Raw genomic sequence first — 975,175 nt, 5'->3', positions numbered from 1 at the left:
AGTAGTTAAGCAGATATATTTAACACTAGGTAAAATTTGTATCATTAATTCATTGTATATGCCCTATGTGACTTACCTTTTTAAAATTTACAGCATTTGCTGTGGCTACAGAAGCTTCATTTTTCATTATATGCTACTTCAGTTAAGTCACACTGGTTTATTTCTTTGTGTGAGAATATGCTGCACCCTTCTCTTTCATTATTAATCACCAATTAGAGGGGTGACTTGTCTCAGATCTTCCTCAATTGTACTTAAATGTGCCAGATTATTTATAAACTACTAACTATATGTCCTATCATCAAACAGATTACCTTCCATCAGAGAGGTTGTAAACTAAGTGTCATGTTTAGTATATGCCACATGTTTAGAGTAACTTGACTGAGATGCCTGTTTTCAAGCCCTCTGTAAGGGGAAAACAGGATCTTTTGTTACTGACAAGTCTACACGTTCTATGGTGTGATCAGACGATTTCATATTCCTGTGAGACCAGCATGCTGCACGTCAGGTAGCATTAGAATCATCTCACTTGTGTGAATACGTCAAGACTAGCAAACCCGCTGAGTTGGTATAAACCCGGTTGTTAAGTCCAGATGATACAGTCTACAGAAATTACGATTTACACAGGTAATTTGGACTGGGTAATAAGACAATTTCTCTTATTTTAGTCTTTCACCCATTTTTGGTTTGGGAAGTAAAATGAAATTATATGATGCATTACACAGCACAGAATGTCACGTTGTGTCGTGAGTGATACAGTGCCTGTAAAGCACAAACATCACCACAACTTGACATGGCCTCATAGAACAAAAACACTCAAACAAATGTAGTTAAATAAAGGTGGGGAGAGGGAAGGGAAGGTTGAGGAACAAAGTTGACATCCTCAGTTTTGGACCCAATTACTGACTCAAATACCTGGTAAGCCTCTATGAACCTTGCTGTTAGAGGAAAATCAGCCACTTCCTCTATTTGTGGCATGAGGCATTCATAAAATACATACAGCAGGAAGCGGTAACACACCTCTACAAGTGAGCAAATTTCATTGTATTAAAAACAAAAAAGTGTAAAAAGAGGGTCCTCAAATATTTCTGACTCCTTATTTCCCTAGTCTCTATGAAATTCAAGAGAGTTTACTAATTACTTATCTATTCATTCCTCACATCTACTGTAACAGTAACATTATTAAACACACACAGTATTATTTAAGATCACCTTCTAGAACTTCAGGGAATGATAGTGGCTTATAGAGAAAAAAAAATTAAAAAAAATATATTTAGCCAATATTTAGCAATGCCAGCCAAATGTTCCCATTTATTATACCCATGGTGACTTTTGCATGACAAATCAATCTAGTTATTTAACAATCCAGTTCATCCTTTTGCCACAGTCCAAGATGGGAAAGTATGGAACCTACAGACAACGTCAATTTTTTACTTTATTTTTTTCAGGTGAAAGTAGCAGCAGATGAAAACTGAAGACTGAGCTCTAGGTGAGCTTATGTTCCTCTTTAATCAACTCTCCTTCCAGGGCAAGAATACAAGCACCTTGTTACCCATCTTGTTGACCTAAAGTCTGTAGCTCTGCTGTGTGTAAATTGTGGTGGAGGAAAACATTTTTTCTGCTGTACGTGTGTAAAGAGATGGGTCCCCTTGGAGGCTGTCCGAATCTCCCTGTGAAAGTGGTATGCTGCCGAGGTACAGCAGTTTGGTCTTTTGGTGCTCCTGAGAACATTGTGTAGCTGTCTGCCTTGGATGCTGGCTTTGCTGTACTTGGTGCCGTGGTAGCCAAACCATTCTGGGTGACCTCTGAAGCAAGGGTTTCGTACGTGCCTCTAGTATGCTTGATGACTTCCGCGATCTCCTTCTCTTTTAGGAGGTTGCTCAGACACAAATTAGACAGCTGACAGCTTTTGCTTTCATAGGCGGTTGCTTGGTTGCCTGATGAGTATCTAAAAGGGTCCTCGGTGGGAGTATGTGCTGACTTTCTGTCCCTTGTGCTGAGATTTTGGCTCACCATTCTGTTTGGATATGTAGCCTGGGGAAACAAAACCAAAAAAAAGTATTAGTAATAGAACATAGTAGGAAAACGGCACAGAGTATATAAAACACTCCTCACTACAGATGTACAGCACATGGGGCTGGCAGGTTAAAATGAAAGATGAATCTCAAATGCTGGTAAAACTCCCAAAGCACTGCTAGCATAAAATAGAAGTATTGTTCATTCACGTTTAAGAGAACTAACACTGAAAAATGCTTATTATAGGTAATGATTTGGGCATTTTCTTTAAAAAAATAATTTAAATCAAAGGAGAATAATTTTTTTTCAGAACATAATAAATGGATAAAAAGGATCCATGAATTGTAAACAGATTTTCAAAAGCATTTCACATGATGAAACAACAAGATTTTCATTGCATAGAGTTCAACTCTTAATATTCTCAAATACTTACAAAATGTAAAGAACATCTTTTGTGAGTATCTTCATGCCTCGGTTAAGCTCAGAACATGCTCAATTTTCATTGTCCCTTGAATCTAGGTGTTTTGTTTTGTACTTACAGTTAAATACATGCCAAAATGCTCTGCCAGGGCAGAGCAATAATTTTATTTCAGTTGCCTGGAAAAAATACAATGTAAGAAGGATTCCAGCATGTTAGCAACTTTTGATGCTGTGTGAGCATGCATGCATTTGTATTTGTTTAAATAAGGGGAATTTATCTGTACATGGCAAGCCAGATCACTGCAGATTTCCAGTGTGCACTTAGTGTGATGCTTCATTTTGTCCTCCACCGAACACCTGGCTGGGGAGGAGATGATGGAGTTGTGAGACTTTCTCTCATACATTTAAAAAATATACTCTCAGTGTATAAAGTAAAATAAAGCATTGAGGGGAAAATGCAAATAGAGTCTAAGTAGGATTCTGCCTGTTCCATGACTGACGGTACTAGAGGTGATGCCCGGGAACTCAACTCACAAGGAGATGTGCTTGTGGCTGAGGAATGGCACTAGCCAAGCTGTCAATGTTCAGAAGTCTGGTCCCTAGAGGAACTTGAGCTTTGAGCCTATATGGCTTTGTAAGAAAGCTTCATCTCTTTATATATTGATACAAAATATATATGACACCAATTTGCCCAGTAAGAATTAAATACCTGAAATCTGTATGTGAGTTTCAAAAGTTGTTGACGTAACCTACTTAAACTCTACTGTCCTTTGTCATCTAGTATTATGTGTGCAAAAAAAAAAAAGGGGGGGCTGGTGTTTCATTAGCTTCTCCAGATACATATCCATACAGTGTTTCAAGGAAATCTAACTTACACTGCAATTAGTGCACTTCTGATTTTTTTTTTCTTTTTTTAACTAGTCAGGTTACCGTAACTGCAGTTATGTGAAGAAGGATTCTAATAATGGCATCAATTGTTCTTTATTTTAAAAGCTATTTTGGAATACACATTTGCCCTTGTTTTATCGCTGTCACACTTTCCTGGGTACTGGTTAAAGCACCTAGTTCTGACAGTCATTTGCAACAGAAGTGCAATTTTCTTCCATATAGGTTTTCTGCAACAGAACTCTGAAAGGACATAGTTGCAGCTTCTTGACATTTACATTGCTATATAGGCTCTGACGTTGCAGAACAAAGCTGAGAAAATCAAAAATACTCCCAAGCCTTACAACAATACTTTGCTAAAAATATTTCAGGATGTTTCCATGATTCCATAAGAAACTTGTATGTATTGTTTCAGGACAATGTGTATCACTTCACATGCATTTCTATTTTAAGCAACACAGAAGAATGATATAGTCAATATTCACAGCTTACATCCTTTATTTAGTGCAGGCAGGCTAATGGTCATATTTCTATGCAGATTCATACGCAGGTTTGGATACAAGTATTGCAGTGCATTTTAGGCATCAGAGATGGTATTTTCAAAAATTATTAATACTGGAGTAACATTTTTCCCACTTAATTCAGTGCTGATTGCACCCAGACTCATAAATGGGAGTAGAACACTTCTGGAAAACATCACTTAAGTTTTTATGCCTACAGCACATAGATGTTGAGATTAAATTCAAATTAGTTCCTAGGGAATCATTCCTGGGGAGACCTGTCTGTAAGTTCAATCACTTATTTATTTATTTATTTATTTCTATGCCAGTAAATAAAATCTTTCTACTGGGACAGCAGAGTCAAATTCAATGCCCTCCCAAAAATCCCTGCATTTGTTGAAAGGGAATGTTTCTGGAGTTACCATAGGTCACCCTATGCCCTTTGACAACCTAAAGATTGATATCATAGAACTGAAAGGAACTTTATGATGGGACATCTAGTCTATTCTACACTTCTGGTTAGCATCAGCTTATCCCTATGTTGTTCCTGACATTTTTTTTTTAACCAGCTGTTAAGGACCTTCATCAATGTAATCTGTACAGCCTCCTCAGCTAACCTTTTCCACTACATTACCTTTACTTTTAGGAATGGTCTTCCTAATGTCTAAACTGAATCTTTCTGGCTGCAAGTCTATTCCTTCTATCTCTCTCTACCATGGAAATGAAGAAAGAATTGCTGTTTGATCTTTGAATACCTGTTTATGTCTTTGAAGAATGCTGTCAAGCTATCCCTTAATCTTCTCTGCTCTAGAATAAAAAATATCACATTGATTTTTTCTCATAGGATTCATCTTCTGGACTCTGAGTCATTCACACTTGTTGTCCTGGTTTCGGCTGGGATAGGGTTAAATTTCTTCCTAGTGCTGTGTTTTGGATTTAGTATGAGGAGAATGTTGATAACACACTGATGTTTTCAGTTGTTGCTAAGTGCCCTCCTAGTCCAAGGACAGCTCCCGTGCCTACTGACTGAGCTAGGTACACAAGGTGGGAGGGAACATAATCAGGACAGCCAGCCCAGCTGGCTAATGGGGTATTCCATACCATGTGACGTCATGCTCAGTATATGAAGGGTAGGCGTGATCCAGGAAGTACCGACTGCTACTTGGTTATTGGTCAGCGCGGGTGGTGAGCAATTGCATTGTGCATCACTCATTTTGTATATGCTATCATTATCATTATTATTTTCCCTTTTTCTGTTCTATTAAACTGTCTTTATCTCAACCCACGAGTTTTTCTCACTCTTACCCTTCCGATTCTCTCCCCATCCCACTGGGGGGGCGGGGGGAGTGAGTGAGCGGCTGCGTGGTATTTGGCTGCCTGCGAGGTTAAACCACGACACTTGTCTTCTTTATAGATTCTCTTCAGTAATTCCACATTTTTTCTTGAAGTAGGTGGCCCAAGAGTACAGTACTTAAGGTAATCCCCTACCACTACGAAGCAGAAGCAGCACTATTAATCCTATGAAGGACTTTTTCACCTGCTTATTTTTAATTCACTCCAGTATGAGGTTAGTAATTTTATTTTGCAACAGAATGAAATTGTTCATTCGTGTTCATGTGGTTCACATTAGTTCCAAGATTTTTTTCTACAAAACTATGACTAAGTTGTTCAGCTGATTATTGTCACATAGACATGATTCCTCATTTGCCTCATCATTTTTCCTCTGATCTTTTCTCTAATGTATCAAGAACATTCTGAATTCCAGTTTTATCCATTAACATCCATCCCGCCCAACCTCATGTAAGCTGTGAATTTAATAAGAATATTCTCTAATCCATCATCCAGGTAGTAAATGAATAGTATCAAACACTATAAAACCCTACTTACTATAGCCTTCTGTTTTAACATTGCGCCATTGGTAAGTAATTTCCAAGGACAGTTTTCCAATTTACTCTATATTTGTTTCATTTAGTCTGCATAGTATGTTTATGAAACAGTATAAAAAGCCTTACTAAAAGCAAGAAATCTGACATCTACAGCTTTTCTTCTAGCCAGAAGGCCTGTTACTGTGCTGTTGAATGAAATTAGATTGGTTTGGCAATTGATTTGATTTGTAATCCATGTTGACTCTTGTTCATCTCGTTTTCCTCTATGTGCTTATAGTTTATTTGATTATTTGCTTCAACTTTTTGTCTGAGAATTGAAGTTAAACGAATGGAAAACATTATAATATGTTTAAGATGAATCACAACCTCCCCCCAACACTCACAAAAATATAGACACTGATACGGCACTCTGATCAGTATATATTTGTTTTAATAAAAACACCTCAGAGCGCAGTAAAAAGTCTAGGAATTAAGAACCTTCTTACAGCTGCTATTGAAGAGCCAGCGAAAGCATATAATTTATGTGCTTAATCAGCAACTATCCTTGTTTTTGTCTTCATTCAGTGAGATTTCCCAGTCATAACCAGCATGACATGAGAATAATCGCAGTTTAAACATGTTGCTGCAGACCTTTGTAGCTTTGGCTACAGAGGCCACTTCCAGTGAGAAGCATGACCACTGCAGGTGGTCTTGGATACAAGTTGTCTTATACTCTTAAGCATGGCTTAGCAGTTACTTTTATCTCTTGAAATACAATAAAAAATAAAAACCTGTAGGGAAAAAAATCTTGTGTAACGAGTTATACCAACAAGGTAGGTTTTAAAGTACATAAAGAAGAATCAACTGGTTTTGAAAATGAGAGGTGCAGAAGTATGTTCAAAGCAAGGCATATTGTTGAAACTGGGTACCAGTAAAAGGTACAAGGCATGATTACATGATTTTTTACATTGCTTTTTTAATTTGATCTTGATGAAATGTTCTGTTTTGAATATCTGCCACTGCGCTGTTTCTTTCCTCTTCCTTAGCAAGGTTAAATTTTACATGAAATATTTTCATTTTAGAAAACACTGAGATTGTAGGTCTCCAAAATATTTGCTTCTGGTTGTTGGCCAATGTGGGGAGACAGTGTGTGTGCACATGTATCAATAAATATTTAATAATATATATGGTAAGGGAAGGTCTTAGTTTTGTGAAGCTGTAACTTGCTGAAATTCCCCTTCTATTGAATAATTAAACAAATACCAGGTGGTGACAAATTAAGAGCTAATTTACCTAGATTTTAAAACATCAATAGAAATTTAGAATATGCTATCAGTATTCTAAGACATTGGTTTGACCCTATTTCCGGCAATAAGATACAGGTGGTTAACAAGGAAAGACAGACTCATTCTATCAGGTGCATAGTTAGACATGAAATGAACAGAGATCTTAATAGAAACACTGCCAAAAAGCAATACTATCATTGTTATCTATGACAAATTACTGAAGAATAGCTTCTAATCAGGAAAAGAGAGAACAGTGGTCAGACGGGAGTCAAAATCAACAAGAAACCCTCTCCCTTCCCTCCCCAATAACATTATTCTCCCCCAAAAATATTGTCAATAAAAAGTCCAATGCTGCTTTGAATTTCATGCAAGTTATTTTTTGCTATCATTCAAACACTTTTATAAAAATCACAACATACAAAATTGAAAATAATCGTATACTGTTGTTCATTTGCTGAATTCAGACAGTTTAGCTTGAAGACTGTAGTCCAACCGAGTTTTCTTGCTGGCCCATTTTACAATTATTTAGGATCCTCATGATCTGGTCAGAATAAGAAAAATATCCTAGCATGAAATGCACAAAAGTAAAAACCACACATGCAGCGCCAACAAGAAAAATACTTTGGACAGACTCGAACTTTTCTTTTTAACCTATTTCTCCTTATCTTCCTGTAAATGTTTCATGCAAAATTTTTTGCGGTGGACTTTTAGGTACCAACTGCATTCTATGAGCATTAGACATGAGCGAGCAAAGCCACAATCCCAACGCATCTGTTTGCCAATTTGAAGGCTGAGTCCTTGTCCAAAGCTGAAGGTGGCTGCATGCCAGTCGTGTTCCAGCCTAGCCTAGAGCAGCTGCAGGGCTGCTGTAAACTGCTGCTTGGCAGTGCTCCAAGGAGCCGATCTGCCAGCTGGTGACTGCTGAAGCAAAAATTCCATTCATCTCTTTCCCTTTTATTTTTCAGCAGCTCAGCTAGAACCAACAACTTCTCTGCCCCAGAAATCCCCAAATGCCACCCTACAGTCTGCCTAACTGTGGACCCAGGAAATGGGCTGCAATTAGGATGCAAATGTGGCTCTGAAATTTCTTTCAAAAGTAGCCATTTTAAAGATATGGAAAGGAAAAAAAAAGGCTCCTTTGTTGTTTCAAATATGTCTTAAAGTTGAAGAAAACATCTGGATTTGAATTTCCTGATCAGATTAAACACAAAAGAGTGCATGCTTCCTTGCTTAAGTCTATATCTCAAAAAGAAAAAAAAAAAAAAGAATTTCTATTAAAATCTGATTGGCTGTAAAATTTTGATAGGTTTGTATCCTGATCACCGGTGTTTTAAGGTACACGAATATGAGAAAAATCTAAATATTTCAGGTTCTATTATTCCACACTGGTGCTAAATACATTAAGATTGAACCAAAAATGGGAACTTAATATTCTTAAAATATTTCTTCCATAAATATTTTTGAGGGTTCCTTTTTGTGATTGTCATTCTGGCAACTTTTCCTTATATTAAGAAAAAAAACCCAAACTCCTCAATGACCCACTCTGAAGTAATGAAAACTGACTACACTTACAGAAAGCTCCAGAATGGGACATGTTATTAAAAAAACCTCTGCAGCCCTTCATCACTTTCCATTTTCAAATCTAATGAGTAAAATATGACAAGAGTTAACTGCTGCAGGACATTCAAAAATTGATATTGTTGCTGACTGTCTTGTGATAATGTGCTGATATAAAATGACAGAAAAAGACATGAATTACAAAAACAGCCAAAAAAGGGTGCAGATTTTTAAGATGCCTTTGCCCAGAGGCATCTGGGAGTCTCAGGTGCCTATAATGTAATTCTTCCAAGTAGAGCAACTGTCTTAAATAGATCATTCTGACAGCAGGCATAGTGAATAAAACCAAACAAAATACTCTCTCACCAGTGTACCCAGTGCATCCTGACAACCAACCAACATCAGTGTATTTGAAAAACAAGGTTTTACCACCTCAAAGGATTTTTGCTCTCAGAGGTGTTAACGGAAGTGCACTCTAGAGAGAGTAATTGTTCTGACAGAAACCTGAAGACTTTCTGGATTCCCTCAAGTGTTCTACTGCTTAATTATTTTGTGTTTGCGGGTACATGAGGAATGTAAAAACGTGTTCTCCAATGTAATATTAACTATATAGCCCAGCATAGCTCACTTGGCCCTTGTCAGGTCTTAGCTGGACTGCAGCACTTTCTGCAGAACTGTCTCCATTTGCAGCCTAGCCCAGAATTCATGAAATATAAACCAACATAAAGAAGTCCAGAAACAAAACAATGTGCTATAGCTCTATATTTCTTCGAAGGATGGAAAGGATGAAGCCCTGCATCATGCTTTTGAATTTATATCCCTTCACAGTTCTGACAGTTTATGTAAGTGCAGATCTAATTTACCAAAACACAGGTTAACTCAGTACTTTGGTGTGCCACATCTGTCACTATGTCTGCTCCTTAATTTCTACACCTCCTCACTTTTGTGCTTACCAGCTTGTGATGATCCAAGACAAAGTGTAATTTAGCTGCAGCAGATAATTGTTCTTCATTCAAGTCTCTTAAAAAGCACTCACTCTTATTGATTTCAGTAGCACCTGGACCATGAGAGAGGCTTTTACAACCCAGATCTGCATCTATTGATCAGCTGATGCTGCCTTCTGGCAACATGTGACACATGAAAGAAATAAAGCCCAGTGTGTCAAAATAAGGCATGGACTAGTATCAACAGGTTGTGGGTAAAACCAGCTGCTGATCAATTTGCAAGCTCTGCTGTGATCCGTTACAAAACAAATGCAGTCAACATAAACGAGAAACATTTATCTTTCTGCCTTTCAAACATCTTTACTTACTGAAAGCAAAAATTATGACATGCTAAAATACATGCCTCTTCCCCATGATGCCCTTTTAACCAACAGGCCAGTTGAATACAAGTGAACTATAGTGGTGAGCTAACGTCCTAAAAGGATTTTATGGTAGCAGTGATACAGTGTGATAAGTAACCCACAGAGGGCTTAAATAAGATATTCATCTTCTCACAGCATAGAATTACCCTTGAAAAATTTCACTTATGTAAGTAATAACACACAGTTAAGGCAACAAGGTGTAAAAGGATGGAATGCTGTTTTATTAAATAGAAAGAAAACAGTGAAGAATTTCCCATTAATCTCTAGTAATTTACCATAAATCACTACTCTGCATTCTCAATACTGCATTTCAAGGGTTAACTGGAAGATCTTTCTCATTAGTAAAGCTAATAGAAAATTTTGCATTTTACAGCTGTTTACCATGCCTTCCAAATTAAACATTTGGAACTTTGGAGCTGTTCACCACTGTTAGTCATACTCTCAAAAAATGCTACAAAATTCATTTAGATGATACTGAATACACCTTGTTATACCCTATGGCAAAAATTCTAAACAACTATAAAAATACTAATCAAAATGAAAAGCTACTAAATACTGTGGATCTTTCAATGATATGACTACAGAACAGCAGTACATACTATGTGAGTGTCTACACATAAGGTCCTCTTTTGCATAACTGATGCAAAATGAACTGATAGAAAATGGAGAAGTGGACCCATGGGAACACCAGGGTCACTTCAAAAGACCACAGTTCGTGCAGTGTGAGCAGTGAAGTATGACACAAAGGTCCTGAGGAAACACTAAAGAAGCTTGCTCTGGAATTACAAGCAGGAAAACTGCACAAGTGCTAATTAGCCCTTCTGAAAGAGTGTGCTACTCAGCCGACATTTATTGCGATGCTAACACAGGTGTTCTGGCTTTGCAAGCCAAACTAGTATTTCTGTACAGCACTTGATGTGCCATGTAGACATAATAAGTTGTTCAAAGACCTCCGCCTTGTGCCTTATCTATTTTTTTGATGACCAGCTGCCTGAAAGCTGTGAAGTCCATTTCTAGCCTCAGGCCTGACATGTGATCACCAAAACCTGATTATCATGTCTGTAGATCATCTGAATTAAAACTGACTTGCAGGTGGCAATTACCTTTGACAACTAACTTCTATTATATACATATTCAGGTTTTACCAAGTTTCTAATTATACAGTTTTTAGTTTCCTACTCTAACGTCAGCTAACATGATTTCCTACAGTACCAGAAATTCCATTTGTAAAATTAAATTCATACGACTATGTATTCAGTTAGATAAGATACCAGGATACAGGTGTCTTAGAAGTAGTGGTCTCAGAAAGATTTAAATATGCAATGTTCAATTGTCTACATACTATATAGCTCTATATCTGAGACATAATTTTAGGAAAAGAAAAAAAAAATATAGTGTCCACATTAATTGCTTATAAATTCTCATTTTAAAAGTGGAGGAATCCATTAGACATTATGCTTACAGATGTATTCCTGCTATGTTTAGGGTAAGAATCTTAAGCACTTTGGCATATGAGGCTTTTGCTTTATCAGTTGGACATTTAGGAACTCAAATCTCTATTGTGTCTCTGTATATTTTTATTATCTTACCTTCTATGAAGAAAATAATAATATATACTTATCTTTAAGTTCAAGGCTTTCTTGTCTCACTTTCAATTACTGAATGTCACAAATCAGATTTCTAATAAACGTGTGCCTTCTGAAAAAGGCACTCCTTGCTCCTTCATAAAAAACCACACAAAACCCCAGATGAATTGTACTTAGCCAACATTCACCTTTTTACATTACATTCTTTAACAACAATAAAAAATCCTTCCATTAAACTGAGTTTCATAAATTAGCATCCTTACTTTTGAAAGCAATAGAGGCTGAACTTATAAAAACAGCAGGGGAAATTGCATACATTGGCAAATGATGTTCAGCCACTGTCATGTTAATCAGCAACATTACCCCTCAGCTCAATATACAGTCTGCAAAGGAGAAATCAAAGGACTAACAGAAAGGGCAAATTTTATCCTAATGACAAGAAAAGAAATCCTAATTGCCCTTTAATTGACTTGACTTTTTATTTTTATGACAAGATTACTGAGACCAAGACATCCTTGAAGAGAAAGAGAAAATCGTCTTTTTATTTTAATATATATATGAGGGCACCAGTTTCAGGAATGAAATATCATAGAGTAGCCAGATTTTTTTATCCCTAAAGTAAATTTCCATAATTAAGCCTTTTTTGTGGTTAGACAAAAACATTATAATGTAGAATCACAGAATCATAGAATATTTTGGGTTGGAAGGGACCCTTTAAAGGTCATCTAGTCCAACCCCCTTGCCATGGACAGGGACATCTTCAACTAGATCAGGTTGCTCAGAGCCCCATCCAACCTGACCTTCAATGTTCCCAGGGATGGGGCATCTACCACCTCTCTGGGCAACGTGTTCCAGTGTTTCACCACTATCATTGTAAAAAATTTCTTCCTTATATCTAGTCTAAGTCTCCCCTCTTTTAGTTTAAAACCATTTCCCCTTGTCCTGTGGCAACAGGCCCTGCTAAAATGTTTGCTGCCATCTTTCTTATAAGCCCCCTTTAAATACTGATAGGCCGCAATAAGGTCTCCCCGAAGCCTTCTCTCCTCTAGGCTGAATAACCCCAACTCTCTCAGCCTTTCCTCAAAGGAAAGGTGTTCCATCCCCCTGATCAGTTTTGTGGCCCTCCTCTGGACCCGCTCCAACAGGTCCATGTCTGTCTTGTGCTGAAGGCTTCAGAGTTGGAAGCAGGATTCCAGAGCAGAGGGGCAGAATCACCTCCCTCGACCTGCTGGCCTCACTTCTTTTGATGTAGCCCAGGGCACAGTTGGCCTTCTGGGCTATGAGCGCACATTGCTGGCTCATGTCCAGCTTTTCATTCACCAGTATCCCCAAGTCCTTCTCGGCAGGGCTGCTCTCAATCCCTTCATCCCCCAGCCTGTATTGGTGCCAGGGGTTTCCCTGACCCAGGTGCAGGACCTTGCACTTGGCCTTGTTGAACCTCATGAGGTTCACATGGGCCCACTTCTCAAGCTTGTCCAGGTCCCTCTGGATGGCATCCCATCCCTCAGGCGTACCAGCTGCACCACTTGGCTTGGTGTCATCTGCAAACTTGCTGAGGGTGCACTTGATCCCACTGTCCATGTCACTGATGAAGATATTAAACAGTACCGGTCCCAATACGGACCCTTGAGGGACACCACTCGTCACCGATCTCCATCTGGACATTGAGTCGTTGACCACTACCCTCTGGATGCAACCATCCAACCAATTCCTCACCCACCAGACAGTCCATCCATCAAATCCATATCTCTCCAGTTTAGAGAGAAGGATGTTGTGGGGGACCATATCAAAGGCCTTACAGAGGTCCAGATAGACGACATCGGTAGACCCTTCCCATGTCCACTGATATAGTCACAATCAATCCCTAGCCTTAACTGGTCAGGTTCAGTGTGCTCAACCACATGCAGAAATAGTTTAGACTCCTATGACAGGATGAAGCATTACTATTCCAGAAAGATACTGACTCCCCGCTGTAGGATTCAATCAGAAAAAAAAACTGTATGAACTTTGCACCATAGGACGACGCTCAGTGAATCAGATTTCATTCATAATAGAAAAATTTCCCTTAAAATATTTCCTTTAAAGATCTTACTACCTATGATGGCTATAAATCTATGTTGAGCGAATCATTCCATGTCTAGTTTTTTTTACGTATTGACAATCTTAGGAATAGGGAAAGAACAAATAGGATTCTCTTGGAGTAGGGAATAACTCCACTTTTTTTTTCTTTTTTTTTTTTCTGTTAAACCAAGGACCCAAGAATGTATTGGCTTTGTCAGTATGTAATTGGTGCATATAAATTCTGTTCTCTGATTTCTACCTATCAATATCAAATATATTTACAGTAAGAAAATCCCGTCAGGGAGAGGAAGCCCCTCACAGCTAAGAGGTATAAGTAGTTGTAGAGGAAATGTGACCACTATAAGGAATCCATACAACTGGTTTACAGGAAAGAGATATTGCTCTAATAAAACAGTTAGCGATTGTAGCTGAATGACATAATTTCCCTCATGTTCTAAAAAAATCCAGAAACCTACCTCCTATCATTTCAAAATTGTGTATAGCTAGCGGTGATAGAAAATTTCCCCTACTGTGTAATTTCAAACAAACCAAGTTTCACATAGGTAAAGACAGCCCATCAGATCAGTATATAAAATAACCTCTTCCCGCCTATGCCAGTGGCTTACACAAAATAAGAAAAATATTTCGTAGCATCTTTACTGTACCTCTATAAGGGTCCATTCAGTTCAGCTCTCTCTAAAGCAGCTAGTGTGGCATGGTGTTCATTACAAGATATACTACTTAGTGTTCAGGAAAGTCAACTCTAACAAGGTAAAACTATTTCATATATTTCATGTATTTTGAGGCCAGCAAAAACTGTTATAATCATCTTGTCTGACCTTCTCTGCAGTAGAAGCCATAGATTTCTCTTGGTGAAATCATGTAATCCAAAAAAGGGGGTAGAATTAAAGCATAACTTAACAATGCAATCCAGGTCCTTACTGGAAATGTTGCTATATTCTGGTAACAAATCTGAAATTAGTATTTGAACAAAAGAAATTAAGCAATATCTGCTGACAAAACTGCTGCTAAAATATGCTAGGAAATAAAGTGTCTCTAAAGAGCAGAGGGGTCTAGTGTCTAAGACATTTAAGAATAGGCAATTCTTGGAGAAAGTGCTGGTTGGGTTTGGAGTTATCCCTGTCAGGAGAAAGTTTTGGTAAGTAGTTATATGTAAGATTTGAAGGTCCTATTCTCTTTTCTAAATGATTATACAGGATGCATGACCATGAAGAACCCACTGCAGTCTGCAAAATAACAAAGAACCCAACACTTGACAAAAACCTTGTAGTACCAAGATGATGTTACTTGGAAAAATAACCTTCCTTTCCATCTTACTTCCCTGGAAACATGCAAACAATTAATGCATTCAAAATATTCAGCATATCAGCTACTTATCTCCTTCAGCAAAACTATATTACACAAACTTAGCAAAGGAAAAAAAAACAAAAGGAAACAAACACATAAATAACCACCTGCTGCAATTTCTTATTTTGCCTTTCCTTCTAGGAGAACCAACATCAAAAATTTTGGCAAAAACGCTGAAATACCTTTATTGGTTTCTGCTTCTCAATTCATTTGCCTAGCCTAACAAAGGTTAGCAAGATTATATTTCATATTATACCTCCAACTTTCTGTAATAATGCACATAGGGAGGCATTTACCTACTGCTTGTTGCAGCATATCCTTTCTCTGTAAATGTAAAAGTTTACATTTTCTTTTCTTTACAGCCCATACTGTGGGTCTCTCACTTGAAAAAAGTAATAGAAGATGATTTGCTCACTTGGGTTTATAGGCTTTTCAGCTGTAAATTAATGTAGTATTGCTGACTTACCAGTTGCTGCATAATAGTTGCTAAAATGGTTGAGAGTTTTAGGCTTCTTGTGGCATAAACATCAGTTCAACCCTTAACCTCTGCTGTTTGCCATCTTATTTCATTAAGCACCATTTTAATGGAACTCCTAAATTCTGAAAGGTTTAAGTGAAATCATGGTCCCATTGAATCCACTAGCAAAACTTCCACTGGCTTTATTGTGCTGTCTTGATCAGGAATGAACTTAAGCAAGTGCCTGAAGGCTATTTATTACTATCTAAATTAGGGACCAGTGTGGTTTTGTCTTGTCTCAGCAGCATATACTGTTGTGATGGCAGCCTTTTATCCCTCCCTCCTGCCAAATTAAGGGTTAAAGTTACTTTGAATAACTCATAACCAAAGTAATTTGTTCAAATACACTGTTTTGCAAAAAGGCAGATTTTTAATACATTTTAAGAAAAAAAAAGAGAGGAAAAAAAAAGAAAAAAAAAGAAAAAAAAAGAGAAAAAAGATAAATATTTCTTCTAATTAGCAGTCTTAAAAGATTAATATCTGTTTGGTTAGAGCTATATATCAAAGACATTTTAGAAATACAAGGTATTCCCCAGGGATCAATACTGAGTTCAGTCCTGTTTAACATCTTCATTCATGATCTGGATGATGGGGCAGAGTGCATCCTCAGCAAGTCTGCAGATGACCACAAAACTGGGAGGAGTGGCTGATAGGCCAGAAGGTCATGCTGCCTTCTCGACAGGCTGGAGAAATGGGCCAACAGGAACCTCATGAAGTTCAACAAGGGGAAGTGCAAAGCCCTGCACCTGAGGAATAACAACCTTATGCACCAGTACACGCTGGGGGCCAACTGGTTGGAAAGCAGCTTGGCAAAAAAGCACCTGGGGGTCCTGGTGGACACCAGGTTGAACATGAGCCAGCCATGATCTCTTGCTGCAAAGAAGGCAAATGGTATCCTCGGGCGCATTAGACAAAGTATTGCCAGCAAGATGGGGGGGGGATCCTTCCCCTTTATTCAGTGCTGGTGAGGCCACCCCTGGAGTACTGTGTCCAGTACTGGGCTCCTCAGTACAAGTGAGATATGGACATACTGAAGAAAGTTCAACGAAGACCCCCAAGAACGATTAAGGGACTGAAGCATCTCTCCTATAAAGAAAGGCTAAGAGAGCTGGGACTGTTCAGCTTGGAAAAGAGAAGGCTCAGGGGGATCTCATCGACGTGTATAAATACCAGAAGCGAGGGTGCAAAGAGGAAGGAGCCAGGCTCTTTTCAGGATCAGAGGCAATGGGCACAAACTGAACATCAGGAAACACTTTTTCACTGTAAAGGTGACTGAGCACTGGCACAGGTTGCCCAGGGAGGTTTTGGAGTCTCCATCCTTGGAAAAGCCGTCAAAAGCCATCTGGACATGGTCCTGGGCAACTGGCGCTACGTGGCCCTGCTTGAGCAGGGGGTTTGGACAAGATGACCTGCCAACCTCAACCACTCTGTGATTATGTGAAGGTATTTGCTAGTCTGAAATCAGATTAAGAACACAGGTGAGAAGCAAAAGTCTGAACAGGATAGGGTTTAGGAAGTTATGTACACATAAAGCCTGCAACTCACAGTCTACTTTCTCTTTTTATTTACACCCTATCACCAGGGCTGAGGCTATGAAGTCTGTTGACCCAGTGCATTGGTCCTAAATAAGACCAGAAGAGTTTACAGCTAAATCTGGCAAGGAACACAAATTTTTCCAGGAGGTGAGTTCTTTGACCAGCTTAAGCATTGGCTTGCAGCCATGCCACTCCAGCAACAAAGAGCTCTCAAGCCACTCTCAAGAGGAGAGATCTCTGACTGACCATCAGACTTTCTTCTGTAAGCTCAAATCCTCATGAAGCTGAACTCCTCCATTTTGTAGCATTATTAGCGTTGCAAACGTTCTTAGTGTTTTCCCCCATCAGCCAAAACAGCACTGTTTTAAAGCCATGATTTATCTATAAAGAATCCATTTAATGTAATCCACAGGTAACGAACCTGCCTATTGGTTGAGAGGGCCCAACACTTAAACTGGCTAAAAATTTAGCCAATGTAGCTAAAAAGGTACCACGCTTAAAATTCACAAAAACCCTAGAAGCAGGATAACAAAACTTTGCACATAGACAACAAAGCTGTCTAAGGCAACATACCAGACACTCCAATTCACTGTACACTGAAAGATAAAAGACAGGCAATGTTTGAAATTCATGAAGGAGGACAATGTGTGTGCACACACCCTGGGGATTGATAAAAGATAGCATCACATTTGACTGACATCCACCAACTCATAAAAGCCTATAAAGCACACACAAACAACTCCTCAGAATATCCCAACAACACACCCAAAGTAGGCTATATAGGCTATGTTTACAACGCATCCTAGGTGATCATTATTTAGGAGGAGATATCTTAAAAGCTGCTCACCTCACTTCTGGATTTCTGCCTCTCAGTCATTGGTAAATCTCTCCCCTCACTTTCATAAACCTTGCAGGAAACAGGGAATACTGTTATAATTCAGGGCACATATCACTCTGCTGGCTCCAGGCATCCAGCTAGTGCATGTCATGTACCTTTCAGTCTCTCAAACACAATCTCTGTTGTGATCTGGAAGATGCTTAGGCACTAGTTTGGCAGTTCTTTGCTCTGGTCCCAAAGCAAAAGCCTTCCTCAGCTGTGGAAATAAAGATTAAGCAGGGTGTCCTGAAGTAAAAATAAGTATACTGACGCCATTCATGCCTATATTGCTAGGTGTGCTGAAAAAGCACCCTTGCCTCATTAGGAATATCAAGCAGAAATTTTGAAAACCCCAATTCACAAACATTTCCATATCAACCAGGAGTAAAAATGATGAATCAAGTGTTTCTTGGGCACTGGAGCACAACTGAGCATATTTGTCCTAACATATATCTAAATTTACTGCTGCCAGGATAGTCCCAAGATTACATTTCCCTGCAACTGGCTGAGCAATTGCATGCAGAGCCACTAGTAACCTCAGGAAGACTGGCAAACTGTAGGACACCCACCAACTGCTACCTGCCACATGCAATAAGCAGCACAAAGCCATCCCATCAGAGCAGTCTCAACAGTTCACCTCCCCAGGCCTAACAGGTTAACGGCTGGCTTGTGGCTTTTCATGTAGGAATAATCACACACTTCTCAGCAGACGAACTCTCGTGCTGATATGCTGCCTGCATAGCGCTAGGGAAGGAAACCAAATGCAGAAGCTCTACACCAAACCTGATTACCCCAACCCTGCAACACAGCCCTTTATTTTTTTTTATCACAATCAGTTGTTTCCTAGTGCACAGTATGTTGCTGCTTTGAGAAAATGCAGGCTCAAGAAACATCTCTGTTTCATCTTTCTCTTCCTTGTCCTTCTCTTTTTCCGCTTGCTCTTTTTTCTGCAGGTGCAGCTACAAGGAAGAGGAACTTACGGCAGTTGCCAAAACTTTTGGCAGATGCCAAAAATCAATTTGTTGAACAGTCACAGCGACAATATGTCGAATAATGCCAACAGAAAGCGTTGAATATGCCTGAGTGCCAGGCTGCAGTGCAGAGAACTTCTTCCGCCCTGAGAAAAGAATTCGAACGCTGGTGCCAGAAGAGGATGAGATTAATAAAGCGGGAGTCATACTCTTTCTGCCAGTTTGACCTGTGACGTGGCACTCCGCGATTCCCTTTCCATGAACTATCCTGCCTTAGAAAGTGGGAAACGCATGGCTGCTTGAAATTCTTTCACGAGATGCAGTGATACATGGAGTAAATTGTGTTGCAAAAAAAAGCTCCGACTGACTCCTTTGCAAACTGGTTTTGAATTGACCGCTTTTCAGACTTTTCAGACGACTTCCCTTTAAATGCAGAAAAGCGTGTGATAGAAAATAAATAGGAAGCGGCTGCTATGTGGAAAGAAAAGAACTCTCCTTTTAGTACCTGAAGATGAATGTTGAAAGTGTACATGAATACCAAGCTTTATATGGGAACAAAAATATGTCACATGCCCATGCAAAAATGAAACTGCTTTTAAGTAGCAAAAATGTAGGTTCTCCTTTCTCTTCAGAAATTATATAATTGAAAAATAGTCCACACTTAACACCTTTCATTTCAAAACAGAGCACCATTGCTTTGAAATCTTAATAGTGATTTAACAAAATTTATGCTGTAAGTTCAACACACATTCTTACTAGAATCTGTAACCAGAATGTCTCATTATAAGTTCTCATTAATATTAAACCACATCCTCCTGAAAGCCCTGATAAGGGCATCTAATATTTCTTTTTTTTTTTTTTTACCTGATAACAGTCACTAAGCTTTGTTTTAATAGGACTTAAATCTTACAATATCACCTTAAAATAAGATCAAGCAGACTTGTATGTCCACATAAAGGAAAATAAAATTAAAAATTATACCTACAGTACAAACATAGAAACTTTGCTCTATATTTGGTATGTATTTACACAGAAAAAAATATTAATGATTGTTATTTAAGATCTTATTTAATGAAAATATTTCTACTTCCTTCCATGGAGCTTTTAATATTAAATAGTTTTCAAAAAGCGTTGCCTATAATAAATCTCACAAATACAGAGAAGGAAAGAACTTGCATAGATATCAAAAAGCAGAAAGGAAAAACAAAAAACAACAGTGAAAAAAATAATGAATTCCTCATCCACAGGAAGTGTAAGAATAGGTCAGGTCAGACTAAATCCATGTGTATGTGTGCACATATTTGGGCTTATATCTATGGCATCATCAAAATATAGATGTCCCCATATGAAACCTATGGAGTGCACAGGTAATATTCCCGTAATGATGCTAAAAATGCTGACATGATGTACTGGCTGAATTTGACCATTTTTGATTTATATAGCCAGTGTAGACATGAAGTAAAAAGCACACTAAATCTAACTAGTCCATAATGCCATAAACAATACCTATTATCCTTTATTTCATTCTCTTGGGGGAAAAAAAATATGGTAATTTGCTAAGCCATTTTCACTTCATTCTTAACATTTATGGTTATTACTAGTAGAAACAACAACAGCTTGACTTTTTAGCATGCAAAATGCTAGATCAGAAAAAGACATATAAAAGAAAAATATGTGCTACCCTCCATTTGTACTGTGTCAGCAAAGCCTTTAACTAGGTATTCTTAGTAGAGTTTGCTAATTATAGGTGATTTCCAGTTCTTACAAATTACCAGGGGAAGACAAGGAAATGAGGTATGAGAATAAGATAATTTATAGGGGTGTGGCATTAAAAAAAAATAATGTCCCTATCTTGCCAATGTTTTGCATGTGAATTATAGCAAATGCACAGTATTACAAAGCCTATTTAAGAAATGCCCCATATTTAACAGCTGCGTCTCTATTCAGATCGTATATTGCTATGTTTAACTGCGGTCGTTATTGTTTCCTTCTCAAACATGAGGCAATAGGATGTCTACATTGTATGGAATCACCTCAAGCTCATACTAAAAAGCAGGGTATAACATCCACAGAGCATTATTTAAACTTCTACCCTGGGGGCTCGGGGTTCTCTGCAGAATATTTCTCTTGGGAACCACATTTTTGAAAACAATATCAAATAAAGTGTCCATTGCTACAGTAGCCAATACGGGGCACAACCCCATGTGCGCAAAACTTACCCCACTATGTTAAGTTTTGTACCTTTGTCATCTTTACTGTTTAACTTTGAGTAAATGTTTCTTGCTGCTTCGGGGGGGTGGCCTCACTCCCATCCACCTCTGTCTGCTAATCCCCTTGTGCCAGTGTCAGGGTTCGAGTGGCTACGCAGTGAATTAGATAAGGAAGCTGGCGTGGCTGAAAACTACGTCTTTCAAATCTCTCTATATGTGGAAAGTTATTTTTCAACCAGAGCATGATCAAGTGATTGAGCTCACCATGTGGTTATACAAATGCTTTTTATTCACACAAGGAAAGCAGCCAGAACAATCAGCCAAACAGGAAGAGGGAGACCAAGAGCTCTTTTTTTTTTTAATGAGAGGAAGCAATGTGGCAAGTGAAAGTGGGTTATGAAAAACAGTTTGGTGGGGATCCATCTTCTCCTCCGGATCCCCAGAGAATCCAGAGCTCTGCTGCCAGATGCACAGTACTACTTTTATTGCGCTGTGATGCTAGCAAATGCACCATTGGCACTTGGTCCTGAAGGGAAGCAAGACTCCTGAAGACACAGGGGATTATAAAGCTCTGGTGGGAATGGAACACACCCATCTCCAGTGCCAGAGTTGTCCCTGTGCATAACTACAACCTTCATACTCCTAGTGCAACACCACTGCCACCTCCCTCCAGCCTGCCTGGCTACTGGATTTGCTGCGTTCATCTCCGAGACTTTTGTTCCTAGTTCTGGTTTGTCAAGGTGTGGAAGCAGCTGCAAGTACTGGCTAAACTTTCTCTTATACGTGACATCAGTGGGAGTTACCAACTTTGGAATTTCACAGGGTCACCATCTAACTATTAATTTTGCTGTTAAAGAACTTCTCATTCACTACTTCGCTATGAAAAAGCCATAAATATTCAGCTATCTTAGATCCTACTAGGCCATTAAATGAAAGCCATCACCATAGTAAATTTTCTTGTCTTCAAATAAATAATGACAAAAAACCAATCAAAACCTAAAATATATAAACAGCCCTTCATTATTCTTTCTAGCATATAAATTATTAATAAACACATTGCATTGAAATAAACACATTTGCATGGGGTTTGCATGGGTTCTACATCATCTCAACACACTAATTGGTCAATTGACTTCCACTCTGAAATCAGATTTGTTCAAAGACAGAGATTAGGATATTGTTCTGTTGGGTGTTTTTTTTAAAAATATTACCTGCAAAAGTGTAATCTTCTTATATTTTTCAGGTTTTAAAAAGAAAATGTAAAGATAAAATTTATTACTGAATTTGAGAGATAAAGCGATTCAGTAAATGCTGCTATGAAAACCTACTGGGTCATAGGAGGATGTAAAACATTCTTATCCATATTACGGAAGTGTCAGTTGCAAGGATGATATCAGGAATAAAGTATTGAAGGGTCTCATCTTTCAGCAGTTCAGCTTTGATAATTTTTTCCATTTGAATTTTCCCTCATTTTAACTTCTCCACTCATACAATGACTACTCCCCTTGTATGATCACTTCACAAATATTAAAGAATTATTCTTATGACAATCAAGGGAGAAAAAGAAGAATTATCAGCTTATAGGCATATGACAGACAGAGGATTGATGATGTCCTAATTTTACACAAGGATCTTTGGACCCCAGGATTGACTTAGGATTTCTGGATTCTAGTCCAGAAGATCATGGTTCTCACCCCTTCGCTCCCTGTAAAAGATATCTGCTTTTACACAGAGCCAATAAAAGGTTCATCATTTGTCTTTACAAAAAAGATAATGAAATTATTAATGCACTCTCGTACTGCAACACCGGAATTCCATCTGTTCTGATTTGGTAGGCATTTGCCTATTTTTAAAATAAGCAGAGTGACAGAGTCTTTATCAGATTATTATTTATCACCTTTAATGTTATTCTCAGACACACTATTCAATATAAGACAAATAAATCAGCATCACTTCTATGTCCTGTTACATATATTGAAAAATGCTTTTCCAAAAATTTTACAACTTTGAATTACTTCAGTAGTTCTCTTGAGAGTGAAGATACTAGGTTTTTTGCTTATCCACATTGCTCACAATCAAGTGATGTAATGGCCCAGACAAAGCCTTTTTCATAATTACACCTTTCTTTTCTTTACAGATTTCTGGGAGGAGATCTTGAATTTAGACAAATGATTGCAGATGGTGATATAAAGCTGCACAGAAGATAAATGGTAGCTGTGGCTTTCAGGTGAAACTCTCTATTTTATACAGAGCCCTTGTAAGGTCTGCAAAACATTTTATACCTGAAAATAGAACTTAGCTAGGATTTAAGTCTTTTGTATACACTTGTGCTAGCTGCTTACAAAGAGCAGTTACTCAGTGGATCTATTTCTGTAGTCAAGCATATACCTACATGACTCTTACTGAAGGTTTGGGGCTTTAAGGAATACACTTAAATGGCTTTTTTGGTTGGGCTTCCCCCCCCCCACCAGCACTTTCTGATATCTTTCGAGTAATGGGAAATATAAGAGCTGCCAACTTCCAGAAGTATCAAGTGAGAATTTATTGTCTCTGGCTTTTTAGATAGCATGTCAGATAATTTAGAAGGAAGAAATTCTTTTTCTTCTTCATTATATATAGTGAAATGTATATGTTCAGATTTTAGAGGCAGATATTTTTATCAGAGTATATTTTAAGGCAGATCATTACGTACACAATCACAGTTTTTGAGCTTTTAAGCAAGGATGCAAAGCAGAAATCCTCGTTCACCTCCCACATTCTCCATTATGATGGGGGAAGTTGCCACAATACAAGAATCTTTTGCTCCTCATTTTTACTTCAGGTCTCTGAACTCTGCACAAAAGGCAGAGGAATGGTTTCCTGAGGCTGTTAAGAACAATTGTATAAGGTATATGTATTCCATACATATATCCTTACATCCATAGCACCTATTGTTTTCAAAACAATCCTACGGGCTTATTTTAATGCCACATGTTTAAGCTATGAGTTTTCTGCTAACTTTCTTTGAGACCTAAATTAAAGCCCGCTGAAGTCAGTGTATACCTCCAGCAGTGGTCTGAGCAGAGTTGTTAAAAACATCTTTAATCCTACTTCAAATTTCTGGTTGTCTTTGCCTTCCCCCTTTTTTTCCCTTTCTCTTTTTTTCTTCCCCCCCCCCTCTTTCTTTTAATGATTCATATAAATTCATAGCTACTTTTACTGTCTCCTTATTCATTCAGGATTGCTCTCCTGTCTGAAATGGGTAACTTCTACCCTTCCTCCCCAGCATTGCTAACTATCACATATATTAACTTTAAAAAATATGTAGAAAGGATCTGATTTATATTTCCAGGTACAGTTATATAAAATTCTTAAGCTGCTTCTTAGGCTTCAGTTCGCCCTTAAATAATATAATTCAGCAGTTTCTTACCAAGGAATTTACAAATTGACCCACTAACTTTAGAGAGCTCTGAATTAGGCTCTTAGTAATTGGGATTTATTTCTGAATTTTTTAGTGTGTAGGGAGTTCCAGAGCACATTAGGTCCCTGCTGGAAAGAAGGCTCCTTAATACTATATTACTATATTAGACATTTTAAAAGAGAAGCTTATATTGCTACTCCGATCCTGAGTGATATATCCCAAGTAAGACTGAGTGCTTACTTGGAAATAACCAAAATATCATTCCTCCTTTCAAATTAAGCTCCAATATTTTTGCCAAAATATACCATTATCATGTGGCAGGACAGCAGGCTGAATTTCAATGGAAATAATATCCCCACTAAAATTCATTACATAAAAGTAGAAAAACCTCAAAAGATTTCTCTAATGATTGAGGTTTGAGTTTTGTTAAAGTTTTTAGTAATTCTTAAAAAACGTCTGGAGGAATTATAAAGGACCTTTTGCAATTTCAGCAAGTGTGTGTAACTCCAGTTGACCCTTTTTGAAAGGGAGATCATGGTATTTAGTCTTTTGAAAAGTCCCAGTAAAATTTAATGATGTAGTATTTAAATTCAGTTTGAAAACTAAGTCCTAGGGAGTCTTTAAGTAAACAGGGTTTTTCATGTTATTATTTCCTGTTGTTGTTTTAATAAAAATAAAAAAAGGAGGCTAATTAATTTTTAACAGAAAGCCATTTCATTTTTCTTAACTTTATTCATGAAGCTGTTTGTTCACATTCTAGCTAATTCAGTCCTCATTGAAACAAATGGGAAAAACTTAATTTGGTTTCACTGAGCTTTGGGTCAGGACCCCAGTGGGTTGCTGTAATTCTGTGGTCTTTGTTTCTTCCTTCCCTTCATCACAGACTGCAGTGGAACAGGAAAAGATTGTGTATAACGTAGCGCCGCACAATCATCTATTGTACTCTCAATATAAATTTGGGATCGTCATTTCACTGAAAATTGTCGCAGTTCTCTAATTTTACAGCACATGGCAGACAGTTTGCTATGTTTTATACGGAAAAAAATAGTTTCATAAAAAAGAGGTGAAATCTTTGGGATGCAATGCAGGGGGTTTTGGTATATCATTATGTCTTTAAAATTAGACATCTCTAGATATTTCAGATCTTAAAACTCTTGTTTGTTCTACAAAGGTAGGGATACCTACCCACCTCAGAGGTTCTGTTAAAGCTAGAAAGTGTTGGAGTGACCATGGGTCGGAGTGGGAGCGCGTTCCCTGAGTAATGAGGAGTCCCAATGTGGGTATGGTCATTCTCCTTTATTTCAAGATATTGTGCTACTTTTATAAGCTAGCCACACTAACACGCGCATCTACGAATCCTCTATTGGTTTACAGTCAGCAAGCACACGAATCTTAGCATACACAGATTGGTCAAAAGCAGGTGTCCACGCGAACGCTTCCTGCGCCTGCATTCCGTTACATAATCTACTGATATTTACATTCCTCAGCCTGTTTTTCCTACTCTACTATCACTTCAGAGACTCTAAAACTACAATTGCTCTTTAGCAGCCTTATACTATTACTAACAAATCCTCAGTGCTTGGAATGTTCATAGGGTGATTTTTATTTAATAAAAATCCCTCCACAAGAAAGAACTGCCTGTCCTAGGGCTGCAACTATTTGATGTCTGAGTAATGACAATCCTAGCCACTGACATTCTTTGTCACATTACAGGGGATGGGGAGTTGTTTAGATTGCTGTGGTTTATCACCAGCTCCCTGTGGTCAACATTCTTTCTTACAGCCAAGAATCAAAATCCACTCTTTTCCCTCTTGAAGACATGAAATTCATTAGCATTAAAATCGACAACTGATTTAAAGCAAGAAATTTGGCTCTTTGAAACTGCTCAGAGTACAAAATGCTGGAAAGAGTAACAAAATATGGGAAAAAGGAAAAATGTAGACTAACAACTCAAATGTGGTAGCAGTCCCAATACAAACTGCAGAACCATACGATATAAGTCATTTTTTGAAGTATATTAAAAATGTCATCAAATTGTTTTATGAAATACTAATTCAGTTAACATTATACCATACATCACATTATAGATAATACTTTAAGCTCCATTTCTGAAACAGTTATGGAATATTTTCAGCCCATTTCTTTCTGAGCAAGTGCACAAAGTGTCTCATTCTGTTGATAAGACTGTTGTACAGCAGCGTAGTCAACAGTCCACGAAAAAAACCAACGTGGATTTTAATGGCAGAGTTTGTATAAAATTTTACTGTGTTTTAAACAGTAAAGCTGCAAACCTATCATCTTGTGGGAGTCAAAATTAAATCTAGATCCAAACTTGTTCAAAACTGAGAGCTTTGAGCCCATATATCACTCCTAATATTAATTATGAAAAGCAACATTCAAATTTCCAGTTTAACATTATGGTTCAAATTTGCCAGGGGAAAGATTGAAATGCAACCTCTGTATTTTCAAGGGAACACTAAGACAGATTATATCTTACAGCAACTTATGTTGCTATTTTCTTAATTTTGTTCAGTCAAGCAGTAATGAGAAACATATTGTAATTCTTATGACCAATCAATATTCTGTAATGATCTCGTCCAGAAAACCTCACAAGAAGAAACAGAAGTCCCAGTTAGCTTACGCTGTATAATAAAATGGTCAATTTAAGTAATGCACGCTATTTTCCATTTTCATCTTATAATAATGCATTACTAACAAAGCATTAGTAAAGATTACATTACATTGCATTCTGCAATTTAATTAGGGAACATTCATCTCTGAATCAGCAATCCCCAGATTTTACGCTTTTCACCAGCTGATAAGTTTTATTCTAGCTGAGAAGGCTACGTCACTGTGAAGTCTAAAGGGGCTTGCTGCACCCCTGCATGGAGGGCTTTACCTACCTATGCTATTTCACGGGAGGAGGCAAAGGAGAAGGCAATGAAGCTTAAATGGACCCTGTTTCTGCACGCCTGTATTGAGTGCAGGTGTCCAGGTTTTGGTAGTGGGGGAGCTGCAGGGCGGCCTCTGTGAGGAGAGGCTGGGCCCCGGGCCGGACACAGCCGGTTCCAACCGACCCCCTGCAGGGCACGGCTGAGCCCCGCAGCCAAGATGGCGGCGCCTCGGGGAAAGCGTATTTAAGAAAGGGCAGAAAATGCTGGGCTGAGAGAGGATGAGGGAAAAAAACTTATAGTGTATGACACAAACTTCAATATCCTGATGGGAGGGAAGAAAGGAAGGAAGGAAGGAAGGAAGGAAGGAAGGGAGGGAGGAAGGGAGGAAGGGAGGGAGGAAGGGAGGAAGGGAGGGAGGGAGGGAGGGAGGGAGGAAGAGGGAGGCACATAAAGGGAAAATTTATTAAGTATTCATAATTCAACAGAACTTTTTTCCATCTCTATGTCTGTTCATAAAGCCATCAATGAATATGCTTTGCATAGCTTTGCTATTTACGTGATGCACAAAAATATGCTGAAAGCTGATCTTCACTGGGAATGTTGATCACTTGCAATGAATAATGAGATGTATTTTTTGGTGTGTCTATAAATTCTATTTCTTTTACTTGAACAGAGTAATAACATTCAGGGAAGGAACTGACTCATAGTACACTCTTCGAAATTAAAAAAGTCAGCAGACTATTAGCACAGAATAATTCCTTTAGAGGTATTTTCAAACTATATTTCACTGAAGTATATTACTTACAGATTTATTACCAGAGCCATTCAGCAGTGTATTTTCAGCACCCCAACCAACAAACTAATGTCTTTTAGGTTTGATAGTAGCATTTCAAACCTCACAGTTTCCTTGCTTTATCAGTGTGAATAATAAAAGAACAAATAAGCTTCTCATAAGCCTTCCATTCCTGTTTTTTTTTCCTCATACTTATAGAAGAAGAAAGTCTTGCAGCAATGTAAGTACTGTGCATAGGCCTTTGTTTTCCAGATTTGTTGCCTTAAAAATGTATTTTTTATTCTTAATCTGAAAAACAGTTTCAGTGTTCAGTGGATATGAAAATGATTCATAATGGAGAGGAAAACACTCTTGGGATATGAAGTGCTTCAGGGAAGAGATGTAATATACATACAAAAAGTAAACAAACTCCCTCTCACTACCCTCTGATGTGAATTTTTGTAAATATCTACGTGTTCTGTCAATACTAATGTTCAGAACATGTATCAAGCATGTGACACAGAAAAGAATGAACCCAAGTAAAATTCATTAAAAAGTATCTTTTTTAGCCTAGACCAAGGAAAATCAAGCAATGACATTCTCATTAACAAAGAAAGTAATTCTCATGTTGCTCTGGTAGCTTCTCATTGCAATGAGTGGTTTCCCGATCGTCTGCAAAAAATAACCTTGCTAAACAAACTCTGGTTACAGATTTTCTTTAATTCTATTTCTAAGACAAAGAATCAACTGGAGCAGCATTGCAAATTATCTTCGCAGGTTCTAATATTCTCATGATAAGTCCCATCATTACATCTAATACATTTCCCATCACAACATCTAATCATATAATGCTCATGCAAAATAAAGCTAAAATTGATGCAAATATGGAACAATTAATTCACATTAGTTTGCCACATTTGATTTAAACAAACAGTTTTTATATGATTTTATGGGGCTTCATAATCACTTAAATAGCACATACTCAGGAAGTTTTATTGAATAATGACAGGACTAGATTCTTAGGGCAAGTTTTTGCTAAATCAATTCGGTATAGCAGGACCATATGGAAATACAGATTACTTCTGATGTTATGGGGGTCTGATATAGTAGGTGGTGATGTGACACGACTTGACACTGAAAATCACATGCATGAATCTTAGGGCTTTCTCAAGCTTCTGACTCCATGGTTACTATGAGGAAAGCATGCAAGAATCCACAGAGATTAACATGATAACATTATACGTGTTCTATACATATATGTACATATGTACTGCACACTAAAAATCAGTACATAACCAAATTTGTTTGTTTCTTTATCTCTCCCTCCAGTTCCTCCTTATTCTACAGAGCTAGAAAAAACACTAGAGGATATACGTTGATAAGGTGATATAAAATTCCTTATTTGTTTATTGCCTACATGAGACCCATAATAGAATATATGTCCAAGTATTGTGGATCCGTCACTTTGGTGTTTTATGTCTTGCACATACATGTCAGGCTACAAAACTCCGGGAGTACAGAAATATAATTTAAAATTCCAGGAGTACTAATCTTAGCAATTCCCACAATACAAGAATTGAGCATAACAAATGCTTTACCTTATCCTTGTAATGTCATTTGCTGAAAACAGGGGTCCTACTTTTTCATGGTATATGTCCACTATTTTAAATGGCCTTATACCTAGGAATGAACTTAGCCTGCCAAATTTTAATGAAGTGAGTGATAAACAGAGGTATAAGGACTCCAAAGGATATATGTATGAATCGAGTATGCTGAACTGTTGTCATAAGCACACATTTTCTCTTATTCTTACAATGTTACTTTGTTATTAGACAACAATTAATTAATTGTTATTTGCTATTAGACTATTTTATTAGAGCTAAAAACACTGATAAAATTAATGTATTCTACCTTTAAAGCCTTTTTGCATTTTAGTACAATTTTGAAATTTCTCATATTCCTGTTGTAAGACTGATGTTAGCCTGTGCTGCACCAGCAAACTAAAACATGTGAAATTTCCGTCTGTTGATTTAATGGACTGTAGGTAACACATTTTCATATTAGTGTGGCTGATATCATGGGGTTTTTTACGTATATTTTTTGTTCAAAGTCAATCATTCAACAGAAAAGTTATTTTAAATTCGATACCTACAAATCTATTTTGTACTCCTCCTCATTCCTCCCTTTAACTCTGATAATCATTTGAATGATACCTATACTTCTGTAAAGATCCTTCTTTAAAATCCCATATCCTATGCTCACATTTTCTATATCCTTCCTGTTGGATATTACCTAATTTAAAATCAGGAAAGAAAAAATAATCCTTTTGGCCATCACCTCTGGAGCTTTATACATCATAAGACCTCCATGAATCTTCAAAATTGGGTTCTGTGTTATATTGCCACACGCACTAGTGTGCAACAGGTAGATAACTAATCACTGCATTAAAGGAAACAAATCCGGTCCCTGAAAGCTCACGTTTAGGGACTAAATGTGCATTGCAGTATCTGATTTGCATGTGCCTCTTAGCTATACAGTTGTAGGTAAGATGGGCAAGTTAATAGAAGTATACAGGTGACTCTCATTTTGAAAACCTGACTTAACATGCAGGAAATACTTTGATGTCCACTAAAGACCTGTCACTCTGAGATTTTTTTTTCCCATGGTAGCTCTGCCAGAAGCCAAAACAAGAGTATAAAACCTCACACCGAATAGCTACAGTTTATTTGGAATGCAATGAAGGTTCCAATTTTTCAGCCCTGATAAAGCTAAATTTGCATTTCTTTCAGTGAGTCACGATAACAGAACTGGATCAGATAAAAGTAAAATTGTTCTGATTAGAGAGACAAAAAAAAGGGGCTCATTACAACTAGTTCCATATACAGGTTGTCAATATCGAGACACCTAAAACCACAAGCAACTCTTGAAGTGATAAGGAGAGTTGTTTCAGTGTTTCATTTCTATAATAGATTCATAGTTCATAAAGATCTTCGTCATAAATTAAGAGAAATCAAACTATGCAATTTTGTAGAGCTGAATAAAAGGAGACAAAGAATAATATCAAGGTAATGAAATAGTAACACGCAACAGTTTCTAGGGGAAAGTTTGTCTAGTTCTTGACTTTTTTAAAGATATATTTCTCTGAATTCTTTTGACTTTTTGAATATACAGCTTTGACAATAGCAATCTCCTTATAGAAGTGAGATCCGTCATTTTTGCTGAAAGACTTCTGCTTAGCAAAACTGAATTTTCACCTTCAAGGGCACTGTGAAATATTGCCATAGAGACCACCTATTTTTAGAAATAACTATCAAACGTGCACCTAGAGCTCTGCACTTGCTTTTTCTCGATCTGCATAATGTGGAGAATAATATTTCAGAAGCCAGAAGGGAAGTATTGTTGATATTGAACATTGAGAGAAAAACAACAAAAAACAAATTCAAAGCAGGAAGGAAGGAATATAAAAAGTGGGAAAGAGTAGAATGGAAGAGAGATGTTCATTTCATTGGGTTTTAATTTTAGTGGCAAGCTTTTGTCTCCTCACCAGTTTGGAAAATTTTACTTTTCCTCATGTGCAGAATTCTGATGTGCGTGATTCAAGTTCAGCTCATTCCAATTGCATAACTTGCAATCATTCCTTTGAAGGAGACAAACACCAATACTACTCCTTGTATGATTGAATAGTAAAACAGTGGAATCTTTGTCATCGTTTTCTGCTTTTGTTTACTTATTTATGTCTATTTTAGCAAGTAATTCCTTGACTACAGACTTTTTCATCAGCTTTTCTGGCATCCGTTCCACTGGAGCTTGGTGGAGGAAAGCCACAAAAGACTTAGCAAGTATTAATAAGCAAACCTGTAGTGCTTGCAACCCCTGCAGTGCTTGCAACCCCTGCAGTTTGGAACTAGCACAGCACAATTAATTAGAAACAGTTGGGCACTGCAACAAGCTCCTATCTATATTGCCCTGGTTGGGTTAGCTCTCTGATATGAGGATTTTCTGTAGCTGAAAATCTCCTCTAAGCTGATTTGTGTAACTACTCTAGGTTGCTTTTGGAAGACAAGTGATTTTCCACCATCTATGCCATAAAAGTATAACTTTGTACACTTCCCTTTTTGCTGTAAACCAAGAACACCAACAAAGCCAAAAATAAATGGTGCACGTGATAGATAAATGAGGAAAAAACTGAGAAATTTCTTTTCACATTTTGTTCACCTAATAGAACTATGACTTGTATTAGATGCCAGCTATGCCTTATGATTGGTCTGAAGACTAAGAGCTTTTTAAAGATTCATAGAATAAAGAATCAAATTCATCTGTTCTATGAAAGATGTCTATTAAAGAAAAAGCCAAACCTTCCCCTTTCAAGTTTTATATTTTTACCACCTACGTATGTGGCATATTAACATCTATTTCTTGCTGGAGATAAATACACAAAAAATAGACTGCTTTAGTGGCCCATAAAAGCACAGACATGAATTACTACTAATGTGACTTACTGTTCATGGTCCAAAATAAATTCTAAATTATTATATTCAAAGCTGTCTTCACATACTGTTGTTTTTAACCACCATCATATGAATTGGCTTTTATTCTTTGAGATCATTCATAGGCCAATACCACTTTTATTATACCTATCCTCTCTTATGTAAAAATCCATTAAATTCAATGAGACCACATATTCAGTAAGGTGTTATTTGGTGTAAACAGAACATTAGGCTCCAGCTTCAGATTTTCCTTGTTTCTCTACGTGTACTGTGTTCATCAAGATCAGATTTTTATCTTTTTTTTGCTCCTCCCCTGTTCCCACACATACTTGTCCTCCTTAGACTCCAAGAGAAACAGTTTCAAAACCACAAAAACTTACAGTGCATGATTATAACAGGAAGCAATGTCACTGGAACAAGCAATTTGTAAACTGATGGGTTAAGACCAGGAAGACTGATTTTTTTTCAGATGAAATTTCATTTGCCACAATTTGTATGCATTCCTCTTTTCTGCTTTTTTTTTTTCAATAGGATTTGATTTGCTGTGCCGTGCTAGGGACACGTATATCCATGTCGCACCTTGAACAGGCAGAGAACTTCACACCAAGTGCCGGTTCTGATTGGCGATTGCCAGAAAACCCCGTCTCCGCATTGCAAATAGCTCTTGAATGCAAAATCAGATGCTGTTACACCAGGAGGAAAGTCAGCTCAAACACAACCTCAAACATGCGCGTCAAGACTCAAACACACAAGGCAAAACTGTCATTGCAGGATGAAATTCTTGAGGACATGAGGTTGTTTTGGGGTTACTTCAGCTTAGTACAGAGGTATAACATAGTCTTGCTTAAAAAACTGTTAGAATTCTGCTTTTTAAATTATACAAATGGAGATGGGGCACCTGGAACAGTTTTTCCACTGTTTCTCAGAATTTTCTTTCCAAGTTTCTAATGCTGAATTGATTCATCCAATTCAATTGTCAAAGTGTGTCAGCTACAAAATTTCCTTAACAAAAATTAAACAGCATGTAGCCTTTGTTCCACTATCTATTTCTAGAGAACCAAAATAAGTCTCACGTTCAATAATAAAGTCACAGGGAAATTAAGAAGTAACTTTTTTTTTTCTCCTTTCTTTCCTTTTTAAAAAAATAATAACCACAGGCTTATATAAGAAATTACCCTGGAAAATAGCACATCAAGAGCTGTGGCAATGTCATTTATAAAACAGAACTCTAGAAGAGAAAAAATAGTATTGCATTACCACTACTTATATATAAAAATGCTCATTAATAAGAAATCATGAAATATGTTCTTTGGAAATTCAGCTGATGACATTTGCATTACAGAATATGCATTACAAGAATTCATACTACAAAAAGAGAAGGCAGTGACTAAACAGGTTGGCAAATTATTTTCAATCTATGGATAAATCTGCTGATTGATTATTTTTGGGAGGGTGAAAGACAACAGCTTCTATCATACATAAAATTCTTCAGCTTTTCATCTGAAACATCACATTATCCCCCCATAAAAGAAAACTGAAACACAGTATTCTGCAAAGGCTGATAACAATAATTCACACAAATGTCATTGCTGTTTCTGCTCAATGCTGCTCTGACTCGCAACCATGAGAAAAAGTTCCAATGGCACGAAGCTGTGAAACCTGAAACACTGGTTGTAAATGCAGAGATAAAAAAATAGCAAGGTTTTCTGCAGGGTGACAGAAAGGTACAAACTCAGAACCTGCTGAAAGAGCTTCTCAAGTGATAACACATCATATTCATAACAATGCAATAATAATGCTACAGGAAGAAAACCTGATAGAAACAACTGTTTTCTATATAACACAAAGCTGCTGAAAAAAAATGCTTAGGAAATTTATGCACTAAAAATAATAAGCTGTAAGGTCAATGTGACAGAGCAGTAAGATACTTTAAGTATTAGAAATACCCATTTAATATATTTTAGTGTGTGGTTTTTAATATCCTAAATTCAGCTTTTAATGTGGTGACTACTGGTAGGTATACACGGGTTTTATTGGAGAGATTATTAAAAACGTGCATTTAAGTGTACCCTCTCCAGTAATGATATTGTGTGCAATGTAATATTTATTTTGGTTTATATGGGGCTAGGCTGAAATATATGGGGCTGGGCTGGGCAGGATGAACACACTGCCAAATTCGTAACTCTTTATATGGAAAAAGAGACAAACCCAGAAGACTGGGATTTTGCCTATGGCAAATAATCATTTATCATGAAGGAGTTTTGTGAAAAATGATCCTTCAATTTGCATTAGTGCACATGAATATGGAGTACTTCACGCTTTCCAAATGCACTCTGTTTAGCTCTAATGCTTACACCAAAATGATCACTTCTTTCTCTTTCAGTATAATTTCCACCTGCATTCATTGTTCTGTGATTAGAGACAGGAACAAAGACAATGTAAATCATACCAATCCCACTGCATTAAGCATACTGTACAATAATAATAATAAAATGAGATAAAAGGAAACAGGAATGGCAAGACTTCAAGAAGTCATTTGATCTTTGTGCCTAGGAAGGATCATTGGTGCTTAAATACTTAATACTGCTTTTTTTTTTTTTAATGAAAGCTCTCAGTAGAGCTCCACACTCTTTGAGTGACTCCTCCCATGCGTTGGTAGGAATTTGCCAGTGTTGTGAACATGTTTTCTTGTCTGCTGGGATTATTCAGTATTTGAAACTACCATTTTGTACTGAAAGCTTCTCTGGATAAAGATTTTCTCTCTTACTTCCCAGCGACAAAGCTTTCACTTAAAACATTTTATCTTAACAAGAAGATGCTGCCACTACAGCTCACCACCACCAGCAGTTCTTCATGTGCCTTTTGTAGCCCGTAGGCAAATAGTAACAACTAAAATTTATGGTCTTTGGAAGTAATGTAAGAGGAAGCCGTTGCCCTCTTTCTGTATCATGTGCTCTTCTTTCCCAATACCTGAAGCCTTTATACAGTTTGCTTAGGCATATCACATGGGGACTATCTACTTCTCTCTTTAAATAGAAAACCTGAACTCATTTCTTTCATGACTGAGGGCAATTATGAAGGCATCAGAAAGCAAATTAGATAGTAGATGTTCAGACCTCAGATATAAAATAGATCAAAGTAATTTAACCATTACACATTTCAAAACAAATAGCATTCAACTATTCGATGCTGCCTTCATGAGAAATCACTCGACTAGTGATACTTTCTGAAGAAATCTTTATTTTCATTTCCCAATCTATTTAAAAGCCTCACAAGGAATAATCTCATATAGGTCCAGTGAATTCATGATGCTCCATCAAACTTACACAGAGGAGAATCTATCTGGGCCACAATTTTGTGTAACATTGCCTACAGTTTGAAGACCAAGGCTTATGAAAATTTCTAATAATTCCAAAATTTTATCAGACTTCACAAAGCATATTGAGTTAGGGTAGTGTCTGGCTTTTGACAATGTATACAATATAAGGAAGGAGATTATTTATGTACCCTACCTGTCACATCTGAGGGTCTTGAGTCAAGGCCTTCTTAGTAGCCAATAACGAGCAGTGTTTATACAGCTATATACATGTTTATAATTTGCAGAAAAAACTACGGTCAGTCTTGTCTTACATTAACCTATCTTAAGGTGATTGCCAACCACCATCTGCTCAAATACTAGGACTCACATCCACAGAATTTCTTTAATTTGCTTTGATGGAAGAAGGAATTGGCCTCCAAGAAGAAATAAAGATAAGGGTGTTCAAGGCAAATTCTGAAGAAAAAGAATTCCATACAAGAAGGTAGAATTTTGTCACCGCTTACTAATTAATCCTGTAATGCAGACCTTAAACATGAACCACCTGGAGCAAAGAGAGAGAGTTTTCTGCACTAAGATTTCATTTCAGGTACATGGGACAAATGCAGGACAACATGTGACCCCACAAAATTTCATACTACCGGCAGCATGAGGTGAAAAAAAAAAATGAAAGCAACAATTGTTTGACAATTGAAACATGATTCTCTAGAGATACTCCTTCGTTTCACATCTATGGAAAACCCCTTGAATTTCCACTCCACACTTCATACCCAGCCATCTGTGACTGCCCAGAGCTGCAACTAAATATGCCACCCTAAGAAATCAAACAAGAAATATGATGATAAAAGCGATTAATACTATCCATACGGACCACCATGCTACCTATTAGTTGGTTTTACTCACTGGCTCTATTACTCTAAATATTGCTGTAGCTCTCTTGATTTGTATACAATTGTTTTTCCTTTAATATCCTACCTAATACTATCGATAAAAGTCAGTCACTGACATGGTGATTTGTACTGGATTATATAAATCAAGGTTTTCTCTTTATCTCTCTTTTTTTTTTGTTTTGTTTTAATGTTCTGTGTGAGATGTGTGTTTATACAGAGGAATGTGTGTGCACTCCTGTAATATGCAGGGAGGGAGACAATCTTGCTAGCAGCTGACGAAGACCCAAAGGAGGAGATTCATCATACGCACAGGCTCCATAGACGGGGATGTCACCTATGATCTGATACATTTTATGGGATGAACACTGACAACGATATAGTCAAGCTGCCAAGGTTACATCAGTTCTTCAAATGTGATGAACATTTTTGTATTCCTACTGGCAAGATGGCTAACAATTCTCAGATAATTCTTTTTTTTTTTCATTCCAACAACTGGCGCTTTCTCTCTCCTCAGTGTTGTATGTTCAGTTGTTTATTTATTGTTATTGCTAAACAAACCAAAAAAAGAGTGCCAACTGAAAAAAAGGATATAATGTTTGATATTAAATACTGGAAATAAGGAATTATCCCAGTAGGGTGGTGTTGAAACAGCACATTTCAGATGCAACTATAAGAACAAGCCGACAAACTGCAGGAGTCCTACATATGAGAACACAAATACACTGAAAAAAATGCTATTTTTATATACGTATGCATGTGTATGTGTATATATACACATGAGAGAGACCTTATTCACAGTAATTACCACAGATCTGGAAATAATTATTTTATCAAGCTATAGTACTTACTGAAAGCAGTGCTAGATTTCTTCCTGTGTATTCTTATAAAGAAAATTTTTATTTAAAAATCCAAGGGTTTTACCAGGCAGACTGCACATTAGTCCCTCATATTTACATGTACATTGCAGCTTCCCATGATAAAAACCTTTGGTAAAAATACTTTTTTCTATAGGCATGCTATGATTTTTGAATCCTCATACAATCTGTCAAAGTAGAACCACTTTCCATAAGAACACTCAGCGGCGACGGTCTTCTGGCAACTGAGATCTGTGACCTCTGACTACCAAAATCTTTTGTACTGCAAGAAAAGGATTGCATCTGCATTGTATACCAGAAGCTGCAATTATGCAGATAGCACAATTCAATCCATTATCCTTAGAGCTCTTCATATAGAGTTTGGAATATAGAGTTTCTCTGTGAAGATCAATATGACAGCGAGTTATCACTAGATACACTACACAGAACATCAAATTGTACAGTGCAGATACGATGTTTTTCATATAGCAATAGCTGTACTTTGTTCTTAAAATATCCTGAAAAACGCACACTACTGTTGCAAAGCGCTGCTCAGAAATCCACAATATGTTTTTCCTCAGACTGTCCTTTAAATTTGTAAATTAAGGGCAAAAATTAACAGAAGCTGTGCCTCCTGTAAGGCTAATCTGCAGGATTACCAGATGTTGCTTATTTCAAAGGGACTCTGTGATTCAGAGAAGACCCCAGCAGAATGTTATGTAAATGAGTTATTAAGAAAATGGACACTAAAAAAAATTAAATGAATGCAGGAAAAAACCTCAAACATTTTAAGAGTGATAATTCTAGGCTTGTATTGCACCTGGGATTAAAGACGAGACTGCTTTAATAGCAGATTTCTACTAAAAATCTCGTTCTAGGTTAGGGGTTTCATATTTAAATCCTCATCTCAACTCAAAAACAGCTCAAAAGGTCAACTCAAACCTAGTCTTGCTCTCTGAACAGTTTGTGTTAAAAGATAGCAACTGGATTCAGCAGTTCAAAGGCAGTGTTTTGTTGCAGGGGCATGGCTGTTGGGGAATGGGTTTTCAGAAGAAACACAATGGACTGGAATGAAGGCCTAACACACTGCCTTGGCAGATTGATTAGCCATGAGATCTTGAGCAGTAATCAATGCTGCTTTGCAATGATTCTTATTAGTACCCTGTTCAGGTTCCAGCCTCACTCAAAACTAATAGGATGCAAATTTACCTTTTACTTTGTATATGTAATTTTAATTGTGAAAAACACTGTTTCCCTTTACCTTGTTTAATTATATTAGAAGATTAAAGTTATACGCTATTTTCAATTCTGTGTAGCTTTATGCATGAGCAGAAGTGTATCAATCTGTGAATCAAGCAAATGCTTGAACATCTAATTGAATAATTTTGGGGAAAAAAGAGCCAGGACAGAGAAAGAGAGGTTCTCTCATTAATAGTGTCCTCATAGTTAGAGAATGGATATCTTCTAACTGAATTAAGAGCTAAGTTCATCCAACCAGGCTAGTCTTGCTCTAAAATAGAGGAGGTAAATGATTGGAAAACAAGATCAGCAGTACTGTAGCTTGAGTTTGGCAGTTGGAAGTAAATGTCACCTGAGCTGGTGATCAAACAAAGAGCTTGATTTGCAAATTTGATTTAGTCTGCAATTGAAGAGGAAGACAATTCTGGGGCTTTAGAAACAGCCAAAAGTGGCTTGGGGAAAGTGAAGACTGGCTGTTCCTTAGAAAGATGGAAGCCTTTAGCTCAGAGGAAAAATTTCCAGCAAATGTTTTTTCCTGTTTATTTGTCCAAATGTTTGGCAGGTCTTACTGCTGTTGTCCTAAATTCTTCATATTTTTCTGCTCTCTCCTTCTCGAGAAAAGTGTCATCTTTTGAACTTACAGATTCAAGTGTATTTAGGGATGCTCCAGATTTTTAGTACCTCTACACTAAAGAAAGCTACAATTGCTTATTTCCCAATTTCCCAGCCTCAGTTCTCCTTTAACTCCTAAGGGGTATAAAAAATTTTAAATGCAAAGTCAAACCACTGACTGCTTACCATCATTGTTAATGTACCTTCCTTATTTTACTAATACAGAAAAAGGAAAACACACATTTAAGATTTCAAAACACCAGCTCAGTGCTGCTTCTGGATGTCATCTGGAAAACATGAAGGGCATACACTGTGCTAAGGGACATGTCGCTGGACAAAGATTACTGCAAACAGGTGAAGTGAGGAGGTGAAAAAGAGCAGATGACTGAGTCGGAGATAAAGTAGGTGTGCTAGCATCTGCTAACCTCGTAATGCTAAAGCACCAACAGACTATTTCTAATGAAAATTAACATGACATAATAAACCATCTGTTTAATGGGAAGACTAGATGCAGGCTTTCGCCATTTAAAAGAAAAACATTATAAGCCAGGTGAAAAAGCAGGCAAGGTGCTGGCAGCAAATCTAAATCTAAGATGTGCAAATAAGCAATTTATTAAACGCAACTTATAACTAGATAGAAAAAGCCAATGAATTCCACAGATTTTATGGAGATCCATATACATAACTGTAATGTTCATATTTACAATAATCTCAGGCATCTGCTAAAAAAATTATCTTTTCAAAGGTAATGAACACTGAAAACATGAAAAAGAGGGAGCTGTTTTCTTGTAAGAAATAAACAGGCCATTAAACAATTAAATATAGACACTGGTTTGACTGTGGGTTTTTATAAACTGTTCTGTGATCATCCAACTCTGGTACTAAAAGCAGCATTTCGGAAAGCAGAGAAGAAAACACATCTGCAGACTACTTAATAGAGAAGGCCACAATACTTATACACAGAATCTGTCTCCTTAGCTAAAAAAAAAAAAAGCCAAAATACTGACCATGTAGAAGGGCAATGTATTCATTACATTGGGCATAGCAAGATCAGCATTTCACAGGGGGACTGTGAGCATGCACACCACGTACACTGGTGAAGTACATAAAGGTTTTGCAGTTCAACCTGCTGTTGCATTACATCTCTTTACAGAGAGAAGGGGATTGTCAGAGCAGGATGGAGTTTAAGTTAAAAGCGTGATATAATTTTGGTCCAGGTTTCAGTATCTGAGATTTACACCTGTAAGACATTCTGCCTCGGAGAATAATTCTGAATCTATAAAAAAAAAAAAGCTTTGTGTTTCCTTTTAATTTATGATTTATTACTGTCTTTTATAACACATTCATTAGATCTGTCCTAAGCCATTTATTTCTCGTGTGCAAAAGGCAGGAAAAGACAGAAAAAATAACTCAAAAGAATAAACAGCCTCACTGCTTGGGCACCATCACCAGATATACTGTACTGAAGTGCCACGCTATGGATATTAAAAACAGGCTGATGCATAGAAATACAGAATTCAGTGTGAAAAACTAGATCTAGTACACACACTATCAGCAATAATCCACTGCTGTGGCACAATCAGAGAATTTCCATGCACATCCTCAACGGAATCATGCAATATCTCTAAGGACAGAAAAGTCTTCTTTCTAGAAGCTAAGTTGAACACAGGGATTTATAGCACAGTTTAGGACATTACCCATTGCAATAATCTCAGCTGTGTGAGCAGTGAACTTCTTGGTCTAATGGCTAAATTAGCTTTTTTCCTTTTTTTTGTGGTTTTTTTTAATTAAAACAAAGAAACAAATAAAAAATTATGCTTTCCACTTATTTTTTAAATAAAATATCAAGTGGAATATTTTTATTTGCATACAATGTTGGCTTCTCTTTTTGACCTGAATGTATTCACTGAATTTGATCTAACTTCATGAACTGAACATTTGCTGAACTTGTTCATTGACATTTTGTCAAGTTTTACTTCTTATAGGCCTTTTATATTAAGCTGGATCATTTGCTGAGAAAGTAGTACACTTCTTGTAGCATTTTCTGACCCTTCCTCCCCCAACTAAAACCCCACTTCTGTCAAGATGCTGAGTTGCACCATGTTAGCTGCTATTATGTAAACTTTTTTTGTAGGTATTTTTTATAATGACTTTTATAAAGTCAGCCCATTTTTCCTAATCAAAGGTTACACATGCCTCGTTTACTTTCATTCTTCTGAAAACATATTTGTTTAACCAGCATTAGTTCTTTTCTGATAATGATTAATTCTTAAAATTAAATATGTATACAAATATTTGTCCACAAGTACTTACTACTGCAAATGAAGAACTTTTCAAGTAAAAGCAGTAGAAATAAAGATTGAGTATTTGTTACTCAGCAGATAGCTGAATTATTTGAATGAAATTAAATAAAAGTTTATAAAAAAGTATTATAATTATCAGTTGCTTATTTGTTTTTAATGATCAACATGGATCTTTTATTTCAGGTGTCCCTTGGCATAAAAATAGTGAAGATTTACTCTTTGTTTGATGGATATTATGTGATGTAATTTAGTAATGACTTGTTTTCATCTAGAAAAGCACTTAAACAACAGTCTTAATTTGAAGCATTTTAGCAACTGTCATTGACTTCAGCATGATTACTTATGTGCTTAAGATTATAGTGGTATTAAGGATGGATGAACTGCGAACTTTCGCTGATTTTTTTCTTCACAGAAAACCAAATCAAAATATATGTTCTTCCTAAAACTACATGAACGGGTTTCAAAATTTGGAACTCCTGTTATTGCTTCTAATTGATGGAGGAAAAAAAAAAACGGAAAAAGATACAGAAAACCTACAGCTTGCCTAAGAGTTATCACTGTGCTGAGCCACTGTTATGCCATATGATAGAATTCAGCTCTTCCTAAATTAAACTTCGGTCAGTGACAGCTCATAAAGAAGGCAAAATCCTTTGATTCCTTTGTAATACAGGAAAAGAAACCTGCGATTCCCTGTCATTCATATTGATAATTCTTTAAGCTGTTTGTATAAATTGACATTTGACTGAATTCCATATTAGATAATTTAGCTGAAAAACAGGGCCGAATCAAAAGCACTAAAACTCTCTTTGTTAACATTTACTTGTGTAATAAACCATTTACTTATGGTAAAGCCAGAACAGGTCACCTATGGCTTTTTCCCATTCCCTGTATATTTATTGGTCTGCGTGTAGATTATCTAGGAACATTTTCATGTCCTATTCACAAGAGGAGAATATACTGTAGCCATTTCTGTATCTAATGATTGCAGTAGGTGTACCATTATTATGCCTTCAGTTCCCAAGCCTCTCTCCGGCATTTTTAAAACCTGCTGTTGCTAGTAACCAAAACTATCTTCTGCATTACTGGAAAGGAACTATGAGATGTCAAAGTAGATTTTTTAATGCTGCTACAAAGTGAAAGAAAGCTCAAAGGAAAACAGCAAATGATGAGAATCCAAGCCCCATTAATAGCCAAATAATTTTCATCATAAAGATAGTGGAAGTCTGCAAAAACAATGGGGTCTCTTGCTCAAAGAGCTATTTTTAAGGGACTTTAATTAAAAACTGTCTGACATGCTCTGCTTTGAGCACAGCTTTGAATTGTTTCAACTTCAGTGGCACAGCATTCATTTATGGTATAACTTTTTAGAGCAGATTAGCTCCAAATGACATGGCAAAATCCATTATTCTAGAGCTCTTGCAGAGAGACACAGAAAGCTCCTTCCATGGTGATCTTGTTACCCTTTCAAAGTCTAGGAGCACTAACTCAAGTAGATAGCTAAGCTAAGCTACCTGCTTAAAACAGGTAGGGGAACCGAAAACTCTTCTGCATTGAAATGCTCATTTCTGCACACAGAAATGCCTTACCTAATGTTTTGTTCAGTTTGCCCACTACCATCTGTTTGGACTACGGCTTGCCGATTTATATGTTAAAGAGCTCTTGCCAGTCTCCCTTGTTCCCTTGCCAATTGCCAACACAACCCTTGCCATTATTTAAAGAGGGACCAAATAAATAAATAAAAGTTAGAACAATAAAAGAACATAAAAATTAACTTCTCAGTGAATGATATTTGGGGAAAGGCAGAACATGTATTTGCAGTGACAGAAAACTATCTAATGTATTAATTGTGATATATGTTTGAGTGGAACAGTTCCACTGATCAGGTGGAAATTATATTATGGCAAATAAAACTGCATCCAAAACACCAAAGAAAAGGCAAACGTATTACTTGTTACTGCACTGCTAAAGAGTCACTGGAGCATATGAAACTGTAGAGTAACAGCTAAAGAGTAGCACACTATCATGCTTAGTGTGTCATATTTTCTCCCTCCTCATACATTAAAAATATATTTGTCAGAGTTGCCCATAACTTCATGAAAATATAGTTTCACTTTTCCCTATCATTTTGTAACAAAGATGCAAGCAAAAAGGGGACAAATTTATTAGTTAATATACAGAAATATTTGAACTATAAATCTGTCATGATTCAGATATGTAAATTCACTTCTTCCCATATTCTCCCATTTCTTCCACAATCCATAGCTTTTCTGAGCCTGTCAAATCATCCTTTTGTCCTCTACAGTATTCTGGAACAATATCTTCTGAGGACAGTGACATTCAGTGATGACAGTAAAGCTGATAAACTGATTATTGGGTTGCTATCATTTCCTATTCTCCCCCCCACTTCTATAAAGCAGGAATAAAGAAAGTCTAGTACCTGCACTGCATTAAGTAGTCCTTTCAGCCTTTCCTGTAATGTTAGTCTCAGTAAAACCGAGCCATCTGCAGACTGAAGAAAAATGACGCTACTGTGAACTGTTGTTTCTTGTCCATATGAAAGTACACTCATGTCTACCTTATGTCAAGGAAAACATTGTGCTGCTAATATTGTATTTCATGAGCAAGAGACTCAAAGCTGATTCTGCTATTTATAACATACACATCATAAATAGCAGGTCATCTTGGTTGTCAAGGAAGAGACCCTTTTAATGCTGGAACTTCACTTGGAATGGGATAGAATGGAACGGAACGGAACAGAACGGAACAGAATAGAATAGAATACAATAGAATATTTCAGTTGGAAGGGGCCTACAATGATCACCCAGTCCAACTGCCTGACCACTTCAGGGCTGACCAAAAGTTAAAGCATGTTATTAAGGGCATTCTCCAAATGCCTCTTTAACACTGACAGGCTCGGGGCATCAACCACCTCTCTAGGAAGCCTGACCACCCTCTTGGTAAAGAAATGTTTCCTAATATCCAGTCTGAAACTCCCCTGGCGCAGCTTTGAACCATTTCCACACATCCTGTCACTGGACGCCAGGGAGAAGAGATCAGCAGCTCCCTCTCCACTTCGCTCCTCAGGAAGCTGGAGAGAGCAATGAGGTCGCCCCTCAGCCTCCTTCTCTCCAAACTAGACAAGCCCAAAGTCCTCAGATGTTCCTCATAGAACATTGCTTCCAGCCTTTTCACCAGCTTTGTTGCCCTCCTCTGGACGCATTCAAGGACCTTCACATCCTTTTAAATTGTGGGGGCCAGAACTGCACACAATACTCAAGGTGAGGCCACACCAAAGCTAAATACAGCAGGATAATCACTTCTCTTGACCAGCTGGTGATACTGTGTTTGATGCATCCCAGGATGCACCTTTTGGTTGCCAGGGCACGCTGCTGACTCATATTGAGTCTGCTGCCAACCAGCACCCCCAGATTCCTTTCTGCAGGGCTGCTCTCCAGCCACTCCTCTCCCAATTTATACTTGAGTCTGGCATACTCTCCACTAGATAGTCTTTTCTCCAAAATCTTTCTGTGTACCAGTGAAGACTGAAATCTCTTGCACTTTTCTTGCAACTGCTTATCTTCATATCTTTGACAAGTATTCTTAAAACAGATAAAGCAATATGCAAGCCAGCTACTCTTGACTTCTGCCTGAAGATTGTTAGTTTCATATTTGCAAATGTTCCCTCTTTTCTTCTACGAAGCTTAAGTTTCATTGTGTTCATAGTGAAGTAAGTATAGTAGGTTTAAAGTCAACTTAAAATGTGGCAAAAAGAACTGTTTGAGAAGGCATATCTTACTGTTTCTACTAATTGGGTAAATATTACTTACTCTTCATTAGGGAAATGCAGGCAGAAGGAGAATCTGACCCACCCAGAGTAATCTGCAAGTCACTAGATCATCTAGGAACAGAACAAATTAATCCTAACTCCCCGTTGTTTCCAATCTAATATATAATGAGCTGGTTAAGCTGTACTTTTGAAGTGCTTAATTAATGAGTGCATAGGCAGGAAGACTTAATCAAATCTTCCCTTTGCTCCATCCGGGTGAAGCCACTTATGCTTTGGCTAAGTGAACTTTCTTCCTCTGTGGAGCATGGGGGAGGAGGGTGAGAAAGAAAGCTGCAGCACTGTTTGGCATCGTCCTCTCGCACATCAGAAGACAGTGTTTCTCATGAGCAATTCTAGAACTCCATGGTCTTCTCGGTTGGTGCATATCTACGCTTTCTAATGAAAGCACATCAATTTCTATCAGCTACTAGTCCAGTCCATGAGTTTAAATAGAAAAAAGTCTTCTAGAGCTGCTCATGGTAAGAATCCTAATTAGTAGGAGTTCTCTGTGTAATGGGATGTCAATTATGGACTCGTGAAAGTTAAGGGTACATTTATTGTCTTCTGTGGAAGCAGATCAAGACCTTCATTAGAAAAGAAGATCCTATTTTAGCTTTGACACCTTTAACTCTTGTTTCTGTAGCACTATCGACTTCAGTGGAACAAGATACAGCTAAGTATAAGTCAGGATATTAAACCTGGTTCTTATTTAATACGTCTCAGAGATGTTCTAGATATACACTTTTGCAGTTTCTCTATTTCAAAAATGCTATAAAATTTTATGATGTCATTTTGATCAATTTTGCACGTGGGAAATGATAGTTGATGTTCTACTTCGTTCTCAGTAGAACAAAACCAGAAAAGTAACATGTACTTCTCCTGGCAAAGGTGAATCATCAGGATGTGTCCACCTCAGTGAGCATCGAACAGTTAAAACTGCAAATAGCTTTTAACATACACTCCAGGCTTTGCAAAAAATGGGGACAGTATTCCATTCCTGTAGTCTTCTCTCCTGCATGCACTGTGTCCCACCATCGCACTTCAGCTTTCTGAAATTTGTCTCACTTTACATTTCCAACTTGCAAGTTTCCCTTTGTCTAATAAAAGTATCAATGCTGATAACTTTTTTCCCCAACACTTTTATCTTGACAAATAATAGAAAAGGAATGTATTCTGTTTCTCAAAACTTGGATCTGTGTGTCAGGAAAAAAACACGTCTTTAAGCTCTATTTATACAAAACATAACTGATCCTGCCATGAAAGATGATGTAAACACACAAACATGAGTGAAGCCCTAAATGACTTTTTACCACTGCTTTTACACATGCATGAAAATGCAAAAATCTTGCTCCTTTTTTCGTTTATTGTATCTCACTTGTCCTCAAGTCCCTTCCTCCCTTCCTCTGCATATGCACAATTTTTCAGCAGTTTTTAGTATGCCATGTTTCATCACCAATATACAGAGAATTTTGCTTTCTGAGAATTGTGCTGTTCCTTGAGTGAATCAGACTACTTTTTTAATGACTGGAAGATCCTCCATTAATTTTTGTAAACATGACGTTTTCTACCTATTTTATATCCTCCAACCAAAGCAAATTGACTCTGAATGAGAGTTGTCCTGTGTTTCCTTCCCTCTCTCTGTCTAATAGATTGAGACATATAAATGACCACTAGTGTGGTGCCTATAACTGTGCAAAATAACATTCTCAGATGTACTGCCAGACATATTACTTTATTGTAAAAAAAAAAAAAAAAAAAGCTGCAATCTTGCAACTACTTTGTGAAAAGTGACTAAAAGCAAAACAAAGCTGTTCTGGTGGTATTTGCACCCTTTTTTCATTTAATTCTTTAGAGCATTCATTCACAACATCAGACACTAGATTAAGACCTCAAAATTTATCTCTAGACAATCCAATCCATTTTTAACAGCACTCCAATAAAATAAAAATAAAACCCAACATAGCACACAGACTAAGGGGGTCTAAGAATTCAACTAAATTATAATCCAGTAACATTTTTTTACCACAATTAATACTCAGCTCTTCAAAAATGTTTGGAGATGTGAAAGCATCCTGAATAGGGTAAATCTATGACTCCTGTTTAGAGAACAGATAGAGAAGCTGAATATAAAAGAAAATCAGATTCTCCATCCAGCTGCCATTTGCTAGTGACCTTGCCAATTGAATGTTGTACAAAGTGCAAAGTGACTTTGAAGTGAAACTTTCGTGTCGTTGATTAGCCCCACTGCTGGGAGTGATTTGGTGAATGTCATACTCGTAACACCTCACGTAATGTATTTATAGGCGCACACACAGATAAAGGTTCATAAGTATGTACTTGCTTCACTAGTTGGAATTCTGTAATAACTTTTAATATACATATATTTGCTTTCCCAGTGGTAATTTTGTAGTGACTTGTAGTGTGTGTGTGTGTATATATATATACACACACACAACACTTACTAAGAGTAGTTTTGTAGTAATTTGCAATAAGGAAATTTTCAGAAACCCAGACCCCCGTGTCCTTGTGCATTGCAGAATCCTGAGACGCCCACCGTGACAATCTTTACCCACCTGTGGGTCGGGTAACCCTCACAGGTTGTGTCTGTGACCACTACAGAGCTGAGAAACTATCCATCAAAAATTTGGCATCCATTTATCTCTTGATATTCAGGACCAACATTTGAAGCTTATACCAACTATCAGTGTCTTCTCCTGGAAACATCAACAGCAGGTCTGGACCAAGCATTTCACTTCCACCAGAGAGATCTTCTGTTAACTTCACTGTCAGTCCTTCAGCAGATATTTTACTACCTCTTTGAAAATTTGTAGCATCATAGCCCTACAAAAAGTCCAATTATCATAATTTGCCTCAGGACAGACTGTGAGAAACCCTGAAGTTAAAAATACACAAGTTGGTAAAGTCAAAAATTGTCCAAATATTATGAAAAAGCACATTAGCTAAGTGAATAAATACGTCTTCTAAAAAAGCAGAATATCTAAACACAGATAGTCATTACTGTAAATCCTGAAAAAGTATCTGTGTGAAGATGATTATAAAATATGTCACTCACTCTTCTATTACTCAATATTAAACCAGACATGGCATAATAATTACCATTACTGCTGACTGTTTGAACTGCTTTTACTCTATGCTGACTGTATGTAAAATAATCCTGCCTCCAAGAATCTCTTCCCTCAGAAGTAAAAATAAATGTTACTTCTGTGTACAGTTACTTATCCTCTCAAATCTTTTCATTAGTTTAATGTCTTTTCTCCATCAAGGTCCTGAGCAACTTTCCAGTAGCTTCTGTACTCTTGCCATCTTCAACACAATGATGGCCCTCTCCCTCAGGCAAGCTCCCGCTCTTGTATCCTTCCTTTTAAAATACTCTTTATCCATATTAACTTTTAAGCCTGGAGCTTCCTGGTATATTTTACACTTCCTTAATTTTCTCCTTTTTGAGGCTTCCCTCGCAGCGTCCATATTCTAAGGGGCAGCAGCAAATCCATTACAGCTTCCTATGTCCCTCAGCACCACAAGCTGCTGCTCTTTGCAGGTCTGTGTTGTACGCACTGGGAAGGCTCCTACCTGTCTAACAAAGCAACACTCCTTTGTGAAGACTTCTGCCATAAGCACATGCTGAGTGTTTTGGTAGTGTGTTTGACACTGTAGTATCTCACCTATTAAACTTAGCCTGGACTAAGGATTTGCAGGACCAAGCCCAGGGACCACATGCTGGGTTTAGGGCAATGATTGGCATGTGTTTAGTTTTTTTCTCTATGTTCATTATTGCTTTCTAATGAGTTTGATACAGGGCACGAATGGAAGCCACGTTATGAAATTAGAGAGAAGAGCGCATAGGTAACAGAAAATTATCATTCCCTGAAAGACTCTGAATGTCTCACCTATTTTTGTAAAAAATGCTATTTTCTAACATGGAGATTCTCTCTTAGGCTTGATGCTGCTACCTGGGTAAGACAGGTAACTTTCCAGAAGATCTCTGATCATGTTTAGCATGTCAGCCTGCTTCAGCCAAGATGTTAGCCTGCACTTTTCTCACCAATACCTCAACATTTCTTCAGCGAGACATGTTTCTTAATTTCAGATGGATTCGGGACACTCTTTCCATCGTGTTTGTCAGTGGTTAGTGGATTAGCTTTCCCTCAGCTTCCCTCCACACTTCTACAATCTTATAAGAATAGTATTTCTTTTTACCAAGCCAGAGCATGCCTTCTGTATTTCAGGAATAGAAATCTGATACAAAAGCCCAAAGTAATCATTCTGTGTGTATTTAAACCCACAACTAACAGAAACGCAGTATTTCTAGTGCCAGTGAAAAAGAGGTGCTGTAAGAGATATATCAGGAAAAGAAACACCTCTTGAAAATAGAGACTTCTGCATTATTTTATGAAGGATAGAATGTAAACAACAAATACCCTGCTATCTATCCCAAACTTTCTATTACTCAGTCAGTTAGCCTAAAATTCGGGAGCTTTCTTCTGCCTTGGAAGTAATGTAAGATTCTCTGCTAAGTGACCACACATCCCAGCACAGTGCATGCCAGCCCTATGGGAGATCACCACAGAGTAAATCCATTTAACGCTGCCTGTTCTTTTATTTCCCCAAACACTTAGAAAAAAAATTATCTACTTGCCAATGGAGGGACAGTATATTGATTATTTCTTGGAAAAGTTGTTACGGGAATAATGATGGTTACTGTAACTGATTACAGTTTTTTGTTCTCTGGGAAGGCAAGGGAGAATTTAATTGGATGAACTGCCATAATGTTATGTTTCAGGTGCATTAGAAAAGTCTTCATATGCGCACAAACTATCTTTTCTTTCCAACGTACATTAGATACAGAAACACTTCTGTACCCCAAAATGCTCTGCAGAGTTGAGCAAAGGGGGGTGGAGGTGCAGGGAGAGGTAGAGAAGAAACAATTTAGACAATGCTGATTAAGAAAAGAGGAATTTGCATCTTGTCCAAAGACTCTCTAGCTTGACAAGAAAAGACCTCAATCAACTGTAACAAGAGCTTTTGGCTTCTACAGCTGTGCCTAAAAGAAGGGAAAAACGTTGCTGCGAGATAAGCAGTGGTGCAGAGTATAGAAAGGAAAGTTCTACAACACAGAGAAATACCTTCATGGTTGGGAAAACTATGTTTGTTCCAACATCTGTCTGAGGCCACAGTCTTTTTTTAGCTATATACAGTTATTTCTATCATTGTTTCTGTACTCATGCCAGTTACAGTCAAGTATTTAGTGCAATTTCTTTCAATGCTGATAACATGCCAAAGACTAACTTTTAAAGTTAATGAAAGTCTTGCTGCTAAAAAATGTAATTTCTATAATTACTTGCAAGTATTAGTAGTAATTGCCTTTATGCTGATTTGAAGATGTATATCTGACGTTTTCAAAGGCAAACTTGAATTAAAATTTGACACAAAATACAGATATTATGGAAAAGAGGATTTTTTTTTAATCTAAGACTAAGAAATATTTTATTATGTTTTCAATAAGTTTCAAAAGAAAAAGATTTTTCAACAAAACATTAAGTAATTTATCTAATTAACAATCTTTTTTTTTCTTTATTTTGAAAACAATTGAATGCTTTGTACATTTTGATGTGTGAAGATTGTTCCCAGACATGGTAATAATAAATCCTATTTTTAAATTATTTTTCTGCATTCTTATTGGTCGGAAGTAAGCTTTGGCCATAAATTATAGACAAAATTGTTTAAGTTGCATGCATGAAGAAACAGCAATTTTTTTAACAATTATACATAATACTTTTTTTTAATGTTGGGCTTCTCAAATGAAAAAAAATTCCTATTCATTAACTGCAATCCAATATTGCCACATGGACAATTTGAAGGTGAAGCTGTTGATAAACAAGAATTGATGCTTGATTATCATAATCCAAGTGTTTCTAAAGAAAACACTTGCAAAAATAGAACAAATGCGTATTAAATCCAGCCTAAACAGGAAGTACACTCAAACACAGAAAGCTAGTCTATTTTAATAATGCTGATGTGAATTGTGGGTAAAATTAACTCTAAATTGCCAGGTTTTCCTAAAAATGAACTTTTTTGCGGGCAGCTTTCTCTAAATGAATAATCTATAAAATGTTAAGTAATTTATTTGACAAAGCAAAACAGAAAAAAAAAAAAATTCTAGTATCTTCTAACTTCTGATGCTTTACCTGATCTTGCACACTTCCTGAAACCAATGTTACAGCTATCATCCTTAATAAGAGGCATCAGAATGTGTTTTTTAACCATTTTTAGTCCAGATGTTCTCTGACATACATACACTTCTGTTTATACCTGCCAATATTGGTCAAAACATTCAAAAAATTATTCACTTTCTTGGTAAGGGCTTTCTTAGGGTATTATTTTACCAAACCAGATGTGAGACACAAACAAATGTTCAATTTTGCCTTCCAACTACAAGTAAATTCCCACCGAGTCAGTTTTTTGTTATATAAATGAGGCAGATAGATGTTAAGTACAAAGAATAGCCCAGATGAACAATTTCCTTCTGTGGAAAGTTAAATTAATTGCAATTCAGCAAATTTATTATGCCTATAACAAAGGTAGGGCTATTTAAGCTGACTGGGAAATACTGTATGTGAAACAATTTCCTTCCGCTATTGCTCTAAAATTATATAAAATATAATGCCGAATTCATTTATTCTAAATGATGACTCACTGTAACCTGATAATTCTTCTGACCTGTCATTTAGGCAGTATCTTTCTTTACTCCCAGCAATCTCTCAAAGGCGGGCTGTGCAATGGCCTACACGCAATAACACTTCATCTTAAACATATGTTGAATTTTAATGTGTTTCACTTCTTTGGTACAAACTAAGCTGAAAATTTTATTTACATATGCAGCGCTACTTTCATTGTACATCTGAGAGAAAAAGACAACACCTACTTCTCATGCTACCACAACACAAAGCTTAGACTTGCCCCTCTCCCTCCCAAAAAAGAGTTTTTCTTTAATGCAGTGTGTTAATGTGATCCATTAAAGCACAAGTGTTCTGGTTTTACCTATTTAGCTTAATATCACCTGAAAAAAAAGATATATCGAAGTTGGCAAATTGATTCAGTCTCAAATTAATCTATCCAATGGATAGATTTAATGCTGGTCATGCAAAAACAGTAGTTGTGTGTCTCAGTGCTGAGTTTATTTTAGTCCATGTTCCCTGCACCGATATGAAAAACCTCCTAGGAGCCTACATACCACTTACATAGCACTAAAGGACATAGTAGGCAAACAATTAGAGAGCTAAACTTATAAAAGTCAGAGAGTACTTTTGATGGAAAATATGGAGAAAAATTTTAGAAACTTTGCAATAGGCTTTCCTTTCTTTTTTTCCTAAACAAAGAAAAATTTTCTTGGCTTTTTATTACAATGAACAAAAATTTAAGTATCATTTTGATAAAAACATTCCCTGTTTTTTTCCTATCCACAAGACTGTATGTGTTTCACCAATAAGGTTTGGATGGAAACCGGAGCCGTTTTCAATTTTCGTTAAGAACCGAACAAAAAAGATCCATTATTTGCTGAGCTTTATAAATCAGAACAACTATACTCAAGTATTGTACTTAGCTTCCCAGAAAAGTATTGGAATTGCCACTTGAAGAGAGCTGAAAAGAGACTGAGGGCGACACTGCATTGTAGATACATCAAACTGGAAACAATACAAACAGTTTTTTACACTAGAAAAAAGTTAAATTACTGCTTTTAAAGGTTACATCCCTTACGCCCTTGCTGCCACCAAACTAAGTGTACACTCCCTTTAGCTGTCCTGTTAGTGCTAAACACACAGATCATCTTAAGCAATGACAGCAGGGAAATGAACACAGGTAAATGCGGTGCAAGTCAAGCATCGAGTATTGCCAGAGGTTGTGGAGGAACAGACAGGATGTAGCAAATGTGTACACATAATTAATAAAATAAAACATGAGAAAAAGCATGTACTTTTGGTTCTTTAAAACTCCCATCTGAGTTATACAAAAGCAAAGGGCCATTCTAAAACCACAAGGAAACCTACTTAGACAGAAGTGTTCCCATTCTGTTTGTACACAAGCATATCCTTGGGTCAGCATGAAACATTTGTGAAATACAGCCATACTAAACAATAAGCCCATTCTGAGTCTTGTCAAGCGTATATTCTCCTCATAGGACTTAACATTATGCCTGCTGGTGTACCCATACTTAAAAAAAGTGCTAATACTCAGTAAATATCATGTGTCAATTCTACTTAAAAGTATGCTTTATAAGTAAATCAATAAAAAGTCAGTTCAAACTTGAAAGTACATTATTACATTTATTTTATAATGGAAGCATCTGATGCTACATCTTTGCTACAGAAGATGCTCATCTTTGAGCTCCAGAAACCTATCTGTTCAACTAGTCTCTTTTATTTCCATTGTCCCTTAGTGCAAAGCCTTTTACAGACTACAGCATGCAACTTATTCTTAATGGGCCACAGCTCTGGAGCTAGGACCCTATTAAACCACCACAAATAGTTTCCCTGGTTGTACTGGTTTGGGCTGGGATAGAGTTAAATTTCTTCATAGTAGCTTGTATGGGGCTGTGTTTTGGATTTGTGACCAAAACAGTGTTGATAACACAGGGATGTTTTAGCTATTGCTGGGCAGTGCTTGCACAGCGTCAAGGCCTTTTCTGTTTCTCACCCCACCCCACCAGTGAGCAGGCTGGGGGTGCACAAGAAGTTGGGAGGGACACAGCTGGGACAGCTGACCCCAACTGACCAAAGGGGTATTCCATACCATATGGCATCATGCTCGGCATATACAGCTGGGGGAAGAAGAAGGAAAAGGGGGACGTTCGGAGTGATGGCGTTTGTCTTCCCAAGTCACCGTTACACGTGATGGAGCCCTGCTTTCCTGGAGATGGCTGAACACCTGCCTGCCGATGGGAAGTAGTGTATGAATTCCTTATTGTGCTTTGCTTGCACACGCAGCCTTTGCTTTACTTATTAAACTGTCTTTATCTCAACCCATGAGTTTTCTCACTTTTACCCTTCCAATTCTCTCCCCCATCCCACTGCGGGGAAGTGAGCGAGCGGCTGGGGGGAGCTGAGTTGCCCACTGTGGTTACACCACGACACCAGTGCTACCAGGCTGCAGTCAGTCAGCACGACAGCACTTGTTGCAGCAATTTTTAGTATTTACGGTATTGGCTATAGGTGGTTCAGAGTTTTGTTATAGAGTCTGAATTCATCTTAATTGCAGCAGAGAGTTCAAATTAGTATCCTCAGGTAATTAATTTAAAATATTATAGTGACAGTGGAATACCATAAAACAAAAGTTGAAGCTACAACACGACTTCACTAACAATACTAGATGTACAACCATTTATTTAAGCCTTTCTGCTCCCACCCCTTTATAAAACTACAAAAATTACCCTTAACCTTTAATATTTCCAGGAGAAAAAGTCAGAGGAAAGCATGACCTGATTCTACACAGCACACTACAAAAAAAATCCTGAAATGGTTCATGCCTTAAAGATGTCATAAATTTGGATGTCAAAAAAAGTGCAACAGGAAAGACCAGTAAAATGGAGGACAGCCGCGTTAAGTACTGACACCCAAGCAACCCTGTGTCAGATGGCAATCTGTCAATAGAACAGGAACAGAATTGAAGTACAGTACTAAGGATTACTTTTTAGAGAATAAATGTGTAGCTTTGTGATTTCTGCTGTAGAGAGAAAGACAGGAGAAAGCGCTTCTTGTGAAGCTAAACAAATGGCGAAGTTGAGTCCTGTTTGGTTTTACAGCATTGCTGCGGCAACACAAGTAGCTGATATAACTTCCAAAATTTTTTGAAGTCCATCAATAACTGCCAGTATTGCTGAGCTGTGGGTGCTTATAGTGTGTTCACTGTGTGTGCCCTGGTTCACTGAAGTCCAAGCACTGAGGTGCCTGGAAGATGTCCTAAATAGGTATCACAGAGGGAAACATTTGAATGGGTGGCTATGCTTAGCATTACATTTTCTACGTGAAAAGTTGTTGTTGGACATTGACTTGAGAGTTATTCTAGTATACCCTAGAATGCAAGATGATCTGGGTTTCTGCTCATGTTATCACCCATAGTCTAGGTCTTCTGAAGAACAGCTGATATTTGAGCTCCCACTCCATTCAGGTATGTTGATTTCCCAGTTAAAAACTGCAAGGAGTTCTCTTTATCATATGATGACAAAAACTGTCTGGAAGAAATTCAGTATTATATTCCAAAAAATCAGACTATGGATATATGCTACACAGCTAACAATAAAGAAAAAGAGACAGTCTGATTTATCAAGGAGGACTTAGAAGGCCTTGAGAAAGGAACAGGAGAGAAATGAGGACAGAAAAGAACTAGTATGGATGGTGGCTGAATATGCTTCAGACGGTGAGTTCGTTATAGGGATAGATTGTTGGCCTTATTCTCGGCAGAAAGAAAAACTGGACTCTGAAATGACTGTACTAATAAAATAGCATTTTAAAAGGTTGAAATGATAGCAGTGTAAAATTTAAATTATCCAGAGAAATAGAGCCTAGATTGCGTCTATTTGAAGTAATAAGACCACGGGGCACAATACACTAGACTATCTGAAATGTGACTAAATTCAACATATACATCAAATTGCAAGGGAATAGAAAGAAAGCGACAGAATAGGTGTGCTTTAAGTCAGAGAAGAATCTCAGCAACGCAAATTTGATTTAAAAAGTTGATAAATTAGGAAGAAGACGTAGGCTGGGTACAGTTAAAACCATGTGGAAGTAAACAGAATGAAGCAGAAAAGTAAGAATAAGTGAAAAGGGAGGAATTGAGAATGATAAACTGAACATACAGACAGTATTGACACTGATTATAGGAGTTAGAAAGTAAATAATACATCGCCGCAATACCACAGCTCTGTGACATTTGGCTGGAAAGGTAGATTGACAAAAAGACTGAGAAAAAGTCTTAACTGGAACTTATAAATATCAGTGAAGGAGGCTGAGTGAAAGATATACAAACAGAAATTAAATTAGAATCTCAGCATGGATGAGGAGGAATAAAAGCAACCAGTGAAATAAAAATAGCACAGAAAATAAAGATGAATTGCAGGCAAGTCTTTAAAATACACAGGATATGAGCAGCTTGATGAAGAGACAGTGGGACCATTAAGGAACAAGAGTGACATCATGGTGACAGATGAAATCAAGTTCCTGACAGATTGCATGAAGTCTCTACCTATTTTTTAAACAGTGAAAGCTGAAGGTGATCCCTGAGAGAGAGATCTTTCTGATAGAGAAGTGCTGTTCTTACTATTTTCATTACCACAGGGTAAAAGAAAACTTGATAATGGGGCATGACTTCAGGCTTGGAGTAAATATTTAATACCCTGAATCAATTAAATAGTTTAGTGTGCTGGTAACCAAGATCTAAAAGATCCACTGAAATAATTAGAAGGGCACAGGCCCAGAAATTAATGAGGGAAACAGGTACACCTTTAGCGGATGGTTTTGTCATTCACACAAAGCTGAACGAATTTCAGGAGATAGCCAATATGTGCAGATGTCCCCATAGGTAAGAAAAAAAACAGCAAGATGAAGGAATGATTCTGTCTTCAGCTGTGAGGACACACTAATAAGAGAAAAGGATTATATACAACATGCAGTGAAATAAGTGCCAGCCAGCCCAGATCCATGAAAAGAGGATCGCACCTGTCAGACATGCTTGAGTTCCTCCAAGCACATGATTGAACTGGAAAGCAAAAATGTGAAGTAATGGATATGATTTGTCTGAAGTGAGAAACAGTCACACAGTGTAAAAACCATGTCTGCAGTGAGTTTTGATTCCTTGTGTCAGAGTGCCACAGCAGAAAAGAATTATTAAAATGAATTAAAGCCTACTTACAGACACAAGAAAAGGTCTTAGCAAGAAGTAATTATTAGAAATGGAGGAAGATAAAAGTTGAACCTACCTGTGCCACAAAGCTCAGTCTTGGGTTTGGGTTTTTATTCCTTACATATGAGCATCCAGAGCAATGACATAATTTCCGAGTACAATGGAACAAAGGAAATCCTTTCAAGAAGCTGATGCAATATCTTCATCGGCTAGGCAGGGTTAAGAGGTGAATTGAAAGTCTCTCCTTAACTGTCATAATATGCAGATGATAGGTCTTACAAGAAAATGTGCAGTAAATTGAAAATTATAACTACTATAAGAAAAGAGAAAGTTACTTACGTAGGAACAATGAAAGCCCTCTTCAAAAGAAAACATAGATGAATCTGTGTGTGCTGGTTTTGGCTGGGATAGAGTTAATTTTATTCACAGTAGCTACTATGGGTCTGTTTTGGATTTATGCTGGAAACAGCGTTGATAACACAGGGATGTTTTAGTTACTGCTGAGCAGTGCTTACATAGAGTAAAGGCTTCTTCTGCTTCTCACCCCACCCCACCAGTGAGCAGGCTGGGGGTGCACAAGAAGATGGGAGGGGACACAGCTGGGACAGCTGACCCCAACTGACCAAAGGGGTATTCCATACCATATGACGTCATGCTCGGCATATACAGCTGGGGGAAGAAGAAGGAAAAGGGGGACGTTCGGAGTGATGGTGTTTTATCTTCCCAAGTCACCGTTACATGTGATGGAGCCCTGCTTTTCTGGAGATGGCTGAACACCTACCTGCCGGTGGGAAGTAGCAAATGAATTCCTTGTTTTGCTTTGCTTGTGTGCACAGCTTTTGCTTTACCTATTAAACTGTCTTTATCTCCACCCACAAGTTTTCTCACTTTTACCCTTCCCCAATTCTCTTCCCCATCCCACAGGGGGGGGAGTGAGCGAGTGGCTGGGTGGTGCTTAGTTGCCGGCTGGGGTTAAACCATGACATAGATGCTACTGCAAATGAGATCGTCTTATTTCTGCCAGTTATAAAACAACAAACAAACATACATACATACCCCTCCAACCCTCACACTCTGATAGTTATTTCCAGCCCATGCAAGTGTTACCGAGAATGTGGTCCTTCCTATGGAATTCTTATGGAATAGTCAACTGAAACATTGCGCTGAGTGTAGCTTGTTTTAATATATTCAAGATACCTTTAAATTAATTAGAACAAGTATCAGTAGTTACATAGCCACTATTGTCCTTAATCACAGTTTGAGCTGCTCCCACCCCACTGATCCATATTACAGTTACGAACATGGCAATTAAAGCTGTGTGCACATCTTAGAGACATGCACAGCCGAGGGCTATTGAGACTCTCCAGTCTATTTTTCAATCTGGTCCACAAGTTTCAAATCACATTGTAATTCAACTTCATTTCAACCATAGCAAAATTTTCAGTGCTTTATAAACAGGAGAGAAAAAACCCTAAAAATTAACAAAAGAAAAAACAAGAGAAAATGTCAGCTGCAGAAGGTTCTTGATTTCCACTTTTCATCCTTTAATGTTCTGTGAAGAGTTTAAGGGAAGACTGACTAAACTGTTTGCAACTAACTCTTGCTGATTGCTGTAAGAAAATAAGATCAATTTTAAGAACAGACTAAAGCCTCAGATAATATAGTAAAAGAAGTGATCCTGCCCTGACAGCCAGGAGGCCCATAAGACCAGATAAGCTACATCTTTTATTTCTGTATTACTGCACTAAATTTATCCAAAGCACCTTTAAGGGTGGATGTCTCAGGCAAACTGGCAAGAATAGTAGGCATGGTTTTTCTTCACCATCCTTTACAGCCAGTTATAATTTTTGTAACAGACAAGTTAGTGGTAAGAAAGTTAAATGCAGCTCCAACCAAATAAAATGTTTTTAGGACAATATATTGATTAAATTTTCATCAGAAGAAGTAAAAATAAATTGACTTCCTTTTTCTGATAATGTAATTTTTTTCTGACTAATTCTGATAATTTAAACCATCATTTAGATATCTTTTACAATCAAATCTTTTACAATATCTTTAGCAATCAAAAAAGGGTATTTAAGTGTAACACTATGATGATTTTAGCATAATAGAAATGTGAAAAAAAAACATAATAAAAATTAAGCATTTTTGCTTTATGACTAAAAATATTCAGAAGTTTTATTCTGTAGAAAATCTAATCTTATTCTTCCAGTTTGAAATGGAAAGTAAAGTTTTCTGCATTTGATATTCTAGGCATATAAAAAGCACCACTTCTTCCTTGCAAAGAATGCAAATGGTCACATAAATAGGTGCAAGGAAAAGTAAAAAGTATAGACAACAGGAGTGAGTGAAAATAAGTAAAAAGGGAGCACAGCAAGAAGATGAACTGAAGCGAGTTATCAGTGAGAAAGAAATAAAGGGGAAAGGGAGAAAGAAAGGACAGGGTAAGAACAGTCAAACGTGAGGAGAGAGAAAAGCAAGTTAAAAAATACATATAACCAGCAATGACAAAAAAACTTCCTATCTTCATCACTCATTAAAAATCTGAGGCCTAAATCATTTATCAGACACTGTGTGCGCATCTGTTTTTTGTGATATAGAGGTGGAGTAACCACTTTTGTTTCTCTTCATTTATGTGAGCATAAGTAAGAGAAGAATTTTAAATGCCGGGCTATAGAATGAGATTACCTTACTGAAATCTCAGTGCAGAATTGTAAAAATATAATACATAACTCTATGTTTATGAATAGAAAGTTGTATTTTATTTCTCTGGATTACCTCTCCACCTTTATTTTAAACCCTGTATGTGAAGTTTGACATATTTTTGGCCTCACAATCCCAGTGAACACAAGCGTGCTGATTTTAAATAGATAAATAGGTAAAAGTGGCCTAATTTGACATTTTCCTGCATATCCCTCGAGGCAAAAGACACTGCAAAACTTGGATGCAATACTCACAAAGTGCCTATATTCTGAAAAGAGAAATTAAAACCTGGTAGCGCTTTTACATTAAGTAGATAATTTTGGTACGAGCTAGATTTCCGTGTGAGCTGTATCCCTTTATAAGATCAAAAGAAGTGACTCCCCCTTAAATGTGGAATACTTCACATTTAGCAAATAATGGGCATTCTGCACGTGGGCTGTTCAGCTGGGCATTAGATAACAGAGATTTAACTTTGGCTTGTAAATCATAGTATCCAAACTATTTGAGACAGCAGAGATTGTTTAATATTGCTGCCGCTATACATTGGCCCCAAAATCTTGCCTTCCGAAACCAGGTGAGACTGAGAAAGGATATAAACCCCAAATTCCTGGGAACACTCCTAAAGACCATCAATTTAGCAAAATCTGACCTTATACTCTTGTATAAAAAGGTCATTCATACCTGCGGACTTTGACTGACCTAACATGCTCAAGCTGGCTAGAATTAAACTACACATCTAGGCCCACTACGCTCAGTAGCAAACCTCTCCCTACATCACCGGCTTTCATGAATCCATGATGACACCGAATCAGCCGAGGTGCCTTTTCATATCATCATGCTGGAAAACATTTAACGTTCAGAGCAACATGAACGCTAAAATACTACTACTGAAAATATGCAGTATGACAAACAAATCAGGAACACACTAGTGTTTTCTACTTTATGTGGTACAGTTACAATAATTAAATATGATAAGCCTTTGTATATTTATTTCCCATTTACTTCTGAACATGCTACATGAAAAGAAGAATTCCATTTTTTCAAGAATATCATCAGCTTGAGAGCAAGTAAAGCTACATTAATGGCTGACATTCCTTTCAAAAGACTAACAGCTTGTATCTATATTGTTCATCACTCCTCATCTGCACAAGCCTGGAGAGAAGTATCATTTTCCAGATTATCACCCTGTCAGCACAAGGAAGGAGAAAGTATAATGTATCACAGATTATAAAATATAATTAAAGCTTGCACAGAAGAAACATCATTAAAATTATGTCAGCCTGTTGTAAAAAAAAAAAAGCCCATTAATTATAATGGGGTGGACAGATGAGAAGAAAGTGGCAAGTAACAAACTTATCTTTAGATGCTCCGATTAATTTCACCCATAAAACTGTCAGTACACCATGGCACATATAAATTCCATAAATACAATTTGGGTGACTTTGCAATGATGGCAGTCATGAATAATGTGAACACTAAGTATCCCAGGGCTGCATATGAAGATTAAAGCCTAAGGTCACAAGCTATGATCGCAGAGCAAGTATTGAATGTGGTATTTGCATAAATGATAGGATCAATTTTGAGCCACTAGTGAAGAGACTGAAATGGGTATGGAGAAGTTGTCACAGAAGAATCCCTGGAATAGCTACAAATCTCTTTTCTGGCATAAAAGGAGTTTATGCAGACCATCATATATGTTACATTACATTATCATATGTATTATATTACATATAATCTATTCCTGTATGCAGCTGGAATCTTTATGCATTTGAACTTATAGTAGAGCACTACAAATGTAGATAAGTATGTTATGTACAGATGAATGCACATAGTCAAGCTTCCTTTCTTCCAGGAAGGAGGAGATCTAACATAATGGAATCATTTCTTTGGAACTAGCTATGAAAAAATGCTGCACAGTTTTACAAATAACAAATAACTATAACAAGCAAAAGAAACACTAAGGTTCAAGCAAATTAAACATTCTCAAATAAGTTAAAATATTTCTGAGAGGAAATGCTTCAAATATTTCTTTTAAACACTGTACCACAAAATCTGTCAAAACCTTGTCACCCTTCACTTTGATTTCACTTTTTCTACCTAGTTAAACTTATGTTAGGGAGTCTTAACTTCTCCATTTCTTCATTATAATTTCAAAACATGTCAAGAATTTAGCCATACACTCTGGTGAAATGAGACATAAATACCACAGAAAATTTTGAACACTGTATAAAGTATTTATCTTTATTGGTAGCCTTATTTATCTGAGAAACTGGAGCCATGAACGTCCCTATCAGAGACAATACTTATCCTTCAACCTTGGAGAAAAGGAAAAAAGTGGTTTAAATTTAAAACCAAACAAAAAAACCCTACATATCACTTCAGGAGAAGATAACTTTCAGACACTTCTTTTATTCAGCACAAAGTATTTGTTCTGAGAATAGTGGAGAGTATCAAATAGCTCCAGCTCGAGACAAAACAGATTTGAATCTTTATATTAAAAAGAATGAATGTGAAGTCCCATATCTGAGCAAGGGTCATAAACACAGGGCACACAATATTCTGAGATAAGACCCATCATTCTTTTCTGTTGGTATTTATTCATTAAAAAACCTGAAAATGTTCTGAAATAGGGACTGAAATACAGGCATTACTTTCCCAAGTGTTGACAGCCACCTATACACCCTCTTTTTCCTTCCTCAATGACAAAAAAAAAAAAACCACACCATTTGAAACAAACCACAGAAAAGAATCAACAGGAAAGCCTGAAAGTAAGTCACCCCATAATACATGATGAGTCTATGTCTAGGATGGGAGATGGAAACTGTGATTTCAAATTCTTCAGTCAAGGAAGAAATTCTAGCCAGGTGTCCATTGCTTAAGCTACACATTACCTAAACTGAGAGCATGATGTCCTCCTGCTTTCTGGCACTATGACTGCCTTTAAAGGTTAGTTGCTTTATTTTTACGTAAAAAAGAAATAAATGCTGAAATGAAAACAATTCTATTTTAAATAAAATTAACATTGGTTTTGAATTAAAAAGAACATAATTTCAAGTTTTTTATTTCAAGAAAAAATTGGGCAAATATTAATTTTCATTGGATTGGAACAAAAGTTCCCAGGGAAGGAAAAAAGAGTACACTTTAGGCTACAAAGGAAACAATTTCTGGAGTAACTGTAAGGACATGTTTTTACAGCATAAAAAGGCATATCACTGCAGAGGTGTATTGGACAATACAACAAGTCTGCACACACAAAACATATACAGAAATATGGGATTTTAAATAAAACTTTCAGAATAAGGAAAAATACAGCAAAGTTACAAAATCCAATCCTTATTTTGTAAAGGAGTGAATAATTTAATATTTCACTTTCGTGTGATTATTCAAGTTCTAAAACATCAATTTGTCCCATACAAACTTTTATCTTAAGTCAAAATGTTATTTATCAAACTTGTTTCTACAAACAGCTTAAATGGAACTTGAATTGTGATACACAGTGGACTCTTCTGTTCCCAATTTCCTAATCCCAAAAACTCAAAATGATTTTCAGAAAATCTGCTATTTATTTATTTTTAATGAGGAATATGAAAGTGCTAACATATGCTCCTTTAAAACAGTTCAGTAACTTAGGGATCTGTGGGGAGGGAATTAAAATTCTCTGCTCTGGGGTAATATTCAAGATAATATAATCACTGATAACATAATATAATACTCTATATAATATAACCACTAGATAATAATCACTGCTAGAACAGCCTGCCACATAGTTTTATGCTGAGAAAGACCTGTTCACACGGGGCCACCTGCAGCACATCAGTACCCTACACATCATAATCTTCCCCAGAGAAACATGGGGCAACACATCACACCAGCACTACATACCTTCAGACTTCTGCATAGCTCTGTAACCTGGAAGAACCCAGTGTTAAGATTTAAGGAAGAGACCAATGTGGAAAAATACAACATTACGCATTTCCAGATGAGGTGCATATTGAATATTGCTCTATGACGTCACATTTCCCACCTCAGAATTTGCCTAAATTTAAGTAAACTCTACATAAAATGCTTGAATCTGTCCATACTGGCATTTCTCTGACCTGAAATTACACTATACATGAAATCTCCAAACACTTATACAACGTAATGCACCAAAATTATGAAAGTTTGGAGTTAATATTTCAATTCCAGCATGAAAAAAGAGCAATCCAGACAATTAAGGAAGTGATTTTAACTCTTCAGTTGTGCCTTGCACACAAAACACTCATAATTTTTAGAGTGCATTGAGTTTACAAAATTCAAATTGCCTGTAACCAGGAGTGTTGGAGCAAGGCAGTCACTTCCATTCTGGTCACTGTGCGTTGTTTTGAGTTTCTGCGATGATACCACACACTCACTGACCTCAGGAATGATGCTCATACAATAAATCACTTGCCCAGCAAACACAAGTTGTTATTGTTATATCAAAACACATGGCAGCCAAAAGCTTCCACTACACCCAAGGTTAGCATAGTGTGCCAGTGAGATTAGCTGCAGAAACTAGGGCTAGATACACTACATAATCACTCTCAGAGAGACCCGAGTTCATTTGGGACAACTTCCTAAACATAGGTAATTTCAAGTCCCTGAAGAGGATTTGAATGAGCATCAGACAGCATTTCTCTCTCTCCCTTCTCTTCCTTGACATGCCTCCATACAACCTCCTTTCTCTTTTTTTTCAGTCTATCAATAGCTTGGCATCAAGATGTCTTTCTACTAACAAAGGTCAGAAATAAAAGAAAATAAAAGGGGTGCAGCTGTATCTGAGGACAACAGGTATAACAAGGAGTACCAGAGCAATTATAACTGGCATCTTCATTTAAAAAGGGACCTCTCTAAGTCAAGAACCAGTCACAAATAATGAAACATGAAAATGAAAAAGTGTCCTCAATTGCTGTAAACTCTTAATTTACATTTTAACATTGAGTACCAAATATAGAGATTTATGAGTAAAAAAAAGTAATCAAAAGCTTAACTCTCTCCTTTTTACCAGGTTGTACACAATGTATTCCAGTTTTCCCTGCAGGAGTAGCCCTTCATTGTGTTATGTGTATTTTTATAATGCTCTCATCACAGCAGTATGCATCCATATTTACACTCTGTTTCAGCAACACCATCTCTCCTGGAAAAAATAAAAGTCAGCCTTCTATTCTCTACAGTGCTTCCTAAGAGTTAGGTTTCAAGTACTTTAGACAGGGACAGAAGAGAAGCTCTTACTACTTGAAGATTTCTGCAAGAGCTAATAAAAACTGGCAACAGCATAGCAAACAAAATGTGAAGTTCAATACCAGCGTAACAGTGCACGGATGCAGCCATGCAAAGTTCCTTTGCTTCAACAGAAGGAAATCGCAATACTTCATCTTCTGACAGCACCTTTTTTTCTTGAAGTTCTTATGTGGTCTTCATGGCACTGAGATTTGAGTGGCTAACATATGTTGCACAATTGTGCCTGTCAAAGGATAAATTTTGGCTCAAGAATTAATGTATTTATTCTCATATTAAAAAAAAGTTGAGCTGGAGAAACAGCATCCTCTTAAGGAGCTGTGAACTGAGAATGACTGGTTGTCCCACTGCACATCTAGAGAAAGAGAAAAGGAGCTTTACTAAGCAGAAGAGAGCATGTTAGCAATGCCATGCACAGATGACCCTCCAAAGGACAACGCATCCACCAAGGACTTCTCAGTACCCACCTGTTTATCATTTGATAATAAAAGAGCTTTGGCCATGTCAGATGGTCTGCATGATGCACAATTTCGTACATACTACTTGAAGACTTCAGCAAGAGCTAATAAAAAAAGTTCAAAGCAAATCTGCGTTGTGCTTGTATGCACCCTTCTACTCACACCATAAAACTAAGATGTTAGAGAAGACCATCTCCATTAAGGATGCAAATAACAATTTTGCAGCTAGTGATCCCATCTTTGAGTTGAGAACATCTTATAGTCAAACATCTAATCATAATGTTTTGCTACCATCAGCTCTAACTCCTCAATAATTTTCAAAAATGGAAGGGATTTTCTAGCAGATGTCTGCCTAACTAAAAAACTTTTCCTTAAAGCACAAGCTTCCATGATGCACTCTGAAAGTATTTTTTCCTGAATAATGCTGTAGACTAAACCTTGTACAGCTTTGTAGCTAGGCTATAGCTAAAAAATTGAGGAGAACACCTGGTTAAGATCTTCCTACCTGTCTCCAGGGCTAGCAGGCATCTTTACTAGAAGCCCCAGTTATGACAAAGTTTTTACTAGCTTTTTTCTTTAATAACTGTGAGATGAACACTGCATACAAAAATGGCTAAATTCACTGTCAAACAGTAGGATGAACCCAATTTTGACTGTTTTCAGCATACCTTTATTAGCGTTTGGCAATCAACAATACTACATTTAGTGGAAGACTGTTAAAAGGATAGCTGAACCATATATCAAGGAAGTTCTGAAATACCCCAACATTAAAGGCCAATTTTACAGCAGCCTATCCAGTAGATTTTTTTGTTTAGTTAGAAATTCAACATTCAGATCAATTCTTGTCAAAGTTTTCCACCTTCCATTAGATGCAAAGTGCCTACTAAAAACGGGGTTTGGCAAATTGGTGTTTTGCTTAATTTCTTTGTATTTTTCTATATTTTGTTCAACTACACAGACAAACTTCCATTTGTCTGTTCCCCTTATTGCTTTTGCTGGTAACACAGTCATCCTCTTCTAATACTGTGAGTCTGATTCTTCTTCACTAATGCTAATTGACCTGAAAAAAGAAAAAGCCCTAGCTTATTGTACCTGTTACAAAACATTGGTAAGGGGCATCATATTCTCATAACCTCATATATTTCCTTCTTTAAGGACAAAGAGTAAAAAATAATGCTTACCTCAAATACTTGATTTACGCCTATAGGCCTTACATTATGTAGTATCAAGAACAACAGGAAGCACTGAATGAAATAAAATATGTTAAAGTTTAAATGAGTTTGTCACTTTTCCTGGTGTTTTTTGGAAGACAACAAGAAGATCACCTAAGGGGCTGGTCAGGCTGAGTTTTTGCTGGCTTTATTACTCAGCAGATGGAATGGCAAATGTGTGACATACGGAGAAAGCTATCTTATATGCCAGTTTGTTAAACAGATTGTCTTCATCATCTGACCACTGTTAGCAAGACAATTGAAAACCACAGGCTTCTAGCTTCTCCATAATGAATGTTAAAAATGCAAATACGGAGCCATTTCTCACCCTTCAAAACGACTGTCAAAACCACACACACAGTTAAAAACTCTACACGAGCCAAGATATGCAGGAATCAGCAACAATTCCCATCCTGAAATCCCTCCATGAGACCGGTGAGAATTTAAATCTTAAGAACTGGTCCTTGGTTCTCTTCTCATGGGTATTCAGTGGGAAAAGATTTCAAAAGTCTGTCAGTGCACACCAACAATAAACACTGCCTTCAAGTGTAAAAAAAAAAAAAAAAAGGGAAAAAAAGTGCTTTTGGTGTCTTGGTCTGCACACAAGATCTCGGTGTTGGAAAATCAGGGAGATAATTCCTGTTGCATTGTATGTGCTGATAATGTACTAGTGTACCACACTGACAGGTTCTGTGCACTAAATAGGTTGCACTACTATTAACATTCTTATTATTATTTATTATCATATACATATATACTCCCTTTTAGTGTGTGCAGTTGGTATGATCAACTGATAACTGCAAATAACATGGCAGTGTGAAAGTGATCAAATACTTTGATGCACTACGTCTATACAGTCTGATTTTCAATGTATTAAAACCAGTTAGTCTTGCAATATATTTAGATTAGAAAACAGGAGAAAGGAGCTTTGGAACTGTCCTCCAAACAGTAAAGCAGGGCAGGAAAAATTAATTGTTTTAAGCTGGAACTTGGGAAACTTATGGGAAGGACAGTGAAAGTCTGTATCACATTTTTGTGGTGTGATTCACATGCGTCTTTATTTCTGCTGGTTCTGCACAGGGAAACTTGTTGGCACTAGGAACAAATATATTTTCCCTTTTTGATGCATAGTTTACCTTCAATTGCTACAACTGCTACAATTGCAAATACGATGTAAAGCAAGGTAAACTGGTATGAAACAGTGGTGGTACTAATGTTTCTGAGGTACTTGATGCGTATCTGCTCTCACTCTTGTCAAACCAATTGCTAGTTTTGGGGACAGGGGGGACTCCTTTGCTCCCATCAGGTCAGCAAGGGGCTTTGGTACACTCCATGGGGTTATGTAAGGCAATTTTACTTAATGCAAGCAGCTACGCTGCAGAGACCTGGGACATTAGCGACATTCTTGTCCTCTCACCTAGGGGCATGTTAAAGGTTCCGCTTTGAGTCTTTTACTACAGGTTTTGAGACTGCCAGAGACAGTTGCACCTGTCCGACATGTGGGGTTGGGACTTTGTGGGCATCACCAGCCTTTTCCAGGGCACTGTGTTCAATAATGGATATACTCATTATCTGTCCTGTGTTCCCACATAATGCAATTATGTTTGTGCCGTTGCTGAAATTAATATTTATATTCTTTTCTAAAAAAAGACATTTGAAATAGAACTCCTTATCCTCATTAGCAAATTTCATCTTTAAAGCTTCCTTCTTCCCAGTAAGCCAAGCTCAGGGAGCTGACAACAGCAAGTCCTGCGAGAAGGACAAAATGCACAGCTATGCTCAGAAAGGTACTCGGAAATATTAACATGTAAGAGACGTAACTTTCCTGTGAGCCTACAGCAATCTCTTTAATGCATATGTTGCTTAGCATGTGAACAGTTGTAATACATTTTAAATCAAGAGAATAATGCTTCCTTTCCCTCAAGGAATCTCAAAGGTTAGCATTGCTTGCAAAGCAAGCTACATACAGCTCACAGCCACTTGGTTCAGAGCTGAACATAATGCTGGCTTTAGTGTCAGTTAGATGTATTTTACGGAGAAATGTACCCTTTCGTTCTAGCATCATTAAGCCACAAATGCAAACAATTAGCAGAACTACAACTGCTAGAATCATGCTGTCTTACCATTTACTTTAATACAGCCCAATGCCATGACACGGTTACAGCCTGTGCCACTGGAAGGCTTTCATTAACTTCCACTTCTATCCATTCACTCATGCTCCTAGATAATATAATGATTCTTTTATTTTTTTCTTTCAGTACCATTTTGAAACTTGAGCTTTTACTTTATAAAGACATTTAAAAACAAGTTATACTATTTACTGCTTTTAAAGATCCTTCCTTTTTGCTGTTTTCTGATTCCTCACAATACTTTGATACAATTAAATCTTACTACTCTGGCTTTAAAGAAGGGGAACAAAGACAAAGAGAGTAAGTGAGTCTCTCAAGGGGAAAAAAGGAATAAGAATGAAAGCTAATGAATATCTCGGAAGCTTTTTTAGAGGAAAATTTGGTTTTGATTTTTTTTTTTAACAAAAGTATTTGCTTCCTTTGAGTTTTTCTTACAAGACTGAAAACAAGAGGTTTCTTCTGAAAATATTATGTGCCTTTGGTTTTCAGCTGAAATATTTCTTTTTTTAACGAGGTGGCACAATTTTCTGCTGTGTAATGAATATGGAGATATTTTCTGTTCAGCTATGTTTAGATTTGCAGTTCAATACTCCTGAAACTTCACATTTGCAAGGTTTGAATTAGAGATGCTCCAGTAAAATGCACAAACACATCCAATGCCCAAACACCTTCTCCTTCGAATACTGACTGGTGCTGTATTTTCACCTATCTCCATGCATGAATGGAAACACTGTTTCAAAAGCAACCCATGAGCTTGAGAGCTCAACAAATGCGGCAGGTGAATGAAAAAGCCCGCTGAACCCAACAGGAGACTGCCAGGCTTGACGCGCACACTATGGGAATCTCCTGTATGCTCTTGGAAATCACAGCGTAGAAATTGAACCTATCTGAAGTTAAAGAAAGGCAGACATCCTTCTCTTAATATAAAACAGAAAGAAGAGTAAATATTGTGTGTGTAAGTTTGGATCCCAACAGCCCAATCTGGAGAACTATGGAAAACTAGGCAATCAAATGCCATTTCTTATTTCGACTGCTTAAGTTGAGCAGCTTTTCAATGCTTGTACAGTGTGTAAAACTGTTCTAGTCCTGTATCAGGCTCAAATCAGAAATCCTTAGTGCAGTTACGGCAGAGATTATTTCTCAGGTCTATTTCCACTGAATTTGTTAGGATTATTTTGAAGCAAGATATAATACACCATAAATGAAGATATCATAATCTAAAATACTATAAACTTAATGAAGAATTACTGATTCCATTCCCTCTTAAGTAGTGTATGTTCATAAGAAACAAGAACCAGTAAAGATCTCCAGGATTTGCAGGAACAGTTTAAAGCATCTTAAAGACAGAAGAAACCCAGAAGCAGAACTATCGTATCAGTCTAATCTTTGGTCCTAAATAAAGGGGAATTGTCAAAGTCACTTAGGTGCCTCAAAGCTTATCTTTTTCTTTCATTTTCCTCCTTCACATGTATTCTGTTGTCCATGAATTATAACAGAAGTACTGCTTCCAGGGCACTTAATTGATTTTGTAAACCCTTTCTAAAGGCTAGATTTTCAAAGAAGCCTGGTGATCAATGCATCCAAACCTCACTGAAATAAACACAAACTACACCAAACTTCCATGGCTTCCTTCAAAAATCCTGTCAGAAAACTGCAACAGTAAGTGTCAGATGACACAACTTATAAAACTTCATTTTTTCTAATGCGTTTCAGTGACCCGCTATAATGAATTCCCCTCAATAGTGGAGTAGTAGTAGAGTTCGCTATCACTTGCAAAACCAGAAGTCAATTGCTATTTGCAGTAAGAGACCGGGTTAATCATGAGGGGGGAAATAAATAAATAAATATCTGTTTCTTCTAGTACACTAACTTAGAAGAGACCCCAGCAGGGAATATTCATTATTCCAAACGCATGTAACTTTTCTAGAAAGAAATAAGGACACACTGTGTAACTTAGATGGCAGACAGTGAAATACATCAATATTTGCCTTTCAGGTAAATGGACTTTAATATCTCCAACACTTACTTTAACAGTATCATCTTTAGTTTTAACTGTAAATGAAATGTTTCCATCATAAATGTGACCCCTGACAATTGATGCAGTTGTGAGTAAACACCTCTTCTTGCTTCGAAGCTGTTAAGATGTGCTATGACAGAAGGATTTATGCTAAGATGCGGCTAAGAACGCACCCTCTTTTCTAACTGGAATTTTAATTGTCTTTTGCCTCTTTAAAATGACATTCTACATATTATCCAATGGTTTAAATTAACTTGAGGAACTAGAAAAATAATAAAGATCACTCAATCCATTCATGGACACACATCGCACCTCCACCCCAAACTATACATATAGGACTGAGCAGAACCACCTTTGTCTTAAAACATGGTTAGAATTCACGGTGATTTTATAGGAGATGATTTAGGTCAATGCTGAACAAATCTGGAAATCTGACCTCAATTATTCATCATTGGACTCACTACAAATTGTAACAGAGAAGAAAAGCAAGAAAAATAAATTCTCCTCAATTTTTTTTTAAACCCAAATTGCACCTGCCAATGAATCTTCCTAATTAATAAATATTCACTTCTCTGAATACTGTATCTTGGTCAAAACTCTTATCAAAACCACATGCAGAAGTTGTTAACCTTTAAAGTCTGCCCTTCAGTGCAGCTTAAATTACTTTTTCATGTTAACCCAATGTGCTAAATATCACAAGCACTTAAATCACTTAAATTAAAATTGGCAACCATCAGAAGACAAAAAAGTCTTTTCTGATTTTAGATGCCTAGGTTCTCTTACATGTATTGTTTACGGACAGATCAACATATCACATGAGAGTCTTTACTTCATTATACCTTCTATTGCTGCAGTAGTTGGCCACAGTACATAACAGATCTGACAGAGCTAGTTAGGAAAAAGTTCTTACTGAACAATGTCCTATGCTACATTGGGTCCAGTGAGAAAACCCGCATTTCTGAAGCTAATGATACAAAATGGCATGTTTCAAAATTAGTATCATTACTGTAACACTGTTCCTATGGACAGCATGGATTACCAAGTCACAGTAACAGCTTCATTCCAAACTAAACCAACTACAGCAGCAGGTCAGTATAGCCTCACATATTTGAAATTGTGTATTAGCTATCAAACTGGTACTTCTGTGCCCATTGCAATACTTTCTTTTTGGCCCTCATACCAATCTTCGATAGGATTTTATTGTTCTTAAGTAAGTAAAGGCATTGAGGCAGTAAAGCACCTCTTACTAAATCTGCAGCAAATTTTCAAGCACTCATCAGAATTCTATTAAATCAGGAGATTGTCTTTAAATTTGTACAGTTCCCCACAGGGAAACAGATACAACAAATTTTAGGCTTATTCAATGACTTACTGTAACAAGTGAGCAGCTTGTGAGTGGGATGGAGGGTATGAATCTGATAAATTAATGAGAAATATCTTTCTCACAGAGTACAGGAGCCAAGTAGGACTCTGCCATTAGATCATTTATTTGTGCATTGCTTTATATTAAACAGCTCCTTCTAGAAGAAAAGATACTGAAAAGTATGTATTGGTGTGCAAACACTAGTGGTATACAGCTTGTTAGGGGCAGATGCTATCAGGGAACCGATACACGCACCAAGGATGAAATCTGTATACCTGACTGGTGTGGAGTGAAATCCTTTACACCATCTGATGAAAGATATAAGGACTTGGTCCAACAGGAGCAGATATCAAACCTGAGTAAGAGCTCTGCATCCCAGAGTAGGAACCGGGGACTAAATCTTAGACTCTTTATTGAGTCTGAACACAATCCTTGCAACTATCTTTGCACGAAAGCTACCAAAGGAAATCAGGATACAGCCACCTGAATAGCTGTTGGTGCCAGAGACTTCCCCTCCTGTAATTAAGAGAGTCAACAAATTCTGAAGAGCCATGAAAAATTAATGTAATTTAAATAGTTCTATTTCTATACAGAAATGGTAAGCGTTAAAAAAATTAGTATGTACTGGCTACTGCCTTCTTCATATATCTGAAAAACTCTTTCAGATGCTTAAATTAGGAAGAAAATAATATGTTCAAGGTTCATTTGCATATGGGAAAATTGCTTCTTGCTGCCAAAAGTGAACATGCCATAGGTCTCCTGGCTACTAGCAAACACTACACCTGTGTGTGCTCTGGGGTAGCTTCTGTGTGTGCTTCTGTGAGCAGCATAGAAGCTGTGATACTGCTCTTGGTACTCTGTGGAAGTGTGCTCACTGTTACAGGGATGCCACATTGCTGTGTTACTAAAAAACGCGTCTCCTACAGTAGCAGTGTTTTGCAGTAAGTACAAGTATGGCTATCCACAACAGCAGCAATGGGTAACGGAGCATAGAGGTAATGCAGATGAGAAAAGCCAGACTACTTAAAGCATGTAAGCGTAATTGCATTACTGAAAGCTACGCTTATAAACGTACACAAAGTTTTAGAGAGGAAAAAAATTCCAATGAGGCTAAAACATGAACACAAATGGAATTCATGCACTCATTAAAGAGAATCACTTCTGACTGTTGCCACATCCATACGTTTGCCTTTTCTATTGCAGGCACGTGTTTCCCACTGACCCATACACAGAATGGGCATTAAGGTCAATATCATGACACAAATAATGAGAAGCAAGGAGATCATTAGGATAATGTCGTTCTCCAAAAAGCTAGCATTATTTGGAGGATAAGAATTTTAAACAACTCTTTGAACAGAGATTGCACTATGCTTCCACTGATGTCATTAACAAAAATGGCTAAAAAGATCAATCACACAAAACCAATAGTAACAGCCAGTGCCAAAACCTTGAAAATTTCTTTTTATTACTATATCAATTTACTTCCTTTTATTTCCTCTACCTCTGGAGGAATAAAGAATGACAGTAAATTAACTATTTATAGTTATAAAAATAGTGACTTCCAACCGCTATAACTTGGAACTGCTGTCCCAACAACTTGCATACTCGATGAGATATGAACAGCAGAATATAATATGGTAACGTGAGTGATGTATAAAGTCACTTTTCACTAAAATACTCTTTAAAAAAAAGCATACTAATATGCCAGCCCGACAGTACGTGCTAGCTATACCCAGATAATCACAAGATTTGCAAATTTTTGGAACACTATCTAGAATATTTTTCCACTTTGGAGAGCCCTAGAGGACTAATATCTCAGCATTGCCATCCACAAATGAGTACATTACTAAGACAAGCAGCAAGCAAGCTTTAATAATAGATTGTACTTGGACAATGATACTAAGAGTCTGAAAAAAAAAAAACCAACAAAACACAAAAAACCAAAATAAGAGTACAGCTGTTCAGCTGTTCCCATTTTTAGCCTAAAGTAACTGAGCAAAAATTAAAATGTTTAGAAGTGCTTATGTGATACCTCATAGCACCATGTACTTATTTTTTATGTAACCCTGATTTTTTAATCTAAGTATCAATTCAGTTATCCACGGCAATATACAGTAGAGACACTGTTGTCAAATGAAGGTCTCACTGAAAATAACTAGCAAACTGAACTATTCAATCATTTTCAGGAATATTAAATACACTTTATTCCTAAATGAGCACATCTAAACTTTGTGAACTAATACACTAAATAAATAAGTTTCATACTTTATCTTACCCTGTCTGTGTCTTTCCATTTAGGAAAATCCTAAAAAAAAAAATCTCTCGGGACATATTGGGCGAAGTTGCACTGCTAGTGTTTAAATTGTAACTGTGCTTTAGGAAAGATTTTTCCTAGCAACTTTTGTCAACAATATTTTTTTCACATGGAAAAGGAAGAACAAAAACAAAAAGGAAGAACAAGGTATTTAAATATGCTTTGAGGTCTAGCAAATAATTTAGCAGCCCAGGTCTTGTAGCGGTACTCAGAAAAAAACCCAGAACTTCTCACAAATCTGCAGACATTATGGGCAGCTCATCTGTATACAGAGGTTTTGTTTATTTAGGAGAATCAAATCCCTTTGGTTTCATCACAGAGGGAAAAAATACGATTTTAAGCTATACTCTGAGCACTTTATTATATCTTCTCTTCAATCACTGTTAAAATTTATTTTTCACAGACAAAAAGCACTTTTGAAAGGGACATTTCTTTTTTCCCCTGAACAACTCCAACTGTAAAATGTTTGTCTGACAAGTTGGTTACTGAGAAAAAGCAGAAATTTTAGTTTAAATGCCAAGAGATTTTCAGCTTCAGAAGAGATCAAATGATTGCACCACTGAAACAAAATTAATAGCAAGGAAGCCCACACAAAATAAGTTTTTAAATAATCTCCTCCAGTATAGGAGTATATTTCTTTTTTATTTAATCATTGCAGGCAATCACTCCTAATAAACACTCATAATTAAGGCAAGGTTAAGTAGCATTATGATAAACACCTTTTATTATTTACTGAGGACAACAAACCCTTCCATTTGCAATAGTTTCAAATGGTTGTAGTTAATCCTATCATTCACCTTTCTACAAGAACTAAACCTGGGCTCACAGTGGAATCTAGATCCCTAAATCCCACTGACTGCAAGGGTACTCAGGTTCCCAAATGCTTCTGCCATCCAAGGAGAAATCTCTGCCTTCTGTAAGACTAGATATGACTATCTTGAACTACATGGAGGAATGAACTACTTTTCACACCACGCTTACTGAAACAGTCCTCACTTTTCCAATGTGGACAATTCCTCTCTACGGAAGGTTAAACACCACTCTTTCCCCTGCTGACCCTTCAGCACATAATTAGCTTTTAGCGAACGAAAGAGTATGTGAATTAACAAGTTGCAAAAACTGTTGACAATTAAAGGTAAGGTAAGTTTATCTATATTTTGTTACAATTGAAAAGTTAGAGGCACATGCAGATGATCTACCTGCCTGACTGCTTTACTAGAACTGCAATCATCGTAAGTACACATGCGCAGAAATTAAGCCTCCTAAACGAGGAACTGAATGGTTCAGTTTCTCACCCTAACATGTGCTTTATTTAGGCACATACACAGTGAGGTGCTCATGACCTTTAAAGATAGCACCCACAGTGCTCTGCAACTTCACAATATTTTTGAACTCTCACCCACACATTGGGGGACATAGTTGTAACACAACAGGGATGGCCTCATCAAAAAAATGCAGATTCCTTTAAAAATCCATTTTAATTTAGAAGGGATGGGAAGGGCTTATTACACGCACACGAGGTTTGCTAAAACAATTTGTACAAATATTTTCTTTCTTTCAGTTATTTATTTTTACTTGTATGTATCTTAGAAAAGGCCAAGCATGAAATTGGAGCTGTAAAGCAAGTCAGAATTTATTGATATGACTCTGCTCTGAGAACTCAATAGGTGTGCAGCAAAGCAAGAAAGGTAAAGGGGCTGAATTATTCATTGAACCTTTAAGCATCAACAAATAACACTTACAGTGAAGAATGCCTGTTTTGCAACAGTAGGTGTGAGGTGTACGCATAAAAGAAAACAGATGTTCCAAACCCCGTCAAATAAGACCATCACAGAATCTTTTTCTTATTAGTAATTCTGAGGGAAAAGAACACTAGCAAGCTATTTACAGGAGGTGCATAGCACAAATGGGTTTTTTATTTTACTTAGCATAACAACTTGAACACTGCACCTACTGTATCAGCTTAAAGGGAAAAGAAAAACTGATGAAAAAATTGATAAAAGGAAAAGCCTTTCTTATCAAGCAATTACAGTGCTGGAATAAAGCAGCTGTTATTAGCATAAACTTAGTATAAGAAATGAAAATATGTAAACTACACCTAACAAACTATATATATATTAAAAAAAAAAATATAACAGATATTATAACACAAGCAACTTGTTGAAGTTCCAGCTTCCATTCCTAATTCCATTCTGTGATAACTTTCCCAGACAAATCGTTTCAGTCAGAAATTATCTTTGAGCCAAAAATTAATTATTTTCTTACTTTTCAGCTATTCAAATTTTAAAAGCATACATTTTTTTCTGTATGCCCACATCTGTAACCAGATCCATTTTACGGTGAGAGCCACTCAATTAGTTGGCAAATCTGAGACACCCTGTTGGTAAAGTCAAGCAGCTGCAAAACTTTCTAACAGTGCAAATGGAAAGTTGGTATGACACAAGAAGATGCAAAATTGTTTTCAGATTGAACTAACCTTTGACCAAAGGTATTTATGTTGCAGTTTGGAAATACGCATTTTTACTATTTGCTATTTTTTGACACATCCAGAAACAGTAATATTTCTCATCCTTAACTAGCTTTCAGTATCCATAGTTCTGGTACTTTGATTTGTTTTGATTTCATCTGCTGCAGGCCTGATCCTAACATTTTACCAGCAGCCTACTGCTACGTCTTCTGAAGGACCACTTGCAGTATCATTTATGAAAAAAGAAAAAAAAAACTAAAATGGTACAATCACTTCTGCTTTGATTTTGTACCTTAGTGAATTCAAATCTTTTGCTTTTCCTTTTAATTTCCATTGTAGTTTGCTTCTATCATACAGACTTTCCAAGTTTCCTGCCTGCTGCTTAAGAACAGAGAACACAGAAGGAAATAGGCAAAATTGTGGCAACTCCATCCTACCTCTGACCCTGGCCAAGACCTAATGCCTAGGGCAGGGTATAAGACCCTGGGCAATCATACAGGCATAGTTCCCAAATATGGTCCACCAGCCTCCAGACTTTTTAAAAGAGACCATGTAAATTTCTACCTCGGCTTTTCTTTGTGATTCTTCAAGAACGTTATATATGAATGAGTTAGTAACTGCTGCTCTTAATAAGCGCAAGAAAGCAAGGCATGGGAATTTTGTCCCCTGCAGACCACATCAAAATGTCAGAAAAATGCCTCCCCTGAGTACACTGACCCTGCTTGCCGCTGCTGTCAAAAACGACTGCACCTCCAGCAGAGGCAGCAGGAACAAACGTGTGCCTCCAGCTCAGTGGCTGCAGCTCACCGTTGGAGCACAAAAATGACTGTTGGAGGGGACACGGCAGTCTAGGCAGGCATTTCTATCCACTGCTTCTGCTGTGGCATTACTAACTCTTCCACAGAGGGTGGGTAACAAGTGTTGGCAATCTCTTAAAACTGCAGCAACCGCAGCCAAAGGAATAATGGTGAAATTTGACATCGCAGTAAGAGTATTGTATCACTGAAGATGGCTTTGGGCAGAAGCAGCTTCGACCCCTATTCTGGCACAGGCAAATAGATCCAGACAGACTGAAATTCAGGGGCAATACTCATGGAGTGGCATTTCTCATATCTCACGTTAGACCACATGTTGGAAAGACATTTAAGACACATACTGCTTTCTGTTTTCAAAAAAAACTTCATAAAAAACATTTTCAAAGCCATCACCTGTATTTCAGCATGGCACAGCTTCCCCCATGTGACAAAAGTAATTTCCTTAGTGAAATTAAGGCCAACAAGGCAGATATCCTGCTGGGAGTCTGTTATAGACCACCTAGCCAGGACGAGGAGGCAGACGAAATATTCTACAAAAGGCTGGCAGAAGTCTCACAGTTGCTAGCCCTTGTTCTCATGGGGGACTTCAACTTTCCGGATGTCTGCTGGAAATACCACACGGCAGAGAGGAAACAGTTGAGGAGGTTCCTGGAGTGTGTGGAAGATAACTTCCTGGCACAGCTGGTAAGTGAGCCTAGCAGGGGAGGTGCCTCACTTGACCTGCTGTTCACAAAAAGAGAAGGACTGGTGGGAGATGTGGTGGTCGGAGGCCGGCTTGGGCTTAGCGACCATGAAATGATAGAATTCTTGATACTTCATGAAGTAAGGAGGGGGGTTAGCAAAACCGCTCCCATGGACTTCTGGAGGGCGGACTTTGGCCTGCTCAGGGCACTGGCTGAGAGGGTCCCTCGGGAGACAGTCCTGAAGGGCAAAGGAGTCCAGGAAGGCTGGACGTTCTTCAAGAAGGAAGTCTTACAGGCGCAGGAGCAGGCTGTCCCCATGTGCCGTAAGAAGAACGGACGGGGAAGACGACCGGCCTGGCTGAATGGGGAGCTCTGGCTGGGACTCAGGAAAAAAGGAGAGTTTACCACCTTTGGAAGAAGGGGCAGGCAACTCAAGAAGAGTACAGGGATCTCGTTAGGTCGTACAGAGAGGAAATTAGAAAGGCAAAAGCCCAGCTAGAACTCAACCTGGCCACTGTCGTGATAGACAACAAAAAATGCTTTTACAAGCATATTAATGACAAAAAGAGAGCCAAGGAGAATCTCCATCCTTTATTGGATGCGGGAGGGGAACATTGCCACCAAGGACAAGGATAAGGCTGAGGTACTTAACGCCTTCTTTGCCTCAGTCTTTAATAGTCAGACCAGTTATCCTTAGGCTACTCAGCCCCCTGAGCTGGAAGACAGGGACGGCGAGCAGGATAAACCCCCCATAATTCATGAGGAAGAAGTTCATGACCTGCTATGCCACCTGGACGCTCACAAGTCTATGGGGCCGGATGGGATCCACCCGAGGGTACTGAGGGAGCTGGCGGAGGAGCTTGCCAAGCCACTCTCCATCATTTACCAGCAGTCCTCGTTAACTGGGGAGGTCCCGGATGACTGGAGGCTCGCCAATGTGATGCCCATCTACAAGAAGGGCCAGAAGGAGGATCCGGGAAACTACAGGCCGCTCAGCCTGACCTCGGTGCCGGGGAAGATTATGGAGCGGTTCGTCTTGAGGGCGCTCACGAGCCATGTCCGGGACAACCAGGGGATCATGCCCAGCCAGCACAGGTTCATGGAAGGCAGGTCCTGCTTGACCAACCTGATCTCCTTCTATGACCAGGTGACCCACCTCGTGGATGAGGGAAAGGCTGTGGATGTGGTCTACCTGGACTTCAGTAAAGCCTTTGACACTGTCTCCCACAGCATTCTCCTAGAGAAGCTGGCGGCTCACGGCCTAGACAGGTGCACTCTTCGCTGGGTAAAAAACTGGCTGGACGGCCGAGCCCAGAGAGTTGTGGTGAACGGAGTTAAATCCAGTTGGCGGCCGGTCACGAGCAGTGTTCCCCAGGGCTCAGTACTGGGGCCGGTCCTGTTCAATATCTTTATCAACGATCTGGACAAGGGGATCGAGTGCTCCCTCAGTAAGTTTGCAGACGACACCAAGCTGGGCAGGAGTGTTGATCTGCTGGAGGGTAGGAAGGCTCTGCAGAGGGACCTGGACAGGCTGGATCGATGGGCCGAGGCCAACTGTATGAGGTTCAACAAGGCCAAGTGCCGGGTCCTGCACTTCGGCCACAACAACCCCATGCAACGCTACAGGCTTGGGGAAGAGTGGCTGGAAAGCTGCCTGGAGGAAAAGGACCTGGGGGTGCTGGTTCACAGCCGGCTGAACAGGAGTCGGCAGTGTGCCCAGGTGGCCAAGGCGGCCAACGGCATCCTGGCCTGTATCAGAAATAGTGTGGCCAGCAGGAGCAGGGAGGTGATCGTGCCCCTGTACTCGGCACTGGTGAGGCCGCACCTCGAATACTGTGTTCAGTTTTGGGCCCCTCGCTACAAGAAGGACATGGAGGTGCTGGAGCGTGTCCAGAGACGGGCAACGAAGCTGGTGAAGGGCCTGGAGCACAAGTCTTATGAGGAGCGGCTGAGGGAACTGGGGTTGTTTAGTCTGGAGGAGGCTGAGGGGAGACCCTCATCGCGCTCTACAACTACCTGAAAGGAGGTTGTAGGTTGTAGCGAGATGGGTGTTGGTCTCTTCTCCCAAGTAACTAGCAATGGGACAAGAGGAAATGGCCTCAAGTTGCGCCAGGGGAGGTTTAGATTGGACATCAGGAAAAATTTCTTTACTGAAAGAGTGATCAGGCCTTGGAACAGGCTGCCCAGGGAAGTGGTTGAGTGACCATCCCTGGAAGTATTTAAAAGATGTGTAGATGTGGCGCTTAGGGACATGGTGTAGTAGGCATGGTGGTGTTGGGTTGACGGTTGGACTCGATGATCTTAGAGGTCTTTTCCAACCTTAATGATTCTATGATTCTATGATTCTAAATATCCACTTGCTATTTTCCTCTGCCAGGCCCACATACCACCAAAAAGTGCAAGAGTTTATAGTTTGAAGCTCTCAAAGAGGAAAACAAGGTTGTGACGAATTCTCCTCTCATTTCCTAATAAGTTATGTACACCTTTATATAAAAGAAATTCTCTTTCATGTGTTGAAGTTTGTATAAAATAAATAGCTTTTCCAGAGAATGGAATAATTCAATTGTACTTCTACTTTTAATTAACTCCAGCAATTATTTTGTATTTGGCTGTATCACAAAGGATGAGAGCTATGTATGAAGTGAAAGCCATGTAAAATAGAGCTTTAAAAAAAATTCAGTGTTACTCCCTCAGCATAAACTTGATACCATTGTGAAAACAAACTGGCTTTTACAGAAAGATTCTATAAATGAAAGTAGTACATACACATCTCAAGCAAGACCAGAGTCCTATTGTCGTAGGACTTGTGTAAGTCATGGCAAGGAGCCATTTTTACCTGAATAACTTTCAGTTTGGTAGCCAAGATGATACAGAGATACAAAGTTTAAAGCAAAGTCATAAAGCAAATCAGGCGCAAAATAGCCATCGACAGCTGATTCATCATTGCATCCACTTAAATGCTCTGATTCTTGCCCTCACTGAGAAGCCCAGGATTGCTTTTAAAAGGACCAGCTCTTCCTAGACATTTGCCTGCTGCTCAAGAGGATGTTTTGGGACTGTACTGCCTTAAGGAAATTTATTACAACAACTAAGAGAACTGGAGCAGAAGCTCCCAGGGAGTCAATTCTGCTTTTGCGGAAAGGTGTGAATGACCTACCACCTAGACACAGAGCGAGGTGGCCATCATGTGGACCCTGCTATGCCCCAAGAACCCTTTCAGAATAAACTGAGCTGGAACTAAACTGTAGGAAAAGGTCATGTGAAATCAATTAATGAAGAAGCTTTCCCTCTTACTTTTCTATAATATCTTTGCACTCTGTGTAACACTTCAAACATAGGTCTTCTCTGCTAGGAAGAAGTCGATCCACAAACAATCTGTATTAGATCTTATTTTGAGCCAGCAGTTAGACCCACAAGGAGAACGCAGCCTCGTTACTCTTTTCTCTCTAGCTCAGGGATTTTACAGTTCCATCTACTCCTCTCTCCAGATTGACATCCTGCTCAATATTTATTAACTTCTAGCTAGTGAGTGCATGTTCCCCTTTTATGTCCTTTATCCCATGTTATTGTTATTCTATATTTCTCTATGTGGAACTGGAAATCCATCCATCCAACTTGAAGCCAAGCCCGTCTAAATCACTCCCAAGTTCATTGCTTTCTTTGGCAGTTCCAGCTCAACAGAGGATTTCATCACGTTTCAAGGTTCTTTCTGTTAAGTCTTTAAACACATACCAAACAAAACCCTTCTTAATAGCTTCCTATCTGCAACACAATCAGTTCACCTCCCTTGTATCAAACTGTGTCCGCTCACATACTTTCTGGCTGCTAATCTTTGACATGGCCCTCAGTCCTGTGCCACAATTTCTAACTTTGAACTTTAGTTATTTAAGGCTGAATCCCAAACAATTAATCAGATAACTTCCCCCACTGTCAACCCAGAGAGAAAAGAAATTTTTTAACATCTCTCCACAAAGTTCACTGTATAAAATCCTCCAAAACTTCAGGGGGGAAAAAAAAAAAGGAAAAGAGGAAAAATTACATACGGCAAATTGTTCGCTGCCAGAGGTGTCTATCAAAGGGATCACTCTCTAAGCTCCAGATGGCAGGTCTCCTACAGGAAGCAGCTGGTCCTTTGGCAGCATGTCCTTGAAAAGTGCCAATGGCTAAGTCCGTCTGTGGTAATTCAGGGCCACCACAGGAATTTTATGCTGAAATTATTTCAGCTGTACAAGCTAAGCTTTTGCTCTTCAGCGGACCAGAGATGGTAGCCAGACCTACTGCTTTATCATGTACCAGCCACCATGCCAGAGATGCTCTCTTCTCTGTGAGGAGGCATGTGGGTGTACCATGTGCTTTGAACTGCTTTTAACATAACACAAAAGTTGGTAAACTTGATTTATTAGTTGGGCCACTGTCTGCAATTTCTTCAAGCAGTGACATATATTATGGCGTGTGTAAAACAGCTAGTAAACCTACAGTACTAAGGTGTGTAAGAAAAAGAACAGTAGGTCAGCTTTTACGCCCAGTGGTCAATACCCTGAATTCCTAACTCAATTTTATGCTGCCCTTAAGCAGAAGAATTCTTATATTTTAAGTTCACTATTATTTGATTTATTACCATTTCTAAACTTAATACATTCCAAACCTAATAAGCCAACCTTAAATTGAATTTGTTTTCAAATTTCTCTTATTTCTGATCAGCATATTTGGTGCATAGCTCAGTTTATTTCCTCCTTTCCTTCACTCTTCCAGTCCTCTAGAATCTCCTTAGGTCAGAAGACAGGTAACTTGCTTTCAATCACACTTCTAAGGCCAGGCAACACATAGCTCCTCTCCCTTCTATATAAAACTCTCCTCAACATTTTTAAGATGCTGATCAGCAATTCCTCATTACAGTGTTTGTAAGATGACCACCTAACTTCTCCAAACAGCAATTAAACTCAGTGGGTGCTCAGCAGACTTGTTCTGTGCTAGTGTGCAATACGATCATCATTCATAGCCTTGATTTTCCTACACCAGCTGTATCGGCCGACAGAGAATGCAATCCCCTAAAAATTAGAACACCTTCTAACTTATGTAAGTACATTAATAGCTTGGGAAACAGCCAATGACACACAATGTCAAGATTTCCAGTCAGACTGCAAAGCCCTGCTCGCTCCACACTTCAGTGGCACCAGCTGTAGCCCAATTAAACTCCACAGTGCACAGGTGTTCCCAGAAATGAGTAACAAAAGCAAACTTCCCTTTAGGGTTCTGAAAAAATTAGAGTTCTTCAACTTCTTCATGTCTCTAAACATCAAGCAGATTCAGGAAACGTGAAAGAGACAGAAAATTACATATAGAGGAATAACAATAATCTGAATTATAATTTAATTAAATTTAACATATATTTGTACTAGAAAATACATATGCTCATAGTTTACCTATACAAACCAAGACTCATGAAACATTTTAGGACTTCGACGTGAAAGTCCAGTTTTGGTTTAGATCTGTGTTAAAGGAGTTCTTGTAACCTGGGAAAATAGCATGTATCATACAAAAGACAAAAGGTAATATTTCTAAATAATATTCTAAAGCTTCATCTTTTATTGACATTTAAAAGCTATCTGCAGCAAAGACAATTTTGGGTAAAAGTAACTCCACTAACTGTCTACAATTTTTGGCAACATTTCATTGTGTCTGTAAGCAGAGTGGAATCAATTCATTTGATAAAATATCAAATAGAAAATGCGATCACCTCATTTTAAAAACTTGAAAAAGCTCACAACTGCAATATTCCAAAAAGCTAACTGAAAGACGAAAACAAAGAAAATAATTCTATGGAAATGTACTAATGGAAAACACCCCCACACTAAATTCACCTTAAAATAACCTGCTTGATAAAAGAAATCCACTTCATTTTCATGCTAAGATCTTAATCAAGCTGAAGATTTGGAGAGTTTCATTCATCAGTAAAACATTATTTCATTATACCAATAAACTTGCTCTGACAAAATGAGCAAATGTATGTTTATTAATTAAACTACTAGAGAGCCAAGATACTACAGTACAGTTGTCAGCATGTAAGATTCATAGATTAACATTCTCCTATTAAAAATAAGAGCACTTATACCGAGTAATTGATCTTATTTTCTTAATAGAAGCTCTAAGACAAGCTGTGGGGCTATACAGAGAGCACAAACAATAAAAACGTAATTACACTATGAATGACACAGCCTTTGCAATTGGAGGCAATATTTACTTCTATTGATATGACCAGCCAATATCACAGAATATCACTGGCAGATGCTCAATTGTCTTATAAATTATTTTAATATACTAACTGGCAACACAGCAGATTTTCAGCTCATAAAAAGATATTCATTAGTAATACCGTTAATACTTACTAAACAGGGAATTTGTTTGTAATTTTATAAGGTAACAACCATCCTACAAAATGGAGAGTTCAATAAAGGAGAAGCGGGTGTTCAAAAACTCAAGACACTCGAAATAATCAAAGTCCATAACGCAGCTGCATTTGGTTGACCATGGGACAACATTAGCTCCTAAAATAGTCATTACAACTGCAGCGTGATAACATGCAATATTTTTGGTCCTTCTAGATGGGTAGATATAACCACCTCATTCACAGATGCCATGTTTAATAGTTTTTCTTACCTGACGTGTTATCAGTTGAGAAAGATAAAGAATGCATAAGCACAGCACGTTGCTCTTTAATTAACTAACATAGGAGTGTGAGAAGGGAGCTGGCCCAAAAAGAGATTTTACAAGTCCTCAGAAGTAAGGGAGCTTATAAGAAGTAGTTTGGAAAAGTTGTGATTCCAGCTAATAGATCTGATATATTCAACCAAACTGTGATGTTTTACAGGTTTATTTTAAATTGAAATTTAAGAATGAATAAGGCAGGAGAAACAATACCTTGTGAACTAAAGCCTGAGTCTCTGGGACCAGAAACCTGAACCTTATACTGTGCTTTTGTTATGCCAGTGTGTATGACTGTTTACTGCCCTATACCTACTGCATTAAATCAAAGCACTTCCAAAGAGACAAAAAGAAACATAATGTTCCACACACACCCTGAAAAATCTATTCATATAAATTCTTTTTATTTACTCTGGAGAGAAAGACTCAGAGAGAGGACTGAAGCTTTCTGCGCTGAGCTCAGATCACATCCCTCCTTTGTAAAAGCTGATTTGAATTGCAATACTTATATAGAAGAAGTTTTTCAAAGCAATAGCCATTAACTTTTTTTTTCAAACTGCATGCAAAAATAATGATCCCTATCTCTTATTCTTAATAGGATTGCAGATGCTGCTTGATGACAATTGCACTTGTGAACAAGTTACTTTTTTCTTTTTTTTTTTTTCTTTTTTTTAATTTAGGGTTTCATGGAAATAGAAACCTGAATGTGAAAATCTGCAACGTTTGCCTGAAGGTTTTGCAAGACTTTGTCCATTGTATTGCTGATACAATCTGAAGGTCAGTCAGGGAGCTGGCTTTTCAAGAAGCATTTCATAAGCTTGGCCCTGTTCCTAGCCAAGTGCCAAACTGCAATCTTACAAACTATGGGAAACCAGTGCTGTAGACCCCTCAGAACTTCTGCCTAGGTCCAGTTTGAAAAAGAGACTTTCATTTTTTTGAGTAAAATTTCTGCCTTTCCAGAACTACTGTGCTTTCACTAAGACTCAAATGGTCAAAGGCATGGTAAATCAATCACAAAGGTGAAAGCCAAGAGATGCCCACAAGATGCCACAACAATTGTCATAAGCAGTGACAGTTTTGTTATTCATAGTTTGGAAAGACTGGCACACTGCTAAAGAGATGCAGCGTTTTAAGTCTGCTTTCTGAAGCCACTCTGAATTAACAGTTGTGGGACAGCTCTTTTCTAAAAACATGCTTAATATTGGGGAATAACTGGATGAAAAGTGACCAAGAAAGCAATTAATTTTTTCAACCTTTGAACTCTACTTTTTTTCTTGGTACCCTGTAAACCTAATTAATGTGCTCTGGATGGTGCATGGAGCTGACATTCTCAGAGAAGAAAATGCAGAGACTTTGTTTTCCCTCTTTTCTAGTTCATCGGATTTTGATAAGATGGCTATAATCAAGTCTAGACTTGGTAGACCTCAGATTACAAAACTCTGGGTGCAGATGTGTCCTTTAGCATTTTCACTAACAATATTTTTCAATAACACTAGTGAAAATTCTGGCGAGATTACATTAAAGTGAGAAAGTATTTTCCAAAACGTTACAAGCTCTAGGAAAATACACAATAAAGAAAAGCTACAGGTAGCCTTAGGTATGTCACACTTGTTGTCTGACAAGTATTATACTTGTTGTGATATAAGTATACAACTTGTATAAAAGTTGTATTATACTTTCACAACATAACTTACGGCAGCAACTGTCACATAAACACAATTTTTTTTTGTGGTTGCTGGTTTTTTTTGTCACAATCCTTGGGCAAGGGGCTGAGGGGAGATAGGAAAACATGGCTCAAAACAATTTAGTCATGCCTCTCCCAGGCACGAGAGATGAAGTGATTAGTATTAGCCTTACTGTGCTACAAAAACTTCTCAATAAGAGAGGAAACAGAAGCAAGTTCTACCACTAAATGTAAATCTCAGGGAACAAGGCAGACTTAACAGACTCTTAGTTCTTTCTAGAGACATACAGTATTATGACAATTTGGTCCTGAATTTCAAGAACAACCTACTAGTTTCTCCTAGTTTCATTCCACTGGGCCAGAGGCTTTTCTACAAAGGTTGGAGATGAAACAGAAATAAAATAAAAATATAAAAATCCTTCTGATTGCAAGTATAACCAAGGGAGAACTCAAATTCAGAAAGCCTTGAAAGGCAATAAAATGTTATAATGGGATTGTTTTCCCCCTCCTTATACAACAGTGGATAATCCTCTGAATTACAAGTCTCTTTTTACATATAGTCATAAATTACGTTGTTAAAATATTGATATAGTCAGATCTGGTTAATACAAGCCAGTTTTGCTTCTCATTAAGATTTAGCAGAGGCTGAAGCATTTATGGTATAATGTCATGCAGACTTTGGGACACAAGGAATACAGCAAGCGTGAATTAGGCAGGAACACAACAGCAACTGAATTGCATTAGAAATAAAGAGAATATTTGATGGGGAGAAAACTATTTTCTCTTGGTCTAATGGTAAGGGATGGAGACATGGCCAGTCAACCTCCCCAGAGAGTTTACATGAAAGTAAGACTTTGGTGGCCCCTTCTCATCCGCCATCTTCTTTGTCCAGTGGGTGCCATCAGTGTTTATCAGAACACCTCCAGCACGCCACGCACACCTCGTGGGGCGAATATGACCTCTCAGGTGGCCCATTTCAACTGTAGCAGTCGATCACGGCTGTGTGATGGGGCTTGGGCAAACAGACAACATGGTAAACCTAAACATAGTTTTAAATCTATTGTGAAATAAAGGCGTAGTTCAAAGTAACTGCATTAAAAAACACTTTACGAAGTCATCACTTTGCAGAGTGGCAGTACATGCACTGTAGCTTTAGATCAATATAAGATCCAACTTTATTTAATCCAGAATAAACACCAGCATGTAATAATTGTGACAACAATAACAAATGTGTTCTTGAGAGGCGTTGAAAAGAAGTGACTGTTTCCAGGCAATTGTAAATTATCTGTACTATTAGAGACCGCAGACCAGCCAACAACTGCAAAATATCTTTGGAGTAAGAAGTTCAATGAGGAAAAATAAGCAATAACATTCAAGAGCTCAGATCTAGTCCCAAGATACTCAGCTGAAACATTACTATGATGATAGCTGTTATTTGCTATCAGAAAATTGCCTAACCTGAGACTAAGTGACAAAATACAAACTTAGGCAAAAAACCCCCAAGTTTTTCTTTCTTATAGAATCCAATTTCCCAATGATGAATAAAGATGTTCACAAGAAAATTCTTTGTTACAAAATATCTAAGTTGGAAAACTCAAACAATTGCAGAGAATAAAACACCCTCCAAACACATTCCTACAACATCACATCTCTCGACAAAAAAAATCTATAAATATAAATCAAATATTAAACACAGTAGATAAAAGAACATTGTGACCATGCATTCTTACCCCAAAGTAGTTGCAAAAGCATGGGAATATCAAGAACGGGAAGAGAAACATTCTTACTAATGTTATAAGTATAGTAAAATGATTATTAAATTCCAGAGGGAAACAGCAAAATACTGTCTTTACCAACAGGCAAGTGGAAACTACAGAAATGTTTATTTGGAATTAACTTATTGCATTATTTAAAAACAAAATTAGGTAGAATAACTTTTCTTAGTATTTCTGAGTTCTTGGAAAAGATGCCTCCTTCTGGCTTCCAGCAACAGGAGTCAAATGTGCAGTAAGTCTTACAAACAATGTTTTAAAATTAGAAAATCTGTGATCACACCCAAGATTGCCTGTTATGGCCAGTTACAGATCTGTGGTAGAGAGCATGTATGTACCTTGGGAGTTTCAGGGGATTGCTTAAATGAAATTGCACAGCTCCAGGAAGACAGAGGCTTTCTCTCCAGCAGAAAAGAAGTCTGCTCCCTGTCTGAAATGATGAAACCAGAATTTCCTGATCATACATTTATCCTTCAACTATCCTGTTGCCTTTTTACCAGCAGAGAAGATGAACACATCCTCCCATAACATCAGACTACACCATCTGTCTGACTAAAGAGTGGATAAATGGTTCCTTTTTTACTGTACATCGGAACCAGAGTTCCTAAAAATGTAAAAATCAAAGAATATAACTCATCTTGGGCATATTAAGTCCAACTACATTTGAAGGTATTTCTGGTCCTTAGCAGAATTAAAACATAAGTCTCCAATCTGTTTCACAAAAGGAGCTGGATAACTTATCTCCACCATTTCTGAGTGTGGCAGCACTGCGCAGCTCTACAGAGGTTAAGAGAACTAGAGACTAAAATTTTGCAAACCCTCCTTAAGCAAAAAGCTACACTGCTGCTATGGTTTAATTGTGACGAGGTAAGGAAAATTTTATGTTGACACAGGACTTTTCACTTGCACTCTTACTTCCGACAAACACAGAGTGTATAAATAGTAAATAAATCACAGGTCTCCATTATTTATCATGCAGCAACCTGGAACTTCCTCCTCTGACATCAACAGAAAAGTAACTGAAATATTCACAAGTGTCCTAGTTTACAATATTCACTACAACTGTAGTAGGTAACTACAACTGCAATTGAGCTCTGCTGGTCTCGCATAGAAGGTGCAAGTCTTGGCTTGAGGAATCCTGATGGATGGTTCCCTCAGAGAGGGGCAAGGCACCATCAGAGAAAGGGTGTTCTCCATGAAAGCACTACTGTCCAGCTGTTTTGCAGTTCCTCTGATTTCACCAGGTAGTACAACACTGTCATTGGGCTAAGCTTTCTGCAAACCCTCCACCTGGTATTTTGGACGTCGAAATAAAACAGAGCAGTTTCACTACCATTACAATTTGCATTTCTATCAAAACGTAACTGGTAACATGTTTGGAGGCAGAGGTCTAACCTCAACAAGAAATGTGCAAACATATTTCCCATTGTATGCTAAGCAGTATGTATGCATGCACACAGTAAAGGAAGAGCTTTCTAAACCTTAGTTACAATACTTTCCTTATTTGTGCCTAAAACTGTGGCTGCGTGATGGGACAGAATATCCAGTGGAGATTCTGAAGTTGATACAGGTCTATACTTTAATAAAATATTCCCCAAAGTTAAGGCATTATTCTGATTGAGAGAATGTCTTGTATCACTTCTTTGAGAAGGCGGCACAAGAGATGTTTAAACAAAACCAGGAGGCAGTATCAATTGCTTCGTATTTTTCCATAGACCAGAATACTAACAACCCTTCCCTTCTCAACTGTGTGAGTGAGAGAGGAGAAAGAGGGAATTCTGCTAAATGGAAAAGAGACTCTGATACTGAAATACAAAGTAAATATAGAAGCTCGAATAGTAAAGCATCCCTTTGGGAAAGTCTATATTAAGGCTACAAATGTGGCCACAAGGACAGTAGTGAAACGTCCAGTAAACGGTTACAAGACACACTAGTGAAATTAATGAGAAAAATGGTGTTATCACTGTCAAAATAGATTGCTACTACTTAGATGTAATTAAGTGAAAAATTCAGAGAACATATTCTTCAGATTTATGGGACAGACTCATTAAAAAGTTGTGAACGACATGCCAAATTAGATGACAGAAATTACATTAAAATACTGAAACTATAACATTTGTGGGTTTTGAGAAAAGAAACTATCACTGGGTTAAGATTCAGAACTTTATATTCCTTTTACGGCTTCTTTGCCTAGTGGTTCAGGCTACTACTTGTTAGGTGGGAGGACAGATCCTCCGTTCAATTATTATTATTATTATTATTATTATTATTATTATTATTACTACTACTACTACTACTACTACTACTACTACTACTATTACTACTATTACTACTACTACTTCTACTACTACTATTAAATCAAACCTTGCTTTTATAGATTATTCAATGGTAGCAAAAGAGGCAACCTCCCAGATGTAAATAAAGGAAAGACACAGGTATGTAGCTGATGGGCAATGAAGTAGATGTGAAAAAAGATCAGCATGCACTAAAATCCCAGAGTCGCCTGTAGGAGGTTGATGGTACGAGAAATCTCACAAAGCAAAGCAGATGATGTTATGGGACTTCTGCTGAATCAGATGGGGAAACCAGGCCTCTTTCATATTGAATCTGGTTAGATGGTTAAAAAGGAAAAGACTAAATTAAAGTTTGAAGTTTTTGCATATTCTATCCAATGAAAATGACAAAATACTACTGACAAAGTGTCTTCCAGAAAGAGCGTAATTTATTTTTGAAAAAGTGAAGATTTAAAAAATGTATGAGATGTCACTTACTCTGCTTCAGCCTTTTTAGAAGAGGTTTATTCTTTTACTTTGGTTATCCACGTCTAACAAAATGGCTGGTGTAAGCTTGGTGCTACCTGCAAGCCCCATTCTTAAGCCTCCCCTTTTGGTCCCTGGAGAGATTGGCTGTAGGCCTGTCACTGTTCTTAACAACCATGATGACTCCCAGATCACCTAGTAATGCTAATTTGGTAAACACTTGACATTAGTCCAAGACCATATTTTACATGGAATGCACAACACAGAAGAAAAGGTAGTTTTAATGTCTTTACGCTGTCTTTATGCCAGTTAAGGTCGGGCCATGCCTGAACCCACATAAGGCTTCCCAGGTAAAAATAACCTGTCAAGATTATTTGAGTTAAACTGAGTTTATACTGGATTGGCACTTTACTTGATGTAACTGTGACATTTCTGATTTGTATACTAAGAGGTCCACACACACTGCTACAGCTCTTCTATTTATAAGTCCACGGTTTGGGATCTGCTTGGGCAGGGACATTTAGCTCCTGGCGTCAGCCACTTTACAGAAGGAATTTTCCTTCACCGGTCACTAGTGCCCCAAAGCCACTCAATTTTCTGTCTTCCAGAGACAAGGAACTGCAAATGAAGAATGATTCACCGTTCAGTTCCCCCCAAAGGATTTAGTGTGATGAGACATGTAGAGGCACTAATAGACTGTGAAAGAGGTGTGGGCTAAACTAATTGAGTAGTATTGATCCGCTAGTGCCAGGGAGATTATCATGCAAGTTTACTTGCCTACCTGCAAAGTCCTCACAATATGGAAGATTTCGGGTGAAGTGGGTGAATTGAGAAAAAATCCAATCCTCCACCTGACTCTCAACTGTGCATTTAGCAACCCTGTTGCAGTAATACTTAACACACACACTGCATAGCCTCATTTATCTTCAGAGCTTCACAAATATTAGCTAATTAATGCTTCACTATTGTAGTTTCACTCCACAGCACATCTTGATTTTTCTTTATAATTGAAGCTAAAGATTTTAACTGGCACAGAACTATGTACTATTTCTAAGGAGAAAGCTCTATGACCTCATTCTACTTAATTTGTATCATACCACAGCTAAAAACTTTAAAAAAATGGATAGAGGAAATATGCATATTTATAGAATGAACTAAAATCACTTTTCTGATTACTATTTAAAAAAAAATGCATGTTGACAGTCATAACAGTCAGTAATCCTGCTTTACTGGAAGTTTAATGAGGGATTTGTGGTTGAAGTTGGTACTTCTGCATTGCAGCCGGTTTAAGTGCTAAAATGTCAAGCACTGACTGATTGCTGTCTAATTACAGACCCATAAACAACTTTATGTGGCTACAGAATTGATTCCCTAGGTATTCAGAGTGTTGCCATCAAGACTAATTTCAAGAGAAGTGCTTAACTTGTGGTCTGTATTTGACATAGAATTTTCTTGTTGGATATTTTGGCACTAGCACTGGTTAAAATCTGGATGAACTTTCCCAGCTATCTTTGCAACAAAAGCTTTGTCTCTTGCCTCTAAAAATCGTTTTTTCATTTATTTTTATTTCTAGTCCTTACTTGCTATTGAAGCTGAAAAGTGCATCACGAGACATATGGTTTTGCGAACATGAAAATGTTAGCTCAAGACAAGAAAGAAATCATCAGTTCACTGCAACTCAGTTGTGAAGGGGTAGAAAGTTTAGCGTGTATGCTCAGTGTGTCACCTCTTACTCAAAGCATTCAAAAAAAACCCATATAGTGTATAATTATTCACAAATTTATTTATCCCTGTAAGGCTGCAAAACCCTTCTGAGCTCTTTTGAAATCATACAGGACCTCTCTTTTACAATATAGCAAATGGGCAAGGCAAAGTTTGAACCATGTAAAACTATGACTCTTCCCTCCAGGTGATGTAAAAGAGGAAAAAAATAAGTAGAAGGGGCCAAGAGTGAGAGAAAGGCATGAGGAACTTGTATTTTACTGAGAAGAGGGAAAAAAGTAGATGTTTGCTTCCAATGGCTTGATTTTGGAACTATCTTATGAAATCTTTGCCTATGGCTTTAGATTATCTGACTTCCTGAAATATCTAAATGACAAGAGAGACAAGCACAAGTTCATTTGGACCAGAATTAATAGAGGATTAGTGTGCCATTAAGCTCTGCAAATCTAAATTGCTCCCAAGAACATGAAAAGCAGGTTTTAGTAATAAAATATTTTATTACTCACACATATTTTAATAAAATTGTAAGTTATTAATACAATTGATAAGACTCTTACTAATGTTCTTAAATTGGAACATGAATTTAAGTGAAAAATGACACCCTACAGTGCATCAGTTTTTAAGGGCACTTTTTCACCTGTTTTACACTGTATAGACTGATTCATTGTTTATTAACACATCTGTTATTTATTTCTTAATAAATCTACCTACCTAACTCTATCACACACATTTTAACACCACCACACTGCGAGATCAATTCAAGATTTTGTTAGAACAATACAAGAGTAAAGTATATGTTTTTCTGGGTGTATACTTCAAAAGCCAGTCTCAGGTTTGTTTGATTATTTTGTGTTTTATGCAAATAAACCAAGGAAAAGCTCCCAAGAAAAATTTCACATTTCCCAACACACTTTCAACTCATTTTTCTAATCTGAACGTGCAAACCTAACTTGAGAAGTGTATGGTTTCAGTACCACTGCTGTGTATAATGCATTTCCTTCATATTGAAAGTGATTTTTTTTTCATTTTTCTAATAAATAGCCTATTGTATTTATTGCATATTACATTTTCGTTTGTATTCTCAGCATATTTCGCTTCACATAAAAATAACAACATATTCACTGCCCTTTTAAGAGCTTAGTACATTTTCTTAGGAACTTTGTTGACTGAACAGCTTAAAAAAATGCTGAATATTTGAAACAACTAGCCACTCCCATTGCATTCTGTACTGCTGTGTGTCCTGTAAATCTACAGCTTTCATTGTAAATTTGCACAGTTCAGTAAATTTTTAAAATAATACTGTTATGTTTGCCTCTCTCTTCTGCTCCTCCCAAAAGACTACATTACGACTCTGATAAAAAAACCACAACTGGTCTTGACTGCTAAGCCCACTATGACAGATTTGCATGGAGTAGTAGCACTGGTGCCTGCAGTGCTGTCACAACACTCCTATTTCGGTCTTATTCAGTGTGTTTTAATCCTGACAGCTTGGCTGAACTCTCATTTAGACCTAAATCACATACCTCCTTTGCACAATCTTATTCTAAGTTTGTACATGTGTATTAAAGGAATGCTTTTTTTTGCCTCTCTGAAAATGTAAAATCACATTCTTTTTGTGACTGACAATGAAGCTGGTTTCCCAAAGAAGTTTCCCATCCGTCTGTCCCTTGACTGCTCATTCCTGTCTTCAGCAGTGTCAAAATCTCTCTCTACCTGAGTTGTCCTGTTACAATTTATGGCACAGCTGCTCTGTAAACCAAATCCCTGATTTGCTATTCATTAAAAATAAACTTGAAATTTATTTAAAAATGAACCCATTCAATCTGTGCTGTTTCTGTGAAACAGAAAACAGGCATGAAAAATTATCCCATAAAGCATTGTATAGGCATGTTTGACAGAGTGACAGCATCTTTTTTTTATCAAAATGAATAAGCTTCTGACTACCATTTTCTACTGTGGCCAATGATAAATGCATGACTCTATCATTTACCCCTAATTACATCTTCTTTTGAAAGGTTACATACAGATAACACTTCATATTTAAAATTTCCGCCATTGGTCAGAGAATGCAGAGAAGCATTACTGCCAATAATAAGCTATTCAACTGAAGGGCTTTTTAAGCTCATTTGTAGAATTATTTAAATGCCATAGTTCTCCTTTTCCTAAGAGTAAAAATGTGAACTTATTTGTTTTGTTCATCCTACACTGGAAATATAAAAAAACAACCCGAAAGCATACCATTATCATAGATGATACTATTATCACAGGTTCAGGTTACATTCTGAGTTTTACTCTTTTATTTCAATGTTTTAATTCACCCTGCCTATGATTTCTGGGCCTCCAACATTTGGAATCAAATATGCACTTATGAGTTTGAGTTCTTTCTTCCTCTCCTTTATTGCCTCATTTCTTCACAACTTTTGCATTTTTTCCTTCCTGCTTGAGATTTCCTTGACAGTAGTTAATAAATCATTGCCCCTTAAACATGCTGCTGAAGTTTTCATAAAGCTGGACCTTCCTAAATTAATATATAACTACATATATCTTTATGCTCTGCGTATCTGCTTTTGAAATTGAAAGAAACGGCATGGTAAAACCCTCTGAAGAGTACTACAGTGACCCTTCTTCCAAATACTGCCATTTTAACTCCCCAGCACTGATTTGCTGCCAAGTTCTGTACCGTAGCACGATGCAAGAAGTTCTGTTGCAAAAAAAAAAAATGTTCTTCATCCTACGTGCTACATAAGTGAATTTTACTCATGAAATCCTTTTAGAGACCTCTCAGAATTGTTTCATTCCCATTCTTCCCTCCTCTGCCTGTTTTGCCTCCTGTAACCCTTTTTGCACCTGACTGCAAGCTAGACTCTAAGAAAGATTTAGACGAGCCAACGATGGGCAAGGTAGCAACTCGTTTTCAAATGCCTAGCCTGGGAGAAAATCCATAATCCTTAATTAGGCATCTGGATTCATTATTTAGTTTTTAAGAATGCTTCATAAACTGCCTGCTGACAGGGGAGGTAATCCCCTCTCACGCTAGAGCTGCTGACTCAGGGCTAGAACATTTGCACTCATGGGGTACCCCAGGGCACAGCATCCTCCCTGGCAAGGGAGAAACCCCCATCAGCTCTTGGAGAGAAAGGCAGAAGCCTCTCACTCTTGGTGCAAAACAGGAGGAGAAGGGGAAGGTAGACACCTAGGGGGTAATTTTTTAAACAATATTATTTTCATGCCCTCTTCAGCTGTGTGACCGAAGTCGCTCATCTCCAAGCTCCTACTAAGAGGCCCTGGTACTGGCAGAGGGTCAGCGAGAGCACAGCACTCGCTGCTCACCCTGATGATTCTGTGCAGCTGCGAAAGGGGAGATTTATGGGCTCAGAAAGAACACAAGTGATATAGAGCATAATATTACAAAGACCACCAATTGACTAAAACAAGAAACCGCATTTAAAGGGAGGCTGGCCACTAGAGCTACATGCAACCGAGAAGAAAAGAGGAGATGTAAAAGAACTGGAAGGGGGAAGAGTGTAAAAGTTTGAATAACAGATATCAACTGATTCTTTTGATAATAAGAATCAGTTGATATCTTGATTCTTGGACATAGATGTCCTTGCCCATACTTTAAGACCTCCTGTGGTGTCATGCACGTGGATCTGTTCTCCTCCAGTGGAAAAAAATCTCGATGGCTAATTAGCAGTATGCATAAATAACTTCTGTGGGAGAGACACATTTTGGAAGTAGTAATTGGCACACTGTCTAGCTTTGATTTGCAGTTAGATTGCATGACAGACATATGGCTGGAAAGAAGAAAACATTCACTGCCTCAGCCTACTGTAGTATCTTCTTAAATAGCTCAGATGAGTGGAAATGGAAATAAAGTGATTATTCCAATTATGAAAGGCTCACAGGAATACATTGAGCCATGAGAAATTTACCCTCATTTAATAAACTGCTTGAAATTAGAACTGTAAAAAACAGCAAGAGAGTCAAAAGCTGTATGAAGTTCAGCCGACCTAACTGCAGAAGTGCAAGGCAGCAGCATGTACCGAGCAAACGGGGACATGTTCCTCTTCCCAGTCTGTGCTAACAAACACCAATTAAGATCTCTAAAGGACTCTGACTAGACTTGAAAACAACAAGAATGACATTTAAATTGACTTCCAATATTATTTATCTATTGTTTAGATTTACTGAAACATGCTGCCCTTTGCTTCTATCCTCTGACATTTGTCCATTACAGTGGTGTGCCAAAAGTGAATTGTCTCATTAAAATCTGAAACAAAAGAGACTGACGCTCTGAGTTACAAAAATTAGCCTTTTTAAAAGAGACTACTTGTTAATAGGGAACATCTGATCACCATGATTCAGTGTCTGCACTTAATTCCATTAAGCATTCATACTCCCAGTACATTTCAAATTCACCCACAAGCACGTTTTCACAGAAACTCGAGTAGTATTTTCTTTATAAAATAAAATTCCAGATAGATTTGATTTCCACAAAATTATAAGTGTCTAGAATTTCAGCTGCTTCATGAGCAGAACTACAGAGAACTCCTTTAACTTAAGTCTTTGGGGGGTTGGATTTTTTTGGAATTTAATATGTTCTGCATAAATCCAAAAAAGCTTCATAAGAAAATACTCTGGCAGATTTTTAATGATCTGGGTGAAAAAGCACTTTGAAATCTCACAATTTCATCACACAATAAAATCTGTATATAACCTGAAATATCAATGATATACTGTTTAATGAAAAAGTATAGTATTAATTAAATGCCATTCCATTCTCATGAACGAATATATTTATCATATGTCTTAGAAACTAAATAAAAGCATTACTAATAAAAATATAAAGTATTTAAATGCCAATAGCCATATCCATACAATCGCAGTAACTCAAATTGCCAAGATGTGACCAAAGAAAAAGGCTTTACAAGTGAAAATATACAGAACAAAAAGTTCAGTAGTATAGACCAGATACAAACAGTACCCCTTGCATAGCCTCATTTAGTACTGATTGCATCTAAAAAGTGCTAGCCTATTCTATGCAATTGTTTAAGGGATATTTGTGATAAATAATATAAGACTAACTAATATAACTGGAGAAGGCTTAGATTACCAGGATTGGAATTTGAATAACAGTAGCTAAACACAACTTTTCTTTTTCTCAACTCACTGCAAATTCATGATGAATACACTATAATAACACTTTTGTGTGAATTGCCCTACTCTCTTACTAGCAACATATAATGCAGAAAATAGGCAGAATTATTTTGTAGATTTTATTAGCACTGTTGTGAGCAGTGCTACAAGATGAGGCTTTGCTGTTTATTGTCAGACTGTTCCCAGAAGCAAAATACGGACCTGTGTATTACATTCAGATCCTGTTCTCCTCTTCCATTATCATATATCTTCACTTTCCAAATGATTTTCAGTGCCTACAATTTACTGAACTTTGACCAACAGACTAAAGGTTATGCTAAAAAAAAATCAAATAGCTGCTGGAATTGCATGGTCCTCATAAATCAAAAAAAGGAGCTGCTTGAACTTCAGGAGTGATCTTGAGATTGCAAAACCCTAGTAAAAGTGCAATGTGTAAATTCGCAAACAGATTTAAATCTTCTTTTAAGTACATGACAGGTATAGTGTGCATTTTTGTGACCCAACTATTGTTTATAGTGCAGAATTGTCTCTACTAATTTGAATCCAAGAATGCTGCAAAATCACCGAGCCTACCAGTGGGATTAGACTCACAGTCATACAACAATCCGTCCATCCATTACATATATCTCTAGTTATCTCAGTGTTTCCAGTTCTTCCTTCTCTAGGAAGCTCACTATTCAAAACAAATCAATTTTTAATTATTTTAAATCAAATTACATTTGTGCTTTTGCAAAATGTGATTCTACAGCAGGTACTATAACAAAGCTATTACCCCACGTGATTACCATAACTGAACCATGATCCTTATCCATTGGCTTAATTGAGGCAATTAATAGCTAATTTTATATTCCACATCTTTTACCTTACTAATAAGTAGGGAAAATCCATTAAGGTAATGTAATTATACAGGTTGGAACATAACAAGGAAGCAATGGTTGTTCATTTAGGTTTGACCTCGCAATAATGTACCTTGCAGTTTGCACACTACAAAGCTGCAGCTTGCAGCTATTTAGGACCACATCTTAGTTATGGCAATATACATCCTGAATACCTCTACATAAGCTTGTGAATGAGGTACCGAGATGAACCTTAGCAGCTCTAAATATTGTTATCACTCAGTACAAGAAAAAGTTGTACACATAAATCCAGCTATTTCAGAGAAAGAGAAGTACTTGCCACTTCCCTTTTTCTGACTTCCTAATATTTATTACCATTTTACAGTCTGAAGTTGAGGGGACAGACGAAACAGCTCCTACTGTCCTATCAAAAGAAGAACTTACACAGCAAGTTAATTATGTTTACGTGTGAAAATGATTATGCTGTTAAAGTTGTTGCAGAGACACTGGAGATAAAAATGGAAAAGCCGAGAGATGACTAAAGAGCCTAGAAATGATCATGCTTTCATTTTCAAGATTTTTTTTCTCATTCAGAAAAAGTTATACCTCTAGGTACACTGCAGCTTACAGAGTCATAAATACTGTAAGTTGTTCCAAAACAAACGTTAAATAGAAAGGACTAGTATTTCAAATGGTGTATGAGATGTGTCACCATCAGAAGCAACTGGGTTATATTCGTTTTCACCAGCTCTGAATTTGATATCTTGTATTTAGAAAGAACTCTTTTTCTTTCTTATTTCTTGTAACAAGAATGCTTAGAAACACATCATGCATGTTTAACATGTCTATGTATAATAAATGTGTATAAAATCATAAACTCACATTAATTACACTAATTTTTATTTGTGAAAAACAGGTTGTAACACGGTTTTCCACTATCACCAACAGTTTACTTGCAACAACTCTTTAATGAAATTTTCTTCTGCCAAAGTGCAAAAGTAACCAAGCTACAAGCCAGTGATGTTCAGAAACATCATTAGGAAGTTATAAAAATTTGCATGTAAATGAGCATCTTCAGGATCTTCCTACTTTCTCAAAAAAAAAAAAAAAACAATCAGCTAGCCATATAGCAATCTGCACATAACATGTTTCTGAAAGCTACATAAACAATGATGAATGACAGTTTGGATACATAGAACTAGAACAATAAGGAACAACAAAAGTACTAATTTATTCATCAGTTTACCATTACAGAGGTGAAAACTACAGCTGAGTATCAAGCACTTAATATAAACCATTCACAGTCACAATAAAAACTAACTGAACAATGCAGCTCAGGGATTTTTCAAAAATGAAACTTCATAGCAGATGTTAATCCACTAAAAAGATTACAGGGTCCCCGCCATGACCTATGGACAATCAAGAACCTGTACAGTACTGCTTTCTAGCCCCTAAGAAAGATGGTACCTCTTTTTTCCAGAGCATTAGATTAATTTTTTTAAAAAATGAAATTGATTTTAAAAATCACTTTCCTGAAGAAATGTTAGTTCATATCCAATGGGAAAGGAAGAGAGAAAGAAAAGAGGTTGACATAAAAGAAATTTCAAACACTGAACACGTTTGAAAACACACATACATGTTTCCAGAGACATGTGACACCGTACCTGGTGATGTGGGGAATTGCCTTCACACGGTGGTAACGATTACACAGACTGTAATCAAGAACGCAATACGTGACAATGGATGGATGGAAGGAAAAAGAAAGAAAAAAAAAAGAGAGATGGAATGAGAATGATATTAAAACACATATAACAAAGATGAACAACTAGAAAACTTCATGGACATGCTGAAGAAATAAATGCCCCTCCAACTCACTTCTGAGACCTCTAAACTAAACTGATCATCCTTACGGACCTCATCCTGACGTTTGGTTACTTTCTGTTTCTAACTGCAGTAAAGAAAGACCGGTCTTCTGTGGATATAACATTTCAGTTGATATTACCCTCCATTATTAGAGTATTACAGACTGTGGAAACAAGTCCCACCACTGTCACCAGAGTGCAGTTGGGTTTTTGTTGTTGAGTCTCTCGACCTTACACGTTACATTAGGTTATGAACACATGGAGTGAGATGTTTAACACTTTTTCAATCACTGGAGAAAAATCTTGGTTAAATCAACATGAGAAGAGCCATTTAAAATTTATCTTAAAATTTCAAAGAAGGATAGATGGTTTGTATATAAAAATAAACCTATATAAAAAAAAAAAATAAAAACCACCTCCACTAAAACTTCACCCCCTGGCTATATCTTCTGTTTTACAGTATCAGTCCACTATTTTGTGAGGAAAAAAATGGAGAGGTAAGAGAAGCACAGATCACACCAAGCTGTGACTCTCTGGTTCAGTGTGGTACTTGAGGGGACCTAAACAAGAGCGGTGTGATCCATCTGCTTTCAGAAAGCCTAAGCCAGGCATTATTTGGCCTTATGTGAATTTGGTTCTCCATAATGTATTCTTTAGCCGAAACACCGCTTAGAAGGTTCCTGTTGTTCTTTCTTGTTCTTCCTTCACTGATGTGCTTAGGCTCCCTTCCCCACCAAAAAAGGCCACACTGCAGTTGAAGGGAGGGGATCTGCTGTGGTTCAGGGGAGCAGGGATGGGGGACAGCAAGGGGAGGGGACCTCTTTAACCACTGTTGGCAACAAAGCAAAGGCAACATTAAGCAATAGCAAGTCTGTTCACAACCCCCATATTCAGCTTTTCAAGTGATACACACCCATAAAAATAAAACTGCAGATAACCTCAGACTACAGTAAATCACCAGTTTTAATCTGTCATTTATATATAGTGTTTTAATTACCTCTATTACACTAAAATCAGATTTACAAATTTTCTGATACTTTGGTCCACTTAAGGAGTAGACTTAATTGCCAAGAGGTAACCACTGCTGAAAGCCATTCATAGAAAGAGATATAAAAGAAATTACACTATAAGGATCTGTTGTTGTTTATTGTATCTTTTTCTTTCTTTCTTTAAGGGTAAATAGCCAGATTACTGACTGTGGGGGGAGGAAAGGGTTGCATATTTAACTGCAATGCCCTCTTATGCATAGACAGTGCTCAATGTGAAAGAAGCTGAGGGACTGCATTTCTGGATTCACAATTAGAAATACAGCTATAAGGATCGAGCTCCTATTATCTTTTTTTTTTTTTTTTTAGTTAGAATACAGGTTCATGAGAAATTAAAGATGTTGATATTACTTCGATTGCTGAATCTTTGAATCTTTTGAATAATCTTCTCTCATTCTGACCATATCAATTTCTTAGAGAGGAAAATACTAGCCTAAATATAATAAAGAATTGCTAGTACATGTGTAAAAAATGAAAATTTCTTGAATTGGTACTCCTTTGTTTACCAATATTATCTGCATGTCCTCTGTTAATATCAGATGTTATTGTATGTGTATACTATATAGATTGTTTATATTGTATATTTTGTGTGTATATATTGTATATTTTGTGTATGTACAGATCATGTTCATTTTCTGAACACTACCTAACCATGACAATTTGGAAACAAATGTAAAACTTAGGACATGTTTAAGCTGATGAGCAAATGAACAATAAATTCATTATAAACAATTACATGATTCTATTTACTAAGAACTGAGTTTGTATCTACCCTATGCATTTTTGAATTTTTTTTTTGGGAAAGTATAATTTAAGTGCTATGTAGGGGTTTTGCTTCATATATTTTACTAGTGTAATTTGAAAAGCATAACAAATGAATAAAACTGAGAAACCAAATACAACTAAAGCAACCATATAATGATGAAAAATAACATCCATTTTTCCTGTTATTCAGCTGATTTATCTGAAAAATCATTAATACTATTTTCAAATTAATTTAAATTACTTTCTAAATCAGCAATAATTAGATTATAGACTGAAATCCCATGCTTCAAAGAAAAATTGTTATATATTGTGCAGCCAACTGATGGTTCAAAGAAGTGAAATGTTGGAATCACTGCAAGTTGATTCTTTTACGATACTGTTCTCCTTAGCGCACCATCACAGCTTTCAATTACTGAGAAAATACATCTAAAAATAAAACACAGAACTAAAACCTAGATTCACGCAAAAAGTTATGTTCTAAAGTCACATATAAATCAAAGAAGAGAAAGCCATTGTAATAACATACAAAGTTCAAGGCACCAGGATGAAACAGCAGTTGAATCTACTGATGCAGGCAGTAAAGTTACTGTGTTATCCTACCTCTTCCTAATATTTTCATTAAAATTGGGAAACTTGGCAGTAGTTTCAAATAGAGATTCGGCTAAAATTTTGATGGTAGGTCAGTAAAGCCATGGTTAATTGATAGAAGTTAAATGCCTTCTACTACTAATTGGATACCGCTAAGGACTGAAAGAAAACCCTAAACAAATGGCGTTTAACCAAGTTGCCTATAACTGAAACCAAAAATTCTTTTCAAAAAGTCTGCTTGAGGACTGGTAATGTGGGCAATCCCATATAATGAATAAAAATAATCCTAAATGCAAACCAACACCAGAATGAAGATTCAAATTCAGCAAACTGCTGAGTGCAAGTGGTCCCGCTGAAGCCACCCAAAGCTCTGTCACAGTTCACTTGGCTACCTGTACAGTCGGGCTTCATCCTGGACTGATGATGCAACCACAGGCAAACCTACTGTCATTTAAATACACATCACATTCCTAGGCTTTGCTTTCCACCTTACGTTTTATTACAATTTCAATAAAAAGATGAGACCAGGGAATAATTTAGGGAAGTGTCCATTAATCCCCTTACTCCTCCATCCTTTGCATGGGGACCTATCTCATATTTCCACATGGATATATCAATACTCTAGAGGGGCTGGCACATCTTTTTGTCTGCTGTTGAAATTCATTCATAAAGAAGTTGTGCCACTTAATTGCTCGTTTTGGTAGTCTGGAGGAAGACCTGGAAGGCATTTTTTCCTCTTTCCCCGCAGTCCTACACAGTCTTGGGACAAACTGTTCTCACTGCTGATGTGGGCATAGTTAGCACTGTAAGATTTAAACGGCAAACACTGACATGAAAAGGTACAAAACCCTAAGGAGCTAAGAAAAAGGCAAAAAAAAAAGGCAAAAACAAAAAAAAGCAGAGGATCAGGGGAGAGCCACCCAGCCGTAGGATCAGCTGCTCCAGGGAGCAGCTGAGGGGGACCTTTCCCCACCTGACTGGCCAAAAGGGACTGAAAACAGTATGAGACTGATTTCTCTGAGGCTTTTTTTGTGTGACACCCTTTCAGCTCTGTCAGTCAGCAATGCTTTTGTTCAGTGCATCAAGTGGCAATTTCTTTCATTAATTTCTGCTGGGTAAACACTATTCTTCCACATGTCTCTTCCCATTCCCTTGCGTTGATTCCCAACCATTCGCCTATGAATTAATTCAGAATCTATGTTACTACTGCCCTACACTGTAAACTACTTTTCCCAGATGAAACCATAAAAAGTGGTTGTCTCAAAAAGATATGTCGTTTCCTGTTTTAGAAAGAGAATTTGTTCTTTTCCTTATTTTTTCATGCAATTTCCTTCACGAATATAATCAGTACTACATTTCTTGGTATGTCTTAATTTGAACAGTTCACAATTGTCTTGGCTATGTCTCTTTATTGGGGAAGAAAAACGTGTTTGCCTGGAAACACCCAATAACCACTTGGAAACCTTCCATAAGAATTGTTGCAAAATGGAAGTTTATTCCTCCAAATTAAAGATATAACCCCAAATAAATATCTAACATTTGGTAAAATAATTCATATTATCTCTCCAATGGAGCATGTATAATAAGTCTTTTGGCACGAAAGGGAATAGTTACAATTAATTATTCCTACGATGGTTAGCCAGCATGCAAGTACCGCACATTTAATCTTCCGTCAACAAATTTTATATAGCACTGTAAGAGAGAGAGATTTATAGGAAGACTGGGAAAAGACTCACATTAGTATATTTTCATGGAGGTTAACTCCACATGTAGTGACAGCACAGAAACAGGAGGTTAAGGGAAGGGATTTGTGTGTTTGGCCTCGCTGAAAGTTTTGAATGCTTGGGGAAAGTGACAGGACACAATTTAACAGGGGCAGGCTCACAAGGATTTGTATTCAACCTTGAGACTGAGAATGAGACCTCTATATTTAATTCTCAAAGCAAGGGATCAAAGAGTCCAGTGCAATAATTCCTCGTATATATCACGCTCAAGTACCTTACTCCATGAGTAGACATACTGATTTTAATTAATCAATCCATGTATTTCCAGTCATTTTGCTCACTGGAAAAATCCTCCCTTCCAAACTCACTAAGTTCCTCCTTTAATCTGCCTTTTTATGTAAAAGTAGGCATCAGAGATTTGCACACAAGATACCCTTTCACTACGCATAGTCACATCCTCAGGAAAACACAAAAGCAAAACACAACAGCAATCCAACTGTCCTGTAAAACAAGAGTTGGGTGCCAGGTACCTTCAACAAATGGCAAGAGAAGCAGGCCAACATTGTTCTTTACACGCTATTTTGGCAAGCACCCACATCTGGCATGTTCTACAAGGCCCTGTTGGAAGCCACAGAGTCTGCTGACATCGCTGTATTAAAATCATATCTGAAATTTATAGTTTGCTTAGTTGCTTTATCAGGATAGCGATTAACATTACTCTGGAGTTGTTCTGGCAAAGAACAAGCTTCCCGTCATTTCCTCTTGAAACCTCAAGGCTGCTACCTAAATTCATTGGTACACCGCAGCCGCTATTCAAGAGGATGAATTAGTTTTACATGGACTTTTATAGGGATTTCATTTCGTCAGAATTATCCCCTCCACCCACTTAACACTACTACATATTTTCCTATTGAAATATTGTATTGCTTCTCACCATATAAAACCTAAACTCGACAGCAGCATAATTGCAAAATGGTATCTAATATTTCATCTTCCACCAGCCCAGAGGATAAATATGTAGAATCATATCTATCACTGGTTCATCCCAAACTGTTACTGTTATAATTTAAAAGAAACAAAGAAGTTATACCATCAAAAATAAGACTGACTGAAGAAGAAAGGGCTAAGAAAATTGCTAGTAGGATTCCATATGGAGACCAGTATACACCAAGTCCTCCTTGCATTGCAATGGATGCTGAATACTATTTTTTTGCAGAAGCTCAGGATTTTGCAGTGTCACTAGACCCTCATCTGTGTTAAATACAGCAAATTCTTTGAAACCACTTTAAAATTTTCAGCCATAAAAGTGTGTGAAAATCATGAAAGACGCAGTTAGGTACTCTGATTACCGTAAGCTAGTGTAGCAGTTAGGATCTATTGCAGACAGCTACGGTTTATAACACGCTTGTGGCTTATACTAAGCTACTCAGGGAAGAATGAGAAAGCTGCAGGAGAATAGCCCTCTTCCAGCTTCCACATTGGTGTGGACCTACCGCAGACCTACATATGAGAAATGTGAACTTCTTTAATAGACTCCAAAAGCCCATTAAAGCTTGTTGACCATTATGAATTATGTGTAAATATATAAAAAGAAACCAACTCTGTACCATAGAAGAAGATCTCATGTAATCCAAACACATTTTTAAAAAATAAAATAAATAATGGTGGAGAGAAGAACAGCAATAATGGAAAAATATCAAAACACCTCAATGATTATTGACAGCTTCATCGGGGGCCCAACTTAAATGCCACTATACAAACAGACGTAGCATAGGGAGTAAAAAAGAGGAGTTAGAGACGTGCGCACGCCTGCAGGGCTACAATTTTATTGGTATCACAGAGACGTGATGAGATGGCTCCTACGATTGGAGTGTTGGAATGGAAGGATACAGGTTCTTTAGGAAGGACAGGCAGGGGAGACGAGGAGGGGGTGTTGCCCTCTATGTCAATGACCAGCTGGAGTGCATGGAGCTCGCCTGGAGATGGTTGAGGAGCTGACCGAGAGCTTATGGGTCAGGATCAAAGGGAAGGCAGGGACAGGTGACATTACGGTAGGAGTCTGCTACAGGCCACCCGACCAGGCAGACCGAGCGGATGAGGCCCTCCATAGACAGATAGGAGCAGCCTCAGGTTCACAAGCCCTGGTCCTCATGGGGGGCTTCAACCACCCTGATAGCTGTTGGAGGGACAACACAGCAGGGCATAAGCAATCCGGGAGCTTCCTGGAATGCATCGATGATAACTTTCTTCTCCAAGTGGTGAGGAGCCAACGAGGAGAGGTGCTATGCTGGACCTTGTTCTCACCAACAAGGAGGGGCTGGTGGGGAATGTGAAGCTCAAGGGCAGCCTTGGCTGCAGTGACCATGAAGTGGTGGAGTTCAAGATCCTTAGGGCACCGAGGAGGGCGCACAGCAAGCTCACTACCCTGGACTTCAGGAGAGCAGACTTTGGCCTCTTCAGGGATCTGCTTGGTAGAGTACTATGGGACAAAGCCTTGGAGGGAAGAGGGCCCCAAGAAAGCTGGTTAATATTCAAGGGTCACCTCCTCCAAGCTCAGAAGCAATGCATCCCAACAAAGAGGAAGTCAGGCAAAAATGCCAGGAGGCCTGCATGGATGAACAAGGAGCTTCTGGACACGCTCAAACACAAAAAGGAAGCCTACAGAGGGTGGAAGCAAGGACAGGGAGCCTGCGAGGAATACAGAGAAATTGTCCGAGCAGCCAGGGATCACGTTAGGAAAGCTAAAGCCCTGAAAGAATTAAATCTGGCCAGGGACATCAAGGGCAACAAGAAAAGCTTCTATAGGTACATCGGGGATAAAAGGAAGACTAAGGAAAACGTGGGCCCTCTCTAGAACGAAACGGGAGACCTGGTTACCCAGGATACGAAGAAGGCTGAGATACTCAATTACTTTTTTGCCTCAGTCTTCCCCGGCAAGCGCTCAAGCCACACTGCCCAAGTCACAGAAGGCAAAGTAAGGGACTGGGAGAGTGAAGAGCCACCCACTGTAGAAGATCTCGTTCGAGAGCATCTAAGAACCCGAAGGTGCACAAGTCCATGGGACCCAATGAGGTGTATCCACGCATCCTGAGGGGACTGGCAGGTGAAGTTGCTAAGCCACTATCCATCATATTTGAGAAGTCATGACAGTCCGGTGAAGTTCCCACTGACTGGAAAGGGGAAAGGTAACCCCCATTTTTAAAAAGGGAAAAAAGGAATACCTGGGCAACTACAGGCCAGTCAGTCTCACCTCTGTGCCTGGGATGATCATGGAACAGATCCTCCTGGAAGCTATGCTAAGACACATGGAGGACACAGAGGTGATTCGAGACAGCCAGCATGGCTTCACCAAGGGCAAGTCCTGCCTGACCAACCTAGTGACCTTCTATGGTGGAGTGACTACATCAGTGGACATGGGAAGGCCTACAGATGTCATCTATCTGGACCTCTGTAAGGCCTTTGACACGGTCCCCCCATAACATCCTTCTCTCTAAACTGGAGAGATATGGATTTGATGGATGGACTGTCCAGTGGGTGAGGAATTGGTTGGATGGACGCATCCAGAGGGTAGTGGTCAATGGCTCATAGTCCAGGTGGAGGTCGGTGACGAGTGGTGTCCTTCAGGGGTCCGTTTTGCCACTGGTACTGCTTAATATCTTCATCAATGACATAGACAGTGGGATCGAGTGCACCCTCAGCAAGTTTGCAGACGACACCAAGCTGAGTGGTGCGGTTGACATGCCTCAGTGACAGGATGCCATCCAGAGGGACCTGGACAAGCTTGAGAAGTGGGCCCATGTGAACCTCATGAGGTTCAACAAGGCCAAGTGCAAGGTCCTGCACCTGGGTCGGGGCAACCCTTGGCATCAATACAGGCTGGGGGATGAAGGGATTGAGAGCAGCCCTGCCGAGAAGGACTTGGGGGTACTGGTGGATGAAAAGCTGGACATGAGCCGACAATGTGCGCTCACAGCCCAGAAGGCCATTGTATCCTGGGCTGCATCAAAAGAAGTGTGGCCAGCAGGTCGAGGGAGGGGATTCTGCCCCTCTACTCTGCTCTGGTGAGACCCCATCTGGAGTCCTGCGTCCAGCTCTGGAGCCTTCAGCACAAGACAGACATGGACCTGTTGGAGCGGGTCCAGAGGAGGGCCATAAAAATGATCAGGGGGGTGGAATGCCTCTTCTATGAAGAAAGGCTGAGAGAGCTGGGGTTATTCAGCCTGCAGAAGAGAAGGCTTCAGGGAGACCTTATTGCAGCCTATCAGTACTTAAAGGGGACTTACAAGAAAGATGGGTACAAACTTTTTAGCAGGGCCTGTTGCCACAGGACAAGGGCTAACTGTTTTAAACTAAAAGAGGGTAGATTTAGACTAGATATAAGGAAGAAATTTTTTACAATGAGGGTGGTGAAACACTGGAACAGGTTGCCCAGAGAGGTGGTAGATGCCCCATCCCTGGGAACATTCAAGGTCAGGTTGGACAGGGCTCTGAGCAACCTGATCTAGTTGAAGATGTCCCTGCTCACTGCAGGGGGGTTGGACTAGATGACCTTTAAAGGTCCCTTCCAATCCAAACTATTTTATGATTCTATGATTATTGTGGGTATAGGAGACTCCAGCACATCAGCCTGAACAAACGCGTGAACTTCTGAGAGATGACTGCAGTTGAAGCAAGGGATGTTCACCACCTCAATACACTCAACATCTCGAAGAATTGGTCCTTGAGGGATTTCTGTTTATTTGTTCTACAGAAAATTCCTAATTGGGAGTGAATGACAAATTCGGGGCACAAGGGATCCTAATGGTAAACTTTGTACATCTAACTTGTACAATATGTCTAAACATTCAGCTTGCAGCAATTATTTCATCAGCTTTAGTACAGGATCTTGGTTTTTTACTGTGCTAATGAGGTGAACAGATGTAAATAAAAAGATATTGCTCAGAAATAAAATGTCTCATGTTCCTCTCTGAGGATACCGATGAGACAAAAAAAAAAAAAATTGATCTTACTTTGAACATTTCACTTAATTTATGTAATTCCTTCTGGAAAGCTTTCCCCTTCCCAGATTTATTCATCCTTGCTATAGCATAAAATCCTAGTTATGATTTTTAAGCTATGAAAATTTGTCAGGATTTTTTGATATTGTATTGGTCATCAATCTGGCATTAATCATATGTAATAAGGACGGTTATAGACCCATTATAGTTCTATGTTCTTTAATTATATAAAAAAGAACAATAATATCAGAAAGAAAAACAAGAGACCCTTATTGGCAAAACTGAATAGATGACTTTTTGCAGATATCTTCCAAAAGATCATACAACAGCATAACACTGAAAACTATTATTCAATAGCAACACAGAAGCGTCATGCATATATATTTTAAATAATTCCATAACTGTTATGACATTTCAATTTACATGTGTATACCCCATGTTCTCCATGGAGGAGGTTGGAACATGACAATTAGGTAAATCAGCCAAACTGCATGGTTTTATGTACAACAGCATGCCCTGTTATTAGCTCAGTTATTTTACTGACCTAGAAGGCCACATTTGGCACAATTGCTTTTTTACTGAGATATACACACACACACACACACACACTCTTATAATTTATCTTCCAAGTCTGGGCTTGAGGAAAAGCAATCTGGGTTTGCAAAGTCTTTTGAAGGCTAACAAGGATTTCCTTACATGAAAATAATCAATGTCACTGAATAATAGGTGGCACAGATTTGCAAAAATACATGTGCAAACACTTTGAAAGGTATTCAAATTTTTACTTCTAGATTTTTACTTCTAGATTGGAAATCATCCAAGAATTATGGCAATATGTATACTGTGATTTGTACCATATTGCTAATTCTTCTGTTCAGCCTCACGACTAAGCAGAAGAGTTTTCAACATGAAAGTTTCAGAAATTGGCAATGTCCAAGAGTTTGATCTAAATGTCATTTCCACCCTTGATGGTGCTGTCAGTTTTATGAGCTGTGGCACACACAGAATATATTGCACACTTAGAGCATGTTCAGCAATGTTATTTTAAAACCATGACAGATGTACAGTCCCAGCAGGATCTCACATTACAGAAGCCACAGCAACCCTGCCATATAGTTGATCCCTTTGTTCAAGGAGGCAGAGTATCACCCAGGAAAGCCAACTGCCCAAACTCATACAATTCCTCCACCTTTAAGTTCCTACTGAATTCCAGCTCAATTTCTACATTTCATTCTGCAACTTGTAAAGTCTTCATGAGACTGACACAATTACTGGAGATGCTTTTCATTTACCAAGTGCTCATCTGTAACAAGAGTAATGAAAGCATACATGTGTCTGTTCCTGACACAGAAGATTGGTCACTTGACTTGGTATAGTATGACTAATTTACTGAATAGGTCTGAAGAGCTCTGAAGTTCACCACCTTCAGAGCAACTTGCAAACACACTTCTTTATTCAAGTCCATCCATAGAATCACAGAATCATTAAGGTTGGAAAAGACCTCTAAGATCATCGTGTCCAACCATCAACCCAGCACACCATGCCCACTACACCATGTCCCTAAGGGCCTCATCTACACGTCTTTTAAATACCTCCAGGGATAGGAACTCCACCACTTCCCTGGGCAGCCTGTTCCAAGGCCTGATCACTCTTTCAGTAAAGAAATTTTTCCTAACGTCCAATCTAAACCTCCCTTGGTGCAACGTGAGGCCATTTCCTCTTGTCCTATTGCTAGTTACTTGGGAGAAGAGACCAACACCCACCTCGCTACAACCTCCTTTCAGGTAGTTGTACAGCGCGATGAGGTCTCCCCTCAGCCTCCTCTTCCCCAGATTAAACAACCCCAGTTCCCTCAGCTGCTCCTCATAAGGCTTGTGCTCCAGGCCCTTCACCAGCTTCGTTGCCCTCCTCTGGACACGCTCCAGCACCTCCATGTCCTTCTTGTAGTGAGGGGCCTAAACTGAACACAGGATTGGAGGTGCGGCCTCACCAGTGCCGAGTACAGGGGCACGATCACCTCCCTGCTCCTGCTGGCCACACTATTTCTGATACAGGCCAGGATGCCGTTGGCCGCCTTGGCCACCTGGGCACGCTGCTGGCTCATGTTCAGCCGGCTGTTAATCAGCACCCCCAGGTCCTTTTCCTCCAGGCAGCTTTCCAGCCACTCTTCCCCAAGCCTGTAGCATTGCATGAGGTTGTTGTGGCCGAAGTGCAGGACCCGGCACTTGGCCTTGTTGAACCTCATACAGTTGGCCTCGGCCCATCGATCCAGCCTGTCCAGGTCCCTCTGCAGAGCCTTCCTACCCTCAAGCAGATCAACACTCCCGCCCAGCTTGGTGTTGTCTGCAAACTTACTGAGGGAGCACTCGATCCCCTCGTCCAGATCATTGATAAAGATATTGAACAGGACCGGCCCCAGTACTGAGCCCTGGGGAACACCGCTCGTGACCGGCCACCAACTGGATTTAACTCCGTTGACCACAACTCTCTGGGCTCGGCCGTCCAGCCAGTTTTTTACCCAGCGAAGAGTGTACCTGTCTAGGCCATGATAAAGTCAACAAAAAAAGAGTCAACAAAGTGAGTGGAAATCCATTCTATATATTTCCAATGAAAATTTGATGTAATCAAGTGCCAGGGGTGATGAATACATAAAAGATGAACTGCTATGATTGAGAGAACATTATGGTAGGATCTTTAGTTAGCGTCTCTCCCATACATTTTCTTTTTTTTTTTACTCATATGCCAACTTTAAAACAAGTTTTTAATACATCCAATTATACATCAAACAATAATCTCTCTACCTCCTGGTGAGAAAAATTAAATTGTGCATCTATATCAAGCAAAAACTCATACGAGAAGCAATCTAACCTTCTGAAATGACAGTTCTGTCATGACAAAGTATTTATTTGATGAGATTGAATAATTCTTTTTGAGCATTTTTCTAGTTTTTCTAACCCAAGCAGACTTTCTCTCTTGAGCTGGCTTTTCACTTGTAGGGAAAAATACCAACTGTCTTTGCAATGTTAGGAGGCAATTTTTTTATTATCTTTCTTTTTTTCTGTTTTATTTTTCCTTTTTTTTTTTTTTCCCCCCCATTGCCTTTATATCATATATCAGATAGCCCCAGGGATGTGTGTTCACAATATGGAACTCCACTTGTGAGAGCAAGAAGTTTTGAATTTCCTACGGAAACAGCAGGACTGGACAGGTATTTGAAGTTGTTGTAGGTAGAAGGATAAAATGTTTCTCCTCATGTCCTTCTTGCATGAGAGGGACACAAATATCCCCTATCCTGTCTGACAGCCAGTGCAGCTATAAGCATCGCAGGCCTCTCAAGAGTATCAGTGTTTAGGGAGAAAATCCAAAGAAAATAGCTGCTGTTGTAGCTTCTTTTCTTAGAAAGGGTATGGATTCCAGGATATTTGGCTCAGTAGCCCACAGCCATAAACACCATTTTAACCCTGCTGCAAAGCTGTTACTCTAAGAAGGTAGCAAATTAGACCAAGAATAACTTTGGTGAGAAAGCTGGTTTAGGGCTACCTTAGCATGTAATACAGACAATCCTAAAGACAGATACCTGAAGAAGGAAACTTCCACCAGTAGCAAAACAACTGAATGTGCATTATAACTGTCAGAGACAAAATAATCATGCTAATGGACCTCATATTGTTCTCACACCTAGAGTCACAAAAAAGGCCAAATACTACAAGCCTAAGAACTTAGTCACATTTCAAGGCTTTTGTTAGGGTTTTCAATGGTGAACTTTTATGAAGTGAAGCCACAGCAGCTGTCATTGACTCCAAGTTTTACTTCATATTTGCCTAAAAAACCAAAATTATAGAAGATAGAAAATTTAGATTTATTCAAAACTGGAGAGGGGTTCAAAACACAGAGTTCAAAGTCTCGTAGGAATGTCTTCAAAGAACAAAGGATGAAGGGACAGGACTAGATTCAGTTTTGACTCAGATGTATGTACAGAGATATGATAAAGTTGGAAAACTCATATGTTAACTTTCCCCGAATTTGAGAAGCCTTCAAATATTTTTTTAAATTTTTGTCTTTTACCCATAATTGCCTAAGTTACATCCAGAAAGCTTCAGTCAAAGTCCTGGCACCATCTGCCATGACCTGAAATATAGCTAAGGTACAACATTGTATAATTTCAGGTGTACATGGCCTGTCTTCATTGGAAACTTGGTCATTAGTGTGCCTTTCAACTTTGCTGTACTACATTTCAGATGAGCTTTGTGTACTGTTGGGTTTCTTTGGGAATGATTTGTCCAGCTCTGTTCAGAAACTTCGCTGGATAATTGGATGCTCTCCCTCCTTCAACAGCAACCCTCAGCCAGCCAGATCTGCCATTTTATATTAGTCTTCCACTGAGTAACAAGCACAAACAGATTTAGTGGACCTGAGAATTTGCTTGATCAATTCCCAGATGGGGCTAGGACAATAAGATGGCAGTAAAATTGCACGGCCAAGCCCAGGCCCTCTGAAGAGGACATAGTTAAGCAGCAGCATTTACTCATTCAAGGAATTTCAACAGCATAAACTTATTCACATTTCAAAAGGAGAAAATATTTTCAAACTAAATTACAGTGCAAACAGAAAGAAGGGATTTGTTCTACTTTAAAGACAGAATTGGAAATGTAAATCATACGAAGGAACTGCAGAAGAAATGATTTTCAAAATGAATTTTTTCCCAATACTATGTTAAAACAAAAGTTAGAGAAAGACTAAGTAGAGCAACCCTTGCTAATATCTTCTCTAACAAATATCCAGGGAATACTCACCAGCTTATAAGGCCTCTCTAGCTTAAAGGTTAGTTTGAAAAGAGTACTTTCCTGATGCTCTATCATTTATAACTACAGTAACCAACTTATCTTTTCATTTAGATGCTGCTTTGGTAAACAAGTAAGTGGCTGACATGCTGTGACAGCTGATTAAGATGTGTATTATATGGTATTCAAAATTCCCTTCCCAGGCTATCAATCCAAGCATAATGGTATGTTTTAAAAACATGCACACTTGGACAATTCCTCTGATAACAATAGCATCCCAAATGTTTATGCAGCTGTTTAGCAAAGATGCTCGTTCTGACAAGAGTGGCTGGTTAGACAAAAGCATAGAGAGACAATTTCTCTGTGATACAACTATCCTTGCAGTTTTATTGAGTCAAAAAATAGCTTAAATGCAGGTTTGAAAGTTTAGAAAACTTTCAGTTCGGCAAAACAGGCCACATATTATCAGGCCATAATTCATTCCGCAAAATGTTTCATTTTGCTAAAAGATAAATTTCAAAAGTTTTTATAAAAACAACTGGTAAACATTACTTTAATAATTATGATAACATATTAAAAGAAAAAATATAATAATAATGATATTTTTAGTCTATAATTTTCTTTTATCTGTTTTCTTTTATCTATTTTCTTTTATCTGTTTTGCTAGCTTGCTTCTGAGAATTTTTTGTACAGCAATAATGAGAATCAACGTTACAGGAAATGCTTTATATTACTTTCTTTTAAATTACACTGTATACATTTATTTTATTCCTACTAGAATTTCATAGTCCTTTATGAGATAGTACTGAAAATTACCATCAAGTTTCTTGAGTTCCAAAACAAGTTGAGATGAATCTATTTGGGTTTTGCTAAGTAAAAAGCAATTCATATACATATTTAGAATAAGTAGACTTTGTTTACAATATATTATATATTACAGAAAATGTTCTGGTGTTTGGATAATTTAGACCTCCATATTAGTAAATTTACTTCAGCAATTTAACTAAAATGCTAAATTAGAAGTCTAAAATATTATCAAAAATATAGTCTACTTAGTCCTACCTATAAATGTATCCTTTTTGTTTTAAAGTTATTATTTTTAAATATAAAGCTAAAATATAAATATTTATTGATACAGTCTTTAGAGTAGCTCCTGGTTATCTTTGTAGTACTATTACTTGTTTCAGTCCGTGAACCTTTCAAATCTTGTAATGAGAACTTGAATCTAAATCCTTTGAGATAAACTGATAAACTCCCATGGAAGTAAATAAGCTTTGAATCCAGCAGAAATTTTCAGTTTTTTAAAAACTGTCAGAAACACTTAAAATGTTTAAAGCCGTTTCTCCTCTTCTTCTTTGGTCTCAAAATAGGAAAACTCTTTTCCCTCTGACTTAAGGGAAAAATAAACACCATCAAAAAGAAACACATCCAAGATCAGGTATTTTCATGTTTGGGATTGCCTTCTAGCCTCAACAAAGCTATCCAAATAAAGCTAAAGGCTTGACACTGATTTTTCACTGTGAAAACATTGTTCAGGTTGTTTTATTTAGCACCAGCAAAGATAAAATTTGAATACACCGTTTCCTCTATTAGGGAAAAAGTTTCAACACCTACCACCTACCAAAACCTAATATACAAGGAACCCAGAACTGCAGCATCAAGTCTATAATCTCTGATACTAATACATTACATACAGTTTTAAAGGCCTCTAGAAGACACAAAACATCATGAAAAAAAATGTTCAGTGAAATTTTCATATCATATATGATCAATAAAATCTGTTGACAGTTTTAACTTCTGAAGTATTTTAAATAACTAATACAGCACTGCTTCACCCAAATAAGCACTACACACTTCTCCATCATGAGCTAACCATGAAACTCCTTTCAATAGGAATAACCCTTCCTACTGGAGTAAGGGGAGGAGGAAACAGGCAACACTACGACTATTCAGTAAAGACATGTGACTCACCAGAAATAGGCTTTCTGTTTGGAAAAATGCCAAACACACATACAAACCCAAACAACAACATCATCTCCCCTCCTTGCCCCCAAACAGGTAAGTAGTCCACTAAGTTGGAGTATAAAATTAAGAAAAAGATGGACATGGAAGAACATATTATGCAGAAGGAGGGGGGAAAATTACAGAGGCAGGACCAGATAGTGTCTGCCTAAAGGTCCTAAAGGACCTCAGAGATGAAATAGATAAATTACTACTTGCAGGATATAATGTCATGCTTAAAAAAGCCTTGGCATCTAAGGACTGAAGAATGATAAATGAGATTTCAATGGGGAAAAAAAATGTGACAGATCTGGGGAACCACAGATGTTGATGTCTGTACTAGGGAAATGATTAGAAATAGCAGAAAGTCTAGAATTGGTGTACTTCAGGAAAAACGTTTTCTGCTTGAGAGGAGTCGGCTGGCTGACAGTTTGCCGATGGTACCACATTATTAAGGATATAGAGGGCAAAGGCTGACTGTTAAGAATTGCAGGACATTACAAGGCTGAGTGGATGGGCACAAAGTGGCCAGGATGAGATCATCATGAAATGATAGAATTCTCAATACTTGGTGAAGTAAGGAGGGGGGCCAGCAAAAAGGCTACCATGGACTTCCGGAGGGCGGACTTTGGCCTGCTCAGGGCACTGGCTGAGAGGGTCCCTTGGGAGACAGTCCTGAAGGGCAAAGGGGTCCAGGAAGGTTGGATGTTCTTCAAGAAGGAAGTCTTACAGGCGCAGGAGCAGGCTGTCCCCATGTGCCGTAAGAAGAACGGACGGGGAAGACGACCGGCCTGGCTGAATGGGGAGCTCTGGCTGGGACTCAGGAAAAAAGGAGAGTTTACCACCTTTGGAAGAAGGGGCAAGCAACTCAAGAAGAGTACAGGGATCTCATTAGGTCGTACAGAAAGGAAACTAGAAAGTCAAAAGCTCAGCTAGAACTCAACCTAGCCACTGTCATGAAAGACAACAAAAAATGCTTTTACAAGCATATTAATGACAAAAAGAGAGCCAAGGAGAATCTCCATCCTTTATTGGATGCGGGGGGGAACGTTGCCACCAAGGATGAGGATAAGGCTGAGGTACTTAACGCCTTCTTTGCCTCAGTCTTTAATAGTCAGACCAGTTATTCTCAGGGTACTCAGCCCCCTGAGCTGGAAGACAGGGACGGCAAGCAGGATAAACCCCCCATAATCCAAGAGGAAGAAGTTAACGACCTGCTACACCACTTGGATGCTCATAAGTCTATGGGGCCGGATGGGATCCACCCGAGAGTACTGAGGGAGCTGGCGGAGGAGCTTGCCAAGCCACTCTCCATCATTTACCAGCAGTCCTGGTTAACTGGGGAGGTCCCGGACGACTGGAGGCTTGCCAATGTGATGCCCATCTGCAAGAAGGGCCGGAAGGAGGATCCGGGAAACTACAGGCCGCTCAGCCTGACCTCGGTGCCGGGGAAGATTATGGAGCGGTTCGTCTTGAGGGCGCTCATGAGCCATGTCAGGGACAATCAGGGGATCATGCCCAGCCAGCACAGGTTCATGGAAGGCAGGTCCTGCTTGACCAACCTGATCTCCTCCTATGACAAGGTGACCTGCCTAGTGGATGAGGGAAAGGCTGTGGATGTGGTCTACCTGGACTTCAGTAAAGCCTTTGACACTGTCTCCCACAGCATTCTCCTAGAGAAGCTGGCGGCTCACAGCCTAGACAGGTGCACTCTTCGCTGGGTAAAAAACTGGCTGGACGGCCGAGCCCAGAGAGTTGTGGTCAACGGAGTTAAATCCAGTTGGTGGCCGGTCACGAGCGGTGTTCCCCAGGGCTCAGTACTGGGGCCGGTCCTGTTCAATATCTTTATCAATGATCTGGATGAGGGGATCGAGTGCTCCCTCAGTAAGTTTGCAGACAACACCAAGCTGGGCGGGAGTGTTGATCTGCTGGAGGGTAGGAAGGCTCTGCAGAGGGACCTGGACAGGCTGGATCGATGGGCCGAGGCCAACTGTATGAGGTTCAACAAGGCCAAGTGCCGGGTCCTGCACTTCGGCCACAACAACCCCATGCAATGCTACAGGCTTGGGGAAGAGTGGCTGGAAAGCTGCCTGGAGGAAAAGGACCTGGGGGTGCTGATTAACAGCCGGCTGAACATGAGCCAGCAGCGTGCCCAGGTGGCCAAGGCGGCCAACGGCATCCTGGCCTGTATCAGAAATAGTGTGGCCAGCAGGAGCAGGGAGGTGATCGTGCCCCTGTACTCGGCACTGGTGAGGCCGCACCTCCAATCCTGTGTTCAGTTTAGGCCCCTCACTACAAGAAGGACATGGAGGTGCTGGAGCGTGTCCAGAGGAGGGCAACGAAGCTGGTGAAGGGCCTGGAGCACAAGCCTTATGAGGAGCAGCTGAGGGAACTGGGGTTGTTTAATCTGGGGAAGAGGAGGCTGAGGGGAGACCCTCATTGTGCTCTACAACTACCTGAAAGGAGGTTGTAGCAAGATGGGTGTTGGTGTCTTCTCCCAAGTAACTAGCGACAGGACGAGAGGAAATGGCCTCACGTTGCACCAAGGGAGATTTAGATTGGGCATTGGGAGAAATGAAAGAGTGGTCAGGCCTTGGAAGAGGCTGCCCAGGGAAGTGGTTGATTGATCATCCCTGGAAGTATTTAAAAGACATGTAGATGAGGTGCTTAGGGACATGGTTTAGTGGGCATGGTGGTGTTGGGTTGACGGTTGGACTTGATGATCTTAGAGGTCTTTTCCAACCTTTATGATTCTATGATTCTATGATCTCTGGATTATGATCTGTGACTCTATGGAACATCAGTTCAATGTTCAGTAGCGCTCAAGAAAACAAAAGATACACTGGAAATTTTAAGAAATGGAGAAAATCGAAAGAAGGATAACAAGGACTATTAAAATATGGAAAAGTTTCCTGTGCGAGGCACAAATGAATAAACAAGTGCATTTCATCCTGGAAAAGAAATTATGATAGGACATGGAAAAAGTGGGTAGGAATGACCTATTCACTTAGGATAATCAAGTGAACAAACAAAAGGAGATGGTTCTTCATGCAGCACATCACAAGTCACAAATAGGCCCTGCATAATCAGTGGGAGGCCTCGAAGCCACCCAGACAAATAGCTGGTAGGCAAGGGACTGAGGAAAGTTGACCTTGTAATGCATTTAACCCAACTCAGTGATAACATAAGCCAGCTCAAGGCAGTCTGAAGGCTAGAGCAAGCAGGAGAAAATGTGACACGAGGACTGACTACTTGTGGATGATGTCATGAAACCTCTGACTGGAGGGCTATTTTTGCACAGCCCTTAGGTGCCTGTAGAGTGATGGATACATGTATGGAAGCAAAGAGGAAAAAAAAAAAAAGAAAAAGAAAAAACAAACGTCCTGACTTCACAATACCAAGGAACAGCACGAGGATCAAAGAAAACACGAGGTCACAAATTTCTTCACAAAGATACCTAAAACCTGATCAAATCTCAACTATAGCTATGCTTATTGGTAATAGATACAAAGTTAATTTAACGCAATCTGTAGTTGTTTATTAAGTCATACCCTCAGCACTGATAACGTAGAGTCCCTCTGTACTGTGAAGCGTCATGGCAAGCCACAATACTTATCCGCCCTCACTGTAGGGATTACTTTGCATATTGCCTTTGAAAACCAACAGGATCGGTATGGAAAAAATATTCCATTGAGGGTTACAACATAGTTGGAAGCATATATGAATTGGAACTGAAAATACCTGGGCTGTGGGAAAGTATAGGGGAAGGCACTATCATAGGGACTTACCACTATTGGAGATGACACAGGGCAAGCTGACATTCATATGCTCTTATTTAGAAAAATCACTGCAGAAAGCAGCCCAGAATTGGAGAAATGAGGTCCTCGGATCCCTTTTAACCATCGGGTCAAGTTGTATTCGGGGAGCTAAACTGTAGAATACACACTGTGAAGTCAATCCATGACTTCAAATAACATCAGGCTCTCACACCAACACTGTAAACAAGATTCCTGAGATGACTAATTTTCTCTGTGCGTATTTTAGTCAAAGAATTGAAAGCTCTTTTCAGTAGCCTGAGTGAATCCTTCATTCAGTTATCTTCTTCAATATAATCAGGTTCTACTGTTGGGTGCCCTTTCCCTATACTCGACTAAGCATACACGTACAAAAGATATAGTTGCTTTTAGTGCAACTAGTTGCTCCTATGAAAGAATTCAAATTTCTCATGTATTTTCTCTCGTACTTAGAAGAGCTAGATTTTAATCAAGAGAAAAGAATGTCAAACAATTACTCTTCCAAATAAAAAAAAGATTAATTTCCCATTAAACAATTGATTCATAAAGTTGTGACTAATGAATAAACATCTCCATTTTCTAAGATAAAACTAATGAATCATTTTACCATCCCCAGTATTCTAGGCTATTAATATATAATGGTGATTTCAGCTTGTTTTTCTTGTCTGGGATTGAAAGAGAAACAAAATAGTGCCAAGTACTAAGGATGTGCAGGCACGTTATTCCTAGCAAAGAAAAATTAAAGTAATAGAGGAAGAAAGATCTATGAATTGGCTCATGTATTAACCATATGGAATGCTGCCAATGCAAGCAAGCAATGTTCAGTACAAAAAATGGGCGAGACCATGAATCTGATTCGAGACATCACATTACAAGGCTGTGCCACGTACTTTAATCTCTGCTTTTCTGTGGAATGGTAACAACTCTGAAAGCAACCCTGACCAACAAAATATTTCTGTCTTGGTCTTTTCTCTGTCTTATAAAGTTGATGATAAAAAAGACTCCTCTGTTTTCATTGGCCTCATAATTAAAAAGGTGGCAGAAAAAGCAGAACAGAGGATTAGCTGAATAAAAGGACGGTCAATCTATCTAAAGCATCATTAACTTCTGTGGGCTGTTTTTGGTGCTCTGTTGCTATAACACATCTTTGCATTTTAGCAGGAGGTCAAGCAGCATAATCCAACCCAACAAATGTTGGAGTTAATGTGGAGTTAATTTTCTGCATCCCAGAAAGCTCAGTTTCAAATATACTTGGGGTATAGTTTTTCCTCATAAAACGAACACTGTCTTCCAAATGCATGGTAGACCAAAAGCAGTAGTAGTTCATGTACACATCCCTATAGCCTCACTTTACTTTCTTCAAATGCTATATTGTCTAGACTCCCTGTGTTTTAATACAAAGCACTAGAAAACACAGAAATGATTACTCCTAGGACCTAAGAAAATATCTGGACAGGACCACCATGGGCCAGTCAATAGCTTGGTGGATAAGCTTTTACTTTCCCCTCCAAGACACAGAAAATTAGCATATACAAAACATTTGTGAGTAAAGGCATTGCTTCACTATACCATGACCTACAGAATATCTGAAAAATCTTCTGCTCTAAAATGGTTATGCCTCATAATACTGTAAAGGAGCTGGCAGGAATGAAAGATGCAATCAGGTGGATCATGGGGACTTACGGAGTACTAGATCATTCATGCAACTGTTGCATCAGATTTCAGCACATTAAGCTGCTGTGAATATCTTTATAGTAAAAGCAATGACCCGCCAAGACAACTGGTAGGTAACTTTTTGGTGTGTCTCTGAAAGCTGCCCTAAACACTCCACAGTGTATAGTTGGGGTATAGTTTTTCCTCATAAAACAACACTGTCTTCCAAATGCACAGTAGACCAAAAGCAGTAGTAGTTCATGTACACATCCCCATAGCCTCGCTTTACTTTTTTCAAATGCTAAGTTTCAATTAAATTTGTTTAAGTTTCCATTTTAAACAATGCACTGATCTTTTTGTGGTTGTTGCTCTTTTCACCAAAACTCACCAATATATATTGCTGCCTCCTTATTTAAAACATTGCAAAAATGAACTATACAAACAAAATATTATTTATGTAGAAGGAGCTTCTTATTAGCTGTCAAATGCTTATAGAGGCCAAATTCTATTAGCAAAACAGAGGGGAACTTCTGGAATCAAAACTAAATGCTAACCATGCTTGAACAGTGTTTCTTTTAAGTGTCTTTAAGGATTAAGTCTTTAACCATGTTTTCTTAAGCATCTTCCATTGTTAGTAAAAACAAGGATGGAAATATTGAAACCTGAAATAATTGTCAGATTTTACAAGTTGTATGAAGAGAAGCCTCAAAAGACTAAGCTTCAGGAATTATTGTCTCTACCTATTTCTGTACTTCTCTTATATGATAGGTGCTCAGAACTGTAATTACTGATATTTTCCTACTCTCAGGCCTATTCAAAATACCAAATTGCTCTGTGGCACCAGAGAGAAAAAAGAATAAAAATGCCCACTTCTACATTAAAGGGAACTACACCAGATATAGGTTAGCTTTTTTGCTGACCCGTAATGAAGAAGACATACATTGATAATATGTGCGGGAACAGCATGAGTATGACTATGACCAGCTCCCCTCCTCTGTCCTGTGGTTACCCTAGCTTGTAAAAGTGATAGGGGAAAATTAAGATCTCTGTTGAACAGATATACTTACAAAACACACTCCATTGTGTGTCTGAGATAATACAACTGTGTCAGACTTTTCAGCAGTGGGTTTGTTCGAATTCGGTCAATGTAGCATACAGGGTAGCAGTGTCTACTTTATGTTCTCTCACCAGGTTGTTCAACACAGGTATATACTCTCAAAAAACAGCGCATAGAAGGAATTGCTGTATGATGACATTAAGAAAGATCAATTGTAAGTTCAATATCTGCAATTTATAGCGCAAACATTTGCTGACTACTGCCTGGAACTAACTGGTGTGATCTACCTCTAAGAGAGGTGCAATGCGCTGATAGTTAATGCGCACGCCTGCTTGTGCCTGAGCACGTGCCTGCATGGTATTCCATCCATGCAAGCAGGGAAAGAAAATGTTATTCTGGAAATCTGATATGGTGGGTGCAACTTAGATATTTTCAGTTACTAGAAAGGCTACAATTATTTGCAAAAAAGCAGGAATATAAAAAAATACAAGAAGTGTGATAAAACTACAGGGATCCACATATCAAAAGGTCATTAAATCCCTCACAGAAAGTAGTCAAGCCATGAAAAAATGAGAGATCTATGCAGAATGCTTTCACAGTACTGACTTCTGTGTACCAGAATATATTATATCTCCATAATCCTCTTTTAAGGCCATGTAATCAAAAAGGTTATCTTTGTAGGCTTTTTTCACCCTGATATGGAAGGATTATTTATATTTCAAGCTGCAAAACTCATTACAGTAACTACTTCTATGTAATCAGATAAGTTTTATAGTAATTGATTACCATAATTAATTAGTATTTTCAATATTTTATATGAAATTTATTATACCCTGAACAATAATGGATTTTTTTAACAGATCAAAGAAACGCTGTCACTGAAAATTATTCATTTGCAAATATAATCATTACTTTATCACATTACTTTCTGCATTTATGATGAAGCCATTATATGGTTTTGAAATAAAATCCTTACATAAAAAGTTCTCAACTTCCAGGCAAAAAGCTATAGAAGCACCTGAGAATGGTCACGTAGGAATTAGGGCTTCCCCTGCCAAGAAGGTGGCGGGATCAATAGCCCAACAAGTGCATCGACACCAATGCACGCAGCATGGGCAACAAACAGGAGGAGCTGGAAGCCACTGTGCAGCAGGAAAACTATGGTATAGTTGCCACCACGGAAACATGGTGGGATGACTCACACAACTGCAGTGCTGCAATGGATGGCTATAAACTCTTCAGAAGGGATAGGCAAGGAAGGAGAGGTGGTGGGGTAGCCCTGTACATTAAGGAGTGTTTTGATCGTCTAGAGCTTAATGATGGTGACGATAGGGTTGAGTGCTTATGGGTAAGAATCAGAGGTAAGGCCAACAAGGCAGATATCATGGTGGGAGTCTGCTACAGACCACCCAACCAGGATGAAGAGGCAGACAAAATATTCTACAAGCAGATGGGAGAAGTCTCACAATTGCTGGCCCTTGTTCTCATGGGGGACTTCAACTTACCAGATGTCTGCTGGAAATACAATACAGCAGAGAGGAAACAGTCTAGGAGGTTCCTGGAGTCTGTGGAAGAGTACTCCCTGATGCAGCTGGTGAGGGAGCCAACTAGGGAAGGCGCCCCACTGGACCTGTTGTTTGCAAACAGAGAAGAACTTCTGGGTGATGTGATGGTTAGAGCGCTTCGTCAGCATAGTGCTCACGAAATAAGAGTTTTCGATTCTCGGAGAAGAGAGGAGGGGGGTCAGCAGAACTGCTACCTTGGACTTCCAGAGGGCAGACTTTGGCCTGTTTAGGAGACTGGTTGACAGAGTCCCTTGGGAGGCAGTCCTGAAGGGCAAAGGGGTCCGGGAAGGCTGGACATTCCTCAAGAAGGAAATCTTAAAGGTGCAAGAGCAGGCCATCCCCGTGTGCTGAAAGACGAGCCGGTAGGGAAGACCACCGGCATGGCTGAACAGAGAGCTTTGGCTGGAACTTGGGAATAAAAGGAGAGTTTATGACCTTTGGAAGAAGGGGCAGGCAACTCAGGAGAACTACAAGGATGTCGTGAGGTTATGCAGGGAGAAAACTAGAAGGGGCAAAGCCCAGCTAGAACTTCATCTGGCTACTGCCATAAAAGACAATTAAAAATGTTTCTATAAATACATTAGCAAGAAAAGGAGGGCTAAGGAGAATCTCCATCCTTTATTGGATGCAGGGGGAAACACAGTGACAAAGGATGAGGAAAAGGCTGAGGTACTTAATGCCTTCTTTGCCTCAGTCTTTAATAGTAAGACCCGTTGTTCTCCAGGTACCCAGCCCCCTGAGCTGGAAGACAGGGAGCAGAATGAAGCCCCCATAATCCAAGGGGAAATGGTTGGCGACCTGCTACACCACCTAGACACACACAAGTCTCTGCGGCTGGATGGGATCCACCCAAGGGTACTGAGGGAGCTGGCGGAAGTGCTCACCAAGCCACTTTCAAGCTTTTATAAGCAGTCCTGGCTAACCAGGGAGGTCCCACTTGACTGGACATTAGCAAATGTGACACCTATCTACAAGAAGGGCCAGAAGGAGGATCTGGGCAACTATGGGCCTGTCAGTCCGACCTTGGTGCTGGGTAAGCTGCTGGAGCCGATCATCTTGAGTGCCATCATGTGGCATGTACAGGACAACCAGGGGATCAGGCCCAGTCAGCACAGGTTCATGGAAGGCAGGTCCTGCTTGACTAACCTGATCTCCTTCTAGGAGAAGGTGACCTGCCTAGTGGATGAGGGAAAGGCTGTGGATGTTGTCTACCTGGGCTTTAGTAAGGTTTTTGACATCGTTTCCCACAGTATTCTGGAGAAACTGGTGGCTCATGGCTTGGACAGATGTACTCTTCGCTGAGTAGAAAACTGGCTGGATGGCCAGGCCCAAAGAGTTGTGGTGAATGGAGTTAAATCAGTTGGCGGCCGGTCACAAGCGGTGTTCCCCAGGGCTCAGTATTGGGGCCAGTTTTGTTCAATATCTTTATCAATGATCTGGATGAGGGGATCGAGTGCTCCCTCAGTAAGATTGCAGTCGACACCAAGTTGGGCGGGAGTGTTGATCTGCTCGAGGGTAGGAAGGCTCTGCAGAGGGATCTGGACAGGCTGGATCAATGGGCCGAGGCCAATTGCATGAGGTTCAACAAGGCCAAGTGTCAGGTCTTGCACTTGGGTCACAACAACCCCAGGCAACGCTACAGGTTTGGGGAAGAGCGGCTAGAAAGCTGCCTCATAGAAAAGGACCTGGGGATGTTGGTTGACAGACAGCTGAATATGAGCCAGCAGCGTGCCCAGGTGGCCAAGAAGGCCAATAGCATCCTGGCTTGTATCAGAAATAGTGTGGCCAGCAGGAGTAGGGAAGTGATCGTGCCCCTGTACTTGGTACTGGTAAGGCCGCACCTCGAATACTGTGTTCAGTTTTGGGCCCCTCACTACAAGAAGGACATTTAGGTGCTGGAGTGTGTCCAAAGAAGGGCAATGAAGCTGGTGAATGGTCTAGAGCACAAGCCTTATGAGGAGCAGCTGAGGGAACTGGGACTGTTTAGTTTGGAGAAAGGAGGCTCAGGGGAGACTTTATCACTCTCTACAACTACCTGACAGGAGGTTGTAGCGAGGTGGGTGTCGGTCTCTTCTCCCAAGTAACAAGCAATAGAACAAGAGGAAATGGCCTCAAGTGGCACCAGGGGAGGTATAGATTGGATGTTAGGAAAAATTTCTTCACCGAGGGGGTTGTCGAGCATTGGAACAGACTGCCCAGGGAAGCGGTTGAGTCACTATCCTTGGAAGTATTTAAAGACGTGTAGAAGTGGTGCTTAGGGACATGGTTTAGTGGTAGACTTGGCAGTGCTAGGTTAATGGTTGGACTTGATGGTCTTAAAGGTCTTTTCCAACCTAAACAATTCTATGATTCTATGTTGTTAGTATTTCTGCAAGGCTTCAGAGCACCTGTACATCAACCAGCAACCATAGCTGGACTCTGAAGTATTTGCTAGATTGGGTACTTAAACTCCAACAAATGTGATTTTGTATGTGAAACTTGCATAGCTTGTGCTACTTTTCAAGGCTTGAATATTCAGTTTGAAAAATTGAAATATATACTGTATATTAGAGAATATTCGTATTCAGGATTTGACTGCAGTGCTCACAGTGTCCTTTTTTTTAATGGAAAGATACTGTCAGTACACTAAGATTTGGTACTTCCAAGCCCATGCTCTTATTTTAAACAAATGAATGAATGAATGAATGGACTTATGGAGAGTTGTTTCCATGAAAAGCATCAGGACCAAAAATCATGAAACTATTCCTAGGGACTAATTAATCACAGAACAAGTAACAGAAGGCAAAATGCCTCAACTACATTGTTACATGGAATTTGCTGCAGGAACAAAAACACTGTATTCAGAGGTGATTTTTATTCTAGTCTTAAAATACCAGGTGATTCCAGACACATTGCTTCACAAGTGGAGAAAAAAAAAATAAAAAAAGCAAGACTAAGTTCATGTGGTCAATGCTTACTTAGGCTTTTGATGTCCTTAGTGTTTCATGACTATGAAGTAAAAGAAACGGCAGTGTTCCTAATCTCTCCAGAGGAAACAGTGAGGGCAGCAGCACCTCCCTGAAACTTCCTCACGTCAGGCGACACAAGCCCAGGCTCTGTTTCCATCTCCAAGAGCACTGTGTGTTGTGGGGACCAGAAACTAGCTCACGCACCTTTCCTGGCATCAGGTAGTCAGTCAGCTTAACTTCCCGCCTTTTCCTCTGTCTTGATTGTGTCTCAGGACTGACGTCAGCAAAAGAAAACTTCTGTGTTTTCTTGTGCTAGCTCTGAGAAACCTGGTTCTAGCTCTCTCCAATTAATGTGAAAATTCAAGAGGCTTCTAATTATTATTAAAATATTGCAGCATTATCTTTCTTTTGTTTGATAAGGTACAACATTTTAAATTAATTTAAAAGACATAAGAAGTTTTTTGTTTGTTTCTCATTGTTCATTATAATACAGTATCTCATCCCCAAACTTTTAAATTTTGGAGTGAAACATTTTTAATCCCTTAACACTACCACCACCTATAGTAAATTTGTTAAAATGTAATGAAAAAGTTCATCCAAAAGGCTACAACATTCTGGAAGTTAGATAATACAAAATTATCATTGCTTTATAATTGTAGAGGGCTGAACACTCACCCCTTCGTTAGTCAGACAGAGTCCTCCACATGCATGAAGATGGCAGCCTCAAAGTGAAACAGCTCACTCCTGGGCTCCAATTATGCCATTTAGCTCTACTTTCTTCTTCTTTCATGCTCTTGGTATTCCACAGGCAATGTTGGGCACTGTGCGTATTATTAAGGTGCCTATTACCATGACTTAACACTTTAATATACAATTGAACAAGTTGGTGAGCTGTGTTATTTCTGGACATAGGAAACTGCTCAGAGCTGACTCGGCCACTGGTTCCCACAGCACCTTATCCCCCCTGCCCCATGTGTGGCTTGCTTTATTCACCAGATGCAATCAAATTACAAAATCATAGTCTGTCTGGGAATAACTTTCTCCTAGAGTTCTAGTCTGTAAAATAACAAATTTTCATAATGTGGTTAGGAAAACCATGGAACAAAGGAAACAAATATTAGGGATGCTTTATACACACATGCTGTGTCTATATATGAAGCTGCAGAACTACATCCTATAGCACAGCAGGAGCCGGGCACACAGGATACAGATACTCATTTATCTATCTACGCTACGGATGGACTAATTGAATTAATACTGAGGGGTAAGGAATATCCTAAACTCTGCAGGCTTAACAACTTGCTGGAGATGTTTAATCCTTCACAGGAATTGCTCTGTGAAAGGAGAGAAGTATAAATCACATTACCATGATCAGTCTAGAACATAACATCCTTTACCAATTAAGAAGTATTTTGCTGAGAAATCAGCACCAATAAAAGCTACTACAAAATGGGAATAAAATTATCCGTATTTAACCCCTGGCTTTACAAACTAACATTTGGTGGTGGTGAAAAATATATTAAACTTCAGATGCCATTTACATTTTTGCCACCCTACATCACAATTTTAAAAGTGCCAATTATGTAGGCTTTATGTAAATAAACACACAATTAATATTGAGCACTTCTGGTCCTGGAAGTGCTACCTTCACCCATCTAAAGCACACCTCTAGGGAAACAGGTAGCATTTTTGTAAGAACCACCTGAATAACACACAGGAATTTACTGTAATACACCATTAATGACTGTACACCTTGGATGCCCCATACTATCCTAACCTAGCACCTATACCAAAAGTCATTAAACAGTTACACCTAGCACCAGAATATCACCAGTCTTCAAAGAAATCTTCCGAGAGCCATGTTTTCTGTAATTCAAGCAGTTCACTATTCTGATTAAGCTCACTCTCAAAAGCCTCAAGAGAACCAACATGTCTCAAGAATACTAGATCATGAGTGTCGTCTGTGTGTAAAGCAGTATATAGATAATTTGTTGACCCTTTTCCTCAATTACTGGAGTAAATAACTTCCCAGACATTCTCCTTTCCCTTTCTCCTAAGAGAACCTCAACTATACATAACAATACACAATTATAACATAATAATCTCCTTCCTGCCTCCTTAGTGAATGAAGCATATATTATTTTCTTGTCTCTTTTTTTTTCTTAGACACTAAACATCTTATTGCACCTTTTTGCTACTAACATCTCCTCTGCCTCAGAAGTACCAGTTACCATTCCACTCACATAAATGGATGCATGTCTAAATAAACTCATAGCAGTTGATTTGGATTTGAAATTTGCTGTGTCTGTGGAGCCCTTCATAGATTTAGAATACTGTTGTTGAATATGATACTGCCTATGACATGGTACCTTGATTCAAACAGGGAATAAATGCCACCCTCCATTTCCCTTCAAAAACTAATATTAAATAAAGATGTAATTTTAATGTTGATATTTTAAAGGACAAGCTCCCCTGAGAGATTATCTGCTTTTCAGCATTAAAATCAATAGTGCCAGCAATCTGTATAGCTTTCCACAGATGAAGAACACAGCAGTTTATCAACTAAGTTCACTCCAGGATCAAATGACTGGCATTGACTTTGAAGCCTTTGACCACTTAAGCAATGCTACCTGAATATCATCTAATGACTGTATTATATCAGAACCCACAATTTTCTTGTAGTAAAGTTCATATATCACATGTCATTACATCCCTCAGACACTGAGGTTTTCTAAATATAAAACAGTTATTCCTTAGAAGGCAGCATTAAAAAAAACCAATAAGGTATGCTACTTCAAATATCTTTTTTTCCTTATATCCTATACTCCTATTGTATTTATAGCTCTCATGAGAAAGATTGCAAACAACTTCCTTTTAAATAAGCAGATTATTCCAGGATCACCTCCTGAGAGACACTACCTCACTTGTGCTTCACTCAAAGGGAATACTATGAGAGGTTTGGTTAGTTATTATAATTAAATGGAATTTAAAACACTATGGATAGCAGAATAGCCTAGATATTTTATAGTCTGTCAGGACTTGAACTCATGCCTTGAGGAGTTTCTGGTTTAAACCACAATAAATAAAATAAAAATAAAATAAAAACCCCAAAGCAAACAGAAGACAATAAGTGAATGGCCAAAGTAATGCTGTTGTGAGGTCTGTTGTGTTTGAATAAATGTGTATCTATTCAATTTCTTGGGTTTTGCAGGGAGTAGGGGAAAAATAGTGCACACCTAAAACTGAGACTGGTGTTTAAAGAATCTAAAAGAGGAAGATACGTGGAAGTTAGGAGGTGATGCAGCAGATGAACTATTTGTGATTTTGTTCTATTTGCCTTACACTCAGACATACCAAAATGACTTAGGGTAGGAAGCAAAGCGTTTTGTAGTAGCTCTTTGTTTGGTACAAAAATAGTAAAACTAAGATAATTTCCAGCCTGCAACTGTTAGAATTAACCAGATGACTTGCAGTCAGTCAGCAAATAGTTAATGCTGCCTCAATGAGCCAGAATAGATCAGCACACAGGAGATAACACCCATCCAGACAAGTCCAAATAGTAGTAGTTGAGCATAAATAATTACTTAAGGTTTTGATATTTGCCTGGTGTCTCAGTCTTAGAATATAGCCCTCACAGCAATGCCCAGTTCCCTCATAATAACAGTGGCAACAAAGGTACTGAAAGAATTAAACAGGTTAAATTTATAGGTGAATATATATTTCTAAACTATGTTAAAAGTTCAAATACAATCCAATCTTTACTTAGTGCAAAGATGATACACTCCGTTTATAGTGTAATAAAGGAATCCGTTAATTTTTCTATATATTACCATTCTGCGTTCTTTAATACTGTGTACAATGGAAAGTTTTTCTTGGAATAAGTCACAGTAAGAAGGAAAACTTTCATGAGAATACAAAGTACTCTGGCTTGAAAGTTGCATTTTACCAAGAAAACTCTAAAAACACTGAGTCCTCGGGTGAATTATTTAAACTTCACTGACAACCAGAAATATTTCTTCCACCAAAGGCTTAAGTCCACTTTACAAACCTAGTTTATTTGTAATGCTCAATGTAAGAGTTCATCTTATACAATGTGGCATGACTACTGCTTACACACACACTATATGTGGGCTGTGATATCTCAGACAGATCTGCACCAAATATATGGAAGATGGCCTTTCATCTTTTTTCTCCCTTTTCATGCTGTTAAAAGACCACAGGTTAACATGTGCTTAATGGCATCCAATTATATAAAATGATTTATAAGGGAGTGGGAAACTACCAAAATTATTTCTCATGTCAACAGACTTTCAAGAAAAGTCATACAAACATAGTCTCACCTTTTGGCCTGACCTAGGCTGGGCACAACCTAGTAACATAGTTTGAAGCTGTTAAGCCCCATCTATAATTGTATTTAAATTATTTTACTTAAAATGTGTTACCATTCGTACTTCAAAGAAAGTATTTACAACCCTACTTTTTGTAAGATTTGGTGGAGCTTTCCAGCTAAATCAGGACAAGAATACTTGTCTCTTTCCTTCAACTTAGTCATTCAGTGATCAGGGTAGAGAATGGTCCTTGCCCCATGCTGTCATTACATAAACTGTGTATTAATAGCAAACCTATAAATCATAATTTAATTAAAATCATAAGCTTATTCCAATTTACAAAAAGATAACAATGTCTAATCATACTACCTATTATGAACAACAGTTGGTCTTAAGCAGGTAAGTGACTTCAAACCTATGAAATATATATTTATACATGTCAAGCATCTCAAAATTACTCTCACAGATGCAAACAATTAAGGAAAAATTATAACAGACAAAAAAAATTTTAAAGCCCTGGTAAAGTTAAAATCATTAATGCCGGTGGACCAAATGCTAAAATCATTTCTATAAGTGAACCAGCATTTCAGTGTCCATGAAAAGCAACAAAGCTAAGCACTTAAATTTTCTCATTGAGAAAATTATAGTTTATACTTCTATTCATTTAGATTTACAATGAACTTATAAAATTAAAAGCAAAATTAAGATCTCTGAGGCTACATGATAAAAAAACATAAGGAGAATTTAAGGTAAGTCTGAAAAAAGCTATTAATGTTTGCCTGAAGCACAAAGAAACACTTAGTACTTTTGACGTCAGGATCTCAAGGTGAAACCAGCATGCAAAATTTTGTAATGTGAATCACCCAGAAGCCTTTGCAAAATCTGTGTTGGAAATAGGATTGTAACAAGTCTGCCTGGTTTTACAGACTTGCATTTGTACCATTGATTTTAGTTGGGAATGTAAAACCATTTTTGGTTTTTAGTTGGGAATGTAAAACCATGTATTTTATTTTTTCCTTCAGAGGTCTGATTGTGCACTATTCTGTTTACCTACGAGGACTTGCATTGTTTTCTATGGCTGGTGATTGAGAAAGAAAAAACCCTGTGATAAGGTGAAATAATTCAATATTCCAAATAATCCAACCCGACCAGGCAGACTGAGTGGATGAGGCCCTCCATAGACAGATAGGAGCAGCCTCAGGTTCACAAGCCCTGGTCCTCATGGGGGGCTTCAACCACCCTGATAGCTGTTGGAGGGACAACACAGCAGGGCATAAGCAATCCGGGAGCTTCCTGGAATGCATCGATGATAACTTTCTTCTCCAAGTGGTGAGGAGCCAACGAGGAGAGGTGCTATGCTGGACCTTGTTCTCACCAACAAGGAGGGGCTGGTGGGGAATGTGAAGCTCAAGGGCAGCCTTGGCTGCAGTGACCATGAAGTGGTGGAGTTCAAGATCCTTAGGGCACCGAGGAGGGCGCACAGCAAGCTCACTACCCTGGACTTCAGGAGAGCAGACTTTGGCCTCTTCAGGGATCTGCTTGGTAGAGTACTATGGGACAAAGCCTTGGAGGGAAGAGGGCCCCAAGAAAGCTGGTTAATATTCAAGGGTCACCTCCTCCAAGCTCAGAAGCAATGCATCCCAACAAAGAGGAAGTCAGGCAAAAATGCCAGGAGGCCTGCATGGATGAACAAGGAGCTTCTGGACACGCTCAAACACAAAAAGGAAGCCTACAGAGGGTGGAAGCAAGGACAGGGAGCCTGCGAGGAATACAGAGAAATTGTCCGAGCAGCCAGGGATCACGTTAGGAAAGCTAAAGCCCTGACAGAATTAAATCTGGCCAGGGACATCAAGGGCAACAAGAAAAGCTTCTATAGGTACATCGGGGATAAAAGGAAGACTAAGGAAAACGTGGGCCCTCTCTAGAACGAAACGGGAGACCTGGTTACCCAGGATACGAAGAAGGCTGAGATACTCAATTACTTTTTTGCCTCAGTCTTCCCCGGCAAGCGCTCAAGCCACACTGCCCAAGTCACAGAAGGCAAAGTAAGGGACTGGGAGAGTGAAGAGCCACCCACTGTAGAAGAAGATCTCATTCGAGAGCATCTAAGAACCCAAAGGTGCACAAGTCCATGGGACCCAATGAGGTGTATCCACGCATCCTGAGGGGACTGGCAGGTGAAGTTGCTAAGCCACTATCCATCATATTTGAGAAGTCATGACAGTCCGGTGAAGTTCCCACTGACTGGAAAGGGGAAAGGTAACCCCCATTTTTAAAAAGGGAAAAAAGGAATACCTGGGCAACTACAGGCCAGTCAGTCTCACCTCTGTGCTGGGCAAGATGATAGAGCAGATCCTCCTGGAAACTATGCTAAGGCACATGGAAATTAAGGAGATGATTCGAGACAGCCAACATGGCTTCAGTAAGAGCAAATCGTGCATGACAAATTTGGTGGCCTTCTACGACAGGGTTACAGCATTGGTGGATAAGGGAAGAGCAACTGATATCATCTACCTTGACTTTGCAAAGCGTCTGACACTGTCCCGCACAAAAACCTTGACTCTAAAATGGAGAGACATGGATTTGACGGATGGACCACTCAGTGGATAAGGAATTGGCTGAATGATCGCACTCAAAGAGCTGCGGTCAATGGCTCGATGTCCAAGTGGAGATCAGTGATGGCGTTCCTCAGGGGTCAGTATTGGGACCGACACTGTTTAACATCTTTGTCGGCGACATAGACAGCGAGATTGCGTACACCCTCAGCAAGTTTGCTGATGGAACCAACCTATTTGGTGCAGTCGACACACTGGAGGGCAGGGATACCGGGGATCCAGAGGGACCTTGACAAGCTTGAGAGGTGGGCCCGTGCGAACCTTATGAAGTTCAACAAGGCCGAGTGCAAGGTCCTGCACATGGGTCGGGCCAATCCCAAGCACAAATACAGGCTGGGCAGAGAATGGATTGAGAGCAGCCCTGAGGAGAAGGACTTGGCAGTGTTGGTTGATGAGAAGCTCAGCGTGACCCGGCCACGTGGGGTCATGTTGCTTGCAGGCCAAAAGCCAACCGTATCCTGGGCTGCATCAAAAGAAGCGTGACCAGCAGGTCAATGGAGGTGATTCTCCCCCGCTACTCCGCTTTCATGAGAACCCACCTGGAGTACTGCGTCCAGCTCTGGGGCCCCCAACATAAGAAGGACATGGACCTGTTTGAGCGAGTCCAGAGGAGGGCCACGAAGATGATCAGAGGGCTGGAGCACCTCTCCAATGAAGACAGGCTGAGAGAGTTGGGGTTGTTCAGCCTGGAGAAGAGAAGGCTTTAGGGAGACCTTAGAGCAGCCTTCCAGTACCTGAAGGGGGCCTGCAGGAAAGCTGGAGAGGGACTTTTTACAAGGACATGTAGTGATAGGACAAGGGGTAATGGCTTTAAATGGAGAGAGCGTAGATTTAGATTAGATATAAGGAAGAAAGTCTTCACTATGAGGGTGCTGAGGCACTGGAACAGGTTGCCCAGAGAAGCTGTGGATGCCTCACCCCTGGAAGTGTTCAAGGCCACGGTGGACAGGACTTTCAGCAACTTGGTCTAACGGAAGGTGACCCTGCCCATGGCAGGGGGGTTGGAACCAGATGATCTTTAAGGTCCCTTCCAACCCAAACTGTTCTATGATTCTATGAATATTTGCCCAAGCTTGAGGAGGTTCCCTTTTTAAACTTGGCCGAAAAATATCTTAAGTGGAAGATTGGGAAGATGGCTCTCTAACAAGAACAATTACAGATAAATTTCCTGGTATGATGATAAATAGGGTTTTCATTCACATGAAAAAAAAATAGTTCTCTCAGGAATTTACCTTAGGAGAATAAGAGGTGAGCCTGAAGCCTGTCTTTATGCTTGCAAGATCTCCATCTCCGTGTGTAGCTTTAAGGTTGACTGTATCAGCTTTAGATAAACATCTTAAGTTACTCTAGCAGGACTCAAATTTACATAACTCTTGGTAAACGTAGTGAGGCAGTTAGCTGACTGCAGCATGAAGTTAAACAAGGAAATCTTTCTTCTTTTTTTTTTTTTTTGAAGGAAAACGTTCAGATGCCCTGCTTTATAACCTCACCAGCTGCTTCCACGGGGCAGAGGATTTGGCCTTGCAAGACAAGCCAGCTGTGGAGGCAAAAGCATGGCCATGCAGATCTGGACTGATGGAAATGAAAAGTGGCATTTTGCCTCTTATCTTCCCTTTCACCTTAACCAAGAGGGCATAGCTTAAACTATGTTCAGTTTAGATCAAGATGAAGTATAATGTAATCTAAAAAAGCCTGAATCTGTTGTTTTGTCCAGAGTGCTGCAAGAAGGGTAACATCATAGCAACATGGTTTCACCTCTCATTTTAGTCTTTGAAATGTAAAATGGTAATTCAGTTCTAGTAAAGGATAAGCTGGTCAAGACTTACTGGCTTGCTTTCGGCAACAAGTGATGCAGCATTGGTACTGACTGCTCTTTTCTGATATAACTCACTCTTCTGAAAGAATTACCATTGAAGCCACAGAAATTCTCATGGTAATGACAACAGGAGTAAATAGATATTAACTTCCCTTGTGGCTTTTCTCACTGTTTTAATTAATCCCATATCTTCCCAATGCTTACTAAAATCATTCAGCCTGCTTACTAAAATCATTTGACCTATGAGAAAATGCAAACGATAACAAGAACGTGGAAAGTTATTTTTTCCACAAATTGTATTTACACATCTACACTTTTTCAGACTGTAGCAACCAAAGTTAAACTGTCAATCTGATTTTTTACTTTTATTTTCACTAGCAATTCTGAATGGTTAGCACATAATGTGCTATATCTTCAAATACATTAATGTCAAGTTGTACCAGAAAGGGAGTAAAAACAGCAATTATGTGTCATTTTGAAAGCACTTGGTAAGGCTAGAAGGGTGACAGAGGGGAAGTAAATGGTCAAACTACCCAGAGAATATTTTGCATTCTGATTTTTTCCTTCCTTCCTTTTCATCTTATGAGGTTATTGGCCCAATATTTCTTCATTTTCTGCTCAGATTGAACTACTTTAAAAACCTTCAACTAAGCTTTAAGGCGTATTTTTTTCCAGATTTCTCTAATCTTATTTCAAGTGAATATATTATACAAAATATATGTTTTACTCCAAACAAAACTATTTTGAGGGCTTGCATAAACATGTATTATGAATCTGAATGAAAAAGTCTGGTACCACATTAAGAAATACTGTAAGCAATAGTCAGCCATTTCAAGTTATTTTAACTGCTATGATAATAGTGCTTCCATATATTGAGAAAGCCTTATTAGAATAAAATTACTCAATCCGCTATGTTTCTAAATGCAGTATATATTTTCATTTATATTTATTTTGTAATAAGCTACACATTTATGTTATAATTCAAAAATGAATGCTATTGCAATATGTGTTCTGATAGAGCAGACACACTTTTTAGAGATGCTGAACATGCCTGGGCTGCAGAAGAAACAAAAAGCCCCACCACAGCTCATGTAGGCACTGTACGGCACAGTTGCTCGAAGAATAGCTGGACAATAGTCAATAGGTGACCAACAGATACTAATTCTAGCATGGACTGTTGACTACCATAGTAACACAAGCAGAACCCTGTTAGCTATATAAACTTAATTTAAGCCACTTCAAATTACTGGCAGGGCGGAAACGAACCCAAAACCAACTATTGGATCATTCCAAGAACTGATTTGTACTTGCATTTTATTTTGTGGACATATTCTGCACAGTCAGACCTCACAATCCACACACTGATTCCCAACCATTGAATCTATTTTGTATTTCAATACCACAACAGAGAGAAAATGTTGAAAAAAATTTTTTCTTATTCTTTGTTACAAACCCCTGATAAGTTAACCTAGGAGCCAAGAAAAGACTGCAATCACATGATGGCATGGCAGTAAGTTACTTTTAAATGTAATTATTAAGCATACTTTGGCTTATCAATGTCAAAGTAAACATATTTTGTTCAATAATAGCTTCAAAATGGCTCCAGATAGCTATCAGTGCCCTTTCAGAAAGGCTTAGTTGTTCACTTGAAGTCTAGCCAGAGAAATAAAAGGGTGAATGAAAAGAAAGCAGTACCTAAACTGAAATTATTTACTACTTCATCTTTAGATATCCAAAAAGCATCACTTAGTTTTAAATATATGTTTTGTTTATAATTTTCCTAATTTTACTTTACTCAGAGATGCTGTATCTCTCTCAAGCAAGATTAACTTGAATGGCTGAAATAGATGAGCTTAATTTCAGAATTAAGCTAAACACTACAAGGCAGTACAGTTTCATGAAAACTCAGTACCACAAGTGCAGAGTTTTAGGGAAGACAACATGTGACATATGTTGTTATTGAGATACTACAAACAAAAGGAAGCTTGTAACTTCATAGTTTTATTAGAAAGACAGTATTAGAAGATGATCCCACTTCTGAGAAAAGAACCCTCTGGAACCCTTTGTAACTTCAATATTCATTCTGTCAGTAGCTTCCTACATCAAAACAATTCAATTATTTGCTAGGTAATGCTCTCTAACAAGAACAAGAAATAATTAATTGGCAATAAATTTAATTGGCAATAAAGGCATAGGAGTATTTTATAATTTGACGAGTCTTTTTTCCCCAGATATATAATTGGAAAAAGTCTGAAATCCATTAATGACACCAGAAAGTAAACATAGGCATTTAGGAATTAACATGTCTAAAATATCAAGGGATTCGCCTGTAAAGCTTATTGTTATCTAAACCAGTCCTTTTAGAAAAAAAAATTGGGCAAAAGCGTATGGACTATATGTAGATGGAATTGTTTTTCCTCAAATTGGTTATCTAACTTTTATGATTTTATACTTTTTCTTTGCAAGTGTGCACTCTCAAACTACTGCTTATTTACTGATTCATAACTGAGGTTGAGCTACTGCCTTAAAATACAAGCTAACAACTTCGCATTGATCATGTATAACCAGTCCTGGACTTTCTTTGTTGAAGAAAACAGCTTTGTATCTTAGCGTCACCAGCACACTTCATCCACAGCTTATCTCTCATTAGGAGATATCTGTGAAGAAGCAATGCAGGACCATGTTGTTCAAGAAGGTGTTATAAAACATACACACATAAAACATGACTATATGGCTGCAGGATCCCATTGGAAAAAAAGAACACAAACCTGCCTTTTGCATTTCTTGACATTTTGATCCAAATTCCAGCAGAGCCAAATGGCCATTTCACACCACACACTTGGCAAAATCTACTTGTAGTACAGCTGTACTGTCAACGAGGAAATCACTTAAGCGCAGCAGAGTCCCTCTGGTGCCGTTGATTCTTCTCCAACAAGCATTAATAAAAACAGAATAGGGAAAACACACTGTTCCTGGGATGGGACTCCACATCATCAGCAATCATAAGGATTTATATAAATCATGTAATATTTGATTCATATTGTTTAGGCTAAGGATAAGGCTTGACATGGGTCATGACTCTTTTTGTGCCTTCCCAAAGGGAAGTTTGCAGATTTTCTTTGTAGCAAAAGATTGGGCCACAGAAATCTGGATGTGCTAGAAACAGTTTTGTAGAATCTCTTGGCATTTCATATCAAATCAACAAAGGAAAGTGTAACATTTTTCCTTTGCAGCTGAAACTAGAGCTAGACCTCATACCTGCTGAGAGCCACATTTGGATAGTGAGGATCAGCATATGCAAATCCCTTAGTGGGATCAGAATGTTAATTGCTACATACTCAAATTATTTGCTTTCAGCTGCTTTAAATACATCACCCATCAAAGATAAATTACAGTATTTAAATTGCCTTCTGCCTGTTGTTTTTCAAAGGAAAAAAAAACCAAAACACTAGTTTTCAAATAGTTAGTTACAAAGTAAGCGATATGAAGAATGACTCCATATTTGCCTTTCTTGATTTTCCACCTAATTCAGAAGCAGGGCAACTGCTTAAACACTTTACTTGAAAAATTATGACAACATAACACCTCATCCTGCAATTATTTAGTTAAGTATTTTTAGGGAATCTTTATTCCATGACATTATAAGTCCATTAGGAAACAACATTATTAGCCTGCTTCCTTCAGTAGTTCCTTTTGTACTTTATAGCTCAACGTAAACATGAATGCGGAATCTGTAGCAAGGCATCCTGTGCTTACAGCAATGAAACATACGTTTGGCACACAGAAGTACTCAGACTCAGTAGTTTTCCTTCTCAGACGAATTAATTCTGCAGGGTATTTTTCACGCTATTGTTTTATTCCATATGACTTATTGCACAAATTGCATTTAAAATTATTTTAACACTGAATTCAAAATGTACTATAAAATATCCAGATGTGATTCTCATTTTATAGCCTGTGGCTATATTTGACAGTTCCTTTAAAAATATTTGAGATACTTATACTACCATAAACATAATATTTAATATCATAATAAATAATAAAAGAGATTGTGTTTGCATCCAAAGACAGATTACAGACTTCACAAAGGTGAGTAGAGAAATAATTTTTCAAATCTTGAGACTTGTGCTCATATTCGACCTGGACATCTAACAGAAATTATTGTATTGTTAAAGCTTTCAGTAAAGGAGCAGCTCCATTAGTCCTAATAGATCATTTGGATGTGCAACTCACTGATAAGTTTGACAGTTGGATGTGAGATCTTTCAAGTTTTTACACTGTCACAGGAAGTCCTCCTAAATGCCCTGATCCTTCTGCTGTGTGGTTAGTGCTGAGGCAAGAAAACACAAAATCCGTCATGGGATGGAAACACCCCCACCCCTGCTCCAGGAACACGGACACATTAAGTCATACATCGGAACAGTCTCATTTTGTTCTCTTCACATTCGTGAAGTTAAGCATGTAAAACTGCCTGCCTGACTAAAAGGCACATTAGCCAAAAAAAATCTTGTATGTAGAAGTTGAGAGGGGAGACTTACAGCCCTCCAGGTGAGCATCCCACCTCCCAGGTCTCTGTGTTCTGCTCCCATGGGATGCTTGAGAGGTCGAGCCAAGGGGCACCAGTAGAAAAAATAAACATATGACTGCTATTGCTAGCATCCAGTCATTCCACCTATATCACTAATTCATGGCACATGAGGATGTTGACAATTTAAAATGAAAATCTGCAACTTCCTACTGTCTCAGTGTGGGTAATTTAAGACGACAAAAAGAAGAAAGGAGGTACTGCTCTTTTTTAAAGTGTCTTCCATGTTATGCTAAAGTACACATATACAATAAAGTATATTGTTCCCAACCTAGGGAAGCAGTTGCTTTATTTTGTTTTAATTAACTCAGCTTATTTTGCTTAGATAAGTGACTATTAGATTGTTTTGTAAGGTCAAGAATGCATCACAAGAATGAATACTTTGTGTACTTAAAAATGGAAAAAGATGGGAATGTTGTTTCCATTGTAATCCAAAGAATAAATGACCAAAGACTTTTCTTAGGCGTGTGTTAGATAAAACATTTTAAACATAATTTCCAATTTATGAACAATCACGGCTGCTAAAAGACAAACTACAGGTGCTTACAGTTAGGTGACAGCAGCCTAGCTTTACCATCTTTTGTATAGTACAATTAAATTTCATTCTTTGAAATGTCCCAGCCAAGGAACGTGAACAGGCCAACAGAAATCTTTAGGTGAGCTTTCTGCTACTGAACCCAGTATATGCTCACATGTCATTACCCAAGAAAGGGTTGACATGGTCAATGAAGCTAAAATAACAACAAGACTGTAGTTTTACTTACAGCCATAAACTGGTCAGCAAGAATATTATCCAGTGTGCAGGCACCACCATACGTGCCATAGTTGAGGGCTACAAAACAGTGTGAGGAGACAGGAGATCTGGTTCATGCAGAGTCACCCCAAGCTCAGAGTTCATTACCTGGCAACCCTTTTCCTTCTCAAGGCTGTCCCTGGCTGCTAGCAGAAAAGCAAAAAAAAAAGTCCTGTTTGGCCTCAACCTGTGTGTTCTTCACAGAACCTGAGTGTTCTTCCTTTACCCTTTCTAAAGAAGACTGAGTATATATATTATGCTGTTTATAATTCATTCAGGGAGGAGCGAGTAGGTGAAGCTGATGCTACCAGACACACTGCACATGGCCAAGATAGTCAACACCCAAATGAATTCAAAAATTTAAAAACTTTCCGCAAGCGCCAGTGAGAAAAATCACAACATGCTAAAGATCTCTGTCAGGGTTTTGTCTATAAAAGGAGTAGCTCACAGAATGGAAATTCAGACACAAACTGTAAGCTATTGAGGCTTACAAAACACTAGCTAGTGACAAAAAGTACAAACCACGCTGATCCCCCAGTAGTACTCGTCTCTTTTCTCAACCTCCACAGATTTTTATTTCTTTTTTGAAAAGACACTATGAATAAATTAAATAGAATAATAAGGCTTTTCACATCAGGAACTATTGTTGATGTTATAGGAGATACAACATAGTCAGACAGAACAGGTTGCGTTGAAAGGACAACCCAGAAGCAGGCAGGGACACATGGTGACACTGAAATACTGGGGCTTGTTCTGTACGTAAACCTCCGACTCCTGCAAGCTGATCTAGCCTCAACCCTCCTGGAAGGAATACCAAGAATACCAAGAATTCACTCTTCTGGACTGTTTCTGTATCTAGCTAGTGAACCACACGTCTTTGTACTCCTCCCTATGCTTGTCTTCCAAACACCACTGTTTGTGTGGATGATAGCATTTTTCTCGTTTGGAGTCATGTTTCAACTTAAGTTAGCTTAAGTGCCCGATCCCTTAATTTCAATGTCTAAACCTACACATAAAAACTAAATATAAGCATCACAGTGGTAACAATGATAATCTGATGACTAAAATATTAAATGCTAGCATAGGCCAACTTTATGCATATACTCACTATCCTAATAAATAATGGTCTCTGTTAAGCCTTCTTATAGTTTTTACCTGTAAAAACATGGAATACTGCATCCTTTTGTTAGAGAAGGAGAGGGAGACTCAATTACTTATACAATACAATACAAGTCACAGAGCATTTCTACTTTCTGGTTCTCCAGTCCCAGTCTAGAGTCATTCCCAGGCTTAAATCAAGAGAGCTGGCAGGAGGAGTCAAGAGAGGAATGACAGCGACCACAGGACCCCACAAGGGAAACAGAACAATTCTTTCCACTAGGGAATTACCATTGGGTTTCTCCAGCTATCCTGTTAGTACAAAGGATAAGATTTTTCACTGCCAAAACCTGTAATTTTGAAATAAGTAATAAAATCCCAGTACATCTTTGTTATATATAGTAGAGTTTATTTTTACTACATTAATTTTTACGTCTATTTGCTTTGGAATTACGGTCTTTTAAAACCCCAAAGATCAAATCTGCAGACAAATGTCAACAAATATCAATTATTTTTTAAATAAAATTCTGGAAGCAGCAAACTTTATATAATATGTTATTTGAACAACAAAACTAAGGCAATTATTAGCCTTTTGAAGAGAAGGGATGTAAAAACTATTGTTGCTTTATAGAAAAGCTTAACGAGGTTTTGTAGCAAGTACTGCTTTTATTGTATTTTCTTATAACAAATGCTTGAAATAGCTTCCAAAAAACATTCAGCAGATATTTATTTCCCAACAATAGATGACTCTAACAAAGCACATAAAAACCTCTCATTCTCTTCCTGTGTGTTTGAGCTTCAGCAGTATGACCAAATGACAATAATGAATTGACTTTTCTATAAAAGCAAAGCAGTAGACACTTTCCAGATGGTAGAAATGAGTGGATGAAAAGGAGAGAAAGCTTAGAAAAAAGCTTAGAAAAATAACTGAAAGAGGAATGAACTTGAATAAATTGAGTTTATGTACTCATATAAAGTATTATATACATTGCTACTTAAAATTGCATGATACCAAATGTTCATTTTTAACAAACCATACCACATTATTTGTATTTATAGTTCCTATGGGTGAACTTGATAAATATCCATGAATAATTTAAGCATTAGCAATGTCTTGCTTCGTCACATTAAAAACAAGTAATTCTAATTAGTGGTCTATGAAGCATATAAAATCCATTGATTTTATGGGAAAACAACAAAATGAACAACAGAGGGAAAAGAAGAGGGAACAACAGAGTGGATCATTTGACTAGCTTCTCTCTAGAAAGGTACAGACTGTGTTACGTCTGCGAGGGAGAGAACAGCAAAGGGTGCTTTCGCAAGCATGCTTGTGCGGCATAGAGAAATGGTGAATATTTTTATTCCAACTTTTAACTCTTTTCAACCATCTGAAGTAAAATGTCTATCAGTCTGCTTTTTCCACTGTTGATAAAATGCAAAAGTGATTGCAATAATTGCACATGCCTAATGTTAGAAGGGAAATCTGGGGGAAAAAATTGCCTTCTGTACTAGGATTTGATTAAAGGCAGCATTTTTTAATCTATCCAATGGATTTAAATACAATACAGAGAACTGTCAATAGTTTAATAGCTATATCAGAAGAGCAACAAATGACATAATTCATTATTCAGCCTATACACATCTGTAGTTAGGTCAAAGCAAAACATGTTCGTGATACCTCTAGTCATATATGCAACAAACAGCAGTATGACAATAAATGTAGCTTCATAGAATTTCTCCAATGTGTTTAACATACTCTAATGGGAATGGCTTGAAAACTTTTTAATATTGACTTGCCTATTAAGCCATTCAGTAATTTAAATAACCATCTTCAGCAGTCCCAAATTTCATTAATCCTTTGAAGGCAGAACTACTGACCAAAACAATGAATACAATAGTTTTTAATTTAACTACATATGAGAGAAAAGCACTATCCATTACAATGATGAATCAAAAAGCAAATACAGTCTCCATAATTGTAAATGTTGAGTCACCCAAGGAAACTAAAATACAAGTGTGTAGGCTATAAGTCCTCATCATAAAATGATGTTGTAATTGCTCATATCATGAAATAACATTTTTTTCATGACTGCACATACTCTAAATCAGAAAAACATGGGTAAATATTTTCTTTAGTTTAAATTCTGCCCAAGACTGCTTCATTTAAGTCTGTTCCAACATCAATGAGAAAACCAGTACCTGAAGCCGTGAAGTCTCTGACACTCAAAGGTCCTGAGAGAGAACTTTTTAGCCGCAGGTTTTACGTTTTCTCAGCAGATAATATTCGTTGTTCATGTTCATTCTAATGCATCCTTTCTCTACCACAGTTTCTTCCACTGGAAACTTTATCTTAATTGCTATATACAACTCAAAATACTTAGGTAAATAAAAGACTCTTCAGTTTGATGCCTGAATGAAAAAGGTCAGATCAATCAGAAATATTTTGTTAGGCCTAAAATGAAATATTACTTTAATTCAAGAATTACTTACTGCATTAACCTTATTTTTAGGTTAAAAAAAAATATATCACCACTTTGAAAAGTCAATCTCATTTGAAGAACTTGAAACCAATCGTTAACTTCTTTTTAAAAAAAATTACTGGTTTTAGCAGCTAAAATTTCTTAGATTAACTGCACCTGAATTTGCAAACAGAAAATAAACTCTAAAGAAGATGCAACTTCAGAGGACTGCATCAGAAAACCCTTCTTTTCGTCCCCACCAGTGCTCCCCAAATTACAGACTCAGAGAAGCATTGGCTGGAAGAAGCCTCTGGAGGTTATCTTGCCCTGCCTCCTGCTTGGGACTACCACCAACTCCAGGCGAGCTCAGTCACGCCTCTGCCTGGCCAAGTCTTGAACATCTTTGAGGATGGAGATTTTACAACCCGAGTAACCTGTTCCAGAGCTGCACTACCGTCCCTGAGAAAAGTTCTTCCTAATGCTCGTTTTGTATCTGTCAAGCTGTAGTTTATGGCCTGTGCCCCTTGCCATATCATCTGTCACTATCAAGAAGATTAACTCTCAACCAGCTAGTAAGCTATCACAAACTCTTAAGGAACTATAGTTAAAAGCCACCTTTTTGTAGACACAAGCTCCAGCATTAGAGATATGGAATTGACAAATCCCTGAGTTCATGTAAAAGTTTCATGAATTTCTGTAGAAAATATAGAGCTCAGTCTTTAGGAAAATAGGTATTCATAATTTCAATCATGTATATTTTTCTGAGATATTAGAACTAGAGAGGTGTTACAGACCTTCTTCCCTCTTGTAGTGATCACAGAGATAGTCACCACAGAAATTACTAATGGAAATACAAAAAAAAATAGGGTGTAAACAACAATGTCTGTTGGAGGCTCCCATTTCTGCTCATTTTCATGGGAAAAAAACCAGCTTACAAAAAAACCAGAAGACTAAAGGTTTTCATATAGAAATTATTTTAAAACACTTTTATAATAATGAATTGTGTTTTACACATGTTTTGAAATACTTGACAGACCTTCCAAAAACATGCAATTACAGTTACTTGAGGTAGTTCAAGAAGCCCAGAGCAGGATGCTTTCTTTTTAAAATTGTCTTTGAAATTAATTTAGCAAGAGCCTACCTAATTTCAGTGGATTGCCTTAGTTTTCATCTTTTAACTTTCAAAAGAAGCCTAAAAGAATATATCTCATTTTTACACTATAATGGCACTGAAAGCAGAAACAAAAAAAAAACAGAACAAGCAAGTTCTCAGCTCATGGCTTCTGTACTCTACTTTCCCTTGATTAAGGTGTAATCAAGTCCGTGAATGCAAAGCAGGACAGGAAAAACTGATTATGTCTGAATTTGGTGAATCTCATGCTGATAGACTATTTATTTCAATGATGAAAGACTAAGTTTTTGAAGGGCTATTTTATTTAAACAGAAAACAGTATCTGATTTTTAATAAAATTACGACCATGGTGTTTTTTCTGTACTCAAGGATAAGATAGCCAAGATAGCAACAGCGTATTTGTTTTATTTCTTTTTCCATATTCCGGTGTAGTATGCAAATCAAACTTGAAGATTTTTAATGTACCACTGTACATATCAGTCTAATAAATACTATTCTCCCTCATCAAGCACAAACTGATGAAAACAAAAATTCATTTTTCTAAATTCCTCAGTGCTCCTAGGTACAGAAACACATCACTCAATGTAACACCCCTCTTGGGGAGTTCTGTGCTAGCACAATCTAAATGCAATAAAAATTCTTTTTTTAAGAAGAAATCCTTCTTTTCAATCATGGAATTAAGAAACAAAGACAAATAAAACCCACATGCTAAGCTATAAAATAAAAACTTTTTATTTCTGTTCTATATCTAAGCTCCATGGTTTTTAAAGTGGGTTCCAAGTTTGCTTAAACGAATTCTCTAGTCCCCAATGTTTTAAAATAATCACTTTTTAAAAACTTTCAATGTGCTAATGTTTGTTTCCATAGAAACAGGACTGAAAGCAGGAGCTGCTGTTAAAAGAATTAGAATTCTCTCCCACAAATGAAAGTCTTGAAAATAATAATATATTAATAAAAGTATTGTCAGAATATATATTTTCTCATTTTGCAAAAACAGAGTATGATCTTACATCCACTGGAGTTAATAGGACTATAACTTGTGATTACAATAGAATAAGCCTAAATTGCTAAGAACATATTACTGAGTGAAAAAACCTGATCAAAAGACTATTCAGTTAAATGGATAATTTCCTAATGAATTTTTAAATTAAATTTAGCAGGTGACTGTCAGATGAGGCCATTCTTAGAAATATTACAATGAAGAATTATGAGCCAAAAATGTAAAACAATAGATACTAAGGATTATTACTATTTACATAATTTATTGCTATTACTGTTGCTTAATTTTTTGAGAGTGAATTACTTCATTAAAACCTGATTGGAAGTCTTTTACAGTTAGTCAGATATGTTTCTAAACTCCAGCCAGACAGTAAATGAATCTATGGACATCATGCTGGCATAAACCTAAACTTCTATAGGATTAAGAACCTACCTATTTCACAGTAATTAGAATCATTAAGGTTGGAAAAGACCTCCAAGATCATCGAGTCCAACCACCAACCCAACACCACCATGCCCACTACACCATGTCCCTAAGCACCTCATCTACACATCTTTTAAATACCTCCAGGGATGGTGACTCAACCGCTTCCCTGGGCAGTCTGGTCCAAGTCCCTTGACCACTCTTTCAGTAAAGAAATTTCTCCTAACGTCCAATCTATACCTCCCTTGGTGCAACTTGAAGCCATTTGCTCTCGTCCTATCGCTAGTTACTTGGGAGAAGAGACCAACACCCACCTCACTATAACCTCCTTTCAGGTAGTTGTACAGCGCGATGAGGTCTCCCCTCAGCCTCCTCTTCTCCAGACTAAACAATCCCAGTTCCCTCAGCCGCTCCTCATAAGACTTGTTCTCCAGACCCTTCACCAGCTTCATTGCCGTTCAATTAGAGTTTTACGTTTTTCCCTCACAAAAGCCCTTCTAAGTGCGCCTCTCTCCATACCTTGTAAACATTTAAATACCCCCTGTAAGAAAATTAGTAACTTAAGAAATCAGAATTTACCTCCCCCAAAACCATAACTTCAGTCAAAATCTTGAAGAGAGAATCTATCCAGGATTGGCTTGCAGTTAGTAAGGTTTCTGAACTCACAAAAATCCTACCTGTGCAAAGAATCCTACTGAGTTAAGACACTGTGTTATTCGGATTGCTGCATAACTATAATTCTTAAGTCTGAAATGACAAAGACAACTTTTCCTCCTTTGCATCAGCCCCAATCACTTCACTCTCTGGATCAGCTTCTGTTATACTACATATATATACTACTATAAAGAAGAGCAGTGAAGCTGGTGAAGGATCTAGAGCACAAGCCTTATGAGGAGCAGCTGAGGGAACTGGAGTTGTTTAGCCTGGAGAAACGGAGGCTCTGGGGAGACCTTATAACTCTCTACAAATACCTGAAAATAGGTTGTAGCAAGTGGGTGTTGGTCTCTTCTCCCAAGTAATAAGTGATAAGACAAGAGGAAATGGCCTCAAGTTGTGCCAGGGAAGGTTTAGATTGGATATTAGGAAAAATTTCTTCACTGAAAGGATTGTTGAGCATTGGACCAGGCTGCCCAGGGAAGTGGTTGAGTCACCACCCTTGAAGGTATTTAAAAGACGTGTAGATGTGGTGCTTAGGGACATGGTGTAGTGGTGGATTTGGTAGTGTTAGGTTTGTGGTTGGACTCGATGATCTTAAAAGTCTTTTCCAACTTAAATGAGTCTATGATTAAGGCAGACATAGCCTTTGATAGCTCAGGTTTGCATGAAGTTTGGGGATTTCCCATCTGCACAGCTGAGAGAGGCCCTATGAATCAATATTGGTCACAGTGACAGCAGCACTGAGGGTTTGGCAGGATAGTTGCCATCAAGTTTGGAAGGAATCATGGCAAAGAGAACATCTGAACAGCTTCAGACTTTAAGCATTCTTCCAGACTTTCCACTGTTGAGGAATGAAGCAAAGCTATTGTTGCAACTCTCCTACACAAGGTATTATTGTGTACATACCTTTTTCTAGAGCTGACAAAAATTGCATATTCTGTGACACGCACAAAATATTTTCATCTTCAAAGGTTAATTTTTACCTTTTCATCACCTAATTATTTACACTACTGTTCTCAATAATTTGCTATCATGCTGCACATGCCTATTCAATTCCTTCCAGTTCTCCAGCCTAGTTAGGTTGACTAACCTGAATAATGTTGTGATTGTAAATTTTACTATGCAAATACCTTTGTTGTCATTCTGAAAGATGACATAGGTTTTTGCATCATTTCAAGCTGAAACCCGTCAAACAAGTGATACCAGTCTTACTATAGACTTTGAGACCCACCACTGAAATTGGTGATCCTGTGTGAGATTAAGACATTTAGCATTTTCTTAGTCAGATGTTCAGTCTGGAGAATTCATTGTATCTGGCCTATGGTTGGGGGGTGGGGGGAGTTTTGCACCCTTCTGTGAGGGTAAAATTTCCTAATAAAGATCAAAATACACTAATTTATTTTCATATGCTCACAATTTTTATCATACATAGAAGAGAATTCTGATAGATAAACCTTTGCAGAAAATATCATGGCTGGACTTTACAAATGTGCAGGTATTTTTAATAAGCTTTTTTTAGGCATTATTTCAACTAAACTACTACTTACATCTCTTGACTCTATATATTTTGATCAACTCTTGAAGAAAATGACTGCCAGTACTTTTTCTAAGAGAATCTATTTTTACTAGTAGGTTAGCCTGCTCATTTCTAAATTCCTTTAAAATTCTGAAAAAAGACATTTTAAATCTTTGAATTTGCAACTTACACTTTTACTATTACCACCTTAGGTTTTTTTCTATATTAGAAAACCATGCCCATGAAAAAGGTTTCTTCCTCCAAAATGCACCAAGATTCAAGGAAACAGTTAACTTCCCAGCATTGTATCTACCTTCCTTATTTTCTCCCTCTGGTTGACCAAAGAAGCCATCAACTCCTTTGAAATATCTTGACAGTGGGCAAGTACTTCTTTAAGATTGTTTTAATCACTTGAACTATCTACGCTAGGAATTCAACTCTTGTAATTTCCATTCTAGATATTTTCTGCTGTAATTTATACTTTAAAAAAATCACTACAGCAAATTTAAAATCTGAAGTATTTATGTTTGCCCCAAGTAATTAAACTTTGCTTGTGAGATTATAACATTAAAGTGCCATTTATCAACAAACTAAGGATTTTTCTTCCTTTAATTTTGATGTTAGGTTGGTTTATTTTTAACAGTGAATTTTTCATTGTATCAAATCCCCTGCCTAAAGGTTAGTTTAACTGCATTAGATTTTGGCACTTTTCTTATCAGTAGATGATATGAAATTCTTTGGATATAATACGGTTATTTCAAGTGTCTGATCCAATTTGTTCTGCCTGAAAGTTGATTGTCAGGTACCACATAACTGTATTGATTTCTGTTGAGATTCTACTTTGTTTCAGGAACATCTATTACAGAAAGGCTCTTTCTATGATATTTCTTCTCATTGATTTCTTCTTCTAAGTAGTGCTAATCAAAACCGGTAAGCATTTTTCATTCCCCAAATTACACATAAATGATAATATGTTTTCTTAAAAAGTACTGCCCACTGTCACCCTCAATTGGCAATCACTTACAGTTTGAGGACATTTCAGGTTAAACAAGAAAATGTTTGGAATAAAGTCTTGATAAAAAGTAACATAGATATAAAAAAGTTAAAGCTTTGTCATCTGGTACAAGGCCTACTAGCTTAATCCAATGGTTTAATAGAGGATATAAACTTAAAACCCTGACTCTAATACGTATTTTTGCAGGAGAAAAGTGCAGTTTAAATGAAATCTTGCAATGAACATATGCATTTTCAGAATTGTGGGCTTTACTCTTCTTCATGTAATACGCATGTTTAAATTGCACAGTATACCAGTTTCACTGGTGTATTTGTACTTCTGCTCCATGGACAAGTGACAGGACAAAGTATGATGGCTCTTCTTTCACTAGGGCAATTACATTGCAATTCTGCCCAAAAATCTGGAGCTGCATTTTGTTTTGATACAACATTTTATTTAGTCTTAACTGTATTTTGTAAATCTGTATTTTGCTTTTAGGTCAGCAGTACTCCAATGAACAAAGCTGGGTCATATAGCTATCATAACGGACTTCTTACAACATCTATATTCACTTTGGACTCCCCATTCAGTTTGTCCTCTGTCCTTGCATCTTATTTTGTTGCTAATTACAGATGATCTCATATTTATGGTCAGTTTGGATTGTATGTTCCTTTATTTCCACTTCTGATGGTGTCTTCATTGTAAAACAGAAACGAATTCACAACCTATTCCATTTCAAAAGGCAAGTTTTTATCTTGTGGAAAGGATTCTTAATTCCCATATTGGAATTTTTTAGTTATCCTTGTACTCAGTGTCTTATAGTTTACAGTCAGAGTGTTAAAATGCCCCATCAGTAGAAACTTGTTGCTTTAAAATGTTATATAATCAGTATCTTAGTTTCAACCACTCATTACTTCACCACATTTCACCAGCAGCTTTTCTGGACCCTGGGCTAGAAGAGGAAATGTCATAACACAGCATTGGCACAGATGCCACTCAACGTCTATGATATCTTTGGATGCCCAGAGCTGCATGACTTCCCAGTGACTCGCAATACCACCACTGAGCCTAGCCTGCTCACTCTGGAGGTAAAGCAGCCACAAGTCCCCAGTAGTCTAAAACATCTCGCATGACCTCAGATCAAATTAATCTTGCCACTTCTACTGCGGTGGAGTTATGGTAGGATCACTGGTAACATCAGTTGGAAGAAAACATAGCCTGCCTTTGAGTTTTTATGTGATAGGACACAGCATTTGTCCAGTAGCATTCCTGCTCTGGATTCCCAGACATCCTCATTTCCCATTTTTGTACGTGAACAACAATAATGTTGAATGCTTTGCAAGGACCAGAAAAGTTACCACCAATGACTAGAAGACAAGCTTAGGAAGTTCAAGCTCTAATTTTAGCTTCCTGTTAGAACTTTGCCACAACATATTCATAGTTCCATATAATCTTCCTTCCAGTGCACATAAAAGCAGAAAATCGCTGGCTGAAATATTTTTTCCCCTTTTTTTCCCCCCGATGTTACAGATTCCCTTATTTATGTGTTTCTTTTGCTTATATTTGCTTCACAGTTAAGCCACCGACACATTCTATATATGCAGTTTTAAACCTACGTCTCCCATCTCACCATTTCAGTGATGTTAGTTTTACTGTTACTTCATCAGCTAATCATAGAGATTCTGACCACTTCTTCCAACCTATTCATCCACATATTTAACCCAGCCATTACCCATTCCTCTGTTTACTTCACAGTTCTGCATCTTCATATAGGTACAATAAACTTCATTCTGCCCTTCCCACACCTTCCCGTATCTTCATATAGGTACAATAAACTTTATTCTGCCCTTCCCACACCTTCCCGTATGTTCAACTTGACACTTCATTATTCATCTCAGACAGGGACTCCATACAAGGAAGGAAGCTATCAACAATGATATCATGCACATTTCTGATTATAACTAAGCATGTTAAAGCGTGTTATCATCGGTGTGCTTCCAAAGCCTTCACTGATTTTGTTAATCATGTAGACCAGTGGCAGGATTAGTTTAAATGAAACTAAGCTACACAGCAATTTGAATTTTCATTTTAGCAGACTGCTAAGTGTCATACATATGGGATAAAAATAACAACTTCAGCATTGTTTTTCTGAAGGATTCAATGAGAATATTAATTTAATTCATTCCACCATACCTTAAAATAATGGTAATAGGAGCACAAATATATTTCATGAACAGTGTTTCATCTTGATACTTTTTTCTCCCCTTAGATATACCCAGTAGAATAGGCACATCTTCGATAATTGCACAAAAGAAAGGACAGTCATACACAGGTCATATTTTTTGTTACTTTTGCAACACCCACACTCAGACAAATGTTGTATGTTTTCCTATGAATACACAGGAGCAGCATTGGTGAATTTTTGCAAGCAACACGTTTCAAGACTGCCAACAATGAAGCATCGTTCAAACTGCACTGTATTTTATGAATAAGCCCGTAATGTTATATTACGATGAATCTATTTGACATTCAGCGGTGTGATGCAGTGCATAGTAATTATAATAATGCAGTGTATGGCTGTAGCTTATTATATGCATATGGAAGACATCAAGGTCTTTAGGATGGAGATTTAACTCAAGGTAGGAGGAGAGAGGCAGAAATAGACTCAAGGAACGTAAGAAAGTCCTCATCTCAAAGTCTGATGGTGTTCTGAGAATCTATGTATTCAATATACACACTCACACGCGCACACTTAAAAGCAGCAGAGAGATCATCTTGAATTAGAATGTAAGCCTTTCTCTTCTTTTTTAAAAAAATATATAGCACATTATGTTTGTGATTTCTTGGTTTTTGGGTGGACAATGGGATTTTTTTTTTTAATTTAAAAGAAATATTATCTATTGTCAATATTTCCAATGGATTTAAGGAAAAAAAATGAATGAGATCCCTCTATAAAAGTTCCCTTTCCTCCCAACTCAGGGGATGGACGTGTTCTTCAAACTAATTAGAAGGAAAGTCTTATAAGAAATACAGCTGGTCTCAGTAACATCTGCCTTACACCATATTGTTTATTTTTCCATTTCTTAATTTTTTGAGATCCAGATTCTTTGTTTGCACATTAGAGAGATTAATTTGAAAAAAAGGAAAGAGAGATTCTTTAGTTTTAACAATGCTACTCATTAATATTTTGAACACATGATCTGAGGATAGTATTCTTATTCCCCTCCAGACTTTGAGTCATTATGGTATTTTCTTCCCTTCTTGCAACTCTATAGTGCACAGCGCAGCCCCAATTTATGATGTGCCGAACAAAACACAACAAAGAAATAAAGAAGGGGTCAATAGAAGCTGTTAGCTACAAACACGTTACAGGCAATATACAACACCAGTGGTTGAATATTGACCTCAGGGCATTAACTCTATATTGGCATGCCATGCTACAGCACATGAACACATAGTCATCTTTACAACACAGAGCGGAATTTAAGAGACTCACATAATTGCCTGCGAGAAGGTACAGGAGCACTTCCAAATGCTGTGCCCTGTAAATAAAACACATTTTTTTTTTTTTGGAGCAAAGGATGTCAGATTAACAGCAGCAGCAAATGAAAAAAGTGACAAGACATGAAGAAAATGAAGGCAGTGAAACGAAATAGAGACTGTTTAGATAGAGGAGCTTGTTATTACTGAAGAACTGCAGTTCCTATTTTCAGATAAACGTAAATTACAGTGGGGAACTTTCTATGAGTAATCCACCCATCAGCGGACACATGAACCAAAAAGAGAGAAAAAAAGAGAGAGAGAAAAAAAGAAGACAGGAAAAAAAAGTATCAGCATAAGACAGGCACGCTCACACTTGTCAGAAATTAAATTTGATGGAAAGAACAATGTACAGAGCATATATTAAAATGAATTCCTTTACAAAAATAAGAAGGCTCAATTACACCAATGTCTTAGCTGATACTGTCACTGTTTGAAGGTAAAGTACATTTCAAACAGGTAGGAAGGAGAGCGAGCACAGTACAGTTTGGTTCCTGCCACTTCCTCCTCATCTTCTCTCCAAAATTCTTTAACAAGTCCTCACTGGATCAGTTTGATGACAGCTAATAGGAAGCAGCTTTATTAAATCCCCGATCAATAAACGCAGTATGCTCTTTCAGTAGACAGAGTGCTTCATCCTGTGTGTATTATGCCAGCAATTACCACACATCTCTGAAATACCAACTGTGCATGTAAAAAAAAAAAAAAAAGAATCAAATGCCAAGCAAGTCATACCAGTTGGGATCTGTAGGCAAGCCTCTTCCCAATGCCATCCCCTATCCCCACCCCTCAAAAAAACCCCCAAACCCAGAAGAACAAACTAACAGAAAGAGATCAAAAGGATGACTAGGTAAAGAGAAACTCTAGTGCATAAAATTTGAAGAGCAGTGTTGAAACAAACTATGTTGCCTCGTTCTGAATCTAGATCATGAATCAGAGCTTTGCTTCCAGTTTGTGTCCAAGACTGCATCCTCCTTCCCAATGTAAAAGGGCATACTGATCATTTGGACTGGGCAGTCAAGGATGATAATTACAGTAATATTTAGAATGCACTTACTGCCTTAAAAAAAAAAAAAATCAGACACCTGAAACTTATCAGAATTGAGTGGAGTTTAACTCCCTTTGAAGTAATTTTGACTTCCACCGTCTTTTTGAATTCAAGGCTGGAAACTGATTTACCAGGTATTTAGATAGCGCTAGGCATTTGTTCTTTGAGATAATTTTCTCTTTCATGTCTTATAAAATTCTGTTTTTCTTTACCTAGGAAGAGTGAAGCATATATATGCATAACAAGAAAGCCCCACAGAGAAACCATCTTTACACCACTGCTCCCATACCACTTTATTTAAGGAACACCAGGATAATTAGGATCATTCATCACTTCAGATGCCGTGGTTGTACCGCTGAGACCACAGCTTGCTACGCTGTGGCCACATGCAGCACTGGGTAGCTCTGCAAGAAGCCATTTGTCTCACTACGGCCCAAGCTTGTCGCTCTGAGACTAACTCCTTCCTGCAACTGTAGTGAGAGGTCACAGCCACCGCAACAAGTAGCCAAGGGGGCAAGCTGTGGTTAACTAGTGTTGGGGCAGCAAAAACACACTAGCTGCCTCCCTTGTTTCCGAGGTTGCATATGCTGCTAGGAAAAGGCAGTAAGCTCTCCAGCAACACAAGCAGGCAGTGCTCAAAGCCCCTTCCTCCAGGGCAGGCAGTGCCCTGCAAGTGCACTATCCCCCAACCCCACTGCTATTTCTGGAGTTATTTCAGCACTGCCAAAGTCCGCCTTTACCTCCAGCTAACTTCTCAAAGTAACCAAAGGACAAGTTGGTCTGGGTACCAAATCTAATTGTACATTTGGTACTTAAACTAGTTCTTCAGTAACTACTAAGGCTTTACCAATTATTTCCAGTGCTTCCTTAACTGTATTTTGTTTGCAAAAGACTTATTTGAAATACTAAGAATACAGGTATTCATCTCAGGCAAAGCTAGAAGTATTGAAGAATAGACATTGCACAAGGGCAGTACCAGAGCCATTCTGCCAACCATATGCTATCCTGCTTTGCTTAAAGGCAGCTTTCTAGCAAAGCTGAAGTACACAGTGGTACCTTATATCAAGGTACCTCCTAAAAGTAAGTTTTCAATTCATCATTTAAAGACATTGAAATATTTGTGAAACCGTATGTAAAAACAAAAAGCACAAAGTAAATTAGTCTGACAATGGTCAGCTGACTGCTTATTTAGTCAAAGTACTTTTTTTCTACGCTTTGAATGTGTAGTATCTACATTTTTTCCCCTCATGAATCAAAACCAAAACATTTAAACAGCCTCAATTTACACAAATCCATCAACCAAAGAATTGGGAATTTAATTATTCATTGTTAGTTACTATTATCGCTACTGACACCAATTAAGTAATATATTTCTAATGACATAACACTCCATTGAAAAGCAAGATGCCAATGAATTTGACTGCATTACTTGTTAATGTTTCTGACTTCCAGAGTGAATGGCCTTCTGGGGGGAAAAGGATACATGTTTTTATCTTTTAACAAGGCCTTCCTTTCCTTTTTTCCCCTCATACTCCAAAAATAAATGTTACCCTTCAATATCATCTGGCACAATGACAAGGAGCATTTTTCAAAACTAAGCCAAGTTTCAGACATTGCCCATGGAAAATCCAGGCTCTGCTGGAACTCTTAGTAGTTTTAATCCAGTTTTAATCACATATAGCTTTTTTTCTGTCCTCTGTGTGGTATAACACTTAATCCTAAAGGTGTCTAGGCTTCCATGATGGCTTCAGTGGTAAGTACTGTATTAAGTTTTCCAAGCGCCCTGTGGTTCCTAGAAATGTAGAGCCTTACACAGGGATAAGATAATGCTATTAATAATGTATTGGCGTTGTAGATGACTAATTAGCTTGTAGTTACTAAGTTAATGATTTATAAAAGTTAGCACACTCATCTGAAGCTTCTAAGTGGCTAACCCTTCCCTATCTTTTTGCTGCATAATTTTAACTAAGAGATCACTTACAGAATAGGATCTCTCAAAATATTGCTCTTAGTATACAGCAAAGTTTGAATTTGGATTCATCTTTAAATACTGTTGCATGCATTATGCTCGCCATAGGACACAGAAGTATGTTAATCATTTCCATACACTTTAAATGTACGTAACTCATTTTCATTTAAAATGCTTTTAAGTTCTTTTAGAGGGTACATAAAACATGCTAATGATGGCATCTTCTAGACTTTTATTATGTAAATGCACAGAACTGAGGTGCAGATTCAACATCTCGGGATCACTGTGCAAACATTTTTTTTTTTTTGGTTGATCACTCTGCCTATGTCAGCTCAAGGTCACTTAATTTTTTAATGCTAAAATCCCAGCAAGTCCATGCTGTCACTGATGAGAAGCAGGAAAAAAGTTTTCAGTAAGGAAACTGAAAAAAAGTTGCTGTTTGTGATCAAAGACCTTTCTGGAGGGAAGGTCTAAAAATGGAGAGCCCCTACATTTCACTTTTGAATATACAGGTGAGGAGAAAAGAGTCATCAGTATCTGAAAAGTCAGAGCTCAGCAGCTGAGAAAGAATCCATCAAGATCCAGAAGCCTCTAAAAGTGAAGCTGTCAGGATGCCTCATTTATAACACCCAGCCTATTCAGTGGATTGATGAGAGAAATACAGTTTTTAGGACTGCTTTGCACGTGAACACAGTATGATGACAAAATGCACCTGCTCGGGTCTTGCTTCCTGCCTAGTTCTTACATCCTGTGGCACAAAAAAACGAGTATTGAGATTTCAGTCCGAAGTGCTTGCTGGCCTGCTTGTCCTGGGAGGGCCAGAGCTCATCCTCTAGGATTGAACTGCTAAACCAGTCAGCATCTTCTACCTGCAGATGCAAGGCACATTCACACACTTTTTGGAATTAAAAAAAAAAAAAAAAAAAAAAGAGGCTTAAGAGCTCTGTGCAACCATATTCATTTACTTAATATTACTGTAGCATCAGATGCTGAACTAAGCACTAATCAGTTAGTTAACTCATGCTTAGGATAGATTCCCTAGGAAGTATGTTCCCTTTGAAAGCCAGACAAAGACTCATTTTTCTGTATGTTCCTGTGCCGTGCAATTCAGTGTTACAATCCCTGCTCCTCATGAGGGAAAAATAAGAGAGGCTTTTATTTTACCTTTTCTGCCTCCATATAACATATCCTCAGCATCCCCTCATAGTTAATGCAGGACTGTTTGATTATCCAAGACATCCCTAAAGTGAATGTGGATTCAGAAGAAGGATTTTATGCACCAGACAAGCAGATACACTGTTGTTCAGTCAGTCATTTATAATTTCTTTTCACTTAGCTTTCAGAAATGCAATCAGAACATTACAAAACTCGGTTCTTTTTGAAAACACTATCAATTTTTAATCTTGTCAAGGTGAGAGTATGACACAGTTTCTGTCAGAAGTCACGGTTAAGTATTCACTGGAAGCTCCAATGGACTCAGCAAGGGAATCTAGCATTTAGTTCCTACAGCTATTTTATTTCTCACATCGAACAAAATCAGTTACTGTCAATTTTTTAAAGTAATGACCACAAATGCCAGCCAGCCTAAATATTTGTGACTGTAGCTATTCTGGGACAACAGCAGCAAGGAAGTCCGAATGAAAAGGGTTCACAATGCAACCTGTTCAATGATGCAAAACATTTAAGTATGTATTAGTTTGCTGTTTGAACGAAGCCTTTCAGTTAAAATACTTTAGCAATTGCATACATTTCCTACATCTCTCCAAACTCTAACGTTATGAGTTCACCTGTTATTAACTGTATATAGTGACTGAAGTTCTCTGGGTTCACCTCGAGCAACTTGGAAGTCTGAGTACTACAATATATGAAATGATCAAATCAATTCAGCTGAACTGAATACCCCCTCTGCAGCATAACTACACAAATATTGCTGTTCTTTTTGTGTCACTTTCTACGAGGAATCTCCAAAGATGTGTATTGACAACAGACCAATCAATGCTGAACAAAATAAGAGAGCGCTCACTATCCATCAAATGAATGTTTTTCCAGTAAGTGCTCTTTTCTCTTAGAGCACAAAACCTACCCATTACATGGTTAAAAAGGCACTAATTAAAAAAAAAACAAACCCAAAACTCCAAAATCAGCCCCACTTCACCCAGCCCCAGACTATGATTTTTAAAGAGGCTACTCATGGTAGGCAACATTTTCCCTAGACAAAGCGCATAATTCTTTGACATGAACTTTGAAAATGAACGTATCCCTTTTTCTCATCATAGAAATGAGACTGGTATCTCAGAATATTTCAGAGCACTACTAAGAATAAAAAGCAGAGTCTTAAATGACAGGCTATACTGAAGTCTCAGTTATTATCACATAAGAAATGTTCAACCGATCTCACAAGAGTTCTGAAAGATAATTCCTTGTCAATACAAGATGGCATAATACCACTGACGCATAAGATTGCCCAGAAACACAAAAACTTGCTGGATCACTACCACACTCTCCTGTAAGGGCAGAATGAGTTTCTTTCACAGATAGAGCAAATATTAAAACAGGAAACTGTGCTCTGATACAATAGCTTTCACTTGCATCACACAGCACTTCACTGGTTGTGAAATGATGCACAGAGTAGCATGCTGCTACTCTGAGTTGGATCTACTAGTTTTCCAATGCAATGTCACTCTTAAGTGGTTCTAAAAAAAAAAATTAATTCAATATAATGACATTAGCATGTCTTCAGATATCATGGTGCTACCATATTCTAAAACATGCAGACTTTTACCAAACTTCATGTCCTTTTCTCCAAGGTTTCAGTTTTGGTGCAAGAAACTTGCTCAATACCTTCTTGATCACTTAATTTTACTGTGCACTCTCAACCATTCTCAGCACAAACATCTAAAAAGCCCTTTGCACAACTGAAGACCTATATCTAGCTCTCCAGTATCTCTCCATTACCATAATATGATCCATGGCCCCCTTAACCTCTTCCAACTGCATTTAGAAAGCAGCTTGTAACAGCGGATTTCACCATGTGAGTCCCTACTCAACCCTTCATCTTGGTACTAATGTCCCACGTCTTATTCTTCCATAAATGCCTGAGATGCCTGCTGTAGGTTTCTTCATTTCAGGCCATGGAAATTCACTCATTTTGTTTTTAAGATTTTTATCATTTTTGATAAAAAAAAAAACCCTGCTTTTTGTCACACCACCTATTTTTGTGTGAGCTGATTCCACGGTACTATGTTTGTTAGGATAGCTCTGACCTGTTTTTTACCTGAAATTCATATACTGCCTTTTAGCCTTCACTCCATTTCTCATTTTAAAAAATTCCCATTTAAAATTTTAAGTGCTGAGACCATTTCTACTTATGTAGAATTCATCCATTCTTCAGGCTCATTTTGACAAGTTGAAGAAATGATCATTTGAATACAAAGACGTGGAGAGTTTGATACATTGGAAGAATAATCACCTGCATAAATATAAATGAAAAATTGTAGTCAAAGTAGTAGTATTAAAGAGGAAGACCAAGGCTTTAAAGCAAAACTCAAGCAGAACAGGAATTCTTATTCCTTTTAGAAAGATGAGATTAGAAAATGCTAAAAAAACCCAAGCAAACAAAAAACGCCACTTTTCACAAGCAATTGTTTACAACTTAATCTCTTTTATAGCATTATCCAACATTCAGTCTTTACAATCCCTCTGATGAAAAATTGCTTATCATTTGTGTCTTCTTCCTTTATTAGATTTCAGATTGCAATGTGTTTTACCTTAAACAAAGAAACAAGAAAAAATATTTTGTTCCTATGGTGGCCTGAAATACCACAAGGCCTTCATACAACTTCAAAATATTTAAAGCTATGTGCAATTGAAGATGATAGCACAGCAATTGCACATATTTATTTTCACTTTTTTTGAAAGCTATGCCAGGCATGAACAAAATTACTAAAAGAAAATAGCCTCAAGAGCAAATGCGGTTTCATAGTCTATAGATAAGTATAAATATGTTCCTCTTCCAAATATCTTCCAAACTGAAGATATAGCTCAATAAGGAAGACATATTTCCATCTTAAAGGTATCAGTAAATATTTTACTAGCAGTCTCTTGGCACATTTTCAATTCTGAATCAACATTTACATGCACTTCTCAGCAATCTGCTTCCACATGTAAGTGAAAGATCCTAAAATACACTTTCACACCACAGTTTGGATTGCAATCTCATAAGGCCAAACTATACATACTACATTAGAGCTAGATGCAATCAGACAAGGCAGTAACAGTCTTTCTGGGCAGCTACAGTCCCTTATGTGATAGCAATAGGATAATTGTTTCAAATGGATAATCCAGCTAATGTTTCTGTATAGCTAGCTTGCATTTGTTGATTGGTTGCTTCCTTGCAACTATCTTACTAGCAACAACAATCTGCTCAAATTGCTTAGGTAGAAACTTCTTATAAACTGTGAATTCCTGCATGCCTCAACATCTGCTGAAATACTATTCTTCCATTTAAAAAAAAATTTGTAAACATAATAAAAAAACCCATGAAATAGGAAAATATTAACTCATTTGCAGACATCTCATTCACACTAGAGATGTTATGTTACATTAATTTCTTAATCACTTTATGACCTGTCTGATTCTTTATCCTCTCAGGGGACTCGACTTAAGAGAACTTGAATTTAGCTATCCCTGCCTTCAAGCTTGTACAAGTTGTTTTAAAGCCACCCTGCTTTGCTCATTTAAGCCTCTCATTAACTTGGTCTTACAGGCCTCTTAGGCACTTTTGCCTATGACCTCTTTCATTCAGAGCATATTAACTGTTCAGTAAAATTGTTTCTATTTTAGGGCTGTGCACTGGAAATTCAGACTGAAACTGCTGGGCAGCTTCAGTACTTAGTCAACTTTCACCACTTCTCTCATTCTCATCAGCCCCCTGTTCCTGCCAAAAGCCACCCTTCTGCTGACAGTCTGATCCAGGCTGATGCCATGTATTTGGGTCCTCTTACCCACCTTGATTTTTCTATGAATGGCCACCTTTTGTCTGCTTGTAGCTGGTTCATAACTATGATATCCAGTTCTGCAAGGTGATGTTCAGCCATTGTTTGGCACGCATAAAGGATCCCATTAAAAACAACAACAACAAAAAGGAACACATCGCGTTATATAGCAAGTCAATTTGACATATATTTTAAGGACAATTAGAAGACTTCTATAACATAAATTGTCACATTATTAGATAGTGTGTCCCAGATGCATAAAAGAAGCACCATTTAAGTTTGTTTAACATCAGAAAAATACTATTTGCTGATATTACAATTAATACAGCACTGTAGATGGCTTAAAGAGCAATGGGTACCTCACCGCCTCTCAGAGTGTGTTAACTTTCCAGGTGGGGTGGATGTCATTTCTGATGTGAACCATCTGGCTAAAAGCAACCCCTATGGCTGAATCTGACACTGGTCAGGAATACACATAGTGATTCTGAGACATGGCTACACAGGGGTTTTTTTGAAGATTGGTCTTGTTTATTCCTAAGTTAGTCTCTGCTTCAGCCATAGGAAAATTTATTCATTAGATTCAAAGGGAGACAAAAAGGCAAATGATTCTGTTTGTGAAGTTAATTCTTTTCGCTTCCCATTTTTAGCTGCTGTTGCTTCTGTCAACGCAAGTCTTTGTCTTCAAATATGTACATATGCAAAGTGTGTTTGGAACATACAAGTAACACTTCAAAAAATGCATATGATGTAGATGTATGCACATGCCATTGACTGATTATCACAGAATCAGCACCATTCTATTCGGAAGAGACCTCAGTTGGTCACCTAGTTCCCTGTCCTGGTTTCGGCTGGGATAGGGTTAAATTTCTTCCTAGTGCTGTGTTTTGGATTTAGTACGAGAAGAATGTTGATAACACACCGATGTTTTCAATTGTTGCTAAGTGCCCTCCTAGTCCAAGGACAGCTCCCATGCCTACTGACTGAGCTAGGTACACAAGATGGGAGGGAACATAATCAGGACAGCCAGCCCAGCTGGCCAATGGGGTATTCCATACCATGTGACGTTATGCTCAGTATATAAATGGTAGGCGTGATCCAGGAAGTACCGATCGCTACTTGGTTATCGGTCAGCGCGGGTGGTGAGCAATTGCATTGTGCATCACTCATTTTGTATATTCTATCATTATTTATTATCATTATTTTCCTTTTTCTGTTCTATTAAACTGTCTTTATCTCAACCCACGAGTTTTTCTCACTCTTACCCTTCCGATTCTCTCCCCGTCCCGCTGGGGGGGCGGGGGGAGTGAGCAAACGGCTGCGTGGTATTTTGGCTGCCTGCCAGGTTAAACCACGACATCCCTCTCCTGCTCAAAGCCAGCTGTCAACAATGACTTCTGACTTAATCACCCCTAAATTAAAAATTCAATATAAAGAAGGGCAGAGACCATTGGATGATTATATCTAAATCAGAATATAACACTGCAGTAAATGTTTGTATAAAGTTAAACTGAATGCCTAGGGATTCACATTCCAGCTTTAATTTAGAGTCAGAACCTAATGCTGGAGCACACATTTACTGCTACCTTTTCAGCTCATATTTCCACCAGACCTCATTTATTTCTAAAAAAACCCTCCTGTGCTTTCATAAAAAACAGTATTAATGCTAAAAAGAAATATATGCCAATGAACAATGAATGTGTGAAATTTGGACTTTTCTCCCTATTGCAAACGGCAAATCTATTCACATGCTTAGAAAGTGCAGACCTGCAACATTTGGTTTGCCACATTAAATAAATACTTCCACAGTTCTGTATACTATTTCTTGTAATGGTCTCTGTTTGAAATATCCCAGCAAGACAAACTCATTTTCTTATTTTTAAGGGATGAATATGAAGTTTGTTCAAATCACCATGAATGCGATTACCACTGCAGGTTTTGATGTGATTACATTACAGGTCTGACCAAAAGTCACTGGAAATCTTTCACAGCCCAAAGTAATTTCTTTTTGTGCAAGATTAAATACAGTATGGAGCTCTCTATATATATCTCAGTTGTCCACACACAGTCAGGCACTCTGAATCCTCAAGCTGTCTGAGAAGATTTTTTAAAGTTCTTGCTTAATTGGGTTCGTTTTAGTTTTATCTGCCACAAGTAACACGAGTAGATAACATGAATAACATGACAACACAAATAACACTAGCAGAATTTTTACGTGACTTTTTGCTTAATTAAACTAACTTGATGGCTCAATCAGGAAAGTGAGGATTATAGTTTAAAAATACATATCTATAAAAAAGAAATCACATGATTATACACAAGAAAAAGGTGATTGACTGCCAAAGAAAAAAAGGAATGGTTATTAGAAGATGTAGTTTTCATCAAGAAAAATCTCAGTCAGTATTTCATTGCCACCTGATCAATGCTTGGTGGCCCTCGTGAAACAGTATTAGGACTCCTGGACCCAACTGGTAAATGCTCACAGTACTGCAGGGGGTGGGGATGGGGGAGGCAGGGAGGGAGAAAACATTATTGTCCTTGCTCAACAGAAAAATCAAAAATTGACTGGACACAAGCTCTCCTCTTATGCCCCAGAGCTGAAGCAAACTGTTATTTGAGAAAGATTTTGCTGCTGAGATCTATGTTAATTTGTATCACCTTCAAACAGAAGACTTCTTTTTTTCAGACTGTTGATTCAGCTTTGCTTCAAAACCAAATTAAAATATAAATAAAATACATACCATACAAGAGAAGGGACAGGATTCTGGATATATCTCATTTTTATTTTTATTTTACAGCAGTGTGACAAGCTCTCAGAATTTAATTTCAAACCGCCTGGTAGCAAATGTCTTAATTTCTCAGCTCCTGAAGACAGTTATCTTTCCTGTCTATTCTTTTCCCTTCAAAAGAAAAATCTTTCTTTTTTGTTTTCAAAATAGGTACATAAGAGTGTCTTGGAAGTTGAACCTTACAAATAATAATGAAAAAAAAAAAAACAACAGGCAAATTAAAACCACAAAAATTTTTATGATTCCCACACCTAAACCATAGTCTGATTGATGTATTCATGGTTTGACCCACTTCTTTCAATATCTGAGGTTCTGAATTGATACAATAAAATATGATTCTTTATTGAACTGATGGTCAGCCGTGAAGTTTGCTATTAGATCTAGCTTTGCTAATTTTCTTGTCTTTGTTTTCATGTAGTTTTATATTTTTATATACATATATATATATTTTTTTTAAAAAAAGTTAATTTGACCTATGCCCACCTGAGCAATATAGTATTTCACCTTTTTTGGCATGTAATACAGGCTACCCATCATCTTTTTACAGAAGCCTTTTAGCATAGTATTTTAATAGCATGTTAGCTGTTTAAGGAGTTTATTGAAAAAACAACACAACCTTATACACTGCTGCAGGGAATTACTCTATTATTAATTTGTGTGGTGCTATTACTACCTGAATATTTCTATTGCTGCTTGATTTTATACTTTCTCCAGTGGTGAGGGCTGGCACACCTTCCAGAAACACTCTGTTCCATTTAGTCCTGTTCCTTCCTCAAAATTAATCTAGAAATAATCAGTGGAACGCTATTTTTTCCAACCTCTTATACCAAAGTGTTTTCAAAACAAGTGAACGCCTTGTAACTACATAAAACATTCTGAATGCAGCTCAGTCCCTTGCCTTTGTTCTTTATCAGATGCCCTGACATCTTGTTAATGCATATTTCCCTAAGAATATAATGCTGCATGCCTCACACAAAGGGCATGCGGCATAACAAAACCTAATTTGGCTCCAAACATTTCTTCCTTCCCACACTCTGCAACTGAACTAATATTTTTATGCAGTCCCAATATGGAAGAGTCTTTTTACCACTTGGTGCATTAAATTAGATTTACTAGTAGTGCATATGCCATAATAAATTCCAACTTTTTACTGAATGGACAGTAGGCTATGAGGAAAAAAATCCTAAGTAGCTTCATCAATGAGGCATAAACCAAGAGAAAACTAAAGGCAGAGGGGTGGGGACAAAAATGAGGAAACAGAAGAAATTGAGAAACCTGGGTAGAAAGTTGACAGACTAAATGTTTACTTCTCTCTAGAATCAATTACAATGCCAAGAAGATCTCAGCTATAGCACATGGATGATGCTAGTAGCTGTGTGGAAATTACTTCTAATAAACACAGCTCCAAACATGACTAAAAATAAGGCAGGTGATATTTCTACTTTGAACTCCAAACTGCTGAAGACGTTTTGGGTTTAGGTTTGGGTATCTTTGAAATTCTCGTTTGATTAGAGCTGATTCACAGCAACATCTAACACAGCTTTGTGCAGCTGGAGATACATTCAAGCTGTGTCTAGTCTTCTAATTGAAACTTCATAACTTCCCAAATCACGGATATAGCTCTACTACAAAACAGATGAGATTAGATATGAAAAAAAGAGTAACTATTGGAAAGGAGGTTATTAAACACAGTAGAATTCTGCATGACAAGGCAAGATATTACAAGGAGTCTTTTGATGAGGGAATTGTTAGTTAGACACATACATACACATGGGATTTGATACTATACCAAAGTTTTTAGAAGTACCACAAAAATGATAGTAACATCTGTTTGTTTTCTGTATTACTGACAAAAGTCACCTTGACTTTTCCATACTATTCTGGGGTGGTTTTTTTTTTCTTTTTTACACAGCCTTGAGGCTATGTTCCTGTCAAAGAAAGGAAACCAGCTATTAAGAACTAATGATGACAGAAAAAACTGTCCTAGAGTGATAGTTGTAAAGATAATGACAAACATGGATTTTGAAAATGCTTCCCCTCTCCCTTTAAAGAATGTCTACTATAATAAGAAAAAGGTATTACCAAAAGCATGAAGTATACATGCAGCAGCTTGTCTGGAAGTTAAGGGCACATTTTTTCTGTCTCCCAATTTAACAAACATTTAAATTGACATTTAAAGGGAAATCAAAGAAAAAACCCTCTTTTAACTTTGAATATGCTCTATGCATTAGAACTCAAAAGTTTCTCATAACAGTACCAACGGGGTATTTGTCTTCCCATCAAAGAACTTTTACCTCTGATTACTGTCAGACTATGCATCTCATTGAGACAAGAGTTTAACTATTATAAACAAAGAAACAAAAAATTATAACTGCAAAAGCTATTTTAAAAGCTGCCAAGGTGTGACTAATAACAACTAATGTCACATTTAGAAATCAAATCCTCATTTACAGATCATCTGCTGCCCAAATGACACACCTCCAAATAGAGATCCCATCTTTATTGAATTGCTTTTTCTGAAGTGAAAGCCATATGATTAAAATGGTTTATTTCGCTACCCACTAAGAATCATACTTGAGAATGAAAAGTTATTAGGAATTTTATGGCACACAGCACTTCAGTATTTTGACACATAATCACATAATTAGCTTGCAGTGAAAAGAGGCACAGCTCTAAATGTACGTTGAGTAACTTAAAATCTTTGTGAACACACACGAGTGAAACTTCTCAATGTGGCTCATGTACCCAAGCCTACAAAACCGGAATATTCTTTTTCTCCAGCAGAATATATAGTGCACACTCACACTGACACTGTGCCTTCCTCAGTCAGACAAATAGCAGGGAAATATTTCACACTACACTTGCTTTTAGAAGCTCTTTAACTTCTTTTTCAGAAACTCAAAAAGAGTCTAACAGATAAAAGGCAGAGGATGGATGGCGAAGAGATAACACCAGTCAAGGAACCATAGTTAACTCTCAAGCAACCCTTCTCTCCCCTTCACATGGTAGCTACAGTCACAGAAGGAAGGGTGGATGGGAAGGCCATTTAAAATGTAGAGGGGAAGAAGCGAGAAGATTTGAAACGGCTATTCATTTTCAAAGTCTACTAACCTCCAGGACTTCAAAATATTCAGGAAATCCAGGTCAGGTAGAGAGAGAAAGAAAAAAAAAAAAAAAAAAAAAAGGAAGAATTTTGCATAGCAAGCTCTACCTTTCAAAGCTCAAGACGGGAATAGGGTGTTTAAAGTATAAAAATCCCACAGTTTGCAGCATGTCAGTGGAGCTCCATCCTACTGTGAAGCAGATGCAAAGAGGCACTCAAAGGAAAACCTAAATTGCCCAGAAAATAACTGTTACCTTGTACATGGAGGTGATTTCAATGACGCAAGCCCCAACAAATACTCACTGCAGGAACCAAAGGAAAAAGCACAAGACATATCAAGGAAAGACAAGTTCAAAAGTTTTGGAGATCAGCAAAGAAACATATCACCCACCCAAATATAAGCAACAATGTACTCGCAATTTGAGAGGAGATCAAGCCAGCTGCAAAGTAGTCTGAGAAGGAAAAGCACATGAGTTTGTTGACCCTGCAGCGACCAATACAGTCAACATAGAAATAAAGAATGAGAATTGAAGGACTGTAGCTCAGAATTTCACCAATTTCCTGTTTTCTTGTGCTTTACTAACACGGATGAGGCCACCATGGTCTTGCTTGTGCTCCCAGAGAGAACTTGGTTTGTGTCCAGGGCCACAGAGGTGGAAGGTTAATGTACTGACTTGCAGCACCGGCTCACCATTTCCACACAAACCTTCACATGTCTCATTTGAATAGCTTTGTGTCTAGCTGAGCTACTGCTAGTTAAAATGTGCCAAAACCAATTAGTGAATAAAGATGCTGCTATAGCAACTGCATCTAATTTTCCAATTAGTAATAATTGCAGAAACACCTGCCATAAAATATAAATACATTTGGCTTGGGGGTCTCTGAAACAAACTTTGCTTTAAAGTTTTCTTTTTTTTAATTGACCTTTATCATGATAATGAAAGAGAAGAAAGTGCCAGTTCTCTTTTTCTTGCTATCAAATGTAATACAAATAGACAAAGTATTATTTATTTTTAAGGGAGTCCAAAGAATGTGTCCTAAAGTCTAAACTAATTAACTACACTGTGCTTAGAGATTCCCAGTCAAGAAAAATTCCAGATGGCAGTCAGTTACAATGAAGAGCAGTGCAATGAATGCAATATTGAAATACCACCTGTAAGATGCAAATGCTCTGATTCGCAGAGGAAAAGACAAAGCATATGGTAGTGCTACAGTAAACAATCATGGGATCAGGCAATATAAATGACCGTATTCACCCTAGATATGTTCTGAACTCTGAAAATAAATTTTTTACATGTAATCTTGAGTATATCTGTACTGTCCAGTTCCAGTCACAAATGGAAATGGGACTCACATTTGCTGTGTTGCACCTGGAATGCTTTTGGCACCCTCTGATAGCAGCCACTATCCAGCCACATGTTGGAAGTATCTGAAGTCAGTAAGCTGATGCTTATTTCCACTTTTAGATAGCAGCAGTGGATGAGAGCGTAAATTCCCATGGTCTTCATGTACTTAAATTTTCTGTATTTCAAACATTTACCATTCTTCCTCACCCAGCAGGGAATATATACAGCTTTCCAGCACTTCTCAAAGATTATTTTGAAAGTAATACCTTGTTTTCCCTGCTTTTTGATAGGATCCATCTGATTACATAGACTTATCTGTGATTGCCCCCCTAAGTACATTCTCATACACACTGAATTTAGAATAATGTGATGGAAACACATAGTCATAACACATCGATGTCTGTAAATAATTTTTTAAACACACATTAAGTATGGGCAACATGTAACCCTTGAGGAAAGAGGAGAAAAGTTGTTTGGTTTTGTTTTTTTTTGAAGAACGCTAAAACCTAGAGCAACTCTATGATCAAGCTCTTGCAGGTTTCAAAGAGGGAGAAACTGTTTTCTCCTCTGTAGTGAATGATTGATCATACAATGGCAGAGCATTTCACATTGGTTAGCAATTCGGATTGTAAAAGATCAGCCACACATCAGTTCCGTGCTTGTAAGAGCCTAAAATCACACATAAGGATTCCCATTTAAGCCTCTTCAGAGATCCTAATCAGAGTGAACATAAGCAGTTAATCAGAAAGGCAGGTTTCACAACAAATGTAGTAAATTCCCAAATGGTCAAGCTCAGCAGCACTTCTTGAAACAGCAGCAGCAGTAACTGCAGCAAACAGATGTTGTTTCACAAAGATAAGTTTTAACAAACACTTTTAAGACATGGCTCAAAAATAATGTTTCTGTATCACAACAGAGTTTTGACTGTTTTTTTGATTTGAACAGAAAAGGAGTAGAACAGTGGTAAAGACTAATTTACACTTTTAGTGATGTACGCTGCTTACTGCATTTACATTTGTAAACTGGTTATGCCATCTGTTGGGACCAACAGAAAGAATTTACAATATTTTTTTTTCTGGGGGTTTTCAGCTTATTGAAAATAAGCTGCTTTTTGTTGTTTAAAAAAAAAAGAACATAAAAGAATAATTTCGCACTTCAAATATTTGACATGGAAAAAACAGTTTTTACTACATCAGGCAGTCAAGTGTGGGAAAAACTAATGGTGTTTTAATACTCTACTTTTGCAAATGACCTAATTAACTTTTTGCAAAAGTGTCCTCTAAGTTACATACTAGTGTATTGTGCTTCAGAGTTTCAATAATGTGTTAACTTCAATAATTTATATAAAATCACAGTCCTTGCCCAGTTATTATTCCTGAACTCCAAAGGGACAGCTTTGGATAGGGGACTTATCTAAAAATTACTATTTCATTAAGCAATTCACTTTCACTTCACCTTTGAAAGGTGATGTCTCAGTGACAAATACATTTTGAGAGAACAAAGTTTGTGATAAACGCTCTTGCGGCATTATTAATTACACCCACACTATGAATGCTTAAAAATAAGATATGCTTCCTTTATATGTTTAAACCATATTAAGGCACATAAGATGCCACGGAAGCTATCGGAAATCTTACCATTGAAAGGAATGCAAAATTGTGTCAAGATTGAACAAAAGCCTTAACGGTTCCATTAAACAGCATGAATTTATCCTTTTTTTTGGTTTTTGGTTTTTTTTTTTTTTTTTTTTTTTTTTTTATTTCAGCCTCTGCAGAACTGGCGTTTCATCCTGATACCACTTCCTAGGACTTCTATGAGCCAAAAGAACATGTAGATTAAAAAACAAACAAACAAACCCAAAACAGCCAACTAACCAAAACCATCCTATTTGTTACTACACAGCAAACAGAATCCTCTACACTGTAATTCTACTTTATGACCATCTTTCCATAGAAGGCCTTCCTCCTGTATTTCTTATGAGGTAGGAAACCAAGTATGCTTGAAATGCCAGGTGAACTCCTTCAAATCAAGTTTTCCAATAGTTCTAAAAATAATTGTATTTATGAGATTATTTTTGGTCATAAAAGAACAGAAATGTTTTCAGAACCTTCACATCGGCACAAGACATAAGCCCACTTGCTTTTAAGCACTGGTAATCTCACTGACACTGATAAAATTATTCATTATTTGAAAATTAAGTGATTAAGCATATTAAATCTTTTCCTGGCTAGATCTCTAGGTAATAGGCTTAACACACTGCACAGGCTGCACACGGCTTTTACATGATGGAGTATGTTTTAAAACAAACCAAAAAGTCAAGTATACTGTTTCTCTCTGGTCCTTTTGAGCATGTTAGTCTTTCAGGGTGACAATTATGAATTGTGCTCTCTGGAAATGCCCAGGCTAGCAGGAGAATTAAAAGAGGTAGAAAATATACAATTACTTCACAAAAGGACAGATCTACAGACGACAGGCTACACTTCGGGGAATGAGCAGAGTTAAGATTTGTATTGTGAATTAAGATTTAATGAATCCCCAGGCAAGTTTTATCAAAGAAACTCAAGGAAAGGGAAAATAAAAAGACGACTGCTTGATCATGGATTAGCTAAATGAAAATGCTATGTATGTTAAAAATAAAATGCATCCAAGACAGAGTGACCTTGAACATTTAGCTATAGCACTAATCATCAGGAGGTAAACTGCTCTGTTATTTCAACGTAACGATGAATTGACTGCCATGAAAAGAAAACTACGTTGTAGGAGTATTTAAAAATCACAGTGGCATATTTGTAATATGCTTTTTCTGATAATAAGAGATTGCAAAATATGTTTTTTCTTTATGGAAAGGTTAAAAAAGGGAACAGCCTTCTAAAACAACTAAAATAATCAATTAAGTGTACAAAATTTTCAGAAGAACATCATCTATCTCTCTTTTTTCCTTATATCCCTCCCAGAGAAAACTAGATGGGCACCATATCACATCCAATACAAATATAACTATCAAACACAATTATCTAAATGATGGTAAGAGTTCACTACACAAAGCGATTTTTTCATTTGATAACTACGCTAAGGAACTGTTTTTCAGGACAGAGCAAATAGAGTTTATGGACTGATGCAGATATATTATAAGCATAAAGTGGTTATTCGGATAAACATTTCAATCGGTCTGTCACAGAAGTAGTTCCATTTCCTATTTCCGACTGATGATAATTTTAAATGTAATTGATGGTAAATTATTTGTGGCGCTGGGAACTACAGCTTTCAAAATCATAAGTTTGAGGACACTTTTTAACACTTTTAATTCTATATTAGACATAAACTGCCACAAAGAACAGTGGGGAATGTTCTGTTCCCAACAAATTGAACTCGTCCATGCAAGATATAATGATAGCCCCAATCTCAAGTACCAAAATTGCTGATTAAGAATGCATTACCAAAAATGCTGATTAAGGAGAAAAAGCATGATCCAATGTCTTCTGAAAGAGCTCATCGAACATTGAACATTCCACAAAATAATAGCAACAATGGCAATTTTATTCTGTTTAAGAGACTCAATGTTCTTCTGTGAAATTGCAGGACAGAAAGTTCTCTATGGGCAGGCAAAGAATTTCAAAAGAATCAATTCCTGTAAGTAGGGTCATAGTCAAAGGTGAGGCCAGAGGCATAAACCCGATGAGAAGTGTTACAGTTCGTCCCCATGACTTGATGGAAGCCATAGGAGTGTATCTGACCGTGCTCAAGCCCAGGCTAGCCAGAGGAGGCTAGGTCTCCCCTTCTGTTCCCCAGCAAGAACCATTAAGCTGCAAACTCTATGATATCCTTGGCACCAGCAAGAATTTAAGACTGCAGAACGTTTTCAGAAACAAAGTATTTTGTAGTTTTAAGGGTGGATCTCTCAGGATCTCTCTCAAATTATTATGGAAAAGCAGATTTTTAAAATGTATGATTTAAGTAACAGTATAGTCAAAATCTTCACATTTTTCCCCTCAGAGTTTAGTTTTTCTTTAGAAATGAGACCCTAAGGGATTAGCTCCCTTCTGCATTAAACAAATATAAAATTTTCACATTATTAAAGCTACTTTTCTATTGTATAAACACTGTATTACTAGATGGTAGTATAACTAAACAGTATAACAGTAACCAGAGAATAGCAAAGCACTGAAAACTCCTATCTACAAATAGGATGAAAAGAAGTAGTAAAAAAGTAGTAAAGGCCATCTTCATAATTTCATATAAAACACTACTGTCAGACTACATCTCCTAAATTCTGTATTTTATTTTCCTTCATCTGCACTTACTTGAAATAGTTGAAAAAAATGCTCATTTTTATTTGCTATGAGAACCATGGGCCAGTAAGTTAAGACTCCAAAATTCCCACTGAGATATGGCCTACCAAGAATAGTAAAGAAAGAACGTAATCCCTTCCCTAAAACAATACTTTCTCAGTAACAAGAATCTAGTTATGTTTCTCCTCTATTCAGGACACATATTTACTAGAAAATAAAAAATAATTCTACTCACTCAATGCTAGAAAAATACTTTTTGAGGCAGTCTTCAAAAAATCAAGAAATACTTACGCATGAATAGAGGCAGTAAATCGTGGCCCCGATCTAAGTCATTCAGCTTTCAACTTTGCCTTCCACTTTCTCCTTCTCTTCATAATGTAGCTGCTGCTAGCAGCTACCCTTTATTCCAATAAACTTTTGGGTACGCATATATCCTTCCTGTCAACATAGAAACTCTTTATAGACAAATAAGGTGGAAGAAAATCCAAGCAGCATGAGAGAAATTCTGACCCACTGATGCCAAAGGCAAAACTTTTATTTTCGCATGACCAGCGCATCATCGCCATCCACTTCCCCAGAGAGAGGTAAAGTGGTCTAATGGTTTCATCGCAAGTCAGAAAACATGCAAAACTGCCAGATTTCAGGTAGACCCTGGGCAAACCACAGAGCTGCTCTCAATTTCCTCATTTGCAAACATGCAGATAATAAATCTGGCAAATATAGGCTGCCATAAAATAACTAAGCGTGACTATTGATTTTTGCCTTATAAAAGGCAACAGTACAGACCCCAAATTAAGAACACTGTGGCCTAGTGCTAGTAAGCAGGAGAACCTGGGAGGAAGATGATTGTCTACTTTGATAATTATTGATTTTTATAGGGTACATATCACTTTATTACCTTGGCACTCTTTAAATATGGAGCTTCATAAGCAATTAACAAACCAAATACAAGAACAAATGGACCTTATATAAATGCCAGCAGCAGACCTGCTTTAAAGGACAAAAATGAAAGAAATGCTATTAAGCAGTCTAAATGTCAGATTCCTGAGTGCTTACACTTCATTAGAGGAAGACTTTGTTTTAGTAACATATTCTTAATCTAAGAGAGTTCATACATAATTTTATACCTGTGAGGAACAATCTCCATAGATTTCTAAATTCTATACGTATGAAAAACTGAAGGAGGCTTTTTTGTGTACATCCTATTGGGAAGGTCCATGAAGAACAGCTAAGCACCCTCCCATATATATCAAACACAGAAACTACTTTTGGAGCATCTCCTAAAAGAACAAATAGTTTGGTAGTTAGTGGTTTGCCGCCACCAGGACTTTAATCCTGCAAGCTCCACACAGAAGCTCCAACTCCAACCTCCAGTGAGAGGTCTGCCTCTACAGACAAGTCCTGTATTTGCAGCCACAAATACTATCCTATAAAATACAGCCTATAACCAGTGGTCGTGATTCTTGTAACCCTCCCATGATTCTTTTCTTTCATTTGTTTGTTAGCAATAATAAAGATACTTAGCTCTTACATGGTGAAAGGTTGTACAGAAGTCTTAAAATACCTTAAAATACCTCTCACAAGATCTCTCCACCCCACCCCACTGACAAGAAGCTGCTGATCAAAGGCCTCATCTTTGTGCCATTGACCTGGACTGTATAACTTCTGGCAACACCACCAGACAAAGGGATATTCTTCGCAGAGCAATATTGTTTATGGCATGTCACCTACTTATCCTTTACCTACATGAAGTTCATTATTTGTGTGACTAGAAGACTGGTGATAGTGAATTGTGTTTTTCCCAGAGACTCCTCCAACCAGCTAACATGAAAAAACTTAGCAGCTGCGTAAACCGAACTGCTGGTCTTCTCTTTCATGGGACTGCCATTATTAAGGACAGTACAGAATGTGGAAATCACTGAAGATTGCCAAAGCAACTGTTAAAAGGGAAAAAGAGGAAAACTGAACTGATCAACAGATTTTTTTTTTTTCTTCATGGAATCTAAGGTATAAATCCACACAATAATTAATTTTACAACAGATTCTTCTTAAAAAGTTTGCTGACATTTGCCCCTAGTTCCACCCTGTCCCAGCCTCTCACCACTCACTGCACTGTGTCATTTAAACCATGGGTGGTAATTGCCACTGTAGCAGAGACAGCACCTGGCAACGAGCAGAGGAAAAAAGCAAGGGACAATAATCTTTTATACCAGCTTTTTCAGAAGAGAAATCATGATGCTGCTAAGTACTGGCAAATATAAAACACCTTTATTGCAAAACAGAAGGGTTGCTACAACTACCACAGTGATCATAAAAAATATCAGCAACACTGACGCTTTATATCTCTCTGCGGCAAGCCAAGGATCAACAGTGTTTGCCACCTCATGGACAAACTGTAAAATACAGACAGTACGTATTTATGACTAGCAGCATCTGAAAGCAGGATTAGAGGCTTTCAGATGAAAATTTGTTCTCTTCAGATGAACAGGATTTGCAGTCATCCACAACAGTAGTGAATATTGACTACAGCTACCTGCACTTGGATCTAGCATTTTCAAATCCCTTGTAAATAGAGGAAAATTTTATCTTCCTAAACATACTTGTTTGTTTCAAAGGATAAGGTAAAGTTAATAAGAAATTAGAAAAAGAAAAGGAGAGGGACCATTATCTAGCCTTCTGGATCAAAGATGTTTCTAACGTGCAATTTATAGAGCAAGTTTATTTGCATACAGCTCAACAAAAGTAAAAATCTTCCATACTAATGCAGAAACTCATTTTCACATACACAACACCACAGTTCATCACAAACCACATTTATCAGAGAAACTAACATGCATTACTATCGAATATCATGACAGAGCATGTGATGGGAGTTCCTCTCCCTCCTCCCCCACTAATGTTTAGTAGCGTTTTTTTCTTTCAGTCTAACATAGTTGTGATTTGTCAATCAACCAGCTTCAAATTCCCTACCCTTGTCCTAAAAAGTTCCCGAACCTGACCTGCTTCTTCTCATTCCAGTCACTGAGACTGCATAGAAAAAGCATGTTCAATCTCTTGCTTTTCTTCTCAGTCTGTGACCAATTTGTTTGAAAAACCCATTGCTAAGCTGAGAATTTCTGCCATTTGTCTTAAAACTTCGAAGGCCAAGCTCAGCCATTTGAATGCTAACATGTTAAACTACTAGATGAAATACAAAGACTCAACTTGAGTCATTAATATTTCATTATTCAGAAAAGGATTAGACTATTTTGGTTTTAAATCTCAGGACCAACGTAGAATAAGAATCAACAATACATTCAACAATATACCAATAAACCTCAAATTTTCAGGGAGACGAACTAGATGGCTTCATTAGTCCCTGCCTTATCCAAGGTTCTCCCCTCAAAAACTGAGCAAATGTCTAATTTTGTACAATATTCAACTAGCATTTTGATTTGTATAACAACTGGAGTAAGAGAATTGAGGGCAAGTGAATGTAAACAGACAACTGTACTTTATAACCTAAATTAGTTGGAGTTACTAATTTATTCTCACTTCTAAAACTTTTTACAGAGTATGGTATTTCTATTTCCCATAATCAATGGTTGGGGAAGGGAGTCAGACACTGAAGTCCAGTCTGGTCAGGTACTGCCCCAGGCAGAGTAACTGTACTTACCAAAGTCTATTGGGTTTGTGTGGCCAGGTTTTGGTAGTGGCGGGGCTACAGAGGTGGCTTCTGTGAGAAGGTGTTAGAAGCTTCCCCCATGTCCAACAGAGCGAATGCCAGCTGACTCCAAGATGGACCTGCCACTGGCCAAGGCCAAGCCCATCAGCAACGGTGGTAGCACCTCTGGGATAACATAGTTAAGAATGATTTGGTTGGTAATAAATTAAACTCATTTCCTCAATTTAGGTCTGCTTTGCCTGTGACGGTAATTGGTGAGTGATCTCTCCCTGCCCTTATCTCGACCCACGAGCCTTTCGTTACATTTTCTCTCCCTGTCCAGCGGAGGAGGGGAGCCATAGAGCAGCTTTGGTGGGCACCTGGCGTCCAGCCAAGGTCAAACCCACCACAAGGTTCTAAGTAGCATTTTTTTCATTCTCGTTTTGGTAATACTTATCAACATAGGCCCACTTTTTCTTTTCTTTTCATCTGTCTAGCACTTAACTATCTTCCCACGTATTGCATCATTTGCAGATTTAATTAATGGCTTCTTCATTTTATGACTACTTGTAGAAGTCTGATGAAATTTTAACACTCATCCAGCCACTATTGGAGTAGGCTTTTCATCTACGCTAGATGGAGTTCTGTTATGATCAATTTTACTTATGGTTTGTCACTGGTTGTGATTCATCTGGTGATACTTTCAAGCCAAGTTAGTTTAATTTTGTTGATAAACTTCCTGACGTGATTTACCAGCTGCATTGTATTGCTTATTAAATGTAATAAAATGTCTCATATCAAGAACATGAGTAGTTCCAGCGATTTTTACATCTTTTTAAGTGACTTGTGAAAATTAAACATTTTACAAGCATCCAGTTAGACAGAAAGCAATTAGAAAAATCTGTTTTTGAAGACAGAAGACTTCAAACAAACAAAGTCTAAGGTCCAGTGACCCTGAACACTGCCTTAGGAGTGTTCAAAGTGTATATCCCAATTTATCCAGTTTAAATGTATCGTGAATAAAAGCAGCGTTGTCTTCTGTATTAAATGGCAAAAGCAGTACTGAAGAAAGAAAAGCACATAAGTTCCTTGACTGTGTCTATGAAGGCTTTATATATTTATAAATTATATTTACATTTATGTATTTTTTAAGCTCTCTGTGGTTGTCAAAATTTTCAAGTAATGAGAAGACTTAATGGCCTAAATTGGCTTATTTTTAATTTGATGAATAAAGAAATTAGATTCAGTTAATTAATGTAATAGACAAGTGGACTCTTGTTTGGCCATCTGTAAAATTTTCCAGTCTGTTTTTGCTGTTATAACACTAATTACCCAAGTATTTTTTCTTTCCCTGTCCAGCTGAGGAGGGGAGCAATAGAGCAGCTTTGGTGGGCACCTGGCATCCAGGCAGGGTAAATCTACCACACAAAGATGGAATAAAACCATCTGATTTAGAGTGCAAACTGTCTGTCTATAATGCATGTTAAAAACATAAATAAATCTCAAAGCAATAAAACTTAAACCAAATCTTAAATCAAAACTCTGCAGATCTTTTCACCTTACTTTTATATTTTGGCAGTTTACTGCACTTGATTATACAATTCTCTTTAGCAGGTTTCAGCAGTTTGGAGATGGTTAGTGTGCTAAACAGCTGACTCTCCAAAAGATTGTGGTTTCAGTTCTTGCTCAGATTTAGATATGCAGAAGTGGGATTTCTTTTTTTTTTTTTTTTTTAACTAGTAAATACCAAAGCATGTCCCTTCCAGCTGAACTCATAACACTAGATAACACATTTAGACCTTTCCTGCAGTATTTCTTCATAGAGCGCAATGCATTGCAACTCAGTGATCTTTCCTCCAGTTTAAAAGGAAAAACAAGGACAAAGTCATGGCAAGAGCTGCATCTTGTTTTTCAAGTGCAGTGTTTAATCAAAGGAAAAACACTCCATAAAGAAGGGAAGACTGAATAATAGTAGAACAAAAGCATTTATGAGGATTCAGAACATCAGTCTGCTTCAGTTCTACCCAGAATAGACTAAACACAGAATTTAATTTGTAGCAAGACGGTAGAATTTATATACCGCCGATAAATCAATTCTTTCATCTTTCTATATAAAAGAGAAAATCAAGAGAGTAAACATGATATATTTTATACTCATTATCCTAAAAGCCAGTCTTAGAAAACCCATCAAGAAGGAAGGTGACACAAATTCAAGACCTCTCACCAAATGCATCTCGCCAAATTGAGCAAAACACCTGCAAGCAAACAAGTCTGCAGACTTGTTCTAATGGGAGCAGTATGTAGACAATTGCTCTTTTCCTCCTTATTTTACTCATTTAAGACCAACTTACTGATGTTGATACAGATACTCCCATAGAAACTCCACTTCTGAGCAGACCCAAACTTCTGGTTATTAATCTTACTTTCCCCACTGTATTTTCCCCACTTCATTTAGATATCCTGTGAACCATCTCATTAAAAGACAAAATTAAACCAGACCAGATTTATGTAAATTAGTGCAGTTTCTGAGTGTTTTCTTTCTTCTGAGAAAGAATCCAAGAGGCTGGCTGGCTTTTGTGCCATGAGTAATGGTACTTTGCTTCCTGCAACTGGCTAGCTTGGGACAATGAAACTTGAGAAACGCCATACAGCAAAAACAGGAAGGATCTTTCTTCCTGCAGCACTAATGATTACAGGGGTTTTTCCCAGTCTATTAGAACTACTGATTATATTTAACTTTTTTTTTTTTTCCCGGTTGAAAGTGACAGGCGGGAAAAAATATCTTGATAAAAATCAGCATAATCAAAACGAATTAATCTGGACAGCACTTTTTCCAAGCGAGCTGCCAGCACATTAGCAAAAATAGAAAAAAGAAGATCGCGGTCGCAAGCCATCAGCCTGTATTGGAAGCAGTTAGAAATAACTGTCCTCCAATCCCATTTTGCACATCAACATCAAATGCTTTCTCATGCACTGAAAAAAACAGTAATACCAGGACTAAGTACTTGCTTCCTTTCTGTTTCTAAAACTCTCTGACACACTCTGCAGGTCACAAGGCGTCATGTCACTGTGTTACATTCTCAGTGGAACAGGGGAAAGCATATCAGGACCTAAGGGAAGGTAAAGTAGACTGTAAAAAGCCCCCTCGAGAGGGGAACAGAGAATAAGAAAAAAAAAAGAGTAAAATGTAAAAAACTTCAGCAGGTACAATTCAAGAGTTCGTTCTTCGAAGATCAAACATCCCGCTTGCCCAGGAATCTAAAGAGTTTAAAAAGTTTACTCAAATATATTATTTTACTGCTAGATTAGAATAATGGCTTTCTTTTCCATGGCAGTTTCTCTCTCCTTGCCTCGGAGAAGCACCGGGATGGCGAGTGAGCCGGAGGCGAGGCAGGGGGGATCAGTGCGGTGCGGGCACAAAGGCACTCAGCAGAGCACAAGAAGGTTTGTGAGAAGAAAGAGGGGTGGGAAGGAGATGCTCCAACTGCAAAGCACACTGACCACATCCCAGTGGCCTGGGGAACTGCTCCTGCGAAAACACGAACAGCCAGCCACTGCAACCTGTGACCCTTGCAATTACACTTGCACTGGTCTGCATAAAGAGCAATTCCTTTTATCCCACCAGAGCTTCCTGGTGCTCCTCCACCTCTTTAGCTGGCTGTACAGTATCAGAAATTGGATAGAGAGTCTCTTGTTTTGCCAAGTATGCCACTGGTGTCCACTCCCGCATGATCAAACTGGCTGGAAAAGGAGGAAACACAAAGATGTGCAGCACAATACCACACACATGATTTAAAGGTTCAAGTAATGGGTAGAGCGAGCAGAGACGGCGAATGAAACTCCAACATGTCTTGAGGCTGACATTCGAGAAGAGAAAATAGAGACCGAATTTAACCATGGTGGGGGGAGAGGGGAAGTGAAGCTCATGAAGCAGCTACAACATTCAAATTAATTTTAAACATTTCTGCGATACCCACAAAGCCTAAAATAACTTCTCCATGTAATTTCCAATGCTAGTTAGCACACTGTAGGTGCTGCTAGCATAAATATGTACTCTCACATGTAGGTGTCAATTTTAAGACTACGGGCTGTGCCTCTGAACCTGCCACTGCTTCTTTCTCGAGATGAGCTCTCTCAACCATGACTACTGGCTCCTTGTACTATCTATAAATGTTCTTTTAATATAAGTGATGTCTGTTCTACATCTCAACAGGAGCGGCTCCCCAGGAATAGGGAAAAAAGAAGTTAAAATATTTTCAACTTCTTTAGTAGTAATGGAAAAAAATTTCCAAGGGTTTATTTTACATTTCTAGCTTACCCAGTCCCTGGAAATGTAAGCCCTGCTACAAGCAGCAATGCTGCTTAAAACTTAAGAGCCTTTAAACTGAATGATCAAGTTTTACAGGCATGGGTGTTATCTACTGATTCACCATTACTGATTTGCATTTCAGAAGTACAAATTTCAAGATGTTCATAACTGATTATAAATGCAATTTATAAACATTTATTTTGGCATGACATTTTCTAGCTATGAGAATTGCTCTTCCCATTAAAAATAGTTTCATGAGACCTGAGACCTGATGAGAACAGTGTCTTCCCTCAGTGATTTTAGTCAAGATAACAGATAGAAAAATTGGTATAAAAAAGGCAGGCACAAGGTATCCTTACGCTACAGGATTCCTTGTTAAAAACTCTTTCCATACCTATAGTTCTCCAAGAAATGAAACCTTGGGCATGATGTATCATTTACAATTTCAGAGATTAGTTTATTGCAGGAGAATCTTGGAGGCTGGTTAAAAAAATAAGCTTGATCTAACAGGAAGTTTGATTCCAACTTAAATATTGGGATAGCTACTGCTGCATTATACAATCAAGATGGATGACTGGATAAAGAAGTACCAAAAAAAAAGCAAAAGGGCTTTGTAAGAAGCCAGCAAAACATTAATGTTGAAATAACGAAATCTAAATCCTGCTGAATTACTTGAAAAAACAGAAAACTCATCATTATAGAAACAAGATAAATTTAAATAATAAAGATATATTAAAATGCAGTAAAGCTGTCTTGTTCTAATTCTTTTTCCAACACTGACAGTTTTATGATGTATATGTAATCAAAACACATTTTTTAAAAAAGATTGAGTTATTTGATTTGAAACAACAGCTCACATTCAACTCTTGTCATAATATTTCTTCTTCCCTCCAAGTCCCTCATGTCTACATTTTGTGTATATATACGCAACAAAAATGTTACTTTTTCAAAATGAAAGAAATAAGCTTTTAGCAATCAACTTGTATAACAACTGAAGTAAATACTTTCATAGAAGCTTTTCAGGATATCGTATTTATTATATATTATGCAGCTAGCCTAATTAGACTAATTCGTTAAGCTGACAATCATTTAAGTAGGGATGAGCTAAACAACTCAGTGATTATATTCTCTAATAAACATGCCTTTTTGATTGGGTTTGGTTTTTTGTTTTGTTTTGGTTTTGGTTTTGTTTCAGCCAGCTTTCAGTATTAACTTCTGAATGCTAAACTCCTCCAGAGAAATCTTTACAAAAGTAAGCAAGCAGCTGGTAGCTAGAAGCTACCTTCTACTAAGCCATTATTTACACCAAACAGCTAGGAAATACAATGTAAACAGTATTTCAAGCATCTGAGTTCCTACACAGAATTACACACAACACCACGATTACTTTTTACAAGAAAAAATATTCATGTGCATCCACAGAGTTCTTTAATCATTATCTTATGCAGCAATAATGTTGACGAGGCAGAGCACAACCACTCTCTGGAAGCACTTTCCCAGTCTTTAGTCACACTGTCCAATGTCAAATCTCACAGGTGCTGAGGAAATTTCATGCTTACCTGGCTATGTTGTGTTCACAAACACTATAGTTCCACCCTTTACTATCCATAAAGCACATTGCAAACTTTGTTGTGTCTTTAAACGCACTGACCTCTAGGCATGGAAAAATCACAACTATAATATTTCTGGAATATAGTTTATTTGTACTAAATTTTGAAGTTTGGCGGGGGAAATAAAAACAAAATTAAGGGGCAATGTCTTCTTTTGACTATTTAATAGTCAAGCAAAGAAATGGGTGTGTGATTTAGCAGTGCCACAGTTACATAAGCATACTTTTGAACACACATCCAATTCAAAACCCCCACCCTCTGGGAATCTGTGCCCTAGTTTTCCTGGTAGCCTACAGCACATGCCAAATTTGAAATGGAAATATTTCCCTAATCAGCTAAATCTGGGTCAAAATGTCAACTCAGCTTAGGTCCAAGTCATTGCCACTTATGATCTCTAGAATGGCCATAATGAATACTTCTGCAGCGTGAGGGACTCCAGCCATCAACGGTGGGGCACAGTCTCCTAACAACTACCACAAAGCAAAAAATACATCCACAGTTATGCCTTCCTTTGGTACATATGGATCTGACTGCTCACCTTAGGAAAGTAAGCAGCAGGAGAGAAGCACTGCACTCGTCTCCATTGCCTTTGTGCCCTCTCAAAGGCTGCACGATAGTTCCTGTTCCATAAAAAGGCACTTTACAATCACGATTCTTGTTGGGATGCAGCTAATTTTCACAGTAGTAGCTTTTGCATTGTAGCTATAGCAAATTAAAGGCACTTATTTTTAGCCAGTCAACTAAGCTACCTTGACTTATGTACATGCATAATATACATAACATTTCCAGATAAAAGCCCACTTGCAAGGAAGGGGCAGACACACAATACTTAACACGAATTTCTCAACTGTGCTGAAGAGGAGGCCCATGACAGCAGCTAACTCAGGGGTAAGCAGGTGGGTCTCTCACTGACACGTACCAAGCCCCTCACCATCTCTAGTCAGCAGCTACCGATATTTTGCAAACTAAGATAGCACAGACATTATTAGCTGTTCCTGTTCACTTATATTGTATTTAAAAAAAAAAATTGATATAAAAATAGAACATTACACAAGAAAGCAAGGTCTTCACTCTGCAAACAGCTAAAAAAGATGATTTATCAATTACTGAAAAAAAAACCACCTGTGCTCATGCAATTATTGACTTCTGTGAGTTATACAGACAAAGAGGACAAAACTAAAGCCAAATCTTAAAGCTAGCCGATCCTCTGACTTTACTAGGCTTATACCAATTTACACCAGCAGCATGCCTCACTCTTCGTTATGACACTTCCATTCTTTCAAGCCACTAATGCACAATCTCAGCATTAATTTCAGATAATTTTTCTAGTCTGTGGAAAAAAGCTACGTACATTTGATGTGTATGAATACATGCACATACATGTATTAATCGTACTATAGATAAAGACATGTTACAGAAACTTAAGTTGTAATGCGTTCAAAATCACATTCCTTTACTTTGCGAACAGTTCCCATCTTGATGTAGTTGGCCCATTAGTCAACAGAAAGCAGACTGAGTACAGTAAAACTGCGTTACTTGATTGTCTTGGACTGCATCATTACACAGTCTGGAAGTAAGACACCATAACCTATAGATGGCTATACCCTCCACCTAAATCTGATGTTTTCGCACATTATATGTATTTTGTTGAAAATTTACCTTTGTGGGGGGATATCTTTTATACCTGAGGCAATCTCCCAGAAGTTCCCGTACTCTGCCTAACCTGGTGCTGAGAGCAGGTAAGCAGCTTTCCTTAGCTAGGGAGAGTACTGTTTCAGGGGTTAATCATCGGGGATTGTTTAAACAGAGGGACATCTGGCACACCTCCCCACAGAGGCGAAACAAATAATTTCTAATATCCCTCTACTGTACCAGGGTCTGGGTTTCATCCAGTGCTAATTTGCCATTTTACTGCACATTCCATTATTTCCACAATACTGTGTAGTAAAAATACACAGCTTTATGTTTGTTCTAGCGGAGAGAAAAAACCAGAACTGTAATCAGAAGAGCTTTAAACTGCTAAAAGACAAAAGAAAGTTTATTTTTCTGAAGAACACTCACCTAGTACTGTTGGTATTGTTTTTAAGAATACATCTGTTGTATTTGGCAGAGCTACTGAATTGTGCAAACCCAAGAGTTTTAAGAATAAACAGAGCAAAAAGTGGCAATACAAAATGTACGTAATTTGAGATAATAGAAAGGGTGAAATGAAAAATGATACTCTTAGAAGTACCAGTTCTATAAAAATTTCAAACCATCAGTTTTACATTGCAAAATGAACAAAGCAACTCTACAAGCAAGGCAATTACTTATTTCTCTTTGTACTAAATGCAGAAGAAATGGAATTAAGCAGAAACATTGTTGTTGCACTGTGAACACAAAAGCTTGAAGTGTTGTACGTAAAAAGACTTTAAGCCTTTTTTCCCCCCCTCACTTATCTTTTAATTGTTCTACTACTGCTTTTCATCTGAATATTTTAATGTAAATGAGAAAGAGGATCATAGGTCTTCCACCAAGGGGCCTCAGTAGTGGAGATACACAGGTGGAACTTTGACTAGGATAAAATCCGTTACATTTTATCTGAAAGACGAAGAGGTATAAAGAAAAGAACGATCCTCTGAGAAGTATACCGCATGGCATCTGTGTCAAGCAGGGTAAGAAATATGACTATATTACCCAGCTGTGCTAGGCAGAGTATCATAAAACAATTTGAGATTCTATCTCCTAGTTTCATCTGTTAACATATGTCCTGTTTTTCAGGGAATAACCTAATACAATACAAGTAATTCAGAGGTAATTAACTGTATAAGCCTTTGAATGGATTATCACTTCAACAAAGAAATCAAGTCATTATCTATATTCAGATATATTCAGGGACTCTTTCATCATAGAGCAATATTACTACTATGCCTCTTGGGAGGTACATTGTGTTTTAAAATCTCTCTGCATATTTCAGCTTTAGGACATTAATCTGAGCTTTACAATTATCTCCAAATTATAATTTCAAGTTGATTTTACAGACTGACAACGTTTTGGAGAAAAAAAAACATTGGGGGTGTGCGTGTCTCTCTAGGATTTCGAGATGTTGCTGTTCTTTAACTGGACTTACGCGATGGTGGAGAAGCAGGCTGAGGGCCTCCACTGAATCGCCAAGCTGCGGCAATGCCATCAGTCAGTAAACACGACTCCCCAGCCTTTCTGAAATTTACGTATTTTTGCTCCCAAACCAAACAGGAATCAGCCTGGACAGTTTAAATATGGAAGATTGCATCAGTGAAACCTCTAAACTCAGTTTGTGTGCACTCTTCATGCCCATTTCGTTAGTATTAAGAAGAAGAAGAAATGATGATCATGATAAATACCGTGGTACCTGAAAAGTTTACGTCTGGCATAAAGTTTGTTGTAGCCCATAATATTCAGTAAATCCTAATTCCTTTTCAGGAAAAAGTTTAACTGGCCTTTTTATCCCCACCTTCACAACTGCAACAACATGAAAGTAAACCGATCCAGGCACGGCCCTACCTTCACCTTGAAGAAGCCTAAACGTTAAGAGTTAGTTATGCAAATATTACTGAACACAATTCAAGCCATTACTCATACTTCAGACTGAGGAGACAGAACAAAAGCTATAATGATGTGATACTAAGATTCCAAAGCGGAAAAGATGAATGACATTTACTCAGCAACACTACAGCTTCTGTATATTTAATGATACACATTAGATAACCTGCCAACATCTGCCAAGGAAGTGATATATTAAGCAGAAAATTGGTCAAGTTAATAATACTAAGGGTTTGTAATTTAACCTCTGAAACTTCACTATTACCGGAAGGCATTTATATACAAATACATACACACACACATATATTCAAATAGGCCCATACATAATGCTAGGCCATACTAGCGCTTGTCAGGGCAGCTAAAATATACAGTATCATTTCTGTGTAACTGTCTACAAGAAGAAACAATTTACACCAGAACATTTACATTTCTATGGATTTACATCTACAGCTTATTCACACATTATAAACATGTTTGCAGATAGTAATTTTTTCTATCTATGCAATTATACCTTACAGTATTTTTACATGTATGTGTACCTGTATACATACTCTAGACTACAAATATATATATATAGAGAGAGAGGTATTATAAATAAAAATATGTATATACAAAGACAGTGTGTACTTATGTTTTATTGCTGATTTGATGTGGGCCAGACTTCAAATAGTGTAAAACATTTACTTCTCACAAAAAAATTCCATCCTGAAATCTTGGCATACTTAAACGAGTGACAGTTTATCTCTAAATCTTTAACTGTTATTAATATGATTTTTATATATAGGTATAAGCTAATTATACATCATTATGGCCTAGAAGCTTTTGAGCAGAACCATTTCAGTTCAGTTTCTGTAACTAATAGTATCTTGGTCAGTAAGTTTCAGTAATGTGGGGTCACTTTATTCTGAATTGGAGCAGTCGGTGGAAGGAAAAGTCAGTCTGTGGCACAGAGACATTTCATTCACCCTGCCTTGCAGATGTAAAACCTCAGCCATTTCAGCCGCACTTCAAATTGTCTTATGTATCAGATACATACATATTTAAATACTTTACACGATTGAAAGACATACTAACATTTATATTGACTTTTGAAAATACCTATATAGACTTGGGAGCAATAAATGTTAATTAACTGCATTTATAAGACTATACAACCTCATCTTGAAAAACAAAGTTTCCATTTCCTGGGGCTTCCTAAGCACCATCAAGGAACATGAAATTATATGTTTGTATTTCCTCTGCTATAACCAGTCTACCAGCCAAGTCAGGCGTGAGTTTGATCCATTTAACAGGTGGTCTTTACAGTTTCCAACAGAGATGCAAGAGCCCTGGAAAAGGCAGAGTTAAATAGCATCATAACTACAGGCAGGATTTCATCTTCTAGGAAGATGCAGATTTTTCTCGTCTGGAGAAGATCCATACACACGATAGACAGCGACCTCAGACTGGGCACCACATGCTGGTCATCAAGCTTGGCATTTCATTTGCAATAAATGTTACATATACTGGAAAAGACCAGCTCACAGTCTCCAAATATGGTTCATAATGTTACCATATAGATTGAGATATAAATATAAATGGACCACTGTAAATCTTTTTGAATAGAAACCTATTTATGTTTAGACAATTTAGATTTTGAGTGAATTACATTTGGAAGCATAGTAAATTTATTCTGAAATCTTTGTATGCACGATGACCTTTCAGATGCTAAAGAGCTAGTAGAAATGCAGCGTTATAGATGTAATAATCAAAAAAACCAGGCACTTGCTCTGAAACTGTAAATAATTCTTTTACTCATAGGTTCCAAGGATTCACAGAAATTTAAACTTGCTGAAAACAATTCACAGTTCTGAATGGTACCTTGCTAATTTGTTCAAGATGGGTTCAATGTGCTCTAGAGGATTTTTGAAAATTGTAGAGTAAGTGCTTATAATTTTTTTTTTTTTTTAATACTGCCTTTTGTATAGCAGTAGCTCTGGGTTAAACCAAGATGAAAATTTTGGTAGGTATTTCCTCAAAAGGGATACACCTCACTGCCACTGCCTTCCATTGCTGTCTCCAGGTCTGCACGCAGCAGTCGTCATCATCATGGACTTTGAGCACGCTGCATATTCTGTGGCTGCCCAGTCAGGAAACCAGACAACCAAACCAGAGCCTAAAGTGTAAGTACTGGGTACGTCTTGCTGATCTTCTTGCATCTCAAAGGCCAACAGCTCTTACTTCCAAAAAGCAGGAAGCATTAAAGCCTAACACTACCAATTTGAGAAAGATGAAAACAAGGGAATTTCACTCAGTTTTAAGCCTCTATGCAACAAAACTAGCATAGGAGCTTAGTTAAAATCAGATTTTGGACTACAGAATACTGATCTTATCTAATCACAGTTTTTCATTAGCACCGTATTTACAGGTGTCATTTTTATCATGAAATGATATAAAATAATCCCTGATCAGCACTGCTCAGGTCTTAACAATACCAAACAAAAGCACTTGAAAATAGAAACATTTGTTGCCACTGGCTGGTACATGTAAAATTGTATTTAATTATATTGGAATAATTAAAAATTTAGTTTTATTTCAATAACAGCTTCTTTTTTCTACCATCTACAAATAAACAGGAATATCCAAAACTCCACAATGCTTATAAAGTTTTCTGAAAAGAGACTTCATTTCAGGTGAATGCTTCATCCTTTAAAGACTGTCCGTGGTTTCTAACTTAACATCACAGCAATACTTTCCATACTCTGTGAGATCTTAGCACTACAGCATAGAATGTAACAAAAAGGGAAAAAAAGGGAAGATGCATGTTCATGTAGGAGCAGATTTTTTGGGGTGGCAGCTACATAAAATAAGTAACAGGAATGGAGGCAAAAGTGAAGCTAATACATTTAGATGAACTGCTCAGGTGAAATCCAAGTAGTCACAAAAATGCTTAGAAATAAAAATTGTTATGGTAGAGAGCTGTACTTTAGTCCTGTGCGGCCAGACCTTCAACTCATAAAATGCTGTCAGCTTTACTGAATAAAATGGGGTAATGTCACGTTACACTGCAGACATATCTGCCTGGTATATTTTTAGCTATCTATAAAGTTCACTGTTGCTAAAGAACAGAATAATGATGGTATACAAAAGCAATACTGGTTTACAGAGCAACATTAAGGTGAACTTCATATAATCATTGAGCCTTATGGTATATTATACAACATGTAAGTATAATATGCTTATAGCTGGAGAGATTCATATTCTTAAAGAAATGATTACTCAAAGTTTTTTAAAGTTTTGGAACTGAAGCATTTCCTTTTTTATTTCCAAAAGATAGTGTGTTTCAAATACGCCACTTTTAACATCAAATTTTAAAAAATTTTGTCAAGAAACAGAAAATTGATTTCATATTTAAAAAAGGAAATGCTTGCAATGCTTTTTTTAAAACTTTAACTTCAGTACCTGTTATAAAAATTGTTTTCTAGTATGATTATTTTCAGTGTTTAAAAGTAAATTCTTTACTTTGTGAATTTCTCATCTTTCATTAAAACCGAATGATGATGTTACCTCTGTGACCTCCTTCCTTCAGTCATCTTTTTGATGCTTACATCAGTAAGCACCAGTATTAGAGTATTTCAAGTAAGGCCATAACACTGATTCACAGATTTAATAATATTTTCTGTATTTGTCCTTACCCTGTTCTCTTCTGGAAGAGGGTAGGGAGGGATTCATACTCTATTTCAGACCTTTCTCCTCAGTGTCTGTGTTCTGAGTCTTTGTACAGTTAGCAGAAAGAGCTCCAAGTTTATGTGATGGGGACAGAAGGCACAGAGATCTTAATGAGATTCAGAATTATCATAGAAAAAGCAGGGAAACAAATGTATTTTTCCTAACACTTCGAATGACAAGTGTTAAGTTAATGGCAATACAAAATCTTAAATCTGATAGATAAAATAAAACAATTAGCTCAAGAAATATTACTTTCTTTCTGGCCTTCAAAAATGATTCTGCAAATCACCAGAAGGTGTTTGTACTATAAATATTCTAAATACAGTTTAATTTTAAATTAAAGACTTGGAAGTCCACAAAAGTGCCAGAAATGCACTTTTATGACCTTCCGTTATTTCCTTTATTGCCCTTTCCAGATTTGCACATGCAAACTGTAACATCTTCATCGTAACTATCTTCTGCTAGTTGTTTTCTGCACAGAGGGCTCATTTTTGTGTAAGCAGTTAGGTCTTATTGTTTCCTGCTTCTTGAAAGAGTAAGAAGTAAGATTGTAGAAGATTCATGAAGATCAGTGTGACCTATTCTTACACCTCCCAGCTTTGCCACCCTTTGGCCCCATGTTAGCTACCTATTTACCTCCACAGAGTAACAGAGCATCCACAGAGCATCCAACACGCCAAGATATGATAATGGCATGAGTCATATGCATCCTAACAGCACCTAATGACTTGCATCCTAACAGCAGTAGTAAGTTATGAGAAGAACATAAAACGCATTTATTAATAAACTATTAAAGCTGCTTCTGCGAGAGGCAGAAAGCCGCTCATCAAATCTACTAATGGTAGACAGGAACAACTTTCTCATTTTTAGGTTCTGAAAAATGCCTTCTGAAACCATGGGGAGGGTACACCACACAGACAGCAGATACAACAGCTGCCCATTCCTGGGAGATTCCTAGTGTGCAGATAATATGCAAATAATTAGCAAAGACTAACCACTAAAAAGGCATCAAACCAGTCTTGAATAAGCCTAAAGAAGTTGAATGCTCATTCCAGCACCATACTTTGAAAGGGTACAATTGCTGTGGAGACCAAACGGTCTTATATTAGCCATAAGAAAATACTTTAAAGTGCCTTTCCTAAGGGAAACTTAGCATTCTGGATTCTGATAAAAACCATGTCACAAAAACAATTATAAACAGGCTAATAAACTAGCTATTTTTTCCAGGAAGCTTATTCTGCCTAAAGCTTATTCTGATATGAAACTTTCTCTGATATAATCCCACTTGCAACCATGAATTATACTTCTTATTTTAAACTAAGAAGGAAGATTGATTATGCACTTTTTCCTTCAAGCTTGATACAGCTGTAAAGATTTTAAATGTCTCTTCATCTAAAATTCTAGCCCTGTAAAGGGCTGAACTGCATCTATTCTAATAGACAATGTGTTTTCCAGACTGAATGTGTTTAACTATTGCTTGACATATTTTTCTGATTTTCTGTGGCACATCTATGTAGACTGAAATGGGATTTAGATTGCTTAATCAATAACTGGTTACAAAAGCACATCATTAGGAATCGTGTTTACTTGAAGGGAGGAGGCCATCAAAAGCTACTAGTGCAACAGCATGGTCAGCAGCTCACACTCTTGGTGCCAAGACTGGTGTCAACTCAAATAATAAATTACTTCAAGGGAAGAGACACAGATAGCAAGCAGAGTAACTGGTTCTATCATCAAAATGCTGGATTACTATATATATGTGCATTTCATGAATTCTAGGCTTTTTATTATTATTAGAAAGAAACAAGAGAAGGGAGACCTGCTGAGAAATATGAAGTTGTATTTCACAAGTTGTAATGCAAGAGAAAACAGCAAAGGCCTTCATTTCCAAAACAGAACTCAAACCTTAAGAGGGGAGTTATTAATCTATATGGCATGTATCTTTTAACTATTTGTGATACATCTTGTTAGCAGATTTCATGAAGAGTGAAGAATTACTATTAAAGCTGGGAAAATGCCTTCATTTTACAGTCAAAATTTGGAAGATGTTGAGCAACTACCTGAGACCAGTTACTCTGGTATAGCCTGTAAAAATACTTCCAAATAAATAAATACTATATTTTATAGGACAAAGTTTGAACTAGCTCTTTAGGACACTGTAGCATTAGCAATAGCATAATGGCAGCCGTAGATTAACTCTCCTACGGTTTTCCATAGTGAGATTTTACAATACTGTGACACTGCAAGACTTCTAGGGAAGGAAAGCGTGTGTATGTTTGTATAGCACTGAAAACATTTTGGGTGCCGCCATGATAACAATACCAGTAGCAAAGACTTTTGGACTCCAAGCAACAGGTTGAACTATCTTCTGGGAGAGAGGAAATCTAAGCTTTGAAAGCTTAACATTTGCTCGGAGAATGACAATGTTAATAGGATGTGAACTTTCCTTCTGAAAACAGTTTGTAACTGCTTCAAAAATAAGCCTCTCAGCTTCATCTCAGCATTCATCTGTCAGAGCTGGATAACATTAAAAGAAACGCACACTTGTATTCTAGTATCTTTTAAATACATTCACGATTTTTACTATCAGAAGGCACCATATACATGAGGCTTTTAGTCTCTCCTAGAGCAGGACAGCTTGCTAAGCATTTGACAGCCGCAGCAGGATGTTACTGCTCCTCCTTTTCTCCCCTTCATTTCCCTTTCATAGGTAAACAAAGAATAAGGGGGGGGGGAAAGTAATTTTAGACATAGTACCTCAACTGACTGCTTGCAGAACACAGGACTAAACAATTTCACATAGAAAAGAACTGGAGAATTTGCATCCTGACAGAGCTTCCATTAGTGTTATGATTTGCTTCTACTCCTTTCACAAGTCTGTTTATACATGGTGAATTTCCAACTGATTTCGTATTTTTAAAGCAATTCCCCAGTTTGATTTGTTGCAAAAATCTTCCACTGCTCTTCATTTACGATGTCTTGTTTTCTTATGAGGTCTTCCACGTAAATATTTTACTAATGCGCAACAATACTAAACTGTAATGGGACTGCCTAAACTCATTTCTTCAGGATAAATTGCATCAGCACAAGGCAGTTTTACAGGTGAAAGAAAATATTGCGGCATGTCTTAATGACATGCAGCACACTGCTTTGATCTCTTAAAATGGCATTTCAGTATAATGACTCCTATAAGATAAAACATGCTTGCTAAAAGTAGTACCAAAGATTTGAAAGGATCAGTTAGTAAGTGATCTTCATCATTTAAAGCGACTGTTTCTACCCACTTTTGGGTAAAAATATAAATACACATAAAAGCCCTTCTGTCCTATTCTGGACAGAAGCTGAGAATTTCTTTGAATATGCATTTGCCTCCTTAACTAAGGCATCCATTAAGGTAATGAAAAAAACATATTTTGGGCCTGGGAAAAACACAAGGTTTATATATGGAACAAAGATTAAAAACCCACATAAGAGGTCCTAAAAAGAACTAAAATGTTCTTAAATCATAATTCTACTACTGTTTCTAAATCCTAGCTCCCAGAGGAAGTCGCTTGGATTTAAAATTATTTGTAATATAAACTGATAATTTAAATTGCCTCACCACTGGCTTATTCTGTTAAGTAATTACAGCAAACTGGAGCACCCTTTAGTGTTTCTCAAATAAAAAAATAGTTTGTAGACTCAGCAACTCTGTTCATCTTTAGTATAAAGTGAAACAGACTTGAATTAGAAGTAATTCCTGATTATATGATTTTATGTACGTTTTATGTATAAATGCATTCTATCATCCTTCCTCAAAAAACATATGGCTAAAAATACATTAGAACGGTATTAAGAGGTAAGACTACCTCTGGCCAGCCTGCATTTTGATACCAATAGAAGTAAATTTATAAGCATTATAGAATATGCAGAATACTTACTACCTTTTTGGTGTACATACACATACACTTCAGAACCAATCCTTTAGGCTGGAAAACAATATACAGGATTCTACAACCACAACATAAATAGAATAATGAGGGCTTCAAAAGGCTCTTTTTCAACAGAGCTTTATGTATTCATTTCATATAACTGAGAAAAAGGAAATTCTCTCTTAGCAGAACAGAGTGTTTAGATTCAAGGGTTTTACTTCATCTAAGTAATTTATTAATGTATTACTCTTCCTCTGCCTCATGAATTACTCAATATTTGTTTGGGAATGGCACTAGATTTTCAAGTCATCTAACTTTTGAAATTTCACAATAATTTCCTTTTAAAATAAGTAGTAGAAAAATAGGCTGATCATCCTCAGGAGAAAGGTAGGAGAATGGATGTAATTGAGGTTATAAGCGAAGCTGGCTGCTACCCAAGAATTCTACCAGCTGAACTACTGAATTAATTGTTGGCCTGAATTCTCATTATATATTGCTACAAAATTATATTGCCCAATTAGGTTGGTAATCTAATATTCTAACTACACCTTAGATTTTTTGTACAGTACCCAGCAGTGAATTCCAAGAACTAATTAGATAGTCAGTTTGAATCCTTGTTCGTAGTTTTAATAATTTTAATGCAAGTTTTTGTTATTTTGCTGCTGTCTTAACTCAAAATCCCTTTTAATTCCTCCCTCCCCTCCAATTTGAAGAAACATGGTGGGAGGATGGCATACGAGCGATATGAAAATATTTTGACACAGGCTGTGAGTGATTCATTAATTCTTGGTCAATAATTCAAAATGAGGTTTCCAAGCTAACCGTCACAAGTTTTCAGATTTTATTGGAAAAACATTCAAATTAGAGATCTGCCCAATTATATGATGCAGGCCTGGTAATTCTTAGCTGCACAACAAGCAATCTAGTACACTTTTGTGAACAATCACTGGAACTTTCTGAGACTGCATTCGCTTTAGTAACAGCCCATCAGGACACCTTTCCACCCCTCAAATAGCTGCTGGTTTAGTTCAGCATCTGAGAAGAAGTTAGACGCAATGCATTAGTCTGCTAGGACCAACATGGTTACAAATGTGTTTCCAAATGCTCGCTGACAACATGGCAAATGTCTCAAGACTGTTAGCTACCTTTATCACAGAACACGAAGGTTCTCAACAGCAGTGGGAATACAAGGCAAATTAAAACTGTCAATTCAAAATGACTTTTCCTTTTATAAATTAAACTCTCTATGAATGAATGGATTGGTTCTTGTTTTCTTCCACACTTGGTCAACAACTATACTTCTCAGTTCTGGGCTGGGATCAGGCTGAAAGGAGTAGCAGCGGGGAAGGAAAAAAAAGAAAAAAAAAAAAGGAAGGGTAGGAAAAAAGGAAAGAATACCTGATACCTGAGGTATTTTCTCCTTTTGCCTTGCTGCAACAGACCAGTCCTCTAAATACACTGGAAGTAACCCTTTGCCTGCTAAGGTGCCTGCTAATCATTATTCCTATTAGAGGACAACATGTACCAGAGTAAAACCTGAGTTGAAGACACACTTTAACCTAAAAAATCTAAAGGCAACAGTGCTAGAAAATCGAGAGAATAAAGAAAACCACATACTGTAGATATAAGAGTCCTGGCCAAGTTGAAATCTTGATTTTGGGGGGTATGAGATCTGATCCTGATCAGGAGATCTGATCAGGCTCCAATCACAACCTCTAGATATTGTGTGATAGACTAGCTCAGAAATCCCAAGGTGCATCAGCAGGTTTCATGTAGTAGTAGCTCACACTCAAACAGTACGAGCAGGGAGCAGTAAGGCCCCAAAAGTTTGCTCAGCAAAAAAAACCCACAAAGCAGCCCTCAAAAAACTGATTCTTAAAAGCAAATTTTAACCTCTACAAGAATAGAATAGGTCTTTTGGTGAGCTGCTTTAGTAGCCAAATGAAAACCGAAGTTGCTGGTTTTTTTCCAAGACTGACTGATATTTTGCTCATCCTAATGTTGTAGTGTTTAGAATTAAAACAAGGCTTCTTTTGTTAGGACATCTATATAGCAAGGGGGAAGGAAAACAATTTGTTCTAAAATGAAATAGGTCAGACAGATATGTACAGAGATGACACTTCAAGCAAATAGCGATGACTGAATGTGACTAGCTGCTCATACAGAAGGAAGGTTGGAAATTTAAGTAACATCATAAAGCCAAGGACTTATGCTTCACTCATTTAACAGGTACAAACTGACAACCCCAGAAATGAAGCAGGTTTGTTTTCTGATGCACATTCTGCATAGAAGTGCAGAATTTTGTCACAGTCTCTTGCACTGTTGCGGCTTGTCTCTTGGCTAGTCTAAACTGCACTCTGCTGCTAAAAGGAAAGAAGAAACTGAAAGCTTAGCATAAACACCAAAGGCTAACTGAAATAATCAGCATTTATAGTAGTCTACAGTAGTGATGCCCTACCTAGACATTAGCAAGGCAAAAGATTTCCTTTTGGTGCATTTGGAACAGAGACTTTGAGACAGAGACTGTAATTCCAAATCCTTCACAATTTTCCTGCCATCAGTGGCCTTCCAGTCATTCTGTGAAGGCAATAAACTTTCACAGACCTAGTAGCGAACACCACTAAAAGGAAGTAAACTAACTTCACAAAACTTGCTCTCTGCTTTGGTTAAGTAACACAAAAAGTATACTCCACTCCCTAATATAAGCATAAAAGTGGCAGCACCACTGACACAAGTGGTAGACCATTGACACAAATGTATTTTTATCACCCTACTGATCAACGTATACTGAGCAAACATAATGAAATCTGAAAGAATTTAACTGGGAAGAGATACTAAACAGCATGTGTAAGGGTAACAGGATCTGGTTTACAGTGTTTTCTACAGAGTTAAATAGATTCCAGTCCTGCTGTTTCCCAAGTAGGAAAAGCACAGTGCCCAAGATTACACATAACAACTACTCCTTGTTAAATAATCTCTGTGGTTTTGTACACACTGTTCTCTTAGAGGTCCACATATTTCAGTTATAAAAGCAGCTTTCCTGGAAGCTTTGATCAGCAACCCTATTCTCTGTTGATGGTTGGGGATTTTTTAGGGAGAAAAGAAAGAAAGCATTTTCATTTCCAAGCCAACGATATAAAACACTCCGCACTCAGTGCTTTAATTGAAACTCATTCCCACTCAAGCTAGTTCGAAGTGAACTAGCATGGGTACCTGAGCAGTGTCATCAGCCCCACACAGGCTACCCAAGCCCATTCAAGTGCCTGCGTACTCAGACAATGCTGTGTAGGTATGGCCTAAAATGTGAAATGATATCTTGTAGTCCCCCCTAGAAATAATTGATTATGCAGATTTACTGTATCAGATTCTGTATATTTTTTTTAAAATAGAAATCTAAAGATGCACAGATAATAAAAAGCAGTTCCCCGCCTCGCTTCATGTGCTGATATCACTAAAGGTAGATCCTAGATGCGACTTTCCCGGGAGCCACCTGAAGTTTGTCTTCAGCCCTGTCGCTGAAAGGGAGGCACAGTTTAATGACCCTGCTCACCTCTGCTTCCCTTACTGCACTCGTTCCTCTCTCTGAGGCAGCTTCACACAGCCCCCAGCAACTGAGGTCAAGTGAGAGGCCATGTTCGGTTAAATACTGCACCCCTTGGGGCCGCCTTTCGGGGCTGGTGAAGACTGCAGTTGGAAAATATGGCAGGATACGTATCTGTGTACGTGCGTGTGTGTATATACTTCTGCACAAGCGACATGAAGGAATGTTAGCATGACATTAGCTGGTTATGCCCCAGCATCATGAGACAGCCAGTGGAACTATCATTTGCTGAATTTGTGCCTTCCGAGGAAACTTTAATAAGAATTATTATCTTTCTTTTAATCCATGGCCTAGATGAAGCAGGCGACAGGGGAATTGCCTACCCTCTTCTTTTTGGAGGAGAAAAACACACCCCAGACTCCACAGTCCCTCTACTACTATGAAGGTAACTAAGCGCATGCGAGACCAGCGTGGTCCTGCTGTTTGGGACAAAGGAGGGAGAGAAAATACAGTGAATTTTAATTTTTCTGCAGGGGCCAAAGCCATGCTTGGGGGTGGGGGGAAATCTAGTCTCCCAGTAAGATTTTTTTCCCTCGATACTTTGAGTATTTGCTCTTTGATGTCCTACTGAATTTATTTAGTGCATGCATTTGGTAAATTTATTTTAAATTTATACTCTTGTACTTGTAGTCTGGAAGCAGGAGAATATTTTTCTCTGCGGATCATCTTTTTTTTCTGAGAATACAGAAAATAAGTATTACAGTTTATTTAGAATAAACAAACAAGGTGAAAATAGGTTTTCTTAATTTCCTTTAAAAAGAGATATTACCCTAAAGTATTCCTAATTCTTTAAGAATGTAGCTGAAATCTATCTTACATAAAGACATAGCTGTAAGTTTCACCACAATTAGGATTTTTCTGCAGTTTTGCTTTTGAAAATGTACAAATATATGCAAGTATATAATATATATAACAAATCAATAATAGCTACTCAAAATAAATGCTGACTGTATCCTCTAATGGAAATGTCTGTGGAAAATGTAATTAATAATAGACCAGTTGTTCTTCAGTACATTTCTTTTACTATTTCTGAAGGTTTTACTCAAGTGTGATTTTGCCCCCCCCCCCCCCGCCCCATATCCGGCAATTTTGACTCCTCTGTGGGTTCCAAATTCACTTATTTCAAGGTATTTACTAATTTCCTTCTGAAAAAAAGCTGAACAGTGACAGAAAACAGTTGCTGGGGAAAGCATATTTCCCCTTTACAATAGAAGCTGAATTGAAGTACATTGACTTTTCCCAATACCAGTACAATTTTGAAAGTGTTTTTGTACTGCTACGCACAAATTACCTTACGCAGAAGCCAGCTATTGCATTTCATCCTGTCCAAAAAACCCCCACAATCAATAAAAATGTTATAACTACATTCTTCCATTTAAATAAATAAAGAAATAAACGGACCTTGTGATGCGGGTATGGCTACCTTGCATTCCACTGCAGAGTGTATGTGCCAAAAATTCAAGCCCAGCTGCTCAGTATGCTTTCCCTTGGAAATTACTTTCAACAGTATCTAGGCCTGGACCTTCCACATGCCGAAAAACTCCTCTCAGGTTTGAACTTACTCAGTTCTAGTGAAGGACAGCGAGGCCTGCAAAATCTCAGTCTTGGGGTTAAGTTCCCACTGCGATACAGTGACAAATCTGCCACGTTGCAAAACCCACCAGGTCTTCCAAGTAGGTAAGGTTACCTGACGGCATAAAGTAATTTCTCTGAACTAATTAAAGCACTTCGAAGCCAATTGGATTCTGAGGGAAGAGGAAAAAAAGGGGATGGGGGTGTAATTTCTCTGAACTAATTAAAGCACTTCGAAGCCAACTGGATTCTGGGGGAAGAGGAAAAAAAGAGGATGGGGATGTAAATTCTTACATAACCATAATGAAAATACTTGCTATTTTCCTGAGTGGCTCAAACGATACCGTTGGGAGCAGCAAGAAAGGTATAAGGTAATTATCTTCACTACTGAGAATGTAGTGAAGAGAGAATGCCAACAGCGTTTTAAGAAATAACGGGAAAATATCTTTAAGAAAAATATTTGCAAGTGCAGCTCCTTCCAGGCTGGTACAATTTGTGTTTCTCCAGGAATAAAGAGGATACAAGTTATGGCATAGATGAGGGAGGAAATGAGTGGATTGGGCAGATGCTGAAATGTGAAACAATCTCAAAAAATGAGAAAACCATGCTGACTTGGATGTTGATCTAGAAGCATGGCTACCTGTTGCAAACTTGTTGATCTAGAAGCAAGGCTAATCTGGCCAAAATTGGGCTCACAATTTTTATGCTGTGCTGTTCACTATGCGTTTTGGGCTGAATGAATTGCTTTCAAGGGCATTGGAAGGAAGCATCAATCACAACTGGGACATACTTGGAAATCTCGAGGGATCACACCTCAGAAATCATTTCACAAGAGCCAAATAGCTGGTTTCCATCTTGAAAGAGCTGCAGAAAGCCAGTCCTGCCATACATGTGAAACAGACACTCAAAGGGATCTAAGGCGGAAACTCCTCTGAAGACTCCTAGCACATTCCACACAATGACTGATGGTAATTAGTTCATCTTAATCCAAAATGTCAAAATCATGTTTACTATGTGGTTTAGAAAATGCATGTTAAAAACCTCACATAACTAAACCTATTTTTTGACCCTGTAGATCCTACCGCACTCTCTTTTATTCAAAATCAAGCAACTTATCATATTCATGACCCGTCTTATGAAAGTTATTACCTAAGGTCAGGGCTAGCTTCTGAGATAGGCATAGCAGGTAGCAATCCAATAGGAAATGAAAACAGCAGAAGATCAGCTAAGCCTAGACACCTTAACCCCAGCCATGGCTCAGGGTACAAAATACCTGAGCCACCCGCCAGGCCAGAGCTCTGCTAGAAACGGGTCGGTCATAGCAACTTTCACTTCAGTTACATCTTCAACAACCTCCCAAAAAGCCTTGTTAAGACAGTCAAGCAGAATAAGAAAAGAGAAAGAGTTTCTTACTACACAGGACTGTAATAAACAAAACAAAAAAGAAAAAACAGCTTCAGAATACAAATAGATCAGTTTATCAGCAGAATGCTGAAGATCTAGGAGCCCGTTTTGGTCGTCTTCTTGTGTGTTACCATTTTCCTTAAACAGCATATAATAGAAAAGTAAACGAGGTGACAATGATGGAAAAGATGAAAAAATTACCTCAGTTCAAAATTCCAAGATAGAATTGATTTGAAAATATTTTGTATGCAATTCTTCTCATAACATAGAGAGGACCATCAAGAGGTTGAGCTCGTTCATGTTTTTCCTTTTCTCGTTTTCTGATCTGCAGTTTTGCTGGTGTCACCACAAGGTCAATTCCTATTTCAGCATCGCATAGCATTTTCTCCTAATTACTCTGCCCACTCCCCTACCCCCCACCAACAGTATTATCATGGCAGGAAAACAGGGGAAAGGGGGAGAGGGAGTCTGAAGACATGGGTGGTCTATGTCAGTAGTGAAGATACAGACAAGCAGCCATCACAGGAACTGTTGGTAGGAAAAGCATCCATGCAGACTAACACTCATCCACTGGCTATCTCACTTAAGCTGTGCCAGATGAAAAATTCTACCTTTTGCAAACATGTGGCTCTAAAATGTAATGTTATGGGAAACTTCTGCCACAAACACATGCAGACAGTAAACAAATTAATGAAACCAATGCAAAGCCACAGGGACCATGTTTTCTCTGCAGTAAGTCGTGCTTCCATTAAAAGGAACAACAATACAATTATAATACTTTTTTCCTGTATATCACCTCTCATCAGACATCATTTTCAGCACATGCATTATTCAAGCTCCATAACACTCAGATTCCAGGGTATTTAAAGTTGAGCTTGTTTTGCCACTGTAAGCTGATTTAACCATTTCCACAATTAGTTTCTCAAGAGAATCTCATTGCAAATTTGATCCCAAATTTGGTTTTTTTTATTGCTTAAGATCAGTGTAAATAAATGAAGAGCATGCTCTCATATGTATTTGTGAGAGATGTTCATAAAATTCAAAAGGAAACAGTTCTTTTAAATAATATATTTTCAGCAATAGACAACTCCAAGATTTCAGCATTGTACAGAAGAACCTGAAACCAACAAAGCTATTTCAGTATCCCTGTAGATGAAGATGAAGGAAAGAAACTGGCTACATATAAATGAGGAGAGAAATAGTAGATCATAATATAGTTAAAATAAAACTCTAATTATTATCCATATCTAATATCAATATAACTGATCTTAAATATAAAAATATTTTATATTTTATATTTCAAACAAAGCAAAATATTTCTCTGGATTAACCTTTGAAAACATTTTATATGACTACACAGTAGAAATAGCGATCACCTCATTTGCCTGTTTCTTTTAGATGAGGGAAAGAATATCCAAATGCAAGTGAGAAAATCTCCATGATGGGAAATAGTGGAAATTTTTTTATGACTCAAACCAGTTTAATCTTGCCTGAAGAGAATCACAGTGTCAGATTATTACATTCTGTTAACTCAGCAAAAGAGAAAATTTCTATGCTATTTTTTTACCTCATATTCTTAACATGATGTATATAAATCACTGAACTGAACAGTAGAATAGTCTATTTTCTGAAGAAAAAAACACCAAAACCCACAAACCATAAAAAGTAATTATTTTATGTCATATAGAGTGTAAAAAATACTAAAAAATAATCATTTTTTATTGAGAGAGAATATTCTGGATTGAGATGTGTCTCTATGTAAACAGATAAACAAAGTAAAAATGTACTGATGTGGGCATTTAATTATTCCTCTATATTCAACTATAGAGACTAATATTGAACGTCAACTCAAATATATTTGCTTTAATTTAGACTTAATTTCAGTCTTTGCCAGTTACTATGCAAACTGATATAAAATGTACTAGATTGAGAAAGCATATAAGCAAGAGATCTTGTTGATTTATTCCCCTCTAAATTATAGTATTACATATTAGAATTTAGAATTACATTTTAGAATTAGATATTGTAGTATTACATGAAGAATACATTATTCAAAGAATGCCAATTTGAGTGCTAGCTCGACTTTAAAAATGTCAAAGTATTGACTGTTTTACAGGGCTTCAGAGAAAAAGAAATTATTCAAATTAACGTCTCATGCTTTCATCTGGTAGTTTCCACAGTTAACTAGAGGTATTCCCTACTGTGAGACAACTATTGTGTGCAGAATTAAGTTCATATCAATTAGATGGCAATGTTTTTAAAAATGACACCAACCACAGAACACAGAAAAGCTATTACGTTTCATGAGAACCTCTGCTCCTTCCGAAGAAATTCTATTGGTTTCCATAACATTAAAGAGGCATTTGCTTTAGTAGTAGTAGGAAGAAGTAAACCATACGTGAGTACAAAACAGCATATTAGTTAAAGTGAATTTCATGAAGTCTGAAACTTGTATATGTTTTGTTGTTGTTGTTGTTGGCATAGTTATATCTAATAGGGGCAGGGGGAGCATTTTAACAGCTAAGCAGCAGTTATTTGAGTCATTTTGATGACATAACACAGACATGGGCAGAATGAGTCAAATTACTTCTCATGTATGCTATTCTCTCTTGCTTTTCAGTAGGAGTTTTAACCTCCAAAGACGCCAACCAGATACAAGTGTTAAGAGCCTAACCTATATCCGCAAACGTGGAATATTATCCTTTATATTGATGCTGCAGAGTACAACCATTGCAGCTTAAAATGGACCTTACAAAACATACACGTTGGTTTGGTTATGGAGGAGGAGAGGTAGAGTAACACTACACAAGTTCAAGAATGATTATAACAATATCATGATGCTATGATCAACATGAAGACTATGCTTGCTTTTACCATAGAGCTACTGGGATGTGATGCTACAAAGAACAAAAGTTTTCAAGATGAAATTTAAGATATTAGCATGGTACCCACGAGTGAACAATTTCCTACCCATGGAAAGACAAAACAGAAGCTTGCTAAAAAAAATGGTGGAAAATATAAAGGAAAAAATTATACCAAGACTTCAGAATTTGTGAAGGGGGTTTACTACATTTATAGAGCTATTCAGAGAGAAGGGTTGGTTTACACTAGGAAATAGGCAGAAAGCCAATGCCAGTTTGCAGTTATCTGTAAGTCTGCAGGACACAACAGTACAACTGTGGCAAAGAAATTCCTCTGTTAACCCCAATTTCTTGCTTGTCTGAAGAATACAATCAAAAAATTCAGTATCCATAGCAAGATAGGAGGGAAAGAAGAGGCAGCGGCTTTAGGGCTTAGGTTGAAAGCCTTTACGTTTCTAGGAAGAACTTTATTCAACCAGCACACCCAGATGACATGAAGACACAGAGAAACTGTTCTTACTCCCAAACTACATGTATAATTTTTTATTTTTTCTTAAAAAGCTGAAGATCACATTGCTTAGGACTGTAATCCAGCATAGTTCTTAAAATGACGTTACATGCAGGTGTATGGAGACATATATATGTGTATATTTCTCAAGACCAGGACAATACACTTGAATGAAAAATTGAGTCAGTGAAGAGGACAAGATTATAATTATATAGTTCATTTTTGATAGTAAGTTTTGCATTTTTTTGTATCATAACAAATGCTATGAAAACATTTTTATTTGCCGAGAAACAAAACAAACAAAAAGCAACATGCATATAACAATACAGCCTACTAATTCGTTGCTAAGGGAAAAGTCTTAGCCAAAGGGGAGAAAAATTGGCTGAAGAACCCGACATGAGACTGTAAATCATCCATTTAAAAACAGCTTGTTGGCTAGATTTTCCTTTTTGCAATGCCTTCTCCTATAATGCTATTTATACAATCATCGCTGGGAAACTGTCTGGGAAAGTTGGCTAATGATTAATTAAAGGAATCGCTCATCAAAGATGGCATGATGGCAGTTTAACCTACCTCCCCCATTTTTATACTTCCCCCAAACAAGTTACTGCTTTTCTGATTTGTGTCATAACCATTATATCATTTAAATATAATTATATACGTGAGAGAAAGTAATCTTTCCACAGCACGCATAAAGAAAGTATAAATATTAAAAAAGCAGATGATTGCAAATGACTTGAAAGAGCAAGTGATTAAGCTTAATGCTTTTAAATTAAAAGGTACAAGCAAAGCACATTCACCTACACACTTGCAGAGCTCTCTGGAGCAAACACAAGCCAACACAGCTCACTAGATAATTTTAGTATTATTTATCCTATAAAGAGCACTACAGAAGAAAACAAAACAAAAAAAACCAAAACAACAAAATAACCCTTGCCTCCTATGGTGGCCAAATTTTGATAGCATATGTTCACGAATACTACAGGAATACTAAGAGGATCAACAAAAAACAACTTTGAACTGAGTATATGATACACATCCCTTTCAGGTTAGGCTGCTATTTGAATATGTTTAAGAAGTACCTGCACTGAATTCTGTATGCTGTTGTTATGCAGTAAAATATATTTAAAGCCACACATACCCCTGAGAGCAAGAACAACAGCTTTCTCTTTCTTTTTAGTACAGAATATAACTTCACACATCACTATGTATATTCAGTGTTGGATATGGCTTTCTGTCGGCATTTTTATTTTTCTTTATGTTTCATTTTTTTTTACTTGGAATATCCAGGTGTATTATATGAATCTGGTTTGCATACAGTATGGCAAACGTATACTGCTTGGTAACTTGCTTTGCCCTAATTATTGGCTGCAGCTGGTCATATCCCTCACTTGGTCCCAGCAGAATACTGTGGCAAAAGTGCTGGAAGTCATAGTCATTAGTCACAGTCTGACAAGAGCAAAAGATGCATTTGATTAAAAAATTTCTTTTTTTTTTTTCTTAAAGGAAAACAAACTCCCAAACACAAACTGCAACAAATTTCGCTGCATCTGGGAGTTAGCTGATTGTCTCTGTAGAGACACTGAATATAATATTCACATAGCACACTTTTGGAAAAAAGCTCGGAGTTGGCTGCAAAAAAGGAATGGGAAAATTTCAGTGCCACACAGGGGCATGGATCTGAAAATGAAATTTACTACTTCACCACAGCTTGTCAATTTTCTCTGAAATAAGAAACGATAATTCAGACCATGCTCCCATTACAGTGAGTATTCAGTAAAAAGAAAAGTCAGCTTAAGTAAATGTGTGTGTTTAATTGACCATTTAGGACTCTAAAAAAGCATTTTTCTCAGCTGCTTCCTCTGAATGAGCTCAATGAGCTCAGAAAGCCTTGTCTATAAATGTAAATGGTTTGCATCAGAATAAGTTTCTCTTTAATGATTAGATTGCAGGTTTAGATGTATGTGAAAGTTAACAGGTTTGATTCAACGTGCTTTGATTTAGTTTTTACATCCTCATCACTAGATTAATAATAAGCTGTTTTCTTTACTACTGATCTACTGTAGGTGGCTACGTAGAGGAACTGAAATGTCCTAATTAGCAGGAGAAAGAAGCCAACATACTATGGCAGCAAAGCCAGAAAGTATTCCTCTGAATTACAAATTACATACACAGTTGAAATTAGCAGGGGTAATTGTGCATTTTTTTTTCCTTTGAACACACTCACCTCTTGACTGGCAACTCTGAGTGAAGATGTGCTCTATTATGGACCTTTCTGACATGCACTGGAGAGGTTCTTGACCTTGTTTGGCCAAAAGGATCTACTGCTCTATCAGAGAATGATTCACCTTTTTTTGGTGTGATGGTCTTTAAGACTCTTGTTGCATACATGAAATAGAAAATCATGCCTCCCTACTCAACCTTCACTGGCTGGCTTTTATATGGTAACCTCTCTCTCTCTTATGCTTGACATTTTCCTTTTACTTAGTACTTGAGAGTATTGCTGACATCCAATTTTAGGAAGGGTCAAAGAAAGCGGTTAAATTGCCAGAACCATTGTCACTGATATCTATGGGCCCATAGAGGTGTTCAAAGTTATGCACCAAAACTGAATAGCCTTCAGGCTTAAAGAATTGATTTTTCTTTTATTATATAATCTCTGCTTTTCCTAGTTATCATTATCTTCCTTAAGCATCTGTCAAACTGAGTATATCCATGCACAGTAGCATCATTATGGAAGTGTGACTCATTGAACTATACCTCCATACAGACTGACATGAATTATGGTCTGATTTGGGGGCATCGTGAGCACACCTAACTCCCACGGAGTTCACTAGAGTTTTGTAAAGCCGGATCCGAGTCAGAACAAAGCGGTAGATTCAGATGTCAACAGGTTTCACATGAATGCCTGTGGTCTCAAACCATTCTCAACCTGTCACTGAAATATAGGAGGAACCACGCCTCTGAGATCATGTATGTTCCTAGAAGAGTTTGGGAAAGAACAGAGCCCAGTTCCAGTCACAAGCCAAATATCAGTCAGTGAAAAAGACTAAGTTAGTTTGAGCCACTCATCTTGCATAGGAATATCCTGAAGACCTTGATAATTTTAGGAAAGAAACTGAGAAGCAGTTTTTGTCATTCTCCTCCAGAATTACTGCAACTAAGCAGTTACTGTGTATTTAATATAGGCTTTTTATTTTTATTTTCTAATCTTTGGGAAAATCCTTTTTAGTAACATATGCTAAAGTGCAGGATAAAACAGATTATAGGCTAAGTTGATAGTTCAGTTTTATGTATTGTTCTGGTTGCTGAACACTTCCCTAGATAAAAGTTTTTTCAAGAGCTTATTGCTTGCTAAATTTTAAACTGTCTGGACTGTTATTTCCCATCTCTCAAGCTGACTTTTTAAAAATTTGAAGTTGAAATAAGTTGGCTAAGTTTGAGAATGGCGTCAAAGCAAAACACTCTAAGATAGAGTTCCCCAATCAACATCTTTCACTTCAAAGTTTTAGTGCCTCGGAGTTAGGAGATCAGAGAATCCTTCTCTCGCTTTCTTTGATACGTCCTTTGTCTTTCTTATGGAAAGGAGTCCAAACTTGGGCAAATTACATGCCACTGAAAAGCCTTCTTCATGCAGCTTCATGGTAGACACATTGGTATTCGGCCTCTACATTTTCCTAAATTTTTTTCTATGTGCAAAACAAACCCTACTTTCTCATGTCCCAAATGTGCCTACAATGCCGCAGGCAGCTGAGCAGGACTTCACTGGCCCTTACTCCTCCCACCAGATGTCCAGGGTTTTTTCTGCAGTTCTTAACATGCTGACAACCCCTTTCCTATCCCCCAAGTATCCTCCTATTCTGCAGATGCTCACACAGTGTGGAAAATGAAAAAGCACTTGATTTAAAGACAAGGAATTGAGGGGAAAGCCAGAAGACAGGCCACAGGACCCAGAATGTCAGCAAAGAAACAGAGACAGAAAGAAGGCAAGAATCAAAGTGGAGGAACACGCGTGCAGGCACAGTAGATAAGGACGTAAGAGATCAGATGCAGGTTTAAGCCGCAAAGTTGAAGAGAAGATGAAAAGAAGAGCCTTCAACGACCAGACTCCCTATTCTGGAGAAAGCCAACTTTCCTTAGTGTCAGCAACCACCTGTGAAATTTCTTTATCCCAAGCAAACCTCTATCTTGTTCCTTGGTGAACTAAAAATTTTCATCAGAAATCACTGCAGTGACAAAGTCAAACATCATCAAGAGAGGAAACACTGAATTTTAGGTACTTGGTATAGCCTGAATGTACAGCACATTGGGTGAATCATAACGCAGAACTTGATAACCATGTACCTTTCCCTGTAGCTCCTCTTTCATTCAGTGCCCAGGGTAGGTACTGCCCAGTGAATGATCACATTTGCATAATAAATAAATAACCTGCTATCTACACATATCTTTGATAAGTAGAAACTGGAAGATGTGAGATGACTGAGACAATGAAGATACTGAAGAGTACCCATAGAATCAGATCCTTGCTTCCACTATCAAGTTTCTAAACGCAGAGAAGTCAACACACCCCAAGTTTTCACAGATATCCACTAGCCTGTATATTCCACATTTGCAGGGTTATGTGAGGCATTGAGGGTTTTGATTTGTTACAGTACAGAATGCTCAGGATTGCAAATTAACTCAGCTGGATCCATGCTTTGAAAATTACAAAACTAAAACCAAAGAACAGTAAAAAAAAAACCACACATACAAAACTTATGCATTTTTGACAATTTGAAGTGTTAGCATCCCTTTGCCTCAGTTTCCCATATACAGCTTTGTTGTGATAAAGCCATTATTTTTGGGTGCATTTACTACAGAATAGCATTATGGGACTCAGTTAAGGTTGCAAGAACTCTAGTTCCACCAGTTCTAACCAAATTTGAAGCTGTAATAATCTTTTAATATAGCTGTTGAAATACAATTTCTGAACACATTAACATACTAAACATAATCATGTGCCATTAACCTTTGTAATCCAGGCATATTAGATACACATGCATATTCTACTAATGTGCCCTAATATGATCATCACTCGTGTGAGACCCCACCTGGAGTACTGTGCCCAGCTCTGGAGCCCTCCGCACAAGAAAGACATAATAGACCTGTTTGAGGGGTCCAGAGGAGGGCCACAAATATGATCAGGAGGATGGAACACCTCTCCTATGAGGAAAGGCTGAGAGAGTTGGGGTTGTTCAGCCTGCAGAAGAGAAGGCTCAGGGGAGACCTTATTGCGGCCTATCAGTACTTAAAGGGGGCTTATAAGAAAGATGGGGACAAACTTTTTAGCAGGGCCTGTTGCCACAGGACAAGGGGGAATGGTTTTAAACTAAAAGAGGGTAGATTCAGACTAGATATAAGGAAGAAATTCTTTACAATGAGGGTGGTGAAACACTGGAACAGGTTGCCCAGGGAGGCGGTAGATGCCCCATCCCTGGGAACATTCAAGGTCAGGTTGGACAGGGCTCTGAGCAACCTGATCTAGTTGAAGATGTCCCAGCTCACTGCAGCGGGGTTGGACTGGATGACCTTTAAAGGTCCCTTCCAACCCAAACCATTCTATGATTCTGTTCTATGATATATTACTGGAATCTGCAGACAAGAATTTAAGCTAGTACCTAACAACAACAAAACAGCTTACCATCATCAAAAACAAAAATTCATTCCATTTGCAACAGGTTTCTAAATGCGTATGGCATATTTCTACCTAACATTTTCAAAGCACTGCGTGGATTGCTTCTGAGGCCTCAGAATGGAAACAAAGCGATTGTTTATCTTTTGGCAAACTGTGACTTTCATCCAAACCAGCACGCTTTCAGGACTGCTTAGGAGAGGAAAAAGATGATGTAATCTGATTAGAAATTTAATGAGATTATGTATGCACAAATACATAGGATTTCTATTTAAACTGGGAAAAAAGAGAAACTATCCATCTTGCCACTAATACCTATCAATGAAAAATAGTAAAAATTTCTTTTCCATGTGCCTTTCCAAAAACTGATCACGAATGAGATCATATATCTAGTTGCAACTTCTGCTAAAGTACAAAATGACAATACAATTAATAGCTGCTCTAGCTGTCAAACTGATTATACAAGTTGCCATTGTGATAGCAGCATCAAACATTGTCTGTATTTCTGAAGAGCTATTGAGAAGAACAAATAACTCAAGAACTTTAAACTTACCACTGGATTAATGATAAAATGTCAGAGGTTCGGAGGAAAAATTTCTTATATTGCTTTTACAGAGTGTCACCTGCCTATGAACAGGAACTGGAAATTAATGAATTTTCTCACTGTCCTAATGAAGGAAGATGAAGATGGAATATAGGTTCTCTTGGCTAATGTTTTAGCCAGGGGGCACTGTTTCTAATGACAAAGGTAAATGAGATAGAGCCACAGAAAAATCTAGTTTTCTCTTTGAGCCATAATCAGTGCAACATTATGCAACAAGAAATCCTACAGCTGGGGGGGAAAAAAAAAGCAATTAGCACACATCTTTAAGTTTCCTCATGGTTTTAGTTAATGATAAAATATTGTCGTGGTTTAATCTGGCAGACAGCCAAATACCACGCAGCCGCTCACTCACTCCCCCCGCCCCCCCAGTGGGACAGGGAGAGAATCGGAAGGGTAAGAGTGAGAAAAACTCGTGGGTTGAGATAAAGACAGTTTAATAGAACAGAAAAGGGAAAATAATAATAATAAATAATGATAGACTATACAAAATGAGCGATGCACAATGCAATTGCTCACCACCCATGCTGACCGATAACCAAGTAGCGATCGGTACTTCCTGGATCACGCCTTCCCTTCATATACTGAGCATGACGTCACATGGTATGGAATACCCCATTAGCCAGCTGGGCTGGCTGTCCTGATTATGTTCCCTCCCACCTTGTGTACCTAGCTCAGTCAGTAGGCACGGGAGCTGTCCTTGGACTAGGAGGGCACTTAGCAACAACTGAAAACATCAGTGTGTTATCAACATTCTCCTCATACTAAATCCAAAACACAGCACTAGGAAGAAATTTAACTCTATCCCAGCCGAAACCAGGACACATATAAAGATAAGAAGTTGAGCTTGATAGGTAGTAGCTTAATTTTCATTCAAAAGCATTAGAAATAAATGAGGATCTAAACAATCCAAATTCAAGACTTGAAATAAACCCCAAAATAAAAATCTAACTTCCTCAAATGCTATTTTTCCAACTCATTTTGCATTAATACCATGCCCAAAATATTTCATTTTTCATAGGTGCTCTTGGCCACACATTTCAGCTCTAGATTTATTTTTCCTCAAAGTTTCATTTTGTTTGCTTTTTAGATGAAGTTTTATTTCAACCCTATATAGAAATAAGGGTTAGTCATTCATCTGAGATTGCACAAGACTAATTAATGAGTCTTGTTTTTTCTAAAATATGTTAGTTCTGCTACAAAACTAGATAATAACCCCTTTAAAGGACATGGTTGGAAGTCCAAAATGTGCTTTGAATCCCCCAAAATCTCACCTTTATGAAATTACACTTTACTGTTTTGATTGCAGATGGGCAAGAGAAGGAAAAAAAGACAAGAAACAACAACTAATGAAGCAACATAAAAACCAGTCCAGCCCTAAAAGTTTATGCCATATGAATGACTGTTTGATCCATGGTTTCCCTTTGAATCCTATCAGTCAATTTGGAATATAGCGTTCAACGAAAATAAACTTCTGGGTTTTTCTTCTTCTTACAGGCACATCAAATTGCAAATTACAGCCCGAGAAATCCAATTCCTTTAAAATGGAATTTTTAAATACTATTTTAAAAATAAATTTGCAAATTCAGCCAGAGCATCAAGTACACCCTACTTAAGGTGCTGGGAAAGAAAACCATAACCATGTTTACAACATTAATAGTCAAACAAGTGCGGCCACAACAAAATGACACAACACAGTTATAAAATTAATTATTATCTAGTTATAAAATTAAGGCCACCTAGAAGATCAGAGTGCTTTCAAGTTTGAACTGAGGCAGTAATCCACATCTCTAAAATCACTTGCCTTGAAAAGCAAACCTCGCATGATCCAGCAGCCTCTTTCAAGGCTGTGCGTAGAAATCTGCTTTAGATGATTACAGCTCACCAAAGTTTGCACTTCCTGTAACAGAAAGTATTTTCTGAGTGGAAGAGACAGGCGAAATCTTCCCTACACAATTCCCCGAGGATCAGCAGCTAAGGAGCTTCCTCAGGTATGGAAGAGCAACTGCTACAGAGTGCTGTTCAGTGCAGCCCAAGCCTTGGAACATATCTGGCTTGTAAATGAAGATATTTTCTGCCTCTCACTAGAGCTCCAGGAAAGATTTTCATTCATGTTTTGTTAACTGAAAAACTTACCGTATATTAATTGAAATATATAGGGAATGTTCGAATGGACTAATATTTGTCATTACCCACAGAAAATAAAAAAAAAAAAAAAAATCTCAGAAGGCAATGTGACCACCCATATAACCACAGTTTCAGTGTTTATGTAAAGTACTATATATCATGCAAGTCAGTAGCTTTTATGTATAAAGACTGTTTGCATAATCCCCTTCCTAAATATCCACTTAACTGTCTCATACAGCCACTATTGAAAAGCTGCTGGCACTGCCATTGTCTGTGGATATAACATTATTACTTTTCAAAATATCTTTGAGATGGGGTATCACCTAGAATGTCAATATAGTATAATTATGTACTGAAATCCTAAACCGGATTACTAAAGATGGGCAAAGACAGATGGCCATGAAAAGTACCAGTTGTGCCACAAAACTTCATTACCTATTCTATATTTTAATCTCCCAGGAACCTGCTCAATTTCTGAAATCACCACAGTCCTTTAAACATGGCATACATTACATTAAGTAAAGAAAAATGCATGCAAATATCTTTAGCTTGCACTTTTACTACTATTGTCATCTTTTTTTTTTTTTTTTGGCATAAAAAATAAAATAAACATACCTTTCCTTCAGTTTGAAATATGATACTGTTTAAAGCTGTTCTAGTTCAATTTTTATTTCTAAATTACATCATTGTGCTTTTATAGTGTAGAGGATCAGCTATTTAGAACCTAAAGCAGTTATTTTATATCAGCTTTATTTCTAAAATAATATTTAGCTTGAGTTGATACAGAAAAAAGTAATTGTTAAAAAATCGGATAATTCCAAACCAAAATATATTTTAAATTTGGCTTATCTCGCTGGAAGGACACCAAACGTTCTGCAAATAGTCCAAGCAAGTCTTTTATACGGAGAAACATCTCTTTAAAGCACAAGTACCAGTCAACATTTCTTCTGATTTTTCACCAGCGGGAAGGAATACACAAAAATTTCTTCTACGTCAGCTCCCAAGACCACAACCAGAAACACACTGATACACATCTATATCCTTTGCTGAACGGGGATGGATGTTGGTCTTAGCTTTGAAATCTGGATCTAAAGACTACAGGCATTCCTTTGGCTGGGCTGAATTATCATGCCTTACACTATAAATGACAGGTGACATTCAAAGACATCATTAGGCCAGAATCTAGAGGCTTCCAAGGAAACTTTCAGCTTAATCCATCTGAATGTGAGTGCCGTTAGCAAAAGGGAGACTATGTTAACCCTGAAATCAGAAGGGCAGCCACAGGTTGTAGATATGTCCAAACTACCATTCACTTACCTGGTGCATATATGCATAGCAATGAAAGAATGGCCACACTGACTTTAGCTTTCATTAATTAATTACCTGTCTAGGGCATAGGGTATGCATTGTGCCATACATTCACTGCTGCTCCAACTCTGATAGCAGGATACACACAGTGAGGTAGAAATCCAACTTTGGCACAGTCACCACTGAGAATTAGTCATATGTCCCTGGCTGAAAAAGACTTGAAGCGTATTAAAAATAATGGACCTGAATAGTAATTTATGAGCAAAAACTTTGGGCTTCCACTAACATCTGTCTTGGTAATTAACAGGCAGTAACACAAAATTTTTATAATCTACATTGAAGAAGCTTTTGGCTGTCCTGTATTTGAAAAATTCTTCAGAATTAAAAAAAAAAATGTATGAATTTTTAAGCAAAAGACAGACACAGATATTAAAGAGGAAAAACGTCACAAACTGTGATCTTACAGTTATTTTAGAATTCTTATTTTGCACTGTTTTTGAATTAAAAAAAATATTCTGCTAATTTACAATGTGACAATAAAACTTTCAGGGAGCAAAAATCTACATCCTGCTAAATCACTGCAGATCATCTGTCTGCAGCCCCTAGAAACAGTACAACAGGCAAACACTTTCTCTTACAACCTAGCAGTCATCAGAACAAGGTACGAGTTTCGAAGAAGGCATGTCCACTTAAATGTTGCTTTTATTATTTTGAGCAGGAGAATATTAAATTTGCCTGTATTTATCACTTTTGCTGGAAACCCGAAATACTTCCCCCAAATGCTACCACAAGGGAGTAAAAATAGGAAATCCTACAAATTCAATTTTCTGAAGGTTTTAAAAGTTCCACCTACAGTTCCATTTTTACTTCACCACAATTCATATAATAAGACGCATTACAGAAACTGTATTTTAGGTTAACTAGCTTCCTCTATCAAAAATCAGTTCTTTGCAGCTTCGTAAGTGTCACTTGCTGAGGTGCCACCTTAAGACCTGTTACTACTGGTCAGCAAGTAGTGTAAGAAAGTACTTCAGTTAAGATTTACTAGTAGTATTGAATATTAAGAATACTGACCTTCAGAAAAAAAATCCAGTTAAAAGCTAAATAAGCTTTCTAATGTCTTACTTACTCAGCTGATAAAAGTTCATCCTCCTAATGACAACAGTTAAGTATGAGTGTCAGTGACACGAAAACAATTAATTGGATTTCCCTGTAACTTGTCCCCCCCCCCTCCTGACTCTCTGCTTCTGTCCTCTCATTTCTGTGGTACTAGTCAAAATATATGTGCTTTGCTAAATGGCTTGAACTCTGAATATCTTCTGAGATTTATCACAAGAGCTGATACTTGAACTTAAAACTTTAATGGCACACTCACAGTCTTATAATTCAGAGATAATTTCATTGAGGGTAATTCGCTAAGCTCAATCAGATCTAAAAAAAGATAACGTGGGGACAGAAAAAATGAGACCAGCAAGTAATGTACCAACGAGACAGTCTTTAACAGAACACCTTTCATTAATTCAAATTTCTAATTAACCACTGAACACTTGCAAATCATGGACAATGAACTTCTACAAACAAACTAAAAAGAAAAAAAGCCACTGAGCTTGCCATGGAGCTCACCATGGTTGTGTAATCTGACCTAAAATACTACATGCAGATGTTTCTGTGTATGTAGGAACTGAAACTTGAACGTCAAGCATCACCAAAGCTTTGGATTCTCATTTATCATTTTTCACGTCTGCATTAATTTTCTTCTCTAAATTATCCCTCTGTGTTTACTGTAAGTTACGCAGAATGACTTCCAAGTTGAAACAAGCTTAGCAGTATCCCTGCTGGCTTCACCAGAGGCAGGCTTTGTTCTGGCTCACCTAGCAGAGCAGCACTGATGCCTGCGCCTCAGAACAACCACAGGTCTCAGTCTCCGCTGCGGTAATGTGCAAACTGTACGCTCTATGGAGTTCATGAAGGATACCGTAACCCAAATTATTACATGGTCAATCATTCCCCAGTAATCATCAAAAAAGTGCTTAGCATATCACTTTTCTATTATTACTTTACTTTGTTTTGACAACTGCATCTCAGATTTTACCCTGTTTTTCCCCTCTTCCACTGCCTAAAAACAAACCCACTAATATCTAGTCTTGACTTACTTGAAATTCAAATTATGAAAAGAAAAATACTCAGAAACCTGGAGGTGCATTGCCTGAATGTGAGAATATATCCAAAGCCACTACAAAAGCAACACATCTCATTGCACACAACAAACACACAAACACATAGAACACAGGCTCCTCCTGCTACATCCACCTGGGAAGAAGAGAGCGGAGAATAATATTCCTGCTCACCTCTTAGAGAATCCCCTTCATAGATACATTTTTTTTCCTTCTCTTTTCTGGATGGACTTTAGCAGAAGACACAGCAGCTGGCCTTAGGAACTAAAACTGGAAGCATCTATGGAGTTTTACAGGCTGCCCATTGATTTCCAACCCCACAGAGCAGAAACAGAAGCACAGAGTCATCCTTTATACCTGATATGTTCCAGCTGAGAAGGCTTTTTTGCATGCTTGCATAATGGGATAAGGATACTTGTAAATAGTGATTTTTTCATATAATAACTAATGTTTTATTTAGAGAACTGAAAATTATATACTCTAAGGAACTACAAATTCTGCATGGTAAGAAGTACACTGTTGTATGTCTCCCAAGGGAAGAGGAGGTTGATGTGTCCTATAATGAATGAAGCACTCAGCTGTTAAGTCTAGGGATGATTTAAATCTGTCTTGATTATGTTTTTTTTAAACCTTAGGAAAGAATGGGTGGCAGATTGATTTGTAATGATGTTAACTTCACAAACTTGTGTGATCCCCTCTCTCTGGAACCCTTCTGGAAGCTCCTTCCCCACACTTACCCACCCCAGGGCTTCGCTGCCTGTGTAACACGGACCCTGGCTCTGATACGGGCCAGCTGTATCGTCTTGACTCAGGTGGCTAAAACAGACCTGTGAGAAAATCTGTAGAGAGATAGGAAGGGTGAAATTACAACCAGAGGGCAGGCTCGTTGAGATGGGATTGCTGTCAGCTTTGTGATTCAAGAGGGAAAACACCAGCATGGAAAGAAGTGCTGGGTCTGGCTGGGATGGAGTCAGCCCTTGGTCACAGCAGCCCATATGATGCTGTGCTTTGCATTTGTGGCTAAAATGGTGTTGATAACACACCAGTGTTTTGGCTGTTGCTGAGCAGTGTCAAGGCTTTCTCCCTCGTCCTAGCAAGTAGGCTGGGGGCACACAAGAATTTGGGAGGGGACACAGCCAGGACAGCTGACCCAAACTGACCAAAGGGGTATCCCATACCATATGATGTTGTGCTCATCAATAAATGCTCAGGGAAGAAACGTGCAATAGGGGACGTTTGTGGTTATGGTGCTTGTCTTCCCAAGCAAGGCTTACAAGTGCTGAGGTCCTGCTTCCCAGAAGTGATTTGACACCTGCCTGCCGAGGGGAAGTAGTGAATGAATTCTTCTTTTTGCTTTGCTTGCATGCACACCCAGCTTTTGCTTTGCCTATTAAAATAGTACTATCTCGATCCCTGAGTCTTCTCACCTTCCTTCTATTTTCACCTTCAAGCGAGAAGGGAGTGGTGTTGGCTGGGGTCAACCTGCCACAAAAAGTATAAAATCCTAAAGAGAAAAAAAAACAACCCTATTTGTCTCTGCCAATGGAGCTGGTGAGATATGGCAACTCGGCAACCTGAGGATGCAATCCAGTGACCTGTGGAAGACGAACCTTCCCTGTCTGACTGATGCCTTCCTGGCCAGCAAAGACTCTTTGGATGCCTTGTTAGCTGTGGTGAGCTTAAGAGCTCAGTAAATCCTTGTTACCTTATTTGTGTGTCAGCCAATAAATAATTGCTTTAGGTTTTAAGTTGTGTATATCCTGGTTGCAGAAGACTCTCTGTATCAGGCCAAAAATACCTGAACAAACTGACACATGCTGCTATATAAATCTCAGATATTTTGACAAGCTGCATGCAAAAGATTTACACTTACGTGTACAGATGCTACGTAGAAAAGTTTGATCTATTCTGTGCAGGCAGTAGCTACTGGGGGCTCTAGCCATATCCTATGTGGCCAAGTTACGCTCTTGCAAACCACTCAGTCTATAAACAGTTATGACACGGTGTACTGCAGGTCTGCTATGAATGTAGCAATGTACAAACTACACAAGAATATACCTAGCCAAAGTCTGCTGTTGATACTCCACAACTCACTCAGGCTAATCAGACTGCTCCGCTTATATCGCAGTAGCAAAGCACGGACACTTTTCACCAAGGGGCTAAGTGTGAGGTAATTTTTCCATTATGTCAACGTTTGTTTTATGGCAGCTAAGAATCTCTTAATGAAAAAAAAGCCAAAATAACTTCATCTGGATAGGTAACAGCTGAGGGCTCAATACTTCCCTGGGAAATAAGTGCACGGTTCCAGATCTGTCTTGAGACAAACTCCGGCTTTTCTGCCACCCACGTTGCACAGCAGTCCCCTGGGATGCAGCTACAGGATATTCCAAGGAGAGTCCTAGCTTCTCCTGAGAGCTCATTGAATATGTAAATGAATATTCATTAGAACAGATAACTGAATCTTGATCTCCCACTTCGTGAGTGACTACCGTAAAAAGCAGGAGAGAATCATGTCTCTCTCCACTGCTCTAGCTGTTCCTTTACATATAAATAATTAGAAAGTAATTTAAAAAAGCTTTATCAGAATATTCCTACAAGTTCCAAGTCATTAGCCTCCCCTCTCCCAAGACTGGAGTTTGTAACTATTTCTGTCTCTCTGGTTTACTCACTCATAACAGATCCATCTAATCTCCTGAGCCCACGGAAATTTTCTGGGGTGAAGGGAGGGGGGAGAAAGAGGTTTGACAAAGGCAGCGGTAGAACAAAACCATCTTGCAGCTGAGATTTTAAAGGCTTTCTATGGATTTGGACACTCAAATCTCTCTTAATTTTTACAGCATCTTAAGGAAAATATCAATTCAAACTCTTTGGAAAAGCATCGTCTAATTCTCTAGATATGCAGTTTGCACCATTTAATGAAGCTCGTAAGAGAAACAGTGCTGAGATGAACAAGGAAATGAACTAGAATTTACTTCCTGATTTATCCATATGTTTTCTGTGCAAGCTACTTGCATTTAAGTCTGAACATAAATTTACATTTTCCCTTTTATAGATTGCAAATTTAAGCACAGGATATATTAAGCCATTTTCTGTAGACTATATAGTAGGTCTATAAAAGGACAAAACCAGTATCTCACAGGGACGAGGAAAATGACAGCACTCAGCAGTATAATATGGCACTCAGCTTTATGGTGATGAAACAGGTAAGTTATACCACAATATAAATGAGGTGATTTTAACAAATTACATTTGAAAGTACAATAATGGACTAACAACAGCATTCCTCTCAGATACTTAAGACATTATCGGTAATACTTATCGGTAAAAGACATTGGTAACGTATGGACGCATCTTCATACTTACGAGCTACAAGTGACATGGAAAGCATCATTTAACGTTATTAAAATTGATACGCTAATGAATGAATGTACTATTCTCCACTTTTAAAATAAATTAAATTAAATTTTAAGCTTTTCTTCTTAATTTACATTCAAAGTTCGATATGCTGTCTAGCAATTGGTTTTCTAGGAGTATTTACCGGTTAGCTAATATTACTGCCTGCTTTTATTTTCCAAGTGTACCTCAACTGTTGCCATTTCCTCCAATAAGGAAACAGAACTTCTTTTTGCATTGACATAGCCAGCAGTCACCTTAAAACCATTCAACAATAGATGCGTTGTAATATACCCATGACTACCAATAGGAAATAGCTGCAATTTGAACTAGAGTAAATCAGTGCACCATAACAGGCAATTATTGTGATGAAGCTCTGAATTTAAAACGTACAATTCTAGAGTGTGAGAGTTGGCCCCAGTGTCAGGCCAAAGCCGCATGCCGTTCAGCTCAAGATCCCTCTAGCAGGCTTGCACCTGGGGCACATCTAGATGGCAAGCTACAAACCAACTTACTGTACGAGTCAGTCTGTGTCCTGAAAGAAAATCCACAGACAGACCTTGCTTACAGCAGGCCATGAGGAACCAAGGCTTCTCACAGAAAGACTTGAGCTAATCAGTCTTTTGGATGTCACGTCTATGATGCCACTCCCTGTGGATGCACATTATGAGCCACACTGTCAGTTACCACAATTACAAATCACGGCTGGTTATGTAAGGTACTTCTGACCAATGGCCATTCCCTGATGAGGTTCAAACTTGATAGGACTTCTTAGGACCCTACCAGCTGGGAAACAGAGTAATTTGCTTTTCTGACCCCTTTCAGCAAATCTACCCAGTCATCATACAATTTCTTGATGTTACATATCAGCGTAATCATTACTAATTTCCCATAATGGAGTCCCATATCTTCAGAGTTGCTGTTCCATTAATGTCCTTTCCCAATCAAATTTAAAAATCAATCTGTGAAACAATTACCACTCATAAGGGTGTAATGGATAAAGGAAACTTTAACCAAAATGGAAACACTGACTTGTGGTATCTTTTGCAAGCCAGTTTTATGCGGAAAAATCATATCCATACTACAAAAAGGCTTTTATGTGCTATAAAAACACATTTATGTGCTAGTCTTGCATGTGTTTTGCTCATGTTCACTAAAAGTCACTGCCTATGACAGTACGTAATATCCCTTGTACCTAAAATAGGGGTGAAGAGTGTTCCTTTGCTATGTCTGAACAAAGTTGGACCGAATTAAAATGTCAGAGAAGCCTACATGTGGCTTACATGTCCTTTTTCTTCTAATCCTTTGTCCTGATCTATTTACAGCTTTCTTGCAATGAAGTTTGAGTTACCTGTACACCTACACTTACCTAGTTGCCAAGATACATACCGCAAAAATATTAGTACCCTTTACCAATGGCACAGAAGGGATGGTTAGACCAGGGAGAAAAGGCATCTGCAGTAGTAGCCTGCTGTGGCTACACTGGGTTTTGAAATAATGTGACCTGCATTACTGAAACACTTTGAACAAGAGTGTAACTTGTAAGTATCTATCTTCTGTAAGTAACTGTCTTCCAGCAAAACAATGACAGTCCATATTTCAATAACATTTCAGCTGTAAAAAAGGAATCCAGAAACTGTCAAAAGCCCTATTTAAGAAAAGCAATGAATACATTTGAATCTGTCTCTTCTTGACTGCATCAACATCATCACACATCGATTCTCCTGTACATGGACTCCATGTGTCATTTGAACTACCTCCTACGGAGGCCATATCTAAAATTAGACCTTACCTAAATATTGAAGTTATTTCACCAGAAACATCCCCATCTCACCTCAAGGCACTTGGGTAAACTTATCAGAAAAAAGATCAAGACAAGAAGTACATCCATAGCTAAATGATAGCACTCCCATTACAGTGAGGAATGCTATCATGTCAGTTCCTGCGTTCTCCCTGCTCCAAATCTATCAGTCAGAGATGTCTGGTCCGTCACATAAACTGGGACAGAATTCAATTGGTCTGTGTTTATGAAACACAGACTATGATATTACGCAGATCTTCCAGTGTCATATTTTAAAGCAAATGAACTATAAAGGAAAAAGAAATTTAAAACCTGAAGACAATGTTTTTTTTAAAACTTCTATTACAACACCCAAAAAAAAAAGATAAAGGGAACGTAGAATTTTTCACAGCATATTTTAAGCTGAACTAGAACAACTTTAAACAATCTAAGCTCAGGAAGCACCAATTTAAAAAAAATATTATTGGTGTGACTTCTTGGGGCAGTGAGATTCTACTAAGGGTAACCTAAGAAATGTTCACATTACACTGCATATTAAGATACAGTATCTAGATAGTACATATGATAGTGCACAAGTAATTTGAAAACCAGAGTACTTTGTGAATAAAACAAAAAACCTTAATGTCCAACAATTAAATAATATAGACTGCACTTCCATCCAATTTCACAGACTGCAGTGCAATTTATCATTATCACACTCAGCCCACAGAGAAAATATATCTCATCAAAGTAGATTACTGAGAATAAACGAGACATCCAAAGAACGGAACAAAAAATCATTAACATACCATTTTCATAAATAGACATAGATAATGAGGCCCAGAAATACTAAATCACATGACCAATGTCACACAGGAAGCCTATGGCAAATCTGAGACATTAACACAGATGTGCCAAACCCCAGTTTGGTACTCTACCATTGTAAAACTTTCCTATCACTAAGTTTATACCTGTGCAGATCTTGAGAGTGGTAGTTTAATATTAAGAGGAAATGCAAAAAATATGTATTAAGTTGTTCAGCCTGGACAGTATTTTAGATATGGCTTACCCTGCTTTGCTTGAATACTTGATTTCTTTTGTTTTAAAACACCTGTTTCAAGAAGACACTATTTCCACTGTAACTAATCACAACTGGAACCTGTTCAGGAAAGGGTTTTATTAAATAACTCTAAGTGTGGGAAAAAAAAAAAATCATATGTTACTCAGCCTGTCTGGGCTGATACTGCTAGCTAGCTGTTTAAATAGGCAGGCAGAAAGAACTGCTCATACTTGTTATTCAGTGGGGAAAAAGAGAAGAATGCTAACTTGTGCCAAATATTTTTACGTGTTATGAATTTACATCAGATCAGAAGTATATGCTTCTGAACACTGAATTTTAAAGTGTGTTAGATTTTTCTTCTGTTCCTTAAAATGCTTTTTCCCCATTAAAAAAAAAAGAAAAATATGATGTCGCAGTGTGAAAATGAAAATGCAACAGACAGATTTTACGATCCAGTATGCATGACACTTACATCTTCATGATGAAAGCTGCAAACTGCTGTTTGCTTATGCTTAAATTTTTCATTAATAGACAATGACTTATAGGTCTTGTTTGTGAGCAGCACCAGTTCTGATAATTCTGAGACAGAAACATTACCTAGATGAAATGACTGAGATGTTCCTTGTTTCTCCTCCCATTTTATCTCAAAAATGAAGTCCTTTTTATCTTGCTCCACCACAACAAAAAAATAAGAGTTTGACTATTGCTTACTCTACAATTCCTTCTGCAATCAATATCAAAGATTCAGTATGTCAGTCATATGAAGAGATCCAGCCATTTTGAAAATGGCAGTGTCTAAATATATATATATATGTATGCACAAAACAAAGCCCGCTTTTAGCCGGCATCTTTGCTGTTAACGTTAAAAAGGCAAACACCAGTGTGGATAATGGATGAGCTAAAAAAAAGCACATACTGGGTGCCCAAAATTCTTACAGAGCCAAAAGGAAAACTGGGGACTCAAACCAAAGAAATAATTACGATATGCACTCAAAAAAAGCCAATTGGACAATGAATGCAACAGGTGACTGGGTTAAGTTTTGATTCCAGAGAAACATATTAGCGCAACAGCAATTTTTTTTTTTTTAAATTTTTTGACTACTATATGAAGTCATTCTATGTGGAAAAAATTAGTTTTCTAGGTGAGAATACAATTCCCAAAGAAAAGCACTATTGTATAGCTGAGATTTTCTGTATTGTTTTAGTATTTTAGTTTCACTTATTACAAATGCAGTTCTTAAAGAAAAAAAAATGCAGTCATACATAACAGAAACCTTCTGTTTTTAATAGCGCGAATGATCCCAAGCTTCAGCTCACTTTCTTGGGAAAAGGGGGATGGCAGGCAGCAATCCTTTCTGCACGTTGCTTACATTACAGAACATGGGAACTGCATTATGCCAGCTGTTTTGTTCAGGAATGAATCAATATTGGCAGAAGGGTCAGACCAATATATTGAGATTATATTTATTCTCCTATCGGTCATTCTTCTCTTTACCCTCACACAGCTAAACCATAGAAAAACTGGTGAATCACAGTGAATGTATCTGTGAGGCTGATGTTGTCACCAGACGACAACTGAAAGCCAAGGCAAGGTGCTAAAGTAGCATTGCTCACCCTGGAAGGTGCCTTCGGCTGTGCCCCTCTCCCTCCCCTACCCACACTTACGCAGTCTAAAGGAGCTTCCATCTGTTTCATTTTCAGATGATCTAGTTTCTGGGATCATAAGTTAGAGCAAATGAGGCTGGCACTTAGGCTAAATAAGAGTATAGAATTTTACTTTTTTCTTAAATTACTTATTTATTTTTTTAATTAATATGGTGGGGGGGTTTACACATTTTGTTGATCTGTTACATTTCTGTTTGTAATTTTTTAATGTAATTATTTAATGGCCTGAGGCCAACAACAGATAAGTTTGTGTGCAAACACAGCAACACCCACAAACAAAAGTACATACCTGGGTTGTGATTTTATATGCTTAAAGCCTAACAAAAGCTAAGTAATCATTTCAGTAGCATTTTAATGTCAGGGGAATATGTATTTTATTCCTATTTTATAAAATATGATGGCACCCTGGTCCTACAGGGTGACAGAGACAGCAACCCCAGATGCTTGCTTATTTGTAATGTTAGAAGTTTATTAACTTCTGTTTCCACAGCTCCACAGCAAGCAGGCACGGTACTGTCTGCCAGATAATCTTCTCCCTGCAGAAGCCTGTTGCTGTAGCAACCCGTTGGAACAGCCGGGATGCCAAAGTCACCACGCTGTACGTGCACGCAACACAAAATAGTTCCAGGAGAACCAAGTTGAAACGACCAAACAGATCCGGCTGCAGCACTGCCGAATGGAGTATTTCTGCAGTTATAATACTGTTTAGGTAGTTAAATCCACCAAGAATGAGTCTCTTTGTACAGGCGAGAACATCAGAAAACCTTATGTAGATGGGAATCGGTGTAAGTGCAGTCTTCATTTCTGGTGAGTTTTTTCCCCCCACTACAAAATGTAGTCCTGAATCCATCAAAGGCTACCTAAACATGGGCTTATCACCCTGAGGACTTGTTTTCAAACCAGCTGGCACCTATATGCTCTTTGCAGCCAGGTCTTAAAGTGACCTCGACTATGTCATATTTTTGGTATACTTCCAATGCTAAGTTTGAACGTTTGGGTATTACTAGAACTTTTTTCTTTTAATAATGAAGTACCAGGTTAATTTGTACATTAATAAAATAAACACAGAATAAAGAATATTTAAGTGCTGATAACTGGGATTGTGGAGAAGAATTAAGAGGTGGCCTAATGAGTACCAGCTGATTCAAGAGCAGAAACAGGTGAAGGGAATTGTGAGCAGACATGTGATCGTTGCCAGAAGGAAGATATAAGAGAGGCAATGGAGAGAGACAAGGGAGAGAGGTGCAATGGAGAGAGAGAGATAGTAGGGCTGCCTTGTTATGATAAAGCCTGTGCATGTATGCTACAACAAATGGTGCCCAAACAGGGATTGAAAGAAGAAAACCTGAAGAAAGAAGGCCTTGAAGAAAGGAAATAGAAATATCCGGTGGCGAGCCCTGCTGAACTGCAAAAGCTGTTGAAAAGAAACAGGAAAAAAGCCGTTGAAAGGAAATGGGATAGAAGCTGTTGAAAGGAAACAGAAAAAAAGCCGTTGAAAGGAAACGGGATAAAAGAAAAAAGCTGTTGAAAGGAAACGGATACAGAGGTGAGCAGCCATGGGGAAGTTATATGAACTTTATACATTGGTCATGGGGCAGTCGGCATCTCAGTAGAAGAACTGCAGATGAGGAAAACTTTGCAATTAGAAGTTCTAGAAGGAATAGTGTGTGTATGCAGCTCTGCAGAAGTTGTGTCCTGCAGAGCAGGTGTTGCTAAACATGACTGATTCAGCAATTCTGGAGGGAAAATCAAAAGATAAGAAAGATTCATTTGAACTCAAGTTGTGCCAAGGGAGGTTTAGATTGGACGTTAGGAGAAATTTCTTTACTGAAAGAGTGATCAGGCCTTGGACCAGGCTGCCCAGGGAAGTGGTGGAGTCACCATCCCTGGAAGTATTTAAAAGACGTGTGGATGAGGCCCTTAGGGACATGGTGTAGTGGGCATGGTGGTGTTGGGTTGATGGTTGGACTCGATGATCTTAGAGGTCTTTTCCAACCTTAATGATTCTATGATTCTAAGAGGCAAGAGAAAAGTGCAAAGTGGCTTGGACAAGAGGAGGTAGAGTTACACACTGGAAATCAAACAAAGGAATCTTTAAATTATGGATTGTAGTGCAGAAGTCAGTGAATGGATTTTAAAAAGTATGCTAACTTATTTAGAATGATTTATGTAGGGAGATTTCTCCCAGTGCATAAAGATAATATACAATAGATTTGAAGAAAAACAGAGAGGAGACAGATTCATCTGCAGTAGATATGGAGCCTGATAAGAGCCTAAACAAATCAAAGCAAGGCAGAGAAACTATGTGTGCAAAGAGGGAGGAGAGAGAGGAAAGACTAGATTTGGACCAGTCAGCTGAATGACCCTTCTTAACAACACAGAGAAGGTGCAGTGCTGTCAGGAATAGCAGTTTACTAATGAAAAAAGTACTGAAGAGAAGTATATTTATTTTGGGCTGTATTACTTTTAAGTTGACCAGGAGACCTGAGAAAGGAAATGTCTGAGAAATATGTGGCTTTGGTTAGAAGTAATGCAATGAATAAGAAAATAATCATAAAGTTGGAAGGAAGGTATAAAAGGGTGCAAAAAAAGAACAAGGTGAGGAAAAAAAAAAGAACTTGCGCCAATGGCGGATGAAGCTTTACAGTGACAGGTTAAAGATGAACTTGTTCTAGTGAATGTAATGGCAGCAATTCTGGAGGGAAAATCAAAAGATAAGAAAGGTTCATTTGAACTTGCGCCAAGGGCGGATGAAGTTTTGCAGCAACAGAGGCTAAAGACACTTTTTCGGTCTTCCATTGTGAAACCAACACCATTTGTTCCCGCCCTCCCCCTCCAAGAATATCTGCTGCGGGGATTCATACACACACACAATCAGTGATGTTCTAGAGGAAAGTGAACTGTGTGATGGAGAATAGGAAAAAGAATTAGAAATGTTAAGTTTGTCTACCATACGAGGTAATTAAGGAGGTACGCAAATCAATAATATGGGTCACAGGTTTCATTTGAATATGAACTTGTTCTAGTGAATGTAATGGACAATTTGGCAATTGAGAACAAAAAAGGGGGAGATGTGGAGAAGAATTCTGGAATCAGGAGTTTCGGATAGGACTTTGGCAATGCTACAAAATCATAAACAAAAAAGGGGGAGGTGTGGAGAAGAATTAAGAGGTGGCCTAATGAGTACCAGCTGATTCAAGAGCAGAAACAGGTGAAGGGAATTGTGAGCAGACATGTGATCGTTGCCAGAAGGAAGATATAAGAGAGGCAATGGAGAGAGACAAGGGAGAGAGGCGCAATGGAGAGAGAGACGGTATATGATAAAGGCTGTGCATGTATGCCACAACAGGGATCAGTATAATCCATGGGACAAATAAAAACCATATTCTTCATGTATTAGCCAGTATGGTTACAAATTCATATTTAAGCATTTCTCAAAGCTGGTAAACTTGGATATAAAAGGCTGTGTAAAACTGTCTCCTTACAACTTTTGGCAGCAGTCTCAGCTTTGGAAACTGCACCACCTCACTTCCCTGCCTCTCTCCTTCAATTTGCACATGCAGGGGTTTTGTGGGTATTTTTATTATTTGGGTTATTTCAGTCTCTCCCACTGATCATGACATTCAAGAGATGTGCTTACACATTCATGCGTATGCAGGCATACATACTTCTGAAATCATATTCTCTGTGTGTATACGTAACACGCGCAGAATATTATTCATACATAAAAGAAGGATGGAAACACACATACACAGTACTGTAAGCGTATAGCACAATAATAGGACTAAGACTATAGTCTAGTAGGTTTCTAAGACATGTGCAAAATATATTAAATAGAATTAGAGTATTTATAATGACTGCATATGTAAGAATGGGGATATGCTCAAATACATTTATTCAAAGTAGAATAAAACTGTAGATATACTTCCCTATGAAACAGAGAGGAAATATATTTCCATGTGCAAGCGAGCAAGCATACCAGGATGCATCCAACATGCATGTTTTCTATGTATGTATTAATTATGCATTAATTAGAATAGAATCATAGAATAGTTTGGGTTGGAAGGGACCTTTAACAGTCCCTGAAAGCTGCAGGGACATCTTCAGCTAGATCAGGTTGCTCAGAGCCCCATCCAACCTGACCTTGAATGGTTCCAGGGATGGGACATCTACCACCTCTCTGCGCAACCTGTTCCAATGTTTCACCACCCTCATCGTAAAAAATGTCTTCCTTATAGCTAGTCTGAATCTACCCTCTTTTAGTTTAAAACCATTCCCCCTTGTCCTGTCGCAACAGGCCCTGCTAAAAAGTTTGTCCCCGTCTTTCTTATAAGCCCCTTTTAAGTACTGTAAGGCTGCAATAAGGTCTTCCTGAAGCCTTCTCTTCCGCAGGCTGAATAACCCCAACTCTCTCAGCCTTTCCTCATTTGAGAGATGCTCTAGTCCCTTCATCATCTTGGTAGCCCTTCGTTGGACGCTCTCCAGTATGTCCATGTCTCTATTGTATACTGGGGAGCCCAGAACTGGTCCCAGCACTCCAGGTATGGCCTCATCAGTGCTGAGTAGAAGGGAAAGATCCCCTCCCTTGACCTGCTGTCAATACTTTACCTAAGGTGGCCCAGGACACCATTAGCCTTCATTGCAGCTAGGGCACATTGCTGGCTTATGGTCAGCTTGGTGTACACCAGGACGCCCAGGTCCTTTTCTGCAAAGCTGCTTTCCAGACACACCTTTCCCAATTATTGTGATCATTCAAAGATTACCGAGAGTGGCCTCACAGTGACAACAGCCATCTTCCCAGCGTTCATGGGTGCATCCCATCAGGGTCCATGGGTATATGTATGTCCAGTCTGTTTAAGTATTCTCTAACCTGACCCTCTTCTACCAAGGGTAGTAGAGTTGTAGTAAATTAGTTACATAGAGATAGTTAGTGAATGTATACATAATTAGTATGTTTGTACAGATCAGAAACTAAATCACTAATCACAGGTTACAGAAGTTATCTATATTTAAAACAAAACAAAACCAAAACCAGAAGTGGGGTTTTAATCCAAAAACTGAGTCCCTACTGCTGCTATTCTGTTCTTTAAGGCACTTCCTTCCAGGCAGCAGAACAGACTTTAATCTTTTCTGCCTGGAATTCAGCAGCAAGGGTCCTTTCTTGCTCAGAACATTTTTCTGTATTTGTTTAATCCAATAGATTCATTTTATGTAACAAAACACAATCTGGCTGATTTAAGTCCCCGTTTTGAACTAGACAATCAATCATAACCAGTGGAAGTTAGAGGAGGTACAAAAGGTAGCCTAATTTGACTCATTTTCTTCCTAAAATGAAAATGTTATCTTTTCTAGCTTATCTTGCATTGTACCAGCATCAACATCTGTACATCCAGTAAATATTTTCATGACAATATTTTAATAACATTAAAATCCTGCTTAATTATAACAACACAGATCAGTTTTCCCCTGAATCGTATTACCAAAAATGCTTCTCAAACATCATTGCCAAATGGCTTGTTCAAATCTCTATAGAAAGGGCACTGCTCGTTGAGAAACAGTGTCAGATCTTTGCTGTCAAAATTATCCGCAGGGGACACATTTTACCGTCTCATAATGTTTCTAAACCTTTTGAAACACTTCTGTGGTCTCATAAAGATTTCCCTTGATACCCTGTAAACAAAAGGTCAGATCTGCATTTACCCAGGTTCCACAGTTATGGTAGATTTATCACTGCAATATCTGAAGATATGGCATGGGCAAGCAAGCTGGAGCACTGTATTTCATTTCAAGCAGCTCTTATTTCGCCTTTTTTCGTGTTTTTTTTTTTCCTGAAAAGAAGGCTCAATAGAACATTTTGGTTTGTTTTCTAGATCACCTAAACCATCCAATTAAAAAATTAGAGATAAAACAAGCTATTCATGTAAAGAAGCACTGGCAAGAAATTTTGATTCTTTTGCTAGGTTTGGCTGATGAGCAGTCTTGAAGTAAACTAGTTACCCGGAGATACACTTTTGGCACAGAAATTAGTCCTGACTATCAAACATCGAAGGAGCAGTAACAGTTTAAACATCATAAGCGGGCCTGGAGAAGCTTTACATAGTAAAGTACAGTTATTCTAAATCAAATAGCAAAGAAACAATATTTGTCCTTTCCTGTTTGTTTACTTCGGGCATTTGACAGAACTTTCTGTGCAGTTTTTCTCTGCAGTGTCAATTCTCTCCGCTGTCTTTACTGGCAGCCAGCACCAGGCACAAGCGAAGGACCAGAAACTATTTTTAAGTTTTTCCTTCCATCCCTCTCCCTGCTTCCCTTAATTGGCTAGGTTCGGGTCCGCGTTTTCCCTTTAAGCTAGAAATTGCTTCAGCTCTTGGTGTTAGGTTTTAGCAACAGATGGTACACTTCCCTCTGAGTTAATTCTGAACCAGTATCTCAGGGTTGAGATTGCTAGAGGTGTTATCTTTCGGCAGAGATCCTGATTTTATAATCATTACCAATCCAAAGCCTACTTTAAAGAAAAACTTGTTAAGCTCTCCTGTGGCATTATTCTGTATCAAACAACTGCTTCAAACCATCTAAGAGAAAGATGCTACTGGAATGCTGAAGATGCAACATGAAATAGGGTATTAAATGAAGAGTTATTCGCTATTTGCTATTGAGTAAAATACCCTCTCCCAAACTCTCTCACAGATAACACCCATGTTTCTGCAAGTTCTTGCCAATACCAATGCAACAGCTTTCCTCAGCCTGGGGCGCAGGAAAAATCAATAAAATAAAATTGTAATTAAAAAAAAAAGGAGGTAGACTCTAATGGAATGGGGAAAAGCAGGAAAGAGAACTGGGTAAAAAAAAAAGCATCGATCAACTGTGAGGGCAAAGCTGGAGAGAAGGTTAAGACAATTTGATAAAGTTAAAAGGAGAACAGAACACAGTTCGTGGCCAAGAAAAATGGGGAGAGCAGCATAAGGAATTCATGGAAGCCTGACAGGACGAGTAAAACAGTGAAAGAAAGAGAGTGGCAATTGGAAAGGTGGAGAACACAAAATCACCTAGTCAGGAAAATGCCACTAGACCAAACCGTGAAACTGAGATCTGATGTTACGAAATTCAATAAACTCTAGAAAGATGTTGGGAATTTAGCAGATGGGCACAATAAATACATATTTTTAATTTAACATCTTCTCACAATAACTCCAGTATTAGCACCATAGGTCATGAATCTATTAAAACTAGGGAAATAAAGGGAAAATGAACGGAAATGAGCTTGGCTCTCAGTACTCTTGATTCTTTGCATGAAGAGCAAAATTCAATTGAAATGTTTCCTGGGGCAGAGAAAGATTAAAAGAAAATTAATGGTACTCTACGGGCATAAATAATGTTTCATAGGGTTTGTCTGTGGTTATCGTAGCTAAAGGCTAAATAAAATATTAAGTTTGAGTGAAAGTTTGAATCATATGATATGCAGCTGCTCTTACTTTTTGTGGCCTAAATAAATTCCATTGCACCAATGAGTAAAGAGCTGAAACTGTAATAAGTCCTACTGTTTTGATCTCTGACCAAAATCTTTATATTTAGGTATCAAAAGGTTAGATAACCTATTTGTTTGGTTGGTTGGTTTTTTTCTTCCCCAAGAGATGCTGTGGATGCTTAATTTGCGCAGATCTTTTACACAACAGCTTCTGAATTCTCCCAAAGGCAATCTCATTTACCCTTCAGTTACTGTCTTCTGAGCATATTGATCCTTATTTATGCCCAATACTTTCAAACTAGCATAATGTTATGCAGAATTTATTTTGTAAGGAACCCTTACATTTGTCTGCAAGTAGGACATTTCTCTACAGTAATTTAAAAATCAAAATTCAACCACTTATTCCCATTAATTAGATTTGTGGAGCAACTGGGAACTATTAAAACATGTATGGCATGATGAATAACCTTCACGCTAAACATTATTCTCTGGTCTCTTTCACTCCTTTCAACCAAAAATTCACCAAGTCATCACTACTCACTTCAGCAGGAGATCTTCTCTTCATCCCTCTCCCTCGCTCCCTCCCCTGTTCATATATCCCGCAATTCATCTACTAGCTAAAATTCTGCCTTTCTTCTACATGACATATAACTCAGGAGAAATTCCCAATAAAATACACAGAAGAAGGAAATAAATATATTCTTGCTTGTAGTTAGCATGGACCTGATTGTTAGCTTGCTTTCTCTCTGGCAGGGCCTGATGCTTTCTAAGAGGAATAATGTCTTTGTATTCATTGCCATTTTGTGATGTAAAGTGTTAGAATATTCTTGGTATAAAAATGTGTAAAAGTGAACAATCCAGCTATTGTTAAGAATACAGACTATAAAACCAGGAGGGATTCAAATATGCTTCTTTTGCTCAGGCAGATAAGCTCTTGTGCCCTTTCTCACTAGACAATATGAAAAGCAGGGAGGGTTTTTTTGGGGAGTGGCATGTTTTTACTGATGTAACATACAGTTGCAACACCCTGAAGCACATATAAACTCCTGGCCTTGGAGAAGAGGATTAGGAACACACCATCTGTCTGACCGCTGACTCCCATGGGAGGAGAGCAGGTCACACAGGCGGGAGGAGAGCAGGTCACACAGGCTGGAAGAGAGCTACAATTCGTTGTAAGAGGTTCTTCACTTGGGCTAACCAGGACTATGGTGGCATGGCAGCATGCACCTGTCCTGCAAGCCAGACACAACCTCAGAGCGCCAAATTATCTGCTGATGTTTAACAGTGATGTTCCATCAGTAAGTAATTTTGCCCAGAATTAGTTCATTAGTTTTCTCCAAAGATGTTTACAAGACAAATAGGCTAATGGTTTATTAAATCAGCACTTATAGTTAATACCTGCTTTTAAAATCACTGCCATAGTCTGTACTCCAGCCTGACCATTTTGCATTTAAATGCAAAACCTTTGGGGAATAAATAAAATTTAAAAAAAAACAAAACAAAAACAAACCACAAAAAACAGAAAACATACAGCACAAATTACTTAAAAATGTTTTCCCCAATTCCAGTTCAGCTTTGATTTCCCTGTTTATCCCTCTATTTTATTTCCTAGTTATGTACAAATTGCCTGATGATATACTTTGAACACAGAACTGCATTTGTGGAGCATCAGACACAATGCCCCAGTCCCGTTCCCTAGAAGTACTTAAGGGCCATCACAGTATGAAATCTTAAAATTAAAGGGTTTTCATTGCTTTCCTGTATGCCCTATTATAGCACTGCTGAATAAGGCTGTGATCCTTCTCAGAAGATCCCCCTAGAAACCAGATGTTTGTTGAGGTTTTGAATTATTACTTATTGTATCGTATGAAAAATATTATGCTGTGAGAAATGTATTATGCACTTGTGTGTGCTCATGCCCTGGCATTTGCTTATGAACCAGGACCTCTAGATGCATTTTTGTTAGCATCTACTTTGAAAACAGCAGCAAGAAAAAAACCCACACACCTTAATTCACCACTTGGTATTAAATGGATTAAGGAATATTTGTGTTTATCTCTGGTTTCCTTTAAAGACATCTGGGCCAACTCCTGTCACCCTGCCCAGAGCTAGCAGATAATCAGGAGGACTAGAATTTTTCACTAAGATACCTATCCTGGGCAGGAATTTCCTTTTCCAAAAATACACGTTTTCATTCAAGCAACCTTTCAACTGGCAAGTTCTGACCTCTCTTCTACACTCAGGGTTTGGGCTAAGGTTAGGGTTAACAGTGTCTGGCCTGCTGTGATTAATACAGTGCAATACACTTGACAGAAGTGAGAAGCTTTCTGGAACTGTAAGCAATTTATACTGTCCACTGAACTATATCTGATGCAGTAAACAGTAACGTTAGGCTTCAAATCTCTTTTTTCAAAAGCAGCAGGGTGTGCATCAATAGTGCCTATCATGGATTGTAACAGCCTGTTTTAAAATAACTTCATTTGTATTCTGAAGTGGAGATACAGGAATAGAGCAACGCAGATGCACAGACAAACATCAGCCAAGATTACTTCAGTCTGGTAGAAAATATCTCACAAAGTTATAAAGTTAAAAACTGTTATTTGTGGAAGTGGATAATACTTGTTCGCTTTAAAATAAGGTCTATTTATTTTAATAGCAGATAATCACAGCATTCTGGAAACGTATTATTATAGAGTATCTTGTATAATTTTTCCTTGCATATGGAGAAGATTTAAGAATTAGCACAGCTCCACCCTATGTCCACCAAAATCTTAAAATAGATTTCTCATTTTGGACATTGGACTGCTTGCCAGCCAGCTTTTGTCAGATAAACAACATAAAGTTCAAAAGGAAAACCTTTTCAGCTCCCGGTGGCAGCTCTCTCAAGGCTGACTCTCTCTCCTCCCTGTAAGTTGAACTTTTATGCTAAATGCATTAGAAAGAGTTCTGAATATTTAAGCTGAACAGAAGACCAGCATGGACAACATGCAGTGCTTAAAGACAATTTTGGCCTCACTAGTATGTGCAACAACCTTATTCACCTTACATGTAGCGATTGCCCAATCCTGAGTGGAATTAATTCCAGGATGGGAGCCATCTCATTCAATCGGTGTTTCCAGAACTTAAATAGAAAAATCCTTACAATGCTTAGAATATATAAGAAAAATTTATATTAAACTATAAAACTTGTTTCTCAAAGTTCATACACTTTGAATCCAATCTGGACTCAAATTTAATTATACTCACAACAAATTATTCCATCCTTTCATTGTTTGACAAAGAAGGTGAGATCTACAGAGTGTTAATAACTAGAGCAAAGCAAGATAAAGAAAAGAGGAATGCAATATCCTAGATCAAGCAGAACATCTTAGAGAATGTGTCCAGACTGTTTGGATAGTCTTTGCAAGCTGCAGTCAGACTGCACAGGACAGACAAGCTCAGCTGTTTGAAATCAATCATCTCACTTTTTATGCAACTAGGCTAAACTTCTGAAGACGTTTAGGTACCCTCACTCCCAGCAAAATCACAGATCACAAAAGTTCTCAAAAGGCCTTTGAGGATGTATGTGGTTGCTAGCAACCTAATGGGGTAAGCATATAGGCTTTTTGTTGAGGGTGTGAAATAGGAGGGACATCAGGATGGAATCCACAAAAGGCAGGGTCCTGAACAAAAAGTTCCCGCCACGAGACAGCAGAAACAGGGAGGCTTTAGTCTGAGCTCGAAGAACTCATAACCGAAAGTTAAGTTGTTAAAATATGCACCCAAACTGTGAGAAAGCAGTTTGATTTCCCTGTTCAGCCTCAGGAGATTCGATTCTCCCAGCAGGGTGCTCTAATTAGCAAGCTGTCCCCTATTGTAGAGTGGGAAGCTTTCATCTCTCCCACTGAAGCTGTATGACTTTTCAAAGAACAAGAACACTGCAGCTGTACTGTGCCGAGAGACAAGAGTTCCTCCTCCTGTTCCAATGGCTGCTGAACACACCTGAAATGCATTAAAGCATAGATCGGATCTCTTGCTTCCTCTCCCAGGCATGTGCCTCAATGGCTATATTCATAGAATAGTTTGGGTTGGAAGGGGCCTTTGAAGGTCATCCAGTCCAACCCCCTGCAATGAGCCGGGACATCTTCAACTAGATCAGGTTGCTCAGAGCTCTGTCTAACCTGACCTTGAATGTTCCCAGGGATGGGGCATCTACCACCTCTCTGGGCAACCTGATCTAGTGTTTCACCACCCTCATTGTAAAAAATTTCTTCTTTATATCTGGTCTGGAATTCCACAAATTCTTCTTACTAGTCAAGTAAGTCTTTAAAATGCTATGAAAAATACAACAGCTTCAACACAGGGACTGGCTAGGAGCATCACAGACATCCAACAGGCTGGTGGGTAGGTCACCTTCTGGGAGGTAAATGATGGACAGTCACCTCAAGCAAAAAGGTGCACAGATGCTTGGTTTCCTGAATCCCGGGGGACAGCTCTATTTCCTGGAAGAGGTAGCAGCAGACTGTGAAAAAGGAGGTTACGATCCAATGCATGTGCTGCAAGAACGACCACTGCAGTGGTTGTTGCAAGAAAAATGGAAAAACACTGTCTAATTCATGGAGCATAAAGAAGAGCAAGACTGACATAAGCAGGCACCTCAGAACTGCATCCCACAATACCTAATTTCAGAAATGTATGTACACCCCCCCCCCCCCCCCCCCGAAATAACAACAGCTAAACAGGTTTTTGAGGATCAACCTTGCATTCAGATGTCCAAAGAAGCTTTTAAAGGTCTTGTGCCTTTTGTGGATCTCTCTTCTGGGCTCCGAGGTCTCACATGAGATTTTACATTAAGTGTCCGTCTATCGACTACTATTGGCACAGGAGTAGACAGTCTAATCTGCTAAATACTTGGTATCTAAGGATATGAACTTCTGAATTTTTCAGTTAAGGGTTGATTAGCCAAGCACATAAGAATGGTATGAGATCTTTTGATGGAAGATAAAAGGAGACTCATTCATTACACTGATGCATAAATGTAAACGACCCTTTGTGTTTAATGAGGCAACATATATATTACATGTTTACAAAACTGAAAAGAAGGTTCTCATCTTGGAGCCCCTCAGACACATAAGAAGTTAAGCATGCACACACATGATCCTATGACCATGGACCTAGGGAAACTATAACAAACAAGTATTAACAACTAACATATGTTTTAAGTAATAAGCAAACATCTTGTATATGATGATAAAAACTTTTAAACATCATCCCACATACTAATATTTTTGCTCTGCTTTTCCTTTTTTGCATTATGCTCTTTCTTTTTCTATGCTAAGATATGGCACTTTGATATTGAAACTTGTTTTGTAGTTTGACCTCTAAAGAACCACCTTCAAACTTGAATTCCTTTAATTGTTATTCGACACTGTGGGAACCAACCTGGCTTGCAAAGGAGGCCAGGTGAATCCCCAAGGTTCAGTGTTCTGTTTCATTTCTATACCCAGTCACTAACTGTGAGGCCATTTGGCAGCAGCAGTCTTTAAGCCTTCAAATAATTAGTTCTTGCTAAGATAGGCGGAGATTGTAGGAAGAACATAATATGGAAGACTAGAATAAAAAAAACCCAATCTGAACAACCCACACTTCTGCAATTTGCCCTACTTGGAAACAGTTGAAGAAAACTTTGTCAGCTAAGTTTGTACCTCTATATACCCTTATATTCCAATTAAAAGCAGTGCAAGAGAAAGAAAAACCTTTCAGAACTGGGATGCGTACAAAGAAAAAAAACAATTAATCTCAGCAATTAAAATTAGCAATAAACAAAAGAGAACTGGGGGGAGGAAAGTAATTTTCTCTTTAAATATTCTGTATCGCTCCACCGTAGTATTTTCATAGATCACGTTGAAGAAATGTTAATATAGAGAAACGTATTTTAAAAACATCTTTAAAAAAATCGTACTTGCTTAAAAAAATAAGAGAGCTGTAAGATTTTCCCACAATCAGATCTGTGGGGTTTTTGTTTGTTTGTTTGGCTTTTTTTGATCAATATTCTCAGTAGTCATTTATGTCCAAGAAGAAACACAGCTTTTCTGAAATCTACAGGAATTTCCCTGATGGCGCTGCTGGAGGCAACATCTCGTACCTGTATCTTAGTCTTCTAGTTCTGAAGAAAGTGGTCTGTAATGACACTAGCCACTGAACTGAGTACATCTCAGTGTCAAACAGAAAAAAAGAGAGGATTGGGGATGACAAGATCCCCAATTGTCAATCCACTAGACAATCCACTAGATAATCCACTAGATGATCTTTACGTCTTAGAAATTACCTGTGGGACTGCGGCGTGGTGGCTAGACTCCGTCAGCCACTAAGAGACTGCAGATGGGATAAAGGGTCTTAAAAAGCTTCCGATCTGCCTACAAATGATGCCAGAAGAAGGGGGATGTTATTCAGAACCGACTCTTCCCTTGTTTGCCAGCTAACGTTTATTTCAACTGTAGAGCTGGACCCAGCATCATGCTGAGTATAAAAGACTCTTGGAAGATATTCCTCTCCTATACAATTGACACTCAGCATGTTGACAGCTTCCTTCCACCTCAGACATCCCCAGTCAATTACCAAGGGTTTTTTTTGTTTTTTAAGTAAGTAATTCAAATTGAATTCCTTTCTCTGCTCTCACCACTGTTTTTACTCCCCTTTTCATCTCCAGAAAGCATAAATATCAGAATATCTATATAAAGTTAGATACTAGTTACTCCTTTCTTCTTTTCTTTTTTTTTTTTTTTTGTGTTAATATTTGCCTTTTAAAACTATTCTTAAAATATTTTCTTGTGAAAAATCAGAGATAGTAAGATGGAATTGCTTTGATGTATCACCAACCTGGAAACTGATAACTGTAGATTCTCACAGCAACCAGCTGTCCTAATGGTTTTGTTTTATGTGGAAGGTTATGGAAAAGGTGAAAGGAGAAAAGGTCAAAAGTGATTCTTACCTGCTGTTTCTCAAGTGTAAATCAGTGCTTTGACGCCTCAGCTTCTGAGTTGTTCCTGTGACCCCCCACCCCACTGGTATATCAAAATGCGGTAACAGCCCGCAGTTGAAAGTAGACTTACTGGTTCCTGTTGGTGCTGTTTACAGTTCAGATAAACTGTTTCTGTGGGCAAGAGCATTGCCCATCCTCTTTCAGCTTTCCTGTCTGTGTTTGTACAACATCAAAATTCACCAAATACAAAAAATCTCAGATGAATTCTATGATACACTCAACTCAGCACACCAGAACCCAAAGTCCAAGTTTTCCAATGATCTTTTCTAGAAGAGGGAGAGCATTTGTTTTTTCTTTTTAAACTAAATAGCTGTTACGTATTCCACTAACTTCTTATTCCAGTTGGGGTACAAGATGTAAGGGTTTTGCTAATGCTAAAATACTCCTAAATACCTATAACTTCACTGTAATGATCTAACATTATTGAAAATTTTGGGATATAAAAAAAATCAACCGCACCCACAAAAAAACATCCCCAAGCCCACATGTCTGTTGTGACCATCGAGGTACAGGAATGAACTCTGGAAATAAGCACACAATCTTGACACTATTATGATATTGATATGGTTACTTTATAATCTTCCTCTTAATACAGCAGATTTAGTCTCTGGAGAAAAACAACGTACCTGTAAAAGAAAATCCCAGCACCCCTCCTTTCGTGTGATCCTTATGGACCTAAAAGTTCTATGAAATTTGATAAACTGAATTTCTTTTAAATTACACACATAATAAAAACCAAACTAGCCTATGCCCAGGGGGAAAAAAAAAACAAAGGACAGAGAAATGCACAAAAAATAATGATGCTGAGATAGAAAAGTTCTTCAGTATAAATTGTTGGCTGCTGCGTTATCAACAGATGGCAATCTACCCATGACAAACTCATCCTCCCTAAGTCCATTACTTGTATCTCCTTATGCTCCCAGCTATTTGCTATTCCACATAGAGTCAGATACTTTACAGAACCACAAATGTGTTTTTCAAAAGTACAGAAAAGGTATTTTAGTTATTAAAAATTTGACTTTGAAGTTTATGTTTAGGTAAGTTTAGGTTATGAAAATATTCCACTTTGATGTTTGGGGCTGGGAAGTAGTGAAAGGCTCACTATTCCTTATGACGTAAGAAGTCAGAGAATAGCTTCAAACTGCTGATTTGGGGATGTTCATTTCGGGACACCATTTTATTTTCAATATTCTGTAAAATCAGCTAGAAGAGAGAATTTTAAACAGTATCCGGTAAATCACCAGCAACTCTACAGAAGTTTCCAATTCTGTTTATATATCTACACAGCTACAAAGTGTCAGTTTAGAATTTTGTTATATTTGTATAAAAACAGGAGGATGTCAGTGGTTCAAGAATGCACATGGCCACATGAGAAAAAAAAAAAAAATTAGAGAAAAAAAAATTGCTCTGGAAATTCTTCTTTTCAAACCAGGTGACTATGTTTTTGCTTTAATAACCACAACAAACTCAGAAGAGTGGTCAGAAATACTTCAGATCACATTATGTACTTTCCGCAGCGTGCATTTCAGTTCAATGTGTGCAACGTGCTTACTCACAAACACCTCCATATACCTGAGTGCATATGAAACCATCCAGGAAGTATTTTTTGTAGCTTTAGTCAATTTTAAACACAGGTTTTAAAAGTGAGACTCAATTTAACAATAAAATATTTACATACAGCTGAAGTGATTATCATCTACAAAAAAATTAGCTTTCGAACTTAATTTTAGGAGAGCCTGTCCTAGAATATTTTTAATATAGGCCAAGTATAGTGGAGGAGGATTTTGTCTGTTTGAAACAGTTGGTCAAATTCTTTCCTATAAAATTCCTGAACTGTGATAATTATATAACTTAACCCTTCCCATATATTTCATAGCAGTTAATAGACAACTCTACTATTAAACATCTTGTGGGTGATATAATGAAAATTAATGCACGTTATTCAATTACTAACTAATTAGAAGTATTTACTGTGTTTACCATATTGTGTGATAGCAGAGTGGCAATTTCAATGAATGCACTAACATATTTTATTAATCACATGGTAATTACTGTAATAAATTTAAATAAAAATGTTATTAAGGGATCATAATTCTAATCAGCATCCTTTATTAAAATTCTTGTTAGAGTCAGACAATTACCAACAATCAAGAGGACATACTCTCTGCCAATTGCTTGTGGTGGAAACATAGTATGAGTCCATGAAAAGCAGAATACAGAGACAACATGGGAGCATTGCCTGCCTCTCTTCAGAGGTTTCTGAGGAGGAGACAGCTGCAGGTGGTGACGGCAGCCATGAACGAGCCGGCTCCTGCTCCTCAGCCCTGGCATAGCCAGCAAACTTGTCAGAGCAGGGACGAGTCTCCTGATAATTACACATTATTGCTACCCTGCCAGGCCCGCAAGACTCCTACCCCCAGCACAACCTCTACAACAGCTTTATTTGCTTTATGCCCGTTTATATTATCACTGTTACAAAGCACAACAAAAAAAGCTCATAGAAGTGGCTAGGTAACTCACTCTTCAGGCCCACGTCAGCAACAAAAAGTAATAACCAAAAATTATGACTTTAAGTAACTCTTATTTTGATAGCAAACTGCTCATCTCCATGTGTCATTTTTTGCTTTTAGGAGAATGAAACAACAGATCTGGCAATAGAGTTGTGATTTTATCTTGCTTTAGAAATGGCAGGCTCCAACAGAAAAACTGTAGAGCTTTTAAACAAGATGAGGGTTACACAGGTTGCTGCTACAGCGCCATGTAAAGCTTTCATACAAACAAATGCAATCAATCGTTTTTATGCAGCCATTCCCACAGTCTTAAAATGAAGCTGTTTGCAAAGACAAGTACAGGCCAGGATCAAGTCTTTTCAGCTGGATGGCACTTGCTTAGTAGCAAGTACTGGGAGAGTTTGGTTGAGGTAGATTCTGCATCACCCAGGAGGGAGCAAAAAAAAAGTTATTCGAAGGGGCAACACGAGTGGAGCCTGGCAGGTGCATACCATGTTTTTCCAGAAATCACAAATAAGAAATATGCGCAGGTGCAATTGCACATGCAATTTGTTAACAACATGCTTTGTTTCCCACGCATCCCAGTCTCGTAACCTGGCAATTAACTGGAAATTCCAAGGTTTCTGCATCATAAATTATTACAATAACATATTATGTAAAAAAAACTTCAAAAAACCACAGTAGCCTGATACCTCATGGTGTAACAACTATGGGCTGGTAGGTCTTCACCAAAGTTAATGAAATCACAACAGCACAGAACTGGTGCAAATTAAAGAAGAATGATGCTCCAGTGTTTCCCTTTTAAAATACAGTAATCCAAGAATTTGAAGCTCTCAGGAGAACCATTTTAGAAGCTAGAACCATAAGAAAATTCACCGCATGTGCTGGCCTACGGGGGGGAGGGGGGAGGCTGCAGCAGCCTGCATTAGCATTTTAAAATTCCTCCAGTAGAAACTAACAGCCTAGTTTGCACGCTAAAATCAAAGTCCAGGATAGCAAACAATCCGCAATTCATGCACCTGAAAGTCAAAAGGAAAAAAGCCTCAAGGATGTTTTATAATCACAACCTTATCAACTAACAAACACAATTTTATGAGAAATATCTGTGTAGGTGTGCGTGGTTTCCAGAAGAGGAAATAATACAAGCCATTAAATAAATTCTAGAAGAACTATACTATGCAGTTTGCATAAAGCAGGTAGTTTTAAAAACAAGACATTAATATAGCAAGTTTAGTTTCAAATAAGGTAATCCAATTTTTCCTCTCCTACATCCATGAAAAATAAAATACAATACAGCTAGGAATAAGCATGTAAGACTGACATTGTACTATAATGAGAAATTCAATAATCAGTTATATTTTAGTTTTCATTTTGTGGTAAGCATTTAAAAAATAAATACCAATACATGACATCACCTCTCTACATATGAAGCTTATTAAAAGCCAGTAAAAACTCTGCCTGTACACTTACAGCAAAATTAGGGAACAAAAGAAATGTTAAATTATTTACTTGTTCCAGGAAACCCACAAAGGTTGACTCAGAAAAAATAATCCACCTCTTACATACTTCTTAAAATATTGTATTAGACCTCTATTTCATGAACATACTGTATTTTTATCTAAAGTACATTCTAAGCATCTTAGTTCTAAACTGAATCTCTTCACTTTCAGGAACTTAGTTGAATTTCTCTCTTGTTAGTGAGCAGATGCAATGCGCTTGTATTAAAAAAAAAAACATTCTCAACCTATGTTATATTTCCTCGTACTGAAGCAAATTATCTAACCCTTAGCTACACAGCAGCTGGGATTTACTTTTCTAAACAGAAATTTTATGCTGGCAGCGTCAGTTCCGCTTCATTTGTGATAGACCCACAGATTTTTTTTTTTTTTTCCTATGAAAACAAATGGAAATGGAACACCTGGTAGCTGTCATGTCAAAATAACATATTTCAGCCCATGGCATCATCCATACCTAGGGACTTCTTGCATAATGACATGAGAACTCTTCAGTTCTAGCCTTCTCCTCGTCCTGCAAGAGCTCTGCAATAGTCTGCTGCTCATAATTTTACATAAATACCAGTCCATTATTGCCCCACAATTAAACCATTCTGGATTTTCATCCAGTAACAAATGCAATAGAGAAATTATTCTATCGAGTCAGATGCTTGCAACTCTTGAAACAGTTTGTCTCCTACACCTCTCAATTTTTGTGTTTGCAAAGTTCGCAAAAACTACTTAAGAACATATTCCTACCTACAACTTCTTGCCTCAAAAAATTTCCTTTTTTCATTTTAAAAACATATAGGACTTTCCTGGTCACAGAATACATGACGAATTCTCCTGAATTTAGGCTACCACAAATAAGTGACACTCAGGTGTTGGACACCAGTACACTTTATGGTTTTTTTTTTAATTTCTTGGAGTCTTAACTTTGGAATTTAACTCTTTATTTCTCTTTGTATTCCTTCCACTCCCATCTCTGCAAGAGTTGATCGCTGGAATCAAGAGCAGCAACTCGCACTTTTCTAACATTTGCACTAGATCAGCTCTAATGTTGGCTAGCAACAGAAAGCTGCCATCCTTTAAGTGCTCCAGGTCTGAGAAAAATACCAGATAACATCCTCGTACAGGTTTATTAGTTATTAAAAAAAAAGACAAACCAATCTTTCATTCATGAGAATGTATCATTAAATCACTTAACTCATTTAATTTAAGTGAGTATAAGTAAGAAAACAAGTACTGTGGATTCTGACTCCAGTTGTAAAAAAGGAAAAAAGAAAACTATAAATGGACAGTGTTTTATTTTTGAGATTACAATCTACATTTTAAATACTCTCATGCTACATTTCCTAGGAATTTAAAACACCAAAGCACTTTTAGTGTCCCCTCTCTTTCCAAGCTTTGCACAAAATAAAAACAATCTTGTATATATGAAAAAACCAAAAAAATCTATTTTTCTTTGATAGCAACCTTTGTAAAATAACACGAAGAAAATAAAGAGAGGGCAGCATTTCTAAAAGTATCAATGTAACAGCCAGCAAAAACCCATGCTGATAGTCAGATCTGTAATTGCTATAGCCATTTGTTTTCCTACTTCCTCCTTACAGCCAAGCTTGGACCAGTTAAACACCGATACCAGCAGTGGTTTGATCATTTACTATGAGAATTACAGAGACGCATATCTTCAAAGCCATTGTAGAAACACAGCTAGCTGTGTAAAAATATAGATGGAAATAGAAGTCTTAGAGAGCTCTCCTGTATTTTCCCATTATTCTTGGACTATGTCCCTTTCTGCTCAGGCAAACCAACAAGCATGCACAACCCATGCAAGTACACATACAGATTACAAAATCATGGTCAAATTTGCCTAAGTCACTCAACGTAAAAGCAGGACTCAAAAGTTGGGAAAGTACATACTACTTTGAGTAAGATATTTCTGAGAAATAAAAGTATAGGTTTCTTCCTTTTTTCTCTAGTTGTGTCTAATGTGGTACAATGCAAAAAACACGCAATAGCTTTAAAGTCCTCTTTAATAGGATTATTCAGATTATTGAAGCAGAACATTTATCCGGTTTTTGGTAAGTTATAAGTAAATATATTAAAAATACATTGAACAACATAAGGATTCATCCTAATGTGAGAGAATAGTACAGTTCACCTGTGCAGGAAACGTCCACATAAGAAATTAGTAAGCTAAATTTACAGCAAGCAAAAAAGCAACTTGCCTGTACAGAGCAGTAGCAATCAGCTTTCCAGTTCTGCTCAGATCTCTAAGTCACCAACAACTAAGTGACCTTCACAGGTTCCTTCCCAAGTTAATTCTTCAGTGATTCCAGTGAGCTCTGGACCCAGAGGTCTCAAGAACATCAAGTAAAACTGGATAGATAGTACATGGACCTTAACAGTGAAGACTGCTGAGATGAACTGCAAAGTGCCGAAAGACAAATTCCTTCACCAGGCTTTTAGAGATAACTGCAAACACATCTGAAAGGTACTCTCCCATGATCTTTCCAAACAATTCAGCAGCTTTAATTGTTAAATGCAATTTAAAAGTAACCAATTTATATTCCTTTGTTCAGTACTAGAACAATACAATCTGTCTTCAATTCAAAGTCCGCAATGAAATCCTGAGTCACATTAATGGCTTTCTCAGCCTTGAATTTGAATTCCTAGTCCTCACCCTTTTATACATACTCTCACTGATATCTCCCCCACATGCAAGCGATAACATCTTAAAACGTCTTTGCATAGTGCAAAGAACAACTCACAGTACACACAGAAGAGAATCAGACCTCAAATATCTAAATTCATTCTTACATTGAGAGCCATCAGCACCTTCTTAAGTCATCTTCATTCCAGTGTGCCACCACTCTGACACTCAACCTTTGATGTTCCCTCCAATGCTCTTTCTTGCTCTGATGTTAGTACAATTGGAGTATCTAACAGAATAAATGTTTCACCCATCACTGGATCTCAAACACCCCCCCTCGGCTTTGGTACATATGATTTTTTTAATCCAAAATACAATAGACAAAACAGGGGAAACACTGCTTCTCCTAAATCATTGCTGAGTTCCTCGATGAAGGACCTGTAACAACACTCTCTCTTCAGAACATCTCTGTCAGACACAGAAACAGCATTCATTCACCTGACTCTCTGCCAAAAAGTCAGACAAGTTAACCTTCCTTATTATCCTATGATTATTTTGCCAGAACTGATTTTAAAAAAAACCCTCTACCAATCCATAAGTGAACTACTCTACTTAATTTTGCTACATAAACACTTAAACCACCTTCCACTCAGAAGATTAAGACTTTCAGCAATACTTCTGTATTCCTGACTCACCGTGTGCATTTGTAATATAGGTGTGCTTTAGCCTCCTGACCTTAATGGGGTCAATCACCCTCACATAACGCCACTGTAAAATTCAATACCATCAGCAACTTCGTAAGAGAACATGTAGCAGCTATATACAGAAAAAGAGCTAGAATGATATCATGAGATCCCACAAGTGGTGCCTCAGCTATGTACTCCAGCAATCCTTTTCTAAAGCAGACGTCCATTGACACACAAAGTATTTAAAGAACTAGTATGAGGTCCGTTCAACACAATTTTTTTCCAGGAACTGAAGACAAGGTCAAAAACGTCTATGTAGCATACTATATATCCCCTCCAACAAAGTGAGACCTCATTTAGTTGAGAGGAAAAAGGAGATCTCTTAAAATTGACAACTGCATATGCATATCAAAAAGGAAGCCTAATAAACTTCTTTCTGCAACATATTTATCAGTCTGTCTTTAGCAGGCTGCTTTGACTAATATTTAAACGTTAATCTAGCGTTCTTCTGAATTGCTTCACACCAATGCTATTTTTAGGTGGCAAAATTTCCTATGGGACAGTGGTACGAGAGACGGCGTTTGGTTATATTATGGCAGCATTTTAATTTAAAACAAAAAAAGAGATAGGGTAAAAAAAATATACAGAGGGCAGCATTCTACACTAAAAATAGCCATGGCTCATGAATAGATTCATGATCTGACAAGAGATTTATCTGCACTTATGAAGATTGAGTAACACAGATGGGATTACCCTCTTCCGCATGGTTAGACTCTGAAAAAAGGGCAAAAAAATCTTTTATTTCAAATTATTTGACATGTGCCACATCATGGTTTAGCTTGGCACAATATAACTTGTATTTTTAATGAGGAAAAAAAAAGAACATCAATTAGAAAAGATTTAGTTATGCTAAATAAAATCATTCATGAGAATTTTAAGTGTACGTTATCAAAGAAAATCAGAGCAAGTGTTGAAGTTACTCAAATTATAGTAACAGCCTTTGTTTCACAGATAGCTAAATATCTCTTTTTCACAATTTTTTTTTAAAGCTCTAAGTAGTAATCTGACTCACTGCCAACCTCATTAGTAATTTATAATAAATGTTCCTTTTCTAAAGAATCCTGATTTCTCCATCAGATTAAATGAAATGTATATAACTTTCATTAAGCTTTCATTACACGCTTATGAAAGACTATTTTGATTATAGGATGAGAAGTAGAGAACATCACACCATGTGTAGGCTAAAGATAAGAACTTATTAAAAATAAAGAAACCTCTTCAGCTGTCATTGATCTAGGATGAGCAATTTATTTTATCTCTACCATTATTTACCCATCTGTAATAATGTTTGTCTGTTTCATATTCACAAATTTCCTTTCATCTAACCCTTAGTTTTGGAAGTCCCTTCTATGTTTTGCTTCATTATTTGGAGACACCTTTTACAAGTGATTTCCTCCCCCAGGCCTGTAAACTATTAGAATTGACAAAACATCCTGAAAATACTGGAAAAAAGAATTTTTTGTATTCTACTTAAATTGAAAATGTAAAATGCCATGGAATCTAGCATGTTAATACAGCATTATTTAATAAAAATAAAGTATTCAGTTAATGAGATCACACCTCATACAGACTTGAGGCTTCAGTTCTCAAATGGGGATAAATAAGATGTCAAAGTGTGATGGTTTAGTGGTGGACTCAACAGCGCTAGCTTTACGGTTGGACTCGATCTTAAAGGTCTTTTCCAACTTCAGTGATTCTGTGATTCTATTCTATGATTCTATGCTGTGGTTTGCAGTGAATAACATTTACATAGCAGTTTACACTGCCGTCTTCAAGCAGAACAAGGTTGACAAGTATTAGCCTGTGAGGCTCTCCCTCTTCAAGACTAAGGTTTATTTTTATTTCCATATTGTAATACATCTTGAAGAATAAAAATAATGTTTGCTAGCTCACAAGTAGTACGTGTCAATTTATTTTAAAACAGGTCTGGAATGAAATAATTGCCTAATTTACTACCTAAACTTTCAACTATCTAAATTTTCAACTTTGGGTGATGCAGTCCCTTACAAACACACAGTATTTGTGATACAGGGAATATTCATGTGCTTATGGACAAAATTTCTTGTAGCTATACCTCCCCCCTCTCCCAACAGGATGGATGCACATACAGGCACACGCGTGCACATACACCCACACCCCCCCTCAACAGAAACAAGCTGACACTAGGGAACAGGCAGGCAAAATTTGAGCAAAAATGACAGGATAAAAATCTCATATTAGAAGGTCTCGTGTAATGAGAAAGTCCCTCAGTTGAAGGAATGTTTTATGGTTCCTCATACTCTTCTGTCTTTATCCTTCCCTTGCAGTCAGCAATGGAGCATGACCTGGCAGAGGCTGGCACCGCACTGCTGTCTCTAACAGAGCAACACAGACTTATATCTGACCTCCTGCTCTTCAGTTCTTTTTCCTGTTCAAAGTTTTAATTATTATTCCCAAGCTCATGATTTGGAAAATTCAGCCCTTCTCCATCTCCACTGTTTGTACATTGTTTCTCCATGTTTATAGCTCAAGCATAAATTTTATAAACATCTTGCCACCCAACAACCACATTAAATAACAACATTCCAATATGTACAGTAGGGTGAGAAGGAGCACTGGATAGGGTTTTCATCTGCTGGCACTATATGATCTGGAGAAGAAAAAAAAAAAAAAAAAGAATCTGGAGAAACTGAATGGAAAGAATAAATAGTTATTTTAATCCCATTCATCAATAAATTCCAAATTAAAACAAGTTATGCAAAAAAATGCCCAGCCTTCCTACAAAAGATACTAATCATCTGATCATTCCTTTAGTTGCATGGCACACAATTCAAGTAATTAAGTCTCCCTACTTTTAAAAATACTGCATTTCAATTTTTTCTATTCTAAAATAACTGTAAAGTAAGCCTTGCCCTGAGTTACTGTTGTGCCTGGATCTTTATCATCTTCCTATTGCTTAAGCTAATAATTTTTTCTAATACATTAATAATGTGTGTTAAAGACTCTAAGATGCTTACATGATTTGCTGTGATACTTTAAAAGCATTCCTCCTAGACCAAACACTATCTTTCCAGAGTTAATAACATCATTTTCAGATCTTTTGGGAGACAATGCACATTACATTCACCAGGATTGGAGCTTTCTGCCTTTGTTTTCTGTGCACGTATAAATAATCAGAGAACTATTTATATGCATGGAGAATACAAACAAACAAACAAAGATTTTATACTATTATACTGCCAAATGTGGTTTCTGCAGTGAAAAGCATTTAAATAAATAAATAAATGATATCTATAAGCAGTGCTTGTGTGTGGTAATTTTTTTTGTACAGTAGCTTGTAGTTGCTAAAGAATTTGTAGCTCAAATGCAAGTATTAAAGAAGCACCACTCTTTTTCCCCCTAAGAAAACAAAAAACCTTTCAGTTCATTTCAAACCCTTCTCTAGTGGTTACCTTGTATTTCATTCTGTTTTTTTCTTTGAAATCTATTCATGAAATGGGACAAAACATAGTGAAATAAAGACCCCTTTCCAATAACATGCTGAAGGAATGCCACTTTCATGAGTTCTTATGCTTGACGCACCACTGCCAGCATATTTCACAGTAGATTAAAAGGACACATGTGGACATGCAATTATGTTTTTTTTTTAACTATAAAAGAGCGCGCTGTTTGGATGCAAGATGAACCTTACTAAAAGACTGCGCTGTAACTCCATATCACAGGATGCTTACTAGTCCACTAGAAGGTGATGTCAAGAATTGCAACAAGCCCTTCATCTACGTGGGGTTTTGTGGGATATACCGTGGTGACAAAGCTAGGCCACCCCTCCTCGAGGAAAAGACATGAGAAGGAAATCATAGAAATGTCAACAGCACTGGCAAGGGACCCTGATCAGAGATCAGGTTCATACGAGCTGGGCTCCGGCTAGAAGCCAAAGACACACTTGAACACGTTTTCCAGGAAAGTAAAATAAATATCTTCTACTTTCATCATTATTGCCCAATAAACTATACTTTTTATTATACATATCTTCCAGCTAATGGTGTGCAAAAACATGGCTTCTCACTTCAAATGGGAGAGTTTAAATCTGTTTAATAGCCTTTAGAACTTTATGATAGGTATTAACTCAGAAAGTACTTAGAAAGTTTTAAATTCTTACAAAGTTGGGTACAACTGAGGCAAAACTAAAAATTTTGACCAGTCACAATATTTGTTGCTGGTTGTTGTTTTTTTTTTTAAATTACTTGAATTTTTTAAAAGTCACATATAGAATTTGCAGCACTGTAATCCCAGGCTACCACACTAGCAATGCTTTACACTTATGGATTGTAAGGCCAGGAGGACACAGTAGTTTCACAGTGTGTGTTTAAACAGCTACTACTGTTTCAATATATTGAAGAGAATATGTGCAGCAAGAAAAGTGTATGTAATTCATGACATTTCTTCACTGGCAAATCCCAAATAATCTAGTATTGGTGCAGATCTATAAGCATGGTCTGGTCAAAGCTAGATATTTCATATCCAACTATGTTTTCGGGACAGAAGTTCACAGTATGCAAACAGAAGGTAAAAAGATGTAGCTCCTGAAAGAAAATTAAAAAATAGATCTTTTCTTTTCTTTGATAGCACATCTTGGTTAATTGTCAAATAAAGTAAATGGGATGGATGATGGTTACCTCTTAAGAGCCAGGATAACATTTTAAAGTATTATGGCTACATTTCTAGCTCTGCTATAAATTTCCCTTCTTGCCTTAGGATAGACAGTTTAGTGTCTCCAATCCAACTCAACAAAACTCTGAAGAGTGTGTGCACTTCTGTCTACCTTATGTTCCTACCAAATGAATACAGCTTACAAATATATTAAATATGTTATTGAATTACAGATTGTTTCTCAGAGAACTCTCCTACCTCTCTGGCCTTCTTAAGGGCTTACCTTAATGAGCAAGGATATGTGTACACCCTCAACTCATGTAAGTTTTCTTACATACATGACTAAATAATCCAATTTCTTAGAGAAAGACAAACATTTAACATATATCTACAAGATGGAGAAATACTACTGTTTCAAATTTCGAAAGCTGCAGCTGTTAAAAAAGCAGAGGAGATAAAATATTTTAATAACAACTGAATAGAAGATCTATACATAGATGCAGGCTCAATGGGACCTATTTGTTTTAATAACTCAGATTTCTTTTATTCAGAGGAGAAAAAAAGCCCTACAAATTCTGAGAACTTGGTTAGGCTGCACCAAGGCACAACACTTAGAGAGAAAATAAGCATTTGAGTGAGGTTCTTCATCTTCCTGTATTTTCTTCGGTAAATACTTGGGTAATTAGTGTTATAACAGCAAAAACAGACTGGAAAATTTTACAGATGGCCAAACAAGAGTCCACTTGTCTGCATTAATTAACTGAATCTAATTTCTTTATTCATCAAATTAAAAATAAGCCAATTTAGGCCATTAAGTCTTCTCATTACTTGAAAATTTTGACAACCACAGAGAGCTTAAAAAATACATAAATGTAAATATAATTTATAAATATATAAAGCCTTCATAGACACAGTCAAGGAACTTATGTGCTTTTCTTTCTTCAGTACTGCTTTTGCCATTTAATACAGAAGACAACGCTGCTTTTATTCACGATACATTTAAACTGGATAAATTGGGATATACACTTTGAACACTCCTAAGGCAGTGTTCAGGGTCACTGGACCTTAGACTTTGTTTGTTTGAAGTCTTCTGTCTTCAAAAACAGATTTTTCTAATTGCTTTCTGTCTAACTGGATGCTTGTAAAATGTTTAATTTTCACAAGTCACTTAAAAAGATGTAAAAATCGCTGGAACTACTCATGTTCTTGATATGAGACATTTTATTACATTTAATAAGCAATACAATGCAGCTGGTAAATCACGTCAGGAAGTTTATCAACAAAATTAAACTAACTTGGCTTGAAAGTATCACCAGATGAATCACAACCAGTGACAAACCATAAGTAAAATTGATCATAACAGAACTCCATCTAGCGTAGATGAAAAGCCTACTCCAATAGTGGCTGGATGAGTGTTAAAATTTCATCAGACTTCTACAAGTAGTCATAAAATGAAGAAGCCATTAATTAAATCTGCAAATGATGCAATACGTGGGAAGATAGTTAAGTGCTAGACAGATGAAAAGAAAAGAAAAAGTGGGCCTATGTTGATAAGTATTACCAAAACGAGAATGAAAAAAATGCTACTTAGAACCTTGTGGTGGGTTTGACCTTGGCTGGACGCCAGGTGCCCACCAAAGCTGCTCTATGGCTCCCCTCCTCCGCTGGACAGGGAGAGAAAATGTAACGAAAGGCTCGTGGGTCGAGATAAGGGCAGGGAGAGATCACTCACCAATTACCGTCACAGGCAAAACAGACCTAAATTGAGGAAATGAGTTTAATTTATTACCAACCAAATCAGAGTAGGGTAATGAGAAAATAAAAAAAACAAATCTTGAGACACCTTCCCCCCACCCCTCCCTTCTTCCCAGGCTCCACTTCACTCCTGAATTCTCTACCTCCTTCACCCCAGCAGCACAGGGGGACGGGGAATGGGGGTTGCGGTCAGTTCAGCACAGGTTGTCTCTGCTGCTCCTTCCTCCTCAGGGGGAGGAACTCCTCACACTCTTCCCCTGCTCCAGCGAGGGGTCCCTCCCACGGACACAGTCCTCCATGAACTTCTCCAACATGGAGAAGGGCTTCCCATGGGTTGCAGTTCTTCAGGAACTGTACCAGCGCGGGCCCCTTCCACGGGGTGCAGTCCTTCAGGAACAGACTGCTCCAGCGTGGGTCCCCATGGGGTCACAGATCGTGCCAGCAAACCTGCTCCAGCGTGGGCTGCTCTCTCCATGGGTCCACAGGTCCTGCCAGGAGCCTGCTCCAGTGTGGGCTTCCCACAGGGTCACAGCTTCCTTCGGGTGCATCCACCTGCTCCAGTGTGGGGTCCTCCACGGGCTGCAGGTGGGTATCTGCTCCCGTGTTAACCTCCATGGGCTGCAGGGGGACAGTCTGCCTCACCATGGTCTTCACCACGGGCTGCAGGGGAATCTCTGCTCCGGCGCCTGGAGCTCCTCCTCCCCCTCCTTCTTCACTGACCTGGGTGTCTGCAGAGTTGTTCCTCTCACATGTTCTCACTCCTCTCTCTGGCTGCAGTTGCGCAGATTTTTCCCCCTTCTTAACTATGTTATCCCAGAGGTGCTACCACCATTGCTGATGGGCTTGGCCTTGGCCAGCGGCAGGTCCATCTTGGAGCTGGCTGGCACTGGCTCTATTAGACATAGGGGAAGCTTCTAGCACCTTCTCACAGAAGCTACCCCTGTAGCCCCCCCGCTACCAAAACCTGGCCACGCAAACCCCAATACATGCCTCTAAGAGAGATAAGCTAAACTTTACAAGTATAAAAGGCATTAGATTTATGTTTCTATATAAATGCAAAGTAGCATTAACAATGCACTGAAAGATCTAAGACTGAAAACAGAACAGACAACTAACCACCCTCCCTCCTAAATATTAAAAACTGCAAGATCCACAAAAGCAATTCCAAAAACTGAAAAGTAGGGTGATGCCCTATAGCAGAGACTGCTCCTTGGTTTATAGCATGGAATACATTGAAAAGTCTCCCTATAAAATTTGGTAGTATTTCACAAGCTGCCTACAAATATTTAGAAAAACATTGGCTGCTCTAGTTCACCTCTAACTTATTCCGACAAACTGGCTTGTGATTATCAGTCTCTGGGGTATCTGAAGACTCACAGGGTACAGTCAAACAAAAATAGCCAGTGTAGACCGGTAGTTTAGCCCTCAAATTCCTATAATCACCAGAAATTTGTATTGGTATCATCAGCTAATGAAGCTTCAATAAAAACCCTTCTGCTGCTTATGCTGCCCTACTGAGTAGGATTCCAGTGGTATTTCTTTCTGGGAATGAAGTGAACTATTCTGATGTATGGACAGGCTCTTTTTATATCTCCATACAATCTACAGACCTAATACCAACAAGCATGAATCAAAATTGCTGTCTTCTCATATGGTCAATCAGTTAAATGTTTGGTTTTGTTCTTTACAGAATACAAGTTACTGGATCAAAGTAAACAAGTTACTGTAGCACAGAAAATAATTCTAATTTTAAGTTTTTGTCTGCTTATAGTGGGGTATCATTGTAGCGCTTTTTTTTAAAAAAAAAAACAGAAGTAAAAATTGCTTTCCGTTTATTTTATGTTAATATTGCTGTCTCTTATGGCGTAACTCTGATTTTATAGGCCATTACTATCCTGTGTTTCAGGAATAGCATCCAGATCTTCACCAATCCCCCACAGTGCCTTACATAAAGCTGCATATTTTATCCCATCTTACTTGCCATTCATGCCCACCCACATGAGACACATTACTCAGATCCAAAGATTATAGCTTTGTTATGCTGATGACACCTAGATTTATTTCTCTATTAAACATTAATGATGCAGTATCCTGGCATAAATTTAGAGTGCATTTTTAGATGTACAAACCTGAAGATAGCCATGAAATATACCAATTTTTCTACAAAACAAATTTTATACTGTCAATATATAGTTAACTGCTACTAACTGCTACTGCTACCTTGTCTTTTCGAAATAATTAACCACAAAAACACATATCTGTCTGTATTTTCAGCCCTCCTGGTAACACTGAAAATCAGCAGAGAAAACAACCGAAAAGACTTATAGGAATTAATACTTCTGTAAAGATGATATATAAATGAGTTATGTACCACTTGTTGAAGCTTGCACTCATGTTGGCACATTAATTTTCTCATATTCTTTAGTAACAGAATTAGACTTTTCATAGACACTGACATAAGACGGCAATGCTTTTTCAAAAAAACTCATTTTTTTGCATAAGACGATTTTTGCAATTAAGTTAAAATTGAAACTCCAGACTTGATCAGACACCCAAAGGACTAACCAGTATGGTACTTACCAATCCTCCACTATTGGGTACAGCAGGTGAGACAAAAGACATGTAAAACAGCCCAAGCTGGTTTTGGATATCATAATTTCTAGCAGTGTCAATAGAAGACAGTAAGCTAATTCCTCTTATCTATCATTCAGCACATCTCTCAATTTAAACAATCTGCTGCCTCAGCAAAATGGCTTACTTGCAGCTTGCAGGCTTGCTTTCACATCGTAGCTCATGATCTCCACCCTGGGATCTGTATCACACTGAAAAAGTACAGGTCCTTGCAAAGGCAACAGCAAAGTATGAAGGCAAGTGAAGAAAAAGAAATAGGAGGTTGCTGCCTTCCACAGCATTCTGCATTTTCTTTATCCTGAACAACGCTGTTGCAGAGGTCAATTCTGGAGTCACCACTTGTTCTAATGAAACAGGACACTTGTTTTGGGATAGTATTTCAAGCAAACGCTAGACTTCTCATTAAACTGGCTATTAAGATATGTACTACAACAAAATATTTTTGAAATACACAGATATAAATAATTTTCTTTCTCATAATAAATCATACTTTCCTTAGGACCAAATCCTCTACTGTTCTCTATATAACGTCTTCTTGAAAGGAACCAGGCAATAATATTTAAGTGCAGGCTTTAGGTTTTACAGTGCTTGCATTTTAATGGACAATAGTAGCACCAGTGGACCAGTCAAGGAAGGTGTGATCTGAGTTGGGTGTGTTTGGAGACAATGGATCCTTCTACACTTCAAGAGGAAAAAGAAACCACCACAAAATGGCTTGCAAAATTAAACTTTGTGTCCTGGATCTTTACAAAGTAACCCGAAAACGTGTCTATCTGCAATCAGAAAGTATTTAATGAACATGCCATGTTATTTTGCTGATATGTTGCAGAAAGAAAATGGCACACCCTTAAATCAAATCCAACAGAAGAGCAGAATGCAAAAGTGCAAGCCAATTGACCGATCATCTATAACAAAAGACAGTAGGACTCGCTGGTTACAAGCACATTCTGTCTTTTTGACTTATATTTCACTTTTTCATTAAAGTCTGATATTTTAGAAGCTCAAGCTTGCAATGGAATAGTAGGTTATGGCAGCCCACAGGGAAAATGAGACACATTACATACAGAGAATGATGAATTTGGAAACATCATAAGGCTCATGGGGTAGGTTGCTGTCCAGCTGGCCCATATTTTGTGATGCATTAATCAAAATAGCATCGACTACAGTAGAAGTTAATCCTACCATAACATGCTGAAGCAGAACAAGTTGCATTATGGTTCCATGCCATGCTCCCATACACCATCAGTAAAATAACACCACACACAAAAATGCAATTCTTCTAAACAACATTATATAATTCTCCACACGTGCTTGTAACTGTGATTCATGCTAAATCAAGGGATGGGTGTCACAGATGTCAATGGAGCTTTTTGGGGAATAATGCAAAAGTTATTACTGCACATGCACTGCTCTTACTGGAGAAAAATTTGCAGTTTTTTTGTTTTGCTATGAAACAGCTTATTCATTAATAAAAAACTTTAAAAATTAACCATCCAAACCCACATATGCAGTAAGTCAGAATAAGTTCTATTTTTAGAAATCTACTCTCGTTCTTCTGTAAGAATAGATGAATTCTGTCTCAGAAATGAGTATTAACTTGATCTAATCTCAGCACCATAGTATGCACTTTCAGATGAATATCCTCCAGGTTTATTAGAAAATAAATATTTTACTCATGAGACAGAAAATACCAAACCATATTGCAAAGTATTCAAAATGTAGTGCCGTCACCACCCCACTCCCCCCAAAAAAACCAAACAAAACCCCCCCACCAACCCCCAAAAACCACCATCAACCAAAAACCACCTGCCAAAAACTGCTTAGGTTATAGCATGTGAATCTCTGATAAACATTCCAGTCCAAACAGAAGGAACAAAAAGAATTATCTTGATCCTTCCATTTCTGGATTGTTGAAAATACTGTCCTTTTCAGAACTTGTTTTTGTTTTGAGAAAAGTTTGAATTTGTTTAAACAACCTGGCACAGGAACAGCTACATTAATTCATTTATATAATACATTACTTACAAAATACAATAATTCTCTCTTCTCACAGTATGGGCATGTTACAGACATTCTTAACAGACAGCGGTGGTAGTGTCAGATACAGTCCAGTGCCATACACTAAGCGGCAGATCAATTTCTGAGCACACACATTTCATGGTTTAATAGTAGCAGCATATAAAATTAAGAGCAATGACATTTAAACTATGCCAATTTATGATCCACTGAGAATCTCACTGTATTACCTTTCAAGCTAGGTAAAGACAGATAAGGGGTTTAAAATTACCTATTTAAATTGTTAATAACAATCTGATTAGCTAATGGCTTTTGTATTATCAACGCTCATTTTTACTTCAAAATGTTGACACAAAGCCATCACACTTGTGACCTCTACTAAACCAGTATAAACCAATAATGCAGTATCACAAATTTAAATATTTTATGCAAATAATAACAAAGAAAGCTGGTACAGTTTTCTAATAAAGAATAATTCTTGACATTCAGAGAATTCAAAGCACTTCAATAAATGGCAAATAAGGAAAGCAAATTACAGAAAGGAAAAATGACCTAGGTGAGATCATACAGAACATCAGCTGAAGCATGAGGTCAGAAAATAGGTTTTCCGATAATGAATTCAGAAGCCTCACTGCTAAATCATGCTGTGGTGAAAAATAAAAAAAGCAGGTACAGAAAGGTAAAGCAGAAATTCCAGAACAGTCCTCAAAACACTGAGTGACATTACAGCTACATATACAGCATAAGATGACAATGACACTGAAAAGGCAAAAATACCAATGTTAAGATATCATCAATTCACTGCTCCCTTCAGGGTTGTAAAATATATTACAGCATTTTATCTTCAACAAGTACCTAATTAACATGTAGAACTACTTCTGCATCCTTCCAAAAGCTATGAATTGATTTGGGTGGTAATTCTACGCAAATGGTAAAATGAAAATTTTCATATACATCGTGCTTTGGTAATAGCACCTACAACCCAGGCATGGACTATTTCTGTTTGCATATGCTAATTTAGACTTCTGTATCATTTTGAGATGAAGACAAATGCTCTTGGAAAAGACTGAATTTCAATTGCAGTATCCCTATGAAAGTTTTTTCTCCTTCTGATACTTTACCTTTTTTACTTATTCTTCCTTACCACAACTAATGTGCGTGCTCTTTTTTTTGCCTGGTGGTGTGTAAGGACTGTTTTTTCAAGCACCACACTTTTCAGAGAAGAACTTTTAATGTTTGCACTTCTCAGTAAGAATTATCATGTCACCCTCACTTACCTTTAACAGCCGCTCATAAGAGAAAGGGAATCATTCTTAAGGTATTTACATCATTGATTAAATCATTAAGAATGTGGGCTGTGAACTGCTCGTGTATCACTAGTTGCATCCCTCAGTGGCACTCAACATTTGCAGCATGGTTCTCTAGGACCATGCTTGCAGCACTCCCTCTCAAGGAGGGTCTGTACTAGCATGAGACACGTTCTCCGGGCACTCTGGGTATACCAGCATGTTTCTCCAAGACTTGCCACACATGAAAGTATTCTGCTTATGACCACCCACCAGAAAAGACTTCTGACTCCAGTGAAAAGTTTCTTTCCCATCGTGCCACTTGGCAACACTGGCTTTTGACCCTGCCCGTGGAGCACCTGTGTGTGTTACCACTGACAGTCACACTCCGCAGACTGTGCTGGGAAGCTGAGTGTCAGCTTCCTTCCGTCTTTGTTTTCCCTCTCACAACTCAAAGTACGGTTTTCAGTTTTACTCACCTGCTGCAGGGGCAAGCTGCACTGAAAGAGAAGCCAGTGGGTTCTTGCATCCCTCCACCCCTTTACGCCAGCTCTAGAGATCAGGATGCTGCAGGACAAGTTGGTGCAGGTGGACCACCCTCACCATATCAACTGACTCACACTGTGGCTTCATGCTCACTACATTCAATGCTACATGGAAAGCAGAAACCACTTCAGTTAGCATCTTGCTGTTGGAGCACCATAAGCGTAGTGCAGAACTACACCGTTATTAGTTACTGCTTCTCTTTCTTTCCTTCCTCCACCCTAAACAAAGACAAATATTCAATTCATCCCATAAGATCTAGTAACAGTTGACTGAATTGCTGCCAAGAAAAGAAAGAAATCAACATTTGGAGCTAATACACTACATAAACATCTTCTTACTCCTATACTTGGGGGTTTGCAGGATGCTAGATTAAGGACAGTGCACAAAGACACTTCAGTTGAGTTTGGGGAATATATTTAAGGATGGGTGCTTCTGAAAACATTAAGGTAAATTTGTCTAAATGAAATATTGATGAATAGATATTTATCTCTTGCCAGCCTTACATTAATAGCATTGAGTTTTCCTAGCAAACATAAAACTACATCTTTAAGGCTTCCCTTTCAATAGCTTCAGGGTTTCAGCACTATGCTACATATGGTAACTGAACTATTTTTAATGACCCAGTTGAAAACACAGTTAACAAAATTAGTACTTTTGCTTCAATTTATTTAAAAAAGCGAGTCTATCAACTAACTACACTATGTGGAACTTTGAGATTGATTACTCAAGGATTTAAAACATTAGAAAGGCTGGCAAGAATATATGCCCACCCATGCGCAAACCTGAGGGTGCACATACTCTTGCCATGGCCTGAACTCAGGCTATTTGCACCACATTTAAAATTTAAACTGGTTTCCACTTATCCCTATGAATTCTCAAACCAAGGTCATGACTCTTCTCACCTCACATTTAAAAATCGGTTGGATCAACAGAATATCAGGTTAAGCTTGAGTTCAGTTCTTTACACCAGCAAGATGTTACTCCTCGACAGCACATGAAGTCGGTCAAAGTTTGGGCTCCACAGTCTCATCCTGCAGCCCTACCCACCCCTCCGCAAGCACTGGCGATTGCGTCATAGGTTACTGGCATGGTGAGCTCTCCAAGACAGTGGACTACCCAGACACCTGAAAATCACTGTCCACTGTGGGGAAAACAGAAAAGCCACACAGTGAGGACTATGTTGTCCCTGGGCCTTCTCCTTTCATGGAGACCTGAAATGATACACCAGCCAGGTGCAGCCTACAGCAATGGTTTTGTTGGGCCTCCTGCTGCTCCCTTCTTACCAGCACTGGCACATCTCTGACACCCCAGGGAGCCAGGTCAGGAGCTCAGCCAGTGGCAACTAACCCAACAGAGAAATGAATACCTTCCTGAACTGGCTCACCAGGTTGTCTGGTGAGAGCTGGTGCAAATTTTGTGGCAAACTGCCACTGACAGGCTTAGCTGGAGTGAATCACATCTTCAGGAAGGAGTTAGGCTTCCCTGTAACCACTTACTGTTCCCAATTTGCCAGGTATCACCTCTATACTGCCAGCCCTGGCACTAAACAGCTCTTGAACAGAGACATCCAGCAGAAAATTGTTCACTTTTTGCAGAGTTAAGATGTAGGTCCATCATATGAGTGAGCAGTTCAGCACCACTGAAAGGGGCAGCAGGAGGACACAAGTCTGCTTTGTGATGGAACTGAATCCCAGGGATGACCCTTCTCAGGTAACCTCAGCTCTGAACTACTGAAGGCTGCTTTTACTAATGAATCTTCTTGTTTCCCAGGCTCCTACTAAAAAAGAATTATTGAGATTTTTCTCTTTCCCACTTAGCTTTAACTAACTATTTCAACTTCACCATTGCTTATATGCAGTACCCAAGCCGCAAAACGACTGATATGCAAACAGTTTTTGTAGAAACTCTTAGCTTAGAGATCCACGTTGAACAGTTTCTAACGCAGTTTCTTTTCCTTAAGCTATCCAGATTCCAGCAAATGCTCTGAACAAGAGATGGCTTCTAGATTTTTGCTCATCCCTTTCTGCTTCCTTTGGACTTTCACAAATTGATTAATTTCTGGTCTTGAAATGCAATCCGCAAAACAGAGCAGCAATCTCAGGAGGCCTTACCAGCACCAAAAGGACAAGAAGAATTATTTTGGGTGTCTTACTGATAAATTTCTGATTCACTTGTGTGTATATACATATATACAAACTAAAGTGACTTCTTACTGAAATTTGGCAGGTACATGCAACCATGCTGATTCATCTGAACTTTCAGCAAGAGTGAGGAATCGCTAGCGTGGAAAATGCTGTAGAGATCCAGGTTCTGGTGGTAATTCAGAATCCCTCCCTGCAGATAACTGGAGTTGCCACTGCAATCATTCTGCTTTCTTAAGGCCTTGAAAAAGATGAAACGTTTAAATGTGACGTTCACGTAATTGTAACAACACAGGGGAATACCTCAAATGAGGACACACAGGGAGACTCAAAGTGCCTTAGCAGTGATTGCTTCAGGCTCTCGTAAGTCCCTTGCAAACACTATTACATAAATTACCATTGGATCACATCTTGTGAACAGTTCTTGAAGTTCAATAGTGACATTATTTTAAGAACAACAATGCATAAATTACATATGTTGAGTTTTAAAAATAACGGAGAAAAAGGGACCTACTGAATAACTGTCATTTATCTAAATTGAATCCCAGTGAAGGGAAGGTTCTATTTATCATACAATGTGTTCTGATTTTAAAGATTTTCTGGGGAAAAAAGTCTTCAAACAGACAAAAATACACAAATTTTAGAGTAACAATTGCCAGTACTTAAAAATCAAATTTGCACTTGTGAATAAGATCCATCTCTTAGTTTTTAAGCTAGGACTTTCAGGAAATGATACAGATTATGTGAGATAGGCAACTGCACAGAAAACTGCAGAAATTTCAGCGACGCAGCAGTATCACAACATGTGAATTTGGATTAACATGCTTTTCATGGACCTAGAGAATTAGTATGACGTTAAGAGCAAAGGGCTTCATTTCAGAATTTAAAATGAGGGAAGAAACAGCCTACAGAAGGTAAAAAGATGCAGCTAATAATGAAAACGTGCAAGCAGAGGATTGGGTTCAAGTTTTCTGAAATAAATGCAAACAAAAATCAATCATTTGATTAAATCATTTGAAAGAACCTTGTGTTGCCACTTAAATCCCAATAATGCTTTGTTGTTGCATATAGAATCTTTGTTATCTTCTAGCCCCAAAAATGCATTAGATCACAAATTTAAAAAAAAAAATGTGCATACAAAAATGTGACAGTGTCTCAACAGTCACAGATGGATCAAGCTCCATTAAGAAATCAGACCTGGAAATATCAGGTCAGTCTCAGTAAGTAAAACAGGTTTTGCTTTTGCTGTTCTCTATTCTTTTTTTTTTTTTCCCCCAATAAAGTTTATATTTGTTTAACATCTAAAGACTCGCCCTCCAATGAAAGCATCTCAAAAGCTTTCCCTGGAGACTTTTTTCAAGCAATTAATAAATAAATAAAAAGCACATACATGTAAATAGTTATCATATTCAGGAAAACCCTACAGAAACAAATCCGTTCATTAAAACTGATGTTCATTTTTGATTCAGGAGAATGTGTAAAACCTGAAAAATGATAATTGGCAATTTTTAAAATATTACCAAGTACAACTACAAGCCCTTCAGCATCATCCCTAAAGTTGAACTTCATAGACCAAGTGACAGACAGGAAAATGGTGCAAGGAAAAACAACTCTGGATAGTCATCATATCTCTACAACTAAGGTTATCACTAGCTCATTTGAATAACCTCTAAATTGGACTTACTGAGCAATGTCAGTGAGTTTTTATAAATTTAACTCTTCATCAGTCTGTGCTGCAGCTTTCCACATATTCAATACGGACAATTTACCCATCACCAACATCACGGAATTATGTGACCAGGGGAAAAAAAAAAACGTTACATCAATGACCTGCATTACATCCCACTATGCAGCCCAATGTTAACACTGGCCACAATGTCAAGATCTTGTGTGCTCTGGAATCCTCTATTTATTTAAATTAGAAACTTGCACTAATATTGTAGAAAATATAATAACCATAATAATAGATTTTAAAATATCTGAGATCAAATGTATTTGCAAGTCTTCTTCAATTATAATGAGTTGGGTTTTTTTTATTATGATAGCAGGTATATCCGATAAATAAAACAACAAACATTACACTAAGCAGCATATAACCACCAATTACTGTTAAGTGGCTTGGCTATTATTTTATGAGATGGTTGAAATGTAAGTATTTTGTAACTATTGCTAGTAAATGTTTATAAATAACATTTTTTGACTCATGGTAGGAAACCAAAAAAAGTGAAAATTATTCAAAAGCAGTGAATGGATTTAAATACAAGATAATAATTGTGTTTCAGCTATGGGTTTTACTTTAATTTAGAAAGAGGTAGTTTGTAATAGATCAACTATATAAATAAGATTGGCTAAATTTTATTTTTAGCTTATCATGGTTGAAAATTAATACTTTGCTTAAACTACTACATTATACAAATTACATATTTCGTCACAAAATGCATACGTACTTTTTAATCTGCCTCTGAAAACAGAACCAAAATTAAAAAATTTTCTTCTTTCAGAATTTTAGATTGCCCAGAATTCAAATTCTGCTCATGCATAAGAACAGACAAAAAAATGTATTTCAATAAAAATCTTAAGATATTTATTACTACTATTAGCACAAGACATTTCTTATATTGCATACTGAGTCATGCATTTTTTGTACACCATGATCAAGTTTATTACTACATAAGACTTTAGCTTCCCAAGAATAAAAAGGAGGCATTCATCAAAATGGTAAAAGGAAAAAAAAAATTCCAGAATTTCCCTCCCTTTTACGTGCAGGTAAATTTAATTCAATTAATACTGATTGCTAAATAAAATGCCACTAACTAGTTCAATTCATCAAAAGATTAACCTAGATTCAAAATCAGGTTTAAGATGTATATTTTCGACCTGTGCCAAAAATGGCATGTTATTTTCCACTGTTCACAGAGCACTAAGTTGAGTAATGAGAACAAAACCTGTTTGCAAATGTAAATACAATGAAGCAGTCCTTAATAAGCACATGCAAATACAAGTTCAGAAAATTGCTTATTATCTACAATGTCCAAAATTATAACTTCTATTTATACAAACGTAGAGATTATATTCTGTGTAATTAGGTGTAAATTTTAAGGATATACATTAATCATAATTTGCAATCCTCTTTGCAAATAGGATTAATTAGTGTTTGTAATAGCATATGCAAGTGGAGATTAACTGTGAATCACGCTTGCTCAAGTAATAGACTAAATGAAGTCAGCATGACTTTTTTTTTTAAATTTTTTTTAAACAAAGGGAACTACATAACTTCAGTATCATTTCAGAAACTTTCATAGTAAAAGAAAATATACAAAAGCACAGATCATGCCCATGCAAAAGACACTGCAATGCATGTTCTTTATGTTGGACCAGAACACCGTGGTGGAGCGCTATTGATCTGCACAGGTCATGATCCCAGAGTTCAGCATGCTAAAACAGGAGACAACTGAGAAAAGGTGACAGAATATTTACTGCTCTCTGCCTCAGAAGTGATAAATGCCTGAATACCCACCCTGTGGTCTTCTACGTAATACACGGTTTCATTACAAAACTCGATGTGATCAGAACCTAATTAAATATACTACAAAGGTCATACAAAGCTAAACAGTGGCAGAAAACTGCTTTCTGATAAAACAGCATCACATTGTACTTTATGTATGTATACCATACTATACTTAAAATTCTAATGTTTTCATCAAAGTGGAAAAATTCATTTTGCAAAGATAATAAGATTTTTCTAAATTCTGAATGAGCAGTCCCCAGCTCTCCCCTGTCACAGTGCAAGGAATAATAAAACTAAATACTATCTGTCTATGTCATCCCAAATTCCTTGGATAGAGACCGATGGAGAATGCGGCCTTTAGACTCCATGGAAGGGGAGCAAGACATAACTTTTAAATAATTTTTGAATTTGGAGAGCTAAACCAAGGAAAAAACAAGCAATTGCTGTCCCCTCTAGTTCTCACAATTTGTAAATAGCTATTACTTCAATCTTGATATATATGTTCATGTGAACTGTGCAAAAAAGTCATACTATTCTATTTACATCACACAAATAAATGAACAATATATTCAATTTCAGATCCCATTATAAAAAAAAAAAAACTGATAGATCCCATCTCTGACACCCTTTACAGCAGCCTATCTGCACCTTTTAAAGACAAAGTAGATTTCTATTCTAGCAATGATGAAACCTCTTCCAGGCAAATACAGTGGAAAGTCGTTACTTCTAGGCCACAACAATTTCATGCATTCATAAAAAGTGATGCAGCAATTAATACTCATTAGTACAAGATAAAGTTTTCGGCACATTTCACACTGGAAAACCTCCATTATGCTAATTGAGAATACAACGGTGGAAAAAAGGAGATGCACTAATGAAAATTAACTCTATTAAAAAAAAAAAACAAAACCAAAAAAACACCACCAAAAAAACCCGATGAAACTTTAAAATAATTATTATTTCTTCTACAAAACCTACCAGCTGCTCATATTTAAATAAAAAGTTGTGCCTGGGTCATTTACATTACAAAGTTATTTAAAATTCCAACAGTTACCTTGATCCAAATCCACAAACTATATTTAGGTTTTTGGAGGATGTTGACTGCAGCTGGTACTTAAGTACCTCTCTGTATTTGGTCAGATGTGCTACAAAATTTAGCATATTAGGTGTCTCCTAGTAAGTTCCACATGTCTGCAAAACCTTCAGTGAAGACAAGGATCTGTGTACTGATCTGACCCTTTTCACCAAAAAATCTCAGTACTGATTAGTTTTAGAAACCAGTTTAATTATTTTTGAAGATACTGTTCAAGATGGTGTTTTATGTTTTGTTAAAAGAAGGCCCTGGATCTTAAGTATTACTTTAGCACAACCTCAGAGCCCACTGGTGGAAGTGTATTACGCTGCTCAAACTAATCGTTTTCCTGAAACAAGAAAACTACAGTAACATGTTGAGTTACTGAAGTTAATGTTTGTTGCAGCAAGTAACTTAACCCTTTTGAAAAGGTTATGTTATTAAAACATACGGAAAAAGCACATTGGATATTTTACATTAATATTATATCAGCTTTAGAGATCCTTTGACATTGTATGCTGTGATTTGGATTTTGTTTTCCATTTACAGCTAGTGATGAAATTGTAATGCTCGTGTAGGGAGTATAATCATGTACAATCATAAACTGGTTTGCCAACTTTGTTTAACTAAAGACATAGTAAATAATTTAGACTACAAAAAGAAAAGATTTCAAGCATGGCTATCAGTCAACCTGCAAAAGCTGGAGTTGCTACTGGCCAATTCCTACCTCAGCAAATGTAGCTTCCTTTGAAATTTAGAGGGTGTTAGCATAGCTGTCCAACATCAGCACATTGCTTCTTATAATCACGTATCATTTGATCAATTATTTTGGAAAGGTTGCATTGAATTCAAAGCAGTGACAATGGGTAGGTAGCTTTTGTATATTATGATATTTATAATGCCTATGTACCACCTTTTACATGGAAAAATAACAATTTAACTAATTGGTGATTAAATAAAGTACACTTGAGACAGATCCTGGCTCCCTTGTGTTTCTTCTAACCAATCTAGGAAATAGTTTGCACCTAAGGTTGAGAATCTGAACTGCCCTGTGGATTCTCTTCCAAAACCTGTCACATCCCTAGAGAGCTCTGCAGAGTCATTTCAAAGGACCCTTTTAAAAGGAACCTTATATGTGGGTTTTCTTGGTTATTTTAATTGGGACTGAAGTTATGCAAAATAATAGAAATGAATGGAAAAGAAGGTATTATAAGTAAGTAAAGAACTGCTGCAATTCCTAGGGTCACTGCAATTCTATGACAGCTGTACAGTTACCAAAAACTGGGCTAGCTGGCAGGCCTTTTCCTCCACAGCGTGAGGACCAAAGCAACACTGATTTAAAACATTGCTTCCATAAACCTCTATTGTCAAGGTTATAATTTAAGTCCAGAGTCTGTCATGTGGATCCTCTAGTTGTCAAATACAGCCAAAACTGTTGCCACAGATGTTGACTATGTAGTCAGATGTTGTCTTCTAAAGATGAAGCAGGTGAAAATAAAAGCAAATAGTAGGAGAAAGTGTCAAGGTATTTAAATAGCATCATTATTATTTCTGAAGTGCCTATGCACAAGCCAAAGCTTATTTGCATCAGTAATACTAATGTGCTAATTCAATACGCATTCAGGAAATCTGCAGCTGATGCAGTAACTTAACAATAACAAGAGCCCAGAGAATACACTTTCAAGACGGAAAAGAGATAAAATGTTTAAGGATTTTGTGACAATCCTTGATTTAACTTGATTTCTTAACATGGGCATACAACCTACTTTGCAGTAACTGATATAAAAGTTGAATAAGATAAAATACGTTAGCAAAACTTAAGCAATAACTTTTTTCCAATTGGAAATTCTATTGTACATGCAAAAGAGTTCCCTCTTGACTTCAGTGGTACCTCCATATAAACTTGCACTATCAATATGACTACAAATAAAACCAAAAAGATACATTCCAAGGAAAGATTTAAAGCAAGAATGAAAACTGCAGATGGGGAAGATGACAAATGAGCACAGAAGCAGTGTGGAAATCAAAGTGCTGACAAAGAAAAGTATGGGAACTAAAGAAAAAGAAAGAAAAAAAGAAATACAGGCAGGAACAGAGACTAGGGAATTAGAGAAATGTAATGGGCCAATGAGGCAAGTTTACAAGAATAGGAAGTAAAAGCACTGAAAGTTTTCAGAGAACATTTCAAGGAAAGAGAGAATGAAAAAAAATGAAAAAATGAACATTTCATTAAATATATTGTACAGTCTTCATTCCTGCTCCCTTCCCCAATGCCTCCATTCTTGCCCCTTCTAAAAGAAAATAAAGTGTCCTGTAGGCAGCAGACCTTTTTCAGAAATAATGTATTTGTTAACCTGTAAGAACTGACCTAGACTTCAGTCTTGGGAGAGGTGTAAGAGCAAATAATTGTCAGGTACTGTGGGAGGTTTCCCCACTAGTTATTTGAAACATCATCTCTTACACACACACACATATAGTGGAGCAAATTTTTGCAACTATGGGTCACAGAATAACATGTCACATTACTGTTGTAGTTACATTTAATGAGTTTTGGCAATGTGTTTAGCAAAAAGAAAAAAACCTAAAACTTACTATGTGCAAAAGAACACCTAAATACTACGAAAATGTGCAGAAGAGATTTTGAGTGACTCACCCTAATGCCTCAGGACAGTTCAATATGATGTTCTGGGATCCCAAATTAAACACGGAAGTTGAGCCAGGCTGTCCACACTTCCTTGTTCTTCAATCAAAACAGAGCTTCCCCTGGCTATAGATATTGAGCTGTACACTGTAAATACTTCTGTCGAAGTTTTCTATTAGTCCGATGGCTAAGAAAATCTGAAGCAGCAGTATGATTCCCCTGGGCAAGAATCCTCTAGACAACAGGATAGTTCAGTGATTTTTTTAACCTGACCTTTAAAAAGCCTCCTGTGAAAAGGAGGTGAAATCTTGCCATGCAAAATCTCCAATGGGTATGTTTTGCCAGGTGTGTTTAACAAGATTTTTATTTGGTCCTGCAATAATCTACTCAAATTAATTCAAGAACAAGCTGAGTATTTTATGAGTACATGGCCTCAAGTCTTTGAACATGTTTTTTATGCTTATGCAGAAATACTGGTACTAATCATAGATTAATTAAATTTATCAGAAGTAAAGTAGTACATTACATTCATTACTTACAACCAAAGGGCAAGGGGAAGCAACAGTTGGAACAATGCAGGATAGAAACAAAGCTGAAATGAGTGTCTTCAGCAGAAGGAAAGCTGCCCAATATTGTCAAAATACTAAATTCTCCTATCTTTACTATAACAATAAGAAACTCACCCAGAGTTTTAAAAGTCAACTTTAAGAATTTTATGGGTATTTGTGTGCAACAACAAGGACTACGAGATCTGTATTGAAGTGTACAGACTAGCAATATGAAAGAGGAATAAATCATGTCAGTGCTCTCTCCACACTCTCCAATTTACTGTGCTAGGATCTTCCACCAACACTGACACGATAAACATACAAAAAGCATTCTGTGTTTAGCATTCTGCCACAGAACAGTGGCATGACCTACTGAAAATTCATTACATTATGAAATATAAGGTACTGCAAAGCACTAATGCAAAGTAAGCCTTCTGGCAGTCTAAAAAGTTTTCTGTAGATGCCCAAAAGAATTTAAAAGTCTTTTAATTGAATTGTACAACCTGCATGGTCAGCTGAAAATAGCTGTTCTCTATGCAGTCCAAGTTGACAGCATACAGTAAAGCTCTTGATATTTGCCAACCAGAATCTGTTACAAACAGTTCAAGAAAACCAAAGAGTGGGTAAACAAGTTTTATGGGAATTTCTTACTTGATACAAGATGGAATAAACCAATATAATTTTCTAGACATTTAAAAAGGTATCTAAAATTACCTTAATATCCACAGAATTGAAAATGGCATTATTTTCTTTTCATAGATTTTGAACATAGCAGCTAGCATTCTGAACTATAGGAAAAATATCACTTCCTAGTCCCTGAGAATTATCCTGTGTGGGCAGTTTGCCTTGATTTTTTTTTCTCTTCCTTTCTGTCTAAAAATAAGAAAAAGACTGAGGAAAAACAGAAGTTAAAGAAAAAGTGTGACTTTCTCGTTTCTGTTATTATTGAAGTTTTAGAAGCATGCTTTACGGGTGATAAAAATAATGTTTTATAGAAAAGAAAGAAAGGAGAGGATGAGCCAAATGGGACTGTAATGTGGAGAGAGAATAAAAACAATACAGCAAGAAAAGGAAATGAGCAAAGGAGCAACAGCAGGGGAAAATAATGAGCCAGAACAAAAGCCCCACCACTAACAGAGTTTGCAAATATTCCCAACAGCAAGAGAAATTTGCATGGCAACAGGAGATTTGAGAAAGGAAGACAGAAAAACCTGGGGTTTAGGAATGGAGTCAGCTAACTAATTTCTTCCCTTCCTGCTTAAGAGAGTATTAAAAGGGATTCAAGCATTTGGCACCTTCTTTTGGCAATATATGCCCCATATATATAATATCCGCTTAACCTGTTTCTCAGCATAAACATGTTCAACAAAGAATTATAATGACAGTGAACTACTGAAAAAGACCCATAAAATCATGAACATTGGATACTAGTTTTACCACCACTGTAGATGATGAGAAGCACGTTAATTAAACTAATATCATAAAGAAGAATAATCAAACCAAACCCAAACCAGAACATATTTCTTTAAGGATGTTGTCAGAATAGAGAATCACAAGGGAAATAAACTCATAAAAAATAGGTCTATCAGCAATTATCAGTCTTCAGGTTAAGAAAATCCCTAACCTCCTTTGGTAAATTGGGCAGTTAACCAGTAACATCACTCTACACTTGTTTTTCCTTTTACTTTTTCTCTAATACTGGTCAATATCAGAAAAGAGCCTTGAGCTATGAAGACCTTGAGAAGACAGATCTATTGCTCTCCCTGGATATTTGTTGCAAAGGGAAATATTAAAAAAAAGAAAATACTAGATGGATGCAGGTGCACTCTGATGGGTTCATAAAGGTTTTGTTTTCCTCCTTGTTCTCACTACTTTTGTTCTTGTTTTGTCTTTCACACTACTTGTCCATGTTATTTTATCAGTCAAATCACTCAAATCACATCTAGGAGTTCCATAACATGGAAATTTTTAAAGGTTTTGCTATTTAAGTTACTGTTGAGTTCACACCTGTACTGTTTTAAAAAGATTTGAAAATTTACTTCTCCAGCAATACAAGAGCAGGCATAAGCAATGTATGTACACCAATTTTATTCAAATTTCTGTAAGAGACTATTGTTATTATTTTGCCAAGTAGTTTATTTCCACAGATTAAATTGCTAATGTTTGACAGATGCTTGTGAAACGCCTACCACAGAATTTGCAGCCCAAGTTTGAAAGGTAAACGCTACCTGCTCTTCAGCTCCTATTTGGTTGACATCAAGCTCGCATACTCTCAATTGTTGTATGGACTTAACAGAAAACATGATGAGCATCAGTAAAGCTGGTGGCACCTCTGTGAAAACATATTTAAGAAAGGGCAAAACACCAGAGAGCAGAGGAATGAAGGAAAAAAAGGTGAGGAAAAAACCCTGTGAACAGCAAGGTCAGTGAAGAAAAAAGGAGGAGGTGCTCCAGCACCAGAGCAGATATCCACACTGTGGCCTGTGGAGAGCACTGTGTTGGAGCAGGTGGATATGCCCTGAAGGAACTGCGGCCCATGGAGGCTCCATGCTGGAGCAGTTCCTGGAGCACAGTCAGGCCCTCAGTTCCAGATCCCAGTTAAAAACCAGGAAAGAACAAATGACACAACCTCATAGCCCTGCCTCGAGTTTACTGGGATGCTCTCATCATTTCTAAAGAGTCCTATAAATAACATCATCTGTGGCTTCAGCTTATCTTATATTTAGTTTTGCAATTCAGAGAGCCTCTCACACAGAAACAATGTGCTCACTTCTGTCCAGTTACCACAATGATTAAAAATTCCTGGATTTATTTTGCCATATACATATATGAAATAGTCTTTGGTAGGCAACTAACCTGTTAGCTACTGTTTCTCTAGTAAGCACCTTCTAGCATCAGTGAACAGTTCCACAAGCCTTCAAAAAAATTGCGACACTGGGAGTATGAGTAGATACATGACAACATCTGAAGAGCCAACTATTCATTGTTAGTTTCAGGATTTTTATTCATGTTCTGCAATCATCTGAGCTTTTTCAGGGTACCTGGATGCTTGCAAAACATATATAATCTTAAAAGCTGACTCCACTGGAGCCAGGTAGAACCACTGAACGGGTCCTTTCGCAAACTTCCACTCTAATCAACAAAACATGTCTTTCTTCATGTTGTCTTTATTTCTGTAATACCAAAATTTTGCAATTTCTTAGGGGTTCTCTTTGAAGAGTTTATTCATAATCTGACAGGACTCCTGTAGTAGATTTGTCTCCGCTTTAATGTTTTCTCCTCAACCATGTAACAGACTGGAAGATGAAATATAGATGTATACAGGTGCGCAAATACATATTCACATGGACACTTCATAATACTTGCACACTGTCAAGCTCATGTCTCTGATGTGTGCACTTCAAATTGTTTCATACATTTAAGGAATGAAGATCCTACTGCCTCTATCATCTATTCCTCTCATGCAGTTGTGCTTTCCTCATTCTTCACTTATAATATTACGTCAGTGAAGGTGTTGGCATTTCTCTCCAAATATTCAATAGTATGTATGCACCATTACACAATATAGATCAAGCCCTCCTATTTTAGCATCAAATACAAAGCTATCACTTAATTTCATCATGATAGTTAACATTAACAGCAACACCAAGATTTTCCTGAATGTTTTTAGATGAATAAGAATGTCCTGAAAGTAATGAAGCTGGTACTGAATATAAAGTTGTAATATGGTATCTAATCCATGTGCTTTCAACGTCAGCATGATTTAATACACGCACACAGAGAAATATATCTTTGGAAGTTTTTTTGCAGTGCATTTGCTAGTAACCAAGCAGAACTTTTTTTTTTCCTTTTATTGCTGGTATCCAGTAGATTCTGTTTTCAATTTAATGCCTGTTTGTACACTACAAAAAGAAATGTATTACTATTCCCCAAATCTCATTTATAATCCTTTCCCTTCGTGCTCTTTCTTGCTGTTTTATCATTAACGTTAATATTCTGTTGACTCTTAAGAAGTAGAAACTTCCATTACTAAAAATGAATAAATGAATACTAGAAGAGCACTATATTGAAATGAAAGCAGAGTACACAGCCTGGATATAGTTCTCACTGCACTTATATTGAGAAAGTACTAGTAATAAGTCAGGGATAAAAATGGTATTTTCTGTTTCTATTATTGGTATAACATAGGTCATATATTGTACGCTAACTTTTCCTCCTAAGTTCTTTCAGTTTTAACACTTATATAAAAGTCTAAAGCATACTGAACAGTTTAAACCGTAATCTAAATGACCAAATAGCGTATATATACCTAAAAAGCACTGGTTAACACTAGGTAAACTCAGCTCCAGAAGATAAACCACTGATCTCCTAACTATTTAACAACAACAACATTTCCAGCCCTTTCACCATGCATACAGTACCTATGTCCACAAACAGCCTCAATTATTATGTTTCAAATTATTTTAGAGTCCTGTTGTAAACATTGTAAGCTGTAAGAATTCTTTGTTGGCCCAAATGCCTATTGAGGTACAGCAGAATAATTTACATGCCAGTATTCACACTGTTCTGCATGTTTTCATATTGAAATTGCTTCAGAAGATTAATTTAAAAAAAAAAAAGCACTGACAAATGAAAGAAAATCTTCCTTCAATTCAAGCAGGATGTAACCTTTCTGCCTCTCTCTCCCACTCCAGGCTTTTTGAAACTTTTCTGCCTCTCTGACTGCTTATAACTGTTAAAATCACTCTTGTTCTTTCTCAACCTCTTAACGTTTACCACAGAATATTTGCTTTAGCTGTAACATTGTTGCACCTGTGTTAATTTTAAATCCAGTGACTCAATTTCTACTTTTTCCTCTCTTATGCTGTATCAAACAGCATTGTACTCGCACATTCAGAAATCCCTGGAGGAAAGCACAGAAAGCAAACTCAGTTTATCTGGTAGCACTTGCAAAGCATCAAATGGAGAAAGAACAATGCGTGCTAGTTATTTACCTCTGCACTTGCTAAATGTCAATGCTCAGAATGAGAACAAAGTATTTTGCCAATACTGTTTTACCATTGTATCCCAGTTAACATGGTGTTGCCATTGCTTGTAAGAAGACACAGGCCTTGGATTAAGCTAACAACATGGGCATCAAGATTTGTTTTTGTCTGGCCTGCCTGGATATTTGTCTTAGCTCTTAAGAGCAGTTATCTAATGACCAGGTTACTGTTACCTTTTCTGCACTAGCTGCTGTTCAGCTTTTCACAGTTGCATGGTGTAACACCTTGTGTTGGGCTTACCTCGGCAAGGTTTTGGTAGTGGGGGCATGCAGGGCTGGCTTTGTTTCTATCTTACAGGTACCAGTAACAAGCACGTACTCTGTGAATAATAATCTTCCAATAATGAGCCATCCAAATAATTACAGCACTGGATGACACTAGAGACCCTAGGACTATGAACAACTCAGCAATGGCCAGTTACTCACCCTCGAAGGAAAGAAACCTTTGGAGCATGGTAAAACCAGTTGTAAGGATAACAGAGATGTCATGTGAACTTGAAATCAGTGATAAAGAGCAAGGTGTACAACATGTTAACAAACATATCAGAGAGATCCCAACTGGATTCCAGAATGAGGAGAAAGAAATCATCAGTGTGAACATCAGACTCCTGCCAAGGAGTTGTGATACCAGATTTACTGCTACCACTCCCACGACAGACCTGTAGCCATTGACCTTCACAACAGAGGTTGTGCAAGAGTGAGCGATACATCAAAGAAAGGAGTAGGTACTAGGAACTTTATACACATGTAATTTTTGACTGTTTGAACTAGATGTGCTAGTATTACTGTAACTGGAATAATAATTAAAAAAAAAAAAATCTTTGATCAGACTGTTAGGACTTTAATTAGACTAAGTTCTTGTCTATGCATATAAAGCGTAGGCTTTGCCTGCACTGATCGTGTCTCCTTGAAGTCTGAATATTACTTGTCAATCACGATTTTTTTTCCAGACCATTCAAATGCTATGCAAGCAAAAAACCAAACCTGAGTAATTTTTTATTGGTTCATACAGTTTTGTAAAGTTATAGAAAAATGAAAGTAAAACAAAGAAATTGCCAAAAAATACCAATACCAAAAAAGGTATTGGAAATTATGGGTCATTTCCAGGGAAATTTAAAATCCCAACTCTTACGTTCTTTATCCGCAAAGTCAAAGGGCCGTGTTCCGTTTTGCACTGAAATGACAACTGTTACCAACACCTCTATCAAGTGACAGGTTTAGAAATACACCAGCTGTTTGAGTATTTTAAGTATTCTTTCACAGATTTAGGAGGAACAGGTAAAAAGCTTGTTCATTTAGGAAGTGAAACTAGTTTTCTTCTCTTTGGAATCCTGAAATGATTTTTTCTTCCACTCTTCTTTCACTGACTTATACAGTTTTTTCACAACTCTTTCCATTCCCAATATGTATTTCTTTAAGCAAAGCATCACAATGTAAAATGTTCTCTCTATCCTCTTCCAGATAACAGTATCCTACACGGACTGAAAATATTATCATAATAAAGATGGTGATGAAAAAAGAAAGCATGACAGACAGCAAGACATTTCTATGCAGAAAGGATTTTCTAGTACCAAGGAAGAAAAGGAAGAATAGCAACAGATGAAGTTCAAGAAAGAAGGTGAAGTTCAAAAGGATAATATGCACACGCTCATTTCTGTTGTTTCTCTAAATTATGTATTTGCTACTTAATTGTTTTTTCCAACAAATACAATAAGAACTATGTAATTATACACAAAAAGAAGCTTCAGAAAGCCTGACCGAAAGGGCAAGAGAGGATGCTGAAGATGGTTGTTACGAACAAAAGAAGAAAAGATGATATAAGATTGATAAACAATAACACCACGTTAAGTGGTACAGTCAGCCAACATAATGCAACATCACCTGTGAAGAAGGCTCATCCACTTTAAAGACTTGCATGAATATTTAGTTGATTGCTTTTATTTTCAGTTCAGATCCATTTAAGAATAACTGGTGAAATGTTATTTTTAAATGAGGGTACTATGTCCTCTGAAATTAAAGCCACAGGTGCTAAACAGCTGCTCCAGTTAAATAACTATTATTATTATATACTATGTGGCCTGACCAAAATGGCATAGTAACAAGATTCAAGTATCGTCTCTTGTTAGTAAGAAAAGGTATTAGCAGGAAAGCTTTACGAATACTGACGGCACAAGCACCTTCTTATCTTACCTGGTAAGGGTAGGTGTAGAGTACATCCTTGGGCGAATGAAGTCAATCCTGGGTAAGGGAACACTGAAGCAACTAATAGTAGTGACAGGGTTTGTGGTGAACTTTCCAGTTTGCTTCTGATTTCTTGCTTAACAAAGCCATAAACCAGCAATTACACACCCCCCCACCCCACCCCTCCCGCTTTGGACAATAGCAGCTATCCACTCAAGTAGCACAATCATGTCCAGCAAACACAATATTCACTTTGCTCACATGTGTCGGTGCTGTCTTAGCAATGTCTCTTAGAAGCTGAAAAACTCAGAAAAGAAGACAAAAAGTAGAGCAAAGCTATGGTTCTAATTGATTCAAAAATCAGAGTGTACGTTTTTAGGATCAGCTCTCCTATTTCCTGGGATAGAGCTGGGTAAATTCTGACCTTGTAAAAGCTTGCCAAATCCCCTACAGAAATGTCTCTTGAATCACACATGAAAATTACATACATAATTATGAACATTCATCAAATAGAGCACATATTGAAAGGTGCTGACCCTGTATTCACAATCGGTGCAAAAGTATTATTACTGGAAGACAAAAAAAAAAAAAACAAACAGGTTTTAAAAAAATAAGTTTCCTTAAGTTTCCAGATCTTGAAGACGTATTTTTTCAATCTCAGAGACAAGCATTACTGAAGTATTTTCTTACTTGTAGTGAATCAACAATGGATGATTAATTGTACAAAATGGTAAGAATACTTGAGTTTTATTTCAGATAATAACTTTGTGATAGCTTACTAATAATTTATTCATAGGTATATTTAGTAATGATGATATTACTGCCAAAAAAGTCACGTTTGACTGTTGATAATACAAATATTATATTAAGTAGTAGCATTTTGCCAGTAAGAGTAACTTGCAGCTCATTTCATATACAGCAGTATTTAATTAAATCCATAAGTGCAGAGTGTCCAGATGTTGTTTTTAATTTAATAATGATGGAACCAATGAGATGTTGATAGGTTTGTAAACTAAGCCTTCAGAACATGGAGAATTCCACAGGGCCTTTAAAAAAAAAAAGAAAAAAAAAGAAAGACAAGAAAAAGAAATGAAATGAAATCTTAAAGATGCATGGTTTGATGGCAACACAAAGTTAAATGAAAAATGACCACTTCGGCTGTATGCAGTCGTGCAGGCAGCATGTAATAATAAAGCTTCTTTCACACCAACGATCAACATAACAAGGAATTAAGTGACAATGCATACAAAACAAGAAATATGACTCGTCAGCTTGTGCATGACACAGTTCTAGTTAGGAAACAGTTATGTACAACAGATGCCATGTTTGTACAGAAAAAAGGTCACCAGAATAAGCTAGTTTATGCTAATACAGGGAATCTACATGCAGCATGCACACAACATGAAAACATTTCCACATTATGATAAAACTGTGTAAGCAGATCATTCTGCATTAAGAAGTACTCATTCTAAACGTACTACTATGACAAAAACCATACACATTGCTTTATAATATACTGGTTATCCATGCCTCATTTCTGAATTTTGCTTGTTGATCTTTTCTTCTAGGTGAATCCAAGTTTTTATCATTTTTAAGAAAATATACTCAAAGCTTATTGAGAAACATTGCTGTGTGTGAGAATTTCTGATTGTTACTGAATGCACTTCATTAAATTCTCAGTTCATTCTTTTGAACAATATTCAAAAGATTTCAGTGCTGCTATGGTATTCCCAAACCATACTCTTGCCTTACAAATACGACACTGCTAGTATTCAGCATAACGCATGAACAGAGACAGCAAGGTATAATCTAGTGGGACAAGGATAGCTTTTTAATTTCAATCAAATAAAAACTATTGAAAGGTCTTGTTTGTCAGTGTCCTACTTCTATCTACCCTTAGCGTAACAGGTCAGAGTGGATGTAGTAAAAACATGTATTAATTCTAGGGATAACTGCTTATTTAATTAATACTTGTCATGAACTGCTTGGTAGCATCTTTATGACAGAAACAATGTAACTATAACATGCTGAAAATATACTACTGCAATAACATTTTGGTAACTTATACTCACTTATAAGTACTACACAGAAATTAAAGTAAAAATAAGAAATGAGACAAAATGTCTAGATGGATATGCTTAAGTGAAACAGTAGACTGGAGAACTCTAAGAAGACAGTGATGAGCTAAAGCAGAAAAAGTGGGAAAAGCACTATTTTCAAAAAAAGAATTTCTAGGAGGAATAAGTAGTAATAACTAAACACCCTCCTTTCCTTCTTCCCCTTCTTCTCTCCCCACCCCAAGACTTCTAAGCAAGAGTTAGTGACAGTAAGTCTGGTCAGTATTTCTAAGTACCTCATATTTTATTGCACTTTAAAAGGAAGATAGCAACAGCATAACTGCAGATGAAAAGACAGAAGAAGTTTATGACAGAGAAATGTAGAATAAGTAGAAAGATGGAAAACTTAACAAGCAAGAAAAACATTGCACTGTTATTGCAGAGTATATTACAGGAAAAAAATATTTTTAAAGATACAGAGACTACAGTGTTATATTACATTCTGATCTACGAGGAAACTCAGCTATTATATCAACAAGCTACATATTACTACAAATATTTAAACAGCACGCAGTTTATTTATACAAGCAGCCAGAAGCCCACTTGCATTCCACAAATCAAAACTGAAGATCATTCACACTAATTGAGCATCACTACAGAATGTAAATTTTACTGGTTTTTATTCCTAGAGACGGCGAAATTAAATGCATAATACCTGTTGATAATCAGCCACAGTGGAAGCCTGTCTTTTCCATACGGCAAGCCTCAGTTTCTGTTCCAGAACCCAGTTACTTTTGAAGTTTGCTTATGTGAAAACCTGTATCACTTTTTGTATAGCACCACAGACACCAAACCTTCAGCACAAGCAAGCATCCTCTGGCAAGTTCAGCACTGGTAACTTGAACTGTTTATCCCTGTAGTGAGCAGTACGAGGTGTAACAATTCATTCACCTTCATGACTTTGTGGCTAGATGGAATTCAAACAGCAAGTATCTAGGGGTTTGATGGTGAGGCAATATGTTTGGTAAGGGTTGGTGGGAAGCAATCATTAAAACCAAAAAAGTTTCAGCACAAATTTCACTATTAATGGATGAAAAGTTTGACAGAATTTGCACAAGTAGGACATCCTAAAACACACCTAGATTTTGAAATGGTATTTTGAAATTGTATACTAAAGAAAGGAAATCGGACATGAGATTAAGAGAAAATGATTGCTAGAGAAAGTTGTGAGAAAGGAATTAGCAGGCCAAGAACAACTTAGATATCCAGATATGAATAGGTACACAGAAGTACAAGCAAAGCAACGACTGAAATGGTTAATGCTTTATTTGATTTCTAAAGGTACTTTTTTTTTTTTAAATATGTTGCATTAGAGAAAGTTATATTATGCACAAGTTTGTATTATTTCACTGCATACGTTAGAAAACAAACTCAGAGAGAAAATAAGAAATAAATGGAGAAAAATAATCTAGTAGTAACATACAGTAGCAGATGGACATCAGTCTCCAAGGCGGGGGAGGGGAGGCAGAAGCAGGATGTATTTTCTGGTTTAGGTGGCAAAATACAACTCATTTCACACTGTAACATACTATGCAATACTGTGGGCAGGAATCTATTTAGGTTAAACTAGAAAGTTCAAGAGGTTCAAGTACTTTAGTATTCTGTTCCCTTGCCTTCCTAAATTAGACACAATGCAACAAGGTTCCTCACAGCATCCATAAACCACGCTGGCTGGCTGCCAGGGAGGATGAGGAGCACAGAAGGAAGGCAGAGTGGAACAGTTAGAGCATCCACCTCCATGTCTTCCACTCCCTCCTAATGAAACACAGAGGCTCTGCAGAAAGCAGTGCCCAGGCTTTGAGAGGAAAACGGAGGCATGCTGTCCAAGGTAATGTACAGCAAGCTAAAAAACAAATACCCTGAAAACGTATTAGCATGGATACCTATTAATTTTAATATTGCATGGTAGTACAGGTGCTTAGAGTTAGTGCCTACTTGCGTATCACCCAGCACTGTTGTAAACGCAATGCTGGTGATCACCGAGGAAAGGTAATTTTTGTTTGTAGCTATGCAAATCAAAAAGTAAGCAGGGAGAAATACCACACAAGTTTGTTGTCTGAGACTCTAGAAGCATAGTACAAAACGTAAGGACCACTGAACTGGAAAGGATTCTCATTAAATGGGGAATGAGCTAAGGACCAGTCCAAAATCTGTTTACATCAGCTTTACTCTCAGTATGAAAGACAAAGAACAAACAGAATAGCAATTCTGAGATGTAAAACCTGTAATATCAGCACAAGGCAAAGACAGAAAAGACATTGTAGAAATCACGTCAGCTCTTAGGTATTTCTACTCTGTGTAGAATAAAATTAAGTACAAATTCTTTTCATCCAAAGACTGATAAAGATTGACAAAGCGGTGCTGAGTTGGACTTCTTTTGGTGACAGAAATAGAGAACTGTACTGTGATTGGTTAATTCTGCTTTTGAGACACATTTTAATGAAAACTTATTAGCAATGGCACATGCTGCAGAGTATTTATGTGATGCCTGCATGATACTTTGGACTACCTATTTAGCTAGCAGCCATTACTAGAGTTGCATCGCTTAACATAATCTTGTAATCAGTGGCAATGCTAGTTGACTGTACCTATTAATCTTCCGGTCTGTTCTAGTAACCTGATCGACACTTAAATTTTCTGCTTACCTGTTAAACTAGATATCTTAAGTATTCAAGGTATGCTACTCAGAATAATTTCGGAAGAAATTATTCCTTGATCTCCCAATAAAATAAGGCTTTGCAAACAAAGGAAGGTGGAGGAGGTTAAATCGGCATTCATTATTTAAGACGCATTAATCATTTATTATTTAGCAGTCTTCCACATCAATCTGTTGCACACATGGTTCTTTCTGCAAGACTCCCAACATGTTTTAAATGATTCTCAGTACACATATTGGAAAACAGAATAAATTTAGGACTATCATAAGGTGGAGATCCCTTGACATTCTGTAGTAGAAAGCTATTAGCTTTCTAAGAATTAGAAATTAGAATTTCTGGATTACTTTCTGATGTCTTCCCTTGAATACACAGAGCAGCTGGCTTGGTATTTTACTTTCAATTTAGTCAAGTAGCAAAGTGGTCATGTTAATCACTTAAGGAAGCTGCAGCATTTCTCATCATGGAAGACCTTTTTCCTCCTTATCAAAATTTATTTTAAACTTTATGTTTTAATTCCATAATTAAGTTTCGTATTAGATCATTCATTTTAATACAGAAAAGAGATTAAGCAGTGTGCTTTCCAGTTCAAACAGTTCTTTATGAGAAACATTATCTTTACTGCTACAGACTTTAGCTTCCACTTGCTTGCTAATACAGTGCTCTAAAGCAATTTCAGTTGAAAAACCACAGTGTGCCGCATGGGAGAAAACAGAGAAATCTATGAGAAGTATTATCCAACAATTTACAGGTATTGCAGGAGATTGAATTACCCAAACTTTGCTGATCATCTTGATAGCCAGAATCTGACTGTAATTATGTTATATCCGCTAACACAAAATACACTATATTAACTTCCATTCTGGTAACCTCTCAAATACTTACCTGAAACACTCAGTCAACACCGTTTACACTTCTTCAGAGCAGCTCCACAGAGACAAGAATATTTCTTCCCTTTGAAACATTGCATTTCTTCCTTGTTCACCCATTCCTTCCTAAATATAGACTAGCCTCTAGCCTTTTTTCATTACTGTACACCCTGTGGATGAAAGGATTCATTCCTCGTCTAAGTCAAAGGCAGAACTTCCATTTACTTTTAACAGCACATCTAAATGAACTCTAAGGCTAAAAGAAAAGTCTCTCAACTACTGGAGACATTGTCCAGAAGTCAAACAAAAAAGAGCATTGCTTTCTTTTGGGGGCTAACCTGTCTCAGGTTTTTTTGCACTGCAAAATAGGCAACTATTAAGTTTATACAGTGAAACAAAAGAATATGAAAGAATATAAAACAAACTATTCAGCGAAGCACTAACTTAAGGATTTCTGAAATACTACATTCTGAAGTGTATATCAATATTTGTAAAACATTGATGAAATAATGCTACACAAATTCCTGATAACACTTTTATCTGACTATTGTTAGCTTCTAAAGTTGCATTAAGGAGAAATAAAACAGGTGATTTTTTTTGTTTGGATTTTTTTTTGGAATTACAGCAGCAAATCTGTAGTGATGATGGAATGAACTTAAATTTTCTGCTTACCTGTTAAACTAGATATCTTAAGTATTCAAGGTATGCTACTCAGAATGTGTGACTAATGGGGTGAAAATTATATCTTGCATTCTCTGTTCTGTTTTGTGTTTTTCTATTTAATCTAATTTCACATTAGCATAAAATTCTTGTAGTTATACACACTTACGCACATCCTAAATAAAATGATGTACAGATACTACTTGCCAGGGTTACAGCTTGCTCTTTAAAATCTCATATAAAAGCAAAGAATACAAACATATTTGCCACTTGGTTTCAACAGAAACACCGTTGAACCTATCATTACCTGTAGTAGCTATCCTGTGAAGAAAAGCTGCACAATCTAACAAATAAGTCACCCAAAGTTTTTAATAATATTACGAAAAGCGTTAACACTATTTATTTGCACATTCTTCTTCACTGAATTCCCTCATGATGATCATAGTAAGCATGTCTTATTCCTGTGGATTAGTTCAACTTTCTCTGTAATCAATTCCTTGTAATGCAATTTTCACAAGTACTCTGTACAAGATAAATACAGGTGGATGTGTTGTTCCATACAAAAACATTCCACAATTCCTTTTATTCTTGCATTGCATCACCCTATATAAGAAAAGATATGATTGCAATCATGACATGGTAGAGGCATTTCACCAGGGAAGGTTGAAAAATGTGTTCCACTAATGTTGAAGAGAATGCTGCTAAAGAAAAGGATTTCTTTAAATTATTGTTGCTGTTATTCTTTAATACTCAGATCTCAGCCAGAAAACTGTTTCTGTTTGGGGGAGGGGATTCTAATTTTATTGCAGAATTGGCAATCATCTACTTTACTGACAGAAGACCTCCCCTCCGCAACCTGCAAGGGAACACAGACTGGAAAAAGGAAAAAAAAATTATCCGTTAACAGCATGGATCTCTGCAGCATGAGATACCACATATTTGATTTGGGAGAGAACAACCAAATGCATAAATCACATGCATTTATTAAAAAAACAAAACAAACAAACAAACAAACAAAAAAAAACCCCAACCAACCCTACAAATTGCTTATTTTCATTTTCAGTGGAAGACTTCTGTTTAACATCTAAGATGTAATAAAGTAGCTGTTAAGGATAATTAGTCCTAGAAGAAAGGGATACAGCATTGCAACAAACAAAAATGTTTTCAAGTATTTTTGAACATTATAGGATTTTCACCATTAATATATACACCTCACAGTTTCAGTAAATTCCAACAGACATTATTTCACAGACACAGTAGAACATAAGGGTTCATATTTGGCAACCCACGAACAAGAAATTAGTGCAGATAGGTACACTGAAAGTACTGACTGATTTGTCCTAAATAAAAAAACACTCAAAAGAAAAAAAAAGAAAACCACAACTCGCAAGTGTTGATTAATACATATAAAAATAATAATTAAAACTACACTTTTGTCCAAAGTATTTTACTTTTTTTTTTAAAAAAAAAAAAGTTAGAACTCCTGGCTTGAATCAGCTTAAGAGAGTCAAAAAACACCAAAGTGTAGTTTGTTTCAAGAACTTTCCAGATTAAAATATGAAGTTTTTATGTTTCTATCTTCAGAAGACTATCCGAATACTCAGAAGACAAAACTTTAATGCTCCACTGACACAAAACCTACTGAAAGGAAGGTTTCAAAACCTGCTTTAATTCCAGTGTTCTTTTTATAAATTCGAAGCAGCATGTTGATATACACCAATGCAGAACCACAATCTTATTTTGCAGAACAGTCTTTGGTAAGAAGTATTGTTAGATTTTGCTCAATTCACAGAATAGAATTGTGCTAAATATTCCACATTGTGGCATTCTTAATCAAAGATTATTCAAGAAGGTTCATATAAACAAGTGAATCTCTTACACGTATTCAACCAATGTCCCACAGACAGAATACTTTCATTTTTTTCCCCCAGTATTTTAAAATCTATTTCTACAGTTAAGGAATCTTCCTTGGCTATGTTCTTGCATGAGGATACATGCTATCAATTCACCTTCTAGCAGAAATTCTGACAGATGCTCTTCAGGAAACCGAGTTTTAACATCACTTGGCAAAATTGTATTTATTCCATTATTTTCCAAAATTCAAATACTGTTTGGACAGCATATGGCGATTATAAGCATAACCTCATTAAATTGTCAATAAGTGTGTAAATGAATCCTGAAAAAAAAATTACAATCCACTAACACATATCCCTTCACATTCACTTATGCTAATTCTCAGCTTTTTGTAAAGCTTAAATTTAATAGGGCAGTGGTATGCTGGCAGGTAGTTGTAATTATCTTCTCAAGTTTCAGAAGGTATTTTAGAATCATTTAAGAGCAAAGGATGAATGGTGTTCCAGTAAATCCCACTAAATCCATGTATGGACACAACAGCAGCAGAGGCAAAGAGGCTGACAGAAGTCTGAACATCCACAAAGATGATAAAAAGTACTGTTCAATACAGCTACTTACATCATGGCCTACGAGTTCTGTCTGTGTGGATTTATCTGCTTGGGAAGCAAGAGCCTTCTGAAAGCACTGAGCCTTTTCCTGTAAAACAAAATAACATATTATAGGTGAGTCATGTTTTTCCTCACTGGGCTTTGCAGCTACAAATATCCAGATAAATTCAAAACTCATGCATGGACAGCTGTTCAGAAATAGATTTATTATGGCACTATTCTCATTAGGAGGTTGATTCCCTTACTGTTATTTCCTTTTATCAACTTATCTTTCTTTTGAACAGACAGTAGACTCAGAAAATCTGACTCTGCAGTAGAGCTGGGCCCACAACGAGGATGCCACTGAAGTGTGATGCAAAGCAATCACCTGCCAGAGCAGATACAGGTACAAAGCACCGAGCAGCAGCAGTGACTCTTGCAAACACCAGCACCATGCCAACAGCAAAAAAACCATTTTTTTTAAAGAATCTTTAAGGAACATGCAAGCTCCACTGCAGATCACAACACTGAGATGACTTCCCCCTTGCCTGATGCAAACATGTTAGCAAAGCCTAAATATTTCTTGGGTATTGTGTTGTATGATTCCTGTTTTTCCCATCCTTGTCCCTCTGTACCTCAATCATTTTTGGAAGTGTGCCGTGGAATCTCTGGAACAGGCTCGAGCAAAGAAATCTAGCCACTTTGACACAATTATGCTTCACAAAAAACCAGCATTTTCATACTTCATTTGAAACTCACCACTAAGTAGAAACGTTGATCCTCATCAAACCCTTACATATACAGGAGAAAGTATAGGATGAAACAACTGTAAATACATGGGATACGGCAGGAAAAGGCACACAGGAGGGGAAGGTTCCATGAATAGAGAACACAAAGTCCTTCACTGCACTGATTTACATTTTCCTATCTAGCGATGCAGTTTATTTTTCAGCTATATCCATACAAAATACTTATCTTTGACTCAAATTCCTCAAGACATACTTTTGTATGTTTTAATGTTACTGACAGGTATGTATTACAGTAATTGTGTAAATCGAATTTCAAGTTAATTGAATCTCAAGTTGAATGAATCTTGTTTTTTACTGAAATAAAGACATAGAAATGTTGTAATTTTCAGCTATTGTCTGAGTTGTGTTTTCCTTTATAAGTATCTCTTCTACAAATCTTAAAAATCAAATGTTATTCGTTTCAAGGCAAGATGCACATCACTACATTAAGTGAATTTTGGCCAAAAGCATGTAAACAGCAGGAAGAAGACAACACCTAAATGACCCTATCTCCAGTATTTCAACTCTTCAGATACTGGGCGGGGGATGGAGAGCAGAATTCAGACCGATCACTTCACTGGTATGAGACAACTTGTGCCCAAACTTGCTGATGTAAATACTGAGTTAAAACCGAACTCATAGCAAAGAGTTTCCGACAGAAAAGCTGCATCTTCTAGAGGTTTGAATTTACTAGTCCAGTGCCCACAGCATTTTTATGTGTTTAGAAAACAGACATTGTTATATATCTACTGTCTTATTTAGACAATAACATTTTACTGCTCAGAAGCTCCGTGAATTCTCTAGTTACAAACCCAGACATTCACAGAGACTGAATGTTCAAGTAACATTATGAATGGACCAAAACCAGTATTAAATTGTGTATCTGATCAAATTTAACATTTGCATACTTTCTCTGTGGATTCACAAATACGTATTGTGAAGTAACTGGGAAAAAAAAAAAACCAGAAGAAATCAAAACCTTCATTAAGGCAATCAATTAATTGGGAAAGCTAGGAAGGTTGGAATAATCAAATTCATTTCTGTCCGAGTTGCTCATTTAACTGCGTATACACAGTGAGATCCATTTTTAACACATCCAAGTTCTGACTCTACACATTATCATCTTTGCCAGAAGAAGTAGTTAGACGTCCATGTTGACAAGTAGTATCTTCTCTTCACTGTACAAAAAGAGTACTTTCAATTGTGTTGATGTGAAACAACCTTCATAATATGAATTAATTATTTTCAAAAATATTAAATATAATAAGAATACAGTGCATTTTATCTTATTTCCAGTGATGCAGCAAAAGTCTGCAAAAAGTTTAAAATCACAGACACAAATATTTTCCGTGAAGTAATGTAGAAAAATTACTGTTTGTCACAAAACAGCCTGGAAGAGGCTATTTACACTTAATAGTCATTCAACTTCTTCTCAGTTATGTTTCCCTAACTTGCACTACTTGATTTCCAGAATTCTTGTTGCCAAAGTAAAGTAGCTGTTCCAAAAGACATACCTTTGTTTATGAAATAATTTTAGTAATATTAAAGGTATTAGATATCAAAAACCACTATAAAATATTCTTTCCAATATAAAAACACTCCTTAAAATGATAAGTTGATACTTTAAATATAATTTCATGCTGCATTGACTATATCAATAGACAGACTTTATAATGAACTAATGTGACAAAATGCTGGGAAAAAGATTGTTACATTGTAATGTGAATTTTAGATCTATAAAGTATAACATACTATACAAAGCAACCTAAATGCAAAACTTCACTGTAACTGGTTCTGTAAAAGTGTAGCAGATCCTTCACACAAAAATACATATTAATCCTAGTCTACACAAAAAAAAGTATAAACTGACACTTTATTTTACTACATAATAAATTATGTAAATATTTGGCAACATTTGCTAGATACTTACAACAGTGTCTGCTTTTGGCCATAGATTCACTGTTCCTATCCATGCACAGCCCAGCATTTCAGACACAGATCCCAGCTCCCAGGTACAACCAAAGACCCTCTGCAGGGAGGTCATGCTCTCCAATGAACAAAGATTGCTTGCAGGACATTTGCACCTCTGCCCAAATACTTTCTTTTCAAAACTTTACTAAGAATAGTCACTTTAAAAGAATTTATGTCCAGGTATCAATTCATTTTGCAAATGTGTTACCTAGTATGCTGTTTGATATGTCTGAGTCCACACAGTTACTTTGGTCTTTGGCATCGGAACAGACAACAACCCAGCAGCGCTGCCATGAATGCAACAGCCTGTGGCACTAAGCGAGAGGCAGTCTGAAAAGGAAGGCAATCCTTTTTATTTAGTTTTTATTAAGCTAACTAATACAAATGGGAAAGACTGACAAACTTCCAGGCGCCCAGGTACTGGAAAAGGACTTTTAGAACTCAGTACCTGTGCCTTTTTCTCAATTACAGCAAATCAGCCAAATTAAAGATCTTTACAAGCCAAGTAGCATGCTTTAACATTAATTCATAACGAAGAAATAAGTTACCTGGACATATATTCCCATAGCAGCCTTCAATCGCCATCTCATCATTACTCCTAGACACAATTACTATTATAAAGTAACATTTTAAAGCAATTTTTCAAGTCCTGAAACTTCTTTGAGACCTTCCTGCCATTTTAAAACACCAAAGTTATCTTCTTTCAGAGGCTTCCACGTGAAATTGAATAATTAGTGACTTTTTTCATACATGACCCAGTCTTCATACCACTAAGCTGCACCCTATCACCTTCTCCCCAACTACCAAAAAGTTTCCAAAAGCTTTTTCATAAGTCTATGTTTGTCATGGTTTAAGCCGGCAAGCAGCCAAAGACCACGCAGCTGCTCACTCACTCCCCACCCCCCCCACAGTGGGACGGGAAGAGAATCGAAGAGTGAGAAAACTTGTGGGTTGAGATAAAGACAGTTTAATAGAACATGAACGGAAGGGGGGAAAAAAAAATTATTGATGATGATAGAATATACAAAATGAGTGATGCACAATGCAATTGCTCACCACCCGCGCTGACCAATAACCAAGCAGTGATTGCTACTTCCTGGAACACACCTCCCATTCATATACTGAGCATGACATCACACAGTATGGAATACCCCATTGGCCAGCTGGGTCAGCTGTCCCAGCTATGCTCCCTCCCAGCCTCTTCTACACTTGGCAGAGAATGGAAGCTGAAAAGTCCTTGACTACAGGGGACTTACCAACAACTAAAAGCATCAGTGTGTTATCAACATTCTTCTCATACTAAATCCAAAACACAGCACTAGGAATAAATTTAACTCTATCCCAGCCAAAACCAGGACAATGTTGAAATGTAAGGATTTTGAGAAAGTCAAAACACAGTATGAGGTGCTTCCTTAATGCCCCCATTTTTCTTTTGGATATTTCATAGAATCACAGAAGGTTAAGTTGTCCCATCCTCCTGCTTTCTGCCCTTTCACTGCATGTACCTAAGAGAAGTCGGCTCCACCCTCTCTATAAGATATGAGGTAGTAAAAACACTGCAAATAGATCCTTCCTTATCCTTCTTCTTTTCAGGGTAAACAAAACAGGTGCCTTTGCCTCTTTAAAGACCAAGAAGGGACCAAATAATTTATTTTTTGAATATTTTTAGGTTTTTAGGATCAGACAAAGTACTTCTAGGTGACTTTTTAAGATAGAGCATAAATGAACATCTTTTCCGACCGTTCTGTGCATTGTTATTCCCTCTTATTAAAATAAATACCATTAAGAGTACACTTGCAAGGTGACAGGGATAACAGCATGAGAAATTCTCATTCCCTGGGTTCATCCTAATTAGTGAAAAGCCAAGAAGAGCTGTTGACAATTTTTAAGTCAGAAAACTCATAGCAACATTGCCAGCAACATTCATTGCAAACTCTCCCTCTCACGTACGCCTCTGTGTGTGTGTGTGAGTGTGTGTGTGTTGGGGGGGGAGAGAGATAAAAACTATGTGGAAGGACATTTTCTCCATCATTTGCAGTTGCTTAAATTACTGAGATTACTAACTGAAGTATTTCAACAGCTTAGTGAAAAGCATTAGACCATGATCAATACAGCTACTCCTTCACATGGGAATAAGTTCACATGTAGTTTATATTTCAAACTACATCTAGTACAAGAGTGTCATTGTTTATATGCTTATTATTTTATTACTACGTTTGTAATAAGTCACCAAGAGGTGCTGAAACAGGAAGATAACGGGCATGAGCTGATCACATGCATATATAAACATTACAGATAAAATAGATAAGTGAAATATAAGATAAAATAGTACGTGAAAAATGGGCTTAGTCTTCACCACTGAAAGACAGCTACTAGACAAAAAAGTAGAGCCAGTTACTACCACACTACTTATACTTAGGGAGTCAGTATAGGTTAATACATCTTGAAACATATGACTGGCTTTTTACAACATTCCTTCTCTGAACAGAAGAGCGTTAAACCAGTTTTCATAGCTTTGACTGTGAACAGGTCAAAGTTATTTTTTGTGACCATTCTCTTACTCAATTCCCTATCAGTGACAGCACGGTGACCACTTGTGGTGCTTTGTTTAATTGCAAATTCCAAAAAGAAAATGCTTGAAAATTACCTTAAATGGTCATACTGAATCAAACAGCAAAACTTACCATTCCAGGTGTATTGGAGGAATGAGAAGTCTGTTAGCCAGTACAGCTGTGGCTTTTGTCACTAAGAAATCTATTTTGTCTACTTGATAACATATTAAAGATTTTTTTTTTCCTAACAGCTGTTTCACCTTTATTCTTACTCAGATTAAAAATACCTCACAACTTAACTCTTTGCCTTCAAATCTGTTCATACTCAAACAACTCAGCCTCTCTCTCCTATAGTCTGTACAGGTTATTGTACGACTTTATGACAACAAATCTGTTTTATTTGGGTTTTCTCTCAGCATACATCCAAAACAGCCTACAACTGTCAGCATCAGCACTGCACTCAGATTTACAACTTACATGCAATTGTCTCCCTTGCTTCAGACATTTACCCCACGGCGAATAACAACTTGTGGGAGAAAAGCTTTTCTTCAGAAGACTTATAGAAATGCAAAGACTTTTAATTTTGATGTGCTTTGGGATTAAACTTAATCAACAGCAGCAGTTAAGCAATGAGAGCAAAGGGATAACAAGTAGCACAAAAAACTGCTCTCCAACATCTATTCTATCTAATTTGCAGGCTACAATAAGCTACAGAATTGACAATATGACAGCTATTTCCACAGAAATCGAGTCCCTATTGGTTTGAGTCTCAGTTTGGGAAGAAAACATAACAGCATAGCTCTAGTGATCAGCTGTGGTACAGCTGAATCGTATCACAGCTGAAAACACTTTGTGAAGCCCAGCAAAAAGCCCAGCTGTCTCTTGAGCACAGGCTAAGAAAGCAGCTACAGCGTGGTTCAACACTCAATAGATACAGTACTAAGAACTAAGGTGCTAAAAAGCCACAGCAAATTTAGAGGCATTACTCTGGAGTCACAGCAAATGGGTGGGATCATCCACAAGGGCACTAGTCCATTGTTCAGGAGAAAAACAAGGGAGAACTTGGTGGGAATGCACCCAAGTTTGCACAAATAGAGGTTTCATTGAGGGGTTTAGTTGTGTTAAACATTGTAAACAACGAAGACCAAAACGACACAGAATTTCAGTGAACGTTTCATAGTTTTCACATAGGACTCTTATACAAACCAAAATAGTTTTTCAGTTATTACATTATAATTTTTTTGTAAAACATGAAGGCAAAGTCCTATGCATATGGTAAGTATGGTATATACCTATGCATATGGTATCTGGAATGAAAGACGATGTCCCTTCTGCTTGGATTTCTATCAGAACACAGTATCCAGGTGTGAATCAAGAAAGCCTAAGACAAGCTGGTCTCCAAGCAGTTTGCAATACTTTAGGAATTACTTACTGCCAAGTCTGAATACATTTAATGAAAAAAACTCAACTTCTAAAGGTGTAATCACTTCATAATAGCTCTTTGAAGATGAACAATATTTAGGAAGATTTCAAATCTTAATAGAATTACAAGCCCAACTATAGTCATGCCACCTAGCTTTACTCACAGTAATGCAAAGGTTTACTAGATCCTAGCCAGAGAGGGTTATTACTATTACTTTTAAAAAAAGTTTCTGAATCCTTACAATCCCAAGTATTTTTTTAAACTTTCCATCCCCAAGCTCTACAAGAGAAAAACTCTGTTTTGCTGAGTGCTGTACAACCTTACCATTAAAAAGATGACTCCAAGCTTTGAGAGCATAGGCTATCTAACCAGAAACAGAAAACACACAAAAAAGTGAATCTCCTAGTCCACTGAGCTGATGAAGGCCAGAGACAGGAAAAGAGCCTTAAAAATTGTATCTTCTGACTCCCATTTATTTGACTGGACCATGCTGTACCCTAAACATTACCATTACCACTTGTGTATGTATTGCAAAATTAGAACTACATGTTTACAGGGACATGAGACCACCACAGAATTTCAGGGTAAGGATTTTGCAAACATACCTGAGCTTTTAACTTTATTTTTCAAAAGCATCTTTGGAAGATGCTTTAAGATACAGCATTAAACAGTGGCAGATATCTGTTTATGCTATATTAAAAAAATAACATTGCATTTTTTGGATCAGGGGATTTTTTTTTAAAAAACAAATGTATTTTGATTAGTTCTTTCCTCCTTTATCTGTTGCATCAACAGGTAACTCCATTTCCAGGTGGTATTACAATTTATAATTTATATTTTAAAGTAATACCTGATTGTTGTTTATTACTATCACTCATTCAGTAAAGCTGTATGGCAAGCAGTCATTTTTTTGTTACTAATTATGTTTCCCATAATAAATCAATGCTACTTTAAGACATAAGTTTATGTACACACATCACTGAAAGTATAGAGGAATTTCTTCTAGTCATCACATCTCTAAAACAAAAAGAATTACAAAACACACATTCATGTGGTCTACCTGGACTTCAGTAAAGCCTTTGACACTGTCTCCCACAGCATTCTCCTAGAGAAGCTGGCGGCTCACGGCCTAGACAGGTGCACTCTTCGCTGGGTAAAAAACTGGCTGGACGGCTGAGCCCAAAGAGCTGTTGTGAACGGAGTTAAATCCAGTTGGCGGCCGGTCACGAGCGGTGTTCCCCAGGGCTCAGTACTGGGGCCGGTCCTGTTCAATATCTTTATCAACGATCTGGACGAGGGGATCGAGTGCTCCCTCAGTAAGTTTGCAGACGACACCAAGCTGGGCGGGAGTGTTGATCTGCTGGAGGGTAGGAAGGCTCTGCAGAGGGACCTGGACAGGCTGGATCGATGGGCTGAGGCCAACTGTATGAGGTTCAACAAGGCCAAGTGCCGGGTCCTGCACTTCGGCCACAACAACCCCATGCAACGCTACAGGCTTGGGGAAGAGTGGCTGGAAAGTGCCCGGAGGAAAAGGACCTGGGGGTGCTGATTGACAGCCGGCTGAACATGAGCCGGCAGTGTGCCCAGGTGGCCAAGAAGGCCAACGGCATCCTGGCCTGTATCAGAAATAGTGTGGCCAGCAGGAGCAGGGAGGTGATCGTGCCCCTGTACTTGGCACTGGTGAGGCCACACCTCGAATACTGTGTTCAGTTTTGGGCCCCTCACTACAAGAAGGACATGGAGGTGCTGGAGCGTGTCCAGAGAAGGGCAACGAAGCTGGTGAAGGGCCTGGAGCACAAGTCTTATGAGGAGCGGCTGAGGGAACTGGGGTTGTTTAGCCTGGAGAAGAGGAGGCTGAGGGGAGACCTCATCGCGCTCTACAACTACCTGACAGGAGGTTGTAGCGAGGTGGGTGTTGGTCTCTTCTCCCAAGTAACTAGCGATAGGACGAGAGCAAATGGCCTCAAGTTGCGCCAAGGGAGGTTTAGATTGGACATTAGGAGAAATTTCTTTACTGAAGGAGTGGTCAGGCCTTGGACCAGGCTGCCCAGGGAAGTGGTTGAGTGACCATCCCTGGAAGTATTTAGAAGATGTGTAGATGAGGTGCTTAGGGACATGGTTTAGTGGGCATGGTAGTGTTGGGTTGACGGTTGGACTCGATGATCTTAGAGGTCTTTTCCAACCTTAATGATTTTATGATTCTATATATGTCCCGGATGCGGCCGTGCATGTTTTGAATAATGCAATACAATAAAAAATTTATATGGTTGCACTCCATGAATAATATGGCCACAAGAAGTAATGCCAATCTTAACACCATCACCACCACCCCAACAACAACAAAAAAAACCCCAAAACTTGAGAAAGTTATTGAAAGGGAAGAAAAAAACAAGCAGTAGTGCAGTCATAAAAACCTCAAAAGGCTGACACATCAAGTACAGTCATTCATGCAGAAATTATCTGTACAAGTACAGTTTTGAACTTTCAGTAAGCATTGTTGTTAGTCTTAATTTGTGTTATGGTTGCATTCAGATGTCCAAGAAGATATCTTGTCTTACACTAGCTCACCTAATAAAGAATTAGCTCTCTCTCAACGTGTATGTCCTTAGATTATCACTGCCACACCCCACCACTAGGACCATGTAGACAAATACAGTCCTGTTCCAAAATATAAGACACCCAACAAACAAGCCTAGGAGACAATATTATCCCAGTTTGATAATTCAGAAATTGTGATACAGGGACTCTAAACGTCACAACAGCAAAACACAAAAAAACATTAGCGCTATTGACTCGATCTTCCTACAAATATTTGAAGAAAGAGAGTCAATAGGTGATTTATTTTTCAAGATCATGCATGAAGCCACCTGCAGAGTCATGGAGTGCTGCATAGATCCACAGTCCAAGTCTTATGTTCTATGCACAAAAGCAGTCTTCCTCACACCATTAAACTTCAAGACATTCGCTTTAGGTATGAATTTCCTGGCTCAGTTATCTTCTCAGAGTCCACAACAGTGAACTATATTCTGTACAATTATGTGCGAGATTACTGCAAAGCAGGACTACGCATTCGAGTTCAAAGATCCAACTTGCACACCTTCGATTCACAGTATTGCAGCATTTTTTTCTAAATGGACATCACAGATATGGCAGTGAAATTTGTTTCAACTACAGCTCTCATTTACTTAACTGTACAGTATCAAATAGCTCCACTGAAGATGTGAAACTGGTTACTTTTCTTTTATAATTGTTCACCCATCAGCTGTAAAATACTTGATCATCAAGAATAAGGAGGTTTTACCTTATTTAAGTTATGCTTTTTCTAAGTTTACTAGCTGAAAATGGAGATGAGACATGTAAAGTCTCTAATTAAATTGCTTACAAGCCAAGCAAAGCAATGTTGAGGCTTTTCAGAAGCAACTGAAATTAAAAAGTTACTATCCTAAACCTTAAACAAGTATATAAACATATTTATTCCAAGTATTTGTCTCATGGAACACTACTTTTCTCATAGCATAGTGAGAATTAACCCTTCCAAGAACCTAGATTAGGACAAAATGGATTAGATAGATTATTCCTGCACTTATACTTTCATTAAAATATACTGCCACAACATTGTCTCTAGCTGGAATGCTCATGATTCAGCTGGCAGAGTTGTGCTGACACACAACACAAAACTAACATGAAAATGAATGCAAACCTATCAAGTTTGGTAAACAAAGAAAGCACACAGTTTATAACCTTGGGTTTTTTCCTTCCTTTATCCCTTTTCAGAGCAACCACATTGATCACTTTCATGGCGCACATGATTTTAAACACTGCCAGGTTCTGCATGGGTACACAAAGAGAATTGCACAGTCTGTTCCAAAACATCTGTTTTGGAAGGGTTTTTTTCTTTCCATAACTTCTTCCACGTTTTTTTGGTGACTATCAGTATTCATTGAAAGAAAAACTCTCTGGTTAAACAAATACAATACAAAATAACAACATTATGAAACTCCTACAGCAATAACTAACAGATGATTCTGCAACACATTTAATATAAAGTTTTACGTAGGGAAGTTATTTTACTAACTTTTGAAAGGCACTAGTTATCTTTTTATGTTTTTTTCCTCTACCATGTGAAATGCTAACGTTACGCACTTTGTCCTTTAGTTCTCTAAGTGGAGATGTTTAAGTGCATTGCTTGTCAAATGTTTCTATTGGTTTGTGCTTTCCTTTCCCTCTGTGCACACAGGGACATCCGTGGGATGTGATTAACGTCAGTGCCAGCCACCTTGCACATAGATTTAACGGCACGTGCATTAGGCAGAGTGCAGGAATCATTAACTCAGCACATCCCAAATTGCAACTGATGTTTATTGAAGGCTTTTGCCATTAATTAAACCTCACACAGCTAAGTGTTTACAATAATTTTATAGGTTGCTGTTCTGAGGAACAAGATTCACAATTGTGGTATTAGAAGCGTATACGACAAACACAACCAAAGGGTCATTTTCAAGTCATCCCAGCAACAACTGCAGATTTTGATCATTTGTTGGTCAAATGAATAGAAAAAAATAATCATATAAATCAAATAATTGCTGCCACCATGAAAATCAACAAAAACATGTATCAATCTTTGGCTGTAGTTTTATTCACTGGTATCAACAACGTATGATCCCTGTATCATTGTAAATACACCTAGCAATACTGAAAACAACCCACAACCGCCATTCTTTGAGTTGTTCTCCCTGTGGCATTATGCCAATTATTCAATAAATTATTTGTACATTTTGGCAAGTATTTTGGATAGAACCATCAGTTTGGGTTTAGCAGTGCCAAAACAGGACAACTATGTGACTTGCTTTTGTCCTGCACTCATATGCAGCCCATTAAGTGCACATTTGTACGCACACAACTGGAAGTGATCACACTGCCTGACCATCTATTCCTCAGTAATAATTTTTTATTACAGTGGACAATACTAACTAGTCCAAGCAACAGAGTTACAAAATTAAAGTTTCTGTAAGTTTCATGAAGATGACTGTCTGGACAGATGCGAAGGACCTAAGCTGTCAAGGGGCTTCAGCATGAGCTTCAAGATCAAAGTCAGCCAGATGGGTGCTGGCAGACAGCTGCACAGCACCTTCAGCCCAGGTAACACTTAGGAGCCCAGAAGGATGTTTAGGGACTGTATAGGAAAGTGGGGGCATGGAGAATTACAGGGAAACAGAGACCTTCAATAAAAGCCTGAGGAGACATACACAGAATAGGATTCAGCGGTATTGCTCGTGAAAAAGCTTCGATCACTACACCAGGCTCTCAGATGCACTGCAAAGACTTTTTCCTAGGCAATTATTTGCTTAAGCAAGGACCAAAAGGCACTTTCACCCTTTGAAAACCTGCTCTCAGGGGAAGCCACAGCATGGGTTTTGCCAGTAACTGACAATGGAAAGTTATTAAAGCAGATACCTTTTTACTGTGAATTTAGGTTCATCATCACTCATGCCGTACACTCTTATCCACTCACCTCAATTGAGATACTGAAAATTACATACGAAGTACACCGTATTTAATTCCATATGATAAAACCAACATGCTTTAATATGCATTATTCATGATATTCCAAACACTTCTGCACATCTAACCAAGGCTCACAAGTAATGTTCAGCAGCTTTGTACTGCTTTGTCAAAGCAGAATAGTTTTGATCAGACAACAAAATTTGCTTTCGCTTTTACAATACCAAAGCAATCCAAACCAGCCTTCATATTTTTGGTAATAGTTGACAGATTACAACACAATAACATTCCTGCAAAAGATGTGAAAGAAGCATGTCAATCTCCTCTTCTTTCAAATATTTCTTTAATTAATTCAGAAACTTTCCCAGTGATGGGAGTTTGACTTCATGAAAGCTGTGTGACGAATTCTACAGCAAATCATTGGGATGCTGGAACTTAGTTGAGCATTTATAGTACTGACGTTTTGATGAAAGTAACGAAATACATAGCAAAATATTTTCATCACCATATAAAAGTTTTACTTTTCCAAGCACCTGCAAAAGATACTAACATTCGTATGCTGTACAAGGAAAGTAACCATTACATTCTACTTTTTGGTACGATGAATATGAACAAAGAAGCTATAGTACAAAGAATCTGAAATAAGTTTTTTCTTACAATTTCTAGAAGCATTACAGGATCTTCAGGAAAGAGTATTGAAAAAAGACCTCTCCTTTTTTCTCCCTTTTAAAAATACAATTTCTCGCCATTTAAGGAAACAGTGACTAGACCTCTATTTCCCACTGACATATATCATACACAAAACACATTGGTATGGTCCCCAGGTTACTGCTATAACGGAACCAAAAAGATTACTTATAATCATGACCATAAGCAGCTGTCACATAAAACTGTTTGAAGAGAGGAAATAACAAACCCAAATCATGATATATTTGTGAAAGCGTAAGAATTACGTTACACAAGTCTGAAGAGACACCCTGATACTATCTCACAGAGTTTTTCAGACAAAAGAGGAATAAATTCTGATTTTGCCTCAGAAAACAAGTGAAAGAGAGATGAAGGTGAACCTATGGCACTTGAGAAACATTAATAGTCAGTTTATACCATAACATAAATTCAGTCTACAAATAAACCCTCTTTATTGGCTCATAATCAGCCTGTTGGTACCCTATGGTTGATAAAATCGTGTTTTGCTAAAATTTTTACAAGTGTTCTTTAATGCTGCCCCAGTGCTGTCTCAGCTCATAATGTGTGCCTACTATCAAAAAAGGATTTGTTTGCAAACGCTGCTTTTAGATAAGCCAGCGCTGCCTAGAAAGGCGCCTCATTTCTCAACACATGCTACACGCTATAGTATCTTGTAAAGATGCAGAAGGAGAGCGCTGAATCCTGTCTGTTGGTCAAAGACCAGGGACCCCCTCTGATCCGTAAGCGTAAACCAATAAAGACAGCTTTGAAACAAAAGCACTTTCAAACTACGTGTGTTAAAAGATGCAATGAATGGCTGAAGTAGAAGACGGAGGTATAAAACTACAAACACTGTAAAACTGGATTGGACAAGTGAACAGCAGAGATCCTTTGGAGGTTAACAAATAAACAGGTAACAAGTGGTTCAGGAGCCCCCTTGAGCTGCAAAGTGATGGACTGGGAGAGCATTGAGGAAAATATCACACACTTTCACGTACCAGCTTTTCTGTAAGCGGCTGCTTGTGGCCACCACTGAAGACAGACAGCTGAAGGGCTGGATAAACCCTTGCACTGACCCAGTACAGTTTTTCTTATTTCATATTCTAAAGCCTAAACCAAATCTACTTTGTTATGAAATACTGCAGTATCAGCCTCTGAAGCACCCAGCTCATACTGTTTCAACGGACAAGAAAACTGGTTGCCTCTACTTTTCATCCAGTTATTCCTTGTTTCTTAATAAGGAAAAGATACTTTATGTAGATTTTTCCTCCTTCTTCAGTTAAGCTTATAGTTCTAGGAGCTAAGAAAAAAATAGAAACGAGCAAAAGCTACCAAATGGCACATCCTGGGGAGAACTTTCTAGCCAACTAATGTAAGCTCAAAGAAAATAGTAATCTCTGTGATTACATTTCAGTAATGTTTGCCATGTGGTCTGACACCAGTTTGTATTCTCAAACTAGGCATTATAAAAAAAGTCTACACAGTGTTACTGATTTTGAAAAATAAGCCTTGTCTACATATTTTTGTATGCAAATCCAAACCTGACTATACTTTGAAGATCCAGAATCCAGAGTTTAAATCAGGAATACTTAAAGACATAGGAAAAAACCTAAAAAATATTACCATAAACAAAGACTAATGTGGCAGATAAGGGTATAGTTTATATGATTAGGAGGTGGGGTGTGGATGGGAGGGGAAAAGGCTATACTTCAGTAATCAAAATGAATGGGCAACGTACAGTGAAAGGTATTAAGTTAATGTTACAGTCCATGGGTGATTTTACCAATGCACAATGAAGTCATGTTAAAAAAAATAAGTCTCTGCCAAAACTAATACTACTACTACTAAGATCACCATCAAATAGTGCGCTGGATGGTTCGATCTCGAGTTATAAATATTTAGCAACTGCACAACATTATCCAGAAACTAAGTACTGGTTGGCATTTTTAGACTACAACAACAAACATCTGTTTAATCTAAAAAAACCCAAAAAACTTATTTTAACCTACAACTCCTTGCACTCAATTGAGAGCCATATAGCAGCTCTCAATCAATTTTCAAAATTTCAAACTGAACCAAAGTTATAAAACATGCTAAAGAAACAGGTGGTTTATTAACACAGAAGTGAAAAGATGCTCTGCAAGACCCTCTAAAGGTGCATCCAAAAGCTAGTGGGAAAAGCAATTTAGAATTTACTTGTGAGACCTTGGGGTAGGGTAACAATCTGTGCCTCTACACAATACTACTGCTACTTGGTTCAGATTTCTGTTCTCTCCAGAAACTTCCTGCAGTGTCCACTGTAACATCATATCCATAGATTTAGGAATCACCATAACACAAATAGCACCTACAATCATTAAGTGTAAACTGTGCAAAAAAGCTCAGCCCATTTTGTTTATTGACGATTTAACAGAATCAAATAAGGTAAAAATCTGATTTTGCTCTGTTCATTAAATGGGTTTTGCAGAACTTAAATCTGACTAAAGCTTCCCCCCCCCCCCGCCCTTCCAGGACATCAATCCATTCGTTTCCCAGTTTCCTGGGAAACTGACTCAACAGACCAACAGCTCAGAACATCACTGAACTCTCAAAGTCAGGACAAACTGTTTTAGATTGTTGCATATTTGATAATCACAGAAGGTTTGCCAGTTTTCACGTCTTGGGCATTTATGGCCTGCTATTCCATTCACCACAACAAAAAGTCTCATTCCTCTGAGTTCAATGATACATTTACAGTAGGCCGTCATACATTTATTTACAAATTGCATAAAACATGAAATACGAAAAGCAGAAACTAAAACAGAATTACTTGAACAAATGTAATTTCAAAGTACAGATATTATCAGAAATGGTAGATATATCTTGCCTTTTATGGAAAAATAGCTGAGGTTTTCATGAGTTTCACAGAATTTCTCAAGTAGGTCATCTTAAACTTTCAGGTTATCCTAGCTCTATGTTCAAGAAATACTGCAGAAAAAATTGACTTGTTATTCACAAGCACCACTCCATGTCAAAAGAGTGGCAAGCTTCTTGAGAAGTGATGCAGTGTTCAACATTTTCAGGAGGAGTTTATTCTGTATACACTGACTTTTCTAGCATCACTTAGAGAGACAGCATTTGCTTTCCTATTAGAATTTGCACACAAGTGACAGTGAAGAAAGACAGTGACTATTTTTTGAAGTGCCAAAACTGCACCCAACCTGTGAAAGACTTAATTGTTTTTGGCAGCCTAAGTCTCCAATTCTACCACAGGGACTATGGTAGGCATTACAAACAGATGAATTTTCCTCATTTGTGTTCTTCTGAGTGCATTTAATTTCCATCCTAGTCTTAGCTTGTTCTCCTGAGAGATCTTCCATGGCATCTGATCCTATATATTCAGCTCAGCTCCATTCATCTGCAAAGTTTTACCTGCTGCTCAGACTACAATGTTCCATTAGTTGTCTGTTTTATTTATTTACCAGTCCTGATGACGGTCACTACAAAGACTCTTAACTAGAAGGAAACCACACCATGCAGAGACCTAGTCAAAGCACTTACACACAACACACACAGCAAAGGAAACAGGCAACATGAAGAGATTGTTAGTTTGTCAGTGGATATCAAAACTGGGGTTATAAGAGGACTACGTCCAGAAGACCACCTTTAGCCCAACAGCTGGTCTCCCAGAGACTCAGGTGGTACCACTGAAGCTTTGCATACCTAGGCTGGTGTAGTATGTGTAATCCTTGCCTGGTTAAAGATAGTGACCCAATAGTGCAGTCTATTCCACTGATATGAAACAGGAACTTTCATAGGGAAAAGTAAAAAAAAAAAAAAAACAACACCCCACAAAAAACCCCAAACAAAATCACCCAAGCAACTACTTTATGATCAGGATAGTTAGGAATAGGACGCAAACGCTACAAAGCTAAACTTCTGACAAAAAATTCTCATTTCTATTCAGCTGAGTTCATCTCCTCTTGTCTCTTTTCATCTGCACTAGATGTGAGATGACCATCTCTTGCATTCCTTTCTTTCCACTCACATTTTCTCCTAGTAGAACTATTCCTTCCTTACTTGTACCTTTTTCTGGTCCTTTCTTGCCCTGCTACAGAATGACTAATAACCTTTGTTCTTTCTCTGCCAGTGAGAGATTTTGCTCTTCCCTTTAGACTTCAGTTTCTGATACGTGTGACCCTTAAATCCAAGGTCTCTCATCATTACAACAACTTCAGTTTCAGGGGCAGTCACAACAATTGACTGCTAAAGTGCCAGGGCTGGTACCCTTTTCAGAGTTCTTACTGAAGAAGTAAAGGTGTCACAGGGAGGATAAAAATGGAACTCAATTCACAGCAGAAGTTATCTTTGAACTGATCCTTTTATGGCCTGATGCATGAAAATACAAACACATGGCATGTTTGTTATCCTCTTCACCTTTTTCTTTTCTTCACAGCAAGGGAGCACCCTTTTCTCCATCACAGAATAACTTATAAACTGTGTATATTTGCTTTATATTATATCCTAAATGTGCATCTAGACTTTTAAGTCAAGGTCAGCAATCCTCCAGAGGGCGGGACCCTTACTTTCCGCTTCATCTTCCAAGCGCTGCCTCACATAGGACGTTTCTGTTTCTCTGTCTGGCCGAACTCCAGGCAGCTACGCTGCAACCAACAGTGAACCTGCAGCTAGGTCTGTTTCTGTAGCTGGGACTCCACAAAATCATCTACAATATAGGACTTCGTAGTCACACTAACAGCAGAGCAGTATAGCCAGCACCACACTGCATGGCATTGGTCTTCATGCTACTTTCTCACACCTTCCCCGCCTCCAGAATTCCTCTGCATTCAGCAAAGCAGTCCGCACAGCTCAGACTTTATAGGAAAGCTGAGCAGACTGAGATGTTAGATAGGTAAACGTGGAGGACATAGTCAACACCACTTGTCAATACACGCTCCTACATTACCAAGTTTTCAGAAAAGAAAATAAGATGACTCTTTTCATTAACTTGCCATCCCCACAGCTGGCACATTTAACATAGTGAGCTGTCATCAGAAACAGGCAAGAATGCTTTTTGTAAAATGGAGTCCTCTACGGGTCATGTCCTAGGAGCCAGTTTGTATTGATTCCACGGCAAGAAAAAAATACAACTCTATGCTGCATGCTGACCCTACATGGTCAAGCATTGGACCAGGCTGCCCAGGGAAGTGGTTTAGTCACCATCCCTGGAAGTATTTAAAAGACATGTAGATGTGGCACTTAGGGACATGGTGTAGTGGGCATGGTGGTGTTGGGTTGATGGTTGGACTCAGTGATCTTAGAGGTCTTTTCCAAACTTAATGATTCTATGATTCTACATGGTGCAGAGCAGACAGGATAGAAAAAGACTAAAAAAGACCAAATTTGTTACAAACTTTTGCTAAATACTTATATATATATATGCGCACACATTTACATAGGTGAAAAAGATCATCCCTCTGATGGTGGGTGACAGGTAGTGTCTTCCATTGATGGAAGTCATGCACCATTATACCTTCTTGTTCTTGATACAATCCAATTTAAAGAGAAAAACACTCCTGAAGTTCCAGTCCAAATCACTTTTAGCTGCAAAGACACCATTAGACAATCCAGTTGTATATGTATTGTGAGATAACCTTAGCTTTCAACAGTTTTTCAACTTTCTCACACGATGCAAAATGTGTTGTCACTAATGACTCAGTTATTGTGAGCCCGCAGGCAATGCACTCTGCAGGTGAAGTGCCTCTGGACAAGTGGAATGAAATTTTAGATGTATGAGCAGGACAAAAGTGTATTGCTGCACTGTGCCTTTACTGCTAGAAGCCAGAATTCTGGAAAATTTAGTTACAGTGGTCCAAAGAAATGTTGAAGAATCTTATGAGTGTAACATCAGTATTACAACAGTCTCAACTACTTAAGTTACACCCAGTAGAGTGTCTCTCTTTTGCACTCTAGGAAAAGCCCAAAGATTTTAAATTTAATTTAACATACATTTTTAGCAATACATTCTCAGAAAAAAAAAATACGCTCCAAATTGCATTGGCTTTGATGCTACCTTTCCAGAGAAATCTTTAAATTGGACATAATGAGAGATCCAAGGTCAAAAGGGAGAGAGGGAGTTGTGCTGTACTTCTCTCATGCACCCCTTCCTCTTATAATTTCATTCATTTTGCAGTTCAAAAAGGTAGTCACCAGAAATTCAATGTTCTATACCAATGATTCTTACCAAATTGCCTTTTAGTACAGGTCACATAGTTCATATACTCCCCTCTGTTATGTCTGCTCTTGTGTTTCGACTGACTGCTTTCCACAGATGGTTTCTTTATCCACCTCTGAATTTCTGTTCCCTACAGTTACTGAGTGGTAGTATCAGGATGCTACTCTGCAAAAAACAATAATTCTGATTTCCCCAAGTGTTCTGTGTCATTACAATCTGCCAGATTAGCATATCCAGCTTATCACTTCATTCCTCGTCCAAAAAGGAAGCTTCAAAATCATGTATACCCTTTAGACTTCTTTTGCAAATGTGAACCATGAGCACAACATCATGTTTTAGTCACAAGCACAGATGACAGAATACTTCACAGTAGTATCAAATTAAAAACATTTGTGGAAAATCAGGAGGAAAAACATTAACATCTTCCTGCATGCTTGAACAAATACTATTATTTATGCAATTCAGGATGTCACAAAACTAGTTGTCTAGTCCTTGTAATCTACTGTGAAACTCTCTCATACTGATGTGGTAGTAGGAACATGTTCCTTAAAATGCTTTGGCACCTGTGGGAAATCAAGTACAGTCAGACATTAGTTCACATGAAATATCCCGGTGAATCAGGTTCCAAAGACAACGTACAATAAAAAACAAAACAAAACAAAAAATTCATTTATATTGTAGTAAGTTGTCAGAAGATTTGTTTCTTATGTGATAGACAGAACTTTTAGTATTACAAAGATCACTGCTTTCTAAATCCAGGTTTGGTTTTGTTTTTTTAATTGAACACCACCATATTATTTGTTCCTTAATAGTAATAACCTTCCAAAACGCTGGGCAACCTTTGCTGTTTCTCAAAAGGGATAGTTTTCCCTTGGCAATAGCTTCGCTGAAGTTCAACTTTCTCAGTTAGTGTTTTTCTCACCAGATATTTTGTTCTGGAACTTTTTAAAAGAAGTGTTTCATGTTTATGAAAAATTAATCCATGTAAAATACAACTTTTTCATTGCTATATCCTTCAGCAGCAATTTTTGGCAGGAAGGTGGAAATTTCCAAGGCTTAGACATGCTATTCCAAGGATTTAGCTCACAGGGAAATAAATTTTGTGTTTGGCTGAAAAGAGGAAACAAAATCTGAACTGCATAACAAACAATGACTACATTAAAAGCAATAAACCCTCATCAGAAGATTAATTTCTCCCTCTTTTGGAAGCTGGAGTGGGGAAGGGGGTGGCAGGAAGGTGGCTCATGTCTCTGGAAATTTTATCACTGCCAGCAGGGAACACGAGCAGAAACGAAGGCAGTCTTCACTATGGTACTTCCCATGGGAGTGCTTTATTTTGCAGCCTTCATTTTCCGTCAAGGTTTTGTAATTATATTTCCATAATTTAGTCATATAAACAATATTATGATTTAGGTACTTCTCCTTAATTCTACCCCATAAAAAGAGCAGATTTGAATTTTTCACTTATCAGTGTAATAACTGGCTTATTAAAAACACATGGCAGAACTAAGTGATAATAGGATATCCTTGCTTTCTGATATTTCTTTTAGAAACAGCTTTTACATATCTCCTTGGGACAGAGCTTCTTGAACTATATGGCTCTCTTTATTTTAAAGTGATTATATCAAATTGAAATTCATATAACTGGTTGATGGACTTGCTTGTAGTTCAAAGACTACATAATGGTAGTGTTGATCTTTCAAATAAAAACAAATTTTTGGTGATCACCTTATCCTATTACTGGAAAAAGACTGTTCTCAATCATATTTCCTTATGATCTGCACAGAAAATTCTGATGCTCAGCCTCAGAGACAGGTTTTTATAGAATTAAAATTAATTTCTTATGAATTACTGTCAACTAAACTATTCTTTTTGATTAAGATGTCTAGCACTATTTTTTTCAAAGCATCCACCCCTGCACCAAGACTTCTAAAGCACTTTATTTAACAGATGACACACTCGTACAGTTTTGGGAGTGTTTTTTGTTGGTTTGGATTTTTGTGGGTTTGTTTTGATTCGTTTTTTAATAGAATGCAGCTCTGGATTAAGTTATTAAGCCCATAAACAACCCATTTTTCAAATGCTGGAAGCACCCAATGATTTGTATTAACTTCTGTAAGACTACCAAATACCAATTGTATTTGAAGACTTATGCAATTTTCAAGGTAAGGACCCAGAAGCTTAACTTTAATGAAAGAAAAAAAACCAAACCAAAACAAAAAACAAAAACCCCACTTAGTCTCCAAAACTTGGCTGTATGATAGATTCATGCCCTTAAACAAAAAGAGAAGAAAGGGGAGTTAAGTACTTTACTTTCTATAGCATCAGATTAAAATAACATTTACATATTCACAGCACAACATATTGTCACCAACTGAATTAAGTTTTCAAAAGCCAATGAGCAACAATTGTTGCTGTCAACTTGTCAAGTAAAACTAAGTTAAATGAAAACCTGAAACATTAGCACAGAAGTAGAGGCATTTAAAAAATAAACATGAATACAAGAAATTAAGTTGCAGGAAATGAAGGATATTTTTTAAAATATTATGAAAACCATATCCTGGAGATTGGAAAACAGGTGTTTTGTGAAAAAACTAATTCCAGTGTACATAACAGTTTGTTTATTTTTATTTACATAAATATTTAGCAGATATTATTACAGGTATGTAACTTTTCTTTTATAGACTGTCAATAGAAGTCAATCAAATAATTACTTAAGTTAATGAATGTACATTTTAATTCTTATTAACACAGTAACTTTCAATTAAATTCTCTATGATTAAAATGGTGGAAAGAATCAGAATGAAAATGTTTTAATGCAGCATTGCCTTAGGTCATTGATTCATGTTATGGCAACAAAACTTGAATCTACAACAGTTGAAGCCAATTAAGGTTGATATAAATACTGAATTTGCACCACATTTGATCTCGGGCACTGCAGTGTGAATCCAAACATTATCAACCAAAATCGCTACATCGTCACCGGAGTTTCAGGTATGAAACAGGAAAAAAATCCTATACTTAATTTCACACAGGTGACAAAGTAATTTAAGGCCCATATTCCTAATAACACATCAGTATTAAAGTGGAAGGATAAACTTGCAAGCACTTGTAATTTAAGAAATAGAAGGTTTACTTTACAGTCAGAGGGATTTAGTCTCTCAATAATTATTCTTGCTATGCATTATTACACAGCATTAATCATCTAATCACACGATTTTAATGTTTTCTTAAGTTCCATATAAGATGATATATGTGGGGAAAAAGAAAAACCATACTTGGCTTTGCAAGAACAAAGATATGGGCAAGCAGAAATAAAACATAGAAGTAGCAAAGAAGAAAAACATTTTAATGTTACAGGAAAAAAGCTTAAAAAATTATTCAAATAAGTATCTGGAAATTCAGGGAACCATGGAAGACGGTAATGAAGAAGATACAGTCGTTGCTTATTAACTGAATACATAAAGATGTTGTACCAAGAACACTAGCTGCTAACTGCAGAAAACCTATCAGCAACAGTACTTGTATGGACTTCGCTTTGTAATAAAGAGTTGCTGTATGAACGGGGATATTTCAGTAGATCAATACAGGTACCATAGATGCAAGAACACTTGATAATTTAGATCAGAAGACCATATGATGAGAAAGGCATGATTAAAACTTTGACTTTTGGTGAAGGAAGAACATAGAGTAACTTAACTGGGTTTTCAAAAAATCTGAATTAATATAAATATATAAGAACACATTTCTTATAAGAAATAACACTAGCCCCAATTTCTGTCTCAGACAAGGAAGGTAGTAGCCAAACGAAAAACAATACAGACAAGCAAACTGAACCAACAGATTTCTGACAGTATTTCTTCAATCTAAAGGCTCCATAGGGCTTGCTCCTCAAAGGACAAGTTATTATCTTTGGTATAAACCAGATCAAACTCCTAAAGCACATACAAGTTACTTACTGCTTAGGTGAGTGAGAACTGCTGGATTGTGTTTTTCAACTTCGTATAGAGGCATGTACACCAAGCATGGTTACAGATAAATTACCCGCTATATGGATTTTGGGTGCATATTAAAAAGAAAGTCTACAGAGAATTCCAGTACTCAGTATTAAACATACTATATTTTGAAGTGTGCTCAGGCTACCTTCATTTCCTTCGTGGTAACTCAATTCAATGTTTTCTATTACATAGATAGGAATTCTTAACACCAGACTCACATTGAATAGATAGGGAGCAATGGCAGCTGCTTTGTGTTCCAGGCCTTTTTGAATATAGAATGATGCATTTTCTCAGTCAACTAGAAACACAGGTACAGATTAGATATCTCTAGATGCCTAGATTTCTCTCATTCAGCTAAGAAATCCCTTAAATGTGGATGTGACAGCAGCCATACTGACTATGCTCTTAAAAAGCAATGAAGTTTAATGGGATAAACGGATTAGAAATTAGGATTATGAATTATATGAAATACATATTTCTATAAACATGTATGAAAGAATACAGAAGATCTGGCTATCTAGAAGATATTCTGTTTTTAATTTCCTTCTGAAAATTTGAGACAGCTATACTATTTTGGACTTTATTATTATCCCATATAATTTTTAAGCTAAACGGATTGAACATCCTTTGCTAATCTATTCTACCCTGTCAAATTCCATTCCCCTAAGCTAAGTTCCACAGAATACATTTAATATATCCAAATAAAGGAAATTTGCAAATCACTAGGCACCATGTGCATTGACCTTCGCTCTTCTTTTGAATTTGCGGTATGGTTCATTTTAGTCAAGCTGCTGAAACATTTGTGCTATAATGCATCAAATTAAGGCAACCAGCTGTGATGTTTAATTTAAGCTAAAAGTTTATGATCTACAACTACACAATACCTTAGGGAATAACTGATATTTCATGTTACTAAACTAAATGCAGTTACAAAATGGTTACAATCTTCCCCACATTTTATTTAGAGCGCATTGTCATTTAAGCTTTGGCTCTGTAAAGAGCACAAGTGTTCAGTCAGACCTGTGTATTATAGAGAATAAATGAACAACCAGTTCTAGCCTTTGCTGAATACATAGATTCAAAGCCTTCTGGTCTAATGTGTTGTTAGATTAGTCCTATATTTTATCCTTCATTATGTGTAATGGAGTTTCTCCATTTGTGAGAAAGCGAGAATTAGGAAAAGTCATTAACTATTTTGTCATAACGCACCGTTTTTACCCGATATTTTGTCCAAACAGATACGGTACAAAGAGTTGAATAATTGGAACAAAACCAACAAAAAATAACCCCAAAGCATTTTCTAGCTATGAAGCACTCTTGAAAGAAAATCCCCTCCAACTACGGTTAAACCATTGTATTGTTCTTGACAACGGCAATGTGTAAAAGGGGAAAGAAACGACACTTTATGAATGATTAAGTAACAATACCTTTTGGAATGTCTTGAAAGATTAATAAAGGAGAGAAAAACTAAGGTATGGGCTATATATCAGATGCAAAAATTGTGAAAACTAATGTAATGGAAGGTTGAAACTTCAAGGTCCACATCTAGAAAGGAACAAAGTCAGCTAGAATATTGATATATGGCAAAAACATTGAGCATAGTAACTAGCTTACTACTTTGCTCATCAGTGGTTGGCTGTTCTTTTACAAAGTGTAAGCTATAGATGTGATGGTTTATCAACAAAGAATACATAAGGCACATGTTCCAACTAGAAGGATACATTGATAACTCTTACTGACAATGACAATGTGCCTCCAGTGAATTAGAAAGCTGATTTTCATTGATTCCAAGATGTTCTGGGTAGCTTTTTAAACATTTTCTTAGTTAAACTAACTTTAGCAATCTTCTGCAAGAGCCAAAACACCCAGACAACATCAGCAAAACAAAAAAATAAGATCTTGGTGCTTACCGCAACCTTTTGGTAACAAGCTATGTCATAGGCAAAGAGATTCCAGTATAAGCATGGTCCATAATGGATGCAGCTCCACCATAGGGATGCACTGGAGCCTACTAACATCTGGAAACTCCCGGAAATTTTAAATACATGTTAATAAAATAGATTCCCATTTTTATTTCTCTAAATTCATTTTAATCACCACTCTGCTTCCCTGCCATATTTCAATCTTGCATGATTACAGTTGGCAATTTCATCAAAGGGTCATGCAATTGAGGAAGCCATGCTGCTTGAAAGCTGATTACTTCTCCAACATCCTTGTAATAAAAACTACTAAGATTTAGTGAATGGTGAAACCAAGCACAGAATCTGCTACTTTCAACTACGTGTTGTTTGATACCACTCTGGAATCAGAAGAGTCTGCTGTATTACCATTTGAAAACTGGAGATTACCTGGTACAAAATAAATGTTTCTTTTCCACAACAATATTTCAAAATCTTTCCTTCAGACTCAGGGAAAAAACCCAAAACCTCAAAATGAACAAAGTCAACCTCAGCCTAAGATGGTTTATAATGTTCTAAATAATTGCATAAAGGATTTTTAAAGTGAAAACCTGGTGCTGAATACTTGACGTGATCTTTACTAACACAATTATGAAGTGACAATCATTAAAACACTCATATAAAAGTTTATGCAAACATATGCCATCTGTACAATTTCAAACAAGCACTATAATTTCACAATGAGAACACGAAACTGTGAAAAAGCAAAGTACTTTGTGGATACAAGATGTTGGAAGGCATAGCTCTAATATCAACAACATTTTCAACTGATTATAGTCTTTCATTCAAGAAAACACTAGCTACAATCCAGAGAGGAACAAAAACAACCCAACAAACTACAAAATAAAGATCCACAGTAATTATACTTAAACACAAAACACTTGACAGTCAATTCCTCTTTGTTTGCCTGCCAAATACTGAAGTCAGAATTTTATGTTACTCTGGCAACAGTGAATTAGATCAAGTGCCTGTAAAAGTAGGCTTTAAATTCTGTTACAAGGATACACTACATCAAGAGTTGGGAAAAAAAAAAAAACACCAACAGAAAATGAATCCATAATTTACAGTTTTCAAGGTAAAAAAAACCCAAACAAACACCTGAGTTGAAGAATTTTGTTTTAAAATGCAATTTATCATGCTTAACAAACATCTAGAAAATGTTAATCATCAGTGATTTTGTTCTGCTTTTAACAGTTAAAGTGTATTTCAACCTCGGTAGCACTTTCCTTAGTGGCCATGTAAATACCAGCAAAAAGTACTGAAAGAACAACACCAATTTTTTTTCCCTAAGAATCAGCTGTGCCGGAGACTTCCTGGAGACACTGGCATCTTTAAAATTCAACTAAAGCCTTCTCCATAGATGACCATGAACGATTTGAGACTGCTCTTGCTTACAAAATTTTCTACTATTTTCTCCCAAAGATACCAGAATAAAAATAAATTTTTTTTAAAAAGTAAATGTAAGTATAGTTACCTGCATGCTAAGAAAACAATTTATTTTATTTCATTCTGGGAACTTCAGGTGTGCAAGACTGTTGCACATAGAGTTGAACTCCTGTTACTACAGCTAGAAAGTGTTCTTTGAGTTAGAGGCTTCTCATCCATCAGTATAACTGCTCAGATGTTTGCTCCTTTCTTTGATCAATACAATTGAGTTCCTACAAATATTACTTCTTTATTATTCCAGGTTAGCAGAGTAACAATGAACATATGCCAGAATCCCACTTGAATTTCATTTTAGAGTTGGCCTTATCTTTTCCTAGCCTATGCTGATGACCAAAATTGGTGGAACTTGCAGAGATAAGCATTTGAAAATGTAAAACTATCTCACTTTTGTGTTATCAAAAATTATACATGCAGCATGTAACTTCAAAGTGTTGCTTACAAATGGTGGACTTGCTGGAGTATCACTTGAATTTGCATTTTGCAGCAACATTACAGTGCATGAAATGGTATTTTCTGTTAGAAGCAACTAAGAACCTGCCAACACTGGTAGATGTACGTGTGAAAGGCTAGACAACGCTGTGGAAGAAATATGCCTTCAAGTATCTTGATATATCTGCAAAAGTAGTGTATGTATTTATTTTCTATTTTGTCTTGTGGAACAGAAAAACACACACAAGAAAGTTTTCTGGGAAAAGTTCATATTCTGCAACTTTTAGTGTAATATTTTACTAAAGTATTACCTATCAAAGAATAGTAATGTTCTGTATTCTGCCCTATAGCAGCTTTGCTGACTACAGGTTTCCTACACATTATTCTCTGATACATACATTCAGTGTTTTCCCCCCTTTTATTTCTCTTTTATATTCTAGAATTACAATGGTTTTTATAATTTTTAAGACTTACCTTGAAGTTCATTTTTACTAAGGATATGTGTATAACTTTCTTAATAGTTTTCATTTTTGACAAACCGATTAGGAAAAAAATCCTTTATGTTTTGTAAGGATAACTATTTATTATCAACAGCTAAGATTTGAGCCCTTTTTGGAGGGGAAGGCAGCAGGGGAAAGAGGGTAGTAATGCTTATATTTTTCCACTAATCAGAATATATCTGCTTCACATAAAACAACAGGGATGGTTCATGAAAACATAAATTCTGGTAACACCAAGAATTATATAGCCAAAGATTTTAGGGTAAACCCACATGAAAAATATTTCATTTTCTCACGATGGACTATACTACATTCAGGACTAAAATGATTTATATCATAATTCATACAATCTCTTTCTAAAACACATTGGTGCTGCATTCAACAAAACCTTACATTCTACACATTTAAATTTTTCCCAGAAAATCTCAAGAAACTAGTAATTCCTAATAACTCTCATGTAAAACTGGCCAAGAGGCTTTTTAAACAGACAGACACACACGGATTTACAGCTTTAGAATTGTATCCCGCAGAATAAATTCCTGTGAGGAAAACACCCTTTTGACACTACCAAGTGCCAAAGTACTTAAGCAGTTTGTGCATTCCGTAAAAAGTCCCACAGAATAATGGAAATACTGCACTTTCTCCCCTTCAAAATAAAAGCTTTGCTTGTCATTGGACTTTTATTTCTGTTCAAGAGATTAATAGATTACTTTTTAATTACAAGGAAGGCCACTGTTTGGTGGGTATGGAGTATGTTTTTTGAAGAAAAGCATCGCTTCATGGTAAGTTTCGTTTTCATGGTTGAAAAGCCCCTTCTAGACATCAAGTCATTCATTGCAAGCCACTGCAGAAGTGGCTCGCCAAACATAGACACACCTAACATTGCCATTCCAAAGTATAATAGACGTTTCCAAGCCTAATTTAAACGCACAGCCTAATAAGCCTATGAGAGACATATCACAGTGAATTCCTAATACTGATGTGCATATTTTATTCTCACCTACAGATCTGAAGGAAGATTAAAAATTTATTGGGGTAACATATGAATACTTATGAGGCATGTTAGTACATATCATTACCTGTGGAGTCAGTGTTAATTTCTTAATTCCACATTAATGGAAGCAAGGAAATGGAAAGTGACACAAATTAGTCATGCTGAATATTGATGGAATTTGGCTAAGAATATAAAGTAATATTGAAAACATTTGCATATGAATGTAAATAAGTAAATACCCACATCTAGGTTAACAGTATGTTAGATAGAAGGATCCAAAATGAAGGAACTGATTAGATTTTTTTTTATACAGCTTATAAAATATTAATACCTCAGCAATATTTTAGTAAATGCATTTTGTTCATATTTAATTCTATTACGCTCAAAATATAGAAATACATTATCTTCAGTCAGTATAACTCTAATTTTTTTTTTCTTTTTGTCTTAGGCAAAAATAAACAGTGAAATTACTACAGAAATGTTGGGGTTTTTTTATAATTTATTTTGGTAGACACTTCCCAAGCTTGTATCTGGAAATAAATTTGAAGGCAGGGGCGGGGGTGGTGGTGGAAATCAGGCATTCACCTGAGACAATACTGGAGACCTTGAAAGGTGACTTCAACAAAAAGACAATTTCTTCCATATCCGGAGTGTTAAAGAAACACCATTATTTCAAGACTTCTCCTAAGCATAGGAGCATCTTGACATAAGACAATTTGGCTGAATCTGAATTTCAGATGAATGACTATAAATGTCAATGTCATACTGATATAAAATGGTAATGCTGGCTGCATATATATGCATACGGGAGGAGGGGATTTATTACTCTCTAGAAATCTGAAGTTTGTATTACCCAGACTGATGGTTGAACTTCACATTACACCTACCCTATAAGAGGTATCCTTACCCATCCTTACTCTCCTCCCTCAAACCCCCACCGTCCAGCTGTTCATTTCCACTGCATCTCTTGCATCCTGTCTAGCACTTATGTGACCACATGATGTGCTGGATCAGCTTTTTGACACGAGAGCAAACTCATAATTTATTTTTGTTGCATCAGTTTTCCATTATATTCAGATTGACGCTGTTCAGTTACTAGCTCTGAAATTAGAAAGGAAGAAGGAAAATAAGCAAACACATCCCTCGCAGCAGCAGATTCTGTGGTCAGATTCAGTAAAATCAACTGACAGAAGTGTAATACCTACAGAAACCAAGCATATATTGGGAAGGATTTGGATATTGTTCTTTCACCCTCTGGTGTTTCCTACCATTCAAAGATTGAGAGAAATGCTCAGGTGGGAAGCAGAATGCAAAGGAGGGAATTTCTGCACACACCTGTTGCTAAATAATGCCACTCATGGATAGAGCATATTATGGATGTAGAAAGTGTAGATTGATTCAAAAATTTATTTGGCAGATTTGGAGAAGGGAAAAAAGAAAAATCCATCTAAAAACTAAAAAGATAAAACTTCAACTCGGAATGCACAAAGCCAGCAAATTACTGTAAAATGTGAAGCTATGCTAGGAAAAGCAGTAGTGTAGTATCTTTCCCAAGGCATCTGCTACTGACCACTATTAGAGATAGAGACGAACAGTTCAGTTGAACCAAATGATGATGGTTCTCATATTTTTAGAAATAAGCGATTGTTCTTATACCCTTATATTTTTACGATCTTATGGAGAAAGCTGCAAGCATTACAATGGAGCAGGCAATATAGGTCACAAAGAAATTTCAGGAAAATTAAAGCCTAACTTCTGGCTAAGCACTTAAACACATGCCTAATTTTAAGGTCATGCATAATTCAAGTCACTTAAAAAAACCTTATGTATTTAAATCACACATAATGCTCAAGTGCTTAGCTGCAGGAGGAAATGACCCAAAGGATGGTATGGAACTGTCCATAACCTTCCTTACTTTTCACTTTTAGGTTAATCTCTGGCTTATTATAAAGAAGAGTTTTTGAATACAATTGACACTGTCAATGTCTTAGAGATTGAATGCAACTTTAACATCCTGACAACACCATAATGCTTTTTGAAAACTAAACCAAATAATTTCTGTCACTTTTTAATAAAGATACAGCAGAATCACTGAAGTCATTAAATGAGAATATGAAATGCACCATTTTGTTTTAATATGGTTAAAATAGTCATTTAACAGATGTCAGTGTTTATAGGGATTAGTGTTAGGCTATTCATCTGGAAGACAGTATTTCATATGTAGCCTGGAACATGAAAATGAAGTCTTTCTTTCCTTCTATAATTAATGTGTGTTTAGAAGTAGGTACTTCCACTTTGGAAGAGAAGTAAACTAGTACAGCAAAATGTTCACTTTTGTATGTTACAAATCAGGCTATTTTGCTTGCTCCATGATAATGAGGCCTTGAACATCAAAATGTTATTTCCCTTTACATTACAAAAAGGTATGAGAGTTACGGAGATGTAAGAAAATTTAAGTACCCAGAAACATACACATTAGATAACTTCCTTGTGTTCCTGCACTCATCTCTCAGTGGCAAAATATATTTGCTCTCTCATTCATGATCTCATAAAGCATCCTTCCCCACATGGCAATAAGTTTGTTATCCCCTAAGACAGTAAGGAGATGTTTGAATACCTCCCCAGTAAAATCAGCTTGATCACACTTAGCTGTCCACTAATGATACTATTTGGTAATTTAATAAACTTCCATAATCAGGTAAGCCTTTAATATGGTAATTGAAAGAGTTATAGCATACCTTGACAAAAACAATTTAGGTTCTGATGTTTCAACTCCTCAGAACAGAGGCTGTTGACTGCTGCACATCTGCACTCTACCTAACACAGTGTCTACTCTCAGATCACCCCTTTTAAAGTAACACAAATAGATAATAATAAAGTTTTCTGTGGATAAACTGGCACAAGCAAGATCAGCTGCTTGCAGAAGCACTGTAAAACACTGTAATTTCTGAAAAAAACTATTTGAATAGTTTTGGTGTGTTTTTTTGTTTAATTAAAAAGAGTTATTCATATTGTTCAGTAAATGAGAAAATTTATGGCTTCAAAATATGGATTTTTATTTCAGAAGTTGTTTCCCAACAGCTGAAACGAGGAAAATAAAAAAAAAAAAGAAAACCAAGAATTACATGCATTCATCTCTACAAACCACAGTCAAGAATGAGATCTTGATTTCCAATATAGATTAACTGTATCTTGACTTCCAATGTATTCTTTCCTTTATATCACAAAATCATAGAATCATTCAGGTTGGAAAAGACCTTTAAGATTATTGAGTCCAACCGTTAACCTAGCACTGCCAAGTCCACCACTAAACCGTGTCCCTAAGCACCACATCTACACGTCTTTTAAATACCTCCAGGGATGGTGACTCAACCACCTCCCTGGGCAGCCTGGTGCAATGCTTGATAACCCTTTCAGTGAAGAAATTTTTCCTAATGTCCAATCTAAACCTCTCCTGGTGCAACTTGAGGCCTTTTCTTCTCATCCTATCACTTATTACTTGGAAGAAAAGACCGACACTACAACCTTCTGTCAAGAAGTTGTAGAGAGCGATAAGGTCTTCCCTCAGCCTCCTTTTCTCTAGACTAAACAAGCCCAGTTCCCTCAACTGTTCCTCATAAGACTTGTTCTCTAGACCCTCACCAGCTTTGTTGCTCTTCTTTGGACACGCTCCAGCACCTCAATGTCTTTCTTGTAGCGAGGGGCCCAAAACTGAACACAGTATCCGAGTATTATATGACTGTATGCTAACATTTATCAATGAACTACATTAATTGTCATACATAGGCAATTTCCACACTAATTCTTTGTACTAAAAGGTCTTAATTACTACTTTATGATAAAAAGTATCCTTTAAAAAAAAAATCTTTTTTTCAGTGCTACAATACTCTTCCTCTTCGAACTAGCAGAAAACAGCTACTGAAAGCATTTAAGTCCTATAAACAACCTGTATTCTGTGCTATGTTTAGACACATTTCTTGTAGTAAGGAAATTTCTCTTAATGCACAGAAAACCAGAAACATTATTGGGCAAACAGAAACAATTCAAAAGTCATTCTACTTCCTTTGCTTGTTACATTACCAGCTCCCTCTGAAATCCCATTTGAAATCTCAATGGGAATATCAGAAGAGATAAAAGACCTTCAAGGTTAAAAATTCAGCAGCTTTTCAGCAGCAACCAACTAAGCTGTTCCTCACCTGCACAGCGTGTTAGTTAGGAAAGCAACTTCTTACTGAAGCAGACAAACCTGCATATTACATGTCGTGGCCTTTGTTACGACTGCATTTACACTGATAGAAAAGCCAAATGCTTCATTTGGGTGCTTAACATTTATACTGCTCATAGCATCGTGAGAGAAGCAGGCAGCCCCTGCTGACAGAACCTGCACCTGTGCAGCTTATGTGTACGTGGAATGTAAGAGGAAAAACAGTTGGGTTTATATCATGTATTAGTTTGCTGGTTTAGGTAGAAGCCAGCTGCATTCAGCAACTCCACCTTTCAGACTTACTATGTAGAGACTCCTGCACACACGCACTGCAACAAACAAACTCTGCTACGAACAGCGCTCCGCTCAAAGAGCGGGCTCTGCCAGCATAAGAGCTTTTGAACAGCGGTAAATGGATCCAAACCAGGACTTGTATTACGTAAAATTAAGTTTAATGATTTTGTAGAGAAGAAACTGTAGGAGCGCAACAAAGTTTCAAAGGAACAATAGCCTCTGTGTTGCAAAACACATCTCAAAGGCTTTAAGGATACACCAATTTGGACTTTAAATGACTGAACTAGATTAGTAGATCTGCACAATGCATGAAGACTAAGGTTATACTCTAATGCCCTTGCTATTCTTTAACTCCATAATCATGGCTCTTTAACTTATGGAGTTTGGTCAAAGCACATCTCCAGTACCTCTCCAGGTGTAAGTACATCCTCGTAATGTTCACTCCTAATGAAACATCCATTGAAAGCTTTCAAAAGAGCTGCTTCCCATTCTAATAAAGAAATACATTTGTAACCGCAAAGCGAACATCTTACGTTTTACACATTGAATTAAACATTGGAACAGTGAAGATAGTCAGTTCTGTTTTGTAACAAGCGGCTTAACGGAAAATCTCACTTAATGGGAAAACAATTTCTATCACACTAACTCATTTTTGCAATAATTCAGGACCGCTGTACATATTTAATATCAATTGTCATTAACAGTTTCCCATTTAATGTAAATTGAAAAATCACACATTTCCTGCTTGTGATAGCACTTAATGTCAGGTAGTACACAGATATCTTTTTCAACCTTTCAATAAAATATATGGAGTCCATTTAAGTCTTCGTTCAAGTTGTTTCAGTGAAGGACTATTTGAAATAATAGCTTCAAAGAACAGAACTGAGAAAAGCACTATACGGTGATAATGCCTCTATAACCATACTTATAGCCTGAGAACAAACAGGCAACTAATAATCCTGGATAGCATTAAAAAAAAAAATCCTACAACAATCTGGAATTTACTTCAGATTAAAGGGAAAACTTTCAATTTCCTGTCAACCTTTTATAAAAAGAAATAACCTGTAACTACACAAGTATTCTGACAACAACAACTGCAAAATCTCGGGAAATGTGAAGGATCTTATCCAAAGGACATTTTTGAAGATTTTGCTGAATATTGTAAAGGCTAATATGAGTTCTCATAATGGCACTTCAAAAATAAGAACATCAGAACTATGCCAGTGTTTTTAATGCACATGAGAAATGAAAATGACTGTATTTTGAAGCACTTCCCAAAACACACAGTCTCTTCCTCTAATTGTCAATAAAGACTAAAGAATACACAGGTCTTATAAGCGATATGCACAGCATTGAGGACATGGTTGTCCTGTTCATTACTAACACACGAGAGTTTTCACTTTCTTCATAATTGAAGGTCTCTAATGTTTGAGAAAGTGGTCAAGGGTTTAGCATAACCTTTCTAGAGCATGACCTCCCATTCCAGAGCTGTGAATAATGCAGTGAGAGCCAGACTTTCAACAAAGCTCTTTAGGTGCCGAGAGATTCAATCCAAGTTACTCAAGTGGAATAAAACTAACTGCCAAATGCCTCATTTCCCCTAACTTCTAGTAAATATAATGCCTGTGAAAGGCTCAATGACTTCCCTAAAATTATTGTGCTTTATCTTAAAGAGATTGTTCACTTTGCAACTCAAAGATTGAAGACAGACATTTACACTTGGACATCTCATTTTTAAGTATCCCCTATCAGAACTAAGCAATGTTCCTCTATTCAAGGCTTTGATTTTTTTTCATTGTTGTTGCTTATAATTTGAACACACAGCTTCCAAAATTTATTCAGTATAGCCACATATTCTACATATAGCATCAATTTTGGAAGTAAGTATCACTCAGTATAAACACAGAAATCAGATTTTGGGTTTGAACTTTTGAGAGATGTAAACAGAATAGAGATACAAAATATCTATTTAATCAATACATTTAGAGGAAATATACAATGAGAAACAACACTCAGTGAGATAGAATACAGAGCTATCTGCAGGAAACAGAGTTTAAATGGGAGCAAAGCCCAATAATCATTGCAAAATAGCAGCATAAACCTCTTCACACAGCAAATTTGTTTTCTTTGTATCCATAATCACATGGGACAAATCTGACCTAATCAAACATACAGAAATTTTGTCATCAACTTCTAGAAGCAACTGGTAACTGCTTGTTTGAAATTGTAGAAATGCAAAGGTTTTTAATATGATGAATCATTCAGAGATAATCAGAGACAATTAAATTAATTCTGTGCTAGTTCATTCATTAACAGCAAAATTTTATGCTATCACCCTGCATTCAAGAGCCCGTTCTCTCTTTAGATCTATGCTGATGATATCACAATGGCATAAATGCGACAATCCTCTCTCCGCCTGGCTACACACAGTGACTTAAGGGATAGGGGGCAATGGCGACAAGTTCCTGCCTGGCACAGGAGGTGCGTCACCCCTGTGACTACCCCATCTCCCCAGGTGCCCTTGTACAACAGGTGTGAGGCTCTGCCAGTGGAACCGAAAAATAACGAGGACGATGGTTCATCTAACTTGGAGGTGTCACCAAGGTTAAGTCGACCTACGCCCTGTGTCAAAACTGCTTCCATAAAGAAAAAAAGACGAGTCATTATCATAGGAGACTCCCTTCTGAAGGGAACAGAAGGCCCAATACGCAGACTGGAGCAACTTCTTAGGGAAGTCTGCTGCCTCACTGGGGCCCGGGTTAAAGATGTGAAGAGAAAGCTTCCTACCCTGGTACGGCCCTCAGGTTATTATCCATTGTTGATTTTTCAGGTAGGCAGTGATGAAGTTGCAACAGAAGTCCGAGGACAATCAGGAGAGACTTCAGGGCCTTGGGACGACTGGTTAAGGGATCAGGAGCACAAGCAGTGTTCTCCTCTATCCTTCCAGTTGCAGGGAACGATGAGGGAAGAAACAGGAAGAGCCAGCAGATCAATACCTGGCTCCGAGCCTGATGTCACCGGCAGAATTTTGGGTTTTTTGATCATGGGTCGGTCTACACAACACCAGGCCTGCTGGCAAAAGATGGGGTACACCTGTCTCAAATGAGGAAAAGGATCTTTGCACAGGAGTTAGCAGGGCTCATTGAAAGAGCTTTAAACTAGATTTGAAGGGGGAAAGGAATAAAACCAGGCTCACTAGAGATAAGCCTGGGGGTGGCACACCAATGTTTGAGGGACAGTGTGCTAGTGAGGTCCTTCGGTCTGCCATCTCAGTGGAGGTAGGGGATGGAGATCCATGCGGCAGCAAAGACGCAAGGGTTATGGATCTGTTTGAAACCACGGAAGCATCTGAGAACAGTCACATAGGAATTAGGGCTTCCCTCGCCAGGAAGGTGGTGGGATCAATAGCCCAACTGAAGTGCATCGACACCAATGCACGCAGCATGGGCAACAAACAGGAGGAGCTGGAAGCCACTGTGCAGCAGGAAAACTATGGTATAGTTGCCACCACGGAAACATGGTGGGATGACTCACACAACTGCAGTGCTGCAATGGATGGCTATAAACTCTTCAGAAGGGATAGGCAAGGAAGGAGAGGTGGTGGGGTAGCCCTGTACATTAAGGAGTGTTTTGATCGTCTAGAGCTTAATGATGGTGACGATAGGGTTGAGTGCTTATGGGTAAGAATCAGAGGTAAGGCCAACAAGGCAGATATCATGGTGGGAGTCCGCTACAGACCACCCAACCAGGATGAAGAGGCAGACAAAATATTCTACAAGCAGATGGGAGAAGTCTCACAATTGCTAGCCCTTGTTCTTATGGGGGACTTCAACTTACCAGATGTCTGCTGGAAATACAATACAGCAGAGAGGAAACAGTCTAGGAGGTTCCTGGAGTCTGTGGAAGAGTACTCCCTGATGCAGCTGGTGAGGGAGCCAACTAGGGAAGGCGCCCCACTGGACCTGTTGTTTGCAAACAGAGAAGAACTTCTGGGTGATGTGACGGTTAGAGGCCGTCTTGGGCACAGCGATCACAAAATGATAGAGTTTTCGATTCTCAGAGAAGAAAGGAGGGGGATCAGCAGAACTGCTACCTTGGACTTCCAGAGGGCAGACTTTGGCCTGTTTAGGAGACTGGTTGACAGAGTCCCTTGGGAGGCAGTCCTGAAAGGCAAAGGGGTCCGGGAAGGCTGGACATTCCTCAAGAAGGAAATCTTAAAGGTGCAGGAGCAGGCTGTCCCCATGTGCTGAAAGACGAGTCGGTGGGGAAGACCACCGGCATGGCTGAACAGAGAGCTTTGGCTGGAACTCGGGAATAAAAGGAGAGTTTATGACCTTTGGCAGACAACTCAGGAGGACTACAAGGATGTCGTGAGGTTATGCAGGGAGAAAACTAGAAGGGGCAAAGCCCAGCTAGAACTTCATCTGGCTACTGCCATAAAAGACAATTAAAAATGTTTCTATAAATACATTAGCAAGAAAAGGAGGGCTAAGGAGAATCTCCATCCTTTATTGGATGCAGGGGGAAACACAGTGACAAAGGATGAGGAAAAGGCTGAGGTACTTAATGCCTTCTTTGCCTCAGTCTTTAATAGTAAGACCTCTTGTTCTCCAGGTACCCAGCCCCCTGAGCTGGAAGACAGGGACGGGAAGCAGAATGAAGCCCCCATAATCCAAGGGGAAATGGTTGGCGACCTGCTACACCACCCAGACACACACAAGTCTCTGGGGCTGGATGGGATCCACGCAAGGGTACTGAGAGAGCACTGAAAGTGCTCACCGAGCCACTTTCAATCCTTTATCAGCAGCCCTGGCTAACCGGGGAGGTCCCACTTGACTGGACATTAGCAAATGTGACACCCATCTACAAGAAGGGCCAGAAGGAGGATCCGGGGAACTACAGGCCTGTCAGTCTGACCTCGGTGCCAGGGAAGATTATGGAGCAGATCATCTTGAGTGCCATCACGCAGCACACACAGGACAACCAGGTGATCAGGCCCAGCCAGCATGGGTTCATGGAAAGCAGGTTGTGCTTGACCAACCTCATCTCCTTCTATGACAAGGTGACCCGCCTAGTGGATGAGGGAAAGGCTGTGGATGTCTACCTAGACTTCAGTAAAGCCTTTGACACCGTTTCCCACAGCATTCTCCTGGAGAAACTGGTTGTGCATGGCTTGGACGGGCATACTCTTTGCTGGGTAAAAAACTGGCTGGACGGCCGAGCCCAGAGAGTTGTGGTCAACGGAGTTAAATCCAGTTGGCGGCCGGTCACGAGCGGTGTTCCCCAGGACTTAGTACTGGGGCCGGTCCTGTTCAATATCTTTATCAACGATCTGGACGAGGGGATCGAGTGCTCCCTCAGTAAGTTTGCAGACGACACCAAGCTGGGCAGGAGAGTTGATCTACTTGAGGGTAGGAAGGCTCTGCAGAGGGACCTGGACAGGCTGGATCGATGGGCCGAGGCCAATTGCATGACGTTCAACAAGGCCAAGTGCCGGGTCCTGCACTTCGGCCACAACAACCCCAGGCAACGCTACAGGCTTGGGGAAGAGTGGCTGGAAAGCTGCCTGGAGGAAAAGGACCTGGGGGTGCTGGTTGACAGCCGGCTGAACATGAGCCAGCAGTGTGCCCAGGTGGCCAAGAAGGCCAACGGCATCCTGGCCTGCATCAGAAAGAGTGTGGCCAGCAGGAGTAAGGAGGTGATCGTGCCCCTGTACTCGGCACTGGTGAGGCCGCACCTCAAATACTGTGTCCAGTTTTGGGTCCCTCACTACAGGAAGGACATGGAGGTGCTGGAGCATGTCCAGAGGAGGGCAACAAAGCTGGTGAAGGGCCTGGAGCACAAGTCTTATGAGGAGCAGCTGAGGGAACTGGGACTGTTTAGTCTGGAGAAGAGGAGGCTGAGGGGAGACCTCATCGCGCTCTACAACTACCTGACAGGAGGTTGTAGCGAGGTGGGTGTTGGTCTCTTCTCCCAAGTAACAAGTGATAGGACGAGAGGAAACGGCCTCAAGTTGCACCAAGGGAGGTTTAGATTGGATATTGGGAAAAAAATTCTTCACCAAAAGGGTTATGAAACATTAGACCAGGCTGCCCAGGGAAGTGGTTGAGTCACCATCCCGGGAGGTATTTGAAAGACACGTACATGAGGTGCTTATGGACATGGTTTAGTGGTGGACTTGGCACTGCTAGGTTAATGGATACACTCGATGATCTTAAAGGTCTTTTCCAACCTAAACGATTCTATGATTCTGTGGAATTAAGTTAACATTTCAGTCACTTCTTAGAGAAAGAAGGAGACTTCAAAACCCTAATATAGCATTTCACGGTGCTTTCTTTAAATATCAGAGAAATAGCATTTTTAGGCTTACCAAAGTCATACATCACATGTTTGAGTTGTGCAAACAATCCATTTCAGATCACCTTAAAAAGGAAATACAATCATATGTGACACTATATAGCTGCTCATCTAAGGTGGCCCTTGAATATATCCAATTCATATTATAGCTCCCAGATGAGAGGAAAAGATCATAGTCTTTAAATCATGGCATCTTCATGGTTAAGAGTAAGGAAAAGTCCACTTCGACTTTATTCCATGACATAATCTTGGTCACACTTCCGAACGTAGAAATCACATGCAAGCCATTTAGCTTAATCCCGCAAAACAAGTCACCAAAACCTGATCCCGTCTAGGGGTGCATCCATATAGACATTTGAGTTCAGATAGGGTTTCCAAATGTAAACTACCCTATGAACATTTCATTTATACCAGATAACGGTCTCTGAGTGCACAAACTCAGCTCCTTTCAGATCAAATTGAACAAAAATATGTATTTGAGGAACACGCTCAGTATGCTTCAACTTCTGATGAGGGTCCAAATCCAGAGGACCAGATTTAAGAGTAAAATCCCATGAAATTGCATAGAGTGGATATTGGATCATCACAACCAACTGCTAAAATCTTCAGATCCATTCCTACTCATGCTGGTAAGTACTACTTGATAGTACAGAAACAACAGACATTTACAGACTCATGACATAAGCAATGCAGACAACTTCCCTGGCTATAACTAACTGTTCTAATAAACAGTGATTTGAATGCTGCCTATGTTAAAAAATATTTCTATCTTAACTTCTTTTTTTTCTGTCAGGTTTTTAAGAAATGTTAACATGAAGAAAAAAAAAAATACAGTGATACTGAAGTTAATTCTGAAAATTTCAAACAACTTCAAACAGAAATCACAAATGCATTTCCTTGGCTTTGATTTGGAATTTAACCCAATTTCTGACTAACAAATTATTTCTGTCTTGAAATAAGACAAGTTTGAATCTTTACGTTTTTCCTTTTCGAGACCTTCAAGACTATTTTAAACTGAAATTAACTGAGTGTTAATTTGGTTATAGAAGTGAAACTAAAGATACTTCAAAACACTAAACCTGCCTTGCTGACCTGGAGATACAACTCTGGATTTTCATCTGAGCAGATTCAAAATCTAGCCATACTCCCAGAAATGTTATAAAAGTCCATTAAAATAATAATATAAAAAAAAAGCCTGGTGTGTAATGGATGGCCTTACAAAGGAGGCCCAATAAACCATCAGTTCCTTCTGGTCTTACTTGAAATGAAAATGAGCTCTTCCAAGACCCTCAAAATAACAAAAACATAAAATGTATTTTTACTTAAAATTATCTACTACATAAAAGGTTGCACTAAAATTTTTAGAATCTAAGTATCCTGACACCAGGGAGAGAAAAAACTTTTCACTTTCACAAGTCATATGCAGAAAAAGTATTAAACCCTTGTGGAACTGCACATAACAAGCCTAGAACTGCTGAACTTTTATTCCTGCTGAAGAAGAGAGGTCCCTACATGGAATGGAATTTAAATGGAGTTTACCATTATTTTTAAAGTATTTTAAAAGAATGGCCTGAATGGCATGGTATGTTCAGCCATATTTTTTAAGAATGAATAAAAAAAAAACCACAAACTTGCATTAAATAGACTGTAGGGGCTTCTCAGATGATCATTTGGAACTCCATCTTCTAAAACTTAAAGGGTAATGTACTGTTTTAAACCCCTGTGACACCACGTTGCAGATCTCTCCTTACCGAGTTAGCTTTATATCTCTCTAGGTACTCATTACAGTATATTCTGTATATATACAAAAAATGCTCTGACTATTAAGCTATAAAACTATACTCTGCTCTTCGTGCTTTAACTGTCTCTGCCCCAAGAGAAAATACCTATCTCTTCTTTTGTGACAGTAAAATTGTAGTCTACCAAATTCATGAAGACAGTAATACAGTTTTGGTAGGGTGAGCCTCCTTTGGATGACTATGGAAAGTGAGAGACACAAAAGAGCACAAACGTTCTTTCTCTCATTCTTGTTAATCTCTCCCAAGCCTGGATGGACATAAATATATGTAATTCTACTATCTCATCACCAAGAGAGTCTGCAATGAAAGTCGTGTCCAATTTCTTTTCACAAAAAGAAATCTCATGCCATATGTAGCTTTTTGGTAACTCCTCTGTCAAAGCTAACTTACTCTGACTTGGCAAAATCTTTTTTTCAGTACAACTGAAACATCCCTTTAAGATGATGCTAGTGCCTAAAAACCACTCAAAGTCATTTCCTATCTAAGTTTCATTAAAGCTTAGATGCGTTTTAATGCATTTCTGATTCTTCTTGGTGACAAAAATATTACAGGATTCACAACAGTTGCAGTGAAAAGGACAGTAATAATCACCTCCAACAGATGACCTTATGAATAGAAGAGAAATTTTCTCTAGCATTCAAGCACAATTTTTTCAAAACTTCCCTAAAGGCCATCTGCCGTTCTGGTTGATTCTGAGATTGCACTCTTACAGTTGCTATTGTGTACTTCAGCTACGATAAACCAAAAAAGCCTCAGAAAACAAGAAGAATTACTAAACCTTCAAAATTGTTCTTGTTTTCTTCATTTTTATCATGTGAAGTCTGAGAGACACTTGCTATTTCACTTCAGAAAGATTAGCTTTCAATTTTCTATACAGATAGGGGCGAGGCTTGTTTTTGTGCGTGTGAGATAGCACACGGCATTGTCAACCTTTTCCTTTCTTTGTTTCCAGCCTGATGTTAAAAATAACACCTTGCTCTTTTGGTTATTTGGTTAAGGAAGTCACACCATTAATCACAAAGGGAGACATGCAACGTAGTTAACACTGGCCTTTGTCGCACTCTTCTATTTCCAATGCAGTATACAAATCATCTTTAAAATCAAAAGACACGATCGGACCTAATGAATGACAAAGTAAGTTGCCAACAATCTTTACATGTGAGGTATTACATTAATATACCTGTCCATCAAAAGCATGTTATTAAGTAAATGAAGCATTCTGTTATTCTGTTACAAAATGGATACTTACACTTTTCCCTTCCAGGCATACAATGACAGGACTTACTGTAAATCAGCACAGCTCATCAGCACATCAAGTAGCTACGCTTATGCGCACCCACTAAAGACCTAGCCCTTATTGACAGTTAAGTCATCATGAGCAGAAGTTAGAGCTTTCTTTCCTCTTATCATTTCACACTGAAGTTTTGCAGAGAAAAAGCATAAGTCACAAAAAATTCCTTTTTTTTTTTTTAAAACATTATAAAATGGCTTAATTGTGATTATGGTAGACAAGCTCTCACTTAGAATTTGTTTTGTTTATTTGCTTATTTTTTTAAAGACTTCTTGCCTCTGCTAAACAACATATGTGGGTATTAATGCAACCAAAGACAGTTGCCAGGAATGAAGCCTACACATGAGAGCTTTACAGCATGATTTAAGGTGCTTCCCAACCTTGTGCGAGAAACAGAAAACAGCTACTCTGGGGCTGGCATAAGGGAATGAGAAAAGGACTGCATTATTACTTCAAGTCCTACGACAGAATAAGAGATTACATGGTTCTAACCCCAAGACATGAATGGGATGCTATCAACTTGTTTTCTATACCACATTTAAATTCAAAGCAGACACAACAGGGAATCAAGTCCAATGTACATGTTGATGTACAGCTGACAACTGGAATTGTTAAACACTGGGCTTTTTGAACAGCAAGGAACCATGCATAAGCCTGTCCATGCAATTCTCTCACAATAATTACATATGAAAAACCAAAGTAGCCAACACTTCACAGGAAAAGGAAGGATAGTTTTTTTCACTTATTGTAGCATAAAAACAGATGAGCTGTGAAAGATGTCTCCTTGTACATGATCATTCTCAATTGCATTAGTTAGTCATAAGTATAAAATTCTACACCCATGCCTTCTGAGAAGTATAGCACTATTTATAGTACAATTCAGGAACTACTTAACTTCACTGAGTGACTAGCAACATTACAGGGTTCTGGAATATTATTCTATGCACATGAGTGTATACAAGGTACAAGGACTCTAGCACCATGAAACACAAAAAGGCATGCTAATGATTAATAGAGCTCTACAAAAAAAAAGTGAAAATCGTACCAAAATGTTAAGTAACTGGGTTTGACACTTCTTAACATTCTTCACCAATAAACATTTCTAATTCTGCAGCCTGAAGTAATTACCAAGAAAGGTGACCAAGAAATGCTAAGGCATTCACAGAGCTAAACTCATGTAACCTGTAAACGTGAAGCCCTTAAGACCCCTTTAAAGATGCTGTTCCATAAGTTAGACATATGGTACAATACAGTTATGAAGGGATGTTCAGCAGACTAAATGAGCAAACTTATTAACATTTTATGTTTATTTTCAGTGCACACTAGTATAAGTATACACAAAAGCCTGACAAGCATTCCAAGAGTTACCTCACACAGAAGCGTCTTCCTTTGTACTAGTAGCTACCTCAGCAGCAACCCTCCAGGGAGAGGTGAACTTCCTTACCTTTCTAAACAAACTCCTTTGTGTTGATCAATTCTATTAACATGGGACGTCCTTTCTGTTAATTATATTATGCCAAGTCAAAAAATGACTAAACTACAAAGCATTTTGTGCAAATGGATGATACTGATCACAAAATTTACAACAGCAAGACATAACCATTAAAAAAAACTTTTTTTGGAGCAGTGCATGCATGCCTATTTATGCATACTGAATAAAGTGGTAAAAATAAAAGCAATGTCAACAACAGCCTACAAATTTTACCAATTGTATTGGTCAAAGCTGTGGAAAAAGAAAGAATAAGTCTGATCCCATAACCCTTCAGTGTCTTATTTTAAGAAGGAGGAATAATTAAGGAATAATTGTATCCTGGTTTCACTGTGACTAAGCACAGAGACATCTAGTTGGTGCACCATGGAGCAACTTGAGCCTGCTGCTCATCTGTGTTACATGTGCTGAAATTCTGAGCTGTAATCACTCATACAGTCCTCCCCTTCCTCCTCCTCTTTTTTTTTTAACTATTTCATCTACTTTACTTTTATACTGTTACATGCCCTTGACATGAAAAATATTTTTCCACACATTAATTTTCTTAAATTTCTTATCCTTGGAAATATATTCTATTTCCTTAAAGATATATCCCATTTCAACATTGCACACTGTAGTTACTCAGGCACTCCTGAAGATTCAATTAAACAGAGGCAATGCTGGATTCTCAGCTCTACAGGACACCTTCTACTAGGTCTTTGTGCGATTACCCCAAAGGCCAGTGTCCATGTAGAGATTTTATATACAAAGCATCTCATTGGGATATTCACTTGTAATGCTTACCCCCTCAAGTAAGCATTACAAGCGGAGGTCACTTGAATTATTCAAATTCGCTGTTAGAGTCCTTGCTTAAGAAAAATCAAATTGATGCTCACCAGCCTTTTTACACTTAAGAGACAGAAAGAAAGAGGGGGAAAAAAAAAACCACCAAAAAGCTTCTCCATGGATAAGTTTCCTCACATTTTAAGAGGAATACTGGACAGCAGAAACACCAAAGTATTTCACCTGTAAGTCATCAAAGCAAATCTAGCTCAAACCCACAGTGAGTCAAAGTCTTTACTGCCTATTAGATGGTTACTAACTTATGTTAAACAAGGTGAATCCTGCTCCTACTGGGCAGGCATCTATACCACCAAATCATCATTTGTTATTAATTATCCACCCTTTGCACAGCCTAAGCAACCTGATGAAAGATTAAATGAACAAGCAGGCTGGACTTGACTCTTTCATGACTGGTGATAATTCTCAGTCCAGGGCTCAATCATATCAATAAGACAGTATAGGAAAAGACATAAGAGAACAAAATTAAGACACAATATTTGGTGCTTGTGATAAACAGTTTGTTTTTTTTAATCTATACTTATCCCTTCCCAAAGGCCTCTTGATGGCTAAGTAGAACTAAAAATACAATTGTAATTAAAATTTGCACAAATACTAAATCAATACAACTGATGTATGCTTGTGTGAAGCAGAACTCCTTTCTCATTATTTAATCTCTCTTTACTCAAATTTTCTCTGACATGCCATTGATCATTTCATAAGGTGTTTTTTAAAGCAGATCTTAATATTGAACTTATTTGCATGAAAGAATAAGCCCTGTACTATTAGGGCTTATTTATATTTCCAAACAGACTCTGACAGCAAACAGGAGAGCTTTATTGCGTTTTACTTCACAGTATATCTAACAATCATAATATGGTATACTTTTAACCCTTTCCATAGGCAAAGCAGTATGTATAGGAGAATACAGGCCTGTCTTGAGTCTTCCTTTTTCTGTGTTTGTTTCATTTATTTTTAAGTACATGAATCTATTTCGAGAAGGAAACACTATGGCATCTGGTAGAAAAGGTGTTATTTGTGATGATAATTTCTGAGAGATTTTAATGCCTCAGTCTCCCAGTTAAACATTAACCTGGATTTCAGGCATCTTTCCAAAGTAAAAAACCAGTATCTGCCCCTTATCCACTAATAGGAAAATGTTATTCAGCAATACATAGCACATGTTCTCAATTCCCCATCCTGGCCTGAATCCATATTTTACTGTTTCTTACATAATAAGTTCCTAAATAGTAGTTTGACATCTGATATCATTAGAAGACATACTAGGAGTCTGATAACTAGCTATATTTTTGGATAACACCCATATGAGACAAGGATCATGTTTTCAATTAGCCCAGCATTCCTTAAAACACAACAATGTAAATAATTTTATTGTGATGGAATTTGATTATGATATTGAATAATACTGATTTATGCTCAAACTTTAAGACCAGAAGTTTAACAGTATGCTCTGCTACCATGCCAAGGACACAACCAGCAAATGGCTGGAACTGTTTTTTCCCCTCTAACCAGTGCTGTGGAGGTTGCATCTGAAAATAACACACATTGTTTTGGGGGCCCCAGTATGAGAGGTGGATGCAAATTGGAGAGAGTGTAAGCCACTAAGACGGTGGCATACAAGGAGAGGCTAAGGGACCTGAGTTTGTTTAGTCTGGAGAAGGGAAGGCTAAAGGGGATCTATTTGCTCTCTTCCACTATTGAACAGGTTATGGAGAAGAAGCAGCCAGATCCTTCTCAGATGGGCACAGAGAAAAGCAAAGAGCAACAGCACATGTTGCAATGAGAGAAACTGCTACTGGACACACACAAAAAAAATTCTTCACAGGACTGGTTAAACAGGTCGTCCAAGGAGGCTGCAGAGTTTCCATCCCTGGAGAATTTCAACACATGGCTAGAAAAGGCCCTGAACAACCTGGTCTAACTTTGAAGTGAACCCTGCTTTGAGCCAGGAGGTAGGACTAGAGCACCCCTGAGGTCCTTCTCACCTAAATTAGCCATCATTTTAAGTTATCTGCTTTTGTTCTAGTAGTCTCTACTAAGAAGCTTACCTGGTAGGCTACATACTGTTTTTATTTGGATATGGTTTTTGGTACATTTTTGAAACACTATTTCCAGCCTCTATGCTAACACATCCAAAATATTAGTAACTATAAAGGACAGTTTTCCAATAAATAGTGGGATGACAGAGAGGTTAAAAAAAAAAATCAGATGACTTGGACTTTAGAATTTCCTATATACGCCTGCTGGAAGATGTGAGAGCTAATAAATTGCCTTGTGTTTCTATTTATTATGTTCTGCAACTGGTCTTACAAGGCAATGGTTGGTTTTTATTTTACGATATTTTTATCTCAGTAGGCTTTGGATAGGGATTTATGTTCAACTGAACAAAGCAATTGAGCAAATAGGGCATGGGAAAAGATAGAATAGCCCAAACTTAAAATGTTTGGAGTTCAGCACTATTCATAGGCAGAATTGCAATTCAATTCACTGCCTGTATCAACAACTCTCTGGCAACACAGTCACTACTAGGCCTTTGCTGTATCTACTTCTTCTCGTGCTGAATTTTATGTATTCCTTATCAGATCCGACTCCCTATTTCGTTAAACTCCCTATTATGGACTTCATGTATATGGGAAGTTTTAATAACTCATGAATAATGAAAAGAAATTAACAAAATTAATAAAAAACAGAAAAACAAAGCTGAAATGGAATGAAGAAAAAAACTTTATGAGACCCTCTGTTCTGCAGACATGTTTCACTACTGATTCTAGGAATTATTAAAGTCATAACCTTGGCTTTGGCACTCTTTTAGGGTTCTTCCTTTCTATGCAGACAAACAGATAACTGGAAGTGCATGCAACATGCAGCTTCCTGATTCCCTACTGGTTATGTACATTTTGCACTTCCCAGTTAATTGTCGCCTTACTGGTTAAGAACTAGCACTCTCTCTCTCCCCCCCCCTCAATCTTCTTACGCGATTCTGCAGAAAAACAGATTTTGGTAATAACAACATATGTGAAAAAAGCTCTCTGCTTGGATACTTCTTAAATTTTGCTGGCTAAGCAGAATGGTCCATGAGTTTTAGGTTTAAAAATCAAGAGAAACAGGCATACATTACTAACTCTGATTTGACAAATAAAGTACTGGAGAAGATATCTTAAACTTCTCTAGTAGAAAGAAGGGCTAGAGAGGGTAGAGAGAAAGGAGCTGATGAACCACATCATCCCAGTGGTTCTGAACTGGAGGGAGGAAAAAAAAAAACCCAAACATCTTTGTCCCTTAAGAACTGAATTCCATTTCCATAAATTAAACAAGATTCCAGAAACTGATCTAAGGTTCCTTATTCACACTGGCTAAGTGAGGAAGGACCATTTGCACAGCAAGTTCTATAGGCTGAGCAAACCTATGTTTGCAGTAGTCTTAAAAGGCGCGTCTAGTGACAATTTAAAAGTCCTCAGTCCTCTCTATACCACCTTTCCCTTCAGAATCTATCATGCTGCTCTTGAAAGTAATATGATAAATAGCAGTTCAGCTGAAAAATAAAAGGAGCTCTCCTGCTGCTTTAGATCATCCGTTAATTGCACCACTTTTTGTTTTTCCAGCCTATTAATCTGAACTCCTCCACAAGCCACCAACTACACTGAAACAAGTTTACATAAAGGTGGTTTATTTTTCTTCCTTCTCATCACCGTACTACTAGTACAATAGCTCCATTGTATGTACATTGTACATTTCTTTCCAAAACCATAATAATGCAGCATCCTATTGCCCAACTAGCATTGCTTGGTGAAACCCTCATTTGTAAGCTGGAACACAAATATCACACTGTGAGAAAGTCTGGTTTTATAAAGTCCTGTGTTGATAATCAGGGAATTCTGATAAATACTACAGCTTGCAAACTCTATTACTCTTGTGGTAAATAATGAGAGCTCCCTTTGAGGAAAACAATATCATCTGTAAGTCAAATTGGGAAATGTAAGATAAATGTATTGCATTATTACTAGAAAATTCCAAAATATGTTAAGTACATTTCAAACATTCTGAATAATTCATAAACAATAGCTCTGGGGAAAAAAAAAAAAGAAAGAGATATATTTTCACTCTATATACTGAACTTAAAGAAGAGCAAGAAACAGTTTATTGCTTTTATTTTACTAGCCATACAGGGCAACCTAATGAAAAAATATTCAGAATTGAATACCCCAAACCAAATAAATGTATAACGTGAGATTGCTATTAACCAGTAGCTATTTTCTTCTCCTTGTAATTTAAATATAATATTATGATTAAAAGTTAGTAAGATCATTGGTTTCTATTTGATTTTCTGACAATGATCATATATTACCTTTTTATCTTCTTCTAAATTAAGATACAAAGGAGTATAAAAACTCCAGTTAAACTATTAAAGGAGCCAAAATATGAAAGGAGGTTACTTGAGCAATTTTTTTTTAAAGAATTTACTAATGAAAGTGGAAATTTGCAAGCTAGCTTTCTGCTAGGACACTAGTCAGGCTTTTGTATATAGTCTTGTAATACGCTGTTTATCAATGATATCCCAACATGGCATTTTTTACCACCACGCAGCATGAACGCATTGCAGCGCTTCAGTCATCTGCCTCCTTCCTGAGCGCGATGAAGCATTTGTATAGACCACTGCCTATCTCACCAAGCCCCCAGTTTAAATACAGGGTAATAAGCAGGTCATTTATGAAAGCTTTGCCACAGAATCCATCCCCCTCTTGTTATATTGGGATACTGTTGAAATGTCATTGAGAGTCAAAGGTATTACAGCTGAACATCAATCTGAATGACTGAGCTTGAAAATAGCAGCAACCTTCACCCAAAAACCAGATCGGGCATCAAGTCAAACTTCTCAAACAATGGATAAAACATGCACAGGATATTAAAAGAAATGTACACTGTGTGTGGTTTCTATAGAAAAGAAGAGGGAACAATATTTCAAAAGATGAAGAAAAATGCAGGAAATCAAAACAGCAGAAGAAAGACCCAAAGTGGCGTATTAAAGAGCTGGATGGAAGAAAGGCTTGGCACTGTGACCAACACCTACCTCTTGCTGTCAGATTCTACTATGCTCAAAAAAAAAATAGGATTTATTTCAGAGAATTTAGATTAAATGGCACCACTTCCAGTAGCTATTTATCTAGCATCAGCATCCTTCTCTCCCATCCTAGCAAAAATAACACAGGACATCCAAGATGTTGATTAGCTACTCAAATCCAGAAGATCAATAACACTTTATTCTATTTAATTCACTTCTCTTAAACATGGGAAAATTTCTCGCCTTGCTCTCTCCACTCCATCCACTTCCTGGCCTCCAGACCAAATCAACCTAAAACAGCTATGGAAAAGAACATAACAGAAATATATTCCCAATTTCAGAGCCAAGACTTCACACAGACCAATTGGGTATACAGTAGTACCTTGTATGAAAGTTACAGTAAAACTCCACATACACATCCCAGCTCTAACACAACTTAAAATCACTAAAGACTGTGTCTCAAAGAAAGCAGAGCACCTGAGGAAGTGTTTGAGCACCCTTTGAACCATGCAATATTTATGATGCCATAATATAAAAAGTATCTTCAGTGAGAAAGTGCTCAGTCTTTGAAACGGAGGTTAAATGAAAACTCTTAAATCTCTTGTACCTCAAATAACATTTTTTCCTTACATACAAACTGAAATTAAATAATAAAAGAATGATAAAAAACCATACAAAACTTGGAGAGAATCTATGGAGTCAGCTTCTGTGAAGCAATATTAGTGAGTTCTAACAAATACTTTAATACAGTTAATTTCTTATTATTTATTTAGGAAAGGACAGAGATTGCAGTTCAGCTTTTCAGTGTCTTAAGAACAGTTTCCAAGACCTTACATCAAAGTATTTACAAATAAATGTTTACTATTTTTCTTTCTAAAAATTCTTATTTATGGACAAAATGTCTCATTTATGGACAAAAATATTTAATGTCTTTAAATGCTGGAATATACTGTGAGTGAAGGAAAAATATTCAGCAAAATTATTAAGAGAATGAGGATGAAAACCTCATAACACTGTTGTTTCCTTACAGAACTTCACTAGAATGTAAACAAAAATTATATTTTGCTATTAAAATACAGATGATTCTTCATTTGTGATGTTTGCTATACCAGCACATATGCACAGACTTTTCTGTGAATCATGCCCAGGTACGGCAAAGAAAACTGGACAAGACACTAAATTATAACTGGGGGGGCGGGAGTGGGGAAAGAAAGCAAAATATTATTCTTATATTAGATCCCTAGTGAATTGCATAGACAGACATCCCCACATCTTCCAAAGCAAAAATATTTCCCCAACCAGAAAATTAATTATTGGAAGAAACAGTACCAGTTGATTCATTAAACATTGCTATGCAGAGCTGAGAATAAAGAATTTATTAATCTGAAACTCATTCATATCAGATGACTGCAGCAAAAATATGTCACACAGATGCCTTTAGCAACATAGTCAAGCTGTGAAATCATACAAATTAAAATGCTGATCTTAAGAAGCAAAACAAGCTTTCCAGCATATATGTATTTGTTTTTAAGCAACATTACTTTTATTTTTGCTCTTATAAACACACATAACGCAATAGCATGTCGCTAGATGATACTGACAGCAGTCATTTTCATGCAAGCCAAACTCTTAAGTACTTCTTTGAGAATTTATCTAACATCAGGAATATAGGGCCATGTCAAGCAACAGTAAATTTCCATATTTTTAGCCAACTTTTCTTGTATAACCTTCTTTATCATAAAAACATTAACAATTCTTGAGTGGAAAGTAACTACCAAGAAGCATACTGAATAAGAGAGACAGTGTGCATGTGTGTGAACACGTACATGTTTCTGTGTATCTCTATATACATATTTCTGTGTATATATGTATGTTTGTATGTGCATGCATGCATGTGCGTATGTATATATGAAAAACACAAACCGAATTTTAAAAAATCCAATTTGAGCAATCAAAACTATACAAAAATCACACTGGCTCTTTGCTGCCTTCTTCATAACCTTTATACCTAGCACTTATAACACAGCATAGTTTTTCCTTTACCTCAATTACCCCGCAAGCCTTAGTACAAATCCTGTTTTGCACCACGAAAACTCCCTTTGCAAGTCTTAGGTGAGGACTGCTTCAGTCAGCCCCTCAGGCAAGGCATAGCAGCTTAGCTCCACAGGCTCCAAGGACATGGGTTAATGCTCTAGTTTGACCTTGACATAGTCATGGTATAAAACAAACACTACATTATATGCTGCTACATAGGAAATATAATATACCATGATCTACCATCATTCATTTAAGGAGAAATTTGAATCCCTAAAAATACATGTCAGTCAAAAGTATGTAGCATCTACAAAGCCAATGAACTACAACATACAAAGTCTTCCTTCCCACCACACCTCCAAGATGCTGCCATCTCCATTTATCCTAAAATTGATCTATAGTTGGGTATCTTTATATCTTCATTAGAGTTAAAATTGGTTAATTCAAATTGGTTAAAAAAAAAAAGTGAAAAAAGGAATGGTGGCACTGAGACCTACTTTTGTCTTTCACATAAACCGAAAACTGAAGTTCTCTGAGATTTCTGAGTAAGGCCAGATCATATTTGCCTGCTTGTACTAAAAGACCTGTCAGTAAAATGCTATGCGTCTCATGAAGCCAGCAGTCTATAAGTGACATAGCTGCCAAAGACAAGCATATGTGATGCATTATTATTAAAGGAGCGTAAGCCTATGCACTGTATCTCAAGGGAGACTTTGGACAAATTCTGTGTTTCAGATTTGCTTATTTCTGCAGTTTATCTTTATGAAATACTCGGGAGCAGAATCTCAGTGAGACCAGGAAGACACTATTCTCTGCCAATGACATAATAGTTTATCTATGCCAAACACTACAATATGACAATGGTTTGTGATAGGGACTTAAACTCCTATGCAGAACCACCTCCACAAGTGCCAAGGAATATTAAAGATCCTATCTGACTGGCAGCTTCTCATCAAGGGACTGGCGTAGACGAGGAATTGGAGCCTAATCCCCACTGTGTGTCATAGGATATTGACACTTTCACACTCCACGTCTGTCTCGTGGAATTGATTCGGAGAGTAATTACAGCTCAGATAAGCCTTTTCTGGAATACGTGCAATTAATTCTCCTGTAAAAAGGGGGGAAAGAAACCTGACACTTTAATAATGTTTAAGTACGCATAATCTATTTCTTTTCTGCTCCTACTGTTTCCTAAATATGAGGAAGAAAGAGGACTTGAAAGTGCCTGTTCTTATGTAAATCATCCATTGGTCTGTAATATCCCCTCATAAAATAGCCAACATAAAATAATACTACAAACCAGCAGAATGTAGAGCAAGTGGGTAATCAGTGTAAAAATTAATCTAGAAATCTTTTTTTTTTTAAATATAAGGACTATTAATTCTTTTCAAATAGGAATGACCTTATTTCTTTAAAATTTCAAGGATGACTTTTTTAAAATTTTGAAAATAGAGTGGTCTAATCAAAATTTCTTTTTCCTAACAATTCAAAAAATGATATTCACCATGAGTTCATTAATTTATTTTTCCAAATCTCACTCTTAGTCTGTCAAAAAAGTTGTGATTCTAGGACTGTACAATTCAAGGCATCTATACTGGCATAACTACATTTTGAGGTGATTTTTATACTTAACCCGAGTGTCTTTCATAAACAGTTCATCAGCAGGATTCAGGTGTATCTTGGGCTTTCTGTTACACTTCAAAGCTGGAAAACAAGTACTCATCTTCACAGTACTTGAAAACTTCAGCAGTTGGCTAATTGCCCATTATTGAAATCAACCTACAGGAAAGAGCTAAGCTTGCCATCATTCTGCCCTCCAGGAATACACTATATTTAGGGAAGAAGGAGAAAAAAAAAACCAAACCAAAACAACAAAAGAAAACCAACACAAACAAAAACCACACACCAAAACCAACAACAAAAAAATCCCACCAAACACCACAAACCCATCTCCCTCCTCCAAATAATTTAACATAGGTTTTGGACAAGGAAGTAGAACTTGTTTACAATTTGCAAAGATAAAACAAAAAAAGAGCAGTTATGTTTTGTTGGGCTGATTCTAGAATACCTAGTCCTAAAGCACTAACTTCTATAGCTTGAAGTAAAGCTCACTTAGCTAGCACTGTGCCTAGCTATTCCATAAATGTAAAAAGTGTAACATTTGATAAAGAGCCACCTCCACAGCAGAAAAATAACTCCAACAGCTGGACTATTAGGGGGATTCATTTCCTGACCTAATTTTGCCTCCAGTTCCACTCAGAATCCAACCAAACCGCCTCACTACATTTTTCATTTCGATGGGACAACACACATGACTCAAGTTTATACAGGGACATCAAGGTTGAAAGGATAATGTTGTTAACGCTCATTTTTCAGTGTTAATGCTGCTGTACCAATGACAGCAGTAGAATAAATGTTACTGTAAGCAGCACTCCGTTATTTTTACCACTATACCCAAAAAATATTTTCTGCTTAAAGTCATCCTGAGTGCTCACACTGTAGTGGAAAAAGATCGATTTGTAAAAGGTACACATAGATGCAGTTTCAGAGTAGAGCTTGGTAGGAGACAGCTGAGGTTTCAAACATGTTTCTGTGTCCAATGAAAACTGAGACCTTTATTTTTTTTTTATTTTAGGGGGAAAAAAGAGAACAAGAGCAAGCAAATTATTCCTTTTACCAAACCCTGCAGAAATGGAGGGTTCACTTCGTTTCTTTGAGTTTCTGGATAAGAGGATATTTTCACGAACGAGTACAGCACTGAGACAAAGCAATGCTTCAAACCCAAGTTTTAAGTTCCTGCTCAGGTTCACCATTTCCAAAGAACTTTAGAGCAGCTCTGGATGTCTGACATCTTGGAAGCCAAACTCTCCTCCAATTCCTGAAACAAGTATTTTTCAGGAGATAAGAGAATAGAGGAATTAATTCCACTGCTCTGTCTACCTATATTTATTCCTCCAAAGATGACAGACGCACTTCTGGTGACTAGGGGAGTCAATCCAAAATTATCACTAAAAAGAGAACAAACCAAAAAAATTGGCAAGGGACTACTTTTCTAAGTTCTTCTTTGTTTGCTCAGAGATAGGTGAGGACTCCTTGCATTTTATCTTTTGTACTCGTGTCTTGGAGCTGAATGTCTAAAATCTCTATTTTCATTCCTCAAAGATTTACCTTTTTCTCCCTTCAAGAGCTAGATAGGAGAGAGAACAGTGCTCTGCAGCTTCATCAGCTTACAGCAAGTCAGCTCGCACTCCATCAATGTCTTCCACCCTGAAGTTTATCTGAAGTTCACTTTAGGTTAGTTGCAGAGTTTTGCAGAAAAACTAATTAACCAAGTGTTTTAAATCTACATGCAAGCATCCAACTTAACAGAAAACCACAACGAAAGTACATACTTTCATATACATCTCTCAAGAAGTACAAAACTGACTCCCACTCAAATTGATTTTTATGTTAAAGTGCTATCTCTGAATTAACATAATGATGCCAAGATTTTAAGACAGGCAGGTTGATTTACAACTGTTCAGTTTCCATATTCAAAATGACAATGTTCTCAACATGGATTGCCCTAAGATACAAGAATAAAAATGGTAGTTATCCATCAAGTGTTATGTCTGCAATATATTGTAGCTAAGTGAAAAGGCATACACTTTCATTAGCCAAAAATTACTGTTCTACTTATCTTTTGTAAACATTCACTTTCCTAATATTTAGTCCTAATATATTAATATATAAATAACCGTGGGATTTGCAGAATATTAAAGTATGTTTTGCATCAATTTTTGGCTGATTTTATGCAAGTGAAGAAAACATTCTTATCAACATTTTCTACCAATCATTTCAGATTTACTTCATTTTTAACAGCTCTAAAAAGACAGCTTACTTTCCCCGAACAGTCCACTGCATGCAGCTCCTTAAAGCACCTCACCGATGAGAAACAAACTGCATGAAGCTCCCGTTGGGAAGGCAGAGAAATACAAAAAGGGAATTGCAACAGAGTGGCTTCCTTAGCCAGCAGGATGGTGAGCAAAGCTGCAGCAGGGGCTTCCCCTGAGGCCCTGCAAAAAGCCCCAGAGGGTGTACCCCGGGTCTATCTTTTGGTGTGCCTCAATATTTAGCAGCGCTGTAGTGGCAGGGCCCAGGGCACCTCCATGAAGAAGACACTGGATGTGCAGTGCAAGAGGTGGTGGACAGAGGGACCGGAGCCCTGCCGCTCTTCAGAGGACCTCAGGTTGCATCCTCAGCCTCATACAGGCTCGTTACAGGGAAACAACAGGGATTCTCCATAAGTATATTGGGGCTTTTTAGATATTTAAGATCAAAACCATGGTTGAAAAGCTGCTCCATAGCTGCCTAACTTCAGAGAAGCCTAAGCTGAGTGGGCGCTTCCCCTGTTTGACTGCTGAGGTCCTTCCACAAGTCAACTTTACTTTAGTGATCCCATGGATGCTGGCAAAGCAATATAGTCACTTTGTTTCCAGAAGGTTGTCAAAATATTCAGTTCTGGCACAAGTTCTAAGTGTGTTTTTACTGAGCTCTTTTACTAGCCTGTCACTCTAATTCTAGCTGCTCTGGAAATCCTGGCAGCTCTTACACCACCACACCCTTAAGCAAACAAAACCCCCAACTTTTTACAGATAAATAGTACTGCAGGACAATACACAGTAGAGATTAAAAAATACACTAATGGTCATTACACACCTCACGCACAACAATCCTTTTTTCCAATCCTGTGGGCAGCCATTACTTCTTTTTTTTAGTAGGGTTCATAACCTTAAGTCCAGCTTCTGTGATACTCATCTCCCTGATAAAGTCTGACTTTATTTAGTTCAATACAAGTAAATGAGATATACTGAGTCCCTTTCAAAACTTAATTTCAAATGACTAAATGTGGTCTCAAGACTCCCACCCATACTCTCTTTTACAAGTGCTAGAGTGTCAAAACTTTCACTCATATGGAAATCCTTATTTCATGACCCCAGGAAGATGTACTTTTCTGTCTATTATGAGGTACAAGAACTAAATTCCCTGTGGGACTTTTTTCTGCAACTGACAGATATACAGATGAACTCTGACAACAGTTAACAGCAAATGAGCTACAGCTCACTGTATCAATACAGGATAGTTTTACCCTGACAAAACTGTTGACCAGTTAAATAGCATATGTTCCAAACTAGACTGTTATAAAATTAATGCTCCAGGACTGAGCAGAAGCTTGATGTTCCCTGTGTCCCATTTTGTCATTTAATTTTAGATAATAATTACATAATACATCATTTCTTAATATGAAAGAAAGAATATTGATGACTTGTATTTATTTTGCAGATGTTAATATAGCAAAGGAATCTTTCATCTTTGAGCAGCATGACATTTTTCCCATGCAACTTGAAACTTAACTATTTGTGCTGGTGTAAAAAATATACTGGTGTTTTTGGTTAGTATATAAAAGATGCAGTAATGGATGGACGTGAACTCTTTCTGTCCCAGTTCTGAGCTACCCACCAGGCATGAGACAGAAAGGCACAAAAAGCCCCTGAGCTAGATCAGATAATTAAGATCTAATTAAGGAAACAACCTTACCTCCCAAAGGGTGCTTATACAAAATCTTAAGGGCCTGCACACCTGCAGCTTCCATGGAAGCAACGTATGTGCTGAATGTCTTCCTGAATGCGGTGACCCTACAGGCTTTCCCTGCAGAGTCTTTAAGTTCTCTGTTTGTGAGAGAGGAGGTGGAAAAATCCCTCTCCTTCAATTACGAACACTGAAGACATACATGTTTGCATCATGTTCCATCAAAAATGGAATTTTAAAATTATGTTAGTACAGTCTTAATAGGACAATAAAATGCATTTTCATGTCTTTAGGTTTTTTAATTGCTGCATCACATATTTTACCTCAGAAAAAATATGGAAGGAAAGGTTCAGCAAGCATAAGAATATTTATTATTTTATTTAAATTAAATTACGGAGAAATTTTAAAATTTAAATTTTATTTAAATTATGGAGAAAAAAGTATTTTATTTTCTACTGAACAATTGTAGATGTGAAAAGCAGCTCATAGGAGAAGTATTCACAATTCATTGGACATGTGCATGGCCCTTCAAGATTTCTGGCATATGCATACAGTGCTGTGCTACTTCTCTGCCTCTTTGGTACTGCAAGACAACTGTCAACACAATCTTCTAAGAAAAACTTCTGCTAGCAGTGCATCTAGATAGTAGCCACTTCAGAGGCTGACAAGTCCCTAGAAGTCTACAGTCAGTGTTATCAGTGTTTATCTGAATGATTAACATAGCCTTAGGCTAGCTATTCTGTAGCGGGTGTGAAATTGTATTTCTTTAATTTCTGGTCTCCATGAGTGACATTATCAGGTAAATGAACTTAAAAAAAACAATTGCTTCTCCTGCTTACCAGCTCCTCACGAAGTTGGGCTATGAGTTCATCTCTCTCCTTCAGCTGCAGTTTCAGCACTGAGCATTCATCTTTTATTCCATCCTACAAAAACATCAAAAGAGATGTTATAATAGGCTTAACACTTTTACTTTGCTCTTGACAAGAAAAGGCTGTTTCACATAGTGTGAGATAATTACATTCAAGTAATGAAACTCAATCCTCCTTTTCATGTGGGGTATTTTCAATAACATATTCTAAGTTGCTGCATAAACAAATTAATGCATTCAAAGACATTACATAGAAATGGGAATAGCTCCCTGCACAGAAGTCCATTTCATTGTTTTCTGAATCTTTTAAGCCTTTTTACTGAAGATCCTATCGGGTCCTTCCTTTTCAGTTAAGGAACGGCTACGAAATGTTATCATTTTACTCACAGAAAACAACATTAGAGAAATATCAATTTAGAAGCATTATTGTGGAGCTCTTGATCTTGGAGAGGATAAAAAAGAAAGCACAACAGACATTCACAGGAAAAGTAAAGCACCCTTCCCATGCATACATCTTTTGTCCCACATCAGCCAAACCAGCAGCAATTCTGTTAATAACAGCGTGGAGGAAAGAAAATAGTTACCACTTAGCGATATAACCATTGACTATAACTCAATTTGACTTGCATGAAAATGAACCTAATAGCTAAAACTGTAGCCAAACCCATGTCCATGAGGCAGCCTGCAAGCTGTCCCCAGGCAATTTTGTGAGCTCACTATCATGACAGTTTGGAGAAAAATATCTAGGGCTAAGATAATTTTTCCCTTGTCTTGCCACATATCAGTGAAACTCCAATTAACGTGTGCCAGTAGGACATGATTCTTGTCAACCAATACTCTGCATTATCAGCTCCTATGCAGACCATTGCAACTTAGTAAAAGCGTATCCTGCAATTTCTGGGGGACCCACTGTGCTGGGATACTTGAAACTATGATATGAGGGTTGGACCCATACTCTTCATGCATTTGCCAGCTTTCGAGAAAAGACGACCTATTGTTTCCACCCCTCGCTTATATAATTTTCAGTATTAAGCTAAGCTAGAAGCAGTTAGGTAACCTTAACTGCAGAATGCAGGTGATACAATCATTGCCACCAAACAGAAGACTCCACCTGCCCCCAAGCATCTCAGCAAGACTGTCCTTAGACAGGATCTTCCCTGCAACTGGCTGTGCAGGCACATCAATGTGTATGCAGGAGTTACCCAGAAATGTCTAGTAAAAGAGAAATGCTAGCAATTCTCACATTTTTATGTTATTGTTTAGTAAAATAAATAATAATAAACATAGCCTATATTCCATCCACTCTACACCACATTGGGTTTGCAAGCAGCAGAGAGCTCTTTTTCTTGTTGAACACAGTGTAGAATTAGGATTTCATAATCCCATTTTGCTCCATGGTATCTGCACAGGCATCATTTGTTCTGCAAATGCAAGACAAAAGGGAAAAGACAAATGGTGCTTGGTGCTTCTTCTGTTTCTATTATATTTTGAGGACATTTCTGGTATAATAACAACTGAGAACATGAATAGAAGAAAGAAAATACCATACAGGAATAAAAGAGAAAAAAAGTAGTCAACTGCAGAAAGGCTTGGGTAATTTCAGTATCCCATACATATGTCTGAATGTAGTACTAACAGAATAAAAAAAATGTTATAGAACCAACCATCTGTTGTCAAAACAGTGAATACAGTTCTTCCAGAAAGTAACTATTGAAAGCTAGGGGGAGGAGAGAAGGCTCAAAAAAAATCATATTTTTGTGCAAGAGCCAAAATATTTCAGTGAAGGCTTGTGTGGAGGATACCAAAGAAGAGGCATGCCATTGAAAGGTGTGGGGGCAGGAAAAGCTGGTGGAATGCTGGGCTATTTATTAGTCTGGGGGCAAACAGCAATGCATATCAGAGAGTGCCAATTCAGAAACAAATCACCTTTACTCCTTAGGAGGCCTGAAATGTTTCATTATCTACTGTGAAACTGTAGTACAGTGCAAGGCTGCTATGAAAAGACCAAGAAGTTTGTAGAGAAAAGCTTCTGAGGGTGAATGAGGAAGAGCAGACACAGCCCAATAGGGATTTATACTAAAAAATAAAACTACCTGAAAACCAGAATTCCCTTCTAAGGAATTGTCACAACAACAGACATCAAAGAGGAAGGGACTTGAAAAGGATGGCCTGCTTCTAGCAGAGCATGCAATCAGTGTATTCTGAGTTTACACTGTAATTACGAAGCTGGAAGAAACTTTTCCACCTATAAAGTAGGGCTTTTTAATATACTTTGAATATTCTGGGGCTGCATGATTCAGGCTCTTCACCATCCCCACATTCCAGTAGATACTTGACTCGTGTATTCTTATGTTTAGAAAAATAAGCTGATTTACAATGCTGGTTATGACCATGTATGCAAAATATTTCTCATGGTTTTGCAGCCCTTAAATTTATAGAGTGTAAGAGAATAACAGATTAGCATATACATATAGCTGAGTTCAAATGCCACCAGAATCAATTAAATGACCATAGATTTAAAATTCTGCTAGGTAACATTTACCATTTCTAGTTACTAAATCAATATCCTTGGACACTCTGGTTCCTTATCGTTCTGCAAAATGAGTTTATACCTGTATATTTTATCAAGGCTATCAGTTCAATGAGAACATGGATGCTATGAAAATAATAGTCAACACTCCAAATAATTGGATCATATGCTCTGTGCATGTGTTCATAAGCTACCTGTATACACTAGCTTTGAGGCCATTTTGTTGAGTTTAATGTATGTACTACATATTACATACAGCATTACATGTTATAATGACATTCTCATTATTTTTATGAATGTTGGTCATGATCTCATTATGAAAAAAAAAAAGAATTCTGCTCTCCACTGCAGTGAGTATGTTCATAACAGGCTTGTCCAAGACTCTGCAAATACTTGATAAAAAGAGAAGTCAATTAACAGCTTATTCTTAAAGAGAACTGTTAGACACAGCATGCTCTGTAAATAAAATGCTGCATCTTCAAACTACTTCCTTTTATTAAATGGAGGTAATCAAAAAGCTTTATAGTGTAAGCTCCAGGTGTACCTCATAAAAATGCAAAAGCAGTTGTGTGCAAAGTGCCCATCGTATTTTCCTCACTTATATTCTCTGATATTGTAAAGAAGTCCAGAATTTAGCTGTATATTCACTATGGATCTGCTGTTATTATTGTACATGTTTATGGTCAGAATGGTCTTCAAATTATCATCTTTGTCCTTCTTCAAATAATCACTCTTTTACTTATTTTCAGTTGTAGTCTATGACAGCGATTGCTATATCTCAGAGCTAGTATTTTCCTATTTTAGTTTAATTCTGTCCATCTGGGAAAATGCTAAACATAATAGCAAATCTGTTTCTCATCAGATCAGGTCACAAGATAACAAATTGTACTGCGTGTGTGAAGATAGCTGCAGCAGGTTACGCATAAGTGCCAAAAAGCATAACCATTTCCATTTTAAATACTTACTTTATACCTCTTCATACTTCGGAACAAATAGGCATATTGTGCTTACTGTAATCAAAGCGCTATAAACTAACCAAGTATTATGGAAGATAAATTTACTGCAATTTTACTTTCATACTAAACAGAATATGCTGCCAAAATAGTACCATAAAATTAGAATATTATAAAACTCATTTGATAAATGTGCTGAATTTCCAATGCTAAGCAGATTGTTTACCAACTCAGGGTAATGCAAAAATCAGCAATTACTTAGGATGTAGTTTCTTTAAAAATATCATCCTGGAACAAACCAAACTATGAAATTTAAAACTGAATACCAGGTTCAGAAAAATACATAAATGCCATAATAGTTGAAGCTTCCTTTCAGTTATGCAGCAGATTCATACAGCAAAATTAATAAATTTCTGGATAACCATCTAGAACATTCAGAGAAAACCACAGGTTATTTTAAGATGTACAAGATTTTTTATGCCAGCAGTGTAGGTGTCTAGACTATGTACAGGGTTATGGATGTCTTTTACAGTTCACTTTATACCACCTGGCATCTGAAAAGCACCAAGTACTTTTGTGGATCTTACTGGAAATTTGTAGAGAAGCACCATTGTCTAACTCCAAACTGAGACCCCGCTTGTGTTAACATGTATCATGTTGACACGTACACTTTTATTAAAAGGAAAAGCATCTACATATTTGAGATTATTCATGTGAGTAGACTTCTGGATATTACAGACTGTGTTTTCAGAAATGGGATTTTTGTCAGATCATGAATAGGGTTATTGGTTGTTATTATTATTATTGTTGTTTTAATGACAGTCTTAATGATCTTAACATGAGGCAGAGAACCTGAGACTGCATTATTTGTTTCAGGTGTCAAAATGAAGTCACTGGTCCATCTTTGAGAGATGGTCCCCTGATGTATTTACACCATGATACTGTATGTACATGGTATGACTTTCCAGTGTTTTATTCTCCCTTCTTGTGTTCACCCTGGCTCTACATATTGTATCAATTTATATCTGTCACATCAATTCCTCTCAATCACACCAAGAGAGAAATGAGTTGGCTGGCTGCAATTCTTCACATGTGCAAAGCACATTGATTTTGCTTCTTTGGCTCATCTGTCGTTTTGGTGCTGTGCCAGTCCAGTTAGTCTTGGCTGGAGTCCTGACAATGCTCCCAGGGAGCGGCCGCTGACTGCAGGCAATGGCCATACCTAACTGGCCTGCTTCTCATCTCACACGGCTGCGCCAGCTGTTGCTCAAGCCCAGCACAAGGGCGAGGGCAAGTCCACGCTTCAGAAATTCCCATTAAAGCATAACACGGCGATTCAGAGCCATCTCCCACAGCCTCCTTGGCTCAACACAAGCAGAGTCTCGCTACAGGGTATCTTTCCAGTAGGAACAAAACAAATCCATAAAATCCTGAATCAGCTTTGGAAGCTATGATCATATCAGAAACAGACAGCATTATGTACCTCTGCTTTCAAATGCAACTACAGCATTCAAATGACATATGTAAAGGAACAGCTCTATATTTCGTTCCTTGATTATGAAATCAAATGGAGATTGAGGAGCACAGGATCTGATCTTATAATGATAAATAAGGGTGATTAAGCCTCATAAAACCTTATGCAATTCTATACCATGTGCTACCTAAGTTCAATTATATAGAATACATCAATAAATATTTTACTGGAACAATTTAGGGCAGCTATATCCATTTGAATACTAGAACTCAACTGGTATTTTACTGTGAAGGTAACACTCAAAAAGACTATATAGACTATGCTACTTTAACCTCAGACGTTATGAGTACAGAGCTAAATAAATGCTTTCTTCATAGTGATCCAGTTGTCAGTTAACTGTGAAATACAGATTAAGCAAATTAATGTTTGGGGGCTTTTTTGCTTCAGCAGAATTTTGCTCTCATCAGCAGCAATAATAAAAAACCATGGAGTTTAAAGGAGTGCAGCTTGATCAATAAACACAAAACATAAAACTGAATGATCATACCAGGTGAAGCCCAAGATGTATCTAGCCTGCAGAAATCATGAACAGCAGCCAGGAGTGGAAATGTGTACACAAATACACAAATGTATTTTTCCTAATATAACCACTCCATTTACCCTCTCCTATTACTATGTGAATTCACATATTACTATGTGAATTACTATGTGCATTCATATACACAGTACCACGCCTCCTTTGGTGATATCTCTAAATAAGTCATACATTCATGAAAAGAAAACAAACAAATCAAGCAAAACAAAAAACCCAGCCCCCAAAACTTTCCTTTTGTTTCAAACACGCTGCTGAACAATGTCATTGTTCCTATCCTAAGAAAAGACAGGAGTATTTCCTATTCACCTTACCCGTGTCTCCCATGGTTTTACATGTCTGCATGCTTACTGTGCAACTCCTGTCATCTCTGTTTGAAGCTTGGGAATCATTGTCTATATAACTTCCTTTCTTCCATAAACCACGCTGTATCTTGGAGCAAAACATGTGATCCATCTTTTCTAGTTGCATTATATCATTCATTCAAACCAGGTAATCAGGATTCCAAGTAGCACTCGAGCAGCTGCTTAGCCATCCATTCACGCAACTGCACTATGATATTTTGGTTTGCATTCATTTTTAAGTACTTATTCAGAATAATTTTTAAGCCCCTGGATTTATAGAAAAATGTCTTCTATGTTTTCTGTACAAGGGGAAAAAATTCCATCACAGTCCTTCCGTAAAACTAAAGTCATAGTCACAAACTTCAGAATAAACAGACTTTGAGAACTATGTCCCTGTATTTAACTCATCAAGAGCCCTGCAAGAACTATTAAGAATAACCACTCAACTGTAAGTACTTTTTTTTTTTATTTTGATAAGTACTAAGCTGGTGTTTTCAGGGAACTATCCACAATGTCTGAAAGACCTCTTTCCTCATTTAGAAAAACAGGTTTGTCCTCCCACATGTGTACTCCTTTGTGTCTGCTAACATTGAATCTCAGCTGCCTTTCACCTTCAAATCATTTGATATGATGAGATCTTTCTGTAACATTTCATACTCCATTTTAATTCAGATTATTCTGGACCCTTCTGGAAGTATAATTTTTCCTTTAATACATGACTACTTACTCACATCTTTTATACTCTACACCTAATCTGCCATTAATCCAAGAGAGTATTTCCCCACTCATCCTCTTATTTTTAAAAGCCTTTGATGAAGAGCCTTGTTGAAAGCTTTTTGGAAATCGAGTTAACTACACAAAACAGCTCATCCATATTCACATGTTGATGACTCTTCCAGCAGACTTCTGAGGTATAATTAAAATCTCAGAAAGTCAAGTCTGCTCTTCCCCATTTTTATTATAATTCATTCATGGGCCAACTAAATCTATTTTCCAGAACAGTTTCTACTAATTTACCTCGTAACAAAGTCAGATTAAAAGAACTTAAAAAAACCCAAACAACAAAACAGACAAACAAAAACCCCAAAACACCACACCCTGGCATCTTATTTCTATCTGTCATTTCACTAAGAAGATTTAAGCAACAAATAATGGGCAAGAGTTAGTAGTTCAACAACTTCTTATATCGGTTTCTTTAGCATATTTGAATGAGTAGCTCGTGTCAGAGATTCTTATTCTACATTATTCCATTTTATTCTCAGTTATCTTCAGCTGACATTTCAAGACTCATTCCTCAGACTAGTTGCCCCATTGCTGCTGGTGTATCTACTTATGTGGAAACAAACATAGATCATTTATTTACTCTTTTTTTTTTTTTTTAAATAATAACCTTATTTGCCAGGAGTGGCAACAACACAACAGTTACCTTTCAGCATTCCAAATTCTCCGGAAGACCTGATGCCACTTATTAATTTGAAGAAAACCTTTTATAATGAGGGTGGGGGTTTTATTGATTGTTTTAGTATTTTGGCCTTGTTTATTTTATTTTTACATTAAATTGTAAACATGAAGTTCAGCAATTTAATATTCTCTTATTAACTCTCATTATCATCAGGGAAAAATATCCTATTCAGATCTAATTTTCTGCCCTAGTACCAAACCAGCAAAATCAAAACCCCTTCACACTCTTACATGCAAACAACCTTAATCACGTAGTACATATAGATTGATTCATGTCAAAGAATATTCATAAAAATCTATAACCTTCTACAGACATAATTTCACTCAATTGAAATGCAGCCACTTTTTCACTGGTATGTCACAGTTTCTTTCTGCCAATCAGCATGACAAAACCATTTAGGCTAAGAAGTAAAGTAAAAATATCTGCCAACTTCTGCATTTTTGTAACAGTTTCATTACCACCAAGCCAGTAAATGCATTTCTTCATATTCAGAGAATAATGCCCTACACAAAACCTCATTTCTCTAAATGGAAGGAGACTGAACCCAAATCAGATCCTGGCTCCCCTGGGAGGAGATCAATAGCAAAGTTCTTTCTGGCTCCAACACAGCATAGGCCACCAAGTTGAAGTTTCCCCTAAGTCCACTGTACTTTTCTACTATCAGCTTGAAAATATCACAGCATTTCCATTATTTTATGTTGAATTCAACATTTACACTTTAAAATATTCTTTCTCCTGCTTCTTGGAATCACAAGAAAATCTTAGACAGAAGGCAAGGGGAGCTTTAAAAAAAATAGTGACTTCAGCTTTTCCAGTTGTGAGGAAAAATGTGACAAAAACCTCTTGTGCACAACAACCAAAAGACAAAATATATTTTTACATTTTCCAGTTACCATTTTTAAAGCCAAGTCAAGATTTTCTTTAGGATCCAAATAAAAGTAATTTTAGATTGTCCAGGATGATTCAGGGAGGAAACCAATGAATAAATTTTTAGATCTTCCAAACACGTAAGAATTAACAGAAGTAATCTTATTAAATGCTCTCAAAAGAATAAGAAAGGGGAAGCGATCCAGCCAGCTCTGACTGAGGTTATAATAATGAAAATAATGTGCAATTCCAGGAAAGTTTTTAGCATCAAAAATACAAATGTTCGCATGCATAGATAATGCATACTAATAACAAATACTCACAGAATTAACAGTGATATACAGGTTACCATTAAATACCATTTAGTGCAGGTCTGGAGTAGAAGTGAGAACAACGTGAAAGCTAACGGGGACAGGCTACTTGGTTCTCTGCCAGGTATTTAAGAAAACAATTAAATAAGGACAAATACTACAAATTCTTCAATTTATATAAGCAAGGTGTCTTCATGAGAAAGAATTTAGAAATTTTTCATGCATCACATGTTTTATCATTGTATAAAATGGGAAATATGTCATACAGACAAATGCAACTTCTAAGGAAAAAGGTGTCAAAAGAACATATAAATTAGTAGAAGAGCAGAGAACACACAAATATACTTTGGAAATAAAAAGTTTACCCCAGATTAACCTAAATGTTTCCTTCACTATTTTATACTCTAAAGTTTCATTTGACTACTAATACTTTATGATATTAAGAGACCAAAATTACTAATTCTAAAGACCACCTCTATTCTGGTGGGTAGACTAGGGAAAAAGCCGATTTAGAAAATACCTATTACCTAATAAATGTTAAGCACACTACCATATATAAAGAATAGTACTATTTTGAAGATAGGCACATGCCCATTTGTAATTTTGAATAAAACTTTGATTTTGACTGTGCTTAGACCACCTTAAGTCCAAATGGCTTTTAAGGTGCCCATCAAAAAGAAAAGCATGAAAATAAGCCTACTATTAAGTAGACTACAAAGGGTCTGCACCTTCTTTGGTAAATGTTTACAGGAACCAATGTTTATTTCATTACTTAAAGAGATGCCTAAAAATTTCCCATTACCTTATTCTGCTAATCATTCTGTGTAAATTGCTGCATTCTGGTTTAAATATCGTTGTGATTTCAGTGACCAACATAAGCATTCTGGAGTTCTGATGTTATGAATGAGAAGAAACTAGTGTCAGGATCGACAATTTCAAAACAGGCATCAAAACCAGTAAAATTCTATTTCAGTGTGCCCAATCTGAAACAATTTCTTTCCAGACACAATAAGTTCTGGAGCAGTGACCCAAATCAAATTTTAAGAAATTAGTACCTCTGAAAAGGTCACAGATTTTTTTTTTTCCCCCTTAATTGTGGACCTATGAAAGGATTAATAGATTGAAAGTTACTTTTTAACACATAAACGACATTTTCAAAAGCATATTTATTTCACTTTGTGCAATGTTTTTGTTCCTATATTATTAAAAGAATACTGCAAGTATTAAGGCAACCATGCTTTTTTAAATATAGTGAATTTGGTAATTTTGTTACACTTTAGTGGATTACAAATTGCTTCCTTATTTCCCCTTTCAACTCCAAATTCCCATATATACAATATTTTGAACTATGGGTACTTTTCAGTTGTAGATTCCAAATACTTCCATATAAAAAAGTCCATGCCCCTTTTTATTTTTTATTTTATTTTTTTCAGGGTAGGAAATTCAGACATACAAAAGGGAGGTAAGCATTCACCTGGAGTATCCAGAAGAATATGAAATAATTAATGAGCTTCCTGAGCTTTGTGCCTACCAAAAAAGACTCTTTTGTTCACATCACACGAGACACCATGTAAACACGAATATTGTGTTGATGCCTAATGACATCTCTACCCCTGGCCATATTCACTCAAATTTAAAAAAAAAAAACATTAAAAAAGTCTCAGAACATAACAGCTTTTCTTTGGCAATTCTTAGAGTACTTTCATACCAGTCTAACTCCATTTATTCCAAAAGGCTCCCTAGATCCACAACGGTAACACAGAAAAGTAAGACCCTCATATTTAGGTAAAATGAGAGTACAGAAGTACCATAGACTGTGTTTATTTTTATATCATTAAGGGGTATTGTGGGGAACATGATGTCCGCTCTTAAACTATATATAATACTTGTAATTTGCTACTGCTTATAGACTATCAAATGCATTGTTATATCAATAAATATACTACATAATATTGCTGACCAATTAAATAAAATAGGAGTGAATAGCAAAACGATGCACACCAGGTGGGCAAATCAGTAATTCATTTTGATATTTCAGAACATCTTGCTACACTTTATGTAAAACTTGCAGATATAAAACATGAAGATCGTTTCCTGCCTTTATCACACTTGCTAAACACAGTTGGATTTGTTTCTCTAGATAAGGAATTTTACAAATTATTGACATACCCTCTTTCCCCCACTGCCATTTAGTACACAGAGGTCTTCGACACCCATTTCTTCTATAAAACCACTGAGTTTTTATCCCTTCTTACCATGTAGGTAAGAGCAGATTCTGAATTACAGTGAACATACTTCACACCGAGTACAAATGTATAAAGTCAATCACTAGGCTTCTCACTTATATAAATAAATATGAAGATAATGAAAGGATGTCATTTTCAATCTTACCAAAAGAATAATTGGCTGTGTTTAATTTTTATTGAAACTATTCATGCTAATCATTATTTTGATGCTTTCAATTAAATATTTTGCTTTTATTTTCCTCTTCAAGAGGTTATGTCTCCACCCGCTTCTTATATTCTCTAAAAGAGAATCCTGAATTTTGCATGTCAATGTTCAAGCTAGGTGGTCACGGAAAAAATTATAACAATTAAAAAAAAAATCTAAAAAGACTTAATTAGACTATACATTCAGTGCGACTCCCTCACAAACTGCATACCCAATTATTTACTGACCTTAAATGAAAATGCATTTTTTATTTGAGAGTAAACCTTTGTTCAACCAAGGTGACATTTTGCTGGTAGTTTTTATGCAGCTATATCAATCTTTAAATACCACCAACTTTGCATAAATATAGAAAATCTAATTTCTGGACTGACATTATGATCATTGCAAAAGAAAAGACATCTTTATCTTAACGCGTTTTTAAGCAAAAATAAAATAAAAAAGGCTTTGTCAGGTATCTGAGACAAACAAAATTCAGCTATCAGAAGATAGTTATGCTGCCATAGGACAATTACAAAGATACTACAAAATTTCTCAGAAATGTCCCTTAAGACAATACAGTACCAACTATAAATATCGATCTAGTTTGGCCAGTACAGAAAACAGTACAGTCTAATCAGTAAACACTTTTTCACATAATCAACATGCTAATACAGAACTGCTCTTCCTGCTTCTGAGCTACCATGTGTAGAGATGCACTAAGCCAAGTAGAAATCAAATTCTATGCATAAAATAAAGTAATATAGAAATAGAAAGGATTGGATTTTGTTTGGATTTTTTTTTATACTTTGATCCCCCTACATTGCACATTTTAAATCAGAATATTTCAAGTACAAAACTCTTGCAGAAGAAACCTGAGCTATATCGTTCCTTTTCCTAAAAAAGAACTAAGAATGTATTTAGGAGCACTATAAATTTAGCAGACAGCCTCTATAAAATTTTCCTCTGTAAAAAGAAACAAACAAAAACCCTAATAATGCCAGGATACCATGGGAAACAGCAATGGCCATGAAACAAAGACATCTTTTTTTTGTTTCTTTGTAACCGAGTGGCAGATTACCACATTTTCTTTAAGAGTGAAGCCAATTGGGGATTTTATAACAACACATTTTCTCACTTTAAAGCATTTATTTCATTAGAAAAAGCCCTTGACCTTTCTGAATAAAAATTCATCAGTTTTGGAGAACCTTACAGGGGCAAAATGTTTTCTTCTCGTTGAGCTAGAAGAATAGCCATTACCCTGCACCGCTGCCTACCCACCAGCTCAGCGGCTGAGGTTACCCCTGGGGAGGTGGATACAGACGCCTCTGCTTCCTCACACTCACAACAGGGACTTGAACCCAGGTCACCTGCGTTTACTGCGGCTGCCCTGACCACCACCTTATGGAGATTTTAGAGCAGCCTGCACTTTTTCTCTCTACAGAAAAATGAAACAAAGCCTCACCACTTTGCATACAAATGAATTCTTGTTTCAAGTACAGCATCATTCACGTTTCTTTGTTACAAATGAGAAAAAGAGCACCGAGTCTGCGGTGGTGAAGACACCAGTAAAAATTTACTGTTGAGTAGGGCTGCTGCTTCTGCTTTGGAACAGCATATTTACTTTAACTTCTTTGCATATGCTGGGAACGTACGTTTTGCAGAACTTTTTATTAATATTAAAATACTCAAAATGAATGGAGGTAAACTAAAGATTAATTTGCCTGGTAATAACATTGTAATTATGCCTGTGGGGTTTGAATTAAAAGCATCCAAATGCTAATAAGAACTAGTTAACTCCAGTAGAGAGCTGTGATTAGCTATTACTAGACTTGATCTTTTACAGATGGGGAAAGTTGCAGGGTTACAATCTAAGAAAAATGGGTGGCTCTTCTGTATGGATATCATATGAATCATCTCTTTCCTCTCATAAATCTTACCACTTAATTCTTTAATATTTGTCATTACGGAATTGGGAAGCCTAACCTTACAACCTCTTCTCTGCTCATTTTGAGCAAACAAAGAAAAATACCAAGAAACTCAGCCAAAACTGAGCTTGATGTTATTTTCTTTAGGCAGTTTCCCGGAGATCCAGTTACTAAAACATTATTTGCAATTCATATTTTAAGTGAATTTTTGTGTTCCACAGAAGCATTAATTATGCTGTCACTTGCAGCGCAATATTACACCTAGTTAAGTTCCTGCATGATTCTTCCTTTGCCACCGTTACAGGGTCTTAGCTATACACCCTTTCCCGTTCTGATTATCAAAAAGCATATTCCACTTACAGCAGACCTCTGCTGTCTCCTGTTTTTTGTCAAAAAAAAAAAAGGAAAATAGATGCATCTCAGTGTCCATTTTTCCCTGGGCAAGAGTTCTATCCTGACATACCCCCAGAGAAGCTTAGCCAATAGATGTGGTGAGTGAGACCGGATAGATTAATGAGCTCATTATAATTCATTAAAGAGTGATGTGGGGATGACTGCCCACTTTAATTAGTTTTATTACTGCAGGAAATTGTTTCATATGCCAAGCTCATCACCAAGCATGCCTGGAAAACATTAGAGTGGTAATCAGACTTGATACGAGAACCTTTCATTAGCCTGTAAGGCTAAAGGCACTTATAATGACAAGGAAAGTATTAGAAAGATAGACATGACAGTGGCTAGCATAAAATAATTTATCACGTCTAATAATTCAGTGATAAACAGCACGATGGTGATTTCAAGTTAAAAAGTTGGCGGAACAGCTGTGTTGCTATGGCAAGCCGTGTACTCTTCTTGTAATCATGACATTAGGTGACAGTAATAGATTTAGAAGGTTTAATAGGTCAGGTTTGCTCAGATAATAAGTCCTAATGCAAATTAACTATGACTCAAATATTCTAATGAAAATGTTAATTGGTAACTGGAATTTCTTCAGAAATATGTGGGCCTCTTTTTCCAGTCATCCTCCAGATTAGCAAACACATTTCCACACATTTCTTGACAATTTTAAGTTGCAGGTAAACAAGAGATAAAAAATTTTTGTACATAACAACAGGTAAAAAAAACCAGGTAAAATAATAGTAGATTTGGATGGAAAGTAATGGAAAGTTAGCTTAAGAGTTCTGTTCAGTCTGCGAAAGTCTCACTGAAGAAAGGATTACGTTCTAGGACCCACTTTTTTAACATTTAAAGGCCTAGAACATATTCACATTCAAGGTCTCTTCATCATTACACAAATGGTTTAAGGTCTAATCTCTGTAACCTCAATGATTTATTACAATCATGACTACCTTATCATTTTAATTACACTCTCTTTCACTGTAAGCAACACTAAATCTTCCTAAGCCCTATGTTCCTGATTAGTTGTATTTTGAATATATTGTTTAGTATTATCAGGCTCTGTAACTTACCAGGAGTTAGGTATCTGTTTTAATACAAATGTTAAGGGAATACCTATAAATGCCCCTGTTCTATTCATGAACAGGAGAAAGTGATGGAACTATAGTCTAAATTGGTCATTGATAAGATCATGGATGATCACATTTCTCAATAGTATGTCATAATGAAGTATGGCAAATTACGGCTGAGCATATCTATAACGATAGGAATTCTTTCCACTTTAAGATAATTTTCAAGTGGTTTTAGAGTAGCATAATGCAAGCTGTTTTTCTTTCCTCCCCCAATATATGAGGTAATTAAACAATGTGAAATAAAACTGCTTCTAAAGCCACCTCAGTTCTCAAACATACCACTATATTTTCATGCCTTGTGTTGTTCAGTCACTTCAAACACCTACCTCAAAGCCATTCCTTCTCCTCAAATTTTCACAAACAAATCGCTGGTTACTCTTGAATTTTGTAGTGCAAAAGAGTGGGTTTCTTTCTGATTACACAACAGAGCAACTGTCCACTGTTATTTTGCTTCTTGTAAGAAGACAGGTGTCACTAGCACCTCACTCCTTTGCATGAGCTTTGCAACGTTTCCCTTGGCAAGTGGCCCCACTGGTCATTAGTCGAGTGTGATACTGTTGAGACTGACAGGGCAGCAGCATCCGTCTGTCAGATATTTTCACATTCCTATTGTAAATATGGTACATATAAGTATCACAAATGGAGGGTTAACAAAAAGAAATAAAGATAGCCAACACACAGATTTCTGGGATGTCTTCTGTACAGTTCTGCGTGCTGTTATCTTAAAAGGCAGTCCTTGCTATTGCACTGTGGCTCATGGTATTAATAAAATAAGTCTTACAAAAGTCTTCTGACACAGATTGTTGTTACGATCTTACAGAAGAGGAAGCTGAACAAAAAGGACAATGAAAAATCTCTGAATAAAACCCTGAGCTTTTTATTTTCCATTTGTTGCCATGATCATAACTCAGTTCTCTCTTTTGCTTGTTATTGCTCTCATACCCCTTAATCCTCCTTATCCTTGTATTACGCCTGGGTCAGGCATAATTAAGGGCTGTGTACTTTTCGCAAGCCACACTGGTTCTGGGCCCAGGACTTTATATTCCCAAAAGATTTCCAGTTACTTGAGAGCAGGTAGGGTGAACCAATACTACTGAAACTGAAAATATTTACTGATAAGACTCCTGTGTCTACTTTCAATCATTGAAACAGATAGAGGGATTTTTGTGGGTGTTATTTTAGGAGTGATTAATACTGATTTCCCAAACAGTTAGTATTTGCATGTTTCACCCTCTTGCACATAATCTTTTTGAGGCTCAACAGTATCCTTAGCAACTGAATTGCTAGTCCAACATGTGAACTGGGAATCATTTTATATTTTAATAGTCCAATGTAAGGAGAAACATCTTCTGCAGTTTAAGCTGTGAGACAGTGAAAAGAGAAACAAAACAAACCCACCACACCATACCATCCCTCTTTCACATCTAGGTGGGAGAAATTGAGCAGATTTCAGCACGGCCATCTAAAAATTGTACACAGTGGATTTATGGGAGCTACAGAAACCAGAAAGAGTAATTTCAGCAATGCAAGATGCAACAAATTCATCTGTTTGAGTAAAATTTGTTCAACATCACCATTGTTTATGTATATAGGATAAAGTTAGCTGTAGTTTAGTTAATCCATGCAGACTGATCATTCTGCACATTTTGAAGACTGCCAAATTACTGTCATGTCACCTTGTTCTCACTTGTATCACATTCTTCTTATCTGCAGTTTTCTGGGAGTTGTGGAGTAGAACTGGGGTTAAGAATCAAATCTCAAGCAAGGTAGTAACATAAAAGAGACATTGCAGAGTAGTTCTGCCTTGCTGCTTTGAGTTGATTCTCTCTGAACTTGAGGTATAATTGCCCTTGATGGGACAAAACTAATGTAAAGGCTGTTTTTTGTCTGTTTGTTTGAAAAGCCACTCAACATACTAAAAAGTTGTGTTTGCCTTGGAGTAAGACCTATTTGGTTTGATTTCATAGTTTTGTTAGCAAGGAGATTATCTTGCCTTCTAACTCAAAGGAAAAAAATCACTGTTTTGGGGGGAAAAAAACAAAGAAGATTCTGGAGTTTGGGATTTTTGTTTTGTTTTTTGTTTTTAAGAGAGAAAAGAAGTAGGGGAATACTGCATGCAAGTGAGGACATTTCTTGTTTCTTTCTGCATTATAGTTCAAATACTCTGAAAAGTTTCATTCTTTACTAAGTATGCTTTATTTATTGTTGTACCATAATACCATCTTAACACCATTTTAGAAGAGTTCCCTGAGGTATTACAAGACTGATTTGCATATCTTCTGTTTTCTTTTTATAAGGCTACACAACATTTGTACAGCTAATGCTTAAAATTCTTACAACAAACCTGTTGTTTAGATGTTTTGTAAATGAGTATGTCATGCACAATAAAGACACGGTAGGAAAATAATTTGTTTACTTGTGAAGAGAATACTTTGAAAATCCCTGCTGAACTGGTCACTGAATCTGTAAATGATGCTAATGTTGTTCCCTGTTGTCACTGACTAGTCTATTTATATCAGTTGGGCTGTGGAAAGAATACAGTCACACTTCTACAATTCACCGTCAGTTGTTAGTACTAACAACAAAAGGTGTTGCTGAAGTACCTGGCCACATACACAAGAACTTTAGTTTTGTTTTAAAAACTAATAGCAATAGGATTCTTCAGATATTCAGAATTATATGGATGTACAGAAACACATGAGCTACACTTTCAAAATAAACTTACAATTTCAGTTCCTTCAGTTTTTGGGTACTTGACATGGAAAATCCAAACAGGGCTCCAATTTTGAGAAAACACTCAAAAATTTTCAGTACAGTGTCAATAAGCAAGAGTCACTCAAAATTATGGCGACTTTTGCTGTGTTTGGACCAATTGCATCAATCAAAGCTATTATTTTGTAAAAAATAAATATTTGTTTGAAGAAACGCAGTCCAACTTATCTAAAACAAATTATAAATGAATGCACAAATTACATTTCCCTGTTTCCTAAGTTTATTTAGCTTTAATAGCCAATTGCAATGTTTTTTAAAGATGGTAACAGTCCTTCGGTATGTTATTAGTACTCTATTCACTGTAGTGTGTTTCATTATATTTTCTCAAGTGTGTCTTTTTGAAATCCATATTGACAGCTATGGTATCAATCATATTATTCTCCTCTCATGAAAAATAAGCCTACATTTTTCATCAGCATAACCTGTTCATGACAAATGACTTATCCAAATAACATCGCTGATCTGTATCAATCTATATGTCAAATTCAGTCTTTGGGACTCCCATTTCAAAGATGTGCAAGATCTCAATCATTCACCTTTATTTATTTTAAAGAAAAAGTACTTACTGTCCTATCCTTCATACTCTTTCTACCTTGAAAAAGGTCAAACCCAAGCATCAGCCCCATTCAAGAAAAACAGTAACAAGGCAGAAACTAAACTAAGTGAACTTAAACTAAGTGAACTAATGAAAAACAATCAGCAAAATAAGTCTGAAATATTAAAGACCACATATTTATGTACCTAAAATAAAAAGCAGATTATGCCTATTAACCTAGACCCTGATTTTGCTTGCATATATGTGTTTAACAACTGTTAGCATTGACTACACTCCCTCTTGTACAGCTAATTATGTGTTTTCAGGCTTAAAAATTCTCTGTCTTTCTGCTCAATACAGATTACACAGAACAATTACCCTATGTCAACAAGTTAGAAATGGAAGAAAGGGTTATTTCCTTCTCAGTTAAGTTTCTCAGTTGGAGACTGAATGAAAATCTGAAAAAAAGATGATGATGGCTCTCAGGGTAACTCCAGCTGATGGACTCTGAGTACTGGTAAACTTTTCTGACAGCATATCTGCTGTTGTCAATGCCTCAAACACTTGTCTTTCACAGATCTTCAGTCTGACAGAAAAGCAAGCAGAATTTAGACTTCACTATTCTTTCTCAGCTGCTGCTATATTTATGCGCCATTGGCATTAGCATTTGACTTTCAAAGTTATCTCCTGAAAATACAAAATGGCTGATTTTGCAGTAAAAGAGCAGACGTCTTAACTAAAATTAGTAGAGAAAATCATCTGAGTGTGAAACTGCTGTAGAAATACACGTGATTTCATCTGATTATTTCCACCCCCTCCCCCCACAAGGAATTTAGATGTGTGAAAATCCTATGTGAACAATTACAGAATGACTTAGAAAATGACGTAGTCCTGGAGATCCTGTCCTTCAGTACCTTTCAGACTGCAGATGAGGAGTTTAATTAAGGCTATAAACTAGGGATAGAGATGATTTCCATATCTATATATATGATTAAACACCTGTCCTAATGAGGTCCTGATCTTTAAATATGGTATTAAGCACTATCTCACAGGTTAAATCTTCGAAGCAAACGTCAGAATTTACTGTCATTGTTGATCAAATGACTCATTTTCACAGGAAGTTTTCATCGCATTAAAAGGTGCCTCCAAAGAGTATCTCCTCTACCCTATAGAGAGGCACTGCTTTGCTTTAGTCTGCCACATATAGAACAAGAAGTCATGCAAAAGGCTATGAAAACATTAACACCACATCAGTAGTCTATAACAAAGAAGCCAACTACATCTGATATGGGGCATGCTCACACTTCGAGCCAAATTGCAAAACATAGAAAATTTACTGTCATTTTAATAAGCTTAAGTAATACAGAACCAAGCAAAGGTGATGAACTCTATCTTTTTTCTTTCGTAAACTTGAGAATTGTTGAGGTTAAAGAAGTTTGCCTGTACATTTAACAGATACAGATGTAGTTTCATGCAACACCAGTAATGCTGCAGCATAGCCTTCCTTCCATGTACATGGAAGCAGATCCTGCCCAGGTGAACACTGCTGCATGCATTATCACTAACAAAACAAAATTATTACTTTTGCACAAAATTCACCATCTGCCCAATCCACCAAAAGACCCTTGCCACAATATTCATGGAACTAGATTCTCATCCTCTATGTATCTTCACAGTTGTATGGAGATGGAGGATTTGCGCCACATATTTTCCCAAGAGTTGTTTGCAACTTCAGTCACTGATAGTCTGAACCAGTAAAAATAGGCTTACTACTTACTACTAGGCGTTATGAAAATTGACAGGACTATGCAGTGTTACTACTGTGTTATACACCTACAGGAGTGAGCAGTAATTTTTTATATCCTGCAGAGAGATGAGCTTAGACTTCAGAGAGCAGAAAAAGCCAGACTGATTTTGCAGAGATATCAAATAGAATGAAAACCCCAGAGCAGAACTTCTCCATTAAAACAGAGGCATAGATTTTCTTGATTCAGTGGAAAGAAGCAACTTATGGGAGAAACACAATGGTTTATGGTATCATAAAGATCAATCTGGGCAACCCCGATTTTGCTGTCTGCAAGAGCAATGCGTGTTCTGCTAGGCATCTTATTGCCTGAGTGGTTCATAATTTTTTACTCTCACCTCCACAACTTTCAAAGTTGTTGGTATGTAGCCAAACCCGTCAACAAAAGGATGAAATTATTTCACTCTTCATAAAACATCAGATGGATTATTTACTGTTTAAACCTATTGTCAATTTTCTACTAAACCTCACAACAAGGAAAATCCTTTTGCACTGATATACATCAGCTATTGTAAAATGCTTTAGGAATGCTATTAGCCTTTGCAATCCAGTCCATTAAAAGCACAGTAGTATATACGCATTAAGTATGAATGAGATCAAAAGGCATTAAATTTCTAATCACCAAAAGTAAATCAAATTCTAATTTATTAGCAAAAGAACCATTTGCTGACCATCTGCTGCACAGGAAGTTTGCCGACTGAATCACCTTTCTCAATGCTAAAGAAGGTGCCAATATATATTCAAAATACATACATGAATGACACAACTGAACAAGAAAATATATATAAACCAGCTTATTTCTAGAGAGCATAGCCTGTTATATACAATACAAATGTATGCATTTGAATGCAGACATGAAGTATACAATCCTCTCCAGTGGCTGTAACTGAAATCCTACAACTCTTCCAAAAAAAAAAAAGTGTCTGTGCAGTTCCTTATTGGATATAGGTAACAAATGATGCATCAAGTAAGAATTGCCCTTTTAATTTACTCTTATCCCCTCATTTCATCTACTGACTCCTACCTAACCTACCTGAAGTTATTCCATTCTACTAGTAATACAGTTAGATGCAGAGATCAATATTATGTTGCACTGGACATCATGTCTGCTTACTTGCTCTTGGGTATCCCACAGGGGTGCTGCTCCCTCATGCAGGAGTGCAGTAGGTGAATGCTGTATCAGGATAGCTGCCTTCTACACCCTAAATCCTTAACCAGCTCCATGAATAGTTGCTAAAGGCTACCTACACATTAGGCTCAGTCCCAGCGGAGACAGTTTCTTATCCACGGCCTCCCAGAGCCTGCCAATACCTGCGGGTTGAGAAGCTGTGAAAGAAGGGTAAATAAATAATATAATAGAAGAATGGATTAAATGAGACAGAGAGGGAAGAAGATGATGTGATAGAAGAAATAAGGAAAAATTATGAAAGAAAAATCAAGCTAGAGGAAGTTATCAAAAATAGCAGAAGAAAAGTTTACAGGTTTTGATAGAAAATACAATTAAAAGGAAAAAAAGAGAAAGAAAGAATAAATGCAACAGAAAACCTGAACTTAATTTTTTCTGGTACAATTTATAATAATCAACACCAAAACACATACAGTAATGTAAATAGTGCCATGCTATGTATAAGCAGAATATGATTTTCTTGTACAAGAACCTAAAATGAATGTTTTATCAAATGTCTGAGCTTTTGATGTGTAAGAAAGTAATTTGCTGAAAGACTGGGTGCAGTACTCGTCTTTCATTCTTGCCTTGGAAAGAAAGGCAATCCTGTGGAAATCATCTAAAAGAAATAACGACCTAAGGAATGAAGTCAGGGTTACATCAAGAAATGCCCACAGTTGGAAAATTCCAAGTATTCAATAATTTTTAAAGAGGCAGTCCTATTGGAAAATTGCTGTTCCAGCAGGAAAAAAAGACTCAAATCAATGAAAAGATGGCAAAGGAGAGAAAGAAGAGCTTGATGTTACAGACCGTAAGAGACAAAACTGTAATGAGTTGGAAAAAACCCCAAACATCAACTGGACCTTGAGTAGACAGTGCATCTGGACAGGAACATAAGCTAAGGATCATTTCCCATCAAGGGAAGTTGAGAATTACAGATAGAAAATAAAGGGCCAGGGCAAACGAGGCGGCACGAGGAGGTGAGGAAGCCATACCTCTGGATGCTGGGTGAAAAGCGTGGGGTTTGATGGAAGGGCAGATATGCCTAATGCTGTTTAGTCTTTTCTTCTGTTCCCCAGACAATGCTATGATCACTATACATTATTTCTGTATCATTTTCAGTCTCTGGATTCAAATAAAAGACAGCCCACACGTGGCTGGCAGAGCACTTCTTCACCTATGCCTCTTCAATTCAACCCATGTCTTAAAATAGCCATGCATTGTGCTCATTCTCCTAAGACAGAAAGGATGGATCACCATCTCATACAAGCTTCACTAGTTAAGATTTCATAAATGTTTTATAACTTTATATGGTACCTATTTCAGTATCAACAGAATGGTAATCATAATGAATGTGACTTAATGGAGGAATGTGTATATCCTGAGACAGATTTGGCAGAAAATAATAAAAATTTACTCTAAGCTTCATATAATAATCAAAATTAAATACCAGATGGTATTATTTTTGCACGGACAAAAACATGGCCTATGCTTTATGTCACTATAATAATCTTCATGATAGAAAATAAATTAAAATATTGATTACTTTTTTTTTCCTTTTAATGCAGGTGAAACTATTATAAGAAGGTATCTGGTTTATTTTTAAACACAGAAGAGCCATCTAGCTAATCAGAGAATAGTGCTGAGTTGCCCAACCTAGGAACCAAGAATGGGATTACACCTCATTTTATTCCCTCTCAAGCTTTTCACTGTTGAAAGCCAGGATGGTATGGCTTATTCTCACCAGTGTACTTGGCCGTCTCATCATATCAGTAGGCAGAAGTCATAGCTTATCCTCTCCCATCATACAAAATAGTTCAATGCAAGGCTTTCCATCCTCAGTCTTCTCATTGTTCAGCAACACTTCTGACAAAACCACAGTACAAGAAATTTGACAGATTACATTTTTAACTGTAAAAATTTGTTCATTAAAGGGATCTTCTAATTGGATCAACCAATAACTTAAGTCTGTAATTTGCTGACAGAAAAGCGTAAGAGGACAAGAACAGCACTTTGCAAAATTGGTTAATTTACACAAGGAGAATAAAACACTCTTAAGTGTAACAAAATGCAAAGTGTTTGCGCTTTTGTGGTTTGTGGGGGAGTGGTTCTTATTCAGGCTGCTGGGGAGGATGGTGGGATTATTCTCATAGCATTTATGGGCTAGAGGAGGTCCCATTGAAGCTGCTGAACTCAAATTACACATCCCAGAGCTGAGAATCATAATGCCTAGAAAGCCCAGCAGGAGCTTGCTGCAAGGACAGGAGAGCCAGGTAAGGGAATACTGCAGTCCAGAGCACAGCACAGGGAGGGCAATCAAAAAGATCAGAGCCATGAAAAACATACAGGCAACTAAGAACAGGGGGTGGCGGAGTGGGGGAAGACATTAATCCAAAGGGTGGCCTCCTCTTTCACAGGAGAACTAGGTAGGTAGCTCAGTAGTCCGATACTAAAGAAAAGGACTCTGTCCAGAAAGAAAACCAATGTGAATCCAGGTTTCAAAACCAGAAATAACCCCCGAAACAGTAAGTGTGGGAGACTACATGCCTTGGTATTTAGGGTTTCCAGAGCGCAAAGCCCACCGCGGAGGCTAGAACAATTGCTAAAAACATGGTGACTTTTATTGTAATAAAAAGGATAAGAGATTTACAAAGATACAGAATTTGGGTCCAGAAAGACAGGCCAACGAAGTTTCTTATGTTTCAGCACGGATCTAGGAGCCAAGATGGGGCTTTTACCTCGTAAAGCTCATTGTCTCAAGAAGTACCCCTTGTCAAAAGGTGAGGAGGATTCAAGGACTGACTCATGCTAAAGGTGGAGTGGGTTACTGTAAACCTCCGAGGGAGAATATTATGCAGATCAGAATGGTTGCAGTGCCATCTCACAGTGAGGGATGTTCTGGATTACATCCTGCTACAGTCAGACATAAAATATGACAACTAATTTCTAAAAGTTACAAGTTTATGATCAGGCATAAAACTTGGATCTTTCACTATTTGAGCTACAGCTAAACTGTTTTTAAAAGTACATGTAAAAACCACTTTATAATTCAGCTGCACAATAAAACATTTTAAAATATATATTTTACAATATAGAATTTCAACTTTCCAAGAAGCATAATGCTATGTAACCCTAGCTAATAAAGTCATAATAAACACAGGATCAAAATAGGAAGATGCCAGTATGCCATATGTGAACAAATGCAACAGGAATTAATCTCTAATGATACCGTTTTGAAAAAGTGTGGTAAAAATTAGGGGATTTTCTTAGTCAAAGTTACCTGACTCTAATCAGGATGAAATGAAAACAATTTATGCTCATTTAGACTGTTAAGTCAAGCACTTCCTGAAACTAATTTTTGTTTTTGGAAATCTTTAGAAATTAATAATGATTTGACAGATCTTTTATCCGTATAGCTACGTTCCCAGAGTGTAAAATACATGTTATGTATTAGTCAAATTAAATAATATTGTATCCCAAAGACCTATTAATCATGTAACTTTTCACTAATTAAAAAGGAACATGTATCTTTTTGAAATATCAGGTTGCAGCTGTATCCCCATCAGAAAGGTTAAACACATTTATCTTTCAAATACGAATAGGATGGTCTTGATATTCATCAAACATTCCTTTTGGGATCACAGGTCTGTGCTTTCTTTTAGCAGACATTCATTACTGTACACTCGCTTGGCAGATGCACAATATCCGAACTGTCTAGTTGCCATGTGATGGCTATTCATTCTGAAACATCAAGTTTGTTAAAATTATTTCCCTACATATCTGAAGGCATGACACCACTTTAGCTCTTCTATTTTTTTAAGCTCTGTTTGTACAATAGCACTCCTAGATAAAGATATTGGCAGTAAAGATGGCAGAATATCATATTTTCTTCTGAATTTGGCATGGTCATATAATAAAGCAATGCTAAATAGTCCCTGTTTTTTTAAAGGAAACAATTGCTATTACTACGACACTTACAATCAGAATATAGTTATATTATAAATATGCAGAAGATTTTTGGTTGCTGAATTGTTTGAGTGCTGATGAATTCTGCTTTTATGTATCATGTTCCAAGAGGACCCTTCCTCAAGAAAGCATTCCTGTTCAGTACGGCTGCTTTCATTTTGAAGAGTTTAATGATTCTTGGATTTTATTTCTCCAGCACTGAAAATGCCAGAGGTAAGCACTAATAAACCCAAGCATACGTGCAAAGATAAGCACGTGCTTATTTTAGACCTACTTTTAAGACCATAAAAGGAAGTTGCTGCAGTTGAAGTAACACTTTTCAAAATATTTATTAATTCAAGAAGTGTAGTATGTCAAAGTGTCTTTAAAGACCACGTGCAGAAAACTTATGTTTTAAGCAAGACAGCAGAGTTATAGAATTCACTTTTTATGAGAATTGAAGGATACTTGATCAATTCATTTGGGAGAACTACTGTAAAGCCAATATATTGACAGAGACATCAAGGTTATATAGACATTTCTAGCAGCCTCTTATAATTCAGTTGATAAATTTATCAGTAAAAAGTTGAGAGCAATTTACATATTGTGGTGGCTTTACAGAACAAGAAAAATATATGAACTACATTAAAAATACGGACTTGAACAAGTTTTCCAAACAGAAGGGAGAGTTTTATGACTTATTTAGTGTACTAAAATAAGTAGGTACCTTGTATACATCTTCGAATAGATGGTTGGGTGTGCATTTTACAAACCATGTACAATTCGCTAATTCTTTTTTCAGACAATCCTGTTTCTCCACATGCTGTGTAAATTGCACAGCTACTTTTTATTATACTTATATAAATATCTACCATAACTACAGTAAATTTTCTTCTATTTTAATTATCATCAATGACATAGCACAGTGAATGTTTTTAACTGATATCAAGCACTTTTGCACAGTCAAATGAATCAGTAAAGCATTTTATAGAAAGTATTAGAAATACTTTGGAAGCCTTTGACAATATGTGTTTGCAGACCAGCCCACAAAGAAAAAGGCATAAGCTAAAATGTAGCAAACTTTTGACATTTTAATCTTAAGCACCCTAGCCGATTGCTCTATTTGTAATTTTCAAACATTAACCTTCCGTACAAAGCTTTGTTATGTACCAAAGCAGGCACTAACTGCTCTGAAGAGCAGCATTTCTTTTTTTGTACAGGAGATGCTTACCAATGGCTTTTAAGAAATCTTTAATTTTAGGTACCAGCAATTCTTAAAAAACCTGACTTGAAGAAAGTACTGATACTTTGCACTCAAAAAAATCATTTTTTTTTCATGTCTTATGCTAAGTAACAAAAACTAAGGAGCTTACATCAGTGGGTACTTTTGAGAACTTTAGCTAAAACCAGCCAGTTTTGAATAACAACATAACTACATCTGGAAGAGCTACATTTAAGAAAGAATCTCCTTCCTGAAATCAGCAAACCATTTCTGTCTAGGCTTTTTCACTTTACACACACTTAGAAGGGGGGGGAACAGTGAAAAAAACAACTACTACTTTTACTTCTGACAACCTTGAAACTTCAGCCACAGCTATATTCTCCCGATTTATCTTAGCATTGAACTGCACACTTGACATTAAACACCCAGTTAATCTTTTGTCTCTCTGCCCCTTCCTCCTACATGGAAAACCCAACGATGGAAAAGTACATTTTCAGGTTAGAAAATAATTTAGTGATTTTCATTTGATCAAGCAGAACTTTTTTTTTTTTAGACACTGCTGATGCATCCCTTTTTGCACAGGCAGAATTTCACAATTCAAATACAATGCTTTCCCAAGAGCAAGAGAAAACAAATGTTTCTGCAGAAGCTTACTGTAAAAGCTCCTGGAAAGGGACACTGAATTAATTTGGTTTTCTGAAGAATTAAATAAGAGAGTTTAAGAAAGATCTTTACCTTCTTAGTAGGGAAAAAATATCCCAAATAATGTGACTGGGAACGGACAAAGAGCTGAGGAGATATTACTTGGCGTCACTCTCCGTTGGAAAGATTTAACAGACGCAAGCTGATGCAACTATAATGGAAAGGCAGAATTTTCTTCCCTTAGCTTCACCACAAAGAACAGAATTGAAAAAGACAGCTGCAAGTATGCAGTTGATCTACCCAGGAAAAACATAGCAGCTGGCTTTGCAGCTAGCTGAAACATTCACTTCAAGTAATCTTTGTCCTTTAACCTTGATTACTTAGATCAGGGTTGGCCATCTTCTGTTCTGGAGCCAACTTGTTTGTTCAGGTGAATTTAGGACAACATATCATTTCCCAAAATAGTGAGTAGGTGGCATATTCCAAATAATGGAGAAAATACTGCCAACTACAGGACCCATAAGTGAGAGAACCTGCAACTCAGGGAGGTCACAGGGACACTGCTCAACCTTCTGCCCATGAGTACTTTTCTCATGCTAGCACAGACCCCAGCTGGAACAATCCTGCTCCTAGTGCAGGAGCATTTCCTACGTAGCCGAGACCTTTTCCACAGAAATGACCAGAGTAAAACTGCCTCCGCATCAGCATTGTGAAGGATGCTGCCCTCCAACCCATCCAGCAGTCTCTTACTAGCCCTGTTCTCCAAATCTAGTCCTTGCTGCCTACAGGGGTCCCCTAGCCCAGCCCAGCCTCTTCCAGTCCCTATACAACAGGGCCTGGATGAGGGGAATTTGGCGGTATAGACTAAACTTTGCATCAGAAAACTAACCTTGCTCCTGTAAGTCCATCACATTTAAGTCCGTCAAACTAGCATTATTGAACTGCCAAGCCATGCCATTTCCATACAGATTGGCCAACTAGTTAGAGAAGCAGCAAACCCTTGACTTCTCTCCTCCTCTCCATGTTCAGACTTTCTTGCAGGTGGGGTATGGCTCATCAGCCATTTGGTGACTATTGGTAATTTAGGTATCTTCTACTACTCTTTGCCACGTGGCTTCTCTGCTACTTACTATCTTTTTGCTGTTCTCAAAAAAAAGTTCATGCCTTAGGAGGTGTATCATCACATCATACCTGTAATCTTTCTATTAGGACACATTTAAAGTTTTCTTTCTCTCTCCAATTTGTTAATTGCTTTACTAAAATTTAATTTTGACTGATTAACTGAAGCATTGTTATTGTGCTCTAATAGCTACAGAAATCTGATGGATATATTTAGGAGCAAGAAATTAGTGTTGCTGTAAGAGAATTTGAATGTGGATCTAGCTGTCTTCACAGACAGTTTCATCTATCTAGTGATATTGTACTCTTGCTTTTCATACAGGAATTATATCTTCCTCTCACTTCTGAGCAAAGCATCAGCTGTAAGCTTATTTTCTACTGAAAACAAATAGGATCAAGTTTTGTTATGGGTTTGAGTTGTTTTGGTTTTTATTGTTGTTTGTTTTGTTTGTTTTTTTAAATTAAGTCATTGGAAAGATGAAACCATGTGTCATCCTTACCATTACATTTCATCTTTACCCCACTGCCTCAGTCTGCCAAATGTTCTTAGACTCTCATCCACCTGGGTGACAGGAAAATGGAGGGATGAAAACAGTAATTTGCTTAATGGAATTTTCATTATTATTTGCATTTCAATTTCATTATCTGTTAAACAGGAAAGAAGTGTTTGCCTCCTCTTGTGATATGAGGGGAGGGGGAAGAGTCTTGAAAAGAGAGAAAAATTGGTAATGAAATGTTGCTTCGAATTCAATGTATTAAATGATAAGACTCCTAAGCTTTCAGACTTTATGTACTTAATGTAATAGATGACTACTAAGAATTTAATAAACAAAATTTTAAGATTAGTACCTTTTTCAAAATGTATTCATCTTACATTATTTACAGTAGCTCTCTTGATCCAAACTTACTCATTAGAGGACAATGCTACTTAGAGGGGAACCTAATTTTCATTGAAACTGTCAAATAGGCAGGTTTTTTATTCTCATCATATGCAGGAGTTTCCGGTACATGTTTCCGGTAATGTAAGGTGTCAATCCTGAAGCTCTGTTATGTTCAGGATAGGGAAAAACTAATTAAGACATAGCTGTATTAGGCAAGACATTGCCCATCCCATTCATGCACACCGGATCTAATCTTACCAGTTTGATGGAACACCCTCAGACCTGCCAAATAGTAGTAATTAAATCATAACAGTCAAACAGTCAGATGCCAGTGTGGACTATTTGATATGAATTAATATTCTTATTACCAATTAGCACTCCCATGGTTTTCAGTATGCAGCCTGCAGTATCATGTTCACTGCCCTATTCTTATGTATTCTGGCATCTAGAACATTCGCAAGTACTAATATTTTGCACATCTACCATGGCTGCCTTCTGAGAACCTGAAAAGCACTTCAAAGGATTAATAAAATTAGTCTCACTATGCCATTAAAAAGAATAAATGTACTCTGGCAGTTCTGCAGATAGAATTTGAATCACCTACATTATGTCCCCACGGAAAGATATACAGCTTCTGGGACAGAAGTCCCGTATCCTCCGATTTTCACTTTCATCTCTTAAACCCAAGGCCATCTTTCCCTATAAATAAACTACTAAAATAGCACAAGGCTTGCATTATTTGCAATTTAAACACATTTTTGTAAACCACAAATGGAAATTTCCGCCCCTGAAATTTTCTCTCTTTTGTCCACCCAGAAAGAGAAAGAAAAATCCACTGCTACTTTTGAAAAAAAATCACAGGTAAACACAGTCCTTTCTTCTTCTGAGGCACTTGATAAGAACCTTTGATTGACATTTGATTTACTTTTTCTCCCCTTTTCCTTTATTGCCCTTTTCTCTCATGAAACAAAGAAGAAGGAGGGGATGAGTAGGCTGCTGTCAGAGAGAGCCACACAGATACAGCTCTGAACAAGAGCAGGTGTAATTTAAAAAAAAAAAAGCAGCCTAGGAATTGACAGCATGTTTACAGTAAGCATTTCTGTAAGAAATATATACCTGTATCTGTGGGTGGGTATATATCAGGGCAAAATCAGTTCCCCAGTGAGCCTGCTAGTAAACTTTATAGTAAAATAAACTTTATATTAAACTTTCTAAAAACTCCATAAAGAAGTCTGAAGGGCCTTTAACTCGCACAACCCAGAAGGCTCTGCTAGGATTAAAACAAGAACACAACTTCTCAAATAGAGAAAACTTTTGAGTTTTCTAGGGAGAACTGAACAAAAGCCACTGTCGCCTCTCAGCTGCCCCCGTGCCATGGGAGGTATCTCCACTGCTTTGCTGGCCTGGCTTGAGCAGCCCCGCTCACCATCCACAGTGAGATTTGCCCTGGGGCCGGGGCCCAAGACTGCCAGTGGGGGCCAGCTGGCCACCCTCACTACAGCAACCTGGGCTCCCCGCGCAGCCCCCAGATCCCCACTGCCTCCTCTGCCCCTGGAGGGAGGTAGCGGCGGCTCCTCACCCTGGTGCGGGCTGGCTAGCTCTCCCAAAGGCACCAGTGGCCTCCCCCTGCCTCCAGGATGGGCCTTTCTCAAGAGCAGAATAATGCTTGTTTGTTTATATGGACTTTATAAGGACTTTGGTAAAAATTGTTCTGTTTTCTTGAACGGAAAAGCATCCGTCATCTCACACAACACTCCACTACCTCCTACGCTCGCTTGTTAAATTGGATTTGCCTGGTGACAGGGGTGCAAAGCTGAACTCTCACTGCCTAGTCCAGTCCTGCCACCCATAACACTTCTCAGGTAAGTCTTCTGGGGCTTCTCTTTAGGTATTGAAGTCCCATCGTCTGAAAAACTACGTCCTCATTCCTGGCATCTTTGCTCTCCACTGGTTATCCTTCCAGTGGGAGCATATTCTAGTCGAAGCTGGATGCTTAGGGGTTCTTGACCAGACTAGATCGTTGTCACCTACAAAGTTACTGAAAGTTGTTTCATTCAGATAATTTTCCTCTATATTGTCACACAAGGAAAAGGAAAGGTTTGTTTGACTAATAATATAAAATAGTGTCACTTACTGCAAGTCACTTGTCTCGGGCTTACAGTTCAATTAATAGTTTATTGGAATGAGCAGGTCCTGAGCCAAGAGACAAGGTCCTGCCCTTTCCTCAACCCCAGCTCTTTTTTCCCCACCTGTATGCAAGCAAGCAGAGTCAAATTAAAATGGGGATCTCGCATAAAAACAGGTGTGATGGCAGAAGAGAAGTGAGGCTGGCAATGTGACTGCTTCTTCTGCCAGCTTGAGATTATACCAAGTTTGAAAAGAGATTAAGCCAGAGAAGCACCAAGTAGCAAAGTGGAACATCATGAGATTCGGATTTTCTGTCACTGACAAGCTCTAAGTCACTTTCTTCATAGCTCCATGGTGTAGTTTTCCGTTTTCTTCCTTTAAATTAGAAAATTTTCAAACTTTTTTTGCCCCCCCCCCCCCCCCTTAAATTGAAGAAAATAATCTACTTGTTAAAGAAAAGAACTAGGGAAGTTCACACCTCCTGGGTGGTTTATGACCTTGAGAAAGCCACTCAACAACTCCATGCCTGTGCAACACAGCAGAGCAGACCTGCCAATCTGTACTATTATACATTGTTGCAGTGACCTTTTTTTAAAATACTCTTAAGAATTTAATGCATGTAATAAAGATTGACAACCATACAATTAATTCTGTAGGTCTGCTACACAGATGTATTTTACATTCTTTCTCTGAACAACTTTTTTTGGTTAAAACAAGGTCATTTTGGATTATCAAATTCTATTCTGGATTATCATGTCTTCTCAGTTCAAATTATAATGGATGGCATTGATCCCTGATCTTCACATTTATTTATGCTTTCACAGTGTTTTTCACACAACTCTAAAATACAATGAAGAAAGCAGCCATATTCCACCTCTGTGAGAAAACAGCATGTCTTTTACAAAACTCTGGATCCTTGCTCACATACCAAGCACCCACTGTTGAACAGAGCTCAGCAGAGAATCACACAGCTCAGAACATCACAAAACGTGCCTAAATCTGTTACATGCATGAAGTTTAAAAAAGTGACTTCAAGTCTAATAATTGTAGCATAATAATTATTTAAATAAGCTCTAGCCTAATAACATATGTTGATTTGATTCATGAATGCAAGAGATCTGTTGCCCTAAAATTATGTATTTTTACTTTTCCTAGCTAATTCTTGTTCATCTGCTATTCAATGGTTACAGACTTCTTCCAGTCCCCTGGCAAGAAAAGTAAAGTAGCAAGTTAAACCAAATAGGACTACATGGCATACAAAAGACAAATCAGAAATGAACTTTTATCTAACACCTGCTGAGTATCATGTTAGCTAATATGACTTGACAACATGTCCTTTCTCCTAGTGACCATATACTCTGCCCATTTTAATATGTCTATTAGCCTTTCTCAGCTTATAGGCTTGTTCTTATAATGCTCCCATCTGGCATATAAACAACAGTTGATACTCCTAAAAAAATACACAGGAAATTATGCAGATATATTAATGTTTGCTGTATCCTTCTTCAGATGAGAAATGAAATAGTTAACAATATGGACTTTTAAATTGAATTTTAAAATATCAGTTGACATCCTCATTTGATTCTTCATAGTGAGACGATAGCTGTCATACAAACAATATTATCCCTACAAGTATATCATTATGCTAAGGCTGTAACATTGTTACATTCCTAGGTAACTGACTAGGGGGTTTGTACCTTTTTAAAGCTCTTTTGTAGTCATTTTATCTATCAGTGCTTTTAAATAATTTTATTTAGTGCTTTTAAATAATTTTACAGCTAGAGTTGCAGCTTAAATAAACGTTAGTAATTTCTGTAAGGTGTTTCTTTGAAGTATGTTGCATTACTGCTGTTTTGTTTATCCCACCATGATACCTGTAAATACTAATTTTCATGCCAAATGGTTTTAATATCAGAAATGGCTATCACAATTTGCCAAGAGCACAGAGCGTGTTCCTCTTTGCTGAACAATAGCGCAATAAGTGCAGTTCAACCTCCTCTGCGGGAGACTCCTAATGACACCACTGGGGACAAGGCTACACGGCAGCCAAGAGAATCACAGCACGAAATACAATTGGCTCTCTGTAAAAATCCCAACAAGTACCCAAATCTTTACTTTTAAAAATTTAATTGCCCAAAGGACTGGAAAGGAGTAAGAACCAATCTACAAGAAGCTGTTATGACACAGTAAAATTTCATAAGATGCTTATACTTTTCACAACATCTATTTTCCAATGGCACAAAAGGAATCCTCCCCTCTATGCATACTAGCAGTGTTTCTCTCTCATCATATGCTGCATAAGCATTTTTATTTAAAAACAGGATTAACATTGACTGTCACATCACAGGCTGTATTTGAACCCTTTTTTAGGTAAAATATTTATAGAGGAGAAATTTTCTGGAGTTAGCCATGTGGTACTTTGTGCAACGATTTTGTTCTGTTACAGTTGGTATCACAGAGACAAAACTGAGTCAAGAGGGCAAAATGATGAACATGCTGTTATTTAAGACGAGACAGGAAAAAAAAAAAAACAGATGGAAAGAGCCACCTGATAAATTGAACCCATGTAGGGCAAAGAAAGATGGCTTCTGTTGATTTAACCTAACAATTGGCAAATTCCACTGAACATCGTGATTGTAAACATTTTGGTTATGCTGCCAAATGCTCCATTTTGCTCAACAGTCTAATGCTCCATTAGTCACAGCGTGACAGAGTCAGGGTTGTTGTTGGTTTTTTCACCCCCACAACACCCACATACCAAGGAATGAAGATGTTACTTGATTAATTTAAAGAAAACGTACTTCCTTAACCCAAAGGACTCATAGGTAACTTCCTTTAATCATTCTTAAGGCTAAGTTGATGAACCCTTTGATGAATTTCCCTGGCAGCACTCTAAGTTTTGTAATGTAGAGAAGTCAGGTTAAAAGTCTCTCTTCTACATTAATCTGCCTTCAGACTAATTTAATGCAGGTACAAAGTATAACATTAGTCACATTGATTAGGATGGTAATTTTAATTACTACTTCAGTCACTGATTCAAACCATAGGTCAGTGGTGTCCCATAGGGCACATATGCTTTGGAAGGGACCTGGGGAGGCATCATTCCTTCATTACGCAGGAGAGAAGTGGCATGGTCCATCTGACATTATCTGACATCCATCCATCCATTCACCCATCTTGAATTGGACACCTTCGGCACAACCGACTGCCCAGAAACACTGCAACTGCAGGGCTTGGACTCCCTTTGGCTCTTGCTGTGTGAAATAACAAGTCCCAAACCTCTGGCCTGCAAGAGCGTACAGAATCACCATACCAAGCTCTTCAAACACACAGAGCAGGCGCTTCGTTTGCTTCTGATCTTTTGTTTGACTTAAGTCACATCACTGTTTCTTGACTACTTGTTTTTCTGCCATTAGGCTCACTGACCTTAAATGCTACCTTTGTTTGCAGTCATATCTTTCTTACCTTTCTCCTGACAAACCACCTACAGTCAGAGGGATACAAGCACCTGACAAAGTGATCAGCTGCACTCCGGTTCACAACATCTGTGAGAGACTGAACTGTAGAACATTTGTCTCAAAGATTGCTTATCTAAGCAAAGTATCCTCTGAATACGTGTGAAAGACTGAACTGTAGAACACTTGTCTCAAAGATTGCTCTGAATACGGTAAGAGAAGCTTGCAAGGCCATGGAGACCTCCGGTTTGCAGCGACTGTGCTGTGTGCAAGACTCGTTGAGCACAGGAATGTAGCAACCTGCCATTGCCATGGAAACTACAGCCCTTGAACAGGAATAAAAGGGACTGCCAAGATGACCCAGGTGTCGTCGCCCACCGCCGAAACACCTTGGAGCCCCAGGACACCGCGGATCCATGGTGGTGACTATTCTTGCAACTCCATCCCGAATGCCTGCTTGATTTCTATCCTTGTTCTGATCTATCCTATCGCTACTAATTTTTACTTTTGATAATAAAAAGTTGTTTAGGATATGTGGCATTTGACCTCGTTTGTGTCTTAATCTCACTCTTGGGATCATATCAAAACTTCTCCTGACATTGGATCGGGACAACATCATGTTTAGTTATATTTTTCAGCCTGCCAATACAGCCTGAAGGGATGAAGCTGCTGCAATTGGACAGTCAAATAGCAACCTCTTAGATACATCACAGAAGAACATTTGATGCACTTTAAATCATAATCATAAACCAATTTAACTTAATCTGTTCCTGGTGAGGCGTGCACTTGCTTAGATTCAGTTAGTTTTGCCTTTTTGGACCCTTCTGGGAATACTCTTTTAAGGTAACTGCACCACAAAGCTTGCCTGCACTGTTGCTTTGAATGATTTGTGGAGGTGTGCAAGATATTCCTACGAACAGGTGAGCAATTATGATTTCCACAAACCACATAAAAGTTTATGAAAATATTAGAGAAGGGATTGAATAGGAATGGACACTTATACCTCATCTCCTTGGGGCAGATAAGCGACTAAATTTTTTTTAGCCTGCCATTTATATTTCCACACTTAAAGCCCTTGGTGTACAGACTCCCAGAGAGGAAACAACATACCACAGAAAAAAAAAAAAAAAAAAGAAACTCACTTCCATATGACATGGGAAGGACTCTGTAGTTAAAAAATAATAAAGAACTCTGCAAAGGAATATTTAACACTCTACATTTCCCATCAAATAATATGAAGCAAACTTGAAAAATAGTTTTTTCAAGTTATCCTTCCATTCCTATAAGCAAAGAATTTTTAGCATTATACAGAGAACTGATGCGTCACATAGTACCAATTACTTCCCCATTTGATGCTATATTGAATAGAAAGTTATCTTAAAATATAATAAATATTCCTCAGATACCACTTCTTTATTTAAAGAGAAATTATCGTTTCCTACATATGATTGTGAATGGGGAGATCCGTTTGCAGAGTAGGCTTGGCTCCCCTGTTTGGGTAGCAAAGAAGTTGCAGAATTCTTGTTTTGAGGGGAAGATTAGCCCTTTGAGTAAGACACAGGTCAGTGAGGAATAACTAACAGCTGGAAATTGAAACCAGGAAAAGCAGAATCAGTTCCCCAGTCTGAGACCAGGAGAGCATGCAGTATCACCAATACAGTGGAAATCCCTCAAGCCTCTTTCTGTGAAAGGAAGATAACAACACCTCTTCATCCTATAGGAGTGTTATGAGGATTAGTGTTTGCAAGAGCCTTGGCACCTCAGAATTAATTTATGATGATCAGTCCCCTCAAATTTGCATGCTGAAGATATGTAGATGATATGTGAGTAGCATTTTTATGATTGCAGTACTGATACATAAAAAAATGACAGCTTCATAACATTTGGTAATTTTTTCCCAATTAATTTCATTTACTTTAAGGACCTCTTTCTGTCTAAGAGGTGCATACTGCTTTATAAAAATAGATCAAACCCAATAATAATGTTGTTTTAATTTATCGACAGATAATTCTGCATATTTTTTTCTTGTCATGAGAAGGAATTATCATTTTGCTAACAAATTTGCATTCATCCTCACGCATCACTGAGAATCATTATGGAAATCAGATGAGAGTACTGGAACCAACAATTCTCTGGTTGTAGAGGGAGAGAGGATAAAGATACTCAAAAGAGGAGACTGAAGCAAAAGGCTTAAAGGATTAATAACTCAAAGGCCTGTACATGTTATTCTTTCTAAATGTTTACAAGCATGGCAATAAACATTAAATATACAAACTTGCAGTTGAAGGAGTGTCCTCAAGAATATAGCAGAGCATAAAGCAAAAGAAGCCACAGGTACCATTCTGGTAATTTCTAATTATGACAAATACCTTACTATCACAGCTAAAGGCTTTGCTGCTTATAACTACAGGTGGACAAAGGAGATGGCTTATGATCTGCTTTCGTGCCCGTGCAGAGCAGGAGAATGCCTGAAATATTTGACATTTCCATGGGACAGGAAAATCATTTCTCATCCAGATTTAATTCTGTACCAGTATGACAACTGGAATTGAAGTGGTCAGGTTCAACAAACTCCTTCCCTTTCCACAAAAGGCCTCCTCTCAGTGCTGCTCAGTGAGCAGAGCACACCATGGACAGCGCAGCGAATGCACATCCAGAACTGCTTGCAGAAAGATGCTGGCCTATTGAGCTTGCAAATACAGGAACACTTATTTTATGTCCAAAGACATTGAAAATTTGATCAAACACAGAAAACTGACCTATAGCAATCCAAACAATCACGCAGAAACACTAACAAGTCAACATTATATTCCTAGTTCCCCTCTCAAACAGTATCCTAACTTCATCCTGTTTCACAGTTGCAATACCAGCATGATAACAATATTTAATATCTTTAAAATTTTTCTCTCGTAGTACAAAAAAATTGTTAGCTTCTGTGTGTGCGCGCCTTTAACACTGGCATGCCAAATTAACTGTTTTATTTTAAACATTCACTGTCACCAGTTTTCTTCCTATTTATCTTTTTCATGTTTTTATTGCATCTATTTTTATAAGATACATAATTATACCCTGCAGGTTTTTAGTCAGTGCATGTTTCTTAGGCATTTTAAATTTGATGCAGACATAGCAGCCTGTGAAAGAGGTGAGGCTCCAGTTATTTAAGTGAAAGGTAAACAAAAAACTTCAGCAATAGTATTTGTTGACGTTGCTTGTAAAAACTTGATATTTGATTGGCCTTAAAAACAACTCTTTATTCCTCAGATCCAATATTCCCTTTGTTCAGTTATATACACCAATTTTTTTCCTGAACCTTACTTCTGTTTACTGATTTATTGAAATAAACTGGCTATTTACGCATCTTGTTAGAAGCACCAGAAACAAAGATTTGCTCTGTACAGTCATGTGGAGCATTATGTGCTTCTTCCTTTCACATAAATATGAAACTTCACTCTGTTTTGGAAGGATCCTGCCATGTGGAGGGAAAAAAAAAAAGAAGTATCAGTTATGCTTTTTCATTCCTTTCTTGGTTACTGAAGGCATCCAGAAATGTAACAATTACAGCAAATGGTAATGGTGATTTCAAGCCACGGAGATAGTCAGACACCAAAGTAACAGAACCACTAGGGGATGAAAAGCCTGTTCTAAGGTGACGTTAATCAAATTATGATTAGGACTATACAATACTGCTGAGAGTAAATACTACAAGAGTAAAGAACTGGCTGGGAGGGACAGGAGGTCCCCATCATTCCGAATTCCTAACAAGGAGCAACCGTGCTGCTGACAGTGATGAACTTTATTATCTGCTGTTTAGGAACTGAACTACTCAGCGCCAATGGCAAAGGATTTGTCCTATCCCTTTCCAAATCCTCAGTTCTGTACTTAAGGATACCTATCCATTCAGTGTTCGTACATCCTGATCCACGATGCCCTTGCTAATCTTAATCCCATCAAAATGTACAATTATTTGGATGTAAGTGTTCATTGTTCTCTGCTCATATCAAGACCAAAAACTGTTAGGAATTAACTACAAAGCCAGATCCTGTGAAGTTAAATGATCATTTTATCACAAAGGAAAGCTGCCTTTTATAAGAACAAACAAACATCAAGTTTTACAGATACAGGTCTGGGAATCAGGTGCGTCCACAATCTGTCATGTGTCTAAAGAGAACTTTTTTCCACTGTGCCCTCATTAGCCTTAATTTAATCTTTTGAAACTCCTGTTTAAAATGCTAAAATCTGTCACAAGGCTACCCACAACAGTGCACAGCTCTTCCCCTCATAGCTGTGTAAGTTTAAAACACTTCAAAAACATTATCCAAATTAAAACTGTGTTATTCCTTCTCATCTACAGCATTCATCCTTCCTTGAAGATATCGAATCTAAGAGAAAAAAATGAATTTCTTCCTCGCTTCATGTATTCCCTCTGAATTTCTGTCAGACAATTTGCTGAATATTTTGTTCATTATTCACCTCATCAGAATCAAATGACTAAGTCTTTTTAAGGGCCTTCCCCTTGCCCCCCCCTTTTTTTTTTTAACAGCAATTTGTAAGTGCATCATATCGTCCTCTGTTTATTTTAAGAAGTGTTTAAAAGTGTATTACAGTATCAAAAAATTACAGTATTTTTGAGAAAGTGTCACAGTTACCTGTAAACTACTTGAAGTAGGAATGGCATTTACCCATACGCATTCCCCATGACAACAATGCAACATACCTACAGCTTAGAGGCTGCAGCTTTTCGACATTTTGAAAAGGAATAAGTGACTGACACTTTCCATTGTCTCCCTGCCCAGTACCTTTCAGGGCTCTCATTAATGCCCAATAAATGAAGATTGAATAAAGATTTATCCTACACATGCGATAAGACATAACTTTCCTGGACCACTATTAAGAGCCAGTTCATTCAGCCACATTTAAGAACCCTTCAATAAACAAATAAAAAAGTTCTTTTACTTGTCCCATTTTTAAAAAAATTGTGGAAAACAGGCAAAAGACAACTTGATGATGCTTTAAAAAATAATGAAGCTTGAAAAGGTCGCTTTAATCACGCAAATATTTCATTACCAATCATGAGCGTACTGAACTGCACCGGAAGCAAGGAAAAGGGCAGAAAGTAAATGGAATGCAGATGTTAAGGCTTAAAATCAGGGTACATCACACCTTTCAGAAATGAGAAACTTACCCCAATGATACTATAACCATGTTATACTTCTAATATTTAAATACACAAAAATAGCTTTAATGTTATGCAACCATACACAGGGTTGGTGGGAAGAGGAACAGCATTTGGAAAAGTCCCAACCAAACATTGTAAGTCATCTAGTTCCGTTGTATCACACACTCAAAGTCTCCCCATAAGCCAGTTTCCTCAGCAAAATTAAACAGCCCAGCATAAACATGTGGCTTGCAAGAGAAATTATAACTTACCAAGAGACCCAGCATGACCAAGGGACAAAACCAAAGGAGAGGGGAAAAAAAACAAACAAATAACAAACAAACCAAACACAAACACCACCACCACCACCACCACAAAACCACAACACCAACCAAACCAGGAATACAACAAAAACCAAACTACAGTAGAACAGCATTTATCACCTCTCAGTACCTTGTCTGCTCTACCAGAGAGGCAGCTGGAGGAAAGGCAGAATATAGCTGGGTTTCTTAAGTGGCACAAGGTGTCTGTGTTTCAGTAATTAAATCTTGCTTTTAATTTCAGGTGATTAACAGAATATATCCCACTCTCCTTAATGGCTGTTTAAATCGCTCACCAAAATATCTGTCTCTTTAAACTCTAGGAGAGCATTATCAAAATCAGTCATTTATTTTTAGTGTCATACTCTTGAGACGTCCAACTTGACAAGAATTTCAGAATGCCAACCCTGTATTTCCTACAGTAAAGGATTATGTTTGAAAACATGTGGCTGGGTCATTAACATTACTTATTTAGACACTGGGAAAGTTGTTTATATGTGTTTTAACAGAAGAGTCAAGGAACTTTTTAACGGATGTTTTCCATTTGAAAACTTTTATTTGACAAAGCCAAAACTTTTTTCAAAAACGTGTTAAGTTTTCATGCAAGTGTCTTTCAGAGGTATTCCAGATGGAAAATGCAATCACTGGCCAGAAAGAGAAAGAGAGAGACCGCCTGCTACTGTGAGAATACTCATCTGAGATGTAGGAGACCCATTTTCAAGTCCCCGGTTTGTTTAATTTATTCTAGGAAGAAAACATCTATTGTTCTAACACATACTGAAAACCAAATCATTATTATTAAATAAATTCTTGCATTGCAAACAGTCCTACATTTTAATTATATTGAATGAAATTTACGAAAACACTCCAATTTTATCTCATTTATAACAATACAACCACAAAAAATACTCTTGGGTTGGAAAGGTCAATACAGATTTACATTTTTCACCTCTAAAATAATTGATGGGTTTAAAATGGTCAGTACAGATTTACATTTTCACTTCTAAAGTAATCAATGCCTCTGACATAATCCATGCCATCCATGAACTGAAGGCACATGTCACTGTAGTCAATGGGCACTGTGCCATTGATTTAAACAGAATTTAACTCTGAACCCCTTGGAATAATTCTGCTCACTAAAAGAATATTCATCACATTTTCCAAATGCCAATGTCCTCCCCCAGATTTACTTATTCCTATCGCTCCCTAGCCAAGGGAAATTAGGAGGATTTACTATCTGTATTGAGATGATTAGGACGAAGAACTTTAAGTGCTCTTACTGGGGATATTAGGATCCTCCCATGGAGCTTCAAGAAAATCTTTTTTCATAGCCTTAGTGATAAGATTTTCAGCAACCTGTAATGCTACAAGTTTTATGACCTTTTAATCTTAGACATAGAGTACTCAGCAGGAAAAACTTACCCTGTAGGAATGTATCAGAATTCATTGTGTGATTGTGCATCTACCTGAGGAAAGGAACCTGAATGAACCTAATATTTACCCTTGAGGTACTGATTATATTAATTTTTAAGTTATGCTGGAAACCCTTTTGACTGAAAAAAAGTAATGATGATCCTTCTGCATGCCTTTGGTTGAAGCACCATCTGTGTTTCTGGTTGCTTTTGGAGATTTTAGTAAGACAACATTAATTTTTTTTCTGTATGTGGCTCACTGAGAAAATAACTGAATTTATAGCATTAAAAGCATCAATTTTGCCTAAGCCAATGGCTTGCAATTTTGAAATATTGAACTAACCCTCACTCTATGAAAAAAAATTCAATAAATTAAAGAAAAAGTATTAAAAGAAAAGAGAATGCATTTTCACAACATTTGGGAAGGAAAGGCAGCTATGATCAAGTCATAGAGGCAGAAAGAAATCAGGCAATACAAGCATAGCTCCCAGTCTCATTCCTGATTCTTTCAGTAATTATATCAGCGACACTGGGAAATTACGTATGTTGTACCTACACTCCCTGCAATAAAAATTAAATAAAAAAAAAGGGGCAAACAACAAAAAAGCTAAATATTGTAAAATGTCATTGTACCAGGACAACTGTACTTCTGAGCTCACAGAAGTTTTCTTGAATGATCCCACACTTTGGGTGCTAGGGCCTTCAGCTATTACCTCTCTTGAAGTATTTTGTTCTCAGACCAAACTTTGAGCTGCAAGCCCTGAAGAAAATGGTAATCTCAGGAAATACCATCTTGTGTTCAGAATGTGTAAATATTTGTCTGTCTTCTCCATACATGAAGTCTGGCAGGTATACGTTACCCACAGACACTCAAGACCACTTTTGTCTGGCTGATAAATTCTTCCTTAACTATAAATCAGTCATTCAGAAAAGAATATCCATTGAGGGGTTCTTGATGTTCACGCTTCTCTACAGTCTGGTTTTTAATACTTCATCACACTTACATTGGTTAATTAGTGCCATTAGCCAAACAAGGATGGAGACCCACCCCTGGAGGCAGTCTTTTGTCCTGGTCTTTACTCTGCCTTAGGTGACTACCTATTTAGTCTATTTGTTTCTTCTTGCTCACTGAATTCCCCCTAAGAGAGCTAAATCAAATACTTTTGTGGAAGTCTAATAACCTGAAGTAGCTAAGCAGCAACATTACCTGAATGATTAACTCACATACAGTATTCCTAAAATTGTATAGCAGTATTTTTAGGTTATACTGTTAACTCCATTGTCTTCTGTATCTCCTCCTTTCAAAACCTGCAGGAAGAGGTAGATATTTCTGGTTCCACGGCATATCAGACAGCTTGTTCAATGGACACATACAAGATACATAAACATGTGTTCAAGTTTGGCCATAAACGTAGTGCATTTTCAACAAGTGCAAGAAATCAGAATCAATGGCAGACACAGAGAGCACACTGAAAGAGAGACAACTTGTTTCCCAGAATCAGTTTACAGGCCAGGATAAACTAAGACCTGAAAGAAATTATTAGGTCAGGGGAAAACTGGACAAGCATATATATTTTTTTTTTCCTTCCATTAAGCTCTGTTTTGATGATGTTATTCTTGTCACTCCATTTCATATCAGTCAAACTTAGGAGGAGAATTTCACAGCCACATCCACACCCTGCTGGATGAGCTGATGCAAATATTACTGATGAAAGAGGTGATATAGTTCTACTCAGACAGACTTGCTGGCAGAGCCCTGTTCCTTAGGAAAAGAGTGCACAGAGCTACTGAGAAAAAGGAAAAGAGAGTGAATAGATGCACAGATGCTTCTTGCAACAGGACCCATAATACCTACTTCTCACCCCTACCTTCAGAATAAATTCAGTGCTTTTGCAGATCTCATATACTACGATGATAAAGCCTGTGAAACAAATCAGATGTGTAAGTCTTTTCTCAGAAATTACAAAACTGAAGGCTTTTCATCAAAGGCAGAAAGCCACTGTATGACAGGACTTTTGAAAGTCTGTGCTACACCAGCAAGACATAAGGAGTCATAGAGAAAGCAAATACTGATACAGGAAATAAAAGTGAAGAGTGGGAGGAACAGATTAAACCACTGAAGAATGATGAGAGGCTGGTTTAAAATAAGCTGGAGATCGGGGGGGGCAGATTAGGAGAGGTGGGGTTGAGAGAGTCATACTTCTTTAACTCTATTCACTTCAGTAGAAATACCGAAAATATTTCCATAACAAACAAAAAACACAAAACACAGAGATTTCAGACCTTAAGTGCTGCTCAGTGGAAGTAGGAATTCGGGTGGAGCATGGAATGAGAGGGACAAGAGCTCCAGCCTATGAGAGAGGATGACTGAACCCTAACGTGTATCTGCTAATGGTTAATAATGTCTATGTGTCCGTTTTGGAAACAAGAAGAAACAATACATTAAAATGGTCGTTTTCAAAATGCCAGCACAATTAGGTAATATTAGATATCTTATGTACTAAATGGCTGTCTTAGATCCCTTTTTAAAAGGGCCTGTCACTATATTCTAGAATAATTTAAAAGATAATAAAATACTATTATAATAAAGCACAGTATAATGAGTAGGAGAAAGGAACAGGTTCTAAAAAATGGATGAGACATCGCTTGGTAAGTTGACCTTTCAGAAATACCCCCTCCTTCACTGATCTTCTAAATGAAAGGCAAGATTATTTTTAATTACAGGTTATGAGCATGGATTTAAGTAGTCATAATTAAAAGTCACTCACATTTGAGCCAGCTACAGTTTTGCTATTATAATGTAGAATAAGACTTGAGTTAAGGTTGCATGACAAATACCAGTCTGCTCTCTTGTATTTCAAATTCTTAACTCTGAAATTTTTCAACTGTGACATAACTTTTTTCCCCAAGATAAGGCTCTAATTCTTCAAGAAATATTATACAGAGACAGAAGGATAAACTTCTGTTCAAAGGAAGATCCTCCCTGCAGAAAGGTTTGAGTGCAAAACCACCAACAAGGAAGATGTTCTTTTGTGAGAGAAGAAATAAACTTTTCCCATAATACAGGAAAAGATCTTGCTTTTTAAAACAGCTTTAACCACAGAAAACAGCAGTGGATTGAAAGGTGGAATTTGACTTAAAAATAACCCTCACCAAAAAGAAATGCCTATGAGTGTTTTATCAAAAATTGGTTTAGAAAAGCTTTTCAAAAATGCACTGTCTGCATACATGTCTGAACAGGATTTTTTTCTAAGGTTTTAAAGAGCACGGCTAGGGAAGACTGCTCCAAACGCATGTGTGTCACTAACTGCACAGGGAGAAGGAAACCCGAAGCCACGCGAAAAATTGGTTGTACTTCTGGCTATTGTGCAAAGTCGCTCTTTCCTCAAGCAAAACCAAATTCCATTGCTATTTCACTATTTACAGCAGTTATGGAGCGACGGTTGCTGAATGGCATTAATGATACGTTTATGTTTTCATTTTCTCAGGGTTGCTTTTAGGATTAAATAGCACTGGAGTTGGCTACCCTTATTTCTTACTCAATTGCTTTCTATTCCTTTTGCTAGGTACCCCTGACAGCCCTTTAAAGGTACTGCCTTACCGTAAATAAAACATAATGATTCCATTAAAATAATGGTATACAATGGACCCAGGTGGAACATCTCTTGCTGTACTGGAAAAGACTTTCCTCCAAATATTCCTGAGTATGGTCTCACATGATTTGGATCTTTCTGGCAGTGCTGCATGTCACAGCATGCACAATATATTGTGACAATGGTAGCTGAGTTCAGTGTTACCAGAGCTGAGATGCAACATGCAAGCATTCCCATGGGAATCTTGCTTCCAACATTCCTTAGATTAAATTCAAAATCTTAAAATGTTTTTGAACAAGGTTCTCCTTCATATTTATAGAGCACATATCCTGTGGGATTAAAAAATGACAGGCATCTGCTTTGGTGAAGTTGGATAGAATAAGAGTATGATGACAGCATTTGCATTCTTTCTTTATGCAGAAATGCAGACTTTCATTTGAAGATGAATTGACAATATCCAAGAAAGGACAGTTCTCTTTCTTGGTATAAAAACAGGTACAATTGAGAACAGGGGCTTGGTTTCATTTCACAGTCTAATATAAAAACTCATTAGCTCAGAGATCTTCAACTATCCCAAAGAAACGCAGCGTTTATACCACCCTGCTTCGTTACACCTGTGTTTTCAGAACCACAGAATGGAATTTCTTTTTCAATCTTCATTTCTACAGCAAGGAGGTGGGAAAGGTTATTATCATGTTGCTAAGGGAAATGCATCATCCCATTATCAAAAGCCAATATTATAGACTGAAAGTATTTGGAGAGGGTTATGGCTTGTAAAACCAGTCATTCACATTACTACTGGAACAATATTGCTCTCTCTCTTGGAGTGAGTCAGGGAGAAATAACAGAAATTGTTACACTTACATTACTTTCATTTCTACTTAAGGGCATTGCCTGTGAGATATATTTGACTTTTTCCTGGTCTGGCCTCCATTTTACTTGAATTCCAAAGGAAAATGTTTCCCATTTGGAAAACTGACTGAAACTGAAAGATTAAATAATGCTTCCTGCCCCTTTTTTTCAGTTTCTTGTACCTACAAATTTTTTTATGGGTTGGCCAGGTTTGAAGGAGGCTGGTATTTCCTGCGCTGGAGGCATATGCAGGAGAGACGCAAACTTTACATCATCAAACTTCATTAATTCTACCTCCTCAGCCTTAATTCAGCATCATCACAAAGCGACTGAAAACACAAGCCAAGCTACTAATTGTTTTCATACAGTAGGCGGAAACTTACTGGGGAAAGGGGAAATTTTAAAAGGGATGCTTCTGTGAGTGTAACTTTGTCCGTAGTGTGACACATGTTTGAGACAATGGTGCCGAAAACCCAAATTCCCTCTGCCTTGTCTCAGCAAACAACTGGCAAGGGACCGCTTCGCCTGCAGCCGCAGCACCGCTCTGAATACCTGGATGGCCTCGGGAGACCTCTTCCAAGAGTCGGGTTCTGTCTCAGGTCATTCTGTGTCCCAGGGCTGGACACCATGCAGTCAGGTGAAAAAGTGACAAAGGGCCACTTGTTCCTCGCAGCTTAAATCTTACGAAGTTGCAGATATCATCTCATCATTTATTATTAAAATTAACTATAATGACAGGCCTGTGGCTTACACTGGATTTACGCCAAAACTGTTCTTTGACAGATCTTTAACGTCTCCTGTATCTTTGCAGTAACTAATCATTGTTTCATTCAAGTACATTAAAACATGTACTTGAAATGCAATATAAAGATAAATCTGTTGATGAAAAATGACATACACACTTATACAGGAATGCACATAACAAAATGTATCACCGGCAGATTAGATAGATAAAAATACAATCTTATAAATAACGGTTTATAGTTCTAGTCTGCTGGAAGAATAATCTTCCCAAAACCAATAACGTTTTATTCTAGGTACTTCTTGAAAACTGCATGGTATTGTGATACATAAGAACATCTGCTGATATCACAGTATTTTAAAGAAAAGGAAGCAGTAGTAATAGCACTTCATAGTACATTAGATAACATGATTAGCTAAAAATCATATACAATATTTATTATGAAATGAATTAACTGTACCTTGAAAAATAACGGCTCCTCAGGAAGAGGGCTAACAGGGAGTGAGGTGGTGCTACTAGCTGGACTCATGTCCGTACTCTGAAAGAAAAGCACACAGGAGTTCGCATTTCCAATCAAGTTCTATGGACATCTTTCTACATTTCGGGAATAAAAAACAGCTCAAAAACAACACTGAAAATCCAACAGAATTAGATTGACAAAGCAACTGCAATCTGTACTGTATTTACCTTTAAATAGTAAAAGTAAGTGTTTCACTAATGGGTAAGTACTTTGTATTTTCTTTATTTTAAATGAACTCCCCATTCAAAGACTGAAATGTATGTACAAATACGCAAACATACTCTGACTACAAAAGAGTAATACAAGAAGATAACTGAGAACATAAAAATTTGTTCATACAGAACAAACTATAATATACTTTTTTTTTTTTAATTTTTATTATTTTTTTGGATGGCCCAATAGTAAAATTAAAAGGCAAAATCAACAGGAATGCAATATATTTCAGGAAAGTATTTGGATCAAAGTTTAAAAAAGGATCACTTTCACAGGAGTCAATATATCTTACAAACGAGCACTAATATATGAAAAGAAACAGTGAAAAGAAAAGTTAATAATGAAAATAAGTCAGTATACTTCAATGGACCTATCCAGTCAAAATGCGTGAAAGATTGATCTAAAACCCAACCCTTTTTTAGGTGATATTTCAGTAATCTGTTGGTTAGCATGGTCATTATTTTTACAGATGTGACAGATATGAAAAGAAGTGTGGAAACTCTTAATAATTTGGAATGGCAATAACAACAATAGAAGAACAAAAACTGGATTTAAAAAAATGCACAAACAATACCAAGATTGTTCTGGAGAAAACTAGAATATATAACACTTCTTGGGAATAAGTCCTTAAGTGCTAAAATGAAAAAATCCACCACCACCACCACCAATAAAACAGAAAAGATGTAATGGAGAATATGAAAAACCAAGTTTGCATGGGCCAGAAGTTCATTTCCTTTTCACGCTGTGGCACTGCAATGCAGAATGATTTAATGAATTCAGCTTATGCAATTAACTAATCAGATATCTGGTTTCACATTGCTATGAATCTACTATGACCCCTTCGATAAGCCCAAATTCTGCAAGTGAAGAATACCACTTCAGCCATGAAGTTCTAACAGTTCATTCATCAGAAGATTTTTATGCAGAGATACCGAATTTAATTCAACCAACTGGAACAGGATGAAAACTGAGACAAAATTTTGGGTACGAAATCCCTATGTCAGATCTGAAATAGAGGGCACAGACTTCAAAGTTAACACCTACTGAAAAATTGCTGAGTTTAATTAGATACGTATCAGTTACACCATACCTGAAAGAAAAGACAACAGTTACTTGCTAAATAAAAGGGATGCAAGTAAAGGAAAAAGGAGAGGGCCATAGTAATTGTTTCCTAAGAGAAAGAGAGAGACAGATAGTTTATAACCCATGGAACACAGAGAAGTTTTTGAGGAATAAAGGAGATTATAACATGTCAGAAAGCCAGTATCTTTGTTGAATCCATCGCTCTGGTATTCAGAAACATTACAAATTTTAACACGGACTGCTGCACTTGATAATCAAGGAAACTGGCTGATAACATTTACTGAAAGGAAGTGAAACATAGCTCTTTTAGATTAAACCCAAAGTGCAGACAAAACTGGAGAACTCCTCTTTGAGAACATTCTGTCTCAAAAGCCAACAGTTCAGTTGAGGACAACTTGTCTTTTAATTTACACGCAATAGAAAAAAAAACTAAGAGGGAAAAAAAAATCAAGTAGCTGCTTTCCAAACCAAATCAAGTGCCTTAATTTGCAGTTAGAAGTGCGCAGGAAGGTAGTCCAATCTTTCAAGCATTGAAACAGCTTGAAAATCTGCAAAACAGATTGGTACCTGTAAAGTTACATGACCTGCAAGTTCTTCAGTGATAGCTGGAATCTAAGAAAGGTCGAACAGCCCTGAGGATGCCAAAGTTGCTTTGACAAAACTTTTCAGGGCACATCCACATGATGGCCTCAGAAAAACATCCGCTCTTCTGTGACAACTGAACACGAGCCAGCCCAGGTCTGGGTGCCACGCTGATGTGGCACCGTGCCTGAACTAGAAAGGCTGCTGAGAGGTGGGCTGTATTAGTAGGGGCACCGTGAGTATGTAGCTTCTGGACTGCAAATGGTTTGTGTCTGGCCAGATAGGAGCATTGGCAGAAGAGCTTATGTCTGGCTACAGCTGTCTACGTATACATACCCTCAGTGGCCCTCCAACAACTTCAATAATTTTCTTCTCGAAGGAATGCAGAGCAGCTTCTCTGCCAGTGTAAATTAATTAAATCCAGTGGCGCTAACACAGTTTATTATAGTGGAGAATTGAGTGAGACAGTACCAAAAGGGTTGTTTCTTGAGCTATTAAAAAAAACCCCTTCTAAACTAATTACTGCTTTGAGAGACGTTGTCAGCTTGCCCTTCTGAAGGGACATACTAACAATTTCAAAAAACATCACACCTCCCACCTAAATTTACCATCCACGGGGTATTTGTCATAATCACACTTTGCAGTCTAAAGCTCCCCATACACAAAAAAACCTACCTCTGTGAGGCATTCACCCAATGAGGACTTTTTATTTGATGTTGCCTAGATCAATTCTGTTCTCATAAAAGCCGCACTTGCTTTGAGTCTGGCTTAAATTTGATAGATTTTAGTTACAAATTAACTAGAAGATGCTACAACATTAGGCTATAATCATATCTTATAAGTTGTAATAGATGTTAAACATCATTTGTACCATAATTATACATATTAGGCAAAATTAGGTAAATTAGGACATCTCCTAATTTTGCAGTACTTTGCTGTGCAACTGTAACATTTTAAAATGTATTTTTGATGCACAGTGATACCACAGCTGGGTTTTGTAGACTGAGCCTTTTCCCTGTGTCGCTGGAAACCTCTGAGTGTTCTGGAGGGCACAGAATGTTGCAAAGCTTTAATCACCTAAACTCCACTTTTGAAATGTCTGAATACCAAGAAATTCAAATATTTCTCAGCACAACAGTTTAGAAAATACTGTCTTGCCCATGTAGAAAACAACCCTGTGAGCTTTTCTTTCAGTGCTTTTAGGCCATTTTTTAATTTGGAGCAGGCTGTTAAAAGCCAGCAAATGGACATTATTAGAATTTTGCTGATAATTGTTGCACGATTACAATGATCAATGCCCAAGTTTTCTTCTAATGTCTAGAGTTGGTCAGCCTAAATATACATCATCCTCACTGTGTAACTGAACGGGTACCATGCAGTCACTGCCAGGCCATGCTAATCATGTGTCCTCAGAAAGTAATGTTAAAAATGTGATTAATGATCAGGAAATTTCTTGATAACAAGGGAAAGGAAGAAAAGAAGTCTAAGAGAACAAACTTTTCCCACTTCTACGTCCTGTTTGGAGATCCAGCATCGGGATCCTGCTTGAGGACAGATTTCCACCATTTTAGCTAGATTAAAGGGAAAGCAGCTCTTTCTGGAGCTATTTTAAAGTAGTTACAGGCTTGGTTTTGTTTTGGTTTTTTCCACTTGTGTATACCTGCCTCAAAACAGAATGTTTCATAAACCTGCATACTGACATAAATTGTCTAATGGCAAATTAGAGAATGTAGTCAGTGTTTTTCCAGAAGATCAAGTATATATAAATGCACATTGTTAAAACCATGCTCCTTTGAAAACAAGTTATCTTCCAGTTTTCAGCAACTGTTCTTTAAATGAAAACAGATTCACCTCACCTCACAAATTGGGATTTTTCTTGCTACAAACCCTTGTCTTTAATCTGATCTTCTCTAGGAAGAGGCCTATGTATCAATCTTCATTAATTGTATCATAAAATATGGACCATCCACTGTATATCACCCACTGACAGAAGCCAATTTAATTTGCTACAACTGCTTTTCAACAAGGGTAAACACTGCAATGATAGTTGGCAGACATTGACTTCTCTGGAGATCAGTATCGCAATTTATTGATCTAAGAAGTTAATACTGACAGAGAAAACCTTCAGTGGATGCTAGAGCTAGAGATCAACTAAATCTTTATAATAACTGAAGAAAAGACAATCTGTGTACTTTATAGCTTTTTCTAAGGAGTAGTGGATGAGTGTTGAACTGACTTTCAGGGTGATAGTTTTAGTTGTATCATAAGTTATGCAACTTAATATCATTTTATAACCTAGAAGTTCAGTAGAACTAGGAAATTAAGTGTGTGCAGTCAGCAAGCTCACTAGTGACATTTTGATATACTGAAGGTAATCAAAGACCTTCAAATTGATTTATTAATGGGTCTGCATAACAACTTTATGAAATATTGTGCTTAAATATTATTATCCCGTTTTATCAATGATAGTGAAAAAGAAGGGGAAGTGATTTGCTCAAAGCCATGAAGGGCTGTTAAAAACAAAGATAGAAATCAGGAACTCACAAGTCCAAGCACTCTGGTTGTTCATGCAGAGTGTGCAATGCTCCCCTACATACTTTCAGAGTGCTGTGATTTCTGTAGTTTCTATATTATTTAACGTCATGAAGAGTTTTTGCTAACACATACACTTCCTGCAAATAAAATGACTGTAAACAATTGAGGCCAGCAAAATCAAAATTAGTTTTGGTAAGAAAAAATAGCAGACACATGAAATGAGCTTCCACCTCCCACCCCCCACCATGTTTGATTAATCTTCCCCAATGTTTCCAGTCTCAGTCGCTAAGAATGGAAGTGTCTCCTTAAAATGTGTTTAGGCCTGTTTTCTAACACCTTTGAACACTATCCAGGTGGTTATTTAGAAACCTATTTCATGTGTCTTTTATTAGTAGGTATAGTTAATTATTCTTACTAATTACTAATATGTGCAATTATCAGCTGAGACTTTGATTATTGTTTTCAGGTATTTGCCTGGTACATTGCCTAGAGCTTGCTGCTCCCGCAGCTTAGAAGGCTGCATGAGGCTTGCATCTGACCTGAGTTACTGTAGCTCCCATCGCAGGGGAGAACCATAAATTACAGCTGCTACTGCTTCTTGCTACCTCTTTTTATGCTGGTACACGAGGTGTGGATAGCCAAGTAAGTTTTTAGTGGTCCAATTATCTACTGATTCTCGACCAGCACTTAGTATACAGGTGGAAAGATTAGCCTCGATTCCTTTTACAATCTAAGCAAAGCTAATCACCTGAGCTGTGAAATGCCAGTGGGAAATTTCACCTCATTTAAGATAAGACTCTGATCTGTCATTTAACAGCATTTGTATGTCTAGTACTGTTTATTTTAGAAGAGACTGAGTTCTGAGGAACTCTGAGCAAACACATTAAATGCAGTATTTTGCACAATAATTTTTTCAGCGAGGAGAGATCAGGATGAAGGATATTTTGTTGACTGCTCTTTGTTTCTACTTTGAAAAATATCTGGAAAGATGCTCTTTTAGCCTTTTAATTAGGCTAAATTAATTATAAAGCCCATAACCAGCAAGCAACATAAAGAGTATATAACTAGTCCATGGTTTGTTGCAGGGCTACAGTGTTTGAAATAGTTTAGACTCAGATTATATTTTCACATTGTTTAATTTATATTTAATATATATTTAATTTACTCAAATATTTAAATTTCCTAAGCTAGCTATCTCCCCTCTCCTTATATTTAATGCAGAAGTGTAAGAATACCAAAGTACCAGGCACAAATTACTATTATTATCTGCTTTTCAGTTTCTAAAAATGACAATATGAAAATACCTAACCTATAAAACATCTGGTAGCTGGCAAAGTAGAACACCTTAATAAACATTTTTTTAAAGTTGTAAACAAAGTAGAAAGCTGAACTAAGCCTCCAAATAGAGGCTCAAGAATTGGAGATTGCTGGTTTACAATTGAGGACGTACAGAGGGAAAAAAAGTCTGTTTTTATAAACATATAAAGGTCATAATAGAAAATTACATATATACCACTACATAACTAATAGATTTATTTAATAGCAAATATCCCTTCCTTTCTGCTCTTTATTTTCACCTTGATTTTTCATTGCTCATCCTTCCAGCTTGCCTTTATTCCCTGCTTTCCTTCACAAGACTCGTAATAAACAGAGACACAAGTTTCCTCGGTCAGATAACTCCCTGGCACACAGAGGTTAGATGAAGGGTCCATTAATATGTAGGAGAAAACCACTTTTACTTTCCCAAACAGCAAATTCTACTTGAGTTAATCTCTAAAAACCCCCTTCACTTCCATCTGCAAGCAGAATGTAATTTCGGAAGTAACTTGACAATGACTTTGGGGTTAACATCTCTTTGTGAAGAGTACCGCAGGATCATCAATGACTGTCACTGTGTGAGTTGGGACTGCTACTATGACACATTATATTAAATGCAACTCCAGTCATATTTTTATCCTAATGAAAACCAGGGGGTTGCTTTCACAGACGCAAACGCTTTGTTGACAACACAGTGGAGAACTGATTTCCTTGAGCAAAACTCTACTCCCTCTTCAGTTCCTATTGTTTCTTTCATACTTCATTGACTATACTATCCAGCCTTGACATTTTGTTATTGTATATTCTTCCCTAATAATATCATATAACATCAGCTTTTTCTGCTCTTTCAGCAGTCAATTGAGAGAACCAAGTACTCTCCTGGGATTTTAATCTGCAGGCTGCCTATTTCAATTGCTTTTCCTTCCTAGCAGGAGATCTTTCAGGTTCAAATATAAAGTTTTTTTTTTTTTCTTCCCCAAACTGCATTCAGTTTTGTAGCGAATATGACGGTTTTCTCGTACAGTAGGTTCAGTGATGTTTTTTTTTACTCCAGTCACAAAAACATTTTCTTTCTCCAAAGCCTGCATCACAGTACTAAGAGTAACTACCCTGATACTCCATACTACAGCCATAGGCTGAATCAGGAAGAAAATGTCTGCACCCACTCAAAGAACATTCTATCAGTACAGTATCTCTGGGCTCTCTCAGGCTTCTACATCTTCCCTGCATACAGATCCATCGTTATTTTGCCCTTCCAAATAAAACACTTAGAAAAGAAGTAATCAATTAATTAAACCGAGAAGGATCAAATCTGATAACAGAATCGCCTCCTCTCCCTCCCTTACACATTCATGCATGTTCTGTATCATTACGTATCATAACGTACTGGGACCAAGATATAAGCTGGAGCCAAAAAGGATCAGATATTAATACAAACAACAGATGCACCTACAATTACATTAAAGAGGATAAAAACATATGCAGGATATACATTTATATGCTTCTGGATATGTGGAAATAACTGTCTTGACGGTTTAGGGAAAAAATGCTCCTGAAAACAGGTTGTTCTGTAAATTCCTCTGAAGTATCCACAGATGGCCACTGTTGAAGCCAGCCATGGATTTAGGTGCCAATTTTGGCAAAACAGTTCCCATGCTCATGCAATTAACTCTTCCCCATGAAGCTTTGAAAGATGTTTATGATCTCCTTAGAGCCTATGTAACATCTTTTTTAGTCTACAAGAGAAAGACATGATTCTTTCAAGACAAAAATCTATTTGCACTTACTATTAATTAATATTTTTCTTTAAGGTACACATTTTCTCATACACTAAACTCATGTCCAAAAAACTACACATGCTTTACTGTTCAGTACATCCCTTTGCCCATAAGGATATAGGTGAGATCTCCTGCAACACTGTGGTCAGTTTTCTGCCTACAGTTTCCCTGCCACATATTGTTTTCCTCTGAATGAGGACAATGTTTCATAACATTAATAAAACTTATTTTTTAAATCTGAACATAATGAAGCCAGCCTGATTTTCATTAATAGTTTGCTGCTCAATTATCCGGTTGTTTTCTACCTTTATTTTACTTTGTAGGCATCAAGAACGACATTGCCAGATTTTCACACTGGTGTTTTAATGGGAGGCTATGTTTTATTTTTCTGTGTTTCTCAAAAAGGCTCAGATGCCTTCAATTGCTATGCGTTTCATTGAGGTTTTAACAAGCCACTTTGCACTTTCTAAATGTTGTGACTGCAATTATTCTCACTTCTTCATCAGTTCTCAGAAGGGTTTTTACAATTTCAGTATGGAACCACTTCTGACAGGATATTTTAACTTGTTTAGATGCAGAGGCTTAATTCTCAAAACTGTCTTGAATTCCCCAATAACAGCTTAAAGGAAACATTTTAAACATCTGTATGTGTCTGCTGCTAAATCAGGGAAGACAGATTTTTTTTCCCACTGCAAGAAAAGAAGCAAGTGACATTTAACAATTTGAAATATGCTTTCATATTTCTGCTGCTTTCATATGCTGCTGGCTGCAGCACTTCTGCATGACGTTGTAAGAAATAAAAGGTAAACATTTAGTAAGTAAGTTTTGCCATGTTATTTGCTTCATAGTGGTTTTAATAGTAACGTTCTTTAACGTTTTTGGCAAGTTGAACCCCTTTGTGTAATATAAGGCAATATTTCAGCTCCTGAAATGTAGAAATTCTGATTACCACAGACAGAGTTTTGAAGCATGCTAAGCCTGATTTTTGGTTTAGCAAGCAGGTTCCAAAGTGGAGTTGGTCAAGGCAGAACAAATATTCCTTGATTTTGTAAATATGTGGTATGCTGAGTTTCTACCTTCAGATAGCAGCTTTCATTCTTAAGGGAAAGATTTAGAAGGGTAAGGCACAACGGGAACTTCAACTCCCACCCTGGCAGAGGGTTCAACAGAAACTACCCCAACTGCAGGAAGCTCTCCATAGTCTTTCTAGCTCTACCTTTCTTCTTCCCTTCTCTAGTCTAATACTGACTTCTCTTCCCACTAGCTCAAATCAAGATCTGTCAAGATTGTCTGCTCTTTCTTACCTCTTAGGGTACTTGCACAGCATCTTCTACTCACCATACTTCCCCCTCCCGCACCCATCCCATCACCAACGCTAATCCTGTTGTGCCATCCAACTGAACCTGAAAGTCTTCCCACCTTCTCTACCTTTCTCCCTTCCTTTGATTGACGCCCATCCCCTTCAGCCCATATATATAGGCTGATATATATAGCATATTAAAATATATATATGTGAAGTATATAGTGTGTATATACATTAATATATATTTTATAGATATATTCAGATATAACAATACACACAAAATTGACTGAAGGAATCTCTTTACGTAGTTGCTGTGATGTAGCAGCCATACGACTGGTTTGCTACCGAAAAGACACACAGTGAAGCTGGTCAAATACTGCATGTCCGAAAAATGTGTCAGGTTTCACTACAGTGAACCTTCATTTTGACACAGCTTCTCAGCCCCAAGCTCTGTACAGGTTGGGGAGGCCAAACTGCATTGCTTAAGAAACTGATGCAACTTGCAAAGGAATGGAGGAGTTAAAAGTTGCCCGAACCAGTACTTAGGCATTGCATTATCGTTATTTTTAGAGCCCTCAGTTGAGCATTTTGTTTTCATTTTTGTGTTTTGCAATGGAATTATATATTAAACTTGCTGAGATATCTGAATAGCATTTTATAAAGCCATTAGCAATAAAATATTCATTTTACATTTATATTATGTCCAGGAATACAAATGAGTATAATTTCTTCCTACCCTTCAACATTAATAGGGAAACCAGGGAGAAAAATTGAACACACCTTTCACATTCATTTAACTACAATAAAATATAAAGAGCTTTTCAAATGAAAAATAATTTTTAAAGAAAAATAAATACTGTCTGTTTTCTTTGGAAGTACTGTTACATGCATCTCCACTACTGTATTTATATATTTATTTATTTTCTAGTTCGGTAGTTCTACAAAGCAAGGTTAAGGTACTGGCTCAATCACCATGTGATAAATCAGTATTCCTTGAAATAGCTTTAGTAGAACTATTACAAAAATAAATCAGCAAGAGTCAAAGCAAATGAGGAGACATGTCAGTGAACTCCTAGGCTCATGCTACAGGCTAGAAGTTTATTCATATTCATGTTATGCCATGAAGCAGCTGGCACCCCGGCTTATCTGATGGCAATCTCTTTACATGGTTCCATTCAGGTTCTTTTATCTGCGTCTTCTCCCTTCCCCTTGCGTCCGCCACTACAATTTTAGCTCTCAGCAGCTGCCACTGCTTACAAGAATCTCTGCAGGCTCAGTTATGGTAAAAACAGTAGTTTTTCTTGGCATCGTCATTGCATCTTTCACTCCTCTGCACCACAGAGGTGATGGCAGGTGCTAACACCACTTGGCTGCTGCAGGGAGGCCGTGCGGCTGTCACCGCATCAGCTGCTTCCAGAGGCAAGCTCGTGAGGAGCCAACTGCATGTGACTACCTAGTCCTAGGCATGAGCTGTCATATGAGTTACAAGCAAAAAGCCAGTTCCCCACGTTCTTCCTAAAACTCCCAAGAACTCCAAGGGAAATTGATATCCAAAAGGATATAAAACAACACCCAGGGAGATCATAGGATCTGCAGGCGGCAGCCACACTCTGGGTGTAAGTGATGTCCGTCTGCAGAGCTGGGCTGAAAAGCCTGGCTCACGTTATTCCTTTTGTACTCCGGCTCTTACCCTACTGCTGCTCCCAGGCTTTCAGGGCTGCTAAGTTCAATACAAAAATTTAATCAGTCTGCTTTTTCATGCCTCTTAAAGTTGGGACAATTTTCTATTTGTCTGCATCAGATACTGCATACAAAGGACAATCTTGGACAGGATGTCGCTCTGAGAACAGAGACGAAAGTTTTTTGGCAAAGATTTTGCACTGGAATACCGGAAATGAACAGATGAAATATAAGAAACCTTTAGGACATACACTGCAGATGCACAAACATACGTGTGGAACATTCCATTTTCAACACAAGAAATCGATATTGAGGGAATGCTAAAATCAATATCGCCCATGGCTATCTATTTTATTATACCTTTCAATTAATGGCCATACACTTTCCCTGCCAGAAGTTCTGCTTCAATCAGAGCACATCATGATGGCTTTTTAAAAATTCCCATTTTTTTTTTTTTAACATACAACACTTATATTGCAACATTGGAATGTTGCAAAGGGCCTGGAAGCTGTCCACATAGGATCAGAAGAAAATGCTGCTGTCAGGTTTCAATCCTTTCTAGTCTAATGGCTCCATTTTTTTCACTCAGTTATGCTTGTCCTTCAGTAGTATAAAGTCTAATTGGTTTCTGTATTAGAAGGGCGATGGACAGGTACCCAGAAGCAGTTTTAATCCTTGTCATAGCCAGAGACACAGAGTTCAGTGCCAGGAGTTCTGGGAAATCTTACATTAAACAAAACTGCATTAATACACTTTTTAAAACTAAGAAGAATTTGCAGCTTTTACTGGTGGCTCTTAAAGACAATATATTAACAGTGAATACAAACAGCTTGCACATCACTTCATTTGTTTTCTGCAAAGAAGTTAGAGAATATCACATCTAGTAAGCAGGAAAAAATATGCAATTCTGTAGCTTTTTAACAGATGCATGCAAAAACCCAATAGAAAATCTTCATCATTTCATTCATGAAGGAGAACAACAATTTTCATAGGACTCTTGCTGAATGCTTTCTACAGGTTATTGTAGGCAGGTATCTAAATTTAAATTTAGGTAAGAATACTCTGGTTGCAGGTATATGTTTTTCAGAGGATGTCTGCAACATCACACAAACTAGAAAACAACAAATATTATTATTTCCATCTGTTTACCACAAGTTTCCTAAAACAAAAGAACTTTGCTTTTAAAACATCACTAATAAATGCTTATATTGGGAGCATGCAAAAAACGAGCCTAATTGCCTGAAAGTCAGACCATGTTATTTTAGGAAATAAGACATCTAGCATCCCAAAACCAGGAATTAAAACCACCCAGGCTTACAATCTTCTGGATTTTGTAGGAAAATGAATGACTATGCCATTCTTCATGAATTACGATCGAGCTATGCCAGAAAGGAACCGTCCCACCGAATGCAAACTAAATCTAGGTCAGATACATGTACTGAGTATATGTAGTAAAAGTAAGAAAAATTATAAACCTGAACTTAGCTATTGATATTGTTAAACTCTTTTCAGGGGAATCTTGTGCAACTTGAAGCACAATCAAGTAGAAGAAAACTGCCCTTCAATGATTTCCAGAGCCCAAGAAGATACCTCCCTCCCCATAAATAAAGACACTGGATTCCAAATGCCTAAAAATTCATTTCTGTTTCCACATGGACTCCTAACCTATCCTAAACATCAGAAAAGAAAAAAATGCACAATACTTCCAAGTATTATATGAATAAGTAAATAATCTTAATTTATTTTGAAAACACGCTCATTCCACTGAGAGGCAAAAGTAATGAACATTTTGAAACAATTTTGGTGAGAAAAGGGCCTTTTTCCTTGAACATAGGATGTCATATTCAGATCTTCAAAAAGACGTGCATGGGCCTTCAACAGATTTACACAGCAGTGACTTATACCCAACAGTCACAGATTTCAGTGATTGATTTTCCTGTTTTTCAAGCCATTTCAAGCAGATGAAGGGTACTGCCTGCCTGGAGTGTCATGTATAATTTGGGCCTGAAGTAGTGAATCACAATTAATAAAGTTCAATTTATGAAATCAACACCAATGGAAAAAGACAAGGAAAAATTAAGTCGGGTAAAAAATGTAAAAATGCATGAACATCAAAATAGCATTGATAACTTTATTTTCTACTTTGAGCAGTATGACCATTTCTGCAGTCTCATTTGAATACCTTTATAATTAAAGCTGATTAATGGTTTAGAGTAGAAAATGATTACAAATTTCAATTCTCATGACCATTTAAATATTTTTCAAGAGAAACAGCGCTTTCTTCTTCTTCTTCTTCTCATTTAAATCTGTGCCTCGTTTACGTTCACCTTACAACATTTGAGTAAGTAAGGCTAAATTAACCTGTGAGCCAAAGTCAACCGGTTCCTCCAGGACTAAAGTATCCTCTCCCCTGTGGATTGTCGAGGCAGGGACCTACTGCACAGTTAGTTAGGACATACACAGTGAATAATCTGTTCTGGACTAACTTCCACACAATTGCCAATGTGAAATATAACTGAACTCTATTTTAAAACTGGAAGAAACCCGTTGCTCTGTAAACACAAATTGTAACTGCAGTAAGCGCCTCTTCTTGATAAATCCCAATTTTTTTCTCGCGCTTTACATTTATAAAGAAAAATAGAGAGATTTGAGAAGGAGACTTGAAAAGGTCAAAGCCTTCTGTACATCATCACGCAATTCTCCAGCTAAGAGTACTGCACTCTTAACAACTCAGCTTAAAGTCTGCTGAGTGATTATTATCAGAATAATTTCTAAAAATAGCATCAATTGCTAGATGCTGGGAGGAAAGAGAACAGGGTGTGATTGCTAAAAAACAAGCCTGAGAAAAAGAACCTATGTCTTTTGTGCTTATTTTGACACTAGCCTTTAAGCATCTGACTTGCTGAATTTCAGCTATCTACACAAAGATACACCACTCATTTGATATATTGTGATTAAAGGAAATGTTCCTTATTTTTACATGTTTTGTGAAATATGGAGTCTCTGTTTTCTTTATCCTAAGCAAACTAAAGAATAAAATTTAACAGTATGTCAAGCAATAAAATAATAAGATATTGTGTTGCTATAGGAATCTGAGAAATTCTGAGAACAAAAGTCACATCTCTCAGATTTCAATTTTATATTAAATATTAAGAATAATTTGCATAAAATACAGTATTATTTTTCATGCATTAAAAAGTCATAGATGGAATTTGAAATAACTCACAACATACCAAAAAAATCCCCATACATCTCGATCAGGAGCTACAATAAATTGTTGATTAATAACACTAACTCTAGGTGTCTATTTTTTGTTCATTCTTTATGAAAAATTCTTTAGAAGAATGGGTGGGAGTGGGCTTCTAATGTTACATGACTGTCTTGTGAAAACAAGGGACTTTTCAGATGTGTTCTTGAAGGCCACCAGACAAGAACAGATACATTTTGTTTCTGGTTGCCAGGGGATACAGAAGACCGTTTTCACACAGTGAAACATCACTGCATTTAAAAAATAGTGTTAGCAGGAATTTCTATCACTGATATGAGGATGAGTCTTTCCGTCACCTTCAGTGATCCTGCAGTGATCTACAGTCCTGATGTAGGATGAGATACTTGTTTTTTTTAATTTTCAATAATTATCTATCCCTGTGGCCTTTACAAAGTACATATTGCCATTTATATACAGCAAAACTCATAAGCATGATTACACAGGGGCTGAAACACTTCTTTGGAGCAACAACATACCGTATAATTCACTACCTATTCAATTCTATAATAATGTATACATTCAGAGTAAGATTTGGTATGACTAAGGCCTCGTATGACATGATTTTCACCCAGTTAAATGACAGCTGAAGACTTTACAGACAATGGGGAAAAAACAATTGTATCTGATAATTTACTCTATTGTACTGGTTTCAGTCAGCATTCTGATGCGTGGTTTTTGTGCAAATCCACTTGTATGCCACCTATGTTTCTTCCATAAGAAGAAACATCAGTTGCAGTTAATTTCCACTGAGCAACACAAACTTGGAGGAGGGAAGGGAAGCCTTCAAAAGATAATTTCTCTGACATGAAAAGAACTATGTCATAAAGAAATAAAATTTTGAAGCTTACTAAAGGATTGTATCAATAAAAGAGAGTTCCTGAAAAAAGTCTCAGTGGTATATCATCAACAACAGTTTTGGTATCTGATTTCCATTAATAATTCTGTAGATTTTGTATATTTTATTTTAAGAAAGATAAATTAATATATTTCTATATGTTAACATTAACAAGATAGTCTTTATTATGGCTTCAGTTCAGCTGATGCCTGAACCGCTTGCTGTGATGAGATGTGATCCTGAAATGAAGAATCACTCAGAAGAACTAAGAACTGAGGCATTTTACTGGAACATTTTTGTGAGAGGGTGAAAAATCAGGAAGTCAAATACAATAGCATCCTAATGGTGTAATTGATTCCAGAAGAAACTACAACAGTGCAAATAATTAATTTCAGAGATACACTGCAAGGTATAGTTAGGCTGGATTGATATCAGGGCAATAAATGATATTACATATGACTATATAGGGGGTTTATCTCTGGACCCACTCAGATTTAGTTTGAACAAAACAAAACATGTCTGGAGCAGATTATGAAAGCTCTGAGTTAACCTTTTATCTGACAGATTAATGTAGTCAGATCAGATAACTCAATGAGGTGTGAATGAAGAAGAAAAGGACACACAAAAATGATTGATAGCATCCGACAGTGTGCTGGGTGAGAGAGCCAGGGCATTCTGTACTGAAGAAACCACCAGAGAGTCAGAAGCAAAAGAGCCAAATGCCCACCGATGCCAAAACGGACAAGACCTGAAGAAGAATGTCTTGACATACGTGGTTGGCAGGTCTAAAATAAGGGGAATGGAGTATTGATTGTAAATTTTGGTTAGGAAGTAGTCATTAGAAACTGAAGGTTTTTGGGCAAAGGAGATGAAGGATGGACTTGAGGAAGCGTAGGATGATTGGAGAAGCAGAAGTCTAAGCACAGTCTAAGAGGACTCTCAGTAAATCTGAAAGAAGCCATTAAAGTGGTACCGAGGTTGTCTTCAGTTAAGAGAGAAGACATTAAAGAAGGCTTGTCTTGTGACAAGTAAGACATGGAAGAGGTTGAGGATGACAAGTACGAGGAAGTATTTACATTAGGTTTTCTATCAAAAGCTAATTGAAATATAGTGGGCTGACTGGGGCAAGTGGGGAGATTGGAGAATAAGAACAAGTGAGGATCTTGATACGGGCTGAACAAAGAGCAGGATGGAAGTGTCAAAAGAAAGGAATTCTTTGGAAGAGGGAGGTAGAAGAAGGTAATGCACAATTTCTTCTCTCAGAAGGGGGAAAAAACCCGTAAGAAATAAAGCAACACACCACCCTCACTATTATTTGGTTTGTTCCGCGGGTAGACTTCTCCAGTTTCACAGTGTGCTACACAAACTACAATCTGAGGCCAAAAAAGAAGAAACCCATACAAGAAAAGAGAAAGATCTTGCTATTCCTGGTTAGATAACTGCAGATTTCTTGTACAGTTCCATCTGTGTGCTCTAATGGGGCTTTTGCATGTAACTGTAGTCCTGCTATACCTGCCAATAAAGAAAAAAAAAAGGCAAAATAAAATAAAATAAAGGTGAAGCATTAAAATCAGCCCAAGACACTAGTCAATATGAAGGATAAAATCATTTCATGTGTTTACAAATTAATACGAAGAAAGCCAAACTAAACCAAATTAAAACAGACTACATTAATGCACGTAACTACTGTTTTTCACCTTGAACATTTTTTTTGACTAAGAAAAAAACCTATGGCCATCTGTCTGTCTGTCTATCTATCTATCTAGCCTTAACACATATACTCAAGTATGTGTGCTTCACTACCCCCTGACGTTCAAACAAAGCAAAAGAGGTGTTTTCACTTTCCTGCAGGAGCATTCTATAAGATAGATGATAAACCAGATAAAATATGATGTCTTGTGAGACAGTTTACAGTGCCCAGTGCAATATATCAACAAATGCAATTAACCAGATAATTATAGATCGATTTCATTTCCCAGCAGAGCCCACTGGTTTTTTTCCTCTCAGTTAATGCATTGATACTATATGCAAACCACCTTGTTTATAATACATATGAAAATGGAAGACATTATCTTCTTCAAACCTAAAAAGCAAATGAATTGTCAATTTAAGACCAAAAAGTGTATCACAGGAAGGAACAGAAAACAGAAACCATGATAATTATTTGTCCAGGTATTGATGTGCTTAGCAAAATAACCTGATTTAGAGCACAAAACAAAAAAGCACAAGTATTATGTAAAAGAGCTCTTCAGTCTCTTGCAATATAATACCAAACTTATATTAGACAAGTTCCCCACATTTCATTTACATGGTTTTGTTCTAACAGCTGAATAGAAACCTGTAAACTAAAGATCTTACAAATGCTGAAAGATTTCAGTTTGTCTTACTGATTTGGCAGGTACACAATTAAAGTTACTTATATGTCTGCACTTAATTGTTTCCAAGATTAGGCCTCCGGGTACACACAAGACAGCTTGTAATGACACCTACAGGCAGCCTGCTTAATGTTTTTCATTATAAAGAATTCCTGTGACCTTTTCTTCAAAGCTTTCATGCACACCCTCTTCTCTGTAGGTCTTTTATATTTAGTGCAGAAAACACCCTTGAACTGAAGAACTGACTTTTCTTTGTCTCAAGAAATCTTGCTGAGGTATAAACCACTTCAAAGTACAATTTCTCTACACTTTTTTGCATTCCTTGGGAAAATGTTGGCAGTCTACCTTAAACAGTAACCCATCGAAGCAAAAACCATACAACTTAGCCCATCGCACTACTAAAGTACTATTGGGTGCTACTAAAACCACTAGGGAATAGCTGTGAGCTGCCAGTGAGAGGAAACTGTCCATTTGCTGTATGAGACAAGTCTCTACCAGGAAACAAAGAGCTTTTCACCTGAATTGAACCATAAGGAGAAATTCATGGAGCAGAAAAAAAAGTCCTTAAAATGAAATTGCACCAAAGACACCACACCTAGATTGTATGGACCGACATGTGACCTTTATTACCTAGAACTGTAGTAGCACATACCAGATGCAACACCTACTTATAAGGAAAATATTCAGGGCAGTCATTCTATATTTAAAAAATAACTGTGCAGGTGTCAGTTGTGCTTGCTGACTGCTGAGGTAGCTGACTTAATTACAAACATGTGGGCACCTGCTGTGAGAGAGCAGGCAGGAGATGCCGGAAATTTCTGAGAATTGCACACGGCATGTACAAGGAGGTTAGAAGTGAAATGTGCCCGCTGTATCCGCCAGCAGTTATCTGTCCCTACCTGATGGGATATACAATGCGTTTTCTGATGCACATCTGGGAACTTAGGAGGAAATTCTCTGAAGATGAAATGCTACGGAGTTCCTTGTGGATTGGTAAGACACCAATGGTGCCTTCAGTTAGAGACTGTAGTTTGAAGGGCAGCCCTGGAAAAGGCAGCAGTGTACTGAAGTTCCCCTGTGCCTTAATACTGGTGACCCTGTGGTGGTGCATCCCCCCCACCCCTTCCCCTGGGCCGCTTGTTGATCTCAGAAATTCCCATAAAACCTTGGCCTGGGTATACTGAGTCTGACAGTTGAGCGCTCCTTGACCATATCAGAAACTCTGCATGGCTGAGGCTGGGAACGTACTCCCACTGCTTGGCCCAGGCACCGTCTTATCTGAGTGTAGCTCAGTTGTAACAACGCTGAAACCTTCAGAATTTTAGTCACTACCGCCTTGGACTGCGGCCAGGATGGAAATTTACAGATGACTAAAGTCAATCATCTTGCACACCTATAAATGGTGGTCCTAAGTGAGACCCTTTGAGCTCCCCTGGACTGCAGCAGGCTGTGCCCAGAATCCTCCTCTGAGATGAAGCTCCTCAGAGTTTGCAAACTCTCGAGTTTGTGATATTCGGAGGACCGTTGCCGGCTGGCACGGGACCTGGGCTGCAATACTCCTCAAGGCTCAATCCTTCGCCCGATGAGAAATGCCAAGACATTTGACGTGAGTATTTCACTGAACTCGAGAGGGGATTTTTACAGGTGTATCTTTGTATATTTATCCATCTTTGCATCCGTGTGCGTGTGTGTGTGAATTGATGGAAGTACCTGCTAGCAAATATAGTCTGCTAAAATCTTATGATCTATCTTAAGATTGTGAATGAACCTTAGACTGCTGCTAAACACATATAATCCCTTAGACATATACCGTTGACCAACTCTGGGACTAGGGGTAGATCTAGCCGGGTCTACTCTGAACCTCGTGATTCAACAGCAGAGTCTTCCTTAACCTTTTCATTCTCGGCCTCTAAATCATCCCAACTCAGTTCTAACACAATACCCTGGTTTCAGCTGGGATAGAGTTAATTTTCTTGCTAATAGCTGGTATAATGCTGTGTTTTGGATTTAGTATGAGAATAATGTTGATAACACACTGATGTTTTAGTTGTTGTTAAGTAGCGTTTACACTAGCCAAGGACTTCTCAGCTTCCCATGCTTTTTTCCTTTGTATGCTTCATGCGTGTAGTAAGTGATAGAGTGAACCTTGCCATTGAACTCTGCTAAGTCGCGCTTTTATAAATTTCTATTAAAATCACTTTCTGCTAATACCATCAACAGTGATTCTTTGAGCGGCCTCTAAACCACTCATTCGTGACAGACCCTCAGATTGATAGCAGCAAACAGAGCAGTTTTGTCCTACTACCCCCTGCTCTTTTCCTACAAAGCCACCATTTCACAAAAAAAGTGTTTGGAAGTTACATAGACACCTCAACTATCTGACAACGTTCTTCAGTCTCAAAATGTGGGCAAAATTAATAAGACTAGGCTCAAGAGATCTCACAAAATAAATGTTGTGAAAGCATAAAAAACAACCATAAAGCTCTGTTATTATGGTTTAACGTTACTCAGCAGTTACTAACAAGCTCATTTATTCAGCACCATAAGTGTTCTTCCCTTGCTCTTCTAATACACAAAATGGATTGACTATGACTTCTTTTCAAGACGAAAGGGGTCACTATCAAGCCTTGTCTATTGATCTGAAGCCAGATGGTGATATTGCATGCTCACGTCTGTGCTGGCTGGAAAGCCAAAGCTTCACCTGATCCCATAATTTTTCATTCATGACAAGCTTTCCGGAAGCATCATTGAGGAGAGGGTGAGATACAGGAGGACAGAAAGGAAGCCTGCACCAGGGACGAGATTGATGGAGGTTGCTGCAGACAGACCACAGCTCGAGGTGGCTTACGTGCTTGTTTGCACAGGCAGACATAACAACTTGGTAACATACAGTCTGTTTGCTAGGGGTATGCTAAAGCTATGGTTTCCATTTATAGCAGAAGAGGCTAGGAACAGTTATTGGTACCAATACAGTCATGGCGATAGCATTTTATGTGATTAATACTGGATGTTGCCTACTCTGACCACCATCCTCAACATTAACCTTCCTCCTGCTTACACTAGAAACAGCAGTGCGGCACAGCTTACAAAAAACCCGCAAAAACCTAACTGCATGTAGCGTGGTAGAAACATTATATTTGTGCCTTCTCTCTTTAAAGCATAAAAAAAAGTTGCCTTCACTTCACAATTTATGCGAATGGAAAATACTGTAATAGTGAATCTAACTCTCTTATCCAAAAAACGGCACCTCTTCTCAGACGTTTTACTGGCATCCTAAGAAAACCCTCCTCCAAAATCAGATACACACCAACAAATACGTGAATGATTTTCAGCAAAACATTTCCTCAGTTCTGCAAGTAGCAACATAAAGTAAAACAGAACACAATGTAACACTGCTTTATAGCTTGCCTATAAACCTTCTATTTCTTTCTAAAAATATTCCTCTGTCTCTCTTCCTTCTTTCCCCTGAGACATCTATCACAGTATCTTTAGCATCTCCATGAAGAATGGGCTAGAATGGGCATGGCGTTGAATACATATTTTTAAGTGCAGATGTCTCTGTGAACTGGTCTGTATAACAGATGTGCAGGATATTAATATACTGTTTTTGTTTAAGATGAAGTTTATATTTCACTGCCTTGAAATGACTATTCTACTTCAGCAAAAAGCATTCATGATGAACTGCTCCCTTAGTGGGGGGGCACTTTCATTCCCCTACAGGGAATGAAAGAAACTAGGAAAGCATTAGTAGCAGTCTGCAATCAAAATGAAAGTATACATAGAATTTTTCCTGTATTTTCTGCAGACTACCCAGCAGTTACAGGGCTTTCTTCAGAACCAAAAGAAGTCAAGGGGGAAAAAATCCAAGTTAATTCAGTAAGTCTTCATAGTAAGCAGTCTCAAGTAAACCAGCACAAATCGTAGGTTTTAGGTGAGGGTTTGATATCCTATTGTTTTTGCCCCATAGAAATTGTGGGGAACAAAGAATTGAAAAGAGGGTAAGTTTAGAAGCAAACAGAGGCCAAAGACCTGCAAGTCCTTCTGCTTTGACTGATTCCTACAGTATGTCTGAGCAGCCCTTCAGATCTGCTAAATGAAGATTCAGGCTCAAGTATCAATTACGTAGTGTAGATTCAAGCACTCTTGCCTAGTGCCAGGGAAATGAAGAGAGTGTGCCAGACTCACTATCCTAATCAATGCAGATCAACTCAAATAAACTGAGTGATAGCTGCTTATGCCAAAACTGAATTGAACAAACACCTTCAGACTGCTTCTTAGCTAACTAGCACTTAATGGTTCTTGTCTGTAAGCATTTCAGAGACCCAAACCCAATAACCCTTATCCTACTTGTTATTCGGTTGATTAAGACATGGCTAACTGTGGTATAACAAAGAAAGAGATAGTTAAGCCTAGGACCAATTAATTCATTTTCACAACAGTCTATGACGTAAGATGCAAAGACTAAATAGATGGCCCAAGAGTTGAAGAATCCATGGCTGATACAGGCACTAATCTCGTATTTGCCAATGTCTCAAATCCGAGCTTCACCCACACAATCTTTTTTCACCCTTACCTGCTTTAATCACTTGCTCACAGATCATAAAACAAAGAGCTTACCAAGAAAAATAAACAATAAGAACAATGCAAACACATTGCTGTAATATAAACAGTTTCTCCCTGACAACAACTTATTTCACAGAGGTTACAGGTTAAATTAGGAAACAATAAAAGAGAATTAAAGCAAACTCTAAGAGACTGGGTGGAGAAAATGAGAAATACAGCATCAGTACATGTTAACTACACAGCTATCATGATAATATACTTTTATATCCTACTATCTCGGTAGGGCATTAGAATTTTCTGCGAGATACTGGGATGTTTTGTACTGAATTTTGAGAATTTTAATGGGATAACTAAAGTTATTGTTGGTACTCTCCAAGTAGAAAGGCTAAATCACTGATATCTACCCCTGAATTGTTATGGAGGAAAAAGAACCAAAGGGAAGGGATTATAAAGCACAACCCCTTCATCTCCTGCTCAGCTCACAAAGCAGCTTGCTCGAGAAGCAGTCAGGGAAAGTTAATGATACATTGCATTTTTCTGCAGCACATATGGTGAAGAAGATTTAAGGACTGACAAATTTTGAGATCCCAAACTCAAAGACATGACCTACAAGCAGTAAAGGAGGACCACGCTGATTCTCATCTCAGATACTTGTAAAGTTAACATGAAGAGTGCAGCCTTAACTTGTAAAGGGTGATTAGTTAGCTTAAATTCTTTCCAAATTAATATTGCATAATATCACAATCACACTAATTTTCTCAAGCTTTGGCATGGCATTCTGCATGGTTCCTCCCAGAGCTTGGCAGTCTTTTCTCCAGCACCTGCTTCTTGCAAACGGTAAAACTCCTGCTCTTCTCCTCTCTCCGAGGACGGTCAGAGCCGTGTTCCAACCGTTCTGGGTCATGGATGTAGCAAAGCCTTTTCTCATACTTTGTCCTCATTCCCACCCAGTTTTGATTTTTTAAAAATTCCTCTTTAGGAATCTACTGTTTAGACAATAACAGTACTTAGCCATTAGAGCAGAACCAATTCAAACAGCCCAAATAAAAACTTACTATACAAATACACGACAACATATAAAAACTATGAATTCTATTGACTTCTTGACATGATGCAAGTAGGTCTGAAAAATGTACTGACACAAAGGGAAAAAATGCAAATAGCTTTCATTACGGGAAGTCCTGATGCCCTAGAGGAGAGATGCCTAGAGGCTCTCTCTCCACTGCTTTCAATTGCTGATGCTAGTCCTACGCATGTATTAAAATTGTGAATTTCAAGGATGGCCTGAGAGGAACATGTATTCAGGTTTTAGGTGTCTTTGACACAAACCAAAAGCACAAATATTTCAGTCAGAACAGATGCTTTCAGTCAGAGCTTTTTTAACAAATATATCTCAAAAATTCTTCCTTTCTCAATGACGCCAAAGCCATTTAGAAACTTCTCTTTCATTAAAATTCCTCGCTCAACAGACGACACTAGTTGTGTATCAGAAATAAATGCAGCACAATTCAGCATACATGCATGCACAGGGAGTGCCATATCATACTAAATAGAAACCCACAGCTGTGAGTACTTAGTTTGAGGCTCTACACAAGCCATTCCACCACTGTCTCATGTTTAGGGATACTCTTGATACAAGGTCAAGACTAGTATTCTGACTGAAGTCTCTAAATGCAAAACTTGACAATAAATTCCTAGGGAAGAGGGGAAAGGGTCAGAGAGAAAGGCAGCATAGAAGTAGGAAAGGGAATCAAGTTCCAGGCATTTCACACCTTGAAACAAAATTTCTTATGAAGGGAGCAGAGCATTGATTCTTTTAATTAAACAGCTTTGCCCCCAACTGTTTGGAGCTGCCAATATTGTTATTAATATGGTATTTCCCTCCATTGTATATCCCACTTTTTAATATTTGTATTCGGTTTATGTGCCAAGGTTTTCATAGTGGGGGATGAGGGCTGCAGAAGCTGCTCTGATGTCAAACAGAGCCAGTTCCACATGGCTCCAAAACGGACCTGCTGCTGGCCAAAGCCGGGCCCATCACCGACATTGATAGCACCTCTGTGATAACATATTTAAGAAAGGGTGAAAAAAGCTGCGCAGCAGCTGTGAGAGAGGAGTGAGAATATGTGAGAGAAACAATTCTGCAGACACCAAGATCGGTGAAGAAGGAGAGGGAGAGGTGCTCCAAGTGCCAGAGCAGAGATTCCGCTGTAGCCCATGGTGAAGATCATGGTGATGCACGTCGTCCCCCTGCAGCCTATGGAGGACCACGTCAGAGCAGATATCCAACCTGCAGCCCATGGAGGTCCCCACACTGGAGCAGGTTCCTGGCAGGACCTGTGACCCCGTGGGGCACCCACACTGGAGCAGTCTGTTCCTGAAGGACTGCACCCTGTGGAAAGGACCCATGCTGGAGAAGTTTGTGAAGGACTGTATCCCATGGGAAGGACCCCATGCTGGAGCAGGGGAAGAGTGTGAGGAGGAAGGAGCAGCAGAGATGCAGCATTATGATCTGACCACAACCCCCATTCCCCATCCCCCTGCGCCCGTCAGTGGGAGGAGGTAGAAGAGTTGGGACGAAGTTGAGCCTGGGAAGAAGGAAGGGGTAGAAGGAAGGTGTTTTTAGTTTTGCTTTATTTCTTACTATTCTATTCTGTTACAATTAATTGGCAATTAAATTAAATAAATTAAATTCATTTCCTCGAGTCAAGTCTGTTTTGCCCATGATGGTAATTGGTAAGAGATCTCCCTGCCCTTATTCTGACCCATGAGCTTTTCATTGCATTTTTCTCCCCCTGTACTGTCGATGGAGAAGGAGTAATAGAGCGGCTTGGTGGGCACCTGGCAGTCAGCCAAGGTCAATCCATGACAATATTGCACCATGCCAAAAAAATCAGTATTAAGAACCTACAGAGCTGAAGAAATTCTGATTTGCTGTGGAAAGATTGGAATAGGCCTTCTTTATTCGTAAAGATCTTTGACAAAGCTCCAATAGACAGGTGTCTGCTTTCACCATCAGCTACACAGTAGATAACAACAAAATAATATTTGAAGGAACTATGCCCAAAGTGTATGCAATGTTGAGCATCATTCCAAGGAAGAGTATCTAGACAGATGGCCAATTGTACTCGAGTGAAATGGGCTGATAACATGAAATTGTGAAGAGGAACATAAAAATAATATAGATAAAATTCCAAAGACTTAAAATACTGTTCCTCATGAAAAATAAAAATTAAAGGCACAATTTAAGAAGCATAATGTATGAAAACTAAACGTTAAAATGATGAAGTTTAAAGAAATCAAAGTGCAAAAGTGTACCTTCAGTAACTCATCAGCTGAATCGGGAATCATTTTCACCAGCATACTTCAGGACACCAGTCTTGAAAACTAATTTTAGAACTAAGGGCCTCAAATGCATGTTGACACAATTCTGTTGTTATATGCATTGGAAGAGCACCACTGTATAGTGGTGCATTATTATGTGAGGTCTATGAAAACCAAATGAAAAGATCAGGCCCTACAGTAGTTAGCCATAAACTTGTGCACACAAAGATGCAAAAGGAATGAGGCTTTTAATTTCTGTCTTCTTTTGAAAATTCATTTTTTTAATAAAGGGTGAAATAATCCTGCCCTTTCCACCCCAACTTTATGAGCAACTATTAATGTTTAAATTTTAGTTTTTTCACTGGTGCAAGCCCAGGATCAGTAAGTGTTCTCAGACAACTGCAGCCTGCACACAATTTATAGAATATATACAATATATACAACCATTAAAAAAATACATCATCAAAATGCAGGACAATGTGCACTTATATATGTAACTTCCATAATTCATATACCCAATGAATAATGGGACCAAGCTAATGTATAATGTGACATCGCCTTGACTCTGCCTCAAAAGAAAAATGAACATTCCAGTTCATTTTTCCTGTTACATAGGTGCATTCACATCGCATTTATAATCTGGCTTCTACATATAAATCTGTTATTGCCATACTTCTGCTACACATCATACATCCTAGGGTATACAGCTTATGGTTACTATTTTTAATTGTTCTGTTCAAGTACAATACACTCATAAGTCTTCCCAGTTCTTACTAGTTATAGAAAGAGACCCCAATTCCTAGGCAGGTCAGCTTTCATTTCCTCTCACTCTTGAACTGTCAAGACTAAAGCCTTATAATGTTCTGGAAAGAAAAGTGCAGAGTGAATGATGTAATTGTAGTTAGACTACTTTTTTTCTTTAAGATATCCAAATACACTACAGCTGTGTAGCAATATAACTTTAACTGTGCAAATGCCCCAAACATTCCATAACTCACTTAAAGAAAATGCCTTATCTTCACCAGAAACCTTATTTGGAGAAAAGGCAGAGTTTTCCAACAGAGCAAAAGGAAATTTTCTTTCTTTCAGCACATAAGTCTTTTTCAGTGGACAGCTAACAATGCTTATTCATGTCAATCTTTGGTGAAGGAGGGTGACCTTAATAATCGTGATCAATACCATAATACAAAAATCGATAGAAGAGGGGAAAACTATACATCAGATGAGTAAATGCCTCCAGGTTATGGGAAGAAAATAGGGAGGGCGGGAGGGAGGGAAGGAAGGAGAGAGTGAAGCTGCTGCCAGCAGCTTTGAGGGACATAAAAAAGACAAGAAACTTGATCTTAAAACTGATTTGTTTTAGAGCAAGAGGGGAAAATCAGTAAAAATAAGAACAAATGCTTCCATAGAAAGCGCTCCTAAGAACTGTGGGCTATACAGGTTCCCTTGGCAGGACACATCAGATTGGTAAGAGGAATCATGAGTTTTAAATCACAGGCTTTAGCACAGGGCCATTCAGGAGGCAGACTATAAAGGGAAGCTTTCTGCTGCTTTTCAGTTCTGCTTGATGCCAAGTACTTCGAGAAATTCCACTGACAGCTTCTACAGTTAACGCATTGCAGGACGGTTTCCAGACACTGCTGGTGGGTTTCATGTAACTTGCCCACAAAACTAGTATGTATTTGGGGAACAGAGAGAAGGTGCTGTGGAGATTCGCATTTGATCATGGAGAAGCTTATAGGGATTATAAAAAAGAAGGGGAGAACTGATTCTGAAAATGCAAAGTTGTGCGTAGTTAAAATAGATTCTCACTCTTCCTGATGAGGGGAAGGGAGGAGACTCTTCAATGAATTTGTATGCGTATATTACTTTATCTTCCTACTTCAAGTCAATAAAATTGACTTGAAACCTTAAGTCCTATGGATTGTCCATTTCCTAAAACCTGTCTATCACTATTACAACAAAATAAAATCTCTGCTGGTTAGTATAGAAACTGCACATTATGGAATATTTTTCACTTCTTTAGGAACCTGAGATTCAATTTCAGTGACCAATTTAATGCTTCACCAGAAGAAAAAGCAGTAATTCTCCCAGAATTGATGAAACTGCCAAATGAATGAGCATATCAGCTAGAGGCATCTCTCCTTAGGTGGAAGTTAATGAAGTCAAGATCCTGACTTAGGTATTAGACTATGTTCATAATACATGACCTGCAGTTTGCTAAGCGCCAAGGGAAAATTGGAAGGCTTAGAAAATAACATTTTCTAAGATCCCTGCTTAGGAAACAGGGAGCTTACAATTGTTCTTCTAAGAATTGGATTTCTGAGGTATTTTTTGTTTTTTTGTTATTAATCTCACTGAAAAAGGCTTATTAACTTCCAGTGCCAATATATTAATGTTTTACTTAGAGCCAGCTGTCTGCTTACCACATTAGTCTAGCACAGTGATCCAAAATAATTTCTGCAATGCATTAAATTACTTCAGTATTTTTACGGTAACTCTTCTTGATACGTTAGTCATTCCCAAGAACATAATTTACATAAAAAGCACTGCATTAAATACAGAGACAGTCCCTAGATCCAGAACCAAAACCAAAGCCATGTCCTTCTTAGACAAGTGGTGAACAAAGACCAATGCAAAATCACACTCACTGATACTCACATAATGCTTGTTTTTTTTTCTCTCTCCCTGAACCAATGAATCTTGGATACTTTTCTGCACAGAGGAACAATGTTGAAGGGAGGAACGGAGAGCATTCGCCTCCTGCCTTCATGAACTGCTTGCTCAATCGCCGAAAGTGGGTCTGAATTCCTTGGGTACAAGAAGGAAGTAATCACAGGCTTCCAGCATCCCGCCCACCCTCCTGTTATGAAAAGAGAGGCACCACTGCTACCACTTTCTCTAGTTGCTTACTAAAAAGATCATCAGTGGGATTGTTGAGGAGACCCAGTTTATTGGTGCTTGGCAAACACGACCACGGAAAACATGTATGAGAGAGACCCTTGAGGACAATTAGATGAAGACATGCTTCATTTCCCAACCTTGAGCTAGACCCTTGAGCAAGAGCAGCATTCCGGCAACCTCATAATATGGTAGACAACATTTGCTAGACTCCAGTTTAGCACTTCAGCAACAAAATTCCCAAGTCACTCTTAGATGATTCCAGTTTCTTTGAGTCTGGACCATTAACAGTTCTGCATGACCAGTAAGAGCTAGCTTTATAAAAATAGAAGTGCTTACAACTATATGAACACATTTGGAAATGGTGAAATATATATGTAAATATCTGTCAGCGCCTAATCAAATACAGATTTTTGCTTTTCCACATGACTGGCAAACTGTACTAGCCATTTGGCAGGGCACATGCTTGATTCAAAATATGCCTCATAATCCAAACTCAAGTATGCAATAAAAAGAAGTTTAGTAATATTCCCAGTTACAAAGTTACCCACTTAAAATTAATAACAGATTGAGAGCCAAAATGAGATTTTCTAATACACCCACTATGCAGGCAACAGCATACACCTTGCCCTGTACTGTATTTTGTAAGAACATGAATAATTTTACGTGCACACACACACACGGGTATATGTATAATGCACATTAATATATACATACACACACACTGATGCACATACATCACATTTTAAACATGTTTTTCATACTTTGAGATATATGACATACATAAATCAAATACTACTGTTCCTTTATTTTAACTCAATTCAGAAGCCTGAAGTGCTTCTTGGTTTTGAAGTTGAATCTGATAACCTTGAATGCAGCTGGTTATTCTTATTGTCAACAATAGTTACATAATTAAATTGCTTTTAATGTCATCCAGTTATATCTCAAAACAGACTAAGATTCTGTGCTTTGGATTTTAGATTCGATCTAGTAAAGTTTAGATTAAAATAATTTATTGAAGCGCCAGTAGGTGTTCCTATAAATAAGTAACTACCTACTTACACATCTGCATCAAATTTCTATTTTACTTTATGTGGACACATTTTGATTTTACTCTTTTGTTGACCAGTCAGCAATAGCCAGGATAGAATGAACCCTATATTCTTTAAAACAAATCCAGAAATGAAGATAAATCTTCTTTCTAATAATGGCTGACAACTACATCACGTTCATATCATTCATGCCACAGCTAAAAACAACTTCATCACAAAATCTCCCAGTCCTGGAGGGGCATGCCAAGATAACATCAGCTCCATGCCATCACATGGCACCGCAGTAATATGGAGACCCGGTTGTCCACTGTTCCAAGCCTAGCTTGGCTTGTTTGAAAACCCAGATTTTAGAACTGTCACTATTTTGGCAGGGCGGTTCAGGAGGAAGCAAGCACTCCTCGGGCACCGCTTGATTAACAGACTGATGCATGAAGCTCTGCAGAGAACAAGACTGCAAAGATCACTTTTATACACCACTGGAGAAAAAGAAAGGCCTCCAAGTCTGCCTCCTTTTTTGCAGAAGAGTCACATAACAGTTTTTAATTCCTGACATAAGTAATAGTTATTTGAGAAACAGAAATGAGAAGCAATTCAGGGCTAAAAAAGGAAAGGTCACTTTTACCCGGAATATTAGCATCACATTAAAGAATACTTTTCATTGCCTTCGAACATTAACCTCAGGAACAAGATAGGATTTAGTTTCTTTCTTGTATATACTATCGTAAACAGGAATAGGTTAGGATATATTTTTCCCAGTTCCCTGGGGAGTTTCACAACCCACATGTAACTCCCTCCAGTTCCAGGTAAACAACCATCCATTCTGCATCAGTACTTTGCAGGTAACTCTTCATATACAATACTAACAAATACTAAGGTGCAGTCACTGGTGTGACTGCAATGTCATATTTTGACATCTTCAGACAGCACTCTTAATTTTTAAGAGATGGGCAGATTTGCCTGTATTAACATATTTATCTTCATTTCAGACAATCTTTTCCCCAAAAAGATGCTTCACTACTGACTTTCTGAACACTAAAGGAGGGAAAAAGAAAATACAAGACTCTACATAGATAATTAGATCGATAAGCAGTACTTCCTTTCCTCCTTGTGTTACATTAATTCCTGCAGGCTGAAGTTAAAACCAGATGCTTACAGTATCAATGTTTGTATAAACAGATTCCTCATTAGTGGGCAGGCCTTTTCTGTATGAAATCATAAACTGAGGTCCCTGTTTCAGAATAAGAGTAAAATAATCACTAAGCTTACTCCCTCTTTAGACAAAGAAATTAAATCTAAGCAAGTGTTTGCATCCCATTGACTTCCAAAGGACTTTAAAATGTGCTCACGTGCTACTTTAAACAAAAGTATTTTTGACACAATTGTGTGGAATATACATGTGGCCATATAGCTGGTAAAGTACATTTAATTGACCTCTAGAGTGTTTTAGATCATGCTCTATGTAACTGCATGAATTCCAGAGAAGAAATCTGAAAATAAGCCAGAATCTGAGTATTTATTCCATCAGAGTAGCTCACTCCATCACCGCTACTTTGATTTTTCATCCTCCTGTCTCAAAAAGACAGTGGAAAGACTGTTTTAAGTTAAATTCAGCATGACATTCAGCTCTGGCTATCAGTAATTTAGAAAACAAACTAAAAAGGGTCTTTGGGACTTAATTCTCTGTTATATAGGCTTTATTTTCAACAAACAAGCAGAAATTAAAAAGCACTTTCCTACTTTACTGTGACATTTATAATGCAGGAAGGTGAGCAATTAGATCAAAAATTAAAAGGTAAAGAGAAATAGATAAAATTAGTAACTACTACACATTCGTATTATTCAGAAAAGCTACTGAAAATTTTACTTCTGATCAACTTGATGGACTAGCTTGGACCAACTGCTGTCATTAGCCAGCATGCTACTCAATGCTAATAGCATACACTTATTCTAATCAACCAATGCCATCTGGCTGCTGGAACGATTCAGGTTAAAGGAGAACGTTCCTTACAAGCAGACACAAGGAGGAGAGGTGAGCTGGCATCACGAGGCTCAGAGCCTCATCCAACCCTACGCCCACTCCCTCCCCCAGCGAAGAGCCTGGCTTTGACTTCAGCACTTGAACGTATCCTCAGAGAGCCTGAGCCATTTACAGTTTTCAGATCAACATCCCAGCTACTGCATAATTTCAAGATTGGATTTAGGAACCTGGTTTGGGTCCAATTCTCAGAATAAATTTAAATAAACTATGTGCACAAGTGCAACTTCCTTGCTTTATATTACTCATAGATAAATAATCATGAGAGTGCCTCAGAATAACTCAATACTGATTTCTTTCCATAAAACTACTTTAATCAAACGACAATTGTGTGCAGTATTTAGAAAGACTAAGTAAGCAGAGAGATTTACAAGACAAAGCAAGAGGAGATGTATTTAGGGAGTTGTGAGGCAGATAATGTGAGTTTATGGGCAGCTGCTGAGAGTCCTACACATCCCATAAAACTAGCAAAAAGTTAGCACTTCCTCTTCGATAGTAAATATAAACCACCACTGAACTATGTTTGCTCTTTCAGAATCCAAATTTTAGACTCCTAAATTGCTGGAGACTGCTAAACTATAATCCAGAAGACAACTCACATTGAAAGCTTCTTTAGCATGAAAACCCTAATGATTATTTTAGACTTTTTTTATTTAAAAAGCTTTGTTGGCATTTTTCTAAATGCTAGTTTATGCCACACTTTCACTCAAAATGTAAAACATTTTTGCTCTTTTAATAAACTGAAGTGAATACACAAGGACTCTGTTGTTTGCAAGATGAAAAGTGAAGGTATAAAATAAGAGACCATTTCAGGACTTCCTGACAAACAACACTAAAACCATGATTTCTTAATTTTCCCATACTGCAAATGGTGTAGGCAAAGCAAAAGACATTCAAGCTATTATTATGTTACACTGCATGATAGCAAAGGGCACTCTGGCAAGCTGAACATAAAATGCATCCTTCATTTCAGCAGACAAGATGTGTTTAGTAAAGAAGATGTGATATCCTAGCATAACACTAAAAATGAATGAAAATTATACTTATTTTTCAGGATCAAGAATAAAAGATGCTATCACAGAAACACAACATCTTCTAATTTATAGTAATTTATACCCATAGCATCCAGATGGAGGATAAAAAAGCTTTTCTGGACACATACAAAGGGAAATGTCATTGCCGAATGCTTCCAATTTGACTTGATTTATGGCAAAACACTCTGTTATCGTCCAGGAGCCGCTATCCTGAAATATTAAAAAATAAACTGTTCAGGATATCCATTTTGCCTACATGGATAGTATGAGCTGTGAGACAGATCTAGTTTATAAGAAGAAGAAGGAAAAAAAAAAAGTAACAAAACCAGTTTATGGATTGACCTGAATTAAGGGAAAACCCATAATTTGCATCACTCCAGGAAGTGTTACTCCTCAGACTGTTAATTCTTCCCAGGTAGCCACCAGGCAATGGGAAAGAGAAGGGAAAGAAGAAGGAAATTAGAAAGGAAGATTGATTGTTGGTGGTCCACACTTGTTTGTTTATTAACAAAATACAATGAAAACCAGGATACTTGATTTCTTTTAATGCTTTTAAACACTGTGAAAAATCATTGCCAATAAAAGTGATGCTTCCCGTGTTGACTAAGGAACGGGAGCGAGTGACAGAGCACATGTGGGTATGTGCATGGGCATGTATGTACACACAGAAGATATGATGTGGATTCACACTGCCTAACAGCCTATTTGTAGGGCATGAATCCAATTTTCCTCACTGTTGGGGGAAGCAGAGCATTCTGAAACAGAGAACTTTGTCAGGAGATGTCTTCAGACTCCTAGGACTAACACATTCGTATGTCGTACTCATGGTCTGACGCTTACTTGGTAAGCTGTGGTACCTGGAGGAGGGAAGGTTGCCCTTGGCTCCCTCTGGATGGTACCATCACTCAGACACACAAACCCATCCCAGCTCACAGACAGCACCTGGGAAACCACGTGCCTTTGCGAAATGCCAGCTGGTTGGTTTAAAACCACTCACTCATCTTAAGAAAAGAAAGGGAGAAAGACAGAAGCTTCAGATGTGACAGGCAGAGGATCGTACATGCCAATTTACTTATTCACTAGATTGGATTTTGTTCTGATTTATCAGTTATAACTTTTGGCCTGGTTTCTGGCCTTCACCCAAGCTAGAGGCATATAAGCTATTTTAGACATAAAATTACTTTGCACTACAGGCAATAGTGAGGCCAAGAGGCCACCAGAGAGCTGCGTATGATGAATGTAATTGCTAGTGGGAAATCCTGGAGCGTTTTTGACCTTGTTGCTAATTTTTTTTCTTTCTTTGGGAATATCCTGAAACGATCACACAGCTGGGACAATACTGTTTCCTCAGAAAGAACTGATGTGGCAATTTACTTATTATGGAATTAATAGCTTCAGAGGCTAAAGAGTTTATGAACAAGAACAGTAAAAAGATCTTAGTACCAACACATAGGAAATTGTTAACGGCAGTGTGCCCAACTTAAAATCTAGTAGGCTTAATGTTCTTTGCAAAAAAAACCCAACATTTAAAAGTCTCTGAGAAGAGGAATCAGCAACATACATTGCCAGAGCGCTGCAGAAACACAGACCAACGTGAGGTAGGGAGCACCTGCTGCATTGCAAGTAGCACTGTTCAACGCAGATAAAAATAACAGAACTGAAACAACTCCAATGAGTTTGTATAATTCACTTTCATATTTCTTTCCAAAAAAAGAAAAGGGAAGTTCCTTAAGCCAATACAGCATTGAAGCCATAGGGAAGGCTGCACTGAAATCACTGTTGCTCAGCAGGACACCTCCGCCCCCAGCATTCAACAAGCTAATCTGGGCACTGCCAGCAAGGAGGCTGGAGCAGCCTGAATTTCACGTCGGTGCAAAAGCTGCCTTAGAACCTATTCAAAGTCTCCGGCAGCTTTTGAAGCTCATGTTGTGCTTAATGGTGCCGCAGCTACATTACGAGCTACTTCAAGTTTAAAATAAGCTCTGTTGCATCTACACAAGCTGCAGCCATTGCACTGCAGATATATCCTATGTCTGTTCCTTTCCAGTTCGGTGTTGACAGTTCTTTTAAGATAGGTTCGTATTTTTTTGGTGTGTAGAGAGCTGCTCTGAGGAGGTTACGTCTCCCACACAGAAAGGAGGATTAACTGGCTAAGAGTAGTGCTCCTTCACTTGGCATACAGAGAAACTGATGAAAACAAGTGTTAGACAAAAAAAAGCATAAAAGTCTAACAGGAAATGTAATAACGACACTCCTTGGATAACCACAAGGAACGCCCTGAGCTTCGCTGGAGCTTGTCACCAGATACAGTGATAAATATGTATTCACATAAATCATTATGCCCACACTGACGGATAATACTTTACTCCAGCTGCCTATTACATGGAAGGTATTTCAACATCCTCTCGCAGAGCCTCAATAAAAGGAGCATCAAACGGAAGGTTTAATTTTTCATCATCGTACGAACACTCTGATTCCCGCGGGAGAGCTCTCTGCAAAGGCAGGTGGATGGTGCAGTCAGAGAAACGCAGCAGACCTATGCCTTGTAATGAAATCAAACAGCTCACTAAATCTAATACACACTCTAGCTGAAAGCTGAGCTTCAAAAGCAACAGCCCACAACTTCAGAGATTAAACCTAGCAAAAAAGCACTGATGGTACTGTTAGGTGTACTATTTTAATGTCATTCTTGCCTCACATGAAAAGTTTCTTCTGAAAGATAGAGCCAAGCTGTGTGGGCTTGATACTGCCATTAAGTCTTCTAACTGCATTATTTTACTGCGTGCTTAACACTGCTGAAAAATGGAGATTTAGGTTTTCTTGTCTAAAAGGTAAGGAGACTTCTATATAAGCTGGATTTGATTTTTTTGCCTGTGTTTTGGGGTTTTTTTTTAATGCCTGTTCAAGATCTTTTCCTTAAAAAGAAAGGCTACAACAGTGAAAGTAGCATAAGGGAAAACAATTATCTCTTTCTTTTTTTGTATATGGAAAATAGAATACATATCTCCACGTGAGCAGCCCTACCACAGAAAACACATTTAGAGCAAACATTACTCCAGCTTTATATTCTGTCGCTTTCTACTGCAAAAATTCAAACATAGTAGGTTGCAGTTGTCTTAACCTGTTTGGTTTCTGATTTGAGATTCCGGGAGCAGTTCGGTTGCCTAAATACAAGTATCTTTGAATATCCTAAGGTATTTAAGTCATATTGCATAGGCTGGCAGATATGACATAAGACCTACAGGAGACCCATGCTCTTCAAGAGCTGGAGCTAAAAGCTAGATGAGATTACCATAAGGCATATTAAATGGCACTCAACATCTACAGTAAAGGAACTGAATCAAGCCTTTCAATACTTAAAAATACTTACTTTATGCCTTGCTAGTGTACATAACTTCAAAGAGTGCAGTTTATGATAAGGTAGAAGTCTGCAAGAACTTTTGTAGGAAGACAGGGTTCTTCCCCTAAAACACCCTGAACTTGGAGTGAGGTTTTGCCACCTCAGGAGGTGCACCTAGGAAGCTCTCATCAAAACTGAAACAACGTGGGAAACTATGACACTGCCGACCTTCAAGAAAAACCTTAAGAATAGCAAATCAAAAAGACCAATCCTTATTGAGGCTTGTATTACATTATTCATCGTGCCTTTGTCTTCAGCTGTTCATTTTTTACTTCTTGCTGTATATGGAATTATGAAAATAGAGCACAAAATCTCATCTCGCTCGCACTCCCTCTTCAATCCTTATACACATACTTGCAGGGCCCACATTACGCTCCAGAAGCCAGTGGAAGCTCTGGATTTCCAGAAGAAATTGAAGGTGGCTGAACTACCATGCTGTCTGTTCAAGTTTACGTATGCTTGGTTACAGCAAACCAGGGTAATTCCACCCAAACCTGTCAGTTCCAGCAGGACCACAGACTGAAAGCAGCACTGGCACAGCATTTCTCACAGATGGATGAACTCAAAATGCCATTGTCACTCCATCCTATAATGTGTTACTTTTCACTTACAGAAATCACACAAGAAAGCTTGAGGACACACACTACTACCCTAACAATGTGTTTCTCAGAATTCATTGTATTATGCCTGAATATAAACAAATGGTTCCACCGTACCTATTATACATTACTACTGCTTCAAAAAAATCTCTTTCAGTTCTTCTATTCTCATTTCCTTCCGGTGTACATATTAGCAAACTGCTCCAGGAAGGATGGTTCCAATTCCTTATAGTCTGATATTGATGGATATATTTAATTTTCCGTTTCCCACACCTTACCACTCCTATCCAGTGCCTATAACATTCTCTTTCCTTTCACATGCACTTGGGTATTTTCCTCTCCATTCTCTCTGATAAATGGAAAGTACCAGCTATCATATTCAAAACCAAACCCAAATGTCCCTACATCTTCGGGAGACTCTTCTCAGTGAGGGAAGCAGCTATAAGAAGAGCCTTTACTATTCTTGAACCTATCATTAAAAGCAGCCAAAGAAGGTGTAGTTTTATCCTTTTTTAGGAAGAAAAAAAATTTGTCTTCCATTTCCTACCACAATTTTGATTTAGTATCAAAATTAAATATCCTTTCAATAATCTTTCATATTGTCTGCCAGATAGCAGTACACATTAGCTATTCTCTATCCTCCTTCACTGTACTACTTTATTAATGTGAACTCAAGGTCTCCTGCCCTCTTTCATAATTTCTAATTACCTATGGGCAATATTATAAGGAATGTCCATTAGCATAAAGATTATTTTTGGCATGATAAGACACATTTTAAGGCTATCAATCTTTCTCCAGACTGAAAATGATATATTTTGCCACCTCTGGGTTTTCCCTTGTAACTTTTAAAAACTAGTATTCCATGCAAAGAGGTTAGATTCACTATATTCTAATTTTATTCCCAGCTATTTTTACTCCACTAAGTTCCAATTTAACGTTGAAGCTTGCCGTCATGTATAATGACTGACAGAAATTTTAAAAAGAATAATTTTGTCTTCCCCCTATGTTCAGCAACAGTGTTTAGAGTTTGGTCTGTCATGCTGTGAAACTTGCTTGGCTCTGCAATCTGCAAATTCTGCACTTCTAAGTACCAGAAAATGTCTGAGTGAGCATCAGGCAGGAAACAAGTTCACCATTTGAAAAGGCTTGTCATTTGAAAATACAAGTAAGACGTATGTGGCTCATAAACGCTAGCCCTCCTTGTAGAAAGAAACGTCTAGTTCGTTGTCTGTTCTAGCTCATGTATTCTTCAATATTTAAAGGTAAACCTGCATGTGACAAATATGAGATCATTCACAGAGGCGCTGTAAAACACACATGCATATTTATATTACACATTCAAAGGTAAATTCAAAGAAAGCGGTCTTTCTTGTTCTATGTGTTTGCAAAACGCTAGTAAATGTTGCCTAATTTGAAAATAAAGAAAGGCTTTTTAGTACATGGAAACCACAGAAGGAGGTCAGAATTTGCTGGTGTGCTCTCAGCCATGTAGAAGAATAAATTACTTCCTCCTCCAACCTTACCTGTCTTAGCCAGAAATTCTCTGGTCTAATGACTCCCTTGGTGACCCCCCAGTGGATTCTCCCTTCCTGCCACAGCGGTGTTGAAGCTGTACGTCCAGAGAAGGCAGAGGTTTCGTTCTCCCCACTTCCAGTCAGTGCAGCAGAACAGGCACACGGCAGGAAATGAGATTCCCTCTTTGAAGAACTGTACTAGTTTCCTGCTCTTTCCTGACCTTCCCCTGCCCAAAAGAAGAGCAAGGCAGGAAATGAGACATCATTTCTTCCTTGGGCTTCCCCTAAGAAGAGCAGTTACCAGCTGCTCCTTGTGTTGACATGTGCTGAAAAACTGATGCTATCCCAATTTGTCTGCTGTAGTCTTGGTACAGAGCAAAATCTATTTTATATGAGAGAATGAGAAAGCACCAGATGAAAATCTCCTGGGTTTCTATCACCTTTTCCAGAATGAAAAACTAAGCCTACAGGAAACATTTGCTAGAAGTTTTGAAACAGAAAGAAGCAGCAGCTCGGCAGAATAAATCACCAAGCTCTTGTACTCTGCATATTGTTTGTAAAACAACTGCTTCTGCTCCCTGAAGGCATTTAACAGTGGACATAGTTTAACAGCTGCTAAGCATGTAAAACTGCCTACTTAAAAATGCCTCTTGGAAGTTTTACACAAACGAGTTTCACAAAAAAAAACCCTATTCTTACCAAGAAATCAGCTCAGAGGTAATCTCAGGTAATCTGAGAAGCCTTTTGTTCTCTGCATGCTCTAAATTTTTCTTCCTTCTTTCCAAAGCTGTGTTTGCCTTTTCTTCCCAGGTCTATTGCTTCTTATAATCAGCATCTGATTAAACCATCCTATTAAAAAAACTAACAGTACACAAAGACACATAAACAACTGCAAATTTTTCAGGTAGTACTAAAATTCCTGAAGATCGGGCCTAAAGGTATGATTTCATTTGAAACTATATATTAATTCAGAATATATACACCAGTTTTTATCCTGCTTTTACTGGAACTTAAGACAACCTCTTTCTACTTCCAAAAGTCACTTTATATATATGCATGCACTTTAAAATCACTTCCGTTTTGTCCTTGAAAGCAATCAACATTACCACTTGTATACAAAACTATGCGAACATTTTGGCAATATGGCTTGCAAAACCTAAAAACTGTAAAGATTTTAGAGGGTGTAGTATTGTTAGGCATAAGCATGTATGTGCCTTAAACACAGAGCTGTATGACCTTAGTGATTGACTGTTTCTGTCTTTTAACAATGAAGATGAAAACACAACAAAGCCAATGTACAGGGTTCTACAGAAAATGCTAAGTTTTTAATAGGTCTTTGAAGTCCTACAAAATTCTATAGAACTGTACAGTAATGTATTAATTTTTAGAGGATAGATAAAAAAACCTTAACAAATGCTTATCATTCTACACTAAACCCTATAACATTTCTTTAAAAGGAGATGGAAAGACTCTTTTGGATTCTTCTCTCAATTGGCATCTATTATGGTTAATGGAAAAACTTGAACTGACTTTTTATATATCAGACAGTCACTGAAAAAGATGGATATTACAAAAAGTGATATGCATACACAGAGCAAGAGGACAGTGATACACAGTAGCAGAAGTTTACTATGAATTAATCCACCCCCTGGATGGTGTAATATAAAAGGAAAATATTGGTATCTTGCAATGTTCACAAAATATTCACAAACATTCACAATATCTAAGAGCGTTCATGGAAAAAAAAAATAAAAAAGGAATGTTTAAAGCACAGATGACAAATGCAGATCAAGAACAGCATCATCCATATCTCTGAAAGCAGGCTTAACGAGCCTTTTGTCCAAAGTCCTATCTCCTATCTGGAATGCAATGCTGCATTGGAAGTACAGGTGAGAGCCACACGGCCATCATGAATTTACCTTTGCAAACATCTAACTTCTGGAATTGATTTGGCTCGAGAAAGTCTTAAGATTACATTAAAGCATGACAGTATTTATTCTAGTTATAGGTAAAGGTTAATTTTGTAAATAGAATTAGCCTGAGCTAACTTGTACTGTACCACTTCTGTGCTATAATCAATCAAATGGCAACAGCAACAACAAAGCTTTTTAATTTTCACAGCCAAGGATATTTTCATGGTCTAGTCAAAGACAAAACAATTGCAATAGGCAGACCTTCAAATAAAACTGATGACTGCACTATTCCCTGTTAGTATGCGAAAGAACGGAGTTATAAACGTAGCACCGCTCAGAATACATCTGTGCTGCACAGAGACACAGAAGCCTCTTGGTGCCCACAGAGGCCTCATATGCGAAAACTCTGTCAAGCTGTTGAGATCCTAGCTCTCCAAATTTAAACTAGGTCTTCAGTGCTTTTCAAAAAAAGCACTTTTGGGGAGGGGAGAAAACATTTAGCAAGAGAGCAGCTAAATGAATGTAACTCTAAATTCATACAGCCATTATTTTCTCTTAATCTACTGTAGCAGAAGTTAAAGTACCACAATCAGTGGTGTAAGTCCACTATTTAATGTTACTCAAATCTCAGTTGCTTCAAAAACCTTATTTTCTAGATGGAGACAGTCTATGTAGAAAAAAAGTCACTATTACCAGAATAGTCAGTGCAGGCGTTTGCTTTCCGTACAAGAGTGGAAGCAGGAGGTTTTGTCAGTAGAAGTGCCCGCTGTGCAGCACCCCAATTATTTCATGTCACGGTCCAGCTTGGAGGGCTGATCCAGGCAGGCTCTACGGGCCCTACTAGATGGTCAGTGCATGGGGAGCACCTCCATCCGCTGTGCACTAGTTATTTTACAACTTGCAAATTCAAGTTGCCAGATTGACTTCATCTGTTTCATGTACATCATGCTGCAACTGAGCTGCTGTGCGTTGGACTCAAGCAGAAAACTGGAATTCAGGCATCTGATTACTTATGCTGTAAGACCATGACATGAAGCAGACTAGTATTTGAAACTCAGAAGAATGGCAGATTTCAGATTTGTTGTTTTCAGTGAAAATTAAGAATTGTTGGAATGAGTCCACATAAAAATCAGAAAAATATGCAACTACAGTTTGTGCTTGAGTTTACTTAAAAATTTAGCCCAGTTTTCATTAATGTCATTATTTTAAATTCAGCTGTACTTTGCTGTCGTGGTTTAATCTGGCAGGCAGCCAAATACCACGCAGCCGCTCACTCACTTCCCCCGCCCCCCCAGTGGGACGGGGAGAGAATCGGAAGGGTAAGAGTGAGAAAAACTCGTGGGTTGAGATAAAGACAGTTTAATAGAACAGAAAAGGGAAAATAATAATAATAAATAATGATAGACTATACAAAATGAGTGATGCACAATGCAATTGCTCACCACCCGCGCTGACCGATAACCAAGTAGCGATCGGTACTTCCTGGATCACGCCTACCCTTCATATACTGAGCATGACGTCACATGGTATGGAATACCCCATTAGCCAGCTGGGCTGGCTGTCCTGATTATGTTCCCTCCCATCTTGTGTGCCTAGCTCAGTCAGTAGGCATGGGAGCTGTCCTTGGACTAGGAGGGCACTTAACAACTGAAAACATCAGTGTGTTATCAACATTCTCCTCATACTAAATCCAAAACACAGCACCAGGAAAAAATTTAACCCTATCCCAGCCAAAACCAGGACAGTATCCACCCCTTATTCTATACCATTTACATTATGCTTAGGTCTCACATTTTTCGATACGTTTCAATTAATCACCACTATCTTTCTTTTTATATATACATATATATATATGCACACACAGATATCATTCCCTTAGTCTATGGACTATCCCTTTAAAATGTCCACTGAGTTCATTTAGTCCATGACTTTGGGCTCCATCTGTCATAATAGTCTTTCAGGGCCGGAGAGGTGGTGTGTGGTGTTGGGCTGTTGCGTCCTGAAGCCAGTTCTCATTTCGGTACTGCTGCGCTTGTCCAGTTCTATCATCCTTCCACTTCGCTCGGTTTCATCGGAGTTTGTTCATTCTTCGTTAATCTGGGTGATTTTCACTGCTATACCGTTGATAGCAACCATAGAAATAATGATATACAATATCATATAACAATTGACATAATAAAATTCAGTTCATTGGCTATTTTCACCCAAAATCAAATCCCCTTGAGGTACACACCGGACCTCCCCATCCTTTCGCATCACCCACCAAGTGCACCCAGGTCCTTGAGCAAAAGCAATCCCACGGATGGGTTTTCCCTTGCCAGAGGCAGGAGTAACCCAGACTGTCTTCCCCAGCATATTTCTTATGTGCACGACGGGGACTTTATCTCCATCTACAGTACGTAAGAGTCTTAATTGGGCAGGGCCAGCTCGATTAACAGACCCCCTAGTGTTGACTAACCAGGTGGCCTTTGCTAAATGTGTGTCCCAATGCTTGAATGTCCCACCACCCATTGCCCTCAGTGTTGTCTTTAGCAGCCCGTTGTATCGTTCGATTTTCCCAGAGGCTGGTGAATGGTAGGGGATGTGATAGACCCACTCAATGCCATGCTCTTTGGCCCAGGTGTCTATGAGGGTGTTTCGGAAATGAGTCCCGTTGTCTGACTCAATTCTTTCTGGGGTGCCATGTCGCCATAGGACTTGCTTTTCAAGGCCCAGGATGGTGTTCCGGGCAGTGGCATGAGGCCACTGGGTATGTTTCCAGCCATCCGGTGGTTGCTTCCACCATGGTGAGCACATAGCGCTTGCCGTGGCGGGTTTGTGGGAGTGTGATATAATCAATCTGCCAGGCCTCCCCATATTTATATTTCAACCATCGTCCTCCATACCAAAGAGGCTTTACTCGCTTGGCTTGCTTGATTGCAGCGCATGTTTCACATTCATGGATAACCTGTGCAATAGCGTCCATGGTTAAGTCCACCCCTCGATCACGAGCCCATCTGTATGTTGCGTCTCTTCCTTGATGGCCTGAGGCGTCATGGGCCCACCGAGCTATAAATAGTTCACCCTTATGTTGCCAGTCCAGATCCACCTGAGCCACTTCAATCTTAACAGCCATGTCCCCACCAACTAGCAAAAAGGAAACACAAGCTTTCTTAGGCGTTGTGGGCTTTTGGAGAATGCATATTCCAGATTACAGTCAGATCGTAAGCTCTCTCTATCACGTGACCAGGAAGAAGAACGACTTCAAATAGGGCCCTGAGCAACGACAAGCCTTTGAACAAATTAAACAGGAGACGGTTCAGGCAGTAGCCCTTGGGCCAGTCCGGGCAGGACAAGATGTAAAGAATGTGCTCTACACCGCAGCCGGGGAGCATGGCCCTACCTGGAGCCTCTGGCAGAAAGCACCAGGGGAGACTCGAGGTCGACCCTTAGGGTTCTGGAGTCGGGGATACAGAGGATCCGAGGCCCGCTACACTCCAACTGAGAAGGAGATATTGGCAGCATATGAAGGGGTTCAAGCTGCTTCGGAAGTGGTTGATGCTGAAGCACAGCTCCTCCTGGCACCCCGACTGCCGGTGCTGGGCTGGATGTTCAAAGGGAGCGTCCCCTCTACACATCATGCAACCGATGCTACGTGGAGTAAGTGGGTGGCACTGATCACACAATGGGCCCGAATAGGAAACCCCAGTCGCCCAGGAATCTTGGAGGTGATCACGAACTGGCCAGAAGGCAAAGATTTTGGAATATCCCCAGAGGAGGAGGTGACACGTGCTGAAGAGGCCCCACTGTATAATAAACTACCAGAAAACAGGAAGCAATATGCCCTGTTCACTGATGGGTCCTGTCGTCATGGTGTGAAACTAAACACTGTGCTTCAGTGCAAGTAGCCTCTTTGCTGGTATCCCGCAGTACACAATGCCCTCTCCTCTAACTGCCAATATTACAAGCTACCAATGTGTTCTGCTGGGCAGAAACCTCTCTAAATAAAGCTCTGCCTTAAAACCTAATATAGGAAGAAAAAAACCACACATCTTGTTTCAAGTTAATTCTCACAATCGCACTACTAGCACCCTCCTAACTCAGAATAAATTCTGTATGTTATATAATTATAAACACATCGTGTTTTTTTCCTTCTTCACTCCTTCTAAGATTTTATTTCCTTCAAAAACAGGTGAGTCAACTTGTTACTGTAGTGGTGATGAACAAAACAGCCTGAATGATGCCATGGGCCAAAGCATACTTTCAGGATTACTTGAGAATTTCAGCAGACAGTATATGAATACTTCACATTATTGCTCCAAAAGCTGCCTGGAATAATGGCTACCCCAAGCTTTTGGCTTCTTGCTTTCTCTTGGAGAGAGAGAAGTTGGAGTTCACAATCTTACAACAGAAGATAGCATTAAGGAGAAAAAAACTAATTCTTGATATGCTAAAGCGATAAAACTTTTAACGCTAGCAGTCTTTAGGGCAGCAGACCAGAGGCTCAACTCTCACATGATGCAATGTTGCTTTGTCAAAAAAAAAAAAAAAAAAGGACTTAAGAAAGCTAAAAAGCTCAGCTGCTAGATCTTATTTCATGAAAAACACTTGCTAAAGTATACACACACAAACCACAGCAAGGCCAGTAAGACAGATGACAAGAAGATCCAGAAACAAGAAATAAAGCATATTTGTTCTTAGAAACAAGGGAGAAGCTGTTAATCTTGGTGAAATAGGATTCTTGCAGTACTGGCAAGGTTACTGTCAGGATAAATTACTTGCTTCAGCAAATACCAAATACAGAAGCAGGCCTGTCAGGGTGCCAGACTAGCTCAAACAACCGCCCTTCCAGCAAAGCATTTCTATTGTGCACAATAGTTCATACTTCACCCCTTTTCTCCTGTTCCTATTTTTGCATCTTTGCTTCATGCCCTCTCCTTTGTGCAACTATATTCCAGATCATGGCAAAAATTTGCAATTTAACATTAGAACCAAGATGGATGCAATGAGAGGGGATTTTTTGGTGTAACTTGCACAGAATGCCTTCCTGAATGACGCACACAAATAAAGCTATCACTGCTGGTATTGCATTTCCCAAAAAGAAGATATGAATGAAAAATTATTTTATGCTATGTAAATTTTGATTATTCTGACATATTGAAACAGCTCTAGAAGAACACATATTTTCAGTTCTCAGCGTGTCAAAAAGGTTCATTTCTATCTTTATTCCATAGAAAATGGAATGACGTTCTAAATAGTAACTACGGCACAATCAAAACTAAATGAGATCTTAAAAGATAAAATTCAGCATGAGAATAATATGGTCTTGAAGACTCACTGTATATCTATTTATATCCTGGTTCTACTACACGAACAAATGTGAACAATGCAAGTAAGCACTGGCATTGAAGACCTAGGTTGATTCTGCCACCATACTACATGCTTAGGGTGCCTTCTTCCAGCTCTGATGGAAACATATACCGTAAGACATTTACTCCATCAAACTACCAAAATCTCAATTGTTTTCCAGCAGCATCTGTAAGACCACACTGCATTTCAGCTATCTGTCCACAGTTCTGAAAGTCACTTATAAACAGTATCAATTTAAACACTATGGAGAACATAGTATTACGCTATGACAATATTATAGGACCAAAGTTCATCCAAGTTTGCTTAAGGACACAATGGAAACTTGGTGTTTACACAACTCAATTTTTCCTGTCTTTAAATGCTGTCAAGATATTAAAAAATGCTTCTCTAAGATCCTCTACAGTGGAAATATATGGGGGGAAGGAAACTGAACAATATCAAAATAATGAGAAGAATATTGTGTACTAATTTTAATAACTAGTATACTATTGTATACTAATTCTGACTAATTCTAGCCAATTAAGTTGCCATGTAATGCAAGTCCTAAAGTGACTAGAATACGAGAAAATAATTTCTCCAAATAATACTACTAGTTACTACTATTATATTTCCAGAAAAACTGGGATACAAATAGTAAACAAATATATTTTGATCCAATAAATCGCCCTAATAAATTGTTCAAGAAGCTGCCAAAACATGCCATAACCATAAAATAAACAGAAAGATGCCTAAGTTGGGGGGGGGGGGGGGCGGAAATCAATTATATGAATATATAAACAAACCAACAGTCAAATATTGTCTTGTACGAGCAAACTACAGTATATGGTAAAATCATAGAATCATAGAATCATTAAGGTTGGAAAAGACCTTTAAGATCATCACGTCCAACCGTCAACCCAACACACCATGCCACTACACCATGTCCCTAAGGGCCTCATCTACACATCTTTTAAATACTTCCAGGGATAGTGACTCAACCTTCCCTGACCCCATTCCCTGGGCAGCCTGTTCCAAGGCCTGATCACTCTTTCAGTAAAGAAATTTCTCCTAATATCCAATCTAAACCTCCCTTGGCGCAACTTGAGGCCATTTCCTCTCGTCCTAGCGCTAGTTACTTGGCAGAAGAGACTAACACCCACCTCACTACAACCTCCTTTCAGGAAGTTGTACAGCGCGATGAGGTCTCCCCTCAGCCTCCTCTTCTCCAGACTAAACAACCCCAGTTCCCTCAGTCGCTCCTCATAAGACTTGTGCTCCAGGCCCTTCACCAGCTTCGTTGCCCTCCTCTGGACACGCTCCAGAACCTCAATGTCCTTCTTGTAGTGAGGGGCCCAGAACTGAACACAATATAGCCTGCAAAACTGCCAGACAAAATATACTTATGAAGCCTGCATTGTCAAAACATAGCAGCATCTCAATAAAAAAAGACACAACTAAGAAAGAGATTAATCACAAAAGTCAAAAGAAATATATAAAAGTTCATATTAATTTGAAAAATCAGTTGTGAAAGAACAGTCCAATGACAGATGGAATGACATAGGGTAGGAAAGATCAGTGTCTAAACAACAGTCTAAGAAACACAGATTTTAAAAAGACTTTCTGTTTGGAATTATATTACAGGTTTTTCGTATGGTTTCAGTTTTTAGCAGGAAATTCAATACCACCATCAGTGTAATTAGCAAGAGACAATGGGCTTATTTTAGGTATATCTGTAAGAACTGTATGCTCATGTGAGTATTACAAAGGCACATGTATCTTCCTAACTAATTTATTGTAAAAATATATGAATAATTTACAGCTATATACTCGCATTTTACCCACAGACATGCACACACAATCACAATGAAAAAAGGCAGTCTGGCACCACCAGAATGCAAATTATAATGACAACCGCATACAAATAAAAACTATGAATATAAATTCATTTTGATGTCACTGTCTTATTCATTCAGTCACTAACATCAATGCAGAGCTCTCCATTGCCTCAATGAGCTTTGAAAGAGATCTTTAATGAGAAAGAGAACTAGCCAGCATATACTTATGATAGTTGACTGGTTTTACAAAGGTCAGTATGATTAGCAGTATTTTTATCCTGGGTTATCTTAAACTTTACCTTGAATGTTCAGTTTGAGTACTCCAAAAAAGCTAACTCTCTGTTTAAATGTCAAAGTAGCCTAATCAAAGAAATAACAAAGTTCTTCCTTCTGATGGGGCAAATCAGGAAAGGTCCCACATGAGTGGGACCAAACAGTTAGTAACTCTGATTTGCTTAGATCTTAAGTGATTATTTTGGTTAAATCTTTTATCTATAAAACCTCCTGACACGCTAAACCATCTCTCTCTACACGCACCATGCTAGTCTTACTTTGAAAGCAATCGTTGCTCCATAGCACTGTGCATGAGAAACTAAGTATCAGACAGGCTAGTAGCACAAGTTTAAGGCACCATCTGATCCAAAGCTGCATGACAAAGTGTAGATGGAAAAGATGATTGCTAGGTCTTCCAACCCCACAGGGTGTTGGGGACTGGAGAGAAAAAGAAATGCTGATTCTCATAGCAAAAGGACTGACACAAACACTGCTTGCTTTCTCTGTGTTATTGCCAGAAGGTTAATAGCAGCAAAGGTCTTACACAGATGAGCAAGGCTGGCATGGCTATACACTGGAGATTCAAGCATTTATTTCATCACTGATCTAAATTTGTAACATAGTTTAAATCAAAAGTTACGAACAATTTTGGGAAGAGATTTTGGATGGGGTGGCAAGTAATAGAAACTTGGTCCTCTTTTTCCACAGTGGCATTTTGTAGCTGTTGACCCGAGAGCTGTTTTCCTCATATTAAAAAAAAAAAAAAAAAAAAAAAAAATCAACAATGATTTGCCCAATAGGAAAAGGAAAAATAGAGCCACAAAAGAGAAACAAAAATCCTAGAATATAGGTGATTCTTGGCTAGCCATTCATTCTAGTTATCTCTACCCTGCTTAAAAGAGGTAAGTCATCAAACTGTATCCTTGCTTAGCTGCTTTATGACATGCTCAGTTTCTACTGAGGCAACATCGGTTATTTCTGAACATATCTTTGTTCCTATCTAGATTATCTTCACACAGATTTGACATAAGAACTGTTGATAAAAAGAAGAATCCTCTCTTTTAAGCTTGTAAATGAGGATATTGCTTTTACCTGACAAGTTTCCAAAATTTTTTCTTGAGTCCAGGAGTGAAAACAGAGGAGAGTTTTCAATTTAAATTTAAAAAAAAAAAAAATTCCTAGACATGAGCTAACTTTGCATTTTTCATCCATGAGCTCTTAATCACATGCACGATTACTGTCCCTGTAAGGGGAACTCACAGTGAATGTGAAAACCTAAGGAGAAAGAAAGATGAAGAGAGCAGCTTTCTGAGAAGGCACCAAGTACCAGCTGGATTAAATGGACCTACGCTATTTCACACCCAGCTGAGGCTCTGACCAAAGGCAAAGAACTGCTGTATTTATAATACTAAGATATATAAAGGAAAGAAATACAGATTTTTGGACATATGCAATATTTCTTTACATACACATGTTCATAAAAAATGCATGTGTCTACCAGCTGGCTCTGGACAATTACAAAACCAGGTGTAGGATATGTCCCTGATGTTTCTGGTTTCTAAATCCTCTTCCAAAAAAGGGTTTTCTTTTCCATCACCGGGAATCATCATGTCACCCTTCAAAAAAATCACTTCGTCTTCATGAATTAAAGTGGAGCCAGACTGCACAAAATCAGCACTACTATTTTGGCCAAAATCATGAATTTATGTAAGCATGCTATATCAACAGTTTTCATATCTTTTCTTTCTTCCACTAGGAAAATGATCAGCACTGTTCTGATAACCTGGGCTACAAAGTAATGGCATGCACTGTGCAGAGAAAGCATTAAATAAATCTGCAGCACAGAGCTATGCCAAGATCCATGCTGTGAACTGTGAGAATTTCTCCTGCGACTACACTAGCACTTGTTTCATAAATTCTGGCTGATCAAGGGTAAGGGAAAATTAATTAAGAGATTAAACTTAAATTCTGCCAAATCATCTATATGGTCATATACAAACACAAATATTGAAATGGGTAACTACATGCACGGTTGGCACTCCACTACCTGAATACTAGACCTACGTTTTTATCTATTACATTTTTAGTCTTCTTGTACATCCATTTATGGCAACAGTTGCATATCATCAGTTTTACTGTTTTATGTATATAACCAGTCATTTTTCCATGTCAGGAAATCTCTGAAACCTAACATGAGGAAGAAAAAATCTTAATATAGCGGGAATACAGGACTGAAACTTCAGAAGTTGAGAAATTATTTAAATGAGGATAATTCTTTTTGGTTTTAACCTACTGGACTTGAAGGCAATGGCACTAGCTATAAGCCTCATACTAAATGCTCCTTTGTAAGTTACAAAACTGTTTGACGAGTTGGTATTTTCATATCTACAATCCCAGTAAATTTGCAGGAAATTCAATTATAGTGCAGCTTGGGTGTTGTGCACTCATATTCATCCCACTCCTATTTCCAATTGCTTTTTGTTAAAAGAACTGGATAACTCATTGGGAAATCTGTTAGACCTGGCAGTATTGTTCTTTTTTTTATCAGAAACTCCTCCATCTACCCTCTGTACTAAATGTGTCATTTAGCTCAAAATTACTTATGAGCTCTAACAACTGAATATAATCAATTCCTTCTATAGACTTTTAGAGACGTTCTGGATATCTTCCATTGCTTGCTCATTATTTTGCAATGCACTTTTCAGTATTTGCAGATTTATCAGAAAATGTAATTGGTGAGATCAGCTCCATTGCCAAGGAGTGCCGGGTGGGATTTAGCTGACTGACCTGCAGCAACTGATCAAAACCATGGAAGTACTAAGTGGGAAAATGGTTTCATTTTTTGTAGCTGTTATAATTTTATGGTCTTCAGCCACAAGTTAATCACAGCCAATTGCACAGAACTGCTGATGTTGGGACATTACGTATTAATGGGGTTGCTATTTTTAACGCTTCTCTGCAAGGTGCTGTTAAGACTTGGCTGTTGAGAAGGCTGGGGCAGCATGCTATGCAAATCCATGCTGACCTGGAGCGCATCGCACTGTCGTATGAAAATGTTTCATCCAGGCAACCACAGGAGAAGCAAAAAAGAAGCTAATCACTTGCCTTCTGAATACATGGAGTAGACACATGTATCAATATAATCTCCACATGTGGGAGGACAATGTGTTTCATGTTGAATCTGGTTTCAGTAAGGCTGGAGCACATAGACATATGTAGCCTACAAATATTAAGCCACTAGGTCAGCAGCAGAACAAACAGAACATAAATGGAGGAGAGAAATTTTCCATTTTTCAGTATTAAAAATTAAGTGTATATATTTGAGACTGATAATCTCAAAGTGTGGCTCAAAAACACTCTGAACATGGCCCGCAAAAGCCATGTGAGCGTGGGCAATTACATGAACTGATAACTGAGCTGGATCATTTCAGAAGATCTTTTTGTTGATCTGAGATTAGTGTGACTCCACATGACCCCAGAGCTGTGTGCCAGTCCCAGCCTGTAACCTCACGCTCGTTAAGTACTCATAGAGTGTCAGCAAACGAACACGCTGTCAGGAGCACCTGTTGTAAAGTATGAAGATCCTGAAAAGCAAAGGCGTCCAGGAAGGCTGGACATTTTTCATGAAGGAAATCTTAAAGGTGCAGGAGCAGGCTGTCCCCATGTGCCGAAAGACGAGCTGGCGGGGAAGACCACTGGCATGGCTGAACAGAGAGCTTTGGCTGGAACTCAGGAATAAAAGGAGAGCTTACGACCTTTGGAAGAAGGGGCAGGCAACTCAGGAGGACTACAAGGATGTCGTGAGGTTATGCAGGGAGAAAACTAGAAGGGGCAAAGCCCAGCTGAAACTTCATCTATGGCTACTGCCATAAAAGACAATTAAAAATGTTTCTATAAGTACATTAGCAACAAAAGGAGGGCTAAGGAGGATGACCATCCTTTATTGGATGCAGGGGGAAACACAGTGACAAAGGATGAGGAGAAGGCTGAGGTACTTAATGCCTTTTTTGCCTCAGTCTTTAATAGTAAGATCCATTGTTCTCCAGGTACCCAGCCCCTGAGCTGGAAGACAGGGACGGGAAGCAGAACGAAGCCCCCGTAATCCAAGGGGAAATGGTTGGCGACCTGCTACACCACCTAGACACACACAAGTCTCTGGGGCTGGATGGGATCCACCCAAGGGTACTGAGGGAGCTGGCGGAAGTGCTCACCAAGCCACTTTCAATCCTTTATCAGCAGCCCTGGCTAACCAAGGAGGTCCCAGTTGACTGGAGGTTAGCGTCTACAAGAAGGACCAGAAGGAGTATCCAGGCAACTACAGGACTGTCAGTTGGTGCCAGGGAAGGTTACGGAACAGATCATCTTGAGTGCCATCACACAGCACACACAGGACAACCAGGTGATCAGGCCCAGTCAGCAGGGGTTTATGAAAGGCACGTCTTGCTTGACTAACCTGATCTCCTTCTATGACCAGGTGACCCGCCTAGTGGATGAGGGAAAGGCTGTAGATGTGGTCTACCTGGACTTTAGTAAAGCCTTTGACACCATTTCCCACAGCATTCTCCCAGAGAAACTGGCTGTGCATGGCTTGGACGGGCATACTCTTTGCTGGGTAAAAAACTGCCTGGATGGCCAGGCCCAGAGAGTGGTGGTGAACGGAGTTAAATCCAGTTGGTGGCCGGTCACAAGTGGTGTTCCCCAGGGCTCAGTATTGGGGACAGTTCTGTTTATCAATATCTTTATCAATGATTTGGACAAGGGGATCGAGTGCTCCCTCAGTAAGTTTGCAGATGACATCAAGCTGGCCGGGAGTGTTGATCTGCTTGAATAAAGGAAGGCTCTGCAGAGGGACCTGGACAGGCTGGATCGATGGGCCGAGGCCAGCTGTATGAGGTTCAACAAGGCTAAGTGTCAGATCCTGCACTTGGGTCACAACAACCCCATGCAACGCTACAGGCTTGGGAAGTATGGCTGGAAAGCTGCCTGGTAGAAAAGAACCTGGGGGTGCTGGTTGACAGCTGGCAGTGTGCCCAGGTGGCCAAGGCGGCCAACGGCATCCTGGCCTGTATTAGAAATAGTGTGGCCAGCAGGACTAGGGAGGTGATCGTGCGCCTGTACTCAGCACTGGTGAGGTTGCACTTCAAATACTGTGTTCAGTTTTGGGCGCCTCACTACAAGAAAGACATTGAGGTGCTGGAGCGTGTCCAAAGAAAAGCAACAATGCTGGTGAAGGATCTAAAGCACAAGTCTTATGAGAGGAGTGGCTGAGGGAACTGGAGTTGTTTATCCTGGAGAAAAGGAGGCTCTGGGGAGACCTTATCACTTTCTACAACTACCTGAAAGAGGTTGTAGCAAGGTGAGTGTTGGTCTCTTTTCCCTAGTAACAAGTGATAGGACATGACGAAACACCCTCAAGCTGCACCAGGGAAGGTTTAGATTGGATATCAGGAAAAATTTCTTTACCAAAAGGGTTATCAAGCTGCCCAGAGAAGTGGTTGAGTCACCATCCCTGGAGGTATTTCAAAGACATGTAGATCTGGTGCGTAAACATGGTTTAGTGGTGGACTTGACAGTGTTAGGTTTACAGTTGGACTCGATAATCTTAAAGGTCTTTTCCAACCTAAATGGTTCTATGATTCTAAGATACCGACATATGCAACCTTTTTCTTAACCCTTCATTTTTAAAATCATTCCCCAAACCGCTCAACTTCTACCAAACAAGGTCTTCTAAATGAATCAGTGGAGAACATGCCTTGACCTACCAGGTAAATGGCTTTCCCAAGTACCATGAAACAACTGTTAACAATTTTGAGAAATTTTAAACATTGCACACACTGAAATCTATATTGCACGCACTGAAATAGTCTGATGGTTCTCCAGCACCTTTTTTTATTATCTGAACTAGGGCTTATTCAGCTAAGAAACCTAAGCAACAGGATTGGGACTGGAATTGCAGCATTACAACCTATTTCAGACCACTATATATGCAAAGTTCAGCACACATGATGACAATATGTATTTGCCCTACGCAGCTTGCCTAGAAAATATGGGGAAAAAAACAGTTTTCTTGTACCTTGAAAATGTCTAGCTAAATAACAAACACTGGGGTTTTTTGTTCCTATTAAATACCTTGTAATGGATTATTTTAGAATAAAACATCTTCACTGCCAAAGAGAACATCTGATTATATTCCAATATTCTCCATTACTCTGAGATATGCTACTAGAAAATACACACAAAGTGTGCCAATGGCGTGTTCTACTCTTTCTTTGCAAGCATCTGGGCAAGGGTATGCCGATGTATATTTCCAAGTGAAAAAGCAATTTAATACGATAAATTTAAATCCTATTACTATATCAAGTACATTTTTATTAGTAGTTATTTAAATTTATGGGTATATGCAGTGTCAACACACCATGAAATGAAGGAATTACCAATTTCCAGCATGAATTACTTGATAAAAGGGACTGCATTAAATGCAGAGTTGTTGAATAAATCAGTAATGCTACCGTGGTTAATTACAAAGTTACTTAAAGGAAGAAAACCTGCAGTATTTTACAGTGTATTAAACTTGCAATTGCTTCCTAACTGGGTAACAGACAATATTAGTAAACACAATACATTTCATAGTGGACTGCAGGAAAGGCTTTAATGTCTTTAAAAACCATAGTTTAAGGCCAATCCATATTGTTTAGCAATCAGGCTACGAAATATCGCAAACTACACTTAGCTTTCTCTTAGTACTCTCCATTAGTAGATTGCAAGTGCAGCATAAAAGAAGAATCTATAATTATGCTTATTTTACTGATGAGGTGAAAGATGCATGGGGAGAAGTAATGTAGCCAGTGATATCTGACAGGCTACTTGCAGACTGAGTGGTCTCACTCTGTCCCCCAAGTCTCAGGCAACTGTCATGGCCAGTCTCAGTGATTTTGACATAATTTTCCACATTTCTCATTTTTTCAAGTGCAATCTAACAACACTGTATTGGACACATTAAGTTTTAATGACAGCCACAGACAGCTGCAATTTCCCTCAGTAAAACAAATGATTAATTAGCAAAACACAGTATGCAATATATGTCCAGACTGACTTATCCCTATTGCTAATCAGCAGCCTGCACGGTGTTTTGCAGAGCTGTGAAAGAAGCATGGGCATGCACTGAATAATTTATATTCCAAATTACACAAACATACAGACAACGTATCTTAATTTTCAAGATTAATAACCAGTAAGGTCTCTTCTGATAGCCCCATAAAAATATCTAAAATTAAAATTATGCAGATGATAACCTATATATTTCATAAGGAATAAAGGGAAAATGTGTCCTGTAGAAATAAGCCTAAATGTGGGCAAGATTTTCTTTTTACTGGGACATTCAGTAATGTTAATCAACAAGCAAAGTCAATCAACATCTAAAGTTTGAACAAAAACCCATTACCACTGACTAAACGGATTCCTTCCCAAAATAGCTGTATTTTTTCACAATATTTATTTCAGCATAAAAGCCCTCTCTTGCCAGGCACAAAACCAAAACCATCTGAGTTTTCCTTGTATGTCTATGCCTGAAATGTTCTACCAACGATTTCAACAAAGGCAAAGCCCTTAAATGTCCTCTCAATTAGCCAGCCTTCGACATTGCCTCAGTTAGCTATAACTCAAACCATAAAAAAGTTAATAGATGGAAATAATTTCAGTCTCATCTGGAAGAGTACAGGAAAGCCCATATATTGTTTGGGAAAGAGGCATTATATATTCATTATTGTTGATAGCAGTAAGTGAGGAAGAAGCTACAGTCTAATTTTTAGAAGCTCATTGACTATACTCAATCAATTAGTGGCCAGCAATGTAATAAAACATAGAAAGTATAGCACAGCATATGGAGGAGAAAAGATGACACAGATTCTGAGCTGAAGACCAGTTCAGAGCAGAAAGGCTTGTCTGAAGTCAGAAAGTGAAGAATCCATTTCTTAGGAGAAGGCGAACCTACCAATTTCATCCATCCAACTCCCCGTTTTCTTGTCTTTTTTTTTTTTTTTTTTGAATGAGAGGAGTTATTACTGAGAAAGGTCAACACCAAGTAGACTTTGAGGGAGAAAAAACCAGTTCAATAAACATCAGTGAGATGGAGAGAAAAAGGAGACCAAGAACTACTTGTAAATCACAGACAGGCTACACGACGCTTGTATTGTCTTATATGCTGAAGTGGCTTTTATCAAGCTGCCTGTGCTGCTAAATTCTGGTAATGCTTTTTCATGAAATTTTGCAGCCCACAAGTCTTGGTTACTCCACTAATTAGAGATTTGTCTGTCAGAAAAGGTACATCCATGAGAAGAAGCTGCTGAACAGTTTCAGACATACTTTCTGGACCGATTTCTGGTGGATCACCCAGTTTCCTCATGTGCCAGGGTCCTCCAGACTATCTTCAGCTTTATTCAATGAGGTTGTCAGAACAGTAGGGGACAATCTGCTTTCTGAGACTTGCATGGCCAAAGCTATAAAGAATTATTAGTAGACATTTTCAAGGTTTTTTCACTGAAAGTGAAATGGTAATTAATTCTCTTAATTGAACCATCATTCATTAGTCTTTTACTAAATACATTACCTAATAACATTCTCAATCTTGCAAGTTACTGCCATGTCTTCAATTTCCCTTTTCATGATAAGACTAATAACAAGCTAAACTCACAGCTTTATAAATCTGCAGCACAGTACAGCATATATTGTATGCAGTTTTTCCATTTAGATTCTTCAATTACAAGCAACTGCAACAAAAAAAAATAGCATATTGTATTAGCTAGTATTACATTTTGGCAGATCATAATTAAATTGTTCCTTGGAAGCAGTGCTCAGTGCTTAAGAAGAAGGATTATATTGAATAACAGGGCTAATATTTTAACTCAATTAACATGTTATTTTTCAATAAAGAGGTGTACACTACTGTAATTTCTTCTTCTATAGGTAACATCAGCTATAAAACAGAAATACTGCAGCTTTTTTTCTGACAACTCCCGTAATTTTTCCCATGTAGACTGTATGCTTTGTATATTTTTTAAAGTGGATGAAAACATGTGACATATTACTATTTTTATAAATAAATATTCTTATTTTGTACTGTCATAGGCATAAAATATTTCACTTCTATACCATATAAGCCTGCCAGAGACTATGTTTGACTACATCTAAAAATACACGAGCGTTCTATGGTAAGGAAAGAATTTTTCTTTTATGTCTTTTAATTCTGTACTGTTGTGAGTTTGATTTATAATATTGGTTAGGGCGGAAGTGATTTTTGGATGAAGAAATTACATCTAGTTACAATGGAAGTAGGGTACCTTCTCCATGGAAACTGCCTGCCAAATATGCTCAGATGACTTATTTATCAGATTCTTCAACACAGTATTTCAATTTGATGGAATTATATTTTCCTGGAATCTTTCACTAATAATTTAAAAGTGACATAAATTGATAAATGTCTGTATTTCTGAAGATAATCAAGTTGTGTCATTCCAATATCAATTTGTAATATATTTCAAGGTCATCTTCTCTTTGGCTGTTAAAACTAGCTACTTATGTTCTTTTGAATCATATTCTGGTTTTGGTTTAATTCCTAATATTTTAATGTGTTTTAAAGACTGTGAATATTTTGTTGTTACTGCTCTTTCACTCTCCTGCAATTATACCATGGATGATGCTCACTGTATAATGGACGGGTTTGTTAACTCTTTATGGAGATATGAAAACTATGTAGTTTAACAATGACGTTGAAAAATAATTTTTTGTTTCAAGAATTAATACACATATTTATATCAGTAGAACTGGAATATTGCACTACATATCAAACAGCTATTTCGCAGATGGGGCTACTAAAAAGTACACTCCCATACCATTTTACAGCATTCTCCATGTCTTTTCTATCACTGATATTATACAAGTCGCTCATTAAAAAACTAAATATAAATAACAACTCAAGGTAGCAAAATTTTTCAATAATCATCAGATTGGTCATTTCATTCTAGCTACGTAAGAGTTTTGTTTAGCTGTGTACTAGAACAATGTGTACTACTAGCAGGATATTCCATCTCAAAGGTGCTGAAAAACAAGGAGGTAAATTACAGCACATATATATATAAATGCATCACATATAACATCCAACTGTAAAATTAGAAAAAGGTCATTTTGATTTCATAAGGAAGGCAAGACAAAAAGAAAAGGAAAAGACAGAATCACACTGTGTTACAGTCAGAAGGGGAGATGGAAATTATGTCGTACAAAGGAAGAAGTAAGTAAAAGACTGAATGATTAAGATGAAAAAATAAAATCAATATGAGTTACATAAGGAGTTATTAGTAACTGGACATGAAATTCCAGTGAGTCACATGAAATACCTTGTGTTCCTTTTGTGGAGATCACCTGGTGAATGTTTTTAAAGATGAAGTATTATAAAGTACAACGTATCTCCATATAGAAAATCACAGTAGATTCTTACACAAGTTTAATGGAACTTGGTAAGTTAAAAATAAAATTCTTATGCTTACCATCATGGTAAGAAAGAACTTTTCTGAGCAAAACATAGAATTATTCACACTAGAAGCAACAGAGCATGCTGCCAACGTTACCAGCTGAATATTACAACTGCTATGTCATGTAATATAATTCTTATTATTTATTTCCATATATAATACGGTTACAAATCCTTCTCAGTGGACAAGAACCTTTAAATTCACTCTATATTCTGGAACTGAGCAGGAACTGAATTAATGATTTCAATTCAGATTCAGCAAAACAGAAGTCCATTAAGAATAGCATACATAAAGCTTCTAGTGAACTGAAGGAAACTGGAAGGCATGAGGCTTGCCACCCAGCAAAAACATGCTATTTAGGAGGACTAATGGGTAACTATCATGACTAAACCTTTGACAAACCTTCTCAGACAGGACAACAATTGACTGAATTTAGATACAGATGATCAAGAAGTGAGCAGTAAAAATTGCCAAAGCCTTATTTTGGTATTTAAACGTCTCAGTCAAGTGACTAGCACTTCATCATATGATGAAATTGCAACAAGGGAAATTCTGATTATATCTTAGAACAAAAGATTACAATGATGTAGTCAAATATTGGAACAGTTGCCCAGAGACGACGTGGAAACCCCATTAAGGTACCAAAAACTTAAATGGACAAGGATCTGAGCAACCTGTTGGCCTTGCTTTGAGTAGAGGGGTTGGACCTCCAGAAAGCCCTCTGAAGCTAAATTATTCTGTAATTCTATGAACTATATAGATAAAAAACAAACCCCAAAAAATTATCTTTCTTGTAGATCTCAAAGAAGATGCATGCTGCAGTTCACTAACATGAAGATGACAGCTTGTAAAAAAATGTATCTGAGTCAAAGCTCCATAGCTGGAAAGTGTCAAAAAACCCCAACCCAATAATAATTTGATTTCTTCTAAAATTCTAAAGGGAACTGGATGCAAAAGAAAATTTTCAAAGCAACACCAGCGGTCCACAGGGGAAGCAGGAGAATGTAGCAGGACAGGACAAGCCAGGACTCTTGAAACTGTTAGAATAGCCTAAGAAATCTGACTTCAGCTGTCATTTACAAACTCAAGCCAGTTACCTTTTATTTTAATACTGTTACTTAAAAGAACATTTTTTCCTTTGCATCTCTCCTCCAAATAAATTGCATGTGACTTCATACTGATTAGCAAATGTAGTAAGAAAACTGAAAAGCTCTAAAATACTAGAGGAAAACAATACAGTTTATTTTTATCTAAAGCAGTTCGTCTCTCCTGCCCCCTTTTTGGTAAAAGCTCAAGAGAAGCTTTATACTCTGCACACCAACATGGCCGTATCAGTTAAATTCTCCTATAGTATAAACTTTCTGACCTCCACCATGTTGAGGCACTACTATTTATACTTCTGCATCAATTCCATATATTCAAGACATATTAAAAGACATCAAGTCCATAAACTTTTCTGACCCTTTTCTGCTGCTTAGCTCATTAATGCTGAAAGCTATTAATTTAACAAATGAGTGGGTGATTACCTCTTGAAGAACCCTCTTCATTTTCAGAAGCAATGTCTTTACAGCTGTGCAATCTTGCAGCATCAATCTGAAGGGCAAAGATTCAATGCCTCCGCCTTCTTCCAGACCAGTAAAAGGCCACTCCACAGATGGGCTGCCAGCCAGCTGGCTAACACGAGGGTACCTGGCTTCTCCTTGGTCTACCTCCTTCGACAGCTTCAGAGATAGGTTCCTTACAAGAGAAAACATAAAGATCAATACTGAAATATGAAAAAGAAAAATAACTCAATAATTTTTGGCTTTTAGTTCCTTTGAGTTTAAAGACACATTACACATTCACTTCTTGAGCCTGCTAGCATGAATGGCCTTTATAATGTACATATAGCCATATGGTGTTAGCAATAAAATATGCATTTATAAATGTAGCATTTTCTACAGGAATTGAAATCATGCTCTATCCCATGCCCTTCAAAAGAAAGCCATTTTCTTAAAACAAAATATCCTATGGGCAAAACTGCTATGGGTCTATTTTATTTCAGTTCAGCTTTATGAAAAAGATGAATCTGTCATGCACTTTCAAAAGCTAAATCACGTTCTTTCATATTTGACTTAGAACTCAGAAAGAAAAGAAAACCGCCAAAGAAAATACTCCCTTCTGGGCTGGCCTAGTGACATAAGATGAACCTGCTATTCTTTAAAATGGAATTTGAAATTTAATTAATTTGTACTCACTCTGAAGTTTAGTTACCGTTGAAGATATTTAGGCAGAACATGAAACAAAACAACATTATGTTGTAGTTGAGAATCCATTGAAGAGAATAGAAAGTTTCGGAAAGATTTTGATGGACTTTGGAGGTAACGGAATACCATTATTTTGCTGCGTACGTACTATCTTACTTTAATATTAGAGCAAGATATCTATGAGACTTTGCCATGCTGGCGCAAGTCCAGCGAAGACCGACTAGATGGTGAGGGGACTGGAGTGCACAATAAATGAGGAGAGGCTAAGAGGGCCAGTTTTGCTCAGTCTTCCAAAGAGAAGGCGAAGGGAATCTCATTGCTGACGAGAGCAATGTCCCCACTGGCAGGGTGCAGAGATAACAGAGCCAGGCTATCCTTAGGGATTCACAGCAATAGGATGAAAGGCAATGGACAGAAGCTGGAATACAGGAAATTGTGACCAGATATAAGAACTGTATTTATTTATTTACTTACTTATTACCATGAAGGTGGTCAAACAAAGGAACAGGGGCTCAGAGATGCTACGGGACACCCATCCTTGGAGATATTCACAACATGATGGGGCAAGCCCCTGAGTAACCTGCTCTAATGGGACCTGCTTTGAGCAAGGGCTTGGAAAAGAGAGGTCCATTCAGAGGTCCCTTCCCATCAATGTGATTCTATGATCTAGAAGTCATAGATTCAACCAGCCGAAATCAGCCATGATCAGCCGAAAGTTTAATAGTGGAAAAATAATTTAAATAGAGATTACTTGACATTTTGGTGGAACAGAATGTAACTAAAAATACTAAGGATTTTTCTGGCATGAAAGCATTCACAACTTTGATGTTGCACCTATTTTCTCTTCGACCATCAGGGAAAAAGGACAAATCTGAATGGAGAAATCTGAGAATGTGGCTGTACTGTGCAACAGTGGTATATTAATTACTACTAAATTACAAAAGTGTTGTAACAGCAATGCATGACATCCACATTCATACTAAATTAATTCACTACAAGTAAAGATGTTAGCATAAGTGGTGAAGAAAATGACAATTATTATTCATTTAACGTATAGTTCCAATTTTCTGTTCCATTTGAATTTTCATGCAACACACAACTGATTCTGAATTTTAAGCACGGCCATATTTTAGAAGGACAAAGAACATTTTTCCACATGAAATTTTCCTTAGTTAACTTTGGTTTCACAGGAACCACATACAAAAAGGAGTTAATGTGATTTCTCAGGACAATTCCCAATGCCATACTAACAAATTGGAAATGAGGCTACTAGAATTATCTTTTATGGATGGTTCATTTTTATATTTTGCAAGCTATGTAATGTGCAGTAGGGACAATGTGTTAGATCAAGAAATGTACCACAGAGATCACGGATATGGACAGATGCTCATGATGGCTAATGGAACTAAAATTTTCTAATCCAGGCTTTTCAAGACTACCATAAAACAATGAAATTAGTCTGTTTTAATTTTTAAATACATTGAAACAACTTTGTGAGTAGAATATTTTGCGTCCTTTAAAATAATAATCTGAGGTGGATGGTAAAGGTGCTTTTGACTGAAGGATATTAAGCCACTGCTGATTCATAGCCTTTATTAAAGAAGCCTCAGGTATACATCATGCAAAGAAAAAACAACTTTTAACTGAAGTTTCATAACATAAGCCACTTTTAAGGGTTTAAAAAAGAAGCCATATTCAAACTATTGGAATCTACACTTGAGTAAGATTTATGTAGCCAGAAAAGCACATTGAGTAAGATGAAACAACAAGGTCCTCTTTTTTCCTGCCCAGTGCCTGCAGGCTGGGAGATGAATTATTGCTTAGAATATTCTGCATGTTCACTTTGTGAGTCCCACGAAAGTTTTGTCTTCCTCATGCTCCTGAAGAGGCATCCTGACACTGAGAAAGAGTCTTTTACAGCACGTTATCAGGGAGAAGAACCTGGCATCAACAGCAATACCCTACTGCCCCAGTGATGAGGAAACAAGCAGTACTCCTTCTTACATGGAAGAGACACAGCATTTATGTATAAGCTATAAATGTACTGGAAACACAGGGAATCTTAATTTCAACTGAAGAAAATACCTTCAGTGACTTCAGTGGGCTTTATGCTGACATCACACTACTCAACACACAAAATTACCGTCTTTTCAAATACAGAACCTTGTACTAAAGTATGAAAAGCACCATAATAACATATCACCACTCGCAGTCATAAGAGTTTAAAATCTAACTCAATTGCTACTGGAAAATGGTGACTCAGAGTTGGTATGCAGTGAGCATTCAGATCATATAGTACCTCTGAACTATCTGAAAAGAATATAACTGATCTGTGGCAGGAAAACTCTTCACTGTCTGATACAACTCCTTCTACTCGCTGCAGGAAAAAACTCATTTTAAATTCATTCCAGAACTGATATTTCATCAAGTTCATTATTAACAATGTCCAGGTGGTCTATTACAGTATTATTATGGTAATCCACTGCAATTCATCTCAAAGCAGCAGCAGAGATTTAGCAAGGAAAAAAAAAGTTCTTACTAAAATTAGAAGTTTCCCCTTACTAGTAAAACACCTCTTTGCCCCTGAAGTTGGAGAAGGGGCTGGTTCCTCAACTGGTAGTGCAGAAGCTCCTTTCAGATGGCCAGTGCCCTCCACCTTCCAAAGATATGTTTATTGTAATAAAAACATTTCACACACAAATGTTACCTGTGAAAGACTTCTGAAACTGTGGCTAAAAAGCCTCAAAGGGTCTATTTTAATGACTAAAGACAATGTATTTCATTTAAATGACAATATTAATTCTATAATATTCTCAACATAAAATATTTCAGAAAAGTAATTTGGTCACTTTTAAATATATGGCTCCTGTCTGAGCTCTAAATTTGCCTGACATACACACACACTTGGGCTACGTCCCTACTTTAATAAAACCATACCTGAAAATGTTCCTGGGCACTGGAAGTCAGTCAGTGTTAAAGCACTTCTGAAATGGCTTGACCCAGTGCAGCTATCACTCTTTCAAACGATTCCCTGGCATGGTTTGGTTGTCAGTACAGGCAAACTGGATGGGACCGCTCCATTCTGGAGGATGTCAGTGGTACAGAGGTGCACTAAAGATCCATCCCATGTAGATGTCACCTCAACTCTCCAATCTCTTGGAGCCACGAAGCTTCAAGCTTGAGATGTGAAACCCAGCCAGACTCCTAGGCAAGAGAAGAGCCAGCCCGTTTTGAAAGGTGTGCGATGAACTGTGGATGCAGTGGCAAATCACAGCTCAGAAGAGTGGTAGGAAGCTGCTCTTAATTTTCTCCCAGGTATTACAGACTTCACTTCCCAGATAACGAGAGGTTCTCATATTCTGTTTGGTGAAGATCAGACAAAGTCTGACAGATGGCATACTTAAAACTCTGCCCTGTCCTCTAGCTCAATGTCATAGGGAAACAGGGTAATTCAAGTTGCTCAAGTGGTGTCAATCTAAAGCCTGTGGAATACTATACAGCTGCATGTTACATCTCAGGGGACCACAAATGACAACAGAGAAAAGCAAGCTTAATGTCAGTAGAATTACTGTCATCATAAGGTCTGAAAATCCACAAAAAATTTGTTGCAGATTTGTAAATGTTAAATAGGGTGAAAACCTGTGCAACTTGATGGTACTTTGGGCCTGCTGGCTTGTTTCCATTTATCTGGACATACTCACTGAACACCATGAATATATTTCCTCATTTCTAAAGGATACAAAAGTCAGAAGCTACAATATCCACATTTAGCAAAACGGTAGTGCCATTAAGACAGAGTTCTATTTCAAAAGCAATCTTTACTGAAATAGTGAGATAGCATTAAAATAATCAATCAGTGACTTTTAGCATTTTAATAGCCTCCATAAATCCAATGCAACTGCATGTTAACTAACTGAGGAAGAGACACAATTGTGCAGCTTCTTTCAAAGCTTCTTTCCCTTAAGAAGGTAGAACAAGAACAACTTTCTTATTCCAAAGCATCTTTAAAGGGGTTTAATAAGGGAAAAAAGGAAAAAAAAAAAAAGGACCCAAAGACTTGCACCTTGAGCTAGTTTGAGTTATTCTTCCCTTCTTACTAACCCTTGGATCAATGATTTGAAGAGCTTATGGTAATTTGAACTCCATTTACATAAAGATCCCCAGATTATGTGGAGTTTAATCTTCTCAGTTTTCACCAGCTATAGCTCAAGACGTTGCTATAGCAGAATTAGCCTAAAGTAATACAATTGGTCCCATAGAGTCTGCACTTCTTGATACCAGCAAGAGAACCCATGTAACGCTGTGGCATCAGGAAGGCTCTGCAAGCAGAGAAAAAGACCTCAGCCTCTATGGGAAGAGCTGAACATACCTTCTTTCTCCCCTGAGGGCATATCTTCTAAAGCAGGGACTTAGAAAAAGCATCAAATCACTTATTTTCAGCATTTGAGTATGCAACTGTATGTGTATATATTCACATATAAATACATCATGTGTATATATATACATTTTAATATATGTATAGTTATAAAATTCATACACATACTTATATAGAAATGTATATAAATTTGATCTTCAGAACTATTTCAGCAACAAAGCTCTCTTATTTCTTCATAACTTGGCCCACCAGGAAACGTATGTCCTTTTACACTAGAAAAATGTTATCAACTCCCTGCAGAGATGATATCAGAAATGATCCTGAAATCCTCTTTCATATAAATCGGGATAGCCTTCAATCCACATTTTTTTCTCCCATCCAGAACTTTTTTTTTCCTCACCAACAGCAAATAGCTGAAAGGGATCTTTTTTTAGAAAGATCACCAATTATCATTTTGATAAAAGAGCAATTACTTCAGATTTTTAGAGAAAAATCTGCCTACCTCAAACACTTCCAAAATGCAGTTCAAAGCACTCTGTGGCTCTCTTACAATGATGTACACTACAGTCAAGTCCTACAATCATCCCAGACTGAATCTTAATCTCTGAGTAATCTCTTACTAATCTCATTTAGTAAGAGACATGTTCTATCCCAAACAGTTTACAACTGAAATATATGGACACATTTTGGAAAAAAGAAAGGCCTTTCCCCATATTTAGCAGAACTGAAGCATAGACTTTTAAAAGCATGTTCCTAAATATTGCAACAGACATATCAAATAATTTACTGCTAGGTGCCTAAATATTCTTAAGCTCTGATCAAGGAGGATAAAAATTGCCAAACTCCTCACTCAGCTCTGAAAATGCAGCCTTTGCAATACTGAGAAGATAAAAAGGTAACCAGAACATAAACACTTCGTTAATTACCCATATTAGCATTCTTTGGCATCAAAATTTATACCTACCTCTGCCTCACACAATTTCTCAATGTTACTTCTGTTCTAACTAAGAATACTTCAAAAGTTATAGAGATGACATCTCAGAATATTAAACCGCACCATGTCATAAAGTACATATTGTTTGACATTTTACAGCTTTTAGAACTGTGTATCATTTACTGGTACTCTGATGCTATGATTTTTCAAGGTCAGCCTTTTAGAAAAATGATGTTTGGTATCTGTCACTATTAAACTATGCACCCACACACAAATGTGCAAACTCTAATGGCTAGTGCTGCTGTAAGTTAAGGGACTGTCAGCCTTTTCCATTATAACCCCTTTTCTTTCAAAGGTTTATATCACAGCCATAAAGATTTCCTTTGGGCTAGAATCTGGTGATCATGAAATATGGAATTAAATTAAAAAAAAAAAGGGGAAAAAAAGCCCTCCGTTTTTCAGCTGGTAAAGTACAGCTGATAAGGGCATGTCAAGCATTTCTTTCCTTTCTCTAAATTCTACAGGAGACAAGAGCTCTGTTTATATCCCTGATCTAGCACACAAAATCACAACACTTGAGATTTCAGTCCTTTTCTTCCTCCTGGAATCTATTAGGAAAATTTTAATGTGATACAAATAAGATAATGTAACACCATACAGTAATCGGGTAACATCCAAAAAAATAGCTGCTTGGAAAAGACCGGTGGGGCTTATTCAATTTCAAGTGGTAACAGTGCAGTAGTAAATAAAGCATCACAGACAAACCAGGAAAAGTAAATGCAGCTGTCTGGGCATTGAAAGGTCGGCAGAGTTTGAGTCTTTTTAATTTTTATTTTCTCAAAAATTCAGCAGGGGATCATTCTTGAAACTATTTTACAACTGGTATACAAAATATAAATTGCAGCTTAATTATGCACAAAAGCAAGCAGTAACTCACATTACATCTCTGGTCAGGATATAAACAAAAGAAGGCTTACCTTTTATTTGGACAAAGGATAAGTCTACCTGCAGTCATTGCAGCCTTTGTAAACACTACGTACTTCTGACTGAACACTGCCTCAGCACAGCTAAAAGCTAAAAGCACTTGGTGTCCTCTCCAAATCTCACTCCAAATGCACTCCATGGAGCTGACCGACTCAGCTGGCCCGGGACTAGAACGACAAAATTTTGATCTAATCTATTAAAGAAGACAGGCATTCAAGCGTGCCCAGCAAACATTATAGTATTGGGGGAAAGAAGAAAAATCTGTTTTGCCACTGTCCCCTTCTAGACCAAAACAACATTTCTTCTCACCTTTGCTCTCTGCTCTAAATGCTTGAATCTTGCTTTTAGAAATTGTGCAAATGGAATGTAAAACTTTCAAGTTCTTATGAAGATAAAAGAAGTTTAAAAAAGATGGAAAACCACAATGGATATTGGATATGATGACTGCCTTCCAAGAAGCACAAGAAATACACTCCTTTCATTCAGTTACCAAACTAGTTTCCCTCACTTAAAAATAAATTGCCAAATACTTCCTACTACAGGTCAGCATTTTTTGCTACCACGGCTTTTCAAAATTTTGCTCAAAATGATGTATATTTCAAATGAAAGAAAAGGAAAAAAAAAAAGATTTAAAGCATTTTCTGTGCCTGGTAAGAAGCTACAGAACTGTTAGTATAGGCTTCAGCGGGAAGATTGGTATGTTAACAGATAAGGTTAAATCCACTAAAAGACGCAAGGACAGCAGGCTTTGCAACAAATACTTGCTTAGTGCCTGGCAGAATTCAGAGACGTGAGTTAGACAGGTAAGATGGACTTCCCATGAGACCAGAAAATTAAGTGGAAAATTCATACACTTTATAAAGGAGACAAGCCACTCACTTTGAATCCTATCTGACTTGGTCTTTAAATATTTGGGAAGCACCTAACCACATTACTAGTGCGTAAACCAAGATATTATCTTTTGATGAAGCTATTAACCATTAAGACAACTTTTGTGCAGAAAGCAGGCAATTCATTACACCTTGTGTTGGCTGAGAGGTTCAGCTGAGATGCATAACAGTCAGTTTTAAGGGTCTAATTAATATTTACTAAAATACCCAAAGTGGAATGCCTTCAAGATTCTGCTTGCTTTCCTTAACATCCCAACCCCTACCTGCCTTCATCCTGGGCAGGTGATTCAGGGAACTCTTCCTGAATTGGGTCCAATTACAGAAATGTCCTGGCTTCAGACCATGCCAGGGCTTGAGAACAGATACAGAGATCTAAATAATCATTCTATAGGTTATCATGCTATAGTCACACACATTCCTCCACTAAGAAAAATGCACATGCCTACAGGACTGGATGGCAGCTGAATGCCAGGGACTAGAAGGAAGAGGACTAAAAGGTCAGGGGATCTGAGCAGTTAGACTTAAGTGATACCTGGTATGAAAACTAGGTAGTTAAAACTCTGTTCAGAAAATTCCAGCTAGTAGTCCTAAAATTTATCATTAGCTGTACATTTTCACATAGTCCCCAAAATAATCAGTAATTACAAACATAGCTTTCTGAGTGCAGATAACATTCAATACTCTTTAATGGAATCAACACAATGGACCTTCATTTTGGTGAAAGTATATGATTAAACAAGTGTATCGCTTCTCATTGTCCTGTTTAACAGTTTAAGAATAATGAGTAGAAGAGAGTTGTGTTTAAATTCAGAGGATACCTTCCACCTACTTTATGTAGGGAATTTGATTAATATGTCAGGAAGAAACTGCAACTTTAAAACCCATCCTATTTCATTATCACATAAAATAGTTGGAACCTAATGTTATTGTTAAAAGAGCTTTTATGTTAAATCCTCTTTTATGACCAATAAATGAAAGCATGTAATGGATTTAGGGACATAATTTATAAAGAAATCCAGAACATGCATGTTACTATATACCCATTCTTAAAAGACAGCAATCTACTAGAGGTTTTTTAATGCTTAAATTGGATTCTTCTGCAAGGTTTTTAGGAAACATTATGGAATTAAACTTTTACAAAATTTCCAGTTCCACTGACAAACATATGAACAGCCACAGTGACTTCAAAAGCCTGATTTAAACAAAAGTAACAAAACAACAGGAGAAATACAGCACCAATGCTAATTAAATACACCAGGTATTTAGTGAAGTTTGCTGATAAAAAACTTCATGCAGTTCCTGGCACAGCAGCTGCAAATAGTGTATTTTCTAGCTAGCTGAGTATTTGTGTATATGTGTCTATGTGTGCATGTGCATACATATATTTGTTTTATATTATCAAGGAAACTCAAAAAATATCCTCAGTTAGAAGGGACCCATGAGGATCATCGAGTCCAACTCCTGACTTCACAGAAGGCAACCTAAAAGTTAAAACATGTATCTAGGGAAGTTGTTGAACTTATAAAAAAGAGCAATGTTTTCAAGAGAGAAGTGAGAAAGAAATCTTCCTCAGTCTTTTCACTGATGTGAAATCTGTTGTTTCATGATTAATGGTTCCTGGCAGACTTCAACGCAAAATAATATGTATTTTTCCCACAGTTAAATAATATACACTTTCTGGGCTCCAGCCAAAACTGATCATAAATGAAGTGCGTAGAACAGAAGAAATAAAGGAACTTCCTTTTAGGGTAGCATAAAAGCTACCCGAGAGCTGTGAGATAAACTGTTAGCTGGATCTTGCCTATGAAGAATGCCAGGTACCAATTACATGAAGTAAATAGCTCACATCCAGATGTATGTCGTCTTAAAAGGTACCTAAGAGACTGGGAGCTTCACAAGCACAAAGAAGTCCCAGGAATCGCTCACCTTCCAGAGGCTCAAAGCCTCCCCTTCTCCCCTGAACGCTGCATAGCTCGACGCACCAACTTACAAAAACTGCCATTGGCACAAATAGAGGCCAATAACTTACTAAGAACAAATTCGCAGCTATATATGGGGACGAAAGCTTGTAAGTTGTACGATCGCTGGGGCATTATTTCCTCGTGAGTGTCCTCTCAAACTACCAGAGGGCTTGTATTCATTCAGACAGGTTTCACTTGCAAGGCAGGTGTTGCAATGTGTGCACTCGGATTTTAATTAGTGAAATTAAACCCCTGCAAAAGCACATGCTCGATTTTTTAAACAAAGGCATTAGAGACCAAACATAAAGAAAGCAATAAACTAATGTGTAAATTAACCTAATTGCTTTAGTCTTACATGACATAATCAATCACTAAATGCCACAGCAGAAACGTCTTATTTTATCATATGGTGAAACTAGCCCATCTGTAGGAGATTTCTCTGCCTTTGCCAGTATGGTCTTCCATGTTTTTCTTCTTGATCGTAAATCACCCATTAAAAAATAATTAGAATATTTAGTTTAATTTGACTAAAACACTGCAGTAGCGTTTCTGTGCTGCCCTCTTACAGAAGAAAACATTCCTCCTCCCTCCTTTCCCCCATAACGCTATGCCAACGTAAATCTAAAAAATTGGAAAACTGAGGCCAGAGACAGACGAAAAAGAAATGGTCAGTTTGGTTGGCTATGAAGGCTCAAAGCTCAGATCTCTGAATCATATTTAAATCTCTCTAAATATTTATTTGTACACCAGCACACAGAAGGAAGTAGCATGCTAAAACTTCAATACTAGCCCTGAGCTGTTTGTTGCTTACAATATTTTTGTGTTGATGCAGCGTTACTTGATACATAAGTGTTTACAAATTGTGTCCCATCAGAAGATTCATTCTCTCTACAAAGCCTCATCTCTCTCTTCACTACCAGGACATTAGATCCCCTGCCTTTTAACTTTGTTTTTTAGATGATCACATTAAAATTAAATGTTTATTTCAGTTGTTTACTCTCTGGTTGTTTCATTCTCTACTTTCGGAACTGCTTGAATTACCTGAATATTTGGAGTTACTGTAATTGCTTCTAGTTTGCAATGCCAGGCTTGTTTAAGGTTGAGAATAACATAAAGAGCAGTATTCTGCAAAACTATGCAAGTTTAGAAAAGGTGCATCTCACTGAAAACATATGGCCCATGATTTGAATTTAATGTCTCATGTCTGAATCCTTTTGCACTGCACATATTCAAATTTTAAGCAGTAAATAACAGTAATATTCAGAACACAATTTCTTTTAACTTAACAGTACTGTTATAACCTGTACCATTAATTTATTCAAGGTTGCAACAAATATGATAATGAAAAATACACTTGAAAATGTTGCTTTAAGGAAGTTATTAAAAATTTAGTAAGCTTATTAATTTATAATAGAATTCATAGCATTTCTTCTGTGAAACATTAAATGTACATTACATAAAAGAGTAATTAATATTTTTAGTTACTAATTTTGCAAACTCTTTGTCAGGAAAGCATTAACAACATGCAGCCCTAATAACTGTTGGAGTGTGTGTTAAAACTTGCTGTACAAAACTCCATCTAGACTGAGATTAAAACCGGACTTGCGAACTCATTTATTTTCAAGGCACTTAGCAATACCACTCCAGCTTTTGGGATAAGTTGAACTTTTTTTAAATAAGATAGAAGTTGCACTAAATGTCAATTTCTGGCCCGCAGTGTTGCCAGATACAGCTTGAAATTTTAGTCTAAGCACACCCTATAGATTTTGAAAGCAGAAGACAAAGAGCTCAAAAGATATGCCTGTGCACATATAGACATCGTCCAGTCTTTTAGTATTGCTAGACTTATGACTCTGAATCTTCTGTGTTGCTAATGCAAGGCCATCCTCCCACCTTTGCTTTCAGGGACCAGAAATCCATCAGACACTTGCATTAGCATACATATTACTGGCCAAGCTGTCGTTCTCTAAATCTGATACACAAAACCTTAGGAACGTTTTAGGGTGTGCATGCATCAAGAGGGAAGATGTCACAAATTTACACTGCACATCGGACACTGGCAGAAGAGAAAAGAAGAGAAAGAGACACCATTAATTAGGAGGGCGTAACAGAAGGATGAACAAGAAATTTGCCTGCTATTACCAGAATGTTTTTCTTTTTTTTTTTCTTTTTTTTTTTTTTAACTTGAGTGGGGGTTTTTTGTTTGTTTGGGGTCTTTTTGTGTCTTTTTTTTTTTTTTTTAGAAAAGAACTTTGTCTTCCTATGCATTTTGAGAACAACTGTAATAAAAGAGAAGCAGACAACATGCCTAGGAAAAAAAGAGGCTTTCTCTGGCCCTGTAATTAGACATGTAATTAATCTGGAGTGTCTCAGCTTTAAGACTAATGTCACAACTTCAATATAATATACAACAGAACAGACCGTTCAGAGGTGCTCTCTGTGGGTCATTTGGGTGGGTGTCCTTCTTAAGGCTTGCAGAGAGGTGTGAATATCCATCTCCTGGCGCCATACCTCTGTTTCCAGCATGGGCCTATGTGAATGCTATCTCATCTTCTCTTTTGTGCACACTGAAGGTACTTGACATTTAAAACCAGATAACGCTGACTGGTAGCAAAGGGGAAGGTTTCTATTCACACTATGTCGCATAAACACCGATCACTATCTTTGCTCAATTGTCTTTTAAACGAAGCCCAGAATGCACATATGGCTCTGTCCAAAGATGATAAAAATGATAAAAGTCTTCCTCTCCTCTGTGACTTCTCCCAAGAGAGACAATCTCATTCTAGTGAATATAGTGAAGGGCACTGGTCAAAAAGGGATAAAGTTCATTTTTTCTGACAGGACTGACAAATATTATATATTTGACAAATATGCGCTGTTTTTCACTTGCTTTGGGGGAGTTGATAGAGGAAGACGAGCCAGATATCAAATTACCTCTAAAAAAAATCTTGATGTCACAAAAACACAGGCAAGCTAGCAGCATTCACTTAAATCCACAGTTCTTAGGCCCCAAAAATTGAAATGTCATGCCTTTGAGTCTGCATCTAGCCATTTATGGAGGTCAAAGCTTCAGACAGGGAAGAAGGCACTAAAGACCTACGGCATGCAGAACGCATATTTTTAGTCGTTTCTTTGAGTGGCCAGGAATTGTTCACATTCCTCTGATGAAATATAGAGGAGTAGGGATGTCTGTCCTTGAAATTTTTGAATCCATCTCACTTCTTTGGTCTCCTAATATCCCTTCTCCCGCAGTTTGTGTACCTGCATCTCCCACACTTTAACTCCTGGCAGCAACCTCTCAAAAATACTACAGAGGTGTTTCCACAAAGGAAGGAGATGATCTCCCTACACACACTCCCAACAAGGCACTACTTTTCTTCTCCTGGAAGGCTTCATCCAGCCAGCATAATAAATTGATGTAATTAAGCACAGTCAAGCTTAATTGAAACTGAAAACAGGCTGAGCTAGAAGGTCCTTTGACCATCACTAGTATGAGGGTTTCAACAAAACTCCAAGCATAACCTCTAAGTTTTTCTCCTTCCCAATAGAACCACTCTCTATCTTGTGCTGAAATAAATTTTCAGCTTGGCCAGGGTCATATGGCAAAACACAGTGTTTGCCAGCAAAGTCTGGCAGCAGACAATTAAATAAATAAGTTTTCCCTTAGAGACATTTTTATTAGTCCTAGAAGCAGCATTGTGAAATTTTAGTATCATCCATCAGACAAAATGAACCCTGATGGGCTGCAGCCTGCATTTTTTTTACACATCATCATTTGTCTAGCTTTTTGTTTAATGTTCAAGAACAAATGCAATGTTGGAAAAAGACAAGGAAACAGAAAATCCTAGAGCACAGTTTAAGCAAAAATCTCTTCTAAATTACTTTCTAAGTCCTGTAATATTACCAATTGTTTTTAGAAAACAGAAGATACAGTAAGAATTCATTAACCTAATGCAGATGGTTCCTCCTTCATCCCATCACTCCTGAATAAAGCCCTTCACAGGAATAACTAAGAGACAAATAAAGTAACTCATTTAAATGAAGGCAAAAACTGTAAGATAGACCGTTAACCATGTGTCAGAAAACAGGGAAGAGTCAATCCAAACCTACCAGACCTCTGATTTGCACTTGCAAAACTCTCCAAAACGCATGGTGAAAGGTAGGAGTTCTTTACTCTTGCTCCTCTGGATAAGCCACTAAGAGTTTCTGACATGCAAAACTTGCATGTCACAAGTCGATTGCTCTTGCCACAGCAATAATAAAGAGAAGACAAAATGTGAAAATGTAAAGCAGAAGGCACAGGAATATTAACTTCATTTTTAAAGCAAACTAAGTGAGGATAACCAAAGAAATAATTGCAATTCTCACGCCTTTAAGTGGAAGACTAGAAGCCTGCCTGATCACAAATGGTGATCAGCTCACTACCGGCAGAGAGGAGCCTTGCGGATCCTACAAGCATGATTAAGGTATAGACAAGAATAAATGATAGTCCCTTGAGAACACAAACCAGAGAAGTCACTTGGATATTTACTGCAGAGACTGCAGTATCAATATAATTATTGAGGCAGCCACTGAAACAAGCAAAAGTTTTAAGGAAGAAAGTTTAAGATGGTGTATCTTTATTAGTCTTTGCTATTCTTTGGTTTTATCCTGCTTGGCTGATTAAGTGAGACAACCATTAATGTTATTTGTGTAGATGACATTTTTCCCCACAGCATCATCTAAAACAACAGGCTGAGCATTCTATACCTAATTACTTTATTTCCAATTTTGTATGTGCTACACCTTTTTTTAAAAAAAAAGTTTGGTATTTTAATCAGCATTAAATTCCAATACTTCAAGTCACACAGTGGGTAACTACAGTTGAAAATGGCAAGGAATAACCAAGGCGATAAAATAGCAATTCTGCACCTTGATTGATATATTTATGCCTGTCTCTCTCTATCTCTCTCTATACTCATCTCTGAAACCAGTGAAAGCTGTGGAAGGTTGGAAAATACATGCACACGCTTTATCCACAAGATTCCTGGAATTTAACCAAACTAAACCAAACTGAAAGTGCTTTTGTTTATAGGCCCATAAGATTATCAACAGAAACAGGTGCAAAATGAGTATCAGAGATGTGTGGTAGCCAGCAGTTTTGTCATTTTGTGAATATCTGGTACATGCTCCCGCTTTTATTCTTGATATTGGCAGCAAAAAAAAAGCCTTAGATAGGTGCACTGCTTATTACAGTACACATAAATTAAAACACATAAACCCACTTGCTGCTGAAATGCAAATTTCTCTTTCTAAACTAGCAAAAATCTCTTCAAGTTTTTGAGCAGTACATTGTCCAGTTTAAGAGTAGAAATTGAGAAACATAAATTACAAATAATACCTGGGGCTACTGCTCTTATATAAGAAATATTTGGACTTTTAATAACTTAATATAGGCAAGAATTCTACTTTATATCCCCGCTTAAGTTGGCACATTTTATCATCACACTAAACTATTCCTTAAATGTGAAAAGAAAGTACTGAGCCTCTCATTAGCGCTACTGGCTACAGGAGCAGTAAATTTAATGGCAGTCATACGTCCAAATGTTGGTAATAACACATAAAATATACCTGGTAAGATTTTAGAGAGGAAGGGAAATAATGTAGAGTGAACGTACAGGGAGGTACTGTTGAAGGACATCCTCTTCCCAGTCCAGGGGACACTATTTCACCTGTGCTCCAGCAGTCTATCTCTGTGCATATTCATTCATGTTCCAACTCAGAAGATCAAAAGCAATTTCGTGTTCTGCTGAGGCATTTCAGAGCATTTCACACTACTTGTGTAGCTTCAACAGTGGTCTCTCCTGACTCTTTCCACTAAATTTCAAATTTCAACATCTAAGTGGAAAAAAATTCCATTTTCAGTTAGCTTGCCATCAGTGTTAAAGCAGGGGACTTCTTAAAAGAGCTATCTTCCACTGAAAAACCTGAAGCTCTTACACTGGGGATTGTAGGGTCCAGAACAGTAGCGGGTCAGCTTGGTCAAGTATTTCTCAATCGTTTTACTCGTATGTTAAAGGCCCAAAGGACATGCCAATGCCAAACCCAACACCACAGCACACCACAACCAGAAGTGTATTGGGCCTGCGCAGTGGTGTCAGGGCAGGGGGAGGTAGGGAAAGGGTGAATCCATCCCAGCTAAAAAACATAAGAGCTGCTCCTGCTCTACCAGTGAACTAATCCCGATATATTTTTGAACAGATATTCTGAAGTTCTAGCAGAGTATTCTCGCTAAAATGTTTTTATTGCCTCCCTCTATTTCATGGTTGCATAAATTAGGATAAAGATTTAGATATGTAAGAGAAGGAGCTTCATGTAGCAGAACACTGGGATCTATCTGATGTGACAAAGGCTACTGCTGATGAAGGGAAACTTTTTAGGTGAAAAAACAAGTTTCACTCATGTAAAGGTGTGGGTTTCACCTCCTACCACCGCACCATCTCAACATATTGTATTCACTGCATGAAGTAATTAACACTGTTTCTGGACCGATCGAAGATTCCTGTCATACATGTGCAAATTGCACTTAGCTGAGAGCAGGAGGAAGCTCTCAGCCACCACAGCAACAATGCAAGGGCTCAGGCAAAAACATGCAGAGCAAGAGAAAGGGCATATGATAAAAAAATACTCCCTTCCTCAAGGACTTGTATGTGAAAGCAGAGGGTATAGAAGAGAAGTTATCACCTCATTTCATGCTGTGAATTCCTCAAACTATCCTTCCAAACACATGCCAGTAATGCCGGACAGATGGCAAAGAGTGATTTCAGTGGTTCTAGGTGAACACACCTGGCTAAAAGCCTTATTATTCGTTTCCTTGATCCTTTCAAAGACATTCAAGAACAGTTTGCCTTGCTAGTGTTTTCTAACATTTGTCTACTTCCCCCATTGCACTTGGTTTCAAGAGACAAAACGTTGCAAATGGACAAAAGGATGGGAAAAGGCTTCTGCATTAAAACTCACTGGGGCAATACAGTCATAAGAAAATATAAATATTGTTTGAAGATATAAGGGGCATGTTTTCCTGCTCTTTAGGGAGAGCTGCTTGGAAGCAAAGGACAATAACAGAGTCTATTCTTTGCTGCCTGAATGCCAAAAACTGGAAATACTATTTCTGTTTTGGATATTCTTTCCAAACTTGTGATGACAAGACCTGTTACTGCTGCGCTTCGAAAATCCTACCAAGCGCCAAAGCCCAAGAGCCACACCACATCACCAATTCACCACTTGCCACTGTTTCCTAGTAGAAATAATGACTGGAAAGACAAATAAACATCAAGACAGGCATCTCATAAGGACGTGAAGCATGGAAGCTGAAATAAAAAACCTCACCGAAGCACTAACAAATAAATAAACACACAATGAACCACCCATGGAAAAGAAAATCAATAACTGAGAAGCGAAATTTACAGAAAAGCAATTTGACTGTGTCCGACACAGAGAATAACGGCTCTGAAAAGCAACAGAAAGAAACTGTAAATATGTACAATATATCAAGTACCCAGTGATGAGAGGCAACTTGGAATGACACGCAGATCTGTGCCTTACTTTATCACTCATGACCACCCAAAATCCATGAAGAGAGAATGACGATTCTCTTTACAAGCTACATATCCTGGTCCTGCAGTCCAAGCACATGTAAGTGACAGGATAAAGCAGACTAAATGTAGGTATTTTAAGCTCAACTTCAGTTTAGCATCACTGTGATATTATATAGTTCCAAGCAGCCCAAGTGAGAACTACAATGTAAGTATACAGCTGCAGGCAAGTCCTGACTGACAGCCAAGAAAAATAGTGAATTATTGTCACCCGCATACAGATGGAAAACTCGGGCATAGACAGATTATGTTTCTCATCAAAGCTCACTTGAAGAAGTTTGATGTCAGACCTTGGAAAAGAAACCAAAGCATTTCAATGAGACAAGCAAGATAACCAGTGAAAACTGGTTCACAGAATTTACTTGTGCTCGTTTGTGTTTGTACTTGAGAATTTACAAAATAAATAAGCTTTACTCCAGAAAAACAAAAAGTTCTCAAATACATAATTGGGTACTATATTAAAAAAACAAAAAGCATGAATGAGGAAAATTGAGATTTGAACTATACTAGGAATTAGTCTCTACCAAGCTGTCAGTTAAGGTTTTTCTAAGGCAGCTCTTCCACAGATAAGGACCGCTATGATGCACCCATGCCTCAAGGAAGCTGCCTTTGGGAAGGGATAAAGTTTTATTTTAATCTCGCTGGAAGTTTATCTGGGCTACAGTGTTTGAAAATGACTCCTGGAACCAGAGCGTGAAACTCTCACCCTTCCTGCCAATTAATTTAGCAAAATTTTTATGCTTAGGTCAAACTGCCTGTAAGAATTCTAAGTTCATTCTCTTGCCTATGAAGTTAATTAAAGTGCAATCTCTCAGACTCACTCTTTCCCAGACGAGCTTCATAGTAACTTGCAACTTGCATACTATAAATAATAATATGTATACAACTGTTACAATGTTCTCAATTTGAGAAACAAAACATTTGACATATTAAAACTATACTACTTACTTAACATTCGACACGCGTAGTTCCTTCTCTACCCTTCCTTTGTTGGAATTTTTTTCAGATTACAACCATCACATTAATCTTCTAAGTATGCTGTAATATTTTTAGCTCATATCTAGAAAGACTCAGTCATATATTTGTTTATTTTCTTTAAATACCCTCCTGCATAGTAGAAACAAAATGATGGAATACAAGTTACACATCACTCTTGCAAATGGGGCAAAACGGGCAGAAGTAGCCACTCAGCTAAGGAGAAATTTTTTTTAATAGAAATAATACGGGGGAAGAAGAGAAGAAATGTATATAGGGTAATAACCTTAGAAACTTCAATAAATAGCTAATTGTTGTTGCAATCCTAATTGCATTATCAGTAAAATATTTTAATTTTATGAAGAAATTAATGGAAGACTCTGCCACAGTGTTTCTTCGCAGAACTGACATTTACACCTGTCTTTTTAAATCCTTGTAGTGAAAGTGCATAAAAGCAATACGTGATATAAGCCGCTCTATACAATCTCATTCTGAATAAAATCCAATGATTTTATTTCACTTAACGTGAAAATCCTTTCTAATTGTTAATGTTTTCATAAAGAGTTCAGTCTCCAGTGTCAGAAAGATTTAAACCCCAGAAGGAACTTCTGAAGCATAAACAGGATTAAGATTTCTTGATGCTTTTTGTATAACACATTTCATACCCCAAGATGAAAAATCTCAGTGTATGAACAGTTCCCATAAGCCTTTTCTAAGCAGATGCTTTTCTTTTTTATCCCAAAGCACAAATACAGTATAAATAGCAATGACAGAGTTTCAGCCTTCATAATGTTAGCTTATAAAATTAATATTAAAGATCACATAAAAGGACACTTCCCATTATAATAATGTACAGCAGACAGCAGGCTTTGGTTCACTCCCTATGGAAAATGTGCCAAACATGCTCTTCTGTATAAAGTACATAGCTGAGAAATTCAAATTGTGAAACCTTTGTCCTCCTGCATGTAAACTGCCTTCTCAGTACTGTGTGCCAGAATGGCTTGCTATGCCAAAAAGAAAGCAATCGGGAGGAAAAGGAAATGGCAGGAAGTAGGATGTGAATTTGGTGCTACTCTAAAATGCATAGAATACATCTAAAATGTGAAAATCATTCAGACGAGGAACTGGGTAAGCTACTGCTGCAGCTACCAGATGTGGCAGGTATCTCTGAAACTGATGCAAGCTTGGCAAAGTTGTTGCAATTCTTCCAAAGTGAGGTTCATGGGGCAATAACCAGGCTGACCTGCTGGCAAAATACAAGAAATGGCTTCCTCATGGTGACCTCCTTGCCTCCTTCAGCAATGCTCCATGAACAGACATGGTCACACATCTTTGTATGAACAATTTTCACCAGAACACATTCTGATGGACCTAAATTCTCCCAAATCTACATGGCTGTCTGCACTTAAAAGGGTCATCTTTCAACAAACTTCAGCTCTGTGTCAATTTTATCAGTCAGGTCAACATTATCTTTGTATGCTTTCTTGGAGGAGAGGTGAACTGTTATCAAATATAAAATACCTGAAATAGTCTACTGTTTCATTTTTCTTTCTTTTATTGCTCAGTTGTAACAGCAATTAATACTACTTGAATTAGCTCATTTTTCACTGTAAAAGCAAGTGTTCCCATTTATGTTGTAATTAAACTGTTGGAGCTAACTTTTTGGAGCCTCTGTTTCACTGGAAATGTAAAAAAAAAGTTTTCAGTATTGAATCAGACTAAACATACATTGAAAAATTCAAGGTAACCCATGAATGGAGTCTGCTGTGTTCTGCCATCATCATTGCTCTGGTAATAAGGAAACAGCAATTTAATTGTGTAAACTAAGTTTCTGCTTTGGACTAGTTTAAGGCCACTGGAGCAAGCAGGGAACCCACTTCAGAGGTTCCAACTCTTTGCTCAGCTTTGTTTCCTGCTTTTTGCAGAAAGAGAGATTTTGTTTTCTTTCCTGGACAAAAATGTTGGTATTTCCTGAATTGAAAGCTGTCTCCTTGACTGTATAAACATTTTTAGAGGGTGTTTACCCCTACAAAGCCTAAATTTTAGTCAATGGCATGGGCATTACTTTTATGGCATCTGAATCCTATCAGAAATACACTCACAACCAGACAAGAGTTTAGCTCCAGGAGTGTGAACTCTGCTGCTCTCGGTTTCACGACTCTCAAGATTGTTCAAAATGCATGTATTGTATAGGGGTACTTAAAAAAAAAAAAAAAGGTCTTCATAAAAATCTGTCTTATATTTGCAAGAATTAACACCTTTGACTTTTTTATTCATTCTTTTTTGGCACTAAATATTTGTCATCACATCTGAAAAACAGACATGAAGAACGACTGAGGAGAATTTCGGTCAGAACAAAGTCTATACCAGCAGGATTTGTGTTTCGCTTTCAGCTTTTACACATTCAGCACACAGAAAAAAGAAAAAAAAAACAGAATAAAAAAACCACGGAGCAATAGCCACTGACCACACAGGATTTGTGTGCTATAAAATTTGAGATGCTTTTACAGGGAAAGACATAGCTAAAATTGTAATTGCTCACAGAATTTATAGAATCATAGAATATCTGGAGTTGGAAGGCACCCATAAAGATCATAGAGTCCAACTCCCTGCTCCTCACAGGACAACCTAAAACTAAGCCATGTGACTAAGAGCATTGTCCAGATGCTCCTTGAACTCTGACAGGCTTGGTGCTGTGACCACTTCCCTGGGGAGCCTGTTCCAGTGACTGACTACCCTCTCTGTGAAGAACCTTTTCCTAATGTCCAACCTGAGCTTCATACCATTTCCTCATGTCCTGTCACTGGTCACCAGAGAGAGGAGATCAACATACCCCCCTGCGCTAACCACCTTGAGGAAGTTGTAGACTACGATGAGGTCACCCCTCAGCCTTCTCTTCTCCAACCTGAACAAACCAAGCGACCTCAGCTGCTCCTCATAAGTCTTGCCCTCAAGGCCTTTCACCATCTTGGCCGCCCTCCTCTGGACACACTCTAATAGTTTGATGTCCTTCCTACATTGAGGTGCCTAAAACTCCACACAGTACTCGAGGTGGGGCTGCACCAGTGCAGAGTGGGACAATCACCTCCCTCAAGCTTCTACCTCCTCTTGTTTATTCCTCATGCTGCGTACATTAGAATAGAGACACTTCAAATGTGGTCCAGTGTACGCAGCACATCGTGGAGCAGACTGAAGGACCTCACTAGCACACTGTCCCTCAAACATTGGCATGCCACCCCCAGGCTTACCTCTAGGAAGCCTTGTTTTAACCCTTTCCCTCTTCAAATCTAGTTTAAAGCTCTCTCAATGAGCCCTGCTAACTCTTGTGTGAAGATCCTTTTCCCCCTTTGAGACAGGTGTACCTCATCTGTTGCTAGCAGGCCTGGTGTCATGTAAACCATCCCATGATTAAAAAAAACAAAATTCTGCCGGTGACACCAGGCTCGGAGCCAGGTATTGATCAGCTGGGTCTGCCTGTTTCTTCCAACATCATTCCCTGCAACTGGAAGGATAGAGGAGAACACTACTTGTGCTCCTGATCCCTTAACCAGCCGTCCCAAGGCCCTGAAGTCTCTTTTGAATGCCCTTGGACTTCTTGTTGCAACTTCCATCGCTGCCGACCTGAAAAAGCAATAATGGGTAATAATCCGAGCACCGTACCAGGGTAAGAAGTTTTCTCTTCACATCTTTAACCCAGGCCCCAGGGAAGCAGCAGACTTCCCTAAGAAGTGGGTCAGGTCAGCAAATTGGGCCTTCTGTTCCCCTCAGAAGACTCCTACGACAATAACCCATCTTTTTTTTTTCTTAAGAGAGGTGGTTTTGATGGGGGGCATAGGCCAACTTCACCTTGGTGACACATCCAACCTAGATGGACCATCATTCTCATCATTGTTTCCTTCCACTTGCAGAGCCTCGTCCCTATTGTACAAGGACCCCTGGGAAGGTGAGGTAAGTCACAGAGGAGACGCGCCTGCGCACCGGGCAAGAACTTGTCGCCATTGACCCCCTGTCCCTTAAGCCACTGCCTTCTGCCGCGTGGAGAGAGGATGGGGGATCCCCTGTATCATGTGTCCTGTCTGCCTGTTGGGCCTGTCCCAAGCAGACACCTCTACCAAAACCGGGAACAATAAAGTGGTTATGTTTGAGATTTTCAAATCTGAACATATTTTGCAGCCAGAGGGAGAGGCAGCCAGCCCTGATACTTTTGCATTATGACTGAGTTTATCTATTTGCATCCTAGATTAACCCTGGTGTCTTCAGATGCCCCCTGTCTTATTTCTGAATTGAGAAATGCATACACCAGTGATCGTTATTACCTCTGAGAGACATCATAATTTCAAGAAATGAACCATCAAATTAGAAATTTTTTTATGCTTTTTTTCTTTTTTTGCAACATTTCCATGCAGCTGGTTTGGTGTGAAATGATGCACAATGCTCCAAGAATAAAAGTAATAAGGATCCATTTATATTACATACCAGGAAGGGTAATTTTCACCAATTTGTAATAATGAAAAAGTAAGAAATTGAACATTTAATCAAATACAGACAGAATGACAAACAATACAACAATATATCCAAGAGAAACGAGATAGAGATGACTTGCTATGACTGCAGGTGTTTGAACTATTCTTCCTATACAGGAGCCTTTTTAAGTGGAAGAATACGGTGCACGTAAATTCTGCAGTCCACAAACTTTTTTTAATGAGTGAGAACATTTTAAAAGCTAGATTCAGTGCAGGGAAATACATGCAGAGAAGACCAGAAAGTAAGGGCTAATCTGTCAAGTCCGCACTATATTCATAGCAGCTCTCTTAAGGAGTACCATTTGTAATCAGTTACAGTACTAGTTTCTGGAAGAAAAAAGTTCTCTTAAAAAAAAAAAAAAAAAAAGGAAAAGTTTCTTCTATATGGGTGAATTCAGCTGAAAAAGTTCCGATGAGAAGTTTGGAGTTAGTTTGCTTTTAACAAACAAACCGTAACAACAGCTTCAAAATTATTACATTTTTTTTTCCTGTCAAGTAAATCCTGTTTTTTCTTCACAGGAGGTATTAGACCCCAGTTTGAAAGAGATCATGGCAGGCTGTAGCTGAACAAAGCCCAATGAGAGGTAGCAAATCACTCGCATTCCATTTACCATTTTGAGGCTTCCGAGGAAGGAATGAAGGAAGATGCCAGGGAAGAGGTTAATCCTTAGCCTTATCTTTCCAAGTTTAAAACCCATTTCTATGCTTAGTTCCTTAGTTTTTGATTAATCACCTCTGTTTTAAAGCATTTTTTGTGGTTTTATTGCCTTTCCCTTTAGTTCCTTCCCTTTTACTTCTACCAAATCTACATTGTCTACTTTCATCAATATCCTTTTGATTTCTTCCTTCATTTTCTTTGCCCAGTTCTACCTCACGAAACGTAGTGCTGTCCCTTACATTGCCCATCTTGTGCCATCTGATATCTTCCAAGAAAAACATACAGACACCTAAGCAGCATTAGAAATTTACTGATCTTTGCGTCACACTGGCTAACAGGTCTCTGACATTTTCCTAGGCCAGATTGTATCTACAATATCACAACCTTTAATTTCACCTTCTGCTGCTGTTCTTCTCATACCTAAAGCTTTCTATTTTAAAGTGCATAGGTTCCTCGCAATTTTAACTTGCATCCTCTCCTTTCATCACTGCATCCACTCCAACCAGTATCATATCCTCCCTCCACTTAAGACACCAACTCTGAAGTGTCTGCCCTGCTGTACCTGTTAATATGCCCTGGTTGCATACCCATACCTTCTTAATTTAGTTTCCTTCCTTCAGCTTCCACACATGCTTTAGTATTCCAAATTTTAAAAAAAAAGTACATCATTTAATGTACATTATCTCTTGATGACTTTGTATGCCATTTACTACACTGCTTTTTCCCCATAGTATACCTTGTATGCATTTACCAGTATGGGGTAAAAAAATATTCCCCATGCCTGATAGAGCCCCAGGTGTGGTAGTGGAATACCTGACCACTCCTACTTACCTGCAGTGATTACCTGCATTTTCATTCTACCAAATTCCCCTTACCAAAGACTTCTGTAAAGACCTTTATTTTCCAACATGACAGCCATATTCATCACAAGCAACTGTCTTCCCCAACTATGTTTTCTCTAAATGCCAAAATATTCCCAGCTTTCAAGGCTGGAGACTACATACGCCTAGTTAAACAGAAGTATCACTCAACCCGGGAGCTTTGGCCAGAAGGATTCCTTAGGGACATAAGTGTTTCACAATCAATTTGGATGAACAGTTCTGTATTAATTTTAAATAATTACTTTCTCAGTAGCTAATTTGTCTAACTGGATTGAGAAGGAACTTCAGTTTAAGACCGATTTGTGACTTGTCGTGTAACCAGTGTTCCCCAATGAGCTGTTTTCAGATAAAACACAAAGACCACTCATTTTGGTCTGATGCCAGTTCATAACTTTAACATGGATATTTACTGCAATATTCAGCTAATCTGTAGCTTCTTGCTGTTGTGTTAATAAAGTCTTCTTATTTTGTGCTTTATACATCAATAATATCAATAACATCACAGGGGAGAGATTTTACAGCACATCCATAAAAAATGCTTTCTTACACTACCTTGCAATTTCACATTTCAGAAAGTTCAGCAATTTATCTTTAAATAGAAAAGAAAACCTAATCTAAACAAGGAAACAAAAAACCTACACAGCAATTTATAAGTAGATGCCTATAATAACACAATTTCTGTAAAAAACTATGACCAGAAGTAGGCTTCCATAAGCAGCAAAATAGCAGAAGTTTCAAAAGGATTTTCCTACCAATATTTTAAAGGCACCTAACTGTTGTCAATTATATCTATATTATTAATGTAGTAACAACAGTAAAAATTTACACAGCGATTTCCTTCCCAGGACAAAAAAAAATAGTTTGGTGATGATCAGTTTTAAGCTTTAAATCATCAGTCTTGCAGTACAAAACTTCTGTATAATTAAGCAATGGATAGACTGGGTGGACACGAGGAATAGAGACAAAAAAAACAAATTGCTTGAGATCAGTTTTGTAGGAATGTTGTAACATTCAGAAAAAGACAAAAAAAAAACACCGCCCAAAAAGCTCAACCCCTCATCAACAGTCTTTCTTTCAAAGTTTACATGACGAAATGGAAGACTGAGTTGAATTCCAGTCCATACTCCAACAGGAGAATTCTGTTTACCTGTTTCTTCCGATTCTACTTTGATTCTTGATGCTTGTTCCCCCTCTTTCTCCCATATTTTTCCTTACCACAGTTTGCAACAAGGGTCAGATGTTTCCACATGTAAGGCTGTGTTACAAAAAAAATCCACAACGATGACAAGCCATTCCCATCTCTTATTTTTTCCCCCATCATGAGCTAGAGGATTATGAAAGATAGGCCGTAAAAAAAGTGGCTGGTGATAACTGGTAATGACCGGTGATAAAGCCAAAGCATTCAGGACACCCACAGTTTTAAAACACTTCTTCTAAAGCTCAGCTTTCACTGCATTTCCCTCTTAAATTCAACATCAATACAAAAGGGGAAGATTTGCAAAGGCTGCAACTAATTCTTATTAGAAATGGAAATGAAGTGTCTAAAAAATTCTTCTCAACATCAGTGTTCTACAGGACTTATGAAGTACTGCAAAATAGTTCTTTATTTCTGCTTCACATTGCAAAAGACAACCCACCTTTTCACAAGAAATTTGAAAATCAGGTCATGGAAGGAATTACTACTCCTGTTTCCAAATTGCGTTGGAATAATTTTTTGCCTTTTGATTTCTAGGTTCTGAAAGATTGGATTTGTAAACTGATCTTCTTTATTGATAACCAAATGCATGTTACAGAACCATGCTACTTATCAGTAATTTCTCCTTTTTTTTTTTTAAATACACCTGCCAATATATTAATAGAACTTATCACAACGAAATATACATCTTCTCCAATTATTGCAGAAATCTGACAGATTGCCTGGAGTCTACATGACACATTTGGGATATCTTCTATCAAGTATCAACTTCACCTACCCAAGTTAATTACATTATATCTTCTAGAGTTATTGCCTCAAAGCAACCCAACTCAGTTGGCTTTTGTAGCAACTTGGGACTCACACAGCAACAACTAACAAAACAGTTTAGTTTTTTGAGCAGGGATCTGAATTGAATGCCTTGTGCTGTTACTCGTTGATATGACATGTTGGAACATCTGCAGCTCTGCACAGAAGGAATGTGGTTAACTTTCTCACAGTTGATTTAAAAGAGCTACAATAGATGAGAAAGTTAGCTCCTAAAACATGCAACCACAGCTTGTAACCTCATTATTACAAATTTAATCAACCTGTTCCTAGCCTTGCAGTGGTTTTTACTAATCTGTTCACATGAGATTAGTTGTTTTACTCTTCATTTGCATTGTGGCAAACTCAGAATCATGCCTAAGATCGCATGAACTTCAGGCAGTAGTAATTCCACTGAGATTTAGTTAGACAGATATTCAAAGTACCACCAACATGAAAAAAAACCTCTGCCTCCCACCTTGTAAATCGGGGGGTTTCCTATCTTTCTGGGCTCTTAGTACTGGTATTTTAGCGCCTGCAGGTGTCAGTGCTTATTCTCCATTCTGACTTACAGGGTAAATGTGACTATTTTCTACAAGTGGTGGAATGGGTTATTCCTAAACTCCGTATTAACTGCCTCACGTAACAGTCCTAACCTTGGCTGAGTCAGTCATCTTCCATGCTCCCAGGCAATGGCTTAGAGAGGGAACCACAATCCTGGAACATTTGGCATCATTTTATAACGGTCACCTTGGGTTTCCACAAACTTTTACAGCCCAGCAAGTATTTCTTGTTAGTGCCACCAGAGAATGCCCCAATTTCTGTTTGTGTAGATTCTATGGACTTAAAAAAAAAGAGCAAATTGACTACAAAAAATTTCAGACAGTTAATTAGTCTTGGGTCTGATTCACAAAATGTACATGCCTCAGTTTCCCAGTTCTGACTGTACTTTCTCCTTGCAATCCAGTGCTACAGAGCTGTATTACTTAGAAAGAAGCATCTCAAACAACACGAGAGTACTGCACAGATTTTCCAGATGCATCCTTGTAAACTGGCAGTAAATTCAGTCCCATAAACTTTAAATTGACTGGGGACGACAAGTATTAGACAGGTCTTGCCACAGCACTGTAAGAGCTTGAGGGAAGAATGTCATACCCCACGGTGTTCAGCAGGGAAAGCAACATTACTGCTGAGAGATACCTCCCGTCTTGGAATTTCCTGCACAGAGAAGGGGACAGCAGAGACTGCGGCAAAGAAAACATCTGCAACTCCTTTAAGATCCAAATAGTATGCTTCTTTCTGATCACAGCTTTAATATACCAGCACTTTTAGTCTTCATAATTTATAAGTCAAGTTCAACCTGGGCAAATAGAGTTCATGTAGCCATGCCCACCGTACCAGCTTTACCAGCCGGTGTAAGTCAATGAATGCACACACCTACACAATTGAGGAAGGGGCACTTGGAAGACAGAACGTTAAAGGCAAACTGAATTCTGACATTATTAGTTCCAGTAATGCTTTTAGTCCAAATAATCCTACTCATCTTTTAAAAAGTGTTAACAAGTAGTGTGCACATATTTCGGGATAGAGGGAGAGAGAATGGGAGGCAGAAGGAAAGATACTAATTTTATTACGAAGTTACTGCATATACAAACTTACAATTAACTGTCCTTTTATATGAAAAAATGTGTTTTGGGTGGTTATTCATCTGGACTTTCTCTTCCAACTGGCCCGACATTTTTTATGTAAAGGCTAAACACTTAAGGAAATAGACCTTCATATGCAAAAAATATACATCTTACAGATTCCATCACACAGTTATGGCTTTTCAAAATTGCCACATCCACACAGGCGCGCACACACACGTATGTGACAAATAAACGTAATGATTTCACTTCATGTAAGTTCTATTAAGGCTCCTTATACAGAAGAATTCAGAACCGGTAGGAACACACCAGTCACTGAGTTCAAGAGTCCGCTATACCTGGCAAACCAATTCTGTAATAGAAAACAGCTACAGTAAGAATGGGGTAAAGGATGAATTTTCATGACCACCGGTCTGCAGTGCAATTAATGTCTTGCTGTGCTGGGTTCCATAGTTACTGAATTGGGATACACAATTACTGACATGGCGTGGTGCATTACCTTACCATTCTCTCTTGCACATTGGTTAAGAGACATAGCTCAAAACACGTGCCCAGAAAACTCTTCCATTATGGATTATCAGCACAATCTCTTCCCTGTCTGTCACCAGTCAAGAGACTGAGTTTTCACAAAAAGACAAGCAGATAATATTTAGTTTTGTGTATGTAATGTGGCTCATGAAAGTCTAGGGCTTAGGATGAAGGCCATATATTTATTTTCTGTGAAGCACTCTTACCTCAGCCAATGTGGTCATGTACTCTTGTGAAGCTGGAGAGTGCTTTCAACACCAATTTTAAGCATTGTATATAAAACAATTCATTAAGACACCTAGGTATGCTATATAATGTTCTGAGGTTTTAGAAAGGGAGTTTTTTGAGTTTGGGGGTTTTTTTGGTTGTTTTTTTTTTTTTAATACGAGCAGGGAGGCATCGCTTTCCTTTGTTTTCTGTGAACCGTGGGAAAAAGTGGGTTCAAACACTGATTGTCTACTTACCAACCTATTTACAAAAAATAGAAAAGGTTTACTAGCCACTAGCACAGAGAATAAAATTCAACTACAGAAAATTCACGACACTAAACCTGACAGGGGAAACAAATGAAATTAAACCCAGGAAGGTTCTCCTACTTATTACAGAGCTCAAGTTTGATTTTAAGTGCCGTGTGGTGCAACAAGTGCTTTTTTGGCAGATCTCTTTGCTAGTTTCTTAAATGGCATCAAGTGCTTTTCTACAATGAAAATAAATTAAACAGCAAGAAGCACAGAGTGAGTTGTATCAACAGTTTCTGAGAAAATAGCACTGGAAAGCTATGTGAGAACCAATCTTACAGAAGTAGTTTAAGTTCTTCAGTTGCTTATCAGGAAGCAACAAAAATTTGAATTAAATCGCCTAACACTATTTCTGACTCATGCCTGCATGACAATAAAAATCCTTTAAAAAGCAAGCTTAATGCCCATCTAATTTAGAATAATTTTTTCATACTCTTATACAAACAATACTAATTAAACCAAATGGCTGAATCATGGTTAACTTTTGTTTTAAAAAATCTTCATGTAAATGATGATATAAAGCCAAACATTTCACAGTTAGAAATTTATGGCGGCATATCATTTTATTGGCATAGTAAAAGGCCACAGTCATGTTAACATCTCTGTGTATAAAATGCTGATCTGCTTTTTAATGTCCATCCTCTTCTACCCTCTTCTACTGAGAACCATGAAAATCAGTCTTTTGCTGGCTTTTGGACAATCGTTAACTTCCTTTAGCTCAAAAACTGTGATTTACTTCCCTTCTCCCCCACATTTGGGGCCAGCTATAAAAAGTCCAGGAGCAGTTATAGTGCAGCACTTGAAGGGTTATGGAGACTATTTATTTACCCACTTCAATGTTCACTTCTGTGCCTTCATTACTGAGATATAAGGGGGGCAAAACGGTGTTTTAGCAAAACTGAACAGTGTAATAACAAACGTCTCAAGTGTCTGCAGCACAATGAAGGAAAGATAAGAGCTTATATTGTTGAAGTGACTCAAAACTTGGTTCTTCATATCTGGAGCCGATGCTTTTTCCTTTGCTGTGCAGTAGGAAGGGCGAGGTTGCTGTCAGCCACATGGACAGCATTACACCCCCAAGGTCTACTCCAGACAGCACGAGTACTCACCAGAAGTCAATTTACACTCTTCCCCTCCTCCAGCTGCAAAGAGTCATTCTGCTTGACCTCTGGTAAAGCACCCTGTCTTTCAGCTCTGGCAGCCCAGCTGTATGAACTAAAGAGGTTTCACCTGATGAGGTTTTACCTGACCTACAGTTATAAGATGTACGCCATAGCTTTTGACCCTTGTGCTTCAGGAAAACTTTTATAGCTATTGGGGAATATCTTACCCCCCTACCACTTCCAACAGTAACTGAGCCCCTTGTAGAGCTGATAACCTGTGGGAGAAATGACACTGTGATAGCAACGATCATAAGAGAAACGGTATTAGAAGAGACCGATACCACGGGCAGTAATGCGATAATCTACTGTGCAGAAGACACGGCACTACAATTCCTGTGTGATCAACTAAAAAGGTCAGAAAATGTAATACTAAAATTATACAGCGATTTTCAGTTGCTATTAGTAAAATTATCGCTTTAGGAAAGTACCTAAGAAACAACCATTCAAAGAAATGATAAAAAATGATGGCTTTGCAAAGCTGGAATCACTCTGCTCCATCTGTCCTGGGGTGAATCGAAAAAAAAACACATTTTATGTTCCAAGTCTGAAGTATTAACAGCCTGGAAAGCACCATATGGATTTTGGCATTCCTTAGTTTAAAAAAAAATTAAAATCGAGAGTATGAATTGTCAAAAAGACAGACCAAGGTGTTTTTTTTTTTTATTGTGAAAAAGTAGGTCTGTATGGCTGAAAATGTTTAAAAATAACAGAAGTTGTTGCATACCACAGTTGCTCTGAAACAGTGTCCCAAAAGCCCTCAAATTTTTCTGTTACCTTTTCTTAAATTTCTGCAAGTCTTATAGTATTTGCAACAGAAAATGGCAATTGCAAGGCAAAATCTACTAGTTTTTAGTATTTGGTGTATAAATAATCTCGTCAATGAAATATAATCTGAAGACATTTGTCTTTAGAATTCCATTTGTATTGAGCTTCAAAACAGCAAATACCCAGATATGATGCAGACAGAGACTGAATAGTAAGGGCTGAAACCATCAAGAACAGAATCAAAAATTACATTTAGAATTAAGGAAATGTAATAGAAAGAAGCAACAATTTATGTTTGTGAATTAAATTATCTTCTCTAAGTAGCAAGGAAAATGCAAAAATTATTCCAGGCAGCAATATTCAAATGCATAAATTCTTTTGTTCTTTTCTCCCCGCCCCCGAGCCTAAAGCTAGTAGCATACAGTTTTTGTTGCAGTGCATCTCTTAAAACAGTGGAATGTAGTATGTATTATTTGAAGCAATTCCTGTAATGTATTATAATAGATGCTATTATATGCTATACTCAATTAGAGTACAGAATAGAAAAGGCACTTTGCTTCATTATCCTTGTTTATTATTTATGGAGAAAGAAAATGAAATTTGGAAGAAAACCATGATCAAATATGCTGAACATCACAAATATATGTAAAAAAGGGTGCAAATAGGAGCGAAATATTCATTCTACAAGCAGTAACAACAGTCATGATGAAAATGGTAAACTCTGCTATAATTTGCATGCTTTTGTTTTGGCATTCTGCAGTAAATGACACTTCAGACATAAACTGCCTTTTAAAAATAAAACAGAGGAGGATTTTAAATGCAAATTTTTTACATCTCAGTGCAAAAGCTCATCCTTCATTAGAGATGGTACTGCCATCAGAAATGATAATTATACCACAGAGTTGCTTGTTTCTGCAGCTTAAGGAGTTCAGTATTTCTTGGAGTTGTTTAGCACTTCACAGCATAGATATCAGGCTGCCTAACTTCTTCATAAAGGGAGATTAAGCACTAAGGACATTGCCTGATCATAAGTATAATATGAAACAATTTCTATATAAAAGTAAAAATATAGACTGACTCATCATTCCTGTTCTTTAAAGGTAATGTTATTATTGGCACCCTCATGCATTTCCAACAGTTCGTATTTTCTACTGTTAGCTTTCCTTACGCTGAGATAGCACATCTGCCCAGCAAAATGAATACCAGAAAAATCATTATTATTCATTTTGCTTCCAAATAATTTTGCTAATATAGAGGAAGCATCTTATAATATAGTTTTGAGAATGAAGTATGGTATATGCTGCCTAGGAGAGCTAACTAGACAAGAAAAAATGGGCTAAACAAAGGCGAGGGGGGAAAAAAGGCTAAGTGTCTTTTTTTTCCTTCTGAGATTGACATTAAATAAGCTTTTGGAGCTAGATATTAAAATAGCAATTTAACAAGGAAATATTTCCTTTGCTGAATTCAAACTAACAAAACCCATTTCTAATATAAACCACCAATCTTACTATGTCTCGAAAAGGTGAATTTTAATAATGTAAGCTGGTATTTTCTTTTTTCTTCCTGTTCTCCTTTTAAAAAAAAAAAAAAGGAGAAAAAAAGAAAGGACTGGAGATAAGAGAACCACTGGGTCTTCTAAATAACCGGTTCATACTTGCCTAAACTGACCCTTTGGTCACAGGCACATCTTTAGTTTGGAAGTGACATAAAGAAAAATTGGATTCTTTTCCACATAATGGCTGCACAGTCAACCTTTATTTAGTGATAAATATCAGAGAGACTTGAAATTAAGAAAAATGCTTAACCTAATTCAGGGTTTGAGTTATTATTATATACAGTATGTAATGCGTGGAACTTCAGATAAAATTGTCATGAAGCCGTAAGAGACAAAGACAGGAAATACTATTTAGTAGGAATAGTCTAACTCTCACTCTACTTTCTTGACTCCTACCTGCATTACTACAGTTCTTATCTGCTAGTTTCATTCATGCTAGACATCCTAAAAAAACAGATTACTCACCTGAATAAAGCAAGGACAATTAGGCAAAGAATTACAGGCAACAAGCTAGCGAAATTATAACCCCATCAAACCCTTTAATCCATGCAAGTTATCATCAACATATGTACTTAAAATACTTCAGGTATTTTTAGGTATTCCTTAGGATGTATAATCTAGGTATTCTTCAGATATATTACAAAAATTCCCTTAATGAGCTAAGAACACTTACAATGTGAAAACTAAAGAGACAATTGCAGCAATTTTAATAGTGGATTCTTTAGTTATAGTCCATTGGCTATCCTTATCTGACAGATCAAGTCCATCATCTTGTTTTTCATACCTGACTAACCAGTTATCGTTACCGCTGTCTGTATTTCTGATGACATAATCCAAGATAACCAATCTTTCAAACTGTGACTGAAATTCTTTCCTTGTGTTCTCAGGCAAAGGATCAGTTTCAAACTTCCTGAGCCAGTAGTCAGCTTCCTTATATCCTTCAACAAACAGCTGGAAGGAGCCAACCTTAGGAGGTAGTCCAATTCGATTAAATTTTTTAGCAACTTGCAAGTTGCAAAATGTGTTCATTGTCATCATGAAGTCAGAAGCAATATCTGGCACCAAAATACAACTTTGATGACATGAATTCCAGTTTCCACCTACATCCTATAGAACAGAAATTAGAGTTGGCCTGAAATTCTTTTTTTTTAAAGGATTATCCTGCTTTCATACGCATGTGACATGTATTGGACAAATGAAATTCCTGTGAGATTAATTATGGTAGAATTCATTCCTCAACACATAAAGGAATATAAAACTAGGATTTTTGTACATGCTTCCTTTTCCTGGCAATACACTGTCAGGATTTTAGTTAGTTTAAATCACCATTTGCTAGCTTTAGATGTTTTAAATCAGACTTTTCAGAATACATAAGGACATCTCCTATCGCCTATCTAGCTGCTTAGAAGTCCTCATACTCTCAGGGACGGTAGTAAATCTAAAACTATTAGATAAAAATATCTGACAGGATGGATTTCTACTAATGTAAACAAAAAGACTCTAGAGCTTTCCGATCTTGGCATCGTAAAGTGATACATGATTCAGTAGCAGGTATCCCAGTAGGGTGATGAAGAGGCAGCCTGAGCGCTTTCGACACGACAAGGCCAGATTCTGTTGTTCTCACATCCTCTCTACCCAGTACTTTCAAACAACAATTATCATATACTCAGCAAAATCAAAGTAATATGTTCTTTAGCAATTTTGTCATCGCACTTATCACATCATCACATCATTGAAAATGGGAAGTATGTTTTCAGTTCAACGAAATCCACCAAATAGGTGGTGTTTGCAAATTGTATGGGCCTTCACTAAATCTGGAATATTATAGCCCAAGAAACAGTAAAAAACTTCAGATATGATTAGATCGCTACTGTGCCAATAGCTCCCTAACTGTTTCAAAGAGCAGGATCCAGTTTAATCACTATCAAATGCAAATAGAAGAGGGCGTCAAGCACATGTAAGACTTCCCAAGTCATAAGCAAGTCTTTCAACTCCACACAGCCATCAGTGGGAAATCAGTCATGCAGCATCATTGCACTCAAGTTGCTCTAGACACTGTAATTTGGAGTTTCTTTACTGTTTTGTATTTATATTTTTAACGTGACACTGGAAGAACAAAGGTTAACTTGGGTATCTTCTGACCATCTTTTACTATCACGTATTTTTACTTCACACTTTTACACAGTGAAATGCACAGAAGACATCCTCGGTAACATCATCTCTGCAGGTCTCTAAGGTTCAATTGTTCAGGCTGTGGTCATTTTTTCAGCTTTTTCAAAAATACAATCTGAAGCGCTTTTCCTCTGTGACCTGCCAATTTCAACTCTCTTCAGAGACCTTCAGATTACCATTTGTAACCACAGATTTCCCAAAGAGAATGAAGTTTGATGTAAAGAGGGAAATTTTTCTTCAAATGCAAATGTTCTTTATATTCTTCTTCCTCAGAATAGCAGATGCAGAAGCAAAATAGCATAAATTATGATTGACCTCAGCAGGAATTATTTATGCTCCTGAGCCACTTTATGTGTGTAGCCAGGAGGTAGCTGTCTGACCATATGAATTTTTACACATCTTTCAGCTAATTTACAGATCCGGTGTAAAATAAAACGCTCAAGGACATCATAAATATTTGTGGCACCCTCTAAAAAACTTTGGGTTCATAAACCAATGAATCGATTACACTGATCCATAAAAGTATTTCTTTAATCTCCGACAGATACGAGCTTCATTTTATTGAAGTGCTTCAGAGCAACATACGAGAGGGCAGATCAAGCAGCATTTTCATGGTATGAAATGTGTGTCTCAGTGCAACAAGAGGAAAGCCACATGCTGACCTTTTCTAAGACATACCAAAGAATTTGTAACCACTACTGTCAAATACTGGAAAACAGAGTGGGGGCATATATTACCTGTTATCCACCATAATTATCAGAAAGTTAATATCTACATATAGGTCTCTATTTGTTACTGGTACTAGGTCTTAACTTTTTTCAGCTTTGCACCTTTAACAATCACTAATATATCCTTCTTAACAATTACCAATGAATCATTTTATGGACAATAAGGGACATCTTGAAAAACAGGGTCAGAATCCCACATGGCTGAATAAGCTAAACACCATTAATTTTCATTTTAAGAGGCTGATTTGCATTACCATAAAATTTGGACATTTACTTCAAAACACAGCATGATGATAAAGATCTGTTTTTGATACAGGCACGTTGCCACAAAAAACTTGCCCACAGATGGCAAATTGAATTTACTACCATCTTCTTGCAGAGAGTCCCATAATCTGCCAGTTAGGGGAATAATCTTGAAAGGAACCAAACTCAGCACTAAATGTTAACAAAGAGAATTTAAATGTGGTGAATACGTTCTCTCGTTTTAGATTCTTTTTCAATGATTTATGCTATCTTTAATTTACTTAGGAAAACTGCAATGTTAAGAATACAGCAAGTAATACATAATTAAAAAGAAAATAAACTTCTTAGGATAAAACATTTCAGAAAAATTATTATTTTAAACTGCCCCATTAAAACCACCAAAAAAATTCCCACGAACAGTTTAGATTTTTGTTGACTCTGCTGCTGGTAGTGTTCCCTTAAAACCTGGAAATTAATATTATTTCCATCAATTTTACCACTCATGTTTTAGCAGTTTCACAGACATTTCCCTACTCCTACACTGGCTGTGTAGTGGAGCGGAATCCATCAGTGTTGCAGAAAAAGAAAATAGTTAATTTTAAACAGAATTTTATCAGATGAGAAAAGTGCGAAGGTATCATACAAACAATACCCCAATCACCATATTAGATTAGTAAGGTAATGCAATGACAGTCTACATTCATTCTGTAGTCGCAATATAATTACACAACACACTCGAAAGATCCCACAAAGGGCCGGATTACTGAAGCCAAGGTTATTATAAGAAATAGCAGCATGTGGTTGTGGGAATGTAAGGTGAAACAAGTTAATAACTTCCTATTATCTACTGGTAAAGTTGCTGCCTCTGTATGTGGAAATAAATGACATGAGAAAAAAGCTAAATTAAACAACCGATAATTTATGTGAGGTAGCAACAGAGTACAGATGGTGATCCTAAACTGCACATGTCACGGCAACAGCAAAAATCACCTCCTTCTATTCGGAAAACACTCATTTAAATGGCTTCTTTAGTGAAAAGCATGCTAAGGTAGAAAGCACTTGAAAGCGTTAGAGGAACGTTATGATAAGTACTCATACACATTAGCGGACAAAGAAATCTAAGAGGTGCTAAGCCCCTCTGCTCCAAAGCCTGATTGTAAGAACTTGGGAAAACATTTAGAAGTCCTGGACTCAAATCCCTCCTCTGCCTGAGGGAGTTTTGACCTACATGTTTCTGCTCCTCCTCATGATTCAAGACAAAGCTACAGGGAGGTTTTCACAAAGTGTTAAATGCTCCGCTGATTTTCTGACCATTTTAAAGAGAAGAGCTCCAGCAGAAGGGAATGAAATATCCTCAGAGTACTAATTTAAGTCAAGGAGCTCCCCTTGGATGTAGGGCTTCACGTTCTCTACGCCAGAAGTACTGAAATGGAGGTTTCCCAAATACAGTTCAGTTCTCAAGTCGTTGACCTATTGGATAAAGCAGAAGCCTATGATTCATCTTCTCCAAAACTTCTGCGTTATGGCCTCTTTTCCAGCAGAAAACCAGAGTGTACAAGTGGAAAAATATTATGAGACTACCAAAACACCGAGCAAAGAAACTGGTAGAAATACTTCTGTCAAGTTGAAAGAGATTATAATAAGAAAGACTGTCGACAAAACCTGAAAACTGCTCCTTAGTATTTTTTCAGTGGCTCTTTGAAAGAACACTTTTAGTATCTTTCTAACATCTGGTTCCACAGGTGAGGAAATCAGGGCAATGCCTGTTCTGTGAATCCCGACGGAGCTGAAAAAAGGAGCCAGATGCAGAGCAATTCATGTCAATATTAACTGGCTTTGAGCATGCCTAGAGGCATAAAGTTGGGCACCACAAATTAGATAAAGATTTTGTGAATACTGGAAGTGCCTGGAAGTTCTATTTACATTTTTTAAAACTATTCAGGTACCTACATCTCCCTAGTCACTGTCTCAAGTGCGTTTCTTCCTATATGTTTTTTCTGACTTTGGTATCATAAATAACATTCATTATTTAGTTCTATGGGTGGTTTGTCAATTCCATAGAAAAGTCACAGTTCTCTTCCAAATTCTGCAGGACTTTATAGAAAATGATGCACCCAAATGTAAGAAAAATATTATTAGTAGATTTGCAATAGAGTATGCAATGTTTTCACTAAATTATTTATCAAATACTGCGCAAATACCTACAGGCTTCACAGTTCAAAGCCTGAACAGATTGCAATTCATCATGTCTCCATTGTCATGTAGGCCAATTTATTCATTCCTATAGCACTAGGTTGAAAAAATCACTTGTCTTAGAAGCAGCGTGGCATGAATATATCACAGTATACCTATTCAACTAACACACACTTTTTAATGAGAAATTACTTTACATAAATGCATAATGAAATAGCTGCATGTTGGTTATGTATATGTATGTCAAATTTTAAACTGGTTAAATATAGTATCATAGGGCCACAAAAATGATCAGGGGGATGGTATTCCTTTTCTATGAAGAAAGGCTGAGAGAGTTGGGGTTATTCAGACTGGAGAAGACAAGGCTTCGGGGAGACCTTATTGCAGCCTATTAGTACTTAAAGGAGGCTTATAAGAAAGATGGGGACAAACTTTTTAGCAAGGCCTGTTGCCACAGGACAAGGGGGAATGGTTTTAAGCTAAAAGAGGGTAGATTCAGACTAGATATAAGGAAGAAATTTTTTACGATGAGGGTGGTGAAACACTGGAACAGGTTGCCCAGAGAGGTGTAGATGCTCCATCCGTGGGAACATTCAAGGTCAGTTTGGATGGGGCTCTGAGCAACCTGATCTAGTTGAAGATGTCCCTGCCCATGGCAGGGGGGTTGGACTGGATGACCTTTAAAGGTCCCTTCTAATCCAAACTATTCTATGATTCTATGATATTAAGAATGAAGAACACTAGGAATCAGTGGGAAAGGTTAAGAAAAAACATAAACATTTTTCATTTAAACAAACAACAACAGGTACTTTCATTCTTTGTAACATTCATGAAGATGATGTATACAGAATAAGTAACTGGCTCATTGAAAGTCTCTGAGAAATTTGGGTTGAGATCAAGGCACATAACCTTTGCCTTCTACTTCCACTAATGGCTGGAACACTCCATAAGAATAACTAGACAAACCGAATATTTTTATCTCTGTCTGAAAATTATCACTGATTCAATGGCTTACATACAGTCTTCTCCCACAGCTTTCACATCACTAAAAGAAAAACAAGATATCTGCTAAAAATCAATAGAGCTCTATATTGTTTTCAAGAAAACACCCTAGATTGCTACTGCATGAGTAGTTTCATACTGTATCTGCGCTAACTTAGCTGCTTTTGTCACGATTTACATACCTCTTCATGTGAACTTGATTCCTTCTTTCTTAACTTGCCCGAATGCCAAAGGACTAGGGAATAGTGTCTACAAATTAATCTAGCACTAAGACAACCGTGTTAAAACCCCATCACCTATAGTGTGGAAGTTCTCTGTGATGTTGCTGGGAGCATCTGCCAGGAAAGCTGCTCTAGATTTTCCATTCCAAGCTGAATTTTATATGCCAAGCTTTTTGAACCTGAAAGCTGACATCTACCAAATGAGTTGTCAAGTTCCAAAAGCAATTTTCAAAGACAATCAGAAAATACTGTGTTTGTAAAAGAGTTGTTTCCAGCATTCAAAAAACCCTGAGCATCGACTGATTCATTCCATCATGAATTTATTCCTTCTCACTTCTGAATTAATTGCCAAATACTTCTCCTTCTTATCTTATTCAGGCTTTGGTACCTTTAGACACCAAGTCCTTGTTCTCAAAGATGACATAGTATGTCTTCCTCAACTACCTACTAATAACACGAGGCTTTAAAAATACTACTAAAAAATTAATAGTCATAAACAACAACTGATATCCTGATTTTAACTTCCATCATTGATTTCTGTATTTTCCTGGACACATACAAACTATGAAGCTAATATTGATCTGAATAATCTTATTTTATTAATTTTATTTCCTGCCTGCTCTTCTGTTTCTATGTTCTTTGTCTCTTGGAAACAGTAACAGAGAAATTAAACCTCTGGTAGCATTTCCTCTCAAATACACAGTATGACACTGTACGCATTATTAGGACTCAAAGACACAGGCTCTTCTTAAAGAACTTAGTTGCTAAATGGTTTTGGGGAAATCACTTACTGAGCTTCTCCATATCATTATACTCACTTAAAAAATAACAATCAACTATTTAATAGTGTCTAGAGAGCCACAAACTGGCCTAATTTCTTTTGCAGCTCTATACAAGGTGGTGAGTTTACTAGGGTTAAGTGTGATCCACTTTTGCTACGGGGATTTTTCCACGGAAGCATTGTCTCCTTTCAGGGCTTGAATAAGTAACTTGATGCTGCCAATAGCGTTCACAGAGGAAAGAGGTGTTGCGGAGTGGCCTGAAATACCTAGAATTCTGCTTTAATTAGCACACTGTTTACAATACACAGATGTCAAGCAAATAAATAAATAAAATGCAAAGGAAAAACATACAATAGGAATCATAAAACCCCAAACTAGATTCCATTCTATCTCTTTAAAAAGTAGTATCACATTCTTATGATTATTGTGGTTTCTTTTTTTCTGGACTAACGATGCTTTAGCACTCCATTCTTAAAGCTCTCATTGCTGAGATGTAGGTAATAACAATATCATCACAATTCAAATTTGTGTTACCCAATGAAATGTCAGCCTTACCTTTTTAAATTTTTCCCTCACATACTCCCAGATTTTCATCAGCATTTTTAAATGCATACTGTATGGTGTAAATCCTTTCAAAAGGAAAATCACAATAATCTCTTTGGCTGCAGGTGCTAGTCGAAACCAGATGTAGACTTGTTGATACAGCGTGCCTAGACTATGTTCAGACCTATGTTCTATAGTTACACCTTTCAACAGTCGACAGCAGTATAAGACTACACAATAAAAATGTTTTACTGGTAAAAATGATTACTAGTTGTCAACAAAGCTACTCCATACACCTTGTGATTGGTGTCTTGACATTTCCCAAATCACTACTCTCCATAAGCTCCAAATGATTCACAAAAATCAATGGTGATAGGCAACAGGCAGTGTAATGTTATCCTTTTTAACCTATGTGGCAGTACAGATGATATTATTGTTGTATTTTTAGGCATACGTGGCTCTTAATACATATAAATGTACATGGAACCACATGGGTAAATAAGTAATAGTTGTTGAATCAATGAGATTATAGACTCAGTGCATGTATACCACAGAGGAATAACAACAAGGAAAATAAGGTTGAGACTAGAGAGAATAAGGGCTACTCAAATATATGCACACATCACTGCTTTGTTATGTTTTATAGCTCTCCACAGGAAAAAGCCACAAATAGGTTTCACATACACATGGAATGTTTGCTTACATATGAAAAAATTAGTTATCTATACTTGTTCATGTAATCATATCCCAACATGAAATCTAACATCCATCAAGAAAAGTAATGACTACTTCAGAGATCATTTCTGGTAAAGGTTAAGCCCCTGTTCTATGATATCGATAAGCACACCCTTTTAGACCCTATGTTTGCAGTAAATAAATTCAACTGTTTTATTTGTTAGAAATATAGACTAGAAGAGGTAGGAATTAATTGTAGTTTTAAAAAAAAAGGAGATTCAGCATATTGGAGAACAGCAGTGAGACATGAAAATAGTAATTTGATAAATAATTGAAGAAAAATTGGTAAGATGAAGGATAGCACAGAGTAAGTTAAAAGACTGACTGACAGCAGCAACCTGAAATTGAGTAGCAAAGTACAATTCGCATAGGCTCTGATTTTCCAGGATTCTGCATCCAACTTCTGCTGTTTTCCTTTGGAGTTATCCAAAGGATAATCCCCTTATTGCCTCTAAAAATATCAATCACTGATCATATAGTGCAAAAATAATTTCCAGATTTGAATGGAAGCATACCTGAACTAAGGATCTAAACAGTTCTTGCTACTTCCCATATTCCAAAGCATCTATCACCACAGTGAATAAGTTCTAGCTGGTAGCAGCATTTTGCAAAATAGGAGGGTGAAAGATTTGTGCTTCAAAATTCAATCATTGACATATGAGAGAGTGAGTCTGTGTTGTGAAGTCCTTAGTCTTGGAGATGTACAGAAAAGAGAGAGTAACTGAGAGTAGTCAAGGGTATTCTAAATGGCGCTGACACAGACAGGCTACCCAAGACAGGCGACTTGGAATCACAACTACATTCATGGAGTGATTGAGTCTGGGAAGTAAATACACAAATAGAGAAGCTGCAGAAGTACTTTTTGTATGATGGTTTCTCCAGCTTCTCTCTTTTGTTTACTTTTTATTTTCCACAAGATGCAAGTTTTCTTTGGATTTAATCACCTATGAAAATGTAACATTATAGGCTTTTAACATCCGCAATCTCCAAATGTTCCTTCTTACCAAAAAAGTTTGAAGATTTAATAGATGTTACATTGATGTCAACAGAGACCAAGTAGTTCAACAACAAACTGGAAATCTATCAAGGCAATAAATGAATGGTTTTGCATATAAAAGTTCTTGAATAAATTCTGAACCTAATCCCCAGGTCCTCTGAGAAATTGTCCTCTTCTGGTTTTGACATTGTTTATAGCTATAAGCTGATGCCAGAAACACTTCAGTTATCTGCAAAGTATTAGAGTATATCTGCATTGACATAGCCATATGTAATTCAGGTAACTAATCTTCTTGTTGGAGTTCCTCACACATTGTTTATGTCACAGCAATGTTTATAGTATTGTGAAACCTTGCAGTTATTTTCCTAACACAAGCAAAACTAGAAATGCATCAGAAATCCATCTCTTTCCTGTAGATTTGTAACACACTAATCAAGGAAACATTATTTTAACATTTCAAATGCACGACTGTGTGTAAATTACATGTGCGTGGCAGAAACTGATGCTGAAAATTAAATAAGTAAAATAATTTTATATGAGCCAATTGTTATCTGACACTCCCAAGGTTAGTGTAGATATCAGATTCAAACTCAAAGAACATCAATCCACAGCAGCCATTCAGCTATCAGACTCCAAAAAGTGTGTTCTCCAGCCTTTGCTTTGGGATAGGCTGGAAATGGGATGAAGGGAGGCATGAGTGAGATAGGATGAAAAAATAGCATCAGGGAACATTTGCTAAACCCACAGGGCTCAAGCAAAAAAAGAAATAATAGTTAAGGTTGTGCTATTCACAGTATTCAAAAAAGCCCACCGTGGTCTTTCTGACTATTTTCTCTTGCAGTTTATCTAAATGAAAGACAGAAAGATGGAAGAGCATCTTGCCCCATGAAATGGTGAAAAAGTGTTAGGGGGACGGGAGGGGGAATCCCCTGTGCCAGAACCGCTACAATAAAATTGAAAAGCACTTTTGCTCCGTATCCTTTTCATTTAAAACCACACAAAACATTGAACCTGGCCACTTGTGATCTTCAAGATTAGCAGAGCACAGACTGTAAGAAATGAGGGGTAAAATTTAGAAGGTGTCTTAAGTAATTAATTTTCCTATATGCTATAATTTAAGACAATTAGATGCTTATCCTAAATCTCATTAATGGTTAGTTGCTTCTAAAACATTAAATGCAGAAGCTACTTCTGAAACTAGGATTTTTCATTCAAAGTGTTTGAGAAATTATGACCCTAGTGATCTGTGACTTCTCCCATCACTTTCTAACCAGAGTATTGCTAATTGTCTTCCCTTCCCCAAGCCCTTCATAGTGTACATTTTACCGCAGATACAGTCTAAGCTTCCCGATGGTTGAAATAAACTCTTATCAGTTTCACATACAGCATCATTATGTAAGGAAAAGTGATCTGATCCACTTCGATTGGAGTAGCAAATCCATTAAAGTTAGTTATAGGTATACATAGTTATAATATTCCTAGAAAAGAGTATTTGAATGAAATTCTTGTGCTTATTTTAAGGAAGAGGTCAGACCTGATGACCTGCTGATCCCAACTGGCTAGAAGAATCTATGAATTATTTACTATCTTTACTACATGATCAGAATGTATATTTTCACATGATTTGTACTGTTGGCCTTGGCTTATTTTTGCCAGATACAGTAAGAATGAAACTCGACATATCAGGGTTTTATACCGGCATGAGCAGCAACAGAATAAAATAAAAATATGTAAACTGGAAGAAAACCAGGTCGGATGTTAGGTTTCTGATCAGGAATGAAACTCTGCTCTATTTTGAGGTCATAACCTGTAACATAAAATCTCATCAATATTCAGTGATCTTGTGTATGCACATGGCGGGGAGGTGGGTGGGGACAGAATCTCCAAAAAGGCATTTGGTTTTCCTGACAAGGATAGCATTAAAAAGAAATAGAAAGCTGCCTCTTAACCTACAAGATCTAACCAAGACTTTTGACTGAAAATGATGTAAGTGTGCATTGACTTATTAATACAACTAAATCCCTATCATGTTTCATAAAACGAAGTTCTTATTTCTAGAGAAGACGCAGAAATATAAACAGTGTGTCCTCCTACTGATATTTAGTGAGAGAGATAGTTATTATGAGGAAGAAAATAGTAAGGGAAGTTCGTTCTCACAATTTCCTTCACTCTGAGACATATTTATTAAGATATTTTGATTGAATCCCAATATGTTCAGTGCTTGTAGCCCTCACTGACATCTGCAAAAAGCTACAGACCTTTTCAACAGGACACCCTTCAATAGTTTCTAACAGATCTCATCTGCAATTTTGGCAAATTCCCTTCAAGCCAATAACTCACATTTGTATTTGGTCTCACTCAAGTGCATGGGGAAGTTTATATTCTAGTCTGTATTCCAGGACTGTCTCTCACTATCTAGATAAAAGAAAACAAACTGACAAGCACAAAACATAACTATAGCTTTAATTTCTTGCAGTGTAACTAAAGCCTCAAGGGCTTACTCCTCAGCAAAGAGAACTGGAAGCTGCAAATTAATCTGGCTGAAACTTTCTAATATTACAAGTACTAGGGGATCATTAAGCTCTCAGCAGCCTAGGATGATACATGGGGTTTGTAAACTGTGACAACCAAATATGAACCTAGAAGACCTTGTATGACCCAGGGACTGCTGGAGTACAATACTGTGTGCCTGTCAGGGCTTCTCCACATAGGTATGTATCTCACACATGTACAAATCTATGGCAAGGAGATACACATATGCAACCGTTCCAGAGAAAAGCATGGTTTCCCTGCAGTGCAGTAACATGCATGCATAGTTCTACTCTGGCATAACCTGATAACCATCAATTTAACACTGACCATCAACCTGATCCAACTCTTTCGCTGGAGCAAAACCCAAGGTCTATACCATATTGTTGAGAAGAGTGCTGTCGGTATTGTTATTGGATTCCAACACCTTCAGAAAGTTCAGCATTACAGGAGAGTAACTGTGAAGAAAAGCGGACTGGTCAGAAAGCAGACATGGATAATAGCAATTCTTCTCATGACAGCTTTTAAGTGAAAAATAACTTGTCAAAAGTGAATATTTTTATGAGGTAATCAGTCTCACTTTATTCATATACAACAATCATTTCCTCTATCCTTGCATTTACAAATATTTACAAAGGAGTTTGTTATATAAGGACTAAAATACCAATGCCGTTAATGTACGCTGCTAAAAATAAAAATGGGGGTATAAATTTTACTGCTTCATTGCACCTCGGTTGATATAAGCACAATCCAACAACTATCTCACCTCAAGACCCACCATATTTAGTAAACAAAGAAGAATTACTTTGCAAACTTGTTCTTTTTGCAAAGAAAATCAATACCATTTTACAATTATTAGACTGATTTAGTCACCTCTATATTCAAATACTATCTATATTACTTTATTTACATAATCCATTACAGCATTGAATTTTCCTCATTTCAAACAGCATACTGCCTATATAAACATCCTACTCTTCCTAGCCATTTCAAGCACGTCTACTATTATTTCATAAATAGTGGGTGATTTATCATTTCTAGTTTAGACAAAGCATTGTGTTTAATATGGTATGTCAGAATAAGCTCTATTCTGCATGCCATTACTTTCAAATATTTTTTCCATCTCTTTTACTAGTCGATCATAATGGGTTTTCTTGCTTCTCTTTCACTTTTGTATTATTACTTTCTGCTTTTTTCTATGTGGGTAACTTCAATATTCCAAGAGAATTACTTATTTCCTCCCACCTTTAGAGTGGTACCGAAGTCATACTCATTCTCTTATGCTTTCTCATAAGAGATTTGCTTTTCTTTCAAATGTTCAACTTTTTGTTCAACATTAACCTGTGAACCACCATGCCCCAAAAAAGCCTCTAAGTAAAATAAAAAGCAGGGCACTATATTACTGTATGTTGTTGTAGCCCAATGTATCTTACATCTCACGATTCTTATTTCTCTCATATGATCTAGTACAGATGAATGAACAGTAAAAAGACCTTCCAACTAATTTAATTGGACCTTCACATAAATGTAATAAGTAATTCCTTTATAAAATAGCATTTGCCTATGTCTACTAGTGGACAAAGATAAATATTGCCATTTATTTAGCAAGCTGCAAATTCTTTAAATCTAAATTTAACAGTAGCTAACTGAAGACTCATGGCAAGGGTCAGGGGCAGATCTCAAATCACCATGTGTACACACATTTGCCAACTAGTCCTCCCAGGAGATACTATTTTACTGAAATATTCTCTCAGTGATGTTGTTTAAATTTCTTCTAGATTTAGACTTCATAGAATATCAAATGTGCTCAAATTTGCTTCTTAATAAATTTGGACAGTAATGTGCACATGTGTAATAACACCGAATAACACAAATACTGCATTAAGAGGATTACTTAATTAATAAAGCCATGCTACAGCTGGCAGTGTGTCAAGTAAAAGATTGCTGTGGCTGATCACAGCACACATGAAAACAATCCCTGCTTCAAGGAGATTACAGTATCTTCTGTAATAATAAATGAACAATAATAACAATTACTGAAGCCTTAGGAGAAAAAGGGGTTGCTATCTTCATCTTTTCTTTGTCCCTCAATAAAAAAAACAGATGAAGTGATTTTCTGACAGTGGTTTGTGTCTGGTGGATTAAGTAGCACCAGCGCTTCTGTGGGAATAATTCTGAGCCTTTTCCTGGCTGGCTGTTGGTCTGGCTGTTGTTCCAGGAACAGGGGTTGGTATCTAGGAAATCCAGGAAACAGATTCATGGAAAGGATCAAAATCCATTTCCATGGCATCCCTAACAGCACACTATAGGGGAAATTCATATACACTTTGCATATAGCATCCAGTCAATAAATATTAGTTACGTACATAAACTCAAACGTATATATGTAAAAATCCATTTCTTTGAATACAAGCCAAGAATTTCATGCAAAAGTTTTTAGAAGTCAGGCTCCACTAAATACAGTAAGATTTTGCCATTATCTCCACTGAATTAAGGATTCACCCATCAGCTATGTTATAAATTTCGTAACACTTCCCTCTGTGTTTCTATTTAAGACTTTAGTCATAACTTTCACGGATTTTCTTTCCATTTCAAACTGTAACTGTATACACAGACTTATATTAAACCTTGGTAAAGATCAGTGTAATTAAATGGAATTGTTAATGTGTGTCTTATTAAACACACGGAAGAGAGTTCACAGGATCAATGCCTGAAGGTATGTTTGAACTGTGAGACACAGTATTAATACAATCCTAATGCAGGATTTACCCTGATAACTTTTAAGCTACCAGCCTGGGTACCAGGGCAGCACAGATTCCAGTACACACTTTATCTAGTTTTTGACTAAGTCTCTTTGTGAAAGAGACATCCGCTGTGATAATATGCTTTCTATCGGCATCCTACACAGCGTACCTTTCTTTCAGACTTATTTTTGTTTCATGGACGTGTCTAGGGAATGTTAAAATTACTTTCACACACTTTTTGCTACTTACTTCCACTTTTGTCATGTATTTTCAGTGTGTTTTTAACCTGTTGTAATCGTCTTTCCCTTTTTTATGCTTGCTTTTTCCTTTGCAATTACAGTCTTGTTTAAAAAATCCTGTCTCCTAATTTATCAAATGCATTTTTCATCCAAATATAAAAGCTGACAAATAAGCCCCCATACAGTCTTGTGAAACTTCCTCAGATTTCTCTAGCACAGGCATTTTATGAGTACATGATTTATTTTTAAGCTTCATAACCTATTACAAACTTACTGTATAAAACAGGCAGCGAGCTTTTTTTTAATGCATTTTCTTATCAAATACAAATTAGAGTAAAAGTACAGCAACACTTCTCCCTGTCTTCCTTTCACACTTCAGTTTTGGGGCATGCACTATACTTTTTATCAATCTTCAGCTCTTTTGAAGATGGTTAAGTGAAGAGGCCCTGCTAAGCTTGGGAGCAAAAAAAATTCAGAAGTTAGGAAATCCATAATTAGAGTGAATGGACAGAGAATGTCCCCCTCAATCACGATTCCTGCCAAGGATCAAGTGCCAAATGAACATCCCTGACAACCTTCCTATTTTTCATTCAAAACTAGAGTCTTCAGAGACCTAGTGAAGACCAGGCTGGCTTCCCAGTAACTATCCTATGAAACCTGGTTGACTTCAGTGAATCGCATAATGGTCATCAATTTGGCCATCATTATGTCTTGAAACTGGAGTTTACACATCAAGAGAGGATAAGCTGAGTTAGCAATAGCTCGGACAGGGATCCTTGTTCCCAGAGGGAGAAAATGGCATCAGAAACTTCCTTGTCACAGGACCTGACATTTAATCTGCTGCTATACAAGAAAATGGCAGAACTTGGCACCGTTTGTTAACAAATTGAAGGCTTATAAGATGAAATAACCAGACAGGCACAGAAGGTGCTGGTCTTTCTCCTGCACTTTCTTTGTCTTACAGCAAGATTTACAGGGAAAAATTAACAAACTTTTGAGTTGTGTTATTGTAGCAATTTAACAAAACGGTATTAAAAATGTTCTTATTTTTACACTGCTTGATAGTCTTACAGCTCTTACATTCCTCTGAATTTTCCTTTTATTTTCAACAGGCAAGAGAAAGCAAAAGAAAAACAATATTGTTGAACTGGAATAAAATTTTAAGATATAATGAACACCGAGGTCTACTTTAAAACCTGTTCATTTAAGGTAGTGATTACTGAATTCATTTTCCCATGAGCTGCAGATTGGGGTTGTTCCTGAATTCTCATCCACAAACATGTTACATCATATACATTCAAACCAGCTGCCTGACAGGCATAAAATTACGCTGGGGTTGATTGCAAAAGCAGGCAACGTATTGTACTGCTCGCTGAATAGAATAGAGCCATTAATCTTTATTAGGTAAACAATCTCTCAAAAACAGCAGTCCTTCTGCTCATTAGAAAATTTACAGAATTTAAGTTAAACACAGCAGTGCCTCATGATCACCAGTAATGACGTTAAGGCTCATTTTACTTCATTACACAAAACTCTGCACAACTTATGCTGGTTTCAATGGGAAGGAGTACTAGGAGAGGGGAAAAAAAACCCCAGCATGTAGATTTTTTGTTCTGTTTCCTATCTTGTACATCAATCCATCTTGACCAGATGCACGTATCCCTTTTTTCCTACTGGAAATCGCATTTATGGGTGGTAGAGGTGTTTGGGTGAAGAAGGGAACACAGCCAGGATTTCTGTACTTTTGACCAAAATAAATTAGTCTATGTGGACTTCCAAAACATTCAGAACTCAGAAGATCCACAGTACTTACACTTACGTAGGGAGACTATGTCCTCCTATGCTAGTCAATAGAATTTAGGGGTAGACAAGGTATACTTCTGGAAAGTGCGTTTTGGCAGCTGCAGTCTTTGAGCAAAGCTGTGAAATCTTCCGTGTCAAACAGAAGACCAAATAAGAGCAAGCGAAGTTCCAGTGTAAGAAAGAAAGATTCAGTATAACTAGGTTATTAATTCCATGAAACTCATTTCAACAATTACCTCCTTATACACACGAAATTCTGTAAGCTTATTTATTATCACTCTGACCTTTCAAGTAGTAAGTACAAATAAAAAAATTCAATATGCTTCTTCCCCAAACAAAATATTAAATTTTATATGTAATCAACATGTCAAATCCATGTTCAGATGAAGTCTATGAACAGCTGCTTATAAACCCTACAAGATCTTACAAACTAGTCTGTTTGAGCAAATGATATCAATTTATTGTTTGAGAGAGAAGGAGAAGCTAGCAGTAAGAAACTAAGATTGCCAAGTATTAATAGAGGTAAAATTCAGGGAAAGAATATCAAAAACCTTGAAAAGAAAACTGTCTCCTGACTAGGGCTTTCTGATATGTTGTCACAGCATGCTGAATCCATCAAAAGAAGCCTCACACTTTCATTGCTGTAAAGAATGTAACATTCAACGTTTCATTTGCTCCAGCAGTTGAAATACCACAGGATGTGATTTAGAGTCAGTCACAAACTTAATATTATCCCAAAGCAATTGATTACCATGGGGTCTGGTCTCAGTCCAGAGCTATTAATAGGCTTCACACATTAATCCAATTTAGATGTTTGTGTCATGTAGAGTCGTTCACTTTATAGGTTAATAGAGAATATAATGTTCAAGAAGTGGAGAGACCTTATAATAAAGTGTAAATATTGAGTCATACAGAAACAGGGGAAGAAGGAATTTTTTACTTTGTTGAGTCAATGAGTTACTAACAGACCATGCAACTACAGGAAATGACACCTGATCACAAAAAAAGTATTTGGATCTCCAATGAGACACAGCAGTTCTTCATTTAGCACTGTCAAACCATCCCCTGAGTTACAGTGATAGAGCTCTGTGGACATGTAAATACATTTAAATGGAGTTTCCTGTAAAACTCCAACAAAAAGGCTAGCATACATTTCAGGGAGATGAATTAACTGGGACAGCAGAGAGGACATAATTCCCGATGAGCTGAGTCAGGAATGCATCTAAAGAAGGTCAAAAAAATATAGGGAGAGAGACGGTGACTTTTAGAAACTGATGTGGCATAAAGTAAATTAAGCTTTGGTTTTTTTTATTTCCTTCCTTTCTGTTTTTTTTTTAAACAAACATTAACACAGTCTTTGTAAATAAGGACAAAAATAAACATTTACATTTGATCTGAAACTTATGTGAATTAAAGGTTTCATGCAAATATCAAGCATTTGACACCTACGGACATGGCAATATTAAAAATGAGAGTGTAAGTCTTCAGAAGCTACATGATATTGGTGGGGAAGAAGCACTTTCCAGTGAACAAATATTGCTAAAAAAGCTCTCTGGCATTGAATAAAGTAAGGAGAAGCTCACCTGAACTCTGATGCAGTTTGTGAAATCATCTCACTCTGATTTTCTATCAGATTTTATCTAGATGCCCCTTACAATCCAAAGCAACTGTTTGTGGCTTATCATCTTTATAGAGCTGATCTTACAGGACTTATAGTCCTCAAAACTGCTGTGATTGCATCTTGGTTCTTATAAATGTTATCTGAATATCTGCCTTTCTCTTAACAATGGCAATGGAAAGAGAGAAGGGCAGTATTCATTTTTGTTCCCAGAAGATGCAAGAGACGCAATTATAGCTGGCAGGCTTACTAAATGCTACTTGGGAGAAATTGCCACCTGCTGCATCAGGAAGAAGGAATATCTCTGAAAGAGTAGAAAATACAAGAGATGATCAGCTTGGAATTAAGCAGAAATATGTCATGGGATTCATCCTGGAAGGTCACTCCCCAAATTACTGTGTAATCACTTCCCAGATTCACAAGTAAAAGGACAGTCCAGTAAATGAAATAGGTTGTGCAGAATTTAAAACTTCCCCTTTTCTATAAAAGCTATTCACAGTTTCCTCAAAGAAAAGAGAAGACGTAATAACCCGTGGAGCTAGTGCGGCTCTAACAGCAGCCCAGGAGCATGCAATGATTTCTTTCATAGTTATTGCAGGTAACAGTGAATAACTGAACAGGTTAATGCAAGAAGAGAAAGGAGATTCCTCTGGGAACAGGGACTCAAGTAAAAACTCCCGCAACAAGTACAATGCCCAGAAAGGAAGGATCTGACTAAATAAGCTTAGATACGTGGATATGCCTACACACACATACGTTCCAACCTTGAACATGCAATCCAGGTTTTTAAATGTGCAGAGAAGCCAGGAATTTGGCTCTTTGCTGCAGATTTATAACTCTAAAGCTACTGCAATGAAAGCATTTTTTGTCTACTTAATTTACCTCCTCAGTCTTCATTAAGAAGAAAAAATGAAAGGGCAAAAAAACTTTTCTAACTTTACTTGAATGCAATTTCAATCAAATGGAAAAAGAATTACAGCTCTGAGCCGATTTTATTGGAAATCCTTTGCAAAAAATAGAAATAGCTAGTTCTTATAATTTCAAAAAAATATGTAATTTTCAGTTGGATGTAATTCTTGCTGCTAAAATTGTGTTTTATTTTTAAGAAGGCCAAGAGAAACCATTAAAAGCTTGAAACAGAAGCAAAATATTTTGAGGATATCCAGCTTACACTTAGTTCCACATCTGCCAATAAAGGCTTTAATTCCCAATTGGAAGAAAATAAGTTTTAAACTGCCAAGTAACCACAGCATAATAATGCAATCGCATTATACTCAAGCCTTCTGAACTGTTTATTCAAATGCGGTAAGTTGACTGAAGAATATTGAGCATTGTAGAAAATGATAAGTGTTAGGTAACTCAGACATTTAAACTGGAACTCTTGCAGTGAAAATAAATTTGATATCACTGTGCAAATAAAGCTATGTATCAGCCCATAATACAGAAGTTACAACATTGTATTATTTACAGGAAAACTTCACTTATGAGCTCTCAGTTTAAGTATAAGCAATGAAGGCAAATAAAGGCAAATGTAAATTTATAATAATTTTTAATGCAGAGCAGATCCAAAAGAAGAACTAAACAACCTCACAGTTCACTGGTTTAAATCTAGAGGACTCAGTCTTAATATAATGTTAGCCTCTTCTCATCTGTCTTCACCTCAGTGCTGTCCACACAGTTGTTTCTGCTTTTAAAACTGGTAAGCATGAAATAACAGTGAATGATGTTATTTTTGTCAGAGAGAAAGTAAAATACTAAGTTTCTGGATTTTAATGGGGCCAAAGACTTAAGGAAAAGTGATACCTCCATCTCCAGAGCTTTGCAAAGGCTTTTACTGGAAAACAGATCTGAGCGTTCGGCCAGCCAGCACCCAGTACGATACCACCCTCACTGAAACTTCTCCAGATGCAGAGGAGAACCTTGCAGGCCAAAAAAGCAGAAATTTGAACACCACTGGCAACGCACAGAAACATTTCCTTCCACGCTCAATAGACAAACTCATTTAGTGATCTGAATGTCCATAATGTCGCTGACAGACTTTAACATTGTGTGATTGGTGATACACAGTGACAGAGCCTATTTACTATGTGATTCTCAGGCTCTTTCTTCAACCTAATTAGGAAACACCACTCACTAAGGGCTTGAAAAGTTTATTTTCATTGATGACTGGATTTTCTACACCTATTCTCTATCTGAAACATCAGGTTTCATAGTGAGGAGTCAGCCACCAATTCAGCATTAAATGAGCACTGCTGACCTGTATACATAAGACCTAACATTTGTATTCTCCAAAAGTGCAGGATGATATGCCTTAGCCCGTTACAGTCTCGTGGGTAGAAATGAAACATTACACAAACACGACTATGAAAAATGAAAGCTTAGCTTTAAATGGGTGTGAAGGTGGAGAAGAAACCCTTGGAAGCTCCTTGTTAGAATTCTGCCAACAGTCAGAAGGTTATTTTCCTGCCTATGGTGAAGTTTACTGTCTTTCTACGTATTGTTAAAACCACCTTTGTCAGAAATGATAATCCCATAGGCACATAAAAGAATTATTCTATAAAGCAAGACTTACACAACTTGTAAAGGATCTGATTGTGCCAACTAGCATTTATTTTCCCCATGTTCCCAGAGTCTGTGAAGACTGTATCTCTCCCTGTGGCCCAAATGATCTGTTTGCTGGAACCACAATTTAGTACCTAGTTTCTGCCTGAAGTGACAGAAACTGTTCATCTCAGTGCTGTTAAGGCAAATGCTTTTAGGGAACGTACAAATCTTTCAGGTAAGCAGAGAGATGCGAATGAACGTGCCCCCCAGACACACAAATGCCATGTTCCGAACTCATGCTTTGAGGGGGTAACCCTGAGGACAGCGCTTGGCTTCCTCACACGTGAGGAAGCTATGGGGGGAGTCTAGTCCAGTTGTCTGTGCTTCATTCAAAGCATCCCAGTATAGCTGGTGATCCTGAAGCATTTCAGATTTCATTTCTGTTGCAGTTACAAAAAGATGTTACTCTAAACTTCATAACTGTCCTTCAGATTATATGAAAAAATAATCCCCAAGGCCATTATGCAAGAGGAAGTCTATTTCTTTATCTTGCTTTACACACTTGCTTTCCAGCTTCGATTTATCAGGTTTGTTACTAAAGATTGTCACAAATGAGAAACTAAAGCAAGTGAGCCCTATTTGCATCAAAACAACTTGACTGCGGTGCACGAAACTTAACTTGATAGCTTTCCTATTATTGATGCAATTGTTACCAGCAATGGGGAGAGGAAAGAAGGGAGGGTGAGAGAGAGAGAGGGGAAGAAAATGTGTGAAAGAAAGTACAACGTCGGTAAGCTTGACTGGCATAAATGCTTTTCTCACTTTCTTCCTGCTGTGTGAAGACTTGTTTTCACATAAACTACAGAGTATTTCAGAGAATCTAATGTGATCTGACAGCTAATCTTAAATTGTGTCATTATATACAAAAGGCAAAAAAAAAGCCCACAGACACTATATTATCTATCATTCTTTCATGAAGTTGTATTTTTCTCCTCCTCTTTTCAAATCTAATATATAACACAAGCATTCACTGAAAAGACTGCTTAGTAATTTCTATGATCTTTCTGGAAATCCATCCTTTAGCAATGAATTGTATTTCTGGTACAATGGGTAACCATAGGGCCCCTTCCCAATTTTTTAGAGCATATTTACAGACAGTGATCTCACTATCACATGAAGAGATCCCTCCACGCATTCAACAAAACGCCACACAAACGCCTGTAAGCACAGTGCCCCACGGCGTGCTGGAGTCACTTTCCCCTGAACTGCCCAGGGGGAGAATGATTTCATAAACCAAAAAGCTCTGCCAAATATGTCCTGCCTTCAATCCTACAGGTTTTTATTTCCAGAATCGAGACAAAAGCACTTCAAGGGATGTGGAGCACAGTGACAGACATTGCTCCTCTGGAGCACTGTACCTGTAAACACAGGTCAAGAGCAAAGTCTGACAACTGGCCGAGAGACTACCTCAGTCTCCTGTGGCTTACAACAACCTTATAAATATTTTGGTGCCTAAAAATACAGGTCCCAAGTCAAAATCTAAAAATTATCCCAACTTCTTGCCCACACTAAAAATAGTAAAAGGCAGCATTTTAAAAATCCTATTCTTTCTTTAAAAAGCCGCCTTTTTTATGGATCTAAATTCCATGAAGTTTCAATAAGACTGATCAGACAAACTTTAAAAATTTTGAAGATGGATCTTCTATTTCCAGAAGTACTTAAGTAGGGTAGTAAATGACATTTACACACACCTAGAAGCTTGGATGCTTTTGCAACCTCCCATTCAGCCACAACACACATACAGCTAAGTATACACTCTAATCATACACCAGAAAATTTCTTATATAAAGAATTACAATCCATTGGGGTCTGGGCTATGTCTGCACTGTACACTTCATTGTGTGCAAAGAAATCTAACGGTATAAAACTGCCTCAAGTATTTGAAGCAGACTCATTTATTGTTTCTTGTACTTTCAGGCATTTTGGAAAACGTTACCTCTAGCAACTGCAATATTCATTTTATCATTTTGTTTCAATATCTGATTTTAAAAGCATTTTAGAAAATTATAGGGATTTTCACATCAACCTTTTGAAAGAGATTTTTACATTGGATCTTTCCGGAATTGATTTTGCAATCATAACAACTCTCTAGTGGCAGAAACTGCTACTAAATACAGAGGATGCAAAGCTAGGCTAATACTAAAAACAAGGGTTTTGCACATGATACTTGCATGTGATGCACGTCTAAAACCAGACTAAGAAGAATGAGGAAGAGATCTACAAATTAAGCATCATTTTCACTAATGTTGTATAACAAGTAACTTTGCTATCATAACCAGTCTTTGTTACCTAGGGTACTTGTTCATCAAAACATCCTCTTGTGCTAACCAGTTTTGAACACTCCTGTTCCAAAGATCCGTTTCAATTAATGCCAAGTACTGGTAAGAGCTGTCATAACATAACATACTAACTTCACAAATTCTGTTGTTCCTAAAAAACCTGATAGGCAGCATTATCGAACAGCGTTACTGGTTACTAGCCTTTTAGAAAAGTTACAGCACAAAATACAAGCTGGTTTTTGCATAGAGCAAACTCTTCGGAATGTAGTTCAGTCTCCAAGATAAGGCAAGACATTTTGCCTGTTTGCCAGCTTAATATTTTGCCTGCAATAGATCTTCAGATCTGCTAAATTAACTTCTTTTAAAACACATTTTTTTCAGACTGCCCACAATGATACATTTCATCTGCAACCAAAGATGGAAATAAATCATAAAAATTGACCAAATACATGCTGTAGCTGACATAAGGACTATATCCTTACTGGTGACCATTCAGGTTTCCTCTGAGACGCGTGTGTTATGTGTAACCTGCAGGATAGAGGTGATTTGTAGTCAGTTCTGGAGCACTCCAGCCTTTATGCTTAGGTTTGATTTCCACAAAAACCATTGCACATACGGGAGGAGAGGGATGATGTGTACACAGTTGCCACCTCCACACGGAGACGGGACACAGCTGGAGAGCATCATTCCCAGGAAGGATGTTTGTTTGGGTTGCGTTTTAGAGGACACGGGAAGAAGTAACTGTTCATATATTTTTTCATTCTTTCTTCTTTTTTTAAGAAACTGTACCTTAACACTACCCTCTTCTCAACCTCCCCCTTCCCTTTATACAAAAGAATATTTCTGCTTATCCCTTTACCCCCAACCCAAACGAATCTTCGACATCCCCTTATATTTCAGCTCTCCTTCGGAATAGAAAATGAGGAAAATAAATGGCTCCTGGTTTGATCTGTTCTTACACCTTGCTTATATTAAAAACAAAAAATAAACAACCCAAAAATTCCCCACAAAAAATCATCTGAAAGTCAATGTTTTAATAAGCAATAGCAAAACATTTTAGTATGCCCAGCATTAAAAGGCTCTAACAAGGGCCTACAAAATCTCAGTTTTCTTTTATCACTTTGTAACTATAACCTTGGCACTTATATATATATATACACACATTATGAGACACCGTAACTGTAAACAGAAGCTAAGTAAAAAAAAAAACACCAACAAACCTGATCTAAGGTAGTCAAAGTTTATTCATGTAAGTAGTGATTCAATATAATTTGTCAGTATCTAAAAAGCACAGTAATTCTTGTCACATCAGGTTATTACTCTGCCAGTCAGCTCTGACTTATTTTCCACTAGCAATGACAACAACTGGATTTTGAATATATTTCTTTTCCTTTGATAGCTCTTGCACGTGCACAGTGACATAACTGTAAAGAATGAAGAATGAAATATCCACACTGTGTGTTTAAACAAAGAGGTGACATTAAGACATATTTTTGTGAGGAATACTGGGCACTAACTGTCTCACTAGAGCGAAAGAATATTTACTCTAATAAAGAGCCAGTCAAATCTCACAGCAAATATGCTATGCTAGATTGTGGTCTTCAGCTTGCAAGCAGGGGAAGTACTTTAATGCAGTAAAAGGAATATAAGCCGTAACGAAAGGAATAAGAACAACTTGGCAAAATAGCACACATTTTGAATCCGGTGTATGAATTTCATACAATTAAGCCTGTGATTTTAAAATACTTGACAAAGCCATTCTTTGAGGCTATTCAGATAGCTCACCTAAAATGTACTCTCTTCACTAACATTAAGCCAGAAAAACAAGCTAAATATGTCAAGTAAATTATGCAGTGATCCAGTCACTTGTGGTGAGATCCAAAAGATACTTAAAGGTGGTGACACTGAACATGGTAACAGATGCTGAGAACCCAGCTCCCGGAGTAGAAACCACAGCCCTAACTTGGGCACCTAAAGTTATAAAGTGGGTGGAGAAAAAGAAGTTGCCTAAAAGTAGAACAGGTTCAGAATAGGAACCCCAAAGCAACCCATGCGAAACACTCACAGAAGACTGTCTTAAATCTTTTCCATTTAAGGTGACTAAATTGGATGGCAGAGACATCCAAAACTGTAAGACTGCAATCCACATTGTTCAACAGCTGCTCTGTTACAGATTACAATTGTCACACTCATATTTTGTTTATTGTATTTAGACGTCTAAACCATCAGAACATCTAAAACATCAGAACATTTATTTTGCCGCATGAGTGCAAGCCGGAGGAAGGAAGCAAGAATACAGCTGTTTTCCTACCCCCACGATTATGCCATGCACCAATACAGAGCGGGCACTGACTAGACAGAAAGCAGCTTTGCAGAAAAGGACTTCAGGGTCCTGGTGACAAGAAGTGAACTGTAGTCACAGCAGCGATGAAGGCTAACCACATACTGAGCTGCAATAGCGAAGCCAGCAGGTTGAGGGGAGTGATTCCTCCTATCCATTCAGCACTTGTGACACCACCACTGCGGTACCACGCCTAGTTTTGGGCTTCCGACAGTAAGACAGACATGTATCTACTGAAGCGAGGCCAGTGGATGTCCACTGGAACCAGGGGGTGGAATACCATGAGGTATGAGGAGAAGCTGAGAGAACAGGATTTGTTCAACCTTAAAAAGAGTCTCATTGCTGTCTGAAACTACCTAATGCCAGGTGCAGAGAAGACGGAGAACATAACAACATGCAGATGCAGAACAAAATAAATTCTTATTCGATATATGGAAAAAATTGTTTCTCATGAGGGTCATCAAACGCTGACAGAGGGCTTCAGAGAGGCTGTCAGACCTCCATCCTTGGAGATACCCACAACTCAAATGGCCAAGGCCTGGAGCAACCTGCTCCAAAAGGACCTGCTCCGAGCAAAGGGTTGGACAAGATTGCTCCAGAGACTCCCTCCCATCTAAATTATTCTATGAATCTATGACTGAGCTCAGGGGTTTTTTTTTTGTATTATTATTATACATAGACTGAGGTACCTATATTCTTCCTAAATCTTTTTTTGTGGATATGAACATAGTTCTGAATACCAGCTACTTCTTACTTCACCAGTAGTTCTTCTCTTCCTACTGCCTTGAGCACTTCATCATTCTCTCCTGGAAGTACCACTGCCAGATACTGTCCATCACTAGAGACCACAGATACTTAGATTCCACACACTTTATGTTCTTTCCAAAAACAAAATTATATTCAACTAAAATTCTGGATTGGAAAAATCCAAAGCCACTTATCCTTTGACCACGTACTTACTTTTTCACCTCTCTCTCCTTCTGTCTTCCTTATTTCCCTGTGTCTCTAATGATTTCTACTACATGAGTACATAAAAGTAGATAAAAATTAAGGGTTAACCATTCAATAGCTTATATTCTGTACTGAATTGCTAAAAGTGACTCTTAACTCAAGTATTTTGATTAGTCTACTGGTTAATATGAGCACATATACCATATGTAACCACCACAGTAATCAAAAATAATTGTCTAAAATATGACACTTAAAATAAGTTCAGAATGTCAAATAATAGATTAATTTACACACTGACTAAATATCGCTAGGTTGCAAAAATATTCCTGTTCTCTCTCTGACATGAACAACAGAAAAATAATAAAGCAAAGACATAAAAACCTAACTGAATAAAACTTTCTGTTTTGTCATTTTTGAATTTGCAATTACCTGAATCCTTTCTAAAATAAAATTTATAATAAAATATATAAGTTATTATATAATTTCTTTTACAGGTCTAAAATTGTAAGTGTGAATAAAATTTCATTCTTCTTACCAAAAAAATGAACTGCCTGATAAACACTGGATGTGTTTAAGAGAGATACAATGTAGTATTATTATCTCAAATGTGAAAATGTGAATTATTAATCTACAGTGTAGCTTGTTTCATAACCATGATAAAATAATATTTTTAAAAAATAAAATGCTTAGATTTTTGCAGCAATTAGTTTAATATATCATACCACAGGAACAATATAGTCAAGCCACAGCATTTCGGAAAAAAATTGCAAGTGAATCTGTAATTCTCAAAGAGTGGCAAAAAATGAGCAGGCTGAACTGAAAAATATATCTGACATGTCTTAGACCTGAAATATTTGGAGATATAAATTGTATTTTAACATGGCCAGGTTTTGTTGGCAAATCTTGCAACAAGTCGACGAAGCTCCAGCTGGTATCAATGACAGAGCCCTCATTGTTTCCAAGCAACTGCTCCCATTCAGAGAAGCAAAATGCTTTCCTAGCCCAGGGGAACATCTTAAATTCTTTCACGACCAGACACAAAAATAGAAAGAAACAAACAGAAAAGAAAACCGTGACTCCCTTTGCTTTTCTTTGCGTACTTAATGCAGTCATTTCTCCCAAATCTCCTTCCAAGTGAGTTTAATGGGAAGAATACTCAGCAAAACCAGTAAATATTTAGTGAAGTTCACAGAAAGCAAAATTATACTGTATTACACAGACAAAAGTAGCAGAAAAACTCTAAAATCCACCACATAAATCCCATGTCCAAAATGGACGTCCTTTGTCATTCTCCAACAGGCACTGGAAACCTGACCTAGCTCATGATGGTGAAGTTAACAAAAGCGTTCAAGAGAGGCAAACCTAGATTATTCCTAGCCCCTATAAATCCTGTAATTCATTAACTTAGCTCCTTCCATCATGACTTTTGATCGTAGAAAAGGTAACCAGAGATTGTAGCCATAAGAACCTTGGAAAGCAATCATGCTATTATTAGCATGATAATTACTTATGACCATCTGAGAATGGTAAAATACTGACGAATGAAAGAAATCATGGATTAAGAACAGGGGGGAGGAAAAAAGAAGAGACAAAGGCAGAAAAGCAAATCAACATGTCACATAAGCCAGCAGAGTCGACATAATGATTTATTTCACAGTTTTCCCTGGCAAGGAATGCCTTCTTTTAACACCCTTAGGTTTTGAAATTGATGACTCAAAGGCTTTCTCCACTACTAACTGCTGTCAACCGAGACTCAATAATTTAGCGCTGGTTTGTTATATGACTCTGACAAGTAATGTTTGATCTTCATCATCCCGTCATAGGATGCCATGCAACATGATGAATTGGCAATAATATGCTAAGATGTTAAGAAATGCCAAACACTTCCCTCTGTCTCAAGTCCAAAGGATCTTTAACATGATAGTGCACAAGAAGATGTAATCTAAAAATACGGAAAGAAGAATACAGCTACAGAGTCAACTCATAGTTGATGACAAAGCGCCATTTCCTCCAGCACAAGGCTGTATACCACATGGAAGTACAACTCTGCACAGGGATCAAAAATAACATATGTGAGAAAGTTCTGGAGTTTTGATCCGATGGGGTGAGTTCATTCCACCAGTCCAAATTGCTCTGTTTTCTGAGTTACGGCTGCTAAAGCCAGAATGTGAGATGGAACTATGAAAGAAAAATACCTGACTCCAGGAAAGTCTGGAAAATTTCACTCCCAGAGGAGCCATCTAACCAAGAGGAAGGAAATATACTGTGGTGGGGGCAGGGAAGAAGAGGAGTTATTTCACTTTTTTCTAGTTATTTTGATATATACTAAAGTCTTCCCCACTGGTAATGCCAATGCATTTAGAGCTTTCCCACTTCATTTCCTATTTTCTAGATCTCTTTAACCCCCCCATGCATTTCAGAAGAAATTCTTCCCCATTATTAAATCTTGCTTTTTTTTTTTTACATTTCTAAAATGCCTATTTCCATAGCTGATAAAATCCAGGATATTAGAAAAGCACCTCTATTTCATTGAGCTAAATTTTATGCTGTTGTGGCTTTGCAAGATAACAGTCTGTTCAAGATTTACAAGAGGCAATGACAAGCCTTTTCTTTAAATTATTGTGGCAGATTAGGATTTCCGCTTGAGTATTTCTATTTCACAGTCTACATTCAGTGCCTCTATCTAATTATTCAAACAACTGATGCATATTGTGCAACAGAGATGTACACCTCCACGAATCATTAGTTACATATATACATCCTAACACACAGTGAGCTCAAAATGAATTTAAACGAAATTGTTAAAAGATATGCCATTTTATGTGCGATGGCAACATCATAGTAAACCGCATTAAACTGGTATTCAAATGGATGTATTAAAAACAGTTCAACATGCAGAATTGCTTGACTGGATGCTTATGGCGCTTCTGTAGAGCTAATCCAGCCAAGGCAGAAAATTATTATTCATTTCATCTAAGCAGCTAAGCATAAGGTAATATAATGAGGAAGCTCTGCTAGCAGGCTACTTAACATTTCTTCCTTAAAGGACTGAAACCCCTATTAAATTTCTGTACTAAGAGACTTAAGAAAAAAATCTAACTCTAAATCTAAGCACCTTATGATTAACTGGTGCTTGCTAGGAAAGGCACTGCAAAATCATCAACTGCACTGGCACGGCAGAGGAAGGGTTTAATAAACAAATAAAAGAAACTTGCAGCAAGAGCGACCACATTTAGTCAAGATCTGCATGCACAGGCAAAGGTCAAATACAATTTTCTTCTATACCCTTCATGCAACAATAACAATTGTTTTTTAGGATGCTATTGCTTTCTTGTAAGGCACAATAATGTTGACCTAAGGCCTCACTTCTTTAAAGTGTACAATTCTTTTAGCAAAGGCTGTCTTCTTCAGTAAGCCTTTTGGGCAGCATTCCATTAATTCACCATTACTGTGTAAGGCGTAAGGCACTGCTCACAGATAAAAGGAGTTAGTGGAAGGTGTAAACTAACAGGAAAAAAATGGAAAACACAGGTCTGTGACAGGAAATCTAATTCATAAGGAGTCATCTTCAGCTATGATTACTGAATGATTAATTTTTGTCTTCAACTTTCAGCAATTCATTTCTAAGGATATCAACCTGGTCAGGACAGCTCCTCAGTTGAAGTAGCTTGATATCATCTTTCTGACTTGTGTGTATTCACACCATTACTGGATTTGAAACTGTATGTGTTTTATTGATATTGAAACATTTTCCCTGTTAGAGAATCCCCCGGGGATGCATTTGCTGTAATCCTAGACTAACTCTACCAGCTCTCCAGCTGCCCAGGGGTCAGCCTCCAACAGAGCCACCCCAGGGCTGCTGAAGGTTTTGGAGGTCCACCTACTTTTGACTGGACACCTGTAAAATGAAGCAGTTTTGCTCAACAGCTGGACAAAAGCAGCACAGGCAAAATATTATTTGTACGGTCACCTGCAAATTGAGAGGAAGTAAACAAGACAACAGAAGAGATCCCAAAGCATCGCAGCTTGTTCAGCTGAACCTCTAAAAATTCAGCTGCTTGTTCCTATCTTTTCAAAACCGTAAAATTCTGGCATAAGATGATTTTCTGTTTAAGACTCACAGCAATTTCTGTCTCAGTACTTGCCAGGAACACCAGCAAAAGGAAAAGATAGCCTCACCACGTTTTGGCTTTCCCAATTGTCATCCTGGCTAGAAAGCAACATAACATGGCACAGAGCAGTGTTAGATTTTTCAAAGAATCAGTTTTACCAATGTTTCTCAGAAACATATGACAGAGGTAGGGCATTCATTTTTCCATGCTTAACACCAGCTAAATAAAAGCATCCAGTGACATGACAAGGAATTCCTCAAGTGGGATGGGACAGCAGGAACACAAAAAAGATGGAAAAGAGAGTAAAGTTAATTCCAGCGCTCCATCTCTATCAGGAAAATCCTCAACGGCTGTGCCAAGCTCCCATTTATTGTAGCAGTCTAAACTCTGCAGGCAGAATTTTGCCACTGTGTGCACTTCAGGAAAAAAGAAAAAAAGGAAAAAAATAGATGGGGGGGGGGGGGGGGGGGGGAAGAAAAGGAAAAAAAAAAGCCAGAACGGTTAAATAACAACTTCACTTTATAAAGGTATTATCATTTCTAAGCAGGACAAGAATCTGTAATTGCATTATCTGCTACACAATAGTATCCAGTTTTGCATTTATCTTGTTCTTCCTGCAGTGAGCAGGCAAACTTTCATGCTTCAGTAACAGGCTCATAAAAAGCGCCTGATGGACTGCAGAAGTTATTTCTATTGCCTCGGAAAATTACATAAATCAAATGCTGAGCGATTGCCACTTTCCAGCTAAATGCTATTATAAATAACTGTTTGTATGGCCTTATCATTTTTTTCTACCTGTCAACTACTGATAAAGATTCACTCCCTAAATCACAGTAATTTCCTATTAGCTGTCAGAAAGGAGATTTAATATGGTGATAAAGAAATAGATGAAAAAAGTGTGCTTTACTTTTTAAGAGAGTTGTATAATTTTGTGTAGTTGTTTCAAAAACATTGTGCTTTCATTTTTTAGTTCATGTCCAAACAATGACAACAATTTATTGTGACATATGATATTCTCTTCGAAAACTTTGATATAAGTAACTTGATAAAGTTTCTTCTCCCCAGTCAAACTTAGCACAAAAACTTCAGTTCGGAAATAATGTCTATTATTAGGGTGCTTTCAGATTTTTTAAAGTAGAATCACAATATTAGTCACTTATAATTTTATTGAAATTAGCATTCAAAGATTAATATCCTTTCTCATAATTTGTAATATCACATAGATCATCTTAATGCAATTTATTCTGAGTACCTGAAAACACCGATTCTGTCAGAGACACAAGGATTCACGCATTCGCATCTAATATCACAATAGTATTAATTGTACAGACTAATGTGTGAATGGCAGAATTAACATATAAATTTGGGGGGTAAAAAATTAGGTAGACTATGTAAGATTTGCATGTAAGAAATTAAATCCTGCTCACTAGTCTAGTTTCACTTTGACATTCTCACGTGCCATCATGCAGATGGCAGCAACCGATAGTGTAGCAGCTGATTTTTTTTTCATCCCCCAAAACAGTATTATTTTTAAATTTAAAAACACTTCTCAAAGTAAAACTATGAAAAATCAATTCCATTATGAACTGAAAATTGCAAATAGAAAGAGGAGACCCTTCAAACTGTGGTTACCAAAAATGAATATACACAAATATTCTGTTAGTCAACAGTTTTAAACAGAGGATGTGATATATTTCTACATGTAAACAATACCTTTGAGCTGCGATCATCCTTTGGCAGCACTGAAACGGCATATGTAATTGCTAAAGTCAACAGATTTTCTTCAAGAGCTTTGCTGCTTATGTTTACTATCCAATTTTACAGAGATTAATTTCACAAAAACGGAATTTTTATGTGGCAATATCCCCAGGGGTATGCAGTCATCAGTTTGCATAATGATATTTTAGTAGATAGAAGAATAGCTCTACGAGTCTTACAAAGAAATACAGCTCATCCTTTTAGCAAAATGCACACAAAAGAAAACAAAAAATTTAATCCAGAATATATTAATCTTCATTTCCTCCTTTTTTTGAGGACTGAAAACAGAAATTTCCAACCATGAATGTTACTTTCAGTTTTTCAATTAATAAAGTGGTCCTCCTGTGGAATTCTCAGAATGAAAATATCCATCCTCCCAAAACACAAGTTTTTGTGTCTGGATTCATACTTAGAAATGAAAATAGTTCAATGCTGCTGTGGCAGACACAAACACCAGTGACGCCCTATGCTGCTCCAGGTGGGAGTTCTGGGGTGGTTAAAGTGGCTATTTCAAATTAGGTTCTTTTCAAATCTTATTTTTTCCCAAACCTCACATGATATATAAAGACACAGTTATCACCTGGTTTTCACACCTGCATTCGGAAATGACGGACAAGTGGTTTTGACATACACCTTCATTCTCAGTAACTCATTATACCTGATACAGGTTTAGAAACCAGCTTTTCTTGCAGTGTCTTCCTTCACTTCAGATATAGTCCCCCTTCTTACAGCCAGGAGGTGATGTACGGCAGAGGGCAGCCAGGCAAACTCTGGATTTATGAGGACATTTCCACTACTGACTTCCCAGGTGAACCATTTCAGTCATGAAAGAAGAAAGTTAAACGAACTGACTGACAGATCCCAACAGGCAGAGGTAAGGGCAACATACATCTTTCCAACCTTTTCTTGCTCAAACACGTTTTGTCCTTCCACATCCCTCAGCTTTACAGGATACAGAGTTCTTACAAAACTCTCCTTTTGACAGATTATCTTCTTTCCTGGGATAGGATCAGTGTTCTTGTTGGCCCCATGATGCTGAGAAAGATATATTGACCTGACTTCTAGTGGTTTTTAAAAGGTAGGTTTTCATCACGAAGGAGTCACAAGTCATCAGTTTAACCAAGTAGATACCACAGACCATATCTGAAGAGGCAATCTTTTAGTGTATAGAATTTATTGGTATTTTTTATTGATAGCACCAGTATAAACTTGAGCTAGGACATGAAAATAAAAATCAAATGTTACAACAGCTCTTCTTTTTCATTGTCCTTGTAAAACCATTCAGATTTAGTATTTAGGCATTTGTGGTAATGAGTATGATTCCCGTTGGACTTAGTTGACTTCACAGACCTGAACAGTAAGTGAACAAAATCTGTGTGGATACAACGTACATTTATTAAAGATTTTTCTGGCAGGCTGAGGAACAGTGCTTTCAATTCTGTTCTAGATTCTGTCAGCAAAGAGTCTACTGTTTCTAGTCACTTCTATCCAACAGTCATAATAAACATTTTTCTAAGCAGAAAATAAATTGCAGATTTAAACCAGACTTTCCTTTGAGGACAAAGGACATGAGGAAAAGGGCCAAAACTGGATGGATGTCAACAATACTGTTTGTTGTTCCTCTTCTTTCCGTTTTCTGGATATTTATTAAATTCCTGAGAATTACAAGAAAGAAGTGTGCTCTGTTACTTTTCCACACTAAAATCAGTGAAGACTCTCACATCAAACTCATTGTTGCTTTTCAGAACAATAACCATTTTTCCTTATTTTGCAGTGTTTCCTTTTCATTCCTTTCCTCCTAGTGCTAGAAAATATTTTAAGATTTCTGAATTTGATGCTGTAGCAATTTTCTGTATTTTAATATCGTACCACAAGAAGCAAAGGGTCCATATTATTTTCTATAACATCGATTTAATGTTATTTAAAAAAAAAAATTAAAAAATCACTCCCCAAAAGCATAAAGGCTTCTCATGCCATCAAAGTACCATAGGCATAATTAAAATGCTCCTTTAAACAAATACTTTGGTCAGATTTCATTTCCAGTACTTCAAGGATAACCTGATGTTTGAAACAACCCATTCAAAATGACTGACTCTGTCTTTGCGTTTTCTGTCATTCAAATGATTCAGCATGTGTCCATATAATAATCTGTTGGGAAAGGTCTTTTCTGAGACAACATGTTAAAGAACATACAATTGCTGCACTCTTACAGCATTTTGTGATTTCTAATACCACGATGAGGCTTACTTCCCTCTTCAAGTTTAAGTATCCAAAGGTTGATTAAAATAAAATACAAGCTATCATAATGTCAGATTATTAAAAGGAAGGCAAGAAGAAAGACAGGAGAACAGGTTTAAAATAATAAATTTTAAAAAGCCGGATAGTCCTCAAGTTCACTGTATCCATCTGTCATTAGTAAGGCGTAAGTACTGTGGGCTAATTAAATGTTAATGAAATATAAATAATCCGCTGGTCTCAAAGCATTAGCTAAGGAGCAGTAACTGTACAACAGCTGCTGCAGCTCACCGAAAGTGCTCATGTCAGCACCTCAAGCAACATCTAAAATCTGGCCTCAAAACACCTGAATGAAATAATAATGACTTCTTCATGTAACTCGTTTCAGAGGATCTGCAATTATTTTTGCTTAAGACAGAGGTGAAAGATCCAAGTGATAGCCACAGAAGCTGAAGAGTTTCATGGAGTAATACAATTAAATATGCAATTTCTCATCTGCTGTTTTGTTAAAATCTTTTTAAGTAAAGCACAGTGTCTGTAAAAGCAGTGCTGTATTAAGATGCTAATGATATCGATAAAAGAAACTGTGTTACAATAATGTTAGATACACAAAAGCTTTACTCCTCTTCCATAGCATCACGGTCAAACAGCGCATTGGGCAAAGATAAGATTTAAGCTTGCTCCCCATTTAAAGCCTGATTTTTATGCACGAACTTCCTCCTAGCCAGAAAGAAGGCTTACATTTTGTTGCAGTCCAGCGGGGGACAACGAGGAAAGACAGGAAGGACTGGGATGGCAAGTGAAATGTCACACACACAACATGCAGAAAGCTAAGCTAGACCTAGAGGTAGATCACAGGATGTGCAGAGAACAAAACACATCACCCCTTATCCATAGCAAGCAATTTAAAGGCCAACCCCAACAATCTCATATTTAAATTGTATCCTTAAAATGGAAATCTTTCTCAGGAATGGCAGAGGTGTTCCCTCAGGTCAGGCTGCACGCACTCTTACAGCCTGCTTCTGCAAGCTAGCAATTTGGGGGTTAGGCAACTCATCTGTTTGGGGGATTGAATATGGGCAGAGTTCAGATGGTCCAAGACAGGTGCCTGTGCTTCTTATCTGCTCTTAGATAAAGAGAGATGCCATCTACAAGGAGGGGATTCTGCACATCTTGCTTGAAGACCTGAGATGTCATAAATTAAAGAGAATGACTGTCCTCAAAAATCTCCAGTTCATGATGAGACAAACCTTTTTCCTCCTAACATTTGGTCAACCATTTCACTTCATCCCAGATGAAGGTCAGATGAAGGTGGCATTCTCACGTTATCAAACCACTTCTCCCCATCTTTAAACCTGCTTGTGCAACAACAAAAGAGTAAAGACCATTTTGTGTTCTGTTGCAATGCGATGTATTTGGTAAAACCACCTTTGGTTTGAGTGTTGTGTGCCAGAGTCCCATGTACCCCCTCTATCCCGGTCTCCACGGAAAGCAAAGCAAGGTAATGGTTGGAAACTGCCAGGGTAGATTCCAGCCTTCGGTTTCCAGTTCTGATGGCCAGGGGACTGTAATTTCTCCTGCCCCACTACCTAGACACAGGCTGTGAGATGGAGCTCAGGCTCCTCCTGCCAAGGCCAAATTAACGGAAGTGCTATTACCAAACTACTTGAAAGTAAGCAGATGCATCATTACTCACATGCTTACAAAGACAGACACAAAATTAGTATAATTCACTCCACAAAAAATTCAGCATGCAAGAGTAATGCAGGTGGTTCCTATGTGCACACAAACACACATCAGCATGCATTATAAAACCACACCTAACAACTAGAAAAGGTTATTGATTAATGGTTTCTAGGGACCTTCTAAACAACCTGTAAATACAGGGTTGTTGTTTGAAGCTATTCATATCAGTGCTGTATCAAGAAAAAGGATTTCCATTCCATATCAAAATCCATTCACCCCAAAGATACACACCGTTACTGCAAAGATGTAATATTTTTCTTTAAGAGGTACAGCAAAAACATTCTTAAAAATATAGAGCAACAGTACAGAAACTCTCCTTGCTAAATACAAACAGAGACAAAGTCATAGAATCATAGAATCATTAAGGTTGGAAAAGACCTCTAAGATCATCGAGTCCAACCATCAACCCAACACCACCATGCCCACTAAACCATGTCCCTAAGTGCCTCATCTACACGTCTTCTAAATACTTCCAGGGATGGTCACTCAACCACTTCCCTGGGCAGCCTGGTCCAAGGCCTGATCACTCTTTCAGTAAAGAAATTTTTCCTAATGTCCAGCCTAAACCTCCCTTGGCGCAACTTGAGGCCATTTCCTCTTGTCCTATCGCTAGTTACTTGGGAGAAGAGACCAACACCCACCTCGCTACAACCTCCTGTCAGGTAGTCGTAGAGCGCAATGAGGTCTCCCCTCAGCCTCCTCTTCTCCAGGCTAAACAACCCCAGTTCCCTCAGTCGCTCCTCATAAGACTTGTGCTCCAGGCCCTTCACCAGCTTTGTTGCCCTCCTCTGGACACGCTCCAGCACCTCAATGTCCTTCTTGTAGTGAGGGGCCCAGAACTGAACACAGGATTCGAGGTGCGGCCTCACCAGTGCCGAGTACAGGGGCACGATCACCTCCCTGCTCCTGCTGGCCACACTATTTCTGATACAGGCCAGGATGCTATTGGCCTTCTTGGCCACCTGGGCACACTGCCGGCTCATGTTCAGCCCACTGTCAGCCACCACCCCCAGGAACTTTTCTACCGGGCAGCTTTCCAGCCACTCTTCCCCAACCCGTTGCCTGGGGTTGTTGTGACCCAAGTGCAGGACCCAGCACTTGGCCTTGTTAAACCTCATACAATTGACCTTGGCCCATCGATCCAGCCTGTCCAGGTCCCTCTGCAGAGCCTTCCTACCCTTGAGCAGATCAACACTCCCGCCAAATTTGGTGTCATCCGCAAAAGTCCTTTTGACACAAACTGTGATTCTGAAACTATACGGGAAATGTTTTACTCTGCTGTAGAATAATTTGGCATCTCTTCAGCAAGAAAGAAAATTGCTGGAAATAAGCTGAGAAACTCAATATCAGTATGCTAGTCACATTCATCCCTTTCAAAAAACGCAAAGGAAAATTAAACAAACTACAATGTTACAAAGAGACAGTGTCAAAATCAATTAAAAACTTCAGATTCTTTGGTTTTCTGAAATCAGGGGAGTTCTTAGTTATAACCTAAACAGAAGTAGCAATTCCATTTACTATAGACATAGCACATCAATATTTGTAAAATCCCTTTATAGTGGGTGGAAACATGCATAAACACTGGCATTTGTTGTATAGGAAGTCTGCACTTCTGTGTTCAGAAAAAAAATCAAATACTGTTTTTGAACCATTAGCCAAGAATTTTCCACCAACTGCTTGCATTTGGAAAATACAAGCTCTTTTCAGCTCCTTGACTGAGATTATTACACACATCATCAGACAGCATGTGTGGTGTGTGTCCATTGTCAGAAATATGGTCACCATTTCAAAGAATCTGATTTTTAATTAGAACAGGTCAAATATTTGCCTGGCATACATAAATTCATGTTGCCTGTGCTGGTGTTGAAACTGTATTCTCTATCTAGCAAAAACATTTTTCCAAATGAATCCAGAAACTTCCTAATTGAATAGCAAACATAAAGCGTGCTGTACCACTTAGCTCCCTTAGCTTTAGGCTGAAACGTATGGACTAAGCAACATCAAAACAACTCACACCAGGAATTCAGGATGGGAAGCAAGGAATGTCACATCTAACCGAAACTGCAGGGAGAATAAAGTAGTCACTGTGGAACTAACCAAAATTAAATTTGGACAGGACAGGAGGGTTTTTTTCCCAAAAGCACCATTAGATCTTTAATTACCACAAATGGTCAGAATCATGATTTTACACCTCATTCAAAACCAAGCACCTCGTGACTCTGAGCCCTTAAGGTTTCAGTTTGCAACTAAGTTATAGAACGATGCCTGCTAAATCACCAGCATCAATCTCCTTTTTCTTTAGGGATGCCTTACTTAAGTACACATCCAATCAGAATTATTTAAAGTCAAAGAGGATAGTATCTTTAGTCATTATGGCAAAAAAAGTAGAAGAAAATCATGTTTATATTGTGCTTCATATTACAACTTACGTAGTCCTAAAAAACATTATTAGGTCATACACTCATTCCAGATCTAAAAATATGCTATTATGAAAAATATTAAACACAAGGGAATATTACTGTCATCTTCAAAGTTCTCCTGCTTAACTTGGGGGAAAAACACAGAGATTTCAAGCTTTTCTCAATTTTTTTTTTAACGTTTAGATCATATCTTTCATCTTTTGAATATGTCATTATGTTCTTTTAAACTTTTATATTTTGCTTCTTTTTAAGCTCTTGTCCACATGCAGGAAGGCAATTAAGAAGGACTTTTTTTTGTGTGCAACTGCAAATAGGTAGGTTTAATGAGAGTCACTCACTTATACCACCAGTTTCTCTGATGGAAGACGTATTCAAGAATGCATTAGCCTTCGCATTGAGCAATATCTATGGACCATTTAAAAAAATATACTTATTTCTGTAGAGAAAACACAAGAAAAGAGGTAATATCCGTGTTTTAATTTCACTCTATAAATTCTCAGAAAATCCCCAAAGCTTTCCTAACCTTTTCCATCAAAGGAGCCAATAAGGAAAGTCATCACAGACATGACAGGTGTGAAGCTTCCATTTTCCTTAAGTATGGTGAAAATATATTTTATCCAGCTCTCTGGAAGCCAGAAACTGATTTTTAGCTTTTTACCTCTCAACCTGCAATCTGACCTCAGACTTTGACTCTTTTCTTTGCAATTAAATGAATACAGCGTATTAGACTAAAACATTAGTCCGTTGATTAAAAAACAAATCATCTTGAAAACAGAATCCTCTCTATGGTAATAGTGTGGGGTTTTTTCCTCCCTCCCTCCCTGAGATATAATAAGATTCCTTGATAGGTCATCACTGGAGACTGAATCCTGGATGCACATTATGAAGCTCCAATGCCTGTTCTGAAAGGATGATACCAGGCAATTTCCAAGGAGAGACAGATCCCTAAATCTTAATATGTTATTTCATCATTAATAAAGACAAAATACTTTCTGCATGATCGCTGTACGCTGCAGAAGCAGGGCCTTCAAAAGCAGCACTGGAGTAAACTGGAAGCCCCTTTTTGCAGTATTTAAGTATCACATTCATCCTGACAAGATGGCTGAAGGCACATTTAACTGATGAACCGGCGTTCCAAACTCCATCCATACTCAGTACGTAATTTCTGTGCCATACTCGACACAGAAATTTGAACGTGAACACCGAATAGTTTAATGCAATATATACAAACATACTGGAGAACACAATGAAAAAGTGTCAGCATTTTCTGTAGAACCTCAGCTAGTCTAATCACTGCTGATTAATTCATGCAGAAAATACAAAGTTAGTTAGTCTACACTCTTTTTCTCCAAGATACATATTTTTAAACAGGTCTCTATTAACAAAACTTATCCCCTTCTTTGCCCACGTCGTGGGTCTTTTAGCATTCTTAGTTATATTTCACAGGTGTATTTTAGATGTAGAGGCAAGGCAAAACTTAACTATATTGCTGATATACAGACAGTGCCATGAAGTGACGTGGATAGGAGCAAGAAGAACCCCAGCCAGCAACTCGGACACAGAACTGGCATTTCATGAGGTAAAGTATAAAACAGCATATACTGTCATGTGAAGAGATGCGACACAGGTATTTATAAAAGCCACATTAAGCAGGCAACCTTTCACTCCAAATTTATCCCTCCAGTTGTTGATTGACTGCACGTAATTTACAAAAGTATTTTAATCACTTCAAATGAATAATAATAATAATGAAAGCACTGCTGAGCTGCGGGCCTTCTCCAGGTCTTGAGGTATTTTTTGTTACTCTCTTCCTTTTGTCAGGCTCATGTAAGTGAAGAATCTGTTTAAAAAAACATGACAGAGGCCTTCAGTATTCTTTTCTTTTTCAACATTAAAGCTTGCAGCTTTCTTCCTTATTATTAAGAACTACATGGCAACGTGAAGGAGAGTACCATAAGAAAACTGTTTAAATTCCAGCCTACTGTGAGATTAATAAACCACGGAAATCTGACATTACTGCAGATGCAGAGCATTAATTCCTTCAGGCAAAGCTTTAAAAAACATATTGCATAAAGGTATAGAGAAAATACTGCATTTTATTTCGGGGAAAAGGGTGGCATCAATAGTTGACTTCAAAAGTACCTGTATTTCCTGAAATGCTACCCCACCTGTACAATATTTTAGGGTTTTTTTGTTGTTTTTAAATAATTTTAACAGAAATGATTACTGAAAAAAAACCAGTATATCCAAGTCAACAGATTTAGGATTTGCGGAGTATCAAGACTGCTCCCACAGCTCTGCCAGTGTGCCTGCTGTGTTAACAGCGTACTGCTGTGCTGTCCCCAAACATCTCCTGCATCACCGCACCCCATCTATTGCAATTGCTCTCATCCGCTTGTCCACAGCATCCTTCAACATTTGCTACAAATTTAGCCTCCATACCCCATACGGATGGTTGCTGCCCAGTATAATTAATTTCCTAGGCTTCTTTGGGAATTCATCCTATCATTTGGCAAGGAACGCAGCTCTCCATCTGACTCCTATCATGAATCCAGATTACAGTTCAGGGAAAAGACTTTATGCTTTCATACAGAATATTTTGAAATATGAAAGCCAGTATGTTGATTTTCAAGCAAAACACCGTTGTTGGCACTCTTTGTAAATTGTGACAATATACATCTGTAAATCAGGATTAAATTTAATCACCATTACAAATTATAAATATCAGTGTATATAAATATCAATTCAACAGTAAAAAATTCTGTCACAATCCTTTTAACCACCGGGGTCCTCACTGCAAATTTAACAACAACTAGTGCAATTTCACAGCATCAGTCATCTTCACATGCCCACCACTGCAGAAGCTCTGGTAAGGCTGCTGCTCTCACGCGGGGGGTCTACCAGGACAAAAGCACGGGTTGCATGTGTGCGTCTCACTTCCACCCCCACGCTCCCAGACATGCACTCTAACTCCTTTTATGCCCAGTGACGTGAAGATGACCTGTATGAGATAAGTTTACCTCATTCCCTTCTGGGAAAACCTACACCAAGATTAACAAGTAGACCAGTATCAACACTGAGAACATCACACTGCAGTAACAACATCAGTTCAGCTAAAAATATTTGACTTTCTAAAACACGTGATGCCTTTAAAGGACAAAACGTCAACTGAGAAATTCTGGACAGATGCACAAGTAGTGTTACATTCTTTGCAGACGCGTGAATTAGCTTACTCAATGTGTAATCTGAGCATATTCATAAAATACTTATTTGTAAATAAATTTCACACAAACTTAAATTTTAGCGGTTTGTCCTGGCCAGATGAGGAGGAGCTGAGAGGCAGGGCTAGGAGAGTGAAGCTGGACAAATGGGCACTTAAGTAACTGTATACGGGTTTCTAGCACCTAAGACTGCCAGGCCTCTAGACCTGCGTTTTAAATGTGAAAAGTTGGTGGGTGGCAGCCACAGTTACAGTTACTATGAACGTGAGTAGGCAGAGGTGCAAGCAAGGACTTTACACAAACTGCATTTGTGATGGGCAACACAATCTGGTGGCAAAACTGTGATTTAGGACAGCCATAAAGGTAAAAACACATAGCTTACATCTATGATTGGCATAACTTCGACAAGAGGTCTGTGAACAGGAACTGGGGCCCATGTAATCACAGGAGGTATGAAAAACTAGTCAATATGAAAACAAGCGAATTCTCATCTTCGGTAAGGTTTTATTATCTGGAGGTAAAGATCTAGCTATGTACTTGCAGTGAGAAGACAGCTTGAAAATAGCCATGTTAGAAGTGGATATCAAGGGCTTAGTGATATATTTTATGACAAAGTTTGGGACTTTTCATTCACTTTTACTTGACTATAGCAAGTACTATGAATTGCACATGACAATGTGCACTACTGTTCATTAAAGTAGTATTAAATTGCCTGGCAATACCTTATTTTTTCATTTATAGAACTTTGCAGTACTACAGAAATACTGAGGCAACACATAAGAATGCAGTACAATATATGATACAAATACAAATTTAAGAGCAATAAAATGTTTCAATAGGAAAATGAAGTTTCTGGCCCAATCACAGATTTGACAGTGCAAAAAGTAATGGCTTATTTATCTTGTCTGATGTTAATCTTTGTTGATATTCCCTAAGGTCAAATACATCCACATGAGCTTATGTTTTTATATGAAATTATGATTATTGCACAGGAGATGATTTTTTACATTACTTTCGTAAGGGGAAAAAAAGAGGCCAATTTTGACTCTCAATCACTCAAGTGAATCCACTGCATTGCATATATCTGAACAAAAGCAGAATTTACACCAAGGAGTTTTATCTGTGTAGGCATATGTATGCCTGACATCTAAAATTGCAGAAGCTATTCCTCACATGATGTATCTTCTCATCATACACATAGAACGTCTAAATTCAAGATACACAAACTTGGAAATACTAATTTTATGTCAGATGTTAGTCACAAATCAGAACAAAACATACACAGTTTTCCAGAGACTCTATCTGCTTACACTGTTCATCATCACTCTGGCTTTGAACATCCTAAGCATATATTGCCCTGCTCAGAAAAAACAAATAATTCTGGAGAAAGGACAAGATTTTTCTCTGGAGTTACATTAGGTTATACAGCTGATCGTTTCAAATGACTGGAAAGGAAACGTTGGATTTCCACAAAACTCTTCCCTCAAAATTCTTCTGATGAACTGAGCAACCCTACAGCAAATGCACAATATCCTCATGCAAGCAGGTAAGCAAGCTAAAGGCATTGCATCCTAAGAACCAACTTCCATTGGCTGGACAGAGGGCACTAAAAAGCATCTGAAAGCAGCTTTTTCCAATGCAACATTTTTATAGGTGTCATATACCATTTAAAAATCCCATGCAAAACTAATGAGGATTTTATATTTTGCTATGTTAGCAAATGACTTCTCTGCTCCTCAGATCTTGCACACTACTGCATACTAACAATACTAAAATCTTTCAAAGGGAACATTTTAACACAACTCTTTTCTTGCATGGTGATATAATCCAAGGAAGATTTTTTCTTTAATGTGTTTACAATAAAATGCTCACAACAGTAAGAAAATCTAAAGCAATATCATTGGGCTTCAAACAGCATGAGTTCACTGGAACAAGCTGAAAAAATATCTTGACACAATCACTTTGCTTCAGCTAGCACCTCATGATTTCTGGATTAAAAAAAAACAACAAACAAACAAACCAACCAAACCCAAAAAAGATATTCGTTTCTAGCTTGGCAATGACAATGGGTTACAAAAAAACCCCACAACCCCACAACCCAAGTTTAAGTAAGCAAAGTATTAAATAAAATCAACAATCTATACAATCAATATTCTGGTATCCTTTTTTGCTCCCAATCACATTTCAATTCTATAAATGAAATTATACATTCGTATTTCCTTGTGCAGCAACATTTTAGGAAATTCTACTTGTGCAATTACTGCCAAGCACATTGGACATCTACTAGAGTTTTGACTAGGTTGTCATAAATGAACCTATACAGAAGAAAAATTAGTATAAGTGATAGCTCTACCCTTCATAAAACATGGCAAAGACAATGTAATAGCTGTAGCTCGTGCACCACCGGTATTTTAGAAGTGGAAATACAGACTAAGTGAAATACATTCCAGAGGAGGTTGAGAAAAAAAAGCAGCCATATCCCACCCCTGCAAAATCCCAAGACTTTATTACAGTTATTTTTCTGCAGTTATTTGCGTAAATCAGATACACAGGGAGTTCAGCAAATTAAGTGACTGATGGCCTAACAACTAAGGGGGAGTCTCTGGCCTAATAACAAGCCATGTCTGTTGAGATTGCTTTTTGGTTTTGTCTGTACGTTGTCGAACATACATGGCTTCTTAGCAACTTTAAAAAAAAAGGCGTATTTAGAACTGCTAAAATAGCTTCGACCAATAAAAACTTGAGTTTGTTATTATCTGCCTAATAGGATGCCTTGGAAGGTTCCTTAGAGGAAACCTAGAAGGATTATCTCTCACTAACTAAGGGTACAGATCAGTTTCCATATCCTCTGAGCTCAGTAGGAATAAATATTCCCTCAGGTTATGTTCATAGGCATATGCCAAATACAGATTATGAGATTTCAGAATAAAATCTGGGTTTTATTCTGAAAAAAATCAGCCTTGAACCACCTGAAAAATATTGCATTATTTGGGTTACAAGTATCACTATAACTTTAAGAGAAAAAGATGGCATTACATTCCCTGTTGTGCCCTTTAGAAAAACAGGGCATAAATCATGCTTTTATAAATTATATATACAATCAGTAAGTTTCCAAGAAAGTCTCACCACAAAGTAAAATAGACATTAAAGGAAGATACTAAGCTTTTAAAACCTTAGCAATATCTTGTATAGTTTTAAATATTTATCTCAAAACTGAGTTAATACAAAGGCATTCTGTCTTTGGCTGATGCCTTTTGCATGGAGCCATTCTTTCCCACAACAGCGTTCTATTAATTTTAGAAATTCGTTAGTACCAGAATCTACAACTCAGCATTAATTAAAGTCATCTACACAATTTATTCCCAGTGTAGATGAAGCTCTAGTGTTAGACATCTAACAATCACTCCGGCTCCTTAGACCCCCCCATAGTACTGCTATTCTGTTGCTTAACTAGATTTGCTCATGAATTGTAATAAACAGAGATTAGATCTGTTTTGCACTCAGACCATTACATTTAATTAATAAATGGTTCGTACTCTGCCTGCAGGTATGCATGGGTAACTCCCATTCAGCTGAGCCACTGATTTCAACTCCCATTGACCAATTTCCTTTCATTTGAAGAATGAAACAATGACCAACAGTTCAAGTCCATATGAGGCAGAGCTGAATTTAATGTGCGGTGAATATGAACACTGCATTTCAGAGAAGACTTTGATCTAGACTGACTAAAAGACACTTTAGGATTTTGATGTAACAGAATTTTTAAAAGTGAAGAATTTGGTTTTGTGAAAGATGTACTCCTAAAATGTCAGTATTAGTATCTTTTTTTGAAAAGAAAAGGTGAATGTTTCCACTTTTGAGTTTCCACTGTATGGAATTGTATCCATACACTAAGATCTTGGCCTGATTTGACTCAACACTTCTGTGGTTCTCTGCCAAATAGTAGCACAAAAAATCAGCTAAGGGAACACTGTTGTGGACAGCTGTGGTATCATCAGTTCATGCAGGACCAACAAATATGTTTAATCCAGAATTCAGCAGGTAGATAAGGAGATAAGGACAAATAAGGAGATTCAGCAGCTAGATAAGGAGTCTGCTTTCACTGATTTTTCTTTTTAAAAATGCCCTCATCTTCTGTTTTCAGCCTGTATACCAAAATTCCTAATGAGCTGAGATCTATTTTAATGATTATTGAGATTTGTTCATAGCTGAGATTAATTTTAATGGTTGTTCCTAATGAGTTGAGATTTGTTTTAATGATTGTCACAGAAGGATTAGTTTTACATAGGAAACATAAAGAAAAGATGTGAAGTGCAGTGGACCCTATTAGTTATTCTGTTTTGTTATTCAAAGGTGCTGACTTTGACAGGGATGGGTTCTTACAGAAATCCCACTTCTTACTAACATCTACTGTAGCATGCTAAATTTTCTACATCATTTTTCAGCACCTCAAAATCCATGAAAATAAATGTTTGAGAACAATAAATACTGTAAACAACAACTTGTGCTACACCTTGTAGCCTGAAAATGTGTTAATTGACTTAAAACACATCTGTTACCATGTCCTCACCAAAGCATCTCCTTGAAACTCAAAGCTATAAATCAGCTACGTAGTGCTTGGCTAGGGATTAGGACTGTGAGGGTAAAAAGCTCCTAAAGCAGATTTGCCATTAAAAAACTACTTTTATTCTATTGATAGTGGTTATGCTTTAGCAAGTTTCTGCTACATTCCCTCCCTCCAGACATTCACTCCTCTCCCTCAGTCGTCTGCTTCAGGTTTCTGCTCCCGAGTGACGCTGAAGCAAGTAGATGGGTGGTTGTATCCTAATTTCAAGGTGGGGCTGGGATGAGGGAGATGGTGGAATAAGGAAGACATGAACCTCAGTTTTTATCATCCACAGCCAAGAATAACTATGGTTAAGTAGGTGCTGCACAAACTCAGAACACTGCTGACAGTTTTCAATTTCCAATTGGAGAAAACTGTGCACGTATGTAGAAATCTTTCCCTAAATGCTCTGGTAGACTTTAAGACTGCAGGTTAAACCTCCCTCACTGCTGGAAGGCTTCAGTGCAGTGCCAAAGCACAATGAACAAGGTTTGGAGCCTGCAGAAGGTGACGCTTGCATGGGAAAGCTTCTGTACAAGGTGTAGAGCTACTACCTGATTCAACTAGAACACCAGGAATAACTTCTTTACTTTTTCAAAATGTGATTTGGAAACTTTATCCACAGAAGTGGTTAAGACCCAGATTAAGCACCCCCATCCGGAAGAAGTAAGATCTTAAGTATCTAAGAACTAATACTTACTTAGAACTCCATTACCCTGAAAGATTTCAGTCTTCCCTAGTGAAATCACTGTGAGCAGCAAATGGATTTATAAGTATTATTAATATCCAAAGTGAATTTTAAACGTGCATGTAATGAAGGATGGAAAAGGTAAGAGATCACCAATTTCTTTTTTAATGGTTAAAACGGTACAAGAGATTTTTTGCTCTACAATCATTGCCTCAAAAGAATGAAATAGTTTAAATTATTCAAAATGAAAAGAGAGTCCACTCTTTACAAGGACACAACCTTCACCTGTTTGAATTACAGCTTTGTCCTTTATATCTTCCCATTGAATAGTTGAAAATTTCTGCCTACTTCTGTTAGAAATAAGAATGCTGTTAACTTTAATTTGTTTTTCTTCAGTTTTCAGTACTTATTTTCCTTAAGTTCTTTAAATATTGCCATGCAAAAGTACTTATATTTACATTTCACAGACATGTATCATCCCAGTTTGCTTTACTGAATGAAACAGCACAAGCTTGCCAGGAAGATTTATGCACAGGCTTAAATTTCAATGGACCAGTCATTTGCTTAAATTTGAATAAGTATGCAGATCTTCATAGCACTGTAGTTGAATTTTTAAAATATATTAACTTCATTATGACACTTTCAGACTTCAGATGAAAGTGCATTTATGGTAAGTTACATTTTCTGCAAAACTCAATACATCAAAATCTGTGACTTTCAGACATGGGAGTAATACAGAAGAGGATTGTCAATTCTTCTTCTTCTATATCTTTTTTTTCTCACTTTTCAGTGGGGGATTTGAGCATCAAAGCTATGTAAATCCAATTGGCTCCCATGAACTTTGTTGACTTTGTAATGTTCTAATACCCATAGCCATTGTATTTTAGCCAAAAAAAAAAAAACAACAACAAAAAAAACAATTTCAAAGATGGAAGTAGAAAATCAATGGCTACTTGATTTCAAAAAGTACTATGCATACATGCTAAAGGCCCCCATTTTACAAGCACACATATGTATAAGGACACATGTTTTTTACTAGTTTTTGGAAGTCAGAGCAGCAGCACTACTCTTGGGCAGTATGAATTACTGCAAAAACACTCAGCATAATGCAGTATCCAGCATTTTATCATTAAATACAGAGACCTTTTAATGTCAGGAAATTGAAGTCTACAAAGCGAATCTCAACTGTTCAACTCTTTTACCACTGTATTTGCATTAATATAAGAAATGGGAAGGGAGGTTGTAATTAGTTTTTTGAAGACAGTATAACAGCTGCCACATTTTATACTTATCTAGCTCTATAACTCATGGTTTAAAGTTCCTACTTTCAACTATCTTAGTTCATCACTATCTGGAGGAAGTAGCAACCTCAGGATAAGCATGATCTTGAATCAAAGTTTCTCTACAAATTTGGCTGACCCAAGATTTTTCTCTATTTTTGCTTTGGCAAATGGATAAAACCATTGTGAACTAAATTTCAAAAAATACAGCCTTTGACCAATATGTGATGTGATGTGCCCGTATAGCCACCAATATGCATCCAAGGTGACAGATCTTTAGAATAGACATGAATTTTTCATAGGTGTGCTTGAACGAACAAGTTTATCCCTGTGTCATCAATATACAATGGGATTCATAACCCCAAGAAACCTGAGGAGTAGATTGCAAGACAGCAAACCCGCTTTCTGCTCATCAGCATTCATAGGATAGACAGGGCTGAAGTGCATTTTTTCAGCAGCAGTCCTGATCACAAAATACATATGCCTGTTAGAAAAGAATGTCCTAATGTAAGCAAGTACAGATTCAAAATCAGATGCTTCACAAAACACAGTAGCTCTATCAAAATGGTCTACAGCTAACTCCTCTTCTAACAAAATCATGATGATTGAACAAAGATTAGCATATGTTCTTCCGTTCACCATCAACAATGAAGAACATTTACATGCTACATTAATCACTATAATAGATACAAAACATCAAGTTCTTTCCCTCCAACATCAATGAAGAATCTATAGAGGGCTACAACATAAAAGAAAAAAAAAATCTAAATCATACTTGATAAAAGCATCTCAAACACTGATCAACTGTATCAACCAAAATAAAATTGTTAAAAATAAGTAATCTGCTATCATTTCCAGGTAGCTACTTGGCAGTATGTAACTACTTATGCCAACAGTGATATGCAGACATACTCCAATCAATTTAGATAGCATTCCATTGAAGCTAATTTTTCAGTAAAACTAATAAGTGAACAAGAAAATACTAAGTTAACTGTTGTTTCTAGGGTCCAAGGAAGGTTACTCAGCAGCTATATTAGGTTTCTTGACATGGCATTGTATTGAACCACTGACACCTACAGGCATAGTTGTATATATTAATTCTTCAAGAAATATCTCTGCAGCTTCAGTGCTATGAGACAAGACACCTCTGAGGATAAGCAATGAAATTGCCTTGGACAGCCTGATTTATGGGCAAGGTACACAGAAATCCAATGCAGATGGCACAGGCATCCCATTTCGTGTGAAGTATTTCTCCCCATTCTCCCCAATGAAAATGCAGCAAACGAGTAGATGAAATTCTTTCTGTATTATCAGGAGTTCCCTAAGCCTGTGTCATTATTCTGGTTTTATCCTGGTGTAAAGAAAATGTAGGCAACAAAATCGACCCTTATGAACCTCATGTATGGTCAGTTAAAGACCCCCAAAGATACATTGCTTACACGTATTCCCTAATAGATTTGAAATTTTGCCTGCCTCCAAGAGCTACTGGTTTGAAGATGATGACAGGGAAGCATGATGTATTATTAAGTAAACTCATTTACAAACTCCACTCTGAGTTTTGACTACTTACTACTGATTTGATTTCATTTTATATAATAAGAAGGATATATTTGGAAAATATTTTAGAAAGTGCTCAGGGTCTAAGGCAAATTAGTTCACAATTAAGGAAAATTGCTTCCTTCACCCAAGTCAGGCTAACTTTAAGAGAACTTCAGCATAGAAAAGTAACTCTGACTATCACACAAGCACATGTATGAAAATCATAAATACCTATTTAAGACAAGATTAAAAAAAACAAATTAATTAGCTGGTCCCATAAGAATGATTCTGACAGACTTTCCATAGAAGTATGGTTCCTGCATAGCCAGTGCTAGCAAAAATGGTGCACAAAAGTAAGCTTTCTGAAAGATCCGTTTTGCCCTTTACTTACTTTGCAAAGGTCGTTTAAGAACACAGGTGAGTGTGGCAAATCAGGCCGATGTCACCTATAAGAATAACGATGCAAGGCCGCTTTTACTTCATCAAAAAGAGACTAACTGCCCAAAATCACTTGAGTACCTGTAACCCCATTTATGAAGCCTTAGCGATGGCTAAGCTTGAGTTAGCTTTCTCCAACCCAAGTGAGGAAAGCAATCTATAAAAATGTACTCATTATCTTTTCTTGTCAAAGGCTAGACTTCTTGTCTGTCTTTTATTACTTTTTTTGACATGTTCTGAGGTCATCTTTGAAGCAGCTGTCAACAAGCAAAGAAAAACAGCCCTGGCTTTCTGTCAGTGCTACAAAAGGTATCCTCCTGCTGGAGGAAGTACATCAGTGCCCGTTCCTCCCAGCTGTGTACTCGCTGCTCTGTTCCCTGACCATCAGCGATACTACCAGGGCTAGACGATAGGAAACAGGGCTCAAACAAGGAAGTATTTCAAACAGATAATGCTGAGCCCTAAACTCATTTCAGTTCTGTTAGCAATTTGTCTGCAGGCAGCACAACAGATCTGTCTCAATTCCCATTAAAGGCAATTTCATCAGCTTTTCAATACGGCTTTGAACAGGCTTAGGATGGTAATGAAGCATCACATAATAATCATGGCAGCTATACATTTGGAGCGTATGGCCTTTGCGGCAGCGCTCGGTGGGAATTTCACAGAGGACTACTAACAGAGATCAGCACAAAACCATCTGTAACACAACTTACTAACTTCACAGCCCCCAAATCCTCCTTCTTCATGGAGGAGGATGTCAAAGTCAATGAATATTTGGGAAGTTGAGAGCCACTGAGCTCAATCGTACCCAGCATTATCTCTCCCTAGTAGTTTTCTATTCATTCGTTCTTTTCAGCAATTTGGAGTTGGATTGAGAAATTTGAGGTTATTAAAGGATCTAAACGAATGTGGGTGAAAGTGAAAAGCAATTGTAAAGAGATGTGTTTTCTCTTCCCAAAATGCAGAATCCAGAAAATTTCAGTTTATAACACTGTGGCTGCAAGATACAAAACACCTCCTCACTTTTTAAAGCTGACATATAAGAAAACAGGAACTGCACGCAGGGGCACAGTGAAGAACCCAAACAAGCAAAAATGAGTCTAATTCTAGAGACTTTCCCCTCACTCGAGATGGCAGACACATATGTCAGTTAGCCCTGGGTCTCTCAATAAGGACACAGAAGCATTTTCCAGAACAACACTGAGTCTTTCTTTTTTCTCATATACAACTGTGAAAAATGCTGCATATCAATCTCATAAGAAATATTACATCTGAAACAAAAGGAGTTGAGACTTTTAAGTATGTGTCCTTAGTGCCCCTAAACATGTGTTTCTCAATGTACAGTACTCTTACTTCAGTACTAAAAATAAACAAACTGTATGGTACTTCGCATCGAAAGGTAGGTACTCTCACTGTAGAAGTAAGAACAGAAAATTAGATGACATATTGAGCAGAGTTTATGTAACTGCTGGCTTGTAGTTCAACGTCAACACATTCCCATATCTGGAGTTTGAAAGAGATACACAGAAATAACGCAGTATTGTTTAATACATACTTAAATAATAGTTGATAATATATCTTCCAGACAGTTTATTTCTTTTAAAAGAAATCAAAGAACCTTCTCCTTTTTAAATTCATTGTCATATCATGAAAGTAAGTGTGCTAATTGGTTTCACCTATAGTTTCCTTTACTCCAAGGGACCAAATTTCACGTTCCCAATTCTTGCAGATTGTGCCAGTTTCAGTACAGGACTCAGTGCTTAAGCATTTAAAGCATCCTCAATAGATAGATAAAAACTCTGATTTAGATTAAGTATAAAAGACACTTTAAATGCTAGTATTTGCTCTACTAAACTTCATCATAGAATTGTTTAGGTTGGAAAAGACCTTTAAGATTATCGAGTCCAATCGTTAACCTAGCACTGCCAAGTCCACCACTAAACCATGTCCCTAAGTGCCACATCTACACTCAGGGATGGTGGCTTAACCACTTCCCTGGGCAGCCTGTTCCAATGCTTGACAAATGCTTGATGTTACAAGTACTCTTCCTGTCCGACATTCTTTCTTTTAACAAATACAAAACAAAAAATTAAGGTACAGATGACAATGTGAAAAGCCAAAAAAAAAAAAATTAAAAAAATAAGGTTGACACCTAGGCTTAGCAATATTATTAATTACAACATGCATAATGTGACTGTGCAATCCTATTTGAAAGCACTTAAGCTTTAGCGAAATACAGAACTGATAATTTTCCCTATTTCTTCCCACTCTAGCTTGTGCACTCATTATTTCCAGGTTAAGAGAATAGAGAAAAGTACGCCAAAGAAAGTGTGAAGCTGTAGTACAGGTGCCCTAATCTAAGTAAGATTTATGAGATAGGATTAGATCTCTTGTAAATGGCCCCAGAAATAAAATAACACATCCATGGTGCTCTTTCATTCACTAATCCTCTTTGCAAAGCACTTTTTGCTACACAACTCAAAATCCCTAACTCCAAAAATCAGTGGCAGAAAAATGGGGGTAAAGCAGGAAGAGGGAACACAAAAACACCGACATACTGTAGAGAGATATTTAAAAGCTTTTGGTTCAAACATTTCATATTATTTAGTCTTTTCCTTGGAAACCTTTCATAGCTTCTTTGATTCAGAAGAACATAATTTCTCTTGTATACACACAGTGGTTTGTAATGATGAAAAACCTTTCTTTAACTGTTCCCATAGTAACGAAAACCATTCTATTATATGTATTTAATTGTTGCCTTTTCAAGTATAATCTATTATTGTAGCTGGAGTCAGTGTGTTCTGTTGCCATCTAAATTATGGATTCCCTGAAGTCTATCAGGCATTCATTGTAAATTCAACTTCGCTTTCAATAATTTGGAATTTAAAGCATTTAGTTTATTATATGCTATCACATTAAAAAAAAAAATCAGGAATAAGTATCTAGGTAGTACAAAGCTGGAATCATTAAATATTATTTTGAACAGGTGAATTTTAGTCATTTCAACTCTAAATATGAGGATAAACAAGCCTTGCTAGAGCTCATATCAAAATTCCCTCCCTGAATGGGAATATGACTCCTTTCTGAGACTTTCTGAACTATGGCTCAGCTTTGTGATTCATTCCTGTAACATACTTGGACTGAATTCCAAGTTCTCTACATGTATTCCTGGTTTTAGGTGACATCTTTAAAAAACAGAAGTAATTTCTGGGAGAATAAATGAAGAATGATGATTTGCTTACTTAAGCTTTCTTAAAGAAAAAAAATCTGTTTTGTTTCAGCACTGTATTTATTCTCTGAATTTTAATGGCAGTGTGTAATTTTAAACTGCAGCACAGTTGAAGAGTAGAGAACTTGGAAACAATTACAAATCATGTTTACTATTACACATCACATTTGCATTACTCCATTTCAATTCCATCTGATATTAAAGTAAAATATACTTTGTATGTTATTTTTATGTATATTTGCTCCCACAACACCAGCACAGGATTTAGAAAGTAATATGGTAATCCTACTTCTGAACACTTGTGCTTTGTTACTGACCCATGAATGCTATTTTCTAGCTCCATTAGTTATCCCAAATAGAGTGCACTGTTCCTTGGACAAGAAAGCAAGGAGGTTTTTATTTACCTATGGAAGTGCATGGCACGTTTTAGAGTGCTGTAACACACTTTGTCAGAATTGACAATAAATAATTAACATAGCAATGTTTATTTAGACTGTATCTCTGAAAATGTTTAGCTAGGACATTTAAATTTTTCCAGTCAAAAATATCAATCACTTATTTATTCAGGTCCAGATAAGGAATAGAAAAATAAGATTACAACATTAGATTAAGATTAAAATAAGATTACAAAAATAAGGCTCAAAATACAGCCCCATTAATAGTGGGCTACTGTAGGACAAAATAACTTGGCATCACTTTACCACTTAGTTCATCTGTCAAAAAGGACTTCTGTTTCTCCTGTTCTGGCTTTAAACTGTGCGCATGAGACATTTAGACTGATGCAATCAAAACTACAAGAAGTGTATTGTAAAATAAAAGAATGTTTTTCATTCTTGGTTCTCATAATGTTCATTCCAGGCTGTTCTGTAGCTCTGATTTGAGGTCTCTGTCACTTCTGCTCCTACTACTGCCTGCAGAGATGAGCCTTTTTCAATTCAGTATCTTCCAAAGTAGTAATCTGGGCACATACTAAAATTGTATATAAAGATGTATATTATACAAAAGGACATAATAAAAAGATAATTGGAAGTGCGATTGGAATACTCCTGAAAAATCAATATTAAAAAGTTTGAATAAAGGGCTGGGGATGGAGGAGTAGGTCAGTACAACAGTTAGATGAACATTACCATACTTTTGGGTGAATACCCTATAGGCTTTCTATATAAACAAACAAACAACAGATAGATAGATAGATAGATAGTTTTACCAAGAGTATAGGTTATAAGCACGACTGATTAAAAAACGAGAAAGTTTACCTCAAAGCTACCCCTCTTTTTCCCCTGCCTGTGCTTCCCCCGATTTTTCCCAATAGCTCACTCCCAGCAACCTCTTATCCATGTTTCCTTCCTCCTACTTGTCTTGCTCATCCCAGGAATCCTCCTGGATCTGTAGGATTTGCTGAACATATAAAACAGCTCATCCTGGAACTAAAAAGGGAGAGAGCTGCAGGTATAACCCTATGTCATACTTTGATGTATACGTACATGCTTCTGAAAAAGCCACCTCACAGTTATGATGCAAGCACTGGCCTCTTTTTCTTTCCCTGCTTCTCTTTTTCAGAGACATTTATTAAAGCTATACACAAGCTGATGTTGTGGGCTGCTGTGATGGAAGCGCTAAATCTGGATTATTAATAGGTGGATATATTTGCAATACATGCTGTTACGTATTTAATCAATGTAGCAGCAGCAAATATTTTTCATGTGCAACAAAAGCTACATACCACTCCACTGTGTAATGATAAAGAGAGGATTAAAATACCAAAAGCAAAACAATTTGTAATCAAAACAATTGGAGTCAAATCCTACCATATCCACAATGACCTAGTAAATGAACCTGGTGCAGAAAGCACATTAAATACTTAAATGTATGGCATAGGAAAAGAAAAATAAAAAATATTCTTCCCTCAAGAACATCAGTAAACTTTTTACATGGTGGCTACTGCGGCTACTATTGATAAAAAGCAGCTGAGCCAGTCGATCTCCTTAGTATAACACAGCTTAACCCTGCTCCTGGAGCACAGAAAGAACTTTCATTTGTGCCCGCTTCATAACTGTATGGATAATTTTTGCAGCATTCAGTTATCTTGAATTCATTGCTGCTTAGTGCAATATTTTGTCTTTACAGCTTAACTTTATTGCAATAATAATTGCAAATTTATGTCTCAATCCAGCTGCACCAATGTTGCATGTGTCCTATGTGCTGACGCAGTGTCCTTTCACTTCTATCTCCTCTGCTTCCTACCTCCCCATTTCCGAGCTTACTTTTTTTTTTTATGCTGTAGGTGTCTTATAGCTCCCATACGCATACGGTGGCCAACACAGCCACTGTATTGACTGGAAAAAGCCAGGAGGGGCATGAAGAGAAAAAGAAAGAGCAATAGTACCACTTCACCTTCTTAGCTATAGCCCTCCATCTCCGCTATCAGTAAATCTGTGCAAGTAAATCACAATGTATTCAGTACTCAATGTAAACACAGATTTTGATTGGTTACTAAAATCCCTGCTCCCAGGGCTATTCATACGTATTTTGAAAATGTACATATAGGAGCAAGAGGGATATTGCCTCCATATCTTCATTACCTCCAGGAAAAAATAAACAAGAACAAAAAAAGGAGCTGGAAGTGGGGTAAGGAGATTGTTCTTAAAATTATTTCTGTCCTTTCTCTAATATCTCTTTGTTTACTCTGCAAAATAGAGCAAATCTTGCTCTTAGAAATACTAATATTTAGATTAGGCACACTTCTGGAGCATCTCTCCCCATTTCGTTTTGCAAAATAGAAAGTGAAATCCCACTGATGTATGCGAAATTTAGCATGCAGGTATGTATATTTTTTCATACAATTCATTCCCTCTAGGATGCAGGTAATATCTCAACTTGAAGCACCATGAAGCACTTTCTGTATTTTTAAGCAGTACACTGACTGAACTTAGTTTGCTCCAGCAGTATTCCTATTTAAGTCACAATAACATGATTCAGAGTAGTGTATTTTCTAAAAAAGTTAACTCTAATACAGCCACAGCACAGGATGATGGGTTTTAGGAATGTTCTGCAAAACACATGATTTAGAAAACACCTCAATAAAACCAATAACAGCACCATCACAACACTATTGTTTTTCACTGATCAGATGCAAAAGAATACCTGATAATGTTTTACCTGGAAGCATACAATGAGCTATAAAACAGCACAGTGTAGTCCAACAGCTATACCATGCAATCATAACTGCAAATCTACCCAGTTTTTCCCTGACATCCCTCCTTTCCCCCACCTTCCAGTGACAGTAAGAAATTACCAAGAAATGCTGTTCTTTGTTATGCTTCAGAGATATTATTAAATTACTGTGAAAGTGAAACAAATACATCTCTGCTACGTACTTGATCTGTTTTTTCTAGTTTTAATCTACAATGCATTTGTCTAACCAAATTAAGTACTTTGCAACCCTAGCGTTACATGTACAAGCATATTTCCTTCATATTTGTTTTCAGTTTATGATGCTTTAATTGTTCACAAGCAATAACATAGTTGATTAATTTTTATATTTGAGCTGCAATTATGCTTTGAAATCTAATTTATAAGAACTGAGGTTGTACTTCAATACAAACACCACAGACTTCTAAATTACAAAACAAATCATCCCCTGGTGCCTTTTCCCCCACCACCACCACGCCCCGCCTCCTTAGCATTTAGAGAACGCTACCTCAGACTGGTGTTTCTGTTGCACAAAAGTACAGACCCAAACCTGCCTTAATTTCCTTGTGAGATGATAATATACAACCACTGGCTGTGGCTCAAACAGAACTTTAATTACTGTTTAGCAACAGCTGATGCTTTTACATACCAGAAAGTATAATTCTGTTTCTGGAGTGGTTACCTAAGACTAAGCACTTCCACTTATTTTTTTGCAAGCTTGAGTCAAAGAAGTCAAGTTTAACAATTTTTGCCCCAATTTTACAGCAATATAACTTCTGTATCCTTTCAAGATTTTGGATGTACTAGCGTACAAGAAAAAGGAATAAATGGGCACAGCTGGCACTTCTCTCTCTCTCCCCGTTTGAACTAAATGGGCTTTCTCTCAAAGCTCTTAGTTCTGTACTTTAAAAGCATGTTCCTTTGGTGAAGTTTCACAGTGACTGTAAATTCTCATTAGGCAAAACTGGGCATTGAGGCTAACCACGGGATTTAACATTGCCTTCCCAATTGCTGCAGTATGCTATAAGAATTGATTATTGAAATACAAATTTAACAACCACTATACAACATAAGTGCATAAGAACTAACTTTATGCTTAGACTATCATAAAAATGGCTTTTTTCAAATGAGGAAAAAGACCAGGCAATAAGACCACAGCATTTGTTTTGAGGTTTCATTGCACTGCCCTGAAATCAAGTTCTTTCAGTCCCTTGAATAAGTACCTGTTAAATAAAAACTTTAGATCTCCTTTAATACACAAAGCTGAGGGAGTAATGATGCTTGTTCTGAGTGTCTATGTTGGACATGAATTTAGGCTGGATGAAAATGAAGTCTGTTTTCCACAGGGAACTTTTTTTTTTTAAATCCCAAGTAAACAAGTGAGTCATTTTCCACATGCCCAACTGTAACCCTGGCTCAGAAAGACATTATGTCTGAGTGGCTTTGTACAGTCATCCCAGCAGATGATGGGTCTGCTCTATAGGGCTTAGGCAGCTGCCATGTAGGATAACGGAAAACACCATCATTTTATTAGAATAACATACCCTGTAAGTGACTAACGCTACAATTTAGAACAGCAACTCTTCAGATGTGGCTCTCCAGATAAAATAATTGATGTTCAATTGCCTCAGCTTCCTACAACCTCTCAACCATCTCTGCCTGCATTGCCTACAGTAACCAGCCTTTTCAAGGAACCAGGTAAGATTTTATTTACTTCAACTGCATCTCCTTTTAGACTTGCTCCAGAGGTTAAGGAGTCTTAATATATATGTAATCATTCCCATTTCATCACACAATAAAAATCTCAGCACAAAATCAAAATTCAAACAAATGTCCTATCTAGTCATAACTGTGCCTTATGGTTCATTGCTCTAATTACAATGTACACGCCAAGAATATTTTGCAATAATTACTCAAGGCCATTAACTTAGAAGAGGTCTTGGTTGCTGAGTGTTAGGCTGCCACTTTGGGATTCAGTTGATATTAATGGTCTGACTCATACTTCTCAGTAACGTAAATAAAGCAGAAACTTCTAAACACTACAGTACACACAGGATAAAATTTCCACTCTTGAACCAAGTGTACCTTAAGCACCTGCCTTTATACATCTATCTGGGTGACAACTGGCATCTTTTCAAATAAGATCTCTAATTAAATACTGCAAAATTACTTATCTTGATGCATTTCTTTTTGGGAAATTTCTGGACATGAAGGACGAGCAAATCAGATGACTAAAGCTTCCACTATTGCAGAAGTGTCCAGTGGAGAACATGATGATTCATAGAGAACAAAGAAAAGAAGGATGCATGGGAATGAGCAGATTTTAATTTAATTTAGGAATAAAAAAATTGTCTCAGGTCTGATACATAATTGGATAATCTTACTCTGAAGGACATTCTTATTAGAGTGATGGCCAAAACCAGAATGACATTATGGTATCATAAAAGTCTATCAGTTTAGGGATGTGAATGGAACAAAGTGATCTTTTATTCTTGCTTCAGGCTAAACCAGAGCTGTTTTCTAAATGTAACTGTGATTTGGTGACAATGTTTTTCTTACAATGACTTCAGGTCTAGTTAAGAAATTGTAATCGCTGATGCAGTTATGTTGTCCATTGCTTGCTGCTGAAACAGGGGAAATTTGTATTCCAGATTACTATAATTGCATTGTCCTTAGTTTGTACAGTCCAATGCTTTAAGTCAGCTTTGGTCATACTCTCTGCCAATGTAAATTACAATAACTGTTTTGACTCCAAAAGTTCTATACAAATTTTCACCATTTGGAGCTCAGACACATCACTTCTCAGCAAAGCTGTATTATCCCTACACATTTTTATTTCCTGAATTTTCTTTTATTAATAAAGATTAGCTACACAATGATACAATGCACTAGTCTTATTTTGAAATTACAACAATTATCTCAACTTAGAAATGCCATAGTGTTCCTGATCCTCCATGCTTTGAATCAAAGTGACCTCATTAAGCACCTTGCTTAACATTCCAGCCCTGTATCTTTTCATGAAATGCCATTAAGTTCAGTCACATCAGTAATACTTTAAGGGTAATGATTGAAACACTTACGGTTGATTGTCCATTAGAAACCACGTCTTTTCTCAGAGACTTTTTTCTTATTTTCCAAAATGTTTCCCATTTCAGAGAAGATATGAGTACAGCAAAATAACTCATTTTCCCATTACGTGCAAAAAGCAATACAGGATGTACAAGGAGACCACGGAATTGTTATGGCCATGGGCTATGGTTTGTTTTTTCTCTGTTTTATTGCAGAGGGACAGGGAATCAGAATAATCAAAAATGAGTTTTTAATCAAATGTAACAGCTTATTAGTGCCTTTTAAACAAAGAGTTAATTTGTTTGTTACCCTGATTATGTTTTGGATATGTATTAATTCTTTGCATAGTGATAATCAGTTACATATTTTTGATATGCTCTTCTTGCCAGTACAAAGATTAAAGATTCAAAAATCAAGCAGAAAATATTTTTCAAATAAATGTTTGCTTCTTCAAAAATAAAAACACCTTTGTTTCATTAAGCATAACTTTATCAAAGGAAACTAACATCTATTACTAAGATATATTCAGTTCATCCCATGCTTCTTCAGAAGACTTTTGTACGTCCTAGTTAAGTATAGGCATATTTAACATGCAAAACCCACCTGTTCACTAGGGTCTAAAGTAAATCAAAGATCCTACTGTACTTTGGAAATTACCTTCCCAAACACATCTACTGCGATTTCCAGCCTTTGCAGGTGGCTTGTCACATGAAAGGTAGGTTATGCTCCTCACCACTAATACCTGCATCTGTCCTGTCCATTGAGAGACAGGCAGCACTCATGACTAGTTTCCACAGGTGTGAGAAGGAGACAGCACACCAAAATTTCCTATCTTGTGAGACACATTAATGTGTTTTAGCCATCCTTAAATCTACACAGAGAAAGAGCCACACATCCACCAGCAAAGGACCATAAAGCAGGGGGGTGTGGGGTCCTGCAAGGAGCACGAGCGGCAGGGAGAAGGGACAGCTGAGGAGGTGCTCCTCAGGGGTGCTTGGGAGCGGACGTGGTGCAACAAAGCAGAGGAGGCAGCCCGTGGAGGGGACAGGTGGGACCTGGACCCACACGTGCACGCCCCACGGTTCTGGCCTGCGCCCGCAGGAGACTCGGGCCTGGCTGGTTCCCCAAAGGAGGACCTCCAGTACCCATGCGTGTCGAGCAATTCTAGGAACATGTTTGGCCTTTGCGGAAACATATTTGATTCCTGCTAGTCCAGGAAGCAATTTTAATGGTGCATTTGACCACTGACAGCATAAGCATATTGCTTATATTTACGCAATTTTAAAGTACCCGCTTTAAAGAAATGGATATAAATTCTACCTCCTCTACCTCTTACCTATCACTAAAATGTTATGGTGAAAAGTATACTGTAATTCAGCTGATGTGTCTTTTGTTTTTCAGCTGAGTTGGAACCACAGCTTTCAAACCAACGTCATTCCAGAGCAACACTGGTCATCCCTATACTCTCCGTATTACCCAAAGAGTGACACATGCTTTCACAGTGCATCATCCCAGTTATCCAGGAAACTGAAACAGTTCAATCATCTTTTATCAGGTTGTCCAAACAAGTGTGAAAAGCGTTCATTTTCACATTACCGAAACATGCCTTATTGAATGGACTGTCAAAGCAGACACAAATCTTGCAGTGCGGTACCACCGCCTGACAACCTGGCTGCATTAGAGACCACATTATAGGTCGCCACTAACGCGCACCAAAAATTACAGAGGTAAAATAACGACACTGTCATTCTGAGGGGAAAAATGTCTTCCCTGAGATTTATCAAAACACCAAAAAAAATTGGAGGAAGAGAAAGAAAAAGGAAAAGAAAATCTGCAACTGAAATAAGCGAAGAGTAATATATAATCAGGTTGGTTTCAACTCCTTTTGAAAGGAATTAGGCAAGGCTGCAAGAGTCAAAATGGATTACCAGTGTCTTCAGATGGAACAATTATATTTTTACAACTTGAAGATCTTGGAGAGGAAAAAAGCTCCTAAATTTTGGAATATACTTACTGCAGCTAGCAAATATAGGATATATATGCACCAAAACCTTCCCAGATGCCAAAATGAGTATCTGTACTAAGCAGCGCAGTACAGGATGGCATTAAAGCTATAATTCTCCCACTTACCACCCTGTTTCCCATCAGTAAGCACCCAGCTAGTCACTGTGACTCCAAGGAGTCCTCTCATGTATTTGAAGTTGAACTTATGCATAAGAATCTTGCTTAGGTAAGTACAGTTGCAAGGCACAAGTTAAATAGCTTTGGCACAGACAGAATATTGAAAAGACTCACTACAAAGGTGTCCTGGTCAGGATAGAGTTAAATTTCTTCCTAGTGCTGTCTTTTGGATTTAGTATGAGAAGAATGTTGATAAACACTGATGTTTTTAGTTGTTGGTAAGTACCCACCTAGTCAAGGACTTTTCAGTTTCCCAGGCTCTGCCAGGTGCACAAGAGGCTGGGAGGGAGCATAGCCAGGAGAGATGGCCCAGCTGCCAATGGGGTATTCCATACCATATAATGTCATGCTCAGTATATAAATAAACGGTGTGGTCCAGGAAGTAGCAATCGCTACTTGGTTATTGGTCAGCTGGTGGTAAACATTTGCATTGTGCCTCACTCACTTCGTATATTCTATTATTATAATTATTATTATTATTATTATTATTATTATTCCTGTCTTTATCTCGAACCCTTCGAGCCCCACATTGGGCGCCAAAAAGCACCGTTGTAGTTTAACCCCAGCCGGCAACTAAGCACCACACAGCAGCTCGCTCACTCCCCCCCGGTGGGACGGGGGAGAGAATTGGTAGGGTAAAAGTGAGAAAACTCGTGGGTTAAGATAAAGACAGCTAAATAGGTAAAGCAAAAGCCGTGCATGTAAGCAAAGCAAAACAAGGAATTCATTCACCACTTCCCACCGGCAGGCAGGTGTTCAGCCATCTCCAGGAAAGCAGGGCTCCATCACGTGTAACGGTTACTTGGGAAGACAAATGCCGTCACTCCGAACATCCCCCCGTTCCTTCTTCTTCCCCCAGCTGTATATGCTGAGCATGATGTCATATGGTATGGAATACCCCATTGGCCAGTCAGATTAGCTGTCCTGGCTATGCTCCCTCCCAGCTTCTTGTGCACCTGGCAGAGCATGGGAAGCTGAAAAGTCCTTGACTACATTAAACACTACTTAACAATATTAAAACATCAGTGTGTTATCAACATTATTCTCATACTAAATCCAAAACACAGCACTATACCAGCTACTAGGAAGAAAATTAACTCTATCCCAGCCAAAACCAGGACAATAGGCCCATTCACGCATTTACCAGAAGAAAAATCTGACTTGATTTTTAAGAGTCTGAAGAACTGCCAAAGGAGCTGTAGCATTCAGAATCATAGAATAGAATCATAGAATAGTTTGGGTTGGAATGGACCTTTAAAGGTCATCTAGTCCAACCCCCCTGCCATGGGCAGGGACATCTTCAACTAGATCAGGTTGCTCAGAGCCCCATCCAACCTGACCTTGAATGTTCCCAGGGATGGGGCATCTGCCACCTCTCTGGGCAACCTGTTCCAGTGTTTCACCACCCTCACTGTAAAAATTTTCTTCCTTTTATCTAGTCTGAATCTACCCTCTTTTAGCTTAAAACCATTACCTCCTGCCATTTACCTAGGATCTTCATCTGGAAATCTCCCCTAAAGCTCAGGAAAATATTTCTGACATGGAAAACAGTTGGCTAATTACTGTGTCTGTTTCATGACATAACAAGATCTGTAGCTCTAAAACCAATTTAACAGCAAATAATATCTTTCAAAAGAAAAAAGATCAAAATCAGAAGCGTGATGGCAGCTGAAGTACAAATGCACAAACCAGCTTTAAACTGGCCAGCTCAGAGGGCTGTATGTTGCCATTGCTATTCTGAACTGCAGACAGTCATATCCAAAGATATCAATCAAATAAAGTACATAAGCACCTGTTTAACTTTAAATCCCATAAATTAAAAATTATGCACCTGAATTACACTATACTTTTTTCAAGCACTAGTAGCACATGAATGGTTTTCTGTGTTTACATATGAACAGCACACAGCAGCAGAACAATATCTGCTCAGAGACACGTGTATCTGAGAAACTTCTTTTTCCACACTGCCCCTTGTAGTGTGAGCTTTCAGCTGATACTTTGGCCAGAGAAGCTGAAGTTAAGTTCTTTTAAAGCATACCATCCAGTTCCTTGGGCCATGCTTCCTCTCCCATGCTCCCTTGTAAGAACTTGAAATGGAAAGAGGATTCCTCATGTCATTGCTCTGTCCCGGCAGCTGATTTGTTTACATTTGAATTCAGAAAGGAAGGACTAAAATTAGGACTACGCAAACAGAATACACTGTTCAAAATGTTCAAATTGCTTTAGCATCTGGGCACCTTCGAGAGCAACTGACTGATTTATCACTACAGCAACACAAAGAGCCCTTGATAACTTGAACTGTTAAGACAGCATGAGGTTTTTAAGTCTTGTATTTCTATAAAACACAACAAAGTTAATGCAACATCCTAGACAAAGTGGAGGGCCCAGAGGACAAAGTGAGGTAGAGCTCACATTTCTTGTTTTTCATCCTGACCTCACACTGACATTCAGACTATACATTTCTCTGCATCGCAGTCCATTGTGGAGAGGAAGGACAAAAGCTACTGCTCTTGCTCTTGCCAGCTGAACACTGAGTGCAGAAAACAAGTAGTATTGCGCGCTGTTCTCCTATAAAAAACAGAGAAATTCCCCCATTCCAAAATGCATATTTACAGAAGAGCAGCGAACCTCTTTTGTACTCTAGCAGCCTTCAAGGCAACACAATGGCCAAAGCACGTAGCAAGGACTTAATCTTCCTCCTGCAGGTGCTATAGCTTCACCAAACAGGTTCCTTCATGCTTCTTATGATGAGAATGTCACTCCCAGGCTGCTAAAGATATGATGTTTGCTTGGCCAGAGCCTTCTCTGCTTATTTTGTGGCTATCCCATTACTCAGTCAAGTGCATTCCTGCTGAATGACTGAGGTAGGGATTTTGCCCGGTGCACAAACACACAAGAGTTAGCAATTCCCTAGATATCACTAAGGAATTGCTTCCTGATTAAATGTTTTGAGCTTCCGAGAAAAAATACAGGGGAAAAAATTGGCCTTTTATTCCTCCAATCCTGGTAACATCTAATCACTGACACTTCAAAGAATCGTTAAGCTTTGCTGCTACCACTTCTGGCACAACTCTTTGCTGCTTACAATAAAATTACATTAAGCAAATACAGTACATTATTTAAAGTCACTAAACAATTTCTTTCTAAGACAAAAAAAACATAACTAGTCAAATACTATACAATTCACATTAAAGGCTTCTTTTTCCCCTCCCATGCTTCACAGCTTCTTGTGTCCTGAATGTCTTGGATATAATTCCACTGTGGTTTACAATATAATTATTTTTAGGTATTTGTAACTGTTTAACATCTTATCATCATTGTATTGGGTTTGCGTGGCCAGGTTTTGGTAGTGGCAGGGCTACAGGGGTGGCTTCTGTGAGAAGGTGCTAGAACCTTTCCCCATGTCCGATAGAGTGAACGCCAGCCGGCTCCAAGATGGACCCGCCGCTGGTCAAGGCCGAGCCCATCAGCGACAGTAGTAGCACCTCTGGGTTAACGTCTTTAAGAAGGAGGATGGGGAGGGAAAAAAATGCGCAACTGCAGCCAGAGAGAGGAGTGAGAACATGTGAGAGGAACAACTCTGCAGACACCCAGGTCAGTGAAGAAGGAGGGGGAGGAGGAGCTCCAGGCGCCGGAGCAGAGATTCCTCTGCAGCCCATGGTGAAGACCATGGTGAGGCAGGCTGTCCCCCTGCAGCCCATGGAGGTTAACGGTGGAGCAGATACCCACCTGCAGCCCATGGAGGACCCCACACTGGAGCAGGTAGATGCACCCAAGGAAGATGTGACCCTGTGGGAAGCCCACACTGGAGCAGGCTCCTGGCAGGACCTGTGGACCCATGGAGAGAGCAGCCCATGCCGGAGCAGGTTTGCTGGTAGGACCTGTGACTCCATGGGGAACCCATGCTGGAGCAGTCTGTTCCTGAAGGACTGCACCCTGTGGAAGAGGCCCACGCTGGAGCAGTTCGTGAAGAACTGCAGCCTCTGGGAAAGACTCACGTTGGAGAAGTTCATGGACGACTGTCTCCCGCGGGAGGGACCCCTTGCTGGAGCAGGGGAAGAGTGTGAGGAGTTCTCCCCGTGATGAGGACGGAGCGGCAGACACAACCTGTGATGAACTGACCGCAACCCCCATTTGCCGTCCCCCTGCGCCACTGGAGGGGGAGGAGGTAGAGAAAATTGGGAGTGAAGTTAAGCCCGGGAAGAAGGGAGGGTGGGGGGAAGGTGTTTTTGAGATTTAGTTTTTTATTTTCTCATTACCCTACTCTGATTTGATTGGTAATAAATTAATTTCCCCAAGTCAAGTCTGTTTTGCCTGTGAGAGTAGTTGGTGAGTGATCTCTCCCTGCCCTCATCTCGACCCACAAGCTTTTCATTGTATTTTCTCACCCCTGGCCAGCTGAGGAGCAGCTTTCGTGAGCACCTGGCATCCAGCCAGGGTCAACCCATCACAATCATTAATATGTATTTTATCTGTTTTGGATTACATATTGCTTCTTTATGTAGTTTTAGAAAACATTAGTTATTTTAAACATACTCTGTCCAAGGCCCTGCAGGCAGCAACTTCTCTTTACAAGGCCTCAATGGCTGGCCACTGCTCAGTCCTCTGTGACATACACAATTTTGGGATATACAGTCAAAACCATTCAGGTGCACAAAGATAAGCATAAAAATCAAAGTGTTGATGTTATTTCCCACAGCGGTAATTACAAATACCAATAATTATAATTCACCTGTGCAGATCAGCCCATACATGGACTCTGCACTCAAGTCAATGGATTCAACATGTGCTAAGGGCTTCCTCTTGCTTGATGTTTACATTGGAGGCAGATGACACTGGGATATTTAGACACAGGAATTGGGATCTGTTTTGCTTCCATTAAAACTGCGTATGGGGAAAATGTAGAAAGTACAGGGTAAAATGAGAGAAGTGAAAGGTATGCTGATGTTTCACAAGGCTTTCATCCCCCTACAATTACTTTGAAGGTTTCTACAATATTTACTGAATTCCTGTTCTAACAACATGCAAATGTTTTCCAGCAAGATGTTTCTGTTTCATTTCCAATACACTTGTAAGAAATGTTGGTTTAAAGATACTAATACAATGATGCTGTTTCATGTGAAGAAGTTCAAATATATTTAATCTGTTTAAGCACAAGCTTGTTCCAGAGCCACAAGTCATATTTTTAGACGTGAAAACTGGAAGAGCAGCAGAGGTTAGAGCATGTTTCTGAGACCTCTGAGTGCATAAGACAAGCATTATTTAAGTCTATGTGCTTAGAAGATATCACTAGTCAGGTTGTAAAGAAAAAAAATTTAAAAAAAGCACACTAGAGAGCAGATTAATATACTTGCTAATACCAATAAGGTAAAGGAAAAAAAAAAAAAATCTAAGAGATGGCATCATTCAGCTTTCAAGCACATGCTAAACAGATACTGGAGCTTCCTTACTTTGAATTCATAATGGATTATGAAATGCTGAAACTGCTGACAGTAGAGGAAAAAGCCAATCAAACAACAGTGCAGGCTTGCCTTTTAGTGGCGAGAAGGCAAAAACATACTATGCTGTTTGTCCTGGATTTGGCTCGGATAGAGTTAATTTTCTTCCTAGGAGCTGGTATAGTGCTGTGTTTTGGATTTAGCATGAGAATAACACACTGATGTTTTACTTGTTGCTAAGCAGTGTTTATACAAAGCCAAGGACTTTTCAGCTTCCCATATTCTGCCAGCAAGGAGGTGCACAAGAAGCCGGGAGGGATACAGCCAGGACAGCTCACCCAAAATGGCCAAAGGGATATTCCATACCGCATGATGTCATACTCAGTACATAAGCTGGGGGGAATTGGCCGGGGAGCAGGGATCACTGCTCAAGGACTGGCTGGGCATTGGTCAGTGGGTGGTGAGCAGGTGCATCACTTGTTTTTCCTGAGTTTTATCTCTCTCTCTTTTTGTTATTTTCCTTTTCATTACTATTTACTATTATTATTGTTATTATTATTATTTCATTTTATTTCAATTATTAAACAGCCTTTATCTCAACCCACGAGTTTTCTCACTTCTGCTCTCCTGATTCTCTCCCCCATCCCACTGGCGGGGAGGGAGTGAGCAAGCAGCTGGGTGGTGCTTAGTTGCTGGGTGGGGTTAAACCACAACAGTCCTTTTTGGCGCCCAATGTGTCACACAAAGGGTTGAGATAACGACTCAGAGAGTGTTAAAACAAATTTGTGATAAGCATTCCTTATATTAGTTTAGTAGTTGCTGGTTGCAATGTTGATTCGTTTGCTCTCAGAGTTGTGCTTGTTCTCAGAGTTGTGTAATGTAACACTGTACTCGCCGTACACACTCCCTGTAGTGCTGTTTATCACTGCTGGGAGTTGGATTAAAGCTATCGCTTTGCTGTACTGTGTAACACTGGCTTATGGTATGATAAAATTATTGGTCGTGAGATTGTCCTTAGCCTTACCATCGTCCCCGTACTTCGGGAGCCATCTCTTGGAAACTATTAATAATTACACTTTTTACCTCTTCTCCTCAGAGAGCCAATCTATGGGGGAGACACGTTCCTTCACCTTCCCCTTCTCCTCCAGGCTGATGACAATAGGTCTTGAGAATTTTCAATATCCTTGGGATGTTCAAACAAGCATGTTCCTATTGCTATGTCTCCTGAATGTGTTTCAGTCCTTGTTTAAGGTTGAACAATTAATCAAGTATACCACCCAGAGATCTGCCCTGAGGCTGGACAGCTATGAGTGGAAGGGTGTGTGGGATAGTATGGGCAAGTACCTAGGACAGTGGGCAACTCCAGTATTTTGGAACTTAAACCGTGAACAAGTGCAGTATCCTGAAAAACTAGTAAAATATTTGGAAGAAGTATGCTGTCACCCTAACAACTCCAGAGGGACACAAATCACTGCAACGTGCTGGGGCCTGGCCCATGCCTACCGAGCCCTGTTCAAACCTATCCAGTACCCTCAAGGGGAAGAGAAGGTTTCTGGATCTGACGACAAAACAGCAGGCACTACTCCAACACCAGTGACAGGCACTGCGGCTACCCAAACCCCACGAGAGGCACTGCGGCTACTCCAACCCCAGCGATAGGCACTGCAGCTACTCCAACCCCAGCAACAAGCAGTGCGGCTGAACCAGAGAATCAGCCTGTGCCGGTATCAGTCACCCCTATACACAAGAAGAAATATTGGAAGTGCAAGTCAGCTCATTTAGTAAGGGATGAAGAAGCTTCTTCTAAGAGGGAGCAGGAGGAAGAAGTGAACGAGGCAGACTACTCTGAAGCAGGGCCATCACAAGAACAGGAGGAGGAACAGAGGCGGCCACTGCTCGCGGAAGAGGAAGAGGAAGACCTCATAAATGAGGCGGTAACCACCCAATCCCTATCCCTGAGTAAGCTACGAGACATGTGAAAAGATTTCAGTCATTGTCCAGGCAAGCACATTGTCAACTGGCTGCTCCGATGCTGGGATAACGGGGCCAGTAACCAGGAATTAAAGGCTAGCGAAGCCAAGCAGCTGGGATCCCTTTCTAGGGAAAGGGGCATTGACAAAGCAATTGGACAAGGGGCACAAGTCCTCAGCCCCTGGAGACGACTCCTGTCAGGTGTGAAGGAAAGGTATCCCTTCAAGGAAGATGTTATATGCCACCCAGGCAAGTGGACCACCATGGAGAGAGATATCCAGTACCTGAGGGAATTGGCCGTGCTGGAAGTGATTTATGATGACCTCAACAACGAGCAGTTACCCAAAGATCCAGATGAAGTCAAATGCACCTGACCCATGTGGCAAATGTTTGTATGGAGCGCACCAGTGTCACATGCAAACTCATTGGCAGTAATGACCTGGAAACACGGACAGGAACAAACGGTGGATGAATTGGCTGGCCGACTCCGGCAATACGAAGAAACTCTCTCTTCCTCCCTAGGGGCCTGCGTCTCTGCTGTGGAGAAACCGTCTCATAGAATCACAGAATCATTAAGGTTGGAAAAGACCTCTAAGATCATCGAGTCCAACCATCAGCCCAACACCACCATGCCCACTAAACCATGTCCCTAAGCGCCACATCTACACGTCTTTTAAATACTTCCAGGGATGGTGATTCAACCACCTCCCTGGGCAGCCTCTTCCAAGGCCTGATCACTCTTTCAGTAAAGAAATTTCTCCTAATGTCCAATCTAAACCTCCCCTGGCGCAACTTGAGGCCATTTCCTCTCGTCCTAGCGCTCGTTACTTGGCAGAAGAGACCAACACCCACCTCGCTACAACCTCCTTTCAGGTAGTTGTAGAGCGCGATGAGGTCTCCCCTCAGCCTCCTCTTCTCCAGACTAAACAACCCCAGTTCCCTCAGCTGCTCCTCATAAGACTTGTTCTCCAGGCCCTTCACCAGCTTCGTTGCCCTCCTCTGGACACGCTCCAGCACCTCAATGTCCTTCTTGTAGTGAGGGGCCCAAAACTGAACACAGGATTCGAGGTGCGGCCTCACCAGTGCCGAGTACAGGGGCACGATCACCCCCTTACTCCTGCTGGCCACACTATTTCTGATACAGGCCAGGATGCCGTTGGCCTTCTTGGCCACCTGAGCACACTGCCGGCTCATGTTCAGCCGGCTGTCAACCAGCACCCCCAGGTCCTTTTCCTCCGGGCAGCTTTCCAGCCACTCTTCCCCAAGCCCGTAGCGTTGCCTGGGGTTGTTGTGGCCAAAGTGCAGGACCCGGCACTTGGCCTTGTTGAACCTCATACAGTTGGCCTCGGCCCATCGATCCAGCCTGTCCAGGTCCCTCTGCAGAGCCTTCCTACCCTCAAGCAAATCAACACTCCCGCCCAACTTGGTGTCATCTGCAAACTTACTGAGGGAGCACTTGATCCCCTCGTCCAGATCATTGATAAAGATATTGAACAGGACCGGCCCCAGTACTGAGCCCTGGGGAACACCGCTCGTGACCGGCCGCCAACTGGATTTAACTCCGTTCACCACAACTCTCTGGGCTCGGTCGTCCAGCCAGTTTTTTACCCAGCGAAGAGTGCACCTCTCTAAGCCGTGAGCCGCCAGCTTCTCTAGGAGAATGCTGTGGGAGACAGTGTCAGAGGCTTTACTGAAGTCCAGGCAGACCACATCCACAGCCTTTCCCTCATCCACGAGGTGGGTCACCTGGTCATAGAAGGAGATCAGGTTGGTCAAGCAGGACCTGCCTTCCATGAACCCGTGCTGGCTGGGCTTGATCCCCTGGTTGTCCCAGACATGGCTTGTGAGCTCCCTCAAGACGAACCGCTCCATAATCTTCCCCGGCACCGAGGTCAGGCTGACCGGCCTGTAGTTCCCCGGATCCTCCTTCTGGCCCTTCTTGTAGATGGGCCAAGAGTTCCAGCAACAAAAAGAGGATATGTCCTGCTCCCCACCTGTATGGACCAGTATCTCAGCTATTAGAAGTCAGTGTCCCTCTGCTCAAGAGAGAAGATACCATGGATACACACCACGGGGCACCCTGTGGTTTTACCTGCGTGACTATGGAGAGGACATGAGGAAGTGGGATGGAAAACCTACCTCGACCTTAGAGGTACGGTACGTGAGTTGCAAGGAAAAACAATCACAAAAGGGGGTTCTTCCAGGAAAACTGCTGCCCCAGTCTCCAGCGAGCAGCTCCCCAGACAGAGCTGATTTTACTTCTGATCTTAATAAAGGGACTTTTGATTCATACTTACAAGAAGTGGATAGCGAATACTACGACTAGGACTAGAAGGGCCCTGCCTCCAGCCAGGTGGAGGAAAGGGACAACCAGGTTTACTGGACTGTGTGGATTCGATGGCCTGGCACATCAGATCCACAGGAGTGTAACGCTCTAGTAGACACTGGTCCACAGTGTACCCTGATGCCATCAAGCTATAAAGGGGCAGAACCCATTTGTATTTCTGGAGTGACAGGGGGATCCCAAGAGTTAACTGTACTGGAGGCCGAAGTGAGCCTGACTGGGAATGAGTGGCAAAAGCTCCCCATTGTGACTCGTCCAGAGGCTCCGTGCGTCCTTGGCATAGACTGCCTCAGGAGCGGGTATTTCAAGGACCCAAAAGGGTACCGGTGGGCTTTTGGTATAGCTGCCCTGGAGACGGAGGAAATTAAACAGCTGTCCACTTTGCCCGGTCTCTCAGAGGACCCTTCTGTTGTGGGATTGCTGAGGGTCAAAGAACAACGGGTGCCAATCGCTACCACAACAGTGCACTGGCAGCAATACTGCACCAACCGAAACCCCCTGATTCCCATCCATGAGCTGATTCATCGACTGGAGAGCCAAGGAGTGATCAGCAAGACTCGCTCACCCTTTAACAGCCCCATATGGCCAGTGCAAAAGTCCAATGGAGAGTGGAGACGAACAGTAGACTACCGTGGCCTGAATGAAGTCACGCCGCCACTGAGTGCTGCTGTGCCAGACATGCTAGAACTCCAATACGAACTGGAGTCAAAGGCAGCCAAGTGGTACGCCACAACTGATATCGCTAATGCGTTCTTCTCAATCCCTTTGGCAGCAGAGTGCAGGCCACAGTTTGCTTTCACTTGGAGGGGCGTCCAGTACACCTGGAACCGACTGCCCCAGGGGTGGAAACACAGCCCTACCATTTGCCATGGACTGATCCACACCGCACTGGAACAGGGTGAGGCTCCAGAACACCTGCAATACATTGATGACATCATTGTGTGGGACAGCACAGCAGAAGTTGTTTTTGAGAAAGGGGAGAGAATAATTCAAATCCTTCTGAAGGCCGGTTTTGCCATAAAACAAAGTAAGGTCAAGGGACCTGCACAGGAGATCCAGTTTTTAGGAATAAAATGGAAAGATGGACATCGTCAGATCCCAATGGATGTGATCAACAAAATAACATGTCCCCACCAACTAGCAAAAGGGAAACACAAGCTTTCTTAGGCGTTGTGGGTTTCTGGAGAATGCATATCCCAAATTACAATCAGATCGTAAGCCCTCTCTATCACGTGACCAGGAAGAAGAACGGTTTCAAATGGGGCCCTGAGCAACGACAAGCCTTTGAACAAATTAAACAGGAGACGGTTCAGGCAGTAGCCCTTGGGCCAGTCCGGGCAGGACAAGATGTGAAGAATGTGCTCTACACCGCAGCCGGGGAGAATGGCCCTACCTGGAGCCTCTGGCAGAAAGCACCAGGGGAGACTCGAGGTCGACCCTTAGGGTTCTGGAGTCGGGGATACAGAGGATCCGAGGCCCGCTACACTCCAACTGAGAAGGAGATATTGGCAGCATATGAAGGGATTTGAGCTGCTTCGGAAGTGGTTGATGCTGAAGCACAGCTCCTCCTGGCACCCCGACTGCCGGTGCTGGGCTGGATGTTCAAAGGGAGCGTCCCCTCTACACATCACGCAACCGATGCTACGTGGAGTAAGTGGGTCGCACTGATCACACAACGGGCCCGAATAGGAAACCCCAGTCGCCCAGGAATCTTGGAGGTGATCACGAACTGGCCAGAAGGCAAAGATTTTGGGATATCACCAGAAGAGGAGGTGACACGTGCTGAGGAGGCCCCACCATATAACAAACTGCCAGAAAATGAGAAACATTATGCTCTGTTTACTGATGGGTCCTGTCATCTTGTGGGAAAGCATCAGAGGTGGAAGGCTGCTGTATGGAGTCCTATATGACAAGTCACAGAAACTTCTGAAGGAGAAGGGGATTCGAGCCAGTTTGCAGAGGTAAAAGCCATCCAGCTGGCTTTAGACATTGCTGTTCGAGAAAAATGGCCAGTACTTTATCTCTATACTGACTCATGGATGGTGGCAAATGCCCTATGGGGGTGGTTGCAGCAGTGGAAGCAGAACAACTGGCAGCGCAGAGACAAACCTATCTGGGCTGCCGTGTTGTGGCAAGATATCGCCGCCCGGGTAGAGAACCTGGTTGTAAAAGTACGTCATGTAGATGCTCATGTACCCAAGGCCACTGAACAACATCAAAACAACCAGCAGGTGGATCAGGCTGCTAAGATTGAAGTGGCTCAGGTGGATCTGGACTGGCAACAGAAGGGTGAATTATTTATAGCTCGGTGGGCCCATGACACCTCAGGCCATCAAGGAAGAGATGCAATATACAGATAGGCTCGTGATCAAGGGGTGGACTTGACAATGGACACTGTTGCACAGGTTATACATGAATGTGAAACATGCACTGCAATCAAACAAGCCAAGCGGTTAAAGCCTCTCTGGTATGGAAGATGATGACTGAAATACAAATATGAGGAGGCCTGGCAGACTCCCACAAACCCGCCAAGGCAAGCACTACATGCTCACCATGATGGAAGCAACCACTGGATGGAAACATATCCCATGCCCCATGCCACCGCCAGGAACACTATCCTAGGCCTTGAAAAGCAAGTCTTATGGTGACATGGCACCCCAGAAAGAATTGAGTCAGACAACGGGACTCATTTCCGAAACAACCTCATAGACACCTGGGCCAAAGAGCATGGCATTGATTTGGCCTACCACATGCCCCATCATGCACTAGCCTCCGGGAAAATCAGAAACGGTACAATGGACTGTTAAAGACTACACTGAGAGCAATGGGTGGTGGGACATTCAAACACTGGGATATACATTCAGCAAAAGCCACCTGGTTAGTCAATACTAGAGGATCTGCCAATTGAGCTGGCCCTGTCCAGTCAAAATTTTTACATACTGTAGAAGGGGATAAAGTCCCTGAAGTGCACATAAAAAATATGCTGGGGAAGACAGTTTGGGTTATTCCTGCCCCAGGGAAAGGCCAACCCATTCATGGGATTGCTTTTGCTCAAGGACCTGGGTGCACTTGGTGGGTAATGCAAAAGGATGGGGAATTCCCGTGTGTACCTCAAGGGGATTTGATTTTGAGTGAGAATAGCCAATGAATTAAATTGTATGATGTTAATTGCTATATAATACTGTATGTCATTACTACTATAGTTGTTACATGCCATATCAATGGTATTACAGTAAGAATCACCCAGATTAATGAAGAATGAACTTTGATGAAACCGAGTGAAGTTCAGCAGTGATGGAACCAGAACTGGCTTCAGCATGCAACAATCCAACACCACACACATCTCTCCTGCCCTGAATCACTTATCATGACAGATGGAGCCCAAAGTCATGGACTAAATGAACCCAACAGACATTTTAGAGGGATGGCCCATAGACAAAGGAAATTATATCTGTGTGTATATATTAAAAGACAGGAAAAGTGGTGGTGATTAATTGAAATGTATTAGGAAGTATGGGATCTGGGCATGCCATAGATGGTATAGAATAAGGGGTAGATATTGTCCTGGTTTTGGCTGGGATAGAGTTAATTTTCTTCCTAGTAGCTGGTATATTATTTTATTTCAATTATTAAACTGCCTTTATCTCAACCCACGAGTTTTCTTACTTTTACGCTTCCAATTCTCTCCCCCATCCCACTGAGCAGTGGGGGAGTGAGCGAGCGGCTATGTGGTGCTTGGTTGCCGGCTGGGGTTAAATCACGACATGTTTGAATTAACCACAAAAATTATTCTGGATTTCAGCACAGTATTTCACAGCCCATTGCCTTTCCAATCCCTTAGTATTCAGGAAGCCGTATGACTGAAACACTAAAACAATTAGATGCTAACAGTATTTCAAACATTAAGTCATTGTAATAATACCTAGATGATGGGCAATATACTGTGTTAAATTTTAAGTACAGGTAGACTAGATGAAATGGGTTTATCACCAGATTGAAAAAGACGCCACAGTCAGATACAGACTAAGCCATAAATCTGTACAAAGATCACATCCCGTCTAATCTAATCCACTAGTGGTGTTTTGGGGTTTGGGGTTTTTTTTGGGGGGTATGGGGGGATGTTTTCATTTTCTTACAGTAATAGGCATGCAAGCTAGGACTTCATAGGCAAGTTCAAAGCTAAATTTGTATATACCCAGAGAAGCAGAAAACTAAACGTAAATGGTAAAGACCAATAATGATGTCGTATTATCTATTCTCATGTTTTTAATTACCTTCCACACTTTAAAATGCACAGGCCCCAAGTTTGTATTGTGATAAAGCATTACCATTATGCTTGCTTTCTTTTCATGAAAAAAAGTTCTTATCATTCTCCAAGGACTCAACTGTTAAGAAACAACCATCCGGCCTGGTATTGCAAGACAAATGTTACTGCACGTACTGTGGTTATGATTCTCATCTAATGCAAGATATCAAATTACAGCCTATTTAATTAAATAGAATTTCCTTGGAAGACCACTACCACACTTTTGAAGATGCCATCATATCTCATATCACAGCAGTGAAGTAGTCACTGAAAAATACTGAAATATCTCAGATGAGCAGAGCATTTAGGAATTACGTTCTTTCTAAAAATCCACTACTGACTAGAAAAACGGTGCAAGAATGAAAGGACTATTTAAACAAAAAGAATCGCCTTATTAAGCCTGTTAAAAAGTCAATTTCTCAGAATATAAATGCCCATTCCCTCTATATACCTCATTACCAAAAGCCTTGGAAAAAAGGTAGGCTAATGGACAAAAGAAGCAGCCTAGCCTCAAGCCAATTTCTGCTTTTGGAAACGCCTATGTAACCACTGATGAAACAGAAAGGAGGTGTATGTGCATATCCACAGGAAAGAATCTGGCCTAGTGTTTAAATCACACTTGTAAAAGATCATGTTATTTGAATAACTCACTGTTTGGACACATCAGGCATTATTGTCTGCTCTTTTTTCCTTGTATCCACTGTCGGCTCTACAGGGGTAAGTACTACAGCAGCACATGAGACTATCGACTGGTATGAGTCTTCCCGGCAAACTGCAAAGATAAAAAAAATCTCAATGTTAAAGAGTGAACTCTGTATTTTAAATGTTTTAAGAAAAAAAAAAATCAAGTCATACTGTGACAAACAAAAATGCAAATGATTAACCAGACTTCACTGTGGTCACCTGCAATGAAAACTTCATTGTTTTTCACATTTCCTAAAGTGCTTGCTTGGCACTTTGTTTTTTTGCCATAGACTGATAACCCCATCATCATTCACTAAGTTTTACCTAGCACAAGATCTGATGTCAGTCTGCTCTAGCTCATTGGTGTGTCTGAGTTCTAAAAGGACTCATATTTCCATAAATGACATCAGAATATGAGGCACTTCTTTTTCCTTTTTCATTACAAACTGAAAATGAGAGTGGAAATTATGGATGCTTTTCAGACAAACCTCCCATCTTCAAAAATTTCAAACTTTGTAAGAAAATAGAGTTGAGAAAATCTGATTAGTGATTTTTTTGTCTTCAACCGTTACATCTCGCTTTAATCCAAAAAGGCCAAATCCAAATGATCTAGGAGTGATATCTGATATATTGATTCATGCTTTCCATTAATACAAATTATGTATGTACTACTGTGCTGGATGATATGACTTAGACAATATTTATAGCTAGAAGAATGATCATGTATTTCAGCTGAGCATCTGGCTCAATTAGCACTAATAAATGAATACCCAAAAGTTCCTGACCTCCAGACAACTATATTTGTTAAAAGTTATACATATTCTAAATTCTAAATTGCAAGTGTCACTAGTAATTTAGCACTTAGCAGTCACCACTCTTACTGGTTTTGAAGGTATAGATTTCTTTTATAGCCAAGGTGTACCTTTATGAGCCAAATGAAAGCTGGAATTAAGAGTTGGTTGTATTGAACAAAGCACAGCAGCTTCTTATACATTTACGGTACTATTATATATCATATATAAACAAGAAGAAATGTGGGTACCTATCTTTTAAGCAGAAAGTCACACAGTATTTTATATGTATAACATACAGAACTATTTTATAGAGTGTACACATGCACATACACAGCCAATAACACAGCCGGTAAAACAAGGATGACCGCAACAAATTCTCAGCAATTCAAAACCAGAAAGAACCTATTTTACAAGTACATACATTTATGCAAGATTGTGACAGCTGGGGACATTGTGGCATTTATTTATCAGTGGAAAACTTGTTTCTGAAGACTTTCCTACCTTCCATCCTCCACAATCATATGCCTCCTTACTGCCGACAGACAACGTACCTTTTGCATAGCCTACGCTCCTCTTATAAGAGAAGCAAAACTGGAGTAAAACTTCATCCATATTGCCTTGACTGGGTCAAGAACAACTAACTGTGGTGTTTTACCCTGCGCACTCAAATTACATTCAGCATGAATTCAGCGCACATCAATAAGATACACTGCATGCCCGACGAATACCCTGGAGTGATAACTTGTGCTTTAAGGCAGCTAAAGAGTAGATTTTAAGGAACAGGTCAGTACAGGGTTGGATATTTCTACAAAGGTCAGAAAAGCGCAAAGGTCTTATTGTTTTCAGAGCAATTCAGAGCCATTCAGCAAGCAGCACAAATGGCTGGAGCACAGGCAGATTCTGGCACGAAGAAAATCTTTCATGGAGTACATGTAATTATGTTTAATGCATTTGATGTTCTCCAGCACTGCTTATGCTTGTATTTTTAAATATTAATGTGCACATTCCACTAAGTGACTAAGACACATAAGATGACCAAGTACTGAAACCTTACTTTCATTTTGCTTTGGAACCAGTGCTACTCAAAACTTCGTCGCTATCATAGACACCCATCTCCAAAACATGGTCATACCCAAAGAGAACTTGCTACATTGCCTAGAGGTATGCAAGTAGGATATACATTATAGCTTCATGCATAACAAATTAAGGAGGGAACTAATGCAAAATACATTGAACTAGAGAGATTACATGAGAAAAAAATAATTTTAGGTGATTTTTATTCTACTATGTTACGTGCAACCAGCAGACCAACTACTAGCAAGGTGCTATTTGGTAGGCACCAAGTACTGTACAAAATAGTATCTTCTCATTACAACCAGTGACTGAATATGTGCAAATAAGAACATTTATGTCTATTTGAACTCTTGATTTACTGTCAAAGAATTGTAAAAAGATAGGTTTGTCAAAGGGCGATACTGATATTCAGCATCTGAATTTTAACCTGAAACGCTGATAAAAAAGGGAGAGTAAAGGATGAAGCAAATACATAGTTTTCTTTAAAAGACCTGTGGTACCACTTGAATATCTAGTTATTACTTTAGAACTTGTAAAAAGTCTGGTGACTATGGAAGCATCACAAGGTAGGATTTTCCCTAGATCAGCCACTGTCCATCGGGGCAGTTACAAAGAAAGATAAAATAGGAAATCACAAGTAACAAAGAAGACACTGCTAGTCTCCTACCCTTTACAGAAATGTCACAAATTAATAAAATTGTGAAATTGTTTTTGTTTAATAATTAATGTTATATAGGAGTTGTATAATCCCCTAATTTATAGCTGAAGACAAACCCAGTGGTCATCCAGTGATCTGAGCTCACGGAATTTATTATCCTCCTATTCTAGACAGCGGTCTGGCTTTTGCAAACCACTACAATTCCTCCTTTTTATCTCAAGTCTCTGTGCACAGAGTCGTACGTCATTATGGAACAGTATAATTAACTGAAATGTCATGAAATAGCGACAGCACAGCAGCAAGTAATTTTCACCTACTAGAGTGTATTCTTTTATTATCTGTTCATAACTTGCATTAAAATAGTGATAATGTGCTTGAATGTGGACTCTCATCTTTAACATTGATGGGGATGGGCACTGTTTTACTTAAGGAGACTGTTTTCATTTCACACTTCAAACGTCTCTTAAGCATAGCTTCTTTTCTACACCTTCATTTTTTATCTACAAGTGGCTTACACTACCCCCAAAAAAGCCCATTAGTGATGTCCACATATCATACTCTTCATGAATCCAAATCTCTTAGATCCTCAAAATATTACAAATCTCAGAATATCAAACAATTACACTAAGGGATTACCCCTTTTAACCATAAATCCTCTCACGTGTCCAACTTGCACTTTAAGAGCTAGCAAGAACTTTACAAATTTAGCCTTACCACAGGAATTGGTAAAGAAAATAGAGAAAAGCAGAATTTTCAATCATCTGAGTTGGTGTTTGCAAAAGCCATCAACATAAACAGCTGCCCCAGCCTATGACATCATTCCTGATGTGAGTGTGCAAGTTAATGCCATGCTCACTGCCCTCTGGGCCCAGCCATTCAGCCAGTTTTCAATCCACCTCACTCTCTGTTCATCCAGCCCATACATCAACAGCTTGTCTATGAGGATCTTGTGGGAGACAATGTTGAAAGCCTCACTGAAGTCATGGTACACAATATCCACTGCTCTTATAAAGAAACCAATAAAGAAAATTTTCCCATCTATCCGCTACATTTTTACAATGGCACACAAACATTAAGTACATGATGTAGGTAGAGGTTCATTATCACACTTGCCGTGGCATGCCTCCAGAAGTGTGGAAAAAACTGTAGAAGGTATCAACATCAAGGGAAACAATCAGTTAATTTTATACTATCTGTAGCAATTTCTTTAAGTTTAAGAGACTAATATTTAGTATCTCAGAATGTGTTATACACTGAATACCTTCTGAAAAAACAAGTAATTTGCATGCAAGTGAGATGGTATTTTTCAGTGCTATTGCATCTACTTTACTCACAATTCAACCATTATGTGAACCAACTAATAATTGTAGTGAAATAACACAATTGGAGGAACATCTTTACTACGTATTATCATTAAGGAAACATATTTTTCTTAGTGAAATAAAAGACATTACGTATCAACTACAAGTCATATAAAGGACAACTCTACAGAAAGAGAAAACAAACAGTCTAACTTCATATAATGCTATTATAAAGGATCTGTACTGCTTTTGAAGTTGCATAATTTCTCCCCAAATTCCTCAATTTATACTTTAATGATGCATACGGTTTGTTTTCTTCCATTGCCAAGTGTTTTAAAAGCACCTCATATATTTATCACCAGGGGTGCTGGCTTGGATTTACCCTAGTTGGTTTAAGCAGTCCCAGAACATCATTCACTATCAAAACAGATCTCTACATCTGGAGAAGAAAAACGTTAGCTTCCCCCCCCCCTCCCCTTTACTGTTTCTTTCAAGAACAATGAGAATGACTAATTAAACAGTTTTCTTCTACTTTGAACAAACCAGTGAAAATTTTTTAATTCTCCAAATAGTAGGAAGCCTTCAACAGCTACTGAATAGAATGTATCTCTCTGGAGAATAAAAAGATTTTTAAGCTCTAGGTGTGTCATTTACAGCATCTATTTCAAACACTGTTAATTGTACACATTTTTTTCCCTTCTTTTTTCTTTTTTTTTTTTTAATAGGGGAGAGAGAAAATCTGGTTATCACCACTCACTATAAAAAAAAAAAGTCTCCCTTGACACAAGATGCAAATGATGGTTAGATGAAATTAGCAGCAAGTACTGCCGGCTTAAAGAAAACAGAAGAGAAGCGTTCATACACAGTGTGCAATGAAGCATAAGGGATTCATGACACAGGGAGACAAAAACAGTGAAGTATTTCCTTTAAAAAGGCTGGGCACTGACAACTCAAAGTATTTACACTTGTGCCTGTAAAGTTTAAAATAATCAGCTCCCATTGTTCAAGAGACAGATCAAGTCCAGAAACTGTTTTATACCAAAAAACCCTCTGCTTTGGTAAAAAACTAGGCAACCAGCCAGGAGCATGGAAGGTGCTAAATACTTTCCCCTGAAATATCCGTCAACTGTCACTGTAGGAGACAGGGGACTGAAGCATGGGGGAGCAATGTCTGGATCCCAAGTATCCAGCCGCACATTCCTTTTACTACTGAAGGCCAGAAGATACGTTCTAATTGCTCCAGCGCACCAATTCTCAGTGCGGGCATTTACATTTTGGCACACTGTTTCCTAAACACACTGCTTCCTCTGCCATGACGAGGCTCAGGAAATGAGCCACCCTCTGAGGTCCTCTGAACAAAGGACAAGGAAGAGCTGCAAGATATGCAACCCATAGGCAAGTTCTTCAAATAAGGAAAACACAGGACAAAGAATTGTTAACACGTGAGACAGAGATTTTGCTAAAAAAACCCAACACAAACGCCAACCAACCAAACAAAAATGAATAGAGGAGCTACTGTAAATTTCTTTAGTAGATTAGTCTAGTTTTGAGGACAAGTGAAGAGCTGAGGAAAGAAAAAGGAACATTTAAAACATGTAACTCAAGCTATTTTCCCAGGAAAGCTGCTGACACTAGAAATAGTTTATAAGAGAGGATCTTCAAATCTAGTCTATTAATTCTGCTATCTCCAGTAAGAAGTAAGAACTGTAGTTAATCACTGTGCTAATTCTTTCCTCACTGCACAGACACGTCCTCTAATATTCTTGGTCCACTCAGCGGGCTCAGAAAAGAACCACTGTTCAGACCTGCCTCTTCATCAACCCCAAACATCACCTGCATGAAACCAAGTGCATAATTTCAGTTCCATATGCTCTTTCTCAGCTCCAGAAACACAACAAAGTCTTTTAATACTTTTATTATTATTAAACCCTAAAGCCCAAGGAGACTTTCAGTCTCTTTAAAGCAACACAAAAGGTCAAGGTTCTTGAAAGGCATTTTTGCCCATCTACTTAAAAAAAAAGCCTAGTATTAAAAAATATTTTTAAAAAGCCTAATTTTCCTGCTGCTTGATTCTAGGCGTGATGATGATCTTTGGGTAAAAAAGGAAACTAAATGGATCTCTATTTTATTATTAGTTCAACAGTTATTCTAGGGCCTCTTGTCCCTTAGAAACAGCTACATTTCACAATATCGGCCAAATGAATACTTAAGAGAATGAGACTATACGCTCACAGTCCCCAAAGGGTTTGCTGTAATAATTCTGCAATAAAACCACAGGCCCAATTCTTAAACACAGCATAGTCACAATCACAAATTTTGTAATAGCAACAATTACAGGTCCATTACAGGCAAATGAGTTACTTTCTATCAGGTTCTTATGTTTCCTGGCTCTTTTGTAGTATTCATGAAGGCTGCACACACATATCTGCTTTGTGCTATCCACACTGGCACCCAATGGTGAAGGGTAGAGAACGTGGCATTAAGCAGGAGCCAGGGAATTCTTCTAACACAGCAGCGGTTCTGCGGTGATTATCTGCACTCTTGCTTTTGTATCCTAGGTTAGTTTGTTATCACAAGGCACCACGATAATATGGTAATAGCCACATGTGAAATTTGGGCCTACTGACTTGAACGCTATGTACAAGAAATTAAACTGTAAAAAGCAGCGAATGCTACTTCTTTTAACGTTAACACTTAATGGAATGCTGCTGTTAGTGTTGATACTGAATGGAAGGGTATGCCCTCATCACCTAAGGACCCTACAAGACCTGGTAAGTGATGGAAACACCGAGTGCTAAAATAATCACCTAGATAATGATGACACTGGTGGCCCACTTCTTGCACATTTTCTGCTGAGTACACTGTATTGACAGAATGACTGTAGTTTGGTGTCTCTTGAGAAGGACAGGGTAGCACCTCAACTCCTGTTCAGAGTCTTCTCAAGCAGCCTCCCGCAGCTTACATTGACTTGCAGACTTCCTTAAACAGAGGGGTTGTGTCTGTATTTACTAATCCCTCATGGATTTTGCGGATTTGTTCAGTTACTTCTGTTCTTGCGCAAACTGTCAGCATCCACAACGTCTAGAGTTTCACAGCTGAACTATAGGTTCACTATAGGTGAAGAAATATTCCTATTAGCCCACTTTAAACTTGCCACCAGTTAGTTTCATTTGACTCCCCCAATTTTCGTATTGGAAAAGACAATGCACAATTCCTCCTTCACTTTCCACTCAGGATTTTACAGACTTCTGTTGGATGCTTTGCCAGTCATATCTTTTACAGGCTGCAGAATCTGTGTTTGTTCCTGTATAAAACCCGTTCCATATCTCTGGCCACTCTGCCTACCTCTCCACCAACAACCACTCCTTGCTGCAGTCCTGCAATGATGGATCACTGTAGCAACACCAGGAGAAGCTGTAACTGCATTCACGGAAAATTAAGTTGGTTAGTTTCTCAGCTGTAACTACTGTACACCTAAAACATCCTAAGTATATCTATTTATGCTTGAGGCTGCTTCTAAAATACTTTCTTATTCACAGTGAACTACTTAAAGCAAATATTGTTCCAAGCAGCCTACACAGGAATTGAAAAAACAACCTTTAAAAGTAAAAGCATATTCTATATCCAGTAGGTAGGTATGGCTTCTCAATATCAAAAAGCATTGGTTTAGTGTTAACGTTAGGACTTCTGAAAAAACAACTAACTCTCATTAGCTTTTGGCAACACTATCAGTCAGGGTGATGTCACAGGCTTGTATTTTTAGGACCGTAGTCTGTGACTTGTTTTGTGACATGGACATGAATAAAAATCACGTGCATAAATGAGGGAAAGGTTGTGATGAAAGACTAAGGATCTGAACCCCAACAATCATGTCTAATTCTGCCAAATTGCAGGAAGTCTCATAATGGAACGGTATGAATATCCATTAGAATAAAAAGTGGAGGCTTAGTCATTCGGTCTAGGATGCACGGTAATAATCAACCATGTGGTCCAAATAAGCGCATCGGTTTATTCACAAAGAGGCTTTGAAGATAACTGGTTAAATTCGTTTACCACAGAAAACAGCCGCAGGTAGGTTCAAGCGGCAAAGAAGGCTCACCCAGACCCCCTCTGCGGGTACCGTATCTGCTGCTCTTGGCCTATACGCAAGCCTGAGCTCTCAGACCCCTTGGTCCCCCTGACTTACCAACGGAGCCACGAAGTGCGAGGCCGCCTGCAGGAGTTCACGCCAGGAAATAGGAAAGAAACACGCCACAGTCCCGGGTGACGGAAGAAAACAGAAGAGCCAAAACCTCCGCTTTTCCAGTAAGAATGCAAAAGGTATTACTGGAAGTGCCAATTTCAGATGGAAGCATAAAGCCACCCCCCGGTAATAGCCATAAGGTACCAGAAACTGGGAAACCCTTGTCTCTCCTCCTAAAGGACATGGAGGAAATCCCAACAGGGACTTCACCAGCCGCAAGAGCCGGCTGCCTCTCAGTTCCCTTTTCAGCCAAGAGAAGAATAATAGTTTTAGTTCTGTTTTTGATCACGTTTGGGTCTCTATTTAAGCTATGTGATGCCTTCAAGAAATGGAGGGAAACAGGAGCGATTGTGACACTGGCATCTTCAAAGGAGGAATATAAAAAGACCTGCAGGGCATTTCTGTAGGCACAATACAAGCCCCGGAAGGAATGACTACTCTAACAACAATATCCTCGACTGTCATTCACTGCAAGTAAAACTGTCAAAACTCAATAGCAAGCGTTTTCAGGAGCATAGTCTCTTGGCTTCAACTATTATTCTTGGCCTAGCTGAAATAAAGACTGACAGGCAAGCAAGATTAATTTATTGTTGTTTGTATTGAACGGCTGTAGTCACAAGAAATTAATTTAAACAATTAATACACAGATAAACCTCCAAAAGCATAGTTTCCCAAGAGAAATTATTAAATAAAATCACAATGTCAACTCTCCTTGCAGTTTCTAACAACAAAAGCTCACCAGGAAAATTATGTGAGGTATTTTTGTTTTGCAAGAGTACAAGGCTGTTTGGCTTTCTATTATAACCATATTGACACCTGCTAGCAGGAGCACGAGGTACAGCTGCCAGTAGAGCTGTATGTCTTCTCAGGCGCAGAATGACAGCCTTTGTCAACCTCAGTGACAAGCAACCCAGTGAGTAGTCCCTACAGCAGCACATTTGTCATAGCTATTCCTGACTCATTCCTTCTTTCACAGAAGTCACTCATATACTGCGTATTAGAAATTTACACCGGACATTGAAACGATTAGAGGATCCATAACAAAAATGACCTCCCTCTCTTTTCTCGGGGAACATATCTTCCATATTTATTATAAAATGCAAACAATATATTTCACACCTTTGGCCTCTCTAAGATGTGTGATTTCCTTTTGTTTTTTCCCCTGCCCCAACTCTGGAACCTTGCTTAGTTAATAACTCCAATATTTGCACATCTCCCTTGAGAAACTTCAAGATCACTATGTGCTTAACTGGTATTGAGGTTTTGTTTTGTTTTTCTTCGGGCTAAATTATCAAAATTGTATGAAATCAGTTTTCTGGTACTATTTAATAAATCTAACACCACCACATACCAAATAAAACCAATCTCTTCAGAAAATAAAAATAAACATGTATTGGGGAAAGTCAATTCCACCTTATTCTTCAGACTCTGTCTGGAGTGGTTACAGACCTTTCCTGGGCTAAGCTGCAGCCTGGCCCCCACACTCGTACAGGATCCCACACGACAGCAAATTCAACTAAAAGTCGCTCCAGCCACCTACCAATCTTGCGTACGAGCATGCATAAGCAAACAGCTGGCTACTACTCCAGCTGACTGCTCCAGTGTAACCGCAAAGCAGTGGAGAAATGAGGAAAGTGGGTAGAGCATCACCCACAGTCTTACCACTCCGTACTCCAGCAGCAAAGGGACAGGCAAGCAGCATTATGATCATCTATTGATTTACCTCTGAACCAAGAGGGGAAATGGAGAGGCTTTAAGGAACAGCAGTTTAAATCCTGGGATAAGACAGAATACACCCCACCTTCCTCTTGCGGGCATCTATGGCTAGGCACCCGCTAAACCTCTGTGTGAAGGAAGAGCACTTGTATGTTCACAGGATTGGAAAGTGAAGGTTCTTCACTGATACGTTGTGACAGCAAGCAAAAGATGGACTCCAGAAGACAACCAGAATAAGAATTTCCTAAGCTGCTCACGCAGCTTTTCATGCAATGCCAGGGAAATGGTGTTCACAAGTTAGCTAGGTGACAGGTAAGGTCAGTGGCAGTTGTGGAAAGAGAACAATACAGAGTTTCCTGTGGCATAAAGAAAACTGGGAAACAGAATATGACTGTCTGTCCATTTGTCATAACTGCACTTTTAAAATTCCGCCCATTTACATAGCTTGCAGGTTTTGCTATGCTTTGTGTTTGTTGCATATAATTTACTAGATTTCGAGGCCAAATGAAATTATTGTGGTCATCTGATCTGATATGTGGCACAGCTACATGCTGTGGTTCTTCCAAAAGTTCAATATTAGAGTCCTGATGCAAAACTTTGAAAAGTAGAGGTCACTGCTATGCCAGGTTTGTAAGTGATCTGCTGAGTTCTTCCAATTAATGGTCAAAATAACAGCATAATTTTTCCAATTGATTTTCAGAAGTACAGATTGCTAGCCAAACATCTATGCTGCAAATAAAGCATACGCCAAGTAAAATATATGCATCTGCCTGAAAAGCAATAAAACAATTGAACATTACACTGATGCCTTTTCACGCTTCCTCTAAAAGTCTCAAATATTCTAAAAAAATCACTAAGGCTTGAAATCTAACCAAGTTTTGAGGTTAATGGATTTTACTTTAAAGACAAATACATTTAAATAGGAATAAATTATGCTTGGCAAAAAGGGTCAGGGTCAAAATGACAGGCAGGTCAGGTAAGCTTAGGGGTCTTGAAGAGCCATTAAACTGGATGTTTCTAACAAACAGTGTTTGAATGGAGCCCAATGCAGGATTATATCCCTAGAAACAAAGAATGCAGACTATCACTACACCTCTGAAGTGGAGGTTTGGTTCACAGCAAACCAGCAACTCTATGTGCTGCCTCTGCAAAAATGTCCAACACAAGCCTTGGCTGTACAAATATGGAATTGGTGACTCTGAAGTCACTGAAGTCAGGCTCAACTCTGTTACCATCTCACCTTCTCAAAAAGATGACTGAAGGGTGCGTTCATTATGCTGTATGTGCTGTATGGGAGAAAATCCCAGACCTCCCTAAACAAGCACAAAAGTCAAACTGTAGCTTTAAGAGCAATTAAACTATTGGGGGGGAAAAAAAAACCCAAACGTAAAATTGGTGGCTTTCTGTCTTTAGACATGTTTAAAATTAAGACCAATACCTTTCTGAAAGATGTGTGTTAGTCAAGTATCTATTTTAAGGTTCATTACAAGCATAACTATGCAAAGCATAATCACTTTGCTATTTAGAAGACCAGACTTGATGAACTGAGGCCCCTATCTGACTGTGAAAGTCACAAAAGTTGGTTGCTCAAGGTCGCACTACAAGGGTGCAACACAGATGCTTCAGTTATCCTGACCTGCAAACCAGTGTTTTTAATTATATGAGCGGTCATGGCAAGCAAAATAACATTAGCCTGTATAGAGGTATTTTGGAGGCTGTTTTCCTTAAGAAAGTTATCTAAATCATTTTCCTCTTCCTGCAATTTTCAAATCCGATACTGGCATTTACACTGCAGCCCCACAGAGCTCAACAGAGTGAAAGAAGAATCATGTATCAGAAAATTAGATATAAAACTACATGGTTTTAATTTCTTCCAAAAATATTTTCTTCTGCATAGGTCATAACGGTGCATAACATGCAGATGTCTGTTAACTGACCATGTGCTTGGCACCCATATGTAAATTTGTCTGAAAAACTTCAGAGCAGGCTAGCACAGGACCATGAAGCCTCATGCAGATAGACTGGTACTGGAAGCAGAATAGCCAGAGCTCAGTGGCCTCCATCCAGGCCTGCATTAGATATGCTCTAAGCTTGTTAAACATCAGAAAACTTAACAATGAGGAGTAATTCAAATTCCTAACATGATTCAAATAAAGACCTAACTTGCAAAGAAATTCAGTTGCTTCTCTTCTTGTTTCATGTTATGCGTGAAGTTCTTCACAGAACAGAGCGATACAAACCTACAAACCAATGAAACACCTGAACCCAAACCATTACAAATTCGTCCAGGTCTGTTCAGATTCTACCAGTCATAACAACTGCAAAGCAAAGAATGAATAAATAAGTCGCTTTTCTTTTATTAGCAACCAACGATTTTGTTGCTAATAAAAGACAATAAGAAAATCTACATTTGCTTATTATCCCTCTACCTTGATTTAAGCACCTTTCCTCTGGTTTTGGCTCTGAAAAGGAAAGAGTGCCATTTAGTGGTCAGGTAGATTTACTACACCTTTTATGAATGCAATACAGTAATACACTGGTAATATTAGTAAAGGAATTGCAAATGCTGAGCGATGGCATGGTTATTAATACTGTTGTTTTTACTTCATGAAACACTGTAAATGTTTTTAGAGGGGAAGGATGATATGTTATTTAAAGCATGATTTGGAAACTGTATTGAATCTTTTTGTGCCTCGTCTCCCCCGATAGCAAAGAACTACGTGCTCTTTCTCCTGCACTCCACCAGGTGATAATCTAAGCTATGAATTTTATGAATACAGAAGAGGATACAGGAAAATTCTGTAGGTGCTGGCAGGAAGATAACTCAAAAACCTGCTTCAGAGAAAAAATCATTACCCTCTAAAACAGCAGAAGATGCACAGGTGTCCTGGTTTGGGCTGGGATAGAGTTAATTTTCTTCCTAGTAGCTGGTATAGTGCTGTGTTTTGGATTTAGTATGAGAATAATGTTGATAACACACTGTTGTTCTAGTTTTTCCTAAGTAGTGCTTACACTAGTCACTTTTCAGCTTCTCACACCCTGCCAGCGAGAAGCTGGGAGGGAGCACAGCCAGGACCGCTGACCCAAACTGGCCAAACGGTATTCCATACCATATGATGTCATGCTCAGTATATAAACTGGGGGAGTTGGCCAGGGGGGCAGCGACCACTGCTCAGGAACTGGCTGGGCATCAGTCGGCAGGTGGTGAGCAACTGAATTGTGCATCACTTATTTTGTATATTCTTTTATCATTATTATTATTATTATTCCCTTTCTTTTCTGTCCTATTAAATTGTCTTTATCTCAACCCATGAATTTTACTTTTTTTTTCCAATTCTCTCCCCCATCCCGCTGAGCGGGGGGGCGTGAGCGAGCAGCTGTGTGGTTAAGCCACAACAACAGGAAATAGGAGTAAACCACACATTGCTGGTTTTCACAGGATAACTCTCCAGCTGAAGATAAAAAGTAAATGGCCAAATTCACCTGGAGCTTTCTTTGGGTTCATCAGCCTCAGGATTTCTGAACCCAAGGTGAACTGGTTAAATAGAAGCAAAAGGATGAAAGCTCAATTCTGAAATTGCACCATTTGCCGAAGCAGATGAAGAGTGTTCATGAATATGGAAGACTGGTTGTGCATCTGTGAATCCAGCAAAATCTGGCCTAATGACTATTTAAATAGTGAGAATATATTCACAGCCCCACGTTCCATCTTCCCTTGGGAAATCTTCGATCTTTACTTCAGATGTCATGCCAGAGGTATCTGAGGAACCAGTCAAGTACAACAGATCCTTTTGAAAGTTAGCGGAGTGCAAATGGATCAGATTTCTAGAGGTACCTAAAAATTAAGATAGACCACTGCTTTCTAATCCACAGTGATTCTGGAGACATCTTTTACCTACGACTAAATACCAGGGAATCTGGCCATATATAAAATCAGCTATCAGTGTCCACTGCTTGTTTTCAAGGGACAATACTCCCCCGTACTACATATTTATGTAGCTTGCTCCTAAAGGATGGCACACACAAACACCACACACACACACAAAAATCCAGGCTCTAGAAAAATTGTAACCTACATAGCAAAGCTGGATAAATTAGCTTCCGAGTTTCTAAAACGTAGCGCACGTAACGGTACTGCTCCATTCTCATCCAAATGTCAACAGCCCTCACCTCCACAACCTCATTTAAAATCCTAGCACTCACTGGAAGGAGTCCCACTAACTTCAAGAATACTCTAGACACCAGGGCACAAAGGTTATCCTTGTCTCTTCAAAGGGAGGGTGACTAATGTGATCTTCGCTACGCAGAGCGTTGACTTGCATTTTGGAGTGCATGACCACCAATTCTGGAACCTCCTTCCGACCAGTTCTTTAAGCCGCTGTGTATAAGAAGGTAATTTACTTCACTCTCTAGTGAACAATTATGCTCTTAGCTGATTGGAATTTAAGAGCAGGCCTAAGATTAACACTTGACATTTGTTGAAAGCACTCCAATTTAAAAACAAGAATTATTTGGAAGTTACCCAATATTTTAAATATCATATGTATTAATCAAAATAAAACGTCACTTCTGATAAAATCTTAAATATGAATGTTATGTACTGCATTTAATCCACAGTTAAGATAATATTCAAAACATAAAGATCCAAAAATTGAAGGAAACATACTTAACACATCATCCTCCTTAAAAACACCTCTCATAATTGTCCTATATGGTTAATTTGTATCTATCAGTGGCATTTGAACCAGCTAGATGTTTTATACACTCAAAAGCATAAAAAAAGCTGGAAAACCAGCTATCTAAAGTAACATTATTGCATTTGACAGAGTAACTCCTGTTTCAGTCAAAATACAGTTTTATAGCTCTGCAATAAATATATATAAAACACCACCACTCAAATGTGAGATGCCATGCATAAAATGTGCTAAAGTTACTGCGCTTAGGCCATCAACACCCATTTAGATTTAAAAAGCAGGCAATGTATTTTCTACTCAACAAAGATTTCTCACTGTATCCTTTTAGTTTTCTTTCATATGTTCAGTTTCTCTTTATTAGCTTTGGTTTCAGTGGTACTGTCCTGTCTAACAATGTAAAGCATAAAATATTGTTATGAGATAGCTGCAGTCCCCTGGGATTAAACACTTGACTAAGGTTTCATTTGACTACCGTTCCCTGTCTGCCTCTGTACAACTGTACAAGCAATGTGGATAGCAATGATTATATACAGAACTCCTACCCACAGATGAAAAATGCTATGAAAGAGCAATACATTAAAATTTGATATTGATACTACTTCTGAATTCTGAGCATCTATTTTGATTTTTGAATCTACTAATGGGTTTGTTGCTGAAATGTGTTTTTAATATCAAGTAATACATTAAACATTTTGCAACCTGTCAATGCCAAGACAGCAGAGAGACTGTTCAATCTAACTAGCAAATGATTCCCAGAGCTGTACTGTCAGTATTAATGATGTCAGGCCACAAACGCGAAAGAAAGGAATGATTACTTACTTTACAGAACCATGATTCCTTCTGATAGAGTAGGAAGCAAAGATTGCACAGTAAGGTATGGTTCACTGCAGCTTCAGATAGGAAATACATAGCTCCCTGTGCCTCCCAAGGAAGGTCAAGAATGACAGAACGACCAGCACTCCTCCGCAGTCCCTTGAAATTCTAAAATGTAACAAGTAGCTAAAGACTGAAAACTAAGTTTGAGAGTCAGGATGATTGTGGGATCAAGGTTAACCATGAAGACCTCTAAGACATATATTTACTGTGGGGTACGTGAAACTCTCCTGCCTTAGATAACTATTTTAACTGTTTTATTTATCAAAAAAGCAGCCAACAAGTGGTGTCTTTTCCGGATGGTGGAAGTCAGGATTTCTGTCTGTATCAGAAATAACAGCCCTCAGCTTGGTGTCTGACCTAGCAGCTAAAACCTAAGGGGCAGGAAGTTTTAACCAGTTCTGGGGGTCACACTTACATTATTCTTTGCAATTTTCTGATGTTGGCATAGTCCTGAAGGAGCCAGAGGAGGTAGCTTGTCTTCTAGTTGCAAGAACACATTGAGAGCAAGAGAAATGTTGGTAAACCAGAAGGAAACTGTGAGATAACATACAGTTTCCACTTCCGTAGTCTTTGTGCAGAAACAGCTTATTGTTAAAACCATCCAGTTATGCCTCTAAATAATAAGGAAATGCATTGAAAAGGTGTATACAAAGTGTATGAAAAACAAAACTTTATGTAAAGTCCAGGGTACAGCTTATGCGCCCAATAGCTGTTCTCAGTTGGAGTTTCCCACACCTCAATTAAAGCCTATAACATGATGATGTGGAACCTGCTGTGGAGGTTAGCAGTGATTAGATCCTTTTGCTGATGTACAGAGGGCTATACAGTCAATTACCACACACATTAGCTCTGTTCTCTCTTTCTTGGTTATGGCGTATCTAACTTGTCATGAATACAAAGAGAATGAAGAAATATTTCTAAATAAACTAATCAAAACCAGTTTGAAGTTCAGCACACAGCAATGTATTAGGCAATCTCCAGGTTCTGCCTCGCTGACACACGGAAGACAAGGAAAGTAACAACCATTTGGGGTTTTATAGTTTCTCATAGACAATGAAACACCACAAGAAATGTTTGTGGGCCAACACACTACTACTAAAAACAATCTGGTCACAAGCATTTGGAGGGCACTTGCACAGTCATACAGGTAATCCCCAGTGACACATCCTTGAAAGATGGCAAAATGCAGCCATCTTGTATGAATTTTTGTGTAACATACACTGATACTTACACAATGTCTTCCAAACAAGTAAAAATAAAACTGCAGGAAATGATGACATGATTTAAAAGAGAGCTTGTGAAATGAGAGAGGGTTCCCTTGAGAGGCTCCACAGCAAATGTCTCAACTAACTAACCAAGATTCAAGAGACTACTGGATTAGTACTACCTTCCAGTCTCTAGTTTCTTGCTTTGAAATCTCAACAGGAATGGTGTTTTTCTTGCTAGAGCCACTGAAAGGAAAGGCAGAAAAACCTCTTGACACCCTGCCCAATTTTCTAGTGAACATAAGGCATGAAAATAAACGTTTTTGTTTTCCCAACTGCTTAATACTAAACAAGTATCACTTTTACTGTCAGAAACTGAATGTTTTTTCTTCTTAAAAAAGTAGTGCATTTATTCAGGTACTCACATAGAGATTCACAAGTGTTAGTTTAGACCCACACTAAAAAAAAACAGAAAAACATCTACATCCAGGTTTTCAACACTACCAGATATATTCCTGGTGCAAGGCTGTACTGCTCCGGACTTATCCCAGCAGAAATCCCAGAAAACAATGAGGATTGAAGGGGACTGTAGTGATGCTCAGCTTGATGTGCAGTGCCGGGGCTCTGGGAGGGAAGAAGGCTCCAAGCGGTTACTGCCTGCTCCTGACAGCAGGTAAGGCAGAGGTGGGCATGGTCCTGCCAGCAGGTAAGGACAGGTAGCCCCAGCCCCACGAGCCAGCTGCCAGGGCCATGGTGACAAGGGCTACAGAAAATTTCTCTGCCCAGTTGAGCAAAGGCAAATAAGGGGTCAACTCTTAATTTAAGTCAGCGGTGCTTCCTGAGGCACCTTTGGAGGAAATGCAAGTGCTGAACTGCTTTATTATATCCATCTTTGAGTGAAGGCTCAGTCTAGCTCTTCCTCGTTTTTATAGGCTTACCTGAGATTGTGAGCAGTCTGAAAATACGACTTCAGTATATCACTGAAACTGGAAGGCAAAGAAAAAATACAAATTCTTCTGTATTTTAAAAATCTCAGCACTTACAAACTAAATTATTTTTTGAGTATTTGAAGTTGGCCATACTTTGTTGTGATCCCTGCCAGCAAAGCCCTGCCCTCTGACTGAGGTCTCCGTGTTGACAGTGTATGGATGACAACAATATACCAAATTTTAAGCTTATCAACACTACCTTTTCATTGTTAATGATGAACGTGAAACGTGAAAAATTTACAGAGCTGCTGCAAAAGTATATGAAAGATGTTTAAGCATTTAATAATATTTAATTTAATAATACTTAGTAATAGCTATGCCATAGCTTAAACGTCTGTAAGTTTTTATAAGTTCTACCTAAAAAATTGAATAGGAAAGCTTTTTTAAAGTAAGAATTTCCTGAAATTGTACAGTCTACATTAATGCATGCTTACTGTCATTTGAAGGCTAATACTGGGCACTCCTGTTAACAGCATACCACAGATGCTACCACACACCTAAGAATAACAAACGCACTGAACAGAAAATTTAGAGCCCAGTTAACCCCTCCTTAATGTTAAAGGGATAAAAAGAAACAGGTACATGAGAAACCTTGCTAAGCTTGTTTGGGAAAAGGCTTGTCTAATGTGTACCGTGTACATTGCTTAGAATACTTAACAACAAAAAGAAAATAATTTATTCCATACTCAGGTGGCTCGCTCCCTCCCTCCCACGTGCCATCAGCTTTACAGGTGAGTGAACTGGCAAGCTGCAGAATACCTGTCCTGATGGGAAGCTTCGGCCACTTGTTTATTAGCCTGTATTTCTGTATATGCAAGCAAGAGACATTCAGTTCCTGCGGCTTCTCTCTCTACTTCTGTCTCACTACTCCCTATCTACTAAATAGAAGACCTTTCCCCTCCCAGTTACGGAGCATCTCTGCTCTTGCTTTTTAGGAAAATGTGACTGCCTGTTTAAAACAAATTTTCCAATTTTTCACTGAACAAACCACAAAGAAAAGGGCTGAAATCAATTTGACAGAATATCTTAGAAATACTTCTATAGAGAAAATGAAAGTACTTCCTACATTACAAGCTGTATTTGCAGGTAAACTATTACTATGCGTTAAACAGGTATTTCACAGTTTTGACGATGGAGCCGCATTCCTTTGAGAGGTATTTTCACAGTTTAGTTACCACTATTACAATGTGAGAACGCTAAAGTCCAATATAATAGAAACTACCCTTGCATATAATTTGCAGAAAGCCTTTGTCATGCACATAAATTAGTAATGCTATTAGGATAGGAATATTCAACAACAGTAGTCAACTTTAAAAATTTTACATAGTAAAATTTACATTAACACAGCACTAACTTTGCATTTTTAAGAACCTAGTAATCAGTGATGAAGGAGTAAACAATCCACTTAGGTGGCTTACACTGTGTATTACGGCACACATTCAAGTGGGCAGTTATTTCAGAAAGCTCCAGTTCCCGGTCAAATCAAGTGCAAAGTCCTACTAATATTAGCGAGGAAAAAAGCATGCAGAACGTGCATGCGCTGCATTTAGAATCATAGAATCATAGAATCATTAAGGTTGGAAAGGACCTCTAAGATCATCGAGTCCAACCGTCAGCCCAACACACCATGCCCACTAAACCACGTCCCTAAGCGCCTCATCTACACGTCTTTTAAATACCTCCAGGGATGGTCACTCAACCACTTCCCCGGGCAGCCTGGTCCAAGGCCTGACCACTCTTTCAGTAAAGAAATTTTTCCTAATGTCCAACCTAAATCTCCCCTGGCACAACTTGAGGCCATTTCCTCTCGTCCTATCGCTAGTTACTTGGCAGAAGAGACCAACACCCACCTCACTACAACCTCCTTCCAGGTAGTTGTACAGCGCGATGAGGTCTCCCCTCAGCCTCCTCTTCTCCAGACTAAACAACCCCAGTTCCCTCAGCCGCTCCTCATAAGGCTTGTGCTCCAGGCCCTTCACCAGCTTCGTTGCCCTTCTCTGGACACGCTCCAGCACCTCCATGTCCTTCTTGTAGCGAGGGGCCCACAGTATTCGAGGTGCGGCCTCACAGGGGCACGATCACCTCCCTGCTCCTGCTGGCCACACTATTTCTGATACAGGCCAGGATGCTGTTGGCCTTCTTGGCCACCTGAGCACACTGCCGGCTCATGTTCAGCCGGCTGTCAACCAGCACCCCCAGGTCCTTTTCCTCTGGGCAGCTTTCCAGCCACTCTTCCCCAAGCCTGTAGCGTTGTCTGGGGTTGTTGTGGCCAAAGTGCAGGACCCGGCACTTGGCCTTGTTGAACCTCATACAGTTGGCCTCGGCCCATCGATCCAGCTTGTCCAGGTCCCTCTGCAGAGCCTTCCTACCCTCGAGCAGATCAACACTCCCACCCAGCTTGGTGTCGTCTGCAAACTTACTGAGGGAGCACTCGATCCCCTCGTCCAGATCGTTGATAAAGATATTGAACAGGACCGGCCCCAGTACTGAGCCCTGGGGAACACCGCTCGTGACCGGCCGCCAACTGGATTTAACTCCGTTGACCACAACTCTCTGGGCTCGGCCGTCCAGCCAGTTTTTTACCCAGCGATCAGTGCACCTGTCTAGGCCGTGAGCCGCCAGCTTCTCTAGGAGAATGCTGTGGGAGACAGTGTCAGAGGCTTTACTGAAGTCCAGGTAGACCATATCCACAGCCTTTCCCTCATCCACAAGGCGGGTCACCTGCTCATAGAAGGAGATCAGGTTGGTCAAGCAGGACCTGCCTTCCATGAACCCGTGCTGGCTGGGCCTGATCCCCTGGTTGTCCCGGACATGGCTCGTGTGCGCCCTCAAAACGAACCGCTCCATGATCTTCCCCGGCACCGAGGTCAGGCTGACCGGCCTGTAGTTCCCTGGATCCTCCTTCCAGCCCTTCTTGTAGATGGGCGACACATTGGCGAGTCTCCAGTCGTCCAGGACCTGCCCAGTAAACCAGAACTGCTGGTAAATGATGGAGAGTGGCTTGGCAAGCTCCTCCGCCAGTTCCCTCAGTCCCCTTGGGTACGCCGAATAAAAACAGGCAAACAAATGCTCATTTCTGTGGAGTGCTGTGGACTACTTTTCTATGTGAACATGAAGAAAAGTTTGTAAAAGCATCGAAAAAAATGCTTAGCCGTTTATTTTCCTTGTGCCTTTGACATTCATCCAATATTCAGTTGATTCAGAAACTCGCTCTCAGGGCTCGTATCAAATTAACAAAGTTACTGCTAATGTCAAAAAGCATTTTGACTCACTAAGAAAAAAAACATGATCACACCTTAAATTTTAATTCTTTTTCTAATCTTTTAAAAGTCTAAATTTCTTACGGGCTACAGATCTGTACCATTGCCTCCCTGATACAGAGTGCACATACCATGGAGACCTTACACTGTAAAAAAGTCCCACAGGGCCTAGCAAAGGCATAAGCAGGGCCATGACCCTGATATATAATGGGAACGGTAGCAGAGGTACACTTTGTAGAAGAATTTGCTGTTTAAGAATCTGATTAACCTTTATTAATTAGGTACTGGATAGAGAGAGATTATCATTCAACTTCTCAGTAACTTGCGGGTTGATTTTACAGTGATATGACTAAATCTGTAGTTGCACTAAATGCAATACTCTTTTTGGATTCTGTTTTCATTGGCGTGGCTTTTTAGGGATACTGATAAACATTCACTTAAAAACCAGAGCCTCTGTACACATAATTACCTTGTGACCAGTTTGCTAATTACTGCTGAAATTAACAGTATCATATAAGATTTTAAGATAATTAAGTAACATACAGGTAAAGATTAAACTTATCAATACATAAGTGAACAAACACAATCAGAATTATTCTGCCTCCAACACACTCTGTGGTCTAGGGTCACAGCTCAGGACCACAAACTGTCCCATCAACACGCTTTGGACTTTGCTGGCTTCAGGCACATATGAACAATTTTGATGAAGGGGCTGGGGGGGGAGGTGGGGATGAGGGTGCAGAGGATAGGATACAATTTCTCCACATTTTGTGATATATCAGATTATCAAACCACACAAGTTTTCCCTAATGCTTAAGAATACAATCAGGGTACAGAAATTTATATGAGGGATGAATTTGGCCTTTTATGCCGTTATCATCTTTGTGGTTTTGAGTAAAAAAATTTTTGAGCGTATGCCATATTATAAAGGAAATATATTAAAGTGCTGCAAGATCTTTTCTACAAAAAGATGAGTTACTCTTCTCTATTGCTAAGGTCTCCCAGGTAAAGTCAGGAGAATGGATGAGAATAGACATAGTTCTAATCCAGAACAGAAACTCCCAGGTTACCATGTTATTCTGGCCTTTTTATTATAGTATCTATATATAGGAAATCCCTGTACTTACAAATCAATTTTTATGAAACAAATTATCACTTCTTTACTGAATTATATATATCTAACTCCTTATTATCCCAAATGTAGGTAGACTACAGTCATAGGTATAGTAAGAAATAAAATAATTAAAAATTCCCAACTTCTACCAAAGCATACTTCTACAGTATTTTTTTCCTGTGGCCTTAATTCACATATTTCAAGTGCTTTATAGCCACTGAATTGCTGCTTTCTTTTATATCTTCATGTTTCCAATCAATGCTTATAGTTGAAACTCTGTATTTGCAGGATCATAAAAGCATATTCCTTTATAAAGTAAAAAGCTGTTTTCAAAGCCTATTTTAAGCTCTAAGGATTTTTAAAAGTAGTTAAGCATACAAGAATCACAGTTAAACTGAAAGTGCATTTTGAGTGAACCTTGAAATAACCTTTTTCAGACAAAACTGGAGTGCAGATGAAAAGGCTAGACATAACAGAAAATGGTCATCATTCCTAAATCCATCACTGATACAGCAAAACTGCAGTAAGCAGATCAGTGCCTTATGCACGTTTTCTGAATTCCAGCCTTCCATTTTGTCCATCATGGGAAAAGATAAAGCTAAAGCCCAAGTTTTTAACAGAGACATACACATTGCTTTGCTTAGGCTGTAGGGCTTAACTGAACCAAGCTTTAGTAGATCCAAAAGTTTTAACAACCACAAAAGACAACACCTAGCTCCTTTTGGACTCTAGACTTTGGTCTGATTTCAACAGTCCATCAGCCTCCTGGGAGCTTGTATCTCACTGAAAGTCAAAGGAAGAAGCCGAAGTAACCAAGTGCTTTTATAAAATAAGAGTTGTGCTCTGAGGTCAGTTAGGTCTTGCAAGGCGAAGCGCAACCATACCTTTAAAAACCAGGACACAGACCCTTAGCTGAGGAAAACTGGGATAAGTCAAATTGAGCGCTAATATCTTACATATATGTATAGTTCAACATGGCTGTTTAATCAGTCCTCTTGGTAGCTTGGGAACACAAGCAGTGTAAAGCATCCGTGTACTAGAAACAGAAATAGCCTATCCAGCTAGCTAAAGCAGGTACATACAATAATGTAGTCCCTGTGAAAGACTGACATCTCTTCACAGACATATAAAATTGGAGGGGGGGCTCACTCTTGCTTCCAGTTATCCTCTTAGCACTACGAGTTTTTTGGAGTAAACGTTAATTTGAATTTTAAGTAATACCCTCTGAAGCCACCATTTATTACCCAGCTCTGTAAAGGACAGCTAACACCTTAAAATGCTACCGCATTAATTATGTATATAAATCACTACACAAAGGACACACAGTTGATTTTAATCATTAATTAATTGTTTGCTGTTTTCGTTACAAAGACTCAAGGCTTAATTAAGTACCACAGGAATGGTCTTCCATGTTTTCTGACAGACACTGTCATAGATGAAAGTGTTCAGAGACTTTCTTCCTCCTCCCATTTAGGCTTACGTCCTCTGCAGTCATCCTACCAATTCAAGGCACTATAACAAAGCATATTAAGAAACACCACATCGAGATACGCGTGACAGATCTAGCTACCACACAACCCCAGAGCTCTTCCCTTAAAGCCCCTGAGACTCTATTGAGTACTCACTCAAACAACTGAACGCTATCGTAACACTATTTATGCTGCACATAGTAGAGCTATATCCCTTATTTTCCAGCTTCTCTGAAATTTTCAGAGATTATCAGAGGGTCTTATATGGTTGAGGCTGCTGTTACAGTTAAAATTCATTGACTTTGGAGACCTACACAGTGCCAGAATCTCAACCCGCATAGTGCTGTTCAGGTAGTTTATTAAAAGATGTTGCAACCTCTTTTGCTAAAGAGTGAAGGATAAAACTGTGCAGATAGCTATATATAAAAAACATCTCGAACAACAGAAGTGATAATTAATTCAGAATAAAACAGTGAGGCATTGTTAAACCAAGGTAAGAGTGTGTCCACGTATGACAGCAGTTATGCTCCACTGGTTTCTAAACAAATACACTTAAGCTGGTACAATCTGTCATACAAGCAGTATGATAAAGCTTCAGATAAAACTTTTGCCTTCTCACTGAAAACTTCACATAAGCAGTTAATAGATACAACTCTCTTGCTCTGGATCATCTGGAAGTAATCTTACTTCACTGTTTTGCTAGGATTTAGCTTTTCCACACTCCAGTTGTCAATGCAAATCCTTCAGCTGCCTCTAAATTCTCTCTTACAACAAAGATTATAAAAATAGATACATGTAAAACAGAGGGAATTCTTTCTTATTTCACAATATTATTATTTATTTTATTATTTCATAGCAGTAGTATTCATCCAGAGCATGATGTAGATCATGTATCCAGAGCGAAGAGCAGATGCTAAGGATTATGGCAAACAAATCAAAATGATGATTTCTACCACAAAGAGGCTACTAAGCCAAAAGCACATTAACTAACAGAGTCTTGAACGATCAATGAGTGTGTGATCCTAATGTACATGGGCATAGATGAGGCATTTACACTACTGAGCTACTCATCTTCACCTTTAGCCCTGGAAGAGTGCTGATGCTTCTTACCTCTAACACACTCTTCCGGGATCTCCACCTTCGTGGCATACCCACAGTCTAAGCTTTTCTCCAATCCTCAGATGGTCAATTGAGTTCTGTTGTTATTTATTTTCCATGTAAACATGGAACATTTTGGGAAATACACTTCATTTAATGACAGCAAAGCTGACAAGAACAAGTTAACTTTTAAGAGCAACATGAGCACCAAAACCAAACTATTGAAATTGGTATTATTCAAGTTTATATTTAGGCACTTAGTAAGCATTCATGGATGGTCAAACATAGAAAAGCAAAGACTAAGTGACCATCTGAAAGTTAAAGTGCAAATTTAACTGACCAAAGCCAAACCATTCGCCTTCTTTAAGAGTTATATTTAAACACCAAAAAATATAAGAATATTTGTATTATTTTGGGGACTGGTGTATGTATTTAGTGAAAGCATCATCTCAGCATGGCCGAGTATGGGAGAGTCTCACGAGGCCCTGCATTTATTCTCAAAATTATTCTAGAGCAAATATGCTCCATTTATTACTGTAACCTTTTTCTTTTCCCTCGTGGCAAGATCAGAATGCTTAACAGCCTCTGGGTTTCTTTTCAGGCTAATGAATCACCACTAATAAAAATCAGAAGCAGCTCCCAGTTCTGTTCATTGAAAAACCTGTTGATTAAGACCAAGAAGAGAAAAATAATCAACTACCTCCTTTTTACACTCTTTCCTCCAGTAATGAAGTAAAAGATCAAACAAAATTTTAGAAGTCTGGACATTTAGTTTTGTAAGAAAGTGAGCAGATTAGAGTCAGAATATGCAACAGAAGCTAACTTACTGAATAAGATGGTATTTACCTAGACGTTTTCCTTACTACAACGAAGAAGCCATATTGCTTCACCGAAGTAATGAATGAAAACAAATACAATGTGGTAATTGCTTGTATTTATAGCTCTGTATGTACTAAGAGACTGAACCAAATCTCGGTGGCAATAAGGTTTAAAGTGTCAGTTGATTAGTAATATGGCAGTTTCAAGATCATCTCTTTTACTTCTTTTACATCACATAAAGAACAGTTTAAATAATAATGTTGCCTGCATCAGAAAAAAAAAGTATTCCTCATTTGTTACCCACAGCAGGAGGCAAAAAAAAAAGGGGGGGAAAAAAAAGATATTTGCATCTTAGATCAGTATCTATTAAGTTTAAAATAAGTGTCTGTTACAGAAAATCATAAAAAATATGATTTTGACTAAGAATCAGGGTCACAGAGGTAAGAAACACAACAGTGGAACTCTAGGCACATCTGTTCACTCATCTCACCGTTTATTTTCCTCTGCATCACTTCAGGCATCACTCAGATCTATGAATGCTAGATATGAATCAAAATAAGGAAAAAGCTGAAACGTGGAAAACTCTTAAGGCAACTGGCCACAGTCTCATAATTGAGGTAATGGAAAGCTGATAAGAAACACAATGTAGGAAACATCCTGTATTGGCAGGAAAAAGGAAGAAGAAAAACAAACAAAACCGAATGCGCCAGATGAGGTAATTAGCTCTTTCCATCTGTAACTTCTGTGTTATCCAACCCTACCAGGTGAACTGAATGCTGCTGGTGAAGTGATTAGCAATGAAAAGAGGTAAAGCTGGCATGTAAAATTTCAACAGTAAGCTTTAGGGTTATTTGCCCACTGCTGTCAACGGGCAGTTTATATTAGTTGGAGCAACCATGACAAATTTTTTTTCAAATACATTGGCTTTCACTGCAGATATTTAGAAACAACCCAGTAAAATGAGGTTGTTAGGCATAGCTGACGATTGAGTTCATCTCATATTTAGGAATTCATCTCTATAGCTGTTGAAGTTAGCAACTTAATTTGCTTTGAATTTAAAAATTAAAATTAATGGCAGCAAAAGAAAACAATTTTCACCTCAATTTCAGCATAATGAACAGGAGCTGCATACATAAACAACAAAAGTGGTGTGCATTTTAAGATTACATAGTGAACTTGATTCTCCAGCAGCTCTTCAAATGGAATTCCCATTTCAGTCAATTATAGACTGTTTACTCCATTGCTTTTTAAGCCTTCAAACACCACTGGGTTTAATTAATTAAACAAATAAGCAACAGTTTGATTAATCAAGTGCACATGCAAAAGCCATTGAAAAATCAGGATCAAGGAAACCTTCCCAGCAACTTCAAGAGACTTCATGATCAGGCTCTGCAAGATCACATCAATAATGGTCTACCAGGAAAATAAATAAAAGACAAATAATAGAACTGAGATTCTGCAGATATGTATCTATATGCATGGGACTACAGCTTTACCACAAAACCTAACAGGCATCTACCACTACCACAACCCAGTTGTATTTGCAGGCAAAACACAGACTGAGCCCTTATATCTGTTTTAAGAAGCCAAGATAGGATCCACAAAAACAACAGTAGGATTCATCAGTCAGCCAGCATCTACACCTGGGTTAGTTGTTTAGACTCCTATATAGCCGATGCAGAGAAATGGGCACATCTGAAGTATGTCTCACAGCAAGCAGTGGTGCTCATTGGCCACCGAGCATACAAGAGTCCTTGATGATTCAAAAGTAGATTTCTAAAATTAGGCAATATGAATTTCAGCCCTGGGCAGTGACAGAGAGAAAAGGGGAGAGAGAGTGACCAGGTGTAGAAATAACAGTTTGAAGTTGCCTTCACTCATGCTCTGAGGACAGTGAGAGACATTGCAGGAAAAAATGATACATCTCTGGATTTCAACCTAGACACTCAAAACGCCTGCTGTTTTATTAACAACTAACCAAGGACTGCGGTTAAAACAGCTCTTAAGTCCTAGGGACTTAGCTTCTGCCTGGATATTTAGCCAAACAAACTGAAGACTGAGTGAATAGCACCAACAGCTTACTTGGGATAGCTTGCAAGATCACTGCTATCAGTCTGCCCATGCAGAAAAATGTCTGGGCAGCTCTTAAATCATCTCCTGAACCACATTTTAAGGTAAATTGCCATTGATCTTGATTTTTCTTAAAATGCCAAGTTCTAAACTGCAGAGGCTCAGGAACTGATTCACTAACAGCTCAGTCATCTGGCCAGGGGGCACAGGCTTACCAATAGGACAGTTCTCAATATTAACTAAATCATAGAGTAGAAACATGATTCTAAGTAGCTAGCAATAGTAAAACATATAGAGAAAGGTGTGTTTCCATGCCCTTCGAAGTCTTCAACTATGGGAAATTCCTGCAAGTCATATGCACAACCAAGGCAGACCCAATATGGGCAGATAGATGAAGAAAAACCAATCTCAGATGTCTCTAGTAGAAGGAAGATTGCAATTACACATGACCAAAAAAAAGAACTGAAATAATTTTAAAATGCTGAATACAACCCATGGTGTAAGAGTGACATGGAAGGAAAAAAGAAAAAAAAAAGGAAAAAACCTCTCAAAATTACAGTTCACCTAAATGACTGACACTAATTATGACAATAACATGAAACTATTCATCCTACAAAAATGTTTCACATTAATATAATTAGGTTACATTCATACATCAATAATTGACACCACTTACTTCTTCCAGCTAAGTGGCTTTAAATAACTTCATATGAAATACAATGAATGCAGGTTGCTATGGTGATCAGTATAATTCAGGAACAACTGGTTTATATTTTAAACAAACACGTTTGATTCTTCAACCTGAGACTCAGGTTGAAAACATTTAGTAGCTGCTTTGAACTCCAGTTTTCCTGCTTAAAGCCCATGACGTACTGAAGAAACTATGAGCTCCTCAAAGTGAATAATGCATTAAAATGATCAGTCCACGATGCTGAATTATGTGTAAAACCATAGCATTCTGCCCTTGATTTCTGTTGAGTGATAATATTTGAAACCTATCACAAAAAAGTATCACACAATTTGCCTGTAAATTGATATGACTGCATTTAACTGATGAATTTTCAGGCATGGTATTCCAGGCTGTGATGTCCCCGTCATGACATAGACTGCATTAGGCCCGACCACTGTTAGATGAGAAACCACTGGAAGAACAGGAAACACCTGTGTCTTGGGCAGTGGTTCTATTTCTTCGACAAGAGCACTGGCTCCCTGTCCCATATTGTGCAAGACAATACTGTGCCTTTTCATAGTTACGGCATAGAAAGACAGATGCTTAGGTCATTAACATAAGCCCAACACTACTGATTTTTTTCCAGAACTAAAGTGATTTATACTGCCTCATAAAATCTATGTTTGTTGACTGGATGAAAGATGTCAAAATATTTTTCACACAAGTAGGGATGTCAATTACGTGTTTTTTCAAAATGTCTGTATTTTTTCTAGTTTTGAAAGAAAGTATGTTTCCACTTCTGCAAATAAAGAGATGTTAGCAGTATCATAATTAGTAATTTCTATGGCAGAAGCATCTAAACTGTCAATACTAGTGGATGCCAGGAAACAGTACAGAGGAGAAGGTCTTATAACCACAGGATCTGGAAAGTCACAAAACCATCCAATCTACAATTGGGTATAGGGCATACTGTTAAGTGTAGATGATGAAAATGTCTCAGTTTTGTCATCTTGGTGGCTTGCAGCGTTTTTTTTCCCTCATTGTAGTTTGTTTTCCAAATTGGGTTTTAAACTAAGAATACAATTAGGGATATAATTCCATTAATATTGCTTGTGACGCTATAAAATGTTTTGAGATTCTTCAGGATTAAGAGCTTCAGTTAAAATATGGACTCATGTACAGAATAAATACTTGTGAACTAAATACGTTTTACACATTGGTACAATATGTATGATGACAGCACACCTACAGATCCGCCGAAGGCAGAATGACAGCACAGAGCGCTGGAGCCCTTGGACCAGCCTCTTCTTCAGTCCAGACTCATTATCACAGCCTGAGGATGCAGATCTTGATGATCCTTATTCCTGATACTCCAGATCAGAATCTCCTGTTTGCTTCTATTCACTGTCATTCAAGAGACCGAGCTCCCTGTAGAGCATTTTGTTTCATCATTGTCAATTTTAAAGATATTTACTTTCTCTTTAGTTAAGAGTAAACATCACTTGCAAAATTACAGAAAAAAAAAGCATAACAAAACATTTCTCAAACAATCCAGTTGGTATCAGAATCTTATTTGCAAAACACTTACTGTAAGTTATTAAACTGCAGGATATATTATAGCACTTGGAATTACAGTATACAAACACCTATGAAATAAAGAATGCATCCCAACAGGATCCTTATGTGAGAGAGAAATACTGATGAGCAAAAAAATAAAGTATCTTGCAAAGGATTACATAGACAATGTGTGGCACAGATAGAAGGAGATCTCAAATTTCCTGAATCGAGACTACACACTTTTCCTGTAAACTCTATGATTTATTTCTGCCTGTCCAGAGTAGGGCTGTAATTCCATTACAGTTTCTGGGAAGACCATAAAACATACCAGATAAGAAGCTGTTCAGAATACAAAAGACTAACATATAAGTGGAAAGTTAGTGCTGGTTTAATTTAGGATATTTATCAAGTAAAACTAGTTTAAAAATACATTCATTCTATTTGTTAATGTTTACACAGCCTCTGCCTGTATCCAGTTTAAAAAAAAAAAAAATCAAAACTAACAGGAAAAATATTTCTCCCCTTCTCACCTACTTTTTCCTTTTTTGTTCCTCAAAACCCAGAAATCCAACAACCAAAACTACAACATTTTTGTGTCAGCCTAATTATTGATTTCTGGACCAGAGGTACTACAGGGAATCCACAAATCTGCACGATACCCTTGAGTGCTAGATGCACTGTTAGAATCTCTCTGAATTATGTGAAAGATATATGAGATCTCACATTACCAGACAGTTCCCTACTGGGTACAAATGTGAAGAGGAACATGAATCAAAAGTCACTAGAAGTAAATTCTTTCACCTGACTCAATAGTCACCTATTTAAAATGATAGTACTTGACTAAATTAAATCTCCCAATGATGTTTTACATCCATTTGTTTTAGTGTATGTAACATACTACATCTCTAAGGAAACCAGCAAGCCTACACTAGAAGATATGAATCTGTGAAATTCAGGTTATCCTTGCCCCTCCCCAGTTTCATTAGAGCTGAATCAATTCTAACATCATAAAGCATCAAACAAAAGACCACGGAGGACAGTCTGATAGGATAACAAAATTAAGCTGTTTTGCATTTTATAACTGGACCAAATTAGATCTTTACCAAACAGTTTGCTAGGGGTACTTTCCAAAGCAAAGGTCTGCATTCACTTGGAAATTCAAACCAAGTCCTAACACAAATATTTCTTTAAAGTAGATCTGTTTATAAAATTATACAAAGAACCCAAAACATTTGTTGTTGTTCTCAAAGCCAACATGCATCTAAGAAAGTTTATCACTATCTTACCAATGCGAGATTTCCTTTTACCAAAAATGTTGAAAAAAAAAATCATCTAACATAAATAACGTATTGAATATTATGTTCTCTTCCAAACTACTCTCCAAATACTCAGCAAGTGCTACAGGGCATGAAGAGATCCCTAGATCACAACAACAAAACCCCATTTGCTACATTAACAGGAAGAGAAAATTTGCTCCTTGAAGATTAGTGAAATTCAAGGTTACTTCTTCATTAGAAACTCTAAATAACTCTGACACTCTGTCCACGAAAACTCCTTTTTTAGAAGGACTGCTGTGTCACCTCCAGAATATGTGAACTGCTCTTATTCCCATTTTCAAGTGACAAACTGTAGAAGTAATAATAGTAGTGACTCAGCAGCGTTGCTTTGCCACCACCTCAAGAATTAAGAAACTAAATAAGGAGTTTTAAGTATTTTCAGCATGCAAGAAGTCTTGTTTCTGTAATGTTATCTCACACAAACACACTTAAATCCTCTCGGGATAGTACATGATAATTTTTCACAATGAGTACCAGTTAAGGAAAAATACTTAGAATGAGTACCAGTTTTGAAAAAAAATCACAGGAAACAGTCCAAAGCTGTACAATAAATACTGTGTAATACTCCCTATGGTATTTGATATGGAAAATACAATTAGACCTTTTTACGCTACTACGTTAAATTCTAAAGTGAAAGACTGCAAAAAAATCCCCAGATAAATATTTCTAAATCCTATCCTCTGCTCAGACAGCACACTGGCTATTATGTTTAAAATACTTAGGTACACTAAAAGGTGTGAAAAGTTATTTGCTTATTCTTGCAATCTGCACAGCTATACTACACAGAATGATGCATATGAATAACAAGGGGGGGGGGGATGGAAACCAAAACAAAACTACTGAGATCATTAAAGAGCAGAAGGCCAAGCCCAGCTAAGTATGGAAAGCTGCATCAGCACATGAGAAATTACAGCTCAACACATTGCTAACCTAAAGAACAAAGGTTTCATGTACAAAGGCTTCATGTAAGTAGTCTATACCTAACCTACTTTATTTTTTCATCCATACATATCCTATTTACTGTATGTATATACTGCACCAGATGAAGAAAATACAGACAGTATTTTGATTTTTATAAAATCATAACATCTGACACTTGAATGGTGAGTGCTCCATAACTCCACAAAACTACTTTAATCAGCATGTGATACCTCCATAAGTGATTTTAATACTTGGTACCTAACCAGAAGGGTAAGGAGCAGAGGTCAAGCACTTAATGGCACAGACCACATACTCAGGTAGGAGCTAAGATGCCATTAAAACTCAGTATATGCAGCCTCCGCTTGTTGAGACAAAACTGCTTTTCCAGAAATTGTGATTCGATTCTACAACACACAAGCTCTTTCAAAATAAACTCATTTAAGTCTTTTACTGGGTTTTGACTAATTTTTCCCAGTGGAGGTATTCTAGATGTTCAATATAGGACACGTCAGAGACAGAAAATCCTGCAAAAATCCTGTGCTCAAAAAATCTTTTGAAAAAATGTGTGCAAGAGAAGAAAGCAGGAGTATAGTTTTAGTCACCTGCTAGGAAAACTTATTGGAAAATACATGCTCAAGATACAAAATTCAGAAACAATATTGTGAGATCATGGTCTTTCGCTTAGGTAAGAAAAATCAAACATCCTTGTTAAGAATACCCTATTCAGATTAATTTAGTTATGTAGGAATCTACATATGTGATCAACGCTGCCAAGAAGGACAAAGCTTCTGTTCAGGAGAAACCCAGACCGTAGCACTTTCTAGGCTGACTTGAAGCAATTTCGGTTGAAATTATACAAAAAATAATTGACATAGGGCCCCGCAATTTCTTCTATTACATGCAGAATATTCAGGCACTATATTTATGCAAGAGAACCAAAATGAATTTATTTAAGAAGAAAGATAGTGAGGGACCTAATCTGCTTCTACTCTGTTTCTACTTTAATAAAGAACCAATCTCACATCACTGCTTAAACAGGAGTCTAGTGGGTTAAAAGGCATACTGAGATTTTAAATGAAACTCATCTAAATGAACCTTGAATAAGTTATTTTTGCTGTGGGTTTTCCTCCCCCCCCTTACATAATTGTTTTCAAGGTCTCGTCAGACTACTGAGTGTAGAAAATTGGCAGTTATTAAAAAAAAAATCTGTTTAAAGAAAATATTTATTAGGAGTAAAGTCTTCATATTAGGAGTAAAGTCTTCATATTACTATTTCTACACTGCTTGGGTGATTAAGAGTGAGTCAGGAATGATGCCCTTATTGTTTTGGGAAAATAGCGGAGTTTATATGGACTAAGCCTCACTAGAGAAGTGTACCTTCCACAGGATTTTCTTCTTGAAAAGATATTAACATTTTAATTGAAATAAGCATACTGTGCTTTGCTACCAACTCTAATTTTCCTTGCAATATAAACAAAAATTTTGTGGTATCTTCAAATCTTTATCTTTCATATCCATGCCTAGAAAACACACAGAATTAAACAGCTAGACAGCATCTCCAAATTTATTTTAGGAAAAATAATCATTACTCATTTAATAATATGACCTTTTATTCCTCTAAACTATGCTGCTATTAGTACCACAATTCAGAAGAAATAAGTCCATACATTAGCTATCTGTAACTATACATTTCCTCAGCGGGGCTACACAGTTTAGTCTTTTACCATATCTGTTAGCAATACTGTACTTACATACACTTTTAGCCACAACATAATTATATTTAAGGCAAATGATGGCAACTGAATAGCTATGAAAATTCAGTCTCACAGGGGGCACTATATGAACCGAGTCCAAGCTCCCAGGACCAAGGTCACTGACGAATAAGCTTAAATCTGAAGTGTACAATCCCACTGACTTCAGTGGAGATAGTTATGTGCCTTAGGCTAAATACATGCTTAATGCCCCACTGAGACGCTTTCACAGCAAATTCTTGAAGCACCGAACAATTCCTGTTTCCCAAAGGAAAGATGTCTTTTTTCTAAGTACTCTTTGATACACTAGTAATGTATTTCCCACAAACTAGCGAACATGCGTGTATACAAATTAGTAAGGACACAAAAGAGATCTGAACCTATAATGAACTTAAAAAAAAGAAATCAAAGGGATAAGAGGTAAATGTAAAACATGCTGAATCATCCTTGATACAGACAGAAATTTGGATAGAACAGTAAACACAGTGATCTAAATCCCGATGAGATATGAAAATTTCAAATATATTTTTGCAGCAATAAATATAGGGACAATTCATCCCCACACATAATTAGAAAGTAGGCTGATCTCCAAGGAGTTCTGCCCACTCCAGAATGCATAACCTACAATTTATAAACACAACTAGCATTATTAAATAATCATGGTGATTCTATTCTACAACACAAGAAACAAAATAGTCTATTGGGAGACAGCATTCTCCACTATTATATCAGTAAAATCTGGCAAATTTAACTCATGTCTCGGTTGCGTGAACTTTTAAGCTTGGATGCAAACAAGATTTACAATCTTTGACCTACAGTTTCCAAATATACTGTTACCTGAATACACTGTTACCTGAAATCAAGAACTAACTGAAGGTTGAAAAGATACAGGCTGTCTGCATCACACCTTAATATGAAACTTGAACAAGAATGTAAAGCAGAAAGAAGCCCATCAAAATAAATTTATTTAAGAAAGCAAACAGAACTAGGTCAAGAGAAGGACTAAAGATGAACAATTGAGATTTTTTTGCACAACACCTCTAAAATGAGCTAAATCTCAAACGTAGTAGCTGATTTCATAGGCTAGAGTTGCAATCATAATAAATGCAAATGTCATCTAAGATAACATATTCCAGGAAAGTACGGAAAGCTGGTTAGGAAAGAAGAGAGAAAAGACACGGTAAATGTGACTGGGGGGGGAGCAAAACAAGCTCACTTGTACTGAAGAAGAAAGTTACACAACTGAATGCATCGTCTTTTACTTATGGTTACAAAATCTGGGAAATACTAATTCTCACACTGGAAGAAAGCACAGCCTTTTCTGTCATCTCCTCTGGCCTCGCTGCGTTCCCTTTGCCACCCTTCTAGCGTCTGCCACTGGGCTGATTCAAAGGCTCATTATTCCTCAGTATGCCAAGAGAAGAATTCCTCCAGAGCTTTTCTTGCAGGTTAGATCAGAGTGCAGGCTATTGTGAGACTAAATATACCATGTCACATACCTCTCCATCACTTCTTACCCATACTCTGTGTTTGCTGTGGGGAACAAGGGGAGCAGCGCGCACAGCAAGCACGCTTGTATTATGGAGAGCTCCTGCTTATGACCTCTGCAGCCTGAGGAACGCATTCCTCGATTTCGTTCAGCCTGTTGATTTCTTTTCAGAATAGAAGAACAGAATCATATTTCTGCTGGTATCTGAAAGCTAGGAGAGTTTGAAAAATTCTTTTAAGCTACTTGCCATATATCATTCTAAACGAAATTTAAAGCAACTTCATTCCAAGGTATGTTATTTTTCCCAGAAGCTAAAGGTGAGATTTTCCCACGTCATTTTTCCTTCTTTCCTCTATTCATTTCTTTCCCCCTTTCTACTTACCCCTACTGTTTACTACCCATGATAACTCAAAGGATCAGGATACGAGATTCCACAAAAACTCAGTACAAGGCGATGCCTTTTGCCTCCCTCCACAGCCAAAACCACCCCTTCCATATGCACAATGACATAGACACCAGTTTCTCCACGTGAGTAACTCCACACAGCTCTGCGCAGCCCGCCTCTGAATACACGCCTGCTGTATTTGCAAACTGAGGGGCTTTGACTGAAAATCCTCAGAACCAGGAGCTATTTGCATTTAATCTAATACACGCTGACAATAAGATAGTTAAGTAACGTTTCTATGTCATTCTAGCCTAAAAACCGTAATTTACAAGTAGTACGTCATGTCAGTAATGTTATATTAAGAAGCATAAAGAATACCTTTTCCTGAACCCCCAATCCTGCAAAAATCTCCAAATGAGTCAAACAAACAAATTAAAGATTGAGTAGGGGAGAAAACAATGAAATTGAACCTTAGAAATAAAGTTATTCCATGTTTTATTCATGGAGAAAATGTATTAGAAATACAGAGGCTTGTCAAAACTATTTTCTGTGAAATTAACAGTTTTGCGAAAAAGCACAAAAATAATATTACAACAGAGCTGTACTTTCATTTTATCTACTGCCTGCTTTTCAACCTCCAAATAAGTGTATTTTTACAGTAAATTGCTTTTTTATAAAGAAAAACTTCTGTGAGAAAAAAAACTGGTCAAGTCAGGAAGATCTTCAACAGGTTAATCATGTTGCCTGGGCTTTTGACAGCCAGCAAAATCATAATCTATCATAATAAAGAGAAGTTTACTACCAACACTTTCGGTTTTTTCATAAAGGTTTCTCAGGCCCTAGGGCCTCTCTGGTTTCCTTAACCTTTGCAAAGACACCGCGCTTTAATCGTTCTTCCTAAAAAATATGTGAGCTGTGTTTGTGGGGCTGGAAATATTTAGAGAGGGAAGAGAAAATGAACGCGTTATCCACTCTGCAACCAAAAAGCACGACACTCATTTTCTACCTATTTTCTTTTTATTTCTCACCCTTGCAGATTCAGCACTTACTGCGTTTCAAACAAAACCTGTCACTAGTTCTCAAAAGTTGGGTGTGAGGAATTAAAGCATTTAAAACACTGAAACAGCTCAAAGAAATGCCTTTGGTTTGTCAGGTATGTTTTACATTTACGTACGTACTACTACTAGGTAGATACATTTACGTACACGCTACTTTCGGCACATACACACAGCACCACGGGCTGAGGGATGCTGCACCAGGCCGTGGCCGCCAGCGGCTCCGGGGCTGGGGAGCTCCCTCCTGCCCAGCCGCAGGGGCTCAGTCGGGAGGTCTGTGCTCCAGCCTGAGTAATGCTGCTGCCACTTGCCCGTTTGCAGCTTCAACCAGTAGCGAAAATGGGCTCATATACCGGAGACACACAGACACGCACAGGACACAGACATGGCCGGACACACAGGCTGCCACAGAGAAGGCGCTGCCTGCAACAGCGCCTACGTACAGGGACTGCGCAAAATGCAAGCACAGGCAGCCGGGTCCCCTCCTCCTCTTGGGCTGGTGAAGACTGAAACTAGGCTGCAACAAATCTCAGGGCTTATTTACCTGCATGGCATTTATTTGTGAATTCCTTCCCCCTCATGGGAAGTTGGAGGTAAAAACAGAAATAAAAATCAACAAAATCCAAACAATATTAAACATTTGACAGAATCGTCACAGGGACAAGAGAAGGGACAATAGGCTCTCTCATCACAAGAGACTCAGGTACAAGACATGCAACAATAAAGTCAACTAATATTTTCAAACACTACAGCAGATATGACCCAATCTTTGAATAATGGTGGATGGTAGGTACAATTTTGGAAAGATTTAAAAAGTAATTTATTTTTGAGCCCAGGCTTCAGTTGATCAGTATGATAGGCTTTTGCAGTATTTTTTTCCTCCTGTTATAAAGAAACTTGTGATTTGCTTTGGCATTTTTTCAGCAGAAGGAAAGACAAAAAAAGGAGCAGTAACAGTAGCAGACACACCACCAACAGCAATGGTAGTGTCTGCTCCACTGCCTGGAATGACATACAAAGAGGCACAAAATATAACATAATTGGCCTCTAAAGACTGTAATGACTCTAGTTATTAATGTAGCTCCATCCCAACGGTATCTTGAGTATCTCTCAAACTGTAATGCCAAATCTCCATGACTATGGGAGTACCACTTTCTACATACTACAAGTAAATTAAGCGACTAGCCCACGGTAACATTAGAAATCCGCATCAAAGAACCCAGCTCAACCCAGGAGACCTAGACTCAAGTTTTAACTATCAGACTACACTTACTTTCTTTACCTAAGAGTGGAGCTACAAGAGATAAATACTTCAAAATGTCAAAAGCCATCACTAACTCACGCTTTCTAGACACACACAGTTTCAGTCTGACCTTGAAGTAGGATCATTGCAGAAGTTGTATGGAAGGTGCAGTTGTTTTTATATAAACTGAGTTACAGCTGCTCTGCAGAATAATTGCGAGCTCATAAGTGTTCCTTTTAGTCCCTAAATCTCTTTGTTGTACTCGCGGAAAACTGAGAAGAAACAGCATGCTCCTCTCAAGTTACCATCACATTTCCATTTTGGCAAGACATCCAGTCCAGATCTTTGTACACTCACAAAGCAGGACAGAAAAGCAACGCTTGACACCCTACTTAAACTTTGCCATCTAAAAATGCAGAATTGCTTTAGATAGGATGGTATGCTTTGATTTGTCATAATGTTTATTATTGCATTTATTTTCTGCCTGCAGATATTATTAAAGAAGATGTTTCATCTCAATGGATGTATAAAATCAAAGGAATGAAGAAAGGCAGCATGCCTAATTTAATTACTGTCCTGGTTCTTTCAGTAAATGATGGCTGAGCCTACCAATATGAATAAGGATTTGTAACTAAATGTCACACTATAATTATGAAAGAGAAGGAAATTGAGATACAGACTCTGATTCTAATTGCTCCATGATAACCATACAAATGCATCTCACTCAAAGTATTCTTTCATGACCCTGGAGTTCAGGACTGTGATCTTTTGCCCTTCTTGTCTATTTATGAAGGAAAAACCTCTTGGCATCTAAATTATGGCTGTGATGTTCTGTAATGCTGATCTTCTAGCTGCTCCATTTAACTGAATAGGATTTACAAGTACATATCATTAATAAAATTTGCATCAGCCAGAAAGGAACCTCACTTATACTCACCATTTGAACATATCAGTCCACCCCTCTTCACACCAAAAAAGAGCTAAAAATACTAATTTGCTCAGGAAACTGAGTATTTTCCTTGATCCACTGAGAACACACAGCACAGGCCAATTATCTATAATATCTCAGATACGTTTTAAACATTTTCTGAGGGAAGCGCAGCTAGAAGCTAGTGTTACATGCCTCCTGCAGCTCATCAACTAGGCTCATTCGCAACTCAACTTTCAGGTAAAACACACTGAAGAGTTTTAGGATAAGTTAAATTGGTGGTTTTTTCCCTCAATTAAAATTGGAATAAGATTACACCATTCACATAAATAACAGAACAGAAACAGGACTCCCAATTCAGTACTTCTTTTCCAGAATATGGACCAGGGTGCTTCAGGATGCTGGAGGACTAACCTGATAGTAGCCTATGATTTCTATTTTCATTCCAATTTAATACCAACTTCTTCTCTAGTCATTATTTCTTCTCCTCTTACTTTCAGTAACTTAAGCTTCAAGACTGCTAATAACACGCCTAGCCACAAGCATGCAATGGTTATTTCTGACTAACACAAATATGCTCTTTTCATTTGATAATGGTACCTATTCTTTCACTGCAAAGCCCACAAAAACCCCTTTCCTCCATGCCCAGTGGTCTTTCAGAAGCTGTAGATCATGGTTAGAAGAATTTAGAAGATGACAAGTTTTATTTCATTTCCCTGGAGACCTTAAGTTACTCCATTACTGTGTCAGATTTACTAAACAATGCTTCAGGGTAAAATGTGTAGCTTAGTAGAATAGGTTGTTCTGAAAATACAAAAATCCCTCTGTTTCTAACTTTTCTAGGTATGGAGAAACTAGTTGCATGTGACTCTGCAATCCACACTTCAAAGCCATGCTGGAATTCGGATGTACGCATGAAATCAGGCTGGCCACAGTTCTGGCTTGTGCTGCTCTCCCTTCACAACAAGAAGTTTCACAGAGGAACAGCAGGCATTTATTCAGCGAGTCTTTTTCCCTTGTGAAATTAAAAACTAACATGAACTTCCCCTTTTAATTGTTATTAGGATATCTATATAGTGGTGTAATTAATGTAGTGAAGTCACACATCAGTTTTTGTTATGTTCATTATTAGTACTGCTTACTTTTTTATTATGTTATTGTCCAAAATCTGTAGTGACAATGCAAGCTGCTGCTAAGCTAAATAGTCTGCGAACCTCCTTTTTGGCAGAGACACAGAGCTCTTTGTTACTTTACTGTCTTTATTTTGTTCAAAACCTGTAAATATAAACTGAAATGTTATTACACATTTCAAACAGAAAACTGAAGGGATGCTGCCCTAGTCTAACCTGATCTGTAACGTATACATCTCTAAAGGTGGCATTTGGGAACGGTGAAGCTTTCAAAAAAGCTCCAGGAGCTGGGTGCCCAGTTCCAACTAAAAATCAAAATATGTCATTGTTTTTAAACACAGAAACATAATTTGCTGCCAATGATACATTGATGAGTAAAGCAATACATTCAAATTACCTAAGTATCTCTTCTCTGGTTCTAAGCAGTTGTCTGACAAAAATATGTAGTTAGGATCTTTTTTTCCTATTCTCTATTTAAAAGCAAATAAAAGACACTGAAAAATCTGCTTTCCTTGCACTGACAAATGGATTACACGGGCACTTTCTCAGACTCTCGGAGATAACTTCCACTTGGGAGCAGGAGGTCCGCTTTGCTACAAGTCTCAGGAAAAACATCCAGCGAGCAGTATTTGCCCCTTTTGAGTTTCTGTGCCGGTGCTGCTGCCTTACAAAGTGAGATACCATCTGCCCAGACGACAGCAGAACTTGCCAGAGCTCTAGGCACGCTGCCCACGCTGCCCTCCGCAGGAAGGGGGGCCGACTCCAGGCTTCTGACAAGAGCCACCCTTTGGCTGGCTGAGGACTGGCCCCGCAGCCAAAGGCACCCAGCAACACCCCTGCTTCAGGCACGCCTGAAGGCTAACGCTTGTGGTTGCAGCGAACCCCAGCTGATCCACCGTAGCTGAGGAGCTGGCTTTTGGTGTTTTGCTGCCAAAACAAGTAGTATAATTTATAAATACCGCATATTTTTCTATTCCCTTATTACATTTAGAAGATGTTTCACATTTCAAAAGCAAGCAAATTTATTTCTGTTTTACAGTTTGTAACTACCTGTGTTAATGACCCGCTACCAGCACTGAATTCTTCTGTACTTTTTCTTTAATAGCATTTGTATTTCTCCTACTCCTGGTCAAAAAAAAACCCAAAACACCAAAGGGGTTTCATCTCAGCTCAGCACTCCTGCCCTCCATTAAAAAATTAATAAAAATAATTAGTACATTTAATCAAGAGCCACAGGAGGAGCTCCAAGCCCGCCACAGAATTTTCACACAGCTTGTTCACCACATTCAAAATAACTCAGCGACTACCTAATTAATATCACTGGGTCGTTACACCAACACTTTAGTTTGGCTGGGTGCTGATGGCAATTGATCTGCAGGCTATCGGGATTTAAAAGAAATACAATACAAATTCCTGACTTTTACTTTCTAAAAAACAAGTGCACTGCGTTTTTGTTGGTGAGGCTGCTAATACCTAATGTAATTATGTTACTAAAAGATCATAATCTGACATGATGACTGTAATTTGACATTTAAATAAGTATGTTTAAGCCGTGCGTCCATCTCAAAAACCAAAACACTATTTCTACCTTGCCCTCAGAAGTTTGCAAAACCCATACAGTAATCTGTCAAATTAATAATGAATATTTTTAATGAAAAAACAAATATTTGTGGTGTGATAGAGTACTCTAGCCCAACACACTATGTTTTGGATCTCACTAATGTGCAGTAAATAAAAACTACCTAGTACAAACACATAACAAAGGTTGGAGCCCACAGTTTCCAACCACTTCACTAAGATGTGCCTCTCCCTGACACTGCTAAGCAGACACCATACCACAGCATTACATTTTAAACATAAAGAGCATCTATTTAACAACTATTTTTCTATTTTTTGTTAGGTATACATTTAACAACTATTTTTCTATCTTTTATTAGGTATACATGAGCAAGTGTTACATTGTAAGAGTGATACTACTACATCAGAAATTCACATGCTCATTCCTTTCAGTTATATTAACACAAAGCTACACCAAGAACAGGCTCCTCTTTCTCAACATCCACTAATAGAAAAAAATATATATTGGGCCCATAAGAGTCATTGCCACCATGTCAAAAGTCATTTTGTCAAGTCATGTATACTGTTTTTCATTCATAAACCTTGAGCAAGTACCGAAGCATGTATTAACACATACATAGAACTATGCACACACTTAAAAAAACTTCTAATAGAGATGGCCTTAAGTTAGGTTTGAAAAAAATGTGCCCGATCTCTGAAAGTGTTTGGTTTTTTAAGAGTTGAACAATATTTAGATGGCTGGTAAAGCACACTTTCATATTTCCACTTTTAACTCATTAGTTTTTCAGCAAATAAGACAAATAATTTAATTTCTAAATATGTTGGGTGAAATAACTGTGCTTTACATGTACGTTGGATCACTGCCTTGCAGATGAGGCTGAGGCATTAAATCCAAAACGGCTACAGCTCCGGCCGAAGACAAAGCTTTTCTAAAAATTATAGCGAGCTACATTATTCAAAACTATTCAGCAAGCATTCAAGCAACAACATGATGGATGCGGCAGGCCAGTTTGGGTACACAGCTAATCAATATCGCACTCGTGAATAGTCACTGTGTAGTGTGGAGCCTGATGTGGAGATGACAGGCGCACGTGCTTAATATTCTGTACCATGAGCAGTCCCCCCGACTTCAGCCGGACCACTCGCTACAAATCCCAGCTACGCACATACGTCTTTGTAGAAAGATGCAGGGGCACCGGTTTTATGACACCTATTACGGCAAATAGTTAAGAAATTACCCAAGACCTTGGACAGCGATGCCTTTGGGAACTTTTTGAAAAGGCTACTATTTACTGCAGTCGTGATTTAATGACAACACGAACCATACAAAACCAAGTATTTGGTTTTTCAATAGGCTATGGCGCAACACAAGCACACAACTCACCCACATTAATGTGCATTACTTGAATAAATTCCCCGCTGCTTATATCACTGAATATAAAGGTCTTCCCTATATGTTTGAGTAATCAATACTTGGAATCAAGTAAGTCATGTTTCACCGGGGAAAAGGAAAATGAATGATGTTAAATTAATGCTGTCACTTTCTATAAACCGGCAATGGCTTCCCGCTACAGAAACCACTAACTTCATTATTTTACAACAGGAAATCAACACTGTAGCATATTTGAAAAGTCTAATTTACTTAAAGTAATAAAAAGGCACCCTCAAGGCTCATCATGTATGTCATATTATGCTTAGCTTTAAACATTCCAGCTTAAGAACAGTTTGCAAAAATCTCAGCGACTCAAGTTGATTAATATTTTGCATTTGTATGCAGTAGTGCTCTCCACTCACCAAGTACTATATAAATATTATTTTATTAAATTTCAAAGCAATTGTGTTAGGTGGGATAATAAAATGTCTCTGTCTTCCATTCTTTATCTCTGCAATACAGCCTTTAAAACAGAAGCAAAAGTAGTAAATTAGTGCAGTAAACTCACTTAGGGAGAGAAGGTCAGAAACAAGGGAATTCCAAGCTTCTAAAGCCATGCTAAGGCTAGCAGGGCACAGAAATCTACATTCAAAGTAGAAGCATCTACATGAGGTTTGCAGGTATCTCCTTATCTTCAATTGTATGGTTAGAGAAAAAGTTAGGGGTACTTTTTAATTTTCTAGTACTCCTCAGGGTTCATAGTGCCTTTTTGCAGGAACCCCACTTCATGAGGATGCTGCTAGAGGGCAACCAGCTCATTAGCAAAAAGCTGAGAGGACAAAACAAGAACACAAGTAAAAAAATGAATTGGAGTAATAAATTTAAAAAATCGCAAACAATGGAAGAGGTAATAGATCTTTGTCTCTTTCTTCTTTCTAGCTCTGTATTTTAATTAATACAGCGTTCCACTTTCTGGAACAACGTCTCCTTGCCTGCCAATTGGCTCCTAGCTCCTCTTTTAAAACTCACTCCTTAATAACCATTTCTCCCAGAAATCCCTCCAATAGTATCTCATTTTCTATTCATATATGGTCACTAAAGTTATGGTAGATCAATACAATACAATACAATTATTTTGTTAAATTATTATTATATTGTCAACTTCAGTAGAAAGTCAAAAAGACATATCCTCACCCTAGCAAATACTATTCTTTTCAACCACAGTAGCTAAAAGCAGAAGCTATTGTAAATCGGGCCTTAATTAACAAGAGTCTCTCAAAATCTGGAGCTCCTAATGGCAGTTAAGAGACTTTCTCAATTCGCCATTAACCAACCCATCAACTGTATTTATTAACTCTGGCACTACACTTCAGAATTGCTGTTTCAATGATACAGCTTGCTGTATACAGCCTCCTGATCAAGGAACAGTTTGTGATATTCAAGTCAAAGATGTAATGTTAGCCCTCGTATTCGTGTAATTTGTCATTTTAGAGATTTTCATAGGCTCTTGAAGAATAGGAACTTGCCCGATTCATTATTTATCCCTCCGTAACAACTGAAGAAAGAACTGAATTCTTTTCTAATTACACCTCTTCATATTTCAACGTATTTGTTAAAATACTGAACAGACCTTCTCTTGGAACATTTCCCCCTATAGTAATTACCCACAGAATTCCTTATAAAGAGCCAAAGTAGGGCACAAGTGAATTGTAATATCGCTCTAGGACTGATGGCTTTAACCAAATAAATGCTATAATCAGCATGAATATGTAGAACATCAACAGGATTTTTATTGCACTACAAATAGTCACAGAGTGTTGATAACTTTGACTTCCAGAAGAGAATCATTTGAAGGTTTCCATGCAAAAAGCAGCATTTCGTGTCATATTTTTATACTCATAAACACCGTCATTTTGATAACAGATCTAGAAGCACATGCATTAACTCCCAGTTGATTTCAGTACGATACACATGTGAATGTCAGATATACAGATCCCTTTCAAGTGTTAGAGAAACATAAGGAACTTGTTAGGAACATAAACAAATATTGCTACAAAACTACTTAAATATGTTAAGCTGACATAACACAGGGCTGAATCCTATATATGATGGACAGCATGTACCACCAGGGAAGAAGAGGCTCACAAATCTGTACGTCTGAGATTGTCTTGAATGATTTTTGGTGAAGCAAGCCATGGGTAAACTACCAAGTCCATCGTCTTAAAGAAGCCTTTACAAAGAGTCCAACAAACCAGCTACCAGCAAATACTATAGAAAATCATCTACTCTTGTTTTCAGGCTGGTCACATACCGAAAGAATTAAATAGCCCCTTGGTTTTATTCAAATTCGATTAGAATAACAAATTCTACTATAACAGTACTGGCTCATCCTCAGCCTCAGTTGTCTTCTTGTTTATGAAGGGGGCAACATTAAAGATCTTTTAAAAAACGTATATTGCTTCCCAGTTATCTGCAATAGCTTATATGTGCATGCACAGAAATATGATCGCTTCCAATCGGTTAAGCTTACAAAAGTTTAAAGCTCTGCATTAAACTAGTTATATATCTTGAACGTGATCACTTGATCACTTCTATATTCCAGTGCTTATAAAAAAAATTGCATCAAAAATATTTGATAATGTATTTTAACTGAAGAAGTTTAGAAGAATTCTATTTAGGTACAAATGGAGGGACCTATTGGAGAAAACAAACAAGGCCAAAAGTGAAAACAGAGAATGGATTGATTTGGAATTACTAAAAAGAATTTTGGCTGAAAAGTCTTAAATTCTGGAGGTGGGCCACAGCTTAATATAGCAATCAGAAAAGCAATTTGTCAAAAATGTTTAGATGTCAGTATCTAACTCTAGGGTTTTATGTACTTCAGTGGTATGTAAATGCTAAAAGACTCCGAAAATGAAGCCTCAATATCTTAACATGAATTAAGACGACAACTTACAAACAACCACATCTAACCATTTTGTGCCAGATCCTAACCCAGTATAAAGACATCAGCTTTATCTGGTGAAATTGTGTCAACTTATACTGCGGCTCTATCCTTCCAACTCTTTCTTCCAACTGAATGACTCAAAAACAAAAGTGACAACTAGGCAAATCCTAAATTTTTTGCAGCTAGACGCACCACCAAACAAATAAATCAAAGAGCAAATATTAATAACACCTTTGTGTTTAAAGACAATGTGTCTCTACATTAGTGCTCGGCATAGAAATGGTCACCATTCTTCAAAGGGCAATGTAGATCATTCTGTTTTAAAAGCATCTCATTTGCTCTGGATAATGAGCCAAGAGTAGAAAGATTACGTGTCATATCACATCTCCATCTTAATTACTTTTCTATCAAGTACAATGTCATTATGATCTTAGCTGTTCCAGAAGCTGCTACAAATCTTTATAATCATATACTGGACATAACTTTTCCATCACTGTTAATTCAGTGCTTTATAAATATAAAAAAGGAGGAAAACACAGGTGAGGCCAAGTGCAACATGTTAGGGAAGTTTATTTATGGAAAATGGTTCTGCCAGTTAATTTGTTTCCAACAGGTCCAGGGAATGAACAAGTCTAAACACTATGATTTCTTTCTACTTTGCTTTCTACCAAATAAAACAGAACAGATGTTTCACCCTGTAAGTAGACATGCAAATGTGTTTAAAAAGCACAATACAATGGTTAAATAGAATTATCATAGAGATAATTCAGATAATTCAGATATATTCACAGAATTATCATACACAGAACATTTAAACAGGAGCATAATTCAAGCAGCTTATCTGTAACCATTGCTAAATTTGCACCAAAGGAGGGATCAGAACTGAAGGTGGCACACACCTGCAGGCACGTCTCATAAACCCCACTTCCACACGAGTCTGCGTGAATGTGCACTACAGGTACCTACGCAGGTGGATGGAGAAAGAGGGGTCAGAAAACAGCAGGTAAAAGAGAGGGTCCTGCTGAAAAGCATGTCACTGCCATAACAGAGTATCACAACAGAGTACAAACTCAGAGCTCTACCTGTGATCAAGTACAAATCTCACTTACGTTTTAAGTCTCTCCGAACCTGTGGAGTTAGCAGGACTTTTCCTGTTCGCAGACTAGGCCCTACACTGTCCCACGTCACAGCCAAAGGAAATGCAGGATTCCCCACTGCAGGTACCACGACTTACCAAGACCTTGCGTAATCCTATTATAAAATCGTTCTGAACACACCACGAGTTGACCTTGGTTATTGCTATTAATCACGGCAGTGCAACAGTGCCTTAACCAACTGCGAGAGAAAGGATCAAGTCACACTCATGTCTCAAGTCAAACCCTCTTTATTTGAAGCATTTTATTCTGGCACACACAAAATGGGATCACAATTATATCAGCAATGGGCTTTTTGGTAACTGCCTGAGGTAGGCAGGAGCCATTTTAAGTATCTGGAAAATCAGATGGGTCTGCCCTTGGTGCTGGAATTCTTCTGTAGCTGTAAAAATCAACTTCGTTTCATAACTGACCATACGAAGTTCAAATGCAGCGTAAAGAGTATCTTTCTGTTAAATGGCAAACGCATTTAGAAATAACACTACAAAATGCATACTGCTCTTCCCCTTCCAAGAAAATGACTTTTTTATTTCCAAGTAATTGCGCTGAATACATTTACTTTATATTTCTAGAATAATAACACCTCATTGAAGATATTCAGTATTTATCTGACTTACCAGAACGATGGTGATGTTGTTCTTCTAGGAACTCCAAGTCAAGCATTAGGTCATCTTCATCCAACTCACAGGAACCCAAGTTATTCAAAACATCCTAGTATATATTAAAAAAAGAAAAAAAAAAAAAGCAGCATTTAGACAGATGTGTTAACCAAACTGTTCTGCACAAAATAATGAGCAATCAGATCTGGGAAATACGTTTAAGCACGAGCTACAGAAATTTCTTCTATTAACATTGGAACAGTGAGAAATTGTATGAAACAACTGTCCAAGTAAAAATGTATTTGTCACCATTCTCTACTTTTATAGGATTGCGAATATTTAACAGAAAAAAACCCAGAAGTACAAGTAATACCATCTGTATAACTCTATTTTTTTTGTACTGTTCAATGACGGTTTTGTGTCTTTCCAAGTTTAATCATTACCTTTTATGAAGCATAAAAATGTTACTCTTAGCACAACGTAAAAGTACTTGTTTTTCATTAAATTTTGGAATTCTAAGCACTGCCTGCTCTTACCAATATACTCTGAAAAGAGATTTACTGTTCTATTTATCCAAGGGATAAAGAGACACAAATTTAGGATAAACAGGAAATTTAGGCACGAATGATTAACTCATGAATTTTTAAGTATTAAGGTGGGCGGTAAAGGCTTACATGGACAGAGAAGACAGCCTGACTGTGAAGTGTAGCTGCTTAGGTCCCCACTCCCTTTTTGTGATTCATTTTGTTTGCCAAGTTTTAACTGCAGACAGATAAGGCCGGTTTATTCAATGCATCCTCTGGAAAGTCAAAAAGGGGTGGGGGGGCTACAATCAAAAGAGAGCAAGAGAGTGGCTTTTCGCACTACGTTTTTCCCTACAGGATTAGCTTCTTGGAAGATAAAATGACTAGTTATGTCTCAGGTAGCCGTCTTTACTCTGTAAACTCTGAGTACAGCAATATCACTATTCAGGCTTCATTTGGGGTCATGAAATGGCGTTCAGCTCAGCCTTTGCGAAGCCCTGCCTGGACAACCAGTGCCTGCAGCCAGACACAGGAATGACAATCAGTCTCGGAAGAGACGCACGGCCGACGGGGACAGAGCCGCACGCAGGGAGCCGCACGCAGAGAGGCTCTCCTCTCTGCCATCCAGGGAGAAACAGCAGCAGGGAGAAGGCAACCCACGTGAGGACAGTTCACTTCTTGTTCCCCGTTCCTACCCTCACCATGGGCAACTTTGGAAAATGAGGCGATGAGGCAACTGTTTTCTCTAGCCCCTACCAACCTAAAGTACTATACTCAATGTATTAAAAGAGCTATTTCACTCTCCATTTTCTTTCCATGTATATTTTATTTTTGGTCATTTCTTCTGACCCGATAATGGTTTTTTCCACAGTCACCAACATCTAATCAAACATAATTCATGTGTTCTCCAGCTGGCATTTTGTTTGCAAATCTACAGTGATATTGCAAACAGGCTTAATTCTTCAGTCCATTCACGGGCAAAAAACGTCAGTAGATGCTGCATGAGATGCTGGCACCCCATACGTCTCACATGCTCCAAAACAAATGTAACCCAGAGAACACGGGAATTCAGTGCAAAAGAGGCCAGGTGATCATCCCAAAGTATTGAGCTGTCTGTGAGATCTCTGTATAGCAATCTGCTGTACAGAAAGCAGAGAAATATAACAGTAGTATACATTAAACTAGCAAAAGCCCTCCCTGACTTCAGTTCCAACCATATTTTTTTATGTTCGTTCTAATTCTTTGAAGTATTTTTCCCCCCATAGCAGATGCCAATTCTTATTCACACTTACAACTTACACTTACTCAACACTTTTGAGTAATTACTTCTTCAAATTCTGTTTTCTACTTTCACAAACAACACACAGGCAACACAAGGACTTTTTCTTGCATTCTTTCTCTGACGTACCACCAACACGAGAAAACCTCTTCTGAGATACAGAACTGCCTGCTAATGCTGTTACTATATTTACAGATGCCAAGCACAGAAAGTGACAATTGTCAAATGCAGAGACCTCCACCAAGCAGTGAGCAGCGTTGTACAGAAGGAAAATATACATCACATGAACATTACAGTGCATCACACATCTTATTCTCTCTATCTTAACGCAAATAGCTGCTGACAAGCCTTCGTCATAGTGACTGTTTCTTTCCCCCATGCTGACAAAATGTAGACTTTGAATAACCAAATTATTTATTTCTATACAGCACAAAAGCATAAAAATAAAACATGAATATGCAATACTCAGACGCATTATATTAGGTTACTGTACCTGATACTTATGTAGACACAAACTTTTCTAGTCTGGATTTGCATTAACACGTAACAAAACCAAACTAAAACTAGTTCACTAAAAAAAATTTTAAAGAAAAAGTGTTCTGTATGAAACAAAAGTGGGAGAATGCACATTGCTCAATGTTACAGATAACATAAAACTTAAATAACTTTTTAATCACTGTTGGTGCTAGTGAAACACTGAAGATTGAAAATCTCATTTAGGGCTTATATGTATCCTTTAGTACGTAAGTACCTTTCAAAATAGTAGCAGCAAGACACTTCTAAGATTTGTTCCCTGTTCTTTTTCACAAATTCCAAGAGCACTGCCTGATGTGACTGAAGTATCTTCAGTCCAACTGTTATTACCAGCTGTACTTCAGAAGGAGAATCAAGGCAAATTAAGAGCAGATGAACATGAGGAAACAATGTCTAAACAAAGGAAGAGTTTGGAGTTTTTTGATCCCTTTTTAAATTTAGATGCTATTATGTACTCGAGCTTGATCAAATGGTATATTAAACCACTCAGAGAATGTACAACATACCCTGTTTATATACTGTTTTATTAATGTAAGAAAAGCATTTTGGTGACAAAGTCCAGAAGAACAATCCCTGCAATTTTTAAGCAACAGCTAAAAGTTTTTCATGCCAGTAGAGGCAGAAGGTAAAAAGGCTGAAGTACGCAGGTTTGTTCTTTACCTTAAAATTATCATCTATTTTACAGTTGACCAACTGAACCCATATTGATATTAATGCTAAGCAACCTTTGATGAGCCATACTAGTAGTAATGAGCATGATTTCACGCTAATTGATCATCTCCTACATCTTGTGCAGTAACTTATGTGTGGTCTGAAATCTTGGGAGATTGACTGCAAAAATGTAGTGATTCACAGCCTTTGTCAAAAAACAAATTCTATTTGATTCGGAAAAAACAAACAAACACAAACAGAACCACAGTTTTCTAAATTGAAGAAACTCCACCAGGTAAGACAGACCAAAAGGAAAATGTATACAACTCTCCCCCTGCACTGCATATTACCGCCTTTCAGGAAGGTCTTTGCTTCCAATAACCTAAAGAGTGGAGGCAAACAGTGCTCCGTCTATCCTCTCTATCCTGCGAGGCTGATGTGCACCCTGCTCCTCACAGCAACATCTCTGCTTGTCCACCTGAGCTGATGGCTCCCAGCTGCCTTCCCAAAGCACCTGCAACCCCCTTGCCTTCCCTTTCCTACAGCCTCTTCGACTGGACCAACAACAGTAGGCAAGCTGAAGTGACAAAGAAAAGCTCCCCCAGGTTTATTCTTCTCGGAAGTACCTCCACCAGGGAAACGGTCTCCCTCTTTCCCCAGGAGTTCACTTGTTCTTTATGAAAGGACAAATCACAGAACTGGGAACAAACAAATTAAAGCAGCTACTGTCCATCACGGCCAGAATGAGGGCTTGGCAGAGAGAGCCGCTCTACCTGCCAGGGCTGTCGATAATGTCAGTCCCGCTGCTTCTCTGCTCTCATCGCCCACCTCTGCAGCTGGAGTCCTTCCACAGATACAAAACAGAAATGAACTCTTGAATGCATAAAAGCACATCCAAGCAGAGAGCATTAGTTAGGTTCCCAGGGCTGTCCTAACTGAGTAATATTTTCTGAAAACATATAATTAGAAAATATAATAAGAGAAAAGGGCTCCTAGAATGACCTGCCTAATGCCATAGAACAGCTCAGCGGTACCGCTGAGTGCACGCCGACGTCCTCTGCCTCCTCGCCAGGATCCATTACTCCTTTGTTGCTATGACAATTAGTAACAATTGTAATTTCTTTTTAAGTCTACTATCTCTTGACCCTTTCCCCGTTCTCCCCCTCACCACTGCTACTGCATTCTTTGAAGAATAACACAATTAAATTTTAATAAAAGAAAATAAAAGAGAGAGAGAGAGAGAGATCAAGCCCTAAAGAGCATTCAAAGTGAATAGTTTCAAGGCTTTGCTACATAAAGAAAAAGAAATGAATGCATCCATCAAGGTCCCAAGGAAACATTTGTTGTCTATTTACGGTGGCATACCTTTTATTTATTCCAGGAGGCAAACCATTTAGTTCAGGCAGAAGCTCTGCAGCAAAAGCCTCTTTATTGACTCTGTAATAGCCCCTTAAAAGCCTTAAGACATTATTTCCTACTTCTGGTGTCTGCTTGACTTCTACCACCGTTTTGCCTTTATGATGGACCCAAAATTAACATAACAGTGCTTTTTTCTTCCAGTTGATCTAGAAGTTGATCATAATCTGTGAGAAGAACATGTGAACAGACTGACTTAGTTGATCACTTGCCCACGCCTCTCAGTTTTTCCTGGTCAAGACAGGCTGCAGCCCCAGTTTACCTACCACTCTTTCCACCTTTGACTCGGTGAACTACCACTGTTATTTAAACAAGTTTCTATTTAAACAAGAGTTTAACAGTGATATTTTAAATCTTACTAATTCAGAATAAAAAGCAGTAATTTGTACAACAGTTCAGGCTGCTTTTGATAACTGATAATGGCTGTAGCAGAACAGGATGCTAATCCAAGAATATTTCAAGGCATCAGTAACTTTTCAGTAACAATTTCCATATTTAAAATTCTTTCAGCAACAACAAGAAGTGTAAACTCTGTTTTTCATCCAACAGCTAGGTATCTTACTCAAAGCTCATTGAACTCAATGGTACTCAATTTAGTTGTGACTGGGCCCAGATGTTCTTAACATTCTTAAGAAATATGACCTAAGAACTGTTTTATTATCAAAAGATACGCAGTGATTTGTATGGATTTAGTTCAGAAACAGCTGAAACGTTACAGGGATAGAGATGTATTAGACATACAGTTCCTTCCAGCCAGATGGTGTGTATCTGGATAGTAAGTTTACTCAGGTTGCTGAAGGAGGCTTCCTTCCTACCTTAGTTCCCTCCCTATCTCCATCTTTCTCCCTTCCCAGCTTCCCTACCTATAATCACTCAAAGGAAATCTAATGCATACTACATGAATTTTCAGTCTTTTTCCAGAATAGTCAAGTATTTCATTATTTTTAGACCTGTTCCAGCTCAGAGTCTACAAATGAGTTTGAAAGTTGCAATAAATAAAAACAGCTTTAGTAGTAAATACATATAAAGTGCCCAACATATCAGGTCTCAAATCTACTATTAGGCTTCATCAAGCAACAAAAAGCAAACAGCATTTCTTTAGCCCCCTTTACTATGCCTTTTTTTAAATTATTATTCCAAATAACTAACTTACACATATAAATACCTAGTGAAATTACTGCTTACGGAATTATAGTATACTCCTCTAACAATCAACTACTCTGGTATTAAAAAATGACAATAAAACATACATATGAATTTACAAATACACTATATTATTTTGTTAAGCAATGCAATTCAATTCAATTCAATTCCAACCTAGCAAAATCCTATCAATTGCACAATATATATAAACAAAGTAAGGTAAATCCATATAGAACTGAATATTTACAACTAATATGCAAAACCAAGATGAATAATTGGGTTCAAATATGCCCATTTGAAAGAGCCAGCAATCAATGGCACCAATCAAAAGATTCATTTCATGATGTTTTCACACATTTTTATTCTAGACTTCTTGCTCCCATACCATTGAAATAATAAAGTAACAGCAAGGTCCTAAAGGAGCAGACACAGGTTCTCTGTCATTACCAGCATCTTTGGAGAGTTGTATATATTACTTTGTAATTTTATTCTAATTAACGTGCAGTCCCTCATCAATATGATGTTCAATGGCTTCTGTTTCTTTTTCATTTTCTATGCTGATATCTTGAGGGAGATTCAGCCCTGACAAATTTTGTTTTCCCAAGCAAGGGGATGCAGATTTTTTTTCTGACCAGTGCTTTTGTGTATCCACACACTGGTTGCCACTGGGGCCTGGCATTTTCCAGTGTTTTTCAGGGTTCTTTTACACAGCTGACTGAGATTTCCATTTCATCACAGTATAGTGATACTGCAACAAAATCTTGACTATTGCTTGGAGGTTGTTCGAGACCTTTGAGAACTTGAGGTCCAGTAAGCAACTGAATGGAGCTGCAAGATGAAGCACTGGCATGTTTGCAATTACTCAGTTCACAAACATTTCTGTCAGACACATATATGGCTGAAGATAGTATTCACAAAAGTCACTGAAAGTTAACTCAGGTTATACATATGTTGATATAACCTTACTGTCATGAACTTGAACATATTGACCACATTTTAATCTTTAATGTATCTTTTGATCAAGCTTTGCACCTGTGCTCAGCAAGCACACTATTTTTCCTAGAAAGCATTTTGTCACTGCACTTCCCCTGGTGCGTGCCTATGCAAAATACTTGCCGCTGCCAGAATTCAAACTGAGCAGATGAGCTTTGGTCATGGGCATCCCTCTTTGAAACGCCGTTCTTCATCATGACCTACGTTGTATACAGATGCTTTTCTCCTCAAGAATCTGTAATCCCACTTCACTGCCACTTTAGACTATATCAGGAAAGCCCTAAAATCCAGGGGAATAATTTTTTAAAGCTTTTTTCCCTTGACATAGTAGCCCAGATCTCATTTGCATAAGTGATTATGCAGGGATCATTGGATTTTCAAAGCTATTTTTAGAATTACAAGAACAAAATTTTAAAAACTCACTTTTCAAAAAAAATGCATGGGTCCTTTCTCCCCATGTTGGCCTCTAGACATCTTCCTCTGTGTTATTGTTCTTAACTATTTTCTGAATACAGATTTTCATATCTTATTGGGATTTTTTTCAAAATATAAGGATTTAGTGTCCATGCCTCCCATTGAAATGATGCACTAAATGTGGTCTATAAAATTCCTCTCAGAGAAAAACAGCCCAGTATTGCATGTATAATAGTATGTTAGTATCTAATATTACAGATTCCTTTTTTTCTTCACTGTAGAAATATACGTGGGTGGCTATTTGAGACCAGTGCTTTTGCAAGAGCACATAGAAAACACACTCTAGGGAGAATAACTTGATTCTTTTGTAAAGACACATGTATGACAATTCACCTGTATCTACTCAGGGTCACTGCATATCTGATGCTGGAAAAGATCAGAATTAAATAATTATTTCAAGTCTGAAATGATTTCTAGAGATTGCCAAAAGATAGTACTTCATCAAAATTGTCTTCAGCAAAGAAACATGGCATACAATCAGCATAAGAATGAAAACTGAGATATACTCAAGGAAAAAGAAAGACCTTGAGCTATTTAAAATAATGTTAACTCCTAGAACCGTACCTGAATAATTCATGGACATAATGAAGTATTTCCCCTTCTGCACTCTTCCACACACTTCAAAGGGAAAATGAAAGTACACAAAACCCAGCAAGCAGAAAAACCTTTAAAAACACAGAATCCCTGCCAACAGCCTAAAACTCTGTGTCAAATGTAAAGTTTATGGATGCCTTTCATATACCAAGAGCAGCTTAAAAGTGTTCTTTTATCCTGAATAGCACCACCAAAAAGCGTATATTCCCTACTCAAATAAACTAGAGACTTTAGAACGGAAAAAATAGATCTTGTAGTATTTGGTAAGAAAATTTTCTGTAGCTAATGTGTGGAAATCCATTTATATTATAAATTAATGTGCCTTTAAGACTCAAAGACAGAAAATTACCAGTGATGGGAACTGTCTAACTATAGAGCTCAGATCCATCACGCTATTCTTCCAAATATTTTTTGCACGCATGCTTTCGTCTGTGCAAGGGAAGCACAGTATTTTTCATCCTATTCTTGTTTCTGCCTTTTCGATTCTCTCTGTGCATTAAATCAATATCTGCAATGATGCTCCTTTTGCATGAGTGATTATAACTAATGGACTCTCCTAACAGGTCTGTTTGCACTCACCCACACGGGGTTCATTCTGCCACAATACAGTCGGCTTGCTGAAGCCACAGAAGTGTAATACAACACAAAGCCCAAGCACCGCTGGCGGCAGGAACAGGAGCGGACGGTGTTAGTCAGGATCAGGTGACAGGAGGATGTGGCACCTACTGTCAGAAGTCCACATTCGAGCAAATAACGTGTTGATGTATAGCACCAGCGTTCACTCTCCCCATGTTAATCAGCTTTCCTGTCATTAGGACAGCATGCATAGGGATCATACGGTAGGGTACTTTGACACCCAACGGTCACTAGCCCACCTCCCACCGCAAACCTACAAGGGTTTCTTTTCCTACATTTCAGCTGTAGATGCTGCCAGCTGGTCTTGCAACATTTGCTGCTGTTAGGTCATCCGAAAGCTACAGCACTGGTGAGGATAACGTACAGCTGAAAGCCACGGGTTGGTGACCCTGCTGCAGCATTGATGATAGTTCAATAGAGTAACCTGCCTCTAAGAGTGCACCTGTGAATGCCAATAGTTCACCTTTGCAGGTGTAACCAAAGACGCACTTACTATTTGCTTACCTTGAACTCAGACATACACACACTAAAATGGAGAGGCAATAGCCAGTGTACCTATTTTTTGTAACATGGCAATGCCACTAATAGCATAACTGGTAACTACATACAAGTATTTTATAACCCTGCTAAGCACAGGTATATAAATAACATACAACTCCCAAGACTCAAACAGAGAATGGTGGCTCAGCTGCACAAACAATGTACAGGAAAACATGCGAGCAAAAAAACACGGCAAGATGACAACAGAGGAGGTATAACAGGCAGGAAAGGTGTGTGATGGAACCAGAACTAGTCCTGGTCCCAAAAATAAGGTGACCTATAGGAGAGGCAGACAAGGTCCCCTCCATTTCCTTTTGGGGAGGCGGCTGAGAAGCACAAAACCACCAAGGATGAGCGAGCAAAGACAGGGAAGGAAGCAGCAGCACGCTTTGGCTCCAGCTTCCAACACCTGAGAGCGCAGGAGGTTGGCCCCCACAGCCTCAGTGAGGGCGATGGTGAGGACCACCGCCACCACCAGTACCTGCACCCCAGCGAAACTGGCCTCGTTTGTCAGTCTCCTAAACAGCCCCATCCCAGCCATCTTTAATTCCTACATTTACATACACATATGTGTATGTGAACGCACCCACTTGCAACACGCAGGCCAGCTGCACAGACAAACAGCTCTTAGAGAGCTGGGAGGCAACAGGTGCCCTCAGCATTTAAAATTTAGCGTACTTTATGCATCTATTAAAGTATTCTAACAAATCCAGGTTTAAGTCAACCCTAGATGAGGATCAGCTCTTGCCAAAGCAATCACCTAACCTTGAATTAACTAGCTAACAACAGAATATCAAAGTAAAAGCTACATTTAAAATGTCCACAAGCTTATGTGCACCAGAAAGCTTGAGATTTGAGTCTGTGAATAAAAGAAAAAACAAGATCATTTCAGACAGAGAGGCATTTTGCTGACTGTTTGCCATTCTTTCAAATAATTCTAGAACGCTCAGATTCACTTTGGTTGTAAACAGAATCAAGACAATTGGATCTTCTGTGTTCAAAAAGAAAAAGATGCATATGTTTTTCATACATCAATCTATAATTTCCCTAGCAGAATCTAGAAAAAAAAAATTCTTCTGTTAAGAAAGTATGAAAACACAGTTAAAGAAATGCAATAAAGCTTAAAATGACCAAATAAAGCCTCCTTTAATGGATTTTTTTTTTTCCCCCTCACTCATACACGCATATGCTTTCCTCCCAGCAGAGGGATACATCTGCAACACATAATTTGCTCTGTGGATTAGTTAATGTTTTTACAGCTTTTGTAATAGGCAAAGCGCTATGCAAGCGTTCTAGTGCAGTCATTATCATCATACAGCTTTGGGAAAGTTTTCTACATCTGGTATGCCAGATTTTTCTGCCAAACACAGACAAAGCTCCTTGAGTATCTCTATCTTGCGTTTATATAGGATATAATTTAGACCATTCTGTGAAGCTTATTTGTATATACCTTAGAGATGCGAGTACAACAGGTTATTCAACACATGGATCGGTCAGGTAAATTTTTCCAAACCCACTCAAATTAAACTTATAGCTTAAACATAACTTACAGCTAAAGTATTTGGCAGTTGAAACTTTGGCAATTAGAAACTTCTGGCTGTGTCCTGACAGCACCCAAGTCAATGCTTCAGCCAACATTTAAAGGGTCAAAAATTGCTTTATGACACCTAATCAATCTTCAGTTTCATTTTTGACTTTTCTTGTCCAGTAGTACACGGGGCGGCGGGGGGGAGGGGGGAACAAACCATACAGCTAGTGAGGACTTGGCTGCCAAAAAAAGAAACATGTAAATTCAGGGGATACAAGAGGGAGAACCTTAGCATTTATAATCTCGATAAACCACCACCACTCCTAAGAGGCAAACCATGGCAACCTCTTCAAAGAATATTATTCTTCTGACAAACCACATCAGAACAATTCCCCTTCTGCCACCATCCAGCACCAGCCACATTCATCTGGCAGAGACAGTTGAATTCAAGCCCCATTTCCCCAAACAGGACTAACATTGTTTACCATGTATTTTCAGTATTTCTGAAAAGCAATGCAGCAAAAGGTATGTGTATGGCACCAAGCTCAAGAACTGATCGATTCTTCTTGCAAATAACCTCTCTCCAAAATGTCACAGTTCTAGTTATATCATCTATACTGTTGGAGTCAGCACTTTTGGATGCCAAATGAAGATAATCTATTTTATGGTTTGAGCATTATTTTATTTTTAAGAAAAGACCAAGAATTTGCTACAAATGAAAAACTCAAAACTCTCCTAGACATAGGATTAAATAAATAAAATATTTTTGTCTAGTAACAGGAAAATTTAGTACTTTTTCCCTCCCCATATTATTATAAGCCAAATCAAGGCTGAACCTTCTGCTTCTAATTCTAATTTGTAGCCTGTAATATTGGTGATAAATCACTAAAAAGTGAGCCCTGTAAAAGAAACCACAAGTGACCCCTTACTACAGCATCGTTAATGCAATATCATAATAGATATGCTATTGCTAATATTATTTGAATTCTTTCTGTTACCATGGTAACTTTGGCCTACGGCTGCTCTGGTAAACAGGGTTTTAAATCATTCTTTGAGAAAGGCTTCTGCTCAAATGCCATTTTTCCACTAGTGCATACTTTTCCCCACTTCGTTTGTTTTGTCCTTTTTTTTTTTGAAGAAAAACTGTAATGACAATTACTGAACCAAAAAAATCTGTCTTCTGGACATTGCAGTTGAATGGGCAGTGAATTGGAAACTTGAGGAAGCAAGGCAACCTGTAACAAGCTTTGACTAACATCAGCAGTACAAAATACAATATTCTATCCTGGAGAGGTATCTAAATCTCACAGAGACTGAGAAACAACAACCCCTTGCTGAAAGTTCTGTAATGCGTACATTTTACAGGCTTTGTTACTTTTCCTCTGTAGTTTCAAAACTCTTTGATGCTTAAAATTACTATCCCTTTCAGTATCCACATGTGCATTTTCTTCTAACAAATATTTAGCCCCCTAGACATCAGAATGGAAGAACAGCATGAATACCTATGGAACAGTGTTCAATTCTTTCCCATGACTTACACAGGTGCTTAAACGGAACAGAAAAATTTGGTTTGCCAGACATGCCCAGCTTAAGAAGAGAACAGTATACTGGTATCAGAGGTCCCCTGGCTTTTATGTCCGAATTCAGAGATGCAAACCTGTCATACATTCAGCTGCCAGTCACCTTGCCAACCACAACCAGTGATGACTGACAGAATCTGGTTGTGTCACATCTTTTGCTCCCCCCCAACCCCCCCAAAAAAAAAAATCTGTCGATGAAGCCAGTACACTATTCTGGAGGACAATCTCCTTCTAGGAGCAAAGTGGAAATACCTGAGAACACAACACTTGTAGAGGTATAACACTGCTCGAACTAAGGCCAGGGCAGGTATTTAGGTTACTCTTTGAGCTTTAGGGCACCCCTGTCTGTTCAGCCTACCCCAACAATAGCACCAGTTCTATTACTGCTTCAGAGCCCAAAGAAGAAGCTAAAGATGATTCCCTTTGTAAAGCAATGAATTCACAGACTGTTTTCAGTACAACATAACCCTTAATAATGTTAATTGCATCACAAACTGTTACTTGCTGGCAGGACATCCAATCCTTCAATAATTTCCTAGAGTCAATATAGCTGTTTACAAATCTAGGTTTATCAGATCAGGAAAATGTAATTGCTCATGCATTCTAACCAGTGAAAGGTCAAATAATAATGTTACATACAACATATATCGTATATACATACATATGAAGCCCATAATAGCCCAATTGTAGAGACTGGATCAGTGTCTGGTTCTTCAGAAGAAAACAGTATTCTAAAAAACTATGTACTGGATTTGCCACAACGCAAAGCACAAAATCTGTTTTTCACTCTGCTTACGGGTCTTTTACCCGCAATTCTGTTTCCATTTATTTCTGTTCACTGTGTAGCTTTGCAGTTTAAATAGCATCTGCAATGTATCTTCGACAGTTCCCATTCTTCCTATAAATTTAACAGAAATAATGTGCATATAATAAAGAATAGCAAAGACATAGCGTACTTTTTGTTTAAAAGGGTAATGAATGAAAACATGCACTCACTTAATCAGCAACTTACTTGTTAAAGGCTCTCTGGTTTGCCATTAAATATCATATATCTAGTCACAGAATTCTTCATCCTGAGCACATAAAAAGTCTGCTATTTGAACAAGTGGGGATGGGCAGCTTATTATACTTGAACTGTCAAGTTCAACGTCAGATCTGAGACAGCCAGGAAAGACTTGGCTCTGCTAGAAAGTACTCCAAAGACCTTTTTCACTAATCAACATTCATGCGCCTTCAGTATAAAGGGCAATTGAAACTCTTTGAGGTCATGGTGACACTATCAGAAACTTTCTCAAATCCACACCGAAAAAGACTGTCATTATAATGATTTTCACTTGCCATTAATTCCTAGCTGCCTAATTTAGTAGGGTAGAAAGCAGTCCCCCCCAGTACTAATTGGAATAAATTTTTAATTTAATAGTCTAATGCGCTCCAGTTTGGGGTTTTTTTCTTTTCAGCAAATCAATGGTCTCATTACTTGTTAACGGCTAGATGCTCAGGGCATATATAAGATAGCCTCTTGGTCAAAAGTCTAGGTTTAAAAAGAATCCACAATACATACATCACAGGGTAGATTTCTTTAATACAGTTATGATTTTCTTTCAGAAAGCGGTAAAACACAGTCTTCTGTTCTGTTTTGAATAGGACAGCAACATTTATAGGTTCAGTTAACAAAACGTTGCTGTTTCATTCCCACTTTAAACAGTCAACACCACAAAAATCCAGACTTGCTCAGAGCTAAGGACAGGTTTTTATCCCATAATGTGAATAAACCAGATCCTCATGGACTAAGTTTCAGTAGGGCCATCACAATAAACTCATCTGGAGAATACTTACCATGAAATGTTATTCAGCATATAACAACACATAACCTTAATGCTCAAATTTATGCTAAGAAGAACCTGGACTCTTAAATTAAGAGACCTGTACTCAATGTCTATGTAGTCAGGACCTTACAGAATAAACTGAAGTATTACACAGTAAATATTTACTGTTTATCAATGGCAGATTGCCATTATTTTCAAATGTTTTACTAGAATGAGGAAACACTTGTATAGTACTTCTATAGTAATTGTACTATACCAACATTAGAGATGTTAAAACTACTTGATTTTCTCTTGTTGCCTTGATTTTCACCCAGATTCAAAACTCACTTCAGTCAAAAGGTTCTAATAATGCTTTCTACAAGGATTAGCAGACATTTCACACATAGAGTGTGTGAATAGTGACATGTTCTTTCTTGGTCAATATCCTTATTTTTAAGATGTTTTTCTGAATGTGCCTTCTGTAGCTGCTGTTGCTTTTAGGGTAAGATAAGGCGAAAGTACAGAGGCAAAGAGGTTTTAGAAACATGCAGTAGAACCTACATAAAGATTAGATACTACTGGATGGCCTGAGCAAAAGAAATCTGATCAAATGTCAAAGCCCATACCTTCTACAGCCTTAATTCTCTATGTATAGACTGCATTATGCCAAAAATTAGTTTCAGTTTTCTTTCTATTTATTGGAGTCATAAAGTAAATACAGTCATTATGATACAGCCAGCACACGAAAATGCCGTACTGGTGTTCAGTAGTACGCAGTACTGTTATTCCCAGCTCTGCTGTGGAAGTGCGCATGTACTTTTACAAATGACAACTTATTAGACTACTTTCCTAAAGAATAAGGTTGATGTCATCCCATTGTCTAAGCACAAACATTTTTTGCTCTTTTCCCAGGAAATTTTGAACCTTTTTACCAACATTAACTGAATTGGACAGAAAGGTGGCAGTCTTAAAGGCAAAATGTGGAAGCTAAGCAATAGAAGATATTTGGATGTAACAGTGAGATTCAAGCAGTGCATCTGCTATGAGCAAAAGTGCTGTTCAAACTCATACCTTACAATGATGAGTATGAAATATCCTTTTTTCTCAACTGCAGGAAGTTTCAGCTGAACCCTACATCCTTCTTTGATACTGACATTGATCCATCTGTCCCAAAACATAAATCTCCTTGCAAGTCAGGTTTACCTAGTGCCAGCATTCATAAAACTCATTTGCTTGCTACACAATCAAACAGTGAATATTCTATGATTACTTTCTATACACTAATTAATAAAGACCAACTCAACATCCTATTATTTTAGGAGAGAAATCAGAGGCAGGTGAAACTATTCCACAGAATGAGATGGCTGCACTGCTGGGACCAGAACAGTGTCTTTTGTTTCTTCTCCTCCCTTATTCAGCCATACCAGGCAATTGCTTAATTATATTGTATCGTAATTTGAGCAAACGTCCACCTAGAGGAACTGACTAAAAAAAGAGAGATGGAGTTCTATAATTTGCCAGAGGTTCTTAAACAGGTTTGTCTGTGCTGCCATACCAGCCGCTAAACCCCCTGTGTCTGTCCTTACAGCTCCTGAAACAATGAGCGTGTACCAGTGTAATCATAGGTAGCCTGCTGTTACTAACAGAAGGGAGAGGTTTTTCTTCTTTAAATCTGTGTTCACTTCAGATAGGTAAGCATCCTAAGCTGTTAGAGAACTATTTACAAATTATTGTAGTCAGAGGTTTACTGAGTTAAAGGTTAGGTGTAAATGCTACAGTTGTATTATTTATAAACCTGATAATTGAAACTGACTGAGGAAGAAGCACGTTCCTTCATAGAGTCAAACACATACAAATACAGAACACCGGTTCATCTGCTTCATTCAGCAGCACCCGTCACCACAAACACACAATTTCAGGATCTTCCTCCCTGCTCTGACTCATCATTGAACAGAGTCCATTTAAAGACCAATGACCAGGTAATAAAAGGTGTAAGGAACGGTCCTACCTGAGAAATGACCAGTTAGTTATGACTTTAACCTCCTAAAATAGCTGTGCCACATAGACACAAGAGCCCTGTTGCCCAAATGCCAGAGATTTAGGAGTGCAAAAGGCAGACATTTGAAAGTACTGGGCTAGAACAGTAAAAAAAAAAAACAACAACCACCAAACCAAACAAATCATACCCACTTACAACTATAAGCACATAGAGCTAATTTCAGTTTTCATCTGTTCTTTTAGGGGATGAGAAAGAAAACAAAAAATGAAAAAATTAAAACTTCATTTTCCTTCTACTGGTCGCTACCTGGCCAGTACTTCATCACGAGTGTGATGAGCTTGCACTGCTCTCAGCTCCAGTCCTGCACTTCAGCCCCACGGCAAGTACCCTTCTACACTCCAAATAATTTCACAGTGCGTACTTTCTTCTTCAAGATGAAGATCCAGACTATCCACAGAAGTAGGAACTGCAAAGATGTAATGGGTTTGTTGTTTTCCTTTTCCTCAGGATACACAGGAGGCTAGCACAGTGTCACACAGTGTTCTTCAGGTATCACCCATGAACAGAGCAGTAACTGTCCATCTATGGTATTTTCTATGCACTATATACAAAAGTAAAATACAACTCTAAAGATTCTTGTGTCATTTATCAAATATAAAGCAGAGGAAAGCTACCAATACACACGTATCTGACATGTATAAAAGAGGTCTCCAAAATGATCTATTCTTACTATTTTATAAGGTTACATTAATAGACCCATGGCTTGTAGGCCATAAAAATCCAGGATTCAGACTTAGACCTTTGAATATTTCCCAGTGGAAGACATGCTTGCATTGACAAAAGTAGCAACCTTCATATGCTCCACTTACTGCATAGGTTGGGGTAAGTGTCCAAGCAAAAGTAGATTTCATGCCTTTTGGAAAAAAAGCAGGTGATAATCTGCTTTTACTCAGCGACACTCTGCCTTAAAAAAGGCATTTGCAGGGGAATCGGAGCCAGTATATGATTTGCTTTGTTACATAGCTTGCAAAAGCCTTCTGACTTACTATAACTAATACTAAACTTGTATCTTTATCTTGTTTGGATATGAAACAAAAGGAAAAACTTGACACCTGATTGTGTTTTGGTTTAATTTTTTGAGTTTGATGAAGTTATAAACTAGAAGGACTCAAACATTGCACCTGAAAGGCAGCATAACCTAAAGGAACATCAGTCAACTGAGAAACTGTGAGCTTTGATACGTTTCCTGCACTTTCTGCTTCGTTACATCAGGTAATCTCTTTAACCTGAAGGTACTGCCTCCACTCCTACTCCACGTCTGTCTAGCTTATTCAAACAGTAAGTCTCAGAACAAACGACTCTTTAAGTGATTTTTTCCACTCACATTCAGCAGGAGATTCAGCAGGGACAGCTGAGGAGATCACCAACCCCATCTCTCTGCTGCACCCCTCCTCTACTTTACTGCAACCTTATGAGGACACGTGGAACGGGTATTCAGTTCTGAACTTCCACAAGTTACCACTAGAAGTGTTAAAATAAATTTCTTTAAGGTAATTTATCTTAACAGTCTGTGATGTAAACTTTTGTGACCCAGGAGCAGTCACGCATCATATTCTGCTTTCCCGGCCAGAAAAGGAGCCAGGTGGAAAATGGAAAACTGTAACTGCCTCAGCCATAATAGCTTCTTTCACTCGCAGCATCTTATGCCTATGCAGAACGCCAAGTGTGTCTTTCGATCAATGTCTGTATGCCAGTGTTCATATACTAAAAAAACCAGAAATAACGACAATTTAGTGTAATATTAAACAAAGAAAATTCACGATACCTTTACTTTTTTTTTTTTTGCATGGTGTCATATCGCATGAAATTTAACTTTTTCATTTGTGTACCATGTCTGTGTGCTATTAACTCATTCTTTTCTGAAATGTCTTCAGACAATTTACAGTGAAAAGGAAACCACTCCTAACCTCTGCTATGCAGCAATACTGTAGGATTTTATTTTCCTTTCCATATAGTACCTGCATTGCTATTGAGCAACGATTTTGAACAACTGGATTCTCTAACTCCACTACTCAAAAAGCTGCAAATTTCTTTTCCAGCCTCTTGCTGCTTACAGAGGCAGAGTAAAAGTGTGCTGAGCCGGCCTGTCCGTCGCAGCACTCAAAGCATTTCTCCGCGTCGCAAGGAGAATTGCTTAGCCTAGAAGTTGCCCAGTGCCTTTAGGCATCTCTTCCCCGTAGGCCACACCACACGACTCTGACGTTGAAGCTTGGCGCCTGACCGCGCAGAGCTTCAACGCAAGGATTTGACTTGCCATGGTGATTTATCTGTCAGGCTTCTTTACTGCTGAGCGATCTCAGATACTTCCAATACCAAGGACGACGTGCTGCTCCCTGGCTATGACAATGGCGTCATCAGAAATAAAAGCTCAAAGAGGCTTCCTTGTCACAGGCCTCACCTGCTGAGAAACCAGAGCACTTCGCTTGCTTTCCTCCCCGCGCCTCAACGCGTTTTTCTACGTTGCAGAGTGGCATGCTTCTCCTAAATGCTTCCAAAATATTATCACACCGTTATTTGTATAAAAGAAGGAAAACATAATTTATGTTTTAATCAAAAAGCTTTGCTATCATATTACACAAGAAATCGAGCAGCCTTCTACGCCGAAGCACAGGCACATTTTACATCAGCCTTCATCGTTGCAAAGAAGCCTACTGCCACCGACTGGCTAAGAGGAAAAATAAATTTCATGGTGAAACGCACTGAGTCTGCAGAAAGGTTGTAGATCCTAATTTTGATGCATTTCCCAAAAGAATGACTTTGAATTGCAGTTGGTCGTCTGTTTGTGTTAAGAAAATAAGATAATCAAAAATTAATTTCTCAGCACAACAATCAACAGATATCTTCCTGGATCTCTGAAAGAGACAAATAGTGTATTGATACCGCACCATAATTGCCTTCAATTTTTGCCTCAGGGTTCTGTATCATAAATTTAAACTATAAGGGAAAGGTATATGAATTTAAATATTAATGCTACCCAGAATTTAAGAAGTACGTCACTATTGCTGTTATCAGTGGCAGACCTGAGAGCTTCTGGCATACTTTTAAATTAACTTCGTGTGCAGGACTTGGATTTCAAGCAAACACACACGTGCTTTCTTTTCGAACTAAAATTAACAGGATGATATGGTACTGCCTTCTGCCCTTCATATATATATTTTATGTCTCAAATTTTCACCTGAAAAAAAAAGCTTTTAAATAGTGAATTGAAAAAAAAATTATACCAAAAGGATTTTTTAAGAAAAAAGCACGTAACTCATGATTGACAATCACTTGTCTCACTGCTTATTTCTTCATGGGAGCTCTTAAACTGGGCATAATCTTGTTATGGGACCGTGGCCCACTCCGCGTGATTTGGAGGTACTATGAAAGAAGACGCTGTGCAAGTTCTTCAGGTGTGACTTGTCATTTTCTCTTACTGATATAAAAAAACGAGTATAATAATCATAACATTCTGTATCCATATATATTATATCACATAGTTATGCATTATACCACATAGATATTCTAATTTTCTCTGTTCCATTATCAACAAAAATAATTGTTCAGGATAGTGAACACTGTCTTCTGTTTCATGTGATAGACGGTACTAGAAACATTGATAGTTTCTACTACTAGCACAAAGCAAAGAAAAATTATGTCTTCAGATTCATTTTTGCACACCTGAGACGCCTTCCACGCAGCTCAGAGAAAATAACACCTCTGCCATAAGCAATCTTCCTATACTCTAAGTCAGCAATGGGCAAAAAGAAAAGTTGCTGAAGATTGCATTTATTTTTTGAATCCTGGGAGGTAGTTAAATTCCATATCAAGGTAACTCTATTCATAGACTGTCTGTGCATTCAGAAAAGAACTCCCAATTTAATCTCTACAGTCTAACTGAATAATCTTTGCTGCTTTTAGCTGATAATACAGCCCTTAACACAATGTGATACAAATTGAAGTAAAAGAAGGCGGCTCTGGGAGGAGCTAAAAGCAGCCTGCCATTAGTGTTGAGGAGGTTAGAGAGAAGACAGAACCAGGCTCTTCACAGCAGTGCATGGCACAAGGGCAAGAGACAACAGAGACATACATTGAAACAAGAGGTTCAGATTGGATATAAGGAGAAACTCATTCCCCATGAGGACAGACAGGTACTGAAACAGAACCTTGAGGGTGTGCAGTCTCCAGCCTTGGAGGCTTTCAAGACCCGGATGGATCAAGCCCTGAGCAACCTGGTCTGATCTCACACCTGGCCCTTCCAACCTGAATGATCCTGTGATTCTACAAGAAGCTATAAGCATAGGGCTTACAGCGGCAAGAGACCTATCTTCCTAGTCGGTATTTTACATTAAGCTAGTAAGAAACAACAGGAAAACATCAGAAGCACAAACCATCACAAACAAGAGATGATAAGGCATTTCCAAAAGCAGTATTAGGAAAATAAGCTTGACTGAAAATAGCAAAATAAGTATATTGCTGTTTATCGCATGTGATAATTTTCCAGTACTGATAAGGAAATAAAATTAGAGTTCCTTTCACAGACACTTTTGTATTGAATATATGTTCAAGCAGAGGTTCCCATCTATAAAAGCCCAGAGGCTTTCTTGGAATTTATTAGGGCAAGTTAGATGGGATTTCTTACCAAATAAGGTTGTCCTCTCAATGATCTCCAAGAAAGAATTTGCAATCTTCTGGATATCAAATATTCATCCTATTCTTTCACTTACTATCACCAGACTCTCTATGTTACACTTTTTTTTTTTTCCCTTTTTTTTCAATCATCAACTGCATTGTGTGGTTAGAACTAAGAGAAGTCCTGCCTTATCTACCTGTGTGTAAAGCCTGTGAAAGCTTGAATTCTAGTCAGGGGGCCATTGAGCCTTCTTGGTTCCCAGCTCATGGCTGGGGGTCAACACAGCAATTATAAATACAAATAAAAGTAACTATTTCCCTGAGGACAGTGTGCAGAAGGAGAGGTTCATTCACACAACATTCAAATAAGCGACCAATGCCCTTTCTCCATTCTGTGGTTGTTTGATGTACAGAATATTCTTCTATGACTGTGAAAAAACAGTCTCTTTCCCAGAGTTAGAATATATGAGTTATGAAATTACTTTATGACACCGCAGTTGGTTATTATAGTACTGCTAAAGAAAAATTTCAAACCCATTTGCATCTGCTGATACAATATCATAGGATTTATACTGACAGATAAGAGAGTCATTACTACTCCTAAATTTTAAGAATAAAAGTTTTAGCAAAATAATAAAGATAATAGGTTTTTGTAATTCATTTTGAAGCTTGATTTCAGTCTCTGGACAGTAAATTCTAATGAACAGCAAAACCCTCAATGTGAAATCCAAGCAACTCGTGGTCTGTCCACAGGTATATTCAGAGCTCATATTACAAGAAGTCCACAACGTAGTAAGTGCTCTGCAAACTTATCCGAAGGCAATGTAGCAGCACTAGGTGAGTCGCTCATTTCTTACGAAACAACTCATTGAATCAGCTGCTTGGCAAAGACAACAAAGCAGTCATGAGTTTACATGCAGTGTCCCTCAGACTGTCCTCAGACCATCCCACAGACTTGCAATTTAATCAAACATCGCCCCAAGAACACAATTTTCAACTATTCTTTATCCTCAGATAGGAGGCATGAAAATCCTTTAAACAGAATTTGGCTTTCAGAACACAGATCTTGTGCTCTACCAGCTTAAAATGCAAGGCTAATCAAATTTCAGGAAGGGTTTTTGGACTGGAACTATGCATTGACTAACAGGAGCCAGGAACAAGACCAAGAAACAGCACTTTTGAATTTATTCACTTATTAATGAAATGACTGCCCCAACAGTGCAGTCTCCAATGAAAAATACTTCTACCGTTCAGGAGTAAGTGGGCAGCAGAAATGTGTGACTAACAGCTCAGCACAAGTGGGATTATTGCAAAGCGCTTATTCTGAAGGAGGTCTGTAACTGAGCATCTTAACATCACTGCCCCTCCTAGATGTTTTAGATGGGCCCTTTACTGACTCTTTTCGGGAAGTCTGTTGCCTGGTTTCAGACGGGCTTGCATCAGTTGGGAGCTCTGTTTAAGAGTTGTACTGTGCAAGCCAAAGTGCTCCTCTCACTCTTTAGAATTCAAATGAAAACTTAGTACGAAGGATTTTTTGGTGAAAAAGACACCGATGAACACTTTCATTAAACTCCCAGAAGCTAAAACTATCATGTAAATTCAGTGAAATATACTTTCTTTTAAAACCAACAAAATTCAGAATCTTCCCATCCCCATTTCACTTCAGCTGGATATTCAGCCCTTGTTTCCCCAAATTCCTGACAGTCTGATACAGCTACAAGCATATGCTTTTCTCTCCTTACTATCAGTATGACATTTTCCATGCTGGATCTTTTGTTTTGTTTTAGAGTTTTTTGTAGTTTTTTTTCTTTTCATTTTAGATGTTCTTTATAGGCAGCACAAACACCAGTCTCTGATTTTTCAAAAGTGAAATCGCAGACATACTAGTCAAACCCTACATGAACACAAAGTGATTCCATACCATTAGGAACCAGATCTTCTGCCTTTTTTAAAAATGTCCGAGGTTGTTATAAAGAGGACACAGCTGCCTTATCATTTCTGCAACATGCATAATTTGACCGTATGGAATCATCTGAAAAAGTTCCAGTTTTGACTCAGCTGGTTTGATTACCATCCAATCCTAGTACCAACATCAACACTTCCCAACCAAAGCAAAGCTTAGTAAGCATCAATGTTTTGCACTTCTTTCATTTTTCATTTCAGGATCCAGATAATTCAGGATATGTGCTGCAATAACAAGGAGGCAGAAAGAGTGTTTCTCTCAAACTCCCAGGGGCTTTTACTGACATAGCACAGCAAAAAAGAAATCCAAGGTCTCCATTCCTGTGCTACAGCCAATTCTCCCCACAAATACAGTTCTATCAAAATGGGCCCCTCACTGATCTTTGATTTGAGTAAAGAAAAACCTCCAACTATTGTTTTACTACTAGTTCTGTAGCATTAGGCTTCAAACCAAGCTATATACCCCAGTGAAGATACAGCATTAGTAAAAAAAGCTACACTTTCATAAGTGGTCATCGCAGATATAAAAATAAGACAAGGACTACCTCAATGCCCAGCAGATATTTTGGGGCTGGGGGAACAAACAACCCACATATAGTGTTACATCAGCACATCATTGAAGTGAAGTTCTGATCTGAAATTGATCACATTCTCATAAGGTGGCACATTGACTAATAAGAAGTAGTATTTGCTGGAGGCTGCGATTTTTCCCTGTTAGTAATGCTTCTGCTCATCGCAATTATTCTCATGAGCACCACAGCACAGTATTTAATCAAGGGGAGAAAGAGAAAGGGAATAGAAGATGAAGTGGTAAATGGGGGGATGACTGGACACCCTTACCAGAGCTATCTCCCATCTTAAAATACTGGATATTTTTCTTCTTAACTGCAGATAATATATTCAGTGAATACTAATACATTCTTTCAACTATCTAAAACGCAAGCTGCTTGATAAATTTATTGCTGCAGGACTTTCAGACAATTCTATAAAATAAAGAGAATAACTTTACACAGCAATACTTTGTGTATGGGGGGTGGGAGGGTTTAAAACAATACTTTGTTCCTTGAAAGATTTGACCAATGTTTTTTGGGAAGAGAAATAATGCAAATTCTACTTCTGAACATAAGGCCAGTTATCACCTTTTCCCCTCATTGAGAAAACTATAAAAGCACTTTTTCATACTCAGGCTCAGTTTCAGGTTGCTTCAATTCCATCAAAGTCCTCTATCTAGTTTTTGCTATTGCTGGTTGGCTCAAGCCTCCGCAGTAGCCAACGGGATGCACGAAAGGCAGAGGAAGTTAGTGGAATTTAAGATGACTGATCCTGTCAGTACCACCTGAAACATGTGAAGCCTCAAAACAGAAAATTTTGCTCCTGGAAAAAGAAAGTGGGATTACATCAGTTTGGTGGACAAAACTGGCACTTAGTTTTCCACCAGTTTGCTGGTGTGCTAGCATACCTTGGTATATGTAACTGGAGGAAGTTTGTAAAATGTCACTGTAGGAAACTTATAAAAATACACTGGTTGCTAAAGTTAAAAAAATCTCTAAGACATTTCTAATGTAGTTTTCCTGAGGCACTGCGATGCAAAGACATGCGCTATGACAGCTGTTATTTCTGGACATTTGAACTCCTGACAAATTCATATAATTAAATATACATATATGCACACATGAGCTAATATAAAACTCCTAACTTCACACACAAATACGAACCCCAGAATCTCTCTCAGACAGAAGATATGGGCCCAATGACTTAATAGCAATGACTGCTACCAAATGGCAAAGGTACTTTTGGTTAATGGTGCTTTCAATGGTGATCTAATAGTGCTTTCAATGAGTATTTCAGGTTCTTGCTGATTCTCTGGTGTTGGCTCCTCTAATAACAGGTTTTTCCTGTGACACATGCAGAGAATGTGATATGAAAAGCCAGGTCCAATCCTGTGCTTATAGCAGCAGGGGAAGAGAGCAGTGGAAGTAAGCTCCTCTGCTGGTGCGTCTTCCCACGCCCCATCTATAGTCTCCTTTTGTATTCAAATATGTATGTTTAGTTTTTAGCTACTAATTTACTCCTCCACTCCTGTGACACATGCAGAGAATAAATGAATTGCCTGTTGAAAATCCTGCCTGTTTTGACTTTGCACCTTCTAGATACATCAACCTTACCTGCTAGCGAGTCATGCTGAAGCTTCACAACTGCCCACAGAGTGCACAGCACATAACTCAGAATCATGGGAAGTTGTAGAAAGACTAAAGCAGGATAAAAACAGTTACTGAGTCAAGTCTGCTACCCCAAGGCAGTAGGAAATACAGGCATGTTATTTCTATCCACTGCTTATCCAGTTTGTTCTTAGAGATTTCCAGTGATGGAGATTCCACAATACCCTTAGTCAAACTACCTCTGTTTTTTACCACCCTTATAATCAGAAAGCATTTCTTAATACACATCCTGGACCCTCCTTAACGTAAATTAAGGCAAATACTTCTCGTCCTAACCATTTTGAATACAGAGAACAGATTATTTCCTCCATCTTTCCAGCAGACTTTAACATATTTGAAAGTAATTATTACCTCCTCCTGAAATTTCTCTTTTTAGGCTACTTAACCTCAAATCATTCAAATATTGCCCAGAATTCTTTGATCATTCCTATTGCTTCTCCTTCCCCCATGCTTCACAAATGTCTGAGACACGGGTGCCTAAACTGAACACATTACTCTACACTGAAAACTGAGTTCGCGTTTCTGCATCCCAGAATCAGGGAGTATCTCTCCCAAATACAAAGGGTTTTCCAGTAACAGCTATTCAGAGTTATGCAACTTTCAAAACTACCACTGTACCACTGTGCAGTATACTCTACAAATCAGGGTACGGATATTAAGACTAAGATATACCCAAAATAATGTTTTCAGTTCAGCAGCTTCTGGACTTACAGATACTAAGTTCTATGCTGAATTGGGGTCGTGTACTGCCACAAACTGCAGTATCACCCCCTTAAACTGCTGAGTAAGCAGGCACAGTTTTCAACACAACTTTTATCACCAGTGCTTCCCAATCCCAGTGCTATACTGGCTTAAAGAAACTGAAAAATACCTTTGCTCAGTGAAAACATCCATGATACTTTTATTTTCTCCATGAGCATACCAATGCATTAAAGTTATTCCTGTGTTCTCAGCAGAACAGGGGGGGAGGGGGGGGAAGGGGAAGAGAGAGAGAAGAAGCCACACCAAAACACCCCAGCAAAATCAAGAACATTGAGAGGAAACCCATCAAGAAACACAAAGGCACCAAAAAACTGGACACACATAAGCTAAAGAATGGAGGTATTAAGACATAAGGGATGATAAAGTCAAGTTCAAGATGCATAAGGGAAAAGCCATGCAAAGGTAGCCAATTATTTGGCTTCTGCTGGGTATTCCTGGGCTGCCACCTATGAATCTGTATCATGACTGTAACGCCACTGACACTAGAGAAAGCCAATTTTAACTATTTCCATTTTAAACCCTTTTCTCCTGTCACTAGTAACTTGCCCATGTCTTTCATAGTCAGAGAGAGTTCTTCCCAAGATCGCCTTCACTTTAGCATAACATTATACCAAACTAACAATAAAAATAGGATCTGGAAGAATGCTGGCACTAATGAAAGTAAATTAGTGGCTAAAAACTAAACATACATATTTCAATACAAAAGGAGACTATAGATGGGGCGTGGGAAGACGCACCAGCAGAGGAGCTTACTTCCACTGCTCTCTTCCCCTGCTGCTATAAGCACAGGATTGGGCCTGGCTTTTCGTATTTAGACAGACTCTTCTCCTGAATATAAGCACAGGACATACAACTTCCAAGGGCTCACACTGCCCACCAGCAACGTGGTTTTTTCTGCTAGACCAAGTTTAATATAATCGAAAAAGTGTGTTCTAAAAAACACTATTTCATGATTTGCGCCTGAAGCATCAATATTTTTGTAGCACTTTATTTACCTGCAACAGGCTATATGGAGCTCAGCATCGGTATCTCTTAATCTATAAAAGTGTGTTTTATTATTATACTGGAGAGTGAAAAACTAGCTACCTCACAGTATAATATACTCTCAGTACTGCAAATCCAAACTCAGGTTTCTCATCCGCAGTTCTGCAGTCTGTGCTGATCTGTAAGATTAGAGCAGAGCCCAGCCAGAGAAGATTGCTCCCCTGGTGATACAAAGTTTCGTTAACTTGATCAAGGGTTGTATTAAAGCATTAAGTAAAACCTAAATCACTGCCTGTTGCAGCTCTTGCACAGACACTCACGCACCTAGAATTTATTAGTATGGGCAACCATATTGATAAAAACAACATAAGAACACACAACAGCAAGTAAAACCATATAAAACTGCAAGTTATAATGGGTCCTGCACTTCTCAGTGAATACACAGAATTAACAGTCAATTATTCTCCATCCTCCATGGAGAAATTCAAGGGGTTTTTTTCCTACTTTTTAACATTCTTTTCACTTTCTTTTTATAAATAAATACATAAAAGGCAAGAAAACTAATCCCTGCAGTTCTATACGCTGCAGTGAGAAATTTAAATGCTCCATTCTGCCTCTCTGTCCTTTTAGTACGACTTGGATACCATTACTCCGAGTCTATAGGTAAAATTATCTAAAGATAAACAAATGAAATTTAGTATTGCAAAGGGAAAAAGCGAAACTCACCACATGTACTTGCCACTAAAGTACTGCTTGCAACAGTATCACTACTGATCTCAATGCAAGTTCTTAAAGTGGGGAAAAAAAGTTTGATCCAGTAACCTGGAGAAAATCACTCTTCCACTTTGAGCATACAGAATCAATTAAGCCTAAACCCAGCATTTTTCACACAAGCTACTAAACAGTCCAAAAGGCGGGGGTGGGAGGTGTTTGGTTTTTAGTTACGTTAATAAAACCATAGAATTTTAGTCCCCTGCCATGGATAGCTGCTACCCTACTCGTATTTGATATGTAGCCAAAATAACACTCCAAGGTTTCCAGAAAAGCAAAACTCATTTGAAAAAAGCAAAATACTTAACCAACTTCGACTGAATGTTCCCAATGATTCCAATGAACATCACGGTCCCTGATGTCCCAGCGAGCTGCACTGTCAAGCCACATCTGAAGTATAAAATGCAATAGGCTTCAGATGCCCCCTTGAAACAGTTTCTCTGGAGGCATCATTCGGGCAAGGCCTTGTTTTTCTTATCAAAACAGAATATTCATTCTCATGGTGAGGTTTTTTACATCCAAATTGTTGTATATTCTAAGGTGACTATCATGTGCTTCAATATAGCACCTGCAGGATTAATGGTAAATTTTAATATTATATCTATACAAAGAACAAGAAACGCAAAACTTAATAGCAGATAATTCTAAAACCCAAAAAACTGGTGCACTTACAAACTGTACCTCTGACACTAGCATGAAAGCCTCTAATTGCCAAAGAAATAATTATTAGTTAAGCTTCCTGGTTCTTTGCTAAATTTCTCTTACAGGTCTGCTTTATCAAATTTATTCTGCATACATGTAATTTTCTGTTCCAGATAAACAGCTTAGGTTCATTGTAACAGTTCAGCCATGCCTGCAGGCTAACGGGAGTCGGAGTTTTCATTTTCAACCTAAGATTGGATGCGCTTGGCCAGTCAATGCACCACAAACCTCATTTTTTCCCTCTAGTAATATAAACGCAATAAAGCCAGTCAAGTTAATGGAGGTTTGCACTATGGTAAAAACTAGGAGAACAGGGTTGGCTGGGTAGATAGCTGGTTGTTTTTTAAATGCAACAGGAAGGACATACAAAGACATTTTTCTTCCCAGATTAAGGAAATCTAAGATTTTCCTTAAACAATCACGCAAGTATCTCCTTCACCCATGAGAATATTAATACTTGAAATAAATATTTTACTGAAATAAAAAGATTTCTGTTTATTGCTTTTAAGGCTAACAAGAAAAAATTTACTTTCCTTGACAAATGCCACTGGGCTGAAATGTCAATACCCTCACAAAACAGATTGATACCTCTAAGTTAGCTATGGCATTTTTAATGAATGGAAAATGAATTCTGAACAATGTAATAGTAACTTCACTTGTCGAATCAACGTTTTGAAGTATATTTCCAGCCTCAAAACTACCAGAAGTCTGTAGAACTGTATCAAGAATAAAATGAAGAATATAACACGAAGTAGCTACCTCAGAATTACAAGACTAACTCTTCGTTTACCTTTCCTTTGTCATGCATGTATACACAGCTGCTTCTGATTCTATTCATTATAGCAAAATCCAGAACTCGTACAGGCCTTTAGCTCTTGAATACATTCAGACACTAAACTGAAAAGGACAGATTAAGAGAAAGCAGTAAAGTATCTTTTATCACCTTATGCTTCTAGGGAAATAATCCCTCATTACATCAGCATCTTCACAGCCAGCAAGATGACTGTACTATTTTTTCTTCAGATGGGGAAAAAAAGAAGGCTTTTAAGCAACTTAGCTCAAGCTATGCAGTAAGCCCATGAGAGAGGCTAAGGGAGAACCTCACAGTTAACAGCTCCTCATCTTTTCACAAACTACAATTCCAGGCATAGCAAATCAAAGTCCTTCTCCAAGAAAGGTGAACGCAAAAAAATCTGTCCAGACTTTATTACTATCCCTTCACTGTGGTATCTCAGAAAAACAACAAAGACATTCATGCTATATTATACCATATGTACATAGAGCATAACTAACGTTATTATAAATTACTTTCTATTATGGTAAACAAACTTGCACTACCCAAAGATCTAGATGAAATTATCACAAATATTTTAACATTTGTACAGCATTCCAAGCATGCCACAAGCTTTGTACAGATATAAAGGCAATACTGTGACTCTAAAGAGTCTGCAAGTTAAACAGATCAGATAAATGGGGCTCTCCATCAGCCCTGGACACAGAAAACAGAAATGGAAAATAAACATCAGCATGACTGACAATGTTCCATTAATGACCGCGATGGAGAGTTTCAAGTAAGAAAACTGTGAATAAGGATAATTTAAGTGCACAGTGATTACAGGACTTTCCAAAAAGCAATGTAATAATTTAATAACCAGGCTATAAGTTTCTTCTTACAACGTTAGGCTTCCTATTTATAATGTATGGATTTGTGTTAAGGAGCCAAACGTCTGCATTATGTTCTCGGTGAACTGTAACTATATGTAATGCTATGAGTATTACTGGGGCAGCCAACTATGCAGAATGACCGTCAATGTACTTTTTTTTTTTTTTAAACACCTTTATTTGTAATTACAATGCACTGTTGATCCTTCTTCCCTTTTTCTCACACAGTGCTTATACCATTGCAAGGAAGGACAGAAGGAAGGAGCCTCTAATTCCTAAAGGTCCTATTTATGAGTCATTGACTTGCAAAGACCTACAATCATTTGTCTTTCCTGAGAATGTAATGGGTGGAATGTAGTGTATCAAGCCTAAAACAGACTTCATTCTGGAATCAGTAAGCAGGAACATTGAAGTACATGATATAGTGCTATATAATATGCATGTATTTAGAAATAAATCCCAAAGGAAGCAGCAAACCAAATTACCCCAATACATCAATCAACAGAGGAAAGCAGGTAATGAAAGAGTAATATATCTGCTCCCTAAATACTAAGCTGTTATCTCTTTATCTGTTATTTCCATATTCTTCCTTTTTACCTCCACCTGTACTTTCAGCTTATTGGCTAAATTGAGATAAAATTTGTTCTGCCTTAAAAAGATATTTTAATCCCAGTAATCTCCTTCCTATTCCTGTTGTACCCTTTTTCAACCCTCTGTGAGGGGCCAATGACATCGCAAGCATTTTTCATATCAGATTTTTCTTCCAGCAGTAGGAGCATTTACCGTAACAAGTCCTTGTCAGTCTTTTTGCAAAAATGAGAAAAGAAAATTCTTGTACTACCACAGGCATTTTTGAGAGCAATGCTACTTCTTGCTTTTCCTGACCCTTTTTTCCTAGAGAGTAGTTAAGAAAAAAGGGCTTGAAGTAGTTTTGAGCGCATTTTTTTACCTTCTCAGGCAAAAAGGAATCTACTTGCTTAGTGACTGACATTTCTAAGTTGATGAGATTAAAGGTTTATTTACACACCACAAATATCTAGTGTGCTCTTTCACTCATTTCTCAGGTCTTCAATTCCAAGATCGTACAATAAGAGGGTACAGTATTGCTTCAGTTCATGTAAGAGTTGGGAAAAATATAACCTCATTAAAAAAAAGCCTTTGACTAAATTTACAGTATTTCTTTTCCGGACTTGAAATAAAAAAGCCATACTGAGAAAGAGAATTAAATGGAGCATGAAGTAAGCAATCTAAATTGCAGGTGTTTTCCAGCATTTGACAATGCAACTTATATTTGAATGTCATGAAGAATAATGGTATGATCCTTGGCTATATCCAACCTTTTACACCCTGTCTTTCCTCATGCAAAATTTCAATTGATTTTTATTAGGAGCTCCCCAATACATTATTTCTGTTCTAATAAAAAATACAATCCTAAGAAAAAATGCCATACGCTTTGTATACTATGATGCTCTAGGAAATAAAAAGGGAGGGTATATTTTTTCCAACATTTCAGAACCTTATTTCAGATAACATCAACAACTAAACCTCCTTGACAGGCAGTCTGAAGTACTATTAAAAAATGCTAATCAATCTATGAATTTCAGAGCAACAGTTGTAGAAGTCAGTCCTAGTTTCTTCTTGCAAATCTGAAATGAAATATTTATGTGTCTGATAGATAACAGACTTCAGCTGTTTGCGATCGACTGAGATGGGTGAGGCCGGGATGAACAGTATGTAAGCATGCAGTAACCGTACACTTTTTAGATTGCTAAATTCAAATGGATTTTGGGGTATTAATATGGCTTCCTGACTTCAAGGATCACAGACTAAAAGGATGAAACCTGTCCTGAAAAAAACTGCTGTAATTTGGTGGTTTGTTTCACAGTTTATAGTATTTGTGCTGGTAGTTAACCAAAATACTGCTTCTACCACATCTACTAATGATGAATAACACCCTAGTGCTGGACACTGGAATTTCTGGATGACATCTACTCTTTAAAAAAGTTGTCTTCCACCTCCTCTCCCTAAGTCCATCCCTTTACCAAAAGACCTCTAAGGACAGCAAATCAAATGAAAACCTGAAATGAATTATTTTCACTGGCTCGCTGCTGCAACTCTTTGTGATGCCCTCTGATACCCTTCTAGCCAGGATTTTTCGATCATTTTTTGAAAACATTTAGCAACAAGGCTAAGAATATTGTAGGATGCAAAATCTCGTGGCAAATTAAAAAAAATATTTCCAGGGAAAACATGGATCCAAAGCAGGGCAGCATAAAAAAATGCTGGCTCACATCTATTATACATGGCAGCACCAGTCAGTATGTATAGGAAAAAGACCTCTGTAAGATGTGACAAAGTATTTATTCAGCTATATTAAACCAATTCCCATTTAATAAAATGGGAACTACTGTGTACAGAATCTCAAGTTGAACCTCACACAGTACCAACTGGCTCAAATCACATGAAGTTAAAAACCTGTCTCATTTATATAACGAGTACCAAAATACCCTGCAGATACTTAAGAATCCAGCTAACCCAACAGTACAGAGAGGCAAGCAGACAAACGCTATCAGTTGAAACAGGTAACCATGTGGTACACTCAAAAATTGGGCTGGATCCACAGAGCACAAATTAACAAAACTGGGTCAAATGCTTTAATAGTCTGGGCCAGCCTAATGAGGCTAACTGTTGAGGTCCTCTGAACAGCCAGCAAAGGAGAACAGTGAGAAAACTTACACATGGTTTTAAAGGGAGGTTGAAATTAGCCACTGTTAATTATCTCCTGGAGGAGCCTTTTTCTCCATTGACTACAAAATACACCAGGGAAATTAACCATAAGTTAAAGTTAAGTTTTATAAATAGGTCCTACTGGGTACGTGCTATACAAGATCACAGAGGACATACGTCCAGCGTTAGGAGATGAGAAGACTTGAATCCATGTGCAGTAGAAATAAGACAATATACAAGTAATTTATTTATTACACTAGAGTTAATACAAAACATTCTTAAGAGTTAGCTAAAGTTTCTCTTTCTTTAGCTCTAGGCTCAAAGACTTGCTCAGGAAAAAATCAGAGATGTAATCTTCAGTATATAAATGAGAAATGTTGGGAAGCTATGCAAAATATAATCAACTCTGCTTGCTAGTTGCAAGACAGCCCTGAAGGAATGAAGCTGTTCATGCCAATCCCTTGAATCACTTGTTTAAGGCCAGATTCACCAAGCCTTTAGAAAAGACAACAAGGGAAAAGCAGCCAGGGAAATAGTTTACTGTCTGAAGCCCTACAAGAAGTTAAAAGCATGAGCAGTCCTTTAGCATAGAAGAACAATGAGGGTTAGTGAGCTTGTATGTCAGAGAAAGAAAATATGTGGGGCTGACACAGACCTTGAAGAGACAGCAAACAGGCTCTCTCTTAAATGGGCTTGTGCATTCACACGGGCTTTTGTTATCTTAAAAGGGGGGACCCTTCTGGACTCACTGAGAGAGAACTAAGCCAATTTGCCACCAGGGCAAACCAAAGCAAGTGCCAGATTACTGCAGCTACCAAAAAGGAACAGCTCTACTCATTCCCTTCACAAGCCTTCTTTTTTAAGGGAAGGGAGGGAATGGCAGCCAAACACAGTAAGAAATTCAGTAGATAACGTCTTTGCTCTCTAAAGAGGTAATCAGAAACAGCACAATAAAACCAAATAGCCCACAGGTTCTCAACAACATCTGGTGCAGAAAGCTTCATCTCCAAGAGTCATAAAAGGTTTATCTTGCCATCCTTTTATACGGCAGTACGATATAAGCTTTCTGTCTTTGTGGTCTCTTCTTAGCATTTATTCCTGTGGGTATCTACCTAATTTTTCTGTTGTTGCTAAATAAAAGGAATGCTTTTAAAACACAGTCCTGCAGCCATTGCATCCACAACCAGGATATAAGGCTGAAGACTGGGTTTCAATTCTTAATCATGAGTGATGTGCCTGTGATTAGCAGAGAAACTTGCAATCAGCCCAGCTAGATCACGTACCTGCTCAATTGTTCTCTGCTGTCCACATCTCTTAGGAGAAATGACCCTGTCAGACAGAACCTGCGAGATGGCAGTAGTCTCTGCAGCTATCACACTAAGATATACAAAGCATCGTTAATTATAACGGAATCAAAGCGCAAGTCCCTGAGCTCATCACTTCACTACGTACAAATGAGATTTTCTGTTACCATGAACACCTTCCATTAGCTTATGTTGCCTCCTGCACCACCTCATGTGCAAATGTTATAACAGCACTTTATAGGTTGACAGTTCGAGTTAACAAGTGTAGAGAAAATAACATGACAAGCGTGTGGAAATGACACAAGTATCCCCCCTGAGAGCTTAGCCCCCTAATAAAGCTTGGCAGCTTTCACCTACAACAGTAAATGATGAAAACTGCCAAATTAAGAAAGGCACCATCTTTTTTTTTTTTTTAAATCAACAAAGTAAATATGAAGAAATAGAAGTTTGCAGTGAATAGCTGCAGTGGGAGATGAACAATAGCATCACTTTTGTAAAAAGTAGCTGTATAAAAAAGTTGATTAACCAGGTATATTTTTAATTTTTCTGATGTACTACTGTTTTCCAGACTTTTACATGCATGAAAAATAGATAGCTTACATTCTGCTTGTGTCGGCTGAAAGCACATAAAAGCAGAGAGATGAGAAACCAAGAGCTGCTGAAAAACTCTATTAGCAGAATTGTTGCAACCATGATTGACTAAAGATCTAGGACAGGCAAGGTTTATTAGAAGAAATAATATCTGTTACTGGGCCAATTTTATAGCTAGAAAAAACAGACACGTTCCCTGGACACAAACGCTTCTTCCAGGATAATTACTTACTACCTAAGGAACAGGTCCTGAAAAGGATTTATGTGCCAAAAGCTTGTTCATTTTTTCCTCTACTTCAATTAGACTAATAAAATACATTACCTGTACTGCTCGCATCTTTCTGCACCGTGGTGCAGCACATCTTTTGACAAGAAAAAATATCTCTTCACAACATCTGTGGAATTCAACTCAAGTGGATGATAGATGAATTAATGGATGAAGAATATTCACTTAAAGGCTGACAGACAACCGGTTATGATCAGCAGCCCTTCCAGAAAATATCCATGTAGCCCTCAGACAAATAAAAACCATTAAGAACAGCAGAACAGCTGCAATAAAGAAAATCCAAAGTAAATTATTTCCCATAACACACAGGAATAATTTCATATGTCATCCCACTGAGCTACAACAGGACTCCTACTTCAGTGAATACAACCGATAACACGAAATGTGTGTTGCTGCCTGCGCTTTATTTTCTTTAATGCATAAATAGTTGCATCGGCTTTACAGGAAACAGCACAGTGGAAAATTGCCAAGTATGCACAAGTTTAGAAAGAGTTACTCTCTTCACTGAGGAAAATGCTTTATGAGGGATGAGATATTCATATCATTTGCATGAGTAATGTGTAGGTGAAGTCAATATACTTTGCAGCAAAGAATTCATCTTCCTGGGAGGTGCAGTGTATTTTATCCTGCAGAATTAAGGTATTCACTTCTATTGTAGCTATCAACTATACATACAACAGTAAGACTGGAATGAGGTGGTGATTTTTGTCTTTCTGTACCGGGTATTTTCACAAATGCTTGACAGGGTATTATTTATTATTATTATTTTGTTAGACTCAAACAGATTTTTTTTTAATTTTGCTTAACCCACGCTCACCCAAAAAAATTCATGCAGCCAAGTAAAAAACCATAAAACCAATAAAAAGACTCAAAATATTCCGCAAAATAAGATATTAAAGACTTCAATCTGTTCAACGGAAAAGAAGAAAAGACCAAGAAGATAGCTTCATTTACAATTTACAAGCAGCTTTAATGGACAAAAAAATGCCAGGTACTAGAGGATGCCCTTAATTCTAGGTACAGAGACAAACTGAGGCCTAATGGCTGGAAGTAAAAACACAGTTATCATCAATTTAGGAATTTGGCATGTTACTTTCAAGTAGTCTTTGGTTTTGATGTTTTGGTTTGTTGGTTGTTTTTTTTAAAAAAACTCACACCTTTGGAATAACCTAGCAAGTGAAAGCACAGCTGTTCCACCTCTACCAGGGGATCAGGCCCAACCAGTACAGGTTCATGGAAGGCAGGTCCTGCTTGACCAACCTGATCTCCTCCTATGACCAGGTGACCCGCCTAGTGGATGAGGTCTACCTGGACTTTACTAAAGCCTTGGACACTGTCTCCCACAGCATTCTCCTAGAGAAGCCGGCAGCTAACAACTTAGACAGGTGTACTCTTCGCTGGGTAAAAAACTGGCTGGACGGCCGAGCCCAGAGAGTTGTGGTGAACGGAGTTAAATCCAGTTGGTCTCCCCGGGGCTCAGTTTTGGGGCCGGTCCTGTTCAATATCTTTATCAATGATCTGGATGAGGGGATCGAGTGCTCCCTCAGTAAGTTTGCAGATGACACCAAGCTGGGCGGGAGTGTTGATCTGCTCGAGGGTAGGAAGGCTCTGCAGAGGGACCTGGACAGGCTGGATCGATGGGCCGAGGCCAACTGTATGAGGTTCAACACGGCCAAGTGCCAGGTCCTGCACTTTGGCCACAACAACCCCAGACAACGCTACAGGCTTGGGGAAGAGTGGCTGGAAAGCTGCCTGGAGGAAAAGGACCTGGGGGTGCTGGTTGACAGCCGGCTGAACATGAGCCGGCAGTGTGCCCGGGTGGCCAAGAAGGCCAATGGCATCCTGGCCTGTATCAGAAATAGTGTGGCCAGCAGGAGCAGGGAGGTGATCGTGCCCCTGTACTCGGCACTGGTGAGGCCGCACCTCGAATACTGTGTTCAGTTTTGGGCCCCTCACTACATGAAGGACATTGAGGTGCTGGAGCGTGTCCAGAGAAGGGCAACGAAGCTGGTGAAGGGCCTGGAGCACAAGTCTTATGAGGAGCGGCTGAGGGAACTGGGGTTGTTTAGTCTGGAGAAGAGGAGGCTGAGGGGAGACCTCATCGCACTCTACAACTACCTGACAGGAGGTTGTAGCGAGGTGGGTGTTGGTCTCTTCTGCCAAGTAACTAGCGATAGGACGAGAGGAAACGGCCTCAAGTTGCGCCAAGGGAGGTTTAGATTGGACATTAGGAGAAATTTCTTTACTGAAAGAGTGATCAGGCCTTGGACCAGGCTGCCCAGGGAAGTGGTTGAGTGACCATCCCTGGAAGTATTTAGAAGACGTGTAGATGTGGTGCTTAGGGACATGGTGTAGTGGGCATGGTGGTGTTGGGTTGATGGTTGGACTCAGTGATCTTAGAGGTCTTTTCCAACCTTAATGATTCTATGATTCATATTTTTGATATCCTTACTGCAATAGAACTCATTGTCCTTGACCCAGAGGTAACTGGTAGGCTTTTATGACATGTCCTATACAAAAGGTCTAGCCAGAGGATCCAATGGTCCTTTCCAGCTCTAGAAATCTATCAGTCGTCTTTAATGTTGAAACCTGTGGCTACATATGTACCAAGAAGTTGTTTGATATCACCTCTTGTATACACATGAGCAAATGGTCTCTTCTCCTCTACTCTGTAATCCCACTGTCTCTGAAGTTTTATCATACCACACGCATTGATACTTGCCTTCTGCTTGGACACAGCACCACCTCTTACCTTAGTAAACACAAGTTCAGGAAAGAACAAAACAGTCTGGTTTTGGTCTAGAAATACTGTTAGTAAAAATAATTTACAACAGTTTGTCTAAGAAAAAAACAGTAAAATAGAAGGGATCCCAGGCAATAACAGATTTTTTTTTTCTTCTATTCATAGATGTATATCTTCTTAATTTATACTCAGGAATATCGTTACGTACATAGTCCTATTCAAGTTCATCTTTATTGCAAAGCCACCCGTAAGAGTCAAAACTTTTATGATTTCAGTCTTCCCTACATTACATATTGTTTGAACTTCGAAGTACGACCATTCCCTACAAATACCTATTAGCATGTGGCTTTTATAACGCTAATGTGCAAACCCTGTATATAGCAACAGAGTACCAAAACAGAACTCAGTCTGAAATGAAGTCCTAATTCATGTTAGGATCTGCTAATCCTTTCTGCTCACCTTGAATATGAAAATAACTTGCAGTACATCTACACAAAAATGTTGCCTGAAGCTGCATCTTTCTAACTTTGAAATATGTAGAATGAGTAAAAACAGAAATTTCCTTTGTTATTTGCCACACAATTCTAAGCTCGAACAAAGCCCTCGATAGAACCTGCAGTGTTTGTTCTATTTTTGGTAAACAAATACTGTTTGCCATCACAACACAGAGACAGAATAATGAGTGATGAGTTTGTTCATCAACTATTAAAACATGCAATAATGATTAAAGCACCTGATCATGAAAAAGTTTTTACTTACCCGTAGGAACATTGTCTTTTCTTTCCTCACAACAACAACAACCACCAGGCTCATGAACAATTTAGTTTTGGCAGCTTCATGTGTTAGCTCCAAAAAGCAGAGCTCCATTAAACAAACTTAAATGTACATTACAGGTATAACAGAGGATCCTAAAACCTTTTATCAGACACCCTGCTGCATGGAATTTTTTTAAAAATAAATATTGAACAACAACAGATATCTTTGAACTCCTCTAGTTAATAGACCTTACAGACCTCCTACAGTGCAGCAATAAATATGCCTCAAGAAACCAGTGTATCACTTCATACCATTTAATAATGCCACAATTGCCTTTCTTATGCAGACTGTATAGAAGGGTGAATGCTATCCAAGAGCAAAACTATGCATTAATAGTGCCTTTCTTTCTTGTGTTAGTAAGCATAGCATCCCTGCTTCAGTTCTATTCTCTTCCACCTGTAGGTCCTTCCAGTAGACAGTGGAGTCTACTTAAAGCATCGAGTTCAGAATAGTTTGGCATCCAGTTTCCCAACTCAAGTTATTAAAACAAGAACTGCTGTGATTCATGAACCATGGCTGAATGGCTGACTATGCCTTTCACTTAAGTTCAAGATTTTTATTCATGTAGCTGTATCTCTTTGAAATAAAAACCTCACAAAGACACCAACATGCTGAGATTCAATGTCTCATCTTATCAGTGCCTAACACAGGAGATGAAGAATCTGACATCCACAAACCCCCATGCTAAATCTGTCTGTTCTGAAGATTTCATTTGCACAAATAAGCTTTGTAGGTTGCTACTAACTTCTCAATGGGTTATTTTACTCCTGATTTTGCATCTGGGCACAGAAAAGCAAGAAGAATATTTTACTTTTCCATTATTTTCTTACTTTAGAAATACCAAGATAAAAAAAAAATACGCATATTTATGAATATACAAATTCACAAGAACTCAGGAACACTCTATTTCATGTAAATGTACCAGTTCTGATCATATCTTGTTACGAAACTGTACTGTTTTGAGGAATTAACTTTACTTCTGCTTCCCTTCTACTCTTAGAAACCCGAAAAGCGGTATGAATAGCTTGACAGTTTGTCTCTGAAATAGAGGTAGTTTCTCAGGCATTGATGATTCTTGTTTGTTTAAGAGACATACAAATTTTCTCACTGTGATCAAATCATAGAAAATAATCCTCTTTTTTTTAACTTCTTCTCCCAATAGTAAACTTCAGAAGTGATTCAGTGTAAAAACAAGTTAACCTACACATTACTTTGTAGTCAACTGAGAACTAATTTACATTGAGTAGACATTGTGTTACATAAAACACACATCCTTAACATGTGCCTGGGAGCAAGCAGCATCTGAAGCCCAGTCATGACTCTGTCTTAATTTCCTTTATTAATTTTTCTTCCCACATAATCTTTAATAATTGCGCACACTTCCTCTCATAGGAACAGGGAATACAAAGAACAACATCCCAAGCTATGAGGAAAGCAAAATTTCCCAAAAGTTATCTTCTGTCTGACACAGGGGAAAAAAAATTGTCCTAACTCTGTATCTCTGGTGATCAGTTTAATAGTGTAGGTGTGAACAAGGCATATTAATTAGGCATCTCAGAAAACGTTTGCATGACTATGAGACGCACCTAATACCACATCACCAGCAGCAGTCAGTCTCTAACCTCCAGCACAAGGCTGTAGTTTGACATGCACTTCAAGTTAACAGCGATGCCAAAAAAAGATGTTTTCTCTGCTTGCCACCCTCAACTAGCAATTCCCCTATGTCCACTTCGCTCCCTCCAGCGTGGTGCCATGACTACAGTGAACCAAACCAGGGTCAATTGATCCAGCAGTTGCTTGGTTATTTTTGACCACAGAATTTTCTGACTAGCTGAGGCCCCAAAACATGGAGTTAAGACAGTTAAAAGTACAGTAGGAATAAACAGGTGACACCACATCTTTTCTAAAGTCCCTTAGAAATATCAACACATTAGACACAAAATTCATTTCAGAAGCTTACTTTTCTATCTGTAGGTATATGCTCTCCTGGATAAAATTCTGCCCATAAAAGAGTTTGTGGTCTCTACTGACTGCTTTTTTTCCCTCTCCGTCTAAATCCACCCAATACAGCCTCAGTCTTGTTCTGAAATTGTTCATAAATCTGTTTTAATGTGTTGCATTTATATTTTTAGATATTGCCCTAAAGAATGCCATATCATTTAAGGAAACAATTCATCACATAAGCCATAAGCACAAAGTAAAGGAAAAAAAAAAAATTTCCCATGTTATCTGCCTGCAAACTAAGGAACACAAAGGTGAAGTCTAAACAGCAGCTGTGAAAACAGTTGCACCTGGTGAACAACAGGTGAAAGAAGAAAAAGATACAGAAAAAGAAATATTGTGGTCTATTGCAAAAAAAGCGCATAATTGTCACATCAGAAAGAAGAAAATATATCTTGTATAAAGACTTGAATCAACAAATTAAGGAAGGTGTCAGTGCTGGGGATACTTTGTGATTTAACTTCGATCAGAGTTAACATGAATGGAAGTTATAGGCATAAATCTCTATGAATCAAGATGCAAAATATTCCTTTTTAATTTTTTCTTTGCCCATTTACAGGCTTAGAGAAGGTAAAGTGTTTCAAAAGAAAAGGTATAGCTTTAATAAGATCAAATTGCTTTCCATGTCACATCTGTCCTTAAAGAGTAAAGACAAAAGTGACAACAACTTATTCTCATCTGGAGGAAAAACTCTTGTTAAAATGTGACTAATGAAAATACGAAAAGACTTATACTACCATGCACACTGCCACACTTAGAGCAGGAAAATCGCATTACTTCCCTCTTTCAGCTAAAATGCCTGACAGGTTGTTGCGTATTTTACAGGCTGCCTTATTTTCCTCTGAACAATGTCCCTTAGAGAGAATATTCACAGAAAATAAGACTAACCCCTGGATTTCAATATTTCAGGAAACAGAATGGTTACCAATTTTTCTTGGCAACCAGTTCTGTCAGCTCTTGACCTGTTTAGTTCCCAGCTTCTCCCTCCATTCCTGCCTGATTTAGAAAAATACAGAAAGCTTCTCCCCTCTCTCCAGCTCCTTCCACTGACCTACTTCCCATCCTCTTAACTTTTAGAGCTCAGCTCCACTACCCCCAAATTTCCTCTAAACTTCTTTCCTTCCCAATGCTTCATCGCTTCCTTTTCCACATTACCTGCAGTGAACTCCACCCCACACTTAATCCCAGTTTTCTGGGATTCAACTCTTCCTCTCTTATCATCAGCACTTCATAATCCTCCCCATTTTCTAATGAGAACATACCTTATCCTCCAGTAAATCCTAACCTGTCTTTATCCTCCTCACTCCTCTCTGGATCAGGTCCTCACTTTCCTCACTCCTACTTCCTCCACTCCAGTAAGGAGCCAGATTCCAAAAGCTGGCACATTTATAAAGACAGAAGTCTGCCAGGGTAACAGGCTGCCAAGTCTGCAGATTTATAAAGGCAATTTCATTTAACTAAGTGTTCCCTCCCACTATTTACTCATTTTACTTTGCACAACACAAGTTTCACAATGCTTATTTTGGGATAATTTCTTCAAAATATATTCCAAACACTTAAAATCTGATCATTTTGGGTTAGAGTAACTAAGACAAAACTGGTGGGTTTTACTTCTATCAACTACAACGTGCCCAAAAAAAAATTACAGGAGACTTCTCATGCAAATGCAAACTTCTAATTTTTGGAGCAGTCAAAACTAACCTCATTTCCTTTGATACACTCCAAAAAGTTATCCAGTGAACAATCTTGTAGGACTCATTTTTAGGAGACAACACGAGTTCTGCTACAGTGCTGCCTGTTCTACAGGATCAGACATAAGAGGGTGAGTATGTGGGAGTAACTTAAAACATGCATATGAATAAAAAACAATTAAGTAAGAAAAACTGAGGCCCTTCTTTTCATCCAAGATATCTGTCTCAGTAACAGAAATAGACTTTGGCGAACAATCTTCCATTAGCCTTGGATTGATTAAAATTCTCCATCCCATTGTAGATGTTCAAGATCCTGAAGCAGGCTGGTACTAAACATTTTAACTCCCTTCCCCACGTTTTCTTTTGTATCAAACACTGCATGTTTTAAGTGTCGTGCAATGAATTACTCCAGCTATTACTAACTACTACTTCTCAAGTACCAATATTGCTCTGACTGCCAATTAGCTCCAAATCATAACAGCTATCCAGTCTGTTTATGTAACTATAAATCCTAGACAATTATCTGACGCTAATATTCGTCAAAATCAAGAAAGCTTCTTAAAGCCCCAAAATGCAAAATGTTTGTTTCTTTATCAATGTCGTGGTTTAACCTGGCAGGCAGCCAAATACCACGCAGCCGCTCACTCACTTCCCCCGCCCCCCCAGTGGGACGGGGAGAGAATCGGAAGGGTAAGAGTGAGAAAAACTCGTGGGTTGAGATAAAGACAGTTTAATAGAACAGAAAAGGGAAAATAATAATAATAAATAATTATAGCATATACAAAATGAGTGATGCACAATGCAATTGCTCACCACCCGCGCTGACCGATAACCAAGTAGCGATCGGTACTTCCTGGATCACGCCTTCCCTTCATATACTGAGCATGACGTCACATGGTATGGAATATCCCATTAGCCAGCTGGGCTGGCTGTCCTGATTATGTTCCCTCCCATCTTGTGTACCTAGCTCAGTCAGCAGGCACGGGAGCTGTCCTTGGACTAGGAGGGCACTTAGCAACAACTGAAAACATCAGTGTGTTATCAACATTCTCCTCATACTAAATCCAAAACACAGCACTAGGAAGAAATTTAACCCTATCCCAGCCGAAACCAGGACAGCATCCATCCCTTATTCCATACCATTTACGTTATGCTTAGGTCTCACATTTTTCGATACATTTCAATTAATCACCACTATCTTTCTTTTTATATATACGTATATATATATGCACACACAGATATCATTCCCTTAGTCTATGGACTATCCCTTTAAAATGTCCACGGAGTTCATTTAGTCCATGACTTTGGGCTCCATCTGTTATAACAGTCTTTCAGGGCCGGAGAGGTGGTGTGTGGTGTTGGGCTGTTGCGTCCTGAAGCCAGTTCTCATTTCGGTACTGCTGCGCTTGTCCAGTTCTATCATCGTTGCACTTTGCTCAGTTTCATTGGAGTTTGTTCATTCTTCATTAATCTGGGTGATTTTCACTGCTATACCGTTGATAGCAACCATAGAAATAATGATATACAATATCATATAACAATTGACATCATAAAATTCAGTTCATTGGCTATTTTCACCCAAAATCAAATCCCCTTGAGGTACACACCGGACCTCCCCATCCTTTCGCATCGCCCACCAAGTGCACCCAGGTCCTTGAGCAAAAGCAATCCCTTGCCAGAGGCAGGAGTAACCCAGACTGTCTTCCCCAGCATATTTCTTATGTGCACGACGGGGACTTTATCTCCATCTACAGTACATAAAAGTCTTGATTGGGCAGGGCCAGCTCGATTAACAGACCCCCTAGTGTTGACTAACCAGGTGGCCTTTGCTAAATGTGCGTCCCAATGCTTGAATGTCCCACCACCCATTGCCCTCAGTGTTGTCTTTAGCAGCCCGTTGTATCGTTCAATTTTCCCAGAGGCTGGTGCATGGTAGGGGATGTGATAGACCCACTCAATGCCATGCTCTTTGGCCCAGGTGTCTATGAGGGTGTTTTGGAAATGAGTTCCGTTGTCTGACTCAATTCTTTCTGGGGTGCCATGTCGCCATAGGACTTGCTTTTCAAGGCCCAGGATGGTGTTCCGGGCAGTGGCATGAGGCACAGGGTATGTTTCCAGCCATCCGGTGGTTGCTTCCACCATGGTGAGCACATAGCGCTTGCCGTGCCGGGTTTGTGGGAGTGTGATATAATCAATCTGCCAGGCCTCCCCATATTTGTATTTCAACCATCGTCCTCCCTACCAAAGAGGCTTTACTCACTTGGCTTGCTTGATTGCAGCGCATGTTTCACATTCATGTATAACTTGTGCAATAGCATCCATGGTTAAGTCCACCCCTTGATCACGAGCCCATCTGTACGTTGCATCTCTTCCTTGATGGCCTGAGGCGTCATGGGCCCACCGAGCTATAAATAATTCACCCTTATGTTGCCAGTCCAAATCCACCTGAGCCACTTCAATCTTAGCAGCCTGGTCCACCTGCTGGTTGTTTTGATGTTCTTCAGTGGCCCGACTTCTTGGGTACGTGAGCATCTACGTGACGTACTTTTACAACCAGGTTCTCTACCCGGGCGGCAATATCTTGCCACAACGCGGCAGCCCAGATGGGTTTACCTCTACGCTGCCAGTTGTTCTGCTTCCACTGCTGCAACCAACTCCACAGGGCATTTGCCACCATCCATGAGTCAGTATAGAGATAAAGTACTGGCCATTTTTCTCGGACAGCAATGTCCAAGGCCAGCTGGATGGCTTTTACCTCTGCAAACTGGCTCGATTCACCTTCTCCTTCAGTAGTTTCTGCGACTTGTCATATAGGATGCCATACAGCAGCCTTCCACCTCCGATGCTTTCCCACAAGATGACAGGACCCATCAGTGAACAGGGCATATTGCTTCTTGTTTTCTGGTAGTTCGTCATACAGTGGGGCCTCTTCAGCACGTGTCACCTCCTCCAAAAATATTGGTTATATTTGGATATTCCAAATATTTGGATATTCCAAAATCTTTGCCTTCTGGCCAGTTCGTGATCACTTCCAAGATCCTGGGCGACTGGGGTTTCCTATTCGGGCCCATTGTGTGATCAGTGCCACCCACTTACTCCACGTAGCATCGGTTGCGTGATGTGTGGAGGGGACCCTCCCTTTGAACATCCAGCCCAGCACCGGCAGTCGGGGTGCCAGGAGGAGCTGTGCTTCAGTACCAACCACTTCCGAAGCAGCTCGAATCCCTTCATATGCTGCCAATATCTCCTTCTCAGTTGGAGGGTAGCGGGCCTCGGATCCTCTGTATCCCCGACTCCAGAACCCTAAGGGTCGACCTCGAGTCTCCCCTGGTGCTTTCTGCCAGAGGCTCCAGGTAGGGCCATTCTCCCCGGCTGCAGTGTAGAGCACATTCTTCACATCTTGTCCTGCCCGGACTGGCCCAAGGGCTACTGCCTGAACCATCTCCTGTTTAATTTGTTCAAAGGCTTGTCGTTGCTCAGGGCCCCATTTGAAGTCGTTCTTCTTCCTGGTCACTTGATAGAGGGGGGCTTACAATCAGGCTGTAATCTGGAATATGCATTCACAAAAAACCCACAACGCCTAAGAAAGCTTGTGTTTCCCTTTTGCTAGTTGGTGGGGACATGGCTGTTATTTTGTTGATCACATCCATTGGGATCTGACGATGTCCATCTTGCCATTTTATTCCTAAAAACTGGATCTCCTGTGCAGGACCTTACTTTGTTTTATGGCAAAACCGGCCTTCAGAAGGATTTGAATTATTCTCTCCCCTTTCTCAAAAACCTTCTGCTGTGTTGCCCCACACGATGATGTCATCAATGTATTGCAGGTGTTCTGGAGCCTCACCCTGTTCCAGTGTGGTGTGGATCAGTCCATGGCAAATGGTAGGGCTGTGTTTCCACCCCTGGGGCAGTCGGTTCCAGGTGTACTGGACGCCCCTCCAAGTGAAAGCAAACTGTGGCCTGCACTCTGCTGCCAAAGGGATTGAGAAGAACGCATTAGCGATATCAGTTGTGGCGTACCACTTGGCTGCCTTTGACTCCAGTTCGTATTGAAGTTCCAGCATGTCCGGCACGGCAGCACTCAGTGGCGGCGTGACTTCATTCAGGCCACAGTAGTCTACTGTTCATCTCCACTCTCCATTGGACTTTCGCACTGGCCATATGGGACTGTTAAAGGGTGAGCGAGTCTTGCTGATCACTCCTTGGCTCTCCAGTCGATGAATCAGCTCATGGATAGAGATCAGGGAGTCTCGGTTGGTGCGATATTGTCGCCGGTGCACTGTTGTGGTAGCGATTGGTACCTGCTGTTCTTCAACCTTCAGCAACCCCACAACAGAAGAGTCCTCTGAGAGACCGGGCAAGGTGGACAGCTGTTTAATTTCCTCCGTCTCCAGGGCAGCTATACCAAAAGCCCACCGGTACCCTTTTGGGTCCTTGAAATACCCGCTCCTGAGGCAGTCTATGCCAAGGATGCACGGAGCCTCTGGACGAGTCACAATGGGGAGCTTTTGCCACTCATTCCCAGTCAGGCTCACTTCGGCCTCCAGTACAGTTAACTCTTGGGATCCCCCTGTCACTCCAGAAATACAAATGGGTTCTGCCCCTTTATAGCTTGATGGCATCAGGGTACACTGTGCACCGGTGTCTACGAGAGCCTTATACTCCTGTGGGTCTGATGTGCCAGGCCATCGAATCCACACAGTCCAGTAAACCCGGTTGTCCCTTTCCTCCACCTGGATGGAGGCAGGGCCCCTCTAGTCCTGGTCATAGTATCCGTTTCTCACTTCTTGCAAACCTGAGTTAAGAATTCCTTCGTTACAATCCAAAGTAAGATAAGCCCTTCTACCCTGTCTGGGGAACTGTTCACTGGAAACTGGACCATCGTGAGACAGATTTTTCCTGAAAACTGGAGCAGCATTTTTCCTGAGAGAACCCCCTTGTGTGATTGTTTTTCCTTGCAACTCACATACATGTGCCTCTAGGGTCAAGGTAGGTTTTCCATCCCACTGCCTCATGTCCTCTCCGTGGTCACGGAGGTAAAACCACAGGGTGCCCCGTGGTGTGTACTTTCTATATCCTCTCTCTTGAGCAGAAGAACGCTGACTCTTAATAGCTGAGATACTGGTCCATCCCGGTGGAGAATAGGACCTATCGTCTTCGAGTTGCTGGACCTTCCGGGACAGTTTCTCCACAGCTGAGACAAGGGAGGAGGAGACACTTTCTTCGTATTCCCAGAGATTGCTAACCACGACATCCACCGTTGGTGCTTCTTCCTCTTTCCAGCACAATACTGCCAACGAACTGGCATACGACGCTGGCGCGCTCCGTACTAATTTCCGCCACATGGGTCGCGTGCACTGGACTTCATCTGGATCTTTGGATGTTTGGTCATCGTCCAGGTCACTATAAATTACCTCCAGCACGCCTAGTTCTCTCAGGTACTGGATACCTCTCTCCATAGTGGTTCATTTGCTTGGGCGATATATAACATCTTCCTTGAAGGGATACCTTTGCTTCACGCCTGACAGCAGTCGCCTCCAGAGGCTGAGGACCTGTGTCCCTTTTCCAATTGCTTTGTCAATGCCTCCTTCCCTAGCAAGGGATCCCAGCTGTTTGGCTTCCTTCCCCTCTAATTCCAGGCTACTGGCCCCATTATCCCAGCATCGGAGCAGCCAGGTAACAATACGCTCGCCTGGACGATGGCTGAAATCTTTCCACATATCTCGCAGCTCACTCAGGGATAGGGATCGGGTGGTTTCCGTCTCGTTTATGAGTTCTTCCTCTTCCTCCTCCTCTCCTCGTGATGGCCCTGCTCTTCCACCATCCCTTTCTAAATGATCTGACCTCCGCTTCCAAGATTTCCTCTTCTGTACAGGGGCAACGGATACCAGCAAGGGTTGGTCCTCTGGTTCAGCTGTAGTGCCTGCTGCTGGGGTTTGGGTAGCTGCAGTGCTTGTCATGGGGGTTGGAGTAACTGTAGTGACTGTTGCTAGAGTTTGAGTAGCTGCAGTGCCTGTTGCAGGGGTTGGAGAAGCTACGGTGACTGTTGCTGGGGTTTGAGTAGCCACAGGGGTTGTCATGGGGGTTGGAGTAGCCGCAGTGCCTGTCGTGGAGTTTTGAGTAGCTACCGTGTCTGTTGCCGGGGTTGATCTCCCGCTGCCCGCCGCCCCCGAGACTCGCCGCTCCGCCCGCCCCGACAGGGCAACGCCGTTTGCCCTCCCTCTTTTCTTGTTCCTGAGGGTTGATCTCTGGACAGTATTTCTGAATAGTTGTTTAACCCTAAACAAGGCCTGAACCACATTCAGGAGACATAGTAGCAATATGAACATGCTTGTTTGAACATCCCAAGGATATTCAAAATTCTCACGGAATATTGTGGACATCTTCGTGAAGAGGATAGAAGAAAAAGGAGTTTCTGACAATATGGAAGGGAAGATGAACAAGTGGGAGAAAGTGTCCCATCCTGTCTCCCACTTAAATTCATTCTCCGAGGAGAAAAAAGTGCAATTACTAATAATTTCTAAGAGGTGATTCCCAAGGTACAGAAATGATGGCAGTGCCGAGTACAGATACCAGATTAGACTTATGACCAATGATTTTATCACCTCGTAAAAGAGCAGCAAAATGATAATCTTGGCCCAGTTCCGACTAATGATAAACAGCACAAAAGGGAATGCATACTGCAAGCAAGGTATTACATAACCCAACATTGAGAGCCAGCCCCACAACTTTGACAGTCAATACATCAACGTTGTGACCAATCAATATAATGAATGCTTATAACAATTTTGCCTTAACACACTTTGGTCAGATCTATCGTTATCTCAACCCTTCGAGCCCCACGTTGGGCGCCAAAAAGGACTGTCGTGGTTTAACCTGGCAGGCAGCCAAATACCATGCAGCTGCTCACTCACTTCCCCCGCCCCCCCAGTGGGATGGGGAGAGAATCGGAAGGGTAAGAGTGAGAAAAACTCGTGGGTTTAGATAAAGACAGTTTAATAGAACAGAAAAGGGAAAATAATAATAATAAATAATTATAGCATATACAAAATGAGTGATGCACAATGCAATTGCTCACCACCCGCGCTGACCGATAATCAAGTAGCGATCGGTACTTCCTGGATCACGCCTTCCCTTCATATACTGAGCATGACGTCACATGGTATGGAATACCCCATTAGCCAGCTGGGCTGGCTGTCCTGATTATGTTCCCTCCCATCTTGTGTACCTAGCTCAGTCAGCAGGCACGGGAGCTGTCCTTGGACTAGGAGGGCACTTAGCAACAACTGAAAACATCAGTGTGTTATCAACATTCTCCTCATACTAAATCCAAAACACAGCACTAGGAAGAAATTTAACCCTATCCCAGCCGAAACCAGGACAATCAAGAATTCAAATACAAAAATACACATTCTTCTCCTGAATTTTAAGTGTATTAATTTCAGAAAGGTTTGTGTTGTTTGAGGGTTGTGTGTGGTTTTTTAAAGAAAACATCTATTGAGTGAGTTATGAAAATTTAAAAATAAAGATATTAAGCTATTCATCAGGCCTATGTTATTTCAATGAATTGTATTAGTTTTACTGAATGAATGCTATGAATACAGAAAATGATCTCTGAGGCAACAAAATGTGTTTTCCTGAATGATATATTTTTGCCTATTCCTCCGTTAAAAGGTGAATTAACCTAGATAAGCATTCCCAAACCTAATTTCCATATATCAATCAGCAATATAGCATGCAAAATGTGACCCTGAGTCTTTAGTGGGCTAGCATGCACTTGATTTTAAATCAGAAAACACTCTAAATGGTAAGCTTTTGGGGTCCGCAGCTAGTTTTCCAGCCACTGTCACGTCCTTAACCCAGGGTTCACCTAGCATCGCCTCCAGCAACACACTGGCAAGACAAGGACTGCAAATATAATGACCGAACAAGTGACCCAACAGCATTTCCATTTCTCACCCCATTACCTTCTTTTTATCAATCAAAGGGATCAAAGGCTTGGAAGAAGCACCCTACCCTGAATTGCTATAGCCTGGGGGAAGAAATACTGTACTTATCCTGAGTTTATTCTCACATAAGCAAAATACAAATAGGCAGCTTATAGGAAAGCATTGCAGGACTCTCGCCACAAGACCATTTTTGGTCACACTCTTTGAGGGACCTACACAGCAGGAAATGATGTGCACAAGAAAGGACAGGAGCTAAATTAGTCACTCTACTAACAAGACCAGGGCAATTTTCAATTTTTATTTTCATAAAAACCAAGTGAGTGCAAGCTACGTGTGAATCATCTGACCTACACGGTGAAAAACCCAAGACACTGTCTAATTTGTATTCACTAGTCATAAATCTCAACTTCACTGAATTAGCTCTCCATTAACTGTCTCCCTTAGAGAAGCCACCTAGTGATTTCTGTTTTCCTATTGTATGTATTATTTACATATGCTAACCTGAGAAGATATACCACAGCTGCAAAAAATATTGTCAGTGCTAAGGGCATCTCCAAAGATAAAAGATGTGACAGTAATCTTCCAGCGCATAGAAGGAACTAAATTAAAATAATTTACCTTTTTTTCTTAAGAAGTACTTTCTGTTACCAATACTGGATAGAAAGATTTTTCCACTTAAGTATATTACTTATTGCATAAAGACCCCTCTTTTATTTAAAATTCAAGCATAGTAATTGAAATACAGACATTAGATCAGCCACACGAGGTCACATAACCCTATAACCTGTCTCCACCAGTGATAACTCTCAGGTTCCCCTGACCTGTGTCCCTTCTACAATGAGAAAGAGATCCCAGTATGCAAGCACATAGAGTACATCAGGTTGTACCACCTCTTCTGATTCCTTCAGAAACACTTGTTAGGGTCCTGGTTGCCTCCTCCCGCCATTACACTTCTACCTTTCCATCTGCCGTTGTAGCATGTCACAGGAACTCCCTGTCAACCACCTCCTTTCTCTGGCACACCTGGTCCATACAGTAGGATGGGGAAATATAAGAGGGTGTGTGTACACATGGGGATGATCCCGGTTCCTGTGAGTTTACGGTTTCTTCCCACCCCACTATGTCTGCAGGCAGAGCATTACTGGGCAGAGCCCACTGGCACAACAAATGAGTTGGGAGTGCAATGGGAGGTGTAAAGGAGTTCTGTTCAGTATTCCCTGCAGCTCCGTGTCCTTGCATTTCAACCTTGGACTCTCATCTCTTCCCACTATCAAAGGGCTTTGACCATCTGACATAGGAGGGTGGTCGTGGGGAGTAATGAAGACAGAGCCAGACTCCTCTTAGTGGTGCCCAGTGAATAGACAAGAAGGTGCAAACTGAAATACAAGAAAACCAAAAGCTTTGGTTTTTTTTAAACCGTAAGGCTAGACAAACACCTGGACAGGTTGCCAAGAGAGGTTCTGTAGTCTTCAGCCTCAGAGATATTCAAAACCCAACAACACATGTCCCTGGGTAAATCCTAGCTGCCCCTGTTTTGAGCAGAGGTGTTGGACCAGACAATCTCCAGAGATGCCTTCCAACATCGGTGATTCTGTTCCTCTCCTACTACTGATTAATGCATTTTTGAGTCTCAATAAATAGCTAAGTATTCCAGAAAAATATGAGAACAGAAAAATAAACATAACACATTACAGAGGACACCTCTCTAGTTTAAAAGTCCAGTCCCCTGTAAATTAGTTCAGACAATACTTACAGCAAGTACTCCTGTATTAGAACTTCATAAGAAAATATCAAATATCTAACTTGTACTGGTTTTGGCTGGGAGAGAGTTAAAAATTCCTTCATAGTAGCTTGTATGGTGCTATGTTTTGGATGTGTGACCAAAACACTGTTGATGGGAGGGAGGGATGTTTTAGCTATTGCTGAGCAGTGCTTGCAACAGCGTCAAGGCATGTTCTGCGCTCCTCACCCCACCCCACCAGTGAGTAGGCTGGGGGTGCACAAGAAGTTGGAGGGGACACAGCTGGGACAGCTGACCCCCAACTGACCAAAGGGATATCCCTGACCATATGATGTTGTGCTCAGCAATAACGCCTGGGGGAAAGAAGGAGGAAGGGGGGATATTTGCAGTTACGGCATCTGTCCTCCCAAGTAACCATTACATGTGATGGAGCCCTCCTTTCCTGGAGATGGCTGAACACCTGCCTGCCGATGGGAAGTAGTGAATGAATTTCTTATTGTGCTTTGCTTGCATGTGCAGCTTTTGCTTTACCTGTTAAACTGCCATTATCTCAACCCACAAGTTTTCACACTTTTACCCTTCTGATTCTCCTCCCCATCCCGCTGGAGGGAGTAAGCGAGCAGCTGCGTGGTGATGAGCTGCTCATTGGGGTTAACCCACAACAGAACTAAAACAACCCACAACAGAATTAAAAGAACTAATTCTGTCCTATTTTCACTATGTAACAACACAACCATCCACTACCATGATTACTCTGGGATTTAAAATTGCTCATAACTCACTTTACCTTCTATCTGTATTAACATAACCCTATTCAATCGGAATAATTACACCAATGTTAGAATAACAGTTTACCCTTTTTTGGGCTATAATGATTATGTCCTTAAAGAAGTGCATAGAACATTATAGCATAAGTATTAAGTCACATCTAAATTAATTTCTGTTACTTACTTGATCTCAAGAATTAATTCAAAGGGTCTAACAACTGCAATCTGATTTTCACAAGCACTTAATGTGTTAAGAAATGTATATTACACTACAGACATCAATTTCCCACAGGGTATTTAGCTGAAAAGCTTCTAGTTGACTTCACCTAAAAATCACAGAAAAAATGCTTAAATCCCAATTTGCCATTTCACTTTCTCCATGCTAAATTAAGAATATAAGGCCCAAACTACTGCTTACCTACAATCAGCAGTTTATTCCTATTTAGATGGCACTGTTCAGCCTTACACTATCAAAGTAGTCCTGACAGTTCTTGCTGTAAGTGGCTTCCACAGTTTCTTTCCACAAAGGAGCAAAACGCCAAATTTATTGCAAAGGGGGAAATTCTGTTACGTTAGTACAAAGCTAGTTATAAATGAATGCTGTCAAGTCCACTTCACGTGAAGAGTGAACCACTGCCTTACAGGGTTTGCTTGAACAGTTCAATAAGAATTGATGTTCCTAAATATTCTCCCTTGAGAATCTCAGCATAGCAAAAAGGAATTTGAATTAAGTAGAAATCCAGTGACAGAATAAAATGTAACATCTATTTTAACTATGAAAAAACTTTCATGAACATCACAGATACCACAGATAATATATGTATAGCAAGTTAACAACAGGTTGCAGTTATTCAGAGAAAACATTACGCTGTTGGTTCTAAAGAAGGTTGGGCAGAGGACATTAAAAGAGTGTGTGCATTTTGCTTACCTGGTTCATATTTTTGTAACAGTTTTGGTATCTGAAAAAGGCTGTTTTGTTTGGGGGTTTTTTTTGAACCTGAACTGAAACCCTGAGCACCCAAATCCTCTCCATAACCTTTCATTCACTGCCTTTCCAGTGCAGGCTGTCAAGAGAGAAGCTTATCTGCTGTTAAGGCATTAATCATTAATGTGTCTCCAGTCTGCAGATGGAGAGCGTATCCCATAGGGTTTTCTCAAGCCTCTACAGGTCACATTTACAGGTCACAAGAACTACCGCCTTCAATTCCACTTTCAAGTTTACTGGTCACCCACTGTAACTCATAAACCATTCAACTCATGTATTTTCAATAGCATCTTCCACCTAACGTGATGGCCACAGACGGCATATGATGGCATAAAAATCTCAGCTTCCAAATGGTCTCAGCATAGACTGTCAGAAGGTATGAAGCAGAAGGTCAAGTCCATACTCCAGGAGAAAAGAGCAGGAGAAAATAATATTAAAGCAACCTGGAGCAAATACGAAAATCACTTCAATTCTCTCTAGACTAGCAGCCAACCTAATTTTACCCATGCTCAGTGCTTCATCAGACACCAGCAAAATATCATAGTATTCAGCATAGAGAAGAGGAACATAAAAAACATTTTAGCCCTTATTCATGTACATTCAGTAAAGTCCATGGCGGCACAGGATCCTGTTGTTTCTCTTATGATGTAGCAACTAGGTTAGAACAGGTGCTTGATAATAAGATTACTTAGGAAACATTAAAAATAAAGCCATATGTGAGAAGCACTGATCACACTTTCATGAGTTGCAGACTTGGACAGCATTTCATAAAGTACGATATCAAACACAAGGATAGATTTGAATACCGTGGTTTGGATAATTGCTCCATCATTGCAAGTACTATTTCTGAAGTACACTAGAAACCTGACTATTAATTGCTAAGTCACCCCAAATCACCTAGGTAACAAAACCTAGGTGCAGTTACTCACACAGAATATCCAGGACACCTAACTAAAATTTAGACACCAGCTGCTAATTAGATAATTATCACAAACAGACATTCCAAGCAGGGGCCATAACACATTTCCATTAAAGTGACCTATGTTTTGCCTTTCTGCTCCCTCCAGAGACACACTAGGAATCTCAAATATTTGCAGTTAATATCTCTTTTGCTAGCATCTCACTATTTCTGTGTCAATCGTTTACCTTTGTTACGTCTTCCCAAAGTTTCAGACGGCCCTCTCTACGCTAAAGCAGTCAATTATTAATTTGGCAAATTTAATTTTTAACTGACATATTCAACCCCTCCCACTATCAAACTGAACCCTGCAGTAGCACATGAAATACCACGTTGTATTCCAACAGTGTTCTTAATTAATATTGTAAATATACTTACTGAAACATTACGTAGTCAGAGCATCCCCACATAATAAGCGTAGTACAAGCATGAGGAAAAGGGGATTTTGCCTAAGTGTCAGCACTGGATGGATAAGCAAAAAAACCTCAGTAATACAGTACTGGCATGCATCTTGAAAAATTATCTGAGTTCACTATTGTGTTATTACTTGTAGGCAAGGCAAAAAAATAAAATTAAAATTGAGAAAAGAAATGAAGAAAGTTTTGTGGTCATTGCAGTTACCCTAGTGCATGATAGGCAGTGTGGGAGAAAACATGAATGCAACACAGTTTGACAAGTGGGCAATGAAGACCTGTATCACTGTTAAAGCTGAGGGAAGAAAGCTGGGATAACCTTAGGCCATGAAAGTCCTTTAACTGGCAACGATCAGTTTTATCTAATATATTGGAACCATGGGAAAGATGCAAAGAAAGAAATGGCACAGTCAAAGCAACAATCCGGAAAAATAAGTTGTGCAGCTCTAGTTGGACTGACACAAGTAGACAAGGCTGCCTTGCTCTCGGCAAAAGGAGAGAACGATGCAGCACTGAGGGCAAGCATAAAAATTTTTACCTGCAAGGATGAAAACTTGTAGCTGAATTTAAGAAATGAAAACCAGGCAACGTTTAGAGAAGATTCAAGTATGAGAAACTGAAAAAAAAAAAAAAACTGTGCTCAAGAGAGTGCCCAGGGAAACGCAGTTCTGCAGAACAGAAACAACAGTGGTAACGTTCACCCACTGAGACAGGAAAAAGCTGAAAAATGAGGTTTCTTTTAGTTATATAGCACATATGCTGATAGCCAGGTGTGGGCAAGGGAGCAGTCACAAAGACAGACAATTATTTTCTTTGTAAGTAATTGCAGAGAGGCAGAAAGGCAGGTCTGTGAGAGCCAAATGGAAGTGGGCAGTCTCGTTCTACTGCATGTATACAGTCATATTTCTAGACAGAGGAAAAACACACGTGTGCATACAGCACAGTGCAGCTCACGTCTTGAAGTTGGGCAGAGAGATCTAGGAGCTCCAACAATCCTCTGAACTTTTTTAACTGGTCGTAACATACGGCTCCTTTCATTCATATCATCCTTCATGATTATCTGATTTTAATAACTGACTGTAATTTGTTAGCATTTCACAATCTCTATCAGCAACTTTAAAAAAAAAAATCATAATTTTTTTTTTTTTAAACATTTCCTCTTTAGTACTGCTAAAGGTGATATTTAGGATAGTCATCTTTCCACATTAGTCACTACTATGAGATGTGATGGATAATTTTGTTGCTCTCACACACCTCAATTTCTACTGTTAATTCTAAGTACTGTAGCACATCAACTCTTTTTTTCCTGCTGTTCTGTCTCCTAATCCTCTTAAAGAACTTACTTACAGTGATTTGGGGGTCTGCTCCTATTTTTTTCAAATGTGGTTATTCTAATTCTCTCCTACGTTTCAACTACCCAGGTCTATGTTCTTTTCATTAATCTTGCAGGGCTGCACATTTCAGGTCATTCAGGTTTTTTACCACGCTGCTTTGCATTTTTCTTTTTTTTCTTTTTGTATCTCTTACACATTGGAAAAGAAGAACCACCTAGCTGGAGAACAGGGAGGTCAGCCATAGCCTCTATCAATCTTCTGAGACATAGTTAGCTAATCTATATGTTATGTCTAAATATTTGAAGTTGTAACTGATGTTGGAACATTTGAATGACGAGAGTTTCTATAGCAATATGAATCTCTTTAAATTGCATCAGTATCAACCATGTTCATTTGAAAAGGGTCTAATATACTACAAAGGCTAATCAACATTAAACTGTTCCAAAAACGCGTCTTGAATTGCAGTTTCCACCTTTTGTGTAACTATGTAATACTAAAGTCTACAACCATTTTTAGTAAAATGGTGGCATCTTGTGGCAGAAATTGGTCACTGCAAGAATGACAGCATTGAAACTGTATTCTGCTGAAAAACACATAATTAGTAATCCAAGCAGTTAATCTCAAGCGTCTGTTTCAGTTCATTATTTATATTACCACGAAATTGGTACATTTGCAGAGTTATTTTGAAAGACTTTTTTCTTTCCCTACATCTCATTTATGAGTAGCATTGCTCTTGTCCAGATTATAAATTACTTTGAGCATCTCACAAGTGAGTTAATGCCACCCATGGGGGAGGTGGTGACTATTCTTTGTAGGTTTGATACATATTCTCGGTATTTAGGAGATCCACCTATCCAAGCTTTTACCTATCACCTTCGAAACTAGCACTGTCAATCATGCAAGAATACTCTGCTGAGCAGTTGTTTAGGAGGAAGAACAGTTTCTCAGATGCTAATCTTTTTTTCTTCTTCTCATCTCCTGCGAAAAATTAGCATCCCCTCAGTTCTTCTGGCTCCTCACTCCCACCAGCCCCTCAGCAGAAGCAGCCCACACTGCCTGCCAACAAGAAAAAGGAAGCACACAGAGTCTTGGATGACTTTCTTCTGTTGGCGAGGGAAGGGTATGTTTCACGCTACAAAGCTGCTTCAGCGTAACATCACATCTGGATGATGCCAGAAAACTGGCATCCGCAGATCCCACCGCTTGCAGAGCAGAACTGAACAGCAATGCTGCCCTTGTCCGAGAGGCCTCGGCAATCCCCCGTGAACTTGCCATCCCTTAAACACCTGTGGTTAATATTCTTCCAAAATTGAACAAAACGAATACAGACAGCCACAGAAGAGCGACTAATGATTTTCCAGGCACACAAGAAAGTTAGGTTGAGGTTTTTAACATTTAGTTTAGCAACTCAAATTCTTTACCTAGTATTTATTCTTCCTTAGGATCATTCACCGGTAACAATCTGCTGCTGTGGTGTTAAACATTGTGACAAGTATTTTGCAGGGGCCTATTTACTGTTATGTGTTATTACAAACAATCAATTTCTTCAATTTTTAATTCCTTTTCCTTCCAGAGAACTCTGCTTATTCTTTTGCCTCCTGGTTGTTTGGGGGGAGGAGGTGTTGTTAGTTTTGGTTTTGTTTGTTTTACTTCTTCTTAAACCTCACTTTTTACTAAAAAAGCTTTCATATAGCGTTTTTCTTAACATATGAAGATGCTATCCATATGCACTGGGGGGAAAGCAGGAATAATTTTACCTTCCCTCATGAGGATGCACAGTAATCTTGATGTAAAAGTTCTTGGTCTGTGACCTTAATACAAATAAGCATGAGCCGACGCTTGTGAATTTGTGGACAATCTTGTTAACGGAAGTGAAAAAGAAATGTGGATTTCATACAGCAAACATGAAGAAGAGACTCATATCACCACCTACCCCCCATGCACACTTTGCTTACTTCCTGTTGTTACTGTGTTGTCACCTTCCCAGTCCCATCATTAATACAGGGCTAAATAGAATGAAGTGCTATGGCATCAGTCTAGCCTAGTATTTAAATGAACGCAGAGATCTGCCTAATAGCTTGGATCTAACAACCCAAATAGAGGTTACAGGCTTGAGCCAGGGTTAACCAGCTTTTTAGGGCAGGAACTACATCTGCGTAATGCTCTGTATGCCTACGTGAAACAGCATCTTTAAATGTCATCATGTTCTTTCTGGCTTTGAAAAATAAGATGTTATTCACTGATATTTGTATGTGAACTTCCTGCAAAAACAGAGAAACACGCTATAATTATAAGCTTTAATAGCACAAAGGTTTCTTCTACTATTTAGCAATTCTACCGCTTTATTTCTATGCTGTATCTCTGGGTGTAATAATTCAGTGGATAAAAAAAATTTTAAAAATCAAAGGGTTTTTGTTGAAATAAATTTTGCATTACTGTAATACTTCATCTGACAAGTCGGCAACAATCTAGAAATAAGAAAGGCAGATGTATAAAATCTTCTCCTTCCTAAAATTAATTTGCTTCCTGCCCTTTCAGGTAGCTCAAAATTAATCCGCAAATACTGATAAATCTGCACAATCTGATACTGCTAAGAGGAGAATAATCCTGTCATTGAAGTGTAGGTAATCCAATCTGCCCAGGTTACACAAAGTGAGTGTACGGGCAAGAGTTTCTGTAAAAGACATCAAGTAACTCCATTTTGGTTGAGCGTTTTTAGCGACCATTGCTTCAGGACACTGGTACACTGGAAAATCTGTTGTGCATCAGCCATACATAGTAAGAATGTGCTTGGTACTGATGTAGTTTTCTCCTGCCATCCACAGCAGCATTTGTGAGTCCAGCCACAAAGGAACATTTCGATGATACGCTCAGACACATGGTGAGATATATCAAGGAAGAGACAGATTTCACATCCTCTTGAGAAACCCCCAAACCCCAATTTCCTGCCACAGTTTCTGTAAGGGGATTTCACACTAAATCAGATCCTTCTCTGGAGACCTATTTTTGAATGACCAGCCACCAACTAGTATGGGCAAATCTCACAGAAGAAGATGTTATGTTTAGTGGCAGCCAAACCAGCACACCGTCATAAAAGTTGTCTAAGTAATGGTATGAATTGATGAGGTTTTGTATTAGCCTGTAAAACTACACCAAAAGAGCACATATCTGGAAATCTAACATCAGTTTGCACCAATCAGATTCACATCTCTGAAAAACTGCAAAAATTCTCTCTTACAAAAGGTGGTTGTGTTCATATCTGAGTCTCTCAGAGGTGCGTTTGGTCCTGCATCACTGTAACATAATAGCTATTACATAAACCTGAAAAGGAAAAGCCCCTTTATTTATACATCTGTTTAGCGACTCTAGGCAGGGGTAAGAAACTTGGAGCTTTTTGCTTTCTATGGAAAGCTGTTTTCAGATATGGGTACAAAATGAATCGTCCTTTTTTCAGCTAGCATGTTAAATAAAATATTTCAAACTAATAATGGCCATAAAACTTGTTTTAGTGATTCCCATAAGCTAAAGAGTGGACGCCATTGCTGTAGATGTTCAATCTTAGCATCTTCTTTATTTCTCTCACTGGAGAGCACATGCGTAAGTATAAATCACTCTCATCTTAAAATGTTTATTCTCACTGGCTATAGGAAAGCACAAACTTGTCAGTCAGTCAGTTCCTTCTATTGTTTCACTAGAAGAGGTTTCAAAAGTACTCTCTCTCCTGCAGTTATCTGATCTGTCTTAATTTTTCCAGTCCTCGGGACCCTCAAGGGTTCTCAGAAGAGATCCTTTCCTCTCCTCCTTACCTTGTCTCAGAGTGAAAGCATTCAAACTTGTCACCAGTTTTGAAACGGACCGCTCAGACCTTTCAAATGAGCCTTCTCACAGACAACTTCCTCTCTATCTAACTTCTGGTCTGAATCTCACCTCACTCATACCAGACATGAGTCCATGAAATAACTAACACAGTAACAATAAAATGTTGCCACAGAATAGCCCACTGTATTTAACATCAGAAATAGCCATACTGAATTTTGCTGCAGTTCCCTCTTGCAGTATTTCTCTCCCAGGCAAATCAGCAAAGCATAACAACAAGAATCTCTTCGCAGAAAGTATGCAAGCCTTTTCACAATGTCACACCCTGAAAAAAAGACTTTTAATACCTGTAGCTGAGCCTGGATCACATTTTGGAAGCCTGAGAGAGCTTCTGTTTTTTCTTCTTTATTACCATCCATTACTTGTAAAGTTGCGGCTTCTCATTATAGTTGCACCAATCACAGAAAAACAAAAACTTACGCATATGGGAAAAACTCACCATGCTGTTCATTTTTGAAGAGGATGAGCTTGCTCTCTGCTTCCGTAGGCTGTTAAGCTCTTCTGTATTTCCCTCCTTTGGTTTTATGATCAGCCGACTGCCTCCAGCAGTACCTTCTGAAGAGGATCTCAGTCGTTTCTCAACAAATCTGCCTTCTCGGTATGGACTGAAGCTATTGGCAAGATCAACTAAAAACAGAGAAGCAATCAGCAATCATTACAGAGAACTACTCTCTACAAATATTCTCTTAATGAGAACACCACTTTGCTTGAAATGCTTACATTGAAAGGCAGTCGCATAAGAGATGTTCTGTAGAAAGAAGATCCTGCTTACCTGGGTGTCACCTGGGCCACCAGTTTGCTGTTCAGCCCCCAATGACTAGCACACTCAACATGCTACAGCCCAGTCCACGGCTCCTCAGAGAATCCAGAAGGACCTTTGCTCCATCCTTTCCTTTTCCCCCTCGTTCTAGGACATGTCCAAATCGCTGTCCAGTAAAATCCACCAGAGAAACTATCGCTGGTCCACTGGTGCCAAAACCCAACCTGCCTTACCCTGCGTTCCAAGGCAAGTTTAGGTTTTGTAGGGCCAGGTCCCAGCTTTGTTACCACTGCATAGGGTGGGGATGCACATTGGTTTCTGTTTCTGTTTGGCCTTCCTAGCTCAGCTCTGCATCCGCATCCTCCAAACCCAGCCTGCAGCCAGCAGGCTGAATCCCCGTCTCCAGCTCCAGCGAAACCATAACACATCAGAAAAGAGGAGGAAAATTACATTTTGAGGTGTTTGGGCAAATTTAGAGATAGGGAAAGAGAAAAGCATAATAGCAAAATAAATGTAACACAGAAAATCTTATCTTCTTTTTCCTTTTGCGAGAAAAGAGACATTTTCTCTAAGGCTTTTCAAACAAATTCATATCACATTAAAATATATAAAGGGATACTAAGAAATATATGGCACATCAAATCTGCTCATACATTAATGTCACGTTCACAATGCTACCTATAACGATATTAGCTATGAGACCAGCTACAGAAGAGAAAATACCTATTGTCAAAGAAAATGCACAGAAATATTTCGCATTCGCATCTGGTTTTAAACACCGTTTTAGCAAAATCAAATGTTCAAACCAGTCTGTTTGTAACAGGTATAATTACTTATAACCATATCTCACGCAATGTCACATAAGCTCTTTCTATATTTGTTTCATTTCATATGGCAGGATTTTGTATCTTTTTTCAATGGTCCCTTTGTATGCTTGGCCAGTTTCTAATTTTAAATACATTCTTCACCACACAAGCCAAAAAAAAAAAATTGCATTTTGAACAGAACTATAAAACCCTAACAATTAATCATCGACTTTTATATAGTGCAGTATTAGCTCTAGTGTTTCTGTGAACATGAATCCTATTTACAAAAATCCCTCTATCACAGTTTCCACTCCATTTAGCTGCCTTCCAGAAATACAGATTAAATATGCAACTGCCAATGCATGAGTTTTGAATGCACTCTGTATTTCTAAACATCGCTCCAAGCTGCTCACTTGCTGTTCTGCAGTACACTCTAGTAAGTCAGATTCAAAAGGATGAGCTCATTCACAGATGAGCCAATGTTGCAAGGAAGACCAACCAAGTGCTCTGGACCAGTGACATACATAAATGGAAATATTTTTTCTCCCAATTGACTAAGGTTCTGAGGGAAACAGGTCCCCTCTGGTGAAAGCTAATTTAGTGGATTAATCTGACTTTATATTGCCATTTATGTACAAGATATCCAACCAAGCCTTGCAGTGACAAATAATTCAAAAAGCAAGATTGCTTTTGATTGCGTATAATCTACGTGCCTAGATAAATGTCCAAGCAAAAAGATGGGTATGAATTCATATGAGTTTACAGTCATTCATCTTCTAATACAAACACTGTAAATGCAGTCTTGTTAACTCTCACAAATTTCACTCTCACCAGATACAGCTTCAGATTATGCAAGGAAAGCACCAGTCTTTAGGTTGGTTTGAGAAAATAAACTGCCAGAGATAAATGTCTTCTGACAGGTGTCCTTCACTCAAGGGCCTGGTGCCTTTATTCATCTGCATCACTACAGACTGGGATTTCTGGGCACAGCCTTTCCACTTAATCTTGTTAATATTTCCAAATTCCTTTTCATAAACTAAAGATCCAGTGTGAAATTTAGATGGTAATTAACTCTCTCCATTTCATAGATTACATAATGAGAACTTGCACAATGTTATTTCAGATGGAAGCAGAAATAGGATCTCTCATACTCTGCCACAGAAACATCCACTCCAAGTTACTCTAGAACATCAGCTGAATAGAGTAAGCAAGAGTCAGGAAATTTCAAAGCCCTAATCAATATAAGATAAACTGTGTTATTTTTCATAGCCAGGCTAAAAGAAGATTTATTTCTCTGGTGATGTTTCCTTCTCAAACAATGCAACTCTTTGGCTCAAGTCCAATATAGGCATGCCCCCAGCTTCAGCCTTCAACAGGCAAGAACCAATACTTTCCTAATTCATTTTCTACCACAGGAAAGCATAGCTACAAACAGCACTGATGGGTGTGAGCAAACCGTAAAATGCAAACTCAAAGACTTTTTGTTTAATTCCTACAATTTTGGGAGGAGGGCACAATTCATAACTTTCGAACTTCCTAGCTAGCACTGGCAACTCTACAAAAACACTTTATGACCAAACAATTCTTACAGAAGACTGAGGCCAAAAAAACCCCACCAAACCCTACAATGAAAAGACCACAAGACATACCTTTAGAACGGTTTGTTTCATAACCCTGTTGTGTTTTAAAGAACTGAGGTTCAGAACATGGAACAATCTTAGACTCCATTACAGGAATTGTCTCTCTCGTGTGCTTGGACGGCGTGCTTTCATCTCTGTCCCCACTCAACTTCTGTGCCTTTGGAGAGAGTATCACCGGTTCTTCTCTGCGCTGTAACGCAAAGGTTTCTAAATGTGCATTTGCCGAGTTAATTTCTCCTATGTGCCTGGCATCGTTAATATGTAGTTCATTGGCTTGCAACAATACTTTTGTTTGATTAGCAGCTGAGGTTTTGAATAAGGTGTTAGATTCAACGCTACACGAGCTTGCGTGACTCACAGGAGATACACCAGCAGAATGGCCAGTACTTTCCACAATATCCGTTTCCCTCGCAGGAGCAGCAGCAGTATTAAAGAAGATCTGAGAGGTAGAGACATTGTGGCCAAAATCCTCTGCGAGCAGTGCCCCAGTCCCGCTGCTGGGCAGAGCATCAACCTCCGAAACAGAATCCTCCGTCAGGGCGACAAAGTCAGAGGGGGTCTGGGCAGCCGTGAGGTCAGCCGAGAGCAGCGGGGACTGCAAGGAGCTTCCCAGGCACTCTGTGGGAAGTTCGGCCGAACATGGAGGAGAGGACTTGGCGATCACAGGTTCGCTTTCCACGTACGATTTAACCTCCGGCAAGCACCTGGACTGCTGCACAGAGGAAACTGACTGACTCTCCGCAACTGGTTTGGAAAATTTGTAGTGCGATGAAAAAGATTTAGGGAGAAGTTTTCGTGTGGATTGTTTGACAGAGTATCGGCTCTGCTCCTCTGCAAAGCCTGAATCATCACCCTCATTCTTCCCAGAGCTTATGCAATTTATAAAGACATTCTTATTAGCTGAGGGCTCCTTTCCCTTTTCAAAATCGTCTGTCAAAGACCTTGTTATCTTCTTGCTACGCGAGCTGCCAAAGCCAACCGAATGCCTTCCTCTGCTTTTAATGTGTTCCTCTAAGCTCAGTTTTTGAAAAGTGCTGAGAGAGGACTGGGCACCATTTGAGATGTTAACGTTTTGACTAGCCGAGTCAGTCTTCTGCTCACTCCCTTTCTTGTTATGGAAGCTAATGGAAGGAGTGCGGAAAATACTCCGGCGCTTGCCTGTGCTCCCTGAGCTGGAGTTAGTGCTGGACGGGGAGGAGGTGTGGACACCAATGGCATTAGCAGAAGAAGGTGAGGAAGGGAGGGAGTCGTGTCTCCGGCTAATACTTCTCCTGAATATTGGCAACCGAGATACTAGAGTCGATCGTCTGGATCCTGAGTCCCCCATCAGGGCACAAAGTGTCCGTGGCTCTTCGCAGCCAATAAACTGATCTGGGATGAGGGGAGGAAAAAAAAAAAAAAAAAGAAGAGATAAATTATTCAGCCTCAAAGTCTGCTTGAGCAGGCTTTAGGTCAGCCTAAATACATGAGATGCCAACATCAGTTTTATGTACAGCTGCAAGTTGTTGCGTATGCATTACTGAAGATTTTTAGAATTTCAAAGTGATGTTCAATAGGCAGCACTGAAAACCCAGCAGCTGAGCAAAGATACGGCTCAAAACGTTCTATAGATGAGAGATACAGTATTATGTATGATACATGATACAATGCAGATCACACTGAGTAACAGTATAAAATCCACATGCCAAAAGATATAAAAATATATCACCCAAATGTCCTTGGTTTTATAAGTTCTTGGGACAAGTCATCTTACAAACCGTAAGCTCTCTTAGAAGAGACTTGATTTTTCACGATCTGAGTAGAACAAAACCTTACTTTGTGTTCCTAAATACTAAAATTTTTGCAAGGAAGAAGAGGATTTAAATTTTCCAATCTTCACTTAACTTTCAGTTGGATTTTTAATTCCTTTATGTGCTCCTGCTAAAGGCTGTATGTATCACCTTACAGCAGGGAAAATGCTGGCATTGCAGTCAAGCTAAAATATGCACCACCAAGAATCTTCCTAAGGAACTATAAGTTCTAGGAATTTACTGTCAAAATATGGGATCATGTTTCTAGATTTGAACTTTAATGTTTCCTTTGAACACTTCTCTGAAATCCTCTTGTAGCCTACTTGCTTATAATTAGCTATTTTTGCAGTTTTTTTAAATTAGTTAAAAGTGTTTCATACACAGATACTTGGCATTTTTTATAAATATTTAAGCAATAAAAACTTATTTTGATCAGCACAGCAGATGTACTAGAAGAAAATTAATCTTTATGAAATATATACCAGTTCTACCTCCTTTTTGTTCTTGTTATAATAAACTACTGCTGTGAGAGACAGGACCACAGAGGGAGCAGTAAAAACATGTGATATATAATCACAAGAACAAGAGAGGCTGTAGGTATAATGCCCGAGTGCAACTTCATGAGCTGCAAGTCTTCAGTACATAGGAATAAAAATCAGGTTATTCACCTAATCAATGTTTGTATGTCAAATGCAGAAACAAATTGATTCATCTAATGAGCAATTTAATATGCGTTATGCGGCTACAACAAATATCTATGAACAATATATATATTTATCCAGTGTATATATACACACATATATATATAAAAATAAAAATGGGAACAGAATATTTAAGGAGTAATAAAACTACATATATGTTATATTAGTGTGAAAGAAAGGGTAACGAGTAAGTTCAGAGACTATTTCTGACTAGACATTGGACTGCACTTTCTGCATTGTTAACTTTTTTTTTAAAAAGCTAGCACAGCTCCAGTCTGAACATGCGCTGCCAAGCAGCCACAATATTCACAAGCACCAGGAATCAATAAGCAATTTTGTAGTTTAAGATGAGAGAAACAGCTTGGGAACGGTCGTTAATTCCTAGAAGTCATTGGTGGTCTCTGATGACAAGTTCAAACCCGACCTAGACAATACCCAGGTCCTGCGACTGAAACCCAAATTTGAATTTAGTCTGATTGGGACAGAACGGATGGTACGGGCACACACACAGGTTATCAGAATAACTTTACATCCACCAAATGAACTGATGTACGGCCGGTTGTTCCATTTCACTGCCACGTGAGGTAGTTTGCATTTACACCACTGTAAGAGCAAAAGCAGAGGCAACAGCACAGAGAAGCTGAGGCCCCATGAACTCACACAGGGGCTTACGTTATACCAGCTTGTTCGTCTGTCCACAATCCAGTCTACCAAAAATGGGCTTTGGAAAGCCGCATGCAAGCCTCCCCACCCTCCCCGGACAAACCTCTCTCAGTTCTTTAACCACTTCCAGACCTATTGTGTTGGAGTTTTTTTTGCTTTTGTGAACGTGCACTTGCAGGCGTGCTGATATGTATGGATATGCACATACACACCACACAAGATTTTTAGAGATTGTGAGGGTTCTTCCTTGTATTTTAAGGAGACATCATAACTGCTGAAAAAAGACAATAGAATGCAGTTTTACAACTGCAGCAGATGAGCAAAATATTTTTTAAATACGTATAAATCGCTATAGGCATTTTATGGTCAGAGAAAACCTTTGCTCCCATCATCCTCTCTCCTGTCCACTCCTTAATTGTCAGTTCACTGGAGAACAAACCATCCTGGTTTATAATTATGAAATTCTCTGAGTTGAGAGCAGAAGGAAGCAGAAAACCGAGAAAAAAGCACATTGTAACTTTCACTGGAAATACAAAGGCTGTGTCTAAACAATAATAGAGATTATTCCTAATAACTGACCCATGAATATACACAGTCTTAGCTTTCCAGGTAGTAACGATTTTTAATACAATACATTGCCTCTAACTGCAGATAACACAATGGCATTTATTCAGTCATTCTTCCTTCCTTGCCTCTTGAAGGAAGAGCACAAATAAACTGTCAACATTTCTCTTATTGTCTAAGCAGAAATCCTCACCCATAAAATATGAACTAATTAGAATATACTGTTCTGTCTAGGTCTACAATAGCTATCCGAGGGCATTTCTTAAAACACACACATCCATGTACACATACATGTATATATGCATATATGAATGCATATACAGTTTGAATACTTTGAATATTGTGAATATTTTATTAATATTTTGAATAGTATTTGCATATACCATTTATTTTATATATACACACACATTTTGCAGTGTAAAAGTGCCAAAATTTAGCACTGAGTTAAACTGACAATTCTACTTGTAACACAGGAAAAAATAATATGTTTTTCAAGATATTAAGACGCTCAGATACTAATGAAATTAAATCTTTCATTAATTTTTTCGCTTATTGCAGAGGAGTTATAAACTGCCATATATGTCCTATTATGAGCAAATTAGGAGGTGTTTCCTTTCAATCTCCACATTTAACATCATTACTTGTGCTTACCACTTTATAGCAGTAACCCTTACAGAGTGAAATTCCCTTCAGCTATATATTCTTTGCAAAACCACTAATTTTCTGTACCTAACATCCTCATCCCTACTGGCATCATTCTTAAAAGCTGCAACTGAGAAAAAAGAAAACAGCAGAGAAAGACACCTTTGCAATGGTAATATGCCATTCCAGATGACTCTTTCAAATTTAAACTGGACAACAATTCTGATCCCCCCCAGTCAATAGAGGACTTAATACAAAGCTCCGTGTATCTTAAATTAAATTATTGGGTTTTTAGAATACTAACAAGAAGTCAACTAAACGTGAAGGATCAAGGAAAAGTGGCAGTCTAGGAAGGCTTTCAATTAGATCAGGCTCCTTGTTTAGGACAAAATACATTTTACATCATTGTCACATAATGTGAACAGACAAAAAGTAGTCTGCACAGTGGTCTATACAGATTTGAATCTTGGTCAAATACACAAACCATTACTTTGTAATACTTTTTACTTTTAAAATCCAGTTATTGCTGAAACTGAAGTGTTTACTCAGTGCTGCAGTAGACATTCAAAATTTGCTTTTTATGGAATGGATTTTTGATGCACATTTTTGCATCTGCTATTACACAAGACAAAGTTTGATATACTGAAGGAAAACAAGCAAACTATTTTGAAAACATTTACTTGCAGCCAGAGTAGTGGTGGATTATTTCAGCATCTGCTCTTCCTCAAGAGCTTGGCTACAGCTCACAGTTTCTGAGCTCCTGTGCTGAAGCCAACGCAAATGAGAAACAGGCAAAGCGCGAACAAAACATCTTCCCTTTTATTAGCAATTTTAAAAGTTAATCAAATGGAAATAGTTTCCTTTCACATGGGTCTGCACCAAGATTTTGCAAAATGCAAATTAATCTCAAAAATATCTTAAAATCATGTATTTAATTGCCAGAGAAATCAAAGAGGCCAAGTTTTTTATACTTGGGGCTTAATCTTTCCACACAGGAGATCTTTGGAGGAACCATCCAACTATACAATATTAGGCCTTTATCTTATCTACAGCAGCTGTATGAGTATAAAATACATAAATGTACAGGGTAAGTATTATACAACAAGCTCTGTATTTTACATGTTACTGTATCTTGTCAAAAGAAACACAACTTTCAGACAGTGAATTAACGGCGGAAAAAAACCCACAAGCGTTAAAACAGGTAAATTTGTCAAAATGTTACACCAATGTCTCCAGAGAAATCTACTCCACCAATCCACCATGAAAAACAAAACCCAGTATTTTTGCTTTCAGCTTCTGCCAAGCGGCTACTCACACAGGTGTGCCTGTGCATTCAATACACTCACACAGTGCATTCAATAAAGAGCAATTCTCGCCGGTGGTTTTGAACTCCAGTAGATGGAGCCGTGGATCTACTTTTTCATTGACTGCAAGTACGAAAAAGCAACAGTCAGTGCCTTTTACACTTCTCATTGCCTTTGAGGCAAAATTTAGGACTTGAAATTATTTCTGAATTTTACCATTATCATAATTACATGTATATACCAAAAGCTAATATATATTTATTCAACAGAGAACTGTAATGTGTAGGCCAGTACAAACACTTCCTTTACAAATAACCAACCTGCTACTACTCCTCAACACTTTTTAAAAAAAACTTTCCTAAAGGTGTTCTCTTTAAAGATGCACCTCCTAGAAATATCAAACAATATCTTCCACACAAAGAACAAAACTAATTACCTATCTAAGTTTAAACTGGGAGATGACATGACACATAGCTGAAAGGCCCCAGCCTTAAATCAGAGCAGAACATCAATACTCGTCTGCTCCCTACCTCTCTCCTCCAGAGCAGTATGATTTTTAGGCTGCACTCATAGTTTAAGGAAGATGATATATTTTCTTTAATGCTTTAAATCAGGAACCATAAATAAAGCAAAAGACACAGAACCAACATGTGAATCTGAAACTGCAAATATACTCCATCCCTCACGTGAGCACTATCATACAGCAGGAGGCAAGGACCGTGTGATAGACACAGTCTCTATCGACTAGCTCGCTCCAGCCTTACACAGAAATTAAATTTACCCCAGGATACTGCAAATACCCACAAAAACACATGAAAATAAACATTTTTAATTGTTGGTGAGTCAATGCAAGTCCTAATGCAGCTGATGCTCTTATAAGGAGCAGTCCTTTAGCCCAATGGGCCACATCGTAGCCTGTGGCTCCCACCTGAATCATTAAACTTCCATCATTCGGATTCCAGCACTATATTGTCTTCAGCATTTAAGCATTACCGCCTTCAATACTATTCCAATTTTATTCCAATATTATTTGTCTCTCTAGTACTTTTGTGACTTGTTTTTATCTGCATAGCTCCCAGAGGTCACTATGTGTGAGCAATCCTGTACACAAGGAGAACATAAGAGCCTAAAAAAAGCCATTAAAATATTGTTTTACATTTAAAACAAAAGCAAACAAAGAAACACCTGTATATAAAAACTCAGGGCTTTAGTTGTTATCAAGGATAACGTAACTGGATTAATAGGGCCTTATCGAAAATACTAGCAAAGCCAAATGCCTGTACAACAGAAGGCACTAGCTAAGAAAGGTGGGATCGTTGATACTGAAGCAATTTGGTTTTGCAAATGAAACGGGTGAAATTCCTTCTAATACATAACAGATCCATTTGCTTTTGTGAATAACACTCTTCCCTTTTCTCTCCTTGTTGCGCATAATCCTTGCAGCATGGTACAGAGCTCAAAAATGTATTTTGTGGAACAGTGGCCACAGACGTATTCTCGGTGCAAAATTTTATAAGCTACTACCATGTCCGCACTTGCCTTGGAATTTAATTTTTCTCAACAGTTTTTACAGACAAAAGAAGAATACCCAACATAGGGAGGCAGACCTTTAAAAAAATTATGTGTGCCTATACATACATATATGTACAACTCCACACACTTTTTCCCTGTGTACTGAAAACTGATTGGGCAAAATAGCTTTTACATATCTGGAAATAGCTTTTATATATCTGGAGAAAAAGAACACAGAATGCAAGCACTGAGGTACCCTAAGGCAAGACATGAGATTTCTTTCAGTTTCCTGTGTCCTGCAGCCCAGGTCTATCTTCATTTTCAAATGCTCCCATGCTTTCAGGAAATTAGAGAGGAAGCAGGCAGATAAATTTGCAATGAATAAATTTGAAACTACACACACATCAAAACCCCATCTGCCATTTTGACTGGTCCTGTACCAGTTGAAGACAGCTATTTCGTAAGTCAGTAACTGCTATTCCCAGCGTTGCGATGAAATTATAAGTGTAACAAACATTCAAAGAAGAAAACTGGAGATAAGGTATCTATATATCCTCTTTTGACTTTAGATTATCCAGAAGGCAAATGTTAGCATGAGACAGGTCACATGCAACTCATTCTTTCATTCATTATCACTAGGTATGTAACTTCATCCCACTTGTCCCAGGTGAACTGCAGGTTTACTAAGAGAGAACCAGGGAAACTGATCTCTAGAAACCTAGAGGCCACAGTTCTCTCCTACCTATATTTAAATCATCCCCTATTTCAAATACCTCTGTATCACACCAAAGCACTTCAGTATAATATACAAAATATTGGGACAGAAGTGAAGCAATCTTACTGGTAGTCGTTACTTACACCCAGCAGCCAGTAACTCTTCAGTAAGAGCTGGGATCATCTACTGGCAAAAAGTTGACTGTGTGAAGAAGATAAACAACTAACTTTCACCTATTCAACAGACACAAACAGGTCAGAATCAGGGCAAGGACCACACCACAGTGAAGCAGCAGTCACATTCATGTGACTGGGTTTTGGTGCGTTGTGTTGTGTTGGTTTTTTAACAGAGGAGAAACCGTATCGCTCACCTCTATCACTTATCTGGATTCTGGAGAAGTGTACAATGCATTTCTTACATCATCTGGTATTCACAATACTTACAGTTTAATTAGAAACAGTTACAAGTATAAATAATAACCTGGAAATAGAAGTATCAAAGACTATATGCTTGCTTTATGATACAAATGTCATGGCATCCACTCCCCTGATTACCTTTCCTAAACGCGTTTGTAAGCAATGAATCATTCACTTTTAAAAAGTGAAAAATGGTCTTACACAGGTCCCTGAGTGCACACGGAAATTATACCATAACAGGACAAAAAGACATTGACTAATGTTGAGACATCTTTGGAGGCCACAGAGATGGCAGTCTGGTGACTAGGTAGGATTCAGTAGGATCAAATGGCAACCTTCTCCCCTCACATCTTTCTCTCCTCTCACCCCCACTCATGATGCACATAGTAGTGTTTTATGATGCTTAGAGATAGCAGAAAATCTTGTTCAATTAAGGCTTTAAGGAAAATAATTATGTTTGGACTTCATACTAAATACTAGGATTTAGTCATAAATATGGGATGTGTTCATTTATAGACAGTGATTTGACTTTCAGCTGTATTTTATTTTAACCGAAAAGGAAAAGCAACCTAGAAAGAATCAAGGATGTTCTTTTTCCTTCATGCAGGAAAAATAGGTGTAACATGCCCACTAGAGCACTGACTCATTTGCACATTGCAAAACAGCAGAACTAGCATTTGCCTCAGTCCGGGACATTAAGAGAGAGAGAGAGACTCCTTGCCAGCCATTTGCTTTGGAATTCGAGTGGAACAGATCACTGCTGCGCAAGCCAGTATTCTCACGAGAAAAATACCAGGAATAACAGGCCCTAGCTCTGTACCCATGGTGCACTGTTCACTGCATAAAATTTGTTGGTAGCAAGACGCAAAGCACCAATATTGGCTACAACTCCCACAGGCATTCAAAGCATCTCTGTCAGCTCCCCCACAAAAAAAACCACACATACAACTTCCTTAAAATATTCTGCTGGCTCACAAGACATCATAAATGTCTCTAAAGCATGATCCAGCTGATTTGTGCAGTCAGTAGTGAATTCAAGTTCTGCTTTAATGTGCTCCTTCCAAAATCTGTCTTTCTAGGTATTACAAATGCGTACCTCTTGCTCACTTTAAGCAACCATCTCATAACTGTCTCAGCACTACACGGTCCCAGCAGAACTGTGAGTCTTTGTTCCGTGCTCTCCCATGTCTATTCCTCTTATCTTCCAGAATCACAACTTCAGTGTTATCAGCAATTTCTTTTTTATGCTAAAGCTTCTTGCACGTTTTCCAGTCTGGCTGCTTTTCAGTCTCAAGTGCTGCCTGCTTCTGCTGTGTATATGGCAACCACAGTGACAACAAGGGCTGGGGTCATTTATTACCTCCGTCACCGGCTGAACGTGTGACCTTAACTGCATTAAAACGGACCAAATCCTCATCTGTTGTAAATTCATGGGGCTCCACTGAAGTGAATCATGCTGATTTAAACCATTTGGCCTTTCATCCCTATAAGCCTCAGTCACCCCATCTGTAATTCTTCTTTAACTCTTGTAAAAGCCACACTTGGACGTGTATGATCTAATCACTCCCAGTACACAGACTCCCAATTTAAGTGGATGGAAGCAGGATTTTGTTTGCATCTTTTTTTATGCTGACCAAGTACAGAATGCCTTAATGGATTATAATGAAAATTGATAAAACCCTAACAAATTAATCATGCAATTCTGAAGATCCATACACCTGTGCTCCACTCCTACTTCTCCCTGTCTGTTTAGAGCCACTGTTGAAAACACGAGTACTGAGATAGAGGGACCCATGGTCCACCTTACATCTTCATAGTGAAAAGGACTTGGCAGTAAGAACTCTTCCAGGGGATCCAGATAACTGAAAGGATTTTAAAAATAAAATAAAATAAATCAATGTGGCTAATAGTATTCATGAAAGCAAACCGTGAAAGCTTTGCCTAACATTAGGCAGACTAATTTACAGATTGGTCTTTGATTAATAACAAGGTAATTGTAGTACATCACTGTAGCAGCTGTTGACTATGTCACCACAAAATAATATATCATTAACAGCAACAGGAGCAAGAATGCTCTTTTCCAAATTCCCCTAAGCTCAACAGAAAAGAACAATAATTCCCAACTTGTGCCTTGAAAGAAGTGCAAAATGAACTGATAATTCTCAGACTGACTGTTCCAGGCAAGGTACTCACAGCTTACTAAACTCCAATGAAAAGGAACCACATGATTCCTGTTCCCTGCAGGTTTTACCACACATAAGATACGTGCCTCGTGGGGCTGAATATTAAATACATTCATAATTATCATCCCCAATATTGTGTAATTTTATTATTTTAATTGCAAACTAATTGCTTTAGTTTCTTAATATGTTAATATACTCCACTGGACACCACTTATCAGAAGAATACATTTTTAGGAATCAATCATACTACATTTAGAAATAAATCATAATACTTACCACATTCTACTTAAGACTTCCATGAATCTTAGCAAAGACTCAGGCAATTCCCCTTTTGCTATATTGAAAATATAATTACTTCTAGATTAGATTTATCAGACCCATTTCAATCTATCTTCTTACTAATAAAAACAATGAAAGAGAAGAAAACTCAAGACGACTGAATATATTCATATACTCAAATTCTGACTGTGAGTTGTTAATCGAACATTAAAACACAGTGGCTCACATTTCTGCGGCAACAAGTGTAGCACACTTTAGGAAAACCAAGTGCCATAGCAGTAATGCCCAGAACCACATACACCGACTTTACACTCACATAGTAAAGACCTGCATTTTGTTTTGAAAACTGAAGGTTAAGAAGGTGTAAGCATAAAACTGAAGCCCACAAAGCAAGCACAGAAAGGGGAAAAAGAAACCAGCTTGCAAACTCAGAGCTGCCTGACGAGAAAAAAAAAACAGCATGGAAGTTGATAGAGTCCTAGAAAAATGACCTAATGTCATTTGCTTTCCTCTGGATTTAGGAACCCAACTCTCTGGAAATTCACAGCTTGTAGTCACAAAACAACACAGATTTCCATTAATGTTAGGGTTCAACACAGAAAAGTTTACAAAAAGATAGTATATCACAGTTCCCATCTACCCCAAGTACTAAATAAATATCCAGATGTTAAGTGGAAGAGCAAGGCTCTTTGAAGCCATCAGCTGTGTTCCCCCTGCTTAGCAATGATCTGCTCTGTGACCAGGCGATCCATGAGAACCTATCCCTCTCATCTAACACGTGGATCATACTTGGGCATTGTAGCTTTGTCCTGTAAAAGCAGCTTTAAACAACTAGATGGAAGGTGCAGAAAAGTATTGCTGCATTATCAGAGAATTATGATGTATTATACCAGGAATATTTTAACCTAATAGACATTTTAGCTTCGTGTTTAGAATTCATATTTTAGAAACAGCCAAATAAAGACCTTTGGGTGATACCTAAGATTATTTAGGAAGATCTTATTAATTAAAAAGTAAGCAAAAATAGTTTGTCAAATTAATTTTCTAACTTTTTCACAAAAATCTTCATTGAAATTATTCATATCAACATAACACTTTACAAACTCAAGACAATTCTAATAGTCAGCACTGTACGAGAAGAAAAAGCAGCGACCTGTCCACAGTTACTGTCAACACCACGTTTCACACTCAGGTCAGTACTATTTGGGAATCAAATACTAAATCTGATTCCCAAACAAATACTTCCCCCAGGCACCTCCATTAATACAAAAGATCTTGTAGGAAGAAAAGGTGAAAGAGACAGGGAGCAGCGAAAAGCAACCCTTTGGGAAGAATAACGGGCAAGGAGAAATACTGATTATATTAAGGGAGAGTGTTTCCAGAACAGGAAAACTCTATGGTGGCTACTATGAACAAATGACTAAGTTTGTTTTATACAGCTTGCTTGACAAATAAGAAAGTGTACACATAGGCCCAAAATGGGTGAAAACAGTTCTTTCAGTTGAGATGTTCAATTAATAATCTTTTACAACTGCCTTAAGTTTATTGCCTTACCATATTGCCTCTCACAGCTAAGGCAATTACCTAACTACCTAAGGCAGTTACTTGAATCACCCTCCACCACCATTTTCAACAGTTTCGAACAATTATCCCCAAAACTGATCAGAACAAGTGACAGTTAATCTTATCAGGTAACGCTTTTACTGGATGTCTCTGGTGTGCCTTGTCATTGTTAATCAAAACAAAGCTGTACAGCTTTGAAGGGTCTTTAATCAGATTCCATCATTATGTCCAAGCTGGTATCATTTGCTCCCCTTTATCATCAAATGTAACTCTCAAAGCTAGTCTGATTTTCTGAAAGATCAGGGACACTTGTGAAGGCATTTTTATAAAAGCTAGTGTTTTAAGTCAGTCCTGGAAGTCCAATCAAAAAATTAACTCCTTAGCAGGGTACAATCCATTTGTACTCTGCCACCTGGTTCGGATGACAGAGAGCAGAGATGACTACACCGTGCCTACAAGTTTGGTAGGAACACAAATTGCTATTTCTTTACAACACATTCCCGCACATCTAAGAATCACAGATCTGTAGCCCACATGTTGTATCCAACAATTTTCAGCATATAAAAAGGTTCAGAAATAAAAAGAGACAGAAATTGGTGAGCAAGGATGCCGACAGCAACAGAAAAACAATGACAGAAATAATCTCTTATGTCAATTCAAAGTGGGCAGTTTGGAGACCTATCTCAAGGCAGAGGAACATAGAGAACAGGTAAGGCAGCATCCTAACAGGAGAGACGTCTATTGAAAAACAGAAGTGCTCAGCAACTCAAGGTAGAAATTCAACTCCCCTCTCAACCTAGAGGGAAGATAAATGTCTGGAATAGATAGTTAAAGAAAAAGCAGCTGAAAAATGCAAAATAAACAGAAGTTAATGAAAGTGACAAAGATGGAAAAAATAGAAGTTTGATGATAAAACTATGTCCGAATGAGGAATAATCCTAAAGTCATCCTAATTTTTTTTTTTAATTCCATTGGAAGATATTGCTCAGAAGAGTTTACTGGCACTTACTGCTTAATGACATTATCTCAGAGCCAGTCAAACTCAACTGGAACTTACAAAAAGGACCTTCTGAACAAGCGTGCTACAAGGTTCGGTTTTTCTTGTGCTAACTCATAGATGCTAACTAATTCAATTCTGCCAAGCACTTAAGCACATGCTTGACTTCAAGAATGAGAATAATCTCATCCCTATTCAGTAAAACACTTAAAAGCACATACTTAACTTTCAAAACATGAGTGGTCCCATTGACTTCAATGGGACATAAGCACAATGCTGAGTGCTTTGCTGGATCAGTGCACAAGGATATAATTTAGCCCGCCTTCACTGGATGAGTTGGACATCCTGTGTCTTGCCATTTCATACTAAAAGACAGAGTATTAAAACAAACTTTAAAGGGTAAAATTAACTATATAGTAACTAAAAACCAAATTGCCCTATTCTGAATGCTTTTCAGGGTTATTGTAAAAGCTGAAATGAATTCTCGGTATATTTTATACAGCAAGAACAAATGAATATATTATTTTCTTAAATTTATTCACAAGCCTAATTGCTATGCAGGCACAATTAAGAAGATCTAAGAAATGCAAAACCAAGATACCATATGGTTCTCAGTTCCAAAAATGAGAGACATAAAAGCAGATTTCACACACTTGTGCGCGAACACAAAACTCCAATTAAAAGACAGCTAAATACAGCAGGTCTCCATGCTTTCCTGAGTTTTTTAAACAGAGTTTTGAATGCATAAAAGAGGTGTCAAAAAACAAGCCTGGGTATTCCGCAATTACCTCAATTGCTCTTAATAAGTAAACAGTTTGCACACTAATTATTTAAAGGCTAATAATTTCAGGTAAAAAAATGGTTTCAGAAGCACATATTGCTTCATTTCTGCATATATACTTATGAGATACAACATTTGTATATCACTGACCTCTAACTCTATACAGATCTGAGGTTTTGCAGATTTAGTTACGCTCTTTTGAGATAAGTGAGATAAATACTTTTGCACACTGTTCATTTTACACAAGCATGTTTTGGCTGCTTTAGTAGCAGTGCTGAGTCTGAAGAAAGTTGGAGGGGGGAAAGATATTAGTAAACAGGAGGGGAAAATTCAGAAAACTAAGCTGTTTGTTTTCATTTACTACGTAAGCACTCACAACTAACTAACTACAAGCCCACAGCTAAAAGTTTTGGACAGCTTTAAGTTTTAGCTCATGATAGTGTCTATTCATGACTTCATTACATCCAAGCTCTACAATATTAAATAGCAATAGTGCTTCCATACTTTCAAAGCAGCCTACAAATATCAGAAAGTGTGCTGTGAATACAAACGCACAGTCTCTCAGCTGTTGCAAAAGCAGTTATTCAAGACCCATCCTTTCTCCATGAGCCTCAAGTGATCAGATAACAAAACTCACACTCCGAGCAGTAAATATTATTCTTATTGTGGCTTGTATTACAAAGACTGGTTCTTCCCATTATAAGGGCTTGCTTTTACATATTCAATAATTTTAGCTTATTCTGCTTAGATGTATCTGCTTCAAAGTGGAAGATGTCAGTCAGAAAGCTTTGTTGCACCTGAAAGTGAAGTCAGCAACTGATTCATTACAGTCACTAGCTCAATGTCCAAGTGGATACCAGTAATGAGTCATGTCCCTCTGTACTGCGACCAATGCTATTTAATATCTTCATCAACGACGCAGACAGTCAGACTGAGCACACCCTCAGCAAGTTTGCGGATGACACCAAGAAGAGTGGTGCAGCTGATATGCTAGAGGGAAGGGATGCCATCCAGAGAGACCTTGACAGGCTTGAGGAGTGGGCCCATGCGAACTTCATGAAGTTCAACAAGGCCAAGTGCAAGGTCCTGCACCTGGGTTGGGGCAATCCCCAATATCAATACAGACTGGGGGATGAAAGGATTAACGGCAGCCCTGCGGAGAAGCACTTGGGGATACTGGTGGATGGGACATTGGACAGAGGAGGGACACAAAAACGATCAGCGGGCTGGAACACCTTTCCTATGAAGAAAGGCTGAGAGAGTTCGGGTTGTTCAGCCTGGAGAAGAGAAGGCTCTGGGCAGACCTTACTGCAGCCTTTCAATACTTAAAGTGGGTTTATAAGTAAGACAGAGAGACACTTTTCACCAGGGCCTGTAGTGACAGGACAAGGGGCAACAGTTTTAAACTGAAAGAAGGTAGGTTTAGATTGGACATAAGGAAGAAATTTTTTCTGATGAGGGTAGTGAGACACTGGAACAGGTTGCCCAGAGAAGCTGTGGATGCCCTGTCATTGGAAGTGTTCCAGGTCTGGTTAGATTGGGCTTTGAGCAATGTGATCTAGAGAAAGTTGTCCATGCCCATGGTAGTGGGGTTGAACTAGATGATCTTTAAAGGTTGTGCTGGTTTTGGCTGGGATAGAGTTAATTTTCTTCACAGTAGCTAGTATGGGGCTATGGTTTGGATTTGTGCTGGAAGCAGTGTTGATAACACAGGGATGTTTTAGTTACTGCTGAGCAGTGCTTACACAGAGTCAAGGCCTTTTCTGCTTCTCACCCCACCCCACCAGCGAGCAGGCTGGGGGGGCACAAGAAGTTGGAGGGGACACAGCCGGGACAGCTGACCCCAACTGACCAAAGGGATATTCCATACCATATGGCATCATGCTCAGCATATACAGCTGGGGGAAGAAGAAGAAAGGGCGGGACGTCCAGAGTGATGGCATTTGTCTTCCCAAGTAATCGTTATGCGTGATGGAGCCCTGCTTTCCTGGAGGTGGCTGAACACCTGCCTGCCGATGGGAAGTAATGAATGAATTCCTTGTTTGGCTTTGCCTGCGTGCGCAGCTTTTGCTTTACCTATTAAACTGTCTTTATCTCAACCCACAAGTTTTCTCACTTTTACTCTTCCGATTCTCTCCCCATCCCATCTGGGGGGAGTGAGCGAGTGGCCAGGTGGTGCTTAGTTGCTGTCTGGGATTAAACCATGACAAAGGTCCCTTCCAACACAAACCATTCCATGATTCTGTGAGCCTGCCTAATTCCCAGAGCTGCAAAGAAATGTGGAAAGGATCTAAAACCTGTCAGCTGTACAAAGCCTGCTAGAATAACTCCACAAAGCAAGAGACCCTGTATGCTAGTGTCAAACTTGAATTCCAGGTTTAATGGAACCCTGGACTATTAAAGGGTTCCATCACACCCACAAAGGTGCCCCAAAGCAGATTCTGAGACATGTAGCTCTGGAAAAGTCTCTTAATGAGCAACGTAAAAATTAAAATAAGCCAGTGACACGATTCAGACTCTGCACACTAGGAAGGAAAACATCTTCTGTTTAAAACAACCGCTTAACACAGCTGCTGAACCAGGCCCTCCTACACCGTAGCCCCACTTGTGAATGTATTCCCAAAACACAGCACATTTACATCTGAATACAAAAACATCTACTGATCTCCATATATTCTAATTTTCATGTACTCCTTGATCTTTTTGTTTGTTACATAATGAAGTTTTCAAACTGGCACAAACTGGTAAGTTAAAAGCCAGGATGGGGATACTTACGCTACTGTTATTACCAGCTTCTGTGAATAAAAACTCTTGTTAATACCCAAAATGAGCATACTTGCTCAACAGTGAATCTCTTTGCCTATTTGCAGCACTCCTTGTATTTTCATGAATTTATTTTCCAGAAATGGAATGTGTTCTTTGATTATTTTTCTTCAGAAAAAAAGACCAAGTTATCTAACCAAAACGCTCTATTACTTATTAAATACATGAACAGGGAATGTTCTGTTAGAAGATGCAAACTGCAACCAAAATTCAAAAGAATAACATCAGCTGAATTCCAACAGTGGTAGTCAGATTAAGCAACCTTATTTTGGAACTTCTGAATCCTGGTGTAGTACACCTACTTGTTACTCTTGTGGGCATATGCATAGATGGCATAACCAGGATATGGAAAGCATGAATCAGGAGCAAGCACACACTGTCTAGAAGTCTCACCAGCATGGTGAATATATTAATACTTTGTCTAGCAGCTCTCATTAGTCTGAACTGTCAACTGCATGTGTCAGACAATAAGCAGTTGCTTTGCACTTGTAAACCACACATTTAAGTAAATATCCTGCTTGCAGACTCTCTTTGCACACCGTAAAAACAATGCTAACAAAATTACATGGAGAGAAGGAGTTGCAGTCCACAGAAGGGAAATGTTTGGAAGTAATGAAGGAGAGCTCTGTTGCGGGACAGCAAACTGCCAGCTTCAGAGCCAGCAAACCAACCTCTCTGCTTTAGCAGAGCAGGATGTATTTTGTATGAAATTTCTAGAACTTTAAAAGTGTTACCAAGAAATTGAACTAGTGACAGCACTGTGCCATCCACCAGCTTGGATGAGATATTCAAAAACATCTGACGCACAGCAGTCTTAACTAGTCAGTCTTACTGAGATCCTTTGAAAAATCACAATTCTGTGCAGAGGGACAATGAGTACTTTTTAAAATCTACTATATTTGACTACTACTAACGTAGGCCGTAGTGAAAAGCTGCATAAACTTCATGAGATAATTTCACAGTATTACATTCAATGCCTTTATGCTCAGGGATGACATAGGATATCAACAACAAGTCTCACTCATTTCCTTCTGTCAAGAGCATATGTCACAAAGGCAAGTCTCACACATACCATGTACAGGAGATAACCAGAAAACGAGATAATAATCCTCCAGCATCTGACAGGGACCAGACAGTGCGACCTAGTAAAGGAACATACCGAATGGAAATGAAGTCTTTTCTTAAAAAGAGAAGCTGCCAAAAGAAGCTTCAATTGGTGACAAAAGCATCTAGTATTAAAAAAAAAGAACAACCCACATAAAAAGGAGCTTATTATTTCAGAAGCCATTTATTATTTGGATTAGATCAGTGCCTGCAGGCCTTGTCTCAGGCACCCTATGGTACACAATACACCTACATTTAAGAAAATACGGTCCATACTTCAATGGGCTTACAACTCAAATACAAAACAGATATCTGAACTTAAGAAACAAACAATTGAAATTAAAATAATGGTATTAAATAATGATATGGTATTTAATAATGGTATTTAATAATGAAATTAAAATAATGGTATAGAAACTATGGTTATTTTGTCACGGTATGAAGTTTTCTATTGTGCTTCTGAGTTAGTCTTACAAACAAGAATTACACATCACACAGATCGCTGATGGAAGTCAGCAGAAATCAGTCTTCCTTCTCCTCTGCCTCGACTCTAGATATAATATAGGTATTTTGTAACTTTTTTAGTTAGACACAACCTCTTCTTTCACTTTACATTAGGTTTTCTTCTCATCACTTATAATTCAAATCAGGATTTCTTAGGTCTTCTGTGTTCAACTAAAAGGCTTAACAAAATACAGGAGATATCTGTTGATTCGCACACCTTTTGGTCTTTATCTTCCTATCTGCATTCACTGAGTCAGTGGAATCTCACTAAATTTTCCTCTGTTTCCCCGCCTCACTGACTTTTGCCATTCCCTACCAAATCTTCTGTGCAGACCACAGTCCCTGAGGGATTCCAAAAGTGTCCCTTCAGACATACTTTTAAAGCCTTTACTTGTTTATGTTACTACTTAATTAATGCCCCATTATCAAATCAATAAAAAAGAAACTTTGTAGTTGTTTTACATATATGAAATATAAATTTTTTATGCATGTTTTTGAAAGATCATGTATCTTATCGTTGTCTCTCTCTTTCTGTCTTCAACATAGCTGGAAAGTGGATGGAGTCCTTTAAATTCCATCACACGCTGAAAATAACACTATTGCTGTACTACTTTTCCCATAACAACATCAGTAAAATTAACACCTCTGCTTTATTCCTGAATTCCTGTCAAGCAGGGCAAAGATTGCACTCTGTGTTACCTCTTAAGCTCATTACTGCTCTAATAATTATGTCCATGGTTACAGTAGTTTTTGGCTGTGGGCCAAAGGCCATTCTGTAAAATATTATGATGCATTTTCTTCCAGTCTGTTTTTTTGGATCCAATCACAAACTATTTTAGAAGAGACTGTTAACTGAAAAATAGTTGTAGCTCCAGGAAAGTCAACTAACAGCAGCCCTGATCCTCACAAGTTACCTTCCCTTTCCCACACCATAAACACAAAACATGCAATTCTTCACTCTCCTACAATATTAAATATATATTCTCTCAGATCCCTATGGTCAGGTCTCATTTTCTCTCTTAGATTTATCTCTGTCTTAGAGCAATGGGGCACGACATGGCTTTTCTCATGTCAAGACTCTAGGTGACTGCTTTTATGCTCTACCTCATCCTTGACTCAGAACTCTTCAAGTTCTTCACAATAGAAGTCAGGCAAAACGGACACGTACAATATTTTTACAAGAAAAAATGGAAATACAATAATGGGAAATATTTTATTGACCACTTCTTCAAATTAAACTTTTGTTATATTACTGTACATATTGCACCAGGGTGCACCAAAAGGCACAGTGAGGCGGCTGGGTTGCACCAGAAGGCACTTGGAGGACCCTGGCGCACCAGGAAAGGGGCAGGACCATCCTGGGGTGCTCCAAGAGACACACAGAGGCCCCTGGGGCACAAGCAAAGCTCAGACAAGGCCTGCATTCCCCCACCAAAATGCATATGGGGCTGCTCGGGTCTATGGAAAGGCAGGCCGAGAGTCCTGGGGCACCCCAGAAGGCACAGCACATGGGGCGGGCCAGGGCCATGCTGGCCGGGTCGAGGCCCAATGTGGGACCCACAGCCCTCGGCAGCAGAGCCCAAGGCCCAGCCTGGAGGCGTGAGGAGGGTGGCCTGTGGAGGTGAAGGCAGCCCTGAAGTGCTGCTGGGGCTGGGGGGCAACGACCCACATGCGAGTGCCCGGGCAATGCCCCTGCCCTGGCACAGCTCCTCCTTGCTGAGCACTGGGGAGCACGGCCCAAAGCCCCTGGGGCTCAGGCCCACTTCCCCGGTGGGGAGACAGAGCAGCAGGCTGAGATACCCGAATGCTCAGACCATCCGTCCTTGCCTTGACTGTCCCTGCCTACCGGGTGCCGGGCAATGGCCTTGTAACATCACAGGGCATTTGGTGACAGCACGGTGGGCGACAGCTGACGCCATCACCCTCTCATTGCGCAGATGCCGGCGCTGTGGGTGACTGTGGGTGGCCGAGCTCGGCTCGGGGTGACGGCAAGAGATGTCTGTGCAGAGACTGCAGCTCAGCGGGGAGCAGCGCGATGCTCAGCCCGCGGCTCTCCCTGGCCCTCCCTCTCTGCCTGGCCTCTCTCTTCCCCGGCAGCCTCGGCCTTTCCAGCTGTCCCGCCTGATCCATGGTCATGTGGGATGTGCCTCCCCAGGACCTGGAGCAACAGGCCACTGGCACAGGGAGCCAGTGTTCCTACAGGCCCTGCCCAGGAGAGCAGCTTCAATCCTCCTCTGCCCAGCTGGGTATAACCCTGGGGTCCCTGGAGGTGGCCTGTTTGACCTGCTCAGCCCTGTGCCTGTGCTTAGCAGGGTTTTGCTTATATGCTGCATTTGCAGAAAACCCAAGAGATGCCTGAGAGAGGTGAGTGATGGGGGTCAGGCAGGTGGGATGGTGCCAAGTCGCTGGGATGGTGCCAGGTCGCTGGGAGCCAAGACCCAGCAAGGCCTTGGGCCAATAATGCGTAGGACAAGGACTAACAGCCCATGTGGAGAAGAAAGCCTTGGGCAGGCACCAAAGGTCCTCTGCCCTTCCCCACCCCCAGGAGGCAGAGGTGGGTGGGGCCACAGAGGAGGAAATGAGGACAGGCTGACCCACAAGGGGAACGAGACAGAGCCTGCCTGAGGTCGTCTTCGCACAATGACACAGTAGCGCTGCAGAAAAAAAACATACATGCAACATATTTTGGTTTTAAGCAATAATTTTACCACATCAACACCCTTCTGCAACTTGTTTCCCCGATTGAATTATTGCTGTTAATATACAAGTTCATTATATATCAAGATTTTTGGTTCTTCCTCAAGATGAATCCTTCATCAATGCCTTAAGTAATTCAGAGCAACCAATGCATCAGGATGAAGTCTAGAACTTTTTTTTAATATCTATTTTCTTATCATAATCCTAATTTCAAAGCTGAGTATTTTGAGATACATCCATTCCAGTTGGTTTGAGAGGGAACACCTTTACTAAAGACAGTTATTTCAAACAAGAAAGGGGCTGTCTTTTCTTCTGTGCAGGCCATGACCCAAAAGCACTCCAATATCATTTTATATCCAATGGAAAAGAGAGTGAAATTTTGAAATATGACTCCCAAATACAATTGATACAGCTGTAACAGAAATGTGTGTGTAGTCTTTTAAGGCCAACCAAAGATTTCTGAGGGTAAAAGTGTTTTGAGTTTTGGGAGGTATTTCATGCCAGTAAGGAGAGTAAAGTCCTGAAGTATGTGAAAGCAGGTTACTCTAACTGAAAAGACAGGACACCATTTCTTAAATGAACATGGCTTTAAGAGAAGTGGTTTCATACTTTTAGGAGAGTTGGTTGTCTTCAAATCTGAAGCCTAGGAGCCTCCCTTTTTCATACAAAGTAAGTGATTTAGTCTTAGAAGAAAAGGCATAGAACAAATGTGTTTCAGAGCCATAGCTACCTGACTGTCCTGCAAAAATGAAGAGCACAGCAAAAGTCAAGTCAACAGATGCCTTCAGCAGACAGGAAAGTTAATGACAGGGCAACTCTCTCCCCCCTCACAACCGCCTCAGCTTCACTAAAACTGACTTCATCAAACTGCACTTCATTCTACTGATGGTCAGAGTTAAACCTCAGCAGGGCCAGAATTTCATGTTTCATAATAGAAAGACAGCTTAGATCAGCAGCATATTATTTGTATATTACTTGCACTTTTAACTCCTCTAGGGACATCAGAGAGATTGGACAAGGAAAAAAAAAAAAGCCTTTTGAGAAGAAAAAATTATCATACTATGAATGCACCTGTAGACAAATGCAGAAGAAGAGATGTTGAAGAACAAACTGCTTAATTTTGCTGAACCTCGTAACTGGACAACTCCAATGCCAAAATGAGGTACGCATCCCTAAAGGCAGCTACTGGATAGGTCCATGGGGGAAAAAAGCTAACAGCATGGTGTACACTTTGGAATTAAATCTGATTGAGAGAAGATCTGGAACTATGTCAGGTTCTAAACCAAAGTGGGAATGACTTTGGGAGGCTACTCCTTCAGCTCCATTAGAAATAGCAAGTGAAAGCCCAACAGGTAAGATGTGCTGAATGCTAAACTTAATGATTGTCTTCCTAGTGAAAATAGTACCCATGCCTCACCACCAGAACTACAGTACATATGCCAGGAAAGTACAGAATATTAGTGCAACTAATGCAGTCTTACACAGCTTGATCACTCACCCAGATCTCATCAAGAAATATCACTGAACACCAGAAGGATTTTTTTGCTTCTGTTTTATATTCAGAAGACACTTTGAATACCACAGTGGCCCAGTAAGGCAAAATAATCAAAGATGCAACAAAGAAATCTATTAGAAATTTGTCCACATAGAAAAAACATGCCATTTGTTCCCATTTATTGCACTCTTGATAACTTTGTGCCTAACAAAGAAATGAATATTCAGCCTTGACTGGTTGTCAATTAGATAAGGGATAGAAATCAAACATCTACAGCACGCAAAATTACTGCCAAGGAAAGATCTGACAATTATTGATTGGCTTAAGCAGAATTAAAGAAAAAAAAGAAACAAGTCATGGACTTCTAATGCACCATGAATAAACTGTAAAAAGAGACAGTAACACTTTGTAGGCAATAGATCAAGTTTCACACTTGACAAACTGCTAACAGAGCTTTTACAGTTAAAAAAAAAATTGAATAGAAGGGAAGTCTTTTGCCTTTTCTTACAGCTTTGGTACTATTTTCAAGAACTTAAGAATCCAAGTCCCATAAGACTACATATATCTTTAGCAAAGGGCTACGTAAGAAAGTCGTAAGATCATCAGTTTCCCGCTGAGGGAAATATTATACACAATTCTACACATTATACATGTATTAGATACTTTTCCATAGAACGGTAAGGCTGAATTGGAAAAAGAAAGTTAATCAATACATTCCTCAGGGGGCTATAAAGGCTACCATACTATTCGCAACAAAAAATACAAGATTCCTCTTAAGAGAGCATGACTAGACAGGAACAATTTTAACTGATGCTTTTAAAAATATATCCTATTACAGCCAGTCAATCCCTTTCCACTTCCCACAGCAAGGCTGATTCTAGTGGACTTTTAATTCAGATTATATTCTTCAGACTACTCCAAGGCTGAGCTGATCTATCAAAACTTGCAGTGGAAATCTGGCCTTTTCCCGTTCCCATTATCTTGCATCCTGTTCTGACATAACTTTATACCTACCTTCCACCTCCTCAGTATTCAATGGTATTAGAAAGCAAGCACTTCCATTAGTACAGAAAATTCGAATTAACATCCAGTACCCTGGAATTCCCTTTATTAATGAAATATATAGTATCCAAAAGGTGTAAAGAGACTGAGGAGACAATGTCTTTCAGCACTGCCTCCAAGGTACCCTGTCATTTAACAGATGCTATGCCCCTGGGCAGCTCCCCATCAACCCTGCAGCTGTGGCTGTCTTTGCAGAACATTAGTCTTCAAGACACCTGTGGTGTCCCCCTGCATCTCTATAGTGCCTTGTGAGATCTTGAGGAAGTCACCTAATCATTCAAGCATTAAAATGGATAATCCTTTCAGGGTTATTGAAAAGATTTAATGCAATGTCTATATAAGAGCTCTAAAAATCTTCAAGTGGCAAACCCTTCTGAAACACAAATAGGCACAGCAAACAGTGGTGACAAATAGCACTAAAAAGAAAAACTCCCTTACGAATGGAACACAAATTAATTATGAATTATTTTAGCATTATCCCAAACCCTCAAGTGGGAAAGTTCTGTTGCTAATTGTTAGACCGTACATCTGCTGTTTGCTGAGAACATATGGTGCAATTGTAATGGGAACTGCTGACTAAGGGAATACAGGCACTTTATTTGGATAATAAAGCATAACTTGAGAAGCACTTGCATTGTTCATCATTTGCACTAACTACATACAAGTTGCTCTACCATTGAGTATCAGGATTTGGGCACATATTTGCATGGCCCTGTTTTGAACTGTTCGCTCTGTATCTGTATTTTTTCCTTTCTGAATATGTAGCTAGGACCCAAAGCCACTCAACAGAGTACAGGAGTAAAGGACATATCTCTCTCTCTCTGGGTTAGTTGGCAATAGCAGGCTAACCTCCAGAGAAAATAAATATTTTCAGAATTTCTTTGCTTTGATAAAAACATTTTTTAAAAAAATCTTTGGATGACAGCATCAGACTTATGATCTGTCCTGAAAGTCTGTACCAAACTCTACAACCAAAATATGCCCATCAGAAACCTGCTAATTTGTGTGTGCTAACCAATTTGAAATGTATGAATGAGTGTAAACGATTTCATATTTACTTGAACCTCTTATTACTCCAGTCCTCTACCACCACCCATTCTTCAGCATGCAAGACACTCCTGTGTTTGAGTAGACAGATCATCTAATTTGACACAAAAGTGACTGGACATATTGGACGCTATTGATTAGTCCTACTATGTTTCGTTTGCTTTCAACAGACAAAAAGCATATTCAGCATCTTACTGCTCCTTTTACTAAGGCTTCTGTTTTCCTTACGTTATTGCAATGAATTACAAAGTGGATGTTTTCCTCCTATTCAGCTTTGACAGATTAGCAGTCTGAATTTGCCAAGCACAGGAATTCAGCATTCCACAATTTATTGAATGAGGAAGTCATTAGCAGGTCAAAGCTCAAATGCTGGCGTGCCTGCTTAAAGTGTTATTTTCATTCTTATACAAATACTTCATAGGCATGCAATGCATTTGGGACTTTCACACATTTGCTCCCGTCTGATTTGAGGAAACCGTATGCAAGGAAACATTTGCAATAATCAGGCCAATAGGTTACATTAACTGTCATGGTTTCGTCTTTATCCATTATGACTGCAGCTTTAAGAATCTCCTTTTATAGGGAGGATCTGAAGAAAGTTAGAAACAAAAGGCAGACACACCCATGAAATGCAGAAGGCAGCCAACTACTCAGAGTCTAAACTTTGCTCAGGAAGATGGCTATTAGAACACAAGGAACAAAATACATAGGAATTTTAAGTGGAAAATACAAGGAAAGTGAGGTTTAGGAACAAGGTTACTAAAAATAAAGATGGAGCCAAACTATCAAAGTATTCCTAAGGATACGTAGGAGATATGGTTGAACAGGCAATTCAGATTGTACTGAAAATGTAACTAAAAGTTATTTAATACAATAGAGTATTATAAATAGTGTATTATGGCCCAACACAAAACTTGCAGCCCACAAAAATAAAGCATTGCTGGGAATTTCCACACCAAAGATACTGGTAAAAATCCAGAAGCTTAACACCAGCCTTTCTGCAGCTGATTTTAAGCTATTACGTATATATCTGTACTTGCAATACATGTAACTCCGTTGCTTTAATCCAGACCAGCTGAAGTTACATGGCAATAGCAACTCATCAAGTGCTAATCCTACCTCTGATCAGCCAATGCATACATGTCATCTGCAATCACTAAAGGTGCTACGGAAGAATAAACTGTGGTTTGAAAGAAGAGATGAATCTATGTTTTTATTCCTCTCTGTTCCCACAACTCCTGCTCTGGCCGCCTTCTCTTCAGGCTAGTTTATGTTGTGTAAAGTTTTCAAGCTGGGGATGACAGCGCAAGGCCCACACCTGCATGGCTGCTCCTGGTCTGGCCCTGACACCTGTCCATTGCGGCAGCAGCACTCTTTTGCACCACGCCCAGGTACCTGCTCCAAAATGAATCCCCAGCTTCAGCCTGTAACATCTAAAAGACCTCCAAAAGCTTCGCAAGTGAATAGCCAGAGTGACAGCTATTATCCTCAAGCTCTGAGAGACAGAAACAGAAATGACAGAAGAACTGACCGAATAGCACAAACCTGGGTTTCCCTCTGCAACTTCTGAAGCTGAGACTAATATAAGGCAGCACAGTGAGTTTCTGGAAAGGCAGTAAATATAGAAGGCACTGTAGCAAAGCAAAAGTGATCCCGAGACACTGAAATTTCAGGGCAACGTGGAGTGTGGCCAGGTGATACCTGTATAATATTAGCAGTTTATACTGGTTCTGTGGAGATTATGAAAATACCAAATCTCAGTGCTGTGAACAGGAGTGCTGAAATAAGTAAGGCAGATCAAGTGAAAGACTTAGACAAGACATTATATAAAAATCTATCTTTTTACACAACTAAGACTGTTTAATAATTTCAAGAGTTGCTGTTGACAGACATAAGTAAAAGGCAACGTTGAATGAAAGAGGGGAAGGCTTGTAAGGTTGGCGAGGAATACTTACTTGAGTCATTCCCCCGTTTAGGAATGAGCTGTACAGGAACACAATACCAAATAGGAAGCATTTCCAAGGCAAAAACTAGAAGAGAAGCTGGCAACAATTCCCTGATGCTCTGTTTTGGGCTACATGAACTATTTTCTCTCTTTATTTGAGGGAAGTAGAAATACTTAAGAGAAATAAAATCCACAGACAAGCTCGTATTCTGATAACCTGTCTTTAAATTGCATGAGAAAAGCCAATTGGAAAGTGTAACCCATTAAGCTTTAATTATTAATTAGGTCAGTAAAAAGCCAAATCAACCCCTACTTTTGAGAATATATGCATGCCCACTATGAGGAAGGAGGAAATATTTACTGTGCCAACAAACATCTGAGCAGAACAGGCCAGGTGCAGTGATGGCACAAAGGTGTGAACAGCTACAACGCTCCCGAGACAAGACGGTCGCAGCCACGCAAAGATAGTATCGGACATCAACTAAAACGACATCAACCTGGCAGGATTCAGCAACAAGGGTCCTATGAAACTTCATCTGTAAACACAGTCCACAATTCACAATCAGAACTGCCTGAAGCATAACAGGACAGACAATAACAAAGTGTGCAACTCATACCACTTTATACAAGGAAGAGCAAATTATATCCAATTATACCTTGCTTGCCCATCTACCCACATCGTTTAGGGTTAACATGTTATCACTTCCACTTCAAAATCAGGAGAAGCTTTGTTTTGTGCCCACGCTTTACAGGTTCAGGCACATGGAACTCTATCTGAAACGCAGATGTTAATTACCCAACAGTTTGGATCTTTCTGTTATATAGAAGACAATAAAATACACCAACATCGTTTGACCCAAAACCAGCTCTTGCTAGTGTAAAAGTGGCTATGACTGCCAGCCTATTTGGGATTGAGTACAAGACCTCAGGAACTGAAAGCATGGATTTCTTTAGCAAATCCTTTGGCTGCAGTTTGGTCTGGCGAGCCATGCAGAAATTTAGTTCTTCCACAGATGGAATGTAAAACACATGCTGACAGCTGCAGTCACTAGAGGTAACCCCCTCACTCTGCCTCACGCAGATTCTAAAAATAAAAAGAAAATAGCCAAAAAGCTCTCTAACTGCTTGTACTAAATATTCTAAACATGACTTCAACCAATATTAGTGTTTGGATATATAGGGAAGCAAATGCGAAACAGACAGTAAATGAATCAAAGGTGCCAAGGTTTTATCTAGACCAGAGATGAGCATCACCTTTAGCAGCAAGCTCTCTGGAAAGCCTGTACTGGTGCAAGAGCCAGAGAACAGACTCTAGATGCACAATTTGCCTCATCAAAGAAATTCCCATTGCCAATCATCTAGGGCTGAAAATAAGACTCACCATCTCTTTAGAACCAGGATCCGAGCACAGCAGAGAGCAACGGGAAGAAAATGCGGGCCTTTATCCTTTCAACAGGATAAAAAGCCCAGTTCCAAACCGGCAGCATGGAAAGCAGAAAAAAGTGAGGCTAAAGGTGGTGAGGGCGATTGAAGAGAAGAGATAAGGGCAAGACCATATCACCTGGACAGTAATAATTTTTGCTATTTTTCTTCTAGTTTTGTTTCAGCCACCTTCTCTATCATAGATCAGCAAAAGAAAATGAGCAACTCGGAACAGAATGCAAGGGAAAATAATCTGGAATTTGAATCCATTAAGTTTGAAAAGTAAGATGCGACAGCCAAACTGGTTTCATCATCGGCATCTCAAAACGAACATTACGAAATAACTGAGATGTTTTAGCTAGAAGTACTGAAATTGAGAGAGACCTATTCTTGCATTTTTCTTGCTGTGATCCAGCATGAAAGGACAAGAAATTTTGTCCCACCACATTACCACAATGGCTTGTCTGCTGATTAAGTGACAATAGACGTGGGTTTCTGCAACATCTTTGTTTGGTGCTGGTTTTATTGGTAAGCTTTAAATAGCACCCATCACAGTACCACAACCATCAATACATGACAAACATAGAAACAGTAAGAAAACTGTACAGCAGTTGTCAGTAAGTGGTTGTAGGGCACAGTGTAGCCTTTTTACTTCCATGTCTCTATCTGAACTGCAATTTTGGTGATATCAGTATCAACGCACTAGAAATGACTGATTGCTATCAAATTGAACTGTGCAGGCAATGCACTCCCTAGCACCTAAAAATCAATACTGTTATTTAGGTTAGTAACAATGAACTGCATACAGTGCTCCTAGGCTAGACTTCAGGGGTAAACACGGTTTTCCCACCGGCTTTTATAACAGCTTAAAAATGGTTGCAAGCCAAAAGGTAGCTTACTGATACTTCAGAGGTGGTTCTTCGGAGAGTTTCTCAACGACCTGATCTGAAGAAGCAGCTGTCTATGACAATGCAAGCCTATGGCTTCAGGCCTTAAAACTTTATTAAGCATTTTCCAGTCATTTTCCCCCCCAAATGAACGTTAGCAGGAGAGGACGTTCAGTAGCATCAAAACCAGATACTGGCACTTGTCTTAATTTATAACGTAAAAGAAAAGAGACTTCGCATTGTTAGACATTGCAGCCATGTTTATGAATCCACCGGCAAAAAACAACTTGTTCCTTCCATTTCTAAGAAAACCAAAGAAATTGAACTATGTTTCAGTTAGTAACTGCCTACTTTAAGAAAAAAAATTTTCTCATTTTTTACAAATGAAGTAATGCTAATTAAAACCCTATAATTAATAAATACCAAATAAAACTGTTTTTTTTTTAAATATTGGTGAAGAATTCTTTATTTTTCCTGAAACTACATCACTTGAAAAATAAAACTGAAGTTAATTTTATAGATGACTGTTTACCCAAAGTATTCTCATAATGTCATGGATCAATGCTTGAAGCACAGGATGTGTCTCAGTAGCACTGAACTGATCAATATGATTGGCTGAAGAGTCATCAGAAAAGCTGTTATTTTTAAGAAGATTAGCTCCTTGAAGACATGTAGATACTATCATGACTGTTATCTCAAATGCCCTGTTTACTATACAAAATGATTCTAAAAAGGTATTTTTTCATCCCATATTGAAAGTATGTTTTAAAAATCATAGGCAAACACAGATGATGTTTGTTTTCAGCAGCAATCTTTTATATCTTTTTCCTACTCCAAAAGTCTTGTTGCAGTTGAGACTGACAGTTAAAGCTCAGTTAGATCAATTCTTAGATGGGCAACGACAAGAGAGTTTCATCACTAACCCAAAATGAAATATTTTTAGAAACAAAGAAAAATAATAGCTAGTAATCACATATATAAGTGTTAGTTGTTCATGTATGCATTTTGAAGTGCTAGCAAACCTAATTCTTAAATATCCATGCTAAGATGTCTGGTTTGGCATTATCAGGTATTGTAGTGGCAACGTGTTCACAACCCAGAAGAAAAGTCCAAACAGCTGTTTCTAGGGACTGAAAATAACTGTGGTCTACCTACAGGAATCAGTGCAAGCCCATGCTCACTTCTGGATGGCAGCTTACCTGGAAAAGGATTTGTTCCCCAGATGAACTTTCAGCACCAGACATGCAATGCTAGTTCAAGGCCCTTGCTCTCACCAAGTCCAACTTCATTAACTATTTTCTATAGTCTAAAGTAAACAAGTTAGAAAAAACTTTAGCTTATAATACAGCAGAATGGAAAATGGACAGACCTTGAAAAATTGGGTTACTGGTATATCAGTCTTCCACACTGTGTGGGCAAATATTGCTATGAAGACTTTGCCACTATAACCTATGAATTACTGAAATACCAGTGTTTCACAGTAAAGTTTGCCTTAAAGATCTTTTTAACAAAAAAGAACAATTACCGTTTTTATGGTAATTCTTCCTCAATTGCCTAGAATAACTCAGGCTTTTATCTAGTCTAAGAAATAAATGTTTTTTCTTTCAAAGAAGCAGAGATAACTGCAAATGTGTTAAGACATACTTTCAGCAGCGGACCACGCAGTCATAATGATAGGAAGACACTGTTTTATACATTAGCCAATGTGTTCACTGAGAACAGGAGATGCAAGTCGTCCTTGAATGGCATTACACCACATTCCTACTCAGAAAGGGATTTTCGTGAGCCTGGGTTCAACAGTTGACACAGCAGCTCAACAAACTTGGGTGCTACCTTATTATTACCGGTTCTACTAGAATCACTGTAATTAAGGAATTGTCAGCATTTCAATTATGAATTCTTTTCCAGGGCTTAATAATTGAGCTGTAAAATTTGCTTTGGGTGGGATTTTGCATCTGGGTGTGAATGCCTTTTTCAGTGCAAGACAAAAAGGGGTCTGGGTTTTTCCTCTTTTCTCTGAATATAGACAATTATAATGCTTAAAAACATCTGAAAGCATTCTGAAATACAGTGCCTATAACAACAAAGCAGCACTTACAGTATTTTTAAGAAAATAATAAAATACGAATGTCTTATTGTGGTTCTGTGGATGTAACATGGACAAGAGATTTATGAGATGTGGAGTCAGTTCCTGCCAGCAGACTCTCTTGTGACTTTCGGCAGGTAACTTAACATCCCCATGCTTCACCTTCCTCATCTCTGGAAGAAGGATAATTGGCGTAACGATCTACACATGAAATGCACTCACTGAAACCGAGGGAATATGCCGTGTAACTGACATGTCCTTTTTAATATAATATGCGACTGTTGACCCTTGCACATCTGCACACTCTACACGCTTCACATGCACATAGATGCTGTGCATATGACAAGTCAGGCCACCTACGGATATTCAGCATCAGCTTCATAAATATACCTGTCCCATATAATCAATGAGAGGGCTAATATCAAAGTTTCAAGATCTTGATTACACCTGAATGTTGGAAGCTTAATCACGGGAGTCTAGAGCGCTTAATACACACGTTACAATAGCCTAACCATTTGTTAATACCCAGATAACTCTACCAAGAAATCTTTCTAAGCTGTTCAATCAAACAAAAAAATGTGAACGAGGCTTTTGTTTACTCCAAGATTTTCAAAGTTACTACTGTTCGTATTACCTTTTGCCACCTCCCTATGTATACCTGATCAGAAATCTGTGTTATAAAAACTGATCTTTTTAAATTCTAGAGAACTTTTTTTGCCTCTCAAAAGCAGAATCTCCCATATATGAAAGGTAAACCAACAACAGTAGCACAATTAGAAAGATTGCCCTACTTTCAAAACTCTGAACAAATTAACTCTTCTAGGCAGTATTCATAGGTATACTTCTATCCTGAGGGTTTTTAAACAGAAGGACTCGCATCAAGAGACCTGAAACCTGATGCTGCAGTCATGCCGTCAACAGAATCTCAGGGCCGTTTGTTAACGGAGGTATTGCAGTTTTCAGTCTCTTCAACATTGTATTTTCTCTGCTTGACTTGATTCACAGTCATTGAGGATTGTGGTATCACTACACATGGCATAATATTGACCAGAACAAAGAACCGTTATATCTGTACAAGGAAAGTGAGCTTTGTGCTTTAATTCTCTGACACTACATTCACAATCACTTAATACTTGCAATGCTTCTTCTCTAAGAGTATAATAGCACTCTAAAAAAAAAAAAAAAAAGAAGCTGCTTCATAAGTACTTAAGGCACAAGCTAAATTAAAGCAGAAATCAGAACAGATTAAATAGTTGAAATTAACACTTCATTGTACCAGTACCACTTACAATGTACATATGTTCTCCCTTCAGATAAAAAGAATAATATTTGCGTATAACTGTGGCTTTAGGAAACACATTAAAAAATTGCCTTTGAATCACTACTAGAATTACATTATTCCTTCAAATAAACTGAAACAAGCAAAAAAAAAAAAATTCCTTGTTCCTTTACACTCCAGATAAGTGTAAAGATAAAACACACTTAAGTACTCCTTCCTACCACATAAGAGGATCTGAATATGCAAATTCCTGGCACTCCTCAGAAGCCTGGAACTGCAGGAGGCAGACAGGGGAACCATCAGGTGGTATGACAGTCAGGGATGCTTTAATACATAAAACACCCCTGTTTTCCCTTACATGTCTACTTTCTCATAACAGAGAACAACTACGAAAAAGAAAAAAATCTCACCAAAGCCATTGTTTGCAACAAAAATCTACCATAGGTTTAAGTATTTTACTGAATAGAGATCAACTTGAAACTAAATCCACAACAGAGTCTGGTTTTAGAAGACTATGTTAAACTGATAACAAAATGACCACACCTATCTATCCTGAAAAAGCTGAAGGTCATCCTCTTTCTGTTCTTTTTTGATTGAAACGCCAAGTATTTTACTAAAGTCTTGCTGATGTTAATATACTACTCCATCACTACATGATGAAGAATCCTGCACTTAGCAGACCGTGTGAACTATATTGCAAAACCTGAGAGGCCATTACCTTGTTTGAGCCTCTTTAGCACTTTTACCCAACCATCGAAGAAAAATGGGAAGTGCAGCTCCCAAAGGTCTTGTCGCCACGGAGCCAGCGTCACCACACTCTGTCTCTCTCTGCTTGCTCTAAAGCAGAGTTAGCTTACAGAGTTTACCAAACACTAGATTTAATATTATAGTAAAACAAGATGACCCAGTAATCTACAGGAACAAACCAAGGCCTCATGTTTTACAACTGAATTCAGATTCAGTTGACACACAGAATGAACTTTGCAAACAATAAAGAACCTCCAATAAAGACTATTACCAAAAAAAACACATTTAGAAAAACTGCACAAGGCCACAGGAATACATTTTATTACAATTTTAAACAGCGTTTCAAGAGGGGATAAAGTAAAAAAACCAAACAAACAAAAAAAAAACACCAAAAAAACCCACCACCCAAAGAAACAAAAAAAAACCCCAAACCACAACACTCAAACCTCAAAGTGCTATTTTACAAACTACCTTATAAAATCACCATCCTTTCAAAGGCTCGTCAGAATTTTTTCATCCAAATATCCTGGGTGGTTTGTAGGTGTTATCTAAGCCATACACCCACCTTACAGATAATGACATTACAGAAGGATAAATTGAGACAAAGGATACAAGGTTCTTACTGACGGTCAAACATCGAAACAGTGTCAAAGTTGAAAGCAGTTTCCCACTTTGGAATTTGGGGGAAGATTTCACAAGCTTGCAATTTTTTAGAGTCAAATTCATTCATTGTTAAAAATAAAACTTCCACAACTGTGTGTACGTGTCTCTATGTGGATCTTCTAAGTTAAATTTGTTTCTTGTACAGCAAAGTACATGAAAATCTCAATTTTTCAGTATTTTCTTTCTTCTAAAAACTAGGAAAAAGCTTGCTGAATCTCTTTTGGGGAGTGCAAAGTTCAGACAACTCATTTAGTCCATTACAAACCTCACTACCAAATTACAACTGTAGTTTGAATGAAGGAATGGGTCAATATGTACTGCCTGGCCTCTTCCATAAGCAAATAAAAAAAAGAGGTCTCTCTCTCTGAAATCAACATTGATAAAGAAAATCCATACTGGCAACAAAAGCTAATACACTATGGATTTAATCAGGTGAAAAATTACTATATCTTCATTTTTTACCTGAAAGAAAATAACCCAGTTATTTGCAGAATGAGTTGTCTGTAATTGGCATTAGTCAGCTGCTTGATTTTGTATGCTGCTTCACTCTCTCTTACTAACATGTAGATGCATATACTGAATACTCTTAAAAAAGTGGTTAACTACTCAACTGTTCCAAAGAAGCCAATTTCCTAAAGCAAAATCTTATTCTACTTCAAATAAGAAAAAGAGCAAACCACCTCGAAGCTTTATGGTAAATACTGTCATATAATACTCATTCAAGTTACAAAATCTTGTAAAACAAGGAAACAACTTTCAAACTACGTGGCCCTCCTTACCTGTATTTCTCTTAAGCAAGTTGTCTGTCGTAAGATTTGCTACAGAATTTAGCAGAACAGGACAGTATATGAAAAAATAACTTGGTGTAGTTGGAATCTAAAAAAAAAAAAAAATAGTCATGGAAAAAACATTTCTAGAAGCAGAGTTTTAGATTTAAACCTAATTTTAAAAATAAATCCTTTTTTAAAAACTTGTCCACTGCCTAGCAGGGAAAACAGCAAGCACTGCTCACCTCACAGACCCTCCACCTTGTTCAACACCTGTAAGAGTTCACCCATGCTCTGTGGTGAGCTTCCTACCCCTTCCCTTTTGCTTGTCATGCAGCATCTTCCCTGGCAAATGCAGTTAACCTCCAGGTGTAACTAATCAGGTAACAGAAGGCAGCAGGCAGAAAGGTCTTAGGAGCAGGTGAAGTACAAGCCGGCCTTTGGCAAGGTTACAATAATCTCCGATCCGACTCCCAGGGACAGGGAAAACCCAGGCTGCGGATCCCCTCTCGGCGTCATTCCTAGCAGAGATGGGAACCAAGGACTGATTCCCAGCACCTCACTGACGGGGTGTGAAGATCCTGGGGACTCTCCCCAGCAGTCTCTCTTGTATTGTACCAAATTACAAACATTTTGTACCAAATTACAAACATATGCACTCAGCAAGAGAAAAGAAAGAGAAAGCTGTCCCACTGAAGTGAGTGATCCCAGAGTTACCACCTCACAAAAGTCAATCAGGACACCTGAAGGAGAAGATAAGTATCAACAGTCCTACCTTTTCCTGAAAACTGCAGGGAACCTTAAATCTTTTCTTTTTATTGAAAAATGTCCAAAAATCAGAATAAACCAAATTTATTGTGTGTCTTAACAAGACAGTTTTTAAGTTAAATTAGTTTATTTCAGTATGCCATATATTGAAGCAATAATACTTGTTGGCTGAGCCAATTTTTTTTTTAAGTTTGTTTCATAATTTAGCCTCCAAACTAAACATCGGTTAAACTTCAGACCTCAGACTTTTTGTTCTAGTACCTTAGTACAACTCCTACAGCTCTCAGGATTTAAGACATGTAGAAGCCAAAGATCAATTATATGTTGAAAGCCCCACCTGTGTAACAGCACATTAGACATATTTTTTTTGGCTCTGACTTAAGTATTTTTGGAAGAAGCACAATCTACAATAAATGAAAAGAGTTAGAACAGACAGACATATATGATGCACAGAAGCATAAGGAAATATAAGCAACATTGCTGCACCAAATAGTAACAGAAAAAATTCCAGCTCATTCTTAAAACCTAGCAATCCTCTTAACCAATCTTTAAAATACACAATGCTCATTATACAATACGTAAGCACTGTCAACATTCGTAAAAATACACACATTACATCTTAAATGCATACACTAAACACACTTCTATTAAACTCAAAACAACATTGCTACACCACAGGCTGGGATAAAGCACCCTTTTTACTGCAATGTTGTTTTCTAAAAAGAAGCAAAAATCTTAAATAAAATGGAAAGGGTCATGTGACATTTTTACATGCAATTACACTTTTTGAAGTCAACAGGCTCCAATATGCAGAGCGATAGGTGTTCATCTAACAAAAAAATTAATCGTAAGTTATACCCATATGTACATAGAATCAGATTAGCAAAACTGTGTGTGCTGTACACACATTAAGAAACAGAAAACATGTATCCGTGAAGCTGGTTCTAATGAGTTATGGCATTAAGGTGAATTACATCAATAGAAGAGCCTGGCGCCAGTAGAGTTTCAATACACACATGTACAAATCCACTTTCCTACCCTTTCTAAATAAACCTGGTGTCGAAATACACCTTTATATTAATCCAGCATATCTTGCATTAACAGCTACTGAAATCATGAACTGAATTGACAGATACAGATTGCTGTATCATTTCGTAAGTCTTCAAATTGATCATGGTGCATTTGTACTCCCACTACAAGGCTCCTAATGCAAATAAACGTGTAAAGACCTGACTGTGAGGCAGTGTGGACCTCACACTCATCAGCTACATTGTCCATTCAAAATAAAGTTACACGTATTAACTAATACACATGAACACAAATAGAAAATCTACTCCAGAGAGCTCTCACTTCTGGCTAAAGTGTAATGATTTTGAGATCTGGTCACTAGAAGTGGGACCCAGATTTCTCCCAATTCAGGAATTACAGTATTTCCACAGGTAGAAACTGCTTTTTATCTTTACTTGGAGATTTTGTTTGCTGAACTTACGTGGCAGCTGCAGCTTTGAGTTGCAATAAAACTGCATGTAGCAGGAGCATAAATCACCTCCTTCCTAGATATATTCACAAAAGCTGGAAACAAAGATTTTTCACACATCAATGAGCAGGAAATACATATTGTTAAGTGTATCACTTTAATCCATTAGTAAAGGAGTCACTTTAGTGTTCGCTTTAATGATTAACATAAGAATCATTTTCGTGTTAAAAACATGATTTTAAGAGTTTTGCCTGTCTATTTGTGGGATCTTTTACATATTTTCCAAAACCTGTTTTTCCCCATATCTTGTACCATCCATGCATCCAGAAAAATGCTTTACGACTTTTAATTTGGAATCTGCAATAAGGTTCAAACAAGACACACTGACTATCATTTATCAATTAACATTTATCATACCAAATCATAATGCAGCTGTGTTTCAGAAAGAAAACATTTCCATGGATGAGATGAGGTAGCAATTTCAACAAAAAAAAATTAATAAGCATCACCATCAAGCTCAATGTACGCTCTGAGAACGCAATTAGAATGATCTCAACATACAATAGGTCTGAACTATTGAACTGTAATTAGCAAAACCCTTTTCAAATGTGCTGTATGGACAGAAAAAATTACAGAATGCATACCAGATTTAGAAATGGACAGTGTAGCTGTGCTCAGCAAAGTACTAAATTAACTGGAAAAATACATGAGCTAGCTCAAGGGCTTGTTTACTAAATGTTAAATACATTTTATACAACTTCACTGGGTTGTTGAAACAGAGTCCTCAAACAAAGAAATGGGAATTCTACCTGGCAGCAATGCACTGGCCACACAGAAGAACAGTTATGTGCTTGGCAATGCCCTAAAAACACAAAGGCACAGGTCAGACAAGCCCTGAGGTCTTAAAAAAGGAAATTCGCATGGAGTCTCACAATCCTCTGCTGTAATCCTTCACACAAGGCCAGCGCTTAGGAGTGCAGTCCAGTCTGGAATTGCAGAGGGAGTCAGAACAACATCTGGAGCAGGGCGTGCAACCTGCATCCTAATTAATTTACACTACTTAGCTGGTGCACCAGCACATTCTGCACCAACTGGAAATTCCTCCTGCTGTCACACTGCTGTCCAGACATGCTGCTTTCCATTAAGACAGCTTATCTGTCATAAATGTGTGTGCCTCAATAATATTCAAAAAGTAAAGGAATAGCGATTGCAGACCAGATCTAGTAGTATGAGTCTGTTCCTTGTTTTCAGTACTGAAAGAAATACGTTAATAATTTTTCTTTATTTTTTTCCTTTTTAAATATTTCCTTTCTGAACAGCGGAAACAAAATGCAACATTTATTTTTCTTTTTGTTTGTTTGTTTTCAGGCCTGCCAAATCCCCCAGCAAACAGTTGCGAGACATTCCAACCCGTCCTGCCACCGCAAGTGGGCTCTGGCCTCCTCTCCCACCCAGCTGGTTCTCACTGCCCCCTCATCCTTTCCTGCTGGCATGGGTGCTATTAGGGCACAGAATAAATAAAATCAGAGAACTTAACTAGTTGAAAACTAACCAGACAAAAGCAAAGTGAATTTTCCACAGGCTTAGTTATGATGCAGCTATGGTGAGGAACAGCCACACAATGCTAATTGCCTGGGACAAAGATGACGGCAGGATCATCCCTCTGGTGGCAGCGTGGACATCTGAGGAATTTAAGTAACTCTGACTATGGCTGCAACATGTAAGAACGCCCAACAGTCAAAAATACATGTCTTCTTGTAATTTTGCTCAGTTTAGTTTTAAAACTCTTCAAATGGTTTGTTCATCTTCACCCTCTAGAGGATGACTTAAGTAAGGCTTTGTCAAAATTACTAACGATCCAATATTCTTTGCTGCTAATTCGCTACCCTTATGAAAAGCATCCCTGTCCATCTTTACAAAATCTTTCTTTGACACTGTGTAACAAAATGAGTAATACTAACATTGGAAATAATCAGTGTACACTATGGCTGAAAAACTGCTCACTACTTCTCCAACTGTGAGCTTAAGAAAAGCTCATTCACTTATTTGGCTCTAGAGAATGCCCAAAGATATGCAAAACTATATGCTAATATATGGATATATCGCATTCTATCCAGGAAACACCTGTGTACATGTAAGGGAACTCTACCATTTCCGTAGAGTTTCAAACAAATTATTCCTTCCTTCCTTTCAGAGCGAATGGCTAAAATTTGTTCTCTTGCGAGATGAGTAAAGGATAACATTTGAACCTTTATACGTTTCCAAATTTTTGCAGGAAGCTCTCACGCTGCTCCCACCATCTTTTTCCTGTAACCACAAGGCTACACAAAGACCTTTCTCTCCTTCACATGCATTCTGCAGCAGAGAGATTTTTGCAAGCTAATCTGTGCTGTTTTGCAAACTGAATTTCTCTGCACAGGGGAAGGCTGCCCTCTCACCACTAATTGCATTGCAGATACAATAACTGTGCAGCTAGCACTAGCCAAATCTACGACACACAGATCCTTGCACTCATCAAGCATGATAATTTGAGTGGCTGTCAAATCTTATCCTACATTTACCTTACACCCTCAATAGCACTCCAAGTAGTTCCAAGGGGGGAAGGGGAAGACTTCATAAATTTTCACATCATTTCTTATTTAGGCTAGTATCTGCTCATGCTACCTCAAGAGAACAGTATTTATCCCCTTAAACACAGTGTTAAGAATCAATGTATGAGGCTTTGAGATGCTTACTACAAGCCTTCCATCCTTTAGGGATGAACATGGGAGGAATTTGCATCTTCCAAGTCTGATTTTGTGACTCACTTCTTGTGCTTCCTCTACAGGAAGGGACTAAAAAACTGCCCAGAGCAGTTCTGCTCCCAGAATTTAAAGGAAAAAAGTGTATATTGTTTAAGTCTTGGATATCATTTAATAGAAGATGTAAATTTCTTGAAAGCTATTAAGGAAATTAATTCCTCTATTGCCTCTAATTTCAAAGTGTTCATAGCATTCATTCTTACATCTTGAAACAGTAATTTCCATCAGTCAGAATGGATAAAGAAGCTAGTTTACTACATGATACCTGGTAGTTTTCCAAAACAATCACCTCTGTGCTCCAGGGAAATCAGCTCTCTAGGGAAAAAGGGACACCACAAAGAAAAGCAGCATTTTGTTATATATGTTCAAAAAAAAAAAAAAAAAAAACAAAAAACACACCACCACACCCACACACTAACCCACACCTCTGCTTTTTTCATCTGTTTTCTTCCCTCCTTCCCCACCTTCCACTGCACTTTGATAACAGATGCATTTGATGAATTATGTGCTGGCTCTGGGTTTAAAGCACAAATGAAGGCCATTTTCTCAAGGGCCATTTGCCAGAGAAAGTCACGGGGGGGGGGGGGGGGGGGGGGAGGGGGGGGGGAACCAACATGCTTTCACCAAAGCTTCAACTCCCCTTGGCTCATGCTGAGGATGGCAGGAAGATGGCACAAGAAAGATTCGTTTCAAACAGAGATGTCTGGAAGCTTTTATCACATTACTGTTGGAAATACGGCAAAAAGGCTCCAAAATTGCAGTAAAATATTCTGAGGATAGATCTTTCTCTTTCTGGTCTATTAGTACTGCTGTAATAAAACTTCCCTACACCTTTACTGAATCTTTAAGGATAATCAGTATATGCACATTTCCACTTACTGTTTTGAATACTTATTTTCAGAATGTTTTCAATAAATCGGAACAACAGAATCAAAACAAGGTCAATTCCAAGCCCTAGGACCATCTCTTAAATGCTTTGCCTTTCTTTTTTTGCTATGTTTTTCACTATTTTTTTTTCCTTTTTATTCTAGATCTTTTTATTCTAGATGGGCTTTTCGGACTTCTACTGCAATGGCTTGAAATAAAAAATAAAACAAAAATACAGTTACAGAAATTCTAGCGCATTCTTTTCTTTCTTAAAAATGCTCTGATATTCAAAGGTATTTTCTTGACAACTAGTCTGATATGAAGTAACAATACAGGACTCCCACAATCATCGTCTAATATGCATTAAAAAAGAAGTCCCTGAGACAAGATGCTTCTGTTAAATGGGTATTAAGAGCAGATGCCAACAGAGATGTTAAACAGCACAAGCTTACCTCCACGCAAAGCAACAAACTAGGAGCATCAGCTCATTTTATACTGGTCACTGAAAAGCTGACCTGTGCCAACTACAGGTTGCTGTTCGTGAGACTTTAAATAAATAAATATACCCAAATCCAACAGTAGTGTACAAATAGCTGTCTGAACTAAACACCGAATTTGGTTCTGGAAGCGCTACAGCTTATTATCGGCGTGCTGGATCCTACATCCTCTGACCTAGACTCTCCTCACACACACACAGAGGCACCCATGCTAGGTTTGCATTAAAAGGTAAGATTCTTCTAAGTATTCCTTTTGGCATCTTCAATCCTGTTTAGAAGCTACTTTTTACAGCTCTCATTAAGAAGACAGAAGTTTATTACATTTGAAGCCATTTTCCTCTGTCCACAGAATGCAGGAAGGCACCAGTTGTCGGAATATTGAAACAAGGTCCATGAACGCCTTTGAAAATACGCATCAATTAAAATGAGTATTTTTAAATAGCAGATGAACAATACTCCACCTCCCAGACTCCTTCTTTGTATAGAAAAGCTGTATCTACTGTGACAGTGCCTTTAATTTTAACATTCACCACCTTTCTGAAGGCGGGTTAGTAGCCCTATGACTAAAGCGCCTGTCACGAAGGCATTTTTTGTGAAGTTGGAAACTGAGAGTCGGTTTAACCCCACCAAAGCATTACAGGGAATTGGAGGATCTTGCTTTCAAACACATGCCTCTCAATTGTATCAAGACATTTCAGTGAAATAAAAACATTATAGTGATGCTTGAGAAGCCTGGTGCTTCCACCAACTGGCTATCAAATCTGTATTATTAGCTACACTTGATCAACCCCCACACCTCAGTCTATTGTACCAAACAGAACTGACACCGTTTGATGCAAATGCTTCTTGAGGGGAAAAGAATCCTGCACAGGAATGGATGTGGAGTTACAGGGCAATGAACTGAATATTTAACACAAGCTGGGCTCTGCGGGGGGAATGTTTTAACAGTTACCTTGCTAGTACCTCTCTCCTTTGTAAGCTAGGACCCTAGCTTTCTCTTATCTCAGTGCTGAAACACAATGCAGCTAAACGGCAACAACTGTAGCTGATTTTTATTGATTCTGCACCATTTCAGCATTGCATCTCTATGTTCAGACAGCATTTTAAATATGTATTTGATACAACACATACATCTTTGTGATTGATTTGGAGCACTAAACAGAAAGCTAGAAGGTCACAACCTGACATTCAGTTTTCACTCATTCTTATCCCAAGAAGCCGAGAAGCTGAGAAAATGCATTTGAAGAAAAGGCAACTTAATTCAATAGACACAGCTTTAAACTAAATGAATATGAGAAAAATAACTCAGAAATAGATTCCAGTAAGGGGATTACAAATTACCCTCACTTGCATTTTGAGAGTTCTCTCAATCTCAATACCAGCTACACATGCTTACAGATGTGATCTGATACACCACTTCAAGGAGGGGACAGATGCCCTCAGGGTACAAACATTCACACCGAGTATAATTCAGGCTTTATCAGAATCTAGCTATTGCTCTGTGAAGGTCTGGTCCTGCACCACGTAGAGAATATGCTTGTAGAAGGTGGACTCATCTTGCTGCTGGTGTCTCTGCAGTACAGTTCAGAGGCCTTACGTAGTGTACTTACACAGGGGTAAAAGAGATTAATACTAGGATATGACCACCCAACTAGATTTAATTAAATCTGCTATTCTTCAACTTTTTATGCAAGCAATATCTGTACTAGTGCACAGTAATAGCAAACTGGGGATTCCAAATTCTTATTAACAGCTAATCTATAACAAAATAAAAATACTACGCATTATGTTGAGAACCACCATACAGTCCTTCCAGTAACTATTAGAAGTTCTATAAATTATAAGATCCAAGAAAACTTTCTTATAAATTGTGGGACTCTCAAAAAAAAAAAAAAAGTAAAAAAGGCTCACTTAAAAAAAAGATGCCAGCTTTTCAAAACTGTTATCTCCAAACGAAAAGCAGAAAAAAGCTTGCACACTTTTCATCCTCCCTGCCAGCCCATGCTTTTTACTTTTAGAGTTGCCACAGACAGAATCATTGAGAGATCCGAGTGATTTTGCAATGCATTCTTTCTCCTGATTTTTTTCAAAATTTCCCAAGTATCTCTAGCAGATATTTAATATTTCTAAGCAAATATATCTTTAGTGAGTGCAATGAGATGCACATACAACAGCTTGAATTTTACACTTGCAAATGCAAGTGTATGTGGATGAGTAAGCACGAGAGACTATAATTAGCTCTGTCACTCCCTGTTGTGTCTTCACAGATTGGCATAAAATCAGGAGCAGTCTATACAATTGAATCTTATATGGACTGACTAGTTTTGCAAATAATTAACAGAAAAGAATATTCCACAGATGTGGGATGAAAATTTCCATTTAAACTTACTCAAAGCAATGCATCTCAAAGTCAAAATGTGATTATTTGCAGAAAATATCTGTTCCCAAGAAAATACTAGTGTTTTAAATCTGAAGACGGAGAGGACTGCTAATCTGCCTTCACTTCTTTAAAAAAACATTTTTCATTTCAACCTAAAATACTTGGTTTTCAAGTAACAGATGAAAATATCCATAAAACTGTTTTTCAAAAAAAAAAAAACCCCCAACAGATTCCATCAAAACGCTCTGCAAAACAGCACTGCAACCCAAGCCTACACCCTATTTCACGATCTGATCTAGCAGACTATGGTATCAAGTCATTTAAAAGAACTGTGTAACATGCTGTCCTTCAAAATGAAACTGGCGCTTGTAGTATCAAAAATGGATACCTACAAATCGAACAACTTGCCAACTTGTTTTAATGGTCTCCTACTAATCCATGCTTATGTATTCAGTATATTAAGTACACACTTGCATTTCTACAAACGACACAGAATAATGGTTAAGTGTGACCTTGTATATTATCAATATACAGGCACCTGTCAAGCAGGAGTATGTAAGTTTGTAGACACAATTTTGCGAGCTTTATTGTCTTAGAGCTTATACACATGCACAGTGAAATCAAGGATATTTTTGTCACTGCTCCAAATGCTAAGTGTGCCGTGTCCAGCGTTACTACTAGGTCACTAATAAACCAATTCAGGCAGTTTTGTGAACTTTTAAAAGTTGCTCTTACGAATGCGTAAGCAGCACGGTACAGAAAGCGTGCCAGCTCAAGCCTGAGCCGTAAGTGAAGCCAAGCAAAGGCTGTGCTGAGCTGGAAGGGGCGTTGATGCTTACTGAGCACTGACTGCCAGATGAAGCCCCGCTCCCAAGCTGTGCAGGTCTTCTCTCAGCTCCAAGGATACTACAGGTCACTGCAATGCTGCTGTCTGAGCTCTCGGGCCCTTTTCCAGCATTATACACCTCAGTTTTTTGGTGTGAAGTATTTCACAGATTGGAAGGAAGCAAAGAATAAAGCCAGAGCTTGTGCAGTCTATAGTTAGCTAAATATTCTCAGTAAGACAGTGGCTTTCTTGGTTTGAATTCTCCAGTTTTGCAGATTTGTGCTTCTGACATAAGACAGCTCTTAAAATCGGTCATTCAGACACTGTAAGTATTTTTATCTGCAGATATATGTATGTATTATCCTCTGAAGGGATGAAGCCTTGAAAGTCCACTGAGCTCACTCGCTTAGCATCATATAAATTATTCTAAGAATATTTTATTTATGTTTGCCTCTACTGTAAACCCAAATATTCCCAGGAAAGAGTTATAGTTCATTAAAATATTTTTCTGTTTTATGTCCTTTCTGACAAGCCACACTTGTCAACTGCATGTACCACACTCTGATTTATATATTTGATTCTACTTTCATTATGGGATTACAAAGAGATATAACTACATATTTCAAACACACTACATAGCCTTCTAAACATTTTCTCATTTAATAGCCTTGTCCAATCTCAGCCAAAGTGTCTCTGGCCATTCTGCTGCTCTCCATGGCGCTTTTCTTTTGCATGAAAACACCAGCTGTTTGATCAAGAGCACTAAGAATATAGTACCGCAAGAGACAGGAGCAACAGATAGTATAAACATTGTCAACTTGGGACTAATTTTTAACATTTCTTATTTCATATGAAAATCACTGTATTTTTACATTTCAGTCTGTTTTTGTTTTCAGCTTAGTGAGCAATTCTTTTCTTACACCGAAATAACTGAATCAAGATGCGTATATGCTTAACTTCAGTAACTTGATGATCTTACTGCAGCAACCTTTGGGCTCCCTTCCCAGGCCTGGAACCGCCTCCCTGTTCCCCATTGCCTCCTGTCAGGCTGCACGCAAGTCCCTGGGGCTAGGAACTTTCTGCTTGTGCTTTAGGAAGTGAAGAACAATCTGAAATAAACTATTAGCAAATGCTTGACACTGAGGTGACCTCTTTCAATTCTTATTTAAAAAACAAAACAAACCAAAACCCAACAACAAAACACGTCCCCCTTAAATTGGAAACTATGGAAAGACTGAAAAACAGATTATGATAAATAGAGGTGGGATCCTTTGAGGAAGTGAACACACTGACCCTGATCCAACAAAGCACTTCGCCAATGATTAACTTCAGGTACACAAAGTGATCCTACGCACCTCACCAGAACTATTAAAAAAATCTGCTTAACTGTCAGCCGGGGAGAAAGCCTGACTGCTTGCAACTATTCGTGCAGTTGTGTGCAATTCTGCTGGTCAGTGATGGAGATCCAAAAGCAGTACCTCTCCTATACACTGTCAAGGTTACCATTTTAATGTATTAGTAAGTCAGACAAACCCAAACACTTGTACACACATCCTTAAAACCTGCACACTAGAGAAGTTTTACTCAAGTCAGTCAACTAATTACTTTATATAAAAACAAAAGCATGTGTATAATACTTTCAAAAAGTGTCTCTGACCATTACTCCCTCTCAATTGCAAAACATCCAAAACTGAAATACACGTGTCACGAACAGCATTAAGACTACTTTTGCGGAGGCACAATCACATATTCCTTACAACTGACTAAGTTCTTTTTGCCCCTCTTGTCATAATAAATGTTTTCAAGCATGTAGCACAATACTGTATTTTATCATCCCATCTTGAATGAGATGTTCAAAAGCATCTGGAGCTTGTTACTTTCGATGACAATATAAATACACTAAGAAATTCTGAAAGCACTATTTTCTAGTAATTGCAATATTTGCTGACTATCACCAATGTTTTATGGAAAAGTTTTTTTAAAATGAAAAGGAAAGGCTTAGTGTCATGATACTGAATTTCAGACGGTTTTGCACCATATAACGCAAGTATATTTTATTAATGGAGTAGAAGAGTTCCACCGTATCTGACTTAAGAGAGTATATTGAGTCTAGCTTCCCTAAGCTCCCTCTATGAAGAACGGTGGGCTCCATCAGGGAGCAAATCAGTGAAGTAATCCAATTTAGATGTTCTAAATTGCTTTACAGAGAAGCTTCTCTGTCTCCACTGACCAGAGGAAAAACAGACTTCTGACATAAGAATCCAGGTTACATGACTGAAGTTAGGTGATGTGGATGCTTCCTCCCTTCAAAAATGCGTATCTTTAAAATCAAAACACATTCTGAAGTACAGCTACTTACTGCTTTATTTGCAAAGCTGAAGACACATGTTGAAAAGATATGTCCCTACATCACATCTCACCTTCCCCGAAGAAGAAACCAACTTGGCAGGCATGTCGCACCCTGCTACTGATCATCAGTGCCAACGGGATCTGCAGCAATTGCAGGTACGCAGTTCTGCACTGTGACACTGTAATAACTCACGGGACCAGTTCACTCGCTGGCTTGTAAGCCAAGATGGCAGTTGTTGCATAAAACCCTGCTTTCTCCTCCAAGCAGGCAACCCAGAACAAGTTTTCTACTACGCACACTCATCTTTCACTAGTAGCATTAGCAGAAATGCCATTCTCACCCATCCCTCACTTCACACCAATCCAGACACGCAGCAGAGATGAGAAGCTCCCTCTTTCCCACAAACTTTCTGTCTGAAGTCACACTTTATTTTAGTTCAGTAAAGCTAAAAGACCAACAGCAAACTCACTGCCATTGCTATCCTGGCTGAAAAATTACCAAAATTATGCTAACGTCATAGTTGTCGTAAAGCATCATAGCCCCAGAGGTGTGGAAGCTCATAGCGTGCATTTACTGACACAGGAGATTAGGAAGGGTTATGGAGAAGACATCATCTCCAGAAGGTCGTTCAACTATGTCCAAATTATTCTTTATCTGCAATGCTACACAGAGATTATTTTAGAAATCTTACAAATATGGCCCAACGTATCTTGACGGTACCAGGAAATACTCCAGAAGTTTCCTGAAGCATATCAGGGGATTAAACACAGAAAATTAATCCGTTTGGCCATATTAAGCTTAGTTGGTGTTAAGGTAACCACCTGTCCTTCACCAATAGGAAAAATTAAAAAACACACTAAAATGTGAAAAAAATAAATCCACACTCACCATTTTGCCAAAATGTAACAAAATATAACATAGCCCACTGCATAAAAGTTTGTAATTGTTGCCCACGCACACACCACAAAGAAAGAAAAGTATTTTAAATAAGGTTATTAAAATAAAACATTTCTCCTGCCAAAACATTTCAATTAACAACATTACAATTACCAAATTACAAGGAAATAGAATTCCCTGGTAGAAAACTGTAAGGCTTCCTTTCAAAGGCTGTTTCACACACGAAGAACTTCATGCCAATTTTCAAGCAACAATTTCACTTCTTTTTTTTAAATTAATTTTAAAGAAAAACACAACAGCAGATACTCTAGGAGGAAAAGGAAAGAGTTATCATCTTACTCTGATTTCACCTTAAGCGCAAGCTAACCAAGATCTTTCAAACCCTTGTTCTTGTCTCCCTTACTGTAACTCGCATAAGTTTTTTGTCATTAATTGATTCTGATCTAATTGATTCTGGTGCTAGCCAGAGTTGTTACTAGATGTACCCATTTTCTAGAAGCCAGTTTGTTTCTCCACAAGTGGTAATTCCTTCATGCTGAATTCAGATATCATATGAGCCACTACAAGGCAGGCAGGCTTCCTTTCTGGCAATGAACTTGCATAGCATTACAGTTTTTACTGTTCAAACTCTAGGCTGTTTCCAAGCATGGCAACCATGCAGTAATTTTAACCTCTGATCAGGTTAGAAGAGAACTCTCTAGCCCCTGTGCCATCAATATCCTTTCGAAGCGATGAGCACTTTTGCATAGAAAGCTTAGAAACCATCCTCACCAAATTCCAAATAACCTGCTGATAGGCGTCTCCTGCACAAGCCTTCAGCTAAGATACTGGACTTAGTCGTCTTTATTGAAAAAGATTTGGCGTAAAGAGCCACCATCATCCAATTCCATAATTAACAGAAGTTCTACTTAATATTTTTCCAACATTAATACCATAGCAGCAATAGTAAAAGATGTTTCTGATGCAAAAAATACATACTTAGAAGTTACACCTAGCCCTATACATAAATACACCTGTGTTTTGTTCTTTCCAAAGCTATGCAATACTCTTGATAAAGTAACTTCACTATTCTTCCTGGATGAATCAGTCAGTTTCTCCCTTCCTGAGGAGGCATAAGGAGCTTAAAAGCCTTTTCGATTTTTAAAGGTTTTTTTCTTTAATCGTTACTTCCAACAAGTTTTCACAAATCCAAGAGAATAAAAGTGCAAATGTTTATATTATTGGAGGACTGATGTGTACCAATGCAGCCACACTCAAAACTAAGCATTCCTTCTGTCTTCTATGCCTCTAATCTAAGCAATCAGATTTAAAAGGTCTCTGCAATTTCAAAGACTTAGGTAAAAATCCTTGCTGAAACCCTGATTTCTGTGCGTTGTTCCTGACATTTCACAATGGCACTAGACAAACTACATACTCTCTGAGAGATCAATCACAGCTACATAGGGACTCATTTACTGTGTCCCATTACAGACTGCTAGACCAATTTCAGTACATGAGAATTACAGTAACCTCCAGCATGAAAAAGGAGTTAGATATTCAATTAGATGAGGGGATAGTTTTTTGCTCTGCAGATTGAGGTTGAGAAGGGGGGAGGGAATCCCCATTATTGGCAAGCTTAAGGCATCTGCATATCCCTAGCTTTTGTGACTATTTTTTTTGTGACTACAAGATCGATAGAGGTGGAAGACATTTTTTCTTCACTTATCCATTAAATGTGTACAGCATGAAGCTTATCTTATTCACACGCCAAGTCTCCTTGAAGTATTTGTTGATCAGGACAGTGAGTGATGTTAAGTAGATGCTTGTAGCCCCACTGCACCAAATGGTTAAGACAGACATACTGCTCTGATCAGAGCAATAGCCCACAGAAGTTAGGGTATTGTACTCAGTAAAACATCTCAGCCTAAGCAGGTTCCAATTTTCCAGTTAAATATACAATGAGGGATGAAGTTCAACTCTAAATGGCTTGAGACAGAACACAGGTGGGTTTTTTTGGTTGTTTTGCTTTGTTTTAATACGAAACCCATGTTTCATTTTACTGCAGGAACAATATACAGTAAACAATAATTCAACAATTCCAATATTCCGTCACCTCCCCGCTAATTAGGGAAATGCAGAAGAAAAAAAGAAATGTAAAGAAGGAAATAGATTTCCAACAAAATATGGAAAAAAAAGTAGCAATGTAATATAAAGAGGGAAACAGACTATGAGAACAAATATTTTGAGTGACAAGGTAATTATATTTGAGGTTAACAGCTCCCACCTCAGCATTAAAAATCTAACTATAATGAAATCTTCTATATACCCAGACTGGTTACCAGAGCATAATACATTTCAGCACATATTCAGCTGCTGAATCAGTGTGTTTGAGCATCAACTAATAATCTCTCAAAAAAACATGGTACCTTCCGTTCAATATTCATTCATAAAGTCCAGATCAAGAAAGAACATACTTGAAATTGCAGCCAGTCCTGAATAAACAGATACTAAGAAGCAGATTTTTTTTTCCTCCTAGTTGACTGTATCTGCCTCATGTACTCTGCCTTCTCTGACATCACTAATTGACTGCAAATTTTTTTATAAAAAGTATGCTAAATCAACAAACAAGAAACATTTTACTCTTTTAAATTCAATTTTTATTCCATGTTTCCTTGTTGTGCTCTTTCAGTAGTAAACAGATTAAAGCTGTTCAGCTCTGAGTAGCTCGTCTCAACATGGCAGTTCTATACAACTTTTCCCAGAAGTTTACCAGATTCTCTCTATTGAGGTATCCATCTGTACTGACATGTAGATTAAGAGTTCCTAATCCACTTCTAAATTCTCTGACTCATACGAAGCTGCTCCTGTTACTTTACCCTAATAATGTTTTTGGCAACAGAGTCAATCACAGCACTTTACCTCCCCGTGTGCTGCGCCAACCCTCATGTAACGCCTCTGCGTTGCAAGCATCTCATTGGTACAGATGAAGTGATGCAACATTCAGTATATAAGTTGAGATCACTGAACCTTTAAGTCCACTATCTTTCTTTTTACAAAGATGATTTGACTGTAAGAAAACCTTTTTATCCCTTTAAGGCCACTAGCTCTTGCGCTGTTCCAAAGTGCGTAGAGGAGGGAAGCGGCACAACAGGTCCCTACAGCAATCGACTTATAAGCAAAGCATGATAACCTTTATCTTAGCATGCATGGCTACTAATGCTGTTATGGGTTATTAAATTATCTGGCCCTGTTAGAATCCAACTCCAATATTTAACTCTCTGACCTCCAGCAGGCAGTCTGCAGTTACATTTCCTGATAGAATACATGCCACAATTTAAATTGCAAAAATTGCCTGGGTATACAGTGTTTATGTTCAATCCTTCCACAAAGAATGTTCCAATACAGATGAAAAACACCTATCTCAGCATTATACTGACAGTAACATCCAGACGGCTAGAAAAAACAGGCTGTTCCTATCACTCATCTTTCTATATTCATTCAATTTTGATTATTTAACATGGATTTCAACTTCCTTAATAAAGCCCAACATCTTACATTTCAATGGTTTCTAGTCTTTTTCTTTTATTCAACTAATTGGATAATCATCTATTTGGATATAAACATAGAATAACCCTACTGTCCTTGGCAGAGGTACTGCAGGCTCATACTAACCTAAATTTGAGATCAAAATTTTACCTATTATCAGTCCTCCCACTACCTGAGGTGTTCCAAGTGACCCCTGATTGACCAGTGATCAACACCATGCTTGCTTAGATACTGGAAAGCATAACTTTATTTGCATATGCAATAACCCAAGCATGTTTTTTGAGATCTTTAATACTCTACTATTCTGGAATATATTTTTTAGGCTGCACAGATGTCTTAACCTCTGAAAAGCTGCTAGGGTACTATTCACAACACTACTTTGATAATTTTCTAAGAAATTGTACAAACAAATCAGACCTGATATTCAGATGATTAAAAACCTTGGGCTTGTAATTAAGAGATCTCAGCATCATGTCACTTTTTTTTTTTTTAAACTCCTGTTAGCCAATATGGAAATTCCGCTTTCTTAATAAGCAGCAATCAGGACCTCACATTTTCAAAAAACTTCAGACTTCCTGATCTGATCGCAGGATTTACCATTCCTGCAAGATCTAAGCTGCCAAGAAAAGAAAGAGAAAATCCTATGTTTCCGAGCTAAGTTTCTCAGTGTGAGTAGATAGAAAACAAAGCAGAGTTGTTTCTCTGTATCAAGAAAAGCCTAAAAGTATAGGCTTATGTGCTAGTATTCATGCAAACAATGCATTAACTTAGCAATCTAAATATCAACTTAAGAACTTCACCACTGATCAGTTCAGATAGAACATTCAGATAACATGTTAACCAAGTGTCACCAGACACAGTACAATGAGACAAGAAGTGGAATTGCTGCCTACTGAGGTGATGAACTGGGTGTTTAATTACACCTATTCAGACTAGTCTTTTAAAAAAAAATTGTATTAGCTGTTTCAGTCCTATTTCCCACCAAAATTCCTAAACATTAGTATATACTATCATAGAGAAAGCTGCACACACAAAAATGGAGAGGACTTGAAAAGAAGAGAGAGAGAGCATAATTAAGCAAAGATGTGTACTCAAATTAAAATCTAAAAGACAAAGTGAGCTTTTACTTACAACTAACCTGTGCATATACATTAGCTTTCCAGGTGGTTATGATTTTTACTACAAGGTGCCTCTGGATATTCATCCATTCTTAGCTGCCTCTTGAAGTAAGAGCACGAACAGACCAACACTGAAGATACTCTATGCTGATTATGCTGTTAGGGTCTAGTCGTCATTTTTTTATTAAAAAAAAAAAAAATCCCTCTGCCATTTAAGGGTAACCAATATGCTGCACATACTGATCCAAACCTGTAACTCCATGGGATTTTAGCACATTCACAGATGCTTTACACCACAGTGATTTATGTTCCCAGCTCTCATTTCTTGAGGAGTACCAAGGATTGCAGATACCTGGCCCATTTCCAATTGCAAAGGTTAGAATTTGGAATGAATCAAAAACTGTGTTCAGTTTTATGGAGAAGCCAATCCTGATGACTACAGTATTTAATGTCAACATCCTATGCAAATACTTTATTAAATCTCAACTTTCAGGGCTTTAGCAAATCTCAAAAGCGCAAGGAATAAAAGCAACGCCTATGCAAGAGCCACTTCTGCAAGTCCTCCTGGAGCCCTTGCCGCTCTTTACTGTGCATGGCAGAACACTGGATTAAATAGTGTGTTCTTACTTTGCAAAATGCCTAACAGAAAGTCCAAACCTTAACTAAGATGTGCAGTGAAAGGCAGCAAAGACAAGCAATAACATATTGGACTGATTATTCTTAGCTAACAAAGATGATAAAAAAATAATTATCATCTCAGCTGAGTCCATTTGACTTCTCAGGAAACGATCATTTATCATAATCATCAGCTAATCAAGTTTCTGTTTCTGGAAGGTCAAAAAAATTGACTTTAAATAAAAAGCAAAGCAAATTTTTTTTTTTAAGGTTCAAATGCCAATACCATTTCCTGAAACCGTAGCAGACATTGCTCTACAAAAACCTAATACCAGCTAAAAAAAAGTCTGACACATTTGAACATGAATCTTCTTTCCTGATTTCATCTGCCTTTTTCCTCCTTTCTTGACACTTTCTTCCCTTTCCTATTCGATTTCCCAACTCCAAGCCCCCATGGGATCACTGGAAATGACATCCTCTTCTCCTTGGACAGGATGGGGAAAGTCACACAAAGAAAAGTGCACTCGAACGAACTTGGCAGGCTGCAGACCAGGCAACTACTGCAGAAGCTCGGAGGGCGGCGGGAACCCAGGGCACACGTTATAATCGTACCTCACCAAAGGCAGGGGAGCACACCGCTAAAGGCTATGCCTGTAACTGCCAGCTGGAGGTGAGGAAAATCTGTAAGAGCAGCGGTACCAGTGAAAGAAAGCACTGGAAAGAAGTGTTTCAGTGTTTCTGACGCGCTCAGGAGGAACATCGTTTAATGAGCTTGGTAACAAAACTGGAATTTAAACAGAGATTTGTGCCAGTTCTTCTGCTGGCAAAAATCAACACAGGTCCACTGACGTGCACGGAGCACTAGTGATGGGTGTGGTCTGAGAATATTTTTTGCTGTTGCTATTCCATCAGCCTACTTGGCCATTGCTAATCAATCTGCTAATGAAATTAGATAACAATGGCAGCAATCGTTTTTCTACAAAAATTCCCAGGTGTATCCACTATCTTACTATAAACCCAAGTCACACGCATGGATATTGGCTTTTCTTTTCCTCTGACTTAAGCATGGGATGTGAAATATATTGCACCTCTTAAGTCCTGTAATCTTGTTCTTTTTCATAATTCAAAGCACTTCTGCTTTCCATACTAAGACAATCTTATTCATTCACTTAAGGAGAAGCTATCTGCCAGGAGACCAATATGCTATTTCCAATTCTGTCTTCTCTGAGCTTTAATTTTTTATACATCTGCAAAATGGGGAAATGCCAACTTCGTTAAGACTCCTCGAGACCACTCTTTGGAAGGTACCACACAAACGTTAATCAATCTTAGTTTGAGGCATACTAAGAGAATATACCTGTATTAGCTGTTTTCCAGTGAAAACCTCAGTGGGCCTAAAAGCATACAGGAGGCAAAACTTCATGGTGTATTGTCAGAGGAGAGATTTGTTAAGAAATACGCAGGGTGGACTCCTCAAGATAAGAGCTATCAAGAGGGAAGGACGATGAAAGGCGGGTGGCACCTCTGACAATAGTCTTTACAACAGGAAATCATGAGGTGTAGGGAGACACACTCTGCTCTCCTGGCCTGGCTGTCCCCACTGCTGCCGCCCACGTTCTGCACTGTGCAGCTTTTTCAACCTCAGAAAACAATTAATGGATATTTGTAAAGTGCTTTTGGAAAGGTCAAGCACTGTGTAAGCACTAAATGTTATTGCTATGATAAGGAGAGAGAAAAGGTTTTAAAGTACTTGAAAAATATATGCTATTAGTTTTAATAAAGCATTATATATTCTTATAGCAGAACAGATATTTGTTCTTAAGTTTTAATTCACCTTACTTATACCACAGTTCACAGGGAAAAATAAATTTAAAAAAAAATCAAAGAAATTTAAACCAATTTTTAAGATCATCACTACTGCAGAAATCTCTTGACAAAAACATTTAGTCAAATGGATCACAACAATTTTCACAAGGCAGTAGCAAATACCTTTATTATAGAAATCACATATGCAGAAGGATGGAAGTTTATGCAAACATGTATGTTTTACACAGCATATATGCACAACACAGTATATGTTATGTTTGCTCAGAGATCTTCCCACAAAAAGACAGAAGCAAAGCAAAATTCACTGTCAGACTATCCATCTGATACTGGCGCTGCTGCCTTTTCTCTGAAAGCCTCTCCTGGTCCGCAACTAAACAGGTTCATTCGGAAGAGCTACAGCTGTCCAGCTGTCATATGGCAAAAGGAGCATCATTCAAGGTCAGCAGTCCTATTGTCATCCTCTAACACGCTGTCAAGCTCCTGGCACACAACCTGCACACATACACGTAAAACATCACTCTCTCCTTGACAGCAGATATCTCCTTTCCCTCCCCACAGGCCCTTACCACTGTCCTTCTCTACCTATATCACTCATCATCCACATCTTTCCATGATGGCACATTTCCAGTTCTGATGCAGGCACCACCGATGTCCTGAGGATCTCTCTTACAGAATCATAGAACAGAATCATAGAACAGTTTGGGTTGGAAGGGACCTTTAAAGGTCATCTAGTCCAACCCCCCTGCCATGGGCAGGGACATCTTCAACTAGATCAGGTTGCTCAGAGCCCTGTCCAACCTGACCTTGAATGTTTCCGGGGAAACAACCTGGTCCAGTGTTTCACCACCCTCACTGTAAAAAATTTCTTCCTTAAATCTAGTCTGAATCTACCCTCTTTTAGTTTAAAACCATTCCCCCTTGTCCTGTCGCAACAGGCCCTCCTAAAAAGTCTGTCTCCATCTTTCTTATAAGCCTCCTTTAAGTACTGATAGGCCGCAATAAGGTCTCCCCAGAGCCTTCTCTTCTCCAGGCTGAATAACCCCAACTCTCTCAGCCTTTCCTTATAGGAGAGGCATTCCATCCCCCTGATCATTTTTGTGGCCCTCCTCTGGACCCACTCCAACAGGTCCATGCCTGTCTTGTGCTGAGGGCTCCAGAGCTGGATGCAGTACTGCAGGTGAGGTCTCACCAGAGCAGAGCAGAGGGGCAGAATCACCTCCCTTGACTTGCTGGCCACACTTCTTTTGATGTAGCCCAGGATACAGTTGGCCTTCTGGGCTATGAGCACACATTGGTGGCTCATGTCCAGCTTTTCATCCACCAGTACCCCCAAGTCCTTCTCGGCAGGGCTGCTCTCAATCCCTTCATCCCCCAGCCTGTATTGATACTGGGGGGTGCCCTGACCCAGGTGCAGGACCTTGCACTTGGCCTTGTTGAACCTCATGAGGTTCACATGGGCCCACTTCTCAAGCTTGTCCAGGTCCCTCTGGATGGCATCCCATCCCTCAGGCGTGTCAACTGCACCACTCGGCTTGGTGTCATCTGCAGACTTGCTGAGGGTGCACTTGATCCCACTGTCCATGTCACTGATGAAGATATTAAACAGTACCGGTCTCCATATGGACCCCTGAGGGACACCACTCGTCACCGATCTCCATCTGGACATTGAGTTGTTGACCACTACCCTCTTAGTGCATCCATCCAACCAATTCCTCACCCACCAGACAGTCCATCCATCAAATCCATACCTCTCCAGTTTAGAGAGAAGGATGTTGTGGGGGACCGTGTCAAAGGCCTTACAGAGGTCCAGATAGACGACATCGGTAGCCCTTCCCATGTCCACTGATGTAGTCACTCCACCATAGAAGGCCACTAGGTTGGTCAGGCAGGACTTGCCCTTGGTGAAGCCATGCTGGCTGTCTCAAATCACCTCCCTATCCTCCATGTGTCTTAGCATAGCTTCCAGGAGGATCTGTTCCATGATCTTCCCAGGCACAGAGGTGAGATTGACTGACCTGTAGTTCCCCAGGTCTTCCTTTTTTCCCCTTTTAAAAATGGGGGTTACCTTTTGCTATAACCAAAACTGGAACTGGTGTTGAAGCGGTTGATCCAAACCAATCCAGGAATTCGTCTACCACAGCTGACTGGACAGAAACAAGGACAGTCCTTAGAACAGGGCACCCCCGTCCAAATCCTTCAGTCACCAAAACGCTTACGACCAGCCTCTTGGTCAGCAATCAGTGCTCCCACTACAGTCTGTTACTGTGACATGACATCCCAGTAGTTTTAGCTGATGCATGAAGGACAGACTTTTGAACACGCCCTTTACTTGCAATATCCTAGATATCTAACCTTCAGCTTCACCACAGATGCTGTTATTTTGTGGTTTCATTAGCATAGATTAAGTATTAAATAACATTTTTAATAAAGAAACGGGGGGGGGGGAGAGGGGACTTTAGACCTCAAAGTCATTAAAATATTGAACTTCCCACTAAGTCATTAGCTGTATATGTCTGCTGAGTCTTTAGCAATATTTTGAAGAACAAGAAATCACAGACATGGAAACCACATGAAAGAAATGGCCTCAATCCAAAAGGAAATAATGTATCATATCCTAAACTATATAACTCAGTAGTAGTTTAATTATAGCTTGCCTACTTATACTTTATGACACTACTCTATGATATTGTAGTATAAAATCAACTCTCTCATATATATATACACACACACAAAACCTATATTAAAAAAGCATTATGCCTGTGCTATACACAAGAAAGTCAGAAGTTCATAGGCAGCCAAAAAACATGCCATATGTCCTCCATACACTTTACCCCATGAAATGCTACCACAACAATCCTCTGAAGAATCCAGCTGCGGCAAAGTGGTGGACAACATACGGTACGCGTCAACTATCTACAAACTTTTTCAGTTTGTTTTCCTCTTGAAATGTTTGCGTGTTTGAATATAACTCTTGGCATAAAGATTTCTTTGGAGAAGTACTATTTCCAAGAAAGAAAGAAAGAAAAAGAAAGAATATCATACACTGAAGTCCTGAAAATACAGAGAATCATGGTAGAAATAAATGAGAGAAACTTGGTTAAATTAGGGTTTTTGTACTGGACAGCTCAGACAAAAGACTGGTAAAGCTCAAAAGACTGGTAAAGCTCACTTTCACTTTCTGTGGGTTCAAATTTACAGGTAAGGTATTTAGATATCCACTAGAGTCCAAGAAAATGTCAACGTGGAAATGTGTTCATAACAGTTTCAAGCCATGTACTGACTGCGTAAAGTGTCTTATAAAACTCCAGGTCAGCATTGAACCCCTATAGAAATACTGAGCCAATACACTAAGATACAGGAAAGTATAAATATTTCCCCCTTTAATCTCCAGATGATGATGGACTTTATTAAACAGATGCCACCCATCTTTCATTCCAGTTAGCTGAAAGAACCAATTAGATGCACGTTTTCATAATGAAAACGTGAATTCAATGTGAAGCTTTGTCTACCAAGAGGCTTGTACAGCAAAGCCTAAGCAGAGTTAAGCCATGGTCTCTGAGGGCTCCTCCTGGCACAGACCGCTAATGTAGGATAGGGAGTGACTGTAACTGCATGCGTCCACAGATGTAAAAGACAAAAGGCCAGCAGATAACAAGGAAAGCAGCTGCAGTCGTAGCTGGGGGTGGGAGGGAAGAAACATAAGTTTTTGGTTAGCAAAATCCATAATCACTCAACTTCAGAGTTAGAAAAGTGCCTGATCTTGTTCATTCAGTATTCTCAGGAAAGCAAGGCTTTAAGTGTACTCTTACACGACAGAATTGCAAGCTTTCAGAAAACCCACTTATGCTAGCAGGAGAAGCCTACCATGGGAGCTATGAACACTTGCTAGCCATGTGGACCATCCAGAGGACAGCCTGTGGCCCATACCGGGCACATGGGACACTTCCATCTGGCCCGTCACCTGGAGGAGACGCAGAACAGCTGCTCAAGCAGTGATCGCAGTCCTAGCAGCTCAACACCTCCTCTTGAACACAGACTGGCATACAACATAGCTGCCACTTCTGCAGTGGCCTGGGGGATGACATTTGCTGCCAAGGATGGAGGGAAGCACTTTTCAGGTCCTGGATCCCTCTTTTTACACCAAAAACCTCACCCATCCTATCCCTTAGGCCATATCAAAATAAGTTCCTCCAAGCCAAATTTAATTCAATATATATGCTTACAGAAAACAGTCTTCCATGAGAAAATGAACTGTATCCATATTTATTTTTTTAAGTCCCAGGGAAACCAATTAAATGAATTAACCTCTCCCCATCAACTTTCTTATTAAGTCTGTCCTAATGTGCAAGAACATGAAGATGGAAGAGGCTAGATCATTTTCCTACTCTAAGCTGTAAAAAAAAAAATTAATGGACAGAGTAATCAGCATGAGCAGTGAAAAATGCTTCCATGTTAAAAATATTATAGTGTTAAACAGAAGATACCTGGACTGCAGACTCCTTGAAAAGAATCGCTTTTTTAATCCATCCATCACAGTCTTAAAATAAAATTTATCATGTGATAGTGTGCATCCCAGGAAGAACTCTATTATTTTCAGATTTTGGACATGGAGTAACCAAGATGAGCATCGCTTCAGACCTCCTATATAACAGTCTACACAAATTAGTTCCTTCATATTCAGATTCCAGATTCTATAGAAGCTTTTCTTGTACTTCCAATTACTAAACTATAACTAAACACCACCCTATTTCAAGAAGCTTCCTCTTACCTGCACTTGCATTTCCATATTCGTATTTATCGTTTGGTTTCTTTTTTTTCCTGTTAACTCAAACAAGCTAGACCTTTTTTAACCCCTCAGGGTAAAACATTTTCTGGTTCTTGAATAAGCTTCCCTCATTTTCTTTAAACCCTCCACAAGCTGACATCATAATTTTTCCATGTAAGACACCAAACTGACTCATTCCAGCAAGCAGTCTTACTAACAAAATATACAGCAGAAAAAACACCTCCTTTATTTCTGCTCAGTACTCCCCCGTGCAGAGATACTGTAGCCTCATCCCCTGCGTGAAATGGGGATTGGTTACCCACTACTTCAGGAAGTCACTGTTTTCCTAACGTAGTTTAAGGGTAACCTAAATCTTTGCTTCCTATTCAAGCAATGTTTCATTTAGCTTATTAAAAAGAACCCTGATCAAGTAAGTTCATCTTATTATGCAGCACAGATCACTCTTTGAAATTGAATTCCTCTTATTATGTATCCACTAACAACCTTTTTGTTCATCTAGAATCTGAAAGTTTAAGAACTGATTTTTGAAAAGAAGTGATGCTAGTCATGGCTACAGTGCTTTTCACACCGTTATCTGTTAAGGGGTCAAACTGTGACTGACGCACAGATGCTATGTAAGAAAGTAGGGGAGATCAGATTTAACACACAAATACCTCAGAGAGAGGATTTTTTCTTCCTATGAATAGAGTTGAGAGGCTAAAATACCATTAGCTATGAGGAATCTAATGTTAATCTGAAGTCATGTTACAGAACCTGAAATTAATTCAGCTGCCAAGAAATTGTTGCCATCATTTGATACACAGAAAACAAGATCTCCCTTGTTTGGCCACTTGGGACAGTGGATTATCAAAGTTCAAAAAACAAGAAGATAATCAGCAGCGTTCCCTTAGCTCACAGAATAAGATTGTCAGCTCATGCAATTTGCATTATGTTGGGCACTGCAGACATAAGTAGCTCTCACAAAGACTTTCAGTCTTAATTTCCACAATTGTAAACACTTTTAATTTTGGGACGCTTTGTGAATGCAGAACTTTGATCTGGCGCGGCCGTTCCTAAGATGTAGCCAGCCCGCCTCAGGCATGGGCAAAATCTTATGTCCAGGAAGAACATAAGATACTGCCCAAAAATATTCTTCCCGTGTCCTACCATTTTCATGTCAGAATTTCTGCATGCTTGGTAACACTCATTGGATTTCACTTCCATAAACTTGCCCTGAATTCCCCTGAAAACATACAGACTTTTAACCTTCACCACATACTTTGGCATGAAGCTTCAAGTTTACATACCCATTGCACGAAGAGCATGTTAGAAAATACTATTTTTTTAAAACTGGATACACCTGATTTCATTTGTCACAGCCAATGACAACCAATAAACACAGATAATATATTTTAAGCATAAAAAACAACTTACCAATATTGTTTTTGACTGTATTTTTCAGATCACAACTGATCTAGAGAATGTATACATTGGGGAGGCAAAAATCTTTTAAACCAAAAATCTTTAAAACTTGATAATTGCACTTTGTGAGAGCATTCATTCCTTCCATCAAGTTGTGTGAATAATTCAAATTAAGTACAGCCTTCTCTCTTAAATCCACAACTTTATTTTAAGGGATTTCCACCATGAAATTTAAAGTCTTTTAGGTATCTATGCCTTACTGTACCCAAGCAGTGACATCACCGATTTCATGTCTTGAACTAATACTTTATTTCAATACAGCCTAAGGAGGGAAATAACAGCATACCTGAAACCTCTATCATGAACTGAAAAAATTAGAAAGAAAAATCCAAAGAAGCGGGAGTTGCTGAAATGGTTTTTTAAATACATTTGAAATATTTAAAATATTTTAATAAATTATTCATTGAATATTTAAAAATACAGGGATTAGTTCTCAGATTTTGTATATGTAGATTATTTTCTTGATCTCCACCACTTGCCTGGTCTATGCTTTCTAGTGAAGGGTGCTGAAACCACAGTAACAGCCTGAATTACTTATGGATTTAGGGAGAGATTAACCCAGCTTTTCAGTAATGATAGTACGTTCTCAAAAGCACGTGGAGGTCATGATTAGCTTTAATGACATATTGTTTATTACATTCAGGACATTGACAAAATGCGATTCAGACGAATGAGGTACTTCAGCATGGAAAACACTGCTGTGAATTGTGCGCTTTACTCAGCTCTTCAAAAGACGACAGGCTGTTCCTCCACAGCAATCACAAGTAATCATATTCCTTTCAACTACACTAACTCATACACACCATAAAGTAGGCCAGGAGCTGCCAGAAAGCTATTGTCTTGCTAGAAGTATAACGCCATCCCCCTCCTCCTGTGGTTTCAAATCTAGCAAGATCTCCCCAACAGATAGAAACAGTGAAGTGTCAGATGAGGATAAAGGATGAGCACAATCCAGAAAGCTAGCTAAAGGGTACGGTCGTTTACACGGCAGGGATTTGGAGACGCAGTCAGCTAACAAGGCATGCAGGGTAAAAGCAGCCCGTGAGCACTAAGATCCCAAGGATGGACGAGCTGGAAAGCAGAGAGTTCTTCTTGCTAGAATAGACCTAGGACATCCGTTCCTTGTGAAAACTTCGCTGCGCAAGCTGTTGTTTCAGGTACAGTATAAAAAGAAGGTCCCAAATCCAAAGCTGCTAGGCTGAGCAACCGAAGCAAAGGATCTGAGAATCCACATTGTTCTGGTGAAACATAAGACCCACACGGCGCTCCATTTGAACAGACAGAGCCCAAAAGAGAGACAGAAGGTAAAACCAGCGTAAAAGGCTGCCATACACGGGGAGCCTGTCAAGCTGCTCACAATACATCCTTACGGTGAACGAAGGGTAAGCACCAGGACAGATGGCAGAAACTTTTAAAGCCTACCAGTGGCTTTTTTTTCTTTTGTAATCAGATATAGCTGTAGAGATTAGCACAACATAGTAAACAGTTTGAGGATTACACTGAAATTCATCTATGTATCTACTCCTAGACAAATAAACAAATACAAAATATATTCTGTTTCATCTCCAGCCAGGATCTGATTTCAATTTCCATCAAATTTGACCTCTCCAGTAAATGCCACTCAGTAGGAAAACCCTCAGGGCATTAAATGGACAAAGTGAGGCATGCAAACACTCCATTCTAGCACTGCACAAGTCTCCACGGGTCTTCAATTGATTTTGAAAACTAGATTTCATGACAAAACATTGCACCCTGTATAAAAATCTTCCCAGAATGATATGACACACTATGACCTAGCATTCTTTAGAAGAAAAACACCTGTTCATTTTTCATGCATTGATAATGACAAAAATCTAGTTAACAGTGGGAAAATAAAAAAACTCATGGCAAAATATGTTCTGAAATAATTTCACTTATACATATCGCAGTGACTGGCGTCTTTCCCTTCATACCATGAATGTATGTAGAATATTACTTTGTTCAGTTATATTGACTTCACTAGGAGCATACTTTGAGTAAGGATTGTAGGACAGGGAATAAAGAGAATCACATTTTGTTCATAATAGCTTTTGACTTGGGAATCCAAAAGACATCTAAGCAGCATATTCTGGTTAATTTACTTTGATATGTGAAGATTAACTCCAGGGAAATAAAAATAATACATTCAAGGATTCTTTCCACCACCCCTGTAATTGTTTCTATTGTCACAGATTCATTAAATCCCGCTGGTAAACCCCTAAGTATTATAGGTCTGCGGTATTCAAGATAATAAAGTAGCCCATGAAACAACTTTCCTGGATAACAATCATTCATAATTGATAAATTACAAAAGGTCTTTCTAATACACATATACAGTAACCAGAGCACAACTGAAGTGCAACCAGCACTGACTGAAGCACAGCTAACGTGCACAAATGCAAAACTATCACAGTGCCAAAGCAAGAATCCCAGCTTAAAAAGGGTGCTTCACCCTTGAGTCACTTTGTTGTACCCTGCATACCAGTTTATCTCAGCTGAAGTTTGCCTTCCAATAAAGAGATGTATTTTCTGCACACAAGCTCAGCAAATGGTTTTACAGGAACACGGCAATGCACACCTGTCTGACAGAGCAAACCAAGCTCATTTTATACATAAACATGCTGTTGAATAATCACTGTAGTACCCTGCCCAAATTGTTTTCCAAAATAAATAACCACATGAGGAGGTTTTTGCTGTTGTTACTGTGCCAAACACTCACACCATATCATTATTTTTCACAGTCACTCTCTTCAATATTTATTCTGTATGTTCTCCACCATAAATTGTCATCAGCTGCAGTTCAGAAACATAATATGCTTTGTAAATCTTAGCATAAAGACTGAACTACTGAAACTTACCATTCCATACGTCTGTTAAGCTTCTCTTGACACAAAGACTCCCTTGCTTTATTTCTAAGCTCATTTTCTACTAGAGCAACAAACCACTTAAAACACTGTGGTAGGATTGCACACTATTTGAATACAAATATTTGGATTTTGTATTCACTACTAATTGGTAAGTGTTTTGCTATTGCATGAAAAAAAAAAGATGCCTCTATCTGAAGTTTTCTCCTACTTCTTTACTTTTAACACACCTCCTTAAACCAGAGATACCAGAGAGCTGTTGAATTGCAACAAAGCATAGTTTACTAGTTTCCCATCCTCAGCTGGGTATCTGTAACTGGGATCTTTCCTTCAGTTACTTACATTATGTTCAGACCAATATGCAGTTCACTATGTGGCATGGCTTCTGTTCTTCCCAGCGCTTAGGTGCATTGGTTCAAAGCAAAAGCAATTAATCTGCACCTTCTTGACAGTAGGGTGTTTGGGCTTTCTCCATCCTTTTCTGACCACACACAACAAAAAGAAGTCAAGTCTGGCTTTCTTTGCTTCTGCTGATAGGTTTGCTGGATATCAATGAAAACAGACTAACTTAAAAACACAATACCTGTTACCTTTTTAGTCAAAAGCTGAGTTTAACAAAAGCTCCATACCTGCAACATGCTTCCTTGAGGACTTCAGGTAGGCAAGTATTAAAAACAAAAACAAAGCCAAATCTTCAGGTGGTGTAAGCGGACAAAGCATACGGGCTTAAACAAATCAATTCTCATCAGGCAGACGTCAGTCCAACGCCCTGAATGAGTGCTCCACCCTACGCTTTTGGAAAAGGTGATATAAAAATAACCCAGGGGGAGGGAGGAAGACCATTCCAAAAAAAAAAAAAAACCCAAACACACCAACCACAACTTAAGAAAACCACTCAGGTTTTTTTCTCACATATGATTATGAGCACCAGATCTAACAAGGCCTAGTTACCTACTGATTTGCATGCTGTGGTTAGTTCATTTTAATGTCTAAGAAGCTCCCAGCAGCCAGGACACATACCAGACTCCTCTCTCCTAGGCTGACTCTTACTGATCATAGAATGAGCTCACCAGGCAGCTTTTCTCAGCCAGAAAACTTCCATGACTCTCTCTCTCTCTCTGATTTCTCAAAACCTACTGAAACTTTAATTAAGTTTTAAGACTTCGTTTGTCAAATATTGCCGAAAGCAACCACGAGTTCAAAAATACCTAGTGCAGATTAATATACAAACAGTACACCAGGACAGTAGGATAGCAATTGTTGTTTCCATAGGAAATCAAGATAAGCTATTTTCACCGTATTGTGTTTTCATCTGTCCTCTGAGCAACACAATTTACCAAAGGTTTGCAAGCTTCATTTTGGACTTCCAGGACAGAAAACCAGTTTCAAGAGAAATGGAAGAGAACCAGCAATATAGCATGGGAGAGGTGCTAAAGGCACTATAGTTCAAAAGCTATTGCATTGCCTGCCTAGTCCATCCTTCTTTCACTCAGCCGTTGGCAGTCACTGCTCAGCCTAACAAATACAAGGCCAAACAGGAGCTACAAGCAATAGGTGCGTTTGGCTCCATTGAAGGAAGCAGTACTGTAACACTAGCTGAGGATCTAGACCCATAAGCGTACATTTGTAAACATCTTTTAAATTCCTTCATTACTTATTACTAAAAAAAAAATCTCCATAGATTTCGTATAGTGACTGTTTTTACTACCTAAATTAGAAAGAAAGAGTGGTTTCTGAAAACCCGTAACAAAAACCTGGGCAACAAAAGGAGTTCAAACTCCTGTATCTTTTTTTTTTTTTTTTTTTTTTAAAACTGGGGGAGTGGTCCATCTTCAGTCCTTTCAAGCCTTCCTCAAATCCTTGACTTGAAACAGTTGTTCAGTTCCTCACAGTTCCTCACCAATAGCTCTCATGCCTCTCTCAAGCTGTTCTGTGTCATGTCAAGTCTTGGTTTATTTTAACTATACGAAGTCTTTATGACAAGGACTTAGTCTATATTTAGAAAAAGCTGCATAAAGATATAGTGCTGTGTAAGTGTTTTACAATTTCTCTGGTGTTCAACTTCAGCATTTTGGAAGTCACATGCATTGTCCTGGGCAATTGCAAACTGTAAGGAAAAAAGAATCATTAATGTGAGTAGAGAATTGCTTCCTTTATACATCTTTTTGTTTTTCCCTTGACTATTTTCAAAGCATATAGAATCACAATAAAATAGCTACACTGTATGATCTCAATCAAATTCAAATGAAAGCATGAGAAAACAGACAGAAACTCTAAAATTCTCACACCCTTTTCCAATAGTAACTTCTTGCTTACCTTCTTCAATGAATAGTATTGTCCTAAGGCCCTCTTAAACTAAGGCTACAAATAACGTGCGTATTGCTAATACACAGCTTTCAGAAACACCTTGCCCACAACATATTAAACTCCTTAAAACCAGGATGAGTAGTATTTTTTTGTTTTGTTATTTTCTCTCCCCCCCCCCCCCCGTTATTAAGTATTTAGAGATCTGAGAGTAGATTTTAAAAGCTGTGAACTTATGTTTGGATTTTACCGTACTAGAGCAAGTAAATGAAAGAAATCCTTTTTTCTGAACCATTCGCTATTCCACATCTAGAACGGAGCGTAGCTTTCAACTGAAAGCACCACAGCTTACCTTCTGACTTCCACAAAGAATATTTGTATTATATAGATATATATGTATGTATGCAGTATTTACCCCAGAAAATTGATCCCTACAGTGTCTAGGGAATATTATGTATCCCTGTAAGCAACTCACAGGATGGGTTAGCTAAAAACTTCATTCAAGTCTTATTAACGCCCTAGTCTTCTTCATCTAACACTCTTAATTTGAAACTATTATAGGTATAAATGATATGTGTCTCTTGACAAAGAAGATTCAGATGCATAGTCAAGTTATTAGGCCTTTAGCTATGCCACATAAGGTGGCTGTTTGCATGCTCTTAGCTCATGTCAAACGCTAAATGAAAAAAGTTCAAACTAACTTTTCTGTACATTAAAAATACACACAAGTATAGCAGAGCTGCAGATCCGACAGTCTAAATCAGCCTTGTAGCTTCTGGTTCTGACTTCTGCCTGTTAAAAGTTTAATCTGTAACAAAACCTATCATTAACAGACAATTGTACATTACTCCCTTATTAAGGGCCATGAGCAAGTACTAAAGACTGGTGTGAAATTTGCTGAGACCCTGCCACAGACAGTCAGCCACCAAAAACATGCTTGACCAAGATCAGGATGTTAAGATGAGGGCTTAGAGAGGATAGAGATTACCTTGTGGCTAATGTGACTAATCCCTGAATTTCTTCTAACAGCCTTTTTGTGGTGGAGTAGAACAAAGGCACGGAGCTGGGAGAACATAACAGCTGATTTTTCTTCCATTCCCCACCCTCTCTCCTCTATGCCTTTTTCTTCTCCTTCTCAGCAGATACCCCAGAGTTTGCTAGCCATAAAATAAAGATTATCAGATAAAAAGAAGCCATTTGTGTCATCAACTCTTAACAGCTGACAAACTAATTTCTCTAGATTCCTTTTACTTCCTCCTCATCTACTCCATATGCATGTTTTCTGCAACTCTATTCTCAATTTTGTTTTGAAAAACAGTTTTCCCAAATCTTAAATTCTTCCTTCTACTTTCCCATTATTCATCAACTTCTGAAAATTTAAAATCCAGGCAACCATTTTAACATCCCTGGTCTTTTTAACCTCTGCTCCAGCTGGACTTCATAAAAACTCTAAATGCCTTGTTTCGCACCTGATGTTGTGCCCTTGCATAATCACCATTAGTATAAAATAGGTGCCAATAGGTACAGAACAGTTTCTTTTCAGACACACTGAACTTATTCATGTCAATTGTATTTGCAGTGTCTTGACCAGTCTAAAATTCCTATTCCTATTCTTCTGGACTCTCAACTCATTGTAAGAAAAATTTTGATAACCTAATTTTTAGAGGTACTAAGAATTTAATGATGTAACAAAAAACGTCAGAACAGTACGTGCTGGGTAACTTTTGAAAATCAGTCCTTGACAAAAATAAATGCTGTACAAAGCAAAGTGACAGACACTAAAATATTATTTAAGGGTATAATCAAGGGCTTATTAAAATCAGTAGCAGTTTTGCTCCTGGCTTACGGGGCCAACATTTCTCACAGAGCTTATAGCTGCTACATTAAAAAAAAATGGTTTCAAAATACTAACAAATAAGGATGCTTGAGTCTTCTACATTGCATTAACTATAGCTACAAAACTCTAGAGAATTCACACAAAACAAAACGACATTATTTTGCTAATCACAGTGAGGGCAGAGCCTATCGTCACCTTTGCACACCACATTCCTTATACCACATCTACTTTTACATTGGGAAACAGCAAAAACAAAAGAGAATAGAAGATACCTACACGGCTCTCCCACCCCAGGATCCTTGGCAGCTCATTAAGCTCTAACAGAAGGAACGTAGGTGGAGCAATTAGAAAGCCTTCATAGGCTGCCTCTGAAAGACATACAGGTGTGCTTTCATATACTACATGGTTTTTTTCCAAATAGCCAAGTAGTCATGAAACAAGTGATAATACCACAGTGTTTGCAATTCTACATGCATATTGAAACTAACATTTGTTTTACATGATACCAATTTGGTATATGCCATTTCCTAGAGATGATGTGTGTCCCAACAATACTTGTTTCAAGTATCAAGAAATATTACATTTTTAATATGTATTAGTATTTATTATCTATAGCTACTTTGTCATTTTAAGCACAATTGATACCTTGCACTCACAGCTGAAGGCATGATCTGCTCTCAAGGTATTTGAGAGGTCTGTGAATCTGAAAGAATGTACATTGACTTGCAGCATCACTTTATTTTAAATAAATATGGAGAAAGCCACATCATTTTCCCTATTGCCACTTTCTGCCAGTCACCCCCCTTCAGCAATATCGAGAGAAAAAACATTAATATATCATTGGAAGAATCTACTTGCCAAGGGAATTTATTAATATTTCTGAATACTGCAAATGAAATTAGCTTGTTAGCACTTTCATCCTTTCAATATATAGATTAAGTTCTTACTCAAAGCTTCTGTGTTAACAGCAAAATAAATATTATTTTTCTTGCGGAGACTAACGTAATAAGTATAGTGACAATTAATAAAGAAAATTAAAGGCAATCTTATTTTTGGCAGGGCTGTTATTCTATTTCCATTGCAGTTGTGCCACAACATGTTCAGCTGGTCATCAAGAATCCAGCCTGCATATTTTAAAGTTATAAAACCTGTTAAAACAGTCACGAAGGCTCCTATTCAAATCAGCAACAGTTCTGCCACTGGCTTAAATGGCCAAAACTTCTCCAAGAATTGATAGCAAAACTTCACTTTTCTCCTCTCTCCTCACCAGTCATATAGTAAAAAATGAATACAAAACACTTTAAATAAATGAAGAAATAAATAAATGAGCCAGGATAGTTCAGAAATATACCCCTTGGATTGGCACGGCACTAAATATAGCTAGAAGACCCTGTAGAATCTGGAACGAATACCTAGTACACAGAACAAAATACAAAGCACAAAATGCTGGTGTATTTGGTTACTGGCAGAGGGGGCAGAAGCTGCCACTACCACGTTAGCACAGCACATCCCTCCTACCACGTTCTGGCTGTACCAGGTGACTCCATCTTCCTCAGGGTCTGAGATTCTGCTGGCACAGCTAACGATGACATCGTTAACAAGGTTAACATCATCAGAAGGTGACATTTGCACAGATGTCATTGCTTCACAGGTTCTGCTTCAAATGACAAGGTTTAGACTACGTCACAAGCAACATACAGATGAGGAACCTGTTGAATACTTCTATACTATCACTCAAATCTAAATCTCACTGTACTATACAAAATCAGTAAATCACTTGAGAGCTGCTATTTTCACATTAACACATTTGAAGAGATCACATCAAGATGGCACATCAAAGAAGGAGCAGGAAAGAGGCCCAAAAACAAGAGTGAAAAAAGCAAAAACAGAGAAGAAGAAAGCAGAGCTGGAAAGGCACTAGAACCAATCAATATATTTTCAGAAGCAATGATTTGCATTACCAAAATATATAGGCAAAGAGTATTTTTTAAAGCTTTCTACCAGTCTGTCACAACTGGTTCTTCACACTGGAAGACAGCTGTGACGCTCAGAAGTATTACTGACTGAGCTGGATCTCAAATTCCTAATATGCTAGAGCATTATAAAAAATTAAGTGGTATTTCCTTAAATAATGTAAAACTGTCATTGCATTCTAGGAGTGCTGAATTGCTTTCTCTCAAATTTAACAACAAAACAGGATCCAGGAAAAGCTTTTTCTCCTAGACTGAAAAAAATAATCCGCTAGTAATTAGTCTTTATACAGAAAATGATGCGTAACTTTACAGCCAAAACCTGCAACTGGATCTGTATGAAGTTTCCATATCTGTGCCAAATTATCAAAAAAACCGATACTAACACAGTCAAGTCATTAAGATAAGACTGTGGGACTTGGGATGCATATTCCAGCTCAACTGTGTGACTTCAATACAATCACTGCTTCAATTTCCCATCTATGAAGAAAATAATTACACATTCATACCTCGATACTCATAGGGGCTTTCATAGCAATAACCAGGGCAAAAAAAATAATACCACCTATAGTCAAGTTGGAACATTTGGATCCAAAAACATCACCATTCAGATTTTATAATACACCTCAATAGTGTCAATAGGGGTCTTTGTTTTGTTTTGGTTTTGGTTTTGTGCAGAAATGCATGCAACAGACTACAGCGCACATTTTAAAAATTTCTTGCTTTGTCCACATCCTGGACTTTTCTGCTTTTACTTATTGCTTGCCTGTAGTTTCTTTTCCTTTCTACTACCGTATTTTATTATGAAACAACTATCCTGTACAGGACAGAACACATCTCAGGTAAAGCGGCAGACTTGGTATGAAACATTAACATTTTGTTGCCATACAATGGAGAAATAATATTAGAGTCTTCAGTCATGGAGCGTGTGAGTTTATATTATCTAGGCAGTACACTCTGCCATGTAGCGCAGTGAGAACGAGTCGAAAAGCAGCAAGTAAAACTAACCACATCTTTAGCGAACAGCTATAGAGGTTTAATACAATTGCATGTAAAATATATGGCTGCATCTTCCACAATCTCAAAGTTATAGGCCCTTGCTGAAGCATAGGAATATATATGAAATGTTACAAGTACAAATCACACAACACATTTTAAGTGTTTACAAGTTCTGTAATTTACATGCCACCTCACACAGCCAGCACATTCAACAGCTAAAGTCTAATACAAAAGCATATTTACTTTATCAAGGTAACCCAGTTTACTATCATTGCAGAAAACTACCAAATAAATGCAATAATGAGAGAAAAACCTGATGAAGCTGCAGTTATTTCTCAGGAAGCAAACCCAGCCCCTACTTGCCGTTATTTATGTATACGTTTCCTTTTGCCCCCCCACCCCGTGACGAGCCCCTCCAATTGCAGCAAAACTACTCGCAAGGCGAAGACCTGAGGCACTGAATCTTATAACAAGCAATAACTTCTGCAAGATAGAGGGTATAGTTCAGTTCTTCCCCCTAACAAGCTGGTAGTTATTCCAAAAATAAAGTATGTACTGCTTATTAATTTGACTTGAAGTGTCTATAAGGTTTCTTTTCCTTTAATACTTTCACTGACACACAAATACTATTTCATCTCATCCTTTACTTGTATTAATCAACCTCAGAAAAACAACTGTGCAGCTTTCACTTCTTACCTTGCCTCAAAAGCCTGTAACACCTGGTAAATACACAGCCTCCTTATATTGGGACACCACCAGAAGTACAGTGAAAACAATCCAGGGACTTAAACTCTATGAAAATATCATGTCCTCAGAATGTGCAGATTTTTATGTTTTTCAAAATCTACCATTAAGTTTATTTTGACAAAATACTTTTCTCAGTGACTTGTATCTGCACAATTCACAACAATACATAAAAACCATACATTGACCTTATGCAATTCTGTCCTTCCAAATACTCCCGATGGGCTAATCCAACAAAGCCATAGTATCTTCCATGAACCTTCACGGAGGAGTGGGAATTTGTCCAGAAGGAGCAAAATCTCTACGTCTCTCTCACAATTTATGAAACACTCTATGTAGCGAACAAAAATATTACCAAATTTATTTTAAGTTGTCCAACGTCCATTAACTACAAAGGCTTATGTGAGGCATTAGGCTTGAATCAAGAAGGAGAAATTCAACCACAAACAGCTTAAGCAGCATGAGAGATCGTGCTCTCACACAACAATATGCTTAGACCTGAGGATACAAGATGCTTTTTCAGCATCTTCTGTAACTAACAGAGTTAAACACCAAATGCTGTCTCTTGTAACCCAGACATGGTACATACCCATTGTACTGTTCCAGGTCCTCCTTCTGGTACAGCTCCCCATGTCTATTCCCCCGCTCAGGCCTGCACCAAGCTCTCCAGAAGGCAGGCCTTACTAAAGCCATTGTGTGCCAGCTATTCCAAAAAGTCCTGCCAGGGACTACAGCAAGGGCTACAGGACTTTAGCCTGTGGGCTGACAAACAGCGTTCCCACTGAACTAAACTCCCTCACCGAACTGCCGCACTTCATATCCCTCCAAGCCAAACTGGGGAAGTTCTTCAAACTACAGGGGTCATTGCACTCTGGACTCCAAGGGGTAAAGGAACCCCAATTTGCAGAAAGTGTTCCTTGTTTGTATGACACGCTTTCAGCGGATCCTGGATCCTATTACCTTCTCCTGAGACAGTGCTGCCTATTTAGGGGATGTTGCTCTCCATTTGGGATGCTAGAGATGAGTAATAACTTCAAGGTGAAAAGAGTCATCATCCTGTCTCTAAGAGGACTTTCTAAGGCTAGTTGTTCCTCTAGGTTATTCCAGGTCTGAGTCGGCCCTTCCCATTTCCATTTCTAAGAAAACATTCTTGAAATATTTTTTACTGTTCCTGCAATAATTCTCCATGCTACAGCAGCCTCAAAAATCATGGCTAAAGCAAGCCACTGCAGAGATGATCACCAATGCAAAAAAACCTGTATGTACTAATACTACTTCCACCTAGATAAATACAGATATTGCTGTCCTTTATACCAATTGCATTTGTAGTAGAGAGACACCTACAATGAGGAGTTGTAAAGAGGACAAGAACCCTCCTGAATGATTAGGCGCAACGTCTTTGCTATCTGAGCTTTTCCAGTTCATTAATATTTCACTTTTATATATTCCTCAGCTGCTTTTACAACATGTTCCTTTCTCTCCTTCTTAAGTATGAGCAAGGAGAATTGTTTGAAGTAACTCGTAGACCTTGCCTCGCATCCCCATCTCCATGCCCCCTGAGAGTTTAACACTTCAAGTGTAATATATACTGGATAGAAAAATACATCTGGCGTAGAAAAGGATAAGAGGAGATTCTGAGTCTCCCTTCTAGTTACGTTCAACTATAAAGGTGTGCAATAAGAAAATAAAGTGTACTACAGTTTCCCTCTATGCCAAGATACTTACTGTTGTCAACCTCAAAAGTGAGACAGAGACACAAAGCTGTAGGGGGTTCCCTTCTCTGTGGAAAACAGAACTACCCCGTTCCTTTGCAAGACAACTCACAGTAACTTTCTCTTCCTTGCCAAAAGTGAAAGAACCTCTTTCAGCCAGGAGAAGCAACACAAAAACTGTCTAGGGGAAACATGGGTTTTTCACAAACCTGTTCCATAATAAGCACTACCATCACCATCTGTTCCACCTTTTAAGCGTGCCATGCGTTTTTGGAAAACACAAGCGGCATCCTCCAGCCCCTGCCTCCAAATCCAACCCCACGGCAAAGGCCACACACAGCCACCAGTGCCCTAGCCCTACCCATTCACATTTCAGAAACCACTTCTCCCTGTCACCCCCACAGGTTAATTGCAGATTGCTTAATAAACCCGGGGGGGTGGGGGGGGAGGGAAGGGAAGGGGAGAGGAGGGGAGAAGAGAAAGAAGAAATGACAAAAACGAACAAAAAAGGGACCCGATCTTCCTCCTCTTCACCTGCAGCAGCGAGGCCGAAGCTGACTCCCAGAGAGAGGTGCAGCCGCCGCGGCACCGGTTCCTCCCGCTGTGCCCCACCGCAGGCCGGGCCCGGCGGGCCCCACAACGCCCCCGGGCCTCCCCCTCCAGCACCGCGGCCCCGCTGGCGCTGCCTCTGCCCCGGGTGACACCTGCGGGCGCCGAGCCCCCGCCCGCCCCACCACAAAGACGCTAGTGCCGGTGTCCCCCCCGCCAGCCGCTCCCCGCCCGCCCTCGCTAATCCCCGCCGCTACCGGAGCGCGGCTCCCGGGGATCACCGCAGAGCTGCGGCACCGGCAGCCCCGATGCTCCGCCGCCACCGCTGCAGCCGCGCCGCGGGTCGGCGCAGGGCGGCCGGCAGCCGCCGCCCCGCCGGCGGGGAAGGCGAGGCGAGGCGAGGCCGGGCGAGGGGGGGCCGCCCGCGCCCCGGGGCGACACCCGCATCACCTCAGCACCTGAGGGGCGGGAGGCGAGGCGGCCCCCACCGCCGCGCACCCCCGCCCTCCCTCGCCAACCGCCCCCCGGTACCCCGCGGCCTGGCCCGGCTTCCTCCCGCGCCGCGCCGGCAGGCTCAGCCCGGCGGTACCGCGCCGGCGGGGACGCGTTACCTGGCCGGGCTCCTCCAGCGCCCGGGGCGCTCGCCGTCCGCCGGCGGGGGCTGGGGACCCTCCTGGCCCCCTGCGGCGCCGCCGCCGCCCCGCTTGCGCGCTGGCTGGGTGGGTGGCTGGGTGGCTTCCTGCGTCCCCCTGGCGCGGGGCGAATAATCCGTCCGGACCGGCGGCGCCCCAGCCAGCCAGTCAGTCAGTCGGTCATGTTGCGGCCGGGCGTGTGCCTCTGCCTCCGCCTGTGTGTGTGCGGGGCGGGCGGATTGGCGGCGGGCGGGGGCGGGCCGGGGCGGCGCTTCCGCGCGTGTGCCGGTGCGGTGCGCGTGTGCCCGCGGCGTGATGCGGGGCGGCCTCTGTGTGCGTGTCCGTACGTGTGGCGTGGGTCGCGTGTGTGTGTGTGCACGCGTGTCGCGGGGGGTGCTACGCGTGTCCGTGTCCGCCCGTGTGTCGTCGTCCCCCCCCCCCCCGCCGCGTTGCCACCTGCCGGCGCTGACCCCCGCGGCGGGACCGGTGAGGCGGGGGCCGGGGGGGCCGCAGGGCGCCGGGCTCAGCGCCAGCGCGGTGCCAGGCCGGGCGAAGCAGCGTCCCCGGGTTCCTCGGGCGAGAGGCAAACGCGCGAGGGAGGGGGAGGTCCGAGCCTCCCCGGGAGGACTTCAGCTCCGCTCCGGTGTGTTGACGCTCACCATCTGCTCAGGGGGTTGTATTTATTCCTTTTCCCGTAGGGCGGTGGAGCCGTCTGATTTCACTTCCTCATCCTCCTTTACGTGTTTTGTAATTATTTTCCAGTTGCTCTATCGCCATCCCGGCGCATTGCCGATCCTAGGAAGGGAACAAGGAAACGGCGTTTGAGAAGTAGTCTCCACACCAAAGGCAGGTCTCGTCTGCGCCAGTGTAAGAGCGGGAATGATTCTCCTGGAATATTGGGTCAGGGCAGAGGTCAATTACGTGGCATTTAAATGTAATGAATTAAGTTCCTCATTCAATTCAGGAAGAAAATCTGGAACAGGAATAACCATGTTCTCTGCAACTAATATTTAAGGAATATGACTGAGTTTTCATACTGTTTTTTCTTGCCAATTTATACAGGATCCTTCCTGCATCACATACCAAAGTGAACTAACTTGCCTCAATAAGGACATCATTTGAGTAAAAGGAGTGACGATTCACGAGTGACAGACTGCAGATATGTGCCCTGTCCCCTCATATTACAAAAAATAACACGCGTAATTCAATGCACTGAAGAAACATGTTGACTTAGCAGACTTAAGTCTCCACAGGAACAAAGTGTGTTCTTCATTCTGTAACATCGTTACATTCGGTAACTGAATAACCTAAAGAAATTTTAACTATTGGGCTTATACAGAGAAATGCAGATCAGAATGGAGTCAATGAGAGTTTCGAAGAATTTTGAGTAAAACACATTTCCACAAAATACAGTTACAACTTCACAGCAACAGTGAGGTTCTGCTGAAATTCTGAATAAGAATTGTATGAGAGTGCAGAAGCAGTTGTGTGTCACGTTTGGTATGAGAGTGTCAGGAAACTGAATGCTTATAAATACGTCTTTACAAAAGCCAATCTTTCAAACAAGTGAGTTCACCATACCTAATTATATTTAAATATATTTGTCAATCAGTCCAACATGCTCACGGCTCTGTTCTATGAAACATAATGACCAAACCTAAAGGTGTTTCTGTTTCTTCTTGGGCCAGATAATAAACCTAAAACAGATAAAATGTTCTACAGTCACAGAGAAAGGTTTGGCATACACAGTACCACAACGATGCTAATGGAGAGAAGCATATTTTTAGTAACCTGTCATCCACATTTAAAAGGCAAAAAATCTCATGTGACACCACCACAAGAGTAGATGTCCATTATTGGAAGTCCCTACCTTCACAATTTGGGAATTTCAAACAAGGGTGTGCAGCAACCAGATGGTTTTACAGAGAGCTAGTTCACAACCCAGCAAAGCATTTAAGCATGTACTCAACTCTGTGCACATGAGTCGTCTCAATGAAAACTAGGGTATTTGCCATAACTAAAATTATGGGTCTGCTTAGCCACTTTATTAAGCTCAGACAGCCTTGAAGTTAGAGGCAGAGGAATCCGTGTTTTGCTGAATCAAGGGTTCTCCTAAGAGCCTTGCATGATTTTTGAATTCCGTCTCTCGCCCTCCTCCTTCTTCCTTGTATTCAGCAGAAGATTCCCAGGGGCTCCTAATGGTTAACTCCAACTCTCCAGCACGTTTCTATAAGCTCTCCTGCCTGACGTTGCCCTGAAAGGTGAGCCCCTGTGATTAAGCGGCACTTCCAGACACACTCGCAAGTGATGCTTCCAGTGAAGCTGGCGAGGCTTTGATCAGCCCAGTGACACAGGCAGACGAACAACAGCCAGCAGCTAGAGGTTGTACAGAATAATGGCAGCTTTTCCAACACTAAATTACATTTTAGTGATTTCGGGGGAAAAAAGCCCCAAACATTGTAATAAGCCTAAGCATCGAGTAATACCTCTTTTGAAGTAGGTTTGCTATCTGAGACCCCAGCAAACAGCTATGGGAGCTACGGGAGGAGGAACACTTACAGCCACCACACCCTGGACCTGCCCAAGAACACGTAACCTGATTCTCTTCTCCCACCAGTTTCCTACTGGTACAGACCCATAAATACAGGCTCTCTGTATGACAGGGTATTTCACCAAAGTCTTCATTAGGTTTTGCTAGCACAACGAAGCCTTAAGAGGAAATTCCAGATTCAGAGATGTGCAGATTCACCAGGAACAAGACATTCTCGTTGACCGAGAAATAAGTGTCCTCAAAGTCACTACAACTGACATGTCTGATTCCCTTGCATCGTCTGTCTGCTTTTTCCATTCCCCCTCAGTTTGTGTTCATTCCTTGTTGCCTGACCAATGATTTCACATGATCCCCCATGCTTGGTGCTGCCTCCTTCCTAATAAATGAGAGAGATGTGGTTTTTTCACATTTTATCACTTTTTTTTCCCCACATGTCAGTGTCAATCCATCCCAGGGTAGGCACAGGGAGAACTGAGGCGTGTGAGATCAAATCGGTTTCATCAGCCACATCCATCAGGGTTGAGCGTGCATCCCTGTGTCACCTTCTTCAAGGCCTCAGCCCTTGGCCAAACAGGCATCTCTATTCCTGAACCAAGTCTTAAGCTCAGAGAAGTAAGTGCTACTCTGCCTTATTCAACAGACCAGACACTTAGTGGTTGTCTGCATGAGTGACCCTAACTGCGTGGATTTTGGGGCTGGCCATAGCTATAAAAGGACCTTTTGGGGTAAAACACATTCATCTCTGGTTTGTAGGATCATGTTATGAGCCTCAAAGGAACCGGTTCTGGGAGGACAGCTAAGTATGCCAAGCAGTGATCCACGACCACAGGCTGGGAGAGTAACCTCACCTCGGCACTGGGATACTCCAGGGCATCTTGGGAGGTCCAGGGGATGTATGGCTGTATGGACTTCCCTAAAGGTTTTTCTCTAACAATACTATTTGAGCCAGGTTGGCATTGGGGGTGTTGCTACTCCACAGCAACCATGAAGCACTCTGGTCAGGTCCTATTTTACCTCACCATCACAGGAGAGGGCATAGGAGGCCTCCTGTACCAAATCACTTCCACTCTTCTTTCAAGAAACATCTGTTCAGTGGAGCATTGTCAGGCTAATCAATACGTATTGGTCTTGTATTGCGTACGATCATATCCACTTACACCTTTGGAGCAAGGATTAATCAAGTGTCCTTCCACTTGCTGTATAGTGCCATGTGTGTGCGATGTACTGAATAAATACTGTCACTGAAACCGGTCAGTTGTTAAAAGCAATGAGTTTTATCATGCTGACACTAAAATCTCAAAGGAGGTTGAAGTTCACTTTGGTTAATCATAAAAGAATAGTAATCTGAAGCAGTTTTTAAATTAATGTTCATGGGTTTTGTCCCCTCCTTTTAAAGAGGCTGCAAATTGATTTATAGTCTCTGTCATTAGGCTCCCTCAGTGCCAGTGGCACAAATGACACCACTTTTTAGGAAGATAACCACCTTCACTACTGAGGCCAGAAAGAACAATTACAATTAGAAATATAGAATTTCTATTCATTCAAAAGAAAAATGCTCCTTAGACTCTCAAAGATTAGTTTATTAAATTGAACAAAGAAAGGTTATTTGACTGTCTTTGTAGCGAGATAAGGGACACGAATTCACCTTTGATGAAAAATCTCCAGTCTGGCATTAAAAAAAGGATCAATCCCCATGCCCTTGCTTTACTCCTTGTTTAGTCTGTTAAAACAGCTCAGTTCATCTATTTTGGCTTTGCTAATTTTTTTCAAGCGTTCAAACAGTTAACACAGATATTGTCATCGTCCATTGCTGGAAATTGTGATGCCAGTGACTGTATAACTGTACCACAGAAGGGCAGCAAAAAGATTTCTCTTTAACGGACCAGCTTGGTGAATACATTTTTTTAGCTAGTCCGATTTTAAGCCCTGCTGATATACAAGCTTCGTGCTTTACTGTTTTGGTATAATCAAAATAGTAAAAATCTTACCACCTCTAATACTCATATAAATGAGCTTAGTGGTATAGTTTGTTTACATGTCCATATAGACATATGCCGTAACTGGAGAATGCAGTTTTGTATAAGTGTAAATGTATTTATTTCAATGTTTCACTATCATGGTGAAAAATTTAACAGTCCTAACTCGGAGGGATATTCTCCCAGTAAAATCTGTGCACACTGGCTGAGGGTCCAATCCTGCAATAGTTGAGCAAATTCCTTGTTCTCCATTTTAATCCCTGAAGCTCCACATGGGTACATAAATCTGAAGGACTCCAGACTTGAGCATTATATTTTTACAAACAGCAGCTAATAAAAACATCCAGTGGCTGCCTTGTGTGTTTGCATGCCTTTTTATTTGGACAACAGAAGTCTACGTAAAGTCAGTTTTACTTTTCTTTCTGAGCTCTTTCACTTGGAGGATCCCCATGGCAAAATATTTTGGTTCTCCAGGCTACCAGAGTTTATTTGTTTGTAATTTGTCTGTTCAGCTTTGTAATCTTTGTACTTAAATAGTGGCAATATTTTGGTTTGTCTGGGGATTTTTTTAAAAGTTATTTTTATAACATTTACATATTCGGCAAAATTGAAGTTGACAAGCATTCTTTTCAGCCTTGTTATTTATCCATTGTACAAAATGGGAATATGAAGGAAACCTGCTGAAAGGGAAAACTGTATTCCTATTTGAAACAAATTGAATGTTAGCATTGAAAACATAGTCTAAAGGCGGTATTCTGTACCGAAAATAGAGGATTAAAAAAGAATAACGTATGCCTTGTTTTATCATATCTGTGACTCTAATGCATCATCACAGCAGGAGCTTTCCACAGTACCACTGAACTTGGGGGGCTGAGCAAATTCTGCATTTAAGTCTCATTCATTAGGTTTGCCTTAGGCCTAAATAGCACCCGAAGTTGTTCAGTTAGTATGGAATTATGAAAGTTTTCCTCGTATGTTTAGTGAGCAGCAACTTCTCTACTTTGCAGACAAAAGACCACACACGAGACAAAAAAAAGGGGTAGACATCATCTCAGATTATGCAGAGGAATGTAGGATGTCCAGGTGTATGTATTAATACGTGGAAACATATAAAGTGCACCCACTATATACTATGCAGTGTAACACTGAAAAGACCAGTTAATGAAAAAACTTCCAGCACAGATAGGCTAAGGGCCCCTACAGTCCATTACAACTGTTAGAGGTACTCCATATCACAGGTTTTGCTCGGTACCATTCCCCCAGGTAGAGCAATGCCAGCTTTCCAGCATTCCCTTCTCAAATTCTCCCTTTCACTTCTGCTGCTGTAGATCTAACTTCTCTCCTGAAATGCCCATTCTTCATGCGCCCGTCAATCTATACTGACTCTTACAGGGGAGAAAACATTTGTTTCTCACTTCTTTAGCTTGGTAAATTAAAAAAAAAAAGTCTGCTGGTAAGACCATCTAGTTAAACTTTAAATATTGGTTAAAGAATAAGAATTAATATCAAAACTAGAAGAATATGTCATGTATTTTATATTATTCAGCTGGCTTGTATTATCTATAACCAGCATCTTGGCAATACCCAGAAAAATGTATAAGCTTATTCAGTTACCAATGTTCTTCCAACACAGCCTTTCAGTTAGATCTCCAGTAGGAGGAATCTACCTGGAAAAACATACTGGGAATAAATACACAGTAACTTTTGAGTACCCTCAATGTATTATCTCTGTATAACCAGTATGTAGCGGTCACACTGGCAAGAATTTGGAAAGCTGTACATGGATGATCATTAGTGCTTTTTCAGGAAGGCAAGGACTTGGTCTTTGTATAAAACATCAGCTCCGTATTTCCTCAAGCACAGGAAAAAGCACATTAGTTTTTAGATCTTTAGTAGTCACACAAACAAACCTGTGGCAGACCTTCAATGCCTATACAGCAATAAAGATGTACCCAAGTAAAAATTACAGCATTTAGACTTAACTACCAATTTTAATTTTTTTAATCCTGGAGACAGATTGTTTATGGGCTACTACAATAAGGTGTGTCTGAATACTCAGCGAGCACATTCCTGTGCCCTGTCTGAGGCTGCAGCGGGAGAGTGGATGTATGGGACTAAGTGAGCTGACAGTCTCGCACTGGAAGCCGCTTGCTGAGCTGGGGTTAGAAGAAAGCTTTCTCAGTCTGACCCTGTTGCCTTTTCACAACACCACCCTTACTTTGTATTTGCTACCACATGCAATACAGTCTCAGGCAGATGTGTGTGAATGTGAGATAGCAATTTTATAGCATAGTACTTGCATGGAAATTTCCAAATTTTGTACCAAAGTCTTGCATTTCACTTCAGATTGCTGTTGCGGCAGGGGCAGCTTCGTTTCATCAGCCATTGCACTGGCTTGTGCGATCACAAGGCTCCGGGAGAGAAAGCATCAAGCCATAAGGTCTCACAATGTGCAATCAAGCCAAGATGCAAAGACATGCTAAGATGCATCCATTTTCACATTCATGTCTATTATGCCTAGCTTCATACCTAGTGTTTATGGAAGAGAGGGCATTTTCTTTATTCAAACATCTCATTTTAAAGTCTGTTTCCAAAAATATTCTAGTCTCTGTTAGAGACGGGCAGTCGCTGAAACCCATGTTGTGATTTGGATTTAAGTGCAAGGTCTGCTGCTAGTGGCTGGAAATCTAGTCTGCTTAATGAATTTATTGGGCTTTGGCTCACATCCTAAAGGATATTTATTACTCCATTACATACTCTATTACTACACAGTATTATTGTTATGAACATCACAAACATCCATTATGTATAGCTCTATCATAGTCAGGATAAAAAAAAAATCAGCACACTTCCCCAAATATAGAAATGCTATTCAGCGCATTTATGCGCTGAATATTTGAACAGACTCATATTTTGGCTCAGGTCCCTGAAGCACATATCCCTTCCTAGGGAACACGCATCTGGAAAAGAGGATCTATGGTAACAGGACAAGTCTGGTGTTCAGCAAAAGGCACCAGCTCCCTATTGCTCTTCTCCTGTGGAAGTTTCTTTAAACTGTCTTAGGTTTAAATGACCTGTCTCAGGTTTAAATGACCTGAAGGATGACACCAGAAAGGTCTGTTAACTTCATTCTGGGTAGTTTAATTATTTATGCTATTTATAGTCACATAAATGTGATAACTGGCATTAAACAACCAAATTTTCAGCAGTGTGGTTTCAAAAGCGTTAGCAAACACAGCAGCATAGAGGATGCACATAGAAAGGTACCAGAAATTTGTGGAGTTCAGCAGTGCCCAAACATTGCCAAATACATACCCTTCACCACTAAATCAATAAGACAAACTGTTCAAAACACAAAACTTATTTCACTAATATATAGTGATAATAATTCACGTGTCACAACATTTCCTGACTTTTATATCCCTATTTACTCTTCCCCTGAGTATAACTTAATATTTATCATAACAATCTTTGAATCATATACAGATAATAAACAGGCTCCTTCTGAGATACACGTACAGAGAAGTTATGAAATAAACACAGATATTTGTTACCAGCTCTCTTTAATGTTCAGAGCTTTTCAGATTACTCTAACTCATCTGTGCCTAGACCATAGACAATTAAGTGCCATTGGAATGGACATTAAATAAAACTGAAAAATGAAAACCTGAGCGTTGTAGCAAGTAAAATGTGCTGGTACATTAAATATGTGTTCATTAACACACACACACAAATGCAGTGTGTCTTTCCCTCCCAAGAGCAACAGTAAGTTATGCCTCAACAAGCAGCATGTATTTATGTCCCTAAATGCTTCCCTCTTCAATAAACATTTGTATACCTGCCATGAAACCTGAGGAATCATATGTCCCTTGGTTAATTCCAAGATACTGAATTAATCTTTGAGGAAAAAAAATGTATTGGATAATGCTATTCATTAAATGATGATTTTAAAAAGGGCAAGACAAAATATTTTTTCCTATATTGTTACAGAAACACGTGGTTACTTTTCTTTGACCGGATTCTGTTTGAAGTGATTATATATCAGATTCTTTCAGGCAGAAATTGTCACTTATTCTGTGTTTTAGCCCAGCAGGATTCTAGTCTTCACTGAAAACCTTGGGGAGTAAGTAAGTCTGAGAGATTCTGGAGAATATATAGGAGCTAGGGACTTAAATCCTGTTAAAATACTGGAAATTAGATACTAATTCCCAGAAACTTCCTCAAATATTCCATCCTAAATGGAAGTGCTCTTTAAGACCACACTTTCTTTTGAGTCTATATGAAACATTTCTTTTGTAAAAAGTAGGACCTCTGAAAATACCAAGTGATGCCCACAGATTTTGTTTAGAAATTATGGCTATCGTCAGCATTATGTAAGACCACAAAATTTTAGCCCTTTTAGAAGATATACTGACTCAGTGAGAGAGAAGCTTGCTATGGAAGCTCATGAGCAAATATACATACATTTTGCTAATACTTAAGTGAAGAACACAAACTTGTATCTGCTGAACTTGATGGCAAAGGTCCCAGTAATTTTAATGGGAACAGCATTGGAGTCGTATCAGTGGGTGAATTATCTGTAACCACAGTACTAAACGCATCCCCTATGTAAGAATGGTGCTTATATTTAGAGTTCCAAGAGTTTCTTCCTGCATCTTTGCCAAAAATGGAATTTAGGCCTTAGCTGTTAGGAACAGAGCAGGGCTTGGAGCTGTGTATTTTAAAGCATCTGTAGCATTAATAGCCAGAACATATGATCCAGGTTTTATGGAGGGAGGATGATTACTCTCTAATAGCTTTAAAAAGAGAAAGGTAATTACACATATTTGGGGCCTGATCTAAATACTGTTAAAAAACATGTCAAGAAAAAAAGCAGTTGTCTGCAGAAAGCACCTAGAGTTACTGAACTGCCATTCTTTAACAATTCCTCCTACAATAGTAGAGGTGGCAATAAAGAGGAAATATTAAAATTTGTTCTTCTACAATAATGGCTTTTTAATAAAAAATGTAGTAAGATATAAAAATGTTTTTTAAAACTGTATGTATTCTAAATCTACAAATAAATAGAGCACATCCCTGTGAGCAGAGGCAGAATTTTATCCTCTTCCAACTTTCACCAGCTAGCTTTTCCACAAAGACACACTCTCAGAAGCACTAAACAGAACAAATGATTTATTGTTTGCAAATGGAGAAATGTGTCTTTAAAAATTATTTAAACTTGCCTTCAAAATGCATGCAGAAATTTCTGAATTATCGTTGATAGTATATGCTTTGTTCAAACAAAACTCGCGGTTAGGCTCAACTATCAACACCACTCTGCTTTAGCTTTTAAATAGTGTGAAAAAAGGGGGGGGGGGAGAAGAAAGGCAGCAGAAGTGCTAATGCAATTGTTTGATGTGTGTATGCGAGAGGCCAAGAGGAGGAGGCAGGCGTTCTGCTGCACAGGCTGCTGGCAATGGGAATCGCTGTGCTTTATACTTCTCCCGCACCCTCTTTAGCGGAAAATAATTACAGCTGTACATAAAAATCACACTGTTGACTTTATTGGTCTAATATCACTATTATTTACATCTCCACTGAACAGTCCATTTTTTCTGTCCCTCGCTGTACGCTATAGCCAGTGAAGAGAGCTGTGAATGCATCTGCCCCTGCACCATTCTGTATGGCAGTTTGCCAGTGGAGAGTGACTGACTTCACTTCAAAATGTTTTCTGTTTAATTAGTGTGAAAAAAACCAGCAACCCAATTATCTAAAAGGACCGTGCGGGTTCTCTTCACAGCAAGGAAAATAACTCCACCAACGTCCTCTAGTGCAGGCATATCTAGGTTGTTTTATCAGAAGACTGATCGGGTAATTTAACAGCATATTCTTAGAATAACAGGTTTGGCTATAAAGCCTTGAGTTTCATGACCGGCCGCCTAGGAGGATGCTGTGTTAGTGTTTCAACCCTTAAAGCCTGGGCTCAATCATTTCCCCTGCAAGAAAGCTTCCTCCCAGTCTGCTGCCTGCACCTTCCCCACGCCCCTGCGCGGCTTCAGAAACCCTCAGCGAGACATTGGGTAAAACGCTTTAGAGGAATTGGGACTTGAGGGCTAGCACATAGGTGGGGAAATCTGAAGCAGGTATAACCTCGACGCAGAGCTAATAATAGACATAATGTCAGGTTTTGCAGCATCCTTCTTGGCTCCAACATCCTGTATCTACCAAAATCAATTGGAAAATTACCTTTGACTTCAACGTTGGGTCCACTGCAATCTATTTGTTCCTTGGACTTGATCCAGACGCACTTATTTCAATTCCACTTACATCAATCTAACTACACACGGAAGTTGGGCTGAGGGCTGAAGCTGTTTTTGCAGAACAGTTCCTTTTATTCTAATGAAATGCCTAAAAATACTATTTCTGCGTGTTGTATATAAACTAGTCCATTGATTTATGATTAAAGTGCATAATTTGAAATGCACACTGAAACGTTTTACCTCTACAAGCCAGAGGCAAAAAAAAAAAAAAAAAATCATTTTCCTTTGCAATAGAAAGCCCATCACATCAATAGAATTTTATGTGTGCATGCGTTGAGAGTTTTACATAAAATTATCTGGATCTTACTTATATTGTGGTAATATGCTCTGACCTACCACAGGGTAAATTTCTAGAAACTTCATCAAGATTCTAGTATTTACTCAGCACTTAAAGGAGAGATAATGTTCAGCACTGGTTGGAGAACTCATTTGTGCCCATTATTGCGGTATTTATAGAAGAAAGCCTCCTGACACTGATGGTAGAGTAAGATTTTCGTGAGAGAAAAACAGGCAGAAGGCCTCCAGGGCCTCCCTGTGGTCGTGCCAAGGGCCAGATCTGCAGGGAAAAGCCAGGGCACCTTTCAGCTTCATTCAGGGACTGCCGCTATCCCGCAGCACGGGGCTGGCCGCTACCGCAGCCTGCTTGCGAATACGGTTTTGATGTTGATATGCAGTTAACTGCATATATAGGGGTGCTGCCCAAAGAGCTAGAAAGCTGTTTTAAGGCATGGCAAGTGCCAAAGCATCTACTAGTGCAGTGAGGGGGTTGAGCCAGGGGGTCAGAGAGTCACATTCAGATCCCTGCTCAACCTGACTCTCTGGCGTTCAGGTAAACGCAGTAACCTGGAAGCAATTTTCTATTCTTCCCAGTCTACACTGCGTAAATAACTCCACATTTATTAGCCCAGTCTTTTAAGTCTGCAGGCAAGTGCAGTAAGCTATGGAGCCAGCATCCAGTTGTCTCTTTCTCAAGGTACATTCAGGTAAACACCTCCAGAAGAAGAAACCGAGGGAGACCTCAGCCCTCCAGAGTATCTCCTAGCCTGTTTGTCAGGACAGTCCTGCTGAGGAGTAAATCATAGGGATTCATGTTTTTGTGAAACAGGCAGGACAGGAACGTGAACTTGGGCCTCTCACATGTGGCTGTTTTAATCACAAGCCATTGGAAACCGGGCAATGTTGTGCTATGTCCCTCCACCCCGTCCCCACTGGGCAGGAATAACTTAGGTCAGAAGGGATCTCAGGAGGTCATCTGGTTCAAGCCCTGCTCAAAGCAGGGCCAACTTCAAAGACATATCCGACTAATGTCACATTTTGGACTAAACTCCTAGAAAAGGGTCACACTTTGGATCCCAAATGAAGGGGTGGGTGGCACATGTGTAAACTCCAGTTCTTTCTTCTAATGTTCACTTCCTAGCTGTTCCAAGCAATATGGGCTTTTCTGGTTTCAGAGGATCCCTTCCTCAGACATTTTATTTTTTTACTTTTTTCCGAAGAAGCCTGGATGCCCAATTCAGGCCTGAATGCTAAATACACATTGAGTGTTGACACACACGGGGAAACCCCAAGAAGGTGGCCCTGACCTGCTGAGCACCCTGGCTTCTCTGCAAGTGCTGCAGAGGAACACCTTTACCGTGATAGGCATTTGTCTGCGGACCCTCCAAGATGTCAAATCAGCCCCTGTAGAAGGGGGATTGCCAGATAAAGTCATCAGGCAAAGGAGAGACCAGAATTGGTGGCTCTGGCATCAGAGCTCTAACGTTGCTTTTACCTCTGGTGTACTACTGCAAATAGTAGAGATGCCCTACTCACAGTTTTTCACAAGGGATTTTATGAAGCACGCTGCTTGTTGATTACCAATCAGCTATTAAAAAAAAAAATCTTACAAATCTAAACAGATCTTTACAATAGAAAGTATAGATTGAAACCTCAGCTAAGAGCTGCTCTTTTGGAAACAGACTCAAACAAAACCCCATTAGTATGTGAATAATTATTTGAATAAAGAAAATGCAAGACAGAATATGGGTGAAGATGATTATGGTAGAAAAACTACAGTACAGTAGAAGAAAGTATGACTCAATACCAGTCACCCTAACACATGACAGAGCTTATGATGTGGTAGAGAGCTGTGGGGGAAAGGCTGTGGACTAACCAGCCTCTTCACAAGCTGACAAAAATTCTGAGGAAAGTAATAAAAAAAGAACAAATAAAACCATTTGAACATTAGAATGGTAGCTATGCAGTTAATTAATTACAATGGGTTAGGACCAAGGGATAGGAAGTTTCTAACTTCCACATAAACTCCCCCTCCACCCTCCAGTCACAGAGCCCAAGCAACACTGAAATGGTCCGTGACCAAGGGGCAGTGATTCACCGGTCAGTTATAGCTACAGCTGGACATAGCTTAAACTCTAAGCTGAATCAAACCATGCTTTATGGCATAACCTTAGATGAGTCAGTTGATCATCTTGTTTCACAACTGTTCCACCTTGATGCCTGAAAATCTGAGATGATTTAATCCGTAACGCCACTATCAAAAATAACAAATATTCAAGAAAATTTGATGTGTCTGATTATTACAAACTAATTAATAGTGAAAATTGGTCTGGTAGCTAAAAGACTGTTTTCCCAAAAGGGATGATGAGGGGTCTTGAAGTTTTGGTGTGGCTAGGGTGAATGCGATGGTCGGAGGGCTCATCCATGCTCTGCTGACATACAGCCGCAGGAATCTGTATCAGTCTTGTGCCAGAAATAAATATGCTTTGATCTCTTTAGTGAACAGACCGTGTGAACCATGGCAAAACCAGATATTCGAGTTCGTCCACCTCCTGGGAAACCAAACACCATCTCTTTGACCCAAGCACCTCCTCTCCCTGCGGGAGAGGCCAGGCTGGGTGCACAGACGGGTGCTTGGGTGGGGAGGAGAGGAGGGTCCCGGTCATTCCATGGGGCTGGAGAGCTCCTTTGCCCTGGCTGTGCTCTCAGTGCTTGCCACCTTCTCCAAGCCCCACCCTCATATTAGAGTGTCTGAGCACAGTTTCTCACTGTTCTGCTTCTTCCTTCACCCTAGGATGAGGGTTGAAGCCAGCACCTGGGGCAAACCCTCAAAACAGAGATCCTCAAAATTTCATATTGGCCCTCTGCAGCGTTTTCACATCTGAACAAATGGCAATATCTAACATCCATGGGTAAGAGCTGTTAAGCAATACTCTCAAACTAGTCAACCAGCAAGTAACTAGCACCCAAATGAATTTATTTCCTCTTAAATGATATATGACACATACATTTGAATCCCATTTATGAAAAAAAAAAATCCTTTCTGAACAACATGTCTTTTTTAGGAGAAAGAAAACATTTCTATGTCAGCCCATCAGAACAAATGCAAACCCATGTTTATAAGTAACAGCTAGTAATAACATTGCACATCTGAGATGTTTCTTTCTGTCTGCTAACCATAATATAGAGAAAAGGGAAATTATGTTCTACGATACAAACCAAAAATACCCTGGGAAAAGAAAGCCTATGTACTTAATTATTCTTTGCCACTGAGCATTCAATCAAATCTTCTATCATAGTTGACAAGGCCAACTTTGCACCTTCCTGTTGTTTTGTCATATAAAAACAGGATGTCATTCCACTGGGGAAAATAATTGTCAACAATAAAGAGGTGGTTTCTTTGACATTTGTTAAGACATTGCTAAAAAATCTCTTTAGTATGGATGACTTCACCTCACTGAGTAGGAGAGCTGACTGGAAACTAAGCTCTAAAACGTGATGCCTACCATTGTGCTTAATATGAAAATGCAATATCTACATTCCCCATAGCTTACAGAAAGACATACCCCCTGCCAGGCAAAATACACATGCACATACTCTGCTCTCTCTGCCTCAAGTTCATGCTGAAACATAACAAATGGCTGTTCACAGATACTTAAATTCTATTCACGGGGGGCAGGGGAGAAAGGAAAAATAGTGCTAAGATCAAGTTGGACATCTCTGCAACACCAGCATAATTTTAGACTGGTTCAGAAAGATAATCTTGAAAGTCCAGTTATACTGAAAGCCCAGTGGTAGTTCCATATCCAGAAAGATATGGAGCACTTTTGGTTCAAATAATCTGTGGCATACCACCGATGTCTCAAGGATAAATAGGCCTTGGAAGCAGAGGGAGAAAGAACCTCAGTCAGATTCCCTGACCTGACTCTAATTTTCCAGCATTGCACATAACAAAAGACACAGTTTCATAGGGATCTTGAATTTTCTTAATTTCATGAGAAAATCATTACACATTAGACTATGAAGCACATGGTTAGGTAGTTTGTCAATGGTTATCTGATAATGTATGACAGTTTAGAGTCATTGTCCACAGAGCTAAACACTTGCAGTGTCATCAAAATTAGTTGCTGAGGTTTTATTTGACATGCAAATTAAGAAGCATGAAGAAATTAAGAAGAAAGATACTGCAATTTTTTTTGACGAGTACTCAGGCAGATACAAGAAGAATCTTGGAATGGTGTTTCATCTTTTCCTTTTTTAAATCAGCAGCATGATTACATTATACATGGGCGTCCTCAGTCTACAGAAGAATAACTTAAATAGCTGAGGTATTATATCTTAGTGCCTCCAACCAGCACCAGTTGGGCTGAGTCAGCTGATACTTAGAAGGAGCAAGAGAGATTATATGCTTTCCTTCAGTTTTCCCTGGTGTTTGAGGTTCTCAGAGCCAAACCTGTCCTTGGCTTCTGCTGCAGGTTGTGGGAGGTGATGATGGTTTCAGAGTCTGCACAGTTTCCACCCATAACAACTGCCCTTCAGCCCAACCCACTGAAGCATCCTTTGTGCCTGCCTGGAAGGAGCAGGAATAACTGCAGGAAAAACATAGCCCTGGTATCCCCTCCCATTCCTGGGCAAAGCAGGAGCTGCTTTGTATTCTGACTTACAAACACTGAAGCTGCACATTTAACCTTGCCTTTTGTTTTCCATCTTCTTTTTCAATTTGCTGCTCCTTTAGTGTTGGCCCCTGCACTTAAAACAATTGCGTCATTAACAAAGGCCAAGTACCAGCCGTATTTCCTTTAGTGCTTAAAGTCCCACCTTTTCAAGTGAACTTAGTTGCTCAGCTAACCTTAAATAATCTTAAATAGCTGCTTCTGCTTCTATGTACTGCTTTGTCCACATTAAAACAAATCTTGCAGATACCGGCTTATGAAAGAACAGCATTTACTATAATACGAGCAGGGTATTGGAGACACCATGTGCCAGGTGTCTCCTTTTCAGCTGCATGTATGTTAAACAGTCAAGTGTTGCATACATCACTGTAGATTAATAACCAAAAAGAGTTTCATTATTCCTTTCAAGTCACTTACTATGCTGAAAGCTCAAGTCTTAAATTTTTTTCAGAAAACTGTCCATCTGTATGTATTTATTATAAGTGTCTGTGGTATGCAGAAAGCTAATGCAAGGTTAGCAATAATTAAAATTAATTGTGGAACATAATTAAAATGGAATAGAATAAACATCAATAGCAATATGTGCGTTAAAATATACTGTCAATAGCTGTGTGTATTTAAGCACTCATAAACAGCAACAAATATTTCTTGTAGCTGCATATGGGTTTGCCACCTAAGCAATTCACAGTATGTGTGAATTCATGGTAAACTATTTTAAGAGTGCAGCCATTAATGCCGCTAGATAATTGCACAGCGCAAATGGCAATACAGCCAGTGTCCATGTAAGCACCGGGGGAAAAAAAAGATTGTAACGATCAGTACTGTTTCAGAGTCATATCAGATTAATTCAGAAGGGAGACTTAAATTGTTATGCCTTATTTATGATTTAGATATAGAACTCACAAAACGAATGAATGCTTATCCGTGGAATTCATTCTACTCAATACTGTGCTTTTCATAAAGCCCACGGCTTGTCTTCATTCATGAACTATCCCACTGTAAATCAGATGACACTTGACAGGGCATTTTTGTATTTCATCTTTTCAGTGAAACAGAGCATCAATTGCCAAAGATCGCCAAGTCAGTACAAGAATGTACATAAATGAGAGCAAGTGTATCCGCAGAAAATGCGGTCAACCGCTTCTATTGTTATTTCAAGCACGTAAGGAGACAGACCTGTATTTCATTTAACCCGTTTACACTCCATTTTATATTTACGAAATTGAGCTGATCGGTGCAGAAGGCTGCAGGGTGATTTGTGGTTACGAGCACAAACAAGGCTCGGGAGCTCTGGGCTCTGCATGTGGAGCTTCCACAGGACTTCCAAGGACTGGCAGCAGCCTTCACGCTCTCAGTGTACTCCTACCTCCATTTAAAATCAGGCAAAGATACTGCCTCATCTTGGCAAAGCTTTTTGTGTTTTTAATTAAAAAAGAGGCGATATAGTACTGTAACTGGCAATTTTGCATTGATTGGATTAAAGTAGCAGTAAAAAGCAAAATTCCTATGATTTTACTCCTCTTGATCTGCTACATGGGTAGAAAACAGCATAAAAGAAAGTCAGGCAAGGATCAGATCATCGTGTTACTAACTCAGGTAGTCCCACATGCTAACGGGTTGGAAATATGCCACCATACAGACTGAACAAGTTGAAGTAATGGTACAAAAAGCTTTGAAAGTTTTACCAGGAGTTGGAAAATAAGAAATTGAGTCTAACTTGTTTTTTCCCCAGTACTTTTTTCCCTATTGCCAACTACCAAGCAGTTTCATTTGTGTCTATCAAAAGAAGCCATCAGGATACACAGAGGGTCTGGAAGTCCCTGTGCCTGTTAACAAGCCCGTAATAGATAAATCCAGATATGCCCACTCCATCTCTGCTATGAGACCACGGTGAGGCAGTTTGGCAGGGAAAACCAAAGCGAACGACGGCGGCATCAGATGCAGAGCCCTAGATAAAATACTGATCCACAAGAGTGCAAGCTGTCGTGAGCTGCCCGACTCTGAACTTCCCAAAGAGCAGCCTGGGAGCATCACGGTGAGCCTAGAAGCCCTCATGTTTTGAGCAAAAGTCTCTTCCTTAGCAACATCAGTCATTCCTGGACTTCCCAGAGCAAGCTGACTCCCAGCACTCTCCAAGGAGGGGGGAAAAAAAAAAAATTAAAAGTTGCATCTTCATCATCATATCAGGCTTCCCCAGGGCTCTCCCAGACACCAAACTTGGAGACTGTACAACAGCGCTGCCTCAAACATGACCCCAAGCATAGCCAGAGGCCGACCGTCAGATCTCCGGCAAGAGCAGGCAGCTTAAAACAGATGCAGACAGACATTTGCAGACAGACTGTCAGCGTCGGGGTGCCGGGAGGCTGCAAGGAAGCCCTGCGCGTGGGAGGAGGTTGGACATAGAAGACGCAAGTCTACAGCCATTCTTTCTTCCTGTGATCAACATACCTATACATTGCTGATGTGTTATCAGAAGCACGTGTGTTTGCAGAAGCATTAGCAATAATAAAATCCCTCAGTATCAGCAATCCAAAGATGGTTATGAGAAAAGGGGAAGGGTCTGTTACCAGTCTTGTCATCTTTCTGCTGAGCGCTACCCTCATTTCCATGAGCAGCACAGGGTTGTAACTACAATCCACGTTAGTAGTAGCTACTGTACACTGACATATCACAAAGGAAACCCAGCCCTTTATCTTCTGAGTAGACTCCTGGTTTATTTTCTTCTGTGATGAAACAGAGATTTTGTGTAACCTACATTATAAAACTAATTTTTAAGCTATTTACTCTAATACCTTCTTTTCAGAGCCTTGGAAATTTTCCACAATGAATAGTTAGGAACAGCAAAGCACATAAGTTTTTATTTGCTTTACAGAAATCAGGTTTGCATTAGAGACCAAAGCAGGGAGAGCTTGGTTTAGGGAGGCACTTCATGTCTGCAGCTGAAACACATAGGGTGGGGAAGAACTAGGTAAATGCTTGCCAGTTGCAAGCTGCTTCATAAGTGGGGACCTGCATTACACCTGAGACAATTCAGGGACAGTACAGACAATACAGGGAACAGTATCAAAAGGAAGAAGGTTCTATGCTCTTGCTACCTCCCTTCTGCCAAAGCACACTCAGCTCCTTCCTTAGGCTGCTTCAGCCTATCGTATAGGAGCAAGAACATTTGTGTAGCCCTCACTGAATATACATTTAGATGGCTTGGATTTATTTCACTCTTTCCTGATAAGTTCAGAAATTACTCTAGTCTACCAGTCAATAGAGGACCACGTCAGCCCTAGCCAATGTTATCATCTAAGCATGTGATAAACCAAGAATTTCCTTAATACAGTTCTTTCAGCAGCAGATAGTATTCAGTGTTGAAAAGAGGCATGATCGCCCTGAGCCTGACTGCTTTGCTGGATAGAAGTGTGCAGGGCAACTGTGTGTCTGCATAAAAAAAGCTTTAAATCATTTCCACGTCCTGTAGCTCTAGACCGACTCCTCAAGTCCATGCTCTTCACGTAGCTGTCACAGCACTGACTTGGACTGAAGGACGCAGGGAATTTCAGCGCTGCATCTCCTCTGCCCACTCTCAAAGAGGTCAATGGCACATGAAATAACGTAGTGACCACATGACGTACGGCAGCGACTGCATGACACAAAGGAGATTTTGCGTCTCGTTCTACAGGGACAAACACCAAATATCTTAAAAATGCCCATCACCCCTTCTGAGCTGTCAAATACTCACTGATAAACAGGGTCACATAACAATAATAAAAATGTATTTGCCAGATAAGGCCCAGGGATAGTAAAATATTTCAACTAGGCAACACAGTTACATCATCCTTTCTGAACTGCAAAACATATTTCAGAGTTTGCTATGATGCCTCTAGTTCCCGAGCTCAGGAAAGGCTCCTGCATTAGCCAAAGTCATCTCACACAATACTTTTTCCTAAGTATTGCTGAATCTTGAGTTCAGATAATTGGTTCTTACAAGTTTTCATTGACCACAGTAGACAGCTCCGCCTTTCTGACAACTGTTTTAGCTAGAACAGGAAACGGCATTAATCCTGCTCCAAGAGTGCAATCTGGTGGTTCCCTTCACATATCAAAGCACAAAATGTTACCTCTGATATTTTAAAGTTCACTAGTTAAGAGGAGTTGTTATAAATATCTTGTATGAACTCATGTATTTTACTAGATTAGGTGTTAAAATCTAATGTAGAAGAGTCTACATTAAAACTAGCTTTTGCTTGAGCAATATCTTCTCTTTTAAAAAGGTATCCAGATCTAAGCATGTCAAATGAAGGAAAACCCATTTTTCTTTCTCCAGGCATTTTTATTCCAATGGCTAATTGCTCTTAAAAGTAAATATTAAAATTCATAATTAGCTTTCTTGATTACTCAGAATAATTTGACCCTTATGCTATTCATTTTTCATGTTGCTTTTAATAAGCAATAGGCAAGGGGCAGGGGGTGGGAAGCAATCTACGTTTTCTGTAGGAGGAGGGGGGTGAAAATGAGAAAACTCCAGGAAAACACAGATCCACCACCAAATGGCAGTGTCTTTTTTTAACTCTATCATTTTTTCCAATGAAAACCTAGAAAGCTCCACTGAGCTCACTAATTGTATCAATTAAGACTAGTTGATAACCACATTTTATTTTTAATGCTTAAATCTTTCTATGTTAACTTATTCGAGTTTCTGCAATTACCTATCAACAGACAAAATATCTGAGCAGAGTCTAAAAAAAAGGCTTGCAGCTTTTCCATCGATAGTTTTGTAGCTTGTAGAGAGACTCTCCCAAGAATCACTTAAATTCACTCCATGTTGAAGTTTTACATTCAGGTTGGCAAAGGACTCCTCTTCTAATATATAGAATATGGATGCTCACACAAGATACATTCATAGCCGTAATTCAAGTCAGCTTACAGAGCTCTGAAAATGCAAATTAAATCTTGAGATATGTGACTTCACAGGTTTGAAATCTTGTACTATTGAACAGTAATTCACTCTCTCCAACTGTCCTATATAATTAAGCCATACGCCACTGTAGAACCTGAAGGCTGTAGAGAGGTTGACAACAACATTTACCTCCCTACAGCAGGACGTCGGTGGAGGAGTGGGGAAGGGATCAGCAGCTCTGTCACTGAAACAGAGGTATCTGCGATAATTAATGGTTGGATATTCTCCAGCCTGAGCAGTCTTTCACAGGCCAGTGATAAGAAAAACCAAAACAAACCATGGGTTTATTTCACAGGTTTCTGTCTGCATATGCGCTTATCATTAGAGGCACATTTTAGCATGTATTTGCTAGAATACAGACAAATGCATCACATTTTCAAAATGGGAATAATATTTTAGCAGGAGCATCACCAATAGATGGAAAGCTATCTATTGCTCCTGATGTGGCCTGCCTTTTCAAAATGAGCAGAAAATTGGCAAGTTCGGTCTCACCAACTTAGTGGCATATTCATTTTTGGCATCTCAGAGTGACATGACATAGCAAAAAAGTTAAGGTGCTTTTATGCCAATTGATAGATGAGTTCAGGTTTAAATCCAGATTAGTAAAAGCACTTACTTTCTAGCACTTTTTTTTTGTGTGTGTGGCTACAGAGAATAATATATTTTCCCATGTTAGCTTAACAGATCAGTAGCCCGGGCAGATGTTTGATACCCAGTTTTATGAACTGTTCGTCACCTGAAACAAGGATTTTGATTTTTAGAGCCAGCATCTTCAAAATGCCCAGCCACCTGGTAGCAAAGTCTCATGCTTGCTCCTTAGCTCCTACCTAAACTCCCTCCCCGCCTCCGGAAGGGCAACCTGGCAGCAGCCGCAATGTGGGTCCCTAACTTACATTCTCTGTGCTCTTTGAGGGGGCCGAGAGGTGAGTTTGCTGACATCGGTAACCTCTTGGATTCATGTGGCAGGCCCTCAATTTTCAGAAAGGGGGAAGTAATCATCCCATGGGTACATCTCTCATGATATATTGGTTTATTTTTTGTTTCTGACTGTGGATCCACAGGCTTCAAATGAAAACAATAAAACAACTGGTCCCTTTTTAACTCTATCATTTTTTTCCAATGAAGCTACCATTTCCTGAAATTCACCTAAAAACAGTGGGACCAAATAATTATACCAACATGTACATATTTGATTATGTAGAAAGCACAGACATCATAAATTTGTTAGGCTGAAGAAAAAATTCTGTGGAAAGTAGATTATAGCACAATAAGTAGGAGTAAATGATATCACATACAGTATGTTGCCCAGAACTTATAGACTAGTTAGTATTTTCTTAAGAAGCTCAGAAGCTAAAATTGATATCACTGGAAAAGTAAGTCCCAGCTTGCCTGCCCAGTACGCTCTTGTGCGCCCCTACCTTTGGGCATCAATGACAAGGGGGCTGCTCCAACACAGCAAAACACTAATTCTGATGTCTGAGGAGTCCTTGACAAAATATAGGAAGACATGCACTGTGACACTTTATCTCCTGACTTCTTGGACCTCACATATCCTTGGAAAAAAAAGGAAAAAAAAAAGTTTGTACTTTCCTGTAAACAGTAACACAGAGATACTGTTATTTTCCTGTACTCTGTACGTTCTCTTTTTGCTTTAGCAGTAAGTTGTATTTGCACAATATCTCTGCAGAAATAATCTTGAAAGAGAGCCATAACTTCCTAAAAAGATGTAAGAGTAGATACTAGTGACCCCTTCATTACCAGAAACGGAATCTGCTAAATAAGGATTTCTGTCACTATCATACAATACACATATCTCAGCAGAAAATACCCCTTTTCACCCTCAGTGGAATATATATCTCTCATTCACTTAATTTCTAAGAATATCGAGTTTCATTACCTAAAACCATCTATCTTCAAAACAAATTTTAGTAGGTGGAAGCATTACACATCTAAAATAAAGAACAGTAAGAAGAAAGTTTTAGAAAGAGCTAGCAAACATCCTCTTTTCATCAGTTTTCTGCAAATGTGTCTGCAGAAAGCAATGCACATCCTTCATTTTAGACTTCATCACCCACTGCATACACCATGGGGAGGGGGGACAAACCAAGCACGGAAGTGAAAGGAAATCCATCAAGACCCCAAATACTAGGATAACTCTTCTGCAGGAAGGAGTCATGGGTTAGGCAAGAAGATCCTGGGGCACAAAGCCTTGCTTGAATATCATGTATAGTGATGCATACAAATAAGTATGAGGATCTATATGTATGTGCATTCTACATGGCAAACATTTTTTATAGGTATACGACTGAATTCAATAATAACCATCTTTTAATTCCTTTGGATTACAGGGTACAAGAACAGTCAAAATACCTGTGATCCAAAACACATGAATTCACAACTACTTTGTCTTGTGGATATCTGTTTGATTAACAAATACTTTGAGTAGGGTGGTTGCATAGACACAAAGCACTTCTTTTTCTAGATCTAGCCTTTCCAATCTACAATATCTATATTAATAGCATTAACTTCACGGGAAAGGCTTCATAATTACTTCTGCAGAGAAAGGAGCTTAGGCAGCTCTTAATGCACGGCTGTTCTCCAAGCTGACTTTCCAATACCTAGATTTATCTGTTGTATTTCAAAAGCAGTTTATAGAGATAGGATGTTAAGGGGCAACACTTTTCACTATCTCTTCCTTCTAGTTTTCTTCTGTATTCTCATTTTGGTCCCCCTAGATAAGAATGCATTTTAATTTCACATTCTCTTAATTAGCTATTATCATAACCAGAATATTATGGATCAAGTTGAGACTATAGCGTGAAATTTCACATCTGCCCAGCATACCAATTTGACAATTAGGCAGAATATAAGCACAAGCCTGCATGGCAACTGCACAAACACTCCAGACTGAGAACAGTTTTATACAGGTAACAAAATGAATGCAAAAAATGTCCTTAAGAAAGGGTGACTATTTGCTATTTGCTTTAGTCACTTTGCTGCAGTTACAACCCAGTCTGCACAAAATAGGGGAACCCACCATCTCTTCCTTGCTCCCTTTCTGCTCAAGTAAAGAAGCTATTTTCTGTTCATCACTCTTTACCTCTGCACTGCTGCTTCAGCCCTTCGAGGTGTATCAGGAACGCTCGGAGAGCAGCAAGGCAAAGCACTTGGCTGCTCGTAGTTGTACTTTCTGGATGCTGAGAGCAGTCGTAGGGGCCTCTTCCCAGTTCTCTCGCAGCTCCTCCTTGAGCCTTGCTTGCAGAGGGCACAGGTACATATGGACAGAAGCAAGGTCTGCTGTGACCACCCCATCACACAGCAAATGGAAGACACCTCTCTTGCACAGCAGTTAAGAAGCAATGAAGAAAAGCAAGATCTCTTTCAGCTGGCCTATATCATTAATAAAAGACTCATGATGTAGCCAGGTGTTGCTGGTAAAGATGGCAATCAAGACATTAGGGCCCCTTGAAGAAACAACACTAAAACTCAATTTCCATTAAAAACAATACAAAACAAAAAATTCTCATTATAAATTGGAATTAAGCTGATCTGTTTTTTTCCAGGCATCACAAATTGAAAAAAGGTGCCATATCTCTTCCAGGACTGATCGTTCTGTTTCTTTCCACCTGATTTGTTACAGCTCTTAATTAGCACAGGACTGTAAATGCCAGAACCAGTCCACTTAGCCAGACCTCTTCTCCACAAAATAAATGGAAGGAATAGTACAGCTACACCTGCTGAGAAAGAGAGAAAGAAGAAAATAACAAGCCTTTCCTTGTCCTCATTTTGTCAGGCCACAGTAGCCCTCAAGTGATAAAATAGAAACTCTCCCATGAGTTAACCCTAAAGCAAGCCCCAAAGGCTTCTTCTCACCTGAAGCAGGATCCTGTTTAAATCTCTCAGCTGAACTGATTCACAGCACCCAGGGCTTATTTTATTACAGAGCAGGGCTAGCTACTCAGCTGTGGCCATTTTTAGCTTAATTCAGGAACAAATGTTTTTGTTTTTTTTTTTTTGCCCTCAAGTTGAATTTAACAAATACATTTGCTGTAAAATAGAAGAGGAGGAGGAGAAGTTTTTTTGAAAAGATGAAAGTTTTCAGACCATTTAAAATGGATATAACATGTTCATTTCATTCACAAAAGATGGTTAAATAATATGAAAGTGGAAGTCTTTATCCTGCATAGAAGAAATGTTTGATGTTGGACAACACTTCTATTCCTAATTTTTGTCTGGACTTTTGAACAAGTGCCTTTCTTTAAAGGGGTGAATGCTAAGATCAAAATAGGAATCAGCAAGAGGGAAAGGAATCAGATATTACAGAAAGTTGGGGGGGTGAGGGCTAGAATCTCATTACGCTAATACCTGGGTGTATTGCAAAAGTTAATTAATTTTCATTGCGTTCTTTGTGAGATGAGGGGATGATAGTATCTCTGTTATACAGCAAAGGAACTGAAGCACAGACGGCAGAAAAAAAAAGGCACTTTCACTGTGAGGATCTTGTTTGATGGACATAGCACATGATTTTTCAGAGCACAGAGTGTTATATAGCACTTAGTATAGTTAAAACCCAGCCTTTACACACTAGTTTCTCTAAAAAAAATCAGTACAACATGATCAATCAACTCTTGTAAACAGTGTGTTCAGAGCTTTCTCATGCCAGAGTATGAATTAACAGTTAATAGCAGAGGGCTTCACCTTGTTCTTAAAAAAAAATTAAGATTGTAAGAATCCCCTCTTAGTTTCTGTAATACCTAAGATTATGAAGCACTTAGTAAGACAAATCATTGTAAGAAGAGACAGAAACTTTTGCAGATAAAATAGTCTGTATGTGAGTTAACACTGAGTGGTCTGTTTTCGGTCTCAGCTAGCCTTCCTTTCCCGAGATCTGTATCTGATGTTAATGATACAACAGGAGCTAATTAGTGAATAGTCAAGTGTGTACTAGAGAAATGCTACCTTTTTTTCCCACTTTTCAACTTAAAACTCATGGCCATTCCCTGCTAATTGCACTGTATGAATTACTTAAGTGCCAACGTAAGCTGCGTGAAAAAGATAAAACCAAACTGGGAGATGAGTGAAAAGGATCTGACCTTCTTAGTCAAGGTCATTGATAGTGTAATTATTCTGATAAGCTAGGCGTGATGATCTCATGTGCTATGAAGACACCCAGGCTATTCAGTTCAGCAACAACACATTGCATTTTCCAGTATACAGTCCATGCATATGCTTTTAAAACATGTATCACAGGTTTAAGTTACTCATGCTGATCTGCCTGAACACAGGACTGTGTGCCGGGATGATGCTGCCAATGGAAGGAAGAAAGGTATTGGAAAGGGTCGTTGCATGCAAGGCTGCCCTAGACATCCCTCCCACCGGACAAGCAAAAGCAGGGGGATCCAGAGCTGAATTTCTCAGCTCTAGGCAGGAACTTTTCCGCTGCCTCCCCCTCACAGAGCTCTGGGAGATCAGGGATGTGAGTGGTACAGCAGAGCATCCTCAGCCTCTGCTGCTGCGGAGCCCAATGTCAGTGTATAAGGTCTGGGAAGCACCGTCAGACTCCCCAGCGGGGATGCACCAGCAGCAGGACCAAGCTTCAGCTGCTGTGCTACTCCTCAGGCCGGGGCCGAAGCTGAGGGGGAGACGCCTCACAGCCCCCACCAGAAATCCTGGCTAAACCAAACCCCTTGCCTTCCGTGGATTCTCACTACACTGTCCCACCAGCTCTAGTGCAAACTATAGCCAAAATAATAGAACTAAAGAGAAATCGCCTGCTCTCTGCAACTAGCATGAGTTTGCAGAATCAAATGAAATGAGCCCATGTGGGTTTACTGTGGGGTGTAAAGTTCAGAGGGAATTGCTCTCACTTTCCCAACAAACAGGAGGTTGAAAGCAAGCTCAGCCCTCATAATAATCCCTGAATTTAAAAAAGCCTTAATCTTTTTTCACAAGGAAATCACTTATGCATGCGCAGTTGGCAGGACAAAATGCAAAGTTTCATTGAACTTCAGGCTGGCTGCACTTTTTTCTTTTTCATTCCTTAGGATTTACAAATAAATTTCAATGTATCCAGGAAAAACAATGTTATATCATGCGGGTTCCTATAAAATCAAGGATTTTCAGCACGTAGAAAACACACCTAGCACGTGACCAAGACACTTAAGCAACATAACACAAAATATCGCAATGCTTGCAAGGACATGTATTTAACACATGACCAGCCACCGTGGCCTGTTCTGTGTGACTGGCAGGAAATTATGTACCCACGGCGCTGGGATGGCTATCCCCACTGAGCAAAAGCAGCTGGGGAACGGGCTGGGCAGCTAGTGGAAACGCAGCCAGGCAGCACGCGAATGGCTTCTGAAAGAATCAGCCCTCTGAGGGCGTGCGGAACCTCCTGCCGGAGCTGAAAGCAGGCCAGTGCCTGTATGGAGAAACAAAGCTGCAAAGAAATAATTCCTCAGTATTAAGATTAAATGAAAAGAAGTTGATTCCAGAGAACAAAAGCAGTGATTCATGTTCCTGAAATTCTACCAAAGATCAGATGTTTTTTGGGCTCCTTTTTATGCCGCAGCAATGGCAGGACATGTGTTTATTTGGTAGGAACAATGTCTTTCTAGCCTCAGAAGGAAATACAGATCTTCCCATTGCAGACATCAAAATTATATGCTGGTCTTTGACTTGTTCTGTGTATTTGCTGCTCAGTAATATAATATCACCTGCTCAGTAGCCTCTGGGCTGGGATAAATGTTTGTGCCACCACACTTAATCTTCTGATCAGCATGTCTTCTCTGCTTTTGTTTGTTTGTTCACAAATGTAACATATCTCTAAGTAAAGCAACAGAGTTTTACATAAGTTAATCATAAAAATCATCAGACTGTAGTGGAGTGTTTTTCCCTCTGTTACTTTGCATTTATTTCATGCTCTTATCGGCAAAGTCTATAGTTGCTCGTGGTGCTTTCACACATCCACAGAAGTGCAAAAGATGCATAAAATATACAAGTTGATGGACAGACATTTGCAATGGAGTATAACAGACAACATACCTCCCCATTCCAGCATAGCTCCTAAATAGTATTTTTCTTCTGTTACAGATGTTTTTGCTCTTTGTAAAACCACTGAGGCTGGTTTAAGAGTTGAGACTCAACAGCTCACAGATAACACTGGAGTGACATTTCTATCTTATTCCCAGATCTAGTTCATCATGAGTCCGAGGCAAGAAAAGTCCAACAAGCACTGCGAAACAAAGAGATTTGGGAAAATAATCTCATTGACCATTTAATTTTCACTCAGCTGCGGTCCCAAAAGATGAGTGTTTTTTCCCTAGCCACTTTAATCCTTGGCTATAGTCTATCAGCTATTCTTTTCAAGCCTACAATACTTGTTCTTCGACTCCAAAATAAAATATTTTCGCATCTGATTCCACACAGGTACACCCTTTCTTGATTTCAGGTCAAGGAAAGCATTAACTACACTCTACACAATAGAAGTCTCTGAATTGCTGTGATGTAAACTGTTAGGAAAACTAATGTATTCAAGTATCTACAAACCTCCTTCTTCCTTCTTCCTCATTTCGGGGTTGGCAAATCTTCTCTTCCTTGGTGACTCTACCTCTCCCGTGGAATATGTCTCTTTAATTACGTTTTGCTATACATAATCCAAGCCATCCGATGTCATGTATGTGACAATGCAGAAAATGGCTTCATAGCTAGGATGGCAGTTAGGCTGAAGGAAGGCTGTCAGGAATACGAAGAAATATTGTGTGTTGTTTCCCACATTTTGAAAGATTCAAAGGTCATAGGTAAAAACAAAACAAAAAATCTGAAATGTTTCAGATTTCACTAGTTTCACATAGTTATGTTAACTTGAAAATTAAAAAAAAAAGCAGCAAAAAATACTTCAAATTTACTGTGAAACCTGCCTTAAAATTATATTCACTTTCTCTCTAGATTTCTACAAATCACTTTTCTCCTGCTTTGCTTCTCAGACGAAGGCTTTCCCTGAAAAAGGAATGCCTTTTGCTATGTGTCTGCACAGCATACTTCACAACGAGGTCCACAGCAGCTGGGACCTTTCAGTGCTTTGGAAAAAAATCAGTTAAAAACTATTGCTTTAACAGGAAAAACACACTCCATAGGCTTTCATGCAGCAATCATCCACCAGGACTAATTTGAATATATGAGAAAACAAATAGCTTCTGAGGGCTGCAGTAGTAATCAAAGGAATTGCCTGGGTTGGATAGGGAATCAAAAGCAACGACATACGCTACATGATGGACCACCGCCCACACAGGCGAAAGATAATATTTGAAAGTTGCTTTTACAGCTGCTCAGATGATGAAAGACTGCTGTCCCAGATGAGATAACATTTCTGGATTATCACTTGGGAACAAGCGGCATCTGGATTTACCTTGTCATTTGGCTAATGCTGTATCCTCCTTGCAGCAAGTCTGGGGTGCCTTGATTTTTTGAGAGCGTACCTTGTTCTGCCTTGCAATAATTATGTAATTACTGTACATAATCATCTAAACATCAACCCCTTTGGAGGTGTTGCAAGTTGGGCAGGCAGAAAAAATCAGGATATTCCTAATAACTAAATCATTTTCAAAACGGTTAACAAAATGCTTTTAAAAGCAAATCCATGTTACAAGTATGTTAGCAGTGCCAGGCACTTTCAGAGCTGCCTTGGGTCCTATATGCCATGAAAACATTTGATGGGAGGTCCCTTAAATATGGTCCTCCTGTTACACTGTCTGTTGCTGTATTTCTGCTCTAGATAATTAAGCAAGAAATTTCCTTTTTTCCCCTGTCTTTACTAAATTAGACTCTGCTCACATTAATCTGCTCCATATAGTCATTAACTGAGTTATATTTCATATGCAGGATAATAAGCTGTAGACATCCCACAATTCCAGATGTGGCTGCATGGTCATGGGTTGAAAAAGTCAATTCCCCTCTCTGCCCCCACTTCATTCCTGTGTCAGATATCGCTTCTGAGTAGCCAAGTAATATGCCCATGCAGTCTGACAGAGGGCACAGAAGAATGCACACCATAAATGCCAAATGAATAAAATTGGTGGTTTTCTCTGATGAAAAAAACTGCAAGCTTAATTTCAGCTATGGGTAAGCAAATATAGAGCAAGTGAACAATAGGTATGGATGGAAGGATTACAAATTTCTTAGTTCCAAACAAATTATCTTAATGAGACACGTCTTTCTTCTCTCTTCATCTCTCCTTTTTTTTTTCTGCAATTATTTTGCTCAACAATGAATACTATGCTCTGTCTGCTACAGAGTAATGAAAAAGAACAGCTGTGTGTCTATGTTTCCACAGCAATCAAAGAAAAAGGCAAATAGTCGTCTTTTCCTTTTTCTTTTTCTTTTGCAATCATGCACTTCTGATACAAGTGGTGGGTTTTAGGCATTTAGCCCAGTGGATGTCAAGAATGCTACAGTGATTAAATATTATCTTGTCACATCTGTTTAGAGGCAATATATAACTCTTAAAAAATCTAGGTCATGATAGCTTATTAGTCACCCATCTACACTGGCAAGATACGGTAACTTACATAAGACTAAGACCCATGCCGGAGATAGAAAGTCAAGGAGAGATGTGGGAGTTGTTAGTCTTAGAATCATAGAATCATAGAATCATACAGGTTGGAAAAGACCTCTAAGATCATTGAGTCCAACCGTCAACCCAACACCACCATGCCCACTAAACCGTGTCCCTAAGCACCACATCTATATGTCCTTTAAATACCTCCAGGGATGGTGACTCAACCCCTTCCCTGGGCAGCCTGTTCCAAGGCCTGATCACTCTTTCAGTAAAGAAATTTCTCCTAATGTCCAGTCTAAACCTCCCCTGGCGCAACTTGAGGCCATTTCCTCTCGTCCTATCGCTCGTTACTTGGGAGAAGAGACCAACCCCCACCTCGCTACAACCTCCTGTCAGGTAGTTGTAGAGCGCGATGAGGTCTCCCCTCAGCCTCCTCTTCTCCAGGCTAAACAACCCCAGTTCCCTCAGCCGCTCCTCATAAGACTTGTGCTCCAGGCCCTTCATCAGCTTCGTTGCCCTTCTCTGGACACGCTCCAGCACCTCCATGTCCTTCTTGTAGCGAGGGGCCTAAAACTGAACACAGTATTCGAGGTACGGCCTCACCAGTGCTGAGTACAGGGGCACGATCACCTCCCTACTCCTGCTGGCCACACTATTTCTGATACAGGCCAGGATGCCGTTGGCCTTCTTGGCCACCTGGGCACACTGCCGGCTCATGTTCAGCCGGCTGTCGACCAGCACCCCCAGGTCCTTTTCCTCTGGGCAGCTTTCCAGCCACTCTTCCCCAAGCCTGTAGCGTTGCCTGGGGCTGTTGTGGCCGAAGTGCAGGACCCGGCACTTGGTCTTGTTAAACCTCATACAGTTGGCCTCGGCCCATCGATCCAGCCTGTCCAGGTCCCTCTGCAGAGCCTTCCTACCCTCCAGCAGATCAACACTCCCGCCAATGATAGGTCTGAGAGTAAATCTTGTATTTGCAAATAGATGCCCCCCTTATCAAGCGCAGTGTCCCAGCTGCCACTGGGGCTTTATAAAAGAGAATGCAAGGGGAAAAAAATCACAGTCAGGGGATTAAGCAAATGATGATCCTGTTATAAGCAGGATGCAGCCGTGTTATGGTTTACGGTATTCTCCAGAAAAATTAAGAGAGCAAGACACATTTCTGATAAGAGACAACAGAGTGTGGGAGCTCTTGGTTAAGGTCTTTCATCTTTCACATGGACAGTTTCTCCCAAACTGTTTGTTTTTCTATGGAGTAGATACAATAATCTTTTCTCTATGTGGTTGAGGTCTATCTAACAAAATTATTGTCTGATCCTGATGGATATAATGTGTTGAATAGCATACTTCATTATAAAATTTAATTTGCTAGGAATGGGCACTGGAAGTATATTCCCCATGACAACGAATGTCCATGCGTTAACGAGCTGTCCGCATATTCTAGATTATCCTACCAATCATGGTGCTCTGTGAATGATGAATACGAGTATTATAGAAACATCAGCTTCAGAGTGTTTTCAAGTTTTGGGAGGGGGTTATTATTTATTTTGTGCATCTTTTCTCTGCAGCATCCTTGCATTCGAGGAGACAAGTGGGCAGTTTTTGCTGTGAAAATAAGAGAACTCTGGGGCTGATGAGCTTTTAAGTGTCTCTGGTCCATATTTCCAGCTGTCAGTATGGAAACACTTAGAAGAGACAGAGTATGGTAGGGACAAGGTTATTATGTTTCCTATGTCTTTTTCCAGGTGTACGGATTTACAAAGAAAACATTGGATGACTCTTTGTTCTCTACAGTCCACATACCCACAGATCAGGTAAACCTATGCTTGCCAATGCCTTCCTGGGAACGGGCTTCTGGGATGAGATGCCAGCTAGAAATCAGTGTAGCATCCTTACATCAGTTTATGTGTCCAATCTTTGTGTATTTGTCATTTATCCCAACCTCCAAGTTAAATTTTTGCCTTATATTTGTCAAAGCTTCTTGCAGTCTTCCCTCAGCTTAAGCTACGATATAACACAGTTGTGAAGGTGGAGTCCTGTGCCCGAAGAGCCTGGGTCTGTAAGGAGGGATGGCACGGGCTGCAGCCAAGGACTGTAAGCTGTGCCTTCTTGTTTAGTTTTATAGTACCTTGCACATGTTTTAGATTTCGGGGTCTTGCCATAGAAAAGTATTAACAAACAAAGAAAATGCAGCAGAAAGTGGAGTAAGTGCGTGCTTTGGAATGGGTAAATTCATCGTTTTTACAAGAGTTAAAGGAACCAGCATTTGCCTGCTTGGTTTTTAGCCAGTAATTTGACTGAGAGTAACTCTCTGGATAAACACAACACTCAGAAGTCTTTGCGAGTGATACATATTTCAGTAGAAGAGGCTGACACAGATCCAGCTGATCCAGCTGTATCTTGCGGGTTTTTCTTCTATTTCAGTTGTGGGGGGTTGTCTTACTTTGCTTTTTTGTGATTTGTTCTTCTCCAGCTACCAATTTTAGAGATTGGGAGGTTTTAACATGATGAGGGCTCGAGGGAAATAAGCAATAGAATTGCTTATGCCATTTCTGTTGGGACTACTTCTGTGTTTTTACTCTAATCCTAGCATTTTGTTCGTGTAAATAGAGATTATGTGAAAAAATACAAAAGATGTTAAGCTACAGAATTTCCTCCCTCTTGCAAGCACAGACGAGCAGCTCCTTGACTGGAAATCTTTCAGGTGTGGGAGATCAGAGGAGGGTAAAGGAGGTTTCTTTTGATTGGTGTAGGCTGGGCTCCTTTTTTGGATTTCAGGCTGGTCACTTAGGTTAACAGCAAAGAAGTAAATAGAATAGAAGATTACAGAGAAGTAAATAGAAGAATAGTTTGGGTTGGAAGGGACCTTTAAAGGGACCTTGGGACTAGATGACCTTTAAAGGTCCCTTCCAACCCAAACTATTCTATGATTCTATTTTTCTAAGCAGCAGCACTGAAGGGAGCAATCTGCGGGGGAGCTTTAGCGGCTGCAGTTCTGCACCATGCATGTTATGCAGCACCTGTCACCAGTATTCAGTAAGAACATACTGGAAGACAAAAACTCAACCATGCACTTAACAGAAAGGGCGTGTGAAATAACAGGGTGTAAGAAGACAGAACCTTGTACCTGCTTGTCAGTGTGGTGGCAGAGCTGAAGGAAGAGCACAAGCTTTCCAGCTGTATCAGTAGCAAAGCTAACAAGACCTTCCTGTCACATTGAAACTAATGGCAGTTTTGCAGTTTTGCTTGAACGAGAAGCAACATGTAATATGCCACCAAACATGGCATGCCAAAAATAGTGGCAGGATACTGAAACACTTGAGAATTTCTTCTTTCCTCCCTCCAGCATAAATGCGCCTCTTCTGTAACCTCATCTTTGCAGTTCTTGATTTATAATGTGAACTCATTTTCAGCAGTAAAAATGAATCAGGCTCACATTTTGTCAACAGTAGAAACAGCTTACTCCTGAGGCTGATGTGCTCTGGACCTCTCTACGGGGAGATAGGCTGAAGAGCGAGGGAGGTCTGCAGAGGAACCTGTCCAGGGGACACCTCATATCTTCTCCGTACTTTCAGAGCTGCCCAAAGGAAGGGAAAGAACCACCATAGCACAGGTGGCTGGCTAAAAACATGCATGTACCATTGCTTCACAGAGAGCTGAAAGGAAGAGACACACCTGAAGTGGGAGGGAAAAAAAGAACAGAGCAGAAAATAACCAGCAATGGACAGGGGAAGGTGGAGAAAGGAAATGAGTTATTGCTAGCCAACAAAGCTAAGGGTGATAATGAAAGCCTGTTTAATGGAATGGGCATAAAAGAAGAACCAGGGAAAAGCAGGTCCACTGATAAATGAGGGGGATAATCAAATTAACAAGAGTTTTATAATGGCAGGGTTAATGAACTGTTATCTTATATCAGTCACCCAGAAGAGAAAAAAGGTGAAGAGATATGAGCATGCATTAATGAAGATTCAGATAATAGGGAAGAAACAGTTGACTGAAGTAATGGAATAATATTGTGGAATTTTTAGGAGCAGATTTTAGTTAAGAGATGGGAATAATAGAAGTATGTTGAAATCTCTGTCTCCATCGTTGTTCAAATTCAAGCTACAAAGTGTTCAGGAAAGCTAAGAAAAATTGCTGCCGTGAGAGGGCCCAATTCAAAGGCTGATGGAGATAACAGTGTCCATTAGCAGTGGGACACTGTTTCCTTGGCTTCACTGGGTTTGGATTCAGACCTGGGCAGGTGAGCAGGTGATGTGGGGTGCTCAGTCCTGCAAGGTGGAGACACCTCTGGACTTTGTCCAAGAAACCACTTCAATAGGCAATGAAATTTTAAGTACAAAAGTTGCTTTCTTATCTGCCATGTGACTGAAGTTGCTCGTAGTTAAGCGTGTGCTTTGCTCAACATGGGCCTGATTGCTCTGCAGTTTTCAGGACTCACCCCATCTGAATTTGGTATTTCCATCTTCCCAAGCCTTGTAGTCCGAACTTGCTGGCAGCCGATGCACGGGAGCTGCCGCATTCTGCAATATACACCTTTCCCAAAAGGGAAGGAGTGAACCAGATCCATAAATACATTGTTACGAGAGAAGAATTGGAATGAGGGTTATTTGTTTTGCGGAGGCTTTATCCTTTCCCTGCTCCCCCCGTGTCCATAGCAGGAGCCATCAGCTTCTGATCAAGGTAAAATATAGTAAAAAAAAAAGTTACTGGTAACTGGTTCTTTTAGTAATACTCTGCAGAATAGCTGGAGTTCTTGGCACACATTATAAGTGAACACTGAAACTGTGGTTTTTGTGGACGTGGGTTTATACCTGTGTTAAAAAGAAAATATATTGATGCTGGTTTTAGTGATTTTCACACAAAAGCATTTCTGCATTCAAATTACAAATGCACAAAAGAGAGAACAGTGGGAACGACAAGACTGCTTTCTAGCTTGATACTTATTTTATATGTGGAATTGACAGACAGATTTGTGATTGCTAATTAGGAAGGGGACAATTCCTTAGCTACGAAGACATTTCTATTCAAATTCATGTATTTCCACATTAAAAGAGGATTATAAAATTATTAACCTTTTTATGTTCTGGTTAGCAATCATATTTCCTAGCATCTCAACATTTAAATTGAAAAGATTTTTATGCGCTGTCTGGAAAATGATTTGTATAAATAGTTTTTCTTTTATAAACTGTATTAAAAATAAGGCTGTCAGACATTCTGCGGTTGGCAAGAGGCAATTCAAATCATGACCCTCACGGTCCTTCTAATCCAGCTGTGTGTTTATGGAGGAGAAAGTGCACGTAGGCACCTTGTGTCCCCAGCAGGGTAAGGCTGCTGGAACTGGAGGGTGTTTGGTCTATGGATTTTGGCTCTTCCTAAAATGTGGATTTTCCTGTCATATATTACAAGTGTTCTCAGTAGGAAGACTGCAGGGAGCTCCCTGTGGAAGCAGAGCTGCAGATAGCTGCAAACATTTCAAGGGGTGCTCTGCGGCTGCTGGCACTGCTGGCTGGCAGTCGGCAAGTCCCTTCCCTCTGCCTGTACCATCCTCTTGGTCAGAATGGGAGCTGGAGACAAACCCCCTTTTCTCCAGCAGATCAGCTCTACTGGTTGTGCTGTATGATTCCTTTTGCTCCACAAGTTTGTCTGGAAGGCCTAGATGTCTCTGGCTCTGTCACTGCCCTGTTACCGGACCCCTGACACGTCTTCAGTGATGAGGGACTATGCGTATAATACAGTAAAATAATGCCTCGGTCCCACAAGCCCGATTTTATCCTTTTCCCCTCTTCTTTCATTTCAGTTTTCAATTACTTTAAAGGAGCTTTAAGTAGTAATTAGGTCCACTAAGGACATGTACTGAGTCTTCCACTAGACTTGGAGGAATATTTAGTCCGTGCTTATTGGGCCTAGGAAAAAAAACCCAAGCCTGATGCTCTCATCCAAGAGGCAGTCATGCAGAAAAGGAGTTTTATCAAATACCAAGTGTTTATCGAGAAGTGTTTGCAGTTTTCCTCAGCAGTAGGACTCTTGTGGAAACAGATTTCATCCTACCAGAAGTCTCAGGTTAGTTCAATGTTAGCTTCATGTGAAGTATGAGCTTTCTAGGATCGGACAAGTGGATAAAAATTACATAGAGTTTTTTATTTGAGCCTCTTTTTAAGATCATCTAATGATTTCACTCTGTTTGTGTTAAAAACGTTACAAAGCACAAACTCATTTCATATCAGACTAAGAGAAACGGGCTCATTTAAGTCCGTAGTATTTCAAATGAATGACTGCTCTTCAAAAACCTGATCATCTAAGGAGCTATTCCTTCCTGCCTGACATGACTTTTATTTTTCAAACAGTCTCCTGATAAAATGATTGTATTGTTTCTCTGTATGAAATACTAATTCATTTCAACTGACCTGTCTTCTTTTTTTGTCAGAAGTGCTGTCAAATAGAATCTCAGAAATTACTTTCCTTTCTAGAGGGGGGGAAAAGAGCTTTCAGCAACACATGCTATCTCATTCTTACCTGATCTGAAAGCAAAGTGTCACTAGACTTTTCTAAAATAAAATTTAAAGAGGATTTATGTATTAGTCTCTTTTCAGTATGATTTATAATCCACTCACCTAAATTTCTAAAATTACTCATATATCATTACATATCCAAATTCAATACAACTTTTTATTTGAAGTCTTATCTTTCTATTCCCCCTGAAGACACTTGTCATTTTTGTTGTAGGCCTTGTTTGATGGTACCGTGCTGTTAAACATACCAGCACATTCCTGGACTCCAGACTCATCAGGGGAAACATTCAGATAGCATGGCAATATCAGTGAGACGGACACATAGCATGCATTCAAAAAAGCCATTCATTAAAATTTTGATGTTTTTCTACCCACGATACAGGACACAGCTTGTTTCAACACACCATGAAGATTGTGTATGGAAGCTTAAGGCGCCGATGAAGTAAGTTTCTAATGGTTAATTTCAAGGTAAAGGTTTTCAAAACATACATCCACCAGAACCCCCATCTGTGTTTTTGAAAGTCCCTAGGTCCAGGCATCACTATCTGGCCTGATTCTGAAATTTTTGAGCCCTCCTGCTTTGTAAGACATTCAGTATATTCAAACAGCAAATTTCCTGTTTCTACGTGAAAGTAGAGAAACCAAAAGTTTAAGCAATATTCCTGATATAGAAAAAGGCAGTATGTACCATACATCTAGTTTTCTATCTCTCACTCATGATAATAATTCTTATGCAGATAATTTTGGTAACCTTGATTGGGTATTTTACGATTTCAGAATATTTTGATGGAGTCCTAAATACTACAGAGTAGGGAATACAAAGGCAAGACCTCTGTAGAGAGACGCTAATAAGATAGTGTGTGTAAAATGTTCACCTAGGGACTGTATTGATCATAGAAGATCACTTTAATCATAGATGAAAGAATGCCAATACTAATTAAATACAAAGAATGATTGGTAGGGGCCAGGAGGGGCATGCTTATATATATTGCATAAATTTATAAATTAAGAGGTCTGGAAATTTTATATTAGGAAGATAATAATTGCAGAACAGTGGTATCAAGCATTTCCAAAAGTACCTACCATAAGAATAGCGGTACTGTGATATTGTGCTGCTTCAGTATGGTTTTTGAGCCTCTAGGGAAAGGGGAAAAGCAGGGCTGTGGTAATAATGTAACAAAAATAAACTAAACCAGCAGTGAAATGAAGTTACAGGCCAAGATGAGGACACACGCTCTTGTTTACAAGTCTTGCATAAGAGTGGCAGGGATGAATGTATAATACAAGATCTGTTCTGCTGCTGTCTTGCTACAAGTCTGAACTAGACCTGGCAAGAGGATGAAAATATTATTTGGCAAAGGCTTCAAGTAATTCAAAATCTGTCTTGGCTTCAATATGAGTTACAATGGAACATGGTAATTTTGAAATCCCTAGGAAAGAAATATTCTGGGAAGAAAATTATTTTACTTGGAAGCTCTTCTTTTGAATAAAGAAAACATTTTGTTCTGAAAATATTAGAAGATACAATAATAAAGAACTGGAAACTGAAAGAAAAGTCATTACAGTTATAAGAAATTCATTTCACAACATCAAAATGGCACCAGGCTTTGATCTTTTTAGCATCAGTATTGGAGAACAGGAGGGTTGCAGAGATTTGGGAAAGGGAGAGAGCGCCTCTGCTCTAAAGGAGGGACATACCAAGAGGAATAAGAGGATTAGAGGGCTTCTGACCACGCCAGCTGGAGTGGGTGCTGCTTGCTTGGAAGGCCAGGGTTGCCGTGTCAGAAATATTACCAGACGAGCTCTGTTTTGTTCTTTTCCCCAAGGGCCTTTCTCCACCCCCACCCCCTCCCCCAGGCGCAGGTTTAGCGTGCATGGTGGCCTGCTTTCCCTCACATGCTCTCATTAACAAGATCTTCGATTCGTGCTTGCATCTCTCACTTAGTATAGTTGCTGTCACCAATAATATATTCTCTTTGATTCCCTTCCTCACTTTCTTCTCTCCATGGCCCTCCAGAAGACATCAGGAAATTTGCATTTCTATCTTAACAGTGCACGACTCAGGAACAGTGAAGATAACTCATGACACGCGCAACTGGGAATGGCATCACAGACAAGTCTTATTTGACATATATGCAGGCGTGCCCTACATAGCTCGTTTGGCAAAGCACTGCTCCCCAATCAGCCAGACTCCTCTTGAATTACAGCCATTCAGTTAGGATTTTCAAAGCAATCTCTGCACGCCTTTCGCACAATGAGAAAAATCAGTACTCTTCCACTCCACCCTCTCCCATCCCCCAGTAGAGAGATTTACAAGGAAACAAGTTTTTTAAAAATAAGCACTCAAACAGACAAAAAGTGCTGGAAATGTTAACTTATCTGTATCACACGTTATCGTACACTTCACGTCAAAAGTGGTATCAGGCACGCCTATGTTATTCTACATGAGACACTTGTTACTTGGAAAGCTAGTCTTTGTTCTCTTTTGGGTTCCTTATTTTTTCAGGAGAAAACAGCTGGTTTTGCTTCAACATTTAGTTTTTAAATGCTGCATGAGTGACTGTTTTATCTTGATACATGATTTGCTTTGGAAGACTTTCCAGACTTCACTGGTTGCATCCAAGGGTCTCCTCAGTCTGCCAACACACGGCTAAAGCAACCAAGCATTTAGTCCCTACAGGACAATTGCAGGTGTGCCTAAAATTAAGCTTTCTGCCTAAGCTGGTGACAGAGCACCTCCAAAGATTAAAGCCACAATTTCAACATTCAGTCTCTCGCAGATGTTGCTTCTTAGATTCTTCAGTAAAATAACAGACTTAGCCACTTCGTTTCTCTGGCGTTTGCTGATGAATTTTTAAAACAAAGATTACTAGAACAATGTCATTGTACTTCTCAGGCTCATATTAATATAATGGATTGCTTGTCAGCAGAAAGGAGCAATGAGTCACAAATGGTGTGACAATGGGGAAAACACGTCAGCTTTATAATGAGGGGATTAAATCTGAGTGTGACCGTCTTTGCCATTCAGAAGTATTATATAGCAGGTGCCACTCAGATTAAAAATACAACCTTATAAGAAAGCTAAAGACAAAATATGTGGTTAATACAACCTTGAGTTCACGTGCAGATATCCAGCATTTAAAAGGTAAAAATCTAGCTCAAACATTGTAGATAAATACAGTTGAGTTCAGTGCAAGAGTAAAATGTAATGATATCAACACACATAGACTCCTAAAGGACGGCAAAAAGAGGAGAACTTTCTGATCACAAACAATTAGCAGCTGGCTGACGTCCCACAGCACGAAGACCAGCATCCTTTTTTACATTTTATTCTAATGAGTGCAACTGTGGAAATAGCATTATTATTTATGTAGGCCCTGGTCCAAGACAGCACTTAATCTTATCAGCAGGAATTTTAACCCCAACATACGGCTGAGGCAAATAGGTTAGTACGATTAAAGAGTGATTAGTTTTTTGCAGTCACGGTTCAAGAAAGCGTTTGTGCATGCAAAGAGCTCTTCTTCGTGTAGGTCCTGGAGACATCCAGCCCAAGCTTTCTTGTTGGCTTTCCCCTGGGAAGAGCGAAGGAGTAGGGATAGCACCTGCCAAAGGGGCATCTTCCCCAGGACGCTCCAGGCTCTTGGGAGCAGCAGGCTAAAACAGACTGGCCAAACCAGCAAGTGCAGGATACTACTTTCTTTTGCCTCTCCCTTTGCTTGCCCCGCGAAGTCCGGCTTGGTCACACTGACAGCAGTTTCAGTGCCTCAAAAGCTTGTAGCTCAGGCTACACAGACTTTACATCTTTCTCTCACTCGTCCTTTGGAGGCCTTGCAGCAAAGAAATCACCAAGAAAATAAAATTATGTGTTTACACTTTGGATATGTAGCATATTTATTGATCTCAACAGGAAACCTGGTGGGAAGCAAATGAGAATTGCAAGTGAAGACACCCATTACATAAACTCTCACAATATGTTTGGGTTTGGTTTTTTTTGTGACAAGCTATTTGGTCAGCAAAGCTTAGTTTTCCTTTCTGTGTGTCAGTATATCCTGGAGCGTAGCATCTACCTGTAATAGCTTCAAAATTATCTTTGCTATAATAGCTGTGCCTTCTAAGCTGTGCTACAGGTTTCTTATTTTTTCCCTGAAATTGTAATCCTTCATATCCACTGCTTGTTTTCATTTACTGCATGGCTACCTTTGCCTGAGCATTGGGTCTAGCTGAAACAATACTAGAAAAGCTGTACTCATTAACTCCTTATGTTTTCTCTTTAAAATTTTTTCCTTATATCCTCTTTTTCCAAATGTCTTTTTTAACTGCAGTATTATATTTTCACAAGACTTTTAGAGTCTGTAATTTTGACCTTGGAAAATTCTTAGCCTTTTGTTTTAAGGTTTTGTTTCAAGGTATTGTTCCAATTTTTATGCAAGGAAGAAACAAAATTAATGCAAGTAGAGGGAAAGTCTTAAACAAAGCATGTGTCTTGCTACTTTAGCCTTCTTATGCAGCTCTGCTGTATTACTCGGAGTCTTTCATCTGCTTTATGAACACTCATGATTAGTTTGGAGCAGTTTAGAGAGTTGCTGCCCAATTACTTCATTGCAACATCCCAGCTAAGCAGCTTTTCTATGCTGTGTGAAGGCTTTGAGTCCACTTAGAAAAGTTAGCCAGGTTATTCTGAAATGCCTTCAGCGGTGATTTAAATTAATTTGGCTGACTGCCTTGAAACAGGCTAAGAAGTTCCCCGAGTCCATCAGGACACGCTGCGTTCAGGAAGGCTGGCAGCACGGACTGACAGAACAAACTGCGGTTTAGCTACACCGTCACAGAAAGACAAATAAAATTACCTTCATAAAACCATCAGTATTCCCACTCACAGATCCACCCTGAAATGGCTTTCTAATGCCATCTTTGTTCCTTTTGTCATCTGGGACTCTCTATTCTATATGTTGTCAGATATATGTTTGGCATACAGTGTTTGATAGAGTTTTCATTGGGTTTTATTTATCTAAAGCCAAAGAATTATAGTAAATAACCTGTACAGTTATGTCTGGGTCAAAGCAATATCTCCTAATGTAATTACAAGCCCATAAAAGCCTGAGGCACGCATGCAGGTCCATAATGTAGTATTCATCACCACAATAACTAATTTAGACCTGCCTGTTGATTCTACCTTTTTTCCATTAAAATACACTGAAACATCTGTCTTTTTATTTTCCCTTTTAGACACCTATGAAATTCATAGGCCTGCTCTGGGCTGATGCCCATCGCGCTACTCGGACACAAGCAGAAGGTCACATTTGTAGGGTCCTGAGTGCTCAGCGTGCATTATTTACAGCTGATGTTACCTGAAGGCAAGCCAGATTTTAAAATATGCATACTGAAATATTACTTCTTGCAGACCCAATATTACTTAGACCTTAAAGAAATAGTATATGAGGCAGGTTGAAGCTCCTCATTGATAAGAAAAATCAAATCAGTCAAGTTTGGTGGCTGAAGTGTTGTGACATTATATATTTGATCATCTGTTGGTTTTTTTTTTTTTTTTTAAAGTGACCTGATTCAAAATCCTTAACTCTAAAATATGGTTTTTTCCCAAGACTTGAATGGATTGTGCTGTTCTGTGCTCTGAAAAGGCTAAATTGCCATTTTTAAGTCAGTGATGTAAGCACCTTTATCTTCTCATCACCTTGAGAATGGCTGAAGGTGCTCAGAAGCCTTGGCACACCTTCCCATATCCTTGCGGCATTTTACAACAAATGTTCTTGACACAGAAAGAGCTAAAGTCACGCGCTGTAATTGCTTAAAGGATACGACAAGGTGTGCCAAAAATTTGGTGTTTCTCAGAGCAATCCAGCCCAGCCCAAAGGTATTATTTAATGCACTCAGGACCCTATAAGACCCTTGCAGAGAGGTTACAATAGGTTAAAAAAGACTGTGCAAAGCCCCTGTATAGAGGCAAGCTTAACTCTAAGAAAAACGTGATTCAGTCCCCTAAAAGAAGAATTTGGCCTAGAATCAAAAACACAACAGCACAAATTCTCACCTACCCGCCTCACTGACCAAGAGACGCTTTACCTGCTGTTTGCAATACAGAACTGAAGTCGCCTGCACTTTTCCTGCCAACAAAGTTATCAACCCAGCTTTGATATTTATTGCTGGTGATGTAAAATTGTGAACACCCCAAAGCAATTTTCTGTCTCAAACTCAATTTGCAGCACGGGCTGCAAAGCTCACAAAATCCAACCTTTTCTTCCCTGTGGCAAATTGAGCTCCCACTGGACTTCTGGCATTTTCTTTCCTCTGCTTCAGAGAAGTAATGGGGTGTATCTCCCACGCAGATTATTTGTGCGTGGGTTCTCATCTCCGTCAGAGTCCCAGCTCTCCCCTTCACTTGGTTGAAGTCCCCTTGAGCCCCAGTTGGGGGACAGTGGAGGAAGCCCCGTTCCAAGCGGAATTATCTTCCTCTTCAAAACGACACGGGAGAGGGATCCCTCTAAGAGCCTGCATTTGAAAATTCCCACGTACACCCTCCCAAGTGATTGCCCTGGGTGATTTTAAAAGACAAGGGAGATCCTGAAGAGGTAACAGAGCCTTCTGAAGGGAGATTTCTGCTTTCTCCACTGGTGGCCATCGTGGTCCACAGAGCAAGGGTTTAATTCAAACCACAAATATGAGCTACTGCAGGCTGAGCTAAAGTGCCCGTGGTGATTTTGTAAGATTCCTCTCCCCCCTAAGTATCCGTCAGCAAAATCTGCAAAATACACACAGCACAGGACTAAGAATATTTTGGGCCTTACTCTGAAAGTTACTGAATAAAATGTATGCAGTACTTCTGTTCATTTTTTTAGTTATTTCAGATGCATTTTTTTGCTAAGAACATGTTTTACTGTTAATACACATACTGATGATTCTAAAAAAAAAAAATCTGTTCTCAGATTCTTAAAAAAAATAAATCTCATATTGATCAAAGTGTGGCAAATATTGTAAGAAAGATTCATTTTAAATTATGCAACATAGAATCAACTTGGAAATTTCAAAGCGCATCATGAGATGCTTTGAAAACGTTTCAATCAACCTTTTCATGGCTCAAAAATCTCTCTATTCTGATCTTACATAAACAAGCTTGCCCTGTCCTTACTGATGCTGCAAGGACTACCAACAATGTGCTAATAAAGATTTTTTTGTGTATGTGCGAGGAGGGATGTATCTCTTAACAAAGAATTTGACTAATCTGACAAAGTCACTTCTATATAAGCAGCCAAACATCTGTCAGCCTGTAATGACTTCTTCTGATCAATAATGACATGGCCAGATTTGCAACTGGCAACCTGGAGGCGAAAGGCTTTGTACCCTGTTACTAATCTCCTGAGCTTTCCAGTCCCCTCCGAGGTGCTGCTTTCTAATGAATACATTCTACATTCAAAATGACAAATGGCTTCAATTAAAAAGAGATCTTTGGGAAAACATTCCTGTTGTTGAGCGAACGACCCTACAGTATTACTCATTTATTCTTTTAGGCCACTGGAGTTAATATGTCAGTTCTATAAATTAAATGTTTCTGTGTGAATCATGAAGAAAGATGCCCGGGAGCCGCATTGCCCTGGGACATGAGCTGTTCCTCCCATGCTCACGACGAGATGGGAAGCACGGGCTAGCGAGGGCCGGGATCAAGAGAGATGTGCTGCCAAGAGCGTCATTGGTATCTACAGAATTGAAGCCTTACCGCTCTTAAGGCTTTATAATTGTTACAGGTGCCATTTTTAAAAGACAGCAAGGATTGCAGACAGTGCAGCAGGGAGGGAACTGGGTGAGCTCCAGTGCAGCTACCACGAGAGGGAAAGCTCACCGTTTCTCTCATTACGGTGAAGCTGCAGGAATGAGGTAGAAAGGGCCAGCTTCTGCAAAACTGAACTTTTAACAGGGAGTTTTGCTTCTTTACTCCTCATCCCAGATTATTTTTGATGCCATTACCTGCAACAAAAGCACTTTCTTTCAGCCTCAGTTGCTGGCAACAGATGGAAAGCTAATGCAGGGGTCTAAGTGCACAATAGCCCGCTTTGTGCGCACACAGACCTTCTGACCACTTCGATGGTGCGCTTTTCGAAGTTAAGCCTTTAATTCAGATATTCAGGGTCCGATCCTGATGTTCCTCCTGAAGTCTGAGGTCAAGTGTAAGCTGTGCAGATCATAGTATTCCTCACAGATGTGCACATCAAGCAGTCCTGAGTCCACCTGAGTCAGAGAACAGCAAGTTCAGGAGGTGAAGAGGAGAGACTATGCTAAAAGAATTATAAATCCTTGCTTTGATTTTAAGCAAAATATTTTAGAAGTATATCATTGTGGTAGGACAACAAGAAATGCAGTGAAGTTTACTGGCTCACATAACTCAATTAAGCTTAAGCTTTGCTGCTTAAGCATTCTTGAGGGAGCTGAACGAGGCAGAGACTTCATAGCAGCACTGAAGCTTTTCGGCCTGAGCTCTTCACTGCTGAGGCTTACGGAGGACTTGCACCCACCCTGCAGCCCCCAAATCCTCAGAGCTAGTCAGGCTGTGATCAGTATCCCAGCATGACTTTGAGCAGCCCCACCAATTTATATCCCGTTCTTGTCTCACAGCTGGATACCACAGGAGCAGCTGACAGATCACCCAGCTTCACTCGGCCTGTGCTGCCCTGAGCTCTGCTGTGCAAAGAGGTCCTCATCTTGCTCTCTGTCTTTGTTACAGCTGCCTGGGATTGCTCTATCAGGTCACCATTTGAATCTCTGATGGTTTGCACCCTATTGCCTATGCATTAAATTCCACCAGCGCCTTAAACTTGGTCACCAGAGGCAAACTGGACATGAAGTGTTACTATCTGAGCTCTTCTAAGATGGTTCACAACTTCTTCTGCTGGTATAAATGGGACAAAGCAGAAGGCTGTGGGAAATTAGACCAGAAGTTTTAAAGCCGCTAGATCCAGAGGGTTATGTTGTCTGTAAAAAGACGACTCACAGAAAAGAAATCACATTACTGCTTTGGAACCTCTTCTATTCATGACACTGCTGTGAAATATGAGCTTTCCCTTCCTCTCTCTAAAGCATTGGGAGAGTTTTCTATGACTTGACTTTACTGAAAGGTCATCTAGATCATTAAGTCCAGCAATTTCCACCTGTCTCTCTTTTTCAAGTTCAGGGGTTACCAACTCTATACTCATCTCAGCTCTTTGAAAAGCCTTCAGAGATTATTATCTTCAATTCAGACCAGTGAGTTTTTTTACCCAATAAGCTCCAACAGAAATAAATTGGTTGCTTCATAAGGAAATACTAAAAGGATATAAAGATGATTCTTGTTGTCAATTGAATATCTGAAGAAAGCCCTACACAGCTGAACCGCTGCAGTTCTGGCTCCTATCTATGTTCATTTCTGTAGGAGCCCACAGCATGAACTGCATTGACAGTTCAAATGAGATCCTGATCAACTGGAATCCTCTAGACCTTATTATACTCCAAGTCCAGGAAAATTAATATCTACAGGCCTTGTTCATCATCAGTGATACCACTGTTAAAGGGATTGTACAAGGGGGGCAGCATTTATGCAGGCCGAATGCCTATCGTGACACAAAAATTAGATGTTACCACAGCATATCCTAAATGCTTAGGCAGTACTATGGAGTCTTCATAAACATGAAATTACCTACCTCAACTTCCACAAGAAAAGCTGTAGCTATCATATAATCAAATGGCAAAAGTTGTTAGTACTAAAAAGCAGGAAGCTAATAGAAAAAGACCACGCACCGTAGTCCTATCTTAAGTGTATCATGCGCTGTGTCTTGAAACTGTAATAAAGTCAAATCCACAATAAAGTTTTCCATTAAAGATCTAAGATGCAACACAGCTGGGGGATAGCTGGTTTGGCTTTTGACTAAACTCTTAACAAATTTTTGGGAACACCGTTAGTCTGCTGTACTTTGTACATACACAGAAGTTCGGTTGTGTATGTACATGATGATTCTACACTCCACCATTAACTGAATCCAGGATGCCCAACTCACTAAACATCACTCTGCATTTACAGGAATCCATTTAAATGAGAGTTTCAGAGCTCCATCCAGCCATCCAGTGTATCACTCCATTTAAAGTCTACTACCCAAAACATAGCAGCAGGCAGGTACAAAACCGTGGGCTGAGGAGTTTTTTTGGCTCTGACATTGAAGATCTGGAGCTTGAAATCCACCTTAGCAAGATATCTGTGCTATAATTTATTTTAGCTTTGTTACAAGTTTGAATTCTCTGATGCTTCTCTTCTACTGTATGAAATGCTGAGTCGTCTGTTCAGATTTACAGTTCACTGATCTGTGCTGAAAGTATCTATTATGATAAGCAGAGGAATGAATGGAAGGGAAAATTGTCTATCAGTGCTCTCAGGGAGGTGAAGTTCTCAAGAAAAGCAATCATGAAAGTTATAAAACAGCTACATTTTGCGAGTGTAGGTCTGAGAACATTTCCCTGTCAGCTCTAGTAAATTGCATCATACTTGGGTGTATCTGTCAGTATATTAATGTCACTATTAAACAACTGATAGAAACAGGGCATCTGCAGAATCTGAGAGTGAAAGAAATGAACACCAGCAGTAGGACAGCAATTCAGTGGTAAATGCATTCGTTTTCATATGGAAGCAACTACACAGAGCAATCTGAACTGTAATTCAGAGATGTTAGGAGCATTCAGAGCACTTTAACCTGAAGAAGCACCAAATGTCACTACAGTTACTTACATAGCAGTCCAAACTGCTATGTAAGAAGTCATTTAAAGGCTTAAAGTAGTTTAAGGATTTTCTTGATACTTACACCGATATTGCCATGGCACCTGCTTTATAGTTCACTACTGTTTTTTACATCAGTTTTATAAAGAGGATTTAAAGCTCTAAAGCGTAACTAAATGCAAAAAAAGCCCCCACATCATTATATATCTTAGAAAAATCAAGACAAACTTTTGTGCCGTCTTCAGTCCTGTAGTTTTCTAGTTCACGTCACTGGTATGATTCGAAGTACTAAGAGAAAAAACTCACCTTGTTAGCTAACTTGTCTATCTCCCTGAATACTTTCTCAGAGTCAGGATGCAAAGGGTCGACACTTTTTGAAATTGCATTTTATTCTTGTAAGTGCTGCAGAATTATCTTAGCAAGAGAAATGCAAGGGACTCCCGGGTCCCACATCACATCAATACTAACCTAGCACTATCTGCAGGATCTTCATCAAGCCCAAGTCTGCACTGCAGCTGCACCTCAGCACCTGGGATCAAGATTAGTGGCAACAACTGCTGATTTATTTGATTGTTATCATGCTTGGGGGTGGCACTGTCTCCTTTCATGTCTGTTAGCACTTAACAGACAATAACGGTTAATTGTAATTAGTAACCACAACTAAACCTGTGCCAAAACCAAAATTGACTTCAGATTCCTGGCTGAAATATTAGCAGCATGTATAAACTGCACACGTTTCTCTACTCTTTCCTCCCCAAACCAGGGAGGCTTTCTGCTTTTCTGGTGTCATGGTTTAATCCCAGCTGGCAACTAAGCACCACCCAGCTGATCGCTCACTCCCCCCCAGGTGGGATGGGGGAGAAAATCGGAAGGGTAAAAGTGAGAAAACTCGTGGGCTGAGATAAAGACAGTTTAATAGGTAAAGCAAAAACCACGTCCAGGAAAGCAGGGCTCCATCACGCATAACAGTTACTTGGGAAGACAAACTCCATCACTCCGAACATCCCCCCCTTCCTTCTTCCCCCAGCTGTATGTGCTGAGCATGACGCCATATGGTATGGAATATCCCTTTGGTCAGTTGGGGTCAGCTGTCCCGGCTGTGTCCCCTCCCAGCTTCTTGTGCCCCCCCAGCCTGCTCGCTGGGGGGGTGGGGTGAGGAGCAGAAAAGGCCTCGACTCTGTGTAAGCACTGCTCAGCAGTAACGAAAACATCCCTGTGTTATCAGCACTGTTTTCATCACAAATCCAAAACATAGCCCCATGCTAGCTACTATGAAGAAAATTAACTCTATCCCAGCCAAAACCAGCACATCAGGGCAGGATCAGCTGGAGGATCCTTTGTAATGTGATGTTAGAAGAACAGAGGAGGACAATAGAAGGACCTAGATCTTATCTGCCCTTTCTCTCTTGCCGTGTGTGCTATGCGGCTGCACCTCAGCACCTTGCCAGTTGTGGCAGCTCACTGAGGTGGAGTGGGCAGCTTTGGAAGGGCTCTCCTGTATCACTGGCTCAGGCTTTCTTGGCTCTTCCAAGCTACAGCTGTAAGGAAGCAGAGACTTCAACCCAGTTTCCAAAGGAGAAACGTCAACGTCATAAGTTATCACAACTGGCACTGAGTATTTTCTACACCCTACAAAGCCAAAACCAGCTCAGGGGATCCGCAGTGCAGGATTTAAAGTGCATCTGCCCTGTGCAATGACTTACGTCTCAGGGCGTTAGCTCAGGCAGCCGACACAGTGTGCTCACCCTGCTGAAAAGTAGGGCTAGCCACCACGGGAAGAACAGGGTAATACTCCGACTCTCGTGCACCTCCTACTGAAGGCCAGGCAGCCTGTAGGTGACATGGGCAACAGTTAGTGTCAGTAACTTACGCTTGAAACACCCTGGCATTACAGGAGTAGCTGCCATTGCATAATTAAAGTTCCCTTCTCTCTTCCATCCACTTCAGAAGTATCTTGGGAAGGACAAAGTGATGCAACTGGAGTGGGAAATAGAGCTGCTGAGGTAAGCAGGGACACCAGCGGTCTCAAACAAAGAGCTGGAACAAATGGAAATGAAAGGTGGCAAGAGCAAAAATGTTACGAATGGTTAGGACTTAAAAGTCCATGACAAACTACCTCTGGGGAATCAGTAAACGCTGCCTACCCGGGATCTGCATTGTAACTCAAGTATCAGTACCTCCACAGATTCACAGTTCATTCAGAGATGACTGGTTTTACTCAGGATTTCCACATCACAGTGGGAAAGCAGTAGGTGTACAGCTGGTTATGAATGGATTCCTATCCAAAATAACAATCAGGAAACAACACAACTCAAAGTCCACACAGGTGGAGGCTGGACCACTGGAGGTACACTTGAATGGCCTTGAAGCTAGCTGACTGGGCAAGGAGTGCTGCAGTCAATGTAACATGCCAACCAACTCGTTTTTGTAAAATTGCAGTCAGAGGCGAGAAACTTACAGCAAGCTGGGAACGTGTAGGTGTCTCGTGATTTATTTAATCACGGCAGTGGAGAGCAGCCTCTCATGTCTGTTGCTGCTTCTGGCCAGATGCGTGTAGCACTTCTCCACCTGGAGTGCTGGTAGCTGCTGGAGGAACCTCTCACCCCCTCCAATGCCAAGCACTTTGCGACCATTGCCGTATGCCTGCTCAAACGTATAGTGCTGATTGCCCAAGGTGGTGCCACGCCCCCTCTCTTTAGCCTTATTGAGAGCGTAAAAGAGAGAACTCCCATCCACAGCCTCCTTGTTACAACCCACAGTGTGGTGCCCTTAAATAACACCTTTTTTGTGTAGATCTAATTGGCCAATATATAGTAGCTGCTGTTGGCTCCTTTGAGTACTCACGCAGCACACTGGGCATGCACGCATGTAATTTATCATGTCAAACTCATTTTCTTTTACACGATATTGTTCCTGCCTTTCTTCTTCCAGAGAGTTATTATTCTGCATGAATTTCCTTTGTAATTAAGTGGCCTGGTTGCCGTTCCCAGCTCTGGGAAAATGACAAAGGGGAAAAATGAAAGAGCCGCCGCCTCAAATTGGTTTGCATTCAGCAGGGTTGCCTGCCATTTGCGGAGACCAGCAGATGTCAGCCTAAATTGAAAAATGGAAAAGAAATACTGTATCATAATGTTAGCGTCTCCCATGCCAGATGGGAGCCTTACACAAGATGGCAGGAGCAGTTAGCCAGCAGTGGTTAAAATTCAGTGTTGGAACAAGTACGGTTACGCTGCACGCACCGATGGTGTATTTTGATTATAGAACTTAATTGTATCATAGATCAATGATAGTTTAATTTATGAGGATTGATTTTGTTAATTCAAGCAGTTCAAAAGGCACTGTTAAAGCTTCAGTTCATTTAACTGTATCCGACTTAAGCTTTGCTCATGCTATCAGAAGATAAATGACTGTATATAAACTAATACCTTCACCCCCCCATTCATATATTTATTTCAGCATCTGTCACTAACTGTGAGTTACATTTAAATGCAAAATGTTAGTTGGGCAGGATACAGCACTGGGCTTTAAACACTTAAAGATCCAGAACAAAAGCATCACATGATTATTGGCACATGCACACTTACTGGTTCTTCTGATGTTTTATTATTGCCATATCCCTGAATTTCAAAATAGATAATTGTTGCACTCATATTAAACAGCAACAGGACAGTCATGAATGCTGTGTCAGAAGAAAAAAAGGATGGGCAAGCCTATTCAAGACACGGTTTATGCAGGCCACAACTTACCAGCTATGGTACACAAACCTGACATCCAGTACAAGCAAACACAATGTTAAGTTTCCAAGAGTCTCACAGGACTCTTTCTTGAAGGTCTGGATCACAAAGCCAGAGTTTACATGAAAACCTTAACATTTACTCAGAACTGACATTTCCCACCAATCCACCCCACACACATTTCTATCCCTGATTTTTCAGGCAAAAGATCTGCAAGATAGAAAATCAGGCAAAAAAAAACCCAATCAAAAAACCAAGTTCATTATTTTTATGCAAGTGCAGTGCTTTTTTGGAGCCCTGAGAACTCTCACCCTAAATGTGAAAGCGATTTCTTGAAACAAGTCAAATCACAGGGAGGCACTGGTTTGTCAGCTTTAAATAGACTGTTTTCAAGGAAAAGCATTCGTACACTCACCTTAATTTCACACTGATTTTTGCTAATTCCTCTGTCCCTTGCTTAATCTGATAAGAACAGTCAATACTCATTCCATTCTTGTGCTGTTTGTGACGAGCCAAATCTACGCAGGATGCACCTTGCTTAACCTCTGCGCTTTACAGTGAGTCTGAGGAGACTTTTGTCACCACAACCAGGCAATCAATAAACATGGGTTTTCACTTCTTTGTTTTAATCTTTAATCCCATGCTTATCTTGTATCACTTGCAATGGAGTTGGGGGAAGGAATAGAATCATAGAATCATAGAATATCTCAAGTTGGAAGGGACCCATGTATTGATCTTTATGAAAAACCAAGAAAAGGACATGCATTTTTCTACAGAGACCCAGTGAATCAGGAAAGCTTCACCATGTGACAAGCATGAACTGTGCAGAGATGCTGGAAAAGCAAATAAATCATCTTTCTGTCATCGAAGTGTCATATCACAGGAGACTGCAAAATGGAAAGCTTTCCTAATATCTATTCTGATTCAACAGCATTGGTTGAAAAATGAGAAACAGAATCATATCTATCACTATTAATTTTGTGTTGTAATGTTAGGGGAAAGTTCCTCTTCCCTCCACCCCGCTGTCGTACCAGCTCCTCAAGCTAGCTTTGCTTCACCTGTTTTGAAATCAGTTGAACAGTGCCGACTTAGACCATCTGATGCTTTCCTGAGCTTTTGGAAAGAAGAGCAGAAAAAATTCATTATATAGTTGACAATCATCGCATCGCCAAAAACACAAGTTACAAAATTAAGTCGGAGCACACAGAGAGAATGGCACACAGGGAAAGCCCACAGATTGCAAGTTACATTACAACAGCAATAACCAATAAAAGGGATAAAAAGCAAAATGAAAAAAATGGTCCAAAACACATTCTTTGTGTTCATTTCTGTCCCCTGTCAATTCCCTCCATATCTTTAAGAATTAAGATCAACACACCCATAGCCAAGTGATTGTGGCTCCAGGGGTCTCTCAAACCACACAAAGAGAAGGTACACCCAAGCTTTCCCCAGGCATGTCAGCCGTCAGCTCTTTCCCAGACCACACACTCCCAAACCTGCTGTGCAGGGACTCTCCTGTCCCCTTGGGTCAGGGAGCAGAACATGCTCTCACTGGGTCGTCATGTTTTCTTTGCGGGTTTCAGAGTTTTTCAGACAGATTTTCATTTTACAGGACAGGTGGGAAGAGGTGATTGGACAAGTCTGAGCTCCCAAAGAGATGTCATCTCTCCTCTTCAAACCACCACAAAGAAGTGCTCTTGCTCCCTGATGAAGAACAGGTCTCTCCCACATCTCCCAAGCAGAGGGGCGTTCTTTCCCTGGAAGTGGCAAATTGGAGGGGACAAAGCAGAGCAGGCAGGCTGATCCTCTCACTGAGTTTTCCCATCTGAGTTGAGACACTTTTTCAGAACAACCTTCATGGGCCACACAACATTTCATCTTTTTTCAAGCTTTCCCTGTAAGGAAGACCATCTTTTTCCACTCTGCCTTCCCCAAGACTTACCTTGTCTCTCCCTCTCCTGCTTCACATAACACAAGCTATAATAGCATATATCGGTGGGAAAGGAACCAAGCAGTAGCGATTTGTAATAGGTTTCTACAGAATAGCACAAGGACAAATAGATCTGGCTTAAAAAATTCAGGAATGTATGAAAACATGCTCTGCTCATCACAAAAATCTTTCAGTTCTTACCCTCATGGCATTAAACCAGCAAACCTGATATAAATGCTTAATTTTGGTCAAAGGTGTGTGCTGACTGGGTAAAATGGCACTCCTGGCTAAAGAATGGCTCGAGTCACACAGAAAGAAAATCAGCAGTAGGACAAAAATACTTTCTCAGTGTCTCTCCTGCTCTTTGTTTTACATTGGTCACCAGCTGGACTCATTCCCCCTTCCTTGAGAAGACCTGAAATTATGTTGAAGCATGCCTTGAGCTGAGCTCTAGCCCTCTGGAAATCACACAGATCCCATGAATGCTAGCTAATGAATCACTGCCCACAATAATTTTTTCCTTGTATTTCCTTTTTTTCTTAATCCTGCTTTTTTCTACATTTTTCTCCTCTGTTTCAGTATCTCTTGTCAAATATTGCTTTTCCGTTGTCGCTTGCTGCTTTCCACTTTTCCACTTTTGGATGCTGTCCTCCAGCAGCACAGCAGCCCTCAGCTCACAGTTTCTCCTTTCCCTGTGAGGCGTTTCCCTTAATGCTGACTGCTCGCACTCCAGCGACATACTTTCTTTCATCATTATCAGGATGCATCTCACACCTAGGCTTTTAAGGTTTTTTTTGTTGTGCATTCTCAACACAGTTTCTCCTTTTCTCCCTCTCCCACTTTCATTTTCTGGTGACATTCCCAGGCACAGATCCTGCCATGCAGCCACCTGTGAGGAAGCAGAGAGCAGGAGCCTCTGGGGAGCGGACTGTCATATTTATCTGCTCAGCGCTAAGTCACGGTCGCGGGCAGGTGGCGTGCGACTCATCATGGCACGAGCACAAATGTATGAGACCAGTGGCAACGGAACAACTGTTTAAGGGGCGCAGATCCTGCAGGAGAGAGAAATTGGAAATCTGAAACAGAGCCACATGGCTACCAGAGGAACATAAGTGAACTCTCGACAGTGTAATTATACTCACCAGAGCACTCAAAAATAATTGCTATCATTAAGAATCAAGCTGCTTGTTTTAATCTTAATGGGAAAAACTGTTTTAGATGGTATTGGTACAAAGGAAGGAGAGGCCAGACGAAGCAAGATGCTTTCCTTTTGTTTTCATTGGGTTTGTCTATGAGTCTTGAATTGTTACCCTTCTGTACGTCTGCACAATGGAATAATTATCAAATTAGCTGCTGTAAATCCCGAACTCATTCCATATGGTTGGATAAAAGGATTGTAAGGACACATGCACGATAAAGACATTTAATTTGGAGGATTTTATATTTGCAGGAATATCTGGCAATTCATGTAAAACTGGGAACATACAAGTAAATCAGAGCGAGTTTCCAAAGCAAAATGTCACTATTTTCTGAAAGATTATAGCAGTTCAACAATCTGGATAGTTTTGCAGAGGAATTGGTTCACAGCTTCTAGGAGAATAGAGGGAAGCTTTGTGACTTCAAAACGTGCCATTTAGATCCGCTAGCTACAAGGAGAATTGGTCTTGTAATGCAACAGGGTGTGAAAGTGAGGGGATTTTTAAAAAGAGTTGCAACTGTTTCTGTGAAAGCATTTTTGTATCTATGTATTTGAGCAAAGCCTGTTTGAATTTTAAAGTGTTTAGCTTCAAATGTTTTGGGGACTCCAGAGGAATACATAGTTTCAAGCTAACTGTTTGAAATGCTGTGACAAATAGTCCCACTCCAACAAGAAAGTATTGGACATTAAAGCGATCCCAGGAGGAGAGGAAAACAGAACCATTCAATGTATTTTAAATTACTTTTCACAATCAAAATGTATAAAGCCATGTATGACACCAGATTAGGAGCTAGGGTCTGTGCAGTTACCAGTAAGTGTAGTTTTTATGCTGAGACACACAGAAGTCTCTCATTTATCTTCGGCTCTGGGTGTTTGTGGCACTTTCTGGTTCCATGTGAAACCCACCATCTAGAAATTGTTCCTGTTCACATTGTTCCCGAGCCAGGTGTCCCCCGAGCCAGGCAGGAAAGCCCAGGCTGGTGAGGTGGAAATCCCTGTGTCACAGAACGAGACACGTCTGCCAGAGAAGTGGGGAAGGGAAAGCTCTTCAGGTGCAGCCTTGAAGGGAAGCTACTCCAAAAGGAGTGTTTAATTTTTTCAGGCCCACGTGAATCAGCTTTCTGGGGGTGACTGAAGCGGTATGTTCACAGACCAGACCCGAAACAGGTGCCTGGGAACCCAGTTGTGTTTGTAAAGTTCATAAGACAAAATGGATCAGAGATCACACAACACATACCCTTAAAAACAAATGCAGAGGTGTACTGAGGTGGCAGAGAAAGATGCTGTTCCCAAGGCAATCCCTTTTACACTCCTCGATTATGGAAGTAATAGGATTTGGAAGCAAATTCCCAACCATTTGATAAACGAGTGAATCATCAGCATAACAATGATGGTGGAAATCATGTTGTGTGCTGCCTGCTCCAAAGAAACGTAGAAGCTCAGAGCAGCGTGGATGTAAAAATTGAGCCCTCATGAGATTTCACAGTGTGTCTGGAGTGAGCTGGCAGGAAATAAAAGCAAGTTAAAAGCATGAAACTCTATGGGATTCACTACAGAAAGATTGAAATAGTGCAGAAGCATTGACCACTTCAGAGGTGAACTGCTGTGACCAATTCTGTCAGTTCGAGAGACAGGTCCAACAACATCAGCACGTGCAGCGTGCTGTTCTCAGCACACATGAGCACACGGCTGGTGCTATAACTCTGCAGAGGATAGTCATCATGCTGGGGAAAGATCAAAACCCAAACAAAAATTTCTCATTAAAGGTGTTAGCTGGGAAGCAGCTTCATAACCAAGCTGTCGTTGCCAGCACTTGAAAATAATTGTGGGAAGAAAAGTAGCAAATTGGATGGTGATGAAAGATTACTCCAAGACAGTCCTTTTGCCACCAGACATCATTATTTTAGTCAATAGTTGAGAAGCAAGAGCTATCCAGTTTACAGAGACAGCAGCGTACTAGTTATAGGCCACACTTCATCCTGAGATCAGTGATCCACCCTAGCACTCGGTGGCTTAGGAGCAAATTACCAGGATTCACTAGTTTTGGTCACACTCTTCATAGGCGACAGACAGACATTGTTGTTCATAATAACTGCGCTGGCTGCAGGCTGTGAGGCTCACGATCGTATCTTAGAGTGGCCTGAAGGTGACAAGGTACAAACACAACAGGAGACCAGCAAGAAAACTTGACTTGAGCAGGAACCTGGCTCTTAACCTGTCGATGCTATCAGGCATTTCTACTTCTCTGATACTTCAACTTTTTATGTGCCTGCTGTAAATGTTAATTTACTTCTGTCAAACATATTGCTCTTTTCAACATCGTTGCAGTAAAGTACCTGCCGTGCACGTGTTGCTCTCTATAGCTCTATTCCATCAGACAGGAGAAGTGACTCACATACAGTTCTGTATTTATTCATTGCTATAACCACCTAAGCCTGAGATTTTAAAAACTTTGCCACACTAATACTGCCACTAGCACTGCTCTCTGTGTGCAGGAAGAATAGCCTTCCTCCCTCCTACAAGTTCAATGCAGTTAGCAGAACTAAAGTGCAACAAAACCAACTCCCTCAATATATACTGAAAAATTGTTGGACAACTTTTGCTACAGTTTTTAAAGTCTGTCTGGGGATTTTTAACTATAAAATGTAATCTCATTATTTTCTTAAACAAATATTTTTGTAATAGATATTACTTGGCTTAAATTCCACTGAGCGGTTCTCGTTTAGATAAGGATTCAATTTTTTCCACAGTAAGTTATTGCAAAAGCGTATTCAGAATTGCGTGCAGCTGACATCAGGTAATTTGACATGAGATAGACACTTCACTCAATGAGTTTGTTTTTATCAGTGCTCATAAGCCAAGGGAAGCTCTGTACATACACATCAATGCACAACCTGGAGTTAGGTTTGTTACATATCCCAGATTTGATCTAATGCTTGAAGACGGCACAATAAGCACTGAGGTTGCCCAAGATGCCCCAGATGCCCCCAGCTTAATCATGTTTTTCCCAGTAACAAAGCGAGCATGCTATTGAGATCCACTCAGATTCAGTTTTGCTGTTCCCATCAATAGCTTTCCTGACAAGTTTCAGAAGTCGCATAATCCTTTGTTCTGTACCTCCCTTCTGCTTTCAGGTAGACATCAAGACTTTACTTGTGTTTAAATGCTTTAATTAAATCTGATTTTACAGATTTATATGTCTTGCCATTCATTCTCTTTCTTCAGTAAATAGGAAGTTTTTCTGATCAGCACAGAGGAGAATTTTTCACCTGACTCTCGGCAGTAGTAAAAAGTTCTACAAGTCTATCCTATACACCAGGCAACAGCTTCACATACCAGTTCTTGACTAACTCGTCCTGCAATGTTTTTAATTATCCTCTGGTTTTAACTGTCCTCTTGCACCTTCGTATCTTTGAACCTGCTTCTAATCCTGTTTCAAAAAAATAATCAAAGTCTACCTGCTGGCTTCAGCCTTCTGCTGGGCAGCATTGCTGGATGACCAACAGTATATCTTAACCTGAAAGTATCTCCAAGTACTTTTATAACAGGTCGATTATTTTTCTCTGCCAGTACAGAGCCTTTGATGTATGCACGTTGTCTCATTAACAGTCACTGGAAAATGACCTTGGAGACTATATCTGCAGACAGAGGTATGAAACAAGCTACCAAGTGAGTGGTCAGATTGCATATACACCTGTAAAAATGAAAAGCATGGCATGAAGTGGCATGAAGTTTAAAACAGGGGACCACTAGACAGCTTCTTGGCCATGTGCACTTTCTCCTCTAACAAAAGTGTGTATCACCTGATTGAAAAGTAATTTCTCCCTACCAGCTTTTCCTGTTATTGCCTGAAGAAAAAAAGGATCCACACGCAAACAACAATGAAACACTGTGGTTTTGTACAAATAGATTGAAAGAATACTCTGCCCCTTCTGCCACATGAGCTTTTGGGAGTTTTGTAGTTTGCTATAACAAAACTAAAATAACCGTAACTGAGGGGCCCGTAGGTCTTAGCAAACTAAAAATAATTTAAAAAAAAAACAAAAATATTTGGGCTTATTTTATGGCTCAAAAGAAGTCTGGTGCAAGGATATTGCATCATAAACGATTTCCAAAGTCACCGTAGTCCGGTCATTCTCAAAACCAGCAGGGAAGTAGAAAGAAATGCAGGGTAGGAGACAGGAAAGGTTGAGAAAAGGCAGGGCTGTGGTTCAGCTAAAGTCACAGCGAATGCACACGGGTGCTGGGAGAGCCTGAAGAACATGTACAGAGTGCGCTTGGCACGGGGCTTCACAGGAGCAGTGGTTCAAGCTCTCAGCCCCGGCTGAAATTTATACTGAGGCTTTGTACTTGTGTGGTAACATCACACGCCCACCAAATAAGCTTCATGTCACACCACAGAGGTGAAGTCCCACAAGAAAATCTACTTCGCACAGTGAAACATGGAAATTGGTTTCCTAGACAACAACTCCATGAGGAAAGTTAGTTTCTATTCTGAAATAATTCAAAATTAAGCCTCCCTACACTGTAGGGGAGACCGCTATAAAAGCTGACCTTTCATACAGCCCCTCTCAGCTGGGCATCCTATTTGTTGATGAACACTCTCCCTTACTGGTCAAGTATATTAAAATATTTTAGTTTTAACTTATTTTTCTCTTCATCCTTATTTAGGAAGGCATATGTATTATTATTTATACATTTTCTTTAAAGCTTTCAGCTGTTTAATTTTGCAGATATTTGCTGGATAAAAAAACAACTTGCAGACTGCTTAATATGTGGTGGTTTGTAAGGTACATCAAACAAGCAAAAGGGTAAAACTTTATTTTATGCTTTACTAGGTACAAACAGGGCCTGTGTTATTTCCCTGGCTTATGCATCTGTGCCTTTCCTTCACAATTATTTAAGCATCTGAACTTTCTTTGGGGAAAACTGCCATATGTACTAGTTAAGTCAAAGTCCAAACCTATGCAAACAAGACAAGCCCACAGACAAATTGAAGGGTGAACCTAGATCTGTACCTTCTGCTCTAGAAGCTAGGAGTTCCTCATAGCTCTCATCGTATTTCTGTTTAGCTCACACAAAAAATTCAACATGTAGAGGGTTGACCTTTAGCACTTTTTGGCCAAGATAGGCTGTATTTAATGCATTGCTGATGGTATTCCACAGTTTCCTTTGCTGCCTTTTAACTTTTAGTGAGATCTCTCTCCTTTTCCTGTAAGCGTAGTTCCTGTTTTTCCAGAATTAAATGTGTTATGACAGTGTGTACCTATTCACAAGCTGTAGTAATGCCCAGGTGTTGGGGCCAAGGTAACAGAGTGATCAACTTAGACCCTAGAAATTATTGACAAAAACCATTCTTGAGGTCTACTGTGTTCTTCTAGAATGTATCTAGATGCTGAGCCTGAAAATTGTCCCTTGCTTGTATAAGCTGGTAATGGCCCTTTCTTAGTCAGGAAGTAATCGTAAACAATTTTCTCGTGTATTTTTTCACTTCAGTAAGTAGCAATAACTAGCCTAGCAATGGATGGCTGAACTTTTTTTTGTTCCCCTCCAAGGCAATTTGCAGAGGAGTCAGAGTAGTCAGGCAGAGCTGAGGATAATTCTCTGTCTAAACATGTCCATCATTTTAGCAATTTTTTTTTAATTGCCACTGTTCTTGACTTGCCGCTAGATAAGAAGGAAGGGTGCTCTAGCAGATGTTTAGTGTCGAATGTGGGATTTCATTTGAGACATACAAGCCTTCATCATGCTAAATCTGTGTGGATGTGAGGTATACCGGTTTCCAATAATGGGGTCCAAGAGCTTTCAGAAGGCTTCTGGTATTTATAAAGAACTTCTGGGCACTTCAGATCATTTGTATGGTATCTCCCAACTCCTGCAGATCCCAACAGCAAGCTTTCTGGAAGTACTTGTATGCTGTTTGTAAACAGCCATGGTCTGTTTCATTTGCAACTTGCATTTTCTAAGATAAGAATCTTCAACAGCAACCACCACAATAAATATTTTCAGAAACACTTCAGTTTGTTTACATGTAATATGTGAATGCAAAAGACTGTTTTCAGTTAGCAGCCACCACAGACTTCTGAGGGTGGGGAAGCAGGGCAAGGAAGTTCATTACCAGCCAGCGTGTTGGTTGTAACATATCTATAGCAACTTCAGCTAGGAAGCAGCTTGCTGGTAAAGTTTTCTTACCAAGCACTCTTGACTGGAGTCCCATCTAAAGACAGTGTTTCATTTTATGTCACTCTTGACAACTCTCCTGCCATCACTGCTATCATACAAAAAGGGAGAACGGCAGCTTTGCAAAGAGAAAATGACTACCACAGGACTTCCACTGTATATTTTAAATACAAAGTGGTGATAAACGCACTTCTTACAGAACTCTGCTGAAAACATGATGACACAAGGAAGATCTAGTAAGAGCAAAAACTTCCTCCACAATAACTAAAGAAGATTTCCGTCTTCTGCTTTTGATAATACTCTAGCAAGGGAACAGGAGTACGGGACTCAGGCTTTCTAACAGTCAGCTGGACATAGAAAGAAGTATGAATTAAGCAAATTAAAACTGGATGAAAAAATGTAGACCTTGCTAACTCTGTGATACACCTGGCGGCCTGAAGGGGCTAATGAAATCCACAGAGCTGCTAGGCCATAGTTCCTGCACCCAAGTAGCAGCCACCAGTGAAAGATGTGTAAAGCCATGGTATACATTTTTGTTCTTTGGAAATGTCAAGTGGGCTTTTTTCTTACTTTGTTTTGCATTATTTTGCACTCTTCTGCTCACCTGCCCATATTTAGCTGCTAGGAAGATATAGGTACTTAACCATCAGATACCCACTGATTTTGGTGGGGGTTAGCTGCAGTGTTGCTTCTAATGGATGTTTTCAGGTCAATGCCTGAATTCAGAAATAATGGCTTTCTTCCCGCTTGCTGCCAATGTAGATGCTATTATCTCAGAGAAAAAAAGTAATTGAACAAAAATATCCCAGATGTATGGACAGAGAGCAATACCCATAAGTCAGCACGAGGCAGGCAGGTGGTAGCAGGGAAGTTTGGCATGAGCTGGAGCGAAGCAGGGTTGTGCTGGCTATTCAGCTAGAAAAGGCACGTGAGGAAAATAAACTGCTCATCTCAGCGTGAATGCTAAGGATACGAGGGGCTGGGGAACACGTTCAGCGATAACTTGGTTGGTATAGGTGAGGAAATGATAATGCAAGCTCTGGAGTAAATTGGATGGGCTTGTCAAAGCCAAACCAGACAAAATGTTGCCATGGTTATTGAGTCACCCAAATAAAGAGAACATCGCTCACTCTGAAGTACAAAGGCTCAGGACGGCTTTGCGGTCCCTCACAAGGGCTGTGGGTGGAGATGAACGTTCAGGTTTGCTGCCTGCTATCATTAGGGAATGCAAATCAGAGTGTGAAAATGAAAGCGGAGGGGTGACAAGGTGCCTCAGGAACCACCTTTCCTGGTTGATGCCTAAAAAGTTCTCCTGGGAGTTCAGACTGATTGCTGTCTGTTCTGCATAATGGGTAGGTTGACTGATTTTATTTTTCAATATTGTTTGCTTCATTAGTTCAGGCAGCTCAGGTATATAGTCACAGGTCCATAAATAAGCCTAAATAAGGCCAATGCAAACCTATCTTCATGGTGATGAATCTGCATTTTAGTTTTTAACAATAGACAAAGCCAAGTATACTTAGTTTTAGTACATCCGAGGAAAGATTTGAATGGATTATTGCACAGTATAAAAAGGAGAATGTACATTTATTATATTTTTAAAATATTATCTCTTCCATATTTAAAGTAGTACAATGAGAATTAGCTTCAGTACTATTTTCTATTAGGGAAATTATTTTTCTGTGTGTTACTCCTACAGATGTGGTTTTAATCAGAATTCTCACTCTACCCCAATGAATTTGGAGTTTTGTAAGAAAAAAGGAGAAAAGAGGAAAGAAAACCAGTACAATGACATAGAAAATATCTGGCTGCCAGGGGAAAATAGTGCCTGTGAAGATGAGGACCCAGCTTGAAGAATTTAGTGGCAAGGGCAGCAAGGGCAAAGAAAGTCACATTAAAACAGAGATGTAGTCTTTGGTGAGTCATTTGAATTTCATCTGAGGAGTAATTTTCATCCCATTTAACCATAGCCACAGCAGGAATAAAGAGGACTAAACACATTAAAATGACAAAATCGTACAAGGAGGGATTGGGGCTTGTGGTCATTGTATTTGATAAAATTCAATGATACAGTAGGCTGAGTTAGTATAGATCAAAATCAAAGATTTTGAGTGTTTACAGAAAAAATATAGTATGCAACAGGAGAAAGGTCCGTAGCACATTCATTCAGCGTTCATGGTAGATTAAGAATCTATCAGGTACGAGGAAGACAGGATTTTTGGCCTCAAAAAGAACAAAACAAAGATACAAACAACAACAAAACATCCCAACCTGTTAACAAGATTTGCAGTTGACCCTTAGAGTAGTGGCTCTGTTTTTTTCACATCCTTCAAGGAAACATAGGATATTTTAATAACTATTTATGTGCTGCAAGATCCCTTAACAATTAATTAGTGAATTTAGGGCCTCAGAAAGTGGGCTTGGATTGAAAGTTTTCATCAATTTTCTGTCAAGTTGCTGTCCTTAAGCTCAAGCCATGGCAGGATGCCCCTCTGAAGCTGGGAGAACGCCATCCAGTGCTGCACGCTTCTGTAGTTCAGGTGGGCAGTGCAGGCAGGCACATGCCCACAGACACGCTTCAGTACCCATGCTCCTGGTGGAGAATGCGCATTTCAGTTATGAACAACAAAGTGTAGTTTTATACACCTGAGGAAAGATGCTGTAAATTCTCTTATCTGCATACAGCACGGGAGAAATCAGTCATTTCATGCACATTCATCTTAAGATCTGGTAAGGTACATTAAGTAATACAGGAGAGAATAAGAAGAGAGCTGAAGATTCGCATGCGTTTCCAAGAAAAGTTCCTGACAGTGGAAAACAAAATAATTCAGGGAGCTTCAAAACATTCTGGGCTTCAATAAATTGGCGTAGATCACTGGAGCACGCTGATTAACAATAACCGAATGTAAGGGCCATGGAAGGAGAGCAGCTGCTCCTTTAAGAGCTCAAAGCAGCCATAAACAAGAACATGCAGAGACAAACCTGCCTGACACATGGTAAGGGAGGTAATGCCGGTCCGTGGCACTAATTTGTAAGGACGTGGAGTGTGAGAAAGTTTATTTTTTCAGCTGGGAGAATATGGAAAGGGAGGGAGACAAACACACAGAGAAGTAGAACCTGATCAATTAGTATTAATAAAGGCAATAACCAGAAACAAACCTGGTCAGTCACACCAGTCGGTGGGATATCAAGAAACTGCAGCAACCCAGGACTTTGCAACTGATAAGGATGTGAACCTGAGGGTTTATTTTTTCAGGCAGTCATAGCATGAACTAAAAATATTTTTTTTATTGGATTGGTGCTTGGAAAACACATTCTGGTTTATGCAGACTGAAGTTCTGAAGTGAATATAATGCAGAAACAAACAAAATCATAGATTTACAGAGCTCAAACTTGGAAAGTACTATGATTATCTCATTTAACCTTGTGTACTTTATAGGCCAAAGTTTACATGCTAAAATCTGTGTGAAGCTAATATAACCATGTTTGCTCGAAAACATATCACCTAAGGAAAACCCAGGTGTGGCTTAAATGCTTCAAGCAACAGAGAGACTCCATCAAATCCACTGTAATGTTTTTCCCATGACTAATTATATTCACTGCTAAAAATGAGGACCTTATTTCTAATCTGAATGTATCAACATGCAGCTTTTAAGTATTCCCTCTTGTTTTTTTCTGCTAGATAAAAAACCAGTTTGTTATCATACTGGTTACATAAAAAATCATGAATCAATTAAACCCTGACACATCAAGGTATATGGTGAATAATGTCAGGCAAAATGAAAAAGAAATATATTTTTTCCAAACAGAACATATACACATGATTATCGCTTGATACAATGAGCTAAGTAGTAACCCAGCATCTGAGTCATCAAAATCACCTTTGGTATGCACTCAGGTTGTAAAGGAATAATCAAAACCAGCTTTGATTTGTCTTGAGAACTGATTCTCAGCAACCTTGTGTAAATATGTTTATGCAATGTAAATGTAGAATATAATTAGATTTGTGCTTCTCAGTCATGCTTATATAAGGAAGATGCTTATTTTTCCCCATCTCCAACCTATGGACCCTCTTTGTAGATGTGTACACGGCTACAACCAAGCAACTTCTTGGAGAATCAGCACTTCAAATGCCATCACGTTGGTTACTTTGAGAAACTTAGTGCTGTTAAAGAAACAAAGTATTTAAAGGCAAAGATAAATTCACATGCAGGTTGCGTCATTTGATGGTAACTGTTTACATTTATGACTGACTTAGGTACGATACAACAAGTAACCACTAAACGTAGTTACTGGTGGATACTTGGCTGGTATAGAGCCAGTTGCCAGTCTGAGCCAGACTTCTTGTCCATAATTTAACTCTAATAAAGCATTTCCAGTAATTACTCTGTCGGTGTACTTGTTACTATTAATATTTTCAGCCTGAAAAGTGAGTTTGTCTATTCCATCAATGACCAGATAGCCAGAGGCACGTGGACTAAATGATTCAATGGTATACTCAAAAACATAGACCCCCAGATATGGAACATGGAACTTCCCAGTTGCTGGGGCAAATGAAGCTCCGTAGTTGACATCCAGATTGTTAAATCTGATGGGTCCTGGAGTCGTCATTCCATACGTATGAGAGGCAAAAAAAGCCACCATAGGTGCGTATCTGTACGATCCTTTTGAAAAATCTGGAAAGGAATAGAGAACAACTTCAACTAATGTTACATTGTAGAAAGGGAACTCGGACCAGCCAAAAGATCAAAAGCAGCTCTCCTGAAGCGACATCATCCAGTAGCTTGAGCAACAGAAACATAGTATTTCTGCATAAACACAGAGTTTTTCTATATTGTATAAAAAGTAATTTTCTTCACAATTAGTGCTAGGTGTATCCACAAAAGAATAATTTTAGAAAGAGCAAGTCAACTTTATGTTTGTCTGTACTATGTTATCATTAAGGGAGCTGCTATTTTTTTTTTCTTTCTTTCCCCACCCCTGAAGTTTTTCCCACCCCAGGATCTCTTTCATTGTTCATCTGTGTGCACTGAAGCCAAGAATTTTCTCCACAAATCTTAGACAAACACTGAAGAGGTTTAGCACTCCTGACATTAAATGAGGGAATAAAAGTATATGTTTTTCTCTTCAAGCTGAGCCTGCACACTATGATTCCCTGCCACTGTACAAATGATTTTATTCACTATTCATATGCTGTCATGAGTGAGAATCAGCCAAATGGCTGCTGAAAGCTGCATAAAATTCACATTCCATGTGGCCTGGATGTAAATTATTTATTTGTTTTCTGGATTGAATAAGCACAGTTTCCACTTTTCTTTTTTGAAATATTTTTCAAGGGTTGCATCCTTTGCTGATGAAAATCAGAGGCATGCCTAAAATGACTCCTTGAGGCCACAGTCCCACTCATCATGGTAGCTACTGGTATTTATAGAGCATTTATGGCCGTGCTGAAGCTAGTATTCCCCAGTGATGTGATTTTACCTCCCCTTTTGAATTCCGTGATACCATGTTCAAATACATCTATTGCATACCCGCCCACTCTGCACAATTCAGCAGGGAGCTTTCCAGCTATTATGGCTGGTCCCGGCCCAATTTAATCCCATCATCTGATCATATTAAAGAAAGAGATCATGAGTCACCCACGGGGATTGATGTCTTCAGCACCAAAACACAGGACACTACTACTTGAGTTGGCACTCATTAAAGTGAAATGTGAGACCTTTGACCAGCAAATGCTCTCTAATTAAGCCCTGGGGCAGAGGCCCGTACTGCTAGCATATTGCACTACTAAATTCTTTACTTGCCGACACTCAGAGAATTGTCGTTCACCAGCTTCGTGCTGCAGTTGACTCCTCCAAAGGGGTGGCGACAAGCACAAATAAAACTCTGTCTGTCGTTGATACAGGTTCCTCCATTCTGGCACGGGGAACTGACACAAGCTGAATACTGCCCTGTGATAGAGAGGGAGGAAAGCCAACAACCTCAGTTGCAATGTCATTACAGTGACACTTCCCAAGTTTTCAGTATTTTGGAAAGCCTCTTTGTCAATTCATAAAGCTGGTGGAATTTCTGCTGAGGTTCTGTGTGAAGGCCAACTTCAGATCCTGTCCAGGCTGTTCAGACCCTTTGCTAGTCCAGCCTCCTTCTTTGCCTGAACACAGCATACCCTCAGCTAGCCTCCAAGATATTCAGAATTATCTATAAATGCTGAGTTCTTCTTGTCTCAGAGGGTCAAGTACATGTAATAAGATGAAGGATATTACAAACCTAACTTCTTTGGAGTATCTCACTCAACAAACATTATGAGAACCATCAAAAGATTGGGATATCTGAACAGCTGTAGTTGCACAGTCCAAGAGACCCCTGTCAACAAACACCAACCTTTCCTTGCTCATTTATTCCCTCCTGTCCTCCTTAATTTAATGACCTCCCTCCCTGCAATGTAAGTTTAAAGCCAGCAAAGCCTGGCTACAGCCAAGCATTAGGAAATTCTCCTTCTGCTGTTCCCTACACAAGTCTTTCCATAATAAGCTAAGGCAGGGTGGCCCTACAGACAAGTCTTTCCATAATAATCTAAGGCAGGGTGGCCCTACAGGTGGTCCTCAGGATAGATTCAGTCTGGAGGATACTCCTTCCCATAGGGAGATGGGGGGGCTGAGAATCCACCCCTCCTTGCCACAGCCTGACACAGAGACCACAGAGTCCACCCAGCACCAGCTGCTCACTTCCCTCTTCCAGCTGGTCACAGTGGCAGTGGACTTTTTGTGCTGAGCCACACAGCTGGCTCAGCCTCCTTCTTCCCTTCTTGTATGGTAGCCCTCTGACACTACAGCAAACCAAGACACAAGTGAAACTCAGGTGGTCTGCAGTCATGTGATTAAAGAAATAAGTTGGATCAGCTAATTAATCTTTATTAAGAATGGGAACGTGCTGAGAGGCTTGGAGCTGACTGTACTGCAGGAGCCCTTCAGAAACAAACAGCAAAACTTTGAAGACACAATACTGACATATCCAATTTTATTTCCTTCTTTTGGTGAGACAAAAGAAATAGTTATTCTCCTGCTGATTCAGGCAAATCTGTGCTTTGGTTTGGTTTCACTAGTGCAGACACAGAAGGCTGCTCTTTTCGGACAGAGCCAGCTTATCTTTGGGCGTACCAAAACACAGATTTTGTACTGCTGGTGTACAGGTTGGACTGTCCTGTCTATGATATTACTCACCCAGATGTGTCACAACCATTGCAAGAGAGTCTGGCTACTGATGATGAAAGATCTTAAATGCTATCCAAACCACTTTCAGTACTTGTTCTTGCCCGTAAATAACTCAATTCCAGGATATCTACCAAGATTGCTGTAAAAGTTTTGTATTGCAAGCAACACAAATTATACCAAACAGGTGGTTTTGCAGAGCACCCTCACTGAGGGTGTCCTTGCCTCTCTTCCTATGTATGAGCTGGCCAGATCATGCCCAGCCAATACAGAGAAATCTGTCAATCCAGTGCTGCTGAGCTCTGACACAGTAACTACTGAGTGTAATTGTATAATGTGTTGTCATAGCAGTTTGGGGGGAAGAACACTCAGGCCACATTAAAAATTAAATATTGCTATGAAAAATTCTGAATGCAAAGCATTCCCAAGTGGTACATTTTTCCTTTCTATTGCTTTTGTCAAATAAAAGTCAGATGTTTTAGAAAAATGAACCTTTTCTTTGCCAGGAACTACCAGCAGAGCTCTGGAAAGAGAACTCCACAGAGTCCTTGATGGTAAATCTAGATTGGTAGGTGGGAACTGAAAAAGTCTTTCATAAAAGGGTCTACTTATTGCCAGGGAAATGTTGAACTGGATCTTCACATAGATATTTCAGTAATGCCCATAGTTATCTTCAGATTCCCATCCAGTCATTTCACAGACTGCTGCATTAAGGCAAACTATTTCCGTAAGAAATTCATTCAGTGAGCAGAATGCTAAAGCACATTGTATGGTGCCTCTTGAATTTGCACTGAAGGAGCATATGAACTTAAAAACGCAACAGTAATTCTTTTCACAGAAAATAATGTCCATCCCATAATGCCTGAAATAAAGCAATTTAAGACTGTCATGACTAGGGTCACAGCACAGGCAACTGGACATGAAGAAATAATGTTTTTCTTCTCAGATAATAGTTTTGCTGCACAGTTAATTGAAGTTATTTTTCACTCATATTTACCAAGCATCCACAACATTTCACTCACATTTACCAAGCCTGAAAGGAAAGCAGAAAAGGAAGGAAAACAGCTGATTTTGCTGACCGTATCATATTCCCAAAATACAAAAGCTTTGTGTAAGAATACTGCAGCCTCTGTGCTACTTGCCTCTGCTTAACATAAACAAGAAGTAAATCCGAGAAACAGGAAAAAGATCACAAAAAGGAAATGATAATGAGATTAAGGCTAGTGTTTTAACAGTCTTCTGAGGGATGATTTTACCTGAACTTAACTTTGGAGTTAAATCAAATTCAGACATAGCTTTACCTACAATAAATTAACCCTTCAGGTACAGCATTGCTTAACAGCAGCTGGGGAGCCTGCTCCATTTGCTAGAACTAGGAGAAGCTGTGAAGAGGTTTGAGTCAAGTTAGGATTTTCAGAGTAAAAGGGAAAAGCCCTAGATCTCCACTGAGCAGGTAATCTCTGTGTAACTTCCATGTGGTCTTACAATAGCATGTTTTTGCTGTCATTTCTGGCCGAGGCCGCCTCACAGCCCAGTATTTTCTTTTTCTTTTTCCTCGCTGAAGGGCATCCTGAGACACTATGTCCGTATTCTCTGCTTGGGGTAAAGATGCCAAGAGGTTCAGATCAGGAAAGGATTTCCTACTATAGTACACATCCTATTTTTAATTAATCTTTCACAACTTAGTAGTGTAGATGAGTAAAAGAGAGAGACTTTATAAATTAAATTAAAGGCTTAAATTGTAGCTATTAAAAGCAGAGAATAAACTGAATGCAGTTGCTGTTTACAGTCAGTATGGTAGGACTGAGGATAGCCAGTTAATGCTGAGTTTTGCTACTCTTCAGGAAGGCAAGCAGCCAGAAGCTCTTTTGGGAAATACACTGCCAATGCTGTACAAACAAATCTTCAAACAAATAATGAAACTCTGTCAGTATCTACTGGGGTGTTGTTTAGAAGCAAATCAAGTATTTAGCAATTTAATGGTCTCCTTATGGAAAGAAGTGACTCCAGTGGTTCAATTTGGAAATGGTTGAACAGGAAGTGACTTACCAACATTTTCTCAATATTTAGTTATCAGTAACTGTCTCCCAGGAACCCCTGGGAGATTGGAAGAGCCTGGGAATCTACTAAACCACCCTGCTCACACAGGGGCAGAATGGTTGTCAGTCTACAATTATTACCTCTGGCTTAGTGCTCTCAGTCTGACAGTGATAAAAGCGATGAGCATCCCCAGTAGCCTAGATGCGAGGAGTGCCAGGGAGCAGAGGGAGAGGGGCAGCCCCACGGGGACCGGCAGCCAGGAACTGGTGGTGACAGCAGGGCTGGTGCTTCACCTGGAGAGGTGACAAGCAGAGCATGGCAGGTTGATCATGGCAACCAGGGTTAATCGTAGGCTATCGGTGCACTCAGGGCCCTGACAGGGAATTCAGGTATAAGCACAGTGTAGGGTGTTTGTGGTGCAAAAAAGCACAAAGATTCACCCACAGTGCTCTTGAGCAAAAAGTAAGGAGGAGAGGTGCCTCAGCTGGGCTCTCCAGTTTTGGGTGGGGGGAGACTGTCAGACTGATCTGAACTACTTGGACTCCGGCAACTCTGCTTCTCTGTTAAGCAGAGGTATCTAATACTTCCAGTGCGATGATTTCAGGATTGCTAAATTAAAACCAACAAAACAGTTCCATCTACCCATTAGTTTAAAGAGTAAACATGCAAAATTGGCATGTATAGGACGAGAGGAAATGGCCTCAAGTTGCACCAAGGGAGGTTTAGATTGGACATTAGGAAAAATTTCTTTACTGAAAGAGTGGTTAAACATTGGAACAGGCTGCCCAGGGAAGTGGTTGAGTCACCATCCCTGGAAGTATTTAAAAGACGTGTAGATGAGGTGCTTAGGGACGTGGTTTAGTGAGCATGGTGGTGTTGGCTTGACGGTTGGACTCGATGATCTTAGAGGTCTTTTCCAACCTTAATGATTCTATATGTCATCATAAGCTAGAATAACCATCAAACTTGTGCAATTAAAACACAAGATACAAAACATTCAAATAGGTTAATTTCACTGCAGGCTTGAATGATAAAGCAACAATGGAAACTTGCATTTCTGTTAGGAGTCAGAAATCATGTGAAAACGAAATCAGAAACAAGACATAGAGAAAACAAGAGTGAAAAGAAATTACTGCTCTCTCACACAGATGCACTGTTTTAAACACATAAATAACACAGCTGCACTCTCAGTTATTCATGTTGATGGGAGGGTGGCATAATCTGCATAAAGCAAACCCACAACTAATACAAGACATGCAATGAGAGAGTGCATTCACCTTTGAAAAGCACAGCAGCCTCTAGGTTCTCTAGAGAACAGACACAGCCCTAAATGGCAATGGGAAAATGGGAACTGAGCTAAGCTGCCCTTGCACTGCATCACACACTTCTGCAGTAGAACAGTGCATTGGAAGGTAGGACCAGACATAATCCATAACCAAGACTGATGAAGAGTTTACCACATATTTTTTCTTTAAAGGCTGTCATCTCCCCTATGCTAGCTACTTGAAGCTGTCTTAAGACCATCGCTTTTTTATTCACCCCAGGTTGCCATTACAGTTAGTATCAGGTAAAGTGTTAGATTTTTCATCCCTCATACATGTATTGCAGCCTCTAGCTGACATAAACCTTTTCTTTTGTCCATTCCGCAACATGGGAAGACTCCAAATCTGTATGTTCCTGCATACATAATGCAAACTCACATTGTTTCCTGTTGTTTTCAAATGACCACTGAGGAAAGTATTACCTTAGGGCCAAATCCTGAACATATTAAAGCCAATGAAAATCCCAATCTGTTAAAATAGGATCAAATATTGAACATGCTGGAATCAATGAGAATTGTCATTTACCTCTTTCTAGAATTTTATTCTAATCTTTTTGAATTGAAAAAGATGATCTAAGATCGAATACATTTTATATATAGCCAATTATACCTCAGGGTTTCTTCTAGAAACTTTAGTCGAGTCAGCACATATCTCTGGATGGTCTCCTGGAACTTAGAGAGAAAAAGCTCTCCTGGAGAAGTAAAATCTACCCAGGCAGAAGATGGATACTTGTTAATTAGGATAATGGTCTCACTTCTTTAACTTACAGAAATGTAATGTATGACTTTGCGAGGCATGAAATATCATTAGGTGTAAAACCTCATTACTGATGGAAAATTCTGCATAAACATTGCTATGTAGAAACCTTGCTTAAAAACCTTGCTTTTCAACTTCTGCAAAGGTCTGCACTTTCTGTAAGAGCAAGCATACATCCAATGTTATCAAGCAAGCATAATAAATAGGAAAGACATTAATTCATTAATGTGGAGTAAAAACAGCAGATGGCAGCTTCCTGTGCTTCAGGCAGGTAGCACTAGTGACATTTTCCAACAAAGTAGAAGACTCAGGAAGGATCAAAGGCATCACATCTCATTTTCCCTTAGTTTTAATTGTGAACAAGGATTTTGAATTTCCATCCTGTGCAGAGGCAGGAAGATGCAGAAAACAGAAATGACTGAGAAAGAATTGCTATTTGTAATATCAAAATAATCAAATTACTTTGTAGTAAGAATTTGGCAAACCTCGGTGCATTTTTAAGTGTGACTGCCTGTTGGAATAGCTGAGTGTCCTCTCTAACTGAAAAGATAACCAAGGAATGAAATCCTTCAGTGGGGATGGCTTTCAGCAGAATCCAAGCTACTCATGAGATTGAGGCTTTAAAAAGGATCCTTTCCATTGATTATTGAAAAGTGCGGTACCTAGGACAGGAAGAGACAAAGGAGGGAGAGGGGGAAAGAGAGGGAAGAGGCGTGGAGAGGGAGAGGGAAAGCGAGATTGTCCATGGTCTTAGCACGTGAACAAGAGTGGTAGCTCTTACTACCCCTACATCTGCTTATAATAGGGACCAAATATCATTTCAGAAATGTTCATAAGTTTAAGAATGCTTTACAGAAAAGATTTAGGTCTGGGTCTTCAAAAGTATCTGGACATCCATCTGTCATTTAGGAATCTGTCTCACTTATTTTAACGTGAATTAGAGTCCTCTGAAGATTTCTAGTCACTTAACCATTCTTCATTTTCTGTATTTTCCCAGAAATAATATTTCCATAAAACATTAGCTTATACTATTGATTTTCATTCAAGTCTGATTCCAAAAGCCATAACTCAGAGTTTGTACTTCTGTTAATTCATCCATATGAATTCATTTCATATGATGACATTTGAATTTAAGTTCAGAAGCGAATCACACTCAAAACATCCTTTTTAAGAATGGCTGCTCCTACTCAGCTAAGCTGTTTTCCAGATGCACTCGAGTTAAACCTACTTTATTGGCTGGGCTCCTGATTCTGCAAGAACACACTGTTGTAATTTTAACTGTACTAGTAATCTCAATGAAGTACTGAAGGAGCTGGCAAAAGTCATTTGGTGTATTCACTTGCTTCAGGTTTTTGATACTTTTCATCCCCACCGACACTGCAAAGTACTGATGCAACCCCAGATTTCTCTCCCAGCTTGCATGTTTTTTTTACTGAAATTGCTAATTGAAATGCAGGCACAAAATTCTTGTAGTTTAGATTTTGTATAAATTGCCAGTTACATTTGAAAGGTCAGGTTCTCAGCTGAGTTTGTGTGCATGCACATATATCTTAAACTGATCAGATGTGAATTTATTAAGGAAAATTAAATGAAGCTTCTAGATGCCTTAGTGCAGAGGCTCCTCATAAGAAAAATAAATTCCCTTGTAAGCAAGAGACTAGAGTAACTTCAAGTTCCTCTGAAACACTCTTTAGGGCATTCTTTGGACTTTTTTTCACCCTCAGTCAAATTCTTCCACCTCAGTTCATCACAATGGTTACATAAGACTATTACAAAGACCCTAATTTTTAGTACAGTAAAATGCATTACCTGAATCTATAGTATTATCCGTGTTTCTCTGACTTCGGCTTGCCAGGCTCATGGTGACGTTTGCTGTCCCTTTTTTCCCTGGAGGTGGTTTCTTTATAACTGGTTTCACCTGTTTCTGAAGTTTGGTGATGTTGTTCATTGCACTTGCCACCGATATGTCAACATGCTGGGTTAAATTTGTCAAGATGGATCCTGCTTTTATTTCAAGCACAGATTCAATGAGCTCCTTGAGGCCCCTCTGCAGCAGGGGGATATCTGGCTGAGCAAGTTTAATTAGCACAGGTATACTCGCATTCACTTTTTGGATGCTGCTGTTGGTATCCTGACACAGCCCCCAGGCCTCATGAGCAGTCTTGTTCAGAAGTGGAATGCTGTTTGAGAAGCGGATCGACTTGGCTTCCAGGGCCTTGATCCTGGAACTCAGTGTCTGGAGCTGAAGTGAGACCACTTGTTCTTTCTCTGTTGAGGCAGCTTTGGTTTTTTTCAGTGAGACACAGTTGTTTGCCAAAAACTTGGAGATTTTTGACTCCGCGCTCAGGAGGCGAACCTCATGGTCCTTTGACTCCTCCACAGAGTCAAATAGTTTTTCTTCCAGGCGGCTGATATCTTGTTGTTGATTGTCCACTTTTGATGACGTTTTATTTAAAATATAGAAAAATCTTCTGAAATTGTGGAGGATATTTTTGTCAGACTCCTCATATGGAAGATCAGAAAGGGATGGAGCTACCTGTGAAGTGAATCCATACTTCTTGCCAATGAGAAGTGTCTGAAGGGATTCATTCAATTGTTGGAACTGGGGAATGAAAGCCAGGAGGCTGTCCAGTTTCTCAGCTCTGCCGCAGCAGACTTCAGTCTCATTTCTTAGAGCACGTAGCGTATCTTTGAGTACATAGTTATCTTGAATAGAATCAATAGCGCTGTTTATTACTATCATGGTCTTGTTTAATCCATCTTCTATTTCCATGGAGCATTCATTAACACGACTCTCAAACAGTTCCTGATAAGCCTGAGATTCATTTTTAAGTCCTTCCTGAGTTTTGGAAAGCTCCTTAATTGCAGAACTCATTCCGTTAATGACAATTGTGAGGTTTTCAAGCTTCTCATTGATTGCTTCAGCTTGGATTTGCTGTTCATACTCTGAAGTCAGACTAAAAGGTACGCCTTGTTCAATCAAGGGTTGCAGGATCTCCATATCATAGCACAAATCATTAATTTGCTCATTCATTTTGTCCATTTTGTTGTCCATTGGAAGGACCAGGTCAGAGAGACTTTTGTTTAGGACAAGCACATTCTCTTGGGTTGCTGCCAGCTGTGTTTGGAAATGCCTTCTGCTCTCTGACAACATGTCATCACAGACTCCCAGAACAGAGTCTCTCTGAGTTTCCAGTGCAACACTGAGATTGCTGATCTTGCTATCCTGGACTCTTAAGTCATCATAAATTTGCAGCACCATCATACCTTGTTTCTTTACTTTCTCATGCAGTGTGAACATGTACTCTGTAACATTGTACTCTGTGACTTTATCTGCTGAAGGGATGTTTTGACTTGAAGACTGTTCAGCTGATAACAGTTGTTCATGAGCATCTTTCATTTCAGTAAGAGTCCTATTTAAAGATTCATAATAAATGACACTTCTTGACTGTTGATGCTCCAAGTTATCTTCCAAGGATTTCTGCTTTTCCTGTAAAGCTTTCATAGGCTTGTCACAAGAGAGGGTCATTTCTTCTTTCATCTGCACCATATGACTCTTTAGCTCCAGAATGTCAAGCTTTGTTGGCCCACTGTCTTTCTCCTGAGCAAATTTTTGTTGGGTTTCATTCAGATACTTGACTAAATCTTTTGTATTTTCAAGATCATCTGACAAACTAGACACAGTCTTGAAAATTTGAGCCATGCTCTCTTGCATTTCACCTTGAAATATTTTAAACTGTTCTCTGACAATATCTTTGACTAATTCATTAATACTTCTGGATTTGAGACCTTGGGGGAAAAGGAGAAATATGGAAACAATCAAACCAATTGTGTTAGCAACATCTAAGTTTTTTCCACAATGTGAGCAAACACAGTGCTGTACAGAAGTGAAACACACACATCACCGCCCCTTAAAGCAAAATTTAAAGCTGATGAATGTAGAGGGTGGCTAATAGTGTTTGAAGACCCATTCCTGTTTCTACTGAAATCAATGGGAGTTTTGCTATTACCTTGAAAGGCAAACTCAGACTCTGCATATGTGGTATCAACTTTGATCTCCTAGCTAAGCTGTTTCTGAGCACTGAAATGAGGAGATCTGTGTGCTTTTGTGGCTTGCTCATAAGAAAATGATGTGTCCTTTCTCCACTGGGAAAGTAAGGAAAAAACACCTGCTTTATCAACATTATGGTCAAGAAGAAGTGAAAGCAGAGATTATTTCCTTGCTATTGTATCGTATGTGGTAAGTGATCACACAACACACTATAGTGAGAAAGCAAAATAAAAATAATAGCCTTATTGAATATCTGAAGTTAGTGATGTGACCACTGCTGCAAAAGGCAGACATTTTAAAGGTACAAACCTTTAGTTAGCCTTGCATACTACAACTCTTTAAATAGCTCCTAGGAATACTGATGCTGAAAAGCACTAGGCAGAGATGAATGTGTGGGAATTCTGCTCCTGTGAGTAACACCAAAATATGTCTCCTATATAGCCTTAGATGGTTTGAGATAGTGATAAAATAGTGTTCATCAAGAGTGCTGTATAACATATTTGAATTAATTAGAGCAGTAGTTCTGCTCTGGTGTGAGATTAGAAGAATTTTTTCAATTTATTCTCCAAAGGTAGCTCCTATGTCCAGCTAAAGCACTGAAGCATTCTTTGCACATTTTTTCTACACCCTATGGACACTTGCAGCCAGCTTGCAATATAATGGTTAAACTCTTCAACCACTACAATTCCTTGATGACCATCAGTTCTCTGATTGAAACCATGTTGATAAAAGCAGGAATTCTTCTGTTGCCTTCCTCTATTTTCCTCTCAATTACTTCTATAGCCTGGATTTTATTCCTTCATCTCTAAAACAACAAGGCATGTTCTAAAACCTTATTTGAAAGTACATTCTCAGCAAGAGCAGCAAAACGGCAGCAAAACAGACCCATGGAACCCAAAGCAATTTTGGGCTCCAGGGGTGCAAAAGAATTCCAAATAAAAATGATTTTGTTCAGTAAGCTAGAGAGAAGTACAATGCTTTTTCTATTCAGGAGATTCACCTAAATTGTGCATGTGTTTCCAGCTGTAAACTGAGATAAAAAGTACTTGATAATATTTGGCTTTTATGAACTATAAATGAGTCTCAGTCTTCATTATGTCTGGTAAAATGGACAGTAAACACCTCTGATGCTTAGGGGAGAAATCTGTCACTTGTTCAGACAGTGTTTCTTTCAAGGCAGGATACAATAAGCAGGTGCAATCAGTTTGCTAGCCTAGAAAAGAGCCACTTCAAAAATAGAGGAGGAAGTTTCCTAAGCAATAAACTCAATTACTGTCAACTGTGGTCACAGTTGCTGATGTTACAGCAATTTTTACACAAAGTATAAAAAACAACAAAGGGATAATACTGAGATTGCCTTTATTGTTTTACTTTTTACTACCTGAACAGCAAGTAAATGACTAGACAGATGTATGCGCACATGAATGCACACATGAACATGCACACTTACACACAGAGCTTTGTCAGTGAACTTCAATGAATGAAAAACAGTAAGATAAGATACCCGAGAATGAAGATGTCCTGGCAGCTGAGAGGAAGAACCATGATATGAATGCAGAGTAAAATAACTGACATGTAGAAAAAACATTGTAACTGATGATTTGGTCAGGTTACTTTATGATGCTGAAAAATGTTCTGTGCTTTAAGAGACACAATGAGCTGTGAAGAAAGGTTTAATGCCTGTCAAAAGAAACAAGGTTAGTCTACACTTCCTGTGAGGAATTAATTAAATTTCTTCATCTCAGCAACAAATCTTGATAATAGACCATCCTGCTGTGAGAGGTCTTCCACAGGATCTATACTGGCCTTTTCTTTCTGTGACAGTCAAGAAACCGCCAGCTTCACTCTCTCCCATTCCTACTCTATTCAGTTGGCTCGCGGGTGTTGTATGGAGTTCAGCTCTGGTTTTCAGCTGTTCTTGTTATCAAGGGGGTGGACCCTGATAAAACAGACAGCTTTGGGTTTCTCTTCCTTACTTGCTGGCTAGGACAACTAGGTACCTGGTAAGCAAGTGCTATTCCAAAGTTCACCAGGGGCTGTGGGAGCACGCTTCTCCACAGAAAGATCTGACCCAAATTTGTGTTGTAGGTGACAACTGAGTATATTCTTAAGCTTGAGCTGACAATACTTATGAGTACATTCATGGATGTAACTCAATTTCTCTGTTGCTCATTTTGAAATAGAAAGGTCCAAACAACCTGTGAACATTAAAGACCCTTGCACTTCTTATGAGATTATAAATTTTAATTTTAACTCCCTGGCTGAAATCCAAAGTGTGTAATTAGTTTGTGTTAACATATACTCCCTTTGCAGTTTCAATTTTTTGAAGAATGATGTGCAAAATAAATGTATGTACACAAGAGACTGAGTTAAGGTTATATAGCCAGCTGTAAATGACATTTCTGACTTGGAGGTGATTAACACTCCATTGTTGAGTTCATTTTTAAAGGAGCGTACATTTTAATAATGAAGAGGAAAGAAGTGTATAAAAAGGCTTGATGTGGAGTGAAAGGAGGAAGAAAGAATAGCAAGAAGTAAACAGAGTTTATTAAACTGAAGGGAGAATACCAAATTATTTTCTCTAAGTAAAAAGAAGGAACAGTCTCCTGAGTACTGAAAACAATTTAAAAAATGCACAACAGGTTTCACTAATCAAATTAGAGGACCATATCAGTTACCCCAGTGAGTGTTGCCCTGTATCAACAGATGACAACTTTGTGGGCCCAAAGTCTATTTACAGATGAAACCAAGAAATAAAGACTTTGTAAACTGTATTGAATTGTTTGTTCACAGAAACAGAACTCACTCCTGACAAACGCTGATACAAAGCTGGGCAGCCATTAGAATTTCTGTGATAAGAAAAAAGGTGATTAATGGATATGAGCAAAGGACCTGGACACCATGGGAAGAAAATGGAAAAGCAGGGGAAGAAGGAAGAAGCCTGCATAACATGAGGCAACTACAGACTTAACTGTGCTTCGAAAGCACGTTGCCTCAGGATGCCAGTGGTAGTGGGGAAAGCTGTGTTTTGCTTCAGGTGAGCTTCTAAAAGTAATTTTTAGCAAGTCTGATGTGCCTATACTGCACATCTGTATCAAGTTAGAGCACAGCATGGAAACTTCTTCCAGCTCCTGCTACTTTAGGATACTCTTTGCCCACTTGGAGTATGATTGACTGATATTCCCTGGACAGAAACTGCAGTTGCCCTTCATTACATATACAAGCCAACAGAAACACTAATCTTGTTCTCCCTCCCCTCCTCCCCTCATTCCTGCTGTTTACTTATGTACAAGCCAAGAATAACCTGTATTAGAGTGCCCATAATTAGAGTCAATGAAAGTAGTTGATAGCAGCATTTTCATTAGAGCTGCTTGATTAGGAGGTAGATTGAGAACATAAATCTAAAAAGGGCCAGCAACTGGAGATTTCATTCAAGCAGGTATAATACAGAGCATGGCAGATAAAAACAATGAAGGCTTGAAACACGTTTGCAGAGAAGTGTGAAATAATTTTTGTACTGCACATTTTAATTAGGACTTGTACCCTTAAATATAGATAGGGAATGGAGAAGGAGGAGCACAGGATGCAGCAAAAGTCCTCTTGGAATAGCATGAAAATGACAGCTAGAATGAGTGGAATATAAAAAAGAATGAAGAGAAAGCAGAAGGGAAATGGGAAATATTCAAAGACAAATTAAATGTATGCCCAAGGGTCAAGAATGCCATCTAGCAATATGTGAAAAGGTGAAAGCAGGTCACTGAGCGAGAGGTGGGATAAACTTGATCCAGGGTACAAGAGAGCCATCTAGCATGTGGCATGAGCAACTCAGGAGACAGAGGAGGACTGAAAATACAAGAAATGGGACCACACTTGGTAAATTTGACAGAGATACAAAAGCACTTATTGTTTCATTTAGTTTTATCTCAATGTAAGGAGCTCCAGTTCCCTCATTCTATTTTTAAACAATGGAAAAGTCCTCTGGATTCTAAAGTGTATAATACTAACAGTTTGGGGAAAATTCCTGAAAAATGAGAAAAATATTGCACATCAAGGAAATGAAAGCTTCAGTCCCAATCTGTTTGCTAAGCACCATTTGTTGTTGGGTAACAAATAGATCTTGCTGCAGGATTCACAAAGAATGGACGCATAATTCTGCTGGTGAGGGTCTGCTCAACCTCCTGATCCCTGGTCGTGTCTTTCTCATCTACTGAACATGAGTACAGATGTTAATCAAAGGTAGCTTAACATGATCAGAGGCAAATTATTCAGGATGTTTGCCATGTTGTAAATATAATAACCACAGAATTCCCTATATGTTTCATCTGCATATGTGAATTATGTATTAAAGAATATTATTTAGACTTGGTAGCAAAGCAAATACTATGTCCTTTAGCAGCTGTCAGATAAACAAAAAACAGAGATAAGAATATTTGCAGAAGCCCTAAGTAAATGAAAATGCATTGATAGTAGCTTAAGTTGCCGTGTAGACGATGTAATACCCAAGAATGTGAATTTTTTGTCACTATAAAAGACACCATAACAAATGTCAAAATAAACAAATCCCTTTATTATGAAATGAAACTAAAAAGGAGTTCTCCCTATAAATGTTGAGCAATAGAATGGGACAGTCTATTAATGTTTTTAACATTTTTTTTTCTGGCACGTCTAACTGGGTGAGTGATTGCATTAATTTATTTTTCTTACCTTTTAGGAAAGACTGGAGGTCTCTGCCCTTATCTTCATTGATTTTGCCTTCCAGAGAAGAAAGCATCTTGCTCACATCATTTATTGCAGCAGCAATGTTGTCAACCTTCTTCTGTAGAAAAGTCAGTTTCATCTCCTGGCTGCTAATCTTCTCGTTCATTTTTTGTGTAAGTGCTTGGTCAGAAGGGGAGAAAAAAAAAAAAAAGTTGTGTTAAAACATTGGGGGAGAAGAAAGTATAATTGACTTGAGAGACATTAGCTGGAAACGGGATGAAAAGTTTCTGAATTTTTAGTCTTGAGTGAATCATCTTGATTTTTGTCATGTATCATGTATTAGTGACATTCAGCAGCACAGCAGTAACTAATTACTGAAGCATCTGTATCCATTATAAAGTATTTATAATTCTACAAGAGTATTTTGAATGGTTAGCATATTTTAATCAGCATAATGCCATTCTTCCTCCACCTAGCACCCTAAAGGGTATTCAGTTAACTCTCATTTAGTCTATATCTCCTTTAACACAATCATAAAAGCATTGATTTTTACTTACCATTTATAACATAACTTCATGAATTTGCAAGGTTTGTGTCTGAAGGAATACATCATCTTTTCAGTGTTGGGGTCAAAATAAAGACTTGTTCAACACAGCAACAAGGCAGAAAAACAGCTAATAGATAAATGACTTTGGAATAATCACTAGTCTGTCATTAAGAAAAGATGCCCAACCTGTGAAGTCAAGTTTATTTTAAAACCTAACAAAATTGTTCCTGACACTTTTAGTCTCTTCAGGTATAAAAAGGCCTAGCTGGATGTTTTTAAGATAGGTAGTGGTGAAGGCAGCTTTGGTCTTGCAAATTAAGACTCCACATGGCTTCAGCTAGCCATCTGAGTTTCACAGCTGACAGGAATGAGACTTAGTCTGGGATTTTCAGAAGATGCTGATAAAATTAAATGCTTTAATTCCTGTAAGCAAAGCTACAAAATCTCTTCAGTTCCTTCAACAATTCAGCCTATATGGCCTACCTTAGACACATGATATACTACTCTACATGATCCAGGCCATACTATGACTTAATAAACTGCTATGCAAGAGATTTTTTAGCAGTACATACAAATGTTTATTAGTGTAATTTTACAGTATTGCTGTTGATCTTATGTCACTTTTCATTATGGCATTAGTTATTCTATTCCCATGGCAGTAAACAGTTACAATCAGAAATCATGTAGAAATACAGGGGCCTAAACACTACAACAAAAAAAGCAAGTCATATGTAAAAGGGCATATTCTTCTGACTAGATTTTTATTCTTCAAAATTCTAATATGTAAAAAATAAATGTATCATATCTGACTCGATAGCATTTGGGAAAATCCAGAAAATTCACTAAATGCACCCAGTCAGCACAGACAAAGTGTGCCAACACCTATGAGAATGCTCTCCTGTAGAGGCACGTTGGTTGTAAAATTCATAACAGGTAGAGCCTGAATAAGACTGGCTGTTTTAGGTTAGAATGTTAGCATCTCCAGCTGTTTACTTTGCCCATGGTGTCTACTTACACAGACACAAAATTGTGTGTATAACTCAACCACCTAGTTTAGAGTCTGGCAATTCTCCCCAACGGCACTGTGGAGATAAGCCATTGATGGATCTTCTTTGTCTGAATACTCTTCATCATAATACTACTCTGTGACAGACAGACAGGTCTGGATACTTCTGCTCCTGGTTGAATTGTTATTATGAGAAAGTAGTTTGAATTCATTACTGGTTCATGCATAGTCACCCAAACTGATAACTAACCTGCAGGGTGCAATGCTTTTTTCAGTTTGGTTTCTGTCATTTCCTACTGAAGGGGAAGATAAGCTGCATAGATGAACCTGAAAGTGAGGTTTATAACTGGCAAAGCTGCGTAGTGGGAGCTGGAAACAGAATCCGGCTTGTAGAGTCCTGGCAGCTGCTGATGGAACGACAGATCAGGGCAGTCAGCCCTGGCCCCAGGTCGTGTTTGCAGAGTTGGCAGCCAGACCAGGTATCTCTCTCCTTCTAAACTGACCCCATTTGATTTAAAAGTAACTGAAAAGCAATTAACGTGGAGCTCTGAGATTCCAATTTCAGAGTTATTTTTCAGAGCAGAATTCCTACTAAAAGAAGTGGCATGTTTTAATGCTCTGTTGATCAAGCTCACTTTTTTATACATCTGCTTTACTAGACAACATCCTCCTCCCTCCAGGACTGGGAAACTTGGTTGTTCACACGATATCACCAGGGGCAACAGCCTTCTCCTTTCTAACTCCCATTTGAAAGTACCTTACTATATCTCCATGCCAGATTCAGTTTTTCCCTCTCCTGCCTATGCTTTCTAATTTTTCTATTCATCTATTACGATTTAAAGTAAAACACATATATGGACATAAGCACATACATGTGTACTGCCTCCATAAAACCCTGTGGCAGTCTGGATGCTGACATCCTGTTCTCCCAGCATGCACGAATATCCCAGCAACAGAACAGTATATTGACAACCGCAACATACAGACCTGAGAACATAACTTGCCTTATTATTTGGTTCCATAAATTTTTTTTGGATACAGGCCGATTGTGTGAGTGACAGTAACACCATAGTGTGTAACAGCTGATGATTATACAAAAAGCCAGTGTAGACATCCGTAATTGAAACGTCAACAGATTCAAAAGAAAAGGGAAGTAGTAAGAAAGTTCAAGGAACATACCTCCTTTACACTGTTTTTCACATCTAGTCCATCTTCTGGCTCCTCACCATGTAAACTATAAGCTCATCTGATAGTATGTAGAGAACGCTGCCAAATAACTTGCATATAATTTGCCACCAAAAATTTACCTGACAAATGCAGTCTCACTCACTGCTGGGGAGTATATCACAAGCAGAGAATAATTTTTTCAAACAACTTCCTTATTCAAGCATGTTTCACATATTTCTTTTGTTGTTTTTTAAACACGATATGCTGATTGTTGGCAGTTCTCTGAGTACACAGACTTTCTAAATAATTCTGTGTTACCAACATTGCTATACCCTCAAAGGCATATACACCTTCAGGTGGTACAGACTGGAATATAGTATAGTCTGTCAACTACTTGAATACCTCTAAATCATGGATACCTTTTCATGTTTCTTTATAGTGAACACTTAATACATGAATTCATGGTTAATTGGAATGATCTGATAAACCGTGATTGTTTCTGCTCCCAGTTTAGTGAGTGCGCAAACACACTTGGCATGAATAAAATTCCATTCCCATGAATACTTATGCAGACAACTATGAAATTAATTTTCTGGAACATTTGTGCTGGTAAAATTTAAATCATACAGATGATAATGGAAAATAAACATAAAGGGAAGGGAGCACACCCAAAAATTCTAGAAACTAAGAGATGGAGAAGCTTTTCATGCAGCAGTCACCTAAGGTAACTTCTCAATGTAGATCACTATTTGAATAAAAACATTATTGTTACTAACAAGCTCTTACAATACTGAGGTCTGTACATACCCTTAAAAGAAAACACTGACATTGTATTGCAAAACCTTACAGTCTAGATAGGTTGAAGTAAACACAGTAGTGAGCAAATTAATAGTTTAATAAGAAACAGTCTCAAACATCTGTGGTATAAAGCTGTAAACTGTCTCTGTGTTGCTTGGCTATTTGATCACCCTAGATGGAGTAGCTTAAAACACACCTAAGCCACCCTTGCTAAAGTTTGAAGCGTCATTGTACCGATTTTGAATAAAGCACCAATTTTTATAAGAAAATATATGACGATAATCATGTATTCAGATAATACAATTAACGTCACTACGTTTTCTTTTATGGCCAATGCTGGTCTATACTACTCCTAGATTTGGTTCTGGGTTTTTTGGCGGTGTTGTTTGTTTTTTTTTTTTCTTTTTTTTTTTCTGTTAATTCATCTATTTTACTCAGTAATATATAGTTTAAATATTTCTATGCAAAATGACTTTCTTGGTTTTAGTTTAGTCATAAGACACTCTGTAAATGCTAAGCTACCGGTACCTTTAAATTCAGTTTCTTCTGCCTATCTTTATCAGAGAAGTGTACCGCTGAACCATGGCTGCTGGAAACTCTAACGGTTCATTCAGGCCCCTTCAGCAGACAGGGATTGTTCTCAAATTGCTTTTGCAGTGATCTTAGTGAGTCAAATGCTCAGTGATTGGGCTAGAGGTGGTAGTAATTATAACAGCTGACCTGGCCCACTGGGGTCCTGAGGAGCTCCTGGTGTCCTCTCACTGACAGTTCTGCTGCTTTCAGCCTGGTTGCTGTGTATAAGCGATTGTTGTTCTTGAGCTAAAAGAGGGAGAAAAAGGAAAGGATGCGAGTGAAACACGGAACATGACAATCAGGATTCCACAGCAATTGCTTTCTCTCTCTATTCTATACCAACTTTACCAAAACCTAATCATCTACAGTGATTCTTGTTATTTGCTTAGTCCATCTATAACAGTGTGGGACCACATTGATGAAGACAGTGAATGGCTTTATAAACAACTTCCTGAGATTGGCAGGGGTTGGTATTAATATAAAATGTCCAAACTTGCCCTGTAGTGAACAGAATTTTGAAATCTCCAGGGCTAAGAATTCTAGAGGAATATTTTAGATCAATATCAAACAGCAGTACAAAGACAATACAGAGATAGTCAGCTGTAAAATTGATCAGGTTTATTTATACCTACAAAATTAGTCAGGTTTGTTCAAAAAAATTTTTTTTTTTTTTACAGATTACACAAATCTTCAACCATGGAAATCTTCCCACTAAAGGCAATGGTGATGTTACATTGTTGCAGCATCTAAAAAATAAAAACCATTTCAAAACATAATCAAATTCCAAATTCCAACAAATATCATCTGAGATTTACGACTGGTAGACACATTAAAAAACTTCATGAAGGTGATAAGTTTGTAAATATTTTCTCTGGTCATGGCAGATGAGATTTTCCGTGCTTATTTTACATCTCAGCCCAAAGATCCCAAAGCAATTTGCAAAAAGTGAGACTAACATTATTATTATTTCAATATTGCAGTCGGGGAAACTGAGGTCCAGAAAAGTAAAGTGCCTTCACTCACAAAAAATAGGGAACAACTGATAGCGTAGCTGGCAACTGAACTGATATTTCCACCTTCCTGACTTGCTTCTCTAGCCATTAGGCTTAACGGTGTCATTTTCATTTCATTATTGCTTAAAAAAAATGAAATATGTACAAAGTATGTTGTAAATTTGCTAGTGTAAATTCATACCAATTTTTGAATGCTTGCTGAGTTCATGACGCATTTTGAAGCGGCCACTTATGCGGCACTGATGTGATTTCCAGTCTTTAGTACAGTACAAGCAGAGTAGTTTGGGTATGGTGACATTATTTTCCAGTTCAAATATTAAAACCTAGTCTGGCCATAATGTGAGTTTCCAAGGAAACAGAGTAAAATGCTGAATCAAGAAATTTCCTATGTTTCATCAGCCTTTTGGCCGCATATATGAGGATCAATAGATTACATTTAAGGATAAAAGGTGTTCGAGGTTGTAAATTAAGGGGGGCAAGTAACAATTAAGACAGGAACTCAAAGGAAATTATCATATGGACTGAAAATTTAATAGAATTTATTGAAATTGGCTGATAAGAAATACAAATTTCTCAAATAGCTGTAATTTCAATAGCTTCTGTTACCTTTCTGTGGCATGGTTATTGACAGGAGTTAAATACCTGCATTCAGCCCAATTCATTACACAGGATTTATCAGGTGGTGATGTGATGATACAATCTATGACAAGGGAGTCAGTTACTTGCCTGTGATAAAGACCAGCTGATCGATGTCCTTTTATTCTTTCATTTACCATTCTTTCTGTTGTTCTAAATGTATTCACTGCCACTGTTAGTGCTACAGACACCAGATTTTTTTTATACTATCCATCTTATCTTTCATCTTCCCTATTAAATCAACTGCCCCACTCACAGCTCCACATTGTGGAATACCCAAACCCTTACAGTTTTATTAACTTCTAGAGTTTCAAGGATATATATTTATCGCTGTGTGCTTGTTTTACTAATGTTTTAAACTGTTCAGATAACTTAAACCCTGTAAGACCCAGGACATAGATCTCACCCTGTTGGAGCAACCAGTAATGGAGCAAGCTAATAGTGCATTATACCGCTTCTAAAAGCAGCAAGGACTGCAGCCAGTGATGCACACACACAAAAAACTCACCCAGAGACAATAGCTCATATTGTACAGTTATTAAATTTCTTCACTGTATAGGAAAGGTACTTCTCAGGCAGCATTAGAAATTCAGGGTTTTCATTTGTGAAACAAATTCAGAAGAGTCACTGGCAATATAGCTTCTCCTACATCCTTCTTCCAGTGTGGCTCAGTCCTTTTCCAAAAGAACGACTCTGACACATCATATGGTGATTAAGTCTTATGTGTTCCTTGGTCCCACAGCTGAGATTCCCCATTCTAGATGCTGAACAGCAGCAGATGTGATGGGAGCACCAGACTGAAACTCTAATACATATACTCCTTATGTTAGAAATAGCCACCAAATGGCTCGCATTTGAGACCTTTTAAAAATTGGATATGCTGTGCTCAGTTTAAGCTAAAAAGATAAAATATAAATAAAAACTAGACTTCTAGACCCACCTTATATATGCCATTTACAATAAGAACACAACACCAACAAAAAAAAGCAGCATTTCAAAATGCTGAGCAATGAAGAGCACTTCCCATTCCTCAAGGAGCTTCAGGGTCCTCAGCACTTCTGAATATCAGGTAATCCTGATATTCACAGGAATCCAACATTACGCTCCTGTCATTGAATATATTGGCCCAGATGTATAATTTATTGTCCCATGTATTTTTAAACACAGCATGCAAAATGATTTTAGGGAATATTAAAAATATGGAAATTGGATCTTTTTCTCTCAATATGTTTTTGATGAAGCAGGAGTGGCTGAAGGGGAATCCCTGTGGGGAGTTTGGTAGTTTCTTCCCATTCCCTCTGTTGCAAGGTGAATTGCTACCTTTTGTGTCTGCAGTTCACCCCACGCAGAGGATAGCGTTCGCTCCTGTGCAGGATATTTTACAGCCATCTGCTGGAGAAATGACATCACTACCATGCAAGAGAATTCAGTGCTAACAATGGCTATGGCATTGTCAGCAACTCTGAGAACCAGCTGTTTGCTCTAAACTACAGCCAGAGCAGATGGAAATGAATTCATAATCATTAAGTCACCTCATCCTCACTCCACAGCAAAGCTGAATCTGAACACAGCATGATCTACATTTGAAGATGCATCTTCCAGCTCTTGAAATCATTTGTGACACATAATATAGTGTTCAGGGACCACATGTGCATGAGCGAACTGGGATTTCTTCCTCTCAGACATTACTACACAGACATTTTCTCCAGCTTAAGGATGAAAAGTTAAAATAAAGCTGTGTTTAGTAAAAATAATGTCATGAACTTTGCAACTCCGAACAAGCCCTTTCATTTCAGCAGTTTTGCTCCCAGTTAAGCATTTGATATTCCCAAATCAAAATAGTGATGTTTTATTTGTTGAATTGTCCATATTGCGCCGTTTCATGAGACTTGCAAGAAATTATGTCTACATTTTTCCCTTCTTAAAAAGTTTCTTGTAAAATTGCGTTGTCCATACTGGACTAGTATCCAAGTCTTATCCAGTTTGGTCCTGGCCACATAGGAGGTAAAGTTAGAAATAGTGATCTGAACACGTCTCTTCCCAGGGGCTCATCTGTCTCACTCACTACTACGTTACCTTGAGAAGCATCCGTAACCAAGCAGTTACAATGAGGCTACCAAATATGGTTTACAGATGTCTAGTAATATCTATGAGATGGTGACAAGTGTTTCCTCCTGCCTAGAATATCAGACTGAAATAGTTATGTATGATTTCACTTGGTTTGAGAGAGAAGCTAAGCCAGAAGGCGTTTTGAGTTGGCATTTGCTACAGTCACAGTGCCTTCCCAGGGTCTAAAACATATTGCCAGAATACCCCAGTTCCCTTGGCACAGAAACCCTTCAATAACAGTTCTGTTGTTGAGCAGATCAAGTGCACAGAGGCCAAGCGGAGGGCTCAGTGACTCTGGAGAGCCCCAGTCAGAGCTTACATCGTCTCTCCCCCTGCTGTTGTAGAAACGGAGAGCCTAAAGACAAGGCTGTTGGGCTCCCAACTGTTCAAGTTCATTAGCTGACATGCCTTCATGGGAATTGAATAATACAGGCAGGGCTTGTGCTGGTGGTCTGCTCCTCATGGGAGGCAGGATTCCAGAAGCGGGGAAGAAGAGCCTTTCTGACATAACACCTTTCATCCCAATCTCTTTAAGCACTTCTACAAGCATTAATTAATTAAATATCCCAGTGCCCCTGTGAGATAAGTGTCATCTCAATTTTCTAGATGGGTAAACTTGGGTATGCAGATTATAAGTGGCTTCCCCAAGTTATTCAGCAAGCCAGAAGAGGTTTGAAAATAGAACCCAGGAGATATAATTTAAACCCGCTCTTGTAACACTTGACAACATTTTCCTTTATTCTTATTTTTACACAGATGCCACTACAAATTGAGTTATACAGCTTTTTTCCTGGTCAATGCTTTCCTGTTGTTTTGATGCCATTTCAATTTTATCAACTGTAGCCTCCCCCTTCAATAAGAATTTTTTAATCTATTTCTGCTAATGTTTGCATTTTTTAAAAGCAAACCTTTAAAACATCTGATCCATGCTCACTGGACAGCTCTGCTGACTGTGTCCCACATTAATATCTGACTCCACGCTCACCTGCACAGAAGAGAATTCTGTGCCTGCTGAGGTTCTGGCTCTTCAGCATTGAAATTTCCCTCCTGGATGTGAATAACAGTGATTTCTCTTCATTCCTCTACATTAATTTTTAATCACAGACTCTACTTTACCACTGCTGATTGAATTTCCTACCACATCTAATGGCCTTTCTTGTAATATCCATTCATTTAAAATATGTATGCTGATGCCATATCTTATTTTTCAAGGGCTGCTTGTTTAAGGCCAGCAGCAAAGAAATAGCTATTATACAGATGTTAAACTATAGTACGTTGCCATATGTTTGATCACCAGGGCAGAGGTAAAACACCCTATTCTGTCAAAAAAGGGCACAATTATACAGGGATCATGTAATACTTAGTAAAATTCAGTCACTGTTGAAATGAACCATAGTCCTACTCAATTCAGAGGGAAACAAAGTTGATACATTATTTTATCACGTCTAAAATATATTCTTAGAGCCTGAAACTGAAAGCCAAAAGAGTCACAGTGCTGTAGATGAATTTTACAGCAAGTATTCAATAGAGGGCCTGGATTTAATATATCCAGCACTGCAATACTCAATAACTAAATGATCAAAAGTAGAGACGCACTGAATGCAAACTTCATATTTTAGCAAAATGGAATAAGGCTGAAGATTCTATGGGTTTTATTTAGAGTGGAAGAGAGGAAAGGACATTCTACTTAGCTACTCTGGAAATTCATGTGCAGGGAAGAGTCAACATTCCAAAGCATTTTAGTATACAGTGCATTTTTCCTGGTTTTAAATTAACAGGAAGGACTGTACTGATTTTCAGCAGAGTCATTTGCTTGCAAATCAGATTGCATTGTTTTCTTTTGTTGAAGTGAATAGTTTCAAATCCTTACAACTCTTCTCACCTTTGGGTTGGCAGTTTTGCCCACTGTATCCAGGACAGCACCTCCACTCCAGCGATGTTATTATTTTATGTTTGATTCTGTAGGCTTGGTGTGTTGTTGTCTGGGACCTGCAAAACAAGGACATTTTAAACCTTGGTCATTTAGGTGACCAAATAGGAGTTGTAGGATACCTGTATAACTACATTATGTTATCTTACATGTCAAATGTATCCTTTCATTAACTGCTTGAAACTGAAAGTGAAGCCTAACCAGGGTTTGGTGTTTCAATAGCAATCACAGTTTTAATATTGCAGCCTTCAGATCATCTGCATGGTTTTAAAGGAATCTGACTGATGTCTATTTAGTGCTGTCAGACTTCTTCCCTGAATACCTTATGCAGGAGTCAAATACTGCTAACTTTTATAGAAGATATTACAATTAATATCTACTAAACCGGACAGAGTGAGCCAAAAATACAATTGTAAAATACCATTCTCTTTGAAATCAGTGAAAAAAGGCATTCACAATGAATTTATGCCACATCAGTTCACATTTAGTGCACATTGGAAGCCTTCCATTCTGATTATTTTAAACAAGATTATACAAATATTAATCCAATAAAGTGTGAAAATTTCCACTCTGGAAGTTGATGTAAGGAGGGTATGGCTATGTAATTGTGATGCCTCAGTTGTTACTGTTACAGTATGTAACTGCAGAGGCAGCAGCAATTTTGTTTCTGTGTTCCAACACATTCTGCATGTCCTGGCTACCCCATCACTTCTTATAGCTTTCTTAACTTCAGAGAAGTCAGTTTAGAATGAACACGATGCAGTGGGGCATACAGAAGAAACTAACCAGAGCAAGTCTAGTTGCCTCTTTCAATATGTTAAAAACAAAGTTTGAATAAAAAGACTATTGCATAGCTCTGCTAGTTGCTAAACACTAACATGAAGAACACCTCAAATCTCAGAAAATACAATGATAAAATGGTTACAGAACTGTTTTGGACACACAATCCCTGTCTAAATCCTTCCAGAAAGGAGGACAATTTTGAAGTCTGTCAGACCAAAAAAATCCTCCCAGTGAATTAAAAAATGCCACCTTGTTTTACACTGCAGTTAATCTTGTCACCCCTTCACAAGGGATGTAATATTATATATATTAAAATTCATAGCAGCTGGCAGGAGTTTTGCATGTGTCCCCAACCAGCTTTGCCTCTGAGAAATGGCTTTTTCAGCAGCAAGAACTCAATCAAGATTAAGGTGAACTGAAATCAAGAGAGTTCTCAGTTATTTTGCTGTGTGGATGGTCTTATTTTATGATAAAACTACCTTATTCTGCATTAGCATAATCCATTCCTGAAAGCACTCATAAAAATGAAGTGTCCATGAAAGGAGTCAATCAGGAATAGCTATTTCAAAAATAACTCTCCACGTAGACAAGCCTCAGAAATGTATATAGTAGAGACCTATTTAAAAGTGCAGCATAAAAAAAGAAATCAGAGTTATTGTGAATCTGCTAGATTGAATAAGAAAAAAATAGCAACATTTCAACCACAGGGTCCATTCCACAGTTTTGCAATACAAATGACTATTTCAGAGTCACCAAATTCTAAGGATACTCTATTCCCGGTTTTACCTCAAAGTTTTAAGCATGTTCTGCCATACCACCTAGAGGACAATTCTCAGAACAGTCAAACTGACTTTTAAGAGGCTTTTGACATTTTTCAAGGGAAAAATATGTTACAACCTCTGTTTTGTGGGTGCTGTTTCAGTTTGCCATTTTCCAGGCCCATGTATTAAAACCCAATTCCATTTACTACTGAAATCTAATGTTTGGAGACTACGAGGAGGCACCCAAAGCACAAAGGACAATCTGAATATGTTTAACAGAGTCGTTATTTACAAGCTGTATCCAGGCCAATTACTTTTCTACGTTCACTGCCTGACCAAAGCTGTGCCAGAAATGAGCACCCAGCAGAGAGATAATAACAAAAATATTGATGCCTCTCAGAAGCCTTTTGCTCCAGCAAAGCACAAACTTGGAAAACTGCGCATGTGCTCTAAGGCTTTGTGCATGTGCACCTTTCCTTGCAGTACTCCAGAAGAAGGGAGGTGGCAGTGGGCTTACTTGAAGACTTTGAACTGATCAGAGGGTGCCAGAGCGAAGGCATGCCAAGTCATGAGCTTTTACACTTGCTATAGGGATATGTTAATTTGAGACCTGGAAACATGTTAATCTGTTCCCTCCTGTTTTCATTTTCATTTCTAAAGTCATGGTTGTATTAATTATGCAGCTGGTGATAATTAAAGTACTTGCAAGTACTCTTTCTTCCTAATTCTACACACCTCTGAGCACAGGATCCAATACGCCAAGTGCAAGGCTTCACTCTGCCTGATGAGAAGGTTTCCAGGTTGTCTGCTACCACTGTAGGTAAGAGTCTGGTATGAACATAAGCACACCAGTTCCTGTAAGAGACAGAAGGTAAATATAATTAAAACTACAAATAACATTTTCCACAATATGATGATATATAATACTTAAAGGGGAAAGTTAAACCCATAATTTAGGGATAGGACTAAGTTATTAAAATTAAGTTTGGTTTCTCTCAGACTGCCAGTGTAGTCTTGGGCAATTACTTAGTCTTTGTGCTTCAGCTACTCATTAACAACAAAGAAAACAGACAATAATTTCTCCATCTCTACATATATTTATATTGCAAATATAAATTTTTATTTGTAAAAGTTTGTGGAGCACCAAGTACAAAGAAGCTCTTCTAGACTGCAGTAATGACAGGTCTTAAAATACACTTATATTTCAGATTATAGAAACGGTTTATCCAGAATTCAAAGGATTGTTTAGTAAGGTTTTTAACCACCTGTATCTTTCACTTTCTGGATAGAGATTTCTACTCTTACTCCCTTTCCCCAGCAATATAGTGAGCACATATAGACTGTGTTTTGCAGTGCACTTTGAGGTCAAAGCCACGCACAGCAATAACGTGCCATAGCTCCACACTTGCCTGTGCCGCTGGCTACCCACCCAGAGGAGGAACTCACATGTGAAATGATCAAACTCTTGATCACTGCAGTACAGGACGTAGGAGCTGGCGAGTGCAAGGCCAGGTTTGGTTTTTTTAAAAAGGACTCTAAGGAGGTTACAAGAAACCACAAACTGTTAAATCAGATTTTGAAACCAGGTGACTTGATAAAATCTACAATAGAGAACAGAATTAAGTAGACATTATAAACTGAATAATGGCTCAGGACAGACTTGTACAGGGAAATCATGCCTCAGAAATCTATTGGCATTCTTTGAATCAGAAGCACGTAGATAAAGGTGTGATTTTCAGAGGTTTTTGGCAAGGTCACTTACTGAAAGCTATTAGAGGGGGGGAAAAAAGGAATCTGTCACATAGTAAGAGGATAGATCCTGTTATAGATTAATAAGGTATTAAATCAGAGGTTAGCTTTCTCAAGAGACAGTTTATCAGCAGAATCCCACATGAATCTGTAATAGACATTATATTCATTAATGAGGGGGAAAGGTGAATAGGGAGATGGCAGAGTTATACAAAGCTAAACAAAATCATTTTTTGTAGTAAACCTAAAGATGATCTTGAAGAATTGAGGAAATCTCATGATACTGAATTTCCAACTAATTAAGCGTCAGAAGAGTCTTGTAATGCAGAGTCAGGCACAAATAAAGACAGCCTTATGCAGATAGTATGACTACCTAAATTAACTATCATCAGGAAAAAGATCTTGGAGTCATCGTGATCAGCTCTTTGAATATGCCAATTTAGTCTTTTGCATTAACTAAACTAGTAAATCAAATACATGAAATTGTTAGGGAAGGACTAGAGAACAGAAATCACCACTGCTTCAGTACATCAACTCCTTGTTGCTGTATATGAGTTTATGGTTAGCCCACAGTTTGAATACAGAATTCAGGTTTGTTCCTACATCCTAAAGAGAGGTGGAAAGAAAGATACAAATAGAAGATGAAGAGCAGGAGGGATAGAAAGTAATGGCGTTCATTATTCAGTTGGTCTTGTTATGTGTACTGGTTTTGGCTGGGGTTGAGTTAATTTTCCTCATAGTAGCTAGTATGGGGCCATGTTTTGGATTTGTGCTGGGAACAGTGCTGATAACACAGGGATGTTTTAGTTACTGCTGAGCAGTGCTTACACAGAGTCAAGGCCTTTTCTGCTCCTCACCCCACCCCACCAGCGAGTAGGCTGGGGGGGCAGAAGTAGTTGGGACGGGACACAGCTGGGACAGCTGACCCCAACTGACCAAAGGGGTATTCCATACCATATGGCGTCATGCTCGGCATATAAAGCTGGGGGAAGAAGAAGGAAGGGGGGGACGTTCGGAGTGATGGTGTTTGTCTTCCCAAGTAACTGTTACACGTGATGGAGCCCTGCTTTCCCGGAGATGGCTGAACACCTGCCTGCCGATGGGAAGCAGTGAATGAATTCCTTGTTTTGTTTTGCTTGTGTGTGTGGCTTTTGCTTTACCTATTAAACTGTCTTTATCTCAGCCCACGAGTTTTCTCACTTTTACCCTTCCGATTCTCTCCCCCATCCCACCTGGGGGGGAGTGAGCGAGCAGCTGGGTGGTGCTTAGTTGCCACTGGGGTTAAATCATGACATTATGACAAAGAGGCATAAAAACAAAACAGGTTTAAACATAAAGAAAAAAAAAAGGGGGTGGGGTGGTGTTTCTGCAAACATAGACTGTGCCAGATTTGAAAGTCTGGGAAGCCAAAATGGATTTTAAAAAGCAGTTATATGATTTCATGAAAGAACATGCCATTAGGGTGTTATTTAGGGTGTTATTGGATTGGTTTTTTTTTTTTTTTAAACATAAAATTGTAGCTATAACCTCTGTCTGAGGAAGTCCCCCAGCTGCAGATTGGAAGGCATACTGAAGAAAGTATTATTGCATTTCTGCTGATGGAACAAATGTCTCTTTGGTCTAGTAGTGATCTTTTTTCCCCCCCTCTAATTTAGTACAGCCTTTCTCAGGGTCATACATTATTCCCTTGTCCATGCTGAAACACATTTCATTTTTGACTTGGCAAGTCGGTGACAAGACATTGTTTCAATTGTAGGGCTGGTGAACTTGCAAGTACTTCCATACCAATACTTGCATATGAGAACTTAAAGCTCTTCTTCCTGGGGCATGTTTTGCTGCTAACCTTTGCTTCTGGCTGTAGTAGTTCTGTTAGTGTTTCATAATCCAGTAAGGAAATATATATTCATGCCTGAAACCAGTATCTTGCTATGGGTTTCTTACAGTGGAAATTAAAATACAATTAAGACCAGATTAGTTCCATTTACTTAAGTGGCATTAGTACAGATTTACACTGCTTCAAACAAGAACAACGGCACAAAACACAAAATAGTATCATAGTCTACCCTTAAGTGATTGCTTTTGTCTACTGAGATCCTACCAGTACACTTGCATTAAATTCAGTAGTGCTTTACTTGGAAAATGATTCCTGAGAAAACAGCAGGATAAGCTGGGAAGACAGACTCTTAGTAAGACCAACAGACTGAACCTCTCAGTATTTCTGCTGCCAGTATTGTGGTGCTCCCTCACACAACACATATTGTTTAATTGATGAATAATGCGTTTCATATAAAATGAGCTTTTACTGAGTCTCTTTCATCTGATTTTGCTCACTCACTCTCCGCTTCCTTGAGAGTTTTCATTAGGATAATATTTCTTTTTAATTGGGTATAAAAAGGCTGTGCTTTTTTTGATGCTTCCTTTATGTTCTGTCTCCTCTAGCTAAAGCCTTTTGTCTGTATGTATAAATTAGAGGCTCCATGAATAAATATTTGCTAAAAATTAAATGCAGCTCTCAAGCATAAGCTTAAAGATTAGGTACTCTTCTCACTACCTCTGTGGAAGCGAAAAGCCACTCTATGCAAGTTTGAGACACATAAAATCGGCAGAATCAAAATCCTTTTGGGTTTTGCAGAGGGATCATGAAGTTACTCACACCACCTCTGTGGCTGAGGCATATGGGTCCTTTACAGTGTCCTGTATCACAGAGACACTAGCAGTAGTAACTAAATAACAATGATATTTCCAGTTAAACGTTGCCAACAGTTAGCCAGAGAGAGAGCTTGTAGCTCCACCCTTCCAGCACACCTCTGCAGCAGCAGGGGAGGATAGGCATCTTGTCAAGTAGGAGCAGAACATGGCAGGGCACTTCGCTCCCTTACAAGCATGACCAGAAAGACAGCTCTTCCATGGGGCTTCCTTGCTGAGCATCAGGGAGCAGCAAGAGCAGGCTTTCGCCCTAACAGAAAGTGAAGAGAGACTTTCTTCCCCCTTCACGGGAGGGAGAACCATAGAGGCTAGGCACTGACCTCCAGCAGCATGCAGTACCACAGCACCAGAGAGCAAGCAGCAAGAGGGGGACAGGAACAGGTTGATTAGCAGCCCAGCAAGCATCAGGCAGAGACTAGGTAACAAGTCAGGTCCAAGAAGACTACTAGAGACAAGCACCTTTATGAGGAGAACAGACTCAAGCCTGGGCTTAAATGGAGCCCCTGGCCCATGAGTGTGTGTGGAGGTTTCAGGTGAGGCTGCCCAGGGTCATTAGGGCTTGTTAGCTTGCCCAGGGCACTACCACCGAGCTCCTTGTTATAGGCATGAGGTCTCTTCCATTTCACAGCTGTAGTGAGGGTTATGCATATTCATACCCAGGATTAAAAACTGTATTTTGCTCTGAAGTGCAGCACAGAGATTTTAAAAAAAAAAAATTCTCAGCATATGAACGGGATACTAAACATTTCTTAACAGATGCAGAAAGTGATTCTGGGCCAGACTGGCAGTGGTCTATTGAGGAGGAGCTCTGACTAAGCATGGTGGTTTGCTTATGATTTAAACTTGCTATAGAGAATGTAAACATCTAGATTCCTGAATAACTCCCAGCAATTAACTGATGACTTATAAAGTCTGATCAGAAGACCTCTGAAGTGATAACACCATCTCAAGCAATTACACAGCACCACACCTCTGTTACTGTTGCAAGTTAGCTGTCTGGAAAGTGAGGGAGCTGGGTGCTAAGCTTTCCACCTCTGCAAATCAAGAACCCAAATATAGGAGTCAGATTTTAAAATCTGGGCTACAATGAGCCAGCGGTGAGGTTAGACCTTGAGCTCATGGCTTCCCAGCCGGTGCTCTACCCTCGCATGCAGATCTGACAGCTCATCAGAGAAAGGCATTAAGCACAAGACATATAGTGGTATTCAGAGTGCCAATATTTTCCGCAGTGCATACAGTTGGGGTATAATTTTTGATAATTGGATTCCATTTTACATTTGAGCAAATGTGATCAATGAAAAGATAAAACAATGAAAACAGGGATAAAAAGCAGTTGTAAAATACACAAAAGCCCTGGAATAGAGAGAGATCAGTTAAAAAAAAAAAACTACTTTTTAAAATTCATAATGTAGATCCACTAATAATAATAATAATAATTAGTATTAGTATTATTGAGGGTGCCTAGCTTTAAGGTAACAGCTATTGGAACTATTGGAGATGCCCTCCAAAGGAAAACATGGTACAATACATCCCAAATGTATCAGTTAAGGACTGTTCTTTGTTTTTAAAGATAGTTTGAACTCAGTCTCTGGTCTCTACCAAAAATTTAACTCAACTTGAGCAGATTTTTTCTATTTAAAATTTTTAACTCATTCTTAAGCTACATGAGTGCAATATCTGAAGCTGCGCTTCTCGCATGGCCCAGCAATCTTTGATCAGGCTAAATTGGAGGAAATATTCACAGCAAAAGAGCCCCTGGTGTGACTCATAATTAGGTTTATGCTACCAATGAAATAAGCTCATTAAGAGATGTTAAGAATGTAAATATAATTTTGAAATCAAATTGTCTGAAAAAATGTAAATTTGGAAATAGAAGATGAAGCATGGCAGAAGAACTGTGACAGGCTGTGTTAATGCAAAGGCAGAACAGAAGAAAATTGATTTGCATAACAGGACTTTAAACCTGAAAATCCTCTTTACCCTCCATGGAATAATATATTCCAGATCAGCAACACAGGCTTCTAACATGCAGATTTTGTTGAGAGCTGCAGGAGCCTGGTGTTTCTTTTGCATTGAGCCTGATTTCAATCAGGCAAGCTATATTTAAAAACAAAAGAGAATCCTTGCAACGTACAACAGAAATCCAGCCTGGAGAGAGCAGTGCAAACCCTGACTGGCATAAAGCCCATGTGACAGATTTCATCCTCCTCTTGCATGTATTGGCCAGGAAAACTCACTGGTAGCAAGGTGTGCGAGAGTACCTCTGAGCGCCGCTCAGGTCTTCGAAACAGCCTCTTTGCTTGTGAGATTTGCAGCAGTATTTCCAGCTTGAATCAAAATACTGCTACCCCAACTCTGCACCAAGAGCAGCTTGACCGTATCTGTGAAGTAGGGCATAGTACGAAGAGCAGCATTTGTTTCTTTTGCAACCAATAAGCATGTCTACACTGCAGCCTTGGCAGGCCTGAATCCTCTGGGTCTTATGGCCATTGTGAATTCAAAGTCCTGAGTAGCTAACAGGCCGTGGAGCCTGCCTGTGCGGCTGGAGCAAAGCACCTACAACTGGCAGGGCATTAGTGGGCCCCAGACGGTGCCTTTAAGCCTGTCTTTAGTTTTTGGGATCCTACACGTCCTGTACAGCTTATTCAGATCTTGCGTTAATACCCTCTCAGAAAAGTTTTCCTCTCTTCTGCTTATACCAGTCCTGTTTCTTTTCCCACAGAGAAAACATTCCCATGAAGCGTTTCTTCATTTCCACAATTGGCCCGAAAAGAGAAAGGATGCAGCCTGGAGATAACTGTGAAATAGAAGCAGTTTCGGGGCAATTTTAACCAAGGACTGCCCATGCTGTGTCCATGGCAAGAAGCTCAATGCCCAGTTTACGTGAGTATGTACCAAAAACACAGGCATTTCCCTCAGCTGGAAAAAAACTTATTTCTGAGAGTGTAAATCAGATTACCGGAGTGTTTCCCTGTGTTCAGCTGACTCATCCTCAGCGATTTACATCACCCTCATGATATGAAGGTGTATATATGGTGTGAATTACTGAGCAACATCTTGCAACTTCAAAGGGATGTGATGCCCAGCAAAAAGCAACTTCCCCATCTGCATAACCACGTGGCCTACGGAAACCTGCCCTGAGAGGCACAGCTAGGAGACGAAGAGTAGGTAGTGGCTCAGCAGTAGTTATTTACTTATTCTTGTTTAAGCTTTCATAAGCAGCAAATACGGTTTCTTAATTTACTGTGCAGATTTCTGAAGCTGGACTTGGCTATATACGATGAAAAATACCCCACTTGGTTTGAAGTAGCTGTGGAAGCACGCGCTCTCACATGTATCCCCGGCTGCTGATTCAGGGGACACATGCCTGACAACACTCAGGAGCCCTTAAACTCATCATTGCTTCGCTGGCGTGTTGCCAGCACGCTTAAAACCCTCGCCTAACTCGCAATTAGCAGAGCTCCTGCTCTGCTTTACCACCTCTTTGGTGGCAGCCTGGCTGCCCCGCCTGAGCTGCCCGTCCCCACCCGGAGCAGCGGCGGGAGGCTCACCCCGTCGCCCCCCGCGGGCTGCCACCATCGTGCGGGAGCCACCGCCATCAGCCTGGCAACCTGGCGCCTGGCTGAAACTTCCCCCCGTCCTAAAGCGCGGCCGGATACCGGCTCTGCCGTGGGGCAGCGGCAGGCGCCGTGAGGCGGCGGGGGGGAGAGAGAGGGGCGCTGGGCGTGAGGCGCTGTGAGGCGGGGCGGTGTGAGGCGCTGCCGGGCTGGGCCGGCAGGTGGCGGCCGTTGCCCGCGGAGGCGGGAAGCTGCCGGTGGCGGTTAACGCGCCCGCCGCTCCCCGGCGTGGGGCCGTGTGGGCGCGTCCGTCCGTCACCGCCACCCTGCTCACGCCTGCTGAGGGGGCCGGGCCAGGTGGGTGCTGTGGCCGTGTAAATTCGGGTACAGCCCGGAGCGGGGCTTCATCGCTTCGTACGGCTCACTGGCACCAGCGGTCAGGGAGGGCCCCGCCGCCTTCTGCTGAGCTCCCAGGGGGTGATTAGGGAGAGCAGAGGGCCTGCAGGAAGCAGGGCAGCAAAAGAAGAAAATAAATTTGTTTAACTGCAAAGAAGGAGTGCTGTGACTGCTTGCTGGTAGAGTTATCTGGTCTATGACAGGATTGTTCTGAATACATTCGCAGTCAATGGAAATGTTTCCATTTAACTTCATCAGGCTTTGAACCAGTCCTCTTGATGCTGTGATACCCAGATGTTGCTGAAAAGTGAAGCACAATTTACACTAACACTGAAAAATTATAACTTCCTTAGAGTGTGAGGGCGAGTGGAAGTTTATGAGACTGCCCTTCCACAGCACATTTCCCCTTGTAAACTGTTCTTCGGGTACATTGCCAAGAGAAAAACCAAACAAACGCTCTCAAAAACTGCCAGCTACACAGTATCAGGTATACCTGTACACGATCGCTTCCATTTGCTTGTAAGCACAGGTCTTTGTAAGTGATCCTAAAGCCACACAGCAGGAACACCGGTGGCAGCTGGGCCACAAAGGATACAGATTTTGTTCTGCCTCTTTCATATTATATCTGAAAATGAGTTATTTTTATCCGTGAGTAAATTAGATTACCTGGCTTTTAATAGAAATGCTATTGAATCAGCACAGCTGAACATCACTGAATCATGAAAATGAGATTATTGTGTTGCTGAAGGAATACAAAGGACCCAGAGCTGGAACCGTTGTTGAAGTCCATGCATGGTTGGTTGTGCCTCATTCAGATTGTATGCAGTTTATTGGTATTTCACAGAATAGTTTATGAAATACGGATCTCGATTCTACACCTGTTTTCATTTTGTATTGTCCTTTACACCTCAGCAAAGGTGATGTAGAAAGATGCTACAAGCATCTGGAGCCGGTAGATGCCTTGCAAGGAGAGGCTGAGGAAGTGGGGCTTGTTCAGGCTGGGGAAGGGAGGGATTTGAGGGCACGTAACAGCAGCCCCTACAGGCCACAGCCCCTACAGGGAGGCTATTTAGAAGCTGGATCTGGGCTCTTCCCAGCAGTATATGACAGGAGGACAAGTGACAACAGGCCCAAATTGAAACAAGAGAGGTTCAGACTGAGTGTGAGAAACTTGTTCCCCATGAGGACACCCAGGCACTGGAGCAAGGCCCAGAGAGGTTGTGCAATCATAATATCATAGAATAGAATCATAGAATCATTAAGATTGGAAAAGACCTCTAAGATCATTGAGTTCAACCATCAACTCAACACCACCATGCCCACTAAACCATGTCCCTAAGCGCCTCATCTACACGACTTTTAAATACTTCCAGGGATGGAACCACTTCCCTGGGCAGCCTCTTCCAAGGCCTGACCACTCTTTCAGTAAAGAAATTTTTCCTAAAGTCCAATCTAAACCTCCCTTGGCGCAACTTGAGGCCATTTGCTCTCGTCCTATCGCTCGTTACTTGGGAGAAGAGACCGACCCCCACCTCGCTACAACCTCCTTTCAGGTAGTTGTAGAGCGCAATGAGGTCTCCCCTCAGCCTCCTTTTCTGCAGGCTAAACAGTCCCAGTTCCCTCAGCCGCTCCTCATAAGACTTGTGCTCCAGGCCCTTCACCAGCTTCATTGCCCGTCTCTGGACACGCTCCAGAGCATGGAGCTCAGTACCTGACTGGATCACCAGCCCCGAGCGTGGAGCTCAGTACCTGACTGGATCAAGCCCCGAGCAACCTGGTCTGATCTCACACCTGGCCCTGCTGTGAGCAGGAGGTCAGAGACCTCCCGAGGTCCCTTCCAACCTGAATGATCCTATGGTCTGTGAACCTGTGATCTTTGCTTATATATCTATCTCCTTTGGGTGATATGATTGTTCTTCTGAATACAGTAGGTTAAGTGCATTCATATATAAAAACATATAATGGCATGGTATGGAATAAATCAATTTTTTAAATTTCTTTTTTAAGCTAGGATATTTCCTCGTCTGAAAGATGTTTATACAAGGATCGGAGTACAGACCCTGAATTTAGGTTTTACATTGCTGTACATTGCTGTGGTATATTTTCAGTTTGCTTTAAACATCCTGCCAAGTTTGGGTGAGGAGAGGTAATGTTGATTGACATAATGTAAATACTCATATTATAGGGATAGAAAGAACCCTGACAGCAATTGCATGGGAGACCAGGTTTTGGTTTCAGCAAATTCCTTTGAACTCCACTAAGTTACCACAGAGACCTCCAACCTTTTTGATACTGGTGATAAATTCTGTACCTTTATATGAACATCAGACATCTTTTGAAATTATAAAATCTAGTTCAAATAGAAATTATAAACATGAATCAAAATTGTTTAATATTTTTAGGTTCACTGTTTAGCTTTCTTTGTTCTGAAATGTATGAATCTACTAATCACAGCTGCAATAAAAATTCAGTACTCACTAGGGACTGACGATAAACAAATCAAATTGGGAAATCTGTTTTACATGCTTATTGGAATGGAAAACCTGGACAGCCTCTGAAAAGTGCATTTGATATGCAATATAATATAGTATGTGGTGGTAAAATATGTTATAGGATATGTTTTTAAGCCTGAGAAACAGCTGACTTGTTGACCCTGAAGTATCAGGTGGGGGGAATTATACCATTGGTTTAATGGTTTTTTTTCAGGATTCAGGGTCCTGACATTTTGTCCTGCCTATTACAAAACACAAATTCTACTCTCATCATTCATTTCCTTTTTTGTATGTACAGTGCTGAAGCCTTGGACTGTGAATAGCCTCTTTGTCTCATCTAAGTTTTTATTTACTGTTGTGACCAATTGTGTGTCCTACCTTGTGCTGCAAAAATTAATTCACAATTTCCACTTATCTAGTGCTTCACTGATCTATTTAAGCATTTAAAAAGTTGCCTTGTTGTGAACCAGATCTTTTAGACCTTATCTCCCTGTGTTCAGAACCCTTCAAAATAATCAAACTTTCCCAAAGACAGAATTTAGACTTTTGAGAAGATATCCATTAATCTGCTTTGAGAATCATCCGGTAAAACACATTTGAAAACCCAGATAAACTACTCTTTAAAAAGGTCTTAATTCTGCATTTTCCCCTCTGGAATATAAATTTATTTTCCGTCATCTAATTGACCCAGAGTACAAAATTCATTAAGCTAGTTCTGGTCTAGTTTACTGTCACTGCTTCTCAGATGACCTTCAGTGGTACTGGTTTTCACTGCTTTGTTAGGCCTTTTCTAATTTACAGAAAAGGAGATTGCAGTATGTCGGTAATGGCTTCTCCACTTTGAGAAATACTGACCAAAAAAAAAAAGCCTTTATAAGTGACAAGATGAAAATGTTAAAAAAGAAGATCCATTCCAGTTCCAGGGGTGAATGTTATTCTTTAATCTGTTTATAGTGTTGTTTTGGGCAGCTTCTCTTTTCCTATTTAGCTTCATTAAATGGTTAAATGCCTTGCCAGTTGCTTTGTACCTGATTTGCCACTTACTCATGCAGAGCTGTATCTTTACGCTGTCACATTGATTTCTTAGGGGGCTCTTGAACAAAAAGGATCTGAGCCAAAGTCCATGAAATTCAAGGTGATTTTTTTCCCAGGTTTTTCCTCATGACCTGTGGTGTTACTTAAGGAGTGTAAGGAGTGTAAGACACAATAAATGCTTATGGATTTGGCAGAAAAATTGTCTTTTGAAACACTTGCCTTCTCTAACTGGCAACACAGATAATGCCTTTGGAAAACATATGGGGACACCTTGCTGCTGTTCTTTCCCTCACCACATCTATTCTAGGAATTAGTGTCAGTTTTCTAAAATGTTAGTTATATTCAGATTTGTAAGAATGTATATTTTCTGTGCAGATGTTTCTGGTGTACCTTAAATGAAATGCTGCAAAGAGTCAAATGTTTGCAGTGGCTGGGAGGTAAATCCTAACACTGTGTCCAGTTTATTACGGTAATCCTAATCTATGCAGTGGGGTGAAGAGACATTAGTAGGGATGGAAAACAGTCTGTTCCTAATCCTCGCTGTTCCCACGGCAGATGAAACAAAGAGCAAGAGCAAAGATAAGCATGAGCATTAATGCAGTAGCTAGTGTAATGAGATGAGTGGAAAGCTTTATTATATTCATTAAAAAAATTCAGAAGTCATCTGTATAATAGTGCCTTATCTGAATCTGACCACAGAAAAACTAAATAACCAGACTCCGAGGAGGCTAAGAGAAAAAGATGCTGGGCCTTTTTGTCTCTTATAAGTACCTTGTAAGTGTCTCAAAAGCAGCCTGGGTGGAGATGTGATTTTTTTTTCCCAGTGCTATGTTTCCTGTGCTACTGAAAACAGTCTGTCATGACTCTACCTTTCCATCATTGCTGAAAGTCTGTCCCAGAAAACCAGAACTTTGGATTTTGTTATTTCCTGAATTTTTGTCTAGTTTTCCAAAATTATTATATCACCTACAGCTCAGAATTGTATGGACATGTGTTTATCATTTCTTCTCTCCCTGAAAGACAAAACGCCCTACAGGGGCTCTCTGAGAGGTAGTGCAAGCTGGGTAAACCATCTCCCGCAATGGCCCCTTCCCACCCAGGTACTGGAACCGCTTGAAAGGTGACCACCACAACGGAGCAGACAGACCCTGTAATTCATTCCATGCATGGGACATCAGCAGTGGAAAAGATTTCCTCAATGCACGGGGTATAATAGTACTGATATAAACAAAAAGTCTATGAATCACATGGACCTTGTGCAGCTCTTGCCCTATACCAGTACTGCTGTATAGTGCGCAGTAGTACCTAATCTGCATGATGCGGTAAGGTGTTTTGCTACTTCACACCAGCAGTCTTAGTCGTCTGTTCACTGTTTTACTTCTGTGCTCAGCAGAAGACAGCACTAATCTCTAAATACTTGCATTAAAATTCTCTTTGGACAGTTACATTTTCTTGGTACCATGCCACATGCATCATTATGGAACTGCATAATTACGTCCTTTGCCCCATTTATTCTGTGGATGAAATAGCAATAAAGTAGTGAATTCCAGCACTTGGGCGAACAATTTGTTTTGGTCTTTAGGACTGCAATGGGAGTAACACTGCGTTCAGCATGTGTAGGAAAATTAGATCGTGGGCTTACAACCAAGCATTAGAACTACATTCAAGATGATGCTGGAGAAGAGGGGCTCATTGCAAAGGTGTTCTGCATGGCTGGAATACAACATTGTGAGGGCAAAGCAAGCACTGCTTGTCAAACATCCTCTGACACTTAGCCACCAAGGCAACCTCAGTACCAGTGTAAGAGATTCCTCCTTCCAGGTCATAGTGAATATACCTAGTGAGGCAGAAACCTAAGCCATGCGTGACTTTATTTATTGTAAATGCACAATGATGCAAAATCTTAAGAAATCAATTCAAGAACTGTTCTCTCTGCTCCATTAAAAAGTGACATGATCAAAAGACACCATGAACCTTGCATTAACAAGGCCGTTAAATCAGGTTTCTATGTATCTTGTGTATTTGAACCATCTGCTGAGCTTAACCAGTCATCTTAATTTGTCAGTACACTAGAAATTCTACCAAGCTGATACAGGCAAAAGCAATTTCTGTGGAGAAATGCAGAGGACTGGTCATGAGAATGAAATATTTCAGCACTCCTACCACATGTGACAGTTAAGCAAATCTGTCCCTGGTACTGACTTTATTAAACCCTTCTGTGCTTAGTAATAAAATACTGTCACCTCACCACTACCCAAGGTAATGGCAGGGAAAGTCTATGAAGACCCTCAGTGGATTCATGATAATTGGAAAATGTGTAATATACACATACTAAGAGAAAAGAATAATGTAGAGCCATCCAACAATGTGGAGACAGTGTCGTTAATTTACAGCCTGAATGAATGTCTCATGTATTCAGGAGCTGCCTTGAATAGTAATTAATAAAATTGGGTTCAGAATGGAAGGATGAGTGTGCTAGTCTCAGGACTCGGCCTCAGACTTGCTCCATAGGACCACTGTTATTTAAGCTGCTTTATACAGTGAAATACTGCAATTCTCTCTCTCCACAGGCTAAAAAAAATGTATCTCATATGAACTCAATTGAAAAGAACGTATCGTCAATTTTCTTCTTTGACATCAAATTGGTGCTAACATTTAACGTCACTGAACTTTGGAAAAACTCTCTCTCTGCTGCTGAAGCATAGCTTTAGTTTTCCAGCATTTCTTTATTCATTGATATGGATAGCATGAAAATTTGAAGATAGGTAGAAATAAAAAAAAAAAGCATATTTTTTTGTAGAGACATAAGCCTTACATTTCAGAGCTTAAGTCAAATTCATACTAGGAGTGAAGAAAGGAATTTTTCTTCAGCTCAGGCCATTCCAGATGTGCTTCCTATGAAGTTTCCTTATCTTTCCGAAAGCTTGGATGCAGGTCCTCCCAGAATGGGGGATACCTCACCAGAGGAACCACTCTTCTGAAATGGTTTAAGAGCAGGTAGCTCCAAATCTATAAATTATGTCCTATAAATTATGTACCTATTCTAAGGTTAACTATAAAATTGTTCCACTTCACTGCAAAAGAACAGGATTTCATTGCATTTTCATTCCAGTGAAGAATAAGGAAGAGTTTAGTGGTTTTAGACATAAGGATATGCCCAATATTTAGCACTTAAAATATCACATTGGGATGTGATATAGAGGAGCTCAAAGCCAAGCTTTGCCTTATTAACAGCAGAATCTTGAATCTGCAACCTTTAGCCCTAATGACTGTACTCCTCATCAGGTGACTGCCTGTTGCAGTATGTCTCTGCCCTCAGAAATTCTGCCGGAACCTGAAAAGCCAACCTGAGACAAGTTTTTAAAATAAAGTCATGGTCTTTGGCAAATATGGTTCTGTTTCAGTAGGAAAAAAAATATTAATTTATTCTGACAGTTCTAATAGCACATTTCTTTCAATAAAATGAAATGGAAACTTGCCAGGACCCTGGTGGTACTTGTGGGTCTTATTCACTCTGATGAGCCTGACCTGGGGTGCCCACCCACACACCCTGCCCATGGGCTCAGGAGCCCCAGTGAAGTTCATTCCAGGGCTGCATTGCGCCTGTGCCAATCCTGACCTGCAAGCTGACATCCTGGCCTAACTTTGACCTTGCCCCATCACTGTGGACTTGCCCAGTGATCGCTGGGCTGTGTCTTACCCTTGTCACCATCACCAGGCCTGATCCTGACTCACCGATTTGCCTTCCCAGCTTAGTCTTGCCCCTGCAGCATCACCACGGCTGCGCCTGGCAATTTGAGCTTTGGGGTGATGCTAGCTGCCATATCTGGGTGTGTCCTGCCTGCCACCCTTGGTTGTCAGAAATATTCTTCAGGTGCAAACTTTGAAAATGCATGAAATATTTCCAAATCATGCTTTTCTGACATTTTAATGGGAATTTTGCAAAAACAGAATGAACCAGAAGAATCTAGTTCTAGTATGCATGTGATACGTGTACATAATATTGTCCTCAGATAATCTAGGGTAGAGATAGCAAGGGAATAATCTTTGTAATTAAGCCAGTCAGACATATGACCTCCTTCAGAAAGGGGTATTTGGGTAATTAAGCTTGTACAATGGGCACATATAGTACCTTGTGGGTAATCTGACAGCCCTGGAGACTCTCCAACAAAGTATATGTATTGCTGTTTTTTTCAAGTATAAATATATTAAAAACCAAATGCTCATTCTTGTTTTGTTTTCCTTCCTCTTGTCTCTCACTGACGTCTCTCTATTGTTCCTTCTCTATGGAGCCTCTTAACATCAGCATCTCTGCACATATGTTAGCACAATGGGTTGCCATAAAGGATTACAGAGTCATGCAGTTCCTACAAGGTCACTCAAAAATTCCGGTTGGAATACAGACTATAACCGAAGAGTTGCTTTCATTCAAAGTAAAACCAAAAAGCAAATTGTGCTTCCAAATTTCCTCAGAGGTAGTGCACTTTACAACTATGAAATCTGCTATTGACTTATTCATGCTGTGCTCAGGCACTAAATGACTAAAGCTCGAAGAAAGTTGTATGTCTTTGTTGGAAGTTTTAGAGCATCTCTTTCACTTTATTTGCGATAAAGATGCAAATTTTTTTTAAAAGAAAACATATGCTAGAAATGGATAACACCTGCACATAATAAATAAAAATGCTTGCGTTCTTATGCAACGTTTCTCAGCAGTAGCTTTCCAGGTGTTTCACAGCAGTGATCGGTAACATTGAGCACACTAGACTTGGCATTTTTTCATGACTTTACTGAAAAAAAAAAGAGTCACAAGCGACTTTATTATTCATCCAGGTCTAATTCATAGGGAAAGGGAGACAGAATAGTGAAGTGACTTACTTAAGTCACGGTCCAGGTCAGTGGCAAAACCAGAAGAAAAGCTCAAAACACCTTAGCTGATTGTAAAAACACTGGTATGCGATAGGAAGACAAGGCTTGTAACACAAGAACCTTAATGTGAAAAGGATCGAGCCACACCTAGAACTGTAGACATTTGCTAGAGAGAGGCTATGTAGCCCAGCAGTTTGAGAAAGAGAGTGGGGATTCAGCATGCTGTTTCATGTTGGGGTTTCATGCCGCTTTACATTCCTGTAACTTTGATATGCAATCCTAGCTGTATTGCTAACTTGCTCAATGGACTCCCCCCCCAAAAAAAAAAGACCTTTATGCATGTTGCACAGCAGGTTGCTCCTCAACCACTCATGAAATAAAGTGTTAGCCAATACAAGGCTTGCTTATTTTGCTTCTCTGCAGTTGCAACCACATCCCATTATAATGAATAAAATATGAGACCTTGTTCACCAGAGACCAATTTTTTGCTTTCTATATTTATATTTCATGTAAAAGGTAGAAACAATACCTGCCGATTCAGAGTTTTTCTGAAGATTAATTTCACTGGAATACTATTCTTGAAAAAAGCTGAGAAAGCTAAAGATTAACATTAGCATATGTTAAGACCTATTTTAATAGAGATGCAGTTATCAGCTCTCGTCTATAAAGAGAACCCATTTAACTCAGGTTAACTCAGGCACTCTGCCAAACACCGTAGTAAGGTGTTGTAACAGATGACATTCACAACTGAAGGAGCATGCCAGGAAAGTCAGCTGGGAAACACAGCTCCTTACTGGGGTATCTCTTCCAAGTGGAGGCAGAGGACTCCTTTCCTTTGGGTCTTTGTGCATTATTTCACCTATGCATGATCCAAAACATGCTCAGGTCAATGGGAATCTTTTCTTGGAGTTGAAGGAACATTAGCTCTCACCCACATATAGCAAGACAATTGTAGGAGTATTTCTCAGGGATGATTTATTCTCTTTTGTGTGAATTTAAGCAAAAGAGCTTTTCCTCCTTTTGGATGCTAACATTTGGGCAAGTACTATCAAAAGAAGAAATCTATATTCTGAAAGCCCACTCTCCATAAATACTATGGAAAACAACTAATCCTTTGTGTCTTGCATTTTCTACCAGTATCTGAATATATATCAGCAATTAAGTGAACCTTGCAATGTCTCCAAAGCCAGTATTAACATCCCCATTGAGAATTGAAGACATTGGGAAACAAAGAAAATAATTGAGTGTTCCAGAGCTATAAAACTAGACAGTAAAATTTTATATACTCTGTTATGCATAGCTATTATGTATTAAGTTACCCAGTTCTGAATGCACATTCACCAGCAACACCACTTTCCATAAGTTTTTATCACAGAATAAGGTGTTTCAAATTGTCAGACATTAATGCATTTTGTACACTTAGTTGCTTATATTTTCAATTTAGTGGAGAAGTTTACAAACACAATCATTTTTAAGAGATTCCAAGTGAAAAAAGTGCATTTGCAATTTCTTCTACCTACAAGAACAGAAAAAAAAAACCAACAAAAATTAGTAAACTAGTTAAAAAAAAAACAACAAAAAAGTTAGTCCATAAAACAGGGAGGCATCTATTGTAGTCCTTTCCTACCCATATGTGATAATGACTTCCCTGTTGGTTTTGAGATAACTACCCTAAGGAATAAAATATTACAGCATTTACTCTGTTACAAATGTATGGTTTTGACTGAATAAATATGCAGGTTTGGTCCCTTGCTTGTTTTAGATGGTCTTCTTTAAGGTCAGAAAACAATTTTACTGGAATTACTAGAACTTTTGCCCATTATTTCACTGGAAACAGGAAAATAACCATTCCTAAGCAGTACATAGGAGACAAGAAAAAATATGCAACTTTCCTTACTTTCCCCTGGTAGTTTCAAAGCCGGGTGCTTTGGAGTTGGCATCCTGCTGGGTGCTGGTGATACCAGTGCTGTGGGATGACTGCTTGAGAGATCTGTTCCCTGTTGCTGTATCCCAGCTTGCAGTGACCTCTTGCTGGAGAGGGACCTCTCTAGCATTGCTCTGTAGAGATGTCCCTTTGCTGCTAGATGAACTTCCCATCTTATCTTTGTCAGAGTCACCATCACTGTGTCCATTTGACTGGCTTGCAGGGGTAGAGGTTATAGGATTGGAGGTTTTCTTCACTGCTTTCATTCCCAGAGTCTTGCCTGAAGATGCAAAAGGAGGTCCCTGTGAGGCACTCGCTTCGGCAGCTTGAATGTCAGAATGGGGTGACCCCACAATTGTGGTCGGAGATGGAGTCAAGTCTGAGTGACTGGTCCGGGTTTCACCGCCCTGGCCTGTGATCCAGAGCGTTTCTGGAGTATTAAATCCAATGCTGCCACTCTGTAAGTGCAATAGCAGCAGCAAGAAGATTATCTCCTTCATTTTGCTGGTTTGTAAATGCCACAAGTTATCTTACATTTATTTCCCAAGCAAGAAATCCTGTAGCTTCTCTCTCCTCCTGAGCTGCTGCTCATACAGTGAGCCTACCCAGAGGATGCCCTGACAGGCTTTATTTTTTTAGAAAGGAAACAGGTTTTGGTGTTTCAAAACTGAGTGAGGAAGCCTGGTTTCCTGTTTCTGTGGATTCCTCTGCAACCTGTGACCCCTTGGAGAGCGGGAGCCTGGCAGCCTTTGTGGGAGGAAAAAAGAAGTTTCTGCAGAAGGCACAGGATAAAGATTAATGGCACAATAGAAATGTGGAAAAATATGTACTGTGAAGTAATCCTGAGGGATAAAAACTGAAATTATTAGGTAATTTTCCTTTCACATGTACGTGTACAGAGAACAGAAGTGACTTGTCACATGTGCCCTTTGGACGGTTCGTACCTGTGACCTTGTTATTGAAAAAAGAGTTGGCAAAACTGGTGTGCTACATAAAGCTGAAAGTTTGCTGTGTCTTCTCTTTTTGTTTGAATGCTTAAGCACACTGCTGCCAAAAGTGGAGAGATGATAAGGAAGAGATTCACACTGTAGTCATCGTTGTACCACAAACCTTCGAATGTAATCATTTACCTGTAGGTCATTGGCCATTTATGCTGCATCCTATTTCTATAGTTCACACAACGATGTGTATGAACTATTTCTATAGCATTGCCCATAAGTGTCTGGTGTAATTTCAGATTCTCTAGGGTACAAGAAACACCTACGTGGGCCTGGCAGAGGTGGCATATGATCTATGGGAGACGTGCCCTTCTGGGGCAGGATACTTGAGGGCATTTCAAATGGTGTTAAAAGCTTACATAGGGGCAACTGAATCCCATCCTAGATCCCCATTGGCTGTAACTGGAGTTTAGACACCTGGTTCACATGCAGATCCATATTTATGAACCTCTAAATCTGTATCTCTAAATCTGCTGGCTGAATCCCACCCACAGACAAGACTGAAAGGAGTATCCTGAATCACTGAGTCCATACCTTCCCTTTTATTACATACTTCTACAATTAATTAATTACAATGAATATTAATCTAAAACAATATTAACTGCAGCCTAAACATAATATTGGTAACTTTACATGCAGAAAAGATCTGGGGAGATGGATATTCGGTATAAAGAGTAAAGATAATTTCTTACACCGGAAGGGTAGACGAATACTGGAGCAGGTTACCCAGAGAGGTTGTGGGATCTCCATGCCTGGAGATATTCAAAACTCAACTAGACAAGACCCTGAGCAACATGATCTAAGCCCTGCTTTGAGTTGGGTTTTGGACCAGATGACCTTTGGATGTCCTTTCCAATCTATATTATTCTATGAAATTATGCTTAGTAGCTGCACGGTTGAATATTGCAGTCAGGGAAGAGGAGAAGGAATCTTTCTTCCTCTACTGTCATTCTCCAGCTCTCTGAGACTAAGGAGACTTATTTTCTTGTTGAAGGGAAAGAAAGGGAAAAGGTAATTGCTGAAGAAATTGCACAGAGAAATGTAACATGAAATTTTAAAGTAGGGACAAAGCGGTAACAGAATAGACCTGTCAGGAACCAAATAGATCTGAGGGTATTGTCAACCTGTTCAAAAACCCTCTAGCCACTGACACAAGTGCTGCACTAAGGACTATGGACGATGCATCTGTGAAAGCAACCTTACACACCTGGAAGCAGAACAGCATCTCCTGGGCATGTTTCATATTATTTGAGGATCCCCTTTTCTCAAAAACAGAAGCAAAATCCCCAGTCCATGGAAATCTGATGATTAACAGTGACACCATGGAAAAGCTGGTAAATGACTTGCAGTTCTTTTCAGAAGATACTTAAAAAAAAACCCAAAAAACCAAACAAAACATGGAGGATAAACTGCTAGCTGTTATTGCAGTCAAGTAAATCTCTGTGATGGCTGTTCCTGTTTGGAAATATTTGGATAACAGTGCCTTGCTTTCAGTCTCCAGGCAATAGTCTGGCCTTTTAGGTGTGCTAAAGGGTTGGGTTTTCCATTTGCTATGATTTTATTTTTCTGTTTTATTGTCTTGGTAAAGCGTAGGCTTCTACTGTGCAAGTAAGACAGATGCGATTTTGTGATACAGCGCCTTAGAAAAGAAACACAGTTGTGCTCCCTTTTGGACACTTTATTTCCCCTCTCTTTTTCTTATTCATAGTGAAAATCTGTAAATGTCCTTTGAATGTAGGACACAGGAGACAGTCTGATGAACAATCTCATTTAAAGGCTAACATAAGCTATTTCATGTGAGCGCTTCTCTTTTTGAGCTCTATATTTGAGATTTTGAATTAATACCATTACCTGAATTAGCATTTGTCATCCCATATTTTAGAAATCCCAAGACAAAATGAGGGGTAAATTAGTATTGACCGTATTTGCAAATTAGATGCAAACTGGCTTTAAAAACGAAAAATCACAGCAGCTGCATACTGTGTTTATTTGTACACTCAGAGTGCTTAATAACAAGCAAAGCTTGGATTCTGCTTTGAGTTACTCCCCTGCAAGTGTTAATTCTGCCTCTAAAGTCAGAGAAGCAACTGCAGATTTCCACCAGTGCAGAAAAGAACAGTGTAGAAGAGTCTGGCTTTTCGTGGTTTGTAGATTTCATTACAACAGTGTTTATTTCCCTGTCTGAATACTCCAAAATGAAAATTTATTGTTAATATGATTTTATTAGTACATGTCTGGGCTGTTGATTAAAAGATAAAATTGTTTGAAGCTCTTTTTATTTAGCAAAACAATCTCGGGACTGTAAGAAAATCAGGATATCCATTTTCAGATTGCTGCATGCTGGATCTGAATCCCAAGCTCATTATAGATCATATTTCAGCATTAGTTCACATCCAAATGCCGCTTGTCTCAGTGCAAATTGAACCTCAGAAGAGATAAGAACTTGGATGCATTTGGTGAAACTTAGGTAGAAATAGGTTCAAAATTATCCTGAAAATTCCCACTCAACATGCTGCTTACTTCCTTACGCATAAATCCACAGGTGGCACATATTTTGTATTAGTTGTGTATCAGTGTTACTGAAATCCCTGCACGTTGGGCTGGCCTCATGGGCTTTTATTGCAAAATTTAAAAGTCGACCTTGGAGCAGAAGCTGGATCTCAAGTTCCCAGTCTATATTAAGTGCCCATCCTGGAATCTACACTCATGCTTGCTGTTGTACACATATTCTTTCACCCAATGAGTCTTAACTTTTATATATATTGGCACATTCAACAGGAGGGATGGAGAGTCTCTCACCTCCCATGAGAGCACAGGATGGTAAAAGAAGCAGTTTCCTGGGAGGTGGAAATGGAGTCTGAAGATGCAACTGCACTCCTGAGGGGCATTTAAATCACCAGGCTACATTACATAAAAGAGCAGTACCCTTCCGCTCACAAAAGAGTATCCCTGTTTGGTACTATGGAAGAAAGAACAGTATTTATTTTCAGGGTCACAGCTGTGGCTCTCCAGATAAGGCAAGTACTTTACTGAAGCCTGAGTAAGGTGACCAAAGGCTGGGATTTTAGAAACACTTTTATATTTGACATCTGCTAATGGCACACACTCAACACCGTGACTTCAGACAAATCCCTGCTCATCTTATTGAATAACTTGAACCATCTTCAGGGACTTTGAACTCTCCCCAAGCACTGTAAAGGGAGCATCAGGTTTGCTCTCTTCTGCAGTTATCAGACTGCACAGCCACTTTGGCAGAGCTATTGTTTGTTCTCCGGATTATTTAATAACTTCTATAAGCTCACCTCTGCTACACAACCATGGTCTGTCTCACAGCTATCTATCATCCTCACTCTTTGGGGTCCACCATTAGTAAAGCTGTCCCCAGTCTTACTCAGAGCAGTCCAAATCCACAGGGGTTAGGCACCCCAGAACTATGCAGGCCAAGGACTGCACAGCCAGATCATCTTCTCTACCTATGCTGGCAGGTACGACAACAGCTGTAAAATGCTGCTCAAACCATGGGCTGTACACCTGCTTAGCACCTAGTGATCTGGTAAAAAATGAGAGTTTCTATGTGAGAAAGCTGTTATTGAATAGCATTTTATTCCACTGGCATGCTTACTGCTGGGAGAATTTGGCTTTCCCTTGCCCCAGATAAAACACATTTCTATTTGAGATAATTTTTCACATTGCTTGCTCTTGGTACCAGCTAAGCTGGTCCACTGAAAAAGTCACTTTGCTTTCTTTGCTCATATACAGACAGTATAGGGCAGCACTAAAGACATGAAAATAGGCACATCAGGATGAGGAAGAAGAAATCACTTCTGTAGTCATTCTGCAATGATGCAGGAAATTCTCATCAAGTTATATCATGAGCTTTAATACCCCTTTGTATCAGGAGAGAAAGTCCCTTGTTCTTGTCATAATGTTTCTCCTGTAAGTTCCAAAATCATACTGAAGGCTTCTGAGCAATTCTGAATTCCCTTTTTTTTTTTTTTTAAGTTAACAGCTCGTATCCAATGTACGTGGCTGGTTAGCATGAATTAAAAGCATACAATATAAGAGATGCCATCATGCTCAAAGTGGCTACATTTTACTAGTTATAACCATTGTGTACTTAGACAAGAATATTTCTCCATAAAAGTCAATCCAGGAAGTTCGAATTTTACATTTAAAATAAGATTCAGTGAATCAATAACATTTCTTTAGGTTTGTTTTGATTGCATAATACAGACCACCGTGTCCTCTCAAAAAATAAATCCTTTGAATCTTATTCTGCTTAGAAGAGTGGTAACAGGAAAAATCATTACTTCATGTAGAAAAGACATAGCAGCAGAGGGATTTTCCAATTAAAGGTCAGTTTGTGAAGTTTGCATGGTTACAGCATGAATTCTTAGTGGTTTTGATGACTCAGCTGCAATCTGGATCCAGCTAAGGCAGAGAGTCATACTCCATCATCAGCATCGCTCTTGATCAAACTAAGCAAACAAAATACCCTACAGTATTTGAGTATACCTTTGCTGAAGTATCATGTAATAGCTGTGGTTTTAAAGCGTAGTCCAATATATTTTTTCCTTTGCCTGTGGGCAAGTTTTTAGCCTTCAGAGACATTTATGTATCAAAAACATCTTTTCTGTGGGAACTGTGGCAGCTGATGAAGGAGATTGCTCTCTGCTTTGCTCTAACTTCAGCCTATCCTTAGGGCAAAGTTGACATCAGGTAAGTGGGAATTGGCAATGGTCTGGGTTACCTTTAAAAAAAACTGGTGAGCTGTTCCTAGCGTTTCCTTTCTAGAAATGGTTTTGATATGCAAATATACCAAAGAACACTAGGATTTTCCTAGAACAAAAGAAATAACTCGTTGGTGCAGAGCTCTAACCTTGGCCGTTTCCTTCCCCGTACTGCCTCCCAAGCGTGCTGGAGGCACTGATCTTTGGTGAGCATTCAGTCTCTTTTAGCAGCGTCTAGGGGATGGTGCTAAAAGACAGTCTAGCTTAGGGAATGCTCATACTATTCTGGAGACCAAACCATTCCCAAGTGCCAAGAAATCAGCAAAAGATGTAGGAAAGCAATAGTTACTTATATAGCCTTTAAATCCAACACTAAGAAAAGCTTGGCTAGCCCCAGGAGTCAAGGCTTTACCTTCAGGAGAATGTGGTAAGCTGGGGACTAAGTAATCATTTCTGAAGGACAGAAACTTCCTGGTTGCACTTTTCATCTGTCTGAGAGTGTGAAATTCCCACGCATATCTGCTACTGGCAACGCTTCGTTAGCAACTCCCTGTGAAAAACAAACGGGTGCTGCTGGAGATAAACACTGAAAAGCTCCTATGCTAGCTCATTCCCTAATATATTGATCAACAATATTCTGTGGAAACTAGAAGGAAGCCAGGGCCATGACAAAAGACCAGAGCAGTAAAAATTTCCTCTATTGGTAGCACACATTCGTATCTGTGCTGGGCTCTTTCTCCAGCTGAAGGTGGCTCCACAAGGAGTGACCAACCCTCCTGAACAGCAGTGCTGCAAGTGACTGGAAGAGCAGCATTTACCTGAACACTGGAAGCAGCCAAACCCCTTGGCATTCTTATTATGGGCAGGTCATCAAGTGCTGCTAATTCCTCCGAAGCGTGAATCATCTCTGTTTTGCGGAGTCTAGTGCTAACAGACTGCATTCAGCATGTGTGTCTCTTTCCTGTGGCAAAAATGGTTTCTTGGCTTGGCCGGGGTTTTGTTCACGTCAGTAGGGAGGAGAAGGGAGATCGGGGTGCTTCCACTACAGCTTTGGTAGCAAAAAGAACGGAATAATGAAGTGAGAGAGTGGCGACTGAAGGGGAATGGGGCATCAAAAGGAAAGGAAACTGAAAAAGGCAAAGAACAGAGAGAAGACAATTACAGAAGTAGTGACAGGTCTGGAAAGGGAACCCTGTGCTAAAATTTGGATTTGCAACTTAGAGTGAGCTTTCTTAGAGCTCAGAGGTGCTTTTAATTTCAAGCTTTTCCTGATATGGATGAAACAAAAAACTTCAAAAAGTAGAACACCAGAGTAAGGTCTACACTGCTTTGTCTCCAGGGGGTCTCCAAAGAAGTCCCTCTCCGTCCCTATACTGTGTGCCTGTGCCAGGGTGTAAAGAAGCAGGCAGATGAGTAAATGAAATGTGCATCACGGCTACTGCTGGCCTCACAAAAATGAGGTGGGAGTCCAGCGTAAGTTGAGAGCTCTTTCCACCCTTGTTTTCTCCTCTCCATTTCACTCCTCATATTTCCTGAATATAGTAAAGGATACCTAGGACATTTCAAAAGCAGCAGCCAGAAATGACTCATAACTACCAAGGTAATAAAACTGTATCAAGCTGCCTGAGGAGCAGCCTACAGTTTGCTATGTCTGCATGCTGGAAATATCAGACTGAAGGGATAGTTGATATTCCTCCCATCACCATGTTTCTTATAACTGCTGTTTCCATGGTGAATATACAGACTTGGCTTTCCACAACCACACTCTTTTATCACTTTTCTTGTAGGTATGTATTTCATGGAAAACAGATTTCTTCCCCCCCTCCCTGAGCACCTCAGTCTGGAGTGAGAGTCACAGCTCCTTTAAGGGACAGTGAAAAGCCATTTGCTTCTTTTTAAGCAGAAGGAACGTTGTGCAAGAGATGCGAAGAACAAGTCTTAACGGATGCAATCGAGATAAAAATTTCTATAAAAAGTCTGCAGGTGATTTCCTAAGATCACAGGAGTTCTGCTCGTGATGTTTTGTTTTTCTGCATTTTGCTCATCTGAGGCACCTATGGGTCAATTTCATTTTCATCATTTTATACACAGAAATGCTGTTTCCATTTTCCAGCACCAAGGCCCCAGTGTTGCAACTGGTAGCGCGCAGATAGCTATGAAGTTCTTCCATTACGCATCAGGCTATGGCCTGATGCCAAACTCTGCCTGGGGCATTTGAAAAGGCTTAGTGGGACAGAAAACTAAGAGGGAAGGTGATAATACAGCTGTAGACATTTCAGTATACATAAATTTAAATCTAAGTTTATCCATAATTCTGTCTCCTAATTTTTGCTGCTGTGCTTGAAATTTGTCCAAGTTTGGCTGGATACGTGACTAGAGCTTGTCGCTGTTCATAGGGTGTGTGTGTGAACTGCATAGGAATAAATGTGTCAGTCTCTAGTTTTGTAGTGAGCTTTGGTTTGATAATGATGTTTTAGTTCAGTAGGGAAAGAAACTTGATTTGCCTGGTGTTTCCCAGCTGGCTTCTCTTGGGTTAGGCTATGGTAGTGTCTTAATGTCATTCACATGTGACTCAAGGGCAGGTTGAGTGCCTGCACTGAACCGGTTAGCTGCACATTGCAGGGGGATCTGCAAAAGTAGCTCTCTCTGGAGTGGAGCAGTCCTGTGGCATGTTTTCTCTAGCTGGATCTGTAAGCAAATTATTATATGAATAGGTTTGGTAGAAGAGCTGAGGATGCTGAATGCCTATACAAGAGATGAATCTGATTTGCAATGACTAGCTTGAGCCAATTTCCAACACTGATTTTGATTTAACCTGCTCAGTTTCTTTTATAGAATTTTCTTTATCATGTTGTTCTCCCTTTTCCTCTACTTATAAAGATACTTGGGGATCTATGTTCCTTAAAATTTGGCATTTGAAGGTAGGGCAAATTACCTTCAGTTGTGTCCAGTGAGATCATGTTTTAATTTTCCAGTCAGAAAATGGTGTATAGCCATGGGGAAAGCCTAAAAACATGGATTTGTCAGAAAACCATCTGAAATTTACTCTTCATTGTAGCCTTTGACGCAAGAGTTTCAAAAATATCCTTTCCACCCAGACTTAAAACCTTGCATTCTGCTACTGTGTAGATTGCTACTATATGGGGCCATGCTTTGTTTTCCTGGAAAGCTTGATAATATGTGAAACTTATCTATATTGAAGGCTTCTCAAAGTCCTCTGATCTGGCAACAGAAGGATGTGGGCCCTCTGCTATTTACAGAGAAGCTTTCCCCATCATATGGAAAATAGATTTGAGAGACTTTTCTCTGACCCATGCAATTAATTCTATTCCTAGAAAATTAGTTAGCAGTCTTGACATGCCCTGAGAGAAAAACAAAAGGAGGGCAACAGGAACCTCTGTGTGTAATCTCCAGTTTGAGCAACTGTAGGTTTGTTGTAGTGACTAATTTTTCCTTTGGAATCCAAAAGCAAAGGAGGGTTGACTAATGTGCTATGCAATGGTTGCTGCAGCTGGGAGTTTAGAGTTGGAACAGAGCCTGAAGGAGCCTAATTTAGAAAATAATGAGCTTTGAGAGTGAGTACTAAGTCTAAATATATGTATTTATGCTCATGTATAGTAGCCATGACACAATAAGTGCCACATGAGTGCTTGAATTTGAAAGGTCTCTCTTAGTTGTATCAGTAAGAGGAAAACTGGAGGTTAAGAAAGGGTCAAAGGAGATAACAGCAAGCAGAAATGGCCACCAGCAACTGATTTCAAATGGAAGAGCTGGAAAACCTTGTACCAAGTACATAAGCATGATTTCTTATTTCTCACCCTGGATTCTTTGTTTTGTTCACATTTCAAATTGAATCCCCAGGAGCATGCCAGTAAATCAACAGAATAGGTTTATTTCTTTAAAAAAAATAGAAATAATAATAAGGTCTTATTTCATCAAAATGTTTGGGGGTTTGTTGTTAGAAAATCCCCAAATTAATGAAGTGTGTTTTTCATCACCATGCCAGTCACCAGTGGTGAAAAGATGAAAGGGAAATAAAAAGAAGATAAAAAAATTGAATAACTAAGAAAAAGCTTTCAAGATAAAAATCTCTCACAAAACAAAACAAAGTGAATGTAAAATTGCTCCACTTTGTAAGCTAAGAATTTTAAATTTCAAAGCTTCCTGTGAAACCCTTTTCCTCTCTTCTGTCAGCTCTGCTACAGAGCTAGACTGGAGATGCGTTGAACCCGATATGTTTTATCATGTGTAGCTAAAAGGTAGGACCTGCTACCAGCTCTTTTAGCAACTGAGAAATGTAAGAGCGCAGCATGACACCTAGCATGGTGTTCCTACAGGAGGTACAGCAATATGGGCCTGTCTGACCTATCTTCTGGAGCGCCTTTAAATGATTATGAAAAGATCAGGCAGCCTCCCTGAGTCTTGCCAGGAAGGTACTGAGATTTACTCAACTCTACATAATATTCAGACACTGAAAAAGAACAGAAAAAGGTGTTTTCCAAGCATCAAGCAACTGCACTGTTCAAACTTGGTACAGGAGTAGCAAAGGGGCTTTGGGAACCCAGCCTCTTGGAGTGCCCAACATGAACCCGTTTTGAAATGGATCGACAGAAGAATTAGGAGTGAGCAAGGCCTGACCTTCCCTTCCAGACTAAAGCTTAATCCACCATTTCCCTTTCTAGAGGGAACAGGAAGCATCTGTTATGAAAAGCCCTGGGGTTTCATTGCCAGTCACATTGATGGGCCATAAGCACCAGGATCTTTCAGAGACCTAGAAACAACACAGCAGCCACTAATTTAACCAGCGGCTTCTTGGCCTGGGAGGGGTTGACCTGGACTTCATATATTGTATTGCAGTGAATATCACTGGTGAGAAAGGCCAAGTGACTTTTCTACACGATTTTAAGCTCTTCCAATCTAATTTTAATAGAGAGAGAAATCCTGTCCTGCTCTCTCAACATCCGCAGAATTTCTTTCTCCAGCTGATCCTACTGCATGTGCAAGTGTCTTTCTACTCCTGGGGAATGCTGGAGCTCTGAGCCCTTTGGGGACTGATTATTTCTATCTCCCCTAGCTCTTTTTTTCTATTCAGAGGAAGGGGGGTGAGCTAGACGCTTCTCTTCTCTGTTTGTACCAAAAAGCATTTCTGGAATTTCTGAGCTTGTTTTGGTTTCCTGGAAGTTTTGTTTTAGCTTGTTTCGTTGTAACAGTAATTAGCTAATGACCAGGTAACCATTACTGACCTTGTTTTAGTGTTTGCTTAGCCTTGTACAACTGTGTGACATAACACTTATTGTTATCTGTACTTAACACATAGCAATAGCAAGCAGTTATTATGTGTAGAATGAATTAGCTGTGACCCTCAAATAAAATGCAGCATAAAGGACTACAGGCATGGAATCAGAGCAGGAGCTTTAAAGCGCAGGCACAGGATCATATCAGCAGACCCACAACTATGAACAGCTCAGCACTGGTCAATTATTGGTTATCAGAGGAAAGCAACCTTGGCAGCTGGGTAAAACCAGTTCTAGTGGTAAGCAAAGAGAACAAACAATTAGTATATAATATATGTTAAACACACAAATGTGGCTGTAACGTGGTATCACGGACCAAGGAAGAAAGAGCAAAGTGTAGATGCTGTTACCAAACATAGAAATGACCCCAACCACAGATCCTGGGTTGAGAAAGAAGAATCAACCTCCCGCTCCTGCCAGAGAGGAGATGCTGACTGTGCTGTAACTCCCTGCCCACGGCCTGAAGCCATCAACCTTCATACCCAGAGGGGCGGTGCGAGGGTAAGCACAGTACCAGAGAAAGGGGTAGGTTCTAGGAAGTTCGTGTATATGTAATTTTTAACTGTGTTTCATTTGAACTGTGTAAGTATCATTGTAACCAGACTAAAAATAGTTATTTGATTAAATGGCTTAGTGTTTATTTAAACTAAAATTAAAATCTTGGTTTTGCATAAAAGGTGGATTTGGAATATAATGATGGAGAATTCAGGCAATCTAGTCTTTAATATGGATGCAACAAACTGGTAACACAGTGCAGAGCAGAGTCTGTACTGTGAGTAGCAGACTGGAGGTAGCAGGGAGAAAAACATCAGTGTGTGTTGCAGTCCAGCACAAGCCTTGCCAGCAACTGGGGCCGTTAACCAGGAGTGTTTCCAACTGCTGGAGGGGGGGGGTCAGTGCATTAATTTCTTGTAAAAGGACTCAATGTCAATGACATGCATTGCTGGTGAAAATCCAAAGAATGTGTAGCAGAACAGGGCAGGCCAGGCTGTGCCCGGCTTCCTGGGAAGCTCCATCGTTCTATAAAATGGGTTGTGTGGTCTGCTGGGAAATACAGGCTTGACAAATTTACAAGGCATAGTAAAATGAAACGACAACAGCTTATTCCTGGCTCTTCAAACTGCTTGAACTGAGCAGCTCATTTTACTGTCATGCAGCAAGTTGGGGCCTAAGATACTTGTTTACGATTTTGTGTGAGCTATGGTCACCCTTTGCAATAATAAAATTTTCCCTATGAGCCCCGTTTCATTTTCTGCTTCACTGTTGGTTTGCCACTGCCAGCTACATTTGCTGAGTTTCAATCAGTCCTAACTGATAAATTTGTGAGACAGAGGGATGGAAAAGATAGCTGTACTTTGGGATGGTAGCTGTTGCTGTGCAACAAAATACGCATATCTAAAGCAGCAGGCTACGGCCTTCCCACAGCCACTCAGGTAGGCATTGTACGGTATATAAAAGAATATGGGAGAACACCTGACTGAAGGTCCATCATGATGTTGAATAACCCACAGTAGCAGGCATGTAATAAACTTAGTTAATATACAGAATCTGTGTATAGTCCCTGTAGTGTGCCCCAGCATTCAGCCTCACTGCTGCCTGGCTCAGGCGTGGGGTGGCAGTGCATCACGGCTCCCCTAGCCCGAGTGCTCCATCTCCTTCTTAGGGCCACCGGCAATCTGGTGGCTAGGCTTGGAGGTAGCTAGGGACCCCTAATTTGACCAGGTTACATTATGATTTTTTTTTTCCCCACTTTGTATGGTGAACTTTATGTTGGTAAAAGAGGAATGAACCATCTCTTTATTCAAAGAGAATAAGTAGAGGGAGCCTCAGAAGTACAATCCACTCCGTTTTAGTAGTATGTTTCCTCGGGATTTTTGAACTCTTACCCTTCATAACATATGGAAAACCATTAAAAAATTAAAGTGTGGTTGTTCTTGTAGGACTGGATGGGGAATAAGAGTATTGTAGACATGGATGTGAGGGAAGCATTAATTAAATATATTTATTTTATAAAATAAGTTACAGTGATTGGTGGCAGGCTTGTGTTACCATTATTTTCATTACTCATTAAATCTCCTCTAACCCTAATCTGCTGAACCTGGGTTGTGGTCAGTCTCCTGTATGCACAATAAATGGGACATTTGGCTTAGAGCAGTGATAAAGTTAGTGCGATAATAGGCCTTCAGATTGCTCTGGCTCAAATTATAAATTCAGTGTAAAGAAAACCTTATGCCCTCTCAATATGTAAGTTCTTTTGTTTTTAGTTTCCTACAGAGGGAACCCTGTTTCAATACTGTTCCACAGAGATTTTAACTTTTCTCCCCCGCCCATAAAATTATCAAGTCTATACATTGTATCATTACATTATGATGTTCTATCTTTAAAGTCTGTATCTCCCCCTTTGAATTTCAGCTGACTTTGGTGGCATCAAGACTAGTTGTGAAATAGAATATGATTTTAAACACATATAAAAGGGACATGACAAAATCAAACTTTACTAATATGTTTCTTATGGTTACTTAAGTTGGTTAGCTGCTCTTACGCCCTTTCCTCTGTATTGCAATCATTAGGTTCCATGTGGAGCAGTCATCTCTGATGGTACAACACTCATCACGAAGATGAGAATGCATCCTGTATGCGACTTTTAAACAGTAAAAGTAGTTAACTGGAGAAATCGTTTGCAGAGAAAATGAGCAATATGTAGCTATTTGTCAGGGTCCTGAGGCCATGAAATGACCTCCTCCGCCCTGAGCAGCCTCACCTGACCCCACTGAGCACCTGTGCCCAGCCCTAACCCCAGTCCCCTGATGGAGTGACCCAGGCCACCCTTGTCCCCTTGTGCTCTTCTGGTTGTCCCTGGTCTGGCAGGACCTGTTGCTGCCACCAGCCCTATCCTGCCTGTTGGCAAGGTCCATAATGGAGCCACCCTGCACCCCGTCCCATCCCTGCTGTGTGGGGCAGCCCCCCTTCCTGCTGCTCCCCCACAGTGAGCTCAGGCAAGGCTTTGGGGCCTGGGACCCAGGTTTAACAGGACTCCTAGGCCCTTGCACAGAGCATATGGTGGGGGGCCCAAATGAAGTTATTCAGGGTAGTTAAGGCTATTGGTGCCCTTAGGGCCATGATGCTCTTCTCATTAGCCATGCAAACATTCATACAGCCTCTCTGTGCTAGCCTGAGATCCAAAATGTTTGTTCATTTAAATACCGCACCCTGTTCAGAACGAGCTTTGCTGCAGAGAAGCAGCTGTGTCATGTGCACCCTTGTAAAAAAAAAAGCTCAGATATTGAACTGAAATCCCACACTGAAGATGGTGACAGTCTGAGCATGCACAAAGAAAATTACATATTTTAGCACAGAGCATTGACCCAAGGTGCTAATGACACAGTCTGTCTAAACTGTAATGCAGGGTTTGGGACTTTTTTCATCTGCTATTGTGATTACAGATTTCAGACAGACAGCCTATATATGATAGAGGGAGAAAATCGGGAGAGCCAGAGCCGCTTGAGAGAACAGGGCTTCCTGACAGAGCAATGAATTTAGCATTCATTGTAGAAACAGCAGAATAGCATTAAGCAATAGAACAGCAGGGTCCTGTTGCAGTATTCCCTTGTAATTGTAAGGAGGAAGGTAGTCCTTGCAATAAAACCCTATCGATATAAGTCCACAAAGACAGGCTTATTCTTTCTAGCTGAGAACCTGGTGAAGATCAAATGTGTTTTCCCGACACGTCTACATAGGCACATGCAGAAAGACCTGAGTCTGCTGGAGAGAGTGAGATCAGTCTGGGAGGCTGAATAGCAAAACTCAGCCCTGCTAAGAGACTCAGTGTGTCTTACAGCTTCCACATCTAAGTAAGTGTGCATGGAAACAAAAGGGCTCTCTCTAGCCAAGGGTATTCTATGTTTCCAGGCTTAGCTAGGGAAAAAGTTAGCTTGTCTATATTGCTGCAGCCTGTATAAAACTGTTAGTGAGTCTCATTTACCGAGTAGATCAAGACTTCAGCTTGCTTGCCTCCTGCATGTTAGTCTTGCCAAGCTTTGCCTTAGTGTCATGGTTTAACCTCGGTGGGCAGCTCAGCACCACCCAGCCGCTCGCTCACTCCCCCCTGGTGGGATGGGGGAAAGAATTGGAAGGGTAAAAGTGCAAAAACTCGTGGGTTGAGGTAAAGACAGTTTAATAGGTAAAGCAAAAGCTGCACGCACAAGCAAAGCAAAGTAAGGAATTCATTCACTATTTCCCATCAGCAGGCAGGTGTTCAGCCATCTCCAGGAAAGCAGGGCTCCATCACGCATAATGGGTACTTGGGAAGACAAACCTGTAACTCCGAACATCCCACCCCTTCCTCCTCCTTTCCCCCAGCTTTTACTGCTGAACAGGACGTCGTATGGTGTGGAATATCCCTTTGGACAGGTGGGGTCAGCCAGCCGTGTGCCCCCCCCAACTTCTTGTGCACCCCCAGCCTCCTCGCTGGCAGGGCAGTTTGAGGACCAGAAAAGGCCTGGACACTGTGCAAGCACGACTCAGCAATAATCCCTGTGTATCAACAGTGTTTTGATCACAAATCCAAAACATAGCACCATACAAAGTACTATGAAGAAATTTAACTCTATCCCAGACAAACCAGTACACTTAGTTATGGTTCAATTATCTTTCCGTCTGGTTTGCAACCTTCTAGGCTTCCTTCCAAACACGTGAACTGCCGTTACCATTAGAAGTTCAACTCTACATCTGTTTACCAGGCTCTAAGCTCTGAGATGCTCTGCTGCGTCACGACCTCTCCTATCCTCGATTATACTTTGTGAGTTACAACCTTGTCTCTCTCTTTTTCATGTACAAGCCTTGTATAGGGGAACACGAAGAGTATGTCATTATGTTGTAGTTGAAGAAGTGGTTCAATAACTTGAGCAGACTCATCAATTGGCTCAAAAGGGAAAACTTCTTGTTTAAGCAATTCAACACCGAAGACAAGATTACAAAAGGGAGGAGATCAATGGGAGGTTCTCCATTTTCTCCAACAAGTTTTGGATAAGGATAGACAGGTGTGTTTCAAAAATAATTTCCTTGAGAAGCAACCAGTAACCAAAGCAGGATTAATAACTGATCCTCAATTTCTTCCTAAGAAAAAAAGTTCTGCAGTGTTCTACATTAACAGCTCCAGGAATGGTAGTTTTCAGTGGAGGACTGCAGATTTTTTAGATTAAAAAAAAAGTCTTCAAAATTCAGTTAAAGCTATAAGATTCTCAATTCATCAATGTAAAAGTATATACTAGCATGTAGTTCACAATACTTCAGTATAGTAAGGCTTAAAAAATATTATATTCCAAGAAGTTTCAGCTGGTAATCTGCCTATGAAATATGAAATAATTTCTCTATATGGGAATGCTGGTAGCTCAGATTCCTGAATTCAACAGTGCACAACAGCATGTTCTTAAATTTAAAGTACACACAGGAGCAACCCAGACTTCATATATGATTAATACTCAGTTCGCTGACAAGAGTCCTGACATTACTGACCATATTCTACACATTTTCTATCGATGGCTGTCTCTAGGACTTTTAAACTGTTGTAATACTAAGTTTACTTTAAACCCTATCATGAATGCACTTTGAGGATATAACTAATTCGTATTACGCTTGTGGGTTTCATCCTTCAGTACGGTATGCAAATTTTCAATGCCAGTAATCCTTTTCTGACAAATCAAAACCCCTAAGTCATCACATTAAAATGTCTTGTAATGACATTATACTTCTTAAAATTATGTTTCAAACTTGCTAAGGCCTCAAACAAAGAAAGGACTTAACCCTTCCTGAAGTACGTGTCAACACATTCTATCAAGTCATAAAATAATAGATTTATAATCTATTTGAAATGTGTCATCAAGGTTTAAAGTGGGGGAAAAAACCAAACCAAACCAAAACCCAAAACATTTTCTATTACATTTGTTTTGAAATGATTACTACTTAATTTTATTTTGTCAGCAGGATAAATTACTCTCCTTAAAATTCCAAGGAAATTTTACTCGGCAAGTGCTTAATGACAGCCAGGTGCTGCTGGAAAACCCTTGGCTAAATTTGTAATGCTTACTATAAAATAGGTGACTGCACTTGCAGTTCTTGCCCTGATAAGCTGTTCTGCTGAAGGCAGGTGGGTAGGTAAGACAGACAATCGGGTTTCTTGCTTTTCCCTCTCTCCACTTTCCTCAGTCTTGTTAAGTCTCAGGTTTGCTCATGGGCTGGAGTTTCTAGTTTCATCTCCAGAGCTGATCACACTCACCTCAGTCATCAGACGAGGCAAAACAGAGAAATAGAGCAATGTGTATTATCAGTTATAAGCCCTGCTTCCAGCTCATCTCTACCCAAACTTCTTTTGCTCTTCCTCCTCTGTTCTTAGCGGTTTCTTCAGCTCTACATCGACAAAAGAGTAGATTCAGTTTTTATCTTCAGTATCATTTCCATATTTTGTATTGGGATTACATTTGTGCCAGGAAATGTGCTTAAAGATTGTATAGTTCAGGTATGCACCTGCACCCCTCGCTGCTTATAGAGCAGAACTCTTTAAATGTTTCTGAGCATCTTGCAATAAGAAAAAGATTAACAAAAGAAAAATCCTCAACCTCCTCATGTTTTGCTGAATACAATAACTGATATTACACTAGGAATACCAGAATTCCTACATAATCACTGAGAATCTCAGTTTACTGCTTTTAGATTAATTAGTATGTGTTTTACGCTGTATTTGAAGCTAGCAATATCAATTATCTTTAAAACTAACCCCTATTTCCTCTCTTAAAAGGGGTAAAATTGACTTAGACATGGAAGAAGAGGTAGTGTTGTTGCAGAATTGCAATACAATTGTTGTGTTTTCTGACAATACTGGAAATTCCTCATTAAAGGTGTACTGAATTTGTCATACAATGTAAGAACATTATCTTCTACAATCCCAATCCCACATTTTTAGCAACAAAATAGACCATAAGGAGACATTCTCTAACTGATATAAAATGAGCCTTTGCTCATTCTGTAGTTGGGTGCATTTGTACAACTCAGAAGAAAATAAGAGTTGTACGAAATTTGTTGATGGATCCATTGTTCTATTGGTGGACAATGATGTTCAAAATTGGTTTAGGCCATATGACAATTTTTTTTTTATTCACAATTGTCTTAGGAGAGATTCACCTCAATGCATCTACATTACTGATTTAGGTCAGATCAGGAGAGCACTTTTGAAGCAGACCTCCCACTCTGCCTGACTTATTGGTTTGCATCACAGACCAGTCTCAGAGAATGCAAACTTTTCCTTTTGGATGAAAATAAATTGGAAGCTGTGCTCATTCCACTCATGGGTATCCTGTCCATGGGACCAAATTAGAGCTACTGTAGAACACCTTTGTTCCAAAAGTGTTCAAGATGCTCTAGGTGTTCCACTCTAGAACATCTTTGTTCCAAATACATATCTTGTGGACCCTGGGTCCTAGCACCAATTTGTTTCTACAGATCTTTCCTTACGATATCATATTGCTTGTAAGTGTAGACATGGCCCAAAAAGACTAGGTCAGGAAGACCTTCTAGAAGGCAGAAGAAGATTGCAACTTGTGGAGCTACTGACACTTAAGGGAGATAAGGTCCTATGGCAGGGCCATACAGCACCACCTAAAGCCAGAAGCCCGCAGTTCACAGACTGTTGAACTGCACTGAAGAGCTCAGAGCAGCCAACAGGCCTCAGGTGGGCTAAAGAACTTCACAAGGACCAGAGATGAACGTGTAGGGCTTGCTCGCTGCAGCTCAGAAAGACAGCGAGTTCATCTGGAAACAAGAGTTGCTGCCAGAACGTGGCAATCAGGGAGAAAGTCGAGTATAAACTATTCTTATTTTCTGTTGGGCTAATTGGTTGGGCTAATCTAATTGGGCTTCACTAGTAAGTTGGGTTTATTTGCCTAGATTTTACTCAGATCATACCTGGCTTTTTGAACATTTTGATCTTCTTTAGGGAGCTTCTTTAGGGAAAGGGACAAGGCAGATCCACCTCAAAGCTTTGGCTGACTCAGCATCTCATACCAGGCCATGTGTAAAGTTAGTTCTGTGGTGCCTGCAAGGAATCAGTCTTCCGCAGAGCTGGACTAAATGGTAGCCCCAATCAGACAGGTAAAGTCAAATGGAGATCACTGAAGTCAAAAGCATGTGGGGATGGTTTTCGGTAACTACACACTAAATGTGTCAAAACAGCAAAATTATAACATTGTGTTGAGAAGGTGCTGGATGAGAGCAATATAGCTGACTTGTGGAAAATGTTAAAGACGCTGAAAATGCTGTTCTCAGACTGAGATGGCTTAATGAAGTGTCAAGGTCTCATTTTCTCATTGATGCTGTTAGTACCTCACTGCCTAGTTGCACCCCACGGCGTGAACGCTATATTATCCACAATAGACAAAAGTAGCAGTGACTGAAATACAATCTTTTAAAATCACTAAATGGAAATATAATACTCACCATTTCTTTAAGGTGTTCAGCACACTGATTTTAAGTGAAGAACATTAAAGTTCATTTAGGAAGCTGAATGTTCAGTTTAAAAGTATGTCATCAGGCACATTTCAAATTGAAACACGAGGTTGCTGATGATGGGGAATGCCTTCCTTCAGCAGAGCATTCAAGCTAGTCATAGAATAATGAAAGCTCATTTGGCTCATGAATAGCAAGAGGAAATTCTTTACAATTCCGATTTATGCCCATTTCAAGTAGTTCTGAAAGAGTTTAATATTTGGAGGGAGTTTCATAAGTACCTAGTAACACGGTTATGAGGATGCCGGCAGAAGATAGTGCTGATGAGTATATGCCACAGGTACAAACAATTTACTGCTTGGTTAGACTTTAGCAGTAAATAATAATTATTAACAATTGATTGAAACATTGAAAACACATTAGCCCTTTATAAACAGTTTTTATACAAAAACTTAATGTAGATTGTAGCCAAAACATATAAACTGTTACCTGTGAGAGGGCCCTGATTAGGGACAACAGCAGTTAGCCTCTGCTGCTCCTACCAGAACAGCACTGTGCCTGATGGCATGGAAGGGAAGAAGATATTGAATGGGTTTGTATGTGGTGTAGAAAAGGATGCATCAAGTTCAGTGCATCTTGACACAGACATTTTTGAGCAGTGGCATAACCAGGAATCTTTTAATTGTACAGCAAATCAGCTCAGTCTCTTTCAGAGAAGCTTGAAATTGCAGCAGCAAAGGCAGCATCTTGTGGTGTGTTAGCCACAGGTTGAACACATGCGGACCTTGGCTGCAAACAGCAGAGAAAATTACAGTGAAAGCTGAAGAGAAACAATCCACTCCATATTCTAAGTTCACCACTAAAAAAGCTACAGGGATGCTGAAGTCTAATTTCACAGGGCACTTGGTACCTAGGCAGGCAGTAATCTGTGATTATCGGTTACTGCGAATGGTTCACCTGTTTCATTCTCACTACTCCTTCTCACATCCTTTATCTGTGCTTTATTTCCCTGTTTGTATCTTGTCATGAAACCAAGATAATAAGCCCTTTTGAGCAAAGAATATTGTCTGATCATGGCTGTAAAACATCCAGCACAATGGGGCATTCATCAGCAGTTATGAGTGCTAATAAGAAATGAATGTAAAAATATATTGATAGGGAAAACACAGTTAACTTTGAAAAGATTTTGAATATCTCCTATAGATTAGCACCATGAGGAGCAGATAAACTCCTGAGACACTGATTCTGCACAAGTTCTGCATGTGTGTTTCAAAACACAAAAGGAAATCTGTATTTTGACCTAGGAAAAAATGCAGATGCCCAATATGAAAGCAGACCAGTCTTTTAGGATGTTTTTCCTGGAGATCCAAGGAACTGACTACTTGTTTTAAAAAAGGAGATTCAGCTGTTTCAGGCAAGATCATTTGGATTTCTTGCACAGAGCACGTAGCAGGGGAGTGACTACTGAAGGGACTGAGCCACAACATTGGGTATTGAATGTGCCTTCAGGACAGTGCAAAGCCTTAACTGCCTAAATGAAAAAGCCTATTTAGATAAACTAAATCAGTAGCCCTGGTTTTGGGGGCAACCGATTTTGGGCTGTTACAGGCAACAATGCTGAAAACCTGGCCTCTTGTTTAGCTGCTTTGGGTGACTGACTTCACTCACACAAGCACTAAAATCTGAATATCTCTCAGCCTGGCAGTGATTCGCCTTCGAGTCACTGATGGTACGAACAGCCTGGGAAGCAAGCACTCCTACAGCTGGGACTTTTATCCTAGCAGAGGTAGGACGTGATTGCTGTAACTCTGACCTTGCTGGCTTGGGGCATTTAAAATGATCTGATCGTCTGACAGCTTGAAGGCTTTGGCAAATACAGCTTCTACTTTGACTTTGACAAATGCAATCTTTTTCCACTACCCCCTCAATAAACTGCTGGAGAAATAATTTTCCTAGCACATTGCTTCCACCATGTCACCTCTCTTTTTGGGTGTCCTCGCTGTCCCTTCCTTTTCCTGGACAGCACACCTCAAAGCTCCCTGGCCTGTCCTTACCTAACCCCCCCCCTCTTCTCTGCTGCCAACATGTCAGTTCTTGCCTCCCTTCTGCAGGTGCCTGTGCCATCTGACCATTAATGATTGTTTGAAAATGTTTCATGCCCTTTCCCCCATCGATCTTCATGCATGAAAAGTCATTCTCCAGAAACCTCTACTTAGCCCACCAACAACTTGTAATTCCTTTCTGGACAAACCCCTCATTGAGATGCCTACACAAATTTGACTTGAGTTTGACTGTGGCCTTTCATTGTGACTACTTGTCCTGGTTCCGGCTGGGACAGGGTTAACTTTCTTCCCAGTAGCTTGGGGGGTGTGCTGCGTTTTGGGTTCGGTGTGAAAGGAGCGTTGATGGCCCATTGATGCTTTGGCTGTTGCTGGGTGATGCTTGCACCGGGGAGAGGGAGCACAGCCGGGGTGGTGGACCCAGCTGGCCAATGGGGTATTCTATACCATGTGACATCACGCTCAGTATAAAAACCAGGTGTGTGGGGGGGCTCGCCCCCGTTCGTGACACGCGGTCGGCGGTCGGCGAGCGCTTGTGTTGTGCAGTGCATTGCCTGTTTTGTGTATTCTGTTATTGTTGTTGTTCTCATTGTTATTATTACTGTTCTACTTAGTTTTATTTCAATTATTAAACTGTTTTTATCTCAACCCGGGAGCTTTCCTACTTGTGCCCTCCCGATTCTCTCCCCCATCCCACCGGGGAGGGGGGAGTGATCGAGCGGCTGCGTGGAGTTTATTTTTGCTGGCTGGGGTTAAACCACGACACTACTGCCACCACATTTGCTGCTTTGTCCTCCCTTTGTCCCTTACCTAACTAACTTGTCCCTTACTTAAGTGATCTTTTGAGTCTTTTTCTCCTGCCTCCTGGGCGTCACTGCAAATGTGAATGCTTCAAACTGCTTGTGAATTGAAACAAATTGGAGAGCCTAACAGAAATTAAATGTTTCTAAGGTAGTTTTTTTTCAAGATCTAAGCTTGAGGCTGTAACTGGAATGGTAATTTAAATTAAATTAAATTTACAGGTACATTTATTTTGTGCATGAATATGAGGAAAAATAATCTTTTTTTTCTATTGATTGTCTACATTGCCCAAGCCTGAGTATACTTCCCCTTGTGAAGAAATCTGAAACGGCTCCCAGCAGTCACACAGTACCCTGCTTAGTGCTGCATATAGGTACATCTTAATAGCCCAGGTGTTGCCTTAAAATTAAGAACTTTAAGTCAAGACAAGTGCCTAAATGTTTTGTGGCAATAAAAACATAGACAAGAAGGTACAGGCCTGTGGGTTGAAGATTGCACTAAGATAGGATTCCAGTAAGTGATTCCATGTAATAAATAGTGGAGCCAAAGAACTGGAACAGATAATAATGTTCTTACAGAGATATTTCCTTTGTTATTTTTGGTTCCCCTGAGTCAATCTCTAGTTTAACATCAGCATGAATGGGAGTTGAATTGGGCCTGTAGTTAGTGTTACAAAAAAAGCGCTGGCAACTGGTGACCATGTCATGAGTTTTTGGCGACTGGAGTGACACCAGCAAACAATATCTAAGGGACCTACTTGGCTGGGAAGCTTGCATGTTGGAATCAGAGAAATAAGAAGAGAATGATGTGCTGCCTTTTCCGGAGAAGACTTTAGGTTTTCCCTATAGGTTAATACGGCAAAACATAATAAAACAAACTATCTAGTCTTTATGTTCTTGTTCTGTATATTGTTGTTTATATACGTATTTTTGCACACATTGAGTGTTCAAAAAGGGAATCTCCTTTTTGTGTAGCAAGTGTTGGTGAACATCAGATACAGTTTTGCCAGAACTTTTGTTTATTAAATGTATCAGATAACAGACTTCTAGCAATAAAGCAAACTTGTTCACAAACAACATGAAAACCAAAAATTTCTGTGTGAAGATGCAGTCGTGTTTGAATTGCTCATATGCTTATCACCTCTGGATTATTAATACCTCTGATGGCAAAAGTGCGATCTGAATGAAAACTGCCACTTTTCCTTTGGGGGATGTCTACTTTCCCTTAGAAATTGTAGAAAGAAGACAGTTTGATAGAATGAAGTATGCTCCTGTCTGGGTTTTGCACTTGTTTAAACAGTTTGCTGGTGACTAACTTTAGTATCTAATTAAAGCTGCTGCCTTCCTGGTGTGTCTCTGGAGAAATGCTGCCATCCAGGTAATTAATGTGCTGTGCCTGCACTAGCTCAGATACCTATATTTGAAGCAGGGTACTTTAGAGCATGCAGTCTTATCATTGACCTTGGAGACATCTGGTGCTGGCCTCTCACTCAAGCAGGATCTGGGGCAAGACAGGCATCAGACCTGATCCTGCATGACGATTCCCACTTTTCTAGCATTAGCATTTTCAGTTATATGAGATACTGCTAACATGTTGCAGCACATGTGAGGAAGATGATTCTTTCTTTCAGTTACAATCAACCCACTGGTGCTGTGTAACAGGAAACACCTTAAAGAACAATCAACACTGATTTTGCCAGGCACCCTTAGGTCAGCCTTATCTGATGTTCTGGGTGTCTCTGAGAAGAAACATGCTGCCGGACGGCCTCCTTGGCACTTACGTTGTTGCTTTTCAGAGTACAGCTTTGCTTAAGGTCCCAGGTTCAACAGACAGAGTTGCTTTGCCCTTCAGCACTGAATTGCTAGCCCAGATAAATTAATTAATTTATGAAATGTTATCATTGCCTATGAAAGATGTGATGTGTCTCTAACTTCAGCCTTGACTGCAAGTAAAGGAGGTGAAGGTCTGGCAGGTTTTGCCTGTAACAGAGGCAGTATAAAGCTGTGAGACCCTTCTTTCTGTTGGTTAGAGTTATGTCAAGATTAGTGTAGCTGGGCTGATATTTACCAGGTCAGAGACATACATCAACCTTCTTTAAATATATGTATACATACACACATGTTTGTGTGTACGTACCTCCAACATGGTATTTTGGCATATATGTCTGTCTCCATTAAAACATTTTTAATATAGATACCTTGTAAATATTCTCTCTCACATATACATCATATACATATACAAAAATCACCCAGAATGGCTGAGCTATGCCTGAGTAGCTTTTGGGGAAAATCCTATGTTTTACCTATGCTAAAATATTCTGGTGAACTTTTCTTTTGAGAATGTTTATATTGCTCATGTTTGGAAGAAGGAATTTGAGGTTTAGCAACCTCAGTTGAGATATACATGTGGGTTTTTTGGGGATATGCTTTCAGTCCCAGCCTACTTTGTTCAAATGTTAAGACTTAGGGAAGAAGCCCTTCTTCCTCCATGGTCTCACCCATGCACCTTTTTTTTGGTTAGATCTCTGATGCAGCCACCTGCCCTGGACATGTTCTGGCCTGAAGCTGGACATGGCTTGGCCTGTCGTTTGCAGACATGAGATGGTACGTGCTGTGCTGTGTGCACCTGAGCTGAGAGCAGGAAGGGCTAGACCGGTTGTCTGATCTGACTATGTCAAACACAAGGGCTGGAACTGCAGAGAAATGAGATTTCTGAGAAAGAACCTGATGCCAGAGAGGAGCAGGTAAATCAGAAGCAGAGGAGGAGCAACAAGAATAAAGGCTGGAGCTAGGTCTGGTCATGGAGGTCTATCTCTGTGAAGTGTTCTGTCCATGCTCTGGTTTTGATCTGAGATGAAGGACTTTATGCACAAAGACATCGAGAATGTCAATCTGAATTTCAAACCAACCTGCTTCAGCTCTATTTATGTCTCTTGTCAATGGTTGCACGGCATGACAGTGGACATCCAATGACCCAACCCATAATCAGTACCCAGTTATATCTATCAAAACTGTTCACGAGCAGAGATCTTTGCAATAGGAATGAATTGGAAATGGCAACAGCTGCATAATAATGTATATGGATTTTAAATTAAGAAACAGAATGCTTCCACTGGAGAACTAACTCTGAAATGATAACTTGCAATTTGATGGTACGAAGGCTTTAATACACATGCTTAATTTTCAGTAGAGTAAACATTGCTGGAAACACCATGCAAGTGAGGCACGTGCATGTTCCAGAGAATTACGTTACACCACTTATGAGCATGCTAAGTATTAAGATAGTGATGTGCTAAACCTCAGGCTTACCTGTAAGCAAATGAGAAGTCATACTCAACTTTTTTTTATATTGAGCATGTTTTTCAGTTCTCAGAAATTGCTCAAGCACACAGATAGTTACAGCATGGTCAGTGACACAGCAGTGGCCCACAGAGGGACCTGAGTGGGAATAGAAATGCAGACGTTGATGCAAGAGTCTATGAAAATGGTCTGAACTCCCAGTTGCCTCTAAAGCACATTGTAAATTCTTCTGTAAGAAATCCAAAGACTGAAATATATTTGCATAAAAATTGCACTGTTTCACACAATTAACGGATTTCTCAAATTAAGACCGTTTTCAGATTATCTGCAATCAGTAGAAAGACCCTGCAGTGGAATAATCAATGTCACCTCTGAATAGCCTGCCTTAAGACAGCTTCCTTTCATACTGCAGCTTTTCAGGTTTTCAAAGCTACCTTTCTTCAGATTAACATCATCTATCAGTTCTGCGGTAACGCAGCCAGCCTGTGTGAGTCACTCTTTGAATAAACAGGGGAAAGCTTTCAATTTAGTATGTAGTGTTCAAGGGGAACACCTTTCCAGTGTTTCCACATGAAGAGTTTTACATATGAATTTTTTAACCTGAAGACAGTAAATTCTGATCAGTTTTACTCTGCAACATTGTTCAATTGTCAATAATTGTTCTTTTCATAGTGATAAAGTAGATTTACTTGATCATTAGCAACTAAACCGATAAGTTAGCCTGCAACGCAAGATGGATTGAAGGCGTTTTTATTACTACTTAATTGATTTTTGCTCTAGATGCTCATGCAAAGTAAACAGTGTCGTTAAATAAAGATTTGTTTTAAATGCCATCAGTGAGCAATCTGCTTGCTTCTATCCTTTCTTCAGACAGGAAAGGCTTCAGGGGAGAACTTACTCTGATACTAATAGTACTGAGGAGACAACCTAAAAAAAAACTCACCCAGCTGTGGTAGACAATGTGGTTTAAATAGGAATTACCTTGGAGATGCAATGCTAATTCCCTACCATATTTAATTCTGTTTTCCACTTAAGTCCCATCCATTTTCAGAATGAAGAATTTCTTGTGTCGACATTCATACTCTATTTTTTTTTCCTTCTGTGCCTCTTACCCTCTGATTTAGAATTTAACAGCTGCCTATTTTGAACACTACAGCTGAAGATTTAAGCTTTATTTCTGCTGTGGTAACTGATCCCTCTTGCCTTTACCCCTCTAATTTTAGCTGCATGATTTTATTAACCGACAAGCTGTTACTTTGTTTAACAGCAGAACATAATGCCTCCCTTTGATAAACACAAGGCAAAAAAAGAACCCTTGCAAAAGCTAGGAGTTGCAAACATCTGAGCTCTTCTTTGTAAAGTTTTCAGAAATAGAGCCATAAATATACAAGGATATTTATCATACTAGATTCTCTGTTATTGCTAACATAATTAAATAAAATAAGTCTATCCAGATTTATATCAGCATAATAAAAAGCAACATTTCATGCTCATAGTCGCTTGCATGCTAGAGAAACAAAAGGCTTCTTTAAATCTGGAAGGTAATACTTACACAAGGAGTGCAATATTCACTTCTAATTTAGGGTCGAAATTTACTGGTCTGCATAGAAGAGAATGACTGAGGGAGTGGCTTTCAATGAGCCAATTTATATACTAAGGCATATAGATTGCTGGGACAGTTAACAACATGTGGAAAGGACATGATTTTGATTCACTTTGATTTGCTGTCTGAAACTATACCTATTTTCCTCTCCCCCAAAATTGGGAGGAAACAGAAATACCACATCTAGTTCTTGCACTACTAAGTATGAATGTGCTGCACGGGATGAATGAGGTGAGGCACCTATGTAATTTAATTCCTGGGCTCCTGTTTGGTTTGTTTTTTTCTTTTTTTAAGGCTTTTCTTGAGGGCAGAATTATGAGGGAATTATTTGTATTCTCAGCCCACACCTTCTTACACAAAGAAATAAAATATATTGCCGAATGCTTGGTTGATTAAAACTAGTAGTGGAATGAACCAAAAGAAAGTTTACCAAACAGTATAGAAATATTAAGGCTTATGAAGAAACCTGACAGGAGGAAGACTGCACTACGTGTTCAGAATGAAAAGAAAACCAGGGATGCATCAGCTGTCTGCACGAGGTGATGGATGAAAGATGCTCCTTGCAGCTCACAACCTTGTATCTCATCTATACCGTGTTCTGTTTCTCCTTTTGGAGTGCAATCAAAACCAAACTGTTTCTGTAGGTCTTGCAGGATTTTATACAGCATATGAACTGATGTACTGAAGCTGAAGGTCCATCTGTTCTAATGCCTTGTCTCCTACTGATCTTGGCTTTTCATGCCTCAATTCTGCTACCAAAATAGAGACGTTTGATAGCTTTCCCTTTCTGGGGAAAAAGTGACTTCTATGCACCAGATTAAGACTTGAATTGCAGATTATATGGTGGAGGATGCTAGTAGAGGTGTAGGGGTTGGGCAAATCTGGCAGGAGTGAGGCGGTGCTTCTGATAGTGTTGCTGATTTGGGATGAGGATTTTTTTGTGTGTGCAATAGGGTTAAGACTCAAATTACAGCTGCAAGAGCATCACCTCCCGTACTTAAAAATGAGCTGGGATCACGAACCTTGTAAGAACACTGGCATTGAACTCCTGTCTCTTAGGGCCGAAGATTTGGAAGTAGAAGAAAAAGCAATTAGATGCTTAGGGAGATTTTCTAAGGCTTTAATGAAGCGAAACATAGGTGTACTGCAGTCACACTTCTAAGATGCGGTGCTCCAGCCTTTTGAGCGAGTGGTGGGCGTGCGGAGTCACAGGGGGACCGAGTCACCTGGCCTCCCTTTTACTCTTGCCCCTCTCTTGGCCTGCGTCGATGGAACAAGTGCTCCCCGTTTATCACGCCTCCCACTTCGCTCCCACGGAGGACTCGAGGGCGTGGGCGCAGAAGGCCGGGTGGGGGGCGCAGCCCCTTCGCGCAAACCCCAGCACAGGGCGGGCCGGGAGGAGGCGGGGGAGCGTGGTGGGAGCCTCCCTGCCTCCCTCCGCTCCTCCCTCCCTCCCTCCCTCCCTCCCTCCCGCGGCGCATCCTCTCTCCACCCCTCGCCCTTGCGCTCCCTCGCACTCGCCGCCTGCGGGGCTGCCGTCGGGGGTGGCGCCAGCAGACCCGGCCCGCTCACCCCCGCCTCGGGGATGTGCTGAGAAGGGGCAGCTCCCCTCGGGCCCCTCCGCGCCTCGCCCTCCGCCTCCCCGTCCCCCGTCCCCCACCGCCCCACGCCTCCTCGGAACGGGCCGGTCGCCGGTGGCGGAGGAGCCCGGCGGTAAGTGGCGGGGCGGGCTGGGCGCCGTCTCCGGTAGCGGCCGGGGGCGCGGGGGCCGCTCGGCCCCGCTGCGGGGCGGCGGCAGCGGCCCCCGGGGCGCACCGGGCTCGGGGCGGGGGAGCGGCGCGGCGCGGCGGGCGGGAACGGCTCCGCTCCGCGTCGATGCTGCCGAGGGCTGGGCTTTCCGTGTCTGTGTAGCTATAGAGGTGCGTGTGTGTGCATAGATATATACACATATAATTATATATATATAAAAGATATCTAAAACATTTTATATATATATATATTTCCTGTTGAACGTCCTCTTGTGGGCACGGGGGAGGGAGGGAAGCCGGGCGCTGTGACCGCCGTGTGCCGACGGCGTGTCAGCTGGAGGATGTGGGTGCCCATACGGTCGCGTCGCCCTGCCCTCCTCGGTAGGTGCCTCTCTCTCTCTATGTATGTATATATATGCTCACGACGCCCTGCCCTCTCCCTCCCTCTGTGTATTATTTGATATACATCCGCGCCATCCGCCCGCGGTCCCCCGGTGCCCCCGCACCTGGTCGCGGCACTGCCCCCCGCCTGGGGACAGGCCTGGGCACCCCCTTGGTGGAGGAGCCGGAGGGTCCCACGGGCTGGGGCCTGCCTCCCCCCATGTCTGTGTGTATAAGGCTCCCCCCTCTCCAGCCCCAGGGTGACAGGTACGGTAGGCAGTTTGGCTGGAGCACAAATACTGCCTTTCTTCACACGCTCGTCACGAGTTAGTAGAAAGCTGGAGCAGCCCAGATGCCTTCTTAGACATCCATTCCTCCTACTCAGCCTCCGGCAGAGAAAAGAAAATAACAGGCAGCACTTCTTTCTGTGTGGGTGGAAGAAGAGAAAGGACTATCGATAATGGATTTGTTGAAGGGACCCTGACTTCTTGGTTTTAATTACTATTTTAGTAGTTTCAGCTGGGTTGTATAGCTGCCACTGAACTCACTTGGTAGCTTTAGTGGAGTGCTTTTAAAATCCTGCATTCCTGCTTTTGCTTTTCAGTAAAATCTTTTCTCAGTCTTGATACATGCAAAGAGCCCATTCGGTAAAACTCAGTTTCCAAAAGAGTGACATGGACTGTGCATAAAATACTGGACTACTGGAAAAGCAGCATTTTCTATTTGCTCCAGTCCTCTGGGTTGTAATGGCAGTTTTGTATAACAAGTGAACGTTTGTCATTTAGAAGGTGGTTGGCTTTTTTTTTTTTGAAGTTGCTAGTGTTTCTTTAAGATGGCTTTTTCCTCTGGATGAGAGGTGGAGTATCATCAAATCATGGGGCTAAATCTTGCAATCAGCACATGAACGTAACTGTCCTTTGGAGGAAATGATGCCTTGGTAGGCAAGGAAGGGACTTCTTGTATCAATGCATCCATCTTCCAACCAGAGCTGCCTTATCAGCAACCCCTCTGTAGGATTCTGTGGAAACAGGATCCCCAAGCCTTTCTTGGATTGAGGGAACTGCCCTTGCAGCGCTGTTTAACTTACTACACATGGCAGCATGTGAGAAAATGTAAAGGTGATTCATATAACTGTACTCCTTTTTCTAGTTATTTCAACCTCACACACAGAGAGGTGTTTGTGTATTGCTAACAGAGATGTGAATGAAAGCTACATAATTTGGGGGTATAAATAATGTAATTTTTAAGTAATTGTGATCCCATTCGGTTTGAATGAAATTTTCTTCCCTTTCTGGGATAAAAAGCTGAAAAAAATCTTACTGAAAGTGTACTGTCTTTTTTTTTTTCTCTAGAGCTGTGTGAAGAAATTCTTCAGCCATGGATGTGTTCATGAAAGGACTTTCCAAGGCAAAGGAGGGGGTCGTAGCAGCAGCAGAAAAAACCAAGCAGGGTGTGGCAGAAGCGGCAGGAAAGACGAAAGAGGGCGTCCTCTATGTGGGTAGGTGGGCAGCAGAGATCACGCTGCTGGTTGGTGTACCCTGACATGCGCTGCTGGATCCTCATCAGACATATTCTTCTGCAAAAAAAAATATGCAATCACTCATAGGAGGCCATTGCAAAACAAACGAGAGTTGTGCCCTCCTGAGCCTCCAGTTCTTCGAAGCGAAATGTTGGTGGTTGTGTCACTGTGTTGTGCTTGCCATGCATTACTGCTCTGTGGAGCCACATATGTAACGCCGTACTGAACGAGGTCATGTCGTAGGAGGTGCCTTACAGTACAGGTCTCTAGCTGGCACTCTATTCAAGAAGTCTGCTAGGTTAAGGCTGAAGGGATAATTGGTACAGTAAAAATAAATTAAAAAAAAAAGATGTAAAAGCTGAAGTGGAAGGTAGCTTCACAGCATCCCATAGAACATGTGGGTTTTAAGTGGGATTTTAAGAGAAGAACCTTGAGAGGTTAATTCAGGAACTGAGCATAAGCCATGCTGACTGCTTGGCATGTCGACAGTAACATTTTGTATGGCAAAGTGTCATCTCCTCATCTTTTGAAATTAAATTCATGTTCTGTACTTACTATTGCATATCCGTAGCAGATATTTTTCATGACTTCTCAAGGAAGAGCCACTACAGTTAATGAGGTAGGGCAGGTGGACCCCAAGGTAGCAGAGCAGTTAAGTGACTTATCTAGGCCACACAAGAGTCTTGCACAGAGCCAGGGATAAAATTCTTTTCAAATGCCAGATCGGTACTTTGATTGCGCGATCATCATCTTCATTTAGCAGTTATCAGGCTTTAAAGGACTATCTTGCAAATGCTGCCATGAAAAACTCACAGGAAAAGAATCTGCCAAGACCATATGAATGAGTGGTCATTAAAAAAAAAAAATCACGGATCTATTTCTCCTATTCATCAAATGAAGTTGGTCTATAAAAGAATGGAGGGGAAAAGATAGTCTTTTCTGTAGGTCCTTTCTTTTTTGCTGATTTTGTGGCAGGTCACTTCTGTAATGGATGCTGTGTGTACCTAGGGAGATGTGCACAGATATCAAAAAGAAGTTAAATGGAGTTGAAAACTAGAGGCATTTCTTTTAAATGGGAGCACTGAGGTCTCTGCAATTCTGATGTCTTTTCAGGATTCCCTCTGCCCTTGCAGGCTAGTGCCAGTCTGTAACAAATTATTTCTGCTCCAGATAGTTTGGACTACTCATTTGGAATACGCTTTTCTCCTGCTGAGCTATAGCAAAGCTTGGTGCTCTTGCCAACAGAGATGGCAGTCATTTTGAAAACTAATTGTAAGATGAGTCTATTTTAAAATGAGTGTCTGTTCATTTTCAATAGATCAAAATAGATGTTCTTTCATTGTACATTGTGCTTGATATCGGAGTTATTTTTCAGGGGTGGGGCTTTCTTCTTTATTTTCTTTCCTTGTAGTTCCTGACCATGCTTCTAGAGTCATTGATCTAGTTGTGTTAGAAACCTGCATTGTGTGCTGAATTAATCTTTGCGTCTGACCTGTTCTCCAGACAGTAATAATATTTGAACCTAGTTCTGCTCCCAAAGGCAACAGATTTCCTATTGTCTTCAGAGACGCTTTTGCTGAGGTTGAACTTTGGAGGGCAGGCTTGCTATTTATATCAAGAATAAAATAGTGCGGACAGCAGAGCCTTGAGCTGTGATGAGGACCCGTGCATATGACTGTAGTAATGGTGAAGGATCCTTCCCACAGCAGATGCCTGCTTTTCATGGGGGAAAGAGCTATATGCACATTTTCAGTCGTGCTGGTAAAAAAGCCCTTGGTTGGAAGCTGCCTCGAGGAGCTCTGGCAGCTCATGTGTCTGGGTGTCTGCCTGCCCATACCTGCTTGTAGGAAGCCACAGTTTCCCCAGCTGAAGTTTCAACAGGATCGATTAGGGTAAGGGGGAAACGAGGAGCTGGGTGTTTCTCTCTCTACTTCCCAAGCACACAGCAGGGGCAGCTCTTCTCCTGAGCAGCATTAGCAAAGGCTGTTGTGATAATCTCTCAGTTCTGTAGGCTGATAACGGTTGCAATGCAAAAGGTGGTGAAACTCCTTTATGAGCAGAGGAGAGGAGCAGCACGCTGCATTAGAGCTCTTGAAGGTTTCTCTCTCCCTTTCTCTATGGTTGGATTTTCAGATGCGAGTTTCACAGCCAGATTATGCTGTGAAAGCTGCCTGACATCTTGTAAAAAAGGACCTAACAACATTGGGCTGAGAGGGACCTGTAACCGTTTTCAGTTTCGACAGTCAGCTCCACAACATTCAGCCTTCCATTGCTGCTGGAGAATTAATAAGATGCAAAGTCTTTGGTCCAGATCCCCTAGGTGATATGGTCTCCACTATGAAATCAGTGGAATTTAAGTAAATATTGAAAGCATCTGGACCTTTCTGTCCAGGTTGCTGTTAGCTGTTATGTGAAAGATTGTAACATAATTCTACCTGGTAAGAGTTCTGTTAACAAAAGCTACTGCTTGGGATGAAATGGGGTTGTTGTAACATTTCTTTTCTTTCCTTCTTTTTTTTTTTCTTGGCACAAGAAAAGTTCCCTTTGGCACAGGGGAAACTTAGAGCTGAGGGAGCGTGGTGGGGGTTTTTCTAGGGATTATTTTCCCCTCTCCATGCTGAAGTCTGTTCTTTCTTCTCTCAGTCCACTGTCTTTGTCCTGCTTTTTAATACCTCGGATACTGTTCAATACAGTCTATAGTGGTTTTATGCTTTCAGTTATTTTTTCCCTAAATTCCTCTACTAATGTACTTCAGCATTGGCCAACTGAAATCAGTGGCTCTGTCTTGACTCCTACAAGCACAGCATCAGAACCATTCCCTATGTCAAAGAATGGCCTGATCATTGATTAGAAAGGAGGACTGAAACTCAGCAGTCTTATGCCGCGTTGTCTATGCCATAAATTTAAAACTGGGTCTCTATGTGTCCTTCAAGAGCTGTAGGTGTGAAGCAGCGAGGAAACAAGTGGCAATACTTACCCCCGCTCGCTTTGAAACCAGGAACTGAGAGCAAGAAGGATGCTCTTGCATGCTCTCAGTGATGTACTGCTCAAGAGTTCCTGAGCTCTGTGTTGCTACCAGGGAGCTGACGTTTTTGCTTAATTGACTCTTGAGCGCATGTTCAGTGATCCGGAATGGAAGTTTCCAGTCCGATCATTTTTGATGTGTTATATCCTAGCAGAACAAAGAAATAGTTTATCAGGAGCGGGGTGGCTAGTGGATGAGTTGTTTACTACTCCTTGTGCTTAGCTGGCACGTGGCCTTAGAGTAGAACAGTGCAGTCATGACCTATTTGGCAAGACCATCCAAATTCCTCTGCTGCGCTCTCTTGTCATAAGGTTTCTTATTTTCCTTTGGTAATAGAAAAGCCAGCGGAGTAGTCAAGCGACTCAAAGTCTGTCTGGTAGAATAATGGGCTTCAGCACTTGGGAGCAACTGTTTTCCTTACACGATGATTTCTCCCTCCCCTAATTTGGGCTTAAGTTTCCCTGTCTTTAACCATCTCCTACTAAATGACCTGAATCTCACAGAGGGCTTGTTTGTCTCTCAAAAAGCCCAGAAATGAGTGTGTTGCCACACTGCTGATATACACTTTCTTTTTGCAATAATGACAGTGATGATAATAAATAATGAAGTGAAGAGAGTTTATTGTGGTTTTTTTATAATTACACAAAGGCAAAAGTTCTCATTTTGGCTTCTCCCTCCCCTCGCACAAATTGTATTATAACAAGGAAAAGTAGCGTTACCATGTACTACTATTGCTCCTGCATCACCTGAGTAGTGTGGGTCAGTGTTAGGTTCCTCGGTCTTTATATTATCCCTACTCTGATTCCTCCGTTCCCCCTGTTACGCAGGGTATAATGAGAAAGATTGTTGATGTTTTGGGAATGCTGGAATGCAAGACAGCTAGTTTCTCTCAGAAAAAATGAGGATGACCAGCTTTCCTTCATTGCCAGCCAGAAGTCGTCCTACAGAATTCATCTGTTGTATTTGTAGGCCTGTTCTGGCAGATCCTAATGTACTTCTAGATCCTGTTGTAGCTGTGGCTGCAGAAACAGCTACTTCCATGCAAGTGTGCAGTAGTGGGGCAAATAGTATTGAGCTCTAACATTGCTGTAAAGTCTGGACCACCGCTTAGCTGGTGGTTTGCCAAGTAATGGATTTGGCTGGACATCTCTCTGTTCTGTATGGGTCTGTGAGCCGAGCTTTCGCTAAAGGAAGCCTGTCCTCCACTAACAGAAAGAGACCAGCATTTCTATATTGGTTGTGGTTATAGCAGTGTTACGTCAGGGTAAGCGAAGTGAGAATGAATTTGCATATGTCCCTCTGGAGATACGTGCCTTGCAGAGGTCCTCAGGGAGTTCTGTCATACCATCCATCTCTTACCAGCCCTAGGGAACCGAGTACTTGCTATTCACAGGTTTCCGTGTGTTAGTGGCTTGGCTCGCAGACAGTAACTTCAACAAGATGAATGAGATATTGGCCAGGTCTAACAATGCGTTTAAAAGCATATGCTTAATGTTAAGTGTTCCGATAGACACATGTAAGCCTGAAATGGTGTTTAGTCTCTTTCTAGAAGTTGGTAGAACCATCATCTGCTTAGATTCCAGCATGTGCTCAAAGTGCTTTGCTTCCCTAGGTCTCGTGGTGCCGCAAGATTGAGAACCAAAGTCCTAAAACAAGTCCTTAGACATTAACACCTTGGATTTAATAAAATGGACAATTCTTTCAATGGTAAATATTTTCACTGAGATAAAACAAGCTTTTTTAAAAGAGAAAATCAGAATAAAGGGGGGAAAGATTTCTCAGCTGTTTAACTTCTTCATTTGCTAGTTAAAGGAACATGTCATTTTACTTAATGCAACATCTTTTTTCTCTTATTTATCACGGATTATTATTCTGCTCTAGCTCATAGATAACAGACCTTTTTCAATGCTGTAATCAATCTGATAGTGCCATAAATACATGGCTTAAGTTCCATAAATTGGCGCTAGCAGCAAGAAAGACATATTGATGAATGAACTTATATTTTATTTCAGTGTTTAATTGTATTATTGTAAAGAATTGTGGAAAAAGTTGCTTTCTTCTAATATATTTCTGCTCATACATTTTCTTCTAATATATTTCTGCTTATATCAGTTTGTATATGATTTTATACATAGCATTAAGCTAAAATCATATAGATGTTAGAAGTGTAAAGTCAGAACTATAAATTAGAATGTCTCAAATACTGAATGACATACAGACAAAAAAATTGCATTACAAATAAGGCAATTTCTGTTTTGATAATAAAAAAAAAAATAACCTTATGTCAGGCAGACTAGGGTAAGATGATAAACTAGGAACCATAAACTCTGCCTCTGTAATGCGTAATTGCAAAATGTTAAGCATCATAGTCCACGGATGAGTACTAATCCCTGAAATGTAGCCAAATTATAAAACCTGACAAGGGCAAGTAGAGCTCTGGTAGGGAAAAAGACATGGAGTTACGTATTCAACAGCAATACGCTAATTTGTTTCTCTGCCCATTGAAGACAGGAGAGATTGTTCCCTTTCATACAGCATGGTAAAAAGTCATGATATTTTTACATAGGTGTTCCAGAAACAAGTTTGGTCTTCAGGGTGGCAGAGTTACATTGCTTACAGGTCTTGCGTGACGTCTCAGTCTAGTATTAGCTCTAGGCTTCTGTCTGCAAAATCTCTACATAAGTTGTCGCACGTGCCTGTGACAAGGAGGACACTGGATGCAGCAGACCTTGGGTTTGACCCCCGTGGCATTGTCATGGTTGAATCCTATCTACTGGTTAATGTTTCCCTTTCAGACTAATTTTTGTCTGACTCTGGCTAGCGCTACCAGCTCCCCATGATTTTAACCTCTAGGTCTTTCTGTAGTTCAGTAGCGGTTGTTAACCCCTGCAAACTGAGATCTGGAGAAGAGTTGTAAGATGAAATTGTAAGGATCTTCTGGAAACTTTGGCTCTGATCTTCTGCAAATGCATGCATGAGTCTCCTTAGGACATTAACAGTAACATGGTTTCCAAGCAGTCATCCATGTGAGTTTGCAAAGTGGGAGGCTTAATTAACACAGCTATTAAGAAAATGGCAAGGAAGTCAGTACATGCAAGAAATAAACTGCAGAAGTGTTTCCAGTATTATTCACCTTTCCACAGTCAATATGCATTCATGCAGTTGCTCTTTATTGATGGTTTTGCCCTTTCCTTTAGATTGAAATCTCTTGAATTAATTTTAATAATCTTAGGAAATACTGTATGCAACTGTATGTAATCTATATATTCATCCCTCTTTATCATCCATTTAGTCTTTACCAGTACTTAAGAACATATGTTTTCAACCTAATATTGTTCTTTGTTTAGGTTCCAGGACCAAGGAAGGAGTTGTTCATGGTGTCACAACAGGTAAGACAATTATCTCTTAATTTATTAACTTAATTTATTAACTTAATTTATTAACTTAATTTATTAACTTAATTAACTGCCTCCCTACGTTTGATTAACCAACCATTCAGTGGTTAAAAATGTATTTTTTTGAGAGCACTCCAATGCATGAATGATAAAAAAACAGAAAAATTGAGAGGCAGAAAGCAACATTCATTTTGTCAAAATGCATAGACTGTTTTACAATCAAATACGTACATTTAATACAGTTGTTTCTGTGTGAGAAGGGTTTTTTGAGGGATGTTCTGAATCAAAGTCAAGCTGTACTAGTATGAGCCAGGGGACTGATGAAACCAGATTCCTAAACCGAAGGACATAATGTGCTTTTGTGAAAATAGATAAATCAAGAGTCTTTCTGTTATTTGTTTATTGCCAAAGGTGAAATATTCTGTGCTGGAAAGTTATAAACTAGTTGGCATAAAAAAAGTGAAGTCTTTCTTAATTTTTTTTTTTTTTTTTGCTATGAAGAACTTTGACCTATAGGAACCGAAAGCCTGGCTTGGGTGCCCAGGTTTGTCTCCTTGTCTCCTGAGGAGGCAGAAAAGTGGGATCTGGAGGTGGGAGTGAAGGAGAGGAATGCCACTGGAGGAGGACTGTGGAAGGCGAAGTAGGGAGGGACTTGGGCATATGTCAGGAGGGCTTTAATCTGCTGATTTGGGAGCTCACAGTCGGACAGGACCGATGCTAGTCGGGGAGACAGAAATTACTGCAACAAACGGAGGAGGGAAAATAATGTAGAAGGAGCCTCCTTCATACGGTAGGGACTGGAAGAGGTAGGTAGAGAGGAGGAACCCCCGGGGGTGTTTGCAGTTAAGGCAGGTGAGGTCAGCAGCGTGTCCGTGCTTGAGCCTTTGAGACTGGCCACAGCGAAGCTGGGATGCGAAATGGAGTCTCACCTCCGCAGTCGCTAACTCAGCCCTGCCCTACAGTCGCTGCCGGTGTGGCTGCACCCAAGCTACCGTTCAGCTGCCCGCTGTACAACCCCCGTGTAGCGCGGCTATTGCGTGAGGACCGCAGCGCCAGCAGCAGCGGGCCGCGAGAGGCTGCGGCTCGGCAGGGGGCGTTCCCCGCGCGGCTGAGCTCGGGCCCGCCGATTGGACGAGCGGGCAAGGGGCGGAGCCTGCGCCCGGCCGCGCGGGTGATTTACAGCGGCTGAGGCCACCCGCCCGCCCGACGGCAGGCCCTGCCCTCCGCTGCTCCCGCTGGGGCCGGGGCAGCCCCGCAGACGGGCTCCCGTCGGAGGAGGGAGACGCCCGGGCTCCAGGCCGCGGGGTGTCTGCGGGCGTCCTCCCCGAGACGGAGGGCGGTAGCGTGCAGGCCTGCGGGAGGCGTGACCTGGTGGATGGGCTGCAGGAGGAGGTGGGCAGGCCGGGTTGCGTCTGAGAGGGAGCTCGGCCCACGGAGCTGTGCTCTGCCATCGCTGGTGCGCAGAAGTCAGCTCAGCGTGGCCGCTACGGAGGTAGGCCCGGGATTGTGCCGGGAGGAAGGCAGCGTTGTGGGGGATGGGGGGGCGGGAGCAGGTCACCGCACGCAGCGGTAAGAGGAACCCTCTCGGCTACCTGTACGGAGCAGGTACAGGGTCTGGGTGTGGTAGACAAAGCGCCTGATAGGATAGAAAAGGAGGAACCTGTGTAAGTACCCTCGCCAAGGGCGCATCAGCCAACCCCTTGCAGCAAGACCTGCATTCAGACCAGCGCCGAGAAGAAACGATGGCGAGTTATGGTCACCGGTGACTCCCTCCTAAGCAGAACGGTGGCACCCATTTGCAGACCAGACCACCTTGTTAGGGAAGTCTGATGCCTCTCTGGGTCCCCAATCAGAGATGTCACCAGGTGACTGATGAGCTTAGTACAACCTTCAGACTATTACCTGCTCCTGATCTTTCATGTGGATACTAATGATGTTGCAACCAGAAGTGCAAGGTTGATCAAAAGAGATTTCAGAGCCCTGGAAAGACTGCTAAAAGGTACAGGAGCACAGGTAATGTTTTCCTCTATCCTCCCGGTAATGGGGAGAGACTTTGGAAGAAACAGGTGTGCCCAAGACATCAATACCTGGCTCCAGCACTGGTGCCTCTGCCAGAACTTTGTTTTTTATAATCACGGAAGAGTCTTTGAAACACAAGGTATGCTAAGGCCTGATGGGATCCACTTGTCCCAATGAGGAAAATGTGTCTTTGTTCATAAGCTGACAGGACTGATCGAGAGGGCTGTAAACTGGTACATCTGTGGGCGCAGAGAATTCCATGTGAGCTTAATGCCTGAGTATCACCTGTGCTCTTAGTGGTTCTTCATCCCAGCCTGAGGTCTGTTTCCAACAACACACAGATAGTGCACGTTCAGATAAGGTGTGCTTGCTGCACCCGCAGTGGTGCTGCCACTGCAGTGTGGACGTGCCCCATCACTCCCTCCGTTCCTAAAAGATTCTTGTGACTCATCAGTGTGTCCCACCGGAGTTGGTTGGGTGGGAGGATAGAAGGGAAATGGCTTACAGGAAAGAAACAAATTTCAGAGTTTCGATAAACTGATTTGAATTTGTCACAGTTGTGAGGGTTTTGAAATGTTTTTTAGAACTATCTAATCTCTCGGTAGCAACAGCACTTTCAAACTTTTAAGTTAATGCTGGGCATGTGTATTCACATTAGCATTTTTACACTGAAAAAAGTAAATTTGCATTTTAAATTGATTTGCAGGGATCATTTTAGGTATGAACTGAAACCAGTAACCAATAATTTGTAGTAAGTGGCAAAATGAATGGAAGTCTTTGATCTCTACAAAGTGCAGGAAAACCTCAGCTGACCATAGTGCGTTGAATAGAATGTGTAATTTTCTGCTGTAGAATATGGGACTTCTGGAAATGTGAAGAAAATGCGTGGTCAAGAAATTTAAGGTGTTTCTCCCCTAAGAAATTAGAAATCAAATAAGTAAGGGAGTAGAAAAGGATTTCTTCTTTCTTTTTGTTCTGTATACAGCCAGTGTATCATTCACCTGTGCTCACATAAGCCAATGCAAAGGATAAACAACTGGAGGTAAACTTAACCTGGCAGTACTTAATATCACAACCCAAATAAATGATTGAGAAGTCAGTCAAGAGTATTTTTAGTAACAAAACTGAACAGAACATCTGTGATAGTCCTTCAGAGTTTAGCCTCAGGCTAAACATGCATGTTCTTGTTACGAGGTTTGAAATCTCTGTTTGTTAGACCTCAATTAAGAGAAATATTCAGAGAGATCATTACTATAACCAGTAGAGGATTGCAGTAGAATGAGATTTGAGGCACATATATCTAATGTCATCACAGATGTGGGGACAGCAACTGACAGCACTAGCAAGCTAGTTAATAGAGGTGATGTTCACCAAGCTGGGCTGTGGTAGAATAAAAGTCAAGGGCATTTGCACATATATGAAACTTGCTGAAGCCCTGGGACTCTGTAGTAGGCTAGTTTAGTGGGGAAATTCTTTCCCTCCTCCCGAGAGAAACAACTGATCCCAAATGCTGCGAGTATCATCTTTACCTGATTGCAGGATGTGTAGTGAGACAGGAAATTTTAAGTAGGTGAACAGAATTTTTGACAGGCTTGAAAAGATGTTAAATTTTGTTCTGGAAGATACGAAACAGACTATAAAGTCAAACATAAGGAGAGCACATCTGTTATGTGCTGCATCTATGAATAGAAAATTCAGAAAAGTTATTGCAAATTTTAGGCAAAACAGTGGTTGCTCCTCACCCACTTTAGGAAATGGGTGACACAAAGTGAAACACCCAAAGCTTGGGAATAATGGGTTCTGTGCCACAGTTTGCTTCCTTTTGGCCTATTAAACTGTTTGAAAGGAGTTTGGCTGTTGAATGAAAATGGAAAATAGAGGACATGGCAGTGAGAAGAGGAGACCTAATGCAAAATCCAGAGAGCACGGTTTCTAAAAAGAAACAGTATGGGTTTGGTAGGGTAAGAACAGGGGAATTGCTTGAGCACATATTTTGAAAACAAAAAATTAAAAAAAATTGCAAGTCTATGAAGAGTTGTCCTGGCAAGCAGAGAAGGTAGGTAAAAACAGATTTGGGTTCACTCTAGCAATGCTATGAGATACAATATGAAGACAGTGAGAAATACTAGTGAAGTTGTCTTAGAAATCAAATCCATTTAAATCAACGCTATTAAAGTTGATGTGTGACAAAACTGCCTTTTAGGGCACTTGTAAAGACCTACTTGTCCCTCTTCATAGGACTAGGAGTCCACCAGTTCTGGTGGTCTTGTGATGCACCAGATTGTTAATATCATGTGAAACCTGAGGTGAAATAACACATTTTGTTATGTGAATAAAAGTGATTCAAGAGGTTGGAGACAGTCAAATGCAAACTAGAATCACAGATCAAAATGAGTGTGTGTTCACAGTTGTGCAGTCAGTCTTTTTTTACTGAGTTCCAAGGTCTTACTAGTTTTGCTATTTTTGAATAGGTTTAAAACCTTTTGCTGGTGAAGGGACTGGGAGCTGACACACCTCAAAGTGCTGAACAACTAAATATGCTTTTCAGTCAGTTGCTTTCCAAACCCAGAAATACTAGACTGAGATGTTTCTTGCTTTAAACAAAGTATGACCTGATTGTACCAGGTTTAGTGGCATCAAGACACTGTAAAATGAGGATGCCAGGCTGTGATTCACAGGAATATGGTGAGCATGTTGTTTGTCAGGTCACCCTTTCTCAGAACTTCTGAAGACGAAGAAGCTTTGCTTATTGGTTTTCTGGGTGTTAGCTTGTGTATCTGACTTGCCTGCCTAATTAACGTGTCTACTGGCCTTTGACTGTAAATGCATAATTCATCCATCTTGCTTATCTCCCAGGGGTAAATGTCCAGAAATGTACAGTATCAAAGACGAAATATTTACAGTCCATCTCCTGATAATCAAAGTAAAGCACTAGTTTGTACAAAAGATCAGGGCCAAAAAACCCTTAATACTTCAACCACGTGTCCATTTCCTGAAGCTGAGTCAAGACACAATATCAACAGTTATGAACCATAGTCAAGTATTTTGCTTAATTCTTTTATCTGATCATTCTTGTACTTCTTGATGTTCTTTGTTATTGGTATCCTGTTGTGCTTGTCTTAACTCCATCGGGTATCTTACAGTAAATTGTATGAATTAAAGAACCCCCAATGCATTTACGGCTTCTTTGTAAATGAATTCTTCAAGTACCTAAGTAATAAGTATTTAGACCTTACTGTCTGAAATACATATTCAAAAGTATATTTAGCGCAATGAGAGTAATTTCATTAATTCAGAGAAATCCTGTGGTTTTCATCTACTTCTATTGTTCAAAATTGAAAGCAACTAGTTCTCATTTTGAATTGCTCCAAAGGTTTCACATTGATATCGTATGTTATCCAGTTGTTTATAATAAGTAGGGAAAAGAAAGCTTCAATGCTAATAATTTTTGCACAGTGCTATAGTTAGTATTAGAACTTCAATTTCAAAGTTAGCCTTGGCATGGTCATTGTACACAATCCCAGGATCACTTACTGGTATGGACAGTCTCTGCATAGCTGGACAGAAGTAATCGGGCCATAGCACAGCAGAACTCTGAAGAATCTGATTTACTCTGTTTCTCAGCACTGTGATGCAAAGCAGACATCAGCTTTACAAAGACTTAATGGCTTAAGATCATTAAACCACCTGGTATTCAGACTAAATTAACTAGTTGGTATCAGCCCCCTGCATTCTGAACTGATTTGTTTGTGTGCATTTAATGCTTTTCCCCTGTTACTACTTAGTGTAAGCAATAAATATATGAGACTGGAAACCTATTTTGTTTCTATTTCTCCTGTTGCTAGGGTTCCAGAGCTGAAGGGTCGCGAAGCTGGAGATTATTTACAGAGTCACTCTGGTAATAGGGACTTTGATGGTGTTTAGATATTCCTTAGAGACAGGAAGGAAGACTCTCTCCTACTAATTTGAGGGCTTTTGCAAATCTGTGCTATGTGTATAGTTTGCTGGATTTATAGTCATGGCTCTGATTTCTGAAGCAGTGTATGAGGGGTCTTTCATGCTACCTTCTGTGTCAGCTTTCTTAGGCTATGTCTGAAATAGAAGCAATCTTAAATATACTGCTTTTGTTACTATTATCAGGTATCTTCTTGTTGTGCCAATAACAGTGTTAGCGGCCTGATTCTTTGCTTTTTTGTTTTGTTTGCATGTACCCAGCCTTTCCTAGGGTAATGTGTTTCTGGAAGGAGAAAATAGACTTCAGACAGAGCTTTCCCAAAACGCTCTAAGAGTGGGAATGGCAGCCACTGGATAGTTGCTCTTGGTCGTACTTGCCATGACAACATAGTCTGAGAAATGTGGTTTTAATAGTGGCATCAGGAATTAAGTGTTTTCTATTGCAGTATCCACAGTGCACCCAATTTCACTCTATTTCTTCATGTTTTACTTTTGAGGTGCAGTTTTTTAAGATTGTGAGATAATGAAACTAATTATGAGTATTGACAATGAACATAGTGCAACCATGCTTTATCATTTTATCAGAAGGAAGGAGTCTGCTTAAGAGCGGCTGAGCATGTGATCCTTTGTCAGCATCAAGCCTGCTGAGTCCATTTTAAGTGTTCAACATATTTTGGAAAAGGGAGTTTTCAAAACTCTGTGTATCACTTCCACACACACACAAAAAAAGAAAACCAAAAAAAAAAAAACCAACAACAACAAAAAACAGAAGAAAATATATATAAAAAGGACCTTGATTTATGTATCTTCTGTTGGTTTTGTTTTCTTTTTCCTTCTCTCCCAGAAAAGGAGTGAGACAGAGAAAAAATAAAAAGCAATACTGAAACTTACCCAAAACACATCTCTTTTTTTTTTCTTTTTTTAAATTTCTTGGAGAATATCACTTATTTTAAAGCGTATTTTTGCAAGGTGCTACTTTTTTTACATAGCTCTGTTTGAGATTACTTCTTGCCACTCTAAATAATGTGAACGTGTAAAGTTTCCATCTCATAATGTTACTCTGTATCTGAAAGACTCTGTACACAATCAGATCTTAATATTCTTTGGAAGATATAATGTGTAACTAGAACACAGACCTTAAGATATGTGTTTGCAAGAACCAGTGAAAAACTTCCTATAGAGACTTCATGTGTAGAATCCAGAGCTTTTGCAGTCTGTAGCTGGTAATAATCAAATAGGGCATCTTACTAGATGTCTTCCTGCACTTGCTAGCATTATGTCAAACCTTCCCTGAGGGCAACATTTGTTTTTCAGCAAAACCCACTTTTGATTTTTTTTTTCCTGGAAGAAGCATGGCAATAGAGTACTGGATGCATACAATGAAATTTCTTGTGAATTTGTATCTTATTAGCATGTATAGGTTAAAAGATCTTTGGAACAGACTTTTTCTAGTTTCAGACGATGTATAGTCCATTGTTGTCCTGCTCTATAATGAAAGCTTCTGGGTTTGGTCATCATAGAGATAATACTCAATCGGTTACTAGTTTTTCACTTTAAGTTAGTTAGGATGAGTGCTAAATGATTTGCCTCCATTTTCAGTCAGCAGATATTTATTATTTGGGTCTTCAAATAACAACAATTAGGAAAAAGCTAGAAAGGTAAACAGTGTGCCTGACGTGTTGTTTTTATTAATGTCAATCATAGCAATCTATGCTGCATGCCCTGTGATACGAACAGCTGACACTTTTCGTGTAAGGAATTAAGAAATCTAATTTATCCATAGAAAGTCTTCTCTTCATACGTGCTTCCCAAAAAAGTCTCTGAAAGGGTGGCCTAATTGCCAAGCAGAATCCATCCTGTGCTCATAAAGGGTGCAAATAGAGCTATGAATACATTTTATGGATCAGATGAGATTTGGGCTGAAGGAAACTATAGGATTAGTTAGAACTATAAAGCTATCCAGTGGATGTTTTTGAAGAACAGTCCCTTGTTTAGATGAGTAAATGTGTTTGTTTTCCAAAAATCTGACCATGTAACTTTAAGGCATGAAGTCATCCCATCTCTTATCTTAAAGCGGTTTCACTATAGTGCAAGCTGCTGTCAGAAAAAGCCCTTGGGGATGAATGAGCATAAAGAACCCAGTAATGTTCTGAAAGATAGAATGGCAACCGCTGATGTATATGTAGGCTAAATGAGTTGTTGTTTCCCTGGGGGTTGGAAGTTGGCTATTAATCCAGTTTGCTTTAGCATCTTTGGCATTCAGTCTTTTTGTAGATTAGTGTGTTATGGATGGACACATCAGCAGTGGGGCAAAAATCTCAGAGAACCAGATAAAAGGTTGTATTAGAAATTCTCTAAGCTTATTAATCAAGTATATTTTAAAAAATAAAAGAATAATCAATGGCTTTTGAGTCTAATGTAAACAATATTGTCTTCCTTGCCCTGTAACATGCAGTAAGTTTTTGGTGGAGTAATTGGAATGCATTTCCAAACTGGGATATATTGAATGCAATTATTATACATTACACAGTGAGTTGGGCACAGTAAGGGCCCTTAAGTAATGACTTTTCTTCCCTAAAGTACAACTAGACATGAATGAAAATGTCAAATGTCTTTCACATGAAAGAATTTGAGCCAAAATAAGGCATATTTTTACTTCTGCTGCTCCAGTGTTACCAGATGGATAGCCTTATTTCTTAAGGTCCACTTAGGGTACGCAAAGTGTAATGGCCTTATGGCTCTTCATGATGTTGCACTGTCAGTGACAGATATGATTCTCTGAAAAACTTACAGCTCCCAGAGCCATAATGTGTTTTTCCATCTTCTGCTTCTCAGTGGCTGAGAAGACCAAAGAGCAAGTGTCTAATGTTGGGGGAGCAGTGGTGACAGGAGTGACGGCGGTGGCCCAGAAGACAGTGGAAGGAGCAGGGAACATTGCTGCAGCCACTGGCTTGGTGAAGAAGGATCAGTTGGCCAAACAGGTTTGTTTGTTTACAGTCTTCTCGAGATGAAGTGAAGGGTGAGCAGCCTCTCTGAACTGAAGGGCAAATGGAGTGTTTTCTTTTGTGTCTGTCAGTGTTATGAGTGCAGGATGATTTGTCTTACGCTAAACAAATGAACAGCAAAGAAAATACCTGCTGTTTATAGCTTGTATTTTGAGTGACCTGCAGGATTTGGGAACTTGAGTAAGACTGAGCATCTAGCTTTACTATTCTGAAAAGCCTTAACAAATTTGGATCACTGTTTAAAGTGAGATCTAGTGGTGATTCTGAAGTCAGCAGCGTCTAGTGGGGGCCAGCAGCTATAGGATCACTGTACAGTTAAAGGGGAAAATAACTATTTTTCCAAATAACTCAGGATTGAAAAGCAACCTGCTAGAGCTGAAAGGTCAAACAGTAAATCTCAGATTTAACAGCACAATTTGTATCCTCTGCAGATGAAGATCAGAAGGGACCATGTACCTATCCACTGACAGGTTAGATAAATTGCATTGAAAGTCAAAATCTAGCTGGAGAGTCACTATCTTCCATGAATATAGTGACATGAACTCAAAAACGCCTCTGAACTATTCTGAAGTCTTCAGATTAAATTTGCTCTAGCTCACCCAATAGAACACCCTGTAGGTATTTTTATTCCGGCACTGAGACGAAGGTTAAGTATTTGCACAATACCAAGAGTTACTACACTTTGTTGCTGGTACACTGCAGTCATATTCTTTCATTTACACTAGCTGAAAAGTGACCCCAGATAGCTGGTGGGAATGATGCTTTCCAAAATGTGTATAGTGTTGATTGGACACAAAAATAATCCAGAAGAGACAAAAAACTCCTTTGCACTGTTTTCTGTATGAACATTTAAGTGTTAGGAAAAAATAGGATTATGAAGAATGTTAATATTTGCACAAAAATATGGGTGTCATATGGATTTAGCAAGAAGTTGTTCTATGGTATATCTTATTTCCAGTTAGTGTCCAGAGGAGCTGTTAAAATTAAATCCTTAAAAACTCTTTGTTATCCTTATCTGTTATTGAAGTGTATTCCTGTCTGTCTGACAAATCCTATTCATGCTTTAATTTGGGGTGAAAAAAGGGGTATTACGTTGTGGTAGGCATTCACTCCACTGTGGTGGATTGGTCTTGAAAACATCTCACAAGTGGTTTTGTTCTATTTCAAAGCATTTTTCCTGGGGGCCTTTTTAGTCCTTTTCTGTTCTTTTTTGTTCACCTATAAGTAAAATGTTGCTTTTGATATGGCCATGGTCCATTGTAAAAGCTACGTTGAAGATTTACAAAATCAAGTATCTAATAAACTGCCAGGGGATACAAGAGTACGGCGTGGCCACAGTAGTCTATGCCCCTGGTTTCTGCTAATGCTCTTTTGTAGTTTTATGCTGAGAATATTCTTTTCTCTTCGTAGCTCTTCAAACTCACTGCCATAAGGATCATCATTGCTGTAATATGCAATTACCTACTTTAGTATTGACCATACATAATATTTTTTATCTTAATATTAATATATACATATAGATCTTTATAATTATAAAGTATGAAGCAAATCCCTGCTGACTTTCATTTAATTCTGTTCTGTATATTGTAAAGCTTAACTATGAGTCATGATGGCTGTAACAGAATAAAATCACATCTGTGAAATTGAAGAACATCCATAATGTACATGCATATTATTCCATAGCCCTATAAATAGCATCATTATTCTGAACTGGTGCTTTGTTCTTTAGATACGCAAAACCATTCATTTGATTCTTGATACTGGTATTTTTAGACTGAGGTTCTCAGTCATGTATGCAGTATGGCCATCTAGCTGATTAGGATCTACAGCTCCCAGCAGACTGCTCTGCGTCTCTGTCTCTTACTGGTTTTGCAAGGGATAAGTAGCCATTTCAAAAATGTTAATATCAAAATCAAATCATGTAAAGGTATTCTAAAACCTAATATTTTTGCATTCCTGTGCAGTTCAGAGGCACATGAGAGAGATTTTTGCTTGGATTTTATGGGTAAACTGACAGTTGGGTGGGGACCAAGTGTGGGCATTCAGAATACCAGTGGGACACAGGTCCCTTGTAGGAAACAGGGTGAGCCTTTCTGATATAAGAGAAGGTGCCAACCAGGCATACAATCAAAATATCGATGTAAATTGGTGTATTTTATCTCTGTAAGATTATATCTCTTAAGGCTGTGATATCTCTAGTCTACTCTAAACTGAGAATAAGAGACCACGACTAGCAAATTCATTCCTTGAGTTTCAGCATGGCTAACCAGTGCCTTTGGCAGGTTATTCTTCCTATAGACATCTATTTGGAGTTGTCCTAAAGCAAATGGCTATGTATCCTGCGTGCAAGATGAATGCTTACCTTGCTTACACAGTGTAAGCAAGTGATAGGATTTGACACGGAATTGCAAATGAAGCATATCCATTGAAAGTGGATAGAAGCATGATTACAGGCTATTTTTCCACAGAAGGCTGAAAGGCATTAGCCAATAATCTGTTATTTTAGTTGGCTTCTAAACTTGTGACACATTATTTCTTCCAGTTCACACGGACCTGCATAATTGAGTCCAAATCCTCCAGCTGAATGTAGCAAACAGTGACCTTCTGAGTCTCCTTCCAACGCAAATTATTCTGTGAACTGCTATAAACTCAACCTCTATGCAACTGGAGGAGTTTGCTTATTTGCCATCAATTACAGGATCAGGGACTGTGAAATAAATATAGAATCATAGAATATCTCAAGTTGGAAGGGACCCATAAGGATCATCAAGTCCAACTCCCTGCTCCTTGCTGGGATCAGCCACTTCCAAATGTGCATCTGGAAGCCCATCTAAACTAGCAGTCATTGCTGGGGTCTGCTACTAATGATCTGCTCGCCTATGTGAAAGCCTGCAGTCTTGCGTGGTGACTGGCATTTTTCTTGTGCTGTGATGGAAATCTGGTTTTGATTTTCAACTAATTGAAAACAGTCATAGTGTTTCTTTACTGTGGATACAACAGTATTTATGCACAGGAAATACTAAGCAGATTCTTGGTAAAATGCTTTCTCGAGAAGTTTGTCCGAGGTTGCCTAGTGCAGCCTTTAATACTGGCATGCTTTGGACTGTGAAGCACAAGTTTAACCATCCAGCTGAGGCCGGGCTGGAGGGCTACTGTCACACCATGCTGTCACCTACCTACTCCACAGCCGGTGTAAGCAGGCAGTGCAGAATGACAGCTGAGATTACTGAGTGACAGGGCTGACTTGATAGTGCCTGTCTGAGGACTGCCCGGGGGATTTATGCTTTGGCAGAAACTCACTGCTTAACACAGCAAGGGTAGTGGCAGTTAGTAGGCTTCAATTAATTATAAAAGGGTTAACATACTGCAAGTAGCATTTTAATAAATGACAGAACAATTCTTCAGATTATTTAGATTCCAGAAGTTTTCATGCATTGCCAGCATGCATGTACTCACAAATTATTTCTAATGCACACTAGCATTTAGCATACAGCCTATTAAAAATGGATTAACTCTTTATAAACAAGTTGTAAATTTGAGCCTAATTTTAAAACCTGCCCATAATAATACTGTTATTTAAAATCATTGGGACTCTTCCTGGAAGCAGAAAATAAGTTGCTTCTCTGTTTTATGCTTTCTTCTCTCTGTTAAGAGAAGATGATAAGCTGAGGTACCGGGTTATACAAATAAAACATTTGTTTTAAATTTATTCTGTGCCTGTGAATGTTTTCTTTCTGTGTACAATGTGAGTGTGCTTCTAAATTAATAGAGTTAAAAAAAAAGGAAGATTAATGATAATTGCATTTACTGTAGAAATGAACATGTTTTTTCCTAAGTTAAGAAAGCTGTGAAATCCTTTGAATATTCTATTTTCAGCTCAGCACGAACATATAGATCCAGATAGGATGGAGGGGTACTAGCTAGTGAATATCTAGTGTATAATATTGCCTGAGAGCAAAATATGGATTACAAAGTTTATTATTTTCAGGTAGTTAATTACCTAACTGAAGTTCTTAAACTCACTAAATTCATGTCATTTGGTTCTCTAGCATCTCAAGAATAAATCAGTTGGTAAGTTCTATGATTTCTATGGTGAATAATTTTATTTATACTGTTCTAGCACTAAAATCCCCAGTCAAGCTTGAAACTTCAAGGTACTTTGAGTACCATGCAAAGATACAGTTAGACAGATTTTGTGTGCTGTAGATCTTACTAAAGCAAATAGAGTAGCAGACCTTGTCCTTACCATGTTTGGGATCTATATGGATCGTGTTTGGTATCTATATGTGCTAAATCCTTTTTCTTTCTGGGGTGTTCCTTAATTTAACACGTTTACAGTAAATAGCACTGTAAACATAAAATTACAGTAGCCGATAACATGTAGATAGATAATACACTTACAGAGCAGGTAATATAGCTCATTGATCTAATTACCAAGCTTTCAGAGAAAAAGATGACTGTAAGTGGGAAGTCTGTCAATTTAGGCATTAGGCATTTTTTTTCCATAGAAAATATTATTTAACTAAAAGCCCTTGCTAATTGCATTTAATATGAAAATTAACATAGAAGAATGAAAGTGATGGCAACTTTGCTATATCTTCTTCCCCCCCTCCCAGCCTGTATTTCCTGGGACTCCTTAGAATTCAAACACTGTCCTAGGATAAACATTCAGTGCAGTGAATCCCACAGGTGTAGAGCATTTATTGTCTTATTACTTTTCTTGGTCAGAATAGCTGGTCTTATGGACAACCGAATTTTTCCGTGGACCGTTACACATTGCTTAGAGCCAGGGTGAATCTACTTTGGGGAATCGCCATAATCAAACACACCAATACGTAGGAGCCTTTTTCATCCTTTTTGCAGGGAAGCTCCATGAGACATTGTGCACTGCTGAGAATAAAGACATGATGAAATACCTTTTAATTTTGATGAGATGAGAACAACTCAGTTTTGATTAAGACACCAAGCATCATCGTATACTTCAGCCAGCTACTATTTGTTCATTTGGGCAATCTTACTGGGATAAGGGATGCAAACCCTGTAAGTGTCTCTGAAAATTTCTCTCTCTCAGTTGCAGAATGGAGGTTTCTTTTCTGCTTTACCAAACGCCCATTTTTGAAATGCAAGCGATACCCCATCTTTCAAAGACTTCTGTTTTGTCTTGTTGCAAACTAAGATTCCTGAGTGTTCCCAAAGAAGTTTTAATTATCACCTGTAGCTCAAAACAAAAAAAGCTGAGTATGAAATCTTTAGTTTTTGCACTTTACATTTTGAATTTTAAAAATGCAGAGATGGATTTAGAAATCTTTTTATAGAACTCTTATGCAGAAATAACCAGAAACTTAGGATTGACATTTGACTTTTACTGAAGTGATCTTGGGTAGCAGTCCCCCACAGTTTAAATGCCCAACATTAAGTCCCTATCACTGTTTTAGTAGTCCCCTTGTTACCTGCATACAATATAAATGCCTTGCTTAGTACTTGAAAAAGCTCAAACAGGCATTTTCTCATTTTGTCTCTTTTTGAGATATATTTTGCATATTTTATTTCCTACTGTGCCATAATACTGACATGCCACATGGAAAATTCTTGAAACTTTTAAAACTAAATTTTTTCATGTACTTTTTTTTGTAAATAAGGTCCCAGAAATATGTCTAATCATGGCAAAATTTGGGTTTAGGTGAAACCATGCATTTTAATAGAATATGAATATCTCCGACTTTTCTGACCATCTTTACACTCAATATACTGTGCAGGTGCTTGGCTCATTGAAGGATCACTGTTCCCCATCTTCTTTCCAGTCTGTAGGTGAGTCAATCCTGAAAAGCTTAGCTCAAAAACACAAAGCAAAAGCTACTGAGCAGAGATACCCAATTTCCTTCTTCAGAAGGGTAATTAGGGAGTTTTTCCACCTTTCCATTACATTTTATGCTATTAGCCACCTGATGTCCCAGAAAACTAATTGAAAATGAAAAGCAGGACAGTAAGTATGAATGACATGAGACTTAAACTGTTGTTCTTTTGTTGGAATAAGCAGATTTATTCTCTCCCCTAGAGCTTATTACAAGGAAAAAGTCAAGTCTTGAATTAAGCAAAGAAACTTTAATAAGATTTTGGTGTGGCAAATGCAGAAATAGCCTCCACCCAATTAACTTCTGGAGTTGATGCTTTTCTGTAGACACTGTAGAGCAACCAGGCTGCAGAGGTGCAGCAACATCTAATTGCCCTTCTGAACTACTTCTTGCCATTTATGACTCTAAGGTCAGTGTAGAGAATGTGTAAGTTTATGATTAAATATATGTAATCTAAATCCCTAGCAGGCCTGCCAAGCAGCCAGAGGTCTAGCCCTCTACACTTGAGCCAAGCAGTGCCAGTTCTGCCTTGCGGTGCAATGCAGAGGGGTGGGATTTTTGGTTGTTCGGGGTGAGCCCAACCATGGTTCTGACGTGGCAGTCTTGCTTGGTCTGTAGGAGCAGTTACAGCAGTGGTTTGGAAAGCTTGTGTACTGTGGTTTCTGGTAGGATAACTAGCAGACAGTAAATCTTCCTCAAGGAAGCCAAAGTGTTTTAGATGATGTATAGGAGGCCTGCTCAGGCAGTCACAACTGAACATCAATCAGACAATACTTGCTTTCGAATTTCTATTTAAATCGTAACATGTGAAGAGCACATAGTTTAAGATAGGTTTTACTTTTTCCCTTACTGTTTTATTTCTTGATCTATGCATAATGTATGAGTGACTGCTGCAAAACAGAAAGGATATGTGGCAGCAATTAGCAATGTTTCCTTTTTAATGTATATCGATGGATTGAGAGTGGAAGAATGACGAGAGAGATTCCCCATTAGGGGATTCACATTGCTCAGGAGGTGAATCACAGAAGACCCCTCTTAAGAAAAAGCATTTGTTAGCTGTTTCTTTGAATTCACGAAGGAAGTGGGACTGTCGGTGAACTGATACATTTCTTTGATTGTAGCGTAGCTGGACTGATATTTTTTTTTTTTGCTAGGGCCTTTCTTACTGGTCTCAGAATTAATGATGGTGTATTGTATTAAAACATCTGTAGCAAATCAATTCTGTAAAGCTAATTCATATTCTTGAAACAGGAAACTCTGATTTATTGTAAGTCATAAAGCGCCCATAGGTAGGCGATATTAAGGTTTTGAATCTGCTTTATGTACGCAGTTAAATTGTCCCCCTTTTGACAGTGCACATATTTTTTGGATGGGAAAGCTCAGGGATCATCTAGATTGTACAGAGGTATGAATGTTGGTAGAGTTGTGAAATTGCATTACGATCCTGTACGAATGCTCTGTATTGGAATGCAAGTGGCTTTGATTCAATGATTTGTGTTTTGTTTTCAAAATAAATCCAACAATTACAGTTGAGGCCACTTAATGCAGTTTCATTAATACGGTTCTGTTTTCCTTTGATGTTTCCACATGGGCAAGCCCCATGAATGTGGCTTAGTGTATGTTTATACTGCATAACGGCACTGTAAAGAACAGTACAGAGTGCTTGAAGCAGACTGTAATGTTTACAAGCAATTTTATTTGGTGAAGTATGCTAATGATGCCCACAGAAAACAGGTTGATAAATAGGAAAGCCACAGAAGTCACAAAGCCAGCAAGGAAATCCCATGTTTTTCTTCTACCTTTCTTTTGCTTTATGATAAGATCTTACCTGTCACTTCCTTCTCAGCAGGTATGTGGACGTTCTGGTAGCATTTCCGGACATGAGTAGCTTAATTTTATTTCACTCTGAATACCACTATTTGAAATATTTAAATTTAGGCTGGGCAAGATAGAGATGAATATGCATAGAAAGTAACAATACTTGGGGAGATAACAGATAGTGAAAGATGGATGACTCCAGGTAGGAGTGCTGGAGTTTCTGTGTTTGTTGAAGAGACTGTTGAAGTGCTGGGAGGATTTTGAATTGCAACCTGTGCTTGGCCTCCCTGGTTAGCAGAGAAAATGCCTTTCCTGCTGTGGGGCGTGTTGTCAGTATTTTTTCTCAGAGGGCAAAGTAGCAGTATTTAAAGGAAGACCATATTCTCTATGTCAAAGCTTTTCCATGCGTTGACATCCGTGACTCAAGCAGAACTTGAGTCACAAGGGAATAAAACTTCTGTGGTATTATCTAAATATCCTGGAGGTTATTGCTCTTCATTAATTCAGGAACAAATATGAGCTTAATGTAAAGGTCTTGTGAGTTTTCCTGGTTTCCTAATGGCTTTCATGCTGTGAGATAACATTTTAGTGCAGACTGATGTTCCGGGTCTCCCTGCTGCCTTCTCTACTTCTGACCATAATGTATTCCTAATTACCTGTTGAGGAGGTTTTGGGTGGCATCGTATTGCTTTTTGTTTTCCAGCAATTGCTCGACCGCAGATTTAGCTTTGTCCCTGGAGAAATAAAGTATCTCCCCCATCCTTAAACTGAATGTGCCTGTCTCCCTTGGTCTCCAGGAACAAGAATTTTTTGCTAGCTGATAGAAGGGTGAACACATTCTCCACTAGGAATTGTTCATATGTCATGATAATGAGATAATATTTGTAATATCTACAGTAGCAGAACACAATATTTCACTTCTTTTTCTTTAACTTGTGGGAGAGAAGCAAAAGATGCTCCCCATCCTTTCACCAGGAGACCGACCTTTGCATTTATTATAAGGGTTTGCTTGTCTGCATCTATGCTCTTTTTCTTCTCTTACGTTCTTTACTCTGGTCTTCCTTCCACCTCCTGTATCCTTGATCTCCAATTTTCTTTCTAATTAACCTAATATATCCCCATGACAAGTTCCAGGCTGCTGTGTTTGTCTCCCCTGTGTATGTATGGCCATTGCATTATGCAAGTCTCCCAGGCTAATGTGGGACCGGTTCCGTTTCACAGTGTCCCAGTCTTTCCTATGCATCCATCTGTGGGATTTCATGAAGTACTCACAGAAATGTATTTTTTTTGCCCTGCTCTAAATAGTTGCCAATCCCATGTTAAATATTCGGGAAGATGTTTGCTGACAGGAATATGTTTAAATTTGTTTGGGGATGGTTCATATTCATGCCAACTATTCCTGTTCTTGCCCACTCTGTGTGAAAGATTCGGCTGTTTCAGATGGGAAATAGTTTTATGTAATCCGTGATAGTTGGGCAAACTTAATCGTGGCATTTTTGTGCAACTTAAGGTGCAGGTTTTATAAGCTCGCAAACATTACTGGGTTACACTAATGGTCTCCTTAGCATCTTCTGCCATGTTTCAGTATTCCTTTCCTCTGCTGGCCAAGATGAAGTGTGTAAGCCTTGGAAGGTAAGGGGCTTAAATATGATTCATTCAGTGCCTATCTGGAAGTCGTTATCTTCAGAGGATTTGTGATGATAGCTGGTGCCATTTGCTGATATTGTAAAAGCCAAACATTGCAGCTGGCAGGTTTTTTTAGCTAGCAATGAAAGTTTATGGTGCTGAAGTGACATTTTGGCAAAGCACTGCAATGTGTGTTTATGTCTGCTAGTCTGTATTCAGCAAAGCACTGCAGTGGGATGCTTAATAGGTGTAAGTGGCAAATTGAGGTCCTGGATTGATGTGGTGATGAGTGTTGTATAAAAATCAAAATGATGCAGGACTGAAGTGTGGAGGAAATACCTCTCTGTGGAGAAATAGATTAATCTGTATTTTCAGAATATCAATCCAATGTCATCGTCTAAGAAACAAAAACAAATAAACCCCACCTGTAGGTTAATTGGAGAGGGAAGAAGAAAGAAGGCAGAATGCTTTTATTAGGATTACCTAACTACTGGCAGTGCTGTTAATTACTATTAGTAGAAAGGAAGTTTATATGAGGACTATTGATAATCATCAAATACCAGTGGCGTATGATATACATTGTTTTGGTGGCTATTTTGACCACTGATAGAACTTCCTGAAGAATCTATGGGTTAATAGGTAAAAGCTTGTACATAGCCTGTGGATGTGTGGGACTTCTTCAAAGCTGCTAGCACATAACGAAAGAGATGACCCATCTTTTCTACAGTAAACTGTCATTAAACTGTCTGGCTCTCACCTGCTTTCAGCTGTGTTAAATCTGTCCCTTAGAGAAAGTTAAGTGGCCTGTGTAAGGATTATTGGTAATAATTTTTCAGTTTTGAAGTACTTGTCTCAAAGAAAGTGTTTCAAAAGCTTCCGTGATATATCTGGAGGCTGGAATTTGTTACTGGAGAAAGCTACATTGAATGTCTCAGAAACGCATCTGAAAATTTAGATTGCAAATCTTTTTTTGCCAGTGGCTTGTCTAATGCAAAATATTCCCTGTGAGGAAACTGGAGGTGTAAGCAGCTAAAGTTGTCCTCTAAAAAACCATGCTTTTTGCAAGAGTGAAGCAGGCAGAGAACCCGATTCTGGAATGTATTCGACATATCGATTGCCCTCCAAGCTTTTGGTGTTAGCTTTCAGAGCTGTTTGCTCGTGCTTTGTTAGCACATGCCCAGGAGGTTTGCCAGGCTTGGGTCAGAAAAGTCAAAATGAAGCTCAAAATGAGGGGACACAGCCAATAAAGAACTTCTTTTGCCCTGCTTAGTAGGATAGCTACAAACAGAAAGAGGAGCAGTCTGTAACTGCGCTTCCTTCAGAAGCACATAAACCAGGATTCGTGCCTTTGAAGCTGCTTAATCCCTCTGTCCCACCTCCACTCCATCCTGTGTGGAAGGGGCATCACCAAAGCAGCTGATACCCTGCCAGTGTTATGTCAGTCACGCATATTTCTTCTCTGGGGCTGTGGGACAAAGCAAAGGCTCTAGGCTTTTTTTTTTTGCCAACCTTTGCTATACCTTTTCATTATGAAATGTAATCCTTTCTTCGTGTGCTATTATATGTAAAGAAGATATGTGGATTTTTTTTTTCTTACTAATTCCCTGTGATGGTTTTAGGGCCCAAAGCGTGCACTCTGGTCTAAAACAACATGCATTGGCCTGGCGTGGTGTGAAAAATTCAATTAGGGTGTCACGGTGATTGTCACCCATGAGAAGTGTGTTCTTATCCATAGAGACAGTATTTCTGACAGGGAGTGTTCATTCAAGCTGAAGAAGGGAAGATGCCAGTGGTTGAAACAAACTATCACATCTAAAGAAAATTATTTTTACAGCTAGAAATGCAAAAAATGCTTGGGGAAGGAAATTACAGGGGCGACTGAGCTAGGGTAGAGAACACATTTAAGACTTGGAGCGTCTCTTAATTTTGTGTAAGCCTTTAGGAAGGAGGCTGGAAGCTGTAAAATCTGTAAGCAGTTCTAGTATTGAGAACTGACTGTAAGCTTCTGATTGCTTCTAATGTGAAGTATTTATAATTAATTAAACTAATAATTTATAATCAGTTAATACTTTAAAGGTGTTGAAATGTGTGGTTTAATTCTAAGCATGTATCTGGCCAGTTTGGTAGAATTTATATCACTAAGGCAGTTTATAGATGATAATGTGTGCATGAAACACTTATGCTTTGGAGAATGAATGCACTTATGACAATTAAAAATAGTGACATTATACTGTGGCATCAAACACTTCATTTAATTACTTAACACCCAACACATCTTAGCCATGTAAGAATTGCACTCTAAGATGTTTGTTTAACCCCTGTCTGACTTAGCTAATGCTTTTTGTAGTTGATCTGAACAAATGCTCCTTTTCAGATTCCTAGCAGCATCGGTTTTAATGGTTGGGTCGCTTTTAATTTTATGCATGTGATATTTCATCTTACAAATCTCTCAAGATATAACTGACAGAGTTCAGATAGACGTACTGTATGTAAATTATTTTGTAGAGAAAGATCAGAGATCAAATGAAGCTGGAGGCTGAATTAATTTCCCTCTCTGGAGAAGATTATTCTAACGGGTCAAGAGAAAAGTCACTGTAAAGGTGATGTAAATGTGAATGTTCCTCACGGATCCTCAGATGGAACAAAGATTTCCCCCCTCCTCCTCATCCTTTCCATGGAAATTTGTCTGAAGTGCATTTGCTGTGTTTGATGGTCCTGGACCCATGCATTTAGCAGCTAAACGCTCTTCCTTGTCTGCAGCATGGAGGCCAGGCTCTGTACTGCCCCGTTATGAGCATATATTTGCATAGCAGAAATTTAAAGAGCGAGGGCAGAAGGGATTATTGATGGCTCTTGTGATAGAGTGTAGCACAGGATTGTCAGACCAACAGGTGGAAGATGGAAAATTCTACTAGGAGCTTTGTTTATGTCAGTTGTTTCCTTTTGTTAGCTTGGAATTTATAAAATAGCTTCTTAAAATGAGGATGAGTTTTTTTCAAACATTATTTCCAATAAATTTTATGTGTTCACTTTTTTAAAAAATAAGTAGTAGCTATTCTAGTAGCTTTGAAGGAGGGCATGTGTTCACATACAGCTGACCTGCTGTCTAAACCAGTGTAGTGAACTTGCTTTTCATGGTCATCAGCATAATGTTTCCTTCATAGTCTATTTTTGGAAGGGGTGGTGTGCTCATCATTCACAGGAAAGGTAACAGATTTAGCAGTGCTTCTTTCCACCTCCTACACACCATCTATGCAACTATGAGATAGGGTTTTCAAGTCTTGGTTCTCTCTGCAGATTTTCCCTTGAGCTTCATTTCAGATGCATGCTTTATAATGCAGCTGGTCGGACTGCTGGAAATGCCTGCTGTTGTCCAAACTGAGAAGTAGAGGAGGCTGGGAGAAGTAATGAAACTGGTTTAAAAAGCAAAGCTTAGGGCTTGCTTTGGAAACTATTTGGAGTGGTATAAACACCTTGATGACAGTTAAGATAAGGGTAGTGGATTTGTTTGTTCATCTCTTCCTGGCTTCTTTGTTCCTTAGCTCAGTTTTATGTGTTTTGTGTGGTACATAATGGGAAGGGAAGCAACTAAACAGAAGCCTTTGCTGGCCTCCTGAAGGAGAATCATGCTTGGCAATTCATCTTGGTATGCAAGCTATGAGAAGAGAACATGGAGAACTATCGGTCGTACTTGAAATAAAATGGGTGAGCATAGCTGGTCAAAGTGTCATCTCCAAGTTAGCGTGTTCTACAGACTGTGAAGGACATTCAGTTACTTCAAATTTTGTCTGTGCATCTTGGATTTAAAGTTGGCCTGAGAAAAAGGTAACTGTTTTGACCAGGACAGATGGTGTTACACCCAACCTGGGAATGTCCATTGACAAAATGCTGTTGAAGGCTGCTGACACACCTTGTTTCTGCTGGTAAATCTTGTTAGCCTAGTAGTGTATTCTTTGTGCTAATTGTTACAAAGCCAAGTACGTAACTGTGTTATTTCAGATGGATTACAAAGGTTAGCTGGCAGGTGAAGTTTTCTCTTTAACTCTGTCACTGCTTCTCCCTGCAGCTCTTAAATTTGTGCTACCACTATATTAAATACCTTGATCAGTTCCATGATGCTCTTTATCCTTTACAGGGAAAAACCAGAAAGAAAATTACCCTTATGTCAGGTGTTGTATGTAAAGCTTGCGGGCTGTAATGCTCATCCCATGTCAGGATCTGTTCCTCTTTTAGGAATCTTTCGCAAATTTAGCCGAAGACTGATCATAGCTGTGGATGCTCTGTCAAAGGCTCTCTTGATTTCAGGAGGAAGATGCACAGAGGATTAGGACCTGGTTAAAGTTGTCTGTGGAATGGTGATGTTTCAAGTCTTTAGGTTTTTAAACACTAATATGGGGTTTTGGGTTTTTTTTTTAAGTTTTTTTTTTTGAGAGAGAAAGAAAGCTCTTCCTTTGTTTTGAAAGTACCTGAATCATTTAGGTGAGTGTGAGCAAGTCTGCTCAATAGTGTTTAGAGTAACTCTTTAGGTAGGGCTTGGCATTCACAGTCATATGCTTCTTAATACCTTAGTACCTTATCCATTTTATCCTGTGGTAAGGGAAAAGTTGCTACCAAACTATCCTTTGGGGGAAGAAGAGGCAGAAGGCAAGTAGCTTTAAATCTAGAAGCATGTGTTGCTGCAACAACAGGTTTCTCTCTCACCTAGTATTGATATCTCCTCTGAAATGCTCTGAGGTTTTTCTCTGCATCCTCTAGTTAGCAAAAGTCTATTTTGTGGAAACAAAGCAGATGGTGGGGATGAGTTGGGTTCAGGAAGGATGGAAAGACTGGGTAGAGGAGTTCTCGGTAGATGGTCAGGGAATGGGGTGGGGGGGAAGAGTGGCCGTGCAGGAGAGAAGGCAGCTTTTTTATTCCCCTAACGTTCAAGCACCATGAGGCAATCTCTTAATCCTGTTTCCTTGGGGTATGGGATGCTGCACAGAACTCCCCCTCCAGAAATCTCTGCTTCTGCTCCTGGGCTGCTAGGAACAGGGAAGAAAAAGGGCTCAGCCTGTGATACAAGATGTGCAATGGATTCTACATTTCTCTTACAGCCAGCTGCTCATTTTTTGCCAGCAAAATAGTGGCTCTGAAGTCTAGCTGCCCTGGAACTTGAATATTTCAGCCTGATGTTTTGCCTTTTTGGTGAACCTAGGTCATGAACATTAATTTTATGGGAGGAGGAGATTACATTTCAGATTCTTTTTTATAACTGTTCTGCATCAGTCCTAATGCTGATCCCATTGATAATTGCCAGGAGACTTATTTGGAGCAGAACTTGATCAGGGCTGACTGTTGAATATCACATCCTAACACTTAAAACTGTAAGTTTTAGAAAAGCAGGGCTTTTGAGTGATTGTTTTTCAGGGACATAGATTCAGCTAAGATTTCAATTGGTCGGAAAGGATTTGTACAATGTCCATCATGTCATGTCCTCTTCTACTGCTTTCCTGTCCACCCTTCAATGCCTGAAGCATATTTTGAGCTGTGTGCAAACCATCGCATCAGCCCAAGTGTTGCTAGATTCTGTGTTACTGATGTGTCACTAGCTCACCTAATTAGTACCCCTTATCCCAAGGAGAAAGAAAGTGTTACTTTAGGTTCAACTGAGTCAGATTCTGAGGACCTGGTATTTGAATGGGTCTGTATGCATGAAGGAAGGAGAAGAGTAATTTGAGTTTAAGAAAAATGTACATCTATGTGCTTTGTAAGTGTTTATTAATTATCCAAGTTTAAAAAAAATCTGTATACCTTCTAAAATTTCCAGTGAGTTAAAATCTGTTCGTGCTGGGCCTTAGGTCAGTCTCTCTTGCAAACACTCTTGTGTCCTGTGGAGGAGAACTATCCTTTTGGTTTGCATGGGGTGCATAGTGTTTGACCATCTATTTCATCAGTCTACTGTAACGTCATATTGTGTTATTATCTTCCCTACTCTGTTATCATGATCTCTGTAGCCATCCTGAAGAAGTAAAGATGACCACCTTGTATTGGTAGACACTAATCTGCCTTTCACCAGGATGGCAAGGGGAGTGATTGTCCATCATTGGGTATGATGTTGACACTCAAAGGAAATGCCAACAATTTCAACCAAATGTAAAGAATTTCGTTGTAAATGTTAAATCTCTTCTTAACCATTTTTACTGTTTCAGGAGTGTTTGTATGCCACAGTTGTAACCACTTCCTGCCCCTGATCTCCCAGGTAGACTGGTAGGAGATCAGAACTGGATTGATGCTTTCCTGCTTTTCTTACAAATCATCAATGTACAAGTCAAATTAGGCTTTTTATTATCCTAATGCTCAGTTTCAGTTATTTAAATCTGTCAAAGGCTACCTTGCTTGCCCAGGTGTAAACAGGTTTTTATCCAGAGTGGCTATGCAGGAGAAACTGAAGCTGTAGTTTGGCTAGAAACGTCTTTATTAAAATATAGCGATGGTCCAAGACAAGTAAGATCTCAGGTTGACTTTTGGGCTTTTCTTTACATTTAGCTGAGCATATCTGCATTCAGGGGGAAAAACACACCCTTCACAGCGTTACTAAAGATTCTTTAGAAGGAAGAAAACTTGAAATAATTTGTAATTTTTGTTTTGACATGAACTGTCCACTGCTTGCAAAAATCACTTCAACGTAGCTGTTAAAATCATGACTGTGTTTCAAGCTACTGTATGTAGTATATTAATGAAGAGCTTCTGTGTGACATTGTGACATCTCATCTGTTATGTCCCTCATTGTAAGACTGTCCTGTAACTTCAGACTGTGATACCTGAAATGCATTGGATTGTTTTGGGTTTTTTAAATCTGTTCTGGAGGGGAGGAAGGAATTTGGCTGGCTCATCCAGCCTTTGTGGCCTGTCTTTCAAAACACCCAACTATCTGTTGATCACTGGCTCTCTTTGTTAGAAGAATACACTGCGCTTTGACAAAATGTCACTCTGCATGTGCCACTGTTTGAGTCTGATTTGAGAGGTGGAGGCAAAGAAGTACAGAAGTCCCGTTTGTCTTTGCATCAGAGGAGCTATCTTCCTCACAGTGGGGCATTGCATGAAGTTTCCTTACTTGTTTTGGAGCAAGTAACTAACAGAAATTCGAAAGATCTGCTAGTAGCATCCAAGCTACGCAAGCGTAGGAGTGAGTGAGCCTGACCAAGAAGCTCCTCTTTTGACTGATGAACTGAACTGTGGCTCTCGAGAAGCACAGCCTGCTTCAGTCCCAAAATCAAAGGGCAGGAGACCAGAGTCCAATACTTGCATGCTCTGTGGACTAGCATTGGGAAGACTTGGGACACACATTTGCCAGTGGGGTGTGCGTGAAAAAGAATCATTCACTGAAAAAACATGCTTATGCTTGAGTGTATGCTTCTTATGATCATCTTTGTCCAGGAGTGCTAGACAGGCTTAATTGCTTTAATACATTAATGTTAAAACTAGAAGTGCATCAAGGGTAAGACTCTTCTATTCTTCAGCCACTCAATAGAGCTTTGGTGAGCAGGTGAACTGAACTGTGGTCACTCGGTCTGCTCAAGAAGTAAGGATGAGTTTCAGCATTCGATAGGTGATTGCAGGAAAAACAAGCAGAAGTGAATGGGCATATTGATAATATAAAATAATCTAAACTACATGCACAGGTATGTGTATAACTGGTGAAGTGGAACTAGAGTAATTAGCAATGATAGTACATTGTTTTGTGGTTGCTCTGGTTAATAGTATGCTTTCTCTAGTCATGTCTCTTAAGTAGACTGGCTACAAGGAGTGCATAGTTTCGTTAAGCAAAGTCGATCCTTGGGATATTTCCATACAGAGTTTTTACTGGTTTTTTGGACTCTGTGTTCAGAACAGTTGTGACTCATTTCTGCTTAGCTTTTACTGTTGGAGCAATGTATGCTGCAGTGTTCAAATTTTTGTTAATAATCTCAACCATCATCTGGTAAAGTTGTATATGAGAAAGAAATTATAGTAATTGTCCTTGACAAACAAAAAAAGCAAGAGTTTTGCCACCAGGCATAATTGAATAATGATTAGGAAGAAGTCTCTACAGGGTGGAAATAAATGGGATGTGTAATTTTTCTGGCTTTAAGATGTGACATGAAAATATTTTGTTCTTCTTTGTTCTTTTTATTGTTCTTGCATAGCATCTTGAGTGTCGTCTTCTCTGGTTTACTGTGGGAGTCAGCATTAGTCATCTGGGCAGGTGTTCCATTCCAGAGACATCAAGCAATAAGTGGATAACATCCAAACAATACAGAGCAGCAAATAACATCATATTCTTACCATGCAAGAACAGTGTTGGGATCTGTTAAATTCATCCCTTGATCCCATTTGATATGTGCCTTTAGCTGCATGAAGAGGGCTGTTTTGAGCCTGTCAACTGTCAATTCTATCTTGTACCATTGTTTCTTTGAACAACCTGGTATGTCTTGTAGATTGGCGAGATTTTAAAGAAACTAGAATTTATTAGGGACAAGGGGGTAAGGCTGGTATGGTGCCAGCAGGGCAAAGGTGGCAATTGAGTTTTCTTACTTCCTTTGACAGTAAGCTTTTATCTCACTGTTTTCTCAGCCACCTCAGCATGGACTAATGCTCTTTGAGGGCGAGCACAGCAAGGAAGGATGGGGCAAGACAGGAAGGGATGATGTTGTCAGTCAAACCTACTCAACAGAAAAACTTGTTCCATTTACTTGGTGTTTGCTTTCTATTCTGCTTTCTATTTCAGATTGTTCTGGTCTTTGAGTACTTAATTATGCCATATAAACAGTTTTGGGTTTTGAGACTGTGTGGAGACTGAACATCTGAGAATCTGAGATAATTTGGTGCATGGCCAGTTTTCTTACTGAATACTCTGTTCCACTTCTTGATCATCAGTACTAATACAATTGTGATATTAGTAAAAAGATTAAGAAGTACGAAAGCCAGGGAGCAGGATGTTCTTGTCAGAGGAAAACTGTTTGGTTCTTCAGCTGTGAATATACAAAATAATGTTCAATCAAGCATTGCACAGAAGTGCTTCACAATAAAAAATGCTTTCCTGAAGTACTGTTGTATCAATATGCATTTAGTCTGTTGCATGTGCCATGGTCAGTGATGGCATATACTGCCTTTTAACTTGTTTTCCCTTACGAAAGACCAGAATGTTTCCTACTCTGTACGCAGACTTAACTCTGTAGTAAGTAATAATAATTTAGAACTACTCTGTCTTTTTTTTTTTTGTGCTTTCCCCTCCTCCTTCCTCCTTTCCCAACCCAAGCAGTTTGGGTCTTCACTGCCATATTCTCTGGAATGCAATAAGCTATTAGAGTCTTCTTCAGACTGCAAAGAAGCAGACAATTATCGCAAGGTGGTGGGAGTTTTTTATCTGATACCAGCTAGAGCGATCACAAGGCTGGTGACCTTTGGGTTCTTGAGCAGTTACTTTATGAGGACAGAATGTTAGAAAAATAGACCTGCAGCTATTAAAATATCAGTGAGATGTGTCTGAAATTTTGCACCAAAGTAATCACACTTTTAATTTCAGAGGAAGAATTTTGCCTTGCTTATTTTTGGTGTACCTTCTAGTGCATACCAATTCTTTCATCCTTGTGATTTAAGTGTTATCTTAGTACTTGGGCTGTATTTGAAGTGTTTCCTACCAGAACACATATACAGTAGCACGGGATATGATAGCAGTACCATTCTATGCATGTTTTTCTTGACAATGTCTGTCTTCTGTGTCACATTATTTAGACAGGATTGGCTCAAGTGCCATATATAAATGTCTATTTCTGTTTGAGAAAAGAGATGGGAAACTGAATTAAGTGTTCAGTGCCAGTTAGTATTTAAAGATACAGTTAAAAAGTACATATTCAGACAGCCTGAACTGGCAACACTGAGCTCATATGTGGCTTGTTTTGCTCGGTCCACACATGATAGATATAGATGCTGCTGAAACAACTGGATTTGCATGGTCCTGCTCCATTTTAGAAGATAGTGAGCACCATGAGTCCTAGTCAGGCTCTCAGCATTGACTGCATTAGCTTCGAGACCAATCCTTGTGGAGAGTGAATCACTTTACCTCTTGCGTGGCTGGGGAGAAGGATGCCTTGTGCCTTAATGGGTTGCATTGACAGGGGGATGCACACAGGGCAGTGTTGGCCTGAAGCTGATGTGTTGATACTTCTCTTTCTGTACCTCTAATCCTGAACCAGACCCACCGAAACCATATTTCCCAATCACAAGGGATTGTTTTCTAAGCACTCACAGTGCTTCCCTCAAACCCAGTATGAACTGAAGTAAAAGCTTCATGGCTTTTAGTAATCTTTGGGTGAAGAGCCCTGTGCTGTTTTCTGAAGTAGCACTGTATCCTGAAGCGTGTAGTTTGGATAGATAGAGGAATATAGTTCTCCAGGCTTTGTAGGTGTGCTACTTTTTTGCTTTGGGAGTTCTCTGTATTTTATCCAAGAAAAAAAATGCAACAGAAATGTAGCTCACTAGAATAAGATCCTCAAACACTTAAACTGACAAAAATCATTAGTCTTCACACTCTGAAGAGCGTGCGGATTACTTCAAAGAACTTAAAAGCCAAATGTCACTTTTCATCGTCAGAACAGATGCTTCTAGTCTGTTGGAAATGCGAGGCAGGGAGCTTGGATTTCTCTTGCTGTTGTTTGGGAGGCAGAAGAATATAAGCTACATTAATTAGTCCTGTTAGTAATGTTGATATCAGAGGTGGGAACCTGAACTGGCCAATTGTCTGCCAAACGTAGACATGTATGTAAGCGTAGATTCACTGCCTCTGTATCGATTTAGGCACGTACAGGTAGTGTTTAGATGGCTTATTGGAACATCCCCTGGAGCTTTACCAGCAACTACTTACACTGGTTAAAATTCGCCAGCACTCCTAAAGCATTTTAGAAACTGTGCTGTCAACAGTTTCTGAACACTGAAAGAAATCTTGACGCCATCTGTCTAGTCAGGCACAGCCCAATCCTGATGAATCGCTTGTCCTCTTAAATTTAAACTAATTAAAATTTTATTTGGGTGATGACTGTGTGTCGTTAGCTTTTTAAAGATTAAGTTTCTTACAGTGACAGGAAAACAAAGCTTGGTAGCAATCTCTTTGAACAACGTTTCTATTTAAAAGCTTCTAATACAAAGGGGGAGTCCCACGGACCAGCGTGAAATTTAAACATGACATTAAGTTGTTCAGACTCGGAACTGCATCTTTTGGTATTGCTGCTTCAGAGTGCTGATTGCAATGTAGATTTAAATTGTTCATCGTGCTTCTTGAAATTATAACCATCACTGAAAGGTTTGAAGTTTCTTATGGTGTTAATATTTTTGTGGATTTTGGAAGGAAAAAAATGGGGTTTGGCCTTCTATGCTGTCTGCTGAATTAAAAGGAAATGTTTGTTAAGTTCTGTTGGAGTCAAACCAGACTCAAATGGCTAGAACTTCAGTTAACATGTGTTATTTGTTTCTCATGTCTAAAAATGAATGTATAAGAATATCAGCTGTATTTTGTCTGTCTGGAAACTATTCTATGTAGCTGCTGTTGTGTTTTTTTTTTTTGGTTGGTTGGGTTTTTTTGCTGGGATGAACCAGGTCAGAGTGAAGGTATATTCAGTTTGGGATGTGATAGCAGGCTGAGAAATCCCTCTGTCTAGAATGGTGTTTTATAACATAACACATGTTTCATACTCAGCAGGCAACACCATCCTGTTGCTATAGAAGAGCAAATGATTTAACTCCCGATTATAAACACCCAAGTAATTCTGGGGGATGACAGCAGTGAGCATTCAGTATTAAGGACAGAAATAATATTCCTCCTCAGAGGGAAAAGGGGAGAATTTTGAAACAGACAACAACAACAAAAAAGAGGGATGGATGTCCTGTAACTTCTCTACCCCAGCAAGGGTATTTTTCTTACTTGGTGGTGGAGCTATTTGTGATTCCAGTTGCCATTAGCTTGAGTAGACACTGATCTTACAGTAAAAAAAATTAGAAAAGTGCTTAAGGACATTAATCTACTCTCAAGTGAATGAATAGTATGAATATTTAGATGGATATTTACCATATCTCCCTGAGGGCGAGTATCAGGAAAAATAACAGCTGAAGCAGTCCCTACCTTCTTGAGAACTTCCCTCCAACATACTGGAATTAATCATATGGTGGAGATAATTCTAAAAGCCATAAGGCTGTTAATCATCATATCTCTTTTCTTATCCACAGAGGACAGAAATGGTCTTTGACACATTCTGAGTTCTTGTACTTTCCCTTCCACACGTGTAAGCTATTTTGAACACATTGCTTTATGTAAGGGAGCTGTCCCTGGCTGCTTTCTTTTTTCCCTTCCGGGTGCCTACTGACTGAGAAAAAACTTTTCCATCTTTAAAGGAGTCACATTGATTTCCTAGGGGCATGAGTAGTTGCTACAACTACTATCCATCCTCCCCCACCTTGGAAATTAGCATTAGGTGTTTTAGTCCCTTTCCGTATAAATGCATCAGATGTAAGAACCTAAGAAGAGCTATAAACGTTGGTGTGGCATGGGAATCTCATACCGAAGATGCAGGACATGCGTGGCATAGTCTCACTCCATAATATTCTCCCCTTGCCAGCAGGGATTTGCAATTGAGGGACTTCCTAACTCAGAGGTGCCAGTAGGCTGTATGAAAGGTGCTACATTTCTCTGTGATACCCCTCAACTTGTCCAGCGGTTATTGAATGCATGTAACCCTCTGCAGCCACATTGTCCTATGGTAAGGTTTTAATTGTGGCACTGGTGATTTTATTTGACATCCTTTCGTTTTCATCTGTGAAGACAGCTGACCTATCATTCCTTATCATCTCTGTGCTGTTTAGCAGGTAAAGGTCAAGTTAATGATCAAAAAAATGTCAAATCTGAGCTCTTTCAGTTGCTCTTCATCCTGATATTTTTTGATGTTAACTGATTTTCTGGTTTTATTTGCACTTCCTGAAAAATATTCACATTATAATAAAATGGAAGAGAAGGGGAAATCCTACATTTTCATGTAACTTACTTGTTCAATAGAGCTGTGTTTTTGTTGTCATAGACTGAATGATTATAAGAAACTGGAAAAAAAAAAGAATAATCTATCCATCTTGGTCCTAGTAGCCATGTTCTTCCTATAGTACATTTTCTCATGCTTATTTTGGAACTGTGTTATGCAGAAAAAAAATTTCAGCTGTTGCGTCCACAAATGATGTGTGAACAGATTTCAATTTCCGTGAATTTGCCCATTATTCAAAATTATTTGGCTGTTCCAGCCTATTGATTGCTCTGTCTGTTATTTGCAATTTGTTATTTGTACTCTGCATTTGGTCACTGATTGTGTGTAATGTTCCTGCTCTTGGATAGAAAGTCTTCCAAGCTCACAAAGCCTTTCTGAAGAGACTATGCAGATACTCTGGCAAATACATTACTGCATGCATATTTGCAGTGGCTTTTCATATCTATGATAATAGAATGTAAATAAAAGGAGCGGTGAATGCAGTTGAAATGGTTATAAGAATTGAGCTTGTACAAGTGTTCTGGAATATTTTGTGATGGATTAGTATTACTGCAGCTTCTCCTGGATACTTTTTAAAATAGGTGTTGTAAAGATGCTATCTTCAAATTTCTCTTTGCTGTGCACCATTGAGACAGAAATTCGTATTGGCTATTTCTGCATTATCAGCCTTAAGTTATTTTATATTTTATTTAAAAAAAAAAAATTTCCGTAAACGAGAGTACCACTTAGTCCAAGACAAATTGCATGCAACTGCTGCTGTCTCAGGAATGATCTGGTGCAATAATTTGGACATCTGGTTATTTAAAAAATAATTTTAAGACTAAGCAGTGTCTCTCTACGGAGAGCATCATCACAGCTGATGTTGGAAATTTTGATGGGAAAGGGAATCTGCCACTGTGGGTATGTATGGGCATTAGCTGGATGCTTCAACTGTAGCGAGACTTACTGAGATAGTTAATTGTGCTGACCTTTAAGCTGTTGTCATTAGGTTTCAGACTTAACGGCCAGAAGTGAAGGGGAGAGGTGGCAGCTCTGAGCTGTTGTTTGGGTCTTTCTGTGGTTTTGAGCACACATGTATGTAACAGTTACACTTGGCTCATGTTTTCAAGATTTCCTGCTAGAAATAGTAATTTTTTTTTTTTAAAGTGAAACTTTTGGCTTGTGAACAAATACAGGTATGGCTTCTGGGATAAATTCTGGAGGTTTTGTGCTTGAGATTCAGATTCTAGGTTTTTATGTTCTGCTGCTAGTATTCAGAATTCCTTCCACTTCATTACCACTTCTAAATTTGTGACTAGTACACTGTCTTTTCTGTCACAGATCTTGAAGGAAGATCTTTTAAAAAAATTCCCTTTGGTAACTGATGAAGCACCTTCCTTCGAAGTGAAACACTGTCATTTATTGGTATTCTTTCTTTTCAGCCTTTCAGTTTTAATTCACAAGGCCTTGTTTTTATTCAAATAAATTTGAATTAATTTTTTAATTGATTTTGAGGTACAACACCAGCTGCTTCATTAAAATCTAACCATGTTAATTCCACTATGCCCCCTTAATCCACCAATTTTGCAATTCTGTGCAAAAGAAGCAATCATGTCAGACAAGATCTGCTCTTGTGTTTTATTGCTCGTGATTCTGTTTCCCTCCAGGCCCAGGATTTTCAGCTGTGCGTAATGTTGGCCTACATCTCTTACCAGCGCAGTCAATGAGAGACTTGCTGATCTCTTCTGTGAGAGCTTTAGGGCCTGTGTGGTGTGGTTCTCAAATCCCACCCTAGATGTCTAATTTTTTGTTCATGAAGTGCCAGAATACCATACGACTGTCTGTGGTTGTTGGTTGACTTTCATCGATGCTTATTTTAGACCACCTGAAGATCTGGTCAAGTATTCGATAGAAAATTTGGTAGGAGGGTAACTAGACTTTCAAAAAACCGTGGTATTTCACTTCTAGGTGTTTTTTTTTTATTTTTTGGTTTTGGGTTTTCTTAGTTTGTTTATATAGGCTTGTCCTGGTTATTTTACTTCCTCCTCTGAAGCAACTGGAGGAAGGTTGCCTTCAAATGTGATGTTCTTACTCTGTGTCTAAGGCTATGAAAGAGAAGCAGTGTTTCTTGAGAAATCGGAATAAGATACCCATTTTAGCTTTTTAATGATGCAATTCTGTCCCATCAACTCACTCTCTGTGCAATGGGAGCCTATCCTTGGCAGTGGAGAAGGCAGTTCAGTGAAGCTTTATTTGCAGGTGACTCTACAATTTTGACTATTTCCAGGTAAAGAAAACTTAAATTGCTGGTTGTCCTGTTGTATTTTAAAGAGCACCAACTAATTACTCTGTTTACTTCTCAGGAGCAATAAAATAAGTTATGTCATTTTAACATTAAAAATTAGTACACTGTTCAAGGCAATTGTTGAGTGACCCATAAGTAGGGTTCTAACTTCAAGGTGTCCAATTTGAGATTAATTAGAAGTGTCCTAAAATAGGTATTTCCAAAGTGCCTCCAACTGGGCTCCTCAGCGTTACTAATTCTGACCCACTCTTAAATGAACACAGACTTGGCCAAAAAGTCCAACAACATAAATTCCTCAAGCTGGTGATTAAAACCCCACACTCCACCCAAATGTGTGCCATAAATAAGTGACATACTCCTACCATGACAAAATTAGTTGAGGAGAAAAAAGGCTCATGGTAAAACTTGTAAATGTCGTCTTTGTTAGCATGGCACATGTAGGAGCCTTTTCTGAAAAGGAGGATTCAGTACTATGTGAATAGATAAGTACAGTATGTTAAGAACTCATGAATAGCATAGTAAATCTCAGAGTCTTGCATTACGCAGTTTGTTGTTGGGAATGCTATTTCTTGCTGTTTAATTTGTAAGACGTACTGTTCCACCAACTACAATGCAGCACTGAAATTATTGCTCCTTTGGGGAAAAGGAAATAAAACAAGGTCACTGGTTTCATTTGTTTGAGCCTCTGAGAAAGATACGATTCTGTTGTGTTCAAAACAAATGTGGTACAGAGTTGTCGGAGAGTCTGGAGACTCCAAGTGCGCAACCACGCAAGTACAATTTGGGACAGGTCAGACAGAAGCTTTATTCGCTATGGTCACAGTGAGAGAACATTGGGACGGTATCTCCCCCTCTGCATCCCTGTGCTCTGCCAAGTGATTGCAGAGACCTAACCTATCGGCTGCTTCAGAAAAAAGAGAGAGGTGAGGAAAAAATCATTTCAGTGTTAACAAAGCCAGGTACCCACCCCTGGGAGGGATGGACTCCTCAAGCAGCTTGCTAACCACCGCAGTTCTCAGAAGGTGGCATGCCTACCAAATCTCCCAAGGAGGAGCTCGCAAATGGCAGGTGATGTGCTTAGCTACACTTTGAGGACTTGACTTCAGATTTTTCTGCAGGAAAAGAAAAGAAACCCTCTTAGTCATTTGAGCAGAAGAGAAGCCAGTACTGTTGCATGCTCTCCACCTTTTTTTTTTTTAAGGGCCATGAACAGAGGTGCCAGGGATTACAGAAAGAACGACAGATAGTGTACTTCCTGCAATGAGAGACTGAAGATACGTAATTGGTGGGCTGTGTTTCTGTGTTTGAAAGATCAGCATGGGGGCTGAATGAATATCAGAATCTGTAACCTACAAAATACCTAATAACCTAAATAATGAGGGGATGCAGCCAAAACAGCTATACACAACCTGTGGCTAAGGTAATATTGGGAGCAGCATACACTGGGGAGGCAATCTGTGTTATTCCAAAAAAGGACAGCATGTGAAAATAAATAAAAAACATTAGTTCAACAGGCAAAAAGATAAAAGCAGTGGCAGCATATAAAGTGATCAGTAAATACCCAGCAAGTTATCCAATGTGGAGAATGTGGCTGAAAAACAGTTTAAGGCTTCTTTTCTCTCAGCAGCAATGGATGTTTTGGCAAAAAAAAAAAAAAAAAATTCATCCTGAACAGCATTATTTGGGTGATACACAAACTTTTGCATGGCTCCCACTGAAAACCTGTTTAAATGAGGAAGACTTTTTTTCCTCTATGTAAGATTCATGTCCCTTTTCCCTGCTGAGGACTGGGAGGGTGCTGTGTATGTGAAGCACACGTAGGTAAGTTTTCTTCATCGAAGACAAAGGGGTTCAAAGGACAGTTATTAAGATGAAACTGGGGAAGACTGAACATGTGAAGGCTTTGTGAAGGCGTCTTTAGTTGAAGTGTAGTTATGAAGCTGGTGAATTGTGGGGTTGTAATCATTAACAATGAGATGTTTTGCCCTTGGAAACAAGCAGTCAGAGAAACTGACGACAATGCACGATAACCTGCCTGATGGCAGGCAAGCACGCGGTCAAGAGAAGCTCCACACAAATATGGGAAGTGACATTTGCAGTTGGTGCCCCGCAGTGAAGTCTGCGCATCCTCCCAGGATGTCAAGAGAAAATCAGAAATTAATATATTATATTGTACTGTAAAAAATAAGTAATTTCCATGAATAATTGTTCTGGTGGAAATAAGGACAGTGACCTTCAGTTAAGGATTAGTGTAGGAAGCAGGGAAGAAAATTCAAGGTTGGATCGTTCAAGTGAAGCTTTTTCCAGGTTCTTCCAGTACCAGTTGTAGATGAAATGGCTGATACTGAACACAAGCTGTTGCTATAACAAAAAGGATCGCTGAAATGACTTCCATGAAAGTAAGATACCTTAAGGGCATGTTGCTAGGCAAAATTAATTTTTAACTCTTGAGCTTAAAATGCCTGGGATGCATTTTGAGCTGCTTTGAAATTTGGATCCATGGACAGAGGCTGCTGGAGAAGCAGGAGGAACGGTTCTGCTCTATCATAAACTTCCTGTGGCTTTGCATTGAATCACTGAAGATCTTACAAACCCCATTTCCCTACATGTAGAGCTTGTAGTATGTTTCTGCCTTGCCTGTGTAAAATTTAAGAGCTTGGCATGCTGTTGTTGTAAGCATGTTGAAGACTTCCACAGAGGTGGACATCAGTACAGTGTTTAGTAAAGCATTCAGAACACTAACATTCATGGATGTGGTTGACAGAGGTATAGAGACTGTGTTTGATCTCGCTTTAACTCCGTGGCAGACCTTGAGCATCACTCTTCCCAAATGTCATTCCTGTGCAAGACAGGTTAACACTGGATATTTTGTTCTGGGTGATCTATTTGCCAGAAGGCGATAAAGTGAAGATGGAGTCCCCCAATAATTGGGGCTCATAGGTAACATAGCTGTTATCATAATGGTAACACTAGAAAAAAAATTAAAAATTGAAGCATTACATGGAAGTGATGGGAAGAGGGTTCGAATGTAAGAAGGTGTCTGAAGCTGTCTTATTAGCCTTGGGTTTTTTTCCTCTATTTCCTTATTGGTTTTGAGTAGTTGAGAGATGTTTCCTCACTTGGTTCACATATTTCCCATCAGAAACTCTAGAGGAACAGAGTAATCAAAAGCAAGGACTTAATAGTTTCACCAAACCCACCATGAGACATTTCCTTTCATTACACTGTGGAAGTTGGATGAGTAATGATAGCTTTTGCCAGTTCATTCCTTTTTCATATTGATTTTACATAGTAAGATCTGGAGAGTATTTCCCTTGCTATCCACGCATTTTCTTTACATGTGTTCTGTTCTTTGTTTTTAAACTAAATTTTTAGATGCCAAATAACATAAATAGAATTATTTTCCATATTTAAATAAATAATTGTTTTTAAAAAGGAAAAGAAAAATAAGTCTACGCTACTAATTTGAACAACACTGTAGACGTGTGAATGCTAGGATAAATTTCTTCTAAAAAATTTTTTTTTGAGGTTGATAGGTTAGAAGAAAAGAAGGGTACTCTTCCTCTTCGTACAGGTGGGAAATGGCTCTATAGGATCCCTAATTATTCCCACTTTCCAGGCAAGAACAGGACACCTGGCTTGACTTTTGGTCTAAGGAAAAGTTACTACAAAGAGACAGGACCATGGTTTTTTGCCTGTGGCAGTGACTCATTCTCATTTTTTTGTTGCAGTTCTTCTGTAGCTATTTGCTAGTGGTTTGTGGACTCTGCTTACATGGTTACTCTTAAAAACCACTTCCTCTGCTCCTCCTCACTGTCCACCCACCTCTCCTCCTAGAACCAAGGATGAGATGTCCCCACAGTTCACCACAGGATAATTGAAGGCTTGGGGATGTGGAGGAAGATGCTGCCACTGGCACTGTCTACAGTTGCTATAGGACTGTTTCCTGAAATTATGATGCTTTCCAATATCACTGCTGTTTCCTAACTACTTTTACCTGCACTATTTGTGGCCGTGCGAGTTAAGAATTTTGGTAATGCTAGAGGAGTTCACGTGATGCAGATAAGATGTGATAAGGCTGAAGCCTCATGTTTTGCTTTTTATTATCATTTCTAAGCATCCAAGAGTATAAGCCTTAGAGACAAATGACAGCTCTAGTCCTGAAAAACTTGCAACCAGAAAGCTTGATCCAAAACTGACTGGGCTTTTGGAAATGATGCCACTGACTTTGGATCTGGGCCTTTTGCTTAACGCCAAGCATGTTAGACTTACATGGTTTCGATCAGGTAAAATAAAAACTTGAAAAAGTGCCGATATAATAGATGTTTGTTTTCTTCTTAGAAAGCTATTGCAGTGTGGGAGCTCACTAGTTCAAAGGTGCCTTCTGAACATGTGTTGATGACCACTGTTAGCAGCTGTTGAATGCTGCTCAGGTGGTCATTTGATCTGATTTGTAGTAACTTAAAAAGATGGATTCCTGCATGTGTCAGATGTATGTCTGCTCTCCCCCTAACAGCTGTACTGGCAGTAGCAGCCTGTTGTGGTTTAACGCCAGCCAGCAAATAAACCCCACTCAGCTGCTCGCTCACCCCCCACCCACCTCCCGTGGGCTGGGGGAGAGAACCGGGAGGGCACAAGTAGGAAAACTCCCGGGTTGAGATAAAAACAGTTTAATAATTGAAATAAAACGAAGTAGAACAGTAGTAATAACAATGAGAACAACAACCATAACAGAACATACAAAGCAGGCAATGTACAATGCAACTGCTTGCTGGCTGTGTGTCACGAACAGGGGGCGAGCCCCCCCACATCCCTGGTTTTTATACTGAGCATGATGTCACATGGTATAGAATACCCCATTGGCCAGCTGGGTCAACCACCCTGCCTGTGCTTCCCCCCCCCCACCCCGGCTCCAACAGGTTCCCCTGCACGTGGCAGGGCATGGGAGGCCGAAAGGAGAACCCAAAAGTCTTCCCGGTGCAAGCACCACCCAGCAACAGCCAAAGCATCAATGGGCCATCAATGCTCCTCTCACACCCAACCCAAAACGCAGCACACCCCCCAGCTACTGGGAAGAAAGTTAACTCTGTCCCGGCTGGAACCAGGACACAGCCAGAGATCAACCAAGCAGATCATCTCATGCTCTCTCCTCTTTCTTCTTGTTCTTAGAACTAATGGTTGAAAGTAAACATAATTTAAATGATTGATTTAGATGATCTGCACTGACAGATATATAAATAAAAATCTGGCCCGATTTTCAGAAAGGACTAACTAAATAGGATATTCTTTGAGAAACAGGTTTCTAAAATCTGTCTTGTTTTGAATATCCAACCACCCTCTGATAATTCCCCCAAAAGAATTCCTTACGGGCCAGTTACAAATTCTTGTCTTCTGTAGCAGAGTTACTTGTAGTGGGTAAACTATAATGATATAATTGTCTAATGTTTAGGCAATTCTGCTTTACTGTACAGTTAAATTATATTGCAAAACATAATATACCTAATAACATTTCAAACTTTCCATTTTCAGTCTATTTTACACATTTTGCCTATGTTTTCTTAATCTAGTGTAATATAATTAAGAACGTCTGGGTTTGGTGCTGTAAGTTTTATTTGACATATCAAATAAATGTTTTAATATTCATTTTAATACTTCTTTTCTATCAATTTCTTCATTTCCTGTTGTGAAGAAACATGGCTTGGTCCACGTGGCACCCAGGAAACCTCTGTGCACAAAACTGGGTAATAAAAATGACAACAAAAAAAAAGTTGCTACTTGGAAAATAGGCTTGCAGCTGTGCAGCAGGAAGGCACAAAATTCATTAAGTAGTTAATGAGCTCAGTGGTTTTAAGTGTTGGGGGAGGAATGACTTTTTTTTATTGAGGTTGGAGTGTCGGCAGTGAAGGAGAGAGGGAGGTGACTTTATAAGAAATATTCAAATGTTCTGAAATCCTTGTTTTCTCCTGGCTCAGTTGAGGGGGGCAGCGAATCTGTAACAGTTGTAAGGAAATTACTAACTGCACTGTGTCATATTGGAAAATACAGAAAGCAAAAGATACGCAACTCTGAAAATTGTGTCCCACAAATCGCACTGCAAGAAACACCAGGACCTGGTTCCTGTAAAGGACCATGTGTGTTCTTCTGTGTGGGTATGTGAACTCAAGCGTGTGTATGCAAAAATCCTGAGCGAGATTAGGACACCAGGGTTCTGTTGTTAAAATAAGTTGAGCTGGTGGGTACTGCCAGTTTAAACTTTCTCATGGAATCCGCAGTGCTTGGGCTGAGCGAGGGTCGTAGGGATCAGGGTCACATCATGTTCTTCAAGCCTGCTTGAACCAGCTATCTGGTGCATATTTCTTCCTTAACACATATGGCATCAAAATAGCTTCTAACCTGAGGGCAAGTACTCTGTTTTCTGGCTGTGATAGGTGATGTTGGTGATACAGGCCTTACATGAGTCAGGTATTAGTCACAGCGCATTCTGCAAAGATGCAGGCTGTAACTTGGCGTGCAGAGAATGGAGTGGTTTTACGTAGCGCAGCCTCTACTTTCCAGTTCAAACAGATGAGCAGGATGATGGGGTTAAAGACTTTGGATCTTATTAAAGGCCAAGGCTGGGGCTGAGATTTTGGTTGGCACCTATGCAGGGGGAGAGAGCAGGGGTACCATGTGTGTTTCCCAGGTGCCGGCTACACCTAAAGGGAACCAAATCTCTTGGGTCCCAGCTCAGCTGTGCTGAGTCTGATGAAGAGCAACTGTGAGCAGCACTGCTTGGGCTGCCCTTCCCCACCTGCCAGCCGAGGGTGTGCTGGTATGGCGCTTGCCATGAGCTGCACCCTGGTGTCAGCAGGCAGTGGCCGTGACATACTTTCTGCTCAAGAATAGCAAAAACCTTCTTCACTTTACATAAAAATAAAAACTGTGTGAAGCAGCTGAGTAGCACGTAATCCTGATAGTGTAAAGTTGGCAGGAGAGGCAGAGCTTTCACTCCTTTCTCCTAGTCGCTAACGTGGGCTGTGCTTGGATGAGGAGGGAATGAGATTTGTGATCGATGTGTGGTTCAGTGTTTTAGTGTTGCCTGGCTTCCCGAGGCAGAGAGTTCAATTGATTTCTCAATTGAAAGAGAGCTATGCCAAGGTAAAAATGGGGTTTGGAACAGGATTTTTCAAATATTCTGTGGGCATAGTTAAAACGAGATTTTTGAGACTTATTACGCTACCCTGGATCTTAAGTCTGGTACCCCTGTGAGCTACTTTGAAAAATAGTCCCTGGAGTTTACTTAATACCGTAATAAATTTACCAGTCCAAATCTGTCTAAAAAGTTTTAACTTGCTTTTCTGAGCTTCTGGCTTGCACTAGTTTTCTCAGGCATCAGGTGGATTGGATTTTTTTTTATTTATTTTAAATAAAATGCAATTGTGTAATTTTGATTATGGGAGCTGAGAGCATGAGAAAAACACCCAATATCATGAGGAGGGTGACTAATGTTGGCAACACTGGCAATGCTGGTAGACATTAGAAGATAAAGGAGAGCAGATGGCATTTCATGATTTTTTTGAGTGCTTTGCTTATATGGGTATCTCTAATGCAGCCCTTTGAAGAATTTTAACCTTTTCATCTCTCACAAAGAAGTGAGAATAATCATAATTTTTTCAAAGCAGAAACTATCTTATGGTCACATCTGGTAATGTCACAGCTCAGTACCTAAAGCATCTCTGCATGCATATAAAGATTTGTTTGTGCTTAGAAGGCACTGCTTTGTATCAGCAGTGAGCATTTTATTTTCAACTTTTCTCTCAAAACTTCCTCCAGAAAACAGAAATTGTAAGTAAACATGGCATGCCCTTGACTTCAAAACCATGGGAAGCTTCTGGGATTATTTGGCTTTGTAGCGGTGCAAAGCTCATCACACTTCAAATGAACCTCAAGAAGCAGTCTGGGAACTGGAGAGGTTGTCTGGGGGAGGGACTGGGAGCTGGTTCCTGCTGTGCAGTTTCTAAAGCGCAAGCATCAGAGGGTCGTTTTCGCTTGTGAACTTTACAGACTTCGAAATAAGACTCTTTCCCAGCAGTCACGTGGCACTCAGAGAAAATAACTAACTGCACAGGCTAATAATCGATGGGAAAGGAAAGAAATGTTGTTGGAGAAGTGCTGGCAGATCTATACTACCCCCAACCTGGCAAACACAGAGTTAAATCTGTCACTGAGTGTATGGAAAGCTTGAACAAATTCTGTGTGTACCATGAGAGGTTATGATAGATGTCTGAGGAAAGATTATATTTAGAAGGCAGAGAGATACTGGTATAGCTCTCTGAGGAACTTCATCCCAAATGTCAACACAGCTTTTATAGTAAAAAAAAAATAGTTTTAGTTTAAGGAAGTTTTTCAGAGTACGCCATACTGGTGAAAGAACTGCATTACGAGAGTTGGTGCTGGTATAGGCATATCAGTAAAGACAGACCGGTTGCATGATCCCAGTATGGGATCCGTGGAAATTTAGTCTGGGATTTCTGCAGGGTGAATAGACTCAGCATTTTGGCAAGCTCAGCAGCTAGAGTTAATTACTTTTTTAGACTCCCATGCAGAAAGATAACTTTTAATTTGGAGTTGGTTAAATATGGGCTATTGAGCAGCATCAGATTGCTGTGACTAAAGCAAAGAAGTGTATTGTGAAGGGGATAAAAAGTTGTTTTACCTAAACTGGAAAGCTCCTGTACTTATTTTGATATGGGACACTTAAACACCTACTGGATAGTTTAGTGAGATTTCAAGTCTCAGGGTCAGTTAAAATGCGGAATCGAAGTGGTGGAGCAGGAGCATCAATGTTCTCCAAGTTGGAGAGTTGAGTGATATTGCAGGTCTGGTCAGTACTGCATTTTTGGTAATCTTCAACTACGAGGCCAGCATGCTGGAGGGGTTGCGCTGGCAGCCATCCAGCAGTGACCGTAGGGCTTGGCGCAGGGTAGGCGCTCCTCTGGGGACGTGGAAGAGAGAAGCTTCATCACTTCCAAAGGTCTGGCCCCTTGGGCCAGGACATCGTCCCGTGTAACGATGGGGGACCGTTCATTGCAACAGTTCGGTACTGGCTGGCCGTAGAGGACTGCTCTTACCCAGGGTGAAAAGCACGGTGGGTGTGAGGGCCTCGCTGAGGGGCCATCTGCCAGAGGAGCTGTGACTTCGAGGAGCAGGCAACACGGCTGCTGGGTTTGCAGTTTGTGATCCTAGAGCGTGGGGAAGAAAAAAAAAATCAAAAGCAGAAGGGGAAACAAAATGTATTTCAGGCAGAAAAGCAAAACTGCCTGAGACATGAGCTCAGCTGGGCTGGGAGTTTTGTCAGCTGTGGGCTGCCCCTTGCTGCGATGAGCTCAGGTCTCAGGCTGTTGTCTGACAGCAAAATGTATTGCTTGTATGTAGCATGTATAAAAGAAGGTTGTTTTCTGTGCTCAGCCACATCTGTGCCAGAAAGGTATTTATTTAGGCAGGCAAGAGGAGGAATGAACACTTCCTTTAGGCTAGCAACAGACACTTGTCCTGCGGAAGGAAATTGTGCGGTGTTTCCAGGACACAAATGCTAGGGAATTACCCACTTAGCCTGGTACATCCAGTCTTAGTGGTGTTACAGGCTTTTGTGGGTTGAATCTGGCAGCTGCAGCCGGGAAAGAAGCTTTGCCCGTCCTTTGTGGAGACAGCCATATGTGAAGATCTGTGCCTTTGGCTTGGCTGAAGCAGACCACTTGAGCTGAAGTTAACCAACTCTGTGGGAGTTGGCGCCCCAAAAAACACGAACAAGCTTTTTCAGTTGATGTCTGGGTTACTTTGTTGAATTTTTTTTTTTTTTAAAAATATATACTCAGAAGATCATTTATTTCCATTTTTCTTGCCTGTCACACTACAGGGAAATATTCCTGAAATTAAATGTTGCTAGTTTCTCATTGCAGAGTAACAATTGAGTTACCAAATCAGTTGGTGCTGTAAAGCTTTCAGATAAAGCTGCAAACATTCTGCCTTGACTGTATGAAGGAAGCAAAATGAATGAGTATCAATGGAAATCAGAAATATCTGAGAAAATCTTTGTGGTTCGAGAAAATTTTTCTGCAAGGTTTTGGACCAGGTGCTCAATGACACCTATTTTTTCCTGGCCCATTGTTATGAAATCTGCATCCCTCCCAAACAGATATATATTGCTATAGTATTTTCTTTTCCTCTGAATTTATGCTCTGAAACTTCTAAGACAAGCATTAGCACTTTAAAAGCTCAGTTTTATAATCTGGAGGTGGAAGTTGCTCATCAGATTTAAAATACAATAAAATACAACCACTTAAAACTGTGGTTTTAATGAAAAGCAGTTATGATGCATGTCACACAAGAAAATAAAAATAAGGAATGGTTACTAGGCCATACAAGCTCAAAATCTGATATCCAAATAACTGTTTCAGCCATGGTTACTGAGAAGGGAGAGACTAGATTTCCATGTGATTATTATTTTTCACAGAGTAAACCCCAGAAAGTGATGAACAGTTGCAGTATGAGCTCTCACAGATGGCCAAAATGAGCGTGTTTCCTCTCCTAGGATCACTCTCATCATTAAACTTCTATTACTTGAAGTTGCTTTTCCTTCAACATTGGAGAGGTTCACCAGCTTTATAATATTAAGAAAATATTTACCTTTTTTTTTCACAGACCTCTGTGTATTCATTAATGTGAACTTTGGTTTTTATGTTAATAGTGTTCCTGGGGGTTTGTGTCATTTTTCCGTTGGTATGTTTACTGTATAAACTAGCTAATAAATTGAATTTTGCTTTGTGTACAACCAAACCTTCATCAGCTGCTGTGGAGCAGCTTCTGTTTTTCAGAGGGACAAGTGGGATCATTCAGAACCAAGTCCCTACCAAAATTACCTGCCTTCACACAGTGTAGTTGAACAGTTATGCCTAATCAGGACCATCTCACCTCTTTAATGTGCATGTACTGGGAGAATTCAAATGACACTGTGACTGTATGATTGACCAGTCTTCCTCTGAAATTGTATCAGTGTTTAATAATCCAGTTAATGAAATCTTACATATGAGTGTTCGGTTAGAACTGTATAAAAGCCTTTCCAAGAAGATTTGTATGCTTAATGAATTTTGCTTGTAGAGTTGCAATGGTATGGGATAAATTAGAATCTTGGTAGATAAGCGATCTATTATGGTAGGTAAGTGATCGATCACGGGGTCTGAAGTCAACACAACTGCTCTGATATACACCTGCTGAATATGTGGTTCCAGATACCTAGAAAATATGTATTTTAAGAAAGTAGTATGTCAAGGAGTGGTAGAGCCTTGATGCATCACTTGCATATCTATCAAGTTTCCTGTGGTACTGTGTCTGAGCTCTAACCTCTATATCAAATGGTACACTTATCAGTGTAAGAAGTTAGAAGGGAGTGTTATTCTGTTAGTCTCTGCGATAAAACCTCTTGGGTTGTCTGCATGATTGACAGCGGTTTTGAAGTTTTATCAGAGAACAAATTGATGGGCTAACCGATGGGTGGACATAAATTTACATCAGTTACATGTTGTTAGTTTTTGCTAACGGTGCACTTTGCCCTGGCGTTTATTTGTGCGAAACCTGTTTTAATCTAGAGTATGAGGCTGTTACTTTGTAGTTAGCATTAATAAAAAGAATGGAAAAAAATACAGTTGTTACAGAAATAATTAAGAAATGGTTAATTGGAATTGAAAGGGATGTAAAGAAGGAGCTGTGAATCTAGTCTAGTGGTGGCTGGGATGTGGGAGAAAGTGGCAATAGTCCATCAAAAGACAACACTCCTCCCCACAACCTGCAGCTCTTCTCAGTGGCTTTCTCATTCTCATAAAACATACAGCACCTTTTGCAGAATATTTCAAGGGAGACTTTTTTCTTCCCCTGAAGAATAAATCAGTTTGTAGTGCAGTGCATTCATTATTTGCTCTAGGTTTTTCATACCGCTGAACAAAGTAGTCCGTGCTTTTTCTACAGGAAACATAGACGGGGCTGTGGTACAGGACTAATTCTCTGTACAAGCACGTCACTGGGAATGCACCAGCGGTGACCGCCTGGCCACCCATGCAATTTAACCGTCACATTTTGAAGGCAACTTTTTGGCTGCTAACAAATATCCAGGTGATACCCAACACTGGGCTGAAGAAAAAGGGATTACGACCGTGAGGTACTTTCTGTGAAGTTACAAAGTCATTGCTGAAGTACAAGGCCTGACCCACAAACTCCTTCCTTGCGTTTGTAAGGCTGACGCCTGAATTATTCATAGAGCAGGGACTCTGAGCAAACTGCAGAAGCCAGTGTGCTTAAGGTGATTAATGAAGAGTCTGAACTGGTGCATTACAATGTAGATGAGTCATTAATATAACAGACATGCTAACAAGCACAGGAGAGGGTTTGTGTGGGAGGGTGGGGGAGCCATCTCTCCTTAGGATGCTTAACAGAGGAAAGCCTGACCAACAGGGCTGGTTAAATCTCAGTGCTCCCAGGTGTTTAATTTCAGCTCATTGGTTAAAGAGACACATATCCTTATAGTGTGTGATTAATATTACTATGAAAAATGCACTTTAATGGGATTAACGTGTTCAAGTGCTTTAGGGTATTGGTGCCCGCAGGACTGGCGTCCTACATCTTTGAAAAGGGTAGTGTTAACTCTGTGTTCAATGAGTTGAGCATGTTTCCAGCTACTGTTCGCAAGGCACTTAGCTTTGAAAGGGGACACAGTAATTAAAGTTTATTTCATAGAAGCCCCCTAGATGTACATATGTTCTGTGCATACATATGGTGTAGCTCATGGGGTTCACAACCCCATTTTCTGTCTGTTTATATTAACTCTGTCATCTTCTTTCATTAAAGTTTAGGAGGTAGATCAATTTTTAATTTGAGGAAATTTTTTTGCTGGAGAAATGGACTAATGGTGATACACTGTATTCACAGGAAGGAATTGGTATTAGATTTGAAACCAGTTAAAAAATCATGGAAGGGAAAAAAAAATCCTTTCTTCCTGACTGCTAAATATTTAACAGGCTGCTGAATGATCAAAGGTCCCTTTTAAGATTTTAAAACAATGAGATAAAAATTAGTTTAAATTCTCTAACATTTGCTTTGGTGACAGCAAGAATATGAGAAGCAATGTCAAATGCTTGAAGTCCTCCCACTTGTGCAGTGATCACTGAGTCACTGTACTGATAGAAACCAATTTAGAATACTTCACCCCTGCTATAAACGTTGGGCCTAACTCAATGGGGAAATGGGAACATCACCCACACAACACAACTCACTGGAGCGGTTTTTTTTTTGCATAGGGTAATCAGCAGCAGTATAAAAAAATAACTTCAGTGCTGAAGGGGTTCTGTTTCTGCAGTGAATAGTCGTTGCAGGAATATTGTGTCCAAAGTTTGCTTTGACTTACATAAATCTTGGTTTCTACAGGGTTGTTGGAACATGTGTTAGGAACACATTTGCTTGAATGCTATCCCTTTATATGTGAATCTTAATGCTCCTATTGCATTGAGGGTACAGTAGAAGAGCTCTCTCGTCAGTGATTTAATTTGGGAAATTATAGATGGATAAATGCTGAGTCTGTCTATCTCGCTGGATAAAAATGGTTTGCATCAGATTTCAAAGACATTATACCTTATCATATTAAGTACTGTGTTCTTTGGCACTTGAAACGCTTGGGTTTTCTGAAGTTAGTTCTTGATTCACTACAGTGTTATTTTAGTATTAAACCTATGTAAAAGCTTTGACTTCTATGGAACTAACTACTTGCTTAAGTGTATGCTTGAAAATCTTTTGCCGAATCAGGGCTTATATAAATTTAAATGTGTAAAAATAATTCAAGTTCAAGTAAACCAGCTTTTAAGCTTTCATTAGTAATGTTATTTTAAGCTTCTCTTATCAGATTACTTACATATAGTATACATTTGTTGTCGTTGTTGCAAAGAATGTGTTGAATTCCTTTTCTGCAAGAATCCATTCAGAAAAATGCTTCTGAATATTTATGGTACCAGCTATTATTCTGTAAATAGATTTTTGAGGATGCTAGATGATCTAAGGCTCATCCTGGCAGAAGTGTTTCCTGTTTAGGTAAATGTAGCCCACTGAACATCCACACTTTACGTATATATGTTTGGAACGTTGCAAGTGTAGGAAAGAGATTAATGACATAAGAGCAGTCGCTGTTGCAATTTCCAATGTCACTGCCTTTCTTGGATAATTCTTGTCACATGGGCAACTAAACCGGAGAATAAGAACCAGTCAGTTTGTTGCCTGCTCTTACAGAAGTGATACACATATATAACAGAAATCACCATTATTTTTCAGTATGGTTTCTCATTGAATCTGCTTGTTGAACAATGCTTATTATGAAATAGTAAACACATCAACTGGCTTTATGCTAAACCACTACAAAAATTATCATACTTCAATGACAGCCATTGAAGTACCCCTATGATGGGAATGCACAAATATCATAACTGAGACAAAATTATTTGGAAATCATGATTAAAAGATTATGATACAGCATACTGCTGAATTTCATTTTGTTTGTTCATGGCAAACTACATTTACTTTTAAGTAATTAAAAGTACTTAAGTACTTTCTAGCATGGCTCATTTCTAAAATGGCATTTGCACATAAATTCACCAGCTGGGTGTCTAACTGATATTGCTTGAGCATTTGCAAACACTTGGGCATCCAGCTGGTGGCAATCATGCAAGTGAGTTGTTTGTGTTCAGTTTTGCATGGGTGATTCTCAAGATCTGGCTCTCGTTCTTATCTAAATGTTCGCCAAGCAACACGTGTAAAGAAACATCTTTATGGCTGGTAGCAGATAGGTTTTTGTGTTGTTTTCAAACTACAGGGAGTCATATTATAAATGCACCATCTTCTTCTGAAGTGTGGACTGGTCCTGCCAGTCTTTTTGCATCATACTCAGTATTGAAAATATGAAAGAGCTCCACCATAATGAGAACCTAAATGCTGAAGATGTTGTATTGCTCTGGGCAGCATATCAATGTTCATTGCAGGAACTGCAAATGTGAGTTGTAGAAGAAAGAACTATAGTGACTGTAATTGATTTGCCACGTGTTCTTTCAATTCCTCCTCTGTTTTAACTGAGCACCCTCATCTCAATAGAATAAGCTTTGATAATCATTCTCGCTGGCATGACATGCATGAAATCTTCTTCCTCAACTTCACCTGAACTTCTGTAAATCACATGTAGCTGACTGTTATGCCACGAATTTGAAGAAAAGCGGTTTGGTTTTGTTTTTTCTATTTATGCCCAAAGTAGAGGGTGTAATGAGTGCAATTGCTGTGCTAGCAGTATTTCACTCAAAACTTCCTGACAGAAATGTGATTTTACCTGCTGTTCTGGATGTAGTGCTTCTTGTGGTTGCGGGACCAACTGCTTCTTCTGAATTGTAGCAGGTTTTGGTGATTGCTTTGCTGTGATTCCAGTGCATTCCTGGGTGCAGAGGGCAGAGCCCTGCTTAGCAGGTGAAGTCTGGGGAACTACTGTGATTAATAATAAGAAAGGACCAGAGGGAAAGCATTGTTCTAACAATTCTGACAACTAACATTCTATGCTGCTTTGATCCTTTAAAAGCAGCTCTGCATTTTAATTTCAAATGGTTTGATGGAGTTTATTAATAGAAGGCTTTTTCCGGTAAAAACAGTGCAGTGACAATTCCCCTTTGAAGCTCCATCTGTGGCTGAGGAGATCATCAGCCCACCCTGGTTCAGGTAGTTTTCTGACATTAGACACCGCTATTGCCCTCCTTTTCCTCTATCAGCCCAGGGAGCAGCCTCTCTGACCTGCTTGACTCTGCTCCAAACACCAAGCAGCCGCATCCCGACCTTGTGTGCCGTTCTCATGAACGAGCACCAGGGATGCCGGGGAGCGGATGCTCAGCAGGTTAGGAAACTGTACGGTGTGAACGGAATGAGCTGGTTTAGTCCAGAGGAGGCTGAAATGAGTCAGGATAACAGTCTTTCTGGTATCAAACCCTTGCTACAGAGAGAAAGGGGACTGTGTCCACTGGGAATAGGACTAGAAATACTGGCGCTAAATGGTAGTGAGGGAGATCGAGGTTAGAAACCAGGAAAGATGTTAATGGAATAGATTGCCTGGGGATGCTGTGGAATTTTTGTCACTGGAGGATTTTAAGATAGCTTTTCCCAGACATCTGTTGGGAGTGTTTTAGGGAAAGCTGAACCTGCCTAAAGCAGAGGGCTATCCAAACTTGCACTCTTACATTTTCTATATATGAAGTAGTAGTGAAGATTTTTATGGTGTGTATGTATCCCTTTTGGAACAGCAGCAGATGTCTGAAAAGAGGATCATAAAGACAGGCTGCTCCCAGTGGTACAGGTATAAGTACAAAAATGGCTTAGTGAGGGGAAGAGTTACACCAGGCTTATATTGTCATAGATAAGAGCAGAATTTGGCCTGGGAAGGGCTGTTTTGCTTTGAACTCCTCTCATGCAGTGTAGAGGATAGCAGACTTCAGTCTGATGCTTTCCTTCATCTAAGCCAGAAATAAAAAGCAAAGATAACAGTAACAGTTCTGGGGGCAGGAGGGAAAGAAAACACAGATACTTGAGTATTGCATATTTAGATACTAGTCCTTTAAGAGTCTCCTTGCCTTCTGCACTTTACTAAGTAAACTTTATTAAATAATTCTTTTCACTTAATTAAAAAGAATTATTTCTTCTTCTACAGGAGAAGAATAAACTGAAGAGATGTTTGTGTTTCATGCCAGTGGACTGAGAAGTTATCTTTCCCAATGCAAGTGAAAGCTCTGAATAGTTGTATGCTTGCTTCCAGATGAAGAGGGATACTTCAGGAATATAAATTTTAAAATGCAGGCTGACTCTCCAGTCTTTTGTAGTCTTTGATCTGCTGCTGAATAGACCACAATTGCAGGAAATACTCCTGAAACCTTTATAGCTCAATTAATTGTTACAGGTGTTTTTCAGAGCAAGTGCTTGTTTCTTCCTTAGAAGAAACATATTTTAAAATTCCCCAGCTAGGTAAAGTACTGTAATAGATTGGAATTGAAGGAACGCTTTAAAGAGATGCCCACTGATAACTGAAGGGTAACCACTTCACTAACAGCATGTCCTGTCAATCAGTTACAGCCTTTGAAGGTGACCATGCTGCCACTAGCTCTCCCGTCAGCCCACAGCTCAACGTGCTGGAAAGTAAAAGCAAATGAGTCAATGCTGATTGCATTAGCTTATCCACTGATACTCTAGACAAAAGCTAAAGGGAGAAAACCCTACCCTCTTTCCACTCCCTGTAGAGCGCGCTCTCACTTTCTTTAGAAACTTCCTTGGAAATGAGTGAAGTTACTTCATTGCTTTGTGAATACACTCACACAGGATGGGGTACAGAACCGAAACGTGCGCAGTCGCTGGGGCTATGTGTGACGGAGTGGGAACTCGTGCTGTTCGTGATGCTAGAGGGTGGCTGGTCCTGCAGTTCTGTATAGGGGACTTTTTCTAAGACTAGGAGAAATAACTATGGTTTAGAGGTTGCTCTTTTAGATAATGCAGCATTGAATTAACTGTTTGCGTGAGTGGAGAAGTCTTTTAGAGGGAACTTATTTTCTTCCTTTAATTTTGTCTCTTAGGAAAGAGAATATATACTCATAGAGTCTATACAATAACTTCTTCTGGAGTTCATCTGCACTAAAAATTTATGTAATGTTGGAATGTGATCATGATATTCAAACAGTTTTAAATAAAGTATGGTGAAATAATTTTGCAGCTTTGACTGGGAACCCATGCTGTTTAAAATCATCTTTACCAACTTAATGGAGCCAAATCCAAAGTAAGTTGCTCATTTCTATGCCGACTGCAAAGCTGATGTGTCCCATTGTTTTAGTTAATGTGATCAGTCAGGATCATGTATCACTATGTTCTCATTTTATTTAACGAAGACAAAGCTCAGGTATCATCTTTGGAGGTCATTCTTGGTGGTGGGTTCATACAGATTGGAGAATCCTCCATTGCTGCAGGGGACAGATGGGTTTAGCTAATCCCACGGAGCTCCTGACAGACATAGGGCCAGGCTGTTCTTAAAGACTTCTAATTAAGGCGATTCCTTTAGGATTATATAAACCTAGTTCACTTACGCTTTCCTGACAGGCTCCTTCATCTTTCCTCTCTGTTCTAGGATGTGATCATTCCTGCTGTTCTCCCTTGGGATCTCCCAACATCCCCAGCAAAGTGCATTGTGTAGAATGAATTCTGTATTCAGGAGAAGGCACCCTTGGGCTGGATTATACGAAGTAGATTCACAGGCCTTGTTAATACATGAGAGAATGGCTTGCCTTTTTCGCAGTAACATGGGTTTGCTGGCTTATGTTATTCTTTGACTTTGTAATTCTTTTCCGCGCACCATTTGCCCTTCCTCTTTGATTTGGTGAGTGCCTAAGAGCAGCATATTAACACCTTTTCCTATTGAGCTGCATCTTATTTATTTTGGTCACTTATTCAGTTTTGTCAAGGTATCTTCGAATTATGTAGTAAGAATAACAAAAATAAACTCAGGCTGTTTATTTTTCCTTCTTAATGCATAAGACCAAGTTAAGTGCAGTCCTTGGTCTTTCTTCCAAATCCTTACTGAAAATAGTGGTATTACTGGAGTCAAGATTTCTGTGAAACTGCACTCTGAAACTTCCATTTTGAGAATGTAAATCACAATGTTGATAGTGGATATTGTTCGAGCAGATCCATTACCCTGAAATATTTTTATTGACCTATGCTTCTCTACCTTGTTCAGGAGAATGTCAAGTGAGGCACAGCTGTGACCAAATCCTCCTGATGTGACGTTTAGTTAACACGTATCATTCCCAGTACTTTGCAATTAGAAATTACTTTAGTCTTTCTAAATGGTAAGCTCTAGTTTTTTATTTCCCTACCTGTGGAGTTTTCAATGTCACCATAGATTTGGGAAGCTGAAAAGGATGAAGCTGAAAGGACTGTGTGTTCTGGATGCATTTACGTGCGTTACTGATGGCACATTGACTCAGCCCCTAGGCAACCTGTTATTTTAAGTCACCTGTAATTAACGCGTGTGTCCATCACTTTAGAACTTGTATGACCTGCTGGTCTGACCTGGGCAATGGGCAGGTTCTCTGTGTAATCCACATGCATTTATCAGCAAATAACAACATACCAGCAGCTCTAATTAGGTAACTTTACCAGCCTGGTTAATGCAAAACATGAATCTGGGTTTGAGGAGAGCAGAGTGCTCACAGAAATGTTCCTGCTGTACTCTGAACTGAGTTGAATCTTATCTTTACAGTAATACTAAATGGGGAATTTTAAAGGAAGGAAACAAAAATATACACAATCTATGTTGTATTGAAATTTGTTTTTCTAGGAATTTACAGCAGTTCATAAATTGTTGTAAACAGCAAGTATTTCCAGCTATTTATAGACACCAAGATGGGCCTGTAACCACAGACACTTAAAGAGTCTTCATGTTCATTCCTCTCTCCATAGGCCTCAGTCTTTATCCTTTTCACTTTTGTCATTGCCAACTGAAGGGCATAAAAACATGAATCAAAATGCAGCCTGTAGCAGTTGCAGGCACTATGTTAGCCTTTCATTGGAATTGTGCTGTCGTGCTGACATTTATTTGTTTAATGAAATGTCTCCACTTCCACTCTCCATTTAAGGAGAAGGAGGACTGTAGTCCCATTTCATTATTGGTACTCAATGAGTTGTGTGCTGGAACAGCCAGCTTGCTCCACACATAATGCTTTCTCATCATTTCCTTCACTTAGGTGTTTAGCTTAGGGATAATTAAAACAGTTTAATTCTTTCTAGCTAGTGCACAGACACGTCTCCTCTCTGTATCTCCAGAATAAAACCACTAGACTGCTGCTAATGCTTTGTCATTCACAGCCGAGGCTTGGAGGCACTGACTATTGCAGTGAGCGAGCGGGAGCTTCAGAGCATCCTAAGCTGACCTGGCAACTCAGTTATAACCAGTCAGCTCCACATATTTAATAACTTAGGACTAGGAAAATAAATAAATTGAGGCCATTTTAGCGTATCTTTGTTTTGCATGTTGTTGGGAATTTGCTGGTTTGTTCCAGGGTTTTTCTTCCATCAGGTAAGTTGGGCTTTATGGTCAAAATACCTGTAAAAAATAAGTTACCAAATGGAAAAGACAGTTATTTGTTCACTTAGGTCCAATATCCAGCCCCTAAGTATCCTGATATTTTGTGGAGAAGAAAGAATACAAATTACTTTCTTTTCAAAGGGCAATTTTAAGCCCATTGGCACAGCAAATTGCTGTTCAGCTTGTACAAGAGGTGAATTTGGACAGTATGCATAACAGCTGCACTGAGGGTATACAAAAGGAATCCCAAAATTTTTCTTTAAGCTCCACCATATAATGACTGACGTTCCTGAAGAAATTTCTTACAGGGTGCATAATACCAAAGAGAAATGGGTTTAGTCAGGCTGGAGGGATATTCATTTACCAGTTGTAAGGGCTTAAGGCAGCCCTGCTGAGTTATAGGTTTGGGATGCGATAACTGGCATGAGACCAACAGCTTTAGGGATAAATAATGGTGTGGTAATAAAGACAGATTAGTAGTACAATTATCCAGACTGTAACAACAGCAAATTCAGTAATTCATTAGTACTGGGCTAGACTTAATATCCGGGCTCGCAGAGATGTACCTGACCATGGCTATCAGGCAGGCAGACATGGCTGCTTCTCTGGACGAGCTACTCGAACCAGTTGATGAGCTTGGGGAATGCCAGATTCCCTGATGAGACTGTCCTTTCTATTGTTGAGTCAAGAAAGCACCGTTCGGGCTTGTTCACCAAACATCGCATCCCACCTCTCCGCCAGTTCTGTCCTTGGTGTGCACGGGGCTCGGAAATACAGTATGAGGCAATACTGTGCTTACTCCAATCTATTAGTACATGGTAATTTTACAAGGTAATAATGCTATTGGATGCGATTTTTTTATTTTATTTTTTACATTCTTATTTTTATTTCAAGCTCCCCCAGGTACCAGCTGGTGTGTATGTACAACAAATTGGACTACATTAAAAATGTTTTGCATGGAACATTTTGTTGGCGGTCTCAAAGGTCTTTCCAAAAGGGACTTTAAAGGTCTTTGCAAAAGAGTTGTACCAAAATTTTCTTCTAAACCAGCTTTTTCCGTATTTTAGTTCACTACTTTTTCCATAGTGCCTTTTATCTTGGTTCACAGCTAGTCAATAATTATAAAACACTCAGTAACAGACTGGCAAGTGATGTGGTGTGACCAGTGCTCATTGAGTTTATAATAATCTATTTTGTTGAAATTAACTATGACTTCTCATGTTACATGAATTTGTTAGGTGTTTGAGGTAAGCCTCACCTTATTTTTATGTATGTAATTGATTGTGTACAGTAGAGCTTTCTACTAGAGAAATTAGCTTCCCACAATATCTGCATGGGAAATGTCATAGAGGTCTCAAGAACAGACAGAAAATCAGCAAGTGTGAAACAACGTGAATGTGAAAGTTTAAGGGGAAAGCTTATCAATGTGTATAAATACCTGATGAGGGTGGTGGTAAAGGAGATTGAACCAGACTCTTCAGCAGTGCCCAGTGAAATGGCAGTGGAAAGTGCCCAGGAGGCAGTGGGCACTAATTGAAATGCAAGAAATTCCATTTAAATGTAGGAAGCAGCTTTTTCACTGTGTGAGTGGTCAGGCAGTGGACCGGGGTTATCCAGCGAGATTGTGGAGTCTCTGTCTGTGGGGGATGGTCAAAACCCAACCAGGCACAGCCCTGCTTTAGGTGACCCTGCTCTGAGCTGGGAGGTTGGACTAGATGCTCTCTGGAGGTGCCTTCTGACCTCTGTGATTAGTGGAAGTGACTTCCAGGGTGATCTCCTCTTGCCAGTATAAATGTTTTAAGAGCTGACACTTTGATAGCCTGGTTTATTTATCACAGAATATGGAATCACTTCAGAAGGAATTAGTCTCCAGTAATCATGAGAATATACATGACTGTAAGACTGCTTCAGCATTCATAATGGAAAGAAGAAACGTGTAACTAGCCAGAGAGATAGTAAATTATAATGCTTAGATAGCTGCTAAATTACAATTACAATGCTTCCTTTTGAAGTTGCTTTTGTCCGTGACTTGAGATAAAATAATTTATTTCTGATGGCAGTAACTTGGCTTTCAAAGACACGTCACTGAATGCACACTCCTGAAGGTGACCATTTTGCTACATGGTGCTGACATAGGGGTGGTACCATGAGCAGACCACTTCGTCTGTTTTCCATGCGTAGGGGATCTTAAACAGTCTCCCCCCTTCCACCGAGAGAGTTATGAGGTGGGAAAGAGGGTGAAGGGAAAGATTGGGGTGCAATTTTCACCAAAAACACTGAAATAAGAGAAACCCATTTGGTGATGTTTTCCTGGTAAAAGGAATAGGCCTGAAGTTTTGGCAAGTACTCTATAATTTAAATAGGGCCAGGTCTTCAGGAGGACTTTTTAATTAGTTTGAATATTTTATTGCAAAAGTGGGTCATTTCACGGTGTCACACACGCTGCTTAGCAGGGTTCACTCTCACAGTAAAGGAGGAGGAGTCAACATTTTGGAGCCATTGCACCAAATAAAATAGGAAGTTCTTCACATCTTACTTTTGCCGCTCTTGTATAGCAGTTATTTTATACCTGTTCCTTGAGTCAGCACAGGCGTCTAGGGTCATGCAAATGTACAATGATGGGATGCCGGCTCTCCTTCATTTATAAACTGACAAACGTTGCTCGACAAAATGAGAGCACAGCACGATTTGGGCGGGAGGGCGCACACCATAGCCCTGCATTCCCAGGGAAGGTGTGGGTGGGCTTGCGAGGTAGCCTGGTAGCACGTAGGTCTTGGGCTGTACAAGCTTTGTCGAGGCAGGCAGGAGTGTTGACAGCACAAACTGACGCCACGATTGGTAACTGGGAAATGGCAACGTGGTGTGCTCTGCTCTGGCTAGCCGCAAAAGCTTGCTTTCCATAGCACGGGGTCTGAGGGCACAAGACTCTCTAGAGAATTCAGAAATACAAGTCTTACCCAGAGTGTCCGTGCTTCAAACCAAGATGTAGGCAGGCATTTGCTTTTTCTTAAGGGAAGCCTCAGGGGACAAGCAGATGTCCTCACCTCACCGTTCTTTTGACACCTTGTTTATTACGTGATTTGTATTTTCCCCTTTTTAAAGTGTTTTCCCTGCAAAAGAGCTCATGCTCCCCAGTTAAAAACTGACTTCTTCTCGGAGAAGCTTTTGTTTAGCTTTTCAGATCTTCTAATAAAAAGCTTTCCCTCTGGAAATGCCCTTCTATATGGTTTAAAAATAGAGGTGGCAGCTTCGAGAGAAAAATGTGTCTTTTATACGAAGACAAGAATTGGTCTATTGGGTGTTTTTCCTCTTCCACAACTGAATTAGGATATGGAATTATTGATCATGAGAACGTACAATTGCATTTCTTTGTTTTAAAGGAGGTAAATAATGATACAAGTTGTACCTTAGATGGTTCGGTGTTACAGGGGGTGGTTGTTTACTTTTGTGATATCCTAACTTTGGAGGAATGGTACAGCAGAAGCAGAGAGCGCCACCATTAAAAATGATGTGTGCTATACATTTAAGTGTAACAAATGTGACCTTGAGTAATGTCATTCTCATCTGCACTGCAGTGACATCGACATGAAAGGTGGGGTTTGTGTTAGTGTTTGCAGCTGGACAAAGGTGATAAGCCTTTCCCAGGCAAAGAGTTCCTTTGATGGTTTGGTATGGCTTATGATTTGCTTCATTTGAAAAAAAGCATTGGTGTTGTATTTTACTAGGGCTGCTGATTGTTTTATTTGAAGCTGTAGAGGAATCTCCATCCTGAACTCGCTGAAGGAACTTGGGAAGATGATAAATTTAGCCTTTTTTAGGCACTGTATCTGTCTAATCCTGATGGACAGTCCAGACCCGTGGCAGAGGTTCCTAATAAACAGCATACGAGCTTTCAAGCTCTTCTTTGCAATTTGGCTGGCAAATCTTTTTCTTCGTCGTTACTAATGGTCCTGGCAGTTTCACTTGCCATCTGTTTTCCTGCTACATATAACATTAAGCTGCATGCTTTCTTCCTCGTGCAACCTCAAGACTGATTTTGGGCACAGTTTTACTTGATGTACCGATTGTTAGCTGAAGCTGTTCCTTAATGATAGGGAGAAGCAGAAATTAAATTGTATTTTGGATTAAACAGGAGAGCAGTAGGGCCCTAGAGCCGATACGTTAGATCGAATGCACAGTAACAGCTTTAAAATTTGCATTGCACACACTATTTAGCTATTTCAGTCAAAGCTGATAGGAATTGAGCTACTTCTCATAAAAGTAAATAGGCATAAATACTCCTAAAAAATTGTTTAGAAGCTAAGGTAATGAAATATCGCACCTTACATAATCTTAAGAGCTTGACTGTTTTGAGAAGCCAGAGCGGAACTGTAATTGGGCCCAGTTTTTCTGATAATTTCATGCTTGAAAAGTTACCTGTCATGTTGAACATCCAAAATTATTAGTTCTTCTGGAAGACACGGGCCTAAATAAAGATATTAGCAACCTTATTCTTCGATGTCCCTTGACTTCTGGAATTTGTCCATGTTATCTATGCCATAGAGCAGCGCAGGGTGTTAACTGATAGCAAGCACATGCATGGAGGGAACTTGGCAGAATAGTAGGCATTGACTCCACACGGACTATACTGTTTACCTCTAAAGGAAGAAGGATATCTGGCCCCACTGAGAAGCAATGGGACCAGATATCTTCATACTGGACCTTTTAAAGTCTGAAGTAAGAGCTAGAGAGAAGAATCTACATTATGGGAATAAATTCTGCACGTCATGGACTTTGAGGGTGAAAAGCGTGTGTATATGCACACGCATCAGTGCCAAAGAGGTCTGCGAACTAAGGAAGAACAGGATTTGTATCTGGTAGAAAAAGGCACAATTTGTTCATGGAGAGATGCCGCAAGTGAGGAACAGAGTATTATGACTATGGTCACCTGGTTAAACCACAGAGGGAGCTGATACATGGCAAAAGGTGAACAGCAGAAGCATGATAAATGCACCTGTTTTGCGTATTATTTTCTATTTTGTGTTAAACTCAGAGGTGAGTTTCAGGTTTAGCTTCTATTATGCTCATTTTATCTATATCCTAAATTTAATTTAGCACCACTATCCTATAAATTGCAGACTTTGAAGAATTACCTCATTATTCTGGTTTGTGACTTACTTAATTTTGTATTTCTGTCTAGCTTCCAGCCTGCAGGGGTTTTCTTAAGTGAATTTCTTCCTGAGTGTCTGTAATTGTTTTTTAGTGCATTTCTGTCTAGATTGGCAACTGGTATAAATCAGCATAGTCACTATAGTTCCACTGAGCTAGTCTGCCTGTTTTCATACCAATTTTCTTACAATTCAGGATGAACTCCAGCAGTCTTTGTTCTGGCAAAACTCATGTTTCTTCTCTGTGAACTTCTGTAGTAACAACTACTACAGGAATTTGCCCAATTGGAATGATTTTTTTCCTTTATAATTTGTGTTTGTTTCAGATGGTAAATAATATCTATAGTTCTAGGACAACACTTAAGTAATCCTACTCAGCAAGTTATTCCTTACACCATTGCAATCCCATTAATTCCAAGAGGCTCTTACGAAAATTGCTATATGAAATAGAAGTGCTTCTATAATGGTCAATAACAGATGCCCAGGAAAAAAAGTATAAGAAGCTGGTATCTGGTAGTGCCATGTATCATACTCTAATGCTGCATAGAGTAACATGCTGGTTGACATAAGAAAGCATATAGAGGTGTGACCCATTAAAGGAAAAAAGCTTTTCCTCATACAGTTAGGTTCTAAAACTGAAGGAAAAAAACAGCATGCAATAATCTGAATTATAATAGTTCTCCCTTTTTTGGCCACTTTGAAATGTACTGTGAAAAGGCTAAAACTGTAAAATAAACAACAGTTTATGAGAGGGTTGATGTGTCTATAACATTAAAAAATATGTAATTGAATTACTATTTCATTTGTGTGTCTTGATACTACCCAATTCGTTTGGCCTGCTTTTACAACTACTTTTGCATACCTGTGACTATCCCCCCCCCAAGTAGTTGAACAGAAATTAATGTGATAACCTACTCAAACAATTTGTGTGGGACTATGTTTCCCAGATCGGTTTCTTAAGGAGCAAAAAACTTGTTTTGGTTTGTTTCATGGTTTGATCAGAGCATTTTCTGTGGGATTAAAGTATTTTCCAAAGATATTCAGCAAGTTGGTGGTGGTACTGTTCTTTTGTTCAGATTGACTTCTTGATCTGTCCATGGCAAGAGAGAAATGGGATATCAGCAGTTCAGCTGTTTAGGAAAGATGATAGTAGTCATTCCCATGGACACCTCTGTGAAACATGGAGAAGATCCCTCTGGAGCTGATGTCCTCTAGCTCTTCACAACCCCTGGCAACATCCCACAACCAAAGGACAGGCCAAGAAGTGAACCACTGATGGGGGGGAAGGACATGCTTTGGCGTAAATGACGAGGCAAGCAGTTGCAGTCTGACACTTTTCTTTCCCTGTTTTAAATGTAGAATGAAGAAGGCTTCCTGCAGGAGGGAATGGTGAATAATACAGATGTTCCTGTGGATCCTGAGAATGAGGCTTACGAAATGCCTCCAGAGGTAAATCTGTTGTGGTATTTGCTGTGAATGCACATAGGAGAAGGGCGCAGGAGGGGGCTGCATGCTCGAGTTACATTAGCCTGGCACAGGCTGATGCTGTGAGCTGAAAGGGCACAGCAGAAACACGGTCTTTTTGGCCAAGATCTCCCAGAGGTATAGTGCTGGGAATCAGAAAATCCGTTGCTTTCTTGATAGTAAGGAAGTTTAACGGGAAAATATTGTGTGTGTTTCAAAACACTTGTGCCTGGGTTTCTGAGTAATCCACAGTAAACTTGTATCTTTTTCTTGTGTTTGGTAAGGAATATGGGAAAAACTGTATCTTCATAGATCGTTTTAATAGCCTGGCTATTTATCAAAGCATCATGCTTTGTAAAACGTGGTAATTCATTATTATGCTCTTAAGTTAATGCAATTAGGGAGTAAATTATTTTGCTGTTTTTCATGAACCTGCTATCAAAAATATTACTACAATGTCTAGCATGATGCATTGGTAGTTGGAGTGGCGATTTTACAGTAGCACAGATAATTAGGCTGAAAATGAGAGGTATAAAACATTTAGGCCATGATCCAGTAAAAGACTTAAAGGCGTGCTTGATCGCTAACACCTTCAATATCACTGAAATTATGGGGGCTCCTCACGTGCCCGTAGTTAAACACACATTTAAATGAGTTATTGGCTTGTATGAGTATGCTGCACTGGTGTGCTGTGGAGTCCAGAGGTAGTCCTCCTGCCTCTCCAAGTGAAATTGCCATGGGTGGCCTCGTGAGTTCCTGGCAACAGCAGCTGAATGACGTGTTAACCACTGTAAAAGCCTAGTTCTCCTGTAAATACCACAGTTTGTAAGATACAGTATCTGGAAGATGTGACAAAATAATAATAAATGGCAAGATCCTGATCACATAAAAATCCATAATATTTTGGCATTGAATCCACTAGGACTAGAACAAGCAGTGAAAGTAGAATGTATTTATCTAAAATACTAGTAGCACTGATTTCTGCTCTCCTCATTAGGAAGAGTATCAAGACTATGAACCTGAAGCATGAGAGTCCTTTCCTTCCTTTATATCTCCTGAAATCTACTAACTACTAAAGACGTCCCATCCCGTACAAGTGCTGAGTTCCAATGTGCCCAGTCGTAAAATTTTTTTACAGTTTTTACGGTGTATTTTGAAGTCTTCCATCAGCAATGATTGGAGTATCTGTGACTGCATCCACCTTGTTTCAGCATTTCCCTCCTGCTGAAATGAAAGCTGGTTGGCAGGGTCATTGTTGTGCTGTGGATATTGTGGCTTCAAGTTTAAAAGTTAAAAAAGAAAATATTAAATAAAAACACCTAAGTGTCTACTGCTTATTTCTAACTCTGTACATGTTTTGTTGATAGGCTGTCAGTAATTTGATATTGTTTATGATACAATTTTTATTTGTTTCCTATGACTATTCTTTCTGTGCAGAGATGACTTATTGTGAGAGCTTTATATGTGTATGTATTATACATATTAAAAAAAGTAATTGAGCATGAACTATGCACCTATAAATATTAGCTGTTGAAATTTTATTGTTTTGTGATGTGTTTTATTAACTTGTGTCTGTAAATAATGGTGTTCAACTGAAGCGAATAAAATGTAACCCATTAAAAATGAACTTCTAAATTAGTGATGATTTATAACACCTTCTTTCCTCTCCAAAAGCCCCCCTGTAAAGCATTCAGGCTGTGTTCCTTCCTGTGAAGGAACTGGAGGAACAAAATCAGCAAACGGAAGCCCAGTCTGTACAAAAAACAGGGTGAAGAATGAGAGTATCAGGGCTGGTACTTCAGCTGGAGTAAATTGTTGACGCAATAGATTCATCTGTAGTGCTAATAAACTTCCTGTTGTAAGGAGAACCTGAGAGTGAATGAAGCCCTTAATAATGGGCTGCAGCAGATTATCAGGAAATCGTGAGGCCCTTGAAGAATTACTATTTCAAGGTTGTTAAAGCACTGGGCTATACGGAAGAGCAATGGATTAGTTGCAATCAATTTGTCTTCTATAAAGTCCCATTTAGCAAAAGTACAGCCTACTGTCTGTTTTTAGTCATGGTAATTTAGTTATTATGTTGCCTGGATACTTTTCCATATAGTGAAAAGATTTAAATGTGAGATGTTTTTACATCTGTCATGTTTTATTATCGGTTACTTTGGATCAAATGTTGCCTCTAACCTGAATGACACAGTGGTTTTTTGTTTAAGGTTGTCTAATCCTGAGTAGGATTTTGAACCTCCCTTTCCAGTGTTCTGGGGCATGGATCTTAAAACAGATAAATATCATTGCCCTTTTTTGTAAATGGGGAAACTTAGGCACAATTACATAATGCGTGTCACTGGTATCTACAAAACGATAGAGGAGGCTGAACTCTCCAACTTGTTCTTGAACTGAGCTCCTTTCTGGCTTTCTGCAACCTTCCTGGTATTAGCATGCCCAACGTGGACTAGATCTTTCCAGGTAGGTACCCATCCCAGCTGTATACAGTGGGAGCTGATGGTGTAGTACTGTGAGCCAAAATCACATGAACATATTGGTTTCACAATGCCTAGAAAACCGGTGCTTCAATTTCCCATGTCATCCCCCAGTCCCAACCCCATTTTTCTAAGGAATTTCATTTATTTCAGAAGAATTGCTGTCAAGCTCTTTTTTCAAAACAGTTAAAGATCCCCTTGATCATTTCAAACAACTTGCGGATATTTTCATCAGTAGTAAAGTTGCTTAATGGAGTCCTAAAGTCTTTTGCAGAAATCTTTCATGATAACCTGCAACAACGCACTGAGAATTTGCAGTTTCCTTCACAGGTGGTGTGTCAAAAGAATCTCTTGACCTGGACCTCTCTACTGTTAAAATTAATCTGAATACCTCAGTGGCAAATCTATCAATCGTGTCCGTAGAAAATTAATATCAGGATAGCGCACAATGTAAGATACTGCTTTTATAATTATTAATGTTGTTTAAGGATCTTTCTGTTCTAGTAGAAGGATTCGGGAAGAAAAGCCCAGTGCTGTAGTGTGATTTTTTTTTTTCCCCTCGTGTGCTAGCAGGGATTCATCCACCAAAAGCAAACAACGGAGAACAGTCAGATGCCTGATGCTTCAGGAAATAGCACTGGAAATAGCAGCCTAAGTAGAATACGTATGTTCTGTTGTTCTTCTCTTCCACAGCCCACAGGTCTTGATTGCTCTATTGTTTCTCTATTAGGGAATCAAATTAAACTGTTTGGTTGCTCACATGTTGCAAATAAGTCATGCACTTCTTAAATAAGCTGTGGGACAGCTGTCATTTTTTTATGACAGTATGTCATAAAAAAACAGTGATCGGAATAAATTGACTCCTGAGACTGGCCCATTGTCTGAGCATGTAGGAGTTAATTATTTTCTTTCGTAGGTTAACATCTGCAAATCATTCAGACTTTTCAGGTCATTTAAAATGTATGATAGACGATCAGTTTAATTCTTGTGCCTCTTGCAAACATGCCCTCAGATGGCCCCGCAAGTCCATGGGACCCCTGGTTACTATGGCAGCACAGCGCGATGCACTGCTCTGGTAACAAGCTGCATTTTAATTAGATTCCTTAAGGGCTGTCTGACCATCCTTTCCAGGTAAACTAAATGCCATTTTGTCTTATTTCCTGCAGTGAAATGAATACTGACATGTGGATTGCAAATGTCAGAATTGTGTTGGATGCTAAAGCTGAACTAAATAGATACTGCTGTATTCGGATTTTTTTTAAGTGTCTGCCCAGGGTATTAAAAAATGCTTCTACTGTTGTGATAACATTTCCTTAAGCAATGCCTGCCAGAGAGGAATATACCTCAGAGCCCTCTTTTCCTTAAGAGCCTAGATTTCAACTCAAACCGAAAGCAATCTTCTGTCCTCAAATTACAAGTTAATAATGAGTCTTACCATATCCCAGTCCTCCAGGGAAAAAACACATGTTGCTTTTTTGTTCTATTTTGACAGCTTTAATTGGTCTTATAATGGTTCCTAATTAGACACATTGTAATAATGTTTTTATTACTGTAAATCATAGTGTTAATACTTGTGTTACATGCCTTTCATATAATGACTTTCAAGTCATATTTGTCTGAGGGATAAGGCAAGAAATGCCCTCCTCCCACCACTGAGACTTCCCTTCATTCCCTCAAGGCAGTTGTAGGCAAGTTAAGGTAAATTACAATGTCCTAAACTCGAGGAAAAGTAACATGCCTGCATCTCTTCAGGAAGCACGGATTTTGCTCATCCTGGCTTTCATAGCGGGGGCAGTCTAGGCTCAGTGATTCTCATATGGAAGCATCTGACATGGACAGCGGGTCAATCAGCTGCAGCAGACTCGGAGGAGAGTCCTCTGCCTCCAAGAGCTGGGAGACTCGGAGATTCAGGGCCGTCCATTTAATGGCTGAAATTATTCCGGGAGCACAATGGAAGACAAGTACAGAATGGCTGCCTACACATATTCATAAAATCTTACTATACCAAGTCAAACTACTTAATTGCCTGTAAGATTTCATCCAATGTTCACTGAAATCCGTGGAAAGATTCCTACTGGCTTCACATGGGTGTTTCAGGACACCCATAGCTCCAGTGTATATTTGATCTTTTCATACAAATTACATGTGGCAGTCTGTACTGACGTGATGAGTTTCCAGTTCTTTTCTGTATGCTTTTTAGAGAGAAAATAACTGCTGAAACCCTTGCTTCTGAAGTTTCCTAAGGCACTGGCTGTACTTTTTGTTGTCAGATGGTGTGCAGTGGAGGTGATGCTCCAGGGCTCTGATCCCTAACTCGCTGAAAATAAAGGGAGTCTTTTCGTTGACTTACGTGGGTGTGGATGATTCCTCGTGCCTCTCCTAAGTCTGCGTAGAACTCAGAGATGGCAGAGATCAGATGATCAAGGTCCCTCTGCAGAATATGTAAGAGTAGCAAAAGTAGCAGAAAAACAAAGATTACCATAAAATCCCACAGCTAAGTCCTCACCAGGCTTTTTCAGCAGTGCTGTGGTCTTATATGCTGGCAAAATACTGTACTGTAAATACTGCATGGTACAACATACCTCAAATGTTGGGTTTGAATGGAGTAGTTGCTCTTAGGTATTGCAACCTTAGAGGTAATTACTCCTTCAGGTAGTTGATATTTAATGAGATATTAATGCAAGCTAAATTTTTGTGTTCTGCTCTGGAATAGCTTAGGAAGTAAGTGGGAGAAGATAGATGGTTCCCTGACACTGGTTTTGGGTTTGATTTCAGTCCACACAAGGCTTCCAGTGACTTTGACTAAAGTATCTGATACTTTTTGGCCCCCAGCTTGAGGCTTTCAATATTACTGGAAAAGACACTAATAATGGTCTTCACCAGGGTATCATCATTCTGTTTGGATATATGCTCAACTAATAGCATCAGCTTTCATAAGCAGACTTGCTTTTGCATTATGGCAACCAAAAGCAAATGGGATCTTAGCCTTTAGTGTCTCCATGCTGCATTTTTAATGGAAAATATCATCTGTTTAAATGCAGACGTAAACAACTTTTCTCAAGCCTGCCTGACATTTAATGTGTAACTCAGAAGGTTCCTCTGATCTAAAAAAGGCTGGCAGATGGAGAAACAGCAGGTGGAACCTCGGATGAGACAGCCAGGAGGTAACAAACAGGGTAGGAAACTAGGTCAGGTGAGATTTCTTCCATGTTGGAAAATGCTTTGAAAATGCTTCCTCCAGTTGAGGCATAAAAGTGGGTTTTCAGCATTTTCCATTAATATTCGCATCTCTGAATAGGTCAGAGTCTATCAGCATCTGATACATCTATAGGGAATATTTCTGTGGAAAAGGTGAACTTCTGAGATGTACAAGTGTGCTTTTTTCAGCTGCAGCATAGGAGATATCTTTGGAAGAGGCCAGAGCACCCAGGCATTTCTGATGATGAACTTGAGATTTAACAAGGAGAATGTTGTTACGAAAAGCCAACTGCTGGGATACCTCAACTTCTTTTCTTTTTCTTTCTACTCGCCACTCTCCCATTTGTTTCTTTCTCTCCACTAATCTGCTAAATTTTCAAAGGGTTAGATCTTACCCTGTCCCCTTTGCTGAGTGTCCATTTTATTGCAAAATCTTATTCCAACCATTGTGTCTAGTGCATTGTGATGAGGCTGCAAGCGAGCCTGGAGAGCTGGGGTTTAGTCTTTGAGCCTGCCGCTAAAAAGAGGAAGGACCACAGCTCGTCTCCTGCTGGGGATGCTCCCATCACTACTGTATCCAAAGACACAGCAAGGCAGAGGCACTGCCCAAAAAGCGCTGAGGTGGAGAGGGATGGTGGCTGTTTAAGGAAGGCAGAGGAGGAGGTTGGAGAAGCAAAACAGGTGTGAGAGCCTTGCTGAGAATTGGCAGGCATTCATCCTACCTCCCTCCCCCAGGAAGGTCTTCTGGTGTCAGAGGCTAATGATAGAAAATAGCCCGTGGTTTTACGATGCTTCCAGGGACAGGCACCTCAAGGAGCTGGGAAATTCAGAACAGGGCTGCTTTGTCCTCCATGAGGCAGAATTCCTGTGCTGTTTGGAGAGGCCTGGCTTTTTATGTTGAATTCCCTCTTCTATTTTTCTGCCACCTGAAGTCCTCTGTACCAAGAAAATAAAAGCAGTTGACCGAGGAGTGTTCTAGATTAATAAATACAAAACAAAGTATGAAAGCTGATTGTATCAGTCTCCTGCATAGAAAAGGGAATTGTGCAATGCCCGTAGGACTGTTATCCTCTGTTGTTTGATCAGGAGTTTTATTCATGTGAATTTCAGTTGTAAAATTCTGTGAAGCCTTGCAAAAATAACAAAGATGGTCATCTAATGTCAGCATTTGGTAAGACAGCATCCTGCTGCATTTGTTATGTTGCCCACTTCCCAAAACCAGAAGAATCTTAGGAGCAGCCTTAGCAAGAAGACAAGACAGTGCTGTTGAGTAAAAGTGGATGAACATCTTAATAGTGAAAATGTAAAGGACAATAATTTACAAATGCTACATAATAAGGCCAAAAAGAAATGAAATCTGTTATCATGGTCCGCTAAGTAAATGGCAACTTTCACTGGCAAAGAGAGGTGATGGCAGCTCCCACGAAACACTTGAAACAAAACTCCTCCTATTTATTCAGCCCCCTCACTCCAAAATCGAGTTTCCTCCTGTCCCAGATTTGCAGCAAGAGTGATATATTTCATTTGAATTGGATGTTCTTAGGTGTGAAATAAATGAAAGTGAATTCAAAGCCTTCAATTTTCTTTTTCATTCTCAGTTTATGAAAGCTCAACAAATTCAAATATGATGATAATTCCAGTCTGTCACAGTCTGTGCAAAAGGCAGTTGCTGTGCACTGAAGGGACAGATCTCCTGTATTAATGCATTTCACGGACAGATGAGTTGTTACTGCCATTAGGAGTTGTTCAATGCCTGTTTGTCTATAATCTAGGTTTACTGTTGTCTGCACCTGATAGAGACCTGGTATTTGGATAATGCTCGAGGAAAGGAAAGGAATTGTCCTCTCTGTTTTTTTTTCAAATTTCATACATTTTATAATATGTCTGATTTACACATCTTCATGAGGACACCATCCTGGATCATATTGGATACATAAAAGTATACGTATATATGTATTTTTTAATGGATACTCTCTGTGTATGTGCATCCATCTGGGTATGTATGTATGGGCATTACCATTAAGTACTATAAAGTGCTACTATTGTAATAATGATCTTTGTTGAGGGCAGGATTATCCCAAATTTCAAGGAATGCATTTTTAAGGCATTTAATATGAATACTAGGTAACATATTTAAAAGTTTCCAAATTCTAGCCCCACAGCTAGCAGGCCAAATCTGCATTAGCAGAGTTTTGCAGGTGTAACCACATAACTCTACAAATTCAGATGTGGCTTATCTTAGCTACAGCGCAGGGTTACTGACATTGTTTGGTCCCTTACAGTGAAATACGTTATATTAATAAAGATGCACTGTTGCTACTACACTTCTGGACTAGGTGTTCTTGATGATAGAGCTACATCAGTCGAGAATTGCATTTATTCTCACCCGTGTTGTGTTTAGTGCTCTTTCAGGGGCTGAAGCGCTTGTCACGGTGCCAGTTCCACTTGACTGAGCGTGATAATAAAAGCACCCTACCCAGAAACCCTGGCATTGCCTAGTTACGCAATGGATTTCTTGGCAAACCTTTATTATGTGGCGTTGGCCTTCTGCTCCTGGGAACAGCGTGGTTTTTCTGAGCCCCGGACTGCCAGTGGGACGTTGGACCTATGTGACCACGAACAAGTTCTTTGTGTCCACTGCTCTACAGTTCACTGTAAAGCATCATGTAAGCAATCACGTTAAATCAGGGTAGTCTGTCTCTCTTTCACGAAGAGAGAAGCTATGCTGCTTAAATGAAGGGAATTATCCTGAGCTTGAATATAGACCTGAACAGATGAGTGTTAGCAGAGCAGCTCTGGCCCGGAGCAGCTCGGGGAGGATGTTAGCTGGCTAATGCAAGTCAGTCTAGAGGAAATGAAAGCAAAAGCGCACGCTCCCTCAGGAGGGTGGGTGGATCTGAAAGAAGAGAATTGGCAGTGAAAGGAGTGCACTTTGGGGAAAAAAGCATTTAACACATTGATAAATGACCCATCTGTTTTCTCTCTTTAATCACTTTGTCTTGTCTTACGTGTTACAAGGTTGCTGGAGAAAAGGTCATTGCCTGTTCCATGACTGTTCACTCCCTAGTACAACGGGACCCCAGATACTACTGAAACGTAACTGAAGTGTGAGGATAATACTGTTAAACTGGAGGTTCATGAGTCAAGTGTGTTGCCTTGAGGGACCCTTTTGAAATCCGCAGGAGAACGGCATGGGTGGCGTTGGAGCAGAGTTCAGCTCTCAGCCCCTGCAGACTACAACTCTTTGTAAACTGTTGCCTGTGTTCCTGCCAGCCTTCTCATTATACAAAACACAGGTGCTGCTATGGAAAACAAAGTTTGAGTTTACTCAATAGCAAAGAATTTGGGGATTGTTTAAAACAACGTACCTGTGGCTGCCCAGCTCCCATTGCTGAGCATCTGAACCAGCTCTACCTCCACCTGGCTGACAGGGATGTAATTTTCGGAGAAGGTGCTGTCTTAAAAGTGAGATTTACGTTATCTCATCAGGGAAACTGGGAAGGAAAGGAAGAAGAGTGTGGCTGCACTTTTGCAAAAAGCAGATGCTTTCGAGAGGTAAGTGGGAAGTATTGCTTTGCTGTTTCTTCAGTACCTGCAGAAGTAGTGCACCCAATGTATGGCTGTGTCTTCTGCTCTTGTCCGTGATGGGCATGAAGGGTTGCCATTAGAAAATTAAATTAATGGGCAAGTGTAGATCCTACAACAGCGTAGCACAGCAAGGGCATCCTGTGGTAATATAAGATACAGAGGCAGACTTTAATTCAAATTCTGCTAATTGCTTATGGTGCTGTGGTAGGAAAGTCAGCCCAGCTGAATTTATGACCCCAACTGCAAAACAGAAATAGCTGTACTTGTAAAGTGCTCACAGATCTGAGAGGTGTTGTTATTGCTAATTCTGAAGCTAATCTGACACCCTTGACTAATACGGCCATAATATGGCAGAAGAAGATAAAGAACTGGAAATGAATTTGTAGCTAGTTGCCACAGTTTGACATTTCTTTTCCTCTGCTGTCTCCTGTCACATGTTTTTATCTTTTACTAGGGCTGAATGGCTATCTTGACTCTAAGAAACACAGCACGTGATCAAGACAACTGAGCTGAACAAGATAGCAGGCTCTCCTGTGTCATGCAGGTATTACTGCTGAAGTGTCCAAGCCATACTGTTCATAGAAGGCTGACTTTTAAAAAAAAAAAAGGGAAACATTACTACAAGGGTTTTTTTAACATCCCATTTATCATTCTACTGGTGGCAAAGATGAACAGCAGGTCTTTTCCTTCAACTTCTTAATTTAAACTGGAAGCAAAGAATGGCTTCAGTTAGATGTAAAATGCAAAATATTCTTCAGTTTTCTCATTAAATAAACTGAAACATGAATGTTCACATGGATATCATTAATTTGCGCAACATCAGTTTGCAGCTGAGGTATCTGAAGATTAATGTGTGTCCATCTTCCCTGGCCTGGGAAGCCACATCCTGACTCCAAGACCCGTATCCTACTGCAATGACCCCTGGGCTAGAGGAGAGCTGTGACTTGCTCTGATCGGCTCTGAGCTTGTTGATTGGGGCAGCAAGACTCTAGTTTGTGCTCTGATACTCTTGTGCCCAAGTGTCAGGAACTGGAGTGCATCCTTCCTAGCCACTTTTTTACCTCCAGGATCTGGAAAGAATTTCACTCACAAACCAGAATGGTTCTGATGCTGTTCCCAAAACACTTCTGCCAAAGAATAGTCTTTTTTTCCTTTTAACTTTTGTCCTTGTCTTTCTGCTGATCTTTTAGCTTTTCAGTTACAAAGCCAAAGATATGTTGACTATCAGGTCATAACCTTGTACATCTCTAATTCCCAGTGGAATCTCTTTAGAGACATGACATACAGAAAGTGTAGGGTCAGGACAATTGGAGATGTGCTGATGTAAAAAAAAAATCTGCTTTTTTTCCCCCCCCTCCTCCATTTATGTTATTTCCACACTAAATGGTTATGAACGTGTTCCTTTTTGTGGGTACATTACTAGATAGTAAGTAGGTAGCTGGCCATCTGAAGGGAAATAGAGCAACAGAGCTAGAGAATGGAAACCAGCGTTGTGGTGGCTTCCCCATAATTATTTTTCTGTATCAGTGATTCTAGTTACATGTCAGGGTGTAGTGAGTTTGGGTTTGCAGAGCCAAGAGGGAACCTTGGAATAAGTGGTCCAGTGAGAACCAGGTGTGAACAGGCACTGGAGAAGCAAAATCCATTTAGAACTATAGGGACAATTAAAAGTCAGGCATACCTCAAGTGTCCAGATTTAATTAATCTGCTCATTGCAATGCAAGTAGTTTATTTTCATGCTTGTCAATCTGATTTCCTTCTCCAGAAAGAAGACTGGGGTCATCTTGCTGTTGCTTTTGAATCCCACTTTGCACAGTACTTTGCTATTCAGAAATCCTAAAAGAAGCCATTTCTTCATCCTGCCACCGAGAGCATCCAGGCTTCAGACTTCTGCTTCTCTCTTTGCTGATGTGTGTCAGATTTACCTTCTCCAAAAGTAACTTGCCACAATTTTTGTGGGTGTGCAAGGCTTTACCTATCACTTGAGAAAAGCTTGCTGAAGCATAGAGGGATCTATCACTTTCCTATTGGCATTCACCCAGGTTCACACAGTGGTGTACTTTCAGTGCCATTTTTAATGATACTGTTTGTAAGAAAATCCGTATTTGTGACTGTCATGTACAGTTTATCGGCCAGCTCGGTAGTGTCATTTCTGTGTTTTCTGATGAGATTGTAAATTCTCTGGACAGGTCTGCAGCCTGTTTCAGATCTCACTTTCACAGTACTTACATATCCATGAAATCCTAGGTGCTTCAGTTATTATTATTTATTGTCTGCATTAGGAGGGCATCCTCGGGCACTAGACATGATCGAGCTTTAAAATACCAAGTTGAAGAAACAGACCTGACAAAGAATGTAAATGAATTAGCTGCTATTTACAAAGCTGAAAGGGAGATGAGGTTTTGGTGACTTTTTAGAACATCTGGCATATCCCCAGTGCCATGCAAATAAGCAACAACATTGCAGGGAAAGGCTGTGAAATACTTTTATTTTAAATGCCGTCAGTCCCCCATTTGCCACAAATTACATACGCTTGAGGGTGAGGGAGATTGTTTTTCAGAATCAATTGGAAAAAAACCTAGATTGTAGACTGATGTGCTGGGGATTGACTGCTGACTCTCTGAGGCAATGTTCTTGCATTTTCTGATGAGAGAGTGGGTAAACTGTAGAACAGTGTCGGCAACTGAGCATCAAGTAGCAGGATAAGCCAGCACTCGGCGTGCTCCTCGCTTTGTTAGGATGTCACCGCAAGGTCAGGGCCAAGTGTTTCCCCTCCTAAGCTGTACGATCCTGCCTTACCTCTTGAACACAGGAACGAGAGTGCTCTGGCGGGTATCTCTGCTTCTCTGCTGGAGTGGTGCCGTTGGAAAACATATTCTCACCCCCGCGATGCAGACGCCAAGAAGAGATGCAAGGCAGAGGGCCCCCTGTGGTGGGGGTGCCTTGTGTGAGGACCAGTAATCTCATCCCCTGTTAGCCCAAGCCTTTCTACACCCAGGGTATGAGCACTAACGATCAGCTGTGTTTAATTATAAACTACCCGGATAATCAAACTGGCTTTAAATACTTGCCTATTGCTTTTGATAGTTAATTAGAAGTTTGTCTCTGTAGTGGCTTAAGAATAGGGCAGAAAATGGCACGAATTCCAGGCTATCGCTATTAGTTCTCCATGAGCAAAGTACTGAAAATTAGTGTGGCTCTACTGGTCCTGAATAAACAACAGGTCAACCCTTTAAAATGAAAGAGCTGGGGAAATACTGCATTTTACAATACAGTTTAAGCTTATAAAGCTGGAAGGTTTCACAACAGAAAGGAAATCCACACTTGTATTTCCAAAACCACTTTGCAACTTAGTTTTTTTCTGCTAACTGAGATTTTGGCAAAATTCACTGTCCCATGAGGGATTTAAATTTGCATGGAAATTTGTAAGATTTTTCGTATTACTTCTAACACCCCATACTCTAGTAAGATCTTTTCAGTATTTCTACCTGTAATAAGAAGCTGTCTTAAAACTGTTTGTGTTACTATCTGGATAGAAATATCTTAGGCCTCTCGTTCCCCTACAGCAAATTCTGGTCTGTGGATTTATCATTGCTATTATTTTAGATGAATGACCCCCCAAATTCTGAGACTAACCTTGTGGTGGGGTATCTTGAAAACCAGCATCACCTTTCTGGGCCATGTCTGAATATACTTTAAAAACCCTACTGAGGATGTTATTCATATATCATCATTTACATACTGGTTTTGCATAGGTTCTTCTTAAAAAGAACTTTCAAAAAACCCCCCTCTCGTGTGATTTGTAGCACCAATATGCCTTTTTTTTCTTCTTTTCTTAAACAATATTTGGCATTCGGGCCATCAGGCAAGGAGCTGAGGAGCAGACAATCTGTTTAGATACAAGATTTTTTTGAACAAATGATTCACCAAACGATAGCGCACTGTTTATATTTCAGTTGATCTAGTGACAAAATGGCATGAAACTAATTCCAGGTCAGGCTGTCGGTGCAGGCAAGGCAGCGCATCTGAATGGCAAGTGCCGGCTCCTCCCCGCCTCCCTGCTGCTTCTCCTGCTCCCCATGTTCTCCTTTCCTTGCCCCGTGTCCAAACGCAGCCTGGAGTGCCTCGCACAGCCAAAGAGCCTGATGAAGCCTGGGGAGTTTCCAGGTCAAGGTCATTTGCTGGTGGACACGCAGAAGTACAAATACCAGGCTTACGGACAGGTACAGCCTTTTGTCCGAGTGTGTTTCCAGGAAGTCAGGGTTACTGTGCTACCACCTAAAACACTTCACCGTGTATTTAAATAGCATCTTTTTGTGGATACTTTTAAAAATCTGACCTCATAAATTTTTAGCTCTAGAGACGCCATCACACAAGCCAGTGTGATGGAGATAACTAGTAAGATTTTCTTGGCTTGCCTTTTTATTTGGGAGGAGGTTATTGTCTTGGCAGCCTGCCCAGTACTTATGGGCAGTCACACCACAGAGACTGCTCTTGATTTTTAAATTACTACTGATGAGAAGTCATGATCCTTTTGTCACTTGTAGTCTGTAACTCAGATGGAAAACCACATCTGCTAGAATGGAAGAAAACAGGTGCGTTCTGTTTAAGCTCTAAAAACACTCATTTAACTCTGTACCAAATATATCTCATTTCATACTAGTGAATTCATATTTCTTGCATCAGCTCTTGACTTTCAGTGGGCCTCTTCCACGTCACGCTCGCATTGGACTACCTCATACCTCAACGGTCATTTTAAAGAAGACACAGGGTGTGGGGTTGCGGTGGGCACTGATTTTGATTTTGAATCTGAGTTTTTAATTTCTTCTTTCAGCAAGGAAAAAAGCCAGTGGCAAGTCCACAAGGAAAGTGGGAAAAGAAAAGCCAGTTGTTCCTCCTCCAATCTAGGGAAAAATTACTGCAGAAATGCCCAGCAAGGCAAGTCTTCCAGTCTGTCCTTTTCACACCAGAAGCCTCATTTCTTTTTTCATCCCTATTCACACACTCCTGCTTTCTGTTCTTATCGACCCTGGAGCACAAGGCAATCTCCAGGGTGTTTTGGGAAACACCAGCATTCACTGATACTTTGCAGCTGTGGCTTCTAGAAAGGACTTCCAGATTTTGCACCATCTGCCCAAAGGCTGGGGCAAAGGAGACGTACAGAGAGCATGGTAGTGAAGCTGAGCAAGCAGAACAGAAATGTAAAAGAGAAAGATCTATTGTGAAGAAGGGCAGAACAGAGACAGAGGGATGCTCCGCTGCTTCTTCTGCCCTTAGTTGCTGGTGTGCTTGAAAATCTGGACCTTCTGTCTCAAAAAGACCGTGGTCAGTACCATGTTTAGCCAGAGAAAAACAAGTCGCTGCTTGATGGCAATAACATTAACAAAGCCAGGCTGGACTCAAGCTGATGACTCCTTGCAAGATAGCATACTGCAATTATGCCATGCCATTCGTTTCTAATCCACCTGCTGCTGCTTGTTGTTTATTTGTTTAATATTTCTTTATTCGTACATTGCACCACCCTTCTCCGTCCTTTGCCAAAATTATATTGCTAATGATTAACTGCATGTGGCACTCCTGCGGTGCAGTGCTCAGCGCTGGGTTATTTCGTGCAGTGCTGTAGTGAAACAGCAAGTGAGAAAATTAAAGCCTAGAAAAGCAATAATTTATTACAGTAGAAATGAGCGCTGGATGAGTCACGCTGCTGACAGATTCTGACACGCCAGCGATCTATTAGAGGTTTGCCTTTCTGCAAGTTTTGTCTCTCTGTCTTCTCCAGATGTGCTCTTCTTAAAGGCTGCACAGACAAATATTTCCTCGCTTGGAACTTTGTTTGTTCTTATCTACAAAAGCTTTTGAAAAAAAGACCCTAAACCTGAAAATTGGTAAATGTGTGAAGATGTAGCAGGGCTTTTCTTCTGTCTTGTGATGCTTTGATATTGTTAGTAGAGGATGAATGTTAACAGCAGGTATTTTGGGACTGTAAAACACAGCCTGGAGGCTGATAGCTACCTGGTCTGTGAAAAGATACTTATGCTAGCCAAGTTTCTCCAAAAAAAGATCTGTGTCGTCATGGGTTTCCTTGGACTTTAGGGCATTTGCTCAGTGCGAAAATACGAAAACTTAGATTAAGGCAGCACTTTAAGGTGCACCTTTATTCCCAGCTGCATACTGTAAATACTAGGTCAGGCATCCTTTACCTCCTAATGGTAAGCAGTCCTCCTAAAGAGTAGGCTATTGAAACCTGCTGGTACTTTCCTTAGGACTGAAGGCTGTGTGATTTGGGACTGCGTGAGTTAGAAGCCCTGTTTATCTCCCTGTCCACAGAATAGTTGTCCTGTCTTGAGACAGAGCTGTGCAAAGGGGTAAAAGGCAGAAATCCTCTTGTAGAAACTGCAGCTAAGTGCTGCCTTCTCCATAGATGAACAATAGGTATCTTACACAATTAGTCAGTCTTCTAAATTCAAAGTACAACTATATTTTACATTGTGGGCTGGGGGGAGGCTGATGGATGAGACTGAACTTAATTAGTAATCCTTATGTGCAAACTGTTTCTGAATCTCAGCAGGAGTTGCTAAGAAAACAGTATGAAATAATATTTGAATGTTGACAGTGACAAGGACTGCATAATACTTTAATTTCTGATGCTTCCTCAGCCCTGGGTTGTTCCTTAAAGAAAAAGAAAAGCAACACAAGAAAATGGTGTATATTCAATTCTGTGCATATAGATGCAAACGCAGCATTGAGAAACTTGATCAAATCCTTCCAAGAGGGGAAGAATGGGTTCTGTTTAAATTTAGTGTTCATCTGCTAGCTTTAGTAGTTTGTCTGGGTAAGGTAGGCTTGTTGTCTCCTCTGATGCCATCAGAAAAACTCTTTGTAAAGGCTGAGGTGACTCAAACGGATAAACTGATTTATAAGTGTCCTTAACAGAGAAACAGCTTTTGTTGTATTCTGCATCAGCTTTAAGTTGTTTTGAGTATGTATCTTAACCTGAGCTGCATTGCTGAATTCATAAAAAGTGCTTCTTTAAGAGTCTGAAGAATCCCAAAAGGTCATTTTTGCGTTTGGGTTTTTTTTTTTTTTAATTTTAATCTCCTTTGCCAACAATTTGGTCAAAATGTGAACAAAATGTGAAAATTTTGAAAAATGTCAGCCAGCCTGCCCTAGTTAGTATCCAAAAACTTAAATTTTAGCTAAATGTCTTGCAAACTTCAATTAAAAATAACAAATAGGATGAAGTACTTCTCAACTGCGCACCAGAATTGTAGTAAGTTATGTTTCTCGGAGGACAAATGCAGTATATTTTTTCCCCAAGCGATGGAACAGAGCAGTGCTGGTGCTGGGGGCAGGTGGGATCTCCAGGGACTTGCTCATCGGTTATACCGTGGAGAGAACAAGGAAAGGGGCAAAGGTGAAGAAGCATGGTAAAGATCCTACAGAAAGTAGTTTTGGGGCATTTCATTCCAGTGACACAAATAGTTACAAAAATGAGCACAACGGAAAAGGCCAAGGGCATGACAGAGGCTCTGAGAGCTCTTTCAGCAGAAACCTGACCGAAGGGAATCGGTGGCTGGAAGGAAGGGGGGAAGGCAGCTCCAGACATCTGCTGTGCACTACGCATGCGGTGAGCTCAGAGACGACGGGGAGGTGAAGAAGCAGCGGCAGGGGTGGGCCCTGGCACGAAGTCACAGGCAACACGGGGACAGAGCTGAAACACTTAGTTGTAAAGCTCCACCTTCCAAAAGTGCTCAGCCTGCTAACTGGAAAGGGATATGTGAGACTTACCACTTCCACAGAGCTGTTAATGGACTGTTGTGTTGGTTTTGTTTGTGTTTTTTTTTTAAAACTTGTTCCAAGAAGATGTGTCTGGTTGCCAGCTTCACCTTACTGTCTCGAGAGGGAGTTATTGAAGGCAGCGCTCCCTCTGGCAGACACAGCTGGTGGTTCAGACGGGGCTTGCGGGAAAGGAAACTGTTGACTTAAACTGTTTTATCTGCAAAGGCTTTGCTTCCCACCAGAGACCTTGTGCACAGCATTTAAATCTTAGGTGCATTATTGACAATAACAGAATATAAAAGAAAAGGAAGCAATCTTTAAATACACCCTGGCATGCATGGTTATATGTTCTCTGAAATCACCCTTCGGTGCTCAGTCACCTCTCAGCAAGCCTCCTGCTCTTAAAGCACTGGCAGATTGCCCTGCGCAGCGCAGTGGGGTTTTTAGATTAGCCTTGAAATGTGATCTTTTGCATCCCTACAGCAGTAGTTACGTCTGCAGCCCGTGCTTTCAGCTGCCTTTCTGTTTTTCACTGGAAGGTGGCAGGGCGTCGGGGTGAGGTTGCCTGCCTCTCTCCAGCTGGAAGGGTTTCTGGAGAGACGGAGAGGCAGGTACAGTTCTGTCCATCAGTGCCCGCGTGGCCAGGGGATGGAGTCAGTCTGCTAGGACTTTGGCTGTGGTGTGGTATTGTTCCTGAAAAGTGTTTTTAACTGCAGGTAAAAACACGTGAGACCTGAGATTGGAAAATACTCCTAATGGGCAGGGAGAAAGGTGTAACTATTGGTAGTTATTTGCATTTTAGCTCTCAAAACAGGCAGCTCGATCTCTGCGCTACATACGGTTATATCACTGGAGGGGAAGTTTTGAGGTGGGTGATGAGTGCTGGAGCTGGGGTGGTGGAAGAGCTGGAGAAGTGCAGTGTGAGCAGAAAACGGTTGCATGGGCCAGGCAACGTTTCCACTTAAAAGCACTTGGAGGAAAGGATTAAAAAAAATAGAAATTAATTGAAACAGTTACTGGCTTAGCTGAACAGATAGACAAGTCAAATGTTTCCCTCCCTAGAGGAATCAGCATACCGTCTTACTCGGAGACTGGGGTAGCGGAGGGGACAGTGACCCTGCCTCTGCCCGTGTCCTGCCGAGAGCTCGTGGACTCGAACCGTGCGGCAGGGAGGTCGCTTGTGGTGCTCAGTGGTCTACAAGCAAGCAGGTTTTGTCATCCCTTTACCTACTGCGGGTATAAGTGTTCACCTCTCAGCTGACCAGACGCTTGTACCTGATCTTGGTGTTACAAAAGGCATTACTCGTTTTGCAAAAGTAAAAACAGTTTCCACAAAACTACTAAGCCTTTTCCACAGACTCAAAATATTTGGAAGTCCTTATATTTCTCAGTCTGGCTGCGAAAGAAACTACCATACAGAGCATTGCCACCATAATATTTCTTTAGTGACTGGAGATCAATGGTACCAGAATGTTTCCAGTGTTACAGGAGCTGGGGTCAAATCTCTTTGGTGCTCATCTGAATTAAAACAGAAAACACTTGTCACTTATTTCAACTGCCAAGAGAAATAGAACTTTCTTCCCCCATACATGGATAGTTCCTTTATTTTCCTGCAGGGAAGCTATTACTTGGGCATCGTGATGGTAAAGAGTTTTGGTTTTGTTTTTAATTATCTTTGTTTTCTTATTGCCTCCATAAAATTCATTATTTCTTCCCCAGCTTTTTATGTCTCCCTTCTGAAGACAGATTCTGTTTATGGCTGTACTATTGTTCTCCTCCCTCTTTATACATTTTTATCGCTATTTCCAATTTCGACTAATGAGTTTATTTCTATCTGGAGCGAGTGCAGAGGGGCTGGAGAGTTGCAATAAAAATTTGACTTTTAATGCTAGCACAATTGAAAATTTGCTGATAGAGCATTTGATGTCTCGGGTCCAAACTGTGTTCCAGGTCGGTAAAAGAACTCAATTCTGGCTATTGCCTTGTCAAAACAATACAGATTTCTCACTGTCATCCAGTTCCCAACAGCGCCTTGGCTGGAATTTAGTTTAGAAAAGATGGAAACAAATTACTTCTATCTTTTCAGCACAGGTTTACAGCCCTTTGACAAGCTACCGGTTGCTGTGTTACATTTCCAACGTATGAAGCATCCTGAAAATATTAGAAACAAAGAGTTATGTGATTAGCTCAACTACTGGAACACTGCCTATCAAGTATAAACGGTAAATCAGCTTTCCAGACAAAGCCTGTGTGGAGTACAGCCTGCTGCTCAAAGCATTGGCATGATGCTCCTACTCCTCTCTTTAGCTGATGCAGTGTTCTGCCTTGGTTGCTGGTATTTCTTCTTTCTGGATCGGTTTTTTTCCAGTGTTGTTTTTCATGAGAGAGATCTTAGTCAATTGAAATGGGTGGAATAGTAGCATCATTCTTTTCAAAACATGCATTTTGCTGTTGGCTTTTTTTCAAGCAGTTTGTTCATGATGCTCAGCTTCAGTTATTTTGGAAGTGCCTGAGTTTTTCTAGCGAAACGAGTCTATGATGATTGTTAAGCATCTCTTTATGTTACATCAAGGCCCTTATACACTGATGTGATAGATTAAAGAGGGCTTAAATTACAGCCTTCCCTGTCCACATACGCCAATTACACTTCCATGTCTATTGAACAGAACTCTACTTTAAGTAAAGAATTTTTTTTAAAATATAAACATTACATACAGAATGTCAAGTATCCATAGGTTGCAAATCTACTACTGTGTGAAACTATGGGAAATATACATGGCCTTAGGAGTAACACTTTAAAGAAAATGCAGCAGTCACTGCAATTCTCGTGCTGAGAAACAGCTGCAGATAGCAATCTGCAAATATATTCATATTAATTTAGACTAGTTTTAATACACTTATGTTCGCTGCTTGTTAACTTACGATTCAGTGTATTCTCATTAACAAGAATGATACTTTGCTGTGTGCTCGATAATCGCCACCAAGGGGTACTTGATTGTTAGGTCCTGGGTGAAAAATATTCCTAGTCAATGACCCTTAAATACTTAGACAATTCAGAGCAGTAAAATGAGCAGCAGACTTGCCTGCCACTCTTTTAACAGAGCATGGGATTTTTCAAAGGAGCCTACAGTGTTTAGATACCCGCCAGGCTTCGTACTGCAATTTGTGTAGTTTACTCCAGGTAACTCTTCAATCTTCTTTTAGCATTTTTAGCCACAACTCCAAGCCCAACGTAAAATGATGGCGTCTCCCTCTAAGGGAGCTTGCAGGCAGGGTGAAGAACTGATTTTATTGATGGTGGTGTTTTTAAATGCAAAATGACATGTTGCTTTTAATAATCAATTTTTTTCCCCTACCTGTTGTGGAAATGTTTTCTATTTGTAAAGTCTGTGTTTCTTATGCTATATAAGGCTTTGTTCTACTGAAAAATTTCCATAACCTCCAGGTTTTAAATTAACATTAATGTATTTCTGTGTGTACTGTCCACGGAGAAAGAAGAGTACAAACCATTACTGGGCTGTGAATGGAGATGTACGTAATTCATTAGACATCCGTTTTTAAAATCGAGCTGCTCACCTAGGGGCCAGCACAGCTCTTGGCTGCGTGCACCAGGCTTCTACCCCGGGCAAGACTGGGAGTTGGTGTATAGATGCTGTTTATATATGTATTTTCCTCCTCTGCACCCTTTAAATATCTATATGAGCAGCCTATACCTTTGGTCTGCATGTGTTTTGTGTCACCTGGTGCTGACCAGGGCAATCCAGAAAGAAAAGTGGAGCTTTTGCATCCACTGCTTTGGGTGGGGGTGCCTGTGCCCAAACGTGCATGGTTAAAGGTGGAGTAGTATCTTCACTGCCTCCTCATGCTGAAATGGGAATCCACCTCAGAAGCGTGTCTTTAAGCAATGATGGATGCAGTATGTCCAAAGGCAGCGCACTGCCTAGGATTTAGATATCGTAGCGATGACTTTGGTGAAAAGACCTGACATATTGGGACAGAAAAATGGCAGAATAATATTCTCAGCCATAATTTTGAGGTAAAATCAGCACAAGAACATGTGAGCACAAAAAATTAATGCCTTCAAAAACACCAGAATGTTTCGTGTATGAAAAATTAATCACCTCTGCTGGGGAATAACTGCCGGTACACACGAGGAAACTTCCAGTAGCTGTGAGAACAGAATAGCACAAACACAAACCAGCAAAGATCTCTTGTTGCAAGCAGAGCAGAAGGACTGGAGGGAAGGTGATCCCACGAGAAACTGTCGATGCAGATGTCTGTCAGCAGATGAAAGCAAGCCTCCTCTCAGGGGATGGACTGCTTTGTGAGGAAAGGAAAGCAAAAGCATTTCTGTCCCCGTCAGCTCATTGCCTTCCTGAACTAGCACCATCATCTCCTGCGCCTCTCCATCACCCTTCTATTAAGTTTATCTACAAATTGTTTAAGTTTGCTCCTTCTCTGATCCACAGAGGCAGGCAATCTATGACTAGTTTCAGTTACCCTGTCAACTCAAGTGGCAAAATACTCTGCAATTAGTCAAAAGGTTGAATCTATAAAGAAGTCCCATTAAAATCTCAGGGATTGCTGAGGAGTTGATGGCTAACAGTTCCCGAGGGGCTGGAAAATGATATAGAAACAAACAACATTTAGAAATGCCATTAACAAAACATATAGAACTATATACCAAAACATATTAAAAGTTTTCAAAGTCAAATACTCAAAAACGAGAAAATATTTGGCATTGCTTTGCCCTCTCTGTATTACTGCATAATTCAGGCTTCAATTAAATGTGCATCTTATTTTCTGATCTCCATCTCATTCAGAAAGATTGTCCCTATGAAGCCTTCACATCTTCCTGCATCACAGCTCTACATAGTATTTATCCTACTCTGACAGTACCTTGAGAAAAGTAGCCCTAAGAAGAAAACTCGGCACAAAAAGAAAGGAAGACTGCCTGCCATCCGCAGCGCCGGACTGCAGACATCTCCTCTGCCACGATTCACCCACTCCTCTCTCTCTGACGCTGTTGGTGAAGTGGGGGTAAGAGACAGAATAAAGATCCAAGGGCTTCCTAGCCCAGATATCAGACACTGTGTGCTGTGAAAATGAATCGTGCTTTCTTTCACCCGTTTGAAACAACAAGATTTTCTTCTAAGGAAATCCTTGAAAACATAATGGTAAGGCAATTGCTCTCGCACGCAGCTTTCTGTTTCAGTTTTCCAAGGGCAAAACCCCGCGGTGAGTTTTGTGCTGTCCTGCACAAAATTGTGTTTCCTTTTAACCTTATTCTGCTATCTTTTTCTCGAGTGTAACTGAGGTCTGAAAGTGCTCGGCTGCTATGGTGTAGTTTGTGTTAAATGCACAA

General features: G+C 38.9%; 3 protein-coding genes across 8 annotated transcripts; 1 reads left to right on the top strand and 2 right to left on the bottom strand.

Annotated features, from left to right (window-relative positions):
• Positions 1-1,442: 1,442 nt before the first annotated feature.
• Positions 1,443-671,333, bottom strand: CCSER1 (coiled-coil serine rich protein 1). 4 transcript variants are annotated; one of them, XM_075149575.1, is made up of 10 exons: positions 669,891-671,333; positions 667,115-667,302; positions 607,083-607,176; positions 559,536-559,656; positions 449,679-449,889; positions 390,830-390,907; positions 344,183-344,266; positions 285,978-286,055; positions 155,271-155,316; positions 1,443-2,031 (listed from the first exon to the last, which is right to left on the bottom strand). In XM_075149575.1, the coding sequence occupies exons 1-10, from the start codon at positions 671,206-671,208 to the stop codon at positions 1,946-1,948; spliced, it is 2,304 nt and encodes a 767-aa protein (XP_075005676.1). In that variant the 5' UTR covers positions 671,209-671,333; the 3' UTR covers positions 1,443-1,945. The 4 variants fall into 4 exon arrangements, with proteins under 4 accessions (XP_075005676.1, XP_075005673.1, XP_075005677.1 ...); XM_075149572.1 differs by lacking the exon at positions 155,271-155,316; XM_075149576.1 differs by lacking the exon at positions 390,830-390,907.
• A 136,856-nt stretch (positions 671,334-808,189) lies between these two features.
• MMRN1 (multimerin 1) lies at positions 808,190-855,543 on the bottom strand. The gene is made up of 8 exons (XM_075150595.1): positions 855,017-855,543; positions 837,054-837,173; positions 834,727-834,833; positions 829,234-829,332; positions 825,002-825,175; positions 818,056-820,035; positions 810,725-810,871; positions 808,190-809,596 (listed from the first exon to the last, which is right to left on the bottom strand). Exons 1-8 carry the CDS (start codon positions 855,541-855,543, stop codon positions 809,175-809,177), a joined length of 3,576 nt encoding a protein of 1,191 aa, XP_075006696.1. The 3' UTR covers positions 808,190-809,174.
• Positions 855,544-883,507: 27,964 nt separating this feature from the next.
• SNCA (synuclein alpha) lies at positions 883,508-954,392 on the top strand. 3 transcript variants are annotated; one of them, XM_075150592.1, is made up of 6 exons: positions 883,508-884,037; positions 885,806-885,951; positions 892,345-892,386; positions 901,201-901,346; positions 952,661-952,750; positions 953,763-954,392. In XM_075150592.1, exons 2-6 carry the CDS (start codon positions 885,831-885,833, stop codon positions 953,793-953,795), a joined length of 432 nt encoding a protein of 143 aa, XP_075006693.1. In that variant the 5' UTR covers positions 883,508-884,037; positions 885,806-885,830; the 3' UTR covers positions 953,796-954,392. The 3 variants fall into 3 exon arrangements, with proteins under 3 accessions (XP_075006693.1, XP_075006695.1, XP_075006694.1); XM_075150594.1 differs by lacking the exon at positions 883,508-884,037 and adding an exon at positions 884,141-884,243; XM_075150593.1 differs by lacking the exon at positions 883,508-884,037 and adding an exon at positions 884,378-884,453.
• Positions 954,393-975,175: the final 20,783 nt, after the last annotated feature.

This window comes from Calonectris borealis, chromosome 4 (assembly GCF_964195595.1).
Source record: "Calonectris borealis chromosome 4, bCalBor7.hap1.2, whole genome shotgun sequence".
In the NCBI taxonomy this organism is placed as follows: Eukaryota; Metazoa; Chordata; class Aves; order Procellariiformes; family Procellariidae; genus Calonectris; species Calonectris borealis.
The sequence above is the reverse complement of the archived record's forward strand: the minus strand, read 5'-3'. Positions and strand labels throughout refer to the sequence as shown.

Excerpts from the sequence above, each read along its gene's own strand:
- CCSER1 (XM_075149572.1), bottom strand. The coding sequence starts at position 671,208 with ATGGGGGACTCAGGATCCAGACGATCGACTCTAGTATCTCGGTTGCCA. Across the intron at positions 286,056-344,182 it reads CCCAACTTCGTGAGGAGCTG|GAAAAGGCTCAGTGCTTTCA; the intron begins GTAAGCAGGAGA and ends TTTGTTTTACAG. Across the intron at positions 2,032-285,977 it reads CAGAACTCGTAGGCCATGAT|GCTACATATCCAAACAGAAT; the intron begins GTAAGTAGCTGT and ends TTGTTTCCCCAG.
- MMRN1 (XM_075150595.1), bottom strand. The coding sequence starts at position 855,543 with ATGAAGGAGATAATCTTCTTGCTGCTGCTATTGCACTTACAGAGTGGC. Across the intron at positions 837,174-855,016 it reads TTTGAAACTACCAGGGGAAA|GAACTGGTGTGCTTATGTTC; the intron begins GTAAGGAAAGTT and ends TGTCTCTTACAG. Across the intron at positions 829,333-834,726 it reads GCAAAACTGCCAACCCAAAG|CTCAAGAACAACAATCGCTT; the intron begins GTGAGAAGAGTT and ends TCCCTCTTTTAG.
- SNCA (XM_075150592.1), top strand. The coding sequence starts at position 885,831 with ATGGATGTGTTCATGAAAGGACTTTCCAAGGCAAAGGAGGGGGTCGTA. Across the intron at positions 885,952-892,344 it reads AGAGGGCGTCCTCTATGTGG|GTTCCAGGACCAAGGAAGGA; the intron begins GTAGGTGGGCAG and ends TTCTTTGTTTAG. Across the intron at positions 952,751-953,762 it reads CTTACGAAATGCCTCCAGAG|GAAGAGTATCAAGACTATGA; the intron begins GTAAATCTGTTG and ends TCTCCTCATTAG.